General features: G+C 38.2%; 3 protein-coding genes, 2 long non-coding RNA genes and 3 pseudogenes across 14 annotated transcripts in view; 5 read left to right on the forward strand and 3 right to left on the reverse strand.

The window, feature by feature from the left end:
* The first annotated feature begins 6,383 nt into the window (after window positions 1-6,383).
* Window positions 6,384-78,951, forward strand: XIRP2 (xin actin binding repeat containing 2). Of its 2 annotated transcripts, none has more exons than XM_027055564.2 (9): window positions 6,384-6,591; window positions 30,842-30,953; window positions 35,596-35,733; window positions 57,632-57,742; window positions 58,382-58,454; window positions 59,382-59,512; window positions 60,160-69,469; window positions 71,376-71,509; window positions 78,812-78,951. In XM_027055564.2, exons 3-8 carry the CDS (start codon window positions 35,596-35,598, stop codon window positions 71,468-71,470), a joined length of 9,858 nt encoding a protein of 3,285 aa, XP_026911365.2. In that variant the 5' UTR covers window positions 6,384-6,591; window positions 30,842-30,953; the 3' UTR covers window positions 71,471-71,509; window positions 78,812-78,951. The 2 variants fall into 2 exon arrangements, with proteins under 2 accessions (XP_026911365.2, XP_014922405.2); XM_015066919.3 differs by having other exon boundaries at window positions 6,385-6,591; window positions 30,842-31,002.
* A 49,825-nt stretch (window positions 78,952-128,776) lies between these two features.
* On the forward strand, window positions 128,777-622,906 carry B3GALT1 (beta-1,3-galactosyltransferase 1). Of its 4 annotated transcripts, none has more exons than XM_053215225.1 (5): window positions 128,777-129,008; window positions 282,853-282,957; window positions 528,392-528,554; window positions 583,243-583,376; window positions 617,935-622,906. In XM_053215225.1, exon 5 carries the CDS (start codon window positions 618,164-618,166, stop codon window positions 619,142-619,144), a length of 981 nt encoding a protein of 326 aa, XP_053071200.1. In that variant the 5' UTR covers window positions 128,777-129,008; window positions 282,853-282,957; window positions 528,392-528,554; window positions 583,243-583,376; window positions 617,935-618,163; the 3' UTR covers window positions 619,145-622,906. The 4 variants fall into 4 exon arrangements, with proteins under 4 accessions (XP_053071200.1, XP_053071202.1, XP_053071201.1 ...); XM_053215226.1 differs by lacking the exons at window positions 128,777-129,008; window positions 282,853-282,957; window positions 528,392-528,554 and adding exons at window positions 528,568-530,277; window positions 565,601-565,837 and having other exon boundaries at window positions 617,935-619,157; window positions 619,868-622,906; XM_053215227.1 differs by lacking the exon at window positions 528,392-528,554.
* LOC128314055 (60S ribosomal protein L21-like) lies at window positions 287,702-288,644 on the forward strand (annotated as a pseudogene).
* Window positions 425,074-462,842, reverse strand: LOC113598199 (uncharacterized). 2 transcript variants are annotated; one of them, XR_008295412.1, is made up of 3 exons: window positions 462,816-462,842; window positions 427,333-427,400; window positions 425,074-425,339 (listed from the first exon to the last, which is right to left on the reverse strand). It is a non-coding gene; the product is annotated as an uncharacterized LOC113598199 (long non-coding RNA). The 2 variants fall into 2 exon arrangements; XR_003418825.2 differs by lacking the exon at window positions 462,816-462,842 and having other exon boundaries at window positions 427,333-428,710.
* On the forward strand, window positions 472,194-481,875 carry LOC128314054 (40S ribosomal protein S29-like; annotated as a pseudogene).
* A 23,395-nt stretch (window positions 622,907-646,301) lies between the features above and the next one.
* Window positions 646,302-650,510, forward strand: LOC128312126 (tigger transposable element-derived protein 1-like; annotated as a pseudogene).
* Window positions 650,511-730,995: 80,485 nt separating this feature from the next.
* Window positions 730,996-1,044,574, reverse strand: STK39 (serine/threonine kinase 39). Of its 5 annotated transcripts, none has more exons than XM_053215228.1 (19): window positions 1,044,241-1,044,574; window positions 985,450-985,562; window positions 968,592-968,700; window positions 965,307-965,448; window positions 963,837-963,892; window positions 939,188-939,297; window positions 938,763-938,864; window positions 936,319-936,452; window positions 926,457-926,505; window positions 926,289-926,354; window positions 873,970-874,092; window positions 873,843-873,872; window positions 865,329-865,391; window positions 863,486-863,553; window positions 806,483-806,535; window positions 802,161-802,229; window positions 752,365-752,429; window positions 738,207-738,265; window positions 730,996-737,225 (listed from the first exon to the last, which is right to left on the reverse strand). In XM_053215228.1, the coding sequence occupies exons 1-19, from the start codon at window positions 1,044,443-1,044,445 to the stop codon at window positions 737,180-737,182; spliced, it is 1,662 nt and encodes a 553-aa protein (XP_053071203.1). In that variant the 5' UTR covers window positions 1,044,446-1,044,574; the 3' UTR covers window positions 730,996-737,179. The 5 variants fall into 5 exon arrangements, with proteins under 5 accessions (XP_053071203.1, XP_053071204.1, XP_053071206.1 ...); XM_053215229.1 differs by having other exon boundaries at window positions 738,190-738,265; XM_053215231.1 differs by lacking the exon at window positions 1,044,241-1,044,574 and adding an exon at window positions 1,043,681-1,044,023.
* An 89,370-nt stretch (window positions 1,044,575-1,133,944) lies between these two features.
* The window catches only part of LOC128314056 (uncharacterized), an 84,569-nt gene continuing 65,080 nt past the window's right edge, over window positions 1,133,945-1,153,433 (reverse strand). The window contains exon 5 of the long non-coding RNA XR_008295415.1: window positions 1,133,945-1,137,517. This is a non-coding gene — a long non-coding RNA (uncharacterized LOC128314056). The remainder of the gene's footprint in view (window positions 1,137,518-1,153,433) is intronic.

Consider the following 1,153,433-nt stretch of genomic DNA (forward strand, 5'->3'; position numbering starts at 1 on the left):
CATGTCTGTGTTTTCCTTGAACTGTCCCAGATTGTGCTGTTGTGCTAGCATGATTATTAATAGTGCTCCACTCTCAAAAGCACCCTGGTTTGCATGATAAATCATATGATCACCCTACATAAGACTATGAGATATGATTTAAATATGAGTCATACATGCCTAAAGGCCTTATTCATGGGTCCTTAATGACGTAATTTTAAGAGGATTAAAATTGAACAGGTGAAAATTACAGTTAATTAAATTCAGCTACAATTCAGTTACTAATACCCTAATTCTGTTTTCATGACAACTGAATGGGGCATGTCACCAACGGTATCCAAAGAAGATTGCTCAACCCTAACTGATGGTCTTAGATAATAATGCACAATTTGAAATATATATATATATATATATATATATATATATATATATATATATATTTCTTTAACTCTAAAAATTCCAGTATTTTTGTTCTTCAATTCTAAAAATCTTAGATTGATTCCCCCCCCCCCATTTATCCGGGGATTACATCTCAGATTACTGAAGTAGAGTTGTCCCAAATTTAAATCCTTCACTCACCCATTCTTCTGGTCTCTAGAGTGTCCACTCATAGTTCACTTTGCTACCATGCACAGTGAAGGCCTTGCCAGAGCCTACCCTAGGTCCACTGCAGACCTACCCTATGCCTAATCACAGTATTTATTAGTATGTGAAAGAGGTGATTTAAAGTATATCATCCAACATACATAATAGTGATTGGATAGAACTTTTAGATTAAGGTCAGGATAAATAACATATCCCAAATAATCCAGATATTTAGAATCAACAGAATTGAGTCCAGTCCCCACTTTTGCTGATCCTTAACTTTAATCTTTGGAGGAGTTACCAAACTTCACTCATCCTCAATTTCCTTATGTGAAATGGAGATAACACCAATATCTTGGGGTTGCTGTGACCATAAAAGAAAATAAATGTAAATCACCTACTTAAGTTCCTAGCAGAATTCCTTTATTAAATGTAGATGTTATTGTTAAGAGAGAATTAAAGGAAAAAGAAAGATTCACAAGCTTTCCTTGGAAAACTTTAACATTAATGAACAAGAAAAGAAAGTGAACTGAATGAATTCCTAGATGATGTCTTTTTTTTTATGTCAAAGAGAATAGGCTTTCAGCCACAGATGGTAGTACCAGCAAAAGTAGAAAGGGGAACAAATTCAACATGAGTGATGAGCACATAGAATTTTGAAATCCCTTAACCAGATATATCTTATTTCAGGGTATCAAGAATACCTGAAAATGTAGAAATATAGGTCGACCTAAACTCACATATGAGTTTCCCCTGAGAGGAAGGTCTTTAGTAGTAGTATGACTTTATATATTAGTGGCTCTGTTCTGTTCAATATCCTTTATCATAGACTTAGATAAGACATATATTGCAACTATAAAGAGACAACTGTACTGGATGACAGAAGCAAGCAGAGATAAGGGAGTGGCACTATTGCCATCCACTTAGGCATAAACTAAAAAATACAAGAAGCTGTAGATGTGGCTTATCACTAACATATGCAAAAAAGAAAAAAAAAGACTTAGATTTTAAGGGACTGTAGCTGTATGACTCAACAATCTCATATTGCTGTAGAAAATCTAGTAAGCACTTTTTGTTTTCAATATAAAATATACAAACCAAAGCTTTCTATTCCTTACCCATCTGTCTTTTAGATTACTAATCTTGTCATTTGCTGCCTCCAATCTGTTAAACTTTCCACTGAGTTATTAATTTCTCTTAATTGTATTTTTAAATTCCAGAATGGCCATTTCTATATTATTTTGTAATTTAAATCTTATTATAAAATTTTCCATCTCTTCATATACTTTGTATGTTATTTCCTATAATTTCTGAAATATGTCTGTCATTATTATTTTAAAGTTCTTATCTGCTAACTCAAATAGCTACAACATCTTTTCCCTGGGTTGTTCTCTCGGGTACTGGTGGCAATGTTCTGTCTTTTCACATGCCTAGTATTTTTTTTAATTGAAAATCAGTCATTGTGTTTTCAAAAACAAAGATGAAAAAGTTCCAGATGATATTATTTTCATCTGAGAGGTTCAGCCTTTCCTCTGCTAGGTAGACAGAGTGGAGGGGGAAAAGAGGCTGACTACCTTAATTTAGGATTTCATTGAGAATCTGTCACATCCTATATTTGTTCTACTTTTCAAAAGTCTTCAGCCTGGATATTTAGCCTTACACCCTGTGAAGCTTCAAAATTTGATAAATGTCTTGAGGGGGAGACTGGCAGTGTTTGAGTGCAGTCAAGCCACCAATTTTATCACCCGAAGCCTGATCAGGTTCCAAAATCTTTTCTGTTTCATCTGTCTCCTGTCTTCTAGGGTGGAAACAGGATCCTCATTCCATCTCTAGCTAAGTCCATGCTATTAAGCACTTCCAGGGACAAAGAAGTTATTGCAGATTATTTAGAGTCATTTCTTCTTTCCTTTGAGGACTTTCAACTGTCTTGTTCTAGAAGATCTTGTTTCCAAAGTATCATGAAAATGTAGGCTATTCCACTTTACTTCTCTGTATTTGGGCTTATGATGATAACTTCTATCTTGTGAAATGTTGGAACTTAGCAAATGTCTTGGGGAGAAAACTGAATTTGAGGTCCCACTGCTCTCCAGTTTTGTCATTCCAGTCCGGTGTGACTGCCAAAAGTTGTGTTTTCCTGCCCCCCAGCAGCAGTGCTTTTCCTGGGCTGAGCATGGGTTCTGAGCCTCTAGCTGCATCCAGAATCAACAAATAACCTCCAGGGGTAGCCTCCTAACCTCAGCTCACATTTGAAAGGTTCTTGCCTTTCTTGAATTGTACTCCCTCTGGTTCTTATTGTTTGGCTGATTCCTGATGCCTTACACATATACATATTTTTTTTTTGTAATTGATCCAGCTTTTTAAATCGTTCTCAGTGGGGGCACTGGTCTTATGCTAATTACTCCATCTCACTAGGAGCAACATTCTTATGTAGGTTTCAGTTGAGTACAACACAGGTTTTAATAGGTATAGGTATCTAGGCAGTGTGAAGATAATTTAAAGTGTGTTTGTGTATTGGAGAGGCAGGAAAATTTTCCACTTCAACTTTTTAAGATTTATGAGACAAGGAATCACCTTATGAATCTTTCTACCTGTCTATCTACATCTCATCTATCTACCTATATATCTATCTCATCATCCCTGTTTGTCCCCATTTGTTCATCTGTCTACCCACATGTTCATCCATCTTACTTTCATAGTAATTTCATAATAATTGATTCGATTGCTATCAAAGAATTAAAATCAGTGTCTGAAACAACCAAAATAATAAATAGTAAGAATCTAAGTGCTTAGGGGCACCTGGGTGGCTCAGTCGGTTGGGTGTCCGACTTGGGCTCAGGTCATTATCTTGCGGTTCACGAGTTCGAGCCCCACATTGGGCTCTGTGCTGACAGCTCAGAGCCTGAAGCCTGCTTTGGCTTCTGTGTCTCCCTCTCTCTCTGACCCTCCCCCTGTTCATGCTCTGTCTCTCTCTGTCTCAAAAATAAATAAACATTAAGAACATTTAAAAAAAAGAATCCAAGTGCTTGTATTTTCATTGTCTTCATGACTAAAATGAATAAACCAAATTGCATGATAGCTACTTAGTTCTGTAACTGCAAATTTTTGCTTGATCTTAGGTTAATTAATTTATGCATGCTACTATAGATCTTTTTTTCAATTTATTTGAGGAAGAGAGAGAGACCACACATGCAAGCAGGGGAGGGGCAGAGAGAGAGAGGGAGGGAGAGAATCCCAAGGAGGCTCAGAGCTGTCAGCACAGAGCCTGATGTGGGGTTTGATCCCATAACCCATGAGATCATGACCAGAGCCAAGATCAAGAGTTGGACGATGAACTTACTGAGCCACCCGGACACCCCCAGATCTGACATTTATTGCTCTTATTCCATTACCAACTATTTTATGATGTTCCACCAAGTTTTCTTTTCTTATCCATTATTTTTTTTTCTTTTAACAATGTATAATCATTGTGTTTTGGGATGATTATAAGCATTAGAAAATTATAATAAGAAAAATATGAAAAAATAATTTTATTTATGTGCATGCATTTAAATCAAATATATTCCTTTGCTGAAAGGATTAAAAGAGGAAATTTGAAGAAAGGTTATCTTAAGTGAAATATAAAGAACAGTTGAAAAAAATACGTCACTCAGTGGAATGAGAAAGCAGGTAGTTTGGAATAAGCAGGGAAAATGAAGAAGCTATAAGTCACATCTTTGCGGAATTAACAGCATTTGGAAAGAATAAAACCACCATAAGCATCACTAGCATCTATATGCAAATATAAGAGTAAAGTTGACTGTATACACATTGGAGGATCCATCTCCTCATAACTTAAGTCGAACTATTGTGATTTTAGATCTAGTGCTGTTTTAAGTATATAGTGACATAAAGTAATAAGAATCACTTTAAAATAAATATTTTGTCCTAGATTTAGACTGAGGTAAATATTTTATATATGTTATTTAATCTCCAAAGCAACCATTTAAAGTAAATAAACTTAGTCATGTTTAATCACAGATAAGTGAAGTGAAGCTTACACAACATAGGAAACTTGCCAGGTCAAGAGTTTGGTGAACACCAAAGCTGTGTTGAAATCCTCTGTTCTAATTTTTTTTTTAACGTTTATTTAGTTTTGAGACAGAGAGAGACAGAGCATGAATGGGGGAGGGTCAGAGAGAGAGGGAGACACAGAATCTGAAACAGGCTCCAGGCTCTGAGCTGTCAGCACAGAGCCCCACGCGGGGCTCGAACTCACAGACCGTGAGATCATGACCTGAGCCGAAGTCGGACGCTTAACCGACTGAGCCACCCAGGCACCCCTGAAATCCTGTGTTCTAAATCAGCATTGTCTGTAGGATTTTCTGTAATAATGGAAATGTGCTGTATCTGTACTAATGCATAGTCACTAACCACATGTGGCAACTGAGTACTTAAAATGTGGCTAGTGCGAGGGTGCTTGGGTGGCTCAGACAGCTCAGCGTCAGACTCTTGATTTGATTTCGGCTCAGGTCGTGATCTTGCCATTTGTGGGTTCAGGCTCTGCATCGGGCTCTGCATTGACAGTGCTGAGCCTGCTTAGGATTCTCTCTCTCTCCCTCTCTCTCTGCCCCTCCCCTGCACTCTCTCTCTCTCAAAATAAATAAATAAACATTTACAAAATGCCACAATGAGAAACTGAATTTTAAATTTATTTAATTTTAATCAGTTAAAATTTAAATGGCCACATGTGCCTAATGGCCACTGTACTGGACAGCACAACTCTAAAATAATTGGACTATACTGGCTCCTGGCCCTGAAGGATCTTGTGGAGCATACAGGGATACCATTTTAGAAGGCTTTTCTTAGAGTTAATTAGCTGGGATATCACTCCTTGACTTTTGATAGAAATCAATATTGCACATGGAAAAATGTATATACTGGCTTTTCTTAGTAAATAATATGAGAAATAGCTCACTTGTAAACATTTTGTACAAAATAAACAGTATATAACTGTTTTCCATAAGTCAAAGGGAAACATCCTCTCTTTTTGGGTTTGCTGTGATGCCATTAATATCCCACTTAACACTGCACTAGGAAAATAATAGAAGAGATAGGGGAAGCTGGTTATTTTATATTTACTTAGGAAGTATTAGGTATTGGCATTATGGAACCAAATAGCAATGCTTGGTGACTTCTACTTTCTTCCAGGTCAGGTCATGCTGAGTAAGTAAGGCGGCAGCAAAGGACATTCAATATTATTATCTCAGGAGCATGTGAGGTGACTCCTTCCCCTGACTGTTCTTCCTCATGCCAAGTGATTTTAAGCTAGAATGTCTTCTTACCCCTTCTTTCCTCACTTTTTTAACCAAAAGAGCACTTTCTTTATTTATACAAACACTACAATAGTGTTTTGCCTTGCATATGAGACCTCAAAAGGCAAACACTTTCCATATCGAAAAACATTTTCTAAATAAAAGTAATGCTTCCTCTTCCAGAGGACACTAATTCCACCAGAATACACTGGAACTTTTTCTACATGGTTTATTTTCATATTCTTGCCTCTTGAAAGATTAAAATTATTTAAACCAATGGGAGTAATTCAAGGCCTTTAGTCCCTCCTTTTCCTCATTGGTGCTGATTATTGTTTAGGCTTTGTTTCAAAGTTGAGAATTGGCTTGATGGCCTTGGCTGCGGAAGGGGTTTTGATTGACTGCACATGTGTTAAAACCATGCATACATTACCGAGGACACTGCGAGCCAGAGTGCCCTCAGAGACACACTTCTGAAAAGAGTAGTTGACTCAGGCCCCACCTAGACAGAGCTCAGTTCCTAAAAATAGGTGCCAAGTTGCATCCTTTAGACACGGGGCTAAAATAAATTCAGCCGTCCCATCTACTTGCTTGATAGACCCTTCAGTGGAGCCGGCCTCCACTCCACCGACCGCTTTCAGGGGACTGGGAAATTTGCTGTATGTGAAACAAGGGAGGAAACTCGTCTGTGAAGATACATGACATTTTCACGAACTTGGGGTTAAGTCTATTACCAAAGGTATGTGCAATATAGTCGTTGATACACACCCACTTCCTGGGTTGGAATATGTTACAGATCAGTGAAGACCACAGGTCAAATTGAACTTGTTATAAAAGAAAATATTCAGTTGTATTTTGTTTTTATGACAATATTTAACATTACTTTATATTGTTAAATTTAAGGCTTCATATATTACTCTCTGCCAGAGAGTTAGCATGTTTCATATGTAGTGTTGAGGAATAATGAGCCAAACTTGAAACTAAAAAGTCATGAGTGAAAACTATAATTTATAGCTAAAAAAGAAAACTGAAAAATTAGTGTATCTTCTATGACTGTAAATTAGTAAAACAGACAATGAATATACCAAAAAATATAAACTGTATTTCTTGGAATTTGGTGAGGGGAAGGGAGAATTTAAAATATCTTCGACTGTTGCAGCTTGCTCAGAGGAATGGGTTGAAAATTATTCTTTCTCCAGCGTTAGTTTGATTCTGTACTTCATGCCCGAGCTAGTCTCATCTCCTTTGGGAGCATTACTAGGAGTAAGGATTAAAGAATCAGGTTCTTCGATGTTTTGCAGAATTAAGGAAAGCACTGCCAGTTGGATCTGCCAGCCCTAATTATAGTAACTACAAACTTAAAGAGAGAAGACTGAGATTTTACTTTAAAGGCACCATGGCCTATATACTGTTTCAGATGGATTTTTTCTGTCTTCGATTGCCTGTGAACACTTTAATTTGGTCCTGTTGCGCCTTAAGTGTTTAGATGTTAGAGACTGAAGTGATTTGGGACAGGCATTATAACAGAATATCTTAAGACACCAACTACAAGCAAGGACACTTTAAGATTACATAATAGAGGGTTTAAATATAGCCAGCTGGTGCTGAACTGAAAGATATTTATTTTTACCAGAGCTCCATTTGGTCACTGACAAGCTGTAGGTTGTTTAAATTATTGGAAAATTTCATGTGCAGAATGCCAAAGGAGTAAAATATTTACCTCAGCTACATTCAAAGCCATGATTTTTAATATGAAAGAGCACCTATTTTGAGTGGGTTTTTTTTTAATGTTTATTTTTGAGAGAGAGAGGTTGCAGGCTGGAGAGGAGCAGAGAGAGGGGAACAGAGGCTCTGAAGCAGGTTCTGTGCTAACAGCAAAGAGCCCAATGTGGGACTCGAACTCACAAACTGTGAGATCATGCCCTGAGCCGAATCGGACACTTACCACCTGAGCCACCCAGGAACTCCCTGGAGTTTTAAAGATATCACCACTGAGTGGCAAAAATATTGGATCAGAAATGAGGAAGTCTTGAGTTCTATGCTTAAATATTCCTCTACTTCTCTGGCTCATCTTTGAGTATTTGGCCTTCTTAGTATTAACATGTAAATGAACAACAAGTCCCATTTTTTTTTAATTTTTTTTAACATTTATTTATTTTTGAGACAGAGAGAGACAGAGTATGAACAGGGGAGGGGCAGAGAGAGAGGGAGACACAGAATCTGAAATGGGCTCCAGGCTCTGAGTTGTCAGCACAGAGCCCGATGCGGGGTTCGAACTCACAGACTGTGAGATCATGACCTGAGCCGAAGTCCAGACGCTTAACCGACTGAGCCACCCAGGCACCCCAACAAGTCCCATTTTTGAGAGCATTTTGGATGTCTGCAAATTTGGCAGAGTGCCAGCCATTTGGGAAAACTGTAGTCCGGAGTTTGGAGTAAATGTTTCTGCTTTCATCTGATGTTGGGCATCTTTAAGATATAGCCTCCTTCACCAACCTGAAAATTAAAAGTAGGCATTCATTCTCCAGTGAACAGAGAGAGCTTTGCTTCAAAAGATGTTCATGCAAAAATGTCATCCCAGGCCTCAAGTCTTCTATAATTGCAGAGGAAGAAAGGGTTGGTTGCCTTTCCTCTGGTTTATTTTTGGTAAAAAGCCCACAAATTTCATAGATCATTTACAGTTGTCTACCACTGATAGCTGTCACTATTCAGTCAGCTTCCCTGCTCTGTCTCTCATATTTACCACAATCGAACAACTTATGCACATCAGTATTCTTTTTACTTGTTTGGTAAAATATAACTTATGATGAGATTATTTGGGGTTAGACTCTCCTAGTAAGCTTGGTACTGGGAACGATTTCCTCTCCTCTCTCTCTCTCTGTTTCTCTCTGTCTTTCCCTCATACAGATACACAACTCTGGGCACTAAGAGACCATTTTGTAAGACCTGTTTCCTAGCTGGGAGTCATGTCTAGATTCAGTAATTTATAGAGCAGGGCAGACACTTAATAAGTTCCTGGCATTGTAATGCCAAAACTTTGATTGAACAATCTGTGGGGGACAGAACTTAATTGACATGACATGGTCCTTTTTATTTGCTTCCCACCTCCTATCTGAAAGCATTCAAAAGTTACACTTTGAAACTTAATTAAGTTGTAATTTGTTTATTGTTTGTTTTGCTTCTGAAACAGACACTTCCTCATTCAAATTACAGTCTCATCCCTTGCAGAGTGGTGGGTAACTTCAGCTTGTTCTGATTCAGAAACGACTTTTGCAGAACACTGATTTATTCCATATAGATGCATGGTCTTTATAGGACTGTGTAGATATTGTACTGGTTTTTTTCCTGACAACAAATATGTGGTGTTTTCTGGCACCAACCAATTCTCCAATTCTCTAAAACCAACTCAGTATACAATTTAAATCAGTATTCATACTAACTTGCAGAGTTAGAGGAGACCCCAGATTGCCCCCCACTTTCTCCACTAACCCAGGAACAGCTAAATAGAAGCGATGCATAGGGCAAAGTGAGGCAGCAGACAGTGGCATAGAGCACCACACTCTCTCTGGGCTCCATACCTGTCAACACATTCACACACTTGGAAGCTCACCAAACCCTGTTGTTTAGGGATTTTATTAAGATGTCATTGTGTAGGATGATTAACTAAATAATTGGCTATTGGTTATTAAATTCGATTTCTAGCCCTTCTCCCCTTCTCAAAGGTGGGAAGTGGGGTTGAATGTTCCAACTCTCTAATCACTAGGTTGTTTTTCTGGCAATCAGCTCCTATCCAGAACTCATTTCTACTTTCCCCCAACCCCCACAGAAGACCCAGAATCATCTCATTAGCATACCAAAGACACTGCCAACCAAGAGATTCCAAGAGTTGTAGGATCTGTGTGCTAGAAGCCAGGGACAAAGACTAAACATTTATTTTTTATTATGTCACATACGTCTACAAAATCTCTTCTCCTTTGAAATGCTACCTATGAACTCCAGAGTAAAACTTTTATCCTATATACTTTCCTAATCATTGGAATCCATCACTTGTAAATTTAACTAACCTGAGTATTTTTTATTTGTACAGTATAATCAGTAAAAGCACAAAGGACAACAATTAGACAAGGAAAAAAGCAAAGATTTTATTTTCTTGAAAACATTGAAAGTCAGCAAATGCAATGATTACTCGTATCTCTTTAGATACAACAGATGATGGTGTAGCTATATTTAATGACTCTTTATGAGCCTAAATGATGGCATAAAAATAATCTGCCAGTGAGCAGTACAGTAGATAATCCAAATTCCTGGTAGAGTAGCTGTACTTCTTAAAATATTGTCAAGAATAAAATGAATTTATTACACAGAGGACACAAACAACCTCAGTGACTATTGGTTTAACACTTTTAAGTTCTAGATAAGAAAACTGAGGCAAAGGAACATTAATTAGTAAACTCTTCTTAAGCACAGAGAACTAGAAACCAACTCTTTTGACTTTTATTTCATGCTGTATGTCATTCCACAAAGCTTTATGCCATTAACATCAACCCAATCCCACTCCACCCCCATGACGTGGGATATCTTTCCAGGTATACCTTGATAAAGTCCTTTTTTTCCAACAGTAGGTTTTTGTTGCTTTCTTTTTGCATTTCCTGTTCTCAGAAAATTATGAAAAATTGTGTAAAAGGAGACCTGGTCCACATATTTAGTTAAAATTCAAAATATGATGGCTTTATTTTTTAATTTTACTAAGCATTTAAGTTTGCTCATCCTCTGTGTTAGAAGAACTCTTCCCCCACCCCCACTGTCTTGTCATTGGCACATGATTTTTCACTGCTCTTTTTGGCAGACCTTCAAGTAGATCTGTCTTCTACATTCTTATAATTGTATGCAGGATATATCCTGCTGCCTGGTGAATTGAACACTTTAGATATATCTGATGGTTCAAAAGTAAGTAATTGCCAAATTGCTCTAGACATACACATGATTTAAGATAAATATAATATTAAAAGAATTTATTTTGGGAAATATCTCTGTTTGTACAAGATCCAATAGCATCTTCCTAAAGAATCTGAATAGATCAGCATGTGTATTTCTAAATGTGTCAACGTGGTAGTTACCAACACTGAAGAGCTAAAAAAAAAATTCATATCACCATTAATTTTACAAGCAAAATCCAGCATTATAAATGATTTCCAAATATGTTCTCAATGTTCTTCATTGAAAGTTCAATGAATGTGACTTAACATAAACTAATGTTTGATTATCATTTAATGTAATTTTTAATTCATAGGAAGTTAATTGCATTGAAATAAAACGTAGGTAGAATTCACATTATAAAGTGGCTGGGGTTTTTTTAGCTATGTATGTTACATTTTGATAAGTAGAGTCCCATTTCCCGATGAATTACATTATAACCTCCTAGGTGCTTTATCACTGTCTATGTTGTTTACGGTAATTTTGTTTGTTCGTTTTTAGTCTGTACTGTCATAATAAGAACTCAGCTTTACCTTATCTAGCCAGGAAGCCTTTTTGTCAAATAATTCCAGGTTCATAGGGAATGGTAAATAAGAGCTTGAAGGAGACAATGAAAAAACTTTTTGTAAAGCTAAAGGCCACCTTTTAATGTATCTGTTTTTTAAGTTAGAATTTTTGATTCTCCACACAAGGGTTGTACTGCTAAGTTGGAATATTTCTGGGAAGGGACAAGAATAAAGTGAGTTTTTTCACATGATTAAAGGTTGTCAATTACAGCTACAAGCTCTTTATAAAATTCACTGCCTCTGCTTCTGTTGGATCCCAAGATATTTCCCTGCTACAGGGAGGAAGTCTGCTGGTTTGCTATGAGGGTAAAGCCCAGCAGCAGTTTTCAGGTAGAATACAGGGGCTAGAGGTAGGGATGCTAAAGGGGCAAGTGACGGCCATCAGCAGCCAGCTTAGTTCCTTCTGTCCTATGAACCCTTCCAGATGCTCAGAGTGGGAACAGAAGCTCATTACAGCCCCACCTTCTTCAGGAGAAACTATGCTAGCCCTCTGAGTCCCAAAGCACTCAAAATCATATATTTTTAGGAATGTAACTGTATTAGTGCATTCCTGCTTCAGTCACTGACTCATTCTGGAGTGGGAATAATTTCAGGATGCATCATCATCCATCTGTTATCCAGAACTGGACAACAGCCCCAACTTTGACTCTGTAAAATATCAGAGAAATGAAATATGAAAGGAAGGCATGTATTTGTATTTAAGTTACATTTTTTTTCCTGAAAAGATCTAGTCCGGCTATTGCAGTTATCAACCCCAAACTACTATTTATACTTTCTAATAGTCCACCCTTTAAATAGAAGCAATAAATTACCTCAGGCTTCAGTGTTCACCTCTTTTCATTTACCTCACCATTTCAACCCAACTGGTCCCAGTTTCTTGACTGTGTCATTATAGTACGTTATTACCATTTCTTTCCATTATGTTCCATTATGCTCATATTTATCTCTATATATTATTTTTTATAAAGTGTGGTGTTACTGGTGTCTCCATATTTGTCTTCCATTTCTTTCATATTCTTGAAGTGCATTTGGATGTTCAAATAAAGAAGAGTAGTCTTCAGACAAGAACCAATAACCACAATATCATCCAAAATGACATTTCTTTTTACTCTTTGCATAACATTGAACCTGACACAAAATTTTGTAAACATTTGTATCAAGAAAGTGTCAAACATCCTTACGACAACAACAACAACAATAATAATAATAAACATAAACATTTTCTACAGGATACTTCTCCCCTGGATAGATTTATGGTAAAAGTTCCAGGAGCTATGTAAAACTTCATTTTTGATATCATCTTTACATTTTAATCAATCTGAATAGTTCTTGAAATCAGAAAGATTTCTCAAGTGATGCAAGATCTTCTCTCTCTTTGCCTTTCCTCTTCCTTCTTATTTGATCTCATTTCCATTAAAGACCTCTGGAATATATTCCTTAGTATATTATCCTTAAGATGTATGCAGTGCCCTCAGTTTACCAGAATCACAAAAACACCATCTCTGAGGGCCAAAAGAGGTTCCAAATGAACCCTAGATAACACTTTATTGGGAAATCAGAAAATGCTGTCAGGTGAACCCTAATTAGTTGAACACAGACCTTGGAACCAGACTGCCTGGGTTTGAATTCTGGCTCTTATACTTACCACCTGGGTGGCTTTGGGCAAATTATTTAATATCTTTGTGCTTATTTCCTCATCTGAAAGTAGAGACACTATTAATATCTATTTCATAGGGTTGTTTTAAGGATTAAATAAATTAATATTTGTAAAATGACTACAATAGTGCCTGGTACATGGTAAGTGTTGTATAAGCCTTTGCTGTTACTGTTGTTTTTGTTATTATTATTATTATTATTATTTAATATATGAGGCTAGTATAACATAGCCTCATAGAGGCTATGAGATAATGGTTATCTCATAAAGATATGAGATATGGTTATCTCAAAAGAGATAATGAGATAATGGTTATTATCTCTTTCCCAGAGAGCAAGATAAGAAAATAAGGTACCAAGTTTTCCTAGATGCTGAACATTCAGAAAAACACCACACTAAAAACTGTTTCAGAGAGAAAATCATCTACCTGATTTAATAGGTTGTTCTGTTGTTAAAGTCATCCTTACCTTTCAGAGATGCACTTTTCAACTCAAATTAAATTTCTGTCTTCTCTGGAGTTGTAGAAAGCTATTAAGTGCCCTCTTTCTATTATAATAATTCCAACACTTGAAACTAATAACCTTCCTATTGTTCTTGATGTCAACATCACATTTCTTCAAGAAATCGAACTCTTCAACTACCTCAACCCTAATGACTCTGTCTCCTTTCTGATAGAGCTGCTCACAGCCACTTACTGGACCTTTTCATTACTTTGACTTAGTTCTTGGACTCTCAAAGTATTCTCTTAGACCACAGTTTTCTCTGTTTTCAACTAAAACTGATCTTGGCCCTCAGCATAATCTTCCTATCTTCAACACATCCTGCCCCTCAGCTTCTCTACTTTTCTTTGCCTCATCTCTCTATAACTTGGATCCACTTGCAGTGTCTGAGTAAAGATGGAAGGAGAACACTCACTGAGGGAGAAGGCACTGAAAGATGGGGCTGTAGGGACCAGACTGTTTACAAAGGGAATCTGAAGCAGCAAAGGCCAACAAGAATCCAATAGCTGAAAAGAAAGCAAAAGATCACGAGCCAATGAAAGGTGCAATGCATCAGATTTGAGGAATGTAGCTAAGCTATTAATAGGAAAAGAAATGGCAAGGTCAGAAGTAAGGAGGACTAGAAACAAGGTGGGATTGGAGCCTGTGATGGACATCATGCCTGCATTTCAAACTAAGGCCCGGAACAATTCAGGAGTGTTGGATACCTGGAGTTAAGGGCTCCTGAATCCAGGCTTCAGGGATAGGTCTAAGATCTTAAAGAAACATGCTTTAGACCTGATGCCCACTCAACTGGGGCCCCATTGTCAGCTGCAACAGTAGAGTTTTCATTGACCCCTCTCTGTTTCATTTGTCCCCACATTCTTGAGCTAAATTTATCTCACCAGAAACCAATTCAACATTTTCCCCTGATGTATTATTTGTACTCCCATTCCCAGGATGCCTCTCTCATTATATAATATATAATACATAATATATAATATATAAATATTGACTCCTTATCACATTTACCATTATTCCCGAGAACCCCAGATGTTCTCTATTCTAATATACATCTGGAAAATTTGAGAATAGAAACAGGTTTGTGAGTAATGCTTTTTAGAAAAGGGCTATGTTGAATTTTAAAATGTTTAACAACATAAAATTAGGGCTTAGATAGTCACTAGAGATATGCCCTTGGTGTAACAGAGATGAAGCCGAGAGCTGATGGAGTGTGTGTGGTGAGACAAAAACAGAAGACTGGGGATGGAGCCCAGGAAACTAGATATGGTTGGGTGTCGGGAATTTTTCAGGAGACTGAAAATGATAGAGCAGATGTGTCTGGTCTAAGCTACTCACCAACTCCATGCTCAGTTTATAAAGAATAAGGCAGAGCATGCTGCAAAGCATCAACATTTTTAATTCCTCCTTCTGAGATACTTTCTGTAATGGCAAGTGTCAGGCTTGGTGAGGTTTATGACGTTTTCCTCAGGCCCTGCACTGCTGGTGAATGGGACGTAGGGCTTTCTGTCACATCTGCTTTTCTTGGCAACCTTCCATCTCAGAAGTGCACTGGGACACCCTGAATACCTACTGAGGTCCTTCTCCTAGATCTCAGAAAGCAAATAGGATACCACTTGTGATTAGATGTTCCTCCAAGGAAAAATGTGAGTGTGCATCAGTGTCTGCGTGTTCTGTCTGTAATCCTGCTCTTAACCCTCTGGCCTGAGAAGGCTAGTTCTTTTCTTCTGGACTGAACTGCGATGGAGACATAAATATATCTGGAATTTTTTAGCTATAAAATTTTTCTAATTGCTTTCTGCAGATATGTAATAACAGAAGAATTCCTGGCAGAAATTGAATTTGGCAGAAAGCCCAAAGTTGACTGGTTTTACTTTCCAAGCAAACATTCTTGTGCAGTTCTAATTTTCACTTGCTCATGCGGTGTCCTGTGGAGCAGTTTTGGTGATGAGCTGGATTTCATTGTGGGAGACTCATGGGTTCACAGGCAAGAAGTTTATTTTTGCTCCCTCCTGGAAGCTGTAATCCCAACTTTCACATCTCCAGGCTGCTTAAATATCTTCTGTTGCAGAATTAGGAACTTGTTTTCTACACTTTAAAAAGAAGTAAAAGAGAGAAAGTAACAAAATCTATCAACAGGAACTATCGAAAGATGGGCACTGGATCTTGCACTATTATTTGAAGACAAATTCATTTGATAAATGCTTAATGGTCATGCACTGTGTATACGTTGTGATGTCAAACGTTAAAACAAACAGCTGTTTTCATCTCGACTGTCCATTTATGTCTTGGGAATCTAGGAATTTTAGTTCCAAATAATAATAAAAATGCAATAACCACTTCTGCAAGAATGTTAGGAAAGGCTCTGCCACTCATCGTTACGGAAAGCACGAGCAGATCATTCTTAGAAATGCTTTAGACTCCTCCTACTCCCAAATAGGGCACATAAAGAGCATTTCTGGCCACTTTGTGATGGCCATTTTGTAAACTGATGAAGCTAAGAGAGACTGACTGAAATCATGGTAGATACGGTTATGCAGGCAAACAAAAGACTTAAGAGATGGAAACCGGTGCTGAGCTCCTGGCCAGTGGTTGATGGCCTGCAGTTGTGGTTACATGTCTAAAATTTTTAAAATAGTAATTGCTGACAAACAAGGAGTTGCTTAAGTTTACAGTCTGAGTTCTTCCCTATCAGGTGAGGTGTCCTAATACAGTGGCAGGTCACACTAAGCTGAAATGACTTGTCCATCTGCCCAAGACTTTTGGTGTCTAAAAGAAATAGTCTGGGGAACTTAATCCAATTTAAAGCTTCATATGGAATTTTACAATGAGGCCCAATATATAATTTTAAAATTGCTTCTTACAATTCACTCCCCCCAACTTCCCACCTCTCACCTTCTCTTACACTTGATCTAAAATACCATTGGCCTAGGAAATCTTTTGTTTGCAAGTTTTAATTAAATTCTTTGTTGTTCACAGATGTTACTGTCTTTTTTTTTTGTTACTGTTTTAATGTGCATAGAAAAGAGCAAGTTTTAATCTGGATAACATTTAAAGAGTGATTTTTACACTTCACCCTTTAAAAACAAGAGTGAAATAAGCAGCATAAACTGAGTTGCTCCACTTATGGTGCACTTAGAGGATTAGGTTTTGACTCTAAGGGAAAAGAAACAAATGCCAATGCCAAATTTTTAAAGATAAATAAGTATAAATAAATTAAGGGATGATGAGACTGACTAACTATGTACTTCATGTGTATCTTAAGCAGGGCAGACTATTAAATTACTTCCCCTCTTTGGACTGTCCCTAGTACCTGCATAGCATTAGGAAACTGACATCATCTTTTTCTTTTGAAGTTACAGTCCACATTTATATGCAAAGGGCATGTAGGTCACGTTAATTGTTGGTGACAGAATAACCTAGGACCCGACCGATTCAAAGTTTTGATACATTAAAATTATTACACTTTATAAACATCCCTGTTCTATATTTAAGACTGTTCAAAATATATAGAGCATTTTTAGCGCCCCCTTCAATTATAGGGACAGTAATGAGAAAGTAGTTGTTACGATACAAACATTTGAACAAGATGCAAATTACCTTTCAATTTAGAGCCCATTAGTAGAACCTACAGCTTTTGTAAGGAAAACATGGATTCATAACATTTTTTTTAATGTTTATTTTTGAGAGAGAGAGACAGAGCACAAGTGGGGGATGGGCAGAGAGAGACAGAGACACAGAATCCAAAGCAGGCTCCAGGCTCTGAGCTGTCAGCACAGAGCCTGATGTGAGTCTCAAACTCAAGTTGTGAGATGATGACCTGAGCCGAAGTTGCACACTTAACCTACTGAGCCACCCAGGTGCCCCAGATTCATAACATTTCTGCTGAACATTAGCATTTTTGTCATCTTACCCAAGGTTAAATGATTAAAGCCCACATCGTTTTGAAAGTATTCATTTTCTTAGAAAGTGGAATTTTTCTAAGAACATCACTGCTCTGGAAGACAGAATTTATTTCCAGAGGAGTCTGTTATTCACCAAGCAGTATGTTACATTATTGAAGCATTTTCTCTTTTCCCTCGACTGCTTAGCTTTTCCAAATAATGTTCAGTAAAGAAAGTACGTAGAATCAAGCCTATCGGCCATTAGTTTTTGATCAAGCCTATCGGCCATTAGTTTTAAAAGAAAAAATAACATATCAAAGGATACTGTAGTTTGTAGACTTAGGCAGAGAAAGCACTTTTAAACAAAGACTTCCTTAAGGTCATTGAAAAGAGTTGGTGTAAATTTGGAGACTAAATTTCTGTAAGACAAAGGCTTAAATATATTTTATTACTCAAAGGAAAAGGGTGATTAGTAGGAGAAAAGCTGCCACAGCATCAGTTGTCTAAATTGGTAAGAGTCAGAATTTGATGATTTGGGCTTTCTTTTAATATCCTTTGTCACATGCTAACCTTAGAAGAGAGGTGAGAGTTAGAAAGAGGGCGAAGTATCGGGGAATTCCTAAAAACAGATCCAGAAAACTCTGGCTGTTCCAGAATGCAACTAGCACAGAAATGAGTTAAAGTCATAGTCGGGAAGTAATTAACTTCCCTACCTCTGCCTCCTACAAACAAACCACTTAAAGATGGGCACACCACGGGATGTTTCTCAAAGCTGCAAATTAGTAAAGGTTCAGCATCTCCATTATATTACTGTGGCTCATTTTTTGACCTGTTGAGTGCCCTCAACATACTTGGAACTCAACAAAACAGTTCAGTATACATGAACTAGCTTCATATGGATTTTTACAAAACCAATGAGAGAAAAAATGGACCATTTTAGGGAAGACAGATTCTAAGCTAGTATGCATGACTCATCTCCATCTACCAACAAATTGCTCTGACCTCAGAATGAAGTCACTTTGTGTAATCTGGAGGTCCTGACAGTTTTAGAGGTGCTGATGGATATGTTAACTAGTCTGTTCCTGCACTGCCTTTCAGAGGCACACACATTTGCTGCTAATCACAGACTGACTTTGATGACTATCTCTCTGTGGTTAAGAAGTGATTACATTTGCTTGCCAGTTTTCAAGTTCTAGCCTAACTAAAACAAACAAACAAACAAACAAAAAACAACCAGAAAGAAGATGGAAGATATTCTCTTCACAAAGGTACTGCCCACTAGTAAACGAGCCACACGTAAAGGAGATTTGGAGATGGGCAATCACAGGGAGTTTGTGAAAAGGAAAAGCAGTAATGAAGCAGTGGGAATAAAAAAGGAGTACTTTAGAAAATAGTGAGGAAAAGTTGTATCAAAAAGGTAGCAACTCAAGCAGACATGGAATAATGTAGAATGACATGAAATTTGGGGATTTTCTGCAATAGAGACTTTTGGAAGAAAAGGATGGAATTCAATTTAAATAAAAGGAATACTCAAGTAGGAAGAATACCTACATTCAGATTAAATGAATATAGCAACACCTCTATTTAGGGATTATTTAACACCTAAATAAAGGTACTTAGTAGAGGTATTTAGTAGAGGTACATAGCAAGGCAAAGTTACCTAGCAGAGCAACAGTGTAATGGATCACAGGTGAGAAAAATCCAAGACCCTTCTCCTTGCCTGTAGCAGGCAGCCACAGGGCAGCAGAGACTCAGGGAGTGGCTGCATCCTCACCACCTGGCTGGTCCAGACCATGGCTCACTGCACCATGCAAACCGTTCAGAAGTTGCATAGGGAAATGAAAAATGTTAAATAACTGACTGATGGTTTCATGGCTTTACCTAAATTACGTAGAAGAGGGGGAAATGTGGGGAATGTTTTTTTGGAAGGAAACAGTTGATCTGTATACAAGGGTGGTTTTCATGAGCTTTACGTTTTCAGAGGACTGCCTTGTTGCTTGCTGGTGAACCAGTTCATGAGCTAGTGTCAAGATACAGTTTGAATATCATATTCATTGAGTTAGTAATTTCTTCTCCTTTACATATTTTCTCCATGCCTGTGGCCATATGAGTAGGGTTATGCCATCTTCTTTGCTTGAATCTCATCGTGTAGTTCCATTCCTTCATGATTTACTGTGCTCTCTTTGTTTCAGGAAACGTGGTAGATACCAGGTTTATAAAGAGGAATGGAATATCCTTACAGAAGGCTTTAGATTTAGGTGGATCAGAGTCAAGTCCTATCCTTTCTCCTTATAGCTTTGATCCTTGGGAAATTTCATAACTTTTATTATTCTTAGACTTGTACCAGCTCAGATTACCTGCATAATTACATGCAGGAGATATAATAACACCTAGGGTGACTGGCAGCTAGTGACCATTTATTATTTACTGTGTGCAAGATATTATGTAAACTACTTTATAAGATCTCCTTCAGTCCTCACAGGCAATCACTAGGTTCTGTTATCATTCCCATGATAGAGGGAAGAAGAAAGAGGCTTAGAAAAGTTAAGCAATTTGCTTAAAGTCAAAAGTGAATGTCAGAGATAGAATAATATTGGGCCTTCTGGGTCCAGAGTGGATGGTTGATCTGCATGTGGGTCTGCCTCCTGATGGATAAGAGCCCAAGACAGAACCTGGAGTAAAACAGGTTTACAAAATTAACTTAGCTCTGTCCTGTGCTGGGGGAACTTGCATGTTGGTGGAAGGTGACAGAAGCCCAGTGGGAGGTGGGAGGGTGGGCGGGGATATGGCAGGCAGAGGAACTTCAAAGATACACTAAAATGTAACGTCATGCAAATCGAAGTGTAATTTTTAAGTGGTGGGAGAGCACAGTGGAGGGAGCTACTCACTGCCCAGGTTAAGTGGGGGAAATCTAAAGGGAAATTGAGCCTGTGGTGGGCTACAAGTGGCTCTTTAACCCCATCAAATAGGATTGAGCTTGGTCCATCTTATGTCATCTCCATATAAACAAATATGGTTTTGGGGGTGGGGATGTGGAGTGTGTGCCACCAAGTTCCTCAAGATTCCCCACCTAAAGAGAACTACATTTGGTGTGTCTTCAGTCAAGCCAGCTTCCTTAGCAGGCTGAGCCATCTGGGAGCTGGTTTTATTCAGAAGTCAGCATGTTGAAATGATGCAACCTGTTGTATTGCTGTTTTTAGAGATAAGGCCAAATCAACACTTCTTAGAATACTGTATTTCCTGAGAAGCTCTCTGTTTTTTTTCTTTTCTTTTCTCTTCAAGTAGAGCAGGACTGAATATAATGGTGATTAGGTCATGCCCAGCCTTGAGCACTGTGCTTGGCTCATGGTAGATGGGTGGTAGATGTTTACTAACTGCATGACTAAAGCCTTAGGAAGAGAGTTTATCAGATACTTTTATTGTATACTTGGGATGCAGATTCAAACAAGAGGACACTGTGGTGGAAGCAGGACACCACCTGCCATGCCCTGGAGCAGAATTGATCAAGAGAAAATTAGAGCAGTGGCCCCTGCTTTGCATTTCTCTTCCCTTGTAGTCAAGTCTGTCATTTCCCTGTTTGCATGGATCGATACCTAACCCCATCTCAAGTTTGATCTCTGTAGTGACCAAAGAAATATAATTGAGGAATTCACTTCGATTTCTAATTCTAAACCCAAACTTATAAGGATGAAAAAAGAAACAATTAGAGTCATAGAAATTCAACTTTATTGGTTTCCCCTTGACTTATCCCTACATGCGCTAAAATAAATGTTTAGAAAGGATTTGTGTATAGATGTTTAGGAAGCAGAAAGGATTCATAGCCTTAATTAAAATGTATTTTATAATAAAATGTTATATTTTAATTAAAAATATTTACATGAGAGACTGTGTAGAGTTGAACAGGTAGTTCAGAAATACTTGAACTCAATTCCAGGCTCAGCCACTTACTAGATGATTTTATCTTTTAAATGTTACTTTCTTCATCAGTTGAATGGAAATAATACCACTGATCAGATACGGTTGCTGTAAGAATTAGATGTAAAATGTAGGTGTATAAGAATACGTGCAAAATGCTTACCACATAATCAATACTCATTAACAGGTAGTTATCATTGTTATAATGCAATATACGTTTGATTATGCTAGGGAAATGTCTAACATGAGACCTAAGTTGTAAAACTATGCACCATTGATAGGCATTTAATGGTTCTAATTTATTTGACCATTTCAAAGAAATTTAAGTCATTTTATTCAATTATTGATTTTTTAACTGGGCAATTCTTTAACTACACTAAGCAATTAATTTGAAATATTTAATAGCAATATGATTAAATGTCCAAATATACCCAAAACTGGCAATATTACTGTACTAATAATTATCTAATTTCTGACTAAATTCTATTTGTTCTTAACTGCTTTAGTACCAGAAGTACTTCTTGTGAGACGCTAGGAGCTGCACAAAACAGGACAAGTCTATATGATAATACATTACTACAATTAGAAACGGCAGTTCTTTTACTCAGAGAGATTAAAATCTAAATGGACATTTAAACTTAGTCTTATCTATAAGTAGATGGGCATTTCTTCTTTGGGGCATGAAAAATAACTTCAAAGATGTTTCTATCACAAGGTGGTTTGTGTATATAAATCTGTGTGATTTGGGGGACCTGGAACTAAAATATGACTTAAGAAGGATCTACTGGAGTGCCTGGGTGGCTCAGTTCGTTGAGCATCTGACTCTTGATTTAGCTCAGGTCATGATTCCAGGGGTGTGGGATTGAGCCCTGTGTTGGGCTCCACACTGAGCGTGGAGCCTGCTTGGGATTCTCTCTCTCCCTCTGCACTCTCCCCCATTCATGTGCGCTCACTCTCTCTCTCTCTCTCTCTCTCAAATTAAAAAAATAAATAAATAAATAAAGATGTTTAGAAAGAATCTACCATGTAGTAAATTCTGACATGGACAGGTGTATGTACGTGTAGAGTGGATGCTTGCATTAGCTTCCTATTGCTGCTGTAACAAATTACCACAAAAGTAGTAATTTACAATGGCACAAATTTGTTATATTATTGTTCTGGAGCTCCAAAATCCAAAATGGGTTTCACTGGGCCAAAGTGAAGGTGTTGGCTGAGGCAAGCTCCTCCCAAAAGGTCCAGGGGGGTGGAGGGATCTGTTTTCTTGCCTTTTCCAGCCTCTAGAAGCTGCCGACATTCATTAACGCATGTCCTCTGCTTTCAAAGCCAGTAATGTACAATCTGCACTGCCCCCCTCACCCCCTCTCTCTCAACCCTACCTCTGCTTCTGTCATCACCTTTCCTTTCTGACTGACTTTCTTGCATCTCTCTTTAACTTATGAGAACCCTTGGGACTATGTGGAACACATCTGGATAATCCAGGATAATCTCCCCATCTCAAAACTCTTAACTTAATCACATCTACAAAGTCCCCTTTGCCATGTAGAATAACACATTCACAGATTCTGGGGATTAGTATGTGAACATTGTTGGAGGACCAATATTTTGCTTTACAACATTGCTGAATCTTCTCTTCTTCCTCTCACAGGCAACTGGATGTACAGGATCTCTTCCAGTATCTGGTGAACTGGGAGAGTACTGGTTAGGGAAGGGTGGAAGGGTTAGTAAGGAGGCAAAAACTAATTCTTTTTCTTACCCTGAGAGATTATCTGTTTTTGTTAATGTATAAAGCATGGTAATCAAATGAACTCGAATGAATGAAAAACTTGGGGGAAGGTGACAAGTGTATACACAACAACACAGTGCATTTGGAGGGAATAGGACCATACGGAGGCTAGTTTTAAAAATGGAATCTGGTTCACTCTGCTCATATACTGGATGGATGCCACAGTACAGTTTTTGTGCTGTCATGGCACACACTTTCACTCGTTTTACTCCTTGCCCTTCCTCTCCATGTATTTTTTTAAGAACTATAAATTAATGCAAGATTGTGCTGCACATTTGCTCTTTCATTTTATTCTCCATCTACTTCTTGGTTTTATAATATTCAAATGAGGGTAAAATATATAAAACTCAAATTGATTACAAATTTGACTTGGCAGCAGCAATATGAATGTTTAAAAGAGATGAATTTTATTATTATCTGAGGGATATGCAAATATTGAGAATTACAGAAAACTTATTCATGCTAATGGCTGTAAGCCTGTGCTGTGTCCATCAGTATGATATCCTGTACACGAGTCTGAGCTGGATTATAGATCATATGTTTAGATTTGATAGAAGTTAGTTCATCACTCTCCCAATTTAGTTCTAAATCAATTTTCCAAGTACTAAACAGTTGACTTCTTTATAACGCATCCAAAATACAGCAGGAAGGCTATTGATGCATCACTGAAAGTGTGTTTGCCTTATTGAAGCTGATATCTGTGTCTGCACCAGCTTTGTGGGCTTCTTTGTGGCCCACCAGCTCACTTTCTTCCTGGCTCTTAGTTTGGACTAAATAAAGATTTATTGGATTGACTTTAGACAATTGCAAAGAAAAAAAAGTTAACTTCTTGTTTATTTGCTTAAGAGTTCAAATTACTATTAAAACTTGGAATTTCTTTTGAGTCATAATTATATACTGGGTTAGCTCTCTGGGACTCGTTTCTATATGTTTTTATTATATTCGCAATAGGAGTCAGTTCATGACAGAACAGTCTCCTTGTTGTTTGAAGTTCGCTTCACCTGTTTACTGGGAAGGTGGGTGTTTGGGTTTGGTTTTGGTGTTTGGACACGTGTATTCCTTGAGAAGTAGCACAGATTGTAAAGTCACAGAACCTAGAGCCAGACTGCCTGGCTTCCCCTTCCAGCTCTGAAATTCACCAGCCACCTATCTTGAGCAAGTTTTGCAAGCTTCCTGTGTCTCTGTTTCCTTATCTGTAAAACGGAGATAAAAAATAAAAATAGTCTCTACCTCATAGGGTGGTTGAGAGCACTAAATGGATTAATGTCTGACACGTAGAAACCATTTCATACATATTTGCTATCATTTTTTATTTGTGAATCATTCTTTTGAGGCCTTTATTTTCAGTCATGTCTACAATTTTGTTTCTGACTTGTCAGTGTACTTTATTGAAAAAGTAACACTTTTAGCTTATTTATTACAATTGCCCCTCCACTTTTCCTTTTGTCTTATAATTATTTTTGTTTAAAAGATTTTTTTTGTTTATTTATTTATTTTGAGAGAGAAAGAGCATGTGGAAGCCAGGGAGGGTCAGAGAGAGAGGGAGAGAATCCCAAGCAGGCTTCACGTTGTCAGTGCAGAGCCCCATGGGGGCTTGATCCCACAAACCATGAGTTGGTGACCTGAGCTAAATCAAGAGTCAGATGCCTAACCGACTGAGCCACTAAAAGATTTTTTACTTTAAATTTTTTATGCTTAGAAAGTCCAACTGAAATCATTTGCTACTTCTCTAAAGATTTTTTATCATTTTAAAAACCATCTAACTCTTAACTCCATCTAATACTCTGTAACATGCTGTGACATGAGGAACTCTTTGATGCTTTCCACAAAATCATTACCCAGTTTCCCCAACATGATTCATTGGTAATGCTGCTGTCTCCTCCCTTTTGTTCTTCCACATAGTCACATGGCCAGCTCCTTCATGTTTCAGGGCAGATGTCCCCCTTCTGAGGATGCTTGCCCTGACACCTGCTTATTGATACACCCGAGTGGATTATGTCCTCTCCCGTAGGCTCCCAACTTAGCTGGTACAAACCTATTAACTCTTGGGTTATAATTTCCTGCCTCTCTTTCCAACTAGATTGAAAGGTGCATTGTGAATGTATCGTATGCTTACTGTAGATAACCAATAGTTGTTTAATGATAATGAGTATATATATTAAAATAAGCCTTCCTAATTATATAATGCAAATCATTTCCTTTTGAAATTTCATATGGCAAAGATGGAGGGAGATATGTGAATGTCACCCACAGCAATTAGATTCCCATAAAGCTCTCCTTTTTCTTATTACTGATAAGAAATATGTTTATATTTCTTATTACTGATAAGAAATATGTTTATATGTTGTTGTACTATGCTAGTCAGCATGTAGAGGCCTACAGGGTTACAGCTTCACAGTGGGATTAGTATCTTCTATCTGTTGAATGGCCCTCTATCTCATTTAGTACACTTTGTCTTTAATGTTATTTTGCATGAAAGGAATATAGCCATGATGACTGTTCTTCATTTTATATTTGCCTGTTACATTTTTGCCCAATATTTTCTTTTTAAATGTTGTGTCTTGTGTCTTGTTTTAGGTTTATTTCCTGTGAGCGGCATATGGTTGGATTTATTTGTTTGTCTTTTGGTATGGCGTTTGACCTGTGTTTATTTTCATGACTGTTATATCTGATCTTATTTCTACCTTCTTGTTTAGGTATTATATGGTAAAACCCTTTCTTTCTGACTGGCTTTTGTCACATGGACTGTGTTTGACTTTGTGTTGATGCCTCACATGAGTACCAAAGTGGATTAATATAGACTTGAGCTCACAGAACTAAAATTTCAGTAACCAGTATCCAATTTTCTAACTAATTTTAGTGTTTAGTGTTATAAAGGGGGCATCTAAGGATGTCTGAATTTTGTTTTTTCATCACAGAAACTCTTCACATGTCTAGATAATTGTAGAACTTTTCTCTCTCCTTGTAAAACATTCAAGTTTTACAAGGATTTATTGTTATATTGGTGTTTTAAACTTAATTTTATTTCTGGATTATGGTAAATAATTTAAATCTATGCCCAAATTTTTATTTTCAGCAATTTTCCCTCAAATATATATGATATGTTCTGCTTACTCCCCCAGCCTCTCACTGCAATGCTGTAATTGTAAGGTTTGGATTTTGCTCTCTGTTCTCTGGCATCTCCTTTCACATTGCTATAGCATATATTATTCTATTTACTGCCTTCAGTGTGTGTTTTAATTCTTCTAAACACTTTAATACCTCTGGTTCTTTTCTCATCTCTGACAGCTTTCTTTTCTTCTGATTTTACCTCAGCCAGGTGCCTCCTTTAAATCAGACACAGCTAATATGAGTTTCATAACACCAGCAACTGGTCTGTCAGTGAAATACAGAGGTCAAAGTATCTTAAACTTTATTCTACAGACTTCCACGTAACCCATATTGGGTGGGCAAAAGGGAAAAGAAATAAGGTGACTCACAAAAATTTAAACGGTATTTGTGCAAGCCAGTTTTGAAGCATCTGGTGTTTATATCTATCTTTTATCCAATTATATCCATTTTAGTATCATAACATGGTCATCCTTTCCATAAAACTTGATCCACCACTACAGTTTAGGAATGTACCTCTCATATTTTGACAGGAAGAAGAAATATTACATTTAGAAAATGTGCTGAGATGGAATCTTGCTTTAGAAATAAGATCATGACAAAGCACTTGGCTTTGCGAACTGTGCCACATTGGGTATTTCTGAATAGACATTTTTCTGACTTTGACCATATTTTTGAGCAACACACTGATCCCAGCATTATGTATCAAACCATTGACCTTTATCTCCAAGTTCTTACTCTTTGAAGATTTTAGGTTTATATATATAACTTGTTACTTCAGATTTTAGACAATTATTTGTTTAATGGGAAATGAAGATAGATTTGTTATTTGTTAATGTTGTAAGAGCGAGCATATCCTTTTATAAACCACAAAATTCCAAATTTAAAATTTCCTGAACAGCTGGTTAGAAGAATGGTTTATAATAAGTGTAACAATGGCCCTTTTGAAATGTCTGTTAATACTATCCTGTGCATATTTCTAAGAATTCTTTCACTAATAATAGAAGCTGTGAAATTAGAAGAAAATCCAAGATTGTATTAATTACATTGACTATTTCTCATTGTTTTCTACATCTGACTTCTTAAAGCTATTATTTTACTCCAAGGAAACACAGGATGCATAGGATGCCAAGGATGCATAGTCATCCTTCTGTGACTGACTACAGGCATGTGAATAATTGGTCAAGAAAGGAAGAGCATTCTATCTTATATTGTACTACTTTGCTTTGTTTTAGTGCTTTAAACACGGACTTACCATATAAAGTAGAATTCAAGAAGACATAACAAGTTCTGTAACTGGGCAAATTTTATTGGTTGATTGATTTAGTCACTTTGTTTTTAAAAACTGCAGAGGAAAAGCGCATGTTTGGAGAGCGAGAAAATAGATCTGTAGCCACATGATTTAAGTCTCGTGATTTAAGAAAATAGAAAGTGGATCTATCTGTAGTATATTACAAAAAATAATAACATAAGTATTTTTCCTAAGAACCTCAGAATTCTTATAAAAGACATTCTTATCCTTGGTGTGTTATAGTTTTCATGGTAACACCTCATAATTTTTTGTGTTTTGTTTTCTTCCAAAGTGCTTACTTATTATATGTTCTTTCTGCTTTATAGGATTTATTCTGTTATGCAAAGAATGAATATTTGGGGTAGATTAGCAATTATTTTCTCATCAGCAAACAAAAGAAAACATTCAATATTTAGGGTGCAATGGAGTCTATGTCCAGCTATGCCATTAACTCTGGAGATTTGGGGGAATTCACTGAACTTCTTTGGATTTTCATACTCATCTGCACAATGAATTACCACTAAGCCCCAGAGACAAGTCACTTCTAGTACAATGATTTTGTGATCTTAATATTTATAATGCCTTCTAACAGAAATAGTCATTTGAAAAGTTTATTTTTCCCTTCCTTTTTCACAGACCACTTTAGCCTTATGGCATGTTCTTACATAGTCTGATTTACATACTTACAGGTATGCAAATTTCCCCCTATATTTCCATAGGTGTTTTGTGACAAGAGCATCTTTATTTGTTCTTCTTTGTCACCTCTCTCTTTAAAGGTTCCCTAAACTCATTTTACACTGTTCTCCAATCTCAATTGCATTCAAGTCTTCTGAAATAGCACAGTAGGAGATCAGGGGACAAATGTCCCTGTTTTTTTCCTCACTTATCCCTAGGAAAGAAGCTGTCTTTTCAACCTTAAAAAGTTACATCCACTGTCATCAGTTTCAAGATAGGAGCAGACGGAAACACTGCCTTATAGTACACTGGGCAGGAAGCATCACCTTGTTTTTCAGATGAAGAAATTGATAGGTATTAACTTAGAAGGTTAGGAAACAACATGGACACGGTTTGTTAACTCAAGTAAGTTTTCTACTCCATGACTACCTGTGTGGGCAAAGTTACAGATAGGAAGGAGAAATGGAGAGATTAAAATGTAGTATCTTGTCTGTGATCAAAATGAAAGGCTATAAGGCAATGGAATACAAATTTCTTAATAATCAGGTCACTGATTTCCTGACCATTAGTCTTGGGCATTTCGCAGTAGGATGAAAAATGATAAAACTCAAATATTTGAAAAGTAAATACCATCTGTAAATTTTAGCAAAAATAAACTGTGACTTTCTGTTAAGATAAATAAAAAAATGACATCTTTTATGAATAATACACAAAATGAAATTTGGGTGTTAATGTGGAAAAACTTTAGGGAGTCATGTTCAATAAAATCTATATAGTAATCATTCACAACAAAGTAATAGTACAGTTGAATATAAACTGAATTTGTCTGTGCAGATAGATAATCCACAGGGGAAAATAGAGATGTATTTTCTTTATCATGTGAAAGACTTTCAGTGGTATGGGAGAATGTCTTCTTATCGGAATCAACTGAAGGAATGTACTTTTGTATGAATGTGAGGTTTTGAATGACAGGTGAATTTAAAAAATAACTGACATTTGTTATGAACAAATCAGTGTTGTACAATCATAGCATTCATAATCACAACTTTGTATTCCTGTATATTTTGTATTTTTGAAAGCATTTTAAGTAAAACATATTTACAATTTTAACTGAAATATATGAAAATGTTTATTTGAATAAGAAGTCTCCGTGGAAAACCAGATACTCAGGGAGCCAAAACACAAACGATTTTTAATTTTTTCTGATCACATAGGTTGCTCTCAACTGCTATTGTATACATAAACCTTAACCAAAAGGATTCTATAAGATGGTTCAATGTGGGAGCTGGGGGAAGAGGTATGAAGAATAGAAAAGAAAAGAAACAGCTTGGTTATCTGTTACCTGGGATTGTTTGGGCCATGGTTTACAGTGATGAAATCAAACCAATCCAAATAAAGTGTACCAATGAGCCCTGTTCTACGAGCTCCAGAAAATACCAGCCCTAAGATGAAAGGCAGGGGGTGCATGAATGAGTAATGAATATATATGCATCCATGCATATGCATGTGTATATATGTGTACGTATATATACACTGATTGGTCCCAGAAAAAACCCTTGCAATGATTTTGGAATTAGAGCTCTTTAACAGTGAATAGTAAACCATCAAACAAAGAACACTAGATTAAATACGAAAATCTAGTTTTGAGACCAGCTCTGGAACATATAACTAAAAAACCGTGGAGAATCACATAACCACGGAGAGCCCTTGTCTTCCTTTCACATAAGGAAACATTTAGACATGTTTTCCTATGCCAAAAAGGAGCTTGTTAGATTAGGTAAGACTATATGATATTTAGGACCTTTCTGTTTCTGACAACTGTTATTCTGTGATCATGCAATCAGTCTTTTGCTCTGTTTCCAAATATGTAATTCCTGTTACCCTGTATTTTTGTCAAGTAGATGGCTTAAATGGGGAAATATCAGGCCATCTGAAATGGGTGACTGACAAAGCTTTTTCTAACAGTACTATTATTTCTTTCTCATGTATTACAGGTCTCTATGAATAAAGGAAATAAATCCACAGTCTATAATTCTCATGGCAATTGCTTATTTTGGCTAGATCCATCTCCTGAGTGTTAGGGGTGGGGAGACAAGCAAAGAGCAATTTTTAGACATTCTAAAGATTTGGTCCACCCATCACATCTGCCTCTAAGTAATTGTGTGATCATGGGAAAGTTTTTTAACCACTGTGAGTCTCCATTTTCTTATCTATAAATTTTAGAAAATAATAGCACCTACCTGATGAGGTTGTTAAACAAGAGAAGCAAATGAGAAAATGCTCTTACTGCATTTAACCTAAATTCAACCCACGGTGCCTCAGGAATGTTCATTATTAACATCATGAAGCTCTTAATAAATCACTGTCTTTCATCAGAATAATCACAGGAGTAGGAGGAGAGACAATATTTTTGTTTGATGTTCTCATAAGCATATGCTTCTGTAGAGGCATTTTGTAGCTTTGCTTGAAAGCCTGAAGAAAAGAGGGAGACTGTGGAACATTGCAAATACAGTGTTGTGAAATGATGCAGTCTGTTTTATGAGAGCAGATATTTTAAATGCCTTTACTGTTCATAAGGTGATGGTATTTTCTTTTCAAAGCCTGAAACACATATCTGAGCGTGCTACATTTGTTTGCAGTGACCGTTGGCCCTAATAAGCCTGCCAGTGGGTTTGCAGAAGACAGTGCTGCACAGAGCGAGGGTGTGTCAGACCTCCAGGAGGTGGTGTCCTTGAAGGAGCGGATGGCGAGGTACCAGGCTGCTGTTTCCAGGGGTGACTGCCGCAGCTTCTCTGCCAATGTAAGCTGCTCCTGGTGGTTTTGCATTAGGCAATGTGCTTTTTGTCTGCCCTTCGCACACTCTCCTTACACTGTAATTCAAGAATACCACTGGGTGGTGGGATAAAGCAGAGAAAGCACATAGTGTGAATCAAAGGCAAGGATGTGAATTGAAGCTTCAGTGCTGCTACTTACTAGCTGTGTGAATTTGGACTACTATCTTAACCCCTCCCTGAGCTTCAGTTTCCTTAACTGAAAAATGGGAATAGCCATCTACCACAGAGGATCTTAGAGAGAAGTCAAAGAGATAATTTACGTGTAAGCCATAAGGCAGAGTGTAAATGTGTTATTATTGCCATCATTATCATTTAACCTATAGCTATTCTCCTCAGGAAGGTTGGGAATTAATTTCAAATTTTAATAATGTGGGTCTGCATGCCGCCCTCCTTGGTCTCATGTATAGTTCATTTAAATTCACTGGCAGTATAAATTTTTTTTTTGCTTTTCTCATTTCTCTGTATGCACTAAATCCATTAGGAGTAGCTTAATCAACATAGAAATGAGGGAGATTAGCAATGTAGGCACTCTGCTAAACCAATTATGATTATAGGAAACAGCAGGATTCAGTAGGACCACCAATTTTAGAGCCAAAGCATAATAAAGTCATATTCAAAAGAATTTGTTGGGTTCTATCATCTGTGGCCTTCAATCCACAGGGTTTGATGAGTCATTTTATTAGTAGCAGCTTTATAGCTTAATGGAATATAAGGTTACTCTTTTATAATTATAATCTCCAAATTAGCAAAGTTGTTCATTTAACCAAAAGAGAAAGAGAGAGAAAGAATAGCCAAGAAGGGTGGCGTTCTAAAATAGCTACTCTTAACATTCTTCTTTACAAATTATTTAGAGACAAGGCTGACTGTGCCAAACTCATTAACAATATTGTAATTCTAAATGACATTTAAGTTTTTACATAGTCATTAAAATCCATTTTAGATGCAGCACGGATTTTGAATGAATGTACAGAAATCACAGAAGTAGCTAGATCTCTTCCAGAATAAATAGTATCACTCCAGTGCCTCCTGCCAGTCCTCTTAGATAGCACCCCCTGCTGGATCATTAGGGAATTTTACTACAAATTAGTGTTCTAAATTGGAGAAAAGATTCTTGGGGAAACAGACTGATTTTGAAAGTACCTAGTGAGAGAGGGGTTATTTAGTAAACAATTTTTTTTGGAAGACTTTTATCTTACAGGCACTTGGAGAATACACCATAAGACAAATTTGTATTTATATTGTGCTAAAAAACAAAATATTTAAATCGGGCTCTAAGAAAACTAAATTATCCCACTATTTAATACAAACACACAAAAAAATGTTAATGCTATTATGAAGGTAGCCTACATATAAAGAATTTAATAACGCTTCTCTGCTTGTTTTGGCTCAGGTCATGATCAGGGTTGTGAGATTGAGCCCTGCCTTGGGCTCTGCACTGGGCATGGAGCCTGCTTAAAATTCTCTCTCTCCCTCTTCTTCTGCCCCTCCCCCTGCTCTCTGTCCAAAAAAAAAAAAATCATGGAAACTGCCATTAACAACATTTCTGTCTACACAAAAAACCCATTAGTTTATGTGCATAATCTGGAAGTCTCTGATTCAGCCCCAAACTGAATCCATTATATTTCAGTCACGTTGAGATCAGTTTTTGATGATCCTAGCCTCAGCCAGATGGCATTTGGTTGAACCTAAATAAAAGTCATGCCCATGGAAAGGCAATGGTGTGCAGAAGCACCCTAGAAGAGAAGGGAGAGGTAACATTTGCTAAGCAATGAATTTAAATGCCAGATTCTGTGCTATGCAGTTTTACTTCCTTTATCTTTTTTAGCACTCACAAGAAATATGTGGAAAATACATTGTTTTCCCAGTTTATAAGAAATAAAACCGAGGTTCACAAACTCTGGTCTAAGGTTTTAAGTGTCAGAACCGGGATTAGAATTACTATTTGTCCAATTCCCCAATTATGTTATTTCTACTATACCCTAGAACCCAAGGCCAGTTCTTTGCAAAGAAAATATATGATTGTGTAATGTATTCACCTAGGTAAGTGTTAGGTAGCTAAATTACTTTATTATTAAAATAACTTAATTAGGTTCTGTGTTAGGTATTTAAATCAGTTTGTCAATAAAATGGCTTAATTATTATGGGCATACCCATTAGATTCCAAATCTTATTTCTGAGTCTGAGATTAAGAAACATTGAATAAGGATCAACATAAAAATGTTTAATACAAACAATCTAAGTTATGTGGTCATTGACAATAACACGGGTTAGTTGAAATGTACAGTGCATGGGGCCAAACAAGGCAAAGGCACAGGGATGCTCTCTCCACCTGAGCAAGGAAACATCACTCTAGCTCGTGACCACAGACCGCTCCTTGAGCAGGTCCTGCCATCTCACATATGTAAACCTTCATTTACAAGCTGAGCTGAATAAAGAAACCATATCACCACCACTGAACTACAGCTCAACGGACTTCCTCACTTAGGTGGGTGAGTGGCAACAATAGTGTATAATAGTTGTACTCCTGGCAAAAATAACCAACTGTATGCATTTTTGCACATGTAACATGGTCTGATTCCAAAGCGCAATGCTAAAGGAAAGGAATGGGTATATTTGGGGTTTTTTAATCCATTTGGTAGATGAGAAGCAACATGTTCAGTATCAGAACTGATATTTTTGTGAAAATGCACTTACCAGGAAAGTATTCAGTCATTAACATAATTACTGAGGCTTATTAGATTAATTTGCACATGATTTGGACATTGTTTATAGTTGTTGGAAAGAGTGGGCTTTTTCTTAACAATAATTGCCTTAATTTCCATAATTTAGTGCTCTTATCTATGTCTGATCAATCAAGGAAGGCCATTTATGTACATTAAATGGCAACGGGGAAAGGTACAAGAAATATCATGGCCTTAAATCACCCTTTCCCTTCTTTATCTTAAATTTCAAAATAGATGCCATACTTTCTCATGACCTTAACATGTATCAAATGGCCGTAACTGGCCGGGATTTATATTTGAAGTTTGTTGCAGAATTTGATAGAATATATATCTAAAACATATAAATATACATTTTTATCCCTTCTTTCCATACAGCAAATATGCATATTCTTAAATATTGGATAGTTCACAGAATTAGGGCAAGGTTATGAACTTGCTAAAGCAGCCACTTGAAATTGCTAGTAATTCAGATAATCCTGAGTACTAACTCACTCTCCAATATTTTGGAATTTAGGAAAACCCACGATAATAGTTGTATTTTTAGTATCAGTTTGAGAAACTACATATTTGGGTAGAGATTCCAGGATCCCTGGAGTCCACAGTCCATGTTATGGGAGCCTCAGCTCACAGGTATCCAGTTACTTTCAGGTCTCAAGGCTTCAAGGTTATGTCAGGACTGGGCCAGACCTCAGGAGACCTCCCTGTAGTTTGAAGGGTTGCTGAATCTCTTCCCAGTCTTAAGCAGCCCTCCAAGCTTCCTAGAGGAGGGCTGGTTGGCATGGGGCCTGTTTGCTTGAGAGTTATCATCCCATCTGGGTTAGAGTGCCTGCTAGGCTGAGGAGTGTGTTGAATCATCAAAACCAAAGCCCTTAAGTTTCTACACTTCCCACAGGGGCATGAGATCTGACAAGGCTCCTCAGTGTTTTTCAAGTTGTTCCAAATGATGCCTATTGAATTAGGCTTTCTATTCTGCAAAATGTCAATGATAGCCTAGAATTTTTCTGACGTTAAACCCTCTGATTCTCACACAATACTAAAAGCTGAGTCCTGGGGTATGCCAGTCCTGGACGAGTTGTTTTTCTGCCTGCTCTTTAGTACTAGTGATTAAGACAAACAGCAGTCATTAAAACAGACAGATAGGGCTTCAGATTTCAGCTCCTACACACACCCCAGCTATGAGAACTTAACAAGTTGTCTTACTTCCCCAAATATCAATTTCCTCATCTTAAAATGAGGCTAAATGCCCGTATCTCACAGGAGTTGGAGAAACATCAAATGACAAGATATATGCAAACACATAGAAATCACTCAGCACTAATATTAAGTAGTTGTTATTATTACTGATATTGACATTTTTGCATAAGAGAAAATTATTTTGTTCATGTTTAGTGATTTAAATACATTTTGGAATGAGTCAAATGTTTTAAATATTCTGAATAATGTGTTGCCTATGTAGATGTTTAGGATTTTAATGACAACCTTACTGTGGGTTAAAATTGAATCCATTATTCTAATTTCTACTAGTCTGAGTATTATTAGAGAAATACATTCTACAGGTTTAATCTCCAGATATCAAAATCTATCTGAGATGAGGAGAATTAACTCAATATTTTTAAGTTCCCTCTGACTTTATCAAAAGACTGATAAATGAGAAAACAACACAGAGAGATTATTTTTATTAAAGTTTTCTATAAGGGCCTACTGAAATAACTGTGTATTGTTATATTTTTTAATATACCACCCATCAATAATTGTCAGCTATAAAAAATAATAGCTTGCAAATCCCATCTTGAGCAGATCTAAAACTGAATCTTCCCTTTTCTTAAATCATCCTAGATGATGGAGGAATCCGGAATGTGCACAGTGCCTGGTGGTTTGGCCAGAGTGAAGAAACAATTTGAGAAGGACAAAATTGCTTCTTCTTGTAATACCTTGTCTCAGTACCAATACCAGCACCAGAAAAGATCTGAGCAGGTAATACTACTACAGGTAACGGATAAATCACATAGGGTTGAAGTCCTCTCTTCCAGGGCCAATGTAGAAAGCCCCCTCTTTAGTGGCACATTTATTTTCATTACTCATTAACAAATATTGTAATTTTAAAATGCTTCAGAAAATCATCTTTAAAGCATACCACTGTACTGATTTCCTTACTCGGAGCATTTTTCTAGGGAACCATGCTGGAATATTTTTCTTCTCAGCTTCTAATGTTTCCTGGGTTAGTCAACAGGTAAATAGAAATGTTGAGAGCAAATGTTTATATTGAGCCTCTGCTTCTAGGTTATAATTCATGATAAACTATCTGCTGGTTGTTTGGACAGATTAAATTTGAAGCATTATTTAGCTGATTATTGTGATGAGTTTTCTGTTTTCCTTAAAATCATCAAGAATTGAGTAGTAGAACCCAGATGTTATATAAAACTGCATAATGCAACTTCTACATTTTATCTGATATAAAAGATTTTTTTTCCCATTTCATTCCTCCATTATCATATATCACCAAATATTGTCATGGGTTATGATGATTTTTGAATGGGAGAATCCCAGTAATAAAACCCATTAGACTTAGCTCAGCACTTTGAAAAACAGTAATTGCACTGTGAACAGCCGTATTTAGGTCCATGTTTTCCACGAGGAAGAGAGTAACTGGGGTACTTCTAAAATTTTGTGGTGGAAGATAAAAGGTTGTTTTTTGTTTGTCTGTTTGTTTGTTTGAAGAAAAATCCCTAGGATATTTGGAGTTACCTAAGTTTTCAAAATGAAGGCAATTGTGTGTGTATCATATGTGTGTGGGGGAGGGTGGAAGAGGTAGGGGGGAATATAACAATAGAATGATTACAAATCTGATATGTAAAATAGTATTTGTTTTCTTTTTCTGGCTCTGTCTGAAAAGTAAAAAAAAAATGTGCAGTCTAAATAGCTCAATAAATTTATGGTACGATTTATTTTAACTTTGCCTAATAGAAACAAAATGTAAATAAGAAATTAAGATTGGATATAGTTGTGGTCCAATATGTAGGCATTGCAACATAGGAGTCTTTAAGTGAGTCAATTGTGTGTTTACTTGAAACTGATCAACGATACAAGGTGTAGTTATAATTAACAATTTAAGTAACAAATTCCACATAGAAATGAATTATGTACAGATCCTTTATTTTGCAGGGAAATATTGTGACTGAGTGTAAGGGCTATGGGACTTAAAGATCTCAGGTTAGAGGCCGCCAGACCAGCTAAGTGACACGGACCTACAGCCACCTTCATGGTGCATGGCCGTAGGTGATTACTCACGGCCCCATTCTCAGAAGACCCCTGCACTTAGCTTAACGTTCTGCTGTCATCATCTTGAAATTCTTAATAATTTTTGAACAAGGGACCCAATTCTGGCATTCTCATTTTGCACCAGTTCTGGCAAATTATGTAGTCCATGCTACACAAATGAAATTCATCACCTCTCAACTCTCAGTTTATGATCAATTAAGATGGGACAACTGATGAGTGATTTGTCCATCTCATGAAGTTACTGTGGAGGTCTCATATGACAAAGAGCAGCTTCCATGAAAGTATTTCAGTATCCGTGAAACTTGAAATCAGATAGGACTCCTTCATACTGCAAGAGACACAAAGCCCAGCCCAAAGTGTCATACACCAAAAGGAACATCACAGATTCACAAAAATGCAATCTTGTGGAAGGGAGATTTGGTGTCAGCTCCGGTAGCTTACTAGAGCAGCTGGCTTGCACCAACTCTCTGGTTATTAAATTTTTAGGAATGTTGCAAACCAGAGGATATCACGTAAATAGCTTCAAATCAGCCATAGTGAGAATACTTATACTAGAGAAATTGACAAATGCAACAAATTAGGGGTATACAGTCTTTCATTCTCTCTTCCTTCTTTTCTCTTTTTTTTTCTTGAGAACCCATTGTTAAGTATGTATTTCCTTACCATTAATGTAAGGGCCCAACGTATGTCCATAGCATAGTAGCTAAGAGTGGGTCCAAATCCTTACTCCTTCATCTATTAGTTGCATAACATTAGGCAAGTTCCTTGATTATAATGTCAAGATTATAAATGTACCTACCTCATAAGTCTGTTAAGAGGATTAAATGAATTATATTTGTAAAGTGTTTAAGACTGTGCCTGGCCCACTGTAAGCACTACACAGTGTATCACCTTGATTATATTTCTTTTTTTTTTTTCTAACCTCACCTCCTCTGAGTTAGCCTCATTCTCACCCAGGTTTCCCTCAGATAATAGTAAAAAAGATGCAGAGAAAAAGTAAGATCCTTTTCCCAGAAGTTTCAGGAACAAATCTTACTGCATCTAATTGGCTCTAAATGAACACTCATGCTTTTCTTAGAACTAATTGCTATAGCCAGGGGATGGTGATTGGTGGAAGCCTCTGTACCTGTTTACCTAAATGGAAGTTCTCAGCATTCAGTTATCAAGGGAGAATACGTGGATACTGGGTAAAAGCAAAACCAAACAGCAGCAACATATAAATGTTTTATGGATATATAGATACACACACACACACACACACACAAGCTCCTTGCAAATGTAATCTGTTATTATAAACTGTAGTCTGGGCTCTAGCACATGAAATATTAATGCATGTGAGTCTAATAAAAAATGTACACTAAAAGGCTGAATATCTGCAGGACTCTGGGCCTATCGTGACCTCTCTGAACTTCAGTTTCATTATCTACTTTGAGACATGCTAATTATCCCCAATAATTCCATAAGGAATGACTACACCTAGGTCATAATGCTACGTAATATAAATAACATAAAGGAAACATGTTAGAATAAATGAGTAAATGTCTTGTATTGAAATGTATGCAAGTCTGTAGGAGGATGAAAGAAAAAAGTCATCTGTACCTCAGAAAATGAAATAATTTATAATCCTTATTATGTGGATCCTGAGAAACTTAACAGAAGACCATGGGGGAGGGCAAGGGGAAAAAAAGTTAGAGAGGGAGGGAGCCAAACCATAAGAGACTCTTAAAAACTGAGAATAAACTGAGGGTTGATGGGGGGGGGGTGGGAGGGCGGGGAAAGTGGGTGATGGGCATTGAGGAGGGCACCTGTTGGGATGAACACTGGGTGTTGTATGGAAACCAATTTGACAATAAATTTCATATTAAAAAGAAGAAATTTGAGATATATGTCAATTTTGATTAGAGAGAGGAAAATGTAGAAAAATCATGTATTAGATACTCACTTAAACTTTTAAAGCCATCAAATGCATTCTAAAACCTGCTTCTCTTATCAGCAGGGATAGAGGACATTCACAGGTAGAGGCAGATTGTTGATTCGGTTTTACCTAAGCTGTTGTCCACCCAGATGTTTTCAGTCTTTGTTTGTTGAAAGTACTTGACATTTATCTCTCTGCAAAATCTGTCCCTGGCCAAAAAAAAAAAAAATTTAGCATGTAAAAATTAATATTAATTTGAAAATTAAGTTTGATTAGAGTTAAAAGAAAGAACATTTGTTTTGGATTTCTGACAGTAGTCAGGGCCACAATTAGTAATCCTATAAGGTGTAATAATTAAGTTCAATCTGCCTTTTTCCTTTCTAATGTACTGAAGTCAGATGTTTCAGGGTAATTAGCTATTTGGTAACCGTGTGTCTGAGAAATCAGCAAAGGGGCTAAACAAGTTTAGAAAATTAAAGTGTCTCTCAGATTAAAGATCCCTTCTGTCTGCTGATTGATCAGACTATTTTATCAACCACCCTTTATTCAAAAGGGGTTCTGGAGGCACCTGGGTGGCTCCGTCGGTTGAGTGTCCAACTTTGGCTCAGGTCAGAATTTCATGGTTCATGGGTTCGAGCCCCACACGGGGCTCTGTGCTGACAGTTCAGAGCCTGGAGCCTGCTTCAGATTCTGTGTCTCCTCTCTCTCTGCCCCTCCCCTGCTCATTCTCTCTCTCTCTCTCTCTCTCTCTCTCTCTCTCTCACTCTCTCCCTCCCTCTGTCAAAAATAAATAAATTTAAAAAATTTAAATGGGGTTCTGAAATAGAAAAAAAGGAGGTATAAAATATAGGAACATTCATTTCTGCCAGACATTTAAAATTTGAGATAATGTCATATTTAGATATGCTAGATTTGTCATGCTTTATGGTTCTAGCTGTTTAAGTTAGCAGCATCACTGCTAGCCTATGGAGTATCCTTATGTAAATTAGAAAAGGGAGCCACTCTGGACAATCAGACCCGCTGAATGAGGGAAGCATGGGACAAGGGTTCAGCTTCTCAAAAGAATGTGTTGGGGAAACTTTATGTAATCCATTCCCATATTCTTAAAAGGGTGCCTTGAAATATGAAACTGCCATCATCTCTTTCTGAGTTCACTTTCACTTGCCCATTCTGTGGTTTCTGTCTTTTCAGGACTTTCTTTTTCTTCTTTTTTTCCCCTTTTTTAACAGCTTTATTGAAATACAGTTTGTATACCATAAAATTCACCCACTTTGTGTGTACAATTCAATGGCTATTTAGTATATTTACAAAGCTGTGCATTATCACCGCAGTCTAATTTTACAACATTCCCATCTGCCCCCCAAATAAACCTTGGACCTATTAGCAGTCTAAGACATCCCCTTTTGTGACATATTTTCACACTCAAGGTTTGACCTTCATCTTCTCATGTGAATTTCTTCTTTGTTTTCTGTCCCCTATACTTATGCAGTACTGAGTAACTCTGTGCTTATTAATTTTGAAGTCCTGGAAGCCTTTACGTTTCTGGGGTTGCTTGGTTTGCTTCAGTTTTGTTTTCTAAGTGGCTTAAGTAGGAAAGAGCAGATGGAGCTCCAAAAATTTTGGAAGTAATCGGTGCAATACAGTGCTTAGGTAATTGCTTTTATGTGAAAATGGCTGCACTGAAATCCATGTCAAGAGTGTGAAGTATTTCTGACCTTTGCTCCCTATGGCCAAGTCTCATGTGGACAGGAGGAAGCTGCAACACAGTGTGTGTCTTTCTACATATATCTGCTGTTTCAAATATCCTAACAAACATTAGCACTCGGTAAAATTATGTGGATTTGGAACAATCCCTAGACAGTTTTAGGCTGACAGAAAACATTTTTGACAGCTTGTGACAGATATAATCTGACATCTGTGTGTTTTAGACTCTTTAAAGGTGACCCATAATTATTTTCTAGCAGACTAAACATATTTTTTATCAGCAAAATGTCCACATTGCAAAGCATTTCTCATATAAGTGCTTTAAAACTACCTTTAGCTTTCTGCCACGTAATAATTTTTCAAGGTCATGGATTTCTATCATCAGTACCAACCTAACCTAGATCTCTATCAACACATAAGGTTGTGATCAAAAGCATGTCTTATATTGTCTTTTAATTGGGTATGCTATTTTTTAAATAACCATTACAACTTAAAGTAATCTCACTTAAACTGAGAAAGCTTGAGTAATGCTTCAGCCTGCTGGTTCTAGAGCCAGACAGCCCACGTTATCATCCTCAGAGTTAGACATCTGATCTCTTCTATAAAATGAGGATGAAGTAACAGGTGTGTTTTAAGAATAAAATAAGTTGGTCCTTGTAAAATTCTTCCTAAAATGTCTGGCATATATGAATCGTTCAATAAACATCAGCTATTATCATCAGCAATATTGCCACTAAAGCCCAGAAAGCATAATCAAGTGGTAATTATTCTCAAAGGAGAATATGATTCGTAAACATTTTATGTGCATGTAAAGAGACAAAGGAGAATGACATTGTTCTTTGCCTCACACCTCACACGCCTCAGCTTTTTTTTTTTTTTCTTCAGTTATTTGGCCCTTGGAGACAGAATCATTTCCCAGGAGCTCATTAATAGTAATTAAAGATTAGTTTAAAATTAACATCCCTCTGAATGCTTTGGGCATATGTTGCTCTGGAGTAGTCAGTAACTTTAGTGCATATTTTAAAAATTGTAATAGCAGGTCTCCTTTTCAGGAAAAGTGCTTAACCCCCACTATAGGAAACGACAAGAGGAGGGGATGTCCTGGAGAGCAAGGAGAGGAGTATGTGTAGAGCGTATGTTGCACAGGTCCGCTGCAGCCTGGGTTGCCATTATGAATAAAGCCTGTGTTTCAAATGGGAACAAATGAAGAACATAACATTTGCTTTGGAAGACTGCTTTATTCGCAGTATTGTGACACGATGTACTGAGAGGAAAATATAATTAATATACGAATTGAATCGGGAAAAACAAACAAAAAGACTATCCTGCTTGAATAAATGAGGAAAGGAGAAAGAGTGGGGCCATGTTGCGTTGTTCTGCTTCCACGAGGGCTGTGATTTCTCAGCTTGTTCTAGCTAATGTGTGGAAGGGAGAGGGAAATATTTGGAAGGGGTGGAGCCTACTGTGTGACATTTTCTGGTTTGTGCACTTGAAACACTCCTCCAATTGTCTGAATGAAGGAAGTATAGCAAGTAGTTTGTTTTTTTTTTCACGATACAGTGCTAAGAAAGATCTACAAATACTAAGAAATAAGGGCTCCTATTTGCCAGAAAACTGCTTCTTTCCCTTTGACACCAGCCAGGGAATCATCCTGACCTTTCTCCAAATAGGCCAACCAATACACATAAATTTCCCACAGGCAAACCATTTAAACTATCTTCTACAACTCTTTCTCAGGGCCTAGTGCTGAGTGAGCTTTGATAATGAAAAGAACACAATGAGATTAATTTTTGAATGCTGACTCAGAATCAGAAGACTGAGTGTTTGCTAAATAAAGCAAACAATAAAATAATGGCCTCAACCAAGTGAGGTCTGTAACCCACTAGCAGCCAGACCTGCACAAGCTGGTTTATGCAGAATTCAGTTCACTGGAGTACTTTATTAACCAAAACATTCCAATTCCTGACACCATACAGCAAACCAGCTTTGCTCTACACTAATTACTCAGTTTCCTTTTCAATTCAGCAAGAAGTAGAAATTCAATCTCTGATCCACTTGTGGGTTTGGAATGCATACTTCATAAATGGATTTTTTTACCTCTACTTTTGCATTCAAAACCCTCTCTGTTATGCTCAAGATTGCCCATTTTATTACTGCTTTTCGCACCTGTGCCCTGGCCTCTGCTGCCTTGCCACCTTGCCACTGGTGGCCTTCCCATTAACTCCGTCTCCATCTGCGTCTCGTCTCTTCCTACCCATGTCTTGGGGGAATCCCATTGTTTTTTCCTCAGAAATCGAAGAAAAAAGAATTATATTTTGTAAAAAAAATTCCTTGCTCAAGTTGCAAAGTAAATTAACTTCAGTGAGTACTGCTTGCACCAACTCTAATGAAAACAAAAGCAAAAACACAAACTAAACTCCAGAAGAATTTGTATTTCTCAGGATGAAAGAAAGAAAGGCTTTTCCTACAGGCTCCAACCAACCCTGCTTCCATAAGGCCTACATGAGCGTGACTTGTCCAGAAGTGCATCCCACACTCCTTATGAAGCCGCTACTATCCCCGGCTTCCCTCTTTGGGGGAACAGGGATGTAGTGGTGGTGGGTTTCAATGAGTCCTCTGTCTACTGGTTTCTACATCACCCAGAACCAGAAGCAGGGCATCTTTTCAGAGCCCTTGACTTGTTTCCTCCTACCTCTTCTCTGACTAGATAAGGATTTAGAATCACATCATTCTCGCTATTAGGCTGGGCCATGGAACCTCTGAGGGAACTCAGGTTACCTAAGTCACCTAAGTACTAAGGTTAGTACACTGGAACTCCCCAGGCAGCCCAGGTAATTCTGATTAAATTGTTCTGGTGTGTGGTCAGGGATCAGGGAATGGTATAGTTCTAAAAGTGATTCTTTCTTTTTTTTTTATTTTATTTATTTTGAAAGAGAGAGAGAGAGAAAGAGAGAGAGCACGGAAGGGGCAGAGAGAAAGACGAGAGAGAGAATCTCAATCAGGCTCCGCACTGTCAGCACAGAGCCTGATGTGGAGCTCAAACTCATGAACCGTGAGATCATCACCTGAGCTGAAACCAAGAGTCAAATGCTTAATTGACTGAGCCACCCAGGCACACCCACCCACCCTGGGTGAATCTGATGTGCAGCAAAGAACATGGTAGTACAAACCTGGGCCAGGATTTGTTATCCCAGGGATGACTACTCCCCTCTTTGTTTCTCATCGGAGGCTTCTTCTCTGCCCACCTCACTCTTCTGCAATCTGATAGCAGGACCCTCCTATTTATATTGACATTTCTCTTGAGATGCCTACATCTGAAGTCAAAGAACAGAGCAGGGACTGTGGAGAACAGAGAAAGCAAGGGCTGAAGGAAATCACGGTGAATATAATAAATGTCAGCCAAACAACCAATTTACTCATACCGCCAAGTCCCATTAGCTCCTTCGTTAATGGCAGACAATATTGAAATGCCATTATTTGTGTATATACAAAGATATATTTGAATATTTAAAATAACCTAAATAATTTAATGATATAAATGAACTATGGAAAGATATATCAAAACTTTTAAAATAAAATGAGTGAATTTATTAGCTTAGACCACATTAATGTACCAATAATTAATTAAAACTGAGACTTAACTCATTACTGTCATCTTTTATCAGAAAATTTTAATTTTACAGGATTATACGCAATCTGTACACCTAATATCTCTTCAGTTTGTGCCTTTGCTATTTCTATACAAATATTATTTTCTGAAAGACACAGGATTTTAATTATAAAGTGATAAACTGTGTTAAATAATGCAGTGAACCTACTCATAGTCAGTTTGGCTCCTTACAAAACTAAACCAATGTGTGTTCTTTCCTGAAGACACAAGGAGTGCCCATAAAGTACAATAAGACTATTGTTTGTGATCTACTGACATGAATTGCATTACTTTGGAGCCACACACTATAACTCTCAACCTCTGCTGTCCCTAAATGAAGTTGATGGCAATTGCTAACTGTGCTGAGGCATGACCATAAAGTCTTAGTCATGGTCCCTTTGCAACTTCCAATTTCAGCCTCTTTCTGCAGAATCTGTTGGTCTATGAGTTCTCCTTGTATCACAGAGAGGGATTCACTTCTCCCTCCCCTGTGGCAGTATTGCAGGACAGGGAAGTGCATCATTATAAAGGGAAGCTCATTCTAATCCCACACTGTGAAGACATTGGCAAAACGTTTGCCTGGGTCCTTTGTGGAAACTGTCTTCTTGGTGAAATAGTGCATCTGTCCAGTGCGTGCAATCAGCCTGGGATCCTTTATTACGCTGTTAATAACTAAATGAGCTAATCCCCCTGGCGACGTGGAGGGGTTTAGCAATTTTATCATACGGAGGGGGCCCTGGCACTACTTCTCAGGCTGTCAGAGCCTCAGTGGTGAGTAAAAAAACCCATAACTAAGACTGAGTTGCAAGCACAGATTCAAGTGCTTTAAAAAAATCCTGACTTGGTTGCTTTTCTTTCTACGATTCATCTTACTCATTCTCCAAAATAGAATTTGTAGGAGCAGTGTTTACCCCTATTATTGGAGTACCATTTCCACAGCTCCTCTTCTTCTTAATGGTTCTGTGGGTTTTCTGTTTCTGTAAAGCTATTTGTTCTTATAGAACCCATTTTCAATTTCATTTGCAGAAGACAAGTGCACTTACAGATACACCCTTCACTCCTTTCAAGTAAAATGAATTGGGATTGCTTTAGGGAAAAGGAGTGGTATTGTTCTTATCTCGGGGCCCAGGGTTGTTGAGGGAGTATCACCTGGCCCCTTGCCCACAAAACACAAAATCACAGCCCAGAGTTTCATGTTCCCAGTGATCCCCAAAAGTATGTGATGTTGATGAAGATGTAAAACACAGACATATTGACACAGAGGAATTTTATGTTGTCTTGTATGGGAGGTGGTGGACAGGGAGGGAAAGCTGGAAGAAGGAATGCAGTTATGTGGCCCCTCCTTCAATTTGAAGTCTCATATTAGTTTAAAGATAGAAATGTACTCTTTGTATAATTACACTTAACAGAATTCTCAAATATAGAAACAATATACTATACTAGTTAAATTTGCTTTATTTTTAAATTGTTAGAATGGCAAGCTACAGAATTTTAAGTTCATAGATTTTTCTATTTTTTGAGAAGCAAGGAAAATTATAACAAAAGAAACCTTTAACATTATAGAACCATCATGCTTGTAGAACTTTGTAGAAGCTGCAAAATGTTTTTTCCACATAGTCACTTGTATGAAAATGGGTGCTTTCTGTAAGCACTTGGCATAAGGTATTATTAGCTCTTTCTACTTCTGGGTCTGATATTTCTCAAAATAAACCCATCCTCATGAATCTTTGAAAGTGATTAGATTGAGTCAAGCTTGTCTATTCTTTTGCATGTTCATTTATTAGTTTGAAAATTACTAATTATCATAACCCCCACCGAAAAAAAACCCTGGGAAAATACAAGCCTGAGAAAAGGAAGAGACATTAAAACATTCTGTTCTGAGTACCATGCTCTTGCAGAGGTACTATCTGGGATATTGCTTGGAAAATTTATTTTTTCTAGCTTCCATGCAGATCTCAAGATCACAGCACATGGAGTAAGATTACATCTTATTCTAACAGCCTTTTTTTGTGTGCTTATTCTTTATCCCTCTCTGTCCATAGTCATCTACCATGGATTCATCTCTTTAGGAATCAGCTGAGGCTACTTCATTTCTGACCCAACCAGGAGGACAGGGCACATTATATACCAGCCACCAGATTGATACCAACAGGGGGAGCCAAGCGCTCAATCTATCTTCTTTACCCTGGTGGAAATACCAGGAGTGCTAAAGACATTATCCTGCTACGGCTTTTGAAATTCATTGTCTTCAGAGTACAAATTGGAAAAATTGAATACTAAAATTCATCATATCACACAATGTTTAGAAATATTTGGGGGAGATTTGGAGGAACTTTGATGAAGTCAGTACTTTAGGCTGGGGTTCAGTTTGTGGGACTTTATCATAAATATTTTGTGCTATTATTCTAAAAATAACAACAGTCCCCCCAAATTATATTGTCTTTGTTTTTTTCTTTTGGAGGATCAAACACAGGAATTTTCCCTTTTTTCCCCTCAACTCCTTTTCCTCCAATGTCCTTATTTTTCTGGGCCTTTTTCATTACTGTGGAGGGAATTATGATATTGACAAAGTATACCATCTGAGTAGAGAAAATAGACAAAGAAAAGTAGCAATAATTTGTGGGGAGGAGGGAGTATAAAAAAGTTATCCATGAGAAACTTATAGACACACACAAAACTACTTTTTCTATATTAGAACCAAATGTAAGTATGTTGATTTGTTCCTCTAAAAAGAGTGGTGAGACAGACAATATCATTTCTCACAAAATGCTTGTTAAATCATTTAATAATCACGGCTCTGTGTTTGGCACTTACACTCAGTATAATCTCTCTTCTTATAATCTTGAGATATGTGGTCAAGTATTTCATAGACCACTAGACTTGAAATGTTTTAAAGACCTGTCATTCCTTTTTATCAATGACTGCGTCTCATCTGCCCTGATCCATCCTTACAGAACAAACCTAATCTGCAGTTATGAGCCTCCAGCAAGTGGGTAGGTTTTCTGTCCTTTGCAGTGCACTGGTATTGATAAGTTTAATTGGGAGGAAATCCATTACAGATCAAAGAGTATGTCCTTAAATTTCATTTCATCTGATTTTTTTTCTATAAATCTATAGGAGTTAAGTGGCTCAATTTTTATTAGTTGTTGATATTTTTTATGTAAAATGAAACTACTTAAGCATATACTTAAAGCAAATAGTCTGTGGTCCTTTTTAATAAGAACCTCTTTTCAATTTTGAGACCCCTCAAACTTCTGGCATTGATTTTTTTATTTGTTGAGTCTTGGCACTTGATGACCAATATTATACTAATAGAAAAGATGGTTCACTGAATCACCAACCCTAAAAGAAAGGAAAATGTGTAGTTACCTGCTATAGTAGCGAAAAGGAAGTATATTTTAGTGAAAGACCCAGTGGTTTTTTTTAAGAATTAATGCACAATACAAATTGCTGCAGTTGATTATTAATTTTTGGATTCTTTGAAGACATCTCAGAATTGTGCAGTTCTTCAGCATAGTTAACTGGTTGAAGATAATGCCTCTCCTTTCTTCTTATCCCTACTTCAAATGCACTCTAAGCACATAATATAAGCAAGTTGAATACATCACTTACTGCTTTTAGGTGTTAAAAACATTGGTTCAAAATAGCTGGCTGATGAAATTCTTACAAAAACACTATATTCATGGTATATGTTTATTGTCTTTAAAATTTTGCATAGCGTTCTTCCTTCAATCTCTCTTATTACGTTCATGTGTAATCATCATGTAGAATTAGGAATGGTGGAATTTTAAATGACTTAGACATTATACAAGTGTGAAGAGCCTTGCACATTTCCTTTGTGTACAACATTCAATCAATGGTAGCCCTTCATATCTATCTCCTTCCGTGGTTCCCCACTCTCTGTCCAAGAAAACTACAAATGAGGCTTCTAAGTGAGTCTGAAATTAGTTGTGACTTATTTACCTGATTTGTCACTTGAATTGATGACAAACACCAGCCATAATGTAATATTCCTATCTGCCACTTCAATCTCTTTCCATTCCCCATATTGCTAGTAGATATATTTACCAGTGAAATTGCAACTAGTTATCCTTTTATTTTTTCCCATTTTCCCTTATTTTGAAGAAAACCCAAATGATCAGAATAATTCATTTGTAACCATAATTAATAATTAACCGACTTTGGGGCACCTGGGTAGCTCCGTTAGTTAGTGTCCAACTCTGGATTTTGTCTTGAAAGTGAAGCCCCATGTCAGGCAGAGCCTGCTTAGGATTCTCTCTTTCTTTCTCTCTCCTCTCTCTCTCTCTCTCTCTCTGTTCCTCCCCCACTTTTGCTCTCTCTCTCTCTCTCACTCTCTCTCAAAATAAATAAACATTTAAAAAAATAAGAATTACACTGCTTTGTTTGCACAGAAATGCAAACAGAAATGCTTGCATCAGAGCCAAATCTGTTTTATTGGGCTTCTTCCTTTTATCTGGAATTTATATAAAAATTTGAAATGTCATTACTCCCAATGAACAAGACTGATGGCCATAGAGACTCAGAGAGATAGTAAAAGAAGGAGGCAGGTTTGTATACCATGAACTCTTTATGACCTCTTAGCAGGCAAATTGTACTGTCTCAAAGTCATCCTACATGTACTTGTAATGTCATATGGAACATACATTGCCAAGAAAGAGGCCCAGTTCTATTCCATTATAAGACATAGTGTTTTCTATGTTATCTGTTGTCAAAAGTAAATACCTATACTTGTGTTTTTAACTGGTTTCCATTTGGTTAAGAAGACCTCAGTGTTCATAAATAATACTTTTTTTAGCAGAGGTAATGGGCACTTTTCATTCTTTTTGACATCTGAAATTCCTTCTATACTTGGGAACTCCTCTACGCAATGAGGCAGAAGCGGCCTCCACTAGAGAAGCTGCAAATACCATACACTTATTCTCCTAGACTGGCCGGATTCTGGGACCTATGAACTAGACTGCACCAATCAGATACTCCAACTGAGACTTTGCATAAAGAAGTAATGAAATGACATCAGAAGCAGGGACTGTGTTGGAATTAATTTTAATTATGGCTGGTGGCAGGAGATTAGCTACATCTAATTTCAATAAATAACTATTCTAGAAGCAGCATCCATTATATAGTATTGATAGCTTTGGCAATGAACGTGTCTGGTGTTCAGTGTCAGCAGCATGGGTGCATTCACCAGACGGTTCTGCAGCATTACTCAGCTCTGTTACCATCTATAAAATCGCCAAGTCTTATTTTTGGATATCTTGGAAATTCTATAAATTCCACTCCCCACTTCTGCCACCCAATGTCTCTTTACCAAATTACCTTTCCTGTTTCAATCAGTCAGACTCTGATGGTTGAAACTGAGAGTTGTGATGAGATAAAAAGATATGTAATCTACAAATATTAACATTTCTTAATTTATTGTCTACATGAGAGTCATACAACAGGACTTTTAGGAAAGAGTTAAGTGTAGTAAGAAATGAGTAATTGTAGATGAAATCACTATGAACTGACTGTTCACTGGGTATCAGTTCATGAAGATGAACCATAGAAAAACTGAATAGGTGATCACAAAGGCAGTCTCTGGCCATGTCTCTGTAGAGTATTTCCATGTCCTAGCAGCCAGAATGATTTGGCAGAGTCATAATATGCACAGGCACTTTTTGCTTATCTCTCTTTTAATAAACCACCCAAATCCACTATTTCTCTGGTGGGGAACAAAAAACAAACGTATGTATTAGAACTTGTTTCTTCTTTAGTTTCTGGGCTTTGTTCTGTAATGAAAAATTCATGGTGAAGTTCGATGGTAAAATTCACAGAAAAGCCATAGACAACCTACTTTCATCCCATACTTTTTTTTTTGCCTTGTTTACTGTGTAAATAGCTGACACAAAGTAAGTGTTCAATGAATGTCTGTTAGGTAAATATAGCACACACTAATGTAGCACTCATGAGCCAGTGTTCACATATATTAACCTACTTCCTCCTCGCAATAACCTTCTGAGACAGGCACTGTTATTATTCCCTTATTAGTCCTTTGTATTTGGGGGTAGGGGGAAGAGGACAAGAAATGGACACACTGAAGATCTAACTAACTTGCCCAAAGAAAGTGAGCAAACGTGGTCCTAACTCAAGAAGAATGACTCTGGAGTCTGTGCCGTGTGTGTGTGTGTGTGTGTGTGTGTGTGTGTGTGTGTGTGTGTGTGTATGTTTTATTCAGCTCATAGTCATTAAGCACCCACCATATGTCAGGCACAAAAATTCAATGATGAGTATATTATTTTGCCCTCAAGGAGCTCACTATATCAGAGAAATAGACATATAACAAAAATTAAAGTGCAATTATTCTGTGATAGAAAATATAAATGAGGTTTGTTGGGACACAAGGAGGTGACAGAAATTACTCTGAATGAAAGATGGTCAAGGAGGACATGTGAGAACAGAGAATGCTCCTGCTGAGATTTGAAATAATTTTTTCATGAATATAGAATTGCATTCTAGGCAAAAGGAAGATCTTACACAAAAGGTAAAAAGAGTATGATATATTTGTGAATACAGTGAGGCATAACTGAGGCGTGAAGTTGGAGATGCAGGCGAAGCCCAGATAATAAAGAAATTCTAAGTTATGTTAAAGAACTGTTACATTTTTCTAAGACAATCAAGAGCCATTGAAGAAACTTAAATAGGAGAGTAAAATGAATAGATACGCACTGATGAAACATGTTTCTGGCTAACTAAGACTGAAATAAAGGGGGTCAAGTTTAGATGGAAGAAGAAAAGTTGAGAGACTACTGAAATAGATTAAATATAAGGAACTTAAATGGGTCAAAAGTTTAGGCTAAAGAGGGCATGGACTCAAGAGATCATTAAACATAGAATTGGCAGGGCTTATAAATCTCTTGAATATTGTTGAGGGAGGGTTGGTAGTGAAGAGGTAGAATTCTTCTGTTTCTTTATTTTGGTTTGCATTAATTAGCAGATACATGTAACCTCTGGTTTTCTTTTTTCTTTAAAATATTTTCATTCTTTTTGCAAGTTTTTTATTTATAATTTCACTGTTCCTTGAGACTCTAAGATTTAGCCTCTTTTATCATACTTTTGTGTTTATTTATATCCTAGTGCTTCTTTGGTTTTAAGATGCTTTATGTCTATGTTGATCTGAAATATTGTATACATATATATATCTTTAACATACATCTACATAAAACTTCTAGAGGGCATCCTTTACAGTAAATTGAATGTTATATGTATCCTGCTTTTTGAGTTTGTCAAATAAATACTGTTATTTATATAACTAATATGTTTGATGGCCCAGTTGAGAGTGTATCTTTTATATGTCCTTTTTATGAATCTTCAGCATTTTTGGAAACAGGAATATGGCTCTATAAATAATATGTTTGGAAAGAAGAGGCAGTCAGAGTTCTTGCAGTTAAAGCTGGCATTGCTTCTTCAGAAACCTCTTTTTGAAGTCAAATATTTCTACTTTTAAGTGTTTTTTTATTTAAAAAGTTAGGTTTTGCTCTTGGTAGCTAAATAAGACAAAAGCATAATTATTTTCAGTGAAAAAAAAGGTGAAATTAATTGAATGATAATACTTCTCCCAGATATTTGTGTAATAAAACTACATAATTCATGCACCTGTATATATTACAAACCTTGCCTCAAGAGAATTTCAAGCTGAGACTTTTTACTCTAATATATGAATATATTTTTATATATTGTACAGATACAGCGATAGATGGATAGATGATTGGTAGACATTTAAGTACATTGAGATATAATTATAGAAACTTTTATTAAAACAATGCTGACAATGCCTAGCACAGTGTGATGGAGATCATTGGTACTCAAGGGCTGTTGGTTGAATAAATGCATAGGTGAAGCTATATAAAATCAAACATGCTTAGGGATGCAATGATTTCCAAGGAGAAAGTCACTACCTTATCTTAAAAGATTTTTTTAATATTTTGCATTGGGATAAAGTATTGTCTTTCATTGATCATAAATATCTCAGCTTGCTTTCTTCATGTCATAGTAATTCTGCTCAATGTATTCTGTTTCTAGATGATGCCTGACAACACTTCAATTTCATCAACTCAGAGAATACTAATTCACTAAAAATAAATACGTCCGTCCATCCATCCATCCATCCATCCATCCATACATACATACATACAAACTAGTCTATTTAGCACCATGAAGATCATTTTATAAAAAGGCTATCTGAGAATATATTTTTCTGTTTTGAAAGGTTCTTTCCCTTTCTGTATGTTTGTTGCCTTTGTGCATTCTTTGTTTTCTTGGTACAGGCTTCTCCTCCTAAGATGCCAAATACTCCTTATGGCATCACAGCACTGCCATGTTCATCCATAAATGTTCTGATCACTTGCAGTGTTACCAAGGGGCCTCTTTCTGAGAACACTTTGTAAAGTGATTGACATGTTATTGTTATACACATCAGCTTCAGTAATTCTACCAATTATGAAATGTTCAGTATCAAAGACTGTCAGCCAAAATACTAAAAAATAAAATCAGAGGATTATGTGGAAAAAGTTTAGAATCTCAATTTTTAAACTAGATTTAAAATTATAAAATTTTCACACTCTTGGAAAAAAAATGACTATTTGCCTATGCACTTACTCCTTGATATTTCAGGGCAAGGGGGGAGGGATCATCTACTGTCTGCCAGATGCTAAACATTGAGATTTGAGGATACAGGAGTTTAGTTAAAGGAGAGATTCATATTATAAAATAATGGCTATAAAATGTGATAGACAGGTAATAAAGATATCTACAGAGAGGATGGAAATACAACAAAAAAAGAAGCAGGAATACGTAACTCTCTATAGAAGTTTTCTAACAGAAAATAATTTTTGAGTTGTGATTTCAAAACTGTATAGTGAATATGGAAAAGCCTTAACCTGAAGCTCAAACCCTAGGGAAATCAAATTTTATATTGTAAATTTTTAAAGCAAATTTTTATTAAAAAAAAAGAAAAACTCATGGCAGAAGAAACACATCTGAATTTGAATATATCCAAATCTAGAGAAGCAAAATATATCAATAGAAATTGTTATGCTCATCACTTAAAAGGGAGAACTGATTATTCTTTCAAACCTTGAATCCATTGACATTTTTGCTAACATAAATAGCACATTTTTGGTATTATGTCTGACAAAGATACAAATAGCATTAAAACATCATAACTATTTCTAGATTTATTAAAAATGAGATTAGTGGTGGGTAAAATAGCTAAATTATTGGCATTGAGCATGAACTTTTTTTCCCACCATAGTGAGGCAGTTACTATGCACTATTTTGCCAAACTTTCATCACATTTTGTTTTATTGGGTATACTCCTAAAAGTCACAATAATAATGAGTCACCATAAAAAAGTTGGTCCTACTCTTTCTTTACTCATTGCGCTAGAATGAGTTTGAATTTTTAAATTTTTTTTTAATGTGTATTTATTTTTGAGAGAGGGAGCGCAAGCAGGGGACGGGCAGAGAGACAGGGAGACAGAACCTGAAGCAGGCTCTAGGCTCTGAGCTGTCAGCACAGAGCCCAACATGCAACTCAAACCCATGAGCCATAAGATCATGACCTGAGCCGAAGTCAGAGGCTTAACTGCCTGAGCCACCCAGGCTCCTGAGTTTGAATTTTTATTGGTACAAATGTACGACGTTTTTTCCGATAATGATAGTAAGTTGGGTAGGCAGGATGTGATGTCTTTCCTGTGCTGGAGAAATCTCCTTAGGAGAAGTATATATATCAAGGGTAGCTTTTTGTAAGATACTTGTCTAATATGTGAGCCAACATCAGATTGGTATGAGCTATGCAAACATCATATTATTTTGTGGTTGTGCCACATTCTCTTCTTTAAATTCCAGTATTAGAAGACATGTATCATTCCTTTTTCTATAAATGGAGGGATGAAATGAAAAAAAATTAAGTGTAATTTAGTGACTTACCCAATATTATGACATACCCAGTAGAGGAGGGAGTTAGTACAAAGTCCCCATTTCTGATTCCTGGTTAATCCATCTGTGAACAACTGCATTTTTGTCTCTTGCAGCCTGAGCTATATTTGAATTTAATATTCAGGAACAAATTTTATTAATTGTTTTGTGTGAATTTATGTATGGTGTTCTTGCCAGAATTCTTTATTACACTTTATTTGTGTAATTTGATTTCTCCTGAGCATCATGATGACCCATTATTTTACCTAACCCTGTACTTTGTAGACACAGCAACTGAGAAGAATGGAAGGCATATTTAAAATCCAAACTTAACTAGCTGCAAAATATGAAACACAGTAATGATAGAAATAAAATCTTGGCATATTTTAAGATAGATTGGATATAAATTATAGCAACCTGGGGGCAGTAAAATTGATATATGGACAGTAACATACCAAACTAATGTAGCAATTACAGTTCTATTTAGTAATAGCACATAAGTAGAAACTTCCAGCTCTAAACAAAATTTATGTACCCTTGTACTCTTTATGTTGTGTCATCTCCTACAAGAAAACATACTTAGATATGATAGGCATGGATTGTTTTTACTCAAGTAGATACACATTAAGTATAAAGTGCCCAGAAAATGGTAACTTTCAAAATATTTCAAAATTACATCTATTTACTGTTTTTTACTCCCAGTGCTTGCATTTGTCTTAACATACAGATTCAAATCACCAACTCTACTCATTCAACCTGATGATTAGCAGCAAGAAGCTGCTAATTTTAGCAAGAAGCTAAAATTTCTATAGGTTCCAGGCAGGGTTGTCGTCGTCGTCATTGTTGTTGTTGTTGTTGTTGTTGTTTTAATGTCAACTTGGTGTCACTTATTAGTGAATAATGTGAACAGTGACCAACTCAAAAGTACATGTCCCAACTAAAAAGGTTGACCACTACTTACTTTGTTCCAGCAAGTAACTCCCATGTTGAAATGTGAACCCAGTGTTGCTGGATCTTCAAAGTTTTCAAAAGCAGGCAGAAATTTTGATTTTTGTAGGGATTAACTAATTCCAATTTTAAAACACCAATAAGCATGTCTCTGGTCCATAGCTTCTCACCTGGAACTAAGTAGAGACATGATTCTATAGTAATGGATCATGGTGCCCTTCAGTAAGGATCTTGGTACTGTTCAGGTTCCCACTGTCCTTTGCTTTTTCATTGTCTGTTTAGTCTGTATCATAAGAAAGCCATAGAATATTTCCTTTAGGGACACCTGGATGGCTCAGTTGGCTAAGCGTCCAACTTCAGCTCAGGTCATAATCTTGCGGTTTGTGAGTTCAAGCCCCACATTGGGCTCTGCATTGACAGTGAAGTGCATGCTTGGGATTCTCTATCTCCCCCTATCCTGCTTTCTCTCTCTCTCCCTCCCTTTGTCAAAATAAATCAATAAACTTAAAAAAAGAATATTTCCATTATATCTTCATAGATGGAAACGCTTGTCACAGTTGTAAACAATGATCATGAAAAGACCATGCATTTTTTCTCTTTGCAGCCTTCAATGATTGTTATTGTTCCCTGCAGCCCAGTGTTATTGATCTCCTTAAATAAAACTTAATTATGCAGAGCTTCCTATTAAATCAAATTTTGATTATTTGAACTTAAAGGAAAGGATATGGATTATTTATTTTCTATACTCCCTCTTGAGAAAGTAAAGTACATGATTTGTTTGTTGTTCCATCTCATTTCTAGGACATTCTCTGGCAAATAGAGTGTTGAATGAAATCAATTTGTTAATATAATTTTGTGATTTTAGTCATTCATTCATTAAGTAAACTTTTCCTTAAGAATATCCAAACTTTTTTTCTTAATTCTCCTTCCTAGAAAAGTAAAATAAGATTGGATCATGCTATATATCTCTAGGCAGATGTCTGATTGCTGCTTGGTTAATCAGAACGTTTACCCGTATGCCAAATACCCTTAGAGGGAAAAAGCCACTAGCAAAAAAACAAAAACAAAAGAAACAAGTTAAGTTCTCATTAATTAATTATAAACTTATTTTTAGTCTAAAGGATTAGAATTTGACTGCTCAAAACTATTTAACTTTGTGTAAAAAAATTAGTGCTCATATTTGATGAAAAATAATGGACCTTGGCTCACCTGACTATTTTCTACAAAGACAAATTTTTAAAAATTAGACCTCAAAAACAGTATTTGATGGTCATGTAGATATCAAGATAAAAGTGAACTTCCAACTTCAAACAAGTTCAAATTCATGTGTTCTTAGAATCTCTTCATATCCTTATTTTTTGAAGTTAAGATTTTTAGCAATATGCCAAATGACTCATCATATCAATCAATCAATCATATACTTATGTCAGATCACATTCTATAGTAACAACAGGGCTGGATCACCAAAATTAATAGGAGCATCAAAGTATCTGATTCAGCCAGGGTCGCCTGTGATAACTTAACCAAATCAAAAGTTGCCCCATGCATGGAGAGAGACATACATACTAGCATAATATGGTCTGTTTATGTTGGTTACATTTAATGGTTATATTCTTCATTTGAACTCTGGATGTGTCATCAAACTAGATGGCAAACTTGGAGATTAGAATGTCTTTCTGTAAAAAGTTTGGCTGAAAAGTCTTTCTGAAAAGTTGACTGATAAACAACAAAATACATTTGTTTTCCATAAGGATTTGCATTTTCGTTTTGAGATTCATCTTTCTCATATTATAGCTTACTAAGGGTAGTAAGCAGAATAATGGCTCTTGAAGATACCCATGTCCTAATCTGCAGAATCTGTGAATATATTAAGTTACATGGCAAAGGAGAATTAAGATTGCAAATAAAATTACAGCTGCTAATCAGCTGACCTTTTGACAGGGAGAGAGTCCTGGATTACCCAAATTGGCCCAATGTAATCACAAGGTGGAACAGGGGATTGGAAGAGAGACTCAGGAATGGAAGTGTGAGAAACCTGAGCAGGAACAGGGCCGTGAGCCAAGGAAAATAAGCACGCTATCTAAAACTGCAAAAGCCAGGGGAATAGATTCTCCCCTAGAGCCTGCAGAAAGGAATGCATACCTTCTAACACCTGTCACCACCCCCAGTGATATCCATTCAGGGATTCTGACCTATAGAACTGTAAAATATATTAAGTTTGTGCAGTTATAAACCAATCACTAAGTTTGTAATAATTTGTAACAGTAGCCAAGAAAACTAATACACTGAGGAACTTTAATTTTTTTCAGAAGACTGTCACTAAAATTGCATTAATAAAAAAAAAGTTGACATTTTCAAACTTTTATTAAAACACGGTGTATTTCTTCATTCATTTCCTTTCAGGAGATAATCCACAGCAGCCAAGTGGACATTTCAAGAAGCAGCCAGGAAATGGAAAGAAATGAACAAGCAGCCTCCAAAGCACACAAAAGTGACGTTCCTGAAACAGAAATGGTAACTACTTAGAAACACAATACTTTCCCATTTCCAAAACTGTGTGGAAATTCTAACCTCATTGTAAACAATTGCTTTTGATGTCCTTTATGTATTTAATACCAATATACATCAGCATCTATTTCCCCATTTTGGCACTGATGTTCTTTGAAAAATAAAATGATCATGCTAAAATTTTAAGTGCACTTTAGTTGTCAATTTATATATGTTCTGTTATACCATGAGCCCATGTATTAAAACAAGGGATAGAGGGGCACCTGGGTAGTTCAGTTGGTTAAGCATCTGACTCTTGATTTTGGCTCAAGATTTGACTCTTGATTTTGGCTCCCAGGATCATGGGGTCACACTGAATGTGACCCTGCTTAAGATATTCTCAATCTCTCTCTCTCTCTCTCTCTCTCTCTCTCTCTCTCTCTCTCTCTCTCTCTCTCTCCTCTGTCCCTCCCCCCCTCCTTGCTCTCTCTCCCTCTCTCTCAAATTAAAAATTAATTAATTGAGGGATAGAAGTTTAGTTAGCATCTCTCAAAGTGCACTGACGTCTTGAATGAAAATCACTGTGAAATGAAGAATATATATGCAGTACTAAAATAACTGACTTCTTAAAAACATTTATTTATTTAAAATTATCTTTAAACACAGGCCTCTCATCTTGAAAAGCACACTGAGGAAACAAACCAAGCTTCTCAGTTCCATCAATGTGTTCAAGAAACAGGTGAGAATCTGGTATTATTTGACCCCAGTATGCCTTTCTCCTACTCATGTGTCTGGGTTTGAATGGAGGACTTCCAAAGCATAATCCCTCCCACTAAGTACATTTAATAACTATGACTCACAGTCCCAAAGGAGACAAAGTAGTATTTCTATACATAATTAGGTTCTGCCTATGGTAACAGATGCAATAAGCTTCTAAAATAGTTCACTGCCCATCAGTCTTATGAATTCATCCTAAAAGCCTAGAAGGTGATACGCCAGTCATCTCTGAATTGCTTTTTGCCTCGGGCGCCTACAGTAAAACTTAATGTTTATCAAGTTCCCTAAGAACAGAAATGTTATCTAGATTGTATTACTTTCAATAACAGATTTTAACATTTCTAAATTCAGTTTTCAACCTACATACATGAAATTAAACTATAGACAAATCTGTACGAATTTGCATAAGACAGGTACAGGCTGTCTTGCCCATAAAAGGGGAATGAGAAGTTTTGTTGCCTTGAAGAGCTAAAAGGGAGGATTTAAGCCAATTGTGACCCAATCATTACTTGAGTCTGTCTGTATTTTGGCTTTATTTTGGTTTTGCAAAGGAAGCAGGTATTCCTTTTCTGTCCTTCTGGTGTGCTTTTCTTGTTTTATAACTTATATTATTTTTTCCTAAGCATGAAAGTAAAACACGCTTGTAGAAAACTTGAAAAATATATACAATTAAAATAACAGTTCCTTCAATTACGACTTCTCGTCTAGAGATAACCACCACCATTGTTCTCCCTATATTTCTTGACACTAACTTACATAATGAAATGGTGCCATATGCATATATTTGTACCTTGAACCTTTTCATTTAACATATATTGTGAGAAGCTTCCTTCTCAAACATCATGTTTATTAGTTACATAACATCCCTGGTATTCTTTTCTGTTTGCAGTCATTGATACACCTGAGGATGAAGAGATTCCAAAGGTTTCAACAAAGTTTTTAAAAGAGCAATTTGAAAAGTCTGCCCAGGAAAAGGTCCTTTATTCTGAGAAAGAGATGACCCCAGCCAAGCAGATTAAGGTAAAACAATATCTCTATATGGAAACATATTACGTGTAAAACCAGATGTAAATGCATAGCATTTTCAAATTATTGAATGTTTTATGTGGTTTTTCAACTAAATCTGGAGCCATTACTTTTTTTCCCCCATAAGGAGAATATTATTCTACATGAGAAAAGCAGTAGAGTTAAAACTTTTCTCACTAAAAAAAAAAATAGGGAAGAAAAAATTATATATGCTCTAAAGTTTAATAACTAGCATTAGATAAAATAATAAAGTCAATTTTAAATGTCAGATACTCTGCTTAAAATTCCAAGGAAAACAAAATAATTCTCAAAAGTACTTTAAGACTTTTACTGTTATCCCTCTAGATTACTTAGCACAGTATATTAAGTAAAGGAGGAAGAAAAATCAAGATTATGTGTAAATGTTAAAATACTGACTTGTTGATGTGTTGAATGGGGAATAGAACCCTAAAAGCACAAATGAATTATAGGAAAGATAGTAACAAAACTGAATATTGCTTCTAAGTAGGTCTTTAAAAGGAATCTGTCTTCTGCTGTTTCCAAAGGAGATATCATAGCAAGTGGACAGGTAAGGGACAGTGCCTAGGAAATCTTCACCACTACACCCATTTTTATAAGATTTGACTTTCTTTCCCTTCAAGATTGAAAGTGAATATGAAGAGAGTTTAAAACCATCATCAGTTGTGGGTCCCTCTTCTACTTCTTGCACTTCGACCAGCCAGAGGAAGGAAACATCAACCACAAAACATAGCACCCACAGTGCCACTTCCTCAACTCTAGCACAAGTTAATGCCACCCCTACGGGAAAGACAGAAGAATTTCCTCCTCCCCCACCTGAAATATTTCAAGCTCCAATAGATGCGACAGCATTTTCCCAGTCCCCTGAATTCCCCAACCCTCCTAGAACACCACCAGTACCCAAAGAATTATATTCTAAGCAAAGAAATTTGTACGAATTAAACCGTTTATATAAACACATCCATCCTGAGTTAAGAAAAAACTTAGAAAAACATTATATCAGTGAGGTTTCTGAAATTGTCTCTAGTCAAGTGAACCCAGGGAGCTCAGTTTTAGCAGATGTGCAACAAGCCCGGTATGTTTTTGAACATACAAATGACAGTTCTCAAAAAGCTCTGAACTCAGAAAGAGAACACTTGGAGTGGGATGAAATTCTGAAGGGGGAGGTGCAGTCCATGAGATGGATCTTTGAGAATCAGCCATTAGATTCCATCAACAACGGCTCTCCAGATGAAGATAACATCAACGGGGGCATTGCTGATCAAGAAATCATTGCTGGTGGTGATGTGAAATATACAACATGGATGTTTGAAACCCAACCCATAGATGCACTGGGTGATCATTCTTCTGGCATGGAAGAAAATGCTGAGAAAATTCCTGAACTAGCCAGAGGAGATGTCCGCACAGCCCGGTGGATGTTTGAAACAAAGCCATTAGACTCAATGAATAAAATGCACCAAGGTCAAGAAGAATCAGTGGTAACCACCATAAAGGACATCACCGGTGGGGATGTCAAGACTGTGAGGTATATGTTTGAAACTCAACATCTGGATCAGCTTGGACAGCTTCATTCAGTGGATGAAGTTCACCTTCTGCAACTCAGGTCTGAACTCAAAGAAATTAAAGGGAATGTGAAGAGAAGTATAAAATGTTTTGAAACTCAACCATTATATGTTATTAGGGATGGTTTAGGTCAAATGCTAGAAATTAAAACTGTTCACAGAGAAGATGTTGAAAAGGGAGATGTGAGAACAGCACGTTGGATGTTTGAAACACAGCCCTTGGACACAATTAACAAGGATATCACAGAAATTAAAGTTGTCCGAGGAATATCCATGGAAGAAAATGTCAAAGGTGGGGTGAGTAGGGCAAAGTGGTTATTTGAAACTCAACCTTTGGAGAAAATCAAAGAAGACTCAGAAGAGGTCATCATTGAAAAGGAAACAATAATAGGTACAGATGTCTCCAGAAAGTGTTGGATGTTTGAAACACAGCCATTAGACATTCTAAAAGAAGTTTCTGATGCAGATCCTCTAAGATCTGAAGAGATAATAGGGGGTGATGTACAAACTACTAAGCATCTATTTGAAACACTTCCAATAGAGGCTTTAAGAGATAGCCCTGATGTAGGAAAACTTCAAAAAATTACTGCCTCTGAAGAAGAAAAGGGGGATGTTAGACACCAAAAATGGGTTTTCGAAACCCAACCTCTGGAAGACATTAGAGAAGATAAAAAAGAGTACATACGAACAGTGAAACTTGAAGAAGTTGACAGAGGTGATGTAAAGAATTACACACATATCTTTGAATCAAACAATTTAATTAAATTTGATGCATCACATAAAATACAGGTGGAAGGAGTCACGAGAGGTGCTGTAGAGTTAAATAAATCACTCTTTGAAACAACACCACTATATGCCATTCAAGATCACCTTGGAAAATATCATCAAGTAAAGACAGTCCAACAAGAAGAAATCCTAAGAGGTGATGTACGGAGTTGTAGGTGGCTCTTTGAAACAAGGCCCATTGACCAGTTTGATGAAAGCATTCATAAATTCCAGATAATTAGAGGAATATCTGCTCAAGAAATACAGACTGGAAATGTGAAGTCTGCTAAGTGGCTATTTGAAACTCAACCTCTTGATTCAATTAAATATTTTAGTAATATGGAAGAAGTAGAAAGTAAAACTGAACAAGCTACAGATATTGTTAAAGGGGATGTCAAAACTTGTAGATGGCTTTTTGAAACCCAACCAATGGAGTCTCTTTATGAAAAAGTTTCATTAATGAGTGACTGTGAAGAAATTCGTAAAGGAGATGTCAAAGCCTGCACTTGGCTCTTTGAAACTAAGCCTCTTGATACCATAAAAGATGACTCTGAAGCAACAGTCAAATTGCAAACTGTAAAACAGGAGGAGATCCAAGGTGGGGATGTTCGTACAGCATGTTTTCTTTTTGAGACAGAAAATTTGGACAGCATACAAGGAGAAGAAGGAAAAGAAATCAAGGCCATGGAAATGGATATCCAAGCCGGAGATGTCTCCAGCATGAGGCATAAGTTTGAAAATCAGTCCTTAGATTCTATAAGTTCCAGTTCAGAGGAAGTTTTGAAAAAGATCAAAGCCCTAAAGACTGAAGATATTCAGAAAGGCAATGTTTTAAATTGTAGGTGGCTTTTTGAAAACCAGCCAATTGATATGATAAAAGAGAGCCAAGAAGGTGATGAATTAGTTAAGACAGTGACAGACATACAAGGTGGGGATGTAAGGAAGGGGTGTTTTATTTTTGAGACTTTTTCTTTAGATGAGATTAAAGAAGAATCTGACTGTATCAGTACCAAGAAAACAATTGCTGAAGAAGTAATGAAGGGTGACGTAAAAAGCTATAGGATGCTCTTTGAAACCCAGCCACTCTATGCAATTCAAGACCGAGAAGGGTATTATCATGAAGTGACAACAGTTAAAAAGGAAGAGGTGATTCATGGAGATGTACGAGGAACGAGGTGGCTTTTTGAAACAAAACCATTAGACTCAATTAATCAGTCAGAGACTGTGTATGTTATTAAATCTGTCACACAAGAAGACATTCAGAAGGGAGATGTTAGTTCTGTCAGATACAGATTTGAAACCCAGCCATTGGATCAGATTTCAGAAGAATCACGTGATACCGTGTCCACTGTAGACTATATTCAAGGTGGAGATGTAAAAACAAGTAAACAACTTTTTGAATCTGAAAATTTTGATAAGAATACATATATAAGAACAGTAAGTGTCAATGAAATACAAAAGGGCAATGTTAAAACATCTACTTGGCTGTTTGAAACACACACTATAGATGAACTGAGAGGAGAAGGGTCAGAATATGAAAATATCAAAACCGTCACCCAGGAAGATATACAGAAAGGTGATGTTAAGCAGGCAGTATGGCTTTTTGAAAATCAAACTTTGGACTCTATTAAGGAAGCAGATGAAAGCACCACAAAAATCATCAAGGAAGAAATCCCTCCTTCTGATGTCAAAACAACTACATGGCTCTTTGAAACTACACCCCTTCATGAATTTAATGAAAGTAGGGTAGAGAAGGTAGAAATTATTGGCAAGAGCATTAAGGAAACGTTGGAAGAACTCTATTCTCAAAAAGTTATTGAGGCTCCTGGAATTATCATTGAAGCTGATGAAGTTGGGGATGTTCGAATGGCAAAATACAAGCTAATGAATCAAGCCTCTCCTGAGATACAGAAAGAAGAAATTATTAGGGTTGATCTCAAAAATATAATGGTGAACCTACTCTCCAAACGAGACTGTACAAAAAGGGAGATTTTGGTTAGTGAAGAAGAGAAGGGAAATGTTAATTTGACCAAAACTCAATTATTAAACAGATCAACAGAATTTCATGCTGAAAAAGAAGAAATAGTGAGTGGTGATGTACAACAAGCAATAAAAAACCTGTTCTCTGAGGAAAGATCTGTAAAGAAAGGCATTTTAATTCAAGAAGATGAAAAAGGAGATATTAACATGACTATCTATTGTCTTCTTCATGAAAACACTGGTGACACAATTGAGCGTGAAGAAGTAATAGGGGGTGATGTGAAACGTACCATTCATAGTTTGCTATCTTCCATATCAAACAATAAAATATCTGAAAGGGCTAAAATCGATGCCTCTGAGAGGGGAAATGTTCAGTTTTTCACAACATGCATAGAAATTGGAGCTTTGGATTATCTTAAGCAACTCCAGACAGGGTCAAATGAAACACTAACAGCTGGGAAACAAGAAAGAGAGGAAGAAATAATTGGTGGTGATGTGGAGGGCACAAAACTGTTACTGAAGAAAAGGCAATCTCGGGTTGAACGTACTGTTAACGAAACTGACATCATCCCAGGAGATGTGCAGAATACAGTTAAGGTTTTTATGACAGAGCCTCAGACTACATTTTGCAAGACACCCAAAGAAGAAATTATAAAAGGTGATTTGAAATCAACCCTAAATTCCCTCAACCAGGCCATAAGTCAGAAAACAGTAGCTAAAACAGAAGAAATTATAAAAAGTGACATGCTGGCCACATTCAAGTCATTTAAGGAATCAAGCCACCAATGGAAAGAATCTAAACAACCCAATGCCATCCCTGATGATATTGAGAAAGCTATTGAATGCCTTGAAAAGACTGCAAACACAAGGACAGAAATCCTGAAAAAGGAGCTTATCCGAGATGACCTTGAAATGTCATTAAGAAATCTGAAAAAAGCACAGAGAGCTTTTAAAGAGGTAGATAAGAAAAGTGTAATGAAAGAAGATGTGAAGGCGGTGATGGTAGGTTCTTCAGAAGAGCAGAAAACAAAGATTCATCAGATGGCTGAACAGAGGGACAAAAAAAGTGTTCTTCAGCCAAGACCAGGACCTTTTGAACCAGCAGCCAGGTGGCAAGGGGGAACAGATACTTCCAATCAAACTACAGGCAAATCTTGTCATGGGAATTTAATAGAAGAAAGAACTGAACTTAATCTTCCAAAAGCCCCAAAAGGCACCATAAAGATTGTCATAGATCGTGAACAAAACAACGACGCCCTTGAGAAAAACCTTAGAAGACTATCTAATTCACACCACAAAGCTAGTAAAAATGTGTTGGAATCAGGGGACAAAATGGGTGTCTGGATGGATACCACAGCAGAGCAGCATTTTGGTGATGAACATATGAGCAGACAATTGACCTCAACTGTGTCAGCTAAGGAAAATCTAAAAACTAAGGAATCAGAGACAGTGAGAGAACAGAAGAAGGATGCGGTCTTTAACTCTACCCAATCTGTTGATAAAACAATTGGAAGGCAACAGACTCAAACTTGCGAACTGAGAAATGACCACCAGAAGATTGAGTCTTTCTCTGTAAAGAGTCCAAAAAATACCAAACAGACTAAATTATCAACAGATAAACAAAGCCCTAAGCCCAGTCCAACCCAGAGTCTAGTCAACAAGACAGTTGTGGAAACTTGCGAAGTTTCGGAGGACTTTCAGAAGCAAACTTCGTTAAAGCAAGAAATACAATGTTCTAGTAAAGGTATAAGGAAGAACATGAACCCTCAGCCAATTTTGCCTATAGATCAAGATATATCAAATACAACAGAAGTAAAAGTCTCCCCAAAAAGCCACAGTAAATTTAAGGCAAGTGACAAAAAGCAGGCTGATGTTCATCTGAAGAGTCAGGACTTTCTAATGAGGACAAATACTTCCACAGACTTAAAAAGGGCAATGGAAATGTCCTTTAATTCAATCAGCTTTAACCCTGAAAATAATTTAAAAGAAAGTGAGTGTTCTCTTCCACCTCCATCTCCACCTCCTGCTCCACCTTCCAATGCGTCGTCTGAAATTGAATTTCCTCTTCCTCCTCCACCTCCTTTAATGATGTTGCCTGAAAAAAACGTTTTTCCTCCCTCACTGTCCACAGAGATGATAAAGGCTGAATTTGAAAGTTTCCCAGGCCTCCCTCTTCCTCCACCACCAGAAGATGAGAAATCTGAATGTCTGTCAATGTTTCCGCCACCTCCCCCTCCTCCAACCCCATCTCTTAAACCATCGCATCTCCTTCCCTCCTCTGTTCAAGAAAACGGAAGTGGAGCAATCATACGATATTCCCAAGAAGAAGCCTCAAGTTCGCAGCAAACTCATTCTCAGGCTAAAGTCCTAACAGGAAAATCGGGAGTAATTTTGCCACCTCCCACATTCCCCAAACCCAAATTTTTCAAACAGATGGAAGATAAAAAGAATCATGGTTCCCCAAGAGGTGAATTGGAAAATTCCCCACCAGATATGGAATGTAAAGCCACTCCCTCGAAGGATCAGAAAAAAGTAATAATGGTGACTAGCAGTGAACACACAGAGATGAAGCAGAACTTATCTAGAAATCTTGATGAAAGCAAACAATTATCTATGGACTCTAAAAGATCTCTCTCACAGACAGTTCCAGAAACTTCACAACCCAAGGAAAACACAATAGCACCTCTGGTAAAATCGCATTCATTCTCAGCAGGCTCAGGACAACAAAGTCCAAAACCTTATATGAGAAAATTTAAGACACCTTTAATGATTGCTGAAGAAAAGTATAGACAACAAAGAGAAGAGCTTGAAAAACAGAAACATGAGAGTTCTTGCTACAAGATAGTCAAAACAGAAAGCCCAAATCAAAATATGTCAGAGTTGAAAAAGGAAGTGCTGTTACAAAAAACAAATGAGGTGGTTCCCCTACCCAGAATGGACTCTCAAAGTCATTCTCCAGTACTGGGAGTGGGCGCGGATAACCCGCCTTCCACAACACCAGCGGTGACGGTTGCTGCCGAGGGGCGCCAACGTACTCTACCAGCCTCAGAAGACAAAGATACCATGGAAAAGGAGGTTTTACAGAGCTCGAGGGACACGCTACAATCTATATCAGCTTGTGAAATTAAACAGAGTCACCAGGAATGTAAGACACAACAAGCACAACAGAAGTATGTGGAGGAGCAGTTGCACTTGCCCCAAAGAAACCCAGTTTCCCCAAGTTTCACAGTTAAGAGTACCAAGCTTCCAACTGCAGATCACAAATTAAATGAAACCGACCACATCTATGAAAGCCATAAAATGCAATCTGAAGTTGATGTTCAAACCATTAGCAAACGACAGTACCAGAAAACTGAGAAAACTGAAGCAAGCACTGAATATAGTAATAAGCAATCTGTAGCTGAAAAATATTGTCAATTACCTAAGAAGGAGAAAAGAGTAACAATCAAATTGCCCACAGAACCCACAGGGAAAAGCCATGAAAATAAACTCAATATAGTTCATGAGAAGCAAAGAGAATATAGAGAATCTGAGAGCGGGAAACTTCCAGGAAACGAAAGAACAAATCAGGAAGCATCAATGACTGGTCCAAAGGAAGAGAGACTAACAGTGGAAAGAAAACAAGAACATTTGAATAAATCGGCACAGAAGGTAGTCAAGCAAAAGGTTACTGATGTACATCTTGATTCACAGACACAGAATTTTCAGCAAACACAAATACAGACTTCTGAAAGTCAAGTTGAACATAAAAAATTGCCCGAGCCGTGTAATAAGCTGCAGGAAGAAAAATGTCTTGGAGTCAAGGGCATACAACAGAAACAAGTCTTTTCTAATACTAAAGATTCAAAGCAAGAGATTACACAGAACAAATCTTTATTTTCTTCTGTGAAAGAATCCCAGCAGGATGATGGAAAATGTGCTATAAATATATTGGAATTCTTGAGAAAACGTGAAGAACTACAACAGATTTTGTCTAGGGTAAAACAGTTTGAAGCAGAGCCAGATAAAAATGGCCTTAAAACATTTCAGACACTGTTAAATATTATTCCAGTATGGCTATTAAGTGAAGAAAAAAGACAATATGGAGTTTGCATTGCTATGGAAAATAACATAGAAAAAATCAAAGAAGAAATAACGCATATTAAAACTCAGGCAGAGGAAATGCTTATATCCTGTGAGGATATAATTCAAACAGCCATGATATCCTCCAAAGCAGGAAAGCAGAGGCATAAACCCACCAGCCTTAACGAAACGTTACCTAAAATGCCTAATGTTAGTGAACAGCAAGAAAATACGATTGTAGAAAAAACAGAACACTGCCAAGTAGCAACTCACCATGAAGCAACTGCTCACAATCATGTGAAAACCCATCAGGAAATTAAATTAGATAATAGCAAGATCTCTCCTCCCTCCTTAAAAACACGCCCACCGTCACCAACTTTTATAACAATCGAGTCTACTGCCCGGCGAACAGAAACCTCTACTAAGGATGAGCTCTCTCAGTCCCCTAAAAAGGACAGTTTTACTGAACCATCGCCAAGAACTCCCATGGCACAAACATCTAGAGTTGGCAGAGCAGATGCGTCCCCTCCTCCGCCCAGGAGTCGCTCTGAGCAGCTTGTCAAACTCAAAGACACCACTGCAAAGCTGTCCAGAGGGGGCGTCCCGTGCACATCAGGAACCCCGGTTCCGATTGTGGAGAAAAGGTCTGAGATCATCGCGTCTCCTGCAACACTTCGTCGTCAAATTAAGATAGAAACCCGTGGTAGGGACTCTCCACCCACAATCACAATACCTATAAGTGTAAACCATGTAGATAGTGGTTCCTTCAGAGGATCCATGGAAGCTCAAGAGGAAGTTAGGCAAGTGGAGAAAAGGGCGACTTACTTTCACAAAGACGCTGGGAATTCCGCGCAGCGCCTCCTGCCGGACACTGAAAGTTTTGACGCGGTGGAAGTCATCCGCAAGGTCGAAGGGCCCCGCCGCTCAGAGCACACGCAGAGGTTTGAAGCCGCCAACCAAACGGTCCAAATGGCTGAAAATTTCGTGAGTGACCATGAAAATGAAATAAACAGATGGTTCAGGGAATTTGAAGATGGCCCAGCTTTTGAAGCAAAGTCAAATAGAAGAGTTTATACCAATGGAGAAACAAACCATAATATTAAACAAGAAAGTCATTCGTTTTGTAAGGAGGAATTTGGATTAACATCTCTAGAAAATACGAGTTTTACAGGCTTTTCTTGCAACCGTCCTAGAGAGCTACAAGAAAAAATCTCTGTCAAGCAGCCCAGCGTCCGCTCTGAAACAAGGACGCTAGGTGAACATTTCTCAGGTGTGGATGCATTTGAGGGCCAAGTTGTTGGGTCGAGGATGACGGTCTCTTCATCACATAGCTCAGAAGCTGGCAAATCTGGCTTTGACTTCAAGCATGCCCCGCCAACCTATGAAGATGTCATCGCTGGCCATATTTTAGATATTTCTGATTCACCTAAAGAACTCAGGAGGAATTTTCAGAAGGCATGGCAGGAGAGTGAAAGCGTTTTCAAAAGCCTGGGCTGTGCAACCTCAGATGCTTCTGCCACTGAGATGAGAACCACCTTCCACGAGGACTCTGCATTTATCAGTGGTAAATGAGAGTGTGCAGAGTGTGAAGATTAACCCGCTTAAAGGCACATGTTCCATAGCTAGGATGGCTTGCAGTTAGAAGGGTGCTTGGCAATAACCAAAAACTAACAGCTTTCCCTGGTGGAGGGTCTCCTTCTCTTTACAACGCTCGCTCGCTCTTACTGCTTTCTTTTCACAAAAGCATCTAACACAGGATTCATCTGCACTGTGTGAGAATAACAACATAGATTGATTGAGACCTGTATTTGTCAAGGTAAATAAGACGAGGTAGAGCAGCAGATACAATCATTGTTGCTGTGATAGCATTGACAATTATATGTAACGGTGTATTTATTAATAACGGTACACACATAGCACATTATTTATATTTTTATTAAAAGTTAATATTTTATCCACTTGTTTAAGACAATATGAGGTAATATCTATTGGCCTACTATTGACATATTTTTAACTGCCAGATTTGAGTGGTGTTGTGTTTGAATTCAACACAGCCTGCTAATAACTCAAGAAACAATTTATACCCTTCATGTGTGCTTTCATGATTTGTGTTGATTGATATCTTTGATGAAAATGTACATATGGAATTAGACCTTTTGTATATAGAATTATTGTTATTAAATTGGATGAGTTAGTGTTTTCTAATGGCACTATTTTTATTCTATAAGTAATTTCATTTCACCTTTCTTAAACTCCAAATGATAGTTCACTTGGCCTCATTCACACATGAACATGGACAATACATTTTAAAAATTTGACTATATTTAGAAGGAGGGAAATTCAAAACACATGGAGTTAGTACATATTTTTTAACATCAGAAAACACTTTATTTCTTTTTATTTATCTGCATTTTACAATTAATGAGGCTTTACAATAAAAATATCTGACATAATTAATGTGCACCATTAACGTAGTCCATTCTTTTAAACAGATTGAAAGGAATAGGAAGTTTAAAAATAAAAACTGCTGAAACCAATAATTATCCCTCTATCATATTTGCAACATATGTGTCTAGTTTATCAGATTAATGTGACTTCTTAATGTGCTTGCTTCTGGCATAATCAAGCAAAGCTGTCCAATTAATTTCAAATGCTCAGTTTCTGTTAAGATAGCTAAAAGCATGTAGAAAAGACAAAAAAGGAAAAATAAACCCACCCCGTGTTAAATATAGAAATATGTGTCCTACCAAATAAACAAAGGAGATCTCTTACTAGCTCAAATTGAGCATCGAGGCTCTAAAATACACACTTATTTGTAAAAGGAACCCTGAGCATATATGCCTTTATATATAACTTATATGAAAGCTTAGTTCGTCTCATGGGATTGTAGGGAGGATCAAAACAGTACTGAGGTGAAAGTTCTATGTCAGTTTTGAACCACTGTCTAAGCACTACTGTGATTCACAGGAGCCGGCATCCACCTGAGCACCGCAGCAGGGGGCCACAGGGATGCTATAGCCAGGGAAGAGATAGGGAACATGTAAAAGGCAAACATGAGAATCCCAAAAGCCCTACAATCTAAAGCCATTTAGATTGAGGAGAAATGGCCCTGAACGTCTCAACATATTCAGGAGTCTTGCTGTATTAAAGTTAGGAAAAGGTGTCACAGAGCCAACACGAAGTCATCAAGGAAATTATTTAAACAAACACAATATCCTCAGCTTTGAGAGCTACGTAGGCACTCTGGAGAACTCTCTCCAGGATGTTTTAAAATGTGAAAATGTTGGGCATTGATGTTCCAGAACCTCACACCTGATGGTGGGATAGTTTCCACAGAAGCGCTGTTAGGACAGGAGTCTTACGAGCTTTTACTTTAACTGCGTGGCTAGTCAACATACTGTTATTTGTTTTGGTTTTGCAGCGTGATTGAAGACAGCATCATATAACCTTTGGTAAATTTTTATTTTTAGAAGCTGCTGCTCCAAGACAAGGCAATATGTACACTTTGTCAAAAGACTGTTTATCCAATGGAGTGCCTAGTGGCGGACAAGCAGAGTTTTCATAAATCCTGCTTCCGATGCCACCACTGCAACAGTAAACTGAGGTAAAATGTTCTGAGGTCTGTGGCACAAATGCTGGAGGAGCCTACAATATACTTATAGCATCATGTCTCTAGAAGATACAACATTTTCTAGATCTTGCTGTCATCAGTTAACACAACTACAAAAGGGGGTGTTGTTGGGTTCTTTTTTCTCAGGATGGCAGTGACCTTTTCCCTTTTGAAATATTGCTTTCTTAATCAAATCCAGAAAGGTTCCTTTTGTCTAAACCTGGATATCACACAGATGAGAAAAATCAAGAAATTCTGTACAAATAGGCATTTTTGAGTTACCACTTGAGTCGGAAGTCTGGATTCTACTTTCAATCTTATTATATTTTACTTGAAAATATATTTATTAAAAATGTTTTTTAAGTTTTTTTTTTCAAAGAGAGAGAACACAAGCAGGGGAAGGGCAGAGAGAGAGAGAGAGAGACAGAGAGAGAGAGAGAGAGAATACCAAGCAGGCTCTGCATTGTCAGCACAGAGCCCAATGCAGGGCTCGAACCCACAAACCTGTGAGATTGTGATCTGAGCCAAAACCAAGAGTCGGTTGCTTAACCAACTGAGCCACCCAGGTGCCTCATTAAAAAAAACAAAAGTAATGTTTATTTATTTTTGAGAGAGAGAGAGAAAGCAGAGGATGAGCAAAGAGAAATAGAGATAGAGGACCCAAAGAGAGTTTCTACACTGACAGCAAAGAGCACAGCAACGCAGGGGTTGGACCCATAAACTGTGAGATCATGACCTGAGCCAAAGTCAGATGCTTAACTGATTGAACCACCCAGGCGCCCCTTATTTATCTATTTTTGAGACAGATAAAGTGCGAGGGGGCGCGGTGCGGGGCGGCAGAGAGGGAGAGAGAATCCCAAGAAGGCTCTGTGCATCAGAGTCCAACGTGGGGGCTCAATCTCACAAACTATGAGATCGTGATATGAGCCAAATTAAGAGTTGGGCATATAACCAACTGAAGCACCCAGGAACCCCCAACCTTATTTTATTTTAAGTAAGCTCTGTGCCCCACATGGGACTTGAACTCAAGACCCTGGGATCAAGAATTGCATCTTCTACAGACTGAACCATCCAGGCACCCCTTAAGTCTAGATTCAAGATCATGAGTCAGAAAACTTGTTCTGTAAAGGGCCAGATAGTAAATATTTTCAATTGTATAGGCCATACTATTTCTGTCACTACTCAACTTTCCAGTTGAGTGGAAAAGCATCCACAGATAACTAAATGAACAAGTGTGGCTGTAAACTAATGGGCCCAGTTGTATTCCAGTAAAACTTCATATACAAAATTAGGTGATGGGCTAGAGTATACCTATGTCTGGGTATTGTGTCTAAATAAAAGAAGAAAAAATAAGAATGTAGAGTATTGTCAGTGTCAGGTAAGATATACTAGGTCTTTTTTGTCTTTTGTTTTTTGTTTTGTTTGTTCCTGTATGTTGCAACAGAAGCACTGTATCAATACAGTAACAAATGCATTTTAATGAATGTGGCATTTGGTGTGGCTATAGTCTGAGATGCTGAAATTGTAATTATTTTGCCAAATCCAGTGTGTATCAGGCTATATCTTTCCTGACTTAAACTGACAATGTCAAACACCCTTTACTGCAATGTTCTTTTTCTTTGGTTTCCATGACGCCAGAGTATAATAGTTTCGTCCTACCTTCTGGGTGTTCCTTCTCTGACTCCTATGTGGGTGACTCTTTTCTGTCCATTACTGAAACGTTAGAGTTCCTTAGGATTCTGTTATGGCCATTTATTCTTCTGTTTATATTCTTTATATATATAGTTTACTGCATCCACTTCCATGACTTTAATCATCATCCATGTAGAATAACTCTGAAATCTGTACAGTAGCCCAGTTCTCTTCTCTATCAGATGCTTATATCTCAATGACTAGCATTCATCTCCAATTAGATTTCTCACTTGTACACCAAATTCAGTATGCCCCATTATTTTTTCTGTCTTCTGAAATTCGTTCCTTGACTTCTGGTCTGTATGCTAGTCTCTCAATAAATGACATTAACACTAACTCAATGACTGAAACATGAAGTTACCTTTCAGTCCTTCCTCTTCTTCATTCCCTATACCCAAGCAATGACCAAGTCCTATAACTGATATCCCATAAATGCCTCTTGAGCTGTACATTTTCCTCCATCCCCACAGCCCAGGCATCTTCCAAGCAAGTGTCGTCTCTCACCTGTACTAATGCAACAGTCTTTCTAGCAAATTAACCTCCCTGCCCCCATTATCTCTTACCTCCATTACTACCAACAACTTGCCCCAGTACATGCTCCATGATGTAGTGAAAATGATCTTTCTAAAATGCAAATCTGTTTAAAACATATGATGGTTACCTCTGTCAAAGTAAAATTATCATCGTACTATGAATTAACAGGCAATTCAGAGTCTTACCCTAGCTCCTTTCCCAACACCCCTTCCTCCCATTGCATGTTACTTTTCATGAAATCTGAATTTCAGTTCCTCAAAATCGTTATCTTTCTCTCTCATATCTAGTTGGTCCCAAATGTTATTTCCACTCCTTGTAGGAGTTTTCCCATGCCCCCTCTCCAGCTCTTCACCAGGCTAATATCCACTCATTCTTCAGACCTCAACTGAGACTTTATGTCTTTGAAAAAGCCTGCTTTGATCCCCACATATGGATTCAAGTGTCCCTCCTCTGTGCTCCCGGAGCATCCCAGTGCTTGCCCCATTCTTAACACAATCTAATGTAACTGCTTTCCAACTGTAGGAAATGTGTTAATGTTTGACTCTCACACCTAGTAAAGCCCTGACATTTAATAAGGGCTGAAAAATATTTGATGACTGATATTTTTAAAATTTTTTTGTGTTTATTTTTTTTATGAGAGAGAGAGACAGACAGAGCATGAGTGGGGCGGTGGGGAGGGCAGAGAGAGAGAGAGGGAGACACAGAATCTGAAGCAGGCTCCAGGCTCTGAGCTGTCAGCATAGAGCCTGACACAAGACTCAAACTTACAAACCATGAGATTATGACGTGAGCCAAAGTTGGATGCTTAACAGACTGAGCCACCCAGGTGCCCCCAGTGACTAATATTTTTTAAAAGTCATTATACCAAAAGCCACAAATATAGAAAAAAACAAATCAAATGTATGATTTAATAAATTATTATAAAGTGAGCGCTTTCTAACTAGTACCAAGATCAATAAATAAACATTGCCAACGGTTCCAGAAGCTCCTTCCATGTGCCTCACCCAAACACAACCAGTTCTCTCTCTCTGAGTAAATAGTATTCTTTTTAATAGTTTCTTCCTTGCATTTTTATAGCTTTTTAATCCAAATATGCTTTCTTGGATATTATACTTTAGTTGTATTCATTTTTTAAAACTTTGATATGTCTTTTACATCTTTTAAACCTACAGGGTTTTCTATCCATTTCTTTCATTCCTTACAATTTATTTGTGAAGAACCTGGAATATTTGACCTGTAGAATTATCCAGTCTGGATTTGCTGATTGCTCACTGATCATGTAGTTCACATACTCCTTTCTCCCCTGTGTTTCTGAAAAACTGTCAGCTGAATCTAGATTCTGATTTAAACTAAGATTTGATGCCTTTTTCAAGAACATAGGGAGTGTTGGCAAGAATATAGTAAGCACATAGTGTCTGCTCGTGTCTGGTTTTGCAATCATAGCAAAAATGAAATCTTAATACCTATATGCATTAATTGATATTTACAAAATGTTCATATTCTCATTTTGTTCTTTATTTTTCATTGTTAGTTTGACTACTTTTACAGGTGATTCTTCCCCTCATCTACTATGTGGTCACTTGGTGGTACAGTTGGTGAAGGAAAGGCAAAATAAATACATAACTTTTTCCCTTTGTTTACCTGTTTTGCCAATGTATCAGTTACTTATTTAACAATGTAATGAAATGGTTCCTTATCTCCTAAGAGGTAACGAATTTTAAAATATTCATGATATATTTATAAACTCATAGACTTACATATGTTTGCTTGGTTTTAATCAGATGCAGTTATTATCATTTCTGAAGCTCAAATCATTCTACCCCTGACCTCTTCAGGTTCTCTCTTCAGTCCTTTTGACAAGACCTAAGTACTCTCTGATAGTTTTCTCATTATCTGGTAGGACTAGATGTTCCATACTCCTTTGATACACTTACTTCCTCCAGATCCGGGATCAGTCATTTCCTTTTTACTTTTTTTTTATTTGTGAGAAATGGCATTTTAAGATTATAATCTCAATGCTCTTTCTACTGGGTTGGTTACTATTTTGAAGCTTTCTTACTGTTAAGAGCTAGTAAATGTTTATATATAAAAAAAAATATATCATGAATTTGTAGGAATATCTCAAATTGAATTCAAAACTGCATTGCTTTTGCCGTAGCCTCTTTTCTATTCCACGTCTGCCTCCTCGCTTTCACTTCAAGACTTCCGGTTCTCAAAGACCAAGGAGAGGAAAGAATTAGAATATCCCATATTCAGGGGCACGTGGGTGGTTCAGTCGGTTAAGCAGCCAACTCTTGATTTCGGCTCAGGTCATGATCTCATGGTTTGAGAGTTTGCGCCGGCATCAGGCTCACTGCTGTCAGCACAGAGCCCACTTGGGGTCCTCTGTCCCCTCTCTCTCAGCCCCTGCCCCGCTCATGGTCTCTCAAAAATAAATAAAACATTAAAAAAAAAGAGTATCCCGTATTCACTTGAACAACAGTTTTGGAATAGCAAAACTATCAGCACCCCTAATTTGATTAGGAAAACTTAAATGGCATTTGCTCCCCATTCATCTGCATTCCATTCTTTTTTAATTGTGTTATGTCTTCAGTGTCATATTAAGCAGCCATTACATATCGCACCACCTCCCTCATTGCCATCATTTCATCTTTAGTTTATAGGCTTTATATTTATATGTATATAATGCTTGCAACAGATGTTTATGTTGATACTTCTGTAGCTATTCTAGTTATGCAAGCTTATTTTCTAGTAGATTCCTCAGAAAGGCTGTTCTGTGATCTTGCTGAAAGAAAAATCATTGACTTACACTTTCTTTCACTGAGTATTTTAAATGCATTATTCCATTTTCTTTTGGCATAAAGTGTTGGAAATGACTGATAATAATCTAATTTTTTCTCTTATAAATCATATGCTTTTCTTTTGTTTTTAGATAAACACAAAGGATTTTTTTTTCTTTTTATTTAAAGTCCAGTGATTTTACTAGAATATTTCTTGATGTTGGTCATTCTGGGTCAAATAGTCTCAGTTACCTAGTGTGCCTCTTTCAATACATAGTTTCATACCTTTTTATATGAGGAAAGTTTCCTTAAACTATAGCTTTTTAGCATTTAACCTATCACATTACTTTATTTTCTTCTTCAGGAACTTCTGTTATACCTACATGGATATTTTGTGCCTGTCTTTATTAATTGTTCTTCTCTCAAATCATCTTTTTTTAATTTCTGGTTGTAAGTTTTCATCCTCTTATTCTCCTATTTCTCCTCTTAAAATATTTTCTATTGTGTTTATATGCTCTTAATTTCTTTTAGTTTAGTTTCTATTCCTGATTTTTTTCTTTTATTTCTGATTTTTCCCCTGATTTCTCACACCTCACCTCATTTATGATATTTTTCTTCTTTTTTTTATTTATGACATTTTTCTAATTACAATTCATGCTAAACTTTCAAGCCTTTTTATAATGTTTTAATGTCTTTTCGCTCATTTTTAAAATTTTGATGTTGAGAACATGTTTTTCTAGCATGTTTTCATTGTCTGTAGTGATATGAAAAATTCTCCTTACTCTTTCATTTCTTATAATAAATCTCTATGATATTTGGCCTTAATACTTTTCTGTGGCTCATTTTCACATGGCATTAGTTTTCTCAAATCTTAGGAGGAGGCAATGTTTAGGATGGTTTTCCCAATTTCCCAGTACTACCAATTCCAGTTTTCATACACTGTCCAAAAAACCACAATGGCTTGAATTCTGGGATTTCCTGCCTTGATTCATCTCCCCCATGTTAGTCGGGACCTTCTCTTTCATTTCTGTCATCATTATCCAATTACGTTTTGATTCAATTCCCATATTTTTGTTTTCAGTGTAAAGTGTTATCCTAAAAGGGGATCTCAGTTGGTCAGTTTTGAGAGTTTTAACTTCTCTGGCAGACTTCCCTGCTACAGGGCCCTTGCACTCACTGGCCAATGAAGAAGGTAAAACCCCACCCAGTTTCAGCTGCTATTCTCTGGCATGTGATACTTTCCAGAAAATACTGGCTGACTATTTTGTGGTTTTATATTTTCTGTTTTTTTGGACACCTTCCTTGCTTCTTCTGCTGTCACTCATACAGATGCGACTCTCAGGCTAGTCTTAGAGTTTTTGGTTTGTTTTTACCTCCTTATATTTTGGGTTTGGTGACTTACTTTTGGGGGTGGGTTTTGTCACTTACTTTTGTTGCTGTTTTTTTAATGTTTATTTATTTGTTTATTTTGAGAAAGAGAGAGCATGAGTGGGGAGGAGCAGGGAGAGAGGGAGAGGGAGAGGATCCCAAGCAGACTCCATGTTTGGCGTGGAGCCCAATGCGGAGTTTGATCTCACAACCATGAGATCACAACCTGAGCTAACATCAACAGTCAGACACTTAACTGACTGAGCCACCAGAGCACCTATCACTTAGTTTTGTTATAAACTTTATCCATGGGCTTTAAGTTTTGGTATCTAGTTCGTGTATCTGTATTTATGTGGAGACTCAGTGATAACTAAAAAAAATGATGCCTCTGACTAAATTTGATTTTAATTTTAACAGGCACTCTATTTGTTGATCTCCCCAAAGAGGCCAAATAAACAATTGCACAGGCAACCTTTCCAATACGTTCAAAATCTAGTTAACAAGGAAATTTAAATGGTTGATTTGTGTGTGTGTGTACTCTTCAGGATTTATTGAAAAATGCAGCCCCCGCATAAACCACTGAATTAACAAAGGTTTAGTCTTATCATTTTACACCATCTATATCCATATATGTATTATACTATAATAGCTATTATACCAGTACTTGACATACAACATGAAATTCTAAATACTAAACATGAAATTCTAAATAAGACATGTATCATGTTGAATGTTAGCAGTAACCATTATCTAACAAGAACGTTCAATTAATAAGTACATTCCTATTGCCAGTAAATTAATTGTACTGAATCTCTGACTCATTCTTGAAATAATTAATTTCCTAATTCCCTATGAATTTACAGTATATATATATATGGAATGTTAAACATTTTTTCTTTTTCTTTTTTTTTCTTTTTGGCAGTTTGGGGAATTATGCATCACTTCATGGACAAATATATTGTAAACCTCACTTTAACCAGCTTTTCAAATCTAAAGGAAATTATGATGAAGGTTTTGGACACAAACAGCATAAAGATCGATGGAATTACAAAAATCAAAGCAGCTCAGTGGATTTTATTTCTAAGGAAGCCACAAATATGTGTAAAAGTAGTGTGGAAAACACTGCCTTACTTGGAGATCTTAATAAACAGTTAGATGATAGTAACAGTAGAGGACAAAGAGATGATTTGAAAAAATTCAGGGAGAGGGGAAAATTAAAAATCATTTGGCCCCCTTCCAGGGAGATGCCTAAGAAGACCTTCCCCCTTGAGGAAGAGTTCAAAATGAGTAAACCTAAATGGCCACCAGAAATGACAGTCCCTACATCCTCTGAATTTAAAAGTGAATCACTAATAGAACCCGTTAAAACTCTGGGAAATAAAGGGCAGGAGCAAGATAATGTTTCTTTCCTGCAGCCATATCTGCAGTCCATCCATATGTGTCAAAAAGAGGATGTTATAGGAATCAAAGACATGGACATGTACGAAGCAAGAAAAGATGAGAAGAAGGAAGGAAATAAGAATGTGCAAGATAAGCTGAATGAGGCTGAAGATACAAAGAATAAGAGGAAAAGTGAAATGGATCTTAATGACAACAATAATGTGGTTGTGCAGAGTGCTCAGAAGGGGAAAAATGAGGAAACTAATGAACCTGATGGTGCAGAAGTTTTACAGGTTGCTAACACTGATGTTGAGGTGGTGCCAGAAAATTGTAAAGAGAATTTGAATAAGAATAATAATAACAATTATGTAGCAGTCTCGTGTCTGAGTAATTGCAGGCAGAAGACATCTATTTTAGAATTTCCTAATCTATTACCATTGTCAAGGGAAGCAAACTATACCGCAAGTGAATTTCAAATTGAAAATTTAGAAAATGCATCTAGAATCTCAGAGTTACTTGGTATATTTGAATCTGAGAAGGCGTACTCGAGGAATATTCTAGCCATGGCCCTCGGGAAACAGGCTGACAGAGCTACTGCTGGCAGTCCCGTGCAGTCTGCCCCCAAACTGGGTCTCAGTGGCAGGTTAATAGTAAAGGAGGAAAGATCCTTAGCCTCTTCTGATACAAATATCTTAAACACCAAAGGAAACCATGCAAATAACAAAAATCTACACTTCCTTTTTTCTAACCCTGTGAAGATCGCTGCTTTTTCCAAAAAGAATGAGAACATTTTCGAACGTGACTTAATGGAATCTGTAGATCAAATTAAAAATATGCCATGCTTGTATTTAAGAGAATTTGGGAAGGGCATCAAACGTGGGCATGGTGAAGCAATAGTAACAGCCCACGTTAATGGGAATACAGGTTGTGATGCTCCAAGCAGTGCATGTGCAGCTAAGCCTTCATTTCCCAGAGTGGAGGTCCAGTCTGAACAACTCACCGTGGAAGAGCAAATTAAAAGGAATAGGTGCTACAGTGACACTGAGTAAAACATCTCTGCCCACTTGCAGTTCACACTCAAGTCTGAGACACACTGATGTCTGCAATAGACTTCGATAACCTTCTGTTGAACTTGTAAATTTGATGTTCAGAAATTTCATGTCTATCACAATGGAATTTTCCTTGCATTAAGCTATACAGTGTTTTCCATAATCGGTTTGAATCTACTTTTATTCTGAATGTAATGAAAAGATGAAACAATAGGCTCTGTGTTCCTGTCAAATGGCACTTAAGTATATCTCTGTTTTCAACATGCCAGATAACATCACTGGCGAGATTCTGTGCTGCTTGTATTTATTATAATTCTTATACCTTCTCTATAATTTCTGCTGAAATAAAATTAAATCACCTGAGATGCGAACCAAAATACTTGCGTAACTTTTTTCCAAATATATTGAGATTTTAAGTATATATGTTTTCCATAATTTGGAAACTGTCTTTTCAGGGGCAGGAGGTATTTAACACACACACACACACACACACACACACACACACACACACACACAATCCTGGAAAAAATAAAATACTAAATCAAAGCCACAGTATTATCAGAAAATATAAAATTTCATTCTCTTGTTTGCTCTGTATTTTTAAAGATATGATGATTATGTTTTTTTTAAATAATTGCCTATATTAAACTATCATGGAATGTCTATAAACATTTAATGAAAAATATCAATTTTTCTTCAAAATAATGTGGAGTCCATTCTTAGAAATCAACTGAATGACAAAGATTTTAGAAGTTACTTAAATAAATTATGCACATTGCATTTTTATTGCTTACCATATGTAATCAATAAATATACAAATCATATTACTACTACATTTTGTCAGGGTGTTTTTTTATCCTATTGGATGGATATTAAGTTTTTCCATTGTAAAAACAAACTTTGAAAAATTTGTCTTCTGAATTTTCTGCTGATTTTGCCTTTTTGCAAATACATTTAGTGATGCTTAGAGGAAAAAATAACATGAATGTAAATAACTGGCTTCACATTAATTTGGAGTGTTCATATGCAAAAACAGGTCTTATCCCCTATTCTCCATAAACACAAACCACTGACTTTCTATTAAGTATGAAAACAATGTAATTTTGAAAACTACTTTTTCTTAGAAAGTATAACAAATATTGCTAGTATGTTGTCAACAGATATCAAAGACTTACTATTTTTTTAGGGCTGCCATAACAAAATACACACATTGAGTGGCTTAAGCAAAATAAAGTTGTCTTCTCATAATTCAGGAAGTCCAAGATCAAGTTGGCAAGTCAGTTTCTTCTGAAGCCTATCTACTTGACTTTCAGATGGCCATCTTCTCTCTGCACATGGTCTTCCCTTTGTATGGGTCTGAGTCCAAAGTTCTTCCTCTTATAAGGACACTAGTCATTTAGATTAGGGTTCACCTTAGTGACCTCATTTTATTTTAGTTACTTCTTTAAAGACTATCTCCAAGTATAGTCCTATTCTGAGATTCTAGGGGTTAGTACTTAAACATATTGATTCTAGGAGGGCACAATTCAGCCCATAACAGCAAGAAACCACATTATACTTTTAGGATTCGTTTTTTAAACATATGCCTATTAATATTATGAAACAACTTCTCAATTATTTTTCACTTGGGATTATATTACAGAACTATGTCATATCTATATTTATGCTATAAAAATAATATTTCCAGGAAGATAATTCTTTTCCAAAGGAGTGAAGATAGGCCCATGATGGACGAAATGCTTTACCAGAGGAGGCTATGTAATGGCAGAGCTTGGCATGTAAGGGGCTTTGCAATATTTATTTGAGCCTGGGCCTTCCAATGAATCTTGTAAAAATGTTTTATCCCCCAGAAAATTGTGCTGAATTGTCTTTTGCAGCTTCCACACAATCAATCCTTGTGACAGATATGGGGCTTTGGGCAGCACATTTTTTGGATTAGAACAATGGTTTTCCCACAGTGCAGTAAAACTACAGAATGCACCTATTCCCAAATGTGCAACCAACATGTACATCTGGCAATTTTCTATGAACATCTCTAGAGTAATTTCTAAAGGCACATTAATTTTTTAAGGACCTGAAAGACAGAAAAAAGAATACTTTCTCTGCTCTCTTCTGATAGCTACTGACTACTGGTGACTATCCAATTGAGGAGGAGAAAATTTTCCCATTGCCAAGAAAATGAACTTAGAGAAAGATTATCACAGATGTTGAAGTGAAAGAGAAGTGAAATGCTTTTTTTTCTCTCTATCTGGAAATGCTATTGAGAACCAAGGGTGATTTCCAAATCTAATGTAAAAGTTTAGAAATCTGCAGGTATTAACAGTAATGTGAAATCTTATTTTATAAAAATCAAATTTACATGGAGATCAGAAATAGGCCATGGACATAATACTCAGAATCAAAATAAGAGCTTTGAGAGCATATGAGAGGTGCTGATCAGTACAGAGCCTCAATCCCCCGGAAATTAACTGTAATAGAAAACAAAAAATATTTTTAGATAATCTAAAAGTAATTTAATCTCAGCTTTTATAGAGTCCTTTGGAAGGCTAATTTAATCTATTTAACAAGGTCCATTTACTGTGGATGTTTTCTCCTAAAATACTGTGAGAAATTTTTAAGCTTTAGGTATTTATATGCAAATTAAGTGGTAGAGGAAAGTTAATAGTAGTAGAATATCTACAGTATGGTCATCATCTTTTGCTATACTACCTTTTTGTAGAAAGTAAATTAATGGATAGAAAGCCTGACAAACACTGTGGTATCATCCAGTCAACAACAACTCAACAAATATGGAGCCCTTGGTATTAGTTGGCAGAGTGATTTTAAAAAAAAAGGATAAATCATGGCATCTCCCATATCATCTCCCAGACTATAAAAGGGGCATTCAAAAAAAATTAATCACAGTTGAAACTTATGGATGCAGAAGGGTATCAATACAGGAAATATATAGCCACAAAGAGTTCTCTTAAATTGGAAGATTTCAAAATAATAGTAAATAAATAGGTGAAAAATTTCCGGTTTAAAAGCTAAATTGTCTTCATTTTGCCATAGTCACAATTTACTTAGATGTGATTATGTGTTTGTAAATTCTATGATGCACAGTCAAGATCCTCCTTCAGGAACAAAGGAGTTACTTCCCCAGATACCAGAAGCACTGCCCACAGAAAACCCTCAACTTTCAGCCCCCTACCAGGATTGCTTTAGCTAAAGATACCACTTACCCCACATGGACTGTGCTCAATAAGTGATCAGTGAAAGAAAACTCAGCAGAACTCCGAAGGGTCACGCCAGTGTCAAATATCCCTGTAGGGTTGGCTGAGGCCTCCACGGAGACGCCATCACCATCAACTTCTCTTATACCCAACCCTGCTTTGTTCGTATCCCTTCCTTTCCTTTGATACCAAGAGCACACCCTGAAAAACCTCCTTCACATTAATCTCTGTCTCAGAATCTACATCTTTGAGAACACAACCTGGACAAGCTGGACTCTTGGGAGTGGCCTAAGAAAGCAGATACTGGTATATTTTAGAACTGAACTATTTGCTACCTGGCTGACAATGGGCATAAGATGGCTGTGCAGTTGTTAAAATTCTCAGCTGTCATAAACTAGGATGCCTACATTGAAGCAAATGCATAGCTGGTGCCGTGTGTCAAATATTTGACACATGTAGAAGAAATAGCAATTACAATGAAAATTGAATTGAGGGGCGCCTGGGTGGCTCAGTCGGTTGAGCGTCCGACCTCAGCTCAGGTAACGATCTCGCGGTCCGTGAGTTCAAGCCCCGCGTCAGGCTCTGGGCTGATGGCTCAGAGCCTGGAGCCTGCTTCCGATTCTGTGTCTCCCTCTCTCTCTGCCCCTCCCCCGTTCATGCTCTGTCTCTCTCTGTCTCAAAAATAAATAAATGTTAAAAAAAAAATTAAAAAAAAAAAAAGAAAATGAATGAGTACCAATTGCTAACCCCTATCACTCTGGGGGGAAAATTAACAAAAATCTGGAAGTGTTAATCAACAATTAAAGCCTAAATATAATTTAATTGTAAAAGTTGTTTAGCTCCATAGAAGGATAAAATCCCTTGTATGAGATCAAGCCCCACATGGGGCACTGATCTGACAGTGTGGAGCCTGCTTGGGATTCTCTCTCTCCCTCTCTCTCTCTGCTCCTTTCCAGCTCATGCTCTCTGACTCTCTCAAAATAAGTAAATAAACATTTTTTTTAAAAATCCAGCCCCTTCTAATGTGTTGGTCCTCCAAGCCTGGTGGATCCAGTCCACAGGCAATGTAGAAATTTTGGCTGTGGGCACCCTACTTCATGATGCAGATGGACCCCAACCCTGACCTCATGGAGTCTAAAGTACAGAAAGCCTGTGGAAGGCCCAAGAGCCATTTATGCACTTTAGCCAAGGAGTTACAGGAAAAGTTTACATTTGCCAGATACAGAGGGAACAGGGATGTATGTACTGGTTTTGCTCTGAGCTCTTTGCATGCAACGTGGTTTGTGAGGTTGCCAGCATGTCCTTACCAAGCACAGGTTCTTTTCAGGAACAAAGGGAAGGTGTCCAGCTGTGCTTGGATCCATCCATCTCATTATCATTTTAACTTAACATTGTTTTTGATAAACGATGATTTAAAACATTCAAAGACGCAGTAATTGGTAATGACCACTACTGTGTCCACCCTCTAATTTACTGCATGTTTTATAAGATGGTGGCAGATGTTTATTTATTAATTATCATGATGTTCCTTTCATCCCCATTAAACCATTCCTTCTAGGAGAAAGACTGATTAAAGGATATTTCTGTTGAACACATCTTTCCATCATCTTTATTTGCCCATATAGAAATTTTATCAAACAAATTGATTAAAAGTGAATTTCAAATTAATTTACTATTTCCTGAACTCTATCCAACCTAAAATATTTATTGTTCAATAAAAATTTCAATGATTTAGTAACAGAGATGATATATAAAACATAATGCCATCAATATCTGAGAACAAATAATGAAAAAAATGTATTAAATGTTATGCCCTAGTTCATTAATTGATTTCTTTGAAGTTTTAATTTCTACATTTCATACTCTAAGTTTCTATGTTTGTATGTGTGAATGTTAGTGTGTATGTGTTTAATAGTTAATGTTCAAATTATGAAAACACCAATATCAGCAATTTTCAATGCTGTTCAGGCTGTTTTTAGAAAGCCAACATGTTCAATTTTAATGCCATCAAAATCATCAACTCTGAATACATATTTGTCATAAGTTAATAACAACATTAGCTGGATAAATGTTTATTATTAAATGGATAGCATTTATGTTATAAGTTGTAATGTTCAGATTATGCATTTTATTCCTCTGAATTTTGTTAATACCTGCATTGATCTGTGGTTGTTGATATAGTGCTTATGAACAAATGCACATCCATTTACATAATTTCCTATAACCATTTACAGTTTCTCAAAATGTTTGCTAATCTCTTTTATTTCTTCATCTATACTATTCCTAGTAATTTTATACATGCCCTAGGCTTCAATTATCTTCATAATACCGATGACTCCCAAATGTATATCTAGCTCTCCTCTGAAGCTAGAATCATACAGACAACTACCTGATAGTTTCTCTTGGACATTTAAATGGTACCTTACATCCAACACCTCCAAATCAGAGCATTACTCACTCCTCATTTCCAACCTCAAACTTGGCACTCTTCTAGCAATTCATATCTCAGACACTATTATCCATCCAGCTACTAAAACCAGAAAACTAAGAGTATATTTTATATCCTTATTTCTTTCACCCATTCCCAATTAAAATCTTTCCCCAAATCCTGTTGACCTTTACTACTTAAATATTTCTCTCATCTTTTGTTCCTTACACATATCACATTTGCAATTGTACGTGTTTTTGTTATCTGATTAGTGCCCATGGCACTCTATCCCACATCACCCCCCATACTGACTGGAAGCTTTACAAAGACAGGCACTGGGTCTGATTTTACTCCCCATGTTTTCCCAATTCCCAGCAAGAAGTTTGACATATGGTACGCATTTGGTAAATTTTGTTGAAAGAGCCAATCACCATATAAATCTAAAATTTGAGCCACTGTACGTGGAGTAACATATAAAAATTGATAAGGGGGGCGCCTGGGTGGCTCAGTTGGTTAAGTGTCTGACTTCGGCTCAGGTCATGATCCTCAGTCCATGGGTTCAAGCCCCACGTCGGGCTCTGTGCTGACAGCTCAGAGCCCGGCGCCTGTTTCAGATTCTGTGTCTCCCTCTCTCTCTGACCCTCCCCCATTCAAGCTCTGTCTCTCTCTGTCTCAAAAATAAATAAACGTTAAAAAAATAATAAATAAATAAATATTGATAAGGATATCTTCTGGAGTGATTTTTGGATTATATGCAAAGTATCCACCACAGACCATGTTTATATAACATGTAAAAACAATACTTGGAAGAGACTGCAGTTGTGCTCCCAAATTGCATATCTAGATGCCAATGACACCCTTGGGTATATGTCTAGAAAAATGGCTGAATGGGTAGGTTTCATTATTACAAATAGGATTCAGCAGATGTTACAGGAAAACGTATTTATTAAAGATTGACAAAATTAATCCAGTACCTAAGGACAAATTCATTCATATAAGTACACACGTACAAATACATAGACAAGAATCTCTATTGGCCTTAAAATGTACATTTTCCCAAACATTAGAAGTTAAACTTTTCTGCACAATAATTTCTGTAGGACATTAAGGTTGGATAGTTAAAACCAAGATGTGTAGACATTGAGTTGCCCAAGATCACATGTTTAAGTATTGTGACCCAAAGACATAATAAAGAAGTTGCATACCCTTTCCTCCACCCAAGTAGTCTTTGTGAAAGTATTGTGATTGTGCTATCATGCATTTAATTTTTATTTTCTGGTTTATTTTTATGCTTTTTCATTTATCATTGTATATGATTATACTGTTTATATATATGCATATATCTTACTTCTACATATATGTACACTTATGTGTGTGCATACACATGTATATGTTCTAGAACCAAACGAAACATCCATTGCTTAATTAAGGTCCTACTCATGATTTGGCTGAAAAAAAATAAAATTTGTTAATTTTTGCACGTGAAACATAATTTCAGTATATTTAGAAATTTAATATATTGATCATTTTAACAAATTTAGATAATCTGTAGAGTTCATTGGCTTGGGAAGGTTTTTAACAAGAATTAGCAACAACAAGAAAAAAAAGAGCTCTGGATTAGGCATTAATTTAACCAGAAATTACAGATAAGCAGGGAACCAATTGCCATTAATTAGAGAATGGCTACACATGTCTGTACAAAAACAGTATAAACTAATGGCAGGTAACGTTCATCTTTTGCTGTGTTCCAAGATCACCGCAAGGGTGAGCACCGTGGCCCTTGATCTCATTTAACAGTCCCAAATACCCCATGGGTACAATATGAGATATGGTTTTATTATCCCAGGTGAAGAATCTGTGGATTAGGGAGTTAAGTTACTTGACTGAGTTTACCAAGTTACCCAGCTTTTAAGTACTGAGACAGGGACTGAAATTAGTCCTAACTGACCCAATAGCTCATTAGATATGGTTTTCTGCATCTTTCTGGCTTCCCAACACTTCACTGTGTGTGTAAAAATATATACATGAAATGTTCACATATATACATATAAATATAAGTATGAGTAAGTAATGCACCTATGACTGTATTATACTGAAGATGCATAGTCATAATGTATACACACATATTTTTTCTGTGTGAGTGTATGTGTATACATATACATATCTATGTGTATATGTATGTTTGCACACAGTCACACACACATGCTTGCATGTATATTATACCGTGAGTACGACCAGGTACCTATGCCCATACATTCCAAAGACATTTATAATGCAAAATAGGAAACAAAAAAATAAGATTATTTATTGAAAATGTCATCAACCGCAGGGAATGGAAGTGAAAGAAATACATCAATCCTCCTGCCTACCTTAAAGGCAAGCAGAAAGCAGAACTGCTCTTTTTAAATCAATGAAATTAACAAAAGCAATTGAATGTGGCAGAGAGGAGATGTCAGGTAGGAATCAGCACATGTGGGACCTGAAGACTGTGAATAACTTAGAGAAAGACATCAATGCCTCTGCTGCTAGTGATTACCTCACTCTCCGTGTGGCTGTAAAACATGGCAGCACTTGTCCCGGTGCCAGAAAATGTCAGGACATTAAAGGTTCAGCCCTAGTTATGTGAAACAGGACAGGGAGTATTTGCCCTAAATACTAAGCCTTTTAATTTTCAAAGTTCTGAAATATTTAAGCTAGAAATACTTCCAACACTGGAAGATGTTTAAATGGCTACTTTATAAAGAATAAAGGAAGAGCATGTGCCTATTTTTTAATTCATAAGAAAAGTATTAAATCACTAGCATTTCAAAGAGCCCACTTTCAATTACCCATGAAGAGATTGCCTACAGAAAATATTAAATTCCAGGCTGGCGTCTCCAACCTACCCAGACCACTGCCTTGCTTCCACCTTTACCTGTGTCCTCAGGGAATAAGAACGAACTTCAATATCAGCAGAAGTAAAACATAATGGCCACATTTACCGAATAATTTCCACTGATATTTTTATTCCAAGGCAGGAGGAAGAGAGTTGTAGCACAAATGGCATACGGATTTCATCTGCTTTGACTTTCAATGGCAAACTTCGACAAGATCCAGCTGAAGACTCCCCCGTAAGGTCCTCCCTTTCATCCTTTCATCTCGCTCCTGCCCTCAGGGTATGCAGCCACTTATACCCCCCCTCCCGTCCCCCACCAGTTTTTCCAGCTTTTTTTCATTAGTTAAGGCATCCTGTTTCTTTCTTCCTTACATTAGCATAGGATGAGTGCTCAATGAATACTTGATAAATGAACGAATGAGTGAATGGCATAAGTTCCTGTAGGCAGCAAATGACAGCACTTTGCAGAAACATCTTCAGTCCCTCATCCCCAAACATAGCTAATAATAGAGGGTAAGGGGATAAGAAAAAAGGAAGGAAAAAAACTTATAAAGAATGCTTACATTTTGCCAAAGTTCAGGTTTTTCAAAATAAAGATCTGTTAACATCCATTTGAGACATTTTAAAACAGATGAAATACCTCTTAGTATCATGATTTTGTAATCGAGGTAACTGATGTTCATTTGGCTTGACAACATGTTTCTGAGATGTCATCATCTCTAGGCAAAGAATTTATGTCTTGAAGAGGTTTAACTATTTTCCCAAGGTTACCCATTTAGAAAATGGCAGATTATAGTAAGTTGTGAGAGGCCATGGGGACACCGGCCAAAAATTAGTGTGCCTAAATTAATCTGGGAGATTTGAGAAGTAGAGATATATGGGGAGTAATAAGGGAGAAAATTATCCAGAGAAACATCTTAAAAGGATGTTTTGATTTTTGTGTTTGTTTCTGTTTTTGTTTTTTATTTTTTCATTTAAATGAAGGTGGTAATGAACAGATGCAGGAAAGTAAAGGGCATAGCAGCATAACTGGAGCTCCGTCAATGAGGATAGGTAAACAGATTAATTCAGATTCTAGCACTGAAACCTCAGAAGCAAAGAAAGTAGATGTAATGCATTGGTAGTAGTAACTCTAGGTGTAACAGATAACCCCTGAAATCTCAGTGGTTTAAGACAAGAAAATTTTAATTCTTGCTATATCATAATCCACAGTGGGTTGGTGAGGACTCTCCTCCATAAAGTCCTTCAAAAATGATGGTTCTGTCTTCCTCTGAGGCCCTGGAATCCCCTCAAATGATGGGCGGAGAGTGAGAAGAGAATGAGGTTCACCAGTGGGCCATACCTAGCAGTGAGGTACTTCACTTTTCCTATCTGTCATGGTCCAGAACTCAGTGGCATGGCCACACCTACCTGTAAGGAAGCCTGAGAAATAGAGCCAATCTCAGGCCCAGGAAGAAAATTAGAATATGCATGTAATTGAACCACTGCCACAATGGAAATCCAGACTTTCAGACACCTGACCACATCTGTTTTTCAGTACCTTTTTACTGAATATTATTCTTCAAAATTTATACTTGTATGGTTTAAGCTTTTCATTTAGAAATCCCCCATAGATATTTTTATATGTGTTAATGAATCTAAGTTAAAGCAAACATGTAGACAATATCTGGGAGGTTCAGCAATTTGTTCAAGGATATCCCAAAAGGCCAGCAGCACTCAGACTCAGGAGTCAGCATCAGGCAGAGACCAAGTAGGCAGGCACTTCACAGCACAGAACTTAAGGGTAAGAATGCAGGCTGGGAGGTTTCAATCAAACGTGAGTCCTTGGAAGACCTGAGAGTTCAAAGCAGCCCCCAACCATAGAAGGGTCAGGAGGCTGCCCAGGTGGGAGACACGTGGTAGGAGAGAGTCTACAATAATGACTCAGCTCTGAGAACTTAGAACAAGCCAAGATAGCCCCAGGGAGAGCCCTGGGAATAAGACTGACTTGGTTACTATTCTGAGTCATTTGCAGGAGATTTGCAAGATGCCATGCTGGAGACTGGAGAGTTGCTGCTAAACCTACAAGAATGCGGAAAGCAGAAAAATGGAGACAATAGAGAATGGTTGGCAAAGAGATAGCTCTAGCTCCAGATTCTGAGGGAAAAGGGGACAGTTTCCAAAAGTCGATCGTTAGCATTTTTTAGATAAATGTGCTGGGCAAAAAGCCTTCTAAATCCAAACACAAATGGTTTGGCATTGGCAGTATCTACTGCTTTGCATTAGCTGTGACCTCTGCCTTTTTGCTGGAGTAGATTATGAGAAATTCCACATTTTTGGAGGCAGGCAATGTTGTATGACACAGCCATGGATCACACAACATGTTACCACCAACTGGCTCTGTCCCTTCCTCCTTCAAGGATGGATACTTCCTGGCCATCTAAGACAACTGAATTTAGACCTATAGTTTTCTCTGTATGTTTTGTGTGTTCCCCCCGTATTTTTCTTGCAATTATTCAAATCTGGTGCCTCTATAAGCTTATGGATACAAAAATCTGGGAGTACTTTGGCAGGTATGGCCTTTACCTTCCATGCCGGGCTTCTTGTGTGTCAAAAGATGATTCATATTCTGTTCTTGTTAAGAGAACGAGAAAGCGGTCTCTTAGAGCCTGGGTGCATGGAGCAGAATATAGATAATGTTAACATATAAATGGATAAATTATTTTTTTCTTTCAAGTATTGAAGTGCAATTATATTTATAGAGAAACCTGGCTTAGATGCCTAATCAGACACAGGTGTTTGCTAAAGCCTACTTGAATTCTAATTGTTGAAATACACCTTGAACATATTAACTAACAAGTTAATTCAATTCTGTTGGATATGAAATTACTAGCACCTACTCTGAGTAATACATTGAAAGAATTTAGGGAACACAAAGGAACAAATTCTTCCTATTAAAGAGGAGTTGTTTATTTTTCCCCATCAAATAAACAAGTGACTTATGATGCACTAAATAGGATATATAATTAATAGACTCAGGTGTCACCTTATTATAGAGTTGACTTTTTCAAAGCTGATTTTAAAAATAAACTGTTGATCTGTCATACCAAATGAGCTTAGACTTTTGAAAAATGTGTTGCTCTGTATCTATAGGTGTAAAATGTGTTGTATATAAACTTCTCTAAATGCTGCAACAAGTCTCTCATACTACACTTTTAGATGTTACTTAATTTCATCATTATTACGGACAATATACAGGAAATGCAAGTTTCTCTTTTTCTTCTTTCCCCAATATCAAAAATCTCAGAAGCTAAATTACTGTTGAACTTTTTTCCTTTCTTCTGGATTTCATCCTCCTGCCTCTTCAGGGATCTTGCTCCATCAATTATACTTCCTGTTTCCCAGGACTTCTATCTGTCCATTTTCCCATGTTCTGATCACTTCTATCTTAAAGGAAAACCACACTTTCTAATGATGCATCCTCCATTACCTACATTGTGTCTCCTCTTTTTCATAATGGAGCTTCCCGAAAGCGTATTTTTTTAGTTGCAGTTTTTCCCCCTTATTTTGCATACAGAGCTCTGCCAACTATAAACTGGAATCACGCGACTCTCACTAGTGACATCCTCATAATGGAGCCTAAAGACCACTTTCAATCTGTCTTTGATTCTTGAAGCTTCGATACGGCTCTGTTTCCAGGTCCTATGAGTTCTTTTCTTTGTCCTCCTGGCTCAATAACTGTATTTTCATACCCTTTATTGACCTTCCTGGATGTGGTGATGTTTTTCATTCTTCCCTTGACATTTGGAACCTTGGTGCCTTTCCTGGTATTTGGCTTTACCTCCTCTTTAATGTTGGAGATCTTTCCTTCATGCAGGGTTCACTGACTTCGTCCCCCATCTGTGGACCCTGAAATTCTTCCCAAAGCTGGTTATTTCAAAGTAGCGCTGAAATAGCCTGGATCAATTCACTTCATTTTGCTGCAGTATCTAACACTGTTTACTATACCCCCTTGAAGCCATCTTTGACCTTAGCTTTGCTGATACACATCTCTCCTGGTTCTCTTGAACTCTCTAGTGGTTCATTCTCTGCCTTTTCCATGTGCAGCTTCACGTCTGTCTGCGGAATTTAGACTTTTCTTTTTAGCCCTCTTGCCTTCTGTCATTATACATTCTGCATGTTCACCTTGTATGGATAATCCCAGAGCTATGTCCCTAGCTCTAGAGGCTGGACCTTCCTCTTGAGCTCTGGCTCTTTGATTTTAATTGTTTGCTCTTCCACAGAGACATAAAATGCAGCAGGTTGAAGTTCTCCACAAGCATTCCCCTTTTGTGTATGTTTGTATATCCACCTATTGTAATGTGTTAATTGAGTGGGATGGCCCCAGACGGAATTCAACAAACTCGTGATCATCTTTAATTTCCTTCTCTATTTCTTTATCTCTATGTCTTCTCTCTCTCTCTCTCTGTTCTCCTTTTGCTGTCTCTGGGACTCTGGGTTAACTCATATCTCGTATGTGTCTCTTAAGATCAATTCAAGCATCATATCATTTTGAAAGCATTCTTCTCACCACCTTGACTGACTAAGGTGCCTGTCCTCTACACTTCTTATTGCCTTCATGCATGGAAATATGGCAAATTGTCAAATATCTTGAAGCTGTGGAAATGTGTCTTTATCATGTCTGTATTCTCAGTTATAAGAATATAAGCAGGTAAAAGCTAGACCAGAGGCACTGACTTGGGATTTATCTACACAAAATGGATACGGATATGGATGAAATTGCCTAAGCAGAATATATAAGGACTGATGAATTGAAAATATCAGGATTGTGCATGAGCAGGAAAATATGTTAAGTTTTCAAAATAAATGATTGAATTTTGTACATAGTACCTATGAGCCCAGGATTTAAGATGCTTGATGCTAACAAATTAATAAACAGCCAAAACCAAATAAAACAGAAGCATGAAAATAAATGCTCAACAAGTAACATAAGTCAAAAAGAATAAGTACAACCCAAAGGCTTTCTGAGATTTCTGCTCTGTTTTCACTCTCACAAAATAAGAAACAATATTTGGGGGAAATATTTAGATACAAGAAGAGGAGAGTTAGATAAGATATTGGAGAGGGGGAATAATGAGAGGAATATGATGTTGATTATGAAAATTGGAATAGGATAATCAGATAAAGAATAACTGTGCTGAGGTAAAGGTGCCCAAGGCATGTGGGACCAGGATTAAGACAAGAGTAATCAAATTTCCAAATAATACAGGAAATACGATATTGCTTGTAGCATGTTTCCCTTTCATTTTTATGTGTAGACCATGAATGTTATGAAGTTGTATTAGTTTTCCATTGCTGCTCTAACAAATAACCACAAGCTTAGTGGCTTATAACAACACAAATTTATAATTTTACATTGCTAGAGGTCAGAAGTCCCTAGATAGAGATATTCACAGGACAGAGTGGCACTACTGACACTAGGATAGAATCTCCTTTCTTGCCTTTTCCAGCTTCTAGAAGGCTCATACAATCTTTGACTCATGTGTGCCAGCATAGTAACAATACAAGTAATTACACCATCTCAATATCTTACATGGGCAAAGTCCTATTACCCATGGAACATAGTTAGGGGGGCTGAGGATAATGTGTTTGTCTTTGGGGAGGACATTATTCTGGCCAACTCAGATAGTCAAAGGGCAATAAAAGTTAGCTAAATGCCTGAATTTCATTCATTCATTAACATTTGAGAGTCTATTTTTCATTAAAATAATCCCTTACATTAAGAGCTTCATGTTTTTTAAGGCATTTTCACATTCATAATCATACCTGAGCCTTCATAACTCTGTGAAAGATAGGGGAGGGAGCTATTATATTCATTTTATAGGTAAGTGTATGCATGTGTTCATAAGAGTTTAGTGGGTTGCCCCAAGACACACAGCTAGTGAATACCACTTGCTTTTTTTCTAACTATAAACCTAGTGTTCTTTCCATTACTCTGTAAGTTTTCCTTGTGAATAAAAAAAATAAATACAGAAAAATTCCTGGATTCACCAGACATTTTATATTTGACACACAAAAAATAAATAAATAAAAGGTAATTTAGATGTTGATCCATCGTTCCCTTTTTCCTAAGTATATTCCTCATTTGAATGAAACTGCATAAGTTGAACGCATTTCTGCTCCTTCCAAATTTTGGACTTAGGACTGAAGCACAGAGTGACCTAGGAGGCACAGGAAATAGCCACTGTTGTAGACTTGGTACTCTGCTTGTCTCTCTCCTATAGGTCTAAAAATGCACAAAAAGGGGTAGCAAACACAAATGCCCATGAAATCAAGCAGGACTTCTATATATGATCAGGATTGATTTCAGAATGGAAGCTCAGTCATAAGTAGTAACTGACACTCACCTTCCATGACAAGGGAAGAAAGGGAGCCTGTAGCAGACTGGAGTGTGCCTCATTTATCAGAAGGGGCAACTTCTTCTCAGTATAAGACTACTATTGTTTTGGAGAATGTGGATACAGTATTGACAGAGAGTCCTCTTTAAAAAAACAGATAAGCCAGAAATTTGAATTTTTATATTAAATCTCCCAAATATTGGGGTTAGCATTTTAAATTGTTTTAAAACACTGAATGACCAGAGAAAACATGTATGAAAACCAGAGAAGGTCCACAGTGGGTTTCTAGCTTGACTTCTAGCCTGAGGATGTTGATAGTACTAGACTTATCTGCTCAAAAAGTGTTTGGAAATGAAAGAATGAGAAGGTGCTTAGTGCTCATCAGGAGACACAGAAAATGGAATATTGTACAGATTGCCTTTTGCACTTTTGAAAAACTGGTATCTGCTGCTTCATATCTCCTTTTCTAAATTTTATTGATGGAAACACCAATGGTAGTATTCATAATGATTTCAAAACAAAACAAATACAAGAAAAAGGATGCAGGTGCAGCAATAAGGCAATATTTTTTCTTGATAGTTTTCTAAAAAAGCACTCATAAAAAATGGCAGAATTACCTAAAAAGGTTTTGGTCTTAACGATGTGCTGAACAATTCTGAAACTTCAAATCCTTCACTAGAGTAGCTGTGTATTCTAATGTTCCAACCCAAACATCCGCATCATTTTTAAGAGATAAGAGCAACATAAAAGAGAAATCAAATGAATTCTATACACTAAGCTAGGAGGACATTTAGAATTGAGTGAGGATCCTCCCTGCCAGAACTGCTGGGCAGTCCGGGCGGATCAGAGCAGGGAGGCACCCAGCCGCTCAGGTGCCAAGGAAAACGTGGATGACCTTGGCAACAGCCGTTTGCTGCTATGCAGCAAAAGCAAGCTAGAAGCCTCGTAAGAATTTAGTTGGTAGATAAGCGACAATGGCTTCAGGTGGCAAGAGCTGGCAACTTGTAGGAAGAGGACCATTTCCTGGTTTGTAATTTTTGAAGCTGTAGACAGAAACGAGCGAGGTGTGCAGTACTTCCAGCTGTGGAAGCTAACTTTGAGTGTGTTGGTCTTGGTGAGCAAGATGTTCAAGGTGCCATACCTCAGTAACAGTGGGGTTGGGAGAAGTCTCCACAACCCAGAATTTTGAGTAGTAGATGTTGTATAAATCAAAAAATGCCTCACACAAGATTTAGAATTGTATAATGGTGCCCATCCCCCCCCATTTTGATCTAATTAAAATAACTTTCTTTAAAAAGTCAATGCAATTTCATAATCAAGAGATAATATTTGCTATTTCCAGGTGTAGAGTTCTATAACTTTCATCTCAGGATTCATCATCCCCCTAAATGATTTCTTTTTAGTTTCATATACTAAGGTTTGCTCTTTCTGCTATAAAGTTCTATGAGTTTTTATAGAGAACAAACCGATGGTTGCCAGAGGGGAGATGGGTGGGAAGATGGGTTAAATAGGTGATGAGGATAGAAGTGCACTTGCTGTGATGAGCACCAGGTGTTGTATGCAAGTGTTGAATCACTCTATTGTACACCTGAAACTAATATTATATTGCATGTTAGCTAACTGGAATTTAATAAAAACTTTAAAAAAGTTTTATGAGTTTAAAAGCATTTTGCCACACAGCCACCATTGTACTGTTAAAAAAATAGTCTTACCAACCTAAAAAGTTCCCTGTACTTCATCTATTCTGCACCCCTCACCTTGAACCTCCAGCAACCCCTTACGTATCTGCTTAATATCTCTATCATTTGTTCTTTTCTCAAATATCATACAAATGGAATAACACAGTATGTAACCTTGGCAGACTGACTTCTTTCACTTGGCACTATGTATTTAAGATTCATCCATGTCTTTGTTTATCTTGATAGCTCAAATATTTTTACTTTTCCTCACTGAATAATATTTCATTATGTGGATTACTACAGTCTGCTTATTCACTTACCTATTGAAGGCCCTCTGGTTGCTTTCAATTTTCGTGATTATAAATAAAGTTACTACCAACATTTGTATGTGGGCATACACATTTTGTGTGAGCATGACTTCTCAAATCAGTTGGGTAGATTCCTAGAAGCCTGTTGGTGTGGTTTACCATACCACCTAACAACGCATAGCAATGTTTACCCTTGTAAGAAACTTGCCAAACTGTCTTCCAAAGTGGTTGAATCATTCCATGTTCCCACCAGGAATGAATGAGAACCATGTTCTTACCAGCTATTTTTGGATTTTAGCCATTGTAATATACGGGCTTTCACAAAGCCTACAGTAAAGTGTTCTTCATTGCTATGAACTAGTGTCTTTGCAGTATCTCCCATTATTCTCATTTCTAAGAAGGTAGTTTTTAAGTGTGCCATTGTTCACTGGATTTGAGGGCGGTAGATAACTAGTTAATGAGAACATGCAACACACATATATCTTGGTTTTGAGGCAGATGCACTATCTGGTTGGGAATTAGTTTATCTTCCCGACCATAGTGAGGGTTGAGTAAAACTAAAGAAGGGAAACCTGTGGGAGAAACTGATGAGCTGTATACTAAAAGCATTTCTTTTTCCTCTGGGTGCCCAGTTGGACTGCCATTCCCAGACTCTCTTGCAATTGGTGTTGCAATGTCATTGAGTTTTGGCCAATAAAATGTCAATGGGAATGACACATGATACACCTGAATAGTCCTTCTTGTCTCATATTCCATCTTTCATCTGTATGTTGATTCCCAGAATCATACATAGCTTTTGAAAATTCTGTGTTAAAGATGAAAGACACTGAATGACTTTCTGGAGCAAATCCCTTTGTTTCTCTGCTTCCCTATACCAACAGGACAAGAATGAGTGAGAAATAAATTTCTGTTATAGTAAGCCATTGATATATTGGAATTTATCTGTTGCAGTATAGCTACCCTAACAAATACCCTACTGAAGACTCCCATAGGAAAAAAAAGAAAGAAATTGAAATGGTTCCTGAAATTCACTTGCAATGAGGTAACATATCTGCTTTAGTAGGAGAAGTATGAGCAAAAACTGTAGGACTAGGTCAGTCTTTGAAAGAATGGATGGAAGTTGAGGCAAGTCAACCACCTAAATTTTGTGATAATTTTATGATAATGCTGCTTTGTTGGGGATTTAATTAATAATAAGATAATTATCTATATAAGTAATAAATATTGAGCCATTATTTTCCAGATACTAAACTAAACACTTAGAATCTATTATCCCATTTAAATTTCAAAGTCCCTCTAAAAACTAGATATTACTATTATCTCTATTTTACACAAGTGAGGAAACTAAGGCACAGAGATATAAGTAACTTGCCTAGGTCACACATCTCATAAGAGTAGACCTGGAATTTCAACTCACTGTTAAAAAATAGTTGTTGTGGGGGCCCCTGGGTGGCTCAGTCAGTTAAGCGTCCGATTTCAGCTCAGGTCATGATCTCACAGTCCGTGAGTTCGAGCCCCACTTCGGGCTCTGTGCTGACAGCTCAGAGCCTGGAGCCTGTTTCAGATTCTGTGTCTCCCTCTCTCTCTGCCCCTCGCCTATTCATGCTCTGTCTCTCTCTGTCTCAAAAATAAATAAACGTTAAAAAAAAATTAAAAAAAATAGTTGTTGTTTCCCTAAAATCCCCATTAATTACTTCATTCTATTTCTTAGAAAGTAAAACACTTTAGACTTCCCTGCCATTACCCATTTGACATAAATTAAAACATGTGTGGAATGGTTGAGGTTTTGTGGTTGAGTTTTCCAAAATGATCCAAACCATCGTTTTGTTAAACACACCTTCCATTGATCACCCAAACTAGTACACGTCTCTTAGTACTACTATTACTTAATGTCCAGAAAACCCCATAAAATCTCTTACTTGTGTTTATGTCTTTATATACTAGCCACTCCTTTCCAGTGAATATAGACATACAGATTAATGACTTTGTGGCTAATTTTCATTAGTTTCTCATTAAAAGTCAAACAAAAAAAGATACATGCACATATTTTGGTCTTTCTTTTCTTCTTTTAGCTGATCTAAAACTGTGCTTCATGCAATTATCCTATTACTCTTGAGAAAATCATGATGTGCTTCCCCCAGAAGTTAAAGCCCAACAAAGAGGATCTATGGTCTAGTGCCAATACCAGCTGTTGGAAATTATCTTCCAGCTCAGATTCGATCTGTTGCTTTTAGATTACAGGGTCTCCTGTTTAATTCTCAGAAATAACACTTTTTTTTCAAAGACTAAAAAGACACTAATTCGTTACATTACAGTACTTGATTTAATGTTCTGTTAAGGGATTTCCAAGTTGTTACAACTGCTTGAAACTTTATGTAACATCTAATAGGTTGTCCTGTTACAATATCTTGGTATACTTGACCAGAGGATGTAACCCTGTGGTGCTGTTAGAGAGGATTAAGATTGCATGTGGTTTAGCACTGGATTTATTCAAGGAGATTTACACTACAGACTTAAAAATCACAGGCCAGTGGCTTTATGAGACTTGCCCACCCAGAAGGCAGTGGGGGAGATAGTTAAATACAAGCAAAATAAAATATGTTGTCATCTATCTTTCTTATATATATTAACATTAATTCTTATTTAACATTTCTAGAGTACCTAAAGGCTGATAGAGATGTTACAAATGTATCGTGTTGGGAATCTGACTTATCTTACCCTGTACAGCCATGTTTTGCAATGTCCTTGTTATAAATATTTATAATTAATGTCTCAATTAGAAAGTCCTTGATAATAATGAGAATTGCTTCTCTAAGAATGAAGTCCTCAAGTCAAGTACTGTATACGTCTAACTGGTGAGTATAATGAAGGGAAAAATGAATATAGGGCATACACATTAAATCTCAATCAAAGTACTGAAGGATACAAAAATAGAAGCCACTATTATTATAAGTTTTTTAAATTAAATGGATTTTTTATTTATAGACACTCCCATAAACTGTTAACAATTCATATTTTGGGGGTGAGACAAATTGTCTATAGAAGAATAGAGCTATAAGTATTTTAGAAAGGACTGCGACATAAAAATCTAGACTATAAGATTTCTAATATTCTAGTTTATGTAAGCTAATTTTAAGAAAATTTTGAAACGTGAAACCGGAGTTCTACTTATGATTAAATTAATGCTAATAAGGAAATTCGGGTTTTCAATCATTAAAACTTACTTCCACTTTCTCTCTCTAATCACATGTAGAAGTCCTTTCTGCTAGAAGCTAAAGGCAAATGGGTAGGACTGAGTCCACATGCAAAGGAACTTACATTCTGTGGCATTAAGCTCATAAACACATGCTCTCAACCCCTTGATTCATATTAAAGCTTCAAAAATTCTTGACATAGCAAGGGCAAAAAGTATTTTCTTGGGTATTTTTATATAAGGCTTTTGACACTGAAATGGGCAGGTCTATTATATTATTCCCTGTGAATGTAAAAGTGTTCCATTGTGCTCACTGGTCTCTGTGTAATCAACATGCAATAAAACAGAAGTAGCAATGGCTTGCATGCTTCACTTACCAACTAAACAACACAGCCCACCTGCCCCAGAATTGCCAGGTAAGCCAGTATACTAGCAGATTGCAAAGAAAATATTGAAATATGCTTGTGACTTAGTGTTGTAGACAGACATTCAGAGCAGTGGATTTAAAGTATCAATCCTGTTATGAGATATTATCCCACTGTTAAACACACACCAAAGGTTACTGAATATAAAGTATGCATGCAGCCAACTTCCGGAGTCATGAAACATCGAGAGAAAAAAAAAAGGATAGCTAAAGGAAAAACACTTTCAGTTTATCTTGCACTATATATAGGTACAAAGACTAAGGCAGGCTTTCAGAACAAAGAATCAGTTTTTAAGAAAGAAAAAAAAAAGCTTTACAAACTTAATTTCTCGAAAGTAATTATCAAGCTGCATGGTAGCATAAAGTCCTATTGATCCAAATTTCTCTTTCTGTATGAACTTCACAGACTTGCATGACTTGGCATCAGTAAAAGCTAATGATGATTCATGCTATTAGCTTCAGCAGCCACAGTCCCTAGGAACTGGGCTTTGACCTTTTATTAACACTTTTCTCCCAGCCAGATAGGAACCTTCTCCAGACACACTTCTAATCACCTTAAAACACCTGGAGAATTAGTTAAAAGCCTGACTGGGTGAGGGGTCTGGATGCTAAGGGAAAGTGGAAATTCAGTGTAAGGAGAGGACACATTCTATTGTGTAATCTGACCAGAAGCCCTGGGAACCCTGGAAAATAAAATTACATGTTAAACTTAAAAATAGTCACAGTTACGAGAAGGATGTTAAACGTTACCAGTGGGTTTCAGCTGTTAGCAGCAACCCCTGCCCGCTTCTCCCCCCAAAATCCCCATGCAACATTTATACATTTTTTTCTTTTTTTAACGTTTATTTTTGAGACAGAGAGAGACAGAGCATGAACGGGGGAGGGTCAGAGACAGAGGGAGACACAGAATCTGAAACAGGCTCCAGGCTCTGAGCTGTCAGCACAGAGCCCGACGCGGGGCTCGAACTCACGGACCGTGAGATCATGACCTGAGCTGAAGTCGGCCGCTTAACCGACTGAGCCACCCAGGCGCCCCCATTTTTTTTTTCGTGAGCAAACATTTATTCAGCTCCTAGCACTATGCTAGGCATCTAAATAGCATTTTGTTGTGGTAATGTAGAAGTAATTAATTTTTTAAAATTAATTTTTTTAGTGTCCTCTGCTTTAAGTGGATTCTGAAAGAAGCATTGATTAATGAAACCATGGAGAACTGTCACACAAATGACTTGAAAACTCTACTCCTCTCCTTATTTTTCCCAGCTCCTACTGCTCCTACCACACAGCACCCACGTACTTACACGCGCACGTTTCCTTTCCATTTTTCTACTCCACAATGGACCGAGATAATATAGAGCTGCTCTTCAGTGATTAAGGTTAACAGGGAAAAAAGAAACTCTTTATTAAAAGAGGTTGGATTCTCTTATTCAAGCAAATAGCCTACTTCAAAATCATAATAATTGAAAAAGATGGAATCTATAGGGTATTTAAATAAATATCTTTTCTTCAATTTTGATAATGCCTTGATTTCTACAACATACATACTCATTAAAGGATTGCATATCTGCAGATGATTTTGTTTTAATAATAATAATAATAATTTAAGACTTTGTCCACTGCAGTTCTTTATGTAGCCTTCTGCATAAATCGACTCTACTTCTATTTCAAAATACTGAACTTAAAATAGCATAACTTTTTCCTAAAATATAAAAATACACCCACTGGACTACTCTTTCTGTGTGGAACCAATGGTTTTCATCCTAATGCCCCTATCATAACTGTCCTTTCAAAAGAAACCAGGATCTCAATTAATCCATGATCTCTTGTCAATACTTGTAGTTAAGTTGGTGTAATTCAACTTTCAGTCTTTTAACAAACTTATCTTTCCTTGGATTCTACAATACAAATTACTTTTTATTGTCTTCCTAGATTTCAGATTAAATTTTGCCACCATCCCTCCCCCTCCCCACCCCCCAAAATCCTTACTTTCTCTTAATTATTAATGGTCTCCTAGGCTTGTTGATCTGTCTACATTTTATCGTTGAATATCTTTTACATTCTCTCAGTTTCAGTGACACCCTCTATATTGACATCTCCCAAATCTCAGGAGAAAGGTATCATATGGTGGGAAAAGTATTGGGTTAGGAATCTGAACATTTGTTTGGTTTGGAGTCTCTGTTCCCTATAAAATTTTGATGAATGACTTTATTCTATTTACGTGTGTGTGTGCGTGTGTGTGTGTGTGTGTGTGTGTGTGTTTGTGAGAGAGAGAGAGAGAGAGAGAGAGAGAGAGAGAGAAAACTGGTCCTAGTATAAAGTATATTTATATTTTTAAAAACTGTACTAGTTGTGATGAACTAAATAGAATCCAATCCATTCTGGGGTTTTTGAATCTTGATTTTGTTTTAGTCTTTTAACACAAAATATTTAAATAGTCCTCTTTTAACATAAGTATGGGCAATATCCATTGCTATAGATGGTTTAGAATTTTAAATATGAAAAGAGACTTTATGTGGTTTAAAAGTTCTCTAATTGATTACATTATTTGGGGAAATAGCTTTATCCCAGGCTCAGTTGACATCCAATATTAAATGATGGGTCGTCCTTCATTTAAATTAAGGTGCCGGCCTTTAAACTTGCACATTTCAACCATATTGGAAGTGGCATAGTGAAGGAACCATGGGAAAAACATCCCTCTTGGACAACATCAACAAATAAATGAATGTACCTGATAGTCAATTTATCACAAAATTGGTAAAATAACCTTTTTGGAACTTAATATGTTTCTCTGTAGAAATAGGTATCACATATCCATGATGAATAGGCCATCGTGAGAATTAAAGTAAGCTCCATTGGAGAGAGGGTAATTACATCATTAAAGTTCAGTGCTCTACCTTTTGGGAAGGGCTTTTCTGAAGCAAGCCACATTGTGGCTTGAAGTTTCAATTATAAATCAATCCTCACATCTGGGAAAGGCAGCTATACATTTGATTTTGTTGTTAATCTCTATTCTACAGATATGGAATTCTGGGAAAGTTTCAGTGACCGACCTGCAATCACCTAGTCATAACCAGATCTGAAACTAGGCCGATTTCTTTCCTTTTTATCCAGTTTTCTGCCTGCTAGATTTAGCTTTTGTCAGAACTACTCCAATGAAGTATTCAGTTTCTATTTTTTTGATATAGATTTTTGCATGAATTAATATGAAATTATTTTATGTATATCAAGAATAGGTAAGTGGTTATTGATTTACGGAGTGCCCAAATTTCTTCCTCCACTAACAAGATGAGTGAGTTCTCTCACTGCATGAGGAGAAAAACAGACATACATAAGTAGGCAAAAAAAAAAAAAGTAAATATAATTTATTTAATTCAACATAATTAGATAATAAAATGGTCATATAATTAAATAACATTACACTTTCTATCCAACACATCTCCTGAAATTCATAGTAATGCATAAACCAGCATCAGCAGGCTTCTTTTAGCTACTTTAAATTTTTTTCTTAATTTTTCTTCTGTATAGATTTGAAATATTTCATGTTTTTCACTGTTAGTAGGTTAAGTGTGCAGGTTTGTTTTGCTGAGAGCTGCTTATTCATCGCACTATATTCATAGCAATGAATATTGCTATTATTCATAGCATTATGAGATAGTACCTTTATGTCTGTATGCATGTTACTGATTTTAACTTTTTTGCTTCTGTAATATAGTCATTTGATGATCTTAATCACTAAAGAATATGGAATGCAGGGCCTGTATATTTTTAGGATTAACACTGCACAATACCAGATAACATGAAAAAATAATATACTTGAAAAATAGTATATGTGTCAGGGTACAGAGAAGTGGTTACAAAAGTTATGTAAATATTTGTGTATGCACATCTCAGGGTTTCTAAGTAGCACACAATGTTCTAAAGTTTGGTAACATCTTAATATTTAACATTCTTTGGTCAAGACTAGTCTTTTGATTGAACATAATTCTAAACTTACCTTCTATCAGAGATATTTCTTAACTGCCATTACAATTTTCTAATTTTAATATTTAAGTTTTAATATTTCTGCATTTTGCAAATACCAACTCTCTTTTCCACATGAAGTTTGAACAAAACATTTATTTTTTTTTCTTTTTCTACCAGACTTCAACTCCATTGTGTTATTGACTACCTCGTGTGGTTGATGGGGGTGTTGAGTTTTAGTTACACAATAAAAATAACAAAAATAAATGATAACAAATAATTATTTAAAAAAACTAAACAATAACAACTAAAAACATTCTCTAGATTAAAAATTCACTGTGATGTAGTACATATTTCTTGGTTTAGCCTAAAAAATAAACATCAATACCTGTTTTAGCACAGTTGGTTCCTTAAGAAGAAATGGTCTAGCTCCCAGATTAGACTGGCCTAACGACTGAAGGTGGAGCAGCGGAGGGGGGAAAGGCGCACAAGAAAACTGGGAAAAATAGTTTTGATATGCATACATTTTCAGTATACTAAAAGATGGCAAAACATAACTCTGCAATCAAATTTTCCTTCTCATAAAAATTTAGGCAGGGTTTATTTTGGGAATCACAGGATGCATGGAATTATCTTAAAAGGAAGGTAAATGAAGAAAGGAGTGATTATTGCAAAAAAAAATCACTTAAAATATAATTAGAAACAACAGCAGCGTAGCTAATACATACTGATTCCAACTTGTCAGACAGTCATGTAGCTGATTCATGCACTTGGTTTTTGACCTTCATGACAACCTTGTAAGAGAGGAGTAAGAAAAGTTCACTTGAGGAAAGACCCACACCTATTCAAGTCTTGATGTAGAACTTACTTCCTTTTTTGTTTTGTTTTGTTTTTTTTTACTGCAACATGGACCATTCCGATGTATTTGCACAGAAGGGACTTAAACACTCCACAAAGAAAGACCACTACAGTTTTTGTGAAAGAGTGGTGAGAAAAAAGATTTTGCCACCTCCGTTTTCTTTTTCTTGCCTTGCTAAACCTAAATGACATCATTTATCTGGTGTTTGTGTCACTCACACACATACATATTGTATCATTCGTGTGTGATTCTCCAAAGACAAAGAAAAAAAAAAGGCAAACCAACCAGGTTGCCTTTTTAAACTCTTTTTTGCATTGCTTCTCGAGGTGTTTTGTTGAATGGTGGGAAGGTGGGAGAGTTTGTTTGGAGGGAAGATCGGGAAGGTCCACTCTACCTACAACTTTGAGAACATTTCTCCCTGCGCCTCTTGCATAGCTCAGGCACACTTCTGGGCTGATCACTATTTGGAGCGGTTCGGAGGCTCACGAGTACCACTCTTCTGCTACCAAAGCTGCCAAAGGGAGAAGGACGGGGGCGCTGTCTGGTGACTGTTCGCGTGATTCCTTCAAGGCGGCGACCACCTCCAGGGATCCGTTCTCCCGCAACGCGGGTCGTACTTGGGTCCCACGACCGCTACACGGGGCTGCCAAGACGCTGTACGTCCGGGCCGAGGCTCTGGGGACAGAGTCACCCCGGGGCGCCCTTTGCGGCCAAGTCACGGGCTCCCGGCAGTCCGAAAACGCCCCAGGCCCACCTGGGCGGGCCCGGCCGTCTCGCAGCACCTAGGGCTCCCAAGCCAGGAGTCCCCCACCCCGCGCCGCTCGCGCGCCTCCCCCATCCCAAACCCCAGCAGCGACGCCGCCGCTCCCGGAAACAAGCCTGCTGAGCAAAGGCGGAGGAAAACCTTGGGCCTTCCGCTCTGATTGGTCTCCCCCCGCCGCGCGGGGCGAGGCAGCGATTGGCTGCCGGGCGTTGTCAGTCGCCGAGGCCAGAGCCTTCGCCGGGGAAGCGCAGCCGGGCTCGGGTGCTCCGGCTGCCGCCGCGGCTGCTCGAGCTGGTGCAGCTGGGCGAGCTCGTGCGGGCGCCGCCGCCGCCGCCGCCGCCGCCTCCGCTGCTGCCCACCCCGCCGCGCCGCCGGCGCTGCCGGTCCTGCAGGCGGCCGCCGGGGAGGGGCGGCCGAGAGAACAGAGCACGAGGAGGCGGAGGCGGCGGAGAAGTGATGCTGGCACCGGGGATCCGGGCAGCGGCAGCGGAGCAGCAGCATCTCCGGGACCTCGGCTGCAGCGTCCCTGTGGCCCGCGGGCCAGCCAAGCGGCGGGAGACCTCGCGCCCCTCGGGTAAGATCCGGCCCGGCGGCGCCCGCGCGACCCCGGGACCGCCGGTGTTGTTTTTGGGGCTTGCGAGGCTCGTGGTGCCCGGGGCATCCTGGCAAGGGTGTTTGGGACCCGGACAGCGAGTCCGGACGCACGGCTAGGCTGAAGCCCGCGCCGGTGCCACTCCCGTTCGTGCGTTCTCCCCTCGGCGCGGACACACTTTGATAGCGCGGGGATGGCATTGTGTGTGTCCATGCGTGTGTGGGCGCGCGCCTTGGGGCACTTGGCAGGGAGCGCGGTGGGTGTCCCCTGACGTGAACCCGCGTCCTTCAGGGAATGAGGCTGGGATGGAGTGAATAGGTTTGCCTCCCCGCTCAGCGGGAGGGAGAGCACGCGGAACGCACGGGGCAGTCCACGACGGCTCGCAAAGAGCCGGGCAAATTGAACTTTACTGCCTTAATGAAAAGAGGGAGCTGTGTTCCGGCGCGCCAGGGGACAGGCGCATTCACCGAGGCTCCCCAAAGTCCCACTTTGCGCCGGGGACTTCAAAAGGGACCGGAGGGGAGGGGAAAGTAACCCTGAGTCCGCCTCGCTCAAGAAAAGGACCAAAGAAAAGGAGGGATGCAACTAGGCTTGGGGAGTGGCGGCTTTTTGTCTGGCGCTCCTTCTGGGAAGCTCGCTACACTTTTCGGGAGCGCAGACTTGGGGGTGGAGAGAGTCCCGCTTTGAGGGGCGGTCAGAGGCTGCTTCTGGCCGGCGCCGGCTTGGGGCACGGGTGTCCGCGACCCTGCTGGGCCGCCGGAGCGGGGCGGGGCTCGAATGCGCGTCCAGGTGGAGCCATTGCCTCCCGGGGCTGCCTTGGCCCGGCTACCTTCCGGGGTCGGGACCCGGCGGCCTGCAGCACCCGGGGCAGCTGCGGACTGCGGGCGGCTCGGTTCTCCGAGAAAGTTCCGGCCGGCTGCGATCTGGGCAACCCGACCTAGAGCACGTTGACCACGAAGTATAACTAGGTTTACGTACCCAGCTTCCTCCAGTGCCGACGCTGCTTTTGTTTTATATTAAATTATTTTTATTTATTTTTTGTAAAGCCATTGGGAGTTGGACCCTCGCTGCGAACCTTTCTGTAAAAGGCGGATTTTATGCGCTGCTGTAAATGTTTGGTGCTGCTGGGCTAAGTCCGAATCTCCGTAGCTCGGTGTAGTGGTTTCTCCATCCTTCTTCAGGACGCACAAACTTAGTCTTGGCGATTGTTTTGTTTGTGGCCTGTGTCTCGGTAGGAGTCTCTGCTAGGGAAAGTTCCTGAAATATCTCGGCACTAAGGAACTGTCCCCATGCTGACGCAGATGGAGAGAGGCTGTGGTCCTTTACAGAGGCGATGGGGTTGCAGCGGGAGATGGAAGTGGAGAGGGCAGCTCCCAGCTTGCCAGCTAGAATCTTTGGAAACACATAAATTGGCTCAATACAGGGAGCCGGATCTTGAACTGAGAACAGCACTTTCCCTGTTATGTAGCTCCTTAATCTCTTTCACTGGCAGAATCTGTCGCCCCCAAACACAACACAACAACACAACAAAAATAAAACCCCAACCCAAACAGCAGAAACCACTTTGGTCGGGCTCATTTCTGATTTGGTAAAGCAGAGAAAACTAAAGTAAGATACCTAATTAGAAATACTGTACACAAATCAGGAGGGAGCTGTCCAAAATGTCAGCACTCTTCACGTTTTTAATTGTGAAGATTCCATTTTCATCCAATTTCGTAATGTAAATTATTGTGTAGAGGGTGAATGACTTACTGGTGAACTAACCGTGATGTTAGTTTTGTGTCCGAAGATGGTTCCACATTTTTCATCACTTAATTCCTGAACTGCAAATGGAATTTTTAATACCTATAGTTGAACACACTTATACATTACATTTGGGTTAGTAGGAAATTGGTAGTAAATATTTTCTCCTTAGTAGTCATCACATGTGGTTTAAAAGACGAGTTTTCTGATATAATTCAAGAGTGTATAGCTTGTGGTTTTGTGTTTCAACACAAATCTACCTGCTGCCAGGTGATTATTTCAAAGTTGCAATATTTTAGTTGTTGTAACTCTCAGGACTTTATTAAGATTCTTCAGCACATTAAGGAGTTGGTTTTAGCTTTGTGTTTCATTTATGCAATGCTATGAGGTGGTAGAACTGTTTTCCCCTGTGGGTTGATATGGGGGAGAGAGGATTAAAATGCATTATGAATTATTAATAATTTTAAAATAAGATAAATCAAAGCCAAGTTACCAGTAATAAAAGTAGAACTTTTAAGGAAAATGTTAACTACTTAGCTGAGAAGATGGTTTTTCACATTGCTGTCAAGTAACATCTTGTAAATTCACTGCATTATGTATTGGGGTAAGCCACAAGTCTTTAAACAGAAACAGAGCTTTTGTACTCATTTTTAAGGAGTGCATGTGTGTTTTTAACCAGGGGCACTTTTATTTGGGGACATTCCCCCCCGAATAATTAAATACATTTTTTAAACCACGAGGGGAAAATGTAATCCAATGCCGAGAAATATATCAAAGAACATAAATATTAGAATGAAGCAGTAGGGTCTGTGTTTGACTGAAAGCAGAAATGATGTGAGATGCTTGTGTGGTGGGGGAGAGGCTTACAGGAGGTAATAGTGCTGGCCACTTAGTTTATACAAGCGATTCAGGTTCTGCCACTTCTGCAAATTCACTTCGGTTTTGACTTGTTTTGCTGCAGGGCAGCCCATGAGCTCAGACTGCCATCTTTTTCACACGGATTTTAGTAACTTAGGTAAATGTCAACTTGTCAAGACTCTAGGCCAGTAAATTCACTTTTTGACCTATGCCAGATTTTAATTTCAACACTGCATAACTTTTCTAAAAAGATCCCATTTACTATACATAGCAATGCAAAAACACCATGATCTTATTAAATAAACATATTTGATTTGTCCAAAAGAGTCATGATTAGAGTTTCTACATTATTAGGTAAGATAGTGAGGTTTATTTAATTTTCTTAATAATAATTTGTTTTCATTTCAGTAATGAAATTACTGTTTTCTGTTGAAAACTAACATATTTAGAGGTATTAAATACCTCAGCCAATTAGTTTATCAGAAATTCATTGCATTATCTCTCTCTCTCTCTCTCTCTCTCTCTCTCTCTCTCTCACACACACTCACACACACACACACGCACATACACGTATACTGGAACCACTCTCAGGAGGAATGTAACCACCTTGCATTAGAAACAAATTAACCAACTGAACCTGAATGATGAAAAAGGTACTTTATAAGACAAAAGTTCATCCTAATTATGATACTGTTTTATTCACTTAAAACTTAACAAATTGTACTGTGTTCCTACTAGGTGCAAGACACTGTTCTAGTTGCTTTGACTATATTAGAAAATAAATCAGACAAAGACCCTTGCCTTCATGAAGCTTGTATTTTACTGGAGTGAAATAGATCATAAACAAAAAATATAATAAGTAAAAAAGCTTGAGGAATATTTCTCTCTCCTCCTGATCTATTTTTTTCTAAATCTCCACCCCATGGTCCAGTCTCTTCACATCTTATTTTCTTTCCAATTAATACACACCTACCCCCACACCTACACAAATATACTCGAATTAATCTAAGAACTGGAAAGTAATAGTGGTGATAATCTAATACATGTTACTCCTGAGTTAATAGATCCGAACAATAACAGCGCTATATGAGGAAGGTTAAAGGTAAGAGAGGGGTTCAAAGATGGTTAAGCAATGAACTGACAGAATTATCTGTCCTTTAAAAATTCTTTAAAATCAAATTATATTTTTCAGAGGAACTAAAATGGGAAACATTCTTTAACAAATTTATTTCAAATTAACAACATCTTAAAAGACATTTGTAAGTACCCAAGATCAAATCTACATAACCTCATTTAAAGGAGATGAATGAATTAGTAGTAAGGAAAGATCCCAAAGCATAATTTTAATGCGAAAACTTCTTCCAAATTGAGAGTGACATATTCATGTACCTCTGTGAAAGTTGATCAAAAATCCTAGCATCTGAGGTCAAAGTTTCCCTAATGTATTTGCATCAGAAAAAAGACTCATAATCTGATTCTCCAATAAGAAATGGCAAAATACTTCAAAAATTTCAAAATAAGGTTGTCTTTAATTCAAAATCAATGTGGTTATCCAATCAGTCCAATTATAGATGAAACTTTGTGATATTTTCCCAAGTTCTATTATGCATAAAACAGTGTGCAGCTATAATTCAAATTTCACTTTTTGTGCTTTCCATGTAGTTATTTTCTTTAGAGCCTTGAGCTTACATCTCCAAAGACTTGTTATTTTTGTTTTGACCCTCATATATAGAAAGTCAAGAATCTAGCTTGACTTTCAAAAATTGGTTCATGAACAATTTTTTCATATTGCAGAAAGGCTGAAATTGTATGCCCAAGAAACCATACTATATACTGAACTAATGCCAACTTAGTCACAAGTTCTATTATGACAAGATATTAGCGCTGACACAGTACTAACAGTCATTTCTGAGTGGATTTTCATCATTTAAGAAAAATCTTCAAGATTGCTGTTAACAATCCAATTTTAGGAGATGGGAAAAAGTCTCCTGATAATACTATCTCAACATTTTATTTATCTAGATTTAAGAACGTATATATTACCAGCCTACACCTTTACCTTTTTTGCCTGGTTTTGTTCTGTTCTGCCCCAAATGCAAAACTCATTTTAAAAAGGCAAGGAAACCAACCAGCAGTTATCAAACCTTGCACACAAGCCAGTTCTGGGTGATTATAAAAATGTTGGGTGAGAGCTAAGCAAGAATCAGATATTTAGACCTGGGGAGAATCCAGGTCATCAGTCCAACCTCCACTAGGTATAAGGAAGAACTGTGCTCCAGGAAGTTGATAATTGCCTAAAGTCAGTTGAAAGTAGAGCCAGATCTAGAAACACCCCTTGTCAACTACTAGGTGTCTAAGTTCATTCACTCCATGTCAGTTGCCCATTAAACAGCTCTGTATTTTGTAAAATAGTAATGTTAAGAAGAAATGACTGTACCTACCAATTTGTACATCTAAGTGTTTTAATATCTGACATAATACTGCATTATATTAATATTATGTTGGGATCAAGAAAATGATAAATTGGATTGCATTTAGAGATGTCATCTAAGATTTATAGGGCTAGAGGTAAGTTTGCATGTAAAATATTTGTACTTTATTCAGCTGTTGTGTCTATGGAATTCCTTTTAAATATTTATGTCTCTAGCATAGGATTTTTTTTTTATTTCCAAAGGTCTGTGGGCCTCAAAGAGATCCATAGGTGAGCTTTAGGGACTCTAAGAAATGCCAAAATTGTTTGCAAGCTTTTTGCATTCTCGAATGTTCCATAGTAAGGAAAAAATGTTAAGAAAAGCTTAAGAGCTACTGCTCTAAGTTAGCTTAAAACAAAACAAAACAAAAAAATACAAACAAAAAAGCAGGTGGAAAGGGGAACTTGTATGGATAGGGAGAGGACTTTAAAGAATTAGTACTTTCCCCACTCAAGAAGAAAAAAAAAACCCTCCTGCCAGACTCCATCAGAAAACAGCTTCCACACTGGTGTGAAGAGACACTTCATTGTCCTAAAATGCAAATTTGCAACTGAAGAGATGGTATAAATCATGTACTTATAAAATGGTACTTGGTTTTGAGTTAGTTATTGCACTTAGCATTTTGTTTGGTCTTTGAGTATGAAGTTTTTTCATGACATACATAGATTACATCAGGGTTGAATCAGTTCTTCACAGGACAATAAAATGTGTGGGTGGTTTTCCCCAGGGCCCTTAGCACTTAGCAGTCAGAAACAATGGCCAGAAATAGTTTGGTTGTAAACAATTAGTTATAATGTAAATGCTATTAGACAAGAAAAATTACACTAAATGTACCCAATTCATTATGAATAGGGAATATGATCTAATAGACTCCACTCTACATTTGTCTGTGCCAGAGTGCTGGTGAGTTCCTACCATAGCCTAGCCCATCACTACTTTAGTTTCTGTGTCTGTAAAATGATAATAGTATTACATACATGTATACACATATATAGACATTCACATATCTAGATAATCCAAATTAAAAGCCAAAGAGATTATTGTAAGATTTAGAGATTCTAAAGTTCCTATGGAATAGCAAACGGAATAATGGAATGTGAAAAATATACACTCCCTATCTCACACCACATTCCAGAATAAGTGACAGATGAAGTGAAGGGTTACTATAAAGAAATTCTGAATCAAGTTAGAAGAAAATAAAGACTTCACAAACACAAATATAATGGGACAAATATAAAGATATGACCTTGTAAAATTTAACAGTTTCAAGTCAGAAGCCAAAAATAAACCAAGAAAATATTTTGAACACATATTGCTAATAACAGTTTCATATTCACTGTTACAAAAACCTTTCGGTGTTTTCTTCTGTTAGAGGACTTACCTCAAAATATTGTGATTCCTGGCTCCTATCTATTCCCTTTATCACCTGAAAACTTCTTGAAAAGAGAGATTTATGTTCATCATTTTCCCTAGTGCCTTGAATATATTTGGGGAGCAATAGGCATAGTTATTGACTATTAAAAATTATAAGTATACCAGTAGAAAAAAGGACAAATCATAATTTATAAAACAGAAATATATAAGGTTAATAAGCATCTAAAATTTTAACTTCAAAAGTAAAGGAACAAATATTTAAATGATAGTACTTTTTAGCTCATCAAAGTAGCAAAGGTTACAAGTGAAGTTTGGCTCATTTAACAAAACCTGTTTCTCCTAAATTTCTGGTAAGGCTCTTCATTGGTGTTTACAGAATTCTTCTGTTGCATACTACAGAAATTAACTATGGCTAACTTAAATAAGATCCACCCCAAAGGAAGGTATTTGGTAGCTTACAGAATCAAAGGAGAGGAAAGAGAGTAGCTACAGAAATCACAAGAGAAGGTGATGAAATCTTTGCCAGGTACCATCACTGGGATGAATGAGCATCAGTCCTTTTCTGTCAATGTATCAGTTTGCTCCAGAACCAGATTCCTGGAATGAGAAATATGACCTAGCTTAGGTTTTATGCCTACACTTTAGTCAGTGAATCACTGGGCAGTCCTATCAAGAACACATTCAAAGGAAAATCAAGGCACTCTTACCAGCAGAAGGGAAAAAGGACTCTGGACAGGTAAAACTAAAAACAAAACAAAACAAACAGATTTCCACTGTGTGTATCAAAAGCCTTAAAAATGTTTCCTTTGCTTCAGTAATATCACTTCTAGGAATTAATTCCATGTAATTAATCAGAAATACACAGTTTCGTTAAAATGCCATTTGTAGTAGTTTGATAGAAAAAAAGAATCTATTTGGCCAATAATAGAGTGATTCAATTATGGTATATAATCATGATATTGAAAGATTTTGAAAATAACTTTAGAAAAGGTTGATGAAATAAGTGAAAAATACAGAATGTAATATTATGAAGGAAGAACTGACATTCGCATATATAAAAAGGCTTAAATAAGATATGAACACTTGTTTTGGGGGAATACTGGGATTATGGGAATTTTACTTTTAAGTATAGAAAAATATTTTTTGCCAGTAGCAGGCACTGCTTTACTAATCACACAAAAATCTACACTAAAACAAACAAAAGAATAATTAGAGGAATGATAGTGGCTTTGGGCGTCCATACAACTATGTTGGAAGCAAAACATTGGACTGGTATATTTAATTTTGAAAGGAAAGGAGCTAATTGTACAATACTCCTTTTTCCACATTGTTTGTTACTATAAGTGAAATTTGGCTAGGTTTCCTACTTTGATAGTCAGGAGTCATTTTGGACTTTGCTTCTCAAATCTTTATCTCTGTAATAGAATTGAAAATGTATTTGCATTTTACAGGTCAAATGAAAAATTCTTATTGGCGTAGCAAGTTAACAACAGAATAAAAGTGATTACATGTATTGATATGTGTGTGTATCTCATCAGTTATTCTGCTAATCCTCATTAACTTGTGCTTAAATTGAGACAATATGAGCTATTATAGCTTAAGATAAATTATAGGCTGCTCCAGTTGTTTATTAAGTACCATGAAAGATTCTGTTAAATATCATTACAATAAGACAGAAAACCATGCTTCCATATATAAATCAGAAAGCAAATATAGCTGAATATTTTGATTTTTTTTTCTTTTTGGTTCATACCTACAGCTCAGAAATAATAAGTGAAGAACAAAGGGGTCCAGATATGGCAGTGGGTGGAATTTTCTTAAAAGCCTAAGTGCATTGTAATTATAATACATTTTGGAATAGTAGTTTACTTTGGCATTATTGGCTGAGCTTTGTACAGAATGACTTTGATGATCTCATGAATTATACTTGAACAAATAATGCAATTATTTGAAAAGAACAGAAGAGGAAGAAGAATTGGCTGATCATTTGTTACCTCTAATAGTCACTGCCTTGTGGTTCATGGGAATGTGCAATCTGATAGCTAGTTCCATCCCAGCATATAAGATAGGGCCAATTTTGTTGTTATGTTCTTTTGTTAAATGATATATCTAATTTTTGAATGGATAATATACACATGGTTCAAAAAATACACAGTAAAAATTCTCTCTCTCTCCTATCCTTGCCCTGTACACCCAGTCCTCATCACCCCAAATAGGTAACCACCTCATTTGTTTCTTAGTATCTTTTCAGAGATTGCCAAGTACGTGCAAACACTAAACTTTTCAACTTTTTTTCTTTTTTTCTCAATTTTTATACAGATGGTAACATTTTATATACATGCTTTGCTTCCTACTTTTTAAACTCAATAATCTTGGAGGACTGTCGAAGTAGATACGTAGAGTTTCCTCATTCATTCTTTAAACTCTATGGTATTACATTTGTCGAAAGTACTATAATTTATTTATTATTTAAAATTTCCCTCCTGATGGAAAAATTTTATTTTCTCAAATGTTTTGGCTAACACAACCATTGCTGTCATGAGTAATCTTGTACACATTATTTCACGGGTATGAGAGTCTATAGGACCTAGAAGTGGAGTCACTGGTTTCAGACATATGTGTGTTTGTTTACTTTGAAAAATGTATGTTTGTTTTTACATTTAATTATATTGCTTTTCTTGTCTTCAATTGCATGATTAATAATGCTGAATTAGCCTAAACCAAAGACATCAATTCATAACATTTCCCTAGACACTCCCACCTGGGTTTACACTTCTCTATCAGCATGCTCTGGAGGTATGCAGTTTATCGGGAACTCATCTTGTTTGGTGATCTAGCATGTGCATAACTGTCTTGATCACAAAGAGAGCCCCCTAAAATGGGGGAGATTTTGTCAAGTTGTTCCTTAATGTCAGGCATTCTCTTTTCCTATCTCTGGTCTTCTAGACTAATAAATTATATGAGCAATGTGAGCACTTCCTATTCATCTACTAAATGACAATATTAAAAATAATCATGTCCCATGTTGGCAAGGATGCAGTGAATTTGATGCTTTCAGAAACTGTTCGTTGCAATTAAAATTGGCACAGCCCTTTTGAAAAGCAATTTGGCAGCATATAGGGGGAAAAAAACTACAAAAATATTCATACTGTCTGATCCATTAATATTCCTTCTGGGATCCTATCCTAAGGAAATAGTACAAAATATGGAAAAGGTCTTATGTTTGAAGATGTTGATAGATATATTATGTAAAATATAAAATCAGAAGCAACACAAATGGCCAATAATACACTTAGGCATGTACAATTGAGGGTAACATACAGCCATTAAAAGTAGAATTGAGGCTTATAATAAAATAAAAATACGTATGCTATCATGTTTCTTGGGGAAAATGGTACAGAATTGCGTATGAGTCCTATTATAGCTATGTAAAACCTACACATATGGACACTGAAATCATAAATGTGTTATCAAATGGTGGGAAAATAGGTGATTCCTTCCCTATCTTTTCATCCCCAGTTTTCTAGAATATTTTACAACATTTTAAATTAAAAAAAATGAAAAACATAATTAGATTTTCCCTTTTGTCTTTGATATTTTGCACTGAATATGAATCAAAGCTTTTGATGGTTAACTTCTTTGCCACTATTCAGTGATGTGAGATTTTTCGTCTTTCTTATACAGGTGAGTTCATCCTAGAGTGTGCAATGCAATGCATGTTGTTTTTAGGAGTGTTCTCTTACTCCTTTCTGTACATCAAAAGACATCTTAATCACTAAACTTCCTTTCAGTCTCATTCCTTGTGATGGATATTTTTTTCTCTTTGGGAGAAAAATTCAAATATTTTGAACAGTCCTGAACTTGCCTATTGCCTACTTCTTAGACTTAATCTCCTAACATTCTCCCCTCTGCTCACTAAGCTTCTATCATGCTGATCTTTCTCCTTTCAAACATGCTAAGCCAAGTCAGACTATCTCCTAATTCTTTATTAAATTCTACATATTTCATTAAAATATACACAGGGAAAGTTAACAACATAGCAAATATATCTTGCATATAGGCATACCCCATGGAATAGATGGACACTAGATAAGATTGCCCATGACAGTTGTATATCTTTGAGAAAGAGCAAATCACTAAAATATAATGAGAAAAAAATACCTTTTTTTTTTAAACTTAGGAGTTAATTTAAGTTGAAATGAAGTAGGAAGGAAAAATGTGAAGTATGTTTTTCCCCCACTAGCTTTTTGGAAAGTGAATGTGGCGGCATTATCTCTCTTTACTGAAGTGCATTTTATATCCTGGACACTCTTGTTATCTTTGCCCAGTTGATTATCACATTATCTTCAAAGTATTAAGCTCACAGTTGATTTCAAGGAGACTGCAAAGAGAAGAGTGTCATATCATGTTTGAAGCACTGTTTTACAGTTCTATCTACTTATATTTCCTGTCAAGTGAACTGATTTTGAATTTCTTCATAACAAAGACATTATTTTCTGAGATGGTGCACCAATGAGTAATGGGATCGTTTTGAAGTCACAGTGGAAAGAAGTGCTTTCTAAAGGACTTGCTTTGTACGATGCCCCATCCATGGCCAGCCAGGACTATCATCTGAGACTAGGTCAAATTTTAAAGAATCCATTCTGTTTTGCTTCTAAGTTCTGGAACCTCCCTCTACTGTACACTTCAGCCTTATCACTACCAAGATCATCCCTTTCATTGTCTTTTCCTAGTCGAACTCAGAGATTTCACTCCCAGACAGCTTTAAGGAACTAAGGTTGGCTTTATGAAACATGGAGCCATAAAGCCCCTTGGAAATGTTGGCTTGATACCTTGCTTACAGAGTTCCCAGCAGCCTCCCCAGGTGAGTAAAGAAGGTCACTTCCTGGCACGTGCAGGAACCTCAGGATATCTTGGGGACCTCGTGAAGAGGAATTCACCCAATTCTACAGGTATTGCAGGTCTGTCTGATGGCAAGTATTTGGCTTGGCTTCTGGCCTGGGGAGACTACTAAAAGTTCAACCTGGAGATTCCTTATGAAAGGTTCCGGCAAAGCAAACTTTAAAAGATCCTCATGATCAATGGCTATTCTTGCTGAGCTTATATAAATAATTAGGCCAGGTTTGTTAAGACTGGACTTGTTCTACAAATGCACTGGTCTCAATTTGGATATCTCTGGAAAGGGGGGATTTTAGAGAGAAAAACTATGTTTCAACAATGCACTGTTATGGATGTTAAATTCTAGTTCTGATTGTCTTTAAATGTTTGTTTGCCTAAACTAGACAACTTGAGGTAAACTTCAGAAAAATTGTCACAGTATTTCATGTATAGACAATCTTCTGTGCTGTTATTCTGTGGGGATAATAATAAGACCCCATGGGCATATGATTATTTAAACAACTGGAAAACGGGATGGATCTCTAAATATGCAAACCACATCCTCCCTAAACCTGATCTGACAATTACCAGAAACCCACCCCTTTCGAAGACTTGGAGGGGGACTTCACAGATATACAACCAAGCAAAGGATTCAGGTACCTCCTTGTAATAATCTGCACATATTCAGGATGGGTGGAAGCCTTCCTGACCAGGACAGAACAAAGTCGTGAGGTGGCCACAGCTCTTCCATGGGAAATCGTGCCTCAGTTTGGTCTGCCCTTAACCATACACAGTGACAACGGACCTGCATTTGTGGTGGACATTATACAAACCCTAACCAGGTGCCTCAACATTACCTGGAAACTGCAACATGCATCTTAGCCTTCTGAGGGTACCAACCCCTAGAGCTAAAGGGTGATGCCTGCTAAAAAAGATTTTAAAAAAGGCATCAAAGGGGGAAATGTTGGGAAAATAAGTAAAGTTATGTACCATAAGATGGCCGATGGGACTAACTTAAGCTCTAGTTCCTAGCTTAGAGACTTCTGGGTTCATCTTCCTGCCCTGCTTGCCTTGCACGCTAAATTACTACTAATGCGTAATGCGGAAGTAAAAGGCAATAAATTGTCCCCCATGCTTGTGCTCAGGACTCAGGTCTCTGCAAAAGGATCTCCTCTGAGCCCGCCCATGTAAAATAAAACTCCGATCCACCAAGATCTCTGAGTGCCACTTGGTTTCTCCACCAGCGATCCAGCTATTCCGTAACACCAGCTATTCCAAATTTCCCACCAACGTCCATTGATAGCTTGAAATTGTAAGTATCTTTATTAAAAAAGACCTTCAACCGCTTTTCAAGCTCTAAAAACATATTCATTTAAAGTTACATTTATAGATAAATGTCCAGCCCATAATTAGGAGGGAAGACAAGGTGCCTGGGTGGCTCAGTCAGTTAAGCATAGACTCTTGATTTCTGCTCAGGTCATGATCTTATGGTTTGTGAGTTAGAGACCCACATAGGGCTCTGCACTTCTCTCTACCTCTCTCTCAAAATAAATAAATAAATAAATAAATAAATAAGCAAGCAAGCAAGCTTTTTTTTTTTTTTAAAGGAGTAGGGATGGCATAAGAAGGTTTGCAAATAAAGTTAAAATATCATTATAGTAAATAGGACAATAGTTCCGGTTTCGTTGAACTTTTTATTGAGAATAAGAGTAACAGTAAATAAAAGGGGAGTGTTACTATGTGTTAGAGAATTGCTAATCATTTTACAGGCATTATATGAACTAATACTTAGTGAAACTAAGCCACACCTGGGTGGCTCAGTCAGTTAAGCCTCCAACTTCAGCTCAGGTCATGAGCTCACGGTTTGTGGGTCTGAGCCCCGTCTTGGGCTCTGTGCTGACAGCTCAGAGCCAGGACACTGCTTCTGATTCTGTGTCTCCCTCTCTCTCTCTGATCCTCCCCTGCTTGTGCTCTGTCTCTCTCTCTCTCTGTCTCAAAAATGAACATTAAAAATTTTTTTTAAGAAAACTATTAGAAAAATACTTGGCAAAACTATTTAGGAGGCAGATGTCATTAACATTTCCATTTTATAAGTTGAAGCCGAGAAAAAGATATAGGTTAGGTAATAAGTCTCAAAAATGAGTTTTTGATAGAGCTAAGAGTTCAACATCAGATCCTCAACAAAAAGTGTACGGTTTTTGTTTATTGGCTTTTAGTATTGACTGATTGAATTTTCATCTTTTCCCCCTCTGCTGAACAAACCCAGTAAAGGAAGTGAAATTTAAAATACACAGGTACCTGGGTGGCTCATTCGGCTACATCTGACTCTTGATTTTGGCTCAGGTCATGATCTCATGGTTTGTGAGTTCAAGCCCCATGCATGGCCCTGCACTGACAGTGTGGAGCCTGCTTGGGATTCTCTCTCCCTCCCTCTCTGCTTCCTCCCTGACCTCAAATAAATAAAAAAACTTACAAAAAATATACACACACATACACATGCACACACATATGCATATATATGTATATATGAATATGTATATGTGTATCTATACCATTAGAAAGGAGATTTCAGGTGAACAGGCACAGTGTAGTCTAATGGAAAAACAACTCCATTTTCCTCTTACTTTGGCTATAATTTCTGTCTTATGTAGTTTACTATGCTGTTTTATTATTCCATATTTCAGTTTAAATTGGGAAATGAAATAAGGGATATTTTAAAATCAAATCAGTGGGGTGCCTGGGTGGCTCAGTCAGTTAAGCATCCTATTTTGGGTCAGGTCATAATCTCATGGTTCATGAGTTCAAGCCCCACATTGGGCTCTCTGCTATCTGTGCAGAGCCCACTCTGGATCTCTGTCCCCCTCTCTCTCTGCTCCTCCCCTGATCATGCTCTCTCTCAAAAAATAAACATTTTTAAAATATAAATAAAATAAAATTTGAAAATCCTCCAATAAGTTTCCCTCCAGTTTAAAAATGAAAGTAAGAGATCTGGCTGCTAAGCAAAGCTTTTGGGGGTGGGGGGAGGAGAGGAGGAGAGTGCGGAGTTGAGTGCATTGCTACTATTAGATCTTTTTTAAAGCCTCATTTTAAGGTGATCGTTTATTTTCCATTTTTAGTTGGTGATGGGAAAATGACATCCTATACTAAATTTTCCCCTATAACTCAGATAGGATTTGAGAAATACATTATACCATCAGTGGCTTGGCAAATATTTATGATGGCTGATCATCTTCATGTATATTAAATCCTAAAAAATACCCCAAAATATCTAAAGCATGATTTCAGTATTCATAAACTCGAAGATTAACTCCTGTTTGAACTGAGGGCTTACACCTGAAGCCTTGTTCCTTCGTTCTTTTAGTGTCATATTAATTGTCATATTTATATCTGCAGCTTTACCAGTTGCAAAAGTAATTTACTCAGCAGGACCTAGCTTAACATCTAAGGGGCCATGAATCACAATCATGATTTTTTTTAAACTAAATACATTAATATTGTATTTCAAGAAACCGACTTCTCATAACTTATGATTGAAGACTATTAAATGTAACCTGGTCTACTTTCTTACACCATACACAAAAATAAACTCAAAATGGATGAAAGACTTAAATGCAAGACAGGAAGCCATCAAAATCCTAGAGAGAGAGCAGGCAAGAACCTTTTTGACCTTCACCACAGCAACTTCTTACTCAACACATCTCCAGAGGCAAGGGAAACAAAAGCAAAAATGAACTATTGGGTTCTCATCAAAATAAAATATTTCTGCACAGCAAAGGAAACAATCAGCAAAACTAAAAGGCAACCGACAGAATGGGAGAAGATATTTGCAAACAACATATCAGATAAAGGGTTAGTATCCAAAATCTATAAAGAACTTATCAAACTCAACACACAAAAAATGAATAATACAGTGAAGAAATGGGCAAAAGACATGAATAGACACTTCTCCAAAGAAGACATCCAGATGGCTAACAGACACATGAAAAAATGCTCAACATCACTCATCATCAGGGAAATACAAATCAAAAGCACAGTGAGATACCACCTCACACCTGTCAGAATGGCTAGCATTAACAACTCAGGCAGCAACAGATGTTGGCGAGGATGCAGAGAAAGAGGATCTCTTTTGCACTGCTGGTGGGAATGCAAACTGGTGCAGCCACTCTGGAAAACAATATGCAGCCTCCTCAAAAAATTAAAAATAGAGCTACCCTATGACCCAGCAATTACACTACTAGGTATTTTTCCAAGGGATACAGGTGTGCTGTTTTGAAGGGGCACATGCACCCCAGTTTTTATAGCAGCACTAGTGACAATAGCCAAAGTATGGAAAGAGCCCAAATGTCCACTGACGGATGAATGGATAAAGAAGATGTGGTGTATATATAATGGAGTATTACTTGGCAATCAAAAAGAATGAAATCTTGCCATTTGCAACTACATGGATGGAACTGTAGGGTATTATGCTAAGAAAAATTAGAGAAAGACAAATATATGACTTCACTCATATGAGGACTTCAAGATACAAAACAGATGGACATAAGGGAAGGGAAGAAAAATAATTTAAAAACAGGGAGGGGGACAAAACAGAAAAGACTCTTAAATATAGAGAACAAACAGACGGGTGCTGGAGGGGTTGTGGGAGGGGGATGGTGTGAATGGGTAAAGGGCATTAAGGAATCTACTCCTGAAATCATTGTTGTACCATATGCTAACTAACTTGGATGTGAATTAATAAATAAATTTTTAAAAATGTAACCTGGTCTATATTTGATCCTAGATGCTCCAGAATAGGAAGGTTAGATTCAGCATTAATCATTATTACTCACTTTTTCTTTCCTCTCATTTGCTTTGCTTTCTTTCTGGTTGCTTCTTATACATCCAGTGCTAGCTCAATACTAAATTAATGTACTATAGGATCCCCCCAAAATAGCAAGAGTTCAGAATTTCTGAGAATGAATAGATAATATATGAACACAGGAAAGATGAAAATTTAGAGTTTATGTATCTTAGAATTATATACCCACTTCTTTAGTATTACTCTGTATTCCTGAACCACTTTTTATGCGTGGCAGAATTAGTGTATGTTGTACACACAAGTAAATGTCCTAGTGTTCATAGTTACATTGACTTCCTCTTAAAAATTATGTAGACTGTTTTTTAATCTCAGTCATCTAAATGAGTTAGAAAGTATTCAACATCTATATTCTCTTATGCTTTTCAAATCACATTATAATTCCAAGAGCCCAATTCATTAACAATGAAGAGTGAAAAGATAAAAAATGACTTGTAAAAAAATTTAAGTTGATGATTTTGAAAAACTTAATTTGGAAAATGCATATATATCTAAGTTAATATTGTATTTTCACTTTCATTTTTGAAATAGGTGTGCCATAAATAGAAAAAAGTATCTAGATACTTTTTCTGTTTATAAGTTTTATTAAAATTTTGTTTCTCAGCAAATGCTGAAGTGTTCAAAACAGCAGGAACTGCAGTTCAAATAAACTAATAATAAATGGGTTAATGAATATTTGGATATCATATGTATGCAATAAGTGTTAGTTTTAACAGAAATGTCAAATACATACCACAAAAATAGTAAACAAGAATATGTACAAGATTTTCTATGTAGACATCAAAAGCAAACTGTTTTAGCAATGTGCAGCATTGTTTATGATTTAATTTTTTCTAATGGGATGCATTATTTTCACTGAACAACTTCTATTTGCACTGGTGAACCAGTATCTTCCTTGTAGAGTATATTTGTGTGTGTGTGTGTGTGTGTGTGTGTGTGTGTGTGTGTGTGTGTCTTTGGCCTAGGTTAAAAGAAAATAATTTAAAAATATTTAACCTCAATTACAGTTACGTATTCAACTATAGTTTATTTAGTCCCTATTATGTGCCAGGTACTGTTCTACTGAATGAGAATGCAGCAGTGTATAAACAAAGCCTCTCTCCTCATGGGATTTTCTTTTTAGTTGGGGTGGGGAGTCATAGGACAGGGAGAGGGGACAGGACAGGGCAGGAGGAGAGAAGCAACAATCATATAAGGAATATAATGACACATCAGGTAGTGTGCTATGAATAAAAGCAAAAGCAGAGGAAGGGCATAGAGACTTTTGGAAGAATGAGCTATAGCTTTTAGGTAGGGTGGGTAAGAAAGGTTTTTCAGAAGATGTGATGTTGAGCAGAGACCTGAATTAAAAGAAGGACCATGCCATGTTGTGTCTGGTGAAGAATCCTCCAGGCAGAGGGGCTTGAAAAGGAATGAGCCTGGTAGATCAGAGACACTTTGGTCAACTTAGTGCTACTGGAAAGAATGAGTAAGGAAGAATGGTAGGAGGTGAGATTGGAGAGGTAGGCAGAGCTGGAGATTGAGCCCTTTGTAAGCTATGGAAAGGATTATGGAGTTTTACATGTGAACAGTAAGAGAGTTTTGACTGGGAAGATGGGTTGATAGGTTTCTGGCTGCCAGGTGTAGAATTGACAATAGGGGGAAAAAGCCTGGTAGGGAAACCATAGAGAGGCTATTTCAGAGACCCACGAGGGAGATAATTGTAGCCTTGGAAACATGGGCTAGAAACGCCTCAGCTGTGTTCAGGCACTTCTGAAAATGAACTTTCTTGTTTGCTAATGTCTCACTTTTTATTCTGCGTGTTACATAAGAATAATGACAAAAACCAAGGTGCTGTGGACTCAGTGGGGAACAGTATTGTACACTTACCATGTATGTGCATTTTATTTTTCCTAAGGCAGCTTATCAATAATAAAAACACTAAAGGATTTAGTTATGTGAAAATTAAATATGCTGTTAGCATTTCCACCCTTTCTTCTCTTTAGATTTAATTTCTACTCTACAATATACCATTTTATATGCCTTCTTCTCTTCCTTTGGCTCACTGATCTACAAATTCTGAGTGGAGACCTACTCTGTGCTTACATACAGAATTGAATTGTGTACATAGATTTTATCCTTATTTTTTTAAATGTTTATTTATTTTGAGAGAGAGTATGAGTGGGGGAGGGAACAGAGGGAAAGAATCCCAAGTAGGCTCCATGCCATCAGCTGTCAGCGTAGAGCCTGAATGTGGGGCTTAACCTCATGACTGTAAGATCAGGCAGGACCCGAGCTGATGTCAAAAGCTGTATGCTCACCTGACTGAGCCACCCAGGCACCCAGGGATTTTAAAACTTTCTAATCAGTCTGGACTCTAAGTTGCAAGACAGAATTCCAATTCAAAATAACTTAGAAGAATTTCTTGGCTTCTTTAACTGAGTGACCCAAGGAATAAGTTCGGTTGTATCAGGATTAAGGTTTCAGCCAAGGATACGAAGGTATTCTATAACCCCACATCTTTGTATTATGGCTAACATCTGTGTAGTTTGATTCTCAGGCAGTTTCTCTCTCTTTCTCATACCTCACACTCCCACCTCCTCACACCACAACTGGCACTTTCCAAATTAAAGATGCCAGAAAAGGAGCGAGTCTCTTTTCCTCATAACTCTAGCAAAGGTCACAATTTGGGTCATGTGACTGAATTAATGTGATCAGAAGAGAGTGCTGCCTCACATTTGTTCTCTGGAACTACATATAAGGGCTGATCATGACCCTAACCAAAGTTGTTGAGGATACAAAAAGAAATTATATCCACTTCTTTTGAATCCCTCTATGGAGGGGGACTTACTGCAAATGAACTTCAGCTTTCTGGATTTCTTGGAAGCTACCACTCTGAATTTTTGGGTTACTTTTTGTGAGAAGAAGTGTTTAGAGTCCAAGTTAACAGAACAAACTTCATTATCATTTGGATGAATGGAAAAATTGCCCAATGGCAGTTAGATAACAATGGGCAGATCATTTTCTGTTAAACATAGCTTTCAACGATGATACACACATTAATTTGAACCACCCTTTCCATCACCAACACAAATTGCATGAAATTTAAAAGAAAATGAAAACATTCTTAAAAATAACAATGGGCTATAGTGCTGAAATCTGGGAGAGGACAGCTATGTGTCTACCATTTGAGTATATTTTTATCATCAAAAGAAAAATGTCTGAGAGATTGAGTTGCAATTTCAGTGATCTTGTGGGTCTGGGTAGAATCCAAGTACCTCCACAGGGAGATTCACTAGCTAATCATCCTCCCCTTGGGACTGAACTTATAAAAATCTGAACTTTAGGAATAAGTTTTTTTGGAAGCAAACTTGTCTTTGCATCAGTTGCAACCCACCTGCACATTATATGGGTGGCCTGGAAAACCACAAACCTTGAAATCAGATTAAGGTGGTTCAAGCTGGCTAGCATCTTGATTGTCTGTCAGAAGAAAATGAAAATCCTCTCTGAGGGAAATATCATCTTAAGCTTAAAATGTTTTAGTAAATAATTTTCACATATGATATTCAGTATACATTCTAATCAGATACACATTGACCAAGTCATCAAAATTGGCATTGTCAATGAAGGGCCAATGGTCAGCATGTACCTCCTGATACAGTGTTCTGAGAGGGAGAAAATATCATTTATGTAGTATTATAGTTCAGAATGTATAACTTACATCATTGGTAAACAACAGATCAAGCTTAATGAGGTCATTCTATTTAAAAGAGGGAGAGCCAGACTGTTGCTCAAATATATCAGTGTCATAAAAGACAAAAGATGTGGAAATGTTCCGAATTAAAGGAAATTAAGGAGTCATGACAACTAAAATCTATACATGGAAAAGATAAAAGAGAAACAAATGAGGCAGCTCAAAGTTATGGCTCTCTATGGTTTGTAGGTCTCTCATACATTTTTGTAAAACATATATCAGAACTTCTGAATTGTTACCTATGCAAAGGTGACATAGCAGAATTGAAAAAGAATCATACTGAAATTATGAATTGAAAATACAGTAACTGAAACTGAGAATTTGCTCAACTGGATATAAAAGAAGAGGGACTTACCAAGTTGAAAGTTAAGGCAGTAGAAGCAATCATCATTGTCAGATGAAGGTAAAGAAAGGAGGGTAAGAGAACAGTGGGAGGGCCTTCCAAATTTTTAATGGAGCTTAGAAGGAAAGAAAAGAAGGAAGCAGAAGCAATATTTGATGATATGATGCCTGAAAAATTTCCAGAACTGACTAAAAATTTTAGTCCAAAGATTTAAGGAGTCCAAAGAGTCCCAAGTAATTAAAAAAAATAGATCATGCTTAGACACATCACAATAAAATTATAAAACCAGTAGTGCAAGAGGAAAAACACAGCTTTCCTTCATAAATTAGATTAGAACATCTACAACACCAGTGGAAGCCAGAAAATAGTGAAATATTATAGTCCGTATAATGAATGAAAATAACCGCTTATCTATAAATTTATGCTCAATGGAAATATTGTTAAAACAACAGAACATAATAAAATGGAAAAAAGAAAAGAAAAAAATCGCCAAACAAAACCTGACTTCATCACCAGCAAACAACTGAAAAAGTTATTTTGTGTATGAGAAAAAATGATCCCACAGTACAGGAAACAATAAAGACCAAAAAAGGATGAAAAGTGTGTACATAAATTTAAATGAAATTTGGCATTATAAAACAATAATGAAGTTGAATAAATTGAATTGAGAGAATTACAATACACACCAAAAAATCATCTGAGTCAAGGGGAAATTAAGTGGAGTTAAATTGGCCTTTTTGGTCCTTGAACTGTCTGAAGAAGGACATACGACTTTGATACGTTGAGGATGTGTGCTATAATTTCTAGCATAAATCTGGGAGAATAAAAATTGCATAATACTGGAGGAAAAATGAAATGCTAACTAAACATTCACTCTAAAAGGAGACCAAAAAATAAAAATGGCAAATAATTATAGTACAATCAGAATAAATAGAAAAGATAAGATGGTCAAGTCATAACAGTATTTTGGTAATAACATAAACTGTAAATTGATTAAATGATGTCAGTCTCAGAGTTTTTTGGACTGTGTTAAAAAATGTAACGATGTAGAATTTACAAAGGAATATCTTTCCCCCCCCAAATATTCTTTTTTTGAAAGAGAAAGTTACCACTACTCACTGATTCTTGTGCAGGTATTGATGGCTTTTTTAAAGATAGCACATCAATTTAGGCATAGCTAATTATAAGAATTACACATCTATACATCTGAAAGAAATATCACACCAGTATTAATATTTAAAAATTATTTGTGATATAATCATGAGGAAAATGCAAATCAAAACCATAATGAAATAATACCACGCACTTGTTAGAATAGCTGTCATCAAAAAGATAAGAATCACAACTGTTGGTGAGGATTTGGAGAAAAAGGAACCCTTGTGGACTGTTGATAGGAATGTAAATTGGTACAGCCACTATGGGAAACAGTATGGTGGTTCTCCAAAAGACTAAAAATAGAACTATACTATAATCCAGCAATCCCACTTCTGGGGATATAGCTGAAGGAAATGGGAACATGGCATCTCTTTGATTCCAGCACTATTTAAAATAACCAAAACATGGGAACGATGTAAGTGTCCATAAATACGTGAATGGATAAAGAAAATGTGTCTGTCTGTCTATCTATCTATCTATCTATCTATCTATCTATCTATCTATGTATTTATCTATCGACACAGGTCTACTATCAGGCCATGAAAAAGGAGGAAATCCTGCCTTTTGCAACAACATGGATGGACCTTGAGGGCATTATGCTGAGTGAAATAAGGTAGAGAAGGACAAATGCTATGTGATATTACTTATATGTGGATTCTATAAAAACAGGAAGTAGAATGGTGGTTGCCAGTGGCTGGGGTGGAGAAAATGGGGAGATGTTGGTCAAAGGTATAAATTTCCTATTATAAGATGAATAAATTCTGGGGATATATGTACCTACTGTACTTAATAATACCATATTATATACTTGAAAGATACTAAGAGATTAGATCTTATATGTTCTCACCCCCTCCAAAGTGATTATGTAAGGTGATAAAAGTGTTAACTTATTGTCGTAACTGTATTTTGCAATATGCACATATATCAAATCAACATGTTGTACCTTGAATTTATACAAGGGTATGTGTCAATTATACTTCAATAAAACTGGAAAAATTCTTTGTGATAAAACATAAGATTTCATTCATATATACTATGCATACATAGGTTAGTTTAAAAGTACTACAAAGAACAGATATAGAAATGTACCATTAGACTATTACTATAGTTCAATTGTAGTTTTATTCCATTTGTCTGGCATATAGACAGACAGACAAATAGAATTTGTCTTTCTCACTCCCTCAAAGTATACTCAATTATGTGAAGCAATGTCTCAACATGATGATCTGGTAGAGTACTTTACTTGCTAAATGCTGCAACATTTTGGATTTATTGTGTCCTTGATTTTCCTTCTCATTCATGAAAAAGCCAGTATAGCATCACTTTTGCCATTTTCTATGTAGATCTCACTAAACTAACTCTCCCTCATGATAACTTGCTATATATTTTTGTCTGCGTATTCTCTGCTTCTTATAGAGAAGGGCATAGGGCATATTTTGAAGTCCATATCTCAATTTCCATACCATCTTTCAGTAAATTACCCAGTGTGATTTAAATAATCTTACAAGGACAGACTGTCCTTGGCTATGATCAACATGTTAAATGATTTAATGTAATAATTTTAATTTAAACATAAATAGATGTCTGTATATAGAAAGATTAAGGATATTTTTAGAGTCTCAATCCAGGCTGGATCTCCCAATCCAAAAGGACTCTAAGAACTCTGGTCCTCTGATAACTCGAATTAAGATGTCAGATAAAGTACCCCTCCAATGCAAAGTATTCAGTTTGTTGCTTTTTTAACTTTTTAAATTTTAATTTAATTTAATTTTATATTTTTGCCCTGGTTAAGGCAGGGAGAGATACAATTATTTGTTTACTCCAGCATTTGGATGCTGTCATATGGAATTTCTTGATTTGGGATTTTCTTTTTCCTTTCCTTTCCTTTCCTTTCCTTTCCTTTCCTTTCCTTTCCTTTCCTTTCCTTTCCTTTCCTTTCCTTTTTCCTTTCCTTTCCTTTCCTTTCCTTTCCTTTCCTTTCCTTTCCTTTCCTTTCCTTTCCTTTCCTTTCCTTTCCTTCCTTCTTTCTTTCTTTCTTTCTTCTTTCTTTTTTATATTTTGCATTTTTTTCTAATTTATTTATTGTCAACTTAGCCAACATAGCTTTAGGAGTAGACTGCCATGATTCATCACTTACATACAATACCTAGTGCTCATCCCAACAAGTGCTCTCCTTAGTGCCCATCACCTGTATTCCCCATCCCCCAACCCCCTGCCCCCATTAACCCTCAATTTGTTCTTTGTTTTTAAGAATCTCTTATGGTTCGCCTCCCTCTCTGTTTGTATCTTATTTTTCCTTCCCTTCCTGTATGGTCATCTGTTTAGTTTCTCAGATTTGGGACTTTCTGTGAAAGGTGGTGTCCACTCTTATTTCCCTCAGTTTTTCAGAAAATAATTCATTTGTGGATAATTGTTATGTGACAATTGAAATACTTGTGTATTTGATAGATACACAAAAAGTTAATATACTTAACAAAAAATATTCTTCTTTTTCAGGCTTGTCAAAGCCCAGGTTACTTGTAGTCACTTAGATTTTCTTTGTCCATGCCTTCCTTTGATGAAATAAAAGTGCCCTTCTATCCTTTGATTACATATCTGAAGTTCTGAAGTATGCAAAGAGTATCTCTTATGCTGCACCCACTAAAAATAGTGTGGCTTTGTCATTAGGTTAAAATCCTCAGTAAGATCATATCCTATTATGAGCATCACTGGTCGGGAGATTGGAGGGTCCTAATCTTTACAAAAAAAATGTTGTTAACAATATTAGCCTGATGTGCTTTTGAACTGAGCTTAGCAGTGAGTATTTAAAATACTTCCTATTTAATAAGTATAAATGCTGCTTGGCATTGGTTGTCATATTTAAAATGTGGAAGAGAAAAAAAAAATTTTAAGGAGAAGTTTTGGAAAAATTGGCCTAGATGCTGAAGAATCTAAGAGTCCTTTGGGAAGGGGAAAGAAAATTGTTTCAATGATGTCTTTGCCCTAATAATTTAACCTGGCTTCCTACCAGCACCAGACTCAAGTCTGTCACTGTGACTAACATATACAATTTTACTTTCACTTGTATGAACATTACAAGCTAATTGGTATGTTGTCAGTGTGTTCTTTAACAAGTATCCCTCTGGTCATATATGTTCACTAGCTCTTCTAGTAAGGACACAATTTGTGCCAGGAGTTGATGTATCATTTATTGAGGTATACTTGACATATACATTGTCATTTTTATTAAAAATACCTGTTTTGTCTTGGCTTGCCTGCAAATATGACACATTTTTATATGGACACATTTTTTTTTTGAGTGTGATAACACTGTTAACTTAGGCTGCTGAAATGTTTTGGTGCATTTATATGGATTAAAATAATGCTTCTATTTTATATTTTAAAACCCTTCAAGATTTGGGACCTTCTTTTTCTCATAAATAAAGGTTATAAGAGATGTTTTGCATAAATTATATGGATATATAATCTTATATCATAATAAAACTTCTTTAAATTTACATAAATGAGTTGTTACATATTGACTATTTAAAAAAATTTTTTTTTCTTAATGTTTTTATTTATTTTTGAGACAGAGAGAGACAGAGCATGAGCAGGGAAGGGGCAGAGAGAGAGGGAGACACAGAATCGGAAGCAGGCTCCAGGCTCTGAGCCATCAGCACAGAGCTCGATATGGGGCTCGAACTCACGGACTGTGAGATCATGACCTGAGCTGAAGTCGGACGCTCAACCGACTGAGCCACCCAGGCGCCCCTTGACTATCTATTTCTAATTAGAGAACTGTTTCATGATTCAGTTCAATGTGTCCATTAGATTGCAAAGTATCTCCAGAACAGGAATACTTACTAAATTCTCTCTCTTAAACATTATTAAAATAAATCATGCATATTTAGTAAGAACTCTGTTAAAGTGGTGTTAGTGATATATATCCATTGAGTCTTGAGACTTAATTGAAATATTAACCTTTTAAAAATGGAGAGCTTTTTCTACATAATAAAATATAAGCTGCAGAATAATAAACCATGCTTTTTGCTGCATGTCAACTCATGTTTAAAAGTCTCTTTAATATAGTGACTAAGTATAAATCTACCTACTATGAAGAGGATCCTAGAATAGTTGCTAACCCAGATACAAAATGAAGTGAGGATTTTTTAATATAGACTTGTTATGTTCTGTTACATGTCAATGAGAAACACTGGGCTTTTTCAGTCATAGATGGGATTCTTTGAGAGTGTATTACCCCATGGCCTATGGCATAATATTTGGTTTTCTGTAACAGAGGTAGAGTGAACAATAGTAGCTACCTTCATCATCCCCTACATTCTGGTCCCTTGTTTATTTTTGTTTTTTTTTAATATTTTTGTTTTGGTGGGCGGTTGGCGGGGTGTGGTGGCTGGCAGGGAGATCTTCAATAATCACTGAATTTTCTATCTAAAAAATGGAAAGAAGCAGCACTCTACCTCAGAAAAGTTTTATGAGGATAAAATGAGATACTTGTATCTTGAAAGTGCGGACTAACGTAATACTTTATAATTGCCATGAAATTTAAAATGTCTTTCTTCTCCCCCCCCCACCATCCTTCCATTGCCAAACATAATCCCATTTTAGCTCAGTGAGTTGAGCAGAATTAACTCCTTGCAGACTTGACTTCACAGCCTTTCTATTTACTTCCAAAGTTTATGATGAGAGATCTTTTAAAAATGTAATGATAGTTTTATTTCCATATGGTAAGGAAAAGGTTTCACTTGGCTTGATAAACGAGAGGGTATGTTTTGAAGCATTTCTATGTACTGTATCATATTTACTAATCTATTTTTTACCTATTAATAAACCGCAAGTGTTTTTCAGTACCTAGTCCATAATTCCTAATAGGATGAGAATAAATATACTACAATTGACCAGGATTTTCTTTCTCATGTAACCAGGCCTTGAAAATAAAGCAAAAAAAAAAAATCCTGAATTTCTAGTACAGTTGTGCTTTTACCAAGAATGTGAGAACTGATAGAGATGGAAGGGAGGGTGGGAGAGCTAGGGTATTGAGCGCACAAGACTCTATACCAGCTCTTTAGAATTTTTCTCTTTCTGGGAGGAAATGGTAAGGAATGCTTTATGCACACCTAAGTGTGAAAATGTATAAAAATAGCAAAAACTAAGTGGGGATGGGTATTAGATGTGCAAAAACTTTTGCCACAGAATTCTTGGATAATGCAATGCTTTCTGGCCCATCATAGGCAATTGGAAAACAATTATCACATAAACAGCCATCTTGCTAAATCCTTATTAAAATATGACTTAAAATATTTTGACATCACACTTGCTATGTAAAGAAGAGTGGTATCTGCCCTTTATTTGATTTCTGCCCCTAAGTTATTCAGCATTGGCCATGCTGGCACATGCCATTGCTGCAAGTCTTATCACTCTCCAGCTGAGGGCTTTCAGACCCCTTGCAGGGCAGACTGAGCATGCCCAGAGGTTATTGTACTCAGGAACATCTCAGTGAATAACATATTGAAGTCGGAGGTAAGTTCACAGCTTCCTGTTTCCGAGGTAGGATAAGTCTGAGGTATATTCTATGCTGTCTCCTAGCATTCCCTAGCAAGACAGTTGCCTAAAGCAGTAACCTACTCCCCTATATATCCTTTATTGACTCCCCTCCCCCATCTTTATCTCACTTTGGCACGCCCTTATTAGTGCTTTCTGACATCAGCTCCCAAATACACTACTACCACTCAAACTCTCCTCACAGGTCTAATTCTGGGGGAATCCAAACTAACAGAAGTACCTTCTGCAAAATTCTGTAGACACGAACAAGGGAAAATTTATAGCACAGGTACTGAAGGGATATACTAGTCAAATTTTTTGTTTATTTGGTTGTTCTACCAATTCCTAGTTTACGTCATTCCTCTGAGACTTGGTGATACAACTATTCCATTTCCCCAGGCCACTGAGGATTGACTGTGGAGGATGTCTTAGGATGAGAGGAATAAACAAAGAGATCAGTCCTAATTATTTCACTGTGAAGCAATATAAGCATTTAGAGGGCTTCATAAATAATGTGTTTGTGTCAGAGGATAGACTGAAACATGTGGGCTATTCCAGTATTGATCAAAACATAAATGAACATTGCAGACATGTTAGAGAGTCTGGATAATCAGCTCAGCTACCTGGGATAGCAGTTGAACAGACAAATGAGTGGGCAAATCCAGCTTTAGAGGGAAGCATTTGCTAATAGAACTCAGCCTACCTCCAGTGCCTGGACATTATGGAGAAGAAAAAGCTAGGGTGCTTTAACTCTTCTAATACAGTACAGTCACATTGTTGCTGGGGGTGACTTGAAGACACATTTAAAAGTATGTAAGCCTCCTGAGCACTCTGACCAAGATGATCTGGTGTACTCCTTGAAACCATAAAAAAGACACCTACCCTCTTATTTGAATTTCCAAAAGAAAGCATTATGTTCTCCTTGAGGAACATCACCACAATTTGGGGTGGATATAGATTTCATACTTACAATCCAGCATATTAACAAATTCCCTTAAAAAATCAAAAATCAGATAATTAAGGATAATGTTTGTCACAGCAATTATAGTAAAATAAATCAATACATCTTATGATTTTAATGTAAATGGTTGCTACTGCTTGTGTATAAGAACGATAGGATTTTTTCTAAACAAATTGCAGAATTCAAATTCTGAGATTATTTCACTTATTGGGAAACCTTTCAGAATTTATGGAAGATGAGTTTTCACCTTGCAAACTAGACTCCATTCCAACATGAAAACCTAAATCCATCATTAGAAGCTGAATGAAACTTGATAAAATGTTGCAAATATACTCAAAATCAGTTTAGTTATATTTAATACTAAAATTATTATCCTGTATGTTTCTTTTGTGATTTTAATATTCTGATGTTTACATTTAAAAAATTCTGCTAAAACCCAAATAATAGCAGACATTTGCCCAAGCAAATCTACATACAAAATAGATTTCCTGATTACTTGTGTTATGGGACCCATGAGTGAATCAGGTTTCTACCATTAGTCTGCTCTCTCCAACTAGGCCCTTATCCTATTAAGAAATTTGAAGTTTGGGAAGGGTGGGGAGAAAAAAATCCAACTGTGTCTCTGCAGTTATTTCCTATAAAAGGTTATGTTGTTTTTTAAAATGTTCAGTAAGATTTTATCATTATTTAATTTAACATTCGTTGACCTTAATTACCCAATTTTGGTTCGGAAATGCAAGCCAACCACACTCCTTGTCTAAGGAGAGGAAAAAAATTCCTTCTCCAGCCTCCTGGATTCCCTGCGGTCCCTGGGCTTTCCGCCAGCCTCCCTGGGGGATGCGCTGTGCCACCGTGGCAGGTAGATTCTGGTGTGCACAGAGGCTGAGAAAAGTCCCTCTGACAAGCCGAAAATTGGCCCCAGAAAGCAGCTGCAAACAGGACAACGGGTCCCTGGGCAGCCCGGAGGGTCTAGCCTGTCGTAGCCTGCAGGGTGCCATTCGCTGTCAAGAACACCTTTTTTGCCACCTTTGCTCTCAGAGAAGCTTGAGCCACTTCTATTTATAGCTGTGAAGGATGACTACCAGAGGTGGGTCAGACTGGCAATAGAGAATCCAGCGTTAGATACCGTTGCCTTGCTTTGTGATGGGTTTTAGGACTCTTTGTGAGGAATAATAATAGCGGGGGCAAAGTGAAGGCTGACCTGTTTTTGCTCATGATGTCTGTCTTGAGCACATTAGGGGTGAAGCTGCCATAATCTCCATGCCCTTGATCTCATTTCTACAATCGGTAGGGCTGCATGCAAACACCGCTAAACTTTTAGGAGGGCTTTCTAAACCTTCCATTTTTTTCCTGAATGTAGTTTACTTTTTGTAATTTTCTTCTCTGGGAGATGAAGTTTCTTTCCAGGAAGCCTAGGTGTCTTCTCACCTGATGGTCTGGAGATGGTACTTATGCACAAAAGCAGCAAAAGCAAAATTGTTTTCAGTTATTAGATACCTGTGCAGAGATGCAAGTGATAATAATTCCTTTCCACAGTGGCCATGGTAATGAGAAAATAGAAAAGCATAGAGGGTCTCTATGCCTTATGTTGAACTTTCTAAGAATTATCTTACAAGAATAACACACCACTGGCCTAATTACTTTTTTGACACAAGGGACAAAAAAAGAGCACATTCTCTTTAGTTCAAACAAAGAAGCTTATCTTCTTGTCATTTAAAAGAGGGACATACCAAGTCATAGTACATATGATGTTTGTAATTCATCAAGTATAGTTACTTAATCATATACAAAGAAAAGTCTTTTGATGATTAATAATCACGACTAATGGCGCCCCATGTTTCCTGTGTGCCAAGGCCCTGTGCTTAGGACTCTGGTAAAGCTACGTAGTTGATCCCAATAGGCTGGGTAGTAGATACATTAGCTCCATTTTCAGATGAAAACACTGTAGTTAAGTGACTTGGTTACTTGCATACTTTCTATTCCATACCTTGGAAGTGATCAAGTTATGATTTGAATCCAGATTAGTATAATCGTATGTTGGTATGATTAATCACTGTTCTATATTGCTTGCTATTTAATATATGTATACATTGCAAAATGATTACCACCATCAAGTTAATTAACACATCTATCACTTTACATCCTCACATTGATACCTTTTGTGTGTGTGTGTATTTGTGTGTGTGTGTGTGTGTGTGTGTGTGTGGTGAGAACACTTAAGATCTGCTTTCAGCAAATTTCAAGTGTACAATATGGTGTTATTAACTAGTCACCATGCTGTACCTTAGAACCTTATTCATCTTATAACTGAAAATTTGCACCCTTTGGCTTTTCTTTTTGAAACACAATAAAACTTGCCTTTTATAATGAGGTTGAAGAATGTTCTGGTATTATGAATCTTTTAAGTATTTCCCCATTTATGCAATTCTGGTTTATTTATTTAAACTTATATAAATTCTGGTTTATTTATATATTTATTTATGACATACTGGGTTATTTTTTAAGACTGTCTCTGTTGCTCCAGACCTAGGCTTTCAGGTTTATGCTAAAGCTGGACATTGCCATGCTTATGTTTAGGAGTGAAATCCACTTTCCTCTCTTCAGAATGTCTTCACCCCAATACATGAGTATAAAAGCATTTTCAAGGCACTTTAGGTAATGTTTCCTGTATAGATTATAAACTGATATGATGTAGCTATATTTTTAGAAAACAACATGTTTTTAAAAAATCAATTGAAAACATTTAATTGGATAAATGGAATGAAGCAATTCAGAAGTGGGCATTGTAGCAGTATAATGACTCTTGAAGAAAAATGTTTGTCTAACATTTGCTTTTTAGGTTAAAAGGAAGACATCCAAGTTTAAATCTACCAATCACCGTAAAACAGAATCCTTACTCTTGAATATCCTAAGCAATGAAAAAGATAAAGTCACATTTTTAACATAGTTTGGGAATCAGGGCAAAAAGGAAATCGTTTAAAAGATTGAAAAGAAAAATGAACTAAAGTCAAAAAGCTAGTATGTATTAAAATACAGAAAAAGCTAAAATAGAAGAAAAAAATTAAGCCAAGGCCTTCATGTCACTTTTTTAAAAGACTTTATTTTTTTAGAGCAGTTTTAGGTTTCTAACAAAATTGAGAGGATGGTAAACATGTTTCCCACATAACCCATACCCCCACAGATGCATAGCCTTCCCCAATTAACATCATTCACCAAAATGGTGCATTTTTTCAAACTAAGGATAAACCTACACTGACACATGATAGTCATCCAAAATCCATAGTTTACATTATGGTTCATTCTTGGTATTGTACGTTCTATGGGTTTGGACACATGCATAATGACATAAACCCTTCATTATAATATTATATAGGATATTTTCACTGTCACCAAACTCCTCTGTCCTCTGCCTATTCATCTCTGTGACCCCTCTTCCTGCAACCACTGATCTTTCTTTTTATTTTTTTTTTGTCTCTATAGTTTTTTCTGGAATGGCATATAGTTGAAACCATACAGTACATAACCTTCTTCAGATTGGCTTCTTTCACTTAGTAATATGTATTTAAGTTTCCTCCATGTGTTTTCATGGCTTGTGAGTGCATTTCTTTTTAGCACTGAAAAATATTCCAATGTGGATGTACCACACTTTATTCATTCACCCACCAAAGGAAAAGGACATCTTCGCTTGCTTCCAAGTTGTGACAGTTATGAACAGAGCTGCTATGAACATCTGTACAGGTTTTTCTATGGACATAAGTTTTCAACTCCTTTGGTTAAATACCAAGGACTGTGATTGTCTGATCATATGGTAAGACATGTCTACTTTTGTAACATACCAACAGACTGTTTTCTAAAGTGGCATTTTGCATTTTCATCAGCAGTGAGTGAGAGTTCATGTTGCTCATCTTCACCAACATTTGGTATCAGTGTTCTGGATTTTGGCCATTCTAATAGGTATATAGTGGTATCTTACTGTTGTTTTAATTTGTATTTCCCTGATGACATATCACATGAAATATCTTTTCATGTACCTTTTTGCAATTTGTATGTCTTGTTTGGTGGAGTGTCTGTTAAGGTCATTGGCCAATTTTTTAATCAGATTATTTGTTTTCTTTTAAAAAATTGTTTTTAATGTTTAATTATTTTTGAGACAATGCAAGAGACAGAGTGCAAGCAGTGGAGGGGCAGACAGAGGGACACACAGAATCTGAAGCAGGGTCCAGGCTCCAAGCTGTCAGCCCAGAGCCTGATGCGGGGCTCGAACTCATGAACCGTGAGATCATGACCTGAGCCGAAGTCGGACACTTAACCAACTGAGCCACTCAGGCACCCCTAGCTTATTTGGGGTTGTTGTTGAGCTTATTGTTGAGCTATAAGAGTTCTTTGTATATTCTGGGCAACTGTCCCTTATCAGATGTGTCTTTTGCTAATACTTTCTCCCGGTCTGTGGCTTGTCTTCTAACTCACTTGATCACTCTTTTTTCTTTCCAAGTTTATTGAAATGGAATTGATGTGTAACATTGTATAAATTTAAGGTGTGCATTGTGTGATTTGATACACTTCTGTCTTGCAGTATGATTACCACCAGAATGTTAACTAACACCTTCACCATGTCACTCTCTTAGCAAATTTCCAGTATAGGTATTGTGACCTATAATCACAGTTTTGTGGTTATTATGATCTATAATCACAATGCTGTACATTAGAGTCTCAGAAGTTACTCATTTCCTAGCTGGAAGTTTATACACTTTGACCAACATCTCTCCATTGTCTTCACCCATCAAGTCCTGATACCCACCATTCTACTTTCTATGAATTTGACTTTTTTTTTAGATTCTGGATATAAGTGATATCAAACATTATTCATCTTTCTCTGTCTGATTTCACTTAGCACAGTGCCCTCAAGGGCCATCCATATTATCACAAATGGCAGGATTTTCTTCTTTCTCGTGGCAAGATAAGAAGATTCCTGTGTGTGTGTGTGTGTGTGTGTGTGTGTGTGTGTGTGTATATGTGTGTGTGTGGGTGGGTGGGTGTGTGTGTGTGTGCGCGCACGCATCTACATTTACCACATCTTTATCCATTCATCTATAGATAGACACTTAGGTTGGTTCCACATCCTGACCATTACGAATAATACTACAATAAACATGGGAGTGAAGATACCTCTTTGATATCCTGTTTTCATTTCCTTTGGTTATATACCCAGAAGTGAGATTGCTGGATCATATGGTAGTTCTATTTTTAATTTTGGGGGGAACCTCCATACTGTTTTCCATAGTGACTGCACCAATTTGTATTCCCACAAAGAGTGCACAAGGATTGCTTTTCCCCCCACTTTCTTGCAGACACTTTTTATTTCTTTTTGATTATAGCCATGGTAATAGGTGTGAGATGGCATCTTATTATGGTTTTGATTTGCATTTCCCTAATAATTAGTGATGTTGAATACTTTTTCATGTATCTGTTGGCCATCTATCTGTATTTCTTCTTTGGAAAATACCATTTAATTCCTCTGCCCATTTTTAAATCAGATTGTTGTTGTTGTTATTGATTTATATTTGTTTCTAATATATTTTGGATATTAGTCCCTTATCAGATATATGGTTTGCAAATATTTTCTCTCATTCCATAGATTGTCTTTTCATTAGTTTGATTGTTTCTTACGATGTGCAGAAGATTTTTAGTTTGATGTGGTCCTTACTGTTGTCTTTGTTGTTTGTATTTTTGGCATCACATCCAAAAAATCATTGCCAAAGAACTATGCCAAAGAACTTTTTTCCTATGTTTTCTTCTAGGAGTTTTATGGTTTCCAGTTTCTCATTTAAGTTTGATTCATTTTGAGTAGTAAGTTAGGAGTCCAATTTCATTTTTTCTGTATATGGTTATCCAGTGTTCCCAGTATCATTTATTGAAGAGACCGTATGTTCCCACTGAATATTGTGGGGTCCCTTGTCAAATATTAGTTGTCTTTATATGTGGAGTTTATTTCTGGGCTCTCAATTCTGTTGCATTAGTCTATATGTCTACTTTTATACTAGTAATAGCTTTGTAGTACAGTTTGAAATCAGGAAGGGTGATGCCTCTACCTCTGTTCTTTCTTAGGATTGCTTTAGCTATCGAGGTCTTTGGTGATTACATACAAATTTTAGGATTAGATCTAACATTTCCTTCATTAAATTTATTCCTAAATTATTTTTTATTTGTGATGCATTATTTTTATATGAGATTTTCTGTGTTGGTTAACATATGATAATGTGATCCTCAAAATCTATTAATGTAAAAAGTTAAAGAAAATTTATAGAGTTACAAAGTTTTCTGTATAAAGTTAAAGAAAAAAGGATATTTATTGAAGTGAATGAATGCTGAAAAGTTAGTACTTACAATTCTTTTTTTTTTTTAATTTTTTTTAATGTTTATTTATTTTTGAGACAGAGACAGAGTATGAACGGGGGAGGTTCTGAGAGAGAGGGAGACACAGAATCTGAAACAGGCTCCAGGCTCTGAGCTGTCAGCACAGAGCCCGATGCGGGGCTCGAACTCACAGACCGCGAGATCATGACCTGAGCCGAAGTCGGACGCTTAACTGACTGAGCCACCCAGGTGCCCCTAGTACTTAAAATTCTATTATAGAAAATAAATCCCTGAAAATAGTCTTGAAAAAAATGTCTCAGCATATATAAAGTTACTGATTGTAGCATACAGACTATTAGATTAACTGTATTACACCATGAAGCTAAATATTTACTATATATATGATGTCTATTTTTTCTCTTTGTATTCTTTTTTTTTTAATGTTTTCTTATTTTTGAGAGAGAGAGAGAGAGAGAGAGAGAGAGAGCGAGCAGGGCAGAGGCAGGAAGAGAAGGGGACACAGAATGCAAAGCAGGTTCCAGGCACCAAGCTGTCAGCACAGAGCCCAACGCAGGGCTCAGACCCACGAACTGGGAGATCATGACCTGAGCCTAAGGCAGACACTTAACTAACTTAGCCACCCAGGCGCCCTGCCTATATACTTTGAATCCCATGTTCCCACCATTTTCACCTTTAACATCTCCTATCATTGCACAGAGAAAATCAAAGTTAGGAGCAGAAGATCTTCAATATCCAGATATCACTTTTACTGAGATACCTGCATTTCCACCAAGTCATTGATCATTTAACAAGGTCAGGGTGGAGGAAGCATCCTTCCACTTTGCTGTCAAGATTTTGCTTTCATATTTTATCAGGAATCTTATCTCTCTCTCTACTGATGCCTCTCATATGTTTAAAGATTTTCTATCTTTAAAACAATAACAGAAACAAAGTGCCTGTGTATCCTATTTCCCATTTTAACAGCTACACCTTTCTCTCTCCTTCCACTTATAAACATGTCAAATGACAATGTAAACTTGGGTCTATTTTCCCAACCTCTTTGTACCTTTCAACCAATTATAATCCAACTTTTGTAGTTACCACTCACTTAAAGAAGACCTTTCAATGAGGGTACCATTAACATTCAAGGGGCTAATATACAAGGCACTTGATCCATTTCTTGCTTGAAATCTCGGCATCATCCAATAACTTTGGCCATTCCTTTCTTATTCAGAAACTCTTCTGTGATATTTAAGACACTACAGTATCCTGGTTTTCTTCATAGGATTTGGTTGCTCAATCTGTTTCTTTTGTAGCTTCTCTTCTATTGTCAATTTTTTACATGACAAAGTGATATTTTAATTTGCTCAATCATTCTTCATTCTACTAATATTTAATAATCTACCTCATAACCAGACACTTTCCCATGGCTGAGTGGTCTATAAGTACCTCAGAGAATCAGGACAATTTCTCGTTCTTTGCTCGTTCTTTTGTTCTTTCTTTTTTTTTCTTTCTTTCTTTCCTCCTCTCTCTGCTTCCTCTCTCTCTCTCTTTCGTTCTTTCTTTCTTTCTCTGCCATGTCTTACCTAAAAAATCTGACTCAAAATCTGGCATTCAAAGTAATTTAAGTGCATCACTGTGCTATATTTTTCCTGTAATATAACAGACAATTTTACAGCTTTTATATGCACATTAATAGTGACTAGGTGGCAGAAGGTTGAAAAAATAACAGACCAAAAATGGAAAAACTAAAATTATGTCCTTGTGCTTCTAAGGACATGGTGATTTTTTTTTCTTTTTCCCTATTTTTGTGGCAAGCATTTACATTGTTAAAGGATGATAAAATGCCATTTTATAAGATTGCATTTTCTCTGAGAGGATTGGCATGCAAAGCTATTAGCTATTTTATTGTATTAGACTTGAAAACAATAAAAAACACACTTTTAGAATAAAATAGCAAGGAAATTGTTACTTCTTATTTTTCAAACATTGAATTGAATGATTTAAAATTAAATTTATTTTGTGCTAAGGAAAAATGTCTAAGTCTAATTATTAACCATCTCTCCACCCTACCAGTGAGCAGAAGTACACTCTGTATCCTGAGATATTTGGTCTTAAAAAGAGATGGTTGCATAAAACATTCCATAAAGAACTGGGCATGTCTTTCAAAGGCTCCAGTGTAACAAAACCTGTAATAAATCCCATTCGATTTAGCTATTTGGGGATAACTTAATATACTTAACAAGTTCAAAAATATGTGCTATGCAATATTTATAAGGTTTTTAATAAAAAAGAACACTAATATGGAGTGGGAAAAATTGTAGGAATATTTCATTTGAGAGATGAACTATTTCTGAGGCAGGGAATTCTAATTTTTAAAATATTAACTTGTGAATGGGTCTAAGAATCCAGCCAATGTCCTAGTTATGGTGAGGTACTAAAGGTGAGACTTTTTCCTTTCTATTACCTATGTGATAAAAGGCACATATTTGCAGAAAGTTAGAATCTGGTTATTTTGAACATCTAAACAAATCAATTTAATAGTTAAATGTATTGCCTAATTTCTACAAGGAGAAATACTTATTATTAAATTATAACCTACTTTCTATGAAAAGTTCTTCCCCAACATATTTTAAAGGGATTAGCCTGATATAAGGTGTCCCCTTCCTTCCAGTAAAAGCATTCCTGAAAATGTATTTGATAGTTGAATATCTGAAAGAAAAACAGTAGAATCTCACAAATAAGATTCAATTCCCAGAAAGTTAAAAAGATAAAAATCTGTAATTATTATATAAATACTGAATTTTTATGCTCTATGGTTTGTAACATTTTTAAAAATTGAAAGCCAGATTAAGCCCTAAATATAGAGAAATTTATGTCTAATGGAATAGTTTACCTGATCTACTTCTTAAATGCATGAATGTGCAATATTTTTCCTATAACTTACTAGATAATTTCACAGCTTACTTGAATGACATTTAGGAAAACTCAAATAACTTATCTGATATTGAGAAGTATTTGATGATTTTGCAAGGGAAGAGTAAGAATTCTGCTGCTTATTTGATGGCTGCAGTGTAATGATTTATAAGAAATATGTATATATATATATGTATGTGCATGTGTATGTATGTGTGTATGTGTATATATATGTATATATATACATACATATATATGTATGTATGTGTGTGTATGTGTATATATATGTATATATATACATATATATATATGTATATATATATACATATATATATATGTATATATATATAGTCTTTATCCATAGTTCCTGAAAAATGTTTCAGAACCATAAAGGTGACATGGGTGTTTTGTAACTAAGGAAGGTAAATTTCAGACCCCACCCAAGGATTGGAGGCTGATTGCCTGGAGGACCAACCTTGTGATTAGTGGGTTAGAACTTTCAGTCCCACCTGCTATATCTAAGGAGAGGAAAGGGGCTGGAGTTTGAATCCTCCAGGAGGCAATAACTAACTTAGTCAATCATGACTATGCAGTAAAGTCTCCCTAAGAACCCAAAAGGGGGGCACCTGAGTGGCTCAGTTGGTTAAGCCTCTGACTCTTCATTTGGGCTCAGGTCATCATATCACAGTTGTGTCCGGTTCTGAGCCCCTGGGTGTGGAGCCTGCTTAAGATGCTCTTCTCTTTTTCTCTTCCTCTGCTCCTCCCCCACTTGTGCGTGCAGCTCTCTCTCCCCCTCCCTCTCTCTCTTCCTATCCTTAAAAAAAAAAAAAGGCAACCTAAAAGGACTGGATTCAGGGAGCAGAGGTGCAGGGAGGTGCAGGAGGACTAGGTAGGGGGATGTAGGAAGGTGCAGGGGGAGGTGCAGGGGAGTAGGAAGCACCCTCTTTCCCCATATGTTGCCTGTGTATCTCTTTGTTTGTCTGTTGATTCATATCCTTTATCATATCCTTTAATAAAGAGCTAAAACATGTTTCCTTGAGTTCTGTGAGCCACTCTAGCAAATTAAAAAAAAACCTAAGGAGGATGTCCTGGGAACCTCTGATGTATGTAGCCAGTGGGTCAGAAACATTGGTAATAGTCTGAGGCTTGGGTCTGGCATCTGAAGTGGGGGTGGGGGCAGTCTTGTAGGACTGATCCCTTAACCTGTGGAACCTGGTGTTATCTCCTGGTAGATAGTGTCAGAAGTGGACTGAATTCTTGGGACACCAGTACGGTATCTGAGAATTGCCTGGTGTTGTGTGTGGAGGGAGGGGTGGGGGGAGAACCCTCTCTCTCCCACTGAAAATGGGTCTGGGACCCCAAAAAGTGTTGGTATGGGGGGAATGGTTCATCAACTTCCTTGAGGAATGTGTCAAAATAAAAGTGAACTCCAAATTTTCTTTTCTTGGTATAAGAGCCTATAAAACTGTATAGCTATAGCTCTGTCGGACTTTAAAGCTCTCTCGGAATCCAAATTATGGGTGAGCTTTTGAACCTTTATTTTTTAAACTTATAATTTAAAATGCTTATTTATTTTCTCTATCACTAAATGGAGGCTTTCAGACAAAATCTTCAGTGATAGCAGTCTGGTAGTTCTTTTTCATGATTTTGGATTGTGCTATTTTCCCCTCACAATTGAAAACAGAGCCAATCAGCATAGGATTCATCACTTTTGGCATGACTAATCATTTTCATTTTGTCTCAATTATATTATCTCTAAAACAATGCCTTCATTTTCTATTTTCTGGTCATTTTTTATAAAATAAAGGCAGAGTGCAATAAAACATTATTATGATTGCTCAAACAATCCTTGTTGTACAGACAAAAATGTATTTTATGTGAGGGCACAGCCATGAAAGCAGACAGACAGGTAGTCCCACTGTTCAATAGCTTGAAATACTTGTTCATCAGCTTAAGTTATAAAGGTCATAATTTAGCAAAGGAGAGAAAACTTAAGAGTATGAGTAAATAAGGTGTAAAACATTGTGTGGCATATATGTTGGCTATATGAAAGATCCATTTTAGGGTATAAAGTATATCCTAAGTGCAAGTTGGTTTCTCTTGTGGAAAATTCCATGGTTAGGGCCTCTGTATTCCTATTTGTACATACAACTGCCTGTGTTCTATCACTTTGAATAGGTTGGCGCTTAGAAACTGTTTCTTTAATGTATGATTAAATGAATGGATACTTTGCTAAAATGTTAGATTATTAAGAAACTCAATAACTGAGGAAGATAGATAGCTACATTTAACTTAGCACATGCAGAGGGGAGTATTAACTGTGAGCATGTATGGACAGAGGATGGAGAGTAATTGAGCTTCTTTCAGGAGAGACTGTGATGCGCTGTAACGATGTACATCTGTGTTCTGCTGATGACATTTCAAGCATTGGGAATATCAGCCAATTACTTAAGCTCAATATTTTCCAATTCATACAACTGAGCCTTAGTTTTCTCATCCATGACATGGGAATAATTATATGTTTCTCATCAGGTTTTGTGTATAAAACTCTTGGCTCAATGCTTCACATTTGATAGATGTTCAACAACTGTAGCGTTCTCTTTTCTTTATATGAGAAATTGTACTTGTCCTTTGCCTATGACATCTCAGACCTTTTGCTCCGAAGTTGTACTGTGAGTCCAGAATTTAACACTAACTCAGTTGCCTTATTCCTTTTTGAAATATGACCAGTGATAATGTCTTGCTTACCAATGTTCCCACTTGATAGAAGCAATCCAGGCCACCAATAATCTCCATTGTGGCTTATTGCTTCGTGGCTCACATGTAACTGTGATTGATTAGTGTTTCAGCAAGTGTAAGATTTGGCTACCCCGTTCCGGCTAGAAATGCACTAGTAGCCCTTTTCAGAGTGAACACTAACCTTGATTCAAAATGCAATTCAAATTATCATTATGGGTTTTGAAATCCCTATGGTTATGGGCTAGACTTACCTCACTATGATTCTTTTTCTTTTTTATTATTAACTTAACAGCTAAAATTAACAATAGTAGTTTGGTTAAAAATTTCCAGGTATATTGATGGAAAATCTGTATCTATGGAAGTCGCTAGATATTCTGAATACTTTAGTTCATGACATTAAGTTCACAGTACAAGGTGCATTACTTCATAATAGATGATAGACTTTAGGGTGATAATTATGAGCAATCAATTATTTATAGCTTGTCTACATGGCACTGAAAATGCATGTAACTTTGCTGCCTGCGGTGGTAGCTTTTATTTGTTTTGTTTTGTTTTTTGTTTCTTAAGTTTGTGTTTGTTTTGAGACTAATTAGTGGCATGTTTTGATTTACTCATACTTGAGAATTTTATTTTATTAGGACCTGAAGCCAGCAAGTATGATTTTCATCTAGTAAATATAACATCCTAAATTGTTGTGCAGAAATTACTGAAGCAATATTATGAAAAAGTAAAATTATATATTGACCTCTTGCACTAATAGGGACAGTTAAATAGGGTTAGGCTGCTTAAGAGTCACAGGATCCAAAATAACAGTGCATATAAATCTACAGTTTATTGCAGGAAAAATGATGAAATATAGGAACAGCACTTAATGAAGGAAAAGCGTCACATCCAAGGGCTGTATCACAGCAAGGGTTTAGGAAAAAACAGGTGCCAGCTCTAACTGTCCTCTTTAAGAAAGACCACACTGAATACAGTTTCCCTCCCAGATCAGAAACCATGGACACGTGCACAAGATTCCTTAGAACCAAGAACCCCAAATGGAATCTCAGCCCAGTTAGCTCTGTTGCTCATGTGGACAGATTTATGTGACATAACCAGCCCCAACAGCAGACCCTGTAAGAGTTTCCTGGCGACCAAATGCAAATCACCCATCTCACTGTTACCAATAAACAATACTGACAAGCTATTACAAACCTCCTCCAAACTCTTTGGACCTGTGGTTATAAAGCAACATTATTAATCAGTACATTTCATGCCTTAACCCAATGTCATTGCTGTGCAGGTACACTTATTTTAGTAACACAGCTCAGGCCAATTACAGGTCTGCTGAAATTAGCCCTCACAGCATACCTTTTCTGAAATAAGTTTAAGAAAATTTAATTTTGAGTAATGATGTCAAATTGGACATGTGCATTTTATTTCACTTTTTTTCTGAAATTCTGTTAAAATGATAATAAGGGTAACTTTTTTTAAAGATATGAACCCACAAGGACAGAAAACAGAAGAGGAGACAACAGCAACATAATCTTGGAAACCAAAATATAGATGGACAGGTGATAGCTAACCTAGCAGTATTAAAAAAGTTAAATCCCAGGGTAATTGTACAGAAGGCCAGGAGACTACATAACTCACTTCCTAGATCTCCACAAAGCTTCAATTGGTGCTGAGAGGTACACTTGGAAGCAGGGCTAGGGGTGCCTAGTTGGCTTAGTCAGTTGAGCATCGGACTCTTGATTTCGGCTCAGGTCATGATCCCAAGGTCATGATCCTGGGACTGAGCACCGCATCTGGCTCTGTGCTGAGTGTGAAGCCCGTTTAAGATTCTCTTTCTTTTTCCCTCTGCCCCTCTCCCCAACTCGTGTTCTCTCTCTAAAATAAATAAAATGGGAAACAAATTTTTAAAAAAAGCAGGGCTAAAACCAAGGGAATTGATCAAAAGTCTGTTTAAGAATAAGTCCTCAGATCTCTAACTGCTTTCTGCTTGCCGAAGTACTACACAGATACAGAATTTTGCAATCTGAAGGTTAATGTTAGATTGACCTAATGTGCCTTCCTCAAGCTCAGATACCTAGTTAGTGGCTGACACTTTACTAAAACTGGGTTATGAATTTCTTTCTGCCTACATAGAAATGATCTCATAACCCAAAATGATTCTTCAAAGGAATGCTTTGGATCTATGGGTGTATTCTATTGGTATCAGTATATGCAACCCAGGATTCAGAACTAGACAATGTCATGAGAAATAATTGGTTGGTGGTTTGTAGAAGGCACTAGGTTGAGAGTTAGATAGTTCAAAGATAAATGATTTACATGATTACCAATATTTCAGAGAACTTAACTAGGTTAGCCCAAACTCTGGTGAAGTTACTGGGAATGCAAGGATAAGGACATATTTAAAAGACTTAAAAGCAACTTCTCTTCTCTGGGTTGTGTTTGGTGGCACTGAGGAATCTTGCTATTTAGATTTAAGGAGTTTTTTTTTTTATCTTTGTAATGTGAGAGGGTTGCACTTTTGTCTCATTTTCTTACTAAAACTTTTATTCAGGTGCGGATTTTTATTTTATTACTAATGTCAATTAGTATCAATTATTATATTATAATTGGATACAGTTTAGCATATGACCCTATTTATATTGGATAATAAACATAATACAGTGAAATTCAACAAGTATTTTACCTACTTACTATGATTAGTCTACTAGTGACCCTCAAAAATGACTTACACACTATGCACAAAAGAACTTAATGTAGTATGCATCATTGGACATTTGACTGCCTTTAAGATTAGTATGGATGGACAGCTAACCATCTGGTATCTTCTCCTAATCTTCCTCAAAGAGAAATAATAAGTTGGAAAGTAAAGGGACTCTATTCACTTTTAAATAGTCCCTGCAAGGTGATTTAACCATGCTTTATAATTCATTATGTTAAAGACAGTTGATGAAGCATGAAGCAGTCATTTCCGAAGTTAGTTTTAAAAGAGGTCATGAGCTGATTCATTTAGGTTTGTAATTCCCTCTGAAACCAGCTTTGAACCAAAGATGTTTGGGACTGTATATATGCTATGTGTAATAACATTGAAACATATTCTGTACTGTTACTAGGATATTTTTTGAAGGAAGAGGAAGGTGAAATCGGCAATAAAAAGAAGTTTGCAATCCTTAAGTGAAAGATGATACTATAATTTCTCTTCCTTCAGGAAAAGGATAGTATTTTAGGGTGTCATTATTCATGAGGAGTTTTAAGTTTTATTTACAAAAGTAGATGAAATATGGCGAATAAGGTGAATATAGAGATATTTTAACAATTGGGAATACTTTAGCATAACCAAAGGTTTATTTGCACAGAGTAATCCTGGAATCATCTCTTAAGAAGTATGTTACAGATATGGGATTGCTTTTCTTTGTGGCAAAAGTTTTCTTAGGTCTGTTTTCTCATAAGTTCCAGGTGATTGTATTCTGTAATTTTCTTTATTTTTTAAGTATTTGTCCATTCATGTTCTTAACTTTATTTCTCAGATTTGCTGCTGAAGCTCTGCTACTATTGTTTTTTTGCTGGGATATTCAGGCTTTCTTCCTCTTTTGTATTTCAACTTTAGGTATAACTTTTGGCTTTGTGTACATGGCTGGGCTTCTAGGTGAAGATCCATTCTCTTTAAAAGTCTAAATTACTTCTCTTTAGGTCTTAGTCCTTGGTTTGTTTTCTCTAAAACCTTCTCAAAAGAAAAAGAAAAAGAAAAAAATATAGCAGCACAACTTATTGTATTCTAAAAAAGTGAATTGACTTACTTGTCTTTCTAAGGACCACAGGTATTTTTGGGGTCATCTATTCATTTAATGTAGAAGTCTTATTTGTATAAAGATAATCACTTTTACTATACTATCTGCCTTCTCCAGCTCAACATCTTAGAAATAACTACTGAGAGACATTATCTACTTAGGCTATAGTTACTTACAATTTTAATAGGTAGGCATAATGGGAAACATAGAATTCCAGTATATCTTCAAGGACCATAGGGTTATAGTGCTGCATTGATTTTTAGAGATCATCTAATAATTTAACACCTTCATTTCAGAGATGAGAAATTAAGGACCTATGGAAATTTGGGATTTTAGCCAAATGGTAATAAATTCTAACTTATTTGTTAATTTACTGGTGACTACATTGTTGGGAGACAATTTAAAGCTTTTCTTAAAACAAACAACAAACCTAAACATTTTATATATGTTATTGCTTGCTTTTGCCTTGCCTCAATTATATTCACTAGACAGTGGACTGTTTGCTAATATTGTGTTGGTGGGAACCCCAGAGAAAAACCTGATAAAGTTTACTCTATTTCCATGAATTTATGCCTACAGTGGCTCACAGATTGAAGTCAGTTTTTACACATCAACCAGGATCCTACTGTTTCAAGCCATCAAAGATCACTGTTACAGTAAACATTATGAAGTGGAGTTCTTAAAAATCATATATATTTTTCCCCACTTTCAAAGGGTGGGCATTGTGATTCATGCTTCGTGAGTCATTTAGGGTTTACCCAGAAAGAAAAGAAAAGTGCCTTTCAGAAGGCACTCGCTCTAAATGGTCATCAACAAAGGTGCTGATCTGACTAGATAATTAGTTGGCATTCAAATTAATCTCTGCAATGTGTTGCTGCTGGTGTACCATGAGCACAGCGTTAGGTCCTCTGGGGCATTCTTACATAAAAGTGGGTTGGATTAGTCTAGCAAGGCAGGCAATGATTTTTCTGCATTTCATGCTTTTCTAGGTGTTTGGCACTGTATTTGTTCTAGTTCTTTTTACAGGTGTAGAAGTTAGATGTCTTTGTTTCCTAGGTCCACTCTTTATCTCCTTTAAAATATACATGCCTGTTAGTAATTCTTGTTTTTTTAAGCTCTTTGCCAGTGTACCATAAAGTCTCTAAACTTGTAGATACAGGTTATGTAGTAATTTTAGTTTTTTCTTAAATCAGTAAGTATCCTACAATAATTTGAAAAGTTCTAAATCTTTTCCCTCAGGGGTCCATATCTTGAAATTTGTGCTGAATTTGGCCCAGGTGATTGTAACTCACCTTATAGCCATGATTGAGCATAGAATCTACCTGGAAATCTCTTCCTCATCCAGTAGGGTTAGGGGGGAACTACAGAACTTCCATAATTCTTCTCTAGCTTTTCAAGGTTTACCTCTCTCCTTGCTTCCCTGCCCCTTTTCCGTGGTAGGATAAGGAAGTAGAGGAGCTAGGGCTGGTTAAAGCAGGATCAAAATGTTGAAGTGTTACATGAGGGCAAGTTCAAAACTATAGTTAGAGGTGAATTTTTCCTTTAATTTTCACTGAAAAATATACTCCACTACAAGACAGTCAAAGGATGTCACTTTTGTGGCTTTCTATAATACAGGTGCTTGTCAGGGAATATAGGTAATATGCTGTGAGGTTTGGAGTATATAAAATTATTTCTGGAGAGTAACCATCTGTCATCCATTTCTTTATTACACCCCTCAAGCACACACACACACACTCACACCCTATACATATGCACACATGCATACACGCACACACACCACAACAAAACTTTTCCCAAAATACATTTGCTTTGTGTAGAAGTATCTGACCAGCTGGATTTCCTGTATAATTTATTTTCTAGCAATAACTTTAGTATTTGGGGTATATAATTAATTCTTTCAGGCTGCTGAAAAAGACTTGAGTATTCATTTGCTGACTGCCATCCTAACAATTTAAAAAACAACAGAGAATCCACCTCCTTTAGTTTCAAATGCTGTCTCTTTGAGTCCTTTATTTCTAGAGGCAATTTGTTGCTACACAGTTGCTGCATGGGATATCTGTATTTAAATTCTGAACTTTAGGTACTTACAGCCATATAACTAAATATGCCTTTCTATTTAATGGCTTTTTAGCACTTACTATGTAAAAAGCATGAAAAGTAGTCTGTTTAGGAAGCAATATTTCATATGCATTTATTTTCTCAAGTTACTACTAATAAAGAATAATCAATGTTATTACCCTCATTGGGCCAATTCTCTGGGTTCCCAGAAACCAATTAGAGGAGGCTTCTCAAGTGCATACTACCCTCCTTTTACTCTGAAATCTAAGCAGACAGTGGGTCTAGCAACTCTTGTTGCATTTTCCTGTGTGAATAAGAGAAACGCTGAGAATGATAGACATGTGATAAAATTGCATATTTTCAAGATATTTTTGAAGGAAGTGACTTATTTTTTCATTTTGGGAAAAACTAATAAGGCCTACGTGGTTATACAGAGCAGATAGAATCTATCATTTCTTAGATCACAGGTGAAAGTATATAGTAATCATCAAAAGGGTAAGCTAGAGTAAATAGGCATTTTGTCATCTTAGTTTTTAGTCTTGACACACAGAGCTAGCCAGATACTAGATAGACTATCAAAGTTCATGGAGGAAATGCATCAATGTGCAAAATTAAGTCATTCTACTCTCACGTGGCTCTATTGCATTGTAGCCAATTCCATTTCTCTAAGTGGGATGTTTTCTAAAGAGAATCTAAATAAATTAGAGTATACATACTGCATTTATAAGCATAAATATTTAGTAATGTAAAGATAACAATATGTTTCCTTTCACCTTTTTTTTTCAACATGATATTGGAAGTTCTAGCTAATGCAATAAGACAAGAAAAGGAAACAAAAAGTGTACAGATGGGAAGGAAGATATAAAATTGTACTTGTGGATAACATAATTATGTAAAAAAATCTGAATAATTGGCAACAAAATTTCCTGGAACTAGTAAATGATTATAGGAAGGTTGCATAATACAAGATTAACATACAAAAGTCAGTTGCTTTCCTATATACCAGCAATGAGCAAGTGAAATTTGAAATTAAAAACACAGTATCATTTACATTAGCATCCCCAAAATGAAATTCTTAGGCATATCTCTAACAAAATATGTGAGGAATAGTTTCATAGATGAGGAAAGTTCCAAAATGCTGATGAATGAAATTGAAGAAGAACTAAATAAATGGAGAGATAATCCATCCATGTCCATGGATAGAAAGATTCAATATTGCAGAGATTCAGCTCTGTCAAACTTGATCTATATATTCAGTGCATTTGCAATCAGAATACCAGCAAGATATTTTGTGGATATCAACAGCTGATTCTGAAATTTATATGGAGAGGCAAAAATACCTAGAATAGTCAATATAATATTGAAGAAGAATAAAGTTAGAAGACTGACACTACCTGACTTGGAGACTTACTACAAAGCTACAGAAATCAAGACAGTGTGATTTTAGCAAAAGTAGACAAATAGGTCAATGAAAGAAATTAGCCGTAAAATAAGCCCACATAAATATAGTCAACTGATCTTTGACAACAAAAGCGAAGGCAACACAATGGAGCAAACATAATCTTTTCAACAAATGATGCTGGAACAACTAGACATCCATAGGCAAAAAAATTAATCTAGACACAGATCTTATATCTGATAGAGCACAAAGGATTTTTAGAGCAGTGAGCATATTCTGTAAATACAATAATGATTGATAAATGTTATACATTTGTGCAAACCCATAGAATGTATAACACCAAGAATGAACTATAATGTAAACTATGGATTTTGGATGATTATGGTATGTCAGTATGGGCTTATTAACTGTAACAAATGTACTACTCTGGTAGGGGATGTTGATAGTGTTCATTATTTGTGAGGGAAGCTATGCATGTGTGGGGGCAGTGAGTATATGAGAAATCTCTGTACTTTTCCCTCAATTTTGCTGGGTACCTAAAATTGCTCTAAATAATTAACACTTTAATTTAAAAAATCAATTATCTTAAAATTTATCTATGAATTCAGTAACATAGAATTAAAATTATAATAGGCTTGCATAAATGTTTATACATATAGCAGAAACTGTGCACTCTACATTTCCCGGCTTTCCATACAGTTACTTTAGCCAGGTGATTAGGACTAGCCAATGGAACATGAGAGAAAATTATATGCATCTAGGTGGCCTTGAAGCCCCTGAGATGGCCATAGATGAAGTAGCCTAGATCCCCGATTCATCACTTGGAGGAGATCCACTTTTTTTTTAAGCCACTAAACTTTTGCTTATGGAGCAGAGCCTTACCTACCTAGATTAAGAAAACTAATACTAAAAATTTATACAAAGAAGCAAAATGCCAACAATGGGCAACTAATGTTTTAGGCAGCTAATTTTGAAAACAAATATACTGTGGGAGACCAAATATGAATGGAATTGAATAGATATGCACAAAATAACACATGCATACCTAAAAACTTAGTAGCTGATCAAGGTAGCATTGCGAATCAGTGAAGGAATGCTGGTTGCATTGACTCCATGTATGGAAAAGTAAAATTGGATAGTTACTTCATACCTGTTTCAGATATAGATGGATTAAAACCCAAAATGTGTAAAGTAAGCATTTAAGTGAATACATTTAAGTTTTAAATGTCTGTACTTTAAAAGACCCAATAAGCAAAGTGTAAGAGCCACCCCTCCATCCCAATAGACTGAGAAAAGATTTTGCAGTACATATAATCAAGAAAGCACTGGGATGCCTGGGTGGCTCAATCAGTGAGCATCCAATTTAGGCTCAGGTCATGAGCTTGGGGTTTGTGAGTTTAGAGCCCTGCATCGGACTCCCTGCTTTCAACACAGAGCCTGCTTTGGATCCTCGGTCCCCCTCTCTCTCTCTGACCCTCCCCCAACTTGTGCTCTCTCGCTCTCTCTCAAAAGTAAATAACCATTTTTAAAAAAGCATTAATATTGAGCATATATAAAAATTCTTTCAATAAATAAGAAAATATAAATGTAGAAAGTAGCAAAACGAGATACCTGTTCATGCCATCAAATTGGCAAAACTATGAACACTAATCTATGTTTAAGTGAGGATGCAGAGGAACAAAAACTCCTATAAAATGTGGATGGCATTTAAATTAATAGTGTCATCTTAGAGAGCAGTTTGTCCAGTTTGAAGATGTACATAACATTTGACCCAGAAAATATCCTTTTAGGTATCAACTCCAGAGAAATTCTCACATATGTGAAAGGATAAACTGCATAAAGATATTCATATCTGTATTGACTGCAGTGGCAAAAGAACAAAAAATTTCAAATGCTTAGTGAAAGTGTATAGCAGAAACTACATGTATGAACACAATTAAATTTCAAAATAAGAATGTTGAATTTTTTTAATGCTTATTTATTTTGAGAGAGAGAGAGCAAGAGCAGGGAGGGGCTAAAAGAGAGGGAGACAGAATCCTAGGCAGGCTCCTTGCTGTCAGTGCAGAACCTGACACAGGGCTTGAACCCATGAACTGTGAGATCACAACCTCAGCAAGATCAAGAGTCGGATGCTTAACCACCTGAGCCACCCAAGCACTCCAAGAATATTGAATTTTTAAAAAGCAAGTTGCACAAGGTAAATCAATGTATGATACCAACTATATAAAATTTAGGAAGAAACAAAAATACTAATTATGAATTTGTATCTGTGTGGGGGTTTGGGGCATGTGGATGTGGTTGTGTGTGGGTGCAAACAAAAGTCACAAAGATGTGTATAAGACTGATAAATATTAGGGGCACCTGGGTGGCTTAGTCAGTTAAGTGTCTGACGTCAGCTCAGGTCATGATCTCCCAGTTCATGAGTTAGAGCCCTGCAGTGGGTTCCATGGTGAGGGTGTGGAGCCTGTGTGGGATTCTCTCTCTGTCTCCCTCTCCCTGCCCCTCCTCCATTCATTCTTCTCTCAAAATAAATAAATAAACTTTAAAAAAGAATGATAAATATTAAATTCATGTTAATGAATAATTTTGGGGAAGAATTATATACATGAACCTTCTGTTGTACTTGCAATAATTTATTAAGTTGGGAAGAGGGTTGAATTGAAAACATTTACATCTTTAAAATTTTTTTTTTTTTCTGAGAGAGACAGAGACAGAGTTTGAGCTGGGAGGGCCCGAGAGAGGAGACACAGAATCTGAAGCAGGCTTCAGGCTCTGAGCTGTCGGCACAGGGCCCAACGTGGGACTCAAACTCACAAAAGGCAAGGTCATGACCTGAGCCGAAGTTGGATGCTTAACCAACTGAGCCACCCAAGCACCCCAACAAACATTTACATCTTAAACTGCGTGGAGGGTAAACTGGTGTTTGATACATTATTCCTTGTGTGTTGCTAGTCTTAAAATACTCTATAAGTAAATGAGGGTTTCAATTCCATAATGGAAATTCAAAACAACAGGATATTTCCTGGAAGGATAAAATAGTTTTTAGTAGGCCAAAATTCTCACCAAAACAAACAGAAAAGCCAATTAATTACAAAAAGTATGTATTTAAAGACATTAGAGAGCAATGGAAACAATGAGAACTAAAAGGAGTAAAATTGAAGACAGGGAGAACATTTCAAAAGTGAGGTGTGGACCTCTGCAATAGTCCCTAGGGGTATTCCTGGATCTACACAGAGGCTACAGATTGCAAATACGGGTGAGGTTCAGACAGAAGGTCACTGCTAGAAATGAAGAATGTAGCAGAACTTTTTACAACCTCATTCGGCTGGAATAGCAAAACTGGAACTTGAAAAGTGCATGTACAGTTTCCAGCTCTGACATTTACCGAATTCTGAAGCTGCACAAACTTTGAGCAAAAACTTTTTAAAACCATCTCATGAGTTCCTTGTATTTGTGTGTATTTGGGAAATAAAGGGTGGAGGCAAGGAGATGTGCACGAGAACACCAGGTGAAAGTTGAAAGCACTTGAGGGAGTGGCACGTTGGCTTTGCTGATCTCAGCCTCTTTAATCTGAGGGTTATCCTCAAGGGGAAACCACTGCTGTGGAACAGAAACACACACACACACAGACACTCTGCTTTTGACAATGAAGCAGGAACTTAAGGAACCTCAAAACAACATGCATCTCCCTCAAGATATTTGTCAAAATCTGAAGCTGTGCAAGGCAGGAGTTAAACAGCTAAGTCATAAAAGTCTTACAAAAAGATGAGATTTTTTTTGCAGTTTTTTTTAATGCTGAAGAGACAAAGATTCACAAAGATTTCCAAGCAGTCTTGAAAGACTATCCTGTAAGAACAAAGGAAACCAGAGGTAACCTGGATCTTACCAAAGTAACCACTCCCCTTCACATCACTCTCTCCAGGACTGGATTAAGGTTGTCATTTCACTGTATTCCCAACAGAAGAAAGAATAAAACTTGTTTAGTTGAAGATATCATTATTTGGTGCCTCTACCTTTTTTTTTTTTCAGTACACTGTGTGTAGCATTCAAACAAAAGTTACTGGACATGGAAATCAAAAATAGCACCATGATATTGACCATGAAAAGAAACAGACAATAGACAAAATAGCACAAAAAAAATAGAGTGATACATTTTTTGAAAACATCTGAAAGATACTGCTTTAAGCAATAAAGAGTTGTAAGGTTTTGGTGACTCAGTTGGTTAAGTCTTGGTTTCAGCTCTGGTCATGATCTCATGATTTATGAGATTGAGCCCCATATCAGGCTCTGTGCTGACAGTATAGGGCTTGTTTGGGATTTTCTCTGCCCCTTTTTCTGTACCCCTGCCCAGCTCGTGCTCTCTTTCTCTCTGTCCTTCTGTCTCTCAAAAATAAATAAGTTAACTTACCCAAAATAATTACAAGGTTTTAAAAAAATCTAAGTCTCCAAGAGAATTAATGTGAATGATAGGAAAGATATTAACAAAAAAAGATATATCATGAAAATGTCTAAGAAGAGATAAAGGTCTTGGAGTCAATATTTCCTAATAGGAGTTAAGTTTAGCAGTAGGGAAAAAGCTTCTAAAATATGCTGGAATTCAGTCATGTCACGTCACATTCTCTGGCTATTTAGTTCTTTTTTGGTTTGTTTTCTTCACATTGTAATCCCCTTTTTCAGTTTCCTATTTCTTTAACTGTAATTCCAGTCCCAGCTGTAGATAGCCTGATAAAGGGTTTGACTGATCATGAGACACCATTTGCTGTGTCCATTGTCATAGTACTTAGCACCTGCTTTCACTGCTTTCTTTTTCATTATCTTGAAAATTATGCTTCTGGGTTCTTAGAATTTTCTCAGAGAAGAAAAACAAAAGCAAATAAACTTACGATGGTCCAAAATATGTCCTCCCTTCAGGAGGGCATGCGGGATTTATTCATTGTTTCTTTTTTTTTTAAGTTTATTCATTTATTTTAAGAGAGAGAGAGAGAGAGAAAGAGTGCACAAGCAAGGGAGAGAAAGAGGGAGAGAGAGAATCCCAACCAGCTCCATGCTGTCAGTGCAGAGCCTGATGCAGGGCTTGGACCCACAAACCAAGAGATCATGACCTGAGCCAAAATCAAAAGTCAGATGCTTAACTGACTGAGGCACCCAGGCACCCCAGCTATACATTTTTTTTAGATCTTTTTAAAAAATGTTTGCATCATAACATTTTTAAGTGTGAAGGAGGTTGAGTGAAAAATGAAATCAGTACCCAGGAAAGGAGTAAAAGACAAACTTGCTTTATATCCATGTTTTTTGCAAACATGTAAAGTATGATTTCCGGTGTTGAAACCTAGTTTGGGGGATTTTTATTCTAAAGCAGTTAAGTGATACAATCAATGGTAAATAAACATAATTCATCAGTTTGAATTTTTTTTTCTTTTGAATTTGGCAATTTGAAACACTGAGGGAATGTCTACAGCTCCAAACATTAGAAAAATAGTCCACAGTGCCTGAAATAAACATTAACTCATTTTAAGCGGTCTAGGACTCGCAGGATAGCTCAATGATATTCAAAGGAACCAGGCTCCTTCTGTCTCCTGAGCAGCCATTTATTTTTCCCTTCTACTACTTAGCATGGTGTTCTGCTCTTCGTCAATGTATGTTGATGGTTTATATACCCTATGAAAGTTTGTCAGTTATCACATTAACCAAGAACCCTAATTTTGGTTTAATTCCAATATGCTCTATTAGTGATGAAAGGAGAGAGAGAAAAAAAGTTTGGTATTATGAGTATATATGGTCACCATTATGATTGCAAGATAACTTCTCTGTCTTTGGGTTTCAGTTCTCTTTCACAGGTTGGATTAGAAAGGGGAAGATGCAAGAAGCTAAATAGGAAAGGATAAAAGAGGATATACTTTAAGAAGCAATTGCCCAAGCCCTCCCCTCACACATACCCCATAAGTTTTAGTGACATAGCCCTGGCAGAACTGGATCACATTTCTAAATCTTGCCTCTATAGTAGAGGAAGACGAGGGAGAAGATTTGATGGCTTTGGGTGGTCAGTTTCTAATGTCTGCCACAATTATTTTCATCTCTTTCTTAATTTTAAAAAATCATTAGAAAAATAATATGTAAATTACAATTGATGAATATGATTAATAAATAAATAAGAATGTCACAGGTAGAAAATATGATGATGTAATTGAAATAAATAATAAGGATTTAACCTATAAAAATCAGATGAGCTCTTGAGCCACAGTTTGCTCCTAGATGTCAAAAAGAACCTTGTCTGGTAATGGTTTTGCAATTTAAAATGTACCAGATCAACCTGCTGTACAGGGTTGCCTGTTTAAATTTATACAATGTTAGGTGTCAATTATAGCTCAAAAAAGCTGAACAAAAAAAAAGAAACTTGTCCACTTACTGCCCCAAAAAACTCATCTTCACTTCCAAAAGTGAAGAGAAGGGACAAGAAAAGTGGCATAATTGAGGAACTGTTTTGTATCATTTAAATTCATTTCACATCTTATTGCACTAGTATTTTATTTTGATCATGTGCTTGTAATCAACGTGTTTTTTTCTTCCTCCTCATACTAATCAAAGATACTCTGAAATTAAATTAAACTTGGGTCTGTGGGTAAGTGAAAGAAATGACAATTGACAAACTCTCCTTGGGGAGGTTAATCTACTAGGTATTTAGCAGCATGCTAAACAGAAAAAATAAAGAAATGTTTTGATCCTCTAGATAACAAGACTAAAAAAATAGGCTCTGATATTAAGTGAAACACTTCTGGGTCATTCTTCGTCTGTGTTAGGTGGAATTAATATTTTCTTTTAAGTGGAATAAAATCTTACTAGATTAACTGTGAGCACTTTAGTGAAACCTTAGTGGGAGACATAGAAATATCCTATGAAAATTGATTACAACGAATGTATGGTAAGTTAAAGATTTATTAAAGTACTTTAGAGGTTACCTCAAAAATCACACATGAAAAGGAATAAAAACTTCAGTATTTTACTTGGAAGGACCTGAAAAGACTAAGCTATAATATGAATTTTAAGTTCAGTGAAATATTTACATTAACTTCAGTAATAAGATAGTTGTCAATTTTAATAAAAAAGTAGTAATGTAACATAATTTTAAAGGTACAAATTTTTCATCATGCCTTAGGATTTAACCAAAAGACCTTTCCTGAAACCTTGAGACCATTTAAAATGAAATCTTTAAGTTACCTAAAATAAAATTCTAAATCTGTCCTCTGTTGTAAGAAAATGTATTATAGACAAGAGGCTTGTTATTCAAGTTTTGCAATAAAAATGCTGGTCAGGGATGTCTTCAATATTTAAATCACAAGCAGGAGTAAGTAGTTAAGTCAAAATCCTTGGAGAGCCTCCAGTTGCAATTTAAACAATGTAGCCATCCTGATTGTAGTTTGTCCTAATGTCTTAGTCCATTTGGACAGCTATAAACAAAAATACCATGGATTGAATGGCTAACAAGCAATAGAAATTTATTTCTTACAATTCTGGAGTCTAGGGAACCCAAAACCAAAATGCTGCGTCCTCACAAGGTGGAAGAGAGGGAGAGAGCTCTCTGGAGTTTCTTCCTATCAGGGCAGGAATCCCATTTATGAGGGATCTACCCTTATAACCTAATCAGCTCCCAAAGGCCCCCACCTCCAGATACCATAGCTAATAGACTTAGGAGCCCAAAGGAGCAGGGTGGTCCTGATTGGGTGATATTATATGAAGCTCTCTTACCTTAATGACCATTGGAAATCCCTAGAGCAAATTCAGTTCCATGAGAAATGTCTTTTGCCAAGGGGTCTTTTCACGAGTGTTATCCCTCTGATTATCACATCATCTTCCCAACTGGTTTCTAGGAATTGCATTTGATGTTCTGCATCAGTAGGTGTATGTGTTTTAATATAGGGAAATTAAATTTTATGTGTTTTGTGTAACCCTTCAAGCTGTATGTGACTTGGGATTCACAGGAACTGATTATACTTGAAATAGACTTGACATTTTTAAACTCAGTATTAGTGCCAGTAGAGTTTATATAAAAGTGTGAATAGAATGCATTCCTACAGAATCAGTAATTCTGTCTTGTATTTTAGAGTCCACTGGGCTTGCTGCTTTTCCGTAAAAATATCATTTATTTCTGTGATCAGGTAAAAGAAGAAAATAGAAAATAATTCTCTAATTTTTTATCCTGGAAAAAGTTGAGTTAGTATCTGGGAAACCCAAATGTATTAATATCATCAGAGATCCAGGTTTACCTTTAGAGATATTAGGTTGGTCTTGGGGCTTCTGAGTGGCTCAGTTGGTTAAGTGTCCAACTCTTGATTTTGGCTCAGGTGATGATCTCAGAGTTGGGTTCATGAGATCAAGCTCTGCATATGCACTGTCAGCATGGAGCTTGCTTGGGATTCTCTCTCCCTTTTTCTCTGCTCCTCCCCCACTCACATGCACACTTTCTCTCTCCCTCTCTTACCCTCTCCCTCTCTCTTTCAAAATACATAAATAAACATTTACAATACTAGGTTGGTGTTTAAAGTGCTAAAAGGAAGTGACACTAGTTTTGCAGCTTGCCCAACTGACCTGAGTAACCATCTCAGATCCAAAACTTATTTTACTATGTGACCTTAGGCATTTCTGAATCTTAGTTTCATCTATAAAGTAGTATTAGCAATTCCCAAATTACAGAGCTGCTATGATGATCAAAGGTAGTGTATGTAAACCCAAATTTTGTGTAACACCTGACCTATATATTCAGAAAAGATTAACTCATATTATTAGAAATAGTGATTGATTTTTTAAGACAAAAATTTCAGTACAATTGAGTCATATTGGCATTCATCCATACATTTAGCCAATTTTTTTCTGATGCCTTTTCAATAATTTTTATATTGTTTCTATATATTAAGTTAAACGAGGTTGCATTGAGGCAAAGTTTTGGTAATAAGTTTATTTCTTTATATTTTTTAATGGACACTACTACCTTTAATTTCATAGAATATATTCATGCATAGATAGAACTGAGTAAGACAAATTTTATTGATGAAGATCTTAGTGCTTATGATTTGCCAGAAAACTGAAACAATTGATAGAACCTGGTATGTTTAACTATATTAATTACGTAAATGCAAGCTATGTGCCCATCGTTCAAAGACTTCTGTGAACTGGTTTCTTCTGTTCTGAACTTTTATTTTATGAAGGCACTTCTAAATACATAAGCTGAACTCCACTTTCTGGCTTCACAAATTGTATTTTATTCACCCAGGGTATGAAGTATTTCTGTCCCACTCAGCATATTCACATTTCATTCCTTCTAAAAGATTTTTCTCAAAGTCTTATTCCAGGAAGCCCTCCCAGATTCCCTTAATAAAAATATTGCTTTTCCTCTCACCCCCAGTGTTATTTTTCTAGAGAGGTTTTATGATCTGTATCTTTCTGCATTGTAATATAATTATATTACCCATATCTCATCTTTCTTATTATATTAAAAGCTCCTTGAAAGTGGGATCATTCTTGATTAATCCTTGTGTCCCTGCATTCGGTGAACAGAGGGCTTTACTTCTAATATTCACACCGTACATATTTGTTGAACTGGTCATAATTCAAAGTTTTCAGTTCATGATATAGGTATTGAAATATCATACTAAATGGTAAGTGATGAGATAGATAACTATGTATTTAGTGTTCTATAAAGACCCAGCCTGTAACAACTTCTTATATTAATTGTTAATGGAGCATATCCATATCTGTAACAGTTTATCTTTAAAACTCCTTTCATGTCTCTCTATATATTGAAGAACTAAACTTTACAATTAAAACCTAATTCCAGTCAATATATTCCACAAATTAAATACGAAAATACAATTCCAGTCATAAAATGCTTTAAATAAAAGGTCTAGTATCAATGCAAACTTTAAATGTATCTTCATCGTTATAATTGCCAATAAGGACTAATCAGCATTTTCACAGAGATAGCAAAGCATTATCATATCCAATCTTTTAAACCTTTAGTAAACCATGGTAGTAGAAAAGACATTAAATGCATCCCAAATTGACCAGAATCATAACGTTAAGTAATTCCACCACTCATTTACAGTGGGCTTTTTGGTAGATTCCTAAATCTCATTAAATTACAGTTTATTCTTCATTTGAAAATGAGGATTATTGAACATAGCCAGCCTATTCTGTGGGTTGTTGAGAAGATCAGCTATGATTATATAAGCAAAGGGACTTTTAATCTCTGAATTGTTTATAAAATATAAGTATTATAATTGATTATAATACTTGTTTGTAGTCTTTTTTTTTTAATGGTTTATATCAGTGTGGGCAGGATCCAAGTGCAGCTGGACACCTCCTCTGTGTTCCCAAGAAGAACCTTGTGTTCAGTAAAGGACACGCGGGCAAACACATGAATCACATCGCAGGCAGGGAGCTCAGAGCACAGACAATATCCATATCTCTGTTCCTTCTGTATCTGGCACAGGCAAACTTTTCTTAGAATTGCGTGGCTCTATATGCTACTATGGCCCTTGGCCATGCCCCCAGCTCTTTTTGTATTTCAGAACCCACTCGGTCAGGGTTGGGGTTCTTCTGCTGTAGCCAAAGTGGGGTGTGTGCAGCTGCACTGCCCACATTGGCTGCAGAGTGAAGCCGGCTGTGGGGGACCAGCACATTGCAAGGAGCTGGATCTTGTGTACTCTCCTCTTGCTAGAAATAAACACCGTGCCACTTGAGCCTGGTGTGCGTGTTGTCTGTTCTCAGGGATCTCAAAGCATGCACCGGTCTCTTCCCTGAGTGGCACTTATCTGCCTTTTAACCTTGACTGTGCTCATGTTATATTCTATCCTGGGGCATAACCTGACCACTTAGTGAAACAATATCATTTTAATATTTATTGTCATACTGGAGGTGTTTTTGTACCGGCTGTTAGGTCTCCATGTTGTCATAGATAAAGATGATATTTATGTAGTTCCTTTTAGAACAAAAATGAAATATGTCCCTTGACAGTAAAAATCAACCTTTGTAGTTTTGCATTAATTCTTATTTATGGCATGAACAATAAAAAGCAATTTTGCCTTGGAAAGTAGACTTGGCTTTGTGAAAAGAGATTTGGTGTGACAAATCAAATAAAGTACACAAGTGTGTGTGGAGGAACGGTCAAGATGGAAAGTTTGCTTAGTATTCAGGAATATCTTTATATTTCTGGATTTTGCATGTTTAATGAGTAATATGCTGGTAAGAGAAAGTAAGATGGAGGTCAAGAGTATTGAAAACTTTGAGAATATGAAATGACCCACTTTCCTTTCTCCCTTACTTTCCATGCCTCCCTCCATTGTCGAAAAGTGTTACTTATGTTTACTAATGTGGGTACAAAGACACATATAACAACCACTCTACTTGATTTTCACCATTAACACAGCTAATCAGCCTATATGGTTATGTAATAATAGCTATGACTAGCAGTGACTAGCAGAATCTGTCAATACTGTGAAACAAGAAGGTTCCTTTTGAATTATTTTCAAAGTCCATTGCTATTTGCTTCTCTACATTACCATTTATTAAGAAATATATGAGTAGTTTGTTTCTCTGTTTGTCACAGACATGGCTCTAGAGTTTGTCTATGTAAGTAGACTGGGAGTATGTGAGATAGTTCAGGAAATGTACAAACTGTACCTAGAAGAGGAAGGACTAAAGGAATGATTTACACCAGTGGTCACACTCAATAACCTGGCATAGACAGTCCAAAAGAATGTCTGAAAGTGATGGATAACCCCGCTGTCTCAAAAGGAAAACCACTATTGAGCAGATATCTCCCATTTTCTGGGAGAATGAATCCTAGGATAACAACAATAATTATAATATTTTGACAATGAGGCATAATACTGTAAATAATAAACCCAGTGTGAATTTTGGGTGCCAAGTGTTTATCAATAATAGAGATTGAAAAAAGAAGCCCTGTGGGGAAAAGTTAAGGTGAGGAACTAGAAATAACAGATTGTATCTCGGTATTATAAGTGTCAGATTTTCATTGGTTTATTAATTTGATCAAGCTATGACAATAAATGGATTTCCTTCAGAGGCTATGATTTCACTCAAATGTTAATAGAAGTAGAAGTAGTTCCTCCTTCTTTATTTCCTCTCCCAATGGGGGTAGAAGACTGATTGTATATGAGATGACTGGGAAACAGTTATTTCTTAGAATTTAATTTTGGATTGGTGATTTGAGGTCTTGAGGCCATGTATTTTAAGTGCAAGATTATTGATAAAAGTTCCCAGTGTAGAGACAACAATTTGTTCAACAGTGTCCACTGAAACTGAAGTCATACTGCAAATTAGATGACCTGTGACTAAACTGCTTCACGGGTCTCTCAAATATTGCTTGAAGTTGAAGCTTAGTACTGTTTTTTTTTCCCCCAGTGATCACATTTTCAGGTGGACAAATGGCTGTTTTGTGGTGTTCCGCTATTTTTATACCACTGCTCGAGTGTTGTTAGGTAGGATATTTTCTAAGGTCTTGGGGTGTCTTATGAATTCAACTTATATAAACAGGTCAGCTAATACAAGCATCATGAAGGGTAATTTTTTTTTATTACCATAGCTTGTATCATTGTAAAATCTGAGTACATCAAATAAACAGTTTACAGTATGGATCTATTTTAAATTCTGAAATCAGGGGTGCCTGGATGGCTCAGTCTGTTAAGCATCTGACTTCAGCTCAGGTCATGCTTTCATAGTTTGTGAATTTGAGCCCCACATCGGGCTCTCTGTGGTCAGCTCAGAGCCTGGAGCCTGCTTCATATCCTCTGTCTCCCTCTCTCGCTGCCCCTCCCACCCCCACTTAAAAATAAATTAAAAAACATGTAAATTCTGAAATCATATTGGAATAATATCAGTTTAGGAGACTTGCATGATTTTCCAGTTCCCTGTTTTCTTACTGTGTTGTACCTGGCTGAGTCACTTGGAATATCTACTATGTGCCTAATGGGTGCTGTCTCTGTTGTTTATCTCACACTTCCTAGAGGTTTGAGGGAGAAATTTAGTGTTGCAGTTTTGAATGATGGAATGTTAAGCCTCGTTTTATTTCTTGTGATAATTAAGGATGATATAATCATAGACATGGTACAGCACATAACAGTGAAATCTTACAGAGCTAATTAAATTCTTAAAAGCGTAATATGTGGATACAAATATGGTTTCCCCTTTTTCTGGAGAGATGCTACCATCTTGGCATACTGTGTTAGGATGCAAACAGTCATGAGGAAGCTCCTACAGGTCACCTGCATGTCAGCTCTTTTCCAGATAGGCACAGTCCACAGCAATACCCAGTCCAAGATGCCAAGTTGTATAATAGCTCTCAGTTTTATATACATCTTTTCCTGACTTATGATCAAACCATAGTGGCATCCTCTCTCTGAAACAGCTAAAGCCTCTTCAAGTTACTGCCAAATCTTCATATTTCCTTCCCTCTCATAGTAATACAAGTAGAGTTTTTTCCTTTGTTAACTCTTTTGTACTGTCCTTTTTGTTCTACTTCCTTTGCGCTATTTAGGCTAACACCTTTATAACCTACTATTCCATTTATTAAGAGCCCATTAATGGGGATTTAGTCTGTCATGATATTCCATGCAGGTTATTCCCTGCTTCACAATCCTTCAATTGTCTTCAATTGCCTCTACCACATTTACTATCTGCCTGCCCAGTCTAATTCTGATTTATTTTTCCATCTTTATTTCTCATAATGACATTATAGCAACCACTGATTCCTAGCAAATTGGTTCACTAGAACATGGCATGCGGAGTCACCATGCTTTTGCCCATTCAGTACCTTTCTCTTTTCCTTTTTCTAAAATGTCTTAATTCCTTGCATTCTCCATGGCTAACTTCAAGTCTTATCTTCTCAGTAAAGTCTTGCTACATCTATCAGTGCTGGGTCAACAAGAGCTGAATTCATGTGGGTTTTAAATAAAAAATATAGGAGAATAGAGGAAATTGTTACATAGAAAGGGGTCAATAAACATGTTTCTTTGCCTGCTTTCTTTTCAAAATACATTTCAGGATGATGATGAATTTCCATTTTAACCTTGTAGGTGACTATCTCAATGACTTTTGAAGGCTATCAGAGCCTTACCAGAAATTTGCAAATTACAGTTAATCTAAAAGTGGAAACCGAATTGATGAAAATTGCATTACATGGGTGAACAAGTGAGGGCTGAGTGGACTCAAGGCTCTCTCATGGGACACTGCTGAGTGACCAGAACTTACAAAGTTGGATTTGACAAATAATGGGCAAACACATATGCATTATATTTAACAACTTTGTAAAGTCAATAAATAAAGAATATCATTTAGAAATATCAATCTTTTGATTTCAAGTAATCTGAGCTGTATGTGGTATTTGGACATGATGCCGTTATATATACAGTCCTAGATTTATTGTTAGCTTGGAATTTATCTTTCATGAAAAATATTTATTAAAACTAGTCCCTGTCTTTTTTATATTTCTTTTTTAATATTTACTTATTTATTTATTTTGAGAGAGAGAGAGCACACATGAGTTGGGGAGAGGGACAGAGGGACAGAGAGAGAGAGAGAGAGAGAGAGAGAGAGAGAGAGAGAGAGAGAGACAATCTTAAGTAGATTCCATGCTCAGCACAGAGCCTGACACAGGGTTTGATTCCATGACCCTGGGATCACAACTGAGCTGAAATCAGGAATCAGATACTCAACTGACTGAGCTACCCAGGCCCCCCTGTTTCTTTTTATTTCTGAAATTTAAAAAGCTTTCTTCCTTATAATGAGGTTTTTTTAGTCTTTTGTGTTTTTTAGACCAAATGATTTCCTCAACCATTGAGTTTCAAATGAGTGCAATGTTTGAACATTTGTACTAGATCCCAGATACTAATGATGGATACTTTTCATGTAATAAAATGTAGAAAAATGAACATTCACAGCTTTCCTTTTCTTCCAGAGGAATAATTCATGGTAATACACTGAGACATGCATTTGAAGTTGTATAGGTGGGAGAATATTTTTGTTTTCAATGTGGAAGAAAGGTACTGAGAATAATTCATACAGTACAGTGTTTCCAGGTGTGGCACAGCAAAGTTTATAGAAACTGAATATATCAAGTTTTCCAAGGAAAAATGAGAAACTAAGCAAACTAGTGGAGTGTGAAGCCCGAGATTGGTTAAATCTCCTCCAGCAAGAAAGTTACTACTCTTAACTTCTCTCCCCTGTTTGCTGCAGGAATTGCTCTGGATTTGGTGGTAAAGGCAATACTTCTTTTATAACACATTATGAACAGTGGTGTCTGAAATGGAGATATTGTGCACATATCTCAGTACCTATTGTTACTTTGTTTTCATACTGACTATGCCAATGGATGAAAATGAAATAGACCCTCAGTACACATATGTCTGTAGCCAAAATTTGGAGAATGAAAGGTGGATGAGGATTTAGATTAGAGTGATGTATTTGACTTTTTTTTTCTTTTGTATTTGACTTTTTAAAGTATCATTGTCTTGAAGCCATAGCATAGGTGTGTTATTTTTCATAGATAAAAATATATTCATATAATTATGCTAAATTACATCTCTTATGTTATTCTAATTTTAAATTCCTTTGTCTGCAACACTGAATAAGTAGTGGTATAATAAACAAATACTGCATACTATTGGGAGTCTTTTTAAAATTTTTTTTTCAACATTTATTTTTATTTTTGGGACAGAGAGAGACAGAGCATGAACGGGGGAGAGGCAGAGAGAGAGGGAGACACAGAATCGGAAACAGGCTCCAGGCTCTGAGCCATCAGCCCAGAGCCGGACGCGGGGCTCGAACTCACGGACCGCGAGATCGTGACCTGGCTGAAGTCGGATGCTTAACTGACTGCGCCACCCAGGCGCCCCACTGTTGGGAGTCTTATATTTAAAGAAAGCTGGGTTTGAATCTTTTTGTAAAATGAGAAATTTTTGATCATCAAAAAAATACAATTTTAGTTAATATGTTCTCTAATTTTAGACTTTTCTAAGATTTGCTTAGGCTTTGGTTCTAAAGTAATTGCTAAAGGTTGGATCTAATAAAATTTACATAGTCATATATATTTATTAAATACATATGTTTAGGCAGCAACTTATTGCTAGTTTCCAAATAATAACGTACATGAGTCTAGCATTATTAGGTTGGCATTTCAGTTCACTTATAGTCACACAACAAATAACTCTAAAATGGTTTCATGATTTAAATGTAAGTAAGGAAATCATAAAAATACAAAACAACAACAAAGTAGATACATCATTAAACTTATGTTTAATATGACTGTTGCAAATAATCTTTCCAGTTTAAGTTGTGTGCCTCTATACATAGGTATGATCATAAATATATACCTGTGAGTATGTATGTATACAGTACTACGCTTCTAGTGCTTTCTGGAACTTTGCAGATAAGTTATATAAAAACTATAATAAATATACAACCATATTTATATTTAGTATACTACTTTAATATTTATCTTGAGAATTCTTTGTGTTTTCCAAATTTCTTCAATTAACTTGCATTTCTGTTATGATAAAAGCATTTTTGAAGTAGAATAGGTACAAAATGTTTACTTAATTAATGTTGCAAATCCAGGAGAAAAATGTGTGGCCAAAAAAATTCCCAAATATTTAATTAACTTTTAAACACATTTTTCTTTTGGAAATTCACTTCAGTGTTATTATTATTACTGTTGCTATTATTATTTAAAGTGCCAAAATATAATAGTGATGGTATTTATCTTAGCTTCACTCTAAATGAGAACATTTGGTGTATTGAATCACATTTGGATACAGTTTGTCACTGCGGTAGTTTGTTAAAGAAGAATTTTCTTCTTTTTTTAATCTCTGCCACTATAACTTTGTGTCAAAAAGCCAATCAATTCTGTCAGGGACCAGAATGGTGCTTAAGAAATTGAAAACATTTCTGCTGACAGGTTCACTATTCATTTCTGACACCCGGCTGGTACAATATTGAGCACTTTAATTTATTGAAGTTGCTATTTGGAAAATAAAAGCCATACATTCTCCTACATGGAACCTATTTCAATATTTCCTTATATCTGTTTGGACACAGTTCATAGCTTTGTAATAAAACATTGCACATCCCTCTTTTTAAACTGCAATATCAATTATAGGTAAAACTATTAACTAATTTGAATCCAGGATAGATTTTTAAGATTTGTAGACATCACTGGATATCAAACTAAGAGCATTTTATATACATGATAAATTTTTATTTGGTTAAATCTTCAAAATATGGGTGTTTTGAAAAAGATTTAAAATGTAGATGTCTGTTTTTAAAAAGCCCACTTATTTGATATCAAAATTATTATGTACTTTTTTTTGTTTTTGGTTTTTGGTTTTTTTGCAAAGGATGGAGCAAAATCTATAGCTGTCCTGATCACTTGGATGAATGCTAGGAACCAGAGCTAAGATGGTCAGATATTGAGTTTGAACCATACTTTATAAAGAGCCAAAGTCAAGGCCGGGGAACTAAGATGAGTTCATAAACCCCAAATCTTAGAGATAGAAGCATGTATAAGGAGCAAGTACAATTAAAAAAAAAAAAAAAAGAATAAGGGAAGAAGGGTTCTGGGTGATTTTAATGAATGGCATTGAAGTTTGGGACTTATTTTCATAGACTGTTCATTTGAAGCACGTAGGCAAATTAAGCTGGCATAATGGCAAAACCTCAGGCACATTCTACCTGGTGGATTTTGTTTTGTTTTGTTTTGTTTTGTTTTTGGAGACAGTATATGCAGAATTTTTCATTACAGTTTTCTAATTATCATTAAAGGTAAGAAAAACTAACCAACTTTGTAGAGCATGTTGGTAAACTTTTCACTAATAATTTGAGAATTGTATAAAGGGCTCAATTTGAAATTGTCAAACCTTTTACTTACTAGATCATACATTAACAATCCTTTACTTTGATTCGATATCTGGGTCAGTAACATCATAGTGTGACAGGATTTTAATAAATTTTACTTATATGGGTTGCTAATTTCTATTAAGTTAGACACTGTAGTTCTTATTAACTATCTAAGGGAATAGTTGTTTTAGCAACAAGCATATAATTATAATTCATACTGTATATGCAGAGATCTACTAAGAATATCTTGTAAATGAAATAAAGTAGCTCAATGAGTTCTGTTGTTAATGCTATTAATGTCGTCTTTAAAAAAATTTTTTAATGTTTCATTTATTTTTGAGAAAGGAGAGAGACAGAGCGTGAGCGGGGGGGGTGGGGGGGGCGCAGAGAGAGAGGGAGACACAGAATCTGAAGCAGGCTCCTGGCTCTGAGGTGCCAGCACAGAGCCCAAAGCAGGGTTCAGGCTCAGGAATGGCGAGATGATGACCTGGGCCGATGTCAGATGCTTAACCAACTGAGCCACCCAGGAGCCACACATGAATGTCATCTTTAAGTGCATCTCGGGTCAACCCTAACAGATTTTAGAATATGTGAAGGCAAAACCTCAGTCTGTTGAATCTATTTAACACCCTCACCAAATACAAAATACTAGGAGCATACTGCTCCCTTCTGCAGTACCCACTGCTCACTTCTGCAGAGAAGTAAATCTTCTCTGCCATTACCCACAACTTCAGTGATTCTGAAATTTTAGGGTGCAGGCTTTCAGGTACAGTTTAAAAATGTTCATTCCTGACACAGAATACATATACATTGTTTATACATATCCTGGGTGATTCTGATGCAGAAGATCCACAGACCACATTTGAAGAACATCACAGTACTGGCTACGGCAACAACTAAGCTATTGACTGTGAATAGTGTCTCCTGATAACCGACAGTGGGAAAAATGTGGCCTAAGTTTGAACACTTAGAAGCACTCTCTTTTTGCCCATTCAGGAATACCACTTGCACATACTCCACAAAGAGTTTGGCTAAATCCATCTCAAGAAATATATTTACTGGTTTATATGATTTTTGTCTTTTGTAATATTTGCCTTGTTAAATCCAGAAAACATTACAGTGGTAAAGAAGAGAAGTAAAAGGTAAAAACTCTCACCACAACAGGAAAGCATAAGAAGTAGTATTCGTGTTAATATGTTACTAGGTAAAAATAGAGCCTTTCATCTTGAAATGAATTATAATAATAATCAACTACTGGCATAAAGAAGCACTCAAAATTATCTTTCAAATTTCCATGAAGGTTTATGCCTTCTCCATTTATTTCTGCTTTTCTTATACTTATTGATAACAAAATAAGAATTAAAAATTTTCAGACAATGGTTCGTATCTAAAAGTTTTCTCTTTTTATTTAAACTAAAATCCACAGGAATATTAGAGGGTTGCATATGAGGAAATGTGTTATGAAGTGCAAAATGTTGATATTTACATACTTTGGTGTACAAAATTTATACTTAGGAACAGAATTAGGAACTGTTATATTCTGCCAGACACAAATAGGTATGTACTAAGCCATTATTTGTCTCCTAATAGTGGTGAGGAGTATTTTAAGCATTCCTTTAAATTAATGATAGGAGTAGAGAACATTGTTGCTAATCAAAGGGCCTTAAGTTCACTTGCTGTCATTCTAGATATAGGAGGAAGTCTTTTGAGAAAATCTTTTTTTAGTAGGAATGATCTGTCAGTGGTTCCCAAAGTGTGGCTCCCAGACCAGCAGCATCAGGATTATCTTGCAGCTTCTTAGAAATGCAGACTCCTGGGCCTTGCTACAGACCTGCTGAATCACAAACTGCAGGTGAGGCTTGGGGATCCTGATGTGTATTTAAATTTGAGAACTACTGATGTGCATAAATGGAGCTGTCACTTAATGTGGGGATTATATGACCTTTGTACCATAGAAGCAAGAAAATTCTCAACGAATCATCTCTTCTAAACGATACAGACAGAATTCTTCATTAAGGAAAAAAATCAAGTGATCCAGCAAAAACTGACAATGCACGGTAGAGTGGAAACCACAAGAGGCAGGAACAGAGCTAAAAGTCAGGTGTTAGGCAGAGTACTGGCAGTTGCAATGCCGCATGCAATGCGGATTGTGATCCACGAACAAAAACCAAAAGGACGAATCAAAAGAAAAAACAAATCTCTCTGCTTTTCCTTTGTCAGAGCGTCTTACTGCTTAGCATTCTTGGTGACTACTCATCTGTTTCCTTCTTGTCAACATGCTGACAACCAGCACCAATCAACACTTATCCTGTTTCCTTGTTTTTCTCCCTCCCTTTGTTTATCATTCTAAAACCTTCTCTGTCCCAAATCAGAGTTTTAGATTCTAAGAAAATTACCTGTCACTGTTGCAGAGATTTTTTAAAAAAGAAATACATATTTCACTGTTTGAAGCTATATCTTGTAAATCCTCCAAATAAACAACTGCTTTTCCACTTTTGACTTTAAAGAAGTCTTTTTTAGACAATGGGCCGAGAAAGAAGTAGTAACATATAAGAATATGAATAAAATGTAATTAGTGCCATGAAATATATCTATATTTTCACCTCTTTTTCCGTGCTTGCCTTTATTCTTTTTTCTGCTTTTCTTCACATCTGCCTTTCTGCACACGTTTACTTCTGATCACTCCGGGATGTTCTCTTTCATTTCCACTTCATTATCCTCTGTCCTTTGTTCCCCCATTTTCCAGCATTCCTTTTTTAAAATGAGCATCTTCCCCCAGATCTCAGTACAAGAGTCTTTTTTTGATTCATTGCCTCATTTACTCATTCACATATTCATTTTTTTTTTCTCCAGTTTCGTGCATTCATGTCCCTGTCCTTTCTTCCACCTCCTTTGTCTCTCCCTGCCATGGCCTCCTCATTCTGCTGGGCTTACTTATCAGTCTCCTGATCTCACCCTTCAGAGTGCTCTCTAGATCTTAATTTTTTTCTTTTTATTCACTTTCTTCTCCTTTTCACTCCTTTTCAATAAAACAGTTAATGCTCTGAGAAAAATGCATACTGTATACAGAGTTCTAGATGTATACTTATCCTAGCAAGATGAATCAGGCAGAGTTCTCACTCACAAGAAGGCAGCATTCACAGTGACTTTTGACACCTGCCTCTGAAACGTAGGCTGAGCCTTCAGATTTTACTCCTTCTTAACTCATGCATTTTCATACTTGCTTCATTTTCTTTTCTTCCCTCAAGCCCTGTCTCTGTGTTCTCTGCTGTTAGAGGATGGCCTTTTCTCCAGATTCACACACACACCCAAAAAATAGACAACATTGGTCATAGAGTTTCTTAGGTTTTCAGCTGCCCCTGCTTCTCTCTCACACTTTACCTGCTAAACCTTCAAGTCCATCTAAAGTTGGATGTATTCCTACTCCACTTTCTATTATTTTGCAAGAGGTGACCTACCTTCTCTCCTGGGTCGTATTTATTGCCTGGCTCACAAAAGGAACTTCATAAATGTTTGTGGAACCAAATTAAAGTACATTTTCTCTACCCACACACTCCGTAACTTTTCTTCCCATCCTCTGTGTCCCATGCACTTATTACTGTCAGGTTTTGGGGGGTTTTTTTGACTTGACTCTTGTTTGTTTGTATGTTTGTATGTTTTTAGTTTTTGCGGGCAGGATTTCCATCTCTGACTCCCAACATCTTAGTATCCAGTACATAGCAGAAGTTCCTACCACCATTTTGTGTAAAGGAAGAGTAAACACTGAGTCAATCCATCATTTTGCCTGCTGTGAAAAATGAAGGCATATCAACTCAACTCCACTGGTGGCCCTTCTTCCATTCTGCACATTTTCACCAAGGTGACTAGGAGTGAGGCAGAGGTATGGTTTACACAGGCCTGACGACTGCACCATTCATAGACGGGTGTTCTCTTACTGATTTTATATACACACATACACTTGCACAGCATTTGTGCTTTATGTTTGGCCTAAGTATTGATGTAGCTCATATCTTCATTTTCTTTACTCTGTCCCCTCCAGCTTATATGCCATGTATATTGCTAAATGAGGTGGAATTGAAAAATGCATGAGATCCTTTTAAAACCCACTGTTGTTTCTGGGAATACAGGGTATTATTTTGATGGACAGTCTAGATGGCCTTAAGGTACTTTGATTTAAAAGTGCCTCATTGGTGCTGACAGTGCAGAGCCTGTTTGGGATTCTCTCTCCCCCTCTCTCTCTGCCCCTGTCTCCCTCCCACTGTTTCTGTCTCTGTCTCTCTCAAAATAAATAAATAAATAAATAAACTTAAAAAAAAATGTTAAAGTGCCTCGTTGGTAAGTGGAAAATTTTCCTTGGACTCTAAATGCTTGAAATGTAACAACAACAATAAAATGTGGGCTGTATGAACTTGCTTTTTGATGAATATTATACTGTCTCTGGATTTTGATATTAGCTCAATAACAGACTCCAGAACAGCTTTGGACTTTTTTGACTACAGGTAGTTGCTGGGGCTTCCCAGAATGAATTACAGTTGAGGAGTTAGAACCAGAGACTGGCATCTAGGATCTCTGTACACCTCCCCTCATAGATTAGGAACTGAAGTCTGAGAACAGTCTTGAAGTGGGAAAAGATCAGAAAGAATTATGTTCTTCCTGCCCTTTCAGTTTGAAGCATTTGGTAAAGCTGCCAGGAAATCTGGCTTCAAAAACAAGGCCTAAGACTTCATGTTATGTTTCATTCATTCTCACTAAAATATGAAGAGTGTATTCCACTGTGAAAGGATCAGAGACACGGGCTCTTACATATCTGTTCTTATTGTTGTTGCTGCTGCTGCTGTCATGATGATATTGTTCTTAATCACCCCTAGTTTGCAAGATGCTGAACAGAAGATACACGAAGATCATATGTCTTTCCGTAGGGAGCTCATATTCATAGTATGAGACACACACACACACAAATACACAAATAAAATCCCTTTTGCCAGATTTTTGGGGACAGAAGAAAATCTGCCTCTTTTCCCAGTTTTTGAACCTCTCATTTTATTTCCTCAGAGATATAAAAACAGATTGCCCTAAAATCTCTAAATCATAAAAATGAGGCATAACTACTCATATGGTACACAAAAGAAAGCAGGGTGATAATAATGATGATAATTATTGACTACCACTTACTGAATGCCTTTGTAGCGCCTGTAACAATAAGTAGTTACACAAAACAGCAAGGAAGAAATAGTTATTCTTAATTGATGTAGAATGGAACTGAATCTGAGAATGATTAAATGACTGGCCAAAGGCTACACATATGGAAGATTCCCATGTTCCTTTTGGAAAGCATCAGAAGAAAGAGCAGAATTGCTTGCAGAGAACAATATTGGGAAATGTCTTCCCAAAGACAAAATATAAAGTTTGAGAAGCATTTTTGAGATGCTAATAATTTTGAAACACTTTGTAATTGCTTCTCTAAAATGTAAATAGACCGACTCTGTGTACAAGTGTAGCAACACCTTATTTAGAAAGTGTACCAGTTGCTGGCACCAGTGGCTCGTCAAGTTGAATCATGTACAAAATCAAGTATACAGATGCAAAAAAATTAAAAAGAAAAAGCTACCTCTTTGGCTCCAAAATTTTACTTTCATGTAGATTATAATAGATAAGAAGTTAGAATGGAGACTTAAGGGTAACATGCTAACAGTGAATAGATTCAGATGTATGGAATAGTTTTGAAAGTACTGTGATGTGTTTGTCACTCACTTTGTACAATAATCCTATGGGCTGGTCAGGATTTATACATGTGGAAATTGAGAATATGAATAGCCAAGCAACCAGACCATAAGAGGTAGACCTAGAATAAGAATCCAGACTTCTGATATCTGCTTGTTGTGCTCTTCAAAAACTATCGTGACCATGAGTCATTAAGAAAAGATCGACTGCAGTGTTTTAGTTGTCTGCTATCCCAAAACACAGTGGCTTAGAATGACAGCAATCATTTATTTACTTCTATGTCTGTAGTTTGGGCATGACTCTAGGGGACAGCTCTTCATCTCTGTTCTATGAGACAACAGCTGGCTCAGTCCAACTGAGGAAGAGCCCCTTATAAGGCAGTTCACTTATATGTCTGGCAAGTTGGTTTTGGCTATTGCCTGGAAGCTCGGCTGGGGCTGCTGGCCGGGGATTTCAGATCCTCCTCATTGTGGGCTCTCCCTGAGGCTCAGGGTAATTGGACTTCTCCTAAGGAATCCAACTACCTCTAGAGCACAAAAGCAGAAGCTGCCAGACCTTCTTAACTCTTAGGCCTGGAACTGACACAGTTTCACGTTTGCCACATTCTGCTGCTTGAAGCCAGTCACGGCGCTAGTCCAGATTCTAGGGAAGAGACTACATAGTGCTATTGGGTAAATAATGGGAGGTGTGGTCCACTGGGGGCCACTGATATAAGTGACTATTACATTACGTAGAGTTTAGAACATTTTGCTTAAGAAGAACAAAGACATAGTATGCATTTTTAAAAAGATTTCCAAGTCAGGTATTTACAAAAAGAAATTTTAGTTAATAGGAAATATCATTTATTTCCTGTAATGAGCCAGATAGAAGAATCCACTGTAATCTGAAAAGGATCCCAAAATAATATATCTTAACTGTTTTTTGTTTTTTGTTTTTTTTTCCTGTTAGCAGTTTGGTAATCTGCCTTCAACTAGATCTTTTCAATGAGGGTGTGATGGATTACCTATTGCTTAGTTTTGGATCTTCTTTGGCAGGGTGTCCAACATTTTTCAGCATTCTCTACTGGATATAGAGCCAAGAAAATAGTCTCTCATTCATATTACTGTTCTACCTTAGAGAAATCACTTATATTTTATAAAGGACATGTTTTTGAAGAATAAGCTAATAAGATATCTTAGACATGAGATGTAGGTTTGTGTGTTATTGTATGTGGCTCTATTCAGCAAGAGGAACCTGCAGTTTTATTAAGAATTGAAGAATCAACTATTGTTATCAACTTTACATCTGGGAAAGGCAATGAAGTTCTTTCCCGTCAAACATATAATCTGGTCATGAAGGAGTTTGATCAAGAATTTGAACATTTATTTGCCAACTGAATAAAAATCCACCCAACTCTCCCCTGAGCAAGACTAGCCACCTTCATGGGATATTTATCAAATGCAATGTCTCCCTTGCTAACATCCCCTTACAGTGGTCTAGTCATTCTTTAAATCATAAATAAGAATCTCTGGAGTGTTTCAAGGCATAGCAAATCAAATATAACAGGACTGCAAAGCAAGAATTTTGCCGTTTATTCTTCCACCAGTCTTGCGAGCAGGAAAAAGAATTCTCTGTCAGTTTACACTAAACTGTAGCACTCTTCTCTGAATGCTCCTTCCTTTAGCAGCCAGACTAAAAAGCAAGAGGACCAAATAGCTATAAGGAACACTTTTTTTTTTCCTAAGAATGAGAGAGTATGATGCCTTCATCTCAAGTCATCTATACCAGAAAATGTGAAGATTCTGGAAGCAGTTCAGTGGGAGCCAAGAAAAAACTAATTTCAGGGAAACATTGTCTTCTGGAGTGTGTGACCACAGTGCTCAGGTTCACACTAGTTTCATCCTTGGGTGTCTTGAAGTTTTATCCCTATTTTTTTCCCTTACTGCTTTTTCCCTTACTGCTTTCCCTTACATTTTACAATGTAAGGCATGCATAGTTTAGGTCTAGAATCTATTAAGAAAAATAAAATTCTGTTGAGTCATTATTTGTGCTGAAACATGAATAAATCTTGAGGGTTGTATTTCAACTTTTGAGGCCTTGAATCCCCCTTCTCCCTACACCATGATTTCCACGTGCCCTATTCTCTTTACCTGGTTCCTGAGATGGCAAGATTAGCTAAGACGGCTGTGGTTACTTCATGGTTATGCAGAAATAATGTCAGTAAAATAAAATTCCCAGCCAGTACCTGCTGCACTTGGTTCAGACAACCCTCGTTCTCCAGTTCTGCAAAGGTCTGGCACTTCCGTGCCTCGCTATTTAAGCAGCTTGCTGAGAGGAATCACGTTTACCTGAAACATCTGATTAGGAAGTGTTAATTAAGACGTTATATGATTCACAAGTAAGTCTCTAAATTTAACCTTGTGTATGTTCAAATAAATATTATCCTTACTGTCTTGCCTCACTATTGATAGGCCTGTTGTGAATCCATGCTCTTTTGAATCTTAGGAATGCAGGCATCCCCTCAGCCCCAATGAAAAATGCTGCAGTATTTTAGTATGCCCATTACTTATTGCTTTCCCCAGCCCCATCAGTATTCTTAACATAGTGGAAGGTATGTAAAAAGCAGCCAGTTTAAAATGAGGAATTTAGGGACAACTCGGTGGCTCAGTCGGGTAAGCATCCGACTTCAGCTCAGGTCATGATCTCATGGTTTGTGAGTTCAAGCCCCATGTCAGGCTCTGTGCTGACAGCTCAGAGCCTGGAGCCTGCTTCAGACTCTGTCTCCCTTTCTCTCTGCCCCTCCCCTGCTCATGCTCTGTCTCTCTCTCTCTCAAAAATAAACATTTAAAAAAATGAGGAATTTAGTCAGTACAACAATTATTTATAAGGAAGTATCTTGACTTGTTTAATTACAAAATTTACTTTTTCAACACTAAGTAATAAGATCTTTTTGTATTGGATAGATACAACTCATATCGTGTGTGTGTGTGTGTCTATGCATGTGTGTGTACTCAGTATCTTTGAGCAGGAGAGAGATCAGACTGGTTTTGTATGTGCTTAGCTTTGCATAGAATGGTACTTGTGTGTGTTGATATTTTGGTTGGTGCTGGTGCTGATGTTTTGGAGGCCTTGCCTTTTACTATCTCCATATTCAGAATAGTGGGAAGGAGTGAAGAGTAGAATATTCTATGACTTTGAAACACTGTGTGGGGAAATCAAATCAAAAGTTGCTAAGAGTGATAGTGTTTGCAATATTTTATATTTACTATTTGTGGAAAAGATGAAGAGGCCTTTTAGGGAATGATGGTAGGGAGCATAGATGTTTTATTTTGAATGATAACAGACAAGATTAAAGTTTGAAGTATTGCGTTGAGTAAACTAGGGATTGGAAAATATTATACATCTGCTCACTACCGAATCAGCTGAGCTGTGAAACAGTTGAGTAAAAATATATACTTTACAAAGGTAGTGATAGTATTACTCAATTTTGTTTTAGCCATCCAAGCATAGACTGGAGTACATTAAATGGAGGAAATGAGGCTAGGGTAATTTTGTAGGTCTGGAATAGGATTGCTTTTAGCTTCAAGACTGCTGTAGCTAACAAGGAAAGGAATATGTGATATTAAGTATAATAGTGATTATAATTAAATAAAAACCAAGTTTCAGAGTTTCTTAGCACCATCACACTGGGTCAAAGTGAAATTTACCTTAGTGCAAATAGAAATATCCTTCATAATAGTTTTTAAATTTTATTTCTTTATTTTTGGAAGATGCTAAAAATTTTTTTTATTGTATAAGTTTAATTAACAAAAGAGACCAGATGATTTAGTTCCATTACTGAGACTTGGTAATCCTCTATGGGTTTTATGTTGTTGTTGTTGTTGTTGTTGTTGTTGTTGTTGTGCTTTAATAATGGATGCAGCGATGGTTGAAATTAACTGTAATTAAATGCAAAGCAGGTTAGTGTTAGTTTTTTTTTTTTTTTTACAAAACCAAGGTTTCGATTGCTATACAAATGTTAGTGCCTTCCCATTGCTTTCATTATGAGATTTTAATATACGATGATTATGAGAACACCTCATATATACGCAGTTTAGTTTAGATCCCAGTCTCTTAAAAGGCCAAGATTGTATGCATTTAATTGCTGAGCCCATGCACGTGATTGTTCATTTTGTTAAGCATATTTCTTGCAGAGGCATATATTATATCTCATGGCAACGTCTGCAGAGACTGAATGACAGAGCCATGAGTTCCTGTAATACCTTCATTCAGCAAACATAAACTAAACACATACTCTGTGCCAGTCCCGTGCTGGCCTGGCCCTGTGGGAAGAAAATGAAGAAGATACAGCTGGCCCTCCAGTAGAGCATACAACCACTCAGGCTGTTTTGGTGCTTCTAAGATGGGAAGATTAGTCTACCAGAGGAATTAAAAGGTGGCTACACGCAGTTGAGGGGCACTGAGGTGGAGTTAGGGAGTAGAAAGCATAGGTAGGTATTATTTCATCATATTCTATTTATTTGGGTTGGGCTCTCTCTTTGTAGTGTTTATTATTTTTTGAAAGAAAATACCTAAATGATCAATTTCATGAAGCAATAATGAAATTGTATCATCACCATAAATTTCAAAATTTCACTTTTGTGTACTGAATACCCTCATCAGTGAGACTGCAGTAATGTCATAGAGATAGCACATACACACACACACAAATAGAAATTAATGGAAAGGGCTTTGCAAGTTTCTACTGCGAATCAAGACTGAGCTAATTCACTAGTCTTGTTCAATCTCATTTACGTGACAGGAATATTTGCTCTGTGAGGGCTTTTTGTATATTTTTGTTCACTGCTCTATCTTTGGTGCCTTGTATATAGTATGTGCTCAAAAATATTTATTGAATGGTAGCATCATATGTCATAAAATCTTTAGTCTCAGTAAGTCATGTATCTTTAATATTTTTCAAAATTTAGTAAATATGTTTCTGTACTAAATAGTCTATATTTCTAAAAGGGCAACATTTAGATATTGAAGATGTTGTTTGGCTTTTAGTAGCAATGTGATTAAATAGATAATACTAACATTCTACCCCCATATATAATGATAAAGTCCAAAATTGCCTAAAATGTTCTTGTGAAATATTTTAAAAACTTTCAAAAATAGATTTCATTAAGATTATTGGCAGGCAAAATTTATTCAATCTTTAGGTAAAACATTTAACACCTTATCTAAAGAAGGTAATAGCATAATTTGGAATTAATAGGCTATTGTGGTTGGGTGAATTCTTAGAGATTATTTAATCCAATCCCTTCACTTCATAAATTAGGAAACTGAAAAGGAGGTTAGAAATTATGAATTGCTAAATTACATGTATTTTAAGGAGAAATAATTGCTTTTCACAAATTCTTTTGGCTTAATTCTGAACCTTTAATAGAAGAAATAAATAATATTTTTGCTATATTCTGGAATTTCTCATTAGAGATATGCTGACAGCTCAGAGCCTGGAGCCTGCTTCGGATTCTGTGTCTCCCACTCTCTCTGCCCCCTTCCCCTCTTGTGCACACACACGCTCTCTCTTTCTCTCTCCCTCTCCAAAATAAATATTAAAAAAAAATCTTTGGGATATATAGGACACAAAGCACAAACCATACAAGAAATAATTAATAAACTGAACTAGGGATGCCTGGGTGGCTCAGTCAGTTGGGTGTCAACCTTCGGCTCAAGTCATGATCTCGCAGTTAACAAGTTCGAGCCTGCATTAGTCTCTCTGCTCTTACCACAGAGCCCACTTCAGATCCTCTGTCCCCCTCTCTCTCTCTCTGCCCCTCCCCAGCTCATGCACACTCACTCACTCTCTCTCTCTCTCTCTCAAATAAGAAATCAACATTTAAAAATAAATAAATAAATTGGACTCCACCTACTCTTTGAAAGACACCCTTAAGAAAAAAATGAAAAAGCAAACTACAGGCTGGTAGAAAAATATTCTTAATACATATATCAGACAAAGAACTCAATACATATATCAAAGAAATGACTGGTGTCCAGAATATATAGATAATTTCTATCAATCACCAAGAAAAACAAACAGGCACATAAAAAAGGGGGGCAAAAAACTTGGACAGACACTTCATAAAAGAAGTAGATTAATGTAATCATGGTTTGAGGAAGCAAAATGATCAAATTAGTATTCAAGGGTTGATTTTTAAATGCTTTTGTTTTAATGTAATTTTTTTCCAAATTATACTCTGATTTATTACACATATCTAAACCAATGATTTTCAATGCTGGTTGCATATTAGAATCACTTAGGAGCCTTGAAAAATACCAGTGCTCAGGTTGCATCCTTGACCAGAATCACTGGGGGGGGGGAGGGTCCTGAGGATATCAGTACTATTTGAAAGTTTTTGGCGATGATGTCATGCAGTCAGAGCTGAGAACCCATGTGCTGATACTCACTTGATGTGTTATACTTCTGACTCCAGGTCTGAGAGAAGCTTACATAAACTGTGCTGAATTTGTACTATGAAAATCTGATTTATCATTGCCAACTTTCCGGACATATATTAGGCATTATACAACAGGAACCTACAGGGAGTGAGTAATGCCAGCTGTTAGCTAGAGAGGGACTATTGTTTCAAGGATCACGTAAAAGCCTTTGTGGTGTTGAGGCTGCAGAATTGGCAACCAACATCTCATTTAATGGTTTATTTACCTACCATTTTTATCAATTTATCTTTCTTACTCTGATGATGTAGACAGCAGGATCCTTTTAAATTTGGATCAAATATGTTAGGCATAGCCTATTACCTCAGTAACCAGTGCTGCCAACTGTGTTTTATTGGAGGTTGATGGTGTGAGCCAAAGGTGGCTTGTTGTAACAACAGTGGCAGGAATAACTTACTGGGATTAAATTGAGGCTATTCGTTTTAGTTGCAGGATGCCATTTCCTCCTATCTCCGTTTACAGACTTATCAAGTTGCCTTTAAGTCACACTGTCACACTTATATAATGTCAGTGATTCCACCATTAAACATTTTTCTCTCACATGACAAAACTTCATTACTATTATTTAGAGCTGGTCTAATCATAATTTTGGCATTAAAGCTCTTCTCATTTCCTTTCAGTCCTCTGCATGAGTCTTTTCTCCCTTCCTTTTCTTCCCTAAACAATTGTAATGAACACTTTCTTAACCTCTTTACTACCTCTCCATTACTTTTTTCTTTTATTAAGGATGTTGCTTATGGTTAAAAATTATATTTGAGCTGGGTCCCTGCCTCTCTCTTCCTCCCTCTTTCCCTCTGTCCTTCCCTTCTTTCCTTTCTTCCTCCTTTCCATTCCCTCGTATATTTATCAAGAACTTCTCCAGGAGGATCATTCAAGAGCTAATTGGGCTTTTACCTTAGAATGGAAATCAGTAGTTTTAAAAAACAATCACTGTTAGAAATACAATAGGGAAAAGAAACTGCAGTGAAATATATACCTAGAAATCAAACTGGATGAATATGGGGTATGGAAACCTAGCCAACCTTCTTTGCAGGTGGAGAGGCAGGGGGCAAGTCATGTCTGAGTTTGTGTGTCTGCCAGATATTACTTTTAATAAGTCATCAGGTAGGATTGCATCTACTTTAATCTTAGATGCTGTACTCTATACCTCATTTATAAACATCATCTACATTCCTAGGTTGCTTATATATCACACTAAAAAGGTTAGATTCAATTTGCTTCCAGCTCTAGCACTTTGTAATTCTATGTGCAGTGCCTTATTTAGACTAGAATTCACTTGGTAACCTCTTTACCACGGTTTGCCACCAGAGGACAGGAGAAACTATGGTTTAATTCTGAGTAATTTCTAATCATAGGAGGAACAGCTGTTCAAGAAAGGTATCCCAAAGTAAGTCAATATGAGGGATTCAATTCAGAGATCTGTCCAGGAAGTAGGAAGTCTTCAAAGAATGGGAAGCAGGCTTTGATAGTTCCCACTGTTTAATAATATACTTGCCCAGCTTTTATCCTGGTTAATTCCTACACATCCTTCAGACTCAGGTCACTTCCTCTGCAGGCCTGCCCTAGCTCTAGAGCCTGCGTTAGGCACCATTCCTCTGGATTTGCTCCTTTATAACATGTAACACATGGTATTGCAATAATAATTTCTTGTGTACTTTTCTGACTCTTCCACTGGACTGGGATCAGGGATCAAGTTTTTCAGCTCCAAAACACTAGCACATACTATAGTATGAAATACATTGTAAATGCACAGTGATTTTTTTTTAAATACATGAATGAGTATTCAGATATTCTGTCTGGGTGGTTATAATGTCCATAGTTCTCTTCTGCTGGTGGCAGCTTCAGTACTGGGGAGCCAAACACTTCATGGCCCTTTGCAGCATAAACCTTTAGTCATTGACATTGGCAAAGTTTTTCTACACATTTTCTAATGTACCTTCTCTCAGGTTTCAGTTTTATAGTTAAAGTTTTATATTTTATGGCTAAGTTTTTATTGTGTGCTTAAAAATGTATTACAACATTACTCTAAAACTTTAAATTAGGTGTCCTACATTTACAATGTGAAATATTTATATATACACCTTTACATAGATGTTAAATATATAGCTATGGTTAGAAACAATGTGGATTCATGTAAAGAGCACCAGCTCCCTCAGTAACCAGTTATTTGAACTCAAGCAAACCTTTCCATTTTAGTTTTAAAGTAGTAGCAACAAAGCAACAAAGGCAGAGCTTGCCTCAGATAATGAATTTGGAAGAGTTTGAAAGCTAGAACAACACACCGCGTTAATAAAATGGCACTACCTGATGATCTCTTCTGGATCCTTAATGACTCAGAACTGTTCTCGAAAGCATCTTCCTCCCTGAATAGTACAGATATGTGCTTGATAAACCTTGTTTATGGGCACATTGCAGTTTTCCTCGGATAAACTAACATGTGAACACGCATGCTCTCTCAGGGAATGCTTGGGGGATCCTGCAGGAAGCTTGGGAAGTTTAAATTGTAGACTCTTATTTTTGAAACCCTTTGTTGATGTCCACCCACTCATTGTGCAGACATGCTCCTATACTGCCTGATTTACCTGTCAGAAATCATTATCCAGTCAGCTGCCCAACCCAGAAACCTCTGATCTGTCTCATTTCCCTCCCATGTGCTGTCAGTCACTTGCTGCTTTCCGTGTCTGTGCTATCATCTCCTCTCTCCATGCACACTGCTGCTGCTCTAGGGCCAGCCCTCCACATCTCTTCACTGCACTATTGCCATGGCCTCCGCTCTGCATTGCTCTCAGCAGCTGGCCTTTCCTTTCTCTCATCCAAGCCATCCGCTGTGCTTCACGCCTCCCACGCATGTACGAAACCTCCATTTTGCCAGTTTCTGGGAACTAAAAGCCAAATCTTCTTTATCTGGCCCAAAAGTTCCCCACAGGAGGTGGTTGGTCCCCTTTTTAGCTTCTCAGCCCCGGCTTCCTCCAAATCATCAGCATTGATATTGATACTCCCAATCTCATCATCATCATTCCCACCACCACCACCACCACCACAGTAACAACTTACCATGGGCCACACACTGTGCTGAGAACCAACCAGAGTCTTCTCAATTTGTCTTCACCACAGTCAAGCATAGTGGTGATGTGGAGGAGAAAATTAAGGCTTGAGGAAACTCAGTACAAGCTAGGAAGCAGGTCCCCAACTTGGGACCACTGAGACTTCAGAGAAAACTTTAAGTCACTGTTTCCTTGCCATTCTTCTCAAAGAGGAGGCACCTTTACTGCCCCTCTGTTCATCCATGCTGTCCCAAATGCTCTTTCCTCTTCTCTACCTATCAACTTCCAACTCATCCCTTAAGATGCTGCCCGTACTCTACCTTTCTCATGGTAGAGGGACTGTGGAAGATTCTAATGGCCACAATGCTAGGAAATAGCATAATTGGGGTTGAAATAAAGACACAGCACAACTGTAGCTTTCCTTTCATCAAAATAGTTGTTTTGATGGATACCACTAGCACAGGTTTGGAAATCTATCCAAGACAACTTGTTGATCACAGTAGCATTCTGTTTTGCAGCATAATCTCAGGTTTCTTGGAAGGTGACCTTTAAGAGTTCTATTAACCCATCTCCCAACTTTTCCATCCTGCAAACACAGAAATAATTGGAAGGAGGACTGTTTATATTCTTGGGGGACATGTTCCAGGTAAAGCAAAAATAACCAGTTTCTTAGTTCTCCCCTTTCTTATTTTGTCTTGCATAATGCAGCTGTTAAATTAAGTCAAAACGGGTTGGTCCCCTACAAGGAGACTCTAAGCCGTTAGTGGCTTCTGCTAATTGACATAGACTGGAATTGAAATAGATGCACAGTGGGAAGTCCAGTTATCTTTTCACCAGCAGAAACCTAACACTCTTGTTCCTTAGAAGATGCTAGTAAAGTTCAGCTAGATTTTGAAAGCTCTCTGGATGCCTGGACAGGCCATTTTGTGTAAGATTGCACTGCTCACTCTTTATGAAGAAAGTTCCTTAGTGTAAAATGAAAATTCTGCTTCCCTAAACTAGTTAATTAAATTACTGCAAATAATGGCATTATTTTATGGTGGGAAATCAAATAGAAAACTAAGGAGTGAAAACACATAAAACAATAGTATAAATAGTGGTTCTTAATTGAGGATGAGCAGCAGAATAACTTGGGGAAAAGTTTCTAAATATATACCATGAGAGCCATCTCTCATTTCCCCCAGTTCTAACTCAGTATACCTGGGATGTTGCCAGATATTGAATTTTCTTTCCCAAAAGCTTTTAAAGTAATTCTGATGTACTTATACTGGATTATAAATGGGGGTGATGGTCTCAAACCATGTTACTAGCCTTACACAGCCTTAACTTTTCATCCTCTTATATCAAAATCCAATACAATATCACTGTCTGATATGCAAATTCAAATTTCCAGTCAGAGGCTTAGGACACATGACCTAGGAGTTTAGATCCTATAATAAAATGTTCTTCCACTTCTGGAATTAAACAGGACCTTGGCCAATCTTTATTTTAATGGTATTTCAAACTAGTTTTGGAAACTGAAACCTTTTTTCCCCCCTAATAAAGGTAGTACTGACTGTAAAAATAGATGAAACAGGAGATCACTTGAGTGAAGTGAGGCCTGTATAACTGCCTCCCATTTCCTCTGGGCCTTGAGTGACTTCCTTGATTCCCTTGGGGCTCCACAGTTATAACCGCTGGTGGTATAATCATCCCATTTCACAGGTGAGGAAATCAAGGGCAAGTGAAGAGAAGCACCTTGCCTTGGAAACCGTTGTTGGAACATGAGAGTCCAAACTGCCAGTGGAATGCATTTTCCTTTACTGTAATTATGACTTTTGCTGGGAGAGGATATTAAGAGATATAATGGGCTGCTGTTATCCTCATTAACATTTTGAACAACAACATGCCATTCCTACTCTTGGACTTATAACTGCTAAAATAAATGGAAAAATACATGTAAAATTAAATTAGCTTTATTATCCCATTAAAGGAACCATTTGATTTTGTCAGTTGGGAAAAATCTAATAAAATCAGATGTTATATTAATTAAGTAGAGTAATATAATGAAACTTCAAATTGTAAAATTGGATCTGGATAGGGCCCTGTAGAGGAGGTGATATGTTATCTCATCATATGAAATCTCATGGGGATTTCTCTACTATACATTCTATGGCAGAATGTAGAAATTAGTTGAATCTCTCCCTCTAGTCAAAAAAAGACTAAGAAGCATTACAAAGGGAAATTATGATGTTAGAAAAAACAAACAAACAAACCATTTAACTCAATGTGATCTCCTTACTTTGGCAACAATTGGGCTTATCTTAAAAACTTCCAAAGCGAGGCTGCTTCAATTTAAGTTGTTACTAAACTTGCACATTTCAGAGTTGTTTTTTTTTTCACATGTCATTTTTAAATACACCTATTTACTAGTTAAGTCATAGAATGTGTTGATTTGCATACATTCAATTTAGGTCAAATAACTCTAAGCCATATAATACTGTGGACATTTTATTTGAAAAAGGAAAACAAAAGAATAATGTAAATCTCCACTGCCAACCCTCCCCCCAAAAGGCTAATCCTGCCTTATTTTCTCCAGCTGGCAGAATATAGAGCATTGCATTTCAAACTTCAGTCTTTATTTTGTGATAGCATTAAAGCACATTTGAAAGGAACACATGTAATTTAATGGGATGTTACCTATTATATTACTAATGACATTTCCTAAAAAGCAAAACTTAATAAAAATATGAAACAAATATTGAATATTTTTGAATAGCAGGTGACATTGGACAGAAAAATAGCTCTTCTGTCACCAACATTAAATGGAACATTTTAGATGGAGGGGAATTCCTGAGGCATTAGAATACTAAATCCTGCATTTATTGGGGGATGCAAGATGATGAGATAAATAGATATGACAAAATAAAGGGAGGATGGAGTTGGTGCTAGGTAATTCACTGAGGAGGGTGGAATAATCTGTACTTGGTAGGATTTAAGATTGCCATGAGACCCACTGAAGGCTTCTGCGCAGCATGAGGAGAGAATCTTGTCTTAAATTATCAAACAAATTAAAAATAGCAAAATTTTGATTAAGACAATCCATCTGTTCCAAAGCGTTAGACAGAGAGAGACTAAGGAAACCTCCAGGAAGGCTCCTGGGGTCTCAGAGTAGAAGGATGGTCACCCTGCAACTGATTCTCCTCTGGGCCTCATTCAAGTTTATTGTGCCTGATCTAGCCAGGCTTGAAGGTAATATTTGGGAGTTAGAAAGTGAAAATACCGGAGATCAATATTTTGTAAAGGTACCCAGGATTCCAGTGCTCAATAACAAGGGAAGACAGAGACAAACTGATGCTGTAGCCATGGTTCCCAATGCTGGGTCACAGTAAAATTGCCTGGGGGGAGCTTTGGAAAAAAAATTCCACTGCCTGGGCCCCTCCTAGGTCATTCAAATCAGTCCTTGGGGGGTGATGCATAGGTATTACAAGGATTTGTTAAAAACTCTGCAGGTGATTTAATGTGCAGCCAGCCTTGAGAACTTCTTTTCTATAATAAGAATACAATAGCAATACTTCCCATAGAAACAGGGAGAGCCATCTCTCTAATCAGACCATACACTGCTATTTGGCAAATTTGATGTCTGTAAATACAAGAGAAAGATGGGGGGTGGGGTCTTGTCCTTTAAGGAGGAATGTATCTGTTTCTTTTGTGGACAAAATAATTTCCTAGAGTGTAAATTATCTTTAAAAAAAAAACAATTCTGTAGGAGACATTTCCAAGAATATATCAGCTTTTTGGCTGGCAGGAAGAAGTCACAATCTGGTTACAGAGAGAGCCAATACATTATATAAGAACATCTTGTCATAGACTTAATTCTGTGATTCTGGTGTGCCCGTGAATATTTTAATGGTGAAGACAAGTCTTAAATTATTTTTTCCTAGCACATAAGCATTGAATACGAGGAATTTGAGATTTTGTCTGTTAAGCATTCTAGTTCTATTTGCAAGTCAGAGAACAAATTCAGATGTATAGACCTTAGTAGTTTTATTCAGCAGAAAGCAGAGGGAAAAAATGTCAATGAACAACCACTGGTGGAACCCAGGTGATTTTCAGTGACTTGGTGCCATTTTATTATTTCAAAGTCAGTTTTTAACTTTTTTATTTAATGTTTATTTACTTTTGAGATGGAGAGAGACAGAGCATGAGTGGGGGAGGGGCAGAGAGAGAGGGAGACACAGAATCTAAAGCAGGCTCCAGGCTCTGAGCTGTCAGCACAGAGCCTGATGCCGGGCTCAAACCCACAGACCATGAGATAATGACCTGAGCTGAAGTTGGATGCTTAACTGACTGAGCCACCCAGGTGCCCCTCAGAGTCAGTTTTAATAACAGTCATGCCTTTAGGAAGCAACTACCCTAAAAATAAAAAGAAGAACCACCAAGAGTGTCTGCTGTAAATTGTGAGAATTAATCACCTTGCTGATACTACCTTGAGTGACGTCCAGCAAGTACTTCAAGGCATAATAGGGGGCAACATCAATATCTCATGCATGAATAAGGCCCAGAAATGGGAAAGTCTAGGTTATTGTACAGTGAGCTGGAATTATGTGGTGGTTGTAGGAAATTTACTTATTTACAAAAGGACCCTAAGCAGAGATCAGAGGCATGAAAAGCAAAGTCCAGCCACCTAGAAAAAGGCAATGGCCAGGTGAGTTAGCAAGAGAACAAGAGAAGAGGTTCTGGAAATAGCTCCATTCTGAAGGGGACACCAGTCATATTAAGGCAGAAGCCCAGATCTACACACTGAGCCATTGTGGAAGAAATAGGGTATAATATCAGCTACGTAGGTCCCAGACTAGTCAATTGATAGCCTCCAAGTCCCAGTAGAAGGTAAGATGAAGGCTTTTCAAATTCTTGCTGCTCCAGCTAGCATTTATTGTGGGTGGGTACTGGAGCTAGACTGGTGTGCAGGTGGGGCTAGATGGTTGATTCAGGTATGGGGGGCTACAAAGATACAGAAGAAATGAGGCAGTAGCTGATCAGGAGTTGCTCCCAGGGAATATGATCCTGATCTTGCCACTTCCAGAAATAGCCAGTAATGGTACACCAAGAAAATTAACTTATTGTCACCTACCAAAATAATTTACTTCTTTCCTCTCTTACTTTCCTCTTTGCTAATGGAGATAGAACACCAAGTATAGTTGGAAGAAGGTTCTCTTTATTTTTAAAAAATTTTTTTAACCTTTATTTATTTTTGAGACAGAGAGAGACAGAGCATGAACGGGGGAGGGGCAGAGAGAGAGGGAGACACAGAATCTGAAACAGGCTCCAGGCTCTGAGCTGTCAGCACAGAGCCTGACATGGGGCTCGAACTCATGGACTGCGCGATCACAACCTGAGCCAAAGTCGGACGCTTAACCGACTGAGCCACCCAGGCGCCCCAGAAGGTTCTCTTTAAAGCTCTCAAATCTTATGTAGGCTCCAAGCAGAGGTTTTCAGTTGGAGTGCATCACCTTTGGAGCTTTATCAAACTAAACATACCACTACCTTCTCTTCATCCCCATATTTTTCTGGAAATTCTTATTATGTTCTTTCCCTCTATCCCTCAGCCTCCCTACCCAGACACAATGCAGAAATCTTCCATATTTAAGATCCTTTTTCAGTGTCATTCATGACACTTGTAACTTTGTATTTAATGTATTCCCTGCTAGGATGTGGACCATGATATTGATTTCTAGGAGGAATCTGTGTCTGAAGTGGAGAAAGCATTTAGTAAATATCTAAATGAATGAGTGAGTCAATCTACTTGCTTATTGGTTTTTTAGTTCAACACATTCATTGGCCCTCCTGCTTTAACAACCATAATGTAGAGAACATCTGAAGTCTTTTTTATTTATTTAAAAAAATTTTTTAAATGTTTATTTATTTTTGAGAGAGAGAAAGAGCATGAGTGGGGGAGGGGCACAGAGAGGGGGACACAGAATCTGAAACAGGCTCCAGGCTCTGAGCTGTCAGCACAGAGCCTGATGCGGGGCTTGAACTCAGGAACTGTGAGATCATGACCTAAACCAAAGTTGGACGCTTAACTGACTGAGCCACCCAGATACGCCTTATTTTTTAATTATGTTACTTCCTAATCATCGTTCTCATTTTATTTATTTATTTATTTTTCTTTTTTTTTCCTAAGATGTTTTTAAATTTAAATTCAAGTTAGTTAACATATAGTGTAGTATTGATTTCAGGAATAGAATTTAGTGATTCATCCCATTTTTATAACTTTCAGTGCTTATCCCAACAAGTGCTCTCCTTAATGCCCATCACCCATTTAGCCCATCCTCCCACCCACCTCCCCTCCAGCAACTTTCATTTTGTTGAAACGCTAGGGTTTGCCTCCCTTTCTGTTTTCATCTTATTTTATCTTTTCCTTCCCTTCCTCTATGTTCATCTGTTTTGTTTCTTAAATGCCACATGAGTCAAAGCATATATTTGTCTTTCTCTGACTGACTTATTTTGCTTAGCATAATATACTCTAGTTCCATCCACATTGTTACATATGGCAGGTTTTCATTCTTTTTGATTGCCAAGTAATTTTCCATTGTGCATGTGTGTGTGTGTGTGTGTGTGTGTGTGTGTGTGTGTACCACCTCTTCTTTTATCTTTGTCAGTCGATGGAAATTTGGGTTCTTTCCATAGTTTGTCCATTGTTGATAGTGCTGCTATAAACATTGGGTTGCATGTGACCCTTTGAATCAGCATTTTTGTATCCTTTGGATAAATACCTACTAGTATAATTCCTGGGTTCCAGGATAGATCTATTTTCAGTTTTTTGAGGAACCTCCATGCTGTTCTCCAGAGTGGCTGCATAGTTTGCATTCCTACCAACAAGGCAAAAGTGTTCCCCTTTCTCTGCATCCTTGCCAACTTTTGTTGTTTTCTGAGTTGTTACTTTTAACCATTCTGACAGGTGTGAGGTGGTATTTCATTATGGTTTTGAATTGCATTTTCCTGATGATGAATGATGTTGAGCATCTTTTCATGTGTCTGTTAGCCATCTGGATGTCTTCTTTTGAAAAGTATCTATTCATGTCTTCTGCCCATTTATTCACTGGTTAGTTGTTTTTGGGTGTTGAGCTCCCACTAGCATGCATGCACATACTCTCACGCTCTCTCTCTCAAAAATAAACATTAAAAAACAACAACAAAAAGAAGTTGCTGCTGCCAAGGTCAAAGAGATTGCTATGTGTTTTCTCCTCTAGGATTTTGACGGTTTCCTGTCTTATGTTTTGGTCTTTCATCCATTTTGAAATTATTTTTGTGTATGATATAAGAAAGTGGTCCAGTTTCATTTTCTGCATGTTGCTGTCCAGTTTTTGCAACACCATTTGCTGGCAACTATCTTTTCTCTTGGTTTTTTTTTTTGATGTTTATTTTTGAGAGACAGAGCACAAACAGGGGAGGAGCAGAGAGAGACACACTGAATCTCAAGCAGGGTCCAGGCTCTGAGCTGTCAGCACAGAGCCCGACGTGGGACTCGAACCCATGAACCACAAGATCATGACCTCAGCTGAAGCCAGCAGCTTAACCAACTGAGCCACCCATGCGCCCCTAGACTGTCTTTTTTCCATTGGATAGTCTTTCCTGCTTGTTGCAAATTAGTTAGCCATATATCTGTGGGTCCATTTCTGGGTTCTCTATTCTGTTCCACTGATCTATGTGTCTGTTCTTGTGCCAGTTGCCAATACCATGTAATATAGCTTGAAGTCTGAAATTGTGATGCTTCCAGCTTTGGTTTTCTTTTCCAGCATGACTTTAGCTATTGGGGGTCTTTTGTGGTTCCATACAAATTTTAGAATTGTTTGTTCTAACTCTGTGAAGAATGCTGGTCTTATTTTGAAAGGGATTACACTAAATGTGTAGAATGCTTTGGGTAGTATTGACATTTTAACAGTATTTGTTCTTCCAGACCATGAGCATGGAATGTTTTTTTTTTTAAATTTCTTTGTGTTATCTTCAGTTTCTTTCATAAGCATTCTGTACTTTTTAGCATATAAATTTTGATCATCATTCTCATTTTAAATGACTTTATATATGGGAGGATGAAAAAGGTCTATGTTTATTCTGAAATATACTACAAAATGCACTCTTAGACAAAATTTCTCCTTTCTGTCACCTCAGATTATTGAAGGGAGAGGGATATGGATATTATATGAAGGAATCTAGTTGATGGCCTCCCAGAGATGGAGATTATACTCTCTGTCCTATTATCCACTATCATCAGCATGACTAAGTAGTTTTATTGTATCACAGAAGTTATGTCTCCTCAGAACACAGCAATACTATGCAGATGAGTGAGTGAACTGGATAACAGTACATTTATGTGCCAATTTTATTTATAGTTCCATGGTTACTGTATTATGATCATTCTTTAACTCTGTGAGCTCCCTGGACTTGTTTTTGTTTCTTTATTATAGCTCACTCATTATTCAGAAAGCTTTACATAACAGTTCCACTGATTTGATAAGAGTTGGAATTACCTGATAATATTGAATTTTGGCCCAATAAATCAGTTGATGAAGAACACTTGTGTGAATCATGGGAATAACTGATGGAAGAATAATGAATGCCCTTCCAGCCACTGGGGTTGCTTCAATGAAAGCTTTTGTTAGATAGGTGTAATTTTGCTAAGGCTCAGTCTGGATTAACCTGATCTAATAGTTTTTTTTTAAGTTTATTTATTTATTTTAAGAGAGAGAGAGATAGAGGCAGAGAGGCAGAGAGAGAGCGAGAGAGATTCCCAAGCAGGCACTGTGCTGTCAGCGTGGAGCCCAATGTGGGGCTCAAACTCACAAACCGTGAGATCATGACCTGAGGAGAATCCACGAGTCAGCTGCTTAACCCACTGAGCTACCCAGGCACCCCATGATCTAATAGATTTTTATGGCAAATGTGAGTTTTCAAAGTTTCCTGTTTTTCTGCATTCTCCTCCCAACTACCATTTATGTCTTTTGGCTCTTTGTCTATGAGAATTTAGAATCCCCGTTACCCCTTCAATTTTAGGGTTTTTTTCCTACCCTACTGTAAGTGGACTGTAACTTTTCTAAGAAAGGCATGTTATCTACTTTGTCTCAACTTGCGATATCTGGCACCTAAACAGAGCCTAGGACAATGAAATCCTGCAGTAAAAACCTGTTGAATATGTAAACTTAACTACTATCCCACTTTGAATAAGGTGAGGGTTAATCTGATTAGCAAGTGCATACATTTTAAAAGTAACTAAATATTGACTGTATCCTACAACTTATCTGACTTGACTTTTTGGTCTCTGTAGAACTCCGTATTCTTCATCACTTTTATGCACGTGATATTCTTCTGTGGCATTTGTACTAACTATCCAGGCAGACCACTGTTGTTACTTTCCTGTGACCTTATTCTTCTCTTCTCTTCTCCCCTTTGGGCCTACAAGTAAACTAGACCAGAAATCTCTCTTCTCTGTTCAGCGAGTTGTCCTTTCAAATTCCTTCTCTAAAAATTTTAACAATTCTGATTTAGGAAGTTTTATCTCAAGGACAAAAGGGTTGGGAATATGAAAGAATCTGAAAAAAGGCTACATCTCCCCTTGCCCTGCCAAAATCCCCCACATAAGATGGTCTTTTTTTCAACCTACTGATTTGCTTCTTTCGGCTCTCCTTTAGGATGTAAACCCATTGGACACAACAGTGTAATCCATTATATTTCAAACTGCTTCAGGCGATTTAGATTTTCAACTCAGGGTAAAAACAATACAGTTTCAACTGTCATGACTTCAGTATTATCTGTGGTAGGAAAGATTGTAATTAACAGAATTATTATATATACTAATTTTTGAAACCTATACTGAGATGTTTTAAAGTTGAATCATATTGAAAATCAAGTGAGACATAATTAAAATTACTTGGTCAATAAATATTTTTAAGTAGCCACTCTGTCTTAACTTTAGGTTTTTGGTTTTTGTTTTTTTGAAAACAACAGAAAATAGCACAAAAGAACATTACAATTTAAAGATAACAAGCAGCATTTTGGTATATTTATTTGACTCAATGTATTATTTTTTATATGAATTCAACAAAAATCAGCCATGCCAGAAGCAATTTATAACCCATATGATATTGGTAGATATATCATAACACACTCTCCTTTAGAATGAACACTTCTGAAAGTGTTTTTTTGAGCTGAAAGTGAACCATTAATAGATATTTCTGTTAGTGGTGGTTTTTGTGTTTTGTTTGTTTTATAACCATATGTGGACCTGGTAGAAATCCTTCTAAGCACCAAGGTTTATTAAAGCAGACCTGGGCAACACCAAGATGTTAAAGAACAGAGAGATTATGGGTGCTGAGAGCAGGGATCTGGGGTTGGAAGACGGCATTAAAGGTAGCAGGGATCTGCTACATGTTTCTCTCCTGACAGAAACACATCACGGAGCAAAGACATAGCAGGAAACAAAACAATCAAAGGTCAATCTTCTTTTCTTAAAAATAATGCTACTGTATAAGACTTTTTAAAAAGATATATGATTATGAAAATAATTCAACTTCTTACATTTATCTTTTTGAAATTAAGGATTATTCTGTCTCGCTCAGTAAAGATGCCCTGCTTTCAGTGAGACACAAATCCACTGTGTAACAATTTGGAGGTCATTTTGACAAAATCTTTCAACATAATGTGGTATTTTTTTCAACTGCAGGCCTACATATGTCACCTCTTAATACTCATTACATAGGGAGGGAGTTTAAGGTAATAAATAGACCAGAACATGCCTCATGCTTTAGAGCCCTGATCCACTTGTCTGACTTTGTTCTAATTTATTCTAAATTGGATATAGAGTGAACAGTACTGTCCCTTACCATTATATTTCATTATAATAATTTAATTTTTATAACTTATTGCTCTACCTATGTCATATGGCCAAATTTCCCCCTCCATTATTGGAGCTAGCTTGTTGAATTAGAATTAGAGATGGGTCACATTTCAGAGACACCACAACTTTGTTCTGGTTAGAATTCTTATCTGAAACAAATAGACCATTCTTCATATTCAATTTTAGCCATGAAGTTAATCCAAAGTAAATACCAAAATAAATTGTTGCCTTAGTGTGTACCTTATAACAATGAATCATAACAATGAATTATAAAGATTTCCAATGAAGTTGTATCCAGCAAAAATTGGGGTCAGAAAAAAATTTAGAACTAACTAGTTCATCTACTAATTTAAAATTCGTAGTTTTAAGTCAGATATACTTTGTTTTCTATATTCTATGCAGAAGAGGTTTGGCAGTTCTAAATTTTCTCTGTCATCACAGAAGCTAGATTATCCCAAAGTAATCATTGCATTTAGCTCAGAAACACAACTGCCCTAACAAAATATTTCATTACACAAGGTTTACTCTGCTGTATTTCTGAAATAGTATAGATAACAGTAGCAGAATTTTTTAATATATTACTCTAGTAGATGTGTACCCTATGTTTTGATACTGCAGCTTTAATGCAGCCCTATTGAAACAAGGGTCTTTCCCTCTCTTTTTTTATTTTGGGTATACTTTGAAGCAGACTTTTTGCTAGGAGCAATTTGATGTGGGGACACTTATACATTATACATTTAAAAAAATCATTATTGTTTCATTTCGTTACTAAGTGCTAGGCAAAATAGATATTTTCCTTCTAACCTTGAAAATAGATATTTGCCACCAAATACTCTCTACTCATTGACCATGGAAATCAGGAGTAAAGTGGTTAACAGGTGGAGTAAGGTCTCTGAGGGCAGAACCGTAAACCACAGAGGGTAATTCCCAGGCATTGGAGCCTAATGGAGTTTACCCAGTTGGATTTGACATTGCTTAGCACCAGTGATTCCTGTCTCCCTTCCATTTTCTTCCTTTGGAATGGGAATGTCTACAACTATTTTCCTATGCTGCTTCACTATTGTATTTTTGGAGCAGATCATTTATTCTCTAATTTCATAAGTCTGCAGATAGAGAGGAGTTTTGCCCCAGAATGGCTCATACCTAGAGTGTCATCCGTACCTGATTTAGATTATTTAGATGAAGACGTTTGAGCTGCTGGTATTTAGGTGAGATTTTTTACTTTGAGTTGATGTTGTAATTATTTAGACTCTGTGGGATATTGACAAAGAGTGAATGTATTTTGCATGTGGGATAGATGTGAATCTTTGGGGACAAGAGGATGGGTAGAGTAGGCTGAATAATGACAGTTATGTCCTTGTCCTCATCCCTGAAACTTGTGATGGTTACTTCGTAGGGCAAAAAGGAACCTTTAGAAGTACTCAAGTTAAATATTTTGAGACTGGGAGATTATCCTAGATTATCTGAGTAGCCTGATGTAATCACAAATGTCCATATAACAGGGACACAGGAGGAGTCAGAGTTAGTAGGGAAAGTGATATGATGATGGAGGCAGAGATTAGAGTAATGTTTTGAAGATGGAGGAAATGGCTACAAGCCAAAGAATACAAGTGACAATAAGAATCTGGAAAAGACAAAGAAACCAATTCCTCCCTAGAGCCTCCAGAAAGAGTGCAGCCCTGTGGACAGCTTTAATTTTAGCTCAGTGAAACTGATTTCAGACCTTTGACCTCCAGAATTCAAATATAATAAATTCAGTTGTTTTAAGCCACTAAGTGTGTGGTAATTTCTTACAATAGCAATAGGAACTAATACTGAGGGTCCATATGAAACTGCTTTATAAAGATGAGTTCTGGTACAAAACTGAAAATTCCTTGAATATTTAATTCATACTTCTTGAAAAAAATCAAACAAATATAAAAATAAAATTATGTAATGGGAGTGGGAGTTGGAGATGAAGTCAAAGTCAGAAATGTCTGCTGCACACATTACTGGGTAATAAAGAAGAGGAATTTTACAATTTGGCAGGGATGCTTTAACTAGTGTCCAAAAAACTGCATTAAAAACATTTTTATTTTGGTTTTCCTAGATATTTTCTCTCCTTCGTCACCCACCCCCACTCCTCTATAGCATTTCAAGTTGGACCTGCAGAGACACTTTTGAAGGTTAAATGAAGTTCAAGGGCTTCAATTCTTAGTTTCCCTGCTGAGACAAAAGATACACTAATTAATGGCTTTTATGAAGTCTTGGCTTTTACTGGAAATAAAACCAAATAATTCCTCTGAAGACTTTATAACTAATTGCTGTTTAGCATAATTTGATTTGAATTTCTCATGGAAAACAGTTGAATGGAAACAGAGTTGATTATTATGAATCCAAAAGTTTCTTCATTTTAAGATTAGTCATGCTAAAAGCCAGTATATCATTATAAATTTTATTCTGCAACACATTTTTTTTGTTTGTTTTGCTGTACTGTATGTGTTGGAATGAAATGAGTATTTGGAGGAACAAAGAATTTATTACATTAAGTGGTCTAAAACCTTTGTTACCTAAAAATTTCAAAAAAATAAGTTGCTCTAGATTGAAACATTTTCTGGATAAAATCTATCCTTTTAATCAAAAAGCAAATGTTGGGATGAGGGGGGATATATCTTATATATTATATATGCATATAAGCTGTGTGTGTATGTGTAGAAGCTATATTTATCTTTGCATGTTTTGGTTTTTATTTTAAACATTCTGGAAGGAAACATATATAAATTATACTTAGTTGTGATTTTTAAATTACATGTGTGATATAAATTAACTTTACCTTAGTGATATTGTACTTGCAATAAGACACTATTTCTTTGAGACAATGCATAAGGACACAAGAACAAGCTTGCTGAGATGCATAAAACCTGGGTGTACACAAGATTCAGGACATGCCCATGAAGAGTCACAGGTATGGCTGTGACCTTTGTAAAATGTAGCATAAAAAAGTAATATCATTACTTACATGTTTTAGTATATATGGAAAAAAGATAAAGTACAACTTGTTATTGCAAACTGGAGAAATTTCTTCGTAAGGCCCTGATAAAAATGGCATGTTGTAATTCAATGAGCAAAGTCCTCAACATCTTTAGGGCCATTACTACAATGATTTTATAGGACTTTTTCAAATAAAGAGGCTTCATATTTGCTAATGGTTTGAAGCCAAAGTTTGAATAAAAACAATCTTAATCAGAATCTGCCAAGTCTTCAAATCCGAGACTTCCTAAAAGACTTTGAAATTGTACCCTTTATAAATGGCAATATGATATTTAGAATAGGATTTGTGTTTGTTACAGTCCTATGTGAAATCTGGTTGTTGTATCATTAATCATCTTTTATTTAAATTGAAGTTCCTTCCTTCCTTCCTTCCTTCCTTCCTTCCTTCCTTCCTTCCTTCCTTCCTTCCTTCCTTCCTTCCTTCCTTCCTTCCTATATTTTTTCCCTCCTTGCTGTTTTCCTCCCTCTCTCCCTTTTTCTCTTCTTTTCCTTCCTACTTTGTCCTTCCATTCCTTGCTTTCCATTTCTTACGTCGCTTATGTCCTTTTTGTCTTTTTTTAGCCTTCCTTGTTTTTACTACCTAAGAGTACAAGTCGAAGTAGAATCTAAAATGCTGAGCACATTCTCTGGGGCAACTATGAAAACTTTTTAAATGATTCTCAAGTTATTGAAGTGAGGGTAAAACCTTCACCTCTGAATTCAGAAGGCACTGTGTTGAGATGTCATTAATAGTATTTTGAAATCTCTTGGAACATCTTATTCTCACTGGCTCCCTAATTGTCTTGACCAGCCCTCAATGCAAACACTCTTGGACACTTAAGAAAGGGAATGGGAAGGAACTGGTGGCGGGGGGGGGGGGGGGGTGGGCAGTGATCATTTTCTACTCAAATGTTTCATATTGCACATGTAACAAGTGAGTTATTAAGAAATATTTTGCTGTCTTCTCTTGATATTTTAGATTTATCACTTAAAGGATGCAAAGTTGTTTTCCCCTACATGCTTCTGTGTTCTCATGTTCTAGATTTTGTTCCATGGGTGGAAAGAACTTAGACTATATTCTAAGAACATTTTCACCAATTTAAGACAGCAGATCAATGGGCAGAATGTCCTCTCCCCCATTTTCCAGGCAGTGTAATTGTAGGTTCTGCCACAATCTAAGAAAGAATGCAGGAAGATATTGGACTTACTGTTAGTCTAGTTGTATGGCTTCATCCCTAGATTTGATTTGCACAAAAGCAAAGTAATATGTTATTTCTTGTACCTTGAGTGTTGTGGAGTAATTAATCTGTATTGCCCATAGAAAATAATAATAATTGTACTTGAAATTCAATTCACCGATATATAACTATGAATAGTGTGCTTTATTCAGTAACTTGAACAAAGTTTATGGTTCAGTCTTTGAGGAGACAATCAAAGTCAGTTCACGTTAAAAGTTACTAGTTATGCAAATTGAATGGATTTGGTTCCAAGGAATGACCAAAAGTTTTAGATCTTCACAGGCTTATTCCAGGCTTAGCAATTTTAAATTTTTAGGTAAGGAGAAATGTATTTGATTTGATTTTGCCTTTCCAGTCCCTTTCTTCTCTCTCCCTTTCTCCTTCTTTCCTCTATTGCTAGTGGTATACCTATCTCTACCTTAATCTTTATTTCTATTTCTATTCTCTAACTCTTAAAAAATGATAATAGTTAACAGCTAATCTTTACTGAGTGTTTAATGTGTGCCAGGTATAAGTCTTACATTTATTTTATATAGATTTGGAAGAATGGTGAAATGGAGGACAAAACAATTGTTGCACTTTAAAGTCTTATGAAAAGTGAACTTCAATTTACATTTTGAAGTATTAAGCACTCATGTGAGGAATACCTACTAATGGTATTCATGAGAGAAATGTTCAGTAAGGTTATAGGTCTGACTAAACTAACTGGTCAGAATATTATTTCCTCAATCACTAATTTATCCCTCCCCCTCTTTGTTTAAGCATATCTTAGGTGCCTACTATATATAGGGAGGTATACCAATAGTGAATACAAAACAAAGAAAGCTGAGTTTTCATCCACAACAACCTGTATCCTGTAGTAGGTGTTGCATTTCCCTGCTGGAGCTCTGTCTTTAGTGATCCTGTTCTAAAACCAGTATATCTAATGTCAAGGTAACATCTGCCAATCTAGACCTTCATAAACTAAGACTTTACTGACTGCTATCAATCAATAGGGTTCATAGCTCCCAGCAGTTTGAGCAACTCTAGATGTGGCAAACTTGCTATGGCCATGACTGCCAGAAGCAGTTTTACAGTTATGACAGGGCAGAATTTTCATTAGGTGGTTTCATTAGGTGTATAACAGAACACAATCAGCCACAGCTCTCTGAGAGTCTAGAAACATATGGGCCAGCAGGAATAGGACATAGTAGTAATGGAGTCAAAAGCCACTCATCAGGAATCATCTTTAAAACAAGTAACCAGTGTCCCTTAGAATGTATGAAATGTTTCCTGTTTCTTGGAAGTCAGAATAGTTGTTTATTTATAAAATAAGTATAAATGAATTGGATAAAACAAAGTTTAGACACTTTTTTTTTCCTCTCTAAGGTATAAATGAAGCAAGATAGATCGGTATAATGTGATAACACCTATGTCACTTGAAAGTACATATTTCTAGCATCAAGTCCAGATGGTTCATATTCATTCTCTTTCCCTTTCTTCTTCATTCTATTTTCTTTTACTTTCAGTTGTTTAGAGTTGTGATATAATTATTTTGTATTTTAACATTTGTCATTTTACTTTTAATTTTCCTGAGATTTTTTATTGCCTTTGTTTTTACTGGTTTATAGAAGCAACATATTTTTATTCTTCAAGTTTGTTTTTCCAATTACGTGATATAGGGATTCTCTTTTCTCCCAGTGAGATCCCTCCCATAGTCCTTGATCTTCTGCTCTACAGTGAATTATTTCCTTTCTAGGCATGCTTTACACTTGTCATTATGAGACTTCTTTTAGATGTTCTTCTGTGTTAGAGGCACTGTATCCTGGGATTTTATACATTATTCTATCTTGTTTGAACCTCATTTTGCTAAAATATATACTCAAGTTAGCTTCTCAAAATCAGGAAATGAAGAGCAAAGAAATAAATGTTTGATAATTGCGTATTAGAACTTCTCTCTATGGTACCTTTATCCTTGGTAAATAACTTCACTAGACATAAAATTATCTATCCAAAATCATTTTCCCTTAAAATTTGCACATGCCATATTATCTAACACTTATTTGTGCTCATCAGAAGTCATACCAAAATGATTCTTACTCTATTATAGGAGATCTAATTTTTAGTCTTTGTAAGTCTAAGTCTTTGTAAGTTCTCTTTCTCCTTGGAGTTGTGAAATTTCATAAATATGTATTAGAATAGGACCTGCCTATTGTGCTTGCAAGTAGGTGAGCTATTTCAACTTACTTTCTTCAATGCTATGTAATTTTGGAGGGTCACATTTTGGGAAATTTGTTACCCTCTGTTTCTTCTGTCTTTTTCTTCAAATCTTTTTAGTGAGATATTTGATCTCTTCTATGAAGACTTTATTTCTATATTTTGTTTGCATATCCTGTCTCCTTTTACATTGTGATATAAATTTTACCATTATGTTGTATCCATTAGCAGCATATCTTTTCACTTTTGAGTTTTTAGCTGAATCTTTATTAGGCTTTTTAAACTAGGGTTGAGGACAGGGGCACTATGGGTTCCTGTACCCTTACTAGACCCTGGAGATACACCATTTTCAGAAATTTGTTATAAACTCATTCACTAAAGACCTCCCTTTCAATTCTGTTTTCTTTGCTGTTGTAGATTTATACTCTTCTTTATGCATCTTCACTGTCAATTCAGTGGGATTTGGAAAGGCCTGGAGGGAAACTTGTGTAGCAATTTGGCCATATTGAACTGAACAGGATGCACATTTTCAATAGCTTAATTGGATGAAGAGCCTACTAGAAAATCTGGCTTTGTGTAGGAAATCTATCCCAAAAGATTGCCATCTCAGTCAGGAAACAGAAAGTGCAACCTAAACTTTCATAGACCTGAATTAAATAGGAAATTCTTTTACTCAATCCAATAGCTAGGACTTCTAGCAGACTTGCCAATGACTAATATAGAGTGAGAATTTTATTTTGCTTCAGTCTATTTTTTAAGTAGTTTTTTTTTCATGCATACATATATAATCAGTTTGAGTAGGCAAGTCTCATGGGATATAGTTAGAAATCACCATTATTTTTGTCTTCCACTGTCCCCTTAAATCTGTTTGATGAGGGACAGTATGTTCCTACCACTGAAGAAGCCCAGGCCAATCCAAGAGTTACTTTAAATTACCAAGAGTCTTGATTAAATAATTAACATTGCTTGGTCCAGATAATATAAAGAATTTTAAACTTCATTTAAAATTAGTCTTCCATTTTTTCTTCTTCCTCTTTTCTCATCAGGATAACCTATTTTCAGCCCAACCGGAGTTAGAAGAAAGCAAGGGAAGGATTACGTTATATTCTCTGATTTAGCAAATGTGTAAAACTGACTCTCTCATGGGGACTTCGGTGAATTTTGTGAAGAATCTTCTATTCTCGTGGATTCTTGGGTCCTTCTCTCTGCAACTGCTTTGGGATGGGCATTACCTCTCCTTTGCCAGGATTCTCCTGAGCCCCCAGCTTCAGTACAAGCTCTTACCATTGGGGTTCTCTTGCCTAACAGCCTGCCTTCATTAGCTGAATTCTTTCAACAATGACCTTCTCACTATCCACTGCATCCATAACTGCAGGGCATGCATATCTAATTTTCTGAGTGATTCCTTAGAATTCACTGTTGTTTTTGCTTGAGGTTAGAAGATAGCACCTCCTTGGCCTTTATGCCTCAGGGGATGGACTACTAGGCTGGTTCTCTTCAAATCAATCCTCCTCTCAAATTTCAGCAGTCAGGATGATCACTCAGAATTATCTTTGCCCGCATCACCTATGGCCTTCATACCTTAACCAAAACTGAGTAGGGAAAAGTCACATTTTAATAGTGTGTTATGCATGGGTTAATACTTATTAAGACACAGTGTTGAGGACAAATTTGAATGACTTTGAAAAACTCTGTGAACTGAGGAAGATTATTTAGGCTTGAATTTCATAACTGGAGTAGAATCTCATTAAAAGCAATGAATTAAATGGAAATGAATGAGTTGTTGCAATAAATGGCTTGAGAAAGCCACTAATTTGGAAGCAAAAAGTTCTGAGTGGAAGTTAAAAATATATTGACTTTTGAGAAATTACAACAGCATAAATTTGAGTAGGAATTAGTTAGGAGTTAAATAATAAAAATACATATAAGTAATTTCATTAGGGGAGGTAAATGGGAGGAATTGTTAAAAATGCTGACTAATTAATTTTATCATTAATAGGGTAAAATAATTTTAATTTCTAGAAGAAGTTCATAAGGAACCATGCTTGATTTTTATCTTTATGAATAATAGAAAATCACCAACTTAAAAATTCAGAAGTGTAACAAGTATTTCTCCCATTTGTCTTATGTGCCTATATGTCCTACTTTAAATAAAAATGCCAAAAGAACTAACAAATCAGATGGGACATGAAAATATGCATTTAAGGAAGGTGATTCATAAGTATAATAATTTCTGAAAAACTATTGTCTGACCGAATACATAATAGGATCACTATTCTGGATGAGTCCCACAAATGGGTTGCAATGGAAATGTGAGTAAGGTAAAAGGGCCCACAGTGACCACTGGGCCTGAACACAAACAGGCCCATTAGGTGACTCACCTCAAAATATCCATAAGCCCTAGCTGACCAATGGGCTACATACAACAAATGGGTTGCAAATTAATAGGTTATCACCTAAGACTTACTATGAACTAGAAGCTTTCTTAGTAACTAATTATATTTTAATCAAATGAATCCTCACAAACTATGTGGCAGATATTGTTATCATTTTCATTGTACAGACAAAGAAAGAAGACATCAGTTTAACTCCTCACAACTAATAAGCAGCAGAAACTGAATTAAAAATAAGGCCATCTGGTATGAGAGCTCTGCTCTTAGTCATTATGCCACTGGAAGTGACCAGACCCTTGTGAAAAGTGGAAGTTATCATGATGTTTAAGTTGACAAGCAGACAGGGGTCATAAAGTCAGATTTCTGAAGTTCCAAATGTGGGGCGACCTGATCCTGTGGAAGCTTGTGGCACAGGCAATGGAAGAAATCACCCAAGGCAGAACAAAGGAGATAGAAATTTATTGATTACACTGCAAGGGAGCAGCGGGCCCTGAGGGCAAAGGTAAGACTGCCAGAAGGCCATAATAGGGGGCTGTAGTTCAGGGGGAAAGTGAGGAGGTATGGGAATGTATGGAATTTTATTTTTTTGGTGCCTGTGCCTGGTTGTAAGTAGCCCATTGGTCAGCTGGTGCCAGTGGGTATTGTGAGGTGGGTCACCTAAGGAGTCTGTTTGCATTCAGTCCAGTGGTCACTGTGGGCCCTTTTACCTTACTCAAGTTTCCATTGCTCAAGCCTATTGCCTAAAAGTGGCCTCTACACCAAAGTTAGTCACATTTCCATGGCATGAGACTTTGGAAGATAAGTTGAAGGTATTGGGAAGCACTTAGCAATGCAGTTCTGATACTGCAATGAACATGAAAAATATTCTAACAAGCATAATATGGAATAATGGGAAGACCTTCCACCTATTACATTTGCCTCTGAATAATGAGCACGATGTGGCTAAATAGAGCATGTTAAAAAAATGACTCAGATTTGCACAAATGTAGCTTTGGTTGAGTCAGTAGAGGCCAGAGAGTGATGTGCTCAATATTATGATGTGGCCAACATAATCTGATGATGGCTATATGAAGAATAGCTAGAGCCAGCACATAGAAACCATTCTTAATCTGTACTGGAATGGTCTGACTGGAATATTGCACACCATTATGGACAGACTGGACATATTCATAAGGGATACAGCTCAGTCAAAAAGAGCCTAAAACCAGGTTGATGTGGAATAGTTGACTATTATCTTGGGAAGAGGAGAATGTAAGGGGAGGACATGATTTATTTTTTAAATATGTAAAGGCTAAGGTCTGTTCATGAAAATCAACTAGATTCTTTTTTTTCCCCTTGGTCTCAAGAGGCAAGGACAGATGGATATACATAAAAGGTTTCAGGGCAATATCAGAAAGCATTTTTTCAGAGTTGACAAAAAATAAAATAGACTACTTTGTGATTAGTGATTATTCAAGTATTAAACTAGAGAAAATTTCAGTTAATTAACAGGTTGTTCTGTTTTATTGTTTTGTTTCTTCACTGTTTAATACAACTTGTTTGCCTAGTAGTTTTTGGCTGATATGCCCAACTTGACTAATTATTTTGAAATTGTGAAGATGCATCACAGTCAGTATGAATATGTTCACTATAATGTAAGTCTTTCTTTCACAGTGAAAATTGATGTTAGATGGCATAGTCATTCTTCACTCAGGGTAGTTTGCTCAAAGACATCTCCATTTACAAGAATGTCTTACCTTAGCATAGATTTCAAATGCTTTGGTGATTTGTACTATGCTTAAATAAAGCACATTCTGGCATGAAAATGAATGAATGCCTCCTGGCACTCTGTTCACATATTCCTTAGAGTTTATGATAATTAGGATGCTTGTTTAATTGCTGTCCTTTTATTTCCACTGGGTTGTGGCAGCTAAAGAGCAGCTTTCAAACCATGTGTGTAACACACACAGGTAATTTATAAACTCATTTTAGCTGTTATAAGCAGAGGAAAAAAAAAACCTTGAATGTCAATAAGTCAATGTTTTAATCATTTTGTCCCCAGTAATAGTAATGGCACACTTGTTCTCCTTACACAGGAAAGATGACCATTTGAGTGACTGTATTACATGACTGTGTCATTTTAGTCATAAGGAAGCATCATATTACTACAATAATTTTTATGGAATAAGAACTCTTGAGATTTCTTATAGGTGCAGTTTACCAATGCAGTTATTTAAATATCTAGAAGTATAAGGTAGCTTTCAGTTGTTATCAGGAGCAAATATTTTATTCTATATGAGTGTTACTAAATAATTACTATCACTTAAAATGACTACTAATCCTATATATCCAATTTATTATGTTAGGAATGCTTAAAGGATATTGAATTTCTGAGGGTTGTTAATTTTAACTATTACAGTGTAATCATTATTTTCCAAATAGTACTCTTTTATAGTAATTGTTTTTTTAATAATGAGCCTAGTTTCCTGGGGTATTATTATTGGGTCAGAATGGGTCAGAAGCTGGGGAGGTATTATTCCTTATAAGGAAATCATCTGCAAGTTCATGTTAAAGGCAGGATGAAATCAAGATAAAGAAAATCTGATTGTCTTTGTTGCATTATCAAAGGATTTTATTTTATGTGTATGTGTATTTGAAGCTATAAAATTACTTAATCATTAGATTCCTCATGCCTTCCCTTTTTATATGAAAAGTAATATATTAAATGTATTGTGTAGTTTGATTCAGTCCCATTTTTTTTAAACCTTATTTCACTTTTGGCTGTGATTTACATTGAACTTTCCCATAAAGATCATGAAGTGAACAAATATGACTATTATCCAGAGAAGCTTGAGACAGCAATGGTGAATTGCACACTCTAAGGATTTAAATAGTAGAGTTGTATTAAAAAACTGATTGAGGGGCGCCTGGGTGGCGCAGTCAGTTAAGCGTCCGACTTCAGCCAGGTCACGATCTCGCGGTCCAGGAGTTCGAGCCCCGCGTCAGGCTCTGGGCTGATGGCTCAGAGCCTGGAGCCTGTTTCCGATTCTGTGTCTCCCTCTCTCTCTGCCCCTCCCCCGTTCATGCTCTGTCTCTCTCTGTCCCAAAAATAAATAAACGTTGAAAAAAAAATTAAAAAAAAAAACCTGTGATTGAATAAGTGAAGTATGTAAACATGTATAGATAAATAAGTAGGAAGAAAAAGTAGAAAGAAATATTGGAAAATAAAGCAGCTGTTGTGTAAGGATGGATGGTATTTGGGGAAATACTTACAGTTTGCTAAGTTTTAACATAATTGAAATATTTTAAGGTCATCATTAAAATGGGTACCCAGTGCAATTTCTTGCCTTTAAGCAAGCAAGATGGCATAAAGATGTTCAAGAAGGGGAAAGGTTATAATTGGAAGGAAAGATCTTAGGTAGGGACCTGGATCAAAAGCCACACATGTTGTGGCTGAGAAGAATGATGTCCAGAAACTGATTTGCTTCCATTTTGACAGCTGTCGTAGATGAAATATCACCTGATTTCTAGTCCAAAACACTTCCCCATGCCATTGTTGAAAGAACACTGAATTTTATAAGATCATTCCTAGGTTTAAGCTATTTTAAAAGTTATTTAATATTGGTGGTACCATTCAGTATCTGCTTCAAAACTGAAGGTAATATTTAAAGTTATGACCCACTTTTAGAAAAGGTAAATTCTTAAAAAAAAAATAGAGGTATATTGACTATACTTTATGCATTAAACAAAAACAAAACAAAACAATACAAAAAAACAACCAAAACAAAACAAAAAACAATTCCAGATGGACTGTAGAAATAAATGTGAAAGGCAAAACAATAAACTTTTTAAAAAAATCATAAGGGAATCTTTTCATGAAATGGTGCTGGCAAAGATTACTTACATAGCATATAAATAGCATTAACCATGTAGAAAAAAAAATGAAGAAAAATAAAAAGAAGTAAACAAAGTCACATTTTAACTAGAAATTTCTGTGCATCAAATGATATCAAGTAGTGGAAAAACCCAGCCATGGAATTGGAGAACATATTTGCAATATTATTATCTAGCAAAGGCCTTGTATCCAGAATATGTAAAGAAGTTCTACAAATTAATAATCAAAACATAAACAATTGAATGTAGAAATGAGCAAAAGTCTTGGACAAGCACTTTGTCAAAGAGGATATATAAATGATCAATAGAAATATGAAAATATGTTCAACTTCATTATAGAAACAAAAATTGAATTTGTAACATAATACCATAGATACTCACCAAATGGCTACTTTAAAAAAGAAAAACTATACCAAGTGTAGGCAAGGATGCAAAGCAATTAAAACCCTCATACATTGAGAAATAGTATGCAAATTGATGCAAGTGCTTTGGAAAACTGTTTGCTGTTATTTACTAAAGTTTAACATACGTATACCTTATAACCTAGTAATTCCATACCTAACATAGAACCCCCCCCAAAAAAGTGTACATTTCCTCACCAAATATTTTGTGGAAGCTCTAGAACTGAAAATACCTTTAAGAACTCAGATGTCCATAAATATATTGCAATATATTTGAATACCTGAAAATATGAGAAGAAAATAAAACATAAGAAATCTGCAAACTGGGTGGAACTCACAGCATAATGATAAACAAAAGACATCAAACAAAAAAGTATATATTATATGATTCCATCTATTGTATTAGAAATCAGGATAGCCTTGTAGAAGGATAACATCTAGAAGAGGATAACTAAGGAGCTTTTTGGATTCTGGTAATACTGGCTATACTGATCTATTCACTTTGTGAACATTAATTGAGTGTGCAGTTACAATTTGTGCACTTTTCTATATGTATGTAGATTGAACCACAGTGAAACTTACAGATAGTGTAAAGGACTGAGGGACAGAGCCAGAGAGAGAAAGAGAGAGAGAGAGAGAGAAAGAGAAGGAGGGGAGCGAATAAATGAGAATGGAAGAAAAATGGTAGAATATAGTCAGCATTGTGTGGATCCTTTGAAATTTACTGCGAGAATCTTTTGACCTAATAAATGGCCAATTTTGTAAATGTTTACACTTAAACAGATTGTTTATTCTGATTTGAGAGGCAGAATTTCATATATGATTGATAACTCAAACCTAGCAGTGGTTATAAAGGTTTTTGTTGTTGAGGTTTACTGTATAACTATGTTTTGTTTTTGTTTTTGCATGGTTTATGTTTTCTGAAAGGGGTATGACAAAATATTTAATGCAAATTTTTTATTTATCACTTCTTGTTTTGTCAGTTAATCCTTTATGTATTTTAAAGATTTATTGTTGGATACATGTGTCTTTATGATTAATGTATCTTCTCCATCTATTCCTCATTTTTAAAATATGACATCTTTCTTTGTACTCTACTATTATTATTACTGTTTTTTTTTTGCCTAAAGTTCTGTGCTTCCAAATGTTAGTATTACTGGAGCTTTCTTTGGGTTCATATGTGCCTGATGTATCTTTTTGTATACAATTCATCTCATAGTTTCTATGTCTTTTAGTTTTATGTTATGTAAATATATTGTAATTGCTATTTTATTAGTACTTAGCTTTGTCTTTTTGTCCATAATTTCAATTTTATATATCATTTTGTTTCATTTTTATTCACTTTTCTTTCTTAGAATAGCTGAAGGTTTTTTTTTTCCTGATGGTTTAAAAATTATGAATTCTATGTAAACTAGTACAGCCACTCTAGAAAACAGTATGGAGATTCCTCAAAAAATTAAAAATAGAACTATCCTATGATCCAGAAATTACACTACTAGACATTTACCCAATGGATACAAAAATGCTGACTTGAAGGGCCACATGCACCCAATGTTTGTAGCAGCACTATCAACAATAGCTAAATTATGGAAAGAACCCAAAAGTCCATGAATGGGAAGATGTGGTACACACACACACACACACACACACACACACACACACACACTGGAATACTCCTTGGCAATGAAAAAAAAATGAAATCTTGCCATTTGCAACAATGTGGTTGGAATTAGAGGGATTTATGCTAAGCGAAATAAGTCAGAGAAAGGCAGGTATAATATGATTTCACTAATATCTGGAATTTGAGAAACACAACAGATAACATGGGGAAGGGAAGGAAAAATAAGATAAAAACAGAGAGGGAGGCAAACCATAAGAGACTCTTAAATACAGAGAACAAAATGAGTGTTGCTGGAGGGTAGGTGGGGAGGATGGGCTAAATGGGTGATGGGCATTAAGGAAGACACTTTTTGGGATGAGCACTGGGTGTCATATGTAAGAGGTGAATCACTGGATTCTACTCCTGAAGCCAAGACTACATTGTGTAGTCTTGAATTTAACTTGAATTTAAATATAAATAAATAAATAATAAAAAATAAAAACACTCATTCTAACTTTATTATTGTAGTTGCCATAAATTTAAGAACTATACTCAGTTTATTGACCCCTATTGTTGTATTTAATATATCAATATCTTTCTTCTAATAGGAGAAACACTTTTGTAGCTGAGGGAAAGTACTGGTTGGTGATTTAATGTATGTGCGTTTTTGATCAAGATGTAAGATGTATTTTTATTGTGGCTGATAATCAAAAATGTTAATGGTCACAAATCTATTTTGTAGTCCTTTTTTTTAAAAAAAATGTTTATTTTTGACAGAGACAGAGTGCAAGCAGGGGAGGGGCAGAGAGAGACAGAGAGAGAGAGAGAGAGAGAGAGACACACACACACACACACACACACACACACACACACACACACACGCAGAATCTGAAGAGGCTCCAGGCTCCGAGCTGTCACACAGAGCTGAACTCACCAACTGCAAGATCATGACCTGAGCCGAAGTTGGATGCTTAACCGACTGAGCCACCCAGGCGCCCCAATTTTGTAGTCCTTTGTGAAAATAGGTTGACGTATTTCTTTTAGGTCGTTAGTTTACTCCTCTGTCCTAGTGCATTACCAAGATCATTTTTATTCAGGTATTTATTGCAGCACACTTCCAGCAGGGAGTGGTTCTCAGAATGATTGAAGAGCATTCAGGTATAAAACTTGTAATAGGAATGTCTCAACAATCAATCTTTTATATTTCTTTAACCAAGCTCTAGATTTTCCAAGCATAATAAGTTATTTTAATCTTTGGAAATGGTTTCAAAAGAAACAAATCAAAAAAGCAACAAAGAAAAGAAAAATTACTAAAAATTAAAATGGTTTTACTTTTTATGTTTCTTTTAATTTAAAAAAATCTGAATGGATAATCTGACAGAGTAGGAAAGATATAGCCAACTTCTTCCTGTCTAATCAGTTATGGTTAATGGAAGCCATTCAGGTTAAGGAGTAGTTTTGATGAAGGAAGAATGAGAATGACTTACCACTGATATCTGAACATTATGCTTACATTGATTTCTTATTTATCAACATCATTTTAAAATCTTATCTTCATTTACATAATAGGTTATTGCATTCATTGACTTTAGGAATGGGTAACACTAATTAAAAATCGGAATAAGTAGGAGTGCCTGGGTGGCTCAGTCAATTAAACGTCTGACTTCAGCTCAGGTCATGATCTTGCGTTTGTGAGTTTGAGCCCCACATGGGGCTCTGTGCTGACAGCTCAGAACCTGGAACCTGCTTCGGATTCTGTCTCCCTCTCTGCCCCTCCCCCACTCACACTCTGTCTCTCTCAAAAAATAAATAAACATTAAATAAATTTTTTTAATTGGAATAGGTAAAGATTTTATTGATAGATAATACACCAAGTTGTTATAATTTCTGTTTTTATTGTGTATTGCCAATATCTGTTTTGATAGGTTGGTCTTCCTGTTGTACATGCTTTAAAATATTTTTATTAACATGAATTTTTCAAATTGGCTCTACAAATTAATTTCACAATACCCCCTGATATAGGTTAAATGTAAAACTTATTCACTAAATAAGGGAACTAAAGGCAAAGGGAGAGATTCAAGTTTTCACAGAGCAGCCTTGCCTTTCTTATAGCAAATACAGACAATAAGGACTATTTTTTGCCCAATCTTAATTCAGTATTAATTGAATTAATTAACTAATTAATTCAATATAATTCTAGCAATTTTCATGAAAACCCTCAATACCACCCATTTCTTCTTACAAATTCTTTAGAGAACACAGAAAATAGAATGAATAGCAATTTTGAATCAAGAAGACTTGAGCTTAAATCTTGACTTGGTAGTTGACTGACTGTATAATTCTGGCCAAGTGACATAACAGCTCTATGATGCAAAAATATCTTTTTGCTAATTATCTTTAATTTGTAAGGTGCAAGTAACCAATTAGAATATAATATACACTTTATGAAAGTCATTTTTGTTCATTGTGTGTTACATTTCTCCTAAAGTGACACATAATTAACCATGTGTCCTCTTCTTGGTTCAGTACTTTCTGTAAGATCCACAATAAATTAAAGATGCCAAATCTTAGATCTCAATGCAGAAAAATAAAGTGGACTTTCTCCATAAAAGCCATTTATATGAACTGTGAAATCTTAAAGACATAAGATATGTTAAAGATTCATTACATTTGAAATGAATGCATACTCACTCTTATGAACGTAGGGTAATGGCTGCTGTAATTGCTGTTGAAAACCATCAATCAACAACTTCTTTTAATTCCACTAATAAGTTGACAGTGCCATGGATCCATTCACATATACTTTCATCTTTCACCAGACTCTCACAAATATTGCATAATAATCTTGGCAGCCGCAGGTATGAGGAGTATGAGGTATATTCCCTCAGGTATATGCACAGTCCAATCTTTCGTTTTAATTTTTTAGCAGATGTTTTTCAAATATACATTTAATACTTTTTAAGTGAGGAAGAAGTCCATCTTTATTGAGTGTTTATTGAGACTTAATGTTTATTGAGTCTTATATGCATTATCTCATTTAATTTTGTAACAACTCAATGAGAAAGATATGTCTTATCCCCTCTTATGTAGATTAGAAACTGCATCTCAGAGTTATGTCACTTGGCCAAATTTACATGGTCAGTTAATTTCCAAGTCAATAACTGTGCTCTCTTAAGAAGTAGTTGAAGGAAGCTATGTAGTATTATTAGGGTTATCCTGGAAATTTCTAGGACTCATTGGCCTACCACTGAGGTGACCTCAGGAATAATAGTTTCATGATTTTACTTAACACATTAGGCCCAATAAATCACAAAGTATCATGGTTGTTGAAAGTATTAACTACTCAAACAAATGCTAATAGTTTTTGTTAAAAATAACAGTTTTCCTATTGCACTGGTGACTTGGATGCTACAATAAACATCGTGCAGATCTTGATCCAGTAGTTGTACAATATGAATTTCATGGCATAATTAGTTCAATGTATTGCAACAGTAGTAATGCATTTATGATGTTAAGCACTATCTTTTGTGTTGCAAAAGTCATATTGTGTTCTTCAATTTAAAAGAGTTTCTTAGCTCTTGAAAATGACAGATTTGGCAATATTTTAATATTCACTTAGAATTTGCATGTGACTTATTTCCATTTTGAACCTCTGTCTTGTAGTCCACTTTATGCTGCTTTGATTGAAAGCAATTTTGGAAATCGCTTATATTTACTTCCATTGTGCCATTGACTCCCAAAGTGGAACATAGCTCTCAGTCCCCATGATTTTTAAGCACTTCTGGAAAGTTCAGATCTCCAGGTAACTGTGAATTAACTTTCTGACTACTACTTTCTTTCACTTTCTCTTCTTGGGTGTGGGTTTAAAAACAATGACATACAGAGAAAGATAGATACCATATGTTTTCACTCTTATGTGGATCCTGAGAAACTTAACAGAAGTCCATTGGGGAGGGGAAGAAAAAAAAAAGAGGTTAGAGAGGGAGAGAGCCAAAGCATAAGAGACTCTTAAAAACTGAGAACAAACTAAGGGTTGATGGTGGGTGGGAGGAAGTGGAGGGTGGGTGATGGGTATTGACGAGAGCATCTTTTGGGATGAGCACTGGTGTTGTATGGAAACCAATTTGACAATAAATTTCATATTAAAAATAAATTAAATAAATAGGTAAACAAACAAACAAACATTTAAAAAAAACAATGACTTACCTGGGGAAAACAGCTTGTTGCAAAGTCTAATGTCCTCAATACTCTCAGAGAAGCAAAGGTAGGGGTGTGAGACATGAGTATGAGAAAAAGATGATGAAAAAGAAGAGGTCATGTTTTTTATATGGTGTTGAAAGAAACTTACCAGAAGAGAAGCCAGTTGCTTCAGTAACATCCGAACATTTTCCATTGTCTTCCAATACCTTAAATAATTAATATTCCAGAGCTTCCCAACTATGCTAAAAGCAATGGTGGAATAGAGTTTGTAATTAATATTGGTTCCCTGACTTTTCCTCATAAATAGGACTGCTAGTTTACCAAAGATCACAGCTGAAATGATTTTCCCAATTTCTTTCTTTCTTCCTCTTTCTTTTCCACCCATCTGAGTGAACAGATGCACAATGCTTGACTGAGGGGTGAAGTTGCTGTGGTGGTTTTCACTCTATTGTAGAGGAGTGTGTGTTTGCTTTTGATAAGTAGCATAGATACCACCTCACCACTGGGTGCTTTGTTTGCCTCTGGTTAGTGTTTCCCTGTGGGAATGAGATGGTTCTGTTTGTTAAACAACTTTCTTAACGTTTCCAGAAAAAAAAATAATTAGGAAAGAGACTCTGTGCCCTCTGGTTTAGAGATACTACAAAGAAATGGGAAAAAAAAAGCTTAACTACGGCTCTGAAAAAATATCTAAAAGAAAAGGAAATTCATAGTTTTATCGAATAAAGAACTAATAAGCCCCAGAAATTAACCTTTTGGGAGCTACTCTGCTTTCAAATATGATCACACAAAAAAGACAATTGCAAACTTATGTAAGACGCAGAGCACCTTACCTGAGTAAATGAGGTATTAGTGCTTAATCACTACTGGTAAAATATAGCAATATTTAAATCTAGTTTCTCCTCCCCCCAAATGGTTGGCATTATACTTATTACAAATAAACAAACATTTATTAGATGCATTCTATTCCTAGAGTCATACTAGGTGTTGTGAAAAATGCTTGAGGCATTTCCTCTGTTCATAAACACAATATGTATATGAGAGGTGGATACTAGAAGGCATTAAATTGCCAAATCAGGTAATAGCAAGAAGTACCATAGGATTTTGGAAAATGTAAAAGACTGATACACGATAAAGCAGCAAGGATGGTCTTTAGGGGGAAGTTAGGACAAAATGTCTTTATTCATATCATCATTCATACTCAAAGAATGAAGAATTTAAATCGTACCTGAGTTATAGTGCTTTAATGCACCAAGATGTATCTGATGGCCTCTTCAACTCTGACAATACACATTGATAATGGTGTTTACTATTTTCAGTGGCTGTTGGCTTTATTCACCATCTTTAGTTTGAAACAGTCCCATGGATCTGATTGTGTCAAAACCAATGTGTCTGATAATAATGTTATTTCCCAATAGATACCAATAATACCACTTTATATGAAGTTACAAATGTGGACTAAAACCACTACTATAATCAGAATAGTTGGTGTCAATCAGAAAATATTTTTCCTTTAGAATTTGTTCTGAAGATTTAAAAGCCTATGAAATATAAACTTGATGGGTTTTCTCCTAGAAGAGTAGTCCCAGAAAATTGATATCTGATTTCCCTCCATCTTTTAGAGCATAACTCCAAAATGAAGTTCTAGAACAAATGGAAGTTTTCTGCAGTAGTTTAAAGGGCTGCTGGAGATGTATAAATTATTCAGAATTCACATATGACCTCTATGCATTGGCATCAGTATTACTTCTGTGCCACCAATTGTTTTAAAGGACAGAATTAGTAGCCAACAAAATCTTGGAATTGTGCCTATGGCATACTCACTGAAGCTTGGTGTCAATGATATTCTACTTAAACTGGTGAACAATGGATAGAAACTGTGTGTTTTGGCAAACTAGCAAATGGTAACTACAAAAAATAATAAGCAAAAATACTGAAAATTTGCTAGGTTAACTAAGGGTAATGTGGGGCTCCTAGTAAGTTTCGGAAGTAGCTTGTTCAATATAAAGTGCAGTTATCAAAGGTAGTATGGTTTTGTTTGTATAAAGACATTGTACATTTCAACAAAGCAAGGAAAGATCCATAAGCCAGAGTGTTTTGTAATAGCTGTAAATTACCTGACGCCTGAGATGGCCGTTGCAATCCATCTTTTCCATGATGATTGACCTTGGAAACCATATGAACCATTGTATCCTTGTTCTGGTAGTACTCAGTCTCAGAACATATGTAGTCATTGCTCTAAAGCTGCTGCTTTGAAGAATAAAGAATGCACACTGCTAAGTCCTACCTTCCAAAATCACTTTATTGCATGATATAGAAAAAGCATAGGCATAGTCGTGGTAGCAAATAGAAAGGGACATCGTTTGGTATTGGGATATTACTGAATGGAAGTGGCTTTTTCTAATATCACAAACTAGACATATTTAAATGCTAATTTTGGCTAATGTGAAATGATGAAATAATAGTCATTCAGTATTCTGAGTAGAATAATATAATGTACTATAAGTAGGACATCGTTCTGGATACTACTATATAAGGAAAAAGAAGTAGAGATCAAAATTTTAGTAATTTGGTACTGTACTATCTGATATGGTAGATCCTAAATGTATGTGGCTATTTAAATTTAATTAACTTTCTAATTTTATTTAATTTAAATGAAAATTTAATTTAATTAAAAAATTAATGAAAATTTTCATTAAATTAAATAGAATTATAAATTCCAATCTTTAATTGCATTAGCTACATTGCATGTACTCAATAGTCAAAGATAGATATTGGCTACCATATTGGACAGAGCAGAATTTTCCATCATCACCAAAAGTTCTATTGGACAGGTCATTTATTCTAGAACTAAATGATTTTTATATATGTGAAAAATATGGGGAATATAAAACAATAAAGCAAATGCAAACAGGAGACAAATATTAGTATTTAAAAGAAAAGACAAATCTCTATAAATGAAATCAAGGTTAGTTTTTCAAGCATTCATATATTTAAAAGGGTACTCAAATATTCTTCCTATCTCAGCATGTCAGAGGAATTCACAAAACTGATAAAAATGAGTCTAAATACCTCCATCATAAATTGAGTTTCTAAATTTTACATGCCATTCTTCAAAAGGGGTGACCAAAAGGTGGTTTGATGAGTTTTGGCACATCAGCCTCTTATATGGGCTGAATTGCGTTCCCCCAAAATTCATACATTGAAGCCCTAAGCTCAGTGTGATGGTATTTGGAGATCAAACTTCTGGGCAGTAATTAGATTATAAAGGTGGAGCCTTCATGATGGGATTAATGACATAGGAGACAAGAAAGTAGTATGTTCTTTCTTTTTCTTCCTTCCTTTCTTCTCCCCACCTCGCCTTTCTTCCTGTGAGGATGCAGCAAGGGGGCAGCCATCTGTAAGCCAGGAAGAAAGCTCTCACCAAGAACCAAATCTGGGGGTGCCCAGCTGGCTCAGTTGGTAGAACATGCGACCTTTAATCTTAGAGTCTTGAGTTCAAGCCCCACATTGGGTGTGGAAACTGCTTTCAAAAATAATAAATAAATAAATAAATAGATAGATAGATAGATAGATAGATAGAGCCCAAACTGCTGATACCTTGATCATACACTTCCTAGCTTCTAGAATTGTGAGAAATGAATGCTTGTTGTTTAAACCAGTTTATCTGTGATATTTTATAATGGCAGTTCGAGCCAACCTCCATTTGGCTATGGGTTGATGAAGTGTGATAGTCAGGATTTCTTCTGAGACAAGCTAGATGTGATGTTGTTGCATTTCCTATCTTCAGTGCAGAGGAAGAGGGTTCTTTCTCCTTCACTTCATGCCAAATAAGGGAGAATTCCAGAGGAACCTTGGGCATTCTTCACTTGAGTCTCCTAGAGATTGGGGGATGAGGTTATGGGTATCTGATTCATGCCTATAAAAGTGTAAATGTCAGTGGCTGGCAGGTGGGCAAGGCAGGTCAGCTCTGAGAGCAGAGCTAAGAGCAGCACTCTAGGAATGGCCTCTCCTTCCAGAGGTTGGCAGGGCAAAAGCACATTTTTTCCATGAACCTGGTGTGGATTCTACAGAAGAGAGCCAGGCTTAAGTTGTCTTGCAGTGGACAAAGGACAAAACAGGACAGAGGAAAGACAGACTCATCAACCAGAAGAGACTTGCCCATGTCAGAGGATTGCAGCTAGAAGACCTCCAGCAACAGGAGTCTGAAATCCCTCAGAAGCATCCCAGAAGAAAAAAAAGAAACAGCATTTGGTTAACCAAATCCATAGGGTCCCAATATTAGGTTATACCTATACCAGTCAAGTGAGACCTATCTTCTTTTTGCTTCTCCTTTGTCTCCCCACTCATACCTGAGGAATCAAGAGGGAGCACTGTGAATGGGGGAGAAGTCTAAAAGAGCCAGAGGTGGGGAGTAAAGAAGTTGACTGTAGCCCCGGTTCATATGGGGTTATTGAGTCCAGGCTTCAGCCAGGAGAAAGAGAAATTTTCACCTGAATGATTACATTAAACTGGGCTAATCTTTGAAATACCAGAAACAACTATACAAAGAAGAAAGGAAGAAAGATATTATAGCGATTGACTGAAGGGGACTTAGTGAGAAAGAATTTATTTGCTTTATGCTCATAACTTACCAGAAGCAGTTTATGCAATAAATCTGATACATATAACAAAAGTATTTCTCCCCAGTGCAGTTAAAAATTTTAAATCCTTTAAAGAGTCTTTTAAAAGTTCACATGCTATATTGTCGAGTCCAAGTTGAGGATCTCCATTCAGATTAACCGAATTATTTCCATTCAGAGTTTGTCATCATCATTTTTTGCAGCAATTAGCACCAATCTGAAGAAGTGTTATGAGTAACCTGGGAACCAACATTTTACCACGGGTTAACTTTTAATTTTTTGAACTTATGTTTCCACATTTACAGATGGGCAATGATAGCCTCTAGAACACTATCCCTCTTCCTTAAAACAGAGAAGTTTCCTTTATTTATTTCGCTATTCCTAGTGCCAAAAATGGTGCCTGGCACATAAGAGATATTCAATAAACATTGAATGAATGTTTTTCCTGCCTACTTTATAAGAATACTGTGAAGATCAGATGAGGCGGTAGACATGACATGTTTTAAACACTACACCAAAGCCAAAGGTATATACAAAGTGTCTTTATGCAGGATGGAAGTGATTTGAAATGTCCAGATGCCATATTTCCCAGACACATTTGGTATCTAGTCATTCAACTATAATTTATTAAGTGCCTGATTAGGTTAAGTGTTTTTGTTTTGGCATGTCTATTCCAATGTGTCTTGACTGCTGCACATGCCATAAATGTAAGGATCTTAAATGATGCCAAAGAGGCAAAGAAAAAGAATTGGGGGGCAAAAATGTTTTCTTAAGAATAAAATATAAGGGAATCCGGGATAACTCTTGTGCTAAAAAAGGAGGAAAGGTGCCAGAAGACCTGGTTTTTATAGGCATCTAAAAATGATGGTGACAATAATGTAATTCTAGATCAGTGGACTGGCAGACTAGCATAATATACAAGGAAGCGCAGATGCCACAGCTTCATTGATCACTGAAATGCCACCTGCTAAAATGCCAGAAGGAAGACATAATTAAAATTATGTAACCCAAGGAAGAGCCTTTTTTTTTAACTTGAAACTTTCAGAAGTGTTCTCTACAGTAATGTGTGTGCATGTGTGTGTGTGTAGTGATTTCCAAAATGATAGAGCAAAAATAGTTTGCAAGCCATATTTAGATTGAGGCAAGTCTGTAAGTCCTAGGGCTCTCATTCCCTGCTCATTTTTCTGTAGCTGACAATGAAAATACACACTCTTGTAACAGCCTTTGCCTTTTATAGCCAAAGGGGTTGTTATGAAAGATCGCAGACTAACAGCAATAGTAGAAGGCTTACATATACTACACCTGATTTCCAGCAGTAGACAGACAATGAAATTTGAAAGTATCCTGTTTAGATTCTGTGCCTTAGGGTGAGCATAGGAGAAGGAAGAGAATTCTTTTCCCGTCATTTTGAAGTCAACATTGCATTTTAACCAAATGCACACACATATGCCTGCACTTCTTTCCCCAGCTGCTCCTTCTGGTTAATTTGTTTATTTCTACAAGCTGCATCTTGCCAGTGGTTTTATCAGCCTCTCCTGCTACTATAAATCTACCCTATTACTTAATATGCTGCGGTAAATAATTTGTATTTGTGACTGTAAACAGTACTGGCAAACCGCTCTCGGTGATAAGCACTTCACAAAGTCTGCAGTCTTTATTTGTCCATGACAGACAGACCCTACTGTTTGTGTCCTGTATTGAGTGCGAATCCAAAACCGTGAGCTTCACACGTTCTGTTGGCCGTTGACACTTATACATTAAGCTATATGGGAAGGCTACAACTGCTTTGGTTGTTATTTTGTATGTGATTCATTCTTTTTTCATGTTTTTTTTTGAAGTAATGCAGTGACAAGTTGCATTAAATAATTAAGAGATTCTATAGAGGTTTAAATGTCCACCAAAGATTATTAAAAAATGAATCTCACCAAAGGAAAAAAAAACACACCTATTTTTAAAAGAAGCATTTATGTTTAAAGGATTAGGAATAGCATAAATAGTATAGTTGAGAAAAATTACTTTTTCATACTTCTACAGATGACATATAATTCTCCAATTGCATGCTGTGTGGACCACTGCCAAACTTGGGTCACCAGAATTAACTCCTCTGGCAAATTAGTGTGGGAATAAGAGAATTGCTGTGCTGTGCAGTCTTTTACTTGATATTCAATGCCACATTTTCTCGGTTTCTTTTTTTCTTTTCATTCTACATTTATGCACACAAATGTACATTTGTATCTGAGTACCAAAGCTATAATGATTCGGTGACTTTGTACATGATTTAAATGCACTAATTTTGTAATTATGAGCACAGTAGATGCATATGCAAAAACAGAGGCACTCAGAAAAGTGTGTCCATTGAATTTAAATGAAATAAAAGAGGTCCTATTTAAAAACTGAACTGATTAAATATTATTCCGACATGAAGCATAATATACCATTTGTTGCTGCTTTGAGGCACCTTTTCTTCATTCCATCAGTAATTTGTCAAGCTAAGACATGTAACCTATAACCTCAAAGCAACAATACAGGAATAATTTCTTGTGATGTGCAAGAACAGTAGTCCTCAAATAAGATGCACATATCAAACCAATAGAATAGAAGGGAAGCAACTTGAACTGCTGTTGAATATGATCTCTAATCATTACCAGGATGATATGCACTAGATTCTTTACCTCTGCAGTAGGATCTTTCCTGAAAAATCATGTTCATAGTTTGTTGACCCACTGGAGTGCTGATGGAAATCTGAATCCTGAGGGGTGCTCAGGATTTGTTTATCATTATTTCAGTTTAGAGTGGACACAGCGTCATTGTGTCTGTTGTATTCATCTTCATGTTCCCAGTGCCTAGCACACTCACTGGGACATAGAAAATGTTAAAAATTTTTGAATGAATGATGGATGGATGAGTGAATGAGTATAATTTACACAAACTTACACAGTTAGTGACAAAACTATCAGGAATGCTCATGCACTGCTGGTAATTATGTAAACTGGCAAAACAACTTTGCCAAATGGTATAGCATTATCCAGTTAAGGTGAGGATATGCATCTCCTGTGACAATGAATTCCACTCTTATCTATATATGTATCTATATATATCTCCAAGAGAAATGTATGGTTATGTGCAGCACAATAAATATGCATTATGTTCATAGTAGTACTCTTTAATATAGCCCTGAAGTGGATTCAACCTAAATGTTCTTCACTAGTGAAATGGGTAAAAAAAACATGGTATGGTCATATGAAAGAATATTATACATCAATTAAAATAAAATTTCCAAACATTATATTGATTAAAACTGAAAATCGCAAAGGAACACAAAATGCAATTCCATTTGTACAAGCTCAAAGATAGGCGAAACAAAACTATGTTGTTTAGGTAAAGTAAATAAGGGTAACATGATTAAGGTAAAGAAATTAGTGCTCTAAAGTCAGGAGAGTGGTTATCTCTATGGGAAAGAGAGAGCTATGGTTAGAAAAATTTGCATGACCTGGGGAGTGTATCTGGTTGTAATGATGTTCCACTTCCTGACCTGATTGATTGTTATAATAATATTGATTAAACTCTCTATGAAAGTTTGTATACTCTGCTATAAATATATTTCACAATAAAAAAGTAAAACAGGTAGAAATTCAATTTATATCTACCATTAAAACAGTTGGACAGTATATTGATCATAAACTTCTTATGCAAGAAGCTACTGGCAAAAGTAACATTTTTCCTCAACCTTATTGAGATAAAATTGACACACAACATTGTACAAGTTTAAGGTATACAACATAATGATTTGATATATGTATATGTTACAAAATGTTTGCCACAGTAAGTTTAGTTGAAGCATCCTTCACCTCACGTAGTTACAATTTTTTGTGTCCGATAAGAACTTTTAAGATCTTACCTCTTAACAACTTTCAAATATACAATATGGTATTGTTAACTACAATATATCTCTAACAACAGGTCTCTAATAATTTTCTTCTGATAACCAATATTATACTTTATCAAGTCATTATTGGAATCATAAAATATTAATGTCAACTGTCAAGTAGTCCAACCCTTTATGTCATGATCCAGATGAAGCCACTGCGACCAAAGGGAATTGGCTAAGTGTAGGTAAATCTCAGTGTTAGAGGCCAGAAATGCCAGTCTTGTTTCTCTCTAATACTGCAGTGTTTTTTCTCTAAATTTCTCTCCAGTCAAGACAGTTAAGGGGAAAATGCTAATTCCTCCATCCTGGTCTGGTTTCAGGTTTCTTCTCCTTCAGGCCATTGGCTATTCATGTCATAATACATTTTTTCTAACTTTCCCCCTCTGTAGTCTAGCTGCAGTAGAGTGAATAAGATGAGACCATGGCTTCATAGTATTAACTGACCCTGATGTGAGCTAAATTGTGCGCAAAATGAATCATTAGTTTTTTATGCAGAGGGGGTTCAGATGGAGGTTTTGATGAAAGATTGAGATTGATGCAGAAGTTTTTGAAAGCCAATTAAACTAAGAACCTAAGATTAGATTAGACTGAGATTAGACCCTACAATCTTCCTTCTTAACAGCTTCTTAAAAGTGAAAATTTTATAAAAAATTTATGAGGCTACATACAGATTGACCTTAACCTGAAGAATTTAGGTTTTTCTTTTTTAGTGGAATTTTGACTTTTTTTGAATCTCACAAAATATATAATATGACATTATAAATGTTAACATTTGTAAAAGGCACATACCATGGAAACTATAAACAAAAATGCCAGTTTCCACTGCAATAGCTCCTCTAGAGTTTCTATAAATAAGTAAGAGAGTTTAGGCCTAAAACTTTAAGTACTTTCTAAGTTCTTATAAAAGCCTTTACAGAACATTAATTAATCTTTAAATTCAGCTATCTAAAGAAAATAAATTTTAAAATGACACTGTAAACTGCCTGAGACCCTATGTATTCCAGTATTTTTTGCAAGCTGGAAATCTTATGAGATATTTTGGAATTAAGATCCACTGTCTTGTACAGTGGATCTTAGTTTTCTTTAAAGAGAATTATGGGCACCAGGAAGTGGAGAGCACCATAGTAACTACGTTTTCTGATCTCACATCTCTACAAAAGCTCCAGGACCAAAGACAGATTATCCTGATAGCAGCAATGGGAAAAGCAGATTTTATCTGTGACCCTCCATTCAGGGAATATGCACTTCCTGCTTAATAGAAGTGGTCCAGATTGCAAACGTAACACCCCAGAATTATTCTGGAAGTAGAGCTGGAAAGACACTCAAAAGGTTGTAATGAGTTTGCAAGTTGTGTTTGTTCTACACATATAAGCGACCAATATTTTCTTGACTACTTTAATGGTAGTAAAATGCACATTAACTGAGAACATGATGTGATCATTATTATTCAGTTCCCCATGTGCTGTAACCACTTTTTAAAGCTAAAAAAAAAAAAGAAAGAAAGAAAACAAATGAGGGGAAATAAGGCCTGAAGATCATGTTTCAAAATTCAGAGCACAGAACTAAAAATGCGTAATTAATAATAGTAACCACTATTTACCAAGGACTTAGACTAATAAAGTACTTCACATTAAATTATTGGTTGTTCCTCACAACTACATTAAGATGTATAATGCATCTTGCAGGAAAGAGAAATTTGATACAGCAGATTTTAATTCAGCCTCCAGGATATTCAATAGAAAGATCATTTGAATATCATTTAAAGATTATACTTCAAACCTTGAACATAATATCATTCTAACTCTGAATTCTTTATCTTTCATTCATATCACTTTTTTTGCATGTCTTCTTTTTGGTTTCTGTATTTATTTTTTATTGGGTTGATTGGTTAGTTTGGACTATGACCGGTTCCAAAAGGAGCTTGAAGCAGCTTATGTATATATAGGCCCACAAACTCAGGTTTGCAAAAATGTCAGGGACAGGACCCATCTCTGTTGTTCTTGGTTTCATTGGCCTTCCTCTGCTTTCCCTCATCCCCCACCTTCTTCACTCACAAGAGCATTCTTCCTTCTCTTTCCCTCTTCCACAAACCCCTTTGCAATTTTTTTAAGGGTATAGGCATATGGAAAACAGAAGCAAGAAATACTTGCATGCTATTTTTGTTTCATGGCTGCTCCTTTTAGTATCTCACCTACAATACAAAGCTGAAAACATAGTACTAAAGGACAACTAAAGAATAGGTAGTTGTATAAGAGGCCAAAGCAATTTGGTGCAAGAACATAATTCTTTAATTTATAAATATATGTATCTATCTCCGTGCCATCTCATTCTGAAATGCATTTGGGGAGTTTATACAAATACTGTATACTATAAAAGGTAAAGTACATAACAAGGGAAATTGGAATGTGTATGAGAATGGGGATTTTAGAAAATAGTATAAATCCAAGGTTAAGATTAGCACCCAACATTGCATGCTAAACATTAGCTCTAAATTTCTGAGTTTCCTAGTAAAGAACCCAAATGGAAACATAAACATTTAGACATTTCATAGAGTCCAAAAGATGAAGAATGAGCCAACATAGCTTGTCCGTCCTTGAGACCTGAAATTTCTTCCATCTACATAACAGAGAAACTGTCTCAAATAGTGAATAGTGCCGTCTACATAAAATAACACACACACACACACACACAATCAAATGTCATTGAATTTCTGATGAAAGTAAGTCCAATGTTGCGGTTAAGAAAGTGGAGACTTAGGGGAGGAAGAGACTTGGTTTGGATTTCAGCTCTGCCACTGCCATCTGTGTGACCTCAGTTAAGTATTTCCTATGGAAGGCCTCAGTTTCCTCTGATGGAGAACAAAAGCACCCAGTTTATAAGACTGTGAGCCTAAATAATTCCTGTAAAGATGTGGTCTGTCCAGTACAAAGAGGCAACTTATGTTAGTTTCTAATATTGTCATTCTTCTTCATAATCACTTATTCAGCACATATTTATTGAATGTTTACTATATGCAAGGTACCATTCTAGACACTGGGATGCAGCAACGAAGAAAACAGATCAAAATCCCTGCCTGCTAAGAGTTTGAATTAAACTAGGAGGAGGCAGACAACAATCAAAATACTTAAGTAAAATGCATAGCATGGTAGGAGACCATAAATACAGGGAAAAAACAGGAATGAGGGCAAATAGTGTCAAAGATAAGTGTGGATGGTTTCAGTTTTAAATAAGGTTGCTGGTAGAGGCCTCTCCTAATGGGTTAGCGAGAAGGCATGAGTTTATGTGAAGGAAGGCATGCCAGACAGAGGGAGCAGAATAGCTGTTCATAAGTGTTTAAGGAATAACAAGGGGACTAGTTTGGCTGAAGCAAAGGAAAGAGGAAGAGAGTGACAGAAGATGAGGCCAGGGAGCTGATGAGGGGCCAGACCCAGTAAGACCTTGTAAATACCTTCTTGCTTTCTGCATGTGAGGGGGCTACTAGAATTAGAGCAGAAGAGTGATGTGATCTCACTTGCATTTTAATGAGGCCACCTGATTCCTCTGTCAGGAGGCTTCTGGGTTTATTCAGGTAAGCAGTAATCATAGCTTGCATCATGATGGAGGCAGTGGAGGAGGTGAAAACTGGTTATCATCTGGATTTTTTTTTGAGATTAGAGGCAACAAAATGTGATGAAGGATTACGTGTGGGATATCAAAGGAAAAGAGGAGGCAGTGATGGCCCCAAAGTTTTTGATCTGGCAAATGGAAAGATTGAGTTGATGCCAACTAGATAAAGACCTAGAGGTGCTAGGGAAAGACTGTGGCAGTACCAGTCACAGGGAAAATAATATCAGCATCAACATTATCACTGTTGTTGTTAATACTGTTTTCCTGGGAGCAAAGTGATGGCATATCCCCAAACTGTAATTCAGAAGAAGCACTTCAATGAAGATCTGAGAGAATGTAGTATAAGTGTGCAGCTTTTTGATGGTCTAACTAATGCAAGGGTAAATTTAGGATATTAGGAGGAATTAATGAACTGCTTATCCTTTAGGCAACCTTCCAAGTTATTATTACGGCAGCAGTGTTGATAATATTTGGACAACAGAGAATTCTTTGGCATGAAACTGTCATGTTCTTTACACTACTACTTAGGGAAAACCCATGTGCTTTGATAGTCAATTGAGTGGATGGTATAATTAATGATCTAAAAGGAAAATGAAAAAAAGAATTGTACTTGAAGAGATAATCATCCCACCTTCCCAAAGAAGAAGGTGAGGGAGTACACAGTCAGGGTAAACATTTTCCTCAGAAAACAACACAAATAGAAAAATAAAGGCCCTCAAATTCTTTTCTGTGGAACATTGCTCTAATAACTTTGACCTGGCAAAATTTCAAAGGAGTATTACCAGTCACCTAACATAGAAACTTTTCATTAACAGACCCATGAGACTTTTAATTTTCAAGTAATATAAATTCCTTATGAATTCAGCAAGACTGATTAAGTTGCAAAAATGCATCCCTGAGTAGCTATGTGGGTTAACCTTCTATAAGATATGATGTTTACTAGACAATTAAGTGTTATAGGACATCTCCCTCGAATAGAGATTTTTTTTTTTGCTTTTAGAATACTAGTCCTTAATTCTTTGTCCTGACAATAGTTGGATATGATGTTTAATTGTCTATTGAGACTTCTCTTACTTTGAGATAATAAAAGCACATCAGTGGCAACTTACTGTTTGTGGTGATAGAGGTGTTTGCATTCAAATCAGTCAAAAGCAGTTTCAAGCACACCTGTTAAGAAAAAATGGGTAAAAAAAACACTGCTTTTTCAGAGCACCTAAAATTATTATCTAAAATGTGGCCATTCGTTCTGGAAAAGGTGATTGCTTGAGAATTTTTGGCAGGTGTAGTATCCCCTTCCATTCTATGAAAAATATCTAGAAAATATAAAAATGGGGGAAATCTGGAACAATGCTGGAAACTAAGGTTTAAGGAAACCCATAAACCTGCCACTAACTTAAAATACATTTTGTTACAATTAGCGTGAGTGGGGCATGAATAAAGAAGAATCTATTTGTAAATCACTGGCTCCAAAGAGAAGGATTTTTCTTATAGGAATTTTTGCAGTTGATATCCTGGAGAACATAACCCTTACTAGATTTGGAGAAATAAACTGAGGAACTGACCAGGCAAACCCTATGTAGGGCTCTATTGAATTACATGGATCCCATAGGTCATATGTCATAATGGCACTGAAGCTGGAAACTCAGAAAGGTGAAAGGAACAGAAAGGCTGCAGTAACAATGACTGCAGTGAGTTGGGGGAACATTCCAGTCACTTCCAAGATAAAACTGTATGAGGGCTTTAGGAGCTGTTGATCTGAAATAGTGGTAGCCTGATACTGAGTGGGAGGCTTTGTTGGTTGGAAAGTTAGTAAGACTGGTCCAAAGAAATAAGACTATTGGTGCACCTGAAAGAAGGCTGGGTCTCACCAAATTTAGCTACTGACCCAGAGGCTTCTTTAAAAACAGGAGAGTGGTGCCGGGGTGGCTCAGTCCATTAAGCATCAGACTCTTGGTTTTGGCTCAGGTCACAATTGCACAGTTTGTGGGTTCGAGTTCTGTCAGGCCCTTCAGCATGGAGCCTGTTTGGGATTCCCTCTCTCATTCTCTCTCTCTTGCCCCTCCCCTGCTTGTGACCTCTTTCAAAATAAATAAACTTAATTTTTTTAAATAAAAAATAAAAACCGAGGAGAAAGCATGCAGAGATGGAGTTAACCTGCTGAGATCATTCACAGCCTTAGTGGCCCGAGTCCTCTTACACACTGTCAGCCCATTAGCAGCATGTCCTCCAGTTCGAGCTTTGAAAGAATTCCTCTGACAGCATGCAAGTGGAAAATGAGGAGGCCAAAGAAGAATCCTCTTGCCCTGTTATGGGAAATAATAGACATAGGTGGCCTTGCCATCCTTGAAAAATAAAGAAATTCAAAGAGAGGCCTATGAAAAGATTTTATAATAAAATTGAACACAAAGCATTCAAGATGCAGAGGGGAAATTTTTTTAAGAAATAGACTTTATTTTTTAGGGCAGCAAAATTGAGCAGAAAGTATAGAAATTTCCCATATACCACCTGCTTCCACACATACATAGTCTCCCCCCATTAATAACACTCCCCACCAGCTTGATACATTCGTGACATTCAATGAACCTACAGTGACACATCATTATCACCCGAAGACCATAGTTTACATTACAATTTACTCTTAGTGTTGTACATTCTGTGGGTTTGGAGAAATGTATAACGAATAACATGCATCCATCATTATGGTATCACAGAGTATTTCCACTGCCTTAAAAATCCTCTGTGCTCTGCCTATTCATTTCTCCCCACGCCCCTGCATCTCCCGGCAACAAATGATCTTTTACTGTCTCCATAGTTTTGCCTTTTCCGGAATGTCATAAAGTTGGAACCATATAGTTTGTAGTCTTTTCAGATTGGCTTCTTTCAATTACTAATATACATTTAAATTTCCTCCATGTATTTTTGTGGCTTGATAGCTCATTTAGTTTTAGAGCTGGATAATACTTTATTGTCTGGTTGTACCACAGTTTATTTATCTATTCACCTATGGAAAGGCACTCTTGGTTGCTTCCAGGTTGTGCAATTATGAATAAAGATGCTATCAGCATCCAGAAACATATTCTTGAAAAAGATTTTATATATACAGTAAGAAATTTCGGATTCTATTTGCTTTGTCCTTTTGACAAAGGAAGAAAACATAGACTATACAAGCCAAGAGATAAAAGGTGAAAGAAGAGAGAGGCAAGCAGGTGTTTGAAGAGAGATCAGTAACATAAGGGATTAGGTTATGAAGTTATAGAAGAATTTTAAAATGTTTTAAAAACCAATTAGGAACAGGAACTATACAACAGGCAGCTGAATGAGTGCTATAGATCTCAGAATGTGGATGATAATAATAAAAACAACAAACATTTAACTGAATAGAAAAAAGATGAGTGGTGTGGAAAGCAGCATAGAATTGCTGAAGAAATCAGAACATACTAAAAATGATACTGGGGCACTTGGGTGGCTCAGTTGGTTAAGCATCCAACTCTTGATTTCACCTTAGGTCATGATCTCAACAGTTCATGGGATAGAGCCCTGAGTTGGGCTTGGTGCTGACAGAGGAGAGCCTGCTTGGGATTCTTTCTCCTTCCTCTCTCTCTCTCTCTCTCTCTCTCTCTCTCTCTCTCTCTGCCCCTCTCCCACATTCCCTTCTCTCTCTCTCTCTCTCAAAATAAATAAATTAAAAATTTTTTAAATGATACTAAAACACATAGTAGAAGATATTCCATAGCTAAGGATGTAATTTAATAGTTAACAAAATTTATAGAATTCATTTTAAAAGAATAAGACATGGTAATGCTATTGAAATTTAAGCAAAAGGAATCCAACAAGCATTCCGGCAAGAAATAGTGAATAAATAACACTTTTCTTGCCGGGGCAACAGTATACTCAGATCTGTCTTCTACAGTTGTAGAAAAGAGTAAACAATAACTAGGCTTTTTTTTCCTTCTTGTTCCATTATGGAAATTTTCTAATACATACGAACATGGGGAAACTTGTATAATAAACCTTATGTACTCTCCCCCCCAGCTCCACATTTATCAATTCATGCCAACCTGGTTTCTTCTATATCTCCACCCATTCCCCCATACCCCAATCTTGGAAGCAGTTCTAAGACATTGTATCACTTTGATCATGAATACATCATTACATATCTCTAAATTATAAGCATTCCTTTTAAAAGAACTGAATAATAACAAATCATTACCATATCTAAAAAAAATACCTTTATAATATCATTTAATAGCCAATCAGTGTATAAATCTTCCCCAATTTTACATATTTACTTTTGGTTTGTTCAAATCAAGATCCCAAATACATTCACAAATTTTTGGTTTAGTCTCTAAAGTGTAATTTAAGCTATAAATGTCCTCAGCCATTCTTTTTTCCTTATAACTTATTTGTTGAGGAAATAGTTATTTCTCCATCCTATAGTGTTGGAGGGAAAACACTATGATTTAAAAACTCTAAATTTAGCTAATTTATTTGTCCATGAGATTAGAAAATGTGCCATCCCTGTACCTTTCCTGAAATGCAAACAAACAACAAAATCTGTGAAAATAAAGAATCTCAAACTGGAAATGTTGTGGTGTAGAACTGGCAATGAAAAAGGATTAACTCTTAAAATTACATATCTACCTTACCAAGTAGAATGAAAATGTCGTGACTGAGTTTTAAAATCAAAAGTACATAATGCCTGAGTCTGTAATCCTAGATGATTTCAATAAAACCATATTAAACTGATCTTTTCTTTTGTAGTGGATAGTCAACACATTTCTCCTTCATGCTTAAAGTGGGTAATTGGAAAGCAAAGTTCAACAAAATAAAAGCAATGTTAAGACATATATGCTTTTTAAAAAGTTTTTTTTTTCAAAAACTTTGCTTAATATTCATCACAAGTACAAATATACTGAAGAGGATTTATTTAGTTGTTTACCACTTTACTAAATTCTGGACTCAATATTTTCAAGAATACCTATCTTTATCCTACATTTTTTTTCCAATAATAAGTCATTTGGCAGAAGTATGAGTTTTTGTTTGGGTTAGTTCCAGTAGTTTATTTTTCCTTTGTTTCCTTTGCCTTGAGGAGCCATGTCCATAAATATGTTGCTCAGGCTCATATACAAGGGATTACCGCCTAGGTTTTCTTTTAGGAGTTCGCATCTCAAATTTAGGTGTTTAATCCATTTGGAGTTTATTCTTGCCTCTGGTGTAAGAAAGCAAGCAGTCCAGTTTCATTCTTTCACATATAGATGTCCAGTTTTTCCAGCACCATTTGTTGAAGAAACTGTCTTTTTCTCATTGTAATTCTTGCCTCCTTTGTCATAGATTAATTGACCATATAAGCATGGGTTTATTTCTGGGCTTTCCATCCTGTTCTGTTGATTATGTGTCTGTTTTTTGTGCCAGTACCATACTGTTTTGATTATTATAGCTCTGTAGTATAGTTTGAAATCTGGGATTGTGATACCTCCAGCTATGTTTTCTTTTGTGAAGATTGCTCTGGCTCTTCAGGGTCTTTTGTGGTTCTGTACAGATTTTAAGATTTTTTGTTCTAATTCTGTGAAAAATGAAATTGGTATTTCCGTAGGGATTCCTTTTGGTTAGTATGGACATTTTAAGAATTTTAATTATTTGGATCTGTGAGCACAGTATATCTTTCCATTTATTTGTGTCATCTTCAGTTTCTCCCATGAGTATCTTATAGTTTTTAGAGTATAGGTCTTTCATCTCCTTGGTTAAATTTATTTCTAAATATTTTATTTTTTGTTGGTATAATTGTAAATTGAATTTTTTTCTTAATTTCTCTTTCTGCTGCTTAAAAACAACAGATTTTGTTTTTTTAATTTTTTTTAATTAAAAAAAATTTTTTTATTAGTTTTCTTTATTTTTGAGAGGCAGAGAGAGACAGAGCGTGTGTGGGGAAGGGGCACAGAGAAAGGGAGACACAGAATCCCAAGCAGGCTCCAAGCTTTGAGCTGTCGACACAGAGCCCGATGCAGGGCCCAAACTCATGAACCGTGAGATCATGACCTGAGCCGAAGTCAGACGCTCAACCGACTGACCCACCTAGGTACCCCCAAAACAACAGATTTTGTATCATACAACTTTACCAAATTCATTTATTAGTTCTAATAATTTTGGTGGAGACTTTAGGGCTTTCTATATATATATAGTATCACATCATCTGCAAATAGTGAAAACTTTACTTCTTCCTTACCAATTTAGATGCCTTTTATTTCTTGTTTGATTGCCGTAGCTAACACTTCCAGTACTATGTTGAATATAAGTAGTGAGAATGGATACCCTTGTCTTGTTCATGATCTTAGGGAAAAAGCTCTTAGTTTTTCACCACTGAGTATGCTGTAAGCTATGGGTTTAACATATATGACCTTTATTATACTGAAGTATGTTCCCTCTAACCTCACTTGGTTAAGAGTTTTTATCATAAACAGATGTATCTTGTCAAATGCTTTTTCCGCATCCATTGAGATGATCATATGTTTCTCATCATCCCTCTTGTTAACGTGATGTTCTTACATTGATTTGTGAACATTGAACCATCCTTATATCCCTGGAATAAATCCCACTTGATTGTGGTGAATGATCCTTTTAATGTACTATTGAATTTGGTTTGCTAATGTTTTGGTGCAGATTTTTGTATCTGTTTATCAGGGTCATTGGCTTATAGTTTTCTTTTTTGTAGTGCCTTTGTCTGCTTTTGATATCAAGGTAATGCTGGCCTCATAGAATGGATTTAGAAATTTTCCTTCCTCTTCTTCTTTTTTTTTTTTGCAATAGTTTAAAAAGAGTAAGTTTTAACTCTTTTTTAAATGTTTGGTAGAATTTACTGTGAAGCTATCTGGTCTTGGACTTTTGTTTGTTGGGAGATTTTTGATTACTGATTCAATTCCATTACTAGTAATTTGTCTAATCAGATTTTCTGTTTCTTTCTGATTCAGTTTTGGAAGATTGTGTGTTCTAGGAATTTATCAGTTTTTTCTAAGTTGTCCAATTTGTTGGTATATAATTTTTTGTAATATCCTCTTAAAGTTGTTTGTATATCTGTGATGTCAGTTGTCATTTCTACTCCTTTATTCCTGACTTTGAGTCTTCTCTCTTTCTCTCTTTTATTTTTTAAATGAGTTTAGCTAGAGATTTTTTTTCATTTTGTTTATCTTTTCAAATAATCAGCTCATGGCTTCATTGTTTTTTTCTGGTTTTTTTTTTTAAGTCTCTATTTTATATATTTTTACTCTAATCTTTATTTTTTTTCTTCTACTAACTCTGAGTTTTGTTTGCCCTTGTTTTTCTAGTTAGTGTTAGGTATAAATTTAAAGTATGTATTTGAGATTTTTCTTGTTTCTTGAGGTAGGCTTGTATTTTTAAAAATTTTCAACTTAGAACTCCTTTTGCTGCATCCCAAAATTTTAGGCTGTTGCGTTTCCATTTTCATTTGTCTCCATTTTGTTTTGATTTCCTCTTTAATTTCTTTGTTAACTTTTGGTTGTTTAGCCTCCACATGTCTGTGTTTCTTCCAATTTTTTTCTTGTAATTGATTTCTCGTTTTGTACAGTTGTGATCTAAAAATATGTTTGATATGATTTCAATCTCCTTAAATTTATTGAGACTTGTTTCGTGGCCTAACATGTGACCTATCCTGGAGATTGTTCCATGTGCAATTGAAAAGAATGTATATTCTGTTGTTTGGAGATGGAATATTCTGTATATATCTGTTAAGTCCATATGATCTAATGTGTCATCCAAAGCCATTGTTACCTTGTTGATTTTCTGTGTGGACAACCTAGTCATTGATGTAAGTGAGGTGTTAAAGTGCCCAACTACTTTTGTATTACTGCTAATTTCTCCCTTATATTTGTTTACATTTGCTTTATGTATTTAGTGCTTCTATGTTGGTTGTGTAGATTGGTACAATTGTTATATCCTCTTGTTGGATTGATCCCTTTGTCATATGTAATGCCATTCTTTGTCTCTTGCTCCAGTATTTGTCTTAAAATCTATTTGGGGGGCACCTGGTGGCTTAGTTGAGTGTGTGACTCTTGATTTTGACTTAAGTCATGATCCCAGGTTCCTGAGATTGAGTCTCATGTCAGACTCTGCACAGAGCATGGAGCCTGCTTAAGATTCTCTCTTTCTGTCTCTCTCTCTCACTCCCTCTCTTTCTGTCACTCTCTCTGCTTCTCTGTGCTCTCCCCCACTTACGTGCTCTCTCTTTCTAAAATAAAATTTTAAAAATTAAAAAAATAATCTAAAAAAATAAAATAAAGTCCACTTTGTCTCATATAAGTATTTCTATCCTGGCTTTTTTTTTTTCTTTCATTTGCATGGAACATCTTTTTCCATCCCTTCACTTTCAGTCTGTATGTATCTTTAGGTCTGAAGTGAGTCTCTTTTAGGGAGCATATATATATAAGTGTCTCTCTCTCTCTCTTATCCATTCAGTCACCCTATATCTTTTTTTGTAGCATGTAATCCATTTGCATTTGAAGTAATTATTGATAAGTATGTACTTATTGCCATTTTGTTAATTGTTTTCAGGTTATTTTTGTTCTTCTGTGTCCCTTTCTTCTTGCTCTTTTACCTGTGGTTTGATGGCCTCCATTAATGTTGTGCTTGGATTTCTCTTTATTTTTTGCGTATCTATTATTTTTTTGTTTGTGGTTACCATTGGTTTCATATATAATAACCTATGTGTATAGCAGTCTATAATAAGTTAATGGTCACTTAAGTTCAAACACATTCTAAAAGCACTAAGTTTTTAGTACCATTCCATGTTTTATGTATTTGAAGTCATATTTTTACATCTTTTTATGTATCCCTTTACTAATTTTTGTGGATACAATTGTTTTTACTACTTTAGTGTTTAACTTCCATACTACCTTTATGAGTGACTAATCTATCTTTAGTATAAGTTTGCTTTTAGCAGTGAAGCTTTTATCCTTTCATAATTTTCTTCTAGTTATGGCTTTTTCTTCCCACTTAAAGAAGTATCATTAACATTTCTGGTAAAGCTGGTTTAGTGGTGATGAACTTCACTTTTGTTTGGGAAGCTCTTTAGCTCTCCTTCAATTCTGAATGATAACCCTGTGAGTAGAGTATTCTTGGTTGTAAGGTCCTTTTCCCTTTTAATACTTTGAATAAATAGTGCCACTCCCTTCTGGCCTGTGAAGTTTCTGCTAAAAAATCAGCTGATAGCTTTGTGGTGTTTCCTTTGTATATGACTATTTTCTCTTGATGCTTTTAAGGTTATCTCTTTATTATTAATTATTGCAATTTTAATTATTATTGCTGTGGACCTCCTTGGGTTCATTTTACTTGGGGCTGTGTATCTGGACCTTGATGTCTCTTTCCTTCCCCAGATTAGAGAAGTTTTCAGCCATTATTTCTTTAAATAAGTTTTGCTTCCTTCTTTGTATCTTTTTCTGGGATACCTATAATGTGAGCGTTATTATGCTTGATATTGCAGAGGTCTTTTAAGCTATTCTTTTTTCTTTTTGCTGTGCAACTTGGGTGCTTTCTACTACCCTGTATTCCAGATCACTGATCCATTTTTCTGCATCCTTTAATCTGCTACTGATTCCCTCTAGTGTATTTTTCATTTCATATATTGTATTCTTCAGCTCCAACTGGTTATTTTTTTTAATGTTTATTTGTTTTTTGAGAGAGAGAGGAAGAGACAGCTGCATGAGCGGGGGAGGGGAAGAGAGAGAGAAAGACAGAGGATCCCAAGCGGGCTCTGTGCTGACAGCAGAGATCCTGATGAGGGGCTCGAGCTCAAGAGCCATGAGATAATGACCTGAGCCAAAGTTGGACGCTTAACTGACTGAGCCACCCAGGTGCCCCCAACTGGTTATTTTTTATATTTTCTGTCTTTTTGTTGAAGTTGACACTGAATTAATTCATTCTTTTTCTTTTTTAATTTAACATTTATTTATTTTGAGAAAAAGAGGCAGAGCGTGAGCAGGAGAGGGGGAGACACAGAATCTGAAGCAGGCTCCAGGCTCTGAGCAGTCAGCATAGAGCCCAACACAGGGCTCGAATTCACGAGCCATGAGATCATGACCTGAGTTGAAGTCGGACGCTTAACCAACTGAGCCACCCAGGCACCCCTAATTCACTCTTTTCTTAAGTACGATGAGTATCTGAGAGACCATTACTTGGAACTGTGTATCAGGTATATTGTTTTTCTCTGTTTCATTTTTTTGTCATATTCTTTTATTTGGGACATATTTCTCTGTTTCCTCATTTTGTCTAGCTCTCTGTGTTTGTTTCTATGTATTAGATAGATCAGCTATTTCTCCTGGTCTTGAAAGTACTGGCCTTATGTAGAAGAGATTCTGTTGTGCCCAGTAATGTAATGCCACTGATCACCAGAACCAGGCACTCCAGAAGTGTTCCCTGTGTGGGCTGCATATGCCCTACTGTTGTGGCTGAGCCATGATTGCTGTGGGCACACTGGTGGGTGGGGTTGGCCTTTAGACCAGCTGGCTGTAATAACCCACTGCCTGCTTTGGTACACTGGGAAGGGTTTGTTCCCATGCTGTTGAGAGGCATGGCTGTAGCCACCATAGGCTTGCTTGTGGTTGAGGCCAACACCCAGCCTTTCTGTCTGCAGTTAGTGTCTGTGACAGCTACACGCATACCAAAGGGCAGCACTTGCTCACTGCATGTCCAGCTAAGAGGCCTGGCTGCAGGAAATGCCAGAACACTGGTGTGTGAGGTTATCTCCCTCCCTGTTCAGGGCAGGAGTTACTTTGGTGGGCCACTGGTCCTGTCAGGGGCTGCCTGCCAGGTGTGCTTGGGAAAGAGCAACTTCAGAAGGGTGCCTGTCCTGGCAGGTGGTTTGAAAGGGGCAGATTTACAGGAGAATGCTGGGGAAGGACATACTAACATGGTAGATACAGCATGTCAGAACTAGCTCCCACAGCATCTGCCTATCTAGAATGAGGGAGGGCAAGAAAAATGGCACCCACCAGCATTTTTGTTCCCAGAGAAGTTTCTTGCAGATCCCTGCCCCTCCAGCCTAAAAAGTAAGATTAATCAATAGATTTCCTTATAGTATTTCCCAGGTGCTTTTCAGATTGCTGCTTCTGTGCTGTGTTTTCAGCCAAGTTATTTAGCATGCTGTCTCTTTAAGAGTGGGGATTTAGTTTCAGACATTATAGGGACTTGTCTTCCCAGTGTAGGTTCCTAGGGCTGAGGAGCATTGTGTGGAGTCTGATCTTTCTCCTTTGTACTTACAATGGCCCTTCCATTTGTGATTAGTTACCCCGTGGTTTGGTTCCCGACCACATCTTTGCCCTTCCCCCACTTTTGATGTGGCCTTTCCTCTATGTCTGGTTGTGGAAGATCTATTCTGCCAGTTTTCAGAGTCAGTTGCAATAGTGTGTCAATGGGATGAGGTGAGTTCAGGATCCTCTGACTCTACCATCATCCCCCTCGGACTCTGAAGAGCCATTTATTATCTTCCCAGTATGAATATTCTGATGTGAACTCTGTGCTTTTTACCCTTTTACTTTAGGACTGATACATCCTCAATGTGAGATTGTTAATGTTGGCTAAGAAATGAGTGATCATTAAAGATATCCCTTCATTTGTGACACCGAGAGTCTTTTATGAAGTATGAATCCTCACATGTTCTGCAAGTGATGCTCTATGAGTAATAGATTTCCAGTGTTAACTTCACTAAATTGCTTCTGCAGCATGAAATACATGGTCTCCCCCAGTAAGATTCCTTCTTCCGGAAAAAGAACTCACATGGGAGAAAAAAACCTATGTCTGTAATCAATGTGAGAGAGCCTCAGTGGCCATTCATTCTTCAAGCAACATAAGTGAATTCATACTCATGGAGGGAAACCATAAAGTCTCTATAGGAAAGCCTTCAATTTATACTGTATCCTTAGCATCAGAAATGTTATACTGGAGAGACACCATGTAAATGAATGTGGAAGAATCTTCTTTCAGAGTGTGCATGTACACAGACACCAGAGAATTAACACAGGGTGATAAACTATATAAATATAATGAATGTGGAGAAGATGTCAGCTAAAGAGCTCAGTTTTATTCACACCAAAGAACACATGGTAGAAAAACTCTATGTCGGAAATCCTCCGACACAGAGTGGAACAGCCTCCATTGATAATTTATCCTTTTAAAAAACATTAGCAGATTCACATGGGAGAGCAGCCCCCTTTCTCTAATTACTGTGGCAGGACCTTTAGTTAAGCTCTAGCCTTGGTATGCACAAGAAAACTCTGAATTCTAGTAACATGTAAAATAGGAAAGAATGTAGGAAAGACTTTACTGAGAGATAGGCACTTTAAAAACATACAGTTTCCGAGAGAGAGAGAGAGAGAGATGTATAATTTTTTTAAATACTGAAAGACAGGGTATGGGGAGAAATCATAAGCCCTGGACTCGGGAGAAAAATTATAAAACATATATCCTAGAAATGTAAGCCTCCTAGTTTTACATTCTTATTCTATACCTGGGCAAAAAAGGGGGCTGGCCACATGGATTCTAGTTTATTTTTTATAAAAAAAATTTTTTTAATGTTTATTTTTGAGAAAGAGAGACAGAGTGTGAGTGGGGGGAGGGGCTGAGAGAGAGGGAGATACAGAATCTGAAGCAGGCTCCAGGCTCTGATTTGTCAGCACAGAGCTCGACCCAGGGCTCAAACTCATGAACCATGAGATCATGAGATCATGACCTGAGCTGAAGTTGGACACTAAACTGACTGAGCCACCCAGGTGTCCCATGGATTCTAGTTTAATAAAGACTGTTAGATAATAAACTAAAAGTTATACTGAGACTTTAAAATATTTCTGGTGGGTTAGATTTGTTGTCTAGTCTGCCACAGTTAATATTTAGTGTAATTTCATTGTGATTGAAGAATGTTGCCTGTTTGCATTTTACTTTTTGGAATTGATTGAGTTTGAGTTGATACCTTACTAAATGATTTATTTTTATAAATGTCTCATAATTATTTGGAAAAGAATAGGTCATCTTTGTTGGATGGGTATGAATTGCTCTGTCTTTCCATTTTGGTCTCTGTCTTTCTCCATCTCTTCCTCACACACACATAGTCTCACACACAGGCTCCCTTAATCCAAGCCACTGTTACGTCTCATCTTGACTCCTACGGTAACACTTAACTAATCTCCCTGTCCAACATTTGACCCTGTGTACTCTACGTGGTCAGAAGAATCCTTTTGAAAATGACTTATATAATGTCACTTCTCTGCTCAAAACCTTCATCTCACTCAAAATAAAATTCAAAGTGCCTAACAAGGCCTATAATGACTTACATCATCTGGCCCCTGACATCTCCTCTGACTTCTCCTACTCCGTTTCTCCTTTTGCTAACTGCTCTACTCACACTGGCTCCCTTGCCCTTCCTTCAACCTGCAAAGTATAGTCTCGCCCTAGGTGTTTTACTGTACCACTCCCTCCCTGCTACACTCTTCCCCAGACATGTTCTAGGACATGCTCTCATTACTTCCAGGTCTCTACTAATGTGTTATTTAGGAGTCCTTCCTTTGCCAACCTGTCTAACCTTTGCTAACACCTACCTATCCCTTTATGCTGATTTAATTGTATTCATTGCTCTTAATCATCACATAGAACACTATGTTTATATGTTACTATATATTTATTTGTTATTTATTTAATATATTTGTGTATTGTCTGTCTCCTTTCACTGGAATACAAACTACATTGCTATCTCCCCAGGTCCTAGAACACTGCATTTACTCAATAAATATTTGGTTAATGAATGTAACCCACTCGCATCTTTCTGTTTGCATACAGGTAAAATCTCTAACACCCTAATATGAGACATACGGTGGGGCTTCTAATCATCCATTTTGCTTTGACCTTGCAGTCTCCAATTCAGGAACATACTCTCTGCTTCAGTACTGTAGGCTAACTACTACATTGATATTTGGAAGTATTGTTCTTGAAATCTGTCCCTGAGGTTAGCAGCACACTGGTTTCTAGATATATAGTCTTCATCATTCATACTATAAAGAAATAAAAGGCAATAAAGAAATAAAAGGCAGCTGAGATGTGTTCCCTAATATTAAAAATGGAGGGAAACAATGGCATGGTCCTGGTGGCATTATGGAGAAACATTGTATATGTTCTTTTCTCTTGGGGAATGTATCCCCAGGATATTTAGTAGACTTTCATTTAATCTTTTATTGAGGGTCTCTCTTGAGGGATAGAAGGTTCTGGATATCTGAACTCCCACTAGGTGGAGCACTTTCCACATCAAGGGGTTCTGGAAACCTTCCCTGAAGTCACTAACTCCTATAGTGATAAGTGAGCATTCATTCATGCCTTCTGATTTTGAGTGGGATAAATTGGACCTAAAAGGTGAGGTGTTTCAGCAATTGCAAGTATATTCCCTACTTAAGCACAAAAGTGTATGAACACTAATTCCAATGAGTCCTGTATGAATTGTCCTTAAGTTAAGCTGCCTGTGTGGGTAGGACATTCTGCCAGAAGCAGAAGGCACAAATTTTCCATTTTTGGATCTGATAACTTCTGCAATTGTAGGGGGTGGAAATCACTGTCTAGATTAGTATTAAAATTTATGTCCCCATTCATATATATGATGTTCTCAAAAGCAGGGAGATACTCACAGAGTAAGGCCAATTTTATCTTCTGACCTTGAACCTAGAGAACCACACATTACTTATGAACTCACTACCCAAGTAACATTTTAAGGCTTGGAAGTAGGTCTAGTCCATCTGTTCAACTAGCTTTTGCCTTTCTTCTTTATCACTTGAAATGATGGAGGTAATGGAGATTTTCCTAGTGTCACACATTCCTCAGCCACAGCGAAATCCCCAAATGCTTAGCCATTTCTTCTCCAAGAGTACTGATGCCACTATTGAGTCCCAGACTGCCTTCACTCTCAATGGGAAATGATTTCCATGACCTGAGCTAGAGAAATTCACATCTTTATTGCTGATGTCTGATTCTTAATAGACATTGGAAAATTATAGTCTGGAAGAGTAGACCTGTTGTCCCTAATCCAGTTCACTGTGAAACAGGATGTTTAATGGGGTGTTAGTAGTAGTTTCTAGTGAAGCCAAAGTGACAAAGTAGAAAACAATAGGTGACAATTTCTCCCATGTTCTAAAATAAGTTATGAGATTATTTGCATATGCCTTGCATAGGAGGTTTTCAACTTTTGGCTAACTGGTCAATTGTAAAAGAGGATAGAGAAGATGAAAGGAGATTGGAGAGAAAATGTCTTTGTAAAAAGTTGTTGAAATGCTATGGCGTATCCCCACATTCAACATGACAGGGGAAGGGAAGTGCTTTTTCTCTAACCTTAACCTCAAATAGATTGAGGGACGTTTCAAAGAGATCATTCAGATGCCTGAAAGAACCAAAGGACAAGAAATGGAAGTTTCTTACAGAAGCCCAGTAGAAGGCTGTGATTTTTGAGAATAATCGCTTTCTCAAAGACATAAAAATACATGTTTCCTGTGGATATATGCACAGAGAGTTGTGTGGAATTCTCTTATTAGTATTATTCCTAAGAGTACAACCTGGAGTTTTGGTAAAATTCCAAAAGAGATTTTCTCATGGGCTCAGACTGTTGAGAACCAAAATGTGCAATGGTGGTGATGGGGTTGGGGGTGTCATCATCATCAGCCCCCTACATCAAAAATTTCAGCAAGAGATTCCAACCAATGAATATCCTTCATGGAACCCACAAAGTACACTGAAAAGTACAAGTCAGCATATAACATATACCAAGCTAAGAGAGAACTGAATCCAGCTTACAACTCTTTTCATTTAAGGAGCTATTCTCTGCTCCTTATTAATCTCTACAACCTTTCCAGCTTCAGAGTATTGGCATTCCAGTGAACTGGTGTGGGTAGAGAGAGAGTAGCTTCAAATGGGGCAACAGAGTAGAAGTAACTATGCCCATCTTTCTCCTTGAAATGTTTCCATCTAGAGCATACAGAAGGACTTTGTATTATCTAAAATAGAACAAATGAGAGATGGGATTTGGCTGAGATTTTATCCAAGGACAAAAAAAGACTTGCCCTCAAGAGTGAATTTTCAGAAGCAGTCATGAAAAACAGTAGCCTTATTTTGCCTTTTTATTCTGCCCTTTGAATATGCCACGTACATTTTATATATTTACATATATAATACATAAATATACATATATACTATAATATGTATTATACATACATTATACATTGTATATAATTTGTATGCACATTATATGTTACATGCATATGTATATACATATATGTATCAACATTGTTCATTTTCTTATTTAAATCCTTTACATCCTGAATAGGTTTTGCTTTTATTTTCTGATACCTGAGATAGTAGTGTGAAATTCATTGTGACTGTTGTTTTGTCAAGTTTCTTCTACACTAACAAGTTTTTCCTTCTATATTTTAAAGCTATATTGTTTGATCCAAAAGGTTTCTGTTATTTATTTTATCTTAGACCACTTTAATTTTTTTCAATCCTAATTTTCACATCAATATTATAAACTCTGCTTGTTTTCTATTAATGTTTTCCTAATATGTTATTTTATATTACCTTATTTTCAAATTTATGTTATTTTGTAGGCTCTTGGGTTTGGATATACACACATTTTGCCTAATCTGAGAATTAGTATTTAAAATTACAGATATCTTTTGGTATTATTTCTGCCATCTTATTCTAGTTTATTTCCCTAGTAGTAAAAACTACCCTTAAGTTTTTAAATTAAAAAATAGAATTTGAGAGAGAGAGAGAGAGAGAGAATGCAAATGGAGGAGAGGGGCAGAGGGAAAGAGAGAGAGAATCTTAAGCAGGCTCCACTGTCATTGCAGAGCCTGACATGGGCTTCCCTTAAATTTTTAATAGACATATTTAAACATATATTTTGTTATCAGTGAACACATCTAATCAGTAACCTCTCCTGTGAATGAGCAAAGATTTACTAAATTTTTTAGGTATTTATTTTTCCTCTCTATTTACTTTCACATTTTGTAGCAATTGTTCATAATTTTAGTTGCAGTATATTATACTATGTATTTGCATTATGAATCCTTAGGTAATAAAAACAGTATATCTCACAGGTACAATATAAATAATTATTTGGAATTAAATAAATGTTTTCCTTATATCTTAGGTTACCTGTCTTTTATCTCTTGTATTTTTGTTTTGTTTTGTTATTTTGACAGATATCAGCAAGAAATACTATTAAATGCCCATGAATCATAATATTTTGAGGTTTTAAATACATTATGAATATAAAAATGAATTCAAAATACTGGTCATAAGATTTGAAGTTTGCATTCCTCATTCCTCATATCTTAGAGATACTGCTGTTTTTTTCTAAAATTTCATGTTTTAGGTTAAAATCATAGGGGCGCCTGGTTGGCTCAGTCCCTTAAGCGGCCTACTTCAGCTCAGGTCATGATCTCACAGTTTATGAGCTTGAGCCCCATGTGAGGCTCTGTGCTGACAGCTTACAGCCTGAAGCCAGTTTCAGATTGTGTCTCCCTGTCTCTCTCTGCCTGTCCTCTGCTTGTGCTCACTCTTGCTCGCTCTCTCTCTCAAAAATAAATAAGTAAACATTTTTTTAAAAGCGTAACATAAGATTTTTTTTTCCTTATGGAAAGAACATTTTTCTATATGGTTTTAATGATGTTTTTTCTTTTTTCAGTTCTTAATTTTGTTGGTCTATGTGTTTTCTTTTTTTTTAATATTGGCCTTCATATTTTCTTTGATTATTTCTTCTCCATTTTCTCTGTTGTCTCTCTCTGGAATGGCCATTTTGCTGGTTATTGGACATCTTAAATCAGTTCTCCATATCTCATAGCTTTTCTCTCAAATTTTTGCCTTTCCTTTTGCATTGTGTTCTGACAATTTCTTCTTTCACCTTTCCCTGTCCCTAACTTAATCTTTTCATTTGCTCTTTTTCTCTATTCCCTTCCAGCCTTAGCCATTATTTTATTCAGTCTTCTTGTTGATTCTTTAAAAACGATGATCACGATTACTTTTTGAGAATTCTAATTGGATATGTTTGGTCATTGGTATTATAAAGGATGGAATGTAGGTAGACCTTTTTTGGTTGCTAGACTGGGCTTATTTATCTCTAGAGGCCTAGGATAGTACATGTATTATGATTAGAGAATCCCTGGCTGTCATGCTTTGGATGGAAAGTATTTGGTCAAATGGATTCTAGTATGAAATGCTCTCCATAGTTGAATTTCACCATTCATGAAGAAATCTAAAAGTTGCCTGGAGCATGACTCCATTTTTGACTTAGTTTCTAGCACCCAGAGTATGACTCTCTGGAGGCAGATTGTTCTATTGTTAAAACAGAGAGCTGGCTGTTCTTTCATTTTTAGCTGGTTTGAACTCTGAGGCCAGCAATTCTGAGAGCAGGGGAATTAAACAGATTTGTACAGCCCTTTTATTAATGGGTCCACTGATTGCCCCCAGTTCCTACTGCTTCATCTTATATTTGTAACAAGGGTCTTCTTAAAACACTCATTTTTTGGCAGTTCTGTTTTTTAAACTATTGTGATTTCTTAAATTTTGCTTGGCTTTTCCACCAATCTCATAACATATATATGTTAGTTTTCAGAATTTCTCCAATATTTGATTTGATAGGCATTCTTTCTCATTCATCATTAGTATACTGGATTTATTCTTACTTTTATTTATATTTTAACATTTTAGTGGAATTTGGAAAGAACAAATATACAGATGCCCTTTGGGTTTTAATAACTCAGATTATTGGATTTAGATATCTGATTATTAAACAGCAGGTACCTCTTTATATTAATGTAAGATGTCTTGTAATATTTACAGAATAATCATTTGAAACAGTTGTGATTCTGATATCCAGTTCTCTGAACTATTTTACTTGCAGATAGTAGAAGTAGGATGTTTTGTTATTTGTGACTTCTTCTCACATTTGTTAACTTTTACTGAAGAGATACATTGAAAATCTGCCAAGATAACACATTCAGAAGCAGAAATACTCAGGAAGAATATCAGCTGCATTGCCTTTGCTTCCTGAATTCCAGATCAAAACATTCAGTCAGATGCTTTCCTCCTACTCAAACAAAGGAGATTGCCAGGGTGTAGAAGGGGAGAGAATCAATGTTCTTTTGCTACTACTAGCAAATAATGGCAATGACTCCTCCTCATATCTGCATCTTATAACTTATTAAAACAAGTAAGCATTAAAGATATGATTTAAGGTGGGAATTCTACTGGAAAACGGTCATAGCATAGCATCCTAAACACAGTTATTCTGTTATCAAGCAGTTGTGTTTGGAGGCAATCGTATCTGCAAAGCTTGTTTTCAAATCATTCCCAAGTGGTAGCTCTTCCTTTCTGAGGTACTTAATGGATCAGGATCATGGACTCTTATTGATAAGCAGGTATTTTCCACCTTAAACTTTTCCCTTAAATAATAGAAGGATCTTTTATTCCCTTGCTCTACAAAAACATGACCATTTAGGGACTTGTTATCTATTAAAGAAGAAAGAAAAACAAATGTGCACTGGGTAATTTCTAAAATAAGTCACTCTTCCTGGGAGAGACTCCCAGCCATGCAACCTTCAGAATGAAAACAAAAATGAATGAATGATTTAGCAGTAATATTGTTTTCGATTTTGATGTGAGTTAAAAAGTGAAAGTTATTCAGAATATTCTTTCATTCAAATTAATCTTCCCTGGATCCTTCATACATTATTCAGAATGCTGTGGTAGAATGACCAATTCCACATGAATGCTGGATGGTTTATTTTCTTCTAAATAGAGCCTCTGCCAGCTGCATGAATAACCATAACTCAATGACAAATATTTTAAATGTAAAATATTTTTAAAAATATTATTCCTATTCCTTTTTAGTAACTACTTTTATTGCCATGCTGGTTTCTAAGTGACTGAATAACAGCATAGATTTATCAAAGAAAGAATTGCCACTCTTCTAGTATTTTTGGACTAGATGATTAATTTTAAAATAGTTCATATTTTGTAAACAAGGCGTAATCATGGCTATCTGCGTCTCTCAGGAGTATTTGAAATATTAATTTTTGATGAAAGAGAGAGAGGTGACAAAGTAGTCACAGTGGAAAGCTGCCTACCTGTGGAGTCAGGGGCTCATTGTGTTCAGTGTGGATGGGGCTCAGAAATGTACACTTTTAGTATTATTTAGAGATGCAGATATAAGAATTGTACTTTGAGAAACATTAAAGCACAGCGCTCTTCAAACTTAAATGGGAAAAAAGAATCAACTAAGTTCAGATTCAGTAGGTTCTGGGTTTTCCCTGAGATTCTAAATTTCTTGAAGAGCTCCCAGATAATGCCAATGCTGCTGATTCAGAAATACCGAGTAGCACAAGGTGTCAAGACTGGGCTTCAGCTTCACAAATCCAAAATCTCAATTTTGTCAATTCACAGAATTTGATCATGAAAAGACAACACACAATAACCAAAGAGATAAGAGATGTATAAGCCAAAGTACCAGCTTAATGATTGCCCTGGTTCTTAACCCTGAGTACTGTGAGATTCACATATAGATTGTCAATATATACAGAATTGACCCCAATTCCAGAGAATTCTGATTTAATCGGTCTGCAGTGGTAGTGACATGCATAGTTAAAACTTCCCAGGTGATTCTGATATTCAGCCACATTGAGGACCGTTGATTTACATTGCAAAATAGATCAGATGCCAATGTCAATTGATCACCATGCTCCTTCCTGAAGAGATGTCTACATGGGGAGCCAATATGAAGTTGGTGGCTCACCTGAGGAAGTAGAAATCACAACAGAAGGGGTTAAATAACCAAGTGGCTAACCTCATCAAGTCTGTTAGGTATCCTTTCATGAAAGAATACACCTGAGAGACAGGGGGTAGTGTACAGGTAGACCCCTTTGGTGCCCTTCTTCATTTCCTATATTCTTGCATTCTGAGTTCCCACTGTCTGTATACGAAGGCAGACTATCCCACCTCTGGTATTCTTCTTCATTCTTGGAAACATATTTTTAGTATTAGCTCATGCAAGACTTATACTTTGTTTATTTCTGTTTACTGAATCATGTATTTCCAGCTCCCCAAAATTCTTAGTCCTCTTGATTAAAAGTGGACATTTCAACATCACCTCCATGGTTCACTTCATAGTTCATGCCTTAGGGTAGATTTTCTTTGTATATGACATGTATTTTCTGTTATATTTCTCACTTTTTGGGTTTCTTCTTTGACACACACCTGCTGACTTTGTATTTCCTAAATCTTTTGTTCAGAATCAATTAGATGAATACATGAAATGCACAGTATATATTCTGCTAATTTTCACCAAGTTGATGCAATAGCTGTAATATTTGAAGACAAAACTGAAATGAGATTGAGTAGAATGTATTTTAGTTTAGGGTCATAGAACAGTACTACATTTTTCTGTCATTTAGAAAAAGTGTTTAACATAAAACTGAAATGATATGTACAAAGGCACGTTCTTACAAAGGCACTTCAACCTGAGCACTGGACAAGTGCCATTGGAGCATTTGACTTTTTATTTTAAGTGGGAAAATGGCTGACCAAGAATTATTCTTTTTGGGAGGGGGTAAACTTTTACTACCATTAAACTCAATGGAAGTTTTAACAACGTATCATTTTGAAGACATATAAAAGGAAAGAGGTAGTAATCAGAATTTCTTTGTGAAGTTCTGTCAGACTAATTGAATTTTCCTCTCTGTCAGAATGATAGGACTGATATATCAGTTGAAGTAACAGCTGTAATTTACCGTGACTTTAAATGAGCTTCAGCTTCTACTTGTTTGGCATACAAATTACAGATTTTTAAAAATAAAAATAGTCTAGACTAGAATCTTGCATGGTTGGAGTTTTACTTATCCATACCAGATACTTATCCAAAATTACCTAAGATTTTTTATCTATGTGATATATTTGTATATACTTGACACACAATTGCAGATGAACCACTGTTATATAGTAATAACAGGAATATTATGTGTGGGTGTGTATGTGTGTAAATCACAGACGAAGCCAAGAATCTGCTAGTGGAATATTAACTTGGCTTGAGATACCAGTCCTGACTTTCTAAAGAAGCCATAGCATATGGCAATGGAGCCCAAAAATGGATAGTGTATTAATCAGTTTTCCCCAGAGAACAGAGCCAATAGTACACACGTATGATGGAGTGATGGGATTCTTATTTTGCTCCCCTATCTTGAAACCCATCAAAATCAACAAAACTAAAATATTTAGATCCTCAGAAAGTAGGGTGAAGCCTGAATCTGGCCTGGAGAGTGGCAGGTATTCTCTATATTTATGTTACATTTGTTGTTTTTAACATAGTAAAGATATGTATATTAAGAAATTGGCTCATGTGATGATTATGGAGGCTGAAAAGTCCCGTGATCTATCTTCAAGCAAAAGATCCAGGAAAGGCAGTGGGGTAGTTCAGTCCATTTCTGAATACCTGAAAAGCAGGAGAGAAGAGGCCATAAGTCCCAGTCAGAAGGCAGAAGACTTAACAGCACAGCTCAAGCAGTCAAGCTGAGGAAGGGAATTCTCCCTTCCTCCACCATGTTGTTCTACTCAGGTTCTCAGTGGATTGAATGATGCCCACCGGTATCAGGGAGAGCAATCTGCTTTACTCAGTCCAGATTCAAATGCTAATTTCACCTGGAAATATTCTCACAGACACACTCAGAAATAATGTTTAGCCAAATATCTGGGCACCCCATGACCCAGTCAAGTTGACACATCAAATTAACTGTCACATATAGCTACATCCATCCCAGCCCTCCCCAAGGTCTTTCCATTACCTGCTGCGCTGTGGAAGACCTAAAATCAACATCATCATTGCACAAGGAAAAAAAAAAGAAACAAAAGAAACAAAAAGGAAGTTAGGGAGCTATATGGAAGGAAAAACACCTTAAAAGTTCAGAAACCAAACCAATTTCTCAAACACAATTCATACAGCAGAGAGATGTGGTTCAGACTTAGGCATCATGTAAATACCATCTGCCAAGTGTCAACCTTGTTCTCCTGGAAAACTGAATATGCAGAGAGAGGAAAGCAATGTTAGAAATAATAACCCCTTTGAATAGGATTTTATAGTAATAAACAAAAGTCCTGTTATCTCATTTGCTACTCAGAACATCTCTTTAGATGGCAGTTGCAGGACGCTAGGGTGGCTCAGTTGGTTGAGAGTCCCACTTCGGCTCGGGTCATGATCGGCTCAGATTCTTGAGTTTGAGCCCCATGTCAGGTTCTTGTTGCTAACAGCTCAGAGACTAGGTTCTACTTCAGATTCTGTGTCTCCCTCTCTCTCTGCCCCTCCCCTGTTCGTACTCTGTCCCTCTCTCAAAAATAAACATTAAAGAAAATTTTAAAAAATAAAGTGAGATGGCAGTTAGTACTGTAATACCAGGTTTTCATATAAGAAAATCAGAGTATTTAAATGTTAGTTTTTAGCACCCACCCCCGAGGATCCAGAAGCACATACAGAGGCCTGCAGTTTGTACCTCTCTAAAACCAAACAAAGAACAACAAGTCAGAGAAATCTCCCTTTGGAGAACATGTTTCAAAATACCAATCCCGTATTTCAATTTATTAACACCATGCAAGAATTTAATGTATCTAAGTTCAACATTTGCAAATTGAAACATCCCCCCATGGTTTCCATGCATGGTACATTCCATAGTTTTTCTATACCCTATTAATCCCCTAGATTGAGAACATCTAAAACATATGCTCATATATTAGACCTCTCAGAATGATAACATTAACCTTTAGGGAAAATTCTAACTGAATCAAGGTTAGCTTTCAGTGTTTTCCCAGATTATGCAATTTTATGCAATTTCCCTTATATGCAAGTTTCACTAAATTTAGAAAAAACATACATAATATCATTTGGAAGATGAGGCAAGTTCCTTATTTTTTTTATTTGTATAAAATACATGTATTTGTTCATTTTGGTGGGCCTTAAGAAAGCAGAATAAAAATGCCACTGCTCCTTCTTCTCAAAGCAGAATTCAGTCCTTTATTCTTAATGGATCACTCTAAATGGTATACTCTTAATATCTGTAGAATCATAGAATACCACATGTCACATTCACTTAAAACTGTGGTCCAGCCAAACATCTATGATCACCTGATTTATGACAAAGAGACCAGACAGTATAATAGAGAAAATTTGGTCTTTTCAATAAATTGTGAAATGAATCTCACCTCGAATTCATACCATGCATATAGAACAACCATAGATAATTTCAGATTACATCTGGTATAAATTCAGCAATATCTGGTAAATAAAACAATAAAACTTGCAGAAGAAAACATTAAAAAAATCTTCATAGAGTAGGCAAGGATTTCTTAAATAGGAATCAAAAAGTACCAATAATTAAAGAATAAAAAAAGATAAATAGGACCATATTAAAATGGTTCATCAAAATGCACCACAGGGAAAGTGAAAAGGCAAGGTACAGACTGGGAGAAGGCTCTGTATTTGAGCTATGGGCTATAGTTTGCTAACCCCTAGTCTAGAAAATGTAAATAAATGAAAGGAAGGCTAAGAGACAGAAACATTTTTGTGAAAGAAAGAAGACATTTCGGTAGTAAACCACTGGAAGAGAATCAGACTTCAGAAGGACTGAGTCATCAAATATAAGTCCAATGGAAAAAAAACTCACAAAATGTCTAAGGTTACCAATTTTATGTCCAGTCTGTTTATGGTTGGAAAGTAGCATTTCCCCCCTCAAATGAATATCATATCTGCAAAGGACAGGGCATATCTTAAGAAATCAGCATTGCAAAATTCAGGGTTAAGTTGTTTTGTTAGAATATGTAATACTTGTGTTTTCATTTATTTGAGAAACTTCACTTACTCAGCTGACTTTTTTTTTCTTGGAATGCAAAATGCAGATTCCTGATGGAATTCCTGATGTGCACACTTTTGATGGTGACAAGACAAAATGTCAGTTTTACATCCACTTATGAAGGGTCCCCACAGCAATATCTCAGTTCATAGAGATTATTATAAAAGGCATAATGACTTCAGGTATATTTCTAGGGATTTTTAAATACTTTGCTTCATCAAGGATATAAGTATATTAGTTAAGATGGTTTTCACTATAAAGAAAAGAAAATTCAATTCAAATCAGCTTAAATATTGAGAGTTCTGGAGGGGTGTCTATTAACTGAATAAATTCACAGGTGGTTCAGGAAGCAAGTTCATTTCTCTGTTCTGTAGCTCTGCCTCCTCTGTGTGTTGGTTTCATCATCAGTCTCTTTATAAAATGCTTTATAAATATGTTCCACATTTATAAGCAGATCAAAGGCAGACAGAGTGACTTTCAAAATTTGGCCCATAATTGAAGTTGCTATCCCAGGAGCCATCATCAAACCTGCCCTCACATGTCTTTGGTCTGAAATAGATTATTCACCTATTTCTTGGGCAAATCTTTATCACCAGGGGAATGACCCTGGTATCAGCTGCCCATCTTGAATGAATCACTGAGCACTGGGGTTACCTTGAGTAACTTAGTCCACTGCTTCTCAAAGTGTGGTCCCTGAAATAGCAGGGTCAGTATCACCAGAGAATTTGTAGAAATGTAATTTCTAGGGCCTCATTCTAGACCAACGAATTTGAAGCTCTGAGGGAGTACCCAGCAATCTGTATTTTATTTTATTTTATTTTATTTTATTTTATTTTATTTTATTTTATTTTATTTTATTTTATTTTTTAAATTTTTTTCTTCAACGTTTATTTATTTTTGGGACAGAGAGAGACAGAGCATGAACGGGGGAGGGGCAGAGAGAGAGGGAGACACAGAATTGGAAACAGGCTCCAGGCTCTGAGCCATCAGCCCAGAGCCTGACGTGGGGCTCGAACTCCCGGACCGCGAGATCGTGACCTGGCTGAAGTCGGATGCTTAACCGACTGCGCCACCCAGGCGCCCCGCAATCTGTATTTTATTGAGCCCTCCAGAAGAGTCTGTACACACTAAAACTTGAGAACCACTGTTTTTGACTAATCAGAAGCTTATCTAGAGCTGGAGTCAAAGCATCAAACTACACAGCTACTAATTAATTGAAGAGATGTGAAGTGCATTATAGATACAGCCATAAAATCAACCACACACCAAGCGTATAAAGTATACTTATTTGATAGGGAACAATTTAAAAAGCATTATGTGTAGTCAATTATTAAAGTTGTGAAATGTCATTTCTTGGAGTATATGTTATATGAGATACATTTTTATTTGAGTGGTTGATTTTTCATACTTTGGATTGTGTTCCTTAAAGGTGATTATAGAAGTTGCTTTATTTAATCATGACCAACTTTTTAAAAAATGTATTAGATTTAGTAGAGAGAATAAAATAGTAGAAAATAGAGTGCAGCAGTGTGAAATTTTTATTCAAATGGATATCTGCATGTGTAAATATATGTGTGCTACTAGGTTGTAATATAAGATATTTAGCAACTAGGTGTCGGGGCAAATTGCTCTGGCTTATAGGTTGTCAGTTTGCATAGTGTAAATATTATACCTCTCCACTGCCCCATAGCAGATATCAGGCTACCAGTGTGGCTCCACTTGTCTGTGGATGCACAATGCATGCCACTGTAATGTGTTTCAACCCTAAAAATAAGTATAAATAGCCTCAAGCATATAGTAAAATGTAATAATTAGAAATTGTTAGGTTTTGAGCATTTATTACCTTTACTTTTAAGCATTTGATTTTAAATTATATAATTTAATGTTTAATAATGGCCATCTTTAACAACTGTTTCACAGTGTTCCCAAAAAGTTAATAATCAGCTCTTGTGAGCTGGTAGAAGCCAGCTCAAATACGAGTGGACTGTGCCAGAAAGTTTCAGAGCTAGTGGCTTAGGCCATTCCCCATGCTTTCTGCTGACTCAAATGTTGAGGGAAAATGGCAAATGTAATAAGCCATTTCAAAACCTTTATCCTGTCTCTGGACTACCTAAACTTCTCTATTAAAATAAGGAAATCTGATTTCCATCCACTCCTCTTTTCCATAATCATATTATTTTCTCCCTAAAAATTGGCAACTGTATCCATCTTCAAACTTATACCTGATGAATTGGATTTGGGCACTGAAGGGAAGAGAGGAGTTGAAAACCATCTGATATCCAAAGATTGGTATAATTTTATGTCATTAACTTCAATGAGGAGACAGGAATAATAATAATTTAAGTGCAGTTGACTGGATCATGTTTACCATTCAAAGGATTCCTTCAATAGAAGCTTTTCTCACAATAAGCTGTAGCACATAATGATATGGTAAGAAAAATAAACAAGGGCACCTGGGTGGCTCAGTCAGGTAAGTGTCTGACTTTGGCTCAGGTCATGATCTCATGGTTTGTGAGTTTGAACCCTGCATCACGCTCACTGCTGACAGTGCAGAGCCTGCTTGGGATTTTTGCCTGCTTGGGATTTTCTCTCTCCCTCTCTCTCTTTGTCCCTCTCCTGCTCACATGCTCTCTTTCTCTCAAATATAAATAAACCTTAAAAAAAAAGAAAAATAAACAAATAACTAATGAAATCCATTCTGCCTACATATTGTCTCTAATATTTCATGAGAAGGTATCAAAGGAAGTACCTTATGCAGGGAACAAAATTTCAAATACAACAACAAGATAATTGCCTTATAATTTTTTTCTCTGGCACTTTCCTCAGAGTTTTTTGAGCATGTTAATAATAAAATGAATGCAAATTTATTTATGAATGATGTTTAATTTCCACTTAAGCTGCTGGAAAACATCATAAGCCTTTCCCTCAAGGCACAACTTAAGTCCTATCTTCTTTGCAAAATCATTCTTAATGACTTGCTCCAGTTTATTTACTTTTTATTTTTCTGATATCTATTATACATATTTTTTGTGGCAAAATTAGAAAGCTATTCTCTCAATAACATCTTACCTTCATTAAATTTTAAGATCTGTAACAACAGAATATATTGCTTTATTTTTGTCCTCTGTAACCTCTACCAGCATCAGGAACATAGTAGTATTCAATGCCTTTTAAAGTCTATTAGAAAGAAGTGTAAGGTTCTGTACATGAGCCTACACAGTCAGCTCCCCCTAATAATATTAATAATATATTAGTATAATTATTTAGTATTTAATAATGCTAGCACTATTCTAAGTAATTTACATGGATTATTCATATAATTCTTACCACAAACTTTAGGTAGTAGAAAGAAAATTATCTCCTGATCATATAGTTTAAGGACCAGCATCCAGGAAGTTTGGGTCTAAAATCTGCACCCATAATCATTCTCTCTACCATCGCACATACAGATATGATCAAGTGATAGCAGCATGTTTCAGAAGTCTACCAACAAAAATCCCAACACTGGTGGAGTTCAGTGCTTTTAAGATTCTGTACAAATGGAATTTAGAGTTTTGGAAGTTCTCTAAGTCTAACCCAGTAAATGATGTGAAAATGGCAAGTGTGAGACCAAATACATGAGGAAATATGAGAATAAACTCAATGTGATTTGAGCTCCTTAGAAAGTAAAAACAAAACAAGAGACTTATGGTCATTCATTAAAAATTTACTGGGAAGACAGGAAGCAGGAAGATGAGATGTGACATTTTAGAACCACAGTTCACGTCTTTTGTAAGGCTTAACCCAGAGGACCTGCAAGAGCTAAGGGAAGCTGAGCTTTGGGTTGGGCCATCCTTTCAAGGCTCTGCCTTACTCAGGTCCAAGAAACTTAAGTATTCCATCTCTAATCTTTAATTTCTAAGAAAAGTCCAACTAAAAGAGGCTTTCTGAAACACAGTCTGCTTAAATGATTTATATGAGGAATTTAATACTAATACCAAAACCAAGAGTCCTGTGTGATTTTTTTTTAAATGATATCTTTTTATTTAAAATAATGATTTGGAAATCCTAAAGGATCAGGGTGATAATCATATGCACTATTCCACTGCTTCAGCTATTTCTTAAAGGAGATAACCTGAAAATAAAGACAACAGAAATGCAAGTTTTGGGCCTCAATTAAGTCATCAGTCTTTGTTATATTATGTAGAATGGACTATTTTTTCACTTGTAAGAAGTTAAAATTATTGTTTCCTGTCAAAGATTTTATTTGGTCATTTGAAAGTTCTATGACATTCCAAATAAGAAAAAAAATATAATCCAGCCTCTTTCTGGATAAAATGTATATTTCTGGAAAAATATATTTTGAGTTCTAATAGTGTCCAGTACTTATCTGTTCAGCAGAATCAGAACTCATCCGATATAAAATAGAGTAGGGCAACACTGCCTGGGAGCAGTAGGGGCTGAAGTCAGATAATCTTAAATTAGAAGCTCAGCTTTTCTTATTGGTTGAGTGACCATAAGTTACCTAATTTTTCCTAAGCCCCACTTGCAAATCTCTGACATGGATATGAATGGAAATATTGACTCAGGGGATCATTGCAGGAAATAGATGATCCAATAGACATGAGGTGCTGAGTGAAATAAATGGAAATTACAATGATATAACGTAAAGTCAACACTCTGCTTTTCATTCATGTATTATTCATAGCATAATTGATCACAAGAACATTTTTCATATTTGTATTGGCATTGTGGTCCATTTTGTTCAATTCTTTATGTGTTGACATAAATAAGATACTATTTCAAAGTATTGCAGTTTTTCATAGGGAGGGTCTTATAAGCATAGATAGATAGATAGATGGTAGGTAGGTAGGTAAGTAGATATATACTTAGTATTTCCAGACAACATATTGCCACAGTTATTTAGGAGGTACCTGCTAACTACTCTATTTTCGTCCTTTGTATGAATCTAAGATTTTCTTTCCATTCTGGAATATGAAGAGAAAAATATTTAAGAAACAGTCAAGTATTAAGAAAGGGGAAGGTATTTAAGAAATCAGTCTCTTGAACTTTGGGTTTGTGTATGTTTTTGATGTGGGATAAAGTATTTGTTCATAACAAGATCAAAGATCTGTCTATTCAAATGTGCTTCAAAAAGAACTCCAAAGAGCAAATATACATTATTTTTAATTATCTAAGACATTGCCCAGTAATTGAGATTACAGTATAAAAGAGAATAGCGGCAGGTGATAAAAAATAATTTCATATTACCTAAAGGGAAAGTTGACAATTCAATGAAGATGTTGACTGGATTTTTCTCCCTCCTTTCACTGAGGTTATTTCTTTCCATCTCCAAGGGCCTTTCTCACAATAACCTTTCTTAAAAAAAAAAGACAAAAAAAAAAAAAGCTCAATGACATTGCCTGCAGAAATCATCTGCTGCTTCTAAAGTCCGTCATAGGTTTTGCTTCAAGGCAAGAAAATACGTTGCTCTCAGTCACACCTCAGTGTGTCATCTTCAGAAAGCCTCACATTCCTATAAATGCAACCCCATCTCTTATAGTCAGACTGAAATACAGACGGTCCCAGCTTAATATAGTTTGACACAGTTTTTTGACATTATGATAGTGCAAAAATGGTACACATTCAGTGGAAACTGTACTTTGAATTTTGAATTGTGATCTTTTCCCTGGCTAATGATATGCATTTCGATTTAGAATATTTTATTTTTTTTAAATGTTTTTTTTAATTTTTTTTCAACGTTTTTTATTTATTTTGGGACAGAGAGAGACAGAGCATGAATGGGGGAGGGGCAGAGAGAGAGGGAGACACAGAATCGGAAACAGGCTCCAGGCTCTGAGCCATCAGCCCAGAGCCTGACGTGGGGCTCGAACTCCCGGACCGCGAGATCGTGACCTGGCTGAAGTCGGACGCTTAACCGACTGCGCCACCCAGGCGCCCCTAAATGTTTATTTATTTAAGAGAGAGAGACAGAGAGTGCATCCACACCTGTGAGCAGGGGAGGGGCAGAGAGAGAGGAAGAGAGAAAATTCCAAGCAGACTCCACACTGTCTGCACAGAGCCCAACATGGGGCTCAAACTCACAAACCCTTGAGATCATGACCTGGGCCAAAATAAAAAGTTGTTGCTTAACTGAGTGAGCCACCCAGGCGCCCTGATTTAGGATATTTCCTACTTAGTGGGTTTTTTGGGATGTAACCCCATCATAATTCAAAGAAAATTTGTATTTCAGGAAAACTTGAATTCCTCAAAAGGAAATGTTACTTACACTCTAGTTTTGTTAATGTGTTCGAGGAACTGTGGGTTTGGTTTTTTTTTAAGAAAAGAAAGAAGATGCTAAGATATCAAAAAAGGGAACAATGAATTTGATAATCATATATGGATATATGCAGCGTGTATTAAAATTATGCATGTTAGGGGAGCCTAGGTGGCTCAGTCGGTTGAGCATCCAACTTTGGCTCAGGTCATGGTCTTACGGTTTGTGGGTTCAAGCCACGTGTCGGGCTCTGTGCTGACACCTCAGAGCCTGAAGCCTGCTTTGGATTCTGTGTCTCCCTCTCTCTGGCCCTTCCCCTCTTGAGCTCTGTCTCTCCTTCTCTCTCAGAAATAAATAAACATTAAAAACAATATGCATGTTATTTAGAAATATCTTAAGTAGGATGGTTTAAAAAAAATTTTTTTTTTGAGAAAGAGCACACATGCATGAGCAGGGGAAGGGCAGAGAGAGAGAGGGAGAGAAAGAATCCCAAGCAGGTTCCGTGCTGTCAGTGCAGAGCCCAACACAGGGCTCGATCTTACAAACTGTGAGATCATGACTTGAGCCAAAACCAAGAGTCAAAGGCTTTAATGACTGAGCCACTCAGGCACCCCTAAAAATTAAAAAAAAAAAAAAAACTATTAACTTGGTCTTAGTAGGCTATGTGTACCCTTTTAATATAATTATTAACTGCTGTCATGGTCCTTCATATTAAAAACTAACACTGAGCTGTGACATTAGGCCTCTGGATGGTTATAAACTCATCTGTAATTTCCTTTAGTCAATCTAATGACCAGTAGGGATAGGGAATGCCTTCTGCAGTGAAAAGGCAGAATTAAGAGAAAATTGAGGCATGCTTAGCAAGGAAAGGAGTATAAAGCCCACTGACCCACTCAAGCCCTCGTTAATATTATCTATCTTTATCTGAGCTAATCTACAACTATTCTTTGTTCTCCTGGGAAGAAAATGAAAAGTACAGAAGCCCTGGTATTCTCTTGGCTTACTACTTAATGTAGGGCCTCTCTCAGACATTGTTTTTGATAACTCCTAAATAGTCCTCAGCAACCATGTTGAGTTATAATATTACCTAGCAAACAGTAAAAAACAAAAATGTCACATTAAGTTTCTCAAAAGAATGGGGCTCCTGGGTGGCTCATTCAGTTAAGCATCCGACTTCAGCTCAGGTTATGATCTCGCAGTTCATGGGTTCAAGCCCTGCAACAGGCTCTGTGCTGACAGCTCAGAGCCTGGGGCCTGCCTCGGATTCTCTCTCTCTCTCTCTCTCTCTCTCTCTCTCTCTCTCTCTCCACTCCTCCCCCAATTGCTCTCTGTCCGTCTCCGTCTCTCTCAAAAATAAATAAACATTAATTTTTTAAAAGACTCTCAAAAAGAAGACTGCTTTATTTCTTTGAGTTATTATTCCTGAAAGTTCATAAACACTATATTATAAAACGTTGGCTGGTGAGTCTTTGTTTTGTCCTGTCAGCCAGAGTTTTGACATGATGACATCTGACTTGGCAGGGTTGTGTTTCTTGTAAAGGATGGGGGCAGAAGGCCATTCAAAGATAAAGATAATAAGGAGATGAATAAAGTGGCTTTTAACTCAAAATGCTATTTTGGGTAGGATTTGTATTTTGTCAAAATTGTTTTCCACAATTAGCAAAAAAGCAATTAAGCAAATTAATTCAGCATCTACTGTATAAACTTGATACAATATACATATGTATAGATCATCCAGAGTATATAGTATAGTGTATTTATTCCACAAATTTATCTAGTTTGTGCTAGACACTTATTAAGGCATAACATGTACCCTTATAACGGTAAACAAAAGACCCTACCTCATGCATTTTATAGTCTAGTGGAGGAAAATAAACATTTAATAAACATCTAAACAAATATACATATAATGGGTTAATTGGTGATAAGCGCTTGGAAGATATATAAATATCAGTAAGGGGGTTGAGAGGGACAAATAGTGATGTCATTTATTATTCAGTGAGGGATTCAAGGGCCATGAAATTGTGAAAGAGCCTACCTTTCTGGAATGATGCCTATCTGGGAAGATTCTGTAGACTACTGTTTTTCACAAGTTAAGGTACTATAATGTTATAGAAAAAAGATTTTATGACATTAGGTCTATGCTAAACAATTTTCAATATAAATTACTTTTGAGTATAGACTATAAGATGGTTTTGTAATCAAATCTCATCAGAATCTGACAGAGACCTTACAAGAAAAGATAATTACAGACTATTCTCTCTTCTAACATAAATGCAAAAACTCTTACCCAAAATATTAGAAAACCAAATTCCATAATACATAAAAAGGATAACACAAAAGATAAAGTTGGGCTTATTCCAATGGCACAAGATTTAAAAATTAAATCAATATAACTTACAAAATAAAACAAGAAAAGACATATCTCCACTAATATAGAAAAGGAATTTGATCAAAATCATTTCTTCACAGTTAAAAAAAGTAAAGCTGTTAAACTAGTAATGAGAAAGATTTCCCAGTCTGACAAAATATATATGACATTATATTTAATGATGAGATGCTTAATATTTACCTCACTTAATATAGTGGCAAGGATACAGTATAGCCACTTCTATCCAATATTGTACTATAGAAACTGTCCAGTGAATAAAGTGAAAAGGAATGAATGTGAGCAGATTAGAAAAAAAGGTGACAAGTTGTAGATGAAAATAATATAAGAGATTCTACAGAAAAGTTATTAGAGTAGTAAGTAAATTTAGCAAGGTCTCTGCACCTGAAGCAAACATTTAAAAAAAATGTATTTCTTTATAACATTGTGGTAGATTTGAAAAAATGGTCACCAAATACATATATTTTGACATATATACCAAAAGACATATGATAGGGGCATCTGGGTGGCTCATTCAGGTAGGCATCTGGCTCTTGACTTTAACTCAAGTCATGATCTCACATTTTGTGGATTGGACCCCCATGTGGGGCTCTCTGCTGCTTGGGATTCTCTCCCTCTGTCTCTGCCCCTCCCCTGATCTCTCTGCCCCTCCCCTGCTCTGTCTTTCTCTCTCAAAATAAATTTAAAAACCTTAAAAAGAAAGAGACATATGATATGTTCAAAAGTTTTGTTAGGAGTTCAAAAAGAAATGTTGAATTCCTAACCCCTACTACCTCCAAATGTGACTTTATTTGGAAGTAGAATCTTTGCACAGGTAGTCAAATGAAAGTGAAGTCAATGGGGTGGGCTTAATCCAATATGACTGGTATTCTTATGTAAAGGAAATTTGGGCACAGAGACAGATGTGTACAGAAGGAAGACAATGTGAATACACACAAGAAGATAGCCATGTGACCAGAGTGATGCATCAGCCAACGAACACCAAAGATTGCTCACAAACTACCAGAAGCTAGGAAGAGGCAACAAAAGATTGCCTCGCACATTTCAGGAGCATGGCCTTACTGATTGCCTGCAAAACTGTGTGATAATAAATGTCTGTTTTATGCCACCCAGTTTTGAACAGTTCATTACAGTAGCCCTAGGAAACTAGAACAGTTCATATTTGTATTATTTGTTGCATCTAAATTATTTGGAAACAACCCAAATATTCATCAATGGTAACATGGATTTATTTTTATTTTTATTTATTTACTTTTAATGTTTATTTTTGAAGGAGAGAGAGACAGAGTGTGAGTGGGGGAGGGGCAAAGAGAGAGGGAGACACAGTATCTGAAGCAGGCTCCAGCCTCTGAGCTGTCAGCACAGACCCCGATGTGGGGCTCGAACTCACGGACCGCGAGATCATGACCTGAGCCGAAGTTGCATGCTCAACGAACTGAGCCACCCAGGAGCCCCAGCATGGATTTTTTTTAATGTTGTGTGTTCACATATTGGAATAGATGTATTCATGCATTGGAATGGGAATAACAATGAAGAGAATACTGCAGCAACCAGAGATAAATAGATAGATGATAGGTAGACAGATATGATAAACCCATACATAAAGTTGAGGAACAGTTAAACTACTCACTGTTGTTACAAGTCAGAATAATGATGACCTGTTGGGAAGAAAGAGATAAGGAGTGATGTGTGGAGGTACAATCCTCTTAGTTGTAGAATGAGTAAGTATCGTGCTGCTATTCTTAAAATAGCCTGAAACACTCATTCTACGATTAAGAGAATTGTAGAAGCCAAAACTGCAAGACAAGCTACTTAGCAGTATCTGAGAAGCAGCCTGGAGGCATTGTTAAAATTGTGGACAGTGGACCCAGTCTCCCACACCTACCACTTACTGGCCAAGTAACTTTGGGTTAACTTTTCTGTGCTTCCATTTCTCATCTGTGAAATTGGGACAATTATCTCTCTTAGGGCATTACTTTGAGGGCTATATAAGTTAATGCTTCTAAAATATTTATAATAGTGCCTAAACATTTAATATATATTTAGTATATATTTATTAAATAAATATTAATATGTATTTATATTTATTATAAATTTATGTATATATTGTGTATTTAGGATATATTTAGTACATAAAATCTTGGAAAAACAAACAAAATTTGAACTATGGAGATTTCATGTTTAGAATTAAAATGGTTTTCTTCTTTTGCACTAGTCTGTATAAACCAGTATACAGGTGCACTTAAGCATTAAGCAGTACATGCAAACAAATGTGTCCAGGATAAGAACACATTCTGAATCTTAATAAAATAACATCTTGAATTGCTATAGATACAATCGTGATAAAACAAAACAGTTAAAAATATTATCTACATAAAGCAAAGACACTGATAATATACTGTCAAATTGTAGTTGTCTTCCTAGAAACATCAAACTATACTGGAAAGCAGTTTCTTTTGCTTTTCTTTTCTTTTCTTTTTTTTTTACGTTTATTTATTTTTGAGACAGAGAGAGACAGAGCATGAACGGGGGAGGATCAGAGAGAGAGGGAGACACAGAATCTGAAACAGGCTCCAAGCTCTGAGCTGTCAGCACAGAGCCCAACGCGGGGCTTGAACTCCCAGACTGTGAGAACATGACCTAAGCTCTCTGAAAGCAGTTTCTAATTATTGTTCATGTTTTTAGGTATCAACACATGATTTTAATTAATATGTATGACCGTTAAAAGTTCATAGTAGGTAAGATAAAACTATGTTAGCATTAAAATGTGACTAGCCTTTTTATATTCCAAAACTTACACAAATTGTCAGGTATTCCCTATTTCCTTATTAATAGCAAATTATATAAAATTATTTCTGTGGGATTTGCAACAAAAGACTGTCTTCCCACAGTGTTGATTCTCAAGATTTAAATCAGTATTGTTTTCTGGACATTCATTTTGTCCACTTTCAAAAATAAACTCCTATCACAGTGGGTTTCCTCTCAATCATAATCCTGATGTATATTCATGAGTTCCAGAATGAAGGGCTCAGCAGTACATCTTCCATCTTCAAACCCAATGTCTGTCTATTTGACCTCTTGCTCTACCCCAAAGGGAGTTTATTTGATGCCATTAGTTTCATAATACCAAGAAGGTCCACTAGGTTCACTGACATAGTCATCCCTAAGAATGGACCCACTGATCATTTTCTGCTCTCAGATCAATCCAAGACATAGTAAAAATTGGTTAACTCATTTTTCTGGATTCTAGCAATTAAAAAATAAGTAGAAATAGAATATGTTCTCTCTTCCTTTTGTTTTATTGAGAAATAGATTTTAGTCTCAGCATCCTTGTTTTATGTATGTATGTATGTATGTATGTATGTATGTATGTATGTATGTATATCTTAAGTTTATTTGTTTATTTTGAGAGAGAGAGAACAAGGGAACAGGGAGAGAGAGAATCCCAAGCAGGTTCTACACTGTCAGGGCAGAGATGATGTAGAGCTTGAATCCACAAACCTTGAGATCATGACCTGATCAGAAATCAAGAGTCTGTTGCTTAACCAACAGAGCCATCCAGGCGCCCCTGGGCCATCTTCACTTTAAAATGTAAATAATATGTAAATATATTTGAAATCCATTGCAATTTATTGAAAGTTGTAAAGGTTTGACTTTTAAATAATACTTCATGGAGTATTAATTATTAAGCTATTAAGTATTCCATTTTATTTTTTTAATGTTATCTAAATTGCAGTTGGAAACAGAAGGAGCAAGGAGCAGGAGAGAGACTGTAACTCACTTTATGAGTTTATGCTACCCTCCCCCCATGTCTACAGTCCACTCCTATACTACTGACTACCCAATATCATGTTCCATTCAGCCCAAGTTGAAGTCTTTACTGTATTACATAAGGTTATATTCACCTGTCTTTTGTCTTACTTTGTGAGATATGGTAGACCAGTTTCTAGGAGCTTATTTCTATTTAAAGAATTTGAAAAGCATTGAGGAAATGTAAAATTAAAAATAAAATATGTACCTGTTTTTCCATATAACGTGATCAATTTCATTTAGCTATTGTATGGGAGCATTCAGAGTCTCTGCCCTAAGGATTCATTATTCTACATAGAAAATAGGCTTTGTGGCTTTTGGCAGCTTGATATTTTGTTATCCTTTATATAGGTAGGAAAGAGCAGGCTGATTGAAGAGATTCATTATAATGTAGTTTCAGTTCCTTGATCCTGTCCAGTGGGGAAAACTGAAGAAGAATCTGCTAAAAATAGATAAGTAGAATGTTGAATAAACAAAACGAAGAGACCCTTTCTTGTTCAGGTTTCTTTCCTGAAAAAGCCTGTGGGAACTGTTATTTCCAAACAGGTCCTGCTAATTAATTAGCACATGTTAAATATCTCTGCATTTTGAAAATAAAAATCAACATTTGGTTCATTTATGCCACATGAATAGATCTAAGCCTTGGTGGGAAGACATATTCCTATATACAAATTATTCTTTCATAGATGGAGTAGTTTCATCCCTTCAAAGTTAGCTGAGAAGGAAAAAAAAATCAATATATCAAACCTCATCTTCTAAATTACTCCCATTGAAAATGAAAGATGGGTTTTGGAGTTGAAGATTTAAGAGAGCAGATGTAGAAACTGAGATTTTGGCAGCCCTGTCAAAAGCTAATGAGCTCTGGGGAAATCCAGCTGATACAGTGTTTGGATAGACTACTATCTAAACTATAGGGTGTCTAACAGCTACAGTGAACTGGCTTCAAGGTGGCACACAGAAACTGACCAGAGGTAGTCTTTCCCAATCACGTATAGAATTATTCAGTATTATAAAAGACTACCCAGTGTAGTATTACTCAATATATTTAGAATTAATGTTCCTATTAATATTTGCACCATACCTACTCTTTTTGAAGCAGGTAAAAGTTCACAGTACTTTAAACTCTTGGTAGGTGCCTTACATGGTTCATTAGTCACCATAAAGCTATGGATGGTCTTTGTTTCATGGAGGCTATCTAGGACAGGCCTGTGGTTAATATGCAGTGGACTCTCAGAGAGAGTCCCAGAGCCTTCAGCCAGCCATTAGAAGAGCAGAGGGATGGTATGAAGTGTAGTAAGACAAAGTGTAAGGAGAGTATGAAAGCTCAGGGTTCCTGTACTCCATGGTCGGGAACTCTTTTTTATAATTGGTTCTCCTAGTGGTTTTGCTGTTTGTTTCCTTTCTATGATTGGCTATATACTAACTACCTAATTTCAGTGTGTTTAGTGTTTTAGTATGTTTTCAGTGTATAAATATAATTATTAGTGCATATTTGACTCTGCTATTCCTGCACATCTGGCTGTAGATTTTCAGGATATACAAATTAGGCAATCTTTATATATTGATGCTGATAAGATGCTGCCATGGGACTTCAAGTCAGAATTCATACATACACATTTTCTAGTTACTCAATCCTGCTCTATCAGAGTTTGGAAAGGTATGGAGTAAAAGTGGAGGTGGGAGACACTAACATGAGTGAACAGGAATCTCTCTCAAAGACTGTTGCCCCCAAGTATATTGGACCCCTCCATTTCGGCACCCCTCCAACTTGGCACCCCTCCAACTCATGGGTCTAATCCAGTGTTTCCAAAAAATCCAATCTCACTGTGGCCTCTGTCCCTTCGTTCCAGTGGACTCAGCTTGATGACTCACACCCTAGTAAACTTTCAATGACTTCCCATTAAACTTTAGGATAAAGTTCAAACTTCTTATCATAGCCTGTATGATCCTATACAAATTTACCCCTGTCCACCAAAACTTGTCTATATTCTAGGAAATAGTTGGGTATCCTTACTCTTCTCTAAATTTTCAAAGCACCTCCTATTTCAAAGCCTTTGCCTTTTTCTTCTCTCTGCCCACTGTTTGCTTTTCCTCACTCTTCAGTTTTGTAACTGAAGTATATAGTCTTTATCTGGCAACATCAAAGCAACAGAGTTGTCAAATGTTAAGGGAAACATGGTGAAAAATGGCAATCACTTGCTGTGATGTCAATATTTCCATTTGTTTTGTATTTTTTTTGTGACAAATTGCCATATATATGTGAGGGAGGTCTAAATGTCCTTCCTAATATTTGTAAAAAAAAAACCAAAAAACAAAATGAAGGATAGTTAAGCCATTTTCTATTAAGAAATCTATGTCAGGCACATTCTGCATTTAGAAATCTGCAATGAGTGCTACCTCAGATCAGAAAGTCTATTTGCAGAGGTTAATTATTCACAAACCCAAATCTTATAAATTCATTTTTTTAGCCAATAGGCATTTATTGAGTAACTGCTATATGCCAATCACTCTAAAAGATAGCATGCAACATTTCCAGTTATCCTGTTGTAAAGAAACATGATCCCAAGGAAAAGATACATAGGGAATAAACTGTAAAGATATTTTACTTTCTTACAAACATTACCTGAGAATGTATTATGTGCCTATCACTCTGCTAAGCATTGAGAACATTAGAGCCCCTGATTTCAGAAGTTTACACTCTTTGGCAGAAATAGACTTAAAATTTTTTTCAATATATTTTCCTAAGTATGATATGTTACAGAGGTTTAAAAAAAAAAAGAAGGAGGAATAATGAATTAATAGTGAGAGAGGGGGCAGTGGGTCATTAGGGGATTTTTCCTGGGGTTTCTGAGAGTATTTGAGTTTTGAAAAGAGAAGGAACAATGTATTCTCAACCAACATGGGATGTTCCCCATCTTTCCCTTCCACCTGGAGGTAAAGGTGGTTTGTTGGTTTATTTGTTTTTTAATTTTCTGTCTCCCCACTGTTCTTCTAGAAAGGTTCTGCCTTTGGCTAATCAGTTACAGTATTTAATTATACAAGTCAAGAGAAGGAAGAAAGAAGTCCTGAGTGAATCATAACTGGAGGAGAAGGTTGGAGATAATTTAGTAGGAATATGAATAGAGGATGCTATTGTAAATAGGACAGAAAAGTAGAGACTTCTAAAACTGTGGCTCTTCTTAGGCTATATATCACATATATGGGGTCGAGAACATAACTATCCAGGAGTAATAGAGAGTAATGTAAGGAAATGTGTGCTCAACCCATTATTCTAAGGTCTAGGGCTAAACAATGGATGCAGAAAGGTAAGAAGACATTTACTGAGAAGACAGAGAGCAAGGATACGGACAGGGACATAAACACATACCATAGCATAGGGTCTTGAGGGGATTGTAAAAAGCTTGGTACTGAATATTGTGTAGAGAGAAAGGGAATGTAACAGAATGGAGATGTAAGTATATGAAGCTTGTCTATGGGATATGCCACTGGAGTATGGAAAATTTCTAATCAGCCACTTGGTTCATACTTCAGGAGCTGTTTTGACTTACTGTGAGCATTAAACTGCCAAAGTGACCAGCTAATTGGTCTGACTTCTCATTGGCACAGTCTTACTCATTGTCTATACAGTGAAGTTGCTTGTAGAGAAATGCTGGCATAAAATTAGACTGGATTAATCTGTCCAGGACATTTGCAGTATGTCTCAGCACATTGTCTATCCTTCCCTTGTGTTTGTACTTCTGTTTCACAATTATAGGCTAGCAAAATTCTGTTGATATCCCTTCATCCCTGTGAAACTGGTTGTAATCTTTCTGGGCTCTGTTGTCATTTTTTTATTACCAGAGGTGGATTTCAGGTGAAGTTAATCAAGACTAAGCTTCAGGGCCTATCACTTACATGGGCTCATTCCATATGAATCTAATATTTAACTTGTAATCTTGTCTTCTTTTCTTAAATAGGGATCCCAAAGTTGTATAACATGCAGGCCACATCACACCTGGATCTACTCCTGCAGTAATCTCAGCTATAAATATGTGGCCCAAGTTGAAATAGCCGTCAACAGTATTTCAGTCAGTTCTTGAAGCTAAATTGTAGTTCCTTATTTTCACTGTTTGGTAGATTCCAAAAATTTGATGTGATTTTGACCCAGATGTTAAAATATAAATTATTCATTATGAGGTTTGCTCTCCAAAGGGAGTACATAAATGTGATTCTAAAGTGATTCTAAAAGTTTTGAATTGCCAATTCAGATATAATTACTGGATGATGGAAAATTTTATCTCCTCATAATCACAAATAAATATACATGCAATGTTTTGTAAACATCACATCAGATTTTATATATCATCTTATTTAACAACTGTATTAAATTGCTCAGGCTGCCATAACAAAGTGTTTGAGCCACAAATTAGGTGGCTCAAACAACAGAAATTTGTTGTGTTCTCGGTTCTCGAGGCGAGAAGTCTGACATCAAACTGTTAACGGGGCTGGTTCCCTTGGAAAGCTGTGAAGAAGAACCTGTTCCATGCCTCCCTTTTAGCTTCTGCAGATTTGCTGGCAATTTCTCTTATTCCTTGGCTTCTGCTTCATCACCCTGGTCTCTGCTTCATCTTTGCATGATGTTCTCCCTGTGTGTGTCTGTGTCTAAATTTTCCCATTTGATAAGGACACTAATCATATTGGATTAAGGGCCCACCCTAGCCCAGGGTGTTCTCATTTTAACTAATTACATGGGCAACAATCCTATTTTCCAGTAAGATTAGATTCTGAAATGCTGAGAGTTAGGACTTCAACATATGAACTCTGAGGGAACAGAATTTAAACCTTACCAACTCATGATAGTAAACAAATTAGAAGGAATATTGACATGTATACAGTTGGCTTGCTTCTATTGGGGGAGGGCGGGTGTTTACAATTCAAGTTAGTAGCTCTAGGGATCTGTCTTGAGGAGGCACAGCCAGAGTCAGCAGAGCTAAAAGTATTGAGCATGTTTCTAATGACAGTGGGCATAGTTATAAGTATGTACTGTGTTTATGGTCTGGAGTTCAGAAAATATCATATCTTGCCCACAGGTTGTAGCCTCAAATACATTTCAATTCTAGGGCCTGCACCTTTGTAAAAGTAACTGATGCTGAAAGATACACAGTCCAATCCTTCTTGTCCTGTTAAACCTTGAAGCTTTTTGGGTTTTTCCTTTAAGCGGGGAGTAGTATGGACAGTTTTGAAGTTCTGTGAACTGTTTTAGGGCTGTAGTATCTTAAAAAACATTCTGTGAAAAAATTGACTCCCTCATATAAAAATATATGTACCCCATTCAAAATAAAATTTTGAAATTCCAACTTCTATACTCTCATGGAGATAATGGTCTCCTTAATTTTTTGAGCAAAGTTGCCTATAATCCATATTTCATGTTAATTGATGAAATGGAATTATTAAAAAAGAAGGAAATTAAGGAAGAGAAGGCAAGGAAGAAAAAGAAAAAAGAGAAAGAGAGATGACCAAATGTGAAGAAAAGAAAAACAGAGAAAAGACTTTGTTCTGAATTTTCAGAAAGCCTCTCTTAAGTAAGTATTGTAGTTCCGTAAATAATTCTGAGTGCTGAAGATAAAAGGAGCAGATTGGCCAATTACTTTCAAACTGTTTGATCAGATCCATGTTTTCATTAATTATTCAAGCTTTAGGACTCATCAAAGAATCCTAATGCATAACTCAAAAGGAGGAGCAAAAGCTAAGGCACTGGCAAATGCTTTTTATGTTTAAGATTTCTCCCACTTATGACATATGTGCTTTTGAATGTTGAGCTGATTTAAACCCTGTCCATGGGAAGGAGGTTGACAGTTTACCCTTTGGAAAAAGGGAAAGAAGGCCATAAATTAAAGGTGCTTAAAAAGTTGTGTCAGCAAGTAGAGCTACAGGTGCAGGACAAAATGACATCCTTGGCTTTATGTGACCTACTCGTAGGTTGTCCCTATTGTGCCACCTCCTTGGCCTGGCTGTACATTTGATGCTGCAGGCCAAGCAATGATTGACCATATATAATAATGGTACTTGAGTCTTTACATGAAAAATAGTTGTAACAACAGTTTAAGGATCATATGAAAAATGAAATGAGATGATTAGACCCAAGAAGGAAGGATGATGCAGTGAGATCCTGCAATAATGTGAGAGTAAGTTCCCAAGAAACATTTTTATGAAGTCTATAATGTATTACTTTACTTTCATCCTGATTGTAAGTTATCAGACCATTTTATGGGCACTATAATGTCACTAGAAGTGCATGTCTAACAAAATAATAGAGTGCATTACCGATTCCTCTGTGATGACCACTGCAGAGAAACTATTAGTTCCATTTGTCAATGTACTTTGGTGTCTAGTAACTTTAAAGAATGGATACTTGTGAACACTATTCAACATTTTAAAGGTATTGTTTCTCCTCACGTACAGTCCATTGAATCATCAATTTTGAGTACCTCTATTTGTCCACCCTTGCCTTTTCAGTAAGCTGATTGAAAAGTAAACAACAAAAACACATTTTGAATGACAGAGTAGAAAATACTAACAGGTGTGAGTGGAATTTGTAAGATCTATTTATTATTTCAAATACAATTGGTATTTTGTTACATTTTGGGTATTATGCAAGTTGGCCTAGAATATTAAAATATATACAACATAGATCTTCAGAATAGTAAAAATCTGCTTTGCAAGAAAAAGCTTAGAAGTCCAAAATAGTAGGGTTCATGCCATTATAAGGAATTTCTTTACAACAGATAGATTTAGCAAGCTCTTTAAAAGCATAGTTTCGGATATTGTTTATAGTACTATATTTATGTAAAGGGGTTTGCTTTTCCAATTCTAACTTCAACCTTCATTGACTGATCTCATGTTCCCAATCCTTTATAATCCTAAATACCACTACCCTTCTCCTTTCCAACTCCTTTAATTATTAAAATGGATGAAGAAAAAAAAAAGGAAAGAGGAGAGCAAGAGGGGTTTTCCTTTAGGAAGAGCTACTGGTTTGCTCTGTACTTTTGAGTCAATTCCAATTGTTAAATAGGGGACTGAACAAGGTGATCTATAAAGCGTCCCTGCTCCAGATCTACAATGCTATGATGCCAAGCGGGGGCATGAAAATAAAAACTGTAAACAACAAATAAAAGCAAAGGGTAGTGTGGAACCAGCTTTCCAAAATTGTCACAAATGCTCAAGAACAACTTTTTAAATTAAGATTCAGCATTGCAGTATTTTGTATTGCACACCTTTAAGTCCTAGGTGGACTATTAACTAGCTCTGAGACATTGGGCAGATCATCTAACTCCTTATAAACCACAATTTCCTACTTCTTACTCTGTTAAATAAGAATAATGATATTACTATATAGGTGAGGATTCAGTAAGGTGATATAGGCTAAAATGTAGTACCAACTAAATGTTATCCAGATGCGTATTGGCCATGATTAATTTATTCTTCAGTTACCTATTCACAAATATTCATATATATTTTATGTCAAAAATTATACCTAATACTGAACCTCCACATTTAAATGTGGTCTGCCATGCATTTGTAGGATTGAAAAGTAAACTGATTAGCTTTTGTTTTAAAAATATATATGACTGAGAAGATATAACAAGTCACAGATTCAAGTGTGTAGAAGAAAACAACTTTTATTTATCTACTACTAAGTAAATGTAAGTCACCTCTCTGGTCCTTTTTTGATTGTTAGCAGAAAATCTGATCTTGCCAGTGGAAGGTGACTTGCACCTCTTTTCTCAAATTCATTGACTTTTGGTTCACTTCAGGGTTTTGTATCACCACTTTTTTCTACCCCCCTGCCTTCTTCCCATTGAGTTCTTTTGTCTTGTCCTAGAATCAGGATATCTGATCTGTGGTTGCCTCTCTGTTTTCTGCAGTCTTGGTTGTCATTTGGCTTCTGTGCTGTAGGCATTGAAAACATGGAAGTTGTTCTGTGGGACCATAGGGTTCTGCCATTGAACACCCAGACTCTGTTTGGCTTTTGCTGACTTTGTGGTCCTCTACAATTTAGCAGCATCCTCCACCTGACCCCTAGCTAGAGATGTCCATCCTGCAAATTTTGTTTAGCTATGGAATCCCCTCACATCAAGCTAGAGAAACATTCTAGGCTCACTGATTCCCAACTTTTAACTCTCATTTGTTCCTCATTCATGGTCTTGAAAATTTCTTTTATTTCCTCCCTACGTTATGAGAGCTAAAGAAAGCTTGGGTAGGATTGGGGTCCATCTCAGGCCTTCTCTTTATCTAGATCTGCCTGGCTCACACTTCTACCTACTGCAGTCAGCTGTTTTGGTGAAGGGTAACTGCCAAGGTTATTTTCTTCTCAAGTTCCAGAGTAGATGTGGGGGAGTCAGCATGCAAGAGTTACTAAATATTTGGGGGAATTTCTGTCACCCAACCCTAGAATTTCAATCGCAACATAGTTTCAGGGAATAAGGCCACCTATACTCTTTTTATTCTCCTTTCTCTATCTCTCCTTTTCTAGTCCAAAAAGGATTTTTTATCACCTCTCTGTTTTATAGGAAAACTGCTCCAATGGCATCACTTCTTTTTCTTACACTTTCTCCAAGGCCTGAACCCTTGCTCCAGGATTTGGCTCTTGATATTTAAATCCAATCTTTTGGATTTTTTTTTTCTTTTAAAGCTGCTTGTACTTGCAATTCAAAGCCTTGGTTTTAAAGACTATTGTCTGCACGTTTACTTACAAAGGTCAAATTAATTGCTCAAAGGCCAAAAATGTGATTCTTTGTTCTCTCTGAATCAACCATATCCTGAGGCATAGAGAAAAGTACTCTTTGCCACTTAAATATAGTAGAAAAATAGAACTAAAAGAAATTGAAAAAACTCAATACTAGTTTAATAGCAAAATACCTACTACAGAAAGAAATCCACAATGAAATAAAATAATAAGTATACTATATAATTTATCTATGTTTGCCCAGCTCCATAAGGTAAAAGAAAATCAAAACAACAAATGTGCCATATATATGTGTGTGTTTTAGTTATGTGCATATATATATATATATTATATATCACATATATTAACATGTTAATATATATAATATATATAATGTTTTTGAGCTGCACATGTTATCACTGACTCTGTTTTTAAAAATCTTTTTGGGACACCTCGGTGTCTCAGTTGGTCAAGCATAAGACTCTTGATTTTGACTCAGGTCACAATCTCACAATTTGGGAGATCAAGCCCCGCATCAGGCTCTGTGCTGACAGCGTGGAGCCTGTTTGGGATTCTCTCTCTCCCTCTCTCTCTTGCCCTTCCCTCATGCTTGCTTGTGCACTCTCTCTCTCTCTCTCTCTCAAAATAAATAAACATTTAAAACAATATTTTAACATAAGCATACTATCTTGGTTTAATACTTCTAGCTATAAACATCATTAATTTATATATCGAATGCCTACTATATGCCAGGAACTAGGGATAAATAAGTGAAAAAGAACAATGGACATGTCCTTGATCTATTAAATGCTAAGAATTTCTCAGCCAACAAATAGACATCAAAAATCCTCAAGCTTACATCTCACACTGTGTAATCTCTGAAACCTTATCTTTCCAAGATGTTCAAAGCCACACCTAGAATCTTCACGTGTTCTGTCTGGTGGTAAAGTAAACCATATCTGGCATTTCATTCTCCATCACCACAGAGAGTACTGTTAGATCCCCAAAAGAGTTAACCCAAGGAACACAGTTTTAAGGCTGATTTCTAAAAAAGAAGAACCTTGTAAATGAATAGTATCAGAAAGAAACGTGCTTTTTGTTAATAATTACAACTTACTGTCCACCAATAGCTATCATTTCTCAAGATGCAACTGGTTTTTAGAAGACTACAAAATGACTCCATCAGTTTATACGACAGAAATTTGATATATTTCCTTTCTTCTTGGATTTAAAATTGGATACAGCATAAATTCATCTCTCTTTATAGTTCTTTGCTAGCAAGTAGAATAATCTCATAGTCAGATTCTATTATTGCTAAATTGAAATTAATAGTATATCAAAATTTGAGGAGTTGAATGGTATTTTACAGCTATACAAGGGAGATTTCACAGTTCCACTAGGACTGGTTGGTTTTTTTTGTTTTTTGTTTGTTTGTTTTTAACAATGACATTTATTTTAAGCCTTCTTTTTTCTTTTAGTACATGATCTGGTGGGAAGTCAGGATGAATTAAGGATGATCATGAGATTTCAGTAAATTAACTCTTTCAGGACACCAGAGCTTTATCTTTTAGACACTAAATATCCACAAGTGCGAAATTTAAAATATACATTTTCCACGATCTTGTAGGTAGGTCAGTTCTTATTAAACTTGCATAATATAGAGAGTCTTTTTAAGGGAAAAGCAAAAACAAGGACAAAAATCTTCTCTTTGAGCCCCAGTATTAAATCACGTTTATTACATTGTTACTTAAAAATATGCAAACCTAAAACCAGGCATAAACACCTTATGCTTATACCTCTTACAAAACATAACAACAAATAAAATACAAATCTACAAATGTGAGAATTTCAATTTCACAATATTGGTTTTTAATGTAGCAGGAAATGTTTTATTAAAATGAAATATTTGTTCACTATGTAAATATGGCATTGGCTTGCTACATAGAAGATTCTTATCCAGTATGACAGCATGGTGTACAGTATAGTGACCATCCTTCTCATGTTTTGTTTGTGGAAACTCTCTTTGTACAGTGTCATCACTGGTTTTTTTTCTAGCTCTGTTTTTATTACAACTTCCTGGTGCCATTGTATTTACAAATATGAATGCTGGGTTCATTGGAGAATATGTTGCTGTTAAAATAGTGGTCTAGAAGACCCAGAAACCACTTGGATTATTTTTTGAATTACTGTGGGAAATCAAAACACAAACATAAAAAAATATTAAAGGATAATTTTTAGAAGGGCAAACTCAAAATTATTATACAAGTGTGAAAAAAATTAAAAAAATATTTCACTTAGTTATTAATGAGGAACTAATAAAATGTTATCACCTGGCTCAGTAGGGTATTCAGAATACCGCACATACATGGTCAAGTCAGGAATGTTGAAATGAATCTCCAAATAAATAGATATAAAGCTGGCCTTTTCCCCTAGGGTTGGAATAGAGAGAGAAATCAATTTTTTCTCTATTAAGAGGAACTTGCAGGTCTTTGGATAAGTATTATTTTAATTGTTATCAGTAATGTATAATTTACAGCTCTGTAAAATAGCTAAAATTGCCCTCCAAAAGAATTAGATAGCCAAGAAATATGTGCTAGATAATGTCTCCTTTCCATTAAAGATACTCAGTCTTCTTTTGGTCCATTCCAGTCTTTCACAATTTGTCCATCCAGTATGTTTAAGAGGAATATCCAGACTGTACAGAACCTATCTCTGTGGAAACCTTGGAGATCTTCTCAGCTCAGCTCTTCCTCTTGAGAAATGACTTCTAGCTATGAATGAATGCCCCATCATGAGCCTTTAGTCTTAAAGGAATTTGTAGCTCTCCCTTCAAATATAAACACTAAGCAGCTGTTTGGATGAATTCAGTGACTTCTAAGGGAAGAAGAATTATGATAACTAATCCCAAATCTTTTACATGTGGAAATTGTGCCCAAAGGCAGAGTTATAACGATAAGCCAAATCTTCAATAGGAATGATAGAGCTTTCTCTTTTTCTCTTCCTTCCGTCCCTCCCTCCTTTACTCCTTCCTTCCTTCCTTGCTCCTTCCTTCCTTCCTTCCTTCCTTCCTTCCTTCCTTCCTTCCTTCCTTCCTTCCTTCCTCCTTCCTCCTTCCTCCCTCCCTCTTCCTTCCCTTTTCCTTCCTTCCTTCCTTCCTTCCTTCCTTCCTTCCTTCCTTCCTTCCTTCCTTCCTTCCTTTTTGCTTTCTTTCAAGGGCAATTGGGCAGTTACCAAATACCAGGTATTGCATTAAGTATTATATATATATAATTTCATTAAATATCATAATAAGCCTATAGATATATGTATTTTATAAGTAAGAAAATTCTGCCTGAACTAACCCCATGTTAAAAATTAAAGAAAAGATTATTAGATGAAAAACAGGGCAAAACCAAATGTATATTTAATGAGATCTGCATTAGTAATTAGGAAAATATCTTAAGGACTTAGATGACACATGTTGTCCCCAAATTAGCTCAGTCAATATTTATGGAACACATCCTAGTCCTTCCCACCTCACCTGGGAAACTGAGTGCCCAACTTACTTTTTATTTTTTTTCAGAGCCCTGTGTATGCATTTGTCATAGCACTTGCCAAATGAGATTAAATTATCTTTTTATATGTTTACATCTTCTTACCATCAATGGCTAAGCTATGAATTACTTTAGAGGAAAAGCCGTGTTTGATTCATATACCCCTAGTGACTTGCATAGTGACTGGCATATACTAGGAGATAATATATACCTTTGAACTTACCTAAGGAATGCATATGTAATAAAGCCATTTCCTACAATTGAACCTCTAGAAAAATTGAGTCCTAATCACTAATTCTAAATGTTTCAGTGCTTTTATATAGATTTTAGTACTTAATAAATCCATTAAATTTGGAGCTGCTTAGAATTTGCTCTAAGGACACATGGGAAGCCTTGTCTTATGGGATACAAAGCCTGCAGGCTGAATGTCATGATGTGACATCTCTTTGAGAGTGGGGAAGGAAGCTGTGACAATGCAAAAACCATTAGAAATCATCTAGAACTTTGCACCACAATTATGTAATCTAATGGATTGAGATTGAGAAAGCTTTAAGTGCCAGTTTTTATAAGGTTCTTCAAATATCACAAACTCAACACCACGTTTTTTCCTTAAAGTATTTCTTAAAATACCAGTGACTATCAAAGAATGACTAAAGAACTGGGAACCCAGGGAGCTGATATTTACATTGGCAGGAAGAAAGAATGCAAACCAAACTAAAGTCAGATTGGTAGAGTAAAAATTAGAAAAGTAGAAGGAAAAATTACAAAGAAATATTCCATTGTGTTAATTATTATAATCACCAGCTATTTGGGGAATAAAAAACAAAACATGGGATTTAATAAAATGTACTACTTGGTCAAAATATTTACATTTCTTAAATATTTAATGTGTTAAGCCTACACAAACAGGAACCATAATTCCTAATTAGCAATAGAGGATTTCTTTTGAATTTGTCACTGACCAGAGTTAGAAAGTAGTAAAAGTGTCATTCCACAGTTTGAACTACAAGCTCACAGTATTTTCTGTGGATACGTGGGATAGTTCTCATTTTTGAGAGAGTTAAGAGTTCCAGTTACTTTTGAGTTTTAGTGGCCATTTATGGTCCTTCTAGTAGAATGCAACCCAAATCCTAAATTGTCTGGTCAGAGACTGGGAAGGACAGTAGAAATCAGTGAGAGGCAATGTTGTGGATGCATGCTTGATTAAATACAAAACATTCATTATCCATCACGGCCTTGGTTTAAAGCACGCTTCTCATTCCGAGGCCAATTTTTGAATTACTCACTATTTCTAGTGTCTCACTATGAGGTTTCTCATAGAGCAATCTTTAAAAACTCATGGTGGTTTTCTTGTAGACAGCTTCACAAAATAAACCACAGCATAGTCCTCCTTAACAGGCTTGGAAATTCAATAATTATGTGGTTCATGTTTTATTTATTTGTTTTTAAATTGTATTTTTTCATCTTTCTGATCTTATAAATGACTCCTCCCATTTTGGAAAGAACTTTGGACAAATAGGTTAGAAAGCCATGAAAAAGAGAAAGATGATTTTTATACCAGTTAGACAAAGGAATATTTTCACATACTTTAAAAATTAGATTGCCCATAGAGAGACTTCATTTAAAAGTGTGTTGGGGTGATGTTGAGGAAGATGTATTTACCTAAAAGTACTTTATATTGGAATGCTGGTCCATTCATGGTTATACTTTGTTTGTGTATCAAATACTGTACCTGTCACAAGCTTGGATTTATTGTGCGTATGCATAGTGCTTGTTGTTGGGAAAGCCTGCAAATCCCTTGTTGGCAGCCGTCACCAGAAGTAGATGCACCTGTCTTCCCAGCTGGGATTTGCTCATGGGAAAGAGGGTCATTTAACACCATGTTATCCTCATGGACAGCTGTATCTATAAGTTGCCCTAGGGTATGGAAGACCTAAATTCTGTTTTACAAAAAGACTTCAATGTCCAAATGAAATTTGACATGAAAAGTTATTTTGACGTTTTGATTCAGTAGATTTAGAGAATATTTAGGCTTGGTTTAATAGAAAAACATCATTTAGTTTGCTTTAGCCTGATCACTCTAACAGCTTTTAATGACTCAGTGAACACCAATATTTTCAGCTTAGCTTAGCTTGGGGTTTAGCATAGAATAGTTCATTCTGTTTTGATGCAAGCCCTTAGTTAAAATATGGTCCTTCTCTCAAAGCTACAACCATAACTCTTTGTTTTTGTCCGTTTTAATTGTCTATTTTCCCCCAACAGGCCCTAAGCTCCATAATAGAGGCTGTGTCTCTTTTGCTAACCATTATTTTTTCTAGCACACTGCCACTGTGTTAACTCTGGATATATCCGTGCTTAATAAATCTTTGTTAAGTGGATACCTAAATGGAAGAATGAAGAATTGTTTTTCACTGGCCAGGAAGGCGGTAAAGACTTCTTCATAAAGACTAGGTGATTGAAAATCATCCCAAAACTGAGAGGTCTCTTTAAGTCCCTTTGTTTTTCATTTTTTATTATGGTATTTACTTACAATAAAATGTAGACTTTATGAGCACAGAGCCATAGAGGTTTTTCAATTGTGTCTACTTATATAATCACTAACCCCATCAAGACAGAGGATTCTTCCATTATCCCAGAAAGTTCCCTCATGCCATTTTCCAGTTAATCTCTCACAACCAGTGTTCTAATGATCACCATAGCCTCATGTGTGTGTGTGTGTGCCTGTTCTAGAGCTTCATATAAGTATAATCATAACCAAATAAAGTATGTACTTTTTTTGTCTGTAATAAAATTAATAAGGAAGGGCTGTGTTATTTAAAAAAAACTGCTTTATGCCTCTCCTTGGAGGATTTATTGTCCTACCTTCCCACTCTCTAATCATTTGCTCTTAAGAATTTCAAAGGTATACAGAATAGGATTCCCAGAAGTAGAGTTCAGAAGTACCATCAAACTAATATCATTGTACTGTGTGCCTCCATAGTCAGATCATTTCACAAATCAAGCTGATCAAGAGGGGGCATATTTTAGAACTGGGAAGGCAGCCCGCCTTCCTGACTTCTCTGAGCTTTACACAGCACTGCACCATTGGTTTCGCTTATCCTCGAAACAGTTCTGTGGGTAAACAACGTATGTGTAACAAGTTGGAGAGGTTAAGAAGGAGCTCCAAAATTAGATATTTCCACTAAAAGTCTCCTTTAAAATGTATTTTCAGTAACATGTAATTCTTTGTGGTGTAGAGGGTGGTGTCTGGGGTAGAGCTGCAAAGGAGGTTTGCAAAGAACTGTAGTCAGTTTGCAGGCAGTGGAAAGAGGCTTGCCAAGTAAAGCCGGCAGAAAATGGATTCATCGAATTAGAGCAGTCCATGATCAACTGCCAGAGCCGGCTTATTTTCTTTGCTAGTTCCAAAAAAGAATGTCTGAAACTTTGTGGTGATGGAAGGCTATCTTATAGAACATGCTGGCAGAGCACACTTTTTCACTGGCTCAGGTCAGTATTATTATAGACTTGATGGGGTACTTAGGGCTCTGGTAGAGATTTTTAGGTCAGAAAAAAAAATTAGGCATAGGAGATTAGGGACCAAAATGTGTTAGTTTATTTCATAGCAGAGTAGAGCAATAAAACAGTCTTAGCAAAGCCACAGACAGGACTGGCTAAGCCTAACAATTTTTAACTTTTCTTGCAGAAGCATTTGCTATTACTAATGAGACCAAAGAATCAAATTGTGATCTAGGGAAAGGAAGTAAATAATCATGAAAAATAGTTAATATGATGTTATAACAGAGAAAGTTGCCATTCGAAGATGGATGTGGGGGAGATTATAAATGATTGAAAGCAAGTAAATTCCTTGTCCAAGTTAAATGTTCTGTAAATGCTGATTATTTTGTACAAGATGATTGGATGCAAGATATGTGGCAATCATGAAATGGCAAAAGAGAATGTGAACTCAGAAAAGACTGTTAATGTTAGCTGAAGTGCACCAAGGTTATTTATATATTTCTCTTGCCCCTCAGAGCTGGTAGAGACGCTTCAAGAACTGCTCAGTCCCGGAGTGGAGGGATTATGTGAAGACCCCAGTGCTTTACCCTGAGACCAAGTGCAGAGGTTTTCATTATAGGGTAAGAGCCGATTCCTACATTTGGTTTTATAGTGCTTGAAAATTAATGAAACTGTGATGTAAAATTGGGCAGTATTATCAGAAGTATGAGGGTGCTCTGAATTTGATTGTAGCTTTGTAGTAGCTTAAGCCTTATACCTTTCATGTGAAGTATGTTGAGAAATAATTCCTTGGCAGGTATTTTCCTTATGTTTGAAACAGGATGATATGTAGAAACAATGGGAATTGCAAAGCACCAATCTGGCCATTTTAGATGAAAACATCTTTAGCGAAGATTCTCTTGTGAGCTGCTTCTCAGCCTTTTTCTTAGCATGCCTACGTAGAAGAGAATAATATTCTTGTGATACACCGCAGAGGCTGCTTACTACCAGAGACAACTCGCACCAATAATCAGATCCAGAGCAACTCCACAGCTGAACAATTTGAATCTTAGGACATCTATAAACCATTATTTGGGGGAGCTCTGCTGGGGAACAATAGAAGTTTTCCTTTTTGAAAGTGCTAAATATCCCCAGCTTTGTAGGCATCCAGGCGCTTGGAGTCTGGATTTAGAGGAGTTTTTGTTAGAGGGAAAAAAAAAATAGGATACTTTGGATCCCAAATTTTCACATGAAGGTAATTTGACCTAAAACTTGACCAGTATCCCTGATTTTGTGTCAAAAAAAATGAACCTAAAATATTTTCTCCTTCTTTCTGTTAGTACAATGGTAAAGAAGCTCTCTCCTAGAGAATCCACAGGTACATTTCAATTCTGGCAAGGCTCCTTGTTGTCCTAGAGCTTGGGGAGGTTTATATAAGACAAAATCTGCCCTAAGAGTCACAAGAGTCTGAGATGTGTACAGCTTATGCCTCATTTCAATATTCAATCTAGTCTGGGTAAGTCCTGTTAGTTGTGTTAGTAGTCATTTAAAAAATGATTATGTGTTCATCAGTTTTGGGGCCTGATTCAAACCCAGACTGAATACTGCAGAATTATGGGTTTCAGGCTAATGGGACCTGGATACTCTCTGGTATTTCTTCTGTGCCTTATTCCAGTATCATCACAGGTATCAACATAATTATTATCTCAAGAATAAATGACAACAACAGGGATGTCCAGTGGTATCACTGTGAAAGACTGGCATAAAATAGCCTTTGGTCACAATTCTAGAAGTTGTCTTATCTTACCAGGATTTTTGTCTTGTTTTGATTTGGTTTATTTTGGTATTATAACCTTGGTGTATTGGGTCTTGCTTTACAAAAAAAATTGGTAAACAACTTTTTTTTAGAGTTTTAGGTTTACAGCCAAATTAATTGAAAGCTATGGAGAGTTCCTATGTATCCTACCCCAAAACACACATAATTCTTAACATCTTGTATAAGCATTGTACACTTGTTATGATTAATGAACTAGTATTGGTAGGTACATTATTATTAAAATCCATTACGTATGAGTTCGCTCTTTGTATTGTACATTCTTTGGTTTTGAAAAATGTGTAACGACATATTTCCATCGTTACTGTGTCATGTAGTATCCCATACAGTACTGGACACTGCATTATACAGAAAATACAGAGTATTTTGACCTTCCTAAAAATTTCATGTGGTTTCCCTCCCCTCACACCCTGGCAACCTCTGATCGTTCTCCTACCTCCAGAATTTTGCCTTTTCAAGAATGTCAGAATCATACAGAAGATAGGCTTTCAGACTGGCTTCTTTCACTTAGTAATATCTCACTTAGCTTTTAAGTTTCCTTCATGTCTTTTTGTGGCTAGATAGCTCATTTTTTATTGCTGAATAATATTCCAGTGTATGAAATATACCATAGTTTGTCTATCCATTTGCTTCCAGAAGAACCTCTAGGTTTCTTCTAAGTGTGATAGTTATGAAAAAAGCTGCTCTTAACATTTCTCTGCAGACGTTTGCATGGACATGAGTTTTCAACTCATTTGGGTATCTGTCAAGGAGTGTGATTACTGGACCATGTGGTATGAGTAACCTGAGTTCTGTAAGAAATCTCCATACTGTCTGGCTATATCATTTTGCATTCAAAATGATGAGAATGCCTGTTGCTTTACATCCTTACCAGAATTTGGGGTTGTCAATGTTTTGAATTTTAGCTATTCTAATAAGTGAGTAGTGTTTTCTCGTTGTCTTAGATTTTTAACACAATTAGTTACACAAGATCATAATTCCCCAGAATACTCTGAACACTTAGCCACTAGAAATTTCTTCAGTATTTACTTGACAATGAAAATTATTAAGAATATGGGTTTTCCCCTGGTCACATCGACTGTGACAGTACATTTTTATGAGAGAAGTATGTGTGTACACCTAAGTGTATATTTATGTGTGTCTCTGTATACCTACTATTCTCTATTATACAAAGAAGGAGTAATAGGCAAAGACGTTTCTAATAATACACCCTTAAAATGAAAATATGCAGAGTAAATCAAAGATAGTTTCTAAAAATGAAATATGAGTATTCTATAGATCCTGATATTAGAGCAGACCATGCTCGATGTTATTTAAAGCTAACTCTCTGACGATGGTAAGCTGTTTCTAATTAGGCATTCCTAATTTTTGTATTCAGTCAAATTCAGCCATGTAGATATATCTATAGGAAGGAATTCTTTATTGCCCTTTCAAGTTGTAGTAATTTTTCTGTATGCTTGGTGCATGTTTCTCCTTTAGATTTGATTATATTGCTTTGTAAATATGCTTGATGTGATAAACTTACATTCTAGAGGGCTACTTTCTCAAGCATAAGGACTACTTCTCTCATAATTCTATCTTTAAAACATAGCACAATGCCTGTGTTAAAGAAAAAATTTTCATGACGCTTCATTAAAGATCGTAAGGAAGACTTTATTCAAGAGAGACTATGGCAGTGGAGTTTTTCCAAAGGGGAGAGAGATGGACCTCAATCCGCAATACAACATGGATAAGTAGAAATTTATAGCCAAGGATCAGGGTGGGGATCAGGGGATGGAAAAGTACCAGGCTAGGGGAATTCTCCTTAGACTGACTCAACAGGATTCTTACTGAAGGCAGGCCAGGATGATAAGATACGGAATGTGGAGAATGAGAAATTTGATCTAATATCAAGGATCATCAAATACCAAGGGAAGAGTATTTTCACTGAACTGGTAGCAGAATTCTTGCTAAAATTCCACTAAACAGGTCAGAGCTCAGTTGAGAAGAGGATTCAGAGGACCCTGACACAGATTTGGTCCAGGAGAGAGTCTTTGTCACCTGACACATAGTAGAATTTTAGTGAACATGTATGATGTTGTTATATAGATGGCTATCCATCACATACGATAGAAATCAATTAACAACGTCCTAAAGACACAAGGCAAGCATTGTAATTTAAGGAAAAAAAGAGGGAAATCACTTTAAATGATGTAAATAATCCTGTGTAATGTTCAAGACTAAGCTATTAAACAAAGCATGGATTTGGCTAAAAAATAAAACAACTGATATACATGAGCAGTTTCTATGTGCAAAACACAATCTCAATGGTAACAAAAATGCAAAGATAAAGTAGACATGTTCTTTCTAAAAACGATGCACTCTAGTGGAGGAGAGATGGGGAGAGGGGTAGGGGAATTGTTTTGTATTAGTGATCACAGATTATATATATATATATATATATATATATATATATATATATATATATATATAAATTTTATAGAGAAATAGAATAAAATGTATCTTAAATCTAGGATGTACTTTAAGTTGGACTGTACTTTAATTCTAGGTTGCAAATTCATTGATATCATATTATATGGAAGCCTGGTTTTCTAAACATCAGTATGCATAAAAATTACCTTGAGCTTTTATGTAAATTTCATTCTCTTAAGCCCCTCACCTCAATATCTGAGAAATTTGAAGGATCAGTGATTTTTCACTTTTAATGAGTACCCCAGTTTATTCTATTACAAGGACCTGTAAGCCATGCTTTAAAGAACGCTGATCTGTACCATTTAAGTTTTCCTCCCTGTAGTGTGGTTGATGTTAAAAAGTACCCCCTGAGAATAAAGTGATAGGGAGGCCAGCCCAAATATAGGAACCAAGAGAATGTGCCAACAAGATTAACTTCATGGCCTCTTACAATGGTGTAGTTGAAGGAAGATTGTGCTACTAAGTCTGAAGGTGAGAAAACAAACTAATTGAAGACACCAGCACAAAAATTGTGTTTAAGATTAGAAAGTTTAGAAAAGACTGAAATGTGTATTTAGTAAATGGAATGAATATTTTCTAAATAAAATATAGTGTAATCACATCACTAATGAATGAGTTATTTCAAAGGTATGAGTTACAATATTTATAATTATAAGGGGAATAATAAATACCCAAGAGTCCAAAAGTGGGGGAATGATTGAGTTACTTAGTATCACTGTCCCAATGTAATATTTTCACTGCTTTAAAGAATGATGTTACAGGAAGTATCTAACAATGTTGTATCAAAAGAAAAATGAGAGTTGATATGACTGTTTCCCAGAAAATACATATGTATATGTGGTAAAATTACAGGTGTCTTGAATTCTAAATCTTTTCTTAGATATTATATGGTATTCACAAAATCAAATGCTAGAATCTAACACCTAGATGAAGTGGATCAATAAAATCTGGAATCAGAAGCCTTTGGTCATGAATTTTTAATAGTTAGTAATTTTTTTTTTCCTTTTGGCTGGGCTCACCATCTGCCAGTAATTTGCTGAAATGACTGCTGCAAAGGGGAGAGGAGAGGCACCCTCTGTATGTTCTCTAAGCCCTTTTAGAAAACATGGAGTGATTCCTTTGGCCACATACATGCCAATCTACAAGAAAGATGATACTTGTAGATGATACTACAAGAAAGACATCAGGGGAATGGCACTGTTTAAAAAGGAACCCCCCATGGATGTTACCATGCCAAGACTGGGAGAATCTACATTGTCACCCATAATGCTGTTGTCATTGTTGTAAACAACAAGTTAAGGACAAGACTCTTGCCAAGAGAATTAATGTACATATTGAGAGTATTAAGCACTCTAAGAGTATGGAGAGCTTCCTGAAGTATGTGAAGGAAAATGATTAGAAAAAGAGGAAGCCAAGGAGAAAGGCACTTGGGTTCAATTGAAGTCCCAGCCTGCTCCTTCCAGAGAGGCACACTTTGTAAGAACCAATGGAAAGGAAAGGAGTCTGAGCTGCTGGAACCCATTCTCTATGAATTCATGGCTTGATAAGTGACAAAAATATAAACAATCCCTGGACTATGAAAATATTTCTCTAGTTGGATTGAAGTGTAGTATCCCCTCCCCCAAATAAATATTTAGCCATAAATAAATAAATGAATAAATAAATAAATAATTTTTAAGTAAAAAGGTATTTTGAGATTATGTTACCATTAAGCTCTAGCAGTGACACCCACATCTGGCTGATTAATGGAATCATTTGGGGGACTTTTTGAAAATATCAATTTCTTAGAATGTAGACAAGTGATTCAGTTTCTGCAGATCTGAATTTTTCAAATGCTGTATTGATAGCCTTATTGATTATCAAATGTTGTCAACCACTGTTGTGGGGAAGACAGTTTTATGCCTCCAAGAATTTCTGCAATAATCAATATATGACAAAAAATATAAGTAAAAAATAATGTAAAAGTCTAGAATGTGTAATGTATATAACATAGTAAATACAGTAGAAGTTAAGACAAGGGGAAGAATAACACAAGGAGGATTACCTGGGAGGGCCTTCTTGAACAAGAACCTCATAAGCATTGGTGGCAAAGGTAGAGTAAATGCTGCAGAAATTATCCTCATCTTAGTAACTCTCATGTTAGGATGAGGGGTGATGACCCAATGAAACACTTAGACATGTCAGTAACACAGTGGGCCCATTTGGGGATGCCAGCTCTTTCACCAGTCCAAAGTGTAAGCCCTCCATCCTTTCCCTTGAGGCCCAGGTCCCTTTCCAGGCTTTTCCTCCCAAGTTGGATCCTGGTTCTGGGACAAGGGGTGCCTCCTGGTTGAAGAGGTTTTCAGTACTTTGGGATGGGAAGGCATGTGGAGTCTATAAATCATTCTTTTTCAAGTGGGGGGAAGGCATATCAGTATATTATGGAAAGACAAAATATTTATTATTTATGTTTATTAAAAGGAATTATGGGTGTACCTAGGTGGCTCAGTCAGTTGAGTGACCCTTTGTTTCAGCTCAGGTTGTGATTTCACAGTTCATGGGTTTGAACCCTGCATAGGGCTCCTCACTAACAATGTGGAGCCTGCTTGGGATTTCTCTCTCCCTCTCACTCGCGCTCTCTCTCTCTCTCTCTGCCCCTCTCAGTTTGCTCTCTCTGTCTCTCTCTGTCTCAAATAAATAAATAAATATTAAAAATTAAAAAAAAATGAATTATGACTTCTAAAAGACAGAGAATCAGTCACAGAGTAAGTTGAACTTGAACCTTTACAAATAGATATGATTCCCTCCCCACCCCCGCCAAACATGAAAGGTAGAGGTGAGAGGCATTTCAGTGATGGGGACCACATATGCCTAAATCTGCCAAATGTCTTTCTTCTGTAGACTCAATTTCTTCTTTAATACAAATGCCATTGTTTACACTCACATTCTTCTAACTTATGTTGCCTAAACTGATAGTAAATTAGTTTTGTGCCATATAGGACCCAAGAGTAGGAGGTCAACAAATACTTATTAAAGAAAAAATGCCAATAGCAGCTTGACTTGAGTGGACCAAGGAATGGCATAAGTGAGGCCGGACATGATTGGTAGTCATACTAAGCAGGGTGTCAAGTTCCAGAATAAGGAATTTTGACTTGGTTTTGAAGGTTTCTGAAAATGGTAATGAGAAGATAAATGTGGGTTTTGAAGAAGAAAATCAGCCAACAGTAAAGAAGATGGATTAAAGAGAAGAGGAACAAGAAATGCAATTAGCATGCTAATTAGCTAATTACCACAAGAGGAAACCTGGACTAGGCTGTTGGCAGTGAAAAGAAAAAGAAAGTAGAAGATAAGAGCAAAGTTTTTCAGCTCAATTAGAGTGATATTGATTGATCACCTACTAAGTGCCAATCACTGTTCTAGGCCACTGGGACATCAGTGAACAAAATGGAGCATATATTCTATCTGGAAAACAAGCATAAGGAGCAATAACTAATACATATAATAAGGAATGTATATTATTACATATCATTGGAAATTTTAAATGCTATAGAAAAATAAAAATCTGAGCAGAGTGAAGGGGGTAGGGGCAGCAGTTTGCAATATTACATAGGATAGTCAGGGGAAGAAGCCTCACTGAGAAGGAGCAAAGGTTTGAGGAAGGTGAGTGAGGCAGTACCCTGAGGGAAGAGCCTTTCAGGCAGAAGGAAAAGGAAGGGCAAAGACCCTAAAGTGGGGATGTGCTGCTAATATCCACATTTTGAATTTAAAATCTATCCCTTGGCAAGATGCTCAATTGTACCAATTACCAATTACTGAAATGGGGGATTTTGCTGCAGGAAAGAATCTTCTTGCTTTGCAGTGCTGCTTCAGGCCAAATTGGATTATATTTCAAAAGGACAAAAGAAATAGAAGAGTGAATTAAGGAGTCAGCCTTGGGCCATGCCCATAGTTAAAGTCAGTGGGAGAAAATAAAGGACATAGAAGTCAAAGAGAAGCCAGAATCTCATTTGTTCCTTATAGCTGATTAAAGAGGGCTTGGCTAAGAAAAGGAGACTCCCAGATGCCAAATGTTGTAAAAAGATTAAGGGAGAATACAGATTACAGAAACAAAAAAAACAGTGGGGTTGAGAAAAGAGGTGTTGGGGTTATGAAGGCCATTGATGACCCAAGAGAGAGCAGTTTCAGTTGATTGAGAGCACAGTTTTATGAAATGCTCATCTAGTCATGTTGCCTATATGAAGAACAATGGAAAATCTGTGCTGTTAAGAATGAGTAGTATCCTAGACAGGTTGATTATCAACAATCCATTAAAGATATTTTAATAATGTTTTGAAATCTATCTTTGATAAAAAGTGTTGACAACTTTGAGAGAGTAAAATGAAATGTGTTAGGCTTCAAACTGAGGATGTATGCAACTTCTCTTTACCCCTTTGCTCTTCCCTTCTGCTCTGATTTTTAACAAGGCACAAGGCACAATATTGACATGTTAAAGAAGTCTCCACATACTGGGGTTGGGTAACGTTGCAGTATTGATCAGTTTGCAGAAATTCTCTGGACTGGGGCACCTGGGTGGCTCAGTCCATTAAGCGTTGGACTCTTGATGTCGGCTCCGGTCATGATCTCACGGTTTGTGGAATTGAACCCCTTGTCAGACTCTTCGCTGACAGCATGGAACCTGCTTGGGATTTTCTCCTTCCTTCTTCTCCCTCTCTCTCTCCCTGCCCCTTCCCCCACTCACATGCTTTCTAATTCCCCTCCCCACCTCTCAAAATAAATAAATAAGCATAAAAAAAAAAAAAGAAATTCTCTGGCCTGAAGTATAGTTTTTTCAGGTCATCACCAAAGCTTGTATTTTATTAATGTATCAACTCAAGTCTTTTTCTAGCACATAGAAACATATGGTTATCCTAGAGTTAAGAGTGGAACCTGTCATTATTTGGTAGCAAAATAGCAAAATAGCTCCCTTAAAGTTCATACAAATTAAAACATAGCAATAATAGCTCCCTTAAAGTTCATACAAATTAAAACATAGCAATAAATAACCTGGGTGGCTCAAGTGGTTGAGCATCAAACTTCAGCCCAGTCATGATCTCACAGTTCATGAGTTTGAGCCCCACATGGGGCTCAACACAGAGCCTGCTTTGGATCCTCTGTCCCCTTCTCTATGCTTCTGCCTGACTTGCGCTCTCTCTCATTCTTTCAAAAATAAATAAACATTAAAACAATTTTTCAAAAAACAAAACAAAAATAACAACAACAAAAAACATAGCAATAAATAAATAGCACTCAGTTAAGCGTCTGACTCTTGATTTTGGCTCAGGTCATGATCTCATGGGTTTGTGAGTTCAAGGCCTGCCTAGGGCTACACACTGACAATGTGGAACCTGCATGGGATTCTGTCTCCCCCTCTCTCTCTCTGCTCCTTCCTGGCTCATTCTCTCTCTCAAAATAAATAAATAATTTAAAACATTTAAAAAAAACCAAAAAATAAAACATCACAATAAATAATGACTCAATATACTTCTATTTAGAATGTCAATAACAAAATGTATAGAAGTCAGGGATTTATAAAATTGGTACATTCAACCATGCTTCCTGCTTCTTGTGCTATGACCTAGAATTCACTTTTTAAAACATCTTTTTTGTGTTATGTAGTGAATCTATCAGGAAAAAGGGCTTTGAAAGCAGTAGGATATTAGCCATTTAAAGACTGGAAAAACATCTAAATATAAGAAAAGGGATAGACTTGTCATTCCAGAAAACAAATAGGGAAAGTATGTTAAAATTGATGTGATAGGTCATGGAGATTATTTGGAATTTCAGGATTGATGGTAAGGAAATTTCTGGAGATCAGATTCATATTTAAGGTCAGTCTCTTTGCCCTTATTCTCTTCTTGCCTCTTCCTTCTAGATTCCCATCATTCTCCCCCTATTAAAACAGGATCCTGCTCAGGAAAGGATCCACTGTCACAGTCTTTTATAACTTCCTATGAATTTAAATCAGTGTGTTACTTCTCCCATGTGTATTCACATTTTATTTTCTTAATGTTTATTTATTTTGAGAGAGAGCATGTGAGCAGAGAAGAGGAGAGAGAGAGAGGAAGAGAGAAAATCCCAAGCAGGCTCTGCATGGTAAGTGAAGGGCCCCACTCAGGACTCCATCTCATGAACCATGAGATCATGCCCTGACATGAAATCAAGTCAGATGCCCAACAGTCTGAGCCACCCAGGTGCCCCATATTTACACTTTATTTTTATTTTATTTTATTTTTTTTAAATTTTTAATGTTTTTTATTTATTTTTGAGAGAGAGAGAGACAGAGCATTAGGGGGGAGGAACAGAGAGAGGGAGACACAGAATCCTTAACAGGCTCCAGGTTGTGAGCTGTCAGCACAGAGCCTGCTGTGGGGCTCAAACTCATGAACCATGAGATCATGACTTGAGCCAAAGGCAGACACTTAAATGGGCCACCCAAGCACCCCACCCCCACCCCATAGTTGCATTTTTAAAAAAATGTTTATTTATTTATTTTGAGAGCATGAGCACACATGCACCTGCGTGAGGGGGGTGGGGCAGAGAGAATCCCAAGCAAGCTCTGCACTATCAGCATGGAGCTCTACGCAGGGCTCGATCCCACCAACCCTGAGATCATAACCTGAGCCAAGATCAAGAGTCTGATGCTTAACAACTGAGTCACCCACGCACCCTGGTAGTTGCATTGTTAAATATATTTTCTTTTTGCTGGCAATTTATAGTAAAGGAACTGTGTAGTTCCCATAATTGCAACATGATGAGATTCTCATTGCTTCTAATTAACCTGCCTTTTTCTTTCTCAACTCCACAATTAATTTGGCTAAATTGGTTAGCAAACAAAAAAAATGTAACTACACTAGCTGCATGTTGCTTTTACTGTGGACTGTTTGGTACTTCCATTGTGTTTCACATGAGAAAAATCTTAAAGTCTAGATTTTATATTCTGTGATAAAAATCACCACTTTGTCCTTGAAGGCATTGTCTCAGAAATGATTTTTTAAAAGATAGCACTATTGGTTTCATTTCTGGGAAGAGAAAAACATCAGTCAGAGTAGTAGTAAAATAGTAATCTAGTACATTTGGTATTATGAGACTCAAGGATTTTGCAATAAAATGAAATCTTTACTGAAGAAAAATTGGCATATTTTGTTAAGAGGAAGAGAGTTGAATTGCTATATTTGACTGCAAATCTGGCAACACTAGAAGTAGTTACTTAGAAGTAAAAGTTTTCCTAAAGCTTTTTATTTGAATTAGTTATTGTAATTTCATCAATAACAGAATTCTTAATTTTTACAAGCACAGAAGTATGCATAGGTTTTTTTAATCCTGTAATATCCCCAAATACTTAAGACATGTGCTTTATAGAAACAGAGTGTCAAAAGTTCAGAAATAACAGAAGTAAAACCAATGAATTACCAAAGTAGTAATTAGTACAAGTTTATTGTGCACACACCAAAAATTTTGCAAACTGGAAGCCTTCAAAGCAAAGTGTGGAATGAGGCTCAGGAGCGTATTGTTATAAAGCAATTCATATAGTGAGAAAGCAGTGACTGTTTATTCTTGACAGTGATTAGTTATAATGTTAGGATTTTCTTAAACAATAAGGAATTCGTCAGTGGTTACCTCACTATCTACCTTGAGAAATAGTATAAAATTTGCTTATGATTTCCAGAGGCAGAAGGAAGAAATGATCCAGGTCAAGTTCATCTTGTGAAATAAGCTAAATAAAGCTTTGCTTATGTGACTGAACTGGTTTTGGCTGCCCAGGAAATCTTCAAGGTTCATCTGTTGTTTTGATTATAACAAATCCCACTTTTGGTTATTCTCTCAGCAGGCTAAGAATATGACTAAGCAGTATAGCAGTATTTTGGTTACTACCATTGATGTAGTCAGACTGAAGAATCACATGTCAGTGTTTGCATTCATCAGGCCAGAGGGCCTTGTAACCACAGGATTCATCATTTGTGTGATTATTGTTGATTTGATCTAGTTGTCTGATCCTGATGAACACCATTTGGCATGTGATTGACTGACAACAGGCTTTTAAGACCCTCAAGGCAATACAGTGCACTAGAGAGGTCTATATGGTGACTATAAGAAGAAAAATAGCCAAGGATTAAAAAATTCACTGGAGGACAGCTTCTCATGAGCCAAGATTTAACCAGTTAAGTGTTTCAAGTAGGTTATAATTTAAGTTATTTACGTAGGCACAACGTGATGTGTTAGCAAACATCCTTGTGCTTACTTAGGACAGGATGAATATTGAGGATGCTTAATTTTAGGAGATGGTGTTGTGGGTGAGCTTCCACCTAAATTAGGTGGAATATATGAGATGAACAATCAGGTAATTCAATGAGAGGTGTTTTTATGGAAACAAAAGAGAAACACAGCTTAATAGTTTGAACAATTTATAAGTTTCTGAGTTTGGGAACCAGCCAGTTGAGATTTCCGTATACGGGATTCTAAAGCATCCTTAGATACAGTGAGAGCAAGCAGGGACAATCTGACAGATTTTCCTGGTTTGCAGTGTGAATGTGTCTGATGATCTTTCTGAGGGTCTACATAGCAACAGGCATGAAGATGGTCCACACATCCGCTGGGGTGGTGATTTCTCAGGAGTTTATATCAAGTTGTCCAGCTTTAGCTTGCGTGACTTCAAGAAAAAGATAGTTTTAGTTTCATAGTGATTCCAAATCTTAAGAATGGGAGAAAACTGGAAATGTTAGTTTGAAAAATTCTAGCCAAATATTAGAGGAAACTAAAGGAATTCAGGACCCAATCCAGTTTATGGGTAGAAAACAAAACCTCAAAAACATTAACAGCACTAGGATCTGATACCCACAAAAATGTATTACTGAAATATAATTTTTCTCTCTATAATCATCCCCATTTCCTTCAAAGATAACCACAGTAAGACTAATTTGTTTGCAAACTAATTCTGATTTCAATAAACTTGGCCTGGTTATTTACCAAAGTGTAGCAAGAACAGTCGTTGGCCATATAGTTCTTTTGTTTTTTTAAAGTTTATTTATTTATTTTGAGAAGAAGGGTGGGGGCAGAGAGCAAGGGAGAGAGAGAATCCCAAGCAGACTGCACACCCAGTGCAGAGCCTGCTGTGGGGCTCAACTTCATGACCATAAGACTGAGATCATGACCTGAGCTGAAATCAAGAGTCAGATGCTTAACAGACTGAGCCAACAGATGTCCAAACCATATAGTTCTTTTAAAAAATTTCTTTGATGTTTATTTATTCTTGAGACAGAGAAAGAGCATAAACAGGAGAGGGTCAGAGAGAGGAAGACACACAGTCTGAAGCAGGCTCCAGGCTCCGAGCTTTCAGCACAGAGCCTGACGCAGGGCTCAAACTCAGACTGTGAGATCATGACCTGAGCTGAAGTCAGATGCTTAACCAACTGAGCCACCCAGGTGCCCCCATATAGTTCTTCTAAATGTGCTTTGCTGGGCCTTTTCATAGGGTATCTCAGATTAGACTTTCAAAAGCCTTTCAAGGTTAGGAAGCCAAGCCAAGGATTTGTCTTTGAATTCAAAGAATCAACTATAGCAATAACTTGTGAGTGACAAAAGAGCCATGGTTAAAGAGCCATAGTTAAAGATCTGGTGAGAGTTCACACACATACACACACACACACACACACACACACACACACACACACACACACAATGTTGACAAGTAAGTTTGTTTTTTGTGTGTGTGCGATTTATAATATTTTAAGTTAATAGCTGGAATTATGACTAAAAACATATCAATTTTTAAGGAATTTATATAAAAATTTAACTTACTTATTTTAATGATATATGTCCCATATAAATATGATCTAAGAAGGTTAAACATTACTTGTTATTTGACAATGTTCCCCATGAAATTTAATATATCAAGTTTAAATAAACTAACTTTTCTTTTTTTAAATTTCATTCAGATATGATTTGAGGAGGTTTAAATGTCAAAAGATTTTTTTTAATGTCAAAAGATTTAAAATACTTGATCAAATAGTATCATAAGTCTCTGTGAGACAACACTTCATTATCCATTCAACTCAAAAGTGAACTTAAAAGATGTCAGAGGCAAATACAAAGTTACATGGTTATACAACTAGTATGTACAATTATTGAATTTAACTCCATTAATGGAGAAGATTCTGGGTTTTTCTTTACGAAAACCAGGACCTGACAAAGACAACATGAAGCACAGGGAATTATTTTCATAAGACACAGAATCTTTGTTTCCTAGTCAGAGTACATTAAAGGTAAAAAAAAATCTTTGTTTATAATTTCTTATTAAGATCAACTGATGATCTAAAGCAAACTTTGTCATTTTAAAGGAGAGAAGCAAATTATAATTTTGCACCAGTATTCTTTTGATATTAAAAGTACCCCCCTTCTTTTTTTTTTTACCTTGTTAACATAAATGTATTCCAATCTTAGCTTGACTACATATAAAATTCCTTTCTGAAGATTTCTTTTTCACAAACCTACAATTTTCTGTATCCATTCAGCTGTTGTCCTATCTTTTCTTATTCTGGAACAATTATATTACTTTAGGACAAAATTACTTTCTTTTGTCCTTTACAAAAAACCAAAAACATTCCATGTCCTTCATATCTTTTCTTACCCCTCCAAAATTCTATTTTCCTTACCCACTTTTCATATTCAGTCATTTTCTTTTATCCTTATTACTTCTAGTAGTTTTAATTACATATATTAATTAAAATTCTAATCTCCTAGAATCCTTAATGCCTAGTGAAAACTAAAAAGTAAGCAGTTGTGGACTGGCAAATTTATAATTACATTTCATAATTTCTAAAAGTATATTCTTCCTCATAGTAAATTTTTTGGTGTGGCACAAAACATGTTTATTAATAGACCCAAATATCTGTTGTCTCTCTAAAAATTAAAAAGCCAAAAGATGAACTTATGTTTATTATTTAATGTTTTTCTTACTTGGAAATTATTTAGGTATTCAATGAATATTCATTATTTAGTTTAACTTAGTATCAACTTTTATTTGCATTTATTTAAATTAATTGGTTTTAACAGTTATGTTTGGGTTAGACATTGAATAGCTAACTGTTACATTAAGTAACTTTTCTTGTTGACCAATTTTGAAGAACTAGAGATACCCTGAGCTTATTGGATTAGTAAAACTAGGTAGAAAAAGTTGTATGTTTGCATTACATTTAATATTTACAACTCTCAAGACATTCCTGTTTTTATTAAACCACAAACTTAAACTAGCTTTTATTTGTCAAAGATTATCCCAGATCATTTACACTTGAAAAACGTTTGGGTTAGTTTCTGTATTTCTGGGAATTATAGGAGTACTTAATTTTTTATAAGTGCTTGTTTTTCTTTAAGCCAATTAAATTGATCTCCTTACAAATTAGTTTTGGCAATATCCAGAGTTTGAAAAATATCACATATTTACAACATACATCAGGTGGCCCAAGTTACGGTTACCTGCTCAAATGGCCAAAGAGATTTTCCTGAAGACTTTTTATTTGCACGCTGCAAGGATCCTTTTAAAGCTATTTTCAAAGTAATTTTGTCTATTAGAAGCTTTTAAACACCAATCAAAGAATGCACTCCATTGCCTCTAAGAAGTTTGGAATCCTCTTTTTTGAGGATGCCTCTTAAGGTGCACTTATCTAAGTTAAAGTTTCTCCAATATGGCTACTACAGTTCCCAAAGCTCCTACAATTTCCAAAAACACACAAGATCCTGGACCATAGACCAGGTTGAACCCATCTCTGCCTTAAGATTCCCTAAGTCATCTTAACTACGAGGGGCCTTGTTTTCTAACAATTGTTCCAAAACACAGGGAATCATGTATTTTTCCTCCTTTTGAAAAGAATAGGACAAAGAAGCTTTATTAAGCAAAATATGGATATGCACAATAAAGTCAGAGAGCTCAAAAGGCAAAGAGAGCAGTACTGGGATCCAAGAGAGATTTATTCTCAAAACCAGGGTTAGTAAGAAAGCAGTGAGCTCAGCAAGCTCTGTAGGTATAGCACCTGTTTGTTTACAGGCCTTGGAGTCATTAGGCATCTTCTTTGGATCCTACGTCTGATGCCATGGCATGCCAAAAGTTTAGAAATAATAGAAGTAAAACCAGTGAACCACCAAAGTAGTAATTTGTACAAGTTTATTGTGCACACACCAAGAAGATAATTTGCAAACTGGCAGCCCCACAGACCAAAATGTGGGATGAGGCTCAGGGGAATATTGTTATAAAGCAATTTATGTAGTGAGAAAGCAGCAACTGCTTATTCTTCACAATGATTGGTTATAATAGTAGAATTTTCTTAAATGATAGGGGATTGGTCAGTGGTTACTTCATATCAACCTTGAGAAACAGTTTAAGTTTTGCTTATGATTTCCAGAGGAATAAGCAAGAAATGACCCAGGTCAAGTTAGTCTTATGAAATAAGATAAATTAGGCTTTGCTTGTATGACTAACTGGTTTTGTCTGACCAAAGGATTGTCGAGGTTAATCTCCATTTGTTTTTAATTTTCACAGGAGTAATAGGGAAAATAAAATAAACATCTCAAAACTCTATATTAAAAGATGAAAGAAATTATGTTTTCCCTTCCCCTGCAAAGAGCAGCACAAGAAAAATTTGGGTGGAAAAATAAGTGAACCAAGTGAGAATGCATGACTGGCTTGGAACCTGGAGATACCTTAGTTAAATTCACTTATCTGCCCTACTACTAGAGTAGTTTAAGTAAAATCTTGGGGATGGTGGGAAAGGAGTAAGGTGGGGGGAGGGGGAGAAAGGGAGAGGGAGGGAGGGAGAGAGAGTGAGAAAACTAAGAAAGAAAGAAAGAAAGAAAGGGCAAGAAAAGGCAAGAAAGAACGTGTGTGTGTGTGTGTGTGTGTGTGTGTGTGTGTGTAAAAAATAGTCTAAAAGACAGGTACAAAAACAAGCTCAGAGGGAAGAATTTGAGTTCCAAGTAGAGGAAGATATTTGATAATCTTTCAAGCTTATGGTTTGACACCACCAATGGCTTTTGTTGCTTTGGAAACATCATTTCACCTTCTTGCATCTGAATTTTTCTGGGAAAAACATCCACTTAATGTCACAGTAGCCTCACAGGAACAATTTAATAGTCCCTGTTAAAAGCTTGTATGAACTCTCAGGACTGAAGATGCAGTTTTGCAAAGGCATTCGCAGCCTCTGTCAATCTTAATTTAACAGATTGAGAATTTGATTGTTTTATTACCAAACCATCAGTTGCACAGAATAGAAGGCAAGAACAATTCTTTACAAATTGTTAAAATGCTAGTTAAATAATGACCAGAAAATTGCAAATTGACCTTCTTTAGTGGCATTTCTAAAAGATGGCTTCAATACGCCCAGTTTTATTTCCTTACTCTAAATGATAGCTCATCAGACAAAGTTCCCATGTTGTGCCATTGATGGGATCTTTGGAGAAAATTCCTTTCCTCTATATTTGTTTTATGAGTTGTGGCATCTTCTCTTGGTTTGACCATATCTGGAGGATCTGGCTATATTCATCATAAGAGTAACTGCAAGCATTTGAGTTCTGTTCCACACTAGGACCCCAGACAGAACTTAACTTAGGAGGAGCAAAACATGCCCATTTTATGCTTGTTATAAAAGCAAGAGTCACAGCTTCATTTTTGTGAGCATCAGTAATTCTTTAATACATTGCTAGCACATGGGTCTTAAAATGAATATGACTGACAATCCCTTGACTAATGTTATTGGAATTTTCAATTCACTTGCTGATTCTAACTTATTCCTGGGGTAAGAGTAGAAAAATCTTGCAAAGAATGATTCATAGGAAGATTGATCCCAGTGAGGTAATTATAGGCTCTTTAATAATAGTTGATTGTTTGAACCACAATTCTTTACTGATGATAGGTCTATCATACTATCTGGAATAGTGAAACTATTAGTTATCAATTCCTAAAGTAGAATAATAGGACACCCTTTAAAAAATGACATTTAAGTAGCCACTGAGGTAAACAACTTTATAACATATTTTAATAAATTAAAATGCAGTGATTATAAAATTATTGTCCTTTTAAATAATTTTATAAGATATTATGTCATAGAAGTAAATGAAATGGGCTTTGAGTTTACAACAGTAGCAAACCTCTTAAAGTGGATATTTAGGCTGATTTTTTTCTGATAATATATCTGTTATGTATAAATGAAAGCAAATACAATATTTATTAACTCAAAATTCAAAAATATTTACATTGATTTTACTTTAAGTTGTAATTTCTATCATAGTTTAGTAAAAGTAATACATAATGCAGCTAATAACTATTTCTAGTTTTCAAACCTCAAGTTTTGTTTTTCCATATAAGCTTTTAAATATGCTAAAAATAATTTCATGATTTTACCTTGAAGTTCAAACTTTTAAGCAATAAATTAAAATAAAAAACACCAATACCTTTTATTTACAAAACAAAATCAATGTTTTAAACATGTGTGAAACAGTTTATAGTTGCCTCTTAGTTGTAATGTAAATATAAGATTGATTAGATCTATTCCAAATTTGGAAACCTTTTGCTCCTAAAGACAACTCTCCAAAATATTAATTCACTCATCTACAGCAGCAAAAGAATGTCAGTAAGGTTGAGCCACTAGTGTGCTACTCTTGCAGTAATTACATACCTTGGACTTTACCTTGAAGTACTTGCTTATTTGTTGGAATTTAGCCTTCAAAGTAGTGTTGAGTTTGAGATGAGTACACAAATGAATTACATATGGCATTTATAGCAAGGCTCTAGAGTCTCATTTCCTCTCTAAATTCTTAAAGTGTTAAATCCTTTGAAGTTTTAAGCATAAAGTAAAATAAAACTTGTAAACTAGTAAAATAAACTTGTCTTATATCACTTGTACATTCCATTTTTCTTACAATAGATGCAAAAGACATTGGACTATAGATGATTCACTCATTCATTCATTCAAGGAACATTTACTAAAAAGTCTCTTTTATGTTAGGCAGTGAACAAGGTGGTGAAAGCTTCCAATTTAGTAGTAGAGATACACACTGAACAACACATTTCACCCATCTATCCACAGATGCAATTATGAGAAATACTGCAAAGGAAAGAACAGGAGGTGAGTGCATTTAAGAGAATGCCTTACCATAAAAGGGTCATGAAAATCCAGGAGTAAGGTAGTTAAAGGGAAGGGGAACATCCTGGAAAAAGCAATCGGAATGTTCAAGGGATGTATTCATTAAGATATTTTCTGAACAAAAATGGACAAAACCAAAGGACTATAAATGTAATTGAATAAGATTTTAATTACTGCTTTATAACATATATTTTCAGATATTTTTAAAGTTAAGATTTTTGACATACTGTCCACTAAAACTTCTTAAATTTTTCTTCACAATCCTTCTTCCTCCCCAACCTCATGGATTAACTCAACTGTTACATAAGTATTTAAAGGAGTGAATAGATCTGATGAGTGTTCATGAGCGATTATTTGTGAAAAATTTATGGGTGTGTATACTTCAAGATCTGCAGAGTATCTACCTGCCATGAAGTTTCCTTTCACCTATTACCCGGGCTACTGCTGGTTCCTAAATACCTGCAAAAAGTAAAAAAGCTTACTGCTAAGTTTTAATATGTTAAATTATTTAAAGCTTCCAATAGCTGCTGTATTTGTGTGATAATGTCAAAATACAGTAGCTTGGCTATGAAAACTCTTTATAGTAAATGTGATCTCCAACCTACGCTTCTAGCACGTTCCCCTTTATTTCATGAACACAGTCTGTGCTTTGGCCAAAGTAGTTCATTTACTTTTCCCCTAATGGCACCCTAAGTTATCTCACTTCCAAGATATTTCCTCCATCTAAAGTGCCCCCTCCCAATTTCTATTCTTCAAAAGCCTACTCGATCTTCATAATATCATCACTGACCACTCCACTCCAGAGTACTTTTTTTTATCTGAATTCCAATTTAGAAATCATACAAATTCTCTAATAACATTCTATATTCCTGGATGCCCTTGTGGTTGGTAACCCAAAACTGAATTGGCTTCTTTGTGTTAAAATTTCAAGTGCACTTTGTTTTCATTATTTTGTACATAGATTCCATTTCCATAGCTGTCCTATATTCTAGGATGGTTTTTCTTTAAATCTTTGAGGTCAGGGTGCTTTTCCCATATTCAGCGTTCAGTAAATGCATGCTGCTGGGTTGATGAAAAAGAGCAGAGTTATCAATAACCACCAAGCAAAAGAACTACTGAATCTTCATCATCAGGAACTTTCTGGCTCCCGGGATTAATACGCAGTGGGTACAATTCCATAACAGATTAATTGCCAGCAATCATGAAGAAGTTAAAATAGTCTCAGAATTTAAAAGCTATACTTGAATCATAATGAAGTTTCTTAATTTTGTGCCAAGCCCACAGATTGAGTGCCTGGTATTGTTTAGCTGGCCTTATTTACTTAGTGATAATCATTTCCTGAGATGGTGTAGAACACTGAATTAGAATGGATATAAGTCTAGCCTAGAATCCATATCCTACTATTAGTTATAAGTAGCTCAATATTAGATATTGTAAGTGACTATATGTCAACTGTGAAGGTAAGCACTAGCTAGTTTTTAGGATCTCAAATCATCTCAAATTTAAAGGTCAATTTTTTTCTGTTTTCACTGATTGCTTTTCATGCAGAGGCAAATTATAGGACTATTACAGGACTATACAGATACCTCTTTTCTTTTAAACTGTTGAAAAAGAAAAATATAGAGGGGAGCCTGAGTGGCTCAGTCAGTTAAGTGTCAGACTTCGGCTCAGGTCCTGATCTCGCAGTTTGTGAATTCAAGCCCCACATCGGACTATGCTGACAGTTCAGAGCATGCAACCTGCTTTGTATTCTGTGACTCCCTCTCTCTCTGCCCCTCCTTGCTCAGCTCTGTCTCTTTCTGTCTTTCAAAAAATAAATAAATGTTAAAAAAAATTAAAAAATATATAGGAAGAAAATCGCTTATCAGAAAGGAATAGGTTACTTCAATTTCCATTGATAGCTGGATGGTTAATTAAATTAAGGTACAATAGGGTGCCTGGGTGGCTCACTTGGTTGAGTGTCCAACTTCAGCTCAGGTCATGATCTCACAGTTCATGGGTCTGAGCGCCGCGTTGGGCTCTGTGGCTGACAGCTCAGAACCTGGAGCCTGCTTTGGATTCTGTGTCTCATCTCTCTCTGCCCCTCCCCTGCTCATGCTCTGTCTCTCCCTCTCTGTCAAAAATAGATAAGTATAAAAAAAATAAAAAATGAAATATGCTTAATTTAAAAAAATAAATAAATTAAAGGTACATTTACTAAATGTAGAATTGTTAAATTGTAAATATTAATTTACTAACAATACATTTATTAAATGTTACTATGCAACATAATGCATATAGCCATAAAAAGGAGTATATATTTCTTTATATACTGATATATAGAGATCTCCAAATATATGAAGTGAACAAGCAAGAGACAGATCAGTGTGCAGGATATGCTGCCATCTGTATAAATGTAATAAAAAGGAATATGGGTAGATCTACATATATGTGAAAAGAATATATCAGGAAGAGCATACAATAGGCTGATCATTCTTATGACTCTGGAGGAGAGGGGAGATTGTTAAAATGAAAAAATGAGAGACAGTCTTTTTGCTGAATACACTTTGTATTTTCTAAATGTTGAACCATGTGACTGCCTTAACTACTAAAAAATAAATAATATTCAGAAATTTAGTTTTAGTAATGTACTATGTGTGATAATCATGGAATTACAGAATATTTATTATAGTGTTATTTTACTTTTTTATTTATTTATTTTTTAATTTTTTTTAACGTTTTATTTATTTTTGAGACAGAGAGAGACAGAGCATGAACGGGGGAGGGGCAGAGAGAGAGGGAGACACAGAATCTGAAGCAGGCTCCAGGCTCTGAGCCATCAGCCCAGAGCCCGACGTGGGGTTTGAACTCACGGACCGCGAGATCGTGACCTGAGCTGAAGTCGGACGCTTAACCAACTGAGCCACCCAGGCACCCCTATAGTGTTATTTTAATAAGACATTAAAAACAACACATGATAGAATGTAGTTAATTATTATATTCATTCATTTATTAAAAATAACGAACAAATATATAGAAAATAAAAACTGCAATAGATTAAGAATCTACGTGATTTTAGATAGACCAAAAATATTTTTGCATATTTGTTTTTAATTTAGAGAGTCATCTAAATGTTAGGAAACAATTATTGCTGAATGGTAGGTTTTCCTTTTTCAACTCTTCTGTACTTTCTTAATTTTCTACATAAATTATATGTTGAGGAAAAAAGTTATCTGAAAAGAAAGGAACAATGAATGACATGAAAAACACAAGACAATAAGATAGACTTGAATATTAATAAAATGAACATTTTTTTAAGTGTATTTATTTTGAGAGAGAGAAAGACAGAGAACACAATCAGGGGAGGTGCAGACAGAGCGGGAGAGAGAGAATCCCAAGCAGGCTCTAGACAGTAATTGCAGAACCCAGTGCAGGGGTCGATCTGAACCATGAGATCATAACCTGAGCCGGAATCAAGAGTCAGATCCCTCTCCGACTGAGCCACCCAGGCATCCCCAAAATGAACATTTTTTAACTTACTACCTTTACTAATGCAACATGTGTTTCTTATTGAGAACCCATCATTGTACACCAAAAAGATACAGTGCTAAACACAAAAGACAAAGTCCCTTCTATGGTTGAGCTCACATTTTGACAAGACAGAGATAGAAAAATAAACATAAGATATGTTAGCAAATGATAGGTACCATGAAGACAAATGAAGCAGGATAGAGGGCAAGTTGTTAAATGAATGACATACTTTGAATTAAAAGTGCAGTTGGAAATAGAAGGTAAGACAACAAGAATCCTTTTCTCATTCCCAGCATTAGGTGAAAAGATTTTAATATTTCAACTATTAAATATGATGTTTCTACAGATACTTATCTAGAAAATTTTTATTGGTTGTAGGGTATCCTTTATATTCCTAGTGTTCTATAAATTGTTATCATGAATAAATTTTGAATTTTATCAAAATTTTTATATATTCTTTGAGATAATCATGCTTTTCTTCTTTATTCCATCACTCTGGTAAAATGCATGAAATAATTTTCAAATGTTAAACCAAAAATATTCCTGGAATAAACCCATTTTGGTTTAATTATATTTATTATATAAACTTAAATAATATTTTATGAATATAGAGGATTATAGATGCAAAGTTGTATTTTAAATTTTTTAAGTTTATTTATTTTGAGAGAGACAGAGAAAGCATGAGTGGGGGAGGGGCAGAGAGAGATGGAGAGAGTGAATCTCAAGCAGGCTCCACACTGCCAGCACAGAGCCCAATGTGGGGCTTGAACTCATGAAAGTGGGAGATCATGACCTGAGCTGAAACCAAGAGTCAGGCGCTTAACTGAACCACCCAGCCTTCCCACAAAGTTGCATTTTATATCCATAGAAATCTGTGTGTGTTATTTATATAAATATATATACTTGCATAATTTTTAAGTATATTTATATTCGGTGGGAAAAATTGTGTACAATTCCTATTATTTCTTTAAATGTTTGAAAGAATTCACAGACTATCTATGGCACATTCTTGCTAAAAGTAAGTAAATAAATAATGTGGGATCTTTTCAAACCTACAGATGTAACTACCAATTCACAGAAAATTTAGGGGATTCAGGAACAAGTTAAATGACACCTGAAGAAGTAATCAGCCATATATAAAATAGCAGAAAATTTAAAGGATAAATGACCTGGTTTTTTCATCATATCTAAAGGTAAAAGTTGAAATCTTTCTATCACAACTTCTATTTCAAGTAGTACTTTCTATTGCCTGGTACAGAAAGGGAAAAATGAAAGGTGGAGTAGTTAGTTACAAATGCAAGCGTAAGCCATATTTGAGTTTTAATTTTTTTCCTTTTTTTAATTTTCAATTTTTTTAAATCTATTTAAACTCAAGTTAGTTAACATACAGTGTAGTATTGGTTTCAGTAATAGAACCCAGTGATTAATCACTGACATATAACACCCAGTGCTCATCCCAACAAGTGTGGTCCTGAATGTCCATCATCCATGTAGCCCATCCCCTCCACCCTTGGGTTTTAATTTGAACAAATCAACTGCAGGAGACATTTTGAGACATTGTGGAAACTTGAACATCAACAAGCTGTTATTAAAACTGAATTATCTGTAATATATAGGCTTATCATAATATTATTTTTTATCTTTGTGTATATTGGAAATGTCTATCATACAGTTCAGTGTTTCATAAAAAAAAAGAATAAAAAGGTATCGTCAGCTTACAAATGTACAGTTTTTGCTCCACTCTTATTTCTACTGCTGCTATAAAATAATATACCTGTTTCCCTACTGTACATGGTTTATTTTAAAGTTTGAGAAATTTTTCAAAATTGGTATGTATTTCACTAGCTACTTTTTAAAGAGATTTGCTACATTTTAGAAAGAATACCAATTATATGTTTTTGTAAAAGAAAAATAAATATTTGGAACCAAATGAGCAAACTTATGGCAGTTTTAAAAAATATTTATTTTTGAACATTAGAGGATTGTCGACCAGTAACAGTTCCCTGTAGTGAACAAGAACAAGGACTGTTTTTTCTCTTTTCTTTCTGCCTTCCAATCTCTCTTTAATGTGTCCTATTGAAAGAATCTAATTGGAAGCCATGGGGGAAAGGAGAAATAAAGTTCAGAGTCCCAGCACCAGCTTCACAGAGCCAAGTGTAAATGAGTAAATTTGAGACCGAGTTATAATAATGATAACTGGAAAGCAGAGTATCTGTTATTTTATGTGGTAAATTTTGATCTAGTATTATTTTTTGTTACTTGTAGTCAAATTATGTAAACTGTATAGAATAGTGACTAATAATGTAGACTTTTAATTTTATTTTATTCAATTATTCATTTTTATTATTATTTTGAGAGAGAGGGAGGGAGTATATGAGCAGGGAAGAGAGAGAGAGGGAGGGAGGGAGGGAGAGAGACAAAGAGAGAGGGAGAATCCCAAGCAGGCTCCACGCCCTGCAGAGAGCCCCACACAGGGCTTGATTCCAAGCACTTGGGATCATGACCTGAGTTGAAATCAAGAGTTGGATACTCAACCGACTGAGCCACCCAGCCACCCCGGATGTAAACTTTTTAAAAGCAGCTAAATCCTGGCTCCTACTTGTGCAAATGTGGGTAAATTACTGAAACTTTCCAAGCCACTGTCTTTTCATCCATAACATTGGTATATAATAATCATATCTACTTTATGAAGTAGTTTCTTTACCCTTGTGAAGAAAAGGTGAAGGGTAAATGAGTAGCCTGGTCACATATGCAAACTGCTATAATTTTTTAATAATCATCATCTTGCTATCATTATCATCATTGTGATTTATAAACTTTAAAATACACCAAAAGTTTATTTTTAAAAGTGAGTATGAATATTCTGATAATTTCGTAACTGATTTACCATTTTTGATATAGTCATTCTACAAATTATCACTTTTAATGATATTGCATTTAATAACCAAAATAATACTGAGGAGAAAAATAATTGTCTTCAGCTTGAGTTAATCTAATATAGCTGGGAAAACCCAGAGATACAAAAGAGATTTTCTTCTGGAGGTAAGAAGATAACTAGATTTAGCCAGATACCTATGGATTTGATGTACATATCTACTTCAAATGTTATTATTTCCTTTAGTATGTTTAAGGCCAATCAGGCATCTTAAAAGAGACAGTTGACATGGAGAAGGTGCTCTCTTCAGATTGTCTTCATGTTCATGTTGGAGTTTACAAAGGAATCCGTAGCCACGTGCCACTGACTAGGGTTAGTTAACACAGTCCTACTGATGAAGCATTAGCTGAGCACTCATCTGCTTATAGTGAAGCATAAATCAAAATGCTGAAAAGTGCCTCTGCCAACAGGTTAATGCCTCAAGGATGATGTGCAGCTCTTCATTGTCTTTGTACTGGATACAAAGCCACCTCCATTCTTGTTCATTAGGATGGAATATTGACATTATCTTTGTTTTCGATCTTACTACCTTCAATTACTTTATTTTTCTAGGGAAATTAAGCCCTCATAAAGCAAGTTTCCCTCAAAATTTTCTTCTAAAATGCATGGTGTATTTGCTTTAGATTTCAGATGTTCTTTGGGACGTATTTATCTCGTGAATCTGCTCAACCTTTCTTGGGAATCAAAATTTTTTTTATTATAAAATAACTTTTATGCTATATGGTTAAAGAATTTTCTAGTCGTGGGATGCCTGGGTGGCTCAGTCAGTTAAGCATCTGACTCTTGATATCAGCTCAGGTCATGATCTCATGGTTCGGGAGATTGAGCCTGGCGTCAGGCTCCAAGCTAATGGCAAGGAGCCTGCATGCTGCTTTCTCTCTCCCTCTCTCTCACTTGCTCTCTCTCTCTTGTCTCTTTCTCTTTCTCTCTCTCTCTCTTTCAAAGTAAATTAATAAAAATTAAAAAAAAAAAGAACATTCTAGTCAACAAGTGACTTTTAAAAACCAACTTTACTAGGTCACAAGACCAACTACATAAATTTCCCACGTCTGCCTATATATGTGTTTAACATATTCTAGTAATTCCTATTCTGAAGCAAAGTTAGGCAGAATGGATTTTATCTTCTATTAACCATTAATTTAAATCATATTTGCCCATTTATGGTTTTTCCCTTTCATCCTATTATGACCACCCTATTTAGTTGCTGTGATACTCTACAGAGGTAGAAGATTCTGTTTAATTATGCTGAAAAAAATCCAATGTAATTTTTTTCTATCTCCAAGGGACATTTGTTGTCAACCTTCTTTCTTCTGGCAGGCCCTTATTTCTTGTTTGGACTGATACAAGAACTTCTTTAATGATTGCCTTCGTGGTGTCTTGCTACTTTCTACACCATCCTCAATATTTCTGCGTATGAAAGTTCTCTAAGACATAAATTTGATTTTTAAATTTTTTTTTGCTTATAATTTTTCAGTGCTTCCATAGTACCTTCAGAATTAATTTTAAACTTTCCTGTGACATACAAGGCCAGGCTGATCACTCTAATCTTGAATTCTGACCAAAGTATCCGAATAAGCTTAAATTCTTAATCTGTAATTAGGTAGCTGGGTCACCTTTGGCAAGTCATTTAATCTCTGTGGGCCTCTGTTTTCTCATTTGTGAAATGTTGGAAATAATAGTACTGTTAATGAAGAAGGCATTATTGTTGAAGAGATTGAAATGAGTTAACATATGTAAACTGCTTAGAACAGTGACTGGCATGAAGTAGAAACTATATAACTTCAGCTATTATTATTTTGTTGTTGCTGTTAGTTTTTTTTTTGAGTTTATTTATTTTGAGAGAGAGAGAGAAAGTGTGAGCGGGGGAGGGTCAGAGAGAAGAGAGAGTGAGAATCCCAAGCAGGCTCTCTACCTGACAGTGTGGCTCCCGATGTGAGACTCAAACCAATGAACTGTGAGATCATGACCTGAGCCGAAGTTGGACGTTCAACCAACTGAAACACTCAGGTGCCCCACTGTTACTTTTTAAAACATTTTTCTTATAACAGCATTACCAAGCCCATGTACAAACACATGTTATACTGCAGCCACAATGATCTGATCATACTCAGAGTGCTCCTTTGTCTATCTCTATAACTTTCTTTTGCTCTTCAAGATTTATTTCATTTTTCAGTCTTGTGACCATTCCTCATATGGGTTACCTGTTTGTCATAGATGCCATCCACTTACTTACTTATTAAAATTTACTTTTTTAGTAATCTCTACACCCAATTTAGGGCTCGAACTCATGACTCTGAGATCAAGAGTTACATGCTTTACTGAGTGAGCCAGGCAGATGTCCCCATATTTAGTTAAACATATAAAATTTAACCTTCTTGACTATCTGCATTACAAGATTATAAATAGTTTGAAGACAGAAATTTGTTGTTTTAGATATTTTAAAATCTATGTACCATGAACTGGACAGAGGCCAATATATATTAAGTGCTTGATAAATAATTGAACATTTGTCTTTTGTGAAACAGAGACAAAGATGAGATCAAGTATGTGAAGGATGGTATGTTTGTAGACAAAACGGAAAAAAATAAAAAAATTTCCTCAAATGAATTTTCTTACCTTTGCTTAAACATGATGCCATCACTTTCTGCACTGAGATGATATCAATGTTTTTACTGCACATTTAGAGGGAAATCAGATTATACAATATATAGAAGCTACCTTTCCCTTCAGAGATAACAGATTAGTAACAGCAACAGGTCACCTACTGAGCAAGCTTTTGTACTTTCTAAAGGAAATGCTGTTTCTTTATAGGAGTTACAAGAAAATCTTCTCAAAGGAAAACCGTTTTCGGTCTGGAAAGAGTTAAAAATACAGCAAATTTTATACTAACATGATACTACTGTTAACCAGTTCTAGCCAGTGGGTGTACTGCCCATATAATCAAGAAGTGCTCTTCTGAAGTTTTATATGCACTTTTTATTTTCTGTTTTATAAGTAAGCCTCTTACTTTTTCATTGATTTCCGTTATAGTGAGAAGAGCAGTGGTCCAGAAATAACCCATGAATTACATTATCTAATTTAATTAAGGTGAACTGGAAATTTCTCTAAAGATTTAACAGTCACCAGGCAACTAAAAATGAAACTTTAAACTAGCTCTGTAGTGGACATAAACTTCTTCCATTTACCATCATTATCCACTTTTACATTCCTTGACAGGAATTTATGAATAATTCTACAGGCTCCTCCATGCTGGATTTACATAAGCAAAACAGGCATTTCAAAATGTTAGTCTATTGCTTAGTCCCAAACAGTTTTAGAAGAAAATCGTTATCTTTAATTTTATGAAGCATACCTCTGATTGTGTGACACTCAAGTCTATAGAAACTATTTTATTATAACAATATAATCTAATTTGATCCAAGTATCTGCGAACTCTCCTTGCCATGGGGTTTACTGGTCAGAGGATTCAATGTGCTTTCATCAATAGAATTTTGATCCTAAGTGACTTTGCATGGAAAGAGAAGTTCCTGGGGCAGGGAGAAAGGTTATGGCTGTAAGAAGAGAAAAATCAGGCATTAACTATTTTCCTTCAAGTGCATCATACTACGAAACACTGGGAAATCCTAACAAATGGAAAGTAAGAAATTGATTGATTGGATGTAAATCATGAGATTTTGTTCTGGATTTTCATCTGAATATAACAGACACCCAGCTTTCAAACAGGGATAAAACATTGTAAAAACACAAGTTGCTGTCGGTATCAGTTACTGACTGCTGAATTCTTACCAATCATTTGCTTTCTGTTACCTAGATAGAGCAAATATTCAATATTCAGTAGTTACTCGCTTCATCTCTGTCACATTTTACCCTAATTTCCCAAAGATTTTTCTTTGCTCATTCAGTTATTCTTTAAATCAGTTTGTACCTGTATTTCTTGTAAGGCTCCAAACTGCATGTGTAAGGGTCTAGTAAATTCAATATCTTTCATTATTATAAGCCTTTTGCTGGGAAGAATAAAGTGAGTAGTGTGAATTTGCATTAAGCTTAAGAAAATGATTTTCCATTTGCTGGTTTGAATAAGTAAATAGGAGTCAGCTAAATTGGTTAGAATATGGTGCTAATGAGATTAAAATTGCAGGTTTGATTCCCATATAAGGCAATTAGTGTTATATGGAAGAAAGCTATTCAAAGGCCATAATTTTGATCCCCAGTGGAATTCTTATGAAACAGGACCCAGGATATGAGTTGTAAAGCAAGATTTTCTCCTTGGGTTAAAAAAAATAAGATAGAAAAAGTTAAAATAATTTAGAGCATGCAGTTTGTCAACTGGACAATAGTATCATCATTTTATATAAGTCTACATATCAGCATTTAAGTGGACACTTAAGTGGAGTATGGACTTAGTTGATTTCTCCCTTAGCTCTGCACCATTAAAATCGCTTAGCATCAGTGGGAATACTGAGCACAGAGTAGAACTGCAGAATGCAAAGAATAATTGAGAGATGGCCCCCTGCTAGAGCAATTATTAAGACTTATTCCTTAATTGCTATATATGTTCTCTCGAACTGAGTAATACCAACTTGGAAAATATTTATATTTTTATTAGATACATATACTGAGATGAGCATTTATATTAAATGTTATTTTACCTTGTTTGTTTCTGATACGGCAAATCTTAGCTAATCAACATGGATATTGTGAGTACATTTTATATGTGCCATATGTTTTCTGCATATTAGCCAGCTGTTGGGATATTAACAGTAAAATTGAAAAACCTAACCTCATTTTAGGCTTGTTATGAATATATTAAATTAGCCTTCAATTATTTGATTTTTAAGTTAAAACTCAATAGCTTTATTTTAACAGAAATATGTGGTCACTGTAGGGAATTTGGAAAATATGTAAAATTTCAACTAAAATGGATATATGATGTATTCATAATCCCAGCCAGTAAACACAATTATTTCCTTTTATGTTTCTTTTCCTTTTATGCAAAAAAAGTATCAATATGAAAAATAGAATGAAATATAGATGCAAACTATAGCCTGGTTTTTCCCCCCACTTTCCTATCAGTCATTTTTCAGAAACACTACTTTAATGACTATATAGGACTTTAATGACTATATAGGGCTTTAATGACTTAGGGCTTAAATTATATACTGTAATTTTAACTATTACCCAACCTTAGGATTTATCATTGTTCATATTTTTTCGTTATTTGAAATAATGCTTTAGTGAACATTTTTGTTTATAAATCTGGCCAATGTAGATGAGAGAGTCTACATTGGTTCTTTAGATAGTCTTAGGACTGAGGTTATTGGATAAATGGTTTGAATATTTTCAAGTCTTTTATCACAGATTGCCAAATTTCTTCTCTCCCCCCTAAATTACCCCAGTTGATCCTACCACCATTAGAATACAAGGGTGCTCAATTCTTCAGTCTTACCACATCTACTGTTTCAGTTTTAAAATCATTAATTGCTACAATTTTGTGTAATTCCTAGAATCTACTTCCTATGTCCTTTATTTTTAGGCCAATTCATGTTTTAAAAGATATGTAATTCATGTATATTTATTTCATTGCACCAAAAACATGGAGGTATTACTTAGAAAGATCTATTCTACCCATAAAGCAACATTAGTTTTTTGTAAATTGATGAATATAGATAAATTATAGATCAGATATATGTATGAGAGTTTTAAAAGAGAAAATTATTTAAATGTTGACCCAGATATATTAAGTATTATTAACATGGCCATTGTACCACAAAATTGAGAGATTGTAATGTGACTTCTGCCATAAGATTTCTAGAAAGGAAGCAGCAACCTAACTTTTATGAGATGAACTTTTGGTATTTTTACTAAAGAGTAGAGTATTTGAAAATACTCAGCCTCTTGGAGGATAGGTCTGAAAAATCTATTAAGATTCCTTGAGAGGGCAAACTACACGTACAAATTCTTTTCAGAGTTAGTCAATCACATTTCTCAACCTCAGAAGAGGTTTGCCTCTATCCCCAGTTTTGCTCGCTTGTGATGAAAAGCATACTCCGTTAAAAGTACGTAATTAGCAGATTCACAAACCTTCCAGATGTCTCTATTGTTCATAGTCATACTCCAAGATGTTCATGAAAATTTCAGTGTTGGGGTGATCTTTCACTATCCAAAGATATATTTGATCAAGGAAGAAAGATTACCCAGTTCCCCAGTGTTTCTTGTGTATTACATTCTCAAATTAAAATATTTTGCCAGTTAGAAATTTTTTAGCATTTCTTTCAAATGAAAACATATTTTTAGAATCAGAAGTAGGAAAACAGTACAAAAAAAAAAAAGGATTAAGCCTTACCTGATCTCTCTGAATTCAAAATGGAATGTTTCCATCAATTGTTATTAGTGTGAGATTTTAAATGTTTTCCAATGCTTTTCAGATTAAAGAATAGAGTTCACTGGAGGTCTTGAGGTGTGCTTCTGCATTCCCCACAGTATGTATAGTGAAAGTACTATAAAGCAGGAAAGTACTTTCAAGTAGGAAGAACTCCATAAGTATTTGAGGGAGATTATCAATATAGGATTAGCCCAGAGCTTAATGGTAACTTGGAATGTTCATGTTCGTTCTTCCCTTGGCCCTTCCTCCTCTTACATGCTATTGAATACTCCTGACTCCTGACTCCTGACTCACAGCCCCTACCATCCTGTGAGCACTCAGACACCACACCTCTTCTGTTCCCCTCCCCCAGCCTGAATCCTATCTGAATTTAATTTCATTCATAGTTCCATGCTATTAAAACTGAGATTGTTTTAGACTTTTAGAAAAAACATCTTAATGTCCAAAGACTGATTTCTATAATAGGAATAAAAAAAATTATTAGATCTTTATTTTGAGAGAGAGAGAGAGACAGAGACAGACAGACAGACAGACAGACAGTGTGCCAGCAGGGGAGGAACCAGAGAGGGAGGGAGACACAGCACCTGAAGCAGGCTCCAGGCTGAGCTGTCAGCACACAGCCTGATGCGGGGTTCAAATTCACAAACTGTGAGATCATGACCTGAGCTGAAGGATGCTTAACTGAGCCACCCAGGCGCCCTGGGAATTATAATCTTGTAGTCAAAGATATATTTTGGATCAATACTTCAAATCACACCAATTATAAAAAGGCTCACTCTTATCCTCTAGTCATTCAATTCTACTCAAGAACAACCACTGTTAGAAGTTTCTTGTGTATCATTCCGAATACATCCCATATTAATTGTTTAACTTGTTAGCAGGATATTAATTAAAAAAATTTCATTTTTAGAGAGATTATGTTGAGTTTTCAGTTTTTAGAATGGCTAATTCATGAACATTTTTTGAAAGTTAAGTACAAAATAGTGTACAGAGAAAGTACTTGCCCATCCTTCTCGATACTCCATCAGCCAGTTCTCCCAGAGGACAAATACTTTTCACCAGTTTCTCACAGGAATGTGTGTATATCAAGCCAAAATAGACACACCAGCAGCACCTTGCATTTGTTCCCGTAGACAGTGTATTTTGGAGGACTTTTTATATCAGTAAGTATAAAATGATGTCATTTTTAAACAGCTATGTAGCATTCTATTGGGTGTGTATATTCTAGTCTATACTGATAGACATCAAGGCTATTTGCAAACATTGGATATTACCAAAAATGCTGCAGTGAATTTCCATGTTCATATGCTATTTCCCATATGTAAAAATATATACAAAGGATACATTATTAGGGGAATTCCTAGGTAAACTAGTAGGTGCATTTTCAATTGGCAAATGTCGCCAAATTGTCCACCATGACACCTTATGCCAATTGTACTACCACCTCCACACATCTCTATGACATTGCCTGTTTCTTCAGACACTGAACAACTCTGGATTATCAATGGTTTGACATTTGTCAGCATTAGAGAAAGGAATTCATGTTTTGCTATGATTTGTTTCAGCGTATTTTCCTTGTTGCTTGCTGTATTGGAATTGTATTACCAAGTTTTTCAGTCTACGTTTTATTTAGCAAAATATTAAGAACATTTCCCACTTATTAAATATTACTTATAAACATTTTCAAATAAGCATATTACTTTGAAATAATTTTAAATTTACAGAAGCATTGCAATGATAGCACATTTGTCTTTTGCTCCTCATTCATTTATTTAGTCATTAATTGTATCATTATGGACTCATGTATGTTTCACATCTTAGGATATAATCAATCCAACACTAAAGTATTATTTTTTTTTACTCAAAAATTTCCAAATTTAGCCATTGGGGCCTTTTTCAGGTTGGCTCCTATGTCCCTCTGACATAGCCTAAACCTTTTGTTAGTTGAGCACATCCTTATTTTCTAATACAAGATGCTCCAGGATCATCTTGTATTTTCCTAGCCCCGGCCTTGAAACCATCATTTCTCCATTTCCTTCAATGGAGGGTACTATCTAATAATGAAGTCTAGTCAGAATATATTTGTTGCTGCTAGTGTTAGTGATTCAAGGCCCTCTCACTGGACCAAATAAAGTAATATATGTATGTGTGTCTATGTATGTGTATATGTGTGTATGTACACATATATATGTATATATGTGATTATTTCCTAATCTATATCTCTGTACATATGTTAAGGTAAACATGCGTCTGTGTTCATGTCTCCAATTCCAATCTGGCAGTGAAGGGTTCATTCAAATCTTCTTTTCTTATTTATCTATAACTTCCCTCTCTGACAGTGTGATTATTCTGGCCCTCACTATCCACCATCTGTTTACTTATTTGCTCAACCCCAGTGTATATGTAAAACATTTTTAGAATTATTAACCTATATCCATGTGAGAAACTTAGCAAGTACAATTTTTTGTAGTTCTAAGTTGCATTTTTTATATAAGCCAGGAGATTGAATATGTTTTTATATGTTTAAGAAACATTTGATTTTGCTTTTCTTTTGAGTACCTATTATATTCTTCATACATTTGAAAATTGAGTTATTACTAATTTTTATAAATTTGTAATTACTTATTACACTAAGGAAATTAGCCTTTGATCCATGATGTGAGTTGTAAATATGTTTTCAGTTTGTCATTGGACTGCATTTGTATGCGTGTGTGTGTGTGTGTGTATTTATATTTATACACATTCATATATATATGTACTGATCCATGCAAATGTTTGTATTATATGAAGATAAATATATCAATCTTTTATACCTTCTGGATAAAACGTTTTTTTAACTTGACTTATTTTTTTCTACTTGGAGGATAAGTTTATACACAATCCTCTGAATGGATGAGCATATAATAATATTTTTTCAAACCAAATAATAAAAAAGGTGTTACCACCTCTTCTGTGTACCCAAATCTTATATTTTCATATATGTGTCAAAAAATCTCACTTACATACATGAGAACTGGTATTTGCCTGATTTGTATTTTGTTTTTTACTGGCTCTTTTCTTAGCAGAATATATCCTAGTAAGAGTGTAAGTTACTGCAAAACTATTTTAAAGAAACCTTCCGCCAACATTATAACCAACCTAACTCAAAGCATGTAAGGAGATAGTTTCATTTCTACAGGGAAAACACATGACAGTCTTCATTTGTAAAATTTTCTTCTACACATAATTACTTAATTCTCAGGGCCAACCACAGCATCTTCTGCAAATTAGTTGCTCCTCAATCACATAGTGCAGTTACTATACTTTATAACCCAGGTCCTACACCTGTTATGGCACTGAATTTTTATTACAACAGGACTAAGCTGTGGTGAACCAGTGGGAGACTTCTTGTTTGACAAGTATCTTAATATGTATTACAGATACATCTTCTATGGTTAGCATTCTCATAACTATAATAGATTTTAAACTTAGTTTATGCAAAATAAGGAAATCCTTACTTCTTTACATGAAGTGTAGAAGCTTTTTTACCTTAAGCAACAAAACTATGCTTCTGTCAAGTATCCATTAAGACCTAAATACTGAACTGTGAATCGTAGACAAATAATTAGAAGGTTAATTGCTGATCATGAATTATCCATCTATTCTTTCTTCCCCTTGACTTTTTTAAACATGAACTTACACAGTAGAGTCCTTAATGGTTCCAGTATAGACAATTTAAATTTCTCTCTTTCCCCTCAAGAATAAACCCTGATAATAAAACTAGCTAGCAAAAACAAAACAAAACAAAAAGGCAAAAAAGCCAACTAGCTAGCATGTTCTCTTAGTTCATTTAGTTCTCTAAACTAATTATTTAATATTCAGCTTTTCCATTTTTTAGCCTATTGTTTTTCTAAAAATCAACCTTTTTAAACTTATGGGTTTGGTGGAAAATAGATGTTTTGATGCTATGTCTCCAATTCTATTTTTATAATGAATTCACTTAACATTTCCTCCATGGTAAAAGCAAAGTATATTCATTATGACATATTTGAGAAAAATACCCTAAACTTAGAAAAAAAGAGAAGGAAATCACTTCTATTCTTACCTCTCAAAATTACCTCTCTTAATTTTTTGATGTATTTTATTTAATCTTTCTATTCATAGGGTTATTGTTATCTTTTGATCCTGTAATGTACACAATTTTATATTAGGTTTTTAAACATAATATTATCATACAAACATTTATTATGTTCTTATAACAATTTGTGACTTTATTCTAATGGGCATGCAATGTAAATCATCTCAAAAATATTTTTCAGTTAATTTAATATCAACTTTTACTTAAGAGGATAAATAATGGATCTGTTGGACTGTTCTACCAGGAGTTAGAAAACATTTTCTGTGAAGGGCCAGTTAGTAAATACTTCGAGTTTTGCAGGTTATAAAGTCTTTGTCACAATGAATCAACTCTGTCATTCCAGTGCAAAAGCAGGCATAGACAATACACCAACCAGACTTAGCCCATGGGCTGTAGTTTACCAACCCCTGTATTAGATTATTAGACAAAGTGAGTAAACAGAAGTTGAGATATTCATGCTTGTAAAAAATAATTAAGCCTATTTTCTTCATTTAAGTACCTATAAGTATGTCTTGTGTCACCACGTGCCATTGTGTCACACACAATGTGTGCATGTGTGTCTCATAGGCACAAGTACCCAAGAACTCAGACACATGCATGTGAACATGAAGACATTTGCATTTTTATCTTTAGGGCTCCTCCAAATGATGGAATTCAGTGTGGCCGGTTAAGGCCTTGAAACTTCAAATATTTTGCCTGCTTTGCGTTATTTCATGATTTTTAACTATATATACTCTTCTTTCTTACTCATTATAAAAATAATTTATGGTACTTGTTAATATTTTAGAAAGTAAAATAAAGAGAATGTAGTACCAATTACCAGTATTTCTACCACCTACACAGAGCCATGTTAATATTTTGTTGTAGTTCTTTCCAAAATTTTTTCTTTGAATATACATTTGGATGCTCTTCATTATATTATAAATTTCTAATTGATGGTAAATAGAGCACATTTCTCTAAGTATTTCCATAATGTTTGGATTTTATTATAGTTTATGAATTTATCATAATTTAGTTAATCATATCCTGTAATGTCATATTTATATTCTTTCTACTTTTCTATTTCTGGTTTTTTTTTCGGAAGAAATTCCTAAATGTGAAAGTGCCATGGTCAATTGTATGAAATATTTATGTCCTTTGATATAGACTACAAGATTTTATTTCTCTGAAAATTTCAATTTGCAGCCATACTAATGGCTTTTGAAGTTGCCCATCTCACAATGCTGTCAATGTTATGATCTTGAAAGAATCTATTATATATTTTCTCACTTTCTCACTTTTTCCTACTAGAACTTTAGTATTTGGTTCATTTTAATCCATTTTCTTTATATTAAGGATATTAAATCTTCATCCATTATACTTGATATAAATAAGTCTCCCCATTTATTTATTTACAACCTCACTTTATGAGAGTAGAAAAAGGCTAATAAATTTATGATCACTTTTGCAGACTAAAACTAAAGATCATATTTTGTCATTTAGTTATAAAATATTCATTTATTCAGATGAGTTTGACTGTTAAACTAATTGACTTCCTTTTCACAAAACCATAAATAATAGAACTTTATTTCCAAACTACAGGTGTATTCATCCAAACACAATCGATTTGACCATATTACATGATGCTTTATAGCACAATAATAATTGCAATACTGTTCATTTGTATATAATTTAAAAGATTGTTTTCATTTAAAACCCCATCCTATCCCCTTACAACATTGCTGTGCTTTTCATTTCTAATAATTGAAGAAATGGAGACATTATAAGGTCAAGTGGTTTTTAGGGTTTGCTGCTGTGTATTGGCAATACCAAATTTAGAACCTAAGTCTGCCCATTCTAACCAGAAAAAGAATATTTTTAAAGACTTCTGTGTGTGTGTGTTAAGTTATTCCCAGAATTGTGTTTAAAAAGAAAGGAATTCAAGAAATTGTTGTTCTTTTTTGATCTTCAGTTAAAGAGGAAATCGGATGAATATGAAGGGGAAGATTAAGTCAGGAGGATAGAAAAAGAAAAAGCATATTGTAAAATACTGTGTACCATAGAGAAATGAGCCACACATTTTGTTTTCAGCTTTTCAGTAGCCAGCACAAAGAAGTAAACATAATCTTTCACCTGTGCTTGGAATGGCAGCCACCCTTCTTGCTGTGGGCCATGAGCCAGACCTGAGCCAGCCCTTGCCTGTCTCTCTAACCCCATTCTTCCACTCTCCTGAGCCAGCCCTTGCCTGTCTCTCTAACCCCATTCTTCCACTCTCACTTGAGTTGGCCTCACTCTCTTCCAAGAAAACGTCAACTTTTTCCTGTGGTAGGGCTTTGCATGTGCATTTCTTCCATCTGGAGAACTCTACCCTCAGGCCACTCCTTATTTTGGCTCCTTTTTATCCTTAGATCTGTTTTGTGCCTCTGGAGTCTCTGGCTACGCTATGAGGGGAGCCTCTCCTCCTCCCTTTATTCACTCTCACCTTATTCTGTTCTCGTTCTTCACAGCACTTTCTATGATCAGTTGAGGAGGGCCCATGTTTACTCCTCAGAGACAATATTGATTAATGTCAAGAGTGTATGCTCTATAGCCAGACAACCTACGTGGAATTCTACTGCTTATAGTTGTGTGCCATTAGACAAGTCACTTATTCTCTCTATGCCTGAGCTTTTTTCACATAGCAAATGTCCTTGACTAAGTACTCTTACATGAAATAAACCTGCATACTTTAAGCAGTTCTTTTTGTCGTTAATTCTTCTTTCATTAATGCAGGTCTGCACAATAATGGCAGAGTACAAAGAGAAACTATTCCATCAAATAAGGTGGTAATTATTGGAATAGCTTTTGTTATGTTTTGTCTTATTTTCTGAACATAGATCTCTAGGATTCCTAAGGAGTCTCCTGTTTTCCAGCTTTGTGCTCATGACTCTAAATCTGCTTCTCTCTTCCCTGACCCTTTTACAGTGAAACTCTTCCAAAGAATTGTCTACCTTCTCTGTTATCTGCCTTTATGTCTTGATCTTATTTCAGTTGTATTTTCTTTCCTACCCTCCATGGAAACTGCTTTAATCAATGTCTCCAGTGGTCTCCACCTCATTGAAACCCCTATCATTGCTCAGTTTTCATCCTACTTGACCTGTCAACAGGATTTGGCACATTGATCATTTGATCCTTATCAAACCAATCCTTTACCTAGCCTCCAGGACATATAGCCTCCCAGTTTTCCTCCTATTTCCCAAGCTGTTCCATCTTCATTCTTATTACTAGTTTTTCCTCATCTCCCTAATTCTAAATGCTGGCATATTTCAAGGGTAAACCTTTGATTCCATCTAGGTCTGCACTTACTTGATAGGTAATTTTCTTTTCACATATCTTAAAATACTATCTATACACTGGCAACTCCCAAATTAATACTTCTAGCCCAAACCTCCACAGATGATATATCCTTAACATTTACTTCCTTGACACCTAATAGAAGACTCAAACTCAGCTCATGATTCAAAACTTAACTCATGATCTCTCTTCCAAATGGACATCACCAATAGCTGCCCCCATCTTAGTAGCTCAAGGTAGAACACTTGGAATCATCCCTAATGCCTTCCTTTTTTCTAATCTGATCTTTTGATAAATTCTCTTGGTTATACCTTAAGATATATCTAGAATCCACGCACTTCTCATTACACTTTGTTGCTACTACTCTGGTATGAGTCACCATTTTATTTATCACCAGAATTATTTCTATAGCCTCTTACAAGGTCTCACTGTGTCCACCCTAACTCCCAAGTCTTCATACAATGACAGAAGCAATTCTTTTAAATCACAAAGCAGATTATGTCACTCTACTTCTCTCAGCTCTCTAGTGGAATCCCATTCAAAATGATATCTAAAATCTTTACTGTGCCCCATGACACTTTATTTGATCTAACCCCCTCCTTACTTCTGCTACCAGTCTCTCTTGCCCATTCTGTCCTAACATGAAGCCGATCTAGTCTCTGTGACATTGATTTTGCTGCTCTTTCTGCTTAGAACTGTCTTCCTTCAGATATATGCATAGCCTGCTCCCTCACATTTTATTACGGTCTCTGCTCACATATCCCCCTCTCAAATAGGTACTACCACCACTGGCCAGTGCTAACTACAGTGGTACTCATGTCTCTCTCTGTCTCTTATCTGGGTTTATTTTTGTTTGTTATACTTCACAGTACCTGATATATTATGAATTTTTGTTTATCTCTTTTTGCTGTTTGCTTGGCTAGAATGTATGTTTCATGAGGACATAGGATTTCTATGATTTCCCAGCTCCTAGATTAGTGCTTGATACACATCTGAAGGAAAGAATGAAAGGGCAAGTGACCTCTATACAAATGGATTACATGCTGCTACAATAATTCCTTAAAAAAATTTTTCATTTTGTTAGTCGACTGATCCATTTTCTTTGATATTTAAGGTTCATTTTAAGTGAGACTGGGAAACAGGTATACTAGAATTGTGAGAATCAAGGATATAGGAAAACCCAAAAGCTCGTCTGAATCACCTACCACCCTCCTGCCTGCATAGCACTCAGACAACCATCCATCTTTATTGAATGTTTGTCTTATTTTTACTACTCTTTCAGAGCTTTACAACCTTGATGGGAAACCTTTTCCAATATTATTCTTTCAATTGAACATCTATTATTTAAGTCACATCAGATTTGATCACAAAGGTTTAAGCTCTTTTTTTGGGCGATCTTGTGGGAAAATAGAAAATTAATTCTGCTTACAAAATGCTTAAGCAGATTAGCCTGCGTATTCAGTATAGGTGTACATAGTAGGAGACGCTAATGCTCAAATGCTGCCAAATTAATCGTATGTGAACAAGAATTTTTAGATACTTCAAGTACTTCAGGGTTTTTATGATATCAGTTTTTATTAATTTAATTATTTTTGTTGTTTGCCTTACATACTTTATTTCCTTCTCTTACTAAAAACACAGACATCAACAGTCCGTATAGTAAATGAACTGCACTAACTTCAAAATAAAAATCCCAACGTTTTGCATGTCAAAATAATAGTCTCAATGTCATGTTAAAGTTTTAAATAATAGCTCTTCTATTTGGCTTATGAGGTGCTCAACACAAATGTTTTGGGGGTGAACTGGGATGGAGATGGCAGAGTAAATGAAGCGGGTCCAAGCAGAAAGAAAGGTCATGTCTGGAAATTGATGCTCACTTTCTATGTTTGTTACCTTGAAGAAGATTAAGGGAAGGGTGGAACCTCTTTATAATTCGGCCATTTTATTTTTATTTTTCTATAATGTGTTAAGACTAACCCAAATAAATGACCAGACATCAGATATGAAGATTTAAGCTAACAATGAGAATACGGACTGCATTATTAAAGACAGTCACAAAGGCATATTTCCAGGATAGGAAAGTCTAATGAAATTATTTTTTCTTTATATAGTGCATGGCTTACTTCCAATAAATAAAAATGCACTAAAATAAGAATAATATATGTTGCTCTAAAAAAATTTGTCTTCACAAAAAATGCTACCATGTAGATACGACCATTATGAATATTTTCGTGCTTCCTATCTTTCTCCTACATATACTTTAATATATTAATGAGAGTATAATGTTAATTATACTCTATAATTATGTACCATAATTTTAATTACTATTACAATATATGCCTATTCTTACAAATGCCTAATTTTCATGATCACACAATAATATCTTATAATTTATTAAGGTTTGTTAATTTACTTAGCCATTTACTTATTGTGAATACTTTGGTTACTTCTAACATTCAGTGTTATATTTCCTTGCACAAAACTTTTATATTACCTTTTTGGGATAAATTCTTTGTATAAAGAAGAATGTGGGGCAAATGTTCTAAAAACTTGTCTTCTTATCAGTTTTGGTCTTGTGCATTTATCATAATTTTATTTTATTAAAAAAATTTAAAATATTTTTATTTATTTTTGAGAGAGAGAGTGTGTGTGTGTGTGTGTGTGTGAGCAGGGGAGGGGCAGAGAGAAAGGGAGACACAGAATCCAAAGCAGGCTCCAGGATCTGAGCTGTCAGCACAGAGCCCGACGTGGGGCTCGAACTCACGAACCTCAAGATCATGACCTGAGCCGAAGTTGGAACTAGCCACCGAGGTGCCCCCATCATCATTTTATTTTAAATTGCTAATTAATGTCATTGTTATTTTAATTTGAATAGTTTTGTTTACTACTGAAATGGAACATTTTCTCATGTTTATTAGCCATTTGTGTTTCTTCTTTGGGGATTTTTTCATATAATATGTCAATATGCTATTTGGGTCCTAGTATTTACATTCTTCGGTAAATAGTTTCTGCAGTCAGAACAAGACTAACTAGTTCATGGTCCATTTCATTTCTCTGCTAGTCAGTTTACCTTAACACTACAGAATAGTAAAGAAATGTTAAAGTCCATGTACCACATAATGGCTTAGAAAATATCATTTTTTATGCCCTATCCAAACAGGTTCTAAATAAAATATCATGAATCATTTTATTTATAGGCAATACTGAGCTACTTAAATTTCTTTTATAGGATAATTTTGTGTGTGTGTATGTTGTTTCAAATCAAGTAAAGCATGGTTCTTTGTCCACACTTTTATATATTTTCTTAATTTACAGTGTTCTTACCTATACTTACAAACACACACATACATTTCTCATTCATTTACTTATTTTCCTTTTTGGAAAAGGGGAAAAATAAAAATAACATTCATGCTCAATGTGTATTAATGTTTATATATAAAATGTGTATGCTTAGTGCTGTTTTTCAAGTAAAGAGATTATATTCTTGGAGGAAAGAGTAAAAGAGAGTAAGATAATGAAATTTTGGAGGATTAGAGAATAGAAAGGAATTTATTTAGGATTTGTTTTGTTTTTAGATATTAAATATATTATTTAGAAATACTTATGTAGTTATACGTTTTTAATTTTTAAGAAAGCCTTTATAAACTATGGTAAAATTAAACATCTTGTTATAAATTGAGAAGATACAAATAGAATGTATATTATAGGGAATGGTCCAAGAGAAACCCCAAGATGGTAATTGAGCCGACTCACGAGCTACCCTAAGGACCCTAGTATCTCTGTCAAGTCATCTATGACCACAAACACAAAGAGAAAATATATATGTGTGTCCAATATTTATATTTTGGGGACACAGCTACAGTTAAATTGGGTGATCTTGGGATAATTTGTGACATATTATTAGTGCTTCATTTTCCTACAGTTTTAGTAATCAAATCTAGACTGGCAACTGTGAGGGAGGAGGAAATCAGTATTTACTAAGGATTTATGATACTCTGTGTTAGGCACTGTATACACTTAACACCTACAATGGTTCTGAGGAGGTTTTGCTATCCTCATTTTACAAAAGAAGAAACTCAGAGGAGCATAGACACTTGTGATTACAAAGGTAGCAGCTGGCAGAGCCAGATTCAAACCCAAATCTGATTCCAAGGACCATGACCTTTCACAAAACCATCCTATTTTATCATAGGTCCTATTGCCTACATCATCAAAGAAACAAAGGAACAAGGGGGGAAAAAGATTATCCTATTCTCATAGAATAAGTAACCAGAGGGTGGAAAGAATCAAAACAGGAAATCAGAATTATAGTTGTTTTTTGTTGTTGTTCTATTCATGGTAGGGATGAATTGGTAAGGCCACAGAACATGGCTGCACAAGTTGAATTCTGTGCATCTCTAGGAATTTGATGAAAATGGTGCTTCCTTGAGTTCTCTAATTTATACCCGACACAGTGCAGCAGCCCACTATGGGAAAATCATGGCCATCTGGTCTTCGGAGCTGTGACATGCAACCTGCAATGTAATTTCAGGAAAACATTAGAGGAAGGGATGCTGAATTTCAGAGAAAATTGAGTTTGGTCAGTTGACTGAATTAATTTAGTGCTGAAACATTTTACTTGCCCATTCTTATAGAAAGAAGTGGTTCTATCCTTCGAATTTGTTTAGTCTGGGAAGAAGTCAAAGACAAAATATACAAATAAAAAAAGGATGTGAAGGAGAGCCATTGCTTTCATCCCTTCAGTTTAACCAATGCTATGTTACTTCTCCGGAATAAATGGTTGGCAAAAATTACATTTTTACAGCAATTAGATTAGGTAATTTTTCTTCTATATTAAAAAATATGCTGTTTATGTCACTTCTATTAGACAACTTTTATTATTCTATAGAATATAGGCATAAAAGACTTTATAAGTCAAATTGTATTTTGCATTTAAGTAATATACAAGGTCAAAAAGTCTAGTTTTAAAAATGCCTTCATTCAGTATAACAATATTACAATTAGATATTACAATTCATTCCAGATACACATTTTCTAAAATGTCAGGAAGAAAGAAAGAGAAAGAAAGAAAGAAACATAGAAAAAAAGAAACAAAGAAAGAGTGGGGGTGGTAGGGGAGGGAGAAAGGAAGCAAGGAAGGGGGAGGAAGGGAAGAGAAAAGAAAGAAGAAAGATAATAGGAAAGAAAGAAATTAGGGAAGGGAGGAAGGAGAAAGGGGATAAGAGGAATAGTGATGTAATAATAATCAAAAATTCTTAAATGGCATCAAATCAACTGACATATTTGTCATTTAAAAAGACATAATTTCAGGGCACCTGGGTGGCTCAGTTGGTTGAGTATCTGACTTCAGCTCAGGTCATGATCTCACACTCCATGAGTTTGAGCCCCATGTCAGGCTCCTGTGCTGACAGCTCAGAGCCTGGAGCCTGCTTTGGATTCTGTGTCTCCCTCTCTCTCTGCCCCTTCCTCACATGCAGTCTCTCGAAAAATAAACATTAAAAAATTAACAAATAAAAAAATAAAAAGACATAATTTATTTTTATAAAGCAGATTGCAAAACATTTATTTGTCCTAAAGTAATAAATGTGCAAAAAGAAACATGCACACACACACAAACCTACACACACATGTCATTCATCATTGCTCTATAAAGTCTTCTACCTTGTATTTGAATACCCTTCCCCTCCTGCCTCCCTATGCCTTCAGCCTTCAAGAAAGCAATCCTGTTTTAGAGATAAGGATGTGTTTGTGTGTTGAGAGGAGAGAAAAGAGAAAGGAAAATGTACAAGGAAAACAAAACATCTCTGGTACCTTTTATGTAGGATTTGTCCCCAGAAGATTCCAGGAGAGTTAAGGGTCCTTTAGGAACCAATATGCCCAGGCCCTTCCTCACTGCCACCCTAACACAAGGACTAAGGAACTGGAAAGTGACCCAGTAAAGTTGCAGACAAAAATGGAAGTTTTAGCTTGCCCTTTTACCTCAACACTCTAACACTGTGTTTTGGAAGGTAAATTTGATCTGCCTACTTCTTGCTAAACTTAGATTTCTAAAAGCCCGAAAAAAGTCCCAGATCCCTGATGCAAGTAACTGAAGGTTGATGTAATGATCAAGAAGATAGGGGGAAAAAATCATATCTATATCTGCAGTCTGTCTCTGAGAGAACTGAACGAAGATATAGTAGGAAGGGACACAATCAAAAAAGGACTTCAAATCTAAAGAGATGGTAGTTAATTTTATATATATATATATTCATTCTTCCTTCAATTGCCCTTGCTCCTATTTCTACAAATAGAACATGAATCCACCCAGTGGTTGAAACCAAAACACCAGTTCTGTGAACTCCTCCTTCCCTCTCCGGGCCCCTCCTGCACATGCAGCAGCAAATCGCAATTCCACGTCAAGACATTTCTGACTGTTTCTTGACACCTATCTAAGCTGTTCCCCTCCTTCTGCTCCTATTGGTGGTCCAAAGTAACCCAAAATCCATGATGTCTAGCAGTTGGAAGCCCTTTCCAAACTTTTTCTTGGAATTCCTGGATGCTTGTTCTGAAGTTCGCTGTGCTCCCAGTTTTTTGCCTTTGCAAATGCCTCCTCTGATCCATGTCATATTGACTCATACACTAAGATCTATGCTGTGTCTGGATACTAGAGAACTGGCAAACAAAAGACTTAAAAAACTGTAAACAAAAAGACTTGGTGTAGCCGAGTAAACCATACAGATGTATGCATGAGTATACATACATACACAGATGTGTACATTTTTAAAGTGTGTATATCCACATGTATGTGAATATGTATGCTTTGTGTATATATGTGTGTAAATATATATATATGTCATGAAAACATATATGGTTTTTGAAAGTCTTGCAAATAGTAGGATGGTTGGGAACCTAAAACCTGCAGCATTGGTGAGAATGTAGGAAGGGTATCACTTTCGGGTTTGAAAGTGCTGTCTCTCTTTTGCTTCTAACAGAGCTGACTGCTTAAGACTAACACGTTAGTGAGCACCTTCCCTTAAGTCACACTGGGTAGAGCAGTGATCTTATCACACTGTTCCCGGAAGGCAGCTTTGATTATTCTCCAAACTAGGTTTGCTATGCTCACCAACATGAAAAAATGAAAAAAGAAAATAAATTCAGTTCATCCTTGTATAACCCAAATAGTATTTTAGAACATTATGTAAATCATAGAAATTGCTGAATTAAATATGACAGTAAAGAGATTTTTAGCAGGGACTTCTTAAAAATTCTTACCTGAGGTTTCTTGACTTTCATGAAAAATCTATACCTGCTTCTAGAGCACTGATAGATAATACAACTGATATTAGACTAAAGAAAAAATAGTTTATTCATCAGGCCTAATTGTACCTTAAAATCTATGTGACAGATGTTTCTTGTACTCCAAATTATTGCCTTATTATTGTTAAAAATATTCTAAAGGTGACAGATCTAATTATGTATATACATATATAGATGTATGTGTATATATATAATTGTTAATGTAAAAATGGTAAAAAGATAAATATGCTGTTTGGGTGTTTTTTGTTGTTATTGTTGGTTAATTGTTAAAGACACTGTGCCAAAAATTAATGACAAATGAAAGCAGTCCAATAAGAGTAACAAAAGTAGGTTAATCTCCTTAAGCTCAGATAAATTATGGCAGCCTCTCTTCTTTCCCCAATAGTATAAACATGATTGGAATTCCTAAAAAGAGCTTAGGTAGAGTATACTCATTTCTTTTTCTATTTAAACAAGGTTTAGACTAGACCAAAGTTACCTTTATCAATGAAAAAAAAAACAAAACACTTTTGTACTGTAATACAAAGCAGACAAATGAGACCTCTAAGGACAAAAAAAAAATTCCAAATATGCAAATATTTGGAATTTCCCAGATTGATGCAGGTATACACTTCAAGCAAAGGTTAGACAAAAATTATTCATTATCCCAAATAAACCGCAGCAATACATTACTTTGCAAATACAGGTTACCCTCTTTAAACAAAGTGATGTATTTTGAACCTCAACCTGATATGATTTATGGCACTGATATATTTTGTGAAGAGACAGGAGGACAGTGCTGATTATTCCTTGACATTATAGCATAAACTATAGGTCATATAAACATGCAGAAATTGAATTATAGTGAAGTCTCCTGCAGAACTATACCCATTCTCTTCTCATATAACTCTATTCATAGTTAACCAAAACCAGCCTTTGTTCTGTTTTTTACTTTATTGATCAGAAGGTAAGCTGAAGCAAAGATAATATAATTTGGTTTACACAAAATACTAATAAAAATAAGAAATTATCAGATATAATTTTAAATTAAATTCAAACAGCTTTTTGGAAATCCTCTAATTCTTCTATTTTCCAAATCTTGGATTATATTTAAATTAATCATGAATTTCCCTTCTTCCAAGTGTTAAAAGACATCCCTGTTCCTTAAAGGAGAAAGGGTATATGGAATATGACTCAGATTTTATTTATTAGGAACAAGTTGAATCCCCTGAAACAAATGGGTCTAAACTACCTACAAAATGGTCATTTCCCCAGTCTTGTATTTGGCAGAACACTAGTCATCTTTTCTGTTTCCAAGAGAATCCTGTTGACTTTATTCTTGTCTAGTGGTGGACCACCTCTTGTCTAGTGGTGGTCCACCTGTTTAGGCCAGAAGTTGCCCAGATTGCCTCAGCTCTGGGTTAACTCGTTCAACTAATGGACCAAAAAAACGCCTGCACATGTTCCTACTCCATGTAATAGTGCCCTGCTACTCAAAAGGGTTTCCAAACCAGCAGCATCCTTCTCTCTTGGAAGCTTGTTGGAGACACAAACATTTCGGGCCCCACCTCAGACATACTGAATCAGAATCCATATTTTAACAAAATCTCTAGATGATTCATATGCCTGTTAATGTTTGAGAGGTGCTGCTCTAGGCTACTTGGTGCTTGAGCATTCTTTCTGTTAATTACCCTAATGCTCATTGGTTTCCTTTTAAGTACTGAAACTATGGATCGCGCCTTTTTAATCTATATTATGCCAAATATCAGATGCTGACTTTCTATTACATTTTAGAGATGCCAATTGGTGTTAAACTAACCTCTCTGGTTTCTTTAGTTATTTTATTGTCTTTATGTCTTTGGCTGTCTTTGGCGGAGAAGTGTGTTTTACCTCACATATCTCTCATTTCTAAAGTACCGTTACATCTACCTTTAGATTTTATTTTACTCCCCATTACATCTATTTCTGAAAAATTAAATTATTTTCTTTCTCAAACCTTGAGAAAGAGGAGGCAGGGATATTGGGAATATGGAGTGATTTCATTCAAACAAGGTTACCAACCAAATGGCAGCAATGGATTATTAATAATAAATCATTGAAATGATCACTCTTCAGTCTTGGCACATGCAAATCAGTCATTAAAATAACCCCAAATAAAAGCATTAGTTATTCTTTGTTTGGGTAAAATTCTGAAAATTATTTGTTCTTGCCAAATGGTAACATTTTTGTAATTAATGGCTTGTTCTTATTTTTTAAATAAACTCTTCATGCGTATGCTTTTTTAGTAAAGAATAAATTCTGTGGCCTTGGTTTTCAAACAGGCTGCTCATTTTGCATTCTTACTCTGCATTCTTCCCTTTAAGGTAGGAAAAAGCTGTATTCCCCTTTCTGATTTTACTCTGATTATATGATCAGGAGGATAGACTTTTTAGCCTTCCTGAGTTATTTTGATTAAAGATGCTAGTGCTTGCTCAACTCATGTTTCTTTCATTTCTATTCCTCTCCTTATCTCTAAATACTAATTTATTTTATAGCAACCAGGTTATATATAAGCAATTATCAGATGAGGACTAAAAACACTTTTTCAGTAACCTGAAGTTGGAAAAGTATTGTGGGTGGCTTTTTCCCGTTTCACCTCTTTCCCAGAGGTATTTGAAAATGCCTCACAAAGGATTTAAACTATTGTGAAGTAGATGAAGGTTTGAGGTAAGTCGAGCGTTTTTGGAGTAATCTGGAAATTTCAGTTTTGATATCTGGAAAAAGTCAGAACTATTTAGAAATGACCTCAGTTCTCTACTTCCTTTTTATCCCTACACACAGAATGTTCTACAATGACTGCAATAGTTCCGCACATTTATTGAGGGCCTATTAGATTTTTACATGTGATGATTATATCATCCTCCATGAATGTTTTCCAACTCACCAAACTTCTAACAGTGGCTCCATAAGGCAAAATTATGTAACTCGTTATTCCTAATTAACCTATGCTTTGAATTTCCATAGTGGTTAATCTCTTTAATATGACCTATTACCTTAAAAGACAAATCATCTAGTGGAAATTAAATTGGGTTTAGAGGTCACAACACAAGGTTTTGGGTCTTGAATCTGCTGTTTGCTGACTGATGTCCCAGAAGGAGCTACTTGAGCTCCATTTTTTTTAATGGCAATATTAATACTGACACTGAACTTGGAAGGATATTTTGAAGACACATGAAATGCTTTTTTATAAATTCTTCTGAACAAAGGTTTAAATAAATCCAAACTGTTAGCTGCTTTGTAGTGCTTTTACTGTAAGTTTTTACATTTGTCACTCTACCCCTTTAAAATTTGAGACAAATATATTTCATTTGTCATCTTGTATAAACGATGTAAGATAATTTTTCTGCCTGCTCTGATAAAAAAAAAAAAGGAAAGGATCTGCCCTTTCATAATTTATCTGTATTCTTTTTGTGTTTTCAACAGTGTAACTCAATTGTATTCAATTTTCTAAGATAATGTTAAAGATTTAAAATAAGCCTCAAGAAGTGATTCTGCTGTGAGGTATCCTACAAAACATAGAACTGTGATGGGGAACCCAGATGGTGGTTTTGCTATATGCTTGTTCTGTTAAAATGTGGGCAAGTCAGGGTCTATCTTTTCCACCTGAAAATCTCCATATTTGGAAGAAGGGAAAAGCAGTGGCACAGTTTCTTCCTTATGGACAAAACTATATATAGTGATTTAGAAGCCTTTAGTTGTTTTTATGCCATAAAATGAGATATAAATTCAGCAGAATGCTTTTACAAAGGAATAGCAGAGTATGTGAAATGACTGTAGTAATCGCTGGTCTACTTGTATAAACATACTCTATTCTCAAAGATGTGACCAGGGTGTTGATGGAAAATCAACTCTACAAAGTGGAATTCTGCTCCTCTATCTTGTTTTTAAAATGCATGGGTTATAGGATAGACTATAGATATATAGTCTTCTCAGTACTATAGTATTCTAGAGATCTGTGTGTGATTTGGTATTAAGGCTTTTTGTTTTGTAAGATTAAAGGAAAGAAAGTCAGGTAGATTCTAAAACTGAGAGTGACATTTTTACATGTGTGCCGTCTTAATTTTCACACTCTACATTAAAAAAAAATACTCCAGAGTAGAACATTTTGAAGAGGGAGCTTAAAGTTCTCCCTGTGAAAACATATTTTCCCACTGGAAATAGTCTCATAGGAGGTTTCCTAATTAAACATTAATATTAAGAGATTAGAAGGACTAGACATGATTGATTTATTAGTTGTTATTTCGCTCAGACATTTTGGAAGGAAAATATATACTAATTATGCTCTCAGCTGGGTCAATAAGAGAGAAATTTTTATTTATGGATTTATCCTCTAGAACTGGGGTGCTGGTTTTTGTAAATAAACAACATGTTTGAAGAAGTCTACTTAATAATTACTTAGAAAAACAATGAATTTAATATTTATTTTAAACCAAGCAAGAAATAAATTTATTTTGAAACAAGGACTATATAGATGCTTTCAGTCAGCTAAGATGAGATTCAAAAACTTTTTGAAGTTCTTTAAAAGTACTAACGCTTTGGTGGATGGGATAAAGTATTTTTAATATGAATGGATATAACATGGTTATGCACCACGTATGAAGTCACTGGGGATGATGAGAGGGGAGTTGGTAAAAGTCAAGAGAAATGATGTATTAAAACAGCAAGAAAGTAAGGGTGCCTAGGTGGCTAGTTGGTTGTGGATCCAATTCTTGATTTTGGCTCAGGTCACAATCCCAGAGTTGTGAGATGGAGCCATGCATCGGGCTCTGTGCTGTACATGGAGCCTGCTTGAGATTCTCTCTCTCTCTCTCTCTCTCTCTCTCTCTCTCTCTCTGTCTCTCTCTTTCCCTCCCCTTCCCCTCTGCCTCTCTCCCTCCCTCTCTCTCTCTCTCTCTCTCTCTCTCTCTCTCTCAAAAAAAAATATAAGAAACTATAAGTTATAAGAAAGACACATTGATTATTCAATCTACTGTTTTAAGGGTCTAGTAATGGAACATTGAGCTTTATTACTTTAAGTAACTTTCTCTAACTAGAAGGTTATTTCATTCACTACACAGAGTAGTATGTAGAATATTAAGCTCATTATTATTTATGAGATAAGGGACAAAACAGGAGAAAAAAGGAGTATTGAGGAAGGTGTTGGCACAGGATTTAGGAGAATAGGGCTCAGTCTTAGTGCACCTATGACTTTGAACATGGTGCTTCCTCTTTCTGCTTTCTCGGGGTGGGGCTTGTACCTATTACAAGTACGTTTGCTACAAACCACAGAGAAGCAGATATATACAGGCTGCAAACAAATACAAGTTTATTTTTCTTACATAGCCAGAAGTCCTGAAATATGCAGCTGAAGGCTAGTGGCTCAAAAATACCGTTAGTGCTCCAGGCTCAATCCAACTCTCCTAATCTTATAGGTTTGTATAGACTTATGGTCCCCACTCCCCCCCCTCCCCCCCCCACACACCTAGGCATTATATCACATTCAAGGCAGACAAACCAGCAACAGGTGAAAAGCTATATGCATCCTCTTATCAGAAAGGCAAAAACTTTCCCAGAATACATGCACCCCCAGCAGAAATCTTTTTTAGGGCTCAGTGGTCAGAACTGGGTCACATGGAAACTCATACATTAGAGGGATAGAGAAAACAGAATTGTTATGATTGACTTTGACCAAATTTAATCCAGTACCTGGCCTCAATAAGTACATTGGCTGCCCTTAAAAATATCAAGAAAAAGACAATGGATTTTGAATGGCCAACTAACAGTGTCAATCAGAAGGATCCAACAGACCCAAAAAAGGAAGGAGATTTACCTCCTCCCCAAAAAGGAAGGGGTACCCAGAGTTACCCAAACTCAAGGTTAAGGGTATAGGCCCCAGATTGCCAAATTGACAGAAAACATCTGACACCAATTGTAATGAGTTTGGCAAACAGCAAGTCTGAGGGCACAGCCCTTCTCTCACAGTCCTCCACAAGACTGCTCTCATGTCAGACACAGCCACAAATTGAGAGAACTTCAGTGCCACCCTCACTTTATCCAGACCAGCTGGCTACAAAATTGGATTCCCTGTAGACTTCCCTGGGTTCAATAATTCACTAGAATAACTTATAGAAGTCAAAAAATGCTGCAGTGAAATTATAGTTTTATTATAGTAAGAGGATACAAATTAAAGCCACCAAAAGGAAGAGACACATAGCAGAGCCAGGGAGGGGTCAAAGCACTCTCATCTTCTCCTTTGTGGTAAAGGAGGGCATTACTTTCTCCCAGCTATGATGCGGGACTCAACATTGAGACTCAATAACTCAGGGTATTGTCAACCAGGGAAGCTCACTGTAGCCTTTGGTGTCCATAGTTTCTGTTGGGGCTCAATCACATAGTGCCTACATGGCTGATCTCTAGTTTCAGTGCATCCTGGAAATTAGGGATAATACTTTTAGTTTCTAGTTCCTCCAAGGTCAAACTGACATGATGGTTTCTAAGCTCCATCATATTTCATGTTGTTAAACAGTTTGGTGATCAAAACTCACAGGAAAACAAAGACAATCCTATCAGGCAGCATATTCCCAGGGCCCAGAGATCACCTCCTAGTAGCAGAGGGCAATGGCCAGACATCTCTTTGGCTTAAAAAGTTAATCCTTCACTACACAAATGAATTGAAAAAGGAGTTTCTGATTCAGCTCTCATATAATTCTAGCATCCAAATGTACCACCAATTTACAAGTTAGATTCCTGCTTAATATAGAGCATCTCTTTCCACATCACTGCTATAATTCTTTTTGACCTTAAACTTTTCCTGGCACCCACATTTCCCCCTGTGGTACCATTAAGTATCTCTCAAAACACCATCCTGGAGGAATATGAAGCATTCTTAGCACCAGAAAACAAATGTCATTTCACCATTGTTTCTGCATTGAGCCAAACCTCTTCAAGGTCAAGATACATCCACATTCTTCATGTTCCTTCCCCCAGCCCCATCATGGCCCCTGGCCACTACTAAGCATTCCGCATCACATTCTGGATTCTGCTACTCAGCCTCCATAAACTGGGCACATGGGCTACTGGAAATGACCTTTCACTAGCTCAGAAAGTAGGGGCTCTTAGCTGTATCAATCACATCACTGCTGCACATCCCTGGTCTTCCCAATGCCATACAGAGTTGCTCTGCTCCAGATGCCATCCTGCTTTTGCTGCTGCTACTACTATTCCTGGAACCTTCCACTTGGGAAGCAGCCACATGTTTCACCTGATTATTTGGTAGTAATTTTATTTTCCACGTGGCCAACTTAACTGGTACATCTGTACATTAACATCTTCATCAAATCACTGAATAGGAGGGAGAGAGATCTCTGGGTCTTTACATTATTTGCTTGGGATACCTACAAACATTTTGCATTTAGTAAAACTGAGACCCAAAGAAGTTAAGTGAGTGGTTGCAAGTCCCAGAGATAGTGAGTGACCAAGCCAGGACAGGAATTAAGGTTCTCTAACTTCTTTCCCTGCTTTCCTCAGGCCACTGGCCAACAGACTTTGCTGTATGAAATTTTGTGCTTGCTGAGGTTCATGAAGCATCAAATCAACAACCTCTAAATGAGAATTTCCATTGGCTCTGTATATCAGGACCAAAATCACTGCAGAAGGAAACCCCTTCCTTCATGACTCTGGGATTATAAACCTTTTTCTAGTTCAGTGATCTAACTTAATCTTTTAAGTGTTAAACTCTTGAATATTTCCCATTTTGAATTTTTTTAACGTTTTATTTATTTTTGAGACAGAGAGAGACAGAGCATGAACAGGGGAGGGTCAGAGAGAGGGAGACACAGAATCGGAAACAGGCTCCAGGCTCTGAGCTGTCAGCACAGAGCCCGACGCGGGGCTCGAACTCACGGACCGCGAGATCATGACCTGAGCCGAAGTCGGACGCTTAACCGACTGAGCCACCCAGGCGCCCCATTGAATATTTCCCATTTTGTAAAGTCACTGGGTCCAGCTCCATCAGTCTGATTTTACCCATGACAAAATTAGAGACTTTCAGATGAGTTAAGAAACCTCACTCTCCTTTTACAGCCGATAAAGGAAGTGGGGAGAGATGCACCAATCTTACCTAGTTCGCGAGAGCACCAGAAGGGGACTGCAGATCTGCTTCCTCTCTTCCCACTCTCTTCTAGGGGCATGTGTTAGTTTTCCGACTAGAGGAGGAAAAATAAAACAGAAACCAAGCCTACCAGAGACTCACCGCCCGTACTCTCTACCCACCCCCACCCCCAGCTCTGCCACCCATGCCCATTCTTTTTTTCTCTAATAAATGCTTAGAATCCAGTTTCCAGAGGCTCTGTGTCTCAATATGGCCACAGACCTGAGAAGTGAATGGACATATAGTTTGTATCTAGAATGTCTTCCTAAAAGAAGTGAAGTGGGCCCTTCTTCCCCCTCCCCTCCTTCCAGCTGCCTGTAATGAAGATATATGACTGCAGTTCTAGCAGCTTCAGTGATGGGAGTGGATGCATCAAGACAGTAAAAACCTGAAGTCTGACTCTGAGAAGGTGCCATACCAGCCTTAGATTGTCTATTCAGATGTGTGGGGAATGGGTGAGGGAAGTAGGGAGAGAGAGAGGCAGAGGGAGAGGGAGAGGGAGAGGGAGAGGGAGAGGGAGAGAAGGAGGTAAATTTCTGGCTGAAATCAGTAATTACTCTTACTTCTGTCACATGTGGCAAACTAAATCCTATCCAACTAAATTTCCAATTAAAGTTCTTAACTTGAATGGGCTCCTTTTTTATCTTTTGCTTCTTAACTAATATTTAGTATCTCCTGTTCAGAAATATATTTCCCCCAGTTCAAGGCCTGCCTCTCATTTGTATTATTCATCACCTAAAACTCACATTCACTCTTAATAACGTATGATTTTGTATTAATATTTATTGCTTCCTGAGTATATCTTGGCTCCCCAAATAATTGTAATCTCCTTGAGATGAAGGTCCAACAACTTCTTAGAATCACTTATGGTTTCTAACTTAATACCGAAATCCCATAAGCCTCTCAGTAAATACTTAGAGAACTATATTACATGAATTATTGATGTTTGTTATCAATGTAGTTATTTATAATAGTTAAAACCAGCAACGTATGTGTGTGTTTATGTGTGTAGCTTACAAGATATTAGAGGCAGATATTAGAAGCCCTGTTTTCCAGAAAAGGAAGCAGAATCAAAGAAGTTCATACCCTGCATAATAACCTTCCTAAAATGCTCATCTTAGGAGAGATAGAACCAAAACCAAACCCTGACCTTCAGAACACAGACTTTCCACTACACCCTGCTGCCTTAAAGTCACAAATAACTTCATGCTCTTCACTCAGTGTGGCATACTTCGATGGTGTCCCTGCCATTTAGGAGCTAACCATTATCACTGATAGATAATTCCTTCATACTAGCAAATAATTATCCCTCTCCCTTGCTATGTTCTATTCTCAGCTATATCCCTGGGGACAAGAGCAGAAGTGACTTAACTATACATTACAAGCATACTTCCACACTCACCTGTGGGGTTGCCACTGGAAGGTGGAAGACAGCTTCTCTCCCTGCCCCTGATGCCATTTCATCACTGAGGCTCTGTTTCTTAGCATCGGGTGGTCTGGGTGTTCAAATGGTTTTCTGGACCTCACAGCAGAACTAAGTATCAATCAGTGAGTATTTTATATAGCCAGAGAATATGAATCTGTATGATGTAAAAACGTTACGGAAACTTGCCTCTTTCTCCTCACCTAATTTTAGCCTCAAATATTACTACTGTTAAAATCTCATCATTTCACTTTCCTCTTTAGTGTTTGTATTAGGTTATTCTAAAGCAAAAGTTGTTACAAGGAAAAAAGACTTCAAAAATACTCTATGCTCTTAATTTTTGCTCTGATGAACAGCTATGCCAGACCTATCTTGCAATTTGATATAATCCCCATAATATTTTTTAAGATTTTTGGTCTTCAGGTCTCAATTTCTACTCTGGCCTTTGATGATTAGTACCATTTCCTTCCATTTTCTACTTTGTTGTGAATCTACTTATGTTACCACCAACTTGAAATTAATTATAACATGTTGTTCTAATCTCAAAGGTGAACATCCTGGTCATCTCTATGCATTACTGTCTTCTAAGGGAGTGGGAGAAAAGAATTAGAATACGCAAGTTAATCTCAGATAATGAGGTGGTTTTGTGTGGTGCATACATCTTCCAAAAAATTAACTACATTTATTATCCTTTAAATGACATCCTGGGTACTTGGAGGGAAAGTCATAGAGTTTAAAGCGTACATACTGGATTTTGTGATCTAAAATGCAGTCTCTGGAAACTTATTTTTCTTTCAAGAATAGCCTGTGGTGGTATGACTAAGAACAACCAAACTCCATTTGTCCTTTTACAATCATAGAGAAGGTATGTCACACCCAAAATGCTGAGTGAATTCTACAATATCAGAATGGAAGGGTAGAAATTGCATGATATTCTCACAAGTTTGGATGAGCCGGAGTTACTTGTCACTATCCTGAAGGCTTGATGTCTTTGAGAGTAGAGTGAGAAAGCATGATGTCATTGAATTTCTTATGCCACAGAAAGGATAGCTGCCTCTGATGATTGTCTGATTCCTCAGTAGAGCCTGGCAAATGTTGGAAAGTGGCATATTTTGCAGAGGGCTTTGGTGGCTTACTGTAAAGAACAACTGCCAGATTTCAGTTAATTAACCCAAAAACCGTATTCACTTCCGTTATAGCCCAGTAAATGTTGGCATGAGTGGTCCATTCTACAGGTTTATTCTACAGTTATTTAGGGACCCAGGTTTCTTTGATATAATGACTGTACTATCTCCCAAGGCCTACAGACCTCTTCTGGATCTTCTTTACTTGAGAATGGATGGAGAACATTGTGGATTGTACAGGAATTGTCGTATGCTAGATCCACATGTTACTTGTTTGTTTTCATTCATCTGCCCATTCACCAGATCTTAGTCAAAAAGCACCCCTGACCGTAAGGAAGGCTGGGAAATGTGGCTCATGTGTGTGCCCAGGAGGAAAAGAGAGTTTTGGTGATCAGCTAGCTAGAATAATTACAAACACGAAAGGAGTCACGATACAGAAGAAGGTGAAGATAAATAAGCAAAAATATGCCATTTGAGTGAGGAGGAGATGAGATAGAAGGTATTGGTGGAGATGTTGCCTTTGAACAAGAGGTAGAAAAACACATTCTCACACTAGAGAGAAGGCAACTTAAGTGTTAATAGGTGCTCAGTGGAGGGCTCTACAACCATGACATTTCCTTCTAATCTCCAGGGGAATTCATGAGGCAGCAGATCCAAAAGCAAGATCACCACATAGAGTTGTGTAGTTTGCGTGTTGCAAAGAAGTGCCCTGCCAAAAAAAACAGGAAGAGATGAAGAAGAGGCATTGGTTGGCTCTCTATGCAGTGTGCTCTGGGGACATCTGCATTCTCCTGGAAGAGGGAACATTTTTTTTGGCACAAAGTCATCTTGTTCCTGACAGGCTGCCGATCACCCAGATGAGGTATCTTTTTCTAATTCAACTGTGCAGAGAGGGTTCTTTTTTCTAAATTCATTCAAGACACCGTATGAGCTAACAGTGGCCCTACTAAGATCAGAGGGGACTTGGGCCAGACTAAAGCAAATATATTAGAAGTAGTTCTATGCCTCCCCAGTGTGCAGGTCTGGGAACACACTGGAAGGGATGCTGGAGAAGGGTTCTTAAGTCCCCAAGCTGCATCCTTATATTAAAATTTTGCTATTTTAGGGGCACCTGGGTGGCTCAGTCAGTTAAGCGGCCGACTTCGACTCAGGTCATGATCTCGTGGTTCGTGAGTTTGAGCCCCGCGTCGGGCTCTGTGCTGACAGCTCAGAGCCTGGAGCCTGTTTCCGATTCTGTGTCTCCCTCTCTCTGACCCTCCCCTGTTCATGCTCTGTCTCTCTCTGTCTCAAAAATAAATAAACGTTAAAAAAATTTTTTTTAAATAAAAAATAAAACTTTGCTATTTTATTTGAAATTACTGTCTTTTCCCCAGTATTTTATTTTGTTTTTTTTAAATTTTTTTAATGTTTATTTATTTTTGAGACAGAGAGAGAGAACAGAGTGTGAGCAGGAGAGGGGCAGAAAGGGAGGGAGACACAGAATCCGAAGCAGGTTCCAGGCCCTGAGCTGTCAGCACAGAGCCCGATGTGGGGCTCGTACCCACAAACCATGAGATCATGACCTGAGCCAAAGTCGGACACAACCGATGAACCACCCAGGCGCCCCCTTTTCCCCAGTATTTTAGATAGACTGTGGAACATTTCTGTCATGTCCTAAGGTTTTAAAGACTTATTGTAAGAAGTTTTTTCTTCTTATAACTTTACCTTTATTGCTATTTACTGCCAGGAGTTTGTAGCTACATGGGTTTTGCTTATAGTGGAAAATTCTCAGTGCTGGAAGCAAAGAGAACTGGATCTGACTTTACCCCTAACTAGCTGGATGACCTTGAAAGTCTTTCACATCTTCAACTCTGCATTATCTCAGTCATAAATGTTGTTGTTGTATTTGTACTGATGATTCCTTGAATACATGATTACCAATTTCCCCTTTATAGTTCTTATATTACTAGATTGTAGGGTACATAGCAAGCAAAACAGTTTAGACAAAGATATTTTCATATAAACATTTAAGAGACCCAGAAATGTATAACCTTGCATTTATCAGTTTTAATGAAAATAAACAAAACGGCTTATTTAGAATACAAAAGTAAAATGGCTTTTTTAAAACTTGTAAACTACTCAGGATTATTATACACAGTAAAATAAGTGTACAAAATGAAATTTAATGTATTTATATATATTTTAGAGCAGTACCACATAGTAAGCACAATATAAGTGTGTGTTGTTTATTATTATCATTATTATCATAATTATCATTATAAACATTATCATTGTTTATTATCATTATTATCATTATCATATAATCATAATTATTATTATCATTATTATTAACACTCTTTCCACCCTAGGACTGATATTATAAATAGTCCACCTGTGATAAAAAAAATTTCTTCAAAACCGAAGTTGCATTTTAGTGTAATTTGGAATGTGTTTCTAAGTCCCCTTATTCTAGTTGACTTTTTGGCCTTCTATAAGGACACTAATGATCCCTTACTGAAATATTTTTGGGGGGTCCAAGCCAGTTAAAATGGCAAAGTGTATTATAATGGCCTGGATTTCTAGGCAAGATAGTTTCAGTTGGTTTTCAGTTGTATGGTATGTCACATTTTGTTTTTTTTTAAATGTGCCTCAAGTCCTTGAATTTCTCCACTGGCCACCTTTGTCTTCATTTTTTCTACTTTAAAAGCAATTGTAATCAAGCCTTCAGTACTTGGATGTGTTGTTAAACATCTTCAGGGGTGTACTATTTTATCCCTGATTATGTGACCAAAACATATCATCAAATATTTATTGTATCATCATTATTAAAATACTTAATTCCTATACAGGGAAGAATTTTTAAACTATTTCAGTAGATATTTTTTAAAGGCTTCCAAGATAACCAAATCCAAAACAAAATGTAAATCTTAGCATAAAATCTATTCGTATCAAAAGAGCAAACGAGGGCAGTACAGTATTTGCGTTTAGAATTAGAATGGCGGTAGGCTGAAACATGAGTGGATAATGACAGTGTCTGTCTGACGCAACCAAGTTGACCGTACTATAAGGAAACTCAGGATAATGTCAGAGTTTTAAACAAACCAAAAAAAAAAAAATTACAAAAAATAAGAAAACTTTCTTTTAACATTAGAAAACTTGAGACCCAGAAAGCATAAATGACTACCCAAAGACAGCATTGCCATTTAGGGGCAGAACTTAGATTTAGGGGACCCTTGAGTACCGGTCAATTTTTGCTTTTATTTTTGTACCTCCAAAAGAACACATAGAATCTTTTGTCTGCATTCCACTTCCAGCTCTGCTAACAGTGGGATCTGGGAATAATCAAGGACTCTCGGTGCCGTCCACCCTCATCGGTAGAATGATAAGGCTGGACAAAACAAGGGTGTCGAACTTTCTTAGTCCTAAATCGCTCTAATTCCCTGCCATGGTTTCTTTTTCTTAGTAATATAAACCAGATCTTTTTCTCAGGCCCAATTTAAACTTATAATTTTGGAACTATAACTATGGATATGAGGCTCTTAATCATCAAAGCATTTTTTTCTGAACGCTTAAGCTGATGCAATTTTCTGAAATTCAGAAAACAAATTTTGCAATCACTTTTCCTAGTGATTGAAAAGAAGGTAAAAGGACAGATATGAGAGGCATAATTATATGGTACATTTAGTCAACAACTGTGCAGGAAAAATGTCAAAAAATAAGGGCATCCATCAGGCAAAAGCTGTACCATGACTCATGATAGTACAGATTTTCTTCCATGGGATCTGTGTTTATTAGGAGCATGACCTCTGATTGTCACTGGCCTAGATTCTAATTCTGGCCCTCCTACCTGCAAATAATATGACTCTGAGCAAGTGATATTTCTAAGTCTCCATTTTCTCATGTTTGAAATGTGAATAAGAGTAGTACTTACATTGTGATGGTAAGGGAATACATGGCAATAATATATATAAGCATTTAGTAGCAGTCTTAACATGTAAATGCCTAAGAAATATCCTTTCTGAGTTATCATTTCCTACATTGTGCAAGTTGTTAAATAATTTGAACATGGCACCCTGTCCATAATGAGTCTCTAGGAGTGATTGGGAAGAAAGACAATATCTTCACACAGAGAAGCACCTGGCCAGGTGCCAGCTCACTGAAGGATCACTCAGTAAATAGTGGCTGGATGAACCAAGAGTTAGATGACTGGATAACAGATCAAGGTAACACTAAGGATTGTTTCAAAACCATTTCTCTTAGGAACCAATAGTATGCAAATAATCTGCCTACTGTCTACCTCCTCAATATACATACCCTTAGTTTTGTTCTTTTCCCTCCCCTTCTATTATAAGGCTGGTGTGAAGAAAATGAGTGTATGAAATGAGAATATATAATATTTTAGAAATTTAGATTTCACACTTGATTCTCATTGCTAATCCATAAAGCTCCTAGAAAATCTTTCATATAAGACTTTTTGTTTATTTCCTTGAAGATTACCTAAGTCAAATTATCTTTTGAATTACTTATAAGGCACTTAGTACCTTTAGCCAACTGAGCTAATTCTTTGTGTTCTTTCATAGTATTTCTTTACATGTCACCATAGAAGATATCATGCAACTCATCATATAACTTTTATTAAATAATTACACACATCGTGTGGACAAGGAAACATAAGGTAGGAAGCCTGAGGCCTATCTTCTGAGTCTTCCACCTTAAAATAGGTAGTTGCATGATGATAAATAACATGCTGAATGATATATAAACTCATATTCTAACGATAGACTTATATCTCAGCTAACTGAACTATCCCATGACAGTGCATAAAGGACCTATGTATAAGCTTCAGTTTTCAAATTCAGAGTTTACATCTGATCTATCTGAGAAATCTCAGGAAAGCATTAAGGGGTATAGAAGGCATAAGAACAAGACAGCTACTGAATGTAGTGCACTTAAATTCTGTGCCATGGCACTGGGCTCTGGGACTTTTACGCACATTATCTCTCATAAATTTCACTGCAGTGTCATGGAGTGAATGTTCCTATCTCTCGAATTTCGGAACTAACTGCCCCCCAGGTCACACAATGAGTCATAAGCTGAGAAAGAACTGCAAAGTCCCTGTTGTTTCCACTATAGTATGTTTCTAGGATAAAGTAAAATTCAATCTTTTATGGGCATTTTTTTTTCTTACCCGTGTATAGCTCAACTACTTGTCACTGAATTACCACATCTGGAGCTATTTCATCTTTTTGCTTACATTTTACTTTTATACACTGTTATAAAAAAGCTGCATTTCAGGAAGAAACACAGGCTTTTATTCAGACATAAAAATAAGCTAATAGCAATGACAGGGATGACTATGAAAGGGGAAGAAGCAAGTGCTATTGCCAAATCTATATTAGGAGTTACAGTGTTCATCAGAAAAGAACTTGAGCATGTCATATTGTGAAATAGCATATGATAGAAGATACAATGTGGTGCTCTGACTGATTCCACTTGCCATATGGTGTGTTGATATATCCTATTTCCTTCGAGAATGTACTAAGGAGGAAAGGAGAAAGGAATCCTTCGAAAGTGTATTGAATAATCATCTGAGTCTAAATGGATTTTGATTATACCACCATGCACAATGACTCCATGACGATAATGAAATACCAGACTCTTTGAATGCATGTTGAGCCATTCTCCAGCTATTGACATCAGTCAAATATGAACTATTTCAACAGGATGGAATCTCCAGGGATTACGCCATGGGTCTTAGGGACAGTGTGGAAGGGATCAAGGCTAAATACCGATTATTTGTAAATCACCCTTTTTATAATTGTAACACAAAAAAAGCTTTTACATCTTCATTGGTAATCTGAGGGACAAGTAATGACAAGAAAAATCTCTTCATAAGAAAGGATTCGGTAACATTATCTAGAATATATTTTAAATCATAATTATGGAGTATTCACCTACTCAGGTTAGATTAAAAGAATACTGGTTCAATCACAATGCTTAAAATTTAGCACAAATGAGGCATTGGAATAGAAGAGGCTAAACACTCTTGTAAGAACTGAACAAAGCACTTAAAGTTCTTTAATGTGAAAAAGCTATACTTATAAATTTATCTATCTATAGTGCACAATAGTGGGAATGCATAATTTTTCAGAAATAATTATTGTCAAGCATGCAAGGGAAGTATTAAAAATGTAATATAAGGATGCCACAGGGAGATTAAAGTAGCATTAGGAGGTCTTAGAAATTTTTATAAATTCCAGTCTTTAAAACTTTTCTTTATTTCAATAAAAGTGGTTTTATTATGATCAAAATATTTAAACTCAAAAATCTCACTGCTTTATTGAAGTCTGGAGAGAAGACAGTGAGGGAATATTCATCAAAGCATTGCAGAAACAGTGAGTAGGCTATCCTCCTCATCTTCACTTGTGAATGATGCCCTTAGCTGGGACATTTTCCTATACTGCAATTACAATGAGAAATGGATAAGATAGGTATACATCTCTTCACGACGCTACTTAGGAAGCATTGTTCTCTGGTGAAAAAACTGATTTACTCCTTACTGTGTACAAGGTTCCTCTAGGTAATATTGTGCTAGTTTCACAGGTGAAGCTTAGGGGGGGTGAAAGGCTTGGAGAAATGAGGTAATGTACCCTTGGGTTATGCCAGTGTTCAGCATCTCTGTAATTCCAGAGTTCATCCCTTAAAATAAGCCATTTGGCTATAAAATGTAGACCACTCTACATTGTAGAATAATACTCTGTAACTACTTCTGTAACTACTGGTGGTACAAGCTAGCTACCACACACACAACTGGGTTTTGTTTTTGTTTTTTTTCCCCCTTTTTTTCTATTCTATTTGTATACCAAAGTAAATTGTGAAGTGAGTTTGGGGATGGATTATGTGATCGAAAACATTTTAAGCATCTTATTTTGTATGCTGTTATGAATTACAAATATTGATCGACAAGCATTCTTTGTTGCGAAGCATTTCACCTCTTCTCATAAAAAGTTACGGATATTTTTATCTTCTCAACTAAGACCATATCATCTTAATGCTAAGTAATAAAATACTTGGCTACAGAATAGAAGTTACTCTACCTGATTGAAATTTCAGATTTGTTATATATTATTTAATATCTAAATTGTTTGTTAATGAAAGTTTCAATAAAAGAGAGAAACGTTGTATCTTGGATATCAAGAACAAACCAATACTTAGCAGGACACAAGGCAGCCCCTGTTTTGTTTGTTGGGTTGTTTTGTTTGTTTTGTTTTGTTTGGAGGGCAGAAGAGAAGAGCAGAGAAGCCCGTGTTATAGCCATAGCCCTGCACTGATAAGGTGATCGTGGACAACACTCTATCCCACAGGCAACAGATGTTTGTTGTTTTTGCTTCATAGCTGGTGTAGAAGACAAAGGGCATGTGTTGCTTTCTTTAACTCACCCAAAACAAATGAGCATTATGTACTTTTCTGTTCCACATAAATATAAATTGCTGGCTTCACTGGAGACCAAGAAGAGTGTTTATTGAAATTTTATCCTCAGAAAGGAAGACTCAAACCTATATGCTGATGTCACTTTCACAGGAGTTTTATATTCAGTCTACATCTTTTGCAAAGTATGAGGTTGCACCTGCATTCAATTATTTTGCCAGTTCAAGAAAAAGTGTGGTGGGAGACTCTCAATACATTTGATCACTTTTGTTGTTGCTGTGTTCTTGTTGTTGTTGTTGTTGCTGCTGCTGCTGCTTCTGCTTCAGAGTGTAAACCTTTTTGGCCCAATGGACTTACTAAGTCATTCATGAATCCAGCTGGAGTCAAGAGGAGTAATACTGAGTTCCAGATAAAGTCACAGTGCTCTGGAATTTTAACATTTTTTAATGTCTTATCTCTGAAAGAGAATGCAGACAATGTATGGTATTTTGAAAAAGACAAGTCGGTTTATCAGAAAAAGTGCCCTTAGAGCTCATTTTGAAAATATATGGCTTAGATAAAATAATATGGAGAGAAAATGAAAAAAGAAAAACTAAGGTTTACTGATTTCACAAAACTTTGAAACCAAATGATGTAATCTAATCTACAATTTGAATAACATATTGTTTAGTAAAGTTATGGGTTTACTAATTGGCCCCTATAACTAGTGAAAAGCATTACTGGGTCTCGAACCCACATGTCCAGGCTGAACAAAGTGTACTGCTTAAGGAGTTAGAAGGGCTTATGAAGCAAGGAAGTGTGGGCATTGCTTTGCTGAAGTCCTGAGTGACCTTTAAGTCCTTTACAAATAGTGCTAGTGGCTATGCCATCTAGGAGTTGGAAGGAAATTGAGTTTAAGTACAACTAAAATTGGTCTCTCATGGCAACATGCTCTTCAAAAGCAATTTTTGAATATTGGACCAGAGTTCACCATCTGAATCACTTGGGGTACTTGTTAACTGTGGAGATTCCAGGACTCATGCAGTCTTACTGGATCAGAATCTCTGGGAAATGACTCAGAGAATCTGCATTTTTAACAAGCTCTTTGGTGATTTATGTGGACACAGACTTGAAAGAGTACTTGTAAAGAAGCTGAATTAAAGGGGAATGACGTTCCCTTCCCTGAATAAGATCTGATTTTTTTTTTTGAAAATGAAGAGTGTAGCTAACATTAAATTGATGTTAAGACAGTGGCTTCGATGATTAGGAAACTGTATTTTACAACCTAAGAAAATAAGAAATAGAATTAATCTGCAAGACTGTAGATAATAATACCTGATTATTTTTCAAATAGTGTTCAAATGAATGTAATCCTTTGATTTAAATATAGGAGTTGTCTTCTATTATGCATGGAATTTTTATTTGGTTTTGATAATCCAAGGCCATCTCAAGGATGTATTAAGCTCTGTGTATTACTTGAATAAAGGGATCATTCTTGATATTTCATATTTGAAATAAAGTGAAATGATAGTGACAGTGCTGAGCAAACTGATATTTGAAAACTGCCATCACTATTCATGTTTCTTGCAGTGTTTTCAATAATGCTATAAGTGTTTTTAAAGTTTCATGCATTTGTACTTTATTGCTTCCAAGATGTTGTAGTGGATAATGATAAAAGTGTTATAATTTTTAATGTGATGGAGGGATTATATTAACTAAAGAGGCATTTTGGATACTCTGATTGAGTGGTAGCTTTGTGCTTCTCAGCAGTTAAGTCAAAAGGAATGCAAAAAATTTTATCCTTGTATTCAAAACCGAGTTCTTTAGATTTTTCTTTAGTTCTTTAATTATGTGGAGAGATTTTAATAGCATTCTGAAAACAAGGGTTATATCTTTCAGTGAGCTGGGAAATGTGGCTGTTAAATCTCCCTTTTAGAAACTCACAGTACACATTAGCAAATCAAAGTCTTGAGGACATCCTACAGTTAAAAAAGAAACCTGTTCAATTTTTGAATCTTGGTTCAGTTGTTAAACAAATTTAGTTTCACAGGCATAGACTTTCACTTTTCATATGTAATAACATCCTCCACAATAATTTCTTTTAAAACTCTTTTGGAAACTGTTAAGTTACGTAATTCTCATTCTGGTGAAAGGAAGCATTCTATTTCTTCAAGAGACACATTTCTCCTAGGTATCACACTGTAAAAGAAATGCACTGTGGGGGAATAGGAGACTTGCAGGAGACATTAAATAACATAGTAGATAGGAACTTCAACAGAAAACATAGGAGAATTCTTTGCATAATATTTCCTGTAGCTGCTGTATAATTGCTCTGCGTTAACCTGAAAGTATAATTCTGTATCGGTGATTCTATAGTGGGAGAATCTCATGTTGTTTCGATGTGCTCTGCACCTTTCCAGTCATGTAATTTGACACAATACTGGAGCTCATGCCATGTAGGAACAGGATTCCCCTTAACTCTCTTTATTAAATATTACTTTTGGCATCCAGACATTTAATAAGTCTGGAGAGAGCAAATAGGAGATTCTATTCTCAATGTTCTGTGTTTCTGATTGAAGGGCACCAGGCAGACAAAGAGCGGATTGGTACTTAACTGGGAAAGAAGAGAAAGCTCACCTGGATCTTACCCAGAGCACCTAACACAGAAATTTGCTGCAAAGTTTCTTCTAGAAGCATATGAGCTCTGAGCATGTACTCAGATTAGGGTTCAGTTCAGATCCCAAAGTTGCATACAATAATATTTTTTAACCTGAACTTTTCAAGGATTAAGAGCAAACTGTAATTCTAACCAACATAAGAATTTCAGGACTATTCCTGCTGTACTTCTGAATTTAAGCAAGTTATTTTTTGTAGTATATCTGCCAACCTGAGTTAGCTAAAACATACAGCTTCAGACACCTGAAAATAATTGACCTGCTAACTGAGTAACTTGAAATTTTATAGACACTGGAAATTTTATAAAATTACAGTTATGAAAACAACAGGAGAAAAGGGGGAAGAGAAAGAGAAAAATCCAAAATCAGAGTAGAACTTCAATAATTCTTGAAAGAAACAAAAAGATGCCATAACCTAGCTGTGTCAGAACCATAAATAACAAGGAAAAAAAGGTCATATTGTGTTGATACAGCTCTCAAACTGCATGGAACCTAAGTCTTGACCACTACCTCTTAATATTATTGTAAGTCAATAACGAACATAAATGCAATTAGTAGAAACAGAAGTAAAGAAAAAAAAACAGAATAATTAAAATGAAGGTCATTCTATTTACATTATTAATAACTGTAGGCAATTAGTATAATGTTCTTTACGTGTCTGCTTGCTAGTAAGTCCCTTCATTTTAACAACATTCCTTGAAACATACATAAATGCTATGCATTTAGAAATATTTCTAAATAAGTAACTTTGCTCCATCTATTCAAGTTTTTAATTATAGCACATAAATCCTTTTTTTATTTTTAAGTTGTTGGCATTTTCAGCTTTATGGAAGACCCTTCCAGAAAACATTTTTCAGATTTGGAGCTTAGAGTGAACAGATGCTTTATTTCTTTTCTTAGTTTATTGAGGATTAACTATCTCAGTGCATTAAACTTGCCACAAACTGTAAGCATGTAAAATGAAACAAGACTTTTTCTTTGTAGGCATGTCTCACTAACCAAACAAAAATTGGGATTCATGAATATTTAAGTAAGCCTGTGTATCTGCTTGAAAATCTGGTAGACAGACACCAGCCTATTGAGGTCACAACCTCCACTTTGCCCAAAGTGCTTCGTTTATCTGGGATTGGATCTTTTGTTGTAAATACTGCCCTTGAAGTGATCATCTACGCAGTGACCTTGCTTGGTTTACAACAAATGCATTGCTATTTTTCAGTCCTAAGGTCACAGCGTTGGTGCCGTAAGGAGCCCTCCAGTGACATTTGAACAGACCAGGTTGGGGGTGAGTGATGCTGGTATATGGATGCCTTAGGTTAGAGAGAAGGACATCATTAGTTGACCTGTTCATTAGAAATAATGAGGGAAAAGAAATTAAATCCTGCTGCCTCCTTTTCCCCATTCAAAGAGACATTGATCAATTGAAACTTCTAAAAGAACCCTCTCAAATTATCTCAAGTCCTTAATGATGCTTGCCAAAGTTCCTGCTCCCAAGAGTTTCTCTACATGTACAATTTCTGCCAGGTCCAAAGGTGATCTATGAGTCAAAAAGATTTGCTGAGATAATGCAGGTCGGCAAAAACACAGATTTATCCTGAAAATAATTTTAGAAGAAAAACAAAATTTTTTAAACTAAAAAAATGCAGTATCCATATTTTACATAAAAACACTGTAGGTATCATTTGATTGTCCCAGGAAACAGCTTTTGGTTTCCATTAAGTGAATTGAAACATAAAAGGTATAAACTTTTTAAAACTATTTAGAATATTATTGAATTTTGTTTGACACCAGAGATGACAGCAAATGTGATTAATTGCCACTCATAATTGCAGTTTCATTCCGGTGGTTATTGCTTGTCAGTATCAATTAATAGCTCAACCAAAACCTCATTCATTCCAGAATATTAAAGAATGATGGCTTGTGGGAATTATGCTAAACTAGCACTTTCAATTAGATTTTGAATTTTATAGGGTGCTGAATAATAGTTTATGAGTTTATAATAGTAAGTACCAGTGAGTTATTGTTGAATTGTAATTACTATAATTATATATGTTTATCTGGAGAATTATAATTAGTATTGTCTTCATGATTAAAAATAGACTATTGTACTTAATTTTTTTTTTTTTACTGAATGTATAGTTTCTGAAGTTCATTATATAAATGAATGGGCTTCAAAAATAACAAGTTCCAAAAATGTGCAAGTATATTGAAAATGACTACTGGCTTCTCAGAGGGGAGAAAAGACTAAAGGTAAACATCTTGAGGTTACAATTCAAGAGGCGAGGCTTCTCTGCATGCTATGAGTGAGTAATCTAACTCTATGTCCGAGTTTTCTTTGTCTATTGAGTAAATAATTTGTCATTAGTTTAGAAAGATGAAGATATATAAAAGAGTAGTAAAATGTACTATAGTAGACCTTTCTCGTCAAAAGGGTTGAACCTGCAGTTTTACTTTGCTTCCAGAACCTTCCAAAATTATTTTGTTTACGGAATCCAAGTTTCCATCAATCCTTAGGATATTAGAGAAAGCACACAAATTTCAAATTTGATACCATAAAATATAAGCTGTGTACTGAGTAATATTGTATAAAGGGTCTACAAGGGCATCTTTAGCATTTAAAAAATATCTTTAAAAAGTACATCACAGACAATTTAGAAATCCAGTCCTGAATTTAAAATTCAAATCTAAATCTGATAAAATTGTTAATCTGGAATAATTAGAGTAGGTTGAAGCCAACTAAGTGTAGGTCTAGTTCCCTTTTTCCTAGCATAATTGGACCAGTAGCATTCAACCAAAAATAAATATAAAAAAATAGAGACTATATGACCAAATGAAATGAATGTTAAAAGAAGGCCTGGTTAGAGGCGCCTTGGTGGCTCAGTTGGTTGAGTGTCTGACTTTGGTTCAGGTCATGATCTCATGGTTTGTGAGTTTGAATCCCACGTTGGCTCTCTGTCGTCAGTGCAGAGCCTGCTTCAGATCCTCTGTGCCCCCCATCTGTCTGCACCTCCCCCTGCTTGTTCTTGGTATCTCTCAAATAAATAAATAAATAAGCATTAAAAAAAAAAAAAAAGAAGGTCTGGTTACTTGGGAAACATGATGGTCATCCCAGATTACCCAGTCGATCCAAATGACTATGTGGTACTTGTACGTTAATATGATTGAAAAATGAATGGACAGGAAAATGAATGAAGCACAGGCTTCAATTTCACTTTTTAATTTATATTCCTATATTCACCAACCTGATTCATTGAATAATTGCTCAAATTTTCTTAAAATTTTGTGTTTTGAGCTCAAATTGTGCTGTATTTTGTTTTATGTTATTGTTTCTTTGTTAATGAGTCAAGTAGCTTTATCAGTGTCAATATAAATGCAGAAAGTGTAGAGAGCATAAAATTAGATGATGAATGAATTAGAAGCAGGGACACCACCATATGGAAAAACTAGAATGTTATTTCTCTTGATCTAGAGAAATTTCTGCACAAATGCTGCTAAAGATGCCATTAGCCTTTCTGGCAACACTGATGCCTCATGTTGAACTCTCACAGAAATTTTTCACTGATGGACTGTTGAGCAGTGTCTCCCCTAGCAACCTGTGCTTCTGTGTTTGGTTTTTGAAACCTCAGGACAGAATTTATGACACAGTACTTCTTGAGTTAGATGGCCAGAGCTCTCCATGCCTCACCTCCTCTCTACTTACTAGTTCCATGACTTACAGAAAGTAGCTTTACTTCTTTGCTTTTGTTTCCTCACCTGTAAAATGGGAATGACAACTATTTCGTAGCCCTGTTGTAAGGATCAAATGTACAGGTAAACACATGCAAGAGTTGCAGCCCATAGTAAGGACTGAAATAAAAGTTGTCACTATTATTATTGTCTTTTTCATTTTTTATTGGGATTAGATGGTCAAATGCTAACTGTAAAATTTTGTCTTAAGTCTAGATACGGACTCTCGCAGAACACCGATACCCTATTGTTATTTTCAGCCCTTCACTCCAGCCTGTCAGTTTGCTTTAGGACCCTGACGCTGTTTTATAGTTTTTAGCTCTGTGAGATCTGCGAATATGACAGGATTTTATTTATATCTTCATACAAGTCATTCACAATAATTTTCGGCAAGACATGGCTGAGTACAGAGCTCTTTGGCACACCAACAGGGGTCTCCTTGCCAGGGTGAAACTGATCCACTAATCTCACACTTTTCATACAGTAGTTCAACCAGCTTTGCATCTGCTTAACCAGATTATCATTCTGCTCACACATCCCTATCTTGTGTATGAAGTATCATGAGAGATACTGTGGAAAGCCTTTCTGAAATACACTTTTATAAAACTAACAATGCCTGTCTCTCCAAGTCACCTCTTAATTGAAGTTTTATATAGGCCATCTGTAGGCTTACTCAATTATCTCACTCATTGCAGATTATCTATATTATCTCCCACGTACAAAGAACAAAGGAGGGTGAACCCATAGAATAATTCATTATTATTATCATTATTATAACTTGGCTTTAATGGCTTTCCAAATGTTTTAAAAATAGGAGTTTCACATTTTTAATTTCTAGGATACATATGAAATACATCTGTATATCTGTTTTTCAGTTGCCTTGTCAACCAGTCAACCATATACAATTATCTCTAAATTCCTAGACTTTTAATAAACCCCACAAATAAAAATTCCCTTACTGTCTAATGAATGGTACCATCCTTAAACTACAAATCATGCAGTTTGTACAGAGAAGTTACTGGTGAGAACAGCAAGAACAAAAATCCTACTTTTGATTTTTCTGTGTACCATTATCCCAGGTCCCCAGGAGCACCAGACTTAATGTATGTGGGGACTTTCACCATGTTGGTGTCTGCTCTCTCCTTTTCCCCTCATCTCCTCATACACTAAGCACTCTCTTCTTAAACAGCCAACCACTTGGTCATGTAAACAGCTTGTGAAACTAATGGCTCTTTGGTATCAGTGAATATGAAACATTAATAACCTCAAAGGCAATTATTAAATCTCCTCCTCTGTCTTAGTATGATGTAGAATTCTTTCACCACCTTCTGCACCCTACTTACCCCACCATGATATTTAATAAATGCCTGGTACTTAGGAGGACCCAGGTTATGGGAAGACACTTCAGTTGAAACCAAGGGACTATAATTCTAATACTGATACTAACAGGATTTCAGTTACATTGAAAAAGTTCCTGCTTAGGGCACCTGGGCACCTGGGTGGCTCAGTCAGTTGAGCATCAAACTCTTAGATTTCAGCTCAGGTCATGATCTCACGATTCATGGGATTGAGCCCTGTGTTGGGCTCTACCCTGACTGCATGGAGCCGGCTTGGGATTCTCAATCTCTCTCTCTCCCCTACTCCTACCCTGCTTGTGTGGGGTTCCTTTTTGGTGTCTCAGAATACTCATCTATAAAATGGAAAGATGAGTCTAGATTAGTAATGGCATATCAATTAATTAAAAGCCAACACGTTTATTTTTATTTTGATCATCAACATCTGTATAAAGTGATGGGTAATGTTCTGAAGTTTAAGAATGCTGGAGCGGTTAAGACATTGCTTTTAATTAATTGCTTTTAATTGACCACATAGTATATACTTTGTGAAACCAGTAATAGTGAGCATATTTATTTTCCTGACTCACTTGTACTTCTTTTAGTTCAATCATATTTCTGATTTGTATGTAATGTGGGTATGTTTTTTCATATGAAATATGGCTTCAGGGATTATACACATTGAAATGAATTTCCTACAGGTCTTGAAATGTTTTGGAAGAAATAGCAAGCAGCAGGCTAAGGTTACTTTATTCAAGAACATTCTTAATTAGTAAAATTAATTTAGAATCCCCATAGTAATTTACTGAAAAATGTTAAGAGAAGTCAAACAAGATGTTTCCTAGTGAACAACAACAACAAAAAATCTGCCCCTATAACCCTATTAGACACTTAACTTTTCAAATTGTCCTTTGAAAATGAGTATATAAAAACCCTGCATAAATGAAGCAGTCAAATGTTTTTTCTATCCCACATAATCTTATTCAGAGATTTATTATCTACCATAAATTTTAAGCAACAGAAATGTTAGTGAATACATTTTCTTGTTTTTTATGCTTATGAGTTCTCAGCATTATATTGGCATGTGAGCAATCAGCCTTGTATGCTTGTAAAGCACAGCATTGAGTTATGGAAGGAGCCATCCTATCATCTAGCCTAGCTCTGTGTCAGGAAGAACATACCCAAACCATCTCAGTGTAATAAAAATAAAAATTTTCCCAATTACAGATGTGGAAACGTGGTTAATGAGAAATTCTAAGTCTATCCAACAACAAACCAAAATGCAATGCTGGCTATAGATTGTGTCCGCACTACAGGCTCCCCAGACCTATGTTCTGTCTGTTAGTGTTACTTCTCTAAGGAGAAATTGAATTTTAAAGTGCTACCAGAATGATGTCTAAATAAACATTAGGGCAGGATTTTCCCCACTTGCATGAATATAGTCAAAAAATTTTTTTCTTGTAGTTATTTTGTGGGAAAGAAAACTCACTTCTAAAAATTAAGCACAGGTATCTTCAGCTTCTGTAATAAATGTATTTTCTCCAGAGAACAGCGCAACTTTCTCTTAAAATCATAACAGGTGTCCTGATAGAGGTGAAGAAACAAAAATAGCCTGGGTTGGAATGAAAGTATGTTCATGAGCTTTAGTACAATCTTTTCTCTCGTTTCCCCATGTTTCAGGGAAGTCCCAGAAGTTGAAAATCAGTGATGCTGTGGAAATTAACAAGTACTGAAAGTTGTGAGGACATTTGGAGGGCAAATATGTTGCTTGTTACTTGCAAAACTCTGATATTCAAGCCACAGTACGGGATGTGTATAATAGGAAACCTAATAATATAGTGGGAAGCATTTCCTTTCGGCAGAGAGAGAGGAACATACAAAAGGAACAGATGGTGATAAGTTCGTGGCAGTAGGGTGAAGCACTAAATAGTCTTTGACAGAGCTTGCCCCCAGATAGAATGGCATTGGTGGGGCTTAAATCATTTTTTACATTGCTCAGTGACTTTCTTTGCCTGCTCATAAGTCTTCAGAGAATGAATTTCGTTGCAACATGATGTTGCCTTTCTCTGTTAATGTTACATGTCCAATGCTGCATTTGTTTAACCTCATGACCCCAATTTTGGTTTTAGGACCCTCTCTTCAATCTTTCCTCTCGTAAAATGAAATTTTATAGGAAGCAACTCTAGCCCTCAACCATTCTCTTTTAAAATTTGGCATAATAACTAGAAAAACCTGGAGAAGGAAGTGGTTCTGAACCTTAACTGCACAGCAGAATCAGTTGGGGGTCAGTTGGGGGATTTTTTTTTCTCCTTTAAATGCTGATGCTCTGTCTCCATCCAAGAACAATTAAATTTCTAGAAATCTCTCGATTTCTGCCTAGTTTGAACAGTCTGGGCATAGGAATATTTTCAAAATGTCCTCAGGGGATTCTGACGTTCAGTAAGCATGGATAACCTTTGCGTTCAAGCCCTCAAAAATAGGAAGCTTTTTACACAAGCTGTAGTAACTGGCGTTTTGATACACTGCTGAGCAAAAAAGTTTAGCTGAATTGGCAGCCATTCTTCCTTGATGCCCAGTACCTTGGGCTTCTTTTATCATAGTACTTATCCTGTTTTATCATAATTGTTGCTTATTGCTTTCTTTGTCTCTCTCCCCCTCATACAGGGCAATATCTCTGTCTTTCAAGTTCCTAGCCTTCCCATAACACGCTATGGAAAACCAACTCCTGAAGGGCAGAGGTTAGGGGATTTCTTAAATATGTATATTTTTTTTTCCTTTCAAGTACCTAGCCTTTATATAGGTGATTGAAAAATAGTGAAGTTCAATTTTTTTTTAACCAAATTTAGGCTGTTGCGAGGAATAGACTAGTACTTGATAAATTTCAATCACCTTCACAACATCCTCACAATTTGGGAAAACAGTGTTGAATAAACTTAAGAGAGTTTGATGTTGGTCCTCAGTACTGTAATGTATCTTCTGCTGTCAGACAAGAGGTAAGTCATGGGTGGGCTCATGAAAGGATGACTTTTAAAATAGGCTTCTGTTTTCACTTAGATTAAGCATGACACTAAAATGTGTAATCTTTTCAGATGATGAAATTGAGACACAAAGGCTTTTGGAAACATATTTTGCATTAGCTCCTTTAAAATAAAACCCACTTGGGGACGCCTGCGTGGCTCATTTGGTTAGGCATCCGACTTCAGCTCAGGTCACAATCTCACAGTCTGTGAGTTCGAGCCCCACGTCAGGCTCTGTGCTGTCAGTTCAGAGCCTGGAACCTGCTTTGAATTCTGTGTCTCCCTCTCTCTCTGCCCCTCCCCCACTCACACTCTTTCTCTATCAAAAAATGAATAAACATTTAAAAAAATTTTTAAAAATAAATAAATAAAACCCACTTGTTACAAGTAGCCTATTAATCCCCCACACTCTCCTTCCCCTGACTTCTCTTATCCAACTGGGCATTGCCCTGTTTCGTCCTTCTTTCCTTCTCTCTGTCTTTGAACAAAGGCCAGACTCCACCCCTCTGTTTCCTTCCACTGTTCCCCAGCTTTGGGACCCTGAGGAGAAAGTCATAGTAGCCCTAGTGAGAAATTGTATCTAACTTCTCAAGAAGACATTAACCCCTGCAGCCTCCCTACCCAACCGTCCTATAGAAATACAAACTATTCTTCGTTGGGCCTGTCTCTACATCACCACATTAGTATGTTTTTTGCAAATTTCCTTGTTTTTCAATTATGTTAGTTTCACTTCAACTGATTAAAAAAAATTTACTTCCTAACATTCAGGCTGGGGTTGGGGAGACATTGGATTTTTTCTTTTTTTCATCAAATCTCTGTAGTATTGTTTGGAGAATACAATAGTGTCCCAGATGAAGGTAGACTAAGGGGTCTTCCCTTCTAGTAGCCTTCTAGCTTTGTAATGATGGGGCAAAATGAGGGAAGAGGCTCCAAGGGACTATAGAGGAAGATCTATGGGGACACTGAAATATGTTCACTACAGTTTGTATTATTTTATTTTATATCCGATTAAAAAAATGAGATCAGAATGGCCTCTTCAATCTTTATAATTTATAAACTGTACCCTTCTCCATTAACTCCATTCTGAGCTCAAGCTAAGAAATACTATATTCTATTTATCCCCAAACTTTTTTATCTTAATAAACTCTTAAAATTATTCAACAGTATTTCAGTTTGATTCAACTTAGATGTTTTTCATTCTAATAAAGTGTCATATGTTATCGTTCAATAGCATTGATTGAATGCCAGAGAGCATCTTAATGAGACTTTAAAAGCTGTCCCTGGGGGCGCCTGGGTGGCACAGTCGGTTGAGCATCCGACTTCAGCCAGGTCACGATCTCGCGGTCCGTGAGTTCGAGCCCCGCGTCAGGCTCTGGGCTGATGGCTCAGAGCCTGGAGCCTGGTTCCGATTCTGTGTCTCCCTCTCTCTCTGCCCCTCCCCCGTTCATGCTCTGTCTCTCTCTGTCCCCCCCAAAAAAATAAACGTTGAAAAAAAAATTAAAAAAAAAAAAAAGCTGTCCCTGTCCAAAACATGCCTACATTTACCTATGGAAACAACTATGTAAATAAGCAGTTTCAATATCATATGCTGTAGTAGAGGTACATATAAAATGTTTAAAGAAATTATGCCTCGGAAATGCTAGAATAAATTGCTAGTAATCATTAGAATCATACTTCTCCAATGGGCTGTTTTATTATTAACTTAGTCAACAATTTATAATCATTCCCTTATTCTTCCTTGAGATTTTTAAGCCACTGGAAAATATACTTGCCTTGAATACACCTGAAACAGACTACCTCTGCTGCATTGTCTGTTGCTTTCAAAGCGGACACATTTGGACATCATTGTACCTCATAGCTCTTATGAACCAGGCCCTTTATGATTCCAGTCCCACCAAGCCTCCTGTGCTAGTCATGCAATTACATCAAGTGAAATTCATCAATAACAAAGTAATGACAGAGAACTGTATTACAACACCAACGCAATGTCCATTGAATCAGAACATTAATTTCAGGAACACAGAGGCTTTTGAAAAACCATAAAGGGGTTTGTGAATTGTTTGAGGAGCACACTCCAAATATTTCCAGAAGGTAGCTACCCTTCCTATGTATGAATTGTCTTCCTATTTATGTATTTGCCTGTCAGTGGTCAGGTGAGTCCTGCAAATCAGAGGGCCCAGAAATAATTTCTTAGGTCTGTTGTATGTTTGTGTTTGTTAACAGCCATCAAACTCAATGTGCTTCCTCGTCTGTGTATACGTGTCTTGGTGATACAGTGATGCTCCTCTCTGCCACAGGTTATCAGCAGCCTGCAGAGTAAGAGTACTAAGACAGAAGGATAGCTCCTCTCTAGTGAACCCATTGAAAATGAAAGGAAAACCAAGTCCACGTTTTGTGGTCCATCTCCCAGATTATACGAACTGACTATCTCATTAGCGATTAAAACAGCAGCTGTTAGTATCTTCGAACCAGTTGATCAGTTTAATTATTTTGGAATCCAGCTAGATTCCTCTTCTTTTAGCCAACATGGGGATTTCATTCTCTCCAAACTTACCCCACAAAAAATAAAAAATAAATTAAATAAATTGAAATGGTCCTGAAAGCAGTGCTGTTGGCCGCCATATGTTTACAGACTCAATACACTCTTGTCCAAGCGGTAGTAATAAGTACTATGCAACTGGTTTTTCAGCTAATGCTGCAGTGGCATCACAGATTTACTCACTGTATATTCAGATGTACCAAGAAATATAGTGCCATTGTTCTGTAAAAGAGCCCTTATCTCTTTCACCAGCTTCCACACAGTGAGGAGTAGAAAGTAGAGACGTACTAAAGTTAGCCCAAACATAATCTGAGTCAATAATTTAGTTTTTCTTTAACTGCTTCTTCAAAAAACTTACTTAGTTTCACCATTTTCTCTCTTTGTTATTTTGACCTTTCCTAAGATGGTACTTGGGCTATTTATTAGAGGGTTAGGAGATCTAGTACATTGGCAAAGAGGGGTCCTGCAGGCACCCTGCTGATCCTCGGTTTGTCCCGCCACAAGGAGGCTACAAACAAATGGCCCACACAGACCCATCTCTGGGCATTTTACAGGGACTTCATACAGAACTCAGAGAATGGTACATCCATGCCCTAACCTCTCTTATCTATATCAAGGCCCAGGGATCCCGGCAAGCTCTGTCTCATACTCATGTTGAACTTTCACCACAGTGGCCCACTGGCTCTGCCATGTGGGCACTGAAAGAACTGTGAGGCTAGAGTTCACTCTATGCCTGGCCATTCCATAAGACCCTAGCGACTTGGTTGTGGCAGCTCCCTATTCGAAAGTTTACTCCACACTACATTCTTTCCTCAGGGCACCATTAGGGAGAGAGATAAGAATTCCTCTGCTCTCAGAGTTGCCTGAAACATCTGTGACACACTTGCAGCTTCAGCTAAAGAAGCAAGATTTGGGCTCAGGATTCTGACACTCTACCGTCTTTATTACTTTTGGTTTTTTTTTTTTTTTTTTTTTTTTTTTTTTTTTTTTTTGCTATCCCTCAAATGGCAAGGGGCAGGCTTTTATTTTATTTCCCCAAGCCATTTCTTTCTCCTACCATATGACTGCAGACTTCATAATGTAGTTCCAAAAGGAGTATCTTCTCTACATTAAGGGAGAAATTCTATGATCTATCACTTTCATGATTAGATATTCTTGTTCATATGTTAAAGGAATTTAAGAAATCTATTCTCTTTGTTCATCTTCCTTTTCCTGTCTCTCCCTGCTCTCTCTCCCTCTTGCTTGTCAAGGTCATTATTTTTGTTAAAAGCATCAAATAGCATCCCTTCTCTGGGATGTCAGAAGTCAGAAAAAATGTTTTTTTGTTTTGTTTTGTTTTTTAATTTATTTATTTACTTTGAGGGAGAGAGCATACAACCAGGGGAGGGGCAGAGAGAGAGAGAATCCCAAGCGGGCCCTGCACTGTCAATGCCAAGCCTGACGTGGGGCTCAAACTGACTAACCGTGAGATCATGATGTGAGCTGCCAATCAAGTGTTGGACCCTCAACGGACTGAGCCACTCAAGCACCCCATGAAAGAATGTTTTGAAAGGGTAAATTGCAGCACCAGTATGTATTTACAAATATTATATTTGTTACCTTAATCTATTTTCTACATCCATCTTAATGTATCAGTACTTCAAACTACTGTGCTTCTTTCCAGATAGTGTGAACATCATCTGTGACATCTCAGTGTTATCAAACTTGTTATCAGTATACTTGAGATACTGTGTTTAGTACTGTAGGGGAGGAAAAACATTCTCCCTCTATCCTATGAGGTTCTCCAACTGAAGTTCTGGAAGTTAGACTTATAAAAAGAAGATTAACAAAAGAAAAGCAGAATCTTCTTAACATGTGCAGAGTGCTGCACACACGTGGAAGAATTAAGTGATGAGTAAGCCAACGGGGTGGTTAGATCTTGGGGTTTATATAACATCTAACAAAGAATAACGTTTTAGAGAAGTGACAAGACAAAGGAAAAGAATTTAGGCTCTTAGTGGTGGTAAACTGTGGGAAGATAAATGTATAGGGAAACTAATGGAAGATAAGGGTTGTTTTAGTAAGGTTTGTTATGGAGATTCCTCTCAGGGCTGTCTCTGTGCCAGTAAGAGTCTAGAGTGTCTTTCTTGATTGAGAATCATCCTTCCCTTTCTGGTAGAAAGGGAGAGGACAGAATGTGTGTGTGTGTGTGTGTGTGTGTGTGTGTGTGTGTGTGTGTGTTGCTTGTTAGTTGCCTTTAGCTCAAAATCATCCTCCTGTCAGAGTGACATGTTTTGGGGTAGAATGCTCTGAGCCTCTTCTCTCCCCCATTTGAAAATTTAAGTTTTGTACATTAAAAGTCATGTTGGTAGCTAGGGTGGAAGATCTGAGTTAGAAGTTGTAAGATTAGAGATCTGTAAAGGAGGAGAAAAACATAGATTTGAAAAAGCAGGAAAGAACAAACCTAAGTATATTGCTCCGCATCTTATTGAATCAGTCTCTCAATCCTGAGAATAGGTCTGTCCAGATAAACAATTGTGTCTCATTTCTAGAGGCAGTGGTACAGGTGGAAAGAGGGCACCCCCTTAAAGGGACCCCTATATGGTTGAGCATTCAGACATTTAATGAGGGGCATTTCTGTGGAAACAAAAGGAAAACAAAGTTTAATGGTTAGAACAAACTATAAACCCAGTTTTTTAATTCAGAAGACAGGGAATCAAGATTTCTAGATGTTGGGCTTGAAACATCCTTAGATGATAGAGTGAGAATAAACAGTGGCAATCCGATGAATTTTCTGTTTTGTAGTTTGGGTGTCTCTGCTGATGGCGTATACATCAGTGTCACAGTCACAGTTATTTTTCAGAGTGGAGCAGGGAAGCATCCAGCTTCAGCTTGCAGGGCATTTTCAGATAAGGATCTGGGCAGTTGGGTTTTAGTTCTCAGTGACACCAAGCCAAGAGGGTGAGAGATAAATTGGAAACCTTAATTACTGACAAAATGCACAAAGATATAAGATCCAATTTACAAAGAGATGGAAATAGTTCAAAGATACTGAACATACATAAGGGTAGGTTATAATTTTTCACTGAAACATAGAATTTTTCCCTACAATTACCCCCTATTTCTTTTTTTAAAATGTTTATTTTTGAGAAGGAGAGAGAGTGTGAGCAGGGAAGGGGCAGAGAGAGAGAGAGAGAGAGAGAGAGAGAGAGACATAGAATCCGAAGCAGGCTCCAGGCTCTGAGCTGTCAGCACAGAATCCGATGCAAGGCTTGAACTCACAAGCCATGAGACCATGACCTGAGCCAGAGTTATGAGATCATGACCTGAGCTGAAGTCAGACGTTGAACCGACTGAGCCACTCAGGTGCCCCCATCCCCAATTTCTATTAAAGATAACCAAAGTAAGACTGATTTGTTCACAGTATGAGCCTGGTCAAGTTAAACTTGGCCTGGTTATTTACAAAAGTGCAGCAAGAATAGTGACTGGCCAGATAGGCTCTTTTGTTTAAGTTTGCTCTACTGGAACTTTTTTATAATGAAAATTTTTTTTATTAAGTTTGTTAGTTTAACTCCAGCATAGGTAACATACAGTGTTATATTAGTTTCAGATGCACAATATAGTGATTCAGCAATTCTGTACATTACTCTGTGCTCATCACCAGTAAAACTCTTTAATCGCCATCACCCATTTCACTGGGCCTATTTCACCCCATCCGCTTACCCACCTCCCCTCTCATAAATATCTGTTTGCTTTTTATAGTTAAGGGTCTATTTCTTGGTTTGTCTCTTTTTTCCCCCTTTGTTCAGTTGTTTTGTTTCTTAAATGCCACATGAATGAAATCATATGGTATTTGTCTCTAATTGACTTATTTCCTTTACTTTCCTCTAGTTCCATCTATGTTGTTGCAAATGGCAGGATTTTATTCTTTTTTATGGCTGAATATTACTCCAGTGTGTGTGTGTGTGCGTGTGTGTGTGTGTGTGTGTGTGTGTGTGTGTGTGTGTGCGCGCGCGCATAGACAGATATAGAGATAGAGATATATACTTCTTCTTTATCTACTCATCCACCAGTGGACAGTTGGGCTACTTCCATAATTTGGCTTTTGTAAATAATGCTACAATAAATATAGGAGTACATACATCCTGTTAAATTAGTGTTTTTGTATTCTTTGAGTAAATACCCAGACTGTGATTACTGGATCATAGGGTAGTTCTATTTTTAATTAAAAAAATATTTTTTTAACGTTTATTTATTATTGAGAGACAGAGAGACACAGAGCATGAGCAGGGGAGGGGTAGAGAGAGGGAAAGACACAGAATCTGAAGTAAGCTCCAGGCTCTGAGCTGTCAGCACAGAGCCCAACACGGGGCTCAAACTCAGGAACTGTGAGATCATGACCTGAGCCAAAGTCAGTTGCCTAACCAGCTGAGCCACCCAGGCGCCCCGCTGTTTTTAATGTTTTAAGGAACCTCCATACTGTTTTCCTTTATTGGAACTTTTAATAAGGAATCTCAGACTAGACTTTTAAATGCCTCTTGATACTAGGAGGTGAAGCCAAGAAGTAACCTATGGATGTACCTATGAAGCTATCACTAAACACTGACAGATTAGATTTAATTCTATAGAAATAAATTATATGACATGAAAAAATTTAATACCTATAGATTTAGTATATTTCTCTCTTCCTGAGTTTCCCAAAATATTTTAAGATTGTCAGGCCTGCTAGGAACTGACCTTTCTTAACTCACCTATAAGTCCAGGAACCCTGTAAGTCAGCTACTACACTGGTTTTTTTCAAGAGACCTTGTAAGCAGTGACTCTGTAAAGTAAATCTTACTTTATTAAATCTGTTTGGTCATATCTGGTTCTATGCAAAGAATTCTTAAATATGAAATTCCAGTCAAAGCCTTGGTAATATAACCAATGTTTTCAATCGTGTCCTGTTACAAGGAGAACAGAGTCTTATTAAACTAGTAATGTTTCAAGCAAAAGGTTGTAAGAAGGAGTTCAGGAGCATATTTGCTTATTATCAGAAATATAGGACAATTGCTATTGAATCTTTTCTTTTTCTTAAGTGTAGACAGTCCAGTGAATTCTTTTTGGTGGGAGATCCAAAATATATTTGCCAAGAGTTTTGTATGAGAAGATCTGAAGTTGTTGGAGTCTAGTTATAGAGTAAGAGACAGTAAACACAGGCTTACTGTGTGTTCCCAGGACCTGTGCTAAAGCTATTTCCTGGCTATCAGTATTTACTTATCTCACAACTGCCTGAGTGCCTTTTGCAATGTTCAATTTTTTGTTCTAAATCTAAACTCCACTTTCTAATCTTGTTAAGGGCAAGGAAATGAATTCTCCTGTTTCTCCCCCCCCCCCACCCCACCCCACCATCCCACCCTTTTTTTTAATGTTTAATCTGATCTTCCAATAGGTACCATTAGGACATTTGTTTATGATGAGAGCTCTCTAAAAATCTTCTTAGATATTTTCCAAATGTATTTTTCCAAACTGAAGATCTATCATCAGGCCTTCAAAAGGTAGGATCTCCAAAGGTATACCCATTCTAATTGCAGCACAAACCAGAAAGCCTTTTCAAGGAGAGACCCACAGGCAACTTTCCAGGCTTAGAGTAAATGCTTACATGGATGCAAGAGGCATCCCTGGACTCGGTACAGATGACATAGTCCCCATGATCCAAAAAGGTCACTTCCAAAAATAATAAAAGAAAGCAAAGACTTCACTGTCTCAGACAGTAAGAAAACTTAGGTCTCCCACAAAAATGAGATGCCTCCAATCACAGAGCCATTAATCTATTACACTTGGTAGGCTATTTAGGCAGGAGGTTTCCCAGCACTGACAAGGCAATGAAGGGAAAAGATGATAAAGGCCCTTATGGGATGAGACCCCTTGTTTGAACAAATTCCCCTGAGAGCTGGCACAGACAGTGGGGACGTGTCTTGGGTCCTCATCTTGATAGATGGCCATCTGCAGGTACAGGCCTGACAACCTATATCTCCCAGGAAGCAGAGAGATCAGGGAGAGTCCACATCCACTGGATTCAAGCCAACTTCTCAAGACACAAAACAAGTCAGAAGGAGACTCCATATCGTTTTTTTTAAATTGATGACCCACAGCAAAGTTTGTCATCCAAACAGACTTTGGTCTGGTGAGAACTATAAAGTGGGCTGTGAGTCCAGCTCAAACAACAGGCTTATAGGATTTCTGCTTGTGGTTTACCCTATGATTCTCCCCCTGGTGACAAATGACACAAAAGACAGAGACAAAGGGAAATTGTAGCTACCCGAGAGAGAAATGGAGCGATAGCAAATGGCCAAAATACCACATACCCAACATAGTTCACACAAATGTTTTTTCCTGTTAAGTTTAATTTGGAAAGGAGAAATGTTTACCATACTTTCTTGACTGGACCCTACAGACATTAATCGGAAAGGCTGATTTTGGTAAGAATTCTTTGCTTCCTTGATCAGTTGTCCTAAGATTTACTGGAACCTCTGGGGTAAGTGGAATTTTCCAGGTATCTCATCTGGGTTGCCAGTTTATGGGAGCAAAATATTCCCCTACTTCTCTTAGGTTCAGTGGCTGGGGCTTCAGAATACAGTGATGAAAGACAGATTAACAAGAGAAAATCAAACATAGTCTATTAACACATGTATCACACATGTGTGTGGGAGAACTCAGTGATGAGGCTCTCAAAAGGGTGATTAGAACCAGGAGCTTGTATAATATAGGAACAAAGAACCATACATTTTTTTAGAGAAATTATGAGGCAAAGGAAAAGGGGTTTAGGCTCTTAGGGGTCGTAAACTGTGAGAAGGTAAATATGTGAGGAAACTAATGGAAGATAACAGCTAGTTAGTAAGGTATGTTATGTTGATTATTCTGGTGCCATCTGTAGGCTGAGTCTACAGTTGTCTTTGGTGATTAAGAATTATCCTGCTCTTCCTGGTAGAGAGAGGGAGGGCAGAGAGTTTTTTGTGTATGCTGTCTGCTTCTTTGCAATTGCATTCAGCTCAAAATAACCCTTATTTCAGAGTGGCATAATTTGGGGTGGCATACTCCGAACTCCTTTAGTACTGAAAGGGAGTAGATTTTGTTACCCCAAAATATGACTCTTTGGCATAAAGATTATTTTGACCTAAATATAATAAAAACTCAGCAGATTCAGGAAAAACACTTTACATCCCTGCCCCCCACCCTACCCCTCACACAGCTGGAGAAGGGGTCTGACTTGGGAAGAGAGCTATTACTAGAGATAGCTTTTTTTTTTTTTAACGTAAGAAATTTATCAGAATAACAGGGCACCTTTGTTTTCCAAAAATTTCCTCTGCCTTCCCATGAATGGCCTTCCTCCTCTTTGGATCCCCAGACTCCCATCCCTTTCCACTGTGGCTTAGGATGTCATATAAGCCTCAATCTCCTGGCTACTTTTTGTATCTCATATTTTATGGGGCTCTCATATATACAACATGTATTTGATTTTCTCTTGTCTTATATCAGTTTAATTATTAGACCAGCCAAAGAACCTAGAATAAAAAAAGGAAATTTTTCTACCCCTACAGTATGGATCATATATATTTCATTTGTAACGTCTTGATGAGACACTTCAAATATCCACAGCAGCATTTCTTATTTTTCCTACCTCGTGCCAAACCCCAATATTTTTTAGCCTCTTGTGGGCTCTTAGGAACTACAGCAGTAATAGATTTTTTTATGTCATATGTTTTTAAGAATCCGATAAAAAATCATGGATTTTCTGCACCCCCGACCCTTGCCAAATACTTTCACACTCACAAAATTCTGCTTAAACTTAAAAAACAAATCCAGATTATAAATTCCACATCTAGAGTCAGCTCTCAGCTATGACAGAATAACTTATATCAAACTAACCATCTCTCTAAAAAGACGTACAATAGCAGAATAATGATAATAAAAAAATACCAAGCCCTCTGCGTTATTGGAGGGCAACCGAGGTAGCCAGTGGGATCTGTAAGATCCTACGGAGAAGGGAAATGCATTCAAGAGAACTTGGAATTTTTTATTGCCTTTCAGTTCAAAATATTTACCCTTCCTTAAGTGACGTGGGCTGAGAAGCCAAGCAGAATGTGGTGACCTAGAGCTTTCAGCAGCTTCATAAGGCTGAGGGAGACGAAAATTAGAATTAAGAGTAGCAATGATGCAGGATTTCCTGGGAAGAGAAAAGAGAGACATGAGCTCTTCGCCAATTGGGGCATTTGCTAATAACTAAGCTCAAAGACTGAGCATAGCTCTTGGCAGTGTCATGGTTGTACGCAAACTAAAATTAGAGTTCAGGGCCCATTTCAGGATGGACAGAGAATTCATGTCTCAAAGAACTTAGTTGGTCCTATAAATCAGTTAGACAAAACCTCCTTTAAAACATTGGCAACCAATTTGACTAAGCACTTCACAAAAGAGGCTATCTAAATGGTTAATACATATGTTCATCTCATTACACCTACCAGAATATGGCTAAAATTTAAGAAAAAGACAAATCTGAGGATTTGGAGAAAGGTGCACACTTATACACTACTAGTGGGAATATAATTTGTGTATCCACTTTGGAAAACCTGTTTTGCCAAATCTACCAAAACTGAATATTCATCAATATGATCAATAATTCTACTCCCAGATTTTTACCCAATAGCAATGAATAAGTTCCAGAAGACAGATGTGAGAAGTTATAAGAGCATTATGTATAATATTTTTAAAAATTGGAAACAACTCAAATATCCATCAGTAATAAAGTAGATAAATAAATTTTGGTATGTTCACACTGTAGAGGAATACGTAATAATAAAGATAATATGGGTGCTTGTCTTGAACATAGTGTTGTTCACATTAAGCAGGCACAAAAGAATGAATAATATATGTATATATGAACTCAAAAACAGACTGATGTGTGGTGAAAGGTGAAAATAGAGGTTACTCTTCAAGGGAAATAATGCTTAGGATAGCATAAGGGAAATATCCAAGTTACAGACTATTTCTTGAAGTGGATGATACTTACACAGGCATAGTCACTTGGAGTATTTACCAGTAAAGCTGTATACTTTCAATATGTGCATTTTTCTGTATTTATGTTATTCTTCAAGTTTTAAAAAGTTTGCTTAAAAGAGTTATTAAACTTATGGGAGACTGTTTTGAACAAAATCCTTTAATCCTTCATTATTCCAGGAAGCAATTTGCAAAGTCCAGAAGGCTCCTTTGGGGCATCCTGCACAATAATTTTAAAAAAGCCATATTTTCATAGTTACCTCAACTACACATTTACAGTTGGTGATAACCAAGATCCCCGTGTTTGAAGTTATATGCTAATTAATCCATTACATGGAATAAGAAAATCAGAGTATTGATAACCAGTTTGAAGTTGAGTTAAGGAAGATGGGATTTCATTAAATGATTCTTCTACTTGTGTGTATGTTTAAAATTTTTCTCAAGTTTTTTTTTTAAGAAGGGTAACACAGAATCTGCCTAGTCAGCAGCAAAAAACAATTTATATTACAAATAGATTCCCATAGAGGAGGACAAAGAAGAGTCAGAAAAAGAAATAATATACAAAATTGGATGCTAAAATTTTGTTTGTTTCAGCTACAAGTTTTAGTTAAACATCTCAAACTCCTACCTTTTTTCCAGAAAACTGAATCCTACTTTTATTTCTATGGCTTATTTTAACCCCACCTTCTCTAAAAAGTCTAATTACTAGTTTTGCCTTTGACTTCTATTCAATTATCATTTGTATCACTTAATTGATCGTCATTATGTGGTATGCAACCCCAGCTGTTATATTTCTATCCATGTTATTTTTCTTCAAAATATTTTACTGCCTGCCTGGGAAATTTGCTATGTCCAGACAATATTAAACACTCAGTATGTTTGGGGCACCTGGGTAGCTCAGTAGGTTAAGTGTCTGACTTTGACTCAGGTCATGATGTCACGCTTCGTGAGTTCCAGCCACACGTCGGGCTCTGTGCTGACAGTCTGGAGCCTCCTTTGGATTATGTGTCTCCCTGTCTCTCTCTGCTCTTTCCCCACTCATGCTCTCTCTCTCCTTCAAAAATAAATAAACATTAAAAAAAATTCAGTAGGTTTAATTTATAATTTATAAGACATATTGTCATTGTGTTGATAGTTTATTTATTGGAGATTTACTGTTTGTTGTAACGTTTTAAAACATGGTTTGTTCTTCTTACATGCTACTTATTAAATATGCTCATTTACTTATTTAGTCTTAGTAGAACCCATATGGACTTCCTATTATTATCTTTATTTTATGAATTAGATAACTAAGTTGCACAGAATGTTTACAAGGCATCACACACTATGTGTAGGAGCTCCCAACCTATATTTTAAAATCTGGGGTGCCTAGGTAGCTCAGTTGGTTAAGCATCCAACTTCAGCTCAGGTCATGATCTCACCGTTTGTGAGTTCAAGTCCCGCATGGAGCCTGCTTCAGATTATGTGTCTCCCTCTCTCTCTGCCCCTTCCCTGCTCACGCCCTGTGTCTCTCTGTCTCCCAAAAATGAATAAACATTAAAAAAACATTTTTTAAATAAATAGATGGATGGATAGATAGATAGATAGATAAAATCTACCTAATGCTGCATCTTGATTGTGTAGTGGGCCTAGCATAGTGCAGTAGAAAAAGAAAGCTTCCAATGTGCTTCCAGAATCTAAAGCATTTTCTATAGAATGTTGGCTTTTTCTTAATTAAAACGAAATTTTCTTTACTTCAGAAGCTATGGGACACAAAGTCTGTTCTTGCTGAATTTGTATTTTCTTCACAAGACTATTTGAATTATATCATTAAAATTAGTCTTAAATTTATGTAACTAATATTGAACTGCTTACCATTAATTAATCTATTTGCAAATTCTCCAGTCGAGGACTGCAATACATTTATGTTATCTTAGAAAAAGTATATAACCTTGTGAATATAATTGAAGAGGGAATCTTAACTAATTCTTTTACTGTCCTTTGGAAACAAACTTCAGGTCCCATTGTGGAGTCAGCCAAATAGCTGCTGTGTTGTATCACAAAGGCTCATTAGATGAAAGTGTAGTACACTGTTAAATATTTGAGGACCAGAAATTGACTGGCACTGATGAGAATTTGCTCACTGATCCTGAGGAAGTCATTGCACCTCTTTAAACACACTTTGCTCTTCTTAACTGCCGCATATTAAATGTGCTCAGGAACCCCACTGTGCTTCTGAAAATAACCATCTCTGGACTGGACCCAGAGAAGTATGCCTCTTGTTTCCAAATTGGGGCTTCTAGTCAAAACATATGGGCACACAAATGGAAAACTAATTTAAATTAACTGAGATCTCAAAAATCCATAATTACCACTAACATTGTGGTATATGTTTCCTATCTCCTTTTACTAACAAATATTAACCTTTATGTTGATGAAACCAACAGGAAAAGAAGATACTATTATAGATTCCACACATATTTGTATAATTGGCCAGTATTATGTGTATTAAATGCTAAAAGACATGCTAGAACAAATGCTATTTCAGATTTTTTATTTTTTAATGTTTATTTATTTATTTAGAGAGAGAGAGTTTGAGAGCATGAGCAAGGGAGGGTCAGAGAGAGAGGGAGGGAGAGAATTCCAAGCAGGCTGTATGTACTCTCTCAGTGCAGAGCCCCACACAGGGCTCGATCTCACTAACTGAGATCATGACCTGAGCCAGTATCAAGAGTCGGTGACTTAACTGACTGAGCCACCCATATACCCCATTTTAGACTTCTGATACATACTGTTAAATTGCTTTCTTGAAATTTTGACACAATTTACACTCCCCACAACAGCATGTAACAGCACCAGTTTCCAAGATCCATACTTAAAAGCTTGTTATTTTTCAATCTTTATCAGATTCATTGGCATCTCAATATTTTATTTGCCTTCATTTGATTACTGTGGTAGTTGAACGTTTCCATTGTTTATTGACATTTGAATTTCTTTGGGGAAGAATTGTTTCTTTATGCTATTTTTTTCCTATTATGCTATTCAGGTTATTCTTACTAATTTGTAAGCTCACCTTCTATTGCTGTCTTGTTAGATATATAGATGATAGATAGATAGATCCATTTATATGTATCTACATATGAATCCAGGTATATACATATAACCATTTTCTAAATATTTTCTAAATTTCTAAAATTGTTTTTTTTATGTTTTTGATATATAAAAGTTTCAAATTTGTAAGTGATTAGACTTATCAGACCTTTAGGATTTTGGCCTTCATTGTCATGCTTAGGACAGCCTTCCTTTTAATAAAAGTGCATATTACTTATAAGCGTTTTATGATTTTATTTCAAAATTTAACTTAAAATGTATTTTGTTACAAAGTATAAGGTAGGGATCAAAAAATTTCTTATTTTAAACTAGCTACTTATTCTTGTACTGTTTGTTAAATAATCTACACTTTGCCCACAAATTTAATATCCCACTTTTATCACATAGTTCTGATATAATTGGATCTCTTTCTAAACTTTTATTTCATTCCATTAATCTGTCTTCCTCTCTTGACACTAGTACCACTCACTGGGATTTTTATTGGATTGCATTAAAATTATATATTATTTTTTGAAAAATCATTGTAACCTACTTTAAATTTTTATTACAGATACAATAAAACACAGGCAGTTTTCTAATAGCACAAAGTAGAGAGGTTTTATTTTTATTTCATTAGCATTGAAAGTCATAATGCTCTGAGTAATGAGAAACTCAGCAACAAAACTTGGGTCCACCTCCAACAAATCTACAGAAGTGCACATTTTGTACTTCAACCCTAATCTTAACTGCATCATTCTTCCCATTCTTATATCCTCTTTGTCTCCATTGCCTAACTTGATTATTTTTAAAAATCTTTCGCACTGTGTTTATAATTGCTAGCCACCTTATCCTGTTTTGAAATGACTTAAAAGTATAAGTAAACAGATTTCAGTAGATTCTCAAAGAAATTCGTGACTCTAAAGGTTAAGAACCATTGTTCTAGACCATATAAAGTGACTCATTATTGGCTACATTGTATACAGTTTTACAAATTTCCTGACACCAAACTATTTAAAAAAGCCATCTGACCCAAATGTCACTCACATTATTTGAAGTTTATGTGAAATTAAAATTGTTAATGTTTAGAAAGCTGGTGCTGAAGTACAGTACCACCCACAAAGTCCATGGCATAGTGCTTATGTTTCAGGATAACTGCAATAAAACATTCAGGTTTTGCTTTCAGAGGCTATATGGTATAAATGTCAAATCCATAGACTTTGCTGCTTCCCACGTTGGTGGCATTAGACAAGTGGATGCAAAGCAAGTCTTTAGTACATCTTGCTCAATAAATCATAGATTATTTGCTTTTACTGGATGCATATCACGTATTTCCATAAATTTATTTTTCAATCAGGACTTTGTCATTATAAATAATATTCTGGATTAATTGGTTGACTAAAATGCCATGACTGCATAGTAAAATAATGCATATGTTTCCTGATATGTGGCATGATCAAAGTATGATTTGATGTATATCATAGAACCTGATTTGTTGCCATATCAGGACATTTTTTTCCAGAGTGGTTCTTAAGCTTCCTGAAATCAAGTGGCCACTTAATCTCATATGCCTTCACATCCCTGCACTAGAAATTTGTATGAAAAGCTTAGATAACAGACAAAGGTATAGGCAGCTACTTACTCTGAACATTAATGGTGGAGCTGGAAGGCAGGCATACAAGAGACAGTGCAGCAGGTTGGAAGATAGAAGCAGAGCGGGGAGATAGGACAGGGTGCCCATGTGTAACGGGGGCCAGAGAAAAAGTCCTGATGGAGATGACAGTGAAAGAGTAACACTAGGGAGCTGAAATGGGTCATAAAGCTAGAGGTTATAGAGTAAAAATGTACAAAAATAAGTCACACTGTAGCTGTCTGCTCTAGAACACCCACCTACATCACATGTTGTCTCCTTAGTCTGTTTTGCCAGTTTATTCTTTTTAGAATTAAACACTATCAGAGCAAAGATGATACTATTAAATAAATCACAGGTAAGTAAGGCCTTCAGATTGTCCAAGAAATTTTAAAATATTGTGCCTTCATCCGTGTGTGTGTGTGTGATTTATAAAAATATTCTACTCTTTACTCTGCTTTACATGTAAAAATTAAACTGGAAAATCACTGAGTACCAAACTCAAAACACCATGGAAACTCCTTAGCAATGACCAACGTCTTTCACTGATGACTTCAGGATGAGGGAAAGGGAAAAAGATTAATCACTTAAGAAACAGAATTTCCAACATTAATCCCACTAAAATGTAACTAGCACACAACTCAATAGTTACGTGAATTGAAATGTAAGCTTATGTATCTTGGTAGAATAAAAATGAAAATTGTTTCTCGGTCTTAAAATATCAAAAGACCAAGTGAGAGAGATTGAGAGGGCTATGTTGTCTCTTTCTGTGTTGGTATATGCATGTAACAGTTATTCTCATTCATTCCAAAGCTATTTAAGCTTTTCAATTCTTCTGACTTTATTTTCTTACATTTTAATACTGCTATTTTTGCTAAGAGGAATAAATGGTCCTAGGAGCCCTCCTGGAAGAGATAATTGTGGAGGAGTCCCTGGTCTCCTTCAGCAGTGTAACATACGTCACTTGGTAATGGCTAATTCATTTGTGCATTTGCAGTTTGGTCTCTTGAGGAGGGAAATTAATTTTTTTTCCTTTTAGCTTAAAAGAATATCGATATCTTGTGAATGTGTTCATCATATTTAAACTTTCAGGCAGGGCCTCTATTGAGGGGAATGGAATGAAAACAACCTAAACTCAGAGAATGACAGGTCATTTGCTGAGGACACCAGTTATAATAGGAAGTGCATAGGATGTTAAGTGCCTAATTTAACTGTGCCTATTAGATTTAACACTGGGCTGTATATATATTTGAATTTTTACATACTTGTTCTTTTTTTTTTTAATGTTTATTTTATTTTTAAGAGAGAGAATGAATGGGGGAGAGAGAGGTTCAGAGAGAGAGCCAGAGGATCTGAAACAGGGTCTGAGGTTATAGTAGAGAGCCCAGTGCAGGGCACGAACTCACAAACTGTGAGATCATGACCTGAGCCAAAGTCAGAAGATCAACCGACCAAGCCACCCAGGTACCCCATACTTGCTCATGTTATTGAAAGAGAGAGGCAGTGTGCTATAGTTGAGAGAAAACCACCTTTGGAGTGATTTTTATCTAAGTTCCAAAGATGGCTCTACCATTTACTAGTTGCATAACCGTTGAGATGTACTTATATTCCAAGTCTCATTCGTTTCATCTGCAAAACAAGGATAATATTACTATACACTTGAGGGCTGGTTGAATTATAAATAACCCATATGCAACACTTAGTATAGTATATATCACATAATAAATTTTCAATAAATAATAGAATTTTTGTTATTATTTTTGAGATCTACCTAATTTTTCTGCCCTTTAGTTTTTCCCCTCTAATATATAATATAAAAATACAAAACAGGAATATTGTAGAAAACCATAATACACTTAAGTAATATGCATTAAGATGACCATATTAATGCCCACAGCAATTGAATAATTTTAAAGAGAACTTGGATAACACATTTATTACAAGTTTTTTTGTGGGGAGGCCTCAATGTCATTATTTATAAAATGGAAATGGCATAAATAACCAACAGAGTTGTGTGGATTGAATGGCATAAGATTTGTAGAAATGTTTTACAAACTATAAAAACTTATGCAAATGTCCAATTGGTCAATGGCAGGCACTTGAGAGTTTATCTAAATCCTTATTTTAAGGATAATGAAAGTAAAAATTAGAGAACATATGACTTATCCAGGGGTATGCAGATAGGGGCAGAGCGAAACTCCAGATTTAGTGACTATTATTCCAGTGTATCATCCACTAATGCCAGTAATGTGTGTCTATCGTCATGTTTTAATGGGCCATTAATATCCTTCTAGTTCTCTCTCATTGCTATAGCTACCATTAAAGGGCAGAATGTGTAAAGGTGTAAAATCACTATGAAATAGTATGGCCAACTAAAGGAGAAGTTCTGGTTGCATCTCAGGGAAATGAAGGAGCTGTGGGGTTTCCATATATTGCCATATCACCTGCCTTCCCTGAATCAGCTCTAGTTTGCAAATCCATTACCACGTGTTGCCTGTTACTGTTTTAGAATAACGTATTATTGAAGCTAGAGCCCTGGTGTACTATAGTTTTATTCAGGAGAAAAACTTGATTCTGAAACTAGGTGTCCATTTTGTAGATACATGTTGAGGTCACTTTGCTGCTGTTGGGGGAAATAACCTATAACAATGAAAGTTCAATGATGCGATCTTTGAATATTAAGAACAACTTTGGCTCTCCCCAAGTGAGTTTTGGGCTCATCCCCAAACTATGTTCAGAAACTAAAATCTCGTCAGATTTTTTTTTCTTCCATCAGATTTCTTGATACTTATATGAGAGAGTAGGTAGTGGTAAGAAATTAGCATCTAAGATAGGCCTGTTTACTGAGAGCTGCTGACAGAAACTAGACAATTCTAACAGTTATCCTTTGGACGTAGACTAACAATGGGATTACATTTATTTCATTATTGAAAATGGAGGAAAGTTGAAATAGATAGCCAAATAAATCAATTAATGTAATTTACCTTTATGTTCAAATGCTCAGTTCTGACTTTCCCTCTCTCTCACTCCCTCTCTCTCCCTATATATAGATATAGATATAGCTATAGATACATACATTTTACATATATGTATTTTAATTTACATATTATATATTATAGAATATATTTATTTGCTTTAATATTTCAAGAAATTATCTAAATAAACTTTTAGTTCTTCAAAGTTAGGAAGACACAGCCAATATGACTGGCAAAAAGAGTCAATGTAAATTGCCTCATGTATCAGGTTTATGCAGGATTTACATTTTATCACTAATAAAGAACACTATTCATAAAATGGAGAGAGAAAATTCTACCCCTAAAAAATTTCAAAAGCAATATTTGGCAAAATTATATACCAGAGAATCACATACAAGCTTAAGTATAATTGACATAGTCTATTCCGAAGAACTAAAGTAAACTGTTTTTCATTAACACATTCTCCGATGGTGTGTCCATTATTAGTGTCTTGTAGAATAGTTTCTTTTATTAGCTTTAGGTATTTATTACATACACAATAGGCATCCTTGCAACAATATCTGAACTGGCTTTAATATTTCCATTTTTATTGGCTTAAAATTATAATTGCTTAAAACTCTTAGCAGATAAACTCTATTTGTTATAAAGGTAGCTTAATTAAAATATGGCAGAGGACATGCGTTCTATTCTCTATCAGTCTTTCAGACTATCCAGTGCCATATCAAAGAATCATAGTCGGCTATAGCTTTAAAAAATGTTATACAGATAGAGGCCATCTTTTCTTTACAAATGGGAAGACTGAGGTTCAAAGAGTGATTACTTGCTCAAGGTAAGCCACACAGAGCAGGTGCATTTAGGTAGGGTTCCTCCATTCACAGTCCTCACTATTCCCCCAAGTTGCCTGTATGTGCATTTGTATTTGGTACTGGTTATTAGATGCAAAGTATTCAGTTCTCTGTGATTCAAAAATTATTATAACTAATAATATTTTATGATGAATAGGATTTCATTCTTTCTCATTATGTTTTGTGTGACTTTTAGAGTCTGGAGTATAACTCATCTATAATAGAAGATAAAATAATCAAAGAAGTGAAAAATAATGAGATTCCATTTTATGAAGATAACAAATCCAAAAAACAGACAGATCACATTTCTGCTTTTGGTTTTCAATGATATTATCAAAATCTCCATCTGTACAGCACATTTAAGAGCCCATTACAAGCTTTGTTAGAAATTAGACTTCACATTGCATAGGTGGCAAGAGACAGGCAATTTTTCGAGATGCATGTGTTGGAGAAAGCTGTGATTTTGTGGGTGTTTTTTCCCACATGTCATAAGAATATCCCCAAATTAAATAGTTTTGTTGTGTATCACCAAACTGTGTGTCAGTTTGTAGTAGAACATTTCATTTTACATTTTACATTTTATATATTCCTAACTTTAGATAAATATAAACTAAACTCAGATCCTTTATCACAATGTACACTGCTTTATGGCTAAAATTGCTATTGCTACAGAATTGAACAATTCAGATGCACTACCAACTGCACATGTATTTTTTCCCATTTCTGACAGGTTATTTCTGTGGGAAAGTTAGTTGTATCCAGGGTATTAAACACTTGGTTGTTGATCATTAATTATAGATATGGAAAAAGACAGCAATAAGCAAAAAAAATAGGGCATCTATCTCATTTTTATCTGTATGTAGCAGGAATGTGTCTCCATATGATGCATGCTTTTGCAAGCATTTGATGTTATACATTACCAATCTGCTTTTGTGTTCCTTGATGCATTATTTATTTCTCCTCTGTATTGAGAGAGCCAGTTCAGAATAATAAAAATCCTTAAAGGAGGAAAATCCTACAGCTATGATCAAGAGTGAAGTGTTCTAAAACCAAAGTAGGACAAAACTTGGCAAAAAGATAAGAAATACCTACCATGGCAGCATCCCAGAGTCAGTCATTACCCCCATTTACAACTCCATGGCCACTGTGTAATTGCAAGAGGCCAGCCCCATAACGTATTAAGGATTCATAGTTTTTATAGCTTTTCCCATTGTTTACCCAGTATTTTTACAACAACTTTATTAAAATATACAAGTCATATAATTTACTCACTTGGAGGGTACGATTCAATAGTTTGTAATATATTCAGAGTTGTACAACTAACCATGATTAAATTTCAACCATTTTCACGATTTCAAAAATATACCTATATTCTTTCACAATTATACCCAAATCCCCCCGCCATCTCCCCAGCCCTAAGCAGTCACTAATCTAATTTTTCTCCACTGATTTGCCTATTCTGGGCATTTCATAAATATGGAACCACATAACATGCGTTCTTTTGTGATTGATTTCTTTTACTTAGCATAATGCTTTCAAGGTTCATCCAGGTTCATAAATAGCATGTATCAGTATTTCATTCCTGTTTATAGCTGAATAATATTTGGTTATACAAATACACCACATTTTATTTATCTAACCCTTTTTTCATTCAAAAAGTATTGTTTCTACTTTGGGGCTATTATCAATAATGCTCCTGTAAACACTCACGTACAAGTTTTTGTATTAACTTCCATTTCCATTTTTCTTGAGTATTTATATACCTAGGAGTGGAATTGCTGCATTATTTAGCCATTCTTGTTTTTAAATAAATTTATTTTTATATCTAACTTGATTCTCTTACTCTCAGATTATGTTGTTTTGACCTCTGTGGAGGACAACTAGATCTTTCTTTATACTTGACTTTTAGGTCATAAAGAGCATTAATTACCTTTTTTATTTCAATTCCAGATTTAACTGTTGGAATTCCCTATGTATTTCAGATTTTTAAAATCTATCGCTGTAGTCACATTAACTTGAAACTGCTCTAATATCTCCATAACTTTCTTTTATATTTCTTATAAACCAATTTTCCACTGTTAGAATTATAGTATTCATATGCTGAGCACTTTCTATGTGTAGGTACTTTGTTAAGTGCTTTACATGCATCTCTCTAATCCTTAAAACAAATATGTGAGATAAATATTATCCCAGTATTGCAGGTGAGGGAACTGGCACTCAAAGAAATTAAGTGACTTACCCAAGGACTGCAGCTAAGCAAATGTAGAAACAGATTAGAAGCTAAAGGCCATCCAGCTCAAAAGCCTGGATTCTTCTCACATACCAGGCTGTCCAAATTAAGAAGTCTTTGACCAGTGGCACCAAATAAAATAATGTTCTTCACAACTCTTAAGTAATTGTTTCAACTATTCACTTCAATGTAAAGATACCCAACAGTGAGCATGAAAAGCTTAAGAGTAAAATCTCAAATATCTGGAAATAGTTGGATACTTACAATTATACATTAAATAACATAGAAGAGTAATTTTCAAAGTTTTTAATATCATGATCCTAATAAGAAATATGTCTTATATAAAATGTCGGTTACCACTTATAAACAAAATCTCAATCACAGATTCATATTTTATGCAGGTTTCAGGATCTGTAGGTCTGTAACCACAATTTTAAAAACATTGGCATAATAAGAAAGGATAAGAACAATATGATCCCCTCAGCAGATGGCAGAAAAAGCATTTGACAAAACATAGCATCCATTCTTGATAAAAACCCTCAAAAAGTATGGATAGAGGGAATATACCTCAACATCAAAAAGGCCATATATGAAAGACCCATGATTAATATTATCCTCAGTGGGGAAAACATTATCCTCAGGGGTTCCAATGTGGTCAGGAACAAGACAGATATCCACTCTCACCATTATTATTTAACATAGTACTGGAAGTCTTAGCTCCCTCAATCAGACAACAAAAAGAAATAAAAGGCATCCAGCATTTCAAGGAAGAGGTCAAACATTCATTATTCACAGATAACAGGATAATCTATGTAGAAAACCCTAAAGGCTACACAAAAAAATTGCTAGAACTGACATACAAATTTGGCAAAGTCGTAGGATACAAAATTAACATATAGGAATCTCTTGCATTTCTATACACCAATAATGAAGCAGCAGAATGAGAAATCAAGGAACCGATCCCATTTATAATCACACCAAAACCCATAAGATACCTAGGAATAAACCTAACCAAAGAGGTAAAAGATACATACTCTGAGAACTACAGAATACTTGTGAAGGAAATTGAAAATGACACAAAGAAATGGAAAAACATCCCATGTTTTTGGACTGGAAGAAAAATATTGTTAAAATGTCTATACAAACCAAAACAGTCTACACATTTAATGCAATCCCTATCAAAATAACACCAGCATGTTTCACAGAACTAGAACAAGCAATTCTAAAATTTATATGGCAACACAAAAGACCCCGAATAGCTAAAGTAATGTTGAAAAAGAAAACAAGCTGGAGGCATCACAATTCCAGACTTCAAGTTATATTACAAAGCTGTAGTGATCAAGACAATATGGTACTGGCACAAAAAGAGACACATAGATCAATGGAACAGAATAGAAAACTTAGAAATGACCCACAACTGTATGGTCAACTAATCTTCAACAAAGCAGGAAAGAATAACAAATGGGAAAAAAATCTCCTTAACCAGTAAATAAACTCCAAATGGATTAAAGACCTAAATGTGAGACAAGAAACCATCAAAATCCTAGAGGAGAACACAGGCAGCAACCTCTGACTGTGGCCATAGCAACTTCTTACTAGACATGTCTCTGGAGGCAAGGGAAACAAAAGCAAAAATGACTATTGGGATTTCATCAAGATAAAAAGCCTCTGTATGGTGAAGGAAACAATAAATAGAACTAAAAGGCAACCTTTGGAATAGGAGATGATATTTTCAAATGTCATATCTGGTAAAGGGTTAGTATCCAAAATCTATAAAGAACTTATCAAACTCACCACGCCCAAAAAATAATCCAGTTAAGAAATGGGTAGGAGACATGAATAGACACTTTTCCAAAGAAGACATCTACATGGCAAACAGACACATGAAAAGATGCTCAATGTCACTCATCATCAGGGAAATACAAATCAAAACTACAATGATATACCACCTCACACCTGTCAGAATGGCTAAAATTAACAACACAGGAAGCAACAAGTGTGGGTGAGGATGTGAAGAAAGAAGAACCCTCTTACATTGTTGGTGCAAATGTAAACTGGTGCAACCAATTTGGAAAACAAAAGGGGGTTCTTCAAAAGTTAAAAATAGAACTACCCTATGACCCAACAATTGCACTAATAGGTATTTACCCAAAGGATTTTAAAATACTAATTCAAGGGGGCACATACACTCCAATGTTTATAGCAGCAATATCAACAATAGCCAAATTATGGAAAGAGCCCAAGTATCCATCAACTGATAAATGGTACACACACACATACACACACACACACACACACACACACACACACACACACACTGGAATATTGCTTGGCTATGTAAAAGAATGAAATCTTGCTATCTGCAATGACATGGATGGAGCTAGAGTGTATTATGCTAAGCAAAACAAGTCAGTCAGAGATAGCCAAATACCATATGATTTCATTGATATGTGGAATTTAAGAAACAAGCAGATGAACTTAGGGGAAGGGGGAAAAAAGAGAGGGAGGCCAATCATAAGAGACTCTTAACTATAGAGAACAAGCTGAGGGTTGCTCGAGGGGAGGTGGGTGGGGGGATGGGCTAAATGGATGATGGCTATTAAGGAGGACACTTATTGGGATAAGCACTGAGTGTTATATGTAAAGTGTTGAATCACTAAATTCTACTCCTAAAAACAATATTACACTATATGTTAGCTAGCTAAAATTTAAATAAAAACTTGAAACATTAAATACATAAATTAATTAATTAATTAATTAATAACATTGACATAGAGTATCTGCAATTGGGGCAGATTATGTTTTATCACAGACTGACCTGAAAGTTACTCCACTTTCTTGAGAATAACCAGGAACTATGAAAATCCTTGCCTTAGGACCATGAAGCAGCTGAGTAAAGGATAGCAGGCTGATTGGAAAAACAGCAGTTTACAGAGGCTACGACTAGCATTTTCAGAACTAAATGAGCTCCCAGCAAAGAGAGTATAAAGAGAGACTGAACTGCAGTGCCACACAAATGGAGAGTTCCAGAGTAATCAGCAACTAATCACGGGCGATTTGTAAAGCATATTTATGGAAAGAAAACCACTTTAGAAATATGGCTAAGACTCTATTTTCAAATAACCGCAAACTTAGAAACAAATAATTTCCGGATAATCTGCCATTTGTGTTAAAGGCCTGTATATAAGGTAATGGCTTTCTACTATAGATTAGTCTAGGCTTGTAACCAGCAGAAAAGTAGATCAATGATCTGGGATAAAAGTATAATACTAATGCCAGTCTTGATGAGAAATCTTTCTTTTGAGTACATTTCTCTACAGGTTTCCACAATTTCCAGAGAATATTTTACTCTGACTATAGACATGTTACTCACAGTTTGTTGTAGACGCAAACTATATTTAACCCTTTAATTCGCAACCCAGAGTAATCATTTGTTCATTTTTCTGTTGTCTTCACAAAATCATGAGTTTTAAAAAAAATGTATTGTTAGAGGTGACTCATCTGGGTGGGGTGGTCCCAAATAAGAATTCCACAAAGTAGAGCACATAAGATAAACAGCACCTCTTGAATAATATTCCTTTAGCAAGACTCATTCTTGTTTGTCTGTGCAACACATTTACATGAGGGAGGTCACCACATTAGTCAATAATTAGAGTGAGCAAATGAAATGGTACTGTTGATAGATATCCTGTGTGGAAAGCTTCTTTAGCTTTCCTCCTGCAGAAAACAGGTATAGTTTTCAGTGCATATGGCAAGATTTTAATAAAGAAATATTTACTGAACACACATTCTATTAAGATAACCAATTCTAGTTCTTCCTTAGCACTGTGCAAATGTGATCTTTTGTGTGATTTTTAAACTTCATCTATCACCACTCACAATTTTATGTGTCTCAAAATTTGAGCCACAGAATGATACAGTTAAGGACTCAAGCCCAGGAGTCAGAGGACAGCTCTGTCTTATTAGCTGTTTTGGATTGCCTCCTAATGAAATTAATAATATTAGGAAAGTTAGCAATCTTTTTGGAACCTCAGTTTCTCATAGGTGAAAAGGGGAAAAACATTACTATTCTGGCCTCCATCATGTGTTTGTTGTAAGGACTGAATGAGATAAAGGATGTGGAAGTTCTTTGTAAATTGAGCATTACTACACAAATGTAAAGATGAAAGGAGCCTCATTAGACAGCTCCTTTCATCACACCTGTGATCCGTACAAGCTAGTCATCTAAATATTTCTATCTATGCTATTAACAAGTTGTTAGAATTGCTTTCTTTGCCTCCTTGTTCAGGTCCATATTTGACACTCAGATGCTTCCAAATGTGATCTTCATTGGCTTTCTGGATCTCAACTTGAATCCTGCTTTCCTTGCAGTCTGAATTGTCCTCACCAGGAGATCTATTCTTGGGAAATATGAAAGACTCCTACCATATAGATGGAGGTAGATTGCAGCAGCCGAGAAACGCATAGCTGAGGACTAAACGTGTAAAACATTTCTTCAAACTTTATAAGAAAAAACTTTTTTTAATCCACATAGAATGAAAACTGCTGCAATTTTGAATAATTTCAAATCTCTATGGCTTAATTGAGTTATCTCAATTAAAACAACACAATGAGAACATTTCAATGGAAAAATTGCCAGAAAAGAAATAATTAAAATAATTACTATGTTTAAGAGGAAATTTCCTGAACAGAATGTATTGTTCATACTGAAATCTTAAGTCATTATAATTTACAATAACCTTTTTCTTTACATTGCACATACACAATAAGTCCTCTGTTCCTAAACTGGTTGTGGCTTCTTTTGGTAAGGAAAGGTAGCTCCCCAAAACAGGGCAACTTTAATGTACTGACGCCAAGCTTGTCATAATAATTGCTCAGCTGCCCCCATGTTATTATACTGAATTACAAATTGCACCAGAGATGGCAAGAATTTGCTCCCCTGGAAGCAAAAACTCTCAAGGGACTCACGAGCTTGGTTATATATCGAAAGCAAAGAATATGACTTGTCACTGAATATGCAGTTCTGTATTTTGATACTGTCACCTCTATTAGGAAATTTACCTAGAATCACATAACCATTTTGTTTTGTAGATTACTATAATTTTCATTCATTTGTGTCCTGGGGAAAGAAGACATTGTGCATTTATATACCTACAATTAAGATAATACTATGTCTAGTGCTTCACTGGGCATAGTAACAATGATTCCGCGTAGGACAAGAAAGGCTGAGACTGGAAGTCTAAAAGTAGTATCCATTAGATGTAATAGCTCTAGGGAGATAACTAGTCAAGGTCAAGAGTGGGGGCGGGAGAGAGATAGTAAGCATAGGGAGAAACTTATAAACTACTATAAGGAAAGTACAGAAAGTCTATAAAGGTAGGGAATGGGGGCAGATAGGCAAGTTAGGTGTTAGGTCTGTGATGTCCACAAAGATAAATGAGACAAGGAACAGGGGAGGGGGCAAACAGAATGTAAATCTTGGAAGGCAAAGAACAATGAGTGAGTCTTTGAGAGCTGCACCCTTTAAACAGGCTGTGATCCTGGATTTTAGAACAAGCATACTCTCTGCCCTATGATTTATAGTCATTTAAGAACCCACATGTGTGTGATATAATGAGAGGATTCACACATTGAGTGGCGGTACAGGATGTATTGAACCCTAAAGTCTTCAAGTAAAGAAAAGAAATACTAGTGTATGCTATTTTCCCTCGTCATTGGGGAAAATAATAATAATTGCTCCACTTACTGAGCACTGTTTTGGCTATCTATTGCTAAGTAACAAACTATCCAAAACTTAAGAACTTAGTGGCTTAATTTAGAATTTTGTGGTTTGAGGAACTTGGGTGGCTCAGTTGGTTGAGTGTATGACTTCAGCTCAAGTCATGATCTTGCCGTATGTGAGTTTGAGTCCTACATCGGGTTCACTGCTGTCAGCCTGTCAGCACAGAGCCCACTTTGGATCCTCTGTCCCCCTCTCTCTGTCCCTCCCCTGCTTGCACTCTCTCAAAAATAAACATTTTTTTAAGCCACTTGATTTGTGATGCTTTAATATGGCACCCCTAGGAAAACAAATACAAACATCAAATGTACATATTTTGTTAGATTTATATCTAAGCATTTCATTTGTTGAACTTCAAATTTCTTTATTTTTTTAACTTGTTTTATTTATTTATTTTTTTAAATTTACATCCAAATTAGTTAGCATATAGTGCAACAATGATTTCAGGAGTAGATTCCTTAGTGCCCCTTACCCATTTAGCCCATCCCCCTCCCACAACCCCTCCCGTAACCCTCAGTTTGTTCTCCATATTTATGAGTCTCTTCTGTTTTGTCCCCCTCCCTGTTTTTATTTTTTGTTTCACTTCCCTTATGTTCATCTGTTTTGTCTCTTAAAGTCTTCATATGAGTGAAGTCATATGATTTTTTTTTCTTTCTCTGAGTGACTAATTTCACTTAGCATAATACCCTCCACGTAATTGCAAATGGCAAGATTTCATTCTTCTTGATTGCCAAGTAATACTCCATTGTGTGTGTGTATATATATATATATATATATATATATATATATATATATACACTACATCTTCTTTATCCATTCATCCATCGATGGACATTTGGGCTCTTTCCATACTTTGGCTATTGTTGATAGTGATGCTATATACATGGGGGTCCATGTGTCCCTTCGAAACAGCACACCTGTAAAAAAAAGAAAAAAAAAGAAACAGCACACCTGTATCCCTTGGATAAATGCCTAGTGGTGCAATTGTTGGGTTGTAGGGTAGTTCTATTTTTAGTTTTTTGAGGAAAATCCATGTTGTTTTCCAGAGTGGCTGCACCAGCTTGCATTGCCACCAACAATGCAAAAGAGATCCTCTTTCTCTGCATCCTCGCCAACATCTGTTGTTGCCTGAATTGTTAATGTTAGCCATTCTGACAGGTGTAAGGTGGTATCTCATTGTGGTTTTGATTTGTATTTCCCTAATGATGAGTGATGTTGAGCATTTTTTCAAGTGTCAGTTGGCCATCTGGATGTCTTCTTTGGAGAAGTCAAAAATAAACATTTAAAAAATCTTTTTAAAAATGAATTTTGTGGCTTAAGAAAAAACTATTATCTCAAGAGTCTGTGGGTTGACTCGGCACAGCTGGATGCTTATCCTTTTCCATGTAGTGTTGGCTAGGGCTGCAGTTCTCTGGAGGTTTGACTGGCCTGGAGCTTCCAAGAAGGCTCACTCACATGGTTGGTGCTTGGTACTTGCTGACCATTAGCTGACAGGAGACTGTCAACTCAAGTGCCTTGGGTCTCCTCCACATGGCCTTTGAATGTGACTTGGGCTTCTCATGGCATGACTGTGTTCAAAGAAGAGGCATTCCCAGCATGAGAGTGAAAGGTGAATGTTTCTTAAGGTCCAGCTTTGGAAGTTATATAGCAATGTTGTGGCTGCATTCTTTTGATCAAAGCACGTCTCAGAAAAGGCTCCTATTCAAGGTGGCAAGAAACAGAGTCCATTTTTAGATGGTTAGAATAGTAAAGATAGTTCACCACAATCACCTACTATATTCCAGGCACTCTGGTAACTGCCATATCCCTCATATCTTATATAAATCTCAGAACCACAGAGCAGATTAAATATCATTATTGTCAGTTTTTCAGGTAAGAAATTTGATGATCAGAGATATTAAATTACAGAGTTAATAAAAGAAGGAAGTAGAATTTTGATCCAAGTGTATCTGTCTCTAAAGCTCCAGTAAGCCATAGAGAAGAAGTATAGCAATGACAATTGCTTATGCATTTATTAGGTAAGTTATATTGCTGTCTTAGTGGATCCCAAACTGTTGGTTGAATTCCCTCCCCCATTCCTATTATCTTAAAATTATTAAGATTTTTTAAGCCGATAAAGCTAAGTTAATTAAAGTGTCTAAAACTTTCCATGGTATGATTTTCTATACTAGCTCACTTTGTTTCTCATGGTTCTTCAAAAAAAAGGGTGTGTTGAGTTCTTACCACTTAAATAGTCACAAAGATCGATTAGGGCAAATATGCCTCTAAGTTTTTCAATCATGTCCAGTTGTGGCCTGATCAAATATACTTAATAGATAGAAACCTATGGGGAACATGCCAAGCTGAAATGAAAATAACTATTATTATAACTAAATTAAATCCAAATGGATTGTACTATAAAATATGCCTAGACATCTAACACTTTAAACCCATAAAAATTATTCCTTTAAGTTCATTTATTACAATTTTCCTTGAGTATTCTGTCTTGAGTTCCAGATTCTATTCTTTAAGGCTATAAAAACTACTTGAAAAAAAAGAAAAAGGAACATGCAATCAAAAGTAGTTTTGTCTGTATAAACAGCTGGGTGTATGGATTTCTTTTCTGCTTCAGTTTACTTTTCTACCAAACAGATCAATTATGTGGCTGTGGCTTATGAAAGAGAGATATAGAAAAGTTGAAACTGCTTTAAGTTTTGAGACTCATTTGTAAGAAAAGATTAAAAGGCCAGTGTTATTTAGTTTAGCCTAGAAAAGAAAAGATTGAGGAAAACAAAATATTCTCACTGATAGGAAGAATTATGCTCTATTGAAAGTAAGGCAAATGCAAATGTGGGTGGTTAGACTCTTTTACAAGTAAATTTCACCAAGAATGGCACTATAAATGCCAGAATAGACTCCGGAACAAGGATACAGACTCTTTTATCATAAACTCCATTAAAAACAATAAAAATTCTCATCTAGGTTGTATCATTGAGGGGAGAGGTCCTACACGAAGGTATGGAAACAGGGGTTTGCCTACAAAAACGATTGTACATTATGAATTTATGAGTATATATCCTTGAGTTAATGATTGGGAATGTGAAGCCCAACAAAGTTAAGTAGTTTGTCATTGACTGAACAATAAGAAAATATAGAGTATTAGAAGATGATTTTTCCCTTCTTTCTTCAGTAGGTAAATTTTACCCTTAGATAAATGAAAAAATATATGGAAAGAAAGAAGAAATGAAGAAAGAGGATTGTCTAACTACGTTGCAATCACTTGTACATTTTCAGGAATGTAGCAGTATAATTTTTTTTTTCTCACTCATAGGTCACTATGGGATATTCAGCAAGCATCAGGTTTTAAAGTCTTGTCCTGGGTCTTCTGTTTCATGTACAGAGAATAAGAGACCATCCAGAATTGTGGAGCAGGTTTTCATGGCTTCTGCCCACAGTCATTAGAGCTAGTTATATGACCCTACCTTAGTGCAAAGGAGGCTAGTACTTAGCAATGTAAGTTTGCTGTGTGCCTAGGTGTGGGGGGGAAAGGGGTGCAGGAGAAAGTAACAAAGCTAAGAACATATCCAAACAGATCTTCTTTCAAAGCACTTGTTAAACATGAACTATGGCCCTGCCAGTGTAATACTAGATTGCATTAGTGCTTCAAGTACAAGACCATTTTTAATCCTTTAAAAAATATACTTTCAGGACAAATGTTGAATTTTTTAGTGTGGACTTCTATTATAATGTCACTTGAAAATCAGACTTGCTGTGAATTCCACTAGAAATTCTTAGGGCTGAGCAATGAAATAGTGTAATTTTTAGCAAGTGCCAACAATTTCCATGTGAATGGGGCCTTTATTAAACATATTTTAACACTCCTGTGGATTAATAATGTGTTAGCAGAAAAAGACATGTTGAGCTTAGCGCAATTATCCTTCCATCCCAATTATACTGTGACATTAAATCTTGTGACATTTAATAAGAAAGGCCATTTCACCCATGGCTACCTCTAGTGCAGACGATTTATGCAACAGTGTTCCCATAGACAAAATTATGAAAAGAAGGCATTCCAACATGCTGATATGTCTAACTGCCCATGTAAATTAAATAAGGTGTAGCAAAATATATAAATTGTTAATATTATGATTACCTGCTACCTGAGACAAAAGAAAGAGAAGCTAACAACACTGGCTTTTCATCAATCAGAATTAAACAAATGTAAATGGATAACTAAGAGGGGAGAAAGTTGCTTTGTAAATAGGGATTTAGGAAGTTATTTTCCCCCTTGAGAGGCATTAAAGTTGTTTCTTTCATAATATCTCTCTCTCTCTCGCTGGCATATTTGGCCTGTAACATAGTTTATTATTTGTTGAGACTTAAATTAATTTGACATTAGAGTTATAAGATTGACAAAGAGCCATTGTTTTGGTAGACAGGCGTTTGGTAGAGGAAAGATTTTTTTTCCTCTGCCTTCTAAGGTTCCATGACTGGACCTGCTATTTAGACTGATAAAATACAGATTGACAGGAGAAAAACTTGCAAATTTAATTTGTTAATATTTTTATGTGAACACAAAGGCCTTCATATATAAGAAATGAAGACCCAAAGAAGCAGGTAAGCCTGAGAGCTTATTTACCATTTTAACAAAGAATAGTAGATTGTGGAGATGTGGCAAGACAAAGGAAAAAGGGATTTGGCTGGGGCAGTAAATTGTGGAAAAGTGATTAGGAAATATATGGGGGAAATAATGGAAAATAAGGGTTATTTTAGTAGGTTTGTTTGTACAGCTTCCTCTTGGTATCAACTCCCCATCTCTGGTGATAAAAATGTTTTCCTGGCACAGGGAAGGCATCTTTTTCAGAGAAAATTTGTGCCCTGTTTTTAGGTAAAAAGGGAGAGGTCAGAGAGCCTTTTATACATTTGCTATTTCTCAGTAACCCACAGCTCAAAATAATATGACGAAGTGACTTATTTGAGGATGACATGTCTGATTACCTTCATAGTTTTGTATTAGTTAGGTAATGTGTGTGTGTGTGTGTGTGTGTGTGTGTGTGTGTGTGTGTGTAATTATAATACATACATAGAAAAATAGAGATAGGAAAGATAACTAGTTGAATAAAGGTACATCTTAATCAAAGGGTCTGAAAATTACTATCTTTGAATGTAAAGCCTTTAAGAATTTTAGACAGGGCTCAGATCCATAGGCAAGAAATGGTCTTAATCCCAGAATACTGAAATTGAAGTAGCCCTAATGGCCCCAAAGATGTTACATATTCTGAACACAACCCATAACTATGATAAAAGTAGATTTAAGGGACCATAATCCTGAAATTAAGAACTGTCCTTTAATATCAATACCATTATTCCAGGATCTCTTTCATAAATATGAGTAATCCTCTGTACTCTACATGGATTTCATCTCATGTAGCAAGTGAAAGCCACCTCAAGGATTCAATGATGATATTGGCTTCTAATGATCCTAGAGTAATTCATCATTAGATCAAAAGATATATACTTATTGATGTATCCATTGCTCATTCTCATCCTAGATGTTGTGTCTTGAGAAAAGTACCCATGATTTACTTATCTTTATAACTTCATGGCTGCTGTCTAGTTTGTTACTTTTAACCCAACCAGAAGCTGACAAGTTGTCATGATCATACAAATATTTTTGGATATTCAAGCTGTTTAGACATAGAGACCAGTAATAATCTATTGTGTTTTTTGTGACTTAGATTTACAGGAAAACTATAAGGAAGTAAAACCCAAGCTTCCCCTTGGAGGCTATCTTTGCCAATGCAGCAGTTTTTACTGTTACAGCTAGTAATACATGGATCAAAGTGTGTTGGTTTGGGTCCTTTGGACTACAAATAACAAAAAAGCCAACTCAAGCTGATTTAAGTAATAAGGAAGCAGAGTGAAGATGGGGCAGGGTCTAAGGGCTCGATAATAGCCTTAGGTCCTAGACTTTTTCTGTACTCTCTGTTCTGCCATCCAGAGTATTATCCTCTTCCTGAGGCTGGTTCCCCTTTGATTTAGAATGACTTCCAGTAGGTATTATATACTCCATGTTCAGGTCAAGAAGAAAATAGATTAACTTCAGCTATTCTCTAGTAGGAGATAGGGAGATGTTCTCAGAAGCCACCAGGGCACATCTATCTGTATTTCTTGTCCATTATTGTATCACATGCTGTTCTTTTTATTCTTATTTATTTATTTATTTATCTATCTATTTTATTTGAATATAGTTGACACACAATGTTACACTAGCTTCCAGTATACAACATAGTGATTCAACAACTTTATACATTATGCTATGTTCACAAGCGTAGCTACCATCTATCACCATACAACGCTATTATAGTACCATTGACTATATTCCCTATAGTGTGACTTTCATCCCCATAACTTATTCATTCCATTACTGGAAGCCTCTAGCAATTCTCAGTTTGTTCTCAGTATTTATAGGTTGGATTCTGCTCTTTGTTTTGTTTTTGGGGTTCCAGATATAAGTGAAATCATACGGTGTTTGTCTTTCTCTAACTTATTTCACTTAGCATAATGGCCTCTAGGTCCATCCATGTTGTTTTAACTGGCAAAATCTCATTCTTGTTTATGTCTAAGTAATATTCCATTGTGTGTATATGCACATGTACAAATGTATATGAATATATACACAGACATATATACCATGTCTTCTTTATCCATTTGCCTGTCAATGCACTTTTGGGTTTTTCCATATCTTGGCTATTATAAATAATGCTACAATGGAAGTGCATGTATCTTTTTAAATTAGTGTTTTTGTTTTCTTTGGGTAAATACTCAAGAGTAGAATTATTGGATCCTATAGTATTTCTATTTTTAATTTTTTGAGGAACCTCTAACTGTTTTCCACAGAGGCTGCATGAACTTATATTCCCACCAACAGTGCATGAAGGGTTCTTTTTCTCCACATCCTCACCAACACCTGTTCTTTTTTATTTCAGCCATAGTGATATGTATAAGGTGATATCTTATTATGGTTTTGATTAGCATTTCCCAGAGGATCAGCGGTGTTGGTCATCTTTTCGTGTGTCTGTTGGCCATCTGTATGTCTTCTCTAGAAAAAATGTCTATTCAGGTTTTCTGTTCATTTTTTAATCATAGTACTATAATTAGTGTTGAGTTGTATAAGTTCTTTATATATTTTGGATATTAATCCCTTTTCAGAATTATCATTTGCAAATATCTTCTCCTATTCAGTAGGTTGCTTTTCTGTTTTGTTGATGGTGGTTTCTACCACTGTACCAAAGCTTTTAATTTTGATATAGTCCCAATTATTTATTTTTGCTTTTGTTTCCCTTGCTTGAGGAGACATATCTAGAAAGATTTGTTACAGCCAATGTCAGATAAATTACTGTGCTCTTTTCTCGGATTTTTATGGTTTCAGTTATCACATTTAGGTTCTTAATCCATTTTGAGTTTATTTTTGCGTATGCTGTAAGAAAATGGTCCAGTTTTAATCTTTTGCATGTAGCTGTCCAGTTTTTCCAATACAATTTGTTGAATATACTTTTTCCCATTGCATATTCTTGCCTCCTTTTTTGATGATTAATTGACCATATCACTGTGGGTTTATTTCTGAGTTTTCTATTATGTTCCATTGATCTATGTGTCTATTTTTGTGCCAGTATCATACTGTTTTGGTTACTACAGGTTTGTAGTATATCTTGAAACCTGGAATTGTGTTACCTCCAGTTCTGTTCTTCTTTCTCAAGACTGCTTAGGCTATTTGGGTTCTTTTGTGGTTTCATACAAATTTTAGTACTATTTGTTCTAGTTCTTGTCACATGCTGTTCTTGAACTAATTACTGCCAAAGAGGATGGAAAAGCCAAAAGACTGATCACAATAAGGTAATTCCTTCATTGTACTTTTGCTTCCCCACAGAAAAGGAATGGAATAAATGTTGAGTGAGTAACCATAATGTTTACCACAATGGGATCAGTGCAAGGAGAATAAGCCAGGGAAATAATGGAGAAGTAGACATGGAAAGAAGACATTGGAGGCTGACTGGTACCACCTTTGCCAGTGGTAGAGAAATAAATACTACAAGCCAAGCAAAATAGTGAAGGTAAAAGAGAAGGAGAAATGACAATTTAAAGATAGATGACAACTATTTTATAAAAAGGGGGATGCTAAACTTTTGCAAATATGGGTATTTATTACTAGAGCTATGGTATTTTTCTGAGAGGAAGAAGAGGTTATACTTAAAGAGGATAAGAGAAAAATAAGAAGACAGTACTATCTTTTAATGTTATCTCATGTTTTGGGATAAGGGTTACATATGAGAAAGACTAATCTATTGATCCTGTTTCTATGGATGTATTTTATTTACATGGAAAGATTCAACCACATAAGGGTTGAAATATTACTTGGTTTGTTAAAAGTAGGCAGAGTATATAGATAATGAGGAATTCAACTATACGTAAAATCAATGGACTTGTCTTTTTGATGGGCTGTAATGAGCCTTCTGTGCATACAGGAAAATGCATGCTCCTTATAGAAAGCCTATCTCTACATCTCTTCCAGGATTTCTGCTCCAGGGAAAGATTTACCATTTCATGGTCAAAAGTGTGTACCTGTACCAGCTCCAAATTGTACACTATCACTATCCAAAGGTGTCAATACATATCCCTCTGGGATTGACAAACTCCCCTCCCAAAGAAGGAATTTTCAGGCCATAGGGAAATATCGATAACCACAAGGTTTCTTGTAATAGTATTATTTCAGATGGGAATTGAGAACCATACCTAGTAGTGGTAATCATTCCAAAAGGTTTGCCTCTTTAACAAGTTTAATTCCAAACCAGCCCAGACCTAAAAATATAGGCAACAGAGCAGACCTCTGTGTTTGAAAAACTGTCTGTGACTAAGGGGAGGACCAAGGAGGAAAACACATCTGATTCCAAGACAGAACCTAGGGATCAAAATCTGTCACAAGCCAAGTGAATTTTAAGATGTCAGGGTCATAGAGCCAACTATGGGCAGAAGTTTTTAGGAAATTCCCTTCCTGGTTCATTTGGGGTAAAACAAAAAACATGAAACCTATTGAGACCTCAAGCTTTTGATTAATTTTTATGTTGATTAGTTTGCCATATAAGAACTTAATTACTTCAGTGCCTATAGAGAATAATCCTAGGCATATGTACAGTGTCTCCAAATATGTTTGTTTTTAAAAACTGGGCTTTTTAATGATACAACATTATATTCCTGTTAAATTATAGCAAAGCTGTCCTTTCTGGCCCTTCATCATTTTCTTTCATTTTCTCAGAATTCTCCTTCTGGCCAAATCCAGGCTGCATGTTGGAGTTTCACTTATGAAAGTGTTACAAAGTCATTTTTGCATTAACACCCTGGCATGATAGCTGGTAGAAATATATATGTATAAAGACTATTTATGGTGTAAATAGACATTGCCAGGGAGTTGTAGTTAAGACATGGTTAAGGGTGCAGTGCTCAGCAAGAAGGAGTTCTGTGAGAATTTCAGCATACCAAGCAAATTTGAAGGTAGTGGAGTGCCCTTGGGTCACACAGTTCCATCTCAGTCAAACAAGCTAAAGCCTTGTGGAAATGAGTTTAATGACAGCTTCACAGACGTGCAATTCACCATGAGGCAATTTTCTTTACCTAGTAAAGCCTAATCTTTTAATGTTTGAAACTCATGGTTTCTAAAATGAGCATATAGTATCCAGCTGTTAGTTCCCTCTCATATGCCATGGCTGCAGTGGTCTTATGCTCCTGTAGCACATCTGTTTTAACCTTAAGGATGACTTTGCCTTGTGAAAGTTTTTTCAAAGTTTAAGCAGAAACATTTCAGCCAAAAAGACTCAAAAACCATTTACAGTCTGGGAACTAGAATCCATCATATTTCTTCTCTGATGGAAAAGAATATCTAACAGATTGTTTAATTTGAAAAAGGGAATGAGTGGCCTCTTGATGAATTGCTTTAGTTCCTGACATAACTGGGAGAAGCCTGATAAAAATGTCTTTATATATAATCATTAACAGTGGGACTTTTTAGGGGGTTGGTGATAGCCTGTGGATAAACAAAGGAATTAACTTACTTCATTCTAAAGCTGTATGCAAATCCATCTTTCATTGTTAAAGGGCAGTTTAGAAAATTACCAATTTCATTGAAAGATCTAGTTTGTTCCTTTTATCAATGGACAGTTAATTTATGAATAGTGGACCTAAAAATTCAATATTTTCTTCCCTGTGGTAATATGTTTGCAGTAAATGAGACATTAACCTTTTAAAATCTTTGCCTGAAACCATGAGCCAAATGGTTTTAACAGACATCATTGGGGCCTTTTTTTGTTCTTGTAGTGGTGAGGTGTGCTTCCTACTACAGCTTGATCACTGTGCTTTTGAATTGTGAATCAGCATAGAATTCCACAATGCAAGCTAATCAGTTCTCTGATAATCTTCTATGTTGTAATTCCCAGTAACACATTGAATCCACTGGGCTCTATAGTTGCTTTGCCTAAGATAAGTGATCCAACTTTCTTATGTCTTGTAGACTGATAGTCAAAATTTAAACAACCTTTTCTTTGCTTTTTAAAAATATTAGATAATTTTTGCTATTTTTCAGACATTTTGTAATATTTTACAATGGGGAAATTTTTAAAATCCTACTTGCATTAAGGAATAGCATGAGTATTGATAATAATGCCAGACTCTCACAGTGGATCATGGGAAATTTATGAAGATTTACTAACTCGGACAATCCTAGACCTTCTTTTTGTACTTTCTATATAACTGCTATTTTAATCCTATTTTAAAATCAAGATATAAAATTATAATTCTATTTTAATACACATGTGTATTTTGTACACATATTAGAGGAAAGAAAATATATAAAAAACAAATATCAAAAATATATTAGTAACTATCTTCTGTTTTTGATCATATGCACTTTTGTTTTTCTTTTGTCTTTTTTAAATTTGTAACTTAAAAAACAATGAATACATGTTATGTCTATAGGGAAAAATGTTTTTAAAACATTCTTAAACTCTTGTCCTCTGAGGATGTCTTTTCAGATATGTTGGAAGGGAAGCCCAGATTTGATAGAACTAGTATTTGGCAATTCACTAATTTCTTGCCGTGCTTTATCTTGTGGGGGGCACAATAAAAATAGGTCAAGATATTGCAAAACTCATCTATACTTTTTGCTTTTTAAAGTATTTACTATATAAAAAAGGTCTTACAAGAATTTAAAAATAAACATTAAGGGTTTTAAAGAATTTTTTTTTTTACTTCTCATGTGTTTCATGTTCTACTTTTTAATTTTTTTTAATTTTATTTTTTTTATCATGATAAGTGTACTTTTTAATCCTCATCCCCTATTTCACCCATCCTCCCACCCACCTCCTCTCTGGTGGCAACCAGTCTGTTCTTTATAGTTAAGAATATGTTTCTTGAGGGGCGCCTGGGTGGCGCAGTCGGTTAAGCGTCCGACTTCAGCCAGGTCACGATCTCGCGGTCCGTGAGTTCGAGCCCCGCGTCAGGCTCTGGGCTGATGGCTCAGAGCCTGGAGCCTGTTTCCGATTCTGTGTCTCCCTCTCTCTCTCCGCCCCTCCCCCATTCATGCTCTGTCTCTCTCTGTCCCCAAAAAAATAAATAAACGTTGAAAAAAAAATTAAAAAAAAATATGTTTCTTGATTTCTTTCTCTCTCTGTCTCTTTTCCTTTGCTCATTTATTTTGTTTCTGAATTCCACATATAAATGAGATCATATGGTATTTGTCTTTCTCTGACTGACTCTTTTCCCTTAGCATTATACTCTGTAGCTCTATCCATGTTGTTGCAAATGGCAAAATTTCATCCTTTTTATGACTGAATAATATTCCACCTTGTGTGTGGGGGGGGGTTGGGTTTTTTTTTTTTGGGGGGGGGGTTTTTGGTGTGTGTGTGTCTGCTATGCGTGTATGCTATGCCATCTTTATCCATTCATCTATGGATGGATATGGCCTGCTTCCATAGTTTGGCTATTGTAAATAATGCTTCAATAAAGATAGGGGTGTTTATATCCCTTTGAACTATGTTTTTTGTACTTTGGGGGAAATATCCAACGTGATTACTGGATCATAGAGTAGTTCTATTTTTAATTTTTTAAGAACCCCCCATACTGTTTTCCAGAGTGGCTCCACCAGTTTGAATTCCTATAAACAGTGCAAGAGAGTTTGCCTTTCTCCACATCCTTGCCAAAACTTGCTGTTTCTTATGGTTTTGAGTTTAGCCATTCTGACAGGTATGAGGTGATCTCATTTTAGTTTTGATTTGCATTTCCTTGATGATGATTGATGTTGAGCATCTTTTCATGTGTCTGTTGGCCATCTGCATGTCCTCTTTGAAGAAATGGCTATACATGTCTTCTGTCCATTTTTAAATTGGATTATTTGTTTTTTGGGTGTTGAGTTGCATCAGTTCTTTATATATTTTAGATTCTAACACTTCAATGTATATGTCATTTGCAAATATCTCCTCCCATTCAGTAGGTTGCCTTTTAGTTTGTTGATTTGTTTCCTTCACTGTGCAGAAACTTTTTTATTTTGATGTAGTGTCAATAGTTTTATTTTTGCTTTATTTCTCTTGCCTCAGGAGACCTATCTAGAAAAATACTGCTACAGCTAACATCAGAAGCATTACTGCAGTGCTATCTTCAAGGATTTTTATGGTTTAAGGTTTCACATTTAAATCTTTAATACACTTTGTGTTTGTGTTTGTTTATGGTAAAAGAAAGTAGTTCAGTTCCATTCTTTTGCATGTAGCTGTCCAGTTTTTCCAACACCATATGTTTAAGAGACTATCTTTTTCCATTGTATATCCATTCCTCCTTTGTTGGAGATTAATTTACCATATAATTAATTGACCATATAACTGTGTGTTTATTTCTCGGTTTTCTATTCTATTCCATTGATCAATGTGCCTAGTTTTATGCCTGTACCGTACTGTTTTCATTACTACCACTTTGTAATATAACTTGAAATCTGGAAGTGTGAAATTGCCAGTTTTGTTTTTCTTTTTCAAGATTGTCTTGGCTACTTGAGGTCTTCCATAAAAATTTTAGGATTCTATATTCTGGTTCTGTGAAAAATATTGTTGCCTTTTTGATAGGGATTGCATTAAATCCATAGATTGCTTTGAGTAATATAGACGTTTTAACAATATTTGTTCTGCCAACCCATGAGTATAGAATGACTTTCCATTTCCTTACATCATCTTGAACTTCTTTCATCAGTGTGTTATAATTTTCAGAGTACAGGCCTTTTACCTCTTTGAGTTTAACTTATTCCTAGGTATCTTATTGTTTTTGGTGTAATGTAAATGGGATTGTTTTCTTAATTTCAATTTCTGCTGCTTTATTACTAGTATACAGAAGGCAATAGGTTTCTGTACATTGATTTTGTATTCTGGGACCTTACTGAAGTCTTTTATCAGTTCTAGTAGTTTTTTGGTGTAATCTTTAAGGTTTTCTCTATACAGTATCATGTCATCTGCAAATAGTGAGAACTTTATCTCTTCCTTACCAATTTGGATGCTTTGTATTTCTTTATGTTGTCTAATTGCTATGGCTAGGACTTCTGGCACTATTTTGAATAAAATGGTGAGAGTAGACATCCTTGTCTTATTCCTGACTTTAGGGGAAAAGCCCTTAGTTTTTCACCATGAAGTATTATGTTGGCTTTTTCTTATAAGACCTTTATTATGTTGAGGTATGTCCCCCCCTAGACCTACTTTGCAGAGGGTTTTTATCATAAATTGATGTTGCGCTTTGTCCAATGTTTTTTCTGCATCTAATGAGGTGATCAGATGGTTTTTATCCTTTCCCTTATTGACATGATGTCATTGACTGTTTTGTAAATATTGAACCACCATTGAATCCCAGGAATAAATCCCACTCAATTGTGGTGTGTGATTTTTTAACTATATTGTTGGATTCAGTTTGCTAATATTTTGTTGAGGATTTTTGCATCCATATTCATGAGAGATATTGACCTATAGTTGTCTTTTTTTGTGGTGTCTTTGTGTGCTTTTGGGATCAGGGTGATACTGGTCTCATAGAATGAATTTGGAAGTTTTCCTTCCTCTTGTATATTTTGGAATAGTTTGAGAAGAGTAGGTATTAACTCTTCTTTAAGTGTTTGATAGAATTTGCTAGTGAAGTTGTCTGGTCCTGAACGAGTGTTTTGTTTGTTTTTATTATTTCTGATTCAATTTCGTTATTGCTAATATATCTGCTTAAATTTTCTATTTCTTCCTGATTCAGTTTTGGTAGGTTATATGTTTCTAGGAATTTACATCATCAAGGGTATTTTAAGGTAATTGTAAAAACATCAACTTTTATTGCCAATGAATTTCTTAGTAAACTAGAAATAAAAGTATTTTTTTCTTGAAATTATAATCTACCAGAAAGTGAGAAACAAGGAGATATTGAAGTCATGTTTTTCTAAGGTGAAGATAAGACCAAGACCCCACTAACACTATTAGCATTCATTATTTTTCTGAAAGTTTTAGAAAATGAAATTAAACAATATAATAGATAAAAGTATGAGTATTAGAAAAGAAGGGGCAAAATTGCCAAGATTATTATTACTTATAGGTGATATGAATGTCCACGGAGGAAAACCCAAGTATATCAGCAAATAAATACTTAATGAAACCATTTATAAAATAAGTTGGCTATACTTGATTACACAAAAATTCAGGGTCTCCCTATATATGTTATTCACAATATCAGTAGCAAAAAGAATGAAAAAAAAATCTCTCCCATTTAAAATAACTACTAGAGGGGCGCCTGGGTGGCGCAGTCGGTTAAGCATCCGACTTCAGCCAGGTCACGATCTCGCGGTCCGTGAGTTCGAGCCCCGCGTCGGGCTCTGGGCTGATGGCTCAGAGCCTGGAGCCTGTTTCCGATTCTGTGTCTCCCTCTCTCTCTGCCCCTCCCCCGTTCATGCTCTGTCTCTCTCTGTCCCAAAAATAAACGTTGAAAAAAAAATTAAAAAAAAAAATAATAACTACTAGACAGGGCCAGAGAGGGAGGTAAGATGGTAGAGTAGTAGGAGGACCCTGGGCTCGCTTCTTCCCTCAAGCACAGCTGGATAAATATCAAATCGTTCTGAATACCCAAGAAATTGATCTGGGAACTGACAGAACAAAATGCACAACTATAGGAGAGAAGAGGCCGCAACATGAATATAAGAGGTGCAGAAATGTAATTTGGGGGAGAAAAGGGTCACAGATGCTGTAGAGGGGAGGGAGCCCTGGTCACAGAGAGAGACGAGAGAGAGGGGCACAGGGGGAAATCACACAAGGAAAACACTTCCCCAAAGATATTGACTGGGAACATGAGAGGGGCTAATTTTCATGGGGTTTTACAACCAACAGGGCTCAAAGACCAGAGTTGTAGAGGTGTTCCGCATGGCCAGTGTGGAACCATGGGGGCACTGTGGTGCTCCTGTGGAGAAGTAGAGCAGATAGCCCAGGAGCAGAGGGCATGATCTGAGGATCCCCTGGAACACATTGGGAGAGATGGTTCCCCTCCTTGGAGCTATTCTGGGAGAGGTGGCATTGCCTGTCTGGGGACAAAAGAGCTGGTAGGCACCATTACCATCCCCTGTCCCTCAGCATAGGTACACAGACATTGGCTGAGGGCAGCTAACCTGGACATTGTCTCTTAGCCGTGCTTTATTCCAAAATCTACTCCCTTGTGCTTTGGAATGACTACCCTTCTGGGACAAACCTGCATCATTCCCAGCACAATCAAACCTTCCCCTAGAGGACAAGCATGGGTCCATGCCATGCCAGCTCCCTAAAATTTGGAGTTTTAAAAGTCAGCTGGCCAGCCTGGGATTGAGCACAGGTGCACTGCACTGCTGGGTGGGCAAACAACCTGGAAACAGTCAGGGTGAAGGCAGGGATCTGAGGGATGCCTGGGACACATGAGCAGAGATTGTTCACTCTTCTAGGAGGGCTTCCCTGACAGTGGTGGATGAGAACTCCCCTCTCCAGGATGGGGGAGGGGGCTGGCACCATTTTATCTCCCTACCCCTCAGAATAAGCTGGCTTCGGTGAGCAGCACAGCACCAACAATGGTGGCCTTAACTGCTTACACCAAGCCTGGCTCCCTTGCTCTCTGCAGGTGCTGCTTTTCTAGGGCAACAGTGCCTGGGAACCAGAGCAGCAGGCCTCTCCCCCAGAAGACCAGCACAAACAGCACCCCTCCTGCATGCACCATGTCTGCTACAAAGCTTTAGCTCTAGAGGAAATAGCATCAGATCTCTTTTAACAAGCAGACCAGAGCACACCTCGTTAAAACTCACCACGCTCTGGCCAAGATCCAAACACACCCCACTCTAGTCAAGGAAAAACTCTATAGAGTAGTGACCTGAGAGAAAGAGCAGCCAAAACACAGCAGCAGAGTGCACGTAGCATGCATCAGAGACACTTCCTGAAGTTCCAGGCCCTGGACAGTATAAGACCTCCTCTTCATAAAGCCATTAGTCTCAGGAGGAGGAAACATAACAGGCTTTCCTAACACAAAGAAGAAGAGACCTAGACAAAAGCAAAGACAGAGGAATTCATTCCAAAAGAAAGAACAAGAAAGGTCACAGCCAGAGGCCTAATCAAAACAGATATAAGTAATATTCTTGATCCAGAATTTAAAGCAACAATCATAAGGATACTAGCTGGACTTGAGAAAAATATAGAATACACCAGGGAGTCCCTTACCACAGAGATAAAAGACATAAAAACTAGTCAGGCCAAAATTTTAAAAAATGCTATAACTGAATTGCAAAACTGATTGAATGTAATAGCCACAAGGGTGGAAGAAGCAGTGAACAAATAAGTGATATAGAAGATAAAATTATGGAAAATAATGAAGCTGAAAAGAAGAAGGAAAGAAAAATAGTGGATCACAGATATAGACTTAGGGAACTCACTGACTCCATAAAGCATAATATCATTTGTATCATAGGAGTCCTAGAAAAAGAGAGAGAAAATGGGGAAGAAGGTTTATTGGAGGAAATTGTAGCTGAAAACTTCAAACTTCCCTAATCTGGGGAAGGAAAGAGACATCCAACTCCAGGAGACACAAAGAACTCCCATCAAAATCAATAAAAGCAAGCCAACACCAAGACATATTGTAGGTAAATTTGCAAAATATAAAGAAAAAATCCTAAAAGCAGCAAGAGAAAAGAAGTCCCTAATTTTCAAGGGAAGACAAAGTCAACAGCAGATCTCTCCACAAAAACTTGGCAGGATAGAAGGGAGTGCCATGATATATTCAACATGCTGAATGGGAAAAATTTGCAGCCAAGAATACTGTATCCAGCAAGGCTGTCATTCAGAATAGAAGGAGAGATATGAGTTTCCCAAACAAACAAAAACTAAAGGAGTTCAATGTCCACTTAACCAGGCCTGTAAGAAATATTAAAAGGGACTGAAAGAGACCAAAAGCAACGATTAGAAAAAAAGAAAATCTCCGGAAACAACAACTTAACAAGTAACACAATGGCACTAAATTCTTATCTATCAATAATCACTCTGAATGTAAATGGACTAACTCTAATCAAAGACAGAGGGTGTCAGAATGGATTAAAAAGAAACCCAAAAACACAAGACCCATGTGTATGCTGCCTACCAGAGACTCTTTTTAGACCTAAAGACACCTGTAGATTGAAAGTGAGGGGATGGAGAACTATTTGTCACGCTAATGGACATCAAAAGACAGCTGGAGTAGCCATACTTACATCAGACAAACTAGATTTTAAGCCAAAGACTGTAACCAGAGATGAAGAAGGGCACTATATCATAATAAAGAGGACTATAAAACAAGATCTAACAATTGTAAATATTTATGCACTCAACTTGGGAGAACCCAAATATATAAAACAATAATAAACATAAACTCATTGATAATAGTACAATAATAGTTGTGGACTTTAACACCCCACTTACAACAATGAACAGATCATCTAAGCAGAAAAACAAAAAGGAAACAATGGCTTTGAATGACACACTGGACCAGATGAACTGAACAGATGTATTCAGAACATTTCATCCTAAAGCAGAGAATACACATTCTTTTTGAGTGCACATGAGCCATCCTCTAGAATAGATCACACACTGGGTCATAAATCAGGCCTTAATAATTACAAAAAGATTGAAATAATACCATCCATATTTTCCAGTCACAACACTATGAAACTTGAAGTCAATCATAAGAAAAAATTTGGAAAGACCACAAGTACATGGAAGTTAAAGAACTTCCTATTAAGGAATGAGTGAGTTAACCAGGAAATTAAAGGAGAAATAAGAAAAAATACTTGGAAACAAATGATAATGAAAATACAGTGATCCAAAACCTTTGAGATGCAGCAAAAACAATACAGGCCGGAAGTATATAGTAATACAGGCCTACTTCAAGAAGCAAGAAAAATCTCAAATAAAGAACATAACCTTACACCTAACAGAGGTAGAAAAAGGGCAACAAATGAAGCCTAAAATCAGCTGAAGAGAGAAATAATAAAGATAAGAGCAGAAATAAATGATATAGAAACAAGTAGAAAAAAACAGTAAAACAGATCAAATGAAAACAGGAGCTGATTCTTGAAAAAATCAATTAATAAAATTAATAAACCCCAAACCAGACTAATCAAAAAGAAATGAGTAAGGACCCAAATAAATAAAATCATGTATGAGAGAGGAGAGATCACAGCCAACAGCAAAGAAATGCAAACAATTATAAAAGAACATTGAACTGGACAATCTAGAAGAAATGGATAAATTACTAGAAACACATAAACTACCAAAACAGAAACAGGAAAAAATAGAAAACTTGAACAGACAGATAACTAGCCAAGAAATTGAATCAGTAATCAAAAATATCCCAACAAACAAAGGTCCAGGGCCAGATGGTTTCCCAGGGGAATTCTACCAAACATTTAAAGAAGAATTAATACCTATTCTTCCCAAACTGTTCAAAAAATAGAAATATAAGGAAAATCTCCAATCTCATTCTCTAAGGCCAACATTACTTTGATTCCAAAACAAGACAAAGACCCCACTAAAAAGAAGAATTACAGGCCAATATCCATGATGAACATGGATTCAAAAATTCTCAACAAAATAACCAGCAAATCAAATCCAACAGTACATTAAAAGAATAATTCACCATGATCAAGTGAGATTTACTCCTAGGCTGCAGGATGGTTCAATATTTGCAAATCAATCAACGTGATACACCACATTAATAAAAGGAAGGGTAAGAAGCATATGATCCTCTCAAGATGGAGAAAAAGCATTTGACAAAGTACAGCAAATTCTTTGTCAAAAGCATTTGACAAAGTACAGTCCAAATTCTTATGGACTGCAAGAACAAATATTGTTAAAATGTTTATACTACCCAAAGCATTCTACACATTTAATGCAGTCCCTATCAAAATAACACCAGCATTCTTCACAGAGCTAGAACAAACAATCCTAAAATTCGTGTGGAAACACAAAAGACCCTGAATAGCCAAAGCAATCTTGAAAAACAAAACAAATGCTTGAGGTATCATAATTCCAGACTTCAGATTGTATTTCAAACCTGTAGTGACCAAGACAGTATGGTTTGGGCACAAAAACAGACACATAAATCAATGGAGCAGAATAGAAAATCCAGAAATGACCCACAACTATATGGTCAACTAATCTTCAACAAAGCAGAAAAGAATATCCAATGGAAAAAAAGACAGTCTTCTTAACCAATGGTGTTGGGAAAACAGGGCAGCAACATGCAGAAGAATGAAACTGGACCACTTTCTTACACCATACACAAAATAAATTCAAATGGATGAAGGACCTAAATATGAGACAGGAAACCATCAAAATCCTAGAGGAAAAAATGGGCAGCAACATCTTTGACCTCGGCTATAGCAACTTATTATTAGACATGTCTTCAGGGGCAAAGGAAACAAAAGTAAAAAATGAACTGTTGGAACTTCATCAAAATAGAAAAATTCTGCACAGTGAAGGAAACAATCAACAAAACTAAAAGGCAACCGACAGAATGGGAGAAGATATTTGCAAATGACATAACTGATATTTAGTATCCAAAATCTATAAAGAACTTATCAAACTCAACACCCAAAAAATAAATGATCCAGTTAATAAATGGGTAGAAGACATGAATAGACACCTTTCCAAAGACATCCAATTTCATAGCATACATATGAAAAGATATTCAACATCACTCGTCGTCAGGGAAATACAAAATCAAAACCATGATGAGATATCACCTCATACCTGTAGCATTAACAACACAAAAAGCAACAGGTGTTGGTACAGATGCAGAGAATGCAGAACTGTCTTACCCTGTTGGTGCGAATGCAAACTTGGTGCAGCCACTCTGAAAACAGTTTGGAGGCTCCTCAAAAAGTTAAAAATAGGACTACCCTATGACCCAGCAATTGCACTACTAGGTATTTACACAAAGGATACAAAAATACTGATCCTAAGTGACACATGCACCTGATGTTTATAGCAGTATTATCAACAATAGCCAAATTATAGAAAGAGCCCAAATGTCTATTGACTGATGAATGGATAAGGAAGAGGTGATATGTATATACAATGGAATATTAGTACTCAGCCATTGAAAATAATGAGCAAACAACTGGCTTTAGAAGCATAAAGCGGAAGCATAAACATTGCCATGGATACATTGGGTACCGACTCAAATAGATACCTTCTTTGTTCTTGTTAGCAGCAGCTCACTATGATGTGTGTGCTATTCTCACATCCATGTTCTCAAAAAACCACAATCTTAGCATCAGCACCAGAAAATTAGAACAGGAACCATTTTAGCCAAAGATTGTCATTTCATCCCCTCTACCTGGGATTGACTTGGGAAAAGTCATGTGATTCAACACTGCCCAAAGAACCATGGGGAGAAGTCTACTAGGGTAACTTCTGAGAAGGATTTTCCACTGATAAAAAGAGATATACAGAAAGCAACATGTCTCTGAATGTGGGTCTAAGTGACCCAGTGGTGCCAGATGTGTAAGCTCTCTTGCCGTTGTAGCAGCTCAAGCATTAGGATAAATGCTATTGCCCTGAGGAAGTATGTTAAAACCTGGGGATGTGATGTCACTGCTAAGCCACTTAACGGAACACACAGAGGAAATTTTGTTATCCGCAGTTAATTGTTATCTGTGTTTAAGTAATTTTGATTTGAATCTTCTATAACTTGCAACCAGAAGCATCCTAACATGTACTACCATTAAGGAGTTTATTGTATCATACTTCATCGTAATTATGACCCACATTTTTGCACATTTTAATATATCCAAAAAGGGATTCATTCACCTTACAATTGATACTATCTTAAATTCATTGAATGAAAGCAATTTTTTCTTTCGTAAGCTTAATATTCAATGTTAAAATATACAAGAGCACTGGGGCATCTGGGTGGCTCAGTGGTTAAGCATCTGAATTTTAATTTTGGTTAAGGTCGTAATCTCACAGTTGTGAGAATGAGCCCCAGGCTCCACACTGAGCATGAAGCCTGCTTAAGATTTTCTTTCTCTCTCCCTCTGCCCTTCCCCTGCTCACTCACATGTATGAACCCTTTCTTTCTCTTCTCTTTCTCTCTCTCTCTCTCTCTCTCTCTCTCTCTCTCTCTCTCTCTCTGGAAAATAAATAAATAAATATATACATGTGTATACATATACACATACATAACATACAAGAGCACTACATTAAACAGTGGTACCATTGTGATATTCTAAGGTATCTGGCCATTGATAGAACCTAAGGCAATCAATATTAAGCTGATCCAAAACAAAATAATAAATCATCCATTATATTAGTTACAAAATACAACTACAGAGCATGAACTATTATGGTGAACTCAAGATAAAGCAGTCAAGAGTAAGATATCTTCTGATTCTTCTCAAATATATTCTTATATATAGTTAACATTCATTTTGCTGAAGTAACATAGCTATTTGCTTTGAAAATACAAAGTTGTTTCTGATTAATTGAACATAAACCATTGAATGCCAGCAGTGACTCTTGTGTAACAGGAAACTTCTGCTGGGCATTGGGGATGGAATCTAGTAACTCATAACACTTTAGGAAGATAAAACAGGCATACAAGTAACTGTAACATAGAGCAGTGTCCCAGTCCTGATATTAACTACTACGTGAACACCAACGAGGTAAAAATGGATACTCTACAATAGTATTGGGAAGTATTATGAAGAATTTAGACAGGTCAAGATACAGTGGGGTAACAATATTCCAAACAAAGAAACCTGTTCTAAGCAAACTCATAGAACCTTCTATGGTTAGAGAGTTTTCTAGGAACAGTGAGGCCTACCAATAAAATGTTAAAATGAATAGAATAATGGGAGACAGTGTTGACAGGTAGGCTGAGGATAGATGTATGCTCATTCACCTACATCTTCTAGAAGGACTTATGAATGAAATTCTAGTCTTTGACCCCTGACCATTACTACCTTCCCACTCTCATTTATGTTGGAATTCCTCAAAAGCAAGATCTGGACCTCCAACTGTCTTTAATATGTTTCCTTATAGTCTTCCCAAGACACAGCACAGTGCAGTGCAGAACCAGAAAGGAAAATGCAACTGAACACTCATAGTCATTATAATTAAAATGAAAATTAAAAAAAAAAACCTATCTTCGATGTCAGCACCGTGCTAAACATCTTATGTATTATTTTATTCAATGTTCAAAACAACCTTCTGATGTAGACATGATTTTCATTTTATTTGTGAGAAAATTGAGTTTGAGTACCTTGCTCAAGGTCAAACAACTATTAAATAAGAGCTGGAATTTGGCTTCAGGTCCATCTAATCCTAAAATTTAAATTTACATTCACGAAATCCATATGTTTACTATCTTCCAATCTGTTTTCAAGCATGGCTTTAAATAGGCGGAGTTAGCTCCTTAGTTTGCCATGTTGGGAAAGGGATTTGGAGGAATTGTTTTAGTTAGTGGTTCAGGGGTAGTTTTCTGTTTCTTTAGTTTATTTGTTCTTGCAGAGTCCTGTTTGCTTTAGTTTGCTATTTGCATTAAACCTTATGAAGAATGTTCATGGGGAACATTTAATATTTATTAGTAGGAAATAGCCTATAATTACCTATTTCATTAAAAAAATTACTGAATAGCTGTCTACAGATTGGTCAATCCCAACTGATCAACCAGCTAGTGATTTTCTATCAACTCAAAATATTTACTGTTCCGTTGGGCCAAATTTCATTCCATAAGGAATAGAGGGCCAAGCCTAATTGAAGAATAAATCTCAGGCATGCATCATGAGGAATATAGATTTTATTTTATTTTCTACAAATAACTTGTCATGGAGGTGCCTGGAACTTCAGAAAAATTTTGGAGTACTGCACACTGAAGTGAAAGTAAAATAGAAAAGTATAAAACCTTCCATCTTTTTCTTTCAAACAATTTAAAATCCAAGTCATGTACTTTGTTTTTAAGTATAGACCAGTCTGCAACTTTAAAGGCCACAAAATGCCATAGAAACAAAAGTGGATAGCTAACCTTTGAGGCAGTAGAGACCTAGCCACAATCATTCTGACCTCCATCAGTTTACTCCTTTTGTAGTAGCTTTGTTATTCCTTTATTTGAAGCGCTTTCAAATACTATATAATAGGCTAAAGCTTTTTTTTAATGTTTTTTAATGTTTTATTTATTTTTGAGAAAGCAAAAGTGGGGGAGGGGCAGAGAGAGGGGACAGAGGATCCAACGCAGGCTCCGAGCTGACAATAGCAAGCCCAATGTGGGGCTTGAACGCACGAACTGTGAGATCACAACCTGAGCCAAAGCTGGACACTCAATCAACTGAACCACCCAGGTACCCCTAGCCTAAAACTTTTTTTAACCAAAATCAGTATTTACTGGAGCACTACAAAGCAAATATCTGTTATATAATATGGTTATTTGATCAGTAAAATAAAAACACAAAAAGCTGAAATATCAGAGGAAGAAATTGGGTATTAAACATTAAACCCAACCAACCCACATACTGATTTGTATTTGCACATTCAGAAGGAAAAATCCACTAACACCTATTTATTTTCTATGTCAAAGGAGAGCTTTAGTGTTTTAATTAGCTGTATGACATGATTCATTCCAAACTATAGTTTCTCTGCACTTTGCTTGTAATTAATTTTCTTCTTTTTAATCTTTGGAAACTGGTTTTGTCTTCTTCTCCCATTTAATTTCTCTATCTTATGTAATGACTGCCTATTGACTTCAGAATTATCTCTGGATGTGACAAATTAAGGCAGGCTGTAGAAATCAATGAGGATAGAAATATTTGTAATGTTTGTTTTTTGCTTGAAGCCAGGTCATATAAATTAGAAACCATCCAGATGACAGAAAAATCAACGTCTAGTCTCTCCTTTATCCTTCTTTTTTTTCACTTCAGAAATTTCAAAATCTAAGCCATGACAGTGGTTGTTGAAACCTCCAAAACAATTTCACTTTTAAGGGAACACTTTTGAGCTCAACTGAAACCATGGCAATAGAGTTAGGAAAAAGAAAAAAAGAAGGTAATTTGAAAAGACGCATAAAGTTGGTCACGAGTAGCATAAGAAATATTTTAGTAAATACTGTATTTTTGTGTGGCATAGTAGCCCCTAGCTGTACCAAGAATTTTTTTTGATTTTAAATTTATAATGGTAGTTCTAATTCTAATCCAATCCTACATGGATTTTTTCCTACATTCCCTTGGTGGGTATTTAAATCTTCTTTATCTCACAGTAATGAACGTTTGCATTCAACAGTATCAGTACATTAACTCATTTGTTCCATCCTGCAATATACCATCACAGCAAATCAGTTAAGTAAAAGTCAGTATTTCTTTATGGTTCTATGTCAAGAAGTTTGGTGTGTGAATATTACATTTGGAAGTTGAAACTGTTGCCAAACCAGCAGATTCTGAGAAATAGATGTGGAGAAAGCACACAGTTCTTTTCAGTTCCTGATTCATTCTCTTATTCAAAGACCAAAAAACAGAGAAATATCGAACAAAAGTGTATTTTTTTCCTCCTTGGTGGTTTTGGCTTACCTTTTTATCTTTCTGCTAATATCCATTTAATGAAGAAAGAATAATTGAAAAAAATATACTATGAATATTTATTCCTGTGTCTCTTCCTTTTTTAATGTTTATTTATTTATTGAGAGAGGGCAAGTGGGGGAGGGAGAGAGAGAGAGAGGGCGGGGGAGAGAGAAAGAATCCCAAGGAAGCTCCACACTCAGTGCAGAGCCCAACACTGGGCTCAGTTGATCATGAGATCATGACCTCAGCCGAAATCAAGAGTCAGACACCCAACCTACTGAGTCACCCAGGCACGTCCCCATGGTCTCTTTCAGTAGAACATTATATGAGATACTAGTAGACAAATTATTCCACAGACAGATACATTTGGAAAATATTTAATTAAACATGTTTATAGTCACTGTGGAGACTCTTGGGTTTCCTGATATGTTAATATATTAATAAGGGAGGAGTAGAAAGGGTTGCATATGGTATACAACATTCTCAAACTTGTTTGATTATAGAACCCTTCATACAATTTTCTTCAAAATATAAAGCAATTATTGCAGTGTATGTTTTCATGTTTATATAGCTATTTAATTAATGTCTCTCCTCCACTAGACGAATGCTCCAGGAAGCCAAAGACTATCTATTTTTCCTCATCATTTTATCTTCTGTGCCCAGTATAATACAGGACACACGTATATTTAATGATTTCATGGTAGAACTTTACCATACCCACCTACCTCCATACCACTGGCTCTCACTACCTTGTTCTCTGCTTTTTCTGTTTCCTCCATCAAACTTATGACCATCTGACATAATATATGTTTTATCTAGGTTATCATTTATTTTTGTCTTCTCTAATAATCTCTGTCAAAAAGAGCAGAGATTTTTGTTTGCAGTTTCATTCTGCCAACTAATGTTGCAGCAGAGCCTGGAACATAGTATGTCCTCAGTAGACATTTGTTTAATTAATAGGACATCCTCAGTTTTCATCCATTTGACAAAGAAAAGAACCTTAAATATTAATAATGCTCTCTTAATTGCTTTCCTAACATTAAACAATAGCCCTTCCATTGGCCAGAAAACAATAAAATCTCAGGCCAGAAATGACAGATGCTGTTGGTCTAGTTATGGTTTGGGATCAGTAAGGCTCAGGCCTCAATAATGCAAGTATATCCATCTGTTGTTTTGTGTTTGTCAGGTATTTTTAAGGCATACTTTACCTATGATACTGTTTGCCCTTTTTAATGTATAGTTCTATGAGTTTTGACAAACCTATACTATCATCACAATCAAGATATAGAATATTTCCACCACCCCAAAAGTTCTATCATATTCTTTTATCATCAATCTCCTCCTCTCCTTCATTGCACTGTCCAAACAACCACTAATTGATTTCTTTCCCTATCATTTTACCTTTTTCACAAAGGACTATGAAAATGGAATTTCATATAGTATGTAGCCTTTTGAGTCTGGCTTCTTTCTTCTAGCATCATGCACTTGAGATTTATCCATGGTGCTACATATCAGCAGTTTATCCTTTTCAGTGCTGAGTGGTATACCATTGTGTGAAGGTACCACAATTTGTTTATCCCTTCACCAGTTCATGACATTTGAATTGTTTCCAGTTTAGGTCAATTATGAATAAAGCTACTAGAAACATTTGTGTACAGATTTTGTGTGGATGTATGTCTTCATTTCTCTTGGATAAATATCTGGAAGTGAAGTAGCTGGGTCCCATGATAAGTGTATGCTCAACTCCTTAAATAAACTACAAACCATTTTCTGATGCGGCTGTACCATTTTGTATTCCCACCACTAGCACTGCATGAAAATCCTAGTTGCTCTGCATTCTTGCAGCAGTTGGTCTGGTCAAAATTTTTAACTGAGACATGCTAACAGGTGTGTGGTGAGATCTTGTGAATTGAATCTGTATTCCTCTAATTCCTGACAATTTTGAATAACTTTTCATGTGCTTATTTTCCATCCGCATATATTCTTTGGTGAAGTTTCTATTCAATTTGTTTGCTCATCTCCTTTTTAAAACTGAGGATGATTGTTTTCTCATTATCGGGATTTGATAGTTCTGTACATATTCTATCTAGCGAGCAATCTTTTATAATATATGTGCTTTGTAAATGTTTTTTTTCAGTTTTGCAGCTTGTCCTTGTATTCTCTTAACAGTATGCACTGTGCTTTTTATCCCAAATAATTTTCCTAATATGATATCCTGTTGTGAATTGGAGACAATAAACCAAAACTCTTTTAGTGGAGGTGGCCCTTGGTATGTCAACACAGATATTGATTTAGCTTCGAGCCTGTGAGAGTAAACTCTTGGGGGGCGGAATTGAGATAGTTGCTTCTATAGTCTTATTTGGAAATTTGGCTTGCTGTACCATTCAATCAAAACTCCAAATGTATCTCTAATCCCTAACCTGAACATAGGTGGATATGTAGCTAACCTTTGAAGATGAATGTACCTGGTCTCCAGGTTTCATCTGAATCCACAGCAACCAGCAGCATTTACCTAAAAAGGTAAAAATAGACAAACTCGGTAGTGGATTTAACAACCCTCATTTTTAGATCCTTTGAATGAATATAGTGATAAGAATTGGCTCAAAATCCTCCCCGTATCTCTATTACCAAATTAGGTAAATGTAACAAAAAAAGTAGAGGAAGGAAAGATAGCCAGGAGCAAATTGTTTAAGCTCTGTGGGACTTTGGTAGCAAATTACCATGCCTACATCTTCATTGTATTAACTACAAGCAGTAAGAGGATATATTTTACTTATTATATATTTTACTTACTATAAATGTGTTCAGAGTGAGATGCTAATCTCATGCGAGGGATTTTATAGGTTTCAGATTCCTTAGGGTGAGAAATGTTCTTTGTTCTGAGAAAATTACTTCCTGCTAAGTAGTATAGGAGAAAACTCACAGAGTAAGGGGACACACCAACAGTCTAGGGTAAGATCACTAGCACCAACTGTTAGTATTTGGAGCCTACCATAATTAGATGTAAGAGAAGTAAGTATAACCTCTGAGTTACATTGTATATCCAAAAAAGTGATAGGTTGGAGCAGAGATATTTAATGATTCCTTTGAAAGGCAAAACACCCTTCCAGACATGGCTTTCTAGTGACTATATTGAATGTGAACATATCTAATCAGCTAGAAGAGAGAATTGGTCACCTTGTAACCTCTAAGAGATAGGAAATTTTGGACAGTGGAGCTTCAATAGGTCCCATTGTCAAGGCCACCACTGTTCTGAAGATGGATAAACTTGGCATATTTGACCTGAAGTTGTTAAACCTAAGAATGATTTAAATAACTTTCTTTGTTTTAATTTTGGGTTCTGCCTACAGGCAGATAATGTATTTGTACATAGATGAGCATTTCAGTACACACAACTATTTTATTTCTCATTATATATTGATACATTTGCACTCTGATTTTATACATGAATTAGGATAATATTACCTCACCCTAAAAGACAGAGCTCCTCTTTGGAGTCATTCCCCTCCATCATCATGATGTTTTTGCCCTAACTATATGCTCTCTGTCCCATTATTGTCCTAACATTTCTCTTTAAATTTACTTTAAGTTAACTCACCTTTATTTTTAACTGAGCCTCAAGCTAAAGAATAATATACATGGTTTGTGTACTAGTTACAGTATTTCTCTAAAATGCATACAAATAAATAACTGCAAAAATAAAAATTACTTATGCATGGGCCTAACATTACCTTGCATATCACACTTTGTAAATGCTGCTCTGTACCTTGGCAGATTTACAAATATAATGCCACCATGTGAAGATCCAGCTGACCTTCCACAGCGACACCGACTCATTAAATGCTTTTAACATTTGAAAATTACATACTAAATAATTACATGACTAGGCCTATCACACAACTGGTCTCTCTGGGCCTTTTTTTTCTTTATAAAATTAAGTCTTTTCAACTCTAAATGATATAATACTAGACAAAACTATGTGAGACACATACAAAGAACAGGGAGGAAAACACAAATGATATGTGACCTTAGAGAATTGAGTTAATCTCTCCGACTTCCATTTTCTTATCAGCAAAATAGATGTAGTAATAGTATTAATGTCTTAGCTTTGTTTTGAGGATTAAATGAGATTAAATGCATAAGATGCACTTCTTGCCATTCATGAACTGTAAGTATATTGGCTAGCTGATGAAAAAGGTGAGTGAATAGAGGAACAAGTAACACCCTGAGGAAACAACCAATTTTCATCTCTTCATAGAGTCAGTCTAACTTTTTTAAATGCAGGGTGGAGCATTGTTCTAGATTATAAGAAATTGACAAGATTTGGTATCCACATTCAAAGAATGATTCTTAATTAAATACAAGTTAGAAAACATATCTAGTAATGATACTTGGGAAATAATTGGAGATATTTTAGTAGTCACTGGATTCAGATAATATTTGAGAATTATTGTTGGTTTTTTTAGGTACAAAAATGCATGGGATAATGTTTGTTTTTATTTTTTTTAATGTTTATTTATTTTTGAAAAAGAGAGAGAGACAGAGACAGAACGCAAGCTAGGGAGGGGCAGAGAGAGAAGGAGACACAGAGTCCTAAGCAGGCTCCAGTCTCTGAGCTGTCAGCACAAAGCCTCACACAGGGCTCAAACTCATGAACTGTGAGACCATGACCTGAGATGAAGTCGGACGCTCAACCAACTGAGTCACCCAGTCACCCCTATTCTTTCTTTGTTTTAAGTGATAAGTCCTGAAGTAGTTGGGAATGAAGTACCATGATATCTGCAGTTTACTTTGAAATGATTCAGCAAAGAAATAAAGACAAATGGTTAAAAGATGAAATAAGCAAATTGGGTAAAATGTTAACAATTTTAATTGATGGGGGTATATCAGGGCTTATTGGACCAAACTTCATATTTTGCTGTGTATTTGAAAATTCGCATAATAAAAACTTCTCAAAAATGATCTAAATAGGGAAGGGGTTCCAAAGTATACTATAAAACAAAGCCAAATGCTAAGGAGTACACCGAATAATCCCACTGTATGCATTGTTCTTATTTCTTCCTCCTCCCCTCCTTTCGTCCTTCTTTCCATTTTTTTCCTTATTCTGGAAGAATAAATAAGAAACTGTAAACCATAATTTATTTTACAGAAGAGAACTATAACTGGGGGTAAAGAAAAGGAGATGTTCCTTCCATTTTCTTTTTTTCAATATTGTTTGAACTTTTACCGTAGTCATATATTGATTTAACTTCATTTTTTTATGCTTAAATAAAGTAACAGACAAAAATTTTTAAATAGTTATTATTAGCTATTTAACAAAAATAGTGTTTCTCTGAATTAAAATCTTCCCATGAATGTGTCTGGGTACCGTATTCTGAAACTAGTGCTTCCGTGCAGTTTACCAGCTGGAGAGAGTTATTTGACGATGAAGAAAATGAGGGTTTAATCAGGATGCAAAGACCTGAAGAAGAAAAACTGTTGGCACTGCAAACTTGTCATTTATCTGAATAGAAGAAATATCCAAATACTTGCTCTTTATTTTCTACAAATTGCCTTAAAAAAATACAGATTGTTTGAATGGTCATTTTCACTGTTAAAATGCAACTTTTACAATTACTCTCGGGATATATTTTCTTGCCTAAGTTGAACTTCAGTTTGTTTAGAGTATGGACAACTACAAGTATTTTTTTTTTAATTTTTTAATGTTTATTTATTTTTGAGAGAGAAAGAGACAGAGTGTGAGCAAGGGAGGGGAAGAAAGAGAGGGAGACACAGAATCCAAAACAGGCCCCAGGCTCTGAGCTGTCAGCACAGAGCCCGACGTGGAGCTCGAACCCACAGACTGCGAGATCATGACCTGAGCCAAAGTCAGATTCTCAACTGACTGAGCCACCCAGGCGCCCCTAACTATAAGTATTCTTAAGCCTTTCATGCCCCTACTCCTCACCTACCTCTTCTTTCCCAAAATGATTAAAAAAGAAATTGAACCGAGCGATGCAGTAACAGGCAGACCGCGAGCCGCTTTGTCAGCAGCTGAAAAGGTTAAGACTCTCAAGGCAATATTAACTTTCCATCACTCGTTCTCCGTCTGTTCTGAGCGTGACAGGGCAGCAGCAGGCACCTCTGGAGCAGTGGAATACAGAGGCTTAGTCCAGCCCATTTGGAAAGCAGAGAGGACCCTCTTCCTACCAAACTGAAACCATTCACTGTGGCAATGTGGATATTCAGCAGGATGCTACTAAGGCTCTTCTCTCCCACCCTGATTGGTTAATGCTCAGGCTATTTGAGCTTGTTAGTGTTTTGGCTATTCCCCCTGCCTGTAGGAATTACATGGGAAGGATAATCAGACACCCACTCACATAATGAATCAAGAAGGACGTCTGTTGCTTGTCCTGTTTCTAGTTTCTGGTGCATACAGTGCTTGAGTGGCATAGAAGGGCCTAAAATTTGTAGGATACTGAAACATTATAGGGCTTCTTCTGTCACCAGTAAATACCCAGAAGGCCCCGGCCACTACCACCACCACACTGGGGCACAAAGCAGTCAGATGCCTCCACCTCTGATTTGTTTCTGGTTTACGTGCCTATTCTATATCTCCTTCTCTATAATCTCTAGCCATAATCATTGGGCCAATAATCTCAGCAAGAGTAACCAAGCAGAAAGTCAGAATCAGGCAAACTGCTTCCTTTATCAACTTGTGACAAGTATTTATCATGTACTGGACACTATATAATACTGCTTTGGATACAGAATAAGAGTAGTAAATAGTATATCTGTAAATTCCAGATCTGTACATACACTGTTGAAGTGGATACATGGAGAGACCAACCCCTCAGATTTTATTTAGTAAATTTCAAAATTAAGCTTAGGGATCTATCATTTCATAAATATTTCAACAAAATGTATATAAAATGTGCTTTGTGCTACTATATAATAAAGGGACATTTTTATATCTTCGCTATAAAAATAAAACAGCATTGGCATGGCTATGATATTTCATACATGATAACAGTTTAATGAAATGACATTTTATGAACTTAAAGCAAACTGATTTTTAAATGATCTCACTTAAAGCAAGCTGCCATGCTCTTTGGCTTTCCATAGTCAGCAGCTATCTTGTTTCATGTTTCACTGTACCAAGCAATGATATTTGTGTGTGAAGCCTCATAAGTCAGAGAAGGAAAAAAAAGCAGGAGACACATAACTTGCATGGCTCAAAGGCATGTACTGGTTGTGAGAGTTTTGTGTAGAATAATTCAGTCATCTTCCAAAATAATAGTGATGTAAGATCTTAAACATTTGCTTTTTTGATCTATAATCTGACATTAATACTGGATCCATTAAGGTTTATGATTTTATATTTTTGTGCCTCCATTTAGAAAATGGTTGGGCTAATATCCATAACAAATGTAAAAATTAAATTAGAATCTTATTTATAGTTCTCAAGTCTTTCTTGAATATCATGCTTTTAATTCTAAAACAGTCCATTAATAAAGTAAAGGAACATCAATCTAGGATTCTGCTTGCAGCCCTCCTATTGATTAGCTGTAGAAACTTAGGCACACTACTTTTCGGCCCTTGATTTCCTGGCCTAATAACTCTGTTCTTACGTTCTGTTGTTAGAGTTTTATTTTCTATTGGCCTGCCTGTGGTGCGAGCAAGGAGGTATCCTTAGATAATATTCTTACAAGCTTAAATTTCTAATTTAGACATGTTTTATATAGGCTTAAAAATGATTAGATGCAAGAAGTAGCCACAGGAACCCAAATAAGAAGTCTGTATGATTCTCTCTTCCAGGACATATATTTTCTTTGGGGGAGGTAAGATACAAAGTTACATATTGTAAACCTTGATGGGTCATTGTATATAGTATTAGACCTAAGGAATGTCATGTTGCAAAGTTTATTCTTTTCACAGTATTGTACTAGGTGTATCTATGATTTGAGCTATATTTTAAGTAATCAATTTTCATTTTCAATTTAAAATTTGAGGCTTATTGAACTAACTTATTTTTAAATATCAGGTAAGAAACTTGTACAGATTATTCAGTCAAAACAGAAACACATTAAAGAAAGATAGCCTGTTCTTTTGGGTAACTTGTTCAAACATTGTTTATTTGTAAAAAAAAAAAAATTGTGAGTAAACTGACATTCCATGTTTATTTGCTCAAGTACTGTGATTGCTCAGTTCAATCCGGGAACTATCTACTAAGCAATTACTATAGACTTAGATAGATAGAGGGATAAGATAGTATTATGGTTAGTCAGCTTTCCACTAATTTATTCTGATGTACCAATATACTTTAAAAATCCAGTACTGCCTTTTTAAAGAATTTTTTAGGTTACGTAATCTTTCTTTGGTCTATCTCTGTATGAATGATGTATCATTCTATGGATTCAGACAACAAAGCACTCTGCTGTCCTGTTGATCAAAAGAAGTAATTTAGTTGACATCCACATCATTGAAGAATTAGCTGGCCCCTGCATATAGCACTTTAGTTCCACATTCTCTTGGTGCCAAACCCCTAAGATCCCATTAGGAGAAGTGGTGTGATGTGTGAAAGAAAATGAAAGAAAACTTCTTATGAGGTTACCTAGGAGACAGTGTGATTTGATTTGCCTAAAAAAATCATTTAAGACTAAATGATAGATTAGAATATTATTTGTCAGCATTGTACAGGCAATAGTTTTGTAGAATATAATGTTCCACATATCTCTGTAGATACATTCTTTTGATCTAAGCAGTGTGCTGTGGAGAGAACCGAGAGGTTACAAAATATGTGCCTGACTGTGGAAGACATTTTTTCCCTTAGTTAAAGTCGACCTCACACCCTCCACGTCTCTGAATGCTGCCTCAGTCTATCACCAAAAGTGGGAGAGAGATACAATACACTGTGCACCATACAGTGATCCTTAGAGCCATCCCCATGCATCTGGATTTTCCTTGGATCACACAATTCTTCAGGCAGATCTGCTTTAAATACTAATTATGGCAGGTTACCTATGCTTCTCTTTCTACTCTCATTAAAGACCTTGAAATATATTTTTTCTTCTGTGGTTCTTATTTTTAAGCTATCAGCTGTCATGCTATCTAAAAATCTGATACACTATGTCAAAAAATTCTTTAATTCGCTTTTTTACTGTAAGTTTGATAATTTCTGCCTTCCCCCTCCCCCAAATCAACTCTCTTGACTAGCGGGATTGACCTTGTGCAGACCAGAAGTCAAATTAGTGCCCCTTGGACCAGTTGCATCCCACAGATGTCTTTTGTTTTTACACTGAACGGTATTATCAAAAAATTGAGGGGCGCCTGAGTGGCTCAGTCGTTTAAGTGTCCAACTTCAGCTCAGGCCATGATCTCGCCGTGTGTGAGTTCGAGCCCCGCGTCGGGCTCTGTGCTGACAGCTTGCAGCCTGGAGCCTGTTTAAGATTCTGTGTGTGTGTCTCTCTCCCCTCTTCCCCTGTTCATGCTCTGTCTCTCTTTCAAAAATAAATAAACATTTAAAATTTTTTTTAAAAATTGAATTAGATGTCAGCATTACAAAATTTCATATAAAAATTTTAGATTTCTGGCTTTTCTCCAATGTGCCCCAGTCTTCTTATTCCAAAGCTTACAACTGGCTCAATGTACTCACTTCCATTGGAGCCTGATCGCCCTAGGCTTTTGAGCTTTGGACCTCTGATCTAGACAGACCTATCATCCTGTAAATGAACATTTTGGATAAATTATTGCCCTAACGTTTCACAAATTTTTGTATGTTGAACTCAACAATGGTCTGAGCATCTTTGCTGATACTATACTTGATTTACTACCTCTCTATAAAGCCATTCCAAAATGAATTTCCTCCATTAACTTCTTCCTTATTCTAACCCTACTCAACACTAATTGAACACTCAAATGATGAGAGAAATTGGAGTAAGGGCTGAAATACCGAGGTAAAAAAATACAAGGTGTGCCCTCAAAGAGTACTCATAGTTCAGCAGCAAAGACAGTTATCTGAAAGAATAACTGCAATAAAATATTGTCAGCACTATTTAATAATAGCCACCAACTATTGAATATTTTAGGTGCTAGACACACTAATGGTGTGTGTGTGCATATCCACTCTCTCTACTTTGTCACTCCCCTTTGCTCTTCAAACCACTCCAGTCAGCCTAGAGCCTACACTGCTTTACAGAAACAGCTCCATTTAAGACTATCAACTGTCTCTATCTTCCTAAATCAAGTAATCAGATTACATAACGAAGTAGCCTGTTACTGATATTCTGTTTCACAGTCTCCTCATCTGTAAAATTATGACAGTACCTGTATTCACCATGTACAATTGTATGAGATGATCCATGTGAGGATGGATTGTATGGAATATTGTTAGGATTGTATGGGATAATCCGTGCAAACACTTAAAATAATATTTGACAAATAATAAGGGTACAAGCACATTAGCTATTATCATTACTACTATTACCAGTAGTGTTAAGTTGTTACTCTACTACAATTACTAGTCATTTTGCAGCAGCATTTGACACAGAGGGGCATTCCCTTTTTGAAACATTCTCTTCCCTTGGTTTGCCTTTCCTCAAGTCACACTCTCCAGGCTTCCCTGTAGTGTGCCTGGCCTTGGTTTTCTTTCCTGGCTTCCTTTCCTTGTGAGACCTGCAAATATCAGAATGCTCCAGACCTTGGTACTGGGCCTCCTTCTCTTTACTGGGTACCTCTCTCTATTGTAATCATGTCTGGTCCATGGCTTTAGAGGCCATCTACAGTCTCATGACTGTAACATTTGTATCTTTATCCCTGACATTTTGTCCCTAAACCCTAGGCATGCATAACCCATGTGCCTTCTCAACATACGTATCAGGCAGCTCCAACTTGAACTCCTGATGCCCTTCACACGTCTGTTTTCCCATTTTGACTCTTTCTCCAGAGAGTCCATTCTCCATAAAGCAGCAGAATGATTTATTTTTTTAAGTTCAAATCACTCAATGCATCTCTGTTGGTTGACTGATTGCTGTGAGCACCATCTAGTTTGCTGATATCCCTGCTGGCATGTGACAGCTACTTACTCACTGCACACTCGGGGAGACAGCAATCACTGCTTCCAACTACTGCCTGGATTTATCACTTGCTGCCAAAATTCCAGAATAAGAAAAGAGTGATAATCACCAAAGATGATTCACCATCAGAAGCTGTACCCAGGGATTTTATTTTGCCCTGAGAACTGGTGAATCTAAGACTATATCTTATTTTGTATTCATGTACCATTAAAAACAGCTGGTATAAAGAATGAAAAATTCAGATTCAGAGGACAGATCACTTCTTAGATTATGTTTATTAGACCAAATGGTTGATTTAATATTATTTTCTGATTGCCTTGTTAGATTAGTGTGGTGTAAATGTAGCCCATCAGAAGATAAACCTTCCTTCAGTGACTCTCAAACTTGTCCTTCCTGATGAGACCTTCATTCAGGTCTCTGCTGTCCCTCACACCTGATCTGAAATGCCACTCATCACATTGTGCTCACTCTCCCTGTTTTATTTGTCTTCTTACGTATTATATCTTGATTTGTTGAGCTGTTTGCCACTGCAATGGTTGTGGTGGTGGTTGTTATCTGTCTCTTTCCTCAAGAATAGGGCTTCATATTTTTTGCTCCTATGATATGCCCAGCAACTAAAACATTGGTTCATATTAGGCATGCAATAAATAGGTAAGAAAACATAAATGAATGAATGCTATTACTGTGTAAAATGAATAAGCAAATGAGTGCTGTCAAAGGGCTCGTCCCGCATCATTTCTCCACATAAGAATCTAAGGATATAGTTATATGTAAGGATATAAGGAACTTTCCCTTGTGAAGAAGTTGGTTAGAGCTGAAGCTTACTTACAGTATATTTTAAAGATATCTTATAAACCATGGAATGGGTTAGGTTATATGAAAATAACCTAGTAAGCTAGTAAGCTTTTCAGCTAGTAAGCTTTATGTACATACCATTTCTAAAATTCTCATTTACAAACAAAATATAAAACCAAAGTACATCAAATCTATCTTTGAGATTTAAGGGGAAATTATTTATCTACATCAAGAATGAGAAATGCAAAGCTTATCCTTTACTGTTTGTTGATGACTCAAATGTTATTAGTGAATTACCTCTTTATTTCTGCTGTCACCAATCACATTTGTAAGTGGTATGCAATACAATTGGGGTTAGGTCAAAATCCATGATACCCATGGTTTATAACATTGCTCATCTATTGTCATTCCTGGCCAGGGAGGTACGCTGGCATGACTTGGCAATGTCATGCCCCCTTCTCTTGTAAAGTAGTGGAGGCAAGAAAAGAAAAAGTGTGAAATTAAAGTTGCCTATGGAGAATTGGAGTGATCATACTGAAACCTGAGTTTGGAATGCTGACATAGGCAACTGATGACAGAAAAAGAGAAAGGAAGAAAAAAGGCAATGATGCCAAATTACTCATGTCTTACACAAACATGCCATAACCCTATTCCCACAGTCATTGTGCTAAATGGAAGATATCCCCCACAGATACCTAACTCTTCCTAATATAACACATTCTCCTTTCATGAGGTTCATCTGAATTGAACTTTATCTATTTACAAGTGTATAAGGTGTGACTAACTGGCAAAATATTTATATAGCCTGACAACTTCAGGTGCCCTGTGCAGACTGGTCTGTATTATGATAGAAGTTATCTATGGGTATAGTCCTTTTGCAAAGTGAACTGGAAGACTGAAGCAGTTTTTTGAATTGTCTTGTCATTACCTTCATCTCCTTTCATGTATACACAACTGTCAATGACTGTAAATTGGGTGGGTTTATCTTTGTGGGAAGAAGAGAGGAGCACAATACAACCTAAAACTGAAGTGTAAAGCAAGACGAAAAAGCACAAAATAACCACTAGAATCCAAGGTTCACAGTTCTGAAGATGGTGTTTAGAACTGTTAGCAATAATTATTTTGTATTGTTTTTTGTTTCCAAGTCATTTTATTCAGAATTTTGTGTTTGTTTCCTGGATCAATAAATACCATGCAAAACAATGTAAAAATGGCTACCATCTTCTCTGCCTTATTCCCCCCATCTGAGGACACTCCCCTGGGCCACTTAACTCAGGTGTTCTCCAGATTTGGTGTAGCAAATGAGGTTGAGTGACACTACAGCCTCTTGAATCACATAATTATTTTTTATCATGTTGATTTTGTGTTTTGATACTGGCAGAAGTAGGCAGCCGTTGGAACACCAATTTTGGTGTGAATGGTCAAAAGTCAGAAAGTCAGATCTAAAGTAAGAATGTGTATGAAGGAGTTCAATCGAGATGTTTAGATGAGAAAATAAGTTATTATTGGTAGAAAATAAACAATAAAACTCTTATTATCTGGTTAAATAAAAGGGGTACTATTTTCTAGAAGCCTTAAAAGGAGCACCACCATTGATTTGACCTATATCATTTTCTGAAGATCCTGTACCACAAGTAACTAAAAGAAATATCATTCAGGATCACCTATTGAGCTGATCTTAAAAAACATTTTGCTGGCTTTTCTTCTAATATATTCCTAATAAATTTTCTCTTGCACTTCCACACAGGAACCTTCTTTCTAGAATTTACCATATTGACTTTATTATCTAAGCTTTCGCACCATTCAGACTCATAGCCATGTTCGCCCAAAATGCTCAATTGCAAGTGAATATTTACTGTAGAAATTTTGAAACTTCACTTTCAGAATATTTTCCAATATGTTTCTCATTTATTCTGAGTACAGAATTACAGAGAGCACTAGGCCAACAGCTTTCTTTATCTTCCACTCTAATCCCTTCCTCTTGTTATCGTTAACCAAAACTCCTATCAAAGCAGGTAAGGTTTAAGGGGCTGACTTGAATTGGACTCAGCCATCCCTTGCTGTTTAGGAAAGGCTGCCTGCAGGAATGACCACTGAATGCTCATCACTCTGATTGATTTTTCATGGTTCTTCCAGATCTTTTCTAGGAATGCTGAAAGTAAGGAAAGGGAAGGGAAGGGGAGGGGATGGGAGGATGGGGAGGGAGAAAGAGAGGAAGAGAGAGGAAGAAAGGAGGAAAGAGGGAGAGATGGAGGGAGGGAGGAAGTAAGGAAGAAAGAAATTACTATAATGAAACATAATGTTTAAAATTCTTGGCAATGTTTTGCATACATTCTTCTCTAAAAAGTCACTAACAGCTTTTGGAGAAGCAGGGTGATGAAGACAGGATATAGTATTTAACTATCAAATTATGAGCTCAGAAGGGGAAAGCTGTGGACATTATCAGCAATAACAGGCACTGCTACACTGAGAACTAAGATGTCAACAAGTTTCATAATGCTTCAGTGGTTTTAGAAGTGTTTGTACTTTTTCTACACCCTCAGCCACTACCAGTAAAAAAATTATAATTGGGGGCTTGTAGCAGTTGTGAAATATCTGTGTGATTTACCCTCAGGAGATTGGCTTCAAAAACTATAAATGAAAATGCAGAAATGACTTGTGGGTAAATTACATCTGCCTGAATTCCCTTCCTAGCAAATAGTTTTCTGTACCTTCTCCAAAGCCATGGAATGTTAAAGTTGGAAGAAAGCTTAGAGATTATCTCTTTTGACTCCTTCTTATTACAGAAATGCACCTGAGGCTTGATGAAAGGAAATAGTTTGGTACAGTGAATTAAATTTCTCAAGGATAAATTGTGAGAAGCGACCATATCCTCAACAAGAGTCACCACAGGCCTGCAAGTAGTTTTAAGTGGACCAGGCAGGTTGGGTAAAGAAATAAAGGGCGTCCTTGCTTTAGACTCTTTCATCTCTCATGGGCAGGACCTGAGGTATCTCCTACCTTTTCCTGAATCTATGTCTTCCTACTCAGAAAGGAGCTCTTCCCTGGGTATGGGGAGCAAGAGGGCACTATTTTACTATTATCCCATTCCCCACCCCATCCGCATCTCCCACCCTAGCCTCTGACCACCTCCCTTTCACTTTGATGCCTCCAGTATAGCTGCTGACCCAGCTGAAGCTACCTTTTTGTGAGTCCCTGTTTTCTGTTTTGTTTCTGTTTTTGTTTTTGCTTTACTTCCCAATTCATCCTGATCCACCAACACATGATCCAATTAAATTCATAGCCACAGCAGTGGAAAATCAGATACTTGTAAAAATTCATTCAGCAAACAAATCTGAATTGGCAGAGTTCTTGCGGCCATTCATTAACTGAGGGTGACTGAGGACCCACTCAGCCTTGTGAGAAGAAAAATAAATTAAAATGGCGAGGAAAGAAAGGAATAGTTTTAGGCTGGTCAGTGATCATTTGTTAGCTGAACGTAACACTTTTCTGACAGTGAATTGTGAAAGGTGGTGAATTTTATTAACAGATTTGTATGGGCTCTTTTTTCAAAATTGGTAGGAGCTTAATATAAAAATTTGATTTTTGTCTTCTCTTGATTCACTCATTAGGCATTGTTGTGCCATTGGGTCTTGAGAAATTTTCTAGAGATCTCCTCTTTGAAAGCCTAAGTGTGAAGCTCATGTGTCTTAGTTTAGTTGCTCTTAGTGTGTTTGCTTTTGACACTTAGTACCCTTATCTCACATTTTATACTAGGAAACTGCCTTTAATAGAATATATTTTTCTCAAGGCCCCTGCCAGATAAGCCAGCTTACAATTGAACATGGACCTTCTCAACTGCACTCAACATACATCTCAGAGAGGAAGTGGCAATGTTCTACATGAAGGCACACCACACAGCTTGAATAATGGGGCAAGCAGAGACCACAAACGTATTTACACATAAATTTTCCTGAAAATTCAACTAGACTGTATACATTTGAGTTTATATTTCCTACACGACTCATGTTCCATATAGCACCAAGCACAATCTTACACAGAAGACTCCCCCCACCCCCATCAAATCCTCAGAACTGAGCTAAGTTGGGCATGAACAGGAAAGAAGGGGAGCCCAGGAGGAGAATCATTCAGAAGAAGCAACTTACTTGTGGGGTGGTACTCTATGGGAGCACTCCTCTGTATCTCATAGCACATCTCTGTTTCTTCATTCTGGCTGGAATACACAAATGCAAGAGGAAAGGTGAAGAGTTCCCCCATTAAATAATGATTTAAAGTACTATTTACGTCACTTATCTAGAGCTCTCTGAAACCCTTTGGGAGACTACTAGAAGTGGTCAAGCAATGATTTTCAAATCTATATCCCCTAACCTGGATTTTCTCTCTAAATCCTGTCCTGGATATTTGCCCTATAGGAAATTTCCACCCTGATATGCTCCTAGGATCTCAAACTCTGAATGTCCAGTTGCATTCATTGTTCATACTGCAAATCTGGTTTTTTGCCCTAGTCCCTCCATTTTTGATAGTGTTTCCACTGTCCTTCTAGTTTTTCATCTTATAAACCTTGGAATCATCTAATAGTTTTTCAACTCTAATTCACCTTTTATAAGTTATTGGCCACCAAGTTTCATGTCCATATAATTGTTTTCTTTCAATCTCAGTGTAATCATCCTTTTCTATGATAATCTTGCCTGAATCACCATCAAAACCTCCTAACCAGTCATCTATTATGTTCTCCCATGTTTTCAATTCATCATGAATACAATTAAATGTATCTTCTAAAAATCTGCTTTTGTAATATCATAGCCTTGCCCACAATCTTCTAATTGATCCCATCTAGGATAATGTCCTAACTCTTCACATTACCATTTAAGAACTTCATTTGTTTGGCCCTAACCTACATATCCATTATCAATTTCCTGTACAACATAAACCATTACACTGAACAAAGTTGTCATTATCTCTATCCTCCCTGCTGTGTCCATTTCATTCTGTTCCTTACTTGCAAGTAATGACTCTACTCATCTCATCTGTGACCAATGCCTACCCATTCCTTAGGATACAATATAAGCCCCTTTACCATATGAAATATTCTCCCTCATCTTTAAGCCACACTAATTTTACATTCATCTGGTATTCACCAGTGAAGGCATCTGATCCTGGGCTTTTTTTCTTGGGAGGTTTTTTATTACTGATTCAATCTCTTTATTTGTTATAGGTCTGTTCAGATTTTCTATTTCTCCTAAGGCCAATTTGGTAGTTTCTGTGTTTCTTGGATCTCTTACTTTCCTTAATCACATTTAATTTTTCCTTCCATCTCCAGAGGTTAAATAAAGCTGAAGGCCAGAGGAAAGATGTTCCCCTTTTGAAAGTAAATCTAAATGGAAACACATTAACTAGAGTTAAGCCAGCTTCTTTACCAGAACTAAATGAGGCAAGAAAATATCTCTCCCTTCCATACAATAAATTGCCCTTCATTATACGTTCCTATGTTTTGAAACAATTCCTAAGGAAAACAAATAGCTGTTAGGTTTGACCTCTCAAAGCCTTTCTAGATCTATTTTTTATAAAGGTAAGTTGTCCAGAGATTCTAAAAAGAATTATCTTAATATTTTATCCTTTTGCTTAGGGAACTCATAGTACAATTGTTCTGGTCCTCTTGTCATTTTGCTTCTCCTAGAAATTGTGTATCAGCTTTCTATGCATATTCAAAAATATTACTAGAAGAGCAGAAAAGGGATTGTGTGTGAGTGTGTGTGTGTAAGAGAAAAGAAAGGATAAAATAGCCACTTTATTTGTGATTATTAGCCACTCTGATGTAGCATTTAGTCAGGATAGTATTACCCACACCCCAAAATGTCTTCTGATCTAACCTATATATTTATTCCTTTCTCTATGTAACTATTACCTCATATTATCTGATCACCTAAATGATCTTTTAGTGTGGGTAGTTAACATAATTATGCTTCTCCAGGGAGAAAAGGAACACTGCAGAAACACACACACACACACAACACACACAGAAAACACCAGGTGCTTCTCCAAGTTCGTTACTCAATAAGCATTTATTGAACACCTACTATGTGTGATGCATATATTATGTGGGACATCTAGTACATCGTTTGAACAAAACAGGTTTGTCTTGTCAAAGATTCAGGGCATGATTCCTTTTGTCAAAGATCCAGTTCATGAGAATCCTACTTTTATCACGTGCAGAGTTCAGTAGTGCAGTTGAACAAAACAGTTGGAGGCTCAATACCAGTGGAAGTTAAATGGTAATTCAGCAATGACCCCAGAGCTTCTGCTGCCCAGGAAACATTTAATGGTGTTACCCAGGAAGTATCATGACACTGTACAAAGGGGCATCTGTTTGCAACTCTAACCTCAACAAAGAAGCAATTCTTCTTGCCAAAGGGACTAGAATAAATCTCTTCCCTTTGCCCCAGCACGCCCCACATCACTGATCGAGCAGAGAGTGCTGAATGCTTACAATAGACTGAAGGCTGCAGGATCAACCAAACCAACAAGAGCCACACCAGGGGTTAACAAGGAAAGTAGGAAGCCAACACTTTGCTGAGCATATTGGGGGGAAGCAAAACCGGGAAGCCATTGATGCAGTCTTTACCCAACACAATCTCCACAGCCAAGTGTGAGATAATCTACCAACAACTCAAAGTACGGAAATGAGGAAGCAGCCGATCTCAGAACAGACACCCTGGGAAAAGAGTGTCCCTGGCTACAGAAAAGAACATCAGCAGAGCCAAGGCTGAACAAGTTCATTCTTGCTTTATTGGTGTGAAATTGTGGCAAGACCTAGCATTGAATCCCAGCTCTGCCACTCTCCTGCTGTGACATTGTGTAAGTCACTGAACCTCCCTGAAGCTTAGATTATTTCACCTGTAAAACAACCTTCCAAGATTGTGAGAATTAGAGAAAATGAATAGAAAGTAGGCATTCACTATATGGCCACTACTTTTATTTTGAAGCATGTATTCACTCATCACAAATGAATCCCTTGACACTCTTCTTAAAGTTCCAACAGGTCTTTTGCTGTTAAGAGTCTCATGTCATATGTCATATGTGGATGCCTGCCTTACAGAGGCCTTTGACATGTCTTATTTGTGCCTAAATGTGGTACACCTGATGATGCCCTTATCACACACTACTTATATTTATCTGTCTCCTTCACTTCTCCTACCTCTGTCCCCTCCATACCAGAAGCTCTTTGGAATCAGACCCACATCTCATTCATCTTTGTCCCCAGTGACTGTCATACCTTGTACACATGGTGGGCACTCAATACAATTTAATACTATGGATGTCTCTCTTTCATCACTTTATGCCACATTTTCATACATTTTTTTACTTGAAAAGTCAAATCATAAGAAAAATGCAGTACTTTATGGATTTAACTGTGTACGAACATGTGTATTTCTCAATGTGCACGTATATGTGTCTGTGTGTAGAAAATGGGAAACCACCTCACCTTCATTAATAGCTGGGTATCTGCACATGCTAAGGATTTGTGGAGCATTCCTTCTCTAGGTATTGAAGGGAATACCTATAAATGGGACTTTTTAAAATGTTCATATATATTAAATGTTAACAATAGTAGACATATATGAAGACTCCTCTGCTACGCTTCAAAAATAAAATGCAGTCATTTCATCTGTGTGACTATGTGTGTATTTATGTCCTGAAAAGTATTTAATACAAATAAGTCTAAAAAATATTAGGATTCAAAACAGCAGACAGTCAACTGTGGCCGATGTGGACATTAACCATTGTGCCTCATTTCCTATTCATTGTTGCTAATTTTAGTTTTCAGGCTCACATATAGCAATTTTAATACTCTGAAAATTCCATGAGCTCTTTTGTTAAAACCCATCCTCGCTCATGGTGATCTCACTGTTAATTATTTTTTAATAAGTAGCTTTACTCCAGCATCCCAGAACCTGTTTGAGCTGCCAACATTAAAAGATAGAAACTACAGAAAGAGCAGCAATATCTCTCTGGAATTACAGAATTATCAAGCTTCTGAAAAACAAAGGCTTTAGAAGTCAGTGGGCTCAGCTTCCCTCCCCAGTGCCTCACATGCTCTACCAGGTGATTCACAGGACATTGACAGGCTCAGCCTCCTCTAATAGGTGTCCGCAGTAGCTGAGCAAAGCTTGCATGCAGTGTTCAATATGCTTGAGTCTCCTTGAAACTACACAAATGAAAGTATCAACACTATTTGAGTAGCCAAAAGTTATGTGTGCCACTACTGCCATTGCCCTCGTGGGAGTTCATCAGTTGGTTCCATCTAGTCCATCCCTACCCATTCGTCACCCCTTCTAGCTATCCAGGGTCCCTGCCATGCATTCTTGGAGGATTATGAGTGATTTTCCCCAGCCACTGAAATAGAGCTATCTACACACAGTAGATACAACTTAAGACTTGGTCATCTGTCTGTAGGGTTCATGGGCAAGTTCTTGGGTTGCACTCCTGCTGGACAATAAACAGGTGATACACAGGTTGGTTACTTGGATGGGTAGTAAGTGGTGGTGAGGAATATGGTATCTGGCAGGTTGACATCCTGGCCTCAGCACTTACTGGTTGTGTGATCCTGGACATTTCACCTTTTGTGCCTCTGTTTCCCTTTTCATAAAGTGGAATTAATAATAATTGTACTTATTATAGGATTCTTGTGAGGAGTAAATGGATTGATACTCATAACTAATGTAGGCTAGGTGGCATTTAAGAAATACTTAATAACAATACTGGCTGTATTAACCTCATCAAATAGAACTGAGAAGAACAAACCATACAGCTCCTTATTACCAGCTTCTGCTCTGTTGACAGCCTGCTGCTGGCTGTTCAGGCTGAATTGTGAGGTCTGACCTATGAAATCTTTTTTAGTCTTTCTACTTCCCACCTCTTCCAGTCCAGGAATGAGTTAGAAGAGGGAGCTTAAAATTTATTCTGCAAGTTTACATCAGAATTTTCTCTCATCTACCTAGACCAACTTGTTTTTCTTTTTTAACTTATGACTGTGTTATTTTTGTACTCTCAGGTCCTGTAATGACACCTTTCATATTCCTTCAACCCCAAGTAACTCCCCACTAAATTAGTAATTAGTGCCTCTACTTGTCTGGGGAAGATAAAAAGGCCTCCATAGTAGAATAGCAAATTCCATGAACAAATATTGGCAAAGGAGATCGATTCATATTCTTAGAAACAGTATCCTGTCATATTAATCTGGAACTATACTTCTTACCCAGAGATTTACATTAATATCTTATTCAAACTACTTAATCCTAACTTGTACCATACTCAATGAGACATTTGAGTGCTACCAAATGATTGACTATAAGTTAGAGCTTAAAACAAGCAAGAAAGTTAACAAAGACTACTTAACTCTGTAATCTAGAAATCTCAACATTCAAGCATAAGGCAGGCTGGTGTGCATCATGATTTCATAAATAACTCAGGAGAGAGGTGCCTGGGTAGCTCAATGGGTTAAATGTCTGACTCTTGATCTCAGCTCAGGTCTTGTTACATATATATATTATATATAAAATCTAATATTCTCCCCTCACATAAATCTAGAATGTGTCTATGTAATGGGAATAAAAGATGACAGCAGGGTTCTCTAAGTCCACTAGATATAGATAGATACATAGATAGATAGATAGATAGATAGATAGATAGATCTGCTTAGATCTCTCTCTCTCTCTACATATATATATATATATATATATATATATATATATATATACACACACATAGATATATATAGATATATATCCCCATATATAGATATATATATACATATATATCTATACATATATATATATATGTGTAGAGAGAGAGAGAGGGAGAGATTCTCAGAAGAGTAGAAATTATAATCTCAATGCAAGAAGTTGAGCTTTCAAAAATTCAGAAGAAAGGTAAAACTGAAGAACTATCCATACATTTGACCAAATGGCCAAATTACTCTCTTTTGTTTCTCAACCACAAACTACACTGACTAAATCTGATTATGCAGTCTTAAAAAATAATAATTTAGGTCCTGGAAATCAACATATTGTGACACATGTATAGAAATTATAGACTCAAATGGAAACAAAATACCACCTTAGCAAGGAAGCTCAGAAAATACATTTTAGGCACTGAAAATTTTATTTTGGGATGAGAACATGAAAATACATTTAAAATTGTTTATTGACAGTTGGTAAGTAAGTCATTTTTTCCCAATTTTTTCTCTGTGTGGTACAGATGGGAGGCTAACATCTTCCAAAATCATTTCTCAGTTATACATATGTGTAAATTAGTGTGTGCAAATTACAAGTTTTCTTTGTGTGCTTTATTAAATCCTGTCAAAGCTGTTGTTAAGACTGATTTTATATTGTCTAGTACTTGTGAAAATTGACAATGTAGGTTTGTGAGTTAGTCACTCCAAAGACTTCTAAATATCTGATCAAATGTCAGCAAAGTAATAAAAATGTCTGAATGTATAAATATCCATGCTCACATACCATTAACATTTTCATTCATGTAAGTTCATTACTCACTTCAGAAAGATTCCCTACATAGGGACAGCAACTCTGCAGCTCCTGGCCCTCGCTAACACAGACTGCGAGTTTCACTGTATGTTTAGATGTTACAATGACAGTCTAGCAGACTTAGATAACCCTGCTGTCGCCCTCTATTCCCATCCCATAGACACCTTCTAGACTTATGTGAGGGAAGAATGTTAGATTTTCTAAAACAGTAGAGATCTTCAGACTGGCAAACCACTTAATACTCTTCCCCCTGCCCATAATTTCCCCATTCAAATGGTGTCCTCTCCAGGTTATAGTGGAGCCCAGTTTGAACTTGAGAAGTCAGTTGTTCAAAGGTTTTGCCTGTGGCTCATCACTTAGGTCTAATCACACAGTGGGTCCATGGAGACCTTATGACAAAGAGCAAAAGCAAGCAAAGTAGCCACTACGAATATAAGTATAAAGCTCATTGTTGAATAGAGAAATTTTCAGGGTCTGACTTTTTTTCTTTTAGAATTGCACTTAGCAGAGTTGAATTTTCTTGTGAAGTATTAACAGCTTTTTCAATCCTTTTCTATATGCATTTCCCTTAAGATTCTAAAGAATCTAAATTTAAACCACTATGATATTAAGGAAGAAGAATTGTACTTCAGTGTGTTGTGCTTCAAGCATGTAATTGGAAAGAAAAAGGCATCAAAAATGAGAATAATGACAAGGCATTCAGGCATTGAACTGGCATATTTGAAAGTTGTGACTTATACTGGATTAGCCGTCCTAAAGCTTCTTATTGGTGCAGCAATGGGAAAACTGATTATAGTGTATAATCTATACAGAATTTGACCACACTCACTTAATAAATACTCAATTTTGGCACTTATCTAAGAAATGTAGTGTCTGGATTTTAGACAGGGCTGGAAGCCTAAAAAATCCATAGATCTTTTCCCTAATACCTTAGAGAAAAATAGGTTTTAATGAATACTAACAGAGAAAATGTATTTGTAAAGTACAGTGCTGGGTGCTGGGGATGCCACAGTGAAGAGGATGGAGCGCACCCTCTCGCGAGGGGAAGGATAAGAGGCAACTCAGAATGAGTATGATAAAGGTCTCTCATAGGGGAAAATTATTTTTCAGCTGGATGGAGATAGACAACATTGGCAGATAGAAGTATGCTTATGCAGACCTGGAGGAAAATTGTTCAGTTTGGTACCTAGTTTGGTTATTCAAATGGAGATGTCTAATGGACAATTGAGTTTGCACATTTTAAAGCTCAAGAGAGGCCTTTGGGCTGGAGAGTAATCTGGGAGAACTGTCAACTTTTGATCCTTGAAACATCAGGACTGACCGAGATCAACAGGGGAGAGTGTGCAGAGAGAAAAAAGGAGAGAGCCCAGGGAAGAAATCTTAAGGGTCACTAAAATGTGAAGGGTAGACTAGGGTGGGAAGCCTGCACAGCAGCCTGTGAGGTACAGTATTAATGCTGAAGGATGCAAGCCAGTGTGTGTTCACAGCAACAAAGGAGCAGGGATCAACTCTATGAGTTATGTTGTCATCTTTTGCCAAAATGTTTAAGAAAGCCCATCTACGTAGCATTCATGTAAAAATTTTATCAGTTAGATTTTGTCTAGAGTGTGAAAATATACATGAAATATGGACAAATGTTTTATAATTCACTTACCAAGACTCATAACCAAGGAAAGATGTCAAGGTTTTTTGAACCCTTCCTTAACATTAGTGGTCAAGACATTTACCAATAAACAGCAATTTAAGTTAATGTGGTATACTTTATATGAGTGTAGAATAAGTGAGCATGTATTTTATTAATTACTTCAAACTGATATGATTCCCTCAAGTAATCGGTTAAAGTATTTTCATGATCCATGTATACACTGTGTTTCCCCTACCAGCACACAAACTTGATTCACTTGTGTAAATAGGACCTGACATTAATATTTACACCATGGTAATCAGCATATGATACAAATAAAGGCTTTTATTTTTCATGGACTAATGTTTGTTAAACATTTGCCAACATATCACTGGCAAAGTGTATGAAGAGACTGATCTACTTCATCTTAAGAAGATAAGGCATTCCTGGAACTCCTGGGTAGCTCAGTCAGTTAAATAGACTCTTGAGTTCATTCAGCTCAAGTCCCAATCCCACAGTTTGTGAGATTGAACCCTGCATCGGGCTTGCACTAACAGCACAGAGCCTGCTTGGGATTCTTTCCTCTCTCCCGGCCCTTCCCCCACTCAGGCGCTCACTCTCTCCCTCTCTCTCTCTCTCTCTCTCTCTCTCTCTCTCAAAATAAATAAATAAACTTAAAAAAAATTAGATAAGGCATTTCTGCCTGGTATCCATTTATCTCTATGAAGTATGAAGCAAAGTCATCTACAGAGTAGTAGAGAGAAGATTTGAGGCACTTAAATAAAACCTCAATTGCTGCTGTGTAGATTCCTGTGTCTGGCCAGAGTTTGAACTAGATGATCCTGAAAGTCCATCCAACTCTATGAATATTTGATATTATAAAAGTGCTACTAAGGAGCAAAAAATTCTAATTCACTTTTTAAATTAGTTTTCCAAATTTCCTCCCAGACTTGTAGATATAAGAATCACTTGTCATTTTTCTTATTTTATTTTTTATCACTACTATTCAATTGCTCACTAAGTTTCATTTTGAAAAATCTATAATTCTATGATTTAGAAATTGATTGTGATTTAGAAGAACAAAAGAACCAAATCTGAGATGAGGACAAGAGGTATATTTAAATAGTTGAAATTGTGGAAATGGTGTAAGAACTTTAATTAGAAAAGCATCCTAGACTAGTTCCAAATGTTTTTTGGTTTGGAATTTACTTTTTTAATATTTTAATTTTTGGCCATTGTCAACAGTTCTGTTTTTCTTTGTCTCAAAGTTACAATGCAAGTACTACAGGGTAGTTTAATATGTATAAGCAGACAGAGAAGGCTTTGGGCAAGTGACTAATCAGACAAAAACTTCAATATTGAAGTCATATTAGATTAAAGGTATTGAAATTTTATCAGAATAAACCATAAGGGAAACTAAAAATTGACACTTTGCATATTAGAAATTTTCTTGTACCAATTGTAAAATACTTATTTTACTTATTATTTCTTCAACACTATCTAGAAGACCTTGGTTCCTTGGACATTTGCATAATTATACAGATGCGAGGAAAATGTAAAGCAAAATAATGTTTTCAGTGGACTGTAGGGCAGTGATACAAATCCTGAAAAGTGCACTTGTGCTGAGTTCTGTCTTTTTGCTCTGTTCCCAGCCTATGGTAAAGGCAGAGGACCATTTCTGAAGAGAGCATTTTAACCACTCCAGTTGGAAAATATTTCTGTAGTCTGATGTGGATTGCTTCTGTGGATTGCTCTTTTACAGGGAGACACTAATGAGCTGATATCTCTACCATTTCACCGATAGTTTAGTCTTTGGGCATTTCAGAGAGAGATAAATCTCCTCTCTTCTTTCTTCCGTGGAGAAAAGAACTCAGTCCTACTCTGGAACCAAAGTCTCAGCTGCTCTTGCTTATGAATGATGAGTAGCAGTGATGGTTCCTCAATTCCAGAAGTGAGTGGCACCCAATTCCAATTTTTATCCCAGTTTCAGGAAGTCTGTTTGTCTTGCTCTGAGTCTGGTCTTTCCCAACAAAGTTATTTTTTGGAAAAAGTCTTTGGCATTCAATTGCCCTCCATAACATTGGCCCATCTCCAAATAGGAGGTCCTCCTATTTGTAAGCTAAGTGACATTTCATAAACATAGCAATGCTCTTCAGCAGAGAAATCTGAAGTTTATGCAGCATGTGTGAAAGGTGGATTTTGTCACTTGAGCATTTAGAGCTCTTATAGCTGTCCCTAAGTCATAACAAAGGTGCAAACCTTGGAAGTTATTGCAGGAAACTGTCTCTAGCTGTTCTGTTTTATCTCTTACTTGTATGGTTCTCTACTGTATGGAAATGGGAATAATGGCAGGTACCATGGAGTGTACAAGTGTACCTGGCCTGTGTTTTAAAGAACCAGAAACAGTCCAGTAGGTCAGGAAACAATGTTAATAAAGTTCAGATACATTCAAGTGAGATTCAGTAGAAGGAACAAGCTTGCTGTTCTCTACAATTCCAAAGGTATCTTGAGAAAAGATTCTGTTATTGTGATCTGGCTTTTTGGGTCTCAGAGGCCTGAGTACTTCCCATATTCTAATTATTTGCATACTCTTTCTAGAATAATTTATGAAGGAACTGTGTGAATTAATAGGTATGAAGAATCTTTCAAAATACAATTTGTGAGAGTCTGGATCCTCTTTTTATTATGCATGTGAGTTTCCTTGTGGCCAGAAGGTGTTGGCTACGCCTCTGTTAGTAGACTTCTAGGAATCCACCCTTATTTTATTGAATAAGGTATACACTGATGGTGACATTACCTTATCAGAAGATTTTTACATAACTGAAGCATAACTGCTACCTGGCTGACAGTGACTGCACAACGCCTTGCATTGTAAAGTAAACCTTGTTTCAGAAAGGTTAAAAAGTGAAAATATGTGCAGCTGACAGTTGATGAAATAACGTAATGAGGGAGAATTTCCTGGATTGCTGCATCACATTTACAGATTTGATAAATAGCCTATGAAGAATTGTTCCTGATAGTTTGTCTTTGTTAATGCAATTTGTAGTCTTCAGATGTATGTTTGATCAACAGGAGGGAAAAGAAAGATAAGCTATAAATCTCTGGATTTTCTTCATCAGGCAATGGAGCTTAAATCCTCAATGCAGGATGGACATCTACCATCACCATTAGGCTACAAAAGAAATTAATTGAATAAGTGGGAAAATATTCCTTTAAATCTGGGAAGCCATGCCATCACCCTCTTATCCCTCAATTCCAATGTGTGAAATCTCACTAGTATTTTATTGGAGATGCTTTTATAGCTCTTTGTGTTTCATTAAACCCCAAAGCAATCTCTATAATACACTATGGCAAGTGCCAAACTGCTGCTTGAGTTACTCTATGGAAAAGACTGTTTTGGTGGTGCGTTAACTCCCTCTAGCCCCAGGAGGGCCAATCTGTACAGTCTGATTTCTTCAAACCAACGAAAAGTTCTGTCTGCTTGGAATGCCATCCACCCCATTCAAGTGCTTCTAAGCTGTTGTTCTCCAGCAGGGTTTTTCAGTCTAAATACTACTGACATTTGGGACTATGTCGACAAGAGCTGTCCAGTGATCTGTATGTAGGATGTTTGGCAGAATTCTTAGCCACGAGGTGCTACAAGTACCTTCTGTACAAAAGTAACAATCAAAAATGTCTCTCGACATTCCAAAGGTTCCCTGGGACATAAAATTGACCCAGTTGAGAACCATTGTTCTAAAGTGCTCTTTTTTCAGCTAGAGATGCCTTGGAAGGGTAAGGTCAGATATTTCCAGAACTAGTTTTCACCCATGTAATTATGATGATTAAATATAAAACCAAAGGATGAATTGATTAGCCAGAAGTTATTATATAATCAGTAAAACCGATGCTTTCAGCTTAGGGACTCAATATTGCAACATGAAGCTACACTGTGAGATAATTTAGTGTCGGGGGTGGGTTTGAAGACAGGGAGGATGATGGCATTTGCTTCTCTCCCTGTCACACAATTTCTGTAAGGGAAAAACTAAAACTTTCAGATGTGTGAGGAAACAGCCAAAAGCGCACAGGGTCAGTGTTATTCATTGTCGACTCTTCTGATCCTATATATTTTTAAAAGGCATAAAAATTGTAAGTTTTTCATAAAGAAAAAACACAAAGAAAATAACAAATTATAGTATAATTCAACTAAAAATGTTATTATAACAACACTACTCCTACCCCATCAGTGCTTTGCTCCCATCCACATGAAAGTATTTGTCACCCAAGTACTTCCCCAGAAGTACATTTTTTTTGTATATAAATGGCCTTATTCTTAGTATTCTTTAGTAATTAAGTACTTCGCTATCAGAGCTGTGATTAGTTTTCAAAAATATATCAAAACAAAAACTGCATTCATTTTGCATATACAGAAAAAATTCTCTAAGAATTTGCCAGAGAGAGTACTGGTCCTACTGCTATAGTGTGAAAAGCCAAGTATGTCATCATCTGCAAGCAATCAATGCTCACATGGAACCAACATGGAATGGCATCCTCTCTCACATGAAATGTTGCAATAGTCCATTTCCTAGTCTCCTTGCTTCCATCTTGCCCCTTAAAGTTTATTCTCTCCCCTGTAACAGAGTGATCCTATTAACCATCATGGACATCGTGTAAATACTTTGTGCAAAGCACTGCAGTGGCTCCTCATCTTACTTAGGAGTAAAAGCTAAAGACTTTTGAATGGTCTACAAGGTCCCATCTCTCTGGTTTCATCTCTTCCTCTCCACCTTGGTCGCTCCACTCCAGCTACATTGGCCTTCTCAGTTTTCTGAAATCATCAGCTCTAGTGCCGGCAGTGCTTTTCTAAGGAAATATATATACGTGTAAATATCTTTATTATATATAGATATATATAGATATGTATCACTTCCTCATTTCCGTTAAGTCTGTTTTAATATCACCTTTTCAGGGAGGTTTCTTCAGACTATTTAAACTTGATATGTCATGACCCTCCCCATCCCACTGCCCTTCTCCTTCTCCTCCTTCCCTTTATTTTTTCCCCCTAACATGTGTTTTTCTAATATATTAAGTACTTTTTGTTTTGGTTTGTATTCTCCACTCCTCCCAAGAAAAAAAATCAAAATTCAGTGAAGACAAAGATTTTTTACTACATGATCTCCTATTATATCACAAAAGCCTAATAAAGGCAGTTGATATATATGTATGATTCTGAAATCTGTATTATAAAAATAAATAATAGATATGAAAATCAAAATGATTTTCAAAACATGAATGCAAAAACCAAGAAGTTTCAAGATTTCTTGATACTCAGTGTTTTTGAAGAATGGAGTTTCAAATTACATTTGATGTGGTCTGTTTTAAATCCTTATTACTCTAAAAGATAGCAATCAGCCATGGAGAGGAATAATTTATAATTCAAAGAATTTCTCATTTTGAAATATGAAATGTATTAAATGTTTTTTAAGTCATCATATTTCTGTGGAGAAATGCCGATGATTAGATGATTATCATTTGAATTGAATCAGGTTGAGGAAAAAGGGATGGATCTAACATTTATTGCTATAAATATTTTATTTATTGGAAAACACACTATGAGAAGATAGCCAATCTATTTCATTTGGGAATGATATATGTAGGGTATATATAATCAAATGATTTTTTTAAACATAAGTTAGATAGTGACTCAAGGGACTTTCTGTCAGTGGTTCCAAATTCTAATTTATATAGTGTCCATTAGTCAAGGTTCTCTAGAGAAACACTACCAACAGGATTTCACATACATATATAGTGAATATATTTATGTTTATAAAGCAGTTTATTTTAAGGAATTGGCTTATGCAATTATGGAAGCTAAGAAGTCCCAAGATCTGCAGTCAGCAAAAGGGAAGCCCAGGAGAGCTGATGGTTTAAGTTCCAGATAGAAAGCCAGCAGGATTGCACCCCAAGAAGAGTCAATGTTTCAGTTCAAATCCAAAAGCAGGAAAAAATCAGTGTCCAAGCTCAAACCATGGGTCAGAAGGCGTTCCCTCTTACTTGAGGGAGGGTTGGCCTTTTTTATTCTATTCAGACCTTCAACTGACTGGATGAGGGCCACCCACATTAGGGAGGCAATCTTCTTTACCCAGTCTAAAGATTAAAGTGCTATTCTCATTCAAAAATACCCTCACAGACACACCAGAATAATGTTTGACCAAATCTCTGGACATGCTGTTGTTTAGTCAAGTTGGCACAAAATGTACTATCACATTGTATTCCAAGTTTCTCTACAATTTCTTAAGTATTAAAGATTTTTTTCCAAATAATGACCTTAGAACAAAACTATATATATCCTCATTGTCTTCAAAACTAAAGGCCATATGTTGTTTATTATGTGAAGGAAACAAATATTTCAAAAACTATTTGAGATAATGTCAAAAAATTATGTTTTTAAAATTCTCTAAATGTTTGAGGCACCTGGCTGGCTCAGTTGGTGGAGCCTATGACTCTTGATTTCAGGGTTGTATGTTCAAGCCTCACATTGGGCGTGGAGCCTATCTAAAAAATATCTCTGAATGTTTTTGTATTGAAAACTCTCCATGTAAAGATGAATGCAAATTTAGAGGAGAAGGTTTATGACAACTGTAAGTACATTTCTATTCCATTGTAAAAATGGTATAAATGTAACATTTCTTTTCAAAGGAGGGGCTTCTATCTTATTAAATGTTATTTTCATTTTTTATACAGTATTTGAAAGGAAATTATACACATTTCAGAACCACCTTCTTAAAAGAATGACAGTTACATAGGTAATGGCCCCAAAACAAATACATTCCTACAACTTTCATTTTCTCAGAACTACACAATGTTCAACTTCTCTATGAGCATATTCTCTTCAGTGCTCTTTCTAATTATTCAACTGAGAGGTTTGTTTTTTTTTTCAGGAAATACCTTGGTGTTGGAGTCACTATAAGCTGTAGTGTTAACTCAGTTAACCCTACAGAGAAAATTGGGTCATAGCTTCTCTGTATTGCCCAATAATACACTCAACCATTGTAATGGGAAAAGAGACCCTGTGACTTGACACTAAAGCAAGAATTGATATATATGTGGCTCTATTCAAAATACTTAACAACTGGAAAGCTGTAGGTACTAGCCAATCAGAACACATGACATAAATGTCATTAAGTGAATGTGACTGAATTTCGCGGTGGAATTTTGGAGGCTGTTGGTACATAAGAGACCAATGATGTCTACTAATTTAATCATGCCTATATAAATGTCATGTTTTCTTTGGCATGTCCTCACATTTTTGCATTTCAAACTCTAAAGTATAAATCCTAAAGCTTTCTGAGGATATGATAGTTTAAAAAACATGTTGGCATTGTTGATATTGTATGAAAATATTCCAAACTAAATAATACATCTGAAAATTTTTAACCTAAAATTTCTCAGAAAGCATTGTCAAAGACAAATGGGTACTATTGATAATGGGCTACCTGTGTGTGTGTGTGTGTGTGTGTGTGTGTGTGTGTGTGTGTGTAGGTATCTGGTGTAATAAAGGTACACAGTAAAAGAAGCCCAGCCCTCCGAAACATAACCGTTAGAGTTGGGAAATAAACATACATAAAGAATTAGAAAACTAGATCAAATGTGATGATTCCTGTAAAGAAGCATGGGAGAATATCTGGAGCATCAAGGGGACCAAGATCCCTTTGTAATACAAGACCTCAGAAAATGCTTCACGGACTGGGTGATGGGTTAAAGCATGAGAAGGGAAGAGGAAAATGAATGAAAAAGCAGGCTTTGGGTTATCTCACTGTGAGCCATAAATGGTAAACTAAGGCACTGTATTTGTTAAGGTGGGATATAAAGAAAATTGAAAGATAGAAAAAGTGTTATTCTAGACAGAAAATAATTAGGTTCTGAAATAAGAGAAACTGTTACTAATTCTTATAGGAGACTGGGGTGATATTTAGCAGATTGTGTAATCCTTAGAAAGAGTAACTGCTATTCATCAGATTTCATTCCCATTATTCCCAATAAGCCCAGCACTAGGGATACTGTTGAACAAGACTGGCACCTTGCACACTATCTTGCTCATGGTGAATATTTTCAAAATATATATTTATAAAATCAAGATAAAAATCCTTATATTAAGAGCCCATAAAGGGGTCTAACAAATATGTTTTTCAAGATACCAAATTGTCCAATTAGAATCCTTAAGAGTCACGAGAATTATCTACTTCAGAATTATCTAGTTAGATATGTAGAATAATTAGATATTATGATCTAGTTAGTTATCTAAGAAAGCTTTTTGATATGAACTATTTCTAAGGACCTCTGAATAACCAGAAAATATGTCCCCCTTATCACACTGCTGAACAAAAATTAAAAAGTAATGACTGGTTATTGTCACATTTGCCTTGCACGATTAATCCTAACAAGTAAATTGGAAGTTAGACATTAACTAGTCCTGAATTAAGCTTTGCTGTTCTATCTATTCATGGAAATTATTGTTTTAATTAAAGACACAACTGCAGTAAATAGCAATGTAAGTGGCCTCAGGATCTACATGAACCACCAATTACCAGAATTTAGTATATATTAGATACAACTAATAATAATATTAGAAGAGGAAGGAAATTGACAGTCATATTCAGGGCCTCTAGAACTGTGAATCAAATATTTTTACTTGTTGTTAAGATGGTCCCTGCCAACAGGCTGTTCAGAAATACCCAGTAGAGTTATAAAACAAGAATTTATCTTACTTTGTGAATGGAAGGTTTAGTGATTAGAAAGCATGGTTTCTATCTTTCCCTCCCTCTGCTTCCTATCCCATTATGGATATATATCTTTTCCTCATTTCCTTGGAAAACATTTTAATAAGTATTCCAACTTATTTTATGGAAACAAAAGATTAATACTTAGAAATGTACTTGTAACATAAAATGATCAGTTAGTGAGCTTGAGGCATCTGGACTGAAAAATATTTTGATGCAACCGCTAGAGAAGCTCTTGTCAAATAAAAATAAGTCCATGAAGTAACCAAATAGTCCATGCTGAGTTGAGTTTGTTCAAAAGTATATAGACCTAGGTTAACTCAAAACGTCTACAACATCTTGCTTTGGACAGATGTAAATCATATGCTGACAAATGCATTATTGATAAACTGGCACAATTTGATGAAAATATTAGGCCAAAGAGATGAAAGACCAGAGAAGAAAATCAAAATTTGTCTTTTTTTTTAAGAAATGATAATTTTTTCAAAGAATTTGTATTTTGATTATTTTTACATGCTGAGAAATTTGACACAGAATGAATAGTTGCATTTTTGTTATATGTATACAAAATAGATGAACAAATTGTTGTTAATGTTTATTCATTTTTGAGAGAGAGACAGACAGAGGGTAAGTGGGGGAGGGGTAGAGAGAGAGGGAGACACAGAATCTGAAGAAGGCTCCAGACTATGAGCTGTCGGTACAGAGCCCGACGTGGGGCTCAAACTCATGGACTGTGAGATCATGACCTGAGCAGAAGTCAGATGAAAACCGACTGAGCCACCCAGGGGCCCCTATATTAACAAATTATTAAGAACCACTTGTCTCCAGTACAAAAAAAGGCAGAGTTAGAATCACCTCCTGAATTACTTTTGACTGCATGTCAAGACAAGCAGCTAGCCTGGCACCTGATGCTGGAAGTATATTTTCCCCAATCACAGACATACAATAACCTCAAGCATCTTTCCCAGGACCGTGGTGTGGGCCTGCCAGATGAACCACCCCCAGCACACTGATGACTGGACCCTTGTGTGGCATGCACACAAAAGTTGTCTTGCTTTTGGAGTGCTTTGTCATCCTCCATTTTCCACAGTGTGTGAATAAAAATGGCCTCCGCTTGGAAAAGTTAAAGTCAAATCAAGAAATGAAATTGATTCCCCATCCACTGTAATATAAGAGAAACTGAATGGTTGGAAACTGCTTTTGTGCTATTTTGACACATTGACTCTCAACCCTGTCATACTCCAAGCTCCGTTTTTATAGCAAATATTTTACGAGACATCTTTATTTGCCTCAAAGAAATTTCAATATAACCTCCCTGCACAGACTATCTCAAAGAAACAAATACAATGCCCTAGACATAAAGGACAAATATATAAATGCCCTGAAGCACAACGTCAGTAGGTGACATAATGAAGTAATCAAACACTTGCATCTATCCCGAGGTAGCCTCACCATAGACTCATGGTGAGTGTGACAGCTACAAAGGCTGACTGATACAGGTGAGTGTATTGGAAACTCAAATGCCAAGAGCAGTGTTACTGCCTTGTGATGTTATTTTCCAAAACAGTGAACAACTCCCGGCAAATAAAAAACCTGAACAAAATACAGTCTTTCCTGCATACACACGCTAGTGCCATTCCTGATAAATTCAGTATATATGAAAACCATGCCAAAAATGCTATGTGTTCCACCTTGTGTAAAAGTGTTAGGTTGCAGGCTTCTGTACTTATACCCAGGTGTTTTACCTTCATGCATATAGGATAGCCATGTAGGATGGGGAACTACTCTGTACATTGGAGGGTACCTAGCATCCCTGGTCTCTGCCCACTAAATACCAGCAGCACCCTCTCTGTTTTTGTGGCAACCAAAACCATCTGCAAAGATCCTCAATACACCCTCTGAGGAGTGGTACCGATGCTGTTGAGAGCTATGCCTAGTTCTCAGCAGGGCATGTGATCATTACCACTTCTGCCCTGCCCCAATCCCGGGAAAGCCTAAATTATGCCTATTCTGAGTTCCTGTCTATCCGAATAATTCCTAATAAGTCCAACGTGCAAAGTAGTGAAAAAAAAACTTTAGCCCCAAATTCTTTAAAAGTTTGTTCTCACAACTATGTGAAGAAAAAAAATGTAAAGTTCAAAAGAAGCAGAAAGTACTGATAATGTTTTTTTTTTAAGTGAATACATGGGGGCTCTCAGTGCTAAAGGTGCTGAGTTGTTGGAGAAGCCCTTGTCTTATATTTTTCACATCCTCCTCCCCAATCTCCATCAATTAATATCTATAAAATATTGAGAAGAGTTTCTGGTTACATATTAAGTGCTATATAATCTTTGCTAAATAACTAAATAAGTATTCCCAAAGTTATTCCAAAATTCAAATCTCAACATATTTCTCCCTTTATCAGAAATTTGAGGGTTTTTTTTTAATTCAAATAGTTTCTGGGACACCTGGGTGGCTCAGTCGGTTAGGCATCTGACTTTGGCTCAGGTCATGATCTCAGGTGTTCGAGCCCCACGTCAGGCTCTGTGCTGACAGCGTAGAGCCTGGAGTCTGCTTCAGATTCTGTGTCTCCCTCTCTACCCCTCCCTTGCCCACACTCTCTCTCTCTTTTTCTCTCTCTCTCTCAAAAATAAGTAAGCATTTAAAAAATTTTTTAATTCAAGTAATTTTTATGGAGCAGATCCTTTTCTTCAAATAAAAAATCTTACATGGAAACACAATGTGTGAAAGAGATAAAGCAGTTCTGCTCTGGTTTAGAACTGGGGAGGGGCCAGGCACTGTGGCCATCCCAGCCTCTCCTTAGTAGTGTCTGAGGCAGTCCCACAGAACCTGCCATCGTAGGGCTTTGGGAACCCTGGAAGGCACCGACCCACCTAATGATACTCTGTGAGGGGCAGTTCACTAAATACCTCCAGATGCCTCCTGCCTTTGTACCTTTCTTTGTTTTCACTGCTCCTCTTCCCCTAGACACTTCTTGTTGCCAATCAGCCAGGTAGATGCCCACCCATGTCCTATCGGCTCTCGTCTCCCTGAGATATTTCCATCACACAGAAAGCTAATCAATTCTTCTTCCTTTGTGTTCCCACCCCACTCTGTTCCGCCACCCATCACGTGTTTAATAATGGCAGCTGGCATCGACTGATTGCTTGTCATATACCAGGGGCTTTTCTAACCCCTTTTCTGTTTTAACACAAGTCTCCTTCATTATCACCTGATCATACTGGTATTAATAGAGTCCCATTTTACATATGAAGAAACTGAGCCCCACCCCACCCCCCCCAAAAAAACTAAACAACTTTCCCAAGGTTGTTTGTGACTAGGAAACAGAGGCACCACAATCTGAATTTAGGGAGTTAGCTTGATCAGATTACCACACCTTTTTATTTATTTTTCTTACATTTGATATCTTGTTCTACACTGAGAACTCCCTGAAGCGTCAGTCACATCTTACTCATCCTCTTGTACCGCACACTCAATAAACCTCAAAATATACTGTTGAAAGAATCAAAATGAATTTACTCTCCCTGTGAGGCTTTAACTCAAAAATTCATGAAATATTTATTGCACTTCCTAGAACAATTTCTCTTTTTCCCCACTCTCATATAAATGATAAAACTAACAGTGTTAGGGGCACCAGGATGGCTCAGAAGCATCTGACTCTTGATTTCAAGTCAGGTCATGATCTCACAATTTGTGAGATCAATCCCCAAGTCAGGCTCTGTGTTAACAGTGTGGAGTCTGCTTGGGATTCTCTCTCTCCCTCTCTCTCTATGCCCCTCCCCCACATGCACACTCTCCAAAATCAATAAACATTCAAAGAAAAACTAACAATGTTAGCTCACAGTGCAGCAGCATGCAGCTCAAATGGTAGTAGAAATTGAAAATGTTGAAAAGTAATTCAGTAAACAGATTAATAATTGTTTGCTGAGCAAACTTTATGGGTTTTTTTTAAATTTTTTTAACCTTTATTTATTTTTGAGAGACACACAGGAGGTGAGCAGGGGAAGAGCAGAGAGAGAGAGAGATACAGAATCCCAAGCAGGCTCCAGGCTCTGAGCTGTCAGCACAGAGCCCGACGTGGGGCTCGAACTCACGAACAGTGAGATCATAACCTGAGCTGAAGTCAGGCACTTAAAAACCGACTGAGCCACCCAGGTGCCCCACAAACTTTATGTTAATACATTAAACATCTTTATTAAATAGAGGTATGTTTCAGTTACTATGTAGCTTTTGTGTTGCTATATTAAATAGGTTTTTTTCTGGGGGTCCCTGGGTGGCTCTGCCAGTTAAGCGTCTGACTCTTGATTTCAGCTCAGGTCACAATCCCAGGGTTGTGGAATCCAGCCCCATGTTGGGCTCTGTGGTTAAAATTCTCTCTTTCTCTCCTCTGCCCCTCTCCCCTACTCGAGCTCTCCCTCTCTCTCTCTAAAATAAAAAATAAAATAAATGGGTTTTATCCTATCCTAAAATAAGGAATTAATATGTTTTTTGGGGGGAGGGGCTCTCTATATCTTTTTTTAAATTTATTTTTATTGAGATATAATTGACATATGACATTGTATTAGTTTCAGGTGTACAATGTAATGATTCAATATATGTATGTATTGTGAAGTGATCATGACAATAAGTCTGGTTAACATACATCACCACAACCACACTTAGTTATAATTTTCTTCTTGTGATGAGAACTTTTAAGATCTACTCTCTCAACAGATTTCAAATATACAACATAGCCTTGTTAACTACAGACACCATGCTGTATATCCCCATGGCTTATTTATTTTGTAAGGGCAAGTTTGTACCTTTTGAACACTTTTACTCATAGGAGTTCATAAAAATATATTTATAGAGATATATATTCATAGAAATGATTATATTTCTATTTTTCCAAATACTCATTTTTAAATTTTTTATCAATTGTGTGTAATTTCAAACATTTCAACCTTTTTTTATACTTATTCTTCTACCTATCTACTGAGGCAATTACATTCCTTCTTCCCAACACATCTTAATTCAGCCTTGGTAGAATTCTTTAAGAGTTTTCCAGATCTTGAGATTTCAGAGCTTCCTGTAGTTACAGCCATGGGTCTCAGGATCCGGCAGCCTCTGGTTCTGCCGTTGACTAGCTAAATGACACTGAACAAAGTTACCCATCATCTCTCACCTGTAAAACTGGATTATAATTGTCCCTAGCTCAACATCTTGAAAATCCTTAACTCAATGAGTGGCTCAGTAATATGTTCAGTAAATGTTAGTTGTTTTTAACTTCCATATTTATCTTGGGGGAGAGGCTGCTTTTTAAATGTATCTCAACTTTCTATTCGACGGAGTGTCCTTTGTCACTTACCTTGTGGCAAGCAATATATATTTATTTTTTAGTTTCCTTTTATTGATAGAATGTATTATCTGAGATTGGTCTTGCTAATTCATGAACATATGAGTTCTTTTCTACTTAATAAACCATATCAATGTCTAAATTACCCTTTTCTTTTTCCCCACTGTTCTTTGGTGAAACCTTGAACCTGGCATTTTCTAAATGTTAATTGCTTTCTTTTCTCACTCTGGTAATTCATTACAAATACATACTTTTAATGAAGGATTAATTTTACATAAATATTTTCTGAATGAAAAATATATAAAGCTAAGCCTTTTTTGGTGCAGGGAACAGATTTATAAATAAGCATCAGTGATTTAGAGTTGCCATATTGTAAAAACTTCAGGAAGACTGTATTTCTGTTTCTTGAGTTAAGGAAGCTGATAAACAAAAAGTTATTCACAAGTTGGTCTGTTCAGATGTTTTGTGATAATATTCAGAAAAAAGATTTCAAAACACACTGAGAGATAGAGAGGCAGGTGGGGTGAAGGTGGGGTTTTAGCGGTGATAGTGCCTTGCACGCATTCATAAGCACACATCCAAATCTGCTCGTGGTTTGCATGATGCATGGCAGCACATGGGAAGGCAACCTTTCTAATGATTTAATTTCTAAATAACCAGGTTTCCAAAGCATTCAGGTCACTGGATGAGGATTTTTTTTTTTTAAGGAGGGTGGGGAATTAAGAGCCTATTCCCTCCATTTTTATCTTACATGTTTTTATGTAGTTTAAATATTTTTCCAATATTGTCTAAGTTCACAGATTCTGAAAGAACTAGTTATTTATGATTCATATGATTTTTAGGGAGTGAAATAGACCTATCAAGAGGCTAAAGGATTTGTCTGAATTGAGGCCATCAAAAATGTCAGGGGCAGAGCGTGAATGCAGACTTGGAGACATTTCTCGTATCTTCCCTGAATATTGGTGTACAGCTACTTCTTTCTATGAACTGAAAGCATTGAAAGGTGTTTCTCATTATACTTCCATTAAAATAAAATATACAAAGTTAAATGAAATACAGTACAAAGTAAGTTTCACACATTTTCAGAAATCTGATCTAATGTAGAAACAAAGTGCTTTTTTTTTCTATGAATGTTTTCAGTCATGTAAAAAATTCTAAGGCTAGATAATTAATTTTAAAATGTATAATTCCGAGGTTGTTGCTGTTGTTGTTAAACCTGAAGGCATAAAACATGACAACAAAGGCTATGACTTAAGGAGAGAGCCCTGTATAACCAGAAAGGAGATTGGGTAGAGAATGGAATACAAATGAGGAGGGGAGGTGGATATGACCATGCCGTGGCAAGCGCACAGCTTGGGAGAAGGCCACATGGTGCCCTTAACTCCAACCATAATGTTTTGCTTTCAAGGAGTGAAATTGCAGCCACCAAATGCAGGGTGTTCCCATCATCCCAAAAATGTGTTTTACACTGGCATTTTCTGCTGGATAAAGCCGAGGGTTTGAGTCAAATGAGTTTTCCCTGTTTTTGTTTTAATGACACACACAGTCTGTGAAACCATTTCCATTGTGAATCTCCTCCCAAACTTCTCACTCTCCACGAATGTTGTTCATTCTCTAAGAGAAGACTCACATGGCAGTTCAGGGGCTTCACAGGAGTTTCCATAAAGGGGATGTGGTTCCAGGTTATCAGCCAAACTCGGTGACTTTGTAGGAGTGCGAGCTCAACAAGTTATTTAATATTTCTGAGCATTAGTTTATTAAGGTGTATACTGAAGATGATCTTACTTATCTCATATGTTCACTGTAAAGACTAAATACAAGGATATAGGCTTCTGGGAAGATGGCGGCGTAGGAGGACGCTGAGCTCACCGCGTCCTGGGGATCACTTAGATTCCACCCACACCTGCCTAAATAACCCAGATAACTGCAAGAAGACTAGCAGAACGGATTCTCCAGAGGCAAGCGTAGATGAGAGGCCCACGGAAGAGGGTAGGAAGGGCGGCCGGGCGGTGCGCGCTCCATGGACTGGCAGGAGGGAGCCGGAGTGGAGGGGTGGCCCGCTGGCCAAGCAGAGCCCCCGAGTCTGGCTTGCAAAAGCGGAGGGGCCGGTCGGAGCATGTTCGGACAGCAAGTGGGACTTGACATCTGGAAGGTTATAAGCTAACAGCTCTGCTCAGAGAACAGGAGGGCTGGAGGACAACGGGAGGGAGAGTTGTTGAGCCCCGGACGACAGAGCTCAGCTTGGCAGGGAACAAAGGAGCTGGCCAGTGCCATCTCTCTCGCCCATCCCCCAGCCAAAATCCCATAGGGAACCAGTTCCTGCCAGGGAACTTGCTTGCACCGTGCAAACACCCAACGCTGTGCTTCTGCAGATCCATCACTCTGGCGGGTCTGACTCCCTCCCGGTGCCGCAGGACCCCTCCCAAAGCGGATCTCCGAAGGAAAAGCGAGCTGAGCCTACCCCTCCCGCCCCTGTGCACCTTGCCCATCCACCCCAGCTAATATGCCAGATCCCCAGCACCACAAGCCTGGCAGTGTGCAAGTAGCCCAGATGGGCCGCGCCACCCCACATGAATCCCGCCCCTAAGAGAGGGGAAGAAAAGGCACACACCAGTCTGACTGTGGCCCCAGCAGTGGGCTGGGGGCAGACATCAGATCTGACTGCGGCCCCGCCCACCAACGCAAGTTATTCAAGACAGCACAGGGGAAGTGCCACTCCAGGGACTATCCAAAATGACGAAACGGAAGAATTCCCCTCAGAAAAACGTCCAGGAAATAACAACAGCTAACGAACTGATCAAAAATGATTTAAACAATATAACAGAAAGTGACTTTAGAATAATAGTCATAAAATTAATCGCTGGGCTTGAAAACAGTATAAAGGACAGCAGAGAATCTCTTGCTACAGAGATCAAGAGACTAAGGAACAGCCAGGAGGAGCTAAAAAAAGGCTATCAACCAGCTGCAAAATAAAATGGAGACAACTACGGTTCGGATTGAAGAGGCAGAGGAGAGAATAGGTGAACTAGAAGATAAAATTATGGAAAAAAGAAGAAGCTGAGAAAAAGAGAGATAAAAAAATCCAGGAGTATGAGGGGAAAATTAGAGAACTAAGTGATGCACTAAGGAGAAATAATATACGCATGATTGGTATTCCAGAGGAGGAAGAGAGAGGGAAAGGTGCTGAAGGTATACTTGAAGAAATAATAGCTGAGAACTTCCTGGATCTGGGGAAGGAAAAAGGCATTGAAATCCAAGAGGCACAGAGAACTCCCTTCAGACGTAACTTGAATCGATCTTCTGCACGACATATCATAGTGAAACTGGCACAATACAAGGATAAAGAGAAAATTCTGAAAGCAGCTAGGGATAAACATGCTCTAACTTACAAAGGTAGACACCTAAGAGTAGCTGCAGATCTATCTACTGAAACTTGGCAGACCAGAAAAGAATGGCAGGAAATCTTCAATGTGATGAACAGAAAAAATATGCAGCCGAGAATCCTTTATCCAGCAAGTCTGTCATTTAGAATAGAAGGAGAGATAAAGGTCTTCCCAAACAAACGAAAACTGAAGGAATTCATCACCACTAAACGAGCCGTACAAGAGATCCTAAGGGGGATCCTGTGAGACAAAGTACCAGAGACATCGCTACAAGCATGAAACCTACGGACATCACAATGACTCTAAACCCATATCTTTCTATAATAACATTGAATGTCAATGGACTAAATGTTCCAACCAAAAGACATAGGATATCAGAATGGATAAAAAAACAAGATCCATCTATTTGCTGTCTACAAGAGACTCATTTTAGACCTGACGACACCTTCAGATGGAGAGTGAGGGGATGGAGAACTATTTATCATGCTACTGGAAGTCAAAAGAAAGCTGGAGTAGCCATACTTATATCAGACAAACTAGACTTTAAATTAAAGGCTGTAACAAGAGATGAAGAAGGGCATTATATAATAATCACAGGGTCTATCCATCAGGAAGAGCTAACAATTATAAATGTCTATGTGCCGAATACAGGAGCCCCCAAATATATAAAACAATTACTCACAAACATAAGCAACCTTATTTATCAGAATGTGGTAATTGCAGGGGACTTTAACACCCCACTTACAGAAATGGATAGATCATCTAGACACACGGTCAATAAAGAAACAAGGGCCCTGAATGATACATTGGATCAGATGGACTTGACAGATATATTTAGAACTCTGCATCCCAAAGCGACAGAATATACTTTTTTCTCGAGTGCACATGGAACATTCTCCAAGATAGATCACATACTGGGTCATAAAACAGCCTTCATAAGTATACAAGAATTGAAATCATACCATGCATACTTTCAGACCACAATGTTATGAAGCTTGAAATCAGCCACAGGAAAAAGTCTGAAAAACCTCCAAAAGCATGGAGGTTAAAGAACACCCTACTAAAGAATGAATGGGTCAACCAGGCAATTAGAGAAGAAATTTAAAAATATATGGAAACAAACGAAAATGAAAATACAACAATCCAAATGCTTTGGGATGCAGCGAAGGCAGTCCTGAGAGGAAAATACATTGCAATCCAGGCCTATCTCAAGAAACAAGAAAAATCCCAAATACAAAATCTAACAGCACACCTATAGGAAATAGAAGCAGAACAGCAAAGACAGCCTAAACCCAGCAGAAGAAGAGAAATAATAAAGATCAGAGCAGAAATAAACAATATAGAATCTAAAAAAACTCTAAAGCAGACCAACGAAACCAAGAGTTGGTTTTTTGAAAAAATAAACAAAATTGACAAACCTCTAGCCAGGCTTCTCAAAAAGAAAAGGGAGATGACCCAAATAGATAAAATCATGAATGAAAATGGAATTATTACAACCAATCCCTCAGAGATTCAAGCAATTATCAGGGAATACTATGAAAAATTATATGCCAACAAATTGGACAACCTGGAAGAAATGGACAAATTCCTAAACACCCACATGCTTCCAAAACTCAATCAGGAGGAAATAGAAAGCTTGAACAGACCCATACCAGCGAAGAAATTGAATCAGTCATCAAAAATCTCCCAACAAATAAGAGTCCAGGACCAGATGGCTTCCCAGGGGAGTTCTACCAGACGTTTAAAGCAGAGATAATACCTATCCTTCTCAAGCTACTCCAAAAAATGGAAAGGGAAGGAAAACTTCCAGACTCATTCTATGAAGCCAGTATTACTTTGTTTCCTAAACCAGACAGAGACCGAGTAAAAAAAGAGAACTACAGGCCAATATCCCTGATGAATATGGATGCAAAAATTCTCAATAAGATACTAGCAAATCGAATTCAACAGCATATACAAAGAATTATTCACCATGATCAAGTGGGATTCATTCCTGGGCTGCAAGGCTGGTTCAACATTCGCAAATCAATCAACGTGATACATCACATTAATAAAAGAAAAGATAAGGACCATATGATCCTGTCAATCGATGCAGAAAAGGCCTTTGACAAAATCCAGAACCCTTTCTTAATAAAAACCCTTGAGAAAGTCGGGATAGAAGGAACATACTTAAAGATCATAAAAGCCATTTATGAAAAGCCCACAGCTAACATCATCCTCAATGGGGAAAAACTGAGAGCTTTTTCCCTGAGATCAGGAACACGACAGGGATGCCCACTCTCACTGCTGTTGTTTAACATAGTGTTGGAAATGCTAGCATCAGCAATCAGACAACAAAAGGAAATCAAAGGCATCAAAATTGGCAAAGATGAAGTCAAGCTTTCACTTTTTGCAGATGACATGATATTATACATGGAAAATCCGATAGACTCCACCAAAAGTCTGCTAGAACTGATACATGAATTTAACAAAGTTGCAGGATACAAAATCAATGTACAGAAATCAATTGCATTCTTATACACTAATAATGAAGCAGCAGAAAGACAAATAAAGAAACTGATCCCATTCACAATTGCACCAAGAAGCATAAAATACCCAGGGATAAATCTAACCAAAGATGTAAAAGATCTGTATGCTGAAAACTATAGAAAGCTTATGAAGGTAATTGAAGAAGATATAAGGAAATGGAAAGACATTCCCTGCTCATGGATTGGAAGAATAAATATTGTCAAAATGTCAATACTACCCAAAGCTATCTACACATCCAATGCAATCCCAATCAAAATTGCACCAGCATTCTTCTCGAAGCTAGAACAAGCAATCCTAAAATTCATATGGAACCACAAAAGGTCCTGAATAGCCAAAGCAATTTTGAAGAAGAAGACCAAAGCAGGAGGTATCACAATCCCAGACTGTAGCCTCTACTACAAAGCTGTAATCATCAAGACAGCATGGTATTGGCACAAAAACAGACACATAGACCAATGGAATAGAATAGATACCCCAGAACTAGACCCACAAACATATGGGCAACTCATCTTTGACAAAGTAGGAAAGAACATCCAATGGAAAAAAGACAGTCTCTTTAACAAATGGTGCTGGGAGAACTGGACAGCAACATGCAGAAGGTTGAAACTAGACCACTTTCTCACACCATTCACAAAAATAAACTCAAAATGGATGAAGGACCTGAATGTGAGACAGGAAACCATCAAAACCCTAGAGGAGAAAGCAGGAAAAGACCTCTCTGACCTCAGCCGTAGCAATTTCTTACTCGACACATCCCCAAAGGCAAGGGAATTAAAAGCAAAAATGAACTACTAGGACCTTATGAAGATAAAAATCTTCTGCACAGCAAGGGAAACAACCAACAAAACTAAAAGGCAACCAACGGAATGGGAAAAGATATTCGCAAATGACATATTGGACAAAGGACTAGTATCCAGAATCTATAAAGAGCTCACCAAACTCCACACCCGAAAAACAAATAACCCAGTGAAGAAATGGGCAGGAAACATGAATAGACACTTCTCTAGAGAAGACATCCGGATGGCCAACAGGCACATGAAAAGCTGCTCAATGTCACTCCTCATCAGGGAAATGCAAGTCAAAACCACACTCAGATATCACCTCACGCCAGTCAAAGTGGCCAAAATGAACAAATCAGGAGACTGTAGATGCTGGCGAGGATGTGGAGAAACGGGAACCCTCTTGCACTGTTGGTGGGAATGCAAACTGGTACAGCCACTCTGGAAAACAGTGTGGAGGTTCCTCAAAAAATTAAAAATAGACCTACCCTATGACCCAGCAGTAGCACTGCTAGGAATTTACCCAAGGGATACAGGAGTGCTGATGCATAGGGGCACTCATACCCCAATGTTTATAGCAGCACTCTCAACAATAGCCAAATTATGGAAAGAGCCGAAATGTCCATCAACTGATGAATGGATAAAAATTGTGGTTTATATACACAATGGAGTACTACGTGGCAATTAGAAAGAATGAAATATGGCCTTTGTAGCAACGTGGATGGAATTGGAGAGTGTTATGCTAAGTGAAATAAGTCATACAGAGAAAAGACAGATACCATATGTGTTCACTCTTACGTGGATCCTGAGAAACTTAACAGAAACCCAGGGGGAGGGGAAGGAAAAAAAAGGGGGGGTTAGAGTGGGAGAGAGCCAAATCATAAGAGACTCTTAAAAACTGAGAACAAACTGAGGGTTGATGGGGGGTGGCAGGGAGGGGAGTGTGGGTGATAGGTATTGAGGGCACCTTTTGGGATGAGCACTGGGTGTTGTATGGAAACCAATTTGACAATAAATTTCATATATTGAAAAAAATAAAAATAAAAATAAATAAATACAAGGATATATGTGAAAGGTTTAGCGTGATACTATTAACATTTATGTTTTTGATGTTTATTTACTTTGAGAGACAGAGAAAGAGAAAACCAGTGGGGAAGGACAGAGAGAGGGAGAGAATCCCAAGCAGGCTCTACGCTCGGTGTGACATGGGGCTCAATCTCATGACCATGAGATCATGACCTGAGCTAAAGTCAAGAGCTGGATGCTTAACCAGCAGAGCTACCCAGGTTCCCCAATATATTAACAGGTAAACTTTTCACTAACTCATGATCAGACCCACTAAATAGACATTTTCATTAGACCATAGAATTTTCTTTCTCAATTTCATTATCTACCATAAACATAATTTATTTACATAGATATGGACTTGGTGTTCATCAAATAACCAGTAATAATATTTGCTGGCTTATATTAGGTCACTCCATTCGACTGAACTTTATTAATCACAAATCATGGAGGAAAGAGAGATGGGCACCAAAGAAATAGAAGGAATTTAGGAAGAAAAGGGCAATAGGTATAAGTGGGAGAGTAAAATAAGCACTTAATCAAAATAAACCTAAGGCAGAATTCTTATACGTTAAGCAAACTCCCACAAGTGCTGGATTCTAAACCTCTGCACAAGTGAGCCACGGACTTTACACATGTCACCCAGCTTGAGTAGGTCTGCGTTTCCTCATTTATAATGTAGGGCCTGGACTGAATCATCTTCCAGGTCCCATTCGCCTCTGCCCTTCTAGAATTGTCTTGAATTGGAGAATGTTAGCAAGTAAAGTCTTGAAAGCAAATCCAAAGCTTTAAAAATTCCAGTTTTTTTAAAAAAAAATTCTATTAAGCAACTCTAAGTATAATCTTTACAAGTAGCAGTACTTTCACTCTTTTATATAAAAGTTTTGTAGAATTTAATCTGAACGGCCATGGAAAAGCCCCGGTCATTTCTCCAAAGTCTAACTGATGACAGCTGTTAACCAGGAAAAACATCTGGAAAGCCATCTGCTACAGTTCACGCAGGAGTTCTCAGACTCAAGCTATTCCCTGATAGGACATGTAGAACCATAACTCTCTGTGTGACTGCCTGGAACACCTTTCATTTGGATTTTCCAGGATGGGAATACCGCCAGAGGACAGTGTGGGCTTGTTGAAGAGTAGAGGCATGCGCTAAGGGTTCTCTGGAAGTTAGAAAGCCAGAAAATGCTACTTACAATCAGTGCCACTGTTCATCAGTTTGTATATTTTAAAACCAAGTATGGAGGGTCTCCAGGGTGCAGGCCACTGTAGCAGTAGAAGAGCATGGACCCTGCTACTGAGGCACTTATAGTGCGATGCGAGAGGCGGGCGCACAGGCACATCATTGCAGCACAGTGTGCAAAAGCCCAAAGCAGAATAGAAGGCTTAAGTCCAAGGTGATGATGCACAAACCCTGTCATCAGGGCGGCTGTTTTCAGAACAGTGAAGGATAAAGCTAAGCTGTGCTTTCTTTGGCCTGCTTTCCACTGAAGCACTTCCATAAAGCGATCTCATTAAGGTAAATCATATCGACTCAGTTCCATATCCAATAATTACAAAATAATGATTTTTTTTTAGGTCACAACTATTTGCTTCTTGTCTTTTCCATCCAATTGGGAGCCAAGTCCTTTAATTCTTCCGCTGTTGTTCTATGACACCCTGTTCCTAGCACCATTTTTCATCTTCTTTATCTCTTGCTTAGATTATTGCACCCTCCCTGTTTCTGTGCTTGCCTAGCTCCAAATCATTGTCACCTTTGTTACCTGATATTTTAACTAAGGCATTTGGATCAAATGGAAATATGCTTTCACAAAAAGACAAAATAAATAAAAATACTAACTTTCAACTAATGATTAAGTCACATGTGAAACTAATTCTTCATCCAAGCCCTAAATGTTATTTCATCTCTGTGCATGACCCCACACTTCCTCCCATATTTGATGCCATATTATCAAAATGGTCCAGTTCGCATTGCAAAATTAAAATGCCCTGCCTCCCTCCCCATACAGATAGCAACGTACTGCTCCTAAAACACTTAACCCCTCACCCTACTTGTTTGCTTAAAACTCTTCAGTGACCTCACCTTGCCAAAGCAAAGGTTCTCAAACTTGAATGTGTTTGGGAATAACTTGAAGAGTCGTTGTTGTTGTTGTTGTTGTTGTTGTTGTTAATGTAAATTGTCAAGCCCAACCTCCCAAGATTCTGATTCCATAGTTCTGGGTTGCAGAGTCTACAGGATCCAGCCCACTATGGCACAGGCACCCTCTTTCCTGCTGTTCTTCCTGGCAGCTCTTCTATTTCTACCCTCCCTCCAGTCTCTCCCTCTTTCTGTAAATTCCTTGCGGATAGGAATGTGACTGTGTTCCTAGTACCTAGAAGAGTACTTAGGAAATGGATGGCTCTCCATAGTTACTTTTCAATGAAGGAAAGAAGCAAATGCATACTCAAAATCATTCTGCTTGGTTCGGTAAAACTAGAAACATGTGACATTTTGGCAGACCCCTGAAATGAGTGCATAAATTGGACAAAGATTGCAAGAAAGAGTATTCAGCTTTTGTTTTGATTAACATCTATTTCTGATTATCCTTAGAGAAGGAAATTCTAATTTATGACTTTTATAATTATTGTGAAGATAGTTCTAGACATGTAGATTTTTAGAAAAACAATTCACTTGCTTTTAATTTTCTGGGTTATTAATTTACAAAGACCTAGCTAGAGGTCTTGAAGCTAAATGCTTCAAGGCAGTTGGCCGAAGAATAAGGAAGGGCCACCTTAATACGTTTATTTTAAATCACACCAAAGACTTTAAAATTACACCAAAGATTTTCTGAGGAAGGTATAAGTGATCAAGATAAATGTGAACCTGGCCTTCTTCAAAGTTCATAAAGACCTGCCCCTCTGCACTTTCAGCCGATGGGGTCTCACTATAACCCACTTTGCCAGGGTGATGAATCTTTTATAAGGTGATAGTCCAAATAAAAACACATATGAGGCAATCAGGTATTGAAGTACCATTTTTCACAAAAAAAATAAGAATAAATGCTATTTTGTTTTTTGTGTTTTGGTCATCATGGATGAGAAGATACATTAAGGCATGCACTTTGACATGCATGTTCCTCTCTACCTGAAACATTTTCCCTCTTCACACAAACATTTCTTTCTCATCCTTTAGATCTTAGTCTGGGAAAAGTATGCATCAGGAGCTCTTCCCAGCTGGTCACCATCTGGGTTAGTTGCCACATCTCTGTGTTCCCAAATGCTTGTGTTTATCATAGCACCTAACACTGTGTGTCAAAATTACACATCTAGTATTGGTTAGTCTCTCCATTTGACCATGAGCTCTTGAAGAGAGAAATGCTATCATGTTCTCCATTATATCCCTAGTGTCTAGAATAGAACCTACAATAAAATAGGCATGGAATAAACATTTGTCCAGTAAATCAATGGTATGTGTGTATTTGTTCAATAAAAATCACTGGGTATCATCACAGCCTACAGATTACTTACATTTTTATCTTGTTCTCCTTGTTCCCATACTTTCAAGCCCTGCAAAATTACCCAGTGTCTGATATAATTTCAAAAAAGGCATAAATCATATAGACTGGAAGGGCAGCAATCTGGACTCAGTCCTGGCTCAACCACTAAGTAGCTAAGTGATCTTTTACAGATCACTTTGTCCTCTCCGTTCCTTATTTTTGTCACCTATAAAAGTTAATTTCTAGCCCAAAGATTCCAGGAATCCAAAAAAAATATGTTCATATTTCAGGCAAAATACCTATTCCTCTGGTTATAATGCTAGATTGTTCTCCTAGGGATAGAAGTTTCCATGACCACGTTTTGTAACACCAATGAAGATCCAATGGCTTTAAGCACATAGCATTTATTTTCCTTTATTCTAAGCAGAATTAATATTGGAAGGAAGAAATGGTGACTTTGTGCCTACTGGGGATAGCAACAGCTTGGTGGTCAGATCAGGTAGCACTGATGCCAGATGTGGGTAGGTTGGTTCACAGTCCACATGGCCATATGCGTTACATGTGTTGCTGTCCCATCATTTAATCCCAGCCACCTGGGGCTCATGAAGAATGGAGAAGTGACAGTGAAGTACATGATATCAACATCAACCACACCACTTAAATCCGGATATGAGTCACGATGTGGCTCATACAGTTTCTAAACTGTAGAAAGAACAATATCATCTTACCTTAATTTCTTCAGATTTTATAAAGGTCTAAGAATGTAATGAGATATTGTACATGGAAATTTTGGTAAGTTGCAAAATGATTATGCAAATATTAGTTCTTAGACAAAATTACACTGTCACAGAACCTACCTTTGAAATAACCTGAGGGTCATTCAGTCTGTATATATTATTGAGCACATAATATGTGTCAGATGCGGTTCTAGGCATGGTTCTAAAATAAGTTTATCCATTATTCTACTTAGACTAGACAGAAAACAAACACATAGGTAAATAAATAAATTATTAAAATAATTTTCAAGGCATCAGAGAGGGCTACTTTTAACAGTGAAGCTTAGGAAAGACCTAAAAGGTATCATTTGGTTTGAGAGCTATGAAGATACGAGGATTACTATCCTAAGCAGATGCAAAGGCCCTGAGGCAGGAATGAGCTTGATATATTTAAGGAATGGAAATAGGCTGCTGAGGTTAGAACATAGAAAATGATGCACAAGAGGAAGAATATGAATCAGAGGGAGAGGTGGGGGCCAAGGGAAAGAATTTGGGTTTTATTCTTTGGGCAGTGGAACACCATTGGAAAATTCTAAAGCAATGTAGTCGCATGTCAGTAACCCTACTCCTTAAGCTAATTTTTCTCCTCAGAAGAAAGGGCTAAGTAGATAAGGACTGTCTCAGGGAAATTTAAACCAACTAAGTTCACACACTTTTGTTTGCTTCCTTAAACCTGTTAAATATTTTACTCCACCTGCTTCACTTAAATGAAAAGGTCACTTTTAATTTATTTATTATTGGTTTGATTTACTGAAAACCAAAATAAGACCAGGGGTCATTTGCAATAAGTAGTGACTGTCAGTCAGTGATCCTGGAATTCAAAATGAAGGATTATTAGAATTCCTTCCCTGTTTTGACTTGTTAATTATTTTTAGTATTCCATTTTGAGAGACACTGCAGGTAGGAAGATTAGACAGTGCATTAGGATTTATGAACAGCTCATTTTAATAAAAACCTTAACACTTTATGGAGAATTAGGTTTACTAATAAAAATATACTGACTGTCATCCTTTCCAATACATTTATCCACAGTTATTTATTGAGCATTATAGTTTTATAGTTTAGAATTTGATCTTATAGTTTCACCTAGGCAAAAGCTCATCTTAATAGACTTTTAATAGAAAATAAAATATGATATTAGAAAATTTAGCAGTTCTTAGTAATTCATGTGAATTTCTGAGTAGACATTAGAAGAATTGAGATATATTTGTTGCACTTTAAATCTGTAAAATTTAAAGAAGTATCATTTTAAAGATCAAGTCTAAGAGTTATCAGGATCAAACCAATTTATTTCTCTTTGTTATATTGTTACTTATTTAAAGATTTTGGAAAAAAAATTGAAAGTAAAAAAACACAGGCACCTGGGTGGCTCAGTCGGTTGACCATCCAGCTTCGGCTCAGGTCAGGATCTCACAATTCGTGGGTTCCAGCCCAGAACCTGGAGCCCGCTTCAGATTCTGTATCTGTCTCTCTCTGCCCCTCCCCTGCTCACATTCTGTCTCTCTGTGTCTCTCAAAAATGAATAAACATTTAAAAAAATCTTTTTTAAGTAAAACAAATATTTTGGTTTTGTTTTCAATTGGAAAGATTTGTATTTGAATAACATTAAAGTCTTCCTCAAAGCTAGTCAGGTTTTAAAAAACAGGATTTAAGCAGTCTAGTGTGTGCAAAATTATGCTTACCCTGACATGCCTGCACACACACGCACACAAACACACGTACACACACACACAAACACATACAGACTAAATTCATATCTTCATTCTCTAGTATGCAAGCCTTGAAAAGAGGTGGCCAAGTTTAAACTTTTGGATGCTGACTATTCTTTTATGGCCACTGCTTCTTTCTCTGCAAAGTTCACCCCTGAATAGCAAGTCCGTGTGAATTCCCTGCAATGTGCAACAATCACACCTTCACACAGAGAGGGGCTAAAGGGGTCTGCATCTAGACAGACATTTCTAAATCAGCCAAGAAGAGACCTTTGTTGTCATTTGAAGGTTTTTCAGTATTCTGCTGTGGGCTTGTGGGTATGCTTAAGAAGTCTCAATGTCAACCCAGACATGTTAGAATTTAGGAAAAGCTTTCTGACTTATTTCACAACATTCATAAATTTTGCTCTGTACCTGATTGGCAAATTACTTTGAATTTGAAACTTGAAAATCTCTTCTAGACAAGTGTTGGCTTTTTCTTTGTAACAGCCTTTGGAAGAATTGTGAAGCAGAATAGATGTTCCATAGCCAGCAACATGCCAGCATTATTCTCACTGAAAGAGTGAACTTGAGACTTAGCATATAACCAATGTTTTAAACAAAAATTGTGGAACATCCTAAATTGCTTAAGCTACATGTCTAATTTAACAGTGAACATATTTAAATGAAGATGAGCTGAAGGGTTTGGTAGTCATGGCAACACGATGTGAAAATATACCATGTCATTCAAGTCTATTAGAAAAAAATATATTATCATTCCAAAGGTTTCTGTTGCTACTTTAAATACTGACTGTAGAAGAGGAAAGAAGAGGGTGAGAGAATGGAGGGACCATGGAATATATTTAATTATTTTCACTACCAAAAAAATGCTGTTTGAAGATAATCTGATTTAAGTTCTAAATTACTTTGACTATAGATGAAATGGACATTAAAGAATATGAGGAAAATAAACAGAAAACAAAATTTCTCCCTTAACAAAACTGTGTTAAATCTACTTCCTGCAAATAAGAGTTTAAAAGTAAAGAGTAATTTTATATTTTTTAACATTTAATTGACTTTTTTTAGAGCACATAATTTGTGACTATTCATATGAGAAACAAAACATCAAAAACACAACTTTCAATTAGTTTCAACAAATATGCAAGATATTCAGAGCTTTATTCAAAATCATAAAATGGATAGGTGATTAAGCTGAGATTGTTGCAGATAATTTAAAACACAGAAAAACAAAAAGGGAAATCATCTAAATATTATGTTCATTAAAAATACCAGCTAAGATTTTGAAATCTATTCTTAAGTTTTTTTTTTTCTATGCTAGAAATCCATATCTAGCTGTACATTTTTTTCTTATAAAAATAGAATCACACTACACATATTTGTCTGTAATTTGAGAGCTTGAGAGCCTGGCTTTGGTATCATACATAGTTGGATTCTGGTTTCAGCTCCCAGCCCCATTTTGAACGCTATGTTCTGGGGCCCATCTGAGCTTCCATTCCCTTATATGGAAAAAAAAGACATAATAAAAGCACCTCTAGCTAAGGGCCATTGTCGGACCAGGAGATATCAAACAGAATTTAAAAAGACAATCAATAGATGTCAAAACAGATTTGACAATGTTAGAATTTGCTGCCAGAGGTTTTAACACAGCCATTGCAAAAATGCTTCAATAAGCAATTATGAACACACTTAAAAATAATGGAAAAAATAGTCTCAGCAAGGAATTAGAAAATATAAAGAAGAACCAAATGGAAAATTGTTTATTTTAGAACTAAAAAGTAAAATAACTGAAATTAGAAAACCTCAGTAGATGGACTTAGCAATAGAACAGAGGGGCAGAGGAGAAAACAATCAATAAGCCAAAAAATGGAATAATAGCAATTACTCATTCTGAATAGAGGAAGAGGACTAAAAACATAAAAATGAACAAAGCCTCAGGGACCTATAAGACTAATACAAAAGATCTAATGCCCATATCATCAGAGTCCCAGAAGGAGAAGAGAAAGAGGCAGTACTGGAAAAGTATTAGGAGAAACAATGGCCAGAAATTTCCCAAATTTGACAAAAACCAAATAAAAATACAGATTTAAGAAGTTGAGCAAATCCCAAATAATATAAGCTTAAAGAAATCTATACCAAAAAACATCATAGTCGAACTTTTCAAAAATAAAGACCAGGGGCGCCTGGGTGGCTCAGTCGGGTAAGCTTCCGACTTTGGCTCAGGTCATGATCTCACAGTTTGTGAGTTCAAGCCCCGCGTCGGGCTCTGTGCTGACAGCTCAGAGCCTGGAGCCTGTTTCAGATTCTGTGTCTCCCTCTCTCTCTGTCCCTCCCCCATTCATGCTCTGTCTCTCTCTATCTCAAAAATAAATAAAAATTTTTTTTAAATAAAGACCAAAAAAAAAGAAAAAAACAATTAAAAAGCCAGAGAGAAACACTTTATTTATAGGGGGGAAGCAATTTGAGTAACAGTGGACTTATCAGAAAACATGGAGGCCAGAAGTAAGTGGTACAGCATTTTTAAAGTACTGAAAGAAAAGATCAACCCAGAATCCTATATCCAGCAAAAATATCCTTCAGGAAGGAAGGGGAAATCAAGACATTCTCAGATGAGGCAAAACAGAAAACCTGTCAACAACAGACCTGCCTTAACAGAATGGTTATAGGAAGTTCTCTAAACAGAAAAGGAATGATAAAAGGAGGAGTTTGGAAGCATCAAGAAGAAAGAACATCATAAACAAAAACATGAATAAATGCAATAGACTTCCCCGTCCCTCTTGAGTGTTCACAAAGGAGTGAGGACTAATCTTGTAAGGACATCTGGACTCGAAAAGGTATGGGGAGCTCTAGGAAAGTCTGGCTCAAAGGAGTGATGTGTTTGGATCTGAAATTTAGGAGGATCATCCTGGATGCTATAGGGATGCCAGAGTAATCCAGAATGAGATGATGGAGACCTTAGACCAGGGCATCTGCAGAGAAGATGATAAAGTGCTCTGTTTCTGAAAATGTTTTGAAGGTGCATTCGACAGGATTTGCTACTGATGATTGTATAGCAAGAGGGAAGGAACTTCAAGGACAATGCCATGATTTTTGTTCTCAACAATTGGAAGCATAATGTTGCTGAACAGCTGTGGGGAAAGATGAGTTTAGGAATAAGCCAATGAAAATTAAAACTTTAGAACACTTAAATTTCTTGATTACCTTCTCATACAAACATCCTAAAAGCTACATTTATCTGTTTGTGTATTAGTATCAACCTCAAATTTGGAGATTTGGAAATATCAAGACCGTTAACTATGATTTGAGCAATACATACATAATGATGCAATACAAGAGAAAAATGACAAAACTGCATTTAAAAGTGCTTAGGGGGTGCCTGGGTGGCTCAGGTAGTTGAATGTCCAACTCTTGATTTCGGCTCATGTCATGATCCTAGGGTTGTGGGATTGAGCCCTGTGTTGGTCTCCATGCTGAGTTGAGCCTGCTTGAGATTCTCTCTCTCTCTCTCTCTCTCTCTCTCTCTCTCTCTCTGCCCCTCTCCCCTGCTTGTTCTCTTTCTCTCTAAAATAAATAAATAAATAAAAATAAATAAAAGTGTTTAGAATTAAAAACTGTAAAAGTAAGTATTTAATACACTTAAAATATGAAAATTTATAAATATTATAAAACATCAAAAAATGAACTATAAAATGTGAGTGAGTGATAGCCATACCTTAACATTCCAGTGAAAATAATTACTAAGCAAGAGTAATTACAATAAAATGAACAGAAATAACAAACTATTCCCAGTGTAAAAATGAAATAAATTCAACCAATAATTTTTAAAAAGAAAGTAAAATAATATTTATTTTTCAAAAGGTAAAATCCTTAAAAAGACAAAGGGTATTAATGATGTCATTGCAGAGTTTTGAGTGTATTTTTTATGTATTCTTTGTGCATATTTTTTAGTTCTTACAAAAAAAGTTTTTTTGGAGCCTTGGTTTTGGGGAAAATGAGGACATAATTATAAACCAACTCCAGATATGTTCCTTTGACTCTTTAGTTTTCAAACAATTTGTGCCTTATTTGATACCTTTGAAGACTTTTTAAAACAACTTTTTGTTATTTGCAAGAGCTGAAATGTTTTTATTGAGTGAAAGTTTAAATTTGTGTTTCAAAGAATATATTACCAATTTATCTTCTTTTAGTTTTATCACTTACAGATGGGTATTCTACTTTTCAGAAAGTCTTTGAACTAAAGTAGGAATTGTTTGTGCAGTTGAAGCTTTGCTCTGTCAATTTTCATTGTTCTCTTTCTTTTGGAAATTATTTACATATGGAAGAATGCTTTCTAAGCAGGTGCACCTTGTTTATATAAAAATTTTTAAAACTGGTTGAAATGTTAGATAGAAAGGATTCAAATTTCAGATTTTTTAAAAAGATCTGAAATAACAATAACAATACCAACAAAAATATAAGTATTTCGGTTCTTTAAAATAGCACAAAATACCAGAACACCTGAATGTAGAAAATTGACATTTAAACTCCCAAATACATAGCTTTCTGTGGTAGTGTCTTTTAAAGTAGTTACAGCGAAATTCTAAAATCTTAAAGCCCTCACAGTGGTTTAAGATAATGTTGCTGTTTCATTTTGTTTCTTCTTCAGAGCTAATCAGATCTTACCTTTATATTTGTATCCTTATCCCTTTTGTTCCAAAGTGTATTGAATCTAAACTGGCTTTGAATGGCCCATTTAATCCCTCCCATGTGGGATGAGGACTTTTTCTTTTCTTTTTTTCTTTTCTTTTTTTCTAATCACAGCTAAACATCCTTCCGCAAGTGTTACATTTTCCCATATTGCCTACAGGTTATTTTGAAAAGTTACATTTTCTTTTAAGTGTGCAATCACTATGTTTTCAAATGTGCTCAAAATATAATTATAGGCTTACTTGTATTTTTCCACATTTAGTAAAAATTAATACAAACAAAATAAAGATCATTACAAGAAAAATTTTAAATATATCATGCATCACTGTGAATAAAAAGTTTTGACCACTCAAAATTTATTAGAAGGTTTTGTGTCTTTGTTCTCTGCTGAATAAGCAAAATATTTTGTTTATTTTGTTCTCTGCTGTATCACCACCACTTGAATTTTGCCTAGAATATAGTACATTTTCAATATACATTTGCTGAATAAATGAGTGATATGTGTTTCCTGTACTTGAGAATATTTAAATCTGCTTTGGAAGACAAGAAAATGGGATAGATATGTTAAGCGTAATGAATAACTTAGTATCTTATAAGGCATAGGCAAAATTCATAAACCGTGTTAGGTAAGAGAAGGAATAAGCAAGTAGCTTGCAGAATAGGCGTGTTCCATGGATGTAGATGTTAGTTACGTATGAGACAAGCTGGCTATGGATCAAGTAAGTAAAGCATGTGTGTACTAAGTATCTAATATGCATCATATGGTAAATGTACATGAGTTAGATGGGGCGCTCAACATTCAGGTGTATTAAGTTGTCCACCTTCGGATGACATACATTCTGACAAAGCCTGTTACTGCTCATCAGGTTAATTGGCAACCTTTAACTATGGCCAGGTGTACCGGCCTCTGTTATAAAATGTATGTGTTGGTGTAGGCACCTTCCATCTGCCAAGCCCTTTTGCTCAAACATCACCTGTGCTCCTCATAACCACATCAGCATCAGCAGGAGAAAGATGGTATTTATATCATTACATAATCCAGAATTCAGGCAGAAGACTCCTACTCTACTTTCCCTTTTCCTATCACATCTCTTGCCTCTTTCTTCTTGCTAAGTATTTAAAATGACTTAATGGTCTGAGTGACTCGAGCTTCTTATTTTGGTCCGTGACCCTTTCTGTTCCATGGTCTCTGGAGTAACTTAACCACAAACTTAGAGTCTACCTTGCATCATATCCATATGGCATAATTTTCATAATGGTAGTATGTATAACTATGTATTACTTTATAATAAAAAGAGCATGCATACTCATTTAAAAAATTTTTAGGACTCAGCACAATTCCCTCTTTTTTCTTCCCAATGAGACGATTTGAGAACCAAAGTGTGCTTATTATTAACGCAGTTGGTACAAGCTTTATAAGTGCCCTGTAGTTTAAATTTTATGTCTTTGCACTTAAACAGATATTTTCACTTTAATGGGATTGGATACATTTCTGATTAGTAAAAACTTAAAAATAATAGAACTGTTCAAGTGTTTTAAAATTACCTCAAATCATAAAAATCAAATGCCAAGTGTCATCTAGTTGATAACATAACTATAAATAAATGATACTAAAAGAAAATAGTATCTTAGTTTTTTAGATAATTGGGCTCTGCTATCTGAACTCAGTAAAGACATCATAGCCCATGGGTAATCGAAGAGAAAACCGATGATACGGGCTCTTCTTCCAGTTTCCTTACATATGCAATTCAGGCCAATTTCCAACCAGTTTGATGAGCCAAGAAAAGGAAGGAAGTCTGCAATAGTGCAGACTGACAGCATGATAAGGGAAATTATAGCCCTTAAGGAAGCAAAAGCAGCGTAAGGGGTTGCTGAACTTGTGATTGAATTGTCTGGGGCTCTCAGTGGGCGCATTAAGATCTTGGTAAGCCAAATGAGATTCACAACACAAGAGTGCCCAAGGTCCTGGTGCAAAACCCTGTAGAGAGTATGGGTAAATGCTTATCTAATCTCAGTCGTTTCAAGAGGCTTTTTTTTTTAAGTACCAGACTCACAGTTGAATACCAACTTGAAATCAGTGGGAGATGGAAACAAACAAACAAAGAGATATTAGTAGATGTTGCACCAGATGCTAATGAGCATGATGGTCTGTAAGTATAGGAAGCAGAAACCTGACACTTAAAAGGCACAGACCGTTGGGCTTATTTCTTGTTTAAGACCCTCGTGGAAAGCTATGAGTGAACTTGAGCAGCCTTGAACAGATAAGGAAATCAATAGAACTTTAAGCTTCATCCAGCTTTATGAAGAGTGGCAAATAAAGAAAAAGACTGTATGCTATAGGATGCTCTGTGTTCCTTTTTGAAATGGTATTATAATTTGGGAGAAAGGAATTTTCACAGTGATGGTAAATTCAGTAGGCCAAAAAAAGAAAATGCCCTTTTATTAACTGACTACAGTAATGACAAGTTTAGATATTTCACTTTGTAATTGGCATTACAGATAATGCCTATAATTTCTTAATGTGAGATGCTGTCTGATTCTTTCCTACATTCGACACTATAGATTGTACCCTAGTTGAAATAGTCTTTTTCCTCCGCTTCCACAAGACTACATGATTCTGATTTACCTCTTCCCCTCCTAGATTTTAGTTTCTTCCACTGTATCAGTTAGCTACTGCTGTATAACAAACCAACACAGAGGCTTAAAACAACATAGAATTCTTTCTCACAATACTATCAGTTATCTGGTCTAACTAGACGATTTTTTTTTCCATGTGATGTTGGCTAGGATATGTTATACAGCTGTGTTTACTAGGAACTCAGCTGAGACTGGAACATCCAAGTTGGCCTCATTCACATCTCTGGATGTGATGTCTGGAACTGGTTATCTTATCTGTGATGACTGGAACTAGTTAAGGTTGGCTGAGCCTTTCTTTCCATCAGGGTATCAGGCTTGGTGGAGTAGGCCTCTGAGATGACAAAAATGGAAGCAATAAGACCTTCCAAGGTCTAGGTCTGAAAATCATCCAGTGACATTTCCACCACATTCTATTGGTAAAAGCAAGTCACCAGATTCAAGGTAAGGGGCCACAGGCTGTACCTTTTAATGAGAAGAATGGCAAAAAACCAAACTAATACAGCCACATTCATCTATTCCTCTCTGTCTTGCTAACCAGTACTTTTATTGCTGAAGAATTGGACCTTAGTTTTCTCCTTCTCTCTTCCTAAATTTCTCTATTCACAGAACTTCATCTGAAAGCTCTTCAAGTATCGCCCAACACTTTCTATATTCTGACTCTACTGACTTGCTTTTGATCTCAGAATGAGCCAAGATGTCTCACATGACCTCCACTCAAAACATCCTCTTCCAGGGGCGCCTGGGTGGCTCAGTTGGTTAAGTAACTGACTTCGGCTCAGGTCATGACCCCATGGTTCATGGGATCAAGCCCTGCATCGGGCTCTGTCAGCTCAGAGCCTGGAGCCTGCTTTGGATTCTTTGTCTCCCTCTCTGTCTGTTCCTCCCCTGCTCATTCTCTATCTCTCTCTGTCTCTCAACAATAAATAAACGTTAAAAAAATTTTTTTTTAATCCTTTTCCATATAACTCTTCTCTCCTCAGCTGATTTGCTCCTGCTCACTCTGTAGGTATCAAATTAGGCATTGTTTCTTCTAGAATGTTTTCTTATTATCCAAGTCAGAGTCGTTTTTACACTCCAATAATATGTCATCTTTCTTATTCTTGAATTGAATTCACTCTGTGGTGAAAGCTTCTAATGTGTATATCGGTACCCCTCCCCAAGTAGATAGAATTTGTATCTAGATTGTTAAATGATCTCCTAACTTTCATTCCTGTTTCCTGGCTATCTGTTACTAGTTATTCCCCAAATTATTAATTATTGGTTATCTTTAACCATGGGTTAATCTTTGAGGAAAAGTTTTTGTTATATCACACAGAATTGATAATCAACATGCATTTGCATGGGAGTTGGTGGGTTAATAAATATACAAGCCCCTGCTCAAAAGTCTTTCAATTGCTCTTGTGTACTCAAATGTACATCCTTAGCCCCACCAAGGAAATCCTTTCATAACCTGACCCCCTTATGCATCAAAGAATATCTTTTTCTGTTTATCAGTGCACTCTTGGCTTTAATTTTTTTTTCCAACATCCTTATGTTTATCACTGCTTTGCCTCTTATTCTTGATTGCCCCACTTGATGAACTCTTTCAGATAGAGGTCCCTATAGTATTAAATATGAGATGACAAGTGATTTAAACAAGCTATTTTTGTAAAAAGCTATTTCTTTTTTAAAATTATTTTCATGTTTATTTATTTTTGAGAGAGACAGAGCACAAGCAGGGGAGGGACAGAGAGAGAGGGAGACACAGAATCCAAAGCAGGCTCCAGGCTCTGAGCTGTCCTCACAGAGCTTGATGCAGGACTCAAACCCACAAACTGGAAGATCACAACCTGAGCAGAAGTCAGACACTCAACCGACTGAGCCACCCAGGTGCCCCAAAAGCCACTTCTTTCTTACATAAGACAAAACATAATGATTCCAGGGCTGATATTGCAAGGCCAGTGGTGCTGGGAACCTCTCTTCCTCCCCCCATTCTCCACATGCAGTTTTCATCTCAGGACTTGAGATGGCTTCCCTAGCTCCCACCATCCCATCCACATTCCAGCTGAGGGAAGGGATGCAGGGGAAATGAAGGTTGTGTAGTTATTCTTTTAAGAAATTACACACATCCCTTAGCTCATGTCCCACTGACTAAACTACAAGCACATGGCCACATTTTATTGCAAAGAGATGATGGAAAGTAGAATTTAACTGGTATCCATGTGCTCAACTACAATTTGAAGTTTCTCTCTATTCCTAAAGAAGGAGAAAATGGACACTGGGAATAAAAAGTTATCTTTGCCACACTTTTGTTTACATATTTCAAAAGCCTAACACATTATGGAGTGGGACAGAGCAACATTCAAATCCCAGCCCTGCGTCTCACTAGTTGTATTACCTTAGGCAAATGATTTAAACTTTCTTAGTCTCACTGGTTAATGTGAAAAATGGTATATACCTGTCGAGGCTGGTGAGAAGACTGTGCATATAAAATACCTATCACACTTTTTGCCTCATTGCATCCCTGAAAGTAAGATGGGTCACCAGCAATTCTACTGGAGCCATCGGAGTAAATTTGGCCAGGCTCTCCTTCTTGCCAGGCTAACTCAAACTGGCATAGACTGATCCAGAAATATAGCCTCAATATGTACCACCAGTGTTTCCATCAGTGTACCAAGAACATAGGCTCCATTAAGATGGATTAAGTAAGCCTCCTTGAATGGGGCATCCAAGTTCCCTACATTAACGGCAGATATCCAAGATACCTACCTTAATGCTAACTCACTGTACATAAAATAAAAAGACCAGTTATGAAAAAAAAACCCACCTATCATAGCATCTGACATGCAGTAGGTGCTCAATATATGATGGTTACTATGGTGATTATGTTGCACTACTTCCTTTATTAAAACTTGCCAAGTGCCTCAGCCTTACATTAGGATTCACACATAGAGTGATCAGTTCCGGGCTATCAAACAGATTTTCCACTGTTTGCTATGTGTTTGTCTTTTCAACTATGAACAGAAACCAGGTGATATTTTTGTTCTATAGACGTTCCCCACATTGCCCGATCCCACACATAATAAAATAGTCAAACTATTTCACAATCAAGGTCAATGTTGAATAACCTAGGATCAAGAGACAAGAATATCATCCACGTTATAGGTTTTCATTTAACGCTGAGAAACCACAAAACCATGAAATAAATGGGAACATAAGTAAAAACAATGTTGTATAGCAGGCTTTTATTGCCATTAACACTTTTCAGGAAGACTTGTCCATCTCTTTGATCAAGAGATGAGAAATCTTCACAACAATGATTACTTAATCTGAGTTAACTGTGGGGAATTACTTAATATCTCTGGGCCTCTGTTTTGTAATCTACAATATCAGGTATAGTGACTCCTAATACATGGGGTTATTACAAAGATTAGATGAGATAATGCACATAAATTACTTTGTATGGTGCATGTTGAATACAGTAAGGGCTTCATAATATTGAGCAATTAGTGCTGCTGGTGGTGTTCCATGCATTGCTTTCATAATAGATATTGCCTTAATTGAGTGACTCAGATGTGAGAGATTCTAAAAATTGCCCTGGATGAAATCAAATTGAACATATTGAATGGAAATGAGTATATTATGAAATTAGTTGACAATTACATGCCCATTTTCAAAGTTTACATATAGTCATCATATTCATGATCAAAGGATTCATAGAAATGAGTAAACAAAGAATCAGTCAGCTGAGGGAAGCAAACTGTGCCTTGAATGCAATTGTGAAGGACCAACTAACTGTTCCATCCTAACACCAGAGCTCCACACTGGGCTAGGATGGTTGTGTGCACTTAAATGTGATGGCTGCATGGCAATCACATTTGTGGTCCTGCTCAGTGAGGCAACCCACTGTCCCTGGTTTCTTATTTGAGAAATGCACTGAGTCCCCTGACAGATTTTTCCGAATAACACAACAAATTGGCTATTCCTTACAGTGGGTTTCTCACTGAGTCCTATTTGATCTCCTTGTCTGGTTAACAAAGGTTCTATTTGTCATTTTTTTTTAATATAATATAATTTATTGTCAAGTTGGTTCTATTTGTCATTAAAATTGAGATGTAATTCCTGCCACCAAGGAATATAGAGATGTTATAATAGAGGCAGGTACTTGTTTAGAAAGTAAAAAGAATATCAGAGGTAGGTGCCCGACATGTTTCCTAGGAGAGCCTGGTTCAAGAAGGAGATAAGTCAAGGCATTGATTAGATTGGCACTGAAAAACAAACAACGCCCTCCCCGGCAAACACACACACACACACACACACACACACACACACACACACACACTCCAATTAGAAGTTAGCTTGGTGGTCATTAGGAAGACACCACTTGGCCACTTTAATTCGGTATTTCACCTATCTGTATTAATACAAGTACTTCAGAACCAGGTTGTACCATCAGCCTTACTTTGTCTTCTGTGGAAAAGCCTTGAAATGTTTAAATTGTGTAGCATTGAAAATATATTTCTGGGGCACCTGGACAGCTCAGTTGGTTAAGTGTCTGACTTCAGCTCAGGTCATGATCTCACGGCTAGTGAGTTTAACCCCCACGTTGGGTTCTGTGCTGTTAGCTCAGAGCCTGGAGCCTGCTTCAGATTCCATGTCTCCCTCCCTCTCTGCTCCTTCCCCACTTGTGCTCTGTCTCTCTTTCTCTCAAAAATAAACATTACAAAAAATTTTTAAAAATAAAATATATTTCCTTTCTGGATATTGTCATGATTGTACTTAATAATTGATTTTTTTTTCTAAAAGATCATGTTTATTCCTCTTCTGTGGTTTCCTGGGCTGGTCTTAGAAAGCTTCACAGTTTTATAGGGATTTAGTTACATTACTTAGCATATGGTTCTGTAAATTGGTAGTTTTTATGAAAATAAGGAAAGTATTTTGAAACATCTTGGTCATTGTGGATATTTTGTTTATAAGCAACTCAAAATTTTGTGGTTTGAATTTTATTTATGGCTCATTAAGCAACGCTTTCAGGTTCACAAATGCTCTGAGAAATAAAGTCAGTGAGAAAAAAATAGAAAGTGATTTTTAAAGCATTTATTTTAAGGTCATCTGCTTCCTATTCTGCAATCCATTAGTGTGTAAATGGATTTAGATTAAAAAAAGATATTTTAAAAAATGGGGCATTAGAGATTATGTCCCTGTAAGAACCTCATTTTACAAATTACTTCAGCATTTCAAAGTCAAGGGACTCAATCCAGGCCAAGGCAGGAACTAAACCACTGAGTTCACCGCCTCCCAGTCTGCTGGGCTTTTTCCTCTGTACCAAGTCGTCATTCCTGATTAAGAAAGAAAGATAAGTAAAATGTAAAACGGCTATTATTTTAGTGCTTCTGAAAGTTGTATGAAGGGTAGGACTTTGACAAGTTTATTCAAGGGTAAACGCCTCCAAGAAAACTTTGTCGAAATGTAAATGTCAAAGAATGGTTATTCTCAATAAAGTAACTAACAAAACAAAGAAAATACTGTTGTTTAATAAATATTTTGGCCTTTGGAGGTTTAGCATTTGCAGTTTTGACCCAGTAGGCCCCTAACATGGTCTGATGTTGGAGTTTGGGTTTATTCATTATGGTTATATTTTTCTCCACTTATCTTTGAATATACAATAAGTCTTCCGAGGATATTGTTTGTGGAATTTCCAACCCCAAAGGGAAATCCATTTTTTTAATTTTCAGAATGAAAATGGAGAGTAAAGAAATCTTAAAAAATTATTCTTCATAGCTTTAAACTAATTTTTAATATGAAATTTATTGTCAAATTGGTTTCCATACAACACCCAGTGCTCACCCCAACAGGTGCCTCCTCAATGCCCATCACCCACTTTCCCCTCCCTCCCACCCCCCATCAACCCTCAGTTTATTCTCAGTTTTTAAGAGTCTCTTATGGTTTGGCTCCCTCCCTCTCTAACTTTTTTTTTCCCTTCCCCTCCCCCATGGTATTCTGTTGAGTTTCTCAGGATCCACATAAGAGTGAAAACATGGTATCTGTCTTTCTCTGTATGACTTATTTCACTTAGCACAACACTCTCCAGTTCCATCCACGTTGCAACAAAAGGCCATATTTCATTCTTTCTCATTGCCAAGTAGTATTCCATTGTATATATAAACCACAATTTCTTTGTGTATTTAAAGAATCACCAAGAACTGAAGGGGATCCCTAACGTTTTCAGATATGGGGGAAAAAACATACCATAAAGTTATTGTGAATTTGCAAAGATTTGGATTTTTTCTCTCTTACATATAAACATTCACTATGTTTATAATAGTATTAAGATAATAATTTATTTTATTTTGTTTCTCACACAATTTTTAAAAAATGACTGCTTAACAGAATCATACATGTGTAAGGATAAATCTGTAAGCATCGTTTATATAATACTGCCTTACTAAAGTTGCTGCCAGAGAGAGCACAACATAGGTGTTTGGTTGTTGTTGTTTTTATTCCTAATTTTTAAAAATTCTGTTAACTAAAACCACAATTAACCAGAATATGATCCACTATGCTTTTAGGTGGAGTGTAAATGACTAAAAAAGTTGAATAGGGAACTTTTGCAAAAATTAAGGACACTTCTCAAATATACCCTCACAAGAGCATATTTAAGATTTCTATGTCTAAATCTTTAAAAGTAAGATTGAATTTCACAAAAAGTTACTTTTAGTCACTATAGCATCTTGATAACCAATAAAATATTAAGGAACATGCAGTACACTTAACCTCGGCAAGATTGTGAGCCAATGTATTTTAAACATTTATTAGAGTTTAATATAGACTTATTGTTATCTATTTTATCAAATCTTACATTAGTCGACATAAACATTACTAGGGGAAAGGTCAGTTGTTTTGATCATTTAGATTTTTTTTCCTAGTTTGGCATCACTACAGAAGTAACCTAGAAAAAAATAACTCCTCTTCATTGAAAAGGAAAAGTATGTCTTTATTGTCATCCATGTAAAAGATATGATCTCTTTTTGAAATAACAACTTTGGGAACTGATGTGCTTGGGAAAAAATATGTATTTTTTTAAGATTTAACATCTAATTCTTAATGGATAAGTTTCTAGAATTTATTTGGGTCATAAAAATGTATCTTTTCAAAGAGAAACACAGGGAGTAAATTAATGATACACTTGTTCCCTGGCCTAACTCATGGATTCAAAAAGCATGTTGGATTCTCACCAGAGTCCCAAAGGACAGTGGTCTTCAGGTATATCAGGAACCAAGCCTGGCCTAGGTTAGCACTGATATCCCAGGGGTTCACTCATGGATAGGGATAGAAATAAAGAGGGGTTCAGAAGAAAATAATCTGCAAGAAAGTGTGACATTTGTAGTCACATAGGTTATGTTTATCTGTTTGTTTTCCAGCAAGAACATTCTTGATTGGTAAATAGACACTGAAAACTTTTTTTATTCCATATGTCATGTAAGACAATTAACCTCACTCATTATTTGTTGTCTAACTGCTCATTTTGACATAATCCTTTTTTGAGAAGATTATAAATTTTAGAAGGTACAGTGACTGAAGTAGTAAAAAGAATTCAGAAAAGCAGCTGTAAATGCAGAACACCCTGTAGCACTCTGACCCAACAGATGGTTCTTTCTCAGAATCAAATGCTAACGCCCACCTTCATAATTGTAATAACTTCCTGAGTGTTTACCATGTACCATGGTCTGTGCCTTGCACTTATATGAACTTAATATTCCTGGCAACCTTATGAGATAAGCACTGTTGTTGTCTTTATTTTATAGATGGCAAAAAACAAAACAAACAACACAGAGTACCGCCATTAGGGAGAGGAGTGAGCGAGCGTCATACCAGTTGGCAAGGTCCCACTAGTGTGATGAATTCTCACAAGACTGGAGCTAGATGGAAATTCAGAAGTATCTGGGGGTGAGGGGGCATGGAGGTAGCAATGCTAAAGCACTAATACCTCACCCTTGCTCGTGGGAGGATGAGAGGTGTGTCTACCAGAGACAGAAGGTGAGTGAGAAGGAGCCCAATGTGGTTGAGTTACTAATTGAAGGTTTCCATTGCAGCAGCGAATTAACAGAGACAAAGCACTGATACATATAGTAGCCAAAGCCAACAACACCTTCCTTGAGAAAATTAGCAGCTTTCTATAGTTTCCTTTCTAAGAGAAATGAATGCTGGGTTTCATAACAATAAAAATAAATTATGTCATGAACTTGATTTTTTTTCCCCAAGGGTTGTTAAATTGAAAAGAGTTTTAAGATCTTAAGACTTCTTATGTTCCTCGGTTTCTTGCCAAAGCAGATGTTCAGGATCAAAAATTAATTAGAATATAAATCTGTGGGTTTTGATAATTACAAATAACATGCAGTATACAAGGCTATCTGTTTCTTTGACTAAAATTCAGCTACACTTTTAATTTGACATCAAGTTTTTCAGCCAGGCATTGTGAGGACAGATGCTATTTGGCAGGCATCAACACACCATATCAAGCCTCTTTCGAGTCCTTTATGGACAGCGTTGGTGCTTTGGTTGCATTGCATTTAGACCTAACACCTGTGATAATTTATCATCCATTTTAATTATGTCCACTAAAATTTGGCGTGTCAGCTACCAGCCTGAGTTATGACTGAGTTCTAAAGGAGGTGAGAACTTTCGGAGTCCTTTGCAGAATAAATAATATACATTCAAAATATTAGGACCCTTGATTCTTTGAACCAAAATCCATAGCAGTGGCTTTTAAGAATCCCTGTGCAAGAGACACCTGGGTGGCTCTGTTGGTTAAGTGTCCAACTCTTGATTTCGGCTTAGGTCATGATCTCATGGTTTATGAGTTCAAGCCCCGCATGGGGCTCTGCAATGACAGTGCAGAACCTGCTTGGGATTTTCTCTCTCCCTCTCTTTGCCCCTCCCTGACTCACACACTCTCTTGCACCCCCTCACTCTCTTTCTCTCAAAATAAATAAAAATGTTTTAGAGTGCCTGAAAGGCTCAGTCAATTGAACATTCGACTTCACCTCAGGTCATGATCTCACCGTTGGTGAGTTTGAGCCCTGCATTGGGCTCCATGCTGACAGCTCAGAGACGAGCCTGCTTCAGATTCTGTGTCTCCCTCTCTCTCTCTGCCCCTCCCCCCCCCCAAAATAAATAAAATAAAATAAATTAAAATAAAAACATTTTTAACAATTTAAAAAAAGAATCTCTTTGTGATACAGTCCTCTTTTTCCCAGAAGCTCCCCCTTGATGGCTTCCTGAGGAACTCTTAGTCCACTTACTGCCCCAACATACCAAAAGCCCAAAATCTTTCTTGGTCACTCACCAGCAACTATGGGCAGAAGAGAAAATATTTCACTTGTGGAGCTTAAGTCAGTTTCATGCCTTTATCCACCAAATATTGTATATTGTCTTTGCATTTTATTATTTTTTTCTGAGAAATGTTCTACTCAATGAGGCAATATTCTTCCATCTTCAATTTCTAGGAGAGTGTGATTAAAATAATGTGCATATATGTTGAAGGGCAGAGGAAGGTATTGCACAATATAGATGAAATAGTCATCAGTTTGTTTTACATTCTATGCATTTTTAATAAGCAGATTCCCATTTACAGGAATTAAATGTTCCAGATATTGATTTCAGAGGGATAATATATAATATGAAAATAAAGTTCGGTAACATTATGTGATGATGTATAATTCAATATAGCTAGAACCCTGGAAAGTGAAAAATGATGCTATTCCTGTTGAAATATTTTAGAAAATCAAATTCATTCCCTGAAGTACATTATAATAAAATTGAAACAATGTTACATGATTTATTGTCTTCTAATTCCAGTTTCAAAGGGATTTTTGTGTCAAAAGCAAAGGATTCTTTGCCCCTTTTTACTCAATCACATATATATTCTGTAATGAAATAAGGAAGATCTACAAAAGAAGCATAGTAAAGCAATTGTGACTTGCCAGAGGTTATACAACATAGTAATGGAAACAGCCAGGTTTCAAACTCAAAAATCAGTTTGCTCTAACTGCCAGACCTCTGTCCTCGCCATTAGATACCCAGAAATGGCCAGAGTAGGGGGACCAACTTCCATGAATGGTCATGAATTTGATTTATGAAATGTTGACACATGTAAAGTGCCCCAGGAGGAGCCTCGTCCTGGGAAATTTGTGTTTTTGTCATTTATTCTGCTAGAGAGTTGCTATTGAAGGATGGAAATTATTTTAAGGTAAAATCAGGAATGCTTGAACGATGCAAAAGGAAGCTTTTGCTGTTAGGATAGATGACGTTTGTTGCCTGGCTACAATTCATTTTAAGATGACACAAAATGATGCTACAGAGACCACAGAGCTTTCCTAAGAAAACAGAAACTCTTGGTCACTTTTTCTCTAAGTGATTTCTCTTTAAAGGGAAGCTGAGCTCAATCTGGAATGCGTAAAAATGGTTGCAAGGACAGATCATTTTAGAGCATGAGATATTTAGAAATCAAACACTGAAGAAAAAAATGGAACTAGAGCAATACAAAATGCAATTGCCTGCTGAACCCTGACCGAATTTAACTGACCCCTCAAAAGCACCCACCTCTCCTTGTCTCCTTCTCTGAAAAGGTAACTCAAAATTAGAAACTTTTAGATAGTAAATATATGAAGCTTCTTTCTATCCTGCCAACTATGACAGCCTGTCAAAATATTTGAAGTATAATGATATGGTTTTTATTTTTAACCACTATTTGTCATAAAAATACTACTTGCTTGCTGAATAATAATACAATAGTATCCAAAGCATGAGATGAAAATGAGACATTGCCACCTCTCCCCAGAGGTAACTTAGCCTTCCTGATCTCTTCTAAGCACATGTAAACACAAATATTTATTTATATAAATAATATCATTCTATCTTTTCTAACCTACTTTTTAAAAGTAATAATATGTCATTAATACTGAAGATTTGTTTTCTAAAAAATGTGAACAGTTTAGACTAAGCTGGAATTATCTTGGATGCCATTGAGCTCCACGTGGGATAGCTCTAGAGAGATTGGATGCTAAATTAGTGGGTTTGCTTTTAAATAAATGAACACCAAAGGCTTTAAGAAAAAGAGAAAAGGTAACAAAATGGATGCACTGAGACTAATTCCTCTATCACACCTCATTTAGACTATCAAATAAGTTATTGAAGGCACAATTAGGAAACTAGTTTCCAGATAACTAAATTTGCTGATATATCTGCCATAAAAAAAATGTGATTTAAAAGAACGTTCCCAAAGATGGAATTAAAAAAGAGAAGAGTCAAAGCATTGCCTTTCTGGGTATAAAAAGGGCTTTTTAAAAGCATTGATTTTGTTATCATTGTTAGCATTGATTTTTGTTACCAGAAAAGTGTATGTGTGGAGGGGGGGGAGGGGGGGAGAGAGAGAGAGAATCTATTTTTGACTCTTGACTTGGCTATGTGACTTGTTTTGTCCAACGGGATGTTAGCCTATATAATCTGAGCAAAAATTTGCAATGTGTTTGCAAGGCTGAGCTTTCTCTCTATGAGAAACAATGTCCTGAAATACCTACAATAGACCTGAACTATCCTATAGCCTGCTGGCAAACACAGCTGTCCTTAGCCTAGATCAGCTGAACCCAGACAACCTATACTTGTTTGTGTTGCGAGCCACTGAGTTTTTTAAAATGATTTGTAACACAGCATTATGGTTGCAATAACTGATTTGTTGGTCATTATAATTGACCCAAAATAAAAATTTGTCTCAGCTTTAAGCCCTGAGGAACTCTTCTTTTGGACTCTGCTGAGCTATTTATGATAGTGGAAGAATTGGGAGAAAGGTGATGTTGGCCTGAGGCAGACTTTGCCAATGTTAGAGCAATATTTGGGGAGCTCTGCAAGAAGAATCAGGATGTTCTTTCTAGTAAAAGCAGCCATGATATGCATGGCCACAAGATAATTGACATAGTTGTGTCTGTGGTGAATGAAGCTAATCTTATAAAATAAAACTACCCAGGGATAAAACCAGAGTCTAGGTGAACTCCTCAGTGGCACAGCTCGAATTATAACAATATATAAAAAGCCTTACATGCTCCCAAATCTTACTGGGGCTCTAATTTCTTCAACCTTCCTACCTTAGCCTTGAGGGAGCTTTCCGAAACAGAGGACCTGGAATTCTCACTAGTATGCCATCGTTTAGTCATACTATCCAATATAGTACCACATACACCTATTTACCTTTAAATGAAATAAAATTAAATGAAAAATTCCATTGCTCAGTCACTAATGTGGCTAGTGGCTACCATTTCAGATAGCTCACATATAGAGTCCTTTCATCATCACAAAATATCTATTAGATGGCACTAACTACAGGTTAGAGGACCCTTTCATTAGTCATCTCTTACAGTCATGGGGGCTGAAATCATTTGGGATTGAGGCAAAAATTTTGTAAGCCCTTGTTTGAAAAAGGAAAAGGCCCAAAAGAAGGGGGCAATTATAAAAAGTGGGATGTCCATATATTTAACATAAAAAAGCAGAGGATAGAAATTGTAACAGCTGTCATTTTACCTATTTTATCTATAACTCAATCAAAGTTAGGCTTCCAGATAGGAAAGACAGAAATAAGGATATTGAGGTAAAGAAGACAGAAGAGACTTTAATCTTTGTAATCGCCAATCAGCTAAGACTATATAGGATCATGTACCTTGAGTAGTGCAAGTTTCCAAAGGCTATTTAAATCTGAATTCTGTTACTGTGAGTACAAGCTTAACACTACTTCTGAGTGTAATTAGGTCTTGTCTTGCTACATTCCATTTGCATAAGGGACTGAGGAGCTTTATGTTAAGACTAGTGATCCAGGGGCACCTGGGTGGCTCAGTTGGTTAAGTGTCTGACTCTTGGTTTCAACTCAGGTCATGATGTCAGGGTTTCCTGAGTTAGAGCCCCACAGCAGGCTCCACACTGTCAACTTGGGATTCTCTGTCTCCTTCTCTCTTTCTCTGCCCTTACCCAATTGTGCTGTCTCTGTCTCAAAATAAATAAATAAACTTTTAAAACAAGTAAGCTGTTAAAAAAAAAAAGAATAGTGTTTCATTTGGAACACCAAAGTCAGAGAGACCAAAAGCTGACATTCCTCTTTTGTTACAGCCTAACATATGCATATGGCTCCTCAAGAGTGATAGCACAGTGGGAATACCAAAAAAACCATCCGTTATCCAGACGGCATAGCCCTGCTGAGAAACAAGGGTTGGAAGCAAGAGAAGGAGAATAAAACTGCATATATCAGATAGTAAATACAAATCTTATTTTTAAACATACATGGGAAACATGCTGCAATCTTCCAGAAATAATCTTGGGAGCTAGTGCACACAAGGCTGAGATCTCGCATTAAGTGAGTGCTGCAGATTGTGTCTCTCAGAGATGGCTTCCCTAATGTCTTCCCATCTCACATGCACTACTAGAATCTTGCCACACCATGACACGAGGTGAATCTGTGTCCTTTCCCCTTGAGCCTCATCAGGCAAATAGAGTATGACAGAAGAGAAATTATGTCACTTTCCGAGCTAAATCATGAAAAATGTCATGCACTTCTGCCTTGTTCTTCTCCCTTGTTTCCTTGGAATGCTTGATCTTGCATCACACTGTGAGGAAGCCCAAACAGCTTGTGTAGCAACACATGTGGGAAGGGAATGAGTTCCTAAGCCCTCAGCCCCAGCTGAGCTCCGAGTGAACTGCCAGCTAACAGCTAATACTTATTCAGCCATGGGAATGAGCCGTCTTCAAAAGTAGACTCTCCAACCCTCAAAAGAGGTACCAACTTGATGGGATACCCAAGTGAGACAAACTGCCCTATTGAGCCCTGGCCAAATTGCAGATTCACAAGCAAAATAAATGATTATTGTTAAGTCACTACATGTTCAGGAGGTTTATTATGTGGCAATAGATAACTGAAGTAGGTATACTTTTGCTACCATAACAAACTTAGTGGCTGAAAACAACAAATTTATCTCACCTTTTGGTAGGTTAGAAATCCAATCCAAGTCTCACTGGGCTAAAATCAGAATGTTGGTAGGGCTGAGTTGCTTTATGGAAGCTCCAGGGGATAATCCATTTCCCAGCTTTTCCATCTTCTAGAGGCTTCCCACATTCCTTGACTCATGCCTCCCTTTTGCCATTTTGAAAACCAGAAAGGGTGTGGATTCCTTCTCAGCATCACCTTGACACTTACTTCTGCTTCCCTCCTCCATATTTAAGGACCCTTGTGATTACATTGGGTCCACCCAGAGAATCCAGGATAATCTCCCTATTTTAAGGCAAGCTCATTAGCAAACTTAATTGCACCTGCAGCCTTAAATCTCCTTTGCCATCTTACCTGACATATCTACAGGTTCCAGGTATTGGGATATAGGCATCTTCAGGGGGGCCATTACTCTGCTACCACAAATATGGACAAGAATCCATGAAATCTGCATTATACATTTAAAGTAACAGTTTCATTGGTTCATGGCCTCTAGGTATCAGCTGAGGCACCCCAATCCGTTGAGATCTAAGCGCAGTTGGTTCAAACATCATGTTTAGTCAGGGCTTCAGATTCTTTCCAATCATGACAGGAATTCTGGTGGAGGAGACGATGGCTTACATTGTCCGTAGTCACCTCTCTTTTTATATTCCCATGTCTCCTACATTTGTCAAGTTTGTGAATTTTCTCACCATCCCACACATAGTGCCCCTGCTCTGTACTCTATCTCACTTAGATATAGCAGCCCTCCTTTCCTGGATTGTCACAAAAGAGCAAAGCAAATCAAACCAAACATGATACAAAATGAAGCCCGCAGTAAGATTATACTAACAGTGTGAGGAGATAGAAGGGGAGAACATCACAAGAGAAATTACAAGTCACCCTTTACACATTCTCTTCAAATGTCAGCTCCTCCAACCTAGATCTTCCTCCCCACATGGCCTGGCTCTCTCTTCCAAAGCAAAACAAAATATATAATCATCTCATTGCTTCATGCAGAACGAGGCAACTCCCTCCAGCCTCCAACCCCAAGCTCATCTCTATCTCCTCTATTATACACACAAAGTTCATTGATGTGCCCCATTTCTCATTTCTCCTTCGCTCGTAAATGTCTGTGAGAGGAAAGGAAAGAGAGAGAGGTTTCTTTCCAGAGTAATGAAAACAATACAGGTTTCCCCTGCTGTCCAAAAATAGTGTTCCTATGAACACCTTGATATGAACCCAAACAGTATAAAGAAGCAATCATCATTAATTTATAGGGGAAAAAATATTATGAGCATTCCCAGACCCCAAAAATAACCTCTCTTAGGCTTATCTCATACCTTAGAACACATCTTGCTAACAGATGCACAGAATAAATTGAGAAAAATCACAGGTGCTCACAGACACAATTCAGAGCTAGAGTGGCTTGATGCTAGGATGCTGAGTGTGGTTCCCAAAGAAGGAGCTTGGCGGAGCCACTCACTGCTCAGGGTGCACGCGGACTCTGTAACCACTCACTGCAAAACAAATGCTGACCGAGGCTTTCGCTTTTCATCTTTAAAAAAGAAAAGCAACAATCCTCTTTGGATTTCTTTCAGTTCGCAAAAACAGGTACTAATGGAAGTCTTTCCGAAAAGCAAAGTGGTGTAACGCAGACTTGTGAACAGCAGGGGACACCTATACTTCCCTCTACCCCCTTAGAAGGCAGCAAAGCTTCCTGTCTGTTTTGCTTTAAAATATATTTTCTCCTACATTCAGGTATGTGAACATAAAGGAAATATTTATGTAACACTGCTATTTAGGAAAGCTTGTGCATTCAGGGACCTGTGGATCTCAAGATAAATGTTTTTCTGGTTCTTTTGCTCTGACCCCCTCATGCCCTGCTGTGACCCAGAGACCAAAAAGCAGACAAAGCAAGCCAGCCAAGGAGCCTGCTAACCAACAGGGCAAAGTACTTGGTAATGTGTGCTTGAAAAACAAAAGGAGGAGTTCTTGCCAGGAGCTGGCCTCAGCCCAGAGCAGTGTGGTGCCAAAGGCAGGAAGGAGAACAGCCAGATGTAACCCAGCGTCTGCAGGAACACTTCAGACTCTCCAAGGAAAATTAAAAACTAATAACCAGATAATACATTCTGAGCTCTGTGCCCTGTGGACTTCTGCTGAATTTTGGATAAGGTGAGAAAGAGAGGGAAGGACAGGTGGCTGGAGAAACAAACCTTTCACAAAGGCCACAGGTGGAGCGTAAACCCTCTTCTAAATGGTGCCAGAGGGCTCAAGAAGTCACTGGTGTTTTGTGTACGCTAAAATTGTGTTAATATTTGTTTGAGGAGAGATAGCTTTGATAGAAAATTTGAGTGGGGCAGAGTTACGAATGATTTGAAAAATTCAGAAAGACCTCAGCAGCAGGTAGCAAAAAAGGCGGAGTGATGGGTGCACAGCAGGAGGCGACTGGGAACAGCTGGGAGAGCCTTCCTTGCTGAGGAAGAGCCTGGGCCAAGGAGTCTGGCAGAACTGGCCTGAAATCCGTGTTCTACCACATGCCAAGGTTCAATTAACTCATTTTCGAAATGGGATAAACACACCAGCCACTTCTTGTTGTGAGGATTAAATAAGATCATATGTGAAAATCACTTACCACAATGCAGTATGTGACCCATACCACATGCTCAGTAATGGCAAATAGATGTTAGGGGGGGAAACAGAGTGAATTTATTTCAGCCCTTAAATCAGAATACCATAAGTATAGGTAATAATGTATTTTCCACGCAGGGGAGTTGATCCTACAAGAAAAAAAAAGCTTATTAGAATAAAGGGAAGCATTCCAACTAGGGCTTATGTACCTCTAAAGAAAGTTTTGGGCACCTGGGTGGCTCAGTCGGTTAAGCGTCCAGCTTCGGCTCAGGTTATGATCTCAGGTCAAGCCCCACATCGGGCTCTGTGCTGACAGCTCAGAGCCTGGAGCCTGCTTTGGATTCTGTGTCTCCTTCTCTCTCTGCCCCTCCCCTGCTCTTGCTCTGTCTCTCTCTGTCTCTCAAAAATAAATGTTAGAAAAAGAAAAGAAAAGATATCGTTTTGTCCCAGGGGCAAAGGGTAGACAGAATATTCAAGCAAAAAGAACTATACATGCTATCACTTCAGAAGGACTATAAATACTAAACCAAAACAAGCAATTTTGTTTTTGAGTCTAGAATTAAGTGTAGGAATGAAACAATAAAAAACAGCCCAAGTATCTTTATTACTGTAACTTGCTTATTGCATATGGCTTCTACATCCAAAATCCCGGGAGTAGGCCCAGCAGGGTTTTACGGCACAGACATTTTAGACTGGAAGCAGCCTGACTGTGGCTTATGCAGCCAAGCTCCCCCAGGGTGAAGAACCAAAGCGGAGTTTCCAGCAGGAGCTCTCCCCGGCTGCCTTTCAGAATTGGCTGTACTTCTCAGAGCTTTATCTGTGGGTCCTCAGCAGACCACAGACCAACCTTGTGGGGCATTAATGTCTCATAGAAATGCATATTCCTATTGCAATCCAAATATCACTTCACTGGAAGTTCTTCAAGTCCAGCCTCCTGTTTCCCATTAGTTTGGGAAAGTTAGGGGTACTTTTGCTGACTTTTTTAAGTCTGTTTAACAAGATCATCCTTGAATCGTCTCTTCCTTTTACCCCTCATGCCATCAAATAAACCAGCAAGCCCCAATGAATCTGTCTTTAAAACACATGGCAAATCCATCCACTCTTTTCCCAACTCCTCGGAGATCAGCCTCCCGAAGCAAAAACATCATCTGTCACCTGGGCTAAGACAGTGGCCTCCCAGCTCTTCTTACTTCCACCTCATTCCAAAATGGCAGAAATATTCTGAGTGTAGACCAGATTGTGGTGACCCTGTGTGAAGCCCTCCTTAGTTCCCCTCTGTCTTTACAATAATATCACATAGGGACTTGTAGGCAGTGTCTCTGTGAGCACCTGTGATTTTTCTCAAAAATCAGTTGACTATATATATGTGGGTCTATTTTGGGGCTCTCTATTATGTTCCATGATCCATTTGTCTATTCGTCTGCTAATATCACACTGTTTTGATCACTGTCGCTTTATAGTAAGTCTTGAAGTTGGGAAGTGTCAGGCCTCCAATTTTGTTATTCCCTTCAATATTGCATTGTTTCTTCTGGGTCTTTTGCCTCTCCATATAAACTTTAGAATCACTTTATTGATACCACCAGAATAAGTTGCTGGGATTTTTATTGAGATTGCACAGCATGTACAGATCAAATCGGGAAGAACTGATATCTTGCAATTTTGTGTTTCTATCCACAAACATGGAATATCTCTTCATTTATTTAGTTCTTGGATTTTGTTCATCAAAGTATTATAGTTTCCTCATATAGATATTGTACATATTTTGTTAAATTTATACATAAGAATTTCATTTTTCTGGTGCCAATGTACATAGTATAGTGTTTTTAATTTCAAATTCCACTTGTTCATTGTTGGTGTTTAGGAAACAATTGATTTTGTCACATCCTGCAACTTTGTTATAATCATTTATTAGTTCTAGGGTGTTTTTTTGCCAATTTTTTTCTGATTTTCTTTATAGATAATTATGTCATCTGCAGGAAAAAAAGACAATTTTATTTCTTCCTTTCGGATATATATACTCTTTTCTTTGTGTCCTCCTGCATTAGCCATAACTTACAGTATGATGTTGAAAAGGAGTGATGAGAGGGGTATCTTTGTTTTGCACCTGATCTTAGAGAAAAACCTTCAAGTTTCTCACCATTAACTATGATGTTAGCGGTAGATATTTTGATATTCTTTATCAGGCTGAAGAAGTTTCCCTCAGTTACTAATTTCCTGAGTTTTTATTATGAATGGGTGTTGGATTTTACCCAATATATAAAATCTATTGGTATGATCATATGATTTTTCTTTCTTTGACTCTTGATAGGAATGACAGCCATTGATTTTCCAATGTTGAATCATCCTTACATACCTGAGCACTTAGTCATTGTTTATAATTCTTTTTAATTTAAAGATGCCTTAAAACAAATTTGCTAGCCATGTTAGACTAAGTCTCTAGCAAATTGGATAACTCTGTGCTTACTTGGGAAAACTTGGACTTGAAACAAGGCCCTTTCCCTTTTGTTTTTCAGAGCCTATTCATTGAGATCATAGTGAATATGCATTTCTTTGAGCCATGAGGATTCCATGAGTTGAGGAGTAGGGTTGTCTCCATTTCAAACTCTAGGAAAAAGTGTTGCTTCCTGTTGGGAGTCACCCCATCTCTAGTAGCAGAGATTTAGGAAAATACTGTGTTCAAAGTCATATTTGTTTTAAAAAACTGCAATGAGTAATTTCTCTGCTGCTTATAGGGGGAAAAAATACCACATCAAGAGGTGAAATTAGTGACCATTTTGAATAGAGCATGTCCATATGAAAATATTGGGTGATAATTAGTCATTGGAGGAGGACTCACGAATTTTGCAGGTGTACACATAGCAGTTATTACCCCTTCTAGGCAGAATATACAAATGAGTAAATACATCCACAAGTTTTTGTCACAATACTTACTAGTGACACTCAGTGTCCATTTACAAACCCTAGGACCAAACTCTAGCAGCTTATTAACTTATTATAAGTTACAAACTGATCATTATAATGCAAGAACATATATATATTCCAAAAATAAGATGTAAATAAGGTGTTATGAAAGTGTTCTTGGAAAAGGTTAAAAATGAATTCTAATTATTGTTATCATAAAATGACATGAGAATGTTACAGAGTGTTTGAAAAATACATTTGAAGACACACATAATTCCGTCATCCTAATACTATTGAGTTATATGTCTCTCAAGATGTTTGCCCATGTGTACTTATTTTATATATAAATATCCATATTGTATATATACTTTCTTAAAACTTTTAAAATTATCAAAAATTTTTTCCTTTGTTGCCATAACCACCCTCATAATTATCACTTTGGGGTTGCAACATAATATTCTATCAGGTAGCTTTACCATTATTTAATTAATATTTACACTATTATTTGACATTCAAGTTCTTTTCAATATCAAAAATGACATTGGAAGTAGACATCTTTACAGGTAAGATTTTTTTTTTCTCCTCTTTTGGTTTCTTAGGGTAAATTTATAAAAGTGGGATTTTCAGATCTTTGCTTCTGAAAATTTTTTATAGCTCTTATTATATCAAGTTATTTTTGCCAAGGTAAAATAATTCTTTCTCTGCCATATAAGAGGGTTTCGGATTCACCTCAACTTCACCAACATAGGTACATCTAACCATCTGTCTCTCTGATATGTAGTAGGTAAAAATGGTGTTTTATTTATCCTTTCATTTCCATTCTTCAGTTACCGTGTTAAGTAATAATTCTATTTCCTCCTTTTTGTATGATCTATTATTGTTTTTAAATGAGTTTGCCCAATTGTGGGGAGGTCTTTTCAACAGAAAGCTCAGACTGGTAAAGGGACACATAATAAATGCAGAGTACATGTATTTGTTTGGATTATAGAGTACACAAGGGAGGAGGGCAGGAAACAAAACTATACATCAAGCTGTGACCAAATCATAGAGGTCAGGGACAGGAAAACAATTTCCTGAACAAGACTTAAGTATTCTTTTCTTGCAAGAGTTATGTCAGATGTGAATTAACAGTTCTTAAATAAGATTTATCCACAGCTGTTCATCAGTGACAACAAAAAAGTAATAAATCCACAGTTTCCTCTCTTCTTCCTCATGACTCATGAAGCAATTAAATATGTTCTTTGGTCTCCAGGACAAAGGTGTAATAAAAATATGTTCATGTCTTTCTGCATATGGTGAATGTATTCTTAACAAATGTTTTAGAATGTCAGTGTTCGTTTTTGCAATCAGTGAAATTTAAATGGAGGATAAGTAAACAAGAATTCTAGCTTCCAGTTGACAATATAAACTAAATTATATAACGTGTGGAATGCAGTGTCATCCCAGTAGCCTATTAATTATCAATACACAAAAGAACTTTAAAAATAGTAGCATTAGTTACAGCAATCAAGGTCAGGTAATCAATATGACTACCAAAGCCCTCCTACTCAGACAGAATTTGAAATTATCCCAGGCTACCAGACTATAATTTAACTTGATTTTAGTCATTCTTTATGTTTTATTCTCGTGTGTGTGTGTGTGTGTGTGTGTGTGTGTGTGTGTGTGCGCGCGCATGCGCATGTGTTGGCTTTGAGATGTTTTTAAATGATATATAAATAAGTTTTGCTACTTTGGTTATTAATTTTATCAAATAATATGTTTGATGTACAGACAGATTCAGTGAATTTGTTATTAATGTGCCATAACAGTAACAATAAACATTAAATGATCACAGGTACTTTTTTTGCATTTGAGTTTATATAATATAATTTACCATACACTTATCAAATCTAGAGAAAATGGGATTCATTTCTGTGATTGTCATCTGTGATAGCAGAATCCTAGACCTCTTACCTACAGAAGAATTTTGTTATTCACTTGACACTGCTTTGTTTGAGAAGCTTTTTTTTTTTTTTTATCAGAGCAATGGGTGATAAAGGTGATAAGAAAGTGTAAGAACTCTGGCTTGGTTTCCTCAGTGATTGGGAAGAAGCAGCCCACTGCTCTTGAGCAAAGTGAGCTTTACTTCTGCCCAACGATATAACCATCAATACAACTGCATTATTGAAACTTGTGCATGAAAAACAACGTTATTCCGTGTCTATAATTCTAGCTCCCTATTTCCCTTTCCATCTTATATTGTGGTTAAAATGTGAGTTTTTAAAATAGGTTTTCTTGGTAATGCAACTCTGGGGATATAGCAGGAAAGATCATTTTGATTAAAATGGTACTCATTTTATCTCAACATTTGCTATTTAGAAATTGGTTTTTGTAGTAAAATTGGGGTTTTTTTGTTTGTTCTTGTTTATTTTTGTGGTTTTATATTGGCTATTTTATTAATTTACTCACTTACTTGGACTTTGGTGGTAAAAAGTATGTTATGGACATACCAACTAAAACATCTGGATAGAAAGTAAGCATTTAACTATCTGAATGCTCCATCTACATTATTCCAAATGTCTGGACACTGGAAATTGTTTTTAATTTCTATTCAGATTACTATAAATGGTACCAAACTCAATCACCAATAGACAGTCAATAGATACCTCTTGCATTAAAGTATTAGGATCATTCAACTTGCTAGGCATCCATGAAGTGGATCCCAGTTAGGGAGTTCAGAAAAAAAAAAAAGCTGCCAAACAGTTACATAGTCACCAAGAAGGAATACCAGGGTTAAGACATGGAATTTCCAGGAATTCTTGGCTTTTACCCCATCCATTCACTCATTTGCTTTCTTGTTCACTTATCCAGTAAGTATATGAAATGCAGTTGAAATCAGAGTTTGGTTTTTTGGAAATGATGCATTAGAGTGACATTATTTAAATTTTCTCCTAGAGAAATCTTCTGCTGCACATTTACCCTCCCTATTACCATTCTTGAACTTTTGGCTTGATTAATTCTTGACTGAATATATTACATGGGGCGTCCTGACTGGCAGATTCCTGTCCTTTATGCATTGAGAATAAATATATTTTTCTAAAAGTTACCTAGAGAAGAGGAGCAAGGGGTGCATCATCCACTTGGAGGATATATTGAGGACTTGACGTAAGCCATCCTATCCTGTAGGATTATCTTTCTATTTGTATTTTGCTGTCTTTATTGTTGGGCATCTTCTCTCTCTTTTCTTCTCTCCCTCTCTTCCTCTCCTCCTCTCTCTCTCATTTCAACTAGAAATGCCGTGCAGGTGTTATTCATCATTGAAAATACACTCTGTTACAGACAATTTAGTTTATGTGCTAGAGCAAATACACAGTTACAGACAATTTATTTAATGCAACCAGAAAGTTTTGGTATCTGATCATAGCTCCTAGTTGAAGAGGAAACTAAGGACAACAGGAAAGAATTTAGCAGGTCTGCATGTAGTTAACGCAGGGAATAGGCAAACAATTTGTGAGCAGCTAAAGCAATGCACAAAGGGGAGAGTTTGTCTATCACATGGTCTGAACTGCCTTTGGTCATTCTCCATTATAGAAATTCCTTTTGTTGACAGACAAGGACAGGAGCAGGAATAGCAGCAAAAAAATTAGAAGATTTTCCCTGTCAGAGAACAACAGATATAGCTTAAAAGAAGTAGAACAGTATGTGTTTTCTGGATGAGCAGCCTATTGGAAAAATTATCAAGGCAGCAACTAGGAATTGAGGACAAAAATCAGGCCTTAAAATGGAGAAGGGAGGAGAAAATTAAATTAAAGTTCTTCAGAGTGCCAGAGCTCAAGGCAAGGTTTCAAAACAGGAAAGGTCCTACCCAGGACAGAAGAGGAAGTCAAGGTACAATCTCAGGGATCCAGCTGAGGTTGACACATCCCAAGACTCCTAGCTGCCCAGGGCTCCACATACACATTAGCCGTCAAGCATTGATGGCTCTAAATCTGGGCAGGGCTGGTCCCGTAGACAGGTGAAATCCAGCCCTGTGTTAAAGAGCAGGCAGGGATTGGCATTTGCCATATTAGTCTTATTATTTTCTTTTCAATTTCTGACCTCTTTGGGGGTAGGCTTATGTGCCACCAATCTTTCTCTGATGATAAATTCTGTATTTTTTATTCATTTTGATTGTCTTCATGAATGTTTTTCTGGGGTATTCTTTCTTTGGTGCTTTCGTTAGAAAAGAAATCAGTATTGTGTAAAAAGGATAAAGGAGCCAACTGATTACTCTTCTCAAATGTTAATTGTAGTTCCAGGACTTGTTTACTCAGAATCTTTGTATAATAACCATAGGCTTTGACATAGGCTACAGTATAATGTACCATAATGTAAATATAAATTCCACTTGTATTAGAGAATTCCCGGCACAAATGCTGTGAATCTTTGCTATACATTAAAGATTGAATATTCCTTCTTCCTTTTGATATATGAATAGATTACATAACAAAAACACTGGACCCTTCTCAAAGTCAAGAGGCTGAAATTACCCCAGGAGAAAGACTTTAGTGTCTTTTACCTGACATTGACAACAGTTTCCAACTTTCTAGATGTATTGAATAAGTAGAGGATATCAGATATTTAAAAATCCTCATTCCTTTTAATTAACTTTTAATTAACTTTCTATGTTCTTTAACGAAGATTCAAGTTTTTTGTAATCATGCAGAGTTCATGACTTCTGCATATTCTTAAAGCCACTGAAGCCAGAATTTTACATAATAATTGGTTTCTTACAGTGCAGTAGCATGGCAGACAAGCTATAAGCTGATGACTTTGAATTAGCATGGTCTTTGATAAGATTTTTATTCCACTGCCTTGGGATCATAAACTTTAGGAAAAAGCTGTTTAGAATTGGATAAAACTTAGAAGTGGTGAAAACTGAAAGTCTGAAATCAAGTGACACAAATATCAATGAACCAGAGAAATAAGCATTGAACTGGCCCAAGAATTATTATTTCCCTTCACCTCTCTCTCTACCCCACTCCCACCACCTGGCAAAACATGTAAAGGAAAAACAATACTCAATAATCAAGTGAATCCAAAGTTATCTTATTGAGATACCTAAATTCTTTAAGGGTGAAAATTCTACTCTTGCCTGAAATACCATAATTTTCTATGAAGGTCTTGAGGTTTACAAAACGTCATTGAACTGATGTCAACATTCACTGTTTTGTCATAATTGATCTAAGGTTGTGTTGAATTTTGTCTTTGAACTTTATAGTAAAAATAGTGTATAGGGTAAACAGAAAAAATTATAAAACAGCAGATGACATGTTTTACTACCTGAGAGAGCAAAAATATGCTTAGGAAACCTACTTGGTTTATGGCCTACTTATAAATGAATGTTACAGCTAGTGATTATTGATGCATTCTCCTTATTCAGTAGATGTACAAAAATTAAGAGACTAAATGACCGGTTCAAAACCACAAAACAATAGTTTTGCTTTCTTTAAAGTAGGTTCAATACTATAGGTATTTTTTAAAATTTCACTCTGTTATTAGCCAGAAGTATCACATATATTTCAAAACATTAACATCTCATCTTTTAATTTTTTATTTGAAAGTATTTTCATTCTAAATTTATTTTCATGTATTTTTTTGGACTTTATTTTCATTAGCCTAGTTTACTGAGGTTCACCCACAGTCATAAATCTTTTTGATCCAAAAGGTAAATTGTTTGCTCTTTTCTGTAAACTCCACTCCAGTGAAATACTGAGATATATCTTTGCATCTGATATTATCTAAGTGATGAAACTTCAACCAGTTACCAAGAGAGAATGTTTTAAAATGGAATCATTTCTCACCAACATCAATAGAGAGATTTTCCTTGCATTTATCCTAAGATTTTCTTCAATCAGTTCAATTATGCCTAGTTGCAGGACACTTTCTTTCATCACTGGGTTATTCTAGAGGCTGAAATGTAAGTGACTAAGGTCATGCCAATTAGTATTATCTGTCACGCTGAAAGCCAGTCCAAAGTGGAGAGACTCAAAGCCATGAAGGGGTGACTTCACATCTGTCAGGCCACAGTCAACCTGAGTAAATAATCTAAATACCCTGAGGGCAGCCTCTATATTTCCCAGACAACTTAACATTTCATGTAAACTCAGAAACCAAGTTTTTGCTATTACCCTATTTTTAAGAGACTATTCAGAAAAACTTGAATTCTGATACCTTTGCAACAACAATTGGCAAATAAATATTTTGATCTCTTTACATTCATTAGAATGACTGAAGACTCCCAAAGAACTTTCTATTATATGGGTTATATTTGTCAGTATTTGTCATATTTGAAATTTAAACTGGGAGATTTACATTTTTGTTTAATGAATTTTAAGGTGCAATGAAGTCATTATGTATTAAAAATAAATAGAATCTTTTTTAAAGACAATAACTACATTTTTCAAAACAAATTATTAAGAAGAATAGGACTGTTTTTGCATTTTTTGCAAATCTCATTACTGTCTGGGTTCTCGTATCTGCTTTGCAGTCCGTCTGTTGTGATCCATTATTCTGGTTGAAGCGTAAGAAGAAAACAGGCCTCATGGGGATATGTAGTTGGAAAGGGGAGGATATTATATTCTCCGAAAGTGGTAGCAGAGACATACAGGAGACCAAGAGCAGCACTTGGAGAATTGCAGTTCCAGAAAGTGCAAGGCTTTATTCTGCCCAGTACTTGAAGAACATGACAACCAAGGAGCCCCAGTTTCATAATTCAGAAATGACAATGAGACTCCTTTTTCCAAGAAAACATAGAAGCCCATTAGAAAAACATTGCTTTATTAGAGGGATTCCTATAATGCACAGCCTGTATGTCTCAAAACGGTCATTTTAGCCTGCAGCTCTCTCCTGTATTCTGGTCCACTGCCCTTTAGACACTTCGGACATTATAAAGCCCTACATTGTGTTATCGATGGGCCTTGAAACTTGGAAGACAGCTGTCAATTCAAAACCATTAAGCAAAGGCTGTATTTCTACCAATTCCTGGAAGTCTAAGAAGCGAATCCACCCTTGTTCCAGTTCTAAGACACAATGGTATTTTAAAACCAAACACTTACGGTTTTTTTATCCCCTTCATTTTTTGTGGCCACAGAGTGCTTGGCTGAGTCTCAATTCTACATACTTTTACAGCTATTTTCTCTTTCCTCCTGGATATATTTTATGTCTCTGGAGTCTCTGAACTAATAATTTTAAACCAAATACTGCAAATTATTTTATCTTTTATAAGGAACTTATCTTCCCCTAAGATATTATAGTTCAATTTCTTCATCTTTCAGATAAGAAAACAGACACTAAGAAGGACCAAATAACTTTCCCAAGGGTACACAAAAAGAGTGGAATTTATATTCACCCCTTTATGCCCTCTTAACAGTAGTATGGCTAGACTGTCTAATGGACAGGAATAAATAATTGCCCTAGAACTATACACCTGGGAGCCCTTTACACACTCGTGACCTCACATAGTTGAAACATTCTACACTTGTCCCACCACTAACCCTAAACTCCAACCTGGTATTAGTGTTAAAGAAAGCACAGACCTTCCTGAAAGAACCATGAATTAATTCAGGATCTCTGAGAATGAGGAGCAACCCTAAGTCAAACCAATTTGCATCACGTCATATCTTCTTTCCTCTACAGGGAGAACCAGTTCTGAACAGTTCTATCCAGACATTATGCTATTGCTGACCTATATTTAGAAATATCAAATGGATAAAACTTTCCTCTGGTGTTGGGGATCAAAAAATGCCTTAATAGACCTTGGTTCTTTAAGGCAGAGAGATTTTGGCTTCTTCATAAAAATGGTTTGAGTAATCCTGAGTTGCCTCCTTTTCAAGCAAGAAGAAATGGCTTCCCTTGGAGCTATCCACAGTGCTCATCTCAGGGCATTATTTTTCAGCCTGCTTTGCCAGCTTAGTTCTGCCCTGCTTCCAAGTATTTTTGGAACGCTAAGCTTCTTTGAGAGACTTGCTATGATTATTTATTGTCAGTGTTACACCCTACATGTTCATCTCCCTCTTTTTGATAGCCTTATGTTTGTCGGGATCTGCCCACTTGCCTCTGCTACTAGCTCGGCCTCCATTGATCCAGGCATGTTGCCCTGCCTGAGACAGAGCAATGGCCAAGACTCACCTTAAGAGTAAGCAGTAAGAATGATTTAAGGATGACAGGAAAACCTCCCTTGCCCAGAAGCATCTCCCCCTTAGAGACTTGCAAAGTGACAACGCTCACATTGGTGATGTGAGCATCAAAGAACAAGAGTAACTGGATTTACATAAGGCACTGGATTAAATACTTCATAGATACTTTGTCTAATTAACATTCACAACATCCCCATGAGATAGATATCATTATCCCCCAATTTACAGTCAAGAGAACAAAGACTCAGAGAAGTTACTACCATATGCAGTTTGGCACAAACAGTATTTAGCAGAGGTAGTTTGAACCTTAGGACTATCTGATTCTGCACTCAGAGCATTCTGCCTTGCAGAAGGAGTCTAAAAGAACCTCAGGCATCCTTAAATTCATTTTTATTTATATGTAAGCAACATTTGGCATCTGGCCTTTAATATCTCTTTGATTTAGGTACTTTATCATTTCTAGGTCACATGCTCATTCACCCTTGACTAAGGATAGGGGAAATTTATGCTCTTTACAAACCAACTGATTGAGTGAAGGTACAAAGCTATGTCATCATAAACATCTAATCCCTTCCTCTCTACCAGGTAACAGGCAATTAAATCGGAGTGTTTTGTTCCAGGCCAGAAGCTCATTGACCAGCACAAGGCATCTATACTTTCTCTGAGCTTAGAAAGAGATACCATTAACACCACAGAGCCCCATGAAGGAAAGTTTTGTGAGTGACGGATTTAAGCTTTATCCTTTGGGAGCTAGATGTGATTATCTCCATCAGCTTTTGTTCACACTTTTAGAGTTCATTTTTTAGTTTCACTTAATCTTCAGCTTCTTCTAATTCCACAGTCCTAGGGCTCAGAGAACTAACTCTGGGCCAAGCACTCACTTAACCAGTCAGCCAGTTTTTTTAACCCATGATATGACACCACTGAAGAGTTTTCCTCCTTCTTTTTTTTTAAATATTCAACAAACGGTTTTGATAGATATATAACTCTTCTTTTACTTCATTTTATAAGGCTTTTATTTTCTTTTTCGTGCTGTTTTTCTATTTTTTAAAGTATTTCCACTATAAAAAATGTGAAAAGAAACATCCTCTATCCCAGGTTGAGGATTTTATTTTCACTGTTAAGTACAACAGTCAGTGGTTGTCTTCACCACGCCAGTACCCAAAAGGCTTCTTTACTCTTCAAATACCTGAGGGTGTCCTAAGGTTGCTGGATGGTTGGAGGAGTTGGAACTTTTGGCATCTGCCAGACATGGCTCCCACTCCTGTGGTAAAGTACCTACGCAATTATCATATAGCCTGGTATCTAGACCTGAACCAAAATGCCCCTGGGATCCTAAAATAATGCCCCTTTATAAGCACTGGCCACACTTTTAGCACACTGGGTTCAGTGTTGTGCCCTGACAATGGCCATTATCATACCACTTGCCAGGCTCCCTCTCCCTTTACCCCTCTTCCTTAGCCCCCCGTCTATTCATATTTCCATCCCTTTAATCCCTTCCATCAAAGTCCCATACTTTTATCATTATTTATTTTTGGACTCTTTTAAAGTATTTGAAAATCTGTTAAAACCAGAGTTATCATCACTGACAATGGAAAAAAATGTTTCCCTTTCCTAAAGACAATTAAATATTTTCTTCTTTATTCACTGTAAACTAAGAGAATTACCCATGTTCTTTGCTGAAGAGTATTATATTTCCTACCCTAAATGGGTCACATGATCAATTCAAGGGGAAGAATGCTTTTCATATCAACAATTGGTTAAATATTTGTATCCCATTAAATACATATAAAAGCATATGATTAAGTATCACCTAAACTCTCAGTTTCCAGAAATACCATGTTATATATGGTGTCATGGACTAAATGTTTGTGTTTCCCCAAAATTCATATGATGAAGCACTAATTCCCAATGTGATGGTATTAGGAGGTGGGGCCTTTCGGAGGTAATTATGTTTAAATGAGGTCATGATAGTAACGCCTTCATAATGGGATCGGTGTTTTTGTAAGAAGAGGAAGAAAGGTCAGAACTCTCTCTCTCTCTCTCTCTCTCTCTCTCTCTGTCTTCACTATGTGAGGACATGGTAAGAAGACTGCAAGCCAGGAAGAGAGCTCTCACCACAACCCAATCATGCTGTCACCCAGATTTCAGACTTTCCAGAACTGTGAGTAAAAAAAGCCACCCATTCTATAGTAGTTTGTTACGGCAGCCCAAACAGACTAAGACATACTATCTTCTAGATATCTCTTTATTTTTTATTCATCTATTTATATCTGCTACTTTTAAGTTAAAATAGCATTACACTACACTGTATTTTTAACCTTTTCTTCTACTTTATCAGTCCTAATCATGCCATACCATAACTATTATATGTCCCTGTCTTCTGCATTAGTTTTCTGGGGCTGCTGAAACAAATTGCTGTATATTGATAGTTAAAACAACAGAAATTTATTACCTCTCAGTTCTGGAGGCCAGAAGTCTAAACTCAAGGTTTTTGGCAAGACTGCACTTTCTCCTGAGGTTCTAGGCTGAAACTGTTCCTTGATTCTTCTAGCTTGTGGCTGCAGTTGATCCTTGGATTTGGCCACATCACTTTGGTTTCTGCGTCCATCTTCATAATGCCTTCTCCACTGTAAGAGTGTGTGCCTAGCTCAAAATTCCCTCTACCTCTCTTTTTTTTTTTAATTTATTTGATTAATTTCAATTCAAGTTAAATTCAATTCAACATACAGTGTAGTGTTGATTTCAGGAGTAGAACCGAGTGATTCATCTCTTACATATAACACCCAGTTCTCATCCCAACAAGTATCCTCCTTAATGCCTATCACCCGTTTTGCCCATCCCCCCACCCAGCTCCCCTCCAGGAACCCTCGGTTTGTTCTCTGTGTATAAGAGTCTCTTGTGGTTTGCCTCCCTCTCTGTTTTTTATCTTATTTTTTCTTCCCTTCCCCTATGTTCATCATTTGGTTTCTAAAATTCAACATATGAGTGCAATCATATTGTATTTGTCTTTTTCTGACTTATTTCACTTAGCATAATATACTTTAGTTCCATTCACGTTGTTGCAAATGGTAAGATAACATTCTTTTTGATGGCTGAGTGATATTCCTGTGTGTGTGTGTGTGTGTGTGTGTGTGTGTGTGTGTACACCACCTCTTCTTTATCCACTCATCAGTTGATGGACATTTAGGATCTTTTCATAATTTAGCTATTGTTGAGAGCACTGCTATAAACATTGGGGTGCATGTGCCCCTTCAAATTAGTATTTTTGTATCCTTTGGGTAAATACCTAGTGGTGCAATTGCTGGGTTGTAGAGTAGTTCTGTTTTTAACTTTTTGAGGAACCTCCATACTGTTTTCCAGAGTGGGTGCACCAGATTGCATTCCCACCAGCCGTGTAAAAGTGTTCCCCTTTCTCTGCATCCTTGCCAACATCTGTTGTTTCCTGAGTTGTTAATTTTAGCCATTCTGACAGGTGTGAGGTGGTATCTGATTGTGGTTTTGATTTGTATTTCTCTGATGATGTTGAGCGTCTCTTCATGTGTCTGTTGGCCATCTAGATATCTTCTTTAGAAAAGTGTCTATTCATGTCTTCTCATTTCTTAACTGGATTATTTGTTTTTTGGGTGTTGAGTTTGTTAAGTTCTTTATAGATTTTGGATACTAACCTTTTATCTGATATGGCATTTGCAAATGTCTTCTCCCATTGCATTGGTTGCCTTTTAGTTTTTTTGATTGTTTCCTTTGCTGTGCAGAAGCTTTTATCTTGGTGAGGTCCCAATAGATCATTTTTGCTTTTGTTTCCCTTGCCTCCAGAGATATGTTGAATAAGAAGTTGCTGCAGCCAAGGTCAAAGAGGTTGTTGCCTGTTTTCTCCTCTAGGATTTTGATGGTTTCCTATCTTACATTTAGGCCTTTCATCCATTTTGAATTTATTTTGTGTATGGTGTGAGAAAATGGTCCAGTTTCATTCTTCTGCATGTCGCTGTCCAACTTTTCCAGCACCTTTTGCTGAAGAGACTTTTTTCCCCGGATACTCTTTCCTGCTTTGTCAAAGATCTGATGGCCATACCTCTACCTCTTTTTTCATAAGCATACTTGTGATTAGATTTAGGGCACACTCAGATCATCCAGGCTAAATGTCTACTCTCCTTGATTTAATCACATTGTTTGCCATATAAGATAATATTTACAGGTTCTGGGGATTAGAAAGAAAATATACCTTTGGGGAGGAGTGGCATTTTTTTAGCCTACCAAAATACATCCTCTGGTTCCCAAAGATTCACATCCATCACATATGCAGAATACATCCTATCCCATCATCCTCCCAAATCTTAACCCATTACAGTATCAACTGAAGCCAAAATTCTCACCTAAATATTATTAGCTTGTAAGTCCTAAATCTCATCATATAAATCAAGTATGTGTAAGTCTGGGTATGTTCCATCATGAGACAAATTTTCTTTCCATCTATAGACCTGTGAAACTAGAAAAAGAAAAGTTATCTACTTCTAAAATAAAGTGGTGGGACAGGCATAGGATAACAGTTATAAACATTACCACTCCAAAGGGAAAAATGAAATTGCAGTCTACACCATTTATAGTCATAAGTTTTTGCTTGCCATATAGGCCACAAACAGTTATGCATTGCTTCCTAGGGACATGTCACTTCTCATAACATAGGATCTTTATTTTGACATCTTTCCACCTTTGGGGTTGATTTCAAAATCATGAGGCAAATCAAAGGACCGGAAAAGCCTCATAGGCATTTGGGGGGAGGGTGTGGGGAAGTGATAGATTCAGTTTTGGGTTTTTTGCTTAATTGTATTAAAAATGGATGAAACTTAAACAGCTTCTCTTGAACGTCAGCCAGAAGCTTTTGCTATGTTGGTGTCTGGGTGAAAATCGTTCATGATGTATGAATCAGTCACACTAACATCTCCTGGCTTTTAAAATCCTGTAATCTATTCCTAGAGATTTGACTATTTCTAGTGTGTTAATTGCATTGTCTGGCATGTGACAGACACAATCTTTTGCATACACAATATTTTTCATGTCAAAGCTGTATCAAAATGTATTTTAAGACAATTAAAATGACAGTTAAAATGACAATCAGAAGTACAAACTTAAGTTAAAATTCAACATAGATGGCCCTGCCATTACAAATAACTCAATTGAGGTAACATATGGATAAACAGAAGTCTTTCTCTTTATATACAGCTACATGTGCACATGAAGGCAATATCTTAAGTCACAACTCACTCATCTGCTTAGTGATTGTTTGTTTCAAGATTGGTTGTGAGATACTTCCCAATTTAAGGAATTTTAAAAAGCAAACTATGTATAGCTTAGACTTAAGGTGACATGGTATTTCCATATAATTAAATATTCTTTTACAATATCATTTTCAATGGCTACGTATTATTTTATTGAATGAATGTATCAATCAGCCCTTCTTATTAAACATTTAGTTTGTTTCTGATGTTTCTCTAATAGGGATTTTCAGTAGATATCCTGGTACTGAAATGGAGTTCAGATATTTAACATTTATTCTAGAAAGTAGTATCTTAATGGGAATTAAGAAGATATCTTGTTTAATATGCAAATGAAAAGACAATTTGGGGGGCACCTGGGTGGCTCAGTCAGTTGAGCATCTGACTTCAGCTCAGGTCATGATCTTGTGATTTATGAGTTCAAGCCCCATGTCAGGCTCAGTGCTAACAGCTTGGAACCTGGAGCCTGCTTTGGATTCAGTGTCTCCCTTTCTCTCTGCTCCTCCCCCACATAAGCTCGGTCTCTTTCCCTCAAATATAAATAACATTAAAAAAATTTTTTAAAAAAGAAAATACCATTTTTTTCAATTTCTTATTTGTTTTCTTCTTCACCCTTATTTTAACTTTCCAGTGTATTCTTTGTTTGAATAAGTTCATTAGGTAGTCCTTTAAGTCATTATTGGTCATTAACACCTATCTATCTATCTATCTATCTATCTATCTATCTATGTATCTATCACATTAGTTTTAACATACTAGAAAGACCCAAGGAAGGGGACATAGCAGTGGTGACAGTGGGAGAGGAGAGATTAAAGGGGAAGGCCTGGACCATGAGTGAGTGTCAGTGAAAGTCATTTGTGCCCGCTCAGAGGGCCACCTAAGAATCACTAGGCATTGACCTTGTTGAAAGGACAGGTGGTGACAGGTACTAACAAAAATGATGAAGGATGGCGGAAGGCAGATGTTGCCTACTTCTTAATATACCCAAAGGATTCATCTCATGCAAACTCTAACATAGTTACCACTACCATTTCTCTGTTGTAAAATGACAGGTGGAAATAGTGAACATAAGAATGATGTTAGGGAAGAGTCGTGGACAGATGGAAGGCACTGGCTCAGTCATTGTATTCCTAAGTATAGAGGAAAGCGACAGCCTGGAATTGTATACAGAGACACCTCACTGGGGCCAGCCATGGCAACTTCTGCTGAGAGTAAAAATTGTAGAATCCATATATTTCTCCCTCTCCCCCTATCATTTAAGGCTTTTTAAAAAAAATCTTTAATAAATGAAGTCTGGATTAATTCTTCAACATGTTGCCTTACCAAATGTTATGATTCATTTTTATCTATTACCACATCCCTCTATCCTTTCCAGTGTGTTCTCAGTGTCCTTTCCTACCTGTTTTCTGTACACTTACACTCAGGTCATATTTAAACACATCCAAAAGAATCATGTAGAGAGGCAAAGTGGACAAAATCCCTTTGGGAAAACCACAAAAAGAGCTGAAGGACATTCCACTGACATGCAGAGCTGTGGGTGGTGGCTAAACCCTCCCAAGGTTTTCCTCCTCCAGTTAGGTTCACTCCTCCTTCACAGACAGAAACTCAAGGGGTGTGTGTGTGTGTGTGTGTGTGTGTGTGTGTGTGTGTGTTGGATGAGGCATCCTGGCCTTAGAGATGACCTGCAGTGCCCAGAAGGGTGTTCGGCCAGCACTGTCCTGGCTTCAAAAGGAAGAAAGGAGCCCATTGTCTCTTGATAAAAGCCTGAAATAGAACTGCCCTTTTAAATGCTGCATGACACTGTAAAAGTTCAAATCCATTTTCTGACTTCCTACAACCACTGGGTCGCTCAGCCACAACACTGCTCTCTAGGTTTCTCTGAATTTCTTTCAGAGTCCTTTCTTCATGCATACCAAGTTACATTTTTTCAAGACTGAATCACATTTCATTTTTTTTTTTGTTTTAAACTAAATTTAGTACAATGTGTCTCAGTTCTTAATAGTATATGCAGCGGTTCCTAAGTTAGAAAGCTCTTCAAACTTCATCAGTCATGTGTTGTTTTCTTGCTTTTTTCAAACCTTCACCCTGTGTTAACATAATAATTAATATTTGTACAGTGCTTTACAGTTTACAAAATACTTTCAAACCCATAATCTCCTGGGAGGGAGGTATTGTTTGGAACTCTTTTACCAAGGCAGAGATTGAGGCTTGAAGATATAACTGGTTTTTCAAAGGCTACACAACTACTCACAGAGTGATGATTGAAGCTGGTCTTCTGGCTCCAAACATCATGCTTTCTATATCACACAGTGCTGCCTCCCTAGTGCCTTCCCATGTGTTTCCACACTAGATATTATGGATAGCAAATATAAGTATTATTATTTAACAGGTAGGAGAATAAATCTCAGTGTCCAGAAAGATGTTCCTACTGTAGCCTTTGGTCAAACTGTGTCATTTTGTACTTGTTAATGTAAAAGCAATACATACAGAAGCAGGAGCTGGTGCCTCTAAAGGTATTAATAGCTAACGTTTATTGAATACATATAATGCACCATACTCTATACTCAGGACTTTCCAAAAACTGTGTCAATTAATTAACAAATAACAAAGAAAGTACTAGGATCTTAGTTCTGACTGCTATAACAGAATAGTATTGACTGGGTGACTTAAACAATTTCTTTCTCACATTCTGGAGGCTGAAAGTCTGAGATCAATCTGCCAGTATGAGTGGGTTCCTGGTGAGGGCCCTCTTCCCACGCAGATAACTGTCTTCTAACTGTCTTTTCACATGGCGGAGAGGGAGAGGTCCTTTCCTCTTCTTGTAAGGATGCTAATCCTATCATTGGGACTCTACCCCAATGACCTCATCTAAAACTAATCATATCCCAGAGGCTTCGTTCCAAATACCATCATATTGGGGATTAAGGCTTCAACATATGATTTTGGGGAGGGAGGTATACAAACAGTCCATCATAATCAGTATCATCCCCATTTTGTAGATGAGGAAATAGTTGTAAGAGATTATGTAAGTCACTCAAGCTAATGAGTGGTGAGGTGGGGACTTGAACCCAGGAAAAATGGTTCCTTTGAGCACATTCTTAATCACTAAACCATAGGGATTAAAATGCCTGGTTCTGTAATCAACCTTAGGTTAGAATTTTAGTTGCACCAGTGATGAGCTTCCTTAAACTGAGCAAGTATTTAATCTCTCTGAAGCTCAGTTTTTCTATCTGTAAAATTATTAAACAAGCTGACAAAAACAGGAACCTACTTAATAGTCAATAATTGCTAGCTCGTATTTTTCTACTGATGCTATACACAGTTTCATTTATTCTTTCATTTCTTTTTGTAAGTTTTTATTTAAACTCCAGTTAGTTGACATACAGTGTAATGTTAGTTTCTGGTGTACAATTCAGCGATTCAACACTTCCATACAACACCCGGTACTCATTATTTCTGAAGTATATATAGAACGCCAGCTACGTGTGCCAGACTCTTATTTCTCCACACATGCAGTTTTCAGAACCTCCATTACTTCTGCACCCCCAAGATCACCAATGTCCATTCCCTTCCCTCCTGCACGGGAACAGTTCTCTCAGCACATGGACTCAGGATCCCTCACTTTTCACCTGGTATTGCTACTGTTGTTCCAAGTGAGGTTGTAACTCCAGCACCTTCTGCTTTGCAACATTACTACTGCTCTGTCTCCTGCTGATTTCTCCTTCAAAATGCCAGAATTTATTTGCCTCTTTTCTAGGGCTGTTTGAGGACACCCTCTCCTGTGCATGAGGGAAGCCAGTCTGTTTCACTACAGACATCTCCCATTTCCACAGCATGATTTTAAATCAAAGGCCTTCCATCTCAATGTCTCCTCTTTCGTTCTGTTCCACTTTCTTTTCTGCTTATGGACTGCATCATGGACTGATGCCTCACAGTCAGAACAGCAGTGCTTGATGGGTCTCTACACGTAAGTGGATTTGTGTCCAGGCCCCTTTGCCCAGACTGTCAAGTGTCTTTTCCCAAGATACTGTTTTCCCATTCATCCACCCACAGAAGTTCCTTGGCAAACTTCCACTTGGAAGGGCAGTGTTTTCTACACAGTATTGTGACTTATGTAATACTGTTCTATATGAATGTGTCCAAGAACAAAACTCTAAGCTCGATGTCAAACCTGATGCCATTGTGATAAAACAAATGCAAAATGCCTTTAATTAGAAGAGACATTTTATAATCTGAATATTTCTGTAAACTCAGCCCACCCAGCCAACGTAGCAAAGAGTAGATAGAATACATTAAGAGGCATAAAATTGTAAATTGGACATGTGGATGAGCTTTATTGATATTATAAAATGTTATGGTGAAACTTTCTGTCAAATCTTCTCATTTTGGGGCACCGCATTAAAAAAAAAAACAGTAAAAGTTGTGAGTAGTACTGAAGTAATTAGAAGTTGAACCTATTTGGAGTCACAGCGCTCCCTGGAGACAATTACAGTTTTAAACTTTGAGCAGATGGCCAGAATTAAGTCCTGGTGAGGCTTTTCCACAGCAGTGAAGCCAACATTCAGTAAGATCTACTATTGGCAAGGATTTAACTTCACCTGCAAATAAGCTAGTGGGGTGGAAACTGCTGACTCTGATAGTGATGTCGCTGTAACTTCAACAGAACGGCTGCCTCCAGTGAAAGTTCCAGGGTTTCTTCATAGGACTGAAACAAGGGTCGGTTTGGTGAGAAACCCATAATTGAACAGAGTAGGGGAAAGAGACAGAAAAGGGAGATGAATGAACCAGTTGAATTAGTTCTTTTGTGTGAACTAAACAAAATGTTCTTTAATGGAAGATATTACTCTTATTAGTGTAGTGTTGGTAGTCTGTTGACATAACAATAATCTATCACGGCCCTACGTTGAAGATAATGAAATGAAAGGAAAAGAGGGAACGAAGAATAGTCACTGGGAGTTTCGTGGAAACTCCTGTGGCAGCCGCAAACACTTTTTGAGTGTTTACTATGTGTTGGGGATGGTCAGGCTCCTAAGATATGCTACCTTCTTATGTCCTCATAATGCCTTATGAAATACATTCTGTTATGATTCTGTTATGATTCATTTCATTTCATAGACTTTTCTTCTTAAAGCAGTTTTAGATTCACAAGAGAAGTGAGCAGAAAATACAGAGATGTCCCATAAACTCTATCCTCACACACGCATAGCCGCCCCCACTATCAACGTTCTCCGCCAGAGTGGGCACATTTGTTGCAATGGATGAACATGGGTTGACACCTAAATGAAAAATCCTAAATCCATAGTTTACGTTAGGGTTCGTCCTTGGTGCTGTGTATTCTGTGGGCTTGGAGGAATGTATAATGGCATGTACTTACCAATATTGGAAACTATTTTTATTTCTGTTTTATACCCAAAGAGAATAAAGCAAAGGGAGGTCACACAACCAGTAAGTGGCAGGGCTGTACTGAAAAGAGTCTGCTGGATCTAATCATACAGAGGTTTAGCTGTGAGCCTGTGAGGGCAGTTTTAGGACAGTTGTTGGGTGGCAGTGGGAGGAGAACCTGATTTTCATATCAGCAGGATCTCTGGAGACGGGCACTGAGGGGAGCCACTGGGCACCTACACATTCAGTTAAATGAATGACAATCTGGGTGTTTCTCGTCCAGGCGGTTTGGCTCCAGTATGCTCTTAGCCATTATGGTGACCTACCTCTTGGTGGCTCATTTGTTTAAATAGTTCCCAAGTTTCCAAAACCATTTCAATCAAATACAATTTGATTGTCACAACATTCCTATAAGATATATTATCTCCATTTTGCAGACTAGCAGCAGAGTCTCAGATTTCAAATGACTTGCCACGAATGCAAATCTGGTTGCTGATAGAGTCAGTATGAAAACTCAGGAATAGTATTCTTCTATTAAACTTGAGTCCTCAGAGCCATTAATCTTTGACTCAGGTTTCCAAAACCATGGCTGATGGGGATGCTTCATCATGTCTCTGATGGTCTTGAGGAGAGCTTCTGTGGTGATTGATAGGATCCATGAGACCTTGTAATCCCCTGCATTCCCCCAGTGCACTAGGCAGAGACCATTGACATGGTGATGTTCTTGGACTAAATTCACCTGAAAGCACCGGGAATTTTGCCTTTTCTTGGTTTAACCTGATGAATATTACTCAGTTTGCAAGGCCAGAAAAGTAAAAAGCAGGCAGTGTAAGTTTAAGATAGAGTGAGTCAGACAGAAGAACCAGACTGCTCAATTCTTTAAGCAACATGTCACTCCCCCTTTGCGCAGGCAGAACATTTAACACATTGGTTTTCTGAAATCTGAGTGTCATATGTATGGGTCTATAAAAATTATTTTGCTACAAAGATTCAGAAACACGAGTCCAGGGAATGGTCTGTAGAATAAACTCCCCAGTGGTACTTTCTAGAGCCAGTCACTGAAGAAGTAAACATATGTTGATCCAGTCCTTAGTTACCCAAGCCAGGATATAAAGAAAACAAAGTAGCAGTGGTCTTTGATCTTATTTCCTACCAGGTTACAAGTTTCTTTGCTTGTGGATGCTACTGTAACACCAAGTTAATTTCCAGGCCATTATTGCTCTAAGGCAATAGTAACTTTTCAGGTGCTGTCAGCATGGCCTGAATGTGTTGAAAACTTTCAGAGATTATTGAGACATCATCAAAAAGTGAATTATATCAGTGAGCATCCCATGCACAATGTGAGTCCTTGGCCTGGAGACCAGCATCATGATCCATTTGTTCCTGAGGGCACGAAAGTTGTACGGACAGTCCCAACAGCCACAATGGTCACTCTTTAAAAAGTACAAAACCATGGATCTTCGAGAACTGAGAATGAATTACGAAAGGCTTTCTTTTAAAATTTTCATCTCTTTGACAGTCCAGTTCCTCAAATATAATTCCTGGACCCTTTTCTATTAAATCAAGCAGACAACATAAAGAGGGGACAGAAAGAAGTATTCAAAGCCAGTTGACTTCTTTTTAGCATGTTGTGTTTGCATGTTCAGTTCTTCCAACTATTTCATTTCATGTGTTTTTCTATCTTTCTTTGCTTGATTTTCAACCATTTTCAAATACCTCATTAATAATTGCCACTTTTCTACCCCTTCTCATTTTCAATATGTTCAATATTTCATTTCTCTTCCCTTTCTTCTTCTGCCTCCATCATCTTCTCATTCTTTCTTCGAGTAACTGAGTTTGCACATGGCTTTTATATTTTTAAACAATCACTCCAACAATATTCCAACCATCTCTGGAGAAAAGAATACAATCTTCAATATAAATCAGCCTGAGCCAAGTGAAAGCGTGCTCAAGCAAGGCATTAAATCCCCCTTCTGATTTCTAAAACCTTACTGAGAAACAGCTTAGGTCAGCTAGAGAGGATGTGGCAAAGGTGAAAAATGATAGTATGAAAAGCCCCTGGTTATATAAAATTTTGCTTTTTTTATTACCTTGGACTTGCCAATAAATTCTGGGAGCCATGCCTTTTTAATATATTTCCTTGGTCTCTGCTAACTCCAGCATTTGGCAGATGAAATTCCAATAGACTGTCTAGAGACCTCTTGCCCCAAGAGCAGCTAAACATCTCAATGGGCCATCCACAGAGCAAGAGCGATGAGAGTGTGAATTTCTACCTATTTCTATCCTCACCATCTTAGCAGATACTGCTTATATTTGGTAATATGTAGCATAATATTTGAGAAACTTTCACTGGCTTAAAGCAAGTTATGCAAAAGCAAGAAAACAAATACATCTCTCCTACATACATTACCACAAATACAAATAGATGTAGATATAGATACATATTAGTGAAGAATGAAGAAAGGGTTGAGAACAGAACAGGAAGGAGATAATGCATGATGATTCACTGAGCCTCTACTCTGTCCCAAGTGCTTTAGATATATTACCTCATTTAATCTTATAATTATCCCATGAGTACTTACATCATAAAGTACTTCCTTAAAGCTATACCTTTTAAAAAAGGTAAGAAAATGGAGCTGCCAGATAGTTAAGTAGCTTGCCAGTGGTCACCTAGCAAATGGTAATGTGACCTATGAATCCAGATTATGATGACGATGAAGAAGAAGAACAAGAAGGAACATTTATTGAGCCAGACCTTGTACTGTATAAGCATTTCATATACGTTATTTCATTTACAGCAACTCTCTGAAGTAGGTAATATTACTACTTCCATTTTATTGACGAAAGCCAAAAGGATAGCATAGGTAAAATAATTTGTTCAAGTCACAGAGCTAGTGGGTAAAAGCTCCAGGATTTGAACCATCACCAACTGACTTCAGATCTCTCATTGCTAACTCCAAATCTGCATGCTTTTCACTGTATAACCATGTCTCTTGAAACATTTGAAATGGAAATTCAACTTCAAAAATATATTTTAGTGCCATACTCAAGAAAAATAAAAATTCTTTTAAGTTAAAATGTGAATAGCATGCCAATAGAGCCCAAGTACTGAAAGGGTTATGTCGAAAGATAACTCAGCATGTCTAGAGAGTGCTCTTCAACATTTTGTCATCACTGCAGTACAGGTAGAACTCCCTTGTCAGAATGCAACTGGGGGTTCAAGGTAGGACTAGTGGGAGAAGAAAGCAGTCTTAAAATTGCAGGGTCAGCATATCCAGTTAATTCTGTTGCTCATGCAGAATTAGCAGATTGCCGATGAACTGGATTAATAAATTCAAAGGGGTATGTGCACTCAGCTAGAATAAATTCCAGATGTTATGGCTCCAAACTGAGTGAAACCAATTAACTCATTCTAGTAAATCCCTTGTACAGGGTTAAAACAATTTATGATGCTTACTCTTTCCTTTGATAACTATTCTAAGCGATGTAGATTTTAAAAAATATTATTCCAGTCATTGTTTCCCCTTTAACTCTTTAGATCTCATTGTCTCTCACAGTGTCAATTTTGAATAGGTGGAAAGTATGGATTTACAGGAACTTATGTTAATTGAATATTTACTGTGTGCCAAGCACTGTGCTAAGTACTTGCTTTCTGTTATGTGAGTTGGTACTATGTTATCTCTACTAAATGAAAGACAAAATAATGGCTTAATGAGATTAATTTGCCTGGGTCACATAACTAGAAATCTAGAGCTCAGGTTCAAACTCAAGTTTTTCTGACTACAGAGCCTGAGCTCTTATCAGTGTTTGTTGGATTCATACTGGTCAGATGATCATGTTCAAATGTGTAGATTAATAGATCATTGTCAGCATTGAAGGGCTGTGATTGTTCAGTTCTAGATCTTAAAGTTTTAAAGAAATACAGATCAATTGGTGCTCAGAAAAGAGCAACTTGAAGGGCAAAGGGCCCATGACCATTTCAGTTAAAAAAAGATCCTAGGAGCCAGAAATTCTTACCCAGGAGAATAGAAGACTTAATATGGTCTGGTGTTCAGATATTTGAAGACCTGCCCTTAAGGAAGTGAAATGAGTCTGTGAATGGAGGGACCCAGAAGAGACATTTCCAAGGTTCCTTAACATCCTGTGACCCTATGATATATTACTCATGAATCCAAGGTGTATATTTTAATCATTTCAGGCCACTATAACAAGATATCATAGACTAGATGGTTTAAGAACAAACATTTATTTCCCATGGTTCTGGGGGCTGGAAAGTCCAAGATCAAGGCACCAGCATAACTGGTATTTTGGGGAGGTCACACTTCTTGGTTTGCTTCTGGCCATCTCCTCACATCCTCACAAGACAGTGAACAAAGGGCTGGTTCTCTTCCTCTTCTTATAAGAACGCTAGTTTCATCATGGGCGTTCATCCTAATGATCTAATTGCCTCCCAGTAACCCCACTTGCTAATACCATCATATAAATAGTGATGTGTTTCAACATATAAATTTGGTGGGGGACAAAGACATTCACTCCAGAGCAGAGTAGAACCAATGGAAACTGCATGTCAGTCTAGCCTGAGGAAGAATTTTCTACTAGAGCAATCTAATGGTGGTAGTTATGCCTCAGATTCAACCGATCTTTGTGATTTCTAGCATAGATTAGAAAAACACTTGGCAGGACTTTTGGAAAGGAAATGTAAATATAGGGTTATTAAACTGGATGCCTTTCCCAGGCTAGAGGATCATGAATTAACACATTAACACATGATTACAAACCCTTAAACAATGTGCTAAGTTTTCTGAGCCTGAGATCCCATGTTTCCTTTGTTCATCGCAAGTAGCCTCCAGTAGAAAGAGAAGAATAGAGACAAGAATCTAAAATGATAGTAGCGTCAGCTCTCAACTCCTGTACCTGAGTTATAAAATGGCATAGGTAGGGCTGTAAGAAAATCTATGCAATTATTCACAGTAGCTAAGAGGTGAAAGCAATCTAAATGTCCACTGGCAGATGAATGGATAAACAAAACATGGTACATATACAGTGGAATATTTTTCCATTTTTGTTTTTTAAAGAATGAAATCTTGTCATATCCACAACATGGATGAAACTTGAGGACATTATGCTAAGTGAAATAAGCCAGTGACAAAAAGACGAATATTACATGATTCCATTCATATGTGGCATCTGTTTCTTAGAAACAGAAAGCAGAATGGTGGTTGCCAGAGGCTGGGGGTTGGAGGAGAGGGGGAGTTGTTATTCAATGGGCAGAGACTTTCAGTTTTACAAGATGAAAAATTCTAGAGATCTATTGCACAACAATATGAATATACTTAACACTGCTAAACTGTTCACTTAAAAATGGTAAATTTTATGGTATTTGCCTTTTTGCCACAATAAAAAAAAATCTATGCAAGAACTAATGAGATAACTCATAAGAAAATGTTTTGAAAAGAACAAAACTCCTTTCAAGTTTTAGGGAATATAAATAGTATCAACAAGTTAGAGAGGCAACATTCCTAATTACTAGGGAATCTTCTTTGATTAAATGCAACTAAAATGGATGTGGTTTAATGAGTGAAAATTTCAAATTAATTGAGAAGATCAAATTCACTTTTAAAGTTCAGTAAAATCAGTCTTGGGGTGCCTGACTGGCTCAGTCAGTAGAGCAAGTGACTCTTAATCTCAGGATGGTGAGTTAGGACCCCACGTTGGGTATAGAGATTACTTTTTTTAAAAAAGCCCCCTCCAAAATCAGTCCTAATGATGAACGCAATGAGAATGATAGAAGCCATTCGGCAAATATCCTGAAGCTGGATCAATTTTATCTCTAGCTTTTCTCAAATGATATTTTCCTAAAGAAGTCACTACAGTGATGTTCTTTTTATATTTGTTCTTCTTTCAACCTCAAAGACCCCTAATGTCTTCTATGTGAAACACACGCATGGATACACAAACAAAAAATTAGTTTGGAATCCCTCTCCAGACAGGGTTACAATTCAAACCTCTGAAGAGACATTTTAAATAATACCTTCAGATTCTCAGCCTTTCAGAATAGCTAGAAGTTTCAGAAAAGAAGTTAAAATCACCCTTCTGATTGGCTTGCTGTTTGTGTACTTTCCATTGTGGGACCAACTCTAGCCTATATTTGAAATCAAGAAACAATTGCCTTTGAACTCCTTGTATCCTTGATATCTTCTAAACCTGAAACCTTTCCAGGTTTCCCCTGAAAGCTCTTGGATTGAAATGTATAACTCTTGGTGTGCCTGGGTGGCTCAGTCGGTTAAGTGTCCTACTTTGGCTCATGGTTCGTGGGTTGGAACCCTGTGTCGGGCTCTCTGCTGACAGCACAAAGCCTGGAGCCTGCTTCAAGTTCTGTGTCTCCCTCTCTGCCCCACCCTGACTCACACACTCTCTCTCTTTTGCTCAAAAATGAATAAACATGAAAAATTAAAAAAATAATAGATGTATAATTCTTAAGACAATATTGTAAGCAGTCATTCCTTTATGATTAGATGTGAAATATTATGTCTCCCTAAGCTCAGCCTGCCCTAATTTTCAGTTTCATAATGGCTAATTCCAGTCCAGATTCCATTCCTCTTGCCTTTCTTGCCCTTGGTTGGATTGATTTCTGCCGCCTAAGCTGTAACAATTGGGGAAGTGTGTTGAAGGATAAATTAGCTATCATTCTAAATTGTACTCTACCAAATGGAGAGATTTATAAATTAAATTGTTGTTTTAATTTTTCTTCTAAGCAATTGTAATTTCTAAATTTATGAATCACATATAGCTCTGATTTAACTTACAAGAGAGCTTGTAGTGATGGAAAATTTAATCCTTTAAAATAGAAAGTCAGAGAGCTATCCATAAGATATGGTAGCTTTCTTGGTCCAAAGAAGGAAAACATGAGGGAACACAGTGAGGTGAGCTAAGGACTCTTCTGAAAGCTGCAGTTGGAAAGACTGTGGTTCAAATGGGTTTATGTTTCATGTTTAGAAAAATATGAGAAAACTGTGTTCTCTTCAACCATGTATTTTCTTGGTATTTAGCGTTTTCTCCCTTTTTTCTGACTCTAGCCTACCTTATTTTCTCCATAGTAATTTTCTCCTCTAACAGCATATAATTATGTGTTTATTACCTCCATGCCAATAGACTATAAGCTCCCTCTCATTCCAAAGATAAGCCCTAGGTAAGAGTTCATTAAATATTTGTGAAATAAAGGGATGAATGAATGGCGAGACAGCTTCTTTTATTATAATCCACACTACATTAAAAGCAATTCTATTGGGGAAACTTATAAAGCAATATTTTTGGTAGTTCTCAAATTAGGATAAATGGATCACATTTAATAGCTTCTCTGAGAAGTCCACTTTTTACACCAGTAAAGATGGATAGTATATCCAGTCTCTCTAATTTCATGCCACAAAGTGAAGCATATATTTTAATATATAAATACAGAATTTTCAAGGTTCTTTGGCCTATTTCTTTGCAACAATGTTAGTACATGCTGCTCTTGAACACCAGTGAAAATACCGTATAGTGAAATATCTTTGGCCTGTTTGTCATTCTTGACTTGGATGCAAAACAATACTGAATAAAACTTTTGTGGACTTACTTTTAAACAGTCAAATGTGGCAAGTAATACAGTATTATTAAAGCATGATAATAAATAACTTTATTATTTTTTTTAACTTTTATTTATTTATTTTGAGAGAGAGAGAGAGAGAGGGAAGAGGCTGAGAGGGAGAGAGAGAGAGAATTCTAAGCAGGCTCTGCACTGTCAGTGTAGGGCCTGATGTGAGACATGAACTCATGAACCCTGAGATCATGATCTGAACCAAAACCAAGTGTTGGCCACTTAACTAATTGAGCCACCCAGGCACCCCAACTTTATTATGTTTTTAGACACTTTTCAAATTTATTATAGGAATAGCCCATATAGTAAATTGGAATAAAAACAGTGCAAAGTAGGAGCACCTGGGTGGCTCAGTCCATTAAGCATCCAACTTCAATTCAGGTCATGATCTCACAGATCTTGAGTTCAAGCCCCACTCAGGGCTCTGTGCTGGCAGCTCAGAGCCTGGAGCCTGCTTCAGATTCTGTGTCTCCCTCTCTCTCTGCCCCTCCCCCACTCTCACTGTCTCTCTCTCTCTCTCTCTCAAAAAAAAATAAATAAACATTGAAAAAAAATTTTAAAAAACAGTGCAAAAACAGGGAGGGGACAAAACATAAGAGACTCTTAAACATGGAGAACAAACAGAGGGTTACTGGAGGGTTTGTGGGAGGGGGGATGGGCTAATTGGTAAGGGGCATTAAGAAATCTACTCCTGACATCGTTGTTGCACTGTATGCATGCTAGCTAACTTGGATGTAAATATAAAAAATAAATTAAAATTAATTAATTAATTAATTAAAATAAAAATTTTTTAAAAGACTGCAGAGTAGAAATATCTTCTGGTTACTTCTCTGAATGATAGTAACACAATACAGATAAGATCATCTTTAGGCAAATACTGTAAAAAATAAAACATTAGCAATACAAATGGCCAAACATATAAATAATAAAAATTTTTCTAGAAATGGTTCATATATATTTGATCTTTTTTAGGTTTCACCCAATATCATAAGCCCTTTTCCAAGTCAAAACCTACCTTCAGACCCCACTGTACAACCAATTGTACTTTATTCTTTTGGCAGACCCTGTGATGGCCTCACAATTTTCATTTCCCCCTTTACCTGGAAACTAAATGAATATTCTTTCCTGTCTGTGGGAGAATCTCTCCTCTCCCCTGGCTCTAGAAGTCATTGATTCCAGGCTAAGCACATGACCAGGCCAAAAAAATGAGAATGGAGAACAAGACTGAGAAAAGAAGGTTCCTTGTTCTTGTGAGGATACTTCTGGAGGGACTTCTGTAGCCTCTGCAATTGTTTGCAGCCAGTTTGTATCTGTAGGGATGATCTGACACCCCATAAGGTAGGGTGGAGAGGCAAAAAGAAAGTGGGTGTTTGACCCAACATTGTTGAGTCACTGAACCAAGTTTGTCTTGTGAGTCACTGTATCTGCTTCATTGTTAATATCAGTGTAAATGGGTATTTGGGTACTTGTCACCAAATACATCCTAACAAATGAAATTCCTTTCTTCAACAAACATCTAAGAATCTACTAAATGTTAGGTTTTGTGATCCAAAGGTAACTAACATCCCTTTCATACCCTCAAAGAAGTTACAATCTGGTAGTAGAAACAGAAAGTAAATACCAAGGTGAGGTGTTGACACAGTTAAGAGTGGTCCATCACAGATGTGGACAAGTAAGATTCCACATTATTCGATTCCAAATAATGTCAGTGCAGGCCCTCCCTGCCGGGGAGACCACTCCCACTGTCTTCAAGCCCCCAAACCTTGTATGCCATGGTTAAATGACTACTGATGAATCACCCTTATAGAAATAAGGTTTCTAAAGAATGCTGCTCTTAGATCGATGGGAACCAAATTCTTGATTGCAGTAATAGAGTCAAGCTATCTAACTATAATATAAAAATGCTGGCAACAGGGAGTGTTTAATTCACTACTGTATGAAGGCAACTCAGGAACGTACTGAAACTATATGAAGGTACATAATGGCATTTTAAGAAAATTACATGTCACAATATATGAAAGCTATGAAGTGGAGAGCTGATAAATACTTCCAGTTTGTACTTACTGACAAACTGATGATGTCTCTCAGCCAGGTATGGCTATGAGAACAAACCGTAATGACTCTGAATGATTCTAGAAGTTCCTGCTAAGGTAGTTTAATCCTGATGCTGTTCTGTGCATCTCCCATTCTGGCTGTAATCTGTCCTTGTCCTTGTATTCTATCGGTGCTTTGTACTCTCACTTTCTGATGAATGTTTGCTCCAAGATTGCTTTAAGTGTAGTCTTTTTCCATGGTAGTGTGACAGTTACTTCACCATTACAGCTTGGCTATTTCCCACTTGATGGATGCAGATTATACTGCAACGTGGGTATAGGTAATATGGAGTGGGAGAAGTGACACTGGGTAAGTGGGTAAGTCAGTCCTCACGGGGAGATGAGGAGGAGCTAGATCCTGACGGATGAGAAAGATTCGTACAAGCAGGGGACAAAGTGAAGGCTGAGGGAGCAGTTTAAGAAAAGATACAGGAGTATGAAACTATATATTTATTAAAGGAAAGTAAAGCAGCAATATATGTGGCAGGATATGTGGTTAGAACAGAAAGAAATATGTTCTAACATTGCAGAAAGATGACCTAACTTTGTGAACAGAAGTTGCATCTAGAACATCGTGCTGATTACTTGGAACATTAGTAAATATTAAGAAACCAAAAGTGTGACCATAGAAATGCTATAATTCTGTTTTGATTTTATATTATATAATATTTGAATATTCAAAAATATTTTAAATATATAAGTTATGAATAATAATATGACTAATATCTATGAAACTACCACCCAAATTAAAGAATTAAAATAATCCTAATACCATTGCATACGTACTTTGCTTTACCTCTAACCTGCCCTTCATTTCCTGCTCATAATTCTCTACTATAGTGAATTTTTTTTATCACTCTTCATCATTTAAAAAGAAAAAAATACTTAGCATGTTTACATCCCTAAACAATATACTGCTTGGTTCCCTTGGTTTTTAGCTTTATAAAAGTTACATATTACAAGTAGTCTTTATTACTTGCTTTTTCTATGAATATTATTTTTTAAATGGATCAGTGTACACTTGTCATTATAGCTACAGTTCAGTCATTTGCATCATTGTCTAATATACAAGTGTGAAGGTATCACATTTATTTATCCATACTTCTGCTAATGAACATTCCAAATTTTTTGTTACTACAGGCAATGACTTCTGATGCATGAAAGCAAGAGTTTGTCAGGGATATCTAGGAAGGGAATTGCTGAAAGTTAGGTTAATGAGGTTTAATTTTACAAAATAGTGCCAATACGGGGCACATGGATGGCTTGGTCAGTTAAGAGTCCGACTCTGGCTCAGGTCATGATCTCATGGTTCGTGGGTTTGAATCCCATGTTGGGTTCTGTGCTGACAGCTAGGAGCCTGGAGCCTGCTTCTGATTCTGTGTCACCCTCTCTCTCTCTACCCCTCCCCCACTCAAGCTCTGTTTCTGTCTTTCAAATATAAACCAATTCAAAAGATGCTCAAACAGGTTTACCACCGAAAGACGATCTATGAAAGTGTCTATTAGGCAGGTATGCAGACCAGTTCTTTCCATTCTCGCTGTACTGCATGACATTTGAAGCACCTGGATGGGCTATCAAATGAGAAACTTAGCATTATACCTTGAAAGCATTGGGAAACACTGGTCTTTCATTTCCATTTTTGTCCTCTGCCCCTCCCCCAACCCTGCAATATGTTATCCATCTGGTTTTAATGCCGAATATGCATTGTCTCATGCCTGTTTGCTTTGGATGCTGTGTGCTGAGCTGCAACAAGATGTTGCTTCTTTTGTTATTTGTATACAGCTGCTTGCTTTAAATTAGTAGATTCTGAAATCGCTTTCCTTGCATGCCTAAAATAAAAGTATTGTATGTAAAAAAAATTAAAAAATAAGCGTTAAAAAAATTAAAGAAAAGCAAAAAAATAGTGCCAATATTTTTCTAAAGCAGTTAAAATAATTTAAACACTAGCCAGTATGAACCACATCAGCAGCAGTAGCATTCAGGAGAGTCAAGCTTTTTTCTGCAAAACAAGGAAACAACAAAATGTCTAGCATTTTAGTATTAGTTTGTATTTCCCTGATTACAAATGAAATTGAGCATTTTAAAAAGAATTTTTTAACATTTTATTTTATTTTTTTAGAGAGAGCACACAAACAGGGGAGGAGGGACAGAGAGAGAGGGAGACACGAAATCAGAAGCAGGCTCAAGACTCTGAGCTGTCAGCACAAAGCCCAACGCGGGGCTCAAACCCATGAACGCAAGATCATGACCTGAGCCGAAGTCAGACACTCAACTGAGTGAGCCACCCAGGCACCCCTTGAGTATTTTCAACATATTTGTATATGATTATGTCTCTTTTAAGACATGCCTGTTCTTTTGTCCGGTTTTCAGTTGAAATGTTTTTATAGTTATAGAACATTTTTAGTTTTCTATATTTTACTTATTTTTTTATTAAAGAATAGTTGGCACACAGTGCTACATTAGTCTCAGAGGTACAACATGGTGACTTAACAAGTCTGTTTGTTATACAATGCTCACCACAAGTATAGCTGCCATCTGTCACTGTACAATGCAGTTACAGTAGCACTGACTATATGCCCTATGCTGTGCATTTTGTTCCCATGAGTTGTTCATTCCATAACTGGAAGCTTGTATCTTCCACTCCCCTTCATCCATTTTGTCAATCCTCCCACCCCCTACCCCTCTGGCAACCAAACCCCTCAGTTTATTCTCTGAATTTGTGGGTCAGCTTCTGGCTTTTGTTTGTTTTGCTTGTTAGATTCCCCATATAAATGAAATCACATGGTATTTGACTTATTGCACCTAGCATAAACCCTCTAAGTCCATTCATGTTGTCACATATGGCAGGATCTCATCCTTTTGTTATTGCTAAGTAGTATTTCTGTGTGTGTGTGTGTGTGTGTGTGTGTGTATGTGTGTGTGCACGTGTGAGCAATACATCTTATCCATTCATCTATCAGTGAAACCTTGGGTTGCTTCCATAATTTGGCTATTGCAAATAATGCCGCAGTAAACATAGGGGTGCACATATCTTTTCAAATTAGTGTTTTTTGTTTTCTTTCAGTAAATACCCAATAGTGGAATTACTGGATTATATGGTTTAATTATTAATTTTTTAATATTTTTAATTTTTTAAGGAACCTCTATACTGTTTTCCACAGAGGCTGTTCTGTTTCACATTGCCAGCAATAGTGCATGAGGGTTCTATCTTCTCCACATCCTTGCCAACACTTGTGATTTCTTGTCTTTTAGATTCTAGCCATTCTGATAGTAGTGAGGTAGTATTTCATTGTGGTTTTGTATTGCATCTCCTTCATGACTGTGTTGAGATCTTTTACGTGTCTGTTTGCCATCAGTATGACTTCTTTAGATAAATGTCTATTTAAGCTCTCTGCTCATTTTTAATGGGATTATTTGGGTTTTTTGGTGTTGAGTTGTATATGTTTTTATATATTTTGGATATTAACCCTTTATCATATATATCATTTACAGATATCTTCTACCATTCAGTAGGTTGTCTTTCTGTTTTGTTGATGGAATAGCCTTGATTTTTATGCAGTTTTAACTTAAGATTTCTGTCTCCAAGAGCCAAAATAAGCACTTTTAAAAAATTCCAGTGTAGTTAACAGACAGCGTTATATTAGTTTTAGATGTACAATATAATGATTCAACAAATTCTACACATTACTCAGTGCTCATCATGAGAAGTGTACCCATTAATCCCCATCACCAATTTAACCCTTCCTCCTCCAACCAACCTCCCCTCTGATAACCATGAGTTTGTTTTCTATAGGTAAGAGTCTGTTTCTTGCTTTTTTTCCCTCTTTCTCTCTTTTTTTGTTTCCCTTTGCTTATTTGTTTTGTTTTCTAAATTCTACATATGAGTGGAATCAAATTCTACATATGAGTGAAATCATATGGTATTTGTCTTTCTCTGGCTTATTTCATTTAGCATTATACTCTGTAGCTCCATCCATGTCATTGCAATTGGAAAGATTTCATTCTTTTTTATGGCTGAATAATATCCCATTGTCAAAATATACCACGCCTTCTTTATCCACTCATCTATCAGTGGATACTTGGGCTACTTCCATGGTTTGACTATTGTAAGTAATGCTGCTATAGACATAGGGGTGCATATGTCCCTTTGAATTAGTGTTTTTGTATTTTGGGAAGAAATACCCAGTAGTGCGATTGCTGGATCATAGGATAGTTCTATTTTTAACTTTTTGAGGAACCTCAATACTGTTCTACACAGTGGCTGCACCAATTTGCATTCCCACCAACAATGCGTGAGGGTGCCTCTTTCTCCAAATCCTTTCTTGTATTTTTTATTTTAGCCATTCTCACAGGTGTGGGGTGATATCTCATTGTAGTTTTGGTATCCATTTCCCTGACGGTAAGTGATAATGAGATCTTTTCATGTGTCTGTTAGCCATCTGTATGTCTTCTTTGGAGAAATGTCTGTTCATGTCTTCTGCCCATTCTTAATTGGATTATTTTTTTTTTGGGTATTGAGTTGTATAAATTTTTTACATATTTTGGATACTAATTCCTTATCAGAAATGTCATTTGCAAGTATTTTCTCCCATTCAGGAGGTTGTCTTTTAGTTCTGTTGGTTGTTTCTTTTGCTGGGTTTTTATTTTGATGTAGTCCCAATAGCTTATTTTTGTTTTTGTTTCCCTTGCCTCAGGAGACATATCTAGAACAAAGTTATTACCCCTGATGTCAAAGAGGTTACTGCCTGTGCTTTCTTGTGGGATTTGTATGCTTTCAGGATTCACATTTAGGTCCTCAAACCATTTTGAATTAATGTTTGTATATGGTGTAAAAAACGGGTCCAGTTTCATTATTTTGCATGAAGTGGTCCAGTTTTCCCAACACCATTTGTTGAAGAGACTATCCTTTTCCCATTGCATATTCTTGCCTGCTTTGTCAAAGATTAATTGACCATATAGTTGTGGATTGATTTATAGGTTTTCTATTCTGTTCCATTAATCTGTGTGTCTATTTTTGTGCCAGTGCCATACTGTTTTGATTACCACAGCTTTGTAAAGTAACTTGAAGTCTGATATAGTGATACCTCCAGTTTTGTTTGTCTTTTTCAAGATTTCCCTGGCAATTTTCAGTTTTAAATCAGTTTTAATAAAAATGTGTTTCCTGTCAATTTTGTCTACATTTACATATTATTGCCATAATTTCTCTGAATATATTTGCATCTTCTCTCTTTCTCTTAATCAATCTGGCCACCAGTTTGTCTATTTTAATGGTTTTTCAAAGAAACAAACTTTGACTTTGTTAACCATCTATTTTAATGTTTCTTACTTTTGCTTACTTTTTTAAAACCCATCTTTGTTATCTTTGTTATTCTGCTTTCTTAGAACTTATTCTCTTTTCCTAACTTCTTAATTTAATGGCTTAGACATACTATATAAGATTGCAAAGTTTTATTGAGTACTATTTCCATGTAACATTATTATTCCTTTTAAATATTTTAATTTTAATTTAAAATGTCTAGATTTATGAGTTATTCACATATATGTGTGTGTTTAATTTTCAACTACATGGAGATTTTTATTAATCTTTTGACTATATTATCTTCTAATTTTTTTAAACTGTATTTACAAAAAAATGGTTTATGTATATTGACTTTTCAACATTGAGACTTGCCTAATGGCTTAGTGTGCAAATTTTTTTTAATACCCCACATTTCTTGATAAAAATTAAATATCACTAGTTGTATACAGGGGTCAATAAATCAGTCTTGTCACCAAGTGTTGTATGAAGGTGCTGAATTACTACATTGTACAGCTGGAACTAATATTACACTGTATGTTAACTAACTAGAATTTTAAAACTTTAAAAACATAAATTTTTAAATAAATAAATCAAGCTTGTAATTTGTATTGTTCAAATCTTTTATAATTCATTATACTTATCTGCTTTATCTATTAATAATTTAAAAGATTGCATTGAAACCCTTTGTTGCAATGAGAGATTTCTCTGTAGTTCTTTTTTTTTTTAATTTTTTATTGATGTTTATTTTTGAGAGACAGAGAGTAATAGAGAGAGATAGTATGAGTGGGGGATGAGCAGACAGAAAGGGAGACACAGAATCTAAAGCAGGCTCCAGGCTCCGAGCTGTCAGCATGGAGCCCAATGCAGGGCTCAAACTCACGAACTCACAAACCGGGAGATCATGACCTGAACCAAAGTTAGATGCTTAACCAACTGAGCCACAGAGGCGCCCCTCTCTGGTTTTTTTTTCATATTTAATATAATAATTTTTATTTTTAATTAGCAATCTTAGATCATTTACATGTATTGTAGTTACTAATATGCTTTAACTTTTTCTTTTTATCATTTTTTCTTGACACTTTTCCTCTGCCTCTTCCCCCCCCCTTTTGAGCCCTTATATTTTGGATTCTCAGAGAATATGTTTTTATTATTACATTGTTTTCCATCTACTGGTTTGGAAGTTATTTTATTTACAGTATCTTAGTGGTTGTCTTAAAAATTTTACCATGCATACTGAATAAAGTCTAATGTTAATTAGTATATTAACCCTGTCCTAAAACTATATGAGGATCTTGAAATATTTAATGTTGATTATTGCTTAGTCTCTCTCCTAACTTTCACCTTATGGTTTATCTTTTCTCTTTTATTCCCTACATTAATGATGATTATGGTTATTTATAGAAACAATGTTTATTTAGATATATCTGCTTATCAAACAGTTTCTTCTCACCATTGCTCCTTGCATTTCTCTCTTTGAGATCACTTGCCATCTTCTAAGAAGTATAAAACTTCAGTATTCTCTTCATAATCACCTATTATTAGAAACTCTATTTTGTTGTTTGTTTTTTAAATGAAAATGCACCTATTTTATCCTCATTCTTAAAAGGTAGTTTTTATATTTATATTGAAAATTATTTTTCTCAGCACTTTGAAGATTTTATTCTATTGGCTTACAGGTTCTAATATTGTTGAGAATTGCACTGTCAAATTTTTAGCCTTTAAAGTTGTTCTGTCTTTTCCTTCTGGCTATGTTAAAGATCTTCTCTTTGTCTTTAATATTCAGTTTCACTGGCTCTGTCTAGGTGTATATTTATAAAAATTTATTTTGTTGGCATATTGTGTGCTTCCTTTATGTGTGCAGTCATGTTTTCCATCAGTTCAGAAAATTTTTCAACCAAATATTGAATTTAATTATTGCATCACCTCCATTATCTCTGGTCTCTCTAACTGGGCTACATATATATATGTATATGTGATTAGTATTCTGATATTATTCTCTATGTCTCTTATATTCTCTCTAATAATCTTCATCTTCTTGCATGTACATAATTATATCAGATCTAAGTCTTCATCTGCATTGAATCTGCTGAATCTCATAAATTGGTTATGAATGGAAATAGAGAAGCAAAGGATAGTTTAAGGAGTGGTAGAGTCATTTCAAAGATTCAAGAGACAGATCAGTTTTTTCCAAGTAACTTAAATTAATAACCATTATTCTTATTATTCTGTTTGCTTTAGAATTTCTTTAAAACTCAATCTGTACAATTAACTGAATTTTTTACTTTAGAAGAAATTTTAACTCTCATCACTTGTTTCATTCATTTTTATTTTTAAAAGAAATAAAATGATATCTTTATAAAGTTTCAAAGTTTGGTTAAGAAACTTAAGAGTCAGTTCAGTAATGCATTTGGAAACTCCCTTCGTTGATTTATTTCTTGTGGGTTCAGCTCTCAAGCCCTCTCCTGACTTTTACACACATCTGTAAGAGGGTATGCATGACCTAATGAAAGGCCAACACCATGTTCTGTGAGTGTGTGATTTTTTTTTCCAAAAAGATCAAAAAGTCATGTGTTCCACAAATACAGCTGAATTCTCCTGCTATTGAGCAAATGCATTTCTTATTGAGTTTCTTTAAAAATATACGACTACAGGACATCTTTTTCACCATTCTTAGCAAGGACAAATTGGTTATTCACTTCAATTAATAACAATTTGGTAAATAGCCTTGAGACACCTGTTTGTCAAGATTAGTGTTCTTCTTATACACTAACTTAAGATACAGAGCTATAATTATGAAATTAGTTTTTAAATTTTAACATATTGCATTTAATGGTCATTAAATCTCTTGTGTCTTTTAAGAATTCCCCTCCCCACAGATTATAAATCAGTCCTTTTTATTTCATAAAAAATTGGATTAATACATACAATTTGATTTCAGAAATGGGTTAAAAATACACTCATTCTAGATCCCTTATAATATATTGCAGTAACATTCAGATTAAAGAAATACTTCTTTCATTCCCTATGTTGACAGTCTCTCCTTTCCTGCCTTTCTCTCTCCCTTCCTGCTTTCTTTCTTGCCCTTCTTTCTCCCACCGAGTCCAAAACTTATTTGGAGCCACTGTGTTGACATTTTTCCCTTTTTAATGAGTTCTGCATTTGCCATTGTCAGCATTTGGGACTTACATAGAATATAACTTCTTGACTATTCATGGTGATAAAGGGCTACTGCATTGTGAAAGTGCAAGTCCTCTGCACTGTTAAAGCTGGCAGCCAATATGATACGGTTGGAAGGCTTCCTGACCCCTTGATGCCATCTCTGAAGACTTAAGTTCTACCATTAGCAATTTTATCCTTTGGGTTAGAGCATTGCCCCTTATCAAAATGTAAATCCCTCTGGGCCAGAAAATGCCTTAAGCTGCTATCATTCATTAACATCATATGACTAATTCATATATTGGAATCTTTCCAGCAGAACTAGACTAAGAACATATTTTGTAAGGAGAACTAGAGAGATTCAGTTTGAGATTTGGGACTGAATGGGGTCATAGAATGTCCAAAGAGCAGTAGAAGGACTATTGCAGGCAGAGAAACAACAACTAGAGGCTGAAGAGGCTTAAGAGAAACTCAACTAATTCCCACTTTGCCCCTCCTTTTTAACAAGTATAATTTTTTTTAATTAAGAAAAAAATATCCACATGAACTTAAAGCAGGAGACATAGTTTCCTGCATAATTTCATTTAGGATCACATTAGGCAAGTATAGTGGAAAGTAGGAAGCATCAACAGAAATTAAATTGTAGGTGATCAAAAGCATGAAGAAGTGTGGGTAGATGTAGGGGAAGTAGATGTTATTTGTTGCTTATACAAGAGTTTAGAATACATATGTAAGTCTGATAATGACTATTAAAACTAGGTACAAAAACTGATCAAGAAGCTCATTTCTTTTTTTTTTTATTTTTTCAATATATGAAGTTTATTGTCAAATTGGTTTCCATACGACACCCAGTGCTCATCCCAAAAGGTGCCCTCCTCAATACCCATCACCCGCCCTCCCCTCCCTCCCACCCCCCATCAACCCTCAGTTTGTTCTCAGTTTTTAAGAGTCTCTTATGCTTTGGCTCTCTTCCACTCTAACCTCTTTTTTTTTTTTCCTTCCCCTCCCCCATGGGTTTCTGTTAAGTTTCTCAGGATCCACATAAGAGTGAACACATATGGTATCTGTCTTTCTCTGTATGGCTTATTTCACTTAGCATCACACTCTCCAGTTCCATCCATGTTGCGACAAAGGGCCATATTTCATTCTTTCTCGTTGCCCTGTAGTACTCCATTGTGTATATAAACCACAATTTCTTTATCCATTCATCAGTTGATGGACATTTCGGCTCTTTCCATAATTTAGCTATTGTTGAGAGTGCTGCTATAAACATTGGGGTACAAGTGCCCCTATGCATCAGTACTCCTGTATCCCTTGGGTAAATTCCTAGCAGTGTTATTGCTGGGTCATAGGGTAGGTCTATTTTTAATTTTTTGAGGAACCTCCACACTGTTTTCCAGAGTGGCTGCACCAATTTGCATTCCCACCAACAGTGCAAGAGGGTTCCCGTTTCTCCACATCCTCTCCAGCATCTATAGTCTCCTGATTTGTTCATTTTGGCCACTCTGAAGAAGCTCATTTCAATACAATGGTTAATTATTCATTACACCAAACTAGAATTGGGTAAGTTTGCATATGCTTCTGTTTTCTTGTCTTACGTTTAGTAGGCATTTCTAGTGTCTTTTCTGTACAAGGTTCATGCTGATGTTCTGGGAAATACAATGAGTAAGAAAATCAAAAGAGCTATCCTCAGTTGGCTACCAAAGTACTGCAAGAAAGAAATAAAATAATAAATATAACACAAGGTAAGCAGTGATGTGAGCTCTTTGGGAAGTACAGATGAAGCACAGCGTGGTATATGGAGAGTGTTACATAATCCTCAACCCTTTAGTGATAAATAACCTGTTCAGCTATTGCTGTAAAGACTGGCAGTTGGGGGTGACAGTTCCTTTCATGCAGATTACCCAAGAAAAGCCATCAGTTACCCATTAAGATGAGAGTTACCTAGGAAATTTTGGATATTTATCATTGAGAAAAGAGTTCTCTCTACCTACCTTTGCTAAAAATTCTCAAAGATCCACTAGGCTTCAAGGAAGGAAACAGAAATTAAAATATCTGTCGAAGTTTTTCCCCAGATTATTCCTTCTGGTCAGGTTCTCTCCTTGTCATAGTAGATTAGGGTTGGGGGTCAGTCAGGAAGTGCCAGAGTGCTAGATGTTAGAGCAGGGACTTTTGAGCTAAAGTAGCAGAAGGTACCATGGCTAAGGGAAGGTTCAAAGTGAACCAGTATGTGGAAGTAGATGATCCAGAATTTCAGAAGGAGAAACTTAATGAACAACAAATTAAAAGGAGCCAGAGGCAGGTATTGATATTAGGGTGTGAAGCCTGAATTCTATAATAACTTAGTCACTTTGGACCCTACAATAAATGTTAGTGTCTGTGACTTACTTTTATGGAGGATATGGGAGGAAAGCTTGAGGTCAAATTTATTGGGCCAGAAGTTGAGTGGATATTGGCAACCAAAACCAGTCTTCCTTGGACAAGTCACTATCTCTATCTTTGTGTTTTCACATTGGTTAATAAAAGGTGATGAGGATTATTCTTGTGGTCATCTAGACCATGTGCATTTATTAACTAACTATTGCATTCCAGGCTCCATGCTGAGTGTACATGGAGAGTCAAGTGGAAATTAGTGCTCTAGAACCTGGAGTCCAGAGGGCATAAATAAAACACTGGTAGGCCAGACAAGCTAAATTACATGTATTTTTGTAAGGCTCGCCAGCGGCTGGCCTTAGAAGCCTAGCTTCAACTTTTAAATAGTCATGATTAAACTTCCCTCAGAACTCCTAAAAGTCCTTTGGTTCACAACAGTTTTCATAGACTGATGAATTATAACAAGTGGATTTTGAGAACATGTGTCTTTAAAGGACTGATAAGCAGAAAATAAGTAGGCTTTTTCAGGTAACGCTCAGGGCTCTTGTGGATTGTCATATCTCTTCTCTTGGACCTACACGTCACATCCACCTGCCCATCTGTTCCTTTCATTCAAGGTCCAGGAATCCTACACCATGAGCAGGATTTTCACTTCTCAATATAGAACCATGTACCTTACCTCATAGTCCAATGGACTTCCTGAGAATAAATCATTGTCCTTGTGTTTTGTAAGAGGCAACATTGACTTTGTCGTTAACATATGTGAATCTGCCTTCAGTCAATGAACTATTTTAATTACCAATAAGTGTCCTAAAATTTATATAATGCCCTGAAAGATCAACTTTTAATCACTTATTGATTATGATTTGAGGGGCCTTGTGTCCAGACTAAATGCAGTGTGACTTATCCCATGGTAAGTAACTCCTCTTCCTTCGCAGTCTTGAAGTTGTTTTAAATGCCTGAAACCAAGTTTCTCCAACAGCAGTGGCAGGATTGTGATACTTAATGCTAGTTTTATAGCAAAAAGGATTTTTTAGCAATGTGTTGAAAGGTAACATGAGTTCACTCTGAGTCTTTGATTGTGTTTAATAGCTTTGCTGTCAGACAATGAGTCATGATCTTTTCTCTTCTACTTTACAGTTTGTATTTATACCTCCTTGCATTTGATAAAAGCAATGTAACAGGCTCTGCCCATTGACATGATAACTCCTTTATTTTAATCAGTGCAGAGAAAAAAATAAAACTTGGCACAACAGAATGTAAAACCCTTTCCTTCAGCCATTTTAAATTTTAGTAGTCCTATGTGTAACCTTGTAGAAAGACTACTTTGTGAAACGAAATGTCATTTGATTTACATGAGAAATTTTGCTTTCTTTCTCTCAGGTTCAATTTAGCAAATGAGCTTAAGAAAAAAAATGTTTATCTTGTCTATTTGCAAGCCTTGGTGATGTAATCATTTATAAGCATGCCTTTGTAATATTTTATTTAATGGTAGAAAAATCAATGCTAATTCTCTCTCCAAAACAGTGAGGTTGAATTCCTCCAGCAGCAGGGTGTGGTCAGAGTAAATGAACTGCAAAGAGAGCACCAGTATTTCTGAATTCCTACTGGACTGCAATAATTGTTAATAATTTATCTCAAGTTTGCTACACTCTAGGCTGCATTTTTTAAGTAATTTCTTCTAGAAGCCTTTGAGCTTAGCTTTGCAGGGGAATTTTACCCCCTACAGATACTAATGTCTTTAGTTGGATGCCACTGATTTGAAAAGAGATTTTATCCCTTTTGGTGAAAATAATTTGGAATTCAACCAAGTTGGTACCTGAGTGACTGTTAGAACTCGATTTAGGATCCAAGCAGAGAGATGAAGTAATGGATGTGCATAAGGTGGAGGTTGGCAAACATTTTTATAAAGGGTCAGATAGTAAATATTTTGGCTTTTGAGCTATACAGTCTCTGTCACAACTACTCAATTCTGCTATTATGGCAGGAAAACAGGTAAATTAATAAACAATGATCATGGCTGTGTTCAAATAAAACTGTATTTACAAAAACAAGGAACAGGATAGATTTGGCCTGTGTGCCATAATTTGCTAACCCTTAGTATAAGGTACCAGCCCCTTGGGGATCTGAGTAACCACATACATTTGCTTTGCTTGTCCATGCAAATTATTAGAGTTCATGTGGATACTAAGAAGTTATTTAAAATATGTCCTAATACCAGCAAACCCTTACTTAAGGCCTTCAGGGCCTGAGGCAACAAGTGCTTCAATAGAAGGCAAAAGAGGACCATCTGAGACCTGGTAGAGACACCAGACAGTGAAACCCACCCAGTATGTTTTCCCAGATAAAAATAACGTGGGGTGGGGTACGCTGAAATGGGAGTAGAGGAGGGAAGCTGGGCTGGGGAGAAGTTCTTGCCAATGTTTCCATTCCAAATAAAAATCCATCCAAGAGCTTAAGGAAGTAGGAGTCATCAATATAATGGTACTCCAGCCTAGTAGAGATAGTAGACTAGAAGAGAGTCAGTCCCAGTAAGGATATTGGACTGTTTGGTAGACACCACTTTGGACTGATAAAAGGTATCTGTGTTGTGGGGATAGAGCTGTTGGGGCAGCCAGTGGAGGTAAAGGTAAGGGAAAAAGCAAGGAATGATTGATGAGACATTCAGGGAAATGGAAACTTGTATGATTCAGTAGCTAACTTAGACACCCAAGTTTTTCTCAGGCGACCTAATTCCTGGGGTATTGTAAGATTTAATTAAGGCACCACAGGAGTGTGTGACCAAGTTTCTGATCTACAAATCAGGTAGATGGCTGCAGAGAGCACTGCAGAGGCTTAGGAAGGGTATTGTCAAGACCCAAGAATTGGTGGCTGCTGACATAGGGCCAGAGGCATTATGCCCACATTGGACAAAAGCTACAAGGCCCAGAAATGGATTCTTTCTTTATGAAGTCTATTTTATACCTCCACAGGAAAATCAGACACTAAGGCCTAACACTGCATTCTTCCATGAGAGTCTTAGCTACTGAAAGTCATATCGTCTACCTTTTTTTTTTTTTGCACATAAAGAACTTTTACATTGTAAAAGATTTTAAAAGATGTGGTGAGAATTTTACTTGAAAATGGGAGTATTTCCAAGATGAGAAGTGGAAACAACGAACAGCATAATAGGTATTATGTTCGGTAGACCTTTCAAGTTGAGTTATTTTATTGTAGAATTTTTTAAAAATAAAGAGAGCAGTACTTTTAACCTTTATGTGTATATTTAAACATTCATAAAACATTTCTACTTTTTATACTAAGAATTTCTATGTACTTACAAATGAAAGTAAAGAAGAATGCTTGATATTAATCGTGTAAAGGCTGTGTAAATGTAAAACATATTGCTTTTATAGTCATGAGGAGACCCATATGACTTTGTATACCATTTGTGTAGGCTTATTTCCAAAAAGAGATACTCTGTTTGTTCTTTAATAAACTGCAGGCTTTGTCATCAATGGAGAATAATAGCCACCCTTTCGTTTCTCAGTTAGTGCCTCTCCAGAAAAATTTGCCTGAGAGGAAAGTGCATCTGAGTTCTAAGAAATTAACATCTCTTGAACAAAACTCTAAAAAGAAAAAAAAAGATTCAGTTCAGCACCTTACAATAATTGGAAACACTAAGACTGACACTTTAGTCACATGGCTTTTTGGTAACCTCATTTGGGGAGCCACTGTTTGACAGGAGAGTTGCTGAATTTGAGATAAACAGAACTGAGATGCTTCCTCAGTGAGCCAGGAGAGATGAGACAGCTAAAATGCAGGCAGTGCCCATTGTATTCAGCACCCTCGACTCCCAGGATAAATCTACATGTGAAAAGTAGGGTCTGGATACAAGTTAGAATATGTACCTACCTATATATAAAAGGCTAATTCTGGAAAATAATCATATGCCAGGCAGCCCATCAGTGTTGATGAAGGTCCTACTGCATGTAGAGCGTTGGAAAGAGGGGCTATTTCCTGGAAACAGAGAGCCAAAATCCAACTAGACACCCAAGTTTGAAACAGGAGTGTGAGTGGCACTCATTGTAAGTAAAGAGAAAAAAATAGGAAACCTAAGGTAAAAGCAAAGGCCATTCACACTTGTCCAGACTAGAGGAATACCCAGAGCCATGCGCCTCTACAGAAACTGCTTGGCAAGTCCCAGGTCCCTCAGTGCATGCAGGCTCTTGGTCTAAAACCACGCTAGGCTAGGGGAATCATCAACCAGCAGGTGAAACCCAACCATACACCCTGCTGAGAAGTAAAACCTGGGTCCAGCTTTGACGTTCCTTGTCCGTAAGCCACTTGTTTAACCTCCTTCCATTTTTCATGCAGAGAGTTGAGTTCAGACACTAAAAACACCTTCATGGAGCTTTTTTCACTTCTAGGAGTGCCACTGAGCCAGCATCCTGCAAAGGTTCTAAAATGCACTGTGTCACCACAATCTCCTTCTGTCCTTCCCATGAAAATGTGGAAAAAAATTCACTTCTCAGGTGGTATGTCTTTAGGCCAAACAACTCACCTGGTAATTAGCTTAATAGCAATATACTAGCTTATCAATGATTTTGGAAGAGTTGTAGCTCTATATTCTCGACATTTCTTCACTCACACTGCTTCCCCAAAGACTAATTTGGGGGCTCTTAGAGAAGATGAACTCTTCTGGTTGCGAATCTGAAAGGGAAACTCATCAGATTGCATTTATTTAGTCTCTCTGTTCAATTTGCACTGTGATAAACTGGGGTTTGCCAGTTTTGTGCCTGCTTCATACAATAGGGATAATGGAAATAAAATGAATACTTCAGAACAAAGGCGATAAAGTATCATTATGGCTAATGAAGGAATGATTTGTTTTGAATGCCAATGGCTTAGAGGCAAGGATTTTGTAAAAATCAAATAATAAATGGTTACCATATTGGCAGTGTAAATATTCCCCTATTGATCTTCTATGGAAATCAGTTTTCAGATAGAAAAATGCCCAACACGTTTAAGAATAGATTCTAGAGCAAGTATCTATGATGAAATGTTATCAAGTTCCTAAATTGCTTACATTACATTTTTAGAAGAACCCTGATACTTAGATTTATAACTTTGCCTACATCACTTTGATTTCTAAATTCGATAGATTAATAAAACTGAAGAGTGAAAGTTTCATGAACACAATAGTCAGAACAAGGCAGCAGTTTTCATAAGTCTGCACCAGAGTCACCTAGAGAGTTTATTTAAAAGACATCAGTACATAGTCTCCAGAGACTCTGAGTCAGAGGAGCCAAAAAGGCCCATGAATCAGCATTCACACTAAATATCCAATGCGTTCCTATGCTTGTGGCCTTGATCGTATTTTGAGAAAAACTGTAAAGAGTACATCCTGCTTTTGAATCAGATTTCATAGGACACATATAAGAAAGAAGACTGAACGTTAAGAGGCTTAAAATAGCTGAAATCAGAGCTGAGATCAAGCCGCCGATCCAGAGTAGAGTGCCAAAATGGAGGGAAAGGATAAAAAGGAATATATATAGCCAGGCTGCTCACCTTGCTCCCCTTTTCCTGATCCACACAAAGTCCATATCTTACAAGACAACCCGGAGCTAATCCCCCATAGTCTTTAATGCCCCCACTGAGTTCAACACTCCCTGCTTCTCAAGAATAAAGGCACATTTTAGTGAGTGACACTGCATTTACAAAGACTGGGGCTGCTCAATAAAAAAAAAATTTTTTTAAGGTAAAAATGTCAATCACACAAATGTATTGCCTGCCCTACTAATTATTTTAAAACATCTGGATAGCATAGTCTACAGTTCATCCAGATGTTTTGGCTTTGTGTACGGAGTCATGCGCTTCATATAAGCCTTCTGGTTTGATGTACATTTCCACACTCGAATAGTCAGTGTCTGATGAGTGTGTTGCTGGGTGGAGGGGCAAGATACGCCCTGGGGGCAGGCACAGACCGTCCCCAATTTCAAATAGATTCTGTTCCAGAGGTTGGTTTGTAACTTAGATGTTCAACATTCAATGTATAGTTTCCTCTAAAAACCATGTTAAATGCAGTGCTTAACTGCTGAAGCCAGTTCACAGAAGGCTGTTTAGTCCATGGCATAGCTAAAGCTGGGTATGGATTAAATTACCCAGTTAAGTCACAGAGGGAGGATGCCCCCATGAAGCTCTCTGGAAGAGGAGGAGGAGATGAAGAATTTTATCTCTTTTCTGCATTCAAGAATGACCCTGGGCTACAAAATTTATACCTAAAACTCACTTTCCTAAAATAAATATTTCTGGACTAAATGTAATAGAAAGAAATTTGAACAAATTTGATTAAGTAGATAAATGACCTATAGCCCTCTAGATTCCCAGGAAACATTTGCCTTATAATTGTCAAAATGGCGAACAGTGTAGCATAGTGTTAGACCTACATGAACATAAGAGAAATATTCAGATTTTGAAGGGGAAAGGGAGATTATAGGCAGGCTGGACTTGCCTAGAAATTTTCTCTTAGCCTGCCACCCAAGATGCCTCTCACACTTATATCAACAATTTTTATTTCTCCACTTCCAAGTATTCAGATTTTCCAAAGGTTACACATGATGTTTTGAAGCAGCCATATAGGAGCAATTAGGCCACCAATGTGTGTGATAAGCAGGAGTCAGGGAGAGGTAAAGCGAACAAGCATTTGAGCATATGGACCATTTCTGAGGTAAGTTCTGCCACTACTGAAAAATGTATTGGTTTATGTGGACAAATACCCATGCTGATTGTATATAAATATACTGAGTGCTGATGGCAAATCATGTTAATTAACAGAGACCAACACTTCTTAGTGATATGCTACGATCAATGCTGTTCTATTATGATATTCATCTCTAATTAATTTGGCTCAGCAGGATAAAACTGCAGACTGTGGCTACTCCGGGAATGGAATTTGAAATATGCATTGCTTTGCTTATGGACTAAACTAGTGCATGGCTAAGCTTTGGGAGACAGAAGAAATCATTTCACATCACTGCTCTCTGTTGATGAGTTCCAATCAGAGAACCTCTGAAGAGATGACAAAACATATTCACTGCAGGAGAATTCCAGAGGTGTAAAGAGAAAGACATGATGTAGATATCCAAGAGGATCTTGGGGCCTGAGTCGAAATCAGCCAAAAGAACCAGCCTATTTCCTGGCACTTACTACAGAAGGCAAACACTTTTTGGTTTCACTCCATTCTCTGTGTAAGAGAGTAAGGTGCTCTTTCTAATGCTGGGAAGCAGTGTCTCAAACCAAAAATAGAGCAACCTCTCAGGTCCAAATAAGTGGGTTCAAATCCCATCACTTGGCCACTTGTCAGCCATATTGTTTGGGACAAGTTACTTATTTTCTCAAGTATCCCTCTCCTCATCTGTAATGTGGGACTAATAATAGTTATTATCACCCTCTACCTCAGTGGAAATGGTAAAGAATAAGACCCATCTTCAAGGGGCCTGGCACTCCATGAGCATTCATAAAGTGTAAGCTGTTATTAGCTTGAGGGACATAATTTGCTTTCATGACCATTTAGTTCAGGGTAATAGTGGGTTACGTGTAATAGCATCCTAGTCTACCTATCCAGACAGAATCACTACTCTATAGGCCAACTCTACAACCCTTATGACCTAGAAGTGTAGAGGGACGAGATATACTGTTTCTCAAAGCTATCTTTCAGTGACCTTGATTGTATAGGTATCTTGGTCATGGGCTGGAAAAGAATGACCAGTTAAGTTTCTGGAAGGTCATGGCCTTCTCCCTCAAAATTTTAGGACTGGACTGACCACAGTCTGAAAAGGAGAGAAGGGCCCCTTCTTATCCAGGCCTTGTATATCCAAAGCACAGCCTGTGGTTGATTTGATTTGATTTCCTATTTACTTTGTAAATGTGGGCCAGGTCCAGTGCTGGGACATCCAGAGTGCACATTATAAAGCCAGCTCATAATTCAGATGAAAGAGGAGCAAATTCCCCAGCCCAGGATTGAAGACATTGGCACAGTGCCCCTCCTCATTGTGCAGTGCTATAGCTCATTTGCTATTTGTCCCTAACTCTGATGAGCACTGAACTCACCCATAATATACTAAGAGATAGTTTTTTATTAAACATGGTATTAATAAAAAGGGTAGGTTCTCTTTTAGCACTGCAGGCAATTACTGAAATATGTAAATTCAAATGGGAACAGAATTATAACAGGTTTTTGCTTTTTTAGTCTTTCCAGATCCCACCCTTTCCTTTCTCTCCTTTCCCTCGATCCCCAGCTCTGTCATACAGGCCTGTAATGAGAACATGTAACAATGTCCCAGGAGATCCTTTTAGAGAGCCCTTTGGTATATAGTCCAGTCCATCCAAGCATATTTAGCCTTAAATTATAATCACCTATGAACATCTGCATCTGCCTCATTAGATCATAGCTCCTTAAAGATTGAGATCATGTGTTTTCACCATCTTTTATTCCCACCCACCCCCCACCCCTGCCTCAGCAGTAGGCTATGAGACAGTGATGGGGGTACAATGGAAGGACGGAAGCCCAGGAGGCAGGCTGAACAGTCTGCAACCTAGTGCTTCCTGGTCTTCACTGGGGACACTCCAACAACTCTGGTGGGTCACACAGAGACCCCATCCTTCTCACTGACTTGGCTGCCTCCACTCCTGCCTCTTCCCTCTACCCAAACTTCAACGCCCTCATCTGTTGTCTCCTGACCTCTTTGGTGCATTTTTCTAACATATAACTCAGTATTAGTGCCTTCTCTGTGTGTCTCACATTCAAATTCTCAAGGAGTGGATTTGATTCATTTAATTATTATACAGGGCTTTCACATTGATTTTTCTCATAGGTCACAGTCCAGAGATGGCCACATTCAGATCCCCAACTCAGTCAGCTGTGGCCCAAAGAGATTTGTTACCTGCAACAAAACATGTCCACCTGAGCACAGTGTACTTGTGGATACTCTATAGAGAGAGAAGCTTTAGGTATGATGGGTCCTCAGCTTTGTAGCGCCTTTTCTCCAGCAAAAATGAATAAGCTCTCCAAAAATGTTTTCTAAATGGCCAACTGGCTCTGGGGGACTGAGCTTTTGCTTTAGGCATAACAAATAATAGATTCTTTGAAAAGATGAACACAAGCATGAATATAACCACTAAATTCCAACATTGTGCCAAACACAAAGGAGAGAATGGTTGACTAAAACCCTGCCCCCATTCTCAAGGTGCACACAGACTAGTAGCAAAAGACAGAATGGAAGCCACTAAGAGCAGCAGCATATGACAATGGCTAAGAGCATGAGCTTTATTTTTTTTAATTATTTTAAAATATAATTTATTGTCAAGTTAGCTAACATACAGTGTATACAGTGTTCTCTTAGCTTTGGGAGTAGATTCCCATGATTCATCACTTACCTACAACACCCAGTGCTCATCCCATCAAGTGCCCTCCTCAATGCCCATCACCCATTTTCCCCCTCCCCCAAAGCCCCCATCAACCTTAAGTTTGTTTTCTGTATTTAAGAGTCTCTTATGGTTTGCCTCCCTCTCTGTTTGAAACTGGTTTTTTTTCGCTTCCCTTCCCCCATGTTCTTCTGTGAGGTTTCTCGAGTTCCACATATGAGTGAAAACACATGATATCTGTCTTTCTCTGACTGACTTATTTCACTTAGCATAATACCCTCCAGTTCCATCCATGTTGTTGCAACTGGCAGGATTTCATTCTTTCTCCTTGCCAAGTAGTATTCCATTGTATATATAAACCACATCTTCTTTATCCATTCATCAGTTGATGGACATTTGAGCTCTTTGCATACTTTGGCTATTGTTGAAAGCATAAGAGCATGAGCTTTAGATACGAGCTTAAATTATACTTTGGGTTTTTTTTGTTTGGTTGGTTTTTGGTTTTGGGGTGTTTTTGCTAGCTGGGTAACCTTAACTTCCCTAGGCTTCGGTTTCCTTGTTTTAAAGTACAGCTTTGTGCTGAGAATACACAGGGAAGTAAAGATGCCCTAGAAATGAGCTCAATAGCCACACAGCCTAGTGCTCTGTGGAGAACTGGAATGCAGGTATAGTAATTCTTTGCTTGCATGATATTATGATACATAAATCACTTAACGTAGAGCCTGGCATACATGAGGGACCTTACTGAAGAATAGCCATATATTTTCTAATGCAACCTACATATTAAAATAAAAGAATCCATAAAGTACCATAGAAAGCAAAAAAGGAGGAAGTGGAGGCCAGGAAGCTCCGACTGAGCACTAGTTGTTTGGAGCAAGTTGGCAGGGCCATGGCCACAACCCAAGAACACAGTGACAGCTTTGGCCTGCTGTGCTGGCCTGAGCCGCTGCGCTTTTTGGTCCATCCTGACAGGAAGCCAAAGACAACCATGTAGGAGAAGACTGAGGCGGGCCCATGTGCTAAGAGACAATTGCCACCATGTCTGTAATAAGCTACTCTGTTATCTTGCAAAACACATATCCTGTTGTAATGGGAAAGCATAGAATTTCTATAGATTGGCATTGATTTTATGTTCATCTAGGCCTATAAGGATGCTATTGTAGCTGAGACACCATTTTGAGGGTTTGTTTACTTAAGTTTTCTCCTGGGAAAAGCAAAGTATGAAAAATACATGACAGCACTCGAAGTCTTTCTATCATCATTGGAGTCTCAACCCACAGTATTAGTTTGAAAGATTAATTAACAGCCAGGAAGGTCATTAGAGAGGGACTTGAGAGTTCATTTAAGGATGCAGCCATGCTTAGTTTACTTCACATGAAAAGTTAAACACATATAATAACCACAAAAATTTGTTTCTGCTATGGGATTGTTTTCGACCAGAGGGGGAAAATTTATACTTGTTTAAGTTTCTGATTAAAGTAAGAGGTCTCTTACTTTAGCATTTCATACTAAATAAAAGGAACTAATTTTTGGCTGGAGGCCGCAATTTATAATATTAACATGCCTGGAATTACAATGACAGTGACACTTCTGCGAATCACTGAGAGTGTAGGGACCATGGTAAGGGAGAGTGAATTGTTCTGATGAATGAAGAAAGCTGGATATCACAGCAGCTATTGTCCTCAGTAATAATCAGGCCAACCTACTACCTGTAACATGCTGAGCAAGTACATAATCAAGGACAGTGTCATGCATTAAAATGACAAGAAGGACCTGCTAAAAATCAGACCACAACCTGCCAAAAATCAGACCACAACCTCACAGTCACCCTTTTTGGTCTGAGATAAAATGAAATGCTAAACTTCTTTTTAGTTCTTATCCTATCCCTCTCAGACGTAAGGAAATTATCTTTTATTACCAGATTAATTTTACCTTTTGAATGTATTAAGACACGGGCCCCTCTAAAGAATAGCAGTTGACACTTGCATTCCTCTGGCTTCCCCAGTAGTTTCTTAGGCAGCCTAATAAGTATGACTCTAATTTCTTATCATTGGTGCATCAGGATGCTTTAGAAATAGGTGATAATAACTGAATGTTCTGCAAAGAGAAGAAAAAGAGGATAAGGATGCCACGCATGTCTTGGCATTCATGTTACGGTGTTAATATTTTTACTATTGCATGAACTTGAGACAGGGTTTGGGATACAGCATATTTGAACTTGGAGCTCAGTAGGGGGCTTTATAATTCAATATTGTGTGTGGCTATTTGACCTCTAACTCATTGTGAACAATCTCTCCTCATCAGGGCATTTCTTGGCAGCAGTGTTCCAAGACTCTAGATAACTTCTCCAGATTAAAAAGTAATACAAAATAGTGTGAAATAGTGGTCACCTAGTGATAGTGGAACCTGTTTTCAAGAATGAAAACAAAATTCAACTTTGAATTGTAGTAATTTTTCTTTTCTTCTACAGCAAAAGATAGATTTTCAGATGATGATTCTGGATTAATACAAAGCACCATTTCCCCCAGAACATTGCCACTGTCATCATCATATTCCCTCCTTGGGGAAATGACATACAAAAAAAAAAAAAAAAAGAATACACTTATAAAAGTTAGAAATACAATCACAGGTTCGACAGGCATTCCTGGAAGAATGCACTTCAAGTCAGTGCCTTCAAAGCATTTCCTCTTCTTTATATATGTCTTTATTTTTATTTTATTCATTCCTGGGATGTTGTTTTGGCACTACTCTAAAGCAAGGCTTTTTTCCCTATTTATCTACTAGATATATAAGCTGAAGCAGAAGTGTGAGAAGAACAGAGATTGTTTAAAAGAGCTCTTATTTGTTAACCCAGGGCAGTGAATCAGTCCTTCACAGATGTGTAACTGGCCAGGGCAAGCGAAACCCTTGCTATTTCATAAGCATCCTTCTGGGTTTTTGTTCAGAGGTTTAGTCGTTCCAAAGCAGAGTTCAACATCTGGAAACAGAGATAAGAAATTGAATCTCTCCCACCCCTGAAATCTCCATAGGTTAAAAAATCTCTTACTCCTATGAATACATTCAACCAAGACATTCAATCTACACATATTTAAGAACAAAGTCAAATATTATAGACTCTCATGTCTTAAATATCCACATTCTGAACAATCTGCCTCTTGTTCATTGAGGACTCCCCGTCACAACACCTGGGACACATAGTAGGCACACAATTAATGTTAACTGAATCAATTTGAACTTTGAGGGAGTGAGGAAGCCCAGATATGAAAAGGAAATGATCAGATTCCTACGTCTCTTTTTCCCTTTTCTAGTAAAAAGAAAAAAAAAGTAACATAAAGTACATAAAATATATATGTACTGTAAAACAAGTAATTAAAAAGTGAACGCCCTCATAACCACCACCCAGTAGTTTTCAACCTCTTTGTTTGGATTCAAAATGGATTAATTTTCTTCCCTCTAGTTCTTAGCACAATGACACATCACTTGATAATTAATCCAAATGAAAATTAAAAACTTAAAAATATTTTCATGTGAATCTATTAAAACCGTACCAGTACTTACCACTGCATGAAATACAGATTGCTAGACCAAGAATATGGCATTTCAAAAGAGAACTGAACTGGTTTCTCCTCTACTCTGGTTCCTTTGCAGTTGCAATCCTCTTTTGAGAGGAAACATGCCCATCCACCCATAACAATGCTGAGAAAATAACCAGAAATTTCACACACACACACACACACACACACACAAAATGAAAACTGGGCCTTTTTCCTCTGGAGGAGACCACTACTCCTGCCATTCAGGTAAACCAAGTGCCTGAGGAAGTTTTAAGACATATTTGAAGAAAGAAAATATTTTGTGAACACAAAGGAAGTCTGGACCCAAAATAACCTAATGAAGTGAAAAGGTAAAATTTAAGAAGACAGCTACTTCTTGTTTAATTATTTATTTATGTGCTGATTGAGCTGACACCCCTTCACACTTAGAGTTTGGGATGTGTCCAGGCTCCTTTGTAAAGAAAGAACTCCACCAAATTTTCCCTGAGAGGCTAGAGAAAAATTAAGGTTGAACATTTTATGTGATGGATTTCAGAAGTGGCTCAATTTAGCTAACTTAAGGTTGAAATAGTGAGAAAACCAATACAATCCCAAAGGCAAAATACTTTCTTCTGTAAAAACTAATCTTTTGCCAAAAATGCTTGCTTTAGAGCACAGAAAGAACTCTGTTCAAGTTGTGATTTTAAAACAATTGCTATCACTCTTGCCCAGAGGGTGAATTAACCTAAAACTCATTAGCCATAGAGTAAAATTACATCTGTTAATAAAATGCATTTTTTCTTTGTAGTCGTACTGATTCTGTACGTGACCTCTAGGTTTCACAAGAATTAAGCTGCATTTATGGTTACAACAATTTAAAACAATGAACACTTATCAAGTACCTAGGTTGCATATAGAATGATACTAGGTATTCTGAAAATGCTATCAGTGGATAACTGCAGATTCTGTCTTGAAATATAAAATAAATGCTGAAAATATTCATGAGAGTAAACATCAGGGAAACTAATGTTTTCTTTCAATATTTAGTTGGCTTTTTTAAAATAGGGATTAGAAGGGGCGCCTGGGTGGCTCAGTCGGTTGGGCAGCTGACTTCAGCTCAGGTCATGATCTCACCGTCTGCGACTTTGAGCCCTGCTTTTGACTCTGTCCTGACAGCTCGGAGCCTGGAGCCTACTTCCAATTCTGTGTTTCACTCTCTTTCTGCCCCTTCCTTGCTTGCTCTGTCTCTCTCTCTGTCTCTCTCTCTCAAAAATAATAAACATTAAAAACAAATTTTAAATAGAGATTAGAAGAGAATAAAGGAACAACTTTGATTTAATAAAGTCATCAGTAAAAAGGTAAATAAACACTTTTGAATGTGTGTAACAAACAGCTGCGTATTTTAAAACAAGCATAGACTGGTCAGGATTCTGTGGAGACAAAAGAGGAAACAAATTATGGTCTGTTTTTCCTTCTTAATAACCTACTCCATGTCCAACAGGGTCATTTTGAGAGCTCTAGTAATCTATTCAGGTGTGAAAATAGAAGCTAGTATATTTGTGTTCAAAAATAAAAGACTTTTGAACACTAGAGTCGTCTCTAGACCTTAAAGAAAGCACTAAATAGTCTTCAAAGGAATAAAGGAAAACATGAGCTGCAAACATATCCTCAAAGACAAAGAATCCTAGTGCTAATGAGCTCTCAAACAGGATTAATAGTTGGGGATAAAACTCAGTCAAGAGTAATTTACATGCGGTGTCTGGTTGGCTCAGTTGGTTACGCATCCAGACTCTTGATCTTGGCTCAGGTCATGATCTCACATTTTGTGAGTTTGAGCCCTGCATTGGGCTCTGCACTCACAGTGCAGAGCCTGCTTGGGATTCTCTCTCTCCGCCTCTCTCTCTGCCCCTTCCTCCCCTCCTTAAAAAAGGAGTAATTTACATGAAAGCATAGAAGATACTTTGGGAAATGAAATCACTCTATGCTTAAAAGGTCTGGCATATTAAGGTCTCAATTTTTAAGTGTTGTGGGAAGAGATACCCTGCATTTATACATAAAATTACCTCAGTTTTCAACAGCAAGATTTGTTGCAATGAAAACGTTCTCTTTTTTTAGGTTTAAGAGCTCCAAATTGTACTGTAACCTACATTAAACATAAGTGTCCCTTTCCTTTACAAAGCTCTGCTCTACTCAAGTCAGTGAATTCCAAATAATCCTCACTAGGGTATCTGCATTAGCTCCCATCATCACATTCAAAAAATTAACCCTAAATAGATTACAGTCCTTCAAAGTTGGCATCTCACCTTTCCCTTTCAATTATATGGCCTAGTCCATACTTTTCAGTAAGTAGAGTTATTAATAATATAAGCATATAAGGTAGTAGTCTGCACAGCTGAGGAAGAGGTGCATACTCAGGCGAAGGTTACTGCAGATGCATATTGAAGCCCAAAGACATGACTGGGTGAGTCCCCAGTGGAGTCCTACCTTGTTATTGTTTTATAAAGGTCTAATTTAGGTTGGCATAAATACAGAAAAAAAACATTCATTTTTGTTTATGCATCTGGAATACACTTTTATAAATATGTAAAGTGAACACATTTTGAGAGTTTAATGAGTTTTATAATTCTATTCCTAGATAAACATACTTTCCGATAAAAAAAAAGAAAAATAATTATTTCCTGATTTATTCCAAATTACCTAAAGGGCCCAAAACATAACAGAGCAAATAATGAATACAAATGAGGAAAGACTCCTCATATTGCTTTCCTTCAGCCCCAGATTTATTAGAACATGAGAACATGAAAATAAGTAAAATGAGTAATGGTTTTCTACCCTGGATCTTGGTCTGTGCTGATAGACTGACTGTTTGAGGGTGAATCACAGAAACCTTGATAGTCCATGCTTTACAAAGGCCAGATAAAGTAAGCTGGTGATATAGCTGTATGGTCTCTCTCTTTGGGTATTGCTGACACTCCCTGCCTTTTAGTGAACCATCACCAGATAATGTGGAGGCAAGAACCTTGACCCATTTCGGAAAACACTTCTCATGAGCATTTTGAAAGGAACAGGGATCCTACCCACTTACAAGGTCATCAGATTTGGTTTTATATCACCCTTTAAGCACTGTGACTGTGTGAAGTGGCTTACCTAGAAATGCAGCCTGGAGACCCAGCACAGTGAGGGAGATTCCTGTCTGCAATTAGATTGCCTCATGATTCATGATTTATTACGGAATTATTATGCGGCTGAGCATTGTTTGTGTGTGTTTGTGAAAGAACAGTTACACTGAGGAGAAACGGAAGCCCAGGTAGAAAGTTTAATGAGAATCTTCTCTCCTCTTGTTCTGCTTGGAGGTATGGCAAATTTGTGAGTTCAAAAGGAAGTGGGAGAGCCCTTAGGTATAAGCTCTGTCAAGGTTGGTTGCAACATAAGAAATGTTCCTAGTGGGAAAATAGAAACGATCAATAAATCTCTTGTTCTTGATCCAAGGTAATTCAGAGTAGGTGTTATTTCTAAACAAATGGATTGATAACTAGAATTTGCCTATTAGCCAAATGAATGTTATTCTTTTCTTATTTGGCTTGCCTCTGTTGTATCAAATAAAAAACATACCATTTGTATAAGGAGCAAATACATTTTCATGACAATGTAACAGGATACCAAATTTGACCAGACAGTAAAGACAGTTAAAAATGCCTTAAACCAGAAGTTTAAACTCAGATAATATAGTTTAGAAGATGCCTTTTCTTCACTGTCAAGACAGAACCGATAAATCGTGGACATTGACTGTGGACTAACATGTGTTGTTTATTGAAATCTTGTAGCACCATTATAAGTTTATACCTCCTTGATACCTTTCTCATAATCTGGCTAAGGATCTTCCAGGAGCATTCAGACTCTGGTGCCATTTATTAACATGTTACATGAGAAATGAATAATACCTTTGTGACCAAGTAAAAGCTTACTTCTGTTACCAGTCTGCCAGCTCATTTGCCAGCCCCCTTTGCCCAGTAAGGTGCAGTGGAGTGAAGAGGGGCATATTGAGTAGGATTCTCCTAAACATTCCACTGTATTTTAAATAATCACGCCCCCCCTACACACACACACACACACACACACACACACACACACACACACACACGCACACATGCTGGATACAAAGTGGTTTAGCTCCCTTAGGTTAATAATGCTCTAAAGATCTTTCTGCCTACTTGATTTGTATCCAAAGAAGCAAGGGTACACTTGAATAGGTTTGACAAACCCATCAATGGGAAATCAAAGTTGGAACCAGTGTCAAAGAAGGGATTTGCGATTGGCAAGGAGATCATTTAAAATTCAGTGATGTGGGTGCACCAACAGGACATGAGTCTCGTAGCATTACTTCCTAGGAAATGAGATAAAGCTTGGAAATAAAACTTTCTATAGAAAGCTCAGTCATGTAGCAAAATCACATATATTTGCTAACTTGCGAGGTTGAAGGAAAAAGAAAAGCAAGCAATTTAGTTAACCTTAGCTGTAATAAGTAAAGGTCATTATAAAGTATCTTCTATAAAGGAGAATTATATGCAAAAATTTAATAAATCTTTACAACTCTAACTAGGAAGGCATCTGTAAATATATGAAGAAACTCCTTTTTTTAATTTTTTAAAAATGGTTATTTTTGGGGAATGCTTGGGTGGCTCAGTCAATTAAGCATCTGAGTGCTGTGCTGACTGCTCAGAACCAGGAGCCTTTTCAATTCAGTGTCTCCCTCTCTCTCTGCCTCTCTCTCCCCCTCTCTCTCAAAAATAAATAAACATTTAAATGATGCAGAGCACAGGGGGAGGGGGAGAGCAGAGAGAGATGGTGACACAGAATCGGAGCAGGCTCCAGGCCCTGAGCTGTCAGCACAGAACCCAACGTGGGGCTCATGAGGGGCTCGAACTCAGGAGCCTTGAGATCATGACCTGAGCCCAAGTCGGACACTTAACAGACTGAGCCACCTAGGCACCCCTATGAAACAACTTATAAACACTGTAGTCATATATTCACTTCATGCTTCCCCACAACCAAAATCTTTCTCTACTCTGAATAGCAGGACTGGGTTTATTTGCATTTCCCTGGAATCCTTTTTTTTTTTTCTCCTTAAAAACTAAAAGTCATCTGAAAAATGATCTGAAAAATGGTGGGCAACAAGACATCCCCACTTAGTATTGTGCTATCGCCTTCCAACAAAAGTCTGTTCACTTGTGTGGCATGTGCACTCCCGATTTCTCAATATGGAATAATGATGCAGTTACAAATTCCACTTGGAGTGGAGGCAATTATTTTGATGACAAGAACACAATTATTCTCAAAGATATCAGAACATAAATTAAAATATTAGATTCTCAAACTGACAGTTGAAAAAACAAAGGTTATTCCTAGCGTGTAAAGTAGATATTTGCCTCTGACAAGTTCACAAAAATGCATCTGTTCTTGGTGTTGTCACCAGCAACTCAGCCCGACACCTAAAATTTCCCTACTTTAAAATGTACTTGATGTTGCCTGGAGTACGAGACAGACATTTGGAAATCACAAGGTTTGACTGCACTTGGTAGCAATCGTGGGAAGATCCTAACAATAGTCAAGGTGACTTCAGATCCTATTTGCTTTTACTGATATCTAAGTTGTGAATTAGAATCTTGTTACCTTTGCTATTGCATTTAGGAAATTATTGCTTAACGGGATCCTAGTCATCGTAGAAAGGTAATGTACTTCCAGGATTGCCTACTTTTCTCACTTTTACAGGATTAAGTAATACAAGAATATTTTCTCTTAAACCCACCTTTACAGAGCTAGGTGGCAGTAGAAAAAAAATGTATTTGAAATTGCACTGAATTAGTTGGATTCAGTGTACCTGGGGCCCATGGGCAGGCAGTTCAGCCTGTCTGGGGATCCTAGCCCAGTCCCAGCAATGACAGACAAGCCTCTGAACTCTGAGACTTTGTAGCTGTAACTTTAGCCTGCACAAATCCTGAAACATACAGGATGTGGTTTGCTGCAAGAAATAAGATTGCAGCCAAGTCCTAGCCCTTCCCCGTGCTTTCCACTCTCCTCCACAGCTAGGTAGGGACAAGAATAGCGTCTTTTACTGAATTACTAAATCTCAGTGCCTTCTTTTTTTTTTTTTGATGTTTTGAATTTTCATTTTCCATATTTTAAAATTTTATGTACAATAAGATTCACTTTCTGGTTTGTATTTTTATGAGTTTTGACAAATATGAAGTTATATAACCACCACAATTAAGATGTAAAATAGTTCCATTATCCTACTCATCAAAAAAAAACCATTATGCTACTCCTGTTTAGTTAAACTCTCCCCCCATCCTAAACAGAGAATAGAGCTATTCTGTCTCTATAATTTTGTCATTGCCAGAATATTATATGAATGGAACCATACAGTACACAGCATTTTGAGCCTGTCTTCTTTTGCCTAGCATATTGCATTTGAGATTCATCCAAATGCATTATAGATGATATATATTGATATATGTGCCTACATTTATCAATTATTTATTTTTTTATTGCTGAGTAATATTTCATTATAGGAATGTGCCACGGTTTGTTTATCTATTCCTTAGCTGAAGGACATGGGGTTGTTGTCAGATTTGGGCAAATATTAGCAATACATTCGGTGTGTTTTGTGAACATGGATTTTTATTTCATCTGAAATATCTAGAAGTAGAATTTCTGGGTCGTATGCTAAGTGTATATTTAACTTTGTAAGAAACAGCCAAACTATGGTTCTACCATTTGACGTCCCCACCAACAATGCAGGAAAGTTCCAGTTGGTCTATATCCTCCTCTGTGCTTGTTTCATTTGCTTGTTTGCTTTGTTTAGTGTTTCTTTTAGCCATTCTAATAGGTATATAGAGATAGCTCACTGTGGGTTTAATTTTCGTTTTCTTAAAGACTAGTGAGATTGAGTATTCTTTTCTGTACTTAGCTGCCGTTTGTATATCCTGTTTGGCAAAGCATCCATTCAAATCTTTTGTTCACTTTTTAATTGAATTGTTGTTGCATTCTGAGAGTTCTTTAGATATTCTTGATATTAGTCATTCCTCAGATGTGTGGTTTGCAGATAGTTTCTCCTGGTGTGTGGTGGGTCTTTTCATTCCTTTAGCAGTGTCTTTCTCAGGGCAAAATTCATATATTGATAAAGTCCAATTTATCACCTTTTTCCTTCATGAATCATGCTACTGGTACTACTAAGAAATTCTTGCCAAACCCAAGGTCACAAAGATTCCCTCTTACGTTTTCCTCCAAAAGCTTTATAGCTTTTTTACATCAGTGCCCACTCTTAATGAGGTCACTGAGTATTCTATGAATTCTGACTATTTAAATGGCTAGAAGATTTAAGATATCAGAGAAAGTGTCTGCTCCTTGAAGTCAAACTCTACATCTCACAGTGACAGCACTGTGCCTTGCCCTAGCCTATCCTTGCCGGCAGCTGGGTGTTCAATAAACACATAGTAAGAACTGACCAATCCTCTCAGAGAAGTGATTACTTCAGTGTAGTGTAGCACGGGAAGGACAGGCTTCACCACCAGTTCTGTGTTCACATTACAGCTCCACATCATGCTGGCTCCACGATTTTGGGCAGGCATTTTACTTAGGTTCTTCAGACAGGGTTTCCTGGCTTTAAAATATGGGCTAATAATGCGGTCTAAGATTTGTTTGTGGGGATGAAGTGTGACATCATGTGAAAGTGTCTTCACGGAGTCTGACATACATTGGGAACTCTGTAAAGAGTCAGGTGGTTCATGCTGTGAATCAATGTCTTCCATATCTGCCGTTTGAATATATTCTTTCATGTGTGCATGAATTGTTAGCAAAGATGACTGAAATGGTTTCAAACATGGCTGTTTGCAACAGGTTCTCTCCTTAAAACTGCCCTTCTCCTGTACACAGTAGAGGGAATGAAAAGGGGCTAGACTGGGGAGGATGCACAGGGATAATTCTAGAGTGTAGTCTGCATGGGGAACCCCTCTCACACCTATTGGAATTTGGCAAGGCAGTCTGAATCAGAACCTGGCAATCGATATGCTAATTAATAATTAAATGCAAGCTGGAGGAAAAATGGTTCTGTTCATGTTTTGCTTATCAGATCATTATCAATAACTTACCAAATGTAAAGTTATGCTACATTTTATTAATCTTAATTTTTTATTGAAGTAAAAGGGTATTTCTATTTGAACTTGCTCATTAATAACTGACTGAGGGAACCAAAAAGAGTTCCTAGTCCCAGACAGTAGTTGGACAACTGCATAATCATGTTGCTTCATTGACAACATGAACATTGACAACATGGTTTACTTTCATTTACAAAGTAAGCCCCCAAATTTCTTAGTTTAGAAGCATAGTCTAGTACAGTCTATTGAAGTGCTCTTAAATTGGTTATTTTGAGAAGTGACCTGAAAAGAAAATCATGGTTATCTATTTTTTCTAACAATATTGCCATTATTATTATTAAGCATATGCTCCATGCCACACAGTGTCATTGAGGTTTTCTGTATATTATCTAATTTAATTCTTGTAACAACCCCATGAAGAGGGTGTTATTATTCTCCTGATTTTATAAACAAAGAAATTGCAAGTTTAGGTTAAATATCCACTGCCAGGTCACACTACTAATAAATGACTGACTCGGAATTTGAACCCAAGTCTATAAAACTGGAAAGCCCTGTTTTTAACTGCTAAGCATTGTCACCTTATCTCCATTGCTTACAACTTATAGAAGTGCTCTCTAAAACATGCAGTCTGTATTTTGGACACCCAGTGAATCCATAATGTTCCTAACTTCTAGATATGCAGCAGAGGGCCTTTTGATTAGGTACATATGTATTTCAGTTCCCAATTACAAGATTAAAGGTCACTCTAGTTTTATGTTTCCTTATTAATCTCCTAAACATTTTAGCACTGTCAAATGCATAATATACCAAGTATGTTACTCTTCTCAGGCTCATCTAAACATTTAAAGTGTTACTGATTAAACTTTATGGATACCTGTCAAGAGGTAATTATCATTTAATAGAGCTGTCCAAATGTTTCCTAATTTCCTAAATGCAGAATTTCCCCAGCCAAAAGAAAACATTCCCATAACCCCTTAGGCAGGGAAGATCTGAAGCTTCTAAATAACTTACATCAAAAATTTCTATGTGTTTCCGGGAGAAAGAAAAATATCTTATTCGCCATGGTACAATGAATTACTTCGAGAAGAGGATCAGAAATGTTTGTTGCGCTGATGAATGAATGAATGGGTCTATCAGCAAACATGAACTCCAATGTTTTTAGGATGGATTAATTGATTAATCTGTTGACACATTTTAGCTCTTAAAGCAATATTTTTGCATACTTACCCTGAATCTTAAAACTAGATAATTTAGAAGCAACTTTTGACACTGTACATGTTATATTCAAAGTTATAAACACAAATATACATATTAGACATATGTATGTGTATATATATATATATTTTTTTTAAGGGAAGCGTTAGCATCAAGCATCAAGTTTCCTTTGCTATTCCTTTGCTTTGAATTTCCTATTCATTTTCATGATATTAAATTTATAGCTCATGGATATGTCTCCATGACTGGCACTTACAAATGGTTTTCAATAAACTAGATCACCTCTACAAAGAACCTCATAAAATATGCATAAAATAATAGAAGTCACAAGCAGCAGACATGTTAGGTTTGGGGCCTCCAGTAGGCCTAATGATAAGTAAAAAATGGATAAAGAAATGAACTGTAGTAGAGCAAGACATTGCCTGTATGGTAGTGGTCAGACCCATAAATTCTACCTTACCTTCCCCAAGCTAATGTTACAAAGTCAATGAGCACATAATTCTAGGCTCGTTTGGCAGATTTCTTACTACACATAGGCTGCTCAAGTACTGTACTTGTTTTTCTGGACAGAATTCCAGAGGCAGTAGGAGCCACATTCAGTCACATGTATTCTGATTTCTCATCTCTATTTTACATACTTGCCAGCTGGGTCCTAAGTAAAACAATGTGGGGGCAGCCATAATCAACCAAGTGGTCATTCACTCCTGCCCATCTCCTAATCTGGAGGATACTTATCCTTCTGACCTAGAAGAGGCCCAGCTCTAAGCCTGGATGTATTGCTAATGAGTTAATTGAAAGGTTAAACTGATAGCTGGCTGTTCTGAGTGCTCAATGTAAAGATCCATGTTTCATTCCAATTGAAATGGCGTCCCACTTTTTCAAAGTATTTGGAAGGCTACTATTTATGCCCAAACTTATAGGGCCTTTTTATAACCTAATGTTTACTTGTTTGTTTGATGAATCATCATATGGCTGTTAAATAGGTGATGATGCAGTCACTGAGAAGGTAATTTCTATTTGTTTCAATAATGCTGCGTTGCCATAAATCAACTATGTGACCCAGGATGTTCCAAGTCTGTAATAATCATCATTTGAGTATTTACTGTTAGTCAGCATTAGAATAAATATGGATTAAGGAGCCAAAGCCCCCACCCTTCCTTATAATTTTACCTAGGGAGGCACCTCTAGCCCATATCAAAATGAGAATATTACTGAAAACATGTAAGATTGAAGAACCATTTTTCCTTTCTGTTGTCACTCAAAGACCTTTATCTTACTATATGAACCTGTGGAAAACACTATCCTTTGAATATTGGCTTCTGTAGTTTCCCTGTGTTTATTCTTAAAACTTAAGCTAATGAACTGGGTTTTCTTAATTACATTAATAAACCTATTAAAAATCAAACTCACTAACAATCAAAGGAATGCAAATTAAAGTAGTGGTAGGTTATTATCATTTGCCTCTCAGAGCAGAAGCAATAATTTTTAAATGATAATGTTTAATGCTGATGAGTTTACTTCAGATAATCATTCCCATGTGCAACTTATAGTAATTTAACCTTCTTTAAAAAGTCTTTCTGCCTTTTTACCCAATACTCTCTGTTCTAGAACCAAATAACAAGGAAGATAACTATAGGTGCAAAGATTCATGAATAAGAAAATTATTTATACTGTTATTTGAAACAAAAATTTTACGCTAGTTAAATGTTCACATTATGAAATTAAATTATAATACATATAAATGATGGCATGTCTTTATATAGTATAAGATGTGTTTACAAAAAAGTATGAAATGCTTATGATATCATGTTATATAAAAAACATAAATTGTAAAAAGTATAACTCCAGTGTAGTTTTGAAACTATACAGACACACACATATTATACACACAGACGGAGAAAGAAACAGGAAGAGAAACAAAAACTGTATGTGCTTATGCTTATGGGAATCAGACTCTAAGGCAAACCGCTCAAAACAGTAATAGTGGTTATCCCTGAACTATAGATGATACTCTTTTCTTTTCTTCACTTTCCTATAATTTCTGGATTTTCTATAGTAAACTTGAGTAATCAGTAAATAATTATTTTTAATTATCTCAGGAAACCCCAGCTTTATATAAATGAGTGGCATGGAATAGCAGATTATCAAAATACAGAAGTAAGAAGATAACCAAATTCAAAGGAAGACTGTGAGATACACTATTAATTTTTAGGAATTATAATTATTTTATAATTTTATAATTTGTAGGAAGTACTTCTCTTCCAGTGCATGATTTTTAACTCTTATAAAAGCAATGTTATAACAAAGGAATTTTTAAATAGCATATTTTGAAGATTTCCCAAGTTTCTGGCTATCTATACTGCAAATAAGATTGTACAACACTGGGGTTTTTTAATTAAATGGTATTCATGGGAATCTTATGAAACTTAAACAGGTGCCTCCATATCCAAATATATGAAGAAATAATATTGCGTGTATTACCAATTCCTACACAGCTGATTACTCTGCATGACCAGCAACCTCTTTATGTAGATCAGGCAATAATAGGAAATGTGTTTTTGTACATACAGGGCTCTGAAAGTAGCCTAATCTAGTCTTTTTGTTCTGTCAAAAGACCCAAGAGATATCATCAGCATAGCCCTTACCCATCAGGAGTCTGTAGTCAAAAGGAAAGAAACCAGAGTACAAAAAGATTATCAGAAAATTTATTAACTAGAGAAATAGATAATTATGTAACTGTGTGTGCGCGCGCGCGCACACACACACACACACACACACACACACGCAATTACAGGTATCTAGAAAGATCTTCAGCCTTCACGGAGATTCTTCTAACCTGTGTGCTGACTCTTGGCACCTCCAGACCCAGATATTCTCTATTCCATCTTTGAGCATTTATGTCAGTTCTGTGATGTGAACATAGATGTGAATGGTGAGGGATTGTGAGATGTGAACCACGTGAGGAGGGAGTGTTTTGTGGGGAACATTCCACACCACTTTCTCCCAACCATCCCTCCATGGAAATTAACATTGATTAGAGGAAAAGCCCTGACCCTAGAATTGGAAGACCCCTGTCCACATCCCAGTTCTGACATTTACTTTTCTGGACTTTCAGGTGATTGCAAGCATTATGAGGGGTTTACCAAGCAGAAATGCCTTTTTCATTCATTCTCTTTTTTCATCCATTCATATCAGACATAAGTGAAGTATTTGGATAGCATGTCCAGGTCATTCATTCTCTTTTCCTCTCTCTCTCTCTCTCTCTCTCTCTCTCTCTCTCTCTCTCTCTCTCCTTCCCTCCCTATCTGTCTCTCTCTTTCCCTCTCTCTCACCACCAACGTCAGTTTCCATCTACACATTTTTTTTCAAGCTTTTAAAACAAGCCACATAGCAGAAGAAAGGCATTTGGAGCCACTTGGAATTGCTTGCCGTGTATAAATAATCTGAATTCAATGATCTGCATGATGAGAAGGGAATGGCAGACTCTAATCAGGAAAAGAGTTGGAACTGTTTCAGGCTGGTAAACATATAAAGACCAACAGATTCTCTAAGATACCTGCTATGATAGGTGCATTTTCTTTCTATTGTAGAAAGGCTCTGACTTGCATAAAATACATCCACAGTCATTTCCTGTTTTTCTGATGCAGTTAGCCCTGATCAATAAGCATTCTTTTCACTGCTTGGTATTTATTGATCATAGTTACTACACTGAGAATGACTGTTGAAATATAAACTTCTTGGTTTGCATGTTCTGAGGGGCTATTATTGCCTCTCGCTAATTTGTAGACACTGGTCATTTCATGTGTACAGGGGCTCTGTGGTTCAGTGCTTAGGAGACAGGGCCCAATCTGAATGTCTGTTTGTGAAAACAACGATCAAAAAGAACAGTAAGAACTGAAGCATCACATATTGTATTGTTCTCAGAGTACCACTCAAACCCATAACTGTTATTAATTTCAGAGTAATCACTGCATGATAGAGTACTATCCATCTGTTCAGAGAATTGTGGGAAACTATTAAAAGATTTACCACATATGTAGTCCCTTCCACTAAATATCACATGTCCTAAAAAATTCAACATTTAAAAATTTATATCAAAATGTGAAGGTTAGGAAAATTATTTGACTGCTAACTACCAAGGTCTATCTCACTGCACGGATCAAAAATCTCAGGCAAGTTTCAAAGAGATTCAAGAAAACATAATACAAGAGTTTATTTTTTATCTTTGCTCTGTTATACCTCCACCATATTCAAGACAGTGCCCCAAGACGGTGAATCAAGATTTCAAAGCAGTTTCTGCAAACACAGATTTTCTGTGACTAACAGAATCTTGAATGACAAATACGTATGGACCATATTGCATTGCACACAATGTTTTAGATTAGAGTCTTCAAGCTGGTGTGCTGACATGCTGAATTCTGAGCCCTAAGCGTGGCTCATGGAGCTCAAAGTGTCCAGAATCCCTGGTCCAGTCATCTCCACAAATGATCAGCTTTGACCATTGTCCCCAGTGAGCTGCTCTAATATTACTTTTGGTGTATATATTGGCATAGAAAAGGTTAAGAGTGCTTCCTTCAACAATTAACTATGGTAATCATGCTCTAAGAAAGTCATTTTGCATTCTGCAAGGTCCACTAAAATTTAAGAACTCACTAACAAAGAGAAGGCAGCTATTATGATGACATCTACACAGCTGTCCGTTGACAAGCACTTTCAAATAGGCATTCAGTTCCAACAACAGTACTCTGCTCCTAAAGCTTCTAGGGACTCTTTTACATCTTTTTGTTAGTCCATTTTGACATACTCTCACAGATGCACACTTTGTTGACAGAGCCCTACTTATTGACTAGATTGCTATATTTTGGAAGCACAGTTGTCTCCCAGAATTGTTTCCTGACACTACCAAAATGCCACTTTTTTGAAGTCAGAGAAGTGATCCATGCTGAAGTTTCAGTGAAGGACTCCACGTTGATTTCAGCTCTGCAGGTGTTACTGTACCTGATGAGCAGTCTGAGAGAATGTAGGAGGTATCACTGTATAGTCATGAACAGAATATACTGAAAGGGACCAAACCTGGTTTCTTTATGAGCTCTTTCCCAAAGCTAGGGATTTGTCTCCTGTTCCTATTTGAAGTCAGTCTTCCCAAATGAGTACAACGTTCCATTTACCAAGGCACACAATCACTCCCCTGAAAATTATGTCTGTGTACAAAGCTTCAAGAACCAAAGAGGAAGAGGAAGATACAAAGCATCTGAAAAATCAAAAGGATTTCAGCTCAAACCCCAGTGTTAGTTTATTTCCACATGATGCAAGGCTTGGGTGTAGACTGTGAACCCAGATTCCAGGCTTGAGTGAGAAGCTGAGACATTAAGAGAGCAATAGCAGAGCAAACCAATGAAGGTGGCCAAGGGAAACTGTGAAGAGGAATGACGTGTCCCTCGTGATGTTATTTCACATCACTGCACATGTCTGGGGTGGGGGGGGCGTGTGTTGGGCTCATTGAAAAGGGCCTGGGAGGATAGAGATGGGAAAGTCTGAAACCCAGCAACAAGATTCTGGGAGAGGCAAGACATGGCATCTCCTAAGTACCCATCAAGAAGTTGCAGCGTCTGTCTGATAAGATGGGGCACAACTGGATATTCTAGCCAAATAGTTAACCTGTTTTCATAATATGAATCTCACCTTACAAATATCCTTTTAAACATGATCAACTCTAGGGGCACCTGGCTGGCTCAGTGGGTAGAGCATGCGACTCTTGAAAAAATAAATAAACATGATCAACTCTAGACTTTTAAATACAACAACACAATGAAGGGATCTGTTCATCCAAATGAATGTGGTATATTATCTCGATTATTCTGTATTCTTCTCAACTCCTAGAAAGAACATTATTTTACTAGAGCTTGCACTTTAAGATTCTCAGTAAAAATGTATGCTAGTATTTTTTTTCTAAATATAATTTTTGAGGGGCGCCTCAGTCAGTTAAGCGTCCGACTTCAGCTCAGGTCATGATCTCACGGTCGGTGAGTTCGAGCCCCGTGTTGGGCTCTGTACTGACAGCTCAGAGCCTGGGGCCTGTTTCAGATTCTGTGTCTCCCTCTCTCTCTGACCCTTCCCTGTTCATGCTCTGTCTCTCTCTGTCTCAAAAATAAATAAATGTTAAAAAAAATCTAAATATAATTTTTGAAATTCTGGAATTGTGAAAACTTCCTAAAAATTGAGTGAATGAGTAAAATTATATTTACTATCAAAGTCTCTTTGAAAGCTATGTTAATATTGCCATGAAATTATCTTAATAGTAAAAATAAAGAGAGAGTAATAAGAATATATTAAAGAAGTAAACATTTTAGGTTAAATACTAGATGCAGCTGCTGACTGTATGATGCATATGACTACTGGAGAATTTTCTCATATGTACAGGCAGAGTCTGGTGGGATGTTTAGTTTATGGGTGGGTTGGCAGAGAGCAAGAAAGCCGGCTTTCTGCTGCAGTTCTGCACTCGTGGGGGAATAAGGTTGAGAATTTTAAGCTTACCACTTCTGCCTTCTGTTAGGCCCTCAATCTCATACCAAACAACTAAAGCTCAAAAAAAGGAAAAGTGATTCGAAAGAAGAAAGAGGGTACAAAAAAATGTAATGCCCCTTTCAGTGAGGTTTAATTATTGAATTCTACAGGAGTATGTGAAGGAAAAAAATGCCGATGTTTGTGGCCCTCCAGGGTACATTTGCTTGTTTATCTCTGTGTCAACTACAAGTGATGATGGTGAGGGAGAGGATGGCAGAGCTGAGAGTCCATGCAATTATTATTTCCTTGAGCCCAAGTGAGCTGCAAGAGCCATTATATTCCCATCCCACCTCCACCTAACACCTGACTCTGAGTCACTATGTGATGCTTCTACCAGCAGAGTAGGAGTTATTTTTCTAGATCTGCAAGAGAGAAAAAAAAAAGTGTAGTCATTTTCCACACATTTTCTTATCGTGAAGCTCGTTGGGATCTTTTTTTTTTTTTTTTTTTCCTTATCCGACAGGGCTGCTGCCTTTTAAAGCAAATAATAAGGAAGAGCTAGGTGACTACTTAGCATAGGTTGGAGGAGAGGGGAAAGAAACTTTGATCGTGTCCACGTGGCTCCCCAGGGATCTGGGGAAGGAAGGAACAGAGGGCAAAGAGACAACGTGCCCTTCTAGCTAATCTTGATTTCAAATGCCAAATCCTACACTCAGGTGAAGTAGAATTCGACAAAGTTGCTGTGGTCATTAACTTCCTTTGTCTTAAGGACAACGCCCCTATCATTAGATTTAAAAGCAGTTTTTCTAGGCCAGTAACCTCTGGCCATAGCAAAGGCTTAAGACTGCCTAAAGCAGAAATAAGCATGACAGTTGCAGCGGCAGCAGTAGGAGGCTGGATCTGGGAAGGAACTGGCAGTGGTAGTTACAAATGAGTATGACGTAGATGGCATGAGGCATTTGAAGCTGGGAGTCTGGGGAGAATGCCCATACTTTACCTAGCCCAGTTCCTTCTCAAACTCCAAACCCTTGCTCCCTGCTCCTGTTCCCTAAGCCGTCTGCAGAGCACTGACTTCCGGCAGGCCAGGTAAAATGCGCTAAGGGCACGAAACCAAGCGTTCAGCACACCCAGCGGTCCTGCTACTGGGCCTGCAGATGAGTGGCCAACCACAAGGAGACATGTGTGCCTCTGAGGAGTCCCGTGCGCACAATTGGCTGCAAAAAAACGTTGTTCACACCTATTGTTTTTGGAGAGTCTGAGGCCATGTCGCTTTTTTCATGACAATATAAACATTCATAGAGATAAAAAGGGATAGCGATGCCTTCTTCCATTGGCAGTGCCGCTGTTAATTAGTACGTTATTTTTAGAGCACATTCTGGCACTGCAAGAGCCAAATAAAATGATCATGCCCTTTGAGCTGGTATACTCATACTGGGGAATTATCTAAAGAAAATAGCTTTTAGGCCTACTTTTGCAAAGTTGTTTACAGCTACCTTGTTATAGCACATCACTGGAAACACCACAAATGCTCAACAGTTAGGGAGTGATTAAACAAACTTTAAACTTTAATATGGTGATAAAGTCTGTAGCAATAAAAATGATGACTATCTGCACTATATAAATATTTAGAAAGTGTATGTAAAACAATGTTATATTTAAAGGAGAGCACACCCTATTCCAAGCACAGTACGACCAAATTATTATGACACAACGAAAACTACATCTGAACAATGATAAAAACAGAGGAGACCACTCCTATATATAGTTAGTGCTCTAGAGGGAATGAGGACTTTGTATTGTTATGGTATTTTAAAGCTGGCTTTTTTCTTTTTTTTTTTAATTTTTTTTAACTTTTTTTTATTTATTTTTGGGACAGAGAGAGACAGAGCATGAATGGGGGAGGGGCAGAGAGAGAGGGAGACACAGAATCCGGAAGCAGGCTCCAGGCTCTGAGCCATCAGCCCAGAGCCCTACATGGGGCTCGAACTCACGGACCGCGAGATCATGACCCGAGCTGAAGTCGGATGCTTAACCGCCTGAGCCTCCCAGGCGCCCCAAAGCTGGCTTTTTTCTTAAACACAAAACAGTAAACATGTCTTAAAATGCAGTATTTAAATACGGCATGTATTACTCTAGTTCAAAGAGCATTGAAACCGTCTGTATATATTAGTCTGCCCATTCATTTGGTGTGTACTTTTGACCTCTACCACAAGATCAAGTGGCCATAGAGAAGCCAGTGCACTTAAACAATATGTAATTGTCCTTACCTAAAAGTAAGTGCTAACTTTGCTTTCAATAATGGTCCCCATTTGAATGGAGATACAAGTCAAGGTCAAGAATACCATAACTGAGAACCAGACATGGGGGGATTCGGACTCAGAAGGCTAGATCTGACGTGGAAGCACAAGTGAGGAACCTGTGAGAAGATGGTCAGAATCATAGGAGCAGAGAGCAGAGAGAGAACAGCCAGATGCACAGACTGAAATAGAGAATCGACTGAGAAGCAGATCACAAAAAGAGCTTCATGTACTGGGTTATCGTCCCAGGGGCAGCCTTTTTTCTCCTCCGTCCTTGTTTTCAGATTTCTGGTGACAGTGATACAGCAACCCCTTGGACAAGACCCATCTTAGGTTTTCTAGAAAGAGTTCACACGCCGGTCCACTCAGTTTGTGTTGCAGTTAAGGAGACACGTGAATTCTGAATTCCAAGTAAACAGTATAATTTTTAGCAACTGACACTGTAATGCACTGGTCTAAGTCATATTATTAGAAATATCTTATTTTCTATTGCTGGAGTAAATCAAGTAGCTAATTGGAACAAAATACATTAAATCCTTGAATGTCATGCTTTGCTGAGCATTAAACAGGAGTGCTTGGATCCACAATTATTTATGTAAGGATTTCCTTAGGAATTCAGTGGCCAAACCCCAGATTCCTTCTTGCTGAGGTGTTCTGCTTTAGGGAGCAGTATTCTTTTTCACTCAGCTCACTGTTCATGAAGTCAAATGAGAAGTCAAAAGCCTTCTGTGAACATTGACAAAGCTCTGTTCACCCTTAGGGCTTTTCTACAACTGCTTTTCCGACTTCGTATCAGTAAACTTTTTCCAACTGTTCAAATCAGCAAGAACCATTGATTCATGGGTGCTACATTGAAAGCAATTTCCACTGCTCATTTCCAATCATTCTCACTAGTCAGCTTTTCTGAATCACTATAGCTATTAAATCAACACAGATGCAAATGGCAGGTCTGCCTCTCACTCTGTGAATTTGGATCGGCTTTGACATCATGAAGGATTCGTTGAATCCAGATCATTCCCATTAGTGTGAAGTAGTGGAAAGAGGACAATTTGCAGCCAGGAAACCTGGGTTTTAGTTCCACTTTGGGTGAGTTGTTCATACACAGAATCTCAGGATTCTCACCTGTCACACAGGAGTAATAGCATCACGTCCTTCTGGGAATGTTATAGGATCAAATGAAATGGTAATAAATGGGGAAAGGGTAATTCAGCTCCACGGCATTATTTGATTCTCTTTAAAAGGAGTGGTGTTTGGGTAATTAATGTGCTCATTTTCTGTGTTGGCCACATTCTTACTAACCTCTTTGGGGGCTTATTTAATAATATGACTTCAGATTGTTGCCAGAAAAATCTTCCTTCTGTTTTTGGACTTCTCTCCATGTTATAAGTATTTTAGTAAATTAAATGATAAGTTAAGTGGCAGGCACTAATAAATACAATAAATGTATCTTCGTTCCTTTATCACACATATTAGCATGGACTGGCATTTAGGAACATGGAATATTTATAACTGAAATATCAAGGATGCACTGTTTTATAACTTCCCTATTGATTCTATAGAAGTATTTACTAGTATTTTTGTCTCAAACCTCCTGTCTACTTTCTTAAAGATCATGATTCTCACCTACAACCTAGACACGTACTTATCTCTTTGTGTAAATCAGTGGTTCTCAGCCGGGGCTACAATTAGAAATACCTGAAAAGCTCGGGCACAATGCACATGTGAGCCCATTTTCAGGCCCAGAGATACTGATTTCATTGGTTCAGGATTAGTCTCAGACATGCCTTTTTTTTTTTTTTTCTTTTAAGCTCCCCGCATGATTCAAATGTACACGTAAGGCTGAGAATCAGGTTTTACATTTTGATTAACTAAAATAAAGTAACCGTAGGCCATAATTATGGCCTGGGCAGTCCATATTTGGGCCAGCTAGAGGACTGTCATACCCATACTATCTAAATTCAGCCATGGACATGCAATCAGAAATAGTGAAAAAAAGAAAAGAAGTATTGAAAAAAGTACAGACTTTGGAATCAGCATGGAGTGAAATCTGGGGCTGCCCCATTCTGTTACCATCAGTGAGTGATCTGACCCCCATGTCCTTGTCTGTCACATGGATATAACAGCACCTATCATACAGGGCTGCTATGAGGTTTAAATCAAGAAATATACATACTAGCAGGTACTAAAACTGATAGCTCTATCAATAATTAATGCAACAAACGAAGTCCCTATTTTCTCAGTGAATAAACTGAATTTGGAAGGTCAGAAAAATTACCTGAATGCTAAAACTGGGGAGTAGGGTCTACCAACTAAATCAAATGAAAACTTTCTGGTTCTACGGTATCTATTCCTGGCACAGCCCAGATCCATATAACCACACACTCCCCAAGCACAGACTCGAGAGGCAGGGCTTTGAAATTGAACATTTCTCTGCCTGAAAGACTCCAGCTCTCTCCCAGAATGGGGTCTGTGTCCGTGTTCTTGTGCAAATCCTGGTTATCTCCTTCCTCTCTTCCTCCTTTCCTGTCTAATCATGCCAATCGTTGTTCTATCAGGATATAAAATAGTGATTTTTTTTTTACCTTTAATGGCTGTTCCCTTAACTACAAAAATACCCAGCCAAAGCTTTGAAATTACCATTGGTATTGACCTAATTACGTTCTTAAACAAGGTGCCTCCCTTTCCTCCTAGTTACATTATTACATTATTTTCTTTGAGTTGCCCTTTTACGTGGACGTGGCATAAATGCAGAGATCTCCACTTTAGGTTTTTATTTGCCAGAACTGTGTCAGGAGATGAATACAAATTACTGTTTATCTATCAAACACTTACTTAGCACTTCCTAGGTGCCAGGCAGTGCTCTAAGTGTTTTACAAACATTAGCACATTTAATCCTTATGACAACCCTATAGGTAGGCATTATTATCATCCCCACTTACATGCAGGAAAATGAAAGCACAAAGAGGGTAAGGAATTCAACAGAGGGCACACAGCGGGTGTATAGTAGTAGGATTCATATCCAGGCAGCCTTGCTCTGGAGACCATGCCTTAAACAATGGTTCATCCTCTCTGGCTGTGTCACATGAGCCATTATCTCATTTTTTATCTCACTGAAATAAATTCCTGATGTAGGTGATTTTTATGATCATTTTTAGATATGAAAGAAAACTGGCCTCCAAAAGTCTGAGCAGCTTTCCAAGTCACAATTAGATACCAAATTCAGAGCAGTCTTGTAAATCCAAAATCTGGCTTTGATATACTGCCTTCTGCTTGCTTGGGTTTACTCAGACAGTCTCTGAAGGATGAACATGAAGGAATTTTGGCCATAGAATTGTATTTCCCCACTTGACTTTGCAGTCAATATAATCATTTGATCAGGACTCTAATGCAGAACACATGTGCCTAGGAATCCATTTTGTAAATTACAGAGAAAGCCATAAAATATCCCCACATAAAGTGAGCAGGGATCAAGGCTGCCATGTTTTTATGAACATAGTGATACACCCTTAACCAAAATTATATTTTCTTCTTGTAAATGAGGATACAAATTACATTTTTGACCCTTGGAATTAGATTTTGTATTTATTTTATGTATTTCTCAAAAGAATTCATAAAGATTGACAGTCATTTGAGCTGCTGCTAGAAAGAAAAGGTATTTTTAAAACCTTGGCATGCAATAGACAAGCAGTAACTACTTCTTTATGGATTGAACTATTGAACAATTCATGCTTTGATCATTACTTAGCAATTTATGACTTCTGAGAAGCCATTTATCACTACCTCCTGAATGATTTTCCAAAACAAATACAAACCAAAGAAGAAGAAGAAGAAGAAGAAGAAGAAGAAGAAGAAGAAGAAGAAGAAGAAGAAGAAGAAAAACAAGAATAATTTACTCTAATCTTTTTTTTATGGATTGTAGTATTGATCACCCCCATATCATTACATAGGCATTATTAGCCCAAGGTACCGACAAAAGACAGCACAGACATTCTATACATTTCTTATACTGAAACTTGAGCTCTGCTGAGTTAGAATTTCCCACCTTTGCACCATAGACCTCCTTCTAGAATCAATCACAATACACTTATTAAATACCTACTATGCACAAATCCCTGTATTGAGCATTAGAAACTCAGAAAACTAAGGCATACCCCCTGGCTTCAAGGAGTTTGTGTTTTATTGAAGAAGACAGATTACAGACAAATACACAGAATATTGTAAGATAAGCATCGGTAAACTCACCTACAGGATACTGAGGTGGCACAAAGAGGGAGTGATCAATTGACCAGGGGGCCAGCAGGAGCTCAGAGGGGACTTCTTGCTTTTCAGCTAGGTCTTGAAGGAGGAGTAGGAGCCAGTTGAACACTACTGCCAGTTGAATACTCCTAAAAAGGAGTATTTCAGGGTAGAAAATTTGGCAAGAATCAGAATATAAAATACCTTGTAAATATGAAAACACAGACTTATAGTCACCATTCCCAACAGTGAGACACATTAAAGAATTTAAGTGGAAGAATAATGTGACTTAGTTTCCCTTCTAGAAAGGGCAGGGTGATTACAGTCTGCTGGATGTGTCCAGAGACCAAGGCTGCAGACATGAAGTCAATTAGAAATTGTTGTTAAGAGCCCATAAAAAAGACATTCAGGAGCAAAAGCAAGACAGGAGGACAGAATTTAAATAGATAGATAGATAGATAGATAGATAGATAGATAGATAGATAGATAGATAGATATAGATGATAGATAGACAGACAGATAGATAGATAGATAGATAGATAGATAGATAGATAGATAGATAGATAGATAGAAGTGGAAGATGAGGAAGAGAAAAAAATGAAGCTGGCTACTCACTTATGTAGCTGATACAAATGTATCAATTAAAGTGCTTTCAGGGGATTAATTGTCTCCAATAACCACAATTGTGTAAGTCAGGTAAGCCCAGGATTGGTCGATTAACCAAGTCCATCAGAATTCAGGTTCCCTTTCCTTCCATCTTTCCACTGTCCCTTTTGCTCACGGTCACAATATAGTGCTAGCTCATACATGCAGGCACCACCTGTGGCCATACCAACGTGTGACGGCGTAAAAAGGGAGCTTGTACACTGAGTGCCTCTCTCTCTCTCTCTCAGAATGAAGGAAGCCATCCCCAGAATCCCTCAGCAGATCTCTCAAGTCTCATGACCAGAACTGAGGCAAATGCCCCTGCCTAACTTAACCACGGACAGAGGAAACAAGGCCACCATGAAGTAGCTTAAGTCAGTATGACTCAGCTCAGGCTGGTGTCTGCCCTTCCTGGAGCACGGGAAGGGTACAGACCAGAGCAAAATCCTGTTTCTAAGGAAGAGGCAGAAAACAATGAGGACCAGGTAGGAACGAACCTTGTCTGCTACAGGGAAAATGATTAGTTTGGCTTCTTCCAGTCTAGTTGTGGGCGAAAGACAAACTGTGAAAAAGTAAGGTGGTGAGTAGAATTTCCCAAATATAAATAACCAAAGTGATCAATGTTTTGCAGACTCAGAGGATAAAGTAGATGTATTGCATCATTTTTGTTTTTAGAAATGAAAAATTCATCCCCCAACCTGATGTTTGACCTGCATGGTATCTAGTTCTAGACACTTAGCAAACATTCGAATGATGGATATTCACACATGTTACTTTCAAATGTTAGGATTTCACAGGTTATATAGATGTATCTCTATATAAGTCCCCCGGACTCCTTTCCTTTCAAGCACACTGTCTTCCTAACCTGAAACTGTTTTGCTTCAAAACCAGCCCATTTTTCAAACAGGATTTTCCAAAAAGGTGAAATTTTGAAGATTCTCCACCACCAGCTATTTTAGTAGGAAGGAGACTCAACAGGCATATTATGCACTTTTTGCAGCTTAAAGCCCCGTTCTTCTGAGTCCTTCTCACATTCTGGAGATCCGTCTCTTACTGCTTAGAAATATTTCTAATGTTTGAAACAAAAATGTGTTCTTCAGTGATTAACACTAGTCCGACTCAATTATTTTTCAGCTTTATTATCACTGAATAAACTAAAACCTTACAGTGAGCCTAATGAATATATGTCTTATTCAAATAAGTCTGGTTGAATTTGATGTTTTTAATAAAGAAACACACTCTCTGGAACACGTTGCCTTAGTTCATAATGTAAAAGAATAAAATTCTTTCTGTCGATTTGCCATTGTGCAAAAAACCGTAGTAGGAACGCCAGCTCCTTTGTTGTGTTTTGCATAACAGTAACCAGAGCATTTAATAAACAAACTATATGGTGAAAATTCCCTCATCTATCAGGCATCCAATTTAATTGATAGCTTTGGATTTTGGCCCTTCTTTAGATGATCCACCAGACCAAAAAAAAAAAAAAAAAAAAAACCAGAAAGCTTTGCCGTGTATTGGTTATTTTCCTCAACCTTGAAATTTATCCATAAGACACTTAGGAAAGACCCTTTGCGGTAACAGGAAGGTCAACTTCATTGTCGCTATTTTTCCAACAAGCTGTTTATTGAACAAATCCTTTTTATTTCCCCCTTTTAAAAAGTTTAAGTTGGAATGCATTAATGTGGTAAACTGTTGACTTTCATCCTGGTCACCCAATTCCACAAAGTCAAAATGATCAAAGACTAGGCTCTTCTCACCTTCTTTCATCTCACTGCCTCCACGGAGGACGGAAGGTCAACACAGTCACACGGGTCTCCAATTACCGATATCAAGTTAAGAAAGAAATGGCTTTCCTTTCCCACCTTTGAAATTATATTTGGATTGATGTAAAATAAATCTCAGAGCCTCAAGTACCCGCTTGCTTTCTGATTGCAGACAATGGCTCCTGAACAAGGACCAATACATGGGTGAAGGGTGAGAGGTAACCCGGTCCCCAGGCAGTCTCAGCACCGGGACAGCCCGGTCGATTTCTACTATTAAACTCAGCTTGCCTTTGGCTTTTTGATTATTTAGATTAAAATTCTATTGGCAAACTATGATTTGTATTTTCCCCAAGAACCTACATAGCAGGTACATAGTAAAGAGAATTAAAAAACAATTACAAGTTACGACTGCGTGTTGTCTTTAATGATCTCAGAATAAAAAGTTTAATTTAAAAAATTCTTGGAATCCAAAATTATAAGGAAAGGTAGAAACAATTTGATATATTGCTCTAGAGTGGAAAGCTACAGGGAAGAATATTCTGAGACTATTATGACACCAATGCTCCCTTTGAAATTTTAATTAGGGGGAAAAAAACGCCTCAGAACGACTCACTTTTGCATGTGTGTTGCTTTCTCTTGTCCTGGTTAGAGTCATCGTTGCTTTTTTTGGCAGAATTGCCCTTTTATTTGCCTGAATTAACAAAAATAATTGGTTCTTTTATATCTGTCTTAAAAATAACTCCTCCGTAAAACCCTTTCTTCTCTATCCTATGGTAATATTTGGGATATTTATTCAAGACTTAGAATCAATCCAATGCTGTATCTAAGGAGACTCCTGATTCCTTTCATTTGTTTCTGTGCTAGGATGGGGCCTTCCGCACATTCTGAACAAGCAGAGATCCATGCTGCTTTGTTTTCTCATCTTTAACAGTAAACGGTCCTACCACTAGTTGATAGAAATTTCAAAGCTTAGAGACCATCCATCCACCATCAGTTAGCGTTAAAGAAAACTAGCTCTCCAACGTGTTTGTGTGTTTGTTTGTTTTTCCCAGAGAATTAACCTTGAATTGTTAATTCAAGGTTATGCAGATATTTCTAATGCCAGATGAAAGAGTGATTTGAGGGAAAATGTTGAGTAACTGATCTACCTATGTATTCATATCCTGGGTCATGTGTTCATATCATAATGATGTGCTTCGATCTAGAACTGCCTTCACTGAATTGTGCTTTAATATTAGTCCTTTGTTTTTATTGCACTTGATTTTAACTGGTCATATGAAATAGGTTTAAACATTTGGATAGTGGCCATTATATATTTAGCCTCCCCTCTCCATGTAAAAGACTTTAATGTCAAAAATAACATTATCTCCCCTGATAAACTGGCATGTTTATTACTTTCATATTTAAAAAAAACTATGTAACCAACTTGTCACATTTCTCATTTTTGCACTGGCTGCCAGGAAGCTCAAAGACAAATCTAAAAGAGACCTCCAACTATTAGTAACAATAACTCTTATGGTTAATTTATCTGATTGTTTATAACTTAGGTCAATTTTTCCATTTCTTTTTTATTTGCCTTACAGTTATATCTTCTGCTTTATGCCCCTGAAATCTTTGTCAGAAAGAGATAGTTTGCAAGTAAATTCAACAATTAAAATCTTATTTTGGTATAATAATTTTTTTGATTTTAAAACATATGAAAGGTTGGGTGCCTGGGTGGCTCAGTCAGTTAAGCATCCAACTGTGGCTCAGGTCATAATCTCACAGTTTGTGAGTTCGAGCCTCACCTCAGGCCCTGCACTGACAGCACAGGGACTGCCTCTGATGCTCTGTGTCCCTCTCTCTGCCCCTCCCTCACGCGTGCCTGCACGGCATGCACGCACTCTCACAAAAATAAATAAATATCTTTAAAAAATAACACATAACATGGGCATGCGCCTGGGTGGCTCAGTCGGTTGAGCGTCGGATTTCGGCTCAGGTCATGATCTCACGGTTCGTGAGTTCGAGCCCCGTGTCGAGCCCCGTGTCGGGCTCCAGCTTGGAGCCTGGAGCCTGCTTCTGATTCTGATTCTGTGTCTCCCTCTATCTATGCCCTTTCCCTGTTCATGCTCTGTCTCTCTCTCAAAATAATAAATAAACATTTAAAAAAAAATTTTTTAAGTAACACATAACAAAGGTTTCACTAAGGAAATACTAGTTAGACATCTGAAAGCAATGTAAAACAAAAATGAACATGGTGGATTGCACTAGACAGTAAGCAGTAATTAGTAAAAATAAAGGTTTTTCTCTAGTGAGGTAAGTGGATGAGGAAGATTGCAGGAACCTTTTTGAGAGGCCATGAATTGGAGAACAGTTTTGGCAGGTTTTCATATCACCTTAAATATGCCATCATTATAACACTGAGTTATACTTAGATTGTCTATAATTCTGACTTTGTTGTTAGCTGTTGGCTTCTTGAGAATATGACCCATGACTTAGTCATTCTGATATATAGTACAATATCTGATCCATAGTAGGGCTTCAATAAATATTTTTGAATGCCAAATAAGTTTCCATCTATTCAGTGGTATTCCTGAGTGAGTAAGTTTTTCACAGTGCTTTCTAATCCTGTGATTTCAATGAGTGCACTTTAATTTATGTTGCCATAGATACCATGTCCTAAATATGCTGGTTGATACAGCCTTTTGACTCTAGTCATTTCATCTGTGAATGGTCAGTATCAGATTAAAAGAAGCCTACATCCAACCATTTGTCTCAATGTTGATGAAGTGTATCAAAATCAACTCTTAGAAACAAACCATCATTTTCAGAAACCAAAAACATAAATGTAACATATTAAGATTTTTTTTTTTACTTCACTAACTTTTGCTAAAAATGATTGTCCATCAAATGCAAGGAGAGAGTTTGAAAAAGTGTTTCAAACCAAATCATTAAGCCTGATTTTAGTTTTGAGAAGTCATGCTTTCTAGAACACTCTAAATGGTTCTTTGTGGTTTTATTCCTTATGCCTGGTGCTTGCTCTTGTCAAGCTGTGGTAGAATGTAATCTCATTAAGAAATGAGGGGGAAAGTTTAAAGCAAATGTTAAAGGGCAATCTAATTACTTTATGAAATATAAGATGTGTACAAGACCCACAGACAAAGGTTCTTAGTCTTAATAAAATTTCTGATTTCAATAAATGAATAAGTTAATTCTATTGATGAATTATATATATGTATATATATATATGTATACACACACATACACACACACACACACACACACGGTGTAATACATAGATTCTCCCCCTAAAACATAAGCTTCACCAGAGGAGGGATTTCTATCAGTTATATGCACTGATGTATTTCCAGGCACCTAGATTAGTGCCTGACATATATATATATATATTCTCATTAGACATTTGTTGAATGAATATAAAAATATCATGCTGAGGGAACGATAGCATTTCATTATTTGCTCTATTTCAGTCCAACTAAATGTTTTCTCTTTATTTCATATACATAAAATCATTGAGACAGGGATCCCAGGAGGAAAAATATGGGACATACACGCAGCTCCCAGGATAGTCAGTCAGCAGTGAGCATTCTTATGTGGTGCCTTCTAAAATTTGGAATCCCATGGTTAAACAACCTCTGGAGACTGTTTTTTTAACCTTTAAATCCAATATTTAGGATTTAAATATTGGTGCCACCTGTACCGTCCTCCCCTACAACCCACCATCACCCACCCTATTCAAACCCTCCCCCTAAACTTTCTCGACCAAGCACAATCATGAAACATAAAAATATGCAAATATAAGTCCCAAACTAAAATAAAAGTGGTAAATACACTAAAAGTATTATCTGCAACTCAGCTTCCCTACCTAACCATAAATCTTTGAAACTTTAGAATTATTCCTTAATATTGAGAAGCCTTCTGTAAACAACTTGGCTTCAACCCTATTTAAATTCATCTTTCCCTCCCTCAGAAAAGGGAGGCTTCCAGTGAGGAACCAAAGGAATCTATTGATCCTTGTCTTTGTGTCTGGGGATGGGCATTTGTGTGAATGAGACCTGTCCCTGATGAGTCCTCACAGACCAGGAAGAATTTAGGCCGACGGCTTTTATGTCCTAATCTAGGAGCCCTCAACCCACTTAGCTTGCATGTTGGAGTCTAGAGAAAGCATTCACAGAAAGGAGACATGCTCTGGACCTGAATTTAAAAACCATACATGAAAAACTCTTCCAAAAGAGCCACTTGGTGAATATATTCATGATGAGTCATTTCTACATGGCAGAAATTCAAAGGGTGAAAGGTGAAATAGCCAAACATATGAATAATGCGTTGATGCACGGGCTCCTTGGCAATGCATGCTCTTGGTTAGATTATATAATCATATATATATCATGATATATGTAATAATCTTATTCTGTATCTAATCATGTATATTTCTAATGTATATGATTTATGATAGAAAGAATGGAAGACTAGAGTATAAAAACTCTCTCTCTTGTCTATACACACTCACACGCGCACACACACACACACACACACACACATATACTTTCAACACTCTACTGCAAAGCTCAGGACATGAGGCTCTGATTAAGTCCTTAAGGGCAATAGTGAAAACAAAGCCAATTGGTGTATATTGGTCCTAAATTTAAAAAGCCATCAATTAGAAAAATTACCCCATCTTATTTGTCCTCCCTTTAAATGAATAAGAAAAATCATTGGGGACATGAGCAACAGAAAAGAGAATGTGAACCTTAGATTTAAATAATTCACTTCCCTCAAACTATACTTCAAATTTAAAGGTCTAGTTTACACAGACACAAAAAACCTGGAGTCTTATATTTGTTTTGTTTTATCCACTTCACATATGCATTACTAAAATTGGACTACATCCCTTAGAAAAGAATAACAGTGCATCTGCTTTCCATGAAATCTCCCTAAAGGATATAAATGTTTTTGTTTGCTACAATGAGCTACCTGAATGTCATGCCATAATACAACATGACAATACTTAACCTGGGGTAATTCAGTTTGACAGCACTTTTTTGGACAGAATTTAAAGTATTTTAGAGTAATTTACCATATTAGCAAGCGTTGCATGGAATTTGCTATAGCTTTTTGAGTATAAATGCATTGAATATCACATGACCCTTGTGCATCCCTAACACCAAATGCCAGCTCATTGAGTTATCGTGAGAACACAGTATGGATCAGCTCTAGTGTCCTCCTGGTATAGGACAAAGTGGGATTTCATAAATGCTCCAGGGGTGTCCCCACATGTTTGGTGGCAGGAGTTAAGAATCATTTTTCTCTCTGCACCCATAGGCAGTTGTGCCACAAGATACAGTGGGATGGGAGTTTGCTGTAGTCCCGTAGCCCCCAGACACTTGGACGTGTGGACATAACAGCTTGCACTATAGTCCTCCCTGTGAGCTCTGACTTCATGTAAAGTGTACAGCCCGGTGCCCAGCCTAGGGCTTTAACATGTGATGGACATGATTGTCACATTGGGAGAAGCCTCCAAAGTTACACAGAATGAGAAATAATGCTCCACTTTCTAAGGCAAGCCTACTGGAAAAGAATGGATGTGTGAGAGGCGCCCAGAAGCCAGCACCTCATTGGCCTCGGAAGAGACTGTTGATCTCATCACATGAGATCACTGTGTGGTTGTTTTTATTTTAATCATTTTTTAAAACATAAAGTAATATTTGAATTCATATTATTTGTAAATAATATAAGCAATAGAGAGGTAGAAAGAATAGAAATTAGTGGCCGCTCCCATCACTGGTATCCCCAGAGGTAATGGCTGTTAATTGTTTTCTTGTTTTATTTTGGGGTTAGGCCTAAACATGTAAACTTAATATAACCAAATGGTTTAATGATTCTTCTAATGGGACTCATTCATAGTTGAAAATTCAATTATATCTATCATATCCCCATTATAGATCTCTAGCAAGTCCCTATTATAACTATTTTTTTTAGCAACTCTTGAAATTCATTACTGCAGTGCATCTAATACAGGAAGAACTCCTTCTTAACATTTAAAGTGCTGTGGTTGCCCATAGGTAATTGCTATGTTTTTATAATCCATGGATTGAAAAATAGTTAGAAATCTGCAATGAAGTTGACAACACTTTAAAATGAATTCACATTTTTCTTATCACATGGGCATATATACGCATTTGAAAAAAATGATATACCTACATGTACAAGATGAAATTTATTTAGGCTCCAAATAATAATTGGTGTGCAGATGGATTTTCGGATCAGATCACATGGGGAAATTAATTCATCACTGCTGACCATATCCACCTACCCCCCCTGCCCTGCCCACCCCCCCCCGACACACAGACACACAGTCACATGCCCCCAGTTGAGAAATAACAGCATCAAACTTTCCATCAAGCAGGGAAGTTCATTTAAAGCAAACCCTTAAAAGATTGCAACACTGTTCTAAATGGGTCATCATTTAATTTTTAGATATTTATGTGTTTTGAAGAGCAAATAGGCTTTCTATTCCAAAATAGCTCAATTACGTTTTGATTGCAACATCAGATTTTCCACGGATCTTGGATCTCAAATACTGTAATCATTTATACATAAGTTGATAATTGCTTTACAAAAATAAAAACTGTTGCTGTGGTGGTGGTATAGAGTGGGCATGTGTGGTGTTTTATCATCCTAGAGATTTCACAGTCTACTTAGCTCTATTGATTTTGGAACACGCATTGTTTGATTCTGCATGATTTCAGGTACAGCATCTTCCAGGGAAGGAATAGAGGAAGATGGGCAGTTGCTTGTGCCTCTGGCAGGGCCTCCTCCACGCGGGGGCTTTCCACAGCTTGCCCATCTCTTTGACCTTTAGCAGGTGGTTTTGCTCTGCGTAGTTCGCTTCTTTCACTTCCTGCACAGAGGCTTCAGAAATGAAAGAACATTCAGTCCATTTATCCACAACTCCCCCAAGGAATACTTTAAAAAAAAAAAAAAAAAGGACATTCTGAGTGACCCATTTACACCCTCACTCCATCAAATGTGTCACGATCCTGTGGAGTAGTGGGCAGTTCTAGGTATGCGTTTAGCCAGTGAAAGAGTTGTATTTTACTTTAATAGAGGTGTATTTCTCGGGCCCTTTTGTATTTATCACCATTTCTTTCCAGGGGAAATATATTACAAGGAGTACACACACAGTTGCCCTGATTTGTGACTTTTCTCAAAATTTCTTTTTTATTTTTCATTGAAATAAAAAAAGGAACTGACTGGTTTTTTAGGAGCCAGACCAAGAAGGTTTTGATGGGAAGCAACAGATGGACTGCATCAGGCACCATATCTTTGAGGCCACTATTGCACTAAGTTTAATGAATATAGGCAGAATCAGGTTTAATGTAACTTTCAACTGTAAAATTGATCATTCCAGCTATCGTGCACTATAGAGCACATCTTTGTTCACTGCCTACAGTTTAAGTAACATCCAGCTAAGCTGGCTAAGCTTAGTAGGTCCCACTTCCTGCCCCACACAAAGAAAACAACACATGGACCCAAAGGCAGTTTATCAGATACTTTTTAAATAGAATTCCAGAGAGCTTTGCACTTATTGCCCAAGGTCATTGATTGTTATCTTAGGAGAAAAAGAGCTTGTTTTCCTCATATCTGCCCAGTTAAAGCGTACAACAGCTTCCTCCTGAAAAGAAATCAGGCAAAAATAGTAACACAAGAAGAAAACGTGATGAGGGTGTAGCTCGCCCACCCTATTCTCAGTGACTGAGTGGGCTGCCTAAACATCAGAGAAGTTTAAGGCAACAAAGAATGGTAAGCAGCCCAGGTGATGTTGCTGTCAAGGGCGTGAGGTGTAGGTGGTTTCCAGGACCTTTAGTGAGCAGGGCATTCTGGATCTCAAAACTTGAAAAAAAAAAATAGCATTAAACAAAGTACCAGCATAAAGATATAAAAGTGCATTCATGTAGTGTAATTGTAGTCAAAATTGTAAGCTTTCTGTTATGAACCCATTTCTTAAGTGTCTGATATTCAAATTTAGTCTTCCTGTGAACTCATTAGTCTATAAGCTTCACCTTTCTTTGTTTTCCAAATAAAAGGACTTGTGTTTTTTTTTCTTTAAATGTTTATTTATTTTTGAGAGGGGGGAGGGGCAGAGAGAAAGAGAGAGAGAGAGAGGGAGAGAGAGAGAGAGAGAGAGAGAATCCCCAGCAGGCTCAGCACTTCCAGCACAGAGCCTGATGCAGGGTCCCAACCCACAAACCATGAGATCATAACCTGAGCCAAAATCAAGAGTCAGGTGTTTGACTGAGCCATGCAGGCACCCCAAAGACTTGTGTTTTCTAACATGAGTTCCAGCTGTTCCGGACATTTCTCAACTGATTTCTGGGTAAGTTAGCCACGGCGTGGAAAACACTTTGACAGCAGCTTTTTAACTCCCCATTCCTTTGGAAGGTCTACTGAGGAAAGCATGCCCCATTTGGAAGTAACAGAGTACCTCTTCTTTGTGCATCTAAATACCCAGGGTATTTAGGGTACTAAATACTAAAGTACTAAAGTACTTCTCTAACCTAGGGTAAGAGAAGTGCTTTATGTTTTTGAAGAAAAGATGCACTGCTCCCAAACTGGACCAATTGCTTACCATGCCACAATCCTGGCAAGTCTCACTGACCCTGAAATACAGAAATCATCATTAAGGACAAAGGTGACCTCTCTGTAAGTCCCCACCTCCCCCACCTCCCACCCTCTGCAGAAGCTCCCGCAGGTTCTCCATCATGCCTCTGACTGGTCAATATGGTTGTTGGCATCTGAACCAAATGCGCTTGGGTATGGTGGGGAACCTCTTAAGTAAGAAGGAGGATCTCTTTCCAGATTTCAAGATGCTGCCCTTTGAATTAAGAGGTGCCCCTGCTGCTCCAGTTGTCTATAGGGCATGTATTTCAGACTATTGGTTTTGCTGTTTTTTTAATGGTGGTGATGTATTTGTACGAACACTGGCCTATTCTCTCACCCATTATCTCTAGTGACAGATGCCATATCCATTCCTAAAAAGACTGATTTAGAATACAATGCCTATAGAAAAAAAAAAAATGAAAGCAACTGCCCACAGATGGGTCACACTGAATTCTCACTGGAACTAACTGGCTGCAGAGAGTCATGTTCAAATAGGTCATGTTCAAAATCAGCAGTCATGTTCAAATTCCACGAGCTCACATGGCATGATTTACAATAACAGTATTTTCAAGATATGTGGAGCACGAACTGAGAAATCCAGCAAGGCAATAGTTGACTCAGTCAATATGCAAGCTTTGCAGAATTTCTTTCCACATATGCTTTGGAATGGTCTTAATTTTCAGAACCAACTTCAGCAGCTATAAAGGCAGAGATAAAGCTGTAGCTACAAAGTTGGACAGCCAAACACAAATAATGATCGATTCCATTGTTCTGTGTTTGCTTGTTATCAGCGTAAATTCACGTTGTACCAAAATCATTTGTGAAGCAACTCATTTATACAGACTAAACTTTTATAAGTGAACATAAATTAGGACATTTTTATTCCTGAAAAATGTCATGAAGTTATATCAAACTTTTAAAAGGCTCATAGGAATTTCTTGCTTAAATTTTTTTAACGTTTGTTTATTATTGAGAGACAGAGAAAGACAGAGCATGAGCACGGGAGGGGCGGAGAAAGAGGAAGACACAGAATCCGAAGCAGGCTCCAGGCTCTGAGCCGTCAGCACAGAGCCCGATGCAGGGCTCAAACCCACAAACTGCAAGATCTTGACCTGAGCCAAAATCGGATACCTAACCAACTGAGCCACCCAGGTGCCCCTGGAATTCCTTACTTAATAAGACTTTGAAAACAACTTGGATTTTCTTCATTCTTCTTTAAATCACCAGGACCTAGTACGTGAATTGCTCATTTTTTTTTTAATTTTTTTTTCAACGTTTATTTATTTTTGGGACAGAGAGAGACAGAGCATGAACGGGGGAGGGGCAGAGAGAGAGGGAGACACAGAATCGGAAACAGGCTCCAGGCTCTGACCCATCAGCCCAGAGCCCGACGCGGGGCTCGAACTCACGGACCGCGAGATCGTGACCTGGCTGAAGTCGGACGCTTAACCGACGGCGCCACCCAGGCGCCCCTGTGAATTGCTCTTAAAAGGAAAATAAAAATATCGTTTAACTGTTGAAAGACTAGCTCACATATATTTCAATTTAAAATCAGGAAAAACAGGCCATATGATCTGGGGCTCCATGCTAAACTCCTTTATCCTCACAATATCTCCAGTTTTATTGGCAGAAACATTAATTGCATTTGTATTTTTCAGTCAGAACAGGGAGAGCTATTGGTCTTAATTTTTAGTACTCTGGGGGCACCTGGGTGGCTCAGTCAGTTGAGTGTCGGACTCGATTTCCACTCAGGTCATGATCCCAGGGTTGTAGGATCAAGCCCCGCAATGGGCTCTATGCTGAGTGTGGAGCCTGCTTAAGATCCTCAATCTCTTTCTCTCTCTCTCTCTCTCTCAGTCTCCCTCCCTCTGCCCCTCTCCCCCACTCACATGCTCAATCTCTCAGATAAAAACAAATAATTTTTTTCAGTGTTCTGAACACCTCATTCAAGAGAAAAATGCATTTGATTACACCCCAAGTGCTGTGCATGTGTGTGCACACACAGCCACGCTCAGTTCAGTGTCTCTCCTTTGTACTTCAGTATTTCCATTACTATACTTTGTTATCTGAATTGTATCTTTCTCAGGAAGGGTATGAGTTCTTCTGTATATTTCTAGCTCTTCTGTATATTTCTAGCTCCTAGTAGAACACCTTAATAATAGAAGATATTCAACATAGTTTTGTTGAATGAAGCAGTGGATATTACAGGAGAGGAATTAAGAAGCTGATTCTAGAATCCACATGTGGCCATGGCTATATTTCATCAGTTCATCTCAGATCAAAGTGTGGAGAGAGACTGAGTTCCTGCCAGGTACAAGGCTCTGGGCTAAGCTGTGACACGTCAGATGGAGTTTGTGCCCAGCGATTTTATGTCATGGAAGAACATTTTTTGGAAACCTCACTTTCTCTCTGCTTTGATGCCTGTTACAGAAACATGATAGACAGTGGAATAGATGTAGTCAATATCAGTCACTTTTTAATCACTGAATTCTGGAATCATCCACACTTTTCTTACTGAGTTTCATAATTCTAGCCTCATGTGCTAAAATTGGGAGAACTTCTCCATGTGAAGTCTACTGCTTTTCGCTAAGTTGGATGCCCAAGTGGAGTTTGACAATTGCTGCCATGCCAAGATTTAGCGTAGCATGTTAAAGAGCAAAGCTGAGAAGAGTTTATGTACAATCTGTCACCGCTCGTCAAATCTTGGGTCTCTCTAGTGCCTTTCTCTAAGACGTAAAGGACTCAGAAGAAGAAAGAACCTTGGTAGATGTGCAGCTTTGTGCAGAATGGTCCCCCTGAAAGTTTCTGCTGCCCCAGCCAACGGTGAATTCTCTCAACACCACCTCTCTGAGTTTCCTAAAGATGTTGGTATTTGCACACGGAAGTTGGCTTAAATTCATCTTTCCTAGGAATTAACTTTTTTAAAAAACTGGAATTATTTTAACAGAAATTCTTTGTGTGGCTTGGCTAATACACTTAAAAATCTTCTCCCTCCTTATGGTATACATCCTGAACTGCCTCCATAAATATTTAATGACTTCATTAAACAAAGACATGCTGCAATTATTACCATTCTACTTTATTGGTATGAATGACCATGTTTACATACAAGGAAAGGAAGTACTTTGAAACAAAATCATTTCAGTTGGCTTATTTTTTTTAAGTATTTTTTTCCAGGATGTTGTCCGATCGTCAGTACTTACTTTTGATAACTCTGTCACTTAGGCTTTGGCAGTCATATCACCGAGTCTTATCGCATAGGGCTGATTCTGTTTCCAAGAGAGTTCAGTTGCCTCTTTCAGAAAGGCAACAATAAAGATCCCTGACAACATAGCAGGGCTAGAAATCCTGGGATTAGAATAATACCCTGTGTAGAATAGGGAAGACCTAGCCGCAGAAGTTACAGCAATACAAGCTGGCTGTGGCACACACTGACCTCTACAGGTGTATCCCTGCTCCAGCACTGCCTTGGGGTCCATTAAGGCCTCCTTGTGACTGCATCACAGCTCAACCTATCCCTCCCTTTCTTCCTTCTCCTCTCATCATGGCCTGGGTGTCACTCCCAAGAACATGCCCCAATAAACTTGCTGCGTGGATATCTCAGAGTCTCAAAGTCTGTTTCCCAGGAACTCAGGCTGTGAGAAGAGAAAAGGAAAATTACATTCATGATCAGTGAAACTTACAAAGTGAAAAACCCTGTTCTGTCTTCTAAATTTGTTAACTAATTAGGTCAGGTATTACCTTCACCTGATTTCCTAATGAATCACAAAACTTACTTTGGTAAGTTAATAAATAGGCAACTCAGCAGCACTTTCTGTTTTGCTCTGTCAGTCTTTATTCAAGTCCTTGGTTGCAGACAGACCACACACAAACCGGAATCAAATGTGGCCAGATGTTGACGTTAGAGATTCACAGTGCAAATCCCTTTGTTGCTGCAAAGAAGGCTGAAGCAGAACTGGGGAGAAAAAAATCTCATGTCCAAATATTATTACTATTTTATTTGTCCTATTCTTCACAAAAATACTTGATAGCTAACTCTCATGTGTAGACACACAAAATGAATGTGATTCCTCAAATATGGCCCTGGTGGAATTCTTTTCTGCCACATGAAGCTAAAAAGAAGGGAAGATGTTAATGATGTGTAATAGAATAATGCACTGGAGTAGCTATAATTTTTAATCCTGGTAAAATTGTAACTTAGATTAAGATGTGGGTGACAAATTTTGAGTCTAGGCTATTTCCCCAGAAAAACACAACAATTTATATAGCCAATTTTCAATTATCTGCCCAAGGAGAAATAGCAATAATGGCAATTATCCAAAAGAGTATATAATGAACAAATTAATTTCTATTTGACTTTGAAAAACTGTTTTGTATTCCAAAACCAACATTTGGATGTGGATGCCTTTTTTATTCTGTAAGGTTGCTATGCCTCAAACTTGAATACTAAAATTATACTTTCGAAATCAGATGGTAGAAAGTGGCTTATATTTTTCATCCTGTCTTGTGCAGTACATTCCTGCTTTCTATATTATTGCTGAAAATAGATATTATCTCTTAGGATATATTAAGTTCATCCTAAAGTAGAGAAAACTTGCATCTATATGTTTCCTAGTTTATATTTTCCTGGCACTGATGATAATTTAATACTTTGGTTAGGAGGATGCCATCCCTCCCTGTCCTTGCTTGGCTAAAGTTAATTATAGTTATATTTTGTGTACGTGTCAAAAAAAAACAAAGCAAAACAGAATGGTGGTCAAGGCAAGGAGTTATGTCCAAGTAAGATTTTAGATGTTTAAATGGAAATATCTGCCTGTGGAAAATTGAGTTGGCCATACATACATTTTCCACACAGATTTTGGCCCTGGTTTGGTTATTTTTCATTCAGTAGATGCTAAATTGTATACAAAGTTATCTGGCATAGGATCCAGCTCATGTTAGCAGTCCATAATTGCTTATTTCCTTTACTCCTTGCTTCCTTTTTTCATTCAATATGTTTTATATAAGATGCTTCATATGAATGCTTCATAGACCTTAACAAATGTTTATGTTTTATTCCATTCTTTTTTGTATAGAAAATATTCATTTTGTGAAAATGAGGAATTTCTTTAATATGTTAAAATAAAATCATCCAGTTGTTATCTTCCCAATGTTAATATACAATATGTGTTTCAATTCTTAAAAGCTACCTCCATGGAATTTGATTTATCACAGTTTTTTTAGATTTTATTTATTTTTATTTTCTTTATTTAATCTCTACCCACAATGTAGGGCTTAAACTCATGATCCAAAGATCAAGAGTCACATGCTCTACTGACAGAGCCAGCCAGGCACCCCCTGATTTATTATTATTAATCTATTAAGAAACATAGCATTTTAAAAGATAAGCATGAGGCTTTGCACACACTAAAAACTGGCCACATACTCTCCTATCTTATTCTCAGTCATGCGGTGCACTCGCATTCTAGAACAGTACATTTTTATATAAGGCAGAAGATTATCAAGCATCGCAGTGCTTTCAATTGTTTGCTTTAGGACTCCTTTGCTTTGGTGTTTGACTTGATAATTATTTGGCGTTTGACCAAAGTTGGCTTTACCTCCCTTTAAAGATCTAAATAGAGTCTTCAGTTGAACACTGGAGACATGGGTTATACAAAATATCCAAGCTGTGTAGACCTAGTTTCAAACCTGGTTCTACTACCTGCCAGGGTGATATTAGACCAGAGACCATCTCTCAGGGTCATGGTTATCTCATTATTAAAGTAAAGATAATAATATAAAATGAAGAGGAATGTGGTGATGCTTACAAATAATAAATGTAAGTAAGTTAGGGTATATTAGGCATTCAATAAACGTTGGCACTGTAGCAGGATTTTCACACAGAGAGTCGTGACACCAAGGCTTGTCTTTCCAAGAAGCGACTTTATTCATGCCAGCACTGCTCAATTGGGTTTATACCCGAAGAACTGAGCCCCGAACCCCACGTGGCATAGTTTTTTTAATACATTGTCTATTTCTTTGTCTCCCATATATGGTAACACACAAACATGTAGTCTGGTTAAGTGGTCTCATGTTACAAGGTCATGATGGATGTTGTCATGTAATAGCATATAGCCAGGTTGCCTTGAGGGTTTTTTTGTTTTGTTTTGTTTTGTTTGTTTTCCTTTTTCTCTCCTTAGGGAGAGGACCCTACCACGTGTGCATTTACAAATACTAGCATACATGTACTAAGTGCTAATACCATTCTAGGCATTTTCTGCGTATCGATTCATTTAAACCTCAGTATAATCTATGATCCAGGTACCATTATCACTATTTAAGAGAACTTAAGTCCCAGTGAGCAGCTGAGTCAGTATTTCAACCCATCCCATACACTTAGCCATCACGTAGCACTGCCTCTCGTATAAACAGAGCAACCTGTTAGCAGAAACTGGAACCGGCAAGTGGATTCAGTGCGGCCCCCTCAGGCCTCTGCCCATAACTCCAGCACTGCCATTCTTCCTATCTGGCCACACTGCTTAAACACCATCCCAAACAAATACCTGCAATCAGAGTTTTATTTCCTATGAGGGACCATCGTATTTTAGTCATCCAGCTTTACCCAGAACTCATTCCATAATATAAATGGAGAGAAAATTATGCCTCTTATTATGAACTTTTATATAAATGCATCTTGAGACCCAAGGCTCAGATCAACTGAAGGCAGCCTCCAATGTTTCATTTAAACAGATCTGATCAGATTCAGCCGACCTCAGAGTGGTCCCAAGTGGAAGTGAAAGGTTGTAGGTAAAAGGGAAGATACTCGTGATAAGAAGCCCCAGTTCTGCCACTCACTAGCTGAGTCCTTGCCCAAGAGGCTTCTGCCCCCTGAACCGTTCACTTTCTCTCCATTTGGAAACTGAAGATGTTGCATTGGATCTTAGGTAAAAGCTGGCCACCCATGAGCGAACCCTGACCCTCCGGTAGGCTTTGGCTTTAACCTCGTTTGACCCGCACAAAGTTTTGTTTAATTTATACTTATGAAATATAAAACAAGAGATTTCACATGAAAATCCTTATTTCTGTCTTCCTTTGAAAATCTGAAGCTGTGGTATTATTGGGCCTGTTTTTCCTTATGCCATCAGTGAAAACCATCGGCTAGATGTGAGTGCTGGCTCCCCCTTTAAGATGGGACATGTGCTGTCCACAGCCCACCCTTCCCTGTTGTCTCACACCTGTCTGCCCCTCATTCATGCTGCTTACCTGGTCTTGTAGGCATATGGGTTTGCAAACCTAGGACCAGTACCAACCTTCATTTGTTCATTTATTCATTCTTTTTTTCGTTTGATCAACCTGTATTCAGTGCTTTCATGCCATCTTGTCTATTGTACTTGTAACCTAAATACAAGTCTTTTTTTTTTTTTCACTTCTCAGAGATGAATTAATCTCCACTGTCCCTAACATTTTCTCTCTTTTTGTTATCTGCATAGGATCCTGCAGCTTGCTAATAAGCAGCAACTTCTCCTGGCACAAGCCACTGTCCTCATCAGACAAGCTGAGACCATGCTTTGTGCCCTGCACCTATAGTAAGAGAAAAAGTACACGGCAAGCTTTGGCCCAACAGGTAAGAGAAGAAGGCACTGTTTGGTTATGCAGCCCGTCACTGGGGAAATTAACAGCAATTCTATAAAATCAGAAATCAACATCTAAGGACTAATGAGGAAAGCGAGACATTTCCTTTTTTCCTCTCATTACTGTTTACCTGCTATAACATATAAAATACCCTTGCCATAAGCCATAAAATAACCCGTGTTCCTGAATGATAGGGGAGAAAAAAATGAAAACTAAACAGAGAGTGGCCTTTTTAAAAAATTCATATTTACAAGCGCCTACGAAACCTTTGACTGATTTTAGTGGTGGCCTCTTTTAGGATGAAACATCCGGGAGCTAAATATATCCCTCAGGTGACCTGAGACAATGCCTATTTAAAAATCCATCTCTCTAAGGCGATAGCTAATTGATTCTTGAAACTTCTTTGCTGAAATAACCTTGTCCCACAGGCGATTGTGCTTCAATTATTTCTTATTTCACTTGAAAATAATAGTCTTTTTCTATAGAAAATGATAGAATAGTTATAAAAAGTATCTATAATAACACATAATTGTTAAAATATTTTTATTTAAAATGATAAAACGCACGACAAATACTCAGAATATTCCTTTATACACTAACTTTTTGCCCTAAATAGCATGCTAAGTTTATTGAAATGATTGCAGCCTTCCTGGAGTATGACTCAGGAAAAGAAGCCCCCACTGGCACCAGGAGACTTGAATCACTTTTATCTCTTCCACCATCGCCTCTGTGATTTGAGCCAATAACTTCATCTCTCCAAACTACAGTTTCCTTGCCCATGAAATGGGCTGTTATTTCAGACTGCTACACTTGATCTTAGCCATAAGGCCAAAAAGTGATGTTATTTCAGATTTCTAAACACCAGGCTCAGTTTGACAGTGAGGTACCACTCTAGGGGTGGGGAGCCTTGAGCTAGTTCCCTGCAAATCTGTTTGCCTAAGGCAAATTCAACAAAATGCTGGTTTGCCAAATTCCTTTCTTTTCATTATTTACAAAGTTTACAGCAATTTGCACTGCGTAATTTGGTTTTTCCCATCTTTGGAGATTTCTGTGAGGTTTTAATTGATAGTTTTCCAGTTTGCTCCAAACCAACATTTGAAGGAATGCCCAGTTTGTCTTTGCCTTAGCCCTACTGGTATTTAGGGGAGAGGATCCTCTAATAAGGAGGAATGGAGAGGCATCAGCACACAGCCAAAAAGGACATAGACTGAGAGACATGACTGGGACACCATAAGGATTCTCCAAACTGAAGACAAATATATTCAGGACTTAAATATATTAGGCAGATTGACCGTTTGGGGGAACTGTTTCATAGGATTAGCCTGCTGTTGTAGCTCTTCCTTGTAGGGATCTTATAATTCAGTGGGGGAAAAAAAAAGATTAAAATGAAAGCAGGAAATAAGTAAACAATGCAATTACAAATCGTGATGAACACTCTAGAAAAATGAAAGGGGTGCTAAGACAGTGAAGAGCTCGACCTTGCTTCATACAGGTAGTCAGGGCAGGTGTGAGGCAGGAGAGCGGTTCCCTGTCCCTCCCCTTTGCAGGTTTGTGATAGGATTGCATCGCTTTGCTCTCCCCAAGATTCCGTGGGGCCATGGGATTTGATCTGGCCAATCAGTTATGCATTAAAACGATATGTGTCTCTTCCGTGCTGGAGCATCTAATTGATGTTGCTCTAGCTCCCTTTCCCTATGGCATTCTGACAGGGCATATGGTCCAAGATGTGGTTGGTCCCTTCACCTGGAACTTGTGTGACACCAAAGAGCAGAGTCCCCCAGCCAACCCACACTGGAGATGCACAGCCTACAGCATGAGCAAACAAACCTTTATTGTCTTAAGCCACTGAGATATGGAGGCTTTTTGTTAATGTAGCTTAACAGAGACAATCCAGACTATTACAAGAGACATATCTGAAGAGGCAGAAAGACAATTTGTAGAGGCTTTAAGACAAGAGGCTCTGAGCTTGGCTGGTTCACAGAATTGAAAGGTGGTCAATATGGGTGGATTATAGTAAATCAGAAAAAAGTAGCAAATAATCTTTAGAGTTCCTTCTACTCTCTCAACTCTTGCCTATTCTGACTCTGACGCTGTTCTGATATTTATATTCCTGGCAATGCTTAGAGATAGATTAAGTAGCTGACTCTAAATGCTTTTGATTTGTTTACACAAATCAAACTCTCATATTTTATCTCTTGCCTCTGGATTATGATCGTTTTTATCAAGAACTTTGCATGTGGGCTATTGATATGATAATGCAATCCTAATGCCTTCTCAGGAGTGAGGGCCTCTATCCATTCAGTCAATAGGAAGATGCACTTAAGTATACAGGCCATTCATAGCTGAGCTGAGGCTTGGGATGGGAAGCCCACAGCATTTCACAATTGAATAATATGTAATACTGTGCAATTTTTAAGCTCTCGGCTTTTCATATCCATTTCTAATATTCTGGCAACAGAATCTAGGGAAAAGCCCAAACTTTCATGGGACTCATCATGGCTCCTTTTATGTATATGTATGAGAGATTGTCTTTTGCACTGAAGATCTTGTTTGAAAACAAAACAAAAACCCCCTAGCAAAAAGCAGATTGCATGAGATGCAGTTTATCTTTTTTGGAAGAAAAGAAGAGCTGAGTCAGCCCTCCTGGGATTTGACAACTAAGGTATTTCTTTATCCTTGACACTGCTCAGATAGAGCCACAGATATTATAACTGCCTTTATTGAAGTTTGGTAGATTTAGAGGAAATACATCCAGCTGATATTACAGTCATTCTTGTACAGTTCTTAAAGTCTTAAGGATTTTTTATTGAGGTGAATGAAATCCTGCTTAAGAAAAAGAAAAGTAGAAGAAAGGAAGGGAAATGGATCTAAAAAAAAAACCTGGGTCCTTAATGTAGTCCAGGCTCAGTGTTAAGTGCTTTCATATGCAGTATTATCCCCATACAGTGGAGGAAATAGCCCAGAAAGGTTAGGATCACCCAGCCAATGAGTGGCAGACCAAGGAAGGAACAGAGGTCTTCCCCCTGTAAAAACCCTTGTCTTTCCTCTCTACCACTTAGACTAAAGTGTAAAAGTCTTCCTATACCATCACCACTATCATATCCAAAGTAGCCCAGCCTTGCATTTCTATGATCTCCAGAGTTGTCCTCTAAATGGTAAACACTAGATCAGTCTTCATTTATTACATATATAGGTTCAGAAGAGCCTCTAAACAGAGATGGTTGTAATAAACTGTGCTCTGCTAATTGTAAATCTTCCTTTTGTTCAGCCTCATCCTGTATAATTAGCACAGTCTTAAAAATAGAAGTTTTCGATGGCATTAAAGTTCTTACACAGCACACCTTCTAATTATTTCATATCTTCACATTAGGGATAAGATACGGTAGAGGGGGTAATTCTGTTTGTTCTTTAATTACTTATAGAAGGAGTTCAGGAAAACCAGGAAAAAGATATCATTAAAATAATTTCTACATCATTCTGAGATATATACACATAGACCAAGGCCCAGGCATACATCCTGGCTTCTGACATCATTTTTGGCATGGTCTCAGTTATACCTGTTAGCATCTCTTTCTATCAAGGACTTACCTTTCCTTCAAGACTCAAAATCCCCTCCTCCACTGATCTTTAAGATATTCACCATTCAAATGAAGCTCCATCTTCCCATCTGCCAGGGCACTTTGTACTAATCTTAAAGCCTGTCTCTGCTCTGTTTTATAGGGTTGGGAGCTAGGGCAAAAATGGTTGGTGACTCACTCAAATAGGTTTTCTCTCTTTTCTTCTTGGGCATCTAACTAGACAGCATTTCCTTGCCTTCCTTAGAACTGGGAATGTCCACATGACGACTTTCTCACAATGGAGTGTGAGTGTAAATGACATGCTTCATTTGGGAGCCAGGATTTTTAGGAAGTACATGTGCCTTCTCCATGCGCACTCTCCCCTGATGCTGTTGGAGTGAGAGGAGGAACTCTAAGGCCTTCAGGGATGGAAGGAACCTGGGATCCTAGATAACCAGGTGGAAAGCTGTATGACCAAGTGGGAACACCCCTATTAGGTTGTGACGCAAATAAAAAATAACTATATGTTGTACTAAACTTGGAAATTTAGGGTTTATTCGTTATAGCAGCTATGTGGGCTTACCTAACACAGCGTGCTCACAGCGTGCTAACACAGGTGTGACCCCCCTCTATTTGATAAGCCCTAGAAGGACTGGAACAAAAAAACAACCCTTCACTGTGAGCAGAATTAAACTGAATAGCTGCCTCATGTGGAAATGGAGCAGATAATCATCAAAATGAAGAGTGGAAGATACTCTAAAACATCTCTAACACTGGAGATACCATTTTGTCATTTATAAGCAACTATCCAGAATTTGGTAAATAATCTCATAGATGACTAGAGTGGAGAATTAAAGGGATACTCAGTTCCCATATTAAAATATATCCTAGTTCATTATTCATTCAAATATCCATTATTATTTCGATCAACAAGTAGGTATTAAACACATTTTATATGGCCTCACCTCACTCCGTACACAGTCCAGTGGGAGAGCCAAATATCCACTAAGTCTTTACTCTGCTTCCCACCCAGGTTCTCAGGCTCCTTATCTGTGAAAAAGAGTAATAATATTACATACTGCTCAGATTTTGTTGTATTTTTTACTTATATAATATTTAAATATGATTAATGTGAAATATTTAGCATTGTGCTTGACACCTGAACTTGGTAAACACTCAGTAAATCTCAGCTATTATTATTTGTGTTAGTTGGGGTAAATAAGATTGTACAACAAAAAAATCTGGGTAAGAATGAGGGAAGGGTGGGGCGCCTGCGTGGTTCAGTAGGTTAAGCAGCCGACTTCAGCTCAGGTCATGATCTCGTGGTCTGTGGATTCAAGCCCTGCATCAGGCTCTGTGCTGACAGCTCAGAGCCTGGAGCCTGCTTCAGATTCTGTGTCTCCCTCTCTCTGCCCCTCCCCTCTTGCACTCTGTCTCTTGCTGTCTCTCAAAAATGAATAAACGTTAAAAAAAAAAAAACTTGTCTTTCAAAGTGACTCCTGATATGAGAGTTGAGAGGTTAGGAATAATGTTGCACCTTTTTAAAAATGAAAACAGTATGTGCATAGGACCAGTGATGTGAGGAAGACTTGAAAAAAAAGTAAGATTAGCTGGAATACAGAGAGCAATGAAGAAACACTGCAGAATGAGATCATGCAGAGCCTTGGGAACCATCTTGTAGTCACGCTAAGAATTTACCCTCTTCCTAAAGTGCCATAGAAAGTCACTGAATGGTTTCAAACACGTCATGGCACAGAATGACATGATCAGCTTTGATTTTAGAAAGGTCATTGTGGCTATGAAGAAAAAATGATTGGAGGGCAACAGAAAGGAGCATGCAGGCCACTGGGAAAGTTACTGTACGAGCCAAAGCAAGAAATCCTCACGGATAGCTCAGGTGGTGGTAATGGGGATAGAGTGAAGTAAAGATATAAGAAGTTTCTAAAGTGACATGGAAAGGACATGGTGATCAATTAAGTGCAGAGATAAGGGAGAGAGTGCTGTTAAGAATGGCTCCTGGTCTTTCACAGGGTTGTGGGTACATTTCACACAGATAAGGAACCCTAGAAGAGGATCAGGGTTGCAAGATCACGAATTTACCTTTGTACACACTACATTCGGATGCTCCCCAGAGATCCAAGAATACATGCCATGTACACAGTTGGATATATGGGTCTGGAGTTCCATAGACACATCTGAGCTAGAGTATAAATTCAAGAGTTATTGGCATATGGATAATACCTGAGACCATGGGCAGGAAAAATTTGCTTAGAGAATAGGCAAAACTCAGACCTGAGAGGAAAAGAGGGTCTAGAACCTAGCTTAAGGAATTTATAAGCAAAGAAGACTATACTAGTCAGGCAGGGTTCTCAAGACAAACAGAACCAGTGGAATGTGTGTGAGAGAGAGTGTGTGTGTGTGTGTGTGTGTATGTGTGTGTCTAGTTATACTTTAAGGATTGTGGTGGCTTGGGGAGTGTGAAATCTGATAGGGGAGGCCAGCAGGATGGAGACTCAGGTAAGAATGACAGTTGGAGTCCCAAGGCATTCTACTGGAAAACCAGGAATAGCAAGCATTGCAGATGAAGTCTGAAAGCAGTCTGCTGGAGAATTCCTTCTTCCTCGGGGAAGATCCACCTTTTGTTCTATTCAGACTGTCATCTAATTGGAGGAGCCCTACCCCACACCACCCCCACCACATTATGGACAGAACTCTGCTTTACTCAAAAGTCCTGGCTTAAATGTAAATCTCATCTAAAACACCCTCACAGGAACATCCAGCATGATGTTTGACCACATATCTGGACACCATGGCCCAGCCAAGTTGACCCATAAAATTAACCATCACAGAGACATAAAAGGAAAACCAGAAATAGTACTGTTTCTAGGTGCTGGGAATGTGACCTATACTGTGGTTTACAGTGTGAACCCCAGAGTCAGATGGCCTGAGTTAGAATGCTAACTCGTTGTTTACTTGCCTTGTAACCTTAGGTGCTTACAGGAGACTGGACCAGCCTAGACTGGCACCCGGGTAAAACAGAATGAACAAGATGATGCTAAGCAGCTCTGGCTTTGGGCAGTGGAGGGCTGAGGAGCAGGGAGCTCTGCAAATGATACTCACCCTGCCCTCTCTCTGGCCACAGATATGGCAGTTTCCCTTCATTGCATGGCTGGCATCCAAGAGTTTGCTTTTCTAATGCTGTGTTTATTTATGGCCTTGGATGTGCTATAACCAAAGTCCTTCCTGACCTGTGGCTCTGCCACTGAACAGACCAGAATGGAAACCAGAATATTACACAATTCATAGGTTGAAAAGAGAGAACAAGAGAAACGTTGGCCACATCACAGTGCTCTCTCCTGGGGCTTTGTGGCAGGTATTCTCAGTGAATTTTACTGAGCCCTGGAGAGACAGCACAGAAAGATCTTTAAGCACGGTAAAGACTTCTCCAGGCAGCAAACCTGTGGCAACTCAGAGTAGTGGCTCCCCCACCTTTCCTCCTAGGCTGGCTTGTTCTTAAGTCTCTAACAGCAAGTATGATTAAGTAAGGACTTATTTTCCAGTTGCCTGGGCAAATATTTATTCAGCTGTGTGTAAGGCGCCATGCTTTCTCACCAGACTGTGACAGATCTAATGCTTTGGCTCCCTGACATCTAGGCTAGAGCAGGAAATTAGTGGGTGCTCAATAGATTTTGGTCAAATGAATTACCATAAACCATATAGTTATAAGGCACTTGGAAAATACCCTATAATATGAAAGGGTCAACAAATCCTTCTTCCCTAATAAAATCTACCTGAGATCCCACAAAGGGCTTTTCATATGTTTTCTAATAGTATAAAATATCCCTCATGCCCTAGTGAAATAAGTCTAGGATACGATGAACTTCCATATAAATTAATTAATGTAACCCTGTTGAAAAAGGACCTATGGGCATTTGAAATAGCCAGAAAGATGATAGGCAGCGATCATATAACTCACGGTGAGATCATGACCTGAGCCAAAATCAAGAGCCAGATGCTCAACTAACCGAGTCACCCAGATGCCCCAAATCTGCTCTACCTTTTTAAATTGAAACCCAGTAGTGGACAGCCTTTATTGAGTGTTTACTGTGTGCTAAGCACAGTGCCATGAGTTTTGTGTATATGATCCCATTTGAGCTAAGAGCAACCGTGAACGATTGCTTCTGTAGCATCTTCATTTTGCAGGCTAAGAAAGAGAGGTCTATAGAGATTACAGAATGTTTCAAGACTAATACACGTCTAGAAGTTGAATCTAAGTCTTTTCGTTTACACTCTCCTGTCTCCAAAATCATACACAAACTTCAGCACTTGGTGACTATTATTATAAATTTCCTGTGACATCCCTCACAACTGACTGCCACAATCTGTATATTATAACATAGAGAATTTTTTATCAAGGACACAGTGCTGCTTTTATCGAAATTAGATTTTGCTCCATGGTTTGAATCCAGTTCATTTATTTGAGTCATGTTAAGTCTTAAAAAATAATCATGTAATGACCACCTTTTATGGAGTGTTAATATTTCACTATCTCAGACATTTTGCAGAAATTATTTCTAATATTACATTGATTAGTTAAAATATTTCTAATATTGTATAGATTTATTTATATATATTAATATTAGATTTCTAATGTAATAGATATACAAAGTGTTATATTAAAGTTGGAGCAGAACAGGGGCACCTGGGTGGCTCAGTTGGTTGAGCGTCCAACTTCAGCTCAGGTCATGATCTTGCAGTTTGTGGGTTCAAGCCCTGCATCAGGCTCTGTGCTGACAGCTCAGAGCCTGGAGCCTACTTTGGATTCTGTGTCTTCCCCTCTCTCTGCCCCTTGCCTGCTCATGCTCGCTCGCTCTCTCTCTCTCAAAAATAAACATTAAAAAAAAATTTTTTTTTAAGTTGGAGCAGAACAGAAAAGCCAAGTCTTACCCCACTTATTAGTTTTATTTTCAGGCTGCAGGGGCTTCTGACTTCCCCTTTCCCCATTCTCCTCAAGTTTCATGTGCTGCCTTTCCTCCCCCTCTGCTTCCTTCTCCACCAGCCTCAGGGCCACTGCTCCCCCAGCAGAGACTCTGACTCACTGACTTGCCAGCCAAGAGCAGGTCTGGGAGGACAGTCCTCAGAGTTGTGGGAGGAAGATGAGAGGAGAAGACCAGAAATGGTGGAGAGAGAAGCTGTAGGAGGGTATGTGTTCCCAAGGGAGGTACAGAGTCCAAGCAGGAGAATGGAGAAATGAGCAAGGAGAGAGCACAGCTGGGCAGCCAGATCCTTCAGGTGAGAAAATGGGGAAGGCAGGTGAAAGTGCCCCAGACTATAGCAGAGTCTATCTAGCAAAAGGGAAGGAAAAGGAAAAGAAATCTCTAGACAGCGTTGAAGATTTTTTTTTTTTTATGAAGGAGAACCACGAAGAAAGTGAAAAAACAGATTTTCCAGCCAAGCTCTACATTTGTGTGGGAGTCCTGTTGACAGACAACCAGATCATTTCTCTCTGTTGTTCTAACCAATCACCACTGGAAGCCCTGCCCCTAGGCAAAAGGAAGTACTCTGGAGCTCTTGCCCCAAGAGCAGCCTCCTGAATGACAAGCCTGACTAAGGCTGGACCTTTGTTCACAGAGCAGGGAGCAGGGCTCAGTAGTGAGCAGGCTGTTGGCCAGACATACCACTGTCCAGATTTGGATGAAGCTGGAATGGAGTGGAGTAGGGATCAAGTCACTTTAATAAATAAGTGTATGTATGTATGTATGTATGTATGTATGTGTTGGTCAGAAAGGAAAATAAAAAATATATGCAGGGTGCCTGGGCAGCTCAATGGGTTAAGCATCTGACTCTTGATTTTGGCTCAGGTCATGATCTTGCTGTTTGCAGGTTCGAGCCCCACATCGGGCTCTGTGCTGATAGTGTGGAGCCTGCTTGGGATTCTGTCTCTTGTCTCCCTCTCTCTCTGCCCCTGCCCTGCTTGTTCTCTCTCTCTCTCTCTCTCTCTCTCTCTCTCCCCAATATATATATATATGCAAGTTATTCCCAGGCTTCAGTGAAATGCTATCAAGATTTCAACTGAGGAGTTTGTACATTCTTTGATTTCAAACTTGCCCATAATTTTAAACTGTCAATATCAATATGGGCACATTGTTCTACACATTTAAAGAGGATGCTACTAGTGGTGATTATCCTGGTTTTGTATAGATTTAGTTGAACAAGCTGGTGCATGTCTGGCAGTCTCCTATGTTGCACAAAAAGTTGATTTCAAACTGTAACTGTTTGAAAATACACACCACCAAAACCGAGAGTTTGATGGAAAACTAAACAAGCGCTTCTTAGTCTGTATTTTTTGCAAACAAATGATTCAATTGCTTTGATTTTAAATTAACAAATCAAAAGGTCAGTCAGTTTGATTAAAAACACAGGAACCATCTAATTGATTTGTTGACTGCACTGACTCTTTGCTTGAAGAGGCAGCATGGTGTGATGAAAACAGAAGTGGGTTTGGGAGCCAAGCAGCCTGGGCACTGGTTTGGGCTCCCCCACACACACACACACCCCGTAAGAATCTGGGTGACCTCTGAGCCTCAGGATACTCATACCTCAATCGTGGACTCCAGTGATAATCACATGAGAAAACATGAGGAGAAATAAATTTGCACACTAGAAAGTTTGGTACAAAACTCAGTTATTACTATCAATAACTGTCACATAACCCCAAAGCCAAGTGTTCATCAATCCCCTTCAAAGACTGGGAGCCCTCCCATGTGTAACATTGTCTGTCCCTCTCCTGTCTGAGTCATATTCCCTAATAGTTTTCAACAGTGCCCTTTCTTACCGATTTAATTCAGCACCACTGACAATGATAAGCCCAACCACTGCGGCAGTTAATAGAAATTCTCCTTTAAATGAAGTGCATCTGCTGTGACATCTGTTTAAAACCCACGGAGGGGAGTCAGTGTTCACAAGCAAATTGAGTAATTACTATGTAATTACACTATAAATCATGCAGTCATTGATTTGCTATCAAAATTCATATCTTTTGGACATACTCAGTATGAAAACCACCTGGGTTCTTCCAAAATGTGCAGCCATGTTCTTATAATGGTCAGTAAAAGGATTTGAGCTAAACACCTGTGGCCAAAAAATTAGAATATTATCTCTAGAAGAGAGAAAGTGTTGGAGGGAAAGACATTAAAGTGTGGACGAAGATGGTAATAGAGTGAGAAAGAAAGGGGAGAGGTATTTTGAAGGGAAATCATCTAATTGCTTTTTTAGTCATTTCTTAAGAGCTGTGACATTGCTAAGCCTTGCTGGCAGGAGAAAACACAGGAAGAAGAGAGACCAGAGATGCAGGATTTCACCTGTTCCAAGAGAAGCCCATCACTCTTTGGATGCTGTTTGGAAGTTGGGAAACTTGTACCATATGCAGAGAGTAGAGGAATTAATGATTCAAGACATAGTATCTACTAGTCCTTTACTACTACCCACATTTATAGCAGTAAAAACTGATATCTAATACTTTACTAACCAGTTACAAGACATAGCTCTATGGTACTTCCTTAAAATCCATTTTTAAAAAGCCAATCAATAGATATTTTATTAACACATAGAGTAAGTAGGTAATGCATACAAGGCTATATTCTTGGAACAATACAGAATATAAATAAATAAGGCAGCATCACAGCATAATGGAGGGAAGGCTGACTTTGACCCTGGCTGACTTGAGTTTGAATCCTGGCTCTCTTGAACAGCTGTTGGGTTGAGCCATATGAAGCTGCTGATGTTCAACCATTTTTAAGCTACATAGTGGCAATTTCATGTGGTTCGACCAAAAAGAATGGGAAAATCTCAAATAGTCTAGGCCTCAGTTTCTTCATTGCTAAAAAGGAGGATGATTATTTGAAAATCAGAGAAAATGTTTATAAGATGTTTATAACCATAAGAGACTCTTAAATACTGAGAATAAACAGGGTTGATAGGGTTGTGGGGGGAGGGGAAAGTGGGTGATGGGCATTGAGGAGGGCACCTGTTGGGATGAGCACTGGGTGTTGTATGGAAACCAATTTGACAATAAATTTCATACTAAAAAAATTTTTTTAAATACAATAAAGTTGTGGACAACAAACAAAAAAAGATGTTTATAACAAATGTTCATTTAAATACTTATAAAAAGTTTATAGTAGGATGGATGTAGAAACCTCCTACCCTCGGTCCCCCCAGAGAATGTACTAAGCAACACCATTACTGTACAATGGGAAAGGAGACAAAGGACAATGTTGCAAAAAGTCAAAGTTGTGGGAGTCTCCCTTCTGATCGCTGTGTATTTAAAAATAGAAGTTACACTAAATATTTAATGTTAGGAATTTTATTAAAATGAGAGGCTCCATTTGTTAAAACAAGGCATTTGATGCCCTTCCTAAACATGCAGTTGTATGTGCAGTCTCTAAAACTTAAATTCTATGCCAAACAGCTATCTTCAACAAATTGAGCACTAAAATCAGTTACTCTGCAACTATATTAACATCAAATGGTTCGAATTTAATAGCATGCTACTTTCCAAACTATGTTCCTCCAGTCTTCAAAGTGTAAGTCTTATTTAGGGATGGCATGCAATTTTACAAAAAGAAAGTAAAAACTGCACCCCAGCGCAGCCAGTCACATTTATATGGTCTCTTTCCTTTGCAGGGGTGGGGGAGCAGCCGCACTTAGCAGCGACAGAGGCAGCAGCAGGGCAAGAGCCAGTGCCATCAGTCAATTTGCTAAGTAGAGACAAGAAGCAAGTTCAGTGGAGCAGAAAGGTCCCTGCCTCTGTAGAGTTGATGGAGACAAGGATGTGATTGGTTTCTTAAGGGGCAGGCAGAGGGGCAATGTGTAATTTCGCCTCCCCTCACTAAATGTGCCTGTCTATCTGAGATGAATCAACACCTTAGATTACACATTATGCAGATGACAGTAGCAGTTTGGCACCTAACGCAGTCTCCTACCAGAGTTTAGAATCACTCCCACCGTTGTCTGTGAAAAGCGAAAATAAATTCCCCTCCTTGGCTTCCTTGTCCTTGAAATACAGCTTCCTCTAAGCCCCATAGCTCAGAGGCTGAGCTACGTGGCAGATGGCAGTGTCTCCTTGCAGAGGTTACGAGCTCAAAACTCCCAGACTAGAAAATTAATTTAACAAAAACAAAAATAGAGGCACCAATGGCCCTTGCAGATCATACAGCGAGGATCTCAGGGAAATTCAATTCTTTAAACAAAATCAGAAAGATCTTGACAGTGTTTCAGCACCAATGGGCCAGTTGAAAACCATAGCCAAAGGTAGCTATTTCCTGAGTTGCTCATTGAAAAGTGACCCCGGAAGAATGGAATAATAACCATGTGGGCTAGAAACTTTTTTCTGCCACCATTAAAATGGACATGTCTTAATCCGGGGAAATGAAAGCTGTAAGTTTCTGATCGATCCTCACTTAAGTACCATAAAAGAGAACTGAACTGACTATTTCCCACCAAGTCCCAGGGTAAAACTGGAAGATAGCTGCTGAAATTACAGGAGTAGTTAGCCCATACATGACAAATGACATCTTTAAGTGAACCTGATCAGATCCTAGTACAGATTCCCAACAGAAATTCTAAAAACCCTCTTCCTAGATCTCCTAAGAAATATCTATATCTAAAATGCTCTGATTTATCCCTGGGGTAGATTATTGCCTTAAATTATCTCTTAAGACCACTTCTAATATTGAAATTTAGACTGTAAGGGTGAAATCAGAGTTCTTAACAAAAGCAAGTGCAGTGTTGGACTTCTATATCAATGAAGGGTTGAATTCTATGGTAGAGTAGGTTATTATCAAAAAAGAGAACTTTACTGGACAAAATACGGTGTGCCAGTGTCCATTTCAAAAGCACCCTCTAACACAGGTCAGAATTCAAAAATAAAAGAGAATCAGGTCAGAGCAATGGCATTCTCGTGGGTCACAGGATCTTTATATCCACTCATACTAAAAGGAGCCTCCATTTTGTATCTTTGCATGAAGGCTTAGTGCATGTAACTGTGTTCTCTGTCAACATTTATGTCAACCATAGAAGAGTTAAGCTTGAAGTAAAAACATGGATGGCACCCAAACAAAGCCTGGATTTTTCTTTATAAAAAAGTCAGCCCCATCTGAATAATAGTCTTCTTAGTGCACATCTTTTGTGGGAAGTTGGAGAAAGACCAGCTTTACCTAGCCTGGCTTGTCTGTCCTCGAAAGCACAGTGTGGGTTCTTCTCCAGAAGATAAGGAGTCTCTTAATAGAATCAAAGACCCAAATTCTAGCTTTAGATTCTCCTGGTTCTTTTACTTTGGTCACAAATGGTTAATCACTCTACAGACTTTCTCCTTGTAAGACGTTGTGCTGAGGCTTCTAAACTAATCATGCTTATAGACGCATTGAAATCCTTTTTAGGCAAGCTAAGAAACTTCTGCTGCCTTACATGCTGCCGTGCACTTCACTGAGAATGACAACTTGTTAGACGTACCTGTGTAATACTTAGAGCCTCCTCAAAAAGACTTTTTTTAAGAGCTACTCCATAGCGGCGCCTGGGTGGCTCAGTCGTTAAGCATCCAACTTTGCCTCAAGGTCATGATCTCAAAGTCCATGAGTTTGAGCCTCGTGTCAGGCTCTGTGCTGACAGCTCGGAGCCTGGAGCCTGCTTTCAATTCTGTGTCCCCCCCTCTCTCTACCCACCCACCCCCCTGCCGGCACTCTGTCTCTCTCTGTCTCAAAAATAAATAAACATTTAAAAAAATTTAAAAAGCTTCTCCACAATGTTACATTAGTTTCAGGTATACAACACAGTGATTCAACAAGTTGATATATTATGCTATACTCACCACAAGTGTAGTTACCCTCTGTCCCAATACATTGCTGTTAAAAAAAAAAAGATATTTTTAAAATTTCTTTAAAAGCTAATCCAGAGCAATCTCCTCCATCCAGTGCTAGAACACAATATACATACACCCCAGGTCTTCACCCATCAGAAAGAAGGCTGGCTTTGTGGTTCATTCACATCTGACGTTTGATCATTGTGAGCCACATTGATCCACGTTGAGCCACATTCATGTCTGAAGGGAGACTAAAAATTTGAGAAGGTGCCTTTCTATGCCTTTAGGAGAGGAACAGAACAGTGGCATTAAACCTCCAGTTTGGCAGATTCCTCAAAGATACCAAGATTGTAGGGATACTCTTTCACGTTCCCCAAATAGCAAGCGTGGCCACTGTGGCATTGCCACACTTACCCAAGCACCTTCTGCAAAATGTACAAATGAAATGTATCAGCCATCTAATGACATCAAAGGCCTGTGCCAGCCTCCCCCTTTCCCTAACAGGGGATGAGAAGCAGTACCAGGCTGTTTTTTAATTTTTTTTTTTAACATTTATTTATTTTTGAGACAGACAGAGACAGAGCATGAACGGGGGGAGGGCCAGAGAGAGAGGGAGACACAGAATCTGAAGCAGGCTCCAGGCTCTGAGCTGTCAGCACAGAGCCTGATGCGGGGCTCGAACTCACGGACCGTGAGATCGTGACCTGAGCGAAGTCGGACGTTCAACCGACTGAGCCACCCAGGCGCCCCGGTACCAGGCTGTTTTTAAGCCCGCAGCCACTCAAGCCATGTTCCTAATTAAGAAAGTAAAATGCCCAGACAAAAGTACAAAAAACCCAAATGGTTACTGTAAGTACAGATTTTGAGATTCTCTATTTGCTGCCACGAGAATATCTCAGGGAGAAGGAAAAATATGGTAAACCACAGGAAATAAGGATAGAAGGCTAATATAGTTAAGTAATTTTCACTACTGTAGTATGTTTCCTTTTCAGTATAATTGCCTCTTGGATTTTTTTTTTGGGCTTATTTTTGCTTAAACACCAGAAACTTTTGACTTGGTCCAGGTTTTTGAATACTTGAATAGAATGTGGTTTGGCGTAAATATTAACAAAACTGGAAAAAAAATGAATTAAAATTTATTCTTTGAACTAAGCTAAAAAAGGTATATATTATTACAAAAGTTACTTTGTATACGGAAGAGTAGGGGCTTGTTGTATCACATCTTCTGTAGGGCAATCAAAACCAATGGTCGAAACAAAAACACTTGGGTTCTCTCCACTTCTTTAGATTTAAGCCCGAGTGGAAAGCCTTGGAGGAGAGCACCAATGACATTTCCATAGCCCATGCTGATACCCAGCAAGTAACACTGCATTGCCTGTACCATGACTCCAGCAAATATTCCCTACATCTGTCTACACTGAGCAGTGCAGCATCACAACATCTCATACACACTTTTATGCCATTTATTTCATCACTTACAACACTATATTAAAATAAACTCCAGGAGCGCCTGGGTGGCTCAGTCAGTTGACCACCCGACTTTGGCTCTCACAGTTTGTGAGGTCGAACTCCGCGTCGGGCTCTGTGCTGACAGCTTGGAGCCTGGAACCTGCTTCGGATTCTGTGTCTCCCTCTCTCTTTGCCCCTCCCCCACTCTCTCTCTCTCTCTCTCTCTCTCTCTCTCTCTCTCTCAAAAGTAAATAAACATTAAAAAAGTTTAAATAAATAAGTAAATAAACTCCAGGTGACAATACTGGACTTCAGCTCCTTAGAGGACAGTATGATGGTTAACCTTCTACCCCCGGGAGCTAACACAGTGCCTGCACATAAGAGAGACAATTAATAATAGCGTCCTAATTCATAATAACATGCATTAAAATATTTAAATACATTTCTGATTTTCTTCAAGTATTAAAATTAAAAATAGTATTTACTGAGCACAAATACGTGCCCAGACTGATATTGAGTGTTTTCCTGATATTTATTTCATTTCATTTTCATGAATCTGAAGTAGGCACAGTTCATGTCTTCTGAGGAAATGCATGCAGAACAGTGATACAGTTAGCAAATGGCAGTTTTATAGTTTTTAACACCTCACAATACTGCCCGCTGGTACAAGTCCCTTAACAAAAGCTTTTTCAAAATTACTGATGAAATCCAGACTCTTGGCAATTAAAACACTAAAGTTTGTAGCTGCAAATTTTCATGATTATTTGACACATAGAGATAGCCCATGGTATGTCTAGTCCAACTTGACTTCCTTTATATGAAGTGTTACTTCAAGGTGCTTCACAGTGAGGGAAACAAGGATGAAAGAAACTGAGATCTCATCTTCATAAGATAGTATTCCTGGAGTAGAGCTCCACTTGACCAGGGAGATCCAGCCCACCAGGCTAGCTCTCATCATACCTGACCTGGAAGAACTTCTGTGGCGAGTGCCCAGATAGGTATCCTCAATACTTGACAGTCAGCTCAAATCATCATCAGAGTTGGCTCATCAAACAGACTACCAGGATGTGCTGATTTCACCCTCTTAATAACTGTCCCTACTGTGCTGACGATACTGTGTATTGTGTGAGTGATATGGGCGTTGATTACAGAATGAGCTCTGCAGGATAAATAATCTGGAAGATTTCAAACAAAAGATGGACCTGTCTCATACTGGCATCATAAAGGCTCTCAGATGCCATACTGTTCTCATCCCAAGAGCAGAAGGGTTGACTTAGGACTGTTCTGTGGATTTGACCCATAAATTGCAGGTTTCGATTGCTTGTATTGTTCCTCTGAAATATTAGTGGCCCGGGAGTAAGTTGTAGTTGCAGATTAATGAGCCAGGTTGGGAAGTTATGACTGTCAGCAGCACCATGAGTATGATTTCAGGGACTCCAGGCAGCAGATCATTGTTGGTGCCTTTGTTCTCTGGCACTGCAATTGAGACATGAAGTTTCTAGGACAAGGCTTACAGAACCAAGAACACTGTCATCTGTTCTAATATTCACATCCCTGAAGTCTCTGAGGATGCTAACAGAACAAACTCAGGAAATGCAGGAAGTCTGTTAGACTAAGTAAGCAATAGTGGAGGGATGATTACATAAATAAAATATGGTAGTAATTGAAAACAAAGTGTCATGAGAATATTGGTAATGGCAGGCAAAGGTGTTGATGATGCTAAGAAGGAAAAAAAACATGAAAATGTCCATATAACATGATTTATTTATAAATAAAATATTTATAAATAAAAAATATAAAATGCAAATAGAGAAAAGATCTGTATCTGCTTGTCAACAGTCCTTGTATCTGCTTGATAGGATTATGTGTGATTTTTATTTTCTTCCTTTTGTTTATTTTGATCATCTTAATTTTCTGTCCTGTGTATGTATCTTTGTTTTGTATCTTTTTAGTACTACTAGAACAAAAGCTTTCTTAAAAGCAATATAGCCATAAAATGCAGTTAGAAAAAGAAAAGTTTAGAAAATTAAGAGTTATAAGGTACTAGGCTTATAATAATTTTTTTAAATAGATACTCTAATAGGATTATGTTCACCCCATAAAGTAACCAGAAGGCTGTGACCAATCTGCCTTTCTTTAAATCTCTTTTTTAAGAAACAAAAAATACAGTAACAATAATGTGATGAGAGTCATTTACAATCCCAAAAGGGAGGTCACGGAGCATCTTAACTGTCCAATAACTGTCCATCTCAAACTGTGTTGCCAAGAAGCTTCTAGTAAAAGCAAAATTCAGTGAGCTATTTTATGTCGGTCTTGAGATTCTCAAAAGAATACATCATATTAAAGGCTCTGAGCAGTCCTGCTGTAAATTAACTTGAAAACTTCATTTAATCCAGTGTTTTCTTCCCATTAGCATCTCACATCCCAAGTAATAAGGATATTGGGATGAAGTCTGGTGATGAGGCGACACCGAAAAACTTCTTCTTTCAGACCACATGGATACATTACTCATATTGGGCATTTACTTATTTGCTTAGCTCTCTGCTCCAAGTGCAAGATAAATAATAATCTTGATTTCTGACAATTGCCCCAGGAGCCATGCCCTAGAACTCCCCAGGGACACGGAAGCATTGGCACTTCTCTATTAGTCTTCTGGGACTGACAGATGCCCAGGAACCAAGGAGCTCATTATTGTTACTCACTTCATGCCTTGAAAACTTTTCAGATATTAGAGGTTATACTTTGCCCCCATTCCTATTACCCAAAATGCATATTTTCCTCTTGAATCTGGCAACATATGGCCACTGTATAGAGTTTCCAAGCATGCTAAAGCCAACATAATAATAGCTCTGAAGATAATTTCCTGGAAGGGCATTTTTAGCAGTGAAGTTATGCTGTCTCCAAACTTTTCAATGTTTATACTCTTATCAGTATCTTGGAAGTGACATGAGGTGAGCGTCTTGTTAGGGGATTTCACAGAAGAACACAGTACAGTAGCTATTGCGAATAATGACTGTGGCTATGGTAACCCAAGGTGAAAAGCACTATTTGCATCACGTTATCACTCCTTAGAGATCCAATTTACACATGTTACTGCTGTAACTGGACAAGATGGATATAATCACAAATGACCCACCACAACAGCAAGCCAGATAATTTATTTTTAAAAAATGGTTCAGAAAGACATTCAGGAAAGAATAATTCAAGGATTTGACAGTTGACAACTTGTGAAAAATTTTGAAAAATATTCACCCCAGAAAAAGTTCAGATTCTATATTATGTTTCCTGAATTTCTTTTTTATTAATGCTGGGCTCTGTGTGTGTGTGTGTGTGTGTGTGTGTGTGTGTGTGTTTATTGTCATTTCCAGAAATGTTATCTTTTATCTAGAAAATTTACTTTTAATCTAGAATCGATTACAACAAAGTCATGAGTTCAGGAATTAAATCAGAGGCAGAAATTTGCCTTGAATGGCATAGTGAAAAGGTCCAGGCTTGGGAGAAGATACCATATATTCAGACTACGAAACACCTTCTGGGGTTTCTAGTACAACACGCAAATGCTTGCTCTGGAATACAGTCCACTTATGTATGATATCTCAGCTCTCAAGAGCCCTCAACAAGGCTACTATTGTATGACAGATAACTGTTGATGGCTATTTATCTGGAAGCCATTTACTCCACAGTTATTTACTCATCAGCTACAGTATTTCTTGCACCATGCTATTACACTTAGGTACAGTGATAAAGATAGAAGTAATAATAAGAGTAATAAAAGTAGTGATACGCCAGAGAAAATCTTTGTCCTTATAGAGGTGACAGTTTATCAAATGGACATGGTTAAAAGCAATGAGGAAACAAGCCTAGTGATTAAGGGGTCTTTCCATATGACATAAAGAAACAATCAACCCAAAATGCAATCAGTGGTAAATTATGAAACTGTATTGAAAATGAAGAAATGGTGAAAGTATGGTGGAGAAAAAAATAAATTCATGAGCAATGACTCCCTTTGCATACTCAGTTTCAACTATATTCTATCATGAATCCAACACTCTACCATCCCAGATGGCCCCCTATTCTCAAATCAATTTAACACTTTTGTTTCTTTGCAAATGCTTTTCTCTTAACATTGAATGTCTCTTCCCCACAACCAAGTTTTCACCTATTGAGATTTCTCTATTCATTTTTTAAAATTTGCGATCCAAGTCAAAATTTGTGTCTTCCATGAATGTAAACCAATCATCTACATCAAGAATGAACTATTTTCAGTTAGAGTACTATAACTCTAATTATTTCTTATTTTTACCACATGGATTATGGTTAATATAACAAAAGCTTCTTAAAGGTAGTGAATTTGCATTTTAATATGAGTATTTAATAACATTTATAAATTTTTTTAAATTTATGGCTTATTCCATTTTTTTAAGTTTATTTATTTATTTAGAGAGAGACAGAGACAGCACAAGTGGGGAAGGGGCAGAGAGAGAGGGAGAGAGAGGCCAAGCAAGATGTGTGCTGCCAGCACAGAGCCTGACACGGGCTCGGGGCTCAAACCCAGGAAATCATGAGATCGTGACCTGAGCCAAAACCAGAGTCAGATGCTCAACTGACTGAGCCACCCAGGCGCCCCAACATTTGTAAATGTTTCTCAGGGGATTGTCAAATATAATGAATGAGTAAATGCAAAGAAAAGCATTTCAGTAATCCTCCCAAATTAAAAAAAGAACAGAGAGTAATGAGTTATCAGCACGTCTTCAGACTTAGTAGTAGACACATGTATGGTGCCATGTGTAATTATATAGGTAAAATTAACACATCACAAAAAAAAGAACCAAATGAATTTTCAGTAATTTTTGAGAGTGTATTTATGGTGGCCTATTTTTAAATGAAGACTCCATGGTTTTCAGTGAATTCACCTAGAAGAAAGGCGCACAGAGTTTCCTGAAAGAGATAAGCAGTTGTCATCCAGGGCATCTTGCCCTAAGCAAGGTCACAAGAGGGCCATGTGACATCCAGCCAAAACACACATCCATACATTTTTAGACAGCATGGAGAGAGAAAATAGGGTTTTCAAATATGATCCGCAATTCAAAGGCGGCTCCTTACATAGACAATGCTACACAGCATTTTTCTAGATGAGTATAGCAGGGATTCATTCATTTTATAGTGGTGGGTAGCTCTCTCAAGCAATGCTTAAATGTCCAGCAATTTAAATAGCAAATTTATATGCCGTTTTAAGGCTTACAATGCATGTACCTCACAACCAGCCTGAAAATTAGATTATCATCATTCCATCTTTTAAAATTTAAATTCGTTAGTTAACATACAGTGTAGTACTGGCTTCAGGAGTAGAACCCTGTGATTCATCACTTACATAGAACACCCAGTGCTCATCCCAACAAGTGTCCTTCTTAATGCCCATCACCCATTTAGCCCATCCCCCACCCAGCTCCCCTCCAGCAACACTCAGTTTGTTCCCAGCATTTAAGAGTCTGTTATGGTTTGCCTCCCTCTGTTTTTATCTTACTTTTCCTTCCCTTGCCCTATGTTCATCTGTTGTGTTTCTTAAATTCCACATATGAGTGAAATCATGTATTTGTCTTTCTCTGAATAATTTATTTCACTTAGCATAATACACTCTAGTTCCATCCACATTGTTGCAAATGGAAAGATTTCATTTTTTTTTTGATCACGGAGTAGTATTCCAAATATATATATATATATATATATATATATATACACACACACACACACACACACACACACACACACACACACACATACATACAGCTATATACCACATCTTCTTTATCCATTCATCAGTTGAGGGACATTTGGACTCTTTCCATAATCTGGCTATTGTCAATAGCAATGTTGTAATCATTGGGGAGCCTGTGCCCCTTCAAATCAGCATTTTTGTGTCCTTTGGATAAATACCTAGTAGTATAGTTGCTAAATCGTAGGGGTAGTTCTATTTTTAATTTTTTGAGGAACCTTCATACTGTTTTCCAGAGTGGCTGCTCCAGTTTGCATTCCCACTAATAGTGCAAAAGGGTTCCCCTTTCTCTGCATTCTCACCAACATCTGTTGATTCCTGAGTTGTTAAATTTAGCCATTCTGACAAATATGAGATGTCATCATTTCATTCTATACTTAAAGAGTAGAGAAAATGGTGTGTGGTTTGGGGTCCTTAGTTTAAAAAGCAGAAGCCAGTTTACAGGTAAAAGAGAAAGCAACTTTTCAAAGGGCATTAGGTAGTTCATGGAATCTCTGGGGGGACAAGACCCACGTCAGGTTACTCACCAGCCAGAACAGCATGACCATGAACAACACAGCCCAAACAGTGCTTGACAATTTTTAGAGTTGTTTTAGGAGGCACATCATTGCTTCCACTGCCTTACTCACACCTATGATGTCACATTTGGAGGATGGAAATTCTATCACAGCAGTTTGAGAATAGACACCTTTGTCACTCCATGTACTGTCCAGTCAATCCAAATCACCAGAAGGCACCTGCCATATTGTGTTGCTGACCCCTGCATCTGTGTCTTGCCCAGAGGCATCTGATTGGTGGAAACTAGGTCATATGCCTTTATCCAAGTTGTAAAGGGACCTGGGAAACTTAGTTTTTGGACTTTAGCTTCTTTTACAACTGGCCTACTTCCTGGAAGAAAAGCTAAAGGGGAATTGGAATAGAAATAGATTGGAATAGCTAAACTACCAAATCTGCCATAAATGGAGAATTTACTTGACTACAGTCATGTCGCTAGTAAGTGGCAGAGCCAAGTCTTACATTCTTCCCAAGGTAAAATGATTGTGTCATTATGGTAGAGGTGAGTAGTTCATCTGGCCTTCAAAGCTTTATTAAAATATCTCGTAAGAGCAACTGTTTCCTTTTGACCCAGAATTGCATGGGCTCTAAGCATCATTATTGGTTTGATTTTCTAGATATCTTAATATTGTGAAGGGAGATGAATCCTTTATCCTTTCTCAAGCTCTCATTTAAAAATAATGGGGGTGCCTGGGTGGCACAATCGGTTGGGTGTCTGACTTCGGCTCAGGTCATGATCTCACGGTCTGTGAGTTCGAGCCCCGCATCGGGCTCTGTGCTGACAGCCTGGAGCCTGGAGCCTGCTTTGGATCCTGTGTCTCCCTCTCAATCTGCCCCTCCCCTGTTCACGCTCTCTCTCTCTCTCTCAAAAATAAATAAACATTAAAAAAATTTTAAAAAATAATGACAGCTTTTACATTGTGCAACCAGTGGTCTCAGGGCCAGAAAGAGCCTTGAATGGTGGTGAGAGGCACAGCAGCTGTGAGTTCATTTTCCCTACCTTCACATTATTGCCTGGATAACTAAAGGAAATAGGGAAAACAAACATTTTTAATCTGATTACATGTAAAAAGTGAAATGTAGGGTATGGTGTAGAGACCCACACATTCCAGTTTAAGAGATCGTGTTCACATCCACGTTTAATCACTCAGTAATTGTGACACTGGAGCAAGTTGCTTACTCTTTGGGCCTCAGTTTCCTGTTTTGTAAAATGGGAACAAGGATGCTTACTAACAATTATAATTGTTAAGATTATATGTAAGTTATAGAGAATATTATGAGTAGAGGCAGAGAAGCAATGGTGTGTACTCTCAATTATATCTACAAATAGTTATTTGTAAGGCATTTTATATAGTCCTAGCAAATAGTATTGATTAAATACAAACTATTATTTAAAATATTGTTTTAAAATAATTAATGTCATAATCTTAATTGAGCAAATTTGAAAAATGAAGTCCTATGGTAATCTACCCAGTCATAAAAATGGTTACACTTTTTTTTGGGCAATCCAGAATATTAATTTATTTCCTCTTCCCTCAGCCCCACACCTTAGAAGTCAATCGTTTTCCCCAAGAGCCTCCTGAAGGCCCCTTTCATGTCCTTGTTCCATAGGCTGTAGATGAGCGAGTGGTTACACTTTTCACTGAAGAGCTATGATAGAGAATAATGACAAATGAGATTTTCTTCCTCTAATTTCTGATAGTTTTACATTTGTATGGCTTCATGTGTTTTAACAACAACAACAAAATGTCTACTCCCTTCCACAACTGACCTGTTTCCAATTATACTTAGAGACCTTTCCTAAATTCTACCTTTATAGAACTCAAACTGTCTGATGGTTTTCAAATAACATAATAAAGGAAAGGGGAAGCAAATAGCTTGGTATCTCTTAGAAAAGTCACCTGTACCATCTGTCTAGGCCTTACTGGAAAAAAATGACTGTTAAAATGCAGTCTTTAAACAAAAAAAAAATAGTCTCAGAATTTCATGGAAACTCATCTCTAATGGACCAAGTAAAAACATGCTTTGAATGGACCTTACAACATTTTAACAGTTTCAGAAACAGCCTGACATCTCAAATATAAAGAAGAGTAAAGCTCTCACATGTGTAGAGCATGTACAAAAAGCACAAAATCATTTTTTACCTTTTGTTGTCATTAGTAAAACTTGTCCTCAATGCCTGTTAAGTTTGTCTACGATACAGACTTCCTAGCTTAAAAAGAAATTGGACTCAAACACATGTTCTGAAATCTATTTTCTACAGGGAAAAGAAAAAGCAGAAAGCAGAAGGAAGGCAAATGTCTCTCCACTTTGGTATCATCTTACATTTATACCCGGTCTGAGAGAGAGAAACGCGATGAAAATGGAAAAGGATGTATAAAGTTCATTGGTCTCTGACCCACGTTTCCGGTGAACTCTGCTAGACAGCTGACTGCTGAGGGAGTTCCCTATGCTAATGAGACTGGAAGTGGGGCTGAGTGTGGTGTGGAAAATGGGTAGAGCAGGCAAAGGAGGGGGAAAGAGGAAAGTGCAAAGACCACCAGAAGTGTGAGCAGAGAAACATGAGAGTGCAGGAAGGAGGAATCCTAGGCAAGAGTTGGAAGAACAGAGTGACTAAGCTGTCAGGGAAGGTCTTATGGCTTTACTCAGAATGACGTTATGCACCATAGAGATAGATTGCAAGAGTTTAAATGGGTGACGATTTAAAGAGTTTTCATGCATAAAAGTGTGAGAGAGCACTTATTTGGGGCCTCTGGATATGAAATGAAAGAGAAAAATATGACAATAATTGAAAGTGATGCCAGGGTCAAGAGGTTTTGTTATTGTTATTCTTGTCATTTTTCTAAGCCCTTCTAAAGACAAAGAGCCAATGGTAATGGAAGGACTGAAAATGCCAAATAGTGCAGTGAAGAGCCTCTCATCAAGTGGGTTGAGAAATCACGGACTGATGTGGAATTCCTGATCAGTGAAAATTAATGCAATTTTGAAACAAAGAGAAATTTTTAAGGAGGAAAATGTTTCCCAAGAATTTTATGGCAAAACTACAACTGAGGTTTCTTCTGTTGACTGTCAATCCCGTGCTTTCTCCAGGAGGCCAAATTGTCTCAGTCACTTTGACGATGAGATCTTACCCCACAAAATTTAAAGGCTCAGGAGTAGGAATAAAGATTGCAAATGATTGTGGAGAGCTGATGCAGTGGGGAAGAGAGAATGGTAAAGTGACAAGAATGAGAGTTGAACCTCAGAGGCCTTGGGCGGGGGGGGATTAATGTCTTGAGCCCTGCCCATGGAATCCAAGTGAGAAGAGTCCAATGTAGCCGCAAACAGATTCAAGAGCTATGCAAGGTGGATTGTGGTGAAGAGTTCAAGGTGCCAGTAGGATGAAAACTGGTAGGCTGGGTCTCTAACCATTGGGGAAATAAGAATCATTAGCAAAAAGGGAGTTATGAAAAGAGGGGAATGTGTAGAAAGGGAAATCTCTAACACAAAATAGTGTCTGGTGAGGGGAAGCTGAGCACGTGTTTGGTAAATAGCTTGTGGGGAGCAACACTGGGGATTGGCGGAGGTAAGGACTGTGAAGAACCAACACAGGTGACTGAGGATATTGGTGAAATCCAGGGCAGCATTTGTCACCTCACTGGCCAGGAGGTACCAACTTGAGAAAGTATACACAGAATCACAGATTTCAGAAACAAAATGGTTTGGTTAAAAATCTACTCTGCCAAACAGAACTCATTGTCACCCAGGCTTTCCTTTGGGTACATCTCCAGAGCAATTCATAAAGCTAACTCTGATGCTGAAAATTGCCAAGTCCCTTAAGTTGAGTGATGAAATGATCATATGCTTTGTAATATTACATTGTGGATAAGTTCTGTTATGACCTTGACAAGCCTATGAAGAAAAACTGGTAAATCGTGAATTGGCTTTGTCTTGAATATCTCTAAAATACTCATGGTATAGCCATTTGAGCCTATGTTCTAGTGGACATAGAATGTTAATTATGACTATGTAAATGCTACTCAGAGGGCTATTTAAATCTGGTAGATTTTTGATATTCTAAAGTTGTATTTGAAAAAAAATCTAGTTCTTTATCACATTAGTGCTAATAATAATCATAATATTTCCTCTAACTTGTGTATCCTTTTTTCACAGAAGTATAGGACCTCTTAATATTCACATTATAAAATGAAATTGAAACTTCTTGTGATAACAGTCAACTGCCAAGCTTTCCCCCCACCCCTTTTGAGTATCAGCCAAATAAGAAAACTGCTTTTGCACCAGTCAAGATGAGTTGACTTATTGCTCATTAAACATTTTATAGGTGATACCCTCAAGATTTGTCTTTTGTTTATCATGTTTATATTAATAATGATAATACTCTTCGTTCTGGTAGCAGTATTTAGCTTACAAAGTATTTTCAAATCCAGTATCTTATTTGATCCATACAATGACCTTGCAAAGTATGTCCGGATGTCATTATTCTCATTTCATTGATGGGGAAACAAAGGTAGAGAGATGCACAGAGTCCAGAGCTGATTACTAAAAATCTGGAAGTTGAATCCAGATCTTCCAGTGCCATAAGATTGCCTACAAAATAATTTCCATTGACAGCAGCTACACAAAATTATTTTTGCCTAGGAGCGCCTGGGTGACGCAGTCAGTTGTAAGCATCCAACTTCAGCTTTCAGGTCACGATCTCTCAGTCTGTGGGTTTGAGCCCTGCGTCGGGCTCTGTGCTGACAGCTCAGAGCCTGGAGCCTGCTTCGGATTCTGTGTCTCCCTCCCTCTGTGCCCCTCCTCCACTTGCTCTCGGTCTCTCTCTCTCTCTCTCTCTCTCTCTCAAAAGTAAATAAACATTAAAAAAAATTAAAAAAATTATTTTTGCCTGTTATGTGTTCTGATAAATTGATATTGTGTAAAGGGGCATTTGAGTTAGAAAAGGAAACAAACGGAAAATAAAAATTGCAAGGTCTTTTCTGTATGATGTTATCAGTTCCCTCATGGTACTAATGTCATTCTCTGAAATATGACCCAAAAGATTACCTCTCTGTGATGGACTAGGAAATATCTCCTTAGACTTTGTAAATTTTAGGTAGCAATACACTAACATCTTTCTGGTTTCTAATAATATCCATTTATATCAGCTTCCCCTACCCAAAATAATGGGGCAAATGAATACTCTTTTTGGTGTCGCATAGCTCATCATTTTTAAATTCTCCCAGCTGCTGTTTATATGAGTAGGATGTCTTTCCTCTCATCCTCTTCCACCTCTGTAATAAAGCATCATGGCATTTCTTTCCCAGTGGAGAAGCCCTACCCAAGGCCCGACCATACTGCCAGGCTCCCAGGCTCCTATGATTAAATAGTGATGGCTCTGCCCATCTTTAAAAATGTGTCTCATATAAGGCAGTCAAGGCACCATATCCATCACTGCAAAGGAAGCCAAGCATTTATTTAAAATAATGAGACATCCTCATTTTCATTTTTCCCTGAGAGGATTGTAGCGATGTTTAAAAATTCTCTGAATTCTAGAACTAGGGCAACACATTGATTCGAAGAAAGCTATAATCTTCTCTAATTTGAAGTGCACTTTTTTCTGCAAGGAAATAGAGTGTAGCTTTCAGAATAGCAAGAGCCCTAAGCCCACACATGAACATCCTCATCCTGACCACTCCTCTTTCAAGTTGGCCCCATTCTTCTGAGTGCAGGGATTTATAAGGACCTTTTCAACAAATTTCAAGGTATAGTGAACTGAAAGGAGAAAGGTTCGAATAATCTCTTCCAGATTTGGGAGGGAAGGGATTTCAGCTGCCAAATCATGATGAATATTACCTTTCTTTGCTTTCTGCCACTTGCTTGTTGCAAACGTGCTGTTGGGTGAGTTCAATTATGGGGTCTCTGAAAGGATTCATAATTAAATTTTTTTAAAGGAACAAATTAGCTTTTTGTCTTTCTGAGGCAGAGGAGTCAGACCGTTTACCTCTATGAGCATTCAGGGATTTCGACTTCTGTGTGTATAGTGCCTGTCACAGCCCAGGAGGCTGACTTCAAAGAGAGGCTAGGAGAGAGAGCTAGCCCTCTGTGATTTGGAGAGATAATAAGTTAGCAAGCTGTATAACATAATGGTTTATGAAATTCTTCCTTCAAGGACCATTATCTAGTGTTAATAGTGCTTTATTTCTTCCTCTCCTGTGCTTATTTAGAGCATAATTACAAGAGCGAGAGGAAGGGAGGGAGTTGGGCATCAAGATAACCATTCGCCAAATTAATGCAGCTGAGTAGAATCTCTGGCCTTTGGGGCTCGTTTATCAATTAGTTCTGTTGCGGTCTGAGTTCCTGGATTTCCCCATAGAATGAAGATTCTTTGATTTCGCTCATACACCAGCTCTGAGGAAAGTCATTTGAGATCAAAACATTTTTCAGGCAGAATCTCTTTTACCCTCCCCAGGATGGTGATGTGTGGGACCACCAACTTTTCATCCATTTCAGGAGCTTTTCATAAACACAAGTGGTTGGCCCTTTCTCTCCCCGCCTTCTCTTTTCTTTATTATCTTTTTTTTTTTTTTAGAATTTTTGTCTTCCTTTTATCCCTCCCTTTTAACTGGTTAAAATTGGGTTGATTTGTTTTCCACAGGTTTATCTTTTGTACCATGTTTTAAAATGACTTCATGGATTTTAATGTTAAAACCACTTTTGTAGTGCCATATGGTCTCTGAATATTCAAAATCATTTCTGAATAATAGGAATGCTGGTAGTTGGAGGTGACACAGGAGAATCGTCCTTATTCTCCAGAAAACAAGTCAGTTTCTCAAGAATTGTTTGACCCCAACCTCTTGGGAAAGGTGTCACAGCCCTGACTTCACTTTCCCCACTAATTATGGGTTGATTTTTTTTTTTGCAGGGGAGGTGGGGGATACCTCAAGGGAAAGAAAAAATGGCAGAAGCACAGGACTGTTTTTAAATCTGTGCCATATTCCTCATGTGGTCTTACAAAATAAATGAACTAGCTTTTTTTAATCTAAAAATAAGCCAAACTTTGTGTCCCCTTACACGTTGATGTTCCATTCTACTTTGAATGCTAATTACACATTTTTTTACCCTTTAAAAGTTAGTTTACCAAAACCCAATAATTTCCCTGCTCAAATCAAGAGCATAAAATGTGAAGAAGTGAAATCTTGGGGAGCAAAGTATTTCATTTTGTTGCCATCCAGGAAAGTAGATGTGGATGGAATTGTGTCCCTCCCCCCTAAAAAGACATGGTGAATTCCTAACCCCCAGTACTTCAGAATGTGACCTTGTTGGGAAATAGGGTCTTTATAGAGGTAATCAGATTAAAATGAGATCATTAGTGTGGGCCCTAATCTAATATGACGGGTCTCCTAAAAAGGGGTTGAGGGGTAAATTGGGACACAGAAGGGAAAATGCTGTGTAAAGATGAAGGCAGAGATCTAGGTGATTCATCTATAAACAAGGAGTGCCAGAGAATTGCCAGCAAATCACCAGAAGTTAGGAGAAAAGCGTGGAACAGATTCTCCCTCACAGCTCTCACAAAGAACAACTCTGCCAATATCTTCTCAGACTTATAGCCTTCAGAATTGTGAAACAATAAATTTACCCAGGTTCTGGTACTTTGTTATGGCCACCTTAGCAAACTAATACATATAGCCTGCTAATACCAATAACCTCCATCTCTAGAAGCTGAGGGCATTTGCAAGAGTGAGCAAAAAGGCCACAAATGGGAAACATGAAGCCAAGAAGATCCAAAAGACAAGAGAAGAGCAGAGTTCAAAAACCAAAAAGAAAGTGTTTCCTAATGAAACACTAATCCCAAAGAGCCAAGCAAAGAGCCAAAAAGTTAGTAAAAGACTCAATGACTAGACTGAAGAGGACAAGACTTTCTATTCTCAGCTCAAATGTCACCCTTCAGAGAGTGACGGGTTCATCTAAAGTAGCTCCCCTCTCACCTCTGCTCAGTCTCTATCCCATTGCCTGACTTATTTACATCAGTTGCCGCTCCTGTAACTATTTTTGATTCGTTTATCATGCGTTTATTGTATGCCGTTTCCTAGAAAGTAAGCCCCCATCTGTCTTACCAGAGTGGAGAGCAGTGCCTGGCATCTCTGCAGGCATCAGGTGTTTCGCACCTGGCATTAGGTGTTTTGCACGTTTCTCATGGACAAATGAAGTAGACTTGAAAATCAAAGGGAAATCAGAACATGGAGATATTATATTCCTTGAGACACCAGAGAGTTGACGGGGCCTGGACAGCCTTGCCCGTGGGTGCAGGGAAGCTGGGATGACTGCAGGCCCCTTCAGTGACAGTCAGGGCGTAGGGAATCAGTGCTGACTCCTACCTGCCTGGATATGATGGAGAGTGACCGAACTTGACACCCAAATTATGCACAATTCACCCAAGAGATGCTGCCCACTTGCTGCAGGACTTACTGCCGGCCATACAAGAAAAGAATTTTGGCAACTTAGGGGCTTTTTAAAAAATACACTACTCAAAATAACAGACTATCCAATGTGATTTCTAGGGGAATCAGGAGCTCCTTAAGTTGAAAATTCTGCTCCATTAACTTCCTGAATGGCGAAGGTGGGTAGCTCCTGAAGGGTCTTGTGAATGAGGTAATCTGCGATACAGGATGGCTCCTGGGGAAGAAATCTTTCAAGAGTTCTAGAGGAAGGTTATTTGGAGGGATTTGTATTTAATGGATGACAAGTTAATGTGTCATCAGTGTCTGTGGTTGTGGTGGGACTGCTAAAAGGGATGACAAATGTTCTCTATGCAACATTGTATTTTAATACATTAATGCGTCTGTTGAACAGGACTTTTTTAAATCTCATGAACCCAGAAGAACCCCCCAGAGGATTCCTCTTTGTGACATTCAGCTCCTTTCTCTAGAACTTTTCAGCTGACGTTTTCTTTGCTTTTTAGTGGACTTTTGCCTTCGTGTTTTCCAGGAAGAAAACAGAATTCTCTAGTGAAAATCTGTGCAGTGCATTTGCTAAACCAAAAAACTGATCGCAATCCTATGTTCAGAAGAATCGATTGACGTGTGTGACCTGGACCCCAAATCATGAACTGATAAGCTGACATAATCCTCTCCTCACCACTAGAACCTGTTCTTTATATCATAATACTATCTCCCTGTGTAACAACATTTCCCTCAGAAACTCAAAGGATTGGCGATGATCGTTAACACGTATAATGTGTTTGGAAATAATGTAGATTTTATTTTTTGTCCTTATTTTAGCTTAAGGCTACCGAGGCCCAGAAAGCCTCACAGCAAGGATTGCTCAAGGAGTAAAACGTGGACATCTGGCCCATCACTAACTACTTCAATCAACATACATAAAATCATGCTTTAGAGTTAAATGCAGCATGCTACTACTCTCTCTTACCTTTCCTTATATTGCTATCTGTTCCAGAGGTATATTTTTGTGTTCGTTTGGCCACCGGACACATGTGTTTTCTTGTAAGCAAAAAGGATGTTTTTCAACACCCCTCGCTGTAGGTGCACGTTATCCTTGGCTGCCCTTCAGATCCTAGGCTGGTTCTTTTGCCCATTTCCAATCCTGTTTTTATTGGTGATAATTTGCATTTACTGGTGACCAAGATGTAACTAATGCTGTGCTTACTTTTGTTCTCATGTCTGAAAAAAAGTCAGTAGTAAGAGCAATTCTTGCAGTGTGTGAGTATGAGCACATGTGTGTGTTTGAGGACATCAGAGAAAGGGGAAAGCAAAGTGTGTCTGAGCCTCTTCCACAGTAGCCACTCTCTCTCCCTGCCCCCAGCTTTAATGTACTCTTTGCAAGACATCAGTTTTTGGTGATCGAGGATCTTCACAGAATCGGTGTCATGCAGTGTGTAACAAACCATAATGAACTAGGCAAAAATTCCAGCTGCGGACATACATCTAAGAAAACAAATGCGCAGATTGCTGGAAAAATAGCAGCATGAGATGCTCCCTGCCACCCTGCATTTTCCTGTGCAAGATTTTGCCTGTTGTCCTAACAGGCCTTTCGAAGCTCGAGATGACTACTCAATTATTCATTCACTAGCTGTGTGATCTTGAGTAAGCTACTTAATATCTCTGAGTTTCCATTCTCTCAACTGTAAAATGGAGGCAATAACTCTCTTGTAACATCATAAGGAATTAAGCTCCATACAATACAGGCCATGGAGTGCACAGCACGTAGCCTGATGCCTGGTGTACTACATTTATTTTGTTTTGTTTTGTTTTGTTTTATTATTTAAGTTTATTTAAGTTTATTTATTTATTTTGAGAGAGAGAGAATCGTAAACAGCCTTAGCCTGGAGCCAGGTGCAGGGCTCAATCCCATGACCGTGGGATCATGACCTGAGCCAAAATCAAGAGTCAGATGCTCAACAGACTGAGCCACCCAGGTGCCCCTTTATCCCTCTGTTTTAATCATTTACATGAAGTCTTTCCTCCTGGAATGTGAGTTCCTTGAGGAGGAGTACGGGTTCTATTTCTGTTTTCCCAATGCTTTACATGCACCCATGTGATTAGTGGCTCGAGAAAAGAACTTGAGAGGAACCTCTTCCAGTGACTATTTTTGGTATACCAGCTTAGTGATAGGTGACTCACACTTTAGTAGGAAAGTATGGAAAGTGACAAGGGCTGTATGATGATCACGGTAGGCTTGTACGAATCAGATACTAAGCCCTGGAATAATGAGGGAGAAAGTTTGGTTGTGATTACCATCTTGAGACTCACTCATATCCCTTTGGCATTCAAATGGAGTCCATGTCTGTATATTCCAAGTTGAGAAACCCTTCTCTATACTCTACTGCTGGTTTCTCTTCCTTCTTTTTGCTTACTGTTTAAAGTATCAAAGCTTGCTGCACATCACATCCCTTTTATCAGCTCTGGTGCACCTTAGAGTGGACATTTCCTTCAGGAGCCGAGAATACTGGAGCTTATATTTAGAGAGTACTTATTACGGGTTGGATGAAGGTGTGATTATGCCTGGAGTCATGCTGCTTGACACCATTCTCATATTCACCATATTCATTTAGTTAGAATGGTAACCACACTGAGTTATTGCTGGTCTCATATGGATCATATATTCACAGTCAGCCCTTGGCTTTGACAAGATGATGTGTATTATCTCTGCTATTGCCCATCACTTCTTTTCATTGCATTATGAATATTGTGCATGGAAGCATGATTTTCCATCTATAATCACAGTTGAGTCCTTTCAACACAGTCTGTATGTTTAAGTGCATAGTTTTCTTCAAAGCAGACTTTGTTGAAATTGATATCCATTATCTGCTATCTCCGTCTTCCAGGGATACCATGTTTTGCTCTAACTGGGAAGGAAGAGACAGTTTTTATTAACATGAATAGACTTTGTAGCCTGGCATGTATTGTTTTACTGGTGTGATAGCAACTCAGGTTCTAGAAAGGAGTAGCATTCTGAAGGACAACTTTTTAATTTGAACACCAATTAAAGTGTTGTGTCCATCTTCATTGGATTTGTGGCCCTAAGCTCAATTGTGTCTCTCATTATACTCCTGCTATGTTTACTGACAAGTGTAACCACAGAAAAAGAATTGAAAGGGGCCAACGTAATTTCATCAAGGGAACATCAGGGTGAATTGTTGAAAACCACAAAAAGTGATACCATTTAGATCAACTACAAAATGCATGCTGCCAGCTGTCTGAAAGGACACTTGGGTGATGGTGTCCATGCCTGAAGAAAAGGCTCTTCTTCATAGGATGCCTCCTAGAAAACTGATAATAAGGGACTATCATTGTGAAAGTTAGGGAAAAGCGAGGAAAAGTAAAGAATTACTTGTGAGTCAGAGCCTAGAGAGACCATTTTAGCAGAGATTTTCCAGTGGCGATGGGCACATTTTCAAGCACAGGGCTAGAGAAAGCAAAGAGATGTTGAGAACTGATTATTTCATCAGAATTAAGTGAACGAAAGCTCAGACTTGGAAACGTGGAAAAGAGATACAAGGCCCTATGTGAGACTCTCCTGCTTGAAAGAAGCCTTTAGTGTCCGAAGGTATTTAACAGCAAAGAAGTCCTCTTGTGACGAGGGAAAACTCGTTTTAATTACTAATGTTCCGTTTACTTCATATTCTTCTAGAGTTTATAATCTAATATTTATTAATTGGGTATAAATATACATAAAGAATTTCTATCAAGGGGAGAAAAAGGAGGCTGGTTGTGTTAGGGAGTTTTCAGTAGTGGTGGAAATGAATGATTATGTTTTTTATTTTAGTCACCATGGGTAATTCTAACACCCTTATTCTGTTTATGTGGGGATGTAAAGTAACTGAATAAATCTTAATGAAAACCGTGTTTTATTGATTTTGCAGAGTTAAGAGGAAGACTTGGGAGGGATGGAACCTTCCAACAAGTTTGGAAGAAAGTAGAGGGAATGCACAGATGCCAGACTCCCACGAAGACCCATGGACAATCCCGCACTCACGCTTCTCTATCGAACTTTAAGATTTATTAGTAATATGCTGCCTTTGCAAGATGAAAAGAAACTAATGCCAAGAAGGCATATTCTTCAATATTTGGAATAGACGTGCTCTCAAGACAATGGCTTCAAAGGTGTCCTGTCTATATGTTTTGACAGTCGTGTGCTGGGCCAGTGCCCTCTGGTATCTGAGTATAACTCGTCCCACTTCCTCCTACACTGGCTCCAAGCCATTCAGCCACCTAACAGTCGCCAGGAAAAACTTCACCTTTGGCAACATAAGAACTCGACCTATAAACCCACATTCTTTTGAATTTCTTATAAATGAACCCACCAAATGTGAAAAGAACATTCCTTTCCTTGTTATCCTCATCAGCACCACCCACAAAGAATTCGATGCCCGCCAGGCAATCCGAGAGACGTGGGGGGATGAGAACAACTTCAAAGGGATCAAGATAGCCACTCTCTTCCTCCTGGGCAAGAACGCTGATCCTGTTCTGAATCAGATGGTGGAGCAAGAGAGCCAAATCTTCCACGACATTATTGTGGAGGACTTTATTGACTCCTACCATAACCTTACCCTTAAGACATTAATGGGAATGAGATGGGTGGCCACTTTTTGTTCAAAAGCCAAGTATGTCATGAAAACAGACAGTGACATTTTTGTAAACATGGACAACCTTATTTATAAACTACTAAAACCCTCCACCAAGCCAAGGAGAAGGTATTTTACTGGCTATGTCATCAATGGAGGACCAATCCGGGACGTCCGCAGTAAGTGGTATATGCCCAGGGATTTGTACCCTGACAGTAACTACCCACCGTTCTGTTCGGGGACTGGCTATATCTTTTCAGCTGATGTGGCTGAACTCATTTATAAGACTTCACTCCACACAAGGCTGCTTCACCTTGAAGATGTATATGTGGGACTGTGTCTTCGAAAACTGGGCATACATCCTTTCCAGAACAGTGGCTTCAATCACTGGAAAATGGCCTATAGTTTGTGTAGGTATCGCCGAGTTATCACCGTGCATCAGATCTCTCCGGAAGAAATGCACAGAATCTGGAATGACATGTCAAGCAAGAAACATCTCAGATGTTAGGATTTTTACCAATGTAAATACATTTCTTTTCTTTTTTAAGAAATGGGACCTAAGGTGTTGGTATTTAACAGGTGTCACCAAGGGAAATGAACTGGCAAAGGGGTTTTGTAAAAAGGGTTTTCTTCCCACTCCTACTTTCTTTCTTGGATTACCAATTTACAAATGTCAGGCTCTGGTCATAGAAACAATACACGAGTTTGAAGGGCCAGATTTCATTCTCAGGTCCTAAGGCATTGCATTTATCTGAAAAAGCAACTTCCTGAAAACTGCTAGGATTTACATACTGTGCATCTGAGATAAAAATCTGGTTTTGGGAAACTGAAACTCACTGTAATGTCTTCATATCAGCTCTGCAAAAATGAATAAGTAAATAGCGCTTTTTCAGAAATAATTCAGAAATAATACGCAGTCAGGAAGACACGCTCGATGTGATTATTAACATTGTGTGTGCTGTTATATTGAATTTTTACATATATTGCCATGGGACATGTACAGAGTTTGCCGTTCCAGCAAGAAATGAACTTAGGCCTGGCAGGAAGGCTGCAGTTAAATAAATGGAAATCTAAACTTGAAAATCAAATATCCTGTATGTTTGGAAGACAACTCTGCCTGCTCATCCAAGGATTAAACCTGGTCATTGGGTGGAATGTATATAAAATGCTACTTAACAAAATAAACAAGAGCTTTTTTTTTTTTTTTTTTTTTTTTTTTTTGCCCTTTCAGAACAAACATTACCTGGTGCCTCCAAGGAGATTTTGCCAAATGTAATCTCACCTGCCTGCCTCCATACAGTGTTGCTAAGTGCATTTTACAATTTCTGACAGAGGCAGGCACATGTGTAGAAATAAGTTGGAAGGAGGGCAGAAAAACAATAAATTACATGGAGAAAATACAAATTTATGTCTGCATTAAAATTAACATAAGCAAACTTAGCAATAGTATGAGATGCCACGCCCACACATTTGCAAAGCATGTGAGAGAATCTTTCAATGGGTACCAATGTTATTGGATGATTTAGCTCTGTAGGTGATAGATGTAACACTCTAACATCTGAAACATCCAAGCACCTCCAGCAGCAATGCTGTTGGGAGGCATTCTGGGAGCTCCAAGCTCTGTGATTGAGGTTCACGGGAAGGAAGGGTGGAGAAGCTTGGAATCAGTTCCTGTTGATACCATCATCTTTGCTGGGTCATGTGAGCAGGCGTCTTAACCTTGCTGTGCTTCAGTATGCTCATGTATAAAATGGATGGAAAAAACACCTACCTCACAGGTGCTGTGAGAGCAAATTGCATTTCCTAAGAATCTTGAGATCCTTAGTTTACAAGGTGCTAATGCAATGTGTCATGCGTTATGCCAAATGCTAAAGTAATTCATTACAATGATGGTCATTGTAATCAGTAGTAGTAACATCAGCTTAAATGTAAAATCTGCCAAAAGAAAGATCGAATATGAACTGTTCGTGCATCTGGTTCTTCTAAGATTTTTTGACTTTTCCCTGGATATCTTAGGTGTTTGGAGAAGCTTCAATTTCTCTACCATTTCTTCTGGTTTCAATGAACAAGTTTTTACTTCAGTGCATTGCCTTGATTTCCCAGGGTGCTGCAAGTGAAGGCAGCTGTGTTTCTTCAGGGAGGAGCCTCTGGCTGGAAGTGTATTACAATAAATGAATCACATGCTTTGCAAAATGTATTATATCCCATCAACTCGGATCTCAGGAAACAGTGATCTGAATTCTCAATAAGAACTTTGAAGAGTGACCGGTAAAGCTAGCCCCCCTCTATCAGAAGAACAGGCACTCAGCAGCCCTCCACATTGCACATCATCTATTCATTAGAAAACTTCTTTTTGTTTGTTTTCATTCAAAGAAAGCCCTGCAACTGAAAGAATATAACTTTTCTTTTAACCTGACCTTTGGAAGCCCCCCCTAGAAGTTGATAGCAAACAAGTAAACACAATGAACAAATGGAAGTCATGGCCTATTTCTTGAAAACACTGGATCTTTTATCCCCAGCCCCAAAGAATGCAATATGAGACAGGCCTTCCTGTCCTTCAATACATCTTCATCAAACAGCTGGACTGCTGAGTTTGATTGGAAAACAGCATTAGGTAGCCTGGGGAGAGATGGATCAGCACAAGGTGAGCCCTCTCTAACCCCCACCCCTCAACTGCTGTGAGTTCCAGTCATTGGAAAAGTCTCATGACTTTGTGCTTGGTTTGCGTTTCAGTCACATAGCTGAATCAAGCCTCTGTCTTATACTACCATTTTGCATTTACCTTATGCTCAGTCAAGCCACCTTCGCGTCAAGGAATTGCACATTACTAACATCGTATATGTACATCTATGAATTGTTTTCTGTGTGTGTGTGTGTGTGTGTGTGTGTGTGTATCCACTATAAATAGAGCCCTAATCTTTAAAAGGAGCAAAAATCAGAGAATCATGTCTTAAAGAACTATTTCCTAACTTTTTTATGCTAGGTAGTGCCCATGTGACAAACATGTAAATATTCATCGAAGACCATATGTATATATTTTAAAGGCATTTTTCCCTTCTCCCCTGTATGTATAGCTAGAATCTGCTTGTTATGTACATTTTCTTCTGCATGGAGCTCAGTGAGGCAAAGCCATTTGTCCAGTGTTTCAATAGCTGAAAGCATGATTGCCCTTCATTTTTTGAATGTTCAAAAAAAAAAAAAGTTTAAGTCAAGTGATCATGAAAAAGCTCTAATTTTCTACTTTTCTTAATTTTATGGTGCCGGCCAAATTATGGTTTCAATTATTTAAGCCATTTTTTAATGTATTATTATTTCTCTTACATAAAATAATGTTTCAATGTTGTACCAGGAGTCGTTCAGAGAATTTTTATAAAAACCTTCTGACTGTCCCCCTACCTGTTGTGTTCATTATGCATTGGATAACAAAAGGTATCAATAATTAATGTCTGTATTCTTAAATTTTCCTTTTTAGGTTTGTTTTTGGAAAAAAAAGTTTTATCTTTGCTGGTTAGTTTGCGTGGCTTTGGGTCTTCTTCTATTGAACCAAATGCCAGTTTCGATATATAATATTGTATTTTTAAATAACGGGAATCAAAAAAATGAACATCGTTTTCGGTTTGGATTAAAATCAGAAGAACAAAACCCCTTTGTGTGATGATATGGGGGAAACAAACTCTTTATAGAGAAGCTGAGGAAGGTGTTTTTCAGTCAAACCTCTTCTATCAAAAGACAATGGAACATTTACATAAAGCTTCTGGGATTCATTTTCTACCTTTCCTAATATGTGGGTTTAGTGGGGGAATTGATTCTGTCATTTCTTCTGTAAAGGTGAGGATAGTTTTTATAAGCAACAAAGTAACTTGTGAATGAAAGAAATAATTTACTAGAAACGCTTGTTGATGATAATTGACATTTAGGTATATCGTTATATATGAATGATTGTTTATTTATGTATTTATTTGTCAAAATTGTACATACTATTTCGCCAAACGTACTTGTCTGTAAAAGTGCACTCTCCAGGTTTGTAGTACTATTTAGGGTTACATGGGTTGCCAATCAAGCTGCTAATCAGAATACTATTTTTTGTATCAATGTTATAACACTGAAAAATAGATGTCTTTACATTCAGTTTCTTCACCTTCCTCTTGAAATGTAAACTGTGGATTGAAAGCACGATGCCAATGTATAAGCCCATCTGTCATGAGGAAGATTATGGTTTCGTAAAGCTGATTTTTTTAAACCATTGGGACAAATAAACAGAAGGAGAACATATTTTCCACTGTGCTTCTTTTCTGGAAAAAACCTCTTTGGCGAGATGCGATCATTAAAATTAGCTGATGCCCTGTTGTTTATCATTAACCTTCTCCGCGACCTCAATATAGGTAATAGTTCAAATCATTCAGAGCTCATCCCAAGAGCCTAATGCAGTCAACTTAGAGATGGTTTGGTCCGGAGATTATGGGCTGCCCGAGGATTTAGGAAACTGGGCTCTCCCTTGACCCTTGGAGGCCTCAGGAAAGTCTCTTAAATTCTGACAGGTTGAACATGTCAACAAATTATAATTCAGAGAGCAGTATATTGATAACATGCGTGGTGAATTAGGACCTATTAAATCAAGATAAAACTGTCATTCTTATGTGTCACCCACATATATCTTTTGGAATATTGCATACTATTTTAAAAGTTTGCTCGTACTGGAAAAATGCTATTCAGGCATTCTTAAGGGCAGACAAGTAGATGCTGATTGCTGATGCCTGACTTTGGAAACAAGAGACTAATAGCTATTTAAGAGACAAAAGTTCCTCTTATTATCAATCCTGAATTCACTTAAATAGGTCTTTACTTTTTAATGGAAATTTAACTGGATTTACTGCCGCTGCACCTCAAGAGTTCAAAAAGTTAAGTCCATCAGGTGAGCTAAAATACAGGCGGCATAAACAATGAAAACGTAAAACATATAGATTTGTATTCGGCGTGACTTTTTTTAAAGGAGCAACATCAAGAGCAATATTGTAAAAGCCTGGTCTTAACCAGGAGCATCAGTACCAAGTGGACTTTGTTAGAAATGCAAATTCTTGGAACTTACCAGAAACCTGGGGGTGTGACTCGGCAATCTGTATTAACAAGCCGGTTAGGCCATTCTCAGGCCCATTAACGTTGAGAACGCTGCTCAGGGGCTGGCCGACTACCCTGTGTGAACCACAGCCAGACTGCTGCCAACGCTCTCAGAGTGGTTTCAGGATGAATATTGGCAAAGACTCGATGAGGGGAGATACTCACATTGCACCCCAAACTAAGCAACATGGTTTCCCAATGGTAAGAATTCTACTCTTTTCATTAGTAGATGTGTGTTGCCAAAAATGTACTTAATTATTATTTTATTATATTTTAATTTCATTAGTACAGAAACTGTGGCGATCTGTTTCTTAAGCAAGTTCACAGATATCTTCGATTTTGCCTCTTAGCCGGCAAGCTTAAAATACTTGGTCCTTTAACAGGAAGAGTTTGCCAACCTCTGACTTAAAGAAACAGGGAGACATCTGACCAAGGTGTTACATGCACATTTCCTCCAATTGTAAATGAAAAGTCACATCGATAAAGCATACTGGAATTGTTTCTATGCAGCCGGGGAAATGACAATGTAGTCACTGAGGATGAATTGCATTAAAAACCGACAGCTGCATATATTTTTTAAATATTTCCTTTTTATCTCTGGGTGATTTTTAAAAATTATAAAAACTTGATTCTAATTGTAACAATTATCCACAGCTTAATTAATATATTGCTTAAAGATGTGTGGGTATTAGACCTAAGAGGGTGGGTTTCATATAGCTTGATTATCATAATTACAAGCATTCTATTTTCTCATTTACTTAATTGATTGTCAAAGCTTTCCAGATAAATTCACACTGCTGGAAGAGAACTGAATACATTTCTGAGAGAAAAAAAAAAAAATGGGACTATTTAGAAGAACAATGTGTCCCAGAATATAATCCATGTGAGCATGAAAAATTGCCCTTGATAATATCTCCTTACTTCTTTGCTGGTTAAAATAGGCATTTTTGTGAAATGAAAAAGAAATGAATGAAAAAGTATTATTGATTCAACTACATCTATAATAACACTGGCTCCACTGTCTCTTCAGCCAGAGGTGCTCAGCACTCAAGAAAAATTTTCCATTTAGTTTTCCTTATAGAATCTATTAGTTTGGTACATTATGTCGACTATTTGTTATGCCTCTTGCAATGACCTCAGTCCTCACCTGGGGGGAGGATGGCGTGAAAGGTGATTTATTCTCTCTCTGAGGTTTATTCCAGAGCGTTTACTCAGCAGTGGCTGCCTGATACGGCAGGCTGGGCAGTGTTACTTGTGGGGCTTTTGTGATGAAGACTATTTTTCAGTAGAGACAAGGATGACCTCACCAAGCATGAGGTGAGGGGAAAGAAAACACCAGACTCTCTCCCATTGCAAAGCCTTAAATTTTCAGTGCCCATCCCTCTGGCTTCTTAAGTCCTAACAGTAACCCCACTGAGGTAGTGTTACTGTTATCTCAAGTGACAGATTAAGAAACTGAGGCAACAGACAATTGTGTAACTTACAGAGTGAGCTCAGGCCCTCTGGCTGTAAAGGCTGTGTCTGTAACCAGTGCAGCATGCTGCCTCTGAAGGTAAGAACATGCACCCCAAGTCCCACCCCTAGCCCCACTCCAATGAAGTCCGTGTAATTATGTTCATTTGTTTTCAGATTGGAACACCCCACCCACCACTTTCTTGGAGTCATAATTTACACACTTTGATATTCACCCCTTTTAAGTGTACAGTTCTATGAGTTTTGCCAAATGATACGTTTGGATAACCACCACCATCAGCCAGATATGGAGCAGTTCCATCACCTCCCAGATTCTCTTGCCCTTTTGTAGTCAGCCCCCTTCTCCAGCCCCTGGCACTCACTTACCTGCCAGGTAAGTTCCAAACTTCTATTTTACACGAGGTTTGCATTTTATTCAGTAGTCACCATGCATAATGTCTAATGCATATAGAAGTTCTTCAGATAACCCATTATGACCATTTAGTACAAAGAAAAGGAAAAGCCTGGAGAGGAAGAGAAGACCAAAAAAATCTTAAACAATGTGAAAGGACAGGTAAAAGCTTCTGTAACTTAAAAACAAACCACATTGATTTGAGAATATCCAAATCTAATGAATATTAATAAGAAGGTGCAAGTCAAAAATCTATAACCCCACTCACTCAGAGTCTAGCCCAGCTCAGTAGGAACTTTTAACAGAGCTTCTATCCTTCAGAGCTCACACACACACACGTTTCTGTAAAGTAGAAAGAACAATCTATAAGTTCAATTATACTTTTTCCCTCTTGGAAGCAAAGGATCCTCTGGAGAGGCATCCATCACTTGGTAGCTCATTAAAAAGGCAAGCCCTCTCTGCACTTGGGGATTTGTCTCCACACTTGTCTCAAACCACACTCAGACGAGCTCTATTTCTGCATCTGCCTGTGCTCCCTTTCTATTGGTTTCTTCAACATTTGCTGGTCCACATTTCCTTTAGGAAAAGATAACTTCACAACCACAGGTTCTCTTCAAACTTTATCGACAGAAGTATCTGAATTAACTTGGAAAGCATGCCATTTGTAACAATATGCTCCTCAGTCCTACGGGCAATCCAAGCTATAAGCAGCATGGCTGTGGGAGCAAAGCAGGAGCCTGGAGCAGGAAAAACAGCATGAGGGACACATACACTCTACAGCAATGCTTCTCACGTTGTAATGTGCCTAGTAATTACCTGGGAATCTTGTTAAAATGCAGATTAGTAGTTCAGTGTACAACCAAAGTTCCGATTTCCTGATAAGCTCTCAGGCAATGACAATGCTCTTGTATCAAGACCCTAGTATTCAGGCTAGAGTCCAGAGATACTAGCATTCATTAAGGATTAAGGTGAGGTTTAAATCTCTAGTGCAGTCTTCAGTTAAAAACTCATAAAAACTCCTAAAAACCCAGTGTTGGGCTTTTAAAAACTCATAAAAACTCCTAAAAACCCAGTGTTGGGCTTTGGCCTGACAGCGAGGAGCCTGCTTCGAATTCTCTGTTTCCGTGTCTCTCTGCCTGTCCCCTGCTTGCTCTCTCTCAAAAATAAACATCAAATAAAAGAAGTAACCTAGATCATATGTAGCCACAAGTAAGTAAAATAAATATTTTTCACCAAGAACACAAAGCACACTTCATAAAGGTTTTGTGCATCCATTTTTTATTTTCAAGGCAAATGGAGAGAGGAGAAAGTGACTCAAGTAACAAAGAAAAAGCATCAGCAATAGGGACAATGAGAACGTTTGAAAGAGACAGTGAGCAAAGGGCCCGAAGGACGGGAAGTAAGAGAACAGAAAGTAGTAATTCAGGGTGACGTGAAGATGAAGAAAAGGTCACCTGTTTTCAGATTATGTTGATCAATGTTACTTTGCTTTTGCCATTGTGAAAAGTATCTAAGTGTCATGGATTTCAAGCCACTCTCCATCCAACTTTTTCTAGGTAGAGAAGTTTAAAACAAGGGGAGTCCCCAAGAGGCAGTTGTCAGTCAAGGTTTTCTCTAAGGTGGTGATTGTCAGTTCGCATTTTCTTGTATATCAGCTTGATTTTTTGCTTGTTTGTTTTCCTTCACTTACTTTTGCTTTATAATTATTCTTAGTTCGTTCTCATGCCCATACTAGAAATGCTACATTCTTTTGCTTTAAATTTTGCACATGTGCTATAACTGAATCCCAGAGACTGGATTTGCTTGGATTTCCACAGACATGGATTAAGTAATAAGTGAAATCCCTAATATTTTCAGCAGAGAAAGAGATCATTGGATACTCTTCTCTATATTAGAAGGCAGGTATGACCTAAGGCAACCTTAGCTTTAAAGCTAACTTTAAAATCAAAATAAAAACATTCACATTAGGTTTTTGATAAACTATAAAATCAATTTCAGTGGAGTAAGCTATCATTTTGCTTTATTACTCTTAGATAGATGATAGAATGTCAGTGAAAGTCCATGGAGGCATATTCATTCATTCAACCATTAACTCAATATATTTTTCTTGAAGGCTAACCAGGAATCAGGCACAATGTTAGTACCAAGTGTTTATACATTTTAGGAGTGGATTGCCCAATATTATTTTCAAAGCTCAAGCTTTCTTGTTATTCAAAATCAGAATATGCTTCTTAGAATTCCTAATCCCTGGATGCTTTAGTGGGAGCTAGTTCACTATGGAAGAACTTGTGATCCCATGATCACTAAGCCAGCATTGTTTATAACCTGGTCCATGGACTCAGCATTTTTATTCTTTCATGAATAAACTTAATGGATTAGAACATGGTTGATTAGTGTCTGCTAACCAGAAAAGAAACATAGTAATGCATATGTAGTCTATATATTTGAGTATCTCAAATACTAAATCCATTCTACCTGCAATGTAAATTGTGTTTGAGCCCCACCCCAACTAAGAACCAGTAAGTTTCATTTACATTATGGGCTGATACTTTCTTTCCTTCAAACAAATGGAAGATGATACAAAACTCTAAATAGCTTTAAAAATTTAATATTAAAATATATTTCTATGAAATTAAGAGAAGCAGATTGTACAATGGGCAATAGAATTTGCTAAAGAGCTTTGAGCAAGCAAACCTGCCCCCTATCCTGAGTTAGCAGCTATGTTCGATCTGTGTTCACAGCTATGCATGGGCAACTGGACATGGTTTAAAATCTCCAGACTATTCAGCAATTGCCCAACTAGGATGAAGGCATCTCTCACTTAACTTTATTAAACTTCACAGAAACATTCAACAAGGGCTTGTTTAGTCTTCTGTATCAAGATATCTACTCCATGGTCTGGGGTGATCTCCCCATATCACACCTCCATTTTACACAACCTTCAAGACTCCTGTCAAATGCTACACATTGATATTGTTTATCACCCTTTCTTAACTCAAAGCATGCAGGTAGGGGCAATCATGGTATGAGAGTTGTAGGGTTTCTAAAATACAAAATCCTTCAGAAATGCATTTGATAATACCATACAGTCTCTCTAAATAAGAGTTTCACCAAATAGAATTCTGAAGTCACAAATATTCCCTAATATCATTCCATTGGTATAAGAGGAAGATTTTCTGGGTTATTGCCCTTCATGTTTTAAGAGCAGATGAGCTCCTTCAGAATGGATCAAAACAATGATTACCAACCTTACATTTTGCAGACATTATTTATCTTTTCCCAAAATCTGCTCCATTTCCAATTTTCCCATCTCAGTAATTGGACCTATTAGCCCTAGTTGTTCAAATTAGAAATCTGGGAACCAGCCTTATTTGATTCCGATCTATGTCTCCCTTTATAGTCTCCATGAAGGCAGACTGCTTTGTCCACGTTGTATGTTCAGCACCAAAAATAGTCAGACAAAGAAGGTACTCAGTAAGCACTTACTAGATAACTAAATTAACAAAATTTTCTGTTATCTTGAGGAAAATGCCAACGTCCCAAATAGTACTCAAAATAAAGTTAATTTTTCCCTTATTTTAGTTTTCCTTTTAATTGATTTCATCCTTTAAGGAGAAAAGTCATAAATTATAAAACCTAAGTTGTCAGAAGAGACTTTTATGCCCTACTTCAACCAATTTCAGTTCCAATGATGCTCATCCACCTTTGCTTTACTTAACTCCAGATACAGGGAGCTCATGCATTCCTAAGGCCACCCATGCCCTTCCTGGACAGGCCATTAGACTTCCTTTAAGTATTAGAAAATAATTACCATTCTGTCCCTTCATCCTTTCTTTTTCCCATAAACTTCATCCTATGACATGTAATCTTTCTAACACAGATCTGATCATGTTAGTTTCTCCCAACCCAAAGGCTCCCCATGGCTGCAGAATGAAGGTCAAATGCCTTTTTACAAAGGTTTACCAGATCCTGTTTTCCTCTCAAGCATTATCTCTCACCATTCTGTGCTCTGGCCACACTCCATACATTCCCTCACTTGCCTCTAGGCTTTTCACGTTATCCTTTCTGCTTGAACCTCTCTTCCTCCCTCTTCCTTCTGCCATTTTCCCACCTATTCACCTGGATAATTGCTCCTAATCTTTCATCCTCAGTTCAGAAGCCCCTTATGCTGGAAGCCTTCCCTGACACTCCTCTCTACCAACTCTGAGCTATATTCTATTTGCTTTCTGTCTTTTTAAACCTGATGATCATACATGGTAATTACCCGTTGACCTATCTCTCTCTCCCACCCAAAAAGAATTCCATGAGGGCAGGGGTTGCATCCACCTTTATTCATTTACTCAATCAGTTATGCATTTATTTAACAAATGTTGACTGAGCACCTATTATGTACCATGTACCATTCTGACCACTGGGAAAATAGCAATAAACAAATCAGACAAAAAACCTTTGCCATTACACTTCCTGGTTTTCTCTTGTTCACAGTTCTATAGCCAGTTCCTACAATAGTTTTGATAGTATGTGTTCTTTATCTCATTCATTAATTCAACAAATATATACTGAGCACCGTGCTAGGAGCTGGGAATATACTACTGAACAAAATAAACTCAATCTTTACTCTTCCAGAGCTTATGTTCTAAAGGAGGCAAATTTCAAACTAATGATATATTTAAGACTGAGATTTCAGCCACTTTTCAGAAAATTATTAATTTTATACCCTGTTTTTGAAGTATCAGATATTAATTTTATACCATTTTTAAAGTATCAGATATTTTATCCCCTGTTTTTGAAGTATCAGATCTTTATTCATTAGAGCAGGCGTCAGCAAAGTATGGCCCACCACTTGTTTTTATAAATAAAATTTAATTAGAACACAGCCATGCCCATTTGCTTATAAATTGTCTATGAACTATACAAGGAAATGAAAGATAGATGATGTGGGTAGAACATGGTGAGCTGGAGGTGGAATTAGAGATAATGCTGGAATGGGAAGGAGAACCAAGTCATACAAGTCCCTATAAGACAAACTACTGATTTTTAGATTGAAATCAAACTCAGCAATTCTTAGATTTTACCATGTATAAGAACTGAAAGAGGAGAGGGGCACCTGGGTGGCTCAATCGGTTAAGCGTCCGACTTCAGCTCAGGTCACGATCTCGTGGTCCGTGAGTTCGAGCCCCGCGTCGGGCTCTGGGCTGATGGCTCAGAGCCTGGAGCCTGCTTCTGATTCTGTGTCTCCCTCTCTCTCTGACCCTCCCCCGTTCATGCTCTGTCTCTGTCTCAAAAATAAATAAACTTAAAAAAAAGAATTAAAAAAAAAAAAGAACTGAAAGAGGAGAATTTTTATTCTAACAGAGAGTAATATTTGTATTTTCAGCAATAAATCTTTTTAGGAATCTTATGTTCCTAAGAATCCCAAATTGGCCACATACCACACTTAGAAAAACTTCAAAGGGTTTTAAGGAGGGCAATAGTATGGCTTGAGCTCAGTTTAAACCATATGAAACGCTCTGTAGAAAATGAACTCGAGAGAAACAAATTAAAACCCTGGAGGGTTTGTTTTTTTTTTGGTGGGGTGAGAGTATGGGAATTTCATTTTCTTCATTAGTTTTCTGTTCTAACCATGTAAACTTTTTCCTTATTAACAAATAATTCACATAAAATAAAGTTGGTTCTTTTAAAGTGTACAATTCAGGGCGTTTAGCATATTCACATAGTTGTAGGTTGATCATTATCTAATTTCAGAATATTTCAGGTGCATCTGGGTGGCTCAGTAGGTTGAGCATCCAACTCTTGATTTCAGCTCAGGTCATGATTCCAAGGTCATGGGATCAACCCCCCACATTGGGCCCTGCACTGAGCATGGTGGAGCCTGTTTGGGATTCTCTCTCTGTCTCTCTCTCTCTCTCCCTCTCTCTTGCTCTCCCTCCCCCTTTCTCTCTGCCCCTCTCCCATGTACATGCCCTCTCTCTCTCTCTCTCTCTAAAATAAAAATTTAGAAAAATATTTGCTTTCATTTCAGAACATTGCATCACTCCAGAAAGAGACCCTATATCCATCAGCAATCACTTCCCATTCTTCTCCCTTCAGCCCCTGGAAACCACTAATCCACTTTCTTTTTCTGTGGGTTTACCTATTATGGACATTTCACATAAATACAGTTATGAAGTATGTGGTCTTTAGTGTTTGGCTTCTTTCATTTCGCAGGATGTTTTCCAGGTTCCCCCATGTTGTAGCACATTCTTTTGTGGTTAAATAAATATTCTATTGTATGGATATACCACTCTGGCACAAATTTTTCATATTCTTTCCTATAATCCTTTTTAATTTTGTTTTGTTTTGGTAGTGGTATCTCTTCTTTGATTCTTGATTTTGGTAATTTGTGTCCTCTCTTTCATTTTTCTCAGTCTAGATAAAAGCTCATCAATTTTATTGGTCTTTACAAAGAACCAAGTTTGGCCTCATTGATTTTTTCCTTATTGCTTTTATTTCCCTATTTTATTGGTTTCCACCCTGGTCTGTATTATTTCTATCCTTCTGTTTACTGTTTAGTTTTGTTTATTTGCTTTGTTTTGTCATTCTTTAAAGTTTTAAAGTTTAAAGACCCTCTTTTCCTTTTTTAAATTTTTTTAATGTTTTATTTATTTTTGAGAGAGAGAGAGAGAGAGAGAGACAGTGTGTGAGTGGGGGAGGGGCAGAGAGAGAGGGAGACACAGAATCCGAAGCAGGCTCTAGGCTCTGAGCTGTTAGCACAGACCCCAGTGCAGGGCTCGAACCCATGAATTGCAAGATCATGACCAGAGCAGGGCTCAAACTCACATGCCGTGAGATCATGACCTGACCTGAAGTTGGACGCTTAACCCACTGAGGCACCCAGGCACCTGACCTTCCTTATTTTCTAATATAGGCTTCTTTGGGTTATATATTTCTCTTAAATCACTAAATTAGATATATCCCATACATTTTGATATGTTTTGGTTTTGTTTTCATTTAGTTCAAAATATTCTTAATATCGCTTGTGATTTTTCTTTGGCTTTGTATTATTTAAAAGAATATTACTTTATTTTCAAATATTTGAAGATTTTCAGTATCTTTCTATTGGTTTCCAGTTAAACTGAATTGTTTTGTATTATTTTGAATCATTTTTATATATTTTTGAATATAAATGTTTTGAATTATTTCATTTATTTTAAATTTATTGTAATTTGTTATTTTATAGCCAAGTGTACAGCCTATCCTGGAAAACATTTCAGGTACTCTTAAATAATTTCTATTTGGTTCTTATTCATAATTTCTCTCTTTATTGATACTCTATGTGGTGAAGCATTGTTACCATATATTTTTTTCAATGTTTATTTATTTTGAGAGAGAGTGTGTGTGAGTAGGGAAGGAGCAGAGAGAGAAAGAGAGAGAGAGAATCCAAGCAGGCTCTGTGTTGTCAGCACAGAGGCTGACATGGGGCTCAGTCTCATGAACCACAAGATCATGACTTGAGCCTAAATCAAGAATCAGGCACTTAACCAACCAACTGAGCCACCCAGGTGCCCTGTACTCATATTTTTGTTTATTTTTTTAGATATAGTGTCTTTCAGTTTTTTAAATGTATTTATAATAGCAGTTTAAAGTCTTTATCTAGTAAGTTCAACATGGCATCCTTGGGAACAGTTTCAATTGACTGTTTTGTTCCTCTAAATGGGAAATGCTTTCCTGTTTCTTTGCATATTCTTTTTATGTTGAAACTGGACATTTTAAATAATACAGTTGGCCAATTCTAGATATTCGACTTTTGTCTCCTCCCCAGGGTCTATTGTTACTGCTCTTTGTTGTGGTGGTTGTTAAACTATTTCTTTGTTTACTGAATTTCATGGACTAAGTTTATATAGTTTATATTCTTTAGCATGTATGGCCACTGAAGTCTCTAATCAGTAAGGTTAGTGGCCAGCTAGTTATTGGACAGAGATGTCCTTAAATGCCTTGAACCAATATGTTTTCCAGTCTTTGCAGAGGAGCTCTGTGTGTGAAGTGGGAGAGACATGCTTTCAAAGCTCTGGCAAGCCCTGTACAACTCCACCTTAGCCTTCACTTCCTGCTTGCACAGAGCTTCCAAGCTAGCCAGAGTTATGACCATCAGGCCTTCTTAGGTCATTTCTGGGCACCATAATCTGGTATGTGCATGGCCTTTTAGACTTCCAGGAATATGCCAGAACTTTTCAAAGCCTGCTATGGACATCTCAATCTACAGGGTTTCTCTTAAGAATTTGGTCAGTTTCTTGTGAGTCCCAACTGGTAACATTACCTCAGGCAGCAGTAATGTTAAGTAGTTTCCACTGGTTTTATCTGACAAACACTCTTTGGGTAGGGTTGCTTTCAGAGAGTGAAATCTGCATCAGGTTCAATAAAAGCAAGCCCTGATAATGGAGTTCTTCAGTGAGCTGTCAGGTCAAATAGTAACAATTCCTTGGTAATGGGATATTTGGGGAGTATTCCAAACCCAGTATGCCTCTTCCGGTGGCTTGTTAAGCTGCTGGTTTCCATAGCTACCATAACTGCAAACATGTTATTTTTCAAGACTACTGCAGAGCTAGGAAGAGGTGGATGGAATTGGCAAATGAAACCCCACAAATTTCACTGTTCCTTTAAAGATCCAGTCCTATTTCTTAAATAAACTCTCAGATTGTTGCAAGCCTTTAGTTCATTTACAGAGCTTTGAAAAAGTTTCTTATTTTTTTTAAAAAAGTTTACTTTGACAGTTGACAGTTTTTTTCAATGACCTCATTGCTTTCATGGAGGAGCAGATTTTCAGAGGTCCCTATTCTACTATTCTGGAAAATTATTGTTGAGAGTTCATTGATTCACTCATTCACATAGTAACTGATAAATGGTTGTTTTTTCACTCAGCAAATATTTATTGCATTTATTGTGTCAAAAATCATTAAGTGGGGGTATACCACAATTTATAAGGCAGGACTCCTCTCTCAGATGAGTTGAGTGTGTGGGTACAAAGGAAACAAACATTGGAAGTAAATCCTAATGATATAATGTGATTACTTATGTAACAGGTATGAAATGAATATGTTGAAAGAGTCTTTGAGAAAGCACATCAGTCTATGGAGGATTTGTAGTAAATGCTATAGAACAGGTGACATATAAGCTGAATAAAGTAAGGCGAATAAAAGCTAATCAAGGAAAAGGGCAGACGCACCAGATAGACAGGATTGCATAAGCAAAGACAGAAGAGATAAAAATGCCTCGAAAGTTCATTTGGCTGAAGATGGTATTAGAAAGTGGCTGGTGTAGAATATAAGGAATAACTGAAGGTTCTGAAGGTTCTGAAGCAGAGTAGATAGTGATAATAGGGTATTCAATGTAGTGGCAGTGGAGATTGGGATAGGTATAGATGACCACTTAAGTACAAGAATGATGGAGCAAGCGAATCAATGTTTTCATCATTCATTTGTCAGAGTTCCTCCTTGCCAATATAATTCGTCAATATCCTTTGTAACATAGATGTTCTCATACCTAATACAATAGTCTAGATGTGCTTGGTGGGTTCATCACCTCTAAATCACCAGAGCTTGGGACAGCCAGACCCATAGTAAGCTTGCAGTCAACTCAACCCCCTAATTCTTTTTTCTGATACAGGAGCACTTGTTCCCTCCCTTTGTTATTTTTTGATTGAAGGACTGTGTAGGGAAATGGAAGTCAGAGAGGAAGAGGTGCTCAGACCAGTAGATGATCTTCATTCAATTAGCTTTCATTTTTAATTAACCGTTGGTATACTCTCATTTTTGTAAACCACCTTACTGAAAGTATGAAAAAGAAAAAAAAATCCCACTATTCTAATGCAGTTATTATTTATTCTATACATTCTCTTCAACTAATTTTCCTGTTTCTATTTTTTCATAGTATCAATATTTTCCATACTATCTTCGATCTTGTCTCTATTACTTAAAGCTGTAAACATTTTATATGTTGTTATATAAACATATATATAAACATTATATAAACATATGTTATATAAAGAGTTATATATATACTCTTTGTATACACTACTTTTACTAGATAGATTACATTTCTTCTAGGGTACATATTATAATTTAATCAAACTGTCTACTAAACTACCAGAAATTTCTGTCAAAGTGGTTCATTGTTCCAAGAAGACAAAATCACGGGGTAGGAAATTGCACATTAAAATTATTTATTATTTTCAGATTCCAAAATAGAATTGTTACCTGTCAGAAAGAGCACCAAGTTCATTAGGGCCCATGGACAGGGAAAGACAGCCTGTGGTTCTACTTGGAGGACAGAATGCATCGCTGGTGCTGTGGGAGCAGTCATTCCACACACACTTAGGCTGGCCTGCTGAAAGTCTAATTCTGCAAATACTGGGTTTTGGCATCTAAAGGGAGCATTCTCTTCTAGCAACACAGAGAGCACTAACATTTCAGAACCATCACATTGATCTCAACTTTCCTCTTAGGGACCTAAGTAGATCTTTATATCTCACAGACAAAAAGGAATCAAATGCCTGTGTTTGAGCAAAAACATTTACTAGTCTAGGCAGCTGTCACACTTTCCTCAAAGTTTATTTAATATTATTTCCAGGAAAACAGACTGTGGAAAAGGTTAAGAAGAGACTTGCTCACAGTGCCCAACACACCCTCTTTACATGTAAAGCCTTATTCAATTTATTTTAAATAAGCTCATGCTGGGAAGGGCTGCTTTCCTAAAGGCTGAGAAATGAAAGAGACAGTAGCAGACATTCACTCACTTGCAGGTTCAGAAAGAAAAAAATGATCAAAATACACTTCCAGCCTCATTTATTAGATAATTAGCAGTTAGTTCTCTACCTATATCAACTGTCAGTCAGCCAACAAAGATGTAAGTTTCCTTTATACAATTCCCATTTCACATGCAACCAAAGTTTTGCATGACTACCCCAAAACAAGCCAGAACCTGTCTTGTCTTTTGCTGACTGAATAAACTACATCTTCAAAGACTTACCCTCCCTACAGAGGCTTTGGGTGACCCTGGGTACGTACTCCAAAGAGACTTTCATTTTTGCTGAGAGGAATGGAAGAAAATAAGTTTTTGAACTGAAAGCAAACTTTGAGTTCATCTAGTCCAGTGATTCTCAAATGCCATCCATTTGCCAGTCTAGCTAACTACAAAACAAACAAACAACAACAAAAGAAACCACAAAAAAAACCCAAAAACATCACTATTGGAGCTTTTAAAGATACAGGGTACCACACCCTCAATCCTGGAATTTCTAACATTGGGGCAATCTTAATGGGTGATTCTCTCTGCTCAATCATGTTTGGAAATGAATAAAATATAGTCCAACTTTCACATTTAAATGCAAAAATGGAGGCCCAAAGAGAATGACATTCAACCAGTTATTGACAGCAGCAAATCAAAATTCCAAGTCCTAATTTTCCCATCCTATTACATTTTCTTCCTAAAATCATAAAAACCTGCTACGTGCCTTCAAAAACAAGTGTAGGGTTCACCAAATAAAATATTAATAAGCTAAATGATCACTCATTTTGAGGGCAGAGCAGTGCTTTCCTAAACAAAGACCCCAGTGAGTAATTACTTAGCTACAGAATTCTAGTTAAAATGCTTCCTACATTTCCTGGAATGTTCCTTCCGGGAACATTCCCTATTCCTGCAGCACCACCTCACCTACATGAGATAAAGAAAAGGGTAGGGGAAACTTACTCACTTGATTACCAAATATTTAAAAATAAGTCTAAATACCTTGTAATATATCAGATTGTGCTATGTCCTAGGAATATAGCTGATGAACAAAAGAGATACAGTCCCTACCAGAATGAACCTTATAGTTTGGTGATGGCTAAAGATCATTAATTGGGCAATTTTCTGTTTAGCATGGTGAATGTCATGGTAAGTGGATTACAGAGAATTACCAAACTTTTATTTATTTTTTATTAATTCTTTTTTAGTTTTTTAATTTAGAGGCAGAGGGAGAGAGAGAAAGAGAATCTTAAGCAGCCTCCATACTCAGTGCAGAGCCCAATGAGAGGCTTGATCCCACACCCCCAGGATCATGACCTGAGCCAAAATCAAGAATCTATGTTCAACCAACAACGTAGGCACCCCAAGAGTACCAAATTTTAAAGCTCTTGTAAAATCACAACAGAATGACTTTGACCAACAGGTATTTCCTATTGATTCAAAAATGGTCAAAGAAAATAAAAGATGTGAATATATTTATAAGTGGATATTATTAAAGCAGTTCAAATCACCCAACAACTGCCTGTGGTAAAGTGAAGAGTTTGGCAAATCCTCTTTCCTAAAAGACAACTATAAAACTGGCTCAAGGGGCACCTGGGTGGCTCAGTTAAGTGTTGGACACAGCTCCTGAGTGATTTCAGCTCAGGTCATGATTTCACAGTTCATGGGTTCGAGCCCCACATCAGGCTTTGCACGGGCAATGTGGAGCCCTGCTTGGGATTCTCTCTCTGCCTCTCCCCTACTCACATGCCATCTCTCTCTCTCTCTCTCTCTCTCTCTCTCTCTCTCTCTCTCTCTCTCTCTCCCTAAAAATAAATAATCTTTAAAAACTGTCTCAAATGTTCATAAACGTTCATTTCATGGCTCTGGAAGTAGACTAAAGACAAACAACAAATTGAGGAATGTTTATTTATTAAAAAGCTGCTAGAACTTTATATAGGAACATAGGGATTCTTCCTTGCCTGGGGTGGTTCCCATTCATTCCTCACCTCCCCCCCAGCTCAGTCAATGAGGTACTTTTGCTACAGTGAGGCTAGCCATGAAAAGGAAGAGCTTCACTGCTGGAGGGGATTGGCTTGATTTGGAGTAGAAAGTGAAACCCAGGTTTCCTTATGCTGTTAGAGTATCAGTATTGGTCAGCAACAGCTCTGCCAAGGCAGTCAGTAGCTGTGTTAGCCTGAAGTTGCCGTTCTAGTTGGGGAGAATAGTGTGACCCGAGATGGCCCAGAACTTCAACACAGAGGTCTTGGAACAGCAATGTGTTATTAATGGCTGACTTCTCATCTGAGACAGTGGAGACCAGAAGGTAGTACAATGACATTCAAATTTAAAAAAAAAAAAATTCAGTGAATAAATCTATGTCCAGCAGAACTATCCTTCAAAAATGAAGACAAAATAAAAACATGCCTAGATAAACAAAGACCGAGGTATGTTGTTAGCAGTCTTGCTTTATAAGAATACTAAAGTCCTTCTGGATGACAGGAAATGATACCAGATGTTAAAGAGATTCTACAGAAAGAAATGAAAACCACTAGCAGCCTGTATAAATATTTTTTCTTCTCTTAATGAGCTTAGAAGACAAGATTGGAACCATTCAGAAACGGAATTTAGGAGACAATTCATTTACAGTAGCATCAAAAAGAATGAAATACTTAGGAATAATTTTAACAAAAGAAGTGCAAGTTCTATACCCTGAGAACTACAATGAATTAGTCAGATAAAGAGACAATCTGAATAATGGAAAGACATTTCATGTACATGGATTAGAAAATTCATTATTCCAAATCTCAGTAGGTTTTTTTTTTTCATCTGACAACCTGATCCTAGATTTGTATGGAAATGCAAAGAACCCAGAATAGCCAAGACAATTTTGAAGGAAAAGCCTGGAGAACTTACATTACCCAATTCCAAAACTACTACAAAACAAGTCAAGATGGTGTGGCACTAGTGTAAGGATAGAAATATGTATCAGTGGAATTGAGGGTTCAAAAATCCTTTCATTTATGGTCCATAGATGTGCAACAATGGTGCCAAGTCAGTAGGGGAATAAAGCCTTTTTAACAAATGATCTGCAACAATAGGGGTAATCTCATGTGACAAAATGATTTTTTATTTTTTTAATGTTTATTTTATTTATTTTTGAGAGAGAAAAAGGGAGAGTGCAAATGGGGGCAGGGGCAGAGAGAGAGGGAGACAGGGTCCTCAATGTCAGCACAGAGCCCAATGTGGGGCTCGAACTCATGAACCACAAGATCATGACCCAAGCCAAAATTAAGAGTTGGATGCTTAACCAAGCCACTCAGCCACCCCCAAAATGATTTTAGACTGTTACCTCACACTGTATAGAAAAAGTAAAATGGATCATTGACTTAAATATAAGGGCAAAACGTCTGGTCTGAAGATATGGATCTAAGAATTATCAAACTGGGATGAATAAGATAATGCCACTAGAAAATCCAAGAACACTCCAATCCTGCCTCTTGAACAGTATCCTGGGGAAGATAAAAATGCAAAGAATAATAGCTGAAGAAATCACTTCATTTTATGATGAATTGGGGATGGACCCCAAATCTGGTAAACTGAAGGGGAGAGTCTGGAACTGAACCCCCTCTCTTTAGTTGTCATTTTCCCATTTAAGTGACAGACAATCTCATTCAAACGGTCTTAACAAGATAGAATTTACTGGGTTTGAATGAAAAGGTCAAGGGTGGAGCTGGCTTCAGGGATGCTTTGTCCTACAGCTCAGTCTCCAGGTATCTTGCCACCCATAGCTTAACATATCCCTGCATATTGTCTCCATTCTCAGGAAGCCTGTCCCCTTGTGATTGAAGATCGCTGCCAGAAGTTTCCAACGTCACGTACTCTCATCTCAAGTCCAGTGGAAAAGAACATTTCCTAACAGTCCCAAGAAAAGTATTATTAGTTTCTGATCCCTGAAACAAGCACTGTGGCCAGGACAAAAGAATGCTTTGACTACTCATACCCGAGCCACGTGCTCCTGGGCATGGGGGCTCAACCCAAAGGACATGAATGGAGGTTGGGGAAAAGGGTAGCTTCCCAGAATTAAACTGGGTAACTGTCTCCAGGAGGTGAATGAATGGGTCTGAGGAAGTAAAAATGAAAGTAGTCTGCTACAACCTTCTTCTAAGCTAATAAATTTCAATTTGCTTCATGGAAAATACAACTGAAAAACATCCATCAGATCCAGATGGATAGAGAAAGAGACAGTGGTAAAAAGTAGAGTTGACAATCGAAGAAAAGAAAGAAAAGAGAAAAGGAACAATTTTTCTAAACGGACATTGGTTCCTGAGTCCTGTTGCTTCAGCAGACAAGGCCCAACTATAGCAGCTGCCATAGCCCAGCAGCTAGGTGCGAGAAAGAGAAAAAGGCAAGAGAGAAGCTGAGAGACGAAGAATAAGGACTAAGTCTCTACCGTCTGCAAAGTGGGCCCGGGGCCCTGGTCATACTAACCACGGTGAAGAGAAAGGGAAGTGCAGGCAAAATCATGAGAACAGCAGATGGTAGCCAGGTCCACTTGGAAGCAGCAGACCCCGGAGCAGCCAATCAGGGCAGCTGCGCAGAGAAGAGACCGAGCAAGGTGGCAGGGCCTCTTCTCATGAACGATGGAGAATCATTCGGTAGTATTCAAGCCAGGAGAAAGGAAGAAACGAATGAAAAGAGGCACAGCCATAAACTGACCTTTCAACATGCAATGATGTGCCTACTTTTGAAGGGGGGCCAGTCATCAGATGAGTATTCTGTGCCTTGGAGAGAGATAAGGAGAGAGTGGAGGCCACCCCCTCCCAGATATCTACCAATGCAGAGTGTGTACAGTGAGGGGCTGAGAGGAGACGAAAAAGAAATGGAGGGAAATAGAGACAGACCTAGGATAGATCTTGGAGGAGCTCCTATCTGTAAGGAAAGGGTAGGCTTTCTTTTCCCTTACAGGTTTTGTTGGTTTTGGTTTTCAGAGTCTTTGGAGGTTCATAGCAGGCTGGACACAGGTTTGTCTCTGAATTGCTGGTTAGTGAACCGCAAGGGACTTGAGCTTGCCCAGGAAGAGCGTGGAGGAGGTTTGGTAAGGGGTAATACTGCAAATGGAAGAGTTTTTGCATGTAATATCAGACACTAGTTACATTTTCTGGGTTTGAGAGGAAGTATTGTCCTTTTTGAAATCTGGTTTGGCCATTACAAACCTTTTAATGATAAATTTTGCAAAAGTTACCAATTCTTGCCAGAATCCTTGACACGGATCTTGCAAGTTAGCAGGTGCCGTAAAGTGCTGGAGGAAGAGCAATGGTGGGCCAAGAAAGGTGCTCACCCTCAGATGGTGTAGAAGCGTCTGGGTCTAAGGATTTAACACTAGCAGGGAGAGGAAATCTATCAGAGGTGAGGCATCTGAACTAACTACTTTTCCTGAAGGGACTATGAGGAGCCAGGGCAGGCTGCCCCAAGATGTGCCCCTTTGGCATGAAGACTATTCAGAGCCAAAGGCAATCAAGATCCTAAAAGCTCAAGATAAACCTTTGCCCCTCCCTTACCTATGGAGCAGAATCTAAATTGGGGGCCCTTCCCAGAATAAGGGTGATTAGCAGAAATAAATTGTATCTGAGTGACCCATCTGCATGCCAGGGCAACAGTCTGATTACCACACATCTGCTCTCCTTGTTGCCCCGGGAAGTGCATTCCTTTCCTCCAAAGTCCCAACCCCCTTCCCTGCTTCCTTGGTTCAGGATGACACATATACCTCATTTTGCCCATCTTTGAAAATCCCATGTCTGGGTGGATTCCGTGTACATAAGCTATTAAGTGATTTTCCTCTGTTAATCTGTCTCATGTCAATTTGATTCTCAGTCCAGCTAGACGCCCTTTGAGGGGACAGGAATTCTTGCTCCCTGACAGGACACAGTATCTGACCAGGGAGAACAGACTGGAAATGAAAACAGATAGCTTTTTGAATCCAGAACCAATTACATGTAAACAGATCATACTGGCGTTTAGGAGGGAGTCATATGTTCGAAATCCTGGGTCAAGCTATTTTAGGGATAAGAAAGCATGGTGAAAAGAAATCATTGGTGAGGAAATCGTTTCTTAAAACCCCAAATCACTCACACCTTTTGCCAGGCATTATTATAGTGCTTTACATAGATCCCCTCACTTAGATCCCATCAAAATCCTACAAAGAAGGGGCTATCAATAATATTGCTACTTCACAGAAAGCCAAAGCATAGAGGCATTATGTAGCTTATCAAAGTTCACAGAGCTAGTTAGAGATGTGCTAGGATTAGAACCCAGGCATTCCCGGTTTCAGAGTCAAAACCTTAAAACCACTGTATCATCCAAAGCTGAGGTTGGCTTAGGAATTTATACCAAACCTCACATCACAGTGACCGTGGACTCTCCTGTCTACACCCAGCAGCTATCTCCTGGCTGAATACAGAGTCTGAGTACCTCGGAGTAGCTTGCCTGAGAATGACAGACTGTGGGAGAAGCCTTGTGGGGGTAGGGAGGGGAGAGAAAGAAATGATCCCAGCTTTCAAGAATAGGATGCATTTCACATCCGGCACCAGGAAATCAGACCTACGTCTTGCTTTCAAGATCTGTTTTCCCCTCACTGAGCACAGTTAAAGGGGAGAAAACAAATTCTGCCCATTAAAAAAGGGCAGACTATAATGAAAAACAGCTTTAAAGACGCTTCAGCACATAAAGTCTTTGAGCTACATCACTGACAATGGTTTACAAGTTTATTTTCAATTTGCAGTTATGCTGAGCAGACATTTTGGGAAGCACAGCACTAATTCAGGCTGCAGCATCATCTGCTGTGCGTCCATCTGTACAGGAGCGGATTGTCACAGACAATCAGGTGCAGCTTTGCCCAGACACATCGTCCGCAAGATGGTCAGCCAGGAGAGTCTTCAGAATTATTTTCCTCACCATTTTTGCTAAGTATACAATTCTAAGGAAGCAAATTTCTTGGCAAAGACTTTTTTTCCCCCTAAAGAAAAAGCTTTTACTTAGAGTGGAGCAAAGAAAGCACAGGCTTCAAGTCCATAACTGAACCCTAGCTCTGGCACTTGCTAATTGGCAGCCTTGAGCACGTACATTATGCAAACCCTCTGAACTTTACTTCCTTATTTATAACATGGGGTGACGAGTTCATTTATATATGGGGCTGTGGGGGAAATTAAAGGAGATAATAGCCATTTTCTTCTTATGCTGCATAAAAACAGGATTTGGGTGTTCACTATTGTGTCCCCCACACTTAAGCATAGCAATGGCCAAAATAGGTGCTTAATAAATAGGTGTTGAAGGAATGAATGTGTGAATAACACTATCCTTTATAACTGACATGTAGGGACATGTCAGAGCTAATTTCTTCTTTATTTCTCCCAAAGGGAAAAATCAGCTCTCCCTCTCAGCCTCTGTTCCTTCCTAAGGGGATTACTTCCCAGGACTGACTGCATGTCTGCTATCCTAAGAACTTTTTCAAACTTTTTCTTCTTTTCCTTTTTTTTTTTTGGTTTCGGTGTTTTGTTTCCTGCATCCGTGTCTTCCACTCCATTGGCTTATTCCACTGACCTTCCCGGAAAGGACAAATTGAAGCTAAATTTTTTAGTACTTTCATTTCTAACATGTTGTTATTCTAGATGGCTACTGATAATTAATTGCACTGATACAGAATTTGAGTCTGAAATTTTTTCCCTCAGAATTTTTAAGGTGATTCTCCAGTGTTTCCTATAATCTGGTATTGCTTATTAAAGAAAATTTTAAAAAATGTAAGTAAGTGTAATAAAGATAAAAAGCAACGGTAATCCTACTACCCAGAGACACCCCTGTTCACATTGTGATATATACCTTCCCAGAACACACATTCAGCACACATATGTACACACACACGAAGGCCACATTGTATACATAGTTTCGCATCATGACTTTGTGTCCTCATGTCATCATATATATCTGAATTACTTTTAAGACCCTTTTCAACCCTAAAGATCGATAGTTCTATGACTTGTTAAGAAGAGATTGTGACATATGCATGGTGTCAGTAAGAGTAGCAGACAGTTTAGGAGTTGGTTTCATTGATACAAGCATGAAATAGAACTGGGGCAAAGGAAGATAAGGTTAACTGCCTGCCAAGTGCTTTTCATTTAGGGACACAGAAGGTTCTCAGTGAGTGTGAGGGAATCAAAGACATATTACAGATGAGGCTCAATAAATCATCTGAGTATAACCTACAGTCAGGAAAAGCATGTTAGGATGGAGAAAAGGGCCCAGCAGAGCCTCCCGGGAAGAACATCTTGTGCAGCCTTTGGGATAAAAGGGGATTATATATAAGCAAAGTGCTCAAGGCCCCACACAGGAGATAGGCAACCAGTGCCAGTTTCAAAGGCTCGCAATGAAAGATGACAGCAATGACAGAACACGTTTGCCTAACTGAACACACAAAGTCCCCAGCACTGGTTAGTGCACATAGCCTAGGTGAGGTTCAAAGACAAATGGAGAGAAGTAAAGAAGAGGAAGGTAAAGGAAAATAGAGCAAGTAGCTACGGATGGAGGCGTGGTACACAGAGATGAGGGCTCCAGCTGAGGACAGAAGCAAGAAGCATGTATACAGCAAAGACATCTTCACAGTGCTGACTCCTGGGGTGTGATGGTGGTACCAATCCGCCCTTCTCTTATTTCCCACTGTAATAACAGCAAAAGGTTACAGTGAGTTGTGGCAGCACTGAAAATCAGAAATAAATACCAACCATCCGACACTCTGGGAGGAATTTCTACTGGACAAAGCCTAGAAGGGGTCATGTGGTTACAAACAGCAGTGCCACGCAAATGCTGCACCATGTGAGACAGAACAGCGTGTCCATGAGGAGAATGGGGCAGGAGAGAAGATGGAGAGAGACGCCTCCCCACACCTCTCGTCCTGGATAGATCCTTACCTCAAAGATGTGAATCCTAAGCCAGAGAGTAAAGCATGCACACACACATGTGCACATTCATAGGAACCTCAGTGATCCCTCTGTTCCCATATACCGAGAGCTACCCTCTAGTACATGGAGAAAATGGTAAGAGCAGACAGGAGGTAGATGACATTGTCATATGCAATCAGGCTTCAGGAAGGCATATAAACAGGAAGCTTCAAGGAGTAATGCACTCTGGGGATTGTATTTCTCATGCTTCTGCTTGAAATTTCAGAGAAAATTCAAAAGTAAATGTGCAGACAACTCCTAATATGAAAGAATGAATTGCTTTCCAATGAATCCGAAGAACAGGAAGCAGTAGACAATCTTTCCTTCATTCAAGAGAGCTGCATTAGATCACATTTGTCAGAATCAGCCCTGGACAGCCCTGGCAAGCTCCATGTGGAAGGTAAGGGAACCATTAGTTCCTAACATATTGTACTTATAGAGCTATCTTCTGGGGAATGTAAAGCCCAAGAGAAGTGAAAAGGTGCCATGGATTGGAAGGGGGGAAGGGAAATATTTCATAGAAAACAAAAGAAAAAATTAGAAAGCACTTGTGGAAATACCTTGCTTTACTGTGCTTTGCAGATATTGCTTTTTTTTATTTTTATTTTTTTTTACAAATTGAAGGTTTGTGGCAACCTTGTATAGATCAAGTCAACCCTGTTGGCAACACTTTTCCAACAGCATTTGCTTAGTTCATGTCTCTGTGTCACATTTTGGCAATTCTCACAATTTTTCAAACTTTTTCATTATTATTATATTTGCTACGGTGATCTGTGATCAGTGATGTTACTACCATATTGGTTTGGAGGCACCGCAAACCACACCCTTAAAAGACCGTGAACTTATCGATAAATATTTTGTGTGTTCTGAATGCCACTGGGCATTCCCCTCTCCTCAGGTCTCCCTATTCCCTGAGACACAACAATGTTGAAATTAGGCCAATCAATGACCCTACAATGGCCTCTAAGTGTTCAAGTGAAAGGACGTGTCCAGTCTCTCACTTTAAATCAAAAGCTAGAAATGATTAAGCTTAGTGAGGAAGGCATGTTGAAAGCAGTCACAGGCCCAAAGCTAAGCCTCTTATACCAAGTTGTGAATGAAAAGGAAAAGTTCTTGAAGGAAATTAAAAGTGCTGTTCCAGTGAACACATGAATGATAAGAAAGTAAAACAGCCTTACTGCTGATGTGGAGAAAGATTTAGTGGTCTGGATAGAAGATCAAATCAGCCACCACATTCTCTTAAGCCAAAGCCTAATCCAGAACAAGGCCCTAACTTTCTTCAATTCTCTGAAGCCTGAGAGAAGTAAGGAAGCTGCAGAAGAAAAGTTGGAAGCAGAGGTCCAGCAGAGGTCTAGCAGAGCTCGCTTCAAAAGGTTTAAGGAAAGAAGCCATCTCCACGACATAAAGGTGCAAGATGATGCAGCAAGTGCAGATACAGAAACTGCAGCAAGTTATCTGGAAGATCTAGCTCAGATCATTAATGAAGTTGGCTACACTAAACAACAGATTTTCTTTTTTTTATATGAAATGTATTGTCAAATTGGTTTCCATACAACACCAGTGCTCATCTCAACAGGTGCCCTCCTCAATGCCCATCACCCACCCTCCCCTCCCTCATACCCCCCATCAACCCTCAGTTTATTCCGTTTTCAAGAGTCTCTTATGCTTTGGCTCTCTCCCTCTCTACCTCTTTTTTTTTTGCTTCCCCTCCCCCCATGGTCTTCTGTTAAGTTTCTCAGGATCCACATAAGAGTGAAAACATATGGTATCTGTCTTTCTCCGTATGACTTATTTCACTTAGTATAACACTCTCCAGTTCCATCCACGTTGCTACAAAAGGCCATATTTCATTTTTTCATTGCCACGTAGTGTTCCATTGTGTATATAAACCACAATTTCTTTATCCATTCATCAGTTGATGGACATTTAAGCTCTTTCCATAATTTGGCTATTGTTGAAAGAGCTGCTATAAACATTGGGGTACAAGTGCCCTTATGCATCAGCACTCCTGTATCCCTGGGGTAAATTCCTAGCAGTGCTATTGCTGGGTCATAGGATAGATCTATTTTTAATTTTTTGAGGAACCTCCACACTGCTTTCCAGAGCGGCTGCACCAGTTTGCATTCCCACCAACAGTGCAAGAGGGTTTCCATTTCTCCACATCCTCTCCAGCATCTATGGTCTCCTGATTTGTTAATTTTAGCCACTCTTGCAAGAGGGTTTCCATTTCTCCACATCCTCTCCAGCATCTATAGTCTCCTGATTTGTTAATTTTAGCCACTCTGACTGGCATGAGGTGGTATCTCAGTGTGGTTTTGATTTGTATTTCCCTGATGAGGAGTGATGGTGAGCATCTTTTCATGTGCCTGTTGGCCATCTGGATGACTTCTTTAGAGAAGTGTCTATTCATGTTTTCTCCCCATTTCTTCCCTGGGTTATTTGTTTTTCAGGTGTGGAGTTTGGTGAGTTCTTTATAGATTTTGGATACTATCCCTTTGTCAGATATGTCATTTGCAAACATCTTTTCCCATTCTGTTGGTTGCCTTTTAGTTTTGTTGATTGTTTCCTGTGCAGTGCAGAAGCTTTTTATCTTGATGAGGTCCCAATAGTGCATTTTTGCTTTTAATTCCCTTGTCTTTGGAGATGTGTCAAGTAAGAAACTGCTGCAGATGAGGTCAGAGAGGTTTTTTCCTGCTTTCTCCTCTAGGGTTTTGATGGTTTCCTGTCTCACATTCAGGTCCTTTATCCATTTTCAGTTTATTTTTGTGAATGGTGTAGGAAAGTGGTCTAGTTTCATTGTTCTGCATGTTGCTGTCCAGCTCTCCCAGCACCATTTGTTAAAGAGACTGTCTTTTTTTCCATTGGATATTCTTTCCTGCTTTGTCAAAGATTAGTTGCCCATACTTTTGTGGGTCCAATTCTGGAGTCTCTATTCTACTTCATTGGTCTATGTGTCTGTTTTTGTGCCAATACCATGCTGTCTTGATGATTACAGCTTTGTAGTAGAAGCTAAAATCTAGGATTGTGATGCCTCCCGCTTTGGTCTCCTTCTTCGATATTACTTTGGCTATTTGGGGTCTTTTGTGGTTCCATACAAATTTCAGGATTGCTTGTTCTAGCTTCGAGAAGAATGCTGGTGCAATTTTGATTGGGATTGCATTGAATGTGTAGATAGCTTTGGGTAGTATTGACATATTAACAATATTTATTCTTCCAATCCAGGAGCACTGAATGCTTTTCCATTTCTTTGTATCTTCTTCAATTTCCTTCATAAACTTTCTATAGTTTTCAGCATAAAGATCTTTTACATCCTTGGTTACGTTTATTCCTAGGTATTTTATGCTTCTTGGTGCAATTGTGAATGGGATCAGTTTCTTTATTTGTCTTTCTGCTGCTTCATTATTAGTGTATAAGAATGCAACTGATTTCTGTACATTGATTTTGTATCCTGCGACTTTGCTGAATTCATGTATCAGTTCTAGCAGACTTTAGGTGGAGTCTATCGGATTTTCCATGTATAATATCATGGAATCTGCAAAAAGTGAAAGCTTAACTTCATCTTTGCCAATTTTGATGCCTTTGATTTCCTTTTGTTGTCTGATTGCTGATGCTAGCACTTCCAACACTATGTGAAACAACAGCAGTGAAAGTGGACATCCCTGTCGTGTTCCTGATCTCAGGAGGAAAGCTCTCAGTTTTTCCCCATTGAGGATGATATTAGCTGTGGGCTTTTTATAAATGGCTTTTATGACGTTTAAGTATTAAACAGACTTTTATTGGAAGAAGATGCTTCTAGGACTTTCATAACTAAAGAAGAGAAGTCAAGGCCTGGTTTCTTTTTTTGATTTTTAAGTTTGTTTGTTTGTTTGTTTGTTTGTTTTGAGAGAGAGCGAGAGAGAGAGAGAAAGATAGCATAAGTGGGGAGAGGTTCAGAAAGATAAGGAGAGAGAGAGAATCCCTAGCAGGCTCCACCCTGCCAGCACAGAGCCTAACTCAGGGCTCAAACCCATGAACCATGAGATCATAACCTGAGCTGAAGCAAAGAGTCAGATGCTTAACTGACTGAGCCTCCCAGGCACCCCAAGGCCTGGTTTCAAATCTTCAAAAGACAGGCTGACTCTCTTGTTAGGGGCTAATGCAGCTAGTGACTTTAAGTTGAAGCCAATGCTCACTTACCAGTTGGAAAATCCTAGGGCTCTTCAGAATTATGCTAAATCTACTCTGTCTGTGTACTATAAATGGCACAACAAAGCCTAGATGACAGCACATCTCTTTACAGCATGGTTTATTGAATATTTTAAGCCTACTATTGAGAACTACTGCTCAGAAAAGAAGATTCCTTTCAAAACGTTATTGCACATTGACAATATACTTCATCACCCAAGAACTCTGATGGAGATAATGAGATTAATGTGATTTTTATGCCTGTTAACACAATATCCATTCTGCAGCCCAAGGATCAAGTAATTAGCTCAACATTCAAGTTTTATTATTTAAGAAATAGATTTCGTAAGGCTATAGCTGCCATATATAGCTGGATTATCTGGTAATTCCTCTGATGGATCTGGGCAAAGTAAATTGAAAACCTTCTGGAAAACTTCACCATTAAGAAGATGAATGATTCACAAGAAGCGGTCAAAATATCAACATTGATAAAAAGTTGGAAGAAGTTGATTCCAACCCCTATGGATAACTTTGAGGGGTTCAAGGCTTCAGTGGAGGAAGTAGCTGCAGATGTGGTGGAAATAGCAAAAGAACTAGAACTAAAAGTGGAATCTGAGGATGGACTGAATTGCTGCAATCTCATGATAAAACTTGAACAGATGAGGAGTTGCTTCAAAGGAAGGAGCAAAGAAAGTGATTTCTTGACATGGAAACTATTCCTGGTGAAGATGCTGTGAAGATTGTTGAAATTACAACAAAAGACTTAGAATATCACATAAACTTAGTTGATAAAGCAGGGTCAGCATTTGAGAGCACTGACTCTAATTTTTAAAGAAGTTCTACAGTGGGTAAAATACTATCAAACAGCATCATCTGCTACAGAGAAATCATGAAAGGAAGACAGCTTACAGTAAAGTGTAAGCATAACTTTTATATGCACTGGGAGGCCAAAAATTTTATTTGACTTGCTTTACTGCAATATTTACTTTATTGGGGTGGTCTGGAACTAATCTGCAATATGACCAAGGTGTGCCTGTACTTTTTGTTGTCCTATGTGTTTCTATGAATCAAGAGATGATAGAGAAAATAAGTTCAAATATAGAATTATTTGAAATGATCAGCCTTAAAACATATAAAACACACACACACACACACACACACACACACACACACACCAGGACACTAAGAGTATAGTAGCATATTAAAGTCTACAATGAAAGTAGTAAAGAGCAGAGGTGATATCAGAAAAATAGGGATCAATGATTTGAAAGACAAAATGTGAGGGAAGAAGATAACATGAAGTCTATGGATAAGAAATCTTTCATAGGGAGCAGCCAGGCAATACAGAAGCAACACATGAAGGACAGTGCTCCTGAAGAAGAGCCAGGAGGAACTGAAGCAGGACATGAGAACAGGGAACCTTGGTGGTTAAGAATGGGGGCTCTTGAGGCACTTTAAGGCATAGACTTAAAGTGATTCACTTGAAAAAAAATATTCAACTATTTTAATCTTGGGATTATCACCTGTAAAATGGGGATATGAATTATTCCTACTTGATATGGTGGTTTTTGGATTTAAAGCTTTGTGCTAGACACCAAGGAAGAACTCCAAAATAGCTAAATTTGCAGCGGGTGGGGGGTGGTCCCTACATAGGCATGTCTTCATTTGTATTTAATTTCAAGAGTGGCTCTTGTTCCTTTGTATTTTCTATTTTCTGATGACTAAGGATAGGTTTTTTTTTTTTTTAATTTCATGGTTGAAGGAAAAAAGGAGTCCCACAATTAGGAAAATAGAAAAATATGTTACTTTCAAATTCTTTCAAAGTAAGAATCACCGATTTTAATCCTCTCCAATATTAAAGACTAGATGGTGACGTGCCAATATCCATGAAGATTTACTTTTTTCTTTTTCATCTTTACCCAAATTTAATTCAGAAAATGAGGAAACACTTAGATTTTCTTAAAATTTTTTAATCTTTATTTATTGAGAGAGAGAGAGAGAGAGAGAGAGAGAGCATGGGCGGGGGAGGAACAGAGAAAGGAGGCACAGAATCTGAAGCAGGCTCCAGGCTCTGAGCTGTCAGCACAGAGCCTGACACAGGGCTTGAACTCACAAACCATGAAATCATGACCTGAGCCAAAGTCAGATGCCCAACCTACTGAGGCACCCAGGTGCCCCAGAAACACTCAGATTTTTAAAGACACTATTCGAGTTTGATTATTTTGTTCCCAAGCACTTCCTCAGCCCACTCCATAATCATGATATCCTACTAGTGCTGTAACAAATGACCACAAACTTAGCAGGTAAAACAATACAAATTGATTACTTCACACTTCCTTAGGTCAAAAGTTCTACCCAGGTCTTATTGGGCTAAAATCAAGGTGTTGGAAAGTCTGCATTTCTTCTGCAAATTCTAAAGAAGAATTTGTCTCCTTGCCTGTTCCAGCTTCTAGAGGCCACCTGCATCCTTGGATTATTGCCTCCTTCCTCCTCCTTCAAACCCAGCAAAGTACATAGAGTCTTTTTCACATCACGTCACTCTGACTTCCTCTCCTAACTCCCCTTTTAGGAGCCCTTGTGATGATATTGAGCCCACCAGATAATCCAGAATGGCCTCCCTATCTGAAAATCAACTGATTAGTAACCTTAATTTCCCCCTTGCCATGTAAAGTAATATATTCACAGGTTCCAGATATTCGGATGAGGACATCTTTGGGAGAGCTGTTACTCTGCCCACCACAGCCAGGAAACAAGTTTTATCAGTAAAAGAAACATTTTGAACACTGAGAATGGGGCCTCCAAGAGGGGCCTTCTTTCCCCATTAGATACACAGGCTCCCCTACTAGGAAGTGGGAAATTGATTTGGGGCCATAAATGCCAACATCGTCTACTTACTGTTTTGGTTTGTTTTGTTTTTAATGAATCAGTGATACATTCTCATGGTTGAAGAATAGAATATATTTTAAAATATGTAGTGAAAATATCCTTCCTAATGCTGCTTGCCACATCTGTCTGTTCCAAACCTACCCGCTTACAACTACTATTGACATATCCCTGTGTATACTATATATTGTTTGTGCATATTCAAGCAATTACAAATACATCTAAATTTTTAACTCATTTTTTAACCTCAAAGTTTTCATATTCTGTACCATATTTTTTCCTGTGGTAAAAAAATATATATAACATTTATTGTCTTAGTCAATTTCTAAGTATACAGTTTAGTAGTGTTACATACATTTGCATTATTGTGCCACCAATCTCCAGAAATTTTCATCTTGCAAAATTAAAACTCTGTACCCATTGAACAACAAACCCCTCCTTTCCCCTTCCTCTAGTTCCAGGCAACTACCATTCTACTTTCTGTTCCTATGAATTTGACTATTCTAGATACCTCATATAAATAGAATCACATAGTATTGTTTCTTTGTGACTGGCTTATTTCATTTAGCATACCGTCCTCAAGGTTCATCCATGCTGTAGTATATGTCAGAATTTCCTTCCTTTAAGGCTGAATAATATTCTATTATATGTATATACCACATTTTGTTTATCCATTCATCCGTGGATGGATGAATCTTAGAGATCTTTTCATATTCTGTATGGAGAACTTTTTGTTTATTTATTTTTTTTAAAATGTCATAATATTTTGTTATATTGATGACCACTATAGAGTTAACTAATCCCACATTGATGAACATCTGTACTCTTTCCACTTAGCAGAGTTTTCAAAGTAAAAAATTTTATCCTCAAAAATCCATTCATATTTAAGTCATCTTTCTTACAAGAAGTCAACAACAAGAGATGTCTAGATATTTTGACTGGACTTCTCCAATAAAATTAAAGGTTTACTTGAGTTGATCTAGAGATGAATAAAAATATTGAACTCAGGATTGGAAAAATCTGGACAGCTAACATGGAAAGTGTTTAAACAAAGGATTAAATAAGATAATTGTTTTAATATGTCTACATAAGTACATATTTTAAAAATAAGACACAGTACTAAATTACTAGTGACTTGAAAATAATCAGAATGGAAGTTCAGATAATGTAACACTAGAATGTATTTTTAAGAAAATTTTTAAGAAAAGATGAGGGGAAATTAAAATTTGCTGAATTCCTTAGCCTATATAGACAAGTGTCAGAGATCTTTATGTTTTTTGTGTGTTTTTGACAATTCAAGAAATATGAATTAAAACATGTTCAACATAAAGATTATAAGTAATAGAATTTAAAATTATGTGAATGCATTAGAAGTTACTAAAGCATAATGACACCTCTCCATTTGAATCACTGGACAGGGGGAGAAGAAAAGGCAAGAGCATTGATAAAGATATCAAAGAAAATGAAAATAATAAGGCAGACTATAGAAGAAATTCAAATACAGGAGAAAGGAATAACATAGCACCCTCATCAGGAGAGTCTGGAACCCAAGGAGTTAAAAGAAGTGAGTGAGGCCAAAGGAAAACTTAACCAAATAAATAAAAATAAACTCAACTGGAAAAACAGTACAAACAAGGTAAGGAAACTCAAAATTGCCAATGCTATCAGACCATAAAAACGAAAATGGTAAATGTCATATTTGACAAGAGAGACAGAAAAGTTTATTGGAAGTGAACTAGAGACAGATTTGCATCTCCTGCAAATGGTATGTTAGGAAAAGCAGAGCCTAGGAGGCTTGATGCTGGGTAAAGTTTTGGATTATCCATCAGATACTGGAAGATCCAAGAGATCTGTATTGGAAAGATAATGCAAGGTATGAGTTGGAAAGGACACAGATTGGATTTTCAAGATGCATGCACAACCCAAAAGATATGTAAGAAGAAAGTTATTTGAAGCTCTGCTATGCTTTCTGCATGTAAGAAAGATAGTATAATGATTCCACCACCTTGAGAAAAATGGGAACAAAAATAACCAACAAAGTTAAATATTTAAAATCAGTGTGTAAGATACACTTTTAGGAAAGGGCATATTTTTAGATATCCACTTTAAGAAGCCAGAATAAAATCACATAAAAAGAAGTTGGCTAGTAGCATTGATGCAATTAATTTGCAAGGTAGGAGACAAGTCATAAAATGTAAGTGAAAGGCATGTTCTTTTTTTTATGATGCTATGAAAATAACCAAAATTAATTTATTAAAAGCTGGGAATTCAATTAAAATTCATATGGAAGAGAAGCAAATTCCTTGTAATCATAATATTTCAGAACTAAAGGCAACCTCAAGAAGCATTCTATAGTACTGCTATGTTAGAAAATGAATATGTAAGGCAATCCATAAAGAATAATGAAGAGGCAGAAAGCAATTCAGCCTTAAAAAGAGACAACAGTGGTTGCCAACATCAAAAACATTCCACTTTCTTAAAGAAAAAAGTAAAAGCAGAGGCTTGGAGAGCTGAATTAGATATTACTATTTGCAAATGAATTTTATGTGTATAAATAGAAAAAAAAGGTAGATGACATTTGAGAAGAAATATAGAAAAATATTTTTTAAATGTTTGTTTATTTTTGAGAGAGAGAAACCGAGCTCGAGCAGGGGAGAGGCAGAGAGAGGGAGACACAGAATCTGAAGCAGGCTCCAGGCTCTGAGCTGTCAGCACAGAGCCCGACGCGGGGCTCGCACCCACAAACTATTAGGTCGTGACCTAAGCGCAAGTGGGATGCTTAATGAACTGAGCCACCCAGGTGCCCTAGAAAAAAAAATTTTTAATAGGAGTCATCCTTGTTCATAGATTTTGGCAAAACGAGAAAAGGAAAGACAGAAGGCAAACAAAAACAAATGCTTTTACATTTAGACATCTGAGGATAGGGAGAAAGAGTGATAAGCCAAAGAGATTAAAATAAATGCTTTCAGATGGCACAGAAGGAGGATCCCCAGGTAACATGAGAGGTGAGCAGCCACAGGTGAGAGGGCACGGATGAGACCTGGACATTTGAGGGACGACTGCATCATGGACCGCTTATGCACTGAAGAAGAAAAGGACTGATGAGCCAGAGCAGAGGCACAGGTGAACTGAGCCTGAAATTTTAATGATCTGATATTGCAGTTGGCATCTTTTTTTTTACATTTTTCCTAGCAATGCTCCAAGGCCCAGAAACTGGAGTAGAGAGAAATTGGGATGAGTTGCCAACATGCCACTGGGATTTCCCCCAGAACAGGATTTCGAAAGAACTTTTGCCACTGCTCCTTCATGCAGCCCACTTCATTAGAACTGATGGGTAAGACTGCCAGTGCTGACGGCTCCCTCTCTCCTGGCTCTGTACTCTGCAATTTTGCAAACAGTCAGCCCCAGAAGTCATCAGAATAGGCACCTGGTTCCTTGGAATGATGACTGGGAAGTGCCCCAACCTGAAATATTTCCCACAGTCTCTGAAACTCCCATCAGAGGCTCCTCGTTTAGGTCTGGGAGGCAGCTTTGCCTAGCTTCAAATGTGCTCTTCCTATGACCTAGAAAGCTCCTCTCTCCTCTTTAACCCATCTGACCAAGTCCTACTTTCCCTTTATAGATTCGCTTCATGTCATTCCTTAAGGAAGCCATTCTGAATACTCTTCACAGCACTATCACATCTGTAATTATATATCTATGTACAAAATGAGGATTTTTTTTATTTCAGAGAAAGAGAATGAGCAGGGGGTGGGGCAGAGAGGGAGAGAGAGAGAGAGAGAGAGAGAGAGAGAAAGAGAGAGAGACTGAGAGAGAGAGAATCTCAAGCAGGCCCTGTGTTATCAGTGTGGAGCCTGACGCTGGGCACAATCCCACGACTCTGGTATCATAACCTGAGCCAAAATCAAGAGTGAGCTTGACTCTGACTGAGCCACTCAGGTGCTCCCAAATGAATAAAATTTTAAATTTTGCCTGAGTATCAAAATAAGGACCATATATATTTGATCACTGATGAATCATCAATATAGAATAAAGTACTTTGTAATAAATATTGAATATACAAATGAATGAATGAAAATATAGATACCCTCAGAGAAGTAATACTTTATTTTTATGTTTGTTTATTTTTGAGAGAGAGAACACACAAGTGGGCGAGGGGCAGAGAGAGAGGGAGATACAGAATCCAAAGCAGGCTACAGGCTCTGAGCTGTCAGTGCAGAGCCCAGTGTGGGGCTCAAACCCACAAACTATGAGATCATGACCGGAGCCGAAGTTGGACGCTTAACTGACTGAGCCACCCAGGTGCACCAAGAAGTAATGCTTTACAGCAGTGGTTCCCAAAGTGTGGTCTCTAGAATAGCAGTATCTGCATCATCTAAGAATTTATTGGAATGTAAATTGTCAGGCACTGCCCTAGACCTACAAAATGGGGGTTGAGCCCAGCCATCAGTGCTTTAACATACTCTCCAGAGGATTTTGATATGTGCTAAATTTTTAGAACCACACCTTAAAGTTAAGTCTTCATCAGTTTTTTGCTCTTTTGGTGTGGGTGTGTGTGTGTGTGTGTGTGTGTGTGTGTTTTGTTTGTTTGTTTGTTTTGCTTTATGGAGGGAAACAGACTCAAATGACAAGAGAAATAATGAAAGTTGCATAAGTGAGTGCTATAGAGGGAACAGGTATAAAATAATAAGGAGTGGTGACTGCAGCAAAACAGAGAGCTCCGCCTAAAGAGAAGAGCTTCTAGTGACATCACCAACATGGTGGAGTAGGAGACCCCACCTTGGTTCCCCCAACAAGGAACAACAATTAGCTATCCACGAACGAAAACAGCTCTGGGGAAGTTCAGGGGTCCGCTTAAGGAGCTTCAACAACACTGTGGAGGAAAAAACAAATGAGAGTAACCACATAAAAGGGGTAAAAATGATCTCATTTTGCCTACACCTGCCCATCCTCTAGGCTGACATAGCTCAGCTGAGAGGGAACTTCTCTCACTAGAAAAAGAAAAGTAGGGTGAGCAACCACTTCCCCAGCATTTGAAACACTGCAAGAAAGGACCCACCTCAGTCTTAACCCACCCAGAGATTGGCATAGCTGAGACGTCTCGAAATGGCTAGGAGCAAATAAGGGCATGGGCTACCCATGTTGACCACTTGGTAGGAACGACCACAGTTCCCAGTGGCCTGCTTTGCAGAGGACCCCAGCAGCCTTCGCCACCAAGATTCTCAACAGCGCTCATGGATGCTGTGGACTCTTACAGCTCTCATCACTGAGGACCCCATCACAGAGCCCAGCAGACTGCTCTGCAGAGGATCCCAGCAGCTTCTGCCACAGAGGAAACCAATGGCCGACACAGCTGCTGCAGACCCCTTGCTGGAGGCCCCATCGCTTTTTGTGTTCGCAAACTCCAGCTGCCTGAGTTCCTCCTTGCTCTCCACCCTGACCAGAGTTGCCCCAGCCAACCCCAGGCTGGACAGACAATGCCTGTGATCCAACAATGGCCGCCCCACCCACAGCTCTCCACAGTTCCCGCGGCTGTATGTGTGCACAGTGCCAGTTTAGGATGGTGCACCTGCTCTGCTGCCCAGAGCCATCCCAGACTCCTGTCACCAGCCTGTACGGTCACAGGTGCCTGCAGCTAAACTCTGAAGCCTTTCATCTGTAATGCATTAGCCTCAACTCCCGTCATCGGTCCCCACCACCATGCCTGCACCTGTGGTTCATCTGGCAGCCTCATCAGTAGACAACAAAAGCCTAGAGCCCTGCTGCATCTGCACTTGGCTTCAGCCCCAGCCACTGGCCACTGTCCTTGCCACTGTGCATGTGCCTGCTGCCACCCTACCACCACACAAGCACCTGCAGCCAGCTCCCACAATTGATTATATGCACACCTCCAGCCCTGGCCACCACCACTACTTGCCCTGGTTCCCATGAAGCCTGGAGGTGCTACTGGGAACTCCAAGAGCTCTTGTATCCCTGCAGCTCTTGCCAATAAGGGTTGCAGTCATTGATATCATGGATCCCTACTGCCTGAGCTGACAGTTCACCATGTTCCCCCAGATCCAGACCAACCACAGGCCCCCACACTTGGTGCCCCACACCAGTAGACCTGAGGCCACAGCATGCTCCAGCATGCCCCTACCCACAAATGAAGATATTTCCTTATGAACATGAATTATAAAATCGAGAAGAGGTGACTGCTTCTTCAAATGTGCCCCCTTCTATGCAAGGCTACAGAGATGACGAAGAATCAGAAAAATATGACACCACCAAAGGAAAACCGTCAACTTCCAGTAACCACAAAAAAATGTAGATCCATGAACTACCCAGCAAAGAATTCAAACATTATTCTAAAGAAGCTCAGAGAGCTACAAGAGAGCATGGATAAATAATTTAACAAATTCAGGAAAACAATACAAGAACAAGTGAGAAGTTCAACAAGTAGATAGAAAACATAAAAAATAACCAAACAGAAATTTTGGAGCTGAAGAATACAATGAGTGAACTTAACGCAACTGAGAGCTTCAGTAGGAAACCCAGTTAAGCAGAAGAAAGAATCCATGAGCTCAAAAACAGTCCTTTGAGATTGACATTATCCAGTCAGAGGAGAAAAACAGAAAAACGATGAAAAGGAATGAAGAAAGCCTATATGACTTATAGGACACAATCAAGCAAAACAGTGTTCGTATTATAGAAGTCCCATAAGGAGAAGAGAGAGAGAATGGGGCAGATAGCTTGCTTAAAAAAATAATGGCTAAGAACTTCCCAAGTCAAGGGAAAGATGTCATCAGCCAGGTACATCAAGCTCAAAGGTCTCCAAGCAGGTGAAACCCAAAGAAGACCTCACTGAGATACATTATAATGACACTGTCAAAAATCAAAGAGAGAATGTGAAAGCAGCAAGAGAAAAGAAGCTCATCACATAAAAGAGAATCCCCCGTAAGACTATTAGCAGATTTCTCAGCACAGCAGCAGAATATATGTTTTTTTCAAGTGTATGTGGAACATTTATGTTAGGCCGCAAAGCAAGTCTTACATATTTAAGCAGACTGGGGCATGGTGGCTCAGTGAGTTAAGCATCTGACCCTCGATTTCAACTCAGGTCATGATCTCACAGTTCCCCAGTGGAGCTCTGCTTGGGATTCTCTCTCCCTCTCTCTCTCTCTCTCTCTCTGCCCCTCCCCTGCTCAAGCACACACACTTTCTCTCTCTACCTCTCTCTCTCAAAATAAATAAATAAACTTATAGAAATAATCATAATGATAAATTTAAGCAGATTAATTGAAATCATATCACATATATTTTCTCACCACAATGGTATGAAACCAGAAATCAATAATGGGAAGAAACATGGAAAATTCACAAATATGTGGTGATTGAACAATACATTTCTGGACAACAAATGGGTCAAAGAAGATATCAGAGGGGGTATTTAAAAATATCTTGAGATAAACAAATATGGAAACACAGCATACCAAAACTTAAAAGATACAGCAAAAGCAGTTCTAGAAGGGAAGTTTATAGTGATGAATGCTCACATTAAGAAAAAAGAAAGATCTCAAATTAACAACCTAACTTAAGAAAAATAAGAACAATCTAAGCCCAAAAGCTAGTAGAAGGAAGGAAATAACAAAAATCAGAAATAAATGAAATCGAGATTAGAAAGACAATAGTAAAATATCAGTAAAAGAGTTGGGTTTTGAAAGATACAGAAATGATAAACCTTTATCTAGACTAACTATGAAGACTATGAAGAAAGGAGAGCAGATTCAAAATCAGAAATAAAATAGGTGACACTACAACTGATACCACAGAAATACTAAGGATCAGGAATCACTACTATGAAAAATTAAACACCAACATATTGGATAACCTAAAAGAAACGGATGAATTCCTAGTAACATACAAACTACCAGCACTGAATCATGAAGAAATACATATTTTGACTATAAACCAATGTAAAAAGATTGAATCAATAATCAAAAATCTCCCAACAAAGAAAAGTTCAGGCCAGATGACTTCATGGGGAATTCTATCAAACATCTAAGGAAAAATTAATACTAATACTTTTCAGACTCCTCCAAAAAAATGTAAGAGGAGGGAACACTTCCAAACTCATTTTACAAGGCCAGTATTACCCTGATACCAAAGCCAGAGAAGGATACTGCAAGGAAAAAAATTATAGGCCAATATCCCTGATGAACATATAGGCAAAAATCCTCAGCAAAATACCAGCAAACTGAATTCAACTGCACATTAAAAAGGACCCTAGCCCATGATGTAGTGGGATTTATCCTTGAGATGCAAAGATGGTTCAACATATGCAAATCTGTAAATAATGATATGCTACCTCAATAGAATAAAAGATAAAATTCATATGATTATCTCAATAGAGGCAGTAAAAGCATTTAGCAAAATACAACATCTTTTCCTCATAAAAATTCTCAACTAAGTGGGTATAGTAGAAAAGACTTCAAATAATTATGACCATTATGACAAGCCAACAACTAACACCTTAGTCAATGGTGAAATGCTAAAAGGTTTTCTTTCAACATCAGAAACAAAACAAGGGTACCCTCTCCTATTCAACATTGTACTAAAAGTCCTAGTCATAGCAGTTAGGCAAGATAAAGAAATAAAAGTTTTTCTAATCAAAAAGGAATATGTAAAACTGTCCCTTTGCAGATGATATGAACTTATATATAGCACCCTCTAAAGATTCTACCAAAAAACCCTGCTAAAACATGTTAATAAATGTAACATTTGTTATTCATAAATAGTAAATAAACAAAACTGTTAATAAATGAATTCCATAAAGTTGCAAGATAGAAAATCAACATAAAAAATCAGTTATACTCTATACATTAGCAGTGAAATACCTTAAAAAAACAATCCTATATACAATAGCATCAAAAAGAATAAAATACTTAAGAATAAATTTAACCAAGGTGGTGGGAAGATCTGTACATTTAAAATGTAAAGAAACTGAAGATGACACAAATGGAAAGAGAACCCATGTTTATGGATTAGAAGAACTAATATTGTTGAAATGTCCATGCTACTCAAAGTGAACTGTATACAGTGGCATTTTCCACAGAAATAAACAATCCTAAAATCCATATGGAACCACAAAAGACCCCAAATTCCTAAAGCAATCTTGGAAAAGAAGAACAAAGCTGAAGTCATTACACTTCCTGATTTCAAACTACATTACAAAGCTCTAGTAATCAAAACAATACAGGACTGATGTAAAAGCAGACACACAGATCAACAGAACCAAACAGAGAGCCTAGAAATAAACTCAAGCATACATGGTCAACTAATTTTCAACGAAGGCACCAAGAATATATAACGAGGAAAGGATAATGTCTTCAATAAATGTCCAGTTGGGAAACTGGACAGTTACACGCAAAAGAATGAAATTGGACCACTATGTTACACCATGCACAAAAATCAACTCAAAATGGATTAAAGGCTTAAATATAACACCTGAAGCCATAATTCTCATAAAAGAAAACAGGGGGAAAATTTCTTGACATTAGCCTTGCAATGATTTTTTGGAGTTGATACCAAAAGCACAAGCCACAATAGCAAAAACAAGTATATGGGACTATATCAAACTAAAAAGTGTCTGCTCAGTAAAGGAAACAATGAACAGATGAAAAGGAAGCCTATGGAATGGGAGAAAAGATTTGCACATCATATATCTGACAAGGTTTAAAATCCAAAATACGTAAGTAACTGATACAACTTGATAGCACAAAAGAAAATAACCAGATTAAAAAATAAACAAAGGACTTGAATATACATTTTACTCAAGGACTTATAAATGGTCAACCAGTTTATAAAAATTCACTTAACATCACCAATCATGAGGGAAATACATATAAAAACCACAGTGAGGTTTCAGATCACACCTTTTAGGATAGCTATTATCCAGAACCTGAAAGGATGTGGAGAAAAGGGAACACTTGTGCACTTTTGGTGGAAATGTAAACTGATACAGCCATTATGGAAAACATTACTGAAGTTTTTGAAAACTTTAAAAAATTAAAAATTGAACTACGGTATGATTGAACAATCCCACTTCCGGGTATACATCTGGAGGAAATGAAATTATGATCTTGAAGAGATATCTGCGCTCCCATATTCATTGCAGCATTATTCCCAGAAACCAAAACCAAGATATGGAAACAACCTAAGAGTCCCTCAACAAATGAATGAAGAAAATATACAATAGACCCTTATTCAGCCTTAAAAAAAAGAAGGAAATTATCTCATTTGCAACAATGTAGATGAACATAGAGGACAGGTTCTAAGTGAAATAAGCCAGACACAGAAAGGCAGACATGACATGGTCTTAATCTTTAAAAAAAAAAAAAAAAAGTTGAACTCCTAGTAACAGAGGCAGAATAGGAAAACTGGTGATATTGATCAAAAAGTACAAGCTTTCATTTATTTTTTTAAACAATTTTTGCTGTTTTTCTTTTTTTTTAATTTATTTATTGTTTAATTTACATTCAAGTTAGCATATAGTGCAACAATGATTTCAGGAGTAGATTCCTTAGTGCCCCTTACCCATTTAGCCCATCCCCCCCACACCCCCTCCAGCAACCGTCTGTTCTCTATATTTAAGAGTCTCTTATGTTTTGTCCCCCTCCCTGTTTCTATATTATTTTTGCTTCCCTTCCCATATGTTCATCTGTTTTGTATCTTAAAGTCCTCATATGAGTGAAATCATATGATTTTTGTCTTTCTCTGACTAATTTTGCTTAGCATAACACCCTCCACTTCCATCCACATAGTTGCAAATGGCAAGATTTCATCTTTTTGATTACTGAGTAATACTCCATTGTGTATATATACCACATCTTCTTTATCCATTAATCCATCGATGGACATTTGGGCTCTTTCCATACTTTGGCTATTGTTGATAGTGCTGCTATAAACACTGGGGTGCATGTGTCCCTTCAAAACAGCACACCTGTATCCCTTGGGAAAATACCTAGTAGTGCAATTGCTGGGTTGTAGAGTAGTTCTATTTTTAATTTTTTGAGGAACCTCCATACTGTTTTCCAGAGTGGCTGCACCAGTTTGCATTCCCACCAGCAGTGCAAAAGAGATCCTCTTTCTCCACATCCTCGCCAACATCTGTTGCTGCCTGAGTTGTTAATGTGAGCCATTCTGACAGGTGTGAAGTGGTATCTCATTGTGCTTTTGATTTGTATTTCCCTGATGATGAGTGATGTTGAGCATTTTTTCATGTGTCTGTTAGCCATCTGGATGTCTTCTTTGGAGAAGTGTCTATTCATGTCTTTTGCCCATTTCTTCACTGGATTATTCATTTTTTGGGTGTTGAGTTTGTTAAGTTCTTTATAGATTTTGGATACTAACCCTTTATCTGATATGTCATTTGCAAATATCTTTCCCATATCATCGGTTTCCTTTTAGTTTTGCTGATTGTTTGCTTCACTGTGCAGAAGCTTTTTATTTTGATGAGGTCCCAAAAGTTCATTTTTGCTTTTGTTTCCCTTACCTCTGGAGACATGTTGAGTAAGAAGTTGCTGCAGCTGAGGTCAAAGAGGTTTTATGCCTCTTTCTCCTCTAGGATTTTGATGGCTTCCTGTCTTACATTTAGGTCTCTCATCCATTTAGAGTTTATTTTTGTGTATGGTGTAAGAAAGTGGTCCAAGTTCGTTTTTCTGCATGTTGCTGTCCAGTTTTCCCAGCACCATTTGCTGAAGAGGCTGTCTTTATTCCATTGGATATTCTTTCCTACCTTGTCAAAGATTACTTGGCCATACATTTGTGGGTCCATTTCTGGGTTTTCTATTCTGTTCCATCGATCTGAGTGTCTGTTCTTGTGCCAGTACCATCCTGTACAAGCTTTCATTTAGAAGATGAATATGTTCTGGAGACCTAATGTGCAGCATAGTGTCTATAGTTAATGTATACTTGAAATTTGCTAAGACAGTAGATTTCAAGTGTTCTCACCACACACACAAAAGGTGACTATGGGAGATGATAGACATGTTAATTAACTCCATGTGGTAATCATTTCACAATGTATACATGTATCAAAATATCACATTGTATACACTAAATACAATTTTATAAAACAAGTTTTTTTAATTTTTTATAATGTTTATTTTTTTCAAAGAGAGACAGAATGTGAGCAGGGGAGGGGCAGAGAGAGTGGGAGACACAGAATCCGAAGCAGGCTCCAGGCTCTGAGCTGTCAGCCACAGAGCCTGACATGGGGCTTGAAATCACGGACTGTGAGATCATGACCTGAGCCGAAGTCAGATGCTTAACCGACTAAGCCACTCAGGTGCCCCAAAAACTTTTTAAAAAGAAAAGGGGTAACCTGTTTTTCTGCAGGATTCTATGTTCTATAGGCCAAAATTTTCATTCTTCCAAGAGATTCTGGTACTTGAGTCTTGATATGACATTTACCAATTATTAACTGCATACCGGCCTCACAAAATATATCTGCCATACAAAATGCAGCCTGTCAGCAGTGTTTGGTTTAGGGGTCTTCCAAGGCAACACGATGCTTGGAGTGTATTGCCAGGGACCCCAAGAGAGGACCGAAATAAGAGACGAGAGAGTAACAATCTATGCACTTAATTATTTTTTTCCTAGGATTGACCCTGTTTCTGAAACAAAAAGAAGGAAGTATTTGGTTTTATCAGCTAGGTCAGTTTTATCTCAGTCTAGTAGTAGACTTGATATAAAAACCTAATCAATACAGCACTTGCTCTAAGAACTCGCTGGGGAATTGGACACAGAAGCTTAACAGGAGGAAGGAGTATACTACACTTAGAACAAAATTATAGGTTTTTACTATGAATATCACCTCAACCCCAAATTATGCTGAGAGAAGTTGAAATTAATGGTTTGAGGGATTGCATTTTGTTGTGTCTAGTTTCTTTTTTAGACCATTCTTTTCCTTGAGTGGTTATGCAGTTGCCCAACCTTTATGGAAATAGCCACGTCTGTAGAAACAATAATAAAAATAACACAAAACAGAAGCAAAAATCAAACCAAAAAACAAAAAGCACACACTGCAAGTACTTTCATGCCATTGGAATTAGAAATACAACCAAAGCACCAGCAAACTTCATTTCAGCCTCAGAAGCTGACAAATAAAGCATTTAATCAAAGAGAAGGTCCTGCCTAAGATGTAAAACACAAATCTTGGGAGTTCTTTATAGAGATTGTTTCAGAGAAATGGTTTTAATTTCTTAAGAGGCTTTATAATGATAGCTTGTGTCTCCACATCAACTGGTAAAAGGACAACAAAAACTCCATGAAATTCTCTTAAAATTCAAGCATAAAAAAACTAATGAGACAGTTAAATTACCCATTGAAGGAGTTGAAAAGCAAAATTGACAGGTTTTTAGTCAAAGAAATGTTCCTGTCTCCCAAATAAACAAAGACTAGTGAGGGAATAAAAGAAAGAAAAAGAACATCTTGTTCTTCTGGGAACTATTCTGGGAATTCTTGGGAATGAGGAGCTGCAGAAACCTCCTGGGTAAAATGAAACTATAAGCACTGGGCCTGAGGGAAAATGGGTCTCCTAGAAAAGGAACACCCTCCACCCTGTTCCAGACAATCAGGCGGAAGTCCCCAGGAGAGATTGAGGACAGGGATTGAGTTCCTTCTGGTGCCCAAGTTTTGAGGACTCTACTCAAGGAAAACTATACACTTTCTAGAACTCCGCCAGAATGCAGGGTGAATATGACCGGTGATAAGGAGGCCTATTGTTAACTGTTGCCAGGATTTTGGTGCCAAATAGCCAATCAGCTTTTTTTTTCTATTTCATTTTTAGAAAAAAAAAAATCTCATCTTTTAGAGATTACAAAAATAATATGTGTAAATGTTAAAACTTAAAAAATATATAGAAAAGCACCAAGAAGAAAATTAAAACCCTCTACCATACTACTATGTAGGGATAGCAACTTTTAATATTTTATACACATCTTCCAGTGTTTATATAGCTTTATTATATGGATATAAAGGTACAAAGATATGGAAAAGTATGTAGATTTGGGGATCAAGCTACACAATCTGTTTGGTAACTGGCTTTATCAGAATACATTTTACACAGCACAAAAAATATCTTTGCATTTTGAACATTGTGTTAAGCCATTAACTATTTTTATTTGATCTGATTTTAGTGTTTTTGTGCTATTACATATTTGGGGATTCATAATTTATTTACTCAACCCCACTTTAAAAGACACAGCAAGGGGGTGCCTGGATGGCTCAGTCGGTTAAGTTGCTGACTTTGGCTCAGGTCATGATCTTGCTGTTGTGAGTTTGAGCCCCACGTCAGGCTCTATGCTGACAGCTCAGAGCCTGGAGCCTGCTTCGGATTCTGTGGCTCCCTCTCTCTATGCTCCTCCCCCAACTGCACTTTGTTTCTCTCTCTCTCTCTCTCAAAAATAAATATTTTAAAAAATTAAAAATAAATACAAAAAGGATATGAAGAGAGAATTTACAGAAAAAATCTAAATTAAACATATGAAAAGATGCTCAACCTCACTCATAATAAAAGAAGCATCTAGAGCCAAAATTTCTAATATGGGTTCCACCTCTAATATGGGTATGATCCTGTACAAGTTATTTAACTTCAATGTGCCTCAGTTTTCATATAAATAAATTGGGTACAACAGAAGAACCTACCTCTTAGGGAAGTTTGAGTATTAAATATGTTGATATTTATAAAATGCTGTAACAATGTCTGGCACATACTAAGAGCCATATAAATGCTGTAAAATTAAATAAATGCAAACTTAAATTATGGTTATATGCCACTGTTTTGCCTATCAAATATGCAAAGGTTAAAGAATTTGATAATGCATTGTTTTGATGAGGGTGTGAGGAAATAGGCATTCTCATACATTGCTACACTCCATGGAAGACAATTTGGCCAGATGCATCACTCTTGTAGGTTTACAAATCTTGTGAACTAGCAATCTTACCTCTAGGAATTTATTGTGTGTATATACTCACATGTGAATGGAGAGAGGCAAATACAAGGTTATTCATTACAGCAGTGTTTGTAATAACAAGTGATTGGAAACAAGTCTAGGTATTTACCAATAGGGAATGGATTAAATAAATCAGTATGCATCCACATGAAATGCTGCCTTAAAAAAAAAAAAGCAGCAGCAATTTCCTTTTAAAAATGGCATGAATGAAAACCAACATATTTTTTTTAAAACCAACGTATTTTAAGTGAAAGGAGCAAAAGCAGAACAACATGTATAGTATGCTACCAATTGTGTGAAAAGGAGGAAAATAATATCTATTTGTGTTTGCTTCAATATTATGAAACATCTCTGGAAAGATACAAAAGCAAGTGATTAACATTGGTTACCTCTGTAGGAGGCAACTTGATGCCTGGCAAACATGGGAATATCTTTATACATATCATCATAGATCTGTAGTGGATGCTGTGAGGTGCTACCACATTCCTCTTTGTGTCAGAGGCTCTCATGTCCGCATCTGCCAGAAATGTCTGGTTCTCAGTTGAGTCCCTCTCTGGAAATTGCCCTCAGCTGACCAGGACATCCTGTGTTAATGAAACTGATGAGGAGAGGGAGTTATAAACACTGACCCCCTTACCTCAAGGAAGGACAAATCTAAAGCAAGATCTCAGCTCCAAGACTCTTCATGGGTCACGGGATTGTGTTTTCAGCTGAGCTGAGCTGCTATTAGCTGATAACACTGTTATCTGCATCAGCGTTCTGCTTTCCCTCTGCCCAACCTGGTTTCCTTCATTCTCCCACTGATGCAGCCAACCAGGGCTCTCCCCAATAAACTTGCTTTCTTAAATCTCCATTTAAGAGTCTGTTTCCTGGGGTGCCTGGGTGGCTTAGTAGGTTGAACATCTGATTTTTGGTTTCGATTGAGATAATGATCTCAAGGTTTGTGGGTTTGGGCCCCACATTGGTCTCTGTGCTGACAGTTCAAAGTCTGCTTGGGATTCTCTCTCTCCCTTTCTCTCTGCCCTTCCGCTTCTCTATCTCAAAATAAATGGGTAAACTTTAAAAGAAAAAGAGTCTGTTTTCCCACAGAACCCAACCCAGACAGGGCTCTTTTGAAATTTTTGAATTTTAATGTTTATAGCCACTTATATAAATGGATTGATAAATAACCAAGTAAACTTTAAATTTTAAAAAATTAAGGTTTTCTCCCTATATAATTGATAGCAATTCTTATTTTTAGTATGACAATAATAATCTCTATTTTATAATTTGCCTTCAAATTTTATTCATGTCTTTTCATATTACAAAATTGCTATTTTTTGGCAATACATCTTTCCAATAGCAACATTTAGAACACTACGTTCCAGAGTTGTGCTGGATGCCATGGGGTGGACTGGGAGATATAAAATTGGATCATTGCCTTCAAGGCAGTTGAAAGGACATGATATGGTACAACTGAAAAAGAATATGCCCTAGAGTCACATTCCCTGGGTAATATCTCCGTTTGGGTTCATGTTAGCAGCATCTTTAGCCAATTAACCTCTCAGACATTCAATTGCCTGACCTATAAAATACAGATAAAATACCTCTCAAGATTATTGTTAAAATATGGTGACTTTAGAACACCTAGTATAGTGCTCAGACTCTAATAGCCGCTCAATGTGTTTACACATATATATAGTTGGGGGGGGGATACATATCAAATGAAAATATAGGCAGGAAATGCTAAGTGCTAAATTGACTGCGTAGATGATCATTACTATAGAATTCAGACAAAGGAGATCATTTCTAGGGGATGTGGTCATAAGATATTGATTGAAGAAGTGAGAACTGAAGCTAGATCCTGAAAGGTAAGCAGTCTGTGGAGAAGAATGGGGGTGTCATCCCAAGGAGGTAGAGCAGCAGTGTGGACACAAGATTGGGCTGAAAATGTTTGGATGTAGGCAAGAGCCCACCTGGAATAGAGGACAAAGAGCTAGAAAGATAAATTGTGGTCCGATTAGAGAGGGCATTAAATGCCAGGCTAATGAGTTTGGATTTTGCTCATAGGAAGCTCCTTCAGATTTACGAGCAGGGTAATATCGTGATGGAAGTAATGTTTTAGACTGATGACATTTTGGCAGCCAGCCATATAGATTGGGGTCAGCAAAAGTGTCAAGAAGGTCAGAGACTGACTTAAGCTGTAGGCCAAGCATTAGCTAATAAGGGCATCTACTACAGTGCTGGGGGTGGAGAGAATGGAATAGGGAAGAAGGTTGTGAAAATCATGAAAGAACTGGAAAAATCTAGTTCTAGTTAGATAATGCTGAATGGTGACAATGAGGGAGGCTTCAAGATTGACATCCACACTTTAACTAGGTTACTGGACAACTAAATAGTACCACTGAACTAAAGCAGAGATGAAGGACAGAGGAGAACAACGTTCTAGCAATCTAAGGAAAATATGATTTCATGTGTATTAACTCATACTGAATTTGAAGTGAAGGTGAGGTAATCTAGTGGAAAAGTTCACTGTGCAGTGGGAAATCCAAGCCTAGAGCCAGGGACAATAGGGCTGGAACTAGAAAACTAAGATCGTTGGCAGATGATACAATTGAAGGCACGAGGTGAGAGATCATCTATCCATGTCTCAATGACTGAAACTTGAGCCGTGCTCATATTTATTAAGAGAAGAAAATGGAGCTGGCAAAGAAGACAGAAAGAAAGATCAGAGAGAATGGACAAGAACCACAATCGTATGGTGCTTTGGAGCCAAAGGTGAGGTAGTGATGAGAAGGAAGAGGGGTACCAAAGATCAATTCTATCCTATACTTCAGAAAGGGAGAGGAGTATGAGAAATGGATAATGTCAGTGGACTTAGATCTTTTGAGGCTACACACTTCCTGCATCTGGGTTCAGAATTCTGGGAGGGCTGACTGCAGAAAAGAGAGAAACACAGTATGAGACAGTCCTGTAAACTGTGGGCGCTGAGACCAGACACCCTGGATTTCAATGCTATCTCTGGCACAGGTTTACTATGTGATCTTGTGAAAGCTGCTAAATAAACTCTTTTCTTCCTCCATTTCTCCATCTTTAAAATGGAGATAATTATCATCATAATAGCTACCTCATAGGATTTTTGTGAGACTAAAAGTGTATGTAAATTGCTCAACACCGGGTAGGCACAGAGTAGACACTCAGATGTTATTTATAATTTCTTGTTATTAGTGTTACTATTACTGGAGGTAGACACTGGGTGGTATTTGGCCAAGGGTCTTGGTAGGGAAAAGCAAAAGTAAATTAGCAGAATAGCTTAGGAAATCTTCCAGGCACAGGTGTGTGCATATCTGCAGGCAACTGAAAAAGGGAGCCAAGGCAGAAGTTGAAATGGAGGGTGCTGAGGGAAGAGGAAATGTAAAAGAGCAAAGTCACTAAGAAGAGGAGAGCATGGGTTTATGAATTCAGGCTGGCTAATTAGCTTGGGAAAACAGACGCCCTCTGAGATCATAAAAAAAGAGAAGAGGATTCATATAAAGATGGAATTTTGAAGAAACCAGAAGGTATCAAGAAAACAGACACCTGAGGACTTCTTTCCTCCCAGTAAAGAAAGCAGGTCATTGGCGGAAAGTGAGAAGGGCTCAGAGGGACAGAGGTCTCCTCAAGCATTTGCAAGGTTTCATAACAAATTCTGTCTTCTTCAAGTTTAGATCTCCTTCAGACTCTTTTTTCACCCCTTTGTGGCTCCAAATGGAAAATAAAGAACAAAAGAGAGTTAAAAAAAAACAGTTAAGAAATAATATAGGATTAACCTGGTGCTGCCCAGCGGTGTTATAAGGGAGGTGGCAGTGGGAACCAGCACCTAGCCTGGTAAGTCAGCTTGCTCCCTGTAGGGAGGGAAACCAAGGAAAACCAAGTACAGCAGAGGCCATGGATCAATCAAAGACCTAAGTGAACCACACAAATACCTTTCATCTAATGGTTTGAACAATAAGCCAACAGCCTAGCAAGTCGGACTTCTCCAGGCCTCTTCAAGGTCCTTTCAGATCTGTGGTTTTAGAAAGCTTTTCCATTTCACCTAGAATAACATTTGATACTGGGTGGTCTTCCAGGTTTAACTTCTCTATAGAAACACAAATCATCAAAAGCAAATTGCTCTCTCAATTAAAGATTCATTTGCACCAAAGTTTGTATGTAGTGAGAACAAGCTGACTAAATCTGTTGGTCGGTTTTTTGTTTCCCAAATGGTTTTTGGCCAATTGGAAGGGAGGACATAGTCATTCTCAGAAATGGTGCTGGTAAAGCCAAAATGCCGTCCATATGTGCCTTCATCTGCCTTCTGAGTTCTCTCTATGCAACAATTTCTCCTGGAGCTCAGCTTCAAATGTTAACCCAAAAAGTGTGGAGGGAAGAGTTTGTCCTGAGGGTCTTGCAAGCGTCTTTGATCCCAAGGGAATATGGGCATTTCAGATGTTTTAAACAAGCAGAGGGAAAAATCTGATGAAGATGAAGTGCTATGTGCCATAGCTCGTTATTCTGAGCAGCTTTGAGGCTGCCAGGCCATTAGACTTGCTTCTGTTTTTGCCATCAATATTGCTCTGGGGATGGCTTATTTGTAAAAGGAGCGGGATCTGGGATACGCATTCATTTGTAAAAGATGCCACCACACACATTCTGCAGCTAATAACGTGTTCATGAACTTTACCTGTGACTAAATACATTTCATTTCTTACAGCTGAGCTTCAGTAATTGGTTTTTGCAGCCACAAACACATCCAGCAAGGAAAATATGAGAAGCCCGGCTCTCTCTCTCTGCTTTTTGAAATGGCTTTTGCTGCAGATGGGAAAAGCCATCCCAGCTCTGTGTTGGCAGTTCCCAAGGTCAAATCTTAGAGAGCTGGCACCTGGGAACTCAAAGGCAAGGAGGAGCAGGTGGCTTTGGAAGAGTAAATGACCCTGAAGGTAGGCAGCAGGGGAGGGGGTGGGGGGAGAGGCAAATGACGGTGGAAGGGAGTTAGTGGTTAGGAGCGGGAAGACTAGAGTCCCTGTAGAAACGAGTCTCACATCCACAGTTCACAGCAGCTCAGTGTGGTTTGTTTTCCAGGGCTAATACAGTCGTGGAGGTCTCTTAAAATGCGTAATAAGTCCCCAAATCATAAAGTACAACCAATTCCAGATTAAACTACCACTGGGAGCTGGAAAATCATTATCATGTTATGTGGGATTTGGCTGTGAAAAGGAACTATGGATTCATCCAGCGGATTGATTAGTTTATTCAGGAAAAAAATAACACTAAATATGCGGCATTTGCTTTGGCCTTGAAATCACTGAATTATATACTTCAACAGTTTGGCTCATTGAGTGCCACATTGCCAAGAGAATTAGACTAGTTGATATAACTCTAATAGCTACACATAAACTTGATACTGAAATAAGCACCATGATTCCAAAATATATCAAGGGGATATGCAGAATAATCATATTCTCCCTTCTAGGCTAGTTCTAGAGACAATTATGATGTAAGGAAATGTTTCTGAAATCCTCCCATCCCCTTCTCTTACCAGCCGAGATACTCAATGTCTCTGGTTTTTTCCCTTCTGTCTAGGATGACCCATTATAGGTACCATCATATCCTGATCTTTCCCAGTCTCTTTCTTCCATGAAATTCACCTTTCTATTTTATGTTTTAATGTGTATTTATTTTGAGAGAGAGAGAGAGCACGTGTGAGTGAGCAGGGGAGGGGAGGGGAGAGAGAGAATCTTAAGCGTGCTCCACACTCAGCGTGAAGCCTGACACAGGGCTCTATTGCATGACCATGAGACCATGGGCCAAAATTAAGAGTCAGACACCTAACCGAATAGCCACTCTTAAACTCACCTTTTCAAAATTATTCCATCCTATACTAATAGCTATAGGCTGATGAAGAATTAATTATTTTCCCAATGCTATTTGCATTTTCACAACTCTTTGGTTATTGTACAATGTCACATACAGAAGCAAGCCCAGAAAGGAGATCGGGGGGGGGGGGGGGGGATAGGAGCATTATTCTCAGAACATCTTATACTACAAAGGTGTTAACACCAATATCTGCCTCTCATTCTCAGTTGCCACTCTTTTTGTTTTTCCTCATCAACCTTAGGACCTACTGTGTGTCAGGCCACTCTACTCAGTGCAGAGGTCCACAGACGGGTAAGGCACAGTCCTTGTCTTAGGCTCATAATCTGATAGAAGAACAATTATATAAACAACCAATTACAACGCAGTTTAGTACATAAGCTATGGTCAAGGTGCTATGAAAATCCTAGGAAGGGGATTCTGCATATGGCAGAAGAAAAAGATATTGTGTAGTTGGTAAGATTTGAGTTGATATTTTCAAAATAAGTACAAAATTGGCCTGGTTGCCAAGGGCATAAGCTTGGATGCAGCAAATAGGAACTCATAATCATTCTGAAAGGAAAACACATGGATGGCCCTTGACCAGCTGTGCCGAATTCTCCCCTATCTACTGATTAAACATGGAGAATCTACTCCCCTGGTGATCAGCTCCCTGTCGAAGAGAGAGTTGAGGATCTTGCCAGCTTCCTCTCAGAACACAGGTAAGACTGTGAATGCACCAAGATGCTGCCCTGCTGACAGATTTTTCTTTAAATGATGTATAATTAGAAGCCCAGTAGCAACCTAGAACTGGGGACACTTCTCCCTGCTCTTCAGCAGGTTATAAATAAAAGCTCCTGAGTGGATTCAAAACAATAGTCCAGCACTCCAGACTCATCACTTTAGACTTGTTTTTTCATTCCATTCTGCCCTTGGCACATGGGACCCTGATGAATTTAGGCGTGTGGTATAAAGGCACAGAAAGAATCAAACTGATTTTTTCTCCAGTTCTGTTTGGTTATCAGGTACTGTGAATAGATACATAATATCAAGCCTTCTCTTTTGCTCCTACTCTTGGAAACAGCTGTCTTCCACAACTCAGGTTTGAACCCTTACCACGGTATTAGAGGTGGTAGAATGCTATGGTGTTGAGGAAGCTCATCAAAAGAAATGACCACCAGTTGACCTGTGAGCTAAAAGTGCTTCACCCCCTCCCCTGTACTTGGAATGTGCACTCTGCTTGCCTTTCCTGTTCCCAGAGGCTGCTCCCAGCACATACCTTAAAGATAGTGATGTGGTATTGAAATACCTGCACAGTATACGTGATGAAGCCAGTCAAGGCCTCTTTAAAAACTTCTAAGATTTAGCAGGCGAGTGTGGGGATCCATTCATGTAAGTTTCCTTTGCTTATCAAAACTGCCACCTACCAATCTGAAGTGACCTGCCTTTCTTTGGCTGCTCCCTGCACTCTGCACATGGGGACTCATTCCACATTATACCCAGGAAGCTCCCGAGGGGGCTGCCGGTTGCAAACCAACATACGGATTAAGGGTACAGGCTTTTGGAGACAGATGACCTGGCTTAACTGCAAGCTTCTCCAGTTATTACACATATGATCTTGGCAAGCTATTTAACATTCTGTGTCTCAGTTTCTTCATCGGTAACGTGGGGATGATATTAGTACCTGTCTTAAATTGTTATAAGAATTAAACAACTTAATGTATCTAAAACACATAAATGCATACCTGGCACATTTATAAACTATGTATGTTAGCTATTGTTATTCTTCCTATCGCTGGGTGCACGATCTTTCTTGTATTTCATTCCAGCTTTCAAGAAGAAGGTAGCTAGGATAAGTTCCAAGAACCATCAAGGATATCCTGGATACAGGTAAGGACCACCACCCAGGGTGGTGACCCCCTTGTTCCCTTCCCAGGACTGTGAGGCAGAATCTTTTGGTGGAATTATAATGCAGACAGCCTGAAGGGAGCCACTCTTTATCCTCTGCCACCTGCCAACAGGTGCAATGTGGCCAAATGTGCCCTCTGTTTTAGAGTTGCTCAACATGGGGAGATGGGTTGAGGCAGGGGGTCAGGCTCTGGAGAAAGAAATACTAGGTCTAGCTTTAGGCAGTCTTGGAAAAGACTTAAAAGGACCCTTAATGTTCCTGCATGGTCCAGACAAGGCTGAAAACAAGCCATGTAAGGAATAGTCTATGGGCAGTTGGGCTGTGCTCTGTTCCATGGTTCTTTGTAACTATTACAGTGTAGGTAACAGAGATTCAGAAATTAATATTTTTAATGTACTCTGTTCCTCCTACCCTCCTCCATGGACTTAATCCAGACCGTTCATTAATTATCCTCGAATCTTATGATAGCCTTCCATAGACTGCCTGGCTCTCCTCTTGCTAGGCTATCTCCTTTCCAGTCCACTTGCCCTAGGGCCCTCAGACTGACCTCCCTGAATATTGCTCTGATCACTTTCCTACACGAAACTTCCATTGGCTTATTTGCCTGCTGGCTCCAGCAAGTGTCATAACTGAGCAAAGTGGGTCAAAGTAAAACAGTCCCATTTTGAATCTGAAATCCTGGAAGTCTCTGTAAGCTCCATAAGGAGACGCACTTCCTCCCATTTATCTTGAAAGCGAAGATTTCCTAAGTCTACAATTTGTTTCCCACATTTAGTTCACACTTGGTACAAGAAATCTCGCTTTCTTCCTAACTCTGTTTTAAGGAAAACAACATGCCTCTCAAATGATTGTCTTAGTTAGCATGTTGGCTTGAGTGCTTAAACAGAGATCGAAGCACAGTGGCTTAAGGTAGTAGATTTATCACTTGCACAAAGGTATATATTGGTAGGTGGTCTAGGGTGTATGGGGTTAGAGGGCTCTGTTCCATGTGGTCACATTGGGACCCCAGTCTTCCATTTTGTCCTCAGCAATGGGTCTCAGTGTCTAGTCCAGGGCCTCTGAAGGAGTCTCTGACACACTTTCAAGATTTTACAAGATCAAAGTTATTTTTATGAGAATCCTAAGGCTTTTTTGCCTTTTTCATTTTCATTTTCTCATGAGGATATAGTGCGGTATTCCACAGGTTACATGACATGTAATATCACAACAAATTAAATGCAAAAGCAGACATGAGAATCTAGCTGTCTTCTGTTGTCAAACTTTAGAAAGATTTACAAAGATGTGAAGCAATGCAATATTTTTCACAGAAGTTTTTAAACATCTTTCACTAAAAATGTTATTTATAGTAACATGTAATGGATTCATTGTTTTTAAATACTTATTTTTAGTTTTAGTTTTTAAATTGTTTTAAATGTTTATTTATTTTTGAGAGAGAGAGAGAGAGAGACAGAGCATGAGCAGGGGAGGGGCGGAGAGGGAGGGAGGCACAGAATCTGAAGCAGGGTCCAGGCTCCAGCACAGAACCCCACATGGGGCTCAAACCCACAAACTGCGAGATCATGACCTGAGCTGAAGTTTGATGCTTAACCGACTGAGCCACCCAGGTGCCCCTTAAATATTTATTTTTAAACTTTTAATTTCAAATATGATAAATATTAATAGATATAATTAATAGATATATAAATAGATATAATATAATATAATATAATAATAATATATAATTATATATATATATTATATCTGCCTGTCAGTCCTCAAAAGGAACCAACATTGATGACCCCTTCATCTACGACTTCCAGCCTCCAGAACTGTGAGGAAATGTATTTATGTTGTTTAAACTATCAGTTTGTGGTTTATACACTCCTACCAAACTAATACTGAAGGTAAAGCAGCTTAAGAAACCTACTCACTCAACTAATGAAAATGACCATAGGTAACAGAATGCATTGGAGGAAAAAGATATCTTCCATGTTAAAAAAAAATGTGTATAATATCTACATGTGTTCAACTAGCTTTATTGATACCAAAAAGGCAGCTGAACATCACTCCATTACCAGTCATGCGTATTTATATTTAGGTGCATCACTTTGCCTTTTCTCTGGATCCTAACATAAGTATAAATGCAGGATTTAAAAGCTTCCCTAGGGGCACCTGGGTGGCTTGGTCGGTTAAGCATCCGACTTCGGCTCAGGTCATGATCTCACGGTCCGTGGGTTCAAGCCCCGCGTCAGGCTCTGTGCTGACAGCTCGGAGCCTGGAGCCTGTTTCAGATTCTGTGTCTCCCTCTCTCTGTGACCCTCCCCCATTCATGCTCTCTCTCTGTCTCAAAAATAAATAAACGTTAAAAAAAATTGTTTTGAAATAAAATAAAAGCTTCCCTAAAGTGTCATTTATATGGGCACCTGGATGGCTCAGTCAGTTGAGTGTCCAATTTTGGCCCAGGTCATGATCTCAAGGTTTGTGAGTTTGAGCCCTGCATCAGGCCCTGTGCTGACAGCTCAGATCCTGGAATCTGCTTTGGATTCTGTCTCCCCCACTTTCTGCCCCTCCCCTGCTCACACTCTGTATCTCTCTCTCTCTCTCTCTCTTTCAAAAATAAATAAACATTTTTTAAAGTATCATTTATATGTGTTTAATTCTCTGTCAGAAATATAATGGCTGACACATGCTAACATATTAACTACTGCCTAACTATAAACATGGTATGCTAAACAGGCATAATTGAGCTTCCAAATGAAAAAAAAGATCAACTCTTTTTCCATATTAAAATGTGCCTGGTAAAATGTTTCCTTCTTTTGCTACTTTAGCACTATCATTTTGGAATCAATAATACTCATTAACAAAGTATTTCCTTTGGTGTTGAACTTTGTGAAATTATAAGCCACCATAAAAATGTTTACCGTGTTGATTATTTCACTGTGTATATCAAAACATGAAGCTGCACACCTTAAATATATACAATTTTTATTTGCCACCTATACCTCACTAAGCTGGAAAAAGAAGGAAAAATTTACCATGTGGTCAGCTACAAAAAAATAGCAGGTTAAATGTAAACTAATGAGGTACTAATGTTCAAGTGACTCCGAAAGACTCACTGCTAACAGGATATACAGTTACACACTGTATAATTGAGGTATTCCCTTTACTAATGTAAATGAGTAAGCATTTACAAAAAGCCAGCAAGTCATTGCAATAGGATGGGAGGAATAACATAGTTAAGACTGCCACAGTAAAGAGCAGGCAGCATGGCACAGAGGAGGAGCATGAGCTTGGGGGTAAAGTTAAAATTTGAGTCTAGGGTTGGGTCTGTCGGTCCCAACCTATGTGGGATGGAGGCAATAAGCTTCATCTCCCTGGATCCAGCCCTCTTCCGATGTGAACATACATGACTGGAACAGAGAATTTCTCAAATTTATTACATCAGTCAGAATCTCCTGAGTCTAAGCTTTCAGAGTATTATGACCTGTCCGCTATCTTCGAGCACTATGAGAAAATCCATACTTTACAGAGCTTAGTCTGACTATTGTATGTTTGTCCATTGCTTCTTTTATTCACCAATATTTCTTAGGTACAAACTTGTATAGTTTAGCCCATAGTTTGCTTGGGAAAACTTGATTGCTGACTATGCAGAGAATCTATATCCTATCCAAGGTTCGCTCCAGTTCTGTGTTGGTAGTTATGTTTGTGGGCGAGAAAGCCAATGTCTGCCTTCAGTTCCATTTATGTGGGATTCCAGAAAGATACCTTGAACAGATAAGCTGGTTAACAGTGGAGTATGTCCAGTCTAGAATTTTCTCTTTTCCTACTCTTTTAATCAAAACTGAAAATCCTGACCTTTTACATTCATTTTAGTTAAATGGAGAACATGGTTGGCTAGGTATTCTATATTTCCTAGTGTTCTATATATTCATTTCCTTTTAAGCATCAAGGATTCCTGGCACTCACTTTGGTGTTATTGTAAAAATACTGACTACACTTTGTAATATAAGCAAAAAATATATACATATATCAACGAGGTTATACATAGATCTAGTTCCAAGCTACTATTGCAGGAATAAGATAGGAATGAATGAAGTTCCCCATTGGATTGTCAGAGACAAAATGTTTAATGTCCTTACTAAAGAACAACATTTCACTATCCTGTGGTTAGTTTGAGCATTTGATGGATTTTCGAAATGTGCCATTTATGCGTTCACTTATCAGAAAAATTAATATACTTGGAAATATATATGCTTTATTTCTGGGTTGTGGGCTTTTGTGGTTTTCATTATAGATTGTTTTTTATGACTTGTTTTTAGTGGTAAAAAAAACATCATGTAGCAGCTTATACCATGTAAGTAGTACCAAGAGAAGTATATGGAGTAAAGAAATTCTTCAAGAAACAGTCAGATGGATCTAGGACATTTTATGGGTCAAGAAAAAAATAAAGAGAAAACTTTTCCTCTTTATTTTTTCTTTTGCTTATGTGTTGTTTTATAGGCTTTGTAATTCAACTTTCCTTCTGTGATACCCAATGGCATAAGTACTTATAAAGTTTACCATAAAAGCTGAACGTACACTTAATTTTTAAGGAACTGGCTCCTCTCCAGAAGCCCTTCCAAATTATAGCACATTAGGGCTCTTACATCCTGTCCCTGTTCAATCAAAGAGAAGCATTTATCTTAGATATTTTCCCTATTTTTACCCAAACTATTCATTTTCACATCCCTGAAGGCATTTGGTAACAGAGAAATGTAATGTTCATTCACATTAACCCATTTTGAAAACACTTAAAGAGACCATGTGAAGTCGCCTAATCCCCATATCAGTGCTACCAACTAATGACAACTCATTGGGTTCTTGCTTCACAAGAGAAAACATTTGGTTCATTTTGTGAAGGAAGCAAGCTGAGACCTTGCCTCATATACTTTGCCTTTTCTTCCTTAAAGCTCACACAGATGAATGGTGAGGGAGATTTGCTAAATGAGAGTAGAAAGGCAGTTCTAGGAATGCACAAAAGAATTGATTTCTAGGGGTGCCTGTTTGGCTCAGTCAGTTAAGTGTCTGACTTCGGCTCAGATCATGATCTCATGGTTTGTGAGTTTGAGCCTCCGTTGCAGGCTCTGTGATGACAGCTTGGAACCGGGAGCCTGCTTCTGATTCTGTGTCTCCCTCTCTCTCTGCTCCTCCCCTGCTTGTGCTCTCTCTCTCTTTCAAAGTAAACATTATAAAAAAATTAATTTCTTGATGTGGAGGCTGGATGAAACTTTCTGATCATGAATAGTGTATCTTAGATGAAGAGTAAACATTTTTATTTTAAAAAGGGGGGTGGGGCACCTGGTGGCTCAGTCAGTTGAGCATCTGATTCTTGATTTTTGCTCAGGTCATGATCCCAGGGTCATGGGATGGAGCCCCGTGTTGGGCTCAGCGCTGCGTGTGGAGTCTGCTTAACATTTTCTCTCTCTGTCCCTCTGCCCTTCTCCCCAACTTGCGTGCTCTCTCTCTCTCTAAAATAAAATGAAATAAAATAAAATAAAATAAAATAAAATAAAATAAAATAAAATAATCATCCTCTTCTTACTCTTCTATGTTAGTAGGATATATACCCCAGTGAATTCAATATTTTTAATATGAACCACTTTGTCCCCCACCAAACACACACTTTGTTTATTCATTCAACTTTTCCCCAGTTTTATTGAAAAATAATTGACCTACAACAAGTTCTAGTTGTACAGCATAATGATTTACATATATTGTACAATGATAGCAGCAGTGTTTTTGTTGGTATCATCTCGTATAGATGCAATAAAAAGAGAGGAACAGAAAATTTCTCTTTGTGATGAGAACCCTTAGGATCTACTCTCTTAACTTTCTTGTATATCCTACAACAACGTCAGCTATAGTCATCATGTTGTACATTACATCCCTGGTACTTATTTATTTATAACCAGAAGATTGTAGCTTTTGACCCCCTTCTTCCAGTTCTCCTTCCTCCCACCCCTTTGCCTCTGGTAATAACCAACCTAGTATTTTTCTAGGAGTTTGGTTCTTGGGGGCTTTGGTTATTTTTTGTTTTTTATATCCCACACATACTGGGATCATATGGTACTTGTCTTTCTCTGTCTGAATTATTTGACTTAGCACAATGCCTTCAAGTTCCATCCATGTTGTTGTAACTGGTAGGATTTCCTCCTTTATTATGGCTAATGTTCCATTGTATATATACACTACAACTTCTTGATTCATCCACTGATGGACACTTGGGTTTTTTCCCTCTTTTGGCTATTATAAATAATGCTGCTATGAAGATACAGTTGCAGATATTTTCTCAAGTTAATGTTTTCATTTCCTATGGATATATTTTCAGAAATAGAATTTCTGGATAATATGGTAGTTCTATTTTTAATTTTTTGAGGAACCTGTTTTTCACAAGGGCTACACCAATGTACATTTCCACCAACAGTGTACAAAAGTACACTTTTTATGCCTCCACACAAGCATTTGTTATCTCTTGTCTTTTTTTTTTCAGTTCACTTATTTTGAGAGAGAGAAAGAGAGCATAAGGGGGGGGGAGGGGCAGACAGAGAATCCCAAGCAGGTTCTGTGCTATCAGCACAGATCTTAAAAATCATGAGATCATGACCTGAGTGGAAACCAAGAGTCGGAAGCTTAACCCGACTGAACACCCAAGCTCCCCTTGTTTTCTCTTGTCTTTTGATGAGGGACATTCTAACAGGTGTGAGGTGATGGTTCGTTGTCGTTTTGATTTGTGTTTCCCAAATGACTAGTGAAGTTAAATACTTTTCCATGTACCTGTTGGCCATTCATACATCTTCTTTAGAAAAATGTCTTTTTAGGTATTTTGTCCACCTTAAACATTTATTTTATTATTTTTATTTATAGTAATAATTTTTTAAGTTTTAAATTCCAGTTAGTTAATACAGTGTAATATTAATATTAGTTTCAGGTGTAGATTTCAGTGATTCAATACTTACATATAACACACAGTGCTCATCATGACAAGTGTACTCCTTAATCTCCATCACCTTTTTTTTTAATGTTTATTTAGTTTTGAGAGAGGGAGAGAACAGTGGGACTGGGGGGAGCAGAAGGAGAGGGAGACAGAGGATCCAAAGCTGGCTTTGCAGTGACAACAGAGAGACTGATGCAGGGCTTGAGCTCACAAACTGGGAGATCGTAACTTGAGCCGAAGCTGGACACTTAACCAACTGGGCCACCCAGGCACCACTTCCCATCACCTATTTCACCCAACCCCCCAACCACCCCCTCAGGTAACCATCAGTGTGTTCTCTATAGTTAAGAGTGTGTTCTTGGTTTTCCTCTCTTTTATCCCCCATGTTTGTTTTGTTTCTTAAATTCCACACATAAGTGAAATCCTATGGTATTTGTCTTTCTCCAACTGATTTATTTCACTTAGATAATAACTGAAGTACAGTTGACATAATTTTAGTTTAGGTGTACAGCATAATGAATTGTTTATATATATATATTGTTTATATATAACATAATATATATGTATATTATGTCATATATAGTTTATATATTATGTCATATATATTGTTTATATATATGTTATATCTATCTATATCTATATCTATATATCTATATCTATATCTATATATGTAATGATCACCAAGATAAGTCTAGTTACCATCTGTCGCCATACAACATTATTACGATGTTGTTGAACACATTCCCTATGCTGTACTTTAGAATCCCTGTTACTTGTGTATTTTATAACTGGAAGTTTGTACCTCTTAATCCCTTTTTTACATCCCATCCCCCACCCTCCCACTTGGCAACTACCATATTTTTCTCTGTATTTATGAGTCTGTATCTGTTTTGTTTGTTCATTTGTTTTGTTTTTTAGATTGTACATATAAGCAAAATCATAGGATATTTGTTTTTCCCCGTCTGGCTTATTTCACTTAGCATGATACCATCTAGGTCCATCCACATTGTTGCAAAGGGTAAAATTTTATTCTTTACTGTGGCTGAGGCCTATTCCATTGTGTATATACACACCACATCTTTCTTATCCATTTATCTATTGATGGACAGTGGCTTTCATATCTTGGCTATTATAAATAAAGCTACAATTAATATAGTGGTGCATATATGTTTGCAAATTACTGTTTTCATTTTTTTTCCAGAAAAATACGCAGATGTAGAATTACTGGATCATAGAGTATTTCTATTTTTAATTTTTCAAGGAACCTCTATACTGTTTTCCACAGTGGCTGCACCAGTTTACATTCCCAACAGTGCACAAGGCTTCCCTTTTTCCTCATGTTCACTAGTACATATTTTTTGTCTTTTTTATACTAGGCATTTAAATAGGTGTTAGGTAATAATCTCATTTTGGTTTTGATTTGCATTTCCCTGCTAATTAGTGATAATGAGCATCTTATCATGTGTTTGTTGGCCATTGTATGTCTTCTTTGGAAAAATGTTTATTCAGGCCCTCTACCTATTTTTTAATCAGATTATTTGGATGGATTTTTTTTTCCTGTGGTATTAAGGTGTATGAGTTCTTTATATTTTTTGGATATTAACCCCTTACTGGATATATCATTTTAAAAATCTTCTCCCATACGATCTCCCATCATAGATTGCCTTTTTGTTTTCTTGATGGCTTCCTTTGCTTGCAAAGCTTTTTAGTTTGATGTAGTCCCAGTTGTTTATTTTTGCTTCTGTTACCTGAGGAGATAGATCTAAAAAAAATATTCCTAGACTAATGTTCAGACATGTATTGTCCATGTTTTCCTCTAGGAATCTTCTGGTTCCAGGTCTCACATTTAGGTCTTTAATTTATCTTGAGTTTATTTTTATGTATGGCATAAGAAAGTGACCTAGTTTCATTCTTTTGCATGTAGCTATCCAGTTATCCTAAAACCATTTATTGAAGAGACTGTCTTTTTCCCATTTATATTTGTGCCTCCCATGTCCTGGATTAATTGACCATATAAGTGTGGGTTACTTTCTGGCTCTCTATTCTGTTCCTTTGATCCACGTGTCTATTTTTGTGCCAGTACCATACTGTGTTGATTATTATAGTTTTGAAGTATACTTTGAAATATGGAGTTGTGATACCTCCAGCTTTTTTCTTCTTTCTCAAGATTGCTTTAGCTATTCACAGTCTTTTGAAGCTCCATACAATTTTTAGGATTATTTGTTCTAGTTCTGTGTAAAATGCCTTTGGTATTTTGATAGAGTTTGCATTGAATCTGTACATTGCTTTGAGTAGTCTGGACATCTTAATGTTAATTCTTCCAATTCAAGAACATAATATATATTTCCATTTATTTGTGTCTTCAATTTCTTTCACCACTCTTTTATACTTTGCAGAGTACAGGCCTTTTACCTTTCAGCTAAATTTATTCCTAAGTATTTTATTCTTTTTGATGTAGTTGTAAATAGAATTGTTTTTCTTAATTTCTCTTTCTGCTAGTATGTTATTAGTTTATAGAAATGCAACAGATTTCTGTGTATTAACTTTGCATCCTGCAACTTTACTGAATTCATTTTTCTAGTTGTGAAAGTTTTTTCGGTGGGAGCTTCAGGATTTTCTATATATAGAATCATGTCATGTGCAAATAGTGACAGTTTTACTTCTCCTTACCAGTTTGAATGACTTTTTTCTTTTTTCTTTTTTCTTTTTTTTCTTTTTTCTTTTTTTGTATCTAATTGCTGTGGCTCAAACCTCCAGTACTATGTTGAATAAAAGTGGCAAGACTGGGCATCCTTATCTTATTTCAGATCTTAGAGGATAAAATTATAGCTTTTCATTATTGAGTATGATGTTATCTGTGGGTTTTTCATATATGGCCTTTATTATGTTGAGGTATATTCCCTTTATTCCCACTTTGCTGAGTTTTTATCATAAGTGGGTGCTGAATCCTGTCAAATGCTTTCTGTGCATCTGCTGAGATGTTTATATGATTTATATCCTTTATTTTGTTAATGTGTATCATGTTGATTGATTTGTGGATATTTAACCATCCTGACATCCCTGGAATAAATCCCACTTGATCATGGGGTATAATTTTTTAAATGTATTGTTTAATTTGGTTTGCTAATATTTTATTGAGGATTTTTGCATCTACATTCATCAAGAATATTGACCTGTAATTTTCCCTCTTTTTTGTAGTGTCTTTGTCTGGTTTTGGTATCAGGATTATGCTGACCTCCTAGAATTTGGAAGCATTGTTTCCTTTTCAATTTTTTGGAATGGTTTGGGAAGGTTAGGTATTAATCCTTCTTTAAATGTTTGGTACAATTAACCTTTGAGGCCATTTGGCCCTGGACTTTTGTTTATTGAGAATTTTTTTATTATTGACTCAAATCCATTACTGGAAATGTCTGCTCAAATATTCTATTTCTTTATGATTCAGTCTTGGAAAATGGTATGTTTTTAGGAATTTCTCCGTTTCTTCTAGGTTGTCCAATTGGTTGCCATACAACAATATGGTCTCATAACATTTTGTATTTTTGTTGGTTGTAATTTCCCCTGTTTAGTTTCTGATTTTATTTGAGCTCTCTCCCCCAACCTCTCCCTCTCTCCCTCTCTCTCTCTCTCTCTCTCTTGTGAATCTAGCTAAAAGTTTATCAAATTTGTTTCTCTTTTCAGAAAACCAGCTTATTTCATTGATCTTTTCCATTGTTGTTTTAGTCTTTATTTCATTTATTTCTGCTCTGATTTTTATTATTTCCTTCCAGGTACTAACCTTGGAGTTCGCTTGTTCTTATTTCTTTCGTTCCCTTAGGTGTGAGTTTAGATTGTTCGAGATTGTTCTTATTTCTTAAAGTGGGCTGTATCACTATAAACTTTCCTCTTAGAACTGCTTTTGCTGCATCCTATAGATTCTCAAAAAATTGCTTTCCATTTTCATTTGTCTCAAGGTATATTTTTAATTCACTCTTTGATTTCTTCATTGACTATTGGTTGTTTAATAGCATGCTGTTTGGTTTCCATATGTTTGTGGTTTTTTTCCAGTTTTTTTTTTCTTATAATTGACTTCTACTTTCATATGGGTGGGGTCATAAAAGATAGTTGACAGGATTTCAGTCTTCTTAAGTTAATTAAAACATGTTTTATGGCCTAACATCTGAGCTGACCTGAGAAAGTTCCATGTGCACTTGAAAAGAAGGGGCATTATGCTATTTTCCAATAAAATGTTCTGTGTGTATCTTAAAGACCACCTGATCTAATGTGTTATTTAAGGTCACTGTTTCTTATTGGCTTTCTATTATAGATGATCTATGCATTGATATAAATAAAGTATTATAGTTCCCTACTATTACTATAAATTTCTCCCTTTATGTCTGTTAATATTTGCTTTATGTATTTAGCTACTCTTATGTTGCTTGCATAGGTATTTACAATTGATACATCCTCTTGTTGGATTGGTCCCTTCATCATTGTGCAACATCCTTCTTTGTCTCTTGTTACAATCTTTGTTTTAAAATGTATTTTCTCTAATGTTACTACCCCAGCTTTTTTAGTTTGCATTTGCATAAAATATCTTTTTCCATCCCTTTGCTTTCAGTCTGTATGTGTCTTTAAATCTAAAGTGAGTCTCTTGTAGGCAGCAAATATGTCTAGTCCACGTACATTTAAATTAATTATTAATTAAAATAATTATTGAGTATATATATGGATATATACTTATTGTAATTTTGTTCATCGTTTTCTGGTTGTTTTGTAGTTCTTCTCTGTTCCTTTCTGCTTCTCTTGATCTCTTCCCTTGTAAAATGATGGCTTCCTTTGGTGCTGTGTATGTGTGAATTCTTTCCTCTTTATTGTTTTGTGTATATATTATAAGTGTTTGGTTTGTAGTAACCATGAAGTCCATCTATAATATCCTACATATATAGCAGTCTGTTTTATGTCAATTATGAAGTGCAAATACATTCTAAAACACTATTTTAGAATGCCACCCCACATTTTATGTTTTGACATCATATTTTATATCTCTTTATTTTGTGTGTCTTTGAATTAATTATTTTACATATAGCTGATTTTACTACTTTTGTCATCTAACCTTTATACTAGCCTTGTAAGTGGTTGATCAACTACCTTTACTATAACTTTGCTTTTTACCAGTGAAATTTTTTCTTTCATAATTTTCTTTTCATTATGGCCATTTTTTTCCTGCTTAAAGAAATTCTTTTAACACTTCTTGTGAGGCCAGCTTAGTGGTGATGAACTCCTTTAACATCTATTTGTCTGGAAAATATCTCTCCTTCAATTCTGAATGATAACTTTTCCAGGTATAGTTTTCTGGGTTTTATGTTATTCCTTTCAGCACTTTGAATGTATCATGCCACACCCTTCTGGCCTGCAAAGTTTCTGCTGAAGAATCATTTGATACTCTTATGGGTGTTTCCTTGTATGTAATTATTTGCTTATCTTTTGCTGCTTTTACAATTCTGTCTTTATCTTTGACATTTTATTTTACTTTTAAAGTTTATTTTTGAAAGAAAATGTGATTGGGGTGCGGGGGTAGGAGAGAGAGAAAGAGAGAGAGAGAGAAAATCTGAAGCAGGCTCCAAGCTGTCAGCATAAAGCCTGATGCAGGGTTCAATCTCACAAACCATGAGATCGTGCCATAAGACAAAACCAAGAGTTGGATGCCTAACCGACTGAGCCACCCAAGCACCCCTATTTTTGAGATTTTCATTATTATTTCTCTTGGTGTGAACCTCATTGGGTTCATCTTGTTTGTATCTCTCTGTACTTCCTGGACCTGGATGTCTGTTTCCTTCCCCAGGTTAGAGATGTTTCCAGCTATTATTTCTTCAAATATGTTTTGTGTTCCTTTCTCTTTTCTCCTTCTGGGACCCTTTTGTTACTAATATTTATATGCTTTATTTTGTGCTAAAGGTCCCTGAAACTACCTTCATTTTTAAATTTTTCTTTTTTCTTTTCAACTTGGGTGATTTTCACTAACATATCTTCCAGTTTGCTGACCCATTTTTCTTCATTCGTTAATCTGATGTTGATTCTTTCTAGGGTATTTTTCATTTCAGTTATTGTATTCTTATGCTCTGATTGCTTCTTTTTCATATTTTCTACTTGTTTGTTGAAGTTCTTACTATGTTTATCCATTCTTCTCTTGAGTTCAGTGAGCATCTTTATGAGAATTACTTTGAACTCTTTATAAGGTAGATTGCTTATCCCTACTTCATTTAGTTATTTTTCTGAGGTTTTGTCTTGTTCTTTCATTTGGAATATATTCCTTTCCAATTTCATTGTGTCTTAATCTGTATGTTTCAATATATTAGGTATACCAGCTACATCTCCCAATCTTGAAGGAGTGGTCTTATATAGATTGTGCCCTGTGATGCAGAAGCACAATCTCCCCTGGTCACAAGAACCAGGCACTCCAGGGATGTCCTAGGTGTGAACTGTGTGCACCTTCTGGGTGTGGCTGGGCCATGACTGCTGCAAGTATGTTGGTGGGTGGAGCAGCCCCCAGCCCAGCTAGCTGTGAGTTCTGGCCGTGATTCTTATGGGCACACTGATGGGTGAAGCTAGCCCCTGCTGCAGCTGGCTGAGAGGCCCAGCTGGCTCTCTTGCAGGTATACTGGTAGGCAAGGCGAGCCATCAGTGTGGCTGGCTATGGCTATTGAAGGTGTGCTGGTGGGCAGGGCTGGCATACCCCTGAGGCAGGACCCTCTTTGGTAGGGACTTAATCCAGGCCAAGGCCATCTGTCCAGTACAGGAGGGTGGGAGCTGCTTTGAAGGGGTGCCTGCTGGGGGAGATGTGTTGGACTAGAAGAATCCACAGGCGAATGCCAGGGATGGGCAAGTGGTGCTAGCAAGGTATATGGAGGGTGTTAGTAATGGTGCCTTCCAGTGCTGGGCCACCAAGTAAAAGAAGTGTAAAAAAATGACACCCATCAGAATTTCCATTCCCAGAGAAATTTCCTACAGATCCCTGCCTCTCTGACACATTCTTTTCAATTACTTAATAGATCTCTTTCATGTATGGGCTGGATGCTTTCCAAACTGATGTCTCTGTGCTGGATCTCAGAAGGAGTGAACTTGTGGAAAGGCTCCTCAAGGGTGAGTCTCTGTTTCCTATAGCTCTTCAGCTCTCCTGCAGTTAAGCCCTACTGATTTTCAAAGCCAGATGTTATGGGTTTTCTTTTTCTGGTGTAGGTCCCCAGACTGGAGTTAGGCCTATTAATTTTCAAAACCAGATGTTAAGGGGGTTTAACTTCCTGGTGTAGATACACACCAGGGCAGGTGTGCCTTTTGTGGGGCTTGAAATCATCACTCCTCAGAGAGGACCTTCACACCTGTGATATTCCACCCATTTATGGGTTACTGTACTGGTAGTCTGAGTCCTGAAGACTGAATCTGTACCCCTCTTATTCTTCTCAATGTGACTCTTTATATCTTTAGCTGCAGAAGAGCTATTCTTCTAGTCTTTACGTTGTTCTCAGAGTTGCTCTGTATGTAATTACAGCCTTGGTGTGTTCATACAAGGAGGTGACCTAAGGAGCTAAGGATCCTTCTACTCTGCCACTTTTATCCACCTTCCCTTTGCCTTTTTTTTCACTATTCAGTTGTATGAGTCAGTTATATATTTTGGATATTAACCTTTTATCAGATATATGGTTTGCAAATATGTTCTCCTGTTCTGTATGTTGTCTTTTCACTTTGTTGATCATTTCTTTTGCCATGCAGAGCTTTTTAGTTTGATTATTTTTTATTATTCCATTTTATTATTTACTTTTTTTCTGGTTGAGCTTTCTGTGCGATTTGCAAAAAATTGTTACAAAGACCCATGTCCAGGAACTTTTTTCCTTTGTTTTCTTCTAGGAATGTCATCATTTGAGGTCTTACATTTAAGTTTTTAATTCAGTTGTAGACAGTTTTTGTGAGTGGTAAGATAAAAATCAAGTTTCATGATTTTACATGTGAATATCCATTTTTTCCAGCACCATTTATGAAAGAAATTGTCTTCTCCATTGAATATGCTTGGCTCCTTTGTCATATATTAGTTGACCTATTAGATGTCTGCTTTAGTTCCTATACTTTAATTCCTATAGCTTTATAGTATAGCTTGAAACTGTAATTGTGATGCCTCTTACTTTGTTCTTATCTCTCAGAATTTGTTTAGCTATTTGGAATATTTTCCTAAAATGTCATCCAAACTAAAGTGTATTTTTTCAATTTCTATAAAAAAATATGCCATTTAAATTTTGATAGGCATTGTGTTGAATCTATATATGGTTTTGAGTAGTATTGATATTTTAATAATACTCTTCCAAACTGCAAACCCAAGATACTTTTCCACTTATTTGTATCATCTTCAGTTTCTTTCACCGGTATCTTGTGCTTTTCAGAGTAGAGATCTTTCACCTCCTTGGTTAAAATTATTCCTACGTACAGTTAAAACCTTGGTTTGCCAGCAGCATAGCAGCATAATTCCTTCCAGAAACATGCTTGTAATCCAAAGGATTTGTATATCAAAGCAAATTTCAAGAACCATTGGCTCAGTTGTGATTATGTGACATTTGGTGTCATGTATTACTTGTATTGCAAGACATTGGTCACTTATCAAGTTAAAATTTATTAGAAATGTTTGCTCATCTGGTGGAACAATCACAGAACAAGTTACTCACAATCCAAGGTTTAACCATATTTTACTGTTTTGATGCTATTGTAAATTAAATTGATTGCTTTATTTCTTTTTCAGAAAACTTATAGAAAAACTGCTGATTTTTGTATGTTAATTTTGTATCCTGCAACATGACTGAATTTGTTGATAAGTTCTAACAGTTTTTTTGGTTGAGTCTTTAGGATTTTCTACATATAAAATCATGTCATCTGCAAATAGAAACAATTTTACTGCTTCCTTTTCAATTTTGATGCTTTTTTTTCTTTCCCTAATGTTCAAGCTAGGACTTACAATACTATGTTGAATAGGAGTGGTGACAGAGGTCACCCTTTTCTTGTTCCTGATCTTAGTGGAAACCCTTTCAAACTACCACCAGTGAGTGTGATGTTAGATATGGGCTTGTCATATGTGGCCTTTATTATGTTGAGATATGTTCCTTCTATGCCTAATTTGTTAAATGTTTTATCATGAACAGATGTTGAATTTTGTCAAATGTTTTTCCTGCATCTATGGAGATGATCATATAATTCTTTCATTCCATTAATATGATGTTTCACATTGAACAATCTGCATATGTTGAACCATTCTTACATCCAGGGAGAAATCCCACTTAATCACACTAAATAATCCTTTGAATATGCTGCCACATTCAGTTTTCTAGTAGTCTGTTGAGAATTTTTGCATCTATATTCATCAAAGATATTGGCCTGTAATTTTCTTTTCTAGTAGTATCTTTATCTGGATTTGGTATCAGGACAATGCTAGCTTTGTGAAATGAATTGAGGACTGTTCTCTAAGATTTTTTGAAAGAGTTTGAAAAGGGTTGGTGTTAATTTTTCATTAATGTTTGGGAAAATTCACCAGTGAAACTATCTAGTCCTGGGCTTTTCTTTGTTAGGAGATTTTTTGATTATTGATTCAATCTCCTTAATAGTAATTGATGTCTTCAAATTTTCTAATTATTCTTGTTTCAATCCTGATACATTATATTTTTCCAAGAATTTTTCCACTTCTACTAAGTTGTTCAATTTGTTGGCAGAGAGTTGTTCATAGTAATCTCTTATGATCCTTATCTCTCTGGTTTCTGTTGTTTCCTTCATTATTCATTTATAAATGTTATTGATTTGATTTCTCTCTTTTTTCCATGGTTAATCTAAGTGTTTATCAATTTTGCTTATCTTTCCAAGGAACCAGATATTAGTTTGGTTAATCTTTATTATATTTCTATTATTTCATTTATTTCTACTCTAGTCTTTATTTTTTTCCTTTCTTCTGCTAACTTTGGGCTTAGTTCTTTTTCTAGTTCCTTAAGGTAGAGAGGTAGGTTGTTTATTTAGGATCATTCTTCTTAATGCAGGCCTTTATTGCTATGAATTTTTTTAGAACTGCTTTTGCTGCATCCCATAAGATTTGATATGTTGTGTTTTTTGTGTTTTTTTTTAATTTTTTTAATGTTTATTTATTTTTGAGACAGAGGGAGACAGAGTGCAAGTGGGGGAGGGGCAGATAGAGAGGGAGACACAGAATCTGAAGCAGGCTCCAGGCTCTAAGCTGTCAGCACAGAGCCTGATGCAGGGCTCGAACCCGCGAACCGTGAGATCATGACCTGAGCTGAAGTCGGATTCTTAACCGACTGAGCCACCCAGACACCCCTGATATGTTGTGTTTTTATTTTTGTTTGTCTCAAAAAAACTTTTTTGAAAATTTTGTTTTCTCAAAAGAGACTTTACCCCTACTTTATTTCCGAAGTACAGTTTCACCAGGTAGGCAATTTTGAGTTGACAATTTTTTCTTTCTATGAATATGTCATCCCATGCTCTTCTGGCCTGGAAAATTTCTGTTGAGTCACCTCTATGTGACTTGTCAGGCTTACTAGATAGTCAGGAACAAGTTCTATAGTTAGTAATAGATGGGGTCATGAATTCACTTCCCTGCTCTTGATGGAACCCAAAGCCTGCATGGCTTATTGTTTAGGGACCTGAATTGGGCAAGAATGTGCACTGAATTTTCTGGTCAGGTGAGGCCATCAGTTTTGTTCTTCAGTAGGGAAAAGTCACAAGCTGTGTCTCTGCTCAAGTACACCGTAATCAGGGCTGTTAGATGTCCTACACAGCTTCCCAAATGCTCTGGTTATGTTCACTAGTCAGGCAGACTGAAAGCTGTATTCAGCAATGAATGGAACCAGGTATTAATTTCTCTGTCAGAGCAGAGGGAGAAGCAGCTCTAAAATAAGTAAAGCTCTTTGATCATTGTTCTAACTTAAGCTGACTATGGGTTAAGTTTTCTGGCCAAACAAGGCCATGAGCTTTGCTCTGCAGATTATCAGTTATGCCTGCCTCTCTCTCTGCTTGCATGTTGCTGGCTTATACAGTTTCCAGGTATTTTTTCCAGTCTTTATGGTCACATGGTACCAGGAGACACTCCATAGCAGGTGGGGTTATGTCTCAGTTCCCTTGTCTGTGCAGGATGATGAGGGACCATATCAGGTCTGTCCCAATTTTTCCCAGATAGGATTTCTTGTCAGGAGAGGCTCACCTGAGGCTATGAATTTATTCCCCTGCCTGGGTGCACCAGGGTAACTCTCCATGCCCAGTACTGGCTTGACTCTAGGAGTGATCAGCTCTGCCTGCTCACCTCTTGACTCAAGCAATGTGGGGCTACACAGCTTTCTGGTGATCTCTCCAGCCCCTCTGGCCATACGGGGCCTGGATAACTCTCCCCAGTGGGTGGAGGTATGACTCAGCACCTGGTCTGGCATGGGCAAACTGGGCTCTGGAACCAGGAAAACTCCTCATTGTAGGACCTTAAAAAGGCAGATCTGCACCCTATGGAGTTCCCTGGTCAGAGTGCACCACTGACTTGGTTCTGCAAATAAGCAAGCCACTGGTTGGGATTACTAGTTGGCTTAAGAATTCGTAACTGCAGTGCCCAAGATTCATCTACTGGTTTTTGTAAGTCCCTTTCCCTTCTCTGTCACAGTCAGATCCCCAGATTCTGGTTGAGTCCCTGCAACCCCCATGAGGCAAGACCAGACTAGGGGCTCCTACATAGTAACTCACAGTGCTATGGGTCGGGAGATGTTGGCTGCCTTCCTGGGTGCTAGTTGTCTCTTTCCCATTGGAGGAGCCAGAGGCTCAGGGGAAACATCTCTGCATGGGCAGTGCCATCATTGTGTAGCCACCTCTCTAATTCTTTCTAATTCAGTCTCTCTTGGTCTCTGTGGTACAGAGAGGTGCTATAGCCTCACCCCCATGGTCTAGGGTCCTTTTGGTGGTGTCTTGTTCATAAATAGTTCTTAGTTGTTCTTCTTGTTGACAGGGAGCAACATCAGGAATGTCCATGTCACCATCTTGGTGATGTTGCTCCCCAGATCTGATCCACAGGCCTCACCATTTGTAGCTTATGGCACTCAGCACCAGAAAATGTGTGCTTTCTGTGGGCAGCTGGCAACCCAGGTGGGAGGAAGAAGCTGAGTCCCACCACTCTTAATCCCAGAGATTGGTGAGAAGACAAGGATGAAGGGACTTCTTATTCTAAAACGTGACACCGAGCTCTAATAGGGAAAATTTCTGGTATAAAACAAATCTCTTGAAACATTCTCTCTACAAACAGGGCCAAGAGACCTGGATACCCCTTCATCATTCTGGACAAAGACAAAATAATGAAGTAAAGAAGAACATGGGTGTTAGCTCAGCCACTGTTTGGGGCCCTGGTTCTGCTCCCTCCTCATTTTGGCCACCTGGGTAGATATGCAGTGAGCTGGACCTTAGTTTTTTTCATCTGTATAACAAAGATAACATCTCTAGGAGCTATTATGAAGATTAAATGCAATCTTGTGTGTATAGTGCTTTGCAAGAAATGAGCATTCAGTAAATAGTAGCTATTATTATTGTAGAAGACTTTCAAGTCAGAAGAGTTCTTTTGTGGAGTTTCCAGTTTTTCTGTCAAAACATCCCTCCATTTGGCTCACAGGGACACAAGACCTGTGAGTCTGTAGGTTTCTCATTCTATTCTATTTTCCTTGTTTTCTCAAATGTCTGAAATCATGCTATAAATAAGTCACTTGGTTTTCAGGAAGAATGAGAGGAAAATGATTTCATTAAGCTTCTGCAGCCCTCTAGATTATGAATAACTTTAATGGCCAAAAATGTTTAAGCATGAGCTCTCTTCAATGCACCACTGCTCATGCCAACCCCACACAGTCTTTCATCATTATCCCAAAGTTGTTTGGTTCAGGTCTTTGAATGGGTCTGAAATCTCTGGACACTATGGGATGATGGGTTGACTCTGAAAACAGCCTGACCATCAACAATCTAACAATCATAAAATAGCCATAAAATGATGTTTGTGTTTGCTGTAATACTGGCATTATTCATGGAGGCCAAATAAATTGTGGAAGCGCCACAATGTTGGGCAGTAAAATCTGGATAGTTCATCAGATGGACCAGCCTATAGAGACCTGCAAGGGAAACAGAACCATTCTTTCTAGATGAAGCAAATCTGATAAGCATTTTCAGTTTCCTGGCAAAAGTCACATTGCGAGATCTAGGAAACCAAAAGACCATCCCTGTTCCCATTTACTCCTTTAAACAAGTTCCTGCTGGGCACATTTTGGGAATTAGGTTATACTTGGCCAACAGATGTAATCAGTTTAATGGAGGCAGTCACTGATCTAAACAAGATGTTTTTTTTGTAGGGATTTTGAAAAGATCATCATAGAACTAAGCATTGATATGTAAATGTGGCATTACCATTCTCATCTCTCCAGGCTGAGCCATATTAAGGTGCCTTAAGCCACCTCACTCTGGCTCTAAGCCAGGATTTCCACACTACCTAGTGTGGTCTGTATTCCAAAATGTCCTAGTTTTCTCTGCTTTTTGTTCTCATCAGGAAGATGTTCTCCATTAGAGACTGAAAGAGAGTGATGAACTGAAATCAATTCACAATAATGTATCAGTAACTGAGTTCTAAGCACCATTCCTATAGTATTTTCACTTTAAAAGATGAGATCACTTAAGTCAAATTCATAATATTGGTGACATTTCAGGCTGAATAATGAGGATAAATAAAGTTTCAGAAGGGTGCTCTTGGTCAGATTTTTCTGAACTATTCCTGTTGTTTCATAGCTTTTTACATGATTTTCCTTAAGAATTCATTTATTCTTTAATTGGTATTTGCTGAGATACTAAAATATTTTGATCACTATTCTGGGAGTTTAAATACATCAGTAAACAATAGATCTGTAACCTTGGGGAGCAGAATGAGAGACTATATACCAGACATAAAGTACATTTTAGAGAGTGTTAGAAGGTGATACCTACTTTGGGAAAAGAGAAAAGCAGCAGAATAAGGGGAATTAAGAGTGCTGGGTAGATGGATTGATTTGCAAATTTATTTTTTTAATTAAAGTGCAATTGACATACAATATCTCATCAGTTTCAGCTGTATATCATAGTAATTAGATATTTTTATACATTATAAAATCCCCACAGTAAGTCTAATTATTGTCATCATACAAAGTTGCAATGTTACAATGTTGTTAACTATATTGCCTATGCTGTATATTACATCCTCATAACTTATTTCTATTATAAATGGAAGTTTGTACCTCTTAATCACCTTCACCTATTTTGCCCACCCCCAACCTCCATACTGTTTTCCATACTGGCTGCACGAATTTATATTCACACCAACAATGTGTAAACCTTCCCTTTCTCTCACAATCTCACCAACACTTGGTATTTTTGTTGTTTTGGTACTAGTCATTCTCATAGGTGTGAGATGATACCTCATTGTGGCTTTGATTTGATTTTCCTGATGGTTAGTGATGTTGAGCATCTTTTCATGTGCCTATTGACCTTCCATATGTTGACCTTTCCCATGTTTGGGAAAATGTCCGTTAAATCTTCTTCCCATTTTTTAAATCAGTTTGTTTAATTTTTAGCTATTGAGTTATATCCATTCTTTATGTATTTTGGATATTACCCCTTATCGGGTATATGATTTGCAAATATCATCTCCCATTCAGTAGGTTGCATTTTTGTTTTGTTGATGGTTTCTCCTTTGCTGTGCAAAAGCTTTTTACCTTGGTGTAATTCATTTGTTTATTTTAACTTTTATTGCCCTTGCCTGAGGAGACTGGTTAAAAAAATACTAAGACTGCGGTCAAATGGCTTACTGCCTGTTTTCTTCTAAGAATTTAATAGTTTCAGTCATACAGAGTCTTTAATTCACTTTGAATTTATTTTGTATATGGTGTAAGATAGTGGTCCAGTTTTATTCTTTTGCAGATAACTGTCCAGTTTTCCCAGCACCATTTATTGAAGAGATTGTGTTTTCATCATTGTACATTCTTGCCTCCTTTGTTACAGATTAATTGACCATATGAGTATTTCCAGTTTCTCTATTCTATTCCATTAATCTATGTGACTGTTTCTGTGCCAATACCATACTGTTTTGATTATTATAGCTTTTGTAATACAGTTTTGAAATCAGGGTGTATGACACCTCCAGCCCTTTTCCTCTTTCCCAAGATTCCTATGGCTATTCAGAGTCATTCATTGCTCCATACAAATCTGAGGATTATTTGTTCTTGTTTTGTAAAAAAATAAAAATAAAAACACCATTGGTATTTTGATAGAGATTGCATTGAATCTGTAGATTGTTTTTGATAATAGGGACTTTATAACAATATTAATTCTTACAATCCATGAAATATAACATCTTTTCATTTATTTATTTTGTCTACAATTTCTTTCACCACTGTCTTATAGATTTCAGAGTACAAATCTTTTCTTCCTTGATAAAATTTATTCTTACATATTTTATTCTTTTTGATATAACTATAAATGGAATTGTTTTCTTAATTTCTGTCTGATAGCTCATTATTAGTGTATAGAAAGGCAACTGATTTCTTTTAATTTTGTATCTTGCAACTGTACAGAATTCATTTATTCTAATAGTGTTTTAGTGGAGTCTTTAGGGTTTTCTATGTATAGTATCCTGTCATCTGCCAATAGTAAAGGGTTTACTTCTTCCTTTCCAATTTGGATGACTTTTATTTCCTTTTGTTGTTTAATTGCTCTGGCTGGGACTTGAAATACTGTTTTGAATAAAAGTCCCAAAGTGGGCATCACTTGAGATGATCAAGTTTTTAACGTGTATCTTGTTAATGTGGTGAGTCTTGTTGATTTATTTGGTAATGTCAAGCTATCCTTGCATCTGTGGAATAAATCACAGTTGATAATGATCCTTTTAATGTATAGTTGAATATGGTTTGCTAATATTTTGTTAAAGATTTTTGCATTTATGTTCATCAGAGATATTGGCCTGTAATTTTCATTTTTTGTGATGTCTCTTTGTCTGGGTTTGGTATCTGTATAATGTTCACATTGTAAAAATGAGTTTGGAAACATTCCTTCCTCTTCAGTTTTTGGAAAACTGTTGGCCCTTTAACAACATGGGTTTAAACTGCATGGATCCACTTATATGTGGATTTTTGTTGTTAATACATATTTTATATTGTGATTGAAAAGATAGAAGTTGTCAAGTAACTAGACATGAAAGGAAGAGGTGGAAGAAAGATGTGGGGAAGATTGAAATGGGAGGTTTCTCACCTGCTGTTGGCATTTGTACCACCTGTGCAAAGCTTGGTTAATTGAGGTCTTGAACTGAGAGAGGCAAAACAACTGGCTCTGAGGTGGGATTCTAGTCAAAGTGTCAGGCTCAGTCACTGGCTGAAGTTGGTCAAGGACCACAAATGATAAACTGTTTGCCTCCAAGGTAAGGGGTCCAGGAGAACATTGGGGTTAAGATAGCACAAGGAAGGAGCCTGAGACACAGAGCTGACCAGGGAAGGGATGCTGTCACTGGTGCTGAAAGTTCCCTGAAGCAGAGAGCTAATACCACTGGGGAACTGGCAACTCCCTCCTTGCCAGTATTTCCACAAGCAGAAACTGTGTTAGAACCACACAAAGGGGGTCAGGTGGAGTAAGTGACCTACCTAGAGAGATGGGCAAAGGTACTCTGCCTTCCTCTATTCTCTGCCCTTCTCCCAGACTTTGCTTGCAAAAAGATTTCCTTCATTCCTGGGTTAGAGAAATAAGGAGTGGGTGTCACTCCAGGATCCAGCCTTCCTAACCATGTGGGGATAAGGGTATGTGTGATGCTTCCTTGTACTCTACTGTACAGTAGATGTATTTTCTCTTAAGATTTTGATATTCTCCTTTTTTTAGTGTTGTTGTAGGAATATGGTATATAATTCATATAACATATAAAATACATTTTGACTGTTTATTTTATCAGTAAGGCTTCCAGTCAATAGTAGACTATTAGTGGTTAAGTTCTTAGAGTGTCACAAGTTATATACAAATTTTTTTTGCTGGTCAGGGGCTTGGCGCCCTCAACCCTCACATTATTCATGGGTCAATTGTAATTTGAGGATAGGTACTAACTCTTTAAATGTTTGTTAGAAATTCACTTTTGAAGCCATCCATTTCTTCTGGATGATCCAATTTGCTGGCATGCTATTCTTCTCGATAATCTTTTATGATTCTTGGTATTTCTGTGGTATCAGTTGTACCTGCTCTTTCATTTCTACTTTTATTTATTTGGGCTCTTGCTCTTTTTTAAGAGTCTGACAAAGGGTTTTTCAATTTTTTTTATCTTTTCTAAGAATCAGTTCCTAGTTTCAGTGGTCTTTTTTATTGCTGTTTTAGTCTCTATTGTATTTATTTCTAATCTGATCCTTACTATTTCCTTCTTTCTATTAACTTTGGGCTTTGTTCTATTTTTCTAGTTCCTTAAGTGTAAAGTTGGATTTTTCTTTTACTTGGTATTTTTCTTCATTATTTAATTAGTCCTGTATCACTATAAATTTCTCTCTTAGGATTCCTTTTCCTCTGTCCCATAGATTTGGGGAAATTGTGTTTTCATTTTCTTTTTTGAAAAATAACAAATATATGTTTGGGGGGGCTCCAATAAACTTATAAAATGCCAAATATATTTATATTTTTCATAAATTACATTTATTATGTGTTAAAATATGTGTATATATTATCTCATTTAATTCTCAAGAACTTTCTTTGAAATTGTGCCATGAATATCTCCTCATCATTCCATCAATTCCATAAATATTTCTCTCCTAAGGAACTTCTAAATATATTCCAAATTGATTAAAATTGGGCTTCATATTTTTTATCAAAATATTTGCATTGATTATAAGTAATGCCAGTGCTAGTTTTTTCCCTTTTTAAATTTTATTTGGTTAACATTTCATCATGATATGTGTACTCTTTAATTCCCATCCCCTATTTTAGCCATCCCCTAGCCCACCTACCCCCTGGTAACCATCATTTTGTTCTCTATAGCTAAGAGTATATTTCTTGGCTTGCCTCACTTTTCCCCCTTTTCTCATGTTTTGTTTCTTAAATTCTACATATGACTGAGATCATAACATATTTGTCTTTCTCTGACTGGCTTATTTCCATTAGCATTATGCTCTCTAGCTCTATACATGTTGTTGCAAATGGCAAGATTTCATTCTTTTTTATGGCTGAATAATGTTCCACTGCATATATGTATAATACATCTTCTTTATGTGTTTTCACTTGTCTCAAGAAATTTTTAAAATTTTCTCTTTAGAAGACCCAGGAGTGGGCAGCATGGCCTGAGGATCCCCTGGGTCACACAGAGAGAAACAGTTCCCCTTCTTGGAGTGCATTTGGGAGTGGTGGCATGGTCTCCCTAGGGACAAAAAGAATTGGTGTCACCAAAGTACATCCCTATTCCCTAGCATTGGAGCAAAGACACCGACTCAGGGCAGCAAACCTTGGCAATGGCTTTGTGCTGCACTTTACTATAGATTTTGAACCACTGTGTGGCCCTGAGACTGCTTTTCTGGGACGGACTGGCAAATGGCAATAGCGTAGGGAGACCCTCCCCCAAAGGATCAGCACCAGTCTGTATCTATGTGGGTACTAAAATTTGGCATTTGGAGATTTTAAACCTAGCTACATGCCTGAGATAAAATATAGGAGTACTGTCCTGTGCATGGCAGGCAGACAGCTCAAATGCAAAGAGGGTGAAGGCAGGGATCTGGCAGAAGCCAGGGACACAAGATGGTGATTGTTTGTTCTGTGAGGACTTCCTGAAGAGTGGCAGGTGCAAACTCCCCACTCTGGGGAGGAGAGCTGGGCCAAGCCCAATCCTTCAGCACTGATGATTTCAGTGAGCAACACAGTGACACCCAGTGGAAGTTGAAGCTGCTTGCACCAAACTCTGTTCACTTTGCACTCTACAAGTACATCTCCAATAGTGCACAAACCTCTTGCTCACACCAAGGCTACTGATCATTTATAGAGTGCTGCAAAACTTCAGCTCTAGGGGAAATAGGATCTAGCTTTCTTTTCTTTTTCTTTCTGGGATCTAGAATATTTTAGCAAGCAGACTAAAACAGATCTAGCTTCCTTTTTTTTTTTTTTTTTTTTTTTTGGACCTTTTCTTAATACAGCTATTAGGAGCAGGAATACAACAGTATTTCCTAACAATCACACACACACACACACACACACACACACACACAAAACACACACACACACAAAACTGTGATCCAGACAAAATGACAAGATGGGGGAATTCACAACAAAGAAAGAATGGGAAGAAGTCAGGGATATAATCAATATAGATACAAATAAGATGTCTGAACCAGAATTTAAAACAATAATCAAGGGATACTAGCTGGGCTTGAGAAAAGCATAGAAGACACTAAAGAATCCTTTATTGCAGATAAAAGAACTAAAAATTAGTCAGATCAAAATAAAAAAATGCTATAACTGAGATGCAAAATTGAATGGATGCAATGACAATTAGTATGGATGAAGCAGAGAAATGAATCACTGATACAGAAGATAGAATTATGGAAAAAATGACACTGGACAAAAAGAGGGAAAGAAAGGTATTGGATCACAAATGTAGACTTAGGGGCCTCAGCAACTCCTTAAAGCATAAAACATTCGTGTCACAGGAGTGACAGAAGAAGAGGAGAAAGAGAAAGGAGCAGAAGGCTTATTTGAGCCAATTATAGCTGAAAACTTCGTTAATCTGGGGAGGGAAACAGATATCAATATCCAAGAAGCACAGAGAACTCCCATTAAATTCAACAACAGCCGGCCATCACCAAGACCTATCATAGTCAAATTCACAAAATACACAGACAAGGAAAGATTCCTGAAAGCAGCAAGGGAAAATGTGCTAGATGGGAAAAATTGGCAGCCAAGAATACTTTATCCCACAAAACTGTCATTCAGAATAGGAGTAGAGAGAAAAAAATTTCCCAGATAAACAAAAAGTAAAGGAGTTCATGGCCACTAAACCAGCCCTGTAATATATATTAAAGAGGACTCTTTGAGGAATGAAAAAACAAATGAAAGCAATAAAGGCTAGAAAGGAACAGAGAGCATCACCAGAAACACCAACCTTACAGGTAACACAATGGCACTAAATTCATACCTTTCAATAATCACTCTGAATGTAAATGGACTAAATGCTGCAATCATAAGATAAAGAGTATCAGAATGGATTAAAAAAAAAAAGCAAGACGCATCTGTATGCCTAGAAGAGACTCATTTTAGACTTAAAGACCCCTGCAGATTGACAGTAAGGAGATGGAGAACCATCTATCATGCTAATGGACATCAAACAAAAGCCAGAGTAACCATCATTATATCAGAAAAACTAGATTTTAATCCAAACACTGTAACAAGAGATGAAAAAGGGCACTATATCATAACAAAGGAGGTCTATCCAAAAAGAATATCTTACAATTGTAAATAGTTATACCCCCAACTTGTAATTTCCCAAATATATAAATCAATTAATAATAAACATGAAGAAACTCATTGATGATAATACAATAATAATAGTAGACTACAGCCCACTTACAGGAATGGACAGATCGTCTAAGCAGAAAACCAACAATGAAACAATGGCTTTGAATGACACACTGGCCCAGATAGACTTAACAGATATATTCAGAACATTTCATTCCAAAGCAGCAGAGTACAAATTCTTTTTGAGTGCACATGGAACATTCTCCAGAAGCAATCACATACTAGGCCACAAATCTGTCCTCAACAAGTACAAAAAAATTGAGATCATGCCATGCATATTTTCAGGCTGCAATGCTATAAAATTTGAAGTCAACCATAAGAAAAAATTTGGAAAGACCACAAATATGTGGAGTTTAAAGAACATCCTACCAAATAAATAATGAATGGGTTAACCAGAAAATTAGATGATAAATTTTTAAAAAATACATGGAAGCAAATGGAAATGAAAACACAACAATCCAAAACTTTTGGGATGAAGCAAAGGCAGTCTAGGAGGGAAGTATATTTCAATACAGATCTACCTCAAGAAGCAAGAGAAGTCTCAAATATAACAACCTAACCTTATGCCTTAAGGAGCTAGAAAATAAACAGCAAATAAAGCCTAAAGCCAGTAAAAGAAGGGAAATAATAAAGAGCAGAAATAAATGATATGGAAACAAAAACAGTAGAACAGATCAATAAAATCAGGAGCTAGTTCCTTGAAAGAATTAATAAAGTTGATAAGCCTCTAGCCAGACTTATCAGAAGAAAAAAATGAAGGACCCAAATAAATAAAATCATGAGTGAGGGAGAGATCACAACTAATACCACGGGAATAAAATTATAAAAGAATATTAAGAAAAATTATATGCCAATCTACTGGGCAATCTGGATGAAATGGACAAATTCCTAGAAACATACACACTATCAAAACTGAAACAAGAAGAAATAGAAAATGTGAACAGACCCATAACCAAAGAAAGTTAATCAGTAATCAGAAATCTCTGAACAAACAAAAGTCCAGGGCCAGATACCTTGCCAGGGAAATTCTACCAGATGTTTAAAGAAGAGTTAATACAGATTTGGGATACTAGCCCTTTGTCCAATATGTCATTTGCAAATATGTTTTCCCATTCCGTTGGTTGCCTTTTAGTTTTGTTGATTGTTTCCTGTGCAGTGCAGAAGGTTTTTATCTTCATGAGGTCCCAATATTTCATTTTTTGCTTTTAATTCCCTTGCCTTTGGAGATGTGTCAAGTAAGAAATTGCTGCGGATGAGGTCAGAGAGGTTTTTTCCTGCTTTCTCCTCTAGGGTTTTGATGATTTCCTGTCTCACATTCAGGTCCTTTATCCACTTTCAGTTTATTTTTGTGAATGGTGTAGGAAAGTGGTCTACTTTCATTGTTCTGCATGTTGCTGTCCCATTCTCCCAGCACCATTTGTTAAAGAGACTGTCTTTTTTCCATCAGATATTTTTCTGCTTTGTCAAAGATTAGTTGGCCATACTTTCGTGGCTCCAATTCTGGAGTCTCTATTCTATTCCATTAGTCTATGTGTCTGTTTTGTGCCAATACCATGCTGTCTTAATGATTACAGCTTTGTAGTAGAGGCTAAAGTCTGGGATTGTGATGCCTCCTGCTTTGGTCTTCTTCTTCAATATTACTTTAGTTATTCAGGGTCTTTTGTGGTTCCATACAAATTTTAGGATTGCTTGTTCCAGCTTCAAGAGGAATGCTGGTGCAATTTTGATTGGGATTGCATTGAATGTGTAGATAGCTTTGGGTAGTATTGACATTTTAATAATATTTATTCTTCTAATCCAAACTCCACACCTGAAAAACAAATAATCCAGTGAAGAAATGAGCAGAAAACATGAATAGACACTTCTCTAAAGAAGACATCCAGGTGGCCAACAGGCACATGAAAATATGCTCAGCATCACTTCTCATCAGGGAAATACAAATCAAAACCACACTGAGATACCACCTCATGCCAGTCAGAGTGGCTAAAATGAACAAATCAGGAGACCATAGATGCTGGCGAGGATGTGGAGAAACAGGAACCCTCTTGCACTGTTGGTGAGAATGCAAACTGGTGCAGCCACTCTGGAAAACAGTGTGGAGTTTCTCAAAAAATTAAAAATTGACACCCTATGACCCAGCAAGAGCACTGCTAGGAATTTACCCCAGGGATACAGGAGTACTGATGCATAGGGGCACTCGTACCCCAATGTTTATAGCAGCACTTTCAACAATAGCCAAATCATGGGAAGTGCCTAAATGTCCATCAACTGATGAATGGATAAAGAAATTGTGGTTTATATACACAATGGAATACTAGTTGGCAATGAGAAAGAATGAAATATGGCCTTTTGTTGCAACGTGGATGGAACTGGAGAATGTTATGCTAAGTGAAATAAGTCATACAAAGAAAGACAGATGCCATATGTTTTCACTCTTATGTGGATCCTGAGAAACGTAACAGAAGACCACGGGGGAGGGGAAGGAAAAAAAGAAGTTAGTGAGAGAGGCAAACCATAAGAGACTCTTAAAAACTGAGAATAAACTGAGGGTTGATGGGGGGTGGGAGGAGGGGAGGGTGGATGATGGGCAGTGAGGAGGGCACCTGTTGGGATGGGCACCGCGTGTTGTATGGAAATCAATTTGACAATAAATTTCATACTAAAAAAATAAAAATAAAAAAGAAGAGTTAATACCTATTCTTTTCAAAGTGTTCCAAAAAATAGAAATGGAAGGAAAACTTCCAAACTCATTCTACAAGGCCATCATTACCTTGATTCCAAAACCAGACAAAGACTCCACTAAAAAGGAGAATTACAGGTTAATATTCCTGATGAGCATGGATGCAAAAATTCTCAAGAAGATACTAACAAATCGAATCCAACAGTACATTAAAAGAATTATTCATCACAATCAAGTGGGATTTAGGGGTGGTTTAATACTCACAAATCAACCAATGTGATATACCACATTAATAAAAGAAAGAATAGGAACCATATGATCCTCTCAATAGATGCAGAAAAGCTTTTGACAAAATACAGCATCCTTTCTTGATAAAAACCCTCAACAAAGTAGGTATAGATGGAGAATACCTCAACATCATAAAAGCCATATATTAAAGACCCACAGCTAATATAATCCTCAATGGGAAAAAACTGAGAGCTTTTCCTTTATGGTCAGGAAGAAGACAGTGATATCCACTCTCATCATTACAATTTAACATAGTACAGGAAGTCTTATCCTCAGCAATCAGATAATAAAAAGAAATAAAAGGCATCCAAACCAGCAAGTAAGAAGTCAAATTTTCACTATTTGCAGACAACATGATACCCTATGCAGAAAACCCAAAACTCCACCAAAAAAATTGCTAGAACTAATACACAAATTCAGCAAAGTTGCAGGATATAAAATCAGTGTACAGAAATCAGTTGCATTTCTATACACCAATAATAAAACAGCATAGAAAGAAGGAATCAATCCTACTTAACAATTGCACCAAAAACAATAAGATACCTAAGAATACACCTAACCAAAAGGGTAAAAGATCTATACTCTGAAAACTATAGAATACTTATGAAAGAAATTTGAAGAGGGAACAAAGAAATGGGAAAAAATTGCATGCTCAAGGTTTGGAAGAACATTGTTAAAATGTCTATACTACCCAAAGCAATCTACACATTTAAAGTAATCTCTATAGGGGCGCCTGGGTGGCTCAGTCAGTTAAGCGTCCGACTTCGGCTCAGGTCATGATCTCACAGTCCGTGAGTTTGAGCCCCGCATCGGTCTCTGTGCTGACAGCTCAGAGCCTGTAGCCTGTTTCAGATTCTGTGTCTCCTTCTCTCTCTGACCCTCCCCCGTTCATGCTCTGTCTCTCCCTGTCTCAAAAATAAATAAACGTTAAAAAAAATTTAAAAAAATAATCTCTATAAAAATACCACCAGCATTTTTCACAGAGCTAGAACAAACAATCCTAAAATTTGCATGTAACCACAAATGATCCTGAATAGCCAAAGCAATCCTGAAAAAGAAAAGCAAAGCTGGAGCCATCACGATTCCAGATTTCAAATTATGTTACAAAGCTATTGTTATTTAGACAATATGGTACTGGTACAAAAACAGACACATAGATCAATGGAACAGAATAGTAAACCCAGAAATAGATCCACAACTATATGGTCAACTAATCTTTGACAAAGCAGGAGATAATATCCAAAGGAAAAAAGGACAGTCTCTTCAACAAATGGTGTTGGGAAAAATGGACAGCAACATGCAGAAGAATGAAACTGGACCACTTTCTTACACCATACCTCAAAATAAATTCAAAATGGATGAAAAACCTATGTGAGACAAGAAATAATGAAAATCCTAGAGGAGAACACAGGCAACAACTTCTTTGACCTTGGCCAAATCAACTTCTTACTAGGCACATCACTGGAGACAAGGGAAACAAAAGTAAACATGAACTATTGGGACTTAAGATAAAAAGCTTCTGCACAGCAAGGGAAACAGTCAACAAAACAAAAAGCAGCCTATAGGATGGAAGAGGATATTAGTAAATGACATATCTGATAAAGTGTTAGTATCCAAAATCTATAAAGAACTTATTAAACTGAATACCCAAAAAACAAATAATCCAGTTAAGAAAGGAACAGAAGACATATACGAAAAGATGCTCAACATCACTCATCAGGAAAATACAAAATTAAAACCATGATAAGATATCACCTCATGCCTATTAGAATCGCTGAAAAAACAACTCAGGAAACCACAGATGTTGGAGAGGATGCAGAGAAAGGGGAACCCTCTTTAATTTTTGTGTTTTAAATATTTATTCATTTTGACAGAGAGTGAGTACAAGGGTGGGAAGCAGAGAGAGAGTGAGAGAGAATCCCAAGCAGGCTCCACTCTGCCAGCACAGAGCCAGGACACAGGGCTCAATCCCACGAACCATGAGATCATGACCTGAGCTGACACTGAGTCAGATATTTAACCGACTGAGCCACCCAAGTGCGAAATGGGAAACTTCTTAAATATTGGTGGGAATGCAAACTGATGTAGACACTCTGGAAAACAGTATAGAAATTCCTCAAAAAATTAAAAATAGAATTACCCTATGACCCAACAATTGCACTACTACGTATTTACTCAAATGATACAAAAATACAGATTTGAAGAGACACACACACCCGATGTTTATAGCAGCATTATCAATAGCCAAACTATGGAAAGAGTCCAAGTGTCCATTGACCAATGAATAGATAAAGAAGATATGGTGTATATATACAATAGAATACTACTCAGCCATTAAAAATAATGGAATCTTGCCATTTGCGATGACATGGATGGAACTAGAGTATATAATGCTAAATGAAATAAGTCAGTCAGAGAAAGACAACATATGAGTTCACTTGTGTGTGGATTTTAGGAAACAAAGCAGATGAACATATAGGAAGGGAAAAAAAGAGGAAAGCAGACCATAAGAGACTCTTAATGATAGAGAACAAACTGAGGGTTGAGAAGAGGTGGTGGGGGGGTCATGGGCTAAATGGGTGATGGGTAGTAAGGAGGGCACTGGTTTGACGAGCACTGGGTATTATATGTACATGAAGAATCACTAAATTCTACTCCTGAAACCAACTAACTAACTAACTAAATCTTAAAAGTAAAAAAATAGGGATGCCTGGGTGACTCCATCGGTTAAGCATTTGGCTCTTAGTTTTGGCTCAAGTCATGATCTCGCAGTCCATGAGTTCGAGCCCCACATCAGGCTCCACACTGATGGTGCAGAGACTACTTGGGATTCTCTCCTTCCTTCTCTTTCTGCCCCTCTCTTGCTTGTGCTCTCTCTTTCTCTCTTTCAAAATAAGTAAATAAACTTAAAAAATAGTAAGTAAAAAATAAAATTTTCATTTGATTTCTTCATTGACTTATTGGTTGGATAGTAACATGTTGTGTAGTTTCCACATGTTTGTGTTTTTCCCAATTTTTAAAAAATTGATTTCTAGTTTCATATTGTTTGGTTGGAGAAGATACTTGATATGATTTCATTCTTCTTTGTATATGTGCTGCCAGAGTGAGCACTGATTTCAATCTTCTTGAATTTATAGAAATTTGTTTGGTAGACTAACATATGATCTATCCTGGGGAATGTTCCATGTGCCTCTGGAAATAATGTGTTTTGTGCAGTTTTTGATGAAATATTCTGTAAATACCTATTATATCAATGTGGTCTAATGTGTCATTTAAGGTCAATGTTTCCTTACTTTCTCACTGGATGATCTGTCCATTGATGTAGGTGGTGTGTTAAAATCCCCTACAATTATTGTATTCCTGTCAGTTCCTCCCTTTATATCTATTAATATTTGCTTTATATACTTAAGTGCTTCTATGTTGGGTGCCTAAATATTACAATTGTTATATCTTCTTGTTGGATTGATCTGTTTATCATTATGTAATGTCCTTCTTTGTCTCTTGTTACCATCTTTGTTTAAAATCTATTTTGTCTGATATGAGTATTGCTACTCCAGCTCTATTTTTGTTTCTATGTCTGCGAAATATTTTTTCTTTCCCTTCATTTTCAGGTTATATGTGTCTTTAGATCTACATTGAATCTCTCATAGGCAAAATATACATGTCTTATTTTTCATCCATTTAGCCACCCTATGTCTTTTGGAGCTATTAGGCCATTTACATTTATGGTAGTTTTAATAGGCATTTACTTATTGCCATTTTGTTAATTCTATAGTTTTTTAGAGTTTTTCTCCATTCTTTTCTTGTTCTTTTGGTCTCTTCCCTTGCAACTTGACCATTTTCTTTAGTGTTATGTTTAGGTTCTTTCTCTTTATTTTTGCACATTTATTGTATGTTTTTGTTTTGTGTTTACTGTGAGGTGCATACTCATTGACCTCTACACAGAGAAAACCTTTTTGTTTTTGACATCATATTTCACATCTTTTTATTTTAGATTTCCCTTAACTACTCATTGTAGTGACTGTTGATTTTACCATTGTTGCCTTTTAACCTTCATACTAGCTTTTTTAAGTGATTGACCCACTGCCTTTATTATATGTTTATCTTTACCAGAGATAGTTTTTCATATATTTTCTTATTTCTAGTGATACCTTTTCCTTTTTCTTAAAGAAGACCCTTTAACATTTTTTTGTAATTCCATTTAGTGTGATGAACTCTTTCAGTTGTTGCTTGTTTGGGAAACTGTCACTTCTTCAATCCTGAATGAAAACTTTGCTGGGTATTCTTGGTTGAGTTTTTCTGTACAGTGATTTTAATATATCCTGCCACTTACTCCTGGCTTACAAAGTGTCATATGAAAAATCAGCTGACAGTCTTATGGGGATTATCTTGAATGTGATTCTTTGTGTCCTGATGCCTTTTTAAGAGTCTCTCTCTAATTTTGCCATTTTTATTTATCATATGTCTTGGTATGGATATTTTTGGGTTCCTCTTGTTTGGGGCTCTCTGTATTTCCTGGACCTGAATGTCTGTTTCCTTCCCAGGTCAAGGATATTTTCAGACATTATTTCTTCAAATAAGTTTTTTTTGCCATTTTCTCTTTTGTCTTCTTTTTATACCTCTATAATATGAATTTTTGTATATTTGATGTTTTCCCAGAGATTCCTTTAAGTTATCCTCATTTTAAAATTCTTTTTTCATTTTGCCTCTGTGATTGGGTGATTTTTACTATTTTGTCTTTTGGCTCATCCATCTGTTCTCTATCATCTAATCTGCCATTTATTCTCTGTAGTACATTTTTCATTTTAGTTATTGTATTCTTCAGCTATGACTGGTTCTTTATTTTTTTATTAAAGTGTAACTGGCACACAACGTCACATGTTTTAGGTGTACAACACAGTAATTTAACAAGTCTGTATCTTATGCTTACAAGTGTAGCTACCTCTGCCACCATATAACACTATTACAATACCACTGACTATTGCTGTAACTTTCATCCTCATGACTTACTCATTCTGTACCTGGAAGCCTACACCTCCCACTGCTTTTTATCCATTTTGTCTAACCTCCCCAATCCCCCAACCCTCTGGCAACCATAAATTTGTTCTCTGTATTTATGAGTCTGTTTCTATTTTTTGTTTGTTTTTTTAGATTCCACGTGTAAGTGGAATCATATTTGTCTTTCTCTGACTTATTTAACTTAGCATAATACCCTCTAGGTCCATCCGTATTCTTGCACATGGCAAGATCTAATTCTTTTTTATGGCTGAGTAATATTTCATTATGTATATACCACATCTTTATCCATTCATCTATCAATGAACATGTGGGTTTGCTTGCATTTCTTGGCGATTGCAAATAATGCTGCAATAAACATAGGAATGCATATATCTTTTTGAATTAGTGTTTTCATTCCTTTGGGGTAAATACCCAGTTGTGGAATGACTGGATCATATGGCATTCCTATGTTTAATTTTTAAAGAAATGTGCATAATGTTTTCCACAGTGGCTGCATCAATTTACACTCCTTCATTGGTTCTTTCTTATTCTTTCTCTTTGTTGAAGTTCTCACTGTACTCCTCCATTCTTCTCCTGAGTTTGATAAGCATTTTTATGATTCTTACTTTGAATGCTTTATCAGGTAAATTACTTATCTCCTTTAGGTTTTTTAAATGTTTTCTAGCATTTTATCTGTTTCTTTCTCCTGGGATACACCCCGCTGTCTACTCATTTTGTTTGACTTTCTATGTGTTTTTTCTATAAATTAGGTAAAACAGCTACCTCCCCCAATCTTGAAGGAGTGGCCTTGGGGAGTCATGTTCTCTGTGTAGACTGCATGTGACTGTCAGCTTTGGTAGGCCAACTGGAGTTACAGCAGTATAGCTCATGGAGTTCCTTGGGCTTGTTTTGTCAGGGGCAACTTGTCAGGACAGCTGTGGCTGGAGCGTGTGTGGGCCAGATGGTGCTGGTGTGCATTACACTAGAATCACCTTGATGGGACAACTGGGGGCAGAGTATACATGACGGGATGGCAGTAGCATGACTGGGCACAGGCCAGAGGTCCCAAGGTGCACTTCATCAGGTGCCACATTGGCAGGGTGGCTAGAGCAGGTGCAGAGGTCCAGAGTGTGCCATACCTTGTCCACCATGGCTGGAAAGCTGGGTCTGGTGAGGGTCACGCTATGCCACACCAGGGTTGTCCTGCCAGGATAGCTGGTGCTGGCACTGGAGCAGGCATGGGCTGAAGTTGTCCCTGTGTACATTGTCCTGGGACTGCTCTGGTAGGACACCTGGAATTGGAGTAGATGTGGCAGGATGGGTGGGTTGGGTGCAGGCCAGGGGAATACCAGAGTGCACCATTCTGGGGCAGCCTTGGTGGGATGGATGGAGCTGGTATGGGTTAGGGCCCTGGGATTTACTGAAGTGGCCCTAGCAGGACAGCTAAAGTGCTTGGATTCTGCTCCCATCTGTACTATCAAGATAGAGGGGGAATGAAAAAAAAAAGTGCTGACTGGCACCTCTGACCCTAGAGAGAGTTCCAGAAGTTCCCCCACCCATTTGGTGGACGCCTTCGGGTTAGTGGATTTTCTTCACTAACAGTCCTGTTGCCCTTCAAACCACTAGGTTTTATTTTAAATATATTTTTAAAGTAATATTGTCCCAATATGCTTACCTAAACATTATATTTTAGCTTTGCCTATTTAAAAAAACTTTATTATTTCTTTTAAATGCCTCTTGATTTATAGGCTCCTCTTCTATCCCTTTCATTTGCTGATAACTTATCTGTTGAAGAATTCAGGCCAAGCGACATACAAAGTTTCAGGCAGACTGGGTTTTTCTGGTTTCATATTCTTGGTGTGACTTGATGTATTTTTGTGTCCTTGATATTTCCTGAAATTGGCAGCTACATTCAAAGGTTTGATCAAACTCATATTTGATCTCTTTGGCAAAACTGTAGGCAGCTTTATGTTTTCTCACCAGGAAATATACTATCTCTTGTCTCTCTTTTTGAGATGTGAGCAGTCATTGATACACATGTCCTAGATCCATCAATTCAGTAGAAGTTGCAATTTTTTTCTTTTACTCATTGGAATGGGTTTATAAAGAGACCCTTCCCTCCTCTACTGTAGGTTATCCAGTAGTATAGTTCATGTAAGAAATGCACAATAAATGCATGATTCTTTCCCTTTATTTTCTAGTTTTGAAAACAAATAGTTAATTCTCTGTTATTCTTTGAAACTAACCAATTAATCCCTTTTTTAATGTTTATTTATTTCTTTTAAGAGAGAGAGCAGGGGAGGTGCAGAGAGAGAGCAGGGAGAGAGAATCCTAAGCAGGATACATGCTGTCATTACAGAGCATGATGTGCGATTCAATCTCACAAACCATGAGATCATGATCTGAGCTGAAATCAAGAGTCAGACGTTTAACCAACTGAACCACTCCAGGTGCCCCCCACTCCAATTAATCTCTTTAGAAAAAATCATGGAGAACTTAAAGATTTAAAAATGTTACAAGTTTATTTTCTTCAAATAGACTGGCTTATTTTACTTTATTGAAGTAAAGTTGAAATACAATATGTTTCAGGTGTACAACACAGTAATTTAACAACTCTACACACAAAATGCTCACTTACATAAGTGTAGTTGCCATCTGTTCACCATAGAAAGTTATTAAAATATTGTTTATTACATTATTTTATACTTTTCATCTCTGTGACTTATTTTATAACTGGAAGTTTGTACATCTTACTTCATTCACCTTTTTCTCCTATCCTCCCACTACCCTCCCATCTGGCAACCACCAGGTTCTTCTTGCATTTATGAAACTGTTTCTAGTTTGGTTTCTTTTTTAGATTCCACATATAACTGAAATCATATGGCATTTGTCTTTCTTAGTCTGACTTATTTCATTTAGCATGATACTCTCTAGGTCCATCCATGTTGTTGCAAATAGCAAGATTTTATTGTTTTTTATGGCTGAGTAATATTCCTGTGTATGTGTATCACATCTTCTTTATCCATTCACCTATTGATGAACACTTAGGTTGATTTGAAATATTGGCTATTGGAAATTATTCTGTAATAAACATAGGCTCATATATCCTTTTGAATTAGTGTTTTTCTTTCCTTCGGGTAAATACCAAGATGTGGTATTTATACTTGGTCATTTGGTATTTCTATTTTTAATTTGTTGAAGAAGCTCCATACTGTTTTTCATATCAATTGCACCAATTTACATTACCACCAACAATGTACAAGAGTCATCTTTTGTCCATATTAATGCCAACACTTATTATTTTTTTTTGTTTTTTTGATACTAACCATTCTGACCGCTGTGAAGTGATATCTCATTGTGCTTTTCACTTGGCATTTAACTGATGGATTAGTGATGTTGAGCACCTTTTCATATGTTAGCCATCCATCTTCTTAGAAAAATGTCTATTCAGTTCTGTCCATTTTTTATGCATTAATTTATTTTTTATTTTAGAGACAGAGCACACAGGCAGGGGAGAGGGGCAGAAGGAGAGAGAGAGACTCTTAAGCAGTCTCCACACTTAGTGCAGACCTGATGTGGGGCTTAATCCATGACCCTGGGATCATGACCTGAGCCTAAATCAAGAGTCAGATACTCAACCGACTGAGCCACCCAGGTGCCCCTATCCATCTTTTAACTGGAGTGTTTGTTTTATTGGTGCTGAGTCCTAGCCATTGTTTATGTTTTCTAGATATTAACCACTTACTGGATATATCATTTGCAAATCTTTTCTTTGATTTTGTAGGTTGACTTTGTGTTTTGTTGATGGTTACCTTCACTGTATAAAAAAGCTTTTTGGTTTCATGTAGTCTCAGTAGTTTGTAGTAGTCTGTTTCTTTGTTTTGCTTTTGTTACACTTGCCTGAGGAGACAGATCTGGAAAACTATTGCTGAGGGAAGATCCAAGACTGGCTGTTTTTTAAAGGAGTTTTATGGTCTTGGGTCTTACATTTAGTTCTTTAATCCATTTAGAGCTTATTTTTGTGTATAGGGTAAGTGGTCCAGTTTTATACTTTTGCATGTAGCTTAACCAGTTTTCCCAGCACTATTTGTTGAAGTGACTGTTTGTTCCACATTGTATATTCTTCTTTTTTTTTTGTAAATTGATTGATCATAAGTGTGGGTTTGTTTCTGGGTTCTGTATCCTGTTCTATTGATCTAAATGTCTATTTTTGTGCCAGTACCATGCTATTTTGATTACTGTAACTTCGTACTGTAGTTTGATATTTGGGATTGTGATACCTCTTGCTTTGTTAAGATTTCTTTGACTGTTTGGGGCCCTTTGTGGTTCTATGCAAACTTTATGATAATTTGTTCTAGTGTTGTGAAACTGGTGTTTTGAGAGAGATTGCATTGAATCTGTAGATTGCTTTGCGTAGTATAGACATTAACAATATTAATTGTTCCAATCCATGAGCATAGTATATCTTTCCATTTGTGTCGTCTTCAGTTTCTTTCATAAGTGTCTTATAGTTTTCAGAGGACAGTTCTTTCATCTTCCTAGTTAAATTTCATCCTAGATATTATTTTTGATGAAATTATAAATGAGATATTCTTAATTTCTCTTTTTCTAGTTTGTTATTAGAAATACAACAGGTTTCTGTATATTGATTTTGTGTCCTGCAATTTATCCTCAATATAGTTATTAGTTCTTATAAAGTTTTGGTGGAGTTTAGGGTTTTCTACATATAGTATCATTTCATTTGGAAATAATGAAGTTTTACTTTTTTCTTACCAGTGTAGATGGGTTTTCTTTTACTTGTTTGATTTTTGTGTGTAGGACTTCCAGTATTTATGTTTAATAAAAGTAGCAAGAGTGGACATCCTTGTTTACTCCTGATTTGAGAGAAAACGCTTTCAGTTTTTTATCATTGGGTATGATGTTGTGTGTCATATGTGGCCTTTTTTTTTAAATTTTTAAATGTTTATTCATATTTAAAGAGAGACCACGAGCAGGGGAGTGTCAGAGAGAGAGGGAGACACAGAATCCAAAGCACGCTCCATGCTCCAAGCTGTCAGCACAGAGCCTGACGTGGGGCTTGAACTCACCAACTGTGAGATCATGCCCTGAGCTGAAGTCGGACACTTAACCAAGTAAGCCACCCAGGTGCCCCATGTATGGCCTTTCTTATGTTGTGATATATTTCCTCTAAACCCACTTCCTTGACAGTTTCATGAATTGATGTTGTACTTTGTCAAATGCCTTTTCTGCATCTCTTTAGATGACCATGTGATACTTACCTTTCATTTTGTTAATGTGGTATATTATGTTGATTGATTTTATGGTTATTGGCCCACCCTTGAATCCCTGGAATAAATCACACCTGATCATGGTGGATGATCCTTTTAAAGTAATGTTGAATTTTGTTTGCTAATATTTTTTTCAGGATTTTTACATTTAATAGTGTTCATCAAAGATATTAACCTGTAATTTTCTTTCTTTATAATGTCCTTTGTGATTTTAGTATTTGGGTAATTGTGGCCTCATAGAATTAATCTGGAAGCTTTTCTTCCTCGTCTATGTTTTGGAGTAGCTTGAGAAATATAGGCATTAACTCTTCTTTATATATTTGGTTGAATGCACATGTGAAGTCATCTGGTCCTGGACTTTTGTTCGCTGGGAGTTTGTTTGTTTGTCCATTGTTTTTAAGTAGGCTTCACACCTAGTGGAGAGCCCAATATGCACTGCATTCACAACCCTGAGACCAAAGACCTGAACTGAGATCAAGAGTACTATGCTTAACTGACTGAGCTACCCAGGCATCCTGGGAGTTGTTTGACTAATGATTCATTGTTGTTACTAATAATCAGTCTGTTCAAGTTCTCTATTCCTGATTCAGTTTGAAAGAGTTTATGTTTCTAGGAATTTATCCACTTCTGATAAGTTGTTTGGCATATAATTTTTCTTAGTAATCTTATAATCCTTTGCTCTTTTGTGGTGTCAGTTGTAACTTCTCCCCTTACATTTCTGATTTTGAGTGCTTTTTGTTTTTATCTTGATGAGTCTGGCCAAAGGTTTATCAGTTTTGTTTATTTTGACACGACGAGATCTTGGCTTCATTGATCGTTTCTATTGTTTTTATAGTCTCTATTTCCATTCTGATCTTTATTATGTCTATCTCCTATTACCTTTGGGCTTTATTCTTTGTTTCTTTCTAATTCTTTTAGGTGTAATGTTAGGTTGTTTATTTGAGTTCCCTTGTTTTTCAGGGCAGCATGTATTGTTATAAACTTCTCTTATAGAACTGTTTTTTCTGCATCTGAAAGATTTTGACCTGTTGTGTTTCTATTTGTATTTGTTTTGAGGTATTTTTTGATTTCCTCTTTGTTTTCTTCGTTGATCCATTGTATTTGATAGCAAGTTGTTTAGCCTCTTTGTATTTGTTTTTTCTAGTTTCTTTCATATAATTGATTTCTAGCTTTATACCAGGGTGATCAGAAAAGATGCTTGATGTGATTTCAGTCTTCTTAAATTTACTGAGACTCGCTTTTTGGTCTAATGTGATCTGTTTTGGAGAATGTTCCATGTGCGTTTGAAAAGAATGTGTATTCTGCTGTTTGGGGTGGAATGTTCAACATACATTTGCTAAGTCTAGGTGGTCTAATGTATCATTTAAAGCCACTGTTTCCTCATTGATTTTATGTCTGGATGATCTATCCGTTGATGTAAGTGGTATGTTAAAATTCCTTACTATTATTGCATTACTGTCAGTTCCTCCCTTTATGTCTGTTACTATTTGCTTTATATAATTAAGTCCTTCCATGTTGGGCGCATAAATATTACAATTGTTATATCCTTTTGTGGGATTGATCCCTTTATCATCATGTAATGTCCTTCTTTATCTCTCATTACAGTATTTCTTTTAAAGTCTATTTTGTCTGGGGTGCTTGGGTGGCTCAGTCGGTTAAGCATCCGACTTTGGCTCAGGTCTTGATCTCACGGTTGGTGAGTTTGAGCCCTGCATCAGGCTCTCTGCTGACAGCTCAGAGCCTGGAGCCTACTTCAGATTCTGTGTCTCCCTTTCTGTCTGCCTCTCCCCTGCTCACACTGTCTCTCTCAAAAATAAATAAACGTTAAAAAAAATTAAAGTCTATTTTGTCTGATAAAAATATTGCTATCCAGCTTTTTAAAATTTTTTTGCTTCCATTTCCATAAAATATTTTTTTTTTCCATCCTTTCACTTTGAGTCTGCATATGCCATTAGGTCTGAAGCGAGTCTCTTATAAATAGCATGAAAATGGCATTTTTTATTCATTTGGTTACTCTATGTCTTTTGATTGAAACATTTAGGCTACTTACATTTAAAGTAACTATTGATAAGTATAGTACTTATTGTCATTTTGTTACTTGTTTTCTGATTGTTTTGTAGTTCTCTTTCTTTCTGTTTCTCTTGCTCTCTGCCCTTGTGATTAGCGACATTCTTTAGTGTTATACTTCGATTTTTTCCCTCTTTTGTCTGTATCTAGTATAGATTTTGTTTTGTGGTTACCCCGAGGTTCCTATGTAACATTATGAGTGCATAGCAGTCTATATTAAGTTGATGGTTACTTAAATTCAAATGCATTCTAAAAGCTTTACATTTTTACTCCTCCCTTTCCACATTTAATGTATATGATGTCCTATTTTACATGTTTTCATTTGGTGTATCCCTTAATTAATTTTTTAGATTTAATTGATTTTACTGCTTTTATCTTTTAACTTTCCTACCAGCTTTGTAAGTGATTGACCTTCTACCTTTATGGTGTTTGCTTTTAGAACTGAAATATTTTCCTTTCATAATTTTTTTACTTCTAGTTATGGCCTTTCATTTTCTGCTTAAATAAGTGACTTTAAAAATTTTTATGAAGCTGGGCTCATGGTGATGAACTCCTTTTGCTTTGTTTGTATGGGAAACTTTTTATTTATTTTATTTTATTTTATTTTATTTTTATTTTTTTCAATATATGAAATTTATTGTCAAATTGGTTTCCATACAACACCAGTGCTCATCCCAAAAGGTGCCCTCCTCAATACCCATCACCCACCCACCCCTCCCTCCCACCCCCCATCAACCCTCAGTTTGTTCTCAGTTTTTAAGAGCCTCTTATGCTTTGGCTCTCTCCCACTCTAACCTCTTTTTTTTTTTTCTTCCCCTCCCCCATGGGTTTCTGTTAAGTTTCTCAGGATCCACATAAGAGTGAACACATATGGTATCTGTCTTTCTCTGTATGGCTTATTTCACTTAGCATCACACTCTCCAGTTCCATCCACGTTGCTACAAAGGGCCATATTTCATTCTTTCTCATTGCCACGTAGTACTCCATTGTGTACATAAACCACAATTTCTTTATCCATTCATCAGTTGATGGACATTTAGGCTCTTTCCATAATTTGGCTGTTGTGAGAGTGCTGCTATAAACATTGGGGTACAAGTGCCCCTATGCATCAGTACTCCTGTATCCCTTGGGTAAATTCCTAGCAGTGTTATTGCTGGGTCATAGGGTAGGTCTATTTTTAATGTTTTGAGGAACCTCCACACTGTTTTCCAGAGTGGCTGCACCAGTTTGCATTCCCACCAACAGTGCAAGAGGGTTCCCGTTTCTCTACATCCTTTCCAGCATCTATAGTCTCCTGATTTGTTCATTTTGGCCACTCTGACTGGCGTGAGGTGATATCTGAGTGTGGTTTTGATTTGTATTTCCCTGATAAGGAGCGACGTTGAGCATCTTTTCATGTGCCTGTTGGCCATCCGGATGTCTTCTTTAGAGAAGTGTCTATTCATGTTTTCTGCCCATTTCTTCACTGCTTCTTTCTGCTTGGCCGGCGGCCGCCCCTCCGCCCCGCCTCCTTCCCGCCAGTCCGTGCAGCACGCACCGCCTCGCCGCCCTTCCTACCCTCTTCCGTGGACCTCTCGTCTGCGCTTGGCTCCGGAGACTCCGTTCTGCTAGTCTTCTGGTGGTTTTCTGGGTTATTTATGCAGGTGTAGGTGGAATCTAAGTGATCAGCAGGATGCGCGGTGAGCCCAGCGTCCTCCTACGCCTCCATCTTCTGCCGGTCCTCTCTGTATGGGAAACTCTTTATCTCTCTTTCAATTCTGAGTGATAATCTTCCGAGGTACAGGACTCTGTTGTAGGTTTTTTCCTTTCAGCACTTTGATTATATCATGCTACTCTCTTCTGGCCTGCAAAGTTTCTGTTCAAAAATCAGCTGATAGCTTTATAGGGCTTACCTTGTATGTAACTATTTGCTTTTCAAGATTCTCTCCTTATCATTAATTTTTGACACTTTAATTATTACGTGTCGTGGTGTGGACTTCCTTAGGGTTATCTCGTTTGGGGCTCTCTCTGATTCCTTGTTCTGGATATCTATTTTCTTGTCCAAGTTAGGGAAGCTTTCAGGCATTGTTTCTTCAAATAAGTTTTCTGCCCCTTTCTCTCTCTTCTCTTTCTGGAACCCCAATAATGAGAATGTTTGTACACTTGATGTCCTAGTCATCCCTTAATCTATCCTTATTTTTTAAATTCTTTCTTCCTTTTGCTGTTTAGCTTGGTTGCTTTCCACTACCCTCTTCTCCAAGTCACTGATTCTTTTCTTCTGTATCCTCTAGTCTGCTGCTGATTCCCTCTAGTGTATTTTTCATTTCACTTCATTTCTAGTGTGTTTTTTGTTTCAGCTCTGATTGGTTCTTTTTTATATTTTCTCTTTTCTTGAAGTTCTCACTGAATTCATCCATTATTCTCTCAAGTCTCATGAGAATCTTACTGACCATTACTTTGAACTCTTTTAAGGTGATTGCTTATAGCTGTTTCACTTAATTTTTTCTCAGATTCTATCTTGTTTTTTCATTTAGAACATATGCCCCTGTCTTTTCATTCTGTCAGGTTCTCTGTATTTGTTTCTATGTATTAGGTAGATAAGCTACTTCTCTTGGTCTTGAAAGCAATAGTCTAATGAAGAAGGGGTCCTGTGGGACTCAGTAGCATAATTCTTCCTGATCATCAGAACCAGATGGCCTCAGGGTACCTCCTTTGTGGGCCGCATGGGCCCTTTTGTTGCAACTGAGACATGTATGCTGCAGCACATTGGTAGGAAGGGCTGGCCCTCAGCCCAGCTGTCTGATGACCAGCTGTGACTACTGAAGGCATACTAGAGGGTGGAGCTTGCAACCCAATGTGGTCAGCTGGGAGACAAATCTGTAGCTGCTGGGGGTATGCTGGTGGGGAGCGATGGCCTTCAACTCTGCTGCTGCAATGAGCAGCCACAACCTCCTTGGGTGTAGTGGTTGGTTGTGCTGGCCCCCAGTGTAGCTGGCTGAGATCCCTGGCTGTAGCTGCTTTGGGCTTGCTGGTGGGTCAGAGGGGTTAGTTCCCAGTGCAGCTGTCCCAGCTATAGCTGAGAGGTCTAGCTGTAGCTGATGCCGGTGTGTTGCTGGGTGAGGCTGGCTCCCCCTCTTCCAAGGGCTGGAGTTACTTTGGAGACTTGCCAACCCAGCAGGGGCTGCCTGACAGATGTGGCAAGTGGTATTTGCTCTGGGGTGATGCCACTCCCATCTGAGGCTGCCCATCAGGTGTAACAGGGCAGGAACTTCCTTGGAGAGGATCTGTAAGGCAGATTGAGTAGTGCTCGCTAGGCTGAAGGAGGGCACAAAACAATGGCACCCACCAGCACTTCCCTTTCCAGGGAAATCTCCTAATTTTTGCTCTTTCAGCACATGCCCTAAAATTACTCAACAGATCTCCCTCATGTATAACCCAGATGATTTTCAAACTGCTTCCTCTGTTCTGGGTCTTAGAATGAATGAAATAGTACCCTGGCACTTTAAGAGCAGAGTCTCAGTTTCCTACAGCTCTCTGTATCTCCCAGGGTTAAGCCCCACTGATTTTTAAAGCCAGATGTCATGGGGTCTTGTCTGCCCAGTGCAGGTCCCCATGGCTGAGGCTGCCTAATGTGGGGCTTGATTCCCCTTGTCCCTCAGGGAGGACCTATGTGCCTGCAATATCCCTCATGCTTGTGGGCTGCTGTGCCGGGGTTTGGTTCTCAGCCACCCTCTCTGCTCCTTTGACCCTTCTGATGTGGCTTCTTCTTTATATCTTTAGCTGTGGAAGATTTTTCCATGCTAGTCTTCATGTTGTTTTCACTATGACTTGTGTTATATGTAGCTGTTGCCTCAGTATGTCCATGGGAGTAGGTGAAGTCAGGGGTCTCCTACTCCATCATCATCGCCTGGTCCCTAAACCACTGTTTGTTGTTTTGTTTTGGTTTGGTTTGGTTTGGTTTTTGTTTTGCTGTGCCCCAGGACAGGTGAGTCTGCATAAGAGCCCCTCAGTAATATCCCTTCCTACTGCAGGCCCACATCAGGGCCAGTGGGGGAGGGGAGTTTCCTGTTTTTACCATGTCTCCATCTCTCCTACCCTTCTTTCTCTAGGCCCTTTATCATTTGTGTGTGTGTGTGTGTGTGTGTGTGTGTGTGTGTGTGTGTGTTCACGTTCCTATACATCAGTCAGTGCTCATCACAATAAGTGTATGCTCAATCCCCTTCACATATTTCATTCATCCTTCCACCCACCTCCTCTCTGGTAACCATAAGTTTGTTCCATATATTTAAGAACCTGTTTTTCTGTTTGTCTTTTTTCCCCCTGGTTTGTTTTGTTTCTTAAATCTTGCATATGAGTGTAATCATCTGGTATTGTCTTTCTCTGACTGGCTTATTTCATTTAGCATTATACTCTAGGTCCATCCTAGAGTCCATTGTCTTGCAAATGACAAGATTCCATTCTTTTTTATGGCTGAGTAATATTCCGTTGTATATATACCACTTCTTTATCCATTCATCTATCAATGGACATTTGGGCTGCTTCCATATCTTGGCTATTGTAAAAAATGCTGCTATATACATAGGGGGTACATATATCTTTTCCAATTAGTGTTTTTGTAGTCTTTGGGTAAGTACCCAGTAGTGGGATTATTGGGTCATAAAATAATTCTATCTTTATTTTTTTTAGAAACCTCCATATTGTTTTCCATAGTGGCTACACCAGTTTGCATTCCTACCAACAGTGTGTGAGGGTTCCTTTTACTCCACATCATCATCAACACTTGTGGTTTCTTGGGTTTTTTACTTTAGCCATTCTGACAGGTGTGAGGTGATATCTCATTGTGGTTTTGATTTGCATTTCCCTGATGATGAGTGACGGTAAGGGTCTTTTCATATATCTGTTGGCCATTTGTATGTGTCTTCTTGGGAGAAATGTCTGTTCATGTCTTTTCATTTTTAATTGCATAATTTGGGGGTTTGGGGTATTGAGTTGCAGAAGTTATTTATATATTTTGGATACTAACCCCTTATTGGATATACTATTTGCAAATATCTTCTCTCATAAAGTAAGTTGTCTTTTTGTTTCATTGATTGTTTCCTTGTATAGAAGCTTTTGATTTTGATATAGTCCCAACAGCTTATTTTTGCTTTTGTTTTCTTGCTTTAAAAGACATATCTGGAAAAATGTGACTGCTGATGTCAAATAAATTACTACCTGTGCTCTCTTCTAGGATTTTTATGGTTTCAGATCTCATATTTAGGTTATGTTTTTAATCCACATTGCCTGAGGACTTAAGTCCAGAAAACTATTACTGGGCCAAGGTCCAAGTGTTTACTGGCTGTATGTTGTTGTTGTTGTTGTTAAGAGTTTTATGGTCTCAGGTCTTAAATTTAGGTCTTTAATCCATTTTGCATTTATTTTTGTGTATGATGGAAGAAAGTGGTCCAGTTTCATTCTTTCATATGTAGCTGTCCATGGTTCCCAGAGCTGTTTATTAGACTGTCTTTTCCCTTTTGCATATCCTTGCTTCTTTTGTTAAAGACTATTTGATCATATAATTATGGATTTATTTGTGGGCTCTCTACTCTGTTCCATTGATCTATATGTCTATTTTTGTGCCAGCACCATACCGTTTTGATTGCTATAGCTTTGTAATATAGCTTGAAGTCTGGAATTGTGATGCCTCCAGTTTTGTTCTTTTTCCCCAAGATTTCTTTGGCCACTTGGGGTCTTTTGTGGTTCCATACAAATTTTCGGATTATTTGTTCTAGTTCTGTGAAAAATGCTGCTGATATTTTGTTATATATTGCATTAAATTTGTATATTCCTTTGGGTAGAATGGACATTTTAACATTTGTTCTTCCAATCCACAACGATGGAATATCTTTCCATTTATTTGTGTCCTCTTCAATTTCTTTCATCAATGTTACAGTTTTCAGAGTACCTGTCTTTCACCCCTTTGGTTAAGTTTATTCCTTAGTATCTTATTATTTGTGGTGCCATTGTAAATGAGATTGACTTCTTATTTTTCTTTCTGCTACTTCCTTATTAGTGTATAGAAATGCAATGGATTTCTATATATTGATTTTGTATCATTTGACCTTATTGAATTCATCTATCAGTTCTAGTAGTTTTTTTGGTGGAATCTTTAGATTTTCTAAATATAGTTTCATGGCATCTACACATAGTTAATGTTTTACTTCTTCCATACCAAGTTGGATCCCTTTTATTTATTTTTGTTGATTGATGGCTGTAGCTAGGACTTCCAATACTTTGTTGAATACAAGTGGTGAGAGTGGACATCCTTGTCTCATTCTTGATCTTAGGGGAAAAGCTTTCAGTTTTTTTCAGTTTTTTTAAATCATGATGTAGTATGGTTATATGGTTTATCATCTCTTTTACTGATGTGATATATACCGTGTTGATTAATTTGCAAAAACTGAATCACTGTTGCATCCCAGAAATGAATTCAACTTGATCGTGGTGAATACTTTTTTAAGGTGTTGTTGTATTCATTCAGTTTGCTAATATTTTGTTGAGAATTTTTGCATCTGTGTTCATCACAGACAGTGGCCTATAGTTCTTTTTTGGTAGTGTCTTTATCTGGTTTTGGTACCAGGGTAATGTTGTCCTCATAGAATGAATTTGGAGGCTTTCATTCCTCTTCTATTGTTTAGAAAAGTTTTGAGAAAAATAGGTATTATTTTTTTAAAACGTTTGGTAGAATTCACCTGTGAAGCCATCCGGTTCTGGACTGTTGTTGCTGTTGTTGTTGTTGTTGTTGTTGTTTTAATTACTAATTAAGTTTCACTGCTGGTAGTTGGTCCATTCAAATTTTCTATTTCTTCCTGCTTCAATTTTGGTAGGTTGTATTTTGATAGGAATATATCCACTTCTAGGTTGTCCAATTTGTTGGCATATAATTTTTCATAATACTCTTTTACAATTCTTTGTATTTCTGTGGTGTCAGTTGTTATTTCTCCTCTTTCATTTCTGATTTTGTTTGAGTCCCTTTTCTCTTCATTTTCATGAGTCTGGCTCAAGGTTTATTAATTTTTTTGATCTTTTCAAAGAACTATCTTTTGGTTTCATTGATCTGGTCTCTGTTTTTAGTTTCTATATCAATTATTTCTGCTCGAATCTTTATTATTTCTTTCCTTCTACTGATTTTGGATTCTATTTCTTTCTTTTTTATTTCTAGCTCTTTTAAGTGTAAGGTTAGGTTGTTTGAGTTTTTTTCTAATTCTTGAGGCAGGACTGTATTGCTATAAACATCCTTCTTAGAACCACTTTTGCTACATCTCAAAGACTTTTGGACCATTGTGTTTCCATTTTCATTTGTCCCCATGCGTTTTGGGATTTCCACTTTAATTTCTTGGTTGACCCATTAATTGCTTAGTAATGTATTATTCAAGTTCCATGTATTTGTGTTCTTTCTTGTGGTTAATTTCTAGTCTCACAGAATTACAGTTGGAAAAGATGCATGGTGTGACTGCAGTCTTTTTGAATTTGTTGAGACTTGTTTTGTGGCCTAACATGTCATCTATTCTGGAGAATGTTCCATGTGCATGTGAAAAGAATGTGTATTGTTTTAGGATGGTATGTTCTGAATATGTCTGTTGAATCCATCTGGTCCCATGTGTCATTCAAAGCCACTGTTTCCTTATTGATTTTCTGTTTGAATGATTTAAGTGGGATGTTATGCCCTATTGTTTTGTATTACTATTGATTACTCGTTTTACGTCTGTTATTAACTGCTTTATATATTTGGGCACTCCATGTTGGGTGCATAAGTATTTACAATTGTTTTATCTTCTTGTTGGATTGTTCCCTTTATGATTATATAGTGTCCCTATTTGTCTTTTACTACAGTCTTTGTTTTAAAGTCTATTTTGTCTGATAGAAGTATTGCTACCCTGGCTTTCTTTTCACTTTCGTTTGCATGATAAATGCATTTCCGTCCCTTCACTTTCAATCTGCATGTGTCTTTAGGTCTGAAATGAGTCTCTTATAAGCAGCATACTGGTGGGTCTTATTTTTTTGTTTTTGCTTTTCTTTTCTTTCTCTTTTTTTCTTTTTCTTTCTCTTCCTTCCTCCCTTCCTTCCTTCCTTCTCTTTCCTTCCTTCCTCCCTCCCTCCCTCCCTCCCTCCCTTTCTTCTTTCCTTCCTTCCTTCCTTCCTTCCATCCATCCATCCATCCATCCTGTCACCCTATGTCTTTTGATTGGAGTGTTTAGTCCATTTACATCCAAAGTAATTATGGGTAGGTATGCACTTACTGCAGTTTTGTTACTTGTTTTATGTAGTTCTTGTCTGTTCCTTTATTCTTTTGCTCTCTTCTCTCACAGTTTTCTGGATTTCTTTAGTGATATACTTGGATTCCTTTCTCTTTATTTTTTACAAATCTATTACTGATTTTTGATTTGTGGTTGCCATTGGGTTTATATATAACATCTTATGCATATAGCAGTCTATATTAAGTTGATGGTCGCTCTAATTTGAACTAAACTTTTACTTCCCTACCCCATACCACATTTTAGGTGTATGGTGTCATACTTTACATCCTTTTATGTTGTGAACCCCTTGACTATTTCTATAGATATATTTAATATTACGGCTTTTGTGCTTCCTACTTTCCTTACTCCTGCTTATGGTCTTTCCTTTCCATTCACAGAGTACCCTGTAATATGTCTTGTAAGGCTTGTTTAATGGTGATGAATTCCTTTAACTTTTGTTTGGAAAACTATTTAGCTCTCCTTCTATTCTAAATATTAGCCTTGCTTGATAAAGTATGCTTGTTTGCAGGTTTTTTTTCTTTCAGCACTGAATATATCATGCCACTCCCTTCTGCCTGCAAAGTTTCTGCTAAAAACTCAGCTGATTGCCTTCTGGGGTTTCCCTTGTATGTAACTATTTTCCTTTTCTTTTTAAAAGTTTATTTATTTGAAAGAGGAAACGCATGAGTGGGGAAAGGGGAGGGGTGGAGAGAATCTCAGGCTCCTCGCTGTCAGCACAGAGCCTGATGTGGCGCTTGATTGCATGAACCATTGAGATCGTGACCTGAGCTGAAATCAAGTGTCGGATGCCTGATTGAACCATCAGGTGCTCCCCTTTTTCTTTTCTATTGTTGCTTTTAAAATTCTCCGTATCAATACTTTTTGCCATTTTAATTCCTGTGTGCGTTTGTGTGGACCTCACTGGGTTTATTTTGTTGGGGCTCTCTGGCTCCCAGTTCTGGATTTCTGTTTCCGTCCCCAGATTCAGATAGCTTTTGGCTACTTTTCTTCAGATAGAATGTCTGCCCCCTTTCTCCTGTGTTCTCCTTCTGGGATCCCTGTAGTGCAAATGTCACTGCCCTTGATGATGTTGCTTAGTTCCCCTCTCAGTTCTTCTTAAGTCTTTTTTCTTTCTCCTGTTGAGCTTGTTTTCCATTACTCTGTCCTCCAGGTCTCTGGTCTGTTCTTCTGCTTCTTCTAGTCTACTTATTCCATCTAGTGTATTTTTAATTTCAGTTATTAAGTTCTTCATCTCTGATTGGTTCCTTTTTATGTTATCTATGTTTATTGAGGGACTCACTAAAGTCCTCTACTCAAGTCCCAGTGGTGTTACTTGTCTCCATTTTGCTTACCTCCCTTGCTGTTACTTTGTCCTGTTCTTTCATTTGGGACATATTCCTCTGTCTCCTTATTTTGCCCCCTTATGTCTATTTCTATGTGCTTGGAAAGTTGGCTACATTTCCTGCTCTTGTATGTAGTGGCCTTATGAAGAAGTCCTGTTCACCAGAACCTGGCACTTCAGGGGCATCTCCTGTATGTTTGCATATCCCTACTGTTGTGGCTGAGCCACATTTCCCTTCAGTCTAGTTGTCTGCACTGGCTCACCCTGTGGGCAAGGCTTTGTCCCTGTGTTATTAGTGGGCCAGTCCTGGGCCGCTTTGGGCTTAGCTTCGGTCAGACCAGGCATTTGGCAGGGCCGCAGTAGCAACAAGCTACGGGGTTTTCTCCCTGTGTTGTCCCTGAGAAGCGTTTGTTGGTGGGTGGGGAATGCAGTCAGAGCAGATGTCTGCAAACAGCCCACTCTGGGGCCACAGATGAACTGGCATGTGTGGTTTTTGTGTCCTCTCTATGGGGCAAGAGTCTCTTTGGGGTGGTGCTGACCCCTATCAGGGCTGCTTGCACACTGCCATGCTTGTGGTGCCATTTTGGATGGACTGATGCTGAGGGCATGTTGGGGGGCAGGAAAATGTGCAGGGACATGGTGTTAGCAAGGTTTGTGCTGGTCCACTGTGGGAGGGGACCTGGAGCCACTTTAGAAAACTCCTACTGAGGCCAGGTTGGAGGGGGCAGGTCCACAGGAGAACGTATCATTTGTTTTTTTATGCTGTTCAATAAGCCCTCAGTTCTTCAGGAGGAAGTGCTCAATATATAGGTGTAGATTGGTGTGTTTGTAAAGGAGGTGAGTTCAGGGTCTTCCTATGCCACCATCTTGGACCACCTCTTGAAGGTTTCAATTTTAAATACAAAGCTCAGGGAGGCCTCATTGAAAAAGTAACACTTATGCAAAAACTTGGAGAAGAAATTAGCTAAGAAGAACTGGGAGAAGAGTATCTCCGAAAGAGTAACTAAAGCAGTGACTGACATGTTAAAAAAGCAACAAGGAAGTTGGGTATGCCTGAAGTTGAGAGAGCAGAGTAAAGTAGGAGAGGAGATTGTGGAGGTGCTGGGGAACCAAACAACTTAAGAGACCCACAGCTCTCTATCGCTACTACCAGCACAGCAGGGGGGTCTTTGGTAGAAGATATGCATTGAGAAAGGAGACAGATGATTCAATTTGTACATAAGAATTTTTTTTGTAGACCAGGTACTGATTGTATTTTCTTAAGACCTATGTGGGGTAATACAAAGCTTCATATTTACATAAGAAGCTATAAAAATTATTGACAACTACACTCTTATCCTCCTGTGTTTTGAGCTAGGTGGACACAGTGCTGCTCTATTTTTATTTGTCTACTTTTTTATCTTAGAAAGTGAGCGCACGAGTGGGGAAGAGGGGCAGAGGGAGAGAGAGGGAATCCCAAGCAGGCTCCATGCTCAGTGCGGAGCCCAACGTGTGACTTGATCCCGCAACCCTGGGATCATGACCTGAGCCAAAATCAAGAGTCAGCTGTTCAACCAGCTGAGCCACTCAGGTGCCCCCAAATGATGCTCTTTTAACAATGTATTTGAAGAAAATGTCCTCATTTTCAAGTACCTGGCTCTCCATCATTTTGAATGGGCTTTAGTCAAAGGGCTCTTTTGAGGTTGACTTTCCAAATATGGCCACCTCATAGCTATCAATTGCAAACTCAAGAACAGAGAATGAATATGGAGTCTTAGCTGTCTTCATCAGAGAATGCAGGAGTTAGATAAGCTTCCCTGGCTCAGTCATTGTTGAAAATTAATCATTTTTCTGCAGGTAAGGGTTTCAAGGTGAGTTGATGAAACTTTGTTTATATATCAAATCTCCTTGTATACTGATTGTGGTTATTCTTGACCTGTTGTCTCTGTGGATGATATTTTGGGGATCATCTACATTTAAAATATTCTAAGATTAAAACCTTCAGAAACACATTTACCCGACTCAAAAAACTGGTTTCATATTTGTATGATATTTCTTCCTTAATAGTAAGAGAATTTCTTTCTTTGCAGAGCACAAAAAACACAAGGCTGGGAGTTAGAAAGCCTGGGTTCCAAGAAAGATTGCCGGGAGATTAAAATAGATGATTTCTGAAATCCTGTGATCTTTTAAAAAGTATACTCAGTCTAAATGTGAGGGAATTGTATAAATATAGCATTCATCCATTCATTCAATTATTGCACAGTTTCCCTAAGCTAAGTCTTCCATATATGGCTGTTAATAAAATGTCACAGAGTTCTTATTTTCATGGTTTAGCTCCCTTCATAAGTGTCTAATTGATCGGGGTGTCTAGAATGCTGTGCTGTAAAATACTGAGGCTCAGCAACCAAATGCAAAGTCTCCCTGCACAAATGGAGCACAGACAATCATGATACTCTTTTAAAGAGGCAATACCAAACTATTACCTGAAATCTACAGGGCTTGCCACAAAGAGCCCAGCATTATACCATTGCTTAAATACAAGTCTCCTATCTTTCTGATTAAGGGCAAAGAGCTAACAAAGTGAGGAATAGAAAGGATTTAGACTTAAAGGTGAATTTTATGGTAGTGAGCATTGTCCAGGTGATACTTCAATGAGACACTGAACCTTATTCTATACCATGCTGGTTCTGAGAAGTTGAAGTACTTGACTGATCCCCAAGGTGGCTCTCGTGATAGACATGTCAACTCTTTCTCTTTTAACCCACACCAAAGTATCATTCTGCTTCACAGTTCCGAGATGATCTTTTTAGCCATTTGCTACTTCAAGTCTACTTATCTGTCAGTCACTCTTAAATTCATTTTACACAGCTGACTGTAGTGTTATCACAGTCTTCCTAATACTAATGCATTTAGTAGTCGTGTGGGTTTGAAAGGCTGCCAACAGAGGAACAGCTGAAAACGTCACCACTCAGACTGTCCTTTTCTTGATCACCCTGTAACTACTATTTGCAATTTTTATGCCCGGATTCTTTGCTGGTCTGATTGTAGTCATTGTTTTTCAACAAGACATGTCTCCTAATGGATTTTTTTTTCTTGCCAGTGATATTGTATTTCTCAACACATATTCAGTAAGGATCTGTACCAGACATTACCAAGTTTCCTTGGAAACTGCTCCTGTAAGCAGCTTATTGGTTGATTGGAAGGCAATTAAATAATCTATTTTTTAATTATATATAATACACAATACTATATTATAATAAATATAGGGACGATGCAGATTTAACTGGGTGACAATGTGGTATAGTAGGAAGATACATGTGAATTCAAATTCTAGGACTGCCATTCACTTGTTGTTGATCTTGGATAAGTTACTTCTCTGAACTTCATTTCATCTGTAATTTAGACACAGGCATACCTGCTTTGCATAGTTATTTTTTTTTAATTTTTTAAAATCTTTATTTATTTTTGAGAGACAGAGTGTGAGCAGGGGAGGAACAGAGAGAGAGGGAGACACAGAATCAGAAGTAGTCTCCCGGTTCCAAGCTGTCATCACAGAGCCTGACACGGGGGGGCCTGAACTCACAAACCATGAGATCGTGACCTGAGCCGAAGTCGGACGCTCAACTGACTGAGCCACCCAGGCGCCCCTGCATAGTTATAATAAGATTAAGAGATAATACATATGAAAAGCAGTTGGAATAAGATAGGTACTCTGTGGTCACTATTTTTAGTAATGTTAACTATTTTTAATAATTTTAATCATTATTAACTATAAAACAAAAATGCTAGAAATAATAGGGATATGCGATTTCTAAGATTTTGGTTTTGACTTAGCTCATAGGAGTCAACAGGGACGCTGTGGCTGCTTTTACCCACACGTGGCAGGCAGTATGAGTGGGTAGGATGGTCGGTCAGGTGTCTCTCTCCTCACCTCTCCTTTCCTCAACACACTTCCTGCCTTTCCTCTTGTAACAGGAGCTCTATGAGGAAAGAAATAGCTTGGTGGAACGGGCCCTGTGAAGTACTAGGTGCTTAGGGGATAGCCATAAAGTAGAAATATTTTACCTCTCTTAAGACCGTGTCCACAGGCATAATTGAGAAATAAAAACAATATATATTTAAGGTGTACAACCTGATGTTTCAATATACATATAGATTGTGAAATAGTCAAGCTAATTAACATACCCATCTTTTTAACTTGAAGTAGTTTGAACCTGACTCTCCCTGTACCACCAAGTCTTTCCTAATTACTTGATTAGAATTTCTAAAACTCAATTCACCAACAGCTCGACTGTTACAGCTGAATGGATGGACCACTACAGGCAAGCAGCAACCGGTTTATTCATTCCTTTGCTCAATTAGGCCTCTAGAATGTTCATGTTGGAAAGGAAGTTAATAATCAACTAATTAATCCCCCTCAATCTAAAAATGAGTACACTGAGGCTTAGTGGAGTGAAACAGAACTTGGGTGAGGTCACACTGACAGTTGGCAACAAAGCCTGAGCAGAAGGTACATTGGTTTTATGTTTTATTACTAAGGAATGTGATTGGTTTTTCTTTTGTTTACATTGGAATTTAATTATTTTTTTAAAGGCACTTAAAATAATCAGGCTGAAACTGTCCCTTCTCAAACTACCATCTCGCGTTCTTTGATCTTGGAAAAATTACTTCCCTTCCTAGATTTGGAAGCCACATCACAAAAGATTCTGATGAATATACAAGTTCTAATATGAATCATGAATCGAAAAGCAGATGCAACATCTGTGACCCGGTGGCAGAGTTACCAGGAGTAACGGTCAGGGCCCCTTGCAAGACTCGGTATCTATTTGCCACAAGTAACTTTGCACCCAAACTTAGAGTTCCCTACCCTCATTCGTAGAAATTTCAGGCCCCACAAAATCTGGATAGGCCCTGAAGAGAGGCAGCTCTCTAAGGTACAGTGGAAATGTTCTGGAGTCCTCCTGACTTGTGTTCAGTCCCTGTTACCTACTGACCTTGGAGAAGTTACTTAAGACCTGTGTACATCTATTTCCTCATCTGTAACATGCAGATAATGAAACCAATTTCCCAGAGTTGTTGAGAGGCTTAAGGTGAGGTAGGAAGTCTTTGGTTTAGCGCATGGTCCAGAAAAGCCTGCAATAACGTATATCTTGTATCATGTAGGGAGGCTGTCTGATATGATTGAGAGTGGGGGCTTTAGAACCAGATTTACCTACATTCCAAGTCCTGCCTCATATTTGACACTTACTGTGTTAGCTTGGGCATCTTAGTCCTTCTAAGGCTTAGTTCTCTCCTCTTTAATGTGGTGTAATAAAACCTAGCCAACAGAGTTTTTAAGATTAAATGAGAAGATGTAAAGTACTTAGCAAAGTGACTGCTTTTGGCTGCAAGAATAAAAAAAAAAAATTCAAAATGGCTTAAAGGAGTGGCTTTCAAACTCTTACTGGCTACAATCCTCAACCTCAATAAGAATTAGATCTTCCGTTGTGACTCAGTGTACATATAAACATTATCACAGGACTACTGTGAATCAGATTTGATATTGTATACAGCTAAGCTTCATTACAATGTTCTAGAGCATGGGAAAATAGTGCTGGATCTGAAGTCAGGGTTTTCCAATAACATGCATGAACAGTGCTTGGCATTTCAGTACGATACTTCCTCAACCATCTGTTTCATTTTGATTCTGTTTCCTTTTTCAGAATCCCATTGAGTTTGGAGAGGAGAAAAAAAAGACTGAGGTATGTGAAAAATCTACCTGCGTATACACACAACCTTCCTCTGATCACCATTCATTTTGAACTTTATGTTACTTAACACATCTAAGTGCTGCCAGAATTGTTCAACACCAAATTATTCATCTGGGTGAAGGCTGGACCAGAGTATCGTCTACACCATTTTGTAAAGAAGCACACTATCCTCCCTCCTCCCAGATTACGGGCCTGCTATTTTACTGAATATTCTATTTAGAAAGTAAGCCAGTTTCCTCTGTGATAAATTACAAGTCTTGGTTTCTTAAGATGGTTTTCTACATGAGGGATAAGTACACTCTAGGAATGATTATTCTATTACTGCCCTTTCATCATTCTGTAGCAAATTCAAATAACAATAGAGTAAGATTGTAACTTTTAATAACATTTCTTGCCCTTTGATGAGTTATGAGCTAAATTATAAGGGCTCAACAAACTTCAGCTAATGATATTCTGTATGCTATAACTCACGTAGGGGGAAGTTTTATGTGTTTCAGTGTTTCCACCTGGGGATGCTCGATTAGAAAACAGTATCCGTTGGTTTGGCACAGGATGCACAGTGGCTTATAATCTAATCATGTTGATTTTCTTCACTGTTCTTAGATACCCAAACTACCCAGCTAGGTTTGGTGAGCAAGGCAAAAGAAGGCAGATAAAAGGACATCACTGTTATTTGACCATGCATTTTTCTCCGTGGCATAATATCAGCTGGGCAACCACTGGGACATTTTGCAAACAGGTATTTTTTTTTAATGTTTGTTTATTTATTCAGAGAGACAGAGAGCATGTGTGCGAGCAAGCAAGAGCTGGAACGTGGCAGAGAGAGGGGGAGAAAGAATCCCAAGCAGGCTCTGTGCCATCACCACACAGCTGGTTGTGGGGCTTGAACCCACGAACTAGGAGATCACGCATGACTTGAGCTGAAATCGAGTCAGATGCTCAACCGACTGAGCCATCCGGATGCCCCTGGAAACAGGTACTTTTGACCATTTTTTGATGCCTTGTCTTTTCCAGTGGAGTGCCAGCTCCCTCATTTTTGGTGGTGGTTTGGGTGTTAATCGATATACTGAGGGAGTGAGTCACTTTATCCTTTTAAACATATTTTCTTACTGTCTGCATCAGTTACATGCCTTAAATATTTCTATTATTCCTGAGAGTGCACATCCCAAGCACCAAACTCCAGGCAGTGTTGCATTAGCCTAAAGGTAACACTCACTTATAATCAAACTCATTATACTTGAATTTTTAGTTCATGAAGATACACAATGGAAATTATCACTTGAAAGCCATTTGTTTATGGCTGTTAGGGCTTGTAACAGACCTCTTGAAACTTAGAACCCTGGAAAGCAGCGTGTACTTCCAGGCTGGGACATTCCAGTCCTGAGGGGGAATGTTCTAGTACCACCCACCATGGCACCCTACTTATATTCAAACTACCCCTAAATATCCTGGTGAGAGTCAGCGTTCTTAGCTAGGATCTGGCAATATAAATATGTACAGCAGAAAAACAGGTATATCTGGGTTCCCTTTAAGTGGAATCATATTGTATAAAGGCCACTTTGGGGTGAATTAGAATCATGTTTTCAGTTATAAGAAATTGATAACATTTTATTTTAAGTTGATCATATGATTTTACTGTCACAACCTCAGTGGGCCTCACTAAGCAACAGCTTCTGTTATCAAATGTACTTCCAAGAAAAAACAAAAAGATCGTTTACTGTCAAATGCAAATCCCAAGTTTTGGCAGAAGCCCTCCAACGTGAATTGGGCTTATGTTCACCATCTCTGTAATTTAACTTGGAGGGTTCACCCGGGAGGTATATTGCTTAAAACTAAATAGACTGTAGGTGCATTACTGAAATGAGTGAATGAAAATTCCTAATAGGAAAATTTTACATGCCAACATCATTGTATGTAGGAATATTTTTTTGAGGGAATTCTTGGGTCTTCGTCTAAAGACTACTACCTGACCCTACTCAGACGTGCGGGCCATCCACCATGTTTACCAGCACATAAGATACGGAACACATGGGGAACTAAAGGCTACTTTTTTTTCCTGGAAAAATAAGACATTTTTATCACACATGACTTATAAGGATCTCTAAAAGTTGTTTTAAATGCAGAAAACCATTGTTTTCGCACAAGGACAATACATTGGGAGTTCAAATGAGATAAAAGGGAACTTGCTTCTATTACTACAGCTTTACAAGTTGACCATAATAGAGGCACACTGATGTTAAAAAGTTTTTGTGTGTATTTAGGTATGAGACGTGGGTGCCTTGATTCTCCTAAGAGGCTGTGAACCCACCTGTTTGTCAAGGCATATGAATCTATCCAAATAATACGACATACGTGTTCAGTGGAGCTTGGGTCCTTGATTGCTTCATTGCTGTATGTCCTTTTTCCTCAAAAGCTTGGCTAAGAGAAACAGTCATGGTCATACAGTGCATTCGTTCCTTTTAAACTGTTTGATTACTGTGTCTTTCAAGAGCACAAGTGACAGTAACTGCTTGGACTACACTCTCAGCTCCTTGCTGACTGGTACTGGCACTTCCTATCACATGACTCTGAGCATGTGCTGAAAGCACTAGAAAAGGTAAGTGTTCAAAACTTAACTATGTATGTATTTGTAGGGCTGTTCGGAGAGTTTTGAAGTTTCTGAATACCTAAATGTAACTGCCTAGAGAAAAAGTCAGTCATTGCAGGCTTTAGTACTAGGAAAAACTGTATTTCTCCTAACTTTAGAAAGGAAAAAAAACAAAAAACAAAAAACGAGTGGGCTGTACGCAGACACCTCTTTGCATGAACTTGACCCTTGCATTCATACTGTTAACCAGTTCTTATGGACCCTTCATCCTAATTTTCTCATTAAAAAAATCTTTGTCCTATCGTATGGATGTATATAAACTCTCTCAAATGCTAGCAGTAAAGATGTGGGACTATGGACATACATTAAACAGATATTATATGATACTTATCACTATTGTTGCAAAACAAGGTCCTCCAGTTATTCAGGTATGTTTGACTCTCTCAGAAGATGAGGGTCTTACACTATTTTCGTCTACAAGTTGTATACAGTGTTAAGAACATGCTCTGAATATCAGAACCAGGGCCTTGGGAGACCAGCTCTGTAAGTAGCTTTGTGAAGGGCCCTGGAAAAGTCACTTAACCACTCCAAGCCTCAGGGCTAAAATGAATTGGCTGTAAGGAATTTTTTTGCTCTCGTTCCCTGTGGCCCTACTACATGGAGTGTGAATAATCGTCAAACCTGATTCTCAGACTGAATGGATGCCTTGTTCCCTTTAGGGCACTTTTCCCTCCTTAGTTCTTGGGAGGCATGGGAGTGCTAAATCTCACTGCTGCCATGCAGGTGCTACCTGAAGGAGGAAGGAAACCATGTGACACCATCTCTTTGTGCAATACACTTTTATTTTCCTTTTACCTTTGCAGTCATCTTTGAGTAATTGTTGTGTAAACAATAGAATGGAATGAAATTACATTAAGTTGTATGCAAATGGCTCTAGAACACCTTAACAATTATGACAAGGCAATTATAAATAACTTTTCTTTCCTTAGTAATATATATTTGCTTTTTAAAGTACATTAAAGAGCTGCCATATCTAGGGTTAGCTAGGAAAGAGCAATGGTACCATCCTGGGAGCCCACCTCCCTGAAAGTTTAGACTCCAATTTTGAAAATCCTAAGGTTTACTATTCCTTAATATATAGTCAAGCAGAGGGCTACTTGGGTGAAAGTATTTATTCTCGAAACTTAACAGCATTTTACCTTTTTTTAGTCATTGCACAAAAACCCTTTCTATTTCTCACTCCATCTGGGTATTCTGCAGAATTTCAAGTAAAACTCAGATTCTGGTATCTTCAAGTTTATCACCTTTGGAATAACAAATCCTATCACAGAGAAGTCAAATCACAGATGGGTACATAATTAGCAGTCTAATAGAATGGCAACATTTTATATAGCATTCTATATGTTCCAATGAAGCAAAACTTACATATGCCACTTTATGTAGAGGAAGTTTTAGATCTGAGACTATTCCAGAGTAAAGCAGCCTCAGGCACATTCTTAATATGAAAGTTTGCAAGGCACCTCCCTCTCCCAAGAGACAATCAGATTGTGGATTGGTTTTTAGGCAAACAAACCAAAAGAATAAGCATCTAAGTTCCTAATTCAGTCATTTCAAAAATCAAAAGTTATAAATACTCCAAAGATAGACCTGATTTTTTTTGTTTAAATAACAAGAGATTAACTGCAAGAAGCATATAATCAAAAACTTTTCTTCTTATAGCTAAGGTGTGTAATGCATAAATATATGAAAAATAAAATTCACAGTCAGTTTTAAAACTAGAATTCAAGTTTGACTAATAAATCTTAATTTTATAAGTATATTAATTTCTAAATACAACATAAAAGAGGCAGTATTGTCAGATGTACAATTAAAGTAGAACAGAACAACAATGAAAGAAGAAATAGGCTTCTGATAGAAAAAATTCCTTTTGTTGCCAATAAATAGGACCACCTGAGTGTATTTCAGATTCTTTTCACTTAAGGGATATCCGAATTGATTGCTAAGAATATTAAATAGCTTTTGGAAAAATTAGCAACAGTCGTGCAGCTGTGGCATTTGCTTGTTCTCATACTGTGGATTGCTAGAGAATAAAGCAGAACTCGGAGTGTTGTAAGTTTAAAAAAATTCTTTTTTATCCCATGTCACTGAAGCCAGACTCTTCACAATCTTCTGATTTTGTGGGAATTGGGAGTGAGGGGGAGGGAGTAGGGGTGGGGGAGGAAGATCGAGGGGAATGGTGTGAGGTGGGGGCATGACAAATCAGGGGGAGATGTCAAGGGACATACATCAGCTGACACTCAACTGGGCAAACCCGATCAGCTTCACTTCGTCCGGAATCTCCGACCCATCACAGCCTGAAGCCTGAAAAGGGAAAAAGACACCTTCAGTGCCAGTTGATCCAAGCAAAGGCACAATCTGTGTGGGGCCAGTGTCCCATTTCTTCCAGCGCTTAATTACTACTGTAACAAATCTGACCATCATGCTTGCTATCAAGTGCAGAAAACGGGGGTGCAGAGGGGGAGGGATTTGTTCCCGTTAAAACACCACAATGTCTAGGCTTAAAGCTTTGAGACTGCCAAGAAAGTGATCTTAAATATACTTTCAAATTAGAGTTCCTTAATAATTTTAAAGGAATATTACAATAAAATATCTTGGAATAAATTTAGCCAAAAAGGTGAAAGACCTGTACTCTGAAAATAGTAAGACACTAATGAAAGAAACTGAAGACACAAATGGAGAGATAAAATATCCATATCACCCAATGCAATCTCTATCAAAATACCAGTAGTATTTTTCGCAGAACTAGGACAAATAATCATAGTTTATATGGAACCACAAAAGACTCCAAATAGCCAAAGCAATCTTGAGAAAGAAGAACAAAGCAGGGAGGTATCAAAATCCCAAACTTCAAGATATACTACAAAGCTATGGTAATCAAAATGGTATGGCAGTGGGACAAAAACACACACAGATCAATGGAACATGATAGCCCAGAAACAATCCCATACTTATATGGTCAATTAATCTACAACAAAGGAGGCAAGAGTATACAATGAAGAAAAGACAGTCCCCCCACAAACAGTGCTGCGAAAACTGGACAGCTATGTGCAAAGAATGAAACTAGGCCACTTTCTTACACCATACACAAAAATAAAATGAATTGAAGGCCTAAAACCATAAAAATCCTAGGAAAAAAACACAGGCAGTAATCTCTTGGACATCAGCCCCAGCAACATTTTTCTGGATGGACCTGACTTCTCAGGCAAGGGAAACAAAAGCAAAAATAAACTATTGGAACTACATCAAATAAAAAGCTTTTGCACAGCAAAGGAAACCATCAACAAAATGAAAAGGCAACCTATTGAATGGGAGAAGATATTTGTAAATTATATATTGGATAACAGGTCAATAATCTAAAATATAACTTCTACAATTCAACAACCAAAAAATACATAATCCAGTAAAAAAAAAAATGGGCAGAGGACCTGAGTAGGCATTTTTCCAAAGAAGACTTACAGATAGCCAAAATGTACATGAAAAGATGCTCAACATCACTCATCATCAGGGAAATGTAAATCAAAATCCAATGAGATATCACCTTATACCTGCCAGAATGAAAGGATCAAAAGACAAGAAATAACAAATGTTGGCAAGGGTAGGGAGAGAAGGTAATTTTTGTGCATTGTTGGCGGGGAATGCAGTGGTATAGCCACTGTGGAAAACAATATGGAGGTTCCTCGAACAATTAAAATAGAAATACCAGTAGTTCCACTACTGGCCATTTACCAAAGAAAATGAAAACAGTAATTTGAAAGGATATATGCACCCCTATGTTTACTGCAGCATTATGTATAATAGCCAAGATATCAAACCAACCTAAGTGTCTATCCACAGATAAATGGATAAAGATGTGGTATATGTATATACACTGGAATATTACTCGTCCGTAAAGAGGAATAAGATCTGGCCATTTGCAACAAGGATGGACCTAGAGGATATTATGCTAAATGAGATAGAGAAGGACAAATATTGTATTTCATTTATATGTGGAATCTAAAACACAAAACAAATGAACAATGAAACAGACTCTTACATACAGAAAACAAAGTTGGTGGTTACCAGAAAGGAAGGGGCTGGGTGGATGGGCAAAATAGGTAGAGGGAATGAAGGTGTACACACTTCCATTTATTAAAAAAAAAAAATTATGAAAATGAGCACAAGCGACTTAACAGGTCATTGAGGGTAAACCTGGTTTTTACCAAAAGGTGTCTTCTGTAATACTGACAAAAAAAAAAAAAAAAAAAAAAGAAAGAAAAAAAAAGTGGTTACCAAGTAGTTGAATGGCTCATGATAGATAACTTATTTTTCCATGACAGAGTTTTGTTTATAATATTTTACGACATTTATTGCCTAAAATTGGCCCAAATTATAGCATGTCAAATATTTTGATTTTTCTTCAAAATTAAAAAGTGAAAACAAGTCACTGTCCATCAAACCTCTCACTTGTCCTCATTCAAGTGTTTTTTTTTTCACTTCCCTCTCTTTCCTACACATGCACGTGCACACACACACACAGTACTCAGATCATTCCAGGCTGCCTCTTCAGACTACATAAATCAGAACCAGACATTATGTAAGTACCACAAGTAGGGAGAAAAATGTATGATGAATGACTGGGAATGGGCAATTAATCACTAAAGGGCTATCCAAACTTTTTCTTGGCATAATTCCTGCTAAATTATTGTCAAAACAATTAGTTTCCCATGTAAAAAAAAAAGGCCTTTCCAATCATCACAATGAACCGCTCTGAGCTGCTCCAAAAAACAGTACATAAACTCAGCCCTTTGTCAACCTCAACATTCTCCCTTACAATAAGCAGCTAATTAGAACATATAACTTGAATATTTTTAAGTAATTATCTTTAAAGTAATGGTGTCAGCACTTACGCTGTTGATTTTCTTATATAAGCATAAAGGGTAGAAACGTTAGTTGACATTTAAAGAATTTACTCTGTCCCTGTCCAATGATTTCTCTAGCTTTACTCTGACAAGATATTCAGTAAAGGGCAGTAAGATCAAAAACGTCCCTTTCCTTATCACTTTTAACAAAGTAGTACAGGCACAGGAGGGTTGTCAGATAAGGTATTTTCCCGTGGGTGTTTGTCATACAAATACTATGACACTCAACCCCCACCACCACCAGTTTTCTTGTTCCACAAGCCCTGTTTGTGTATCTCCCTAAACCTTCCCCTGCTATGTAGTTACTGCTGACTGACTTACTGCTCACTTACTCAATGCAGTGAATGGGGGCAGACACAACGCATGTAATTAATAGGCAAATGACAAACACCTCAGGAGCACCAATAGCTGTTGGCAGGGATGAGGAGGGAGCAGACAGTGTGAAGCTGTGAAGCGCATCCCTGCATGTCAAAGATACATCAGAAATTTGGCAGTGGGACGAGCAGGAGGTTGAAATGACCCGAAATAAAAACAAAATATCCAATAGTGGTTAAGCCAACTAGACATGAAAGAAAAATCTTAAGTCCCTCTTGTGAAGAGTAGTGGAAGTGAGAATTTACAATGCAAGTGGGTGATTAAACCAGTGGTTATTGTGGGTACATCACACAGGGAGTCCACCTGTCACCCTCAGTCCCAGCGCCTCCCTCCCCCAGCGACACTGGAACATTCGGTTTCCTGGCAAAGAGGCACAGACCAGGTTGCCTGGCTTTGAGTCAGGCACTCGGCTCTTCTTCTCCCACTACTGCTGACTCTCTCTTAACCGAGGCTGAGTCCTTGCCTCTCTCACTGTGGCCTGCAAAACACTGAGGGCAATATGCAAAAGATTCTGGAATCTATAGCAAAGGGACCAGAGACCCTTAAAGCAGCAGTTCTCAAACTTCTTGGTCTCAGGTACTCTTTATACTCTTAAAAATTATCAAGGACTTCAAAATCTTGTGCTTTTGTTTTGTTTTGTTTTAAATCATTCATCACCGTCAAGTGGGATTTATTCCTGGGATGCAAGGCTGGTTCAATATTCACAAATCAATCAATGTGATACAACATTAAGAGAAAGGAAAAAAAAAAAAACCGTATCATTTCAATGGGCACAAAAAACACTTGACAAAGTACAACCTTCATTCATGATAAAAGTCTTCAACAGAGTAGGTTCAGAGGGAACATACCTCAATATAATAAAGGCCATCTATGAAAAACAGTTAACATCCTTAATGGGGAAAAACAGCTTTTTCTCTAAGGTTAGGAACAAGACAAGGATGTCCACGCTCCCCACTGTTACTCAACATAATACTGAAAGTCCTAGCCACAGCAATCAGACAACAAAAATAAATAAAAGGCATCCAGATCAGTAAGGAAGAAGTGAAATATTCATACTTACAGATGACATGACACTATATATAGAAAACGCAAAAGACCCCACCAAAAAACTACTAGAAGTGATCAACAAATTCAGTAATGTCACAGGATGCAAAATCAATGTACAGAAATCTGTGGTATTTCTATATACCAATAATGAAGCAGCAGAAAGAGAAATTAAGAAAATCCCATTTACAATTGCTCCAAAAATACTAAGATACCTAGGAATAAAATACTGATGAAAGAAACTGAAGAAGACACAAAGAAACGAAAAGACATTCCATTCCCATGGACTGGAAGTACAAATATTGTTAAGATGTCTATTCTACCCAAAGGAATTAACACCAAAATACCACCAGCATTCTCCACAAAACTAGAACAAAAATCCTAGAATTTGTATAGAACTACAAAAGACCCTGAGTAACCAAAGCAATCTTGAAAAAGCAAAGCTGGAGGCATCACAATTCTGGACTTCAAGTTAGACTGCAAAGCTGTAGTCATCAAAACTGTATGATACTGGCACAAAAACAGACACATAGATCAATGGAACAGAGTAGAAAACCCAGAAATAAACCCACAATTACATGGTCAATTAATCTTTAACAAAGCATAAAAGAGTATCCAATGGGCTAAAGACAGTCTGTTCAACAAATGGTGTTGGGAAAACTGGACCATTCTCTGACCCCATATACAAAAATTCAAAATGGATTAAAGACCTAGATATGAGATCTGAAACCATAAAAATCCTAGCAGAGAACACAAGCAGTAACCTCATTGACACCGGCCATAGCGACTTCTTACTAAATAAGTCTGGGGCAAGAGAAACAAAAGCAAAAATAAACTATTGGGACTTCATCAAAATAAAAAGTTTCTGCACCAGCAAAGGAAACAAAACTAAAAGGCAGCCTACTGAAAGGGAGAAGATATTTACAAATGACATCCAATAAAGAGTTAGTATCCAAAATATATTTTAAAACTTACAGAACTCAACATGTAAGAAACAAATAATCCAATTATAAAATGGGCAGAAGACACAAACACACATTTCTTCAAAGAAGATTAGATAGATGGCCAAGAGACCCACGAAAAGATAGTCACATCAATTACCATCAGAGAACTGCAAATCAAAACTACAATGAGATATGACCTCATAACTGTCAGAATGGCTAAAAGCAACACAAGAAACAACAGCTGTTGGCGAGGATGTGGAGAAAAGGAACACTTACTATTGGTGGGAATGCAAACTTGTGCAGCCACTACGGAAAAGAATATGTGGGAGTTCCTCAAAAAGTTAGAACTACCCTATGATCCAGCAATTGCACTATGGAGTATTTACTCAAAGAATACAAAAACACCAATTCAGAAGGATACGTGCACCTGTATGCTTATAGCAGCATTATTCACCATGGCCATGATATGGAAGCAGTCAAGCATCCACTGATTGATGAATGGATAAATAAGATGTAGTATGTTCATATATATGTATACATATATACATATACATACATACATACACACACAAAATATTATTCAGCCCTAAAAAGAATGAAATCTTGGTATTTGCAATGACATGGATGGAGCCAGACAATATAATGCTAAGCAAAAGGAGTCACAGAAAGACAAATGCCATATGATTTCACTCATACGTGGAAGTTAAGAAACAAAACAAATAAGCAAAGGGAAAACAAAAAGAGACAAACCAAGAAGCTTAACTCTTGACCATAGAGAACAAACTGATGGCTACCAGAGGAGCGTGGATGGGGGGATGGGTGAAATAAGCAATGGGGATTAAGGAGGGCCCTTGTGGTGAACACTGGGTGTATGGAAGTGTTGAATCATAACATTGTTCACCTTGAAACTAATGTAACACTGTAGGATAACTATACTGGAATCAACATAAAACTTAAAAAGCTTATGTTTTTGCAGGTTACATTTATTATATTGACTATTTTAGAAATTAAAACTGAAAAATTTTTAACATTATTGAAGTCATGTTTAAGGTATTTTTAAGTATTAAAATAATTAAAAACAAACATGGTTATGTAGATTATATTATACTGAAGGTCTCAGAAATTAAAACTGAGAAATTTCTGAATTATTCATTTACTACTTCATTAAATCTAATAACAAACCCACCACATGCTAGCATAAATAAAATCATGAAAAATAACCAGTTTACCCAAACTGAGTGGCACTGCTTTATATTTTGCAAATCTCTTTAATGTCTTGCTTAATGGAAGATGGTGAGATTTCCCTATCTGCTTCTACATTCAATCTATTGTTTTAGGTTGTTTTCCTTGAAGTATATGTAAGAAAATCCAGCCTCATATAAATATGTAGTTGAAAAAGGGAACAAATAGAATTTTAAAAGTCTTTCTGATAATTGTGGATATTGTTTGTTACTACTTTGAGACTTTCCAAGTGGAGTTTCCTAAAAGTTAGTTGCGACGTGGAATCTGAAACCATAGTATTGAAATTTCATTCTCTGTTAGATTAAAACCATTAGTCTATCTTGCGTTTTGAATTGACCTTTTTGCCCAGGTAGGACTTTTCGGCATCACTGAATTATGCACATCTTCCACTGCTGACACAGTTTGTTCTATAATCTCTATGTCTCAATACACCCTGCCAACCAATCATGTTCAAAACTATCACATATCACTAATCTCATCAGAAAAAGTAAGTACTGGGATGCTGTCAAGGTTACAGGGGCAGATGCAAGTTTTCCAAAGTCATTTTTCTGCTCGAAAGCTGAAATTTATTATCGAGGACAAATATGGCCAGTTGTTTTCCTTAAAGCGCCAGGCTTACTTGGTTCATGTTGAAAAAATGTCTGCCAATTCCTTAGTCTGAACAACCACATTTTGTCAGTTATTCTTCCAAATAAAATTAGTGTTCCACGGGGAAAAACATGGCTAGTTCAGCTTACAACTCAACCTCACAAGAGCTTTTCCTGGAGACAACCACTATCCTTCAGTATACAAGCATACCTTGTTTTATTGCACTTCACTTTGTTGCCTTTCATGGATACCACATTTTTCACAAACTGAAGGTTTGTGGCAATCCTATACCAAGTAAGTCTATTGGTGTAATTTTCCCAAAAGCATTGGTTCGCTTCGTATCTGTGTAATATTTTGGTAATTCTCACAATTTTTAAAACTTTTTCATTATATTTGTTATGGTGATATGACATCAGTGATCTCTGAGGTTACTTTTGCAGTTGTTTTGGGGCCCACGAACTTAACCCATAAATGTTGTGTGTGTTCTGACTGTTCCACTCACCTCTCTCCCTCTCCTCAGGCCTCCTGATTCCTTGAGACACAACTGTATTGAAATTAGGCCGCTTAATAACCCTACAATGGCCTCCAAATGTTCAAGGGAAAGAAAGAATCACACATCTCTCACTTCAAATTAAAACCTAAAAATGATTCAGCTTAATGAGGAAGGCATGTCAAAAGCAGAGACAGGCCAAAAGCTAGGCCTCTCACAAGCTGTGAATGCCAAAGTTCAAAAAAAGATCTTGAAGGAAATTGAACATACACTACTCCAGTGAACACACGAATGATAAGAAAGCAAAACAGCCGTCTTAACTGCTGATATGAAGAAAGATTTGGTGGTCTGGATACAAGATCAAATTAGCTGCTACATTCCCTTAAGCCAAAGCCTAATCCAGAGCAAGGCCCTAACTCTCTTCAATTCTTTTAAGTCTGAGGGAAGTGAGGAAGTTGCAGAAGAAAATTTGGAAGTTAGCAGAGGTTGGTTCATGAGGTTTAAGGAAGGAAGTTATCTCCATAACATAAAAGTATGAGGTGAAGCAGCAAGTTATCCAGAAGATCCAGCTAAGAGAATTAAAGAAGGTGGCTACACTAAACAACAGATTTTCTGTGTAGACAAAAACAGCTTAAAATTTTTTTTTCATGTTTTTGAGAGAGAGAGAGAGAGAGAGAGAGAGAGAGAGAGAGAGCGTGCATGAGCAGGGGAGGGGCAGAGAAAGAGGGAGACACAGAATCTGAAGCAGGCTCCAGGCTCTGAGCTGTCAGCACAGAGCCTGACATGGGGCTCGAACTCACTAGCCGTGAGATCATGACCTAAGCCAAAGTCAGACGCTTAACTGACTGAGCCACCCAGGCGCCCCCAAAACAGTTTTCTTTTGGAAGAAAATGCCACTTTGGACTTCACAGCTAGAGAGGAGACGTCAGTGCCTGGCTTCAAAGCTTCAAAGGGGACAGGCTGACTCCTCTTAGGGGCTAATGTTAGCTGGTAATTTTACATTGAAGTCAATGCTCATTTACCATTCCAAAAATCTTAGGGCCCTTAAGAATTATGTTAGAGCTATTTATAGAATATGTACTCTATAAATGGAACAACAGCACATTTGCTTACAAAATGGTTTATTGAAATATTTGAAGCCCACTGTTAAGAACTGCTCAGAAAAGATTCCTTTCAGAATAGTACTGCTCACTGACAATGTACTTGGTCACCCAAGAGATCTGATGGAGCTGGACCATGAGATTAATGTGGTTTTCATGCCTGCTAACACAATATCCATTCTAGAGTCCATGGGTCAAGGAGTAATTTCAACTTTTGACCTGAGCCGAAGTCAGACACTCACCTGACTGACCCACCCACATGCCCCTTAACTTTCAAGTCTTATTATTTAAGAAATACTTTTCATAAGGCTATAGCTGCCACAGACAGTGATTTCTCTGATGGATCTGGGCAAAGAAAATCGAAAACCTTCCAGAAAACTTCACCTTTCTAAATGCCATTAAGGGCATGAGTGACTCTTAGGAAGAGGTCAAAATGTCTACATTCACAGGAATTTGGAAGAAACCGTTCCCAGTCCTCATGGATGACTTTGAGGGCTTCAAAGTTTCAGTGGAGAAAGTAACTTCAGATGTAGTAGAAACAGCAAGAGAACTAGAATTAGAAGTGGAGCCTGAAGATGGGACTGAATTGCCACAAGGTCAGGATAAAATCTGAGCAGATGAGGAGTTGCTTTTTATGGATGAGCAAAGTGGTCTTGAAATGGAACCTACTTCTGGTGCAGATGCTGTGAAGACTGCTGAAATGCCAACAAAGGATTTAGTATATTCCACCTCAAACCTGCGTCCGCTTTGGAACCACTGGAAATTTGAAAATCTACACTGCCATCCCAGAGGTCGTGAATGAATTGGTCTGGGGTGTGGCTTGGGTACTGGGATTTTGAGCTCCCTTGATGATGCAAAAGGTCAGTAGAGTTGGAACCACTGTTCTACCTGAGTGCTTCCCAAAGTGTGAAGCACCGAGTTAGCTCCATGTTTCCTATAAAGCAGTTTCCTCAAACCTTAGCATCACCTGGAGAACTTGTTAAAACCGATTCCTGTGCCCCGCCCCCCAGAGACTCTGATTCATTAGGCCTGGGATGTGGCCCTGGAAGGCTACATTTTTATCAAGTTTCCAGATGAAGCAGACACTGCTGGTCTGGGGACCACACCTGGAGAACCAGTGTCTCAGACTGGAGCAGGAGGCTCAGAGAGGCTACCTGGATCTTCTTGAACTGATAGGTTCCCTGAAGATTTTTCTTACCTTACTCCCCTTTCAGTAGGGAGAAAAAGTTAATACTCTGAAGTAGTTTTAAATCTCATTTTGGTCTTTGCTTTACCTGTGCTTCAGGAAGTGCTGCCTTCCGTTATGCAGCCTCCAACTACACCTGAGCTGAAAGCCTCGAAAACTAAGGCCCGTTAGTCATTAATTGACAAAATGCCTGTGAAAATCACTGTATGTAACGCATGTTATTAAACTTCAGTATCTAAAATCTACAATGCTCATGTAAATGTGTACCAACTGGATGTTAGTTACATACACTCACAATTTGTATTCTTTAAGGGCAAATTATCTTTCGTATTTTTATTAATGCAATTTCAAAAATTCCACGTCGAAAGCAGCAAGATTCAATTACTTTATAAGACTGCAAAGGAGCAAATTTAAAAATGCCTTAAAAGGCATTTATGGAGACTTGTCTCAAGGCAAGGCTTACGACAATCAACAAAGAGGCAGTACTGAGATGTTAAACTGAAAGCATGTTACACTTGAGCTGAAATGCCCTCTGTGCTTGAACCACTTTGTTAAAAGTGTTACATATGAAAAAGGTTTCTGATCTTCCTGCCTCTGGTCATGCCAACAATGGAAATCTAGCTTCATCTGACTTATAATAAGTGAAGTACAAGATCTCACTGGGCAAGGAAAAAAGTAAATGCTCTTCTTGATATAACCAGTATCTTTGCTCTCTGGGCCATTGTTTTTCTTATGTAAGCAGATATATAAGGACAGATACCTTTTCAAACTTGAGCCATATAATTCTAATAGTGGTGGGAGAGTAGAGAAAAAAGAGATCAGAGACTGAACTATCTACAAAACAGCATGTTTCTCAGCTGTGGCTAAATACTGGAATCACCAGGGGATGCTTTCAAAATGCCCCAAACCCAGGCTGCACCAAGAGTAATTACATTAAAGATATCTGGCATGGGACCCAGGCAGCAGTGATTTTTTTTAAAGTGCCCCAACCACTCCCCGAGTAAATCACTGTTCTGTAAGGTAAAGAACCACAGCAGCAAGATACAACTTGTTCTTTAGACGATTTTCAGGCTCCTGACACTCTCCTTTAGAAAGCAAAAAAAGCTTGGAGATAAAAATGATAAACAGCTGAGAGATAAAAGGACCACGAGCAGCAGTAGTTTTTGAGGAAAAGTGCTTCTGAAATCCTTTGATCTTTTATTCTTCAAGGAAATAGCCAAATGGATGAATGAAGGCAAATGCGTTTGAATCTCTGTGGTTTCGCCAGGATGTTAGTGTTCCACAGAAGATTAGGCCAAGAAGCAGTTCAAATTAGCTCTATCAAGTGGCTCTCAAGTGGTAACAACAAAGAGACCCCCTCAGGTTTAACTAGGGCTGGATAGAGAGGTAAGTGACAGAAATAGAAGGACACTCCTGAGTCTGGCTTTATTTAACATCTTTAGCTACCTTTTGGGAAAAAAGCCATTAATTTCCATTTACTGGGAACAGCACATTACTACACTCTCAAGCTATCAGGGAAAGGGAAGATGTGTATGGGTTCTCTTACAAGACTCCTGTGCCAGACAGGCCAATGCTACTCAATCTGCTTAAAGCACAGAAGACAATCCGTCTCAACCGCTGTCAATATGGGGTTCACTTACCCAGAATCACACAGTTAGTTCTTCGACAAAAGTTCACTCTTAGAGGCAGGACCCCCGCAGCCTTGTGGCTTTATGGTCATCCAAAAGGAGGAATCCACAAAGAAACAGAAAGCCATAAAACCACAAGGCTGCAGCGTCCTGTCTCTAAGAATGAACTGTTGTTGAAGAGTCGGGGCTGTGATGCGAGACCAGAGTTGAATTTGCAGTGCCTGCAACTGTATGATCCTGGGTAAGTGAAGACGCTGCACAGAGTCTCAGATTCCTAGAACAGAAAATGAGCCTGATGATATCACCATCTTGTGGGATCGTGAGGACTAAATTAACCGAGGTGGAGTATGTGAAACACTTCACGCACTGTCTACCAAACAGTGGATGCATAAGGAAGGGATTCTTGTGATTTTTGCAGGCAAGGCCAAGGAATTTTAAGGGACTCTACAAAGAGGGCATGAAGTAGAAGTCCCCATCCTAATCATTTTACAGGGATTAAAACAAATGGCAAGGAAAAACCAATGATGGCTAGTTTTTCTAAATGAGGCTGGTATTATTCTGCTGTGTGCCAGCCACTGTGCTAGGCACTGTGGGTCCAAGGCAGAAGCCTCTGGCCACTGGAACCTCTAGACTTCTTAAGAGGTATGAATTCATGGGGGAGAACAGAGGAAGATCATCTAAGCCAGGACTGGACGTCAGAGAAGGCTTCCTGGAGAAAGCAAAAGGCCAGGAGAAAGTTAGAACATGCTGAGGGGTAGGGAGATGACGAAGCAGCCTGGAGAAGTTGGAGGAATGTCTAAGTAAGAGGAGGAAGCACATGCAAAGAGGCCAGCAGATGAAGCCAGGAGCAGATAGGGAATGAGGGGGAGAGAGGTGGGGAGAGTGAGGGCAGAACCAGAAAGGTAGGGCAGGAACCTTAAAGGGAGGTCTGGTCAGGGGTCTGAGTTGTAGTAGAGGGCAGTGGAGAACCACTCAAGTATTTGGAGCGCTGTGCACTGTAGAAGCACTCTGGCCACAGCCACAGTGTGGTGAATGGAGCCAGAGGCTGGCAAACCGTAGGCAGGAAGATCTGTTTCGGGAGATAAGAGGATCCCACAAGGGTGCTGGAAACGGGGATGAAGAGGACAGAATCATGTGAGAGAATCTGGAGAAGCAATAAATTGATTCAAGTAGGAGACGAGGGGAGTTTTACATTATTCTTACTGTTTAGAGAAGGTATAGTAGGTGTTTTTGTGTAGTTTTTTTTAATATTTATTTTTGGGAGAGTGCAAGCGGGGGAGGGGCAGGGACAGGGGTGTGTGTGTGTGTGTGTGTGTGTGTGTGTGTGTGTGCGCGCGCGCGCGCAGGATCCAAAGTGGGCTCTGCCCTGACAGGCTGACAGCAGCAAGCCCCATATGGGGCCTGAACTCACGAACCCGCAAGATCATGACCTGCCCTAAAGTAGGACGCTCAACTGACTGAGCCACCCAGGCGCCCCTATAGTAGCTGTTTTTATAAGACCTTCAGTAATAGGCAAAGGGTGGGGGGTTGCTATTCCTGTTTCATAGGTAAGCAAGTTTAGCGAGTGTGGGGCTAAGCCAGCACAAAAGCTCTAATCTCTTATCTCTGTTTGCATATTCAAAATGAGACCGATCTTCTGGAGGTGGTGTGTTATAACTTCTTTGTTATGGTATAAAAAATGAATAAAGAGACATTAATATTGGCTTGAAATCCTGACACAGGGTACCATTTTCTCCATCAGTACATTCTCATATGAGTGAAATATGTTCACAAAGATGTAGGCAGCTTGGAATCACAATAGAGGTGACAGAAATGTTGTAAACCAGAAGATGGGTTTTCAATTTGTTAATTTTATCATTCTGTGTCTGAGTAAACCGTTCTTTTTGTTATCGAAACAAATTTCTTCAGATAAATTCTTTCTGTGAGACTCTTTGTGTTTTGCTTTCATCCCACAGCCTAGCCATATGAAATCAGGCAAGAGGCAAGACCCAGAAAATTCATTAGCACAGGGCTAACATTTACTGTAACTGATCATTTTCATGTCTTTGGCCGTGTACACTTTCCATTAAATTTTCACAAGAAATAAAAAAGACAGATCATCAATACATATTGTGCACAGCCAAGTGTTAGTCATTTATATCTTAAATTGCTTGTGGCATTCTGACTGGCTCTCGATAAGATTCATAATTTTAAAATGAGTCACTTAATGTACTGTTTTCTCAAACTTTCAGGAAAATAGTCACTTTTGACTGTTTGGACTTCTATTTCCGGCCATGGTCACCGTGTCTCTTGGTTTTAGAATGACGCCAGAATGCTCAGGATCTATATCTTTATGGCCACGCCAGTTCTCACATTTCAAGTCTGCTAGAGCAGAAAAACTGCTGGAACACCTCTTCTCTACGAGAATCTATTGCTGTGATTTGAAATGGGGAGTTAAAATGTTAGGTCTTTGTTCACAAGCCTTCAGCGAGTAGTTCTACAATCGCTTCCAATTACCTAAACCATTTCTACAACAATCAGCCTCAATTTTTAAAAGTTAGAACCACTTGGATTTCACTCTGGGAAACCTTTATTAACAGTGTTGGTTGGAATGAAGTTTAATTTTGTCTGTATGGTCAAGGTGCCATACAAACTGTTGGCAGAACAGTACAGGCTTCAAGATTTCTCCAGTGACCCCTCTTAAAGATGTACTGGGAAGCAAGCTACACTCATGGAAGAGTAAACTCCCGGTCATGGTCAGAAAATGTTCCCAGATGTTAAACAGGCAAATGACAGATGCAAAAATGGATCCCGAAAGAAAGCAACAATAGCAACAACATTGCAGAGCACGTTATTAAACTGTTACTGTTCCTTGCTGGCAGAGCATGGCAAAATATTTACCTTCTTACCAGAACTTTCAACTTACCAACTTAAATGTCAGTGTTTTTAAAGCTTTGGGATCATCTACAATCTTCTGTAAATTAGCAGCCACTGAAAAATACAAACATGGAGAAACATGTCCAAATTATTTACAATAACACTGGATTTTCACATTGATGATTCAGAAAATCTGACTAATCATGCAGTAAGCTACAGAATTATTTCTTTCACAGACATTTACAAAGTCCATATAAATAACCAAATTAGTCTCATGCATTTTCTCCAATTTATATCTTCAGTGCATCTGAATTAATCACTACACATTGAGCCCACATTTCACAAAATAAAATGGGAAATTACTTTTCTAATAGAAAGCAGAGGTGACAGCAGCTTCCACTCTTTTTTTTTTCCACCACTTGGTTTTTCTCAAGGCTCATTACTACAAAATTTAGTAGCCAGCAGAGGGCAGCACAAAACAAAGAGGCGAAGTATTACAAAGAAGTGCCTCTCTGAAAGTCCTAGGTCAGCACATTTGAACCTCTCTCCGATAAATTCACTCAATTCTCTGCACCCATTTTTATCAAAGCAACAAAATACAGTGGATAACCTCTATGACTCGGGCATATGTGTTAATGCGTTCAGAGCACGATGATCTGTCAAACCTGTGAAGTGCCACCTGGAACAACACCCAAGTTGGCTGAACAGGGTCAAGCACTAGAGGCTGTCAGTGTGGGGATCAATAGCGAAGATATGTTTTCAGTATTAGCAGGATTCATCAGAGACCCGTCCCATTTTCCATGGTGTCATCATATATTTGATACTCTAGCAGAGAAGTCAGCCTTTCCTGCGTACTCATTCCAGTTTAGGGTACAGAAGGTAATGATGATGGAAATTTAAAACTCTGCTCTTTCCATATCCAAATCTAAAGTATAAAGTGTTGAGGTGCCTGGGTGGCTCAGTCGGTTAAGCGTCCGACTTCAGCTCAGGTTACGATCTCGTGGTCCGTGAGTTCAAGCCCCGCGTCGGGCTCTGGGCTGATGGCTCAGAGCCTGGGAGCCTGCTTCCGATTCTGTGTCTCCCTCTCTCTCTGCCCCTCCCCCATTCATGCTCTGTCTGTCTCTGTCTCAAAAATAAATAAAAACATTAAAAAAAATAAAAAAAGTATAAAGTGTTGAAAATCAAGTGAGGGCTGCTGGTTAGAGAAAAAGAAATGACTATGGAAGAAATTAAAGAAGGTTCCGTTTATCATTTTTACTTTTCATGTGGAAAGCTATCTGCTGCTGAAAAGTTATGTAACTATTTTAAGATTATGTAACTATTTTAAGATTAAAAAAAAAGATAACATATATTTTGAGAAAAGTGTTTCAAGTAGAAAGTCCAAGTGGAGAGTAGAAAGAAATCTGCATATTTCATGTTTCTCTAAGGTGGACTAAAAACAACATAGATACATGGATTTTCTGCAGATTAGTTATTTCATTTAACTCATCAGCGGCAGAAGAGAAAAAATGAAAACTATATACTCAATATGGCTATTTCTCTTTATAAACCATAATTACAAGCATCATTTTATCGTTTGTTGCCCTTAACATGTCCACTCTGAGCGAACTGCAAAGTTTCATCTATGAGAACTCCCCTCCTTTCACATCTTCTCCTCTTTCTTTTGCCCCCACATGCAAACTTGCACAAGCATCAGGTATATCCTGGGCCACCAACCTCAATGTAGGTATCAGCGCCAAGCATCTTCTGGCCTCCTCAGCGGTTTCCTGAACGTATTTCAGATGCTACAATCATCTAGTAATCCACGCAAGAAACACTGCCTCATGGGGTGAAAAGCTGTGCTGTGAAACACCGTCCACCAAAGCCAGTATTTATGATGTCAGGGCATTCTGACTGCAAATTACAGCAGCTGAGCACAGCCACCGTTTTCTTAAAACATAAAAGTGTTCTAATAGCCCCTCTGATTTGGGCTGATTTCATGAGTGGCCATAAAGTCTTCATATGAATTTCAGTCGTTTCATTAGAGGCCCTGAGCTAATGTGGATGATTTACTACCCTGTTCTGGGTCATCTATTTCCAGTCTGCTCTGTAGTGTACTGCCAGAAGCAGCGCTTGGTCCTCCACTAATTCACAGCCCTCTCTCTGGCGTGCATGCCCATGTGCTGGGGCCCATCTCCCAGGAACATGGCTAAGCAAGTTGTAGAGTAGAGGGCAAAGCTGAAATGCTAGCATCTTAAACAATCATCCCAGAAGCCATGCTCCCCAATTGTGAACCCTATGCCTCGGGGACATTAGAAATTCAAATTCTGTCTTCAACTCAAAGCAAAAATAGCAAAACTGGCCACTTACCTGATTACTTATCCCACCTGCTAGGCTTATTTTCAATTTAGTTGATTCTAATTTGTTGTAAAGTGCTATAAAATACCTTCATTTAACTGACATCACATAAAATTCAAGGTGATGCTAATTTCTCTTCCACTAGCAATGCTCATTAAAAAGATGGGTGTCACTGTTTTCTCCCTTCTCCTGACTGTGCACCTGGATTTCAAAAATAAAAATGTTCCTTACCTGGAATGTGAGCTCAGAAGGAAGGGTTGGACAGGGCTGGTTAACTTTATAGCTTCTCAGGTGTGTGCTGATATTATTGAACTTCGTGTTTTAAGGTGCTTTAGATTTCTTCAAAATATGGGGCTTCTGAACCCTGCCTACTCACTGGCCATCAACTTATCTCCAATCCTTCCTGGCTTTCCCCAATAGAACCCATTCCCCTAGTTTCTGATGCAGACTGTGTTCTCTCCCTTGAGCAGACCCCTGCCCACCTCCTCATCCCTTCTCTTCAGTCACAAGTGCTCTGTTTCTTGACCACAGAGGACACAGAAAACACTCACTGAGGTACCAGGGATTGTGGCCCTCTTGTCCTACCACTGCGGCTATAAGGTACCTTTGTGGGAGCCATCTATTTCTTGGCTATTTTTGTGTCTCTCTGTCATACTTTAGGCTTGAAGAGGGGCTACAAATTGTATGTGCTCTTTTTGAATAACATTTGGCCTAAGGTACGGTAGGGTAGGTATTGTGCTTTATGAAACTGTAATAATATCATTAACAACCACATGGAAAAGATGGTGATGTTCAGTACCTCCCTGAATCCAAAAGAGAAAGAAGTAAGATTGTCCTGGGGGTAATCCATCAGAAGTAAGGTAGCAGAGCCGACACTTACTTGGCAAACTAAGGCAAGCATTTTCCAGACCCTGTTTTCTCTATAAACTCCTTGTACTACTCAAATTCTCCACATTTTGACAGTTAGAAAAGTAATAGTTACATAATGACTGTTTACAGTCTGTGTTTGCATTACAGGTGATTAGTGGAAACATACACTTTTCTCCCCAGGTACCAGTGTATTTCACAACAATCTCCTATAGTACTGATGTTCCAGTGGCCATGAGTTAATTTATCTGATTTGAGCTATTCCCAAACAAAAGCTGTGGAGAAAAGCACTCCAATGAACACCAAGTCTGAGGCACTCCCCTAGGAGGAAATTCTGAGAGAAGACAAAAGCGCAGACTTGGGTTACCTGATGTCACAATACTGTCTGATCCAAAGACACATCCTGAACATCTGCTCTGTACCCTGCGTTGCTGCAGAAAGGCAGCATCAGATTGCAAAGCAAGAAAGAGACACAGATGCCAAAAGACAATGCAAGCTTCTAAGTAAGGAGGAAAGGAAATGATAGGAGGGTGAGGATCTTATGGATACTGCTGTTAACGCTACTGTGAAATTACAGCTAATTAACTATTATGTTTGGGACAAAATACAAGAGATTCACCCTACTATTTTCCCTAACTCTCTGGGCTCTTATCTTAAGGACACGAGTGCAGCACAGTGTATAAGTGCACACATTCTCCAGCCAGAGTGTGTGGGTTCAAATCCTGCTTCCTGCTTAGAGCTACATGGCTCTATGAACTGGGGCAAGTTTACTTTAGCCTCTTTGTGCTGGAGTCTATGCATCTGTAAAATGTGGATATTAATAGTCCCTGTCTGATAAGGTTCTTCTGGGGATTGAGTTAATATACATACAGTGTTTAGTGCTTGATGGATTGCAAGTACATGACAAATATTAGCTTACTATCTCTACCCTGGACAAATGCATATTTTAACTGGTTTCCTTGCTTTCAATCTTAACCCATGAGCCCTCTTACACTCACCAGAGTTACTTGGAGAATCTAAGTCATAAATTGGAATGTGTTACCTCCTTAGGATTATGCTTAATCGTACATGTCAACTTCAGGATTAAGTCCCAGTTTTTAATTCGGTCTATGAGACCCTCCACGGTGTGGCCCAACCTACCTCTTCAGTTCATATTCGGCCTTGTCCTACCTCAGATTTTCTCAGGTAGGGCTCCATAACCACCCCTCCTCTAGGTATCTACCGCTACTCTCATCATTATGCTAAAACAATCCATTATAAATCTCGTTTCCCCAGTGGATTCATATTTTTTGATAACCCAGACAAAATCTTATTCACCTCGGCAAAAGGTTTATCTTTGAAATATACCCACATTTAGAGAGACTAATGATTTCTTAACACCTCCACTGCCGCTACCCAAGTACAGCTGCCACTGTCTCTTGTCTAGACTCATACAATAGCCTCGTATCTCTCTGTTTCCATCCTCGCCCCTCAATGGCTCAGCCTCTACCCAGCAGTCAGATGAGCCTTCTCCAACAGTTTTGCCTTTTGTTTCAGATTGTTTGCTTCTTTTCATTTACTACCTCCAACCCATTCCATCTATAAGGAACCAGCAAAATTGGCTATTTTTCATTGTTTTTCAAGAAATGAGAGTAGGTCACTCCACGGGTAAGCCACCCAGACTGGCACAGGTGGCCGCCCCAAAAAGGAAATCTACAATGGTAAATAGAGGACAGACATGGTGAGCATCAGTGTGGCCTCACGACTATCTGCAGCAACGAGGACTAAGTCATACCACTAACCTCCCCTCTTACAACTCTCCCCAGGAAAAGAAACCAACCCGGAGGAACTATTCCCAGGTGGATCCCAGCAGTATAAGCAGTGGACTACAGTGAATACTTGGTGTGCAGCCCACATCTTCTCTTTAGGAATGAGGCTAATGTTCTCCCATCTGCTGGGATAATTGTTGGCTGATGACTCTTTGTCCCTCTTTGGGAATTCCCCTCAGAAACCTTAAGACTAAAATCCATGGACAAATATGGTACAACTATCTTAGAAGAAATTTCTATGTTGAAATTTATAAATGAAAGAAAAACACAAAATAAAAAGATGTAAAATATGATATCAAATATGTGAAATGTGGAGAGGAGAGGGTTAAAGAATGAGTTCAAAATTAAGCAGCCATCAGCTTAATGTAGACTGTTATATTCAGAAGATGTTATATATTAACCAAATGGGAACCACAAATCAAAAATAAAGTTAGAGATATGCCAAAAAAAATGAAGTGCAAGGAATCCAAGTATATCACTCAAGAAAACCAGCAAACCATGAAGCAGAGAAAAAGATAAAAGGATCAGAGAAAAACTAAAAAACAACCACACAATGAGTAACAAAATAGCAATAAATACACATTTATCAAAATTACTTTGAATATAAATGGACTAATGCTTCAACAGAATGAAATAGGGTGACAGAATGGATAAATAAACAAGACTCATCTATATGCTGCCTATAAGAGACTCATTTCAGACCTAAAGACACCTACAGATTGAAAGTGAGGTGATACAGAAACATTTATCATGCAAATGGATGTCAAAAAAAGCCAGGGTAGCAATACTTATATTGGACAAAATAGACTTTAAAACCAAGTCTGTAAAAAGAGACAAAGAAGGATGCTATATAATAAACGTGACAATCCAACAAGAGGATATAACAATGTAAATATGAATGCACCCAACATGAGAACACCACAATACATAAAAGAGTTAATAACAAACATAAAGGAATTAATTGATAGCAATACAATAACAGTAGGGAACTTCTAATACCCCACTTACATCAATGGACAGAACATCCAAACAGAAAATCAGTAAGGACACAGTGGCTTTGAATGACACCCTGGACCATGTGGATTTAATAGATATATTCAGAACATTCCACCCTAAATCAGCAGAATACACATTCTTCTCAAATGCACATAAAACATTCTCCAGAACAGATCACATATTAGGCCAAAAAACAAGCCTCAACAAATTAAAAAATACTGAAGTCATACCATGTATCTTTTCTGACCTTAACACTATGAAACTAGAAATAAACCACATGCAACAATCTGGAAAGATCACAAACAAATGGAGGTTAAATAACATTAACCATCAATGAGTCAATGAGTCAATGATGTCATGATGCTATTAAACCATCAATGAGTCAACCAAGAAATCAAGGAAGAAATCAAAAAGCATATGGAAACAAATGAAAATGGTCTAAAACCTTTGGGATGCAGCCAAAACAGTTCTAAGAGGGAAGTTTATAGCAACACAGCCTACTTCAGGAAGAAGCAAGAAAAACCACAAATGAACAACCTAACCTGATAGACAGAGGGGAAGATGGTGGCGTAGGAGGACACTGGGCTCACTGCGTCCTGCTGATCACTTAGATTTCACCCACACCTGCCTAAATAACCCAGAAAACTGCCAGAAAACTAGCAGAACAGACTCTCCAGAGCCAAGTGTAGACAAGAGGCCCACGGAAGAGGGTAGGAAGGGCGGAGAGGCAGTATGTGCTACAGGGACAAGCGGGAGGGGGCCAGGGCAGCAGAGGGGCAGCCCGACCAGCAAGGCAGAGCCCCTTGCAAAAGCTGAGGGGCTGGACACCGTGTGTTCTGACAGCCAGCGGGACTTAACGTCTGGAATGTTATAAGGCAACAGCTCTGCTCTCAGAGCGGGGAGGGCGAGAGGACACTGAGAGGGAGAGTTGTTGAGCCCCGGAAGACAGAGCTCAGCTCGGAGGGGGAACAAAGGCGCTGGCAAGTGCCATCTCCCTCTCCCATCCCCAGCCGAAATTCCAAAGGGAACCAGTTCCCTTCACCGAACTTGCTTGCACCGCACAAACGCCCAACAATGTGTTTCTGTGTATCCATCCCTGCGACGGGTCTGCAGGGCCTCCCTCCTGGTGCTGCAGGGCCCCTCCCGCAGGGGACTGCCTATGGCAAAGCGAGCTAAGCCTGCCCCTCCTACCCCTGTGCACCTTGCAGATCCACCCCAGCTAATTGGCCAGATCCCATCGAAGCAGCACCACAAGCCTGGCAGTCTGCAAGTAGCCCAGACAGGGCCCACACCACTCCACAGTGAGTCCTGCCCCTGGGAGAGGGGAAGACAAGGTACACACCAGTCTGACTGTGGCCCCAGCAGTGGTCTGGGGACAGACATCGGGTCTGACTGAGGCCCCGCCCACCAACACAAGTTACTCTGGACAGCACAGGGGAAGTGCCCTGTAGTTCTGCGCCACTCCAGGGACTATCCAAAATGATGCAACGGAAGAATTCTCCTCAGAAGAAACTCCAGGAAGTAGTGACAGCTAATGAACTGATGAAAAATTATTTAAGCAATATAACGGAACAAGAATTTAGAATAATATTCATAAAATTAATCGCTGGGATTGAAAAAAGCATAGAAGACAGCAGAGAATCTATTGCTACAGAGATCAAGGGAGTAAGAAATGGTCATGAGGAGCTAAAAATGCTATAAATGAGGTGCAAAATAAAATGGAGATGGCCATAGCATGGATTGAAGAGGCAGAGGAGAGAATCAGTGAATTAGAAGATAAAATTATAGAAAAAGAGGAAGCTGTGAAAAAGAGAGATAAAAAAAAAATTCAGGAGTATGAGGGGAGAATTAGAGAACTAAGTGATGCAATCAAATGGAACAATATCCGTATCATAAGAATTCCAGAAGAAGAAGAGAGAGAGAAAGGGGCTGAAGGTGTACTTGAACAAATCATAGCTGAGAACTTCCCTGATCTGGAGAAGGAAAAAGGCATTGAAATCCAAGAGGCACAGAGAACTCCCTTCAGACGTAACCTGAATTGATATTCTGCATGACATATCATAGTGAAACTGGCAAAAAACAAGGATAAAGAGAAAATTCTGAAAGCAGCTAGGCATAAACAGGCTCTAACTTACAAAGGGAGACCCATAGGAGTAGTGGCAGACCTATCTACTGAAACTTGGCAGGCCAGAAAGGAATGGCAGGAGATCTTCAATGTGATGAACAGAAAAAATATGCAGCCGAGAATCCTTTACCCAGCAAATCTGTCATTCAGAATAGAAGGATAAAGCTTTTCCCAAATAAACAAAAACTGAAGGAATTCATCACCACTAAGCCAGCCCTACAAGAGATCCTAAGGGGGGATCCTATGAGTGAAATTTTGCAAGGACCACAAAGTACCAGAGACCTTACTACAAGGTAAACCCGTATCTTTCAATAATAACACTGAATGTAAATGGACTAAATGCTCCAACCAAAAGACATAGGGTATCAGAATGGATAAAAAAAATAAGACCCATCTATTTGCTGTCTACAAGAGACTCATTTTAGAACTGAGGACACCTTCAGATTGAAAGTGAGGGGATGGAGAACTATCTATTATGCTACTGGAAGTCAAAAGAAAGCTGGAGTAGCCATACTTATATCAGAGAAACTAGACTTTAAATTAAAGGCTGTAACAAGAGATGAAGAAGGGCATTATATAATAATTACAGGGTCTATCCACCAGGAAGAGCTAACAATTATAAATGTCTATGCGCTGAATACAGGAGCCCCCAGATATACAAAACAATTAATCACAAACATAAGCAACCTTATTGATAAGAATGTGGTAATTGCAGGGGACTTTAATACCCCACTTACAACAATGGACAGATCATCTAGACACACGGTCAATAAAGAAACAAGGGCCCTGAATGATACATTGGATCAGATGGACTTGACAGATATATTTAGAACTCTGCATCCCAAAGCGACAGAATATACTTTCTTCTCGAGTGCACATGGAACATTCTCCAAGATAGATCACATACTGGGTCACAAAATAGCCCTTAATAAGTATACAAGAATTGAGATCATACCATGCATACTTTCAGACCACAATGTTATGAAGCTTGAAATCAACCACAGGAAAAAGTCTAGAAAACCTCCAAAAGCATGGAATGGAGGTTAAAGAACACCCGACTAAAGAATGAGTGGGTCAACCAGGCAATTAGAGAAGAAATTTAAAAACACAAGGAAACAAATGAAAATGAAAATACAACAATTCAAACGCTCTGAGATGCAGCGAAGGCAGTCCTGAGAGGAAAATACATTGCAATCCAGGCCTATCTCAAGAAACGAGAAAAGTCCCAAATACAAAATCTAACAGCACACCTAAAGGAAATAGAAGCAGAACAGCAAAGACACCCCAAACCCACCAGAAGAAGAGATATAATAAAGATCAGAGCAGAAATAAACAATAGAGAATCCAAGAAAACTAGAGCAGATCAATGAAACCAAGAGTTGGTTTTTTGAAAAAAATAAACAAAATTGATAAACCTCTAGCCAGGCTTCTCAAAAAGAAAAGGGAGATGACCCAAATAGATAAAATCATGAATGAAAGTGGAATTATTACAACCAATCCCTCAGAAATACAAGCAAATTATCAGAGAATACTATGAAAAATTATATGCCAACAAACTGGACAATCTGGAAGAAACGGACAAATTCCTAAGGACTCACACACTTCCAAAACTCAATCAGGAGAAAACAGAAAGCTTGAACAGACCCATAACCAGCGAAGAAATTGAATCGGTTATCAAAAATCTCCCAACAAATAAGAGTCCAGGACCAGATGGCTTCCCTGGGGAATTCTACCACACATTTAAAGCAGAGATAATACCCATCCTTCTCAAGGTATTCCAAAAAATAGAAAGGGAAGGAAAACTTCCGGACTCATTCTATGAAACCAGCATTACTTTGATTCCTAAACCAGAGACCCAGCAAAAAAAGAGATCTACAAGGCCAATATCCCTGATGAATATGTATGCAAAAATTCTCAATATGATACTAGCAAATCGAATTCAACAGCATATAAAAAGAATTATTCACCATGATCAAGTGGGATTCATTCCTGGGATGCAGGGCTGGTTCAACATTCATTCGCAAATCAATGTGATACATCACACTAATAAAAGAAAAGATAAGAACCATATGATCCTGTCAACAGATGCAGAAAAAGCATTTGACAAAATTCAGCACCCTTTCTGAATAAAAACCCTCAAAAAAGTCGGGATAGAAGGAACATACTTAAACATCATAGAAGCCATTTATTAAAAGCCCACAGCTAATATCATCCTCAAAGGGGAAAAACTGAGAGCTTTTTCCCTGAGATCAGGAACACGACAGGGATGTCTACTCTCACCGCTGTTGTTTAACATAGTGTTGGAAGTGCTAGCATCAGCAATCAGACAACAAAAGGAAATCCAAGGCATCAAAATTGGCAAAGATGAAGTCAAGCTTTCACTCTTTGCAGATGACATGATATTTTATACATGGAAAACCCGACAGACTCCACCAGAAGTCTACTAGAACTGATACGTGAATTCAGCAAAGTCGCAGGATACAAAATCAATGTACAGAAATCAGTTGCATTCTTATACACTAATAATGAAGCAACAGAAAGACAAATAAAGAAACTGATCCCATTCACAATTGCACCAAGAAGCATAAAATACCTAGGAAGAAACCTAACCAAGGATGTAAAAGATCTTTATGCTGAAAACTATAGAAAGCTCATGAAGGAAATTGAAGAAGATACTAAGAAATGGAAAAACATTCCATGCTCATGGACTGGAAGAATAAATATTGTTAAAATGTTAATACTACCCAAAGCAATCTACACATTCAATGCAATCCCAATCAAAATTGCACCAGCATTCTTCTCGAAGCTAGAACAAGCAATCCTAAAATTTGTATGGAACCACAAAAGACCCCGAATAGCCAAAGTGATATTGAAGAAGACCAAAGCGGGAGGCCATCACAATCCCAGACTTTAGCCTCTACTACAAAGCTGTAATCATCAAGACAGCATGGTATTGGCACAAAAACAGACACATAGACCAATGGAATAGAATAGAGACTCCAGAACTGGACCCACAGAAGTATGGCCAACTAATCTTTGACAAAGCAGGAAAGAATATCCAATGGAAAAAAGACAGTCTCTTTAACAAATGGTGCTGGGAGAACGGGACAGCAACATGCAGAACAATGAAAGTTCCTACACCATTCACAAAAATAAACTGAAAATGGATAAAGGACCTGAATGTGAGACAGGAAACCATCAAAACCCTAGAGGAGAAAGCAGGAAAAAACCTCTCTGATCTCAGCCGCAGAAATTTCTTACTTGACACATCTCCAAAGGCGAGGGAATTAAAAGCAAAAATGCACTATTGGGACCTCATCAAGATAAAAATCTTCTGCACTGCACAGGAAACAACCAACAAAACTAAAAGGCAACCATCGGAATGGGAAAAGATATTTGCAAATGACATATCTGACAAAGGGATAGTATCCAAAATCTATAAAGAACTCACCAAACTCCACACCTGAAAAACAAATAATCCAGTGAAGAAATGAGCAGAAAACATGAATAGACACCTCTCTAAAGAAGTCATCCAGATGGCCAACAGGCACATGAAAAGATGCTCAACATCACTCCTCATCAGGGAAATACAAATCAAAACCACACTGAGATACCACCTCATGCCAGTCAGAGTGGCTAAAATGAACAAATCAGGAGACTATAGATGCTGGAAAGGATGTGGAGAAACGGGAACCCTCTTGCACTGTTGGTGGGAATGCAAACTGGTGCAGCCACTCTGGAAAACAGTGTGGAGGTTCCTCAAAAAATTAAAAATAGATCTACCCTATGACCCAGCAAGAGCACTGCTAGGAATTTACCCCAGGGATACAGGAGTGCTGATGCATAGGGGCACTTGTACCCCAATGTTTATCGCAGCACTTTCAACAATAGCCAAATCATGGGAAGTACCTAAATGTCCATCAACTGATGAATGGATAAAGAAATTGTGGTTTATATACACAATGGAATACTACATGGCAATGAGAAAGAATGAAATACGGCCTTTTGTAGCAACGTGGATGGAACTGGAGAGTGTGATGCTAAGTGAAATAAGTCATACAGAGAAAGACAGATACCATATATTTTCACTCTTATGTGGATCCTGAGAAACTTAACAGAAGACCATGGGGGAGGGGAAGGAAAAAAAAAAAAAAGGTTAGAGAGGGAGAGAGCCAAACCATAAGAGACTCTTAAAAACTGTGAATAAACTGAGGGTTAATGAGGGGTAGGAGGGAGGGGAGGGTGGGTGATGGGCAGTGAGGAGGCCACCTGTTGGGATGAGCACTGGGTGTTGTATGCAAACCAATTTGACAATAAATTTATTGTCAATTTGACAACAGATTTAATATTAAAAAACAAACAAACAACCTAACCTTATACCTAACAGTGCAAGAAAAAGAACAACAAACAAAACTTAAAACTAGCAGAAGGAAGGAAATAGAAAAAAAAAAAAAAACAAATAAATGACATAGAAACAGCAACAACAAAAACAAAACCAAAACAAAAACAATAGAACAGATTGACGAAATCAGGAGCTGGTTCTTTGAAAACATCAACGAGATTGATAAACTGCTAGACTGAGTCATCAAAAAAAAAAAAAAAAAAAGAGAGTGAGAGAGAGAACGGATTCAAATAAACAAAACCACTAATGAAAAAGGAGAAATAATAATACCACAAAAATACAAACAATTGTAACAGAACATTATGAAAAAGTGTATGCCCACAAATTGGACAACCTACTAGAAATGGATAAATTCCTAGAAACATATAAACTACCAAAAATAAAGCAGGAAGAAACAAAAAACTGAACAGACTGATTACCAGCAGTGAGATTAAATCAGCAATCAAAAACCTCCCAATAAACCAAAGTCCAGGATGAGACAACTTCACAAGTGAATTCTACCAGAAATTTAAGGAAGACTTAATACTTTTTCTTCTCAAACTATTCCAAAAAATAGAAGGAAGCTTCCAAATTCATTCTATGAATTCAATATCACCCTGATAACCAAAACGAGATAAAGATACCACAAAAGAAGAGAATTACAGGCCAATAACTCTCATGGACATCAATGCAAAAATCCCCAACAAAATACTAGCAAACCAAATCCAACAATTAAAAAAAAAACAACAAAAACAAACATTCACCATGATCAAATGGAATTTATCCTCAAGATGGAAGAGTGGGTCAATATTCACAAATCAGTCAACATGATACATCACGTCAATAAGAGAAAGGATAAAAACCGTATGATCATTTCAATAGACAAAGAAAAAACATTTGACCAAAGTACAACATTCATTCATGATAATCGCTTTCAGCAAAGTAGGCTTAGAGGGAATATACCTCAACATAATAAAGGCCATACATGAAAGAGCCACAGCGAAATTTATCCTCGATGGGGAAAAACTGAGAGCATTACCCCTAAGGTCAGGAACAAGAGAAGGACCCCACTCTCACCACTTTTATTCAACACAGTGCTGGAATTCCTAACCACAGCAATCAGACAAGAAGACAAAATAAAAGGTACCCAACCTGGTAAGGAAGGAAAACTTCCACTATTTGCAGATGACAGGATACTATGTATAGAAAACCCAAAAGACTCCCCAAAAACCTGCAGAACTGATAAATGAATTTAGTGAAATCACCAGACACAAAATCAATGTGCAGAAATGTGTTGCATTTCTATACACTAACAATGAAGCAGCAGAAAGAGGAATTACGAAAAAAATCTCATTTACAGCTGCACCAAAAATAGTAAGATGCCTAGGAATAAACCTAACAAAAGAGGTGAAAGACCTGTACTCTGAAAACTATAAAACACTGATGAAATAAATTGAATATGACACAAAGAAATGGAGAGATATTCCATGCATTCATGGACTGGACTGGAAGTAAATATTGTTAAAATGTCTATCCTATGCAAAGCAATGTACAGATTTAATGCAATCCCTATCAAAACGTCAACAGTATTTTTCACAGAATGAGAACAAAAAAACCCTAAAATTTATATGGGACCACAAAAGACCCCGAATAGCCAAAAACATTTTTTCAAAAGAAAAGCCAAGCTGGAGGTATCACAGTTCCAGACTTCAAGTTATATTATAAAGCTGTAGTAATAAAAACAGTATGGTCCTGGCACAAAAATAGGTATGTAGATTAATGAACAGAGAACCCAGAAATAAACCCACAATTATATGGTCAAGTAATCTTCGACAAAGCAGGAAAGAATATCCACTGGGAAAAAGACAGTCCCTTCAACAAATGGTGTTGAAAAAACTGGTCAGCTACATGCTGGACCACTTTCTGAAAAATAGATTAAAGATTGGGGAGCCTGGGAGTCTCAGTTGGCTAAGCGTCTGACTTCAGTTCAGGTCATGATCTCATGGTTTGTGATTTGGAGCCCCACATTGGGCTTCCGGATGTCAGCGTAAACGCCACTTTGGTTCCTCTGTCTCCCTCTCTCTTTGCCCCTTCCCCACTCACGAGCATGCATGCACACGCTCTCTCACTCAAAAGTAATAAACATTTTTTAAAAAACGGACGAAAGATCTAAATGGGAGATCTGAGACCATAAAAATCCTAGAAGATGACACAAGCAGTAATATTTCTGATGTTGGCTTTAACATTTTTCTAGATATGTCTCCTAAAGCAAGAGAAATAAAAGCAAAAATAAACTACTGGGACTATGTCAAAATAAAAAGGTTTTGCATAGTGAAGGAAACAACAAAACTAAAAGGCAACCTACTGAATGGGAGAAAGTATTTGCAAATGATATATCTGATAAAGGCTTGGTATCCAAAATATATAAAGAACTTCTACAACTCAACACCCAAAACCCAAATAACCAAATGAAAAATGGGCAGAAGACATTGAACAGACATTTCTCCAAAGAAGACATCTAGGAGGCCAAAAGACAAATGAAAAGATGTTCATCATCACTCATCATCAGGGAAATGCAAATCAAAACCACAATAAGATATTACCTCACACCTGTCAGGATGACTAAAATCAAAAACACAAGAAACAGTAGGTGTTGGCAAGGATGTGGAGAAATGGGAACCCTCTTGCACTGCTGGTGGGAATGCCAACTGGTGCAGCCGCTGTGGAAAACAGTATGGAGGGTCCTTACAAAGTTAAAAATAGAACTACCCTATGATTCTAGTAATCACCCTACTGGGTATTTACCCAAAGAATACAAAAACATTAATTCAAAGGAATACATGCACCCCGATGTTTATGGCAACATTATGTACAATGCAAGCAGCCCAAGCATCCATTGATTAATGAATGGATAAAGAAGCTGTGGTATACATATACAATAGAATATTCCTCAGCCATAAAAAGAATGCAATCTTGCCATTTGCAACAACATGGATGGCGCTACAGAATATAATGCTAAGTGAAATTAGAGAAAGACAAATGCATATGCTTTCATTCATATGTGGGATTTAAGAACAAAACAAATAAGCATAGGAAAAAATAGAGAGACAAACCAAGAAACAGACTCTTATCTATAGAGAACAAACTGATGGCTGGTTACCAGAGGGAAAGTGGGGGTGGGTGGGAGGGATGAAACAGGTGATGGGGATTAAGGAGTGACTTGTGATGAGCACCAGGTGTTGTATGGAAGTGTTGAATCACTATAGTGTACACCTGAAACTAATATAACACTGTATGCTAACTATACTAGAATTAAAGTAATCAGACACTGGCCATTCTGACATATTGAAAAAGAAAGTGCAAATGATAAATACAATATTAGAGGAAAAGGGGAAATCGAGTAGATTATATACCATTTCCCTGTATTTCACCAAGCTAGATTAGTTGAATGGTGAGAAAAAGCAGTAGTTAGAAGAGATTTTAGGAATGTTACAGGTACCATAAGCAACCAGTCTTTGAGACAAAAATTTCAAAAAGACTTGAGTATTAGCATTATTTGTATCTAAAAAGAATGATGGGAAATAAAAAAAACCCAATAAATTCGCTTGCCATTCTCCTTATGGCTCAGGGAAATTCCAGTTCTTTAGCATTATCTTGGCATAATGAGAAAATCTGAAACAGTTTGGAATGGCTAAACTGACAGGTATTGAATCTGTCCTTTAAAATATAATCATAGGGGTGCGTGGGTGGCTCGGGTGGTTGAGTGTCCAACTCTGGGTTTCGGCTCAGGTCATGATCTCACGGTTCCTGGGTTCCAGCCCTGTGTCCCACTCCACACTGACAGCACGGAGCCTGTTTGGGATTCTCTCTCTGCCCCTCCCTCCTCCCACATTCTGTCTCTCTCTCTCAAAATAAATAACCTTAATCATAAAATTAATATGTTGGTCCTGAATTTCCTGTACTGTGTTTAAGGTAGATTTGTATGAACTGGACCACAGTGTGGTAATGGAAGGGTCCAATAATCATTATGTTACGATTGCTCATTTTGAAAGCAGTGAAGTGGTATAAACAATGAAACTGTAGCTTTATTTAGCTGGTGGAGATGGCATACCAGTATGTTTAGAGCTTAACTCCTCTTTAGCATGAAGATGAAGAAAGTAAAAAACTAAAAATACTGTGTGAAGAATGGCTCAACTTGAAAGTCAGGCTTGCCAAGCATATCCAACGTTCACCTGAGATGAAGGTAAGAATTTATTTGCTTTGGAAAAACAAAGAGGATTACTGCTTTGAGAGACACAGGTGTTAAAACGTGCTTGGGTTCTTCAAAAATAGGTGACTTAACCTGAAGTTTTTAGTCTTGAAACCCTCTAACTCGGAGGTAAAAGTTTGTACGAATATTTCCCGGGAGAGAGTGTGTGGCTATCACCAGATACTGAATGGGGTCCGTCCTGGATAACCTTAAATTGCTGTCCCAAATGCTTACTAACATCTCATATTAATGTAAGCAACTTAGAGGTGGGCCTTTATTTTTATAACAGACTTACTGAAGTACAACTGCCATATAATAAACTGTACATATTTAAAGCATACAATTTAGTAAGTTCTTTAAGTTTATTTACTCATCTTTTATGAGAGAGAGTGTGTGTATGTGAGCAGGGGAGGAATAAAGAGAGACAGGGAGAGAGAGAGTATCCTAAGTGATGCAGGCTCAAACTCAGGAACTATGAGATCATGACCTGAGCGGAAACCAATAGACGCTTAACTAAGTCACGCTGACATCCCCAATGTGGTAAGTTCTGATACATGTATACACCAATGAAACCATTACCACAAACAATATAATGAGCATATCCCAAATATGCAAACATTTTGTCAGATCCTCTGTAATTTCCTCCACCTTCCCCTCTCCGCTGCTCTCTTCCACTCTATCCAGGAAACCACTGATTTGTTTGTTGTCACTATAACTTACATTTTCTAAAATTTTATACAAATGGAGACATACGGTGTATACTTATCTCGTTTGACTTTTTTTTTTTGATATACCAGAATTCATTCCTTTTTAAAGTTAAAAAAGGAATATTCTCTTGTATGGATATACCATAGTTTGGTTACATATTCTTCTCTTGATAGACATCTGGGTTGTTTCCAGGTTTTGTTGTTACAAATAAAGCAGTTATCAGCATTCATGTATAAATCTTTGTATAGACACCCATTGTCCTTCCAGTTGGGTAGATACCTAGGAATAGAATGGCTGGCTCTTTTAAGAAATTACTGAAATGTTTTCTATGGCAAGTGTATCATTTTTACATTCCTACAAGCAGTGTGAGGGGGTTCCAGTTTCTCACACACTTGCCAACACTTGATTGTAATTTTAATTTACATTTCCTTGTGTCCTTCCAGGTGCCTATTTTGTGTAGTCTTTTTTAAAGTCACTTTCTAATAATTAAGGGTTTCTATAAATACAGGTGTGATTTTTCTCTGTTAAGCAGAAGGCTTTTTCTAAAAAGAACAAAAAATCTTTGCTAAGGAACTACAGTTATTTCTTCATCCAAGATGTAAGCTTTTCAGATCTCCTGGTCCATCTAGTAAATGATAAAAAAACACAACTATAGATGTCTCAGCTACAGCTTGAACAACATCAGTCTACATCTTGGAAGCTTCCTATCTATAGAGTTCAGAAACCTCAGCCCTACTAGAGATTTTTAAATGTGTAGATCGTAAGTTTGAGTAGAATTAAAGAAGAGAAGGGAATGATCATATCATGGAAGGCAGACAAGGTAAGACACGGGAAATCCACCCAACTTTGATTTTTAGAGGTAAAAAGAAAAACCCGTCCAGGTCTTCACCGTTTACAACAAGAGGTCTTATTTAATTATGCTAGATGTCTAGATTCCAAGAGAGAAGTCTCACACCCACCAGCACACTCTAAAAAATATTAACAAGACTCTGTGTATATAAGGTAAGACATACTCTGGAATTTTAATGACAATCTCTCAAACATGGTTGAAAGAAGACTTCCGTGCAGCACGTACTACAAAGGGAGACAACAGGACAGCTGTTCTCCATTGTATGTAGAAGACTAAAAACAACGTGTGTCTTCTTCAGTGCCTATCCTCACTTGATTGAAAACAAAAACACAGAAATAAGCTTTAACCTGTCTTTACGACCTTGTCAAATCATTAAAATTCTAGAAAAGTTCTAATCAGTCAGAGGAAATACACCAAAGGGAAATGAAACAATTCACAGAATCAACTTGTTCTTATTATCACTTTTGCTTCATCTTGATTTTTTTTATGTTTATTTTTGAGAGAGAGAGAGAGGGAGGGAGGGAGGGAGGGAAGGAGGGAGGGAGGGAGAAGGAGCACAAGCAGGGGAGGGGCAGAGAGAAAGGGAGACACAGAATCGGAAGCAGGCTTCAGGCTCTGAGCTGTCAGCACAGAGCCCGACGCGGGGCTAGAACTCACAGACCGCGAGATCATGACCTGAGCTGAAGTCGGACACTTAACCGACTGAGCCACCCATGTGTCCCTATCTTGATTTGTTGATAACCAGGTTTTCCAATAGTCACGTATTAATCAAACACACACAGCTTGAGATTTAGCCTGGTGGCTTCTGGGCTGGGAAAAGCTTTGGAAAAGTTAAAATTAATGAGACAGTAAACACACCGATAAGAGGAATGCTACTTAAATTATGGGCCAATGCAGCCAACTGAGGCAGAGCCATCTGGCATAAGCACAAACTGGGAGAAACCTGAAGACTCCTAGCCTGGCATGCAGTGGCCTGCCTTCCAGACACACAGATTTCTCACACATGTGGCCAGCCTGCACACAGGAAGAGAGCTGGGCTTCTGTTTACGTGATGTGCACCGCCCCAGAGGAGGACATCTATTTTATCTTCATTTCTTGAGTTATTTTCTTCTTTGTGGTATATATCCAAGGCAGTGGAAGTAAGGGTTTAGTAGCCCATGAGAGGTACAGACCAAGGTAGAACAATTCACTTCTTTAATAATAAGAAATCAAATCTATTCAAGGGTTGACTGGGACCTCACTCTAGGACTCTGCTGAAAGAATAAAGGACCTGCAATCTAATGCTATTTATAATACATAAAATAAACTTTGGAAAATCACCTTCCCTGTGCCTCAGACCAGTGAAATTCAAAGTAGTCAGCTGCCAAAATGTTTACCAGTCCACATGAGGTATGGAGTGTGCACCAGAATGTAAATTAATCACTGCTTCCTTCATTGATAAAGTCTTGTTATCCCCATTCCCCAAGCCCCTCAAGAAAAAATGATAGTTGAACTTCACAGTGTGCTTAATACTGGTTGATATCGTGGCACAAGCCAGTACATGGATCACACTGAATAGGACTCCTCTGGACTGTTCCCAAAATAATACTAACCTGTCCCTTCCTTCCTCCACCATTCTTGATAGATTGGTTTGGATCAAGTCTAAGAAAACTGGTGTTACACAGTATCTCCAACCACAGGTAAGATGTTTAAATGGCACTTTCTGCAGAAACTTCACAATCAATGGCAGAATAAAAGATGAATAGTAGGAATGTGGAAAAGAGCTTATGAAAGAAAGTTAAATACAGAACTTCATAAAGAAGCTTCTTGTCAAAGTGTCATATTCAATTTAACATTTGTTCTGTGTTTTAAATTTTTAACAAATCATTGTTAATTGTTGCATGAAAATAAGCTGGCATGAGTTTAGCAGACTTTGTACCTGCAGCTTTGATCTTATCTAGTAAATGAGAGACATTAATTACATTGAACAAAGGCCTCACTTTTATGCACGATTAAATCTGAAAGACCATCTCCATAATCCTCACCCTTAACCCCCTGCCCAATTCCCCTTTCCCAATGCAAGGTAACTACACCTCTCTTTGAATGACAGCATGTGGAGCTTGCTGATAACATAAAGGGAGTGGCTAGGGACAGCTCACTGCTCTGATAATGGTGGCAGTAGGAGGAAGAGTCAATCTGATGCCCCTGTCAGAACTCTGAGACACCAGCTAGTTGTGCTAAGGTCCACTGGGCAGCCTGTAAAGTGCAGAAAAAGCACAGCTGGTAGAGTCATTATAAAATCAGAGGTTAGGGACCATGAAATATGTGCAGAAATTAAAGGCTGACATAGACCAAAGAGAGGACAGTTTGAAATTCCTATTATACTGGTTCTGAGATGTGTTGATGGGATCAGTCTACAACTATGTATTTTAAAAAAAATTTTTTTTTAATGTTTATTGATTTTTGAGACAGAGAGAGACAGAGCATGAACAGGGGTGGGTCAGAGAGAGAGAGGGAGACACAGAATATGAAACAGGCTCCAGGCTCTGAGCTGTCAGCACAGAGCCTGATGCGGGGCTCGAACCCACAAACTGCGAGATCATGACCTGAGCCGAAGTCGGACGCTCAACCGACTGAGCCACCCAGGCGCCCCTACAACTATGTGTTTTCTTATTTCGTAATCTTTTGTAAATTTTGTGTTAAACTATTTTGACACCAAAATGAGCTTTTAAAAAGTACATGTTTAATAAAAAATGAGGTCCTGATTTTCATTTTCCATAAAGCCACGGAACCTACGCACAGCGTCTGTCAAAGTTTACCACCCATCCAGGGGCTGTAGTTAGGTCACTGACTCCCAAGAATGCCGAGAGACACAAGTTGCCTGACAAAGCATAAGAACCTCTGTCAAGAGCTAGCAGTTACTTTTCAAAGGCTGTTTCCAGAAGGAAATGACTTGCCAGGCACAAATGCAGGAGGTATGTTTACATATCACCCTTTCAGGGATAAATTTCATCTTACACTCTCAAAAATGTCCTGGTTTACATGATAAATCGGTATGGTCATCCTACTTCCCAAGCATCTAGACTGAGGCTCCTGGAAAATAGACCCCCCCCAGCCTGTCACTTCCAGATTCCCAGCCAGTACCCAACACTGAGCCTGGCACTCAGTAGGTGCTAAATAATTAACAAAGGAGAGATCTCCAAGTACCTGGTTAACAGGACTAGGAAGTAGTTTTTCAGAAGTTGATATTTACCCCCCAACAAAGATGAGAAAAACTAGAGCTGATTGGAGCAATGTAAGGCTTGTCTTTTCAGACCTCTGGCTTCCATTTTATGTTACCCACCCCATGCCAGAGGTGTAACCTCCTTGACCTTGTTAAATGCTTGAAAAACTCCTCCCCCTCTCCAACTGACCAAGGTAGCAGAAAGACAGAGACAAGGTCTTTTAGCTCAGCGTTGTACACCCAATACCCAGGACAGGGCGTGGCTCACAGAAGGTACACATAAATAATTATAGAACACATGAATGAGAATAAACTGGCAGCACATTTTGTCAAGGATGTTAATGTTAACTCTTCCAAGGAATCTGCAATTAAATTTGAGCCTTGATCTCTCATTATGGATAGAAGGATAGATTTCATGGTAAAGAAATTTTAGGCAATTAGAAACTAGTGGAGGTGAAATTACTTTTCCTTATTGCAGAAGGAAGGGGTGCAGCCTCTCTTTGTCCCTAAAATTCAATGAAACCTATGAGGAATACAGGCATTCAAGTGTACTTTCTCAGTACAGTACCTTGAACCTGAGACCCCTTTATCCCTCCCATCTGCACTAGGTCTCCAGAGGTCGGAAGCTGAGTATGTAGCACTCACTCACGTAAGATTACCCCTTCAACCCTGACAACATGCCCTGGGTCTCCTCTCCCTAAATTACAATATGGGATTTAAACTATGTTCTTCTACCTTCCTGATTTCATCCCAACATGAAAACTCAAAGCCTCCTGGACTCTGCTGTTTCTAACCCTCCAGGAGTCTCAAAGGGGGTTGGGCAGTAGCACTGATTCAAAGATCCTTCACATGCATGTTTTATCATGAGAAAGTAGCCATGAGGAGACTGCAGAGAACTTGGGCCCTCTGTGTTGTGGGCCAATGGCTAGGGATATGGGGAAAGGGGATGGTATGTACAAGAAAAGCTGCTGCCTACTAAGACCCATGACTTTTGAAAGCAGGTGTGTGTTCTAATACGTGTGCATGTTTAGTTATTAAACAAATTCCTACAAAAGTGTGTACCATAAGCTGGTGTTACCATAGATGTTGGGGAGATACAAACACAAGTAATGTGCACCTTGCCTTGCCTGGTGTGTGGGCAGATTCATAACCCGATGATGACAGAAAGATCCTACAAATGTTGTTGGCAGGGTAGGAATAAGGTTTAAGTACAGCAAAGGCCTGGAGGGTGGTTCTGGGTAGGACTCCAGTTAGAGTGATACTTAATCCACATCTAGAAAGAAGAGTAGGGGTTTGTCAGCTGAATGGGAATGTTCCAGGTAGAGAAAGAGCATGTGAAAGATGGGAGCAGAGCAAGTCTGAGAGCACCACGGAGGGTCCAGCACGCAGCAGCGAGCCTAGAACAGAGGGACCACGGGAGATACAGGTGAGGAAATTGGTAGAGGCTGATCATCAGGGCCTTGTCCACCAAAGAGGATGAGCTTTACCACCCAGGAAACGGGTTTAAAGTATTATACCAGTTAGTGATGTTGACTATACACACTGAAAAACATGATCATTGTTGTTGAAAGTTCGTGGAGAAAGAAATCTAAAATTCTGGTTTGGCTTTAGAAAAGCCAAAGTATTTTAACAGTCATATGAGATGTTGATTAGAACTGAACATATCATTAAATATGACTTGTTATGTTTTAAAATGCAAAGATTTAAAAATTTTTTTAATGTTTTATTTATTTTTGAGAAAGAGAGAGAGAGACAGAGTATAAGTTGGGGAAGGGCAGAGACAGAGAGAGAGAGACACAAAATCCGAAGCAAGCTCCAGGCTCCGAGCTGTCAGCACAGAGCCTGATTTGGGGCTCGAACCCACAAACTGTGAGATCATGACCTGAGCTGAAGTCGGTTGCTTAACTGACTGAGCCACCCAGGCGCCCCTAAAATGCAAAGCTTTATATGTGTACAATCAGTATTTGTAGTTACTGCCCATGTAAAATGACATTTTCATGCAGAATGTGAAAAAAATATTACTACAGTACATTGCCTGGGTTAAGACACATTAAAGGAGGAGTTAAAATACCTGACTTGTGTACTCTCATGCAGGCAGCCTCAGCTATTCTAAGATGCCGTGGTGCACGGGGTGTGGGCTTTATGCAACTAACCTTATATAGAGGAGCTCTTTTCCCCAGATGATTCGTTAATGAAGAAATCACTGTATCTTACTATATTAGTTACCCTAATTGAACAGATAAGAAACCTCGTATCAGCGAATTCATTTTTCTCTCCTGACATTGTTCTCTTCCCACCAGGGTAATGGAGAAGAAGAGCCACTATCGCAAAGAAGATAAAAACGACACTGGAAAAAACCAACTTCAGTGAAAGAACTTCCAAATTGATTTTTTTGTTTGTACATTTGTTTTACCAAAGCTGTATGAATAAAGTCAGCAGTGGAGAAGCAGCTTATAATGTGTCTTGGGGTTAGAAGGGAATCTGGGGACTCCTGACTGCAGCCTTTCTTCTTCAGGAACAACTATCTGCACATCATTTAAGACCCGAGGAAGTTGTTTATCTTACATCTGAGAATGTCTATGGAAGAAGTTTCCATCTCTTCATGACCCATTTCCACAGTGCACCCTGTTACAACTTTATCACCTGCCAGGGCACCTTAATGAAACCACTAGCCTTACTGAAGTCTTCGTGGATATGTGACATGAATTTAGGGGGAAAAGCAGTTCCCTAAATAGTAAAACACAGCCTCCAAGACTCCACATAGGCATTACTATCAATAGTAAACACTAGGGGCACCTGGGTGACTCTGTTGGTTAACCATCTGACTCTTAATTCTGGCTCAGGCCATAATCTCATGGTTTGTGGGTTCGGGCCCCACATCAGGCTGTGCGCTGACAGTGCAGAGCCTGCTTGGGATTTTCTCTGTCCCTCTCTCTGCCCCTCCCCCGCTCATGTTCTCTTTCTCTCAAAATAAATAGAAACTTTTAACAAATAGTAAATACTAACTTACATGCTTTAGGGTATCAAAATAGTAATTCAGCACCTACTACATGTCATAAGAAGGTATTTTCAAGAAATAAATATCCTAGAAATTCAATAACTTTCAAACAACCTTACCTTTGAACTCTTAGCAGCCCAAGATTCACTGCTGTGATGGATCTGCACTTCTAGATTATTCATTAAATAAAACGCAGTATATTGAGATGGAAGGAAACATAGAGTATGCCAAAAATTTAGATCACAGTGTCCACAGTCATAGCTTCTCTAAGTCTTTCTGCTGCTACTATTTCTCTAGATTGGAATTCACCAGTTGCATGTGCCTTGGCCAGCACCATCACCCCGCACAATAAACTGAATTATTAGGAATTCCAGTCCTAATCCCCTATTTGGAAGGGGAAAGCAGAGGCCATCTTAAATGTATACTTTAAGAGCCTTGCCCCTCAGGCCAGACACAGTCTAGGTAATTATGAAAAAGGTATTTTTTGTTGTCATTGTCAGAAGTTATTAGGAGAATGGCAGGAGAAATAAGAGAGTCTGCAGTGAGGATGTGCTGGGTCTCCAAGGACTGGGTGGTGCGGGGAATCAATTCATTCTTATGCTTAAAAATAGCAACCAAGGCAATCCAGGGAACAACGACTATAATTTTTGCTTTGGTCCTTGCAACAATACTAGACTTTCTGAATGAGAAGATTACCAAACTTTCAGAAATGTTCTGTACTTATAAAGGGGTCAGATATCACAAGTTCCTTGCAAGTGCATTCAACACAATAAAACTATTTGAATTTCAGATTTCCATTCCCTCCCTAATAGAGAAGATACCAATTTGCTGTATTTCAGCCTTTAGATGCCTGAGCACAAGTGGACTTAGTCTTTTTTCTACAGGTAGCAGATAAAAAATAAGTGGAATAGATGTTTATGTGGAATAAAGAACAGAAGGAGACAAAACACTTCTGGCCAGGGAACAGACAAGAAAGGAACAACGTGAGGTCATTATGAGGCACAGGTAGTTTGCCATCCATGAAAACAAAGTGGTTGACTATCTTACGGAAGGGAGCTGTTCATAGAAGGATGTGGAAAAGGGGCTCATGGCATGTGCAGTAATGAGATCGAGGACCAAGAGGAGTCACAGGCAATCAAAATCTAGAAGAGGAGCCAGGAAAGAGATGCTGACTTGGGGATGATCATCAATAATGCACTGAGGAATAAAAATCAGAAGAATGTTTGACAGCAGTGAAAGGGCAAACAAGACTGTGGGCTGTATGCGTAGCCTCTGAGAGAACGAGGCAGTGCTGCTTATTCCAAAGCTATTTAAGGCAGCAAGAAGATCTCATTAACTCTGGAAAGATCTGGCTTTTCCTACCCAATGGAAGAAATTGAGTGATAAGCTGCAAGTTGCAACTGAAGTTGATTCCTGATTCAAAAACTCAGGGAACAAGCAAGGACAATGCAGCTCCTGGCCATACTGCTGTTCCAGGACTAGACAAACGCCCTCCCTCCCCTCCCCTGCCCTCCTGTGGCCCCTTCCCCTTCGCCAGATTTATCATAATCCTGTACTTTTAGGGTGTTAATGAGAGGATTAGCAGACTTACATTAGCCAGCTGTGAGAAGGGCAAGGATGTAAACTTGGTAATAGCATCACTCCTCTTCATAGAAACGTCTACGGCAGCAGAGTTAACTATGGAAGGTTGTAGAGCATTTATGAGAAAAATGAAGATATGCTATTTCCAAGGTGAAAGGTAAATGATCACTCTCTTTTACTGATGTGCCTTGTTCATGGCTGTCCAATCATTTAATAAAAGAGACCATTAAGGAGATGGTCCCAGGAATTCCAATCAGATCCTAGGGTGGCATGGCAGAGGGTAACCCCCTTTAGGGGAGGTCCTGATGTTTTCACAAGCAAAGATCAGTCTGTATAAAGTCACCCAGAGAATAGTGACACTTCCAAATAACCCCCAAATAATCATATCTTTCTGCGTTCCTCTAAATTAAAGATTTTAATTTCACTGACTTATAATGACCACTGGTTGCCCAAGTGCTTGGGTTGGCAGTTCTGCATTTTGACTTTGAAGAATTCTGCCAACGACAACAGTGAAATTGTTACTTTTGGATAAATAAAACTATTAATAGTTAATGATAACATATTTACTGAGACTTACCATGCTCTATATGTATCTATACATATCATGCTCTATGCTTAGAAGCCTCATAGTCACCCTCTGAGGTTGGAACTAGCATCCGCCCCGTTTTACAGAGGAAACTGAGGCACAGAGAGAGGAAGTACCTTGCTCAAAATGACACAGCTTGGAAGGGGCTGAGACAGGATCTGAACAAGGCAGGTTGGCTCACCAGAACTTGTATGCGTAACCACAGTGCATGCTGCCTCCCAGATATCCACCATCTTAAAACAGACTTACTGTTTTAAGGCAGGTACTTAAAAATAAAAACCAGGATCTAAGAGGCAATACTGGTGCCCCTCACATATGGGGTCCTCTCCCCTACATCAAAGAGCTGTCACCAGTGTGGCTTCTATCTTGCCTAAAAGGTATTTTTGCTCCTGCAAGGCAGTCATGAGGCCTGTATGGCGATCTCCTTGGGGACCTGAACAGTGAGCCAAGAGAGGAAGTGCAACCCTATCAAAAAGCCCTACACGTTCTCCAGCATGACCATTTTAGAAAAATTAGGGCTGATATGACCCAAAATACAATACCATCATCTTTTTATCTTAGTGCCTTTCAGCTACGATTTTTTAGACACCTCAACTATTCAAAAACTTGATAGCTAGTCCCAGTTAAAGCTGTGGAAAGGTGAAGCTGTTCTGAGGATTACTTTGTTGTTGATGCTTCTACATCTTATTTCCTGCTTTAAGGGAAAAAACAAAAACAAAACACTTTCTTCCTTAGATGGTTTCCCCTTGTTAACATAAGAAGAAAGAAACATACTGCTGGAGTAGAAGACAGTGACGGAGCAGATTTAGTTTATATTCAATGATGACTTTAGAAACCCACATGTAAAATTCTTGACTGAATGAGCATGTTTAAAACCACCTAGGGATGCCTGGGTGGCTCAGTAGGTTAAGCGTCCAACTTTGGCTCAGGTCATGATCTCGCAGTTTGTGAGTTCAAGCCCCACAGTGGGCTCTGTGCTGACAGCTCAGAGCCCGGAGCCTGCTTCAGATTCTGTGTGCATCTCTCTCTCTCTCTCTCTCTCTCTCTCTCTCTCTCTCTCTCTGCCCCTCCCTCACTTGTGCTCTGTCTCTGTCTCTCAATAATAAACAAACGTTAAAAAAAATTTTAAACCACCTAAAAAAACTATGGTATTGGGTATACTCGGAGGACTGCCTCTAGCAGGAGAAGGGGTGAGAAGATGGGCAGCTTAACTGCCTCCTTATGCTTTACGCTTTGTGTGAGGGTGAAGGGCAGCTACGGCGGTAAATAGGGAACAATCGATGACCTAAGGCTTTAATCGAGAGCAGTGTTGAAGACACTCGCCACCCTCTGCCCAGAGTGCTCAGCCCCCACACACCAAGGGGAGCAGCACTCCCAGCTGTTATTTTTTCCTCAGTAATGACATCTGTTAGCTGATACAGCTGACACTGGGCTAGGGAGGGTTGAAGAGTGTGAGCAATGTTCCATCACTTGCCAGCTACAAGGAATGGCCACCCTGATCATCCCCAAACAATAGAGCTAGTCATTCCTCAAAACAAGGAATAAAAAATTATGTGGTGAGGGGCACCTGGGTGGCTCAGTTGGTTAAGCGTCTGATTCTTGATTTCAGCTGTCATGATCTCACGGTTCGTCAGATCAGCCGAGTCGGGCTCCGTGCTGACAGCATGGAGCCTGCTTGGGGTTCTCTCTTCCCCTCTCCTGCTTGTGCTCTTTCTCTGTCACTCAAAATAAATAAATAAACTTAAAAAAGAATCTGTGGTGAATGTGGGACCATACATGTGATTTTAAAAGTAATAGCATCAGAGAGTTGATCTTTATGGGCAACTCATCACATCAACTGTCCTATGTAGCTATTCTCAGGTGGGACTCCCTCTGCTACCCAATACACATTGCTACCCACTGTCCCCAAAGAACCAGCAGTAGTAGGGATTTAATTCCATTTTTTAAAATTTTTTTGTTTATTTATCCTTGAGAGAGAAAAGAGCACGCATAGGGGAGGAGCAGAGAAGGAGGGAGGGAGGGAGGGAGACAGAGAATTGGAAGCAGGCTCCAGGCTCTGAGCTGTCAGCACAGAACTTGACATGGGGCTCAAACCCATGAATCGCGAGAGCATGACCTGAGCTGAAGTAACTGAGCCACCCAGGTGCCCCCTATTTGATTTTTATGCAAGAACAAGAACAAACAAAATCAAGATGCTAAATATTCAACCAATACTGGAAGAGTGGTGATAAACTGGACGCCTAGGAGGATGGCCAGACGGCAGTGGGTGATGGAAGTAATGAGACCAAGGTGACAATTTGGACTCTAAGTGCAGAAAAATTACTCAAGAAATTTAAAAAGGAGACAGTTTTTAAGCTGACAACCCTATTTATATATTCAGCAATAGGTATGTTTTTCTAGGGGAGCAAAAATGAAACACTTAGTTGAAATGAGTATCATTTACATCATATATATTATAGTCAGGGTATTTTTTAAATTGCAGGAAATTCTGAACTAAAAAAAGGAAACACATCAATCATCCATCGGAAGTATACCTAAATACACAAGGTGTTAAGCAACAGGAAAATCATGATTAAATCTGTCCACCCAGATTGCATTTGTGAACTTATTTTTAAACATGGTGAAGGTAGATTAAAGTTTCCAGCTGCTGGTAAGAACAGAACTTGATGTGTGATATAATACCAGGGCTAACTGAGAGGAAGCAATAGGTTAAAAGCTTAGGAAGAAATCAGAAACACAGTTACACACCAAGTAAATGGTTGCTAGAAACTAAATTAAAAAAAATTCCTCATCCTACAGATAGTTCACCAAGGTAAAAATGTAGCCAAGAACACAAATAAAGGAACACAATTATATTTCTTCACAAAACCACCTTATCAAAGATGCAGCTGCCTGAGAGAACAAGAGAGGGACAGAAGAGTCTGCGGTGGCCTGACATTTGCTACGCAGGGTCTCACAGGACAAATGAGGAGCCCTGTTCACAACCAAGTGACATTTTGGCAAGTCTATGCAGAGGATTTATTTCTAACTGGCTGCAGGTCAGTTAAATATATATTTTTTCCATTTCCAAAAAGTTAATCTGCCAGAGACCCACAGTCTGCTGTTCAAACATACATTTAATTCTTACTTAAGCAAAATGTGAAATTTGGCACTGCTCTGGGTGAGATACTGGCATTAGGCTCTTAATGAGAAATGGTGAGATGAAAATGATGAATTCATTCTTGCCTGGGTAATGTAGTAAGTAAGAAACGACCGCATTCCGGCTTCTGGTTTCTGAGATGTAATTCTGGAAGGCAGAAACCTCTGGAATGCCCATCCTGCTTAGTCTATAAATCTGAACCGTACAAATGCAGACCCCCAATTTTTACTGCCAGCACATGCCAGTGATGTGATGAAGACCAACGAGACCCAACAGCACCAAGAACCTCACATATTTTTATAGGATGTAGAATGGTATGTGTTAAGTTAATTTGATCATTTGTTCATTTGACAAATATTTATTGGATATCTACTAGGCACCCAGTATCATCCTATTCTTCCATTTGAGTGCTCTGGGATAGATCAGTCAACAAAACAAAACAAAACAAAACAAGACAAAACAAAAAAAAACCTGGTGTGGAGCTTAGTCCAGTGATTAGTGAACTCACTCAACAAAGCCACTGAATGACCAGCATTTCCCGGAAATCACATTTTACCAGGCACGGCCACCCACAGTGCTCAGAGTCCAAAGTGGCAATGACCTATTAGAAACTTGGATTTCAAGGGGTTGCCATGGTGAAATGGAACAGACTAGCTTCAATTTTAAGGACAATTCAGATTACCTAGTTGGGTAAAGTAACAAACATTTACTATACAGAATGCTTTGTAGTTGTTATAAACACTTTTCAAACCTTGCTAGACTGCAAAATCCTATTAATTATAAAAAATGTTATAATGGCCAACTAAGTCACTACTAAGGGAACATGAGTGTTTCTTCCAACTTAACACACTTCCCCAAAGATGGGACTTCCCATGATAAACATCTAAATCAGAAACACTAAGCCGAGAGCAGAACATCACTTGGAAGTTGTGTGCCTGGTCTGAGATTGTCCTTAGTGTTGGAATATTCAGCCCTGGGCAGTACCCTGGTGTGTGGAACAGGCTACAGGAACGGGTGGGGGGCGGGCAGGGAAGGAGTAATAATCTGCTTGAAAAGATGTAAGGAGACGTGTGTTATAGCTTTAAAATGGGTTTGTCTGATGAGGGTGGAAGAGGTCTTGGAGTGAGGTCAAAACTATAATCCCCAAAAGCAATAACGGGATGTTAGGATGATATCGTAATCATCTCTAAGCGAGAATACTGTGTGTTGCTGCTGTTCCTGCTGCTTTATTAGTCATCTGAATACAGCGTGCTCTGTTAATGCTGCGGTCTTGCACATTAGGTGGGGACCACACACTGACGGAGTTTGGCATTAATGGGCAAGATCAAGAAAGTATTAATAAGTGACCAGGGAATCTGCCTAGGAGATGGGAGTATCGGCAGGACTGACCGTCACTGTGGGTGTTCTTAATTGGGGTGCTCGTGTGGGCACCCAAGCCACAACTGACCAAGGGCCTGGCTCCCTAAGGATTCTGAGTTTCCTCTGCTATCCAGTGTCAACCCTCACGGGTGTGTGTAGCTCCTCCTCCCTCACGGGAAACAGGTTAGGACTTTATGTTCTACTGGCCTGGTATTAAACTTTTCCAAAACTGGACTATTAAGTGCACGCTGAATTCTTCTGGTCCAAGGCCTTGTCTAAGGACGCTGGTGATTTCCAATGAGTTGTAAGGGAAAGGGAGTCTTTAAAAAGCTGCAGACGCCTTATATCGCTAGCCTGATCAAAGAGGGAACAATCATGCTTGTGCTCTGCTTAGAAAAATAATCTTTAACTTTATCCGGGTCTGCAGAGATGGCATGATATTTATGAAGGAAGACAACAGGATGGCATCAGTTAGCACTGATGCACTCTACAGGGGTTGGAAACTCACAGATCTTCAGGGGCCAGGGAGATAATATAAATCAGTCACAGAGGAGGGGGCAGAATTTTTTCCATTTAGGATTTCATGCCCAATTGTTTTCAGATCTGGTTTTTCTAAGACAAGCCAAAACTGGATTCTTATGTCAGCCCTCTCATTTTTTAAATGTTGGCAACTAATTCCAAAATTTAAAAACACTGCCCAAGCCAAACAAGATACATTTGTAGGCAAGATCCAAACCTCGGGCCAGAAGGATGCAACTTCGGCACTATAAGCAAAACACTGAAGGAACTGTCGGGAATTGGGAGTCAGAGCAGAAAAAAAAAGAGGATGTGGCATGAGTTATTGACTAAACTGTGGTTCAGAGGCTTTGCGGTAAAAACTTAAAGCTCAACAGATTTCAATTTTGGTATGCCAACAGAGGAAAAGAATTCCACAGGCACAGAGACATTCAATTAAGACTGTCTAGGTTCATTTCCTCAAGAAATGTGATTAAATTAAGGCTTGAGATCGAAAATGTAGACTGAAGTCATTTTAAAAACCAGTTTTTCACAGTTTAGGAATTTATTTTTTAACATATTCAAACAAAAGGAGTCATGGCATAAAGTCAGGGGAAAGTCTATAATACATAATTAAGGTTGAATTTTGCATACCAAGAGTAGTTAAGAGAACAGAACAAAACAATACAATCAGCAATGAGGCACCAAGAGTGTACTAACTTTAAAAGACGGTTTGTCTAGGGGTGTCTTGGGTGACTCCTTCTGTTGAGTGTCGGACTCTTGATTTCAACTCAGGTCATGATCTCACGGTCTGTGAGTTCAAGACCCCTGCAGGGCTCTGTGCTGACAGCTCAGAGCCTGAAGTCTGCTTCGGATTCCGTGTCTCCCTCTCTCTCTGCCCCTCCCCCGCTCACACTGTGTCCCTCTCTCAAAGATAAACATTAAAAAAATTTTTTAAGAAAGAGGGTTTGTCTATTAAAAACAAACCTATGTAGCACACCAAATAAAGGTGCAGAAACAAAGTAGATTTTGTTCTTCTGTCAAGTATGGGATGCTCACCAACTAATTATGAGCAAAAATGAAGGTGCATTTTGCTTTTTACTCCTCTTTAATATTCCTCTTTTGAAATTGGTCTGTAAACAGCACATCTAAATAGCACATTTGAAAGAATGTTACACTACCATGGCATAACCTGAAAACAGCAAATATTCTGAAGACCCTTCTATTCCTAGAATGTAGACGACTTGAAAAGATGATGTAAGACTATCTAACAAGATTATTATGGGGCCAGCAGTGATTACGGTGGCTGATGCCCCACAGTGGGTTCATGGAAATCTCAGCCCCCATCCCCACTAGGTCTGTTTAGGGACGTGAGTGACAAAGGCGGCTTCCACAAGACAAACTTTCTTGCTCCTTAGAAAGGACCACAAAAAGCCAAATGTAGATTAGGAAACATGCAGCACTGTCTGCCACTGGAAGCCTCTTAGGACAATGAAGGGATGAGCTGTGGCGTAACGTCAAATCTGGGGCACCTGGGCTAAGAGAACCTGGGCTAAGATTCTGGCCTTGGCCGATGCCGCGGGGATGCTGAACAACCCTGAAGCCCTCCCTTTCCTCTGGATTTCCAGTTCTATGCACTAAAGTTCTTGTTTAAGCCATTTTAACTATTTTCTCTTACTTGTAGCTTAAATGATTCCAATTGAAAAATACGTTCTTCCAGAGAATCATTCAAATTCTTCAAAACATTTAGAGTCAATTTTTACCCAGTGGGTGTGGTTCTCTGATAGGCACTGATTGTGTTCATACAAAAACATACTGGACTACAAAGAAAGATTTCTTCTCTCTCAGAAGTTTCTTAAAATACCACAATCTGCTAGGAATAGTATATTTAATTTGGTAATGAATGTTAATAGGCTACATACAAACGAAGCCATTTTTACAATTCTGTCCAAAGGACATTCCTTTGGAGTCTCCCCAAAGGAAAACTTCATTTGCCAATCTGGAATACGGTCTTAAACCAGGGAACAGCTTGAGTGAATGGCAAGAGAGAACATACCAATACCTAAGATGTTACTAAAAAGTTATAGAGCTTCCCATTTGCTATGAGCATAAGGAAACCACGGTCTCAAATATTATGTGAACTTAATTTGCTCTTGAAACACTATGTATCTGCAAGAATTGCTACACTGTCAATAACCACCTTCTCACCTACCAAGAAAAAGGTAGTACTTCAGACTGGGTATATAGTAAACAATATTCACAATAGTTACTAGTAAAGAAATACCAACATTACTGATTTCAGTATTTATGTATGATGCTAAATTCCAAACAATTAAATATAATTTCATACAGTGTCTTTTATTGAGATGAACTTCACATAACAGTAACTCTTTTAAAATGAACAACTGGGTGGTTTAGTACATGGAAAACATTGTGCGACCAACCGCCTCTGTCTAGTTCCAAGGCGTTCTCATCACTCCAGAAGAAAACCCCATACCCATTAAGCAGTCATTCTCCATTCCTGCGTCCCCCTGGCTCCCAGCAGCCACTGATCCATTTTCTGTCTCTATGGATTTATCTATTCTGGATATTTCATATAAATGGAAACATAATATGTGACCTTCTGTGTCTAGCTTCTTTCACTTAGCATAATGCTTTCAAGGTTCATTTCATAGAATTTTAATAAACTTAAAAATTATGCCAGAAAGAACGTTGATTTTAGAACTCCCTGGAGAGAGTCTCCAGTACCGCTATAGAGACTCTATAATGGGCCCACACAAAGAAAAGTATATTAGACAAAGTTAAGGCCTCCCGGTCATAAAACTCAACTATACAAACACAGAATAAGAGTATGTTGGGGAAGTAGCATCCAGATGGAAAAAAGATTGCCAATGGGGATGCAGCAGGGAGCAATATGCTGCAAATATATCAGTAACAATTAAATCTCGATGAGGAGTAAGACTGCAGTGTTTTACCCACTTTTTGTTTTTGCAAATTTGAATTATTTCATAATAAAACATTTAACAACTTAACAAAGTAGTTTACTCTGCTATCAAGTGAAGTATAAGAAATGGTATTTATATTACCTGAAATTCTAGTATAGCATTTGATGCCATTAGTGGAAATGTGGTACTCCCATTACGTATAAGCTCTGAAACCCCCAAATCACATTAGGACTCTGGAGTCTGTACAGGATAATGATGGACACTGCCCTACAGAAGGATACAGAAAAACTAGAAGAGTATGGCAAGAGATGAGATAGAGGAGGTTTAAATCAGTCTATTGCCACTGAAGAAAGTTCATTAGGAAGAAGAAATAAAGGTGGGCTTTGAAGCAGTATTTGAATTCTGCACTGAGCAGAAATTAAAACAGAATGGGTCTGGCTCCACATCAAGACCTCCCAGTCAGCAAGTCACCAATGAGCAGGAGCCTCACACAAGAAGCAGCTCCTTGGCACTGGAGACAGAGGGCCAGGGGACATCCTCAAATGCTGCTGCTCCCTCCAAGCCCCTTGGTCAGGGACTTCGGTCTGTGCAGACACACAGGGCCCTGGGCACAGAGGCGCTCTGTGCTGGCCATAATCCTCTGTTGGGACCGTTTTGAATTTATTATTCTTCAAATAAGGGACCCCATATTTTCATTCTGTGCTTGGCCCTGCAAATCGCATTGCCAGTTCTGTATGTAGGTACAGAAGATGCAGTCAGTTATTTAAATAATTACAGGAGATATCAGTTAATGGAGCCTGTATAAAATTGGAGGCTAAATAGAGTTCTGTACAGTAATTTCTATGCCATTCAATGTTTTTTATTATCTCTACTCCCCTACTCCAGAAATTTTGGAAAGCTTTTATTTCCCTAGCAAGTACTGCATAGAGAAGGTAAAAAAGGAACGGCCAGTGCTATCAGACAGCTTTACTAGTTTATAAACACTCTAGAAATCACCACTGCGAGAAAACATTGTCTCAGCTCCGTATCCAGATCACCAAGACAAAGGTTAGTTCAACAAGAACTTATTTTACTATGCCTGTGTTCTGAACATCAGGCTAACCTGAATGCCTACTTTAATTTAGGTAATTAGAGTATTAGCCCCTGAAAGAAATTTCACTAAATTCTACTGCAATTAATGGACTTGAAATGGCAAGTCTGCTTTAACCCAAAGAACATGAATATTTTATATCTTCTGTACTCTACTATAATGAAAATAGTTCTACTGTATATATTAGTGCTACCTTAGCCCACACCATAATTTGTGTGAGATTAAGGCAATATTATGAAATGGAAAATATACTTCATTCTCCTTGGGAATATACATGAAGGCATATATCTGCAATTAATGTCCAAGTGCTTCCTTTTCCAGAAATCCTAATTTCCCTTTGATACAATAATTGGATTCAGAATTACTAGAAGGCATCTCTGAAGCTCTCCTGGTCCCTAAACATTAACTTACAAGTCACTTTCCAATGCCCTCAAAGTTAAATGAACACAGAATGTTGAAACATCATTTCAGCTTTTAATTCTCAAGTCCTCCAGAACTACTGCCCTGTCCTTCTGTGGTTCCTACACAGCTCAGCCAAGTGGGAATCAAGTCCAGGCAACAAAGGGATCTGAGCCCATGTAAACTGTGCATACAGACTCCCTGCAGGTGAATGAGGCTAGAAGAAAGCATTTATTTGCCCTCTTTGATTAAAAAAAAAAAAAAAAAAAAAAAGGCAGGAAAGGTTCAAGTTCTATACTTTACCTACATAGTGACTCAATGGAAAATTGAACGGCTTAGGGTTTGGTTTTAACAAGGCACTATGGTGAATGGCTATTTACAAGGTCCTGTACCATCTGGCCCTGGTGTTCTGGTTGAGGCCTTATTTCACATCACCTTCTCCTCATTCACCTGATCTGGCCACACTGGTCATGTTTTACCAAGATCATTATCTCTGCACAAGCCATACCTCTGCCCTGTGTGACCAGGCTGAATCTAAGAGTTCACTCACATGTTTCTTCCTCAGAGGGGCTGACTCTGCTCTTGCATCTAAATGAAGACCCTTATTTATTACTTTCTTTATAGCACAAAAGAGCACCTTTCTCCTTGAGAGCACGTCTCACAATTTCTAATGTTACCCACACCTGTGTCTTCCTCTCCTGTTACACTGGGAGCTTCATGGAGACAAGAACTCTGTTTTGTTCATTTGGTGTAGTTGGCACAGAGTAGATTACATGCTCTGTTTATTGAATAAATGAAGTAGGGCAGCTTCGGGGCCTGCATGACAAAGTGTGGTAGAAGGCCCTTGTTCCCACTTCTGCATGGAGGCAAGTACCACTCTGGCCCGATAATAAGGAAGTGCCCAAGCACCTTCAAAAAACAGCACCACTGTTGGGGGCACTGGGTCCCTCAGGCTGGCTGGTGATATTTCACCAGTGAGGATGCTTCAGTCTCTTGGGCAGGGAACAAGGGGAGCCAGTGAGCCCACCGCATGGCAACCAGCTAGACAAAGCAATGTGGCCCCTGGGACACATTCCTTTGGGGACTCAGTAATATCCCAGGGGAATTTCTGTTCTCCTTGGCTAACAGCTATTTGGTCTGTAGACATTTGAAATACATGGATATTTCAGACTATGGCAAGAAGCCTGAGGTGTTATATTTAATAATTGCTAATTAACTACAGAAAGCACCGTTCAGTTAAGTATAAAGTTCTATGTTTTTGATGTTAAAAAAAAAATCCACCCTAAGAAAATATCAAAAATTTCTCATACTGATTCCTTACCTGGTAACAATTTTTATGAGCACTGAAGCTACTAACCCTTTTTTTTTTTTTTTTAAAGAAATCCTGAGAGCTCCAGCAGGAGCTGAGAAGCCCATCAGTCAGAACAATCTATAAGGTTTTGTTTTGTTTTTTAATTTTTTATTTTTGAGAAAGCATGAGCAGGGATGGGGCAGACAGAGGGGGGCAGAGGATCTGAAGGGGGTTCTGCGCTGACAACAGTGAGCTCAATGTGGGGCTCGAATTCACAAACTGAGATCACGACCGAAGCCTGAAGTTGGATGCTCAACCAACTGAGCCACCCAGGTGTCCCCCAGAACTATCTATGTTTTTATGCTTCCCAAGAATAGTGTTGTCCAAATCATGTCCTCTAATTTGTATTCTACCTTTCTATTGGATGTTAAATTTCAAGTGCATGCCATTTTCAATTTACCACTCAGCTCCACTGACAACTACGACAATCAGAAGCAAAACCTTAAGAAAAATATGTGAAGAATTGATAGTCAACTCAGAGGGAAGGGAAGCAAGGTCATAGCCTAAGCAATTTGGAAGCTGTTTCCTGTCCTCCTGGCATTGCATATCACAGGCAGATGAGAAAGAGCAGAGAGCTGGCAGAATTCTGACCCCAGAACCATTCATCCAGTGAAGAAAGAGGCATGAGCATATTGAGTTTCTAAAGACCCAGCTAACAATCACAAACTGGTAGAAGTCTCAAAATCTGCTACAGATTAGTCCTCCTGGGGGTCTATTACTGAAAAGATACTTTGAATGGGATGTTCTCATTTCAAGTAACAAACCTCTTAAGGCAGACCAACTTCCCTAAGGGTGAAGATTAAGGCATTTTGCTATTAAAAAGTTAGGCACCCCCCCCACCCCAAAAAGAAAAAAAACAAACCTCCCTCCCAAGTCTAACAGGTAGCTCCTTCTTTGCAGTCCATCACAGTGTACCTGGCCAGAGGACTGTAGAGCCAGGCCTGTGAGTTTGCACCCACAGTTATTCAAATGTTTTCCTAACTACAAATTCCTACTGGGTGGTCTTTATGTCTCACCCAACATGAAATCCTCCAGGAAAACCAACATTTATAGAATGCTTGCCATGGCTTACACAGTACAGTGGCTACTTCTGATGAACATTGGCTCAGGAACACAACTGGACACAAATGTTGATGATACAATGGGAAAAGTGTAAATGTGATGAAAAAAGACCTAATGCTCAATCTATTACAATGCGGTCAGTCAAGGTCTCTCCTAGCCTTAAAATGAATCTGGGCTGAAAACGTTCTTATACACCTTTTGGATACTCAACCTAGCAGTGCAAGAATAAAAACTAGGTTTTCTTGGGTTTGGCAAGAAGAACTTCTTTGTTTTTATGAAATGGTAAGCAAATGCAAGCTACAGGATCAAATAAATGTAAGATTATAATTAGACATGAAGCTAAAAAATAGTGATGACAAGCCCACATTGCATCAAAAATGTTGACCTAATTTTCTTTCTTGGCTTCAAAATTTTTTGATTGGGTAAACAGGGAGTTCTATTTTCTGTTATACAAGAAATTAGGAGGCAGTATATTCTCCTTTATCTCAATTAGTAGAGAAAAAAAAAATAGAGAATTGGTTTGGGATTAGGAGATCTGCCTCAAATCTATTAACAAGCACAACTGGGCATGTACTTGTATCTACAATACTGTATTATTGATGGAATAGTTAGGATTCATGTAGGCCCAGAGATTTCTGAAGTGGGTAAATACATACACACACACACACTAACTATAGCCAAAAACACATCAATCTACTAATAGAATAGACTGTGCAGGAAAAGAGCCGTTTAATTTAAATCCTACACAGCTGGTAGTGTTAAAAAAAAAAAATGGATAATATTAGAAAGACCAGGTTTCCTGTACCAGGATAAACCTACTTTACTTTCACCAGAAAGATATTCTCACTACAAGTAGGGACTGGTAATTTGGAGTTTATTGTAATTTCATAGGCAGAAAGTTCGGCTAGATTGAATACAATCGTCAGGCATATCTGATTCTAGAGTTAAAATACGGATTAACATAAATTAAAACAGGACAATCTGAAGTAATTGAAAAAAGCAAGACTCTGCTAAGTTAGCTCTTTCAATATTTAATCATCAACACTGATTCTAGTCCTTTCCAAAGAACTCGATTTCTGAGTATTTGAGAATTCAGCTAGAAATGGTAGTCATTCATCTGGAGTATCTAGGCCTAATCCATTTGCAAGCTCTTGTTTCACTTAAGTGAAATTAAGTACAGATCCTAACTGGAGTCTATCTATATCAGTGGTTTTAAAAAGGATCCACACCTCCTAACTAAATAAAAAGTGACAAAGTTCATTAGAAAATTAGGGCTTACAGTATGGTTTACTGCTGCACTAATTCATAATCATGTAATAAAGAAACCGAGAACACCTTTGGGGGAAATTACAGATGTTATTTTATGCTTTTCTACAAGTTCCTGGAAATAACATTTGCCCATATTTTGAAAGGTAATTTTAAACTGTCCCCTCCCTAACTCAGAATGTCTTTATAAACAGTAAGTCTGCCAACCCTTACCTGGATAGTCAATCATTTTCCATTAGGATTTTCAGATAAGCAGAGGGGGCGACTGGGGCTGACAGTGAACTTCATCACAGGTGTGGGAAGCTTATTTTAGCTTTTGACTTGGTTTCCTAAGAAAACGTTTCTTCTGTTTAATTCCCTTAAGGTTTGGGGGAGGGGATGGTCATCAGACTATAAAAAGTATACTCTGTTAAAATAAGAATTATGTTTTAATTCAGTCTGTCTTTCTGTTGCAATCAAATAAACTTAAAAATATATTAACTTAGGTTTGTGACTAAATTAACGCTGAGTGTGTGTTTCTATGTGCTCTGCACATTCTATGTGCTGGTCCCAGCATTGCACAGAACAAACAGCTCTTTCAATATTTAATCATCAACACTGATTCTAGTCCTTTCCAAAGAGCTTGATTTCTCAGTATTTGAGAATTCAGCTAGAAATGGTAGTCATTCATCCGAAAGCATGGTACTTTTATATTAGACAGTTCCAGATTAACACTTGTAAATACTTTAAAATAATTTTTGTATACTAATTTTTCATGTTAAAATAAATTTTCCTATATTGGGAATGATACCTCAATAAAGATTTTTTAATTTTTAAAATTTCTTTTGAAGTTTATTAATTTTTGAGAGAGAGAGAGAGAGAGTGTGTGAGCAAGGGAGGGGTGGAGAGGGAGACACAGAATCCAAAGCAGTCTCCAGGCTCTGAGCTGTCAGCACAGAGCCTGATGCGGGGCTCAAATTCACCAACTGTGAGATATTACCTGGGCCTAAGTCAGATGCTTAATGACTGAGCCACCAGGCACTTCTAAAGGTATTTTAAAATAGGAAAAAAAACAAAAACAAAAACAGATACTTGGGAAGCCAGGAGCAATGAGCTACAATCAAATTTGTAGGGGCACATTTTGAATGTTTAAAACCCTATGTACCATATTAAACCCTATGTACCATATTAAACCGCTCAACATTTATTTCTGATAAATATATGTAAGGAAGAACAATCAGTATAGTTCTCCCAAGCCACTTAGAGTCCTTAATTCCTTACACTATTAAACTTAACATACAGACAACTTTTAATCAGGAATCACTCAACTGTATTTATTGACATCATTCAACTAGCCCCAACCCTGTCTAAAACCCAGAAAGGACTTCAGGACTTTTCTTCCTTTTTTATAATCTGTCACCACTTTAAAATCATAGTCCAGTTGTATAACAGAGACAATATTTTTTAGCGGAAGTTTTCCTTTACTGAATTTCGACATCAGTAAACATCACAGCATAATCACCGAACTGAATATAAGAGAATATGTTCACTCCTTCCCAAGAGTTTCATTGTAAGAGCATAGTGCTCCTCAATAAATCCCAGATCACTCACAACAGACTAAAATATCCCTGGCTACAGCTGAGGGAAGAAGGCACTTCACACACCCAACCATATGCTCACGAATGAGCAAAGTTCTGTTGCTTACATACTTTGGAGACTCAAGACACTTTGCCATTATCTAGAAATAAAAGCTGAAGGGCCACTGGGGACCTCCTGCAGCCTGGACAGCAGCAGTTCTCATAAAAACTGTACTGACTCATTATGGCAAAAAATGCATACCAACGAAGCTTCTCCACACATCTCTACCATTTACACACACTCCAATTTTAAAACGTCAACTGGTACAGTTTTTTTTTTAATTTTTTTAATGTTTATTTATTTTTGAGAGAGGCAGAGACAGAGTGCGAGTGGGGGAGGGGCAGAGAGAGAGGGAGACACAGAATCTGAAGCAGGCTCCAGGCTCTGAGCTGTCAGCACAGAGCCCGATGCAGGGCTGGAACTCATGAACCACGAGATCATGACCTGAGCCGAAGTCAGATGTTTAACTGACTGAGCCACCCAGGCGCCCCAAACTGGTACAGTTTTAAAACAGACTCTTAAAAAGTAGAATCAAATAAGGCAAAAAAAAAAAAAAAAAAAAGCAACAAAGATTAGTGAGATTGGAAAAGATACAGATGACACAATAAGCTAAAAACACTTTCCAAAGGTTACCGGAAGCAGAAAAGAAAGCAGCAGCCATGAGATCCTACTGTGTATTAGAATCACCTGGGATGCTTGTTAAAAAATGCAAATTTGGGGGCACCTGGGTGGCTCAGTCGGTTAAATGTCTGGACTCTTGAGTTCAGCTTGGGGCATGATCTCACGATTGTGAGATCAAGCCCCACATCCAGCTCCATGCTGAGTGTGGAGCCTGCTTAAGATTCTCTCTCCCTCTCCCTTTGCCCCTCCCCCACATGCTCTCTCTCAAACAAACGAACAAACAAACAAATAAAAGCAAATTTCTACACTCATAAGCCCAAGACTCCAGGCTCTAGGCTGGAATCAGAAATGTGGCTCTAGGCTGGAATCCAGAAATGTGCATTTTTCATAAGCAACCAAGAAAAGAGTGATATGGGTATGTCAGGGTCCATGCTGAGACAAACACTGGAGCTTCAGCAAGTTCAAGAAGAAAGAATGCCTTCTGGAACCACCATATTTCCTTCCCAAGAGGCAAGACGCTAAAGTCGTGTGAGAAGTCTATTCTTATGGAAGAGAAAAAGGTGAAGGGGGCAGAAAGATAGGAAAACATCAGTTATGGTGAATTACTCTTCAGTTTTGAGAAGGTACAACAATATATATAAATTATCAATCCATGGACTATTGCAGCATTAAGTCTGCCAAATGAGGTTAAATGTATTCCTTTATCCGCAGGCATATTTATTAAGTGTGTGGCAAGGATGGTAGAGGTTCAATAAAGCAGAAGACAGGCCTTGCCTTAAAGGCGCTCTTAGCCTCCAGACAAAGAGAAGGCAGGCACCAGAAAGCAGAGCAGGATGAAAGCCACGTGTCTCTAAAGGTAAAATACAGTTCTCTGGAATTCACACGAGGAAAAGCTGTCCTGGATCTGTTATGGAGGGGGCAAGCATCAGAGAAGCCTGCATGGAGATGGCATTTATGGTGCTTCTTGAAGGGCAGACAGGTTTTGAACAGGATTCTAGTGTGCAGGAAAAGAGCACTCCGGGGTCATGAACACATGTCCGAAAGTCCACTGACAGTGCTTTGAGAATACACATAGCTAATATCAGCTTCCAGTGCAGTAAGAACCAGTCGGCTAGGCTGAAGCTCCACCAAAGGAAAATTGCATAAATGAATGCAGAAACACAGCTCGCTTCTCAGGAAACAGAAATTCTAACATCTGGTTCTAAACTCCACTTACGGGAAAAAAATATATACACACATGTTGTTAAAAGCCAGGAAATGGTGGTATAAAGACCCAGCAAGGAAGTCAGCAGGCACTTGGGAAGGCAGCTGCTGAGCAGCCACCTCCCCCCAGGTTCACCCACTGTGGAATCCGGCCCCTGGATAGGACCCCTGGAGGAGCCCCTGAGCAGGACAGACAAAGCAGGACAGACAAGTGGCTAGGTTAGCACCCATCACTGTTCTCTCTACTGCCGAGGTTCTAACACCCATTCAAAACAGACTCAAAAATATCATGGATCACAAGGCCTGAACAAAATTCAGAACTTTTGCTGTGTCTTGAACGTGAGTTGGGTGTTACATTTTCCCCTCCCCTGTGCTGCTATTGCAGAGAAAACTTCTGATTGGCTGGTTTTCAAGGAGGAGGCAAAGGAAACAAGTTTCTCTGCTGCTTCACTGTGTCAGGGATCCTTGGGATCCTTCTTAGAAACAACTGAAATGGGGACTCAGAACTGGTCTCTCTTGAGCTGTCAGCCATCCCAGCCAGGCAAGATAAGCAAATTCATACATGCATATCACCAACTTTTGCATCTTACAAAGTTAACCTTTTTTTTCTTTTTTTCAAACCAACACTCCCCCAGGAGGCCTTGTCAATCTATGACTTTCCACTAACACAGGGCCTAAAAACATCTCCTGTTTCTTGCCCAAGGTAGCGCTGCATTTAAGCACAACTGAAGTGGGTTTATGACTGCAGTCTACAAACAGTGCATTGAATCTCTGCACTGCTCTGCTTCTGCACAAAAACAATCACTCCATGTCACTACACCGTTCCTTCTTCAATCCAAACTGTGGTTTGTAAAGGTTCCCACACTAAAGGCAGATTACCCTGAAGCCAGGTGCTGAAGACTTGTTGTAACATATGCTTGCTACATTATAATAAAAGTCTATAATAAAAGTCATAACATTCATTGCTCCATAACATATACTATTGCTTCTTTCAGGTTTTGTTTTTTTTTTAATGTTGCCCCAAGCATGTCTAATTCAGGAGAAAATTCTGATGGGGGGAAAAACCTATTTAAATGGTAGCTGCTTTATATTATGGAAGATGGAAAATTACACATTAAGAAATCATTCAAACCTCTAGATGCCAATGCTCTAAGCTTAACTGGACTACTTTTTCTTTGTATAGTTGTCAAGTTGAACACATTTCATATTTATATAATACTACTTGAATTCTGCACTCTCAAAAGTAAGATTCTTAAAAACCTGGGATCCTGGGATCAAAATACCCTTTGTTTCCAAAGTAAAGGAGATACCCGTGTATTTAAAAATGGTATTTGTTTATCTCTAACAAGGATTCACAGAGTGCCAAATATATGAAGTACAAAGTTTGGGACGGTGGGAGCAGAACAGTTAAGAAAACAGATAAAAATCCTAGCCTTTAAGGAACTTATGTTCCAGGGAAAACTTACGTGGTTAACTAAATAAATGAAGCAGATAGCCTGTTAGACAGGGAGAGACTTAGTAAAATGATTAAATGAGGAGGCGGGGGCACCTGGGTGGCTGTCGGTCGAGTGTACAACTCTTGATTTTGGCTCAGGTCACGATCTCACGGTTTGTGAGTTTGAGCCCTGCACTGGGCTCTGTGCTGATGGCACAGAGTCTGCTTGGGATTCTCTCACTCTCTCTTTCTGCCCCTCCCCTGCTCATGCTCTGTCTCCTTCTCAAAAATAAATAAATAAACTTAAAAAGTTTTTCTTTTTAAATAAATGAGGAAGGGGTGTGGGGGTTGGGCTGCAATTTTAAGTAGGCTGGTCAAGGAAGGCCCCTTTAAGAGGCAGTATTTAGGGGCATCTGGGTGGCTCAGTCAGTCAGTTGAGCGTCCGACTTTGGCTCAGGTCATGATCTCACGGCTCGTGAGTTTGAGCCCTGTGTCGGGCTCTGTGCTGACAGCTCAGAGCCTGGAGCCTGCTTCGGGTTCTGTGTCTCCTTCTCTCTCTCTGCCCCTCCCCCACTCATGCTGTCTCTGTCTCTCAAAAATAAACAAACATTAAAAAAAATTCTATTTTAAAAAGAGGCAGTATTTAGACTCTAGGAGGTAGACAGGTGTCCTAGGGAAGGAATATCCCGGAAGAAAGAATGGCAAGTAAAAAAGCTGATGTGGCTGAGGTGGAACGAGCAACAGAGAGAAGAAGAAGAGAGGGATGTCCGAGAAGTGACAGGGATGGATCATGTAGGGGACTGTAAGCCACTGAGATGTGGGATGGAAAGCCACTAGAGGTTTTTATTTCAAATATTAATGTAATCTGGCTTTTTTTTTAATTGAGGTAAGTGTACAATCAGTGGTTTTTAGTACAGTCACAAGGTTGTGCAACATTACCACCTCTAATTCCAGAAGAACTTCATCACCCCAAAAAGAAACCCCATGCCCATTAGCAGTCACTCCCGCTCCCCCCGCCCCCTTGCCACCAGTGTCCCCCTCAGGCCCTGGCAACCACTAATCTACTTTCTGACTCTATGGATTTGCATATTCTGGTCACTTCATATAAATGGAATCACCCTACATGTGGCCTTACTTTTACATCTGGCTTACTTTTTACATGGATGTCTCTGGATGCTGCGAAGGGGACAGGCTGAAAGGCAGCAAAGACAGAAGCTGGAGGACCAGCAAAGGGAAGAATGCAGTAATTCAACTGAGAGATGAAAGAGGCTTGAAATTGGATGGGAAGCAAGATGGGAATAATGGCCATTACATTCTGGTTAACTGGATGTCAGGTATGAGAGAAAGGGAAGTCAAGGACAATGCAGGCTCTCAGCTGGAGCACCGGAAAAGAGATGACATCAACCCAGGGAGCAGGCTGGGGGAGGGGCAGATCGAGAGGACACAGCAGGGGCTGGATTCTGGAGATGTTAATTACACCTGGGATGCTACTAGCCTTTCATGAGAAGATACCACAAAAGGAACTGGGCAGGAGTCCGGAATTCAAAGGAGAGGTCTGGGCTGGAGAAACACATTTGGGAACTAGAGAATGAAAACATTAATACCACGAAACTAGGGGAGATCACCAAGGGAGTGATTATTATAGAAAAGAGGGGACGCCCAACCAAAGGGTCCTTGAGCATGTCAATATTTACAGGTCAGAGAGATGAGGAGCAACCAACGAAAAAGACTGAGAAGGAAACACCAATAAGGTGGGAGAACCAAGAATGAAATCTTAAAAACCAATGAAAAAAGTTATCACGGCAAAAGGCACTGTCTGCTCTGTCCAGGGCTGCTCATGTGCCACATAGTGGGAGGCAGCGGGGGCGGGGGGGTGGTTGTGGGGGAACTGAGAACAAACCACTGGGCTGAGGAACCAGGAACACAGCAAGCTGTCATTCACAGAGCACAGATCCTCCCTCTATCGCTCTGGGTCACTCTGCTCCAGCCACACCCACCTGTGCTTTGACACTTCACGCGCCACGTGAGCGCCCTCCCCGGGTGCAGCTTTGCCAAGGCACAGCCTGAGTGGAGAGGGAAGGTCAAAGGCCTGACCACAGTGGGCTCAGGAGAGGGTGGGAGGAAAAGGATTACAGTCAAGGGCAATTCTTTTGAGGAGTTTAGCTGTAAGGGGGATGGGTGGAGGGAAATAGCTACAATGGGGGCTGGGGCAAAGACAGAGCTTTCTGTAAGATGCGAGAAATACAAATGTAAAGAGGGAGGTAGATGATAAAGGAGAGAGCAGAGAATTGCTGGGACTGGTTTCAGGAAGACAGTTAAGCACACTTTATCTGTTTATCAAATAGTCTGCAGTTAAAATACAAAGCATCTACTGGTGTATGAAAAGCAAGTAAAGATTTGCTTTTCATTTTTCCAAGAGAAACAAACAAACAAAAAAAAACATCATTTAAAATGATCTGGATCTACTTTTCAAGGCTGAAGACATTGGATTGATTGTACACAGAAGGTCAGGGTCAGGGTTAGGCTCTGGGCTTAGAGTCCTAAGATGCAAGTTCAAAGACCATGACAAGTTACAACATCCCAGAATCTTTTGACCTCCCCTTTTCATCCATTAAATACTGATTAAAAACAACCTGTCCTTTCTACTTTATGTAACTGATGAACTAATCAAGTGAAATACACAAACACTGTAAGGCATTATCCAAAAATGTAAGGCTAATTTTTAGTGCTATTAGATAAGGAGGAATTGCATATGCTTGGCCTTATTCCAACACCTTATACTTGAGCTCCAATTAGGGGGGAAAAGCCAAAATAAAAATATTTGACAGAATAAGTAAAGTATGAAAAAATAAAGGCTATCTGATATTGTATTTAAAACACACTCAATAAATTGTACAGGAATTTTGCCTTAATTTCCTCTTTTACAGAACTTAACAACCCCAAATCCTTTAGTTTAGATTCAACTGAGACTGAGGCAAAAAAAAGAAGTATACTAAATTTGACTGAAGGCTTGAAGCAAGCCCATGCTTACAAAAAAGATGTAACCTAGTATCTTTCCATGAATCTCTCTTATTCTCCATGTTCCTTACCACCTGCCAGGATTAACTCAAGTCAAAAGGCTTTCATCCTTAACTTCTTGCCCAATAACAGACATTAGTAGGTATTTAAAATAAGTTTAAGATTATTATATTTATTAATTAATTTTTATTTCAGGCTGTATAGTGTATGGATCATAGTTCTTGCTAATCTTGGTCAAGCCATGAACTTTTCTCCTTATTTTGTCAGGTCAACCAGGAAACAAAGGCATGTGCTCACTTTTTCTAATGAGAATAAAGAGCATCTATCTTTGCCAAGGAACTGCTAACATAAACAATTCTGAGATGGAATTTACGGTAGACACCAAAGGTGAACTCACCTCATTGTTCAAGCTCTCCCTCACATTTGATCAGAACATTTTGCTAAGAACTCAGCTGGCCATGATATCTCCCAATATTTTAAAGGAAAGTGTGAGAGACAGAAAATATCAAGAGATACATACATACCTATGTATATGTATGTATGCCACTTTGCTTTAAACTATGTCTCTCTCTCTTTATATATGCATCACTTGGCAGAGAATCAGAGCTTCCTTGGGAAATCACATACAATTGAAAGGAAAAAGAGCTTAATTATATCTAATTATAAAGTATCTTCACCTTTATGACATATTGTTTGTATGTCAATAACATATTAGAGGGGCGCCTCCGTGGCTCAGTCAGGTAAGAGTCAACTCTTAATTTTGGCTCAGGTCATAATTTCGCAGTTTGGTTTCAGGGATCGAGCCCCATGTTGGGCTCCACCTGAGAGCCCGGAACCTGCTTGGGATTCTCTCTCCCCCTATGTCTCTGCCTCTCCTCCACTTGCACTCTCTTTTCTCTCTCAAAATAAATAAACATTAAAAAAATTAACATATTAGATACTGATTCTTTACTGAGAATCCTAATCTGCCACTAAAACCTCAGTTACTCTCAGAAATAATTCATTTATATAATGACCTACATCGTAGTTTACAGGAACAGATTACTCTGATGGGGAAGCATATCCACGTAAAGCTCCCTCAGTTACAAACTCCAACAGCACTGGGGAAAGGGTTTATTTTGAGCAAGTGATTTTTTTTTTTTAAGTTAAAACACATCAATTATGGGGCCCAAAGTCATTTTAAGCATCATTTTTAATTCGGTTATTTTTGAAGAAAGTTTGATCATAATACACATTACCCTAATATGATAATAATTATTAACAATATAATTAATTAATGTCATTGTTACCATTAGTACAATGTTAACTAATCTTGATTACTTAGGGTCATCAATATGAATACCCAGCAATGGACCACATTATGAAATCTTCACAAATAGGATTATCTAAGGAGCATGGAGCTTCTCACCCTCACCCTACAGGCTACACTTTTTCTTAGATAATAGTGTCTATCTCTTACAGCTTTCCTGCCCCCTCTCTCCATGCCATGCAGGGAGGCCTCCAGTCATCTCCTGCTCCCGAAAGCAAGCCTCTATATAGTGGGCACCCCATCTCCATGCAGCTATCTGTTTATTCTCAAAGCAGTAGAAACAGTCATGTGCCCAAAGAGAAGTGCCTCGGTCCCAATCCAGCTGCATGGCTCCAGAAAACACATGGAATCCCTTCAGGAATTTGTGTCCTTGTCCACACAATGAAAGAACTGTCCTGAATGATCTCTTAAGTCACATCCAACCTTAAGACCTTGTGATTCATCTTGCTAATGGCTCGGAAAACTAGTATCTAAGTTCATTAGAACTGTGCCCAAAGAAGGAACAGAGAAAACTCTGACAGAGGACCTCAGAGGTTCCTGTGCTTTGGTATGTGGAATTTATACCATCTTATTTTTCTATATCATAGACTTTTGGGTCTTCTAGGCTCTTCTTTACATTTCCCAGTAAGTGAGGCTCTTATTAAATGGGACAGAATTACAGTAAGAGCTTTTTAAAAAAGAAAATGATATAGGAGTCTTACACAGTTCTTCCACATAAAAGATAAGAATTCAAGACACAATTTTCAAACATCCAGAGTAAATTATTCCTTTATGAAAACTTTTGTTTCTGAATGCATTTACATTTGATAGACCAACAAAACGACACTGTATACTGGAAAATGATTTACCTATAACTACATCATGACCATCAACCAAGCCAGCAGAGAAGAGCTCCTGAGATACGCCATCTGCTGTATCTGTCCAAATGTGAAATGAATACGTATTAGTGACCGTAAAATAAAAAGCAACAACCCATTACAATGTAAAAGATATATTTTTCATTTACAAAAAATCACCTATGTGTGTTTTAATTCAACAATTTGGATTCTATCAGAAGGAAAGATCAGAAGTGATGTGAAATATATTTTGCCATATGTAATTTGCATCTTTGCATTCATTCAACAGAGGTTATGCACAAAATTATTATTTCATTTTTAGTGAACCAAAAAACATTTTCCCTTTGGCTACTATCTGAATTAATCCTCAAATGTACCTCTGTAAGTTAGCTCATAACTGGCCCCAATGACACTGCTTTTCTTTCTTGCCAAGGTTAATTCCAGCCATCATCAATCCTTTTCTATCATTAGTAGCCACTGAGTCAGAATTTATGGCAAAGGTTGAACAGGTAGCACTTGACACAACCTTATAGTTGATACAAACAGCCTTTGAGCTTGTTGGACTATTAAGATGAGCTATTTAAATTTATGCTATTAAGAAACTCCTTTCACATGACATTGATCATTTGATAGCAACAGATTCATTCTCTTAGAAAATGTGGTTGAATAAAAGAATGTAGTTTCTCAGTGATAAGTGACAGGAGTTAGGGATCTCATAAAGATGGGACAGGCTGTATCAAATGAATATAACCAAAATTACTTGAAAGGCTACGAATGAACATGGTAATAGTGAGAAGTCTGTTTGAAGACTTTGTAAAGAGAAATTGATAAATGGCAGTGTGCTCAAAAGAACCACTATGAACCTCCATGTCTTCCCAAAGGACATGACACGGTCCCCATGGCCTTCTGACATTATCACAAACATCCAGAACTGTAGATGGGTAAGAAGAAACTGGCTCAGCAGCTGGTAATAACCTAGATGAAGGTTTAACTTAAGTGTCTTGCAAAGTCAGGCAGCACCTCAAAGTATTGCTGGTGAATCAAACAAGCGTCTAAACTGAACTGCAGTTTGTCATACCTGAGGCTGCCCTCTGTGTGTGTGTGTGTGTGTGTGTGTGTGTGTGTGTGTTTCTATGCTCACACAAGCGTGTCGCTAAAGGTAAAATTATCTTTCACATTTGTGGGCTTTAATATACTTAGCCCAGTGTGTGACACATAGTAATTACTCAATAAATGGTTAACTGTGATGATGATGTGCAGCTCATCTGAAAGCTCATCTGAAATGTACCCCACGCTCTACTGCACTTTCTTTCTCCCTTTCATACATGGCCCAATTTCCCAGATCTCCAATAAAAAACCTGAGGGCCAATGGATACTCTTTGTACATCCAAAGAAAATGTCGCATTCCATCATTTTACTCATTCCATTCTACAATGAATGACATGGAATATAACATGAGGGAAATGTTAAAGAAAAAGAAAGGAATTTTAACTAAACTGTGAGATTCCACGCCACGGGGGCTAATATTGGGGCTTGTCCTTATTATTAGAAGTACAAAAACACCTTATAAAATTCTCTCAGGGATAAAATGATCCCATGGCATGGAATCTAGGGTGGAATAATGAGAGGCTCTACTCTGCATGTGATTTAGCTTTGTGAAGTCGACACTCAGCCACATAATCTCATCCTCCTGATGCCACTGGAAACTTGACTACAAAAAGTATATTGAATTAAAGTGCCTACCTAGGCAGTGATTACATTTCTACTGACTGATCATCGGTTAAAGCATCTGGATGTGTTACTACCACCTCTAAAGTATCAATAAGATCTAAGAATTTACAATCACAGAATGTAGTTGAAAATGGAATAATCAAGCAAATCCACACTGTGGGCTAGCACTAAAACAGTACCAAAGCAAATGACATTCTCAAATGATTCAAGTTTCCAGCATCTCCTATTTTCAGGACTCCTGAATATTAGATGAATCACATTAAAATAGCACAAGGGTCATGTTGGCCATTTTGATCCAAAATAGAAATATTCCATTAAGCAGTTATCTTGTAGGCATGTAAGTAATATATCAGTAAAGTTAGGAACAGGAACTTGAAGCTAATTGGTGATTTATTCTTCTTTAAGCTGCTTAAACATTCCTAATGTGCAAACAGGTTAAATAATCATAAATAATTACATATGCTCTAGTTTCCAGAGTATACAGTAAAATAATAAATAAAGAGGGCTTACTCTCAAATGAAGACAGAATATTGGATATGTTTATGTTATACATTCTATGCTATATTACACATTTATGTATACATAGAGCACAGATGTATGTATATGTACGTATGCACGCACACATGCATGCACAGATGTAGTGTAGACACCATCTGAATGAAAAGACAGCATCAGTATTCACAGAGGTATGGTGATATATCCATGGTGTTTCCATTACTAATGGCCTGTGCTCACTGCCCTGCGATGGCTGGCTATCCTCAGAAAGCCAACACTAAGGTTTCTGGTAAACAAAAGCAGACTCTTAACCTACAATGGCAAACGAGGCTGCTTATGCCAGCACAAAGGGCTAGGTAATGCTTCCCCCTTCCCAAATCCTCAATTCAGAAATTCATTTCTTTGCTTTCCCTTAAAATTAATTTTATTGCCTCTGTAAATTTTAGATAATTAGATGAAAAAAAAAAACCCAACCTTTAAATAAGAAGTTGTTCTTTTACTTACTGTACCTGAAACATTTATTATGGAATTACTAGATTTTGTCACAGTATTGGCTGGTCAACATTCTTATATTAAGAGACAAAATAGAGAGCTTCTGGGTAACAGTAACTGGTGCTGTACAATTTCATAGACCGGCTCCAAACTGTCAAAGATGGATGTTCCCAGAAGAAAGATCAATTAGCAAATTTGTTTAGGCCTTTTTAAAATATATAGTTTGTAAAAGGTACTTCGTATGTTAGTTTAATTCAAATATACTGGGAATCATAAAATCTTTAGGCTGACAGGGGACTAGAAATCAGGGCCAGTGTGCCTTGACCACATATGGCCCAGGAACATATTTTTTTGGCCAGCAGTGTTTTTTTGTTTTGTTTTACACTGAACGTGAACAGACAGAACTGCCTGGTTTCCTGAAGCTCACACCCCCTCCCCTCCCTGCCAACCCCAAACATTTGCTTTGGCTCCTGTACACATCTGAGTTTGTATCTTCTTACAGGTTCTAATAGTAGGGAGGTCAAAGCAGTCAAGTGATTAACCAGGTAACATGTTGGAAACTTTCAGATTTTCAAAATTTTAGGAAATCAAATTTAATCAAATCAAAATGTACACGGAGCTCTAATACGTAAAATAATTACAGACTGTTGTTAGTTTATATATATTAATATAGTCAAGGGTATGAGCCTAATGTATTTTGTTTTAACAATAAAACAGAATGTATTTTAGAAGGTTTTCAATAGAGACACTGAGGCTGCTTTCACATATTTAAAAATCTGAAACCGTCAAGAAGAAGAGTCACAGTCTCAGCATCAGCATCTGATTTTCAGCTCTCTGGGTTGTTCTGGTTATACACTAAAGGGAGGAAATAGCAATTTTTGCTTAACAACTAATCTTGCGGTCCCCAAAGCCTGTTCGTAGATGTTATTTATCCATTAATTAACCAAAACTACTGGAGATTCTCCTGGATAGCAGGCATTTGCCAAGTGCTAAAGATACCAAGAAATGCGACATAGTTCTAGAAACTCCAGGCATCCAGGAGCTGAGAGAGCAACCAGTCTAGCCTTTAAGCTGTTTCACTAACTATTTAAAATATTAAAATTGTATTTAGAAGCAAGAATGGCAATGTGCCTACCAAGGTGTACCAACAGAGACCACAGACATTCCTCCCTCCACACAGGCTTCATATAATATGAACTGAGAGCAGAGGGGCAAAGCGGATCCCTTTTTTGTGTGACAGCTCGTTTGTTGCTCACCTCTCATTAGGATTGCTCTCTGTTAGTCATTACACTCACCATAACGTCCTTTAGGCCCTGTGTCCCCTTGCCAGTACTTGTTCTCATGGTTGAGCTAACATAGGTAATTTGTACATGTATGTAAACCACGCAGCATGCCACAGAAACTCATGTAGGCAGTAGTGGCTCGGTTTGGATTCCCCACAATTATTGCAAATCCTTCACTGCTTCTCTTCTTCCTGCCTTCCTTCCTTCCCTCCATCCTCCTTTCTTCATTTTTAAAGAAAGCATTTTCAAATAGCAGATTATAACCACACACTTGTAATGAATTTCTTAAAGGCTCTTTGCAGCAATAAGATAATAATTTCAATTAAAACTTACCTCTTCCTGGAGTAAACTCAAATCGTATGTCATTAAGTTCCTTTCTGGAGTTTCTGAAATATATAACATGTAGCACATTAAAATCCAACGAAGTGTAGTTTCATCAAACTAAATGTATTCCAATCTTTACAAGATGCTACTAATAGGTAGATAGTGTTTTACAATTTTGGGTTACCTCTGGGTACTTCCTCAAATGGGAGAGATAGTTATGACAATAATAAAGGGAGATATTTAAATGACTGAATTTACCGATATAAACATGTTTATTTCCCAAAATTCCAAAAATAAAATATTCTTTTACAAAATCTATACTAAATCAATAACCTTCAATATAGTTCCATAATTAAAAATTTCAGAAGATTTTCGTCTGGAATAAATAATATTCAATACACTTTTCATATTTTTCCTGAAAATAGCATTTTATCTAATTATTTTTAAAAAGTGAAACGAACAAGGGTGCCTGGGTGGCTCAGTTGGTTAAGCATCCAACTTCGGCTCAGGTCATGATCCCATGGTTCGTGAGTTTGAGCCCCACGTCTCCGCTGAGCTGCTTCAGATCCTTGGTCTCCCTCTCTGCCCTCCCCCGCTCATGCTCTCTCTCTCTCTCTCAAAAATAAATAAATGTTTTAAAAAAAAAACATTAAAAAAAAAGTGAAACAGGAAAAACAGTCTCAGTGGTAAGGTTTATGACAATGACAATACTATGCATTAAATCACGTAACAAAATGCCCCAAAAAGGATGTGTATTTTGTTATTAAAATTTTTGCTACAAAGAGGGGACCCCTGAATGTTGTTTAATTATCCACTGAATATAGAAGCTTTTTTTAAAGTTTGTTTATTTTGAGAGAGAGGGGGGTGGGGGGAGAGACAGAAAGAGAGAGTGAGAGAGAAAGAGAGAGAGGGAGAGGGAGGGAGAGAGAGAGAGAGAGAGAGAGAGAGAGAGAGAGAGAGAGAGAGAGAATCCCAAGCAGACTGCACTCTCAGTGCGGGGCTTGAACCCACAAACCAGGAGATCATGATCTGAGAGGAAATCAACAGTCGGATCCTCAACCAACTGAGCCATCCAGGAGCCCCAAATAGATAAAATTTTTAAAAATAAACATAAAATGCTTACATAAAATTGTAATACATATATACACGTATATTCAATCCAAAAACTGATACTAGGTTAATATGGAACAAGCAAATACCTAAGATGTGAGTTTTCCATTTATATTAATTTCAAGAAAGGATATGGGGCAGTAAGTTATAATTAAAATGGCTTTAAATTCTCATAAGAACACTAAAATGTTATGATAACTCTCAACAGATGCTACAATTAAAGTTAATAAAAACACCATAAGAAACTGCAGTAGGAAACATGAAATAGTAATTTCTGCAAACCCTCAACTACTTGCTCAGCTGCCAAGGGTCCAAGCCAGAGACCAGAGATGGCCTGAATACCCATTCCAAACCTCCTCCTTCTGGTGCCAGAAGAGTCTGATCAAATCCTGTTAAGTAGTCCTGTTTGGGATCCTGGAGCAGTATCTCCTGGTCTCTACAAACAGTGCCCACATTATGATGCCACCAGCCTGTGGGCCCTTTTTGGTCTATAGCCTGACCTTGTTTCTTTAGGCCCCATGACATTCTACCACAGTAAATACAGGAGGCCCAGAAAAATGACAAAGGCATGTTACCGGCTTAGAGAAAGCCCTTCTCCCAGGGCCTAGAGACGTGGGTTCCAGTCTGTACTTTTCCACAAGCAGAGAAGTGAAGAGTCAAGAATTCAAGAGATGCCCAAGCCCAGGCCACAGACATAAGAGCCCTGAACCACTATGAATCTCTTCCCAGGTGTCCCCCCACCTTGACTCTGTGACTACTCTCAGAGATAGAATAGGACTAGGGGATGACAGCAATTCCTAAAGCCGGGCTTCTTTTAGGAACTTCTGAGAATCTGAAAACTAAAAATCGTGAACTGTCTCTAAAAAGGGGGCATATGACCAACACATGAAATTGCAGACGGCTGAAGATGGTTCAGAGATCAGCTTAGACCTCAGACGGAGTGACCCTCTCCTGGACGTGGAGTGGGCCATGAACAATCAGTGCCTTCGAAGGAAGGGCTGTTTGCCTGTGGCACTGTTTACCTACCAGTGTCGCCACACATTTACATAGTGCTTTCATATGTATCAGCAGTTCTTCAACTGGGGTTTTTTTTGTAAACTTCCATAATGTCTGGCTTAAGATAGATGGATTCTTATTTTTGCTTCTGTATTCAGTCTGTTGCAATATCACACATCACATTGCCAGCCACTGGAAAATTCCACGCTACATGTTGCAATCGCGAAAGTGAAAAAAGCACATAATTTCTTAGTGTTATTATAAAAACAGTTTTGACCTCATGGGCTTCCTAAAGGGGACTCAGAGATCCCTAGGGCCATAGGAGCACACTTTGAGAAACATGGATAGCAAATGTCATGAATCAAATCTCATTTTCTTCCAGCAATCAACCTTTGAAATATGCAAAGTAGGTATTACTTGTTTTCCATTTTTTAGATGAGCACATTCAATGGCCTTTCCACGTTTACAAATTTAGTGGCAGAGTGAGGACCAACAATTTTACATTGGAAATATCTAATACAAGTATAGAAAAGTGGATTTCTTTTCCCTTTTGAGAGAAAACAATATTCCCCAAGATTTTGCGTATTACCATAAAAGATCAGCAAGCATTCTTTTTAACAGCCTTGGTTTTATGTGCTGTATGTTAAAAAGGCTGAATTAGTACTAAAACAGTCCAATAAGGGAAAAAAATGATCACTAGGAAAGCAAGTATTTATAGTGTATTTAATAATGAAATGACAGAAGGAGAAAAAAATGAAAAGGAATTTGATTTGATGGGAATATATGTCATTGTTCCTTTCCTTTCCTTTGGCCAGTCTTATCTAAATTAGTTTGTCCTACTAAGGCCATGAGAAAAGAAGTATAAGAACTGTACCCAGAATATCTTCATGCACATCCTGATTCTTTAAATATTAATACCACAGAAGTAATATCCAACACCCATAATCTCTATCTACATCAACTATGGCTCAAGTTATGGAGGTGGCCTAGTCAAGTCATTCTTTTATGACTCTGAACCTAAAATACTTGCCTTTGAAAAGATCACAGTGATTGATTGTGAGTAGTAGACTTGTCTCATCAGGATGAAATAGGGTTGGAAAAATGCCTAATTGGATCTAACTACTGAAGGTCATCCTTTTATAAAGAATTAATCTTTTCAGACTCCTACTTAACACCTTTAATTGAAAGTACATTTACTTTAATTGATATGGCACAAGATACTCTTGATTTCAGAGAAGCTGAAAATAGGTATGATTTAAGGCCGGAAACTAAGTCTGTGCAACTTTACAGAGGAAATGTTTAAAACTTGAAAATTAACAGCTTCAAGACCCAGGCTACCTTTGATAACTCTTATTAAAAACACTTTTAATACTAAAAATGACCAAAAGAATCCCACAACCCAACCCAATGAAAAACATACTCCTAAATTCAGTAATAAACACAAACCCTTATTTCTCATTATAGGTATACATTATATCATAAAGGCAAAGGTCTACAGAACTCAGGCAGAATATATTTTTTAAATAGGTAATGCCATCACGTGTTTTAAAACCCAAAAGGTACAACAGGGTATTGTATAAAAACTGGGCCTCCTCTTGCCACTCAACTACCTGGTCCCCTGAAAGGTTGAGGTTTTTTGTGCATCCTTCCTGAAAGGTTTCATGCATATATTAGCAAACAAACATACATAGTCCCTTCTAACCTGTTTAATACAAGCATAGCATACTATATCCATTGTTCTATGCCTTGTCTTTGAACTTAATAGTATACCTCGGAATTTCTCCATATTGGTTCATAGAAAGCTTTCTCCTCTTTTTTTTTTTTTTTTTTTTTATAGCTACACAGTATTCCGTTGTCTGCCATGTCCTTTTTTTGACCAGTTCCCATTCTGTGAACAGACTCTTTCCAGTCTTTCTCTATTGTAAACAAAGCTTAATTGTGTATAATCCTCCTTGTCCTTATGTCATTTTGCAAACACACGAGTATGAAAATAAATTTCTAGAAGCAAATTGCTTGGTTGAAGGACAAAGGTATTTGCAATTTGATAGATATTGTCAAATTCCCCTTCATTTAAGTTGTACCAATTTATACTCTCTCAAGCAATTTGTAAACACCCTTGCAGGAACTTTAAATGAGTAAAGCAAGAAGTATATATATACATATATACATGCATATGTATACATACACATATATATGTGTATATATGCATGTATATGTGTATATGTATGTGTATGTATATGTGTGTATATATATATACGTACACACATATATGTATATGTGTGTATATATATATATATGTATATGTGTATTTATATATATATAAATAAAAGCAAGGAGACAGGAGGACTCTGCCAACTGGAAAGCTTCTTTCCCATTTAAAGAGGGCAACCACTACTCAGCACCAGCTGGTTAAGCTAGGCAGGAATTTGGGCTCCATTTTGTTAAAAACTAAAAAAAATTAAAAAAATTTAAAAAACCCACAACAAAAAATGTGCATACAGACACAGACACACACAAGATACATATGTGCTATGTCCATTCTAAGTGGAAAATCAGAGAGTCAGACTGTCATGTGTAAAGTCTTCCTTCTTGCTTCCTTAGTTCAACTCATCTGCAAGGAACATAGTGAACACTCAAATGAAGCAGGTGGCTATGGGGGTGGTGATGACAATCATGTGAGTGAACATGTAACTGTCCCTGGTGATAGGGGTGCAGAAAGCCTGTGTAGTTGAAGTATGCATTTTATAGGACGTAGCATTTTTCTGCACTTCTTAATGTACCATGTCAGGACTGTCTGATAGAGTTATTGCTCCTGGAGGGCTCTGAAGCCAAAATGCTAGCTCAGGACTAATGTCTTTTAGCCCATGCCAAAAAGTGTATGGGGGCACACACCCTCTACGAACCACATGGGATCAAAATGCTTAGACCACTGGTTGTCAAAATGCAAAAACCACTGGTTGTCAAAGGGCATCATCAGCTGTAAGTGCCACTGGCACTGCATCCTTTCCACTCTGGAGTGAGGCTGAATGTCGACCATTTCCCCAAGCTCTGAGGTTGAAGAATGCAGCTGGGGTAACACTGGCAGGCACAGTGTTTCCTAGGGGCACAGGGGCAGCCCCTCCCTTCTAAGCAGCAGACAGCTCCCCCTTTCCTTACCTGAACCTGAGATTTCAAGTCAGGGTGAAGCTGCCAGCATCCGAGGAAGTCCAAAGGGACTCGCACTCCCAGACTCCCGGAACGTTTCTCCCCTTTCGGGAGCAGGATGGAGACTTTCAAACAGGGTGGGCCAGGGATCAGGACATCATTTTTAGTTCAAGCTTCTTTCCTGCTCTTGATACTGAACTGAAGTCTTTTCCCACAAGCTTAGGGGAGAAATGGACTATGGCTCCCACTAAGCTTCCTGGGCCTCCCCCTCCACAGCAGCAGAGAGCCTGGTACAGACTGAGGACATACGGAGCTGTGGGGACAAAGGTCTACATTCAAATCCACTCACTACTTATTTGGCATCTGTAGTCTGTTTCCTTAAATGTGACATTGGGAGAATAATAATTAATGGCATTTACTATCTGCCAGTAAATGCTTGGTGCTTTGCATATGTTATCTCATGCCGTGCTCAAAACAACCCTTGACGTGGGGATGGCTCTTGTCCACTGTTATCTTACAGACAAGGAAACTGAGGCCTAGAAAGGGTAAAAGGACATATCCAAAATCATGTGTCTGATTAGCAGATGTGAACTAAGCCTAGAACGGGATGAATGTTACCCATGGTCTTCTCCAGTGCATAACCCTTACTGGAGGCACTGTGGGTCCTGCCCTGAGTCTATAGAGGCTCCTGACTGGTCTCTCCACATTCAAGGTCAGGATCTACACAGGAGCCAGGCAGCTTGTTACCTGGAAATGTGATCATGCCACACCCTTGCTGAAAGACTCCATTTCTGCCCCTTATTCTTAAAACAAAATTTAAAATCCTTAGCATGACCGACCCCGCAAGACTTGCTTCTACCTGTCTCTCCACCTTCAGCTCTCCCACACTTTCCCCTGCTCACCTTGTTGCTATCTCCTGGCCTGCCCTCTTTCCCCACATGCAGCTTTGCAAAGGCACAGTGTGAGTGCAGCAGGCACCTCGGGAGGCAGTGGGAGGAAAGGGATAACAGTCAGGGGCAATTCTTGTGAGGACTTTAGCCATAAGAGGGTGGTGAGAAATACCTATAATGTGCGGTGGGGTAAAGAGAGGGCTTTTCTAAGATGGGAGAAAAGAGACATTTGTGTGTTGCCAGGACAAGTAAAGAGGGAAACAGATGGGGAGGGAATGGAGAAGTGTTCCTGGGGCTGCAGCATGTCGGGGGCCAGCTCCCCTCACTGCGAGGAAATCTCCACTCTCTCTCTCTGTCCACATGACTGACTCCAACTGTGCTCTGAGGCCTGGTCGTATCTTTTGGGGTAGACCGGGAAAGAAGAGTAAAGGCAGCCAGATGAGGCGCCCTGTCCAGTGTGCTCTCCTAGCCTCCAGATCTGTGCTCAGTACCTTCATATTCTGCACCAATGGAAAGTGATTACTTTAAATTTTTTAATGTTTATTTATTTTGAGAGAGAGAGACAGAGACAGAGACAGAGAGAGACAGAGCACGAGCAGGGGAGGGACAGAGAGAGAGAGGGAGGCACAGAATCTGAAGCAGGCTCCAGGCTCCAAGCTGTTAGCACAGAGCCCATGTGGGGCTCGAACCCACGAACCGTGACTTCATGGCCTGAGCCGAAGTCGGATGCTTAACCAACTGAGCCACCCAGGCACCCCAAGAATGTCATTACTTTAATGTCCATCTCGTCCATTAGACACTAAGCTCCCAAAGAGCAAAGACCTTTAGCTTTTGCTTGTTCACTGATTGTTCACTGCTCTTCCCCTCAGCACCCAGCCCAGTGCCTTGGGAGTGAACAGATAATACTTGTCACATGAATGAATGAAGGAAGGAATACATGAATGAGTGAAAATTTTAGAAGCCTGGCTTTTGTCAAGTGCCTCTCCTTGGCCACCACCACCGTGATTCCCTGGCTGCCTTTTCTCTGCCTGCCCAAGCCCTGCTGTCTGCCTGTCCCTTCGGTGTTAAATGTTCTGCCCTGACAATCTTCCCCTCTCCTTCTCTTTCTTGATGAGTAGTTCGAAATGCATAAGCCAAACCCAGGTACTGCCCCAGAGCTTTATACCCATTATCCAAGTGCCTACACAGCATCTCTCCATGCGATGTCCAGACACAGAACAATCCAGCATATCCACAATGGAATACATCACTTTTCCTCTCAAATTCACTTCTCTCTCTGTGCCCAATGGCAGTAAATGGTGGGGACAGCCAACTACCACAACCTGTGGGTTAGACCTCCTTAAGATCAAATCACCCATTTCTCTAAAACTCCACTACTGCTGACCGAAGGCGGGACACCATTTCTGCTACAGAAAAGAATGAACAATCTAACGAACAAAGGGTATTTTATCCACACTCACACATACCACACACATACACATGGAGAATGTTGTCGCTAGAGCTACAGATGTATAGCAAAAGGAAAAGGCCATAAAAGGTTGAGGGAGCTGTTACTCAGGGTGTAATCCTTGGCAGATGAATGTGTTGTAGGAAGGAAGAAAATTGTTGTACTTAATGAGATGTGGGAAACGATCCCAAAGCAATGAGAAGTTGAAGGACAGCGACAAGTAAGCCCAGAAACAAAAATCAGAAAGAGAAAAAAGAAGCCTCCTGTGTCCAGGCCCGTGGTTGCCCTGACACAGTGTTCACATGCATCTCTGGGCTTTCCCAGAGCGGAGTCTTTAGGTCCCTAAGGACTAGGGACCCTGAGCCCTGCAGCTCAGTCGCTCACCAGCGATGACCTTCAGTCAGTCACCTCACCTCTCCAACCTCCACTCCAGGTTCTTCTGCAGGAAAACGGGAAACAATGCTTCCCTCCTGGATTAGAGGAGCTGTGTACAGACACGGTGTGGACCCCCTCACAGTGCTGGCAGGCGTTCTGATGCCTGATATTCTGAACCCCAGAGAAGCAGAAAGTCATGGTTCCAGTCCTTCAAGGGTTCACAATCCCCACAGAGAAGGACAGCTGACGGGAGGGAAACTAGCGGGGAAACCCGAACATAGATAAGTGCTTAAAAAGTGGTAGTAGGAAAAGAAATATTAGCCTAATTCAAAGAAAGGAGCATTGTCTCGCTCTTGGTTCTCACTCTATCCTTCACACTCCTGTCAAATTAATCTTCTCTGAGGTACAGGACCAATCACAGAATCATATAATTTTACAACTGACAAGGGCCCTGGAGGTCACCTTAATCCATTTCCCTCATTCCTCGGGTGAAGAACTGGAGCCAAAGAGATTAAGTGGCTTAAGATTACACAGCTGGCTAATTCACTCAACACTCCACAAATACTTACTGATCATCTACTAGGTGTCAGGCCTGTCCTAGGAGCCATCAATGGCAGAAATGACACCCATACCTGAGACTGAGGCTTCTAGATGACTGCTTTTCATTCTTGACTGGTGGCTCTCACACTGCAGGGTGAGCCGAGGTGCAAGCTCTGAAGGAAGAATCCTTTCTCCCAGTGATGCCCCTACCCCAGTAGTTGAGAAGTGCTGCACGCAGTGAGAGATGATACAGATGGGAATGTGTTTTATACATGACTGATGTGATGATGGCACAAATAAAGGTCAGGAGCCACTGCTGTACCCATCAGCACTGTGCCTCAAAGCCCCGCCTGAAACAGAAGCTCTCCTTAAAGTACAGATCTCCATATGCCTTGAATGATGCTGCAGGAGTGTAAGTCACATACCTACCCCTCGCAGCCAAACCTTGGCCTTGCATTTAACTTGCCTCAAAAGCGTCTTGTGGATCAGTGAGTCTCCTAAAATATGAAAGTGACAATTCCTTTCAGCATTGTACCTTCAGACACCCAGAAATATGCCTATGGCCTAGCAAAGTAGAAGTCTGACAGCATCCAGAATTCTAGTCTAGACCAAGCCATGCGGCATCACCCAGCTTATGATCAATGTCAGATCGATAGATCAGGAAGTCACACTGTTCCCTTTAACAAGAAAACATGAGCAGTGACTGTGTGCGTGCACACACACACAGTTTTGTATCTTGATATATCTTAAAGAATCTGACTTTCACACTGGTTGTCTGCAGGTCTGTCTACAGCTAGAACCTCAGGCTAAGGACTCTGATGCATCTCACTGGTTTCTGAGCAGCCTGAAGGACCCTTCAGATTTGCAGCCTGGAGGGAGCAAGCAGTCTGGCGGCAAGCAGAGGATTTCATACAGCTGATCTCTAAATTAGACCTGTGTGTACAGAGCCTTGCAAGGAAATTTCTAATACTCTGTGCAATGCTGATACCTATGAATAAATCACTTGCAAAAATATTATCATAAGTAACTGCCTTTACTGTCTACAGAAACAGTTTTCATCTGGAAATAATCCTAACTAAGTACCCTTAACAGAAACCTCTTGAACATCTCCTTGCTGGCCAGGTAGAGGAGGTGGCTGTTTCCTCTCACCAACATCGCCCACTCTCCAACCTAAACTAATGTGTTTCTTTTTTTTCTCTAGTACATACTTTGGAAAATCATGAAAAACACTTTAACATACAGGAAAGTTCAAAGAGGAATGAAACAAAGTCACATGCACCTACCATCCAGAACTTTTAAAATGGTAACAGTTTGTCATATTAACCTCAGAGCTTAATACATAAAATTTTAATAACATTTTGCCTACACAGTACAAAATCGATTGTAATGTCCCAACTGTGGTAAATCGTAAGCAAATGGATTATTGCATAAGGGCCCTATTTCCTGTCAAGTTCATGAAACTGTATTTTCATGGCTAGCAGTCCTTTTCAGCATTTAGAATGTTCAGTGAATATATTTACTGAATTGATTTTTACCAATAGGGCAAGAAGGAAATGGAGTGACCACATGAAAACTAGACTCAGGTGTATGGCTGGTAGAGGTAGAAACATTAGTCTACTCAAAGTTCCCATTTTTATAGTAGCCAAGAAAAACTGTTAGGCACGCTTACTAGTTAGAGGTTTTTGTGGATGTGTCTTGATTGAAATCCACTGATACAAGTCTAGAAGCAGTCCTCACTGGTGTCGTTTAGGTCTGAAAGTTTGATGGCAGGGTTTACTGCAGAAAACGCAGACTCCACGTTTCTGTGATGGATACCTCTCTTCAACGCATTCAGGCTCCCAAGTCAACACGACATGTAAGTTATACTAAAAATGCAAGAGCACCTCTAAGATTGGAATTCAACAACTGTCCATTTGGGCTCTTGATCTCATGCCGCGGCAGGTGTATTTATGCAGATCAATACAACACATGGGGCAGTGGGTGGTGCTGCACGTCTCTGCAGCGTTCCAGGATGAGTCAAGTTTCAAGATAATGCAAGTTTACTTAAAAAAAATTTTTTTTAACGTTTATTTATTTTTGAGACAGAGAGAGACAGAGCATGAGCAGGGGGGAGGGTCAGAGAGACAGGGAGACACAGAATCGGAAGCAGGCTCCAGGCTCTGAGCTGTTAGCACAGAGCCCGACGTGGGGCTCAAACTCATGAGCCATGAGATTATGACCTGAGTTGAAGTCGGACGCTTAACCGACTGAGCCACCCAGGCGCCCCGATGCAAGTTGACTTTAAAAGGGACAAATGGGGGCGCCAGGGTGGCTCAGTTGGCTGAGTGTCCGACTTCGGCTCAGGTCATGATCTCGCAGTTCGTGAGTTCGAGCCCCGCGTCAGGGTCTGTGCTGACAGCTCAGGGCCTGGAGCCTGCTTCGGATTCTGTGTCTCCCTCTCTCTCTGCCCCGCCCCTGCTCATGCTCTGTCTCTGTCTTTCAAAAATAAATAAACATTAAAAAAAAAATTAAAAAAATAAATAAAAGGCACAAATGGCTACAATATCTAATCATCATGGGAAACTATCCTCTTCCTTGGCATTTGTTTTAATTCTTGCAAAAAAAAGGATAGTAAGTAGTTCAAAGTTAAACCAAATACACAAATATTTGGTTATCAAAAATAACAGAAATTAAAGGGAACAGAGAAAGAGATACGATACACGAGTTACTCCCACTGAACACTGAATTTAGCTTTGTTTCCCCATAGCTCAGGCAAAAAAAAAAAAAAAAAAAAGAAAAAAAAGAAAAAAAAGGAAAGTATTGCATGATAGAGTTCTTTATCAAAAAAGAAACATGCAAGGCAGATGTTTTTTCCCTTAGCATTAATATCAAGGAGAAATTTTGTATGGAAGCCCCTTTATAAGGGACACTTGAGTAATGCCTTCAACTCTGCTGCAAAGGACAGAAACTTTTCTTCATATAAATGTCTTCCAACTATGTGGTGCAAAAGATGAACATTTTTTTCTCCCATGTGCTGAAGGCACCACATTAAATCTTGCCTAAGTGATGGCATTTCTGCTGGGAGCTGAAATAATATAGCTGAGGTACATTGTTTCCTGATGATTTACCTCAATAGAGGGAGCCCAAAGAACCTGGAGAAATGAATGGCCCATACAGACTGCTTCTTGATGCCCTAAAAGTGTCTTTGTCAAGTGCTGCGATGGGTGATTTCTGTGACTGAACTCTGACTAGCATCTGAAGGCATCTGATAGTCTACATGTTGATTAAACAAAGATCTTTGACTCTGACTAACACGTACGTGCAGAGGTAACATTCTGCTGTGACTGTACAGGAGACTTGACTTAGGTTATGTCCTCCCCTTGAGGGGTGGTAACTGCAAAGAGGGGCAGGCTGCAAGGTGTTTGCATTTCAAAAGGAACCTCCGTGGTGGGCCAAAAATTTGAACAAGCACTCTGCTGAACACCAAACTCTGTTGCTTCAGAACACAGAAAGGATAATTGTTTGCTTCAAAGTTTTAAAGACTGCCCGCTTCTAATCAAGAGAGTTAGTCAGGAGAGAACTTTAGTATAGCTGCAATAATATAAAGTGAGCAGATAACCATAAAATTCTTTAAACTTTAGCCAGGTGATCACAAAAGTAGCAACAACTATGCTTTAACTTTCCTATTAATTTATATCTATAATCATATTCAGGGAAAGCTACATTAAAAATTAGCAAATTTAAAGGGAACACGATCATTTTCAACTAGATTTAAAATACCCATCTGATAGGGGCATGTGGGTGGCTCAGTCAGTTGAGCATCTGACTTCGGTTCAGGTCATGATCTCACAGTTAGTGAGCTCAAGCCCCAAACCGGGCTCACGGCTGTCAGCCTGTCAGCACAGGGCCCTCTTTGGATCCTCTGTCCCCTTCTCTGTCCACCCCTCCCCCACCTGGGCGCGCCTGCTGTCTTTCTCAAAACAAAACAAAACCATCCGATAGAGAAGAAAACTGTGAAGGACTAATGAATTATAAGCGTTAACATCAGTGTCCTCAGGGTGAGACATGTAAGCAGACTCCTCCCTGGCTTTTCCCCAGGTAGTGCCTTAAGACGATTAAATTTAATGATAAATGAGACAGAGCAAATATTTTCTCTTTTGGTCCATTTCAGAGAAATGGCCTATAAGTAAATGTATTTACAGTCTAGTGTGGGTGACCCTTTGGCAAAGACATCATAAATCTTCAAACTGGACTTGCCTGAAATTACTTCAGCAAATGGCTATTTATAAAACATACACCTGCACAGAAAATAAACCTTGTTACTAGGCATTTGATAGGTTGCTGATGGGCATCAGAACAAAATACACATATATTAGAGAACATCAGACAGATCTTATCAAGACACTGGATTAGGACAGGACTTTTCCTCAGAATAATGTAAAAACAAAAATGAAATAATTAAAAAACTCAAGCCCCCCCTTCCCAACCCCAATAAGCCACCCACTTGCTTTTGAGGCTTGCAGTTGTAGGATTCTCTATGTACTTACACTAACACGGTTGAAAAAGCACTAAGAGTAGGGCAGGCACCTGAGGGTGAGTGTGAGAGGCTTCCTTTGTGTTAACATACCCTAAAAAGGCAAGGGGATGTGAAAGCGTTCATTATTTGCATATGATTTAAAGTGAGGGCTAATTACCTTAAAATGTTTCTAAGTATTTCTACGAAACTGCTTTTTCAATCTGAAGATGGCCACAAGTGAGGGGGGAAAAAATCTCAAGTTCAGTCCTATCTGCTTCCCATGGACTCCCTTTCGAAAACCCCACGGCTGATCTGAATGCACAACTCTTCCTGTGACTGTATGGTGGTCCTTAAAATGCAGCTGTCACGGGACACTTCCTTCTCATCTGATCCCAGCAGATTTTTTTTTAATGTTTTTATTTATTTTTGAGACAGAGAGAGACACAGCATGAGCGGGGGAGGGGCAGAGAGAGAGGAAGACACAGAATCCGAAGCAGGTTCCAGGCTCCAAGCTGTCAGCACAGAGCCTGACGCGGGGCCTGAACTCAAGGACTGTGAGATCATGACCCGAGCCAAAGCCAGACGCTTCACCCACTGAGCCACCCAGGCACCCCTGATCCCAGCAGATTTTTAAAAATCAACACTTTTACCTTCAGCAACCACTAAATTCATTCTCTGCCTCTGGAGCACTATCGTATGGTACTCATTGTCACAATGTTTCAGGAAGAAACCATCTCTTCAACAGTCCCAATAAAGTAAACAGAAATGGCATTCATCACTTCGCCTGGAAATCAACCATCCCAATTGGAAAATTCCAAGTACCTACAGTTCACTGAAATTGCAAAGTCCCTTGACCTAACCATGGTGCTTACTCTGCGATGGTGTGTCACTGCCTCCACTAGGAAGGGCTTGATTGAGAACAAGATTCAAAAGCAGACTTGCAAAACACAGAATCTCATTCTAATTGCTCCAAACAACTGTTTGCCTGTGTTCAAACACAGGCCGCATGACTGTCAAATACTGAACCTGATTTTCATGTGTCAGCCATGGAATCCTTATTTTAGAGCTACACGCACATTTTTGAGGCTATTGAAAAACATGCTGAGAATGTTAAAAAGCAACTTCCACATATGTAACTGCACCAGACAAGTGCAGGACTTGCCAGGACTGTGGGGATCATGCATTTTTCTTATCTAAGATTCCCTAATAAAAAAGACCCCAACAATTTTCTTCATGATGGTTTTTTCAGTGACTGATCCTTATACCCCAGCCTGTTAATCTCTGACAAGTTTTTAAGACCAACTTAGCTTTCTAGAACTCTTGACTTCAGTGAAAATTTAATAAAGGAGGTCAGGCTGGATAAACAAGAATTCTCACTCTACAGAAATATTTATAAGCGCATCCTGCAAACTACTTATTATTTGCTTCTTTACTGTAAATTGATGTTTTCATAAGGAAGTACAAAAAACAGTGCCACTGACAGGGAAGGGGTTCAGAAAGAAAAGTCAAGGGGGCCCTTTGCGAAGTGATTAACCTAAGAGGAGAGCCTTTTTCCATAGTTTGAGGCAAGATAAAATAAACATTGATTATCTGTCAAGTTTAACTTAAGAGAATTAGTGGATTTAAAAAAAAAAGTAAGCAAGCCAGTGAATATCTATAACAAAGATAAAGAGACGGTAAAGGTCAACAATTATGAGCATTTTAATATACAGAATTTAAAAGATGGGCCCGAGGAGCCATCATGCTATGTTGTGTCTCTCCCCAGAGTGCCTGGCACACAGTCTGGCACATAAGTAAGCTCTCAACAAGTATTCAAGAAATCTAATCGCATCAAGTAGTACACTATTCCTCCTTACCTGTTGCATGGAATTATGTCAAATGTAATCACACTAGCAAAACTCCTTTATATGAAGGTAGCCAATCCTATATAAATACCCCCCTCAAAAAAAAAGAGCTTCTGGGCTGAAGGCATTTCAGTTGCAATGCAGGTCAGACCCACAACCATGACCCACCAGAACAGATGCCACATTAGGAATGGATCTGGGAGAAATAAATGAGGTCTGTTATACTGAAGAGATTTCTGGCCAAGAGCTATTCCTCACAAGCAGAGAGCTAACCGTCAACATCCAGGGTGGTGCAATCAACCTGGACAAGGCTCACGTTAAATATAAGCTACGGACGAGTCTGCCTGATGCCAAGGCTCTTTTCATCTATGATTAGGAAATGCTGCCACCTGTGCCCTGAGCCCCAGACTGTTCTAACATCTACAACACACTTATTTTTAAGTAGAGAAGGCAAGGGAGCACATCTCCTTACACCAGGCTTCCCATCCACCTCTTCTCCTCTTCTACCCTCTCCTCAAAATCTTTGAGTTGGTTTTATGGGGAGTCAGAGGAGAACAACAAATGCTTTCTCGCTAGGTTCACTCAGCCTGTCATAGCTGGGTTTCCGAAGACAACATTCTTGAGTTTAAATACCGTTCGTAACATGGACCAGCTATGATACCTTCTGGCAATCTACTTGACTCTCCAAGTCTTGGTATCTCCAGCTGTAAAGTAGTAACAGAAACTGCTTCATAGGTAGCTCAGAGAGAAGGCAGGCATGGACGTGCCTGGCACACAGCAAGCATTCAGTCCGTATCAAGTAACAACAACAACAGTAATAATAGCTACTGAGTTCTCTGTATCAGACATCAGCCCCTGCGCAGAGATGGGTTCTTTCTCGTCCCTTCACCTAACCTGAGCAGGAGTTGGCATCCATTCCTCCAACCCTGTAATAGCTTCTAACCATAAACCCTAATATATATAAACAGACTTCAAGGGGGTACAAGTCTCGATCTCTTTAAGAATCCCAGTAATACCTGAATAAATAGGGCCTGATCAATTGGAGTTGGAGAACAGCACTCTCCAACTCAGAGTCTGAAAGAAACAAGCAGAGTAGAAATGGGGCTGCTTTAGAATCCTTGATAATCCCTAGAGAGTGAAATAAACCCACGAGGATCTGACAATTCTCCTGATAATCCATCCCACGCTTCTTTTCCTTACGAATAATTTAAATGCTCTGCTTTGTCTGGTCAAATCAAAGATCCTAGTTTATGTGGAGGTAGAAAGGCACAACAGAAGCCTGAAACATGCCTAAGGTGTGCATCTCATCTGTCAGAGCAGGAGAATTCCCTGAGAGAAGAGCTACAAGAAAAGCACCCATTTAGTCAGTGGTTTGGCCATCAATTCTGGCAATTTTCGTCTTTTGCGGTCAAAGACAGTACACACAGGTCATTTAAATTACAGACTTGCCGCCATCCAGGGCCTCTTTGGGTTTAGGGGGAAGCCTGAAGGAACAGTGCTCCAAGCCCAGAGTGCTATTTAATTGTGACTCTCATCATCACTATTATTACAGATGGGTCATTCAGAAATGCTCTCGGCTATCAGTGACAGCATGGAAGGTCATGAAGATGACATTTCCATGTTTTGTATTCTGAACATCAAAAACCAGCTTGGCTTGCCCAATGAGCAGTGGGTGCCATGCTAATTATATAACTTTTTAGAGCAAAAAAGGATCTCCCACTGAGCCAACTGGGAGGAAAAGACACAATACTCATTTTTATCTGAGCCTCAGCATACTGACCTCCTTCAGCCTGTTGATGTGGCCATTAATAAAACATTTTAAAGTGATCCGAAAATGCTTTTTTATGAACCAGAGCCTGAATCTGGCTGCCAAACAGCTGTGTGTGTATTTGAAAGACTTGGAGCTGGCATCAAAGTTGACTGCTGATGATTCAAGCTTGTGCTGGGAACCTCCTGTATCCAGAATGTTGTTCAGGCTTTTGATTCATTACAAATGTAAAACAGATTTCCACTCTTGGAGGAGTTTTAAAGACCAGAAATAAGGATGCCTGTGATGATGGTCTTGCTTTTGCCTGGGACACATGAAGACTTTATTTCACTTTGGTATCTGGCACGTGATTACCAACATGTGTTCTTATAACTTTGGAATAAAAACTTAAAAATACTGCTCTTGCAATTCTAAAACATCCTTATGGGTAGTTCTTGAAAGCCAATCAGCAAAAAGTTTGATCCTTTCTTACTTTGTCTTCCTTTTCTTCTGTCAAAAATAACAAGTAAAAATTTGCATCAATATAATTTTAAACCAAGTATCTAACAGGCCATTTAATTGAGCACATATGATCAAATCTACCTGGGAACTAAGACTTAGGTTACGCTGATGGGTGAGTGGAAAATGAGGTGGGCAGAGAACTCACTGACTGAGCTCAGATACAAGTGTAGGACATACATAGGCAACGTGTAAAGCCTGGGAGGAGAGAATACACAGAGATGAAATAACGTACAGACTGTGCTCAATGAGCTTACGACCAATCAGGATTCAGAGATGAAAAACCCTACAGGCAAGGAAACTGAGGTACGTCAAAGGTGTTCGGTATGCTGTCCTTAAAAGAATTCTCACCTCAGACATTGGAACCATGAATGCCTCTCTTTCTTTACCCTCAAAACATCTACCCTACCACACCCTGCCAATTCTCCTCTCTGTCCCCACCACCCCACCTTAAACACACACACTTAAAAAGCAAGGGAACTGCTTATACTATGAAGGAAGCGGTAACAGAGCCAAGGTCATTCCCAGACTTCACATTTCCTAAAATGAACTGGCAAATAAATGCTTAGCATAGAGAAAATTTAAGACTATCAAGAAAATTCAAGACTATCAAGCTGGGTGGGGAGGGAATGAGGAATTTCAACGTCATTTTGCAAGTTAAGAAAGATGAGGACAGGTTTACCAAGGAACAATGCAAACTCAGAATATTTTTCTGTGAGATTAGCCCGAATCTTGTGGCTCCTCTGCAAATACCCAAACCACAATACTGTGAGACTGGAAGGGAAGAGGATTTGCTGTCTTGGTCAAAAGACGATAAAAGCTGGTAAAGAAGGCTCATGGAGTGGGCTCCCCATCTTCACCAACTGTGGTTATACAAACACATCACTATGTGCCTTTGGGGGAAAACAGGTGCCATATTATTGATTTCCTGCTGGCAGGCCAAATGATCTGGCTCCAGAGTTGATAGAATAGTATTGGCCCAAATAGCTCTACTAAGCTAAAACTGGGCTTACTATTCCTGAGTTGGGCAAAAATGTTTACCCATATAATTAGACAACAAGCTCAGGACCAGAGGTTTTGAGGGGAGAAGGTGATGTATTTCCAGACTTATATGGGTACCTCTGACTAGTCAAGCTCTAACAAGGTTAGTACCCACTGGATACTCATAAGGCAAGGGCTTCCCCCAAATGCCCTGCACCTGCTATCTACAAGCCAGGTAGGAAACCCAGCAACAAAATTCCTATTTCTTTCTGATAGAGTAAGGGTGAGGGCAAGAGCATGCAAAGTGTTTTTAGGAAAAGGTTAGGAAGGGGAAAAAACAAAGATACTGCTACAGAGGCTGTTCCTCAGCATCTCAGTATTGAAGGGATAATTTGAGAGCATACTCAAAGGAGGAAATAATAATCACTGGACTTCAGCAGGTAATCACAAAGAACAAATAAATTCAGAATAACCTCATTTCTATCTTTGCTATTATAATGAACTTTTCAATTTCAAAGGAAAGCCTTAGGCTTGCTTTGTTAAGACTAATGTACATTTTGGGACATGCTGTGAATTCTTTTAGAATAGCCACAGAAATATCCATTTCTTCTCATATGGGGATAAGTCATCTCACTGGGTTTGGAAATCCAATGACAATCAAAGGGTCTTTTCAAGCCCTTTCTGGCTTTGTCCATCTGGGGATTTTGAGATCTGGCTCAGTGGACTGCAAGCTACAAAATCCAATCACTATTTTATAAGCTGCCAAATAAAATGAGCAAAGATTACAAAATGATAATATGAAACATGGAACACTGGCAAGGATGTAATCCATTAGACCTTTCTTCACTGCTACTGGGGGTATGAATTAGTGCTACCTTTTGAGAGGGACATTTAGCAACATGTTTCCAGAATTTTGGAAGAGTCATTACATACCCCTGGATCTACCAATTCCATAGCTCTAAATCTGATATACAAAATAAGTTAGATAGAAATCTGAGTTTTCTGTATAATACCAGTCTTCAGAAAATTTATTTTGTAGCAAAAGCTGGAAACAAATTAAATATCCAATGATAGGCAGATAGTTAAATAAACTGCAATGGAATAACCACAGGATGTAATATTATGTAGCTATTAAAATGTTGTTTATAAAGGATTTTTAAATGACATGAGAAGATGGTTATATTGTAATACTAAGTGTAAAAAGCAGAGCAGAAAACTGCATTTGTAGTATTGGGACAATAAAAAATATACGCAAAGAAAAAAAAAAGATGGAAATACACCAAAATGTTAATCGTGCTTATCCCTAAGTGATGGTTAGATGGGTAATCATTTTCTTTAGAACGTTCTATATTTTTCAAATTTCCTCTAATGAACATGTATTACTTTTATAATACAGGGGAGGCTTCTTTAAAAAGATCCCCTAGGATTTGAAAAAGAAGCTGTGCTAGAAGAACTCATTATCATTTGGGGGGTGTTGTGGGGCAGGGGCAGGGGGGAACCTTAAAAGAAAGGCAGAGAATTGAACTAAAACTTAAAAACTAAAAGCAACACTAGGGAATTGTTTTTGGTCACCACCGAGGGGGAAAAAACAACAGTGAAAAAGAGGATCCTTGGGTGAGGTCTAAATGATAATCTGAAACAGTCAGAGATGTTACCTGAAGGTAGCTAGACCAGGTTACAAAGTCTCGTCTACGGTGTAACTACAAACACACACACAAGCATGGAGAAAGTGTCTGAATGAGACACCGAAATGTTAACAGGTATATTGCTCAGGTGGGAAACCGTCTCTGAGCTTATTCTTCTGAACTCCTCCTCCCCCGCCCCCCAGCAAAAACTCCACATTATTTTTATTATGACAAACGTATCACAGATACTCAGCTCACTGAACAAATGAGGCTGGAACAACTGAATATCTATAAAGGGGAAAAAAAAAGGATATTGACCATGACTTGCTACCATACACAAAAATTAAAATATGTACCAACATAAAAGTAACAGCTTAAATGATAAAAATTTCTAAAAGAAAACATAGGGAAAAAATAGAAAAATCTTTGCAACCTAGAGGCAGGTAAACATTTCTTAAATAGCATACAAAATGTACAACTCATAAAGTGAATAAATTAAACTGTTAATCAAGATTTAAAATTTGGTTTTCAAAAATTTTTAATGTTTATTTATTTTTGAGAGAGAGACATACACACACAGAGCACAAGCAGGGGAGGGACAAAGAGCAAGGGAGACACAGAATCTCAAGCAGGCTCCAGGCTCTGAGCTGTCAGCACAGACTAAGCCATCCAGGTGCCCCTAACAGACTGAGCCATCCAGGTGCTCCTAAAATTTGTTTTTCAAAGGATACCACTAAGAAACCAAAACATGAGCCACAGTATGGCGGGATATATTCACAATACATCTGACACAGGACTTATATTCAGAATATATAAAGAATCCCTAGAACTCAATAAAAATAAAAATAGTTCAATAAAATATTGACACAAGATATGAACACAAGATATATAAAAGGCTATTAAACACATGAGAAAATGCTCAATGTGACCGATGAGAGAAATGAAAATGAAAACCACAAGAGGAGACCGACCACACACCTAGCAAAATGGCTAACCTGGAAAAGATGGACCACTCCAAGTATGCATGTGGTAAAGCTAGAACTCTCAGGCACTGCTGATGGGAGTAGGGAATGGAAAATCCACTTCTGAAAACTGACAGTTTCTTAAAAAGTTAAGCACACGGGGTGCCTGAGTGGCTCAGTCAGTCAGGTGGCTGACTTCGGCTCAGGTCATGATATCATGGTTCCTGAGTTTGAGCCCTGTGCCAGGCTCTGTGCTGACAGCTCAGAACCTGGAGCCTGCTTCCGATTCTGTGTCTCCCTCTCTCTCTGCCCCTTCCCTGCTTGAGCGTGCTCTCCCTCTCTCTCTCTCTCAAAAATAAACATTAAGAAATTAGGAAAAAAAAAAAAAGTTAAACATACAGCTATCATCTGACCCCGCTATTCCAAAACTAGGTATTCTCTCATAAGAAATAAAAATATAGTCCACATAAAGACTTGTACGTGAATGTTCATAGTATTCATAGCAGTTAAAAAAAAACAAGGAAAAAAACAAATGTTCATCAATAGGTGAAAAAAAGTGGTATATCCGTATAATGAAATATTAGCAATAAAAAGGGATAAACTGTTTACACATGCAACAATACAGATGAATCTCAAAAAAATTAAGCTGAGTGAAAAGAGTTCTCTCAGTACACAGAAACTGTTAACCGGTAACTTTGCGAAGGGCCCATGCACTCACGCTTCTAAATTGGATGCATTACAGGAACAGAAGGCGTAATACATCTCCTAACGTATAGTATACCAATTGCACTTTCAAAGGGTTTTTTCCCAATTTCTCTTTCATCAGTACATGTAAATAACCTCTTGGTTTTTTAATTAAGCATATATGAAGGTATATAAATACCTTAATTTATTTTCTTTTTTTTAGAAGTGTTTAATAAGATCTTCTGTGGCAGGACCTGTGCGAGGCATGGAACACAGTGAGTTGAATAAAACAGATCTATAGTCATGTTGACTACAGACAACAATACTGTATTGTATATTTGAAAGATGCTAAGAGAGTAGATCTTAAAAGTTCTCATTATAAGAAAAAAAAATTGTACCCATGTGTGGTGATGGATGTCAACTGGACTTACTATGGTGATCATTTCACGATATATGCAGATAGCCAATCAGCGTTGTATCCCTGTAACTAGTATGTTATAGGTCACTTATTATCTCAATAAAAAGAAGAAATTAAATGAATGGTCACATTCAGGTGGATACAGAAGACATTAAATATTTAATTTCATAACCTTCCCACAAAAAATAACAGACCTGGTTGTTGCCTGCCAGGAGCTTACTGCCCAATGGGAAGAAGACAGGACTTACATGAGGAGTTTCCCAGAACTGCTGATCCTTTTGACTTTGTTTTTAACAAGTCAATATCAGCATGTTAAAGCCAACATCATTGCTTGTGATAAATGTTTGCTAGCACCAAAATGAAAGAATATGCAATCCTTCCAACTCTTAAGGTGAAACTCTTGGAGATGTACTTAAAATGCAGCATTTGATATAATCAAAGTTCTAAAGCATATTCCTTAGGCTTATGGAAGAGAAAGCCATTGACTACATCTACTTGAAAAGTAATTTGCTGAAGCTAAAAGCATTTCTCCTATATTGCATGGTTCAGTATTATGGGGTGTAAATGAACAGATGGGAAAAAAGTATTAGAAACTCATTAAAAAATTATATCATCTATTCCCACAGTTCTCTCTCTGCAACATGTTTGGAAATAAAGGCTCCACCTGGGTGGCACACAAATCAGTTTTCGAATATTCCTATGAGAATGGCAACACTGCTACTTGCTCATCTAGTATCTATGTATTTGATCAACACAATGCAAAGGGGCACTTGGGTTGTCAGACTCTTAACCTGGACTAGGTGTTATTCTCTCCCAGCCAAAAGCGTTTCCTTAGTTTCTCTAAACTCAGAGCTCTTCTTTCAGAGTTGATGAGCAGAGAAGAAAACAGTTCTCCTGAAGAAATATGCTGTGATTTTACACTGTAATTCAGTGAGGACTTTATGCTGTAATTCAGTGAGGACAAGCCCCTGATTTCTAAAGAGTCAACCAAAGAAAACACAATTCAAGAACATCTTTGCTTTTTTTTTTTTTTTTTTTTCAAAAACTACAGGTCAAGTTTTTTGCTACGTTGTCCAAGGTTTGCTATACAAGAACCATGAGATCAATTTCTCTTGAATGCAGTGCCAGACAGAATCTTACCTCTCTATATCATCTTTTAATCAGGTAGCTTTACTTTTATCACAAAAGGATAACTATGTAGACAACTGTAATTTCCTGGTTGCTAAGAAGCTGAGAGCTACATTTACTTCTCAGCGACTGTAATTATATCACTTTGGGCTCCTGAGTCAATCCTCTTTCCACTCTCAGAATAGTTTTCAAATCTCATTTTAGCTTACTTTTACTTATTCTACTTTAAGTTTTCATATGTAGGTTACCCTCCAATCATGTACGTCATGTGGTTAAATCAAAGCTCACCTAACTGCTGGCAGGTCTATATAGCTTTATGGTATGTCACATCAACCCCCTTTTCCCAAGTCAGTAATCAATACGCTGTTTCCCATGCACATCACAGAGCTCCTCTAGTTAAGTAACACTTGCTTAGTTTAAACTGATATAATTTAAAAAAAACCCACAAACAAACATGTTTTCTCATGTTTACTCTCCCATTTCCAATAGATGGCATATGCTCAGAACCTACTGTGTGGAGCAGATGGGCCTAGACATAGTTTTACACAAATTCCATGTCCAAATCCACCAGCACCCCTTCACGGAGAGCCTGGATGGGCCATGTGGGATGTTTCTGGTCTCTGAAAAGGAGCACACAGATTGAAATCCAGAGAAGAAAACAGAACTGAGAATTATGCAGGAACTAAAAGAAACTTGGGAAGGAAACCCAAGGGGGTCACCAAACCAGATCAGCCAAAAATAAGTTGAGAAGACTGACTATGACCTAGGATGCTGGGGATGCAGGCAGGGAGGCACAAAGGAGGTGAGAATCCAGTGGGCGTGGAGCCTGAGCAAAGGCGTACCATGGAGACCGCTGACTAAAGCTTGCAAGGCTTTGCTGGGCGCCTGGATTCTGTACTTAAATGCATGGGTTTTCTTAGAAGTTTTTCTCTCTCTTGGTGTCTCTGGCTTGAATTGGTGCTTATTTGCTACTCCCCTCCACTTTTCACAAATATCTAATTGGTTTAATGAGAAATAAAAAGTTTAAACTGCCGAGGGGTCAACCATGTAGAAATTCTTTTCTAAACATTTATGGCAGTTTCCACTTTTTTTCTTTGCCACTGGATTAGTGTCACTTCCACCTGTCTGAGAAAGAGGTCTCCCTTTAGAAATTATCTTTGCACATAGCCCACGCTCCACTGTAGAAATGAACAATCTGCCTTTTACATGTTCAAAACAGCAAACAAATAGGACACAGTTCATATCTGACTCACAAAAGTAGATGTTATGAAAGATCCTGGGCATTCATGGAAAAACAACAGTAACAACAGGTAATAAGGGTTTTGGTCTAGCCCCCTTCCCTCTAATCTGGGAGAATCTGTGGGGTTTATGGATGGTTTCTGAGGGTCAGCAGGCCCACCTAAACTGTGTGCAAAATGCTGCATAAAGTTAAATTTGCACTTGGGGAGGAAGGGGTGTAGGCAGGTGGCTTTAATCCAGTTAGAAAAAAATTTTTAATGTTTATTTTTGAGAAAGAGAGAGAGCACATGTGTAATTTGGGAAGGGGCAGAGAGAGAGGGAGACACAGAATCCAAAGCAGGCTTCAGGCTCTGAACTGTCAGCACAGAGCCCAACAGGGGGTTCGAAGCCACAGTGAGATCATTATCTGAGCCAAAGTCTGACACTTAACTGAATGAGCAACCCAAGCATCCCTTTAATCCAGTTTTTAAAAGTCTATAACCACCTCCTTAATGGTTACATTTTACCATCCATCTGACCCCACTGCCTGACTACACAATCTTCAACTACCAAAATCTTGACCACAAATACAAAACATAGTCATAAGGCCACCTTTTACACCCAGAAACCAGAGTACATTTCCCCTTATCTTTTAACTTGTTTTATTCACTTTTATACCCCCAAGCATGGTGCTTGACATACGGTAGGCACTAAAAAAATTGTTTGTTGAACAAATAGAATTAATTAATCTGAGGAGTTCTATTTATCAGCCATTGATAGCAAAAAACCACTCACCAATAACTAATAGCGACAAGTCTAATCTAGAGGCTGATGATTCCTAAATTTTTAATTGAAAATAAATATAAACTGCAGTAATAGGAGTAATTAAGTGTGTACGTACAGAAAAAAGGCAAACAAACAACCCCCCAAATATAGCTAAACAATATTTCCCTGCTTGATTAAATCATGCAGCTGCTTCTAAACCTTATAACACGGAAGCAATGCAAATGTGAATTTTTTGTGCAAATTCTCCTTGCAGGAGTGACACGGCAAGAAAGGCTATGTTAGCTTACAATGAAGTCAGAAAAATATAACAGGCACAACTGACCAACGACCACTGCCAAAGGCACGTGCCACTGCTCCCACCACCACGGCCCTGTTTCAACCGTTTCCTTGGTTTCTCCTCCCAACTTTGCCAAAAGCACACACTACGTTGTGAAGATTTTTATCTTCTTATAATCTCTGACCTTGTACTTTCAACAGCAGTATTATGTATACTTGTAAGCTAGAGGATTCTAATTTCCACTTTTTATTTGAGTTTAGGAGACTGCAGATCATCCAGTAAAGAAATCCTCTAGAGTAAGGATCCCTTTATATAAAATGATTCCCCATGTTCACAATTGTTTATCAGAACAATAATGGACATGGGCATTCTGACTAAGGATTTAACTACTGGAAAGCAACCTCCCAAATTGGAGAGACAGTATTTTTATGAAAATAATGATTTCTTTCTTTGTAGTCATTATTTTTTTTTTAACATTTATTTATTATTAAGAGACAGAGCATGAACAGGGGAGGGGCAGAGAGAGAGGGAGACATAGAACTGGGAGCAGGCTCCAGGCTCTGAGCTATCAGCACAGAGCCCGACGTAGGGCTCGAACTCACAAACCGCAAGATCATGACCTGAGCTGAAGTTGGAAGCTTAACCGAAGTTGGAAGCTTAACCGACTGAGCCACCCAGGTACCCCTGTAGATGTTACTTTCAAGCCCTTGTCCAGGGGCACCTGGGTGGTTCAGTCAGTTGAACATCTGACTCCTGATTTGGGTTCAGGTCATGAGCTCACAGTTTGTGAGACTGAGCCCCACATCAGGCTCTGTGCAGAAAGCTCTGTGCAATTCTCTCTCTCCTACTCTCTGCCCCTCCCCTACTTGCACACTTGCTCTCTCTCAAATTAAATAAATATTAAAAAAAAAAGCCCTTATCCATATCTGCATCATGTTAAAAGTTTCTTTGCCTCTTTTTTTAAAATTTAAAACAATCTTTATTCTATTTATATAAACCAAAAAGAAAAACAAAACAGTTCACCCATTTCTCCCACCTCATGCCCCACAATATCTTGCAACCACCAATCTGTTCTCTGTATCTATGAGCTGGTCTGTTTTTCATTTTTGTTGTTGTTGTTTTAGATTCCACATACAAGAAAGATCACATGGTATCTGTTATTCTCTGACTTATTTCACTTAGTGTAGTGCCCTCAAGGTCCATCCATGTCACAATGGCTAGACCTCATTCTTTTTTATGGTTGAATGATATTCCACTGATATCCATTCATCCATCCATGAACACTTTTGTTGTTTCCATACCTTGGCTATTGTAAATAATGCTGCCATGAACGTGGGGTTGCAGACATCTTTTCAAATTACTGTTTTTGTTTTCTTGAGCTGAATACCCAAAGAGTGGAATTGCTGGATCATACAGTTTTATTTTTAATTTTTTGAGGAACTTTCATACTCTTTCTCATAGTGGTTACTCTAATCTACATTCCCACCAAGTGTGCAAGAAGGTTCGCTTTTCTCCACACTCTTGCCAACAGTTCTTATTTCTTATCTTTTTTATAGTAGTCATTGTGACTAGTGTGAGGTGCTATCATGGTTTTGATTTGCATTTTCTGAACGATTAATAATGTTTTTGTGTACCTGTTGACCATCAGTAGGTCTTCTTTGGAACAATGCCTGTTCAGATCTTCTGCCCATTTTTTAATCAGGTTGTTTTTGGCTAAGTTGCAGGAGCTTTTTGTATATTTTGGACAACAGCCCCTTATCAGATGACTTGCAAATATTTTCTACACACGTCGCCTTTTCGTCTTGTTGATCACTTCCTTTGTTGTGCAGAAGCTTTTTAGCTTGATGTAATGCCACTTGTTTACTTTTGCTTTTGTTGCTTTAGCTTTTGTTGTCAGATTTAAAAAATCATTCCCAAGACCTATGTCAAAGACCTTAACACCTATGTTTCCTACTAAGAGTTTTATGGTTTCAGGTCTTACATTTAGATCTTTAATCCATTTTCAGTTAATTTTTGTGTATGGTGCAAGGTGGTGGTCCAGTTTCATTCACTTGCATGTGGCTGTCCAATTTTCACAGTACCATTTACTGAAGAGACTGTCAAATATATATTCTTGGATCCTTGGTTGTAAATTGAGCATATATCCAGGGTTTATTTCTGAGCCCTCTATTCTGTTCCACTGGTCTATATTTTTATGCCACTAATGTACTATTTTAATAACTATAGCTTTGTAATATAGTTTGAAATCAGGAAGTATAATACCACAGGCTCTGTTCTTCTTTCTTAAGATTGTTTTGGCTATTTGTGGTCTTTTAGGGTTCATACAAATTTTAAAACTGTCTATGCTATTTTGGTGAAAAATACCATTGGAATTTTTGATAGATACTGCACTGAATCTGTAGACTGCTTTGAGTAGTATGGACATTTTAACAATATTAATTTTTCTAGTCCCTGAACTTGGAACAGCTTGAGTTTTACATTTATTTTTGTCTTCAATTCCTTTCTAAAATGTCTCATAGTTCTTAATACACAGGTTTTTAACCTCCTTGGTGAAATTTGATCCTAGGTATTTTATTCTTTTTGATACAATTATAAATGAGATTATTTTCTTAATTTCTCTAATAGTTCATTAGTGTAAAATAATGCAGTGCATCTTTGTGTACTGATTTCGTATCCTGCAAATTTACTGAATTTGTCTGACAGTTTTTTTATGGAGTCTTTAGGGTTTTCTATATAATATCATGTCATCTGCAGATAATGAGTTTTACTTCTTCCCTTCCAAATTGGATGTTTTTTAAATTTCTTTTTTAATCCAACTGCTCTGGTCAGACTTTCAATATGAAGAGTGGACATCTTTGTCTTGTTCCTGATCTTTGAAGCAAAGCTTTTAGGTTTTTGTTGTTGAATATGTTATGTGTGGGCTTTCATAAACAGCCTTCATTATGATGAGAGGTCTACATCTACTCTGTTTTATTATAGTGGATGCTGAGTTTGTCAATGCTTTTTCTACATATATTGAGATAATCATATGATTTTTTAACCCTCATTTTGTTAATGTGGTATATCACACTGATTTGCAGATGATGAACCACCCTTGTATCCTTGGAAAAAATCCCATTTAATCATGGTGTATGATTCTTTTGGCAAAAAAAACTGAATTCAGTTTGCCAATATTTTATTGAGGATTTTTGCATCTAAGTTCATCAGGGATATTGGCCTATAATTTCTTTTTATTGTGTGGCATCCTTGTCTGGTTTTGGTATCAGGGTAGTAATGGCTTCATAAAATATTTGGAAGAGAACCCCCCGCCCCCCGATTCTATATTTTGGAAGAGTTTGAGAACGATTGGCATTAACTCTTTGGATGTTTGGTAGAATTCACCAGTGAAGCAATCTGGTTCTGTACTTTTGTTTGTTGGAAGGTTTTGCATCTCCTAATAATCGGTCTGATCAGATTTTCTATTTCATAATGATTCAGTCTTGGTAGGTTGTAGGCTTCCAGGAATTTATTTCTAGAAATAAGTTTCTTCTAGATTGTCGAATTTGCTGGCATAAATTTGTTCAGAGTAGTCTCCTATGATCCTTTGCATTTCTGTGGTATCAGATATAGTATCTTTTTCATTGATGGCAGCTACTCCCACTTTTTTTAGGTTTCCATTTGTATGTAATACTTTTTTCCATCCCTTTAGTTTCAGGCTGTGGGTGTCCTTACATCTAAAGGGTGTCTCTTACAGACAGCATATAGACAGATCTTGTTTGTTTGTTTTTATCCATTTAGTCACTCTATGTCATCTAATTACAGAATTTCATCCATTTATATTTAAAGTAACTACTGATAGTATGTGTTTACTGCCATTTTGTTAATTGTTTTCTAGCTATTTTTTGCAGTTCTTCTCTTGCTCTTCTCTCCCTCTGTGGTTTGATGATGTTCTTTAGTGGTAGGCTTATATTCCTTTCTCTTTATATTTTGTGTATTTAACTATAGGTTTCTGCTTTGTGATCACCATGAGGTGTGTGTGTGTGTGTGTATAAAACAACTTATATCTGTGACAGTCTATTTTAAGTTGATAATGATTTTAGTGTTATCACAATCTAAAGCTCAACATTTTTACTGCCCCATTCTCCCCATGTTTCATGTATTTGATGTCACATTTTACATCTTTTTATCTCGGGTATCCTTTAATTATTGTAATCATAGTTATGTTTTACTACTTCTGTCTTTTAGCCTTCATACTACATTTATGATATATTTTCTTTGCCATTGAGATTTATTCTTTCACATGTATTCTTGTTACTGTTTAATACCATTTTTCATCTTAAAGAAGTCTCTTTAACATTTCTTGTAAAGCCAGTTTAGTTAGTGATGAACTCCTTTTTCTTTAGCTTGTCTGAAAACTCTTTATATCTCCTTCAATTCTAAATGATAACTTTGATGGGCAGAGTATTCTTGGTTAGAAGTTTTTTCCTTTCAGAACTTCAAATGTATCATGCCACTCCCTTCTGGCTCACAGTTTGTGCTGAAAAACATGTGTTTATAATGTTGTGGGGGCTCCCTTGTATGTAACAGGCTGTTTTTCTCTTGCTGCTTTTAATAGTCTCTCCTTGTCTGTTAACTTTTGACGATTTAATTATAATATGCTTTCGTGTGGTTTTCCTCTTGTGTGAACCTGGATCTGGGTGTTTGCTTCCTTCCCTAAGCTAGGGAGGTTTTCAGCCATTATTTCTTCAAGTAAGATTTCTACCTCTTTTTCTTTTTCCCCTGTGTGCCCTCTAATGCAAATGTTAATCCACTTGATGTTGTGCAATAAGTCCTTTAAGCTATCTTCACATTTTTTTTCAGTTTTTTCTTTTTGTTGCTCTGATTGGGTGAGTTCTATGGCTTTGTCTTCAAGTTGACTGATCTTTTCTTCTCCTTCATCAAGTCCCCTGTTGAATCCCTCTAGTGTATTTTTCAGTTACTGTATTCTTCAGCTCTGTGACTTCTATTTGCTATTTTCTTATATTTCCTATCTCTTTGTTGAAGTTTTTCGTTCATCCATTCTTAACCCCAGTTTGGTAAGCATCTTTATGACCATTACTTTGAACTCTTTATAAGGTAAATTATTTGTTTTCATTTCATTAAGCTTTTTTTTCACTTGACGTTCTTCTTTCACTTGAGGTTCTTCTTTCACTTGAAACTTATTACCACTCTTTTCTTCATATTGCTGGACCCTCCATTGACTTCTGTAGAGTAGATGAAACAATGACACTCTTGAAGGAGTGACCTCGTGTAGGAGATGAACCTTTTTGTTCAGCCCTGTCCCAGCTGTTGGTCATCTCTCAAACATCTGTGTTTGTCCAAGCAACCTATTATATATATATGATTTTTTTTAATCTTTATTTATTTTTGAGAGACAGACAGAGTGCGAGCAGGGGAGGAGTAGAGAGAGAGAGGGAGGCACAGAATTTGAAGCAGGCTCCAGGCCCTGAGCTGTCAGCACAGAGCCCGATGCTAGACTCTAACTCACGAATCAAGGAAATACAGGAAGAAGTGAATGAGTACACTGAAGAGAAATAAACCTCATGACAGAAAGAAAAGCAGTTCATAAACAGCAAGCTCCTTACAACTTCTATTTAACACTTAAAAAGTAGAGGCGCAACTCTCAAATACACATTGCTCATTCATACCTTAGGAACTATGACAGACCCCGCCCCCATAAAAAGGTATAAACATGAATATCATATTTCAAAATTCAGTCTGGTAAAAAAAAAAAAAATCAAGTTAGTCCTAAAACTGCATTAACACCTTCTCACACTTCTTCTTCCATTCCTCCCCTTATGTGCAAAGTCCAGCTGGGAGCTGCACAGCACAGCTGGAAGACCCCAGGCTCAGTCGCCTCCTGCCTCACCCGCTCCCACAGCCCTCATGACAGGTCAAAGAGGAAACCTTGGTGGGCTACTCCATTGGACACTTAGACATGAAAAACTACACCATTTATCCTCAGTTACATATGAGCAATTCATCACATACAGCCTGACAGTTATTTAATACTTCCTAGGTTTATATCTTTATTTCCTTAAACTAAAATGTCATATGATCCTTAAAAACCAAGGATTATGTTTCATGATATTCCTCATGGTAACTTGCCCAGAGTAGTTCAGTCTACATGAGGATGAATGACTCTATCAGTAACTACTGAATGAATCTTTTCCTGTTGCTCCAGAATGCTAAAAGCTAAGGATTAACGACTATGGGGCACCTCACATTCTAAACAGTACTGCAAATATTAGAGATCAGCTATTCTAACACTTATTAATAACTGGCCCAAATGGCTATGCTAGCCTCAACTAAGATCTCTGACTCCCTCAACCTTTATCTGTATAAATAAAATTTGGGGGTGGGGTGCAGAACGACAAAGAATCCAGGAAGGGTGCTGGGACTCCCACTACCAAGTCTATTCCGATAGTCTCCCATAGAATCTCTTGACACGCCAGACTGCCTGTGAGGAGGGAAAGTAGACATCTGACTCCCCAGATGTTTGTCTGCTTAGGGAAAAAACTTATCAATTAGCCCTACCCCTGATACCTGAGTGAGGAAAAGAGAACTGAGAAGAGACAGCAGAGTGGAGAAGAGGAGCAGCTATAGAACCTGAATACACACTCATGGCTTAGGGTGTTAAAGGAGTCAACTGCAAGGTGGCCCAAATCAAGCTACCTTGCCATTACGCTGCCCCAAAAGACCACCTGCCCACCTCCCTGGGTGGAGGGAAGAAGTGGAGACGGCCTAGAACTCTTCAGAGCATCCCATCAGGGTTCCCACCAAAGAGTCAGCCTTTGCACACTTGCCTAAGAGAACCCTGGCAGCCATCTGAGAATGGTTTGAGAAACAGTGACCACCAAAAGGAGAAAACAGTGCAGAAAGGGAAGGCAGAAAGTGGTGAAAGAGCTGATGTGTCCCCTCCTCAGCCAGAGGGGACCAATGTTGGGGGGAGAAGAGGATAAAGGCTAAACTGAATGTAAGACTGAAGTTTAGACTTAGACTCAACTTTTCAATATCCTAACTGACTGGAAAATTGTGGCCTAATGCCCAAGATGCCATAAAAAGATGGGAAAGGAAGCTCCAACAAAGCTCTTTAAATGCGGAGACTGAAGAAAAATAAAACTTTCATTTTCTTAACCTAGAAAATATAAATTATTCAATAAACTAATTGCAAAAGAATGAAAGATTATTAAATATCTTCTAGTCCTGATATTTTCAGTTTCTCATTTTCTTTTAGATCTTCTGGGAGGGAGAAGGTAGAGGAAGACAGAATATTTTGAGGAACAAAAAAGATTCATCTTAGCTACTTGTATATTGCTAAAAATACTCTAAGCAAACACACCACTTCCCTGCAACAGAGCAGTTAGTCTAATGCAGTCAAAGGCCAACCTGACAAGGATCCTTGGTGTGATTTACAATGTAAGAGTTTAAAATGGGATAGCCCATACTGTGGTAATAAACATTCTTTTTAAGCCATTTAAAGGACTAATACTTCATCTGAACATTCTCAGAGAAAGCTCTCTCTTTCAGGGAGGGAGCATAATGGTGCAATCAACCCATAAAAAGAGAATGGATCTAAGTACAAAAACCGCAACAACTTTTTCACAGAGCTGATCTCCACCTGCAAGAAAATCTAGAACCAACTCCACACAAACATGTAGAATTTGATTTTATTAACCCCAGAGCTTTTCCATTAAGACAGCAAAGGCAAATGGCTGGAACACTGGCAAATTTTCCATGTATGTAATTGAAAAGTCATCTTGGGGCACCTGGGTGGCTCAGTCGGTTAAGTGTCCAACTTTAGCTCAGGTCACGATCTCGGGGTTTGTGGGTTCTAGCCCCACATCGGGCTCCATGCTGACAGCTTGGAGCCTGGAGCCTGTTCAGATTCTGTGTCTCCTTCTTTCTGCCCCTCCCCTGCTTGCTCTCTCTCTCTCTCTCTCTCAAAAATAAACATTGAAAAAATATTTTTTAATGAAAAAAAAAAAAGTCATCTTAAAGTCCCTACATAGAGTGCTCTGGATGTGGGAGAACAGTACTCAGGGTGTTCCTGTGTCAGAGAAAGTGCTTTGCTTTCTTACCCAGGGCAGAAGCAAATAAAACTAAGCCAAAGGATTGTGAAGGAGACTTAGCATACATATTTTGTGGCCAGGCATGCATTGGAAGTTCTCCATCATCCAAATTCATTAAAAACACCACCAAAATTCATATTTCTCTCAGAGATTATGGTTACTTAACCACTTGCCTCACTGGGGAAACTCACAGAAACAAGATTACCAGAGTGTAGGGTTTTAATTTCTGAAAAATTTAAAAAAGAGTAGTCCTCATATTTGTGTGATAGTCTGATTTCCACATGGCCCAGAGGTTGGGAGCTCAGAAGATAATCTCTAGTTAATCCATGTAACCAAATTCTGATTAAATTGATCAAGTGATGGGTTTTATTTTGCCATGGTTCCCTCAAATATAGTGGATATATTCAACCTCTTGCTTAGCCTCTGCTTTTAAGTTTGGGTGAGTTAATGTTTTTCATCATATTCTGTGAGCAGAGGCCAGGCTTAGCCATTTGTAAGAGGTTATCTCCAGCCCCCAGGCACAGACCTTCCTTTACCTATGTACCACCCTCCACAGCAGCCCCCTGACTAACTGCTGTCAACTCTAGCAAATGGCCTAATGCATCATGCAATGTAGAAAATGGTTTTCATCACCATATGCAAAATGAAAGACAAGTGGCAGTCCTGATAACAGGTGGTCACTGAGTGTCTTATAAACCATTGCCAGACACTCTCTGAACTGTCAGCTGATGCACAAAGAGGAATAGTGTGAAACCAGCACCACAGAAGACTCAACATCGACAACAGTGAACTAGAGAAGGCGAACACTCCCTGAGCTGACTGATTTCCTCTTAGCCATGGCTTAACAACTAGAAAACATAGCTAATGTTGGATAATGACATGAATGAAGGCAGCAAGAAAGACAAACCAATTCTGAGTAAGCAAAAGTCCTGATCATTTTCTTCCTGTGTTGTCTCCTGTCACACCCAAAATATTTTCGTTACTTTCCAGTGCCTACAGATTACATTACAAATTATGTATCATAAAACCCATAACTTGGTCTCTCCCAGTATATGTTTCTGGCCTTTTCTTTTACGGCAAGCATTATAGGGTCGTGCTTAAATGAGCGTCCACCAGGATCTAATAACATAAGTTGGAATTTCTCCTTAGGTCTTGATTAGGAGTGTGACTCCAGGCAAGCAAATTACCTTCTGAGCATTGTTTTTTTTGTCCCCCGTTATCAATGAACGAGAATATTTATTATCTATTTCACAGGGTTGCAAAGGAAATAAGGCAGTGGACATTTTGCACATCGCCTTGCATATGGTTAACAGGCAGTAAATGCTATCTGTAATAGTAATTATTACTTCAGCTAAAAATGGAGAACTGGCGATTTCTTGACTGTGTCCTATACTTTCCAGAGCTACAGCTGTACTCACACTCTTCTGTGGGAAATAATCAGATGTGTGTAGGGTAACACCATTTTCAATAGTGAAAGAGCTGGAAAAACTCTACATGTATACCAGTAGAGACCTGGGTGTTAGATCCTAAAGGAAGGAGCCACATGGGAACCATGGATTCAGACCTCTACCTCGGGGATATTGTAGGATGGCTTACATTCACAAATTACCATGCACGTTCAAACAATGCCTCCTAACAGCTACAGGGATGAAACAGCAACTGCATATTTCCATATAATTGTCTCCCAGACTTATGAAGATAGAAAAAGTAAGATTTATATACATGCACATACTCTTTGTAGCATCCGGTATCTACTAGGCACCAAACAAGTGTTCCATAATAATGATCCGAGGTCATGAAAGTTCACTGCCCAATTTCTGGGGAGCCTAAATGTTAGTAATATGAATCTGGCCCTATAATTCTAAGAAATGTGGGACCAGAAAGAAAGCAAAATAAAAGTTAGAAAAGAAATTATACACCATGAACTAAAGAGAGATACATAAAAATCTTTCTCTACTATCACCACTATTCAAGAATGCAGTAATCAGAATAACACCCACCCAAAGATGCCCATGGCCTAATCTCAAAAACCCATGAACATGTTAGTTTACATGACCAATGGACCTGACAAATGGGTCCTTTCTCAATCACACGGGTACTTAAAAGTAGAGAACTTTCCTCGTTGTGGTCAGAGAGACATGTAATGACAGAAGCAGGGTCAGAGGGATGTAAAATTGCTGGTTCTGCACACAGAGTAAGGTGGCCAGGAGCTGACGATGTGGCTAGCCTTTAGAAGCTGGAAAAGGCAAGGGAACATTTCCAGTTCCTAGTTCCACAATAAAATGTGCTTAAAAGTCACCATTCCATCATAACAAGTAAAAAGCTGAAACTGAAAAATCAACCTTCTTACATCTGTAATAAAGGAAGAGGCACAGTGAAAACACTGCCCCCAGTATTGGAGAAAAAGGCAACTACAGGGAGTCATGGCTATTGGAGCAGAGACTCAAGCAGAAACCACAATGGAAACCAACATGGGGGTAGCAAAATCTTGACCGTAATTGACAAATCACTAGAAGCTCAGTGTAGACAAGTATGAGAGTTAAAAAGATCAGGGGAACACAATCATAAGATGGCCCACAATATTATAAGCTTAGGGAGCTTCAGGAGCTCAGGTTTCAACAACAAATATCAGAAAAATCCCCTCAGGCTTCAGGGGGAGATGAAAAGGAGCCATTTTGAAATGCACCAGAGCACTCTGTTCTCCACAAAGACTGCCCTCAGGGGAAACCTATTAACCAGAGCCTAACCTGCTGGGGTTATCAGAGCCTAGCTGACCTAGGAGAAGGGAAATAGCCAATGCCATGCTCTGGCCATCCTGTCCCACCTAAGGAAGAGGAATAAAAAAACAGAAACTCGCGAAGTTCACAAGCCAGAGGCAAAGACTCACTAAAAGACTGAGACCTAATCATGGGATTATGGAACACTCCCCCTACCGCCACCTCACAACCACATTACTAAAGGCCTATTTACAGCAGTTCCTTTTACCTAGGACATCATGTCTGGCATTCCAGAAAAAAATTACAAGGCATACCAAAAGGCAAAAATACGTAATTTAAAGAGACGGAGCAAATGTCAGAACCAGACATGAAATTGAAAATGGGAAATCAATACAGAAAATCAACAAAACCAAAAGCTGGCTGTTTGAAGAGATCAAAATTAATAAGCTTTCTGCCAGGCTAACTATGAAAAAAAAGAGAGGACACAAATTACTAAGATCAGATATGAAATAAGGGATATCACTATAGAGCCCAAGACATTAAAAGGATAACCTAGGAATAACATAGAAACAACTTGATGTTCATGAATTTGATAACCTAAATGAGGATGAACCAATTCCTTGAAAGATGCAATCTGCCAAAACTTACTCAAGAAGGAAGAATCTCAATAGGATTTTATATCTATTAAAGAAGTTGAATAAATGATTAATTACCTTCCATAACAGAAAGCACCAGTCCTAGAGAAGTTTCACTGATGAATTCTACCAAACATTCAAGGAAGAAATTACACCAATCTCTATAACCTCTTTAAAAAAAAAAAAAAAAAAAAAGTTTATTTGTTTTCAGAGAGAGAGAGAGAGAGACAGAGAGAGTGAGTGCTGGGGAGGGGCAAAGAGAGAGGGAGAGAGAATCCCAAGCAGGCTCTGTTCTTACAGAGCCTGACCTGGGGCTTGAACTCACAAACTGTGAGATCATGACCTCAGCTGAAACCAGGTTACTTAACCAACTGAACCACCCAGGTGTCCCTAACAACCTCTTTTAGTGGAGAAAAACTAAGAGATCACCTCCTAACCCATTCTATGAGGCCAGCATTATCCTAACACCCAAACCATAGACATTACAAAAAAAACTACAGACCAATATCTCTGATTCACAAAGAAGCAAAAATCCTCAACAAAATATTAGCAAAGTAAATCCAACAAAGTACAAAGATAATAATATACCATGACCAAATGGGATTTATCCTAGGTATGCAAGGTTGTTCCAACATTCAAAGTTCAATTAATATAATCCATCAAGTCAAGAAGCTAAAAAAAAAAAAAAAAAAAAAATCACATGATCATATCAATAGATGCAGAAAAATCATTTGAGAAAATCCAACACCCATTCATGATAAAAACTCTCAGTACACTAGGATTAGAGGGGGGACTTCCTGAACTTGATAAAGAATATCTATGAAAAACCTAAAGCTAAATCATACTTAATGGTGAGCAACACAAAGCTTTCTCACTAAGATCAGATACAAGACAAGGATGTCCCTACTTCTTTTCAACATCCTACTGAAGTGCTGGCTAATGCAACAGAAAAAGGAAATAAAAGGTATAGATATTGGAAAAGAATAAAACTTTTTCTGGGGCACCTACGTGGCTCAGTCAGTTAAGCGTCTGAATCCAGCTTAGGTCATGATCTCATGGTCTGTGAGCTCGAGCCCGGCATCGGCCTCTCTACTGTCAGTGCAGAGCTGGCTTCAGATTCTCTGTTCCCCTCTCTCTCTGCCCCTCCCCTGCTCACATGCTCCATCTCTCTCTCTCCCAAAAATAAAAATAAAAATTTTTTTCAGTGGGAATTTATGTTAAAAAAACCTTTTTCTTAAAAAAATATTTTTCTTCACAGATGACATGATTATCTAATGTAGAAAATTCAAAAGAATAGACAGTAAGTAATTTTTGAAAAGTTATAGAATACAAAGTTTGTACACAAAAGTCAACTGCTTTTCCATATACCAGCAATGAGATAGACCTTGATATTAAAAACACAATACTACTTACATTAGCACCCCCTTAAAAATAGAATACTCAGGTATAAATCTAACAAAATATATACAAGATCCACAGGAGGAAAACTACAAAATTCTGAAGAAAGAACTCAAAAAAACCTAAATAAATGAAAGATATCCAATGTTCATGAAGACTCCATATTTTCAAGATGTCAGTTCTTCCCAACTTGCTCTATAATACCAATCAAAACCTTAGCGAGTTATTTTGTAGATATCTGCAAACTGATCCTAAAATTTACATGGAGGCAAAAGACTCAGAATAGCCAAAACTGAAAAACAAAGTTGAGGGACTGACACTACCCAACTTCAAGAGTTACTATAAAGCTACAATAATCAAGACATTGTGGTAGTCATGCAAGAACAGAAAAACAGATTAATGGAAAGAACAGAGAGCCCAAAAATATACTCTTTAAATATGGTCATTTGATTTTTGACAAAGGAGCAAAGACAACAGAATGGAGCAAAGATCTTTTCAATAAATGGTGCTGGGACAACTGGACATCCATATGCTAAGAAATGAATCTAAACATAGACCTTACATCCTTCCCAAAAATTAACTCAAAATGAATCACAGACCTAAATGCAAAATGCAAAACTATAACTCCTAGCAGAAAATGTAGATGATCTTGGGTAAAAAGATGCCTTTTTAGATACAATAGCAAAAGCATAGTTCATAAAAGAAATAACTGATAAACTAGACTTCATTAAACTCAAAAACTTCTGCTCTGTGAAACACAATGTCAAGAGAATGAAACATTTGCAAAAGATATATCTGATAAAGGACTATTGTCCAAAATATACAAAGAATTTAGGAAACTCAAAAATAAAAAGACAAAGGAAAAGAAAAATGGACCAAAGACTTTAACAGAATCCTCACCAAAGAAGATAACACTGATAGCAAATAGCATATGAAAAGATGTCCCACAACAAACGCCATCAGTAATGAAAATTAAAACAAGATATCACTATATACGTATTAGAATGGCCAAAATGCTGGTAAGGATGTGAGGCAACAGGAACTCGCATTCATTGCTAATGGCAATGCAAATGGTACAGCCATGTTGGAAAGCAGTTTGGCTGTTTTTTGTGGGGTTTTTTTCTACAAAACTAAATATACTTTTACCATAAAATCCATCAACTGTACTTTTTGGTATTATCCAAAAGAACTGGAAATTTATGTCTACACAAAAGCCTGCACATGGACGTTTATACCAGCATTAGTCATAACTGCCAAAACTTGGAAACCAAGATGTCCTTCAGTAGATGAATGGATCAACTGTGGATCGTACAATGTGTATTATTCATAGCTAAAAAGAATCCAATCTGAAAAGACTATATGTACTGTATGGTTCCAAATATATGACATTCTGGGCAAAGCAAAACTATGGAGACAGTAAAAATATCAGTGGTCGCCAGAGGTAGAGGAGGGCAGAAAGGCAGAGCCCAGAGGAATTTAGGGCAATGAAAATACTCTGTATGATCCCACCATGATAGATACAGGTCATTATAAATGTGTTCAACCCCATAGAATGTACCACACCAAAAGTGAACCAGTAATGTCAACCAAGGGCTTTGGGTGATAATGACGTGACAGTGTAGGTTCACAGACTGTCACAAATGTACCACTCTGTTGGGGGATGTTGATAGTGGAGGAAGCTATGTGTATGTGGGGTCAGGAGTAAAGGAAACTTCTCTAGCTTCCTCCTAATATTGATGTGAAACTAAAACTGCTCTAAAAAAATAAATTCTTAAAAAAAAAAAAAAAAGTCAATAAAACAGACTCTTCTCTAGAGCCTCCAGAAAGGCACACGGCCCTCTCAAACAGCTTGATTTTAGGCCACTGAGACCCGTGTTAGACTGCCCACTTATGGAACGAGAAAATAATAAATTAGCACTGTTTTAAGCCACTAGATTTGTGGCAATTTGTTATAGCAGCAATAGAGAACTAATACAAAGACCAACCAGTGAACTTCACTGGGCAGCACAGATTTCCCACTACACCACCAGTTACAACTGTACGAACCTCACCAAGGAGAACAAAGTTTTCTAGCACCCTGAGAATTGCAAAATAAAACTTCAAGTATATTCTAGGGAGTCTGGTTTCAGTGGGGAAAGAAAAGTTAATACGAAGAAAGCTCCCAAACTTAAAATACGCTTGTTACCTTTCTAAGATTCAACATTTCCAGGAAGAAATCTTACCACTCATTATCTCCAGGGATATGGTAACTGAGAACTGAAATAACTTCGCAAACAGTCCTCAGAATTATTCAGCTCTGATCAAGAGGACAAGTCCTAAGAGACAACCTTCCCTGAGAACACGGGAGAGGAGAATTTTTAGAATGCTAAGAGCAGCAGGTTACCTCATCAGCAGCTAGGAAGGGCGGAATATAAAAAAGGATGAGGGAGACAGCCTCTGCATAGTGACAGAAAAGATAACTTAAAATACGAGGGCGTTTGTTAAAATTTCAGCCAGGGTATCAAGTAATTAACATTGACTTAAATGCCACCAAAGCTTTTTAAGGTACCTGCTACATTTGAGACATTTTCTCTCCTTGCCTCTCTGTTCAATGACATTAAAAAGCTCACAAGAAAGAAGCAAGAGTTCAGGGAAGATGTGAAAGTCTCTGAAATGTACCCAAGCAATTGGCCCAGCAAGGAGAACGGACTGCTGGCCAGAGCACGGAGGAACTTATGAGGAGAGAGGAGAGAGAAGAGAGAAAGGAGGCTCCCCCTTGGCGGGCTGATATTGGGGTTCTACTTCTGGTACTGACAGTGATGGGACAAGGGATATGGTGCAATTCACTGCACTTCTCTGAAGCTGAGGAGAGCTCCCCTAAAAACATTCTACACCAGAGCTACAGTGATGGGTAAGCTCCACAGAGGCGTGCAGCTTCTACCTTTAAGCTGTCTACAGGAGCCAGGACGACTCTCTTTAACTAGGGAAATTTCTCCCAGAGAGGGGCCTGGAAGAAGTAGCATATAACACTGACACTTCAACACTCACACAGGGTACCGGGGTGGCTCAGTCGGTTAAGCATCCAACTTCAGTTCAGGTCATGACCTCACTATTTGGTCCATGAGTTCAAGCCTTGCGTCGGGCTCTGTGCTGACAGCTCAGAGCCTGAAGTCTGCTTCGTATTCTGTGTGTGTGGTGTCTCTCTCTCTACCCATTCCCCACTCATGCTCGGTCTCTCTGTCTCTCAAAAATAAATACATGTTTAAAAAAAATTAAAAAAAAAAACTCACACATTGAGGGGTGCCTGGGTGGCACAGTCAGTTAAGCATCCAACTTCGGCTCAGGTCATGATCTCATGGTCCATGGGTTCGAGCCCCGCGTCAGGCTGTGTGCCGACAGGTTGGAGCTGGAGCCTGCTTAAGATTCTGTGTCTCCCTCTCTCTCTCTCTGTCCCTACCCTGCTTGTGCTTTCTCTCAAAAATAAAAACAAACATAAAAAAAAATTAAAAAAAAAAAAAACTCACACATTAAGACTTGGTCCTGAGACCCAGAGTCAGGTACAGCCAACGGATACTGGCCACAACCCTGGAAGTAATCCAAACTGAGTATATAGGAAGGGCAGCAAATGATCCTGTAAGGATTCTCACTTAGCAGGACTTCCTGTATATCTCTGCTACAGAAACTGTCTCACAGTGCTTACAGCATGGAGTCCACACATATTTTTTAAAAATGAAATACAGAGATTATACTAGAGTATTACCTTGCTTGGGAATTATTATAGAGGAAACCTAATAAAGAAGCATTTTTTGTACACATTTCTACTATAATGTCAAAAATAAGGAGCTGCAAAAAAAATCATCTCATGAGACATCTTGATATTAAAAGTTTGTGAGATGTGACTTAAGTATCATTCAGTCGGCATTTGTGTAACACACGTTAAGAGTATATCACATGCTGGACATTGTGTAAGGCCCTAAAAGCATAACGGCAATCTCTCATCTCCTCCAATGGTTATGTCCCACACATGTCACTTCCTCTAACCCCAGGTGATCACAGCCAACAGTCAAGAGAGAATTTCTTAAAGAATATACACCAGAAGAAAAACTTAAAAGAGCGGCTGTAAAATGGAAACCCGTGTTTGTGATCTAATGTTGGTGAGCATGTTATACTCAGGAATCATTCATTTGTGTGGCTTCCTAGTGCGATGCCTTAGTTAAAAAACCCTGCTCTAAGAACTCAACCCTAACAGAATGGGAAAGCAGCATCAGCAGCTACATAGATAATGACATCCTCCAGTGAGCCAAGACCCACAACCAACCCCTCTAATCCTCATGTGCTTTGACACCAGGCTTACTCAGATATCTCCAGGTTTCTCAAAGTCTGAGAGCATACCACCAAGGTCAAAAAGCAATGCTGAAAGAGATTGCTTTTTTTTCTATTGGGCAGTTTTCAAACATCATTTTTGTTTTTATGTGCTGCCATACCAAAAAACTGGGAACTCTGCAAATGTCAAATAATACATTTTAAGTAATGTTTTGGCACATTTAGTCAAAATATAAGGCAGCCACTTAAAAGGATTGGGTAATTTTATATTCATTGATATGAAAAGATAACAAAGACATTGCCAAATAAAGCACATTATAAAACACTGTTATGTGAAACTAAATCTTAAAAATGTTATTGCAGGGATATTTTAAGTCTACATTAGTATAAGTGCAGGAAAAAAGACTAGAATATTCATTAAGAAGTTAATAATGATGTATCCCTCGGCAGTAAGATTGTGAATGGTTTTCTTGTTCTTTATTTTCTTTTGATTTTCTATATTTCTAAGAAAACCATTTACCACTTGAAAACAAAGAGTTCTTTACATTCCCTATTCCTGAAAGTCTTTGCACTCACAAACGTCTTGATTCACCGTCCAAAAAAAAAAAAGGTGACTTTATATCACCATGATTTTTTTTTAATTTAAATCCAAGTTGCTTAATGCCCCTCACACATTTAGCCCATTCCCCCACCCAACACCCTAACAGCAACCCTCAGTTTGTTCTCTGTATTTGAAAGTCTCTTATGGTTTGTCTTCCTCTCTGTTTTTATATTGTTTTTGCTTCCCTTCCCTTATATTCATCTGTTTTGTATTTTAAATTCCACATGAGTGAAATCATATGATATTTGTCTTTCTTTGACTTTTTTTGCTTAGTATAATACTCTAGTTCCATGCATGTTGTTGCAAATTGCAAGATTTCATTCTTTATCACCACTGAGTATTCCACTGTATGTATGTATATATGTGTATATACACACACACATGTATACATATACACACACACACACACATATATATATATATATATATATATATATATATATATATATATATGTTTTATACACACACACACCCCACATCTTCCTTATCCATTCATCAGTTGAAAGACATTTGGGCTCTTTTCATAATGTGGCTATTGTTGATAGTGCTGCTATAAACATCAGGGTGCATGTGCCCCTTCAAAACAGCACTTTTGTATTCTTTGGATAAAACCTAGTAGTGCAATTGCTGGGTCATAGAGTAGTTCTATTTTTAATTTTTTGAGGAACCTCCAAACTGTTTTCCAGAGTGGCTGTACCAGTTTGCATTCCCACCAGCACTGCAAAAAGGTTCCCCTTTCTCTGCACCCTTGCCAACATCTGTTGTTGCCCATGTCGTTAATTTTAGACATTCTGACAGGTGTAAGGTTGAACATCTTTTCATGTGTCTGATAGCCATCTGTATGTTTTCTTTGGAAAAGTATCTAATCATGTCTTTTGCTCATTTCCTCACTGGATTGTTTTTTGGGTGTTGAATTTGATAAGTTGTTTATAGACTGTGGATATTAACTCTTTACCTGATATGTCATTTGCAAATATCTTCTCCCATTTGGTTGGTTGCCGTTTACTTTACTGATTGTTTCCTTTGCTGTACAGAAGTTTTTTGTCTTGATGAGGTCCCAATAGTTCATTTTTGCTTTTGTTTCCCTTGCCTCTGGAGATATGTCAAATAAGAAGTTGCTGTGGCCAAGGTCAAAGAGGTTATTGCTTGTTTTCTTCTCTAGGATTTTGATGGCTTCCTATCTTACATTTAGGTCTTTCATCCATTTTGAGTTTATTTTTGTGTATGGTGTAAGAAAGTGATCCAGGTTCATTCTTCTGCATGTCGCTGTCCAGTTCTCGTAACACCATTTGCTGAAGAGACAGTCTTTTTTCCAATGGATATTCTTTCCTGTTTTGTCAAAGATTAGTTAGCCACACATTTCTGGGTCTACTTCTGGATTCTCTATTCTGTTCCATTGATCTATGTGCCTGTTTTTGTGCTAGTATCATACTATCTTGATGATTACAGCTTGAAGGATGCCTCCAGCTTTGGTTTTCTTTTTCAGGATTGCTTTGGCTATTCGGGGTCTTTTCTGGTTGCATACAAATTCTAGGAACGTTTGTTATAGTTCTGTTTAGAATGCTGGTGTTATTTTGACAGGGATTACAATGAATATGTAGATTGCTTTGGGTAGTATTGATACTTTAACAATGTTTGTTCTTCCAATCCGTGAGCAGGGAATGTTTTTGCATTTTTTTGTGTCTTCAATTTCTTTCATAAGCTTTCTATAGTTTTCAGTGTATACATTTCACCTCTTTTGTTAGGTTTATTCCTAGGTACTTTATGGGTTTTTGTGCAATTGTAAATGGGATTGATTCCTTCTCTTTCTGCTATTTCATCATTAGTATATAGAAATGCAACTCATTTCTGTACATCAATTTTATATTCTGCAACTTAGCTGAATTCATGTATCAGTTCTGGCAGTTTTTTGGTGGAATCTTTTGGGTTTTCCACATAGAGTACCATGTCATCTGCAAAGAGTGAAAGTTTGACTTTCTCCTTGCTGATTTGGATGCCTTTGTGTTGTCTGATTGCTGAGGCTAGGACTTCCAACACTATGTTGAATAACAGAGGTGATAGTGGACATCCTTGTCATGTTCCTGACCTTAGAGGGAAAGCTCTTTGTTTTTCCCCATTGAGGATGATATTAGCAGTGGGTCTGTCGTATATGGCCATTATGATCTTGGGGGATGATCCTTCTATCCCTACTTTCTTGAGAGTTTTTATCAAGAAAGGATGCTGTATTTTGTCAAACGCTTTTTCAGCATCTTTTGAGAGGATCATGTAGTTCTTATCCTTTTATTAATGTGGTGCATCACATTGATTGATTTGTAGATATTGAACCAGCCCTGTATCCCAGGAATACATCCCACTTGATCGTGGTGAATAATTCTTTTAATGTATTGCTGAATCTGGTTTGCTAGTATCTTGTTGAGAAATTTTGCATCTATGTTCATCGGGGAAATTGGTCTGTAGTTCTCCCTTTTACTGTCTTTGTCTGGTTTTGGAATCAAGACAATGTTGGCCTCATAGAATGAGTATAGAAGTTTTCCTTCCATTTCTATTTTTTGGAACAGCTTTAAAAGAATAGGTGTTAACTCTTCTCTAAAATTTGATAGAATTCCCCTGGAAAGCCATCTGGCCCTGGAGTCTTGTTTGTTGGGGAATTTTTGATTACTGATTCAATTTCCTTACTGGTTATGTGTCTGTTCAAATTTTCTATTTCTTCCTGTTTCAGTTTTGGTAGGTTATGTTTCTAGGAATTTGTTCATTTCTTCCAGATTGCCCAATTTGTTGGCATATAATAAGTGTATATAATAAACAGTAACAAGAGACTACTGCTAATAATAGTCTCTTATTACTGTTTGTATTGCTGTGGTGTTGGTTGTGATCTCTCCTCTTTCATTCATGATTTTATTTATTTGGGTCCTTTCCTTTTTCTTTTTGATCAATCTGGCTAGGGGTTTATCAATTTTGCTAATTCTTTTAAAGAACCAGTTCCTGGTTTCATTGATCTGTTCTACTATTTTATTTCATTATCATTGATTTCTGCTCTAATCTTTATTTATTTGCTGTTCTTTTTCCAGCTCTTTTAGTTGTAAGGTTAGGTTGTGTATTTGAGACCTTTTTTCCTTCTTTAGGAAGGCCTGGACTGCTATATACTTCCTTCTTATGACCACCTTTGCTGCATCCCAGATGTTTTGGGCTGTCGTGCTTTCATTTTCATTGCCTCCGTGTACTTTTTAATTTCCTCTTTAATTTCTTGGTTAACCCATTCATTCTTTAGTAGGATGTGTTCTTTAATCTCCAAGTAATCATCATCTTTCCAATTTTTTTCTTATGGTTGATACCAAGTTTCATGGCACTGTGGTCTGAAAATATGCAAGGTACGATCTCGATCTCTTTGTATTTATTGAGGGCTGATTTGTGACCCGGTATGTGATCTATTCTGGAGAATGTTCCATGTGTACTCGAGACGAGTGTGTGTTCTGCTGCTTTAGGATGTAATGTTCTGAATATATCTGTTAAGTTCATCCAGTCCAGTGTGTCATTCATTGATGTTCTGCTTAGATGATCGGTCATTGCTGTAAGCATGGTGTTGAAGCCCCCTACAATTATAGTATTATTATCAATGAGTTTATGTTTGTGATTAACTGATTTATACATTTGGGTGTTCCCATATTGGGGGCATAAATATTTATAATGGTTAGATCTTCTTGGTGGATAGACCCCTTACTTATGATACAATGCCCTTCTTCCATCTCGTTACAGTCTTTATTTTAAAATCTAGTCTGTCTGATGTAATATGGCTATGCCAGCTTTCTTTTGACAACCATTAGCATGACAGATGGTTCTCCATCCCCTTACTTTCAATTTGCAGGTGTCTTTAGGTCTAAAATGGGTCTCTTGTAAGCAGCATCTAGATGTGTTTTGTTTTCTTATCCATTCTGATACCCTATGTCCTTTGATTGGAGCATTTAGTCCATTGACATTTAGAGTGAGTACTGAAAGATATGAATTTAGTGCCATTGTGTTGCCTGTAGAGTTGGTGTTTCTGGTGATGTTCTCTGGTCCTTTCTAGTCTTTGTTGCTTTTGGTCTTTTTTCTGTTTGTCTCTTCTCCACTCAAAGAGTCCCCTTTAAAATCTCTTGCAGGGCTGGTGTAGTGGTCATGAACTCCTTTAGCTTTTGTTTGTCTTGGAATCTCATTATCTCTCCTATTCTGAATGACAGCCTTGCTGGATAAAGAATCGTTGACTGCCTATTTTTCTGATTCATCACATTGAATATATCCTGCCACTCCTTTCTGGCCTGCCAGGTTTCTGTGGATGGGTCTGATACAAACCTGATCTGTCCTCCCTTATAGGTTAAGGGCTTTTTTCCCTTGCTGCTTTCATAATTCTTTCCTTGTCTGTGTATTTTGTGTATTTGACTATGATATGCCTTGGTGATGGACAGGTTTTTGTTCCACCTAAAGGGAATTCTCTGTGCTTCTTGGATTTTGATGTCTGTGTCCTTCCCCAGATTAGGTAGGTTTTCTGCTATAATTTGCTCACATAAACCTTCTGCCGCTTTTTCTCTCTCTTCACCTTCTGGGACTCCTATGATTTGGATGTTATTCTTTTTTAATGAGTCACTCATTTCTTTAAGTCTTGTATCATGCTCTTTTGCCCATGATCAAGCACCCATGATCAAGCACCCCTCCTTTGGCTTAGGCCTCCATCCACTCCCCATGTCTGTGTCCAAGCTATCCACCTTGTCAGGAAGCACCTCCGTCCAGAGTTTTATCTCAGATGGGGTTATGTTTCAAAACCCTACACCTAAGAGACCCCTGTGGTTTGAACCTGCACTGACTCTCTGGGGGAGGGTCTTGCTGAACAATGGCTGGGTGCCAACTTGCCCCAGAAGACGTTCATGCAATTGCATAGCGGCAGAGGTTCAGAGATTATGGCAAACCACAACACACGGCCTGCACCAGGTTTTACCACATACTCTGGTGTCTTTGTCTCAACACCAGCAAACGTGGCTGCTCTCTGGGGTCCACTGGGATCTTCATGGCCATAGGGTCAAGTGGAGAAGAGCAAAGACCAGTGTGTTAAACAGTCCTAGGTTTCAGACCGGGTCTGCTGCTTCTGAGCTGTGTAGTATTGGACAAATTACCTCCATGACTTTAAACCTTCCTTTCCTCACCTGGGAAATGTCAGTAACAGCAGGACTGATGTTGTGGAGGTTTTATGATGATCAACAAGACAGGCAATACAGAGTGCTCATCTCAGTGCCTGGTACATAGTAGGATCTTCATCTTTTTGAAGGATCGCACTGACAATAAAGTCAAGCTGTGCAGCAATGACTTAATTCTCATAGGAAAGGAATTTACCAAAAGAGAATATTCAAAAACATTAAGTAAAATGCCAAATATTTTTAATATTAAAGAACCCTATTTGTAATAACTTGGTGCCCAACATAATAATAAATACCACTCTGTTAAATAACAAATGCGGTCTTGTCAGAAATAATTTAAGTCTGATAATGCCTTTACCGAAGACCACAGTCTGACATTGCCCCTGGATTCGATCTAACCATTACTCTTCTCAAAATTTGGATGTTAAAAAAAATAATAAACAACACTGGTTACCACAGGAACAAGTAACCCAAAGATAACATTCAACAAAAGGGCACTCACCTTCCTTTACCCATAGCTCTTCTTTTCATCTATCTTCTTACTGCCTTTATCATTTTCTACCTTGTGTTAGAGTCATTTGAGCAGAGTCTGATCTCTCTGCCTACACGGTAAGCTCTTTGAGTGCAGAAACCCTGTCTTATTCATCTTTGGATTTTCAACAAAGCCTTGCACAAAGAAAGCCATAAATAAGCAGTTTGTTGAGGGGGGAAAAGGTACCTGAAAGCACTGCCACAATTGAACACTATACCTACACTATTTAACCTTTTGGGAAAAATTAATCAAGCTTCCCAACCACTTGCCTAGTAAAAATTATGCAATTAACCCAATTTTACAGGCTTAGAGAACCATTTAAGAATTCTAATTCCTCCTGAATGATGATAATGTGGAATTAGAATTCAGACATACTGGTGTTAAAACAGTGATCAACATTGTTTTTATCAGCTTCATCTTTCTTTATGAAATTATGATTTACTAAGCCTATACCAATAGCTAAGTTCACCTTTTAACAAGGGAAATTAAAATACTAGGTCAAGTTAGGCAATATTGTCATGCTAAGGATTTTTGTTACAATAAATACCCTACTCTAGAGATCATCTTTCCCTACAAGCAGGAAAGCAGTTTTGTTGGTCTGGGGTCTTTAACTAGCCTATCAAGGTCTAATGATAGTAACCTAGTAATGAGGTAAATTCATTATGGGTAAATTGATGGGATATACCATACCAGAGCATCTACGTATGACAACTGTCACAGTCACCTTCAACAAAGCTAGTTAACTGTAATCCATAGGGCTGAGCTGTCAAAGTATGAACAGTGTCTGACACAAAGGAATTAACAATTTAACTGATAAGTTTATCATTTTTCCAAATCACTGAGCCTGGTTCTCAAAAACACATGTTTATGTCAAATACATGACTATTCTATTTTATGAAAAATATACCAATGGCAAAATATTTGTACAATGTTCAACTCAAATCATAAATTATAGTACCATCTATTGACAGTATATAAATTAGGAGATGGCCCACTTAACATTTTTCTCCGAGATGTGTTTAAGATTTCCTTATACTGTACCTTGATACTCAAGTTTTTTGATAACACAGATGACATTATACATATATACATATATGTAAATATACATATGTATGTATATTTACATATATACCAATATGTTTAATATATACATATATACAACTGGCAAGAAAACATTTGCATAAAAGTATACAGAAGAAAAAAGAAAAAAAATCTACATTTTTAACTATCTCCAGAATTTAACACTGAGACCTAAGGTATAATCCCTTTTCTCTACACTAATAAATAACAGGTCAGTTTTAAGAACAAGGTAAAAGCAATAGCATATTTTTTCAAGAAAGAAATTAGTCTTTGCCTCTTCAGCCTTTTGCTTATGATCACCAGAAATGAGTAATGGAGAAACAAATATATTACTTGTAGCTACCATGTATTCGTCTTTTGTTATAAAAAGTGACATTTTGCAAAGTAAACCATTTCCCAGTTTCCTACTTACAGAATAAAGGGGAGACTTACCTGGCATCTTGGGGCTGGGGGTCAGGGGAGGGAGAAGGAAGCCACATTCCTAGCAGGTAAGCCTATAAAATGCTATGTCACAAAGAAAGTCAGAATGACCTTTTCCAAGAGGTAAGAGGGCAGTTACCCATACGGCATTAGTTAAGGACTGATGAAAGGCTGGCTTGAACTCAAGTCTCTACCCACTAGTCCGTGGAGCACATTAAACATAAATGCTTTGCCCAGATGGCCACAGGGAATAGGAAGAGACAAACACACTACTTCCCAGTACCCAACAGCTGTACGTGGTCTAGACCAGCAATCTGCAAAGACAGTGAGGGCATATTTTCATGTATATGTGTTTATTTACATATATGTCCACACATATATCAGAATCTCGAAGAAAGGAATGAGAAAGGTACAGAAGAAGACATGGGTTTTCTAATCGAATAAACACTGGCCAGAACAATCTTTCCAGCTTCCTCTCACATGGGCTGGGTTAGGAGGTAGTTTATCTGGGCCCAGAGAGGGGACAAGTGATCTCGAGTAGATTTCAAATGGGGAACGGGGAATGAAGAAATTGTGCGGCAGGGACCAACGCTAGGTGGCAGGGCTTTGATTCTTGAGAAGCACGTAACTTTGAAGGTTTCTAAGAGGAGGCAGCTGGACCTACGAGGGAGTGGCTGGTGGCACTAGAGAGGGCAGGTGACTGCCTCCTTGTGTACAGGAGATCACTGAGGGTGACTCCATGACCCACATTTGTTTATGATTTAACAGTGAGTCTCGAACAGACTCCTCGACGAATGTTTTTATTTTATTTTTATTTTTTTATTTAAAAAAAAATTTTTTTTAACGTTTATTTATTTTTGAGACAGAGAGAGACAGAGCATGAATAGGGGAGGGGCAGAGAGAGAGGGAGACACAGAATCTGAAACAGGCTCCAGGCTCTGAGCTGTCAGCACAGAGCCCGACGTGGGGCTCTAACTCACGGACTGTGAGATCATGACCTGAGCCAAAGTGAGACGCTTAACCAACTGTGCCACCCAGGCGCCCCACGACGAATGTTTTTAAATGTTGTTGTTAAATGTCAATCATAACCACACACACATGCACACAGATTTATATTCTGGGACATCAAGATTAAGTTCACCTCAGGGATCAAGCTACCAGCTCCACTTGAAAGTCACAATCACTAACTTCAAGTGATTGCTGGTGCAGCCTGCTCATCTTACCACATTTCCCTGGTAAATTTACTCTCCAGCTCTCCTACATGATTTCCTTCATCTCTCAAACCCCAAATATTTTTTCCTTCCTCACTCTCAACTGATCACACTCATTTTAATGAGACAATATAAACAACAGAAGACTTCCACCTTCCTGTACCCAACCCCACCAAACTCCTTGCACGTTTGCTCACCCTTCTGCCGTGGTGGATGTGCTGTCCAACAAGTGACCTCTCCATACTTCTAACTAAGGCTGATGTCTATGTGGATGTTTAGGTATCATCCCTTCCCACCCATCTGAGGACACCAGTCTTACAATGTCCTCTATCTTATTTCATGTTTCCTTCTCAACTGGATCATTCCCATTAACTTATAAATAATGCTTTTTTAAAAACAACTCCCGGGGGAACCCAGGTGGCTCAGTCGGTTAAGCATCCAACTTTGGCTCAGGTCATGATCTCACAGCTTGTGGGTTTAAGTCCTGCGTCAGGCTCTGTGCTGACAGCTCAGACACTGGAGCCTGCTTCAGATTCTGTGTCTTCCTCTCTCTCTGTCCCTCCTCTGTTGTCATTCTGTCTCTGTCTGTCTCAAAAATAAATAAACGGTAAAAAAAAAAAATAAAGAAAAAAACTCTGTTCACTCCATATTTTCACTGGGATACCCCATTTCTCTGCTCCCCTGTATAGTAAGTTTCTGTTAAGAGCTGTCTGTATTAACATGGAACCTATTCTTGCTATCTGGTGTTCTCTCTTGGCACTCTGTCCCCAATCCAGTTAAGTCAGGCTTTAATCCCCAACATTCCACTGAAACAACACTTGCCAAGGTCAAGAATGTGCTCCATTTTGCCAGATATGCAAATTCTTAGTTCCCATTGTACTTGATCTAATAATAGCAACTGATGTAGTTTTTCACCCATTCTTTCCTGAGCCATTTCCTCTGTTTGGTTTACAGGACCACCATTCTCTCCTCCACTGCACCAGCTTGTCCTTACCAATCTGCTGACTGCTCCTTACCCAAGTACCACTTGAGGGCACGCCAGATGACTTCTCTATCTTTATCCACTCCCTAGGTGATCTCATCCAATTTCACAGCTTTAAATACTGTATGTGCCAATATTCTCAAATTAATTATTATCTCTAGCCCATTATCTTTATGTTGACATCACATAAAGATGTCCACTAGACAACTCAAACTCAGTACTTCTGGAACTGAATTCTTGATTCCACTCAAACCTGCAACTCCAACTCTCTTTCCCTCCATTTATCCATATTTTCATGCCCAAACTTCGAGTAATCTTTGCATTCTCTCCTCTCTCTCCAGAATTCAATAATTACTTGCCACCTCCATTACTCCTCACCCACATCACATCATCACTCGTTACATCGTTGACATGGCCTATCAATGGGCTCTCTACTTCCACCCTAAAAATAGTGTCTGTATGGTCTATTCTCCATAATTCAATCACAGTGCTTGCTTTAAAATGTAACTCAGGGGCACCTGCGTGGCTCTGTTGGTTAAGTGTCCAACTTCAGCTCAGATCATGATCTCACAGTTCATGAGTTTGAATCCCACATCGGGCTCTCCACTGACAGCAGAGCCTGCTTCAGATCCTCTATCTCCCTCTCTCTCTGCCCCTCCTCTACTCTCTCTCAAAAATAAACCAACATTAGAAACAAAATAAAAATAAAATAAAATATAACTCAGATATGCTCACAAATCTCCAATGATTTCCCACCCAATAACAGTAAAGTCCAAAGTCTTCACCACAGGCTACGTGGCCCTACATGATTCAGCCCCTGAATCATCATCTGGCCTGCTCCCCTACCCCTCTGGCCACACTGTTTCCCTGGCTGTTTTTATAATCGCTTATAACATGCTTCCTGCTCAGAATCTTAGCAATCACTGTTTGCTCTGCCTGGAACTCTCTTCCTGCAAACAATCTCATGGCTTGATTCTTTGCATCTGTCAGGTGTATCTTCAAACACTACTTTATTTAGAGAGCCCTTCTGTGGTAGGCAGAGTTCTATGACACTTTCCAATATCGCTGTCCCCTGGTATACATGCCCTACATAATCCTCTTCAATGGATATGACCAAGCCCTTTAAATATGATGGGCTGTCATTCCCATGATTAAGTTATGTGATAGAGCAAAGGTAAAGGGATTTGCAGATGTAGCTCCAAAGCAGTTGATTCTGACTTCATCTAAAGGGGCATTAACTTAGATGGGACGGGCTTAATCAGGTGAAAAACCTCTCACAAAGGGACTGAGCTCTTGAAGGGGAGGAGAGATGGTTTCCTTTTGCCTTTGAAAAAGGCAAAGTCGTACTGTAAACTGTGTGTGGAATGGGGAGCCTGTACAGAGGCCAAGGACCTCAGTCCATGACTGTCAGGAACTGAATTCTGCCAACACCCAAATTAGTTGGAAGACGACCTCGAGCTCCAGCTGAGAACAACTTAACTGCCGCCTTGTGAGACACACCAGAAAGTCCGTCTGAGCTGTGCCAGACTTCTGACCTACCAAAACTGAGATAACAAATGGGTGTTGTTTTAAGTCACTAAATTTGTGGTAACCTGCTACACAGTAGTAGAAAACTCGTATGCCTTCCTTACTATGGGACAGCACCCCCATACTTTCTATACTCCTGATGGAGATTACCCTTCAGAGAACTTGACATCGTGTAAGTAATATGAGTATTTGAACACTTCCTCCCTGCCTGTAGAATGTAAGTTCCTAGGGGGCAAGAAATTTGTCTTTTGTTTCATTCCCCCGTTGTATCACAGCAACTCAAACAGGGCCATGCGCAGAGCAGGTGCTCAAGAAATACTTACAGAATGAATGAATATATTCGCTGCTTACATTTATGGCAGCACAGTGTGACCACAGAAACTTAATAGTATTTAACTTTTAACTTTAAAAGGTTATTTCTCAAAGTACAGGGACTGCCCTGAGAGGAGACCAACTGTATATTTTGAGAGATTCATGAGTTCCCAAATATGAAAAAAACTGGTGTAAACAAATACTTTGAACACATTTAGAAAAATAATGTATACCACTAGGCATGAACATATATTCAACAAAAGTCATACTAAAATTCATTTCTAAAATAATAAAACACAATCCATTTCTATTTTTTGGAAGTATTTCTAGGTGATTAGATTCAGAAAAATATCATTGATAGGTCTTAATTTCAGTAACATTTTTAAACGAATCCTTTTATGATATCCCTCTGAGTAGACAGCTGAATGTCCACTAAAAAGCAGTAAAGTCAATACAATTTGTTTCTGGTTGAGCACCTATACCAAAAAATACTAGTCAATTATTGAAAGCCATGTAGAAAATGAGTGGTTTCTAACAGATGCCAGAAGACTGTTCTATTCGAACTGTTGAACATGTAAAATCAATGTCATGGATAAAGCTGTAAAAACAGGTTTATCCGATTGGCAAATGACATGTATCCAAACATTATAACTAATATGACACACTGACAATCATGAGTGAAATGTATGGCGGAGGGGAGGCAGGCAATGGGTCAAAGCCAACAGGTTCATGATTATAGTGACAAATGTTAAGACATACAAAATGAATTTGAAGACACAAGTTGCAGTTCCAATTAGGCTTGACAGCCTTCCAAGAGGGAAACACAAAATCAGAGCTTTTGTTTGGCTGTTAGGTCATGCTGTATCTGTCACCAAAGTGCACAGCTATTTCAAAAAGCAATGAAAATGTAGGCTGATTTAGGAGAAATACGTACATAGACAGATGGACACTAAGCATTGTTTCTCAGCTTATTTGAATGTAGCACCCTTTCTTCATTAAGATCATGAAGGATTGGGATCTAACCCACAAACTCAGGGAAAAAACCACCCAGAGCCATGAAGAAAAAGGTAACAAAAGCAGATACAGGCTAAATGTTAATAAAGGTGAACGGCCAGAATTGTAAGGAGGATATAAAACCATATTATGAGACGCAAGGTTACTTGGACTGTTTTGCCTAGGAAAAAGGAACAAGCCTTGTAAAAACACAAATGGCTCTCAAAAAAACAAGGGAATGCCCTTGTTCTATATCGTTCTAGTACCCAGAGCAAAACTGTATCTGGAGGTAAGGCTTAGGAATATGTATGCATTTTAAAACACTCTCCAGGAGACTTTCATCCAGAGAACCTGATATCTGCTCTAAGGGCCAGAATCTGAGCCCACGGGAGCCCAGAATAGGAAGATCGGCTGAATCTCAGGGAAGAAGATTGAACCATAACAAAGCATTTTAGTATCGTAGGAGTGGTCCATGGAAAAAGAGTCAAAGTATGCACAGAAGCTAACTAAATATCTAGTGCACCACTAAAGAGAACGTTCCTGCGTATGTAAAGTAGGAGACTGGACCACCGCACTCTGAAGGTCACCCCCAACACCGCACACTTAAGTGGGCTGGATGGTAACCTCCACAGTCTCACTCACGACCGTATCTCAGGAATCAACAAGGAGCCTGGCACAGTGGTTGTACCGGAAGTATCAGTGGAATGAATAAGAATAAACGAACAAGTGAAAAATAGATGAAAGCAGTACCTGGTTCCAAAGTCAAATAAAAAAGGAATGGGCTATTTCATTCTTTGGAGAGCAATAAATGTATTTTAATTGTGAACCATGATCAAGGACACTTTCAAATAGAAGGAAAATAGTCTTGTAATAGCTTCACTTCTTGACCAGAAATCATCTCTGAATTAAATCACACCAAGCCTTAGTGTGCAGTCCCCCTGGTTAAGTGTGTGAAAACACACCACAGATTGTAAATGACCAGCACAAGCACGGGGTGATTATGGTGATGATTATCTACCCTGACAGTCTAAGATAACTCAGAGGGCTGGAAACTAACCTTGAAAACAAATCGGCTTTTTATAGCCACAGCTCTGAAAATGGTCCATCAGCCATGTGCTTTATTTGTTTAATTGTCAAGGGAGAACCTATGTGTAACTTAGTTTAAAATACCTTCAAAAATGTGACCGTAATCTCACTGACTTGGTAAATTAAGCTGTTTATTATAATTAAGTGGAAGCAAATATGTTTTAAGACACATTCTTAACGAAGAATATACACCTTACGACGTACCTCAATATTTAAAAATCCATGACGCAGAAAGAACTTTTCATTCACTAGATACAAAGTCTACACTGTCAGGCACCATATTTGTATCCATTTCCTAGAAGACGGAGGGTTCTTTCAAAATACATCTGTCATTTCTCCACAGTAGCTGATCAAAACTGCCACTGAAAAATGTTCTGAACAGGCAACTTGTAGTACAAGCACGGTTTATTTCTGTCAGAGACTGACTGCTGAAGTGTGAAAGAAACTCATTAAAAATCTCTTACTGTGATCTTACATTGTAAAAAAAATTTTTAAAGGAAAAAAAGCCCAAGAAAGAAAAGGCAAGGGGGGAAAAAAAACCAACTTAATGAAGGGTACACTGAGCCTGCAGACACACTCATATGGTGCTTTCTTTCTCTTCTTTAGTAAGCAATTAGAAAAAGACCCATTAGTCCTGGGAATACAGCATACACTAGCTGTTTGCAGAAATCAAGTAAGTTAACAATTTTATTTTAGGTTAATATTATGAAAAGTTAATGAAGGAGATAAGAATATTATACTATAGGAAGAGCAATACAAAATAAACAATATTATTTACCTTAATCTTAAAACGAGGTTCACAGCACAAGAAGCTTCTCTATAGTCTTCGCTAGCATTGGGTAGCCCCTTTAAAGACAAAACCGCAAACACTGTTATCAACTTGGAAAAACAATCGTGATATCCCTTGATTCACATGACCCTTTCTGGAAATTTCGAAACTAGGTCTTTACAGAGGGCAGGTCCCATTTGACCACAATAATACCCCTATATGAAGGTTGGAATGATGCCTAATTCCCAACACAACTGGAGATCCAAACAGATCTGTTTTCAAACAGAAAACCTCAATGGTAGCATGGGTCCTATGAACAATTGGTATAAGCTGCAGCAAGTCCAAGGAAGAAGGGTCAGCCATCTTAAAGGAGCATCTTGCAACCTGAGCCACTGACTGACTACATCCATTGGGATTTAGTCCCAACACAAAGGTTGGGCACCTTAAACCTCAGGATGCAAAGGAAAGTGGAATCCAGTAGATTAGGTCACTGTTTATCTTCCCTGCGTTTCTCACCTAGAACTGATTTCCATAAATATAAATCATCAACCACAAATGCCTCTACTCCATAGCTCCTCCTGACTCCTACAAATCCTTAGAAATGAGCAGACCTTCTTGTTGGGAGTAGAAAAATAGAGATTTTGGATCAAGACTTGCCTCTGCCACTGACCAGACATGCAATCATGAGCAAGTCATTCCCTGAACCTATTTTCCCACTTACAAAACGGGGATAATACCGGTCTCAAAAGTTTGCTGGAAGAACAAATATATGAAAACAACTCATCAACTACGTGTTACATAATATCAGTTATCCTAATCCCCTTTCCTGTTTCCCTTATTCTATTCACTTCCTGACAAATTACTATTCCTCACTTGCCTTTTATCATTCAACCAGTCCCTGAAGTTTATCTCAAGGTGTTTTACTGAGTTGCCTGATATGGAGTAAAAAGACCTAAACTGAATCCTGTCTCTGCCTCTAACCAGTTATATGACCTCACGTGAGCCCAATTCTGCAAGCCTATGCTTCCTTGGCTATAAAATAAGGGCCAAGGACTAGCTGTCTGACTTCAAAACAGGCTTCCTGCAAACCATGAAATTCCATTATTCTCTCCTCAGTATACAGCTGTTTTCATAAAACACACATCAGGTAGGATAAAAATGAATTTATCAACGGATGTGCAGATTTGGGGGACAAAGTTGTGATCCTAAGGCTGATGATGCTTGATAGTATAATGACTTTGAAAGCAAAAGGGCTTGCTTACTAATTATACAGTGAAACCAGAATGGGGGTCTGCACTCTGCTTCTGTGTCCATGTTCCCACCCCTGCACTGCTCAGCACCCAACACGACTCACGGCGCATGTTTTCCGTCATGTAACTTTTAGTATAAATGCATTTCACAGTCAGTGGACTTCCATTTTTACAAGGCAAGTTGTAGAGATAAATTGGCCCATAAAATTCAATGATAAAAGAATTATGAAAACAGGTTATAAAAATCCAACCAGAAGCCAAAAAAAAAGTATCAATTAATTATACTATTTTATAGCTAGAGTCTAACCGAATGGGGAGTCATTTTCTTTCCTTATCTTATTTCACACAGTACCAACAATTTCAGAAGCAGTCTGGTAATCAATCCTTGCTCTTGAACCTATCATTTAAAGGTTGGGGGTCCTGAAAATCATGGTCAATAGTAACAGTACTCTCTTCTCCATACCTATTAAAAAAAGAGAGAGTTTACAAGCCTCCGGTTCTGATGGATTACCCCGAAACTGTCTATCTTCCTAAAATGTTGGTTTTTCTAAAAATAGGTCTACAAATCACCTCAAACATAAAGGACTGGTGGAGAAACATACCTGAGGATCCTGCACAGAAAGGGACCGTATTTGCTCGGGTATACTGCTGGCATTCACCGCCATCTGTTAAGAGAGCCACTGTTACAGCACTTAAGGAAACCAAAATGAGACATTAAGGTCAGTGTGGTTACATTAAGTCCCACTTATCAGAGACAATTTTACATAAGTAATTTTAAAGCAGTTTTTCCCCAAGTGTTGTCCTTTGATGATGTGTATTGGAATCACCTAGGACACGTGATTAAGATTCCTGGGTCCACCTAGCCTAGGATTCAGAATTTCAGGGAGACGGGAGAGAATGGGTATCTTTAACAAGTGCCCTGGGTGATCCTCCTGATGTTTTCAGAGAGCCACTGAGCTAAAGCAAAAAGGCATGGACTACTGGATATTTTAAATTTGATAAATTTGGTAACAGAAAGATGCTCTAGGATCATTTTTTTCTTGTCACACAATTTCTATAGGTCTTGTATCTATGTGACATAGTCCAACGTTAAAGTTCCCCAATGAAAGGATATTAGGATAGTAACCTTTAACCATCATTTAATCTTTAATCATTACTTTGACTAATGAATGATTTATTCACTGGATTAAGAAAAATACATAAGTAATTGGACTTTTAAAACACATTTCCCCAAAGGAAAAGTCAGAACGACAGGTTATGTTTTTTCCTCAAGGTTGGAAATCCAACCCTAATGTGATACCAAAAGTATTTCTGAGCCCTACTTTCTGTGAACTCTGCCCTTGAACAAAACTTGAAAGACCAGAAAATAAAACTAGAAGAGGAACAGCAATGAAAATGAAAAAAAAAAAAAAAAACCAAACCATATTATTTTCTAAGCTTACTATCAATTCTAAAACAATCAGAAGTCATCAGAAATTTTTTGCAGCAAGTTTTCTAAAGTTTAAGACATGAAATTGTTACTCTGTGCTTCCTCAAAATTGTTGTGCTTCATCACAATATTAGTGATGAAGTCATAGGCGGAAGTGTACTAATGTCTGCAGTTTACTTTGAGATGCATCAGAAAATGAAGACACACTGATGAATGAATAGATGTGCACATGATAAACCAAGTATAGTAATGGTAGGATCTAAATGTAGGTACATAGATGTTTGCTGTAAAATACTTCTAATGTTGCTGTATTTTTGAAAATTTTCATAAAATGTTGGGGGAATATGACAGTGTAAGAAGAACAACCAACCTGTATTCTTTAACCAGCCAGAGGACCTGGGCCTACACCAAATGATCTTTTGTGAAGAATCTTTCAGGCTGACTGATCCCATCATCTCACTTAAGGTTTGAGATACAACCAAAAGCCACATCACCACTTACAGAATATCCCACCTCTAGTCCAGGGACCACTGCAAACTGAAAAAACCTTAATGGCATTTACTAGAGATGAAAACTTGTCTTCCTCCGTGGGAGGTCCCATCTCCTGCCCTGCTCCCTTATTCCTGGGCCATCATCAGGAAGGAGAGCTAGTTACCTGCACTGGGGACTGGATCCCCAAGCACCCTGTGCAACCTCACTCTGTAGGTGTAATCCTGCATCTAATGAAGGGACCAGCCTCTGACTCTCACTGGTGCACAAGCAATCTGGGTGATTCCTCAGGAAAATATGAAGAGATGCACAAGAGGGATGGAGAGGGAAGTTCCCTGTACAAAACACCTTCTTTCACAACCAACTAGAATCCTCCAAATTTCACCATTATGGACCTAATTCTATCAGTTCAGCTTATTTATGCCCTCTGGGGCAAATTTTTTTCTTTTTCTTTTTTTTTTCTTTTTGAGAGAGTGTGCTGAGGAGAGGGAAAGAGGGAGAGAGAGACAGAGAATCTTTTTTTTTTTTATTAAGTTTTCACGTTTATTTACTTTTGAGACAGATAGAGAGACAGAGCATGAACGGGGGAGGGGCAGAGAGAGAGGGAGACACAGAATCTGAAACAGGCTCTAGGCTCTGAGCTGTCAGCACAGAGCCCGATGCGGGGCTCGAACTCACGGACCGCGAGATCATGACCTGAGCCAAAGTCGGCCGCTTAACCGACTGAGCCACCCAGGCGTCCCTTGAGAGACAGAGAATCTTAAGCAGACTCCCTGCTCAGAGCGGAGCCTGACATGGCACTCAATCCCACAACCTGGGATCCTGACCTGAGCTGAAATCAAGAGCTGGATGCTCAACCAACTGAGCCACCCAGGCGCCCCAATGGGCATACATTTTTAATTATAAAAGCTTACAAGAAAGCCAACATATTAAGCAGGTGTTTTTCATCACAGTATAATATAAATTTGCTTGCTGGAATTTTTTTTTTTTTTTTGGCTTTTTTTTGCTATAAGAAGTGCATTCAAGGGAAGCCTGGGTGGCTGGGTTGGTTAAGCATCTGACTTGATTTCGGCTCAGGTCATGATCTTGAGCCCCATGCCAGGCTCTGCACTGACAGCATGGAGCCTGCTTGGGATTCTCTCCCTCTCCCTCTCTTCCTCTGTCCCTCCCCTGCTCAAGCTCTCTCTCAAAATAAATAAATAAACATTAAAAATCAAAAGAACTGCATTTGAGAGAATGGGTGTTTTGATAGGAAGGGAAGAGGAAAAGAACAGATTAATGGTGGACACCACCCTGGAAACAGGCCTCTGAAACTGGGTAAAAGAGAGGCAAAGATCCCAGAATAGGGAAAAGAAAGGGACAATGTCTGCTAATTTTCCATAGAGCTCTGCTTAATCTTCTCATTTTCTATTTTTAAAAATACTGTGGCTAAATGCAGTGTGTTATCCTGGATTGGATCCTGAGACAAAAAAAGGATTTTAGTACACAAACTAGTGAAATATGAATACAGTCTGAGGTTAGTTGATAATAATGCAACACTTTTGCTTCTTAGTTGTGACAAAAGTACCAGGGTCACATAAGAATTTAACAGTGGGAGATCCTGGGTGAAGAGTGTATGGGAACATTGTATCATCTTTGCACTTTTTCTTGCAATCTAAAATTACTACAAAATAGAAAGTTATTTTCAGAAATACAGAAAGATTTCTGATCACAAATCTAGCTTTTATCACAAAAAAGTCAGAAAGCCAGTCATTTCAAATAAGAACATCTTTTGGAAAATGGTGGCATAAAGGTATCAAGTTAAAGCCATCTGTGATGACAAGGCTAAGTATAATAAATCTGGAGGGAGAAAGCAAATCTTTGCCTCCATCTACAAATGGATATAAAACAAACACGTATCAGAGCTGACAGGCATTTGGAAAACACAATGTCATCAGAAATACATTTAAAAAGCTAAAGGCAGTTTTAGCAATCAGGTAACAGCAATGAGTAAATACAAGCAATAAATTTAGCTTCCGCATTGTGACTAATCGCTATAAAATTAACTCAACCTAAACCCTCACCAAATTTCTTTTCTCCTCAGAACAAAATATCACAGGAAACAACATTTTCACAACTAACCTAGCCTCGATTCTGTAACAGAATTCTTCAATATGTCTCTTATGGGCTAGAGAGGGCCTGAGTCAACAAACCTTCCACCTGCCTTCATTACACCTGATTAAATAAGGACAACTTCTCCAAGGGGGCTCTGAATCATCTTTCATAGTTTTTTCTCTTCTCCCCCTCTCTCTTTTCTTCTTGACATTTCTGATAGACAGATATTTGAAGCAAATCTTCAGAAATTTTGAGCACACAATCTTCTCGGATTTCAGTGTGGACTTTGGGATTCAGAGCAGTTGGTGTGGTTTTCCTAGCCAGTGGTTTTTGATCCTAGCCATGTATCAATCACACAAGCACTTTCTGAAAACCAGACTTGCCTGGACCTCAGCCCCAACTACCAAATCATAATTTGAGGGCTAGTTCTGGGCATCTGCATTTTTAAAGCTTTCAGCTTTTCTGATGTGAATCTAGGGTTACAAACCATATGTTTTCATGCCACCTAACAGAGGGGCTGTGCTAAAAAAGAATGCTTCTTTAGTAGAAGGCTTAGCAAATGTCTCCCTTGGTTAAAGGAAACCTAAATGAAGTGTGAATGTAAAGATAAAGGCATTTTTACTTTTATGTAGAAAATGAGGATATAAGGCAAAATTGATTTTAAAAGATTATAAAACATGTATCGATTATTTTCAGAATCTGACAAAAACAGATTCCCAAATCACTGGTCAAAAAAGATCAATAATGAGATAATAAATGAAAGGTTTTACAAAAGCTAGGATGGCAAATAGGAAACCCCCACATGAGGAAGCCAGTCTTGCAAATACTACTCCCGACCCCTACCTCCAAAGCGATGAGAAGTTTCTAGAGAGCAGGGCTCTCTGCCTTGTTTTTGTGTAATTCCCACAATGGTACAGTACTTAGCACTGCTTCATGTAAAAAATCAGGCACAGATTAAGTATTTGCTCCATTAACTTCATTATTAATATTACTGTTGCATTATTAACATGAAGTTCTACCACTGGCTTCCACATCCAAGTGGAATACAATAATAAATAAATGAAATGAGCATGAATTACCTACTTATAAAAAACTATGAGTTACTGGCAGGTCATAACTAATACCTTGCAAGGCTACTTCTAAAATGTCCAGTTAGGAACACAGGAGGACCAGCTTTTAAATGGGTTGGGCTATGAACCTCAAGATGAGCGGTAAAACTCTAGAACTTTACAGGTTACACTGGAAATTTTCTTTCGGATTTAGGAGGATCTCCTGGTACAGCCCAATACCAAGCACATCTTCCCAAGGCCCCCCTGACAAACACCCCACCCTCGCCTTCTTAATCTTCTCCAACAAACCCTGTAATACCTGGATATTCTGCCTTATACCTTCCTAGGGAAGCCAAACAGCCCTTTACAAATTAAGCATTTCTACAGCACCCCCTCTTTTATTGGACTATCTTCCTCTGTCTGAATGTAACTACTAAGTAAGGCTACCTTCTCTGAACTTCAGCTCAATGAAATGGCATCTTTGGATTTTTCTGCTCACTTCTGACCTACTCATAAATACGATATGCTTCTTCAGGCACCTGTTTAATGTTTACTTCAGTGTGTGGGTATTCATGTCACCAACGAACAGGGAGAGAGCGTCTACTAGATGCAAAGGGAACATAAATATGAATAAAATACTAGCCCAGTCTTCCAGTAGCTTCCAGTCAGCCAAGGAAATAAACTGTGATTTAAATGATGAGCATTCTCGAAAAGCTTATCAAATTGTAAACACTGGCATTTAAACGTGCCACTTGGCACAGATAAGCATTTTCACCCTCAAAGATGTTTAAAGGTATAAGGTACACTGTCAGAGGCTATATAAATTGGTGCTGCTTTTTTTTAGTCTCAGCTTTACGGAGATATAATTGACAAATAAAAATGTAAGACATTTAAAGTGGTTTAGCTTTTGATAGCAGCTATTGAAAAATCCAAAACCAGATTTTGTCAAACGAAAACCCACAGTTCTTTAAATTCTTTAAAATGCTTAACCTGCACATGTGCTCCTTAAAATGCGTACACAAAATGTTAATGGAATGCAGTTTATAATAGTCACCTAAATGTTCACAAAGTTAGTGGTTAAATAAACCACTTCAATCCATCCAAGGTAATACTATTCGGCAGTTAAAATAGAGGCAGATCTACAACAACTAACGTGGAAAGATTTTCCAAGATTTAAGGCAAGTTGCAAAAACCAGAAAGACATTTTTGTGGAATCACCGTGTTGCACACCTGAAATGAACAGAACGCTGCATCAACTATACTTCAATAAAAAAATAAATTTATGGTTTTTATAATCCCATTCACACTTTTAATATGATATAGGTTTCTTTATTTACATATTTATATGTAAATGAGAAGAAAAAAGTCTGGAAGAAAATACTGTAAACTGAAAACCTCTATGGAAAGAAGGAACAGTCACAGGGGCAGGAGAGGTAGCAAAATAAAAGTGGCTCTTCGGGATTTTGTGTTTAGTTCTTCCACACATTTTACAAGTCTTTGTGTCCCTTTCAATAAAGCCTACCCTGACCAACCCATTTAAAAATCACAGTCCCTTAACACACTCCCTGTACTTTCCACACCTTTCTATTTTTTCCCCATTGCCCCTACTCCACTGTAACAAACCACATAATGTACTAATTTATAAAGTCTGTCGCTTGTTTTTTACTTGCTCCTATCAAAATGTAAGTGTCACAATGGGGTACCTGGGTGGCTCAGTCCAGTAAGCATCTGACTCCTGATTTCAGCTCAGGTCATGATCACACGGTTTGTGAGCTCAAGCCCTGCATCAGGCTCTGTGCTGACAGCGCGGAGCCTGCTTGGGATTCTCTCTCTCTCCCTCTCTCTCTGCCCCTCCCCTGCTCACCCTCGCTCTCTGTCTCAAAATAAATAAATAAAATAAAATTTAAAAAATGTAAGTGCCACAAAGACAGGGATTTCATGGTTTTTTTTTTTTTTTACTGTTGTATCCCCAACACCTCCTAAAACAGTGTGCACAGTAGGTATATATATGTGCATGTGTGCACACATTTGTCGCCCATTTACATATTCAACAGTTCTAATTCCCTTTGTAATAGATAAATACGTTTTGCTTCACTTACACAAAAAGTGAATTTGGGTGGTTGGCAAGACGGGGCTACTTTAATTAAAAAGCTGAAAGGACAGAGCAACCATCACTGTATCTGCCCTTAACACAGTTCAGAATACTGAAATGCCAGCTACTGAAATGTGAAAAACAAAAAAGATAACAAAACAAAACAAATGGCCTGAGAAGCCGTGCAACAGCAGGTAGGGCTGATTATTCCTAAAATTTGGTGAAAGTGTTCACATTCAAAGACATGAACCTTCACAAAAGTAAGGTTTCATGTTTCCTCAATTATAAACTCATACGGGAACAGACGTATATCACTGGGAAATCAAATTAGTCTAGACACGGCGAAGTGTCTAACACTTTTAAATCCCACCCAAGAAGGTCAACAGTGATGACTGACAGCATGCTATACATTACTCTCTTTCCTGTCTATGCAGAAAACATTCCTGCCAAAAAGATACTGCTAGTATCCACATAACAGATCAGTTATCAAAGCAACTTCAACAAGCACATAGGAGCATACTGTCACAATAAACTTCACAAATCCTCAAGAGGAAGGACCCACAACCCTCAGTCTATACCAGGTTAAGGCAGGACTCAGTGAAAACATGCCAATAAAGACGTCCTGTAGTGAACCAAAATGAATGCTTTCTGAATCACGATGCTACCCGAAATCACGTTATTTTGTTCTATTTCTAAGCAGGACTGACACTTTTAGTTAGAGACACTCCAGGAAAGAGATGAAAAACCTTGACTCTGCACTTCACTGTAGGTAAAACAGCAAAGTGGGCAGAAGAGGGCAGAGTGCGCGATACCTGGTTAAGATGGTTCTAGAAACCAGCACATGTGTGCGGCCAATGGGTCCTATTGTGGAAGTCCTCACCATCATTTGTAACAGAGGGAGATAACTTCCTTGACAAACCTTATCTTTTATATACAAAATGACAAGATGAATTCCTATGATCAACACAGGAAGAAACAGGAACTGAAGGACAGTTAACAGTGGGAGGTAGGCAGACTGAGAAATCCCTAGGCAAGGCCTATCGGTGTGGCATGAAGAATGGAGAGACCAGAGGGAAGGGAGAATGACAGGGAAACAATAGATTGTAGCTCGGATGTACTCTTCTCAGAAAGTCCAGCTGGCCCCTTGTAGTGGAATCTAAGATTTACTTCACTTCATCAAAAGGAAGCGTCTGCTAATTAAAACAAAAGAAAAAGTTGGGATGGATATCATCTGTATCCCGAAGTCTTCGATTTCCTTAATGAGAATTTATCAAGGCACACATTAATTACTAGGTCTGTAAAATATTTGGAGCTATTTAAATATGCTCGAATTTTCTCTAGGAGAATTAGCAAGTCTTCTGAACATCATTAGACATTAGCATTAGGATAATTAACCAGATGGAAGAAGTAAAGTTAATCAAAAGGTGACCAGTTCTCAAAGGGAAGCTGATCAGAGTGTTTCCTGCCTACTAAGTTACCCACTAGATTGTAAAGCACACTCAACCTAGAGCCTCCCACCATTTTAATTATCTGCTTTACTATAAACCAAAAATCTAGAAGAGACTTTGCCTGAATGCCTATTATGTTTTCTACATGACAGTAATATCAAGAGTTGAGATCAACTAAGCTGAGCACTCAGTGGGTGCTTCGTGTGCATGATTTTATCAAATGCTCACAGCAACTTAAAAGTAGTGTGATTGGTCATTACCATCTAACAGAGGAGGAAACAGGCTCAGAGAGTAAAACAATCGGCCCCAAGTTACAAAGACCAAAAGTAACTCAGACAGTATCAGGACCTGCAAAGTCTACATGCCTTTTCTTTTCTGCTACTCCGTGAGGACGAAATTTTGATGTCTCCTCCCCAAATGGATCATACTCTGATACTGCAAGGGGGAGGGGGGCTCGTGGGAGGGGGGGATGGTGAGGTGGCAAAAAAATGTTAAAATAAATCACCACCACTCACCTCTGGATTTTCTTCTTTTACTCTTCGGGACTGTAAAACAATTGCATATCCATTAATACGTGCACACACAAAATGCCACAAACATAAATTGTGCACAGGCTAGCTCACCATCGTCAACATGACTTACCTTTTCTTGAGAAAAAGCGGCCTTCCCTTCTTCACTTTTCTCGTCCATCTCATCGTCACTCCACTCCCAGTCACCGTCCTCGGTTTTATGAAGGTGACCGCTTGACCCAGGAACTCTTCTCACCTGAATCAAAACACACCCGCCCAGATTTTTCACTAGCAGAACGTGAACAGTGCTCGCTGGGGCTGCTAGTTGGGTCGCAGAGCACACACCTACGCTGGAAATACCTTGAGTGGTTACGAATTCAGGCAGAGCAGTTAATACCCCAAAAAGACTACATAGCCTGCAGACTCCCACACTCATCCTCTTTCCAAAGATACTGTGTTCTCGAAACGCATTACTATACACTAAGAGCAAAATATTTTGGAAGAATACCACGTGCGTCAGCCACAGGGATCAAATCCATCTTTCCCTTTTGCTTCATTTAATACTTCATTAATTACTACACACTAAAGGCCATGTGATCAGCTTCAAGACTGCCTAAGGAAACGCAAGCAAGCAACAGACTGCTGACAGAGGGAAGGCGAGGGAGTCAGGCAGCCTAATGAAACACCTCAGTCTAGGACTGATCAGCAATCTAAAGCCTCCATCAAAAAAGCAAATACCCTTTTGTTGCCACCTTGCTCTTTGTCAGAACCTGACATCACACTTGTTTTCCCAAGATTCTGCTCAACCTACCTAAGCAAAACGAAACAGCATCAGACTATTCTTAACACACCTTGTAACACTTTTGAGACTTGGGGGATTGCTAGAAACATGGCAAGATAATCAGCAGCCATGCCGGATCATCCAAACAGGTTATAACAGTCTTCTGCAAGGATTTCAAGTTTATTTGAACTTGTGATTAGAGATGTAGATGTGATTCAGGGGTATTTTCTTCAAATGCCTGTGTGGTTGAAAAAGCAAAACTTTTAAAAGGACAGGATGACTGAGAATGATGAGCCTCTGACCAAAGTAATTTGCGCTAAAAAAACAGATTCAGATGTAACTGAACAAAGCAATGTAGCAGCGAACATGTGAACGTAACAGCCAGTGAGTGATCCACTGATTCAGAGGAACTTCAAGGGGAGAGGGACCCTGGATAGGGTCTAGTCCAACCCCCTCAATTTACAGATGAGGAAATGAAGGCCCAGGCCCGGAAAGTGATGGAAGATTGAAGAAGATCACAAGGCTAGAGGGACAAAATTAAGGCAAGAATAAAAGCCCTCAGATTCCCATTCAAATGCAAATCTTATGCCACTGAATGGTAACCGTGAAACCGAAGTTGTCTAAAAACATCCTGCGAAGACTTTGAAAGACTTATGATGTGAAGAAAGACTAATTTCCGTAATACAAACTAGTTGGTTATATCATGGGAGCCTCATTAATCCTGAGGGAAATGCCACAGACCTTAAATGTAAGGTTAAGTATTTACACACGTTTGATCAATGTCAATTCATAATCAAAACAGGCTCGGGGGTGGGTCTGACTTAAAGGAATTATCCTGTGGAATCTGTAAAAGCAAGCCTGACCACTTGGTCTAGAAGATCTGAACTCCAGGATGGAAAGTTCAAAAGTAAAAAGTTCTTATTCATAAGTAAAACAGTTATGCTTAATTGGGGGGGGGGGGGGGAAGCTTCTCTCCACTCCAAAAAAACGAATTCGAATTTGAAACAACCCCTTCTGTGTTTGACATAAGATATTTTTTCCATTTGCATATTCTGAGTCATTGGAAATGACCTATTCTAATGATAATGCTTTATAGATGCTGGCAAAGTACCGTATGGAGAAAATGCTGAAACTCACTTCAACACTTTCAGAACAGACTGCTCTTTAAAACTACAAAGAAATGGGTAGGGGAAGAGAAAATGATTTTCTATTGACATATACTGTAAAGTTATTTTCTTAGCAATACTAATCATGATGATAGTACAGGAAAATCTGTTAATGGCTACATTAAAAGAATGTAAAGCCACATCTATCACAAAACATACTATTAACTAAGAAGTGAGAAAACAAGGAAAACTGTTATCAGAAATAGAACAAAACTCTACCTTTACTGAAACTGCAATAATGAAGCACAGTTCACAAATTGGTATTCTTCAAGTACCTAAAACTTAAGAGGTTATGCTAAGGAAATCCCTCCAACAGCAGAGAGAGTACAGCTTTACATCTTAAAACTTCGTTTATGCCCCTTTTTCCTCTCTGTTTACAAGATGTGTCAACAGTTTTGTTTCCACAGGCAGGATCCAACCACAGACAATAAAATGGGCATCTTCTATTTTATTTTAGAACCCAGGCTGTCTCCCTCCTAGTTTTATTTGCCGGAAGAGAGACAAAGAAAATGTCTAAGATGATGACCTCAGACATTGAGGGAAATGGCGGCATTGGCCTTTAAGTCATAAATATTGAACAAATGTAGAAATTAAGACTAAAACATTATAAAATCTATGTAGCATAAAATACTGGTACAGGAGTAGGAAGAATAAGAATACAGATTTGTAATGAGCCTTTCCTGGTTTCCTGAAAGGAAAAGAACTTGCAACATCATTTCAAACCCAGGTTTCATGGTATCTTTATGGGACATTGATCTACACTGAAGAGACCAGGAAGCAATTCGAGGAAGCTACATCCTTGCAGGGAGTTTGCCGGGACTACAACCAACAACTTCTACCTTCCAAAGTCAAGGCAACTAAGTTTCACATAGTTTAACAAATGGGGTTCTTATTTAGGAACTGAGGAATACTCTACCAACTAAAAATTTCAAAACAAAACAAAACAAAAAGATGTGTAAAGGCTTCTGTCCTTCCCCATCGTCCACAATGACAAGGATGGGAGTTATTCACCCTCAGAATCTGGATTGCATAACTGCTGCATTGTTCTCGTTCTGTTACATAATTTGATCATCTAATAAAGCCAAGAGGTGGTAGCTGAGGCTTAAACAAAAGAATCCGATACTTCTCAGAGAAATGGGCTCAGTCATAAGCTCACAAATTCCTCAGGCCCAGCAATAAGTTAGAGAAAGTTTTACAGGCAGCGACATTCAGTCCCAAGACTGGGAATAAAATACAATTGAGCAGTTCCACCCGCACGTCATACCTCCGAAGAGGAGAGTAGTATTTTCTTCCCTTTCTCGAAACTGCGTCTTTATGAAAATCCATTTTTACAAAATGAACTGAAGTTCTGATTCCCACCAGAAAAGAAGTCAGGTTCAGACGCGCAGAGGAACAGTGTGGTCTTGGGCTATGTCTGGTGGCCACAGGGTCATGTGTCCAAAGCAGAGCAGGGATGAAGCAGCCACGAGTAGGGAAAGGCGGCAACAAGGGGGAAGTCACTGGAGGGGTCTCTCTGGTCTTCCCAGGGGTGCCCCTCTGAACAGGAGCTTTCTATACATATCAGGACCCAGGATCTCTGTACAACATCCCAGGTGGCCAGCTGGCCCCTGACACCAGAACAGGAAGCAAGGTATGAAAGACAGTAGAAGACAGCCAGCAGGTAAGCTCTCCATACAGGGTGTTAAAACATGTTAGAAATTAAAGTGTGTTTCTCTAACAAAGGATGAATGTGACCCAAAGAGAAAGTGACCAAAATTTAGCAGAATTTGTCCAATCCTGCCTGGCGCCTCTTTCTGAGGCACTTGCCAGCTGCTTCCACAGCTACATTAACTTCTCCCTGGAGGCAGGATTTCAGCGTCTCCTCGGAATGATTTCCCCATCAACAGGAATCCTGTGCTCCACTTCTCCTCCACCTGTCGAACGTGTAATCTGACCACAGCCTGAACCAAGTGATCCAGACATGGTAGAAAGCAATACACAGTAACTTTTCCTTTATCAGGCATTGTACTGACCAGAGTGTAAAAAAAAAATGTTTCTAATTAATTGCTGTTTACAATGTCCTTGAGACACTGCCAAGCAAACAAAAAGCCTTCTAAATCATCAAAAATAATGAGTAAGAGTAGACTCAGGTTTCAGCAGTGAATATTTTACTGTTCCCCTACTTCATACTCTGACATCGCCTCCTGTGACCTCTCTGACACTTCCGTCCCCCACCTACCGCCTGGCCTCACTGTGTTCTCCAGCCCTCAGCCTTCCCCTGCCTCTTCCATCAGGCCCTCCTGGCTTCACCCCCACCTTATAAGATCTGGAGCCCACGGTGGACTCGGCTGACGCTGCACTTAGCACACCCCACCCTACACCCCCTCTGCCTCCTGTACAAATCACACCTGGGAGGAACGCGGGGTGGGGGGCTCACCAAACATCCTTCATCCCTGAGCGAATGGAGAATAGCCATGCTGCCTGGTGCCATTAGAGAGACTCTCTGGCCATGCCTAGGGGCATCAGTGCTGCCACAACCCAGCCACTCAAGGGCGGGGGCGGGGGAGTTCCTGGCCAAGCAGCAACAGCATCACTGGAGAGCTTATTAGAAATGCTGCATGTTGGGCCCCACCCCAAACCCACTAAATCAGAACATTCCTTTTAGCAAGAGCTTCAGGTGATTCCTATTCTCACTCAGGTTGGAGAAGCACTGTCCTCATCACTGGTTGTTAGCCTACTCCCTCTCCCCAGCCCATACCAGCTGTTATTTATAGATGAGAGTTACTACTATGCGCTGACAACTTGAAAGATATTAACTAACTTAATCTTCACAGTAGCCTTGAGAGTTGAGAATCATTTTACTCCCCCATTTTTCTGAGGGAAAACCGAGGTGCAGGGAAGTGAAACACCTGGCTCAAGCCCATACAGCTGGAAGAGATGGTGCCAGGCTGGGGGACCAGGATCCTGACCCCAACTTTCCAGGGCCAGGCTCTGCTACTGTGGCTCACAGGGGAACCCCATCCTACCCAGCTCCGGTCATTTCAAACAGCTCCACCTGTCACCCTGGGTGCACCAAGTCCTTCCAGCCCATACCCAACACTTCTACATGTTTCTGATCAGCTCCTTCACACTCTTCCTCCCTCTTTGCCTCTTTCCCTCCTGTGTGTAGGAAAATGGATCCCCTTTCCTTTAAAAGCCAATGCCTCCTGTGTGCTCATTTATCCATACACACATTCATTCCTTCAAAACACTTACATCCAGGCCCTGCTTCTCCACATCCACCATGAACATGTTCAATTCTCTCCTAAACTGCCCCAAGGGGGGATGGGCTCAGATTTCGCTTCTTCGAGCAGTCACTCGGTCCCTCTCCCCTCTCACTGTCAACATTTTTCTGAAGACGGTCTCTAATTGCAGCCTTCGCTTGCTCAGCCCATCCTCACTCTTTAATCTCATACAAAATACTATCTGTCCCCAGCAGGCCACTCAAGCTGCCTCTCCCCTACAAGATTTAATGACTTCACACTTGTGTAATGTAACGCTCCTCCCTGTTGCCCTAATGTTATCTTGTAGACACAGCTGAATCCCATTCTTTTACTTCGTGCCCTCTCCAAATCTGTACAGCTTCTCCTTCTACTTTTCTCTGTCCTCCCGTCTCCTACTGTTCTTTGTTCCGTCTTTACCGCACACACGGCCTCCAGACACGGTCTCCTCCAGAGAGCACATGGTCCCCAGCGGCCAGACACGGTCTCCTCCAGAGAGCACATGGTCCCCAGCGGCCTCCCCTCCAAGCTGATGACCTCAGAAACTTCGTCTCTCAGTCTTGTTTTTCGAATGCTTTGTGGGTTATGAATGTCCGATCAATTTCTAGTGAGCCATCTCCAACCCACTCACTAAGGCTCAACCCCCCAGCCTCATTTTGACACCTTTCCAGCATTACCTCCCTTAGTTCCTCCCTCTGTGCTGGAGCTGGCTCATGCTGACTCAGGAGAGCCCACTGTTAAAAATTTCTGGAAGTCTGCAAGATAGTTGACTTCACACTGGCTGTGTAAAGTTGGCCCCAGTAGAAGCACTCACTGACACAACAGAAACTGGAAAATAGTACAAATTAGGATTTGCATGCCCCCCTCTCTGCCAGAATGCCAGTTTTCAATGTTTACCAGCACACCGCTGGTGCAAAGACTCACCTTATGGGAACGTTATAAAATTGGACCAAGATGTTTGACAAGAGCTTAGTAGTTACTTCTGGGAATAAATATTTTACAATGGCAAATGTCTCAATTCTATTGCACAAGTCTCTCAAATTTGACCTTTGGAAACAACACACACAAATGGACTTTTACGTACCAAACCTGTAACAATCGAGGTACAGTTGAGGGGGGCAACTATCTTCATATTACTCAAACTGATACGTATGGCCTGGGCTAACATTTCTTATGAAAGCATCATGAGGAAACACAGTGTGCTCCTCCACTTTTTAAAATGCAAAGTGACAACAGCAGACTCTGAAAAATTGTTTTAGATGATGCAACATTGGATCTGTGATGACTGATGCCAACACTACAAGTCGAGAGCCTAACTAAGATTAAGACAAAGAAAGGAAAACAAATGATGTATTTTCCAAATAAAAATGTTTGGTATAATGTGTATTAACACAGTTACATAGAATTGTTAAGTTTCATTGGTAAGTATTTTGTTATTTCATCTATGTCCCTAAGTGTTCCTATATTCAAACTCATCAGAAAACTTGTTTGTTCTAATGTTTAGATTTGGAAACTAAAGTATCCCATTGTTTTCAAGTTACCTTTATTATTAGGAATTTCTGATAAATTCTGCAGACAGGATCTAGAATTTTGCACCTGATGGTTTTTCTATAAAAGGGGAAATACATATCCTTGCCGGTCAAAGCAGAGAATTAAGTTCTCAAACTTCCTGTAAATATTAATGTGACATAAATAAACATAAACATAAATGTCACTGGAAAATTATGTATTTTGTTCATAACAATTTGGAACCTTGATTATTTGGTAGAATAAGAGGGAAATAAAATGTGAAAGATAGAAAAATACTAGTCTAACTTTACATTTCTGTTGGTACATTCCAACCCCAGAAGAATAAAAATACATAAATGTATTATTTCTAGTAAGCATCTCTCTATAGAAGTTGTCTATAGAAACTGTCTGCATTTGGCATTCACTGGATATTGGCCTAATACGGCACCTATTTCCTATAAATTGTCTCAAACACAAAATATTTAAAATAAATTTCCATTTGGGTTACAATAAAACACTTCTGAAATTCTTTCCCCCTCCCCTGTCCCCCATCATCTGGGCCAAGGGGCACAGTCGTATAGAGTTCCTAACATGATGTCTTGCACATAATACTTAAGACATGATAGGTGCTGTTGGCATTGTTACATTTCATCTTCCTCACAACCCAAATCTATCAAATGTTACACTCCAAATTTCACTTCCTCCACTGCCACTGTGCTAGATCAGGTCCCCCCACCCCCACCCCGCATTCAACATTGGTTTTTTTTGTCTCTCTTATTAAAACAAACTGCTTATCAATCTCCTGGCCACTAACCTCCTGCCTATTTACCCTTCATATTTCCACTAGTCACACTAGCACTTTCTCAAAAAAACCGACAAGAATTCACTATTGCCTATGAGTCCAAATTCCTTAACATTCAAGTCTCTCCACACCCTAGCCCCAAAGTACCCGTCCAAGACTTCTTTCCCACTGTATCCCTTTAGACACCCCACAGTCCAGTTATATACAAATTACGTATTTTCACGAGTCCACCCTCTCATATGTATATTACACACATGCCTTGGCCTGTATACATGATCTGCCCTTCTACACTCTTATCTCTTTTCTTCTAAGGCAAGAAGCTTTTGCCAATTCTCCCAAGGGGTATCTCTGCCTGCAACTGTATACTGTTCTATCCCGTACTACACTTAATTGTCCACTCCCTCAGGGCAGAGAGCTCGGCTCAGCCTTTTTAAAACACCACTTATTTATTCATTCAGTCAACAAAGTTTTATTAAATACCTATTCTGGTGGCAAGTTCTAGACAAAAGATAAATTCAATGTAAATCCACACCATGGAGTAGTTCACAATCCAGAGAGGTGACAGATATTTAAACTAATCACATCAATAAAATGTGAGTACTACAAGGCTGACACCAGCGCTGTGGGACTGCAAAAGAGAGGACAGCATCCGCTGCGGGACCACGAGGAAGGCTGCTGGTGAAGGACGGTAAGAGCTCACTGGGCAGGGAAAGCGGAGACATCATTCCAGCAGGAGAGAAGGTAAGAACTTACCGAGTTCTGCTGACTCAGGTAACGTGGCTGGCTCACGAGGTCCTGGGGTCTAGGGACTTGACTTTAAGGAAATGGCTAAGAATAAACCTGGAAAAGCTGTGTGAAGAGCCTGTACAGTAAGAAGGGCAAATTCAGAGGCCTACAGAAGCCAGGCAGGAAATGGAAAGCAGACCCTGTGAGGACTGGGTGGTCTGGAGAGGACCTCTCCCACCTACAGGGAGGGCCCAGCATTAGCTGACTGCAGCCACAGGAAGGGGGCCGCCAAGGGGCTGGATCTTCTCACTCTTCCAGAGAAGTAGATAATTTGGATTTTTATGTGAATGCTCCTGATTTTTTAAATGTTAACAAGTATGTCAAGCAAAAAAAAAAAAAAAAAAAAAATTCCTCTGCACAGCCTAAAAACGATGTGTCTGTGGGATAAATCTGGCCTGTGCATTTGCACCCTCTGTTGTACACCAAGTCAGGGGGCTTGGAATTCAGATGGCGGCAAACAGAAGGCTTCTGAGTGGGCAGGGGGGAGAGAGAATGATCAAATCTGGATTCCTGAGAACAGAGCAGGAGAGGAACCAGGACTGGAGGGGGACAAAGGCCAGGAAGTAAACAGTACTGTTAATTGCTCTGGTTCCTATTGACCAGTGAGTAACGAATCGCCTTAAAAGTGAGGGACTTCAAGCCCTGTGGCAGGTGGCCTGTCCTCCTTGGGGGCTCCGTCCCCGCACAAGTGCGTGGGCACCACTCTCAAAGCGAACACATGGGGACCCGGAGTCAGCAGAAGCCGGTCCCATATTCCTGATGCACAAAAACAGTGCACGATAATGAAACGACTGTTGTTTCAGGCAGGTTGACAGTGAGGACTTACAGGGAAGTGAGGACAGTGTTACTGGAAGCTGAAAGGACAAGAGGACCCCCGCTCCACAGTGACAGGGTCTGGCAGAGTTGCTACCTGCCATAACGTGGGAGATGGAAATGTACCTAATGAACGCAGTGATCTAGCTAAGGAGATTTCCAGGCAGAACACTTAAAGTGACACCCGGCTTTAGCTTGCGCCCTATGATAAAATGTGAGCAGAGAGATATGAGCTAAGGAACACACTGTTACCTATAAAACCGTTCCTCATTCCCAGACTCTTCTGATGTCAAGCAATTCTCGAAATTAAGAAATGGCTTCCCAGCAAGGATCAAATCCAGGGTGTGGCTGTGTGACACTTTGTTGAGATTTCAGAAAGATCTAAGGCAATGCTCCCTAGACACTTTCAAACAGACCTAAGGCCTTCTAAGGATCTTACAGGAGCATACCTTATAGAAACTTGCATGAAATAACTCGGCTTCTAAGCCGTGGGTTAGACCTTGTGGGTGTTGTCCCTCAGCAGTCTCAGGGGGAGCCTAAGGTAGACAATGTACCCTCAGACCTTGGCTCCCATCTAATGGCACAAACCCATCAAGATTCACAGAAAATTCAGTTTTTTAGATACCTGTACTATGAAATCACTGCCAAGTTAGACTAAAATAGCACAAAATGAAAGGAGCCTTCGGATCCCTCAAATTTATGGGCAGGAAGCAGTCTGAAAAGGCTACTGAGCTACAAATACTGGCCTTTCTTATGGAAACAGCTGGCTTAAAGAGCACAACCCAGACCCCACACAACGACACAACAGGAACTGGTAACAGGGACCTGGCTAAATTCCAGGATCTCCATAGGACCTGTGTGTGTCTCCTTCTTCCCCTATGGGGCAGGCCTTTAGAACGCCTGTCCTCCGGCTGTGTTTGGGTGTGTGTTCGGCAGGTAACTGGAACAGCCCTCAAGGAACTGTACCTGTGGAAACTGGTCCCGAGCAGCCTCATTTGAATTCCCAGACCCGATTCAGATGGCAAGGCCCTTGACTTTGAGCCTGAGCCTGAAACCCTAATGGGAAGAGAACTTCCAGAGGGTGCTGGAAGGGCAAAAGCATATTTTGCATGTGGAAGAGATGTGAATTACTGCAGCCAGGGGGCAGACAGTGGCAGAATGTTTTTTCCAAAGATGCACATATCAATAGCTCCTGTGCCACATGTTCTTCCAGAAACTTGTCAGTCCACTATCAAGAGACAGAATCCAGTGCCCTGTCCTTAAATCTGGGTGAGTCTGTGCCTCACCTGTGGCCAACAGGACTAAGAGATGTAGCTTCCGGGGCCAGGTCAGAAAAAATGATGCAACTCCCATCTTGCTCACTGGAATCCTTGCAGCTGAGGCCTTTAGCCATCATGTAATTGGTCGGCCTGCCAAGAGGCCTCCATGCTGCCGGGCAGCCCAGACTGGCCTCATAATGAGAATGCCTGACTATCTGATTGCAGCTGCACAAGACCAGAAACCCCTGACCCACTGAAACTTAATAAAATGGCTGCTGTTGTCTTAAGCTGCTGAATTTAGGGTGATTTGTTACAAGGCAATAGATAACTAGAATAAGGATGGTGATAAGGTGATTTATTTAATTTCCATTTCTGCATACCTAGTGATTTTTGAAAATTAGTAGGTCATATCTGATGCCCCTTACCATGACAGGTTTTAACAGACTCCGCTACACTTTGCTTCTGGGTCAGTGTTTTCTGACTCTGGACATTCTGGGCCTCTGCAAACTCAGATTTAAATTTATACTTACAAATTATTTCCATCACACCATGTTATTACTCATTAAAACACCAAATAGAAAAAAATAGTCCTTTTCCATTAATCATAGATAAGTGGCTACAGCTAAATCTTAGACATTTTTGCCAGTAATTCACATTAACTTTTTTTTTTTTTGACCTCTTGGAATTCAATGCTTATCTAGTTCTGCTAAAACTTGGCATTCCCTTTTCTTTCCCAAAATGTAAAAGGACAGAATAAAGGAATGAGAATATTAAAATGTTCTGCAGGCAATTAGAAAAAGTTCTAGAGAAACAAAGACTTTAATAATTCAATAGTAACAATTCAAAACACTAGGCTAGTTCAGTGAAGGACACACTTGTAGCAACTTTCTTACAATGCTTTAACATTCTCCAACGTGAAAAGAATCAAATTTGATAAATGTTGCTCTCCAGATAATGATAATGGAATTTTGTAACTTTGGACAGCCAACATGAAAGGGCAAGGTCTTGAAAGAGAATGCTCTGGAAGCTGGGAGGGAGCTATTCCAAGGAAGCAGCACAGAACACAGAGAAACAATTAGATTTCTTACTCTGTTTCAGCCCTGTCAAACCTCCAATATGGCATTTCTCCAAGTTAGGGTGACAAAGAACAATGACAACAGCTAGGAGCCAGGAAAGCAGCATCCAATTTTGCAACTATTGTCTTTGAGAATTAAAGCCCCTGCCGGAATAGGCGCCAAGCTGATCTGTAACTTTAGCTAATAAAGAAAACAATGGGAACGTTCTGTCCTGGTAAGACAAATAACACAGATGAGAAAACACACTTCATGTAAAACCAAAGGGGGAAAAAAAGAGAGAGAGAGAGAGAAAATAAATGGCTGGCACTGGAGCAGAAGGGAACTGCTCTGGCTACAGCAGTAAGTTACAAAGTTAACTTAATTGTAGGAGGGGCAGAAATGAGAAAGAAGAGCCTGCAGCCAAGTGAATGTAGCTCCAGGCAGGCAGCACCACTGACTTCTAGAACCAGAAGAATTCTAACAAGCAACAGAGAATCACTGTGATGGCCAGTTTTAAGGGTCAACTTGGCCATGCTACAGCCCACAGCTATTCAATCAAATGCTAACCTAGGCACTGTGGTGAAGGCATTTAGCAGACGGCCTCACAATATGGCCTCTGTGACATTCTAGGTGGGCTTGACTGAATCCGTTGAAAGGTTTTAACTGCTGAGCCAAAGCTTCTCTGAAGAAGACATTCCACTTGTCTAGAACGGCTTCAGCCAAGCCTGAGAATTTGGGCTTCCCCTTCTTGATGGCCTGCCCTATGGATAGGAGACTTGCCTAGCCTGCCCACATAATCACAAAACCTTTGCAGGAAATCTCTTTATGTGTCCCCTACTGGCTCTGTTTCTCTGGTTGAAATCTAACTCACACACACTAAACCTAGCAGCCTCCTCATACTGAAAAACAAAAGCCAAGGTAGCTAGCAGAATAGCAATACCAATAACAGCAGCCAGTGGTTTTTGGACTTATGTTACGGTCTCCAAATGAAATACGACGAGAGTTGAACAAATAGGACAATAAAACAAAAAAATAACTAAGATGATGTGAACTACCATCACTTCATACACACTAGATTCTTACCTTGTAAAAACACCCAACATAAAGATTAGGGTTGAGTTGCTGGTGAAACACGCCTCAGGTTGCCTCTGAATAATACAATCAACAGCACCATCTTGACAATGTCCGGGCAACAACTACATCTGCGTAGGGTATAATCACCCGTGGAAAATACCCAAATGGACTGAGTTTTACAGACTCAGTCGCTCTTCCACAGAACGTGAGAACCTCTGTAATATTATAATCTCACTAAGATGCCTGGTTTTAAAAATAGTCACATTCACCAGAACACCTTAGAACAACTTTCAGATGTCAGTACCAAAGAGTTCCTTCATAAAAATCATTATTAACTGCCCTAAAGGTTATGTTTTAGCTATTAACTCAGTTTATAATTCCCAGTTAAGTGTCAGCAACAGGTTCTCTGAAAAAGAAGGCCCCTACATAGATTTGCAGCATGCTCTCCACTACCAAGGGCCAAGTCTCATCACCTGGAGACACAGAACACGGCTCCTCCGTAGAAAATGAAAGCACTGGCAAACAGCTGCCATCCCTGTTGGCCACCTGGCAGAGCTTTACAGTTTGTTTATCATGGCGTGGAGCTCAAACGGAGTCACATTTATTCTTTCCGGTCGTGAGACCAATACAACATCCGTATTATGGAATAGTATGCAGCTAATAACAGGTATCAAGTAGATCAACAAAATACACAAAGCAGAAAAAGCTAGCGGGGAACAAAGCATTCTTCACTGTTTAATATGAAATTAAGGGAGTACGTTTGTATGTGCGCAGAGCACTTCTGAAAGGGTTTACAGGACTTAGCGATGGCTTGTAGGGTGAGAGAGAGATTTCTTTTTCACTAAGTTGTACACTTTAAGAAACCCCAATAAATAATAATAATAATAATAATAATAATAATAATATCCTTCTCCCCATGGCTAGTTCTGAACTAAATTAGAAATAAGACCAATAAGTATAGAGAGGTCAAAACATTGCCCTTACTCCTTTTAAAGGTAATATTTAAGAACGTGGCTTAAATGTTGAGCCAGCCACCTCCCTTGATGAACTGACCCTCGGTTAGGTAAGACTTACCTATCCAGTCCTCAGCAAAGATGGTCACCACATTCCTCCCTCACAGCAGGGCCACAGTGACCTGACTGAGCACCTCTCTCTGTGAGCAGGCCAGTCAGTGCCAGTAGAAAGGGAGGGGAAGGGGCTGGGCCACACAGCTGATTTCTCCTTTCAAACTCACCAATCAGGTAAGTCACTGGGCAGAGAAAGGCCAAGAATGCTTTGCTGAAGGAGTATCAGTGAAGAAGACACATTCATTCCCTCTGCCTGTCACCCAGTATATCCTTTTGCGTCATTTGAATTTTTATCAGTTTTATGCGTGATGCTGTCAGTCGAAAAACAAGTATTTGAAAATGAAAGATGTCCCTACCTCTTTAAAGAATTTCAAACAGCATTGCAGTGTATATAACATGAAAAGTAAAAGTAACCACTTTCTACTTCTAAACAGTGTCCAAAGATTGTGACTTTTCCAGAAGGGCCCACCCTGATGAAAAGATGAGTTGCCTAACAAATTACAAAAAAGAAAGGGAGAGAGAGAAAGCCTTCTAAAACCTTGACATGACAATGGGGTCAGAACAAGAGCATCAACTTATATTCACCTACATTTATTATAATAAATGTGAAAATTTAAGATTTCCAACATTTAAAAAAATTTTTTTTAATGTTTATTCTTTTTAGAGAGAAACTGCATGCAACCAGGGTAGGGGCAGACAGAGAAGGGCAAGCAGGGTAGGGGCAGAGAGAGAAGGAGACAGACAATCTAAAGCAGGCTCTGCACTGTCAGCGCAGAGCCTGACACGGGTTTTGAATCCACGAGTCGTGAGATCATGACCTGAGCTGAAGTCGGACACTCAACCAACTGAGCCACCCAGGCGCCCCAAGATTTCCAACATTTTTAATATGTGACTTCCATGCAACAAATTCTGGATGAAGACTCACCATTACAATAAACTATCGGTCTGGTCAAAGGACCGGTCATCAAATTTTTTAACATAGGAAATGTAATGACAGGAGTTCGTGCTTCTTAACGCTCTGCTTATACATTTCTCTTCACCAGGTGGGTCAGTTTGTACTCTTCTATATTATGTCTACACAATAATGGATTGTTTTTCTTCATCTGGCATTTGCTACAAAACTCCAAAGATATTAAGAAATGCTCCAACACATAAGGAAATTTGGAGCTGGGAAAGCACATGCCCTGGGGGTAAAAAGTAGTTAAATCTGTTCTGAGTCCTTATATTTAGAGTATCTTGTATTTAGTAGATACCAAATATACATTTGTTGAGCAAATAACATTTTTCTGTGGAAAAGAAAAACTCTGCCAAAGCAAACCTTGTAACCAGGAGAGAACCTCTCCCCATCCTCCTCCCACCATTCCCCAGCGGAGATGTATGTCAGGGGCTGGAGACACAGCATCACAGAGTTGCTGTGAGGATATGAGGAGAAAGGCAAGTTAAGAACCCATGACAAGCTGAAGCCCTTTCAACTCCTCATGTCTGCGTAATCCCCAGATCTAGACATAACTGGAGTTTGCAGCAGTGAACAAAAAACTCACTCTGTGAACCAGTGCCCAATACAGACCACGAGTGCCTAATAGATACTTAAGCAATGTTACTTGGATAAGTAAATAATCCTGGGCTGAAACATAAAGACACAAGAAAGTTCTGGGTCACGATACTTCAACCAGCAACTCCGAGGCATTTTTTCATGTCCTCAGACAACTACTACCCTTTGCCACCATGGACCCTGTCATTGTGGTGACACAGAGTCAGCACAGAGTATAAGGAGTATAGGGAGGCTAAAGGGCCTAATTTATTCCACCTCCTTAAGCAAAGCAACAGCTGCTGTCAAGAAAACTCCGGGCCATCCTCTAAGCATCTGAAAATCCTAAGAGGAAAGGCATGGTTCCAAATGCCAAATAACACCAAAGCTGATGATCAGAATGGACGGGCCCATCTGCCTCTGAGACGACATGTTAATATCCCACCATGCTGAGAATAATTCAAAGAAGCAAACAAGTCCATGTTGGTTCGCTGAAATCATGTTTCCTTTGTAACCAACTCATTTTGCTATCCCACTGTCTGCAAAGGGCAGAGACTTCAGATGGACTTTCACTGGAAGAAGAACACACACAACATTGACTTACACTTGGGTTTGAAAGAGTAGAGGGTCTGATTCCAGCACAAGTTTGAACTGATGAGAAGAGCCAATGATCACAGCACAAGGTCTCTATGCAGAAACATCACTCTTATTTATTTGTTTGAGAGAGTGCATGCATGTGCGTGAGTGTGAGCACACATGAGTGGGGGAGGGGCAGGGAGAGAAAGGGAGAGAGAGATCTTAAGTAGGCAACACGCCCAGCATGGAGTCTGATGTGGGGCTCAATTTCATGACCATGAGATCATGACCTGAGCTGAAATCAAGAGTCGGATGCCTAACCGACTAAACCACCCAGGCATCCCATGACTCCCATTTAAATTTCTACCCTCTCCCATTCCACCCCTTTCAATAGATCACTCTACCCACGCTGTCATCCCAAGTCCAACCCATTCAAAAGTCCCAAAAAAGAATGGGGACAAGGAACCTCCTGCATAGTCATTTCCAGGAAAGGCTCAAGACTCTGAGTAAGATGAGACAGGAACTGCCCAGACCACTGTCCACATCCTGGGTGGGATGGCATTATCGCCACAGAAACACAATCTAGCTGTGGTGTTTTATTCCTTGATTTGTGGGCCAGAAAGGCAGAAAGATTATTACCTTGCATGCAGAAAGAGTGATACAACATCCCACAGAAGTGTCAGAAACAGGTGAGAAACAGACCTTCAACTCCCTCCTGTTCTTGGCTACTACATTTTACTGTATTGGCTTTTGCTAAAGCTTTACATTAATGGAACTATTGGTACATGTATATAAGGTGAGAATAGCATAATGAACCTTATTTACCTACCTCCACGGACAGTTCATCTTTACAACCCTCACCCTCCGACTTCAGTATTTTTAAAGCAACTCTTAGACATCATATCATTTTACCTGTAAGCACTTCAGCACACTGTCTCCTACACAAGGACATTTTAATTTTTTTTTTTTAACGTTTATTTATTATTGAGACACAGAGAGAAACACAGCATGAGCATGGTAGGGGCAAAGAGAGAGGGAGACACAGAATCCAAAGCAGGCTCCAGGCTCTGAGCTGTCAGCACAGAGCCGGACGCGGGGCTCAAACCCACAAACCGCGAGATCATGACCTGAGCTGAAGTCGGACACTTAACCAACTGAGCCACCCAGGTGCCCCCACGTAAGGACATTTTAAAACATGATCACGGTCTCATTTTCACAAAAAACAAAATCATCAACAATTCCTTAGTAGACTTTAGTATCAGTCTACGTTCAATCTCGTCCCACTGTCTCAAAAGTGCGTTTTTCAGTTTGTTTATTCAAAGCGGGATCTAAAGATCCACATGCGGTCCACGCTGCTAATTCTCTAACAGTTCTCAGTGGGGTCTCTCAAGGGGAGCTGGCCATCATACTCATGGCAGCAAGCTCTGCTCTAGATGCTGCTTTTTCAACTAAAAGGACAGTGTAAGAGCTTCATTATTTTCCCATTCCTCACAGGAAACACCACCTCCACAGGAATAACACTCACGTCCTTTACATCACTGGGAAAATTAATTCTTAGTAATAAATAAAAGCCATGATGAAGGCCCCAGTGTAAAAATGTTCTAGCCAGGGGTTTTATTTCTGGGGAAATGTCTCAACTCTGCTTCAATGCAATACTGAAAAGGGCCATAAATTCTATTTTTGTTAGTTCATTTAGTACTAAAAGGAGATTGCCAGCAGAGCAAAATAAGTCACATAGATTTCCCTGTAAAAGATTCTGAAAAATCATGTATTTTAATCACGTAGTTTCCAAACGAAGACAATGTCAACCACTGATTTTAAAAAGAAACCAAGCAATAACACAGTTGTGTATTCTCATGGGGTTATTTTTTTTTTTTTTTCAACACTGGAGCTTCTGAGTCCTGTTAAGGGACGGGGCAGAACAAGTATAGACACAAATGAGTTTCACAAGTCATCGAAGTCTCTCTGTGGATTCTGATCCTCTTCTAAGGATCTAATCCTCTCATCACATCTGCTGCTAATCAGTAGAAAACATTTGGGTACCATCATTTTTTTTTCCGTTTTCTGTCTAATCCCAATAAAAGTCCAATGGCTAACTTGCAGATAGCTAAGACCTAAAAAGAAGGCACCCAGAAAAATTCAGAAAGTGTTTTAGTTCTTGAGTCAAGAGGCTGTGTGTGTGTGTGTGTGTGTGTGTGTGTGTGTGTAGCCAACATACTCCCAGGATCCTCTATGCAGACACTGGTCTCAACTATCACTCCTATGCTGAAGACGCCCGCATTCCTCCCTCCAGGCTCCCTCCTGTGATTTGCAGACATGTGAATTGGTCTACTCTACTGTCTCCATTTGAGATGAGGGGGTCCCAAAAAGTGTCTCAAGCTCAACACATTCAAATCATTCAGTATCTTCTCCAGTAAATGTTTCTTCCTACCTTCCAAACAGTCTCTACGTCAGAAAGCAGGTTAACCACAGCTTTTCCCAAAATCTTCACATCCCTCACCATCCTCTCAACCGCCCATCCCCAAGAAAACCTTTCAAAAACTAAGTCATGTCAACTCTGCTTCCTCAATCTCTCTTCTGCCTGTTCTCTGACTACTCTACCGAAAGTCCCTACCCATCCTCACCTGGCCTGAACATCTCCCTAGCAACCTGGCTGCCGGTTCCAGTCTTGCCCCTCCAAACCATCCTCCACGCTGCTGTCAAGGTAGCCATTCTAAAAGCAAACTAGAGCATTGCATATCTCTGCTTCAATTTTTATCACACTTCCCCAGAGCTTTCAAGGAAAACAAAAACAAACTGAAAAAGGCTAAACGCATCAGGACACGTAAGACATTTTTGTTCTGGGTCCTGCCCACCCGTCCCGCCTCACCCCTGTATACCCTCCCTCCACTTCGATCACATAAACAATTGCTCTTCCAATACATTTCCAAGTATTTGCCCCCCAAGTATATGCTGGTCCCCCCACAGGAGATAAGTGCCCTCACCTTCTGGAGAAGGAAGGCCGCCACGTGTCCCACACCGGACAACTAAAGCACCATGTCCCTGAGGAAGCCCTTATCTGCCTCCCCCTCTGCCCTCCTCTTCCTGCTCCCGCTCGCTGTGCATCATCTCATCATAGCATTTATCCTGCTTGACTACTGCCTCCTGGCCAAGTCCTCCCCCAGTCTGTGGGGCCTCCACCCCCAAGTCATCCAGGCTCAAATCCACACGGTCAACTTTCATTCTTCTCTTGGGTTACTCACAGAAAAAAGACAGTGCCTTGTCTCTGCAGCCCCACCTCAGTCCCAGAACTTGATACATGAAAAGAACGTGTGCACCAATGAGTAACTCTCTTGGCAAACCACTGCCCTTCAGAATCCCCCACGACACACCTACCTTGCTCCTCTTTTGCCTTTTTCCCACTGAGCTTCTGAATATACACAAGTCTCCACTGACCTCAAAAATCTTCTCACACCCCAAGCTACGAAAGTCTCTTCCTGCCCTTTACCATAAACTTTGAAAAATTACCCACTTGTACTTCTGCATCATCTCTTTACTCATTAAATTGGACTGTCCATCTTCTCCACTTACTATTAAAACTGAGCGAAATCCAATGTCCTTTTAGAAGACCTCACCGTCCTTACCCTCTCTGCAAAATTCAGAACTGCTGACCACCTCCAGTGGTCAGGAACCGTCCTGGCTTCCGGCTCCCGTGACAGCACTTTCTCTTTCTCCTCCAACAGCTCTCTCCATCCTCCGCCTGGCCCATAACTGTTCCCCCAGGACTCCCCTATCTTCTCTGTACTGTCCTCCTTGGCAATCTCACCCACTCACATGGTATCCACAATCATCCCCATGGAGAAAACTCTAAATATAGCTCTTCAGTCACAATCTCTCCTGAGCTACACATTTCCTTCAGTCAATAGGACACTTTCGAATGGAGGTCACAATGGAACTTCAAACTCAAACAGATGCCAAAACACTTGGCATCCATCTTCACCCTAAAGGGACCCTGCAACCATCCTCCTGTGCATACAACCCCAAATGTTTTCTGCTGCCTTCCTTCTGTTCCATTCCCATCCACACTGGGTCATTTACAGGTGCTTTCAAGTCTAGCCCTTCAACAGCACTTACACACATTCTTTCCTCCCTACACCTCTGCTACAGTTTTGGTTTGCATTCTCACGCCCTCATGCCTCAAAGCCTTTACAGCTCTGCCAGCCCATTTCTTCTCCTTCAGGCTGTCCCCTATTCTACACCACTTCCAACCCAGCTTTTCCAGCAGCGGCTTCCCTGCTTCCATAGTATCCATCACTGGCCCCCCATAGCTTACAGCACCACGTTCCAAACCCAATGCTTATGATCTAAGGCTCTTCACATCCTGGGTTTACTCCAGCTTGAAGATCTCATCCTTTACTGGGTCTCCTCATTCAGGCTTTACTCTAGCCAGAAAGATGCCTGATCATACACCTTACCTAGGTCATTTGTGAAATTTCCAGTTCCTTCTCAAGACCCACTGAGGCAGAACTTCCGAGGGATCTTTGGGACAGGCTCAGTGCCAAAAAGGAAGGAACTTTCAGGAGTAGGTGTATAGGGTGGTGGGGGAGGAAAGAGGGCAAGAACTAAAGAAAGAGTCTAAAATCAACCTGTTTAATTATCTAAATTGTCACCCACAGTATTGATATCTGCTCCTGAAATCAAATTACAGTCCTGAAGTAAGAGAGAGAAGAAGGAAAAAAAATGTTCAAATCCCCACTATCATCAGAGAACTTTACTGAGTTTTTTAGCCCCTCAGGGTAGCTCTCTCCCTTTAGTCACTAAACTTCCTCAAAAATCACCCATAACCTTTCTATAAACATAAATACAAAGACAAAGGGTGTGCTTTTCTTGTCCTTATCAAAAGACAATTCACTGATCACATCCACAGTGAAACAAAACCAGTTGAGAATCTGGGACTAAAGATCTTATGTCAATAGGTATTACTTTCCCAAGAAAAATAACTGAAGCAGAAACGCTAATACTTAACATGTCTACTGCATTTTATTTTAAGCATTAATTACAGTATCTATTAATCACTAAATATAGGGTTTTATAGTTCAGGATCAGGTAGTTTTCTATTTTTCACACCATACACAAAAAATATGTCTTTTAATCTACCTGTATTACAACACATGTTTGAAATTGTATTGGTTGAAATTTTTGGAGTATAAAATTGATTCACATTTATTATTGAAAATTTATGGAACTAAGAAAAGAAGGCCGAAGTGCAATTCCTTCCACTAAGTGACAATACAACATACTGGTTACCAACAAAAAGATTTCTGCATCAGACAGAGATGACCCAGGTTCCAACCTGACCGCTCAGTGGACGTCATTACTTATCCTAGGTCTCTGTCTCTTCACCTGTCAATCTGACTGGTAATACCTACCTCGCTGGGTTACTACAAGGACAAATGAGATAATATGGGTAAAATACTCATTAGTCCACTGCCCAAAACATATTATGTGCTCAAAAATGCTGGTTTGTATTGAATTCTACTCTAGAAAAAAAACAAAAAGTGGGTATGTCCTCATATTCAGGAACTCTCTAAAAATGAATCACTGTGGACTACATCCAAATGCGTGGAGTTTAAAAACCTATTGTAGACTTACTTATTTCCTTAAAACCATGTGGCCTAATAGAACTACTTTTGGATATCTGAGATCATCATTATGAAGACTGATAATAAATGGATGAAGATGGCATCAGGCCACAATTTTTCTCTAAGGTCTCCATACAGGAAGAAAGATGTGGCACCCAGGTTACAATGTTATAATGAGATTTAAAGTATTAATGATATAATGTCTGAGATAAACTTCCTTATGAGACCTTTTCCATATTTATATTCTGAATTATACTCTTATAAATATATATGTCAAATCAGTGAGCACAGAATTAAAAATCTTGCAAGAGATATAGCTGTGCCCCAAATAGCACGGCGTAGGGAAAGAACAGGCTACTAACTTACTATTCTAGGACCCTTTCTTACCACATACTACTGTGTGTCCTTGTCCTGCTAAACAAGGTCTCCTAACACTGGCCTGGGTTAAAGTTGACAAACACCACTGAGTAGAACATTTTCTCTGGCCCTCTGAAACTCTTCCGGCAACATACTGCACTCAGAGGTGATGGCTTTGAGATGCCAGAGTTCTGACCACATCACTGCTGACAGCTTTATAGCTACTCAAGACCCTTTCCATACCACAACTATCTGAAATAGGAGTACCCCTCCTGAAAATGTGCACAGGTGACTAGATTTGCTCGAGTATCTGTGTCACCTTTTCACTAAGTCTTATGCATTTTCAGGTCTTTTTCACAAAGGAACGTTCCTCATGTAAGTTCTACAGAACAGAGACTTTGTCCAGCTTGTTCCTCCCTGGTATGCTAACTGGCACATTCCAGGTGTTCAACCAAGATCTGTGGAATGAATGAATGCATACAATCACTAAATACCTGAGTTTGTATTAGCAGGTCATGTGATTTTGTTTTAGAACATCTGACTGAATCACAGTCTATAAAGGTACTAAAAGGGGCACCTGCGTGGCTCAGTAAGTTAAGCCTCCAACTCTTGATTTCGGCTCAGGTCATGATGGCAGGGTTTGTGGGGTGGGGCTCTGCACTGACAGCATGGAGCCTGCTTGGAATTCTCTCTCTCCATCTCCTCTGTCCCTCCCCCGCTCATGCTTGCTCTTTCTAAATAAATAAACTTAAGGAAAAAAGGTACTAAAATTTAGCTTTTATTAAGTGCTTCTTTGTGTTTTTCATTTTACAAACATGTCTCTAATACCTACCAGAGCTGGGGAAACAGGTATTACAGAGTCTGAAAAAGTCTCATGGCAGCTAAACGATTTCCCGAGGCCTCACAGCAAGCTAACACGAACCCTTTCTCCAAATACATACGGGGTAAATCAAACAACTGTGCAACTATGCAAAACAGTACTAAGTAATTATTAGATTTACTCTTTTTTAATCCAACACCCCAACCTAAAATGTACCTAGCACATTGTAAGCACCCAATAAATATTTGATATTCTTAAAAATCAAGTGCACATATTTTAATAATCAAAATAAATACTTGCTGCAAGGGAAGGAGGGAGTGACAACTCTAAGTGTCCATTTCTCACTCGAGGTCTGCATAATCATTTTATACAGGTATCTTCTACTTTTCCTTACAGGAAGACTAGAAATCCCTGTCAATCACCAGGTGATTTTTATCCTATACCTACTGTACTTTATCAGATGCTACCCTGGCCAGCTAACCGGGGCAAGGAGGGGGCAGCTCTGTCTCCCACCTGCTGAACATGACTGGTTAATATGCCTTGTACTCCTGACCCAGATACCATCAAGGGCACACCCTCAGATGTAGCTCCTGTGGCTGTGGGCTCAGTAAGTGTCAGGGATGCCCCGTTCACCGGGAGCTGTCTGTCCCACCTCCCCCACACCTCCCCCTGACTTGGTGTGTGTCCTGCTTTATTTCCTGCTCTGATTTTTGCTGTCGCTGCTCACTGTTCTACCCTCCTACCAACCCCGGGGTTCTTTTCCTTCTTTTCTTCTCCTTTTCCTATGATTGAAAAAAGTGACTGTACAGTTATTTTCCAACAGGATCACAACATTTCCTATCTCACATCATGCTCTTTTTACAATGTGTCATTGACACTCATCCCATTGATGGGTACAGCCTATATTCCCTTGCCCTGAATCTGGGTAAGCCTGTAACCACAGAAGAAATGATGTTATGTGGCTTCCAAAGCTAGGACACAAAAAGCCACAGGATTTCTGCCTGGTGCACATGGGAAGTTCCCTCTTGGAACCCCAGTCACTATGCTGTAAAGAACGGGAGATCACATGGAGAGCCCATGTGTAGGTATCCAGACAGCTGAGGTCCTCAACAACAACCATCTTCAATTGCCTCCAGCCATGTGAGTGGGCTGGCTCAAAAAGCCACTGGCATTCAGGGCTGCACCTACGTGACAGAACCCAAGCAAGATCTGCCTAACTGAGCTCAGTCATGCCCCAGAACCATAAGAGACAAAAATAAAATCACTGTTGCTGAGTTAAGCCACTAATTTTGGGGTGATTCATTACGCAGTGATTGATAACCAACAGATAACAATCGATAGTAACCTAACACATCACAGTGTGCCCTAACATCTAACAGAGTGAAATTACCAATCCAAACACTAGTGGGGATGTTAACATGAAGTTAATCTTTGTTAACTTTATATTAATGAGTATTATTTGGTGGCTACTTGTATGCTCCAAAGAAGGGTCCTATTACTTTATTCTTCAACCACTATTGAAGAGAGAGCTATTCTAGAAAACTGAGTATTCCTGAAAACTAGTTTTTAGAAAGCTTCAATTTTGCTGTAATATTTATCAAACCCCCAGCTATATCTTTTAAGGCACTAAGCTTTACACAAAATTAAACATACACATTGTTCAAGTTGTTGATAATTTAAGTTTTTTAACACCAATCTATATAGCAAACTCACATAATTCAAATTATCTAAAACCCTGTCAATTTCACTGAATTGACAATCCCAGGTTGATATTAACCTTCATAGTTTCTCCATGTCACAAGGACGTGGTAATACCCAGATGGCTTTTTTTTTTTTAAGTTTAATTTATTTGAGAGAGAGGGAGAGAGAGTGCAAGAGAGTTGGGGAGGGGCAGAGAGAGAGTGAGGGCGGCAGCGGGGTGGGGGGGGGACAGAATCCCAAACAGGCTCCATGCTGCCAGCAAGGAGCCTGATGGGGGCTCAATCTCATAAACTGTGAGATCATGACCTGAGCCAAAATCAAGAGTCAGATGCTTAATCAACTGAGCCACCCAGGTACCCCAGAAAGGTTTTGTTTTTAATAACACAAACATACAAAGAAAAAGTGTAAAAGGAAAGCCAAATTTCACTTCACACCAACACTATAAATTCAACTTGTCCCAAATTTGTTTTTGAGACAACTCAAGAGACAGAAGTCTCTATTGCTTCTGATTGCCCATCCTACTTCAAGTAGAAAAATGTGGAAAGTAGAATGGCCAAAGGCAGGCCACACGGAGAAAAAGGGGGAAAAAAAAAAAAAAAACAAAAGCAAAGCACCTGAGTAATTCTTAGATGGGCTAATCAGTCTCTGAAAAGCCAATACTAGGCAGGACCATGAGTCAATTTTTCAAACAGTTTATCATGGTTAATTGAAAATTTTGCTGACTATTTCAAGGTTTATATTGCATCTACAACTGGGAGACTTACAAATCTTTACAGTGGAAAGGTTCAAGACCAAATAAAGGTCAACTGAAGTTAAAAAAAAAAAAAATCAACCACATTAGCAGAGAAAGCAAACACCATGCTGGCTTTTGCACTGTCCTCCTAGAGGGAAGAGCATGCCGATTTAGTCTGACATTCACAGAGAACGAGGGTCCTGTTCAGACCAAGGAGGCCCCGTGACCAGGATAAAGCATTTTACCTCTCTGGGCCTCAGGTTCATCATTTGTTTAGAAAGAGAAAAAGCCTACAATTTATTGAGTGTTGACCTATTATGCTGCTTACTGCACTCCGCAAAGAACTTTGTTGGGCATTATCTTTTTTTTAATATGTGTAGCTTTACTGAAATACAACTCACCCACCATACATTTTACCTGTTTAAAGTGTCCAAGTCGGTGGTTTTTAGTATATTCACAGGACTGTGCAACCATCACTGCAATCAATTTTAGAAGAAATTTTATGGCCCCCCAAAAGATATCCCATGCCCATTAGCGATTACTCCCCATTTACCCCTAGCCTCCAGCCCTAGGCAAATACTAATCTAACTTCTGTCTCAATGGTTTGTCTGTTCTAGATATTTCACAGAAATGAAATCATGGAACACACTGCCCTTTTTTCCATTCATTAACTGATGATATTTGGACTGTGTCTAGTTCGGCTCTTATAAAATAATGCTGCTATAAACATTCATGTAGAGGTTTTGGTGTTTTCTCTTCAGCATGTGCCTAGGAGTGGAATTGCTGGGTCATGTGTTAACCTGAGGAACGGCCAGACTTCTTTACAAAGCAGCTACATTTGACATTCTCACTGGCAATGTAATGTGAGGGTTCCAATTTCTCCACATCCTCGCCGGCACTTGTCTGCCTTTCTGATTGTGGCTCACCTAGTACACATGAAGTGATATTTTATTGTGGTTTTGATTTGCATTTTGCTCCTTTGCATTATTTTATCTAATCCTTATGACAACCATATGAGGTAAGGACCAATCCTTATCCCTATTTGGCACTGAAAAAACTAGACTGGAGAAGTTAAGCACCTGACTCAAGGCCAGAGTCATATGCGGACATTCCACCTCCCAGAGGCCTCCCACAATCCTAAGAATGTTGGACAGGGTGGCCCCTCCAGGCCCTTCCTGCTGTGATCATCTGGGATCATACATACATACTGTTTAAAAATCTTTTCTCTAGGTGAATTTTCTCTGGCCTCAATATCAGAAATATTTAGACTTTTGAGTAAGAGGTTTGTGTTTTAATCCTAACAAGGATAAAGCTACAACCCCATCACACTGGCTTAGGGTCAAATCTGAGGTCCACCTCAAGCAAAGGCACAGGACTGAATATTATGGTTGAACCATACAAAACTGCCCATATCCAACTTTCCTGGAACTCTGAACACAACAAATTCGTGCTTCATGTGCATTTTGTGAAACGATCCCTACTCCTGGCTTTCTATTCTCTTTCCTCCTTATTTTCCCTTACCTCTTTCTCTCAACTATCAAGCAAATTTTATCTATTTATTGTTTACATCTTTGTAAACCATCTCAAATCTTTTTTGAAATAAAGTGGAGTAGTAAAGAAATAAACACACCAGAATGTTTTCAAGTGGGCTTTAAAATAGCCTACAGCTACAGGTCCTTTCATTAGATTGTGTACTTGCCAAGCAAACTACTCTCCAAGAAACAGAAAACACTGCCCTTCTCTGTATCTTAGCAGGAGGGAAAACCCTTTTATAATCCTCTAAATTAGGCAAGCTTTCCAAATAGTTTTGGGAAGAGAAAGGCAGGTACTCACTGCCCAGCAGGGTAAAAGGAAGAAAGCAGTGATTTGTTTATACCCTCATAAATACACACAAAGGTTATTTCTCCTAGAGAATCTTGAGATTTTTTTCTCCCTTTTATTTATGTATAAAACGTCTTGATCCTTTTTGATGACCGAATGCCGCTACTGAAGGCCACAGCTAACTATTAGAATTTGACAGCTGCCTGGGAAAAAGCACTCAACATTCCAGTAAACTTTCTTCTCTTTTTAAAGTACTCATTTAGATCCTACAGTGTGCACCCATGCTTTAACACAGCTCATTTTTAGGAGTTTACCTTACCCTATGAAGATAACTGCACTAGTAGGGACAGACACACTGACTCAAAAAACTATAAACCACAAAAGTTTGTAAGTTCAGTACTAGTTAAATAAACCATGGTGTGTATATAGAAACAATTACTATGTAGCCATTAGAAATCATATAGAACCACATCAGCTGACATGGGAAAAGGTTTAAAGCTTCTACTGAAGAAAAGCAAGCTATCCAACAGTTGGAACAGTGTGAGGCCATATGTAAAACGGTACACGTCTGTCTGAACATATGTATATGTATTCACAAAGAGACAGCTAGAGGGGTGCCTGGGTGGCTCTAGTCAATTAAGTGTCTGACTTTGGCTCAGGTCATGATCTCATAGTTTGTGGGTTCGAACCCCGTGTCAGGCTCTGTGCTGACAGCTCCGAGCCTGGAGCCTGCTTCAGATTCTGTGTCTGCCTCTCTCTCTGCCCCTCCCCTGCTCACAGTCTGTCTCTTTCTGTTTCTCAAAAATAATACACAAATGTTAAAAAAATTTTTCAAAAAGGGGGTGGGTGGTAGCTAGTAGGATATGGAATAACGTGCCAATGGTAGTTATCTCTGGATAAGGGTATTTAGGGAGTTTTTACATATCTGGCCCTCTCCAGGATCATTTTTCCTTCATAATAAGTAGTATTAATGTCACCAAACAATACATCTATTTTCCTCAGAAGATTAAAAAAAGAATCCCACAATGTGCAAAGCACTGTCCTAGGCATTAAAAAGGAATACGAAATGAGACTCAAATAGCTGATAATCCTGCTGGGCAGGCCAGACACTGGGAAAGAAACAACTAAATTGCAAGTAGTAGAAGACAGGAGTTTCAATGTGTGCTCCGTGTGTACTCGCCATAAAAATTAAGGAAAGAAAAGCAACGTGAACAGTGAAGGTGTGAGCCCAAAAGAGACAGGGGTTTCCTGTACATCTGGGTGGGATCTGTGAAGGTTAAGAATGAAATAGAAGGAAGTAACGTTTCCAGAAATCCAGAGAACAAGCACAGCGGTGAAAATCTATATCCTGTTTTTTCAGGGCCAGTCAGGAGAGCTCCAAAGTCATTGAGCTGAAGCTCAGCATTCTGGCTGAAGAGTGGTGGAGGGTTGTGGAGGGGAAACCATGACATTCTGGAAGACAATTTGGTAGAATCTACCCAAATTTCATACACATGCACCCTTTGATCCTGCATTCCTACTTTGAGTATTTATCCCATGGAAAAACTTAAACACATGCAAAATGACATGTACCCGAGAATAATCAGCGCAGAAATGTTTGTGATTCCAAGAGTCTGGAAACACCAAGATGTCTAACAACAGGAAACTGACTAATAAATTATGCCTTACAATAGAATATTAGGTAGCAATAAACAATGAGGAAGTTGCCCCCTTCTCTCTGCCATACTCCTGCTTTGCTCTATCTCTGTCTTTCAAAAATGAGCAAACATTAAAAAATTTAAAAAAGTGGGGGGAGCGCCTGGGTGGCTCAGTCGGTTAAGCGTCCATCTTTGGCTCAGGTCACGTTCTCACAGTTCCTGGGTTCGAGCCCCACATCGGGCTCTGTGCTGACAGCTCAGAGCCTGGAGCCTGCTTCAGATTCTGTGTCCCCCCCACTCTCTCTGCCACACCCCTGCGTGTACTCTGTCTGTCTTTCGAAAATGAATAAACCTTAAAAAAAATTAAAAAAAAAACAATGAGGAAGTTGCATACAGATGTGGAAATATATTCAGTGAAAAAAGGCAAGATAAAGAACGGTATAATATGTTACCTTTTGGGCCCATAATGAGTAAAAACTAAGACTGTATATTCATATTGGCCAGATGAACAACACGTAAAAAGCAATTTCAAAAAAGGCGATCCTTGCCGTGTTAGACAAGTTGAACTTTCAAAGTGCTTCTTCATTATAACCTCTAGTTACTGGGCAAGAAATTTATGATCTTGAGAATGGAAGGGAACTCAGCTTACGCTACTCATTCTGACCAATTTCACAGTGTCCCCATGCTCTCCTCTGACCTGATATCCACTGGGAACAAAACAAGCCCTGTGCTCCATTAGGGACAACATAATGATTTAGCACACTGCAAACCAGTTCTAGCCCATGCACGTACTTGAAGTCATCTTATAAAACAATCAAGTCAGCAGATCAGGTCTCTGAAAGGCAGACAACTCCCTTGGTTCAGCAGGCATACTTGGAAAAACCCCCACTATGAGATATTATGTACCTGGCATAAAATAGCCAGGTCTTGGGAAAGGGAGTCTGGGCTTGTAAATCAACTTCCAATGCAAGCTTGGGTTGACAAGGTGTAGCCAGAAAACCTGGAAAACTACAGGGAAATTTTTAAATGAGGAAACACCAGTTCTTAGAGGAGCTTACATCCATAGGAAATACCAGTGATGTCTCTGGAAGGACTATGTAGAGCTGTGCACATTTAATTGAGATTTTTAAAGCCAGGGTTTGCTGGATTCATAACCAAAAGGGCAAGACCTTATGTGAGTGATGACTCCAATTCTGGGAGAAATGAATTCAGCTGTGTCCTACTGAAGGGCTATATTTATTCCAGAACCTCACTTGAGCACTGAAATCCAAGATAAGAATTCTATTTTCCTTTAAAGAACAATAAGGGTTTCAGCTAAGGCAGTCTCGTCTTCCAATCCTAGGATACGGCCTTGAGAAGAGTAATGTATCAAGACTCTGATATATTTTTAAAGTAATGGTACTCAGTGTGGAATCAGGACTGCATAATATTTTAAAACGTTACTTCAGAGTCACACTGCCTCTGAACAACCCCCAACCCTAGCACTTACCAGCTGGGAGACTCCAGATAAATTACTTAGTAATTTCAGTTTCCTTGTCAGCAACTCGAAGATATAACGGTACCTGCCTTACTAGGAGTTTATAATAATTCAGTGGGAAAATGTCAGCCATGCACTTAGCGCAGTATTTGGCCCAGTTCAAGGTCAATAAAGATTAGCTATTATTGTCATTATCTTTGTTACTGTTACTGTTCTTGTTAACACTTCCTCTCCTACTGACTACAAATACAAATTAGAACTAAGTTTAAAGGAACAGATTACACCCCAGATTAAGTTGCACCTGGGTTATTAAACAACAAACCAGAATTATGGGATCAATGCGGAATTCATGATGATCTAACTCACAAAAAAGGAGGGGCGGGTGGTGAGGTGGCATCGTTTTTGATGGCCCTTATGTTTATCACGGATGAGTTACCTGGAGGATGGCAATTGTTTCATATGACACAGCTTTAAATTTTAAAACTTATCTCACTTGGTTATTTTGCCATAACTATTTAGCATTAGTGACACTGCTTACAAACTACTTTTTAAATAATCATTAACTCTATGGCTATTAAACTGAAAATCAGAAGGTAACTGTGATTTTACCCTGAGGTCTTATTCCCAAGTATGCTAAACTTTGCTTTTTTCTGGTTCTAATTCCCAGATAAATAACTTCACAACATGATGAACAGGTCTTTAAAAACCCATAGGTCTTGAAGTTGGCTGGAGGGTTGGCTCGTCTATAATACAGCTTGCTACAGAGAAACGTTTTTGAAAGGTTTTGGGAATCTGGAGCTTTCCAGAATGATGTGTCACCTCAGTTACCGTATGCCTACTTGAAAGAAGAAAGCATCTGTCCTAAAAGACATCAGGATAATTCTACTTAGTGTATGGCATGCACCAGTTCTGTTTGTCCGCCTCCATAAAGCACTTAAACGTGGAATTAGCTTGAACATTTCTTATCAGGGAGCTGCCACAAAATAAAGGGAATCTGGACTCATTAATTTACTACTCAACCTTAAAAACAAATCCCTTCACATCCATGTACCTACTACATTCAAGTTTGTAACACACAGATGACTGTGAAATATTTGTTCTTTTCTTTGCCTCACAGTTATATTGAATAGTAAAATGGAGCTTTGTGTGAACATAACCCAAATTCTGGGACATTATTGGGAATTTTATTCATTTTCGTATTTCCTTATTAATCCAACAAGTGGTAATAGCTACTGTAACACTGTTCACAGTGACTATGTCTTATGACCACATATAATAAAAAATTGTCATACTTGGGGTGCCTGGGTGGCTCAGTGGGTTGAGCACCCAACTCTTGATTTCGGCTCAGGTCATGATCTCATCTCACAGGTGTGAGATCGAGCCCCACATTGGGCTCTGTGCTGAGTGTGGAGTCTGCTTAAGATTCTGTTTCTCTCGGGGCGCCTGGGTGGCTCGGTGTGTTAGGCGGCTGACTTTGGCTCAGGTCATGATGTCACAGCTTGTGAGTTTGAGCCCGTGTCGGGCTCTGTGCGGACAGCTCGGAGCCTGGAGCCTGCTTCGGATTCTGTGTCTCCCTCTCTCTCTGCCCCTCACCCGCTCGCACTCTGTCTTTTTCTCAAAAATAAACAAACATTAAAAAAAATTTTTTTTAAGAAACCAATTTGACAATAAATTTCATATATTATTTAAAAAAAGAAAAGATAAAAAAATGTAACATTTTAAAAAAAAAATTTTTTTTAAAAGATTGTTTCTCTTTCCCTCTGCCCCTCTCCCCTGCTCGCTCGCTCTCGCGCTTGCGCGCGCTCTCTCTCTCTCTATAAATTAAAAACAAAAAAAACTGTCATACTTCCCTAAGTTTCGGGTAAAGGGCCAAAGCATCATTTACTTTACAGGGACTTCTCCTCTTGTACCAATAAAGCCATTTATTGACAAATCCAGCTTAGTGTTTCCCAATGTGGGCAGCCAAAACATTTTCAAACCAAACAAATTTTAAACATCCTCTTTCTAATTCCAAAACAACTGTTTCCACAACACTGGCAAAATCCTACATCCTACAGAGTATGCATGCCACTTCAAATTACCCATGGGAACTGCACTTTCTAAAATGTTTTCTGGCGTTACTGAGCCCCGTTGATAACTGCTAGAGTTACATGTCACTGCCTTGAAGTCAAGAACACAAGAAGTCTGGGGATGTCTTGGCCCCACTGTGCAGCAATCTGTGACCTGCTCTTGGAAAACTGCCTTTCTCCAGTGTTCTTTCAGTCAAGAAACAATGGAACACTTGAGCTAATATTCCAGAATTAAAAAGACTTAGAGGGCAGAAAGGTTGCTTCTCCCTCCAGAATTCCTCTTCTTCAGTCAAAGGCTGGGAATCTGAAGAAATCAGTATGTATTACTCATGCATACTGAAATGCACATTGTGAAAATCTCTATCGCACTATCAGAACAGAAGTGCATTCCGTGTGGGAGTAAGATCTACTTTAATTCCGAGTGAAGCACAGAGCAGCACACATCATGTTTTAAGAAAAATATAATGAAATAACAAAAGCTAAACATATTACATGCTTCCTCTGTATTAGGCAACTAACTTGAGTCTTACAGAGGGTTCCATTTACTGGCTGGCTCAGTCGGCTGACTGTCCGGCTTTGGCTGGCTCAGGTCATGATCTCGTGGTTTGTGAGATCTCGTGCCCTGCGTTGGGCTCTCGGCTGTCAGCACAGAGCCTGCTTCAGATCCTCTGTCCCACCCCCTCTCTCTCTCTCTGCCCCTCGCCAACTTGTGCACGCGAGAGCGCGCAGACCTTTAAAAAAAAGTAATCACAACTCAGTGATGTAGATACTATTGCTATCATCCCATTTTTCAGATAAGGAAACCAAGCTTTGAAGAAGTCAAGGTAACTTGTCCATGGTTGAGCATTCAGTGTAAGAGCTGCCATGACTGGAATCTGGGTAGTCTGGCTCTTTTTGCTGTTGTGATATGATACTGGATATATAGAAATGAACATATGATATATGTAAGTAATGAAGCATAACAGCAATAATATATAACTTAAAATACTGCTGCGTTCACCCATGTGCTCCTACCCGTCCCAGTCCTGCTCTGTTTGCAATTTACTTCTTAAAAAATCATGTTATCTCAAACACATATTCCTAAATACTAGCTCACTTAGTTTTGCTCAGTTTTGACTTTTATAAAAATGGTATCATTCTCACAATACTCTTCTGTAAGTTTACTCACTTTCACTCAATATTACATTTCTTTTTTCCCCCCCTGGGTATTGCTTATTGACCTGATTTTTTTTCTCTCTCTCTCTCAAATTAGTTAACATACAGCGTAGACTTGGCTTCAGGAGTAGAATCCAGTGATTCATCTCTTATGTATGACACCCAGTGCTCATCCCAACAAATGCCCATCACCCATTTTCCCCACTCCCATCAATCCTCACTTTGTTCTCTACATTTGAGAGTCTCTTATGGTTTGCCTCCCTCTCTTTTTATCTCTTTTCCTTTTATTTTTCCTTCCCCTGTGATCATGTTAAGTTTCTCAAATTCCATATATGAGTGAAATCATGTGATATCTGTCTTTCTCTGACTTATTTCACTTAACGTAATACCCTCCGGTTCTATCCACGTTGTTGCAAATGGCAAGAGTTCATTCTTTTTTTTATTACCAAGTTGTATCCCGTTGTATATATATAACATGAGAGAGGGCAAGAGAGGGAGCAGGCATGCAAGTAGGGGAGAGGCAGAGAGCGAGGGAGAGAGAGAGTCCCAAGCAGGCTCTGCGCTGTCAGCACAGGAGCCTGACATGGGGCTCAATCTTACAAATTGTGAGATCATGACTGGGGCACAAATCAAGAGTTGGACACTCAGCAGACTGAGCCACCCAGGCACCCTTCAATATTACATTTCTGAGACTCATCTATGCTGTTCACGTTCACTGTTGGAGGATATTCTGATGTGTGGATACACTGCATTTAATCATTTTCCTGTGTAAGGATATCTCGCTTATTTTCTTATGTTTATAATTGCAATTGTTATTCTGAAAATTCCTGTAAATGGTCTCATAGCACGGCATGCAAAAGTTTCCCTGGATATAGAATTCTCTAAGTGTAGCACTGTTGGACAAAAGGACATAGAAATATCTTTCATAAGCAACAAGGTACTATCTTCAATTCCGAATTGATTGTAGTGCCTTTCACTCCCACTAGCTATTTATAAGAGGAATAGTAGGTCTGCTAATGATGTTGAACATCTTTTGGAATGTGTCTGGCCCATTTGTATTTCTTCATCTGGGAAACACCTGTTGGTCTATTTATGTTCATTTTTCTACTGATGTGAAGAAGTTCTTTGCATATTTTACACACCAATCACTTGTCTGTTGTAGGTCTTAAAAACCCCTTTTCCCAGTTTCAGATTTATCTTTCTGTTACATTAATGGTATCCAGTGACAGACAGTTGTCCTTAACTTTAATGCAGGTAACTTTAACAGCCCTTTCTTTTAGAGACAGACTTTTTTGGATCTTATTTAAGAAGACCTTCCCTGTTCCAAGGAAGTGCTTGCTTTTTCTAAAAGTTTTAGTTTTGCCTTTACATTAAATTTTTATCTTTTAACTTTTTTTTTTTCAAGTAGGATTCATGCCTAGCATGAAGCCCAACAGGGACCTAAACTCAGGACCCTGAGATCATGACCTGAGCTGAGATCAAGAGTTGGATGCTCAACTAACTGAGCCACCCAGGCCCCCCACATTAAATTTTTAATTAGTTAGGAATGAAGTTATTTATATGGTGTAGGATAAGAATTTTTTTTCCAGATGGCTGTATTTCTTGTCCCAGAACTACTTACATAATACAATAGTCCCTCCTTCTATGCAATCTACAATACATCTGTCATATATCAGGGGTCTGTTTGGGGGTTCTTCATTTTATGCCATTGATCATTTGTCTATCCCCAATATCACAATGTCTTATTGAGCTACATTACATATTGTTGAGCCCTTGTTCTTCAAATAAATTTTACAATTAGCTTGTCAAATTTCTCAAAAATCTCTATAGAAAGTCTGATTTGAGGGACGCCTGGGTGGCTCAGTAGGTTAAGCATCAGACTTCAGCTCAGGTCACAATCTTGCCATTCAGAGTTCAAGCCCCACATCAGGCTCTGTGCTAACAGCTCAGAGCCTGAAGCCTGTTTCAGATTCTGTCTGTCTGTCTGTCTGTCTGTCTCTCTCTCTCTGTCCCTCCCCCACTCATGCGATATAAAAAATTAGCACTGAAGCAGGAGCCAAAAGCAGTGATCCAGGTCTTGGGCACTGATTAAAATACATTCAATTTCCCCAGAACTCAGTATCTGCTCTCTATACCAGGAGGAGAGACCAGTAGTCTTCAAACTGAATTCTTTGAACTCCTAAGCTTTCTCAAAATCTCTTATATCCAAATTTCTGGACTTCTAGATGAAATTTCTTTTTTAGAATGTTAATACCAAGGGGGTTGGGTGCTTATTTCACAAACGTGTGCACCTCATGGCACATACAGAAAATGGTAATACGTATATAGCATGCTGGGATAATCTGCTAAAGCGATTCACAGCAACTGGCCCCAGAACCCTAGCCATCTCATGCCCTGCTCCACTGCCCTGAGGAATGAGAAGATCAGTAGTGTGGCTCACCTGTAACCCACTCACAGTCTACCCATGTACTCTGGCCACTGGTTGGGAAGCTCTGTCTGAGATGACAGCTAGGGTCTCTTCCAGACCTTTAGGTCCTTTGTGATTTTTATTTCCATTCTATTTAATCTTTGAAAGGTTTCCATTAGAAACTCTCCTCCTCACTGGGCAAATACGGCATATCACCTTATCTCTCACTCTGCACTAAGAATACGAGTAAGGCTCATTCATCCAGCCTGCCTCCCTCAAATGTTAGTCGGCCACACACCTTCCTATATCACGCATCAAAAAAAGTCCTGTTAAAAAGAATAAGCCCCAAATTAAGTCACTTCTGCTAAACCCCAACCAAGACTTACTACCTAAATTAACAGCAGTTGTAGCCTCTCCTAAGAGTGGAATTTTAAACCAGTCAGTCTGGAATTTGCTGATCAGCACCAGTGAGGTAATCTGCATGACAAGAACCCCTGCCTTCCTCTAAGAGAAGGTAACCTTGCCTGAAATGATCCACTCTTTTAACCTCCTCTTCCCATCTCCTGCCTATAAAAGCCTTCCATTTTGTATAATTCATCTGGAGATGGGATACTGCCTGATTCATGAATCACTGAATAAAGCCAATTGGATCTGTAAGTTTACCCGTTGAATTTTGTTTTCCAACACTAGCATTATGAGGATGGTAAAAATTATTAGCATATGCCTATGCTAATAATGCTAGTAAAATCAGAGCACTCTGAAGACAGATACGCCTACTTTGAGAATGAATATAAGACCCATTAATACCAAAAAGAAGCTGTGGTTTAAGGAGATACTACAGCTCTGCCTGGCTCGCAACCAGCACAACATAGACAACAGACCTCACATGCAACAACTAGGAGGGGGACACTGCTTCAGTGGAGTTCAGAGCGTAGATGGCAAGACAGGTGGGAAGAGCATTGCTCAAAGGTCCATAGAAAAAAGAGAAAAGCAGTGGATGAGATACAGGCATTTTCCCTGTACCTACAGAATATAAAGCAGGACTAGTAAATCACTTTCTTAGAGTGAGCTTAACAATATGGTTTCCTTCCAAATCTGGAGACAAACCAGATCTGTCTCAATCCCTTGTACCGTTACCAACTGACCAGCTTATTAAAAACACAGAGTCCTGGGCCATGGCCCAGATTTACTGAATGTGAATCTTTGGTTAAGGGGCCTGGGTATCTGCACAGTAATTTTCAGAACCACTAGGTGTTAAGCTTCTACAGGGAAAGGGAACAGAAGAATATCTCTCAAGGTGGTAACTAAAAGAAAAGCAGAAGGGATCACATAGAAATGACATCATATTATAGAAAATGTCAGCAGGAGAAGAGCTGAGTCAGAGGTCATTTATTTCCAAAAACTTTTACTTTGCTCTGTTAAAAAGAAAACCACAGGCCCAAAATGGAGTGACTTAGACCAAGTCACCACACCAGGGCCTATCGCCTAACCTAAGTGCAGTTCCAACCTCCCTCGAAAATGCAGTCTTACCCAGGCAGTGGGAATTTTCCGGTCAGCACCAATGAGGTAATCTGTCACGTGGGTCCTCTCCATCCCGCAAAGGAAGATGAGGTAAGCCACCTAGTAAGACCCTCTGCCCTTCCCCCTAAGGGAAGGTGACCTTGCCTAAAACAATCCTTTCTTTGATTTTGCCAATAACTCCTTGCCCCACCCTCTTTCCCATAAAAATCTTCCATTCATAACAACTCCTAAGCATCTCTCTACTTGCTAGATGGAAAGCTGCCTGACTCACGGATTGCTTAATAAAGCCAATTAGGTCTTCAAACGTACTCAGCTGAATTTTGGGTTTTAACAGTTCTAACAGATAAATTAATGATATCTGTTAAAAAATACATTAAATGGGGAGCCTTTCTAATTATAACTTTAAAATCCATAAATAAATGAAGAAATCTGGAATCTTACAATGAAAACAGAAACGAATAACACAGTTCTAAATAAACTTGAGTCAATTGAGGTCCTTAAGGAAACGACTAAGCCTGTGAGTGCTGGCGGAGGAGCAAGAACAAACAGTTCTATTTGAAGAACAAGGGTTCGCTTCTGGGGCTCTGTGGAGACAGGAAGAAAGAAGGAAAGCACAAGGTGAAATCACTAACCTCAGACTTTAATTTCCTTAAGAAAATAAAAGACAATCCTCACATGACATTTAAATACTTCCTTAGGCTCACTTGTATAACACACAACTCCTTCCTTATAGAACATTTCCTGAGACACAATGAGGGAAAGGGAAAGGCAAAAAACACACGAGTGGCATCCCTGTTATATCACAGATACTGCATAAGGATTTGATATAAACTGTTGCATTTAAACATCACAAAAACCCTCGGCAGGTGGGAAGGTGAGGAGATGGAGTCTCAGAGACGGTGGGAGACTCACCCAAGGTTCAAAGCCAGACAAGGGGCAGTGAGGATATAATCTCAAGGTTGTACTTCTTAAAAACATCCTATGTGATGATTCGGAACAGAAGAAACAAAAAATGGGGTTCCCAACTCTAAAAGCTGTAACTGGTTAAGATCATAAAGGATCTGAACCAGGACACGAGTACATAACAAAATAAAATAAATAGGAATCAAATATAAAAAATTAAAAATAAAATAAACAAAAAGGAAAAGCTCAGCACCCAAAATGTTGGGTGCTGTCCTTTGACTGTGACACCGGGCAGGACCAATGCCTGCCACAGCACAGACGGCTGACGTCGGACCTCCATAATGAGCGCTCGAAAACCATAAACTAAGGGATGATGAAAATGGCTGGATCATTTCTCAGGCTGGCAGCTGGTTTATCATTTGTTCTGGACACAGAGACTGCAGTGACAGAATATTGAGCAAAAACACCTCGTAACACTGCACACTTAGCCCCGTCCTCACACACTGAAAATAATTCCTTAACTAAGAACACGCTGCAGAACAGTAGGGCTCCCCATACTTTTCACCACCGATGGCTCTCTCCTAAGTACACTTAATGGCCCTAAGAGTTCAGGAACCCAAGCTGGGACCTCCATAATAGGCTTCATATCGATCAGCTTTTAGTACATGGTTCATTCTAATCCCTCCTAAAGCTACTGAAAGTCTCAAGGTTGCAAAACTGCCAGAAGACCTGGGATGCTCTCTGCAAAACAGTTAACTGAAGATCTACACAAAAAGGGAAAATAAAATAAATGTATATGGATAACATTTCAATAGCAAAAGTAAATAATAATATTAAATACTGTATGCCAGGCACTGAGCTAAGAATATGCATGTGCGTGTGTGTGTGAGTAATACATTATTGTACAGGTGACAGACCTGAGACTCAGGCCGGGATCTGAAATACAATGCTTACCATTTTAAACATTAGTAAGCTAATATGCATCAATAATTATAACGCATTTACTCTTCGACCAAGCAATTCTATTCCCAGGAACATATCCTAACAAAATAAGTAACACTGGATGCAACAGTGCATTGCACAATGATGTTCATCTCGGTATGGTTAACAGTGAAAAAAATTGGAAACAATCTAAATGTCCAACAAGAAAGAACTGATTAGTCATTCTTATAGAACATCATACAGTCATTAAACCTAACTTAGTAAATTTCTGTTTCCTGACACAAAAAGATGTCACAGGTGGACATGAAAACACAGGGGGAGTCACAGAACAATGAATACAGCACGGTTCCAATTTTGCTTTCTGCAGGAAGCCCTCTGTGACCTGAAAGTGAAGTCTGCTGAGGATGGAGGGGGCTGATACTTCCTATGCAGAGAAGAAAGCAGCCTGCGCAGGATCCTTGGGCAAACAGACACATGGAGAGTGGGGGCGCGGGGGTGGAGAATACCGAGAGAAGTCTTAAGGATAAGGAAGGGACTAGACCAGGGCAAGCACTGGAGGCCCAGTTCATGATTCACTCTTCGCTCTAGAGGATCAATGAGAAGCCACTGAACCATCTGCATTTCACAGATGAGGCCAGGCAGGGTGGGGGTGGTTAGCTGATGCCCCAGGTCACTCTGTAAGCAAGTGGCAGAGCCAGGGTCTAGCTGGGGCCTGTCTGAAGCACCCACGCTTAGACTTACTTTTCAGCACAGACTTTTGTGGATCCCATCTTCCTGACCAAGATTTCCATTTCCTTTTGGGCCTTTTCCACTTCTTTCTAGGCTTCGTCTCTCACTTTCCTCTTCCTACCTCCTACCACTTTCCACAAAGTCACAGAGAAAAGCCCACCTCTCAGCACTTTGCCCTTATCCACCGAGGGAGCCCTTCCAGCCTGGGTAACACAGGACCCTCCCGGTTCCTCACTAACCGAACTCATCAGCTAACAAAGTGGGTGCAACACAGCCAAAACAATTTCAAATGGCCTTTTAAATTTGGATTAAAGACTGTTATTTGAATTTCTTGGCTCTATTACTATTTCATAAGTTGTACAATGACTTCTTTCCTTTCCATACGTGAGAAAAACAATTAAAAGTTATTATATGCTCTTCTAAATGAGTATTTGAATTTGTGAGAAGTAATTTAATGGGGAGCCTAGAAAATCCTGTATCAAAGTACAACTTTAACTGAGCTCTTGAATTTTAATTTGTTTTAAAACTACTTAATTTCAAAGTAAAAAGAAATTACAAAATACATGTATTCTGGCCTTTTTAAAAAAAAACACAATAAAACAATGCATCTTTATTCTATCAATCAAATTTAATTAACATAAAACAAGCACAGCCCCCCCTCCCCCAGGAACACTGTTGGTTTTGTTGTTGTTTTTTTTTTTAATGTTTATTTATTTTGGAGAGAGAGAGAACATGAGAAGTGGGGCAGAGAAAGAGAGAGAGAGAGAGAAAGACAACCTGACGCAGGCTCCAGGCTCCATGCTGTCAGCACAAAGCCCAATGGGGGGCTCAAACTCACGAACTGTGAGATCATGCCCTGGGCCAAAGTCAGGAGCTCAACCAACTGAGCCACCCAGGTGCCCCTGGGAGCACTGGATTTTTAACGCATGTGTACCATGCCCTCTGCTGGCCTCACCACACCATGAATGACCAGTGTGAGAGGGCAGGGAGGAAGGAGGATAAAACGTGTTCCTTTCCCAATACACACAAAAGTTCCATTACTTTCTATCTCTATCACCTCCCCTTCTCCAAAATGTCATATTCACTTTAAAGATTTCAGGATCATGATCCAAAGAGTTAAGTTTAAATGGTTTCCCTTAAATGCAGGGATACGTAACAGGTAATCCAAAAGTAGTAGAGAGTACTGAAAACTAATTTAAGTCTAGTTTCAAAATATCTTCCTAATTAGACATGGCTTCCAAAGATGGGAAAACTTATGTACATCCCTGGCTGGGAAAAGAAAATGACAACATAGAACATGCTAAAGGCTAGGGACTAAACTTATGCTGGCAAATAACCCAAAGTGGAGGGTGCATAAGTGTTCGATAATAAAATCTAACCATTCCACTTCATGATAAAGTGGCAAAGGTGAGTCAAGCTAACTGGCTCATCCAAGACTCTCATCAAGTGGGAGATGACAAAGGATGTTCTACTAAAAGCAGATAATCTCTGGGGCGCCTGGGTGGCTCAGTCAGTTAAGCGGCCGACTTCGGCTCAGGTCATGATCTCGCGGTCCGTGAGTTCGAGCCCCGTGTCGGGCTCTGTGCTGACAGCTCAGAGCCTGGAGCCTGTTTCCGATTCTGTGTCTCCCTGTCTCTGACCCTCCCCCATTCATGCTCTGTCTCTCTCTCTCAAAAATAAATAAACGCTAAAAAAAAAAAAAAAGCACATAATCTCTGAGTCTTGATCCTAAAATACAAGAAGATAGCACCAGCTAAAAAACTTCAAAACTATTCTCCTTTAAACCTAAAAGATTAGCTTGGCCTCCCCCTCATGCTCTCACATCAACTCCTATAAAAGCCATCATCGTGACTGCAATCTCGCTTCCTGAACTTCAATTCCAGATGGACTGAGATACTGTCCTGGGTACTGGGGACACAGGAACAAAATGACACTATTCCTGTACCCCAGCAAGGTCAGTCTGGTACAGAAAGCAAATGTGTGAGGAAAGTCACAGCAAACGGCGGTAAGGGCAACCGGGGGATGATGCCCCAGGTACAGAAGCGGCACCGATGAAAAGACTGATGAAACATCTGGATGCTGGGGTGGGGTAGGGGGAATGGGATGAGAAAGCTTCAAACAACAGGTGCTAAATTCGGAAAGATACAAATTCAGGGAGAAGCCTCTTAAACAGAGGGACCAGTACATGTAACTCCACGAAAAACACATGTGGGACTTCCGGAGTGCACTGGTAGAAAAGCTGAAGCAGTAAGTCTGTAAGGATGCGTCAAGGGTGAGGTGGCAAGTGGCCGAAGGAGAGGCTGGAGAGCTGTCCAGACACAGGGAGCCTTGTATGGTCCTCGTCCTACAAGAGAGCGGACCTCATCCCATCAGTGGCAGAAGTGGGAACTTACCCTATAATTGACAAGAAGCCATTGAATGGTTCGAAACCAGAAAGAAGGTACAATCACATTAGGGTTTTGACAAGATCAAAAAAGCATCTGCTAACTTTTTATACTTGTGTTGCTGCAACTAGAGCCAAATTCCAAATTCCTTTCCATTCTTCATGGTTCATCTACTTTTTAAAAGAAATGGTATGCTAGTATTAGAGTGAGCTGTAAAGGTGAATAAAAGGCAAACCGCCTTAATAGGAGTCAGTACCTCGTACATTATCAGTGATGCTCAGCGAGCCCTAGATGAGCGGGCAGTCAGGGACTTCTCTCAGCCACCATGTATGCCAATTAAGTTTCAAAGTTACCTGATGCACTCAATCTTTGGAAAAAGTTAGCAAATTTCCCAAAGGTAAAAATGAAGCACAAAATGCATGTGAACACGCAGATGTCAAAAATCTAACTGGATGTGAAATAGGGCCACTGATTCTGTCTACTCATTTCCAGTAAAAGGAAACAATCCATTCTCTACACACTAAAGTTGTACAGTCTCTTTTACAATATTCTCAGAATGTATGTCATTATTTTTAAATTTCCAAAACTGGGTCTCCAAGATCTGTAAAAGTTTTAAAAACTCTCTTGAGCAATTGGTGTCTTTAAAAGACACCTCAATCTTAAAATACAGATGTTCCCTGTGACTGGGGCTGCCAGGATTGGCAAAGCACAATTTCCTCCATGGATCCTTTCTTCTTCTAAGTCAATGTCACCAGAAAGAGGCCACTTGCCCAAAATATATACAGTTTTTAACTCAATTTGTCAACAGAACTGAAAGTAAATTATGATAGTTTTTCCCTTTGTTCCTTCCTCTACCCTCACCTCTGCCTAATTCACCCCCAACACAAACACAGCCCAAGCTCCTTACAGGCATGATGCCAAAGGAAGAAATCTATAACTGCAGGGTTTCTATAGACTAGTGAACAATTCCTGACTCCAGGTTCCTAAATGAGCTATTCTGATAGCACCCCCTAGTGACCAAAAGCACTTTTCTGAGCAAATGAACTCTACATTCTGAACTAAAATGCATTTAAAATGTAAAAATAATGCAAATATTAATGAGTTTACACTCTCAGGGATATCTGTCTCAGTTACGGACCCAGTTAAGACAATAATTTTAACCTCTCTGGACAACTTTTCTCAGTATTAAAGTAGGAAAGATAACATCCTCAACCACCACAGTCCTCCTCCCTTTGAGGACGTGAGCTCCTCAGTAAGATATACTACCAATATGTCTGGTTGTTTTTTAAACAAGGGGAAAAGAATCAAAAGTAGTAAGAGAACATAACATGCACCATCAGGCTGACCTGAATCAAGAGCAGTATTTTCTGTTAAAGCCAAAATACATGATGACAGTTATAGAGGTCTGTTCATTTCTCCCTCACAGTTACCGTATGCTTTGACTCCTTGTTCCCTCTGAGAACTGCAGGAACCAAGGAACTTCCTAGAAACAGTTTGCAACTACCCAGAACTGTACTAAGTTAAACTGTAAAATACTGGAAGATCTTAATCCTGCAGTCAAAATTGAATTTTTTTTGTTTTTGACACGAATTACGTAAAATACAAAAGTTAGGTTACTTTGATCTGTTAACAGAAATGTAATTTCAAATGAAAATGGTAATAAGAAGTATTTAAACCTTCGCCCTTCAACCCCCCCTGTCCAGTAAAACAAAAAACAAAACAAAACAAAACAAAACACTCCAATTGACTAAGGTGTCTGGAACTCATGGCTCAGTAGGTACCTAACATCCTTTGATTCTTCTACTCCAAGTCTGAGACCTTCAACAAAACCAAAAACTTTTGCCCAGTTTGCCTGCAACAGCCACACAGAACTAAAGCCCTTCACTGCCCTCTACTGGAAAGACTTGGAACAAAATTAAAATCCATCCATCAAGCGTTTGAAATCACCTTACGGTATTTATTCTCTGGTTTCTTGATAATATATAACCTTCAATATCTTATGAATTAGCTATAATATTCCAGGAGATTAAAAAAAGCAATTTTGTAGAAACTCAGAATCATTCTCCCTCTTTACTGACGAAAAGAAGAGTCTAAATGGAAGCAAACTGGGAAGCTGGCTGGCTTTGGACTCCCACTGTATGACAAAGCAGTCAAGGTCCAATCTGGGTCTTAATTTTCAGGTCTACACACTGAACGATCACAAACCAGGCGATATTTATGCTCTTTTACACTCATACTTCAACATATGTATACTCTTTTTCAACCACTCTTAATCACCTATCTGTCCTGTCACTCAGGACTTCACTGGTTACTACAAGGCGTGATTGACATAAATGTAAGCCAAGTGCCTAGCGTGGTGCATGAAGGTACACAATATGTATGGATTCCTCGCTCTCCTCTCCCCATGTTCCTGCATCCACCAGCTCCACAACCTTTCTCACTCTGGCAGTGCATATTCCGCGCCCACATCCTAAGGCATCTATTCTCTGCTACTCTTTGAGTACGTCTTGTGCTGCCTACACCGTGTTCCCCACTGAAAGGGGAGTTTCACTGCCTGGGCTGTGTCCTCTATCTCCTTGCACCTCAGTGCCCATTACTGGTAGCATGGTTGTAACGGCAGCAGCCATTACAGCAGCTGCAGAAACGAGAACAGCAGCAGTGGTACCCGCAGTACGGCAATCAAAAACGTTACAAAAACAATAATGACATTATAATAATAAAACTGTAATAATAAAGCAATATGTGTGATTATAATAATAAAACTCACTATGATTATAACTAGTGCCATTTATTATTTTGTGCCAACCAACCCCCGTGTCACACGCTTCCTACGCCGTACCTGAAAAACACACATAGGTATCGTTACTTTCGTTACTTACCCCATTTCATGAATGAGAAGCTGAGCTTCTGGCAGGCTGTGACAACTGTTGATGCTATCAAACTCCCACTAGCCAACTCTCTTCCCTTCAGAATCTCCAAAGCCCACTTATCACCTTACACCCCCCACATCTGCTGAAACCCTGGCAAGCTTCAGAGTCCTACAATGATGTTTATGGCATCTCCTGGTGCTCAATAATGGCATGTGTTACATTGTTACATGGAAGACTACCTGCTGGGGAGAAGGACAAAGGCACCTCCCCTTTTCCTACTTAGACCCTCTCACACTGCCCACCTTCTCCATCTATGTTTCCTTTCTACCCTCTCGCTTCTCTTCTTCCTTCTGAGGTATGATTTGGTGGAAAGAGCACAGAACCAGAAATAAGAACTGCCTCTAATTAGCCTTGTGACTTCGGACAAGTCAGTTCACCTCTCACACTTTCAACTGCAAAGTGTAACGATAATAGCTGCCCAACCTGTTTTCAGGCATGGTTGTTTAGAATACATAAGGAAGCATACGCAGAAGTGATCTAAAAGCTGTAAATGAGTATCAGCTGTGTGTATTTGATTCTCAATATTCTTTGGTCTTCTCACACATACACACACACACACACGCACAAACGCACACAGTGCTTCTTTCTCATGGTAGAGAGGATTGGCTGCAGTAAATTTGCTGGCTTTTGCCCACTGCCAGCACCTCGCTGGGGCAGAAAAGAAAACATGAAGATGTGAATAGGCAACAGCAATGAAATAATGGTTGTTGTCCTTCTCCTTCTTTCTTTACTTTTCCATGGGCTTCTTCTCCATCCCATCCAGACCAACAGCAAAAGAAACAACCTTCATCACCCACTTCACCTGCCCAACTCCCAGGACACCCCTTGCTCCCTATTTCACTGCCTACTTCTAAATTTTCCACCTATGTACCCACAATAATCATTCCTTATTTACAAGATAGTCACGGCAGCCTGTGTTGGACTGAGCACTCACGATGTGTCAAACACAGTGCTAGACATCCTGCACAGATCGTCTCTCATCGTCACAGCAACACACAGTAAGTGTCCTTGGCTCCATTTGACACACTGGGCTCAGAGAGATGAGCCAGCTCACCCAGTGAAGGACAAAGATCCAGCTACTGCTGCTTCCAGACCAGACACCATTCCTACTCCCTAGCTAAATCCAAACATCACACTCTAGTCAAGTGTTCCTTATGCAAAACATTGGTTAGAAATCACAGGGAATTCTTACCATTAATATCCTATGAATGTACAACCACAGTGGCATAAAGCATAAAGCAACCACAGTGGCATATACCCTTTTTCCTTGAAAAAAGGCTAAGGACCCTGTACAGTAAGTATGTTCACTTTACCTTTTAATGTTTAATATAATGAAAAAAATGTTATTTCTCCTATTAAGAAGTGATTGTGTTTATTACAGTGAAGAAGCTGGCAGGCGCCACCTTAAACGTGTGACCAAAGTTAACATCACCAGTAAAGGAATAAACCGGCATAAACCGGCATCATGTGGCTCTCAACGTGCTATGCTGAGAAGAACACAGCATCATTCCAAGGTATTTCTGGAAAAAAAATGCATAAACTGAAGGTAATCACAAAGAAACAGCAGAAAAAAACCCAACTGAGTGCCATTCTACCCAATAAATGGTCTGTATTCTTCAAAAGTGTGACTGTCAGTAAGAGAAAAGTAAAGTGTATTCCAGAAGAAAGGAGACAAAGGTAGACAACAACTATACGATTCTGGACTGGACCCTGGGCCAGATACATGAGCAGTGGCAAAACTGGCAAAATCTGTATAAGATCTGAACATTAAGTAATAGCACTGTGTCAATGTTAGCTTCCTGATTTTGATAATTATACTGTTCTGTAAGAGAATGCCCTTGTTTTGAGGGAATGTTCACTGAAGTAATATTTAAAGATAAAGGCATGATGTCTATAACTCTGAAATGTTTCAAAAGAGAGAGAGAAAATACAGAAATGTTTTGTGCTATTTTTGTAAATTTTTCTAAGCCCAAAGTTATTTCAAAATGACAAGTAAAACCAGAAAGAACAAATCATGAACACACATTAAGTATTAAATAAGTATGAACTGTAACAATTCCTACCCATTTATTTCTAAGCACATGGGAGGATCAGATGAAGTCAACTCCCCGGGTCCTTAATACGAAGCCAAACTTACAGCCTGATACAAGAAATTCTGGGACCCACAAATACCACACTACTTTTTTCAATCCGTAATTGTTCCATCCAAATGCAGCAGTGATACATGTCTTTCCCTCTGACAGCGACTAATCATTTGTAACTTCTCAATTTCAAAATTGAGAAAATTCCAATAAAAACCCTCCAGTGATTCCTCTTCCCATGAAAACACGGCAACTGCCACAGAAACAACAGTGTGTGGCGCTTCCCCGACTTCATCCCTTCTCTGGCCAATATGCTTTCTGGTTAAGCAGTTGGCATCTAGTTATCTGTAGAGCTACTAACTCTTTGCCCTTCTCCTGCCAAGAGTGGGTTTTAGCTACAGAAGGTGTGAGTCAATGTTCGCATCACTAACATAAAGCAGAAACACAAACCAACTCTGACACTTAAATGGTCCTACAGAAAATGCACACAGCCCTAAGCATCAGATTCATTTCTGGCAGAAGGATGTACACTCTTCCCCACACAGTGGAACACCTCACGTTCAAGCATTCAAACCCCTAAAGACGGCTGGAGACAAGCCCCTAAACAGTCACATGAGAAGGAGTTAACAGCTATGAGGCCTTTTCTTCTCATGCACAAGAATAGGTGAAGAGTTGAAAAGAAATTATAGGTGTACTTAACCTTGTTCTCATGGGTCATTATTAGCACATTCTCATTTAGAATTCACAGACTATCTTGTGGTCCAGGAACCCCAAATCTCTCATTATCCTTCACCACATGCCTGAAGTCAGACAGAATTTCCATTTCAGAGAAAAATTAGGGTAAACAAAAATCAAGATGATCCCTAAGCAACACTGTCTGTCAGCAAAAAAAGAGCCCCAAATGGACCAAATACTATGCCTCCAGGATAAAAACAAATATGCCTAATTTCAGCAATGACCACACACACACACACAATCATTTTATGTCACTAAATCACCAGGAAAGCCACACTGATTTTTTTTTTCTTTCTGATTTAGAGGAATCACTCAGGATGAAGACAAGATCACCTACCCATGGCCCCCGACTAATGCTTCACATTCTGGCCAAACGTGAATGTGACAGGCCTCTACCTCTCTAGTGCCAAAGGACAGCGCTGGTGGGCTCTGTGAGGACAGCTACAATTGGCCCCTTTCTCTTTTAAATATGAGAATTATTCATGTTTAAAAAAAAACACATATTTAAAAATATCTCTTAATTTTTGTTACTATTAGGGAGGAGAAGCCGAAACTGTTGTTTATGATAACAAATTTCAAATCAACACAGGTTGCCTCAATGTCCAGAACTTGGTCAACAGGCCCAGTTTCCATGTAAACACTGGTAATATCAATGGATTCTCTGTTTCTATTTAAAAAAAAAATAACGTTTATTTATTTTTGAGAGAGGGACAGAGAGACAGAGCACGAGTGGGGGAGGGGCAGAGACAGAGGGAGACACAGAATCCGAAGCAGGCTCCAGGCTCCGAGCTGTCAGCACAGAGCCCGACGTGGGGCTCGAACTCACAAACTGTGAGATCATGACCTAAGCCAAAGGCAGATGCTCAACCGACTGAGCCACCCAGGCTCCCCATGTTTTTTCTATTTTTTAAACAACAAATTGAGGAGACAAAAATCAAAAGACCAACAGCAACAAGTAGCCTCTGAGGAACAAATCTACACCAGGAAACTAGAACATGATCAACCAGGAAAATAAGCAGCTGAGTGAATGTCAATAAAGAGAAGTCCAAAAATGGATGACACAACACGAAAAACTCTCCCATACCAACTTTTACACTGGATATACATAAACACTATAAGAACCTAAGACAAGCAAAGACATCCTACAACAAAGGTTTTCAATGCTCATGGTGATTAAAATAATATTTACTTCCAAGCGGCCAAGGCTGCAGGATAAGTTTCAAATAAGGAACAGCATAGTCGCTTACCAACATCATGCACACCAAGGAGAGAGGGAGGTTTGTCTGCTATTAACGGGAATCCTAGGAACAAATGTATGTCAAGCATTTTAGGTGAATAAAAAAAAAAATGGCCTTTCCTTGGTACACTCAAGCATATGTGTTCACTGAGTTAGCAAACATTTGTGGGCACTTGATATGAGCAAGACACGCACTGTGATTGATGTTCTGGTCAGCATACCTGCCATGGAGCCTATGGGCAAGGAGAGGAGTGTGGCTAATAACCAAGGTGCAATTTAAAATGAGAATTAATAGGGGTGGCTGGGTGGCTTAGTCGGTTAAACAACCAACTCTTGATTTCAGTTCAGGTTATAATCTCACACTTCATGAGATCAAGCCCCACATCAGGACTGTGCTGACAGCTTGGAGTCTGCTTAGTATTCTCTCTCTCCCTCTCTCTCTCTGCCTGCATGCACACTCTCTCTTTCTCTCTCCCTCTCTCTCAAAATGGATAAATAAACTTTAAAATGAGAATTGTAACATGAAAACAGCAGACTTGATGAAGCTAGAGAGCAAGAATAACATTACTATGGGCCACTCTTTTTTTTTTTTAATTTTTTTAATGTTTATTTATTTTTGAGAGAGACAGACAGACAGACAGACAGACACAGACAGAGTGTGAGTGTGAGCTGGGGAAGGGGCAGAGAGGGGGAGATACAGAATCCGAAGTAGGCTCCAGACTTTGGGCTGTCAGCACAGAGCCTGACGTGGGGCCCGGACTCACAAGCCGTGAGATCATGACACAAGCCCAAGTCGGACACCAAACGACTGAGCCACCCAGGCGCCCCACACTCTTTTCTATATGATGTTTAAAGAACTAACATATTCTCCCTTTACACTTCTCTGACTCCAAGATGGGCAGCCACCTTCCACCTGAAGGGATGGATGACAAAACAAGCCTGAGAGTTAAGTCTAAAACCCAGAAATAAGTAAATGGCAGAAGACATGCTTGAAATATCACAGGTCCCCCAAACTCTAGCTGCTTACTGTTTACGATACATGCAAAATGGGATGTGGAATGCAAAGAACACTAACATGTAATAGATAACTTAAATATTTTTTTAAAAGAAAGAAAATAGGGGCGCCTGGGTGGCACAGTCGGTTAAGCATCCGACTTCAGCCAGGTCACGATCTCGTGGTCCGTGAGTTCGAGCCCCGCGTCGGGCTCTGGGCTGATGGCTCAGAGCCTGGAGCCTGTTTACGATTCTGTGTCTCCCTCTCTCTCTGCCCCTCGCCCGTTCATGCTCTGTCTCTCTCTGTCCCAAAAATAAAAATTAAAAAAAAAAAAAAAGAAAAAAAAAAGAAAGAAAATAAAGCCAGAGCCTGGAGAGTTTCTTCACTTTTCCCAAATGACAGACTCTCAAAGGAAAGCATATGCTAGTGAGGAAAGTAGACAGAGTGAGAACTACAGGTGGTTGACTTGAGCTGGAGTTTAGAATGTGAGGCTGGATGTTGAAAGGGTGCCATGAATTCGAGGCTATGGAGGTTGGCCTCTATTTGATAGGAACTTTATTTTTCACTTATTTGCTCTTGGAGTTATCTTTAATTTTGGGAACCACTTTTAAGCAATTAGGTGACACGATCAGAAAGTTAATCCTGTGGTAACATCTAAGAAGGAATAGAAAGGAGGAAGACAGGGAGGACAGGGAAAAGGGAGGTCTCAAACACAAAAATAATCCCAGTGTCCTGAGGTTGGGTAACTCAGGCAGAAACACAGAACACAAGAAGATTAGGTTTGGGAGGGGAGGAAAACCACTGTACCTGAGAGGCTGGCAGGCCACCTGACAGGGAGGGACTGGGGGGTGTGAAGCTAAATAAAGCTCTGGAGAGAAAATACACCTGGCAAACTCCCTCTTGAGGGAACAGCTACAGGATGAGACCAGAAAAAAACAGTGAAACAAGCAGAGACCAACAAAAATGTTCTCTGAGGACCTCACAAATGGATCAAGCCAATGGCTCCCTAACAGTGTTTTTCAACTCAACACTTTAGATGCCTGATCAAAAGCCTCATGCTGGGACCACCTAGGTGGTTACTCTGCCCCTCCCATGCTCATGTGTGTGCACGTGTGCATGCCCTCTCTCTCTCTCTCAAAACAAATAAATAAACTTAAAAAAAATTTTTTTAAAAGCCCCATGCTAAGATCCCACACCCCAGAGAGAATCCTGCTGGCCCCAGGGAGGTAGTCGCACACCTACACGGAGTGGGTTGTTTCTTTTTTATTTTTTTTAATTTATTTTAGAGAGAGAGAGAGAGCATGTGAGCAGAGGAGGGGGGTGGTGGGGGAGGGACAGAGAGAGAGAGAGAGAGAGAGAGAGAGAGAGAGAAAGAGAATCCCAAGCAGACTCCATGCTTGGCATGGAGCCTGATGGGGGGCTCGAGTCCACGACCCTGGGATCATGACCTGAGCCAAAATCAAGAGACAGCAGCTCAACCAACTGAGCTACCCAGGCACCCCTGCTCCTTTTTTTTTTTTTCTTTCCCACAGTGGGTCATTTCTTAAAATCTATTTTTAAATCTGTTTCAAATAATTTTAAGGCATCCGCTAAATGTACTTCTTACTGAGCCTTTAGGAAAGGCAACGACTGGAATGCAACATTCAGAGTTACTTCACCGAGGCATGATGAGATGCAATCTCGAACGCATATTCCTCTGCCAGTTTTATTTCAGAGCATATACCTCAGATTCATATCGGCTTTTCCTATAACTATTAACCATAAAAGGAGGGGGAGGAACCTTCCTTTCTAAATCTGTGATTACATAAATACTTTAAATTATAAATATCTAACATAATTTTAAAACCAAATTAAACCAAACCAGAGGTTAAATTTTGTTAGGTTTCATACCATAATGAAATCAGTAATTACAAAAAAAATAAAACTCTGGATAAATACGTAAATAAATACACTCACACATACACACCATTTTAAAAATCTAAAACCAAGAATGGAAACTTTTGCAGGTAATCATTAACATAATTCAGTTAACATCAGGTAAACTACAAGAGGGGCCAGGGTCTTTGATGAGGAAAGAACCAATATTCCAGATACTCACGATAACCATTAAATTTGTAAATAAAATCGGATTAAAAATAAGATAGCCATTGAAAACAGATTTTGATTTTCGTTTTCATCATTTCAAGCTGCTTCAAAATGACTGCCCCCTCTTCTACAAAATTCAAAAGAAAGATATTCAAGGATCTTTCACCTCTCCAATGTTCATACCTCATCACAATCCCCTCCCCTCCGACCTTCTTTAAGCAAAGCTGAAAAATGAAAGTACGAAATCATTCAAGTTTCACACTGTTTCCACAAATGCATTCACAACAAGCCAGAGATAGCCAAAAGGCAAAATGCAGCTATATGAGGAATTGCTAATCAGATAGCCTCTAAATAACACATCCTGAGTATGTGGCAATGTTTTTCTTATTTGTCTGTGGGCTTCATATCCCCGGGTGGGGAGGAGCCCATGCTGGGTCACAAAGACTATTGATGCTTACCTTTTTGGCTCTTTGGGCTATGTCTGGTGTTCTTGTAAGCAGCTTTTCAATCAGGTACTCTCTGTTCTGCAAAATAAATATTCCCAACAGTTTAACACCAAATATCACACATAGAAATTCATAGTGATTTCAAAATAGCAGATTTACGTGGGGTTTTAAGCATGTTACCTTGGCTTTCTGGAAGAATTTGCATTTTAAAAGTTCTGCTGCTGTGGGCCTGAAAGATCAATAATAAATTAAAGTTGAAACAATGACCACTCAATAAATACACTGCCGTGATGAAACAACTGAATCCCAGAATGTTTCTGGAAAACCAGTTTCAGGAATAGCAAAACCAGAAAACAAATTAATCATAAGCTGGCACCAAATCAAACAGTGCCGATTTTCCAGTTCTTTCCACTCTACTGCAAAACACATAAATTGCTGTAAGTTAAATATTTAGGACACGATCAATTTTCCATCCTTCATCCTTACACTTCAACTAAGTGAATTCAGTGTTTCTTAAAGGTGGCAGACTGACACATCTGTGAGCTAAATTCCTATATTTATTAAGAAGCCGTGCAAGCTGCAATATGATCCTGTCAAAGAAACTATAGTCTACAGTGTCCTAGGATTTCCCAAGAGCAGCAGTTACCACAAGGGGCCCGCAACATGTGGACAAGCTCTCTCTGCCCACCAAGTGCAGTGCACATGCCCTAGTGGCTCTGGGGGGTAAGGTAAATGTGAGGGTGATTCATAAAATGCAAATTCATTTAAAAGCAATACTGGATTGGTCTGGCTCCTCATGGTGTCATTTAACTTGCTTCTCTATCCTGTACTTCCTATAAACTAAAAGTTACATCTAAAAACTTGACTATATTGCATCAAGCATTTAGGGGAAGAATCCTTCACAGATGACACCATGCACTTCTCCCCACGGCACATCAGAGGTGCCTGATGTTAGGTTAACTCACTGGGAGTGATGCTAAGTTTAACCAACGACCCCCCGGCCTGAGACCTCTCCACTGTCAAGGTATGTTTTCACCAGGGCAATTGGCAAGCATTCTGCTGGGTAATACTTCGTTCGGCATTGTAGGAATTTTCTGTTCCCCTAACAATTTCAGCATCTTTGTCTTAAATGAGTATTTCCTAACAGGTGGCAGAATGCTGATTTCCTACTTCTATCATTCCTTCTACCTTTATTAAATGGCATTCTTCCATAAAGAATAGCTTTCTTCCAAAATAGTTCCTTCTAAAACACGCAGCCAAGCAGACAGAATCAGATAAATCCAGAGTATGAGACAATCAGCCAACCAGCCTGATCTCTTCAAAAAGTCAGTGTCATAAGTGGAAAAGGAGAGAAGGGAGGGGACTGTTCCACATTAAAAGGGACTTAAAGAAACAAAACCAAATGCCACAGGAGACCCTTGCCTAAATCCTGTGTTTGAAGGGGAAGGGAGAGAAACAACAAAAGACATTTGGAAATAATTAGAGACTATGTGAATAGGCTAGATCATTAAGATGATTTTAAGGAATTATTGGTCATTTTCTTGGGTGTGGAAAAGTATTGTGGCTATGAGGAAACACATTTTTATTTGCAGGGAATGCAAGCTGAACTATTAAAGTCTGTTACTCACTTTCAAACTGTTCAGCAAATAAAATGTAGATAAATACACACATCAGATACAGAAAATATTCGTGACTACTGCTTCCAGGTGGTGTTATAGAAGCAAACACTGTACTATTTTTTTTCACCTTTGTGTATTTAAAATTTTTCATAAAAAAAAAACAAAACTGGGGAGGTGAGAGGGAAGCGTTACTGAATATTTTGAGGTATTCATTCAGGCCGTGATTACTGAAGGTACAAATAGTACTGTGTTGAGAAGGGTGCAAGTTTAAAAGGAGTCCTCTTGGGGCGCCTGGGTGGCTTGGTCGGTTAAGCGTCCGACTTCGGCTCAGGTCATGATCTCACGGTCCGTGAGTTCAAGCCCCGCATCGGGCTCTGTGCTGACAGCTCAGAGCCTGGAGCCTGTTTCAGATTCTGTGTCTCCCTCTCTCTGACCCTCCCCCGTTCATGCTCTGTCTCTGTCTCAAAAATAAATAAACGTTCTAAATAAATAAAATAAAATAAAATAAAAGGAGTCCTCATGGGGTGCCTGGCAGTTAAGCATCTGACTTCTGCTCAGGTCATTGATCTCACAGCTGTGAGTTTGAGCCCCACATCGGGCTCTGTGCTGACAGCTCAGAGCCTGGAACCTGCTTCAGATTCTGCGTCTCCCTCTCTCTCTGCCCCTCCCTTGCTCACGTTCTGTCTCTCAAAAATAAATCAACATTAAAAAAAATTTTTTTTAAGGAGTCCTCATACTTGAAAAGATCGGAAACCACTGCTTGGGAACCAGGAAGCTCCATTAAAACGTTTCCAGGGACTGAACCAAAGGATACGTACGACTTAGGCAACGTTTTTAAGTGCATCGCTCTAGAAACTACGTAAGTCTACAGGGGCCATAAACCACATTTCTTTGCAGAGCAATTTTCTATTCAAATTGTTATTGCTCTTTCCCTCAGCCTCAAGTGGAACACTGGTTAGAAGTGCCTGACAAAGAATTCCGAATCACCACATCCACTGCAATACACAGCTGTTAATTGGTAACTGCTTTGAGTAAATAAAGGTCTAAACAACAGGTGGGCCATGATTGACGGTCTGTGTGCCACATCCCCTCAGCGAGCTTATCCAGATTCATGAGTCCATACCTTGTTAAACAGGCAGCAGAACTAAAAATGATACTGCTATTTTACGTGATTTAACCGTGGCTGTTATTTTAACGTGCGCTCTTACTGATCATCGGCAAGGTGTCTGGCCTCCAGCTACTCCAATTCATCCTTCAACCTCCCTGTAACTATTTATTAAGCACCTACTACTTGTCAGGCGTCGCGCTAGGTGCTAGGCATGCCGCAGTGAATACGACAGACGCAAATACTACCTTCAGCAACTTAATAATCTAGCAGATAAGAATTAGCGAGTGCGGTGAGGCTGTAAGAGGGACGTCAGAGCGTGGAAGCGCTACAGCGGAGCTGTGGCGGGAGGAGAGGGCTGCACAGAAAACCTAAGGACGACCGTTACACACCGCGCGGAGACTTGGTGTTGTGTTTGGCACCTCGTAACATGAAATAAAATCTTAAAAACCAAGGGGCGTACAAAATAAGTTAGACTGAACTTTTTTAAGAAACCCAAGAAAAGCAAGATGAGCAAGAGACTCCAGGTCACCGATTTGGTCGAAAACTCTCATCGCCTTTGGTCAATTCAGTTACAACAGCCCCCCAGCCAGTCTCTCCGCTACTTCTCTCTTCTTCGTTCTGGCCCAGCACCCACCCTGCTCCAGAGGTGGCTTCTGTAAAAACCCAATTCTTATCCATCCTCACGGACTTCAGTGGGCTGAGAGGTGCTGGCTCCCTCCATCTTCATTTCCCACCGCACCCCACATGAACTCTGTCCTCCGGCTACACGGATGTTCCCACCCTGCTCCCACTCTGCTCTTTCATGACAAAGTACATGCTGCTTTTCTTGCTCCAAAATTTTTTGTAACCAACTGGCACAGCCTTGCTCATCAGTCAAGAACCAGTTTAAATGTCACCATCTTCAGAGATACTTTTATCAGCTCCTACAAGTACATATCCATTGCTCCCTACTCAGTGCTCACACACCAATCTACCCACACACTCCTATTCTGTAATTACCTGTTCCTAGGTCTTCCCGCCTCCACCCCACTAGGTTATAAGCCCTTTCAGACAAAGGACCACATGGTATTCATTTTTTATATCCCCAATGCCCAGCACAGACCAGAAAACTGCCATAGCTCAATTCTATAACATAATCAAATACAAGGTAGAAGTGATGCTACTAGACAGTCAGACAGAGAAACTACAACTTCTAAAGCCAAATTTAGTCAACACTGAATTCTAAGCATCTGTTCAATAGAGTAGGGAACAGGAGAATGATGTAATGAAAACAAGACTCATGCTAACAAACAACGAAACAAACAAAAACAGAAAGGGGTAAGTCCATGCACAGCGGAGGTCCAAAAGTGGAGAGCCACATGCCCCCCCTTGCTCCTCTGCACCTTGCCTCCTCCTTCCACAAACTAAGGGTGAGGTGTAGGACCAATGTAGAGAGAAGGCTAGGGAATGCCAGACATGCCTGGAGATACACGCCTGGGAAAATACCTTCCCTTCCCCAGCAAGGTCATTTCTATGGTGACCAAAACTGTTAAGGGGAAAAGCGTGCCACAAAGAAAACTTCTTTCTCTGCACTCTCCATTCTTAGCCTTCATCAATAAATACACTCAATCACATAAGAAATGAGAAATGGTTTAAAGGAGCCATATTCTTCTTTGTACAGGCTTAGGATTTATGTTAATAGCTCATATGGGTCATACAAAATAATAGGTCTACTCCACACAGAGAATAACTAAATTGCAGGTTCTTTATGTGCTCAAAATAACTCAAGTGCCTATAGCTTGGGGGTTAGAATCATACAAGTGCCAAGCTATCTCCATAAGAAAGTATGGGAAAACGGAACTGGAAAGAACGGGAAAATGAGGGAGGAAGAAAGTGATAGAAGGTACAAGAGAAGGTAAGGTGCATGCTGCCCATCTGACTTTAGGTTTTCTGTGTTTTGTTTGCTTTTGTGTTTGTTTTAGTTTTATGCTATAGCAACCACCAGTACAGGATTAATATGGAACCATCAGTGCTGCCTGCCTCTTAGCTGAGTACCACATAAGAAAAAGAATTCTGCAAGCATGTTATATCTGACATGGCTGCTAACAATTTTCAAATAATACAACATAATATAAATACAGATACTGTTTTATGAGGAAAGCTAAAATGTTATACCAGCAACCCAAATAATGGTACAGGCTGTGAATGATGATTTAATTTTAAATCCTTAAAAACAATGCAGTAGTCTGCAAGTACCAACATTCTCAGGAGAAAATATCTTAAAGGATTCAGTTAATACATATGGATGAACCAAAGTCCACTGAGACTTAAAATAATTTTCAAAGGATTCAGGATGAACATGATATAGTTTAAGTAGTTCTAACAATGTGCATTATAATTGCTAACATCTCATTGACCTCAGGCAGAGCTGTATCTCTCAGTCTCCCCTCCCCCACAAAAGAAATATTCAAGTTTTATTCACTTCTAATGAAATTATCTATGTGACATCCACCCTCTTGTGGCTCAAAGAAAATACTGGTTCTTTTTATAGTTGCCATCCATATGAAGTATGTAATCTAAAAGATTAAGGCTCATTTTTTAAGAAATAGCAAAATGTTGTGCATTGCAAATATAAGCACCTCTTAGTCTATGCCAATGCAGAGCATGGACTTGGATGAGGCAAATAGCTCCAACACCCCAGCTCTCTTTTATTAGGAAAGTTCCATGAGCTCTCAAGGTTGGCTGAAAATGCAGCTTATTCTCAGCTAGCCTGAGGGCTCCTACATGGGACTGAATCTGTCCTGGTCACTGTTCCCCTGTGATAAGTTTCTGTCTGTTGCCAAAAAGGTACTCAGCATGGGGCGCCTGGGTGGTTCAGTAGGATAAGTATACAACTCTAGGTTTCAGCCCTGGTCATGATCTCACGGTTCATGCGTTTTGAGCCCCACATCAAGGTCTGAGCTGACAGTGAGGAACCTGCTTAGGATTCCCTGTCTTCCTCTCTCCCTCTCTGCCCCTACCCCACCCATGCACGTGTGCATGTGCGTTCTCTCTCTCTCCCCCCACTCCCATTCTCCCTCTCAAAATAAATTAAAACTTTAAAAAAAAAAAAAAGGAACTCAACAAGACCAGGGTTTTGGTACCTATCAACTGCTTTTAAATTATAAGTAGATGACTATATGCAGAATCAATAAAAATTATCAAAAATCTTGCATTTACTCCTCAACCCACTTGAATCTGGTTTGTTTCTAAAACACTCGTCAGTGAGTCCAAATCATTCCCAAATTGCAAGCTCCCAGTTGTCTCCAGTTGCTCAAGAAATATCAAATATGTAATACAGACCCAACACTGTGGACACAAAGACATAAAGATGAATGACACTTCTAAAAAACTTACAAACCTATGAGGAAATTGGATGTGTAAGTCAATAAATTTACATAATGTGGTAAGTATACAAGAGACATATCTCTAACATACTGCAGGAAAACTAAGAGTTGTAATAATTCCACTCAGTTTGGAAGAAAACAGCAAATGGTGAACAGCAATCCCAATTTCCTGAATACTTAGGAACCCCTAGGTACTGTGTTATCCTCTTTAAGTGAATTATCATATTCCATGCCCATGACAATCTTATGAAGTAGATGTTATTAGGCTCATTTTACAGAAAAGGGAATTGAGTCATGTAGATGATGATAAAGTAGAGCTAGGAATCTCACCCAGATTTACCTAACTCTAAGAAGATGAGGACTTTCAAGTAAGTGTTAAAAGAGGTTCAAGGAATATAGAGGAAGAGGAAGAGCCTTTGGATAACATAAGCAAAGGCAGAGAAGACAGGAAATAGTCATGGTTTCTTTCAGGTTTGTGTAGCAATTAAAATGTTTACTTATTTAGTAATGAATACATATTTTAAAGCTGCACCCTATATAATAATTCAACAATATTGTTTATTCCCATTCTCATATTTCATCAATCTTTTTTTTCCTCAAAACTTCCCACATCCATGTCATTTCATTTAAAAAAGAGAGAGAGAGAGAGAGAGAGAGAGAGAGAGAGCAAGAGAGTCACCTGAGAAGCTGCTATTAAGAAATGGGCAGAGGGCCTGAACAGACATTTTTCCAACTAAGACATACAGATGGCCAACAGACATATGAAAAGATGTTCAACATCACCCATCACTAGGGAAGCACAAATCAAAACCACAATGAAAGAGCCTGGAAGGTTCAGTCAGTAGAGTATGCGACTCTTGATCCCGGGGTTGCGAGTTTGAGTCCCATGTTGGAGGAGAGTCTACTTAAAAAAATTAATTAAATTATGGGGTGCCTGGGTGGCTCAGTCGGTTGAGCATCTGGCTTCGGCTCAGGTCATGATCTCACAGTTTGTGAGTCTGAGCCCCGTGTCGGGCTCTGTGCTGACTGCTCAGAGCCTGAAGCCTGTTTCAGATTCTGTGTCTCCCTCCTCTCTGCTCCTCCCGTGCTCGTGCTCTGTCTCTGTCTCTCTCAAAAATAAATAAACATTAAAAAAATTTTTTTTAATTAATTTAATTAAATTTTTAAAAAGCCACAGTGAAATATCACCTTACACCAGTCTGAATGACTAGTCAAAAGGTAAAAAAAAAAAAAAAAAAAAAAAAAAAAAGAGTGTTGGCGAGGATGTGGGGAAAAAGGAACCCTCACACACTATTAGTGAGAACACTATTAGTGTGGCCACAGTGGAAAACAGAATGGAGGTTCCTGAAAAACTTAAAAATAGAACTACCATATGATCAAGTAACTCCACTGCTGGGTACTTACCCAAAGAAAACACGAATTCAAAAAGATATACGTACCCCTATGTTTATTGCAGCATTATTTACAATAGCCAAGATATGGAAGCAACCCAGGTGTCCACTGATAGGTAAATGGATAAAGAAGATGTGGTATATGAATACAATAGAATGTTACTCGACCATAAAAAAGAATGAGATTTTGCCATTTGCAACAATATGGATGGACGTAGAAGGTATAATGCTGAGTGAAATAAGTCAGTCAAAGAATGACATGTAACCATATGATTTCACTCGTATGTGGAATTTAAGAAACAAAACAAGAAAACCAAATAAAACAGACTCTTAAATACAGAGAACAAACTGCTGGTTGTCATAGGGGAGGTGGGTGTAGGGATGGGTGAAATAGGTGAAGGGGTCTAAGTATATTTATCGTGATGAACACCGAGTAACGTACAGAGTTGTTGAATCACTGTATGGTACACCGGAAATTAATATAATGTTAGTTATGTATGTTAATTATGCTTCAATTAACAACAACAACAAAAAAGAGTCCCCTAAAAACTTGGTGCACCACTGACACTCTGTCACGGAGGACAACTGCACAATAGTGAGATTAGATTATGTTATAATGTAAACATCTAAAAGAAATCCTTAAACTATTAATACTTTGTAAATCGGTAAGTTCCTAACAGAGCACTCTGAGGGAAAGACTTTGTAAGAATTCAAATATATGATGCAAGGCTCTAATTGAGATTTTTTTTTTTTTTTTTTTTAGTGGGGTGGTGGGAACCTATTATTTGAGTTCATATAGTTAACACTTGGGAAGACTTTCAAGATAATTAAGAAATAAGGACAGTTAATTAAATATAGTGTATAATAATCTAATTTATCCTAAGTTACAAACCTCCTAAAGAAATCTATTGTATCATTAAGTATACCCGTGATTCTACCCTACAGTATTTTTTCCAAAAGGGCTGAAGTTGGGTGACATTACAAATCATCACCACTAGGTGGGATCTCAACTAGTGTGAGAATCACAAAGACCAACCACAGTAATGCAGTGCTAACTGGGAAGACAAATACTTCTCTCACTGGGCTTTGGAGGATCAAATTGTTTCCCTGGTGATGCCAAAAATTTATGTTTGGCGAGGACACCAAAAAGAAAGGGAAGACAAACAAGTGTTGCAGAACACAATTAGAATCTAAGAGCATTCTCACCCAATAGGAGAGTGAAGAAGTAAGCTCAATGAAAGAGTAGTATAACTAGGGAGGAAAAACAAGCCCTACAAATCAAATACAAAGGGCAACTAAGATGTTGAAGCAAAAATAGCCTACTGGCCTATTGGTGTGACAAAACAACTATCCCTTTTATAATAAATAATTTAAAGATGCTTAATAGCAAACAGTCTTCAGATCTCCCATCATGGGGATGAATGGTGACTGATAAAAGATTCAAGGCGAATTCAGTAAAATGTAAAGGAATGATGAGAGTAGCTATGAAGAACGGGTAAAATAATGGAAATTATGTTTAATCTAGAGAAGGGTTTCTGACTCAAACAATAGAGTACTGTGCAAAGATAAAAAAAAACAAAAACACACAACTGAAGTTTCATAAAGGATTTAGGAATACAGGAATCCCTCCGTCCAAAAGCAAGGTCCTTCCCTGAAACAGAAAGCTTCTGGAGAGAAGCCAGCATTTATGTTTTCAAATCTAAGTATCAAATTGAGCCCCTGGGTGGAGAAGGTGGCCAGTAAATCCTCAGAGGCCTCTCCGGGTCTGTCGTCCAGGCTGACTGTATGCCAGGAGGGTACCACACACAACCAAGCTCTACAAAGGGACTCTACCCAGGCAAGGCCTGTGGGGCTCACGTCACTTTCTTCTTTAAGAGATAAAAGATGCTGAACTATATTATGACTTGCCAGGATATTTCAAAGTCACAGAAATTAAGAAGGAAGAAACAAACTCAGAAAACAGACATGCTACGGAGCAAGGCAACAACCGAAGAATAAAGAGGAAACACTAACGTTGATTTCAAACCTTTTGCTTCTGTTTATATGATTAATGTTTCTAATGCAAAAATCTTAATCTTCTTTACTGATAATCTTTTAAACAGCACAACTTGTTCTGCAACTAAAAGGAAGCTCATGCAAAATTCAATAGCTCTGCCTGGTTTAGACTGGAGCTAGCAGGATATTCAAATCCTGAGAGGTCAGCTCAACCTACACAGTGCAGAATATTAGCTCAGCTTCTGAGTGCACCACTGCCAATTTCTTTTGATTTCTGTTTTATTTCATTTCCTTTGATGACAGAGCCCACACCTAACAAACACAGTGAATCTTATTAACACTAAAAATGTTCCTCCGCCTCTCCTTCATCCTCACTCACTTCTCTCCCTCTTGGACCTGCCCTGTCTTCCACTAACAGGTTGGAAACCAGGGGCCAGAGCAGGATTTCCCTTGAACTAGCAGTACCTTTCAGGTGTCCTCACACAGCCTTTTCCCATGCACAAACAACGCTTTGTGGTGATTCAAACCAGGTCATTATTAACTCATCCACTAAGTGTGACATACCTTTTAGAAGGATCTTTCTGAAGACACAGGGAAAGTAATTTCCTAAAGGACTTGCCGTACTTTTTCATCATTTCCTTATCCTCTACTCCTGTTTCTAAAGTGGGTGGATCATTCTGCAAAGTCAACATTAACACCTGCAGCAGAAACAAACACCAAGACAGAATCTCAGTACAGCAATGGCTACAGTCGAGTCTTTAATCTCTCACAAACACCATCCTTGATTTAGGTACAAACATGCTTTTCCCATGATTTTAACCTTCCAGAAAGTGTGTGCTAAAAGTATTCATTTCCCTTTGCAAATCTGCTCAATGTGCCCTTTCACCTTTCTGTTATTCCATTGACAGAACTTACAAAATCTGTTCTGTGTGTTAAGAATGATCTCCCAAAGCGGCCAGGACAGAACTTCTGGGAACTGGCTCTCACACAGCCTGGAGGAGCACGTAGCTCCAGCACAGGGTTAGCGAGGGCCGGGGCTCTGGCTGGGAATGTGCGTGGGGGCGGGGGCCAGAGCAGCAGTTCATGTGCACAGGTCATTCATGAGTAAGGAACCGCCCCTACTCAAGGCTTCTATTAACACACTGCCAACCCTAAAAATAAATCCACACCATCCCAGAAGGTAACACATGATTTCCTTTTCTCTTTTCTTACTGAGAAAACCTACAGAATATTGCTTAAAGGCTTGGCCAAATTGAGACAGTAAGACACTGAAAGACAGCCAGAGTACGAGTTACTAAAAACCATAACCAGAGAGCAAAAGGCCACGCTGCTTTTGGAGGGGGACAAAACCAAATCAAAATACAGCTTCAAATAAAAAAGGTAAAAATTCCATTCGTTCACACTAACATCAAAATTACTTGCTTTAAAAAAGAATACAATTTGTAGTAAACTATTGACCTATAAAAGGCATAAACCTCATTAATGCATAAATTAGCCTTAATTTATGCAAATGTTATACATGCCAAGACTCCTCTCAAACACTTTCAGATGTGTGAATACATGAAGGATTACAGTGACAGTTTATTGTTTGTGGAGGAAAACAGCAAACAGAAGAAAGTGGGAGAGTTCCAAAGTCCTAGCAGAGTCCCGCAGGACAGGATAGCAGGCTGGGATCAGCAATATGATTTTGGAGCTGGGTGGGAAACATGAAGGAGTGGGGGAAGAAAGAAAACAAGAAATACGAAAAAATAATACAGAAAAACCAGATGGAAGCGCTGCTTTAGCACTCTTTCTCTGAAAGTTCATTTCAATTGTTTCCGTCTCAACTTTACATTTTCTGCTAACAAAAGCAAGTATGTATGCACACACACACCCTAATCTTAAGTATGTTAAAAATACGTATATAGACTGGGGCGCCTGGGTGGCTCAGTCGGTTAAGCGTCCAACTTCGGCTCAGGTCAGGATCTCATGGTTCACAAGTTCCAGCCTCGCATCTGGCTCTGTGCCGACAGCTCAGCCTGGAGCCTGCTTCGAATTCTGTGTCCCCATCTCTCTCTGCCCCTACCCCGCTCATGCTTGGTCTCTCTCTCTCTCTCCCTCTCAAAAATAAATAAAAACATTAAAATTGTTTTTTTTTTAATATGTATACAGAGAAAAGAGTAATGTAACTACACTAAAACCTTAACAGGGATTGTCTGTGGCTAATGAGATTATGAATGATTATTCTCTTTATTCTTGTTTGGACTGCCAAATTTTTTCCAGTAAGAATGTATTAACTTTTTAATCAGTAAAATTATTTAAACTTTTTTTATCCTCATTTTTTTTAAACCTAAATTTTTCCAGTATTTGCCTAGGAAAAAATTGAAACAAATACAGATGGTACTTTCTGTACCACTGTATCCACTCAACTATTTCAGCCCCCAAATAAAATCTAATCGGGTAAATCAGCCCTGATTTACCATCTCAGAACTGAGTGAAATAATGATGTAGGCCAGTTAAAAGAATAACAAAAGTCTGAAAACAGTATCCAGATGTAGGTTATTGTCTAATAACACTGGGCTCACTTATTTCAGATGAATCACCAACATGACAGTATGAGCACATGGGTGAAATGTTACAGATCATTCCAAAAAAACTGGGGAAATCTATCCACAAAGATGGTATCACTATAATCTATTTTCGGATTTTCCTTGGGGGTCTAGGGTATTCTGCTATTAGAGGAGTAATGACCAGCATGTGTCACAGTTCTCAACCTCCACCCACCAATCTGATCACACTCTTCAGACAGCTCTGTGCTAAGAACGTAAAAGCAAGCTTCAAAGCTGGGAATTGTACCACTTTTGTCCTATTTTGTCCACTGAGAACATCAGACAACACTTAACTTGGCTGCATTCCTCCATTAATTCTCCTCAGGTCTAAGAGAAAAATGATTATGTTTAAAAGAATTACAGAACCTATTCCATTAAATCCTATTTCAAGCCCAACATATTATTTCCAATAGTAATTACTTTCATAGGAGGGTACTTGTGATAAGGCGCTGCTCCTGTAGCCAATTCAATGGCAGTTATTCCAAAACTCCACATGTCAGCCTTGAAGTCATAGCCTCTCACCTAAGAAAAGAACCAGGAAAAAACACAATCATACAACTGGAAGGTCACACATCATGAGGTCCACAGTATGTCAGGAGTCTACAGCATATATGCACAACTTCGATAATATCACTTTGCTAAGGCCCAGCAATCAGGAATTAAATCTGAGTTACATGATGCATTCTAGTAACATCATTGATTTGAATGAAATTTTAGTGTATTTAATGATACAAAACATCACTTTTTTATTTATATATATATATATATGTGTGTGTGTGTGTGTATGTATATATATATATATATATATATATATATATATATATATATATTTTTTTTTTTTTTACCTGTTCCATGACTTCAGGGGCCATCCAACACGGAGTGCCAACAAATGTTTTTCTTACTTTATTCCGGGTAACATCACCCCCTGTTGCTAAGAATGCACTTACCCCAAAATCTGTAAGAAAAAAAAAAATCACCCTTATTTTATATAAGACATTATTGCTTACAAATTCTGGTTTTATAAACATCTCTTTTCCTGGTGAGCTTTCCAGTGATGATGACTTAATTGTTCCAAACACCATGAGCTCTCTCAGGGACCACCAACGCATCCTGCCATCCTACAGTTTAAACATCATCATCATGGGTCAGCAAGCCCACCAGTCCACAAGCTTAGCATACCAATTTGTATTTTCTGTCAAAAAGGTATCAAAAGTCATAACTAATCATAAAGGATTACAGCAATAAAAATAATAACACATTCTTAATGGCCTAAATACAAAGGATCTCAGTTTTTAGCTGAAATCATGTATAAGAATAGCACTGGAAGCAGTAAAAATAGTATGTAAGGTAGTTTCCTTTTTTTTATTTTAATGTTTATTTATTTTTGAGAGAGAGAAACAGTGTGAGCAGGGGAAGGTACAGAGAGAGGGACACACAGAATCTGAAGCAGGCTCCAGGCTCTGAGCTGTGAGCACAGAGCCCGATGCAGGGCTTGAACTCAGGAACCATGAGATCATGACCTGAGCTGAAGTCAGACACTTAACTGACTGAGCCACCCAGGCGCCCCTGTGATGTAGTTTCTTCTTTTGTCTTTCTTTTACAATGATTACTTTCTAGCCTCTAATTCCACATCATCAATGTCTGGGGAGTGGCTTTTTTTTTTTTTTTCCTTAAGGTGGCTTGGGGGATGGGTGAAATAGGATTATGAGTTCACTTGTGGTGATGAGCAGAGTGGTGTCTAGAACTGCTGAATCACTAAGTTGTCCACCTGAAACTAACGTAACACTGTATGTTAATTATAGCTCAATTAAAAATTAAAATAAAGGATAAATAACATCATCTCCCACATTCTCATCACCTTGCTTAAAAGTGCTAACACCTTAGGCAAAATCGTAACAGCAAATCCACAAACCCAGGTACATAAAGCCAACATGCCCAGGTTTGTACATATGTAGCAATCAACACAAAGGAAAAGCTCGGTCAGCAAAGATTGTTTTTTTCTTTTTTCCTATGTTTGGTTTCTGGATAATTTTCATAGGTATAGATACAATGGTTTGTAGAATGAAAAAACACTTTTCTTAACATCCATTACATACTAAAAATTCTTTTTGTGAGCAGGTAAATTAGGCATACTGTATGGAAATACACACATGCATTTATGCAAAAAACATTTGTATGTGACAAAAGAGAAAGGAATACCTGGTGATTATTAATGCATGCATTTCTGCTTAGATTTTTATTAAAAGTTAAAACTAGTTAATAAGTTCAAGTACCAACTACTCAGGGCTAGTACAGACCTACCAGTTAGAGCCAACTAAAGAAGAGCTCAATAGTAAGCTGGTAAATAGTAATTTAAAAAGGTGATCAACACCTCAAAATGCCACAGCAGACTGTGTAGTTTGAGCCCCTGCCAATTCCTCTCGTTTAATTCTCCTTTGCTGATCCCCTTTCATGACTACCAGGATGACAGCCATTTACCCAAGAGCAAAGTCCAGCAGAAACCAAGGTGAAAATGTATTAGCATTTGCTTTAGGTCTTCAATATGAAGTTAGGCAATAACACTATAACCAGTTCCCTGAGTTGAAATCTGTTGACTGTTTTACTTTACTTACATTTAAATTTACTCAACTCCCTAAAGGATTTCAACTACAAGTAAAAGGAATAAAAATTGACAAATGTGAGTCTTTGTTCCCACTGCTACGCTCATGTTAATACTGAGCAATATTTTGAAAAGGCTAGATAATTTAATTTGCACATATGTGCCAAACTAAAACTATTTGAATTCTTATATTTTGGTCAGAAAAATGAAGCCTTGTGAAAAGAAATCTCTAGAACTAGTAAGCCAGTCTCCTGTAGGTGGGAGGAAATACAATTCATGTTCTTACAGAAAAGCTAGGTGAATAAAACCATTTGTAAACATCTACTATATTCAGCTAGAGGAAAAGATAATATGATGAGCTTTGAAAAATATTAATTTCAAGTTAATTTATACTTCTGCAAAGTTCAACAATGAATCCAACATCCATTTCTTTTTAGTTTTTTTTAATGTTTAGTTTTGAGAGAGAGAGAGCAAAAGCACATGCACATGAGCAGGGGAGGGGCAGTGAGAGAGAGGGAGATACAGAATCTGAAGCAGGCTCCAGGCCCTGAGCTGTCAGCACAGAGCCCAACATGGGGCTTAAACTCATGAGCTGTGAGATCATGACCTGAGCCAAAGTCAGATACTTAAACTCCTAAGCCACCCAGGTGCCCCTCCAACATTCCACTTCTATTAAAATAATTCTGTGGGGTGCCTGGATGGCTCAGTCGGTTAAGTGTCTGACTTTGGCTCAGGTCATGATCTCACAGTTCGTGAATTCAAGACCACCATCAGCTCTCTGCTGTCAGCACAGAGCCCACTTCGGATCCTCTGACCCCGTCTCTCTCTCTGCCCCTCCCCACTTGCACTCTCTCAAAAATAAATAAGTATTTTTTAAAAATTAAAATCAAAATAAAATAATTTTGTGGGGCACCTGGGTGGTGGCTAATTCAGTTAAGCATCCAACTTTGGCTCAGGTCATGATCTCACAGTTCACAAGTTCAAGACCTGTATCAAGCTCTGTACTGACAGCTCAGAGCTGGCTTCAGATCCTCTGTCCCCTCTCTCTGCCCCTCCCGGCTCAGCTCACATGCTCTGTCTCAAAAAGAAATAAACATTAAAAAAAATAATAAATTTGTAACAATGTAATACTAAGTACATATCATCTGTACTCTAAGGAAAAATATATTTTTTAATGCAGTTGCAGCAACCCTACACCCCAATCTCTCCTAGGAGATATAATCCATATAAAAATCCATAGTTAACATTACATTTTTTTAATTCCTTAAAAATTCCATATGATTACATTAGACCTTTTTAAAGCTACAAAAACAGCTGAAAAAGATGCATAGGAGCAATTTATTACTGACAATACCCCTTCAATGTATCCTTCATGATTCACGTATTTATTCATAGGCTCCACTTAGAACACTCACTTTAAAGTCATAAACAGATGGTTAAATGTCTTTAATGCTCAGAACAAAAAATTCCAGAAGGAGAAAACGCCAATCCTAACATCTACTCACCCTTACGACTACAGAATAAATACACGATGTGCTCCAATGTATTGCCAATGTATATACAGAAAGATTTATATGTACTGAGAAACAACATTCTGACCAGAGTACATAGTGTGCCTGTGTGAAAAGGAAAGCCGGTATATACCGACCAGACAGTGTACCTAGGACAGGGAGAACGAGGTGGTGAACCACTGCACTAAAAAGAGCCCTTGTTTTAGGAGAAGTCCGTCTATACAGCCAAGAAGAGTGCAACCAGACAGACGTGGGTCAGAAACCATAAACATCACTCTGGCAACACGGGATCACAGGCTACACATAGAGCTAGCCCGCCCATCTTCCTGCATCCAGAAATAACTGCATCCCAAACCAGAAAGGATGCTGTCATCCCAGGCACTAAAGGCTCTCTCACATCTCCTGAATCCACCCACCCCGCTCCTTCCACACTGCTGCTGGGGCGGCCTGCTGAACCCCCACCATCGTCCTGCTTCCCAGGAGACTGGCACACAGGCCTTTCTCTCCCTGACTTCTCCCTTGAAAGGCCCTCTGCTCCCTAGGAAAAAGTCAGAATCCCTGAGCACAGCATGCACATCAGACTTCCCTTTTCCTCTCCCGCCTCAGCTGCCCCTTCTCCCAAATGCAGCCCTGAGGCTGGGCGCTGCTGAACCACTTACTGTTTATTCCCCGAATCCATCACCAGCCTTGCTCTCCACGAAGCTGCCTATGCGCCCAGGTACACTGTTCCTCCACTAAGTGCAGGGCCACCGGCAGGGGGCGTCCTGCTCATCCTTATTAATAATGGAAGCCTCTTTGGCATCCTGACTCCCTGTGCCTCGGGGCTCTTTCACAGCCCCTCGTGTTGGGGTGTGGTTAGTCTGATGCCCACCCAACACCTTTGCCTGATGTGTGGTGTACGATTAAGTAACTTTGGGAACTGTCTTATTTTGGTATATGTGAATGCTTAGCCCTGCGGCGGATCCCCCAGGTTTGGGGCATAGCCACCTAATTTGGAGAGCGGGCAGATCCTCCAGGAAACAGCACGGTCCGCACTGGCAGGGGCCAGGTGTCCCGGTAGTTAGGCTGCACGCCATGCTACTCCCCCACCCTGGGAGTTTGGCACACCCTGAATCTGGGCTTCTGAGTCTTTTTCCTCACCTGGCTTCTTGGTTATGCCTGTTTTTATATTACGTTCATATTTATAATCATGAGGGAAACAAAGGCAAGAGAAATGTAGCTAAAATTAAATCTCCTTACAACTTGCAGACACCTGGGACATGCAGAGCGTGACCATCCTCAAGCAACTCAGGGCTACCTTACTTCCTTGATGTTTTTGCTTTATTAAAGACTAAAAATAACCTTATCTTAACAATAGCTAGCCCCTCAAGGTCCTGAAAGCCTGGCTTCCCAATTCCTTAGAGACTTAACGCTATCCCTAACCCCCACTAACTTAAAAGTATATTACCAGTCACTCCTCACAACCCCAGTGCAGCTCTATCTGTCCACAGGTCCTGTCCCTGTGCTTTAATAAAATCACCTTTTAGGGGTGCCTAGGTGGCTCAGTTAAGCGTCCGACTTGAGCTCAGGTCATGATCTCGCAGTCCATGAGTTCGAGCCCCGTGTCAGGGTCTGTGCTGACAGCTCAGAGTCTGGAGCCTGCTTCAGATTCTATGTCGCCCTCTCTCTTTGCCCCTCCCCTGCTTGCACTCTCTCTCTCTCTCTCTCTCTCTCAAAAATAAACATTAAAAAAATTTTTTTAATAAAATCACCTTTTACACCAAAGACATCTCAAGAATTCTTTCTTAGCCGTTTGCTCAAGAACCCTATCAAGAACACGCTCCTGCTTCTCCTCACCATGTATAAATATGCTTTAAAATAATTGTCAGGTAGATCAATAGACGGACTATTCTCTGCCTTCAGACTGGGATGAGGAGATAAGCATTAACATGTTTACAGTGGAAGATATAAAATATAAGAAAGATATATTTCCTGACTTTAAGAATATTACCCCTGAGGAGAGGGAAGGCATGAAACAATTAACAACAACAATGCGCTGCTATCTGTGTAGACACGGAGGAGCCAGGAGTGTTAAGAGCCATGGAAGACTCCACATCCACGGGGGACTTGGACCTGGCCTTCAGGAAGAAGTTAGGACCTGGAGACGCAAGCCGAAAAGGAAATGGCATTCCAGACAAAGAAGCAGCGTGAGCAAAGCACAAGTGTTGAGCCAAGAGGAAAAAGTGTCTGACAGCTGCAGGGGGCGAACACTCAAATACCTACAGGGGCCAGGCAGGAGTAAAGGAGGGAGGAGGGCCCTGCAAACCAACAGCACAATCCCAATGATTAAAGGGCACTTGATACTCAGTGTCAGCACAGGGGGACCCTAGGAAGTGCTGGGCCCTCCCCAGGAGCCCATTCTCGGTGCCCTCCTACCCCAGCTCTAAAAAGTGGGCTGCTGCTATTCCACTGGAAAACAAAGTCACCTTAGAGGAATAGGGTCTGGTGTGGCCGAAGTCCCAATTTTCCCAGAGCAAGCCAAATATCGAGACCTTTATGCAAAAGCTCTCTTTTCTGTTGCCCGCAACAAATTCATTTTAAAAAAATTAGGCAAAATAAAGCAATTATGCCTCCCCGGCTTAGCCTGCAAAACTAATCTGGTAAGTTGTTACAATGCCTAAAATTTACCTAAAATACTTTCACATACACCATGCAACATTATATTTATGAGACCCAAGTGGTCAACTGACACCCTGACCCAGAATGCCCAGTGCCAGAAGGTTCTGGTAGCATTTGATGAAGGATGCCAGAGGCAGCTGCTACAAGTATTTCAGTTATCTGTATCTAAGTATAGATAAGTACGAGCCAGGTGAATGCCCAAAAGGGGCTATTATTGGAGAATATTAATGCCAGTCACCTGTCGGTAGCCATGATGCATGTGAGAAACAGGCTCTCACTGACCAAAGTAAAGGCAGTCAGCACACAGAGAAGGGCTAAAATTTTAGCTATACTCCCCACTCTTGTGTGAATAAAAAGAATCCAGCCAGGCCCAAGAGTAAGCTAAATCCCTCCCCAGTTCTAGGTCTAGTTTGATTCTAGACTCCCAAGTACAAGTGTGTAAGAAAACTGCATCTGTAATGTTGGCATGTCTGCTTCGAGTGAATTTTCCATTCACCTAGAGAGACAGAGAGCAGGAACTTCCTTGAGTGTGCAGAACAAATCTGTGAGGGCTCTCTAGGGGCTTGTTTGCCAATGAATGGCAAAATTTGGTCTGAAACTCGATTTCCTTAAAACCTGGGAGTGGCGTTGCTGGTGAAAGGCCAAACGTAACCCGCCTCAGACATCTGTAATAGCTACGAATACCTGTAAGGGGGAACCTGAGTTGTGCATGAGAAACTGGCTCAGGTTAGTTCAACCCTTGGCGAGAGAATAATGGAATCGGCATCTGATGGTTCAGAGCTTCCTAAAATGTATCCAAAACGGGTGACGACGCATCAGATCCCTTCAGACCTGCAAGCAGCTCATGGGGGGGGGGAGGGGCGGGTCTGGGGTAGCGGGAGCCACCACAGCTACAGGGAACCCCAGTAGCTCTTTATTCGAATCAGTCTCTTTTCCCATAGTATCTTGCTCTAGAAAAGCAGGGAAGCACAGAGACTGGAGGAGCCCAACCACAGAGTCTCGTCCCAGGTAAGAGAAGCTGAGCCCAGTCCGCTCAGCACCCTGGACTACTGCTGTGCTCTCTCTAGCCCAAGAGGAAATCCGGGAAAAGCAGTCATTTAGGGATGTTCAGGAGTAAAATCAACAGGGCCTATATCTGAAGAGAGACCCTGGAAATGGAAAGGATTAGATAAATTCTTAGGAAAATAGGAAGATTTAGTGGATACTGGAATTGAAAAAGAAGGAAGTAAAAAGATTAAATGACCTGGCAGAGACCACACAACAAGTTATCGAGGGTCTGAATAAAATCCACAGCCCTTCACCCTTCACAGGAGTCATCCACTTAGCCTTGGTTTCCTATTTGAAAAAGTTCAGTGTAATTTTCTGTACTGAAAAGGAAATGCAAGACAGAATAATGGGGTTAATATTCCACAAATCTTGAGCTTGTCCCTGAGTAAAGATCAAGTTGTGATTACACAACATAGAAAAACTAGTTTGAGGTTCCCCGGTTATTCTGAAATGTCATATTTATGTCACCAAAAACAATTCCTTCCCGATTTGGTTTGATTCCCAGTTTTGGGTTTTGTCTTGTTTTCTCACAAGAGACTCTTGAGACTTTACTGGCAAAACCGAAGCGTACTTCTAAACACCCAGGAACATTTTCAGGGCTGCCGGCATCCGGCTTTCCTGAGTCCCACAGGTTTCCTTAAAATGTTATGCCACCAATGTTGGATAAATAAAGAAGTATACAAAGAAGTACGCTGCAATTCAAATGCTGCAAGCTATGTAACAATAGGTATAAAACAGAAGCAAAAACTTTCTTAACAGAGGAGGCTACAGAAACTTGTTTGTGTGTCTTAGACAGAAGGCGCGTGCGCACACGAGCCGGGTAAAGGGGCAGAGGAAGAGAGAATCTTAAGCAGGCTCCACGCCTCGGTGCAGAGCCCAACACAGGGATGGATCCTACGACCCTGGATCATGGCCTGAGCTGAAATCCAGAGCCAGATGCCCAACCGGCTGAGCCATCCAGGCGCCCGGAAAGCCGTTTCACTTTAAACAAAGTTCTTTTAATGTTTTTACAGGTGTGCCAGTAGTGCAGCACCCCACTGACATTCGGGAAGCAGGGGCTGTTCACAATAACGTCCAGCTGGTGTGGGTTTACAAGCCAGGGGGCTTGCAGAGCTCTGATTTAGGCACAACCCTGGCCTTCTAGCGAGAGCTAATGTGAGGAAATGTGGTGTCAATTTAAACATCAATGTTACATGCCCTGAACAACATGAATAGAAAAAACATGTTAATGTGCCCAACATACAACACTCGATACGCAATTAAAAATGTCATCTTCTGCTTGCTGGCAATTCCTAGGTGCCTTTTCCCCGCAGATTTTCTTGGTTAGAGAAGGAAAATACAGACCAGGGTAAGTAAAGGCTTTAGCATTTTCAGAAGCAAACCTCACCTCTTCCAACTGAAATCCAGACCACTATTCTGTCCAGATTAATCTTCCTAAAACACAGTTCTGATCACAGCGCACTCTGGTCAAAATCACTCTCCTGACCCGGCATCTGAAGAATAGCAAAGCCACCGCACACCCCACCCCGGCCGCACTTCCATCATGTATGTGGAAGCCAACAGGCTTCCAGTATTGTCTCCTTCTGACTGATGTTCACCCAATTATCACATACTCTGGTAGAGTGTTTTTAGCTTCACTGACCAAATCACTGTTTTCCAGTTTTTATTTTTTTAATGTGTAATTACCTTTAGCCTTTCTACCCATTTTTCTGTTTGTTGTAGTTTTGTTTATAAATTAAGTAGGAACAACTTTTCACTCCCCTGGAGCCTTGCCATCCTCAGAGTGTCATCAGATCTTGGGGCACCGAGAGCCAAGTCTGAATGGAAACAGGGAGAGCCATCCCCTCATGCCTGCCGGGGATCCCTGCAAACCTGGGCAGGAGAAAGCATGGTGCAGTGCTGACTTAGAGGTGACTGAGGGGACACTTCAAATTCTCTAGGTGGACACCATACCTCTGGGTACCTGCATTGTGCTCGGCAGAACTCAGCAAACCCAGAGCAAGGAGCAGAGCCCAGATCCCAGGAGGCCAAGTCAATATGTGGCAAGACCTAGGACAGCGGCTCCCAACCGTCACTGGGCTCATTTCCTTCTTGAAACAGGAGTAGTTTTCTTACCATTCTAATAGTTTCAGTGCACCATGAATGTGAATACAACTACTAAGAGGCCAAATGGCTGGGCGCCTGGCTGGCTCAATCAGGGGAGCTTGTGACCCTTGATCTCAGGGTTGTAGGTTCAAGCCCCAACGTGGGTGAAGAGATTACTTAAAAAAAAAAAAAAAAAAAAGAAAAGAAAAAAAGAGGCCAAATGACAACACACTTGGCGTGGATATGTGGCCCCCACTCAGAGGCATATACTAGAAGGTCTTGACAATTTCTAGTGAGTCTCCACCAAAAATTCCTGAAACTAAAGGGAAGAAAAAACACACCAAGGAAGGACACGGTGAGTACAAAGGAGTCACATTTCCACCCTCAGAAGGCACTCTGGAATCAAACAGGCCTGTGTGTGGTCCCAATTACACTCCCTGATAATTTACTTAACTTCTTTGAGCAATGGTTTCACAAGCTATAAAATGGGGAGTATAGAATAGATTCAGAAGATGTTCAATTAATAGTCCTTGTTGGCTGCCTACCCAATATCCATGCCCCTCCGCTCTTCTCTATCAGAATCCTGCTTGTGTGTGTCAGGCCTCAGGGGATGGAGTGTACTGCTCTAAGCCAACCACAGTGTTTGGCTCTTCTTACCAGTGAATGGTCTGAAGGTCTGCCCTAGTCTTGGCCCTGAGATCCAAGGGGCATACGGCATAAGCTCTTGCAGAGAAATTCTTCACCTGTAGAAGAACCTTGTACATGAGGCTCCTTTACTGCTCACTCCCCAGCCTGTTTAGGACACTATCAGGTGAGGGTGAGATGCTGGGAGTGAGCACCCCATACAGACATGTTCTGGCCGACATACTGAGATGCAGAACAGAGAGCAGGATGGAGCAAGACCTCTGTGCTACTGCTGGGCTTCCGCACCAACCCTGGAACCAAATGCCCCAGACTTCTGTGATGCGGGATAATTAAATGTCCTTACTGTTTGATCTCCTGCCAGTCAAGCACTCTGGCATTTGGACCCAAAGACTTCTTAATTCTTATAGTCACCTGTCCTTCCCCAGTCCTGCCATGTTTATTCATACTTCTTGACCACTAAGGGTTAACCATTGCATCAGAGGCTAAAATCACTGCAATCCCCAAAAGGACTTGGTAAAAATCAGCAAGAAAACAATTTAGTACACAGTGCAATTCCTGAGTTTTAAACAGCTCTAGTATTAAGCATGGCTCTTAATGCCAGGGGCACAAATCAAAACAAATAAATGCACAGGCATCTCGGAGGCGGGGGGTGGGGGGAATAACACACTGCAAGAACAGTTGAATTCACTTTTTTTACCAGTAGTTTTTTTCCGTTTTTGGGCTACACTTACATAAACCTTCCAGAAACAGAGAACAATGCACTTCTAAGAAAATAAGAGAAAGAAGTATCTTCAACTTTCGCCACTCAAAAGTGGGGTCTACCAGAATCATAAGCATCACTGGGGTTCCCCCAAGAAGTGCAGGCTCTTGGGTCCCATCCCAGATTTGCTGAAATCAGCATCTGCATCATAGCAAGACCCCTAGCTGATCTGATGCACAGAGAAGTTGGAGAAGCACTGCTCAAGAGTATGGTCTCCCTAGCAGGGCACGATTCAGTATGACTGGATGATCTCAAAGTAATGTCAACTCCACGGCTCCCCTCTTTTACCTCTTAGACGCAGAAGACACTGGTAGTGGAGACACAGTAGCAGAAAAAAAGCATTTATGTGTGCACACTCATGTATTTTATGACACAGTAAATAGGAGTGCAATACTAAAAACATAAATCATGCCCCACAAAGAACTCACCCAGTGATCCTCAAGGGTGTCTAATGTGTCAAACAGGACAAACAAATCCACACACATGGCACGCTCCAATTTTAAAATCTTTTTTTAAAATACAGGAAGATAATTTATGATCACAATACTTCTGAACAGTCCATCAGTAGCAGCTGCTCAGTAGAGACGCCAGGGCACAGAGGAGATAGGCTGTGGCTAAGTAGCATTCTCGGCACAAGATGTTTGGAACACCATTCCCTTTTCAACCTCTGACGTGCAATTGTGTAGCATGATATTATATTATCATTAAAGTGATAACCTTGAATCTGCTCATCTTTTAAGCAAATGATATACACGTTGGCATCTCATCTACTATTAGTGATCAATTACTCACACACTACTTCATTACAGATTGGGACACAACACCTGTCCCGCTCAGGAGGAAGGCTGACACCCCAAGAGGAACCAGACAGAACCAGAACGAGTTCTCTGAAACCCTCGTTCTCTACCCAATCTCCTCTTCCCTAATCAGACTCCCACCTTTTCAGTTCTATTTATTCCTTCATGTAAACAAAAGGTGTTCAATGGCCTTCTTTGGCTCCATAGGCTACAACCCCCAACCACAACATGGCCTCTAGGCATCCACTGACAGAAAACACAATCTGCCATATTTCCAGAGTCTGCCCCCTGGAGTCACTTTTAAACTGTTCTGAACAAATCCATGTTTCCCATCTGTGAATGAGGGAGAGGTAGTCCTGACCTTACATGAAACATCAGAGAACGACAATTTCACAGCCTTTTCTGACAACAAAAGAAGAAATCAGAAGAAACCATATTTTTATTCCCTAAAGGTAGAGTTTCACCTTTCAAAATAAAAGAAACACAAAGAAGCAAACCTTCCCATGGCTAGCCTCACATGTGGGTACACTCTTAAAAGTGCCATTGACAGGTTTCCTTCAAATGTGTTAAATTTTAACTTACAAAAGGAGAAGTTCTTAGCACTTGTTTGTACTTTGTACATGGAATCGATATACATTCATGATATGATAGACAAATAACAAGAAAATTTCAACAGAATTCTTGGTAAAAATGTTGAGGCTACACAAGCTGCCACTCACTCCCTAATTCCTCATTCTCCCCATTCTCACACTCAGGACGATAAGCCTTTAAAAGGACAAAACGATATCAATTCACATTTGGTTCACAGTTCAGTTGGCTAATGTAATCAATTAGCTAAAGCATGAAGAACAACACTAGTCTAAGACGACAGCAAACCACTGATCATGTGCCCAACTACATCAGAGCCACAGCAGGTGAATATCCAGTGACCAGTGAAGCCAGAGGCCATACCTGGTGGGGCACCAGCAGAAGGCAGGGGGCAGGGAGCTGGGGAGGCTAGAGCAGTAATCCAGACCAGCTGTGCTGAAGGAACCAGGCAAAGGGCAGCTGTCTCAAGTCATTGATGGGCATGACCAAGAACTCACTAGTGGTCAACTTTCTATCACGAGTGGTAATTATGGTGAACAAAAGAAAACCACAGATAATCCCCAAATCTCAAATCCATTCTTCCCTGACTCCCCAGTGGGGACGGGGTATCTGTAAAGATGCTCTGGTGAAACTAGTAGCAGGACACATCACTTGGCTTGCTCTCCCTTCCATGCCCAAGACCATCCTCTGATATGAATGCTTTCAAACAGGATGGAAAATTTCTCTAGTGACTGAGGTTAATGAAGGGCCACTCAAACATTCTGATGTAAGACAGGTCCTGGAGAAAGTCTTGTCAAACTTTCTCATTCTGTAGATGAAAAAAACTGAGCCCGAGGGTCAAGAACTGTCAAAAGGCATAGGGTTAAGAGGCAGGAGTAGGGGGAGCCCAATGGTAAGGAAATGAGCCAAGGACTGAAAGAGAAGTCAAGAGATCTGAGACTGGCTTTTATGACCTTCAAAATGACCTTCAAGGAGTCCACAATGGCTTAGCAGTCCTCAATCCCCTCCTCTCTAAGACCTACTCTGCTGAACTGAAAAAGCCGTTGTACGGAGAGCACTAGGTAAACATATTACACAGGTACTATCATTTCCCAAACCAAAGGCAGGCTCTGGAAGTCAACAGGGGCTCCTGGCTGCCCATATCTGCCAAGACGGGCACAAGCAACTTAGATCAAATATTAATAAGTCTAAATTTCCAATGCAATATTCATATACCTGCAGGTGCTCTTTTTCACATAAATCTCCACTTGACGAGCTCTCATATCAGAAGCTTTCAATAAACCAGAATGACCCATCTGTACACTTTACAAGAGACGGTCCCTGTGGGAGATGATTAAAATAGCACAATTCCAGTTGCCACAAGTATTTAAACAATTTACATCATTTCTACAAAGTTTTGAGAAGGATTACTGAGGCTAATACAATCTTCAAAGATTCTGTATATTTTTAAGTCTGCAATAAAGAAAACCTCACATTTAAAACTCTTAACATTGAAGAGTCACTGAAATATGAGGATCATGTATTAAACTCTGTTGCTCAGTATTCTTTTAATCTAAATTTACTAAATAGTCATATTTTCATGAACTCACTCAGCAACTATTTACTGTGCTCTAAGTGCCATTTCCAGTTTTAAACCCTGCCTTCATGGAGCTGGTCTATAAGTTGGGGCAGTAGTGGAAGGGGAGGTAAATACGGTTAATCAACAAAATTACGAAATGCAATATAATACACAGCAGTGCTTCTCAGACTAGTGTGCATCAGAATCACCTGTGCGCTTCTTCAAATACAGATTGCTTGGCTCTACTTCCCAAGTTTTAGATTCAGCAGGTGCAGGGAGGAAGAGCACAAGAATCTGCATTTTTATCAAGTTCCTAAGGTGATGGTGACACTGCTGGTCTAAGATCATACCTCAAAAACACTAACACAGCGTACACTGATGTATGCCATAAAGAAAAACAGACCAGGGCATAGGGGGTATGGGGTAGAGGAGGCTACATAGGATGGCCTTGGAAGCCTCAGTGATGTGACATTTGAGCTAAGTTCTAAAGAAGGTACTGAAATGACTATTCCAGATGGAGAAGCCAACGCAAAGATCCTGAGGCAGGAGCATGCATGGCAAGGATACCAGTTTGCCTAGAATGGAGTGAGGGAGAAGATGAAGAGATGGGATCAACAAGATAATGTTAGGGAACAGATCTTGTAAGGCTGGGTGGGCCACCATAATATTTTTGACTTCACTCTGAGATGGGAAGGCACTGGAAGGCTTCAAGTAAAGGCATGACACAAGCCGACTGAGTTTGACAGCATCCCTCTGGCTGCCACATAGAGAACAGAGGGAACAAGGGCAGAAGAGGACCTCTCAGGAGACCACCACAATAACCCAGGCAAGAGCTGAAGGTGGACTAGAGCACGAGGACAGCAGGGGAGGCGGTGAGACGTGGTTAATGAGAGGATTTGCTGACAGAATGGGTATGAGAGAAAGAGAAGGACCAGGGAATACCAATTCCTGGCCTATTCTGTGCAAGGACAGAGCTGCCATTAAAAGAAGCAAGGAAAACTGTGAGAAGGGCATTCTGTTAGTGGGCATGTGGGTTATAGTTTTTCTGTATTAAATTATACCAGCTTTAGAGTTCCAAGGAAACTTGAGAATCCAAGCACCTCATTTTATAGGTGATACAAACTATGGCCAGCAAGACTTGGCTAGGGGCACAGATTGTCAGTGACTTGAAAAGCTAGATAATCTTCCGCTCCTGTGTCTTCAAGTGTATTCCTTGTAATCAAGTGTTAAATTTACATTCCAAAGTATAAATGTGTTACCTATTCAAATTTCCTAAAAATCTCTAACCTATGGTATGATACATGTAGTAACTTATATTACTAATCAAAAACGCCTTTTCCCAAATCATTCCTACCATACACATTTAAAATTTATCCCAGGCACCGGGGTGCCTGGGTGGCTCAGTCAGTTAAGCGTCCGACTTCAGCTCAGGTCATGATTTCGCAATTTGTGAGTTCAGGCCCCGCATCGGGCTCTGTGCTGACAGCTTGGAGCTCGGGGCCTGGAGCCTGCTTTGGATTCTGTCTCTTTCTCTCTCTCTCTCTCTCTCTCTCTGCCCCCTCCCCTGCTCATACTCTGTCTCTCTCAAAAATGAATGAATGTTTAAAAAAAAAAAAAAAAAAAAGATCTATCCCAGACACCTACATGGCTTAGTTGGCTGAGCATCTGACTTCAGCTCAGGTCATGATCTTGCGGTTCCTGAGTTCGAGCCCCACATTGGGCTCCATGCTGACAGCGGAGCCTGCTTCAGATCCTCTGTCCCCCCTCTCTCTCTCTCTGCCCCTCCCCGGCTTGTGCTCACTCTCTCCTGCTCTCAAAAATAAACAAACATATAAAAAATGTTTAATGAAATACTAAAAAAGATTTCTCCCCATGACAGTCTATTACACTAGACTTGATGTGGCTAACCTAGATTGCCCAGGTATACACATTTCCCTTTGCTTACAAATTTTTGAAATTAAACTTAATAGTTAACTGTATAATACCTGTTTCACCTGAACGGTAAACTTACAACAGCAGACGAGGTCTCTCTTGCTAAGCACCACATCCACTCAGAGGGCTATGCCTACAACACAGCAAATATGCAGTAAACATCTGCCAACCAACCACTTCAGGCGCATAAAACCCATACGGTTAATGTTCGCCTTTTCTCCAGGGAAGGGCCATTTTTTTTGCCATAACAAATGCAGGCTCTGGGAAGCAGAAAAATAAATGAAGAAATGATCATACGAAGAACGGAGTTGGACTGCTCTGCTTGTATTCTAACAACTCTTGTTTTTCCCAGACCTCAGCAGCTTGTGGTAATATACAAAATGTAATTTAATAATGACACTACAGGCCCATAAAGGCAGAAAGGGAGAAAGGAAGAGAAGAAGGAAAGAAGGGAAGGTGGGGGGAGGAGGGAAGGAAGAAGGAAGACTAAGTCCCATCTGCCCCATGTCCTCCTAGATGCTCAAACCTTGAAGCTCAACCTTGTGCCCCATGCAGCTAAACAGGCACACCGGGGAAATATTCCAGCAAGAGCAAAGCAAAGGTATTCCCCCCATTGCGTTCACCTCATAAGACTTCCTTACGTTGTTGCTCAAGCAACTGCTAGCAGCTGTTAAAGGATAGGAAGCTGCTTAAAATCTCCCCAAGTATTTCCCATTGATGATAGACAGATGGACTGGAAAACTAGGTTTCCAGAATTGAATGGCATTCTTGCTTCCTGCTAGAGGTTTCACCAAATGTTACCGCTTGATTTGTCAAGATCCCAAAATTCGGAAAGCCACATTAATTTGCTGTCCCTATTTATTTAAACAAACAAAAAAATGAATATATGAAAATTTTGGCATAATTCATTAAACCATAATTCACATAATTATAAACTACCTGAAACTCACAACATACATTGTGGTTCACTATGAAGCACTCTGATACCCTCCAAAGATCTTAATTTGTACTTGGACTCTATTTTCTGACTATGCCAATGCTTTTAATTTGCGTGCTCTGCTTCACCATATTAATCATTTCATTTGTAGCTGGCTAACGCAGAACTTGCCTTAAAGCAGGAAGCAGAAAAGCACGGGCAGACAAGATTGGAAAAACAGGCAGGGCCTTCACATGCCATGTTGGGGAGCTGGGGCTTCATCCCCCTAGCAACAGTTTTAATCGTTATGCAAAGGAATGACATGGTCAGATGTGCACTGTGGATTTTCCACTCTGGTGATATGGGGGGAAATCAATGGGGTGAAGAAAACGGGAGAGCAAAATGATATGGCCAGTCAGACGGAGAGCCTACAACAGCCTTGCCTCCTAGCCTCCTCCCTGTGATCTTACAATGTCTAAATAATTAAAGGACCCCACCCCCATTTCAATACAGAAGCAATGTGAGCTAACTAATTCTAAAATGGAATGTGTTAATTCCTTTAACCCTCTAGTATTTTTCCATTGTTCAGATATGGAAACTAAGGCGCAAGTGTTTAAATAACTTGGTCATAGGGCTAGGAGGAGTTATGCCAGGATTCAAACCACAGCAGTCTGGTGTCAGAGCCCTGCTCTAGGCCAAGGCACCAAAAATACAATGACACTGTCATTTCCTGATTCAGATGCCTCAGGGACCTTCAGACCTTTCTGATATGTTTTTTAATTTTTTTTAATGTTTATTTTTGATAGAGAGAGAGAGAAAGAGCGTGAGCAGGGGGAGAGGCAGAAAGAGGAGGAGACACAGAACATGAAGCAGGCTACAGGCTGTGAGCTGTCAGCACAGAGCCTGACTCAGGGCTTAAACCCACAAACCATGAGATCATGAGCTGAGCCAAAGTCAGACAGTTAACCTACGGAGCCACCCAGGCACACCAGACCTTTCTGATATTAATCAGAGGCTGCCTCCCTTGTACACAGGGAGCCCATATTACCTTGTGTGAAGCAGCAGCCCCTCTTAACAAAAGATATACTCCCTCCACCTGTTTCCTCTACCTCCCGATCTAAATGCATTTCACTAGGGTCAAAGAACACATAAGGAAAACAAAAGAGCCTAAAAGCTATGGGAATAAAAACTCCAACACACACACACACACACACACACACACACACACACACACACACAACACACAACTTCCAGCACCACACACACCTTCCTCTGGCTCCTTGAGAATAATACTGGAGCGCTGGAAGCAAGTTAAATCTAGTTGCATGTATTCCTGGCAGAAATGTTAGTCATAGTTGTTTGAGACCCAGAATGAATAAAGTTCAAGATGTACTCAAAGGCTGACTAAGGATATATAATCTTCCTCCCAAAAAACAGAGATATTACCCAAAGTCATACCAATGTCCTTTAGTGAAGAACCTAAGGCATACATAAGCTTCAATGGGACAGTCTCAGATACACTGAGATTGATGTAATGATAGATTTCTAGACTTCTGGAGTATGAGGCTGTCTGAGCTCAGTACCAATTTATGAAAAACCAGGGATGGGAAATTCACATTCATACACACACACACACACACACACACATATACACACTCGGAGTTAAAAGGCAAAAATAAGAAAATGAGCATGAGATCTACCTAATATAATCCAGTAGTGTGCTTCTAGAAAGTTCTTCAGAAATCAAATGTTCTGAAATCAACATTTTAATAGTGCATTAAGAGTGGCCAGTATTTAAAAGAATCCTAGGGTAGATATATTTGCAGTGACCACCCCAAAGTGACCTGTTTTGTATGGATTTCTGCTTAGAGCAGTGTCTCATTAATACCAGACAAACAGGCTTAGTCACTTGCCAGACAAAGCTCTAAGCTCTTCCTGACAATATGACAGAACATCAGACTGGAAAATAAAATGCTAGGCCATGGGAAGAGCATGACTTTCAAATAGCCACTCCTTTTGTCACATATTGTCACAAAAACCTTCACATCTATCCAAGTTTATGATCAGGAAATCACACGTTCAGGTTCTCTGAGCACAGAAGATATGAGAAATAAAGCATTTTCTTTTAAACTATGAGGAGGCAGTCCTCAAGTTGTAATTCATTACATCAAACTGAAGTTTTCCAGTCTCAAAAAGAGTCTGGTGTCACTACTACGCTTAATTCGACACCAAACGACACCCAAAATGACTGCTTCTCCTATGCCCCAAAACCTTACCGAAGACTCGTGTCTCAACTTAAAGGAGCAGAGAGAGGAAAGGAAAGGTGCAGAATACATTCCCTGGCTTCGAAATGGAATCGTTACACAGAAATGTATAAGAGCTAGTGATCGCTATTGGTCTTCCATCTAAACCTGAGATCAGCTGGGAATGCAAGCTGGTGTAGCCACTCTGGAAAACAGTATGGAGGTTCCTCAAAAAACTAAAAACAGAACTACCCGAAGACCCGGCAAATGCCCTGCTAGGCATTTATCCACGGGATACAGGTGTGCTGTCTCAAAGAGACACATGCACCCCCATGTTTACAGCAGCACTATCAACAATAGCCAAAGTATGGAAAGAGCCCAAATGTCCACCGATGGATGAATGGATAAAGAAGATGTGGTCTATATATACAATGGAGTATTACTCAGCAATCAAAAAGAATGAAATCTTGCCATTTGCAACTAAGTGAAATTAGCCAGAGAAAGACAAAAATCATATGACTTCACTCATATGAGGACTTTAAGAGACAAAACAGATGAACATAAGGGCAGGGAAGCAAAAATAATATAAAAACAGGGACGGGTACAAAACATAAGAGACTCTTAAACATAGAGAATAAACAGAGGATTGCTGGAGGGGTTGTGGGAGGGGGGATGGGCTAAATGGGTAAGGGGCACTAAGGAATCTACTCCTGAAATCACTGTTGCACTATATACTAACTAATTTGGATGTAAATTTTTAAAAATAAAAAATAAAATTTAAAAAAAGAAATAAAAAAATGACACTGAGATCAGTTACACACAGATTTAGGGCTGTCTTCCTGGAAATCCCACAGACATGGGATCACAGCTCTGGAGCCAGACTCCCCACATCTGAAACCTACTTGTGACCTGGGAAACTTGCTTCCCATCTCTCGACCTTAGTTTCTTGTCTGTAAAATGGGCACATTTACAGGCCTGTGGGGAAAGAGTCACAGCTCGCTCAGCACAGAGAACCTGGCCTGGCACATGGGAAGTACTCGAGACACATCAGTTACTTATTTTATATCCACAGCCAATAGAAACATAAATAATTTCCAGAGAATTTGTATTTTTAGATGGAGAACAAAGCATATTTGCTTTATTCACCACACTTGTTGGTTGTATAAAATGAGAGTTTCTCATGGTCTGAACCAGGCACCTTAATTTCCCCTTTTCAAATTAAAAGTTCTAAGAAAGGAAATATATATATGGTAGAAGGAGTTTTTTTTAAAAAAAATAAAAATTGTAATGTTTTCTATTACAATAGCACAAATACTTTTTTTAAAAAACAATGCTAGGGGCGCCTGGGTGGCTCAGTCGGTTAAGCGTCCGACTTCGGCTCAGGTCATGATCTCGCGCTCTGTGAGTTCCAGCCCCGCGCCGGGCTCTGTGCTGACAGCTCAGAGCCTGGAGCCTGCTTCGGATTCTGTGTCTCCCTCTCTCTCTGGCCCTCCCCCCGTTCATGCTCTGTCTCTCTCTGTCTCAAAAATAAATAAATGTTAAAATAAATAAATAAATAAATAAGTAAATAAATAAATAAAATAAAAAACAATGCTCATAATGATACTCTGAAAGTAAACAAACAATACATTCAAAGAAATAAATGCAAACATCCCCCTTGCTTAAATTTTATTTCAAAAAACAGGGCTTAAAGAACATAAAGATATAAAGGGAAAGGACACAAACAGCCTAAATAAAAGCAATGTACTATCTCCCCAAATATCCAAATATAATAGGTAGCAACAAAAAGAGAGAGTCTACCTCTTCCACTGCTGTGTCTCTGCTTTCCACTCTCCCACCCACACCCCCTTCACCACCCACTGGACAATGATGCCAGCAAAGATCCCGAAGACTCCTGGTCCCAGAAACCAACTGCCTGGCCAAGAAAGCCAAACTCCTAGAAAACAGGGACAGGCAGCAGCACCCTGCCTGTTCCAAGGAAACATTACAAGTGTTTTTCTTGAAGCAATAACCTTATTTTATAGTTAAAACCAGAAAAAAATTAAAGTACTATAGGAATTGAATTCAATGTCGTGCTCAGGTTAGAGAATGTGGAAAAAATGAAAATACGAATTCCAGAAAGCCACAGCCCCAGAGATGTAGAAACTGCACAATTTAAATGCCTGTCTGCACACCATTACACATCCAGGAGATGGTGATTTCTCAGTTGGTCTGACACAAGCATGAAGTCACACACACAAAAGGGATACCAAGGGGAGTACAGAAAGGCTGTACACAACGTCTTCGCTATGCTTGCCAGGCACTGTTCCAAGCAGTTTATGCACGGGCTCATTTAATCCTACAACTACCCAGGTAGTGGTGGCTTTCTGCATGTGACCTTCTGAACCCAGCAGCCCCCACAGGGCAAGTGCCTACAGGGTCACACTCAGCACTACCACCCACAGTGGGGGGAAAAACCCAAGGCCCAAGAGGGAGAGAAAAAGTCAGGAAACCTTACTTCAGGGGATCCCAAGTGAGAAAAAGAAAAGGCCAATATGCTACAGAAGGCCCGGAGAAAGAGCTCAGGTCACCAATCTGACAAGAAGAATAGAGGAAGTGATTGGCACAGTGCCAAGTGGCAGAATAAGGCAAGGGCTGACCTCCTTTCGCATTTCAAAGGCTGTTCACTGCTATTCTGACCCTCTCAGTGAGAAATGATCGTTTCATCACCAAAGAGAGAAAATTAGTTGTACTTCCTTATCAGCTTAGAGCAAGATTAATGACAAGTTAACTTCCAAGTTCCATAATTAATAAGCATTAGCTTTTTATAACTCATAAAAGCCCCTAAGAGCTGAACCCCTTGCAAGACTAATTTGAGGTACATGTGATCTCCAGGCGGTGCCAGAGAGATGGGCGCAAGCCTGCTGGTCCCAGGAACAGCAGGAGTGGCAGGGACATGAAGAAGAGCAGAAGTACGACGGCAGCTGCTGTGTGCCTCTCGTGTGCCAGCCACTGCTAAGATCTCTGCGTGTGAGGAGCCTCATTTGATTTCACACACACAAAAAAAGGCGAGGGGGGTTATATTTGTATCCCTCTTTTAAGGAAACAGAATCTTAAAGAAGGTGTGTAGCTTGACCAAGGTCGCAAGGCGACCCGGGAATTTCAACCATGCCAGTTCATCCCAGACCTTGTACCCTTGAGTACCCTGGGCTGAGACCGCCTGAACAGATGTTTTCTGTTGTCACTTGTTTCGTTGAAGTTTTTTGTTTTCTTTTGCTTTGTTTTTGTTTTGTTTTTTCCTAAATGCCTCTGGCCTGTGGGGTAGGAGCCTCTCTCTAGAGTAAGGACAAGATGTGTACTTATAAGGCACTAACTTAGATGGCTCAAGAACAAAATTTGGTGTTAATAATAAAGGCCACCAAAGTAGGAAGGGGGAAGAGACATGAATCAAGAATGGCCTGAAACTGATCATGGTGGGTACACGAGGTTCTTCCTACTCTTCTCTACTTTAGGCTACGTATGAAAATTTTTATAATAAAAGGCTTAAAAAATGACTTTCACTTATTGACAGTTTATGAAGTCATTTCCTTTCATTGGTTTTACCAGGTCATACTTGTTCACACAGTTCAGAATTCAAAATGTTATAAAAGGTATGCACTATACAAGTCTCCCTCCCCATTATCCTTCTGTTTCTTTGTACAAAGATATAGAGGTATTTCTCCCCATTTCCCTCACAAAAGGTGACACAGTATATGCATTCTATTTCACCTTGCTGTATTCACTTAACTACGTAGCCTGGCGATACTTTTTTTCACGTCAATGTATACATTCTCCATTACAGCTTGTGGGTGTCCCATAATGTATATCTACCATGTATCATATTTAATCGGGACACCTAAGTTGTTTCTAATCTATTGCAATCACAAACAGTGCTCTAATAAATAAGATTATAATGTGTATTCCTGTCTACTGCCCTATTTTCTTGGTTGTACTATGCATTTCTCACATTTATTTAACTACTGCAACAACTGTTATCAGCAGGAGTAGATCCAAGTTTCATGGGATGTGAAGCTTACACAACTGGGAAGACCCTCTTTAAGATAAACAACACAAAATTAAAAATATGAAATTAGGTGTAAGTGTGTCTATTTCTTTAAAAGTAAAAATTCATACCAATTCACTGGTGTCCTAAAGATTAAGGTCATTTCTTCTGGAATAGTTTCAGACAATTGAACAAAAAATGCCTACATAGAATACCCCCTGATGGTCTAGAACACCTCTCCAACTAAAACACTCCATCTCCACCTAGAACACTCTGCAACTCCCAGAAACACACTGCACTTACAGGGCCCTGAAGCTTAAGTTTCAATAGGTACAGGGTGCCTAGGTGGCTCAGTCAGTTAAGCATCCAACTCTCGGTTGTGGGTCAGGTCGTGACCTTGCAGTTTGTGAGTTCAAGTACAACGTCGGGCTCTGTGCTAATAGTGCAGAGTTGCTTGGAATTCTCTGTCTCTCCCTGTCTCTCTGTCCCTCCCCTGCTCGTGCTATCTCAAAATAAACTCAAAACTATCCTTTACGCCTGCAAAGGAGATCTGTGTCTCCTTGAACGATTGGCATTATCATCACCATCTCACAGATGAGGAAACGGAGGCTCAGCGATGCGACAGCCTGCCCCACACTGCACAGTAGGTACTAAACGAAGGCCTGTTTTGATTCCAAGGCCTTTGTGTTTAACTGATATACAGAGTGCCTACACAGTAGTCTTAAGCCAACGACTAATAATATTTGACTAAATTTATCTTTTCAAAGAGAGGACTAATAAAAGCTAACACTTGCAGTATTAGTTCTTCAGGGAAGAAACATTTGATTTGAAACAAATTCTCCATTTCCCTTTTGTATTTTCAAAACCTCTATTCTCTCCTTTAAAAGAAAATAAATAAAAGCTCCCGTGAATATACCCAACTAAATACAGAGCCCAAGGTCAGCACTGTGCTTGTCACACAAGTCAGGCATCACCTGACAGGTTCTCTGGCACCTAGAGAGGGACAAACAATGAATCAAAGAGATGACTCAAGGCTTATCCTTTGTGTTGGGGGTGTGTTTGTTTTCTGCTGAGCTCTCCTGTTTCTAATAATACCCCAGATCCTCGCATTTGTCTAGAAACTAGACTAGAACCAAGGACTGTGATCAACTCTGCTCTAATAACTTGATGTAGAAAGAACCTAACCCTAAATACTAGAAAAGAGGCTTCTTCCACTCCAACTCAAAAAGCAGCAGGCTGGACTGATTAAGTATTTGGGGCAAACTTCAGCACTCTTCAACAGCAGAAGCTACATCAGTGATTCTCACCAAGTGTGTCGCTGGGACGTGTTGCTAATAACATTCAATGCCTGCAAGCCAGAGGGCTGGGCTGAATACCCTGCAATGATGACAGGGACAATTCAGTACAGGTAAGGGCTGTCCAGCCACAAATGCAAAAAGCAGTGATGGCTGAGAGGACTGAGGAGACAGGCCTTCATGGATGGGAGGGAGACACGAGTCAATACAGACATGGAGACACTTTACCCCAGACCTTTCGGGTTACTCTGGTGCAATAACAGAATGAGAAGGTCTGCACACGGAGGGCACTTGTCTAGCGTACGCACTCTACAGACGTGCACTGCCACCTGTGTGCCTACTGTCACGGACAGCCATGCAGGGTCACACTGAAGACCACAAAATAACCCACAGACTTTGAGAGTTCACCATGCTTTCAGCACTGCTTCAGAAATAGAAACGTTTAAATTAATCGTAGGGTACAAGGTTCTAAACTTTCAAACTCATCAAAAAAACTCTCAAAACTGCTTTTCTTGCAGTTAGATAAATACCACCTTTATTCAACCTGAAATTTAGCAAAAATGAAATTGAAAGTAAAATTGCCTCTATCAAAAGGCTATGTTCTAAATAGCATTATTTACAGGATGATTTAACAACAACTTAACCAAAACAACAGGAAAACGTGTTCTGCCTCAGACCCAAATGTTCTCTAACAGGGCAGCCCAGATACATGCTTAAAATAGATCACATGCATTCACTTGTTCATTCATTCATTCATTATTTATTTATTTGGAATGATTCTACATTCCTTGAAACTGGAACACTTCTGTCAGAAGAATTTTTATTTTTATCAGCGTTACCTGCTATTTGTACGGAACCATCCTCACCCAGAAGAATATTACCAGCTTTCAAATCCCTATTAGAAAAAAATGAAGAATGAATTATGGAATATAGACATTATACTGCATCAATTCACTCAGAGATTTAAAAACATATCATATAATGTAGCTGTTTAAAGTAATTATCATTTTATAAATATTAAAATTATATCACAGATTTAAAAAGTTACAGGGAGAAACGGCGATTTTATAGTTTGCTCCTGGGGGGTGGTTAGGATTTTAGTAACAAATATTTTATGTGAAATCATTATCCAAATTTAATTAAATCACGAGTGAGTACATTCTTTATGTTGTAGAGTTGGAGATCACCCATTAAGTCACCATACTATCTTTTCTCAAGAATTAAAGCTGATAATTCTATGTAAAGCTGTTCTACTTCCACTTAAATTTGTCTGTGGTACAATTCCAAATTAATCCCAGCAGCCTCTTAAACAATGGATTGGATCAGCCTCTCCCCTGGAGAGATACTGATTATAAATGCCAATTATAACATTCTATAATATATTTCTTCATTATACAGAAGTCTTAACACTTAAAAAGAAAAATAACAACTTACAAGTTTGAAATCTAAGGTCACGTTTTTTTCTAATTACCAAAAGACATGGCAGATATCCTTAAATAAATGGCCCACATATAGTGCAAGGTAGGGGAATTACAATACCAGCATTACTAATAAATGGTTATTTACTCACAGCTATTCCTAGGAGCCCAAGTTAACACTAACTCTTTTGAAACATCAAACACTCCTATTCTAGGCTGTTTGGCTATTTAAAGAATTAGCATGTTATGTCACAAAAGAAGATGAAATTAGCTACCCCCCCTTTCCTCACACCACCATGCCAAAAATAATGAACATATTACATTTGGAACAGTTTTGCCTGTATTAGATAGTTAGAGATGCTATCCTGTTCAATTAAGCATACTTCAAGAGTAGTATTGTTATTTTTTTTTTAGTGAGTTCACTAGGTACTTTTTTATATTCTGCTTTTATTTCAGTGAAAATGGATAAAGCAATGCTAAGGATACTAATATATTTCATCAAAATTTATTCTCTCGGGGCACCTGAGGGGCTCAGTCGGTTAACCACGGATTTTGGCTCAGGTCATGATCCCCCAGTTCATGGGGTCGAGCCCTGCATCGGGACTCTGTGCTGAGAGCTCGGAGCCTGGAGCCTGCTTCAGATTCTATGTCTCCCTCTCTCTCTTTCAATCTCTGCGCCTCCCCCACTCGTGCTCTGTCTCTCTCAAAAATAAACATTGAAAATAATTTTTTAATTTATTCTTGTTTCTTTAAGTACTTTTTTCACAACTATTTGGCCTAGCTCAGAAATAATGTTGATACCTACCGGCAATATGTTTTCCTTAACAGTCTTTACAAACCAGAGCTGAATATACAAATGGCTGAATTTAAACATCTCTGCAGAAGTCATACCTGTGAATCTGACCATTTCTGTGTAGATAGTCTAAGCCTTCCAAAACCTCTTTAAGAATTGTTGCTATTATTGCCTCTTCCAGAACTCCATTCTTGTGTTCCCCTCGGTTAACAATGTACTTTATGATATCCAACATGGAACCTAGGTGGAGAGACAGAAGAATCGAAACATCTGTGTAAGCACAAGCACCTTCATTACCTTCCTAGCTTGGGCTCCACTATTTAGAAAATTGAATGGAAATGTCAAAATACGTTTGTTTATTTGACGCAATTGCTCCCAAGGCACACAAACAATTGCATGGCAGCACGTGACCAGAAACACAAGATCCAAGTTTGCAAGAGCACTTTCAGCATAAGAATAATTCTGGGTCAGGATGCAAAAAACTGTTCACGGTCACTCCAGGGTTAGTCTTTTCTCCCACACATGCACAATTGGTTACAGACTCAAAAGGGGATTCAAGATGTCCGAACTGAAAAAAAAGAGGAGGCGGTGGCCAGGGGAACAGACCGCAATGAACTGAGAGCCAGAAAAGCACAGTCTCCCTGAACATCTAGGACACAGGTAGGAGGGGAGGAAAAAAAAAGTATATTGCCTCCAGACCCCTGCTGATAACCAGAATATTCCTTTCTGTGACTCTGGGCAATCTTTATTTTTGTTTACTTGATCCATAATGTACTGACTTTTATAATGAAATAAATACACGGTACTTTGTTACCATGAACAGATTAGGATCCCTGGCATTCTGAGTTCATGTTTCAACACATACTAATTAATATTCCAAACCTCCCGGTCATTTTAAAAGCCCTAATTACCTGGGGGTTCAACATTTCTGAAGAGTTAACAAATGGCTTACCTCAGGACCTGAATCTGGCTCTAGGCGCTCTATGATTAACTGGGAGTACTGAGTTTCCACATCAGGTATTACCACACCAGACTAGCTGCCTGCCCCTCATTAAGAGATTTAATATGATAAAATATTATAAAAGAAAACAAATACATATTTCCCCCTCAGAGAAACAAAACATTTATTTATTCATTGAATCTTAAATTCTTTAGTAGTTTTGAAAACAATACTTCCACAACCGCTTCATTTTCATATTATAAGTATATACCAGGTAAGGCATGTATGTATGCATTTCTGGCTTGCTAAAAGAAAAATGAGCAATAGTCCACATCGGCCCAGGTTTCTCTGACCTGTGGAAGCCTGTTTAAAACTCGTTCTTCTTACCTAAAGCCCAGGCGGACGAAGTTGGATTCTTTTAAAAAGACAAGGAAATTTTCTATCCAGTCTTCAGGCAACGGGATATGGGACATTGTTAAGCTAATCAAAGGTTAATTGGGATCAAAATAAAGACAGGAAGTAAAATTCTCAGTTTCAGCAGTGTATCTGGGGCTGCCTAGGATCCCAGGTCACCAGAACCTCGATCCCTGCAACAAGAGATTGGGGGAAGGGTCGTCTTACTGACAAAGCACCAGCCTAGGCAGAGACAAGGAGCATGGCCACACTCAAACCCTGCAGTCTGGCTCCAGCAGGCTGCCTTTTTCTTTCTTCTTTCATTTCTTTCTTTTCATGTTTAATTAAAACCCGAAGTAGGCACTCAAGGAAACAATGACTAATAGGATTGACAAGACTGGGAACAGAACCTAACTCAGCTCTCCCAGGCTCCCCACTGAGACCCGCGCAAGTGGACCCAAAGCAATCACAGCATATTTGTCCTGTCAGCTCTGGGCCTCTGCTTGATCCAAGAGAGTTTCTTTACAACAACAACAAAAAAAATGAAGATGCTTCCTCAATTCTGCCTTCACTGGAACCAGGTCTACAGGTTAAAACGGGCTCTACAATATAAATTCAGCTATACTGGTTCTGGCTTCATCCAGGCAGTGCAAAATGTCTTCCTCTGCTCCTAAACGACACTTCACGTCTGGAAAAGATATATAGAGTGATAGATGTGGGAATGCTGGGTGTTACAAAGAAAATCACTGGGGCTTTCTAAGCTTAAATTTTCATGTCTGTAAAATGAAGGTGATAATTCCTGTGGTGCAGCACAGCTTTTAAGTCAACAGGTCCTACTGCCACAAATTCCGGTGCTCACAGCTACTGTGTATGTGACCTTGGGCAAGCTGCCTGACTCTCTTAAGCTTTGGGGAACTTTCTGAAGAGCAGGGACAGTGACACTTGCCATTCAAAGATGCTGTCCAGATTAAATGAAATAAGGTAAGTAAATTGCCTTGAGCAGAATCTAGCCACAGAGTAAGTGTTCAATAAAGTTAATGGCTACCATTATCATTCTCTATCAACTAGTGATGTTAAGAGATTAAAAGAAAAAATACGGCAATGTAAAAGTGCCTTATAAGTTAAATTGTCAATGACTTTTATAACTTCATTGACCTGAGGCCAGAGTGAAAGTTACTTTGCCTCCTCAAATGCAAACACAGGATGAAAACAGTGCCACTTCCGATCAACACTGCAAGCAAATAATTTAGCATGCACAGAGTTTCTCTCCATTTCAACTGAAACAATATTTACTGAGTACCCACTGGGTGCCAGGTTCAATAAGGGAGAAGTCCATTAGACCATGCTCTCCTCATCAAGTCCACAATCTAATCTAAATCTGTACTGTCCAATATCGTCGCCACTAGCCATCTGTGGTTATTTAAATATAAGCTAGTTAAAAATGAATAGAAATCCAGTTCCTCCAGAAATTCAGTAACACCAGCCACATGTCAAGTATTTAAGAGCCACATGTACCTAGTAGAAACTGGAGAGCACAGTTATAGAACATTTCCATCATCACAGAACTTTTAATGAATGGCACTGAGGTAATTCACTATATTACAATGTGTTAAGGACTTGAATAATATTAAAAACAGAGTTTAAACAGGAAGGACTGGTTAACTTTTGTGTTGCAGAGAGGACGTGACCTCTTAGGACTTTGGCATGTGGAGAAGGAAGGACAGACATCTAGGGCTGAGGAGCAGCACAGGGGAGATGTGGAGACATCGGGGTGCAGAGGTATTTAGAGAGCCTCACCTACACCAAGAAGGCTGGGCAGAAGAGGACACGGGTATTCTAGGAAGTTTAGCCATATTATGAAAGCTTTTCAATATCAACGTGAAGAAATCTGGGCTTTATTCTCTAGGTAAATAATAAACCAAGCAAAACTTTAAATACAAGAGTAAGGGGACCAAATGTAAAGTTGTATGCAATATTACGGCTTGCACAAAAGACAAAAGAACACACACACACACACACACACAAGCAAACAATAACAAAACCCACTTACCTCCACTTAGTAATTTCATGACCAGCCAAAGTTCATCTTTTACCACAAAAGAGGTGTAATAGGTCACTACGTTGGGATGGCTGCACTGACTCATGGCTTGAATTTCTTTCTATAAAAAGAACAAAACGTGACATAGTCTCATGGGGTAAAAATCGGGAAGCAAAACACACTGAGCACACCTAGGCATTTTTCCTACTTAAAAACATACGTGGGGGGCTGCTTAAACCATTAGTTCAAAGAAGCTGCATGAGAACTAAGTCATTCATCCAATTATCAACTTGCTGGAATTCAGAAAGGCCTCTTTAGGAGATCACAGAGCCCTGTGGACCGGTCACAGGACACAGAAACCTCAGGGAGCATATCACCCAGATCACTCCCTACTCAGTAGCAGAGAGCCCCATCACACATGACTGAGTGCCTCCTGCCTGCAAGGAAGGCTGCGATAGAGAAAGAAAAGGCTGAGTGAGTCATTAGGGGACCTGGGTCCTACTGCCAAGCCTCAACTCTGGCGGGTCTTAGATCCTCCCTCATCCAAAACTGTTTCTGCTTCTCAGGACTGCTGTGATGGTAAATGAGCAAATACCCATTAAGATGCTAGAACGTAATTTCCCAAACTCTATTTCATGGTAGATAGTTTATCAAGGAAAAAAAGAGGAGGGGGGGCAGGCTAGTGGAATAAGCTCAGGAAACATCAGATCCTACATCTCACTCTAAAAGGGTTATAGGGAACATTATTACTGTCAAAGACTCTGAGAATTCCTGCAGTAGATAAGCTGTTCTAGTAGAATCCACATTAACAATGCAGTTAAATAATGCTTTGTGGGTCACAATTTAGGAAACACTACTACTATAGAGGAAAATAAGTTTCATATAGAGACACAAAACAATAAAGTTTTTAAATCAAATAGGCAACTTCAATAAACCACATTTTCCTGCAATACTTAAGTTCCCATTGGTTTTGGTGTATTGTCTTAAGTTATTGCCAGATAACTCCTATAAAGCTTCAGTCTCCAAAGGCAAAGGAAATAAAATCAAAAATGAACTATTGGGACCTCATCAAGATAAAAAGCTTCTGTACTGCAAAAGAAACAATCAACAAAACTAAAAGGCAACCAACAGAATGGGAAAAGATATTTGCAAATGACATATCAGATAAAGGGTTAGTATCCAAAATCTATAAAGAACTTACCTAACTCAACTCCTAAAAAACAAATAATCCAGTGAAGAAATGGAGAGAAGACATGAATAGACACTTTTCCCAAGAAGACACCCAGATGGCTAACCAACACATGAAAAGATGCTCAACATCACTCATCATGAGAGAAATACAAATCAAAACCACACTGAGATACCACCTCGCACCAGTCAGAGTGGCTAAAATTAACAACTCAGGAAACAACAGATGCTGGCAAGGATGTGGAGAAACAGGAACCCTCTTGCACTGTTGGTGGGAATGCAAACTGGTGCAGCCGCTCTGGAAAACAGCATGGAGGTTCCTCAAAAAATTAAAAATAGAAGTACTCTACAACCCAGCAATAGCATTACTAAGAATTTATCCAAAGGATACAGGAGTGCTGATTCATAGGGATACCTGTACCCCAATGTTTATAGCAGTGCTTTCAATAATAACCAAATTAAGGAAAGAGCCTAAATGTCCATCAACTGATCAATGAATAAAGATGTGGTTTATATATACAATGGAATACTACTTGGCAATGAGAAAGAATGAAATCCTGCCACTTGCAGCAATGTGGATGGAACTGGAGGGTATTATGCTGAGTGATATAAGTCAGTCGGGGAAAGACAGATATCATATGTTTTCACTCATATGTGGAACTTGAGAAACTTAACAGAAGACAAAGGGGGAAGAGAAGGGGAAAAAATAGTTACAGAGAGGCAAATCATAGAAGACTCTTAAATACAGAGAATAAACAGAGGGTTGATGGTGGGGCGGGGTGGGAGAGGGGAAAATGGGTGATGGGCATTGAGGAGGGCACTTGTTGGGATGAGCACTGGGTGTTGTATGTAAGCGATGAATCATGGGAATCTACCCCCAAAACCAAGAGCACACTTTACACACTGTGCATTAGACAACTTGACAATAAATTACATTAAAATGAAAAAAGAAGAAAGAAAAAAAAAACACTAGAAAAAAAATAAAATAAAATAAAACTTCAGTTAACCCTCAATCAAGGGTATCAGACTAGTATAACTCCCTCTCAAGGTGCCGTCCAAAAGCCACAAAAAATAACGTAAGTCATCAAAGAAACCTTATACATGCTATTATGTATTTATGATGAAAGAAAAGTGCATTTATGCATCGTATAAATATTTTCAATAATAATGAGCATCTAGTTAACTCTGAATTAATTTTAAATCACCCAGCCGAAAGATTCCAAATGGGGATGCAATCCTTGCACATCCAGTACTACTTAATCCTCAAACTGCCAAGACCCTATTTCTCAGAATACTGGACCAAAACACTATGACATGTAACACACACATATACCTTAGTTTATATGTTTATATAAGTGCATTTTACCAAGGATAAACATAGAAAAAAATCACTAATTTTTCCATTTTCATTATATAACAACACTTTCCATTCCTCATTTCCTTCATCCATTTAACTAATTACAGGTTTTCTAAATCTGACACTTTTCAATTCAGCTACTCCTGTCCTTTGAACAAGATCTGAAACCTGAGGTCCAGTTTCCATCTGTTTCTGGTGTTAGGTTTTGATATCACGAGATGCTGCTGAAGGAGAAATGCAACACTGCACAGGCCATTCCTACCTTAAGTCACTAGCACCTGTTCACTGTGGGGACGGACGGCTCACTTGGAAGGCGTGCAGCATCAGGTAGGGTCCGGTATACACACAGATGCCCCCCGCTGCTCACAGAAAGGAGAATGATGTTTCTTGAAAGTGTGGGTGCTCCACATTCTCATCATTTCACATTTAATGCAAATGAATGCTTATCTAGCTTTCTAACTCCAAACTTTTAAATCATTAATCTAAATGAACAATAAACAACCAATGCCCATATGAAAGGAAATTCTTCTGCACTGAAGCAATACTGGGCCAAACTCTGGAAAAACCCGTTTTCTTGCACTTTCCATTTAAATGGGCAGTATCACTTCCTACCCAGAGTATCAGGTTCTCCAACACTGCAGTGAGCAAACTATTTGTGTTGGGGGTGGGGGCATGCATACATGTGTGGGTATGTGCGTGTGCGTGTGTGTGTGTGTGTGTGTGTGTGTGTGTGTGAGAAAGAGAAAGGGAGGGAGGCAGGGAGGGAGAGAAAGTAGGGGGGAGAGGGAGAAAAGGGAACAGGGGGAGATGTACAGAGGGAGGGAGAGAGAGAAAAACTCTTTAACCTGTGGATATAACTTACCAAGTTCTAGTCCTTCAAAATTTTGGGTCTTAGAGGTACCAGATGGACATTTAAAGGTCCTGAAGATTTGGGGGCACCTGGGTGGTTCAGTCGGTTCAGCATGTGACTCTGCTTTTCAGCTCAGGTCATAATCCCAGGGTCATAGGATCAAGTCCTGAGTCAGGCTCCGCAATGAGCATGGAACCTGTTTGGGATTCTCTCTCTCTCTGCCTCTGTCCCTCTCCTGCTCTCCCTTTCTCTCTCTCTAAAATAAAAAAAAAATAATAATAAAATATAAAGGTCCTGAGGATTTAAAAGAAAGAGGCAGGGAGAGGGACATAGATACTGCCCCTACTAATACACCCCCGGACCAACACGAGGGCAGATGGAGGAAAAGACAGAAAACTTCAGAGCAGACTTACCATCAGTCTGACCACTCATAACCTCACATCCTTCCTTGCAGCCTCACAGTTCCTGTTCACTGCTTTGCTAGGGTTCCATACCCCCACTCCTACATCATGCAATTTCCTACACAAGCCATTCCATGTAGCAGAGCCTCTAATACTTAAAGACATGGTAAACCTGCCTTAGGGAGAAACAACAGTCACTTAGCCTCAGCGTATGACCTGTGCTATCACTGAGCCTCCATGATAAGTATTTCCATAAGCAGTGCAGAAATACACTCACAGAAGAACAAATGAGGTGTTCTACCTGCCTATCCAACCTTATTTCAGTTTATACATAAGCCTTGTGTTTAGTTGCCTTCTAGAGAGATGAAAAATTTTATATTTATATATTTATATTTTTGCTATGGTCTGAATGTTTGTGCCCACCCCCTGAATTCATAAGCTGATGGCCTCAGGAAAGGGGGCCTTTGAGAGGTGACCGGGTCTTGCGGATGGAACCCTCATGAATGAGATTTGTGCCAGTATAAGAGACCCCAAAGAGGTAGCCTGCCCCTTCTGCCACAGGAAGCAGTGAGAAGTCTGTGACCTGGAAGAAGGCTCCCACTCGACCATGCCAGCACCTTGACCTTGGACCTCCAGACTCCAGAACTGTGAGAAGTAAATTACTGTTGTTTATAAGCCACCAAATCTGTGGGATTCTTCTTACAGCAGCCTGAATCAATTAAGACAACTGTATATACTTTTTATATTTTATATGTTGAAAATATAAATATTTCCTGTATCAAATGTTCTTTCCATAGAACTACTCTATTTCTTTTCATAACAGTGATGACAGCTGCGCTTTGAATCCTTCCCTGGGAATATTCTACCAGATAAATTATCCAAGCTTTTCCCATTGTCCTAACTTCACTCACAGGATAGGCAAAGCCCTTTATTCCCAAACATATTCATTTCTATTTCTAAAAGTGACAAAAGTATTGCCCAAAGATGATTAAGTGGGTAGGATTTAAAAAAAAAAAAAAGTTTTTAGGGCACCTGGGTGGCTCAGTCAGTTGACCTCCAACTCTTGATTTCAGTTCAGGTCATGATCCCAGGCTCTTGGGATCAGGCCCTGCATCCGGCTCTGTACTGAGAATGCAGCCTGCTTAAGATTCTCTCTCTCTCCCCCTCTGCCTACCTCCCCATCGCCCCCCAGCCCCACTCATGCTCACTCTCTAAGTAATAAAATAAAAAAGGTTTATCCAATTCTCCCTACAAAATGAGCAGGTTCTAAAACTCTATTCCCTTAACTAGGATACAATCCATAGATGCATGATTTGGAACAATGCTTCTCAAACTTGAAAGTGTACACAGATCACCTGGGGACCAAGTGAAAATGCAGATTCTGATTCAGTTGGTCTGGGGTAGAGCCTGAAATTCTGCATTTCTATCAGGCTTCCAAGTAAACTGGTTAGGTCCAGAAACCAGACTCTGAGTGACTAAGTGGTGGAAAGCAAACAGAGGCACTTGGGTATGGGGACAGGTGAAAGGAAGGAGCACCAAGGGCCGCAGTGAAGGTGATGGGGTTAGAGCCTGAGGAGGGGAGCAAGCCCAGAGGCACCGCCTAGCTGAGTCTGACCTGAAGAAAGGGGTAGGAAACAAAGCTAGAAATAGGGGAGACTAGTAAACAATTCACAGCGAGGTCAAGATTTGAAGAACTTACACAACTCTGAAATCCGGACAACACATGTGCCAAAACTGCAGTCAAGGACTGTAACACAGTGACTCCCTTGGAAGAGTCTAGTGAAATAAGACAGACATGCCATCAGGTGCCAAAGCAAACCACGGCCTGGTATTTAATCTGCCCTGTGGACCAAAGAGCTGCTCATGCAGCTTCATCTGAAACACACCACAAACGAAATTTCACAAGAGTGGGAAAACAGGCCTAAAATGGGATAGCAAGAAAAAGGCCTCCCCATCTGCCAGCACTGAAGCGGCAGCCACAGCAGCAGCCCTCTGCTGGGAGCCGGGTGGGCGGACGACAGACCTATGAGGGACACGCACGCGCAGCTGCGGGGCCAGCCTGGCCACATTTGCCCAACCAGGGCACGATATAGGCCTCTCACGTGGGATAGTCCAGGTTTGGTGGGGGACACAAAACACACAGAATATCCTACCATAGAATATCCCGGAAATAGGATTGCTTGGGAGGAAAAAAAAAGAAAAAACTACCAAAAAACCAAAAACTGAAAAAAATGGAAAGAAAGTATATTTAAGTGTTTACGAGGGCTTTTGTAATAGTGCTCTATGGCCTTTGTTCCTCCTACCACCACCACGAAAGAAAGAAAGAAAGAAAGAAAGAAAGAAAGAAAGAAAGAAAGAAAGAAAGAAAGGAAGGAAGGAAGGAAGGAAGGAAGGAAGGAAGGAAGGAAGGAAGGAAGGAAAGAAAGAAAGAAAGAAAGAAAGAAAGAAAGAAAGAAAGAAGGAAAGGAGGGAGGAAGGGAGGAAGGGAGGAAGGAAGGGAAGGAGGGAAGGAGGGAAGGAAGGAAGGAAGGAAGGAAGGAAGGAAGGAAGGGAGAAAGGAAGGGAGGAAGGAGGGAAGGGAGAAAGGGAGGGAGGAAGGGAGGAAGGGAGGAAGGGAGGGAGGAAGGGAGGGAGGAAGGGAGGGAGGAAGGGAGGGAGGGAGGGAGGAAGGGAGGAAGGGAGGGAGGAAGGGAGGGAGGGAGGGAGGAAGGGAGGGAGGGAGGGAGGGAGGGAGGAAGGAAGAAAAAAACCATACTGAGGACAAGCAAGAACTGTGGTTCACAGGGGTGGGAGCCACTGAGGAAGAGCTAAAGTCCTAAGACAGGGCTGGCTTGGAAGCTTGGCTAAGCCACTGAGCAGCCCGATTACCCCAGCAGGTTACCCCATGTCCTTGAACCTCAGTGTCCTGTCATAAAAGGAGATTATTAATGCCGTCTACATAGGATTTTTGTGAAATAAGTGAAACGAGACCTACACCACTCCTCGCAGGATGCCTAGCACATAACACAAGCGTTAAAAGACAGCCTCTTAATGTCTCGGTTCCTTCTCTGCAGATGAGCAACCCCATACTGATCACTTACCTCCAGTGTCCCAAATTCCTGACTCAACCTCAAAGGCACGGAGACAGACGCTGGCAGCAGCACCTACCCTGCCCTACAGAAACATCAATCACAGAACGCGCTCCGTGTGTCCTGCCAGCTCTAAGAGTCTGTAATGTGTGTATAGGTCACTGGGCCACGAGTCTGTAGCTTTATTCCTGACTCTACGTTGTCTCCCACAGGAGTTTTCCTAAGTACTTCACCCTGTGTTTAATTCATACCACCCTGTCATACTTCATGCATCCTGGTACACCGCCTCAAGCCCTTTTGTGATAAGGAGCCTAACATATACTTATGCAAAGGGTTCAAAACACCTAGCATAGGGGCACCCGCCTGGCTCTGTGGGCAGAGTGTGCGACTCCTGATCTCAGGGTTGTAAGTTCAAGCCCCACGTTGGGTGCAGAGGTTACTTAAAAAATAAAATCTTTTAAAAACAAAAATAAAAAAACACAGAGCACAGAAAAGAGTTTGAAGACATAACAATTAGGAAAAGTTAAAGCCTAGTGTCTTTTGTTCCTAAAACCAGGAGATTCACGAAGTACTGAAAGAAATTTCATTACAGAAAAGAAACAGTTTAAATGGATTCTGAATTCAAAATAATAAACTACACTTAACCAAATTAGCATATTTTCACAGCTTATGTAAATCCTAAATAAATTCTTCTTCATCTGATATTGGTGGCAAAATATCCCACTCAGCCTTAGTTAGGAATCAAATTTCTCAGTCTCCAAAATCATGTGCAGTTAAATCTGAGAAGATGTTATTTCTAACTTTATTCTAGAGCAGTGGTTTTCAACATTGGTTGCACATTGAAATCACCTAGGTAGCTTTAAAAAATACTAGGGCCTGGAGCCTAGCTCCAGAGATGCTGATGTAAATTGGTTTAAGATAAGAGGCTGGGAATGAAAATTTTCAAAAGCTCCTAGGTGATTCTAATGTTCGGCCAAGGTTGAGAACTACTGTTTTCAAGCTAGGCACTAAGATGCATCATTCCTTCAATGAAATACTGAGAGAAACACCTACCTCTCAGGCACACTTCCACACTGCAACTTTTAATCCTTTCAAAAGGGGAAAAAATGTATGATTTACAAATACTATCAAATGAAACCTATATTTCCAAATGCAAGAGATAACCAGATACATCTTTTAAAATGTATGCAACATTCTGCAGGCATTTTAAGAACTCTTTAAATGGTGAGGGTAACCACATTAAGTAACACTTTTCAGAAAGTCATTCTCCAGCTTGCAATTCCATAACAATTCCATAACAGCACCATCATGAAGGGTAACCTAATACTCATAAATAGCCTGATACTGTAAGTGGCAGAATTAAAACAAAGGCAAAAACAAAACCCATAAAGTTCTATGATCTCAAATGTCAGCCAAGAAAAGATTGACAAAGTTGTTACAAGAGCAATGTATTTTTTTTTTTTGGACTGTCATTTTCAATCAGGAAAATGTCAGTATCAGGTCTTTCAATGTAAAAAACTATGTATCACATGTGCAGCAAACTCTTACCTCTTTTCAAAGAAGAGTATCAAAAGGGAAAAACCTACTTTAAAAAACGTTGAGTGAAATATTTAGACTTGTACCCAAATGTATCAACCATTGTTCCTTGCCATTTAGTTTTGTAGTTATTTTTATAGGACTTGGTATCTGTGTTTATCCAAGTGAAGTCCATTGAAGACGGGATTAGAAATGGGAAAAGTGTAGATAAGACAGGGAAATATTTTTTAAGAAATTAGGAGAAGGAGGGGTCAGGGTGGCTGAAGTCACTTGAGCGTCCCACTCTTGGTTTCGACTCAGGTCATGGTCTTGCAGTTTTGTGGGTTCAAGCCCTGCGTCAGGCTCTGTGCTGGCAATGCAGAGCCTGTTTGGGATTCTCTCTCTCTCTCACTCTCTCTGCCCCTCCCCTACCCATGCTGTCTCTGTTTCTCTCAAAATAAATAAATAAGCTTAAAAAAAGAAATTAGGAAAAGGGGAGCAGAAATTCCCTGATGGCCTTACTCAGTGTTGGCAGAGAAGTATTTAAAATAAAAGGTAGAGTGTCATGGGAGTTGGAGAGTGGGTAAATCCCTCGAAATCAGCAGGGAAATCACAAAGAGTAAACATCTACTTGCTGGCAGAAGAGAATGCACATCCCAGAGCCTCCCAGCTTGGTGATGATGTCACAAAGTTGGGCACCCTGCAAAAACTGTCCAAACAAAACAGAAGAATTTTACTTGGAAACGTAAGAAACCGTCGGTATAGTTGTTTTCTTCAAAAGAAACAAGGAGAGGGAAAGGAAGGGAAGAATCAAAGCGTGATGTTGAAATACTGTAGGAAAACCCAATGGGGAGGAACCCAATTTCTCCCACTGTTGGCTAAGAGGTTCTTCAGCAAACAGTAAGACGGATGCCCTATGAGTTCTGGAAGCTCTTAAGTTGGCCCTCATGGAATCTGAATCAGATTCAGCTATCAATAACAGCTGTTTGATCATTTAATTGACTACGATTGGGAGTCTTGGAAAAAGTCAAGTCAAAGACTTCATTAAAAACAGAAACAGGAAGAATTTTTCTTGTCCGCCAATTTATGTTGCTGGAAACCTCCGGGCCAACTTTTAGCACAGCTGCTCTATTTGGCTTCATCACCAAACAATGAGAATGTGAGGCAAAGTGTGTCTTTTTCTTTTTTTGTGGTGCCCCCCCTCCCACGCTGGGGGCCAGTGTGCAGCCTTGTGTCTGCCAGGGAACAGCCCTCCTGCAGAAGCAGCCAGAGCCCTACCCAACACACTCAGACCTTCTCTCTGACTGTTCCACAGTCCTTCTGTTTCCACAGCAGCTAATTAATTGTTGAAATAACCAAACCAAAATAAAGAAGATAGCAGAGGAAAGAACAAAATCCTTGGTCTCAACCCAAGCCAATAACATTTTCCAGAAGGATGGTAAAAGGGAGGTATAAAAAATAAACAAGATGTAACTAAAGTTGTATTCAATCTAAGCGTGTTTTCCCCATTTTCTCCTACTCTGAAAATGAGTATGTACTGGGTCTCTCTGTTACTAAGCACATGTAAGTTCAGAAACATGTGTCCTTACAATATTCATTTCTGTTTACTCTTTGGGGAAAAAATGAGATGTTAAACATTTTAGCAAGCCATTTCTTTTTTTTTTTTTATTTTTTTCAATGTTTATTCATTTTTGGAGAGAGAGACAGAGCATTAACAGGGGAGGGGCAGAGAGAGAGGGAGACACAGAATTTGAAGCAGGCTCCAGGCTCTGAGCTCTCAGCACAGAGCCCCATGCAGGGCTCGAACCCACGAACCGTGAGATTATGACCTGAGCCGAAGTCGGACACTCAACCGATGGAGCCACGCAGGCACCCGCCCCAGCAAGCCATTTCTAACACATGTATAAAAATGACCTAAAAGTAAATTCAACTAGTATGTTTATTACCTGAATCAACTATAACATTTAAATTTCACGTTCCAAATTCTACGAATTTGGTTCTACGAATCACATGCCAGCTAATATAACTTTAGAGCTGTAAAAATAAATTAGTTTTGCATATGTAATATTCTCTAATTTCTTAAAAATGTATGTCTTCAAAATATCCAAAAATCTCCCATTCCTAATCCTGCCCTCAGCTGGATTATACTTTGGTAAAAACAAACACCAAAGTGTATGAAAATAATTACAAAACTAAGTACAAAATTTAATATTTGAGACCTGAAATGCTCAAAATAGTACATTCAGTAAAATACACTTGTATTTTAATGCTATACCCTTGGTATAAAAGATTCTACAAGAAACAGCCAAATGCAATTCATTACCACATATGGTGAAGCACTAATGAGCTGGGATATGAATAATTAATCTACTAATTAAAAAATTCTTTTGTTCAAAAAGCATGGAAAAATACTTTCCTTTATATAATAAGGAAAACACACATTATTGTTTCCAGCTTTTTAGGCTGACATCCTCAAACCAGTATAATTTTTTTCTACAATAAGCAAGGCTTACAAAAGTATGAACACAATTACAGACATTAGGCAAAAATGCAGGAAAAAAATTTTTTTTTAATTTTTTAAACCTCGGGAAGCCTGGGTGGCTCAGTCGGTTATGCTTCCGACTTTGGCTCAGGTCATGATCTTGCAGCTCATGAGTTCGAGCCCTGTGCCGGGCTCTGTGCTGACAGCTCAAAGCCTGGAGTCTGCTTCAGATTCTGTGTCTCCCTCTCTCTCTACCTCTCCCTCCCTTTCTATGTCTCTTTCAAAAATAAATAAACATAAAAAAATTTTAATTTTCTAAATCTCAATTAAAAGGGGGAAAACCCCTTCTAGCTAGAAGAACTGCTCAAAGGTCCCAAATATTGTAATTTAATTTTAAATAAGTATGAGAGAAGCCTATGTCAGATAAATAAACTATTAGGGGATAATTAAACTATTCTCTCAAATGACCATTAGGCAAAATAAACATCTAAAGCTTTATTCTCCAAAATAACCTACAAATCATAGCTGATTTGTTCCTCTAAAAACAAGTAAAGAGAGTAGAAAGGGAAAGATGCGTGGAAAGAAAAGAGCAGATCAAAAGAAATAAGAAATAAGAAATAACATTATGGCAGAAAAGCAAAATGAGGGCAGGGGCTTTGTTCTGAGGAAAGTAAGCTCTCGATTTATCTATGAATCGTATCCATGAAATACAGCAAAATATCCTTACAGAAATGATATAGGAAGAGAAGGGCAAATGCCAGATTCTTTCCGGTTGGAGGCTGAGAGGCTCTTTCATTATGTACACAGGAGACACAGATGGCACCCTATGTACCCCAATGTATGCACTTACAGTGGAATGTTACTGTTACCCTGTAACACTGGAGTGACTTGACTCTATCCTGAATTATAAGCATAATTTGCTAGTAATCAGTGTTTTTCTGCAAGTGACTATTAAAAGTAACTTCATTAAAAGAATTGATTTTTAAATACACAGAACCATAGACTTTGGTGATAAAAATAAGTTTTGCCATCAAGTAGAATTCCTCACTGAACAAATGAGAAGACTGAGGTATAAATGATTCGTCTCAAGTCCACGATCCAAGTGAAGACCCGGGCCCTCTGACCCAGGAAGCAAATCTCCCTCCATCACAAGTTTCAGCAATCATGGGTAGCCGTTGTTTTTTGAAACAATTTTGCTCACGTTTGTCACCCATCATATACTACAATATTTTAATGATCACTACATATTATTTCATAATAGAATCACATAATAGACCTTTTTTTTTTTTTCTTTGAAGAAACAAGCACTTTGCCTGGCCCCAGGGCCAGGGTTTCTCTTACACACATAGCATTCCTGTCCCTAAGAATTAAACTGTATGTTTTGATAGCATTGATGTATATGAAGGAATGAGAAAATGCTACTGAGTTTTCTGTGACTAGGTACCAAAGACAAGACTACAAATATGAGAGCTCTAGTCCAGAGAAAAAACATTGAGGATATGGCTAAAGTCTAAAAATCATGAAGTCAAGTAAGGTGATGAATCAAAATGTTCATCAATCCCTGGGTAAAAATAATGAAGAGTTCCCTGAAGATTGGAAAAAGTGGGTTTTAAGATGAATAAAAGGAAGGACGACTATGTCTCATTTATGGAACTGTCACCTGGTGACAGAGACCAAAAGATGAGTTCAGAAAGAACAGGTTAATTCTTCACTCATGAAATAGATTTTAAGGGAAGTAAGTGGGCCCTTGAGCAGCATCCCTAACCTCTGAGGCTGACCACAAACGAGAGAACTAAGCTCTTTCAAGAAACCTCAAGGCCACCTTCACACAGAATATACTAGTTGGCATGACAGTGGATCAGACCCATTTAGGAAGCCTTAAATTCCTACTGAAAAGCAAGGAATGCACATTAGAGAATCTGTCTATATTCTGTTAAACCATGTCTAGATGGAAAAAGTGTAGAAAGCTATCCTTAGCTCAAAAAGCTCACCAACCCAAAATAACAATGAAGAAACTCATTTACCAGTCCCCAGACTCCCCAAAAAACAGAAATCATCTTTGTTTTCCCATCGCCTGGCTCAGTGTCTAGCACCTAGTAGGGTTTAATAATCACACAGTCCACAAGTTCTGCTCTAAAACTATAAATACCTCCCAGAGAGTGTTAGCCTATTATAGTCATTTACACCACTGCGGGATTAAAAAAAAATGTGGGATTAGCAAATCTTGGAAATTAGCAAAGCCTCTAGGTTGGAGTGGTCAGAAATACAGAACATACCAGTAACATCCCCTGCCTCCTGGAAAATTAACCACCAAATCATCACACCTAAAGAGATTAGGATATAGTTACAGGCCAAACTCTTCAACATACATGAAAATTTAAAAGAATTAGATTAACTAAATGCTATTCATGTGATGCCAAGAAAAACATTTGTTCTAGGGTTTTCTAACCTAATTGCCATGAAGATGAGCATATACCTTTGTTGTCCTATATACACACCCAAAACCCATCCTTCTAATGGGCCTAAGCACAATGTAGAAACTCATTAAATATTTACCAAATAAATTACTAAATGTATACACATGAGATCTGGAACCAAATTATCATTGAGGAATATTACAGTAGTCATTTCAACAATATAAATTTTATTTAAATTACCAATTTAAATTTAGCACCAATGATTTCATCTAATACTTCTTCCCTTCATTCTCAGAGACGATAGCTTCAGAAATCACGACCACCTGGGATGTCTGGGTGGCTCAGGCAGCTAAGTGTCCAACTCTTGATTTCTGCTCAAGTCATGATCTCACGTTTTGTGAGTTTGGGCACCACATCGGGCTCTGTGCTGACAGCACGGAGCCTGCTTGGGATTCTCTCTCTCTCCCTCCCTCTCTGCCCCCTTGTGCAAGTGCACGTGCATACATGCGCTCTCTCTCCCTCTCTCAAAATAAATAAACTTAAAAAAAAAAAAAGAAAATGCTAAAAAAAAAAAAAAAAGAAAAGAAAAATCATGACCATTTGAACCCTTCATCAGCCAAACCTGAAATAAACTCCACATGACCACAGAATCTGACAAATTGTCCATCTGCCCTGTGAGTGTAAACCCCACTTTCCTATGGGAGTTGGGACAAGGGGGCAGGGACAGGACAGAGGGTAGGAAGTGGGAGGCGATACAGTTTCAGTAGAGGAGGCAGATGTTCTAACTGCCAGCAAATAGTTGATAACTGTGACTTCTATGACATAACACTCACAAGATAAGGATTCCAGTGGCCATTGTTTCTTACAAGAACAATGGCTTCCAGTTAACACATGGCACAGTTGTGAAATGATGCAGAGCACTGACCTATACATAATGTGCACACACACACATACACACACAGGGAATTAAAGGATTATTAGGATGCCGGATGTCCAAACACTGCCAAAATGTGAACCCACAGAGATAATAAAAGTACGAGCAACAGCAGTATTAAAAATCAAAAGGATTACACCAACTTCGCTCCACACAATCTCGTGTGCCAACAGCTGGGCCACAAAGCCTGGCAACATTAGGCAGTCCATACTGTAAGCTCCATTTCTTTTTGTTTGCAAAGGACAAACATCCTAAAGAACCATAGCCATTCCCCGCCCCCCATCTCTAGAAATATCAAGACATCAAAAGGTCAAAGGTTCCAGGTTAAGGAAAGATCGACACAAGAAATCAATACACCTTTCAAATGAAAAGTGGATAATTATAGACATATACTATGCTTTCTTAACACAACATGGGAACTAAGAGGGGAAAAAGAATGAGATAAATAAACTATCTGCTAATAAGCAAACTCATAGCTCCTAAAACCTCAGATTAACGGAGACAAGCACAAAGCCAGAAAAGCCCCAGTCCTTACATGTGCAGCTATGCCCAAATTACAAGCACTATCTCCAAATGCCACTGTTACTGGTCCTGCTCTCAGGGAAAGAGGAAAGGGCGTGGACTGCCCACCCTCCCCTCCATTCTCCCCCACCCTGCTGCCTCCACTAGGACCCTCCTGTAACTTCCATTGCTGGCAGCGGACTGCTGACGAGAAGCCAACAGAGGGAGAACGTGGAGGCCTGGGGCAGTTTGGGGCTTGGTAGAGATCAGGAACCACTGCGTCTGCCCAGAAGGCTGGTTCTGGAATTGTCAGACACAAATGCGCACAGGCCTCATACAGACCGTGTGTAAATATTCTGCTGGTACCAACAGGATGGCCATGGGACCTCCAACAGAGCGCCACAATCAAATACAGTCATCACGAGCAAATTTGTGAGTGGTATTTCCAGACAGGGCATATGGAAATGTACTCTCCAATCTTTTTTTTTTTTTTTAATTAGTGTGTACTCAGTATAGACTCAGAATCTGAGGACACCTATAAAGGGATCTTAGAGATTTTCCAACCCATCTCTCTTTCTAAATAGTGCAGTACAGTTAGATGACTTGACCAAAGGTAGAAAATAAGTTGGTGGCAGAAGCAGGACCTGACTCTCCCCACAGTTTGTTAAGTGCTTTTTCCACTTGGGAAAAGTGACCTTCAAAATTGGTCAGGTGACGAAGGCACAATTTTATTGGTCGCTGTGATTACAAGCAACAGAAGGATGCAGCAATAATTTCAGTAAGAGCAAAGCACAGCTGATATTTTGAAGAAGGTAAAAAGCCTTAAATACATGCAAATTCTGTGAATTTGGGGCGTTTTCTTCCTTCCTCCCTTCCTCCTTCTCCCTCCCTCCCTCCGTTTCTTTCTTTTTCTTTTCTTTCTTTCTTCTTTCCTTCCTTTCTTTCTTTCTGAAATTAACATTAAATCGTGGTAGCCCTTCCTTTAATCTGAGTTAGGTGGCAATCTGTCGCTTCAATCCCAGTGAAATCTATGCCTTGTGTAGCCTAATTTAAAATGTGAGGCCAAACAGATCTGGAAAAGTACAGCTTTATCCTTGTACTTAATTTATACTATAGTGTGCTGTAATTAAGCCTGAAATAAAAGCTATATTCTGAGTAAAGACAAAAAGCTCTTGTTAATAGCATTCCATTCCCAATGTAGAACACAACAAAAGGCTTCTTCATTTGGAGCCAAATGTCATTATACTTTGTAGCTTGTGTGGAGCTGTCGTACTAATATTTGTCCTGGGATTAGGGTTGGGATAACCAATCAGTTAACTCCTCCACCGCAGTTTCCTATTATCCTCAAATAAATGGCCAAAAGGAAAAAAAAAAAAAAAAAAAAGAAAATTGGCAGGCAGAAGGACAACTATATTTATGAGATTAAACTCTCAAACCCTTCACAGTTTGCCGGGCAACTAATAACCATTTGCCAAGCTGTTCATTTAATAATGAGTCAGTTAAGCCAAGAGCAAATGTTCCTGCAACCAACCAGTGCTACTAGAGTCATACCCACACTGAAAAGCTCCAATCATTTACGTAACGTATGTACTTCATTTAGAGTAAGAGGTACACGGTGCCACGTACAAGAAACAGACTGCTCTTGTTAGCCAAACCCAAGCCACCCTGCACTATTCTGAATAACTGACATGTGTAGGTCATTTTGTAATTTCTGAAAGGCACAATGGCCGACAAACTGTTTGGAGAGTAATTCCTGTTTGTGTCATGATTCTAGACAGAGGGCCAGAAGCTCTCCACCCGGCTCGGCACTTGCAGTATCACGTGGCCTTAGGTCAGCTAACTGCGTCTGCTCCCTGCTTTTCCAAAATAGAGTCGTCAGCACTGAGACCATCCCCACCCTGGAATTATGAGGACTGAACAAAATCCTGCTTGTCAAAGCAAAGTAAGTCATACGCTATACAACACCATCATCAGGTACGATATAATTAAGCAAGGGAGGAAACGCGGTGTGGGCTGCTTTCCAAGAAACACGTGTGTCCAAACAGGAGGGAACACCAAGCTGCCTTTGCTCTCCTTTCTCCTGTTTCTCTGGCCCATCTCCACACACCCATAAGTAACGAGGAGCAACCAGCAGGGATCCTTCGCTTTTTTACTTACTAATAGTTCATCCATACTGGTCTGGCATTTTTCCAAGTTGATCCGCTTTATGGCTACACGTTCTTGCCTGGGCTTGCAAAGGGCAGCCTGGACCACAGCGGTAGCTCCACTGCCTGAAACGAAATAAAAACAGCATCAGCTATCAAGGGGCATGCTGTCTGGTTAATGTTCGTCACCCCCTTCAGAAACAAATACCTATTTTTTAAAAAGTCTTCTCCTCAAGGTATTCAGAACATTACCTTTTGACATCTTTGTAAAGAGTTTCTAAATCTGAAAATAATCCTCTGTGGGAGAAAAGGGAAAATACGGACTGTTCTACAGGCTACAAAAACAGTATCTGTACCCAGGAGGGCAACCCACATCGAAAAAGCCCCCTTTCATATGGCAGGTGTATTGCCGCCCAGGACAAAGGCTGACCAAGTGACGGGTCTGAGGTCACAGGGACAAGAGACATGAGGGTCTGAGCACAACACTGCGTGGAGGCCATTACCATCCTTGGCTCCCAGTATTCTCTAACTTCAGTGCCCTTAAAATATCTCAAGCTCTTCTTCCACTTCAGCCCAAGCCAAACCACTACAGCTTGAGCTACTTCAGGGTTTCCACGAGATGCTGTGACAACTTATCTGCTCTGAGTGTTCTTTGAGCTTCTTTCTTCTGCGCTTGCTCTACAATTAGAAGAACAGGAATCAACCCAAGTATTCTCGTGTTGAAAGCACGACTTTCAAGGATGCCAAGCGAGTGATGCAAATGTGTAATTACAAAAGCTCTCGGCATTCATATGAATTTCCTATTTCTAAGGTTTCATGATCGTTAGCTAATGCACTCAAACTCCTAGGAGACAGAGTCATGTCATTATCCATATTTTATAAGAGCAAAATGTAGACGTGTAGTGATTTGTGGCAGAGCACAAAGAGCTCCTAATCCGATTTATATTCCACAGGGGCAAAAAGACCTCTGGGTTAAGGCATCTCACTTCTGCAGAGAATACCAAAACCCTCCTTCTGATCACATAAATCCTCTACCCCTGCAAGACTGCCAAAGAGAGAAACAGCCTAGGCCCAGGACTGTGTAAAAGAGGGTCACATCTGACCATCTACCTTTCTCCTTAAAGCCTTTCTTCCAGGGCTACTTCTCGAATGACTCATCAAATATCATAAGATGTGGGCGGGGGCAGCTTTGGGCAATACAGAAGGGAGATCAGTATTCGCTTTCCTTACAGATGTGACAGACAGGGATGACATTTCTAGTACAAGTCAACGCTTTCCCACGCCAAGGAAGTGCCCAAGTGGGTGTCTTCAGAGCTGAGATTCTGCCCTTTCTTTCCTCCTGTGGTCTCAACGTCAGCTCTGGACCCCTGACCTGGTATCCCAAGCAGATCACCCTAAGCTCCAAAACTTCAAGACTCCCATTCCAGGAAGTCCAACCTGTGTTCATTGGGAAAGAAAATCTCCATATACTAACCACCCCCTGTATGGTATCTCTACTCATGCAATAATTGTCATTACAAGCCTGTTCACTTTTTGTTCCTAGCCTCATTTTATACGTGAGAACACTGGGACTTGGAAAACTTGCCCATGCAGCCAAGTGCCTGGGCTGGGGTCTGAGTCAGTCTGCCAGACTCCAAGCTCCATGCTCTTCCCTGCTTCCCATAGGCCAGAGCCCACGTTTCCCTTCCTCACTTGTCCTGGCCTTATAGGACCAGAAAAAAATGTCCTCCATGCTTGAACAAAAGAGAAACCACCTAGAGGGAAGATTCAAGCGAGCCTTACTCTCTCGTTCAAGGACAGAGTGCTGTTGTCAGAGGTCGTTAAAAGGGCCTCCCTGTCCCTAATCTCACTGCCTGCTCCATCAGCTTCTATTCCAAGTCCTACCACGTCGGCCTCGGCCCTGCAGATCACAGCATGCTGAGTTCAATCCAGAATGCTCTAGATATCAGAGCCAAATACTACAAAGAGCCCTGCTGATAGCAAAGTGTACTTTCCAGTCAAGGTCTCCAGAACAAGAGACCATCACTGGCGGAGCCACAGAGAAAGTGATAAGTAGCTGGTTAGCACTGGGCCTGGTATCCAGCAGAGAAATCAACAAACGTCTTTAACGAGCTGCTGATGGGAAGCCATTCTCAGCTCTACCTGTTGTAAAACTCTCCCCAATTCCACTCCCCATCCTTAATCCACATCCCTGAACACTTCAAAGCAGTGGAACTGAAAAACAGGAAAGATGAAAACAGAATCCCAGAAGGGATAACACAAGTGCCTGTAAAAGGGGACTGCCTCCCGTAGTCTTTTAAGTCCTTGACTATAAAAAAAAAGTCTCCTGCCTGCCACAGACATATGCAAGCATGTGGACAAAAATAAGAATTCTGGAAAGAGAGGCAGCGGTAGGGAAAGTCTTGTATAGAGTTGAACAACCTCAGAGTTGCTATTACTTAACTGTGAGTGGCTGGAAAACAAGTGGCACCTTCTCATCTCCAGAGAGAACGCACCTGAGATGACTGTCATAGCATGAACACACGCAACCACCCACTGGTCGATTTAGACCTCTTTGACTCCAAAGATTGCCTTCAACCACAAGAGAGATCAAGAGCAAGGAGAGAGGGGCAGGAAGCCTTAAGGACCATCAAGTCCAGTCCCTGGCATTACGGATGAGAAAGGGAAGGGAGGAGCACTCTCACCAGAAAGCACCCTGATCTGGACTTCTGTGAAAAATAAATTCCCGTTGTTTGAGGCACCCAGGCCACAGTGTTTTGTTACAGGAGCCCAAGCTGATTAATACAAAAAAGCCATCTTCATTATCCATCTACGTCACTGCCCCACTATCACCTGTGGTAAATAATGCCCTACAAATTAGACATTCTCAACAGCTGCCTAATCGAGTTAAGCGCTAGCTAAGACAACATTCAACTGAAGCGCCTCCGGTAGGCCACAGTAGCTCCCAAACCTTAGGTAAGGAAGACCCTAGAAGACAAGGTTCAATAAACATTCTATGCAACTCTGGTAACAATTTCCTGTTTCCTAATTTCTAAATCTCAGTTTCCTTAATGGGCATAATAAAATCTACCTGTGAGGCCTAATTACATCCCTGGAAACATCAACTCAATGAACATTAGGCTCTCTCTCTGCAATGCACTTCTGTACCTGCAATGTAAAGGACACAGACTGTATCTATAGTTTGCACTCACCCCAGGGCAAAAGAGAAGGCAAAGTCGTTCCATGTCAGTACTAAGTATCATTCTGCTTACCAGGAAGATTCACTTGGTTTAAAGAGGGAAAGAGGAGGGCTAAGTTTGAAAACCAGAGGACTAAGTGATTTCTAAGGTCTGAGACAACATAATGAGTTGAACATAATAAAATAGAAGAATCCAGAGAATTCTGAAATAGCTATGAATTAATATTCTATAGCTAAACTTATTACTTATAATGTACTTTGATACATAACCTAAAAATCATTTTTAAAAATCTCAATCTGGATTGCATGAGTTCATAACCTAGGCCTGCCACATACTAAATGCTTATCCTTGGGGGCGCCTGAGTGGCTCAGTCAGTTGAGCATCTGACTTCAGCTCAGGTCATGATCTCATGGCTCAGTTTTTGAGTTTGAGTCCTGCATTGCACTCTGCTTTCAGCGTGGAGCCTGCTTGGGATCCTCTGTTCCCCACCGCCCTCTCTCTGACCTCCCCCACTTGCCCTCGCTCTCTCTCAAAAATAAAATAAAAACATTTTTAAAAATAAAAAACAAACAAATGCTTATCCTTGGATGATTTACTTAACTTCTCCATGCCTCAATTTCTTCATTTGTATGATGGGCTCACAGGGCTCACAGGGCAGCTATGAGGATCAAATGAGTTAATGCATGGAAAGCCCTTAGAACCGTTCCTACATAGGAAGTACTAATTAAATCTTAAGTAAGTATACTATTCAGGGAAATCCCTCCAAGTCAACTGGTGTCCTGCCCATTTGTTGTTGCAATGCTACATATTTCATGATGTTGGTGTACCATAATTTATTCAGCCCTTCTTCTATTGATCAGTCTTCTCTTTATTTCCAGTTTTCTGCCCAATATGAGTAATGTAGCAATAAAGATCTGGTACTTTAAAATATATGTATTAGTCTTTTTTTATTAAAAATTTTTTTTAATGTTTATTTTTGAAAGAGAAAGAGCATGAACGTGGGAGAGGCAGAGAGAGAGAGAGGGAGACACCGAATCTGAAGCAGGCCTGAGGCTCTGAGTGGTCAGCACAGAGTCGGAATTGGGGCTCAAACCCACGAACCTCGAGATCATTACCTGAGCCAAAGTCTGACACGTAACCGACTGGGCCACCCAGGTGCTCCAAAAATATGTTTTAGTCTTTATGTTAAAGACTTATATATATTAGACTAATATATATTTCCTTATGTTAAAGTTAGGATGTGGTCAATTGTCCAGTAACCTCTCCTCATGAGTATGTCAGGATTTTAAAAATAAACAAAATAGATATGTTAGCCTGTAACATGAATGGTGGCCGGTGGAAGGAAGCTGTCATCACATCCTACTTAAATGAGGAGCACCAAGCCAAAACTTTTAACAAGAGTTTGCCCATCTCTTAGCACAGGAAAGAACTCTTTAATTATGCTTCCCTGTCCCTCCTCAGTGAATAGTGTCCAGAGCTGTATCAGGCTTTCTTTTTGGATGTGCTGGTTGGTGGTAGATAGTAAACCAAACAAATGGCTTTGGTCCGGCAGATGACTCCTTCCAATTCTCTGTTTATCCAACTTACTCTATGTGTTCTATTTATATCATGTGCCCAACCTCAAAGCCCACGAGGCCAGTCAAGGTCACACGAGAGCCAGAAGCTGGCCAGTGAGTGAATGGACACACACGTGAGTTCTGCAGGGGCACAGCTGCCATTCTGCCTCCACTAATGTCACCACGGAAGCTTGCTGACCTAGCACACCAAGATTCCAATTTTTGCAGAGAAGCTGAAAACTCAGAATTTTGCTTGAGATCTCCTAATATGATAAGGTTAGCAATTAATGTTTTTAAATACAAAAGCATTACGAATCACATAAAAGCTTGCTGCACTCTGTATTTTGCCTCCCTGTGTTACTACTATTTGGCTTCAAAGGTGCACCCTTCCTTACCTGATGGTCCAGTTTTTAAATTATTAGCTTACACATATGAAGTTGCCATTCTTCCAGAACAAAAATGATCACATTTGATTCAACGTAACATATGCACATACACAGGACACGGGCCCAAACTGATTTACTACATGTCACCATGTTACCATCCACCTTGTCCTACTATTTCCCACAAAGAGAAAACTCTCAGGGCTATTTGCCTGTCATTTGGTGCATCCTACGTGAAAGGAACAGCACAATAAGCTCTCAAGTCAAACACACAGAACAGAAACAATGAGACAGGGGTTATGTGTAATTCGCTATATGGATTCCTTAACAAAACAAGACACTACTGCTAAGCCTGTGTGTATAAAGGGTACAGACTGCGTGTATACACCAGGCAGCACACAGCAAGGCCACATTTCTCAAGGAAGCTACAAGCAGGGGACCCTCCTGAGTTACGGATTTCTGCCTCCATCAAAAGAACCAGTTGGTAGACCCACCTTCTGGGATTGCTAGAGGAGATTCAGAACTCACACAGATGGAAGGAGAGAAGGGAGGGAGGAAGGAAGGGAAGAAAGGAGGAAGGCAGGACGGAAGGACAGACAGGCAGGCAGGCAACCAGGGTGAGGTGGAGAAATGACCACTGAGCAAATATCCTTACCTTTCACCACTGATCCGGACAAACTACGGTAACTTACCCGAGAAAGCCTTGCTTGTTGGAACCTTTAGAGGTCACAGACCTCACCAAAGAAAAGCAGCACTTGTATATAACTCAGCAAGAACCATCTGATAATGCCACAGAAAAACAAAAAGTAGCCTGGGGATCTGATCTTAAGAGAGATAGAGGGGAACTGGGATGTGGAATCAAATTGAAGAGAATGTCAATAAACTCACCTTGGACCTCAAGCTACATCTAAAGCAACAATTAGGGGAAAAAAACAACAACAAACAAACCCTGTACTACACTTACTAAATTCAGAAAGTACATGGATTGGGATTACCAGATATAAATAAAATCAATAATAAATATGGGGGGATGTAAGTAAATTCTAGGCATCTGGTTAAAGAGGAGTGGTAAGTACACGATGAGGAATTATTAAAAAAAACAGACTCCCATTGAATTCAATATGATTCATACTGGGATTTACTCATAGACATTTTTTGTTTTCTTAATGATATACAGTAGATTCAAAAAAAAGCACTCTTTGAATATGATTACTTGCCAGTTTAAAAAAAAAAAAACTTTATTAGTCTGAAGAGCACTCATTTAAGGGTTAGACCCCTTAAAGCTTAAACTCTTCTAGGATTCTAGCCCTGATGCTGACTTGGAGGAAATGTCTTTCTCTGTGAATGTGCATTTATTTGCTAAGAAAAAGAACATCCTCTTTCCAAGGGGCAGGTGCTTTTGACAACCTAGCCCCAGGGATTGGTGGGGAATCGCCTGAGACCTGCCTTCTCCAACAACCGCAGGTGAGTTAGTCATTTCCTCTCTGTTCCCAAGGACCAGGATTAGTGTGGCCTCATCCTAGAGCCTGGAGCACTCTTCCTCTGCCGTATCACTCCTCGAATCAGCCCTTCCTATGAGGTCCCTGCCTGGAGCAGGAGGCCTTCAGTAAGCGTTTGCTAAGTGAATCAAAGCTCACGTCAACCCATCCCTGGGGAGGCCACCTATCCACAAGGGAGGTGAAGCTGTGTTCTACACAAAGAACACCAGGCCCTGGCCAACTATACAATGTAGAAGCGAGGAGGAAGTGCAATTTTACTCAAGTTGTTATCTCTGAACCGCTCGTCGTGTGTGTTCTGAGTAGGCAGTCGGTGGATAGTGGCAGTTAACTTCAAGAACAGGCCTAGGGAGCCCATCTGCCTGAAGGCATTTCTGATCCGCAGAACACCAGTTTTAATTCTGGAGTCAAATGTCACAGGAAAGCTCTTACTGAAGAGCAGTGTGCCACCAGAATGGGTCAGGAACCTCAGTTTTTAAAAACTGAATCCCCGGGCCACCAATCAGCACAAAGGAGCTACACAAAATGAGGCAAAAGCTAATACAGTAGGGCCTCTGATGATTCCACCTGAGAGTAAAGTAGTGACATAAAACACTTAACAGTGCGAAGAGGTGACGGAGCCACCAGCAGTCCTCCAAATCCGCCCCAGGAACCACTGCGTCAGGCCCTGGACTGCAAGAGGGACACATTCCTGCAGAGCGAACTGGATTTTTTATATTCATTTAAAGGTCGAAGTCAAGTCCTTGTCCCCTGCAAACCCAAAGCCCCATGATCTGGCAGGATTGAAAAACTTCCTGTTCTGCTCTGAGGGGGCAATTCAACCCCTCCCAGCAAAACCCACTCATTCTACTGATTAAATCAATCAAACGGAAGCCAACATTCCACAGAGGAATGTCCACTGCTATTCATACAGATAAACAGATACACCCACTGGCAAAGGCCAAAAGACACAAGTGTCCTGTTCTAACAGGGTGTCTCCCATTCCTCACTGCTCCAACCTTAAGCCACCTGGAAACGGGAAAGGCTGCACATGAAAAAGAAGGGGCTGTCTCTACTTCAAGGTCAGTCCCATCCATCCTAGGTCAGCTACACGCACGTTGCCTTTGTACGAACAAGAAAAAGGAACCTCTCTAAATGGACACCAACCTGGATGTGCCAGGCCTGACAAGTGGACAATGCACAATTAAGGGAAAAAGCTCCTTTCTCCCACTTAATTGCATCCTAGCTCACTGGGCTAAACAAGGTTGGCTGTTCAGCCTCCAGGGGCAATGTACAACCTTGGTGGCCTTGGGACAAAGATTAGCATATAGCACCCATCCTATAAAAAAATTAGTAAAATTTGTTTCTAGACCCCAGGAAAAGCCCAGACCTAAGAAATAGCCCCATGAGAAGGCCCTGGATTGGGGTAGATTTTCTCAAAGCCTCTGAGACAGAGTAACTACATCAGGAACATCTAAGATGTCTGTTTCAAAAACAGCCCATATCCAACCTATTGCATCAGAATGATTAAAACTGGAGAGACATGTGTCTACTTAACAAGCCTCTCTGGTGAGCCCCCTATACTCTCAAATTTGAAAAACATGGTTTCTGGGTATCAGCTTGCCTCTCCCCTCCCCTGCCAGGACACAGGAAGATTTATCAGTCAGGGGCCAGTTAGAAATATAGAAACAATGCTAGGTATTGCAACTGATACTATTTGATATAAACAAATGAAAAGACTGAGTAATAGAGCAAAACTGCAGGAAGTAGCTCCCACCGCTGGAGGTGGGGAGGGGGGCACAGTGGGGAATCAAAGGGAGGAAGTGGGGTTATCAGAATCTAACAGTTGAGAGGAGAAGACCCACAGAGCTGGGACCAGACCTCTGAGGGACAGGTGGCTGGCCTCTCAGGACCCTCTGTGAAGGTCCACGCAGGGCTGGGACTCAAACTTCTGAGGACGGCCAGGTGATGGATTCTCCAAGGGGTCCAGGAGGTTGGTTCTAGGATGTAGCAAGGAGCTGGAGACAGGTACCAACGGTGGCTAGCAGAGTGAAAGACCCTTTCTGGAACGAGGCTGACAAGCACAGCAAAGAAATGGAATGAATCATGTCCCTTCTGCCTCCTCCAGCCTCCCAGAAGCCCTCCAGCAGCCCCTATTAGCAGAGCTTAACCAGGAAACAGTAGGCAGAGGAGGAATGTAGTTTGCTGAGTAACAGCCCAACACACAAGCCCATCTAGGAAGGTCTGTCTGGTGCTTAGAGACAATCACTTAATAAGGAGCCAAGGGAGTATGATGTCCATCAGCTCCAACAAGAGGTTGGTGCCTATTCCAAGCTCCGCCTAGTAAGGGCCAGCCTTGTTCTTTTAATTCTCGTTCATTCTGTTTCCAAACACAATTCCTAAAATGATTCTTTTAATATCTAACACTCCCAAAATGTTCACTCTGTACTTACAACCCTAACCCAACCCCATTCTATTTTTTTTTTAACAATCAGTTTTTTTTTTTAAACTTTATTTATTTTGAGAGAGTGGGGGCGGGGGAAGGGCAGAGAGAGAAGGAGAGAATCCCTCTGCAGGTTCTGCACTGTCAGCAAAGAGCCCAATGTGGAGCTCAAATTCGTGAACCGTGAGACATGACCTGAGCCAAAATCAAGAGTCGGACGCTTAACCAACTGAGCCACCCAGGGGTCCCTTGCCCCATCCTATTGTCTTTTGGTCACGTAGTAGTTATGAGTGGGGGTCTAGGGCCAGACAGCCCTACCAGCTATATGACCTTAGACAAGTTGCTTTGTACATCTGTGCCTCAGTTTCCTTAATTATAAAAAGGAAATGACAATTGAAACTACCTCACAGGATGGCTGTAAATATTACGTGAGATAATACATAAAAACATAACAATATAAATGAACGTGTCTGGCACATAAGTAGCTAATTATGTTTTGACTGTATTATCAACAGTATGATTATCCCAGACACCTGGATAGAAACTAGATCTACTATAAGTTCCTTTAAAAAATGTCTTTTTATCCTCTTCCCCTGGGATCACCTCTGCTCCCACAGAGCCCCGATACTTAATTTCCTGTGAAGTTAACTTCACCTCTTGCAACCCTATTCCTGGTAGCCAGCACCGACAACTAATTTTTATGCTACAATGATTGGGTGTACAGAAAATTATGCAAGGAAATGATTCTTTGTTCAAGATCCACTTCTCTGGTAAATATCCATGGCTACCACATCCATGAGGCAACAAGTAACGATTCTCCTAGCTCAAGGACAGAGGGGAAAAAACGTCCACTCATGTTAATGCCACCCCCCCACACACACACCTCTCCATCTGATTTGACTTTACTCATAATCCCACTCTTGTTTTTCTGGTCTCCCCTGGCAACCTGAGGTTCTCCCCCAAGATATGCCACATGAGGAGGTAAGGGCAACCCTAAAGGGTAGAGGTCTTCCTGCCCTTTTCTCTTGACATGCTCTTCACCTAGACGGTGGGGGATGATGCCACAGTCTGAAACGACAGCAGAAAAGAGGTACGAGGGAGTGCTAATTACAAGAATGCCAAGGTTGAGAGTGGTGGAAAGCAACGTCTCCTCAATCCCAAGGGGCCCAGAGCATAGCTAAGTGACAAAGTAGATGAAGAAGTGACCCACAAAGGGCACTTCTCACCACTAAGGCCCTGAGGGAAGCAGCAGCATGCTGTCAATCCCTGCCTCCACCGGAGAAGCCCATGGGTCCCCACAAGGAAGCGCCTGCAAGGATCCCACGGTGCCATCAGGGGGAGCCTGGTGGGAAAAGAAGAGAACGCTCCCTCCCCTGGTTTTGAGGCTGGGGGCCAAAATATTAGAGAACTATGTAGGAATTGGAAAATGTGCAGACAATGGAGGGGTCACCTGGGTGTCCCATGAAACTGTAGATGCTGACTCAGGAGATCTGGGGCGGGAGCTCCCAGCTGATACGACACAGCTGCTCCATGGACCACGCTTTGAATTGCTAGAGCACAGGGGAGGCAGCTGACCCAAATCACCATGAAGGTGCCAGGTGCCCAGCTCCTAACAAAGGAGCAGAAAGTCTAGGAACCTCCCAACCCACCTCCCCATACCCTGTGGCTGCCTGGGAAGAGCGGCATAGGAAAGCATATGCCCGGGGAGTCCAGGATAAGAGGCACCAACCAGCCTGGGGAAGGGGCTCCCTGGCCGGCAGGAGTCCAGAGAGAGCAAATCCCTCTCCAGGGAACCCTACTTAGTAACTGTATGTGTATTTAGTTCTTCAGAAATGAAGATTCAACACTCTTCTCCTTAACATTTAAGTTTATTATTTGATTTTGCACGTACATTTTCAGAAACTGCCTACAAATGAAAGATGAGGCCAACTCTACTTTCTTGCCTCAGGAGACGAAGTGTAATTTAATTTCAAAACTATTTCCAGCAACTGTGGCTGAAATTAACTTGGGCTCCAGTTACCTGGAAATGTATTCCATTAATCCAAAAAACATGATTCCCCAAATATTATGGGTAACTAAGGGTACACAGTAAACAAAGGTGAACAGCCAGATCACTGTAAATGCTTGTATTTCACATACGTTAAAGAATTAAACTTTATAGTAACACTACTATGTCTGAATTCAACATATACAGATTACCTGGTGTGGTATTCCAAGAAAAGGGATGATTACAAACAGTAACTTTGTTTCTTGGGAGTACTTTCTCCGGCACGAGGCACAGGTCCCCAGATCGACCACCACATCTCTAACTGGAAGCAGATGTGTGGTCTGTGGAGGGCTGCTGAGGATGGCATGAGCTGCAATATGACATGTAGTCATCCACTTGGCACCTTGTTCTAAACAGCTAGACTGCTTTGATCGGTACGTACTTGTTAAGTTGATCTTCTAAGAGAGAAACTCCTTCATCTCCTTCCTGTGTCGTTTCCTCAACAAATGATAGGAGGTGTTTAGTTTTCTGTGTTTGCCGTCAAGTTTGTGGTTAACTAATGTCTCCCTACCTTGAACTCTAAGCTCTCAGGAGGCAGTTTACCTGCATTCTTAATGTGCTTTTGTTCACTGTCAAGATGACCTCTCCTGCACATAATTTAAGAAAAACCTATCGGCCAGGGCCTCAGGTCTAGGCTCCAAGCTGTTGGCCCACCAGCGCTAGTGTATGGACCAAAGTCCTGAAAACGCCCCTGTTTCACATTCAGTCCCCTCGTGTATCCATTAGCTTCACATTACTTCACCCATACCAGTCCCAGGCAGGACACCAAAATGGCTACAGAGGTTCTAACAACTCCACTGGCATTAATGGGAATGGAGTGGGAAGAACACCCAAAAGCGCATGATCTACCAACTGTGCACAACTGCAACAGTGCCTTCAATACACATAGAATAATAGCATCTTGGAGTTGAAACAAACTTCAACTTATTGCTCGATCACATGACAAAGACTACATGTCTGTTTATTTATTTAAAAGACTTTATCGAGCTTCTAAGAAGATACTGGCCACTATTTAAGTTGCTGGAAAAGAGGCAGAGAGCGAAAAGTGCGTGCCCTCCAAGAGTTTACATTTTTGTTGAAGTGACAGGCATAGACCGTTTCAAAAATCATGAATAAGACTTTGATTCTGTGATAAGTGCTATGACAAAATAAAACATATTACAGCAATTTGTGGGAAGATCATTGGAGCTATGTTGGGCAGGGAAGCCTCTCTGAGGTGGTGACATCTGGGCTGATGAGAAGGAGCCACAAAGATCTGTGGGTGGAACATCCCAAGAAGAGGGGCGGCACATGCAAAGGGCCTGAGGCAGGAAATGAGTCTGGAGAGCTCAAGGGACAGAGAAAAGGGTAGTGTGGTTAGAGCTCGTTGATGGAGAGGGTAGGTGGAAAAAGAGATGGTCGGACCAGTAGGCAGGGAAATAAACACACAGGAGAGAGTCCTACAGGCCAAAATAAGTGCTCTGGAGAATTTTGGCAAGAACTACTGGCTCACATTTTATAATGCTCGTTCTGGCTACTCTAACATAAGGTTGTAAATGTGAGGCAAGAGCAGATGCAGCTTGACTGGTTAGGCAGTTGCCAGAGATGTGCAGGCACAAATTAATGGTCAAAGCTAGGGTGAATGAAGAGGAAAGGGAGAAACGTGACTGGATTAGGGATCTATTTGGAGGTAGAGCCACAGGATTTGCTGACTGATTAGATGTTAACTCGGCGGGAGAGGGGGGGGAAGGGGGAGGGCATTTAGGAAATAAAACACTGCACGCATGATCACCTCCACAATAATCATCACTGCATTTTATAACAAATAGACTTGATTCTGTGTTCACCTTCACCCTTTCCAAAACCCTACCACCAGAGCTATCCCTCCACCCGAACACATTCTGCTTATTCCCGAGGATAATTTAAAAAGCTTGGGCCACCATGCATGTGCTCAACCAACCTCCAAAGTCAAGAACACGAAGGGTGAGGATGCAGGGGCCTGATGTGGAAACCAGGCTGCACCCAGCCTCCATTTACAGGGAAGAGGCAAGCAAGGGAGGCGGGTGAGTTTCTGCATATTCAAGAGATGTTTTCAGGGAAAAAAGAATTGTTCAGTCTTTTCCTACAAATGAATATTTGTGTGTACTGCCTCCTATGAAGAAACATTTTTTAAAACCAGAAAAAGAAATATAAATATTTGGTATTTGGAGGCTTTTTTTTTTGTCCATCCCACTCTTTTTCTTTTGGAGGCTCAAAAGAAATAATTAACCAGCCCAATGAAAGCTTTCTTCCTCCCTTCTTTATAATTAAACCATGCTAAACAGCAATGACAAAGAGTATTCTAAGTAATTTTTTAAATCTCATTACCCAAACACAACTATTTCATGATTGCATGAAATACTCCTTATTCAGACACACACACATACACACTCACATACACAGTCATAATAATTATGGCTCCATATTCTGTTGTTTTCATTGTGAGTTAGACTGTAAACACTTTTTCATGTTTCTAAATTTTTTTAAATGTTTATTTTTTTAGAGAGAGAGCAGGGGAGGGACAGAGAGTGAGAGAGGGAGACAGAATCCTAAGCAGGCTCCAGGCTCTGAGCTGTCAGCACAGAGAACCCCGATGCAGGGCCCTAACCCACAAACTGCAAGCTCATGCCCTGAGCTGAAGTTGGACACTTAACCGACCGAGCCCACCAGCACCCCTCATGTTTCTAAAACATGTTTATAATTACACTAGTTGCAACACAACATCCCAACAGGTTACTGAACCATAAACTATCGCTGTTAGCCCTAAGATTGGGCACTCGAATCCTCCTTTCTCTCAGTTTTGTATAATAATTTCAAAGGGATAACCCACCTTTGGTGCAAATAAAAGCTAAAACAATGCCAAACCCAGAAGCTTCAAGGCTCTTATAAAGTCACTGTAAACTCATTAAATTGCTTATAAAATCATTTATCTGTCAATGATTTGCCAAATCAAGTGAGTAAAAAGAAATACATCAATTTCATTGAGGGATTATTTACCTAGGATACGAGACTAACTCACAAAGCACAACAGGAAATGGACTGAACCTGCACCCTAGAGTGTGCACTGTCTTCGTTTTTGTTTTTTGTTTTGTTTTGTTTTTTAATGAGTGAATGGAATACGGACTTAGAGGACCATCACCTTCTCCGCACTGTCGATTTTGCCAAAGTCTTATCAGTCTTCACTAGGTAAGCGTCCACAGATGAAACACTGCAGGAGACAGCTCTGAATGCTTTAAGTACAGTCCTACCTTAAAATAGTTTTCCTGTATTTAAACATGTGTGGGTAACTACATAAATATATGACACAAATAAATGTCATCTAGAGAGAGAACACCATCCTGTATTCTAAAGGTATCTTTTCTTTAAGGCTTCCTAACCCCTCAAGGCATGGCTAAAAAGTGTGACATGCTATGTCATCGCCACTCTCCCAGCTGTCCCCCAGAGTCTTTGCTCTGGCATTGTATTTTAGGCAGTGCTAAAAGTAGCAGAGGGGCAAGGGGAGCCTCAGGGGGCTTTAACTTCAGAAAATGTTTAATATACCCCTTGATACTCTGACACTTAAAGGGATGTACCGTGTAGCAGACAGGAGATGGGGCTGACACGACTCAAGTTTGTTCTCAGCTTTAAAAGGAAGCCAGCAACAGCCTCTCTGTGGAGACTCCCAAAAGCCTAGGACACCAGAATGTCACCTTTTCCATGTATTTTACTCACTATCCTTAGCCTGTGAGTCCAACCATTTCAGAACAATGTCTGAAGAAGAAAAAGAGATGGCATTCTACAGGCAAGATCCCATCATGGGACCCCTTAACTCGATCCTGGATAACTAAAACAACTGTTCAGTTTTACACACTGTATCATACTTCAAAGTCAGTGGTAAGAAGCACCACTTTAAAGAATTCCATGATGATTCCCTGTATTTTAGCATTATGTCAATGCAGACTTTCACATCTTCTGCCAAGACTTACACTGGACAAAAAATCCAAAAGGACGTCCAAATTCTTTGGACAACTGGTATTCAGCCATATCCAGTATTGCTTGAAATAATGAAGCTGTCAGCAGGGTCTTGGAAGTGTCTGGGCTATGAGAGTCTCTGGACATCGTATCATGTTTCACCATGGTATCTGACATGCATTACAATTCCTCATATTCTCCAGAGAGAAGCGAAGTGACCAAGCAGGGCCAATGAAATAAGTGTTCCATTTTCCATCTACCTTAGTTTCTCTCTTGATCTTTAAAGTAATATTTTCCTGGATTTTTAAAATCTATGTATCAAAAACTCTGTATCAAAATATTTAAGAAGTGAGAAGGGCTACACCTGATTAAGCAGGGGGAAAAAAAAAACAAAAAAAGCAATCACTGGCAATATTAAATGCTATGTCACTAGTCTCAGAGCTCAGCACGCTTTTTTTGAGAGAGAGAGAGCAGGGAGGGGCAGAGAGTGAGAGAGGGAGACAGAATCCTAAGCAGGCTCCAGGCTCTGAGCTGTCAGCACAGAGAACCCCGATGCAGGGCCCTAACCCACAAACTGCAAGCTCATGCCCTGAGCTGAAGTTGGACACTTAACCGACCGAGCCCACCAGGCACCCCTCATGTTTCTAAAACATGTTTATAATTACACTAGTTGCAACACAACATCCCAACAGGTTACTGAACCATAAACTATCGCCGTTAGCCCTAAGACTGGGCACTCGAATCCTCCTTTCTCTCAGTTTTGTATAATAATTTCAAAGGGATAACCCTTTGTGTCTACAGGACACAAGCATATACCCAACTACCATTCTACCCTCAGCTCCAAAACGAATGCATTTAAAGGATACCATAAGTTAAAACTGGAATAAAAAAAAAAAACCATTCAATTAAGCAGATTCTTTCTCATTTTCTACTACCATTTAACATTAATTAAACATTCACCTTCTATTTTGTTAAGTGCTGCATTTAATGATTTTTTTCACCTTTTATTTTTGTACCGGTTTATAAATAATTAAATTTCCTCTACTTAGTTTTATAATGATGAAATACACGGAAATTTCTACCTGCCATGGGCTCAGAGACCTAATATCAGACAGAACAATTTCCTATAGCTCAGGTAGGCTAAGACTTACTAGCAACCTATGTGTGGGATTGAAAAACACCAACCCAGGACAACCTGACTCTTGGTCTATACACTTTTGATGTAAGATTCACGTTCACAGTTTCAAACTCAATAAATTCAATTGACAGGACTTAAAATGAGTCCTGGGGGGGGGGGGGGGCGCAGAATACCAACAAGGAGTTAAAACTGCACGTCTCACATGGTTTACATTTTCCAATTACACTCCCCAGTTGACTTTTAATTTCTACCTCACACTTTCATTTATTAAATAAATGATGGAAATTCCTTCCAAGATTTTCTTTTTAAATATTTTAGATTCGCAGCCCACACCACAGAGGCCAAACCTTAAGCTAGCAGGGAGACGCTGTGCCTAACGGAAAAGTGTGGGTAAAATGTATCCCACAGAAAGGTATTTCTCTGAGAACACATACAGACCCAGAACTGCGGCAAGGAGAAGCAGTGAAATGTATTTCTGGGCAAACCTGGGACGTTTATTTTGTCGTTATGTCAAGAAACTACAAACATTCAGTTCAGGAGTTAGCGAGCTCTGGTCATCACGGGCCCACTCAGTGAGCCAGCCCCCCACACACCATCCTCAGCTGCAAAAAAGAAACTCTGTAAAATATGAATACGGCCAATATTCTAGGTTCCCAGGCACAGTTCAACAAAAGAAGAGAGAAACTAGACACAAATAATTTGCAAGTGGATGGAATCTGGTCGTTTTTATCCCATTCCTAAAGGACTGCAATTTGAAGCCGGGAGAAATCCCGTCCGCCATTTCACTTCTTTTTCCCCAAAGCCTCCCCTAACCCCCTCGGAGAATAAACACTACAGCCCTCCAACCTTCCTTCCCCACCCCAAATCACAATTCCATCAGCCAATGAACAAGGAGATTTTCCCAGCCTGGGTTCCTGAATTGGTTCCCAAAAGACTTGGGACTCTGAATCAAAATAATGTTCAAGGAGAGCATCCAATAAAAAGATATCTCCAGCTGTCATTAAAGCAAGAACAAAGAACAGTTTTGCCCTGCTCGAAACAGCCCTAACAGATTATCCTCTGTCAAGGGCCCCAGAGAAACAGAAAACAACTACAGGAGAGGCTTCCTGAGAAAGCTGAGGCCCCTCCTGTATGCTTGCCTGATAGGCACACAGCCACCAATTCTCCCAGTGTCACCTGTGAACCGGCTCTATCAGACCCACCTGAGCTACTGTGGAAAAGAAAAATGCCTGCATTTGGTCAAACTTCCCAAGTAGAATCTCTGGGGGATGTAGCCTGAGGACCTGTATTCTTCAACAAGCTCCCTGGGAATTCCTCTACAAAACAAAGTGTGAAAACCATCATCAAACTCAAACTATCTCTGTAGATTTCCCAAAGCCTGGACTATTTTCTCTAACACAAGTCACGGACACGGTGAATGAAATCACAAGTGCTATTTACTCACAAGTGCTAATGGTCATTCGTACGGACGTAATCCCGTTCATTTTTACTACAAACAGCCCTATGAAGTATTTCATCCCCATTTTATGCCTGAGGAAACGACAGACCCAAGATCAAATTTTTCATAAGTGACAGAGTAAAGATTTGTGGAAAATCTCCCTCTGATAAGCGGAAGTCTCAGTTTTCTCGTTATTCTACTGGTCATTTGCACGGTTAGTCATGTTCCTCTGCTCCAAAATTCCACCCCAAAGATAACCACTTCCATCGTATGCAGCAGTGTCCAAACTGCTAGAATGCTCTCTCTGGATGGGGTTACTACAATTTAATGGACAGAATACTTGAAAAATTTGGAAAACATCTGGAGAGATTAAGAAAAGAGAAATGAGGTTCTAAGACAAATTTAACGGTTAACTGAGATCAGGCTGGGAGAACAGGATCATATGCAGAAGATGATGGAGAAGCATAAGAGACTGAGGTTAGACGTGCAGATGAACTTTCTCACAAGGAACAGTACAATAATGGCAGGGGAGTTATATAACGTCATCACCGGCAAGATTAAAAAAAAAAAAAAAAAGGCGTCGTTAGATCAAGGGCAGGGCTTCTCAAACTTTAGACACTGACAAATGTCCCAGAGGGTGCAGGAAGAGGAGGTCAAAATCTCCCTCAGTGGAGAACCGTAGCTCTAAGAGTTAGAGGGGTTCTGCCTAAAAGAGGGGATCGAGAGGAAGTGGGGGAGAAACCAGATGTCCTTTCCTGGCCAACCCAGTCATGAAGAACTGAAACCGCTGGAGGGGAAAATCGAGGAACCTGGGTTACCCAGAAACCGGATGACTCCCCTGAGATGGCCAAGAATTGACTGCCCTCACAAAAACGACAGAAAGGAAGAAATGGAGACAAAGGAAAGGAAGAGGAATCACTTTGCCTTACGGGACGCAGTTAATGTAAAACTAGGGCTCCACAGACCTCGGTTCCTAGGAAGGGGAGCTAGCCGAGGCTGAGTTTATGACAAAGAACATGTCAGAGCTGTTGCCAATGTCAGAGCTGAGGCTTCTTATCGTTTTAAATGGTGTTGACGTGACACCAAGATTGAACACTCTGGAATGTGAAACAGAGCCTTCTCTCTTCAAAGCCCGCAGCCACTTGAAAACACGAGAAAAGGTTAAGATTGGGAGAACTAATGTGTGTTCCTGAAATGCCTGTGGAAGGCACCCCATGCTTGCACAGCAAACAACTACAGGAACCCTGGGAGGCCTAACGGGGACAGGCTAGTTGTCAATCGGCAAGTAGTGCCTAATACCCAGGGTGCTATGACAGGAACCGTACACAAAGCAAGGTCACCACACCTGGCCTTGCCCCTGGGAGTAGACAGTTTAAGTCAACTTTAAAAGTGAGCACCAAAGACATACGAACAAGGGGTGTTTTCTGTGCCTGCCAAGGCTGTCAACACAATGGCCCCTCAACATTTCACCACCTTCACCAGAACAGAAAGAGCCTGTGGTGCAAATAGGAAGCCCAGGTAAACTGGCAGGAAATCTATCTAGAGCAGAAATAAGCATGCCTCACCCTCCTGCCAGGAAAGCCAAGGTGGAAGAGGCAGGGAACGCCCAATCCTGGGTCCACAGCCACCCTACCTGGAGGCTGGCAGGAACCATTCTGCAGGTCAGCCCACGTTCACTATTTACCAAGCATGATAACATTCGGGCCAACAGAAGAGAGAAGCCTTAGCCCTTCTAAAGATTTTTCCTGTCCCCATACTCAAGTCTGAACTAGGCATAAAAGCAGTTGAGACAGAAAGAGATCATTCTTCCTGGTTCTTTATTTGCCACTTCAGATGCTAATGATGCATACTTTGCCCCAAGGCAAATTTTAAATCACTGGATGTCCTTTCTCACTACATCCAACAAAATTCTCTTGGCAACTTTTCTAGGTTTTCCTTTGTGTGTGCTCAGCAAACACAAATTCTTTGAAAAATGGTGTAAACCAAACAAAATTGTGAAGGTAAACAGGCTTAGTTACAAGTAATATATTGCACTGAAGTTTACTTTCAAATGCATGGAAAAAGCAGTAAGATGGATTGATGGACGGAGAGTGTAAGTGGGCAGATGGATACATGATAAAGCAAGTATGGTCAAATATTAATGGCAGACTATGGGGGATGGGTATATGGGTATTCACTGTAAACTTTTCTAACTTTGCTGCATGTTTGGAAAGTTTTCATAAGAAAATGTTGAAAGCAACTTTTAAATAATCCTGTAGCATTTATCTTGGAATAGTATGTAAGGACAAAGGGGAAATTAATAATATTTCATAGAGATAACGAGTTATAAAACATTATGTACAATATAATCCCAACTTTGTGAATACACAATAAACACCTTAAAATACCGTTTTCTCTTTTGAAGGTGGAATTATGAGTAACTTTCATTTTCTTCTTTGTGCTTTTCCTACATCTTAACCAATTTTTCTTCAATCAACATGTGTTAGTTTACAATTCAAAAATTTACTTTAGGGGCACCTGGGTGGCTCAGTCGGTTGAGCGTCGGACTTCGGCTCAGGTCATGATCTCATGGTTCATGAGTTCAAGCCCCACGTGGGGCTCTGTGCTGACAGCTCAGAGCCTGGAGACTACTTTGGATTCTGTGTCTCCCTCTCTCTCTGCCCCTCCCCCACTTGTGTGCGCACTCTCTATCTCTCCCCAAAATAAAAAATTTTTTTAATTAAAAAATCTACTTTATAATACTAAAGTTAAAAAAAATCTCTGAAGCCAACTTTAAGTTACTCACTATTGAGAATTTCATGGATAAGAAGTTTTACTATAGTGGGTTTTTTATATATAGGTTTCACTCCCTTAGATTTTTGAAAAAGACTCAGGAGAAGACAATTCTCTAAGCTCTACTCTTGACAGTTAAGGCAAGATAACAAGGAAATGTGTTTTAGCACTCAAGTTCTTTTTAAGCAGATTTTCAAGTCAAAGCTCCCAATTCGTATAATTCTACCTGCCCTGTTACATCCATCTGGTTTACCACCGACGCAAAGCGCACTCCCCGACAGCCGTGTCCTCATGAGGGCCTCCTTCAGACTCCAGAAAAGCCCACAGCTGGCACATCTATCCATGTTTCTTTGCCCAGAGCACACACCACAACACCTACTTCCCAGCGCAATCACAAAGATACACCTGATGAGTTAAGTGTTGTAGCAAAAATGAGATCAAGACTCTTGCTTCCGTGTGTGAGCAAATCACATGACCCCTAGAACTCTAAAATGAGAGTACTTGTCTCAGCATACTAAAGTCTCTCTGCATTCTTTAACATTTTATAGTGTTAACAGATCTATAGGACAGACACCCCACATTCCACTCACTTCTAGAAGAGAAAAAGGGAATGAAAAACACAAGAGTTTCTCAAGGATATATTTGAGGATCCAATGTTCCAAGGCTGTGATCTGAGGTAGGTAAGGAGGAGAGAGAACTCACACACGTCTCCAAGCTTCCTGTGATGCCCTTCCAAGGGGACGGAAACCAACTCCAGTAACTCGAGTTGGATCCACAATACAAGCGTAACTCTAGGTAAATCCACTCTCTTTATCGGATTCCAACTTCTGGAGAGATTCATTTAATATGTCTCTTTTACCTTACGAGGTACAACTTCCCGGGTGCAAAACCAATCAGAAAGTTGTGGGCCTTGCAAGCAGCTGAGCACAGGGAAATGAAAGCCACCTGCTCAGCTATATAAATGACTCAGGCTGGATTAAGCTCTCCTGAGTATTCAAGAACAGCTACTTCATGATAGTGATAACCTTTATGCCCTTTGCGTTGCTTTCATTATTTCTTTAATTTTCCTTTGTTGTTGTTGTCTTAAAGTTTCAATTACATAAACAGTGGGAATCATCTATATACTTTAAGTAGGGAAGTCACTGAGCACTATTTCAAGAGTATTTATGTTTCCAACTTAGGAGAATTCACCCAAAGGTGGACTATTTTCTAAACACAGTAGAGCCCTCTCTCCTTACATCTCATTTTGACTCAATTTACCCTTTAATTAGGCATCTGTTACATGTACCACACAATGAAGGCAAGACAGCAGATACAGCAATGAGTAAAGGATACCTACTGCCCTGTGGGATGTGTGGTCTCAGTTCACCAGCACATGTGTACAAAAAAGAATACAAATATCAGCAGAGATCAAAAGTGCTCTGGCAGCTCAATGGAATGTAGACAGTCCCCAAGATAGGATGGTTCTGCTTCACGAGACTTTACAATGCCACAAAAGTGGTATGCATTCAGGAGAATCTGTACTTTGATGTCTGAATTTGGATCTTTTCCTGGGCTAGCGATGTGTAGTGGGGATCCTCTCTCAGGATGCTGGGCAGTGGCAGCTGCAGCTCCCGACCGGCCATGTGATCCTGAGGGGAAACTGATACACTTACATCCATTTATGTTTCACTTTCAGTACAGTATTCAATAAATTACATGAGATATTCAACACTTTGTGATCAAATAGGCTTTGTTCTCATTCTGCCCAACTGGAGACTATTAAGAGTGTTCTGAGCACACTTAAGGTTGTCTAGACCAAGCTATGACTTTCAGCAGATGAGGTATATTTGTTAGTTTATTTTGAGAGAGTGCCAGCATGAGTGGGGGAGATGGAGAGAGAGAAAGAGAGAATTCCAAGCAGGTTCCATACTGTCAGTGCAGAGCCCGATCTGGGGCTTGAACCGTGAGACCATGACCTGAGTCAAAATCAAGAATCACACACTTAACCTACTGAGCCACCCAGGTGCCCCAGGTTAGGTGTACTAATGCATTTTCAACTTACAGTATTTTCAATTTATGATGGGTTTATTGGGATGTAGCTTCATCATAAATTGAGGAACATCTGTAAACTCTATCCTCTGCCTGGTGAAATAATGAAAAAAAGATTTTTATGAAAGAATTATTCAAGATGTGCCTTGAAACATGGGAAATGGCAATAATACTACTCATAGCTTAACATTTATTGAGCAATGAAAACGTACCAGGTACTGTAGTATTTTGCATATATTACTAACACTAAGAATCTCATTAGGCAGCTATTTAGCCCCATGTTACAGATAAGTTCACTGAGACCTGGAGAGTGACCTGACCAATGTCAAACAGCTAGTCACAAGTAGAAGCTCCAAATCCTGGTCTGCCTGCTCCCAAAGACCACGGAGGGAAAAGTAAACAGGAAGAACTGCTGAGAAGGAAAAATAGGGGTGGGAAAGGAAGGATCAGAAGTGAAGAACCAGGGCAGTAAACACTCAAAAACTGGCTCCTGGTCTGACCCAGAAGGTCCCTTCTCTGTGGATGTATGGTCACATATTCTAATTTCAAGTAATGGACACTCATGGGAAAAAAGAGAGTAGAAAGCCAATGTCCTCATAATGTTTAATATCCATAAGAGTACATACAAACTGTCTCCTAAGCCTACTGAGATACAAAAAGTAAAAATAAGCTTTTTTTCATTTTGTTTTTTTACACCTCACCACCTAAGCTCTGGCCAACACAACCTGTTGTCATCAAGACTTAAGGATATGCTAACCTCTAAGACCTGTATCACCCTAAAGTGGTCAATCAAGCAACTGCAAGTATGCTTTTGGAAGCAGACAATGTCAACACAGCATGAAAACTAACAGCACCAACATTTCTGACACTAGCAATAGCTATCCTTAAACTTTTCTGGGGTAGCATACTGCCTGGCTTGTAAAGAAAGCCAAATGCAGAAAAACCATCATGGAGGGGCGCCTGGGTGACTCAGTCGGTTAAGCGTCTGACTCTCAATTCTGGCTCAGGTCATGATCTCATGGTTCGGGAGTTCGAGCCCCACCTCAAGCTCTGTGCTGACCGTGCTGAGCCTGCTTGGGATTCTCTCTCCCCCACTCTCTCTAGCCCCTCTCCTGCTTGCACTCTCTCTCTCTCAAAATAAATAAATAAACTTTGAAAAAAAACCGTCATGGAAAACGGAACCCTCTTTAAGAGCATACTTTCCCTTAGAAACTTACACCACTGTATCCTTTACCGTAAATGACCTCTCAAATCCTCATCTCTGGCTCCAGTCTCTTCTCTGAGATCCCAGTCTGCAATTGTATGCATGTGACAGACACACCAGCATCCTTCCTCAGCACAAAAGCACTGCATCGCCTTGCAACAGACAGGGCCTTGGGGATGGCTAGGCCAATGAAGTGGGAGCAGTGATGAGTGGCTCTCCTTGCTGAGGCAGAGGGAAGCTCAAGCAGCTCCTCCCTTCCTGCACCCCTCCTCCTGCAGCAACCAGACTGCAGCCCACAAGACTGAAGCAGTTTAGGGCCCCAAGCTGCTGCAGGAAGAAGAGCCAACTCGGGGCACCTCCCAGACTCTCAGAAGTACACTTCGGTTCCGTTAAGCTCCTGTGATTTGGGGGTTGTTTGTTACACCATATGTTATCACCCCATAGCCCAGGCTCACCTGAGAAAACAAGCTTAGTGGACATCCAGGGGCACCAAAAATCCACCTAAAATCATTCTCTACCTTGTTCCACCTGAATCCAGAGAAGCCTACCTACCTTCTATCTTGGTTAACCTCCAGAAATCTTAGGCTCTGCCCCTCTCCTTTGCATCCCCAGGCCTGGATGAAGAAACTGCACAGAATCAGTCTGATACATTTTTATTGACGGTGAGGAAAATCTTAGGCAAAGTCAAATGAGGGACCCTTAGTTGGCTCAGTCGGAAGAGCGTGGGGTGCTTGTTCTCTGGGCCATAAGTTTGAGACCCACATTGGGTGTAGAGATTAAATAATTGTTTTTTTTAAAGGGAAGCAAAGCTTGGGGCACCTGGGTGGCTCAGTCGGGTAAGCATCTGACTTCAGCTCAGGTCATGATCTCATGGTTCGTGAGTTCAAGTTCTGTGCTGGGCTCTGTGCTGACAGTTCAGAGCCTGGAGCCTGCTTAGGATTCTATCTCCCTCTCCCTCTGCCCCTCCCCTGCTCACGCTCTGTCTCTGTCTTTCTCTCTCAAAAATAAACATTAGGGGCGCCTGGGTGGCTCAGTCGGTTAAGCGTCCGACTTCGGCTCAGGTCATGATCTCGCAGTCCGTGAGTTCGAGCCCCCGCGTCGGGCTCTGTGCTGACCGCTCAGAGCCTGGAGCCTGTTTCAGATTCTGTGTCTCCCTCTCTGTCTGACCCTCCCCCGTTCATGCTCTGTTTCTCTCTGTCTCAAAAATAAATAAACGCTAAAAAAAATTTTTTTAAATAAATAAACATTTAAAAAAATTAATAAATAAAAAAGGGAAGCAAAGTCAAATGAATTTTAAGAAGTTAGACTTTTAAAAGAAAGATGGAAATTCTTGGGAGATAACCAGAAAAATATTTATTTTGGAAAAAAAAATGTCTCAATCATGAAGCTCAATGTCTACTTAGATATGTAACTTTTCTATTATAACACACTAACATGATTGAAAACAATCTCCATTCCTACCCATGTTACAAGGGCATGACCATTCTAAAGTCATCAGAGCAGATAAAAGAGGTATCTAAATGTGCTTATGTTTTTTTAAAGATTATATCACCACTACTCAGAACATACTAGAAACTGATACTCTTCACAAATACCACCCACAATTGTCAAACTTAAAAGCTCAAACTCACAGAATTGTAATGCAAATATAAAACGTTCCCTTCAAAGGTCATTTACCACCATTTTTTCCCACCCTTTCTTGAAAGGGGCCCACACATACAGGCTAAGAGAATGGCTATGAAAGAAAATATATGTTGTGGTTACATAAAAGTTTCTAGCTTAGAGGTACTGCAAACTTCATTACCGGGTCCCAGATCATACAAGCTACACAGAAACATCAAGACACACACACATGCCCTTTGATTTATCTACTAGTTAAGCAAACTGTCATACTTTGAATAATGTATCTAAAATCCACTCAGAAAAATATTTAATCTCCTTTTTATTTTCGGTGAGAACAGCAGGGAAGGTTTTCTTTTTATCATAAGGGCTATCTATACAAAATGATACACAATTTGATTATTATTCCACTTGCCTGTCTCTGAAATAAAGCAAAAATACGCTCATCAAAATTTCAATCATGGGGCACCTGGGTGGCTCAGTCAGTTGAGTGGCCAACTCTTGGTTTAGGCTCAGGTCATGATCTTGCGGTTCGTGGGTTCGAGTCCCACATTGGGCTCTGTGCTGACAGTGGAGAGCCTGCTTGGGATTCTCTCTCTCTCTCCTTCTCTCTCTGCCCCTCTCCTGCTTGAGCTCTCGCTCTCTCTCTCAAAATAAGTTAAAACACAGTTTAAAAAGGAAAGGTAACAGAACACCTGAGTGGCTCAGTAGGTTAAGCTTCTGACTCTTGATTTCAGCTCAGGTCATGATCTCACGGTGTGTGAGGTTTGTGAGTTTGAGCTCCACATCGGGCTCTGAACTCATAGTGCAGAGCCTGCCTGGGATTCATTCATTCTCCTTCCCTCTCTCCCTCCCTCCCTCTCTCTCTCTCTCTCAAAAGAAAGAAAGAAAGAAAGGAAGGAAGGAAGGAAGGAAGGAAGGAAGGAAGGAAGGAAGGAAGGAAGGAAAGGTAACTAATTAGTGGCTCATCCTCCCCATGGGCATTTAATCACACTGAACAAACTGAAACTTCAAATCCTCTTGACTAACTGACAAATCTTATACCTTCAATATGCTAGGGCAAACAATTACCATTAGTTATCAACCAAGACAATAAAAATCCACCCAAGAGTGCCTGGGTGGTCCAGTTAGTTAAGCGTCCAACTTTGGCCCAGGTCATGATCTCGCAGTTCACAAGTTCGAGCCCCACTTCAGGCTCTCTGCTGACAGCTCAGAGCCTGGAGCCTGCTTCAGATTTGGTGTCTCCATCTCCCTCTGCCCCTCCCCCACTCGTGCTCTGTCTGGTCTGTCTCTCTCTCAAAAATCAATTTTAAAAAATTATATATTTTTTTAAAAAACCCACCCAGAAGGCAAAGCATGACTGTTCTCTCTCCCACCCCACCTATTTCATTTCAAGAGTATTACTGAATATGGCAGGATTGCTCAAATTTTCTGCTCAACAGAAGTATACATTACAATTAGACTGACCATCCTTCATTTCAACCATATGAGTCAAGAGGAAGTAGTATTAATTATTTATTGGTTAGCACACATCCATCAAGTATTTACCACACCTGTGCACCTGTTCATAATGGTCATTTCTGTTCTAGAGTTTCCACAGAGTTCACCAACCCTGGGAACAACAGAGAAGCAGGAAGTTCTGCCTTTTTAACCATGCTTTGTGCCTTTAAACACCCAAACCAGTGAGTTGCAGGTAGTATTTGCTGGTAGGAAACACTCCTGTCCTAAAGTTATGACCTTGTATCTTCATACGCCTTCCAACTTATTTTAACTTGACATAATATTCTACTTCATAAAGCATCATCAACAGTCTGTCTTCTGTCTTCAAGTAGCTCATCAGAGGAAACCTACACCAGGAAACCTTTCACCGTAGCTGTGTGCAAACACCTCTTTCAGCACAGAGCATTCATGTAAATATTCCCAATCCTGGTCCTGAAAATAAAATTCAGACACAGACTCACTGATTCCACTATAAACCAAACTGTACACTGTTGCCAGGGCCCTGAGATGGGAGGGTTCCTTGCAGATAACAGACCCGCTCTGTCACACTTATTCAGAAACTGACTTATTGATCATTATTCATTTCAGCTCTGTAGAAAGAATGAGGCATCTCAGTTGAAACTAACAAGCAAGAGGAAGACATTTAAAAAGTACCTCTTCAGTCATCCAGAACCTTTGCTGCTCTCACTTCAGAAGAGGTGAAAAGAAGGAAGCTCACGGCCTGAAAGACCACACACCTTCATTTTACAGAGAGAAGGGACTTATAAGGCAAAGATTATCTTAATACCTTGTGCTCAGTAAACAGAGAAAACTAATACCTTCATTCGGTTAAGTGTTTATATAAGGAAGTTAGTGAAACTTACTGTTCTTAAGAATGTTTCCTCCCTACCTACCTCACCTGCAGGAAACAGCACCCACCTTCCTCCTAAGCTTGATTTCCAGTCAATAAACGCTTCAGAAAGAAGTCTTCTCCTCCAGCCCACCATTCCAGAACCACTTCTCCACGCTGAACCTGGCTAACACGCCTAACCCTGCACCCTTGGGAAAACCACTTAACCTCCCTGAGCCTCCTGAGATGTGGGGGACCTGGACTAAATGTCTAAGGAGGGCTTGCAGGTATTACTAGCAAACCTGTTTAGAGCATGCTCCAAAAAGCACCAACTTGCGAAAGAACCCAGTCCATGTGCTATGACTAATCTTGACCCACACATTTCAAAATTCCAAAAGTGTTCACAGCATAAAACAGTAAACTTTAGCTAAAAGTCTGTTTTCAGACCATATTTTTAAATGGTAAATTATAACGACAAGTTACACATGAAAACATTCTCCTTACAACCTATTAAATCATCGGGGCACCTGGCTGGCTCAGTCAGAAGAGCATGCAACTCTTAACCTTGGGGTTAAGAGCCCCACGTTGGGTATAGAGACCACTATATATATATTATATAGAACAACAAATAAATCTTAAAACAAACAAATAAATCTTAAAAAAAATATATCAAGTCATGACCAGTAAGGCTCATATTCCTCCTGATCCCCTTGTACATGTTCCTAGTGTTGCTGATTTGGTGTATATCCTTCTGGTCCTTTCTCTAGGCATTTATACACACATTTTTGAAGCCACAGAAAGCATGTAGCATAGGAGTGTAGACTCTAACATAACCCCATTCAGGGGAAGAATCTGCCTCTGTCAATACTTAGTCATAAGTATATATATGTTCCCTGCTCTATATCCTGTTTCTGGACATATATTCCATAGGTCTATGACAGGATCTCCCCTGCAGTGCAGTATGGGGACCCAGAGATGGAGCAGGAGATAAGGAAACATAGGGGAACAAATATCTACGTAAATACAGCAACCTAAACAGATTAATCATAAGAACATAGTTCCAAATAAAAAAAAGAAATAGTATGAGCTTGAGCACAAAATCACTTATGTAAGTTTAAAGCAGACATAAATGTCCTCATCTGCTAGAATATCCACACAACTCACAGGATTCCCGTGAAATGGAATACAACACTTAACATAGTCCCTGTCACATTTTAAGCACTTAGTAAATATTCACTATTGTTCATTAGATAAAAAGAAGTTCACAGCATACTGTAAATTTTCTATGCCAAAATTTCATTTACAGTGTCATTCTTTCTCCTAAAGGGCTTTCTTTTCCCTTCCTTAAAAAAAAAAAAAGATAAAAGAGATTGGAAAGCTATGTTCAAAATGCTTGCAGTGGTTACCTCTGAAGGGAATTATATGTGGGTTTTTTTGCTTATTCTCCTTGCTGGGCTATATTTCTACAACAAATATATATTACTTTGGAATGTTCTTTGGTCTTTCATCTTCCTTTCACTATGATTAATGACCAGGAAAAAAAAAAAAAATAGAAACAACCTAAGAAATCCACCACTGGGGAAATAAATAAATTATAGTGCATACAAACAGCAGAATATTCCATAGCCCCTTTTTGTCAATGTGGGAAAATAGCATACTGTTGTCTGGGGGGAAAGCAAGCTCTGAGACTGCACAGAGATCCAAGAGGCCATGGATAACAGTGGTCAGCATGGATTCTGGTAGATTCTGGGGCCAGTCCACCTACTTCACATCCTGCCTGCCACTCAGACGCTGTTCAACCTAAGGCAAATCAGCCTCCCTGAGTCTCAATGCCCATCTGCAAAATGAAGGTTGACGATAGGGTCTTCCCTCATTCAGTTGCAGTAAATGAATGCAAAAGATGTAAAAAACAAAAACACCACGCAGAAGGTCCACTAAAAGATGTGTGCGTTTTACCGATGTAAATTAACCCTCAATGAAGTTGACTGAAAAATACATGCACACACGCAAAAGGTCACGTACGGTACTCTTCCATTTATATGAAATATCCAGAATAGGTAAATCCTTAGAAATTGAAAGCAGAGTGGTGGTTGCCAGGGGCTGAAGAGAAGCGAGAGCGGAGCGCGACCACTGAGTAGGCCTGGGGTTTCATTCTGGAGGGATTGTGAAGTTTCGGAACCAGACAGAGGTGATAGTTACATAACATTGTCAATGTACTGACTGCAACTGAATTGTTCACTTTAGAAAGGACTGATTTTATACTATGTGAATTTCACTGTAGGAAAAAAATGCATGCAAAACAACATGTTTTATCAGAACATACCCAAGTGAAAAGATAACATAAACATTCAAGAAGGCTGAAAGGGGAAAAGGAATGAGGAAGGTGGAAAGCACAAATGAAAGCCAAAGCAAATGTGACACAGCATAATTCTGCTAAGAGCTCTGCCTGGCCTGCTGACGGCAGTGTGCCTTGAACAAAAGGGGGGCTTGCCTAAACCCTCCACACCTGGGGCCAACACATTGTCTTGGTTTGCTGCCTTTCTTCATTGCCCAAAGAAATGGTATTCACCTCTCTTCTTCATTTCTTAGTCTCTGCTATGTACCTTGGCACTCTCTTCACGTGAGCACACACCATCCCTTCTGACTGTTCTCAAGCTCAAGGCATGTACCACGATTCACACTGTTTATGCAGTTTTCATGACTGGTTTGTAATTTATACTTGATCATACATAGTATGCCAATTAGTGAGAATTTGATAATGAAGAATCAACACGGTATGCTCCTACCTATACCAAAATAAAACCCTATTCTGTAATAATTTTAATTTTTTTAATTTTTTAAACGTTTTTATTTATTTTTGAGAGAGAAGAGAGACAAAATGAGAGAGGGGGAAGGGCAGAGAGAGAGGAAGACACAGAATCCCAAGCAGGCTCCAGGCTCTGAGCAGTCAGCACGGAGCCAGACATGGGGCTCAAACTCATGACCCACAGATCATGACCTGAGCCGAAGTCAGACAATTAACCGACTAAACCACAAAGCGCCCAATAAGTTAATTTTTAGAGCTATTGTACATGCATCCTTCATAGCCAAACCCCTCCCGCAAACTACTACTGTGACCACCAAACAGCCAGAAGACAGCAATGCCCCTCCGTCCATTTCCATGGCCTCCAAGCTGAGGGGGATTTATGGTGATTTCACAGGAAAAAGAAGTAAGTTAGCTGGATGGTTCATCACATGATTCTTTGCTCCAAGATGACCCTTCCCAAAGCCTGGTGACCGCCTGGCCTGGCTGTTTGGTATTAAGTTTAAAGACCTGGAGTTAGTTCAGAGGATACACACAGTGTTGTCGAAAATCCATGAAGTTCACCTTGGAGCTTCTGGCTCCTTCAACAACCATGCCAAAAACTCTGCACTTTCTGGATGTTTACCAAACCCCAAACATCAACATGTCACCTGCTCAATTACACTGTATCTAACAGACTTCTCTGGGATTTTGTTTTCATGAAAATAAACTAAAGGTCTGCCCTTTTTAATACTTAGTCACGAATGTCAGTTGCCTCAAGGTGACACAGGAGACAAGCGTGACATTTGTGAAGAACGCCAGCTGGAAAGAATCATATACGGAACACACACATACATGCACACACGGAAACATCTCCTTCTGGGCTAAGGAAACATAAGCATTTTAGAAAAATAAAAAAAGCCTTTTATCAGAGCTGGAGTAAAGGTCATGTCCGTGGTACTAGAGCGGAGGACAGAGCCACCTCTCAGATGCACTGTGCCCTGCTCTCATAGGACCTGCTAAAGAGGAGGGTCTGTTCCAGTGCCAAGTGTGATCTGGCATCTCTAAGGACTGGACAGTTATGCAATACAATTATTTTTTTGCACAGCATCCCTCCCACAGGGCATTCCAATAAGCTTGACAAAGGGAGTCATTCATGGACTTGATAAAAGCAAAGTAAGGAGAAACTTTGTAACATGAAGGAAAGACAGGAAATAAACAGTTGAGATGTGGAAAGGGCTCCCAGCACCTCCCTCCTAGGCTTTCATCTGCCCACCCAATCCACAGGACAGAGGCAGAAAAGAGGAAGGTAACCAAAGAAAGATGGAACAGGGAAGAATGAATGAAATCAGAGGCGACAGAGGACAGGCCTCTGTGTCCAGAGAAGGTACATCCTCGCTGTTGGCAAACAGTAAAATGATCTTCTGTCAACCGAGCTGGGATTGGTTTGGATTTTTGTTTTTGTTTTGATTTTTGAGGCCAGCTATTGATTGTACTTGTTAAATAATAAACACAAGTCACAAAATGTCTTCTTAATTTTATGACTTACCAGCCTAATTTATTTTGACAGAAACAGAAGTGTGCCTACACACCAAAGCAAAAGTTGTGTTTGGCTGTTTAAAGATCTCCTTGGAATCCTGCAAGAAATTCCTGGGTTGGGGGCAGTCCAGAAGAAAGGCCTAAATGTCCTTCTTCAGGGAGATAAGTCATCTAATGAAGTGGTGAGACATCATTCTTAGCTTGAGCAAACCTTACAGAAATATAAGTCCTTAGGCAGAGAAATTTTGTTGTAAGCCTCCTTCAAAAGAAGACATTGTCTTCTTTCAACCTTCTAAAGACAAAGCTGATTTGACCACGGTACCTCTTATTCATGGATGATCTCATGAAGAGGAGAGGACTTTGATCAAACAAGGTGCTGTCATCATGTCTGCACCAAGCACTCCCCAGCAAGGTGAATACCTGCATAGTTCCAGGATGCTTTTCCCAACAAGGTCTGGGGACGAAGCTCTTTAAATAAAAAGTCAGCCTGGGTGCTTGCAGGGAGGTGGCTGGGCTAAGGTCAGCTCCAGCCCTAGGTTCTTAGCTGCAGATACGCTTGTCAGGTAAAGCAGACTTCTCTTAGGCCTGCTAGGACTATACTGCCACAAGGAACTTCCTTATGAATCTGAAGAAACTCCCAAAACCCAAACAGGTGATAATGTGCTTCACTGAAGCTCTAACAGTATCTTCAAAAGCATCCTACTCTCCCAAGGTATCCAAGAACATCCACAAAGGGTGCCTGGAATTCTTTGCCATACAGGGAATCCATTTCATTACAGATCTACCTTGTTCAATTTCCTATTGATTTTCATTATCATGGAAGAAGAGTCATAGATAGGTATAGATTTAGATCAAAGGTAGATAGATATCTCAAAGCCGGTCCTGAAAACCAATGTGTTCTTAAAAGGGGAAAAAAAAGGCATAACTACAATTTCAAGGTCAAGTCCATGATTTAGTGTCATGATTTAGTAGACAGACGCAGCTTACTAGCAGCAAACCATTTAAATTCCACCTTGAAAATACCAGGATATATAGGGATCATATAAACATCTTCTAATACTGTGTCATCTTTAAGGAGGCAATAAATGAGGTTACTGGTATGGCTCTTGCTAATGGGAATCCTGACAGAGAGAAGACTGAAACAGCACCAGACCACATAACTTGGAAAAGGGTGCCACCGACTAGCCCTTGCTCTGCCCTACAAAGCCTTTCTCTTCAGGACACAAACACTGCTGCTGTTGCTCACTGAAGCCCCACAGGACACTGTAGGTTTCTGTTTCATCATACAGAGGGTCCAAAAGCCTGCCTTGGATGTCCAAAGTAGGGAAGTCACCTGGAGACAACTACAAAAGCTGAGAAAATTCCCAGAAGAAATGTCAGGAAAAGTTCACTTTCACAGTGTCTACGTGTATCATCTTTTCCAAGAAACTGACTAGACAACGTTTGACCATCAAAAATAGTGATCGGGGACTACAGACACACCACGTGTACCAAGGTAAGGACAGAAGTGGAAATCCTCTACGCCCCCAGTTTACAGCCAATGCTCAACCCACGTGGGCTCACCAGAGCAAGGGCCAGGTCAACTACAGAACATGACTCATGACAGAAATTCCTGACCATTAGACTGGAAGGGCCGAGAGGCAAACTCAAAAAAGTGTCATGTTTCCCCAAAGGTAATTCCCGCCACCGAGAGCAAAGGCAAGAACACGGAAGAGACTTCTCAAAAAACTAAAATAAAATAAATAAAAGTGGGGAAAAAAATAAAAGCAGATTCCAAAAGGTCTAAAAGAGAGGCGGGAAAGCCTAAATTGGATAAAGAGAAAATAGTAGCACAGTCAAAAGACTGATGGTCACACAGCCATTCAATAAATAGGGACCAGCTCCCACCAAGAGGCAAGAGCCCTGTTAAACGTTACTCAGGATATAAACCTGGGGCGGACATGTTTCCTACCAGAGCAAATAAGCTTCTGCCCAAATAGCTGCACTATCCACCAACAGTTGATTTCCTCTAAGAACTACATGAATCAAGGATTTGGGATAGGCATTTGGGTTGAACCTTAAAAGATACTCAGAATATATATTAGGAAAAAAAAAGAGAGATGCTTAGCATGCTGGAAAGTGGCCCGAGGGTCTACAAAGGCAAAAAGGTGATACTAGCCATTTATTTTCAGGAAATCGCACTAACGAGGAATAATGAAAGATTACTTGAAAAAGCACATTGGGACCAGATCATGGCAGAGCTTAAATAATATTCAAAAAAAAAGTGGGGGGGGGGTGCAACCCACAGAGACCAGCAGGGCCAGGAGGAGCAGAGACACCTGGGCAAGCGGTGTCACTTGCTGTGATCACCGACGGCCCCTGCATCAAAATGAAACCAAACACAGAAGTACAAGACGTGGGATGACTGGTGCTCTTCTGTTCCTTGCCATCCATGACTATTTGTTTAGGAGAGAACACGTAATCAGTCTAACAGATAAGCAATGATCCCAGGGCCCCAGGAAGGCAGGCAACACACCAACCCCTGTGGAGCACTCCTACCTTGGCCGGGCAAAATCTCGATTTTCTTACCAGTCCTATGTGGTACCTAAAGCACTTTAGTAAGCCAATCATGTATCGTTATGTCAAGTAAGTTTCAAAAAAATTGTTTTTCAGATACTTTGGGTGTTTTCAGACACTTTCTATATACACTTAACCCAATTTTCTGGTTAGCTGCCATGCAGGGTATAGGTAAGTCACAATAGGGGACAGGGGGTGGGGAAAGGAGGGGGAGGGGGGGACTTCCTCTCACCCCATGCTGAGATCTTCTAGCCCAGTCCTCTCCTGCTCCTCTTCCTCACGGACAGGAAGGTTTTCCCTTGGGCTTCTTTTACTCTCCTGCTACTAGCCCACAGAGGGTTGTTTGTAGGTCTCTTCTGTCCTCCACTGTCCAAATCCAATGTCAGACAGATGCTCTCCCCAAAGAGAGCTTCTAGCCCAACCCTAATTTTCTCTCCAAGTGGTCTGCAGCAAGCAAGCACTCCTCTCTCAATACACACACACGCACACACACACCCCTTTGGTTTCTCCATTGCTTTCCTAGCAATCTGCATTGTCTTAAGATCCAGGCTTAGGAGCAAAAGAAGTCATTTCTTGGATTCAACCTTTAAGGGGCACCCGGGTGGCTCAGTTGATTCAGCATGACTCTTGATTTCGGCTCAGGTCATGATCCTGGACTGGGGTCATGGGGTAAAGCCCTGCATTGGGCTCCATGCTCAGCATGGAGCCTGCTTAAGAGTCTCTTGCTCCTCTGCCCCTCTCCCCCACTCACACACACACACACACTCTCCCTCCCTCTCTCTCTCTCTCTAAAATAAAAAACAAAAAAAAGTTTAAACAGAATCAACCTTTAAAAAGATAAGACTGTGTTCATACCTTCACACAGACCATCCAGGCTCTTGCTTACCTTGATGCGAAGATAGAGGACAAGCTGAGTTTCTTTAAACTGTTTTTCTTGCTTTCATCTAGATATAGAGACAGGTAGAGAGATGGCTAATCTTGATTCACAAGCCTCCATTAAACTTTATCATGTAAGCATCTTTCACTTATCTTAGTGTGGTATGCACTTGAAAACATAATGGCACGTTACGGAGCATTCACACAGAAAAGAGAGGAAGAGTCGTCATTTCCTTGTGTACTTGAATAATCATGGTAATCAAGATTGTTCTTTGTTAACAATCTTCAATGTGAGAAAAAGTAATGGAATGAAATATTGAGGCTCAACTACCAACAGCAATAAATACCAAACAAAGCCTCTAAAGAGATACTCAGGGACTATGCTATTGACTTACCTGGGAGGGAGGGTTCTCCTGGAACAAAGACTCTAAGCTGTGGGCAGTCATGGTTAAGAGTATGGACTTGAAAGAGAGGGAAACTGAATCGGACTTGCAATTGTTTTAAACCTCTGGGCTTTGGTTTCCTCACTGGCTTGATAGGAGTATTAAATGAGATGTGTGTGTAAAATCCTTGGTAGAGTAGCTATTATATTAATACAGCACTGATGAAGTGTAAGAGATGACTAACGTGGGCACAGAGCTTTTCTCGAAAAGAGATGACACAAACAGGCAATGCCAGAAGAGATGTCAAAATCTCTTTCAACTGGATCAAGAAAAATAGATCATAAAATGAAGGCCAATATTTCTAGGGCAAGTTCTGGTTCTAAATAGTTCTCTGCTAAATATCTTAGTTTCTTTTGGATGTTAAAAAAAAATACCAAAAACAAAAACAAAACGAACTTCTTAAAGTGCCAAAGATAATACAACTGTACATGTGTGTAATTGAGGAGATTGTAAGATTCTACATCCTGAGTCACTGACAATCAAAAAGCATCTCCAAGTAAATCTAGGCTCTGTGGAAGGGGTTATATTTTAAAGTGGGCCTCCACAGGAAAACCATAATTGGAAAACATTTTTTCAGCAAAAGGTAAAAGGTCTTTGACTTTGAGTGCTGAGCTGACAGAGCCAGAAATAACAGTTCCTTTTATTTCCCACGTCCATTACTTTTGTATTAAAATTATTGTTTGTTAACTTGGTTAAATCATAGTGAGCTGCTGTTGATTTCAACACAGGGAGGCAAGTGAACACGTGAACAGGATGATGAGAAGTAGAAAATCCCACCAGAACCAGGATACCTTCGTTCAAAGGCACAACTCAATTAAATTCACATCCTGGGGTCATTTGCTGATTTCTCAGAACAATGGTAAATTTAGTTACTGGGGAAACAAAAAAAACCATTGTTTCGTTTCATTATAACTCTTCCTTGTTGAAAGTTTAAACTGATTATCTCAGAATCCACAGTTTACATACAAGATGAAAGCATGATGCTAATACATGCACATCTTTAAAACGCCAGATATGTATACATACACGCGTGCTGACGTATGTATTCAACTAATGCTAGCATTTAACCCATGTTTGTAGAGACAGCACTAAACTTCAAAAATTGTTTTTATCATGCGAATTATCCAGTTTTTATCAAAACATTAATTCTGGGCTGCCTGGGTGACTTAGCCGGTTAAGCATCTGCCTTCAGCTCAGGTCACGATCTCGTGGTTCATGAGACTTCAAGCCCCACATCAGGGTCTCTGCTGTCAGTGCAGAGCCCGCTTCAGATCCTCTGTTACCCTCTCTGCCCCTGCCCTGCTCGCTCACTCTCTGTCTCAAAAATAAACATTAGTCCTATTAATCTCTCACTACATTCTGTCTTGAAACAAACTTTACAACACACAGTGGGTGGTGGGAACTTAACAAACTGGATTTGAAATCCCTTCCTTTAAGATTCTGACAATAACTATATATGACATGCTACTAACAAAAGACAGAAGGACTTTGGGGATGGGGCGATCGGCTCTAAATTTTGGTTACACACCTCCACCAGGCAATTACCTCACTGGGGTGCAATCAGTTCTGTTTTCCCCTGTAAACTTTTCTAAGTCTCTCAAGGTCAGACCCCAAAAGCAGCTTCCTCTAAATCACCAAGATGCAGCAACGTGTGACACACACTGGAACTCAACAAACACAAAAAACAGATTGTCAACCCATCCTGTGATCAAGTAAAAGCAGGGAGGTATAAAACCTGACCTGTGGCCAGCCCACAGCTGCTCAGGTCTTTCTGAAGAATAGACTCATCCCTCCCCCCACCCACTTTTTCATATTCTGAGATGCATGGTCCTACCTTCTCCAAAACGTGAGGAAGAACTTTCTTAACAGACACAAAGGTTCGTACTACCTGACAGGAGATTCCAGGATATTACAGGATTGTTCAGAGAGGGGTACATTTGTGTGTTTTCTTTTTCTTTTTTTCCTTTTAAACGTTGAATAGTCTGCTGTTTAGACTGAATTTTTTTAGTCTGGTTTCAATGTCGGGAAGTATATGAACAAAGCCCTATGGTTTTCTCTCTTTTACGATGAGACGTAGGAGTCCGCTGCCAGAATTCTGTGTTCTTTATAGATGTCAACACTTTAGCATTAATGTTCATAACATTTTCAAACCTCCCCACATCCCCATCACGGACTTAGGTATACGGCAGGCCATGGGGATTGCTGCCTTATGCAACAGATTTATTGACTAAATTTTTATGTACTTTGTATGGTAAGAAAGAGATGAGTGGATGAGTAGAGGGCATTTTTAAAAGATTCCTGGTCCTCTCACAGAATCTCCAGAGCCCTTTGTACCAATGCAGTAGTATTAATTTATTTGGAGGACACATATTGTCTGTGCGTTTCCTATTTATGAATGCTTAAATTAGTGCTTGAGTTACCATAAAACTACTCTTTTAACAATACAACCTATTAAAATATTAGTTATATTATGTAAAAAATTATCTAGTAATTATCTAGTTTTTATCTAGTAATAAAACTACATAATTATCTAGTTTTTATCTAGTAATAAAAAATACTAGGAGAGAGAAAGAAAGTTTACCTGAATGACTACATAACAGGTGTTCAAATTTATTGAATGACAGTGAATTCTCCAAGTCAGTGAATCCTCAATTACCCACAGCAATGGAAAGGTACGCTGGTGTGAAAAGTACAAATAATTTAAAAAGACTTCACATGCTGAGGACTTTCTACGTAAAACGGAGATACCTGAACCTTCCTCATGGTGTTACCGTGAGGACTAAATGAGCTACAAAAATAGCTCCTCAGTGCTAATTGCTATAATTACGATCATCATCTTCATTATTGATTACGCATTATATTATCCAGCAAGGCCAACATGATGGTCCTGATTTTGATGATGAACCACCATGAAGCACAATGAGGCCAAGGAACTGGTTCCCGGTCACAAAGCTGGAAAATGATGCCAATGGAATCTGAGCCCATGTCGGCCTGATGTGCAAGTTTCAGCCCAACTACCATGTGATGCTGCTTTAAACACAGGGGCCTTTCAGGGTGCCTGGGTGACTCAGTCGGTTAAGCGTCTGACTTCGGCTCAGGTCATGATCTCACAGCTCGTGAGTTCGGGCCCCATGTCTGTCTGAGCTGTGCTGACAGCTCAGAGCCCGGAGCCTGCTTCGGATTCTGTGCCTCCCTCTCTCTCTGCCCCTCACCGACTCTGGCTCACGTGCTCTTTCTCTCAAAAATAAACATTAAAAAAAAAAAAAAAATAGGGACCTTTCCTCTAGAAACTAACTCTACTGATAGCTTGAGAAATCCTAAAGGCAGGTCAAATAGCAAAAGCAGGGAGGCGATTTGCAACCAGAGGTCACTGGGTTCACATCCAGCTGTGTGACCTTCAACAGATTATGTGATGGCCCACGTCTCTACTTCCTGATGTGTACAATTGGGATAATCATACCAATCCTGGCAAGAATGAGGTAAGGATGGCACATAAAAGATGTCAAGTACTCAGGCCAGGCAACACACAGCAGGTCCTCCAGGAAGTCTCAGAAGCATCCTGTCAGCTTACACTGCCCTTACATGGCCTCAAGCCTTCCAGGTAGAGAGGAGAATAGGAGAATTTTAATTGCCAACGTTTTTCTTCAAAGATCACTAGATCTCAAGAGATACAATAAAATTCTCCCCAAGAGTCAAATAACTTCATTACCTGTAATTTTTCTTTGGTCATATGCAATTTCATACACATGTATCTTTTGCCTCTATGTACATAAAGAAAAAAAATGATGTAACAGTCACATATTCTATATATAATCATATTTACATACACTTTGACACTTCCAAAAGGAGAAAGAACATAATGAAAATTAAGCCAAAGTTGAAAAGAACGGGAAATTCTTGAAAAAACAAAACAAATCCACTTTCCTATCATGCTACAAAATAACAGAAAAGGCCGCCACCCATACACCAGAATTAAAAAAAAAAAAAAAAAAAAGGATAAAGGGACACAGATCCAAAAGAAAAAATGGCTAAATTTTTTATTTAAATCTGGTAATCAGATAAACAGTCAAATCTATAATACAGCAACATGTAAGAAAATTCACTTTATTATTTCACAAAATGAAAACCAGGGCGTCTGGGTGGGTCAGTGGGTTGAGTATCCAACTCTTGCTTTCAGTTCAGGTCATGATCTCACAGTTCGTGGGATCGAGACCCGCATCAGGAATTCTGTCTCCCTCTCTCCCTGCACTCCCCTGCTCGAGCTCTCTTTCTCTCTCAAAATAAATAAACTTAGAAAAAAAGAAAACCAAAGAAAGCACATTTATAAATGTACTCTAAGCCAGGCACTAGGTGATTTTCAACTCGCCACCAAAGCAATCAAATAGAGATTTACATGCCTATCAGCTAAAACCAAGCTGTCAAAATGAAAGCTTTAAATTACGCATGTCCTTACCAAAAAGTATTTAAAAGATTTTTCTTGGAAAAAATAAAAAGCACTGCACAGACTTTAGTAATGTTTAATTTTGCTTATGTGCTAAGAGGCATTTTTAAAGCAGATTAAAACACCGAATTCAAGACCACCAGAAGAAACTTTCCAAATTGAAATAAGACCATTTGGTCGCTATGCTATTCATCCATCTTTTACCCAACAAAAATTCCTACAAAATGATAATCAAAACCTTTTGGTAAACAGGAGCTTCAATGCTGCCTTTCAAATCAGATATTTCAAGTGATCTGAAACCAAATTGAGACAGCATTTTATGAGCATGGTTCTCATTTTTAAAAGGAATAGGGAAACTGCCCTTTGAGATGCTGAGACATGGGCACCAAGGTCAAGGGCTCAGGAATTCAAGAGTCACCAAAACATTCAACCCACTAGCCACTACTTTGAAGGAGAAGCTGACTGGGGTTGAGGAAGGAGGAGAACAGGAAAGAAAAGGGGGTGGGGGATACTTGATTGTGACCAGTAGGAAGAAAACAAAGCAGCTTAGAGAAATATAAACAACTCTTCATCTCTGAAACACTGGGGTGCCAAATACCTAATAAAATTAGGGAGGACCAGATACTCTTCCTTTCAGAACTGTACCATCATAAAGAGGATGAAATATTTCATAGGACATTTAAGTCCATCAGAAATGGCAAGACCATACCTCATGATCCAGGCATTGGTATTTCAGAATTGAAAAACATTTACTACTGAGACAGGGCACAAGTTTTCCCAATTTACTCTATGGGGAAAAAGGAAAGTTGTGTCCCAGGGAAGTATATACTGACTTAAAAGAATAAACTGCTTAAGTTCATCACAAGTATATATATTTATGTAACAAAGTGTATGTGAGAGTGTGTGTGTGTGTGTGTGTGTGTGTGTGTGTGTGTGTGTGTATTAACAAAAAAAGTACGTTAATCAGGATTACATTCTGGATAGGTCACTAACCTAAGAGCAAAGTTATATAAACACCAACTCATGGCGCCTGCCACCCCCAAGTTCCCTTCCTAGGTAGGAGCTTCCCATGTTTTACCCTTGTCCAAAGAGGCCACCTGAGCTGGCAGCTGTCCTATGCAGGGAGTCTGGTAAAAAATGGATTCTCAATCTTTGGCATCAAAATTGGTAAATAAAGAGAAAATCTAGCAATTAGCAGCCATAGCTATGGCCAAAAGGGAAAGGGTTGAAAAGAGAAGCTTGAAGGGCCAGGACAGGTATGAATGAGCCAAAATTCTGACCCAGCAGAAACCACGGGACAGAGGAGAGAGAAGCGAGCAGACAGGGCAAAAGTAGACTCACCCCGACTGGCTAAATCACACCAACATTAGAGGATTCTGAAGTGAGGACCCAAAAATTCCCGCTGCTCAGGTCTTGTCCACTTACATGGCTCATGAGAAAACTGCAATTCCCCAAGAGCCGGGTGCTCAGCTTTTACTGATGGCTACAAAACCCTGGGGTTATGGAGGACATTCCTGTCCCCATATTCCCACATCTGTCTTCATAGAGAATGTCCCTATTACTCAGGGGTATAACTTAAGTGAGTCCTGGGTCCTTGTAACCAAAAGAGTAAATCAACTTTGTTACATTCTGCAATCCAAACTTTTCACCAATTCAGAAAAACCTTTCCATAAATTTGTTCACAGTAATAAACTTCTTGACATTTCTAATGCAACTTTTATTTCCCAAACTTAGATGACAATTTTTCTCTTTTCCGATCTGTGACCACCCCACCCCATCCACCATTTTCTCCTCCTGATCTTAGCTTTTTCAGGTCTGGGTCAACAGGGGAGAAGGCAAGATGCCTTCTCAGTCTAACTCCTTTCTACCTTTAAAGCCAGAAAGGGTATTATATACACAATGGAATACTACGTGGCAATGAGAAAAAATGAAATATGGCCTTTTGTAGCAACGTGGATGGAACTGGAGAGTGTGATGCTAAGTGAAATAAGCCATACAGAGAAAGACAGATACCATATGGTTTCACTCTTATGTGGATCCTGAGAAACTTAACAGAAACCCATGGGGGAGGGGAAGGGAAAAAAAAAAAAAGAAGAGGTTAGAGTGGGAGAGAGCCAAAGCATAAGAGACTGTTAAAAACTGAGAACAAACTGAGGGTTGATGGGGGGGTGGGAGGGAGGGGAGGGTGGGTGATGGGTATTGAGGAGGGCACCTTTTGGGATGAGCACTGGGTGTTGTATGGAAACCAATTTGACAATAAACTTCATATATTAAATAAATAAATAAATAAATAAATAAAGCCAGAAAGGGGAGCAATTAATGTAACAACTGGAAGAAATTTCCACAGTACCTATCAAAAATACAAAAGTAATACCATTTGTCCCTGCAAACCCACTACTGGAAATCCACCGCACAGGATTATGGAAACCTGGAGACAACCAAGAAGTTCATCAGTAAAAGATTGGTTAGATAAAGTAATCCATAGAACAGAAATGGACCTGGAATTGAAATAAGAATATTTAAATATTTAACCATAAATAATAAAATATCTTTAGATGAGGTAGAGAGCTATGAGAAATGATCTAGGAATGACAGCTGTGGATATTTGTAATGTATATATTTTACTACACATACATAGAGAAGATACCCAGAAGTAAAATACACATGTAATACATATTACTACTCTATGGAAGTAAAAATTATTAAGTGTAGAGTAATATGCACAGTTACCACATTACATGAATAATAATTAAATGCTGGAAAAAAATCTATGGGCATATGTATACAAAGAAAAACATCCAGAAAGATACACACCAAACTGACCACGGGGGGGGGGGGGGGGGGGGGGGGGTGTAACTCTGGGAAATGAAAACTGAGGGTTGTTATTTTCACCTACTAAAGTATTTTTTATATCTTTGTAATTTAAAAACTTTAATAAAATAAAGGCTGGTCAGGCCAATAGCTATTTCATCCTTTCACTGAAAATGCTATAAAATCCTTGAAGCTTTTTACTTGTCAAAAAGACCAAAAAAATTCAACATTCAGATCATCAAATTAAATTCCTAAAGATTCATTTCTCCCTTATACCCATGAAATCAAAGAGCTGGCACTACAAAAAGATAACATATATTTAGCAAATCTAAAAAATTCTCATACTGTCAGCTCTAGGTCTGATATGAAAGGTCAAGGTGAAATCTAAAAGTCATTACTGTGTTCAACACACCCTCAATGAGAAAGTTACTTATTCTTAAGTTCCCTCCATTCCAGAGCTTTCTGTAAAATGTTTTCACTTGCAATCAGAAAAGTACCAAATAAGGTAGATCCATAGCACCCAAAGGGCAAAGGGCAAATAACTGACACTTCTAAGAAATACTAAATTGCAATGTAGACATTTAGATTGTAACCGTATTCTGAAAACACATAAGTGTAAGAAAAATACATACATATAGTCTGTCCAGTAATCATAAAGTATGCTTGACTTTCAGTGTGTGTCAAATTTTTGAGAAACAAATCACTTTTGCCAAGCAAGTATTAATCTGCCACTGGTTTATTTTCTTTCTCAAAACAAATGAAATGTTAAAACACTGAGAATGCGAAGACATATCAATCTCCAAAAAAAATCAACTTATACTCCTTTTTTTAAGTCCTATCCCATGTCAACTTACACCAAAAGTCAAACACTATTTAGCTGGTGGACAACAAAGGCTCATCAGGCCAACAGCTGGTGGACAGTAAGGTAACTGGTGGATTTTCTCCCCTTTTCACTCATCTGCATTATCCAAATTTTCTACATATTATTTGTATAATATTTGGAAAGTTTAAGATAAATAAGCTTGGAGGTTTTTATAACTCAGAGGTTTAGGTAATATCCTTCTCTCAATCTTTCTTCCCTTTGTGAGAAAGGGGTGTGGGCCAACCACAGGAAGGACATCCCACGCATCTAATCCACGTACACATCTATCTCCCCCTTTAGAATAAACAGAAGACTGTAAATTTATAACGACAATACTCAGCCCTCTTCCCACATCTAAAAGCATATGATATTTCATAAGTGCTTTTACCAGGAAGACTGCAATTTGATAAATGGTATTACTTGCACATCTCCCATCCATCATTTCTGCCATTCATATATGATAAACTAAAGAAAACGGGCAAATTCTGCCAATAACTATTACTGGATTTCTAATCTTTTTATCCTAATAGGATGGCAGTTCTTTTTTGAAAACTGATTATAAAACTGGCAGTAAAATATTGCTGGATTGACTTCAAAGTAAAGAAACTTCCATAATTATGTAAGCAACCATCTACACTTAAACTGAGTGATGCAGAGACAACATGTTATTTTGGGGGCTATGACAGATCTGGTTCACTGACTTCTAGATGGCAGGAGAAGTATATACGTGCGTGCAGACAATCTATATTTTTAATGTGGTGTTAAGTTCTAAGAAGGTCAGTCTGGAATAAAACAACTCAAGGCTAAAAAGGATCAGATGCATTACACACACACACACCCCTTCGCCCTTCAAATGTCATATTAGACTCAACACCTTTAGACTATTTAGCAAATTATATATTTCTAAAGCCACTTTTCTAACAAAATAGTTCACACAGCACATTAGTTTATGAAACCCATAATCAATCACACTATAACAACTGGGATGAAGGTAGTTGAGCAATTAGCTCCCCCACCACAAGTTAAAAAGGAAAGTTCAATGAATACCAAACATTGTCTATTCATCACTCTTGAGCTAAATAAAGCTGCTGTGGTAGAGACTTTGCAAAGACAGCAATAAGAATCCCTCCCATGTCTATATACATGTCCTTTTGCCATGTGATTTTACCACTATGCCCAACAAGCAGGGAAATGGATTTCCCTTCTCCTTGAATCTGAGTGGCCTTGTGATGTGAATGAGGCAGAGGGACACGGGGTGAGTACCAAGCCGAGGCCTCAAGAGCCCTTGAGACTCCGTCCCTGCAAACTTGGAATGCTGCCGCAGCCAACAGATAAACTACAGGGGAACCTCCTTGAGAATGAGACAGCAGTGGACAAAGGGCCAGCCGACAGCCAGCACCAACCACCACACACGAGCGAGACCATCTTCAAAGACGTAGCCCCGGCCCAGGTAGCCATAAGCTCGGCAAGACCAGCAGACCTGCCCAGCCCAGCTGAGCCCAAATTGCCAACCCACAGAATCGTAAGCAAATAAAATAGCCATGGTTTTAAGCCACTAAGTTTTGGGGTGGTTTGTCACACAACTATACATAGCCGATACAGAGACCATCAGAATCCACACCAAACCTTCCAGTTTGTCAGAGGCACCCCTGAAGGCAAAGCTTTAAATGAGGCGCCCACCTCAACAAGATGTTGCCACCAAATTTTTCTGGGAAGAACTATATTGTCCCTCCTTGCCTTGACACCTTGCTGGACTCCTGCGAATTTTAAACTTGGATATGCCTCTGAGTTCTTTGTCTATCTCTTACCCCTGCTCAGATCTGAGGTCTGTTGCTGCCTTGTGCTAGTCTCCGGCTTTACAGATGTGATCTTGGAATCCTACTCCCCACTCTACCATGCCTCCTCAGTCCACCATCAGCTTTTGCTTTTGCTATCCCTACCTCTAGACACACAGCTCCTTGTAGTCTCGATCCCATCACTTCTATGAACTGGTGATGCCGAATCTATTAAAAACAGTGACTTTAAACAACCCACAGCACTGTTCAGGCTAGAATCATTCTGCAAGATTAAATTATTATTCCAATAAAGCCACAACTGTTTAAAACAGTTTCTGGAAATATCTTAAGAAAAATTTAATGTCATATTAGGAATCAGTCTCATTTCTTCACAGGAGGGCTGATGGAAATGGGTAACTTTTAAAATTTAAAATGAAACGTAGCTGTAAAGTATAAGTGGATACCCTCCCACCATGTCTCCTTAAAAGAAGTAATACTTCTTGTGTAAATAAATTGATGTGATCAATTTTAAAGTCAGTCATATCCCATAAAGATTACCTTTCATAATTTTGGCACTCTCTTTCTTCCAAGTAGTTCCAAGAGACAAGGGAGTATTTAATTTTTAAACAACTGTACACAGCTGAAAACTACTCACTCTTCATATGGTAGACTAAATGTGAAATAACAAGCAAAACAAATGCTTGGGACTTTTACCTACTCTAGTAACTACACACCAGACACCTGCCTTTAAGATTATTTAAGCAAATAGGGGCAGCTGGGTGGCTCAGTTGGTTAAGCGCTGACTTCGGCTCAGGTCCTGATCTCACGCTTCATGGGTTTGAGCCCCACGTCGGGCTCTGTGCTGACAGGTTGGAGCCTTGAGCCTGCTTCAGATTCTGAGTCTCCTTCTCACTCTGCCCCTTGCTACTTCTATGGAAACAATCAGGATGATAGCTATAAATGAACTCAGAAGCTCATTATCTCTTAGGTCTAGAGATGGTCACTTTTTAAACAAGTGAGGAGTATTTATTTTAGTAAAGATAAACAATCTAGCCCCTGATCTTGACTTATGCCAAAAATATTCCTCTTCTTAAGTGACTCCTAGTGATCACAATCTGAAACTACACAGAGACACTTCTCCTAGCCCTATTTCAGCCTCCCAAGTGCCCAGGAAAGGTGCCATATTAAAACTATTTCCACAACAACCCTTGTTGAAGGTCAGGCCCTAGAGTTAGGGCTCCAGAAATTTGAAAGGGCACATACAAGGAAAAATTTTAAAGGATTACATAGTAAAATACTCTGTTATGGACTCAGTTACCCAAGGGACATCAAACATGAGAAAGTACAGACTGTTCCTGAATTGCCCAAAATTAAACCTAATCTCCCTACACAGATTTTTTCACCCCTCAGTCACTAATTCTCTCTCCTTCCTTACAAAGCAGGTATCCTACCCAAACAGTGGTTACTGAGTGTGAATTTCTGTTAAGGTGCTGACTTAAACACTGGATGTTTTCTATTCTTTGTAATATAGAACTTAGGTTAAACCATCTTTTAGTGACTGAAATACCAAATTGTTTTAAACTCAAGAGAAAAGGGTCCATGATTCAAACTCACTATTTAAGTGACTAAAATTGACAGACGTATTATTTTTCTAAGTTCACAACTCCTCTGTAATTTTATTAAAAAAAAAAAAACCCTAGTCAGTTCTTTCTTCATAAATAAAATAAACTGAAGTCATACTGTCTAGCACATCCAACTCCAGACTCTGAAGTGATTTCTTAAGGAAAAATAACATTTTGATACTTCTGAAAATACTGGATTTCATTTGGGAGGACTATCTATGTTTACAATTACAAGAACATCCCTGAATGAGTTAAGTGGGTAAGATAAAAACTCACACTTCAAAACCATCTTCCCTACGTCAACAGGGGTATCTATTTCACCACACCACAAAAAAAGAATAACTGTTCTGAAAATATGAATCAATTAGCTTTCAAATAGAGCACAGAGTGAAAACAAAAGATTTTTTTTAATAGGGTGTAGCATTGCCTGTCTTTGTGTACCTCTGAGTCAGTGGCAATGCCTTAGTATGTTATCGGGAGGTGGCCTCACACTTTTTACAGCCATCACAATATTTAGTCATTTTCTGAACATTTCAGAGAAATTATCATCCAGTGTGGCCCAATAAAACATTTTGCGGTGGGTGATGGAAACAGTCTATATCTGAGCTATCCAATATCCTTATACAATAGTGTGGATTACAGATTTAAAGTTAAACAAAATCCGGTTCTGCAGCTGCACTGGCCACAATTAGCTACTGGGCACTTCAAATGTGGTTACTAAGTGAGGAACTGTATTTTTTAAAAGATTTTTTAGAGCAGCTTTAGGTTTACAGCAAAAGTGAGAGGAATGTAGAGATTTCCCATATATTTCCCCTCTGCCCCCCCACATGCATAGCCTCCCCCATTATCAGTATCTCCCAACAAAGTGGTACATTTGTCACAACTGATGAACCTACACTGGCACATCGTTTTCTCCCCGAGTCCACAGTTTACACTACAGTTCACTCTGGATTCTATACATTCTATGGGTTTGGGAAAAAGGATAACATGTATCCATCATTATGCTATCACATGGAGCGGTCTCCCTGCCCTAAACATCTGTGCTCTGCCTGTTCATCCCTCATCCCCCCTCCAAAATTATTTAATTTCCATGCGTTTAAATTGAAATAGCCACACGTGGCTACTGGCTGTCATACCCGACAGCCAAGGACATGCCAAGAAATGAAGGAAAGCTGTTGCTGCTGTGACCATGACAAAGCACAGCCTGGCAGAGGGGACCTGACTGTAGTGCAGAAACTTTGCTCCAGCTAATGATCAGCCCTGAAGTTCATCTACTTCATATGTTTTCTTCACCCATCACCCTGCTCCTCCTTAAATTTCTACTTTCCAACACACCCATCCATGCCCCAACTCCACCTCAATGATAAGGTTACAATACAGTCTGTTTTTTCTTACTGTTTATTTATTTTTGAGAGAGAGAGAGAGTGTGCACGCACACAGAGGGTCCAAAGTGGGCTCTGTGCTGACAGCAGAGAGCCCAACGTGGGGCTCAAACTCACAAACCATGAGATATGACCTGAGCTGAAGTCGGATGTCTAATTGACTGAGACACTTAGGTGCCCCAACAACTCTATTTTAACAGAGCAGGCAAAAGATGATAATTGAAATGAAATGACTTTGGAGCACCTGAGTAGCTCAGTCAGTTGAGCGACTGACTCTTCATTTTGGCTCAGGTCATGAACCCAGGGCTGTGAGATTGAGCCTCGCATCAGGATCCACACTGAGCATGGAACCTGCTTAAGATTCTCTCTCTTCCCCTGCCCGCTCTCTAAAATAACAAAATAAAAAATAAAAAATAAAAAAATGAAGCAACTTCATGTTTATACACCACCAAGTCTTATTACACATTAAATAAAATACCCTGATAAAGAAATATATATAAAGATCAGTTTAACACATCTAAAGAAATAAGATTTTTACTATGGTAGTTAGTGGTAAATATGTTATATATAGATATGTACTCTATTAAAATAGTAGTTATAAAGCTGAGTTGATAATATGTCTAACCTTCCTTCTCACTAATGATGAATCAACGTGATATAAGTAGAAAAAAAATACTGAACGAGGCAAGAATCACAAGCCTGAGATTCTAAGGCCTTTTGGGCCAACAGTTTAAAAAAAAAGTTGAAGAACTTAGGCCACCAGAGTCTTTAGCTATAAAACAAAGGAGCAGGAATGGATTTTCTCTTCAGTCTATTCCAAAGTTAGATTTCCTGATTCTGTATTCTTAAGCCATTCCTCACTTAGGAGGTGACTTACAAAAAAACCAGTAGTGACCTATCATTCCTTCCCCTGAGCACTCTCTCCCCCTGCTTTCTTGAGTCACTCCGTAATTAAGCAAAGGGAATGGTGACGTTGTCAATTAGGAAGGAGAAGAAGGGAGGAGAAGGGAGGGGAAGTAAGACCAGATAATTCAAATTAAAATGTAAGTAATACAAAATAGGCCAACAGGCACCAATCCAGAAAATACCATCTTTTTCCAATCCCCAAACTAAACAGGCAAACAGGAAAGCAATTGGGACGCCCCTTGTTACAAACCCCGGTAAAAATTGATCCTACCAGTCCAAAACAAGAGCACAGATTCCTCTAAGACCTCAGAATTATCACAGATCACTGGCTTCCAAAATACTTCCCAAATGAAGACTCCTGGCTGGCTCAGGCAGAAAAGCATGTGACTCTTGACTTCAGGGTCATGAGTTCAAGCCCCACGTTGGGGGCAGAGTTTACTTAAAAAATAAATAAATAAAACTAAACTTAAAAAAAAAAAATACTCCCCAAATGAAGATCTACCATTCACATGGCAGAAAGTCACCAATATTTACTTACCATACTATTTCTTCCAGTAAATAGCCCTAGCAGTGACTAATGGTGGGAAACCTAAACCCTAAAATTGTCACCAAAATGTACTTATATCTAAGGCAAGAATGGAATAAGCAGCCCCACTCCTAGGCCTCTAACAGTTATACTAAATATCACTTCCTGGAAGAAGTTTCAAAATAAAATATTCTATCTTAAAATGATGTTTTCCCACATACAATTGGTTTTAAAAGTCTATTTATCTAATTCTTCGATATCCAAGAAGTTTCTCAAAACTAAACTATAGCTTATTCTCAAATAACTGGCAAGTGAAAAGAAATGTGAAATACTTCAGCATTTACTCACATCAGATTCCAAAGTGTTTATCCAAATCAATTCTAGAACTAAAGCATAGCCAATCCATTCTCTAAAGAGCAGCTATTTCTCCTCAGCTTCCTTGTTAAGCCAAGTCTAACATGCCTTTCTAATTAACACAATGATTTCTTCCCTCATATCGAAACACTGACCAATGAATGGCAGATTTGCAAAAAGAAATGCTCAAAAGACTGGAATCACCATCTTGAAATTGCTTTGGTGTAATTTTAAAAACACTGTCCCGGAGGAAAATGTAAAACTTTGTAGGATTACATGAAGAATTCTATTTAAACAGGAAAAAAAAAAGCTTTCCCAATAAAGACACCATAAAGGAATTATAACACCTACTAGGTTGATGCTGACGTAAAAAGAAAAATGGTCTATCGTCTTAGCCATATCCTGTCCTATCCGCACAAATCCTATTACCCTGGGTCCCTTATTATTTATAAAAATACAACCCCTGCCATCGTAACAACCTTTGAAAACCACCTGCCCTGATGTTCTGTTCCTGTGTTTCACTTACATCCTTGATCTTCTCCCAACAGTCCTGATTTCTACACAGCAAGAGGCCCCGCAGAACTTTAAGGTTGGGTTATATATAAATACGTAAACAGGAAGAGAGAAGTCATGGGTATGCTCAAGAAAGGAAAGTTCTAGAAAAGAGGAGACCAGTACTGGGACCTCCCTGTCCCGCTCTACAATGCCTAAGTAAAAGGATGCCACACGGGGCAGGAGGCCGCAGGCCCTTAACCTGGAGAGGCCATCCTGCAGTCCAATGACCTCAGGAGAGCCAGGCCGCTGCACGCCTGCCTACCTGCACAGTACAGGCAAGCGGAAGCACTCAAATGCTTACTCTTCATCTGGGAGGATTAATGAGCTAATTTCTACAGAGCCCTTTAAGCTGATTGGCCCTAACGTAACTAAATAAGCAACATCGTCAACCACAGGCAAGATCAAATCTTGAGGATCCAGGGGAGGCAAATTTTTAGAAGTCAGGCAACGTTCCCCTTATGTAAGAAAGTAAGGAGTGTTTGTCCCCAGAGTTCAGGCTTTAATCCAGAAAACATTTATCAAATACTTAATACGAGATGTGGAGTATGGAGGCTAGAGACGCTGTCCTCACAAAGGAGTTAACATCCAGCACCCTAATGGGCAAAGAAGCGACCAACTTGCATGCAGTGTGAGGATTGCCAGGGGTAAAATACCCAACAGAGCAAAGGAAAAGGAGGCTTAAGGGCAGAGACTGTGTGAAGAGAAATCATTTATTCCAGATCTTAACAGGGAGGCCAGATCAGGGTGTGTTCAAATGAACATGCATCAAGCTATATACATTTATGGTATGTACACTTTTCCACATGCATGTTATACTTCAATAAAGGTAAAAATGAAAAGGAGAGACAGTGTTCTCTGTTAAATACATGAAAACTGAACGGTAGGGTGTGAAATGGTGTTTGAAACAGAGTGAAAACTTGCCTCTCAAGGCTAGGAAAGCATGAAGCATTTCAAGAACGGCAAAAGGTTCCCACTGGCTGGGAGTCTGTCTGCAAATGAAAATGACAAGGAAGGTCTGTCCGCAAAAGGCAAGAGACAACTCCCAAAAGGCCTTAAAAACCATAGTTAACCTTAAAGATGACAGAAAAGCCACTAAAAGTGTTTAAGCCTAGGGTAACTGACAAAAATGTTGGCATAGCACCACCATTTTGGGAAGAGTGCATCCCGTAGCTGGAAGCAAGAACGGAGACAAGGAAGCTGGTCAGGAAGTTATTACAAGAACCCAAATAAGAACCGATAAGGGCCTGAACTAAACCGGTGATGGCCAAGGGAAGAGTTAAAGACAGAGCAAAGAAGATTCTAAGGATGCAGAGTACCCAGGACTGATGACCAATTAGATGCGGGAGATGAAAGACGACGGGGGGGGGGGGGGCAGCGTGGGATGACTGGCGTCCTTGCGTCACGCGCCAGGGTCTTAAAGAAGATGGAGGATGTCGACGAAGCTCATCAGGATTGAGGCAAAGGAGGAGAGACGATGAGTTTAACTGTGAGTGCCACGTTGTCTGGAGCATCTAAACAAAGACATACAAAGGGCAGCCGACGCGCCAGCCCCCAGAACAGGGAGACCCTCAGCATCTCAGGTGGGGGCTGCGGCCGCAGACATACATAGGGTGAAGTGGATCCTGGAGCAGGAAAGGAGGAGGAGAGAGGACAGACGGTGCCAAATGCTGCAGAGAAGAGAAAAGGGAACCGCAGCGTCCCCGGGCTGTGGCCCCAGGAGTTAGCACCGTGATCGTGGAGATGCCAACTTTGGTTTCTTAGCAGGAGGGCAAAGAGCACAGTGGGCTGAGAAGTGAATGCGAGGTCCTTTCAAACAGCTTAGCTGTGAAAGGAAGGAAGGAGATAAGGTAGTGGCTAGAAGAGGAAGGACGAGTGAGTGTTTTGTTTTGTTCTCATTTGTTGTTAAAGATAAGAAAGACCTGAGAGTATTTTTAAGCTGAGGGGAAAGCAGGGAGGGGAGAAAGGAGATGGGGAGCAAGAGTGATGACTTTATCTGAACACAAACGCTCCTGTCGTCTCATGCACTGGGACACGGCGATGTTTCTTTTAGTCAGCAGCATTTCCTGCCAGCATGGCAGCCTCCACAGGGCCAACTGAGAGGTGGAAGAAAAGTGCAGTCTTAGCAGGTTGTTCTCAGAGCCCTGTCATAATGGGCTGTTCCTCCCAGCCACCTTTCCCGCAGGATGCTCTCACCACTTGTCAGAGGGCCATTTGGCACCCAAACCCCTGAGCTCTCCAAACCACCAGGAGCTCCACAGGTCCCTCAGCTTCCTCCTGCAGAAGAGGGGAGGTGCGACTGGAGGCCACTCCACCCCCCCCATGCGTGAGCTTTGGGGACCCCCCCCCGCGAGCCCCCTTCCAGCCACACACCAGAAGGCCACCAGCCGGCAAACTCCCCCTCCTGTTCCCCCCCACAACCCCCCCACAGCCCCGGCTAGAAAAGCGAGCAGAGAAAACGCTTCAAGCCACTCCAACATCTCACCAGAGACAGGGCTGTGTTCTCTCCTGATAATTTGAATCTGATTAGCAAATGTCGCTTTTAGTAGTTATGACTAAGACTAATTGAGAGCATGCCCCGTGCCAGGCACTCTTCTAAGTGCTTTACAGTCTCTCAATCCTCACAACCCTATTTTTATCATCTCCATGTTACAAGTGAGGAAACTGAGTGCAGACACATCTAAGTAATTTGCTCAAGGTCACAAGGCCAGTGATTGCTATTGCCAGGATATGAAATAGACCAGGCCATCTGACTCCAGAGCCTGCAATGTTTTAATTTATTCTCAAACATCATCAAAAATGTAGTGTATAACAGACTATCAGAGACAGGGAAAAATTCATAATATTATTGGTCACAAATCAAAAGCATAAAGTACTGTAGTCATTCTACCAAAAGTTTCTTTTCTACCTAGAGAATTTTCTCACATAGCATTTTGGACAGCACATTTAAAAGAGCATTTCTGTGTATTTAAAAGAGCATTTCTGTGTTCTAAAACTGTTATCCTTGTTGAAAAGCTCTGTGGATATAGAAAAACAAAAAACAAAATCCATGTTGAACCGTTCAGTATATAGGGATGAATTGTATGGTACATGAAGTATACTTCATTAATGCTGTTTATCTTTTTAATGTTTATTCATTTGTGAGAGAAAGCAAGAGAGAGTATGAGCACACGCATGAGTCGGGGAGAAGCAGAGAGAGGAGGAGAGAATCCCAAGCAGGCTCAACACTGTCAGTGCAGATCCCTATGCGGGGCTCGATCCCATGAGCTGTGAGATCATGACCCGAGCCAAAACCAAGAGTTGGATGCTCAACCGACCAAGCCACCCAGGCACCCTGAAGCTGTTATTTAAATGGGAGAGTAAGTGAAAATTATGCAGAAAGGTATACTGATAAACTTGAAAAAGATAAAAATTTAATGAAAGATACAAACGACCAAGGTAAAAGACAAAATCCAAAAAGTAAATACAATATATAGCAAATACATTAACTGAATGAGTAATACATTAACTTTCAAAAAGAAACACAAACTTTAAGTGAAGATGGTTTCACAGGTGAATTCTATAAGAGAGCATTTCTCTTATGAACGTAACTACTGCCACTGAATTATACACTTAGAAAACGGTTAAGATTGTAAATCTTATGTGGTATTTGCATATTTTACCACAATAATACAAAAGTACAAAAAGAGTATTTCTATATATATTTTTCTCTTTACAAAAATAGGTGAAATGATATGAAAATCAAAGCCTTGTCTTAGGCCATACATCTGAGGGCTCTTTTAGTTTAAAAGATGAAATAAAATAAAATGGCCGAACTAGCAAACTAACACTAGCAGCAAAGCAGCCCAGTTTAAAGGTCTGGAAGATCAAAATACACACTCTGTGCCTGGGCCCTCTGAGGTCCTAGAAAAACGACTGTGACCCAATGTAGCTCTCAACGTCCTCAAGATCCCTCTAGAGTATCCATAAAACCAGTTCTAATCCCTAAACCACAGAACCCGCACAAACTCTGAGAGCACAGAGTGAGGCAGAAGGTCTCTAAGGCTGCTGCTGGCAGGTCTCATTTTAGGAAAGGCTGCTTGAAAACCTGGCTGTATGCCCTATTGTCTGGGTTTGGGGAGATGCATCTGAATGGTTAAACAAAGCGTCACAGGAGAGAAATAAAGTATTCAGAGGAGCCCTCCATCAAACTATAGCTAGGATTCTCAGAACCAAAGTCTTTTGTTGACTGAGACCAAAAATTAAATGTATTACTTTTAGATCATTCTAAATGACCACTCAGGGCAAAATGAAGCAACCCTGAGAAACCAAATACAAAACTAAAGAAAGGCTTATCCTGCAAAAAATCTAAGGAAATCAAACTTACTCTGAGGCATAAGTCAGTTTAGGGTTTCTCTGAGAAAAATCAGCCAAGAAAACAGCCCCTGACGCCATTATCTGACTCAAATACAGAAACTGGTGTTGCAGCGACCACAGCTCTTTGCCAGAAAAGTTCCTTGAGGTTGTTCAATTCTACAACAGATGCCCAAGACAACATTTACACGATTCACTGTTCATTCTGTTCAACAAAGGTAATACCATTGACATCACCAACAAAGAAACGAATTTTTCAATTGTCTTATCGTTGGCTAACCCTGATAGTTCTAAAGAAACAATCTTAGGGTGGGATGAAGGGGAGAGGTAAGGAACAAAGGTTAATGAGGCTGAAGGGTATAAAGAGGCTAGAAAACCTCCCAAGAGCCATTCCTTATTTAGGAGACGAATATTTGAAATCTACTATGACAAGGGTATCGACGGCTAAAAGGAGGAACCTAATAACTTCACAACATTTTCAATCCCTCCAACAGACTTTACATCATTTCCAGGTCATGCATAAACTTCTGAACCAGATTAACCCTAAGAGCATTACAAATTGTCTATAGATCTTTTACAACAAAAGAACAGCAATGCCACAAGAAACCTTTATTTTTAGACCTGCAAAATCCTGTGTTTATTCTTCTAAAACAGGAGTCAAACAAATGAACCTGCTCTGTGTGGACTTTTGTAAACCTATTCTCTCATAATCCTGAGGCCCCAATCTCTGCGCAGAAGGAAATGAAGAAAAAGTGCTCTGTGCCACGCTGTAAAGTTAAAACACGGTGCCTCCCTTGGTCTTTTCTGCTCAGGGACATCCGAGCCTCCTGCTGGTCACAGCTCACATTGCTGGAGCCCTATCATATGACACCTGCCACACGGACAGGGGAGGCAAAGGCTCTCCACCCGCATTCATGTTGAAACTAGTTCAGTGTCTGAACTACTAACTCTCCTGCATGTAATGTTTAAGCAAAAGTGCTTAACCACAAGTTCACTTGTAATCACTCAACTAGCATTAAACACTAAATGGAAATGGGTTTATAATTCCCTATAAACATTAAGCTCTTGCAAAACCCTATTCCCGTGCTCTGATTTTTCAATAACATGGCCTCCACACAGACCACCTTTTAGTTGGAAAACAGACGAGATAAATTTAAAATGGAGAAAAGGCATGCCTACAGTCTGAATGTACAAAAATAGGGGTAGAAGTAATAAGCAGGTGTTTTTGCTCTCAAATTCCTTAGGTAAATTGACCAACCATAATTAACAATGCTGTTACTGCGAGCAGAGAGAAGCCCTGCACTTAATCCCTTCACTTAAATTAAGATTTTATTCATTAATTCACAAAACTAGTCAACTCAAAATACTATGATTTCAAAAGGCAAAGCCCACATTTTAACTCTAATAATTAACAAAATGACCAAATAAATTGATAAGTAAATTCTGGTGTTCCTGTGTTCCCCTCCCCCTTCCTTTGTGCTCTCCCAGTGCTCACACATCACATCTTCTAGAACCGAAGTCCTTGAGGGCAGGAACCATTTTCATTAACTTGTATGCTTCTGAACATCTAGCACAACGCTTGGGACACAGTAAGCCCTTAAATTTTGTGGCACAAATTAAAAAACAGGGGGTTACATGCTTGCTATGAAGCATGTAAAAGGAGAGGCAGAGGAGATCAGTCAATGTACTTTGCCTCAGGAGAAGCAAAAGGCTTCTCAAAGAAAATTCTCTCTAGCCTCGGGAACTGTGTGAGATTCACTACAAAGATGGGCACTCGGATGAGAGAAGCCTGTGCCCAGGCAATAAGGAATGTAAAACCATGTGTCACAGGACAGCAGCATACTCAGGGTACAATCAGTACAAGAAGAATAAGGGAAGGGGCAAGCCTGTTGAGGGCAGGCAGTAACACTGAAATACTGAAGGGGCTTATATGCCAGGTTAAAGCACTCTTCACTGAATAGGCTTTGAAAAGCCCTTAAGGTGATTTAATCCAGCCAATGACACAAAGACACATTCCTTGAGAATCTCTGGCCCAAAGTTGTTTAAAGTCTGGGTTTTCAAAGAATTTTATATAGAGATGTCTCTTTTAGATTATTTGAAGTTTTTATATCCTAGGTTACTGTTCGGCCCATCATTTTCTCATATATATGAAATATATGCGTATCTCGGTCTATGCTGTTTCATTCACACAGTGGCAGGTGATAAAGGCTCATTTAAACATCCAATGAAATTGTTTTAATTTTTTAAAGGGGGTGTGGAGAATTTTTTAAAAGAAAAGCAAATAATAATGATAACATAAATATCCGAAATTCCTTTTTCATCACAGTACTTAAACATCAAGATATGGGAAAACTACGTCCTAGCCCAGCCCCAGTAAGGTTAGAAGCTGAGGGTGCACTTTGCCTGGAGGCTTCCCCAACTAGGTTTAACAAGACTCTCAAAAAGGACGATCCGATAGGAACCGTTCTAAGTGAAGGGGTCAACACAAATCTCCTGGCCTTTCACGTGCTCGGCCTAAGGAAAAGTAATGCCGGCTTCTTGCCGTTGACTTTGCCAGGCTTTTAAAAATGTAAGATAAGGTGATATTTGTGAGCCGACTAGATGGCACCGAATGGCAGGAAGCAGATCACAGAAAGCCTCGGGTTTCATTCTTGCAGCTCGGCCCTGAACCAGAGGAAAGCACCGGCCCGGTGCAGGGCAGAAGGCCAGGGCGCCTGCTTTCCCCGGGCGGCCAGGCTGGGCGGCAGGCGGCGCGCCAGGGTACCGAGAGGCGGGTACCGGGGCGCGCCTGGCTGCAAGGCGGGCGCGGAGCAGCGGCTGCCAGGGAGGCCGGCATCCTCCCCAACCTCGGGAAAGAACCTGGGCCTCCGCGACTCCTACCTGGCCCCCTTACCCACGGCGTGAGGCCGCTGACAGGAGGCAAGGGCGCGGAGCTTTAAGAGCAGAGACGCGGCTGCGCCCGCAGAGTCCCCCAGGACGCGGCCCCCCGGGCGCAGCGCGGGGGCGCTGGAAGCCCAGGGCGGCGCCCCCGCAACCCCACCTCACCCGCGACTGCCTGCCTGCGTGGCCACCCGCCACGGGCTGCGGCCCCATCGCTCAGGAGGAGGGTGATGCGGCGGCTTTGCCGGTCCCCTGCTCCGCCGCCCCGGCGATCGGGAGATAAAAGTTTGCAGCATGCGGCTCGTCTGCAGTGCGAGTCACATCCGCCGCGCCGCCTCCTGCAGCACCAGCGCTCAGAGAACGAACAAATAAATTAAAAAAAAAAAAAAAAAAAAAAAAAATACTGTTGAAGCCGGTAGGCCCCGAAGCCGGCAGCTCTGCCTCCCGGGCGTGCATGCAGGCAAGCCCAGCATCCCGCACCCCCTCCCGCCCCCGGCCGCGCCTCCCTCCCGGCCTCGGCGCCCGGCCTGGGCCGGCCCCGCCGCGCCCGCCGCACTGACCGATAACCTCCTGCAGCTCGTACGCGTCCCTGCAGATGGGCCAGCCGACGGCCTGTGCCGCCGGGGCTGGGGCCGGAGCCGGCGCCGCGGGCGCTGCCGGGGCCGCCGCTGCTGTCGCGGCCGCGGGGGCCGCCGCCGCCGCTGTCACCGGGGCTGTCTGCTGGGGCTGCTGGACGTGCACGGGCGAGCCGCTCGGCTCCGCCATGATGCTGCCGGAGGAGAGCGGGAGGACGCGCCGGCCGGCGGACGACCTTCCACTTGAAACTTCCCTTCCCTCACCGCCGACACCTCTCGGCCGGCGCACGCCCTCCCCGTCCGCCGCGCCGCCGCCGCCGGAGCCAGCCACGAGGGGAGGGAGCGAGGGAGGCCGAGCCGGGCGGAGGGAGGAGGCAGCGCCGGCAGAGGCGGGGTGGGGAGGAGGTGGCGGCCGCCGCGCTCGCCGCGCGACCCGAGCCTCGTGCGCGCAGTTCTCTGCCTCCGCGAGGGGAACCGCCGCCCCGCCGCCCCGCCGCCCCCTCCCGCTCTGCTCGCGGCCGGGGAAGTTTCCACCGGAGGGCAGCAAGACGGGTTTGTGTTTGCTTTCGGGGCCCGCGTTCCAGACAATCAGGCTCTCCAGAAGATGCCCCCTGGGGACCCCGAGGGCGGGGTCGTTGAACCGCCGCCAGGTTCTCAGACTCAGAAGTCGCCTCTGCTAACGAGAACCTGAAGTTCATTTACAAGTTAGCGAGAGAGACACCTACACGCGGGCCGTTTGTAGGGCGCCAGTTAAAAAATAACCCAAGTTGTAACTTTCCTGCGCATTACCTGCCAATATCCCTTTCCCACCTTGTCTAATCTAATCGCAGCCCTTCTATTTTTTTTCTTAGTGAAACATGATTCCTTAGGTCGCTGGCTGTTCCCAGACTTTCTTCATTTGTTACCTACCGGCCGCCCGGATCCCAGGGAGGTGCTATAAGGGCCTGTGAAGTTAGAATTTTAAAAATGTTAGGGATTTGGACACTATTTCAAATTCTATACTCTTAATAGCATGCCACATTAACCCCTCTAGGGACAACAGATAGCAGGCATTTCTTTTACAGAGCATACTGTGTCTTAAATAAACTGCGTTGAAAACTCATGATTAATTGCTGCTTTTTTTCCAACACTGTCAAAATTACCTCATCTTTAAAACTGCTATGGTTTAACCATGAGTCTTCCTAATTATAGGTGTCGTATTTCACACTGAATGTTCCCTGTGTTCCCTTGGTAGTAATGACCAAGATTACACCATTCTTGTCTTAAGCAGAAACGGTGCAGTGAAGCAGTGGTCATATTGGTCATTTGGCCAAAATTGTGTAGTTTTCATGACAACTACTGAATAAATGAGTAAGAATAATGAGCATTATTTTAAAAAAAAAAAAGCTCTAAGAAAGATTGTGATACTTTGTTTTCTGTGTTTATACACAAAAAATCTCAAGTTTTTCTTCTAAAGATAATTGAGAGGCAACTCCAAAACTCATTGGGACGAATGTTATATGTCAAACACTGATATAAACTAGAATGAGCGATGCTTAATCTCTTACAGTATTATGGAACAGATGGGGTATAGCAACTATGGTACTCTGGTCTATAAGCAGAAATTTATGCTGAACTAAGAAAGTGTACATCTTTTATGCATGGGTGTTCAAAAACTGCCTATTGATTTTAATGCCTGTCAAGAAACAGACAACTTCATGAACAAGTAAATTCCAGGCCTCTGATGTTTTAAGTAATGAGGAAAAGGAAACAGGGGAGATCTCTGTATCTGCTCACCTTTTCAAGGGCTGCACCCAACCCCAAAGAACTTTTAAGGACTGCTTTTAAGGGAAAAGAAAAATAATTAAATGACTATGACCTCCATTTTTGTCATATGAATTTATATTTTGAATTTCAAATCATGAAGTGAGACTGTGAAGGCCAAGGAAAGTTCTTGGAACTTAATAGGAAAACATGATGCTGTCAGGATCAATAGCACAGATTTGAATCAAACACAGATCACTTAGTTTCCTGCAAAGAACAACTGTTCCATAGTCACATACCAGATATTTGTACCCAGACCACCACTTTCCAAATGGCTACCAGAATGACGACTTAACAAAGCTGATGACTCAGTGCATTCCCATCACTACCATGAGGAAATCAGTTTACAGAAGACTGTTTACTACCAGTGGCCTTTGGAATCATTTTTATATATGAAGAAAAGAACATGAATTATATTTTTAAATTATAAAATTATAAAAGCATTATATTAGAATTTTAAGTCAATATTTTCATAAACAATTGAGTAAAGTGGTACATAAAACTTAGAAATATGTGTATTTAAAAAGTACTCAACTGTGGAGCACCTGGGTGGCTCAGTTGGTTAATTAAGCATCTGACTTGGGCTCAGGTCATGCTCTCACCAGTTCGTGGGTTTGAGCCCCGCACCAGTCTCTCAGCTCTCAGCACAGAGCCGGCTTCAGATCCTCTGTCTCCCTCTCTCTCTGGCCCTCTCCTGCTTGCACTCAACTGATAGGCAATTTTTTTCCCCCTGAAAGCCTATTACTGAATTTAAACTGAATGATGGCAGGGGAGGAAGCCTTTAAAATATAAACAAGGTTTACTTCAGAACATAAAGAATACATTCAGTCAGAGACTTTAAAACATAGAAAAAATAAGAGTTTAAATGTTACTGAGCATTTGCAACTGCCTCATTATAAGTCAGAGTTTCTCAAGTTCAGCACTTAACGATATTTTGTGCCAGATAATTCTCTGTGTTGTAGAGATCTGTTCTCCTGGCCTCTATCACTAGATGCCAGTAACAACCCCCACTCTCAGTCATAACTGTGAAAAATCCCTCCAAATGTCCTCTGAAGAGCAAACTGCTGCCTTAGATGAACCGAATATATAAAATTTTCATCTTATAAACAGATTATTGTAGTAGTTATTTGCCTTACAAAGAGCTTATATAGGGGTTCAGTTATTTATTCATATATCCTGAAAGGGATCAGAATCTGCTACCCTAAAATAATGCCACTTTGGCATAAGGACTATTTTAAGCTGAAGGCAATAAAGAAACAACAGACACAGGAAGAGCTCTCTGCTCTCCCCTATCTGCCTGAAAGCAGGGAATAAATTTCCCTTTTGTAAATGGAATTTCCATTCATAAAGGAAATTTCCATTTGTAAAGGTGCCCCCTCTCCCATACCAGGAAGAAGAGAATGACTCTTATCACCGAGATGGCCCTGAAATGAGTCTACATGAACAATCTGTATCTATCATCAGTTTACCTTATGTATTTCCCAGTCACCTTCCCATGATTTACCCTTGCTAGAGGCCAAACCCCTTTTTCCCTTGTCAAACCACTTCTCCACAATTTATCACCCTTTGTTAAAATGGTATATAAGCCCCCCCCCCCCCCCCCCGGTTCTACTCATCCCTTCGGGTTATTCATCATGTAGTACTCACATATGTATGATCATTGCACATATGCAAACAAACTTTATTTTTTACTCATGCTAATCTGTCTTTTGTCAGTTCAATTTTCAGGCTTCCAGTTACTAAAGAAGTTCCTAGGAAGTTAGAGGAAGTTTTTTCCTCCTCTGCAGTCCTTTGAACATCTAAGAGAAGATGTGTAGTGTAATGGCCACAGCCTTGAAGAAAGTGCCAGAATCAAATCTTGCCCCCAACATGTTTTTTTTATTTCTGACTTTGGATTTATTAAACTAAGTCTCAATTTCCTCATTCACAAAATCAGCATCATAATAACTTCCTCGTGGGTTGTTACAACATAATCTGTAGGTAAGCAGCTCAGCAAAATGGCTGACACATAGTAAATGTTCAATAAAATGAAAACCCTCATTGATGTCCCCAACATCATTATTATTATCTGCCATGATTTGTAACAAAAAAATATATAGGAGAAAGATATGTAATAATGGCAATCATGAACTGTACAGAATATAAGCTCTCTGACAGCAAGAATTTTTGTTCCTTTGGTTCACTGCTGTTTCCCGGTGCCTGGAATAATATCTAGCACAGAATGTACTCAGTACATATTTGTTGAATGAATATAACACTTTTTAAATGTATAAAAACATGCTTTTAAACATCAGAATGAGTCAGCTATGTCAAGGGTGGATTACATGGGAGGAAACTGAAGGCGGAGAGACCTATTTGAAAGCCACTGCTATAGTCAAGTTAGACAAATATGCATGCGAATAAAGCTCATGATATTAAAGATAATGAGGAGGTAGATTTAAGAATTATTTGATGACAAATGAGGTTCCTTTAAAAATCAAATTGCCCCAATGCATTAAAAAAGTAGATGTACACAAGTACAATATATAAAAGGTCTTTAAAAAAATACATCTACTGAAGGAATGGGAGGCTGTTTTGATTGACAGATGGTATTTCTCTCGTGGGTAACCTGTAATCTACTGCAAAGTCACTGCCATTGCATGGTGGGAAAAGGCCAGATGTTCTTGGGTATGAAGAAAATCTATCACCGTATCTTTCATCTCCAACTCTTTCATACTTACTCTTTTAGTAACTGTGTTTGAGGGGAAAATTGTGGAAGAGCTGGATTTTAATTTAAATGATTCCTTCCAGGGGTGCCTGGGTGGCTCAGTTGGTTAAGTATCTGACTTCGGCTCAGGTCATGCTCTCATGGTTTGAAAGCTCAAGCCCCACATCAGGCTTTATGTTGACAGTTCAGAGCCTGGATCCTGTTTTGGATTCTGTGTCTCCCTCTCTTCCTCTTTCTCTGCCCCTCCCCAGCTCACACTCTGTCTCTCTCTCTCTCTCAAAAATAAATAAACATTTTTAAAAATAAAAAAAAATTAATGATTGCTTCCAGAGACAAGGATCCAATGTTTTTGAGTTAGGATGATGGCAAAGCATAGTAGAAAAGGAATAGGTTTAAGTCAGTAATAGCTGGATTTAAATATTTACTCTGCATTTACTAGCTGGCAGCTTAAACTCTCTGAGCCTATTTTTTTTTTAAATAGGGACAATCACCCCAGGATGATTGGGTGGCTGGAAGGATGAAATGAGCTGGTATGTGCAACACATCTGACCCACTGCACACACTAATGGCTCCAAAATTTTGGACTGGGAGGGATTCAAGGGTGATGGTGTCAGGGGAAGGTACATATTACAAGTTGAATTATATCCCCTAAAAAGATATATTGAATTCCTAAACCCCAATACTTGTGCATATGACCCTATTTGCAAATAGGGTGTTGGCAAATGTAATCTAATTAAATTAGGTCATTCTGGATTGGATTAGGTTGGGCCCTAATGACTGGTACCCTCATAAGAAGAGAAAATTTGGACCCAGAGATACAGATACACACAGGAAGAATGCCATGTAACCAAGGAGGCAAAGATTGGAGTAACAGGTCTATAAACTAAAGAATGCCAAAGATTATCAGCAGCAACCAGAAGCTAAGAGAGGTGCATGGAACAGATTCTCCCTTAGAGCCTCCAGTAGGAATCAACCCTGCCAATACCTTGATTTTGGACTTCTAGACTTCAGACTGTGAGAGAATACACTTCTGTTATTTTAAGCCACTCAGTTTGTGGTACTTTGTTAAAGCAGCCCTGAGGAGCCAATATAGCAGGATTACAGGATCTGTTCTTTAGCCAACTGCATTTTATTTGGACCCACTTTAGCAAAGAGCACTAATGGAAATTAGCCACTCTGGAGCCACCACACTACCCAAACCCTGGACTCTACACCTTGTTTTTAATATTACTTTCAACAAATTCTGCGGAGTAAATATCTGAATGGATTCTTGGCAGAGATATCAAATGTCCATCTGAAAAATGCATTCAAGAATATATGAACCTTTCCAACTTTGAAGACCTTTCCCACTTAGCATACTGATAGAGGTGTCATGCTCTTTCCACTGACCCAGCTGATGCTATCTATCATCTGAAGTCCAGAACTGGTGTGATTCTATTTTATTAGGTTTAACACAATTTAGTGTTAAGATGTCATTACTGCTTATTTCCATGCCATAAGTGGAAAGAGAGGCTTAAATCTATTTTAAGTTGAATTATTGTAAAGACACTGCTTTTTAAATTCATCATATGTGATTAAGAAATTAAACTTACATGAATTAGAACTTACATGTGTTTTCATTATTTCCCAACCAGCTCTTGAAATTGACTTTCTATTGCATTTTATATTACAGACAAAATTGCTCTGGTGACAGTGAATGCCTCTTCATTAATCTCAGAGGTTTCTGCCATGATACAAAGGTTTCTGGTCCTAATAGAGAAAGGTCTTACCAGAAGCCCTAATCTCTGTACCACAGGGGGAGACCTCCATATTTAGTAAGGTTTGTCCTTTTCTAAAGCATCCAAAGGCATTATGGTAAATCTGTGCTGCATACATATTTCTTTTATGATGCAATCTTCCTAAAACCTGATAGTCCTATCCGAGGCAGAATGACATTAAAATGTAATTAAAAGCAATTTGATTCTGTAGTGCTGACTCTGTTGAAGAATATCAAATAGGAATCCCATTCATTACAGAAAACAGTATTTTCTGAAAATATTTTGTTCATCCCTCTCACCTTCAGATTTTCCCAAACACCAAAGATATTCTCAATGCCTCTCTCTTCTTATTAAAAAATCCTCCCACCAAAACTATCCACAAACCCTGAACATTCTTCCATCTCTGCCTCTCTGGCCTCCCTGCCAGGCTCAGATCTTTATCGGGAGCAATATCTCGGGTTACATGCAGTCTGAGACAAAGGAGGGCCAGGGGCTGCCCTGGCTTGTAAGGAAGGGTATGTAATAACATACTTGTAATTTAACTTATTAATATTCTTTCATTCAGTAAATACATTTCTAGGGACTATAATTTGCATGGCACTTTGCCAAACACTGTAGGAAAATAAAAGACAAAACTACTTACTCCCTTAAGAATTGTAGAACCCACAGGGCTCCTGGGTGGCTCAATCTGGTTAAGCATTTGACTTCAGCTCAGGTTGTCATCTCACGGTTTATGAGTTCGAACCCCATATTGGACTCTGCACTGACAGTGCGGAGCCTGCCTGGGATTCTCTCTCTCTCTCTCTCTCTCTCTCTCTCTCTCTCTCTCTCTCCACCCTCTCTGCCCTCCCCAACTTGCTTGGGCATGTGCATGCACTCTCTCAAAATAAATAAACTTAAAATTTTTTTTTAAATGTTTCTTCATTTTTGAGAGAGAGACAGAGCGCAAGTTGGGGAGGGGCAGAGAGAGAAGAAGACAAAGAATCCGAAGCGGGCTCCAGGCTCTGTGCTTCAGCACAGAGTCTGACATAGGGCTTGAACCCACGAACCATGAGATCATGACCTGAGCTAAAGTCAGATGCTTAACCAACAGAGCCAACCAGGCGCTGCTAAATAAATAAACTTAAAAAAAATTTTTTTTAAGAATTGTATAACCCATAAAATCCCACTTAATCCAATGTCCAATCTTCCAGGGCCCTAGCTACCCACTAAAGTTACCAAAACATGTGAACAGCTAGAGATCATAGAGATGTAATATGATGGGTCAGTTTGCTGATTAAAATAAATGACTTCTTCTGTTCTTGACTGACAAAGTCTAAACAACAACAACAACAAAGCCAAACCATGCCCTTTTAGTGCTAAACTCAAGGATCCTAAGAAAAATGGCAGGAAACGGCAAGAAAACGAAAACGAAGATCCGACTAAAGAGAGGAGAGAGCAGAAGGACAAGTGGATGTTAGAGGTGGCTAGAGATACTTGAAGAGGTAGATGCCTTTGAAATTCAGCAGTTAGGAGAAAAGGACAGGCTTGAGGAAAGAAAAGAATGATGATGGAAGGAAGTTCAGTATCAGGGGCCAGAACTACATCAAAGGAGACACAGTCCAGGTGCAAGCACATATGTCTACACAGTGTGAGCAGTGGGACCATGTCACGCCGAAACAGCGCTGGCCCAGCACGGCATGCTGTCACGCCAGAAAGCTAGCCCCATGTTGCCAGATCTTCCGGTTGTTTCAAGAGAAGCCAACAAATCTGATTTCATGTGAAATTTTTCAGTTTTTAAATACTGGCCCAATTTTAGAAAATGCTGCACAGAATCTGATACCATATACATAATGTTTAAAAACAAGAAAACACTAAACAGAGTCTTCGAATAAGTACACATTCAGTGAAAGATGGATCAGAATAATAAACTCCAAACTCAGGGTAGTCATTACCTCTGGACAGAGTAGTTGGGGGAAAGGCACACAAAGGGCTTCTATGGCATCTGTAATGTTTTATCTCTTCAATAAAAATCTGCAATAGAGCAAAATGATAAGATTTGTTAGACTGGATGGAAGGTCCATGAGTTTTTATTACACTAGTATCTCTACTGTACGTTTGAAATAGTTCACAGTTATGAAACAATAATACTGTGCAGGTCAACCACTTGTAGTCCACATCAGACCAGGAGAGTACCCTTTTATGCCATGTTTCAGAGAACTGAGCCCATGTTCAGGTTAGGCCAGGGCATAAAGTACAGATGATCCAGGTGGTTTTCAGTCTGGTTGGGCATCAGAATCACCCGTGCAGCTTGTTAAAAGTCTTCAGGCCTGGGGGTACCTGGGTGGCTCAGCTGGTTAAGCATCCAATGAGTCTCGGTTTTTGCTCCAGTCATGATCTCACTGTCAGACTCTGCGTTGACAGTATGGAGCCTGCTTGGGATTTTCTCTCTCCCTCTCTCTTTCTGCTCCCCCACCCCTCAAAATAAGTAAATAAACTTCAAAAAAAAAAAAAAAACTCTTCAGTCCTGAGTGTCACCTATACTCTACTAAACCACATAGCCCACAGGTAGAAATTGGGCATCTAGGTATTCTAATGTGCAGTCCAAGTTGCAAATAACTGTGATCACCCAGAGAACACCACTGTGACACAGGAAAGCCACAATAACTAGAAAAGCACCAGAGCTGGGGGGTTTCCAGCAAGGTGACAACTTGAAAAGGCTCAAAGGTCACTGATGGTTTTCCTGAATTAGACGTGACAACAAATAATCAAAGCAAAATACCAATTTAAAAGGACTAAGTGTTTTTGAAATAAGAACTGTTGAAATAGTAAATATTTTTAAAAATATTTTCATTGAGGAGAGCCTGGGTGGCTCAGTAGGTTAAGCCTGCGTCTCTTGGTTTCGGTTCAAGTCTTAATCTCATGGTTTTGTGAGTTCAACCCGCTTGGGATTCTCTCTCTCCCTCTGTCTCTGCCTTGTCCCCACTCACGCTGTCTCTGTCTTTCTCAAATAAAGAAATAAACTTAAAATATTATATTTTCATTGAAAGGAAAGGGTTAGAATAAAATAATATTCAGCGCATTATTTTAAAGAAAAAAACTATGTATGTACCGTGCAGAAGCTTTGCACACAGGACGGTGGAATAATGGAATGATGAATGAGACACATCCCTGCTCTCAAAGGAGCTTAAGATCTGATGGGACAGACAGACATGTAAACAAAGAATAAATCCTTTGGGGACAGGGAAACTGGTCACATGTACAAAACTGTAGTTTTGCCTCAAAAACTCCATAACTAGACATTGAAGTTATTGGGCCACAGGGTCCAATTCTCTGGTGGCTTGGGTTTGGTGGAGAGACCCCTGACGCTGGGGGAGAAGAGCAGAAGTGAGAGGAAGAGCCATTCAAAACAATTTAGACTTCAGATGGTATTAATATATGAAGGGCTCAAAAATGATAAGTTTTGAAAGAATGTTCTCATAAATTTATCAGATTTACCCACAAAAATTAAGCTTTTACCTTCATTTAAATACAGGGTTTTTTTCTTTCACAAAAGAAGACTTCATTGTGACTTTCTGTTTCAGAAACCCGCATGTGAATGAATCATTGAGTGAATGAATGAAATGTTAACCCTCATAACAAAAATAACTTTGGATCATAATATATTGCTTCAGGGTCATTTTCAGGAATGTCTATAATACCTTTCACAACACTAACAATGACCATGGCGTTCAGAGACACTGTGCCAGGCATTTTAGTTATATTCTATCAGTTGATCTTCCTCTAAGACCTGAGGATGTCGATCACATGTTACACATTTTTATAGATGGAGAAACTGAAGGTCATAATGGTTAAGTTAGTTAAGCTATACCCTAATCTAGTTTATCTGTAGCAGAGCCAGGATTCAAATCTGCTCTGTTCAGAGGCGACTCAGTGGCTCAGTCAGTTGAGCGTCTGACTCTTGATTTCAGCTCAGGTCATGACCCCAGGGTCCTGGCATCAGGCCCAGCCTTGGGCTCTGTGCTGAGTGTGGGGCCTGCTTAAGATTCTTTGTCTCTCTCTCTCTCTCTGCCCCTCTGACCCTCTCCCTAGTTTGCTCACGATCATGCTTTCTCAAAAAAAAAAAAAAAAAAAAAAAAAATTACCAGATCTGCTCCATCCAACTCCTAAGTCAGAAGGTTAAACTTTGCACTATATCCCTCCAGCTCCTGACAAGGCATTTTTGCCATTAATACATTAAAACTTTAAACAAAATTTTATTAACTAAATTTAATTACAATTCAACTTTAAAATAACTGCTGATGTGTAATGCAGTTTAATACCATTTAAAGCCATAAAATAAGGCTGTAGATAGCCAAGAAACAATTACCAAGAATGGAATATTCCTTCGTAAAACAATAATTTTTGGCAATTTTGAGTTTGGAGACAAGTATTCCATATGTGCCTCTATTCCTCCATCCAAATATTAATAAATAGTACATCTAAAACTACCTTTGTGTGCCATCAATAATACTCTGTGAACAATGGCCATTGTTAATCTGTGTCTTTAAAATGTGAAAGTAACCATTAGTTTGAATAATCAATATAAATAATTTATTAATTTGGTCTTCACATCAAGTAAAAGCTGTATGACAGTATTTCATGGTCCATTAACTAAATGGAGCAGTTAATTCAGTCAAGTGGTGAATAATTTTCAAATCAATTGTTCCTCAAATATAAAGGATAGTGGTATATATAAGCAATTCAAGAGACTAGAAAAGGCTAGGTGATATTATAGACCTTTGAAACATCTTTCAGTCGATAACCCAATAATTTTTTTCATCTTTATTAGTTTCAATCTTTTAAAATGGCATTAAAATATTAAAGAAGATTTTAGAAAAAAAAACAGAATTTCTTGTGTCATTGTCAAGTCACTTAGTGCACACGTTATTTGGATATTGAGAATCACAGCACGCTTACTGTTCTGTGACTGAGTTCTCAAAACAGGTCTGTCACTACTTATCCAACTGGGTGCATTAAAAAAAAGGGCATTATTTTTTCCTCCTTCATGAAAATGCATGGCCTATTTAGTACTTCCCTTACTGTACAGATTTAAGTCAGCAAGTGAAATACTGACCATACCAAGAAAGAGCATATGGAGATAACATCACACTGAGAAAATGTTATTTTATTGGCACAAATATTTTCTTAAAAAGTAGCAAGAATATTTATTGTGAAATGAAAAGCAGCAATCCTGTAACCCAAAAGTTTCACACATCTATTGACAGAACTAGAACATTTGCTTTTTCCAATAAGCAATTAACATTGGGAATAGCAGCTGATAATAAACTTAAATTACAAAAGAATGTCATTAAAAAATATTTTCCTTTTGAATTCGTATTACACGTACATGTTACAAAAATTTTAAGGTAGAAGGGGTATATAATGAAAATTACATCTCCTTCTTCCCCTTATCTTCCACCCAGGTGGGCTTCTTTCCTAGAAATAACTATTATTACCTCCTCCTTGCATCCTTCAAGAGTTACTCTATGCATATGCAACTATAGTAATATATTATTTTCTCCTCAACAGCAATACATACTGATCCACAGCCCCTCTTTTCTCACTTAACAAATGTTGGAAAAGGTCTCATGGAGTCTTTTTTTTTTCTGAAGACCAAAGTCGACAGTGTCCATCTTTTTTCTTACTGAGACATCTTTTGCATCCACTAAGATGCAATATTGAATTTGATACATTCTGAGGATTGAATGCAGGAGTATAACCACTTCCTAAAGCAAGACATAGAACATTGCATAATTCTTTTTTTTTAATTTTTTAAAATGTTTCTTTATTTTTGAGAGAGATAGAGCATGAGTGGGGGAGGGGCAGAAAGAGAGGGAGACAGAATCTGAAGCAGACTCTAGGCTCCGAGCTGCCAGCACAGAGCCCGACATGGGGCTTGAACTCATGAACCGTGAGATCATGACCTGAGCCAAAGTTGGGTGCTTAACTGACTGAGCCATCCAGGCACCTCTCATAATCATTATTCTTAAAAATTTTTTTTTAATGTTTATTTATTTTTGAGACAGAGAGAGACAGAGCGCGAGTGGGAGAGGGGCAGAGAGAGGGAGACACAGAATCTGAAACAGGCTCCAGGCTCTGAGCTATCAGCACAGAGCCTGATGCAGGGCTTAAACCCACGAACCGTGAGATCATGACCTGAGCTGAAGTCAGACGCTTAATGAACTGAGCCACCCAGGAGCCCCTCTTCTTAAAAGCTAATTAATATTCCATTGCATGGATGTGCCATGATTAATTTAACCAGATCTTTATTGATGGATTCTTTTGCTATTCTAAACACAACTGCAGTGAATAATATGCACACGTATGATATTGCATGTGTCTGACTGTACCTATAGGAAAATTCTTAGAAGTAGGATTGCCGCATCAAAGAGGATGTACATTTTTAATTTCAAAGGATATTGACAAATTACTTACCATAGGGCTTGTACTAATTTTCACTCCTGCTAATGATGTATGATGACTCCTTTTTAGTATACTGTGGTTATTGAACTGTCTGATCTTGGCCCATCTGGTAGGTGGGAAAAAAATGTGATTTTAGCTTTAATTTTGTTTCTCTCCTGGCACCTGGGTGGCTCAGTCAGTTGGGCATCCGACTTCAGCTCAGGTCATGATCTTGTTGTTCCTGAGTTCCAATCCCATGTTGGGCTCTGTGCTGACAGCTCAGAGCCTGGAGCCTGCTTCAGATTCTCTCTCTTTCTCTCTGCCCCTCCTCCACTAGCTCTCGCTCTCGCTCTCTCTCTCTCTCTCTCAAAATATGAATAAACCTTAAAAATTTTTATTTTGTTTCTCTCATTTGGAGTGACGCTGAGCATCTTCTTCTGTGTTTAAGAGCCATGAAACAGCTTCACTCCAAAAGAAAATTTGAGCAAAAGGAAAGGTGCTGTGAAGATTAGCCCATGCATTTGTGGTGATGAACAGTAACAGAGAAGACCTGACATTTATTCTGACCTTTCAAGAGAAGCTGGACAAAGTAATGTTTTTTTTTTTTTTTGAGGACAACAGAAAACTTGAGGAAACCTGATATTTTCAGTAGGACCTGAAGAGAAGATGCCAAAATCTTAAATGGAAAATTCCAAGAAACCAAACATCTAAGAAAGTATGCCTGACTGAATCACAAATGAAGACAATGCTAATTTGTTTCTTCGACATAAATGGTATTGTCCATGCTGAATTAATCTTCAAGGTCAAACAGTCAGGCAGGCTTATTATGCAGAAATTCTAGAACATTTGTGGGATTGTGTTCTGCACAAATCATTGCTTGATCATCCATTTATTCACTACACTTTGCTCTGAAAAACTGGCTGGTTTTTAAAATCAGAGCAACTCTAAAGGCAAAAAGCACGCCTTAAAAGAAAAGAAAACTTGCCACTGAGGATATCTGAAAGAGTGTGACTCCAGTTCTAATGGCAATTCCAAAGGAAAAGACTCAAAATACTTGGGGCAATCCTTGAAGTAACTATATAGCTCCCAATGTGATTTATATGAAGGGAACAACACTCCTTTAAATTTAGAAGTTTTTATTTTAAATTGGTTCTATTACTAGATAATTACATCATTTTGCCATCCTAATCCATCAGGCAGGTTTACTTAAAATCCTTCAGCTACCCTCTCCCCCTCCAGTAAAGTACTTCATGGAACAATAGAGCAACAAAAAGAACATTATTATTTAATTATTAGACTCTCACTTATTAGGTGCAAACTATTAACTTGTTTCTTTTTTTCTGGGCCTCAGTTTTTCTCTTCTGTTAAGTTCAGATAACAGATTGTACTAGCCCAATTAACTAACAAAGTCTCTCAATAAATGACGTATAGTAGTCTCAATAAATGCTGATTCTCTTCCCCCTCCTCTGAATTAGGCGTTATTGATAGACCCAGAAACAACAATTAAAAACAAAACTTGGGTGCCTGGGTGGTACAGTCAGTTAAGTGTCCAACTCTTGATCTTGGCTCAGGTCATGATCTCATGGTTCATGAGTTTGAGCACTGTGCTGATGGCACAGAGCCTGCTTGGGCTTCTGTCTCTCCTTCTCTCTGCCCCTATCCTGCTTGGGCACGCTTTCTCTCTCTCTCTTAAAATAAATAAATTAACTTTTAAAAAATACCTAAAAACCAAAACTCCTGAGATTTCAAAAGCTGGTTATGAAAAACAGGTTTCAAATTAGGAAGCATTTTCTTTTACCAACACCATAATCAAAAAGCAAAACCTTAAGTTGGACACTTAAGGAAAAATATGTATACAGATATATTGGCAGAGCTCATTTGCAAAGAAAAGAATACATCTAGCTAGTTATAAGGTAAGGTATTTATTGCAGGATACTAAAAGATTTCCAGATCTTGGGGAAGGAATAAAAGGACTGTGTCTGTGTTGAACTTTTAGAAAAGATTCCCATAGTTACATTGCAGTAATGGGGCCCTATACTGGGTTGAATGTAACCCCCCCAATTCATGTCTACCTGAAACCTGTAAATGTGGCCTTAGTTGGAAATAAGATCTTACAGATACAATCAAGATACAATCAAGATAAGATGAAGTCGTTCTGCACTAGAGTGGGCCTTAATGGAATGACTGGTGTACTTCAAAGAAGAGAAAACAGAAGACACACAGACACATGTGAAACCAGAGACTGAGATGAGCATGATGCATCTGCAAGCCAAGGAATGCCAAGAATTACCAACAAGAACTAGAAACTTCTAAGCAAGGAAAGAGTGCCCTTAGAGCCTTCAGAAAGAGCATGGCCCTGTTGACAGCTTGACTTCAAACTTCTAGCCTCCAGAACTGTAAAAGAATATACTTCTGGTGCTTTAAGTCACTCCAGTTTTGTGCTACTTTGTTATGGCAGCCTTAGCAAACAAATATGGACACCAGAGAGCTGCCGAATCTTCCATAGCTGGGGACCCTCTAGTTCCAGAACCACTCTTCTACTTCTGTAGCTAATAAGCCTTCAAGATGAGGAAACCAACAGGATTGGAACCTGCCATGTTCAGGAAGTTGTCACCACTGCTATGGGCTCCAGAAATGTGCCACACCTACTAGGAACAATCCCCACCTCCTATGAAGACATCATGGAAAGGTCCTTGAATGGTGGAACCTTAGCTAAAACTCCCACAAAAAAAGCAAGTGTCTTTATTGTTGTTTTTGACAATGAGAGAGGGGGAAATAATGCAGCAGAAGTACAGCCTGTGCCTCATAGTGGCAAGTGCACCTGACTGGTTGATCCTAAGTCACCCCCAGAACCCTGCCTGCAAGGGAGTCTGGGAAGTACACTTACTAGTTTTCAGTCTCCACAGTACAGGAAAATGGGATAAATGTTAAGTATCAACCCACCATACGTACTGCAGAGAGTTCATTGAATTCTTCCTTGAATTCAGAAATTACCAGCATTAGATTTATTAAATCACTTAATTTCCTGGACCTCAGTTAATCTATATAAAACTAAGATTGGAGGTCATCTTCAAGGTACACTCCACATTTTAAAATTCTGAATTTTTTTTTGAAGCAAAGAAAACTTTATTGTCAGAAAAGCAACCAAATAAGAAGGCAGGGGATCATTCCCTAAGTTGCTTGCCCTGTTGAGCCTCAGGACACCTTGTATATGTTGGGGGAAGGAAGTGAATACATGAGAGAAGCATGAGGGTTCCTTAAAACCTTGAGAAGGGTGTCTTGCAACAATCTGGAGGTATGCATTCTTCCAGACAATGAGGACCTTTTGGGACCTGATACAGTCAGGTATGTCAGATATAAAATTCTGAATTTTTAAAAAAAATTTTTTTAATGTTTATTTATTTTTGACAGAGAGAGAGGTAGAGCATGAGCAGGGGAGGGGCAGAGAGAGAGAGGGAGACACAGAATCCAAAGCAGGCTCCAGGCTCTGAGTTATCAGCACAGAGCCCATCATGGGGCTTGAACCCACGAACTGCGAGATCATGACAGGAGCCGAAGTTGGACACTCAACCGACTGAGCCACCCAGGCGCCCCTAAAATTCTGAATTTTTAAACTACATATAAATCTGTACACACAAATATACCTTTCTCCGTATATATATCCACACAGTTTTCTAGACTTTCTTGAGAAAATAGAATTTACAGCATTTCTATGCTAACACCATGTAAACGTCCAATTGGCTGGAGTTCAAAGGGATGCCTACAGTAGATTTACAGTTTGAAGGAGAAGAATTTGTATAAAGGTGTGTGTGTGTGTGTGTGTGTGTGTGTCTGTGTGTCTGTGTGTCTGTGTGTATGTTTGTGCATACATATGTGAATGTACTGTTCACATAAATTCAACTAAATTTTCTCATGACTAAAATTTCTTGTGATAAGGTTGAAGCAAACTGGCAGAAATTCAATACAAATAGTTGAGACTGACAACATATTGGACTCTGCTTGATGTTTTTGTCTGGTTTTGAATTCTTTTCTTTAATTTTTTTTTAATGTTTATTTTTGAGAGAGACACACAGACTGTGAGCAGGGGAGGGGCAGAGAGAAAGGAAGACACAGAATCTGAAGCAGTCTCCAGGCTCCAAGCTGTCAGCACAGAGCCTGTTGCAGAGCTTGAACTCACGAACTGTGAGATCATGAACTGAGCTGAAGTTGGATGCTTAACCAGCTGAGCCACCCAGGCGCTCCAATGGTTTTTAATTCTTACGTTGGCTTCCCGTTTTCTTTTTTTCTAACTAAAATGAGTCAAGCCTATGAAACTTTGCATGACTGAGGTTTTCCAGATCTTAAACAAGAAATAACAAGTTGTGGAAATGCCTTATCATGTTGAGTAACTAGCATAAAAGTAATATTTTCATTAACTTTATAATTAATTACTTATGAGTTGGTTGGTTGCTTATAATTTAATCACTAATTGATTTTTATACTAGACAGAGATCTTTACATACTATTCTTACCCTTAGCATTCAGTATCTGTTTATAAAATAGAGACTAGTATTCAGTGTTAATAGATTTGCAAAAATGACCACAAATTATTCTATTCCCAAGGTATCCAAACACCTTCATGATGTGACTTCTCAGCTCCTTCCATTAACAGGTAAAGTCTCCTCCTACCTCCAGAATCTGGACTGGTTTTCTGACGTGGTTTGGCCAATGAACTGCTTTCAAGGCAATGTGTGATAGTTTCATCAGAACCTCAAGAGTCCTTGCACACTTCTACTACCTCTGTTGGAAACCCACCAAGTGATTATGTGACTTACCCCTGGGCTAGTCTGCTAGAGGGTAAGAAACAACATGAAAGAGTGCCAAGACACCCCAGCCAACAAACAGCCACCCCAACCAATCTGGCAGCTGGTACAGTCAAATGAGTTAGCCCAGCTGTGATCAGAAGGGCCCTATAGCTAAGCCTAGGTCACATTGCTGACTCACAGAATCATTTATTAAATAAATGGCTATTGTTTTAAAGACTGTGGGGGAGATTTGTTATGCAGCCAAAGCTAACTATTATTCTCAGTTAACCATATTTAAATTTCCCAACTGCCTCAAATATATGGATTACTTCCTTCTAAGAACAGCATTTAATTTTTTTTCTATTCAAAATTAATATATGTTATTTGTAGAAAATTTGAAAAATACTGAAATGCAGGAGAAGAAATAAAAATAATACCTGATATACTACTACAAGATATCACCTGATAAAATTTTAGTGTATGTTTTTGGTCCACCTTCTACATAGAGACACAGAAGTTTATATAATTTGATTTATTCTCTTTTTATTAAATAAAACTTTTATTTTAAAACATTTTATGAAAACTTCCCCATGCAATTGATACTCTATAATTTTTAAATGTTTGTTTAGTGTTCCATCTCAATATAATAATTAACTTTAAAATGTCAATTTAAAATATCAACTCCAATTAATTAGATTCATAAATAATAACATGACAAACATTATTTATACATTAACATTCCTATAAATCTAGTGTAAAAGTGTCCATTTAACTGAACCTTAGTCAATCCTGTATATATACATTGAAAACAAGGGTGCCTGGGTGGCTCAGTAGGTTAAGCATCCGACTTCAGCTCAGGTCATGATTTCATGGTTCGTGAGTTTGAGCCCATTGTTGTGCTACAGCTCAGAGCCTGGAGCCTGCTGTGGATTCTGTGTCTCCCTCTCTCTCTCTGCCCCTCCCCCACTCATGCTGTTTGTGTGTGTGTGTGTGTGTCTCTCTCTCTCTCAAAAAATAAACATTAAAAAAATTAAAAAAAAATTTTGCTGCCTTGATAGGTAAAAATATATTTACTATTTATTATTTTTAATATTTACTATATGTTAGGGAGGTCTGGGTGGCTCAGTCGGTTGAACATCCGACCTTGGCTCAGGTCATGATCTCACAGTTCATTGGTTAAACCCCATGTTGGGCTCTGTGCTGACAGAGCAGAACCTGGAGCCTGCTTTGGATTCTGTGTCTCCCTCTCTCTCTGTCCCTCCCCAGCTTGTGTGTGCTCTCTCTCTCAAAAATAAATGAACTTAAAAAATATTTACTATATGTTAACTGTGCATGTATATTATTAACTAATACAAATTCAGGATTCTTTTTCTTTTATTTTTATTCATTTTTAATTATTTTTAATATTTATTTATTTTTGAGAGAGAGAGACAGACAGAGCAGGAGCAGGGGAGGGACAGAGAGAGGGGGAGACACAGAATCCAAAGCAGGCTCCAGGCTCTGAGATGACAGTACAGAGCCTGACGCAGGGCTTGAACTCATGAACTGCGAGATCATGACCTAAGCCGAAGTCAGACGCTTAACAAATTGAGCCACCCAGGCACCCCTCAAGATTGTTTTTAAAGTAAAATTTATATACATGAAATAACTAAATCTTTAGTGTACCATTCTATGCTTTGACCTGTATAACTCAAAACCCCTATCAAAATACCATCAACACTAGAAAATTCCTTCATTTGTTTCCCAGTTACCCCTCAGAGGCAACCACTATTCTAATGTTTTCACCATAGATTTCTTGCCTGTTCTAGAACTTTATATAAGTGGAATGATATAATAAGTTGTCTTTTGTTCAAAACTTCTTTCATTCAGTACAATGCTTTTATTTATTTATTTATTACAAAATTTTTTTTTTACTGTTTATTGAGAGAGAGCATGCACACAAGCATGAGTGGGCAAGGGGAAGAGAGCGAGGGAGACACAGAATACGAAGCAAGCTCCAGGCTCTGAGCTGTCAGCACAGAGCCTGATGTAGGGCTCAAACCCACAAACTGAGATCATGACACCTAACCAACTGAGTCACCCAGGCGCCCCCAGTACAATGCTTTTAAAATTTATCTATACTATTGCATCTCTGAGTAGTATCTTGGTCCATTCAGGCTGTTATAACAAAAATACCACTGACTGAGTGGCTTATAAACAACAGAAATTTATTTTTCATAGTCCTGGAGGCTGGGCAGTGCAAGACTAAGGCACTGGCATATTTGGGACATAGTGAGAGCTTGGTTCCTGGTTCCTATATGCCTGTCTTCTTCTTGTATCCAAGTGGTAAAAGGGGAGGGGAAGTTCTCTAAAGTCTCATTCATAAAGGCAATAACCCCATCCATGAGGGCTCTACCTTCATGATCTAATTGTCTCCCAAAGTTCCCACTTCCAAATACCATCACGCTGAGGGCAGGTTTCAACTTCCGAATTTTGAGAGGACACAAACATTCAGTCTATAACATGTAGTTTCTTCCATTTTCTTGCTGACTAGTATTCCATTGTATGCCTATGTCACAGTAGGGTTAGCCATTCTTTGTTGATGAACATCTGAGCTGTTTCCAGGTTTTGGCTTCCAAGAATAAAGCAGTTATGAACATTCCTATACAATTGAATATTTTTGTAGACATAGGCCTCATTTCTCTTAGGTAAACACCCAGTATTGAAATTATTAGACTACTGGGTAGATAAATATTTAGTTTTATAAGAAATTGCCAGAACATTTTCCAAAGTGGTTTATCGTTTTACAGTCTAACCAACAGTGTATAAGAATTATGGCTACTCCATATCTTCACCAGTTGGTCTATCAGTCATTTTTAAATTTAGCCATTATGGTGACATATTATCAGTCTGCTTCTTAACTATTTAATTTTGAGAATAATTAACATAGTCATCTAATTCAAAATTCAAAAGGTTCTAAAGACTATACTAGAAAACGTAAGTCTTTGTCCTAGTCTTTACCCTACCATGCAGTTTCTTATATATTCTTCCAGAGATAGTCTATGCATATTACAGTGCATTTGAACATGACTTCTTTTTAAAGACATTTTCAGGGATGCCTGGGTGGCTCAGTTGGTTAGGCATCCGACTTCAGTTCAGGTCTTGATCTCATGGTTAGTGAGTTTGAGCGCCACATGGGGCTCTGTGCTGACAGCTCAGAGCCTGCACCCTGCTTTGCATTCTGTGTCTCACTCTCTCTCTACCCCTTCCCTGCTTGAGCTCTGTCTCTCTCTCTTACACACACAAAATAAATATTTAAATTTTTTTTAAAGAAACACATTTTCACATAAAATGACATCTTGTTTTTTTTAAGTTAACAATATTTCAAATATTTCATCTCAGTAAATATAATATTTAACCAGTCCTCTGTTTCTGTACACTTAGGTTGTTCTGAGTCTTTTGTTATCATAAAACAATGCTACAATGATTTTCTGTGTTTGCATGTGTGTATGAAATTTTACATGTGCAAGTATTTTTTTTAAAGATTTTATTTTTAAGTACTCTCTGCACCCAACGTGGGGCTTGAACTCACAACCCCAAGACGAATGGTCACATGCTCTTCCAAGCCAGTCACGTGCCCTTGTGCAAGTATATTTTTTAAAGTAAACTCTTAGAAGTGAAATTGGTGATAATAATGGTTAGTTTTATATATCACCTGGCAGGGCTATAGTACCTGATCAAATACTAATCTAGGTGTTGCTGTGTAGGTATTTTGTAAATGAGTTAACTTTAAGTAACTATTTATTTATTTATTTGTTTGTTTGTTTATTTTTAAGTAGACTCTATACCCAGCATGCAGCATGAAGCCTAACTCGGGGCATGAACTCATGACCCTGAGATTAAGACCTAGGCTGAGATCAAGAGTCAAATGCTCAACTGACAGAGCCTCCTTAGGCACCCCTTGCCTTCAGTAATCCTTTGAGGATGGGCCTCAAGGGAAAAAACTGAGATTTTCAGAAAAAAAGAATTCTGCCTCAAGATTACAGCTTTAACTCCTGCCTGAGTTTCTAGCCTGCTGGTCCGCCCGACATAGTTTGACTTGACAGCCTTCGCAATCATTGCACGAATTCCTTAAAATAAATCTCTGTATACATATATTCTCCTGGTTCTCTTGCTCTGAAGAACCCTAATTGATACAGTGAATCGAACAGGATGAGTATTATTAATATTCGTGGATATTGTGAAATAGTCCTCTAAAGAATTTATACCAATTTATATACCCACAAACAATATTTAAGAATACCTCTTTCGGGAGGGGAGGGTGGGTGATGGGTATTGAGGAGGGCACCTTTTGGGATGAGCACTGGGTGTTGTATGGAAACCAATTTGACAATAAACTTCATATATTGAAAAAAAAAAAAAGAATACCTCTTTCCCCTACACCTTCACCAACACCATGTGATTTCAAACTTTCTATCTCATAAGTGTAAGAAAGTATCTCATTTTAATTCTAATTTGCATTTCCATCCATTAAACATTTTATGGTTTAATCTTTCTAGAACACACTATTTGTTTGACAAGCAGTAGGAACATAATTTTATTTTTCCCATAGAATCAATTATCCTGGTGCCATGAATTCAATAAACTATACCTTCTCTCACTATAAATTGCCACTGTTGTCATGTACTAAAAACATATTTATAAATATTTGGGATACCCCTTTATACATATATCTCCAAGGCAAAAGCCCAAAAATAGTTTCAAAAGTATGAACTTCATTTATTAACTAAGCTATTCCTTCTCTACTAGGTTAAAATGGGTTTGTTTTTTTTTTAATTTTTTTTTGACGTTTATTTATTTTTTTGGGGGGGGACAGAGAGAGACAGAGCATGAACAGGGGAGGGGCAGAGAGAGAGGGAGACACAGAATCGGAAACAGGCTCCAGGCTCTGAGCCATCAGCCCAGAGCCTGACACGGGGCTCGAATTCACGGACCGCAAGATCGTGACCTGGCTGAAGTCGGACGCTTAACCGACTGTGCCACCCAGGCACCCCTGAGTTTTTTTTTTTTTTTTACCATATATTAACCTATTTAATATGTATATGTCTTATTTTCTACTTTGTATTTGGTTCTCCTATTTTGCCTTCCTATTCTGGTGTGACTACTGCAATATTTTAATTTCTTTCTCTTCCTTCTGCATATAAGGTAAACCAAGATCCCATTTTCCCCCCAGAATTTGCATAGCTATTTTTGCTCATAGATTAGGATAGTTTTGTTTTATTTTTCCTAAAAATTGCTTTGAGGTTTTACTTTAATATCATTAACTAAATTAGATTATGGAACACTGGAATATTTATAATGCTAGGTTTTACATAATTCTTTTTTTTGTTTACTATTTATTAATTTATTTATTCATTTTTAATGTTCATTCACTTTTTTAAGAGACAGAGAGAGAGAGAGAGACAGAATCCAAAGCAGGCTCCAGGCTCTGAGCTGTCAGCACAGAGCCCGATGCAGGGCTAGAACTCAGGAACCACAAGATCATGACCTAAGCCGATGTCAGCCGCTTAACTGATTGAACTACCCAGGCGTCCCTACATAATTCTTTCAAGAAAGTTTATTTCTCTAAAATGGTAATAGTATTTATAAATAACGATACCTTTGTACCATCCTTTCCAGTATTTATCAGTTTATTTTTATTTGGGGATTAGTCTCATTGGTTAACTCTGAAAAAACAATAGTAAATAATAGTAACAACTGCTTGCATTCAGTCTAGTTTTTCCACATCAAGCATAACACCAGTAAATAGTTACATATATATTCATATACAGAAATATTGCTATATATAGGGTGTGTGCAGAATTTATTCTTATTTTCATACATATATAAATATGTCACTTTTATTTTACTAAATTCTACAAAATTTACTAAACAAACAAACAAACAAACAATCTTGTGTCTAGTTCCAGCTAATATTTTATGCAAGGATAGTGACAAGATCCCAGTGAAGAAGTGGGATTAAAAAAAACAGTTGGTTTAGTCACATTGTTCAAGTCCAACTACTAATACAATGCTTCTTTTAGCACTTGAAAATCACCTGGAGTGCTTGTTAAAACACCAATTCCTGTGCCTCACCTCCCTCCAGAAATTCTGATTCATTCGGTCTGGAGCGAGGACCCAAAATTTGTATTTTTGACAAAAAAAATCACTTTCCAGCAATGCTGCTGCTATTCGTCTACACACCACACTTCAAACAGCACTGCATTAATTAAAAGTCAGGTTACTACCCAAAGCAATCTACAGATATAATGCAATTCCTTTCAAAATACCACCAGCATTTTTCACGGAACAAGCCTAAAATTTGATGGAACCACAAAAGACCCTGAATAGCCAAAGCAATCTTGAAAACAAAAGCAAAGCTGGAGGCATCATAATTCCAGACTTCAAGTTATATTACAAAGTTGTAGTAATCAAAACAGTATGATGCTGGCACAAAAATAGACATGTGGATTAATGGAACAGAATAGAAAACCCAGAAATGAGCCCACAATTATATGGCCAATTAATCTTTGACAAGGCAGGAAAGACTATCCAATGGGAAAAAGATAGTCCCTTTAACAAATGGTGTTGGGAAAACTGGTCAGCTACATACAAAAGAATGAAACTAGACCACTTCTAGACCATACACAAAATAAATTCAAAATGGACTAAGCACCTAAGTGTGAGACCTAAAACCATAAAAATCCTTGAAGAGAGCACAGGCAGTAAAGTCTCTGATATCAGCTATAGCAACTTCTTTCTAGATATGTCTCCTGAGGCAAGGAAATAAAAGCAAAAATAAGCTATCTATTGGAACTATATAAAAATAAAAGGTTTCTGCACAGCAAAGAGTCAACAAAAGTAAAAGGCAACCTACTGAATGGAAGAAGATATTTACAAATGATATATCCAATAAAGGCTCAGTATCCAAAATATATAAAGAACTTATACAACTCGAGACCAAAAACCAAGTAAACCAATTAAAAACTGGGCAGAAGACATGAACAGACATTTCTCCAAAAAAGACATACAGATGGCCAACAGACACATGGATTGCAAATCAAAACTACAACGGGATTTCACTTCACCAGTCAGAATGGCTAAAATAAAAAACACAAGAAACAATAGGTGTTGGCAAGGATATGGAGAAAAAGGAACCTAAATGCACTGTTGGAGGGAATGTAAACTGGTGCAGCCACTGTGGAAAACAATATGAAGTTTCCTTAAAAAGTTAAAAATAGAACTCCCTTACAATCCAGCAATCAGACAACTGGTATTTACCCAATGAATACAAAAACACTAATTCAAAGGTATACATACACCCCTATGTTTATAGCAGCGTTATTTACAATAGCCAAAATATGGAAACAACCCAAGTGTCCACCTATAGATGAATGGATAAAGAAAATGTGGTATATATACACAATAGAATATTACTCAGACACAAAAAAGGAATGAAATCTTGCCATTTGCAATGACATAGATGGAGTTAGAGAATATAATGCTAAGCAAAATAAGTCAGAGAAAGACAACTACCATATGATTTCACTCATATGTGGAATTTAAGAAACAAAACAAATGAGCAAAGGGGGAAAACAGAGAGAGAGAAAGAGAGAGAGAGAAACTAAGAAACAGACTCTTTAGAGAACTGATGGTTACCAGAGGGGAGCGGGGGTAAAATAGGTGATGGGGATTAAGGAGTGCAGTTGTGATGAGCACTGGGTGATGTTTGGAATTGTTGAATCATTATACATACACCTGAAACTAATAGCACTGCATGTTAACTAACTGGAATTTAAGTTAAAAAATAAAAGTAAAAGTCAGGTAACTTGTCCAGCATGTTCGCTTTTTAACATTTTTGTTTATTTACTTTGAGAGAGAGAAAGAGAGAGAGAAGCGGAGAGAGAGGGAGAGAGAGAATCCCAAGCAGGCTCCATGCCGTCTGGTGTCACAAATGTGAGATCATGACCTGAGCTGAAACCAAGAGTCAGATGCTTAACTAACTGAGCCACCCAAGTGCCCCCAGGCTGTTCTTGATCAAGCTGACCCCGAATGTTCCTTCACATCTAACCTCACCTGCTCCCATATTTCACCATTTTTTCATTTTAATATGTGACATGGAAGAAAGCCCCTTAATCTGCTGTAGTAGAGCATTCTTGGTAGTTTCAAAGGCAGTAGACATTGATGCCCCAGGTGTCCTTCAGTCACCTGGGGTATCAATGTACTTCAGTCAGCCTTCTCCTCTTCTACAATAATATAAATATTTGGCTGAGTGCAAGGCAGCCAGGAACAAATGGAACATTTTTGAGCTTCCCTTTCTGCTAAATTTAGTTATGTGGGCAATGACATTTATTTTTTAAGTTTACTTTTTTATTGAGAGAGAGAAAGAGCATATGCACAAGTTTGGGGCGTAATGGGAGAAAGAGAAGGAGAAATAGAATCCCAAGCAGCCTCTGTGATGTCAGTGCAGAGCCCAACATGGGGCTTGATCCAATGAACCGTGAGATCATGACCTGAGCCAAGATCAAGAGTCAGACACTTAACCGGCTGAGCCACCTAGGTGCCCCTGGACAATGAGATTTAGAAGGAGATCTAGTACAGCAGCTTCCAGGACCTTCCTTAAGAGACAACGCCTAAACACCCACTGTCTCTCTTTTATCCTTTCCTTCATTTGGTTGCTTGGACCACCTAGAACCATAAAGTTAAGGCCGCACACAGAAAAACAAACAGAAGGAGCCCAGGTCTCTGTCACAAAAGAATGCCTTGCCCTGGACCACATGTCCAGACTGTATAAGAAAGAAGTATTCAGTCTACGGCCATACCACACTGAACGCGCCCGATCTCGTCTGATTTCGGAAGCTAAGCAGGGTCGGGCCTGGTTAGTACTTGGATGGGAGAAAGAAGTATTCATTTCTATCTTGTGTAAGTGACTGTTAGTTCTGGTTTTCAGTTGGACCTAATCAGTAAATTGCTGGGGCAGTTAGAAATGGTGTCTAAATAATTAACTCCTAGCTGTACCCTTTGTTCCAAATTGATGGAATGCCAACTGTGTCTCATTTTTGTGGTTTCAGGATTATAAACAAGCAGTTGTTTTCTCCTTATTCTGCCAGTGTCTTCATACATCTAATTGACCAAGACATGTTTTCATAAATCCACTAATTTACTGCATTCTGTTTCTATTGCCATGTAATACATAATATGCCTGAGCATACATAATTACATAATTATATGCTTATAAACCCTCTGAGCAAATACATTTATGTACTTATCATTAACCTAAAACATTTTTTTCTTCTGACCAGTATTACCCATCATCTTCCAATCTGTTACATGAGTCTAAATTTCTTCTCTTCCCATAGAAGTTGTTTGCTTCTGTCTCTCTCCTCTTCCCTTGGATCAATATTCTGTCACCACAAAACTAATAAGCAATAGTTTATATATTATACGTATATCTCTTTCTATTTTAAGTTCAACATCATCACATCCTAATTTTTTTTTTACATCTGTGATGGTTAAGCTGCATATTGGCCAACAATGAATGTTCAAAGGAAATGTATACTCAGTAGGGTATAAATCTTAACATGTGTGAGTATGTGTGTATACATTTAAAAAGTGATAGACTTTAGGTTTTATCTGATGAGAATTTTATCTGATGAGAAGCTTTGAAAAGAGAAAAATCTGTAGATATAAACTCAAGTGCTAGGTTGAAATTATTCTTTTTACATTTATTTACAATCTGGTGGCCACGAAGATACAATATACAAGGAACACCACTGGAGATTAGCTAGGAGGAGCAGTAAGTTTACATCTCTATATGCTCTGTTACTGTTAGCATTGTTATCAGTTCCTGTTTTTATGTTTGATGATGGGGTGAGTGGATTTTTGTGACACTCAACTGTTTACCTATAAAGTTTTAGTTATGTCTCCCAAGAATGCCCTGTATAGCCATGAAACTTGAGTGACCAGGAAGCTTGTTAACCTTGTTCAGCAGAGAAAATGTGCTTGCTCTCTATGTAATTAAATGCATCAGTCATATGCTGGAGCCAACTCAGAGTTGTTGTCTATGTCCTCCCAGCTTTGACTTCAAAAATCAGCCATGGTTGGGAGTATTTACACCACAGAAATGGGCAAATACTACAAATTAGAGCCCTTTTCTCCCCAGGGAGAGCTAGTAGCAAAACATTTTCCAGCATACCACTGAAGGTATTTGTTGTAAGAAACTGAATTTTCTCACTAAAGTGTACATGAACTCACCAAATTTGTATTAATTAATCCACTATCTTATCTGCTATTTTCTTATTAGACACAGAGCATTTTGATTCACTCTCTCTTATACATGCAGATAAATTAAAGTGACCTCTGGCAGAGCTCATTCAGAAAAATTGCCTCCTATATCTTTGTAATTATATTTGCTTTTCCAATTTCTCTATTTCTTTGATTATTGGTTGTCTAGTTGATCAATAAAAACATATGGAGGTATTTAAAATATTTGCACTAGTGGTTTTCCTTATATCTGTCAATTGCTTATATATTTTAAAGGTATGTCATTTGGCATATAGACATTATTAAATATTATATTTTTCTTGTGGACTTTAGTTTTAATCATTATAAAATGATTCTTTGTTCGATTTTAATTATTATTATTATTTTTATTTTTTAAAGGAAACTCTACCCCCAACATGGACTGGAACTCACGACCCTGAGACCAAGAGTCACTTACTCTACGAACTGAGCCAGCCAGGCACCCATCCATTTAATTAATTATTTATGTTTTGACCTCTACTTTGATATAAATAATGCCACTTTTTCTTTATCTTTTGCCCATAACTTTATTTCCCACTTCTTTTCATTATTTTGTTTTAATTGGGCCTTTCATTATTTGCTTATTCTTGGAGATGTTTTTTTTGATCCTATCCAAGGATCTTTTTCATTTTATAGTAGAATTCAAGCTATTTGCATTTACTGTGAAAATGGATATATTTGACTTTCCTTAACTTTTATTTTATGCTTTCTGATATTTTTTTCCAAAATCATTTGCTATGTTTGGTTTAGTATCCCTACTTTTTTTTTTCTCCTTTTGGTGATTTGAAATGTTCATTTTATTAATGGTTAAGATGATAGGCAAAATAATGCCCCCAGCTTCCCCAAAATATCAGACTCTAATCCCTGGAAGATACAAATGTTACCCTATAAAGAAAAGAGGTATTTGCAGGTGTAATGTTAAGGATATTGAGATGGCGAGATTATCCTATATTATTTGAACTAGCCCTAAATACAATCAGAAGAGTCCTTATAAGAGAAAGACAGAGAAAGATTTCACACACACACACACACACACACACACACACACACACAGAGACAGAGAGTGCTCAAACGCAATGTAACCACTGAGGCAGAAATTGGGATGATGTGACCACAATTCAAGGAATGCTGGCTGCCACCAGAAGCTAGAAGAGGCAAGATTCTCCCCTAGAGCCTCTGGAGGGCTGCAGCTCTGCAGGCCATGATGTTGGCCTGGTGAGAAGTGCCTCCAGAACAGTGAGAGACTAAATTCACATCACATTTGTGATAATCTGCTACCATCTGTTACAACGTGGGAAACTAGTAGACTTACCCTCAAATTTTTGGAAAATGAATTTGAACATATATTTTGCTACCAATGTCAACATACATCCATATAAGTTTGATGATTTAGATATTTTATTCTTTCCTCCTACTTCCATCGCCTTCTTCTTCTTTTTTTTTTTTTTGGTTGGGATTATTCAGGCCTTTAAGTTCCAAGTGTTAATGTTAATTTATTTTTTATATGTGAATTCTTTTTTTTTTAATTTTTTTAAAATAAGCTCTATGCCCAACATGGGGCTTGAACTCATGACCCCGAGATCGAGTCGCATGCTCTACCAACTAAGCCAGCCAGAAGCCTTGTGTGTATTCTTATTAAATAATTATTTTCAAAGTATATATTCATTTTTATAACCATACTTTCATGGCAACAATTATTTGGATAAGAGCTGCCCGTTTTATTAATTCTTACTAATTATTTGAAATATACTTTGCATATTTTAATTTCTTTACACTTTGGGCCAATCTTTGATTACCTAGAATAGTTTTAGGAAATGTATGTAATAAACTAGAAAAAATATTTGCTGCTAATACTACAAAGTGTGCTTATCTCCCCAGTATTTAAAAGATTTTAGGGGTGCCTGGGTGGTTCAGATGGCTAAGCGTTTGACTTTGGCTCAGGGCATGATGTCACAGTTTGTGGGTTCAAGCCCAGTGTCAGGATATGTGCTGACAGTGCACAGTCTGCTTTGGATTCTCTCTCTGCCTCCCCCACTCCCCAAAATAAATAAACATTAACAAAAATAAATAAAAGTTTCTAGAAGTTAAGAAGCAAACACAGCCCAAGTAACAAATGGGCTTAGGATAAGAACAGAGAGTTCACAGAAAAAGAAATACATATGAAAAGATGTTTTACTTTTCTTATAATGAGCAATGTAAATTAAAACTAAGCTGAAATGTAGGTTATTACTGGGCAGATTTGCTAAATTGCAAACATTTTATAATTCTTGGTTGAAAATCATTTTCCTTTGAAATGTCAGGACTGTCTTCTTGCATTTAATATTGTACAAATATCTGATACAAGTCTTACTTTTGTTCTTTAATTGATAATCTTTCTCTAACCTGACTCAGTGTACTTTTAGGGTTTTTTCCTTTTAGTTTTTTTAAAAAATGTTTATTTATTTTTGAGAGGTGGGGAGGGGTGAGAGAGAGGGAGACAGAGGATTGGAAGCGGTCTCCACGCTGACAGCAGAGAGCTTGATGCCGGACTTGAACACAGGAACTGTGAGATCATGACCTGGGCTGAAATCAAGAATTGGAGGCTTAACCGACTGAGCTACCCAGGCGCCCCCCTTTAATTTTTTTTGTCATCTCTACACCAAACATGGGACTCAAACTCACAACCTGAGATCAAGAGCCTGGGTGGCTCAGTTAGTTAAGCGTCCAGCTTCGGCTCAGGTCATGATCTCGCTGTTCCCGAGTTGGAGCCCTGCATTAGGCTCTGTGCTGACAGCTCAGAGCCTGGAGCCTGTTTCAGTTCTTTGTCTCCCTCTCTCTCTTTGCTCCTCCCCAACTTGCATTCTGTCTTTACCTCTCTCTCTCTCAAAAGTAAATAAACATTTAAAAAATTAAACAAAAAAAAAAAAAGAGTTGTGTGCTCTAAAAACTGAGCCAGCCAGGCGCCCCTCCCTTTAATTTTTACATTTAAGTTGCCTCATGATTTATCTAAGTATCTGTGGCCTTTAATTAATTTTTGAATGATACTTGCTGAATTCTTTCTATTTCAGGATTTATACACTTTTTTTTTCCAGGTTACCTACATTTCTCTCTATTTTTTCTTTGTTGCTTTCCTTCTTCCACCTGCTCTTTTCTTTCTGGAGTTCCTATTAAACAGATAAGAAATTCTTGAATTCTATATCTAAACTTTTCTTTCAATATTTTGAATTCCTTTATCTTTTTCCTTTTAAGTTCCAGGAAACTGTCTTGAGCGTGTTTCCTAATTCCCTGAATCAATACTCTATCACATTCAATTTGCTTTTTATCACTTCTAATTGTTTATATTTCAGCAATTATGATTTGCATTTCTAAGAGCAGTTTCCTACTCTCAATTATTTTCTTGTTCATGATTATCTCTTACAGTTTCACCAATGTACTGCCTCTCTGAAACTTGTTGCAAGAATACATTACAGTTTTTCAAGTGTTCTTACTTCTGCAGGAACAGCTTAATGTGATGATTCATACTGGCTCCAGCTTCTGAAAGTATTAAATCATTTTATATAGTTGATGATATTCTCTATGATATTCGATCATTCTAACTGAAGGCATTCGAAACATACTGCTAATAATAATGGTTAATGTTTATTGTGCACTTAGTACGAGGCAGGATTTGTGCTAAATGATTTAAACACACCATTTTGTTTAATCTTCACAACAACTGGGGGTTAAATATTATCATGTTTGTAACCATTGGCCATTGCAAGATCTGTAGCTCTCGACATGAAGAAGGCTGCTTTGCACAGAATTCTGCCTGCCTGTCAATCTAGCGTCCTGCAGGGAATAAATACTTAACTAAAAAAAGAGTGGATTTCCTTCACCTGTGTATGAGACTGAGTTTCCCAGCTTTACCTCTGAGTTGAAGGTTGTCTGTCATCCACAGCTGCATTCCAATTTATTTTAGGTTCTCTGATGATTAGCTGAGCAGTTCTGTTTTGATCTTCCAGCCAATCAATCCCAGTCACAGTAGATAAGCTTCTTCACATGTCTGTTAGACACTCACATAAAGCGACAATACTACATGGTCACCAAGCTTACAGAATCTCTATAAATCATTCATATTACTGAGGCATTGGAACCAATTCTGGCTCGTCAGTCTGTGTGGGTTCCTGTTGCAAAGTCTCAGATCTAGCACAAGTAATATCACAGTACTTTGTTTGCCAGTCAGCTTAGAAGCCCAGCATTCTGTGGGAATACATAGAGAGTGATACAGGGGAAAAGACAGCAGGATGCTTGCATATCATGGCACTTGTAGCCATATGAAGACACCTCGGGTCTGATCCCAGTTTGTTGCCTCGCACAATTGCCCTCATCATCAGTAAGCCACGGTCTGATCCTTGCTCTTTTCCTGATACTACCATATGCTAATTCCAAGCCAGATTAATGTGTGAACCAGCTAGGAAGATTTGGGGCTACCAATATACAGGGGGGGGCGCTATATTGGTCAGCTTCTACTACATGACAAATAATCTCAAAATTTATTGGCTACAAGTGACAATTATTTACTTTCACTTATGTGTCTGCAGGCTGGTTGGAGAATGGCTTATCTATACTAGGTTAGTCTAACGATTCCATTAATTTTGACTGGGTTTGCTCTTACGTCTGTGGGTCAACTGATAGGGCAGCTCTGCTCTACTCATTTCTCATTCTCTTTGGGCCAGTGGGTGAGCAAGCTGAAGGCAGAGACGCAAGAGGAAATGCAGAAATATGCACAGTGTCCTATGGCCTAGGCTCAGAACAAGTTCACTGTCATTTCTGCCCACATATCACTGGCCATAACAAATTGTACAGTGAATTCAAAGCCAAGGGGAGGAAAGATAGTCCCCTGATGATGAGACCATGGCACAGGTGTAGCTGCAAAAAGGGATCAAAAATTGGGATCAATAATGGAATCTAGCTCAGGTGCCAAGTCATCTGAAAATACAGTGAGATGGAGGAAATGTATATATCAAGGTATTGTATGTGTTTGTAAGGAATACTTTGTTAAGAAACTGTACGGCAGGAAACGAAATCTTTTTCTTCTACCCATCTTGCATTCTCTGGCTGGGATCCTAGAAACACAAGACAGATTAACAAGGGAAATAACAAACAGAAGTTTATTAACACGTACAAGAAGCATACACGTGGTAGCACTTAGTGATGCTCAAATAGATGGTTAAAACTTGTGCTTACATACCATCTTAACAAAAGAACAGTAACTTCTTAGAGAAGTGACAGAACAAAGGAAAAGGACTTTGAGTTTCTAGGGCTACAAGCTGTAGGAAGACAAATAAATGGGAGAACTAATGGAAGGTGCGAGCTAGCTAGTCATGTTTGTTCTGTAGATTCTTCTGGTGCCATCATCTCTGGGCTGATAAGCATCTAGAATTACCTCTGGTGATTAACTTCTGTCCTTCCTGGTAGAGAGGGAAGGGGGCACTTGTACCAAACTGTGTCCTGATTTTAGGTAAATAGGAGAGGGAAGAGAGTTTTTCTTGTGTCTTATTCTTCTTAATTGTCTTCAGCTCAAAATAATCCTTATGCCAACGTGGTATATTTTGGAGTGACATATTCTGCTACCCTTCAGAATGTAAGATTTGAGATGAAACTCCCAAAGGACTTGTATGTTTATAACTAGTTGATTACTAACCTACTTTCCAAAGAAGGACGTCAGGTTAACTATAGGTATTTTGAGGGTCTTGATACATCTTTAAGAACTTTCTTTTTCATTTTGGAAAGTGTACACTCTCTGAAACATTTATACTAGACACATTTTACCAGTACAAAGCATTGTTTGATTTGACAACTCTTCTCATGCAATGCTTGCATTATTTTGAGTTCTTTAAGAAATGTGGACCATAAACCTAAATATTGGTAATATTCCTCTTTTTATAAGACGAAAGAACAAATCTTTGAGATTTTCCAGGGACAAATCTCAAAGACTATTTTAGGTGAAAAAAAAATTTTTTAAATGCCTGTTTTCAATTTCTGAGTGTAGGATCTGTGTTGGAAAGGTAAAATCAGAGTAAATTGGCCTCTTCCCTAAGCTAAGATCATGGATGACTGAGGAAAACAGCCTGAGAATGCAGCCCGCTCCAAGGTCTCCTGGCAGTAGTCTTAAAAGTAAAAGTAGAGTTTTCACCACTAAATCACAAAATGCTGCTTTTCTTTAGTCATCGGCACACTTGGGAGCATTTGGGAACCCACAAGGCACACTCTTCCTCCCACAGCCCTTGTGTCAGAGAATAAAGTTAATGCTCAGAGGGAAGCAGAGATGGAAGTGTGTTGGTGAGGAGAATCCCTAGTCACTTGTTCCTGAGGTCCCGCTACATCAATGAATACCACTTTTGTGTTAGCTCAACCCTCCCTTAAATTCCATCAGCCAGTATTTCCTCTTTGAGCTTAAACAAGGGGTCCAACCTTTGCAAGAAACTCCAAAGCAAACTGCCCATCTCACAGCCTACTTAGGCAGTAGGAAGAGATGGATTCTGATTTTCTATTATTACTATGTGTCACTCTTCTCTAAGACATTGACATTTCTTGGAATGTCTGGGGGGGCTCATTCAGTTGAGTATCCAATGCTTTTTTTTAATGGTTTTTTTAAATTTATTTTTTTAGAGAGATATTGAGAGAGAGCACGGGTAGGGGAGGGGCAGAGAGAGGGCGGGGGGGGGGTGGTGGGGACAGAACATCTGAAGCTGGCTCCACACTGACAGCAGAGAGCCCAATGTGGGGCTCTAACTCAGGAACTATGGGATCATGACATGAGCCAAAGTCGGATGCTCAACCAACTGAACAACCTAGGTGCCCTGAGCATCCAACTCTTGATTTTGGCTCAGGTCATGATCTCATAATTAGTGAGATCAAGTCCCTCGATGGGCTCTGCGTTGACACTGCAGAGCCTGCTTGGGATTCTTTCTTCTTCTCTCTCTGCTACCCGCCCTGTTCTCTCTCTCTCTCAAAATAAATAAATAAACATTGAAAAGAAATTAAAGATGCTGTTAGAATCCATATTTTTGACACTAATTAAACAATAAAATTAATAAAGAAATAAGTTAAACTAATTAAACTTACTTAAATAAGAGTAATTGCTAAAGAAGCATTCCTATTAGAGACCTAATGTTGAATGTTGAATCAGAGTTGGAGACAATCATGTTGAGAAGCAAAAAAAACCTTCTAAAAATTAAGAAATTTTGGGCTTGTTTATCCTGAATAGGTTCAATCTAAACATAAAATGTGACAGGTATTAGTTTTCTTAACTAGCTTTCTATCAGTAAAATTTACAATTGTTTTGAAGGTGAGATTTATAGTATTGGCATATTGGTTTCTTTTTAATCACAATTTTAGTGCATGTAACTATTATTTTTAATCATCTCAATGCTACAATTATTTATAGCATTCCTTCTACATAAGGCAGTTTGTTTAATAGTAGAATTGTTTTGATCCACAGTGTAACCAAAACTTAAGTGAATCCTGTGCATTCTGTTGTTTTTGATTTTTTGATTAACAAAAAATAGAAGTAATATCTTTTGTTTTTTCTTCTGTGTGCTCCTGTGTTTAGTTTAACTTGTTATGCTTTCATTGCAGAACACTAGTTTCACATGTGCGTGTATGAAAGTATTGCATTTCACATTAAGAAGCCAAATTCAACAAATAAAAATTATGTTTCAGTGGAATTGACGTACTATTTGAATTGAAAAATAAACAAACTGATAGTCTGTGAGAAATGAGTAACTAAAGTTAAAAAAATCAGGAAATATATGTTTTATGTTAAGATAGTTTTGGAGATTATTCTAGTTATCTTTATTGGTTCCTTTTGACCCCCAGTATCTTACACATATTTAAGGATATAAACATCTTTTGCTAACATGCAGTACTTAGGAGGGAAGATACAGATATAAATTTAGGTTTTTGTTGTTTCTCTAGTTATTCATAAATAAGTTTCTGGTATCTTTTGCCTCAAATGAGAATTCTAAAAATCTGTGTCATAGTGATAAGGCCTGACATTGCTTGATTTTTTTCAATAAAACGATAATATCAGCTTGCTTACTTATTACTTGTCTCTTTTTCATAAAAAGAAAAAGAAACAAGATACAGAAAACTCACTATCTACTGTTTGAGCATTTTGATTATTTGAATTTTGGATGCACAGAAGTTTCATTTAATTGTGTATTACATTAAGAAATTCTACTATATTTCTCCTGTTATTTCCTTTTTGAATCACTCTTCTTATTGATTAAAGGTATCACTCAGGGCCTCAAACATCCTGAGAACAAAGAAAGGACATTCAATATTAGTTAATTGTTACAATATGTTGCTAGACCATTTGTCCTTAATCATCATTAAGAAATATGTGTTATGTTCTCATTTTTAAAAAAAATAATTAGGGGTGCCTGGCTGGCTCATTTGGAAGAACATGCAACTCTTGATCTCAGGGTCATGAGTTTGAGCCCCACATTAGGGGTAGAGAGTACTAAATAAAATAAAATTAAAATTAAAAAGTAATTATATCACTTATTCTAAAATGGCTTCCCCATTGTTCTTTTGTTTGCATAAAAAATTACCCCAAAATTTTGTGGCTTAAAACAAAAATTACTTTATGATTTACTTTATGATTTATGATTACTTCATAATTTTGTGTGTCACAAATTGGGCAGGGCTTGGCTAGGTGATTCTTCTGTTCTACACACCATTAATGAAGGTCACACAGTGGTCTGGAGGACCCAGCACAGCTTCAATTCTATAATTAATGCCTTGGTGGGGACAGCTGGAGGGCTGAGCTCAGCTGAGACTGTGGTCTACTGTACCTACAATTGCCCTTGCCAATGTGACAGTCTCAGTGCAGTTGGTCTTCCTTTATGTCTGCTCTGAGAGCTAGTGCTCCAGTGATCAAGACAGAAGTTCCAGGGCTCTTATGACCTGGCCTTGAACATTATACAGCCTCACTCTGCCACCTCCCATTGGTGGAAGCAGTCACAAGCTCACCCAAATTCCAACAGAGGGAACATAGAGCCCATCACCCCACAACATTCTGTGGGAAGAGTGTTCGTTCAAGTTTCACCAAACCTCACTCCAGGAGGCTTTTCTCTCTCCCTTCTTCTAATATCTAAAGTATTTTTGCTCTTTCCTTATTTCAGAAAAAGGTTCAGTTCTATGAAATCCTTTGACTTTAAATTCATTGATGGTGGAGTTTACAATTTTATGATCTATGTTTTTCCTCCATTATTTCTTGCTTGAAATAAGGGTGCCTATATCTGTGTTTACTACATGTAAAGCTGACAATATTAAGATCTCTTTCGGTGGAAAGTGACTCATTTATTGATGGACTTTGAATTTCCATGATAAAATACAGATTTTCTTTAAAAAACAAAAATATAATTCCAGCTTGTCAAATGCCATAGAAATATAAAAGTAGAATATTCTCGAAGTCCAGGTTTTTAATTTTATTGCAAATGCACATATATTTTTCTACTTGTAAACTTTTCTCCTAGCATTTCTCTACAGATAATCAAGTGAGTATTGATTGACAGATTAGGCTTACTAATATTGTCTTCCCCTTTTCTAAGTGAGCTGTTCTACTTACATTTTTGACAGCTGAAAATGACTGCTTGCCAACATTGTCAATGATATGTTGAGTAAGAAACTGTGTTCTTCTATATAGTTCTTCAGTCTCCCATTTTTCTTACTTTTTTCTTTTCCTTTTCTCTTCATAGTCATTGATCTTCTTGAGATGAAACAATTAAAAATGACTAGGGATTGTGTCTCTTCCCTCTATTAAGTTCATTTATGCTTTGCTTAGTTTTACAAATTCCATTTTTAGAAAACGATGTCATAGTTGCAACTACTCTTGCTTGCAAATCCTCACAGTGATGACACGGTCTTATCTAATCATTTCTGTCACTGGTAACCCCAATCCATGGGGTCCGAGCCCCTCCCCCCTGACTCTTTGGAAGAAGGGTCATCACATCCTGGCAACAGACAACCAAATGGTGTCCTGCAATACTATGCATTGTCTCAAGCGCTGAATTACAGTATTGTGGTCTAATGAATGCTGGACTAGAATCCAGGATGCTTAGCTTGTCAAACAAAAGTGGACATTAGGATCCTGAGAGAGTACTTAGGGAAACCATTACTCCTTTCTCTCAGTCCATGTGGGTCCTGTGGGGCTGGAGTCATCCAGAGATAGCACATCTCATGTCCCTGGCCATAGTTCAGGGATAAGCATATTCTCCAGTTAAATACAATAAGAATCAGACTTAACACTTTTGCTGCAATTACAAAAAATAAGGAAGTATTTCTGCTGAGGTTGTGAAACAACATCGTACTTGAGCTTCTGATGGCCACATTTCCCCCCACTTAAAGAAAATATGTTGTGAATGAAGTCAATTAGAAGAAGGTGGGGCCACAGTCAGTTTAGAGTCCGACCTCGGCTCAGGTCATGATCTCACGGTTCAGGAGTTCCACCGTTGCGTCGGGCTCTGTGCTGACAGCTCAGAGCCTGGAGCTGGTTCAGATTCTGTGTCTCCCTCTCTCTCTGCCCTTCCCCCACTCACACTCTGTCTCTCTCAAAAATAAATAAACATTAAAAAAATTTTTTTAAAAAGAAGGTGGAGCCAATAGATTAATAGCTGATTAAATCATTTGAATACTGCCTGAATTCGTAACTACTCCCTTGACTTTTCAGTTATAAAATCCTTATGTTTTGATTCCACTTATAAGCAGGTCTAAAACAGGCAAATCTCTTTTGTAGTGATAGGAATCAGATCAGTGGTTGCCAGAGGCAGTGAGAAGTCCCTGACAGGGAAGGTGTACAATGCAATCTTGTCAAAAATCATTTGACCATGTATGTGTGGACCTAATTCTGGACTCTATTCTGTCCAAATTATCTTAGGCCTATTCTTATACCAATATCACACTTTGATTATTGCAGTTTTATAGAAAATCTTAAAATCAGGCACTGAAAGTCTTCTGTCAGTTCTTAAAACGTATGTTGGCTATTATAGGTATTTTTAATATCCATATAAATTTTAGCATCAGCTTGTTAATTTGAAGAGAACTGACATCTTAACAACATCAAGCCTTCCAATCCATAAACATGATATATGTTCCTATTTATTTAGTCTTCCTTAATTTCTCTTGTCAATATTTTATAATTTTTAGTAGACAAACACTGCACATATTCCTATTAAATGTATCCCAAATATGTCAAGTTTTTGATCCTATTGTAAATTGTATTTTTTATTTTAATTTTTAATTTTTTGTTGCTAGTATATAGGAATATAGTTGATTTCTCTGTCTCTCTCAAAAATAAATTAAAAAACACACACAAAAAAGAAGGGGCACCTGGGTGGCTCAGTCAGTTGAGTGTCCTACTTCGGCTCAGGTCACGATCTCACGGCTCATGAGTCTGAGCCCCGCATAAGGCTCTGTGCTGACAGCTCAGAGCCTGGAGCCTGCTTCAGATTCTGTGTCTCCCTCTCTCTCTCTGCCCCTCCCCCACTTATGCCCTCTCTCTCTTTCTTTCTCTCAAAAACCAATTAAAAAAACATTAAAAAATAAAAACAAGAAATCTAGTTGATTTGTTTATATTGATCTTTGTCCTGCAACAATGCTAAACTCATTTATTACCTCTACTGGTTTATTAGCAGATTATTTAGAGTTTTTGTATACATGGTCATGTTGTCAGGGATGAAGACAGCCTTATTTCTGCCTTTTAATCTGTATGCCCTTTATTATTCTCTTGCCTCCAGCACAATGTTGACTAGAAATGTGAGGACAAGATATCTTTGCCTTGTTCTTAATCATAGGGGGGAAATATTTTGTAGTTCACCACTAAATATGGTCTTAACTATAGAGTTTTCACACATACCTTCAGTCAGATTGAGGAAGAAGGTTTGTACTGGTTTTCCAATAGTTTGGGAATTTTCTTGTTGTTTTATCATACTTTGTTTTATCATAAATGTGTACTTAATTTTATCAAGTACTTTCCCTGCATATGTTCATATAAACATGATTTTTTCTCCTTTAGTTTGTTAATATAGTGACTTATATTGATTGGATTTGCAAGACCTCTAAATACTGAAGTATATATTTCCTTCCTTAAAAACAAGGACATTCTCTTATATAACTATTTAGTGCAGTTACCAAAAATAGGAGATCAACATTGATACTATGATATCTGATTTACAGACCTTATTAAAAATCTCTAATTGCTCCCACTAATGTCATTTTTTGGGTCCAGGATTAGGTATATGACCACATTTTGCACGAATTGTCATATCTCTTCAGTCTCCTTTAGCCTCTAACCATTCTGTAGTTTCCCTGTTTCATTGTCTTTGACACTTTTGGAGAGTATTGATGACCCAGTTTTTAAAATGTCCCTCAATTTGTGTTTGGCTGATGTTTCCTCATGATTTGATCAGGTTATACGTTTTGGGAAGAATGCTCAAGAATGCTCAGTCAGCATTTCAGGAGGAACATGATGTGACTTCATCCTATTACTGGTGACGTTAACTAAGGGCTGCTCCCTTTCTCTGCTGTAAAGTTACTATTTTCTTCTTCGAATCAATTTGTACCTTATAGGGGAAATACTCTGAGACTTCGTAAATAACCTGTTTTTCACCATACTTTTGCCCACTAATTTCATCATCCATTGACAATCCTTTTTTTTAAAGTTTATTTTTTTACTTTGAAAGAGACATACACAGTGTAAATGGGGGAGGGGCAGAGAGCGAGGAGAAAGAGAGAGAATCCCAAGTAGGCTCCGTGATGGCAGTGCAGAGCCCAATGTGGGGCTCAAACCCACCAAGCTGTGAGATTATGATCTCAGCTGAAACCAAGAGTCAGACGCTTAACTCACTGAGCCACCCAGGTGCCCCTTCATTGATGATTCGTGTTTGAAACAATTATTACTGTGATGGCTGCCAAATAGTGATTTTCTAATTCCATTATTCCTTCTATATTTATCACAGTATCTTGGATTCTACCACATGAAAAAACTTTCCCTTGTCACCCATTTATTTGCTTTTATATGTAACATACAATATATATGTGGTATGTAATCCATACATATTATTAGTTACGGTATATCAGTATGAATGCATGTATTCTTATTTTGTGGATTTTAGTCCATGACTCTCATTTTTTATTTTGCTTAAATTGATCTAAGACAAAAAAAGACATCTCTCTAAGATGGTTGTTCTGTCCATCTGACATCATTTTTGAAGTACTTCCTTACTCTAACACAAGATTCTTTTTAATTTTTTAATTTTTATTCATTTTAAAAAATATAATTTATTGTCAAGTTAGCTAACATACACTGTATACGGTGTGCTCTTGGCTTCAGGAGTAGATTCCCATGATTCATCGCTTACGTACAACACCCAGTGCTCATCCCAACAAGTGCCCTCTTCAATGCCCATCACTCAGTTTCTCCTCTCCCTCACTCCCTGCCTCAATGAACCTTAAATTTGTTCTCTGTATTTAAGAGTCTCTTATGGTTTGCCTCCCTCTCTGTTTGAAACTATTTTTTCCCTCTTCCCTTCCCTTATGGTCTTCTGTTAAGTTTCTCAAATTCCACATGAATGAAAACATATGATATCTGTCTTTCTCTTACTGACTTAATTCACTCAGAATAATAGCCTCCAGTTCCATCCACGTTGTTGCAAATAGCAAGATTCCATTCTTTCTCATGGCCAAGTAGTATTCCATTGTATATATAAACCACATCTTCTTTATCCATTCATCAGTTGATGGACATTTGGGCTCTTTCCATAATTTGGCTACTGTTCATAACACTGCTATAAACATTGGGGTACATGTGCCTCTATGAATCAGCACTCCTGTATCCTTTGGATAAATTCATAGTAGTGCTATTGCTGGGTTGTAGGGTAGTTCTATTTTTAACTTTTTGAGGAACCTCCACAGTGTTTTCCAGAGTGGCTGCACCAGTTTGCATCCCTACCAACAGTGTAAGAGGGTTCCCGTTTCTCCACGTGCTTGCCAACATCTGTTTTTTCCTGAGTTGTTGATTTTAGCTACTCTGACAGTTGTGAGGTGGTATCTCAAAGTGGTTTTGATTTGTGTTTCCCTGATGATGAGCGATGTTAAACATCTTTTCATGTGTCTGTTGGCCATCTGGATGTCTTTTTTGGAAAAGTGTCTATTCATGTCTTCTTCCCAGTTCTTCACTGGATTATTTGCTTTTCGGTTGTTGTGTTGGGTAAATTCTTTATAGATTTTGGTCACTAACCCTTTATCTGATATGTCATTTGCAAATATCTTTTCCCACTCTGTCGGTTGCCTTTTAGTTTTGTTGATGGTTTCCTTTGCAGTGCAGAAGTTTTTTATCATGATGAGGTCCTAATAGTTCATTTTTGCTTTTATTTCCCTTGCCTTCAGAGAAGTATTGAGTAAGAAGTTGCTGCGGCTGAGGTCAAAGAGGTTGTTGCCTGTTTTCTCCTCTAGGGTTTTGATGGTTTCCTGTCTCACATTCAGTCTTTCATCCAGTTTGAATTTTTTTTTAATTTTTTTAACGTTTTTATTTATTTTTGAGACAGAGAGAGACAGAGCACGAACGGGGGAGGAGCAGAGAGAGAGGGAGACACAGAATCGGAAGCAGGCTCAAACAGCGGGGCTCGAACTCACGGACTGCGAGATCGTGACCTGAGCTGAAGTCGGACGCTTAACCGACTGAGCCACCCAGGCGCCCCAGTTTGAATTTATTTTTGTGTATGGTGTAAGAAAGTGGTCCAGTTTTATTCTTCTGCATGTTGCTGTACATTTTTCCCAGCACCACTTGCTAAGGAGACTTTTTTCCACTAGATACTCTTTCCTGCTTTGTCAAAGACTAGTTGGCCATACATTTGTGGGTCTAATTCTAGGTTGTCTGTTCTATTCCATTGGTCTATGTGTCCATTTTTATACCAATAACATACTGTCTTGATGATTACAGCTTTGTAGTAAGGCTAAAGTCCGGAACTGTTAAGCCTCCCACTTTGGTTTTCTTTTTCAACATTACTTTAGCTATTCGGGATTTTTTGTGGTTCCATACAAATTTTAGGATTGTTTGTTCTCGCTTTGAGAAGAATGATGGTGCAATTTTGATTGAGATTGCATTGAATGTGTAGATTGTTTTGGGTAATATTGATATTTTAACAATATTTGTTCTTCCAATCCATGAGCATGGAATGTTTTTCATTTCTTTGTGTCTTCTCCAATTTGTTTCATACATTTTCTGTAGTTTTCAGCAAACAGATCTTTTACATCTTTGGTTAGGTTTATTCCTAGGTATTTTATGGTCTTCAGTGCAATTGTAAATGGGATCAATTTCTTGATTTTTCTTTCTGCTGCTTAATTATTGGTGTATAGAAATGCAACTGATTTCTGTACATTGATTTTATACCTGCGACTTTGCTGAATTCGTGTATCAGTTCTAGAAGCTTTTTGATGGAATCTTTTGGGTTTCCCATGTAGAGTTTCATGTTATCTGCAAAAAGTGAAACTTTGAGTTCTTTGCCGATTTGGATGCCTTTTATTTCATTTTGTTGTCTGATTGCTGATGCTAGGCCTTCCAGTACTATGTTAAACAACACTGGTGAGAGTGGACATCCCTGTCATGTTCCTGATCTCAGGGAGAAAGCTCTCAGTGTTTCCCCATTGAAGATGATGTGGGCTTTTCATACATGGCTTTTATGATGTTAAGGTATGTTCCTTCTATCCTGACTTTCTTGAGGGTTTTATTAAGAAAGGATGCAGTATTTTGTCAAATGCTTTCTCTGCATCTATTGACAGGATCATATGTTTCTTATCCTTTCTCCTATTCATGTGATGTATCACACTGATTGATTTGTGAATATTGAACCAGCCCTACAGCCCAGGAATGAATCCTACTTGATCATGGTGAATAATTCTTTTAATATACTGTTGAATCCATTTGCTAGTATCTTGTTGAGGATTTTTGCAACCATGTTCATCAGGGATATTGGCCTGTTATTCTTTTTAGTGGGGGTCTCTGTCTGGTTTGGGAATCAAGGTAATGCTGGCTTCATAGAAAGAGTCTGGAAGCTTTCCTTCTATTTCTATTTTTTGGAACAGCTTGAGAAGGATAGGTATTAACTCTGTTTTGAACGTCTGGTAGAATTCCTCAGGGAAGCCATCTGGTCCAGGACTCTTATTTGTTGGGGAGATTTTTGATAACTGATCCAATTTTTTCACTAGTTATGGGTCTGTTCAAATTTTCTATTTCTTCCCGTTTGAGTTTTGGTAGTGTGTGGGTGTCTAGGAAACTGTCCATTTCTTCCAGGTTGTTCAGTTTGTTGGCATATAATTTTTCACAGTATTCCCTGACAATTGCTTCTATTTCTGAGGGATTGGTGGGAATAAATCCATTTTCATTCATGATTTTATCTATTTGGGTCCTCTCTCTTTTCTCTTTGAGAAGGCTGGCTAGAGGTTTATCAATTTTGTTTATTTTTTCGAAAAATCAACTCTTAGTTTCATTGATCTAGTGGTTTTTTTGGGATTCTATATTGTTTATTTCTGCTCTAATTTTTATAATTTCTTTTCTTCTGCTGCTATGGAATTTCTTTGTTGCTCTGCTTCTAGTGCCTTTAGGAGTGAGGTTAGGTTTTGTAGTTGAGATTTTTCTTGTTTCTTGAGATAGGCCTGGATTGCAATGTATTTTCCTCTCAGGACTGCCTTTGCTGCATCCCAAGAGGTTTGGACTCATGTTTTCATTTTTATTTGCTTTCATATAGTTTTTAAATTTCTTCTTTAATTGCTTGATTGACCCATTCATTCTTTAGTAGGATGATCTTTAACCTCCATAGATTTGGAAGCTTTCCAAATTTTTTGTTGTGGTTGATTTCAAGTTTCATAGGATTGTGATCTGAAAATGTGCATGGAATGATATCAATTCTTTTATATTTATTGAGGGCTATTTTGTGACACAGCATGTGATCTATCTTGGAAAATGTTCCATGTGCACTCCAGAAAAATGTGTATTCTGCTGCTTTTTGATAAAAAGTTCTGACTATATCTGTCAAGTCCATCTGGTCCAGTGTATCATTCAACACCATTGTTTCCTTATTGATTTTCTACCTGCATGATCCGTTCATTGGTGTAAGTTGAGTATTAAAGTCACCTGCAATTACCATATTCTTATCAATAAGATTGCTTATGTTTGTGATATTGATTTATATATTTGGGTCCTTCCAAGTTGGGCTCATAAACATTTACAATTGTTAGCTCTTCTTGATGGATAGACCCTGTAATTATGATATAATGCCCTTCTTCATTTCTTGTTACAGTGTTTGTTTTAAAATCTAGTTTGTCTGAAAAAAGTATGGCTACTCTGGCTTTCTTTTGACATCCAGTAGCATGATAGATGGTTCTCCATCCCCTCACTTTCAATCTGCAGATGTCCTCTGGTCTAAAATGAGTCTCTTGTAGGCAGCATATAGATGGATCTTGTGGGTTTTTTAATCCATTCTGATACCCTACGTCTTTTGATTGGGACATTTAGTCCATTTACATTCAGAGTGATTACTGAAAGATATGAATGTAGTCTCATTGTGTCATCTGTAGGTACTGACTGAGCCACTCAAGGCACCCCTGACACAAGATGTTTTTGTTAGGCAGAATTCTAAGATGGCCCCTGAGGTTTCTGCTCCCTCCCCATACAAACTTGGTATAATTCTCTCCTCTTGGAAAGGAGAGGGACTTAGGATAGGATAGTGACTCCATGATTTTGTTACATTATATGAAACTCTGTTGTAGCTCTCTGCAGAGACTGTTCTGCTGGCTTTGAAGAAGAAAACTACCATGTGGTAAGAGGCCCATTTCTTAGCCTGAAGGCCTGAGGGTGGTTTGTAGGAGCTAAGAGCAACCCCCACTGACAGCCAGAAAGAAAATGGGGGTTTCGGTTCTCAGTTGCACGGAACTGAATTCTGCCAACAATGTGCCTGAGCTTAGAGGAGGACTCTGAACTCCAGATGAGAATGTACCCTGGCTGGCCCCTGGCGTTCAGCTTCATGAGACACTGAACAGAGATCCATTTGAGCTGTGCCTAGACTTTAGACCTACAGAAATGGCGATGTAATAAATGGATGTTATTTTAAGCTGCTAAATTTGTGGTGATTTTTTATGCAGCAATTGCAAACTATTACAATGTTTTAGGCTTTCCATGTGCTTTCCCTGCCCAAGCTCTGAAATCAGTCACTTTTTGAAGAAGTCTTTCAACAATGAGAAACCTGGTTATAATTATATATAAATAATAATAAGCCTGGCTATAATTTTATGTATACATAAACACAGACAGACACATATATACTTTCTATAAATTAGAACAAAAAGATAAACCCATCTCTGTTTCTTTCTCTGACAGCACATACCTTTAATCCTTTTTCTCTGTTTAAACTTTCATTGTTTTATCAGTTTTAATGGTATACTTTAATTTATGTCTATTGCTTATAGGACAATTAATAAACTTACTTAACTTTCTTCTTTCTCTTTTCAAAGAACCATCTTTTAATTTCATTGATTTTCTCTGTTGTTTGCTCTGTTTCTATTTCATAGATTTCCTCTTTATCATTTATTTCCTTTATTTTTGGCTTATTTGTTCTTATTTTATAGCTTCTTATATAACTTGGGTTTGAAATGGGATCTTTCTTTTTTTTTATGATGCATTTAAAGCTATGACTTTCCCTCTAGTCATTGTTAATCCCACAAATTTTGATATGTTGTGTTTTCATTATCATTTGGTTCAAATATTTTCCAATATCCCTTATGATTTTTTTGGACTGATCATTATTTAGAATATGTTTTTCCAACAATTTGGGAAATTTTTGATATTTTAATTAGTAATTAGTTTCTAATTGCACTGTAAACACAAAGCACACCTTATGTGATTTCAATCCTTTTTAAATTTATTGAAATGTGTTCTAGTCCCAGCATATGACTTATCTTGATTAATATTCCATGTGTATTTCAAAAGAATGTGTATTTGTTTAGTTAGGTGCAATGTTCTATAAATATCAGTTGGGCAAAATTGATAGTGTAGCAAAGCCATTTCTATTTTTAATAATTTTCTACTTAATTATAAATTACTAAGAAAGGAAACTTGAGATTGTCAATTATAACTTTTTTTTTTCAATTTTATTTTAGAGAGGGAGGGAGAGAGTGTAGGCAGGGCAGAGAGAGTACGCGACAGAATCTTAAGCAGGCTCCACACTCAGCATGGAGCCCACTGCATGGCTCCATGCAGGGCTTGATCCATGACCCTGGGACCATGACCTGAGCAGAAATAGTCAGAGGCTCAACCAATTGAGCCACCCATGCACCCCTTTATTATTTTTTAAAAACAAAAATGAGATAAAATTCATACACAATGAAATTAACCCCTTTTAAGTGTACAAGTGGTTTTTAAAATATTTTGTAACTAGCACCACCATTTGATATTAGAATATTTTTGCCACCCTAAAAAGAAACTCTGTACCCATTAGCAATCACTCCCCCTTCCACCTAGCCCTTGGCAACTACTAATTTGCTTTCTGTTTTTATAGATTTGTCTATTCTGAACATTTCCACAAATGGAATCATATGATATATGGCTTAGTGTGACTGGTTCTATCACTTAGCATGTTTTCAAGGTTCATTCATGTTGTAACATGTATTAGTACTTTATTCCTTTTTATAGCTGGGATATATTAGCTCTGTAATAAATTTTAAGTTATATTTTATGGATGGTAGGAGGTTGGAGTCCAATTTCATTGTTTTATATCTGAATATCCATTTATACCAACACCTCTTGTTGAAAAAACTATTTTTTTCCTTAATAAATCACTTAGTATCTTTGTCAAAATCAATTGACTGTAAATGTAGTTTTATTTATTTATTATTTTATTTAATGATTTATTAAAATTATTTATTTTAATTCTATTCCATTGATTTGTTTATCCTTTTGCCAGTATCACACTACCTCGATTATTGTTGTTTTAAGTTTTGAAATCAGGAAATGTGAGTCCTCCAACTTTGTTTTTTTTAAAGACGGTTTTGCCTAATCTGTATCCCTACATTTATATATGAATTTTGGATAGTCATTAATTTCTGCAAAAAAAAAAAAAAAAGACACTGGGAATCTGATAGGGATTGCATTTCCTCTGTAGTTTGGTGATATTATAGTCTTAACAATGTCAAGTTTTCTGATCTATGAACATGAATTACCTTTCCATATATTTGGGTCTGTAATTTTTTAAATAATATTTTATAGTTTACTTTTTCTTTTCTTTTTAATGTTTATTTATTTTTGAGAGAGGGTGCAAGTGGGGGAGGAGCAGAGAGCGAGGGAGACACAGAATCTGAAACAGGATCCAGGCTCTGAGCTGTCAGCACAGAGCCCGACATGGTGCTCAAACACACGAACCATGAGATCATGACCTGAGCCAAAGTCGGATGCTTAACCAACTGAGCCACCCAGGTGCCCCATATTTTATAGTTTTCAATGTGCAAATCTTAAACTTCCTTTGTTAAAATATTCCTAAGTATTTTTATTTTTTAATGCTATTATAAATAGGACTGTTTTCTTAATATGATTTTAAGCTTGTTCATTAATAGTGTATAGAAATAAATTTTGTATATTGATTTTGTTTACTACAACTTTGCTGTACTTACTGGTTCTAATGTTTTCATGGATTTCTTAGGTTTTTTGTATACAAGACCATGTCTTCTGTGAATAGAGTTACTTTTATTTTTTTCCTTTTCAATTTTGATGCTTTTTATTTCTTTTTCTTGTTCAACTGTCTTGGCTAGATTCTCCAGAAAAATGCTGAATAAAATACTTTCTGGGGCACCTGGGTGGCTCAGTTGGTTAAATGTCTGACTCTTGATCTCAGCTCAGGTCTTGATAGCAGGGTTGTGAGTTCAAGCCCTGTTTTGGGCTCTGTGCTGGGCATGAAGCCTACTTAAAAATATATTTTTTTAATCCTTTCTTTTTTTTAAATGTATAACCTATTTCTGTCTTATCCTTATAGTGTGTTTAATATAAACAGCATCATATTGAATATTACGTTATATCTATAAGCCACTCTTGGGCATTTAATTACAGTATTTACTCCTTTTGCATTTTATACAATTTTTTGTTTGCAGTCATTGGTATGATGGTAAATAGCCTTTCCAAAGTAAGAAGTCACAACTTTCAGCATCTGCTGATTTCCATGTATAAATATTCTCACCAGTGCTGGTTTCAAGCTACCAACATGTAATCAGTAGATAGAGAATTGGGAAAGGTACACATCATTCACTTTCATGAAGTGGCATCAATCAGCTCCAGCACACCACTGGTTTAATACTACCATGTTTCTATTTGTTTTGTCTCTCTCCCATTGTAATTTGTTTCTCCCCCTGACCTCACTCCAATCCTATGCCTTGTTATAGGTTGAATTGTCTTAGAATTCTATTCAGTCTTCTCTATTGGATTATTATCTCTACCTCCACATTCTTTTTTTCCCCAGTGATTGTTCTAGTGTTTATACTATCCATATTTAACTTATAGCCTATCATCACATACTATTATACCATTTCATGCATAATATAAGAGCTCAATTTACAAAAGTGTATTTCTCATTTTCCCTCCCCATCCTTTTTCTTCTTACTAAGAATAAGGATTCTTAATATTAATAAGAATATTCATTTTATTTCAAAAATGTGATTAATCACAAAAGTTGTTATTGTTCTGGTTCAGAAAATTAATAATTTTAACACATTTTAAAAACAGTAAAATGCATTTTACATTGCCTCACACTTTAACCACTTATGACATTTTTTATTATTTGGTGTATATTTGAATTTTTACTTAGTATTATTTTTCTTTAGCCTAAAGAACTTCTTTTAACATTTTTTGTAATACGGGTTTGTTGAACAAAAATTCTTTCAGGGTTGTCTGAGGTTATCTTTATTTTACTATCATTTTGAGTGATCTTTTGACTAGATATAGATTTCTAGTTTGACAGATTGAATTTTCTTTTGGCACTTTAAAAATGGCTTTCTATTGTCTTCTGGCTTACATTCTTTCTTATGAAAAGTCAGTTATAATCCTAGCTTCATACCCCTGTATGTAATGTGTCTTTTATTCCTCTGGCTAATTTTAAGACTTTTTCCTCATAATAATTACTTTAAAAAAAACCAATTACATTATGATATGCCTTCTTGTTTTTCCATCTTGGAATATGTTGAGCTCTTTAGATTGCTGGGTTAATATTTTTAATTAAATCTAAAATTTTTCAGCCATGTTAAATTTTTTTTTCTGTTGAAAGTGATAGGTATATTTATGGCATAGATTATGGGGATGGTTTCATGGATGTAAATTATCTCCAAATCATTAAGTTGTATACACTAAATATGTACGTACAATTTTTTTGTCAGTTGCTTATACCTCAATAAACTGTTAAACAATTTTTTTTCTGACTCTTCCCTTTTCTGAGAGTCTAATTACACATGTGTTAAGCCACAAGATACTGTTCCTTAGGCAATTTATGCTTTGTTTTGATTATTACACAAAAATAGTTTGTGTTATAATTTACATATCATAAAATACACTCATTTTAAGTATATAATTCAATCACATGATGTTGTAGATTTACAGAGATGTGCACCATTACCACGATTTAATTTTAGAACATTTCCAACCTCTCAACAAAGAATTCTATACCCATTTATAGTCACTCACCATTCCTAACCTTAGCACTAAGCAACCACTAATACTTTCTCTGTGATTTGTTTTGTTTTTTTGCCATTTAAAATAAATGAAACCATACAATATGTATTCTTTTGTGTCTGACTTCTTTCATTCAGCCTAATATATATGATATTTATTTATTTTTTAACCCCTTTTCTATCTCTACTTCAATTTTTATATTTTCCATTGCACAGTCCTTTTTTTTGTAATGTCTATTCATTTATTTTTGAGAGAGCTAGAGAGCACAAGTAGGGGAGGGGCAGAGAGACAGAGGAAGACACAGAATCTGACGTAGGCTCCAGGCTCTGAGCTGCAGCAGAGAGCTGGATGCGGGGCTTGCACCCACAAACTGTGAGATCATTACCTTTACTGAAGTTGGAGCTCAAGCAATTGAGCTCCCAGGTGCCCCATTCATTGCACAATCTTCAAGTTCACTTATTCTTTTTCCCTGCAGTGTCTCATATATTTGGTTTGACTTGGGTCTTTTTTATATGTGCCTATTTCTTCTCTCATTGTATACATGTTTTCCTTAAATCCCTAATTATATTCATTACAGTTGATTCACAATACTTATCTATTAATTTAATTGTCTCTGTAATTTCTGGGTCTGCTTCTATTGACTGGTTTTCCCTTGGCTATGGGTCACATTATCCTGCTTCCTTGAAGTTCCAGTAAATTTTTATTATATGCCCTCTCCTGTGAATGTTACCTTATTGAGTGTATGGATTTTGTTATCTTTCTTTGAAGAAGGTTGTGTGTTATTCTTGTGAGCAGTTAATCTACTGAAGGTCCCCTTGATCATTTTGAGATTTATTTTAAAGTTTGGTAAGGCATGTGTAGCATAACCTATTTTGTAGAGGTAATTTAGCTCTAATCTTAAAGAAGAAACTTTCTAAAGCCTCTACTAAATGCCCAGTTGTTGAAGAATATCTCTCTACTCTGGCTCAAGTACAGAACTTCAATGCCTTCTAGTTCTGTAGTGGTTTTTCGGTTTATAGTTCCCTGGTAATTGTCTTTGCCTGGCCTCACTGAGTGTCACCCTATGCATATACAGATTTAGCCAAAGACTTCAGGGACCCCTATGAAGACTTCTGGAGTCCTTATTCCATGTAGTTTTCATTCTCTCTCTTTCTGTGCCATAAATTCTAGCTGTCTCAGCCTCCCTAATCTCTGATTTGTTTTCATGTCCACTGAGACTATTGTGCTTTGCTGGTTTTTCACCTCTGTGCCCCATGGCCTGAACAGCGCTTCTAGGCAGTCAATTCAAGTTATTGTAGGGTTTCTCTTACTTGTTTTCCTTCCCTTGAGGATAACAATCCTGTACTGTCTGTAGTCCAATATCTGAAAATCATTATTTCAAATATTTTACCCAGTTTTCTAGTATTTTATCACAGGAGAGCTAGCCTGGTACCAACACCCCATTGTGGCAAAAACCTTAACTTCCATAATTATAAATTTTTACACGAGAAATATTCTTTACAAGACATATCTTATAACTTTAAAAAGTATTTTTAAATGATTTTTTAAATTATCAAAGGGATATTAAAGTAAGTTTTTAAAAATGCAAGAAACCTATAAGGTATTTATGCAGGTCAATGAAAAACAAAACATTAAGACCCAGGTAGTAATTATGAACTCATGGCAATATTTTTCTCCATTTATCTCTTTACCTTCATTCTCCCAGGACAAGTCATACATTTGCAAATTATGTTTCTTCTAACAGGAAATTATTTGCAGAAGGGGTTTGTAGTTGATTTAAGATCATTATTTGGAAATGTTTAGGTACACAAAATATGTCTTAAAATATTCTCTAAGGAGAAATTGTATCAGCTAGATAATTACAGAGGTTCAGAATAAATATAAAGTCTTTGCAGCTTCCCTCTGTCAACCCAATAATAATGTTAATACTAGTAATAGCTAATATTTATATAGATTTTATGATGTGTCAGGTAATCCACGTGCTTTACATATGTTAACTTGTTTAAGGAACCTATGAAGTAACTGTTATAATTACTCATCCTACAGATGAAGAAAGAGAGCTACAGGGAGATTAAGTAATTCTTCCATGGTCACACAGCTAGAATAATACAAATACATTCTGAATAAGTTTTGGAGAAGGTGCCTCTGTCCTGGCCAAAAAGCAAACTTCACTAGGTGATGTAATCATTTAAATTTACAATCCCTTTTGACTGCTGGCTTAAAGCCCAAACTCACACTCATACCTAAGGAAGCTCTTGTCAGATTAAATCAACTGGAGTGTTGCCTGCATTCATTGTATAAGGCTCATATCATCATAAACATCCTGTAACTGAGGCCAGAATTTAGGAGAAAAGTGGTCATTCACATCAACAATGTTCCTTGGATTGAAAACTTGGGATTTTTTTATTAGCATCATAATAGTTTTATTTAAGACATTGTTCAGGTCTATTTAAATGGAAATAACATTCTGGGTTGGTTCACTGAAAGAAATTTTATCTTTTCTTATAAGGTTGGAGGTTGAGAGACTTGGAAAGTAGTTCCTTTTAACTCTTGGTGGGAAACAAATCTTTCTTTCATCACATAAAATCTTAATGATTGAATTGTGTTACAAGTCCCCAGAACAGACTTGCTCATTTTATTTGGTAGAGAATCTACTGATAGAAGCAGTGGCTAAAAGAAGAGAAAGAGAAGGTGCCCCTGGCAAAGATAAAGGTTCAAGTTTAGGAAGAGGGTCACCTGGGGAAATTCACACCTTCTTTGGAAAAGAAGGAAGTATTTTCTGGGGACTTGGCCGACCTAGTGCATCCTGGGTTCATTCACAACCAAACCAGACAGAAATGCCACTCAGATGGGTCAACTCTCCCAAGAGCCAACTTAGGGGAGATTGGAAAAATCTATGAATTCTCCTAGGAATAGCAGAGACACTATAGACCTGGATTTGTCAGGAATACCTAAAGCATCTTTAGAGGGATCTGCAACCCAGGGCGTGTGTAGGGTAGTCAGCAGTAGTTCCTCAGGGATTTCCTACCATCTGAGTCCCTGGTTGGCATAGCTGAAGACACATATTAATTACATCTCACCCAAAATACACTATTGCCTAATCAATATGGCCTGATTTGATGGGCCTGGATACTATGACACCTACCAGAGCTGTCCCCTTTAGATCCTTTAAACTCTGAACAAACTGGTGTACTATTTTCAACACATATGGCTAGAAATGAAAATTGAAATAAGCCAAATTAAGCCAGAATATGAACAGTTTACATTAAAGAGAAATTAAAATAGTTTTTTCCTGCATGGATTTTAACATTGCAATATTCTGGATAAATTCATTGAAGCTGAACTTGACTTTTTTTTTCTTTCTCACTCATTTTTTTTTGATGCCCAAACTTGTTAGTCTGCCCATTTAGCAATTCAGCATAGCCCACTGGCCAGCTCAAATGTGAACTTCTTTTTCATATCCTGTCTTTATTTTAGTTTTGAACTTACCTACCAGTCACTCAGCAATACACAAAATTGGATTCTTGTGTGAATAAATAACTATACCTAACACAATAATGCTTACTTTTGTAAGCTTTTAGAAAAAAGCTCAAAAATAATGACCATACCTGTTTTTCCTTTATCATCATAAATATCCTGTAACTGAAACCAGTATTTAGAAGTGGGAGAAGCAGACATTGGGGATAGTATGAGGTTGAGTGAGGTTTACATATCCAATCTGAAAACATATATATTTTTAAAAGTTTATCCATTTATTTTGAAAGAGAGAGAGAAAGAAAGAGACACAGAGAGAGCAAATGTGTGTGTGCCTGCACATGAGTGGGGTAGGGGCAGAGAGAAGGGGGGTGGGGAGAGAGAGAGAATCCCAAGCAGGCTCCACACTGTCAGCACAGAGCTTGACCCCACCAGGGACATCATGACATGAGCTGAAATTGTATTTTGATAAACATTTCTTCTGGTAAACAAAGAGACTAAACAATTAAATATTTTCATAGGGCACTGGGTAGGGAAATGTCTACAGGTAATAAATAGGTTACAGAGAACTGGAAAACACAGTGTAAGTGTGAGAAAGCATGGAGCCATTATGCATCTTAATGCCAACCTGATGCATTTGTAAATTTGTGACATTAGTAATCTACATACAAGGGGTGCCTGGGTGACTCAGTTGGTTAAGCGACCAACTCTTGATTTCAGCTGAGGTCATGCATGATCTCACAGTTCGTGGGTTCGAGCCCTGCATTGGGCTCTGTACTGATGGTGCAGAGTTTGCTTGGGAATCTCTCTCTCTCTCTCTCTCTCTCTCTCCCTCTCTCTCTGCCCCTTCAGAGCTCTCTCTCTCTCTCTTTTTCAAAATAAATAAATGAACTTAAAAAAATAATAATCTATTTTTGAAAGTAAACATAATTATATACTTATAAAAAAGGAGTTACATTTCTAAGAAAGGCATGTGGATTAAAATGAATCCAATATTTTAGATCACTATAATTTAAAAAGTTATGTTATGGCAATCATAAAATATTTTAAATTAAGAGAACTATTTTCCAAAATCCAAGTCAATAAAAAATCCCCATTGCAATTTTGAAGATGGATTAACTCATCTAAAAATAGGGCAATTATTCTGTGAATTTTAATACACGTACAAAGCCTGTTATGTACAAAACCATGTTCAGAAACCAATTATTTGCAATGCAGATCAAATCTGCCCAAATGAACTGAAAAACTTCATTTAGAACTTAGTAAACAAAAAAGTCAATATTTGCAAGTATGCTATTTGTTGAGATATTATGAGTCTGAAAGTTGTTAATAAAAATCATAACTTACTGGAATTTAAATATATCTTTAAATTTATTACTTAAAAAATTAAATGTTTTAAAATTAACTTTTACTGTTTTAATCCTTGAATTAAGTTTTCTCATCAGGTAGGCATGTCCCATCTGCTAATTTACTGGTTATGTGGGTCTCCTGCCAATTGAAGTATTTCTAAATATGGGTTATTTATACAAACTATTCATGAGTGAGCTGTTAGACTACAGCTGCCTATGTCTTCATGAAATGAGTATCAACTGCTCTCCCACACTGAGGATATAAGTTACATCAAGTCTTTTCTTTTTCCCAGGTTAAATGAAGATTGCTTAACCCTCTGCATGCCAGAGGAAAAGGAAATCCTATAGTACATACCCTGGGTTCCCTTAATCCCTTTGCTCATCCAAAAATTGTGGTAGCTTTTCATCCAATAAAGAAGTCCGTCTACTTTCACTTCTATCTGGGGAAGAACTTTGTGTCTTAAGATCTGCTATTGCCTTTTGGTCATTGTTCCTTGTTGCCACACACTGTCCCTTTTTTGTGTCCACCTGACTGTCCAGAGCTACAGGGAAGTTACCATCAACCAACTTCTGCCAAGCTTCTGGGTAAGCCTAAGCTTTCAAAGGAGGCTCTATTTGACCCAAAGCATCTTCTCTGGGATCCCTGGACATCATCTGAATTCCCATGCAGCTAAGTCTTCTGCCCAGAGGTGCTCTGCTTGAGTTGGTTAGAGGGTCAGCTCATCACAGAATATGCAACAACTGTCCCTTCTTCCAGTCTCAGAAATTCAGGGAGACAGGGGGAAGGAGTTGGCCAGCCTCTTTTCTTTCCTAACAAGACACAGAGAGCTTATTCCACACCCTTCATCAGAAAACAGAGTTTGCTTATCTTTGAGAAGGGTCCAGATTATTTTTAATGGGAAATACATTCTCTGCTGCCCTGATCAGTCATCCTACCCAGGATAATCCAAAGGAATCTCTGGCATCTATCTTGCTAAAGCCACAAATAAATATTGCTACAACCAACAACAACACAATTCAAAGCAGAAGTTAAATCTTCAGTGGGTCACTCCACCACTTTAATAGTATTATATCGTACTATAGTACTATCAGAATCTTCAGGTGCCTTTCTATTTTTAAAAATCTCTACTGTTTCCAATAAACTACCTATATCTTCGTTCTCAATTTAGGTAACAATTTTAGGTGTGACCTACTGTTGGCTATTCTCCAGGTAGGATATAGAGCTGTGCTGTTCAGTAGAACTTTCTGTGATGATGGAAATGTTCTATATATGTGCTGTTTAATATGGTAGCCACAACTTACATTGAGTACTTGAAATGTGGCCCATGAAATTGAGAAACTAAAATTTTAATTTTATTTTAAATTTTAAATAATTTAAATTTTAAGTAATTTAAATTAAATAGCACATGAGGCTAATAGCTAATGCATTGGGCAGAAGGAATATTTATTTGCCTTAATTACTCTTTATGAAAAAATTAATCAAAATTCATTTCCAGAGTGAGCTTTTTTTCTTAAATCCTGAGTTTAAATAGATTCTTCTTTAAACAAAACACTATATCTGGTATTTTTTATAAATGTTGAATATGTATTTTTGTTCTTTTATCAAAACAAAAGCTTAGTATAAACTTTAGAACCAGATATTTTTGCTGGATAAGCCTTACCCATTGGCCTTTCCCTCTTCCAAAGCATGGCTTTTATAAGTTAAACATTTGCAGTGGTAACATAAATAATTTCCCTCCAAAATTAACACACACTGAATTTTGAGTGCAGAGACATTCTCCACCCTCCCCAGCCCATCTTTCTGTCAACATAACCTGTCTCACAGAGCTGTTCTATGAATTGATTCATTTATGAAATGTGATTTTTTTTTTGCCTCTTAAGAATAAGACCCTACTGTGGAGAGAAATTGAAAATTAAAACTAAATGTGAACTTATGTTATTTCTTTGGACTTACTATCTCTTTGACAACTTGCCTTCAACTAAAACAGACTGAGTTTGGTTAATAGTCTCATCCAACAGACTTGGATTTCTGTCCCACCCAAAGAGCTAAATATATATGAAGCTTGATTGTCTTCAGTGGGAGGCATTTTAATTTACCACAAGGCCACAGTTTTACCCAGGGTTATTTTTAGAATCATGTTCATATTGGACAATTGTATCCTCTACCACATGGGCTAAAGTTAGTTGCCTAAGATCCATTTATCTTCTCTCATACTCACTGGGCCCCCAATCTCTAAAATTGTTATTTAAATGTCTGACCACTCAGGAGTAATTCCAGTATTCAAACATTATACATTTTTGGGTAGCTGAAAAGTAAATCTGCAAAGAAAAACGATTCACTTATGCCTCTGTGACAAAAAGGCTAAGGAATTTCACTTGGAAAAGCTATCTATATTTAGGAAGCCTGATTTATGCCACTTGTAGTCAGTAGGTCTTTTAAGAAACAGCTGGTATACCTGAGTCTTCAGTAAACATGCTTTAAAAGCTGGCTCTGGAAGAATCTGTTTGAATAGAATTACAAATTATTTTCTACTGGAATGAAAAATTACTGCTGATTTAAAGAATATATTTTCCCCTTGACTGTCTATTGCAGTGACCCAAGAGATGTGCCATGACTATAATAATTTATTCAAGAATTCAAAGCCATGGTACAGTCTATGCAAGTATCATGTAAAATCATACTTAATTTAAAATTCCTGCTACTGAAGAAGGAGAGTCATACATCAGAGTTGGCAACAGAAATGTAGAGACAGGGATCTGTGAGCAAACAAATGCCAGGAAAATCAGGCTCATGCCTTAGAAGTTCTCTCCTGTGGGTTGGAGCATTAAAGAGAATTACATACTGGAGGAAGTATACTTGTACCAAAAGGCAATAACACTGCATCACTGGGTTGGTCTCTGAGCCCAAATTGGGATTGATTAAATCTCTCATCCACACAATATGGATGGGGACAAGCACATAAGAAACACAGAGACATACATTATTTATTTCTCTTGTGCTTATCATAGTGGGATCAAAGCCCTTTAAAAATTAATGACTTTGATGCTGAGCTGGGTAATTTGGAGTCTGTGAAGGGTTTGTTATACTGAGTATTATCCCTGTCTTCCCCAAAGAAGTGATAGGAATATGGGGGCTCAAATCATGGCATGAACTTTGCCTAAGGAAGGGAATAAACTTAAATGAAGTAATAAGATATGAAAACAACTCTCAGAGTACTGGTACAATCTCCATCCCTAAAATATTAAAAAAAAATAGGATAGCCCCCTTTGGTAAGGGTGCCTTATTAAATGCAGCCTCTTTGGAAACAGGAGCTGTTCTGCAGCTAAAGTTGGGAGCTGCCCATAAGTCTGAGATGTAGCTGTTTTCTTCTATCCATAGATGCTTGTACTGTGTACCCTGCCATAGACTGCTTTGCAACTGAGCCAATAGAACTCAATAATTTTTTGTTGGATCAAGTGGATAAATGTAGGAAGAAATGAGGAAGTATCTACAGCTACATATCAAAAGTACCCTGTATTTGGTAGCTTAAAACAACATTTATTATCTCACAGTTTGTGTGGATCAAGAATTCAGGAGTGGCTTAGCTAGGTGGTTCTAGCTCAAGGTCTCTCATGAAGGTGTAGTAAAGAGGTTGGCTGGGCTGTGGAAGCGAGACTAAGGTTCTCTCTACTGTAGGAGTTTGGAAGCCAAAGGTGTAATTGCTAAGGAACATGAAGCAAGCACAATGAACCAATGGGTGGAGAGCCCAAAGTTAGAAGGTACTCAGAATTAGACCAGAGGAAATGGAACCATGTTAAAAAGAGTAAGGCGGAGTCTGAATGTCCACGTAAAATGAGGAAGTGCAAGAGGTGAGACAAGCAGCAAACAGAAAGTATATGACTTGGAACAAAGAGGGCAGGCGGGTAGATAAGCTGCTGAGAAAAGAAAGAAAGTAGTCTGGGAAGTTCCAGCCAGAGCATCCTGACTTGGCTCTTCTGCTGCCCCATGCCTATGTTTGCTCTACCCAGGTAACAGGGAGGGGCTGACAGGATAGGATAGGTGGAGATGAAGTTTTAGGAGGTTTAGAAAGAGGATTGTTTTTACCCTGAAAGCTTCATTGTGTATGCCTACTCACCTTGAGGTAGTTCTGCCCTGTTTCCCGCTTGTATTTCCATTGATACAAACTGGGTCCAGCTCCTGGCCTTGCTGGAGTCTTGATATGACATCATGCTACTGCTTCTGTCACCGTGGGATTCTGAAAATATTAATTGGCAACTCCCACAGATGGAACATAAAGTCAATAAACATTAGGCTCCATTACAATTTTTGAAACTATGTCACCATAAGAAATGAGTAAAGAATTTCCCTTTTATTATTTTATTATTTTAAAAACAACTGAGCGGAGGGGAGGGGGTGCTCCTGGATGGCTCAGTCAGTTGGGCATCTGACTTCGGCTCAGGTCACAATCTCACAGTTCATGAATTCAAGCCCTGCGTCGGGCTCTGTGCTCAGAGCTCAGAGCCTGGAGCCTGCTTCAAATTCTGTGTCTCCCTCTCTCTCTGACCCTTCCCCACTCACACTCTGTCTCTGTCTGTCTCTCTCTCAAGAATAAATAAACATTTAAAAAAATTAAAAAAAAAATTAAATAAAATAAAAACAACTGAGGGGGCGCCTGGGTTGCTCAGTTGGTTAAGCATCCGACTTCTGACTCAGGTCATGATCTCATGGTTCATGAGTTCGAGCCCCAAGTGGGGCTCTGTGCTGACATCTAGGAGCCTAGAATCTGCTTCTGATTCTGGGTCTCCCTCTCTCTCTGCACCTCCCTGTCTCTCTCTGTCTCTCAAAAAATAAACATGAAAAAAAATTGAGAAAATTAGAAAGTGGAGTGGGTACTAGATAATATTAAGTTATCATTGTTTGTGTTTATTTGTTTATTTTTAAGGTGTGACAATGGTATTGTTATCTCAGAAAATGTCATTGGTGCTTAAAGTTCTAAGCCCTATACTGGTCTCTGGATGCAATTTCACTAGAAGATTCCTAATTTTTCAAGATCTTGATTTGAAAACTCTTTCTCATGTGACTGGTTGTAGCCTTCATCCTGATCCATTCTCCTTGTTCTGCCTCTCCCTCTGCATTTGGAGCTATAGCAAGTCTTTTAACTTCTGACGTGAATACTTGTTGCTGAATGATGGCCTTGCTTCACTCCTTAGACCTGCATTTGGCATTCTATTTCTGGCTTTGATGTTTTGCTTCCTCCTCAACTGTAACATAAGCTCTCCTTCTGGCTATATGACAAGAGTTTTCCTTATATATATCATATATATATATATATATATATGATATATATATATACACACACACATATATATACACACATATATACATATATACATATGTATACACATATATATATACATATATATGCATATATATATATATATATATATATATATATATATATAATATATATCTTTACATATTAGTTCAGGGGTGTGTGTGTGTGTGTGTATGTGTTGTCCTTGCTGGATTTGTCACAAATATGAGATGAGATCTTTACATAGATGACCATGTTGCCTTATCTGAAATCTGTTTGAAATACACTGGTTCTTCTTTGTGTTTTAAAGTCTATGCCTCTCCTTGGACCACCCACTAGGTTTGTTTCCTATCTGAAGGATGCTTTTTATACTTAACTTATTGGTTGAACAGAAATGACTGACATGCACTGTATCCAATGAGTGACGAAACTTAACCTTGCTTGTAGGATCAGTGCTACTTGTTTCTTCAATAACTTATTAATCATGTTACCCCATATACCAACATCTGTATTCTACTCTTGTGTGTTATCAAATTATGTCATAACTTCTGCCAAAATGCTGGTGGTAGATTACTGACTGACAGAGTGCTTTATGGAGTACTTGGCTTGGCAAACTTTTGATCCACACAGATCCAGAACTTATACTTCTAAATTCCAACATACAAATTCATAGAAGGAATGATCTAGATCAATTACACCGAGAGTAGCAAATTCTTCCTCTAACTATTAAATAGTAAACTCAGAAAACGTGAGAGCATTGTGGAGTATGCATCTTTAGGAGTTGCTATGGTCTGTATTAGCAATTTGCATCTGTTCTTGATTTGGCCAAAGAGAATTTCCAGCAGCCCCTGTGGGTTTACTCCATGCCAGGCTCACCCTTACATTGTATTCTGGGACCCCCGCTCCAATGAATACTGCTGCTTGGAGCAGCAAATACTGAGGCCCAAGCAAAGAGGAAATCTCTCAGCCATTTTTAGGAACCCAGGAAATGGCTTGTGTTTATATTTGACCCTAATTTACTTCAGTTACAAATATTTACAAAATGTATTTGGCCTATAACTCATTTTATAGATGCTGGAATGTTGGAAGGAACGTGTAAAAACTTTTTAAAAATTTAAAAAGTAATAAATAGTCTCTCAATTCTCAAGGTGCTTCCAGCTTAATAAAAATTTACACACGGGGCACCTGGGTGGCTCAGTGGGTTAAGCATCCGACTTCCGCTCAGGTCATGATCTAGTGGTTCGTGAGTTCCAACCCCGCTTCAGGCTCTGTGCTGACAGCTCAGAGCCTGGAGACTGCTTCGGATTCTGTTTTTCCCTCTCTCTGTGCCCCTCCCTCCCCCCTCAAGAATAAATAAACATTACAAATTTTTTAAAATAAAAAAAATTTACACACATAATTTTTTTTAAGTTTTTGTATTTATTTTGAGACAGAGACAGAGAGTGTGAGTGGGGGTGGGCAGAGAGAGAGGAGGACAGAGGATCCGAAGCCGGCTCTGCACTGTCAGCAGAGCCTGACATGGGGCTTGAACTTGAAAACTGCAAGATCATGGCCTGAGCCAAGTCGGATGCTCAATTGACTGAGCCACCTAGCCACCCCTACATATAATTATTGTATAACAGAGAAGAGCTCTGAGAGAGCCCAAAAATAACAGAGTTCAAAGAAGGAGATATTTGGGCAAATGAGCAGGAAAGGGTGTTTGAGACTACATTTAGCATAGGTATGCAGTGATAAATATGATTGTAATGGCAGGAACAAGAAAGAAGAGGGTGTTATCTAGGCCAGGAGTTGGCAAACTTGTTCTGTAAAGGGCCAGGCAATAAATATTTTAAGGTTTGCAGGTCACATCCTGTCTCTGTTGCATATCCTTACCCTCTTCCTCCTCTGCCTTTTAAACATGTAAAAACCATTCTTAGCTTACAGGGCTATACAACAACAGCCTGCAGACCACTTCCCACGTGGCATAGTTTGCCAACCCCTGTTGTAGGCAGCAAGAGCTAAGATGTGGACGTGGGAAGCCAGAGTGTGTTTCCTGTGCCTGAAGGTTATGGAAGTTTGAGGCACAGGATAGAGTGAGAGATAGAAGTGGAAAATTTACTCAATCCGCAGAGCCTCGGATGCCAGTGTAAGTTCATGAGGCAATTAAGAAAAACTGAAGGTTTCCAAGCATGGAAAATGATATGATAGAGCCTCAATTTTGAAAGATTAATTTGATGAGAGTACATAGAACAGACTAGTGTAGAGAGATGGGGGCAATACACAGGAAAAAATGACCGAGGTCTCAATTAGGATGATAGTGATTGAAAGGTGGAGACAGACAGGAGGTACCAGGTGCCTTTTTATGAAGGAAAGAAATAACTGTATTGTTATGCATAAATAAAGCATGAAATTATGAACGCAAGGCTTGGTGGAACCACATGCATCACAAATACAGTCATTAGTAATATAAGATTTCACAATGTCACTGTCAAGTTTTACTCCACAAACTGGAATTTTGATTCTCAGGCTGCTGAGTGCAGCAAAGTAATTTCCCATGAAATTGACACCTGGCCTGGAGAGATTCTTTTGGAGATCTATCTGATGGTCAACCGAGGATTTATTAAAAACCATTTGTCATTGAAGATGGCCATGTCTCAGGAGAAAAGGAGACAAGAGCCACATAGGAAAAAAGTTTGGGAGAAAGAGAAATTCCGATGCATTTCTGAAATGTGAAAAAGCAAACAAATGAAAAACCATGACTGGAATTAATTGATAAAGCTAACAAGTTAACTTTTCTTTTGGAAAACTACAGAAAGAATGAACGAAAACTGAGACCTTACAAGGTCTGCTCTCTCCAAAGGCCAATCTAGCATCTCAACCTTTCTCATAGAAGTGTTCTCTCTTCTAGAAGAAACAAACTATGTGCTAGTGCCTTTCCATCAACACCTACAAAGCATACCCACGGACATGCCTTTGTATAACTCCAAACCTGTCCTGAAATCACATGGTTCGCCAGGCAGAATACTCTCCATCAAGAGCAGACAGAACTTTAAGGAAATAATGGAGGGGGTGAAGGAAGAGCCACAAAGCTGTATACGTAAGAGTGAAATACAATAGTGAAAATAGTTATATTGGAAAGATAAACAGAAACTAGTAAGTGCTCCACACATTCTATTCTCATGTGTATTTGAAACCTTTTCCTAGGACCTAGAAATTATTGAGTTTTCAAAGACACATACCAGAGCAATTTCCTAGAAGGTTCTAAATGGTTAGTGGTTATTGTGATCACTGTCTATAAATACTGGTACATTATTTTCTTCAGGAGCTTCTTGGGCAGAGAACTTAGAAAAACATTCTTAGACTAAGGAACTTCCTGCCCCTGACGGCACTGAGTAGTTTGGAATTACATTTAGTGAAAATGGCTTCCTTTCATATGTCAAGAAATTGTGGCATAATTTTAAATGAGATTGCTTTTTTCATTTAGCCTGTATAGCTAAAAATGGCCAACTTAAAAAAACAAACATGTTTTTTCCTGTCGCTATATGCAGGTTGGGAATTTGAAGCAAGAGTATGAACTCATTCCAAATGCAGAACTCTTAAAGAGTTATGCCTGTTTAAAGAAATAATACCACCTTCACTGTTTAAAATATTGTAAGTCATGGGTAATGATTGGTGGGGGAGAATTTGTGTTTGTAGCCCAAAGGGTCAAATCCTCTAGAATCTTCCAAATTATATTCTTTCCTTTCAAAGAAGTTCATCACAAACTAGTACATTCGTTATTCTCTATTGAGTACACTTAGCCACCAATTACATGAAAATGTATTATAAAAATAATTGCCTTTCATCCTCATTAACAAACCATTAGGAAGAAAAATGATGGAAAAATCATTCAACATTTTATTAGTTCTACAACAGTATTTCTAATGAATCCTCTTATCAAGTTATGTGTAGAAAAGCATTTCCCTCACCATTTTTGAGTGAATTAGGTGGCACTTGAACAAAAAGATAGATACTCCCCTCATGAACACAGTATAGCATTCCCCATGGACTATGGAGATTCTTCAGTATCTGGGGGGAAAATTAAATCTCGCCTTCCCACTGTTCCTTCTCACAGGCTTTGTAGAAGATTTAATTGAACCTGGCACACCCTCCTAGATTTTCTACACAAAATTCACTATTTGTTCCTTTTTGAGTAATTGCAAGGAAGCTAATGCATCCTGTAGATTGCATGGGCCATAAAGCTTGAGCAAAAAGGGAAGTGCTCTCAGACATCTCCATAAACCCGCAGGGAGCCGGCTAGGGAACAAAAGCCCCGCACCTGTGCTTTGCTCCAGCCCTTTCCTTCTGGTGGATGCAAAGGAGATCTGATTCCCCACCCCCACTACCCATCTGTTGCTACAGCTGAGCCCCAGTCATTTCCTGCAAGAAATGTTTATCAGGGTGCCACCTGATTGACTTTCACACCAGTTCACACTACCCACCTTTGGTTCAGGGCCAGTATGTCATGGTTGGATATCTATCTGAAGTGTCTGATTATCCTCATCAATAATTTGGGCTTAACAACATGATGTCCTGGCTGGTTTGAAAGGACGGGAGGCTATAGTCTGAAAAGCTCCTCAGCTACCTTTTTAAGTTCATTAGAGGTAAAGCAAATGTACTCGAATCAATAAAATTAAGTCATTACCTGCCATGTGTAAGTCAGAGGACACAAGCCAGTACAGGATGAACTGCCAAATGGCTCTTAGGAAAGGGCCCAGCCAAGTGCAGAAATAGGAGCAGGATTCCCTACAAGAGATTCAGTGGAGGCCATGTGAAGAAGGTAGCCAATGACTTGGGGTTTGGAGGCCATGCAGGATTTGAAAGGGCAGAAGGAGAGGGTGGTCTCTGGCAGGTGGGATTGTATGAGGACAAATTAACAGCTGGCAATATGACAAGTATTTGGGGAAGACTGTCACAAGTCACCCCATCACTACAGTTGTTTTCAAACTCAGAATCACCCAGAGGGCTTGTTAGAACACAAGTTGCTGAGTTCCATAACTCCCCATCCTTCCTGATGGAATAGGTCTGAGGCAGACTGAGAAGCAGTATTTTTTTTAAGTTTATTTACTTATTTTGAAAGAGAGTACAAGTAGGGGAGGGGCAGATAGGGAAAGAGACAATCTCAAGCAGCCTCCGCTCAGTGCAGGACCCAATGTGGGGCTTGAACCCACAAACAGTGAGACCATGACCTGATTCAAAATCGAGAGTTGGACGCTTAACCAACTGAGTCACTCAGAAGCTGCATTTCTAACAAGTTTCCAGGTAATGCTAATGCTGGTGCCCCAGGGCTCCTACTCTGAGAACCCCTTGGCAAGAATGTAGCATTTCCAGGGGGAAGATGTGGCTGAAAAGGTGAATGGAACCAGACTGTGAATGGCTTTAAAGTCAGGCTAAAGGGTTTGGATTATATTGTTTAGGTATGGGAACTACTGAAAGGTTTTGAAAGAAGTTGAGATGAATGTGGGCAACAAGGGAGGTGTTTCAGGAAAACACCTGACTGATCTGCTGAGAATGACTTGGAAAAGAAAAGGACTTGTCACAGGAGATCCTTCTAGTAAGTGAGGCCCAGGGTTTTAGGACTTTAACACTGATGCTGAAAAGGGAATAGCAAAAGAAAAGAGATGGGGCAAAAACCTACTCATTTATCCACCCTTCAATAAAACTGAATTCCAGGAAGCGTTTGCATAAGATTTGACAAAATCATTTACTGGTAAAGCCTCTAAGCTAGTGGCTATCAAAATTAAGGGCAAGAGGCTCACCTGAAAGGCTTGTTAAAAAATGCAAATCTCTTCTCCTTATGTATTCAAAAGAACACAAAGGGGCTCTGACAGATATTTGTACACCCATGTTGACAGCAGCATTTAACGGAATATTATTCAGCCTTAACAAGAAAAAAATTTTGATACATGCTACAACATGGATGAACCTTGAAAACATTATGCTAAGTGAAATGAGCCAGACACAAAGGGATAAGTATAGTTATGAGTCCACTTACACGAGGAATCCAGAATAGTCAAATTCTTAGAGACAAAAAGTAGAGTCTACTAGAGGCTGAGAGAAATGGGGGAATGGGATTTACTGTTTAATGGGTATGGAGTTTTAGTATGAGATGATGAAAAAGTTCTGGAGATGGATGGTGGTGATGGTTGCAAATCAGTGTGAATATGTTTAATGCCACTGAACTATATACTTAAAAAGTCTTAAAATGGTAAGTTTCATGTTATGTATGTGTGTGTATACACACACATATATATACATACAAACACACACATATTTTATACACACAACTCAAATGCCTCAGGCAGCCCTCCAGCTGGAGATTGTGATTCAGTTGGTCTGGGTGGGGCCCAGGAATCTGCACTTGAACACCTAGCCCACTATTCCAAAACAGATGTTGGAAGATAACCTCCATCTCAGCACTAGGAAAAAACAATTCCTTGAAGTAAAGTGTTTTGTGAGTAAGAGGGTAGGGTTCCGCTTAATGGGAGAATTCTTCAGGTACCACTTAGACCAGAAGATTCCTTTTCCTGCCTCAGGCCATACATAGATGTCTGTAACATTTCTCTGCCTACACAAAATCTGAATAGGAGACTTCCTCCAAGATTTTGCTCCCCATTAAAAGATAGCCACATGGGAGAGTCACTCTCCTGCGTTTCTTGCATTGCATGTTTTCTGTAATGACTACCAGAAGCAGAAATAGAAAGAGCAACATAAACACAGATGATGAGCTTTGTGTAGTTAGTTGCTGCAGAATGCCTGAATTTTATGGCTTGAACTTTGTACAATTATTGACTGCCTGAGAGCTCTCTTCAATGAGTATTAATTAATGTGAGGCAGGAAACAGTCTAGCAGGAAACAGAATGGCATATAGATGAGGATAATGGAAGTTAGAGACACAGAAACAGGATAATAAATGTGAACTGGGATCTGCATTAGGACCAAAATGGAGATACCACCTCAGCTACTCTCTGGTGATTTAAACCTAGAGACACAGAGGTTATTCCTGTCCAGCCTGAACTTGTGCATTACATAATTCTGTGAGTCTATGCCCTGAGAATTATTGGATAAAACATATGTGATTCTCCAGCTATTCCAATTAGTGATTTAGGGAGAATAACTGTGAGTGCTGATGGAACCAGAAAGGCAGGAAACAAAAAAGAAGAAAGATGCTTAGTATGTAAATGACCTGGCAATAAAACAAAAGGAATATTTTTTTAAGTTTTATTTTTTTTAATTTTAGTAATCTCTACACCCAATGTGAGGCTCAAACTCAGGGCCCTGAGATCAAGAGTCTCATGCTCCTCCAACTGAGCCAGCCAGGTGCCCCAAGACAAAAGGGATTTTTAAGTATTTTTTTAAAAACTGAGAACGTGATAGAGGGGTGATATGATGGTTAATGTTACATGTCAAGTTGGCGGGGCCACAGGATGCTGAAATATTTGGTCAACCATTCCGGGTGTTTCTATGGGAATGTATAGAGGAAGTTAACATTTGAATCAGTTACTTTGAGTAAAGCAGATTGTCCTCCATAATGTGGGTGGGCCTCATCCACTCATGCGAAGGTCTGATTAGAACAAAGGTCTCTCTCCAGCAAGAGAGAATTCTCCCACAGATTGTGTTTGGACTTCATCTACAATGTCAGCTTTTCTTGGTTCTACAGCACTCTAATAGCCTTTGGACTACAACTTCTGGATCTCCAGCCTGCCAGCCTACCCTGAAGGAATAGAAATTTTGGCATTGTGAGCCTCCATAATTGTGTGAGCCAATTCCTTATAATTAATCTCCATATATATACACACATTCATAGAGAAATGTACATACACACATACACACACACACACACAGAGATGCTATTAGTCTGTTTCTCTGGAGAACCCTGACTAATACAGGTGGTAGGTAAGATCTATAAATAGTTCTAGTAAGTTAGGAGATGTCAAATGTATGATTGTGGTGGTCTTTAAAAGGTCACAGATTCTTTGACATTCTTCCCATCTAGAGGTGAGGTATACATCCCCTCAAATCTGGCTATGCTTGTGACTGCTTTGCCCAGAAATTATAGCAGATATGTACTATGCAATGCCTAAGGCTATATGATAAAAGTCATGTAGCTATCTCCTTGCTCACTGAACACACATGTTCTTGGAGTCCCACAGGGCCATGTAAAAATTCCAAACATCCTGAGGCTGCCATGCTATGAAGAAGCCCAAACCATGATAAGAGGCCCTGCCTATGCTTTCTGGTGACGGTCTCAACTGAGCCCAGCTTTCAAGTCTTCTTGGCCCAGACGCCAAACATGAGACTAAAGAAGTTTCCTGATGATTTTAGCTTCCACTTATTAAAGTCTTCCCAGCTGAGGACCCAGCTACTATGATACAAGACAACTCATCCTGCTGAGCTCTGAATTCTTGATCTGCAGACTCCATGAACTTAATAAAATGGTTTATGTCACTATGTTTTGGGGTGGCTGTTAGTTTGCAAGAGATCATAGGAACAAAGACACCTACTATTTTAAGATGTATAGGGGGTGCCTGGGTGGCTCAGTTGGTTAAGTATCTGACTCTTGGTTTCGGCTCAGGCCATGATCTCATGGTTTCAAGAGTTTGAGCCCGCATTGGGCTCCACCCTGACAGTGCAGAGTTCGCTTGGGATTCTCTCCCTCTCTCTGCCCCTCCCCCGCTCATGCTGTCTCTGTCTCTCTCAAATAAATTAAAAAAAAAAAAGATGTATAAATGTCACTGATTTCTCCTTTATGTAGCTATAGAATCTGTTGCTTTATTTTAGTGAACATTAAGGAGTTTATAAAGATTTTCTAGGTGTACTCCTAACCTTAGCCCACTAATCATATTTTCACTTAAATTTATTTCAGTGACATTTTCTACCTTGGGAATCTTTAAGGATATAATCTTGGTAGAAGAGGAGGGAAACTTAATTTAAACTAATATATATTTGTTAGTTGTTAGCAAACTCTAAATAGTTAATTCTTATTTTCTGTTTTTTTCAACTTTTCTTTTTATCGTTGTATTTATAAATAATGGAATTTTAAAAATTCATGCAATTACTACCAAGGAGATTTAGCTGATCTGGTGTGGACCTTCCTGGCATTTGACAGTAACATCTTATTGCCTATGATCTGGAAGAGGTGAGCACAGATTTTTAGTGGGTTTTAAAAACCTAAGTGATCTTAGCACTTTCAGCTACAAAGATCATTAATCTTGTTCAATGCAAGAAATATTAAGCCCATAATATGCAAATTTGGGCCCAAAATAATTAAGAGAAAAATTATTCTTTAAAAGCACAGATTAACTACTATGATAAAGTAATTGTTTTATTATCCTTAAAAGTGTAGTTACATAATCATCAGTGGTTTGTAAGAATTCCTTTAAATTAATTCAACCACATTCAGAACATTTTTATAGTGTGTCTGATACTTTACTGGACCATGTGATAAACATTTAAAAGTTAATATATAGAAAGTGACCTTGTGAATCTTCTACTCCAACGAGCACAGTAAGATCTGCTCACTTGAAACAACTACTCAGTAGTGCTTGCTGGAAAGGTACATTCATGTGAGAATCTAGAAGAATGACCTCTGAGTCCACAGAGCCTTTTTGTCAGACATAAAGGAAATCATTCCCTAAGTGATGGGAAATGCAGGCTTTCACTTCTTTTTCTAAGGCTTTCTAATAGTTTAAACTTGACAAGATCCTTTCCGTGTTTTCAGCTTGGTTGGTCACAAAACAAGGAAAAGCAATTCAAAGCAAAAATAAACTCCCCACAGAACTGGCATACCGGAATCTTACACTGGATAATTTTGCACTAGTTTTAAATGTTACTGAATTTGTCTCTTGCTGTAATTAAAAAATTTCATGAAAATGGCTGCAGTAGATTAGTAAGCAAAACAACCCGGGCTTTTGTTTTTTTCTTAGGTCTGTGAAGTAAACTAGCCTTTCTTTCAGCCTACTCTTCATAAATAACTTGGTCCTGGGAAATCCACCTCCCTTAGGATCTCAGGAGTCTGTTTCATGTCTCACTACTATGATTTCCAGAAGCAGGGGGGTGCCCAAGGAAGGCAAAAGAAACTTGGATTTTGGGTAACAAAAATGACATTGACCTCTATAATATATGTGCTCTGTATTGTGAAAGAAATTTTAAGAAGAGGGATAGAGCAGAAAATTGTTGCTTTCAATAAACTTGTAATTTAAAAGAATAAGTAATAGTAATACATACATATTCCAAGTCTTAGAAAGATGAATAATTTATTTTAATACACTTACTGGAACTCCCAACTTTTGCAGTGTTTTACCTTATCTTTACCATCCAGTCACCTGTAGGGCCAGGAAGTATGGTAACTGGCTTAACCCCAACTTCTTGTGTTAACTGTGTCTGGTGTCTTAGAACATGCTGAGAACCAGCTAACCTTGAGCCATCTCCCTAACTCTCTCCTCCATAGGATTTGGTCTGATGAGTTGCCTAGTGGTCCAGTTTCCCTTTAGGACTACAGCACTTCCCTGACCTCACCTGCCAGAACTTTGGGTCCCTGTTTCTTGCCAGTAGGTCCCTTTTCAGTTGTCTATTGCTGCATAATCAACTTCCTCAAGATGCAATGCTTTCAGATAACCATAGTTTCTTCATGGTGAGGTGCCTCCATGCTCCTTGTCCCTCCCACCCAATTCTCCCACTCTCTCTCTCTCTCTCTCTCTCTCTCTCTCTCTCTCTCTCTCTCCTCCCTACCCTCCCTTCTCTCCCCTTCCCCCACTCCCTCACCTAGGTTCATCCTTCAGGGCTAGTCACAGCATGGTAACCTGGGCTTCTCATACAAGAAGGTTTCAAAGTAGGTGGATTTCTTACATGGCCTCTGGCTTTCTCAGACAGAGTGTTCCAAGAGACAAGATTTGGATGCTGCTAATCTTGTAAAGACTGGGCTCAGAAACTTGCACAGCACCACTTCTGGCAAATTTTACTGGCCACAGCCAAAAGAGTCTGCCCAGACTCAAGGGGAGAAAACATAGACTTCACCTCTCAGATTGTCAAAAGGTTTGAGGCCATCTTTAGTCTGCCATGACCCCCTTTCCCTGGAGTCCCTGTGGCTTCAACCACTGTGTTTGACTAGAACGTTACAAACTACTTGATATCTCTGTGCTTGACCACATTTGTGTCCGTGTTTGATCCAACAGATCGTGCACCAGTGCTGAGGACTGCCTAAACCTTTCTCATGAGCTTGCTGCACCCTTTTGGGCCCAGTACTCTGGCTGCCTACCTGCTTTTGCTGGGAGCAGCCACTATGGACAGTGTCCCTGGTCATGCATAATCTCAACCATCTCTACCTTGGCCTCACTGTCCGTGACAAAGCCTGCTCCATGATAACAAGCACTTCTGTCTCTGAGTTTTAACAGAAACATTTCCTTAAAATGTGTCACTTCTTCCACGAATGGTGCCACTGCAGTGCTTGCGATTTGTTTATGAGGACAAGTACCTAATAGTCAAACCAGGTACCTACCAGGTCGCTGAAGCACAGTTGTCTCTGTATGTACATATGCATTAGACGGCTGTGCCAGGGTTTACTGAGGTGTTTGTAGGAAAAATAACCAACGGATATCATGATCAATGATCAGGGATATCAATTTGATCAATGACCAAATGCTAATATTTGTCTAGTGCTTTACCTCTTACAAACAACTATTATATACCTACCCTGTGTAGTTCTTGTGATATTGACAGTTGGTATTACTGTTAAAAAAACAAACACACCTCCTTTGGGGGTGCCTGGGTGACTCAGTCGGTTAAGCATCCAGCTCTTGATTTCAGCTCAGGTCATGATCTCACAGTTCGTGAGTTCAAGCCCCACATCAGGCTTTGCACTGATAGTGCAGAGCCTGCTTGGGATTCTCTCTTTCTTTCTGTTCCTCCCCTACTTGTGTGCTCTCTTTTCCTCTCCCTCAAAATAAATAAATAAAAACTTCTAAAACATGTTTTAAAAAGTCTCTTTTGGAGAAGATATTATTAATAATAACAACATAGTGGTAAGTGATTGACATACATGGTCTCCTTTATTTTCACAACAATTGCTAATTCATTCATATTCATTCATTTATTTCATAAATATTTATTGAGCATTGGGCACTGGAGATAAAATGGTGGCAGAAAACAGATGTGTCTGTTCTCAGAGAGCCTGCAGTCTATTATAGGAGACTGATATTAACTAAATAATCTCCCAAGTCAATATGAATTTAGAACTGTGATCACTGTCCTGAGGTGAGGTCCAGTGTGGTTTGAGAGCAACATGTGGCCTAGTCCCTGAGGATGTGACCACTGACCTGATACCCCAGGAAACACTAGGCATTTCCCAGGGTAAAGGGTGGGCAGAAGCCCATGTTCCAGGTAGGGGGAATAGCTTTTGCAAAAGTCCTGTGCTGGTGGGGGCAGGGCATGATTCCTTCCAAGAACTGAAAGAAAGTTAGTGCATCTGGAGCACAACCCAATGGGGTACGATTAATACTGATCCCGTTTTACAGATAAGGAAAATGAAGACCAGGCTGATAATACAGCCAGGAAGTGGCAAAGCCAGACCTTGAACAGAGTTCCTTTCATTCCTCAGCTCCTGTTCCTCCCTGTATGACTTGCTATTTCAGAAAGATCAATTTTAGCAGTGTGTTCAAGGAGGATAAAAATGTAGCATGGCCAGGGTGGGAAACTTACATCCTAGGCAAGAAAGCCTGGAGTTGCAGAAAACATGAGATGAGAATTTTGAGTAAGGCAGCTGAGCTGTGGAGAGCTTAGAGAATGAGTGATGAAGATCAAAGCAGTGGTTGAAGGAGGAGGAGGAGGGAAAGGAGGAAGAGGACAGGTTGGAGGAGGAGGTGGAGGGGCAGGTGGAGGGGGATGAGAGGGAGATGGAGAAGGAGGAGATAGAAAAGGAGAAGGAGAAGGAGGAGGAGGAGGAGAAGATGGAGGAGAAGAAGGAGGAAAGGGAGGAGTAGAAGGAGAAGGAGAAGGAAGGGGAGGAAGAGGATGAGAAGCAGGAGGAGGAAAAGAAGGAGTAAAAGGAGAGGGAGGGGGAGGAGGAGAAGGAGAAGGAAAAGGAAGGGGAGGAGGAGGATGAGAAGCAGGAGGAGAAAAGGAAGGAGTAAAAGGAGAAGGAGGAGGAGTAGAAGTAGAAGAAGGAGGGGGAGGAGGAGAAAGAGAGGGAGAAGGAGAAGAAGGAGGAGGGGGAAGGAGTATAAGGAGAAGAAGGAGGAGCAGAAGGAGGGCGAGGAGGAGAAGGGGTAGGAGGAAAAGGGGTAGGAGTAGGGAGAAAAAGAAGGAGGAGGGAAAGGAGGGGTAGAAGGAGAAAGGGGAGGGGGGAGGAGTAGAAGGAGAAGAAGGAGGAGGAGGGGGAAGAGGGGGAGAAGGAGGAGGAGAAAGAGAAGAAGGAGAAGCAGCAGTAGCAGCAACAAGAAAAAAGAAAAAGGAAAGGGGGGGGCTTGTTCTGTGATTAGGATTCTAAATTTGAAACAAGTATAGGTCAATCAGTCAACTAATCTAGTCACAACTGATGATAATTTTAGTGTTTGAGCAGTCTAATTTGTCTCAATTTTCCTCCTCAGTGGTCTTTACAAATAGGTTCCATGTTCATCTGGAAAAAGAAGTTTCACTTTTATCCCCTCTGGAAGGTAGGGCTGAAAGGACTCAGTGACACCTCCAGTTCCTAGTGATTCATAAAATGGCAGGTCTTCCAAATCTGTGCTAAAATACAGAGTTGGGTAAAGCAAGGTCCATAAGGTCTACAGAGACTGACCTGTAGTCTCTGGGCAATTAGGGACTTAGGAAATGGGAAGACCTCACAAGGGGAATAGAGCTCCTCAAATGGTTGGTTAAATGCAAACCTCCAGGCTCAATTCCAGTCTTACTGAATCAGGGTCCCTGGAAACAGTGTCTGGGAAGTTGGATTCTTAACATATTTCCTTGGGACTAATAAAGGATCTATAACAGTGAATGAGTTAGAATTAAAAGAAAGATGCCCCCATCTGACGTCAACCATATGAGATGCCCCAAATGAAACCACTGACTGAGCTCAGTCAATTCACAAAACGGATACACTATAATAAAGTGTTGCTTTAATCCACTAAGTTTTGCAGTGGTTTGCTATGTGGCAATAGGTAACTGAAACACAGCTTCAGGTTTCCAACTGGCAGGCTTAAATCTCCAAAGACTCAGATGTCTACTATATATGGCTCCACCATTTTCATTACACTCTTTCCAAGATCATCGTGGAAAAGAAAAGAACATAAAGAATAAGGCAGGAGACATCTTTATGGGTCAGGGGCCTGGAAATAAGGTGTATCACCTCCAACCACATTTTTGGGGCCAGAACTCACTCACATGACTACACCTAATTGCAAGGAAGCTGGGAAACATAGTCCACGAGGAAGGGAAATGGGTTTAATGAATAGCTAGTCAGTCTGTCTCATGAATGGTTTCTTACGAATCTCTTTTTCATTGGGTGTGGGGGCAGAAATAACTAAACTCGACAAATATCAATATATTAGTGCCATCTTGTTGAAACAGTCCTTTTATATTGTATTTCTTCTCCCTTCTCCTGCTCCTCGCCAAAATGATATCTTGGTGTCTGGGGCTGGGAAAGGGCAATCTACATAACCTTGTGGCTTGGGAACAAGGAAGCCTCAGATCAGCACATGTGAGTTCGAGGGAGAATTCCTGTTTTGCATCTAGAACCTGATCCCCTGCACAGAGTCTGGTCCTGTTTGGCATTTATGGATACCATGCTCTTAACTTCAGAACTGAAGTTTACGGTTTAGCCTGTCTCTGCCTTTGGCAGCCTGTTGGATACAACCTGTTGTTCCCGGCAGGTCAGTGGCTCTCTTAGGACTTCCATGTTCCCTTAGTAGGGACACAATGGAACTTCTGCCTCACCCAAGCCCTCAACCCTTCATGCTTCATCTGGATTTGGAGAATATGGAGCTCTTTGGCTTGGATCCCTTAGTTTGCATATAATCTACAAAGAACTGTGGAAGCCCAGTACAGCCTAGAAGGAAACTGAAAAGAAATAAAAAAGATAATCCCCTCCTATGAGCTGCCAGCAGTAACTGCCAGGATAATACCTCCTTCTCCATGGGTCCTATTTTACTTCTTGGCATTATAGTGTATAATATTTACATAATCAAAATATTTTATAGTTTTTAAAGCTTATTTTTTAAGGTTTATTTATTTATTTTGAGAGAGGAAGAGAGAGGGAGAGAGAGAGAATCCCAAGCAGGCTCCACACTGACAGCACTGAGCCCAAGGAGGGGCTGAAACCCACAAACTGTAAGATCATGACCTGAGCCAAAACCAAGAATCGCATACTTAACCGACTGAGACACCCAAGTGCTCCTGGAATAGTTTATATTTTTATTGAGATGGGCTTTATGTCTTTTGAAATCTCTAACAAAGCACAAAAGACACATTTTGAAAAATATATACAGGTAATTAAACTGAATAACTTAAAAATAATATAATATAACATATTATATATTATATAGCTAACAATCTAAGAGGGAGGCAGAGATAGCAAATATATGTTAAACTTCTCAGGTATCACTGAGGCAAGAAAACAATATATTCTAAAACAGATAAATCAAGACCTACAAGTATCTGTATTTAATTCAGTTATAATGTTAAGTATCAGAAAAAAACAAAAGCAGTAACAACAACTCTGGGGGGGGGGTTGGGAATTGGAATGGAGGGTAGGAGAAAAAGAGCTTTCCTATTTCAGGATTCCTCTGCATGGTTTAAATTTGAAAACTCACCTGCAGATAATACTTTAATGAGAAAACATTAATTTTGAATTTCAAAATAAAATAGCCATCCTCATCAATAAGGAAATGCTTAAATAAGATACATATTACGTATTAAAATTACATATTATTGTATTATACTACATCCATGATGTCGTGTTAGGTGACAGAAGTGAGTTATAGAACAATATAGTTAGGATGCCCATTTACGCAAAAATTATATATATTCACCCACATAAGTATGTCGTGTGTAAAGACACCTTTGTGCACACAAGACAAAAAATCTACGGGATATACCCCAAACAATTTGAAATGTAGAGAAGGGAAGATTTTTCTTTTTTATATTTTCACACTTCTCTCTCTTTTTTACTTTTTAAAAAGCAACATATATGTCTTAGTTATAATTGTTCAATGTGAGTTTGCATTACGGCACTGTCTCCTAGAATCTGTGTAACATGGAGATGTCATGCAACCTCTTTGCCCTTCAGTATGCCGATTTTTACCCAGAACTTCCCACCTACTGCCCAACAGTATGTGCAGATGATGAAAGGCACAAATGTATCCTGGCATCTTGTAAGAATGCTAGAAAAATGGCATCCTTCCTTTCCTTTTTCTCCTTTCCGAGTGAGAAATGGCAATCTGGACGACTCGGAAAGAGGGGTGAGTTAGGGGGTGGAAGGTAGGGGGTGGAGGGTGGAGGGATGATTCAGACAGTGTTTAAAAACAGCCCTCAGATGCATATGTACGCAGTCATCTCCAGCTCCAAGATAACCATCCTCCCCTTTCCTGCAATTTTCTTCCCACTCCTGCTGCCATCCATTCTCTCCTAGACTCCTCTGTGTATTTATTTTAACCCAACTTTATCTGTATAAAATGTTCAGATGTAATTAAAATGTTCCAAGATGGAATAGCCCCTTTTTCATGCTCCCCTAAGTCATTACACTAGTTAATGGTGACCACTTGACCCATTAACCTCCTGGAGTACAGATTTTACTTTGTGACTTTTTCTCTAGTGCCAAACACCCTGCCTGACACGTGGTAGTTATTCAATAACATACACTGAATCACTCCCAGAAAAACTTTTCTTCATCCTTTCCCTAATATTCCCATTGTTCCTATGCCAGGACCATAGCTAATTATGACAAAAAATATTTTCAAGAAAGTAATACATCTAAAACATCTGAGACGTATTTGCTTATTAATGCAAATGTGCCTCTAATTGGTCGAAGTTCAGGCTGGGGTTTAACCATGTGTGGAAGGAGGAAAATGAAATATTTTCAAGTCTCTGAATTTTTCTTCCTATAAGTACTGGCTACTTTAAGCCACACTAAGATTCTGGGCTTTGGTAACTGTTTTGAGTGTTCTTTGTTAGTCTTACCTCTGTGAGAGATTGAGAGGATAATATTTGGTTGGGACCCAGCAATCTTAACAACCAAAATCCAACCCTACCCCAACCATGTGTCAATCTGCCTACCCTGGGTACCTGAGGAAGATATCTATCTGCACAGAGAGCAAAGGCTGACAATTTCACACTTTCATTGCCATGAGGATTTTGACCGCATCCCCAATACAGAACCCACGTGACCTAGAATGGACTGTGTTGACGATGCTCTGTGCCAAAGGTAGATGTAGACCTGTGGAAAGTAGGCTGACAGCTTCTTCCTAGGATTTGACCTCCTGGTTTTTAAATCCAGGGTCCTTGGGAGGAACTGCAGAACAACTTCCTGCTGTCTCTAAATTTTCTTCCCTACAGCTGACTCTGAAATCGCTGGGTTTGGCTTTGTTAACATGACAATAATTACAGTCATTTTCATTAATTGCTCCCTATTTGAGCCTAATTGCCATGAAGTACAATAAAAATTATGCACATCATTCAATGTGCCATATTAACTTCAGATTTTATTTCATTACAACATTAGATTTGGTTCATTTTTATATATTACTGCTCACATGGCTTGATTACATATACCTTTTAAAATAATAAGATGTATATCAATAAGCCAAATCAATGAAACCATCAGGGAGCCTCATGAGGGACGAGGACCAAGGATAGAACGTTGTTTCTGTTTCTCTCTAAGCTACCCCTTTATTCTCTCTTCTTTCTCCTGATCATATTTTTCTGTTTCTCCATGCATATGGTGGAAGATGCTTTTTCACTGGAGGCTCCTGAGTTTATAGGACTTCTGTTCAAGTGACCAGCCCTGACTGATGGCTCTCTTTGAAGTCCAGTTCCAAATTCCCAGGAGAAAGAGTCTGGGTAACCAAGCCTGGTGGACTATTTCTGGTCCAATCAACTGTGGCCAGTTGATGGCTCCCAACCTGTGACTGGGCAGGTAAGTGTGGGGGTGGAGGAGCTCTCAACTTCCTTGAGTCTTTCTGCAAATTTGGAATGTGGGTGATAATGCATAGAACCTGTCTCTTACAGTGTTGGTGAGTGTTGCAAGAGACAATGTTTGCAGAGTACTTTGCACATTTCCAGCACATAGAAAGCACAGAATATAATATTTACATTATTGCCATTCTCTCTTTGAGTTCTTAAGCCATTTATTTTGAGGTTTTGGGGAAGATGTTTTTTAAATCCCTAATCTCCACCCAAAAGTTAACACAAATAATCCAGGAACTTACAGAAATTATCTCAAAAAGCTGTGTTTATTTTTCCCCCCAAATACTCTGAACAGTAGGTTAGGAATCTCCATAAATTAGATCCAATTTTGGAGAGCTTTGAAAGCAGAGCATGTAATATTTCTCTAATCCAGCAGGGGGCAGGCTTCCCAAAGATAAAGGCTCTGTGTTGCAGAGACCTTGTTCCTTGAAAAGGCAAAGGCGATTCCAATGAAAGCAGACTGTTGGCTTTCAGAAATACAATACCACTATTACCTTCAAGAAATATAAGAAATAAAAAGCATCAAAACATATTTAAGAACCAGCAGAATTCCTGACTGAGTGACCACAGCGGCTTCTCATCATCTGCCAGGTAGGCCTGGCTGGTTACAAGCTTAGGATATATACAAAAGATATTACCAATATCCCTAACCACCCTTATCTTTGCCTCTGCTCCCTCTCTCCCTCTGTCTTCATTCTTCTTGTCACCCTATCTTATGAAAACATCTTAGGAAAGGTACCTGTGATTAAATTTTAAAGAAATTTAAAATCCTAGGAATTGTAGTTCACTGCAAACACAATAAAAAGTGTGACTGTTACTAGAAATGGCACCTGAATTTTCAGATGCCCTACCAGGAGTTATATTTTAAAAAGGTGGAATATTAGTGGTTGAAAACAAAGATATTGAAGGCAGATATGTCTGGGTTTAAATCCTGGCTTTGGTTCAGTATACACTGCTATCTCTGTTGCAAGTTACTAACCTTTCTCTTCATCTGTAAAATGGGGCTAATAAAACCTATTTTAGGATTACATGATAATTAAAAGGGATAATGCACATAAAGCACAGAGTGTTTAGCATGTAAAACACATTTAATAGTAGTTGCTATTAAAATAAAAGTTTTTTCTTTTTTCTTTTTCTATTTTAATTTTATTTATTTATTTTTTTTAGTAATCTCTATACCCAACGTGGGTGTTGAATTTACAACCCCCAGATCAAGAGTCACATGTTCTTCTGACTGAGCTAGCCAGACACCCTTTTTGTAAGTAAAAAAAATTTTATTCCAGTATAATTAACATACAGTGTTATATTAATTTCAGATGTACAATATAGTGATTGAACACTTCCATACATCAACCTAGTGCTCATCACAACAAATTCATTCCTTTAATCCCCATCCCTTATTTCACCCATCCCCCCCATCCACCTCTGTTAACCATCAGTTGGTTTCCTATGGTTAAGAGTCTTTTTTCTGGTTTGTTTCTCTGCCCCCTCGCCCCAGCTTGTTTGTTTTGTTTCTTAAATTCCACATATGAGTGAAATCATATGGTAGTTGTCTTTCTGTGACTGACTTATCTCGCTTAGCATTATATTCTCTCACCCCATCTATGTCATTGGAAATGGCAAGATTTCATTTTTTTAATGCTGAATAGCATTCCATTGTGTATGTGTGTGTGTGTGTGTGTGTGTATGTGTGTGTATCTCACATCTTTTTCTTTTAAAAGGATACTTACTCATTTTGAGAGAGACAGAGAGCAAGAGTGGGGGGTATGGCAGACAGAGAGAGGCAGAGAAAGGGAGAGAGAGAATCCCAAGCAGGCTCTGAGCTGTCAACACAGAGCCTGACCTGGGGCTCGAACTAACGAACAATGAGATCATGACCTGAGCTGAAATCAAGAGTTAGACACTTAGCCGACTGAGCCACCCAGGTGCCCCTTATACCATATCTTCTTTATCCATTCATCCATCAGTGGACATGTGCTCTGCTTCCGTATCTTGGCTATTGTAAACAATGCTGCATCAGGGATGCATGTATCTCTTTGAATTAACTGTTTTTCATATTCTCTGGGGATAAATACCCAGTAGTGTGATTGTTGGATCATAGGGTAGTTCTATTTTTAACTTTTTGAGGAGACTCCATACTGTTTTCCACAGTGGCTGCACTAGTTGGCATACCCACCAACAGTGCACAAGTGTTCCTTTTTGGCCACATCCTCACCAACACCTGTTGTTTCTTGTGGTTTCGATTTTAGCCATTCTGATAGGTGTGAGGTGGTATCTCATTGTGGTTTTGATTTGTATTTCCCTGATGATGAGTGATGCTGAGCATCTGTTCATGTGTCTGTTGGCCATCTGGATGTCTTCTTTGGAGATGTGTTTGTTCATGTCTTCTGCCTATTTTTTAATTGAATTATTTGGCTTTTGGATCTGAGTAATGTCTTTATATATTTTGTATATTGACCCTTTATTGGGTATGTCATTTGCAAATATCTTCTCCCATTCAGTAGGCTGCCTTTTAGTTTTGTTGATTGATTCCTTCACTGTGCAGAACCTTTATATTTTGATGTAGTCTCCATAGTTTACTTTTGCTTTTAATTCCCTTGTCTCAGGAGACATATCTAGAAAGAAGTTGCTACAGCCAATGTCAGAGAAGTTACTGCCTGTGATCTCTTCAAGGATATTTTAGGGTTTCAGGTTTCATATTTAGGTCTTTATTCCATTTTGAATTTATTTTGTGTATGGTGTAATAAAGTGGTCTAGTTTCATTCTTTTGCAACACCATTTGTTGAAAAGACTGTCTTTTCCCCATCAGATAATCTTTCCTGCTTCGTCAAAGATTAATTGACCATATAATTGTGGGATTATTTCTATTCTGTTCCACTAATCTACATGTGTATTTTTGTGCCAGCATCATACTGGTTTGATTACTACAACTTTGTAATATAACTTGAAGTTTGGAATTGTGATGCCTCCAGCTTTGCTTTTGTTTTTCAAGATTGTTTTGGCTATTCAAAGTCTTTTGTGGTTCCATACAAATTTTAGTATTGTTTGTCTAGGTCTGTGAAAAATGCTGTTGGTATTTTGAAAAAGATTGAATTAAATCAGTAGATTGCTTTGGATAGTATAAACATTTTAACAATATTCGTTCTTCTAATCCATGAACATGGAATGTCTTTATATTTCTTTGTGTCACCTTCAATTTTTTTAATATTTTTTAAGACTTTATTTTTAAGTAATTTATATACCCAATGTGAAGCTTGAACTTACAACCCCGAGATCAAGTCACATGCCCTACTGATGGAGCCAGCCATGCACACCACTTTCTCTTTAATTTTTTTCATCAGTGTTTTATAAAGTTTTCAGAGTATTGGTTTTTCACCTGTTTGGTTAGGTTGATTCTGAGGTATCTTATTATTTTTGATGCTATTGTAAATGGATTCGTTTTCTTAATTTCTCTACCTGCTGCTTCATTATTAGTGTATAGAAATGCAACAGATTTCCTCACATTGATTTTGTATCCTGTGACCTTACTTAATTCATTTATCAGTTATAGTAGTTTTTTGGTAGAGTCTTTGGGTTTTCTATATATAGTATCATGTCATCTGCAAAGAGTGAAAGTTTTTCTTCCTTACCACTTTGGATGCCTTTTATTTCTTTCTGTTGTCTGACTGTTGTGACTAGAACTTCCAGAAACATGTTCAATAAAAGTGGTGACATTCTTGTCTTGTTCCTCACCTTAGGGAACAGTTTTTCCCCATTGATATTGATGTGACATATCATGTTGATTGATTTGCAATTATTGAAAGACCTCTGCATCCCAGGAATAAATCACACTTGATAGTGGTGAATGATTATTTTAATGTATTTTTGGATTCACTTTGCTCGTATTTTGTTGAGATTTTTGCATCTAGGTCCATTAGAGAAATTGGCCTGTAATTCTCTTTTTTTGTGTGGTGTCTTTATCTGATTTGGTATCAGGGTGATACTGGCCTCATAAAATGAAGTTGGAAGTTTTCTTTCTTTCTATTTTTTGGAATATTTTGAGAAGAATAGGTATTGACTCTTCTTTAAATGTTTGGTAAAATTTGCCTGTAAAGCCATTTGGTTCTGGTCTTTGGTTTGTTGGAAATTTTTTGATTACTGATTCAATCTCTTTGCTGATAATCAATTTGTTCAAATTTTCTATTTCTTCCTGCTTCAATTTTGGTTATACATTTCTAGGAATTTATCCATTTGTTTTAGGTTGTCTAATTTGTTGGCATATAGTTTTTCATAATTTTCTCTTACAATTATTTGTATTTCTGCGGTGTTGGTTGTTATTTCTTTTCTTTCATTTGTAATTTTCTTTACTTGAGGCCTCTCTCTCTCTCTCTGAGTCTTTTACTGGTTTATCAATTTTGTTGATCTTTTCAAAGAACCAGCTCCTGGTTTCATTAATCTCTTCTATTGTTTTGTTAGTTGTTAAATTATTTATTTGTGCTCTAATCTTTATTATTTTCTTCCTTCTGTTGGTTTTAGGTTTGGTTTTTATTTTTCTAGCTCCTTTAGGTGTAAGGTTAGGTTGTGGGTTTTTTTTTTTTTTTTTTGCATTTTTTCTTGCTTCTTGAGGTATTGCTATAAACTTCCCTCTTAGAGCTGCTTTTCCTGCATCTCAAAGATTTCAGACCTTTGTGTTTTCATTTTTGTTTATTCCCGTGTACTTTTTGATTTCTCCTTTGATTCTTTGGTTGACCCATTCTTTGTTTAGTAGCATGTTATTTAACCTCCATTTATTTGAGGTCTTCCCAGTTTGTTTCTTGTGGTTGATTTCTAGTTTTATAGCATTGTGGTCAGAAAAGATACATGGTATGACTTGATTTTGTTGAATTTTTTGAGACTTGTTTGATGGCCTACTATGTGATCTATTTTGGAGAATGTTCCATGTGCACTTGAAAAGAATGTGTATTCTGTTTTAGGATGGAATGTTCTGAATATATCTGCTGGATCCATCTGGTCTAGTGTGTCATTCCAAGCCACTGTCACCCTGTTGATTTTCTGTTTGGAAGATCTGTCCATCAGTGTAAATGGAGTGTTAACATCCCCTACTATTATTATATTACTATCTATTAGCTCCTTTATGTTTGTTATTAACTGTTTTATGTATTTGGTGCTCCGAAAATAAAAGTTTATTACACTGGCATTATATTAATAAATTATTATATTGATATGATGTTATATTAATTTACCTATATATTTTTATAATGGTCCCATTTTTATCTCATACATGTTAGACAATTTCCGGAGTGTTGCCCTTATGTCTGAACTGAAGGAAGGGATCACATTTTAAATGGAACACTGACAGAGAGAATACAGAAGCAAATGGATGGGGATGTTTCTGGAAATTATCCTATGAAAATTAGTTGAAGGAATTGGGGCAGGGGTGCCTAGGTAACTCAGTCAGTTAAGCGTCTGACTTTGGCTCAAGTCATGATCTCATGGTTCATGGATTCGAGCCCTGCGTCGGGTTCTGTGCTGACAGCTTGGAGCCTGGAGCCTGCTTCGCATTCTGTGTCTCCCTCTCTCTCTACCCCTTCCCCACTTGTGGTCTCCCTCTCTCTCTCAAAAATAAATAATAAAAAAAATTTGAAAAAAAGAAAGAAAGAGTTGAGGCTATTTAAACTTGAGAGTAGAAGATTCATGTGGAAGATCAGAAGTATTTTCAAATACAGAATTGCTGAAGGAAATCCTGACTGAGAGACCTGGATAAGAGCCTAATCTTCCCAAACAAGTGGGTTTTCCATTTGTTTCTGTTAGCTGCCTGAGAGGAATTACCACCCCCACTTCAGTTTGTTTATTTCTCAGCTTGGGTGTTCTTGGAACAAAGGTAATGACAGACCCATGGTTCAAATTATCAAGGGAAACTTTTTCTCCCCAGAGCCCAGACTAAGACAGAAAAGCATCCTTACTGCTTCCTTGAGACAATGAGTATATTTTTCCTGATTTACCCTTTTACTGTGAATAGGTCCTTGCTTCAAATTCTGATCATGATGCTTATGAAAACCTTTCTACAGGTCTAATATTTTATAGTTTAAAGAGTTTCTCTTATGTGAACATTTTCTTTGACTGTCACCAGAGCTCTGTGAAATGTACAGAGAATATCATCCCCATTGCAATTTGTCTAAGGACACATAAGTAGACAAGACAAGACTGGAATTAATGTCTCAGGCTGGATTATGTGATGCCAATTCTATAATGTGAATTACACTCATTCTCAAGTGTCTGAAACACTGCCTTCATGTCAGTATGTTAAATTCTTTGGTTATCTTTTTTGAGGCCATAGATCTCTAATATAGAATCTCTGCTCTTACTTGGTATGTCTGATTCTAATACACTTTAGAGAAGAAGGTTAGTGTAAGAAGTGTGGTAGCTCTTTATTCCACTCCATGGCTCAGACACTATGCCTTTGGTACTTTGGTGCTAGATTATAACCACTGTCAGTTACATTTGAATCATTGGACTAACTCAGAATGAGCATATTGTGTAATATAGTAGCTGCGAGAGAGACAAATTGGGAGTGGGCCCATTCTTTCAAATGTTGTTATCAGGGTAAGTAGACAGCAAATTTCAATGGCCAACCAATTAGACTAGAGCAGCAATAATCACAGCAGGCCCAAAGTCCTGAGGTCCTACAAATGCAGGTTTGTAAAGCAACATTTAATGGAAGTATAAAAATTCCTTTCCACTCTCTTTTCTATCTCTAATCTCAGGTAATTGCTCATCCATTATAGAGGCTAGCATGCTATGTGAGGACCTAAGGGCTGCCCTAATCATCTGCCATCCTCTTTTTTTCTGAGGCTACTTCTCTGTATAGGATAAAAAGTGCTGCCCAGCGCTGCAATATAATGTCTTGGATTCATTTCTTCCCTTTGAATTCACATAAAGGTTCTATATGCTCTGGGATCACTAACCTTAACCTCAGCCTGGCTAACAGAAACATTCATTGAAAACACTGTATCAGTCTGTCTTACCAACTGATCACATTTGTTCTTTTCATAAACACCATTCCATATATTCCCCTAGAATTCACAGAAAAACATAATAATAGCCAGAAATAATGGGAGGTTGCAAAGAATAAAAGCCCATTCTGTGGCACAAAAACAGACTCTCAGATCAATGGAACAGAATAGAGAACCCAGAAATGAACCCACAAATGTATGGCCAACTAATCTCTGACAAAGAAGGAAAGAATATCCAATGGAATAAAGACAGTCTCTTCAGCAAGTGGTGCTTGGAAAACTGGACAGTGACATGCAGAAAAATGCACCTGGACCACTTTCTTACACCATACACAAAAATAAACTCTAAATGGATGAAAGACCTCAATGTAAGACAGGAAGCCATCAAAATCCTTGAGGAGAAAGCAGGCAAAAACCTCCTTTAGCTTGGCCACAGGAACGCAACATGTCTCTGGAGGCAAGGGAAACAAAAGCAAAAATTAACTATCAAACTAAACTAAACTATCAAAATAAAAAGCTTCTGCACAGCGAAGGAAGCAATTAGCAAAACTAAAAGGCAACCGATGGAATGGGAAAAGATATTTGCAAATGACATATTGGATAAAGGGTTAGTATCCAAAATCTATAAAGACCTTATCAAACTCAGTACCCAAAAAACAAATAATCCAGTGAAGAAATGGGCAAAAGACATGAATAGACACTTCTCCAAAGAAGACAACCAGATGGCCCACTGACACATGAAAAAATGCTCAACATCACTCATCATCAGGGAAATACAAATCAAAACCACAATGAGATACCACCTCACACCTGTCAGAATGGCTAACAATAACAACTCAGGCAACAGATGTTGGCGAGGATGTGTACAAAGGGGAACCTTTTTGAGCTGCTGTTGGGAAAGCAAACTGGTGCAGCCACCTTGGAAAACAGTATGGAGGTTCCTCAAAAAATTAAAAATAGAACTACTCTACGACCCAGCAATTGCACTACTAGGTATCTATCCAAGGGATACAGGTATGCTGTTTCGAAGGGACACATGCACCCCAATGTTTATAGCAGCACTATCAACAGTAGCCAAAGTATGGAAAGAGCCCAAATGTCCATCGATGGATGAACTGAAAAAGAAGATGTGGTGTGTATATATATATATATATATATATACACACCATATATATATATATATATATATATATATATATATATATAGCTGAGTATTACTCAGCAATCAAAAAGAATGAAATCTTGCCGTTTGCAACTACATGGATGGAACTAGAGGGTATTATGCTAAAAGAAATTAGTCAGAGAAAGACACATATCATATGATTTCACTCACATGAGGACTTTAAAATACAAAACAGATGAACATAAGGAAAGGGAAGCAAAAATAATATAAAAACAGGGAGGGGGAGCAGAACGTAAGTCACTCTTAAATATGGAGAACAAACAAAGGGCTACTGGAGAGGCTGTGGGAGGGGGGTGGGCTAAATAGGTAAGGGGAATTAAGGAATCTACTCCTGAAATCATTGTTGCATTACATGCTAACTAACTTGGATCTAAATTAAATAAATAAATAAATAAATAAGAGCCCATTCTGGTGAACAACAGCCAACAAATCATGCCAAAAGCCTTTTAATCTTTCTGGCCTTTGTCATGTAAATATGATTGTGTTAGTGCTAATAATCACTAATGATATCATCTATCAAGGTGAATGCAAGATGGGATGTGCCATTGTAGGAAATAAAGAGGTTTTTTATTTTTTTAATTTCTTTAAAATTTTTTTTAAGTGTTTATTCATTTTTGAAAGCGAGACAGAGAGACAGAGAGTGCGCGCGTGCATGAGCAAGGGAGGGGCAGAGAGAGACAGAGACACAGAATCTGAAACAGGCTCCAGGCTCTGAGCTGTCAGCACACAGCCCGATGCAAGGCCTGAACCCAAGAACCGTGAGATCATGACCAGAGCCGAAGTTGGATGCTCAACCGACTGAGCTACCCACGTGCCCCTAAAGATGTTTTTTAAAATTAAAAAAAAAATTTTAATGTTTATAATGCTTATTTATTTTTGAGAGAGAGGAGAGAGAGAGAGAGAGAGACAGAGCATGAGCAGGTGAGGGGCAGAGAGAGAATGAGAGAATCAGAAGCAAGCTTCAGGCTCTGGGCTGTCAGAGCCTGAGGCAGGGCTTGAACTCATGACCCATGAGATCATGACCTGAGCCAAAGTCCAACGCTTAACTAACTGAGCCATCCAGGCACCCCAGGAACAAAGAGGTTTAAAATCTCATGACTTTGGAAGCAGTCATGTGATAATGATGTGAATTCCAAGATCTGTCATGTCCTTTCAAAGGAAAGTCATCAGAAACAGAATATTGAGGAAAGATTTCAGTCCCATACAGTACGTATGTGTAAATACTGTAGAAATGACTGTCACAAGGATATAAGTACAGCCCTATCACATTTAACTCAGCTGAAAAATCCACCTAGAACATTAAAATACCAATTCGTCCCTCTGATAGCCAGAAGTTTTATAACAGGGAGGTAGGATGACTTCCATGAAGAGAGCTGGATTTATATGTAGAAGAAGTTCGGCCAGCACCTGAGCATTCATCATGCAAACTCGTCACCTCAGTGCTTGCCAAAGCCTGGCTTTTCCCTGCTTTGATCCTGGGTGAATTTGTAAAGTTTGTGTATAAAGCTCCCAGATGCCTGGTTTTACCCCTATTTTCAATGGAACCAAGTCCCACTCAGACACTTGTCATCTCTCAAGAAATCTAATTTCTACCAAAGTGTGATGTTTAAGCATTACCTCTTCACCTGTCCTAAGGGAGTTGCAATGTAACAAGAATAAAAATTCTAAGTTAAACATGGAGCAGAATAGTGTCTAGTGTGTGCTACCTACATATTAAGAAAATATATAATAGTCTGCTTATTTTCAAAAATAAACAAGAAAGGATGAGACAAAATCTAGTAAAAATGGTTACCCATAGAGCAAAGGAGAAAACTGGGAGAAAGAATAGGTATGAAGACAATCCTTTTTGGGATGCTTTGTTATTTGGTTTTGACTCTGGAGCAGAGGTGTCCCAGGGCCAGGTCACACTAGCTAGCAGGAGCCAGTTGTTAAGTTTGTGAGAATTTTATAAAACAGCCATTATTGAAAATTAAATTATATGAACTTAGTATTAAATAAATTATATTAAAATAGATAATAAATACTAACAACTCATCAGTCTCTAATCATTTAACTCCATTTTACTACTATTTATGCGACTGAGATTATTGTATTGTATGGTAGAAATATGACATAATGGTGTGCTACTGTGTACCTCCCAATTTCTGCATTCAGTGATGTAACACTGATAGCTTGAAATCAACCATGGTGGCAATATTTACACCAGAGAAATGGGCAAAATCAGAGCTTTTATTCTAGGAAGACAGTTGTTAAATGTTTACCAGTACATTGTTGCTTTGGAACCATTTAATATTTTACATAATTTAAAAATCAAAGGAAATTTAAAAAAGAGTAATCAATAGAAACAAAAGACAAACAAAATTGACAAATTTATCAAATATAGATTATTTAGCTGCCATAACAATTGAAAGAAAAGTTATTTCAAGTGACTTTAAAACACAGTATTTTGTCTGTAAATTTCTACTGGAATATATCCTAAATGGGAAAAAATGCAAAGAATTCTTCATCTACATTAAGCAGTCTTATTGAAGTACAGTGTACATGTTTATATGTGCACATGTGTGTGTATATAATATATATTTATATATATGCAAATAAGTAATTTTCTTATTAGGAACAAAATTGTTTTTTAGCATAAGAGAAAAGACATACAAATATAAAACCAAAGAATTAAGTAAAACTCTATAATCTTAAATTTATATAGTAAATATCAGTATGAATTCATGATTTGTGTTTCTTTTTTTTTTTTTTAGAAATACTTAGTTGTAAGCTCTCCACTAAATGGGCTTGGAAGCAGTGACTACTCACCTGAAACAAACAATCTTAGCACCCAGATTATGCTGTCTAAATATCATTTCCTACTAAAACAGAATGGGGGCTACTTAGTTCACTTCATGTCTGGGTCAGGAAGTCTAGCTAATGAATCTGAGATATCATGTTTTGTCAGAAACCAAGGAAGCTATCAGAATAATGCCAATCTGAAGGGGGCATCAACCTGAAAGGGCTCCTCTTGGCCGAAGATGGAACAGCTTAAACACACAAAAAACCCAAAATATATAAAAACTCATCAAATATATTAAATTCCATGACCTCACAATGATAATGTAAGTATAATTTTTAAAAGCAACTCATTGATTATCTTTCGACGATGCCAGTGAAATAGCTAGTTATTATGAAAACTAAAAACTATGGCAAGACAGCATTTATTCTTCCTTTTATTTATGAACTGGACTATCAGGTAACTAACTAAATGATAGAAGAAAAAAATTTTAAAAAATAATTCCATCTAAGAAATGCAGAAATAGAGAATCCAATATCATCATTTTATAATCCCTAATGATATAATGGCTCTAGGACTTGAGCAACAGAATTGCTAAAACAACTGAGTGAAAGGCTGGTGGATTAAGGTACTGTACTTCAGATACGGAAGAATAGTGTTCCCTGAGAGATGGGAAACAAATGAGGTGAGCCCTACAATTGCCACAGCTTTGACATTACCTTGAGAGATTTTCCAGGCCACAGTGCAGGACAGATCTGGCCAAGTGAACCTTGGTAGATTGCCAGAGTTGAGGACAGAAAATACTAAGAAAGGTATTGTCTCAACAGTGGAAAATAATTAGCCCTTGGGTGACTCAGTGAGTTGGGTGTTCAATTCTTGATTTCTGCTCAGGTTATGATCTTGCAGTTTGTGGGATCAAGCCCCACATTGTGCTCTGTGCTAGTGGTGTGGAGTCTGCTTGGGATCCTCTCTCTCTCCCTCTCTCTCTGCCCCTCCCCTGCTCACATGTGCATGCTCTCTCTCACTTAAAATAAATAAATAAACACGGGGCGCCTGGGTGGCGCAGTTGGTTAAGCGTCCGACTTCAGCCAGGTCACGATCTCGCGGTCCGTGAGTTCGAGCCCCGCGTCAGGCTCTGGGCTGATGGCTCAGAGCCTGGAGCCTGTTTCCGATTCTGTGTCTCCCTCTCTCTCTGCCCCTCCCCCGTTCATGCCCTGTCTCTCTCTGTCCCCCCAAAAATAAATAAACGTTGAAAAAAAATTTTTAAAATAAATAAATAAACATTAAAAAAAGAAAATAATTAGCCTTAGACTAAACATGGCTTTTGTCCAGCATAACAAATCACAAAAAGCAAGACCAGAAGAGATCAAATTATTTCCAAATAACCATCCCAGAACAAAGCTCAAGCATGTTTATGGGAACATAAAAATATCCAGCACCCAACAAGGCAAAATTCACAATATCTGGCATCCAATCAAGTAGGCTTGCAAGAAGCAGGAAAATATAACCAAAAATGAGGAGAAAAATCAATCAATCAAAGCAGACTTGGAACTGGCACAGAAGTTAGAATTAGCAGATAAGCATATTTAAACAGCTTTTATAACTGTACTCCACATGTTTGGAAAGTTAAGTACAGATGTAGAAGACAGTGGATTTAAAGGCCCAAATCAGACTTCTCTACATGAAAACGACAATATGAAATGTTTAAAAATAAAATACACTGGACGAAATTAAATACAGAAAAGACATTGCAAAAGAGATTACTGAATTTGAAGAGATAGTAACAGAAACTATCCAAAACAAAATGCAATGAGAAAAAGGATTTAAAAAAAAAAAATGAACATCAGTGAGCTATGCACAATTTCAAGTTGCCTAATATAGGTATAATTGAAGTCTTTGAAGGAGAGAGGAGAGTGGTGTGGGAAAGAAGAAATATTTGAATAAATCATGGCCAAAATTTTTTCAAATTTGGTGAAAGTATAAACCATAGTTTTAAAAAGTTTAATGAACCCAAGCACGAAAGAAGAACTACAAGAAGGTATATAGTCAAATTGCCCAAAACCAGTGATAAAGGGAAAACTTTTAAAACAGTCAGAGGGGAGGAAAAAAAAAAGGTCTTGTTATGTACTGAGGAAAAGGATGTATCTTTCATATACCCCTGGTCTATGTAATTTTCTCATTGGAAACAAGGCAAGCAAGCAAGACAGTGGAGAAACATCTTTAAAGTACTGTAAGAAAAAAAAAACCTGTCAATCTAGAATTCTATATTGCAGCAAAAATATAGTGAACACATTTATCATTCCCAAAAGTTTAGTCATGACTCCTTATAAATCCTCCTTCCTGCCAATCCCTGCCACTCTCTTCCCCTGGAACCCCAGGCTATCATTGATCCTTTCTCTGCCACTATAGATTAGTTTGCACATTCTAGAATTTTATATAAGTATAATCCTATAGAGTGAATGCTTTTTGTCTGACTTATTTCACTAGGCATAATTTTTTTCAGATTTTTCCATGTTGTTGCATGTGTGACCAGTTCACTCCCTTAATATTCCGTTTTATAAATCTACCACAATTTATGTATCCATTTGCTTATTGATGGACACTTTTGAGTTTTTTCAATTTTTGGCTACTACAAATAAAGCTACTATCAACATTCCTATATGACACATGCCTTCCTTTATGTAGAATAAATAGCTGAGAGTATAATGGCTACATCATATGGTAGGTATATATTTAACATTTTATGAAACTGCCAACTTGTTTTTGAAAATTTTTTAACGACCTAGTCAGGTAAAAATAATTACTCCTCTCTTTGAGATGAGGAAATTGAGTCTCAGAGATATCCTGATGCTTTGTTCAATGTTACTCAGCCAGTGAGCAGTGAAATAAAAAAAAAAATACCAAACAAACTTAGTTTTCCCAACTCTACACTTAGAGAAGCTTCCATCGGCCCCTAAAATCTCACCACTCATCTTACCAGGATACATTGTTATGAGAGAAACAGCAGCTTGGAGACCTGCTGTTAAGACCATGCTTCGAAAATTTATTCCATGAAACTTTAGTCTACAAGATGATGTGTGACATTTCCTTGACTTCTGCGGTCAAGGAAGTCTGGGAAGGACGAACCCATTAGCCACCCACTCACGTAATTCATCATTCACACTGGAATATGGAGATGAGAAATTCTGTACTAACAAAAACCATTTATTTTTTTTAATAAAGTATTTTCTAACCATTTTTGAACATAGAACTTTTGGGGGGGGGTGCTGCAACTTTTAACAGCCAGAGCTTGTAACTTTTAATGGGATGTTATAAACTTATGATAATAAAACTGTGTTAGAGATAACAAAATTAGAGTTAGGACTTATAAGTAAGAATAATAGTAGAATCTCTTTTACCTGGCTTTTCAGGCATCATGAAAGAAACAAGTAGAGCCACAAGTCTCAGAGAAGTAAAACTCTTGCACCCAGGCATCAAAGTGAGGTTTCTGCAGTAATCTCCTAGACATTAGAATTAAACAATTTTATTTTTATACTGACTCAAAATCGATTGGGTTTTTTTTAATTTCAAGCTGAGTTATTCGTTGACATTTTGAACTTCCCTAAAAGAAAGAAAATTACTACACCTAAACCACTTCAGAGTTGATGAACAAACTGTCTGGAATGGTAAGGGCATGTCTTTTTTTGGGTCCTGCAGATTATGGGGCCTCACACAGTTAAGTAAAGTAGAAAAAGTCAAGAACAATTTGTTGACCTCAATGGCCTTTCCTCTACAGGAACCAAATTCTATTAAAAACTATATTCCAGGCCATATTTATGCTTTAAGAAAAAGTTTGATTTAGACTGTCCAGGTTGCTTCTTGAAACTGCCATTGTTGTTGTTTTGACTGTGATTTTTTTTTTTTTGATGTTAAAAGAATTTTCCCCAAATCAAAATGGAGAGCATTTCAAAATCCAGAAAGAATTAGTTTGCCAGTTCTTCCTGTCTACCCACACTGTCAGAACTTTACAGAGTGATGCAGAGCCGGGCAGCAGGGTGGCAGAAGGCTGTGGAGAAAGAAACTCTATGGGCAGGTTATTCTCTATTTGCCCCTTTGGAGCCATTCTCTGTGCCCTGTGCCCATGGAGGATGACTTTCAGGGATTCCATCACTTCTGTTTCTGTTTCCTCTCCCTCTGGTCTCTGATTAGATCAGCCAATGGGAAACGCCAACAAGATACAAAATCCTGGACCCCTCTGCCACTTCTGTGCACCCTCCTCCCTGGCGGTGCTCTGGCTGGGATTGCCTCCTTTCCCCTCACCATGCTTCTGTCAGATGACCACCCCCCTCGACCTGCCCTCCTCCCATCCCTTCAGGCTTAGGGATGGCAATGGCTTCCCAGTGTTGCTTATCCTAAGGTGCCTTGCCATCCCTTATTTTTTCTCTTGACCCTGATCCTACCTCTGTCAATAGTTCCTTTATTAAAGTTCACCAGTTATCCCTTTGAGTGTGCCCAACTATGTCCTGCCAGTATTCTGACACATACTTCTGTTCTGAAGTTAAAATTCCTATTAAATTTCTTAATATCATACTATGCTTAAAAGTTGTGATATGATGTATTTTCAAATTAGATGTCCTGGTCGCTCCTTGGTGGTCTAGTGGTTAGGATTCAGCACTCTCAAATTAGATGTCCTGCTTTGAAAGAGAATTTTTTTTATTAAAAAAATGTTTACTTATTTATTTTTGAGAGAGAGAGAGAGAGAGAGAGACTGAGAGAGAGACTGAGAGGGGAGCGGGGGAGGGACAGAGCGACAGAGGGTCCCAAATAAGCTCTGCTGTCAGTGTAGAGCCAGACACAGGGCTCTATCCCACAACCTGAACCATGAGATCATGACTTGAGCTGAAATCAAGAAGTGGAGGTTTAACTGACTGAGCTACTCATGCACCCCAGAAAGGGGAATTTTTTAAATGTAAAAGCCTAATATGAATGAAGTTATTTCATACTAAAATGGTGAGTCCTAACTTCTCCTTGGGAAGTGGGTTTTGGGAAAGCATTTTAGCTATTTAGACCGGCTGTCAAAAGTGTATCTTGTCTCCTAACTTTACAAAGTGTGTTCACAAAAAGTTCTAAGACATGCTGGCCCCAATCCAGGCCACCTTCTCACCCCTACCCAGGCCTGTGATTCCTCTGGATAAAGGACAGTCTGTTTGCTTCCCTGTTTCCGAACCACATCTGCTAAATTGGAGCAAGTCAGAGGAGCTGGTGGTCTGACACTCCACAACTCCTTCCAATTCTTTTCTGTTTCGCCCCCTATTCTCTTGCCCACCTATTGCCATTTTGCATCAAAATGGCTTGTTTTCCTTTTGGCTTTCCCCTTTCCTCTTGTCTCTTGATGACCTAAATGCCAAGGCTATAAGTCTCAACCACATGGAAGGTGCATCACACTAATGTGTAGTAATGAAAGCTAAAGTTCTCAAGTTTGCAAATATATTAAGGTTATGCCTTCAAATAACATAACTTTCAATCATCTAAAATCCATAATGCTTTCTTGAGTGGGAGGAAAAGATGTGAAATTACCACTAATGTATCAGGAAGTAAGCATCACTGGCAGCCTTGCCTATCCATTACTGATGTACATTTAATAGCCCCGGCCATTACAAATAATTGTAGTGTTTTATTTCTGCACACACAAAAATTGTTTTTGATTCATTAAAATCTGGGCATGCCTGTGGGAATGTCACATATTTAAATGTCATCCAGGAAGTGAATTGTAGAACAAAAAAGGTTGAGCACAGCTGCTCCAGGGAACAACTAAGACAAATCCCATTACTGTAGGAAATCCCCAGTGGAAGCCTTGGTACGATTCAAGAGAGAAATTCTCTATTGTAATAATTACATTACTATATACATGATCTTGAATGGATCCTGTCTTACCTGCTAAAGATCGTTTCCCCGTCTTCCCCCATCAACATCTGTTTTTGAAAGCCATTTTTTTTCCTATAGCATCTGAAAAAATTTCATACAGGCTAAGGTTGTTAACTAGCCCCATTTTGCTTCATTCTTACTTTTTTTCAAGTGGAGCAAAGTAAATTGCCCTATTTCCTGTCGTTTTTCAAAATAATTTCTACCCCCAATGTGGGGCTCAAACTCAGGACCCCAAGATCAAGAGGCACATGCAATACTGACTGAGCCAGCCAGGTGCCCCACCTTATTTTCAGTCTTTTGAATTCATCAGTCTTGACTTTCTGATGTTGACACATAATTGTTTGAACATAATGTATATGTTTTCATTCCTTTTTTTTTCAAGCTAAAAGTAAAATCAATTTAATGGGACCCAGTATTAAGATGCTAGGCTGTGTCTGCACCCATTGTGCAAAGGGATATGCTAACAAAGGCTAGACATACACATGGTTCTTCTTTTGTGGACCGGGGAACTGAACCTTTTGTTGTTATTTGAGCTCTTAGATTAATGCTTCTCACTCCACCCTTGATTTTAGTGGCTTTGACATCTCAAAAGAACAGATAAAGGAAAAGTTACAAATAAACAAGCAGAGATAGTCTTTGGTCTTATTTTGGTTTTGTTTTGTTTTTTAATTTTTTTTTTTTTGACAGAGAGAGAGAAAGAAAGAAAGAGAGAGAGAGAGAGAGAGAGCATGAGCGGGGGGAGGGGCAGAGAGAGAGGGAGACACAGAATCCGAAGCATGGCCTTATTTTGTATAATCACCTAAGTACATGTCAACTCACTACAGTTAATTAATTTGTCTTTAAATGATACATTTAGAGACTATTAAATGTTTTATTTTCACAGGTAGACTACTCTCCTCGGTATTCAAGAGGAACAAACCCTCATGTCTCAAGTTGAAAAGCATTCATGCAAATGGGTTCCAAACTTGAGTGTGTGATTTTGTTTTCTCCACAAGAGGAGACATTAGGTGCTACAGTTCTGAGAAGGAGTCGATAGGGATTGCCTTGCTGGCTGCAGCAGAGGCCTGGGAAGAGCCCACCCTATAAGGAAGGCCCTGGCTGGGGAAGGACAGTTAAGTGGGCTCTGTTGAGCAGCAGACTCTGCGAAGGGTCTAGTGTAGCAGGCAAACACAGAACACTGTATCCAGTGGATCACATTACCAACTGGATGTGGTTGATGAGAATAGCAACTGACATCAGAGAGGGCCATCAGAGCATGTCCCCACAAGGGCACCGATATAAAAATCAGGAAGAAACAAGTTTCATAGAGCTACACACCAGGCTGGGAGAACAGGGGATACTATGTTCCAGCAGCTAGAACTCGAGGGGAATTGGTAAGAAAAAGGCAGGGCCAGTTCTAAAGGTACTTACACCAGGTACAAGAAAGAGGAGACTTATTTGCAGAACTGGGTAAAAAATGGGAATTGGGGCTCAGAAATGGATCCCATTGTCAAAGTGGGACACAAGGGCAGAGTAAGGGCAATAGTAAAGCTAGGAATGCAAAATCCAGAGTTTCACAACAGAGCTCATCATTTCCTTCTACTAAAGTCTGATTTGATCCTAAAAGGGAGGGCTCAGAAATTTCTTCCTCAATGCTTAAAAAAAAAATTCAGTTTCCTGACCTTGTCTGTGACACTTAATATTAGTCAGGATTCCTGATGGCAAGTGACAGAAATCCAATTAAAATTAGATTTAGGGGAACCTGAATGGCTCAGTTGATTGAGCGTCCAACTCTTGATTTCGGCTCAGGTCATGATCTCACAGTTCATGAGATGGAGTCCCACATCAGGCTCTGTGCTGACAGCGTGGAGCCTGCTTGGGATTCTCTCTCTCTCCCTCTCTCTCTCTCTCTGGCTCTCCCCTGCTCACACGTGCACTCTCTCTCAAAATAAGTAAATAAACTTAAAATAAAATAAAATAAAATAAGATAAGCTTTAAGCAACCACAATAAAAGGAATTTATTGGTTCATGTAACTAGAAAGCACAAGGGTAGATCTGACAATTACAAACACAGTTAGATCCAGGGGCTTAAATACTCCCTCAGATTCTTCTCCAATTTTTCACTTCTACTTGTCTCTACCTAGTGGTGGGTGAATAGATGTTTTAGCAACTAGGTCTCTGAAGGAAAACAAAATTACGTGTGTACGTACATATATAAGCTTATTGCAAATGTTACTAATAGAAAGGAGGTATAGAATGACTTATGAATAATAATAAAATATATAATACTCTTTACATAAATTTGATATAGCTGATTTATTTCCATAGAATGCTTTTGTTGATTTTTGCCAAACTCTTACATCTGTAGCCAAATGTGATTGCTTTTAAGAATGTGTATAGCTCTGACCTGAATGTTAGTTGCTATTTTCATTTACAGGAAAGATAATGTTGTAAACTAAATTGTGTCCCCCACAAATTAATGTGTTGAAGCCTGTTATGTACTGAAAGTATTCCTCCAAAGTGCATATGCTGAAGTCCTAACCCCCAGTGTGATAACATGAGGAAGGGGGGACTTTGGGAGGTTATTAGGCTGAAATGAGGTCATGAAGGTGGGATCCTCATGATGGATTAATGTTTTTATAAGAATAGAAAGAGACCAGAGTGTGCTCTCTCTCCCCTCCCCCTAAACCCGCCCCCACCATGTAAGGACACAATGGGAAGGTAGCCATCTGCAGCTGGGAAGGGGGTCCTCATCATGCTGGCACTTTGATCTCAGACTTCCAGTTTCCAGACCTCAGAGAAAAAGAAAGTGTATTGTTCAAGCCACGAGTCTAAGGTATTTTGTTTTAGCAGCCTGAACAGACTAAGACAAATCTCTAAGCACCACTGTACTATATTTGGAGATAGGGCTTATAAGGAGGTAATTAAGTTTAATGAGGTCATAGGAGTGAGGTGCTAATCCTATAGGATTGGTGGCCTTATGAGAAAAATAAAAGAGACCTCTCTCTTTCTGCATGTGAACAAACAAGGGATCACGTGAGCACACAGCAAGATGGAGGCTGCTTAGAACTCAAGAGAAGAGGCCTCAGAACAAAACCTGTTTCCAGCACACTGATCTGGGACTTCCCAGCATCCAGAACCATGAGAAATACATTTCTGTTAGTTAAGCCACACAGTCTATGGTATTTTGTTTGGCAGCTCAAGCCTACTAATCCAGACAAGAAAGATGAAAGGGAAACAATAAATATATATGTGGGAGCTTCATTCTTTTTGCAATAACTGACTTCTTTGCTGAATTGGATTATAGCTGTTGAATACTAGAATAATATTTCCTCATTTCTATGCACTATTTCTAATGTAACATCTTTAGAATGACACACCTTTAGGTTTAATCTGCATAACATTTTCTCTATAATTTTGCTAAATCTAGAAACAGAATTATCAAGTTATGCCTTGTGGTCCTAATCTGGCCCGCTGCTTGTTTTTTTAAATAAAGTTTTATTGGAGCACAGCCATGTTTGTTTATGTATTGTCTATAACTGCTTTTGCACTGAATTGGCTCAAGTAAGTAGTTCTGACAAATGATATGGTCTGCAAAGCATGATTTGTTTGCCATTTTGTCTTTTACAGAAAATGTTTACTAATCTCTGGTCTAGAAAATAAACAAAACAATAAATTAAGCCTTGATTGGTAGTGTTTGTCAATTTCTATAATGTAAATATTTCCAGCATGGCTGATTTCAAACTACTGGTGTAAATGTCATTGACCACAGAATTGAGAAGAGATGTGAAGTAACACATCATTATATGATATTTCCATCATTTAGGAAACAATAGCCATAAATAATCATAAATAACATCATAAAATAATTAGGAAATGGTGAGTTTTAGATATGTATTCCCCTTATGTATAATACTATGTATTGCTTTTAGTTAATGGTAAGTTCATGTCATTTGTTTTTTAATAATGGCTATCTTTAATGACTGGCTCACAAATTTCATGAAAACTTAACAATTGGTTCGCACAGGCCAGTTTGAGCTGGCTCCTGCACGCCATTATTTGCTTCTTTTGGCATATTGACCTCACTCTCTTCTTCTGGGAACAGACTCCTGGCTAGAAAGTTGGCAGCTGGCTGCCCCAAGCCCACTTCTTAAAGTCTATCATACAAAGATATGAAACTCTTGACCCTCCAACACATAAATCACATTAGTCCTTGGACCAATCACTTTGGCTAGAAGATGAGGGAGGGTACAATGACAGATAATACCACTAAGATCTGATGGAATGAGGGAGGAATTGTTTCTTTTTTGTAAAAAGTGGTTCTAGCCAAATAAAAAGAAACCAAAATTAGTTCCTTAAAATCCTAATTGCCTTATTCCAAATGCTTGTCAATGTTGAAATGTGGTACCAAGAATTAAATACAATACCTGATTGAGTTATATTCAGGACAAAGCACAGTTGAGAGAAGCACTGCGCTAGATGTGTTCATCATTATTCTACTAATGCAGCTTTAAAATGCAAACTCTCTCTCAAAATTTATTAACCTCTTTAATCTGGTTCATGTTGACACTTTAATCAATGAAAACACCCAACATTTTTCTTGAGACCTGCTCTTAAAGGTATTTTCCCCATGATCTGGATTTATAAAAATTGACCCTTTTTTAGTCCCAGTGTGGGAATTTACATTTCTTTTCTCAGTTGTTATTTATTTCAACCCCACTTTATCAATAAGTTGAGATATAATATTTTGATTCTGTTATTTGGTATATTTTCTATTCCCACCAGTTTTATTTTGTTTCTATATTACAATTATTTATGATTTTCATGTCTTCATTCTGATCATTATTTTTTTAAATTAGTCAATTTATTTTGAGAGGGGAGAGGGGCAGACAGAGAGGGAGAAAGAGAATCCCAAGCAGGCTCTGTGCTGTTACCACAGAGCCCAATTCAGAGCTCCAACTCACAAGCCATGACCTGAGCAAAATCAAGAGTCATATGCTTAACTGACCGAGCTATCCAGGCACCACTTCATTCTTGTCATTGTTAGACAATTCTTTAACAGGAGAGATTCCTTTGACATACTACTAGAAGTTTCTTTTTACATTGCCATCTATCCATTAAGTAATTCTCTTTTACAAAGAGTACTTAAACCATTACAAAGCCAATCCATACACCATTATTGTGTATAAGCTCTGTCTTGTGCATAAAGATATCAGGAGAGACCAATGACATAGGACAATTATATTTAATTCTTCAAACAATACTCTAGAGGAATTATTATGCAATTAATAGGATTATGATTTTGTTTCTTGTGAGAAAAAAATAGGATTAGCACTTTATGTTGACTATGGTTCTAAGGTAGATCACGGTAAGGCCTATAAGCCCCTTTCCAGAAGACAAAAATTTAGATGTTGCAAAAATGAAAGAGACCATATAATTATTTTGCAAAATTTCTATACGCCATTCTTTAATAAAGCATAGAGAGGAACTTGCCCAATGAAACTGCCTAAGCTGAGTTGACAACAGGTGGTGATGTCTCCACAGCTCACAATTTCTGCCTTGGGGCTCTTAATAAAGGAGTTCACACACCTCCCTTCCTTGTGGTACTCACTCAACCACGCCCATGGAGTTCTTGTGTACTTGTGTGTGGTAAGGATTGTTGTTGGCAATGAGTAGGGAGTAGTATCCCTTACTGCATGTATATACCGATGAAGAAATTCATCTGTAATAAAATGTCTTAAAATAGTTTAAGTAATATCTGTTATTTTTATTGTTAACAAGTGTTAACATTATTATTGCTAATGTTGTCTTAGAGAAAAATGAGGATAATAGAAAAATTATTTCTTTAAGAACATAAAAGCTCAACTTTGCTTTCTGAAATTATCTCAATGATTTTAAAAAGAATCAAACTTGGCATAGCCATGGGGCACAGTGGGTTGGTGTGGGGCTTGGGGGTATTTCTCATTTGAAAAAGTTCTATAACAAATCAGACCCCAGAATGGGACTAAATTTCCTCCTGGTTGTGTGCTGTGACAGTCATCCTTCGAGATAACAGGTGTCTGTGTCTAGCTTGCTGATGAGGGAAGGGCACAAGATAACAAGAACTTCACAGGGAAAATACAACAATTATTGTGTCAAACAAGTGTCATGCCCCATCAGGTTGTACAGGCTGATTCCTGCTAGACTTTCAAGATTGTGGCACTTGTTTGGGTGCCCCTGACTTTGTGTCCCTGCTTGCATCTTTTTCACATGGCCTTTCCATGTGAAAGTACTCCTCAGAGTACTTAGGTTCCTGCATTGCTTTCCATGGCTGCTTCCCCATTTTCTTCCTACTCGAGATGATTTCTGGTTACCTTGTCAGCACTTGGCCCTGTACAGCCTCCCATCTCTCTTCAGTCATATTTCTTCTTAGCCTCAGACAATGGAACATGCACACATTTCCCTTGAACATTCTACAAGCTGCTTTCTCCAAGTCTAGAGGAATGCTTAGCCACTCATAACTTCTCTTCCTTCACATTGAAGGGGGACTCCCATCACTTCCCTCTTTCTGACCAGTCCTTCAAATTGGCTAGAGGTACAGCCAGTGTAGCTGTTGTCCTCATTGTTTGCCCTACCCTATCAGAGGAGAAATTGTCAGCAAGCTAGCTAAGGATTTATTAGATGCTCCTCTTTAGGTAGAATAGCATGTCTAGAAGAAGTATGATGGTTTCCAGCTTTCCATTACTAAATATAGCTGACATGTCCTTCTGAATTTCATACAGGGTTTTATGCTTTTTTGACATGTCTCTTTCATTGGTTACTTTTTTGAACTGGAAAGAAAATCCCTTCCAATACCTTATTCCAACTGACAATTTTATTCCTTTGGGACTTTGTAACACCAATGGTGTTATATTTACTTTTCTCTGTGAAAGATCATATTCGTTTTATCTCTTACCTATGTTCTATAAAGCTTACTTATCTTTACATTAATGCATTAATCAGAGTGCCTGACACATGATAAACTATAAATAAAGGCAAGTTGAATAGAAACAAATAGGTAGAAACACATACAAAGCCTTTAATAATTTTTAAGGCTCTTTCCCCAGATGTATTTTCTGGACAATAATTGGGCTCTTTCTTCACTATTATTCTTTTCTCTGTATAGCATGGGCTTACATTTTATGAGTTTATAGTTCTGGCGCTTGAGTCTGCAGTCCTAATATGTGTCTATGGACTTACTAGGATTCAGAATTACCTTCTTGGTCCCCCTCAAAAAATAAAACAGCATTGAGATTCAGAGAGTGCTAGAGAAAGCCACAGTGAAATTTCCTTATAAAACAGCCAAAGAACCAGATTCCCATGATTCCTTTAAAACAAAGATCATTCTTGGTATTATTTGAAGTTTCACATGAGAGAGGTGTCTGCTTTTCAGGAGGCTGTCTTGCATATTTGGGCCTGAAAGAAACAGTAAGGAGGAGGAGAAAGAAAAATGTGAAGACTCAGAGGTTTTATTCTAAAATATGAATAAGTCACTGTGGACAGTGTTCCTAAGAGAAACCTAGAAGCAACTTTTATAGGAAAATCAACAAAAACCTAACTGAAGATTCAGGAAGAGTTGATCCCACGTAGATAAAGAAAAATGACATTGCAATGCAGAATAAGACAGCTATTGTTTTAGGTTTAGAAAAGAGTAAGTCTGAGAGGAAACATGATAGTTTAAAGTAAATTGAAGAAGGGAAGAAGGACTGAAAGGAATAGTGGAAATATGGCAACTATTTGGTCAAAGGATCATGTTAAGAACAGTGTGTGTGAACAGGACACGTTGTTTTTTCTTGTTCCTTATCAGTGAACATTTTCTTTTAGAGTTACATATTTTTACAGACTAATTTTCTAGGAAAGCATTTGATCTTAGAGCAAATAAATTACTGGAAATACTTATCTGAATCAGAGTGAACTTCCAAGTTCTTAAATGAAGAAACATCATCTTTGTGCTCATGAGTAAATTTCATCTGTTAATGATGATATGGTCTGATTACTCCTGTCTTCAATAATTCCCCTTTCCCACCACTATGTCCGTGGACATTGACAGAGCTCAGTCCTTGGCTTACTGCTCTTCTTTCCTGATACACTTTCTTTGATGTCTACTTGTTGCCAGCAAACTTCATCAACCCACCAAAAAGTGATACCCAAGTCTTTATCGCTAGCCCAGATTCGTGCCCACCACTTCCACCCCTGTGATTGTGTTATTGGATATATCCCGCTTCTACATGATGCTGTGACCTCAAACTCCTCAGTCAAACTAAACATCACATCCCTCCATCCTGCTACCTAAGCTTTTCCTTTGGCGGGTAAAGGGGAGACACTGGGAAGTTAATTAGTAAACAAGGGGCAGATAGAAGATATTGCCACATTCAGATAGGGACTTAAATAACAGATGTAAGAATGTTCCTCTCTACTTGAGGACTGCCTGTTCTGACCTCTGATCCTGAGTCTTGGAGCTATTTCTTCCTCGTAACTCTGACCTGGTGGGTTACTTTTTTTTTACTTTGAGGTCTTAAAACTTCTTGAGCTGATTAGTCTCATCCTGTCTGTCAATCCTTCACTTTGATAATAAGTCAGTATACTACCATTAAAGAAAAAGAGAGAATATATTAAATATGTTTGTATATTCACAGAATATTTCAAGTAGAACACACAAGAAATTAGTAAAAGTTGCTGAATCTAAGTAGAGATATAAGGTAGTTAGGGGCAAGGAAAGAGAGACTTACTTGTCAATTAAACCCTATTATAGATTTTAAGTTGCTGTAGTCCTCCTTTCTCTCTTCCTTCCCCTCCTCTTCCTCCCCATCCTTCTCCTCCTCCCCCTCTTCCTACTCCTCCTTCTTCGACTTACATGTATCATGTACTTTTAAAATTTAATGAAAAACTATGTGTCCTATTGTCAAATAAGTCATTCTTTGTTCAGTCAGAAAATAATGAGTATGTCAGACACTATTGAATAAGTAAAAATAGAATTACCATATGATCCAGCAATTCCACTTCTGGGTATATGACCAAAAGAACTGGAGGCAAAGACTCTAAGAGACATTTATACACTGTGTGCCTAGCAGCAGTTGAGTAATCACAACTCAGTAATCACTCAGTTGAGTAATCACTCAGCTGAGTAATCCCAAAACAGCCAAAAGGTGAAAGCCAAACAAGTGTCAATCAGCAGATGAATGGATAAACAAAATGTGGTCTGTAGTACATACAACGAAATATTATTCAGCTTTAAAAAGGAAGGAAATTCTGACGCATGCTGTAACATGGATGAACCTGGAGCTAAGTGAAATAGGCCAGACACAAAAAGACAAAATACTGTATGATGCCACTTACATGAGGTCCATGAGCAGTCACATTTCCAGAGACAGAAAGTAGAACAGTGGTTGCCAGGGGCTGGAACAGTGGGGGAATGGGTGTTATTGTTTAATCAGCACAGAGTTTCAGGTTTGCCAGATGAAAGAGTTGTCGACATGGATGGTGGTGATGGTTGCACAATAGCCCTGAATACCACTGAACTGCATGCTTAAAATGGTTAAGACGGTAAATTTCACGTTGTGTGTGTTTTACCACAATTTTTACAAAGTAAAACAAGCTAATCTTAGAGAGTGCAAGTAGTGTGAGGAAAACAAAACTAGGTGACAGGACAGGAAGTAATGGGGTAGGTTACGCAGAATGGTTGGAAGAGGCCTCTCCAAGGAGACAGTGTCTGAATGAGATGGGAACGATGGAAATGAGCTAGCCAGGAGAAGGTCTTGGGCACCAGAGCAGGCAGAGGAGAAGCAGTGTGAAGGCTACCAATGGGAAAGAGCTTTGTGTACTTGAGGAGCAGAAAGAAGGCAAGAGGGAGGCAGGGCAGGTCTTCTGCTGAGGCAGCCACACCATTCAAGTCAGCAGGTCGACACTATTAACTGACCACGCTATCTTTGCTCTTTTTATGGAGGAGTTCTAATTACTTTTATTGCTCCATATCCTTCTCGTAGAATATCAAGATTAAAATTTCTTCCTAATGGGTTTCCTCAAGAGTCTGAAAGTGAGAAAATGTGGAGGCCCGAGGACAAGAATGATCCCAAATGTCCAGAACTGCAGGCAGACAATGGGTACCAATTTGACTCAGTTTTGAGTTTAGGCTCAGAGGCTTTCTAACTGTGTGAACCTTAGTCAATTCACATCTCTGGTAATCAGTTTCTTCCTCTGTCAGAGGAGATTCATTATAACTCCTTCCTTCTAGTGTTGCAGTGAAGATCAAAGTAATTATGAATAACCAGTTGATATATTAGTTATTATTATTATGCTATTGATTTTCTGGTCCTGTCTTACCTCACTTTAGAGTGATTCTAGCTATCTCAAAGGTTATCAATATAAACTTAACAAATAGTGTAGGCAAGGGAAACAAAAGCAAAAATGAACTACTGGGACCTCATCAAAATAAAAAAGCTTCTGCACAATGAAGGAAACAATCAGCAAAACTAAAAGGCAACCGACAGAATGGGAGAAGATATTTGCAAATGACATATCACATAAAGGATTAGTATCCAAAGTCTATAAAGAACTTATCAAACTCAATATCCAAAAAACAAATAATCCAGTGAAGAAATGGGAAAAAGACATGAATAGACACTTCTCCAAAGAAGACATCCAAATGGTTAATAGACAGATGAAAAAATGCTCAACATCACTCATCATCAGGGAAATACAAATCAAAACCACAATGAGATACCACCTCACACCTGTCCGAATGGCTAACATTAACAACTCAGGCAACAAAAGATGTTGGCGAGGATGCAGAGAAAGAGGATCTCTTTTGCATTGTTGGTGGGAATGCAAGCTGGTGCAGCCACTCTGGAAAACAGTATGGAAACTCTAAAAACTAAAAATAGAACTACCCTATGACCCAGCAATTGCACTACTAGGCATTTATCCACGGGATACAGGTGTGCTGTTTTGAAGGGACACATGCACCCCCATGTTTATAGCAGCACTATCAACAGTAGCCAAAGTATGGAAAGAGCCCAAATGTCCATCGATGGATGAATGGATAAAGAAGATGTGGTATATATATAAAATGGAGTATTACTCAGCAATCAAAAAGAAGGAAATCTTGCCATTTGCAACTACGTGGATGGAACTGGAGGGTATTATGCTAAGTGAAATCAGTCAGTCAGAGAAAGACAAGAATCATATGACTTCACTCATATGAGGACTTTAAGAGACAAAACAGATGAACATAAGGGAAGGGAAACAAAAATAATATAAAAACAGGGAGGGGGACAAAACAGAAGAGACTCATAAATATGGAGAACAAACTGAGGGTTACTGGAGGGGTTGTGGGAGGGGGGATGGGCTAAATGGGTAAGAGGCACTAAGGAATCAACTCCTGAAATCATTGTTGCACTATATGCTAACTAATTTGGATGTAAATTTTAAAAAATAAAAAATAAAATATAAATAAATAAATAAATAAATAAATAAATAAATAAAATTAATAAGTAGGTTTAAAAGAAAAGACGTGACATGTAGTTCCAAGGACACAGAGAGGAGAAATGGCAAGATATAAAGTACTGATCCTGGCAACTCTAGAAAGTTCGGGCCTCTGGAAGGGCAGACCCTGAAGACCACACACAGTGGCTTCCATGAAGCTGGTCAGCAGGTCTCCTTTGGACGGCTTCCTGAGATCACAGAGTATGGAAACCTGGGTTTCTACTTTTCTATGATATGCTGGTGACAAAGAAGAGAAAGGCTTAAAATAAATGAGATATTGATATTTGAGTTTGTTCAGAGAATTAATTTTAAGTGACTCAAAGAACTTCATTGATAGGGGGAATTGAGAAACATTAGTATGGATGAAGAGAAAAACCTTTTAATCCCCAACATTTTGGCCACAGAATAATAATGTCTTTGGGGATTGGGTAATGCTTTGGTGATCTTTCAACATACTGTAAATTATCTTTTCAATTGCTGTAATAGATCTACCTAGATAATCTTCTGAACTTTATACAGCATGAGCAAGTTGTTGTAAGACATGTCTAAGTTCATTATCTATGGAAAAATATGTGTTGAGCAAAGTGTAGTTGGATACAGGGAGAATATTTTGGGTAAGTGATTTGTTCAAAGAGGACATGTAGCAGCACATAGCTGACTCTTATTAAGATGTCAGTTCCGTGAGGCACAGATCATGTCTACATTGGTCACTGCTGTATCTGCAGAGCTTGTCTCAGTGTCTGGCACAAAACAGGTTATTAATAATATTTATGGAGAAAATGAGCAAATGAATTAATGAAGTGGTGGTATCAGCAAATTCTCAGGTTTACCAACTTTCGTGAAGAGTGATTTTTCTTCCCAACATGGTGATTCGAATCACAAATCTATTGAATAAACGTCCTTCATTTCAAAGGATGTTGATTACTCAACCAGCCTTTAATCAGAGGCTGCCTCAGAGACTGACGTGGGGAAGTGCAATCCCTAAATACTCCAACCCTCTTCAATCAAAAGAGCTCTCTTTTCATTTGGTTTACACATGGATAGTCTGTGTAACTTTTATTTGGCCACTAAATTTAAAATGTGAAAAACTACTGCATTACATAGCTGACACTGAATAATTTAATTGGGCCATAAACAAATAAGAACTGTGTGAAATGATGAATAAATATATCTATATGGATAATTGTGCAACATTCCCTAAAAGTTTCCTCCTTCTCCTCTCCTTTGATGAATTTTGAAACATTAAATATTCTCTTACACTGTGCTTCCTTCTAGGCATTTTCTAGACTTTTCTCTACCATTTCTGATTTGTCCTTTCTATCAAAAAGTAAACTGCCATGAGCGCACATTCCTTTAGTGTTTGCTTTCCATTAGGTAACTCTGAATGGTAGTTTCACTAGTCCCAACAGATGTGCTACTAACCCCAAAGATCTTTACCAGAAAGCCCTTAAGAAGTGGTTCTTCTGAACATGGGTTAGAGAAATATTTGGGGCCAAGTAGCTTTTCAGAGCCCCGAAATCATTCAATCAGTCCAGTTGGTCAGTTGCCCGGAGCATTCAGGGATAGCTTAAACTACAAAGCAGCAATCTTAAAGGAATCATACCTCTCTGTGTATCAGACCTCTAACCTCTCTACCATTGGGAGGAAAATGTTCTAGCCAGAAATCTTATGCACAATTGCATTCTTTCCTATGGATTAAACTATTCCTTACATTACATTTTTCCTACAATAACACACCCACCTATTACCATTATGATTATTTTTGCTAAGATTATATAGCTCCAAAAACAAAAAAAATGTCTTTCAAAGTTTCCCAGGAAACTAGGATGTTGGCAAGATATCATTGAAAACAACATGAAAATGGTGGGTGTTGGGAGGAGGTGGAGAGAGAATTTTGTAACAGAATTTCAATGCAGTCAAAACAATATACACTATGCTGCTGAGGTTCTGTGAAGGCTGGAGAATAAACTACACCAGAGAAATGGTTTCAAACACACAAGGCAAAGGCGAAGGCAAAACACTGCCAAGCAAAGG

Source organism: Acinonyx jubatus, chromosome C1, assembly GCF_027475565.1.
Source record: "Acinonyx jubatus isolate Ajub_Pintada_27869175 chromosome C1, VMU_Ajub_asm_v1.0, whole genome shotgun sequence".
Taxonomy (NCBI): domain Eukaryota; kingdom Metazoa; phylum Chordata; class Mammalia; order Carnivora; family Felidae; genus Acinonyx; species Acinonyx jubatus.

Bases quoted from the DNA above. Each gene is read 5' to 3' on its own strand.
- XIRP2 (XM_015066919.3), top strand. From the start codon at position 30,946: ATGGCGAGGTACCAGGCTGCTGTTTCCAGGGGTGACTGCCGCAGCTTC. The intron at 57,743-58,381 runs GTAACTACTTAG...CTTTAAACACAG, and splicing joins ACGTTCCTGAAACAGAAATG to GCCTCTCATCTTGAAAAGCA. The intron at 69,470-71,375 runs GTAAATGAGAGT...TTTTATTTTTAG, and splicing joins GGACTCTGCATTTATCAGTG to AAGCTGCTGCTCCAAGACAA.
- B3GALT1 (XM_053215225.1), top strand. From the start codon at position 618,164: ATGGCTTCAAAGGTGTCCTGTCTATATGTTTTGACAGTCGTGTGCTGG.
- STK39 (XM_053215228.1), bottom strand. From the start codon at position 1,044,445: ATGGCGGAGCCGAGCGGCTCGCCCGTGCACGTCCAGCAGCCCCAGCAG. The intron at 965,449-968,591 runs GTAAGTGGGTTT...CTCTCCACCTAG, and splicing joins CATGAAATTACTAAGTGGAG to GTTCCATGTTGGATATCATA. The intron at 938,865-939,187 runs GTAAAAAAAAAA...TTCTTTTCTTAG, and splicing joins CCCCTGAAGTCATGGAACAG to GTGAGAGGCTATGACTTCAA.